Source organism: Lissotriton helveticus, chromosome 7, assembly GCF_964261635.1.
Source record: "Lissotriton helveticus chromosome 7, aLisHel1.1, whole genome shotgun sequence".
Taxonomy (NCBI): domain Eukaryota; kingdom Metazoa; phylum Chordata; class Amphibia; order Caudata; family Salamandridae; genus Lissotriton; species Lissotriton helveticus.
Window position 1 is genome coordinate 985,258,966 of NC_136068.1, and position 1,056,388 is coordinate 986,315,353.

The 1,056,388-nt window shown below is 46.2% G+C and overlaps 4 protein-coding genes across 7 annotated transcripts; 1 reads left to right on the forward strand and 3 right to left on the reverse strand.

Annotated features, from left to right (window-relative positions):
* Window positions 1-139,124: 139,124 nt before the first annotated feature.
* Window positions 139,125-323,506, reverse strand: ANXA6 (annexin A6). 4 transcript variants are annotated; one of them, XM_078653620.1, is made up of 26 exons: window positions 323,341-323,479; window positions 287,783-287,835; window positions 257,675-257,765; window positions 256,869-256,963; window positions 252,727-252,840; window positions 241,403-241,493; window positions 239,254-239,333; window positions 237,057-237,113; window positions 220,793-220,886; window positions 220,025-220,120; window positions 216,997-217,055; window positions 215,268-215,390; window positions 213,832-213,890; window positions 209,360-209,438; window positions 202,497-202,578; window positions 199,702-199,796; window positions 185,918-186,031; window positions 177,543-177,633; window positions 173,558-173,637; window positions 172,988-173,041; window positions 164,457-164,474; window positions 164,030-164,126; window positions 162,226-162,321; window positions 155,200-155,258; window positions 144,444-144,566; window positions 139,125-139,502 (listed from the first exon to the last, which is right to left on the reverse strand). In XM_078653620.1, exons 2-26 carry the CDS (start codon window positions 287,795-287,797, stop codon window positions 139,443-139,445), a joined length of 2,022 nt encoding a protein of 673 aa, XP_078509746.1. In that variant the 5' UTR covers window positions 287,798-287,835; window positions 323,341-323,479; the 3' UTR covers window positions 139,125-139,442. The 4 variants fall into 4 exon arrangements, with proteins under 4 accessions (XP_078509746.1, XP_078509748.1, XP_078509745.1 ...); XM_078653619.1 differs by having other exon boundaries at window positions 139,296-139,502; window positions 199,702-199,799; XM_078653622.1 differs by lacking the exon at window positions 164,457-164,474 and having other exon boundaries at window positions 323,341-323,506.
* On the forward strand, window positions 301,398-750,215 carry LOC144769491 (cationic amino acid transporter 2-like). Its single transcript, XM_078653623.1, has 12 exons — window positions 301,398-301,453; window positions 561,966-562,341; window positions 573,112-573,267; window positions 659,406-659,571; window positions 660,991-661,127; window positions 708,268-708,490; window positions 710,901-711,037; window positions 717,869-717,971; window positions 718,583-718,719; window positions 719,432-719,598; window positions 749,712-749,820; window positions 749,910-750,215. The coding sequence occupies exons 2-12, from the start codon at window positions 561,966-561,968 to the stop codon at window positions 750,062-750,064; spliced, it is 1,866 nt and encodes a 621-aa protein (XP_078509749.1). The 5' UTR covers window positions 301,398-301,453; the 3' UTR covers window positions 750,065-750,215.
* Window positions 750,216-825,199: 74,984 nt separating this feature from the next.
* On the reverse strand, window positions 825,200-914,252 carry LOC144767171 (zona pellucida sperm-binding protein 4-like). Its single transcript, XM_078650741.1, has 12 exons — window positions 913,889-914,252; window positions 886,192-886,313; window positions 885,552-885,645; window positions 885,294-885,449; window positions 884,430-884,617; window positions 832,244-832,338; window positions 830,745-830,875; window positions 829,437-829,626; window positions 829,214-829,361; window positions 826,277-826,358; window positions 825,924-826,031; window positions 825,200-825,363 (listed from the first exon to the last, which is right to left on the reverse strand). The coding sequence occupies exons 1-12, from the start codon at window positions 914,079-914,081 to the stop codon at window positions 825,212-825,214; spliced, it is 1,659 nt and encodes a 552-aa protein (XP_078506867.1). The 5' UTR covers window positions 914,082-914,252; the 3' UTR covers window positions 825,200-825,211.
* Window positions 914,253-1,015,428: 101,176 nt separating this feature from the next.
* Window positions 1,015,429-1,026,010, reverse strand: LOC144767172 (zona pellucida sperm-binding protein 4-like). The gene is made up of 12 exons (XM_078650743.1): window positions 1,025,824-1,026,010; window positions 1,024,946-1,025,067; window positions 1,023,056-1,023,149; window positions 1,022,784-1,022,939; window positions 1,021,457-1,021,644; window positions 1,020,935-1,021,032; window positions 1,019,294-1,019,424; window positions 1,017,373-1,017,562; window positions 1,017,133-1,017,280; window positions 1,016,880-1,016,958; window positions 1,016,584-1,016,685; window positions 1,015,429-1,015,614 (listed from the first exon to the last, which is right to left on the reverse strand). Exons 4-12 carry the CDS (start codon window positions 1,022,935-1,022,937, stop codon window positions 1,015,448-1,015,450), a joined length of 1,257 nt encoding a protein of 418 aa, XP_078506869.1. The 5' UTR covers window positions 1,022,938-1,022,939; window positions 1,023,056-1,023,149; window positions 1,024,946-1,025,067; window positions 1,025,824-1,026,010; the 3' UTR covers window positions 1,015,429-1,015,447.
* Between the last annotated feature and the right edge of the window lie 30,378 nt (window positions 1,026,011-1,056,388).

The window sequence follows — 1,056,388 nt, forward strand, 5'->3', positions numbered from 1 at the left end:
ACTATGCACCAAAATATGCATCTTAATTTCGAGGAGGGCGATCAAGGAGAATCTACTAAAAGGGAGAGACTCTTCTGCCACTCCACTAACACTCTGCTGAGTACACCAGATGGAACACACGGTCTACCACAGTCTTCGCCAAAAAGTTGCTCATGAGATACTGGTAGCTCTCCAGCTGCTCTAAGTAGCTCCCTTATGTGCACTTCTGTCTTAAATTGGAACCTTTTGCTTGGTTGAATTAATTCATGGAAACCAAATTTAAAGTGTATATTTGAGATGAAAATGTGTGTATTTTCAGAACTCGTAAGAAAATATTTGAACAAAAATGGTTGAGTTTCCGAAAGATATTTAAAATTGGAATTTGAGTGATAAATCATGTGGCAGTAGACTTATTGATGCTCTGGGATTGCAGCTATAGCTGCTATGTATTGCCCTTGCAATGGCATTTCAAATTGACAAAGTCTTTTTCACATCCCTGCTAGCAAAAGGTTATCCTGTCTGATGTGGTCAGTGTTACAAAACTAATTATAATAGCTCATGATGATTACAAAACTAATAATACTAGCTCATGATGATTGCCATTGGACCAAAATAGCTCTAACCACTGAAAAGGTTGGAGACCCCAGGTCTACCATCTGAAACTTCCAGGGGCATATGTACAAGCCCCTATTGCCACCACAACGTCACTTTTTACAATGTTGTGGTGGCGATAGGGGAACTGCCTTGTTTACAAGGCAGCGTTAAGCTACTTAACGTGCCTTAACGCTGGCTTGTAAATAAGGCCCCCTTTCGCTCTATTCTTAGCGTGAAAGGGGTAGGCAGTGGGTGTTGCATTAGGCGTTCCACCACAACACCCATTGATTTCCCCTATTTACAAGGGCAGTGCAAATAGGGATCAGCGCCACAATTGAGACCAGGGAAAACCTGGTCTTAAGTTGGCAAAACAAGGAGAAAGGCATTATTTCTCCTCGTTTTTGCTTTTTCAATGTGTTCTGCCTTGTGCAGCACACATGGAAAAAGCAAAATGCCTTGGATTGTCTTTGTACAGGAAGGCCCCCCTTCCTGTACATAAACAATCTTAAAAAATAAAATGCAATTTTGTGACTTCAATATGTGCTGCATTAAGCAGCACACATAGAAGTGACAAAATGGCATTTAAATATTGTTTATGTACAGGAAGGGGGACATAAACAATTTTCCCCCTGCATGCAGTCACCCTTGCACTATGGTGAAAGGGTGCCTGCGTTGGTGCTACACTGCTAAGTGTAGCGCCAGCGCAGGGGAAAACGCAAGGCTGCAGTATATCGTTGTAAATATGGTTCAGCTTTGTGTTTCTGAAGTGGCGGAGTGAAGCGTTAAGCCATGACGGCTAAAGCCTCACTCTGCCACTTCCTTAAACATATGCCCCCTAGTGTTCTGTCAGTCATCCACAGCGGCTCTGTGACCCTTTAGTGTTTACACAACCATGAATAATGGCAAATTAGCCACCAGCATGTCTGGTGGAGCGATCTCTATGGACGGCCACCATGGAAATTATAGTGGATCACTTTCAAAGAAAGAAAAGTGCGGTGTCCATCAGCTACAGACAGCCCTTGTCCCCAGCATTTAAGGGAAGTTAGATACATGAGTGAGCATTTTCAATGGCCACATTTGATGGTGACATTACCCAGTATGCACATATATCTATTTGAATGCTCACAGCTGTGCAACATCTCTTATATATACTAGCACACATACATACTGCTGTGCATTCTGGAATACATGAATGCACACCTATAGATACACATGCAACACGGCACACCCATGCAGAGCTCACATACATCAATGTACAGCAATGCACAAAGAGCGCCATGGGACAAGATAGCCTACAAGTGAAATACTCCAGACAGATTCCTTGAGACAGTTTACATCTTTAGACAATGCTCTTAAACCTGCAACCATCATCTCATACGGGACACCAAATTCTGACATTGGATAACTTATCTGCCAATCCACCTGGAGTGACCCCCTTCTTCCTGTTCATCCAGTCCCGAGTTATTTGCCTTGAGATTTACTGTAGATATTTGGAGTACCCTGCCAATGATGGCTGGTATAAACCTGTGACCTCCCCAGTCTTCACTTCCTACTCCTAGAACCGGGCGCAGTCTCATGCTTGATTCTGGTGGTGCCTTATCTTTTTTTGGTTTGGCATGACAGTGTCACTGTGAATTTTATCTGTTGTTACTAATTCTGTAAAGTCAGTATCTCTCGTGGCGGAAAATCATTCCTGGAGCCTTTCCTAGGGTGAGGTATTGCCGCTGCCATAACAAAACTTGAGGGGAGTCCCCCGCAAGGTACGTGGAGAGGCCCCCTTCGGACTCAATCGTGAGCTCTCCGGCCAGAGTACTGTGCTGAGGGGACCCCAAGAAGCTTGGGTCCCCTGCACCGCTGGGGCTGTGGGGGGTGTGTTACGCGACTGCGTGTTGCCTGCCTTGGTAGGAGATTGCGCACTGAGTGAGGGGTGGTTGGGTAGAAGGTCACTGGGTGGATGAGATTTTGGAATGGGGACTTTGGCATTGAGTCATTAGGAGGTCACAAGAGATAGCAGCTTCTCTCTCTGGCGTGGCCATTGTGACCTGTGGCACCACCTTTGTGATCTCTGACTCAAAAGGTGAAAATTAACCAAACGTAACCAAACTTGCATGACTCGCATTGGCTATGGATTTGTGGAGTACTGCTTATGCCATGTCTTTCTGAAACTCACCGGATATAACATTGTTCTTTGTGTCAGTATGGTTAAAGTGTTTTCACTCAAATAGCTTCGGCAACATTCACCTAGTGTTCTGTCAGTGATCCAGATGAATATTAGCATAAGATTTCAAAAGTTCTAGTCATTATGTGGAATTTGAATTACATAAGAATGAGTAGCATATGATAAACACAAGGGCAGCCAACATATTCCTGTATACAGAGCGCTACTAACACTTGTCTTCCTGTTACAAAAGTGACAACCTCAGACAAGTGTACAAAAGTGACCATTACATGTGGTATTACCAGAAGCAACCACTCTAGCACATCAGAACAGGTTGAAAATAGCAATGTCATAAAAAGATTCATCGATAAGTCATTGCTTCACGTAAGTAATGAAATAACACGAAAATATGCATGAATTATCATTCAACCATCAGTTTTGATTAAAATGCAATAATTTATGGGCACAAACAATTGCTATCAGATTGGTGAAAAAAGCATTCACATGCTAGTTTTCATTTTTGGCATGCAGTCATAATTCTCCAAAACTTGAATTTTTAGTAAGACATTTAGGGCCCTATAATAATGTCGGGCAGAGATTCCTCTGCCGGACATCATCTCAGTCATGGGATCGACCGACACCAGGGCGGCGGTCCCGACCGACCAAATAGTTTGGGACCGCAAACTGTTCGGTCGTATTCCTATACTTTACAATGGGAGCATGAATTCTGGCCGGAATGCATGCTCCGATTGTAAAATAGGAGGTGCAGTTCATCCCTGCGCCACGTGGCAGGCACCAGCGTAGCCTGCCGCGGGGTGCAGGGATCAACAGGGTACCCCTTGGCCTCCAACCGAAGGGCGTGCACCCCAGAGGGTGCTTCTGGGGTTCCCCAAAGTCGAGTTTTGACAGCCTTTCAGAAAGGCCAGCACTGAAAGGCTGCTGAAACCCAACATCGTAACCCCAAGGGTGGAAAGAGCCGCCCTTGTGATGCACTCGGAAGTGGCCCTCCAGTATGTATCGGACATTATTAAATCTGCCCGGTTCTACTGTGGCATAATGTTTGGACTAACCCTTGCACGTCCCTCAACAGAGAGATAATAGAAGACTGTTTGGCATGTGACGGAGCCCCCAATATTAAATGTTTTTCTTATGTTAAAAACCTGTTGCATGAAATTGGATACCCAGAATTTTTCTCTAACCCAGATAGCATGGACACCATCTCAAGGTCTGCCCTAAAAAAGTCCCTCCGAGAATATTTTGAAAACAAAAGATGGCAGGAAGAAAGGCACAAGAAAACTGTTGCGGGTCACGATTCAATAACAGCACACGTGGGTATCCAGTTCTACCTTGTGATTGAGCAGCCGTTATATCACCGCATGCTTTTGACCTATTTTCGTCTGGAAACGTTTTTTAGAATTGTAACTTTACCACAGTGCAATGACTGGTGAGGGAAAAAAGAACTTGTCCCTGCGACAATGTGTCCATACAATCAAATATACATTGCATTCTTTTTTGCTCTTTCTATACCCTTCCAAGGAGGAAACTGCTGAAACCTCTCCTTGTTGCCTGGGGTCTAAGGTCATGTAGAGGGGCATCTGACAAATTAAGAATGCTAGATGATGATTGCACCATTTTTACTGTTTCCTCTTTCCTGAGAGCAATTGTGAGTTACAGGAAATCAATCCAAATTGAAACCTGATGAATTATATGCAAACACTAAATGTTTTTTAATAGTACCAATTTTCCTTTTAAAGAATTTTTATAACAGTTTTATCTTACCCTCTTTTAACTGTGTATGTAAAATGATCTGAATTTATACTGATTTTAACTGTTGTGTCTTAAATGTGATGGAACCTGTACGCTTTTATGAATTTGTATAAACAATTAGAATAAAGCTTTTTTGAAATGACAGCCTTTCAGAAAGGCCAGCACTGAAAGGCTGCTGAAACCCAACATCGTAATCGCAAGGGTGGAAAGAGCCGCCCTTGCAATTACTGGCTGCATTCCGACTAGCAGACAGCTCTCAGAGCCCATCGGAAGCCAGTCGGAATGACAATTTGGATTCCTTTCCGACCGCCTCCATCGTAATGAGGCAGCCAGAAAGGAATCCGACTGGCATATTATGATGCAGTCAGAGCCATTTCCGACCGCATCGTTATAGGGCCCTTGCTCTTGAATGAAAAGTTTTACATCTTCATCAAATCTACTTGTCCATATGTTACTGTTGCACATCAGGTCTGTCCACCATAACGACAAGGAAGCCCATCAATCTTCAGGCCACCATTATACCAGTGGTGAATGGCATAATGCAGATAATAGGCCAAATGATTGGCCTATTATGTGGTTATGCCAGGTCTGAATACAGAAACGCCAGGAATACCCACAATATGTCAAGAGTAAACAGTATTATCCCATTGTGGTCACCAATATGCAATGAAAGGCCACACTAAGGCCAGTCATGCCCACAGTAAGTTGTTGATGTCCATAGTTATGCCTTAGTTGTCTTCATTTTAACAGAAGGTGGCCCCTATTTTAGGGTGGCCTCGATTAGGCTAAAAATGGGAACAATATGCAAAGAATGGAAAGCATATGTCATGGCCACCTTTTCACACTGGTCTGAGGTCCATGTCTGCAAGAAAGTGACTAACAGGGTGTGGAGTTTAGTTCGCTCAGCACTCCCACTTTGGGTACCCAATCGTCAGAAGACAAGAAAGAGACCTGTGGAATATGACGCTGTTTTAACACAGTTTCATGTGACATGATAATAAACCACATTTATGAAAGGAAGCGGGTGCCATTTTTAAAAATTTCCTGGTCTGAGATGGATCGATAAATCAAAAAATGTATTGAAGTATTGCACAAAACTTTTTTAAGGTGAAGGGGCCATCAGCATTTGTCCCGTGGCCCTCCCAAAAAATCAAATATTAAAAAATATGTACTGTTGGATGGTAATGGAGAAGGGGATGGGATGAACGAGTTGGGGGAATAAAACAAAAATAAATCTAGATGTTGGTAGGAGGGGAAAAGCTGCACAAGAGGGAAAGAACAAGAACCGGGGCAAGGGGAGAAACACAGAAGAGAGAGAGCAACACGTAGCGTGTGGAAGCAGGGGAGAGGCACATGAAAGGAAGAGCATAACAGAGTGCCTGGGAGGGGCGAAAAGCACACAAAGGAGGGAGCAGGAAAACACATGCACTAGCATGGAGTGCTTGAGCGCAAAAGAAAAAAGTAGGTCCCTAAAAGTAAGAAGTGGAAGAATACAAGTCGGCCAATCTCAGGCTATGCTCCAGGGGCTTGGGCGGTTTAGCAGGCAAGACCTATTAAGTAGTTCCCTGAATGTAAGCAGCAGAAAAAAGTTGCCCAACCAAAAGGATGGCAAAGAAGCTTTGTTTCATGGGAGGGGCAAATGCAAGAAGAGGAAGGAAAGCCATTAAGTATGAAGCAAGCAAATGAGAGACAAGAAAACCAGACACTGATAGGCAATCGATGGACCTTATAGATACAGCGCATTCCTGCTCTTTTCTTTTACCATAGGGAAGCCCAGCAGGAAAGCCTGCTGCACTACCCTATGGCGAAACCTCATAAATGAGGCCCTCAGAATATTGAAAGTTGCAGTTGCAATTACATTCTTAGTACACATTAACTTATGTTGTAATGCAGTACAGTGGTTTATTAAAATAGCACACAGGATTTGAACACCGAGTATGTGGTAACATCTCATCAAACTGACCCTTTCTGAACCAAAACCACTTCATTCAGGTGTCTCCAAGGCCCCCTGCCTTTTCTGGGGCTCTCCAGCAGTGGCGTCACACAGAACCCGCATCCCCTGCGGTACACGGGGGGCCCCGAGCTGCAGGGGGCCCCCTCAGCACAATACTCTGGGCTGAGAGTGCCTGATCAAATCTGGAGTGGGACCCTCCATGTACCTTGCAGGGATGCCCCCTCAAGTTTCGTTACGCCACTGCACTTCAGGCACCAGGGCTAGCTTTTGACCACAAATTACCTTGAAGGACAAACTGACTGAACACAGGAACAAAAAACAGTGAACAATGGGTCCCTGAGAGGCATATTTATTACACAAACCATCACCAGCACTGTACGTACGAGATGGGAATTTCCCAGCCGAGCATCATGCAGGTAGCTGAGCTCACAGCTCTTTCCTTATTCCAGCCCTTTTCACAGTACATGGTGTACCGATTTGATGTGGGTAACACAAGCATACGCAAATATGTACTTCTACACAAACAAGTGTGTTTGAACATCCAGACCCACAAACGAGGGCAGATAAGAACACACATAGCACAGAACACATGTGGATTCGTCAGTGCACACTCATGCACTAACAGCATAACAACTAAGCACACCAAAAAGCGAATATGCATCTTAATTTCGAGGAGGGCGATCACGGAGAATCTGCTAAAAGGGAGAGACTCTTCTGCCTCTCCTCCAACACTCTGCTGAGTACACCAGATGGAACACACGGTCTACCACAGTCGTCGCCAACAAGTTGCTCATGAGATACTGGTAGCTCTCCAGCTCCTCTAAGTAGCTCCCTTATGTGCACTTCTGCCTTAAATTGGAAGCTTTTGCTTGGTTGAATTAATTTATGGAAACCAAAATTAAAGTTTGTATTTGAGATGAAAATGTGTGTATTTTCAGAACTCGTAATATAATATTTGAACAAAAATGGTTGAGTTTCCGAAATATATTTAAAATTGATATTTGAGTGATAAATCATATGGCAGTAGACTTATTGATGTGCTTGCATTGCAGCTATAGCTGTTATGTATTGCCCTTGCAATGGCATTTCAAATTGACAAAGCCTTTTTCACATCCCTGCTAGCACAAAGGTTATCAATTCTGGTAACCTGGCAATGGGTAGCCACCAAGGTTATCCTGTCTGATGTGGTCAGTGTCACAAAACTAATTATAATAGCTCATGATGATTACACAACTAATAATACCAGCTCATGATGATTGCCATTGAACCAAAGTAGCTCTAACTACAGAAAAGGTTGGATACCCCAGGTCTACCATCTGAAACTCCTAGAGGCATATGTACAAGCCCCTATTGCCACCACAATGTCACTTTTTACGATGTTGTGGTGGCAATAGGGGCATTGCCTTGTTTACAAGGCAGCGTTCAGCCACTTAACGTGGCTTAACGCTCCCTTGTAAATAAGGCCCCCTTTCACATTATTCTTAGCGTGAAAGGGGTAGATAGTGGGTGTTGCAGTGGGCGTACCCCCACAACACCCATTGATTTCCCCTATTTACAAGGGCAGTGCAAATAGGGTTCAGCGCCACAATTAAGACCAGGGAAAACCTGGTCTTAAGTTGGCGAAATGAGGAGAAATGCATTATTTCTCCTCGTTTTTGCTTTTTCAATGTGTTCTGCCTTGTACAGCCCACATGGAAAAAGCAAAATGCCTTGGATTGTCTTTGTACAGGCAGGTCCCCCTTCCTGTACATAAACAATCTTATAAAACAAAATGCCATTTTGTGACTTCCATTTTGTGCTGCATTAAGCAGCACACATAGAAGTGACAAAATGGCATTTAAATATTGTTTATGTACAGAAAGGGGGACCTTTCTGGACATAAACAATGTTTCCCCTGCACGCAGTCACCCTTGCACTATGGTGAAAGGGTGCCTGCGTTGGTGCTACACTGCTAAGTGTAGCGCCAGCGCAGGGGAAAAAGCAAGGCTGCAGTATATCGTTGTAAATATGGTTCAGCCTTGTGTTTCTGAAGTGGCGGAGTGAAGCGTTAAGCCATGACGGCTAAAGCCTCACTCTGCCACTTCCTTAAACATATGCCCCCTAGTGTTCTGTCAGTCATCCACAGCGGCTCTGTGACCCTTTAGTGTTTACACAACCATGAATAATGGCAAATTAGCCACCAGCATGTCTGGTGGAGCGATCTCTATGGACGGCCACCATTGAAATTATAGTGGATCACTTACAAAGAAAGAAAAGTATGGTGTCCATCAGCTACAGACAGCCCTTGTCCCCAGCATTTAAGGGAAGTTAGATACATGGGTGAGCATTTTCAATGGCCACATTTGATGGTGACATTACCCAGTATGCACATATATCTATTTGAATGCTCACAGCTGTGCAACATCTCTTATATATACTAGCACACATACATTCTGCTGTGCATTCTTGAATACATGAATACACACCTATAGATACACATGCGGCACACCCATGCAGAGCTCACATACATCAATGTACAGCAATGCACAAAGAGCGCCACGGGACAAGATAGCCTACAAGTGAAATACTCCAGACAGATTCCTTGAGACAGTTTACATCTTTAGACAATGCTCTTAAACCTGCAACCATCATCTCATACGGGACACCAAATTCTGACATTGGATAACTTATCTGCCAATCCACCTGGAGTGACCCCCTTCTTCCTGTTCATCCAGTCCCGAGTTATTTACCTTGAGATTTATTGAAGATATTTGGAGTACCCTGCCAATGATGGCTGCTATAAACCTGTGACCTCCCCAGTCTTCACTTCCTACTCCTAGAACCGGGCGCAGTCTCATGCTTTATTCTGGTGGTGCCTTAACTTTTTTTGGTTTGGCTTGTTAGTGTCACTGTGAATTTTATCTATTGTTACTAATTCTGTAAAGTCAGTATCTCTTGTGGCAGAAAAGCATTGCTGGAGCCTTTCCTAGGGTGAGGTATTGCCGCTGCCGTAACGAAACTTGAGGGGGGTCCCCTGCAAGGTACGTGGAGAGACCCCCTTCGGACTCAATCGTGAGCTCTCCGGCCAGAGTACTGAGCTGAGGGGGCCCCCAGAAGCTTGGGTCCCCCTGCACCGCTGGGGCTGTGTGGGATTGTGTTACGCGACTGCGTGTTGCCTGCCTTGGTAGGAGATTGCGCACTGAGTGAGGGGTGGTTGGGTAGAAGGTCACTGGGTGGATGAGATTTTGGAATGGGGATTTTGGCATTGAGTCATTAGGAGGTCACAAGAGATAGCAGCTTCTCTCTCTGGCTTGGCCATTGTGACCTGTGGCACCACCTTTGTGATCTCTGACTCGGAAGGTGAAAATTAACCAAACGTAACCAACTAGCATGACTCGCATTGGCTATGGAGTTGTGGAGTACTGCTTATGCGATGTCTTTCTGAAACTCACCGGATACAACATTGTTCTTTGCGTCAGTATGGTTAAAGTGTTTTCACTCAAATAGCTTCGGCAACATTCACCTAGTGTTCTGTCAGTGATCCAGATAAATATAAGCATAAGATTTCAAAAGTTCCAGTCATTATGTGGAATTTGAATTACATAAGAATGAGTAGCATATGATAAACACAAGGGCAGCCAACATATTCCTGTATACAGAGCGCTACTAACACTTGTCTTACTGTTACAAAAGTGACAACCTCAGACAAGTGTACAAAAGTGACAATTACATGTAGGATTACCAGAAGCAACCACTCTAGCACATCAGAACAGGTTGAAAAAAGTAATGTCATAAAAAGATTCATCGATAAGTCATTGCTTCACGTGAGTAATGAAATAACAGGAAAATATGCCTGAATTATCATACAACCATCAGTTTTGATTATAATGCAATAATTTATGGTCACAAACATTTGCTATCAGATTAGTGAAATAAGCATTCACATGCCAGTTTTCATTTTTGGCATGCAGTCACAATTCTCCAAAACTTTAATTTTTAGTAAGACAGTTAGGGTCCTATAATGATGTTGGGCAGAGATTTTTCTGCCCGACATCATCTCAGTCATGGGATCGACCGACACCCGGTCGGCGGTCCCGACCGACCAATTAGTTTAGGACCGAACACTGTTCAGTCGCATTCCTATACTTTACAATGGGAGCATGTATTCTGGCCGGAATGCTTGCTCCGATTGTAAAATAGGAGGTGCAGTTCATCCCTGCACCACGTGGCAGGCACCAGCGGAGCCTGCCACTGGGTGCAGGGATCAACAGGGTACCCCTTGGCCTCCAATCGGAGGCCGTGCACCCAAGAGGGTGCTTCTGTGGGCCCCCAAAGTCGAGTTTTGACAGCCTTTGAGAAAGGCCAGCACTGAAAGCTGCTGAAACCCAACATCGTAATCCCAAGGGTGGAAAGAGCCTCCCTTGCAATTACTGGCTGCGTACCGACTAGCAGACGGCTCTCAGAGCTCATCGGAAGCCAGTCGGAATGACAATTTGGATTCCTTTCTGACCGCCTCCATCGTAATGAGGCAGCCAGAAAGGAATCCGACTGGCATATTACGATGCAGTCAGAGCCATTTCCGACCGCAGCGTTATAGGGCCCTTAATCTTGAATGAAAAGTTTTACATCTTCATCAAATCTACTTGTCCATATGTTACATTTTCACATCAGGTCTGTCCACCATAATGACAAGGATGCCCATCAATCTTCAGGCCACCATTATACCAGTGGTGAATGGCATAATGCACATAATAGGCCAAATGATTGGCCTATTATGTGGTTATGCCAAGTCTGAACACTGCAACGCCAGGAATACCCACAATATGTCAAGAGTAAACAGTATTTGTGGTCACCATTATGCAATGAAAGGCCACACTAAGGCCAGTCATGCCCACAGTAAGTTGTTGATGTCCATAGTTATGCCTTAGTTGTCTTCATTTTAACAGAGGGTGGCCCTAATTTTAGGGTGGCCTAGATTAGGCCAAAAATGGGAACAATATGCAAAGACTGAAAAGCATATGTCATGGCCACCTTTTCACACTGGTCTGAGGTCCATGTCTGCAAGAAAGTGACTAACAGGGTGTGGAGTTCAGTTCGCTCAGTACTCACACTTTGGGTACCCAAGCGTCAGAAGACAAGAAAGAGACCTGTGGAATATGGCGCTGTTTTAACACAGTTTCATGTGACATGATAATAAACCACAGTTACGAAAGGAAGCGGGTGCCATTTTTTAAAATTTCGTAATCTGAGATGGATCGGTAAATCAAAAAATGTATTTAAGTATTGCAAAAACATTTTTTAAGGTGAAGGGGCCAGCAGCAGTTTGTCCAGTGGCCCTCCCAAAAAATCAAATATTAAAAAATATGTACTGTTGGATGGTAATGGAGAAGGGGATGGGATGAACGAGTTGGGGGAATTAAACACAAATAAATCTGGATGTTAGTAGGAGGGGAAAAGCTGCACACGAGGGAAAGAGCAAGAACAGGGGCAAGGGGAGAAACACAGAAGAGAGAGAGCAACACGTAGCGTGTGGAAGCAGGGGAGAGGCACATGAAAGGAAGAGCACAACAGAGTGCCTGGGAGGGGCAAAAAGCACACAAAGGAGGGAGCTGGAAAACACATGCACTCTCATGGAGTGCTTGAGCACAAAAGAAAAAAGTAGGTCCCTAAAAGTGAGCAGTGGAAGAATACAAGTCGGTCAATCTAAGGCTATGCTCCAGGGGCCTGTGCGGTTTAGCAGACAAGAACTATTAAGTAGTTTCCTGAATGTAAGCAGCAGGAAAAAGTTGTCCAAAAGCATGGCAATGAAGCTTTGTTTCATGGGAGGGGCAAATGCAAGAAGAGGAAGGAAAGCCATTGAATAAGAAGCAAGCAAATGAGAGACAAGAAAACTAGCCACTGATAGGCAATGGATGGACCCAATGGCCCACTGTAAGTACTGGATTGTGCACAACGAAGACCTAAAACTGGCAGGAAGAAAATTCATAGAAACAAAAAGCACTTAGGGCCTCATTTATGAGATTCCTTGCGCATACAGAACGTCACTTTTTGTTACGTTCCGTGGCGCAGTAGCCTGCGTGATATTTATCAAGCAGCACTAAGCCACTTTTTTGGGCGTACTGCTGCCTGATAAATATCAGTCCCTTAAATGCAGTGTTCTGCATTAGAGGGGCATGAAATGGGTGTTGCTGGGGGCGTTCCCAGCAACATCCATGGAGTTTTGACATTGCCCCAGATTTGCGAGAAATCGTAAAATTGAGGCAGTGCCCAAAGCTTACTCCTCCCCAGGGGAGGCGTAAGGTTAGCACAACGAGGAGGAATATGTTTATTTCTCCTCTTTTTTCCTTTTTCTATGTGTGCTGTATTCTGCAGCACACATAGAAATAGGAAAAAGCCTCTTGTGATTATTTTTGTACAGAAAGGTTTCCCTTCCAGTACAATAATAATCATCACCGCAACACAAGCACCCTTGCACCATGGTGCAAAGGTACCTGCGTTGCTGCACAGCAGCCTATTGTGCGCCGGCGCACGGGAAAAGGACAGGAATGCACCGTAATATAGCGCTGTATTATAGATTCAGCACATTCCTGCTCTTTTCTTTTACCGTAGGGAATACCAGCAGGAAGGCCTACTGTGCTACCCTACAGCGAAACATCATAAATGAGGCCCTCCGATATACTGAAAGTTCTAGTTGTAATTACATTCTTAGAACACATTAACTTATGTTGTAATACAGTACTGGATCACAGTGGTTTATAAAAATAGCACACAGGATTTGAATATCGAGTACGTGGTAACATCTCCTAAAACTGACCCTTTCTGAACCAAAACCACTTCATTCAGGTGTCTCCAAGGCCCCCTGGATTTTCTGGGACTATCCAGCACTGGCGTCACACAGGCCCCTGCATCCCCTGCCGTGCATGGGGTCCCCCGAACAGCAGGGGGCCCCCTCAGCACAATACTCTGGCCTGAGAGTGCCTGATCAAATCTGGAGTGGGACCCTCCATGTACCTTGCAGGGATGCCCCCTCAAGTTTCGTTACGCCACTGCACTTCAGGCACCAGGGCTACCTTTTGACCACAAATTACCTTGAAGAAGGACAAACTGACTGAACACAGGAACAACAAAACAGTGAACGATGGGTCACTGAGAGGCATATTTATTACACAAACCATCACCAGCACTGTACGTACGAGATGGGAATTTCCCAGCCGAGCGTCATGCAGGTAGCTGAGCTCACAGCTCTTTCCTTATTCCAGCCCTTTTCACAGTACATGGTGTACCGATTTGATGTGGGTAACACGAGCTAACGCAAATACGCACTTCTACACAAACAAACGTGTTTGAACATCCAGACCCACAAACGAGGGCAGATAAGAACACACATAGCAGCGAACACATGCTGATTCACGTGGATTCATCAGTGCACATTCATGCACTAGCAGCACAACAACAACTATGCACCAAAATATGCATCTTAATTTCGAGGAGGGCGATCAAGGAGAATCTACTAAAAGGGAGAGACTCTTCTGCCACTCCACTAACACTCTGCTGTGTACACCAGATGGAACACACGGTCTACCACAGTCTTCGCCAAAAAGTTGCTCATGAGATACTGGTAGCTCTCCAGCTGCTCTAAGTAGCTCCCTTATGTGCACTTCTGTCTTAAATTGGAACCTTTTGCTTGGTTGAATTAATTCATGGAAACCAAATTTAAAGTGTGTATTTGAGATGAAAATGTGTGTATTTTCAGAACCCGTAAGAAAATATTTGAACAAAAATGGTTGAGTTTCTGAAAGATATTTAAAATTGATATTTGAGTGATAAATCATGTGGCAGTAGACTTATTGATGCTCTGGGATTGCAGCTATAGCTGCTATGTATTGCCCTGGCAATGGCATTTCAAATTGACAAAGTCTTTTTCACATCCCTGCTAGCAAAAGGTTATCCTGTCTGATGTGGTCAGTGTTACAAAACTAATTATAATAGCTCATGATGATTACAAAACTAATAATACTAGCTCATGATGATTGCCATTGGACCAAAATAGCTCTAACTACAGAAAAGGTTGGAGACCCCAGGTCTACCATCTGAAACTTCCAGGGGCATATGTACAAGCCCCTATTGCCACCACAACGTCACTTTTTACAATGTTGTGGTGGCGATAGGGGAACTGCCTTGTTTACAAGGCAGCGTTAAGCTACTTAACGTGCCTTAACGCTGGCTTGTAAATAAGGCCCCCTTTCACTCTATTCTTAGCGTGAAAGGGGTAGGCAGTGGGTGTTGCAGTAGGCGTTCCACCACAACACCCCTTGATTTCCCCTATTTACAAGGGCAGTGCAAATAGGGATCAGCGCCACAATTAAGACCAGGGAAAACCTGGTCTTAAATTGGCAAAACAAGGAGAAAGGCATTATTTCTCCTCGTTTTTGCTTTTTCAATGTGTTCTGCCTTGTGCAGCACACATGGAAAAAGCAAAATGCCTTGGATTGTCTTTGTACAGGAAGGCCCCCCTTCCTGTACATAAACAATCTTAAAAAATAAAATGCAATTTTGTGACTTCAATATGTGCTGCATTAAGCAGCACACATAGAAGTGACAAAATGGCATTTAAATATTGTTTATGTACAGGAAGGGGGACATAAACAATTTTTCCCCTGCATGCAGTCACCCTTGCACTATGGTGAAAGGGTGCCTGCGTTGGTGCTACACTGCTAAGTGTAGCGCCAGCGCAGGGGAAAACGCAAGGCTGCAGTATATCGTTGTAAATATGGTTCAGCTTTGTGTTTCTGAAGTGGCGGAGTGAAGCGTTAAGCCATGACGGCTAAAGCCTCACTCTGCCACTTCCTTAAACATATGCGCCCTAGTGTTCTGTCAGTCATCCACAGCGGCTCTGTGACCCTTTAGTGTTTACACAACCATGAATAATGGCAAATTAGCCACCAGCATGTCTGGTGGAGCGATCTCTATGGACGGCCACCATGGAAATTATAGTGGATCACTTTCAAAGAAAGAAAAGTGCGGTGTCCATCAGCTACAGACAGCCCTTGTCCCTAGCATTTAAGGGAAGTTAGATACATGAGTGAGCATTTTCAATGGCCACATTTGATGGTGGAATTACCCAGTATGCACATATATCTATTTGAATGCTCACAGCTGTGCAACATCTCTTATATATACTAGCACACATACATACTGCTGTGCATTCTGGAATACATGAATGCACACATATAGATACACATGCAACACGGCACACCCATGCAGAGCTCACATACATCAATGTACAGCAATGCACAAAGAGCGCCATGGGACAAGATAGCCTACAAGTGAAATACTCCAGACAGATTCCTTGAGACAGTTTACATCTTTGGACAATGCTCTTAAACCTGCAACCATCATCTCATACGGGACACCAAATTCTGACATTGGATAACTTATCTGCCAATCCACCTGGAGTGACCCCCTTCTTCCTGTTCATCCAGTCCCGAGTTATTTGCCTTGAGATTTACTGTAGATATTTGGAGTACACTGCCAATGATGGCTGGTATAAACCTGTGACCTCCCCAGTCTTCACTTCCTACTCCTAGAACCGGGCGCAGTCTCATGCTTTATTCTGGTGGTGCCTTATCTTTTTTTTGGTTTGGCTTGACAGTGTCACTGTGAATTTTATCTGTTGTTACTAATTCTGTAAAGTCAGTATCTCTCGTGGCGGAAAATCATTCCTGGAGCCTTTCCTAGGGTGAGGTATTGCCGCTGCCATAATTTTATCTGTTGTTACTAATTCTGTAAAGTCAGTATCTCTCGTGGCGGAAAATCATTCCTGGAGCCTTTCCTAGGGTGAGGTATTGCCGCTGCCATAACAAAACTTGAGGGGAGTCCCCCGCAAGGTACGTGGAGAGGCCCCCTTCGGACTCAATCGTGAGCTCTCCGGCCAGAGTACTGTGCTGAGGGGACCCCAAGAAGCCTGGGTCCCCTGCACCGCTGGGGCTGTGGGGGGTGTGTTACGCGACTGCGTGTTGCCTGCCTTGGTAGGAGATTGCGCACTGAGTGAGGGGTGGTTGGGTAGAAGGTCACTGGGTGGATGAGATTTTGGAATGGGGACTTTGGCATTGAGTCATTAGGAGGTCACAAGAGATAGCAGCTTCTCTCTCTGGCTTGGCCATTGTGACCTGTGGCACCACCTTTGTGATCTCTGACTCAAAAGGTGAAAATTAACCAAACGTAACCAAACTTGCATGACTCGCATTGGCTATGGATTTGTGGAGTACTGCTTATGCCATGTCTTTCTGAAACTCACCGGATATAACATTGTTCTTTGCGTCAGTATGGTTAAAGTGTTTTCACTCAAATATCTTCGGCAACATTCACCTAGTGTTCTGTCAGTGATCCAGATGAATATTAGCATAAGATTTCAAAAGTTCTAGTCATTATGTGGAATTTGAATTACATAAGAATGAGTAGCATATGATAAACACAAGGGCAGCCAACATATTCCTGTATACAGAGCGCTACTAACACTTGTCTTCCTGTTACAAAAGTGACAACCTCAGACAAGTGTACAAAAGTGACCATTACATGTGGTATTACCAGAAGCAACCACTCTAGCACATCAGAACAGGTTGAAAATAGCAATGTCATAAAAAGATTCATCGATAAGTCATTGCTTCACGTGAGTAATGAAATAACACGAAAATATGCATGAATTATCATTCAACCATCAGTTTTGATTAAAATGCAATAATTTATGGGCACAAACAATTGCTATCAGATTGGTGAAAAAAGCATTCACATGCTAGTTTTCATTTTTGGCATGCAGTCATAATTCTCCAAAACTTAAATTTTTAGTAAGACATTTAGGGCCCTATAATAATGTCGGGCAGAGATTCCTCTGCCGGACATCATCTCAGTCATGGGATCGACCGACACCAGGGCGGCGGTCCCGACCGACCAAATAGTTTGGGACCGCAAACTGTTCGGTCGCATTCCTATACTTTACAATGGGAGCATGAATTCTGGCCGGAATGCATGCTCCGATTGTAAAATAGGAGGTGCAGTTCATCCCTGCACCACGTGGCAGGCACCAGCGTCGCCTGCCACGGGGTGCAGGGATCAACAGGGTACCCCTTGGCCTCCAACCGAAGGGCGTGCACCCAAGAGGGTGCTTCTGGGGTTCCCCAAAGTCGAGTTTTGACAGCCTTTCAGAAAGGCCAGCACTGAAAGGCTGCTGAAACCCAACATCGTAACCCCAAGGGTGGAAAGAGCCGCCCTTGTGATGCACTCGGAAGTGGCCCTCCAGTATGTATCGGACATTATTAAATCTGCCCGGTTCTACTGTGGCATAATGTTTGGACTAACCCTTGCACGTCCCTCAACAGAGAGATAATAGAAGACTGTTTGGCATGTGACGGAGCCCCCAATATTAAATGTTTTTCTTATGTTAAAAACCTGTTGCATGAAATTGGATACCCAGAATTTTTCTCTAACCCAGATAGCATGGACACCATCTCAAGGTCTGCCCTAAAAAAGTCCCTCCGAGAATGTTTTGAAAACAAAAGATGGCAGGAAGAAAGGCACAAGAAAACTGTTGCAGGTCACGATTCAATAACAGCACACGTGGGTATCCAGTTCTACCTTGTGATTGAGCAGCCGTTATATCACCGCATGCTTTTGACCTATTTTCGTCTGGAAACGTTTTTTAGAATTGTAACTTTACCACAGTGCAATGACTGGTCAAGGGAAAAAAGAACTTGTCCCTGCGACAATGTGTCCATACAATCAAATATACATTGCATTCTTTTTTGCTCTTTTTATACCCTTCCAAGGAGGACACTGCTGAAACCTCTCCTTGTTGCCTGGGGTCTAAGGTCATGTAGAGGGGCATATGACAAATTAAGAATGCTAGATGATGATTGCACCATTTTTACTGTTTCCTCTTTCCTGAGAGCAATTGTGAGTTACAGGAAATCAATCCAAATTGAAACCTGATGAATTATATGCAAACACTAAATGTTTTTTAATAGTACCAATTTTCCTTTTAAAGAATTTTTATAACAGTTTTATCTTACCCTCTTTTAACTGTGTATGTAAAATGATCTGAATTTATACTGATTTTAACAGTTGTTTCTTAAATGTGATGGAACTTGTACGCTTTTATGAATTTGTATAAACAATTCGAATAAAGCTTTTTTGAAATGACAGCCTTTCAGAAAGGCCAGCACTGAAAGGCTGCTGAAACCCAACATCGTAATCGCAAGGGTGGAAAGAGCCGCCCTTGCAATTACTGGCTGCGTACCGACTAGCAGACAGCTCTCAGAGCCCATCGGAAGCCAGTCGGAATGACAATTTGGATTCCTTTCCGACCGCCTCCATCGTAATGAGGCAGCCAGAAAGGAATCCGACTGGCATATTATGATGCAGTCAGAGCCATTTCCGACCGCATCGTTATAGGGCCCTTGGTCTTGAATGAAAAGTTTTACATCTTCATCAAATCTACTTGTCCATATGTTACTGTTGCACATCAGGTCTGTCCACCATAACGACAAGGAAGCCCATCAATCTTCAGGCCACCATTATACCAGTGGTGAATGGCATAATGCAGATAATAGGCCAAATGATTGGCCTATTATGTGGTTATGCCAGGTCTGAATACAGAAACGCCAGGAATACCCACAATATGTCAAGAGTAAACAGTATTATCCCATTGTGGTCACCAATATGCAATGAAAGGCCACACTAAGGCCAGTCATGCCCACAGTAAGTTGTTGATGTCCATAGTTATGCCTTAGTTGTCTTCATTTTAACAGAGGGTGGCCCTAATTTTAGGGTGGCCTCGATTAGGCCAAAAATGGGAACAATATGCAAAGAATGGAAAGCATATGTCATGGCCACCTTTTCACACTGGTCTGAGGTCCATGTCTGCAAGAAAGTGACTAACAGGGTGTGGAGTTCAGTTCGCTCAGTACTCACACTTTGGGTACCCAAGCGTCAGAAGACAAGAAAGAGACCTGTGGAATATGACGCTGTTTTAACACAGTTTCATGTGACATGATAATAAACCACAGTTACGAAAGGAAGCGGGTGCGATTTTTTAAAATTTCGTAATCTGAGATGGATCGGTAAATCAAAAAATGTATTGAAGTATTGCAAAAACATTTTTAAGGTGAAGGGGCCAGCAGCAATTTGTCCGGTGGCCCTCCCAAAAAATCAAATATTAAAAAATATGTACTGTTGGATGGTAATGGAGAAGGGGATGGGATGAACGAGTTGGGGGAATTAAACACAAATAAATCTGGATGTTGGTAGGAGGGGAAAAGCTGCACACGAGGGGAAGAGCAAGAACAGGGGCAAGGGGAGAAACACAGAAGAGAGAGAGCAACACGTAGCGTGTGGAAGCAGGGGAGAGGCACATGAAAGGAAGAGCATAACAGAGTGCCTGGGAGGGGCAAAAAGCACACAAAGGAGGGAGCTGGAAAACACATGCACTCTCATGGAGTGCTTGAGCACAAAAGAAAAAAGTAGGTCCCTAAAAGTGAGCAGTGGAAGAATACAAGTCGGTCAATCTAAGGCTATGCTCCAGGGGCCTGTGCGGTTTAGCAGACAAGAACTATTAAGTAGTTTCCTGAATGTAAGCAGCAGGAAAAAGTTGTCCAAAAGCATGGCAATGAAGCTTTGTTTCATGGGAGGGGCAAATGCAAGAAGCCATTGAATAAGAAGCAAGCAAATGAGAGACAAGAAAACCAGCCACTGATAGGCAATGGATGGACCCAATGGCCCACTGTAAGTACTGGATTGTGCACAACGAAGATCTAAAACTGGCAGGAAGAAAATTCATAGAAACAAAAAGCACTCAGGGCCTCATTCATGAACTTCCTTGCGCATACAGAACCTCACTTTTTGTGATGTTCCGTGGCGCAGTAGCCTGCGTGATATTTATCAAGCAGCACTAAGCCACTTTTTTGGGCGTACTGCTTCCTGATAAATATCAGTCCCTTAAATGCAGTGTTCTGCATTAGAGGGGCATGAAATGGGTGTTGCTGGGGGCGTTCCCAGCAACATCCATGGAGTTTTGACATTGCCCCAGATTTGCGAGAAATCGTAAATTTGAGGCAGTGCCCAAAGCTTACTCCTCCCCAGGGGAGGCGTAAGGTTAGCACAATGAGGAGAAATATGTTTATTTCTCCTCTTTTTTCCTTTTTCTACGTGTGCTGTATTCTGCAGCACACATAGAAACAGGAAAAAGCCTATTGTGATTATTTTTGTACAGAAAGGTTTCCCTTCCAGTACAATAATAATCATCCCCGCAACACAAGCACCCTTGCACCATGGTGCAAAGGTACCTGCGTTGTTGCACAGCAGCCTATTGTGTGCCGGCGCACGGGAAAAGGACAGGAATGTGCCGTAATATAGCGCTGTATTATAGATTCGGCGCATTCCTGCTCTTTTCTTTTACCGTAGGGAATACCAGCAGGAAGGCCTACTGTGCTACCCTACAGCGAAACCTCATAAATGAGGCCCTCCGATATACTGAAAGTTCCAGTTGTAATTACATTCTTAGAACACATTAACTTATGTTGTAAAACAGTACTGGATTACAGTGGTTTATAAAAATAGCACACAGGATTTGAATATCGAGTACGTGGTAACATCTCCTAAAACTGACCCTTTCTGAACCAAAACCACTTCATTCAGGTGTCTCCAAGGCCCCGTGCCTTTTCTGGGGCTCTCCAGCAGTGGCGTCACACAGACCCCGCATCCCCTGCGGTGCACGGGGGCCCCGAGCTGCATGGGGCCCCCTCAGCACAATACTCTGGGCTGAGAGTGCCTGATCAAATCTGGAGTGGGACCCTCCATGTACCTTGCAGGGATGCCCCCTCAAGTTTCGTTACGCCACTGCACTTCAGGCACCAGGGCTACCTTTTGACCAAAAATTACCTTGAAGGACAAACTGACTGAACACAGGAACAAAAAACAGTGAACAATGGGTCACTGAGAGGCATATTTATTACACAAACCATCACCAGCACTGTACGTACGAGATGGGAATTTCCCAGCCGAGCGTCATGCAGGTAGCTGAGCTCACAGCTCTTTCCTTATTCCAGCCCTTTTCACAGTACATGGTGTACCGATTTGATGTGGGTAACACAAGCATACGCAAATATGTACTTCTACACAAACAAGTGTGTTTGAACATCCAGACCCACAAACGAGGGCAGATAAGAACACACATAGCACAGAACACATGTGGATTCGTCAGTGCACACTCATGCACTAACAGCATAACAACTAAGCACACCAAAAAGCGAATATGCATCTTAATTTCGAGGAGGGCGATCAAGGAGAATCTGCTAAAAGGGAGAGACTCTTTTGCCACTCCATTAACATTCTGCTGAGTACACCAGATGGAACACACGGTCTACCACAGTCTTCGCCAACAAGTTGCTCATGAGATACTGGTAGCTCTCCAGCTCCTCTAAGTAGCTCTCTTATGTGCACTTCTGCCTTAAATTGGAACCTTTTGCTTGGTTGAATTAATTCATAGAAACCAAATTTAAAGTGTATATTTGAGATGAAAATGTGTGTATTTTCAGAACTCGTAAGAAAATATTTGAACAAAAATGGTTGAGTTTCCGAAATATATTTAAAATTGATATTTGAGTGATAAATCATGTGGCAGTAGACTTATTGATGCTCTGGGATTGCAGCTATAGCTGCTATGTATTGCCCTTGCAATGGCATTTCAAATTGACAAAGTCTTTTTCACATCCCTGCTAGCAAAAGGTTATCCTGTCTGATGTGGTCAGTGTTACAAAACTAATTATAATAGCTCATGATGATTACAAAACTAATAATACTAGCTCATGATGATTGCCATTGAACCAAAATAGCTCTAACTACAGAAAAGGTTGGAGACCCCAGTCTACCATCTGAATTTTCTAGGGGCAAATGTACAAGCCCCTATTGCCACCACAACGTCACTTTTTACAATGTTGTGGTGGAGATAGGGGAATTGCCTTGTTTACAAGGCAGCGTTAAGCTACTTAACGTGCCTTAACGCTGGCTTGTAAATAAGGCCCCCTTTCGCTCTATTCTTAGCGTGAAAGGGGTAGGCAGTGGGTGTTACAGTGGGCGTTCCACCACAACACACATTGATTTCCCCTATTTACAAGGGCAGTGAAAATAGGGATCAGCGCCACAATTAAGACCAGGGAAAACCTGGTCTTAAGTTGGCAAAACAAGGAGAAAGGCATTATTTCTCCTCGTTTTTGCTTTTTCAATGTGTTCTGCCTTGTGCAGCACACATGGAAAAAGCAAAATGCCTTGGATTGTCTTTGTACAGGAAGGTCCCCCTTCCTGTACATAAACAATCTTAAAAAATAAAATGCAATTTTGTGACTTCAATATGTGCTGCATTAAGCAGCACACATAGAAGTGACAAAATGGCATTTAAATATTGTTTCTGTACAGGAAGGGGGACATAAACAATTTTCCCCCTGCATGCAGTCACCCTTGCACTATGGTGAAAGGGTGCCTGCGTTGGTGCTACACTGCCAAGTGGAGCGCCAGCGCAGGGGAAAGCGCAAGGCTGCAGTATACCGTTTTGAATATGGTTCAGCCTTGTGTTTCTGAAGTGGCGGAGCGAAGCGTTAAGCCATGACGGCTAAAGCCTCACTCTGCCACTTCCTTAAACATATGCGCCCTAGTGTTCTGTCAGTCATCCACAGCGGCTCTGTGACCCTTTAGTGTTTACACAACCATGAATAATGGCAAATTAGCCACCAGCATGTCTGGTGGAGCGATCTCTATGGACGGCCACCATGGAAATTACAGTGGATCACTTACAAAGAAAGAAAAGTATGGTGTCCATCAGCTACAGACAGCCCTTTTACCTAGCATTTAAGGGAAGTCAGATACATGGGTGAGCATTTTCAATGGCCACATTTGATGGTGACATTACCCAGTATGCACATGAATATCTATTTGAATGCTCACAGCTGTGCAACATCTCTTATATATACTAGCACACATACATTCTGCTGTGCATTCTTGAATACATGAATACACACCTATAGATACACATGCGGCACACCCATGCAAAGCTCACATACATCAATGTACAGCAATGCACAAAGAGCGCCACAAGCCAAGATAGCCTACAAGTGAAATACTCCAGACAGATTCCTTGAGACAGTTTACATCTTTAGACAATGCTCTTAAACCTGCAACCATCATCTCATACGGGACACCAAATTCTGACATTGGATAACTTATCTGCCAATCCACCTGGAGTGACCCCCTTCTTCCTGTTCATCCAGTCCCGAGTTAATTGCCTTGAGATTTACTGTAGATATTTGGAGTACACTGCCAATGATGGCTGCTATAAACCTGTGACCTCCCCAGTCTTCACTTCCTACTCCTAGAACCGGGCGCAGTCTCATGCTTTATTCTGGTAGTGTCTTATTTTTTTTGGTCTGGCATGACAGTGTCACTGTCAATTTTATCTATTGTTACAAATTCTGTAAAGTCAGCATCTCTCGTGGCAGAAAATCATTCCTGGAGCCTTTCCTAGGGTGAGGTATTGCCGCTGCTGTAACGAAACTTGAGGGGAGTCCCCCGCAAGGTACGTGGAGAGGCCCCTTTCGGACTCAATCGTGAGCTCTCCGGCCAGAGTACTGTGCTGAGGGGGCGCCCAGAAGCTTGGGTCCCCCTGCACCGCTGGGGCTGTGTGGGATTGTGTTACGCGACTGCGTGTTGCCTGCCTTGGTAGGAGATTGCGCACTGAGTGAGGGGTGGTTGGGTAGAAGGTCACTGGGTGGATGAGATTTTGGAATGGGGACTTTGGCATTGAGTCATTAGGAGGTCACAAGAGATAGCAGCTTCTCTCTCTGGCTTGGCCATTGTGACCTGTGGCACCACCTTTGTGATCTCTGACTCAGAAGGTGAAAATTAACCAAACGTAACCAACTAGCATGACTCGCATTGGCTATGGATTTGTGGAGTACTGCTTATGCCATGTCTTTCTGAAACTCACCGGCTATAACATTGTTCTTCGCGTCAGTAGAGTTAAAGTGTTTTCACTCAAATAGCTTTGGCAACACTCAACTAGTGTTCTGTCACTGATCCAGATAAATATAAGCATAAGATTTCAAAAGTTCCAGTCATTATGTGGAATTCAAATTCGATAAGAATGAGTAGCATATGATAAACACAAGGGCAGCCAACATATTCCTGTATACAGAGCGCTACTAACACTTGTCTTACTGTTACAAAAGTGACAACCTCAGACAAGTGTACAAAAGTGACCATTACATGTAGGATTACCAGAAGCAACCACTCTAGCACATCAGAACAGGTTGAAAAAAGTAATGTCATAAAAAGATTCATCGATAAGTCATTGCTTCACGTGAGTAATGAAATAACAGGAAAATATGCCTGAATTATCATTCAACCATCAGTTTTGATTATAATGCAATAATTTATGGGCACAAACAATTGCTATCAGATTGGTGAAATAAGCATTCACATGCCAGTTTTCATTTTTGGCATGCAGTCATAATTCTCCAAAACTTTAATTTTTAGTAAGACAGTTAGGGTCCTATAATGATGTTGGGCAGAGATTCCTCTGCCCGACATCATCTCAGTCATGGGATCGACCGACACCCGGTCGGCGGTCCCGACCGACCAATTAGTTTGGGACCGAACACTGTTCCGTCGCATTCCTATACTTTACATTGGGAGCATGTATTCTGGCCGGAATGCATGCTCCGATTGTAAAATAGGAGGTGCAGTTCATCCCTGCACCACGTGGCAGGCACCAGCGGAGCCTGCCACTGGGTGCAGGGATCAACAGGGTACCCCTTGGCCTCCAATCGGAGGCCATGCACCCAAGAGGGTGCTTCTGTGGGCCCCCAAAGTCGAGTTTTGACAGCCTTTCAGAAAGGCCAACACTGAAATGCTGCTGAAACCCAACATCGTAATCCCAAGGGTGGAAAGAGCCTCCCTTGCAATTACTGGCTGCGTACCGACTAGCAGACGGCTCTCAGAGCTCATCGGAAGCCAGTCGGAATGACAATTTGGATTCCTTTCTGACCGCCTCCATCGTAATGAGGCAGCCAGAAAGGAATCCGACTGGCATATTACGATGCAGTCAGAGCCATTTCCGACCGCAGCGTTATAGGGCCCTTAATCTTGAATGAAAAGTTTTACATCTTCATCAAATCTACTTGTCCATAAGGTACATTTTCACATCAGGTCTGTCCACCATAATGACAAGGATGCCCATCAATCTTCATGCCACCATTATATCAGTGGTGAATGGCATAATGCACATAATAGGCCAAATGATTGGCCTATTATGTGGTTATGCCAGGTCTGAAAACTGCAACGCCAGGAATACCCACAATATTTCAAGAGAAAACAGTATTATCCCATTATGGTCACCATTATGCAATGAAAGGCCACACTAAGGCCAGTCATGCCCACAGTAAGTTGTTGATGTCCATAGTTATGCCTTAGTTGTCTTCATTTTAACAGAGGGTGGCCCCTATTTAGGGTGGCCTCGATTAGGCCAAAAATGGGAACAATATGCAAAGAATGGAAAGCATATGTCATGGCCACCTTTTCACACTGGTCTGAGGTCCATGTCTGCAAGAAAGTGACTAACAGGGTGTGGAGTTCAGTTCGCTCAGTACTCACACTTTGGGTACCCAAGCGTCAGAAGACAAGAAAGAGACCTGTGGAATATGTCGCTGTTTTAACTCAGTTTCATGTGACATGATAATAAACCACAGTTACGAAATGAAGCGGGTGCCATTTTTTTACATTTCCTGATCTGAGATGGATCGGTTAATCAAAAAATGTATTGAAATATTGCAAAAACATTTTTTAAGGTGAAGGGGCCAGCAGCAATTTGTCCGGTGGCCCTCCCAAAAAAGAAAATATTAACAAATATGTACTGTTGGATGGTAATGGAGAAGGGGATGGGATGAACGAGTTGGGGGAATTAAACAAAAATAAATCTGGATGTTGGTAGGAGGGGAAAAGCTGCACACGAGGGAAAGAGCAAGAACAGGGGCAAGGGGAGAAACACAGAAGAGAGAGAGCAACACGTAGCGTGTGGAAGCAGGGGAGAGGCACATGAAAGGAACAGCATAACAGAGTGCCTGGGAGGGGCAAAAAGCACACAAAGGAGGGAGCTGGAAAATACATGCACTCTCATGGAGTGCTTGAGCACAAAAGTAAAAAGTAGGTCCCTAAAAGTGAGCAGTGGAAGAATACAAGTCGGTCAATCTAAGGCTATGCTCCAGGGGCCTGTGCGGTTTAGCAGACAAGAACTATTAAGTAGTTTCCTGAATGTAAGCAGCAGGAAAAAGTTGTCCAAAAGCATGGCAATGAAGCTTTGTTTCATTGGAGGGGCAAATGCAAGAAGAGGAAGGAAAGCCATTGAATAAGAAGCAAGCAAATGAGAGACAAGAAAACCAGCCACTGATAGGCAATGGATGGACACAATGGCCCACTGTAAGTACTGGATTGTGCACAACGAAGACCTAAAACTGGCAGGAAGAAAATTCATACAAACAAAAAGCACTCAGGGCCTCATTTATGAGACTCCTTGCGCATACAGAACGTCACTTTTAGTGACGTTCCATGGCGCAGTAGCCTGCGTGATATTTATCAGGCAGCACTAAGCCACCTTTTTTGGCGTACTGCTGCCTGATAAATATCAGTCCCTTAAAGCAGTGTTCTGCATTAGAGGGGCATGAAATGGGTGTTGCTGGGGGCGTTCCCAGCAACATCCATGGAGTTTTGACATTGCCCCAGATTTGCGAGAAATCGTAAATCTGGAGCAGTGCCAAAAGCTTACGCCTCCCCAGGGGAGGCGTAAGGTAAGCACAACGAGGAGAAATATCTTTATTTCTCCTCTTTTTTCCTTTTTCTACGTGTGCTGTATTCTGCAGCACACATGGAGAGAGGAAAGAGCCTCTTGTGATTATTTTTGTACAGAAAGGTTTCCCTTCCAGGACAATAATAATCATCCCCGCAACACAGGCACTCTTGCACCATGGTGCAAAGGTGCCTGCGTTGGCGCACAGCAGCGTATTGTGCGCTGGCGCATGGGAAAAGGACAGGAATGCGCAGTATCTTATAGATACGGCGCATTCCTGCTCTTTTCTTTTACCGTAGGGAAGCCCAGCAGGAAGGCCTGCTGTGCTAGCCTACAGAGAAACCTCATAAATGAGGCCCTCAGAATATTGAAAGTTCCAGTTGTAGTTAGTACACATTAACTTATGTTGTAATACAGTACTGGATTACAGTGGTTTATAAAAATATCACACAGGATTTGAATATCGAGTATGTGGTAACATCTCCCAAAACTGACCCTTTCTGAACCAAAACCACTTCATTCAGGTGTCTTCAATGCCCCCTGCCTTTTCTGGGACACTCCAGCAGCGGAGTCACACAGGCCCCTGCATCCCTTGCGGTGCATGGGGGCCCTCGGTCTGCAGGGGGCCCCCTCAGCACAATACTCTGGCCTGAGAGTGCCTGATCAAATCTGGAGTGGGACCCTCCATGTACCTTGCAGGGATGCCCCCTCAAGTTTCGTTACGACACTGCACTTCAGGCACCAGGGCTACCTTTTGACCAAAAATTACCCTGAAGAAGGACAAACTGACTGAACACAGGAACAACAAATCAGTGAACGATGGGTCACTGAGAAGCATATTTATTACACAAACCATCACCAGCACTGTTTTTACGAGATGGGAATTTCCCAGCCGAGCGTCATGCAGGTAGCTGAGCTCACAGCTCTTTCCTTATTCCACCCCTTTTCACAGTACATGGTGTACCGATTTAATGTGGGTAACACGAGCTAACGCAAATACGCACTTCTACACAAACAAGCGTGTTTGAACATCCAGACCCACAAACGAGGGCAGATAAGAACACACATAGCAGCAAACACATGCTGATTCATGTGGATTCATCAGTGCACATTCATGCACTAGCAGCACAACAACAACTAAGCTCCAAAATATGCATCTTAATTTCGAGGAGGGCGATCAAGGAGAATCTGCTAAAAGGGAGAGACTCTTCTGCCTCTCCTCCAACACTCTGCTGAGTACACCAGATGGAACACACGGTCTACCACAGTCTTCGCCAACAAGTTGCTCGTTAGATACTGGTAGCTCTCAAGCTGCTCTAAGTAGCTCCCTTATGTGCACTTCTGCCTTAAATTGGAACCTTTTGCTCGGTTGAATGAATTTATGGAAACCAAAATTAAAGTGTGTATTTGAGATGAAAATGTGTGTATTTTCAGAACTCGTAAGATAATATTTGAACAAAAATGGTTGAGTTTCCGAAATATATTTAGAATTGATATTTGAGTGATAAATCATGTGGCATTAGACTTATTGATGCTCTGGCATTGGAGCTATAGCTGCTATGTATTGCCCATGCAATGGCATTTCAAATTGACAAAGCCTTTTTCACATCCCTGCTAGCACAAAGGTTATCAATTCTGCTAATATTGCAATGGGTAGCCACCAGGGTTATCCTGTCTGATGTGGTCAGTGTCACAAAACTAATTATAATAGCTCATGATGATTACAAAACTAATAATACCAGCTCATGATGATTGCCATTGAACCAAAATAGCTCTCACTACAGAATAGGTTGGAGAACCCAGGTCTACCATCTGAAACTTCTAGGGGCATATGTACAAGCCCCTATTGCCACCACAACGTCACTCTTTACGATGTTGTGGTGGCGATAGGGGAATTGCCTTGTTTACAAGGCAGCGTTAAGCTACTTAACGAAGCTTAACGCTCCTTTGTAAATAAGGCCCCCTTTAACTCTATTCTTAGCGTGAAAGGGGTAGGCAGTGGGTGTTGCAGTGGGCGTTCCACCACAACACCCATTGATTTCCCCTATTTACAAGGGCAGTGCAAATAGCGTTCAGCGTCACAATTAAGACCAGGGAAAACCTGGTCTTAAGTTGGCAAACGAGGAGAAAGTCATTATTTCTCCTCATTTTTGCTTTTTCAATGTGTTCTGCCTTGTGCAGCACACATGGAAAAAGCAACATGCCTTGGAATGTCTTTGTACAGGAAGGTCCCCCTTCCTGTACATAAACAATCTTAAAAAATAAAATGCAATTTTGTGACTTTAATATGTGCTGCATTAAGCAGCACACATAGAAGTGACAAAATGGCATTTAAATATTGTTTATGTACAGGAAGGGGGACCTTCCTGTACATAAACAATTTTTCCCCTGCACGCAGTCACCCTTGCACTATGGTGAAAGGGTGCCTGCGTTGGTGTCACACTGCTAAGTGTAGTGCCAGTGCCGGGGAAAGCGCAAGGCTGCAGTATATCATTGTGAATAAGGTTCCGCTGAAGAGGCGGAGCGAAGCGTTAAGCAATGGCGGCTAAAGCCTCACTCTGCCACTTCCTTAAACATATGCGCCCTAGTGTTCTGTCAGTCATCCACAGCGGCTCTGTGACCCTTTAGTGTTTACGCAACCATGAATAATGGCAGATTAGCCACCAGCATGTCTGGTGGAGCGATCTCTATGGACGGCCACCATGGAAATTATAGTGGATTACTTTCAAAGAAAGAAAAGTATGGTGTCCATCAGCTACAGACAGCCCTTGTCCCTAGCATTTAAGGGAAGTTAGATACATGAGTGAGCATTTTCAATGGCCACGTTTGATGGTGAAATTACCCAGTATGCACATATATCTATTTGAATGCTCACAGCTGTGCAACATCCCTTATATATACTAGCACACATACATACTGCTGTGCATTCTGGAATACATGAATGCACACATATAGATACCCATGCAAAGCTCACATACATCAATGTACAGCAATGCACAAAGAGCGCCACGGGCCAAGATAGCCTACAAGTGAAATACTCCGGACAGATTCCTTGAGACAGTTTAAATCTTTAGATAATGCTCTTAAACCTGCAACTATCTTCTCATACGGGCCCTCAAATTCTAACATTGGATAACTTATCTGCCAATCCACCTGGAGTGACTCCCTTCTTCCTGTTCATCCAGTTCCGAGTTTTTTACTTTGAGATTTACTGAAGATATTTGGAGTACACTACCAATGATGGCTGCTATAAACCTGTGACCTCCCCAGTCTTCACTTCCTACTCCTAGAACCGGGCGCAGTCTCATGCTTTATTCTGGTAGTGCCTTATTTTTTTTGGTTTGGCTTGACAGTGTCACTGTCAATTTTATCTGTTGTTACTAATTCTGTAAAGTCAGCATCTCTCGTAGCAGAAAAGCATTGCTGGAACCTTTCCTAGGGTGAGGTGTTGCCGCTGCGGTAACCAAACTTGCGGGGTACGTGGAGAGGCCCCCTTCGGACTCAATCGTGAGCTCTCTGGCCAGAGTACTGAGCTGAGGGGGCGCCCAGAAGCTTGGGTCCCCCTGCACCGCTGGGGCTGTGTGGGATTGTGTTACGCCATTGCGTGTTGCCTGCCTTGGTAGGAGATTGCGCACTGAGTGAGGGGTGGTTGGGTAGAAGGTCACAGGGTGGATGAGATTTTGGAATTGGGACTTTGGCATTGAATCATTAGGAGGTCACAAGAGATAGCAGCTTCTCTCTCTGGCTTGGCCATTGTGACCTGTGGCACTACCTTTGTGATCTCTGACTCAGAAGCTGAAAATTAACCAAACGTAACCAAACTTGCATGACTTGCATTGGCTATGGATTTGTGGAGTACTGCTTATGCCATGTCTTTCTGAAACTTACCGGATACAACATTGTTCTTTGCGTCAGTATGGTTAAAGTGTTTTCACTCAAATAGCTTAACACTCACCTAGTGTTCTGTCAGTGATCCAGATGAATATTAGCATAAGATTTCAAAAGTTCTGGTCATTATGTGGAATATGAATTCCATAAGATGAGTAGCATATGATTAACACAAGGGCAGCCAACATATTCCTGTATACAGAGCGCTACTAACACTTGTCTTACTGTTACAAAAGTGACAACCTCAGACAAGTGTACAAAAGTGACCATTACATGTGGGATTACCAGAAGCAACCATTCTAGCGCATCAGAACAGGTTGAAAAAAGCAACGTCATAAAAAGATTCATCGATAAGACATTGCTTCACGTGAGTAATGAAATAACAGGAAAATATGCTTGAATTATCATTCAACCATCAGTTTTTATTATAATGCAATAATTTATGGACACAAACAATTGCTATCAGATTGGTGAAAAAAACATTCACATATTAGTTTTCATTTTTGGCATGCAGTCACAATTCTCCAAAACTTAAATTTTTAGTAAGACATTTAGGGCCCTATAATGATGTCGGGCAGAGATTCCTCTGCCCGACATCATCTCAGTCATGGGATCGACCGACACTCGGTCGACGGTACCGACCGACCAATTCGTTTGGGACCGAACACTGTTCAGTCGCATTTCTATACTTTACAATGGGAGCATGTATTCTGGCCGGAATGGATGCTCTGATTGTAAAATAGGAGGTGCAGTTCATCCCTGCACAACGTGGCAGGCACCAGCAGAGCATGCCACGGGGTGCAGGGATCAACAGGGTACCCCTTGGCCTCCAACCGGAGGCCGTGCACCCAAGAGTGTCCTTCTGGGGGCCCCCAAAGTCGAGTTTTGACAGCCTTTCAGAAAGGCCAGAACTGAAAGGCTGCTGAAACCCAAGATCGTAATCCCAAGGGTGGAAAGAGCCGCCCTTGCAATTACTGGCTGCGTTCCGACTAGCAGACGGCTCTCAGAGCCCATCGGAAGCCAGTCCGAATGACAATTTGGATTCCTTTCCGACCGCCTCCATCGTAATGTTTTTACTAATAGTATTTTATGCTTATTTGTAAAATTCAATTCTCGACCCAGATGAATGATGGTCTATATTCAAACATGTATATCCTTGTTATTCATTCAAATTAGATAGTGCTAACAGTCACTATATATGATCAAGAACAAAAAGAGCAGAAAAACGGGTGTATTCAGAAAAATATATATTCTTTATATATTATTTAATAAGTAGGGTACTAGAAAGTATATCAACAATGTTACAAGAAGTCATTGATACAGAAAGAAAACAACTCCACTGTAACAGTTGTATGCGCTTTTCTTCTTTGTTGTAATAGATACAAAGTAGTGATAGAAAAAGCGTTGGTCGACGTTTCGGTCTCTAGAAATTGATTGCCGAGACCATCTTCAGGACAAAACGAAAATATACTGGTTGACCCCTTTATAATGTGCAGAATGATCGTTATTTATAGCAGTCTGTCAATGGTGATTCCAACAGATGAAAATAAATTCACAATTGGTCGTAAATCTTTCAATAAATGTGAAGCAGTGCTAGAGTGTGTAGGGATCACTATCTTCAAAGGTGAATGGATTCGAGCGTCTTTATTTTATTAGAAGCAGCTCCGCGTCTCTATCATAAATGTGGCAGAAGGTCTGTGAACTTCTATTAGTCGAGTGTGGCATTCGTGACCTCAGATTTTTCATGCATGCTCAGTACTCACACTTTGGGTACCCAAGCGTCAGAAGAAAAGAAAGAGACCTTTGGAATATGGCGCTGTTTTAACACAGTTTCATGTGACATGATAATAAACCATGAGGCTAAGGGGTTTGTCATTGTCACCAAAACATTATAAATGTTACATGCCCCGTACATTGTTTAAGGTAAATGTTTTTCCAACAGGAATATGCGAACTTATAGCATACTAAGCAATAAAGTCGCATGTAGCAGTATATTATACACATTATTATCCATAATGCACATGGGGTAATGTATATTCCATTAATTGTGAAAAATAAATAGTTTATGGCCAAGTATAATTTCTATAATAAATGGATTTCCAGACAACTGGTTAATGTACAATACCAATAGCAGAACAAGATATGTTACACAACTTAATTTGAAGTGAAAGGTGTGGTTATCATCCACAACTTTAAATGGCACTGAATTTCGCCTGCAACAGGCGCTGGGCACAATGTGAAAAAAGTCCAGAGGCTCCAGGCATGTAGCAGGGGTATTTAAAAGATAACAACGTCACAGAGTAAACACGGTTACCGAGGGTAACTTTATATACACACACTCCAAACTGGGCCGTTTCTCAGTGTCTGAAACACTAGGGCCTCGAAAATACGTGACAACTTTTGTCCAACCTCTCCCCGCCCCACCTCAAGGCATAACATTGAGGAGGCCGGCCCGGCCCGTTGATAAGATGGGCTCGTGTTATTGTTGTGAAGGGAGGTCTGCATGGAAGGAAGGTTCATCTGATCTGCGGCTGCAAAGAGGAAGCTCGGTCGCCGCTGGGGATTTCCACCACCATAAATATCCGAGTGCGTGCGCAGCTCAGCGACCGTCTCCAGCACTGCGAGCACTGTGGGTGGTGCGCACTGCCAGGGACCAGAGGGCACCCGCAGGGATGCAAGGGACTGGGCCGCACTGGCACTTTGCCACTGTGTTCAGTACCTGATAGGCTGTCGGCTAGGGCCTGCTTTCAGAGCTCTATTGTATTCAATGACCCAACCATGAAAACCACCAAAGCCCTATTTTCATCAAGCCGCCTGGCGCAGTGGGCACTGGTTTGAACATTTTTGCCAGGGCTTATCTTGGATTCCGTTCCGGCTCTGGATAGAAAGAGGGTGGAATGGGTGATAGGGTAGGGGGAAAGGGGCACATAGGTGAGAAACAATGAGGCTGCTAGAGTGAATATGTGGGTGATAACACATAGCTGCGGGAGGAGTTACCATCTTTGGGACAACAAATTAAAGACCCATTGTAATGTCAGCTGCCACACATCGTAAACCAGGGTGTCAGACGTCCACATGATGCTACAGGGCAGACAGGGACTACTGGGCCTCAATCATGGTGGAAGGTGGCATTTGCCACTGGTGTCTTGGGGTCAGTCCAACTTTGGATCTGCAAGCTGGACCAAATTCAACCCTTTCTACTCTTGACTCTCGAGGTAGCAAGGGCGTGCAGTCACAGGCTTCTCTAGGGAGAACGTGTGGGAGGTATGAGCTCAGAACTCAACAGTCAACCGACAGACACAGTAATCTCATTGTCAGCCCAGTGCTTGTTTTCTTGGAAAAAGAAAGAACTCAAAGAAGTACTAATTACTACACAAGCAAGTATACACAGCAGTGATCCTGGTCACAATTCTCCTTTGTGGAGCTACAACCCCCGCCCATCCCCCTTGTGCTATTTATCATCTAGGTGACCTCTGGTGACCTCTGATGACCTTGTCCCTCCAGGAATTATGGAAGGATGCAATCTGGTGTAGGTGGCCCTGGTGCTTCTATGTGGGTGAACATTCAGTTCCAGGGGCCCCATCTACCCCGCTTAGATTGGTGGCTGACGCACTGGCATAACAAAACTCGAGGGGGCCTCCCTGCAAGGCACGTGGAGGGACCCCTTCCGGGCTCAATCAGGTGCTCTGCTGCCAGAGTGCTATGCTGAGGTGGCCCCCTAGAGCTTGGGCCACCCCGCACCGTGGGGGCTGCGGGGGCCTGTGTTACGTCCCTGGGCTTATGCTGAAGCTGGTAAAGGCCCCAACGGGGCCAATTAGCACACCAGCGCTTATATAGCTTCATCTGTGCTGATACGTTCACAAAAGCTGTTGAAGTCCGGACAATGACAATATATTCACAAAGGGAGTTGCAGCCCTGACCGGGCAGATACAGTTTGCACAGCAGTTGCTGCCCTGACCAAGCTGAAGCGATCACAAAGGTAGATGCAGCCCCAAACAAGTTGGTGCTTCGCAGTTCCAGAAACCTCCTGAGAGATCAGAGGACCCTCTACAGAAAATGTCGCTCCAAGCTTCACCGCCAAGCAGTCTGCTTTCTCTACATGCCCATCTCTCCGGGGACATGCTGGGCTTTTCCTCCTGGTCAGTTACTCCTTATGGAGGGCGTGGTAAATTCCTTGCCTTTTTCATCAGGTTGGTAGGCTTCTAGGTACTAGGTAGACACACACTCAGCTCCTCCACCAGAAAGTGCAGACATCCGATGATGCACCCTCAATGCTAGAAGACTGAATGCGAGGTAGCCACCAGCTAAGATCACACATAATTCCTTCAAGCCTTCATGAATGACTTAGATCTGGAACAAAGTGGGGTGGTTTGGGCTCCACTTTTACATACATGTTCTAGACAGGAGATGTGGATTGACTGTCTCAAACTGCAGTCAGTTTGGGGTGGTTCCCTTTCAAGTGCCTTTCTCAGGCTGCTCTACAGCCACACCATTTGTTTAAATTAATGTTTCTTCTAGCAGATCGCACTCTGGCTGTGTCCATATAGGAGTATTCACAACATGCGCATAATGAAGTGTGAGGTTTTTGTACCTGACTGCCATCAGCCTCACGGAAAGAGTCATCATAGATAGACAAAAGGGGAAGCTTTATCTGGAGACTTCCTCACCTGGTACAACAGAAATTACACTCTCACCATTACCACTAACCACACAGCAGTGCTCAGGAACAACTTATCAGAATTCCAATGCTAACAAACGTCCTCGTGGAATTTCTAAAAGTAACCCATCTCCATCCTTCTCACGTCGTATCAGCATCTCCACCCTTCAACCCAGGAATGCAGGCAATAGACGTCCCCTGTCAGGGGAAGCTGCACTCATCATTCATCTTGTGCCTTGCTATACCAGGGGCATCCAAAGTGGATTACACCAATGTATGTACTCATAATAACTCACACACAGAGTCCTACTACTGCGCATGTGCTACATGAACACCACAGACACACTCACACTCGACTTACACACAGGAGGTCAACGCAAGGTTCTGTGCATTCAAATTACAGTAGCCCTTAAAAGGGGCCTGTGGGCCACAGTCTATGTGACACACCCTATGTGCTATACCAGGACAAGGGCTGTAGTTCCATGTCCATTATGAGGGCATGCTTTGTGTGCCCCTCCAGGTCACAGGACAGCTCCAGGGACTCAACTAGTTATAGAAAGTTATAGACAGGCCGAGCCTCTAAATTCATGCCTTAGCATGACACTAGTCCCAAAAAATAACCGTCAGGATACCAGAAACATATACAAAGTTGGACACTCAGTGCAGTGGAACACCCCCATGTACTATTCAGAGGACACTTCTGTCTAAGCACAGTATTGTTCTTTATCCGAAGTTTAGCATCTTAAGTGTCACTATTCTGTTTGTTGTCACTTGAAACATTTAAGTTGTTTATGCTCCTTTGATCTGAGAGTCTGGCCTCCTGAAAGCTCATAGATATGATCTCTTGAAGTAGAAGCAAGAGAGGGAGTTGTGGAGATGAGGAACAGAGTGAAGGATGGAGAGAGGATGGATGGAAGAAGAGAAAGATGGAGGGCTGTTGGATGGATGGAGAGGATGATGACGAGATGCATGGAGAGAAGGGTGAATGGAGAGAGGGTTGGGTGATGGGTAAATGGAGAGCAGGATGAATGGATGGAAACAAAAGATAGAGTAACTTGGAAAGAAAGAAGGAATGAAGAATGTATATATGAATGGAGGGATGGAAGGTTAGATGGATAGATAGATGATATATGTAAAAGTAAGGAAAAAATAGATCAAGAAGGCTAGAGCGAAGGAAGGATGGATTAAAAAGAAAGATGGTGAGAAGGAAAGATGGACTGAGAACATAAAAAGATGGCTGGATGGATGGAAAACATACAGAAAGGATGAAAGTAAGGTAGAAAAACTGAATGGACTAAGAGAAAAAAAAGTATGGAGATAATTTCATGACTGCAGAGAGTCCACACTAGTGGCAGAGACTTTGCACATTAAAGGATAGACCTGTAATTCAGATTAGTAAAATTAAACTAGTAGTTTGTGAATACCAAAATAAATAGTGAACTTGAACAAAAGTGTTATTTACCTTTGCAAATGAGTCCATTGGTTTATACATGATATAACTATTCTAATTTATTGAGAAGGAAAAGACATAGGGTCCAATTGACATAAGAAAGTTGTAAACCTTCACATGCAGGCTTATGAACACATATAGGTGTCGTTTTTTAACTTTAAGGATTTACAAATTATTTCCAGATTTGCATGGACACCTGCACCAATCACAGTTTTCCAGGCATGTACCTAGAAAAGTTTTATGAACTTCTTCCTCTGACATTTTTCTCAATGCATAATTGAATAATGGCCAGTACGCTGAAAGCCTCAGTCGAGCCTTGTTCCGCTTCTTGGTCCAGAAGTAACTAAAAAGATAAACCATCAGTCATTCTCCTAGAACCAGCTTACAACTTTTCTATCTGAATTCTTTCCTTCGTTAGTAAGATGATAGCAGATTATATGACCCTTCAGCTACAAGAATTCATTGGATGTAATGATGCTTTCACTGGTCTCCTTTCTATCAGCTGAATCTGACCCTTTACATCATAATGAATGAATGAGTTATTTATAAAGCACATATGCATGCCTTAAGGTTTCATGGTGCTAAAACTGCTTGAAAACAGGACAATGACCTCAGAATCCCTATCAGAATAAAGCTTTTCTGCATGAATGGAAATGTTTTGCAGTTAAAGAGAGAGATGCAGAGTGTTCCACATAGTGGGTGAAACTACTGAGAATGCTTGTCCACCTGATCTTGCCTTAGTAAAATGTGAGATTGTCAACACACTGAAGAGATCGAGAGCATGTATAATTGGGAAGTAAGTTATGAAGGCACAAGAAGCCGTGGGGCATATTTACAATGCCCCCTGCGGCACTTTTACGCAGCGGGCGTCATATTTACAAGGCCATGCAAAGCCGCCCTGCTTGGCTTTTCATAGCCTTCCATGAGTGTTGCTGTGGGTGTTCCCACGCAACACAGGGTTTTCACACTGCACCTGATTTACAACATAGCGTAAATCTGGGTCAGCGCCCAAACTAAAGCCTTCCCAAAGCAGGCATGACCAAGAGAAATGTTTACATTTCTCCTTGTTTTTTCCTCTTTCCACATGTGCTGCATTCTGCAGCACACATAGAACAAAGAAAACGCCCCCTTTCATTGTTTTTGAGCAGGAAGGTGTCCCTTTCTGCCTGCAACACAGACACCTCTTGCACTATTGCAAGGGTGCCTACGTTAGCGCTCGGCAGCAGTTTGTGTGCCAGGAGAAAGGACAGGAATGCGCCATATCTTGTAGATACGGTGCATTCCTGTGCTTTTCATTTGACGTAGGGCAGTGCAGCTAAAAGACTTGCAGCATTGTCCTATGCCAAAAAATTGTAACGCTGCCTCCGTGTCTCTTTACTATACTATATGACTCCTACGGTACAAAACATGTCAATCATTTGAGAGCAGGGCATGTACAACTAGACACATTGTTACTAGTCCTGTGCCCCTCTCACTCTTTTATACTAGGTAGTTTACCTTTCCAATAAAGGTTGTTTAGGACTAACTGACCCACACACTTCACATCTACACTTTCTAGGCCTCTCACCCCAACTGCACCCATTGGCAGGAAGAAAAGATCCCCGTCAAAGAGGCCCGGTTCGGGTGCCTGTCAGGTATTGCAGCGTCGACCTGACGAGGAGCTGGCTCATATGATGAAGCATGACACCTAGCTTGCTAGGTGTGTGAGAGCCCTAGTTCCAACAAGGGGAGCTCCCCTTACTGGCATACACGTAGTGGTCTCAATTGACACACCACACCTCAGTCCCCTCCTTCTCCAACCTTCAACACAGAGGAACTTCGCACCCTTGTTTGTATACCAGGCCTTGTGGGGTATGTACGCGGGACCTTGGTAAACTCGCCCCTTGGTCCCTCCGTTTGTATATAAGTTCTTGTTAACCCCCACCTCCTCCTTCAACCACATGATCAGTTTAGAATAATCCACGGTAACAAATTAGGCAGATAGTTTAAGCAGAATAAGGCAGATGGGGACGCTTCTGTCTAGATCAGCTCTCAGAATGATTATCAATGATATGAAAGCGGCTTCTGTTCCTAATCCTGCTCGAGCCTATTGGACTCTCACCAAGGACATGATGTTCATCAAGATTTTCAACATACAGCACTAGGTTAACCTTACTTAGTGTCCCCTCGTTGCACTCCTATGGGTTTGGAAAAACACTTGTTCTAAGGTTCATATTAAATTCACACACAGTCTCTTTTGTTTCTTCCAAAGAAATTCCTTTCTTTCTTTTAGTTGATGCTTAAAGAATCACGATGTTGATTTTCACATCTCAATTTCAATCATGGTTTTCTCAAAGAAAATTCATAGTAACAACTTTATAATGCGTAGCATTTCAATTGTCTCAATGCATTCCGGGTACATACCCTTCATCAGGGTGATATTTTTATGGAAATAAGAAAAAACAAAATTCAAGGACTTGGAGCCTCCCTTAATGTAAAATGAAATATGAACAGGGGTCCTCAAGCACATGCTTATGACTCGGTTATAAAAAAGCAATAAGGATGGGACTGAAAGTTCACAGTGCGCGTTTACAAGTGAAAACGAGCATTAGCGTGGTGGGTTAAATATAGACAAGCCTGTGATAGTGATAAAAAGAATACCACTTCTGAAGTAGGCGATCGATGTGGTGAAGTAACCATTAGTGCAAAACGGCTAGCCCAATAAAGATGTGATTTAAAGTTCCCATACGCGTATTTGGGTGAAAAAACGAACTACGTATGTAGTGGTATAAAAAACGAGGTGACAGACCTTTATGCCCTTTGTGGTTAAAACCTATATGTGATCATTGCAGTTTTAAACTAGCCCGTCATGTCTATACAAGCGCGTTGTTGGTTAACAGAAAGTCAGGCACCTACCTACGCAAATAACACGACTTGATAGAAAAGTGAAACATCGTCCCAGCTTTTCGGTGAAGAAATCTGTGAATAAAGTAGCGTTCGGCTTAATATTAAATGCATATCAGAATACAGAAATAGTTCTTCCAAGCACTCAAAGTCTGTATTAATAAATGGAAGTCCTCCAATCGTAAGTTATCAGTTGAGTTGTCCAAATTTATTCCTCCAAAGAAAATGAAATCCAGCTCAGTTCAATAACAAGCACAGCCAACACGTGTTTCGTCTAGTCAATATACGACATTTGACTTCTTCAGGGCTGCAAACCAAATAACAAGTATGAGACAAGTAAACAATTTAAAAATTTAAATAATATTGCATAATGTAGTATACCATTATACCACAAAGTCATACTACAAGTCAATAAGGGATAAACCCTCAAACCACACCATGCATCGGTGCAATAGTAAAGAAAAGTAAAGAAAGATAGAGCGCACCAAATTCCAACTGGGTACACCCTATGTGCAAAAATCAATGGTTACTATTAAAAGGAAAAAGATCAACAAGTTCAAGAGAAAATATATGATATAGATAAGTAAGTAAAGTAGGGTACATGCTAAGAGACAACTACCAACTACCAACCTCAATGAACTATAGTTGACGTCAAGTTAGGTAACATATTCAAGTGGGTTGGGTCATAATCGTCAAATCTATAAAACAAGTAAGAAAACTCCAAAATAAATAAATAGAGATACACCACCCTAGACAAAACTAACAGTGAGTCCATTCTATGTATCACATAAATCTAATCCCACTCTCTATGGTTGGTATCCCTCCCATAATTTCTAACAACCCTCCTCATGAAAGGGTCACGCGTAACCCTAACTATTCAGCACCCATGTCGAGTCACACTAGCAAATCTATGGGGTTCACAATTAATATCAATTCTCACCTCAATTTAATACGTGTTTCTCGTAAATCCACAGAGAAATCCGTACTTCAATATGTATATCTCGTAAGTCCTCAATAAGTCAATTTCAACTTCGCCATAACACGTGTTCGTGTACTGTAAACAAAATTATATTAATTATCAATATAATAGGTGATCGGGTGTAAATATACCTACATAAATCCCCCCAATAATGTAAAGCCAATCCCCCAGTCACCGAACTTACCCGCAAAGCGTATCTCTCCTGACAGTCAAACCTGGCGTTCTACACAGCCTCCATCTTAGACTCCCTAAATATAGTACAAATCCATGAGCGCCATCTTGTAGTGGCCACCGTATCACAACTTCAATTATAAACGTACCAAAATTTAAATAAAATATCCAAAATTGTTGTGACAACCACATACAATAAAACAAAGATCAAAGATCCTGACAACTGTCAATTCGTCCAAGGAATATATAACAATAATATCCGTGTCGATTCTAGTATCGTTAGACTCGTGACAGCTAACAGCCTATCAGATTAAGCCGTTTTACGCTAAAGCCCTAAGGCACTCATTAGCGCGCAACGTAAATACTGTAGCGAGAACCAAAAGCAAACCCAAAATAAAGGTTTCAATGTCTACTGTAACAAGTCCATAATAATGCGTCACTGCTCTGATACCGTAACATAATGGGGTAATCATGGGTAAATTACCACCGAAATCTGCTGCGCAAGTTATGCCCATATCGCTTATTCAGTCACAGACTCCATTCCAGTTCGCACAATGTATATACCATTAGCGTAGTACCATGAGGAAATTGACACACATAGTAGCTGTGGAAGACGATAACAAACCATGGGTGTATTAAAGTGATTTCCACCAAATTCAATCATCACCATAAACAAAAACTATTAATATAAAGTAGTGTCTCAGGAATAACTATAAGTGTGGATAGAAAAAATATATATATATATATATAAATAGACAATTCAAGACAGTAGAAGAATTTGAAGAAGGAAGAAAATAAACAGAGAGTATAAAAAACATATCTAAAGGAAATAAAGTGTGACATAATACACTAAACAAACAGTATACATCTTAAACAGGATACGTACAAAGCAGATTCACTCATGAGTAATACACATTTACATATGAAATACTCAATGTATACTGTTTGTTTAGTGTATTATGTCACACTTTATTTCCTTTAGATATGTATTTTATACTCTCTGTTTATTTTCTTCCTTCTTCAAAATCTTCTACTTTCTTGAATTGTCTATTTATATTTATCTTTATTTTTTTTTATCCACACTTATCATTATTCCTGAGACACTACCTTATATTAAATGTTTTTGTTTATGGTGATGATTGAATTTGGTGGAAATCACTTTAATACACCCATGGTTTGTTATCGTCTTCCACAGCTACTATGTGTGTCAATTTCCTCATGGTACTACGCTAATGGTATATACATTGTGCGAACTGGAATGGAGTCTGTGACTGAATACGCGATATGGACATAACTTGCGCAGCAGATTTCGGTGGTAATTTACCCATGATTACCCCATTATGTTACGGTATCAGAGCAGTGACGCATTATTATGGACTTGTTACAGTAGACATTGAAACCTTTATTTTGGGTTTGCTTTTGGTTCTCGTTACAGTATTTACGTTGCGCGCTAATGAGTGCCTTAGGGCTTTAGCGTAAAACGGCTTAATCTGATAGGCTGTTAGCTGTCACGGGTCTAACGATACTAGAATCGACACGGATATTATTGTTATATATTCCATGGACGAATTGACAGTTGTTAGGATCTTTGATCTTTGTTTTATTGTATGTGGTTGTCACAACAATTTTGGTTATTATATTTAAATTTTGGTACGTTTATAATTGAAGTTGTGATACGGTGGCCACTACAAGATGGCGCTCATGGGTTTGTACTATATTTAGGGAGTCTAACATGGCGGCTGTGTACAACGCCGGGTTTGACTGTCAGGAGAGATACGCTTTGCGGGTAAGTTCGGTGACTGGGGGATTGGCTTTACATTATTGGGGTGATTTATGTAGGTATATTTACACCAGATCTACTATTATAATGATAATTAATATAATTTTGTTTACAGTATACGAACACGTGTTATGGCGAAGTTGAAATTGACTTATTGAGGACTTACGAGATATACATATTGAAGTACGGATTTCTCTGTGGATTTACGAGAAACACGTATTCAATTGAGGTGAGAATTGTTATTATTTGTGAACCCCATAGATTTACTAGTGTGACTCGACATGGGTGCTGAATAGTTGGGGTTACGCGTGACCCTTTCATGAGGAGGGTTGATTGAAATTATGGGAGGGATACCAACCATAGAGAGTGGGATTAGATTTATGTGATACATAGAATAGACTGACTGTTAGTTTTGTCTAGGGTGGTGTATCTCTATTTATTTATTTTGGAGTTTTCTTACTTGTTTTATAGATTTGACGATTATGGACCAACCCACTTGAACATGTTACCTAACTTGACTTCAACTATAGTTTATTGAGGTTGGTAGTTGGTAGTTGTGTCTTAGCATGTACCCTACTTTACTTACTTATCTATATCATATATTTTCTCTTGAACTTATTGATCTTTTTCCTTTTAATAGTAACCATTGATTTTTGCACATAGGGTGTACCCAGTTGGAATTTGGTGTGGCTCTATCTTTCTTTACTTTTCTTTACTATTGCACCGATGCATGGTGTGGTTTGAGGGTTTATCCCTTATTGACTTGTAGTATGACTTTGTGGTATAATGGTATACTACATTATGCATTATTATTTTAATTTTTAAATTTTTTACTTGTCTCATTCTTGTTATTTGGTTTGCAGCCCTGAAGAAGTCAAATGTCGTATATTGACTAGACGAAACACGTGTTGGCTGTGCTTGTTATTGAACTGAGCTGGATTTTATTTTCTTTGGAGGAATAAACTTGGACAACTCAACTGATAACTTACGATTGGAGGACTTCCATCTATTAATACAGATTTTGAGTGCTTGGAAGAACTTTTTCTTTATTGTTTAACTCACCTTCGTGGGTTAAGTGTAGGGTTGTGGTAACTGACCCTTCTTGGAGCACCTAAATTTACTTTTGCAAGATTAATTACCTTGATTTGCTGTGCGCTCTATTTCTATCAACTGTTACCAACTTGTTACTTGCATATCAGAATACGGCGAAGACTCTGTAGGTAAAACATTCGGCTTACCTATCCAATAGTAGTAGAAGTTCCCGGGGGTGAAAGCCGTCTTCCTCGCTACTGAGTCCCGGTGTGTGAATGTTAGGACTACATATCGCGGATTTTCAATTGTATGCGCATTTCAAGATTTTCAGCCAACAACTGGGCAATGAATTTTTCTCCAATATTCCAAAACAGTATGTGAATGTTTAAAAACTCAATGGTTGTGTAATACATCTGTATTTGTGGATCTTGACTACACTATAGAAAACTGCCCAAAAAAATAAACATACGTAATTTGAGAAATACATTTTCTTTGAAAACGTTTTCTAAACCTGACACGGCAAAATATTAAAATGATTTATGCTAGGTTCTCAGTTGAAGACACCAATTAAAATTGTCAAGAGATCTGAATACCATCATGGTAACACTAGCTTTGGGGAAAAGGGCCTGATACTTGTAAAGAACACTGAAGATTCCCTTTGTTTCTCCAGTTCAAGTTGGTCATAATGCTAAGTGCCTGGCCTGTACCTTACACGCTTGGAATAATTCACTGTGATTCCCGAATACTTAGGGCCCTATTACGATGGCGGGCGGGCTTTGCCCGCCGCCACCCTTGCGGAAAACAGGGCCGCCCGCCTTAAGGGCAGGGGTCCCGATGTCTGCATTAGGATGCGTCTGCCACAGTGACGGGCGCATTCCCAATTTTTAACATTGTGGCGGGCGGTGCTCACTGCACCGTCCGCCACAATGTTAAAAATGAATGTTCGCATTTGCATAAACAAAGCGGCAGGCACCGCGCGGTGCCTGCCGCTTTGTTTATGCAAATGCTAGGGGTACCACAGGTACCCCCCGTGTGCACCCCCACCCCTCCTTCACTCTGGGGGCACGCAGGGGCCCCCCAGAGTGAAGACCGCATGCCTTTCCGTGGTGGCAATGGGCATCCGATTTGGCCCATACTAATATGGCTGGCGGTGTCTATGAGACACCGTCACCATATTAATCCTTTTCCCCCCCGGCCGCAAGGCGACCGGGGCGGAAAAGCGGCGGAAGGTCTTTCTGGGAGTGGATGTCGGGTGGATTGCCCCCGCCAGGCCGGCGGTGGCTACCGCCAGCCTGGCGGTGGCAATCCGCCCGACATCGTAATGGGCCCCTTAGTGTTATAAGTCAAACAATATTTGGCAAATGTCCAAAAAAAAACAAATCTAATCATTGTCCATGAAGTAAAGTAATTAGGTGAAAGAGAAACCTCAGTCTAACACAAAGGTGTGCCAAGTTCATCAAATATCTTGGTATTTGTTAAAATTCCTTCTAGGAACCAAATCCCCCGCACACCACAAGAAAAAGAAATGAAGACATCATTTAGCTAACTTCGGGGCATATTACCAACAACTAGCGATATTTATCGCTAAATGGACTTAGCGAGAATTTTTTTAACGCCAAGCATCGCCGGATATTATCGCAGAGATGACCAATGTTCCCTCTAATTATTTTCCTCTGTGTGCAGCAGAGAAAGATCTCTGTGCGCTGTAGCCAAGGCTATGTGCGCCAAGAACCTGACCGCGCATGTAGACCAGGGCTTTGAGTGGGATGAAAATACTCGCGGCTGTTACTTTTATGGCCGCGTGGTGCTTGTTTTGCCTTGTGACTTATAAATACTTTGACCAGAATACCCGCGGTGGCACTAATGGACACAAATAGATAGTTTAGAAGTTATTGTGCAATATCTGTAGCCAAACACTTTGTTTCTGATATAATTTACTGCACTAACTGTGCCGCACAATATATTCATTTTTATGTGGTAACAACAGATCTCCTTAGAGGATATGTAAATTCGATACAATTCTATTTTAGCATATAGTGCTAAAGATTTGCCCCAATCTTACTTCATCCCAGTCCAAAGAGACCACCCACCTGACCCAAGCCCTGCCTACCTCTCAACACAACAAGCCCAGCCATAATAGTGTGCTCGGGCTCTGCCCGGTTTCACCTTCTTACTAACAGAATAGTGCGGATGCTAACTAACGAGAGGAGTGAAAATGGGAGACTCGCCGACTCTCTGCTCGTCCTGATAGTGCCCATACTCAGGGGCTTCCTTGTCATCCAGTTTGTAGTCTGAGAATTTGGAGTAAAACTGCACTCCGTTTTCCTTGGCCAAGTGGTAGTTTCTCAAGTCCTGTATGATGTCCATAATGAGGTTGAGGACGGCGCTGTCTCAGAGCTCGACCAGCTCAGTTCTCTCTTTGCAGCCTCCAGCCGTCAGCATGCAGAGCAGCAGCGCCATCTGCAAGGGGCTCCTCGGATGGCTCATGGCGGTCAGGCAGTTGGGGACAGCCTCTGACAGCTCCGGCTCCCGCTGCGAGACGTAAACACATGTTCACGGGAGGAAAACTGCAAGACCCTCGTCAAAAGATATGCAAACATCAGCCACGCACTTTCCCTGCAATTCTCATGTATGAAGAACGGCTGTACGCACATAGAATTCAGCTTAGGGAAGCCTGTCTGCTGTGCTGGATGCACTCTGCAGGGCAGACAGGCTCTGCTTAAATATTGTTCTAAACACATTTACTGAGCATTTGAACACTTCCCTTTTCGTCAATACATTCTTCCATTGACTATGTCTGTACACAAACCCCTGTCCCATCCGCCCATCCATCCCCTAGCCATCCATCCATCCAACCCATAGTGTCACTCATCTAGCATCCAAGTAAACTAAATCCATCCATCCATTCATCATCCACATATCTTACATACACGCTATCCACACACTCAAACCCTTCCAGCTACCCCTTAAGCCCATCCATCCAACCCATAGTGTCACTCATCTAGCATCCAAGTAAAATAAATCCATCCATTCATCCATTCATTCATCCACATAAACTTACATCCACCGTATCTACACACTCAAACCCATCCAGCTACCCCTTAAGCTCATCCATCCTTACATACAGCTCATTCACCCACTCAAACCCAGCCAGCTCCCAAACCCATAACCCGTCCATCTAGAGTCCATCCATCAGCACATCTCGAATTTAAATAAATCTATCTATCTATCTATCTGTCTATCTGTCTGTCTGTCTGTCTAGCTGCAGAGAGAAGGCAGTCAAATATGTGTGTTCAGACCATCTACGTCTGCCGATGTGGGTACCTTCTGTATATTTTCTCTATCCTTCCCTCCCCTTTGTCTTTTTGGCAGCATGTCTATCTTTTTAACTAGATATGGTCATTCAATCTGTACATCAACTATACACAAGCTGTATGCATTTATATTTTTCTTTCAACTTTTTCTGTATTTGCCAATGTATGTTTTTTTATCTCTGTCTATCCAGTTATCTCGGTGTACAACTGTTTGTCAGTCAGTACATCGTTAAGTGTGTTGTCTATATTTGTCTTCCGGGCTTTTGTCCCTGCTGGCTTCTCTGTGCCTGTGTATTAATGCTATATGTCTGTCCCTTTCTCTCTCATTTTTTGTTTCTGCCTGCTTGCATCTTGGCCGCCTGTCTCCTAAGAATGTCTGTCTAATCTACCTTCGTACTTAGGAAACTTTCCGCTGCTCTGGTTGTCTGTGTGTATGTCCGTCTGATGGAGGGTCTGCCTGCCTAGCCAAATAGTGTAAAAGTGATTGTTGCATGCCATGCGTGCCACTACCACAAACAGTTTCAAGTATTTCAAATACTGGAGCAGGAACCTGCACATAGTCTTATAAGTAAGCAGAAGTGTGACATCAAATAGATAGCACCTCAACCCCACGCCCCCTCCGATGATTTACCTGCTTTTGACAAGACTTCCAGGTGTGCCTTCCTTTCCTGAATTCGATGCCTCTTTCGTGAAAGATGAAGCACCAGAGGAGACAGCAGCCCCTACCTTTTATCACAAAAGTTTGCAGACAGTGCTTTGAAGGGAACTATAGAAGTACAGGGACTTACTATTTAGAGTGCCTGCTTGCTCCTGAGGGGTGCCAGTACTCCCCAATTAAATGTATTGCAGCACTTCTGAAAAGTGTCGGTATTCAAATTAAAAAAGCGCAGGTACTTGCCACCGGACAGTACTGCCCATTTAAAGCACTGGTTTAGGACTCCAAGAGCAAGCCAAACATGCTCAGTTTGCCAATGCTTGTATCATGGACAGTCACAACTTGGGGCAAAATATTTCCATTTTATTTGTCACGGCCTGATATGCTACTATACTTCACCCTATTCAGATTATTGTCACTTGTTTATACACAATATCTGCGTGTTTTCATTCCCTAAAATTGCCTCTGCAACTTTATTCTGAAAGTGTACAAACGGGATGACATGCAGGCTGCGTGTGTGCGAGTCACAAGAACAGCTTCACTCTGTTTTTTATCTGCGTGGCTAGACCTGACAGATTTATTTAGCAATTGAGCAGGCTACACCATCACTGCTCCCGGCTGCCTCTTATATAGCATAGGATTCTCCTGAGGTGGCTCAATATGATATTATCGACATCCAAGTGGGTGGAAAACAATAAAAAAGTCGACTTGGCAACCTTTGGCGAGCGTGCGCTGCTGAAGCGCTCCACGCAGTTGTGGTAATAGGAGGGCTCAGGCACTTATTACTCTTTGTAGATGACGAAGCCGCAGAGGTCCCAAGTGGGCAACCCCCGGAGTTCCACCAGTGACATGTTACGAGTCACCCGAGTCGCCCAGTGCCCTTCCCAGCCATTGTGAAAATATTCCTGTTAATTGCAGCGCCTGACGGGCGCTGCGATTAACAGGAATCCTTTCACAAAGGCCCACAGTCAGCACCCAGTTGCGCTGTATTTAGAAAGAAAATTAAGCAAGTCTGAAAGCACGACGTGTGCTTTACACGTCCTGATTTCAAACTTGCTTCATTTCTTTTCTAAATACAGCACCGCTGGGTGCTGATTGTAGGCCATTGTGAAAATATTCCTGTTAATTGCAGCGCCTGACGGGCGCTGTAATTAACAGGAATACTTTCCTAAAGGACTCAGACAACCAGGAAAATTGCCGTTTTTCGCCGCTCGCGGCGAGAACGTGTGCGCGCTTACTATTGTACCATGCGCGCTCGGTGCCTTAAAGGTGCGCGGGAGTGCAGCCGCGCACGTTAGAGGGATCACTGGAGATAACGTGCTATTAGCAACGTTTATCTCTAAAGCGATAAAATATCCGGCATTAGCGGCGAAATGCGTGAATATCGCTGAATTACCAGCGATATTCACGCATTATCACTAATGAGGACTTAGCCATAATATCCAACTCCCATTGGATATAACGGCTAAGAACTGGTCTGAGCAGGCGTTAGTTTTTGGAGATATTCGCGCTTAGCCTGAATATTTCCATCGCTACGCCTGCCTTGCTAATAGGCGATAGCAACGATAGCGACTGCTTTCAGTCGCTAACAGGTTGGGTACGCCCACTTTGCATTTCATTAGCGAGAAATATCGCTGACATGCAAAGCGGGCCCCAAACAGCTCGCTATCGCCTACAAGCTGTCGCTAACTGCTGTTAGCGACAGCTTGCTAATAGGGCGATAGAATTATCGCCGCTTAAGCGGCGATAATCACATATCGCCCGCCTCGGTAATATGCCCCTTCATTCTCAGGTAGACAGAATTAATGGCATTGCTTATTTTTCCATCCCAGTAATATTTGTTCTAGTGGCATGTGAGATCAAAGACTCACAAGGAACAGGTCAGGTGTTGTTATTTGTCATTCGGCATGCACTTTACAATGTGAGTGAAAAATTGATGATTCACTGTAATCTGTGGAACAGAACAGGCCAGCAAAGGTTTTTCAGATGGAAAACATAACATTTTAGGAAACTAAAAAATTTCCTTAGATTTTAGGCATTTCGATAGGCTAGCAAGGGTACTCTAAACTTAGGTCTGTGGAAGTTAACCTCTAGAAGTCAAAGCCATCTGTTGTTTTACTTTTGTATACTGTACTCTGTGATTATGATGATGCTGATATTACTGATGTGGAAACATTCTTCTTGGTATAAGGGTTGTGGTGAAAAGCAATATTTGATCCTGAAACTCGCTTTCTTGTTTGATAGAATATCTATAGTTATTCCCTCAAACATGCCATTGATTGTGGAGTACAATGAATGTGTTCAACACGTTAGGACGGTCCTTCCTTCAGGGACGGTCACAGGCTGTTCATCTTTCTCACTTTTCGGCGCCCTCCCTTCCCGTCACTTGTGGTGTACCTCAAGGTTCTTCTTTGTCTCCTCTTCTTTTTAATCTTTACATCCGCCCTCTCATTTCCTCGCTTCTTGAGCTGGGGGTCTCGGTGTACAATTACGCGGACGACCTCCAGCTCGTCTTTGACCTTTCTTCCCCCCCTCACTCCCTTTCTAAGCTCAGCTCTACCCTTGTCTTTATTTCTCAGTGGATGAGCTTCAACCATCTGAAGCTCAACCCTGACAAGACTGAGCTTGTTCTCACGGGTGGTCCTTCTAATCCCTGGTCTTCAGCTCACTGGCCCCTTTCCTTTGGTTCCCCTCCTTCTCCTGTTTCCGCTGTCCGGACCTTGGGCATCAAGATCAGCAATGATCTTTCCATGCACGCACACATCAGTTCTGTTGTATCCTCTTGTTTTCTTTCCCTCCGCCTCATTCGCAAAATCTCCCGGTTTTTTTCTGTTGATGCCCTCAAACTCATCATCACTGCCCTCATCACTTCCCGCCTGGATTATGGCAATGGCCTGTATGTCGGCATCCCAGCCTACGAAACTCGCCGTCTCCAGGCCATCCAGAGCCAGGCGGCCCGTCTGGTCCTTCGTCTTCCTAAGTTCTCCCACATCATCCCTGCCCTTAAAACCCTCCACTGGCTCCCCGTTCATTTCAGGTCCCACTTCAAACTCGCCTGCTTGGCCTTTCGGGCTCATGCCCATTCTGCTCCTCACTTCATTAACTCTCTGATTTCTTCTCACGCTCCCACCCGCACTCTTCGGTCCTCATCCCTTTCTCTTCTTCACGTCCCCCGCTTCCGTAAATCCCGCACAGGTGGCACACGCTTCTCTGTGCGGGCTCCTCAGATTTGGAACTCTCTCCCACTCTCTATCCGCTCTATTCCGATCTTCTCCCATTTTCGCAAAGCCCTTAAAACTTTCTTTTTTCTCCAGGCTTTTCCTGAATAAACCCCTCTTTCTCGTGCACTCTGGTTAGACATCGAGGTGATCCCCAGCGCCAGGAAGCCGCTTGGCCACAGCGCGCTTTAGAAGTCCCTTTTTCATTTCATTTCATTTCAGGATAGTAACGCTGTGGACAACTAACATAAAGAGGTAAAAGGATTGGTGAGCATTGTGTACCATAGAACAGCTGCTTATGAAAGGAGGAAACTTTCTGAATTCAGTCTTCACAGGGCATGAAGCTGAGTTGCAGATACCGACATATAAAGGATAAAAACAGGCTTTTTCTCGAAGTAGTGGATTCTGATATGCACTCTAATATCTTGAATGAACAACAATAGGATGCCACAGCAGGCCAATTATTTTATGTATTTTATGCAAAGCACATTGTATGTATGTCCAATTGATGTGATGCCTTTTTTGCTGAAACAGAAGAAGACCTATAATGTGCACCTTTGTTCAAAAAATAGCCAATGAAAAACATCCTGGTAGGATGCACAGGCAGGTGCGATAGATCTGGCATATGGTCAGATTTGTGGCCAGTTCTCGCTCTGCAAGATGAAAGGCCATGTGTGGCATGTTGGGAGCTGGGCCCAGCCATAGGCCAAGCCCTATGACTAACACTCACTACTCATAGCCAAAAGACCCTGTGAAGTGAAGTGGGAGATTGCCACCTGCGATGGGTTGGGCTCAAGATCAAAGGCCAAAGGTCTCACTCAATGCAGAATGGGTAGATGGTAGATGGATGCATAATATCATGAACACCCACGACATTCACTATAAAAACACAGTTAAAGGTTAGTTATTGTTCAGTGGACAAGAATCCCAAAAAGCCTGAAATTTACCAGTTATGTATGGTAAGCAACACCAGTTTCAATAAACCAATTTGCCAGTGGCACAGAGAAAAAGATTGACTACCAAGAGTAAAACATGCAGGGTGTAGGTTATGGCGTACATGGTGCATTGTGCGTTGCTTGCCAAAATTGGGAATTTTAAGGGATTTCTTGAGTTTGTGCTCACTGAATCATAACTAAGCTTTAATTGTTGTTTTGAATGTATATATTTGTAAACGCTTACCAGAAATATACATAAGAAAGGGAGGAAAAGCCATGCTGACAGGAAGAGGGTGAAGTTAGGAAAAGTGCTTAACAACCAATTGCAGAAAGCAGCTTTTGCTGATAGTAATGTCACCAGTGAGGTACTCGCTGCTTTCATGTCTACTGTTTTCCCTGTATATAAAGACTGTAAGTTTAGTCAGTAACAATACGTAGCCACTTATAAATAGAGATACATTTACACATGTAGATTTGCTCCCAAGTAAACCTACTAGTGCACGCAGGTGTTGATTTACCCTTTTTTGCTAGTCATCATTTTGGTGTGTACATTTACACATGAATGTAGACCTACATGCCTTCACTACCTGGTGCAGCCTCCTACAGTAAGATTTATGAGTGTAAAGTTACTAGCAGTAACTTGTCACACGTAGGTGGAGATCTCTGCCACCATGCTGGAGAAATCCCATTGCAACAAGAGTCCACAGTTTTGTACAAAATGTCTACCCAACTGAAATACTTTCTACTGGTTAATTAGTAAGTGCTACTTCGTTGGGTAGATGTATAGTGCATATTCTAAACTACAGCTGTGTAATGGACCATGACAAAATGTCTCCAGTGACCTTCTGTGTGTTTCAGCAATGTGATTGTTCCTCTGCATATTCATCCAGAAATCTGTGATAACATGAATCCTTCTATAGAAAAGACAACTGAACTACAAAGAGGTAAATCTCCACCAAACAAGGCTCCATCCTCTTAACTATATGAAGTAAGTGCTTCTTTGTTTTATGGAGATGTCCTCATATTCTTCTGCATCAAGGACGCATCACTAAAATCAATGGGAAATGCACTGGGGAGGGCTTTTGGTAAGCTAACCATCATAGTGGTAAAAGGAAGGAAGTCCTTTACATAGTACTAAGGTGGACGGAGCGGGCCAAATGGGAAATGCCGTCAGGTAATTTTGCACGTTTGCACATTCGTGGTAATTTAACAGGAAAACCATGGACTCTGCTCTCATAAGGAGATGCCAAGAAAAAATCACTTGTCACAGTCACTATAGATTATGCTCCGATAGATCAACAATTCATTTACCTCCCCCAAGCAATGTTCCCTCTAATTTTACTTCATCATGTGCGGCAACAGAATGTTTGCGTAAACACCTTTCTAGCATGTGTACAGCTGAGTGATCAGATGTCCAACTAGGAAAATAGACTATCTATCACTTGAAGGTTGATAACAAGCATTGGCAAAGTCTATGGTTCTGGCTTATAAATGAAAGTGCTTCCTTATTCATTGATGGGTTTAGGCACAGAATAAGTCATCATCAGCCATGCATTCTGTTACTCCTGCTTGCACTCATGGATCCATTTGTCACTGACTCACTCTTGCATTCACATATTATAAATAATAAAATGTATTCACAAACTCAGCAACGTATGCAAGATAAATAAACAGCATAAAAGTAGAAAAATGGAAACATGGTATCGCCAAAAAATGGCGGACACATGCTTGCAATAACAAAATTTAGCAAAGCAGCAGGTGGCCGTCTTCCAATGGTACTGTACAAACGGTATGGTTTTATAGTTCCATCTGACACCCACGTTTAGAACCATCAGGTTGACTTTCTTGCCATGGTAAAAACAATAAAACCCTATGGACAATATTCTTCCATAGTGGTCAGGTGGTTTAGATGCAGTGACTGTACATGCTGCGGTACACTGCAGATGTTAGCAGTAAGCAAGTAGCCAATTAGAACTGTCATTGGAGGTGTAGTATGCTTTAATCCTGAAAATAAAAAGATGCGATGGAAGGAAATTAAAAGGGACCTGTCACTAGAAAATTGAAGATAAAGGACTGGCCCACCAGCTTTGGCACTAAAGTGCTCTCAGTTTCAGGTGGCCGTGCACAGGTGATCAGACAAATTTCACTCATGTGGCAAGAGAGTCAATGACTGAACTGGTATATATACCACTAGTGTATATATAGCAGTGATGTATATGTTCTTTATTACAAGATTCTGGCAGAAAACTTAGCCTGTCAGGCCTTACGAAGAGATTCTATGAAGACTTATTACAATGCAAATTTTGTACCCCTAAGTTTGTGAAAGGGATAGGAAAAACAAATATTCTTGTCTAAAACTAATCTGTAAAATTGCATGTAGCAAAATGCACCGGAAGGCTTTATCAGGGTGCAGTAGCAATCCACCCTTAAATGCCTATTGGCTTTAACAGTTGTGTTTCATAATAAATAAAACTGGTCTTCTTCCTGTGCCAGAACGTTTCATAAGAGATAGGACAGGCCTATGGCATATGAAATAACTTTTCCCAATAAACTAATCTATAGCTTTCATTGGCTCATGGCTACCGGTGAGGCAGGCTAATAAACTTGCATACAAGGCAACCATTTATAAAATTGTAAATATATGAAAATTTACAGTTGTCTTAAAAAAATCTCCCATAAGAAGGCCTAACAAGGATTATTATAGTGCAGATCTATCTCCACAGTTTGGTCTTAGGAAACTCTTTTTTTCTAGTATTTATAAAGTTCGTATGTGCAGTGCAAAACTTGCCATAAAGTGCGTCTATTTTGATCATTAAAACCATTGCATGCACATAAAAGCAAATTCTAACATATTGCCCAGATAATACAATATTGCCACTCAAGTATTATGGTTGGAAACATTCGATCAGTCAATGCACACTATCATAATTGGCTAAAGTGCTATTGATGAAGCAAAGCTTCGCATATTTTGCGGCTTGCCGAAGTCAAGAACCTCGTTTATGTGTAATAAGGTAACAAAACGTATGTTTTACTAACATTTATTTTGTTTAGGCAAAATTCCCGAAGCTTGCCTATGTGTATTTCTAATGAATTTAATCCGTGTCCTCTAATATGGCCGCCGCTTGTATTTTAGTTACTGCGCATGCGTCAGCCACACTCACGTGTCCTGACGCGTCTGCAGAAGTGGAGGGAAAGTTATGCGCATGCGTAATTCATAGCTGTGCTTATCATGTGGTACTGCTCGTGCCACTGCTCTTGTGATTGTGTCAATGTAGCTAACATTTAATGCAATAATTTTATTTCTTGATGATGAGTTAAAAGTACAAACCCTATGATGTATTTTCATAATGACATTATTATGTATTAACTTGTTTTCGCTTACTTTTCATGTACCGCGGGGAATGGGGGTCCAAACTGATTGGGAGCCATATTGACGGTCTCTTCTGCGCATGACCAGGGAGCATTGAAAGGTGGCCACTTTGGACAGTGGAACTCAGCCAGCTGGCAGCCACAGTCAAGATGCGCCTGGGAAAGCCACCTCTGCGCTACGAGAACGGCGAATGTTGCTCCTCATGTGTTACAATGTTAATTTCCTGCACAGTTCTCATGAGAACCCCAAACCTGCTAGGCGGTACCCAAATATGTTAATGAAGGCTTCAATTCGTGTATTGTGATTGGTGTGTTACCCAAATCCTACCTTAGGACCAATCGAAATTGAGGGATTCTGACACTTTGCAACATTGGGGGGTGGTACACTGTCCCCAAACTGTATATCTACCCTGGGTTCACCTAGTGAACCGTCCGACTTGTCTGGTTTAGCTGACCTGTCACTGACCCAACGCACTCAATAGGTGACTGAAGATACAGAGCGCTGCGGAGCACTCTGTCCGAATTTGACCATAGGCTAAGGTTCTACTGAACCTTAAAGTGCTGGTAAAGCACTTAGCTGGGAGTTCGCTGACCCAATCGGGGTCTTGATCGATAGCTGCAGAGCGGGTGGAGCGCAGGCGTTGCTTCCGAACTGTGGGTTCCGGTCCTGTCCTGAAGAGGGTCCTGTCCTGAAGAGGGTCCTGTCCTGAAGAGGGTCCTGTCCTGAGGGTTTGCTGTCCTATCCTGAGGGTCCTGTCCTGATTCCTATTCCGAGGGTATCCTGTCCTATCCTGGGTGTCCATTCTGCACCTGCTGTCCTTTGAGGGGTATCCTTCCTTGAGGGTTTCCTGTCCTTAACTGACCCGTGGCCAGGGTTTGGTTTCCACACCTTTCTAGGTAAATATTGCTCTGAAAACTCTTTAAATCTTGCACCTTCTAAAATTTCTGACTTTTGCTTTAATAAAGTTCATCATTGCATATGTTATATTTTCCATGCCTCTCCGCAACCATTGAAAGCTAAATACATATTTTTCCGTGAGGTTTTGTTCTTATGTCTTCTCACTGGTTAGAAATTATATTTTGCATAGCAGTGTGTCATTTCCTGATATGGTCTAGAACTTCATTGCCTAGATTGTTCAAAGGCCCATTCACCTTAAGTGAAGCGTGTTATTCATTATAAGCTCTCCTATAGTCACCCACACTTAGGCTATCCCTGTTTAGATAATACTGAATTGCATAGTATCTTTTCTCGTTACATTTTATTAGTACCTTGATGATTACTCTGTCATTATTTCTTTATGCCTATATGATTTACGTTATTTTGGTTATTGATTGCCTTGCTTTATTGTACCTCATGCAAGAAAATAATGAACTTTAGATAAACATTTAAAAACTTCCAGTTGTCCGTGGTCATTTAAACAGTATTTGAATGTTATTGGTTGGATTTGTATTTTGCTGCCTTTCTTTTACAGCTAGCTCCCTGATTCATTGTGGTCATTAGGCACCCGCATCGGTGGATGGTAAGTCGGGTGCACCGAAAATTGGTAGCAGGGAACACACACACACCAACTTGGTAGAGCTCGTGAAGTCACCTGATCGATGTATATGGTGATTTGAAAAGTATATGGGCCCTGAAGCCGGAAACGGCGAAAACTATTGGTCGGGTGGCCTCGCGCGCTCTATCAGTTTTCTGGTAGCTAGAGGATGGTTAGGGACTAGTTGAGAGTAAGGCAGGGATTAGTTGGACTAGTTAAGTCGGAAGCTGCTATTATATTAATGCTGCTATAAGAGCGGCTGTTCTGAGGGAACTGATCACTCTCTTGTGAATACGCTGCTGAAATTCATGAATTACTGTATTGCCATTATTCTTGTTCTTATATTGTTATATGTACTAATCCATGCAATTGTCAATCGTTTAGTTGTATGTTGTCCGAACTCCCCGGGGAATTGAAAGGGCAAGTGGTGAATAGAATCCATTGTCCTGAGGTCACAGGTTCGAGGAAAGTTAGGTGCAGGTTAGGATAACCGGGAAGCACTAACTAGGGTTTTCTGAATACATGTGTGAATAAATGACAGTAACGGGGTTCATTGGCAAAATTCCCATAGTGGCGTAACCTAGTAAGGGTCACATCGGAAGAGTAGCAGGTTCCTCGGAGCTAGCGTGAAAGCAGAGGGGTCCGCTGAGAAACCTTAAACTCGGAATATATCCCGGAAAGAAGTGGATGAGTTTAGGGGAATAACAGGTTCACCGATGCTAGAGTGAAGGGTAGGCGGAAGAGATCTGCCCGCAGCGAGTGAAAAGTAAATGGAAGTAGTTTACTTGCAGTAAAACAATTCTTTCTCTGTCTAGACACTTGAGCACTGTGGCGAATGTGTATTTGTTGTAAAATAACCAAGCACTGAGCACTTTAAAAGAAAGAAAGTTTCCGTTACCTTGTGAAGGGAGGGAGTCAGTCGCGAAGCGCCTCTGACGTCACTCTGTGCCGCGCTAGGATTGGTAGAAGCAGCGGGCGGGTAGCGGAGCTGGAATTGAAAAGGAGGGGTGAGCGCCGGAGCGTGGGAACTGTCTCACGAAGGGGCCGCGCACCCATTGGCGGAGCTTATTTAGTGTCGCGCACCCATTGGTTGCACGAATTTCTGAAGCGCGTTCTGATTGGAGGTAGTTTGTAAACAAAGTTTAGCGCAGAAGTCGTATGTGGCACTCGCAGACTACAGGAACTCGACCTGATCCAAGGCACCTAGGGTTTGAAAGGGATCAGTGGAAGACTAATAGATACGATATTATGTACGGAACCAAGAGAAAAATGTCCCTTGTAAGTAAGGTGAAAAATTATTTCAAAACGGACAAACCGATAAAATCTAGAGAAGGTGTTCTTGTTCCAGCACCCAATACTCCCGCCTCATTCATGATGTTTGACCGAGGGTACAATACCTGTGTGTGGTTGGAGAATTGGGTGAAGTACACAAAAGATGACGGAGTATTGGCTTTTCCGTTAGATGGTACTTTCAATGGTAGGATCTTATTTAATTTAAGAACCCGAATGAATGAACTGCATCCCAGACCGAGACTAACGCAGTATGAGGCATTAGAGGAATGGGAGATTGAGGCTTTTGAAAGAGAAAGACCCCGAATGGACAAGGGTTTGACCAAGTGGTACCCCAGGCAGAAACAGGAGTCCAGGGATAAAAGGATGAAACAGTGGAGACAGAGCATGATTGTTGAGGGTCTGTTTCCCATGATGCCGGCATGTCATAACATTGGAGCGGGTGAGAAAAGTACTGAAAAATGTAAGCATTGGGGGGCCCTGGGGGATTCAGATGATGAACTAATAGATGACATCTGTACCAGAAGTCCGCCACCTTACGATGAGGGAACCCGACCTTCCAGTGTAGGAGATGTTCCCCGACGCCACTTCCTAAAGGAAGAAGACAGGTCCCTGGGACTGGGAGGGGGTGGTCAAGTATTGCCCTATCCTGAAAAACCCGAACCGACGGAAACAAGGGATATATATCCCAAAGTGCCCGCAAGCAAGGAAGAAAAATATTCACGTACGAAAATCTTTTTTCCCAGACCCTTGTATGAAAGCGAAGAGAAACCATCGAATTCAGGACTGCCTTTTGTTCAACCTCCATATGGGGAAGAGCGCAGGTCCTTTAATACTGGAACTTTATTCCCGAAACCAAATTATGGTGGGGGACCAAGTGAAACGCATCCTACTGCCCCGAGTTTTACTCCTCCGTTGACCCCACAGATATTACATGACACAACTTTAAGAAGGGTACTAGTGGAAAAGGAGCAAGAGGCTCTAGCTAGACAAAGGACAGAAATAATTCAGAAAATTTCCCAGTTAAATACCAGTCCTGAGGCATTGACTATTCCAGTAACTATTGGACCGGTGGTCCCGTTATACGGAAATGGTCAGGGAAATCCGATTACTCCAGTTATGACCCCAGGCATGGCAACCCCGAGACAGGAACCGATCATCATAGATGATCAGTCCAGTGAGTGCGAGTCTGAAGTTGCGTTTTTGGAATTGCCAAACAAACAGACTGGAAAGGGAATACAGCAGAGGCATAACCCTTTTAATACAAAAGAAATTAAATTAGAGACAGCAACAGGTACTAGGAATGTCTCTCTGGTAACTCCGGATGAAATTGAGAGTTGGAGTCGTGAATTAGAGAAGCAGACTCCGCAAACAAAACCTTTAGACCTCTACAAGCTGAGGGTCGAAATAGAAGAATTAATGGCAGGAAATGTGGGGTTGGATCGATTGAATACCTACTCTGAAGAAGAATTGTCGTTCATATGTAAAAGCTTTACAAGGAACACCAGAGTGCTCCACGAAAAACTGACCGAAACAGCAGTTAGTATGGGGGTAGATATCTCAAAATCCAAGCCCTTACAGAAACCGTACAGAGCAGACTTCTCAGACAAAGATATAGAACACCTGAATGTGGCAGGGAAGAAGTTGCAGATTAAAGAATTAATGGGGGTACTACAGAAATGGGGAGATGTGGAAAGATGGAGAAGCAGGTGGGCGAAAAAGAGAGAAGAGGTTCGCTCCCGACAAGTGACTCCTGAGTTTGCTTTAAGAGAGGTAGAAAAACCTGAGCAGTTATGCCCCATGCGCGAAGTTCCAGGAGGGAAATATGTGCATGTCCCCTGGTCTAGGCAGGATATTGTGTCCTTCACGAACGATTTTCCAAAATTACGAGAGAAACCAGTTGACTGGTACAGGCAGGTGGAAAGGTTCGTGAAGGTACAGAAATGTCTGTGGAAAGACCTGGATGGGTTTTTCGACATTGTGGTTCCAGTAGATTTATGGACCCAGTGTAAAATAAACATAGACTGGCCGAGTGAGGAGTACCCCAGAAACAAGGAAACTGGAGAGCCATCAAAGGATGTCATGCGAAAATATGAGCAGGTAATTCAGCATTTGAAAGAAAAGGTGCCCGCAAAGGAAACTGATTGGACAAAAATAGATAGAACAACACAGGAAAGGGACGAGACAGTGCACTCCTTCTATGAGAGGTTATTGCAGGTATTTAAAACATACAGTGGTATTGATAACATCGACCTGAAGGATATGACGCACTTTATTTACAGGTTTGTAAATGGTTTAAGACCTGAAATTTGTCAGTGGATAAAAGATAATAAAATCTGTTGGCATACAAAAAAAATGGATGAGGTCCTGCGGTACGCTAAGTACTGCGAGGATGAGATGGCAGAAAAGAAAAAGGCCCTCAAGGAAAAGGTGATGTGGGCTCAGGTGAAGCTCGCAGAACAGCAGGAAAAACAATTGAGTAACATGGTTAAAAATGCTGAGAACAAAGGTCCTGGGGGAGGGGGTGGAGGAAAGCCCCGGCCCAAATTTAGCAGGGAAGAGGCTATGAAAAAATTTCCCTGCCATCAGTGCGGCGAAATTGGACACTGGCGAAACGAGTGTCCCCAATTAGTCGATGTTAATGAAAAAACTCCTGATTTAACTCCACAGACGCAGAAAGAAAGACCAAGAAAGACTCAACCCCAGGTAAAAACAGTTCAGGTGCCTCGAGCACCCAAGCAGGTATACAGGGGAAGACAGGCAGAAGATGAAGAGATAGAGGTTTGGGAAAGCGGGGAGAACAGAAATACAGCAACTTCGCAGTATCTGCTGAATGATACCTTCCTTTGTAATGTCAGGACTGACGGGGCCTGAGAGGGGAGGACGAGGAGTGCGTACTTGGCGCTTCCTTGCCGGTAGACCAGTCTGGACCATATATTGAAGGAAAGGTTGACGGAAATGATGTCACCTTTCTGTTGGACACTGGCGCTACCCGTTCTACTGTAAGAACAGTGGACGTTCCAAACCTACCCCTCTCGGGAGAAAATATCCAAGTAGTGGGTGTATCTAATCAATTGATTAGTACTCCTGTTACCGAACCAATGGAGATTTCAATTGGAAATTTTAAACAGATGCATAGATTTGTCGTCTGTGACACCAGTCCAGTGAATCTACTGGGTCGTGATTTGCTGTGCAAAATGAACTGTACCATCTTTTGCACACCAAAAGGTGTGGAAATACAGACCCCAGATGAAGATGGCATTTATAAATTATTGTTACTTAGACCTGACTCAGAAATTAAAAGATTGACCCTGCAGGACTTGCCCCAAGAACTACAGGAAGCCGTAAAGCCAGAGGTGTGGGATTTCACTGGAAAGGATGTGGGGTTGATGAAAGATGTGGACCCCATACAGATAGCCATCAAGGACAATGCAGTATATCCTAACACTAGGCCCTACCGAATGAATGCTGAAGTGAAAGCAGGTGTCACTCTGGAAATACAAAAATTATTAGAAGGAGACATCATACAGGAAGTGATGAGCAGCCCATGCAACTCACCGATTATGGGCATCAAAAAGCCTAATGGCAAGTATAGGGTAGTGCAGGACCTGAGAAAGGTTAACAAAATTGTAGTTCCTTGCTGCCCTATTGTCCCGAACCCTGCAGTGATATTGTACCAGATTCCTTGGGATGCTGAATGGTTCACTGTGATTGATTTATGTCATGCATTTTTTTCGATACCCCTGCACCCCGACAGCAAATTTCTTTTCTCATTTGCCTTCGAGGGTCACGTGTATTGTTGGAACCGGGTCCCTCAAGGGTATACAGAGAGCCCCTCTATCTTTAATCAGATCTTGAAAAAATGTCTAGAGACTTTGATCTTACCTGGGAACTCTGTGTTAGTGCAGTACATAGACGACCTTCTACTGGCGTCTAAGAGTCACAGGGACTGTGTAGTTGACACCATTGCCCTCCTAAATCATCTGTGTGAGAAAGGGCATAAAGTGGCCCCTGACAAACTACAGTTCTGTGCGAAATCAGTAAAATATCTAGGACACCAGATAGAAAAGGGTGTCAGAAAAGTCACATCAGAAAGAGTGAGAATAATTCAAAAGATGCAGTTGCCCCGTACTCAAAAAGATGTCAGAATGTTCCTGGGGGTATTAGGGTACTGCAGACAGTGGATTCTGGGATTTGCAGCCTTAGCCAGGCCCTTGATAAAAATGACCACGAGAGGAATGCCAGATGTTGTAGAGTGGGACGATGAAAGTCTAATGGCTTTCACAAGACTGAAAAACTGTCTGTGTACAGCCCCTGCGTTGGGAATGCCAGATTATTCCAAAGAGTTTGCCCTTTTCTGTGACACTCGCGATAATTGCGCATTGTCAGTCCTGACTCAGGAACATGGCACGACCAGAAGGCCTGTGGCTTATTTCTCTGCCACATTGGACCCAGTAGCTGCTGGGTTACCAGGCTGTCTGAAAGCAGTAGCTGCTACCTGTGCAAGTTTGGAACAGAGTGAGTCCATTGTCATGGGACATCCTGTGACCGTGTATGTTTCACATGGAGTGGTAATTCTATTGACCAGAACTAAAACACAGTATCTCAACCCTAGTCGGCTGACTAAATACGAGAGGATTCTTGTGGGTGCAGCAAATGTAAGCATTGTTAGGTGCGGTATTCTGAACCCTGCCACCTTACTCCCCGACCCCTTGGAAATAGAAGGTGGGGATGATGATGAACATGATTGTATTGACCTGACAGAGTTCAGTACTAAGCCACGCCCAGACATAAAAGAAGTACCATTGCCTGAGCATGATAAAGAACTATTTGTGGATGGTTCCTGTCTAAGACATGAACTAGGAGGCTTGAGTGCTGCTTATGCAGTAGTGTCTTTCACCAAAATTGAAGAAGCAGGTTACCTATATAACATCAAGTCTGCACAAGTAGCCGAATTGATAGCCATGATAAAGGCTTGCAAAATTGGGAAGGACTTACGCATAACAGTGTATACTGACAGTCAGTACTGTTATGGAGTTGTGCATGACTTTGGCCAATTATGGCTACAAAGGGAATTCATGACTTCCTCAGATACTCCCATTCGGAATGCAAAGGTTGTTCATGACCTTTTAGAGGCCATCCAGTTGCCCAAAGAACTGGCAGTGGTAAAATGTGCTGCTCATCAAAGGAGCATGGACAGAGTATCATTGGGAAACGATTATGCTGATCGAGTGGCCCAATGGTGTGCCAAAGATCGGTATATTGTAAATCCAAAACGAGGGGGGCCAGGAACCAGCTGCCAGCTTCAGGTGTTTGAAGAAGTGCCTACGTGGGATGAAGTGAGAGAGTGGCAGGAATCGGCTCCTTGGCAAGAAAGAGAGAAATGGAAGGAGGATGGGTGTAGACCGAGACGTGTGGATGGTGTGATTTTGGGCCCAACTGGTATGCCTGTGTTACCCCGACACTTGCTTGGCACAATGGCAAGATTAATACATGAAGGATCACACATTGGTAGGGATGCCATGATTCTGGTATTTCAACAGACTTGGTACAGTAAAAAGTTCAGGAAGGTAGCAGAGTCCCTCTGCCAGAGGTGCCTGTCATGTCAACAGATGAACCCAGGCAAGAGGACAATGGTTGAACTGAGCAGGATTGGGAGATCAGGGGGTCCCTTTATAAGGATACAGATTGATTTCATCACCATGCCCCGTTGTGAAGGGAAACGATATGTCCTTGTCATTGTTTGCGTATTTTCAAAATGGGTAGAAGCTTACCCTACTCCTCAAAGTGACGCACTGACAGTAGCGAAGTGTTTACTAAAAGAACTGATACCTAGATTCGGAATACCATACATTATTGAATCAGATAAGGGTGGACATTTCCAGAATGAAATACTGGCTGAACTGTGTAAGGCCTTTGGAATAAGGCAGAAACTCCATTGTGCATACCACCCAGAGGCTTCTGGAATAGTGGAACAAGTAAATGGAACTATCAAAAACAGACTAGCAAAGCTGACTGATGCAACTGGCATGACCTGGGTGAAGGCCCTGCCCCTGGTCCTGATGGGACTGAGAAGTGTTCCCGACCGCAAGACAGGCCTAAGTCCCCATGAAATCATTATGGGAAGAGTGATGAGACAAGCATGGGTGCCAGGAAGCAAACTGTTGAGTATTACTGATGATTTAGTGCTTGAATACTGCAGAAGATTGGGTGACCAAGTGCGTTCTATCTCTCGCCAGATTGGAGACGACGGCATCCTCAATCCAACGACTCCTCTCCACAGCTTGGTTCCAGGAGACTGGGTCAAAATAAAGAAGCACACTCGATCAAGCTGTCTGGCACCAAGGTGGGGAAAGAAACGCCAAGTAATCCTGGTAACAACCACTGCAGTGAAAGTCGCAGGTGTTCCCCAGTGGATCCACGCTGGACACACCCAGAAGGTATTACCAGACAGAGGATTTGAAGAAGAAGGGCAACCAGCAGAGGACCCTGAAGGAGCCAGACCAGAAACAACTGACAACGAGCAGCCCAGCACCAGTCAGGTTGCAGGAACAGCAGACGTTGGCCCAGGAGTAGTTGACTACGAACTGCCAAGAAACCAGCCTGTGGAAGAGGTCCCGGAAACTGAGCCAGGAGTAGCTGAAGACGAGCTGCCAAGCATATGGCCAGAAGAATGGATACCGATGATTGACCTGACCGAAGATCCTATCAGAACAAGAGAACGACTTAGTGAAGGGAGAGAGTGGACTAGTCAGGAAAAGCAAGGCACAGGCGAAGAACCTCAGCCGCTTGAGATTCAAATCAAAACTGAGGAAGGAGAAGGTCAGACAGGGACAGAGCAGGTATTCGATACACCACCGCTAACACCTGATGCAGATAAGGGAGAGATTAGAAATAGAGTGATAGTTCGAGCAGAAGAAAATCAAGAGATCGAAGTGCTTGAACAGGATCAGAGAGGGTTAAAAGAACGGGTTCAGGAAACAGAAACAGAAACAGAGACAATCGAAAGCCAAAAACAAAATATTCCTGAACAAGGCCAGATTAGCAACCAGGCAGAAGAATTTGATGCTAGCCCTGGAACTAGTCAGATAAGGGAAGTAGGAGAAGAAAGTGGAGAAGAATTACCACAAGATAAAGAGAACAAGAGAATAAGAAAAGAAAGTGAAGTCCAAGTACCGACTAAGAGACTAAAGAAAAGAAACAACCTTGAGCCTAGGTTTGTAAAAAGATTGAGACTTAGGATAAAGACAGTGGAAGAAAAACGTGCAGAAGCAAGAAGAAGTGCTCGGATAGCAGAGCAAGAAGAAGACTCTTCCAAAAGAAGGAGTGAGCGAATAAAAAGACAAAACAAAAAGTACAAATCTCCTGAATGGACACTGGTTTTGGAGGAGCTTGAAGATCTTGATATAACTGACGTGAGCGACGGAGAACCCGTCCCAGAGTACTCAGCTGAAGAGGAAGACGAACCACCGTGAATTTGCACAAAGTAAGCTAGTTGTGTAAAAAGCCAAAAAGAGGGGTGAGAACACTCCTTCTGAGCCAAAATGTCTGATTCAACGGTGAATGGTAGACCTAGTTGCAGCCGTTTTAAGACGTGTTGCAAGGTGTGTATATGTAGTGTAGTAGTACTGATAGTTATCTGGATAGGATTAACAATTTTCATTCCCTTTGCTGTAAGTAAAGATACTAACATTGTCCCTACTGAAGTTGTAAATACTGACAATGAGGAGTTAACAACACAGAGTGTAGCACGACATGAAAGAGCTTTGAGACAAACAAAACAGAACTTAGATGCATCAGATGAGGGAGGACTACATTATCATGGAGTTAAGAACAAGACACACTTAAACGTTTTCGCAAACTTATTAATACACTATGTAGAGACTATGGAAATTGAAGATTGCTATGTCTGCATGAAGCTACCTACTTCTGTGGCTGAAGGCGTGACATACCATCATCTGCCATTGACATATGGAATCTCCTGTAGCATTTTAGCTAGTTTATTCTATAAAAGAGGACCGTTACAGTACTATTACTCTAACAATGACGTGATTTTTTCTGAACTTCCTATACGTGGGAACTTGAATCCTGTACATACCAAAACTGACACCATAAGATATATGGGAGACTACTTTCTGACTATAGGTAACATTGACATAGCAGACGCACACAGAGATAACTTGACTTGTTCTTTGCGTGAGCAGGAAAAGATGTTCCTGAACATGGCAGAGAAAAGGAGAATTAAAATTCAGAAGAAGGCTAATGACGAAAGTCAAAAAAAGCCAAAGTGGGCAGAGAACATGGAAGGCACCTCATCTGGTGGAGCGGGTCCTGCTCTGTTGCTGGATTTTGAAAAGAAAGGCAAGCTATGTCTTCACCGCGAGAAGACTAGCTATTATAATAATGTTTTCATTGGTTCCAGTGAATGCGAACATAATTACAAGGTAATTGGAGGTTGGGGTTTCAAAAATGGGTCAGAGCCTGTGTTTCCTGGAATTTATTATATTTGTGGGGACAAGGCTTATTTCAAATTGCCGGATCACTGGTATGGAAGCTGCTACTTTGGCATTGTCTTCCCGAAAATATACCATGTGAATGGAAAAGCTGGAAGCAATGAAGATACTAATGGCTTAGTGCGTAGTAAAAGAGAAAGTATAGGTGAAATTATGGGTAGTATTTTCAGTGCACTGATACCTGGAGTGGGAGTGGTTCTGAACACTCACAGAATTTGCAAATTGTCTACTATAGTAGATGTGCTGTCTACTGAAACAGCTCATGGATTTCTGCTGGTCAATACCGAAATGGTTGCGATCAGATCAATGGTTTTACAAAATCGACTTGCTCTTGACACCTTATTAGCGAAAGAGGGCGGAGTCTGCCGGATGTTGAAGGCGCAACATTGTTGCACTTATATTCCGGATAAAAGTGTACAGATCAAAAGATATGTGAAAAACATTACTAATTTGGCAAAGGAACTCAAACCACTCGAGGTTGATAGTGCCTGGAAGAGACTGGTAGATGGTCTCTCAAATGTAGGTCATTGGCTTGCTAGCATAGGTAAAAGCTTATTATTCAAAATTCTGATGCCAATTGGTATTATAGGTCTTATTATACTTTCCATTTTCTTATGCTGTAAATACCGCAAGCGCACCAAAAAGCACGAGGTAAATGCAAGAGGAGTGAAACGAAGTGTGGATGAGATTGAATTAGAGGAAGTGAATGATCAGATATACAAAAAGGTGAAGACTTCTCACCCTGCTAAAACTGAGAGAGAAAAGTTAGAACGGCTGCTGGAAGAAATAGAACTTTATAAAGTATGAAAGAAAGTTGGCATCTGGTTCCATTATAATTTGTGATGATAGTAAATATCATCAAAGAGGGGATTGATGAAGCAAAGCTTCGCATATTTTGCGGCTTGCCGAAGTCAAGAACCTCGTTTATGTGTAATAAGGTAACAAAACGTATGTTTTACTAACATTTATTTTGTTTAGGCAAAATTCCCGAAGCTTGCCTATGTGTATTTCTAATGAATTTAATCCGTGTCCTCTAATATGGCCGCCGCTTGTATTTTAGTTACTGCGCATGCGTCAGCCACACTCACGTGTCCTGACGCGTCTGCAGAAGTGGAGGGAAAGTTATGCGCATGCGTAATTCATAGCTGTGCTTATCATGTGGTACTGCTCGTGCCACTGCTCTTGTGATTGTGTCAATGTAGCTAACATTTAATGCAATAATTTTATTTCTTGATGATGAGTTAAAAGTACAAACCCTATGATGTATTTTCATAATGACATTATTATGTATTAACTTGTTTTCGCTTACTTTTCATGTACCGCGGGGAATGGGGGTCCAAACTGATTGGGAGCCATATTGACGGTCTCTTCTGCGCATGACCAGGGAGCATTGAAAGGTGGCCACTTTGGACAGTGGAACTCAGCCAGCTGGCAGCCACAGTCAAGATGCGCCTGGGAAAGCCACCTCTGCGCTACGAGAACGGCGAATGTTGCTCCTCATGTGTTACAATGTTAATTTCCTGCACAGTTCTCATGAGAACCCCAAACCTGCTAGGCGGTACCCAAATATGTTAATGAAGGCTTCAATTCGTGTATTGTGATTGGTGTGTTACCCAAATCCTACCTTAGGACCAATCGAAATTGAGGGATTCTGACACTTTGCAACATTGGGGGGTGGTACACTGTCCCCAAACTGTATATCTACCCTGGGTTCACCTAGTGAACCGTCCGACTTGTCTGGTTTAGCTGACCTGACACTGACCCAACGCACTCAATAGGTGACTGAAGATACAGAGCGCTGCGGAGCACTCTGTCCGAATTTGACCATAGGCTAAGGTTCTACTGAACCTTAAAGTGCTGGCAAAGCACTTAGCTGGGAGTTCGCTGACCCAATCGGGGTCTTGATCGATAGCTGCAGAGCGGGTGGAGCGCAGGCGTTGCTTCCGAACTGTGGGTTCCGGTCCTGTCCTGAAGAGGGTCCTGTCCTGAAGAGGGTCCTGTCCTGAAGAGGGTCCTGTCCTGAGGGTTTGCTGTCCTATCCTGAGGGTCCTGTCCTGATTCCTATTCCGAGGGTATCCTGTCCTATCCTGGGTGTCCATTCTGCACCTGCTGTCCTTTGAGGGGTATCCTTCCTTGAGGGTTTCCTGTCCTTAACTGACCCGTGGCCAGGGTTTGGTTTCCACACCTTTCTAGGTAAATATTGCTCTGAAAACTCTTTAAATCTTGCACCTTCTAAAATTTCTGACTTTTGCTTTAATAAAGTTCATCATTGCATATGTTATATTTTCCATGCCTCTCCGCAACCATTGAAAGCTAAATACATATTTTTCCGTGAGGTTTTGTTCTTATGTCTTCTCACTGGTTAGAAATTATATTTTGCATAGCAGTGTGTCATTTCCTGATATGGTCTAGAACTTCATTGCCTAGATTGTTCAAAGGCCCATTCACCTTAAGTGAAGCGTGTTATTCATTATAAGCTCTCCTATAGTCACCCACACTTAGGCTATCCCTGTTTAGATAATACTGAATTGCATAGTATCTTTTCTCGTTACATTTTATTAGTACCTTGATGATTACTCTGTCATTATTTCTTTATGCCTATATGATTTACGTTATTTTGGTTATTGATTGCCTTGCTTTATTGTACCTCATGCAAGAAAATAATGAACTTTAGATAAACATTTAAAAACTTCCAGTTGTCCGTGGTCATTTAAACAGTATTTGAATGTTATTGGTTGGATTTGTATTTTGCTGCCTTTCTTTTACAGCTAGCTCCCTGATTCATTGTGGTCATTAGGCACCCGCATCGGTGGATGGTAAGTCGGGTGCACCGAAAATTGGTAGCAGGGAACACACACACACCAACTTGGTAGAGCTCGTGAAGTCACCTGATCGATGTATATGGTGATTTGAAAAGTATATGGGCCCTGAAGCCGGAAACGGCGAAAACTATTGGTCGGGTGGCCTCGCGCGCTCTATCACTATATCCAGTAAGGTGAAAAAGACCAAGGTCAACTTCATGGGGAACCCTTTTAGGTCTCGACTAGGTAACGCTTGCACTGCCTCCGCGAGACATGCAATATTCAGGATATGGGCTTTAAACGATCTGCCCATTTTCAAGGACTGCCCCGCTATGTGTTGTTATTCGGAGCTTGTGAGCACTATTTCTTTCTTCGAGCTGGAGCACTGGAGAAGAGTGATGCTGGTTTACAGAGTTCTATTGTAAACAGGGCTGTAAACCTTTCTCTTGCCACATTTGCTGTGCATTTAAAGACCAGGTCTGTTTCAGCTGTAGCTGCCTCCTCCTTTTGAAACTCATGGCCTGGCACCATGGCCCTGCCTTTCTATGGCTACTGCCGCCTACGTCTCAAAGTTCAACAAGCATTTGCAATGCAATTGGTCTCACATTTGCGAGAGTTTGAGATATTTGCATTGGAAATGACAATGCCTTTTATTTATATGTTTTGAAAACTTGCAAGCAGTACGTAAACATGCTCTTAGTACTTATAGTCCTTGCTTACGAGAAGCAAGGCTGGCAGTAACTGTGCCTCTTTTAATACATATCCATTCCTACACTATTTACTTGTAATGCTTCACATTACTATACAGCATTCATTTGAAGCCACACCTATTGGCATTGTACATGCTTGATTTGTTTCTCTGTTCACTGTAGCTCCCTTGTCCCCACCCTCCTTAATTTGGATGTAGCAGGAAGGTGAATGAGGTTTCTAGATATTCTCTCAGTTCTCGTTCAGCGTGAGTGGCATGAAATACCTCTTGCCCTTGGGCACAATGATAATGCCAGCCGATACCGCCTTTCCCAGCCCTGGGTACAGCAGGGTGGGTGCCCGCAAGAGACTGACGAGCACAGGGAAGTCAGTCACCTATCTCAGGTCTCAGTGAGCCACTGAATGATGTGTTACAAAGAGTTTTAGGGCAGCTGATATATGGCCTGGCACCCCATTCTCTATTGCAAACAGGGCACTGGAGCAGATGTATGCTGTCCTGGGCCTTCTTCAGCCTTATTAGGGGGAAGGTGGTCAGGACCAGCTGCCTTTGGTGAGGGTTAATGGATCCTTGGTAATTGTGAATAGGACAGTGAAACAGCTGTACCTTTGCCAGCCATTTTTTGGCTACAAACTGTTGGTATATTTTGTGAGATGACACCGACAATTGATTGTTGTGCTCACAATAGTGAACCGAGCAGCTGTTAGTGGCCCGGTCTACAATAGCATGTACCAGTTTGTGGCCTACGGGGAGGGCATGACAATTGGCACAATGCCATGTTTGTACTCCCATAGCTTTTGGGAACGCTGGGCCAGTTGTAGCAACCATCCCCACTTTCTTGGTCTTTTCCGGCGATAACCTTGCTGATACGGCCCTGTAGCCGTATCAGCATAATTCTCCCCCTATGTTAAGCATAGGTAAGTCAGCATTTTAACAGACGTTAGTTTCTGGCGAAAACCACCATTTTGCCGAAATCTAACGTGTGCTAAAATCCTGTGGGCTGCCTTGTAAATATTGCGATGTGCACATCAGCGATATTTTACAAGGTAGTCCATCAGGGGTACGCCCAGTGATGCCCAATTTGCATCTCATTAGAGAGGCAAAGGGAGGCTTCGGGGAAGGGTGCTAACATGTGATTATGCATGTTAGCACCCTCTTGTAAAGAGGGCAATAGTTTTATCTCCGCTTTTTTGGCTTTTAAAGCAAAAAAAGCGGCGATAAAGCCCTTGTTAATATGCCCCTCTATTTGTTAATGACAGGCTAATAACAGTAGGTAACGCCAGATGCTGTGAGTTCGCTGACCCAGGCCTGGCAAGGAACACTGTCATGCCTTGGTGTATGTGAGGAGCATGAAATACCCATACCTTCGCACTTTGGCACAGTGAAGTTGCCCCAAATTCCTCCTGATAGGATGAGGCAGCTGTTAACTATTCCAAGCCTCTTTAGGCCTTGTCTGCTGACACTTCTTCTGGTGCTCTGTTTATAGTTGCCTGTCAACTGCCCTCTGTGCCCCCTTAACCTGCAAAGCATTATGGGCAAAGGTAGACAAAGGTAGTTGACATCCGGGGTCCTGTTATCTATCCTGGGTCTCCTGCTTCCTCTTTTTTTAAAGAAAGATGACATTACGCTTCCATCGTGTCACTGATGAATTTTGCATTTTTTAATTACTTTGATTAGTAATTAATCTCAATAGATGATCACATTAATACATGAATAATCAGCAATATTTTCCACCACAAAACCTTGTTGTAAACTTAGAACCCACTCAGTGAGTTATAGAGATAGGATGGGAGGGGAGGTTTGAATATATTAGTAAAGTTATGCCAGGAGGCAGATATACAGCAAAATCTACAAAAGGTGTGCTTTGTATCATATATTCAGTTAAATCGGTTAAAAGGGATGTATGACATTACAACGCATGCTTTTACCACGCATGCCTTTACAACGCAGTTTTTACAACGCATGCCATTACTACGCATAGCGCTTTGGGGTGCTGGATAGTGAATAGTTTAATTTGCTATTCCAACTCCAGTCCCCGTGGATAGTAGGGAAGGTGTTGGATAGTAAATTAAATCTATTCCCTATCCTAGAGCGCCCCCCAGCGCAATGCGTTGTAATGGTTTGCGTTGTAAAAGTTGCGATATAAAAGCACTGCGTGGTAAAAGTTGCGTTGTAAAGGATGTTTCCCGTTAAAAGTGGTGATGTAATGAGTAATACAAAGAATGAGGTAGATAGTCACAATGCGGGCAATCAGGCCAGCAAACTTGTGGGAGCAGGTTGAGGAAAATGGGCCATGGTGATAAAAGAAAAAGGATCAGGTACAAGTTGGCCCTTCCTGCACAGAAACAATCCTGCCTACAACACAGACACCATTGAACCAGATTGCAAGCGTGGCTGCGTTTGCTCTAGACTGCCAAAACGGCACCAGCATATGGAAAAAGGACAGGAATGTGCTGTTTTGGATAAATGCGGTGCATTCCTGCCCTTTCCCCGTGATGCAGGGCAGCACAGTAAGATCACTTGCTGCACCGCCTTGAGCCACAAAACTCATAAATATGGCCCCTAGTTGCTAGGCTGCAGATACCTCCAAGCCAGGATGATATGTAAACAAACAAGAAGGGCTGATGGACCTTTAAATAAAGTTTTTGTTTTGGGCCCAGGTGGATGTTAAAATAAAAGAAGGCCCTCCCTGCCGAACAGAAAGCAGGAAACGTGCGGGTGCTTCTGAATTTGTCCTCGTGTCAGAAAATGACACCAGGACAAATTCAGGGGCATATTTATTAGCCCCTTTGCATCACTCTTTCACTGCTCAATGTGGTGCAAGAGTGATGCTAAGGAAAAATTACATTTATGAACCCACACAAGGCAACATTGCATGGTCCTGCGTGGCTTAATAAACCCAAGTAATTTAACGCAAAGCAAATCAAATCGCTGCTTTGTAGTGCTCTGCACCAAGGAGGCGTTTCCATAGGTGTTGCGTGGGTGTTCCCAGACAGCATCCTTGGATTTTGATGCATTCCCAGATTTGGGAAAACAGGTAAACCTGGAAATATGCCAAAAAACATACACCTCCCGGGAAAGGCTTAACAAATGGAAATATCTTTGGGGGATATTTATGAGACCCTTGCATAATGTTTGCACCACGCAAAGTGGTACATGCATGTCGCTATGCTTTGAGTCAGGTTTATGAAGGCACGCAAAGTCACATTGTGTGGCGGATAAATCTTGAGTAAGGCAATGCAGTGCAGATTGCTGCGTCGCCACACCCTGCGCAAGGGAGGCGTTCCATGGGCTTTGTGGTGGGAGTTCCCACGCAACTCCCATGGGTTTGACGCATTCCCAGATTTACAAGGACTTGTAAAAAAAATCTTATTCCTCCCTAGGACAGGCGTAATAAGGAGAAAAATCTTTACTTCTCCTCACATTTTTTTCCTTTTTCCATGTGTGCTGCAGAGTGTGCTGCAGCATGCAGCACACATTGAAAGAGAAAAACGCCTCTGTGAATTGTTTTTATGCATGAAGGTGCCCCATCGTGCACAAAAACAATCCTGTAGACAACACAGGCAGCCTTGCAGCTTGGTGTAGGGGTGCCTCCATTGCAAGGGCAAAGGACGGGAATGCACCATATTTAATAAATTCGGTGCATTCCTGCCCTTTCACTGAGACGTAGGGCAGCGCAGCAAGGTGACTTGCTGCTCTTCACTGCTGCGCTGCCCTGTGCCACAAAAGTCACAAATCTGCCCTTCAGAGTATTTCCTTGACCCAGCCAGATACCAGATCCGGCCAGGAATAGGTGCCGGAACCCAGATCCAGCGGAATCACGTACTTTCCAACTCTGCTCCCAAAAGATACATATTTACTCCCCTTCCGTGTTGACAGTACTACTTGTGAGTTGTATAAATATCTGTTGTCTATTTCCCTTGCCTAATAGAAGTTACACATGTCAATGCCGGTCTGGGGTTCGAAAAATATATTTCTCTGTGATGCTAGGTTTTAGAGGGGGGGGTTCAAAAGGGGTTAGGAATGGGGATCAAACTGTATGTCCTGTTGCAACAAAATCGCTCTGTGCTGCAATCCTACTGTGGAAAATTAGTGCGTTTTGGTGAACATTATCTGCGCCATCTTGCCTCTTCCCCTGATGCCACACTTTTGTCGTGCGCGCCCGCCATTTTAAGATGCCCCGATCAGAACAAACCCTTTTGCATGCCGCTGGCCCCTGACATAGCCCTTTGCCTTCGCTAAGCCTGCACGCTGACCACCCCCTGCTTGCACCTGCCTTGAGTCATAAACCCCTCTTCGGCACTGCTCTGCCCCAGGCCCTCATCCTGTTCCCAGCGCGACACCTCCCTGCTTTCCTTTCATGATCTCCGGCCCTTAGATGCAAACCCCCTTTTTCCCCGTGTGCCCGTTTTTTCCTCCCCGTTCCCAAGCCGACACCCAGCTCTGCCGATACCATCTTTGCCCCTCCCCGTACAATAGAAAGCTTCCCCCATCAAAGAATCCCCGGGTTGATCAAAGCCCCCCACCCCATGAGATCCGATCAGACTCCCCACATTCCGTGAATCGGCGGATTATCCAGCTGCGCGATGCTCATCACCTGTTGTGACTAGGGTGGGGACTTTAACTGTAAATGTGTGTGGGAACGGGCCCAAAGGGGAGTTCCGAGAATGTCTTTTCCGTATATCAAAGCTTTAAACATGTATGTGTAATCTGCAATAAAGTCATAAATGTGGATATAAGAGGCCAGGCCTCAGAGAAATACAGTTAGAGCACCTCAGAACGATACCTTCTGTCCGTTTCGTTGTGTTCTCCTCCGGAGAGAATAAAAAAACCTTGTTTCCTGCTTTCCAGTCTCCAGCGCCTGCCTCTTCATTGATTTAAATAACTAGAGGGTCACAGAGGCAATACCGCCGGGCAAATATCGATTGTCCCCGACCCGATTGAACTTTTTACAATTGGCGTCCCAAGCGTGGGGCCCATCAGCGACTCGTGGATCCAGTGGGAGAGGTCCCGACGACAGAGTGAACGACTGCAACGATCGGGAGAGCTCTTGCCCAATAGACCCTCGTCTGGCAGCCGATCATCCGAACTTCACTAGTTCCGAACAGACCTCTCTCGAGTGATCTACGGTCCTGACTGGGAACCATCAGGAGTGCCGTGAGAAATACGAGAAAAAGAGGACGATCGGGCGCTGGATTCGGAAGACAAGAAACTGTCCACATGGTCCGGGTAAGGTCGTGTTGCCACGACAAGTTGCGAAATTTGTTTTGATTGCTTGATTGTTCAAAATACTAGTATTGCTCTGTTTTTTTTTATTTAGAGATTCACTGTCTGCAAACGGAGAAACAACAGGCTCCCTCTCCCTTTGCAAGCAGTGGAGGATAGGTAGGGTAGCAGCCGTGCTTGTTCTTTTTCTCCCCCACTCAATAATTGCTTGAAACTGAACTGTTGTTCACAAACTATTGTTTCCTGGAGATTCTCTGTCTGCAAGCAGGGAAGAGACCATCCTTTTTGCAGATAGTGAAAAGGGTAGGTAACGCAGATCTTTGCGGTCCTACTCATTCTCCCCATTGTTATTTTGTTGGTCTTTTGGTTTTTTTGGATCCATGAGGTATTCACTACCTGCAAACAACGTAGAATAGAAATATTCTGTCTAGTCTTTGCACCTAGTGATAAGATAGGCAGTGCTGACTTTTTAGTCCCTCGTTACGAGCCGTCATGTCTGTCTTCTCCCCACTGATAAATAGCCTGTTTAGCCCGGACCGGGTGTTAGAGGTGGACCATATGGCTCCACTAGAAGGCACCCCTAATAAGGACATGTTCATAAACTATGGGTTAGTCACCATAGCTTATAATAAATTATGGCACAGGTATACCGAAGATAGCCAAGACAAACAGTGGCCACTAGCAGGATCCTTTGACCTTGATAAAATAGAAACGTTAGAAATAGCCCTTCGAAATAATAAGACGACGCCAATCATGCTCGACAGTCTCGGTATGTGGCGCAGAGAGGCTACGAAACGACAGAGAAAAGACGAGGATAAACCAAGTAGGGAAATATACCGACAGGACAACCCCAGGACACCGCTACCCACAACTTATCCCCCGACACTATACAAAGGACAACCAGACTTAGGGTCAGACCAATGCGCTTTTTGTAGGTATGTCGGACACTGGAAAGCCCAATGCCCGACTCTGCTGAGCGTGAGTAAAGGCAAAGGGCCGACAAGAACGACAGACCGACAGTACGAGAAAAGGCGCGAGACAGAGAAGAACCCGACTTACATAGACAGACCAGACAGAACCACCACGTTTGATTATGCCCGATGGCACAGATTTCGCCAGGAAAATCTCAGCGGCATGCTCAAGTTCTCCTAGGTCGGGCAATGTCAAGACGGGAACCCAGCCTCGTTTAAAATTCACAGACGGAAAGAGATAATTATGACCAATAACTGTTTTTATATTTGTCTTGGGTCTTTGTATGTCGTACTTGTACTGTCCCCCGTCTGAGTTCGTGTGTATGTAATGTACAAATCTGCGTCATCCCTCTACACGTGTTTCCGTGTTACTCGACCCCTGTTAGCAGAAACTTAGCATAAAAGCAACCTGGAAAGAAAGAAATGATAAAACAAAATCCGTAGACCATTAATAAACTTGAACTTTTAATTTAACACAACAAACAAGGAATAATAACGATAAACTGTAGAAAATGAAAGTCAAACAGAACATTCGCCCCCCCCCATTCTGGAACCTTCCAAAGTAGGGCAGGGTTACGGCTACGCCCAACCAACGGCAACCCATATAAGGCGAGCCCCGCCGCCAACTCTTGGTCAGGAAATCTTAACGTATGGGGGAGCCGGAGGAGAGGCAGGAGCCCGCAGCCTGGGCATTTGCAGGTAGTCCCGCCACATGTCTCCTTGGCCGGCCGCAACGGGCCTGGAAAGACTAAGGTAGTCCCGCCACATGTCAAGAGGAGAGCGAGGCACCTCTTCCTTTTCTCTTCCGTCACAGCCGCAGCAGTCCTGGACGGCGGGATGTCCTGCACGTACCTCCACAACAATTTGTCCAAGTTGGGCTGGGAGGGAGAGGCGACGCGGACGAGCCTCTCCCACCTCCACCGGTAGGAGGTTTCCCAGCCCCCAGCCCGACGCCGAACACCCCCAGTCAGGCGATGGTGCCCATACTTCCACAGCACCGGACACACCATGGTGGCACCCCAGTACTTGCGCAGCACCGAACGTACAATGGTGGCACCCCAGTATTTGCGCAGCACCGAACGTACAATGGTGGCACTTGGGGAACACCGGATGTGGAGAGGCCTTCATGCGGGGCGATGAAAAGGAGCGGCATGGAGTGCACCGGGAGAAGGAGACGATGTGAACGAGTCTCCCTCGCCCCCCCCAGGTGGGGGCATCACAGCTGCACCCCAGCTGGACGTCCCGCTCTCACAAAACAGGGACCTCTTCCTTTCACTCCGAAGGGTCTCTTCCATTCTTGCAAACTCGACGAGAGTGGCCCCTGTAGGGCCTCAAAATGGCGTCTGGATCCGCTGGAAGGCGGGCCCCGGCCACTAGAGTAACTTTGGCCAGCCGTATAACTCGAACATTTGTCCCATGGAGCACGAGCCCCCATCTCCGACAGCATCTCCGCAGCCTTGAAGATCATACAAAGGTCCCCGGCGGAGCCTTCGGCCTTTGCAGGTTTCCGGTAAGGGACGGCTGCTTCGATCGCCAACGAAACAAACATGACATTGCCACACCTTCTGTTAGCGTGAATTCTAGAACTGCCGAAAAGGACTCTGGTCCAAACTGCCAGTAATGGAAACATTTCCCCCTGATGCTGCTTCCGGACTGTGCCGGCCCCGCCCAAAATGGCGCTGGTATCAATCGGAACTTACGAACACCTCGTGGTGTTCCTTCGCACTAATATAAACTTGATGTTCTGAGATTTTTGTGATCCTTTGTACACTTGGCTAGAAAAGACAAGGAGAGCTCACTCGACGAACAGTATGAAAGAATCCCCATTACAAATGTTGATTACAAATGTACACTGTATTATATTTTTATAACTGATGTAAACCTCATTTACGATGCACACGTACGGTATGCATATAGGAAATCTGATTACAACTGTTATGATTATGTTTCTAAATTATGAAAATATATGCCCCCGAACCCCCAGCCAATTAATAGACGTTTTAGTCTCTTACAAATGAATGAGTAAAACTTTCCGATGTTTTTATTGTCGCAAACGACACCCCCCACTGTACGCACTTTAGCCATTGCCACGACCGACCAAATACGACCACACCCTCCTAATCCATATGCTGAAATGAATTTGCAAAATAAAGTCTTTGAAACTATGGACGGGTATTGCATGCTTTATTTTAAAACAATATGGGATGGGTAGGAAAGTTCTTTTTCTGTGCGCCCTACTCTGCTCTCTCTTTAAGGTTAAAGGAAGATGGTTGCCCAGCCCTGGAGGACGGATCGGATCGACAACACGACACTCCGCCTTAAAAGTACGCGACTGACTCACGAACTCTCGCGTAGAGGAAGACCGTGACTTCCAAGGATGGGTAAAACGAATGGTGTAAATGAGGGAATGTAAAAGGAGGGTGAAATGAAATAATGTAAATATTGTAAAGTACAACGTTCCAAAGTAGCAGGGACCCAAGAACCGAAGAACTTTAGAACGCCACGGCGTTGAAAGAGGTTTAAGGATCCCGATAGTGAGATATATCCTTTGACTAGATACCTCGCACTAGGCACCTCTGGTTTCCTTTTTATGTTTCCCCGCACACGCCCTACATGAACACACTACCCCCCCCCCCCCGACTCCGAAAACCATATCCCCGGGGACCCTGCCCCAAGGAGGAAAGACGAGTAAGAGGTAAGTAAAGGACTTATGAATCCATGTATTTGAATGCGCGCGAATGCTGTCTCCCCCACCCCCCCCCTTTTTTTCTTCCTCTGCAGGTTACATCAGAGATTACAGCCAAGGTGTGGCGAAGATCTGAGACCTTGCCATGTCTAAATACACGAAACGGACTAGCGCCGCAGGGTGGTGTCTAAGCACGCCTGCAAACTACTCACGTATCGAACAAACCCGAAAAATTAGCACAACCTGATAAAAAGTGATCACCCTTAAACCAGACCGGACGAACGAACCCATGTCACGTATGATGCGAAACTGTGAGGGAATGTGTGTGTGTGACTGAGGCGTTGACCCAACTGGTCAAAGGACCGAGAATGCGAGAAAGTGCGACAAAATGGTACCTCCTTTTTCTTCTTTCCTTTTCTCAAAGCACGTCCCCTCTACCCTGTCTAATGCTCAAACTGCATGATTACAAGATTCTAACGCGGACTCGTGAATACCCTTTACTGTGTAATGCACTAAATAGCCTTTCTTGAATGCACTGCCGCCCTCTCTGTTGCACGTGTACTATTTAGCCTGCCGTTGCACTCTCTCTCTCTCTCTCTCTCTCTCTCTCTCTCTCTCTCTCTCTCTCTCTCTCTCTCTCTCTCTCTCTCTCTCTCTCTCTCTCTCTCTCTCTCTCTCTCTCTCTCTCTCTCTCTCTCTCTCTCTCTCTCTCTCTCTCTCTCTCTCTCTCTCTCTCTCTCTCTCTCTATTTTTGCACTACCACTCTTCCGAGTGGTTAGCCCCGAAATTGGCAGATTGCCACCCCTAGCACACCACCTAATTGGCTTCAAATACCGTCAGTATTTGCACAAACGCTTGTCTTTAATACAATCACCCTGAGGCCGCGTCATTACCTCTCCTTTTCCGCTAGAAGTCAATGAACCCAGGTTGGGCCGTAAGGGAAAGGACAGGTAAGACGACAGAGGTTCCCTAATCTGGCCCGAAATAAGGGAACTACATGTCAACGGCTCCTATAGTATAAAACAAGGACCTCAGAATACGCGACCCTCCCCTCCCCGAATCGTCGCAATACCCAAACCAGAAAAACGATCACCCCCGTTACCTCCCCTGTCTATGTCCCTGGTTGTTTCCCATAAAACCCCTGTCCTTCCTAGTTAAGTAACCGGGCTGTAAAAGGTTACGTAGGACCCAGAATGATGTTTTACAAGGTTAACAGACTAGACCAAAGTAAAGAAATCATCAAAATGAACCCCGCAGTAGTTGAAAAACAGGATGCACCGATAGAAAGGAAATGTTTAGCCATGTTCGTCTCTCAGCAAAATACCTGTGTAGTACCATGTTGACGACTCACTGTACCCTTTTGTAAATGTGAAACTCTAGAGAACGGCATATCTTTGCCAGATTTGTCTCCCGAAGGTGGGTTACCATCAGATGAACTGTCATGCCTGTAATAAATGATTATGAAGGAAAGTCATAGTAAATCCAACAGGTCCGCCACCGGTCATTCATATGCCAGTTGTGAACGTTAAATATAACGGACATTTTCATTCTTTGCCTGGAGCTGGGAGAGAAATAGACTTTTTGATTATCTTCATCTGCAAATTTTCTAAAAACTGTCTTTTCAAACTTGTTTAAGGGTACTGCTGTTGGAGGAGAGAAGGACCGGATGTGGGAGCACGAGGCCCGACTGCAGACTAAGGGACACCTGCGACATTAGCCAAGGCGAGACCACGACTGAAAGGAGCTGCAGGACGAGGCACTGTCTTCGACAGCATGAAAAGAAAGGGTCGACCTGATGCCCCTGCTCGACGTCCAGTGCCTTTCGACAAGTCCCCGCTCTCTGAATTCCGTCGCACGCCCGCCCATTTGAAGTCTCTCGTTCCCCTAGTTTGTTCCCAATTTGGCCTTGCTCCATCCCCCTTTTTCCTCTGACCTACCCTATGGACTGTTTTGAACGCTCTTCTTCCATCGGAACTTTCTGACAATCACCTCAAAGGACACAGGGCGAAAAGGACCTTTCCGACCAGAAACGCGAGGAAAGGGTCGTGCCCTGCAACGCAGAACTTAGAACAGAGCCGGACTTGTAGCTCCACCGCCGGTGCTCAATAGCGCCAACGAAAGACCACAAAGAACAATGAGAACTCATAAAACTTCGAACATTCGACATCTTCAACCACCGCTTTGCTACGCCTCATTTCTCTCCCAGCCGCCCTTGTATTGATCCTGCTCCAATCCGAATCTGAAACATGTATTAACCTGCCAGTTCACGTTATGATATGTACTTGCCGCTCGCCGTTTTTGTATTTCATTCCTATGACTTTCCTGCCTTATCAAATAGGTGCACCTCCTAAAAAAAAACTAGAAACCTCAAAATGTATTGTTTACAACTCTTTTCCATCTAGGGTTCCTACCGTTTTCTTTCTCATGCTCACCACAGTAGAACCGAATAGAAAATGAACCAGCAAGATGTCTTGAATATGTTAAAGGGAGGACTGTGGAAAATTAGTGCGTTTTGGTGAACATTATCTGCGCCATCTTGCCTCTTCCCCTGATGCCACACTTTTGTCGTGCGCGCCCGCCATTTTAAGATGCCCCGATCAGAACAAACCCTTTTGCATGCCGCTGGCCCCTGACATAGCCCTTTGCCTTCGCTAAGCCTGCACGCTGACCACCCCCTGCTTGCACCTGCCTTGAGTCATAAACCCCTCTTCGGCACTGCTCTGCCCCAGGCCCTCATCCTGTTCCCAGCGCGACACCTCCCTGCTTTCCTTTCATGATCTCCGGCCCTTAGATGCAAACCCCCTTTTTCCCCGTGTGCCCGTTTTTTCCTCCCTGTTCCCAAGCCGACACCCAGCTCTGCCGATACCATCTTTGCCCCTCCCCGTACAATAGAAAGCTTCCCCCATCAAAGAATCCCCGGGTTGATCAAAGCCCCCCACCCCATGAGATCCGATCAGACTCCCCACATTCCGTGAATCGGCGGATTATCCAGCTGCGCGATGCTCATCACCTGTTGTGACTAGGGTGGGGACTTTAACTGTAAATGTGTGTGGGAACGGGCCCAAAGGGGAGTTCCGAGAATGTCTTTTCCGTATATCAAAGCTTTAAACATGTATGTGTAATCTGCAATAAAGTCATAAATGTGGATATAAGAGGCCAGGCCTCAGAGAAATACAGTTAGAGCACCTCAGAACGATACCTTCTGTCCGTTTCGTTGTGTTCTCCTCCGGAGAGAATAAAAAAACCTTGTTTCCTGCTTTCCAGTCTCCAGCGCCTGCCTCTTCATTGATTTAAATAACTAGAGGGTCACAGAGGCAATACCGCCGGGCAAATATCGATTGTCCCCGACCCGATTGAACTTTTTACACTATTGGTCAGTGGCATTTTAAAGTAGGCAAACATTAGGCCATAGATAAGCTCTCTGGGGGCAGTTGCCGCCCTACCCAAGCTCTCAACTGTAAATGAGTTCTCTAGGAGTGAATTATGCCATAGATGATCGTGCTAGAGGCCAGTGTACCCCTGACACCCCTTCCTTCACCCACCCCCATTTGAAGCGCCCTAAAGAAAAGAAGGAATTATCGCATGGAAGCATCATAGTATCATAGTGCGGCGAGATGCCCAGCTGAGCCCTGAGGACCAGTGGGTTCTCGTTGAAGCTCCGCTTTGCATCAGAGGACTTTGCTGCACTGCATACGTGTAAGAGGCGAGCTGGGCCCCGTGCGCTCCTGACCTAGGAGACTCAGCTGAGTCGTGTGCGAGGATCTCCTGGGGTTAAATAATTACCGGTTTGTGTCCCTGAGTTTGTCTCCCTCATGAGCTCCGGGTGAGTTCACACTGCAAACTTCTAAGACTCATAGGCACCCCGCCATTTTGGGACCATCTCACTCCTAAAGACACTTTTGTCTTTTCTGCCATCTTAGTGACCTTGGTCCCTACCTCTGTCCCGCCGGTCTCTAACTGGGCGACCTTTCGATCGATCATCTATCTTCTCCACGGATCTAGTCATCGTTTCCCTACCTCTTCCCTCCCTCACTCTCTTTCTACCTCCCCTATTCCTTTCCTCTCTCCCCTGAATTTCTCTCTCTTGCCGGCTTTTTTTTCCATATGCCTGAGCCATGCTGCTGTAAATCAGTGATGTCATTTGAGATGTCATCAGTGATGTCACTGACCATGTCATGAATGATCTAATATGTGACATCATCAGCAGTGGATTGCGGGTGCGCGAAATATAGTTAGTACAACTAACTATATAGGAGCAATTTCATTGGTTTTGTATGAGTAAAATGTCCAGCTAACTATAACACCACTAAAACTTATAGTTTTTTGAGAGAATTTCAAAGGTTTTTTAAAAACTAATTCCTAACTATATAACTCCTGAAACCTATGGTTTTTTCAGTGAATATATATATATATATATATATATATATATATATATATATATATATATATATATATATATATATATATATATATATATGTGTGTAATTTATAATTGTCCAAGCCTAATCGCTGTAAAAATGTAATCCTGAGTGAATTTACTATTTGTATATATAGAACTCTAACCACTAGTATATGTAGTAGACCTTTGTACTCACTACCATTCCTATGTGATTTTAGAGTTTTAGGTTTCGCCTATTATCATTCGCTTGCGAATGTAATAGGCGAAAATTCAAGTGCTTGATCGACTAGTCAAACCACTGCAGTTTCTTCACAGTGCATGTGAGTCACCACGAGAATCACGTGACCACAAGCCTCTCGTGAACGAGCCCAGCCAGCCCAGCCTCCCTCACACAGCTTCTCCCAGCCATATGGTCGTTCGAGTTGCCCACCCCCTCCCTCTCCAGCGCCTGCCTTCCATGACCCGCATTAGAAAATCAGAGGCAGCCCAGCCCAGCAGGCAACCCACCCCCCTCCCTCTCATATGGGCAGCCCACCCCCTCCCTCTCCAGCTCCTGCCTTCTCTCTTGCATCCCCTCACTGGCCCGTTTGTTACTTGTTTTTTTAGGGCTCGTCCTATTAATTCCGCAAGGAATAATAGGACGACAGTATAGTGAGTAAACCAGAGGTCAGAGCTAAACAATCGGGCAAATCGGATTTCAGGCAGTGCACGTGAAAAGCGCGTCCAAAAGCCACCAGCCTCTATCCCACATGCATCTGAAGCTTCCCCCAGCATGCGCTCTGCCGGCCTCTGGCATTTCTCCTCCCCTCAGGCCGTGACTTGCATTTCTCCTCCCCCCAGCCCATGTAGACACCAATTAACATCTTTAAGCTTTCTGTTCTGTTCTACATTTTACATCTAAGGTTTCAGATGATGATTGAATTTATCTTTAAAGTATTCGGACTCTGTCTCTTTCAAGGAATTCAAAGGCATTGTACTCACCGCCATCTTACTTTTTATTAACCTTGCACACATTTAATCACCACGGAGATTACTTTTATTGTTATGAATATGTTCAGTCTACACTTTGGGGCACTTCATCCTGTGAAAGTCCATAGGTATGTCATTTAGAAGGCCAAACACTGCCATAAAAATGACTGGTTCATGTTATAATTGCAGTTTACTGTTGCTGTGACTGTGAGCTGATTTTGTTTCCGTGTTTTCACGGCGTCCTTTCCCCGCCCCTCTTTTCCTGTCACCTCCTTCCTCTGTCACTCCACTGAAGCTTCCTCTCCTGTTACACTCTCTTAGCCCTGTGACTACATACCACTACCAGTTACTTCTCACCTCCACTGCTGGACTATCTCTCCAGTATTCACTCGCACACTCTCTCCTACCCACCTGTCCCTTGCATCCTCATTTGTTTCTGATACCCTCTGTCTCCTTCTCCTCTGCCACGGGCTCTCTCTCTTTCTTTCTCTCTCTCGCCTTTGTAACACTCCCACTACCTTCTGCCCTCCCCTCTTTCTCTCTCTCTCTCGCTCTCTCTCCTTTTCCTTCTCAGTTTATCTTTCTCGATCACTCTTTTTCTTCTCCACTACGGCGCTCTCTGTCCAATAGTCCTTGGCACACTCTCCTTCCTGCCTGTCACCCCTTTCCACGCTGGCCCCTGTCACACTCTCCTCGGTAACAGTAACACTGCCCCTTTCCGCTAGTAACCTGCCTGCCCCCTTCCCTCACCGACGTTCCCTCTGCCACACTCTCCCATTCTCTGTTCACCCCTCTCTCCAGTGACAGCGCCCCCGCCTCTCCCCCGCAGCCCCCCGCTGCAGCCTTCGCTTCTGTGCGTCCACAGGCAGCACAGCAGCGTCGCGTGTGAAGAGAGGGGAAACAACACCATCAGAGGCGCTCTTTCAACCTTCTGACTTTGATTTGACTTCAAGCCGCTATCACGGGATCCAGCTTATCATCCAGCAATTAACAACCCCCTTTTTCTCTCACAAGGAGAGGTGCCCCCCTGCGCCGCTATCACCTGCCTGCCAGTTCGTTCCTCATGCGCATTAGTTTTAGCCCTTCACAAAAAGTCAAGAAAGGGAGTTCTTTGAGTTATAGCTTGTTTTATAAGAGTTTCCGCCCCTGGCAGCGTATGTGGCTAGTATACAACAGGAAGAAAGCTAACAGGTTTAATCTTGTTTTGCCAATGGATTTATTCAGCAGGATAGATCGCTGAAGGAGGGAGGTGTTAACAGCAAGGAACTGCAAATGGTAGACAGTTCCCTGAAAGTGCAACCCCGTGGGTTTTGCAGTCCCTGCAGGAGTCCGCAATAACCAGAAACCACCACCTTTTCGCAATTTTGTGAATCACAACATTCCTGAGTAATTTGCCCAATACCCGCTATTTTAACTGATCTGCAGTGAAAAACCATCATGTTGTTTGCGTTATTACTGCAGCGCCAGCGTCCTCCTGCCCAGGATGAGATAAATAAATCATGGCCGCAGCAGGGCAGGCAGCAGCACAGAGGCACCTTTCCCCAACCCTCCTCCCTATTTGGGGACATGCTGAAAGCTTAGGTAGTATACATTCCTCTCATTGGTTACCATTGGCTTTGTGGTTTGTCACTCACATTTGCTTGCTTTATATTTGCAGGGTTAGTATTTGCTACCTTTATTTTAGTCCATTAGCATGCCTTTGTCCCTCCTATGAAGCTTACCCTGTTCACCACTTCTCTGATAGGCTCTTTCTATTCTTAAACTTTTCGGGAAGTCTTTTTTTTTCTTTTCTTGTAAAACACTGCATGAGTGTGCATATTTTTTTGGGCTGTTTTCCTGAGGCACTTCCCTGCTCCCCCCTCCCCGTTCTACCCTTTGATGCTCCCCCACCCACTACTCCACATTGTTTTCTCCGAGTCCTCACCCCATCCCTATGCAGCACCCCACTCTGATCTCTCCACGTGGATCTCTCTCACACCCTTCTCTTCTCCCGCCCAGTGCTCCACATTGTCCTCTTTCTTGTCTGTCTGTTGCTCTCCTCTGGCCAGCACTCAACGTTCCTTCCCCAGGCACGCGCTTGGCCTCACAAAGGCTTGAAAGCTTGGAGGCAATCTGCTTCCCCGCCTCCCTGGTGTTTATGGCTTTTCTCGCTCGCTAATGCGTTTTTTCCCCTCCCACCCTTCCTTTGATGTCCCCGTGGCCTCTGCCTGTCGCCTCCGTCCTTCACAGCCCCTCTCTGTCGTGGAATCTCAAATTTGGGGACTACATCTTCAAAACAAGCCTGTTCATGTTGACACTTGCAATTAGAATCCTTTCTTTCTTTCCTTTTATCCTTTCTTTCCTTCTTTTCTTTCCTTCCTTTCCTTCCTTTCAATCCTTTCTTGCCTTCCTTTTCTTTCTTCCATTCCTTCCTTCCTTTCCATCCTTCCTTTCCATCCTTTCTTGCCTTCCTTTTCTTTCTTCCATTCCTTCCTTCCTTTCCTCCCTCCCTTTCATTCCTTTCTTTCATTCCTTCCTCCCTTCTTCCTTTTTTCTTTCTTTCTTCCCTTCCCTTCCACATTATCACTCAGCACCACCACGGCATCACTCAGCGCCACCCCAGCATCACTCAGCGCCACTCCAGCACCACTCAGCACCACCACAGCACCACTCAGCACCACCACAGCACCACCCAGCACCACCACAGCACAACCACAGCACCACCACAGTATCACTCAGCACCACCACATTATCACTCAGTACCACCACATTATCACTCAGCACCACCACATTATCACTCAGTACCACCACATTATCACTCAGCACCACTACATTATCACTCAGCACCACCACATTATCACTCAGCACCACCATATTATCACTCAGCACCACCACAGCATCACCACAGGACCAACACAGCACCACTCAGCACCACCACATTATCACTCAGCACCACCACATTATCACTCAGCACCACCACATTATCACTCAGCACCACCACATTATCACTCAGCACCACCACATTATCACTCAGCACCACCACATTATCACTCAGCACCACCACATTAACACTCAGCACCACCACATTATCACTCAGCACCACCACAGCACCACCACAGCACCAACACAGCACCACCACAGCACCACCACAGCATCACCACAGATTCACCACAGCATCACTCAGCACCACACCATATGCACTCAGCACCACCACATTATCACTCAGCACCACCACAGCACCACCACAGCACCACCACAGCACCACCATAGCACCACGCAGCACCAACATAGCATCAACACAGCACCACCACATTATCACTCAGCACCACCACAGCACCATTCAGCACCACCACAGCACCACTCAGCACCACCACAGCACCACTCAGCACCACCACAGCACCACTCAGCACCACCACAGCACCACTCAGCACCACCACTCCATCCCTCACCCACACTCCATCCCTCGCCCACACTCCATCCCTCGCCCACACTCCATCTCTCGCCCTCTTACCCTGCCTCTATCTCTCACCCTCCCTCTATCTATCTTTCGCCCTCCCTCTATCTATAGCCCTCACTATCCATTGCATCACCACAGCATCACTCAGGGGCACCACAACATCACTATGCGCTACCAGAGCATCACTGAACGCCACAGCATCACTCGTCGCCGCCACAACATCATTCAGAGCCACCACAGTATCAATCTGTGCAACCATTCAAGAACAACTGATTCCAATATGTTCTCTCAATGTTTCAAACTTTATTACAAATGTCACAAAAAAATGTTAATATTTCACTTCTGTTCTTGTATTTTCATCACAATAAAATACACTAAACATAATCTTCCAAAAAGTTATTTGCAAAAGTTTAAGCTGTTGCCATTATAAATTACAATAACTTTTATTTAAGTATTAAATATTGAAAAAAATACAACCCATTGTTATTTTTAATATTAATACATCTAAGTCATGTAAATACAACACATATTGCATTACAAATGCTATAGGTGTCACTTTTGCAAAAGTTAACACTATTGGCATTGTAAATGACAAAGTTATTAATTTCGCTATTTTCAAAACAAAAACAAAAATAAAAAATGTGCCATTTACAATACTAATACCTCTAACTTTACTAATGCGAGCCCTATTGCATTGCAAATGCTTGTTTGTCCGTGTCACACATCTAAAGACACGTTTGCTTTTTTCAGCAAAATTCCTTCTCTTTGTTTCGAGAGCTCACTCACTGATTAGTGTCACAGATCCATTCAAGTTCTTAACCCTCACGTTCTTGTGTCCTAAGCCCATTACTTTTTCTCCTGTTTTCCGTGCATAAATGCCTCTGAACACGTGAATTCACTCGGGTATTTTTTAAATCTAGTATTTTCACCCACACGCTTGGCGCATCACGGGGCGCCCTACTCTGCACCTTCTCCTAGAGTCTTTTACTGCTGTAGTTTTGTTTTCTTCACCCCAGACTTTGCATTTTGCTACAGTTGAATATTTTTGTCTTGCTCGCAATCTGTCTTCTTGGATTCAGACACGTATTTCATTTGTTTTACTTCCCAGAAAATCCCCCCCCTGATGAATTAGCATCAACACATGTGATGAACTGTCCTAGGATTTAATCGGGCTGTATTTACAAGGATTGAACATTTACGTTTACATTAACTCCCACGAGCAGAAGGCAGCTATAGAGCGACGTCTGGCATCCATCAATGAGGCCTGGCAAAATTCTTGCTGGTGTTATCTTATCACGAGTGGTTGCTTGTCACTGTAATTCACTTTCGAAAGTGCACACACACCAGCACAGCGTGAAGGATGCAAAGATCAACTGCCAAGGATAGAGGATGTCCATGCCAGAGATTCAGGTTACTACTACCATATTATCCACACACACAGTTTGCCACTGCAGCACCCTAAGTGTTCTTTCTGTGTTTAAAGTTGTTTGTCCTGGCCCAAAAAAAATTATGTATCATGAGTCGGATCAGATGTAAAAAGAACCGCAGTGGAATACGGTTTAACAACTAGTATGTATTGTGGCTAGATTAGTGTTGAACTATGTGATACTAGGGTTCAGCTCAGGCTTGCCCCTGCATGCACAGCCAATTCATAGTCACAGGCAAGGCAATCCTAAGAGCTGTTCGTGCAGCGTTGCCTGTGCATGTATATAAAAAAAGTACTGGCGTTGCCAATAGGTTTCGCATTTGGAAAGTTGGAGCTATTGGTTTTGTAAATGACATTTTATATTTATATATTGTTATTGACAATGCCAATAATGATATATAAATATAAAATGTCATTTACAAAACCAATAGCTCCAACTTTCCAAATGCGAAACCTATTGGCAACGCCAGTGCTTGTTTCCGTTTGTATCTCTTCCTTGAGTGACTTTACAGCTTGTACATTTGCAAAAAAAAAAATCTGTGTGTATCTCTTATGTAACTCATGTCATCCAAAGTCCTTATGTAACGCAACTGGTTCTTTTGTAAAGGGATCTGACACCTTCAAGTAATGTTCGAGCTACATAAAATCGCATTAAATAAATAAATAAAATAGTAGGATTCAGTGGGAGTTGGTGTTAGGAGGCGCGATGGCTCCATCTAGCGGTGGAAGGCGTCTTCACTGTGTAGAGTTCAGGCCTGGCCAAACTGGCACCGTCACTACACACTGGACGAGTTTCTTACTGGTTGCACTTTGCCTTTCCAGCAAACTGTGCAGTGGCGCACGATAGAAAGTGAGTGGACAATACCATCACGCCCTGCCTGGCCAGGCATACCGCCCTTCGCACCCCTGGTTCCCTTGGAGACGCCTGACAAAACAAGACTAGCGCGCTGGGATTTTCTTCGAGTAAAGTGTCACAGTGCAGTATTGACAGTAACGAACACTGATTTGAGTAGAGATAGACCACAGTTTTTTTTAGGCATAGTTACTTTTGTGGAAATAGTTATTATTGACTCTGCCTCTGTGACATGAACGCTTTGCGTGCAATGTTTGCTTCTAGCAGGATTTATGAAAGTGGGCCTGTCCCGCGCTGCCAACGTCCTCTACCTAACTAAAGCGACAAAACACGCAGGCCGTGTCTCGCGTGTGCTTTGTACACAAGGGCTGCCATTGCTTTCAGTTGGGTTAGGGTGACCAACTGGCATTGGTTCAAATTCAGGACGGTGAGTGTAAAAATTCAGGACAAAGGGTCGAAATTCAGGACACAAATTCAGGACAGGAGGTCAAAATTCAGGACAAAACTTCATGACAATTGGATACGTTTTACAGACACATCAGAGGTCGCGCAATAGTATATAAGTAAGCCCAGCCATATCCAAACATATTCAACCATTTTAAACCTATCCATCATGTATCCTTCCATCTATCATTTCACTCATCCATCCCTTCATTCATCCTTTCACTCATCCATCCATTATCCATCCATCCACCCTTTCACCCTATCCATCTGTACACTCATGCATCCACTCTTCTACCCATCCATTCATTCATTCATTCATCCATACAGCTATTTACCCTTTCAGCCATCCTTTCACTTACTATCCATCCACCCTGTCACTCATCCTTCCACCCTTTCAGTCATCCATCCTCCCTTTCTCTCTCCATCGACCCTTTCACTTACAATCCTTCCATCCATCCACCCACCCACCCATCTACTCATCCACTCATGAATCCATCCATTGACCCTATCACTCATCCATCCTTTCTCTCATCCATTTATCCTTTCACTCCTTCACTCATCTATTCATCCTTTTGGCCATCTACCTTCCTTTTCACTCACTCACTCATCCATCCTTACATCCACCCTTTCGCTCATCTGTCCATCCATTCACCCTTGCACTTATCAGTTCATCAATCCATCCATCATTTCACTCATGCATCCACCCACTCATTCATCATCCACCTTTTCACTCATCCATCTTTTCACTCATCCATCCACCCTTTTACCCATCCAGCTACCCTTCCACTCATACATCCAGCTATTTACCTTTTCTCTCTTCCTTCCTTCCTTCCACTCACTCATCTATCCATCCATCCTCTCATTATCCATGTATTCAATCTTTCATTCATCCATTCACCCTTTCACTAATACATCCAGCCATCCAGCCATCCCTTCACTTGCTCACTCGCCCACCTTTTCATATTAATTTTGAGCTGAGCCTTTTTGAGAAGAGGCCCATCAAGAACCACCCTCGCTGCAGGAGCCATTCCAGGACTGGGGCAGAAGCCACCCAGGGCAGAGACAGGATCCAACACATGGGGAGACAGGATCCAACACATGGGGGGACAGGAGCCATCACAGGCGGGGGGGGGGGATAGGAACCACCACTGGGGGGAGGAGCATCACAGGAGGGGGAACAGGATCCACCAGGGTGGGCACAGGGGTGGGCATGCATTATTCTAGTATCATCTTGGTCTCTTCCAGGGTGGGTAGGGCTCCTCACCCCCTCCTGGACAAGACAACGAGAAGACAGGCTCTCTATCCAAAATGTTAGTTTTGCTGCCCCCCCCCCACCCCCCACACACTGATGTACAGTACTTAAAGGAGATACTCCAAGAGAACTGATTGTCCTCCATAGTTTGTTAATCAGTGTGGGTGTGATTGTGCCATTTCTTTATTTCCTTACATTATAGACTGCTTGTTTGAAGAACCCATGTTCGCTTACAATCTAGTGACAGTAATTACGCTCTGTGAAGAGAACCACGTGCTGCCTCGGTGTAATCAGGGCCGGTTCTCGGATGTTTGGGGCCCTGGGCAGAAATGGAATGTGTGAAGCCCCTCTAAATTGCGGAGACATGGCGCATTCAGGGCTGTTTGCATCTGAATAGATGCCCCCCCTGCTCCTGAAGCTGCCGCCCCCCCTCAGTCACCTTTAAGCAAGCACCTCTTAACACCTCATCAAGGGCTGGAGGTGTGAGGGTTGCCACCCCGCTGTGCCTCTCCAATTCGGCTGGGTATGTGAGCTTTTGTACTGCCTCAGAGTCTCTTACACCCGACCTCAGCATCGGAGTCCAGAAGGGAGGTGGGTGGAAGCTGCGCGGGCTTCAGGGGGTTGCGACCGATCATGCCACCGGTTAAAATTACGGACAAATGGCGTCCGTTAAAAGATTCTTCACGGACAACGGACAGACGACCGAAATTACGGACTGTCCGTGAAATTTACGGACGGTTGGTCACCCTAAGTTGGGTAGTACAAACAAGACATACGTGTGATGCAACGCGCCGCCCACACCCCTCAGACCTGGTGCCAGTACACCTGCTGCATAAGTTGATTACCATGCCCTAATGCACAGTTCGTCAGTACTTTCCTGGATAGGAGCAGCGGGGCTGGGGATGTGTGCAGGCCCCAGAAGCCCTGTGAGCAGGTTCAGTGTTCTGCTCTGCGTCTGGCCCTCCCACTGGAGCCAGTGGATGCTCTGATGTGCACGGCGGAAGTGTTTACATTATTCATCTCAAGGTAGGGTGACCAGAATTTTAAAGCCAAAATCCGGGACATTTCACAAAAATAGAAGAAGGACTACAATTTTACTTCAAGCGATGAGCACGCTCCTCAGCAGAGAATTACAGGCAGTAAGAACAAACATAAAATGCAATATTTAAGCCCAGTAGCTTGCCTGTTAATTCAATTGCCTTTTTGAAACAACTGCTAACTATCCTGCCTTGTAAAACATAAAAAACACCTCCTACCTTTTTCAGTCGAACCCTCGCCAAAAACGGGGACATGAGCTAAATTTCTGGGAATTTGCTGGGACAGCTGGCTAAAAACAGGGACCGTCCTGGCAAAACGGGGACGCCTGGTCACCCTATCTCAAGGGCAGCCTCAATCTGACTCTACTACTAATGATACTCGTCAATACTGCGGGATAATACACCTCGACCTTCTGTCTTTTTCCTGTATTTTTGTGCCTCTATTGATTTTGCCTGTTTTCTTTTTTTGATGGTGTGGAAAGAAATGTGATGTTGTGGTACAGTCACTCAGGAAGAGCTCTGCACAAGCAGGGAACTGCGTCATCACAACTAATAGTGTTAACTATCCTGCAGTACAAGCCAGATCTGAGCCTGCCTCCCTGGGAGGACCGCCAGTTTCAGGAGCTTTAGCCCTTCTTACTCAGGCCTGCGGTTTAGTCATCATGTCCATATATTTCCCCTTAGTTTCTGACTCTTTCTTCTCTATCTTCGGGTGCGGACAAGTCTGGGGCCTGGGATAAGTCTGATGGACCCTTGCAGAGGCGCAACTAGAACCACATTTCGGGGGGGGGGGCTAAGTAAAAATTTCGGGGGGGGGGGGGCTGAACCTTTGATCAGTCGGCAGAGTGGAGCTGCAGGGCCTCCAGCAAGGGGTGAAACAACAACAATGCCTAATTAACATTCAAATGGTCTTTTAAAGACCTGTGAAACGTTCGGGTGTGGCTGTGTGTGTGCCCGGGATCTGTCTCATCCGGGGCTGGCACACACGACGGGGAGGGAGGTGGCTCAAGCCCGGTGAGTCCAATGAGTGTTGCGCGCCTGGACCCTTGTATCTCTTGTTCTTGTCTGCCTACGTGTAGGGCTTGATTTAACCTGCCTGATCTTCTGTTCCGGAATGCTAGGTTTCCTTTTACCTCTTCTTCTGTCTGAAATTATTTCTCCAAGGTACACCTTGAGGAATCCTTAATATTCCTCTCGAGGGAAGGGTCAGTGGAGAGAGGAGCCTGTCTTTTCTTTAGAACAAAAGTCATTCTTGTGGGAGGTGTGTCCACCGCTTAGGACTGGAAGGGGCAGGAGGCACACAGTGTAACATGGGACCTCGATATTGCCAGGTGACATGTTGTCACTCAGAGGCTAGTCTCCGATAAACATACTGAACATTGCAGATGTGTGAATGATGCCACGTCAGAGAAATAATAAGGGCTTACTTTTTGGGCCTCGCATAGGCAGCGCTTGCACTGTCTCTTCAAGACATGCTGTATTCAGGTATGGGCTTGGAGCTCCACCCACTCTAAACCCATCTTTTTAATTGGCTGCTTGGACTGTCCTTTGTAAATGTTGGCTTTTCAATCAATTAATAAATCAATAAATCAGGGAATTGAGAAGCGCACTCCTCACCCGTGAGGGTCTTAAGGCTCTGGGGGAAGGGGGAGGGGGAGCAGCTCCGGTCAGTCGAAGAGCCAGGTCTTGAGGGTCTTCCTGAATATGTGCAGAGTGGGTGCATGTCTGATGTTGATCGGGAGCTCGTTCCAGGTCTTTGCTGCTCTTCCACCTGTTCTGGCTCTGCGGATCCACAGGGTTTCGGCGAGGGTGAGGTCGGCGGATTGGAGGTTTCTCTAGGGTGTGTGGAATACGATTCTTTCATTGAGATATTGGGATCCGATGTTGTGGAGGCATTTGTATGCATAGGTGAGTATCTTGAAAGTTACTCTCTTCTCGACGGAGGGCCAGTGGAGGTCTTGCAGGTGTGGGCTAATGTGTTCGTGTCAGGGGACGCCGTGGACAAGTCTGGCTGTGGTGCTCTGTAAGGTCTGGAGCTTGCGGAACAGAAATGTGTTGTTCCCGGCGTAGAGGGTGTTTCCGTAATCTAATCTGCTAGTTATGAGTGCGTGGGTGACAGCCTTTCTTGATTCGGGGGGGATCCATTTGAAGGTCATGGAGAAGGATGCGGAAGGTGTTGAAGCAGGTGGAGGTGACACTGTTGATCTGTTGGGTCATGGAGAGGGAGGAGTCCAGTATGATGCTGAGGTTCCGAGTGTGGCCCATGGAAGGGCTCCAGAGGGCGATGGGCCACCAGGTGTTGTCCCATGCAGAAGGGGAGGGTCCGAGGACGAGGACTTCTATCTTCTCCGAGTTGAGCTTCAAGCAGCTGCTGCTCATCCAGGTTGCAACATCCTTCATTCTTTCCTGGAAGCTAAGTCTGCTAGTCCTTGGTGAGGGAGAGGATGAGCTGGGTGTCGTCGACATAGGATACTATGCTGAGTCCATGCTGTCTGACGATGGCGGCGAGGGGAGCCATGTAGATGTTGAAGAGCGTAGGGCTGAGCAATGATCCTTGGGGTACTCCACAGCTGATCTCTGTGGGTTCAGAGTGAAATGGAGGAAGTCTGGTTCTTTGGGTTCTGCCGGTGAGGAAGGACCAGAGCCAGTCAAGGACAGTCGCCTGTAGGCGGGCTTTGTAGAGTCTGGCGGTGAGAGTGCGGTGGGAGACGGTGTCAAAGGCTGCAGAGAGGTCGAGCAGGATCAGGGCCACGGTGTATCCTTGGTCGAGATTGCGAATGTCGTCTGTGGTGGTGAATAGGGCAGTCTCAGGGCTGTGGTTGCTGCTGTATACTGATTGAGCGGGGTTGAGGATGGAGTTCTCTTCTATGAATTTCGTTAGTTGGACGTTGACAATCTTTTCGATGACTTTGGCCGCGAAGTGGAGTAGAGAGATGGGTTGGTAGTTCTTGAGGTCTGTTGGATCTGCTGAGGGCTTTGTGAGGATCGGCTTAACTTCTGTGCATTTCCAGTCATCAGGGAATGTGCCGGCTTCGAGTGAGGCTTTGGTGGTGCGTCGCAGCTCTGGTACGATGGCAGCGGCAGCTGTGTGGAAGAGATGCGGAGGGCAGAGGTCCGAGGGGGCTCCTGAGTAAATGCCTTTCATGGTCAATGCGGTGTCGTCGGTGGTGACTGGGGTTCAGGAGGAGATGGTAGGCTGACTTTCGTTGCTGAGGGCGGAGTGGATTCAATGTCCTTTGTCTGTTTGTCGAAGTTGTCGTAGAGGGATCTTATCTTCAGGTGGAAGTGAGAGCTGTGTTTATTGCAGAGGTTCCGGAGGGTGCAACGTCCGTGCTTTGCTCGACGGCTTAGTGTATTCCTGGATGAAGTTGAAGAGTTCCTTGGAGTTGCTGGTGTTGGTGTGGATTTTGTTACCTATGAAGGTCCTCTTTGTGGATCTGATGAGTTGGTGGTGTTCTGTCATGGCTTTCTTGTAAGTGGAGTGGTCTTCCGAAGTTTTACTGTTTCTCCAGTTCTTCTTGAGATGTTTGCAGGTGCGTCTGGCTTCTTGCAGGTCGGTGGTGAACCAGGAGGCCTTACTAGGTTGCTGTCTGATGGGGTTGCAGAGGGGGGCGAGCTCGTATGCGCAGTTGGTGATCCATCTGTGAAGTTCTTTGGCTGCGGAGTTGTCGTTCGTTGTGATAGGGGGCTTCATGATTGAGGGTGGAATTGAGGTGCTCCTCAGTAATCTTGCTCCAGTTCCTTTACTGTGGATTGGGTGCGGTGAGTTTTTGACGTGGAAGTGAACGCAGTAGTGGTCTGTCCAGATGGGTTACTTGGTGTGGCTTAAGTGGACATTGTTGCCTCCTGGAAAGACAGGGTCGAGGGTGTGTCCTGCCTTGTGGGTAGGGGTGGTGATGATTTGTTGCAGTCTGAGGTTGGCAAGGTTGTCCAGGAGGGTGGTGGAGTTGGGGTCACTAAGGTTGTTGAGGTGGAAGTTGAGGTCTCCGATGAGTTTGTAGTCCATGAAGACGAGGGCTTGGGGCGCGATGAGGTCAGCGATGGTAGTGGTAAACGTGGTGCGAGGTCCGGGAGGTCTTTAGGCGAGGGTGCCTCATAAGGTCATTCTGGGGCCGGGCTGGATCTGGAAATGGAGGTATTCGGTGGTGGACAGGGAGTCACTCGTGCTGGAGGTGGTGAGTCAGAAGGAGCTATTGTGTGCGATGGTGAGTACTCCTCCTGGGTGGTTGGGGCAGTCCTTCCTCTGGATCTTGTATCTGTCGGGGATGGCGGTGGCAATGAGGGAGGGGGGGGTTGGTCCATGTTTCCTTGAAGAAAGCGACGTCTGGCAAGAGGGTGTCGAGGAGGTCCCAGATCTCTACTGCATGTCTGTGCTGGGAGTGCACATTGAGGAGTATGCATCTCAGAGCTTCGGGGTTGCTGGCATCGGTCGTGGGGACATCAGCCATGGGGGTACAGAGGTTGGTGAAGGTTTGTTGGCAATGTCAGCAGGAGAACTGGCCGCTGGCAGTGGCTGGCGTAGACAGCTGGCAGTTGTTGTTAGTTCGGGGTTTGAGTGCGAGGAGGGCAGCAGAGTCGTAGTGGTGAGTGGTTGAAGAACCAGGGTCCCTGGCGCTGGTCGTCATCGGGTCACAGACGGGTGCAGCCAGCTTACTTTTTGGCGCGCTAGCGGCACGGCAGCCACCAAAATAGGAAAGGGGGAGGGATGCTCAGCTGGGAAGCGGGAGCGGGAACCAACAGGGGGGGGGGGCCACAAGGGCAGCCGAGGCGAGGAAGAGGATGGCAAAAACTGCCACGGAGGACACAGACAAGGGCACAAACAACAGGTAAAATAAAAACAGGCAAAATAAACAGAGGCACAAAATTACAGGAAAAAGACAGACAAAAGACAGAAAACGGGCACAAACACAAGACAGACAACAGCGGACCAGCAGAAGAGCAAGGCTTGCCTACTGGACCACCAGGGATGAGGCGCAGGCAGAAGCCTGCGGGTGCAGGAGGGCCTCGAACACCTACCTGTGCAGGGTACAGGTCAGTGGCAGCGGCCTAACAGCAGAGCTGCTGGGGGAGAGAGCAGGTTTCTGACCACGAGATCAGAGCTCTTGCTCAGACACCCGAGCAGTGGCTACCATTAAATAGGGAAGGGGAGGGAAGCGCAGCTGGGAGGCAGGTGCGGGAACTGGCAGGGGGGCCACAGGGGCAGCAGCGGCGGGGGGGAGGATGGCAAAAATGGGCATGGAGGACACAGACAAGGGCACAACCAACAGGCAAAATAAAAACAGGCAAAATAAACAGAGTCAAAAAATGACAGGAAAAAGACAGACAAAAGAAAGAAAATGGGCACAAATCAAGACAGACAACAGCGGACCAACAGAAGAGCAAGGCTCTCCTACTGGACCACTAGGGATGAGGCGCAGGCAGGAGCCTGCTGGTGGAGGAGGGCCTCAAACACCTACCTGCACAGGGCACAGGGCAGTGGCAGCAGCACAACAGCGGAGCTGCTGGGAGAGAGAGCAGGTCTCTGACCAGGAGGTCAGAGGTCTTGCTTTTGATTTGTTAATAGGCTTGTTAGTCCCTCCTTAGTACCTCCCTGTCTTCTATTGTAACCACCCATCAGGACTGGCTCTTTTACGTGTGTCCTTACTCTATAGTTTGCATTAGCCCTTCAGGAGAACTCTTTACTTAATTAAACAGCACTATTATGACGCCAGCTTTAGCAATGGCGGCCGCTTTTTGTTTGTATTTGCAGAGCGCTGTGCATGCTTTCACTTTCACAATGGGGCCACACACACCTCTCGCGGGACAGGCCGCGCAGCTTTCCCAATTCGTTATTAGTAATGGCTCCTCATCACGTCCTACCACGGGCGCCGTAGTGTAGTTGATTAAGCAACCACAAGCCTTTCTTTACTTTTGCACACTGTGGTCTCCTGCATGCGCTATGCTGGTTCACTGCCAACCGGCCCACTCAGTACTTTTTAATTACTTGGCTTATGCCACCACGTGCTCGAAAAGGAAGCAGTGCTTTGCTTTTGTAACTATGCTCCCTCCCCGATTCACAGCCGGCCGCAGCACTTTCGTCGCAATGGATCTACTTCAACAGACCGATGTGCGTGTACGGTACCAGCGGCTCTCTCATGGCCTGTGAAGGGCATATTACTGCTGCATTGCAGAAGTTACAGAGACTGCTACAGCAACGAGTATGGCATGATATTCAGCCACTGTGAGAGCATTTGAACGCGCTCCCTGGGCCATTGCTGCCTCCCCCTCCCTCCAACTTGTTTCAGTTACGGTGTCAACAGTTTTATTTTAAGCTGTGCTTTCAGTTTTATGGCGACTGTGTGCCCTTGTTTACATATGGCATGCCATATTTCCCCTAAAATAGTATTTTTTTTTACAAAGCTCCCCATGCTGCTCTATCACTTTAATGGCTTTAATAAAGTTTTGGGATGAGCTGCTCTCCATACGATTGCTTACTCCCAGGGCTGTAGCTGCAGCTTCCTCCCTCCTATACTTGTTTCAGTTGTGGCCCAACTTCCTGCACCAGGCCATTGTTCCCCCTCCCTCAACCATCCCTCCCCCATCTATGCCCTTCATGTCGTGCCCCTTGTTTTTAGGTCTCGGCTAGCGTGGGCTGCGCATGCGCAGTCTCGCTGGCGAGATCTTATGTCTCAGAGTAGCGAGGCTTAAACCCGCCCCTCTTCTCCATTGGCTGGCCTCCTAAACGGCGGCCAGCCATTGGAGAAGAGGTCTCTGTGACATCATTGTCTCTCTGTAAGGCCCGTCCTTTTGGGATTGAGGGGCGTGTTTTTTCCGTTTCTTTATCTCCTCGAAAAACATGCCCCTCAATCCGAAAAGGACGGGGTTTACAGAGCACGGGGAGTGCTTGTTGGACTCTGGTATTATTGTCCCTTTTCTATATCCATACCTTTAAATCAGTTTTGTTGACGTTGACTCTTGGGATGTAATCCGATGTGCCCTGGGAGTTGTGGTGTTTTTGAGGCTATGCAAAAGCAAAAGGACTCATTTTCCCAGAATTAAGTGCGGAAAGCTGTTAACGTAATAAGAGGTAAGGAGCAACCAGGGACTCGTAGTTTTCTTTTTTAAACATTGACGTGACGCCACTGCTTCGAGAGCAGGTTGAGCTATGGCTTTAGGGAAATGTAGTCCACATCTGCCTGATTTCGTCTTTATTATTGTACAATTGGACTAAGTATCCCATCTCGCCATGCGATGGCTGGCTTCCAATCAGAGCATTGTTTACATACTGGGATACGCAGTCCCACCCCGCCATGTTCCATTGCCTATTACATTCTCTGGACTCGTTTTCCCATAGCTCCGTGCGAGCCGATAGAGAGAGGTGTGCGGCCTAGCTGTAGGGCCGGCAGGAGGCGCTGTTTTTGGCGGAGCGCGCAAAGGGCGGGCCGGGGCGAAGCAGCTGCCGGAGAGTGAGGCCCGGTACGCGGCCTGTGCTGGAGACCGGGATGCAGCACGCCCGCTGAGCCCCCGCCATGCTCAAGTGCATGCCCCTGTGGCACTGTAACCGGCAGCTGGAGGCCGTGGACTGGCCGCACTGCTCTCTACAGGCTGTGCCCGAGGAGCTGTACCAGCACTGCTTGGAGCTTGGAGGAGCTGCTGCTGGACGCCAACCAGCTGCGAGAGCTGCCCAAGGTAAGGGGTGGGTGCACAGTCCCAGCACAAAGTACCGGGGCACATGGAGCCCTCAGAAACAAGTGTAGAGACTGACTGCTCATGGCGAATGGGAGCCTAGGCTGTCCATATGGGATGTGGAGAGAGGGGGAACAGCTGGGACCTGGGAGGATGTGGGGGTTAGGGACCCTACTAGGTACCAGGAGAATGGGGCCTGAAGCTCGTGGCAGCAGCTGCTTGTGGCCAGAGAAGCTGCTGGGGTTTGGTTGGGGGGAGGACAGCTGTTGGGATCTGTGGGGTTTTAGGAGAGTAGCAATTACCAGAAGGTAAGAGGGCATTTGGCACCAATTAATGGTATCAATGAAGTGCGAAAAGGTACAGAAAGAGTATGGAGGCTACGGGCCTTCTGGCCAGTTTCTAGGAGCTACCACCTGTGAGAGATGGATGGCACCTGCTTTTCTCTGCCCAGGATTTGGGGTCAGCTGCAAGAGTGGAGGTGTGAAGGGGGCAAAGTAGGAAGCATCACCCCTAAGGTTCATTTGAAGCGGTTGTAGGAGCTACCCTCTGTGGTGGTACCAGGTGGGTGGCAACTGCTGGGGATTTGGGGGACTGCACCACCGCAGGATTAGGAGGCAGCCTTGAAACCGGTGAAAGAAGATACTAATGGTGAGGTGTTTAGCTGTTGGGGACTACCCAAGGTTAGAGTGCAGCTTTGTGTGTCAAAGTAGGCTAAAGTGGCAATTCTTAACTTGTTGTCTGCAATGCCTACTCTTCTGGCCACGGTGAGGAAGGAGTGTTGAGTGAAACATATTCAGAAGGATAAAGGGTTCCAGGTGGTTGAGAAGAAGCGAGATGCCAAGGAAAGAACTTAGAGCTTCTTGATAACTGTTGATCTTCAAAGGGCGGGATTAGTTGGCCACAGTTGGGGCGTACACTTTTATTGAGGCTGTTTGCTTCGATGAGAGATACGGTTTTGGGCACGGAGAATAAAGAACTTGTTTCAAGTGTAATAAGCTGCAGCAGCGTCACACTTCTGATAATGCCCCATTACGTGGTCCAATGTGATTCTAATTCTGCATTTTAGCAAATTGTGCATGCGAACTGAATTGTTCACACTCTCCTTGCCTAACATACTTGAAGCAAACTTAATTCTCAGCAATGGATTAGGCTCTGTGAAACATTATCAACCTGGTGTCTAAAACAGACTGACTGCAAATTGAAAATCTTAGCGTTACTATGGCGACTTATGATGCCTTGATATGCGTATTAACTTCTTAAGTCTTCTTACATTCATCGATTTGTCTGAAACATGTGTGTGTGTGTGGCTCTGTGTGTGTATGTGGCTGTGTGTGTGTGTGGCTCTGTGTGTGTGTGTGTGTGTGGCTCTGTGTGTGTTTGGCTCTCTGTGTGTGTGGCTCTGTGTGTGTGTGGCTCTCTGTGTGTGTGTGGCTCTGTCTGTGTGGCTCTGCGTGGGTAGCTTTTTTGTAGGTGGCTCTATGTGTGGGTGCCTCTGTCTGTGTGAGGGTGGCTCTGTGTGTGTGTAGGTGGCTCTGTGTGTGTGTGGGTGGCTCTATGTGAATGACTGTGGGTGGCTCTGTGTGGGTGGCTCTGTGTGGGTGGCTCTGTATGTGTGTGTGGGTGGCTTTGTGTGTGTGGCTCTGTGTGTGGGTGCAAATGCAATAGGTCTCGCATTTGCGAGCGATTAAGCTATTGGCATTGTAAATGACAATGCCATTTATTTATATGTTTTAAAAACAAAAACATAAATAAAAATAATGTCATGAGCAATGCCAATAGCTCTAACTTTAACAATGCCGAGACCATTGCATTGTAAATGCTTGTTTATTTACCGGACGCGGTGTCCGCTTCATGGTGTTTGTGGGTTTTTTCTCCATATTGGGGCAGCCTTCACCCTCCCTTAATCTGTCCTCCGCATAACACACGCCACTACCAGACCTCCAGATGCAACAGTAGGGTCTTCCAAGTATGTGCAGCCAAGAATGAAAAGGAGCAGCCTCCAATGGTTATGTAGTGGATGCGGCGGACCAAGGCACAGAGCAACGAGGTCGAGCAAACAGCATGAGGAGGCCTGGTAAGACATATTTTGCTTCAGTGCTGGAAAAACTTTATTTACTCCGGGAAACCATCAATTTGGGGTTAAGGTGTGGCTACAAAAGAGGGTAGAGTCGCAAGAAGCAGAGTCATGAAAAACAGTCTCAATCAACATACTTTTCGTGTCACAGTAAATGTCTCTTGCAAAGGACATCCCATAACATGCAGATGAGCGTCATTTTCTGTAGATCGGTAAGTGGGTTACTGTTTTTGACAAATAAGCTTTTATTAGCACAGACAACACTAAGCACTGCGTACATTATAAATCGTGACTTAGTGTTTCTCCCAGCCATTCTCCGGTTACATATAATCCCTATCAGCAAATGCATGACCTAATCAATCAATCAATCAATCAAGGCATTTATAGAGCGCACTACTCACCCAGAGGGTCTCAAGGCGCTTGGGGGGGCGTGGGGTGCTGCTACTGCTCGAACAGCCAGGTCTTGAGCTTCTTCCTGAAGGAGAGGTGATCTTGGGTCAGGCAGAGGTCGGTAGGGAGGGTGTTCCAGGTCTTGGCGGCCAGGTAGGAGAAGGACCTTCCTCCTGTTGTCGCTCTTCGGATGCGGGGGACGGCGGCGAGGGCGTGGTTGGTCGAACGGAGGTGGCGTTTGGGAGCGTAGAAGTTGAGGCGGTTGTTGAGGTAGCTCGGGCCTTGGTCGTGTAGGGCTTTGTGTGCGTGGGTGAGGAGACGGAAGGTGATTCTCTTGTTGACGGGGAACCGGAGCCAGTGCAGGTCTCTCAGGTGTCCGGAGATGTGGCTGCGTCGGGGGATGTCGAGGATGAGTCTGGCTGAGGCGTTCTGGATCTGCTGGAGTCTCTTCTGGAGCTTGGCGGTGGTTCCGGCGTAGAGGGCGTTGCCGTAGTCTAGTCGGCTGGTGACGAGGGCCTGGGTGACCGTCTTCCTGGTCTCGGTGGGGATCCACCGGAAGATCTTTCGTAGCATGCGCAGGATGTTGAAACAGGACGCGGAGACGGCGTTGACTTGTCTGGTCATGGAGAGGGAGGAGTCCAGCATGAAGCCCAGGTTGCGTGCGTGGTCTGTCGGTTTGGGTGCAGTGCCCAGGGCGGGGGGCCACCAGGAGTCGTCCCAGGCGGAGGGCGAGGAGCCCAGGATGAGGACTTCCGTCTTGTCTGAGTTTAGTTTCAGGCGGCTGGTCGTCATCCACTCGGCTACGTCTTTCATCCCTTCGTGGAGGTTGGTTCTGGCGGCGGCGGGGTCGTTGGTCAGGGAGAGGATCAGCTGGGTGTCGTCGGCGTAGGAGATGATGTTGAGGTTGTGCTGGCGTGCGATGGCCGCCAGGGGGCTCATGTAGACGTTGAAGAGGGTGGGCCTGAGTCCTCTGATAATGCCATAACAAGAGCCTGCCACTCTCTTGGTATGGCAAGTGAAACTAAGAGCCGGATCCAGCCAGACCCCAAGGTTTTTTATCTCACTTACAGGAGCAGGGGTCAACCCCAATTCCTGAGGCCACCAGTTGTCATTCCACAGCCCTGCCTGTTTTCCCACCACCATGACCTCAGTTTTCTTAGTGTTCAATTGGAGACAGTTTTGATTCATCCAATTAGCCACGGCACATATACCCTCGCGGAAGCTAAGGGCCTCCACATCAGAGTCCCCACTCAACGTGACCGCCAGCTGCGTGTCATCCGCATACGAGACCATTGTCAGGCCCCAGCGTTTGACAACCGCAGCCAGCGGTCTAACGTAAAGGTTGAATAAGGTGGGGCTCAGAGATGACCCTTGTGGGACCCCCAGTGTCAGCGGGTACGATTTCGATTTGTCGGGTGGGATAGCAACCTGGAATGATCTATCCGTAAGGAAGGACCGAAACCAGCATAACGCAGGCCCCTTAACTCCCGCTTCCTCAAGTCGCTGCAAGAGGATGCCATGTGAAACCGTGTCGAACGCGGCACTCAGATCTAATAACAGGAGCGGCGCAGTTCGACCGGTATCCAACACGGAGCGCAAATGCTCCACCATGAAAAGTAGAGCAGTCTCCGTGCTGTGTCCTGCACGGAACCCATTTTGCGTGGGATCCAAGATGTTAGCTCTGGCCAGATGGTCTGCCAGGATCACATTCACATGGGCCTCGGCAATTTTAGTAACCCACGGCAACAACGAGATGGTGCGGTAGTTCTTGGGCTTTTAAGGATCCAGGGTAGCCTTCTTTAGGATAGGCGTGACTACCACCTGTTTCCACCTAATAGGCACAGTTCCTAAGACCAGCGACAGATTAATGAGGGCCAGCACAGGGGCACGACATAACAGCGGCATATCCCTCAATTGAGCAGGTTTAAGTGGATCCATAGGGGAACCTGACTTAATTTTTCTACTCAGAGAATTGAATATTTCCATAGATAGAGGAGGTAGAGTGACCAACTCCACACCGCTATCCATAGGGCAGCTGCATGGTTCTGGAATTAGCTGATCGGTAGGAAAAGTGCGATAAATTGCTTGCACTTTTTCAATGAAAAAAGAGGCCAGGCTTTCACAGTGGGTGTCTGAACGTATTTCTACTGCAGTGATCCTCTTGGCCATAAGGTCTTTTAATACCTTGAATATCAATTTAGAGGGATTAGAGCTATTCAGAAATTCCTGTGCATAATGGGCTGCACGAGCTCTACATACCGCTCTATGATATGCTTTGGTTTTGCCCGCGTAACAGATTTTAAGCGCAGGGTCGAAAGATTTTCTCCAGCGCCTTTCGGCTTGCCTGCACTCTCTCTTGAGGGATGCTAGCGTGCTGTCGTACCAAGGGCTATGATCTTTAGCCCGGCGTTTCGACCAGACCAGAGGGATAAGAGAATCAAGAGCCTGAGAAATCCATTCACAGAACGAGTCATAGCCACAATCCACATTTGTGAAAGGACCCAGCGGAGCTTTCTCCAGTAGTAGATAGAAATCCTCCAACTTTAATTTGTGCCACTGTCGTGAAAGAATAGTTTGATTCTGGGGGGTAAAAAGAGGCTCTGACATAGGAATAGTCGCTTTCACCAACATGTGGTCAGTCCATGTCAACTGAGTAGGGCAGAGTATATTGATTCCCTCTAAGTTGGTGAAAAGTGGATCAAGAACATGTCCATCTCGATGTGTGGGGAAAGTCACCAATTGAGAAAGCTGGAGAGCTTCTAAATCAGCCAAGAAGCTCCGGATAGATGGTAAGGATGGACAGTCGAGGTGCAAGTTAAGATCTCCAAGCACATTGAAATTTGCACATCCTAACGCCTCTAAGCAGATAAAATCCGGGAGAGCGGCCCTAAAGGCAGCATCGCAACCCGGAGGGCGGTAAATTAAAAGGCCAGAGAAGGTAAATTGATGGCTAAAAGATATTTTAAAACGGGCGCATTCACATCCAGAGAGCTTCAAATCCTTCCATTCACAGGGGAAGCACAGCTTGACCGCCATCGCGATTCCACCCCCTCTCGTGCCACGATTAAGAGTAAACACCGCGTATTCCGGGGGGAAGGCCAAATTTAGTATAGAAGTATCCGCGTCCTGCAGCCAGGTCTCTGTCATAAAGATGGCATCAGGAGACTCACTAGTAAGGAACTCATAAATCTCCAAATGATGCTTTACCAGGGACCTGACATTCAGGTTGCAGATAGTAATATCGCGCACCGCAGGTGCGCATTTTTGCGGAGATGGAGGCTCTAAGGATCGAGTGCGAGAGGGGGATGGTAAAACCCAGCTGCAACATGTGCAGCGATGTGGGCCACATAAAGGCCCCACTGGGGGCAGGCAACACTCAAGAAACCGGCCTCGTATCGCCAGCAGGTCATCCCTACAATACCTGATAGTAGTTGTAGTCATCCTACACAGAGCGGATCATAGAATCTAGAGTCCTGCCGCGCCCCGCGCTTCCTTAGCGCTGATGGGCGCAGACGGGCAGGACTCTGGCACGACTCCGGCACAGCGCAAGCACACCCGCTGCGCAGAACCGCTGCGCGGTAAAGAGAGCTTTAAATAGGCATCCCTCGCCTCAGCCTGAGCGCTAGAGCGCTCAACGATGTAGCCCAGCCGGGTCCACACCACTCCAATATGGTGCCCAGACCCAATCCCACCCGAGGGACCTGACCCGCCAAACGGCGGTGGGGGTGCCAATTACAATGCAGGTAAGGGGGCGCTGAAATGTCCCTGGCGGCAGCCCAGTTAAAACAAAATAAAGTAAAACTCCAAAGAATAGCTTTAAAATAGTCGCGCTGCACGAGAAGCGCTTAGTGCAATGCAGCACGCATGTACCTTCTCAAGGGGGCAGCCAATCTGGTCGCCTTAAGTAGGCGTCCCTCGCCTCAGCCTGAGCGCTAGAGCGCTCAACTATGTAGCCCAGCCGGGTCCACACCACTCCAATATGGCGCCCAGACCCAATCCCACCAGAGGGACCTGACCCCCCTTATTGTGCTGGCCGAACAAATGGGAGCCAAAATTATAGCGTACGCAGATGATACGCAACTTTTATTTACATGGCCTGAGGCAGTAACCAACACAGAGGTCATTTGTTTGTGTCTTTCTGCTGTGTTCAACTGGTTAGCAATGGCACAGCTGAAATGCAACGAAGACAAAACTGACATTTTGTTGTATGGCCAATTTCCACCTAATTTTAGAGAACTCTTGTGGCCTTCTGATTTTCCCCAGCAAAGTTCAGTTACTATCCCTGCAAAGAACTTGGGAGTATGGTTTGGGGAAGATCTGCGATTTGAGGCACACATAAAAAAACTCACAGGGGTGTGCTTTGGATCTCTCAAAGCTATGAGAAAGTTCTGTCCATATCTGCCATCTTCAGCAAGAGAGTCTGTTGCGAGGGCTTTAATTTTATCTCGGCTCGATTATGCCAACTCTCTTCTTAGCGGAACTCCAGCCTTTCTAGTCGCTAGACTACAGATCATCCAAAATGCGACGGCACGACTTCTGTGCAATGTGCCTAGTAGAGAAAGTGTGCGTATGCACATGAAGGAATTACACTGGCTGCCGGTTGCTCAAAGGATTACTTTTAAAATCCTAACATTAGCATTTAAAGCAGTCAATGAACTTGGGCCTTCCTATCTGAGGAAAAGATTTAGCCGTTATACCCCCACTCGGTCACTACGCTCAGCTGAGTGCAATTTTTTAAGAGTGCCCCGCTTTCGTCGAGTGCGCCTTGGAGGCCAGTCAATTGCTGTTCTCGCGGCATCGACCTGGAACACTCTGCCTCTATCCTTGAGATTGATCCAGAATTTTGTTCCTTTTAAGAAGGCACTTAAGACGCATCTTTTCAGATCTGCCTACTAGACTTTTATACGTTTCCTTTTGGCCACTTGCTTGTTTTTCCTTTTCGCGCCAGGATACTCTGGTAGTAATAGAGCGCGTTATAAAACAGCTAAAAAATAAATAAAAATAATATATTAATCCTCTGAGGATGAATACATATTTGTGTGGCTGCCCCTGGCAGGGATTTGGCGGCATCCGGCTCTGTTCCACTTCCAAACACCCGGACCTCCCCCTCTTCCCTGGACTCCGCACTCCGCCCCGCCTGGACCCCCTCTTCCGGGGCCCCCTACCTAAGCTCCCTGCCCAGGGCTGCCATGAGCCTAGAGCCGCCCATGCAACCACAGATTGCAATAACCACAATGCAATGAGCTGCCACGCCTATGGGCGAGATTTAAAAGAAGCACTGCGAGAGCAATCATTGTTTGCCACTGTACTCCTCGGAAGCCAGTCCTGAGATCAAGGGCGACGGCACGCCCGAAACGCGTAAGTAACTTATGGCAGATCAACTGCGTCTGGGAGAGTGGTTTTGAATGCTGCCTTGCCAATAAACAAGTTGAGCACAACATGTGTGGCATCTTCAATTTAGCACTACAGAGGCCAGCAGGCATCGCGCTTGTCAACTCCCACTGGGGCGGGCCTCATCAAGGATACCAGGTGCTGTATAAATGCGAGGCGCCGCCTAATGACTGTTTGCCCATGATTAAGTGCAGAGGTGCACGAAACGCGTCGGGCGTTTAAGACTGTTGGAAGGGTCCTGATGTCATGTTGCAGTCTTTCCTAATAAAGCGGAGAATTATCTACCTCTTGCGTGTGGCTTCCTTAAAGAGGGCAACTTCTACTTTTGGATTTATGACGGCCATGCTCGGTCGTAAGGAAGCTCCGCCACAAGGTTGGTCTCGAGGCGGCGTCTGGGGATGCTGCGCAGTGAAGAGGCTTGAGGTAGCGCTGTGAAAGTGTTACAGTGCAGCATGAGCATCACAGACTTTTCCTCACCCACTGTGGATTTATTTGTCAGAAATTGAAAGCAGCGTCTTGCAGCTCACTTGAGAAAGACTTAAACAGCACTACAGAGGCCAGCAGGCATCGCGCTTGTCAACTCCCACTGGGGCGGGCCTCATCAAGGATACCAGGTGCTGTATAAATGCGAGGCGCCGCCTAATGACTGTTTGCCCATGATTAAGTGCAGAGGTGCACGAAACGCGTCGGGCGTTTAAGACTGTTGGAAGGGTCCTGATGTCATGTTGCAGTCTTTCCTAATAAAGCGGAGAATTATCTACCTCTTGCGTGTGGCTTCCTTAAAGAGGGCAACTTCTACTTTTGGATATATATATATATAGTGGATATAGTGGATATATATATATCCACTGTGGTTTCCACAGAGTCCCCAGAGGTTCACTATATCCAATCAATCATTTGCAGTTGCCTGCCGTTCTTCATATTTAATGTGAGATACAAAACTCCTAGCATCAGAAGTCAATGAAAAAAGAGGACTATATGAGCTGTTCGTGCATCACCATGTCACATGGAAGAAGTTGAGATTCCTCGATTATCCATGTTTTAACACTATCAGGGTGCGTTTTTCTCTTGAAACAAATAGTTTGTCACTGTTTCAAAGAAATAAGTGTCTAAGCAACAGAGAAGAAAGTAGGATTGTACCTGACGTTGGTAAACTCTAGAGATACAAAACTGTTCTGTGTCAGCAGCTCATCCGCTCATATTATTGCATTGAATTCTGGGACTTGCAGTTTTGCTTTATTCATGTAAGAACAGCGTCATTTCGACAGTCTGTCCCGTCCCAGAGAAAGGTTCTCTGGACTCGCACCATCAGCCGCCTCAGCCCGGTGGCAGTGCCGTGAAGCCTACCCTTCAAGTTTGCTTGAACACATAACTGCATCATCACTGTTCATAATGGAGACAGTTATCTCAAGACTATGTCTAAAATGCACGACTTTATTAGAGAGGCGTCAGCCAAAGGCGTTCACAGTAGGACTGGTGGAATTCCTTTTCTTCAGCTGCACTCATGCCTGGTTAATTCCATGTTTGACCCAGCTCTCACCCTCTCCTACATGCAGTTGTGAGACTCACAAACAGTCCCTTTGTCTCTGGAGCAGCTGTTGCCTTCAGCAGGCTCCCCCGCACAAGGGCTCCAAGAGCTTGGAACAGCTGTAAAGCAACAAGGCCCATTGCTGGACTCCCGCCAGCTGCAAAGGGCTCTACGAACAGTTGTCCCTCCTCTCACTTTGAAGACTGTTTACTCCGCTGTTGGCTGTAAGTTTGAGGAAGTGTGAGTCCGAGTAGATCATCTTCCAGCAGCCTCAGCCAGACCCCACTCATATCTGACGCCCCCATTTCAAACACCCAGCCAAAAAAGCATACACTGATAGTTTCACAACCTCTACAAATGCTTGTGAGTTCCTCTTCCAATACTCGAGCACCGCTCTTGCTCTTAAGGAACACATCGCCAACAAACCCACACAGCCTGGTACCAGCTCTTGCTACTTAAGAAAGTGAAAACACTCCAACCAGAAAGCGACCTCAGCTGCTCTGCAGTGTTCAGTGTTCTTCTGGTTGACTGCTGTTCAAGCCTTATTACTCGAGGTGTGGCGCAGCAGCCAGAGCGGCTGATTGCGGGCACAGAACTCACAGTTCAATCCCCAGCGGCTGCTCAGCATCATGTGACTCTGGGTAATAGCTCACTTAATATCCCCGATGGCCCCCAGCACCGTGAAACCTTAAGGGGTGATATATCTGCGCTTTACAAATAGGAATAATTATTATTATTATGATTGTACTCTTGCATCTATATGTTGGCAATGCCATGCTCCATGGCCCCCGAGAATCCACACTGCCACTTCATAAGGTAGCATCGCTCATTCATAAGGCAGCTAACCTCTTAAAGCTAAGGGGCAGTACCTCTGTGCACAGCTGTACGTGGGCAATTAATTGCCTAATTCATTTAGCCAACACTTTGAATCAAATTTAGTATATAAAGATGTGTTCTAACTGTTTGTACTAACAACTGACCTGTACAAATGTTTTAATGTTTTTGAACTCTCCGGTGAGCTCAAAAACATTAAAACATTTGTACAGGTCAGGAAAAAACATCTAAAGGGTTGCATCAGAGAGAACAGACAAATTGGAACATGGCTGTCTGCTTTCATCAAAATTAACTGAAAAACTGTGGAATAACTCAAACTCACTAGAGAGACACTCATTTGTTTAATAATACGAGACACGAATCAATGCATGAACTATCCGTAACTCTGCAAAGAATTCCCTTTTCACACACTATGTATGCAAAGAGCATTTTTAACATCACCTTACTTAGTTGTAATGTCGAAAGACGTCAAAAACTAAATTACTCAGAATGCACTGCACTCGGTTATGGTTGTATTTTCAAATTTTGCACTAAACATAAAAGAAGGCTCATGTTAGAGCTCAACACCCGTGATCAAGCCTTCGGCTGAAGGCGAAACGCGTTGGGATGTTGACGAGACAAGCAAAATAAAGCTATTGGTATGAGCAAAATTACTGCCTGAGTGAGTGCCTTTCCTGCCTGCCAGCTGAGAGTCGGACCTGTTCGCATTTATATCGACTGGTTCTGTCGATTTAAGGAAAGTAGCACCGCGCGTTATTGGGAGCGCCAGCGTTCAAAAACTGAACCACAACCGGAATATATATATATATATATATATATAGGAATCCACAATCCTGAAGCGCCGAACAGCGAGAGCAAACGGACACAGCCAGGTACAGACCACAAACCAAGGATTTAGAAAGAAATGTTGTGCTTTATTCCATCAATGGGGATGGCGGCATGACGCGTTTCGTCCGGGAAACCCGGACTTGATCACATGACAAGACCCAGAGACATGAGTGGTTAAGTACTGGTGAACAAACAAGACTCCTCCCACAAATTAATAGACATAAAGGTAGTATCATTCAGTATATAGAACAATTAATCCAAATGCAAGGTACAGTGCAATTGATTACATGAATGCAACAATAATAGATACACTATACAATTATAACAGTCTCAAAAAAAGAATAAAATCTGTTAAAAGCATAAAGGGCAAGTGCCCAATGGATAACCATAATATTAATTTATGTATTGTAACTGAACAATAAGAACCAATGTCAGTGGGGCATGTTATAAAACCAGTAAAATTGCTATAAAAACCACAAATAGTTTTAAAGTGCAACGTAGAAAAGTGCAGGGTGCATAATCCCAAAAAGGTTGGGAACAAACATTGTATATCCAGGTAAAAAACTGGAGCAGAATAAAAATTGGTGATAAAGTGCGGTGTGGCGCAGCAGCCAGAGCGGCTGATTGCGGGCACAGAACTCACAGTTCAATCCCCAGCGGCTGCTCAGCATCATGTGACTCTGGGTAATAGCTCACTTAATATCCCCGATGGCCCCCAGCACCTTGAAACCTTAAGGGGTGATATATCTGCGCTTTACAAATAGGAATAATTATTATTATTATGATTGTACTCTTGCATCTATATGTTGGCAATGCCATGCTCCATGGCCCCCGAGAATCCACACTGCCACTTCATAAGGTAGCATCGCTCATTCATAAGGCAGCTAACCTCTTAAAGCTAAGGGGCAGTACCTCTGTGCACAGCTGTACGTGGGCAATTAATTGCCTAATTCATTTAGCCAACACTTTGAATCAAATTTAGTATATAAAGATGTGTTCTAACTGTTTGTACTAACAAGTGACCTGTACAAATGTTTTAATGTTTTTGAACTCTCCGGTGAGCTCAAAAACATTAAAACATTTGTACAGGTCAGGAAAAAACATCTAAAGGGTTGCATCAGAGAGAACAGACAAATTGGAACATGGCTGTCTGCTTTCATCAAAATTAACTGAAAAACTGTGGAATAACTCAAACTCACTAGAGAGACACTCATTTGTTTAATAATACGAGACACGAATCAATGCATGAACTATCCGTAATTCTGCAAAGAATTCCCTTTTCACACACTATGTATGCAAAGAGCATTTTTAACATCACCTTACTTAGTTGTAATGTCGAAAGACGTCAAAAACTAAATTACTCAGAATGCACTGCACTCGGTTATGGTTGTATTTTCAAATTTTGCACTAAACATAAAAGAAGGCTCATGTTAGAGCTCAACACCCGTGATCAAGCCTTCGGCTGAAGGCGAAACGCGTTGGGATGTTGACGAGACAAGCAAAATAAAGCTATTGGTATGAGCAAAATTACTGCCTGAGTGAGTGCCTTTCCTGCCTGCCAGCTGAGAGTCGGACCTGTTCGCATTTATATCGACTGGTTCTGTCGATTTAAGGAAAGTAGCACCGCGCGTTATTGGGAGCGCCAGCGTTCAAAAACTGAACCACAACCGGAATATATATATATTCACTGAAAAAACCATAGGTTATAGACCATATATAGTTAGGAATTAGCATTTAAAAAACCTTATTTTACTCACACAAAACCATTGAAATTCCATATATAGTTAGTTGCACTAACTATATATCGCGCACCCGCAATCCACTGCTGATCATGTCACATATTACATCATTCATGACATGGTCAGTGACATCACTGATGACATCACTGATGACATCTCAAATGACATCACTGATGAGATCACTGATGACGTCATCCAGTGACTGTGTGTTTCTGTAAAGTTTAAATATGTTTTACATATTGAAGAATGAGTAGATGTATAAGTGTCTGGACGAAGGATTTAGTAGGTGCATGACTGAATGTATGAGTGAGTGATTAAATGTGTCTCACTGAGTGCATGGGTTAGTGACTAAACTGTCTTAATTTGTGCATCATTATGTCTGTTGTTCTGTAAACTGCTGCATGTGTTGATCATTAGCTATACGAGAGGCTATATGTGTTATTAATTGGTTGCCCAAGTATTTCTATGGCAGATTGAGTTTGTGTGGGGGTGGCTGGAAGGTGTGTGACTCTATGCATAGATGTGTGAGCAGTTTATTCACTAGGTGTATGAGTTCAAGAGTGCATGTGGAAACAGCTACATGGGCAGTTGACTGTGTGCATGAGTGTATTGATGAGTGAATGGATATCTCAATGCTACAAGTCATAGTAAGTACATATGTAAAACACAGTACATGTGAGAGTTGGCATATATAAATAACTGTGCATGAGAGCCACTGAATGAGTGAGTGGTTGTATCGATCATTGTGAACTTGTATCAGGGATTGTATAAGAGAGTAAATATGTGTTAGTATATGTTTCAATAAGTAAGGTGTGTTTAACTGTATAGTTGAAGAAATGGAGGTGAGATTGTTTCTTTGCATGACTGACTGGGTGTGTGAGTAACTCCATGGATGAGTGGCAGTGTGTGAGTGTCTGTATACACTGAGTGTATCTAAGGTTATATTAGAGTCTGAAGAGGTTTATCGTATTAGCACAAGAATGATGTCAAATGAGATGTCATCAGTGATGTCATCAGTGATGTCATTTGAGATGTCATCAGTGATGTCATCAGTGATGTCACTGACCATGTCATGAATGATGTAATATGTGACATGATCAGCAGTGGATTGCGGGTGCGCGATATATAGTTAGTGCAACTAACTATATATGGAATTTCAATGGTTTTGTGTGAGTAAAATAAGGTTTTTTAAATGCTAATTCCTAACTATATATGGTCTATAACCTATGGTTTTTTCAGTGAATGTTCAAGGTTTTGTAAATGCTAATTCCTAACTATATATGGTCTATAACCTATGGTTTTTTCAGTGAATTTCAATGGTTTTTTTAATAGCAAATATCATAAGCTGTCGAATGTCAAGTACGTGGTAAGTGAAAACATTTTCGTGTTTATGCACACTGATCTGCTTTGAATGGTGCCCCCCCCCCTCATTTCTATTAGGAGTACTCTCTCTTTGCAGATAGTGAAAGGTAGTTAACGCAGGCCTTTGCCCCCGTTGTAATCCGTCGTGCCTGCTTCTCTCTCCATTTGATTGATTGTTATCCAAGTATTTACTGTTTTAGAATTAGTTCTCTTTGGTTCATTCTCTATTTACAAACAAACACAGAGTCGCAATACTCTGTTTAGTCTTTGCAGATAACGAAAAATCGTGTAAAAAAAAAGAAAAGGAATCGAGCAAAATCAGTAGGCCACTAATGGGATCTCTTTTTGACCTCGCTAAAATAGAAACATTAGGAACAACCCCTCATGACAAATACAAAACTAGTGAGATGAACTGAACTCCACACAATGATGGCTGCAAAACAGTTCCGGTAGCGCCCCAATGTAACCCGGTAGAGAAGAACTAGCCCTCCCCTCTTTGACTGATGGTTCTTGTTGCCTGTCCCTTCTGTTGTCATTTAACAGAACTATTTAGCCTGCTGAAAGGGGTTGTGTTTCGACCGCTGGTTGGTGGAGACATTTTGACTATATTCTGGACCTGCGTTGTCGCGTAATGCGTCATATGACGCGCCGCGTTAGCGCATCCGGAAGTCATCCGGGGCGCGCAGCGCGTAACGTAAGCATAACAAGTCATGTGACTTGTTAATAAAACTTTTCATTGGTTCATTTTACTTTTCTTATTCTAATGATGAAAGCCTTGGTCATATCACCTAAAAATTACGCTTTTAATTACTTCCGAACATTATTTTTTCTTAAATATATGTTATAATGTTCCAGGCTAATGTACTTTCCCGGAAATTTTACAACTGTCCTGCAAGTAAAATATATTCTTTTTTCGAGAAAAAGAGCGTTTCTTCGTCCCATGACGGAGCCGTTGAGCAAAAGAGGGTCGACCTGCTGTCTTAGTCGCCGATACGCCTGAATATGAGATTCTTATCAATCACTTTATGTTGCAGGAATAGAAAACACAACAGCCCTTGACCATTTATCTTTACTGCGTTCCTTCGTATTATACCTTTTACCCTTCATGTAATTGGTCTGCTTTATTTCACTTGCCTTTTAATGATTCTAAAACAGTGACTATTATTAAAAACTTTACCAATGTATATACTACTACCATGTTTTCTTTTAAAAACCTTTATTGTGAAAATTTCATTATACAAATACGAGCCTATAACCACGTGGGCCTGCCACGGAGCAAACTGTAATCGTATATGATGAATAGACATTTACACTGTAGAGGAACGTAACGGGCGGGTCATTAGGTTGCAAGAACTAAGGTGTCTAACAGTTACGGAATCGGTGGACGTACATTTTATAATTAAAATACGACAGGGCCAGTTACAATAAAATTATCTAGATATACATTTGCGGGCAAGTACCATGGGTGACGTTAATTCGAATTTTCAACAGTACAGTAATCAATAACACATCAGAACTTAATATCAATAGGGATGTCGAAATATTCAATCAATTCTCGTCCCCGCCCGCCATGTGCTTCAAAACTGCATACGTATCTCGTGATTTCAAGGTTCTGCAACCAGTACACAACAAGGAGTTACGAGTCCCATTTATTCCGGCGCCATTTTGGGCGAGGACGGGCAGGTCCAGGATATAGTCAAAATGTCTCTACCAACCATCGACTATGATGATGTTCATATGCTGTATTTATTAGAGTAACACTCATCTGTCCACATGAAATTAATTTACCACAATCTAAACATGTCATTTTAATCTTTCCAAAGTTCTTCTAAATATTTGGGACCGTTTCCCTTGCCTCTGAAGCTCTCAGTGCCACTTCTTTGATGAATGTACTAGCAGGTCAGGGGTTCTCCTCCAAATCTCTCTTTTATGCAGCACTATAATTAATTGGTGCCACCTCTCCATATGACGATGCATGGTATAGTTACCACAACTATATTTTTTTTCGGTTCCTCTGGAGAGTTCATCGTGGCAGATGAAGCGTGTAACGTACCGGGCATTTACCTTTTTTTGCATGTACAGGAAAGGAAAAAAAAATCGAGCGTCCGAGTTCTAAGGTGTCCCAGGGCCATTTTAGTGGACCAGGCCCAAATCCAAAGAACAGGCCGCCATTTTGAGAGTCCTCTTGCAGCCGCCTGTCGCTGTAGCATCAAGAGCAGCCGAAACTCAGCTGAATGGCAACTGAAACGGTAAATGGGCGCCCCACTATATTTCAGCATTGTAGGATGACCACACCAGTACAGCAACTTGCTAGACATCACCTCGGTGCCATCCGGATCTCGGCGCCCCACTGCAGATGAAGTGCCTCTCAACTATGAAACCACCACGGTGACATCCGGATCTTGGCGCGTTGTGCTGCCTTCGGCCTATTCGCACATCGGTCCGCTACTGACGCCATCTCACAGGCTAATGGGGTGACCCACGCCGAGTTTCAGCATTGTAGGATGACCACACCAACTTGCTAGACATCACCTCGGTGCCATCCGAATCTTGGCATCTCAACGCCTAGTGGTATCTTCCATACAGAAAATATTGTTACGCTGCCTTTGGCCCCATTCGCACATCAGTCCGCAACTTAGACATCACCTCGGTGCCATCCGGATCTTGGCATCTCAGCGCCTTGTGGTGTCAGTCAGAAAATATTGTTGCGCTGCCTTTGGCCCCATTCGCACATCAGTCCGCTACTGACACCATCTCACAGGCCAATAGGGCGCCCCACGCCGACTTTTACCATTGTACGATGGCCACACCAGTGGCACAACTTGCTAGACATCACCTCGGTGCCATCCGAATCTTGGCATCTCAACGCCTAGTGGTATCTTCCATACAGAAAATCTTGTTACGCTACCTTTGGCCCCATTCGCACATCGGTCCGCAACTTAGACATCACCTCGGTGCCATCCGGATCTTGGCATCTCAGCGCCTTGTGGTGTATTCTCTTCAGAAAATATTGTTGAGCTGCCTTTGGCCCCATTCGCACATCGGTCCGCAACTTAGACATCACCTCGGTGCCATCCGGATCTTGGCATCTCAGCGCCTTGTGGTGTCTTCTACTCCGAAAATATTGTAGAAAATATTGTTGCGCTGCCTTTGGCCCCATTCACACATCAGTCCGCTACTGACACCATCTCACAGGCCAACAGGGCGCCCCACGCCAACTTTTACCATTGTACGATGGCCACACCAGTGCCACAACTTGCTAGACACCACCTCGGTGCCATCCGGATCTTGGCATCTCAGCGCCTTGTGGTGTCTTCAAATCAGAAAATATTGTTGCGCTGCCTTTGGCCCCATTCGCACATCGGTCCGCTACTGACGCCATCTCACAGGCCAACGGGGCGCCCCACGCCGACTTTCAACATTGTAGGATGGCCACAGAAGTGCGACAACTTACTAGACACCACCTCGGTGCCATCCGGATCTTGGCGCGTTGTGCTGCCTTCGGCCTATTCGCACATCGGTCCGCTACTGACGCAAACTCACAGGCCAACGGGGCGCCCCACGCCGACTTTCAGCATTGTAGGATGGCCACACCAGTGCGGCAACTTGCTACACACCACCTCGGTGCCATCCGGATCTTGGCATCTCAGCGCCTAGTGGTGTCTTCTATTCCGAAAATATTGTTGCGCTGCCTTCGGCCCCATTCACACATCGGTCCGCTACTGACGCAAACTCACAGGCCAACGGGGCGCCCCACGCCGACTTTCAGCATTGTTGGATGGCCACACCAGTGCGGCAACTTACTAGACACCACCTCGGTGCCATCCGGATCTTGGCGCGTTGTGCTGCCTTCGGCCTATTCGCACATCGGTCCGCTACTGACGCAAACTCACAGGCCAACGGGGCGCCCCACGCCGACTTTCAGCATTGTAGGATGGCCACACCAGTGCTGCAACTTGCTGGACACCACCTCGGTGCCATCCGGATCTTGGCGCGTTGTGTTGCCTTCGGCCTATTCGCACATCGGTCCGCTACTGACGCCGCCTCACGTGCCAACGTATTTTCTCCGCATTTTACACCCTATGCCGCATAACAGGTCATGTGACTTGTTTATAAAACTTTTCATTGGTTCATTTTACTTTTGGTTTCCTAATGATGGAAGGCTTGATCATGTGACCTAAAAACAACACTTTTCATTGGATGAAAACTTTTTTTTTTTCCCAAACGATGAAAGCCCCACCTTGTTTCTGGATGTTTCAGACTGAAGCTGGCGTCAGCATGAGAGCACCACCATCTCGTAGCTCAGTCGTGGTCATTCCGCGAGCAATCATGGCAGCCGCTCCCCACCAGAAGCCTGCAGGAGTCGGAGCCCCCAAAACTTTTGATGAATTCTCAAGGCGGAGGGGACGCTTTCGAGAATGGGGTCCAAGACCTAGCAGACAAGCGTCCGATTTCCAAGGTGTCCCAGGGCCATTTCAGTGGACCAGGCCCAAAAAGGAAACAGCCTGCCGCCATTTTGAGAGTCCTGTGACAGCCGCCTATCGCTGCACCGCAAGAGTGGGCGCAACTCAGCTGAATTGCGGCTTTTGACACAGTGGACCAAAAACGGACGGAATGGCAACTGAAACGGTAAAGGGGCGCCCCACTACAACAGATGACACTCCACCTGGAGAGGCCCGTTCACGCCGCCTCCCCCGGGGCGCCCCACGCCGTTATTCGGAGCAGCATTGTAGGATACCAAAACCAGTGCGGCAACTTACTGGACATCACCTTGGTGCCATCGTTCTGCTGCCTTGGAACTATTCGCGCAACAGTTTGCTACTGATGACCCACCCCCCGCGACGCCCCATGCCGTTATTTCCTGGGTGGCAACTTACTAGACATCACTTTCGTGTCATCTAGATTTCAGCGCGTTCTGCTGCCTTGGAACTATTCGCACAACAGTTTGCTACTGATGACCCACCCCCCGCGACGCCCCACGCCGGAAATCTGGACGTTGTGCTGCGTTGGGACTATTCGCACAGCCGACCGCTACTTCGTTGTTTTTCCCTAAAAATGTTTATATGTTATTACTATTTTTGTTTTCTTGTATATATTTATAAATTATTAAAGTTTTATAATCTTACTACTTTGTCGGAGTGCTATATATTTTTAATGTGACACATAATTGTAAAAACTTTGATGTACAAAGAGTCATCCCTGGAATCTTCCGCTTCAGGCTCGGTCCCCTCCCCAATCACAATACAGGATGGTTTTCAGATAATAGCAACGCTTCTGCTGTGACGGATCTCATCGAGTGTGGGCCTTGATCTACTATAACTCCTTTGAAGAGGGGTGATTCTTTACAGCTGTGGCCATAAACTACATCTGCAGGGCTAGCTGATACCCTAGGACCAGCCTGGACAATCGGACACAGAGGAAAAGGAGTGTCAGAGGGTGCGGTAGTGAATAGGGCGAAAGGGAGGTGTCGGGCGGGCACAGGGTGTGATTCTCAGGGAAGAGCAGCGCAGATGGGGGGAGGTTCATTACCCATGCATAAGACAGAGAGCGGGGGTGACCACTGCCTGGGGGAGATGCTTGCGAGGGTGGGGAGCCATGCTAAGGATCGACAGCGTGCACAGAGTGGGTCTGGTCAAGGCATCTAAAATGGCTGCCGTGCACGACAAAAGTGTGGCATTTGAAAAAAGACAAGATGGCGCAGACAATGTTTTTCAACACTTCCTGATTTCCTTCGAATCGAACGTTAACAGACGTTGGGGCATATTACCAAAGTTAAGCGATATTTATCCCTAACGATGCTTAGCAACGATTTTTTTACCGTCAGAAATTATCGCAGATAAACCTTGCTATTATCAAGGTTTATCGGAAATACGATAAAAAACGACCGCAATGCATTAATATCGCTGAAAACTCAGCGATATTCATGCATTACCGAGCTAATGCTCTTAGCCATGTTATCCACCTCCCATTGGATAACATGGCTAAGAACTGCTCAGGGCAGGTGGTAGCTTTTGGAGATATTCGCGCTTATCTCGAATATTTCCAAAAGTTGATAATAGGAGATAGCGATGTTAGCGACTGTTTCCAGTCGCTAACATCTTGGCATGCCCACTTTGCATGTCATTAGTGATAAATATCACTCACATGCAAAGTGGGGCCCAAGATGGTCGCTATCTTCTACTAGCCGTCGCTAACTGGTGTTAGCAACAGCTAGGTAATACACATATAATTTTATCTCCGCGAAGCGGAGCGCTGTTACAGATATATATCTTGTTTCTGAACGTTAATTTCTCAAAATGCACTGAAGCACATATATTGAGACCTAGCAAAGGCACATCGGGCTACCAGTCCCTACAATTTTGCCAAGTTTCGTGCAAATCCATTCAGCCGTTCGGGCTAAAAGTGAGGCCAACCGCCCTATGGAAATGAACATGGGAAAAACGTGTTTTGGGACCCCCCTTTTTTCTCTGCCCCCCCTTGACGAACCAACATTTTCAGGGGCTGCTCAGAAACAAAATGTGCCATTTTCCTGAAAATTTCAGCCAATTCCGTCCACAAACGCCAAAGTTATTAGACATAGAATTTTCAAAAATCCCATAGGGAAAAAATCCTAACTATATATACCTACTGGCGACCGCCAGTAGGTAATATATATATATATATATATATATATATATATATATATATATATATATATATATTTATATATATATATACGCTTACATATGTCAGTCCACATGGACACTGTAAAGAGTAAATGCAGTGACTTGTGTCACAGATGGTGTAATTTTTTTAACTAATCTTCTTGTCACTATATGTGTGATAAATATAGTCGCCCTAAATTACTTTGTTGCAATTAATACAGTTTAAGAAAAGGTAAGGACCTTTTAGTGAGGAAATAGGACCACATAAGCACAAACATGATGGAATTTCACTATCTCCCCCTACCAGTCAACACTACCTTCAAAACCAGCTGTATCATGACCGGCACCCCTGCCTACCTGGTTGATAAGCTCACCATCACCAGTGGCTCGAAGACACTATTGGACTGGAGACGAAGAAAAACAAACATGGCATCAGGCCTTCTCCATTTATGAACACAAGATCCGGAACAATATCCACAAACCCATTTGAGCTGTCTAAATCCTGCTTTGATTTAGGAAGAGCTGAAGACTCATCTCTTTTAAAGACCACTATATCATCATGTATTAATATTCCACAAACCAGCTACCCCATCTATCATATTTTAACTGTCTTTTATTTTGACCCTGTACAGCCATTCTACAAGATTTCTTTTGCTATGCAAATCCCACATACCTACATGCATACAGATACGTAGTGTCAGAGTCACCCTATTATTTTATCTTAATTAAAAGAGAGAGCACTTTAGACCCGAAGCACATCAGAACTATCAACCATCACACTTCATACTCATCAGAGCTAGCAACTGTCATACCTCATGCCCATAGGACCTCACACTCATCACATTGCATGCCTATCACACCTCAACCTCATCATATCTCATGCCCACATGACGCTTTACGCTATTCAGAAGTAGAACACCACACCTTACACATGCCATCTCATGCCTATCACACCACATACTTATAAAAGCTAATGCCCATTACACTTAACACTCTTCAGAGACACCTTTTTATGAACATTCCAATACTCCAATCCACCTTTCACCTCTCACCTCTGAACCCGAGGAGTTCACCTGAGGTGTCCCCCAGGGCTCATCCCTCAGACCCACACTCTTGAACGCATATATGACCACATTAGCCAACATGTGGCTAAATATAGCCTAGTGGTGGTCACCAGTACGTAGTTATAGTCAAGACTTAGCTTACATAGGGAAAGCGTTTTTTGTTTTGCCAATAACTTTGGCGCTGTCTGATGAATCTTCTCAAAATTTTCAAAATTAGGACGACGCTCAGTTCAACTGCTATGTTGAGAGTTTCGGGGTGATCTGTCAATCGGGTGCTGTTGAAAGGTTTTCCCCATGCAATTTCCCATTGGGATTTAGAACACAACTACAGCCCGAACCGCTGGACAGAATTACTACAAACTTGGCAGAAATCCAGCGCTTGGTCCAGAAAGCATGCTGTTTGTTATTTGGTGTAAATCCGTTCAGTAATTATAGAGATATTAATGGAACACTTAATTTTTATATCTAGGGAAGTGGGTCCTCCGTGGATCTGACAATCCGCGTGCTGAAATATGATTGGCTGTCAACACTTCAACCAGGAAGTGTTGGCAGCCATCTTGGGAATCAGACTCAGCCGAGTCCCTAAAACAATGTTCAAAATAAAGAAAAGTGGGCAGGTTAGAAATACCCCGACCCCCTAGGTATGGTGATGTGGTTGCCCTTTGACCCGGGCGGGAGTTAAACACATTTTCTTTATAACTTTACCCTCAAATCGCAGGTGGATACACAAATTTGTAGCAAAATTCGGGGGAAAAACCAAGCACAGTCTCCGGTGCTTGAATACATTTCAGCCCCTAGTTGGGCCAGGTCCATACACTACATGCAGACAATATGAAGCACATTTACTGTGTCAACTCTGCTATTCCACTGTGTGCTCTCCTGAGGCATTTCAAATCAGCACTTCATTTCACCCAGGGGCCAGCAGAAAGAGAGATGTTCTTGCCTTGTCTCTCTCAAGACTATGCTGACCTTGAGTGTCTCTACCTGTCTGCTTCCCATTCAGTCCAGGGCCGAGGTGCTGAGAGCTCGTACCGTGGGCACCATCTACCATTGGTACAAGACCGCGCGGCCGCAGACACCTCACAATTGTACCTCGAGCACTAATGTACATAGAACCAGTTCAAGGGCCCTTGAAAAAGATGACTTCGCATTCCCAATTACAGTAATCGTGAACAGGCCTTATTAGATGGATACTGCCTAGTTTCAGCTCCACAGACCATACTAAATGAAAATTACACTGTCCTGGTTTGACTGTGGTGCAGGGTCCCTACTGTATAAATTCTACACGGACCCTATTATATATTAGTCAACTGTCCCAAATAAAGGACAATGCACAGTCTCCATGCTGGAGCATTCCTTTCGGACAAATAGTGAATGGTCCCTAATATATGAACATTGCACAGTCCCTTCCATAGTAACAGTACGAGAACAGAGGAGGATCAATAAAAACAAATAGCTTACAAAATATATATATTGAAGGGGCGCTGAGTAGTGAACAGAGTGTAGCAGCAATGTGCTGCTTTCTTTGCAATGAAGCAGCATGCAGGTGCATCAGGAAGGAGTAGTTTCCTGGGTATTCGATGTGCAACATGAAGGAGGGGCAATTTGTGCATACCTTGCGATGGGGCATTGAACGTGGTAATCAATGAACAGTATTGTGCCAGGGCACTGTTCAGGTGGGGTGAAGAGGGCTGTTGTGCATTAAGCGGAGTGCAGGGGTGTTTTTTTGTGAGCATAGAGACGGAGGGCAATGCGCAGGTTAGCGATAGGCATTGTGCAGATATTTTTCAGGTGCATTGTACGAGGAAAATGTGCACAGTTATTTTACAAGGACATTGGTGAATTGGCATTGTGCAGGTGGCATTGCGAAGGCTGGATAACACACAAGGCGTTATACTCAAAGAGCAATAAACTGGTGGTACGGGGGAAGTGGGAAACTTCTCAAAATTGTTTTTCACGTGTTTGACACTGAGTGATATAGAAAATATATACATTTCCTGCAACGCCCGTGATGGTTAGAAGGGGCAGTCGGGGACAAGGGAGGAAGCTGCAATTAGAGTGCTGTGGGGTGGCGGCTCACCCGCCTCCGAGCAGCCCTGGGATATGATGGCTGGTTTCTTCTTCATAGTTAGAAATCCCAATACCCTCAGCACTGGGTGGGGGTGGGGAGAGAGGTTGAGGAGGGCTGTGGCAGAGAGGCTGGGGGGTGACATGGACGGGAAAGCTCCAACAGTGATTCTGGTATTTATGCCCTGGCCCCATGAGCAGGGCACGAGTCCTATAAAAAAGAAGCAGAGTGACTGACAATATGCAAATGACCTTGTGACGTCTCGTGCTGAACGTGTCCCGGTTTCTGAAAATTACATCGGGACACGTTCAGCATATTTCTGTGGGCCGGGCCAGCTTCTTGGCAGGGGGGACGGTGTTTACCCCGTGAAAAGAGTGGGTTACGCCGTGTACCCCCGACTCAAGCCCTGCCCATTGTAATGTTGCGACCACACAGTTGCGGTCTAGTTGATCAGCGCACGTAGACGTGCGCATACGCGGTGGCGCACGGCGCCGCGTACGTTATAAAAATAAAGGTGGGCGTGTCTCCGGGTTAGTCGGGACCACGCGACGAACTAAACCAGGTGTCCGTGTGAGTCCCTCATTGCGCGCTCTTAGCCTGCGCGCCCCCAGGTTCTACAGACCTGACAATGGCGACGAGGGGTGTCTGACCCCACGCTGTGCCCCCTGCACGGCCCGTACTGCATTGGAGCGCCGCCCAGGCCCCATGTGCTGCCCCGACTGGCCCGGCGAGGCCCTGACCGAGACCCAGATGAGGGTTTGAGACTGCGGCCGCCACATGTGCGCCCTGCCACGCATGCACGTGGCGCCTCCTGGTCATAGCGCCTGCAGAGGATGACGCGCGGTAGCGTTGCACATTCACGCTAGACCGCGACACGTGCCCAGCAGCGACTGGCCTGCCGGTGGCGCCCATCCCCACGTGGAGGAGCCTCGTATTCCGACCCGGAGTGCCCCTAGTGGAGCCACCTGTGCCCGCGCCGCGATGACGGCCATCCCCCCGATCGAGCCCTTTGTGGTCGACGGCGCACCTGCCTCTTTGGCGCCGAGATGGAAAGACTGGACAGAGCGCCTCAACTTCTACTTTGAAGGTGCGGGGACGGCGAGGGACCGCCGCCGAGCACTCCTCCTGCACCTAGGGGGTAAGGACATTCACCGCATTTACAAGACTTTGACAGAGGCCACGCCGCACACTTATGTCACGCTACTACAAGCGCTTAACGCTTACTTCGAGCCCATGGCCAGCAAAGACTACGAGCGTTTTCTCTTTCGCCAAGCCCGGCAGGAGGCTGATGAGTCTCTTGATGCTTTCCATGGGAGGCTGCGGGAGCTCGCTAGCACTTGTGGATTCAGGGATGAGCAAGAAGAGATACGTGGTCAGATAATTCAGAACTGTTATTCATCCGATCTCAGGGTCAAGATTCTCCAAGAAGACGGGAAGCCCCTTGCTGAGATCCTGAAACTAGGCCGCTCCAAGGAACTATCGAGAGCGAGAGCGTCACACATGGAGGCAGCATTGCACAGGCCAGTAAAAAGTGAACAAGTCAACGTCGCAGAACAAGTGAATGTCGTCCGCCCCAAACAACGGTCATTCGGAGGGAAGAAGCCACAGGAAAGGCGGAAGGAATGTGGATACTGTGGAGGCACACCTCACAGAGCAAAAGACTGCCCAGCAAACGGCAAGAAATGCAGCGCGTGTGGGCGTTTGAATCATTTCGCCTCGGTATGCAGGTCCTCGAAACAGAAGGCGGAGGCAGCGCATGCCATCAGAGACAGCCCAGAGAGCGAAGATATGGACGACGATGTCCATGACTACCCCATACACTATGTGTTTGCCATCGACCATCCGGCCAGAAAGAAAAAGCGCCTCCCGAAGTGTCGCATAAGAGTGAACCAGCAAGAGGTGAGAGCCACTATAGATACAGGGGCCTCCATCGAGTTGATGGCAGCGGACGTGTATAACCAACTGCGTGACAGGCCAACCCTAAGCAAAGCAAAGATCCGAGTGTTCACCTATGGGCAGAAAACCCCAATACCACTCATCGGGTGTTTCAAGACAAATATCTGTCACCAGGACAGGACAGTCCCCTCCACCATATATGTGACAAGAGAAGGGAGCGGCATGCTACTCAGCGGAAAGGCCGCCGAAGAACTCCAACTCATCTTCTATGCCATGGCAGTCCTAGAGGATGAACTCGATGCCATCATCGAAGAATTTGAGGACACGTTCAGGGGCATCGGGTGCCTCAAAGGGAAAGAGGTATCGCTGCACATTGATCCATCCATACAACCCGTGGCACTTCGACACCGGAGAATTGCTTTCCACCTCCGGAAGAAGGTGGAAGAAGAACTCGAGAGTCTCGAGAGACAAGGAATAATCGAGAAAGTGGATGGGCCCACGCCTTGGGTGTCACCGATCGTAGTAGCGAGGAAGCCTAAACAGCCAGGGCAGGTTCGCATATGCGTGGACATGCGCCTGCCCAACGCCGCAGTCAAGCGAGAGCGTCACCTGACGCCCACTGTTGACGACATATTGAGCGAACTCAATGGAGCCAAATGGTTTTCCAAGGTAGATCTTCGCTCGGGCTACCACCAGCTACCACTCCACCCAGACTCCAGGTACATCACTACCTTTTCCACCCATGTGGGCCTACGCCGATATCGCCGCCTCAACTTCGGCATATCGAGTGCTGCAGAAGTTTTCCAGAATACTATCCGTGAAGTGCTCAGCGGACTCCCAGGCGTACTCAACGTCAGTGACGACCTGCTGATATATGCCCAGTCTGTGGAAGAACATCACCAGCGGCTGAGGGGAGTTCTACAAAGACTAAAGGATTCTGGCCTCACCCTGCACCGCGAAAAATGCCAATTCCTCCGCAACACCATCAGTTTCTTCGGATACACATTCTCAGACAAGGGCATTGCCCCCGATCCAGAGAAGGTCAAGGATGTACAGACAGCTCCCGCCCCGACAAACATCTCCGAGGTGCGGAGCTTTCTAGGAATGGTCAATTTCTGTGGTCGCTTTATCCCGGACCTCTCCAACATCACCCGACCCCTCCGCGAGCTCACGAAGACATCCACCCCCTGGCAGTGGGGCAAGGAACAGGATGACGCATTCCGAAACACGAAGGCAGCCCTATCGGCGGAGAAGACGCTCTCCTACTTTGACCCCTCCAAACAGACCAACATCGCCGTCGATGCCAGCCCTTTCGGTCTGGGTGCTGTCCTCACACAACGTCAAGGAGAAGATGACTGGGCACCGATTGCATACGCCAGCAGATCGCTGACAGAGACGGAACAGAGGTACTCTCAGATAGAACGTGAAGCCATAGCTATCCACTGGGCGTGCAGACATTTCCACATGTATGTGTATGGGCACCCGTTCACCGTCTCAACAGACCACAAACCCCTAATTCCACTATTCAGGGGGACGGTATCGAAACCACCGCCCAGGATTGAAAAATGGATCCTGCAGCTGCAGGAATATGACTACCTGCTAGAGTTCAAACCGGGAGCCACCAACCCAGCGGACTTCCTATCACGCCACCCGAGGGCAGCCACCCCGGGAGAAAGAGAGGATGCTGAAGACACTGAGTCATACGTGAATGCAGTGGTTGAAAGGTCCAGGCCACTCCCCATGAGTTTGGACATGATCATTGAAGCCACCCAAAATGACGAGATCTTCCAGATTGTCTTGAATGCCATACGCACGAACGAGTGGAAGACGCTCCAAGCGTCATTAGGCAAGAGAACACCGCAAGCGAAAACAACCCTGGAAGCGTTCTTGAGGGTCAAAGAGGAGCTGTCAGTTGATAGCCAGGGTTGCGTGCTAAGAGGGCCCAGAATCGTGATGCCGGCTACTCTCACCCAGCAAGCCATTGCCCTTGCTCACCGAGGACACCAGGGAGTGGTGAAAACAAAAAGCCGACTTCGTGCCAAACTATGGTTTCCAGACATGGACTCACAAGTGGAACGGGCCGTCAAAGAGTGCCAGTGGTGCCAAGCAGCGGGGCTCCCAGAAAACCCACCCCCGGTCATCACAGAAGTTGGCCCGGAAAAACCATGGGAACACGTCAGCGCCGATTTCGGTCACCTGCCAGACGGAAGACACATGCTTGTCATCATGGATGACTACACGAAATATCCAGAGGTGGAAATTGTTACCTCCCTCACTGCAAAAGAGGTGATCGCCAAATTTGAGAAGACTATCGCAACCCATGGCATCTTTGTGAGAGTCAAGACCGACAACGGTCCCCCCTTTCAGAGCCAAGAGTTTGCCGAGTATCTAGCGGAGTGGGGGATTCTACACCGGAAAATAACACCCAGATGGCCGCAAGCAAACGGAGAGGTGGAAAGGTTTATGCGCACGCTGAACAAAACCATCCGAATTGCCCATGCTGAGGGAACATCGGTGGAAAAGGGAATCTACTCCTTCCTCCGAGAGTACAGGCTTACTCCACACCGCACCACTGAGGCAGCCCCAGGTCCGTCCACGATGGGACGCATAATCCGAGACACCCTCCCAAATCACCCCACCTGGAACCCCACCAGTGCAGAATCATGGAGGACGGTGTCCAACAGGAAAAAGTCAAATGACTATGCAAGTTTCCGGCGAAGGTCCAAAGAATCATCTATTGCCGAAAACGACCGGGTCTATGTCCGAGACAGGTATCCAGGGAGCAAGTTCAGGCTCCCGTTTGAACCACAACCATGGACTGTCACTGCCCGGAACGGGACCATGATCACTGCCCAGCGAGAGGGAGAAACAGTCACCAGGAATGTCTCATTCTTCAAAAAGGCTGCCAGCCCCCGGAATGACCCACCTAGCTCGGAGAGGAATGAGGGATCAACAGCATCGCCAGCCCGGCCAGGAAGCAACCAAAACACTCCCGAAGCCGCCGTCCAGGATTGGGACGTAGACTCTGCAGATGAACCACGAGCCTCCAGCACCCCCAGTGTCGCTCTCCCCAGGAGCCCCCAGAGCCCTCTGGGCACGAGCACTCCCTGCAGTGAACCACCCCGGAGAGTGCTGTTCCGTGGCGAAGCAGCAGGCTATGGACTGAGAAGGAACCCAGCGCCCTCCTCCCAGATGGCCGACTACGCAGTGGGCTGAGAGACCGTGAAGAGACTAGAGACTGGTAACAGGCCGGATGGCCAAGTTTTATTGTTTATGTTGGACACTCAGAGCGATACCATTTTGTTGAGGGGGAGGGGTTTTGTTCATACCAAAGGTGAAAAGGAATGTAATGTTGCGACCGCACAGTTGCGGTCTAGTTGATCAGCGCACGTAGACGTGCGCATACGCGGTGGCGCACGGCGCCGCGTACGTTATAAAAATAAAGGTGGGCGTGTCCCCGGGTTAGTCGGGACCACGCGACGAACTAAACCAGGTGTCCGTGTGAGTCCCTCATTGCGCGCTCTTAGCCTGCGCGCCCCCAGGTTCTACAGACCTGACACCCATGAGAGCTGCAGAGCTTGTACAACCCTGCAGGGTGAGCGCACTTGACGTGCACTTGATTCAATTTGCACTTCCCTGCAGCCATGCAATGAGTGCCAGAGACGTGTGATGCTGACATGTCCTACGGGTGTGACTGCACCATGACTCACCAGGGAAGCGTCAAGACAGTGAGGGGCACTGCATGGGCACTGGCGGGGGGCTAAAAACTGAGCATTTCAGAACTTGTGGCAGGACACCACTATGGCATCCTTCGGAGTCTGATAAACAAGTGCAAGATACAGAGGAGAAATGAGGGCTAATGGTAAACAAAAAGCGGAGCACGGCAATCGCGGATACGCACGTGGGCACTGGATGACGCCTGTTCAGTAGACATAATGGGGCTTTGCGGGGGGTGGCCGACCGGCGGGAGGCTCGCCCCCCCGGGGATTTTGGGGCTCCGGGAGGAAGGGTGGGGGGAAGGAATTGATGGGGGACAGGAAGGGCTCGAAGCTGGTTGGGCTGGGCAGTGGGATTTGGTCTCGTTTGGGCTGGTGCCAATAAGAGCGGCCATTTTGGGTCACTGTGCACCATTTCATGGGACAGTGACCCAGCAGCCGGGGGGCAGGTTGATTGTTGTTGTAAATTGCGGCCTTGGTCGTTTAGTCGTGGGCGTTTTCGGGCGGTTTAGCGGGTGTTTATTGTAGATTGTGGCGTGGGTAGTGGGGCGGAGTGAGTTGTTGGCGTGTGCGGTGATCGTGTGGCGGAGCGGAGGACTTGGAAGCGGCTGTGCAGGCAGCGCGAGAGACAGTACCTGGTCTCATGGCGGCGGCGATGGCGGATCCCCGCGTCCGTGAGGCGCTCCGCCTCTTAGGAGAAGCCGGCAGGACGGACCTACTGAGGGGCGATGTAATGGTAAGGCCACCGCGGCGCGCTGCTGATGGCGCCGCGGCGGCGGTGGCGGCTTGTGAGCCGCCGCGTTTGTCCGCAAGGCGGGAGGGGGAGGGGGGGACGAGGGGAGGAGCGGCGCAGGGAGGAGCGGAGCGTGGTGGCGGCCAGCGGGCGGTGGGGGCGCCGAAGCGGGGAGGGAGAGCGGGTAAGAAGCGCAGCAGCCGGGGGAAGGCTCCGCTTAAGTTCGAGGAAGGAGCGGGGGGGCGGGGGGACGAGCGAGAGGCCGGCGGGAGGGTCTTCGAGGGGGACGGGGCCTGAGCAGGTTAAGAGGGCTGAGGGGGGCCCCGAAGTCGGGGAGGAGTGCCAGGTTGGGGGGGGGAACGGGGGCCAAGTACCAGGTGTGCTAGAGGGGGGGGCACGGGGGAAGAGAGGATGCTGCGAGTGTGCCCACAGGCCAGGAGGGGGCGGGGGGAGGAGCGGGGGTGGGGGCGGCAGGGGGCGCAGGTGGGGAGGGGGAGGATGGGGGAGAGGGGGAGGAGTGGGGGGCTCGCCGCTGTTGATTGAGGAATCGGAGGAGGGGGAGGGGGCAGGGGACGGGGCTGAGAGCGGGCTGGACTGGGGGTCGTCGTCTGAGGAGGACATGGTGGGGCCGAGTAGGCTGGTGTTGCCGCGGGGAGGGAGGAGGGGTGCGGGGCGGGGAGGGGGAGTGGCAGGTGTAGGTGTAGGTGGTGGGCGGGGCAGGGGAGATGAGGTGCCCAGGGGTTTCGGGGTGGACGGGGGTTGGGGGAGGGGAGGGGGGAGGGAGCGTCTCGGTGAGTGGGGGTACGGGGAGGGGTAGAAGGGGTTTACGGGGGTGGGGTGCGGGGGTGCGGGGCTTGTGGTGGTGCGGGGGGTGGAGTGTGGGGCGGCATGGGAGGTGCGGGGGGCTGGGAGTGGGGAGAGGGGGGTGGGGAGGACGGCTGGCGCGGCGGGGAGGGCATTCGGCGGCGTGGGGGAGGGGTGCGCCAGGAGCTTAGGGGGTGAAGGGGGTGCATTTGCCCCGGCATGCTGGACTTCCCCGCTTTTTTCTTGGCAGGAGCAGTTGTCGAGGGGCTCGGGTGAGCAGCTTGCGGCTCCAACCCGCCGAGTGGATGGGCCGGCTCTGCCTAGTACGGGCGGTCGCGCTCCAACGAGGGACCATGTGCGTGCGGACGGCGGATGGCAGGGCCATAGGTCTCCAACGCCCCCCTCCCGATGGGTCGATCCGGCCGCCGGGGGACGGGGAAGGAGCAGCGATTTGGCAGGTTACTCTAATTACCAACCGGAGGACAGGAGAAGAGGGAATGTGGATTTAGGGACACTGATGATGGAGTGCAGGGACAAGGCAGGTCTGAGTAGGGTACACGCTCGAGGGGTATTGGTGGAAGGGGATGGCGAGATTGAGTCAGAGGAGGAGGGGGAGCTTCGGGAGGGGGAGGGGGAGGAGGAGGCGAGTAATGTTGTTGGCAGTGTTTTACAGGTACGCCCCCGGCAGACGGTGCTGCGAGTGACGGCCCCCCCAGTGGACCTGGTTAGGCGGCGGGATCCGGTGAGGACGCCAGCCTTGACGCCAGGTAAGGTCAATGCAGGATCGGGGAGTGGCTTGGGCGGGCCTCATGGAGGCCAGGCGGGAGGTGGAGATGGCGGTTGCCAGGTGTCAGTGGGGACGGATGCTGGGGGAGGGGATAAGGTGAGGTTGGTGAAGGGTAGGTACCTGATGGATGCCGGGGTGTGTACGGAGGCGGCGGGTGATGCGACGTCGGGGTGTGCAGGTGCGGGAGAGGTGGCGAAGTCCGGGGGGTCGGCGGGTGCTGCGGTGTCGGCAAGCGCGGGGACGGGAGAGGCGGCGACGTCCGGCGGGTCGGCAGCACCCAGCGTCGGAGCGAAGGAGAGCTGTGAGGTGCCGGTCAGGAAGCTGCCGTACATGGGGGTGGCGAAGCCCTTGGGGACGCATTTGTCGATGGCGACCAGGGAGAAGATCTGGAAAGGGGAGTATGTGGAGATTTTGAAGTTGCTCCACAGGGAGTTGATGGCCAAAGAGGGGTCGAAGGAGGAAGAGCAGGAGTTAGCCAGGCGGCCTAAGGTGCCGGTTACCATTGAGAATTGGTCGGCGGCTTTCCTGATCTATGCCAGCGTGTACTGCGAAAAGTACCCCGACAGGGCGGTCGCACTGTTCAAGTACATGGACGTTGTGCGGCGGGCGCAGGTGACGTACGGGGGTAATGCGTGGTCGCATTACGACGAGGAGTTTCGGGCGCGCATAGCATCGGATCCGGAGGCGAAGTGGGGAGAGTTGGACGCGGACATGTACCAACAGACGATAAGCGGGGCAAAATTTGGCCGCACCATCTACACGGCCAGTGGGTTGCCGCTGGCGCCCCCCCTTTTCGGCCCGCCCCACCCGTGGCGAGGTGGGGGCGGGGGGAGCCGGTAGCACTGCCAGCGTTGGGGCCTGCTGGGACTTCAACAGAGGCTCTTGTCTCAGGCAGGTGTGCCGTTTTCGTCACGAATGCTCCGCGTGCGGGAGAAGCCACCCGGAGGCGCGTTGTTGGGGGCTTGGGGGAGGCCCCGCACAGGGGCAGCACTCGTCCTACGTGCCCGGTAGAGGAAGGGGGGGCGGAAGGGGGGGAGGGGGGAAAAGGCTCGTACTCCGGTTAGGCTGGACCGACTGGAACCTCTTTTGGAGGCGTATCCGCGGGCGGACGATGCGGCTGTGCTGCGTCGGGGCTTCAGGGAGGGTTTCCGGTTGGGATACGAGGGTCCGTGGATCGCTCGTTGGGCAGAGAACCTGAAGTCCGTGAACGCGCACAAGGGTATCGTCCAGGAGAAGCTTTTCAAGGAGGTGAAGGAAGGGAGGATGGTGGGGCCTTTTGAGGAGGCGCCATTGCCGGATTTGATCATTTCACCAATTGGGGTGGTCCCGAATAAGGAACCAGGTCAATTCCGGCTGATTCAGCATCTCTCATGGCCGGAGGGCGCGTTGGTGAACAACTTTATTTCAACGGAGTTGGCGTCGGTGTCGCACTCGTCCGTGGACGTCGCGAGGAGGTTGGTGACGACGGAGGGGCGGGGGGCGCTCATGGCGAAATGCGATGTAAAATCGGCGTTCCGGTTGTTGCCGGTACATTCGGCGGATCATCAGTTGCTGGGGATCCAGTTAGACGGTCTCATATTTGTCGATAGGGCGCTGCCCATGGGGTGCTCCGTGTCGTGTGCCTTGTTTGAAAGATTCAGCTCCTTCTTGCAGTGGGTTTTTTCCTGGCGCACAGGCTCTGAGGCGATAACGCATTACCTGGATGACTTCTTCCTGGTGGATCGGCCCGGTTCGACTGACTGCCAGCAGCGACTGGACAGTTTTACCGACCTGATGGGTTACCTAGGGGTGCCTTTGGCGCCAGAGAAGACGCAAGGTCCCAGCACGGTGCTGTCGTTCCTCGGGATAGAGCTCGACTCAGCGGCCATGGAAGCACGCCTGCCAAAGGAAAAGCGAGTGGTGATGATGGATTTGGTGAAGGGCATGTTGGCCAGGCGAAAGGTGACTGTGCGGGAGGTGCAGGTGTTGCTGAGGCATTTGAACTTTGCGTGCCGAGTGGTGCGAGCGGGGCGGACGTTTTGTCGGGGGCTGGGTTTGGCCTTGTCCGGGTTGACGCTGCCCCATCATCATGTGCGCCTATCGGCGGGCTCGAGGGAGGACCTCAGCATGTGGCTGGCTTTTCTGGGGCGTTTCAATGGAGTGCCCATGGCGCCCCCGGAAGACTGGGAGTGGGACGTGATGATGTCATCGGATGCGGCGGGAGTCAGAGGTTTTGGACTCTACTGGGCAGGCAGGTGGTGCGCGGAGACATGGCCGGAGCAGTGGCAGGCGGGGGGTAGGAGCATTGCTTTCCTGGAGTTGTTCTCGTTGGTGGTGGCTGTGACAGTGTGGGCGCAAGAGTTGGCGCACAAGCGTGTTTTGTTCAGGGTGGACAATATGTCGGTGGTGCAGGTGGTGAATCGGCAGTCTGCAAGGGAGCCCCAAGTGCTGAAGTTGATGCGCGTTTTCGTATTGAGGTGTTTGGAGCATGATATTTTGTTCCAGGCTCAACATGTGCCGGGAGTGGACAATGACATTGCTGATGCTTTGTCTCGTTCCCAGTGGCGGAGGTTCCATGGGCTAGCCACGGAGGCAGCGGCGGACAAGACACGGGTGCCGGAGGAGCTGTGGTTGGTGGGAGAGCGCGGGTCGTTCAGTTGGTGAGGTCGTCCCTGGCAGCATCCACATGGAGGAGTTATGAGCAGGCTTGGAGGGAGTTTCTACGTGGCGGAGCGGTAAGGCAGCGCGGCAAGTGGCGTCGTGAGGAACAGGTGGTGCAGTTCATGCTAGGGTTAATGGACAAAGGTCTGACGAGAGTGACGATAGCAGGAAAACTGGCAGGGGTGGCTCTCATGGGCAAGCTCTGGTGGGGTTATGCGCCTTCAGCGGGAGAATTGGGGGGGCGTCTTTTGGAGGGTTGGGAGAGGGAGAAAGGTGCTCGGGCGCGGCGGAGACGGCCCATTACGGAGGCGATGTTGGAGGGTTTGGTGGGCCGCTTGCCGGTAGTGTGCAGGGACCAGGCGGAGACGGTGTTGTTTTCCACGTTGATGTCATGGATGTTCTTTGGAGCTTTCCGGGTGTCGGAGTTGGTAGGTTTGAAAGGACGTCCGGGTTTGACCTGGGAGGAGGTGGAGTTGCGCGGCCGGGAGGTTGCGGTGCGGCTTCGCCGGTCCAAGACTGATCAGCGTGGGGAGGGTACTTGGGTTCTATTGGGTCCAGGGGGAACGGAGGCGGTGTGTCCGGCGGAATGGGGGAGAAGACTGGCGGCCGGTCGGGTGCAGGACGGGGCAGAGGTTTTTCGCAGGGGAGATGGGGGTCGGGTGACAGCTGCGCAGTTGCTGTGGGTCCTGCGGCACGCCCTACGGGATATGGGTGAGGACCCGAAGGAATTCGGGACACATTCATTTCGCATCGGGGCGGCGACGGAGGCAGCGCGGAAGGGTTGGGGGAAGGAGGAGATTAAGAACCTGGGGCGCTGGAAATCAGACTGCTATAAGACATACGTCAGGCTGCGGGGGGTAGTGTTGGAATAGACTTGCAGTTTGTGCGCGCTGCTCACATATGTGTCTTTACAGGTGCGGTGGCGGAGCCTGCTGCAGCAGCGATGAGCATATACGTGGTGGGCCATTCCTTTGTAAAGAGAGCGGAGAGGGCCGAATGGGAGAAACACAGGAATCTCAATTTGGAATTGTACGAGCAGTTGTTTAGGTGTCATTGGAGGAGTAAAGGGGGCATGCGTTGGCACGAGTTGGTGCCGGTTTTGAACAATGTTGTGCGGGGGGGGGTCTGTCTGGATGTGGTAGTCATCCACTTGGGTGAGAATGATTTAGTGCAGTGTAAGGGACTGGCAGTGGTGAGGCAAATGAAGAGGGATTTGCTGGAGATCAGGAGGCAGTGGGCGGGATGTTATGTCATCTGGTCGGAATTCATACCCAGGAGATGTTGGAGGGGGGCGGAGAGACCTGGGGCAATTGACAAGACTCGGAGGAAAATTAACAGGGAGATGCGGGCTTTTTGTGAGAAGGAAGGAGTGGGCAGGATGGAGCACCCGGAGCTGAGGTATGGGGCGGTCTACTTTTTTATGGAAGATGCAGTGCATTTATCGAGATATGGGATGGAGCTCTATATTGTACAGTTGAAAGAGGCAGTAGACCGGGCAGTAGGGGTGCACAGGTATCCAAAGGTGCAGGGGTCCTAGGGGGGGGGTCGAAAGCCGTATGGGGGCTTTCGAGTGGCGCTTTTTCCTAGTTAAACGGGGGAGGTAGGATAGGAGGAATGAGTTTTCCTGGCAGAGGGGGAGGGAGTGTACATATGGCAGGGGTTGAAACAGTTGAGGCAGGCGTTTGGGTATTTGGTACTAATGTTTATGTTGTTGGCGGGGAACTGTTTAGGGGTGGGGGTGAGGGGTTTTGGCAGGTATACGTATAGTTAGTTAGGCCTAGTTTTGTACGGCAAAGGCCAAGGATGTGGTATATTGTCAGGATGCACCTGTTTCTCAATAAAGCGGCCTTTATCACACCTTACATCTGTCTCCGGTCGGTTCTTCCCCTCCCCGTCTCCCGATGGGCCCCAATGGGGCTTTGCGGGGGGTGGCCGACCGGCGGGAGGCTCGCCCCCCCCCGGTGATTTTGGGGCCCCGGGAGGAAGGGTGGGGGGAAGGAATTGAAGGGGGACAGGAAGGGCTCGAAGCTGGTTGGGCTGGGCAGTGGGATTTGGTCTCGTTTGGGCTGGTGCCAATAAGAGCGGCCATTTTGGGTCACTGTGCACCATTTCATGGGACAGTGACCCAGCAGCCGGGGGGCAGGTTGATTTTTGTCCCACCCACCCTCCCTGTGGTTTCTGGTTGGTAGGGGGGTGTAGCGGGGGTTTTTCCTGGGTCATGATGGTACGGGAGGGGTCAAAAGGAGTTTTGTTGGAAGCAGGTGCGTTCTAAGGTAGGGTTGGCTGGATGTGTTGTCGCTGGGAGCAGGTGCTGGAAAGTTATGTTGGGTTGCGCTTTTTCCTAGTTAAACGGGGGAGGTAGGATAGGAGGAATGAGTTTTCCTGGCAGAGGGGGAGGGAGTGTACATATGGCAGGGGTTGAAACAGTTGAGGCAGGCGTTTGGGTATTTGGTACTAATGTTTATGTTGTTGGCGGGGAACTGTTTAGGGGTGGGGGTGAGGGGTTTTGGCAGGTATACGTATAGTTAGTACGGCAAAGGCCAAGGATGTGGTATATTGTCAGGATGCACCTGTTTCTCAATAAAGCGGCCTTTATCACACCTTACATCTGTCTCCGGTCGGTTCTTCCCCTCCCCGTCTCCCGATGGGCCCCAAACAGGCACGAGGAGAGATGCGGTTTGCACATAGAGGCCCAAACAGATGCCAAATTGCAGAGGGGCATTGAATGGGCAGCGACAGACAAGCTTATGGTGGATCCAGAAATAAGTGGCAGAATACTGATGGGGTATGGATGGCATTGTCACAGGTGCCAGATTATTGAAAGAGAATTGGATGACCATTGTAAGGGTGGGTACTGGCAACTGTGGGGGTATTGGACTGGCATTAACATGAAAGTGGGTGACCAGTGTTCCGACATTTCCTGAGGGGGCGTGTAGAAGTCCTGTAGAGGAGAGGAGGTCAGAAGCAGTGTTTAAACCATACAAAGGCTGCTCAGATCTGTGCCTCGTGACCACCTGGCCCCCAGTGCAAGCTGATTCTGTAGTGTTGGTGGGGAGGGGGAACTAGGAGGTGTGAGTGGGGAGGCGGGACTCTTTGCGAGGCAGTGGCCGGATATTACATCTATAACGCGATGTCACACACAATTCTCGTTTGTGTTATTGGAGCAGCAATCTGTACTGACTTTGATGATTGGGTTCTTTTTTGGCCTCTCCTGGTTGAAGAAGAATCCATGGCTCTTCCTTTAAATGATCTTCCTTTAAATGACTACGAGTATTCAAATGTGCAAAATCGCCTGGAGACATCGCCTGTTTGGCCCCGCCCCGTCAACCTTAGTAGACTGCAACTGACAGACCTATAAGGAAACTCACTCACAGCCCACAAAACCACTCACACACCCACGCCATTGGCCATGTCATGAGTGATGTAATATGTGAGCTCATAAGCAATGCATAGCAGGGGCACAAGTTATAGTTAGCTCAGGTAAAAATAACTGCTGAATTTCATTGGGTATGTATGAGTGAAATTCCCTGTAACCTTTGTTTTTTTCAGAGAGAGAGAGAGAGTGTGTGTGTGCGTGCGTGTGTGTGTGTGCCCCTATTGTGTGTGTAGGAGAAGGTCGTACTTCTGAAATCAGTTGTGTACCATATCTTTGTGTGAGGAGGAAGCTTATGCTGCAGTGTCTGGGTTTAATGCCTGGTCTAAACATCAGCTCACATGAATCCCATCTTTGGCACACGGACTGCAGAACATGATCAATTTACAGACAAGAGGCTATTTCCAGCAGAATAGTGAGGAGTTTAATTGGGTTCTTGAAAACATTATTTACAAAGGGCTTCCTCAACAGACTACATAGCGTGTTAAGATCAGACGCCCTAAACACTGGAACAGACGAACACAAACATTACAGCAGCTACAGGCCAGAACCATCCACCTCCATCACTCTCTCTGGCTTGGCTCTTTGGTTCTTCATACTTCAGAAGAGTGCGCCTCCTTTCAAGTGGACCACCTGTCTTCTCCAAACAAATTTAAGCAACATGTAAACACTGGATCTGGATTTTGTGGTGGTGTGGCGATCACACTGCTGACATTCACCTAGTCATCTCCACCACAGAGGGCCAGTAGTGCCTTGCGGTAATCTCCAGACGTCTCGCTCTGTGGAGGACAAATGGGAATGGGACAGAAAGAAAGATAGTTGTTTCAGTACATGTCGCCATTCCTTCTGTTCTGTGAGTCTGGAGTCTTGGAAGGCTATACTCTTATTCGTCTGGACTGGCTTGGAAACACTGGAGGTGTGATATAAATTGTCCTGCTTCAGTTGGACTTCAGCCTCCCAGCTACACACACTTTCGATCCATTCTCTCAGTTTCTGTTTTGCTTAGGATTCAAGCGCGGTGTCTGCTTAAACTGGTAGATGGATTTAACAAGCATTTGCAATGCATAAGGTCTCGCATTAGGAAAGTTTGAGCTATTGGTATTTTAAATGACACATTTTTTATATATGTGTTGGTTTTGAAAATAGCAAAAATAATAGCTTTGTCATTTACAATGCCAATAGTTATAACTTGTGACACCTATAGCATTTGTAATGCAATATGTGTTGTATTCACGTGACTTAGATGTATTGATATTACAAATAACAATGGCTTTGAATTTTTTTAATAATTAATACTTAAATAAAAGTTATTGTAATTTATAATGGCAATAGCTTAAACTTTTGTAAATAACTTTTGTGAAGAATATGTTCAGTGTATTTTATTGTGACGAAAATCCAAGAACAGAAGTGAAATACTAACCTCTTTTTGTGACATTTGTAATAAAGCTTGAAACATTGAGAGATCATATTTGACCCAGTTGTTGGTAAATGGTTGCACAGATTGATGCTGTGGTAGCGCATAGTGATGTTGTTGTGCCCCTTAGTGATGCTGTGGTGATGCGATAGATAGAGTGAGTGGGATAGATAGATAGAGTGAGGGCGATAGAGAGATTGAGTGAGCGAGATAGATAGATAGATAGATAGATAGATAGATAGGAGTGAGGGCGATAGATAGCTAGACAGATAGATAGGAGTGAGGGCGATAGATAGCTAGACAGATAGATAGAGTGAGGGCGATAGATAGCTAGACAGATAGATAGAGTGAGGGCGATAGATAGCTAGACAGATAGATAGAGTGAGGGCGATAGATAGCTAGACAGATAGATAGAGTGAGGGCGATAGATAGCTAGACAGATAGATAGAGTGAGGGCGATAGATAGCTAGACAGATAGATAGAGTGAGGGCGATAGATAGCTAGACAGATAGATAGAGTGAGGGCGATAGATAGCTAGACAGATAGATAGAGTGAGGGCGATAGATAGCTAGACAGATAGATAGAGTGAGGGCGATAGATAGATAGAGTGAGGGCGATAGATAAATTGATAGATAGATAGAGTGAGGGCGATAGATAAATTGATAGATAGATAGAGTGAGGGCGATTAGATAGATAGAGTGAGGGCGATAGATAGAGTGAGGGCGATAGATAGAGTGAGGGCGATAGATAGAGTGAGGGCGATAGATAGAGTGAGGGCGAAAGATAGAGTGAGGGCGATAGATAGAGTGAGGGCGATAGATAGAGTGAGGGCGATAGATAGAGTGAGGGCGATAGATAGAGTGAGGGCGATAGATAGAGTGAGGGCGATAGAGTGAGGGCGATAGAGTGAGGGCGATAGAGTGAGGGCGATAGAGTGAGGGCGATAAGATAGAGTGAAGGCGATAAGATAGAGTGAGGGCGATAGATAGACAGATAGAGTGAGGGCGATTAGATAGATAGACTGAGGCCGATAGATAGAGTGAGGGCGATAGATAGACAGAGTGAGGGCGATAGATCGATAGACAGATAGAGTGAGGGCGATAGATCGATAGACAGATAGAGTGAGGGCGATAGATAGATAGATAGTTGTGTGTGTGGTTGTGTGTGGTTGTGGTTGTGTGTGTGGTTGTGGTTATGTGTGCGTGGTTGTGTGTGTGTGGTTGTGTGTGTGGTTGTGTGTGTTATGCTTTGTTTTTCTATGTTTTGTTATGCTATGTTTTGTTGTGTTTGGTATGCTATGTTTTGCTAGGCTATGATATGTTTTGTTTTGTTATGCTATGCTAATTTTTGTTATGTTATGCTATGTTTTGTTATGCTATGCAATGTTTTGTTTTGCTATTCTATGCTTTGTTTTGTTATGCTATGCTATGTTTTTTTGCTATCCTATGCTTTGTTTTGTTATGCTATGCAATGCTTTGTTGTGTTTGTTATGCTATGCTTTGTCATGCTATGCTATGCTGTGTTGTGTTGTGTTGTGTTGTGCTATGCTATGCTTTGTTTTGCTATGCTATGTTTTGTTATGCTATGTTTTGGTATTCTATGTTTTGTTATGCTATGTTTTGTTATGCTATGCTATGTTTTGTTATGCTATGCTTTGTTATGCTTTGTTATGCTATGCTATGTTTTGCTATGCTTTGTTTTGCTATGCTATGTTTTGTTGTGTTTGATATGCTATGTTTTGCTATGCTATTATATGTTTTGCTATGCCATGTTTTGTTATGCCATGTTTTGTTATGCCATGTTTTGTTATGCCATGTTTTGTTAGGCTATGTTTTGTTTTGCTATCCTATGCTTTGTTTTGTTATGCTATGCTCTGTTTAGTTTTGCTATCCTATGCTATGTTGTGTTTTGTTATGCTATGCTATGTTGTGTTTTGTTATGCTATGCTTTGTTATGCTATGCTATGCTTTGTTGTGTTTTGTTATGCTATTTTTTGTTATGCTATTTTTTGTTATGCTATGTTTTGTTGTGCTTTATTACGCTGTGCTTGGTTATGCTGTGCTTGGTTGTGCTGTGCTTGGTTGTGCTGTGCTTGGTTGTGCTGTGCTTGGTTGTGCTGTGCTTGGTTGTGCTGTGCTGTGTTTTGCTGTGCTGTGTTTTGCTGTACTGTGTTTTGCTGTGCTGTGCTTTGCTGTGTTTTGCTGTGTTTTGCTGTGCTGTGTTTTGCTGTGCTGTGCTGTGTTTTGCTGTGCTTTGCTGTGCTGTGTTTTGCTGTGCTGTGCTGTGTTTTGCTGTGCTTTGCTGTGCTGTGCTTTGCTGTGCTGTGTTTTGCTGTGCTGTGTTTTGCTGTGCTGTGCTTTGCTGTGCTGTGCTTTGCTGTGTTTTGCTGTGCTGTGCTGTGCTTTGCTGTGCTGTGTTTTGCTGTGCTGTGCTGTTTTGCTGTGCTGTGTTTTGCCGTGCTGTGTTTTGCCGTGCTGTGTTTTGCCGTGCTGTGCTGTGTTTTGCTGTGCTGTGCTGTGCTGTGTTTTGCTGTGCTGTGCTGTGCTGTGCTGTGTTTTGCTGTGCTGTGCTGTGTTGTGTTTTGCTGTGTTGTGCTGTGCTTTGCTGTGCTGTGTTTTGCTGTGCTGTGCTGTGTTTTGATATGCTGTGCTGTGTTTTGCTGTGCTGTGCTTTGCTGTGTTTTGCTGTGTTTTGCTGTGTTGTGCTGTGTTGTGCTGTGCTGTGTTTTGCTGTGCTGTGTTGTGTTGTGCTGTGTTTTGCTGTGCTGTGCTGTGTTTTGCTGTGCTGTGTTTTGCTGTGCTGTGCTGTGCTTTGCTGTGTTTTGCTGTGCTGTGCTGTGCTGTCCTGTGCTTTGCTGTGCTGTGTTTTGCTGTGCTGTGTTTTCCTGTGTTTTGCTGTGCTGTGCTTTGCTGTGTTTTGCTGTGTTTTGCTGTGCTGTCCTGTGCTGTGTTTTGCTGTGCTGTGTTGTGTTTTGCTGTGCTGTGCTGTGTTGTGTTTTGCTTTGCTGTGCTGTGTTTTGCTGTGCTGTGTTGTGTTGTGTTTTGCTGTGCTGTGTTTTGCTGTGCTGTGTTGTGTTTTGCTGTGCTGTGTTGTGTTTTGCTGTGCTGTGCTGTGTTTTGCTGTGCTGTGCTGTGTTGTGCTGCGCTGTGTTGTGTTTTGCTGTGCTGTGCTGTGTTGTGTTGTGTTTTGCTGCGCTGTGTTGTGTTTTGCTGTGCTTTGCTGTGTTGTGTTTTGCTGTGCTGTGCTGTGTTGTGTTGTGTTTTGCTGTGCTGTGCTGTGTTTTGCTGGGCTGTGTTGCGTTGTGTTTTGCGGTGCTGGTAAGGGTATGTGAGGGTGTGTGTGAGGGGGTGTGAAGGTGAGGGTGAGGAGGTGGGTGAGGAGGTGTGTGAGGGGTGAGGGGGTGAGGGCGAGTGTCTCCAATGAATGTCACTGCTTCGCCTTCTTTGAAAATGTTCAGTGCTGGAAATAGAGCATGCCGCCCTAATTATCACAGCATGAGGCCCCAAAGTGATCATTATCACAGCATGCAGAGAGCCGCCCCACGCTGCTGGAGCACTCAACTGCACATTAATTATAGTTGAGTGCTCCAGCAGCCTGGGGCGCCTGTTGACATGCTGTGATAAGTGGGTCTCATGCTGTGATAATTGTTGCGGTGCCTGAGGAAGTGGAGACTCCTGCTGGGATAATTGTTCTTGTGGCGCCTCAGGAAGTAGAGTTTCATGCTGGGATAATTGGTCTGGCGGGCTTGCAGCGCCTGACGTCCAACAAACGTGCACAAGCTGCTCAACCTTGAAGCACGTTCACAGACCTGGGTCGGCTCGTACCCAGGTCTGTATCGGGCTCGTTCACAGCTGTTACTCCCTTGACAGGGAGGAAGGTGACTATAGTCTCGCTGGCGGGAGCGCTTCGCGCTCCAACGCCAGCTCGACCTAAAAATGGGTAAGCACAGGTTGCTGGCCAGTACTCCTTGTATTAAACTCTGTTGTTTCCAGTGAGCTGCTGGTACTAACGTAAAACAACAGAGCTCCCTAGTTGGATTTTGAAGGAATAATTAGGCGCCTCTTTAGCTATACGGATTAAAAGCTTATGTGGGTAACTAGGAGGTTTTCCACAGTACAAGATCTGATGTGGCCATCGGTAGTTGTGCATCTTGCATTTTGATGTAGTCCCTCCCTTCTTTAAAACCAGCATCTTCCCTCCTCATCTTTGCTCATCTCGGTTAGACTGTGTGTTTTCTTCCCACCCCTGCTCTTTGAGACCTTATTTCTATTTACTTACGCGTATTTCCACTAGTGCTCCAACTCACCTCAATGCAGTGATGGAGAGACTTCTCGTATGCCTCCTTGAACTCCTGCCTGATGTTTAGTAAGTCAACTTCACTTCTGGAAATCAGGATCCGGGTGAGGGTCTTCTCATCTGTTCCTGCTCCCTGTCAAGGAATGGACATTTCAGTAAATATTGAATGGTGTTGGTCTCTAAGTCCAGCCATTGACATACGTCTCTGTGTGTAAGACAGCCATTGGCCCTTTTAATCTCTCATTCATCATTACCTTGTTGCCCATTAGAGCATCATCTCTGAGACTCATCCATAGCGGGCAATGACAGAAGACTCTCTTCTTTTAAACAATAAGAAATGTTTCTCGTATCTTGCCACAAAATACAACATTATGGTTTAGTGTCACTGTCCAATTGTCTCCTTGGGATCAAAAGGACAGCTGGGAAATTTGGCTCCAGATAACGTATTCTGGGGTAAATTCTAAGGCAGAAATTTTGGGCAGAGGTTCTTGCAGAGGATGGGTGCAACTATGGGCTTACAATATACAAAAAATAAACTTTTCTTTCTACATACATTAAACAATAAGTGAGTTGTTGGCAGGATGACCACTGCCAGGGCAGAGTTGGGAAATTATTCTCTAATGCTTTTGACCACCAAAACAGGGCTGCATCTGAGGTCAACAGGGGGGATCCCACACTGAAGGGAAGTCGGGATGTCTTGGTTGTACTGTAGACATGGCTGAAGGGTGGGGTTGTTCAACACATAGGGCCAAACGTAACAAACGGCAGGCATTGCGATTCGAAAAATGCGATTTATTGCGAATCGCTATTTGAGAATCGCAAAACGCTATGTATTTAGAATTTGTAAATCATGTTGTGAATCCTACATATTCCTTAAATGTGAATTGCAAATTGCGATTTGCAATTAAGGAATATCTCCCCATTCTTTCCTATGGGCCTAAAGGCCTATAGGAATGAATGGGAAGACATTCTCAATTTGCGATTCTCAAATAGAATCGCAAATTGGAAATGCAATTTTCAAGGCTACCAGGGTGTCAAAAGGACACCCTGTTGCACCCTTGAAATGTGCATGTGTACACCTGTGGCACACCTACATGCCCTAAGGGCATGTATGTGCGCCACATGACACTTTGAAAAATGCAAAAAAGTGCATTTTTCAGAGAAATCTCAAACTACCACCAACTTGAAGTTGGTGGTTTTTTGCGATTCCTTATGGTCAAATTGCACTATTCTGTGCTTCTTAAATTGCATTTAAGGAATAGCAATTTGCAATTCCTTAAATGCAATCGCAAAATAGGGAATCGCAAATATTGGGATTCCTTATTATGCGAGGCAATTTTTCTTTCATACATACCACTGAGCCCAATTGCGATCGCAATTTGGAATGATACATATGGCCCATTGACATTTGTTCACCAAAATGCTTGGCTAGCAGAAGTGACATCACAAACCGCTTTACCTCCATTGACAGCACTAATGTGATCCCTTGCCCCTCCCTTCACAGTTTAGCAGTCTCCTATTATATCCTGAGGTGCAAAGGTGAGGGCAAGCGCAACGGCGTAGCAAGGGTACCATGGGCCATAATGCATACTCCTCCTCCACAACTTCGTCCTGTAATGAGCGCACTATTATCAGGAAGTCAATAAACCTGTAATTCACCTTATTATTTTGTACCTAACAGACTGTCCTTCAAGCACCAAATCTCGTGTAGCACCTAAATTCCCTCCTCTGTGATTTCACAGGTTCCACTGGTCCAACAATAGGATAAGAAGACATATGTAACAGTTACAAGCCCACTTATGGTTCCCACTAAGACGCTTGAGACAGAGCATAAAAATATTAAAAAGATGAAACAAGCATTTTCAATGCAATAGGTCTTGCATTTACGAGATTGTGAGCTACGGACATTGTAAATGCCAATAGCTTAAACTCTCACAAATGCATTGCAAATACTTTTTGTTCTTGTCAAAGCCCCCATGCTGGACTATCGCGTGCATGAAAGCTGCGCCCCTTTCTTTTAAAAAAACCAATGTTTAGCAAACGGTGCGCGGCCGCCAAATAAAGAGAAAAAATTGCATGTTTAAAAAAAAGCATCTGTTTGTCAAACAAATGTTTTTTGTTGTTGTAAAAGCCCCCATGCTGCGGTTTCACTTTAATAGCGGCCATGCACCTTTCCTTAGATCTGGCTCTTCTAAAGAAAGGGGCGCGGCCTTCATGCAATTGAAAGTGCGGCATGGGGGCTTTGACAAAAAAAAATATTTGTAATGCAATAGGTCTCACATTTGCGAGAGTTTAGGCTATTGGCACTTACAATGCGAATAGCTCAAACTCTCCTAAAGGCGAGACCTATGGCATTGCAAAGAAGCAGCCGAAATTGTCCAGGCTGCTTGGAAAGTGAAAGAAGGAAAGCACGTCATGCCTGCAGTAGGGCAAAACCCATTAAAGAAAATAGTGCTTACAGACGAAATAAAACATATCATGCAGCAAAAGAAGTAAAAGGACCAGTCCTCATGGGAGGTTTCAAATAAGACAAGGCGGTACCAAGGAGGGACTAAAAAGGCGATTAAGGAATCAGAAGCCAGCATTTATAAAGGACAATGACACAAGCCAATGAAAAATATAGGTGGAGAGTGGGCGGAGCTTCAGATCCCTAACTGAATACTGCATGCCTCGCAGAACAGTGCATGCGCTGCCCAGGCTCGACCTGAAGAGTGCTCTTGTCCTACACAACGTGTATTGAAACCTAAAGTTACTCCAAAAGTAATTGGCCCCCGAAGTACTGAAATTAGATCTACCCCATCAAGCCAAGCTAAGTCACTGGCCATTTTAAAACAAGCATTTGCACAGCTCAGAGGTCTGGCTTTAATATGCTAATGCACGTAAATACAGACATTAACAAATGTTGCTCACATGCATTGTATGCATAAATGCTGGGTTTTATGTTGAAGTCTGCCCTATTGCCTTTGTCAGTACGGGGAAAGGTGTTAAAAATGATAGTTTTCTGTATAAAATGCATATAGGAGATAAAGAACTGACTGTGACGAACAATGCAACTAATTAATGTAATTTTCAGATGTAAATCATTACTCATGCAGTCCAATGAAAGCACTTCCTGGCAGGTGGAACAGAATAAAAGCATTAGGTGAGAGGGTAATACTCCCCTGGGTGGAATCAAAGCCCACCCTCTGTATATTTTGAAGAATTGGTAACAATATGTCTAGCCGGAAGCTGTATTGTCTAGCCAGGTCTGAATAGACCAGCCAGAAATATATGTTAGTGCAAGTCCATTCATGAATGTCTATTGTGGGTCGCCTGGGATCGCAACTTTGATCCCCAAGCTACCTTTTGCAACCCTAGCCCTCTGCTTGTGATCCCTAGCTCTGTTTATCATGACAGGGGTTTGTTTACATTTGTCAGGACACATGCTAAAATTAACATATAATGCACTGTGATGGCGTCTTATCCTTCCAGGCTTCAAATAATCGAGATGGCATTGTGATTGTGCAGAGGCGTGCACTAGAAGCAGCATGCACATGCGATGTGACACAGTATTTATTCAGAGCCGTACAGTAGTAGCAGCATGCACATGCGATGTGACACAGTATTTATTCAGAGGCGTGCACTAGAAGCAGCATGCACATGCGATGTGACACAGTATTTATACAGGGGCGTACAGTAGTAGCAGCATGCACATGCGATGTGACACAGTATTTATACAGGGGCGTGCACTAGAAGCAGCATGCACATGCGATGTGACACAGTATTTATTCAGAGGCGTGCACTAGAAGCAGCATGCACATGCGATGTGACACAGTATTTATACAGGGGCGTACAGTAGTAGCAGCATGCACATGCGATGTGACACAGTATTTATTCAGAGGCGTACAGTAGTAGCAGCATGCACATGCGATGTGACACAGTATTTATTCAGAGGCGTACAGTAGTAGCAGCATGCACATGTGCGCATGTGCATATGGGCTTGGCTGGGTGGGGACCCATCGGTGGTGGAGCAGTTTCAATCCAGTGTCCAATCACTACACTGAGATCCCCCTGGGCCCTGTCTTGTCCTGCAGTGCAGTGGGGCACCGAGCATGGAGGTGACGTGGCGTGCACCCCTGCCTGGCCCTGCAGTGTCCCTTCACCCAGCCCCGGTCTGCTTCGCATGTCTAATATGCACAACACTTGGCCGTATTGCTCGGACAGTGGTTAGTTAGGCCGCAGTTGCTCCATGCTTTGATAGCACTTACGTAAAACAACAGATGGCATGTGCCTCCTGTATTTTAACATGAATAACTGTATTGTTATGATGGGGCAATTGCTAATCATTTATAGAATTTACAGAATAGAATGCATAGTTGCCAGGTTTTCATGGAACGTAGGTGGCATTTCCATTCTTTTAGTATGCTTATGAGCGATATCTCTTTGCCTAATGTATGTCAGTCTGAGTGGCATCCTATAACTAGTGAATCAAGCAACAGTTAAACACATAGTGGAATACATCTTCTCCTATTCTGCAGTGAGAATCTCTGGTGAAATGTCCTTCAAGCAGCTGTCACAGCGGGGTTGTACGGCTTTACAACGCGTCCTTTTACACCGCGTGCCGTTACAACGCGGTTTTTTCAACGCAAGTCGTTACCACGACTTGCGTTGGAGGGGTGCGGACTTAGGAATTTTTTAATTTACTATTCTAACACCAGCCTACGTACAGTAGGGAAGGTGTTGGATAGTAAATTTTAAAATTCCTTGTCCTGCAGCGCCCTCCAGCGCAAGTCGTGGTAACGACTTGCGTTGAAAAAAACGCGTTGTAACGGCATGCGGTGTAACAACCGCGTCGTAAAGGCTGTTCCCCCCCCCCCAAGTGCTGATGGAAGATCACTAACCCATTTCCCTGAACTAACATGTTCGTAGTAGAAGCAACTGTGACATCATGATATTTAACGAGCACTTCGATACAACCGGTCCTGAGACCATTTTTCTCAAGGAAAGGCTACCCACATTTAATTACATTATTTTAAATAGTTTTTAGTGTGCAACATTTTAAAACAGGTGGTATATGTTTGGTAGGACTGATATAAATGTTAAAAAGTCACCAGCTGGCTCGAGCTTCTCCAGGCACCAGTCTTGCAAAAATACAAAAATTAATTTGACCTTATGTTTTGTAACTAGTGCTCATGTAAACCTCTCCAATTATTCGAGTTGAGTTTGCTGCATATAAAAGTGTACATTTTTGTATCCTGCTTTGTATTTAACAGACTCTCAGACCACTCTTTATAGTGAGTAGCGCTATTATGCTAGCCAGCTATGGGTAAATAAAAAATACATGCAAACATAAATACTGCGATGTAGATTATTGTTTACAGATTGGTGCTGCCTCCTCCCCTTAGTCAGCCTAGGCCACAAATGTACTTCTTCACTTGGAGGTTTATGACTGCATATTGTAAAGACACAACTTTGATAGTATTGGACTTTTCATTTACAGATCATTATTCTCAGATGTGATTGTTCAATTAGAATAATTCTACATCAAGACTACAAGTCCCAGCATGCACTAATGTGATGGGAGACTGCCTTAAACAAGTCAATGACACTATAGGATTTTGAGATCACCAGCCAAAATGAGCATGCTCTGGGATTGTAGAGAGGAAATGCCCGGCTATAAATTCCCCTCTGTACCGAAAAGCAGGGTCGGCTCGGAGCGTTGCCCCACTGCTTTCTCGCAGTGCGAGTAGCCAAAGCATAAAATGATAATACATTTTAGTTATTATCACTTTCTGTTTGCTTTGCGGGCAGATGGGTGGTCAGGGCTGCTCTGCACTCCGAGCAGGGCTGGAGTAGTTTGCCCACTCCTGAGTGCTTTTTGGATTGACAACTATTCATTTTATCGCGCTCCCTGACTCCTGCACTACATGCGTGCAGCGCTACCTGTGAATTTTAAACTTTTAGTCGCATCTGCGCTTCTGTGGCTTTTATTATAATTTGCTGTATTTCTACCTGTGTTCACTGCCCGCAGACTTGCATTTTAAATTGTGCCCTTCACCGCTTGTAGAGCGGAGTCCCCTCGTGGCTCTCCTCCCATACCGGCGACGCTTGGCCGCCATCTTGGGGGTGTAGGCTCTCAGCGCACCACTTCAAGCAGCGCTCTAGTCTCCGGTTGGAGTACAGGTGAGGCTGTATTTAGGGCGAGCCTCTAGTGCAGCTCGACCTTTGGATTGACAACTATTCATTTTATCGCGCTCCCTGACTCCTGCACTACATGCGTGCAGCGCTACCTGTGAATTTTAAACTTTTAGTCGCATCTGCGCTTCTGTGGCTTTTATTATAATTTGCTGTATTTCTACCTGTGTTCACTGCCCGCAGACTTGCATTTTAAATTGTGCCCCTTCACCGCTTGTAGAGCGGAGTCCCCTCGTGGCTCTCCTCCCATACCGGCGACGCTTGGCCGCCATCTTGGGGGTGTAGGCTCTCAGCGCGCCACTTCAAGCAGCGCTCTAGTCTCCGGTTGGAGTACAGGTGAGGCTGTATTTAGGGCGAGCCTCTAGTGCAGCTCGACCTTTGGATTGACAACTATTCATTTTATCGCGCTCCCTGACTCCTGCACTACATGCGTGCAGCGCTACCTGTGAATTTTAAACTTTTAGTCGCATCTGCGCTTCTGTGGCTTTTATTATAATTTGCTGTATTTCTACCTGTGTTCACTGCCCGCAGACTTGCATTTTAAATTGTGCCCCTTCACCGCTTGTAGAGCGGAGTCCCCTCGTGGCTCTCCTCCCATACCGGCGACGCTTGGCCGCCATCTTGGGGGTGTAGGCTCTCAGCGCGCCACTTCAAGCAGCGCTCTAGTCTCCGGTTGGAGTACAGGTGAGGCTGTATTTAAAGCTCACCTTAGTCGCGCAGCGGTGACGCGCAGCGGTAGCGCCTGACTCGCGCCTGAGTCGAGCCAGAGTCTGCCCGTATGCGCCCGTCAGCGTCCCGGAGGCGTACGAGGCGACGGGCAGGACTGGGCGATTTTATCTCATATGTAGCTTGTGTATGTGAGCATTATGCTTCACTACTCGGGTTCGGAACTGCGTTCTTGGCAACACATTAATGGCTCCTGCCGTACGGTGTTTCCTGCCCGCCACAAGGGCAAGCATTGCTGCCCTGAGTGTGGCTGGCGCCCGCATAAACATCTTGGCGGGGCTCCGCAGAAGGCGGCGATTAGCGCTAAACATCTGGGCCTGCTGCTCAACACTAGATCCCTGGGCCGGCATGCTCTGGATATATTTGATCTGCTGGAGTCAGAAAAACCCCTGTTTTTGATGCTCACCGAGACGTGGCTCGGCGAGGCGTCCAACCCAGATATCGCTACTGCTCTCCCACCCGAGTATAACATCTTCAGGCAGGACAGGCTGAAGGGGCGTGGAGGGGGGGTTGCACTAATAGTAAAGAAGTCAGCCACCTGTACCATCATCCCCTCGGACGCGATCAAGGACTGTGAATCCCTTGCCTTTGCCATTTCCCTTTCACCACACCATTCGATGAAGGGTCTCCTAGTCTATCGGCCGCCAGGGCCCTTGGGTTCTTTTTTTGAAGAGTTCCAGTCGGTGACTTCTTCTGTGTTACTCACGTCAGAGCATTGTATTGTCGCCGGGGACTTTAACGTCCACATGGACGTGGAAATGGATGCCGATGCAATTAAAATGTTGGAGGTCACAGCCCCTCTGGGACTGGTTCCCTATTATGTTGGACCGACCCATGAGAAGGGACATACCCTAGACCTGACCTTCTCTACGTCCCCTATAGAGATGCTGGCTCCTATCCAGGTGCTTTGGTCTGACCATAGGCTGGTGAAATTTTATTTCGCGGAAGTTAGGAAGCCTTCCGGTGCCCCCCGGCAGACTTCCGTGGGATTCAGGGCACTTCACCGGATTACTCCGGAACTGTTGGCACAGGCTTGTGCGGACCACCCCTGCGTGTTAACGGGGAACTTAGAGGAGGATGTGGAGCGATTGCAGGTCTGGCTCTCAGAGAGACTTAATGATCTTGCTCCTCTGAGACCTCTCCGCAAACCTGGAAAAGGTGCATCTGCCCCTTGGTTTACGGAAGCATTAGCGGCTTCACGGCGGCAATGCAAGGTAGCGGAAAGAGCATGGCGCGTGAAATACGACGCGACGGCGAAACTCGCCTACAGGTCTATGGCGAAAGCTTATCATCGGAACATCCTCGCGGAGAAGAAGGTTTACTTCGCGAGAAAAATTGAAGCGGCCTCCAATTCCTGTAAGGAGCTTTTCGCCATTGTGCGGGAGTTTACAACGTCTCGCCAGCACCAACCCAGACCCCCCCTCCTGCGCCTTGGGTCAGGGCGATTGCGGATTTTTTCACCACTAAGATCCAGCGGATCCAGGACTCCTTCCATGTGCTGGAGCCTGAGATGCCAGGTCGGGCGGAGAATGCCGCTGTTACCCGACCTAACGCGGGTGTGGCCCTGGCAGCTTTCCCTCCTCTCTCGCTGACCGCTTCACTTGACCTGATGGCTGGGCTTAAATCAGGCTCCCCCCGGGACGCCTGCCCCGCAAATTTTTTGGCTAAAATGGCAGCTGTCATTAATCCACTCGTGAACCCCCTGTTGAACTGTTCTCTTGCACAGGGTGTGGTTCCCCAGTCCTGGAAGCAGGCAATGATCATTCCCCTGCTAAAAAAGCCTGGCCTGGATGCGCAGGTGTTGGCGAATTATAGACCTATCTCGCTTCTGCCGGCTTTTGCGAAGGTCATTGAAAAGCATGTCCATAAGGTGCTTGCCGATTACCTGGAGTTCCACGACCTACTGCACCCCACCCAGTCGGGTTTCCGCGCCAATCTTAGCACCGAAACAGCTCTCCTGGAAGTCTCGGAGGCGATAAAGGAGGTGCTGGATTCGGGCGGGAGAGCGATGCTGGTGATGTTAGATCTGTCGGCGGCCTTTGACACCGTCCCTCATGAGGGTCTCCAAGGGACGGTGCTCCAGTGGTTTCGATCATTCCTGGCAGGCCGTCGACAAACGGTCTGGGCTTCTGCTTGCTCCGCCGAGATGTCGCCATTGGGTGTCGGAGTTCCTCAGGGCTCTGTCCTGAGCCCAACTTTATTTAACATCTTCATGACCCCTCTGGCGGCACTGGCGGAGTCTTTCGGGGCCCAGATCGTTTCTTACGCCGATGACACCCAGCTCCTCTTCACCTGTGAGAGGGGTGCGGACTTCGATGGAGGTAGGATCCAGGGTTGCCTTGAGGCTGTGTTTCAATGGTTCCATCATAACAGCCTCAAGTGCAACTCGGATAAATCCGAGGTCCTCTTTTTCGGGTGCAGTGCGGATCCGGACTGGAAAGTGTGGTGGCCTGAGAACATGTTTCCACCAGCAAGTTCGTCCCAGGTAGCTAAAAACCTTGGGATTAAGATCGACAATGGCCTCACACTACGCTCACAGGTAATCGGTCTCACTGGCACCTGCTTTGGCCTACTCCGGATGCTACGCAAGTTCCTTCCCCTGCTATCGGAGGAACATAGGAAGATCACGGTGCAGGCGATTATAGGCTCGAGAATTGACTATTCCAACGTCCTTTATCTCGGCCTGCCAGAATACCTGCTCCAACGGTTACAGGTTGTCCAGAATTCGGCAGCACGTGCCATCTTTGGACTATCTCGCCGTGCCAGAGCCTCGGGCCTCCTGGAGGCTCTGCACTGGCTCCCTGTCCGGAAGCGGATAATTTTTAAGACTCTCACCCTGGCACATAAAGCCTTGCACGCCTCCGGAGCAAAATACCTTCAGAAAAGGTTGACCTTTTACCTTCCTGCCAGGTCGCTTAGGTCTGAAGCCCTGTCCCTGGCGGCGGTTCCTCGTGTGAAGAGAGCTCGCATCGGTGGCCGCTCTTTTAAACTACTAGCGCCTCAGTTGTGGAATAAACTGCCGGTGTCCCTGCGCAGCATTCCTAATTTGTTGGCCTTTAGGAAAGGGCTCAAAACCTGGCTTTTTACCTCTTAGTTCCGGCCCCTATTAGGTTTTCTTTTTCTCTGGTTTCTCTCTTATTTACTTTCCCTGTTGTGTTATGTGATTAGTGTGCAATTCAAAGCGTCGGGACACTCCTTCGAGTAGCCGCACGCTATATAAAACCCCTGTATAACATAACATAACATAACATAACATAACATAACAAAGACTGTTTGGTCGGCTCTCTCGGACCGCCCAAACCAGTGATGCGCACTTTGCCCTTCTCTATGCATTGCCGCCTACATGGAGAACATGTCCATCCCTCTAGCCCCTGGCTGAGCGCCATGTCACGGTGCTCCAGTCTAATCAATGCTGCATGCATCATTGTGATTGACTTAGAGGAGGGAGCCTGGTTGCCTTCCTCCTGTTCCTGTCGGAGGCAGGAGAGAAGGAGCAGAGAAGACGCAGGACCCGGCGGAGAGGTGGGTTTAAAGAAAAAAATAATGATGACCCCCCCGTATTCCCCTGGGCGACCCCCCTCCCTCCTCCCCTCCCCCCCCCACACCCTCACCACTACCAGCGAGCCATGCTGGCCGCTACTGCCAAAAAGAACAGTGTAATGAGAGTCCAAAGGTCACATGATGACATTTTCTATGTTGTCACGAGGTGAAAGGTGTTGTAATGTCACTTCCTATCCCATCATTTGGGGTTAAAGGGCATGTGATATCATTTCTGCTACCCCAGGCATTTTAGTGAATTGACAGCCATAAGTCCATTATGCAACCTCTAAATGCATAAAAACTTTCTTTGCACTGTACTTCATTACCTTCATGGCCTTACGGAGCCTCTCAGCGAAGAACGCAGGCTTGTTCTGAACACTTTTGACTGTAGACAGAAAGAAACAGAAGATGTAGAGATTAGAAATTATAAAACTAAAAAAGACAGAATTTTTTGTATTATTCCAAACAAACCGACTGGCTCGATGTTCTCATTTTTAAGTGGACTGTAAACTATAAGGAAACAAGTAGCAAAATGACTGCTAGACTTCCTACTGGGCATCTGAACACAGTATATAATGTCTAGGTGATATCAAGTATCGATCACTGATCTGAGGCCAAGCGGCCTGTTGGGAAACAAGGAGACTCACAACAGCATGTCACTGAAAGAGGGGTATTGCTCAGACCAGAGTTGGTCACAAGCACAGTAAGGCCCATGCACTCTGGAAAAAGATTGGGACTATCACTGCTAGACCAGCCCTGGTACTGAACAGCATCAACAGTCACACTTCGGAGATGCTAACACATGAAAACGCCTTAAAGAAATTTTCCAGTTTATGAGATGTGATTAACCTAAGCACAGAAAGCATGTGTCTTGTCATCAGAGGTTGCTTGAGAGTATCGCATTGTCACAATCAATGCCTGTGTCTCCAGTAATGATGGCAGCGACATCGAACCTTTAACCAACGAGACTCCTTGTTCCTATCAGAGAGAAGTGAAGACAGAAAGCTGTTGTCGTTCTACTACTGTGTTTGTTGGGGACAGTGTGTCCGGTTCTTGATGCCTTCACACACCCCGAAGGATGTCATGCTTCATCATTGGGCTGTTGCTCCTCGTCGGGCCTGCGCTGCATTGCCCTACTGGTCCCCCGAAGGGTCACATTTTTGGAGATCTTTTAGATAAAGCCGTAAGGGTGCGTGGGGGTAAGTGGCAGTGGTGTCCTATCGTGAAGGTAAAAAATGACTGGAGGGGTGCTTAGATAATTTATTAAGGAAAAGAGTCTCTCTGTCATTAGTAGAAACCTATAAGGTGGTGCTTCTGTGAGGGATGTAATGACCCTCTGTAGTTAGGTTTTTGACACACCCCTGGTGGGTATGTTTCTTAGGTCGGCATGCTTCACGGAATCTAAGGGTCTCAGGAGGAGATTCCATGCTTCTTCAGGATCAGAAAGGCGTGTAGTGATAGATAGATCAAATGTGTGGCCTATAGTGATTAATCCAGTTCCGCTTAGAAGGATAAGGAAGTAGTATTCCAAAGTAAGCGGGAAGAACTCCCCATGAGAATCCGCTGTGGTTCCCTCAAGACAGTTCCTTGTGGGAAAAGCGGCCTGTACACCTACCCGACCTCACGCCTTCTCCGCATGGCATCCTTCAGGGTGCCTGAGAGCATCAAGAACTAAGACACACTGTGCCCAACAAACACAGTAGTAGAACGACAATAACTTTCTGTCTTTCCTTCTCTCTGATAGGAACAGTGACTCTCGTTGGTTAAAGAGTACTTCTCTGGAGCACGAGTCACTGGACCTTTATGTAGCTCCCTTTGTCCCCCTTCTTTTTGATTTAACGACATCTAACCTTCATCCTGACTTTGTAGCACCAAAATATTTGCAATTGACACTGTTTGAGTATCTCAAGCACAATCTAAATAAACTCTTGGATTAAATACTATACTTTGTGAGCTGTCTACCTGCCATGGTGGTTTTATTGTTTTGGATGTGTTTTAAATTTCCATAACTTGCATATTCCTGACATCAAGAGACTCAATGAAGAACACATTAAAGTGATTCGATTATATCATTAGGACAACCAGACTCTCCCTTCATTTAATTGTTTCTTCTCACTCGTTAATAAAAAAAATGTTAAGCTATTGTGAAGCCATCTCATTGCTTTTTGAACATTTATGCCCTCTTTCCATTTGGGAAAGGAATACTGCATCAGTATTCTCATACCAAATTACCAATCTGTATAGTACCAAGGAGTGGAGCACCATGGTTTTCAGAGTGGGATACGGTGCAGCACCTCGGAAATGGAGAATTACGATGGGAGTTGGTGTTACTACACCAGGGGCCAAATGTCCGACCCTTACAATTTGCAAGTCGCAAATTGTGTCATTTTGGGATTCGCAATTTGCGACTCACAAATTGAAATTTACAACAGTGTCTCAGACACTGGTTGCGATTCCTAATAGGGTCACAAATTGCCTACCTCATTGATATTCATGAGGAAGGTGCAATTTGCGACCCCATTGGGAATGGCTAGCACTCTCAGGGATGGTGGCCTGCTGGGATCAGCAGACCACCATGTTGGTGACTGCTTTTTAGGTCTCGGCTAGCGTAGGCTGCGCACATGCGCAGTCTCGCTCGCGAGATTTTATGTTTTCAGAGTAGTTTCACTAGCGAGGTTAAGCCCCGCCCCTCTTTTCCATTGGCTGGCGTCACTGTTCATGCTAAACAGTGACCAGCCATTGGAAAAGAGGTATTAGTGACGTACTCTTTTGAAGCCTTCCCACTTGGACTGGCTTCCTTGTCTTACGTGTGTGGTAAAAGGTTTGTTATATTCTTTATGGGGCGAAACAGATGGCCCCATAAAGAAGATAATAAACCTTTTACGCCAGCAGCAAGTCAGGCTGAGGCCGTCCAAGTGGGACGGCTCCTCCTGGGCTCAAACGTTGCTTCCCTCTCGTGCCCAGTGTTATCTCGCTACTTCGCAGGTCTCTCTGCCCTTTCCCCACGCTTTGGCTCCCAGGGGACAGTGGTTTCTTTACCAGTGGCATTATACACAGTTCGTTTTTATTGCCCTGTATTTCCCCCCGGTTTCAGTGGTAGCCGGTAGCCACGTGCTTCAAGATTACCTGCAGTGGCCCAGGGTAGGGGAAGAGCCCCTAGTGCACCTTAGCTGTGTTTCCCTTCCCGCTGGGCTCTTACCTCGCAGCTCCAGCACGGAGAACCAGGGGGTCTCCTTTGGCAGTATCCTGAACAGTCCCGGAGCTTACGCAGCTCCTCAGTCTTTTTGCCCTCACTCCCGGTCCAAGTTCTTGCAGCCGCTCGCTTCTAGGGTCGGATCGGTCTCTGGGGGTTCTTTCTTCAGTTGCCGTGGGTGGTGTGTACAGCTGAATGACTTTCCCCGCACCGTTAGGCCACGGGCTCCCTCTGAGGTTTGTTTCTTACTTATTTGTTCCTCCTCATTCCGGTTTACGGAGCCGCTCACTTTACGGTGCAGATCACTCAGCTGGTCGCTGGCGTTACGTGCTTATGAGCGCTGCTTCGCATAGTGTTTGCCTACCATTTTAGTCGTGAGTTCTCCGCAAATCTTCCGTCGTCCGTTTCCTCACTTTTCATGCCACACGTGCAGTTGTATGTGAGCCTACAAGCTCCTGGCGATATATGCTTTCCTTTGCCCCCGATATTCTTTCAGTAGATGTCATTTGGGACAGGATGTTGCTGTTTTTTGGCTCTATGCAACATGCAAGTACGGCGATCTTGTTTTGTTGGGGGGGGAGGCGGCAGGTGCCTTGAAGCTCAACAAGGCTGACAGCGCTGATATATATATGACTGGGCGATTTAGGCAAGCGAATACAATTGTTAAGTGTTAAACAACTTAAAATCACGGCGTTCGCACTAGAGTGCACTGTGTGATTCAGGAATGCTCTGCAAGATTATCACGGAAGGCACTGGATGTTTTGTCTAACTAGGGTTACGTAGATTTGTAGTCTGTGAACATTTGAATCCGTAGACATGGCACTTCCCTATAACGAATCTAAATTAATGACTGTTTAAACATCCATTGACAAAGTTAAGAGTTCGGACTGTTTTAAAGTCGGAACTCTGAAGATTTTAGCAAAAGTCACCTGCGCTCAAAGAACAGGTACAGCAAAGCCAGCAGTGGTGCAAGCTTCCCACTCTCCGAAAAGGTTTGGCAGAAGGAAGTGGAGTAAGCTTGTTTTACGTGCAGATAGGCCCAGCAGAGGTAGACCTAGTGCAAACATCAGATGCAACCACAACAGGCGAGCTGTTGGACGGACAACAGCACTACAAATGTACCTAATCCACAAAGCAAGCTTCCCTCATGGGGTAAGGAACTGTCTCCATGCAGGTCATGCAGACAGCAGAGACGCTGTCACCTGGCCCCAGTGGTGAAAGTTCTGTTTTTAACACTCACTCCCACCCCCCACCACCTTTCTTGTCCTCCACGAGGAGCTAATCTAGGAGTGATTCAGGTGAGCTGGGCGAGGTGCCGAGATGTTTGGATTCAGAGGCCAGTCACAATTCTGGAGTAGGCAGTCAGGGACTCATTTTCTCCACAAACAGAGTGGCTCCGAATTTCTTTCCCCCCCAGGGCACTATCCTGGCAAAGGCCGATCCTGACTAGGCAGGGCTGAAATAGGAGGGTCTGCTGGAGGCCAGTACAACTGCAGCTACGTTTGTCCGGAGGTAGAGTTTGGGGGGGGGCGGGGGCAATAAGGTTGATTGTGGGTAGGAGGAGTGAGGGGCTGAGGGCAGGGTTGAAGTGCATTGGCAGGGCTGTGTAATTGCCCCAGTGATGGAAAAGAAAGGACTGGCCAGGAATGAGGTCGGTTGTGAGTGAACGGAGGGGGTGAGATGGGGGCCTTGGGAGGGCTGGTGAGGAGTTCTGTTCAGCACCTGCCACTACTTATTGTTCCCGTCTTTAGAACAAGCATTAAAAATGCAATAGGTCTCGCCTTTCATCAAGTTAAAGCCATTGCTTTGCTATACAATACCATTAGCAAAGCAAATGACTTTAACTTAATCAAAGGCGAGACCTATTGCATTTTCAATGCTTGTAAAATAAAGCAGTGTATTTTTTAAGCAGCCTAATGAATACGGGATGCATTTGAAGAAAAAAAAATGAAAGTTTACCGTTTCATTTTTTAAGAGTAGGCAATGGTCCGTGGAACCACTGCCTGCTCTTAAAAGATATTTACAATGCCAGGCACAGAGGGAAAGGGGTGGTAAACTGAGAGTGTTTTGCGCCCCAAAGTGCAGCTGCAGAATAATCTTACATTGAAGTGGGGTCGCTATTAGGAAGGGACACTCTTGGCACGTCCCTTCTTAATAGCGAGATGCAAACCCTATTTTGCGAGTTGGCTATAGGTTACCAACTCGCAAAATAGGATTTGTAAATAGGGCAGACCTATTTTGGTGTCACAAACGGGCTGATTTCCCGTTTGCTACAGCAAAAAACAGTCGTACATCTGGCCGCAGATTCCTTTGGTAACTCCCCATTCTTAGGTGGTTTCCAATATCGGATGAGAGAGAAATTTCCCCTCTTTTTTTCTAATCCCAATTTGGCTGAATCGGGAAGAGCGGATCACTCACGCAAGACGTAAGCTAGTGACGTAGAGTAGAGTAGATGTGTGTCCAGATCTAGGTACAGTCATATCCCATGATGCACGGTAAACTGTTGATCGCCTTCGCCTGAGGAATATATTAATCGTCATCGTCCTATGTCTTTTTGAATAGCACTGTAATTAACTCAGGAGCTGTACTCACAAACTGCAGAGGTGGCACTAGAGGTCAGTAAATCAGAACACTAGGACTTTGATGAGTGCTCTGAAGTGATATTCTTAGTCTCGCACATTGAAACAGGAAAAGAGTGTCCTAGTTTGCAAGCATGCAGCGTGAGGAGCTTGCTCCCTGGATGTCTGTTTTTTAACTTGGGATATTTGTACCAGGTTTGGGCACTGAGAAAAGGCGGCTCACCAATGGATAGAGGGAAACTACACAAGAATCAATATGTGCTGTGAGCTAGAATAGGACACCTGATGGCTGACCCTGCTCTCATGCTTGGGGAGAATAAATAAAACATTAAAACATGTGTTATTCCTAGAGGGACTGGTTCACAAAAAAGAAGGCAGAAATCTTCATCAGCCCATTTACAACTTCGCATGGGCAGAGATTTACAACTTTTTGGAATTACAGGTAATGCCCAGAAACCTGATACAGTCTACGATTCCAAACTTACCTGTTGGAACCTTTTGTGAATTCCATTTTCTCATCTAGAAATAGACACACATATAATTTTTTTTATGAGAAAAATAAGTGATGCAAGTGGAAATGCCGGGCAACTTTTATTTCTCTCCGTGGGGAAATGTTTCTTTTTTCTCATGAAGATATTTCTTCTCCTACCTTCATACCATTTTTTTGGCCTTTTCCTTTCCCGTTGTGAAAATGGATGGGATATACTGTTACCCATTGTCGGAGGAAATATTCAACCTTTTGTAGAGTAGTCAGGGGTCAGGGACTAGGTTCTGATTACCCACAAATGTATAGGTTTATGCTTGTTCAGAAACTCCGAGGGCATTCCAGCCTAATAACATCCACTTCCTGCCTTCTCCCTGCGGGATCTTATAGATGTACATACACACACACAATCTAAAATCAATTTCTTAGTGCAAAAGCATAATTGGTGAGTTAGAAAAGTGGTTTTGTATCCCCAAAACATGCTTTTGGCACTAGTTGGGCTTCAATATATCAGTGCCATTAAATAGACGAATCATGTGGTGCAATTATGCCCAGTGTGCTTTTGTTGTTGACTGGTGAAATGATGACCACCTGGAATCGAAGGAAGCAGAGAGAGGCCTCAGCCACTCACAGCCTGGAGCGATGGGCAGCTGATCCCTGATATTGCAGAAAATGCCATAAGCTCCATGCATTGCACCCGCTGCAGGCTGGCCCAGCCTCAGTAGGTTCCATTAGCATCTGCTCAATCGGCCTTTCGCTGTCTCTCATCTGCTCCCATTTGCACCCTTCGCCATATGCTAGTGGCCCACACTCTACCCACTTCATTACCTTTAATGTGGTCAAATAATCTTTTCAAAGGGAAGACTATGTCTGAGACACTACTTCTTCTGAGGCTTTCAGGTAATTAACTGTTGTTTATAGTTCATCAGTCTTGATGTCTTAAAGTTATTTGATAAAATGCCTTTATTGCGCGAATGTTGCACTTTGCGAAGACCAATTAATCTCACATAAATTATCAATCAAAGAGTGCAGACGAGCGGATTGCACGATTCAAGGGTAATGCAGGGTTATAGGGTAAAACATGCGTAAAACTCACCAATGGCCACCAGCGCATCTTTAAAGTCTCCTTTCATCTCCTTCTTGATGGTGTGCTCTACATCGTGGTTGGTCAGTTTAATAAATTCCTGGAAGACTAGACGAAAGAGAAAAGAAGAAGAAAGAATCATCACAAGGAGAGGCCCATAATCTTCTCACCCTTACAAAAGAAGGATCAATAGCAAAGAAAAAAAAAGAAAGGTAAGTCTTTCATTTCTGATCTTCAGAAGGACTGTCCAGAAGTACAAATACTACGTATCTTGGACTGAGTCTTCCAACATCTGCAGGGTCAGCGATCCACCCAGATATTATGAACATAGGTTTGCAGTAGGCCTGGGTGAAACTTTAATTATGCCGGAGTAATCAGAGTGATTTGGGTAATTTTGCCTTACTCTTTAGTCACAAAATGACAGAAAATTATGCGATTATGCCCGTTTATGCTATTATGAGTAATTTGGCACGGAAATCCTACAGCAGAGGCACAGGAACAACAAACTTAGCAAGTGTGAATGGCTGCTGGCTGTTGCTGTTCATGTTCTGTGCATTTATTGTCTTACTACAAAATGCATCCTTGGGGCCATTTTGGGCACAAGTGTGAATTTTCTGTTATTTTGCCAAATTATGCTACAGCAAATTACGTGAGTTATACCCACCCCTAGTTTCCAGGCTTTTGGCTACAAACACATATTTCCCACTTACGGATCCTGAAGGTCTCACTTTACACTGGTGTGACAACTCATGGCTGCTTAAAGTTCAGTTGGAGTTTGAATTAGGCTACAAAGACCAAACAAACATGGCGAATATGGATAGCCTAGGAATATATTAAGTACATCCGATAACTTCAATGGTGCAATGCAATCTCCTACATATGAAGGCATATTTAACCCCTTCCATGCTCATGACGGAACAGTTCCGTCATGAGCGTCGGTTGAGCTGTGCTCATGACGGAACCGTTCCGTCATGGTTCCATAAGCCCAATGGAACGTTCAGCACAGCGCAGGAATCTGCGCCGCGCTGAAGCGGTTAATCAGTGGAAGAACTCAGTCAGCAGAAGACAGTTGGCCTCAGTCTCAAATCACAGGAAAGTGTACCAACATTAAGCCTGAGTCTTACTCATTGATGAGTCAACTTTTCAGAAACAGGGTTCGTGAGTTGAAGGAAGCTTCACCGTATACAATTTTTGCAGATAGTTTCCAAGTTATTATAGAGCCGATTAATTCACAAGGGTAGATAACTGCCCTCAGTGTTACATTATGTCGAGAATTTGCTACACCAACGCAACAGAAACCCATTGACTGCCTGTGACCCAACAGTAGCCCTCAAAGACCGATCATCGTGTGGAAGGCACAGTGTTTACAAATTTTGAGGCTTCCTGACCTGAGTTACCCTGGAAATAGGTCACCCAATATACCCTATGGAATCAACTGGAAAATAAATTACAAAACATTTATAGGATTTAGATGGAAACAATTATATTTGTAAACTGTTTTATGTACCATGTAGTTAGCGAATGTCTAAAAAGTGTTGCTCATAAGAATAAAGGTCTAATGGAACATTCGTCATCTTTATGAGATTTACCCTGGTATTTTAATGACTTTGCAATTGTTTGTTCATTATCAATTTTATCTGATCCTAAGGCACCTTGGTTGTAGAAGACAATTAGAAGGTACAAGTGTGCACAAAATGGGAACATATACCCTATAAGACTTGCAATCTAATATCTCACAAAGGCAAATGTACTGAGAAGGGCATCTCCATCTGTCTGGAGCTTGACAAAGGACACACCTTACTTCTCAAATGCTTACCTCTTCTGAGATGGGGGTAGCTCCGTGTGCAGAGAATGGACATAAACCGGGTTTCCATGGAACTGGAGTCGCTGTCTCCACCAGCATCTGAGATCTCCTGTCCTCACCAAAGGCAAGAAATGAAGGGACGGGGAAAGGTGATAATTGGGTAGGAAGGGGATGGTCAAGAAAGGTGGAAGGAAAGAAGGCCAGAAAAGAAGGGTGGGATCAAAAGTGGGACAGGAAGACAGAGAAACAAAATAACATGATGGGATGGGTTGAGGTATAAAGAGGGAGATGCAAAGTGAGAAGGAAAAGAACAGAGAAAGGGAATGAAAGAATTAGTGAAGAGGGGTCCAGGGATGCAAGAAAATACCAGGTTAATACTCACCACAGTAGACAACTATCTCAAAACCCCTAGATGGGACAAGTAAATGTAGACACTCACCAGGACATCAGCAATGACCTGACAGCAGGTAGAGAGAAGGAGAGAGAGAGGGAGGAGCTCATGAATGAGTGAACCTCAATGGGAGAAATGTAATTTTTCAGAATACAGAGAGAGTAACGGAGGCCACGAGGAAGCGCATGTGCAAGGGTGATTTACCCACACAAGCACGAACTCCACAGATTCATTGTATGACTATCCACCAAATCAAATTATGTAGGCAGTTAGGCAGGGTACTTGAGGGAGAAGAAAAAGAAGACAGTGAGAGACAGAAGGCAGAGAGAGGGGACACTTTACATAACCATAACCCAATTTGTGCAATTTTATTTGGGCTGCCCATTGCAAAATATGCATATTTTCGTATTTGCTCCGTGCAATTGTTGTCTTTACAATATTGCACTACAGTGAGCCAGTGATACCTCAGCCTGCCTAGGGTATTTAAGGCAGGGAAGAAAATGGTGAACTGTAAGTAAGGCCAGAAAGCAATACCATGGGGTTGTTTATCTTTATCTCTCTTTTCCTCTCTCCTCTGCATCACATGGTTTAAATATATTTCTCTTTTCTTTCCTTTGATTCCCTTTCCTCTGTCTCACTCGTTGTTACTCTCTCCTAGCTTTTGCGTCTCCCATATTTTTCTTGTTCACTCTATCTCATATCTGCCCTTCGTCCCCACCTTTAGTGCCCTTCGTTCTTTTCGTACTTGTGACCTCTCATTCTCTCTTTCATTATGTCTCTAAATCGGTTACTGCCTGGCCTCCTAGCAGAAGCTCACAAATCGGAAAATGCTCTGCCTGAGCAATACATTTACATGCAAAACCTATTCATACTAAAACGAGCTGGGTGGTATATACCAACAACTTGTTTTCAATGCCTCCCGTTCTCAGCATTTAAATCCAGAGCCATACCAGGGCAACAGATTCAGAGGAAATGCAATGTATTGCTTAGAGTTCATGAAAATGTGGATGGTGTCTCCTAATTTTTAGTTCACGTCTGTGTTTTTCTTTCCAGACCACTCCATTCCTTTCTCAAATGTTCTCCTTTAGCACAGAGTTGGTAATCAAGCTTGTGTTTTACTTCTCTCTCTGTTCATCCATTTCCCTTTGGGTCCAATAACTCAGCATATATATATCCATGTTTGTCTCTATCACTCTCTCAACACTCCCGGTTGCACTGGAGTAGTATACTGGAGGCTAGTGAGAGTGCTCTTCAGATGGCTGGCACATCTCTCTCACTTCCTTTCCCTCATGTGTCTGTTCTCCTCAGAGAACCATAAAGGAGAGTTCAGGAGCCTGTTGAGGTCTCCAACTAATGTTCCCAAAGCTAGGAGGCCTCACAGAACTTTTTATTTGCACACATGGAAGCAGGATCTGCAGATATTTAAGGTCTCAAGAGAGCATTAAAACTGAGAAAAATGGATTATGTGGATATATCTTTCACAGTCGTAAGGAAAAGGTGAGTGAAAAAGTGTTCAATGGGATGGTATGTTGATTTGTATAGGGCACTGATCACCTGTGAGGGTATCCAGGCACTTGGGCAGGTGTGTAGGTGTTTGGTCGCCTTGGTATTTTATTGAAGAGCAAAGTCTTCAGCTTCTTGCAGAACTCAAGAAGTGAGGAGGCCTGATGTGTTGAGGAAGGTCGTTTCATGTTTTGAGTACTGTGTAAGTCTGGGCGGTGAACTCCGCTCCACTTGCGGAGTTTGCCGAGTTTTCCACACTACGCATTACGTGGCGCTCGCGGAGTTCCAAAAAACTTCGCTTCGCTATGCGGAGCGGAGTTTTTCCCCTCCCCTCACTCGCATTTGTCAATTTCAAGTTGGCGAGCAAGGAAAATCCACCTCATGGCAAGATTTTTCCTTGTTTGTGATTGTCAACATCAATTTGGTGAGCGTAAGCGTGGAAAATCAACGTCCCAGTGAGATTTCTCTACACGGGCGGTCAGAGTTCTCATTCCGAGTGGTGGCGTATGCTCGCGACCGCGTTGAAAAACTGTCCGATCGTGTTGAGAAAGAAGCCGTTCGAGTAAAAATCTACTTGAGTGGCAGAAAGAAAGCAGCCCCCTCTTGTGCTGCGCATGGTGCAGTTCGCGATGATTGCTCAGTGCCGACAAACACCCGGCAGTGAAAATCACAGCGAGCGGCATTGATCTAACGCACTCCGCCGCTTGCGGAGCTCTGCGTAGCATGGCGAGTTTTTTTTCCACTTTGCGGAGTTCCACGTAGCAGAACTCCGCGAACTCCACCCAGGCTTAGTACTGTGTAGAAGAAAGAGCGACCTCCTGCTTTTCTTTTGCAGATGCGAGGAGTGTGTGTGAGTGAGGCAGATTAAAGGTGTCTAGTGGGCTGGTGAATGTGCATACACTTGTTTAGGTATTGTGGTCCTGTGTTGTATTTGTGTGTGAGGAGTTTGAATTGGCTGTACTTGTGAATGGGGAGTCAGTGAAGGTTCTTGAGGGAGAGTATGAGCGTTGAGGTGGCATTCTGGATTGACTGGTTCTCTGTAGGAGTTGTTTGGAGATTCCGGCATAGAGGGTGTTGCCATTGTTCAGCCTGGTAGTGATGAATGCTTGCGTGGTGGTCCATCTGGTCTTCTGTGGAAACCATTTGAAAATCGTTTGTGGAATGCGTAGAGTGTGAAAGCAGGAGGTGCTTACTGCGTTGGCTTGGGCATTCATGTTAAGCTTGTCATCTAGGATTATCCCTAAATTTCTTGTGTGGCCACTAGGTGTTGGTCTTAACCCCAATGGCCACCAGGTGGAATTCCATGAGGAGGTCTTGTTGTCAAAGTCCAGTACTTCCATCTTGTCGGAGGTGAGCTTCATGCAGTTGATTTGCATCCAGTCTGCTACCATGGTCATGCAGTTGTTGAAGTTGGTTCTGGTGTTGGTTGTCTTCTCCGTCAGGCAGAGGAAGAGTTGGGTGTCATTGGGGTAGGAGATGATGGCGGTGTCTTGTGATCAGATGATGTTGGTGAGAGGTGTCCTGTATATGTTGAAGAGGCTGGGGCTGAGGAACGATCCCCATGGGACTCCGCATGTCAGGTTCTTGGTCTCTAATGTGAAGGATGGTAGTCTAACTCTTTGGGTTACATTGCGGTGAGAAAGGAGCAGACCCATTTGAGTGTAAACCCTTGTATGGCAGTCTTGTGGAGTCTTCTGATGAGGGTGTTTTAGTAGACTGTGTTGAAGGCCATGGAGAGGTCGAGCAGGATGCGGGCAACTTTTTCTCCCCAGTCCAAGATGTTTTGAATGTCATTGGTGGCCGCAGTGAGTGCTGTTTCAATGCTGTGGTTCTTTCTGAATCCTGATTGAGTGTTGTCTAGAAGCTGGTGCAGCTCGAGGTGGGTTATGAGTTGCTTGTTGATGGCCTTCTCAATCACTTTGGCTGGATAGGGCAGCAGGGAGGTGGGTGGGCTTCTAGAGTGGGTGTTGGTTTCAGCAAGATTCCATTCATCTGGGAAGGTGGCATATGTGATAGAGGCGTTGATGATCTAGGTCAGGGCGGGCTGATTGGTGATTTTCCCAGGTTGTAGCTGTGGTGAAGGTAAGGGTCCGTCGGGGCCCCTGAGTTGAAAGGTCGCATGCTAGCCACTGAGTTGTTTCTGCTGAGGGTTGTCCATTCAGTCAGGTGGCCATCTTGGTTACTGGTGGGTAGGTCGGCGATGGGTCGGGTTGATGTTCGAAGTTGCTGTAGATGTCTGCAATTTTGCTGTGGAAGAAGTTAGATAGGATGTTGCAGAGCTATTGGGAGTTAGTGAGGGTGGCTGAGGGCGAACTAAAGTCCTTGATGATCAAGCAAATCTCCTTGCATATTTTGGTGCTTCCTTTGATGCAGCCCACTAGCATTCCTTTCTTGGTGTCTGTTATTTTCTGGGGATAGCATCTGAGTGCATCTGTAGGTGCAGAGGATCAAGGGGAGTTTCATTCTTATGTCGGGAACACCCACAAGTTGGACATCTACGGTCATTTTCAAACATTTCTTTTATAGGATTGCCCACCCTAATATACAACTAAAAAGGGGTTTTGTAAGTGTGTACGGAGAGTGGGAATCTTTCTAAAGGTCCACATATTTCCTTCTGCGTAGTGGGTGTGTGCATAGTTGCAAAGAGTTATACTCACAATCTATGATAATTAACAATAAATCGATTGTGAAGTTCTCTGCATGAAGATTTTCAAAAGTAAAGTAGCCCATTTGGGCCCATTTAAGTTTTGTAAGGAAAAATATCACCAACTTTAATTGAAATTTGTAAGGAAGATGATTTTAATGTTAACTTACAAGAAAACACCACATTTATTTTCAGTTCCAGGTAGCACTTATAAAAACGGGGGCCTAAATGTAGCAAAAGTGGGACCATCCCTGCACAAAGGAATATGGAACAACATTCCTGTATCAGTTAGGACTGCCCCAGTCCTGTTCCAATTTAAGAAAGAAGTGAACAACCACTGCCTTAAACACACTATCTCAGATTGAAGTAACAGATTCATGCTGCCACAACCTAACTACATATCCAATCACTTGTTGGCTACATCTTTGCCTTTGACCATGTACAGCAATCCACGGCCTTCTGTATAGGTTCACCCTACACAAATAAAACATACATACACATCCAAAGGTGGGCCAGCATTCTTGATCTACGTGAGACTTTTAAGTTCAGAAAAAATGCGGAATATTTTCATGTTCACATGCACAATTCCCATACATTAACGCAGTAGATTTTTCAACTGCTGATAATATGCAGCTGGCTGTGAAAAATCTAGGTTTTACGACATGACACGGAGGCTAACATTATGCAAATAGGGAAATGCCAGATGCAAATAGAATTTCAGGCATACGTCTGGAGATTTTTGTGAATCACAAAAAAGTTAGCAAATTTAAGAAAATCAGAGGTAAGCTCAGCATCTTGTAGATGTTCTCATTTTTTAAGAGAGGTTCAAATGTGTTTATCTGACATCACACCAAAAATAAAGAACTGAAAGAGTGTTTGTTTTATTTATAGCATGTTATCCTTGGATTCAACCCTTTGAGTAGATATTATCCGGAAAAAAACATATATTTGGGGTTTTAGACATACCACCAAATTCAAACACGACCTTACAAAGTACATTCGGAAGTCTGTTTGATCGACAGTATCTTAGCTGGCTTAACCAAATAAAACATTATTATAAAAAAACATAAAAATGTGGACTTGCTTAAATGTAGTGCTTAATACCAACATTTAGCCAATTTGTGAATATCCTCAGTGTTTGTTACAGTGTGAAAAAGTGGTTACCCAATGTCATTGAGGAAGGAGGTGAGAAGTGGACATGGTGTTTCCTAGTATCGCACTCACTATCTTGACACAACCCCACCCGGTCCCCAAGTCCCTTCATGTCTACGAAACTGAGCCATACTCGAAGGAGGAATCTTCCTTCATTGTTGCTGCTAAAACATGGATACCTTTCACACAGAAAACTGGGATAATTTAATTGACCACAGCAAATGTCTATAAAGTGTGAATATTTTAGGAATGTAACTTTATTTTCTGTGGATGAAAGAAAACCGAAAGTTTCAGTTTGGTTATTTACCGTTCCTCTTGGATTGATCACTCGTTCTGACTGGAGAAATAGTGGGACAGTGCGGGAGCTCTGTCTTGGCTGGAGGTCATGTCCCCAGTGGAATGATTGAATGTTCCACCACAGTCCTGGAGCAGGAAGGAGGGAATGGCTGCTCTCTGTATAGTTTCTAAAGACGTGTGGGCCTCCAGGCACAGTTGTCCTATTAGAATACCTAATTTGTCAAGAATAGTCTATTGTGGGTGCCCATGCATCCCTTGAGATCGGTTCAGCCTCCTCTCCACTTGTTTGATAAAATAGACAAATTGGGGTAAGGGATGCTTGCACCCCCTATTTAAACATTAAAATATCACGTCTACGTAGATCAAGAAGAACATGGGCACTTGTATATAGCAGTAATATATCATTAATATATACATTAAGGCAGAAGAGTTTCTTGTTGCATGCTTCTTTTCTTATTATACTTTTCAAAGTGTAACAGCCAATACGGGTTTCACCGCCTAAGGTGCACAGGCCTAGGGATTTTTCAAGGGCCCATAGACGGCTTCTTATTCCTGAATCAGAGTGTGATCAAAAATCAAGAAGTCGATTTGATACAGACAGCATTATGAGCCGCATACACAACAGGGGCTGTATTACGCTAGCTTTAATTGTCGCTGTGCGCCCGAGTATGTCTGTGTTTATGTGCATTTGCGTCTGTACGCTAATACAATATGTGCACAGACGCATACGCACATAAACACAGAGGGGCAGATTTACAAGCCCTGTACACCACATTTGCGCCGCCGTTGTGTCACTTTTATGACCCAGCGGCGGCGCAAAGCCAGCGTCATGCTGCCGGGTATTTACAACGTGACGCATCTAGGGAGATGCGTGTCGTTGTAAAGCCCTGCACCACATGTGGGCGTTCCGGAGCAGGGGGGGGCGTTCTGGCGCAGGAATGCCTCCTAAAAGTGGCTGAGTGAAATCTACAAGATTTCACTCAGTCACTTTCACGGCCATGCTGCATCAAAACCCTGCGCCTGCTTGAAGCAGGTGTAAGGATTGACGCAGTATGTTAGGCATAGGGGCACCCCGAGCCTTGCTGGAGTTGCGTCGCCCTTACGTCAGCAGATGGTTCACGCATCTGTCTATTCTTGCCCCATGGTACGCCGCATTGTAAATATGGCGCATCCATGGTGGCGCAAGAGGTGTCTGCCGTGATGCAAAATAACTGGCGCATCCCTGCTGATATGCAGGGATGCACCACTTAATGTAAATCAGCCCCAGAGTCCAAAGTCTGCTCCAACATTACGGCGGCATTACAGACTGATCCTCTGTAATGCCATCGGGCGCATACTCGGGCGCGCAGCGAAAATTAGCTCTGGCTCAATCATCTTTAATACGGCCCCAGATGCTCAGCCCCTCCCCCACCCCAGACAATTAGACCATTGCACACGTGACTTATTAACAGACTGGTATGACAGGGCACTATATATTCATGAAGTCTACAGAAAAAAGAACTCCTGGCCCTGCTTTTGATCACACTCTGATTACGGAATACAAAATCATCTAGGTGACTTGAAACAAATCCCAGACCTGTGTGCCGTAGGGGGAGAAACCATGTGTTGGCTGCTACTCTTTGAACAATGTACTACGAATAAAATAATACAACGCAACAAGCAACTCAACTGCTGCGATTTATTTATTAATGATATAGTACTGCCGTATACAATTGTCAGGGACCATGTTCTTTTTGATGTACATAGACGAGATAATATAATTCGAAATAAGAGCTGCAAAAGCATTCTTTTCCCCAACTTGACTATGTACTGTACTGGAGTGCTAGGTATAGTGAAATCTTAGACAATCCTTTCAATGGCTCATAACAGTATGTCTGTAGACACCTTGGTTAGATATGCTTTTTGTCAAGTTGAAAGGACGTTTGGATTTGGGTGCGGTAAGGGTGACTTTGGTGATGTCTAGTCTTTGGTCAAATCTGTAGAGCAAATTTTTCTGTGGTGAATGCAGATTTATTGGTGGGTGCATATTTTAGAATTCTTGTGCAAATGTCAGAAGCTACAAAAGAAAATTTGGATAGATCTTGAACGTCCATGTAAAAAGGGTGAAGAAGTATGTGAAAGAAAGTCAGAATAACTTGCTTTCTAAATATGCAAGAATGTTGAGATTAAAGAAGTGCAGCGATTGTCATTTCATGCACTTTGCTCATTTATTTTTCCATTACATTAAATAAGTGACATTTACACTCTTGTTCCTTTAAGAACATTTTCTTGAGCAATTTACTTTTCTGGCTACGTAAGTTTGAATACCTTCCAGCAGATTTTGACATACTTCTACAAAAATCTATACTATTTCTAGACATATCGTGCCTCAATGATTTTTGGAGGAAGTGTACATCTTATGGTAAAGACCTTGGATCAAAATTGGGAGTCTTAATTGGAGGAATGAAACTTCAGCCGGAAATGAGGGCTTTTCATAATTTTCTCACAACCAATGATCCATGAAGAGGGCAGAGGTTAGAGGTGCTTCTAATGGCAAAGCCAGTGCTGGCTTCCTTATTGGACATACCTTTTGTTGTCAGTAATGACTTCAGTGGGGCTGCCCAATGAAGGGCAGTTCCTTCTTCTGTATTATTATTGGTGGCCATTCTGTCAAGGGCTTCAGATAAAACCAGGGTGGCCCTGGAAGGAAATTGTTTAAATATTCCTAAAATGCTGGGAGACAACTCCCATGTCACGGGTGACATATCTTATTGGTGTTCTGCATATTGACTACTAGTTTTGGGGATGTCTGGCGCGGTGGTGGTGGAACCCCTGCCCCAACAATGGTTCAGTTTCTGAGCTGCCAAAGTATAAATGAACCCTTATATCCCAGGGTTGTGAGAATAGGGTTGGGTCCATATCTTACAATAAAGACCCAGGTGGTGATTTGCATGTCATGAATTAAAATGGCGAGGGGTGCATGCATTGCTTCTTTTCCACCTACCTTGGCATCCTCCAGTGCTTTGGCGCGGTCCTCATCACCCTCGTCCCGGTTACCCTGGAAGTGAAATGAATGTATAACTGGAGGAAAACATCCCAAACCAGTGAGAATGTAATGATTTCTTGGGACCATTCATTAACATTGAATGCATAAAATTAATAGGTACAAGCTGCTGTACACGCTCACGCCTGCCCAGATTATTTATTAATCTGGCAGAGTTGTGAGTGTTTGTGGGTATCTGGTAGTGTAGCAAGTGTGCGGCTGTGCAAGTGATTCTATGAGTTACAATCCTGTTTAAGTGTTCGGTGACGTTTGCTGACGTGAATGTGCAGGCTGTACAAGAATGTGTTCGACACTTATGTTTGTTCATTGTAATGGATGGAACTTTCTGTCTCACAATTTAATCTAAGTAAGCGCCCGTTGAGTGAGTGTGCTGTGTGTAAATGTTGCACCGTTGTGCAGACATAAGATATAGGCCCGTAAAGGCTGTCTTAGACTGTTTTCTGAGTGTGTTGGTGCAAGACGTGTAGCTGCATGTGAGAGGCCGTTCCATGTGTGTGACTGTCAACCTACCACAGCCAGGGAGATCAGGACCCTTCTGAAATGTCCTGAAGTGTCCGAGGTCAGGGAATCCTCCAATGACTTGTTGAAGGCTGAAGAGGAGAGAGAAGAGATTACAGTGAGGCTGAGCACACCAGTGGCAGTAGGGAAGGAAGAGTGGGACAGAAGGAGGAGAGAAGAGTTGAGTAAGGCAGAGCACAACGAAGATGATAAGATGCATAGGAAGATGACAGGAGGGGGCAAGGGGATATGGAGTGATGAGAGCATGTTCAGGATAAGGAGAAAAATAAGTGACAGAATTGGGGGAAAGGAAAGGGAAGCTAGAGTAAGGAAAGAACAAAGTGAGGCAATGAAAAAATATTGAAAAATGGAGTAAATGTTTAAAATCCTAAGAAAGTGGGTTCCATTTTCTGATGCGTGTCCTGTAAAAGAAATGGGCATATGGGATGGATGGAAGCCAGGAACTACTGCCATCAGAGTGAGAATTATAAGCCGGGGTTTATACCCTGTACCATCAGCCATCATACTTTTCAAGCTGTCTCTCCCTTGATTGGCTGTCTCTTTTCTAGAGGGTTACTGCCCCCTGTTTGTCTCAACCACCACTCCCCACCCTTGTGATGTGTTTTTTTCACTCCTGGCCAATGTGCTTCACTCCTGTTGCATCTGATCCACACTCCTTCAGAACCTCACTATTCACCTCCCCGTTGGACCTAGTGCAATTGGATACAGAAATGAGGTGAAGAGAGCATTATTGTGTACAAACAGAAGTTTTTGATGTTTTTGGTTCTTTCGCTTGCTTCTAGTAGTGACACCACCAAGTGAACACGCCTTTGTGAGGGTGAAGGCTTGCACACTTTTAACTTCCATACTTAATCTGCATAGTTCCTCTCTTTGCATCAGTCTTTCCACTAATTAAGGTGATCCTCTTCCTCCCTTCAGGCCCTGGTTGCTCTTAACAACATATCTACGACACACCGAATCACTGTTTGGAACGAATACCTACAACAGAGAGTTGTTATAGAATTGCAAAGCCATCTGAAAAGACAGTAAAATTTTACTGACTCCTAAAATGGCTTCACTATATTGCAGAACACATTTTTACAGTTGCAAACATCTATTCGGATAGTATGCAACTCTAATAATGTTTAATATTATGGCCCTAAGCACTCATCAGGTAAAAGATGGTGTTGAACTTGTGGCAGGGCAGAGCCGTGCCTCGATGCCACGAAGTAGTCTTGTTACAGATGCAGAGCAGTGTGGAGTGGCAGAGATTTGTCACTTCGCGGAGTTCCACGTGGCAGAGCTCCGCGAACTCCGCCCACCTATAGCGCTAAGACCACATAACATGACAACATAACATAGAACACAATACAATATAACTTCAGTATTTGCATAGTGTACATTCACCTCGTGGGGCATACTAGGATGAATAACAGCTGTTTATTGTTACCTGAAAGGACTTTATATAATTCTGATTCCTGCTCAACCTCCCGCTTCCATAGGGATTAAAACTTCGAAATGTGCGACCAGTATGGCAATCCCTCTGCGTATACTATTTTTCTAAGGTAAATTTCAGCAGGTGAAGACAGCCTAATTTGTACTGGGAGAAAACGCCCTGTAAACAGTGACAAATTCGGTAATAAATGCGGCAAACGTCGACTTCTTTATATTGTTCCACATTTTACGAGTATGTACCCCACGCTGAGGTGTCATTGTTTATAGGGCGGCGTACATGACACACCACCACCACGTGGCCCATTCATAAATGGGGCTAACATTGCTGTTCCCTCCACTTCAGCCCTTCCTGCGATGTGGCCTTTTTCAAAGCTTTGCAATAGTATAGCTGTACCGTGGCCAGTCCAATTATCACAATTAACAACATTCATCCAAAATAAAGCAGACTTTGACGATTTTGATGGAAAGGAGTAATTTAATTTGGCCAGGGCTTCTGCTTCATATATCAGATGCTTCAAGTCTGCCATCTAGTGGTTGCAAACTCTTTTACAGCGGTGTCTGTGTGATGGAGCGGTGCACAGAAGTTGCTGACACAGGTGCAGAGTATATTTTTTGGGTGACAGGGTTATGGCCGAATCACACTTCTCCACAGAAGCGCTCTCCAGTATCCAAGATTCCTCCTCGGACCCTGACATCAAGTCTATCCCCTGAACCTGGTGTCACTAAAATCAAATACCAAGTAAACTTTCGTTTAGACTGTGCAAAGAAATTCTGTTGCTACGGACTAAAAGTTGGGAGAGTGGGCCCCGTCTGTATTCCTAGAGAATCTCGAGAAGATCCGATAATAAGATTCACAAACATCTGTGCAGTCCTACCAGGACCCCACTGGGGGAATCAAAGGCACAACTTCCATTTTGAAGAATGCTGGAGTTGGGATGCGTGAGCCTCCAGTGTCATGCACCATGGGGGAAATCCCGCGGTAGGTTAGGAATCATGTGCTAGGCAGGAAGTTCACACGGTTGATGATGAAATTACAAACACAAATAGCAGTTGTAAAGCGCGACACTGTCACTCTTAAGGGTATCTGGACACTGTGTCTCTGTCGAAGAGCCAGGTCTTGAGTCTCTTTCTGAAGTCTGCCAGCGAGGGGGCTGTGCAGAGCTGGAAGGTAAGGTCGTTCCAGGTCTTGGCAGCGATGTAGGAAAAGGAGCGGCGACTGTTGCGATGGATGCAGGGGGTGTGTGCGAGGGCGAGTGAAGAGGAGCACAGATGTCTAGCGGGTTGGTGGAAGTTCAGTAAGGCTGGCTGCAGCTTTCTGTATGGTCTGGAATGTTCTGAGGAGCTGGGTGGAGATGCCAGTGTAGAGGGTGTTGCCATAGTCGAGGCGGGTGGTGATGAGGGCCTGTGTGACGGTTATCCTGGTGTTGGCTGTGATTCATCTGAAGATTCTGCGTCGCATGCGAAGTGTGTGGAAGGAGGAGGAAGCAACTGCGTTAACCAGCCGCTTCATGGTCAGTTGGCTGTTGGGGATGATGCTGAGGTTGTGTGCGTGGTCATGTGGAGTGGGTATGGTTCAGAGTTCTGCAATCCATCAGCTGTTGTCCCATGTGAGTTGTTCTTCCCAAAGTTCAGTAGTTCAGTTTTGTCGGAGTTGAATTGGAGGCAGTTGTCTCTCGTCCATTTGGCTATGTTGGTCGTGGTGTCGCATGGCATGGCATTAGACAAAAGAAGCCATTTCTGAGGAGCGTACTCATGAACTGCTGCAGTAGGGTCTGGCCCCCTACCAGGAGCATGATGTCTCTGCAGCAGAAAATCAAGTATTGATCTATGAGAAAGGTAGCCTCTCTCAGCTGTTTTCAGGGCTCAATGGGCATAGGATTGCTTAATAAGGCCAACCAGACCTAAAAGCCCTCAATTGCCCTTCCTAGTGCTTTCCCTGTGTCTGGTATTACCAAACCAGTCGGGCCGAATAGCCTCAGGGATGATGCTTTAACCCTATGATCACATGCAGCAAAAGCAATTCATTTTAGTTGGGCCATCATTCACGAAGTCATGGACTGCACTCTGAGTTGACAATTGGAATCACATACTATGCGAGGGGAAACACTTTCATGTGGTGAATGACACAATGAATGGGTAAAATCATAAGAAAGATTGGGGAATAAATTGTTAGACTGAGTAAAATCCCATGCTAATTTACAAAATTGTGTGGAAGACAGTGTTAAATTACATGCTAGGCTAGGAAATCTTGAACTGGGTTAGTGAGTTGCAGCCTAGACTGTAAGGAAGGCGAAGGGACCAAGCTTTCTACCCATTCTTTTCCCATTATATTCTGCACCGAACTGCAAAACTCAGCAGTCTATTAGTAAAGGTGATAACCTGTCTCAGAGTCACATTGCAAGCGAAGTCCCCACAGACAGTCCTAGTCTCCCTCCACTTTATATTGTGAAACTGAGCCACATAGTCCAACTCCTCACTCTGCCATACATTCTCAATCAGGTCTTTCAAAACTCAGGTTCCGCTGTCCCACTCATATCTCTACCTTCCTGGAAGGCCTCGTTGATGGCCTGGATCTCCTGGTTGTTCCTTGTTGCCAAGATTTCGATAAGCGTCTTCTCTTCCGTGCCAGCACCCTGGAAACACATGAAGGAAAAGACACAAGGCAGCTTAGGTAACACTGGGAGCAGCAAGCATGTTTGTCCTTTGAGGAGTTCTCACCATGCGCAGTACTTCAGAGATAGTCTTAATTTCAGGTTTGAGATTGGGTGTGCCTGTGCGTGTGTTTGCGGACATGCAAAAGTGTTGTGCTATTACAGACTGCACAATGGGGGCTGCAATATCAGTGATAGAACTTGTAAGAAACAGGGGTCACAAAGCTACACCCAGTGAGGAGTTCTATATTATCAAATTCATAATAGATAGACAACTGCAAGAAAAATAAAATCTCCCCTGCACCCCACCATCTCTGCCTTCCCTCTTGGACTCACCTTATACATGTATATATGGAGGAAAACGTAAAGCGCGATAAACAACCTTCAAAAACCTTACTTAACTTTAGGGCTGATTTATTATGTTGGCGGAAAGGATACTCCATCGCAACAGTGACGGAGTACTGTTCCTGTCAACATAATGGTCTGCCCACCAGATTTAGAAGCCCGTGGACCTTTGGTATAACGATAGCGGAGACTACTATGTCTCCACTGTGGTTCGAGCACTGCTTAATTTGAGCGGGTGGTTTCCAGGGCTCAGCACAGGACTTAATTGCCAACACCCCCTCTTATAAGAGTCTGCCACATGATAGTGCTGTTTGTTTTATTTAGAGATGTGCACAACTACAGTTGTTTATTAATTTAATATATATTACAAATGACTAATACCTCCCACCTAAGCCATTCCTATAGCTCTGGTGCCTGGAATGGTCTGAATTGCCTCATTTGTGGAAGTTTGATGGTTTGTAGTTGTGTTGATGCTGTCATTGCCAGCAGAGGCAATAGGTGGTGTAAAGTAGGCTCTCGACGCACGGCCCAGCCACTTATTATTTTACGAATTCACCACTGGGCTAGACCCCACTAATTGCCCGATGGTGTAAAGGCCATCAGAGGTTGACCTGCATATCCGCCCACCTAATTTAAATATGAGGACATACTGGTCAGTTTGCACTGCCATGGTGAGGGGCACATTGTTTTTTTTTATTTGCAAAAACAAAATCCAGATTCGAGTTTTTTTCCTTGAAAATCAAAAGAATTGTACATTTGCTGTACGGCTCTGTCATGTTTGACAGAGCCATATGGCAAAGATTCAATTCAATGATTATAACCGCCTTGACAGCGGTTCCTGTCAAGGCATTCAATGTCCGCTGGGCTGACAAGCATTAGTCGGGACCTTAAAGTACACCAATTCTCTGACAGAGGATGGACAGACTGCCAAAGTATAAATCGAGCCCTTAACTGTTATACCGTGATGCATCATTCCGTTGAAGAGGATAGGCTTGTCACTGGAATTAATTCCAGTTTTCTTTCCATCTGTAATTTGGACTTTTGGCTCTCTAAGAATCAAATTGTTTTCCGATTTTGTAACCAACAGCAGTCATTTTGCTCACTGTGAAACAGCATCTCAGTTTCACAGTTCTTCGGCTAAATACAGCCATTCAGGTCTAATTTCCACATGCATATTACACCCACAACAGAATAGGTAAAGAAAATATTAATTCAAATGCTAAAACATCCATTACTTTTAGGAATGTTGATAAATTGTAATAGCAATGTTTCATGGTCCTGGATACAGTCTGAAGGCAAGCAATGTTGATGGAAGGTTGAGAGATAAAATAGATGTGCAAGCTACCCTTTTCCTAAAATGTGGCAAGCCACAAATAGTGGGGAGCAGGCTTTAAAAATGCATATAAGGGGAGACAACCATGAAAGAACTCAGGGTGGGTACAGCTACAAGGTATGTTAAAGCAATGAATGGAAATTCAGGGTGATCTATTTACAGGTCTCCAAAATACGTCTATGTAGAGAATGTATATGGTTCAGCTATATAATAACAGAAATGCACAGAGCATTTGTGTGAATAGTAGTGGGGATAATTTTGGCGCCATAAAACTAATATTTATATAGCAGCTTGTGACACTTGTTCCTGAACTTAAAAAGAATGTAAGCAGATGGTACACAGTGTCTATGTTTCAGCCCTCACTGATCTCTTTACCAGATGGTGGGAAGGTAGAAGTAAGTACAAACACTTCAAGATGTGTTTACAGAAGACTGGCGTTTGTGTTCCTATATTTAGAGGCCAAAGCACAGGGAAGTGTCTGCAAAGTCATTCAAGAGGCCACAAAGACATATGGAACTTGGATTACCAGAAAATGCAATTGAATTTGTGCATCTTAAGGAAGTCGGAAAGATTGTAGAGCACTTAAGGTACTAGATATTAAATGCCTTTTCAGATGGATCAGGATGTGCTCATTATGGATGTATTACATAGTGCTTACGGTTCAGATTACCATAAGCGCTTGTTTATTTCAAATGTCTGAACTGATCTGACCTTGGAGGATTCCAGTTTCCAGATTGGAGCTGCTGTCAGGTACAGAGACCTTTGGAATAGACACCCGCAGGTCAGAAATCTGAAGTTGAAGTGACATCACAGAATACCCATAATGCACTAGGAACCATCATGGCATAGCCTAACCACATGCTCATCGTGCTTTCTGCTCTGGGGATTCTTTGCAGGTCTAAGAATGCATGATAAAGACCCTTTTAAAGATAAATGTGATTGTTTTTGTTGGAAAAGTGTTCTTTTTTAACTCAGGTAGCTACTGGAGTGTATCCCTAAAAAAATCAAATGAGTATGTGTTTACTTTTTGCCTACATTAGTCTCAGCTGTCTGTATTTGTTGTTTTCTGTGACTATTTTAAAATGTTTGACTTTTACAAACTGTTGTTACATAATGTGCACATGAATGCTTTCTATAAAGTGCAATATTAATTACAAGGGCTTATGATACACCGTTTTTAGTAGATCCATACTGTTCTTTGCCTTGCCCTTCACCGCACCTTCCCTCTCGACCATTACAACGTCTCCAGGGAAATACCAATTTAACTGTAGGAGTCACCGAGTACACAGAGGGGGACGTTGCTGAATATCGTGTGGGTGGTACACTCCCTGACTCAATGACCGATAAAATCATCCACCTAGATTCAGGTGGCCAAAAAATCAAGGCTAACTCTCTCCTAAAGGCGCCGTACGTAATATGCTCGCTGCCAACAGAGGGCCTGCCCTGCCCTAAGTACAGCCAGAGCAGGGCGAGCCGGTGCATCTCTGTATCTAACACCAACGATAAGGCGGGGGCTCTCGGCGCAGTGCCCATACTTTCATGGAATGTTGCCGGGCTGGCCAACAAATTAGACTCCCCGGAGTGGGTGGAACTCATTGAGGAACATGACATATGCTTGTTCCAGGAAACGTGGGCCAGGGAAAAACAGTGCTGCACAGGGTACGCTTCTTTTGACATTCCGGCCAAATGGGGTGGGAAGGGACGACCCTCTGGTGGTCTGTTGATTTGGGTAGGTTCCCACCTCGCTTGCAGGGCGAAAAACCTTGAAACTAACTCAGCTGACTTTCAGTGCGTTGTTTTGGAGTGGGCATCCGGTGAGAGTGTGGCATTAATAAATGTATACTCTAGACCGGCTGGGATAACAGGTACCTCGGGGACAATTGAGGACCTAGCTCTGTTCCTCGACTCTGCCACCCTCTGTCCTTCACTTGTAGTTGGGGGGGACTTTAATATCCAGTATGAGCCACTCCCGGATTTTCTGGAAGGGGTAACTAGCGAAGAGGACGATCTTTGGGAGATACCTACCCTGCCGGGCCCCCCCGTAAAGTCATGGTCACCTCTAGTCACCCAATTAACATCTTTTACTTTATCCCACTCACTGAGGGCCTGTAATGGGCGGTTCAAGGGAGACATTCCTCCTAAGCCCACCTTTAATAGAGTAGGACAGGAGTCACGGATAGATTATATCCTGGTTTCAACGAAGGATTGGGCTAAAGTAAGGGACTTTGGGATAGTCACAAGGACCGACAGTGACCACAATGTACTATCGCTGAGGTTCGCGGTCCAGGGAATGCCCACCAGTACCCAAGAAGAAAATCCAGCATTTCCTGCCGGGTTAGTCGCAACTAGCAACAGACGTAGAATCAGATGGCCAAAACTACTGGAGAATCCCAATGATATTCAGAGGCTATACGCGATTGTGGTGCCTGCCCTTGAAAAAGTTGTGGATCTCATCCCCCAGCTATCCACCTCTGTTGAGTTCATTGTGCTTGGGGACATTCACTCTGAACTCTGCTCTAACCTAGCAGAAGTACTGAACCCTGTGGCCAGGATGAAAAAGGCCAAGGGGAGAAGAGCCCCATGGTTCAACGCTTCTTGCAGGAGAGCAAAGGCCAATCTTTTGGAGTCCCTCAAAATTCGGGAAACACCCAGTATGATCAGGGAAAAGCAGTTGGCCTACAAGCTTGTCCTTCGCAATGCTAAAATAGAATGGGACCATGACAACTGGTCTAAAATGATGGCTGCCCTCGCACCTCGAGATGCCCGGAAATTCTGGCAGATCGTTAAGCACGGTTCTGTTGAACCTATTGCGGCAGTAGATGCAAATATTGCATCCGCTGTGTGGGAGGACCACTTTAAAACTCTGTATAGCGCTGCTGACTTGGACCAACTGGGGAACCCATCCGAAGTAGCAATGGCCCCACCCACTGAACCCACATCCCCTATGGATGGGTTTACTTTGGAGGAGCTCGCTATGGCGATTATGGGCCTTGCTGCCGAAAAGGCGCCAGGCCTAGACAAGCTCCCCGGTGACCTCTTTAGGCACGAAATTAAGATCTGGGCCCCGTATCTTGGGGTGTTGTTCAACGCGATCTTGAATGGCATGGCGATTCCCTCAACCTGGCTGGGGGCAGAGATAGTGCCCATATTTAGGAAGGGCTCGCCTCTGCTCCCAGCCAACTACAGGCCAATAAGCCTGATGGACGTTTCCCAGAAGCTTTTCACTAGGCTAATTCTGGATCGTCTGTCGGATTGGATGACGGAACATGACATTCTGAGCCCATACCAAGCAGGGTTCAGAAGGAAGGTCTCGTCAATAGACCAGGTCTTTAGGCTGGCCCTTATCTTCTGGAAAACGGTACAGTTGGAGGGTGGCAGCCTCTACACTGTATTCGTGGACCTATGGGCGGCCTTCGACCTGGTTCCCCGCAGAAAAGTCTGGGAGGTGTTGGCCAAATTGGGGGTCCCTAAGGGCTTGCTTGAGATGATTATTCGTCTCCACACTGCCAACTTTGCACAGGTAAGGTGTGGTAAGGAGGGGGCCCTATCGAACAGGTTCCCCGTTGACAGGGGGGTAAGGCAGGGCTGTGTGCTTGCACCGACCCTGTTCTGCCTGTACGTCAACGGGGTAATCTCCCACCTGAATGGGGTTGATAACTCTGACGCTCCTAAGCTGGCAGGCAGCAGGGTGCCGGCGATTATGTTCGCTGACGACACCCTGCTGCTTTCAAAGTCTCCGATGGGGATCCAGCATGTTCTTAATGGTTTTGTGGACTTTTGTGGGGAACACGGTCTAGAAATCAACACTCTAAAGACCAAATTTATGGCCTTTAATCCCCCACCAAAATTCCGCTCTAGCCCTCACATCGGGCCAAGTAGACTCGAAAGGGTCCGAACCTTCGAGTACCTTGGAGTCACGCTAAATGAGAAAATGTCTTGGCGCCCACACCAAGAGAAAGCACTACTCAAACTGGCACAGTACTCGGGTGGGATTATGAAGCTCGTGGGGAAAAATAGGTCATCCATCCAACCCGTTGGCCCACCTCTCCAGATCTACAGGGCACAGGCAAGAGGGGCTGCCATGTACGGCAGTGAGCTCTGGGGCCATGCAGTGTCTCCAGACCTAGTGAAAGAGGAGAATAAGTTCATCAGGCGCGTTGGTAGCACTTCCCCCCAGCACGCCTCTTGTACCATTAAGGTTAGATTTGGGGATGAGACCTCTCGATGAAGATCTGGCATTGCGTCCCTTGGTTTATTGGCGTAGGCTGTGGGCGGTTCCAGAACTGATTAGCTATAAGCAGGGGCTCCAGGAGGTGCTTGCAATGCCTAACGCAGGGAAAATCAAATGGCTTAAATTCATTAGAACTGAGTTGGAGGGTCTAGGCCTACTGACCCTTTGGTCTGACCCTTTATCCACCTGTCCATTAATTCCCAAAAAGAGGCTGTCAAAGATTTACCACGACAGTAAAATAGCGGTACTCTGTCGTCAATCAAACCTTGGGACACTCACGGAGTCATTTTTACGTATCAAGGACACCTACAGTTTTGAACCAGTCCTGGACAAATTATACCCTGCCTTACTCAGGAAACTCTACTTGCAATGGAGGCACGGGACTCTTCCACTTCGAGCCCTTACTTGCAAGTGGAGCGAATCCGCTGATAGCTCATGCCCGGCTTGCAGAGTGTCCAAGGAATCTGAGCTGCACATAATTTTTTTCTGCCCGGCTTATAGCGCAACTCGTAAGAAATGGATTGTTCCTGTATGCAGGAATTTGGGGTTTGTGGAGTGTCTGGCCGCATTCAGAGTGCTTAAAACTGACCTGACGGACCACATTGTTATTGCAGTGGCTAAATATCTAGGTTCAATGTGGTCTCTGAGAAGACAATGCCTCAAGGCCGGTCTCTGAATTCTACCGTAGTAAAACTGTGATATCTTGTACTACGAAATACTTTTATGGACTCTGCTGGATGTGCAATGTTATAATGTTTTAATGTTTTAATAATTCTTAATGAAATGTTGCTCAATATCTTTTATGGTGATAATTTACCGAAATAAAGATTTATGAAATGAAATGAATTACAAAAGCATGTGTATGTAGTTCAAGACTACTCCTTTTCAACTTGTAGTGCTACCCTAGAAGCAGCCATGTTTTGTGTGTGCCCTCTGAGCTCACGTTGGGCTGGCATCACATTTCTACTTTATCATGAGTGGCAATGTCATCATCCCTCTCACAATTTTACAAATGTTGTTACATTCTAGGCCAGAGTAAAAACACCACCATTTTACGTGCTCACGTTTTTAAGTTGCCTTCTTTTCTTAAACACGATGACATGTGACACACAGTTGCTTGCATGCCTGTGCAGAATAACATTCTCTGTAACAGCTCTGCTTACATTTCTACTATGTAGGCATACTATCAAATACCTTGAACATTCTCTATAAGTTCACTGCGCAAAATGTTGTTGGTTGTTATTGTCCATTCGGCGACTGAGATATCACAATAGAATCAACAATAGCAGCCTGACTCGGACCTCAGCAGGGCAACATGAGTGATGTTTATTATATAAACAACATCACTCCCTTGTTTAGTTAGAGGATGATTTCACTGGCACTGAGAGGTCATTACATGCCGGAATTCCAGCCCAGCTGATTCCTATTTATCACCCGAGAGGGATAAAGACCACCTCTCCATCAAGACGGGCTTCCGATGACACTTACCCACAGGTAAAGGGGGAGTTAGATCACCCTACAGGGATTTGGCAGATTCACCCACCACAGGCACACTAGTCTAGGTAGCGCTAGGTAGGGAAAATATATGACAGTATATATATGCTTGCATATATTCTCTGTAAACGGCACGATGTGTGAATTATTCATCTTCTTCACTGTTCTTGTATTGCTGATCACACTATTCCGTTCCTTCTATTGGTTATTGTAGCACATGTATATTACTCAAGAAGCACAATACTTCAATAAACATTGAAGCATCTTGTTGTGTATTTCTTGTGTATCTCTTTGGGTATGCTTTGGGTTACCACGATTTCCTTGGGGAGTCAGGGTTGTCTTGTTCTAAGGTTTCATATTCTACCTGTTACATTTTCTGTTTAGGAGTACAGATGTTGCACTGTGAGCTAGCAGGACTAAGGCCAACAAATCCTGAAGGTGTGCATATAATTAGTCTCGCACATTTTTAAAGTTTATGTTGTCCAACACGCACACAGTTTTTACTGAGAACGTATATGCCATGTTTGCATAACTACTGTTATGCTGCTCATTTTGTTATTCATAACTTTCACTGCTGAGCATCAGCTGCACTACCTGACCAGGATCTAAGTATTATCCTATGCTGTTGTCAGTTGTCTGGAAGTTTATTCTGCCTAGAACTCTTTGGTAGTTCTTTCCATCAATGAATTCCATGAACCCTGCCACATTGTTCGATCTGTAGGCATCCCTCCATCGCACAAAGCTCCAGCCTCTTATCTTACATGCCGTTCAGCAGATCTTTCCTTCAGAGCACGTTTAGCAACTTAGAACAGTGACTGTCTTAGTGCTTCTGCAAGGAATGGTGGGTATCGCCTGAGACTCACCTCCATAGCTTTCTTCAGCTGCTTAGCATCAAACTGTGCTGGGGTCATCATCAGCCCAAGGATCAGTTTTCCAACGGTCCCCGAGAGCTCTGACTTCAGATCCGCCATGAGGTCCTTCAAGGAAAGGGAACAGATCAGTGTAAGGAAATGAAGGAGCTGTTTACATACTTAGGACGAGGACATGATCTAGAAGAAGTCAAGTAACATGGAAAGAGGATGAAATGGGATGAGGAGATCATGTACCAGAGGAAGGGAGATAGAGTTGAAATACAGACTTGATGTACAAGAAACAGAATCAAAGCCAGCAAAGTCTAGAGGAATGAGGGTGAATTGGAGATTTATAGGATTCATGGGGATGGAGGAGAGACCACGCACTAGAGAAATTATTATGACAAAGGTGAGATGTGCAAGAGGTTAGAACATAGATTAGAGCAAGGGTCAGAAGTGGAGGGTAGACTGTATAAACTAAAGGCACAATAGAGAACAGAGATCAGGGAAAATGGGAGAGAAGGTGGAAGGGAAAGTAATGGGATGAGTTAAAGAGGAGCAAGGATATATCAGAGGTGTGGAGCGGGGCGAGCGCAATAGGTGTGTAACAAAGACTTAGTAAGTATACTAATGTAGCAACTTCAGAAAAATTAATCACCTTTGGGAAAAGTGGATGGAGGTGTATGTCTTAAAAATTCAAGAGTGAAGACAAACAAAAAGCGGGTCAAATATAATGTGTAAATCAGGAAACAAAAGAAAAATAGATTTGTCACAATGATGTTCAAGAGTGTTTCATGGGAACTCTTCTCTTGATGCATTTAAAAAACGCCAGGCTGTATATATATATATATATATATATATATCTGTATGATGCTATATAACTGGTCTCATGTCACTGCGACTAGCCATGAAGGGGGGTGGTCCAATCCAGTATCCTCTTTGGCGCCTTCGTCTTGGTCTGTAGCCTTTCTCCGTACATGTATGCAAAGTCCCAAAGCAAAGCACACCCTTCATGTGAAAAGAGTGAAAACTGGATTTCTAACTGAAAATAATAATTAGCCCTTATTTTTTAGGTAGATCTCTTAAAATCTGATCACATCATGGAGCACCTTTGGTAAACGTATTAGTTACTGTAGCTTCAAAAGAGTTGGGGGGGTCTTGTATCTGCTAATAAATAATAAGGACCTTTGGCTACTTTCACCCAATGAAATGTGTGGCTTGCAATCTGATTTTCTCCTTCGAGGGAAGTTCCTTTAAGATCAATTCATCTGCTCTGTGAGGGATATTGCCCCTCTCTGACCATTGTGGTGCCTTCAAAAGGTGCCACACCAGACTGCCAGGAGTCTATGTCATTCCTGCCTGAGTATCAAACCCATCATGAGAGCAGGCAGTTAATGTGCTATCATGGACCCTTTTTTTAGGATTCATTGTCGGGAAGCTTAGGATGTCTCACACCCAGTCTATGATTCATACCCGTTGCAAACATATTTCTGGCCCAGGACAGAAACCATTAAAATGAAAATCCTTGTAGAGTGGCTCAACTCCAATCTGAGAAAAATTGTTTAGGGGTGGAAATTTGTAACAATTTGTGTGTTCTCTCCAATCGTCCAGGTACATTGAGGTTGGATTATGCCAACTCTCTCTATGTTGGCATACCGGCATACCAACTAAAGAGGCTTCAACTGCTTCAGAACCAGGCAGCACGGCTCATTCATCACCAACCCAAGCACCAACACGCACGCCCTCTCTTAAAATCTCTCCACTGGCTCCCTGTCGCTGAGCGGTGTAAGTTCAAACTGGGCTGCATTATTTTCAAGTCCCTTGTCGGCACAGGTCCTTTGTTCATCTCCTCACTACTGCACCCCTACGTTCCATCCCGCAATCTCCGCTCCGCTCACCTGGCCTTACTCCAGATCCCCACTTTCAAACGTAAAAGACAGGGAGGACTGCGGTTCTCATTCCTTGCCCCGTCCTTTTGGAACGCCCTCCCGCTAGGCGTGAGATTGGCCTCCCCCCTAACCCACTTTAGGTCTCTCCTAAAAACTCACCTGTTTCGTGACACCTATAACTAATCCCTCTCTGCCCCTTGGATTGTCTGTTTTTCTCTATGTCCCAGCACCAAGAAACCGTCTGGTGTTAGTTGCGCTTTATAAGTTCTTTTTACATTACATTACATTACATTATACTTAGGTAACTCTGTGTCTGAATAAATGCGCACATTTTCAAATGCCTTGTTTTTCTTCTTGTCCATTTATGCTACTGAATATCAATATGAAGAATATGACATACGAAATATTGAGGGCAGAGTATTGAGGGACAAAATATCAAAAGGTAAGTACATATAAGGAATTATAGATTTACTATTCCTAACTGCACATCTACGTACCTTGAGGATATATGTACCAATAGGTACATATATGCGGAGCTAGGTATAGAAAATCTAGACATTCCTACCAGCAAATATTTGTTTCAATATTTTGTCATTGATATGCAGTAGCTTTGTCATTCTGACTTTGATATTTACTATGCACACCTTCTTCTTATACTTGGGTTGTGAGGGGGCAACAACACAACTGCAGATGTTTTCTACGGAATGTAAAGCTTATTGCTAAGTTTTTCTTATCTGTTGAGTGAATAACATTCTGAATTTGCTTTCATACTGTTGTATAGCTCCTATATATCCTTATATCGTGTTAAGTTAGCATAGGTACATTTGAGATTTAAACGCCATTTTTCCTTTCTTGCAACTTCTGCACACGACCCTTAATTGTTGACTTAGCTTTCAACCTAGTGGTTTGCCGTGGTGTATGTGAGAATAATATGTTATTGCTCTGATATCAGTCTTGTTTAATAAACCATGTCTGCACGGAGAGTGCTGAAGTTTCAGGAGCAACACGATATGGAATTGTTATGAGGTCTGATCTCCACGCTTTCATAGTCATAACACAAGTGCAGCCTTTGCCAACTTGGGCTTGAGGCGGGATTGATATTGCTTTGCACGAGAATTGTTAACACACTTGATGCGGTGCACATGCAGAGAGAGCTGGTGTATGCTGATGTGATTCCTTCATGCTAGGACACTAAGGTATGGGCCCGCCCTAAAACAACCCAAAGAGACCTTCTTAGCTAATAATATAATATATGTGTTAGGGAGGGTGAGATATAAGTGTTGTTAACTCTTATTCATTACAGCATGTTAACATGCTGTCACCATTCGCTTTTTATGTCTTAGTAACTATGCTGATAGTTTTGCTACTGATAATAAGTATACTTGTATTATCAAAGATACTGCGCCTGAGAAGACGGCATTAGTAAATAAACATTTCAAATGCACATGTGTCTTCTTTACTCCATGTTCTGGTTTGTAATGATAATATAACGAAAGAGTGTTCATGAGTCCCACGTACCCTGAGGTACTGTAAGTTCATGTTCTGGTTTGTCTAAACATTGGGTGTTTGATATGTCCAATGAGACACTGTAGCTAGCTCGGTAAGGGGTGAGTTGGTTGCTAAGGTAAGTTTTGGGACATCCTAATTTGCCGAGGTTCCACTCCTCTGTGCACAGTTCTGTGTGAGTACAGAAACCCTGCAACATGGCGCCCAACGGTTTCGGTGGTCTTATATCATGACACTCGAGTAGTTTATCGTTCATGCCTTAACCCCTTCACGTCCGTTTCCGGAAAACGGGGTGTTGGTGAAACCTACCTATTTTTTGAAATATGGTCTTTATTCAAGCTTGATTCTTACTTAAACGGTTTCTTTGAATTACTACCCAGTTGTGCTACAAAGTATTCTTTGTGTTTTCTTGTTTCCGATTCTGTGATGGCGGCTGCGGTGGCTATTGCACAGCATAGTCGCGTAGCGGTACGCAACCATCTTCAGACATACCAGGTCCCAGTAGATGGGATGGCTGTGATTTTCGTGGTTAGTGCAGATCCGGCGTTTCCTTACGAGTTGTTTTACTCTTGGGTTACGTTTCCGGCTGTGGACGCTAATTCTGGTTTGTACCACTCCTACACCGCCTCGGATGTCCCGGCTGAATATACGCCATACAGGGCATTGGAAATACCTATTGATCATTGGCAGCATCGAGTTTGGTTTGATGGCGCCCTCCCCCACTCTTTGTCCCGTGCGAGGTTAGGTCCACTCTCGATTCCAGGTACGAATTGGCCTGCATTGGGTGGCTTTACCCCGCACCCGAATCACGGGGCTTGTACCCTGGCAGAAATTCGCAGGCTACATGTAGTTTCCATTTCCGTGATTCGTGCTTTAGTGCAATACATTGGTCGACATCTTCCTGGTGGTCCCCAGGGGGGTGCGGCCGCTCCCATGGAACGAGGCGGAATGCGTCTCAATCCAGTGATGGTAAATTCGGTTTTTGGTGCGCGTCCTGTTGACAACGATGACTTCCCATTCTGGCTAGCGGAGAAGTTTGATCAACTGGAGGCGGTTTTTCCGAATTCTACACCTGCTGATAAACATAGAATGTTGACGATTACTCTACCGAAGGATATTACTCCTGAACTTGCTGACTGTGACAGCTGGGGGAAAACATTTGCGGCAGTTTATACAAGGTGCTTTGGCACCCCGTCTATGACTGCCCTGCCTGAAATCGTTAGACGTGTTCAGAATGATCACGGTCCAGAGGCAGCGGTTGAATTGGGTATGCGCCTGTGTGGTTCTTTTGAGATTGTAAGTGATCTCATTCTCTCCAATGTAAAAGGAGATGCAGTTAACTTTCAGGTGTCGAATGCTTTGGCTGCTCTGCCCGATGCCGACAAACCCCGCCAGTTAGCAAAGATTGTGGTGGCCGCTTATAAAACGATTGGCCGCACAAGTAGAGGTCTGAAATATTTTCCAGTGAAGGATAAAAAACAACCACAGGGACAATCTGCAGTGACAGATGCCCAGCCCAAGTCCAAGAAATCGAATTGGCCTAAAAAACAGACACAGGGGAAGCAGACAGTGCAGACTCAGGGTACTTTTCCTGCAATACAAGCTCCTGCGCCATCCGAAAAAGTTTATGATTTGCGCGACCGCGCGATGATTAAATCACCTGATCGTTTTCAGGGTTCTGATCAACGCTCTCCTCGTTCCTTTCAGGACACATCGGCCCCGAAGACCGGTGGAGGAGGAAGGGGTGGACGTGGACGTGGTGGCCAACAAGGACGTGGTCAGTCCCGCCAAACGGACGGCGCAGTGAAGCAGGAGGATTCTACGCCTAGGCGTCCGCAGTTTGCGAAAAAGAAAGTCGCAGCCTTAACAGCGCATCGATATGCCACAGATAGTGAGAACGCGGCTTCGGAATCTGACGTGGGCTCTGACCTTGCTGGACAGCGCGGCGGAGATAACCATAGTCAGAGAGGCGCTGCGTCCACTACTGAGGGTGACAGCGACTGATGTCTACGTTGTGATAGAAACAGCGGATACGAGACTTGCTCCCCCTGAAAGACTATACGAAATTGTCCTGTTAATTGAAGGTGACATACAGCGTACCGTTAAAGGTGTATTTTGGGAGAATCTGTCTTCTACATATGATATTTTGCTTTCGGAGGCTGACTGGCCCCCACCTTTTGTGCTCGCGGCGCCGCGAGGGGAGGAGGTGATCCTACCCAGTTTCGCGAACACTGTCTCGACAGAGCATGCGCAGCATTTTGCAGAAGAGTGGGCTCGGGCTCTCGCGCCGGCTCTGTACCGTAACCAATGTGGTTGGGATAAATTGTCGCCTTGCCACGAAATTCCGTTGCGGTCTCAGCCGCAGCCTCAACCTCACTATCCCATTCGGCGTGAAGCAAAATCTTCCGTCGCGGAAATCCTTGAACAATTGGAATATCAGGGAGTTATTGAAACGTGTGTGTCACCGATGAATAATCCCCTTTTTACTGTGAATAAACCTGACGGATCATATCGTTTGGTTTTGGATTACCGGCATTTAAACTCGCATTGCCGTAACTGTGCAGTACAGAATACCCACGGCTCTGCCCTAGTGGATAGTCTCGTGCGTAAGCGTTTCAAGACAACGCTTGACATATCCAATGGTTTTTATGCCCACAGATTGGACAGCTTTAGCTCCCAATGGACCAGTTTTACAAGCGCTGGAGTCCAAAAGCAATTCCGGCGTCTTCCAATGGGCTACAAGAATAGTCCTGGTATATTTACCGCTCGAATTGTCTCTATTCTGGAGGCACTAGACCCCGATGCTTTTTCGTATGTGGATGACATATATCTCACAGACGACGATATTTGGGAGCATCTGTGTCGTGTAAATTCTCTTGTTTGCAACTTCGCATACATGGGTTACAAATTCAACTTTGCAAAATCGCACATTGCTGAACACACAGTGTTGTTTTTGGGCTATGAGCTCAACAATGAAGGTAGAGGTTTGGCTCCTCACTTCTTGGAGAAGTGCGCACAATTGCGCGCACCAACAACACTGAAAAAATTACAATCCTTACTGGGCTTTTTGAATTTCGGCAGAACTTACATTCCGGAATATGCCCAGCGTATCAAGCCTCTGTATGCTTTGATACAACCAACTTTCTCAAAATCATGCTGGCTGCCTGAGCATTCAGCCATTTTGCAATCCTTGCAGGCTGATCTGCTCGCTTCTAAATATTTACTGACTCGTGATAACCACACCAACCTGGTAATAAGAATAATTCCTGGGACGGTGGGTTTCACATACCTCACTTTTAATGAAGGTGACACAGTACCTATTGCTTACAAGTCACACTTGTACACCTCGGCTGAGATGCGGTTTCCCACCGTGGAAAAGGTTTTAACTGCTGTACAGATGGCAATTCTAAAAGAACGTGCTCTGTCACAGGGGAAGCGCATGCTAGTGGTAACACCCTGTCCTCATTTAGAGGCAGTCACGAAAGCCAGTGTACCAAATTCAAAGGCTTTGCACCCTCGGTGGATTCAGTGGGCTGCGTCATTGTCATCCGCAGATGTCATGTTTATTTTTGACGCTTCCTTGAGGTCGCAGGAGTACTTGCAGTATGAATTCGTTCATCCTGCTCCTCTGGCGATGCGACCTTTGGAAGACTTCCATTGCATCATTTACACTGATGGGTCGGCGCAGGTTGCGCATGGCTCTAAACATGCCTACGTTTCCGCATGCGCCATTGTGGTCGGTGCTATGTTGAATGATGAGTTCATTTCCAGGGAGGTACACACGTTGCCCCTGGGCGATTGCACCGCACAATTGGCAGAGCTTCGTGCTCTCTTACTAGCTTTGGAGTACGCAGATCCAAGTGTTACTACTCTAATTGTAAGTGATTCTTACTACTGTGTCCAGTCTTACAATGAAAACTTGTTCTTTTGGATTCAAAATGATTTTCATGATTCCAAGGGTAGCACAATAAAACATAAAATGATCTGGGTTCGAGTGGCAGAGCTTAAGGCTATGTTGCCACTCGTTTATGTGATTCATACTCTCGGTCATCAGCGCGTGGGAGTACACGCTGTTGGCAACTCGCTTGCTGATGAAGCGGCGAAATCAGCAGTATCTACATACTTAGTTGCAGCAGTTACTAGGTCTAAAACCAAGATTGATAGCGACATCTTGGCAGCGGTTGCTGCCTCTGAGAAGGGAAGTAAACATCCTTCGGGATTCCCTTCGAAGTATAAATACCACTTAAGTCCCGAAAAGGTTCCTTTTGTGACAATTCCTGATGTTGGGGAACGGCTGATTCCCAACACGGATCGCAGAACAGACTTGATTACGGCGGCTCATGAAGGTGTGGCGTCTGCGCATGCGGGCGTCTCAGCCACTGTAACGCAACTACAACAACGTTTCTGGTGGCGGGGACTGTACAAACAGACGCGTGATTATGTCCTTCTTTGTGACATATGCCAGCAGATTAAACCTTCAACTGCTACGCGTCCGCCTCAGACTCAGTTGTACATTTCTAATAAACCACTAGGCTGTGTTTATTTAGATCACTGCGGTCCATTTTCATCTGATACTGCGTATAAATACATCTTAGTAGCAGTTGACTCATGCACACGCTTTGTGTGGGTATGGCCACATCGCAGCGCTGATTCCCGGACTGTCATCAGAGATTTGCGTATCTTTATAGGGATTTTTGCCTGTGGTACCTTCCATTCGGATCAGGGTCCGGCTTTCGCCTCTAAGGCGTATAAGGATGCCATGACTTCGATGGGGGTCCAAGTCAAGTTTTCGTCACCCTACAGACCCGAGGGTAATAGTGTAGTTGAACGAATGAACCGTGATTTAAAGCAATCTTTGACAGCCCGAGTTATAGGCACTGGCAGAAACTGGCTGGCTCACCTCTATGGCGTGCAGCGTGCTCTTAATAATCTCCCTAGAAGGTCTCTGGGTGGGCGGACCCCATACGAAATGCTCTTTGGCATCAAGATGTTCGTCCCTGACCTTGACGGTCTAGACTCGGTGGTTCGCGCCACTTCCTTTGACGCAGATGAACATTGCAATGTTTTACAGAATCTACAAAAGACGAGAGACACTCTTGCAAAGGAACATTTGCCCTCCACATCGGATGATGCGTTGCAGATCCCGGTAGTTGGCTGGCTACCCCAAGTTGGAGAACTGGTTCGAGAGAAGATCGACAACAAGAAAGAGTTTGGTCCCTCTTATCGAGCTCCAGTCCCAGTGCTTGGAGTGAAGGGCACAAGAACAGTCATTTTACCACCACTTCCAGGTCGTAAGGAAAACAGGTTTATTTCTATTGACAATGTCAAGATACACAGAGTGGCCGATTCTTCTTAGCATGACACCGGCTGTTTCCTGTCCTTCCATTGTGAGAAATTCAATTATGCCCACTGCTTCTAATAATGAACCTGAGGTGGCCATCGAATTACCTGCTGTTTCCAGTCCATTATTGAATAATTTACCAGGAACTAACCTTGATGAGACAGACTATACATACCCCACTGATTTGTCCATGCCTGACCTGCAAGCTCGTTTAGCCACGGAATCCAGATTTTCATTTGACTCTGCTTCCCTTGCCTCGAAAAAACCCTCTAAAATTGCAGTATATGCTAGCCTGTTTAAAAAACATTTTTTGATACCTCCTTGGATATACATTTGGCTGGTCCTTTTTTCAGTTTACCTTTTTATGTCAATTGGTTTTGTGTTTTATTTTTTTCGAATTATGAATGGACACTATGTCGAGGAGAGAACTTGCATTACTCATTTAAATGGAACTTTGGCCCCACTTTCCTCTTCACATTCTACACATAGATTAAAAAGAGACTTGACTTTGGTTAACATCACAGCGTGGCCTGTTCTGGATGGAATCGCGTGGGATGCAGTTCGTTTTCAGATTCATGGCCCAACGGAAGTCGTTAATGTCCCTAATGTACTAAGAGTTAATATGGGGGATGTGGTGAAACAAAACATTCGTTCTGATGATTGGGATGTTAATGCTGTGGAGAGTTTGTTTTCTGATTTGAAATATTATGCTGCTTTTGATGCTGAGGATTTATATTTAGAATCTGCTAATTATGGTGAATTGTTCTGTTACCAACATTATGGCAATCACTTCTTACACAAGACATCTTCCCGAAGGGATGCGGTTAATTTTACTCAGTGGGAACATTGCCCAGCACCTACACAAGGGAGTTCAGAAACGTTTCTTAAAAAGTATACTTATTTCACTGACTTTAATCAGTCCAATCCCGAGTCCTTTTATTTTAAATTTAACAAACAGCCACTGTCCAAGGTTCGACTTACAAATACAAAATTGTTATATTCAAAGGCCTTCCTGGATCAATTAGTTACTGGAGGGTATGAGTTATGGAAGGATACCATAGACCTTAAATCAGTTTGGGGCTCAAGGGCCTGGCAGGTACAAGGCACTGAGGCTTTGCACCGTGCATGTCTCATCCCAAATCATATGTTGTTTTTAAATGAAACCATTTCCCAGACCACATGCTTTGGATTGGCTACATCTAAAAGGTTAAACACCCCGTCTTTCCCGGAGTTGGAGGAATATGAGAATTGGAGTAATTTTACTAAATTGTCCATTAGAGATATACAGGCTCTGCTTCTGAATTCCTCCTTTAACATTTCCAGTATGAATCCCAAGGGTTGGCTGCTTTGGCACCGTAGTGCTGATTCTTGCCAAAAGAGATTTTTAAATATAACTGACGGTTTTAAGACTGTTAGATCTGATCCCCGTTTTGATTTGAGTCATACTGTCACCACTTACTCAGTGGGCAAGTTGTGTCAAGCTTGGCTGAAACATTCAACTTTACCTGCGGTTAAGTATCACCTTTCCAAACTGAATGCAGACGTGGATTTGAATGATTTCATTAAGGGCCCAGCTAGTGGCAGGTCGAAACGTTGGTTATATGGTGTTTACAATGACATTTGGAAACTCTCACAGATTGAGGCTGCTTCACGCCTTAGGGCTATTGATCAGGCAAATCTTGAGAAAGTTCTTGCAGTTGTTGACAATAGCATTAACGTGCTTTCCTCTAGAATTTACACATTAGATAATATTGTGTCGTCTGTTGTTGATATTGTACATGATGAAGTATCTGTATTATACCATGGTCAAAATCAATTACGTTCAATCATGCAGTTTGCATGGACACTTCAGACTCTGAAAATGGGTAAAGTTCCCTGGGGATACATGAATGTTTCTTCTTTATTTGCACCGTTTAATTTGACAGACAAACAACGCTTGCTTTCAATGCGTGATGCTTCCTTTTCTATGCTCCATATTGAAAGGTTGGAATCTTTACCTTTTTCTGTGGCAGAAGCCACTGCTGCTACGTGGCTTATCCACGGTTTAATAACGCTGCCTTTTGCTTTATATAAGTTTTCAAATTGTATGAAATATGTGCCAATAGGTCGTTTTGAACCCTTAGGTAGCGGTTTTCTTCATGAGGTCTGGTCACTCCCATACACATACAGATGTTTCAAGGATGAACAAGAAGTTTATCTGACAGGGGATGAGTGTACTGAGACGCCAGATCATTCTTTAATGTGTAGACACATACAGTTACACGGTTCATGTAACAAGGACAGACCGAATATGGCTTGCGTTTTACAGGGCACGCCGGTTCCTGCTATAATCCCCACGTTTAAATTGTTAGAGAATGGTAGTTATTTAATGCTCAATAATGAAAACTGTTGTGGTTTGATTAAAGGTATAGCTTTCATAGTAACAGTTAGTGAGCGAGTTATTTGCTGCAGAAATGTGCTTTATCCTCCCACACGTGAACATAGGGAGTCTTCCATTTGGCCACAGATACCGACCTTGGGAGCAGAATTCAGCGGCATGGCTAGAATAAGAGCTCTATTGTCCCAGAAAGAGGTGGCCTTGAGCTCGGCCCGTGAAACTTTCGTGCTTCACATTGCTAACACCCGTACGGAGGTTCAGGCTCTTTTAAACACTGATTTGCCCTTGCATTTCGGAGCCATGGTCCGTTCTATCTTTAACGCATCCTCCACAACGGGCCTAGCACATTTTTTTAAAGTTGTTAGCGGTGGTCTCGTGACTTCCTTTGAGAAGATTTTTGGAGTCATCCCTGCTTTCTTCCATTCTATTTTTTCATCCTTATTTGGAGGGTTCCCGTTTTTACTTGCTTTAGCGGCTGGCGCATTGGTGGTTTTCTGCCTTTTTAAATATGGATGCCCTTCCTGTGCAAGACCACGCACAGCTACTACTGACGCGGTTTCGCAACCGCATGCTTGATTACTATGGCACACTGCCGTTAGCGACTCTAAGCACGGCGTTTGGATTATCTTTTCGGTTCTCCTATTTCACCTGTGTCCAGCCTGTATTTCGCTGTCTGACCTGTGATTTCCTTTGGGCCATTGATTTGTGTCTCTGCGGACCAGTATCTTCTGACGTCGATTTTGATCAACTGATGAGTCCTATCATTGCTCACGAGTTGGTTTGTTCTGACGAAAGGATTATGGCCTTGGCGGTGGCACATGGACTAATGGGTCCCTGGGATGTGTTGTCGGCAGCGCAAAATTTCTTGGAACTAAGTTTTCTTGAAAACCCACCGAGCTGTCCTCTGATGGTTATAGAGGATCCGGTGCTGGAAGATCACGTATGTTCCTTTCATCTTTTAAATTGGATGGCTGAACTGTTTTCGGATGAGGACAGTGACTTCCTCCTGGAGGCTGTTGCAGCTTACTTTTCATATACAGTCTTATCATAGACACTGCCTCAAATTGACATGCTGATTGATAGCATTTCCTTGATTTTATTGACTTTTGGTCAAGACATTTTATTTTTTGCTTGCCTATTGGCTTGAGCCACATTATATTTGTGGGCTATTTTTTAGCATTAGTTTTTATAATTGAATTTTTATTCATGCTCGTTTATAAATGGATTCTGCTCTCATGTGATGGCACTTCTGTTATCTTATTTAGTCCGTTCTCGGATCATGGGGGGGTGTTGTATAGCTCCTATATATCCTTATATCGTGTTAAGTTAGCATAGGTACATTTGAGATTTAAACGCCATTTTTCCTTTCTTGCAACTTCTGCACACGACCCTTAATTGTTGACTTAGCTTTCAACCTAGTGGTTTGCCGTGGTGTATGTGAGAATAATATGTTATTGCTCTGATATCAGTCTTGTTTAATAAACCATGTCTGCACGGAGAGTGCTGAAGTTTCAGGAGCAACACGATATGGAATTGTTATGAGGTCTGATCTCCACGCTTTCATAGTCATAACACAAGTGCAGCCTTTGCCAACTTGGGCTTGAGGCGGGATTGATATTGCTTTGCACGAGAATTGTTAACACACTTGATGCGGTGCACATGCAGAGAGAGCTGGTGTATGCTGATGTGATTCCTTCATGCTAGGACACTAAGGTATGGGCCCGCCCTAAAACAACCCAAAGAGACCTTCTTAGCTAATAATATAATATATGTGTTAGGGAGGGTGAGATATAAGTGTTGTTAACTCTTATTCATTACAGCATGTTAACATGCTGTCACCATTCGCTTTTTATGTCTTAGTAACTATGCTGATAGTTTTGCTACTGATAATAAGTATACTTGTATTATCAAAGATACTGCGCCTGAGAAGACGGCATTAGTAAATAAACATTTCAAATGCACATGTGTCTTCTTTACTCCATGTTCTGGTTTGTAATGATAATATAACGAAAGAGTGTTCATGAGTCCCACGTACCCTGAGGTACTGTAAGTTCATGTTCTGGTTTGTCTAAACATTGGGTGTTTGATATGTCCAATGAGACACTGTAGCTAGCTCGGTAAGGGGTGAGTTGGTTGCTAAGGTAAGTTTTGGGACATCCTAATTTGCCGAGGTTCCACTCCTCTGTGCACAGTTCTGTGTGAGTACAGAAACCCTGCAACAATACTTCCTGAAATCATCAACATCTCAGAGACTCCATATACAGGGCAGAATGACAAGAAGAGGCTGAATATGCAGCGTCTCTCTCCAACAGGCACAGGGATTTGCAATCAATAGCAAAGAGAAGGAAAAGTGTGAAGGATAGGCCAGGAAGGAAGGATGAAAACACACACTGGAAACAAGCACAATGGACAGAGCAGAGACCGCTGTTTAGACCAAACTAAACAAGGGGTGAAGGAAATGGGTAAAGGCATGGAAATGGGGATGACAGGGAAGGACAGTGGAATAAAAGATGGACAGGCAAAACATTACTGTTAGAAAGGATGAGCAAAGAGTAGAGGTGGTCCATCGGATTTGAGAATTAGAGCTGGTGCCTGCGAGAGGGGGCGATTTCCCAAAAGGCTAGAGCACATATGAATATAGGCTGAATGGAAAGAGGAGATATACAGGTTAAAAAAAACATACCCGACCAAAGTGCTTTTTGAAGTCTTTACGTATCTCCTGCCTCTGGGCGTTACTGCGGAAGCACACAATGTTGATAATCGCATCTTCATCAGTGCCTGGAACAGACAAACATGAAAGTTAAAGGTAAAAAATCAGGATATTTTAACTCTCAGAAGGAATCTTCCAATTCCATTAGATTTCAAGAGGCCAGGTGTGAAGGATCTGAGGGATATTACAGAGCTGTTTGCTCACTAGTAAAATCCTAAAATCTTTAAATAATATTGTATCTGTACCCTCAGTGCCACCTCCTCCCAATGCCCCACTCTCCCAGGTCAGTCTTTGTACTTTCATCTAAGGGACCCAAGCCACGTCCTGTTCATCTTTTGTCCTTGTCTTTCATGCTTAGCTGCAGGTGCTCCTCACTCTGTGTGGTCCCTCTTGAACGTTTTGCCTCTTGTTTCTTCCCAACTTTATTTTCTACCAGAAGGGCCCTAGGACTAAGATGATTGGCCGAGACAACATGCAATGTCCTGCACCTCTGCTGAGGAAAACCCATCGTAAGTCACACAAGGAAAATAAAGGGAGCGTTGAGAGACACTTTTACCTGCTAATACGCCCTCCGTAAATGAGCAAGGGAAGCAAGGTGAAGGAAAGGAAACAAAGCAAACATCTGTCAGCGACAGGGCACTAGAAAGGAACACACTCTATGCAGTAAAGCCAGGACTGGAGCGAGGGCACGGGGCTGGGTGCCTTTACAAGGGTTCAATATGTGAAAGGTTAACAGTAAGGGTAGAGGTCTGAGGGACTCCCAAAGGTACTACAGTGTGCCATGGTCGGAGTCAAGGTTCGGGTCTTAGGAGCTGGTGTGGGACTGGATATATGCCAATGTATGGATGAAGGAAGGGGACTTAGGCGCTTTCACTGGCTTAGTGTGCCAGGACAGCAACATCTGGGCTTATACAAGGGTTTACCATGTGCCACGGTACCAGAGAGGAAGCAGGTCTGAAGAAATCACATAGGATCTAACATCAGGAAAACCAAGAGTGGGCGGAAGGTTTAAGGAGTCCGGCTGGGTACATGCCAGGGCATGAATAAAGGCAAAGGTCTAGGGTAGGTGAACACAAGCTCATTAATGCTAGGGCATTAATATGGTCAAAGGACAGAGGCGTTCAAGCAGTCTTTGATATGTGTCAGAGTAGCAGTGAACACCTGAGACTCAGGGGGCACGGGGATTCACAACGGGAGCCAAGTAATGCTGACGTAGTGCTGAAGGCCAAACTGACAGGGTCACCCATGCTCTGATTTATCCGAGCAAGTGGGAGGGCAGAGGATTTATGAATATTTTACAACACGTGTAAATATGTGAATGGAGATGGAGAGCTGATGTAAACCATGCAATATGCGGGGAGGGGAGAAATTGCTTAATAGTAAATTTTCCCCATGAGACAATGTGATTTGACACCATGTTCTCTACAAGAACGAATGACGGCGATGATGTAGCTAAGTTATAATGCGGGGGATTCCTTTCAGAAAATTCTGTGGATATTTTAAGAAGATTCCTGAGATTACGTGAGTAACCAGTGAGTTGCAGCCTGACCAGCATGCTAGACGTATCCAGATTGCCTCAGTCTGGCATTCAGGTCAGTATGACATCATAACATGGTTGGTCCCACTTTTAACAACATCAGTCTACCACCACCTTCAGACGCTTCTTGGGCCACTGCATCCAGTGCCACTGAAGAATGTCTGTGGTCTTCCCTGACTGGGTTTTCGTCATCGGGTGCAGGAGAACTGGTCTGAGGTCCACCTGGACCAGAGTACACTCAATCGGGCATACTGAGTGTAGTGTGTGCTCCCCCTGGACTGGAGAACAATTCATCTGGTATGATGGGTGTTGTCTGTGATTCCCACAGGCAGGAGCACTGTTCATCCAGTATCATGGAAGGGGTCTGTGATCCCCAAGACTTGTATACACTTCATTGGTTGTTCTATCAGAGGTCTGTCTTCTTAAAGAATGGAGTCCCTAGTCTAATTTACTTCCATAATTACAGAGGACATTTGCGGCAGATTTACAAGCCCCTTGCGCCACCGGTGTATCATTTTGTGTGATGCACCGGCGGCGCATTTTAGTGTCTCATATTTACAAGGACAGGAAAAGCCTGACTTTTCCTGTTCTTGTAAATATGGCCCCTTTGAACGCAGCACTTTGTGTGAAAGGGGGGTTTCATGGGTGTTGCTGTGGGTGTTCCCGCGCAACACCCATGGAGCCTGATACATTTCCAGATTTACGAGATATTGTAAATCTGGAAATGCATCTGAATGCTACGCCCTCTCAGGGGAGGCATAGGGAGGAGGTGAGTTCCTCTTTAAGAGGAAATCACCTCTGGTGATTGTTTATATACAGGAAGGTGTCCCTTCCTACACGTAAACAATCAGTAAAACAATGACGTTTTTCAAGTTGTATGTGTGCTGATGCAGCCCACATAGAAGTTGAAAAACTCAATATCTGATTGTTTATGTACAGGAAGGGGAACCCTTCCTGCACATAAGCAATCTCTCCATGACGCACGCATCTTTGCGCCATGGTGCAAGGGTGCCTGTGCCAGCACATGGCAGCAGTTTGTGCGCCAGCAGAGGGGGAAACACAGAGATGCGACATATTGTTGTAAATATGTCACATCCCAGAGCTTTGAAAGTGACTCAGTGCGACGCAGCCAAATGGCTAGCAGCACTAACTGAGTCACTTTCCTTGTAAATCTGCCCCTTAGTCTCTTGAACTGTCAATGTCTCAAGCATCTCCCAAAGTCCCAACTTACCAAATCCTTTCATTGCTTTTCTGAGGACTTTGGCATCATCGTCTGCAACGAAGTCTGATGCTGGGCTTACAGTCCCTTTCAACTAGTGGAAAAGACACAAGGGTTAGAGTTATGATGAAGGACCGGCGTTGGGCTGCCTGGAAGAGAGAGGAAGAGGAGAGGTGTTCGTCGGCAAGCAAAAGGCAAAGCAGCAAGAGGCTGTAAAGCACTCGGTGTTAGTGTTACGGAAGTCCAACTCGGATTGGTGCAGAGGGGAGAAGCCACTATGCCAGGCCTTGTACCGGGCGGATGTGGGAAGCTGTGTGATGCTAAAGGGGGGTGCGGGGAGCTGCTAGGAGGAAGCCGAAGGATGCACGAGGCTGAAGAGGAGGCCAGGGCACAGGGATTCTAATTCTGAAGCAAAGTCGTTTCACATGGAGTCCCTCCTCTTTCTGAGAGTATTATTCTGATTGACAAGGCACTAGTAGGTCCTTACAGAAGACACTACCCCATTACCTACCTGGCTTCAGCGGGCTGCAAGGAACAAACCCCTTACTTCCAATTATTTTCTTCTCTGTTTCCTTCATTCATCATCCCAAGGCTTTGGGCCCAGTTTTAGAAATGCAATGAGAAAATGCTCTGAAAATGTGAAAAGGTCAAAAGGTATGTGCTCCCTGCTGGTGCCCAAACCAGCAGAAGGAAGGCCCTTCCGCCTATTGCTGCCGAACTCCGTGGCATCCACCGGCATTGCTTGCGGCACGCATGTCCATGCCTGCACTCTTTAATATCGGCCTGACTTGCTTGGTAAGGGGTTTGAGGGTACAGAGGCGCACAAGCACACAGGGAGGGAAAAGCAACTTTTATAAAAATGGAGGGTAACCAGACCACTTAAAGTCATTTTCCCATTAAAACCCAACCCTATCTATCCTACAGCCGCTCCTTTCCTTGCATTCTCAAATGGGTTCAGGTGTGCTGCTGTACAGTGCCATTGTGGGAGGTATGTCACATAATCTGAGCGAAAGGTATGGGGCTTGATAAATCTAGAGTAATGCAAAGCAGTGCAAATCACTCCGTTGCCTTACTCTGCCCCATGGAGGCGTTCCATGGGTGGAGCGTAGGTGGAGCGTGAGTGCTCCCACGCATCCACACGTGTATTTTGACGCATTCCCATATTTACCATTACTGGTAGACCTGGGAATGCGTTAAAATGGTTCACATCCGCAAGGTAGATGTAACGAGGAGAAATATCTTTATTTCGCCTCCATTTTACCTCTTTCTACGGGTGCAAACCGAAAGATAAAATGCCTCAGGGGTTTGTTTTTGTGCAGGAAGGTGTGCCTTGCTATACAAAAGCAATCCTGCTTACAACACAGCCATCCTTGTACCAAGGCGCAAGGGTGCCTGTGTTGGCGCTAGGCAGCATATTGTGCCCCAGTGCAGGAAAAAGACAGGAATGTGCTGTATAATGATAAATAAGGCGCATTCCAGTCCATTCTCTATGACGCAGCACAGTAAGCTGGTTTGCTGCGCTGTGTATTTTTTCTATAATTATGCCCCTCCCTATTTAAAGCCTTCCAAATTGACCTTTGGAGCATTTGATTAAATGCCAACCTGTGAAGGGGAAAATGGATACGTTTTAAATATGAGATCTTGGATCACTCAAAATATTCTGATTTACCATTTTATCTCCTCTCTGGTCATTGATTCTAATAACCAAATGTGTTTTATTGCTACAAAGACTTTTTATGAGAAACTAGTGATAACAGGCATGATAGCAATGCTCCATTTCAAGACGTCCAAAAATGTGCCTTCATTCCTTCACCAACCCACTTTTCGCCATTCCTATCTATGGAATGGAAAGGAGATGATTTAAGGTACAAAACGGACAGTAGCGTCTTGTGGTGGAAGTGCTGCAGGGCGGTTGGGTGGGGCAGCGGAGGAGCAGGGTGGGTGGTACGAAACTACGGAATACGGCCCAACGGAGGTAAGTAAACAAATAAATAAATAAAATGAATTTTGTTGCGCACGCTGCATCGCATTTGGCAATGCAGCACGCGCAATGAAATTTGTTTTATTTATTTATTTATTTACTTACCTCTGTTCAGCCGTATGCCGTAGTTTACTACCCCCACCCTGCTCCTCCCCCACCCTGCCTCACCGCCCGCAGCACTCCCACCACGAGCCGCTACTGAAAATGGAGTATGTGCATACCACACAAGATTCCATATTATCAATTTACTGAGGTGCATGTGGGCTTCGGGGGACCGTTTATGACTCTCGCTCATTAGTTTACTGGGTTCAAATGACCCGTGTTGACCTTTGCTCATTAGCTCACGTGGTTCAGGCGAGTCAAAAGCCTGACCTTTGCTCACTAGTTCACATGGCTCATGTGACCCGCGTCTGACCTTTACTCAGAGGTTCATAGGTTTCAAGTGATTCATGACTGGGCTTTGGTCTCAAGTGTACAAGCTTGATGACCAGAGCCTAGGCTTTTCCTTTGGAGTCATACCTGCTTTAGGGTTTTCTAGTGTGAGTGTTCTCAATTTCATTACACTAAATTCATTGGGGGACATTTATTCCACTTTTTATATAGCAGTTTATCAGATGGTTAGATTCATGCCAAATTTACCAGACAGCGTGGCTTTGTGTGAAAAACAGCAACAGGGTTGTACAATTGAAAGTTAAAAACTTGCCTTTTTCATTATCTTAAAATATGTACCATTGAGAGAGGTCAACATGAGTTGATACAATGGAATTCAGGAACTGTAAACAGCTACCACTGGAGACTCCATAAAATTGATGTTTACCTCAATACTTGGATAGCGAATGCACTAAGGGCTCCAGTGATTTCAAGTTAGGACTTCCTGTTTCAGGTCAAACAAAGAGCATTGTGGCAGGGTAACTACAATAAAGTCAGACCATCTGCAGTGGCATTTTTACGTCTTGGTTGTAGACAGCACATGCGCTGTCTCAAAGAGACATGTTGTATCTACTCTGTGGGCTTCAGCCCTCCCATAGGCTTCCCATTTGCAGTATCCATCGTGCGCCTCCCATTGGTTCTCTTCATTTGTCCATGGCATGCATTTGTAATGACTCTTCCTGTATTTTCCCCTCCCTGAAAAGCAGGGACCAAGTACACTATCCCTCCACTATCCCACATATAAGACCAATATAGGAACTTCTTTGTTCTTGGTTTACGAGCCCCCTCAGGAGGGCTGGTGTTTTAATTCACTCCAAACGCCTTTTCTTTGTGCTCCCGTGCCCATGCTGCTGCCTGGCTCCTGTTGCCATGTTGTGACTCCAGTGACTTCAGTCATCGCTTCCTCCTCCCCTGCTGGGGACCTGCAGCCTCCAGATAAACCCCTCTCTGAGCGCAGTTATTTTTCTAATCTCTTGACTGTGCTGCTGCCTGGCTCCTGTTACCCCATGGCTGTGCCCACAGGGGCTGCAGCCACTGCTTGTTCCTCCTGTGCCGGGGTCCTGTGACCTCCAGTGCCCCCTCCTAGGCCCACTTGTCTGTTTCGCACCATGGAGGGGGTTGACCGCTACCCCGCCCATCATCCAGCACCACGCTTCCACAGGGCTTGCTGCAGCTCATCCTTGGCTTCTGCATGGTGGTGCTCAGCTTAGTGGCTCTGTACCTCAGCAGCTCCCTGCAGATCAAGAACTAGAGCCCCTTCTGGGTGGGATCCTCGTGACTATTCGTCACTATAGTGGGAACAAACAACCCCTCCCAGAGTACCTCCTGAGCACAAGGCTCATGCTCCCAGCACTTTTTTGTAGACTCCACCCCCATGCCTCTTTCACAGACACACTTTCTGTGCCCTATAACGATCCTCCCTCAGGAACCCGGAGCCTTGCAAACAAAACTGTTCAACTACATGCCCAATCCTAGTACTTCTCCCATATACCCTTTCACTCCTGCCACACACTTGCTCCAAGTATTTATCCAGCAACCTCTCAGAATCTTTCCTTCAATCAATAATTATCTCATTATACCCCTTTCCAATACTCACCAGTTCCTGCCTCCCCCCCCTGAATGTCTTTCTTTCTTTCGCCCTTTCCATTGCCCTTTAGTTCCCCTTTCGGGCAGCCCACCTCCAAAAACATTCAGTTACACACCTCACCCCAACACCTCACCCATGTCCTTTCATTGCACTTCCTACCCTAAATTAGGAAGTGCTCATCATAAACCAGAGATGGGGTGGTTTGGGGGATCCCTGCTCTTGGTTGTAGCATTTACGGGAACTAAAGGAGGGAGGAACATAGCATGGTCGATAACACATCGCATTTGCACTTGAAACGTATTGTGGTGTGCTTAGACAAAAAGCTGCTTGCGAAGCGTACATTGACTCATTCTTTTTCATTGGCACACCGAGCTCCCCTGTAATGTAGCAGTGTACAGATTGCTGGAGCAGCGCTCTGTTATCAGCTGGTGGGCTGATGCTGCTTGGCTTGGTTTAATAAAGATTAAAGATTGGGTGGCAGGAAGAGAGAGGGGGAGTCACATTTGCAGAATACTCGACAATTAACATCTGTTTCAATTTGTCGATGAATTGTAAGCGGTAGAAAGCGTCTCTCTGCACTTGCTTGGTGAGATTTCTGTTGGTAAAAGGACGCAGCAAGTTTGACCTATTTATTTGCATTTTCTATAGTGCTGCTTTACCGCAATGGGGTTAATGCACTTTACACTGGGGCGCATATTTATAATAAAGTGACAGAGGTGCTGTGTTAGCCTTCCTGGTTTAACGCTGCACTCCGCCACTTCAGAAACGCAGGGCTGCACCATTTTTACAACAATGGGTGCAGCCCTGGGTTTCCCGCTGTGCTGGCGCTAAATTTAGCAGCCTAGCGCCAACGTTGGCACCCATGAACCATAGTGCAAGGGTGTCTGCACTGAGGGGAAGATTGTTCACGTGCAGGAATGTCTCCCTTTCTGCACATAAACAATCTTTAAATGACGTATTGTAAATTTTACGTGTGCTGCTTAATACAGCACACATAGAAGTTGCAAAACGTCATTTTTTAAAATTGTTTATGTGCAGGAATTGTTTATGTGCACATAAACAATCAATGGCAATTCACTGTTTCTATGAAACAGCAAAAAAGAGGAGAAATAAAGCATTTCTTCTTGTTTCGCCTGTTTAAGACCAGGTCTTGATTTTGGTGCAGACTCCTATTTACCACACCCTTGTAAATAGGGGCAGCGTCAAAATCAAAGAGTGTTGCTGTGGGACGCTCACGCAACACCCATTGCCCTCCGTTTTCACGCCAAGTACAGCGTGAAAGGGTACCTTATTTACAAGGCAGCGTTAAGCCACGTTATGTGGCTTAACGCTGCCTTGTAAATAAAGCAAAGCCCCTATCGCCACCACAACGTCTTATTTACAAAGCATCATTAAGCATGAAAGGTACCCTTTCACGCTGTACTTAGCGTGAAAGCGGAGGGCAATGGGTGTTGTGGTGAGCGTTCCACTGCAACACCCTTTGATTTTGACTGAAAGTGACGCTGTGGTGGCGATAGGGTTTTCTAAATATGCCCCATAGAAATTAAAGGCTGTAGAAGTAATTTGCTGTTGAGTTTCTTAAGTGAACTAAAAACGTTTTCAGCATTCCAGGTTTCATAGCGGTCTTAAGTAATGGAAAAAAAAACAGCATTGTTGTGGCATGCAAAATTATTTTAATTATTAGGAGTATTTGCTATGTTTTCAGGGTGTGCTCTTTCCTGTGGCGTAAGTAAAACGGTGCCCAGTCCTACAGAATGTGATGAGGGGGCCCGTGTCTCCCAGATCTCACAGATATTTATTGACCTGGGGCTGAGTTGGGCCCCTTAAAGAATTTGGGGAACCCAGAACGACTGGGTGCAGCAGAGGGAGCCAGGGCCCATCTTACATCCCTGGCCCCATCCCTGAAACATAATGAGTAAATGAATTACATCCCGATCTCATTGATTTTCATTTCTCTCTTCCTTCCTTCCTCGCCTTCAGTATGTCCCTTCATTCTGTGATCTTTCCTGCTTCTGAGTCGTCTCTTGATTCCTTCTTACTTTAACCCTACATGCCTGCTGTTTCTTTTTCCTTTCAGGTGCATATTTATCCTTAAGCCTATCTTATATTCATAGAGGCTTGGAGACTGGGACTGTGGGCAGAAATTCTACCCACCGCGCTTCGACCTGCTTCCGGCAATAGTCATCTCAACTCTGCACCAAAACGCTTGCTTGATAACTCGAGGCGGGGTTAATTCAGGAAACACTGGGGAAGAGTTAGTAGAAGAGAAGGAAGCAGAAAGGATGTGCTGAACACCAAAGAAAACAGAAAACATTTCTCCCAGCAGCCAATCCAGTGCCTTCCCTTATCATTCCAGATGTTAGCAGGATCTGTAAGCACCCTACGGGGTTAGGCTTCCTATAAAAAGAGTGTATTCAAAAAGGAAACTTCATTCAAAACCAGCAAGTGTTAGTATGAGCACTCTGGGTTCAACCAAGCACCTTTCTCCTCACAGGCTCTGTTTTCTTCCCTATTGGACGTACAACTCCCCTGCAGGTTGTGACCTGATACAGTGGCCCTTGTATAAATACAAGGTCAAAACTGAACCTGAAAGGTCAAAATGACCTGTTGCTGGTGTGACATCTTCAGTAACCTCCTCCCGACCCCCAACCAGGCTACCTATTCCTTGCACAGGCTGCCCCAAACCAAGGCGGCCCAGTTTTGTACTCTGAGCTGGGCCCTCCTCACGCGTCTGCAGTTGACCCAGCAGCCACGGTGGAGGAGGCTCCCGATGAGGGCTACCAGGAGGACGGTCACACGCAGCAGCAAAGCAGGATAGGGAGGGGCAAGGCAGCAGGCACAGCAGCAGACAGGCAGAGCAAGGGGGGCTGTTCCAACCTCTACACGAGCCGCTGCACTCAGCTCCCATCTCTGATAGGCCACCTGGGCAGCTTCGGGGAAGAACTCTCCCGCCGCACTGAAATGGGAGTTGATAGGACACGTGGATAGTCAGATCTCCAAAAACAGCAATTACAGTGCAGTCAGGCCACATCTGCAAGTCCCACTGATACACTTAACTGAAAATAAACTTAAAGTAACCATGCAGGAGACAAGGAGGTGTGCTGATGGTGTACCTGTTTGAAATGTTTGGGGTCTTTATTTAAACTACAGAGGCAACTTAGTGTTTGCTTCTGTTTAAAGCAGTCAGTCAGAGTCAATTTAACTTGTTTAAGCTATGATTAGCCATAAAAACACACATATACAAGATTAAAAAATCTAAAGAATATGCAGTTAATATCATGTTATGTTTAAAAACTGACTTATGCAATATTTCATCCCTAAAACGGTCTTTTTTTGCAAATAAAAAAACAATAAAAACTTCGTACAGTCATAAAAAGGGCGTCCTATAAGACATACTATAAATCCATCTCAGTATCTCTTCCTGGTGGCCAACACGTATTTTATTAAACTAATTACTGCATAACAAACTTACCGTCTTCACAATTGCTGTACAAGTAAAACTGCATGTTTATAATGTCTAATATTAACATCACGAAATAGTGGGGCTAAAACACTTCTGACTGGAGAGACAAAGAGTACAGAATAACATAAACTGCATAGTACTTTACCTGGAGGAATCATCACAGGGGCACAGTGGAGGATTTGGAAGGCTACCAAAAAAGGAAAGGCTACACAAAAATGGGCCAAGTTGAAGCGCAACCTAGTGAGAAAAAAGGTAGACCAAGCACCAGCCATAAGAGTCAAATAAGCCACTGGTGCTGGTGGGGCATTTAATGGCTGGGAGGGGGGCACCAAATTGTGATGCGTGTGCCATCTCATATCGTGCCTTCTGGAGTGCATTGTGAAAGCGTTGTTTCACCATGGCTATTGATTGTGCAGAGATACTATCTGGCTGTGTCCACAAATGGTGAATTCCAAGTTCACTGCAGGTTTTCTTGATGTATGCCTGCCATGGAATATCTAGGGTGCGATCCAGTGCTAGGCAATCAGAGATTATCAGCATGGTGAGTTTAGATTTGGGTTACGCCATGCCCTCAGCCATAAAAGGCAGTCATCTAGTGCACCTTCTGTCCCATGCAGAACACTAGATTGTGAATTGTGATGGCTTACATTTCTATGGTCAATTCTCCACTCTGACTAGATTCTTCACACAGCTACCCACCTGGGCACCCACCACAATGGCTCCCATATCTCTCTGCTCCGTGCATATACAACCACACTGCTAAAGTCACTCGCCAGAGCGGCCTGCTAGCTCCCTCAATGTCTTGCTTCTGCTGTTCTTGTTTTTGACAGAGCCCTCTCTTTTTTCATCACCTTACTAGTATACGCTTAGATGCACCTTCAATAACTTACACATTGCCATTGCCCCGCTCATATGGACATCCTTCACACAATCCCTCTATAGTCACTAGCATCAGAGTCTCAAACTGAGATTCAATTCCTTTCTTGGCTTCATAGGTAAAGGCTGGCACTTTATGGATTTTTCAGCACTACTACCCACACTGTCATCTATCAAGAAGCGATCTCAAACCCTGTACTGGGCAACCAGCCAATAGGAGGAAAGAAGGAAACAGATTTAGAGTTTGCATCTTACACCTTCATTTTTAAGCCCTCCTAGGGACGTGTTTCGGTTGAAAGAGCTGCAGTCTGCTGTTTTGGTAATGCGTTCTATTTGGAGGACTTGGATAGGGTATGATGATCTGTGCATACATCTGCCAGCGTTAACTTTGTCTTCTGTTCCCATATACAGGACGCTTGTGTGCACCAGCTCAGAAGTTATTTATTTTAAAGGATGTACCTTGCATTTCCAAGACACTGAAGTTATTGTGGACATCCACACAATCCTTAATTCACCCAGAGTCTATGGGGAAGATTTACTAACATTTTGCAATGGCAGTGTTGTGATTGGCTGGGATGCCGACCGCACAGGTGTCTATGGGGAGGCCGTTTTCTCCAGGCAGGCTGTATGCAGCTTACATGGAGAAAACGGGAGAGTGCCTATGACTAGTTTGGTCGGCCCTGGGGCCAACCAAACAGTCAGCACCCACAACAGTGGGCAAGCCACACCTCCCCTGCCTGTGGCAGGACTGCCCACCAAACCGCCCCAACCAAAACCTTCTGCTTTCTCGCAGTGCGAGAAGCAGAAACATAAAATGGTATTCATAATACCGTTAATGTTTCTGCTTCTCACACTGTGAGAAAACAGTGGGGCGATGCTCCTCTGCCCACTTGGAGGAGCCGCCCCTGTTTGTTTTTGAATAACAGATCAGCAGAATGAGAAGCCAATTTTTGTCACCTTGTTAAAACTGCAGCTTCAATTATGTTCTATGACCTGCCTCTCCCTTTGGCTGCAGGCTATAGCAACAGGCATTGTTTCATCAGATCTCAACTGTAATAAATTATTACATTTGAGCAGCTGCGCCATTTCATTATTACAGATCATTAGAGACGTCACAAGTAACCTGTAATAAAGATATTAGAGACATACTTGTATTCAGGCATTGCAGACTCCCATGTATTATTTGAGCCGCTAACAACCAAGAACATGCAACATATTGGCCAGCTAGAGTTTTATGACAAAGCAGGCTATTTGTGAATGGTGTTGTTCCAGAATATCAAGTTTTAAATATTGACCTACGAGCAATGTCAACGGGAGTATAGCGACTACCACCATATATCAAGATGAGCATGTGTAGGTAAGCATAGATTTACTACTCTTAACTTGACATATACTTACATTGACGTGTTGTTCTAATTAGAAAGAGAGAAATGTAGATCATTACAACACCGTGCAGCCTAGCCTCCTCTCCCTCAGCTCTGAGTATAATGTCAATTTAGTAGATTTGGAGTTAATAATGATATATCTACACTTACCTACAAATGCAAATCTTGACAATAAAGTGTAAATCGAATCGTTGCAGCTGATTTTCTTGTTTGTTGATATTTTTGAATTACAGCATTTGCAACTTCATGTAAAACACTGTTTTACCACTGTGCATTCCCTTAACACACAGACTGTGAAACATACCTCAATGCAAGAGAGGTGTACATGTAACTCTAACGGTCTTATAATACGTTTCTGTGTTCTTCTCCATAGCAGCAGACGGCTTTATTCAAGACTGTACGAAGTTCCTGTGTGGTGTCATTGAAAGCCATACTGTTACTGTTTTACAAAATGTGACAGACATTTATTGCCCCTTGGAGACTCCTGTGCACACTTTAGTGTGACCCAGTATGGGACACTCCACCCTAGGCCATCACGGAAACATAGCCCGAGGTTCCCTCAGACACCCCTGACCTGTGCAGGCTTTAGCAGTACTGTGCGTGAAGCAGGTTTATCTCTAAATATGCTTGATATACGGTTGCTTGATAGCTGCTAGCACCGTAACTGCCAAGAGGAGCCCTATATGCTCTGATTGATCCTGCGGCATTAGAGCACGTGTGAAATTCCTGTTGAGCTGCTGATCTGGACGGTTGAAAAAAGAGTGAAGCATGCCGTGCCGGTAATCCGTTGGCGAAGTCAGGAACGAGTCTGTCTGTTGAATCCGAAGCATCGACGAGAAATTGGAAAGACGCGTCCCTATAGATTCACCCATAGCGGGTGCCATCTGACCAGTCTGTTGAACCTTGCTATCGACACCGAGCTTTTTTTCATCTTATTAACATAGACTGTTGAAACTTAGAGATCTAGAGAACTCGGATGAGAGATTGGCTACGGAGTATTTTCTTATGTGCTGTGTCCCCCACTACCTCGGCGTGAGAGCCCTGATGAAGGTGCGCCTGTTCATCTAGGCTGAGCACCGAAACGCGCGTTGGTTTTACGAGTGTCCTGGATCCTGTTTTCAACAACTTGGCAATTTGCTACGAAGATCTTGCAGGATCCAATTATTATTTGAGTCACTCTGGGGATTACGTTGAGGAATGTGTTATCTTTGTTTAGTAGATTGGTGAATGTTTGAGTGTGACTGAAAGATTAGAAAGGATGTGTCTGTTGAGAGGTGTTGTGGGGTGATAGTGTTAAGTATTTATTGGAGCATGTTTTATGAATTAATCAATCTATGTATTAGGATCTGACATATTATGGATTACGTTTGCACAGACTAAATATGCAAAAAGGGAAATAAAGATTTTATATTTTCTTATAAAACCTGTGGTGTACCGTGTGATCTCCCTGTTACCACTCGGTGAGTTCTTTGTTGTATGTTTATTAATGTTGGACTCTTTATGGGCCACCTTCATATCCATTAGGGTGGACCTTTTTCCCCTACAGTAGTGTATCTCTAAATATGACCAAATAACAATCCAATATGAAAAGTCACTGAAATAGTGTGGTGAGAACAGAGACATACTCATCATCGCCTCCGCACAGCTTCAGCAGAGCCTTCTTGTACTCCCCAGATGTGTCGTTCTAATGAGAAAGAGGGAAATACAGATTATGACAATGCTGTGCAGCACCGATGCCAATCCATGAGCCCATAACGCGGCATATAACATAGCCTATGTACGGTGGAGAAGTCTAATCCGAGGACTACAAGCCCAGGCACAGACTTACCGCTGTGATGCTGAGTAGACTCAAGCAGACAGCCTTACCTGTAGCATCTTTGCATGACCCAAAGAAATGGGCTCAATTTCAGGAAGCAGGGGACGTGGTGGTAGGTGCTACAAGTTGGAATGTTGATATATATGACAGTGAACGTCTGCCGTCACACTCTCACCAATCACACAAACACTGTAAATGGTTATGTACTCCTGCTAGTCACCACACTGACATATCCATAAGGCTCTAGGCGTAGGTGGGGGCACTTGGGGCGAAGGAAGGGAATGAGAGAACTATAGGAATAAGGGGAGGGGGGAGGGGGGAAGAAAACTCGGTAAATGACAAAGGGGGGGGGAGAAAAATCAAAAGCAGACGGCAGATATCCTAACATGATAACCACGGCTGCCGAAATGTGCCCAAGAACAATATCTGGCTGTGTGACGCCGCCCGACCTTCGGGATGTGGGCTAAATGGCTGTGTATGACGAACAAATGAACGAATGTTGGAGCGGTTGCTAACAATGGGAATCAATGTACCCTGATGGCTGTGTTGAACATTTAAATCTGCAATAAACACGGTTTAAAAAAAAAAATGAAAAAAAAAAAATTACAGTGAACGTCTGAATGCCTAATGTAGAGTTGGGTCCCAATTGCAAATTCTTCAATTTGTGCGAGAATGCTATATCTGACGGAGAATCTAATAGGAGAATTCCATTCAACCTATGGTTAATATTTTGGAAGAAATGCTGCTGATGGAATGTTTACTAGTCATAGCACTTCCACAACTCGGGGGATTTACATCACTCCAGACTTAAATTAGGCCATAAATGTATGAAACTTGACCATATAATTTATGGTTTGGCCAAAAAGCCATACTAACTCTTTGGGAAACTCGTCAAATATTTGTAACCTAGCTCGAAACACAGTAGGTTATCTGGGAACTCAATCTGGATCTACAGCACCACCAGTCATTTAGTGCAAAAAGCAATCAAAGCTTCAACAACGCACCTCAATCATAACCTGCAATAAATCCTCCTGGCCCAATACTGATTACTTATTTGTCTCTGCTAAGCCAAATCTTTTTACTACAATATTGAACCTTTAGGCATATTTAGGTTCCAAGCCTACCTTTAGCCACTGGCAGACCTGGGGACAGACACTTATAAACAGGTGTTCTTAATAGATCTCTTGTGACATAAAATAGGAATCTTTGGTTGGCCTCACCTGTCTCACACCCATTGACCCTCACCTTTATCATGGAATAGAGCGACTTCTCATACTTGGTCCTGAAGGCTTCTCGGATGTCCATCATGTCCAGCTCACTGCGGGAGACCATGATCCGGATCAGGGTGTTATCAGCCGTCCCCATTCCCTGGAAGATAATTAGAGGACTCAAAGGGGCCCATCAGCTCTTTTCAGATCCTGTCACCTAGTAGGGGGCAGGGGACCACGCAAGAGATTTAGGCACATATCATTAGACATCGCACAGGCTGGCTAAGGACAGGGGACCAGGAACTCTGCAACACGATAGAGGCACGCTCCTGCAGCTGAAATGTCGCCAAGCTGGGTGCAGGGTATTGGAGTTGACACAAGACATTTAAGCATGCATAAGCAGCCATAGTGCAGGCCAGAGAGGATTGATACGTGGAAAGCATTTTTTGGGGGGGTGGGTAAATTCCGGGAAAGAGAAACACATGTTGGAGAGGGAAATTGAACAGACATTCCATTCAGCCAATATAAGAGCAATATAATACCTCTCCCTTGCATGTAGAGCATCTCCTGTCGCTAGTACAGTTTGACCACCGCATTTAACCACCAACGTGTAAAGCTGAGGACATTCCCATCAAAGAGAAACACGTGTCTTGTATCTACCTCCAACCTGCTCCAAAATATTAGGTTAGGTCCTAGCGGACTCATGAAGAATCAGTTCTACAAGAGCAGAGCCCCGGTCATTTGCAAAGCCCAGCATTGTAAAGGGGGTGCAGGAAGTTGCTATGTGCAGCAATTATCCGTGCTTTTACAGGCTCCATAGTTTTCCCTACTCCTTCCTATCGAAAAAAAAAGCTGATTATGGAGAGCATCAAGAATGTCAAAGAGAAGGAGCACCAGTATTATTCTGGAAGGAAAGAATGCTAACTTTAATACAAATCAGGTTAATGGGCCACAATATATAATAGCAGCAATCATCTGCCTCTGAAAGCCCCTCCTTGAACTTAAGGCAGACCCCCATATTTCAGAAGTATGTCTATATGTGTAATACAAAGTGTGGGGTAAGACCATACCTCAGGGACAGTCTCAGAGCATTCATAAGAGTGGCACTCCAATGAGTCCCTTACATACTCCACTAGCCTCTAACTGTGTTTTTAATCTTGCCGTAAGGAATAAAAAGAGATCAAGAACTCGGGCCACCAGCAGGCAATTTTAAAGTAGATCTCTCGAAATACACAATCAAAGAGCTCCACTGATTAGAAGCGCTGAAGCCCATCATTAGGTACCATGGACAAGGATCCAAGGGCGAAGCATGGCACCAGTATCTTTGGTGGGTGAGGGTCCTTCTAAAAATACACTTTCCCCCACCACCAGGAATAAAATAGCATTAGGGAGACAGACGTTTGAAGGATCAAAGGTTCTTTTTTTTTATTAGGTATAGGATAGCAACGGGAAGCCGAGTGAACTTGTAAAAGCAATTTCTAATCCCCCACCCCTTTTTGATATCTGTGAAGTTGCCCTCCTGAATGCTCATTACTAGCAGTTGACTTATTAAAGGGCAAAACAAGATATTTTCTTGGCTTGTGGCTCAATGTTGCTGGGGCCTAGTCATTTTGAAACTGATACCCCCAAGGCACTTTCACTGACAAGGGTGACACTGATATGACAAGGAAGTGAGACATGCATATCCGCCAGAGGCAGCCTCATAGAAATGGACTGATCCCAGCTTTATTGTGACAATGAATTTCATGCTCACCCACCAAACTCACCTTCATTGACTTGTAGAGCCTTTTAGCGAAGTAGTCCTTGGTGCTGCGCATGCACTGGACTGAGGAAGGAAGGGGACAGAGAGACAAGGTGGATCAGAACCAAGCGGTAAGGGCTAGTCTGCAGCAAAGAGGAGCAGCTGGACAAGTGGTCTAGACAGGGCAGGCGCAGGGTTAGGGTGGGTGGCAGGAAAAGTTCACAAACAGAAGTGGGAGCTAGGCCAGCAGAGGGCACCAAGTACTAGAGGTGTCAAGGAAACCATCAGCGATGATCTTTTACATATGTATGGATGTATGTAAGGATATTTGTAAATGGCAAAACCTAGCTAGAGAGCAACGAAGCACTGCACAGTGGTCGGAGCCCTGCTTTGATTCTTAACAATGAGGTAGAATATTATTAGGGTGCGTTTCCTATAGTGAATTGATTTTGTCTGAAGAGGTGAGCTTGCAAAAAAGAATCTGTAGAAAATGTACAGTGTGCAAAGGCCATAGAAGATAAAGATGAAGAATTCTTAAATTATTGGAAGGAAATTGAAGTATTGGTGATAAATTACACAATCCACTGCCAGTTTATGACAATGCAGAAACCTATGATTACATAGGACTAGCATGTGTATTTCCACCATGTCATCTGTTTTTGCAATGAAGGAATGGATGGACTGGTGGTCTCCTCTGAGACACTCCCTGCCATCTGGTGCCTGCTTAGGAGATCGCCTACCGATCCTCTAGGGCTGCCCGGTGGTCTGAGACACGTTCTGTTTAATCATTGATAGAAGACATTCCTTTTATTATTGAGAGGTGGTGTCACATATATCACACATTGCTTATGTCACTCTGAAAAGGTTGCCTGCACTTAACCCCTCGCCTTCTTTTCTTTCTTCTCTGATATGGTGGGGCAGCTGCATTGTCCATAAGAACCCTCAATTATACAGAAATAGCCAACCAACACAAGATGGACAGATGAACCAATACGACATGTAAAAAAACCAGAAGGCATTCCTTCTATTCAGACTATTCAGAATTGTAGATTCCAGAAGACAAAGGAGGGGAACTTGGTCCTACATCACATCTTCTCATGACTCACAAAGAGTCTTGGTCTACCATAGATTATATGTGTGCACTGTAGAATATGCAGGCCTAGCGTATGGAAGACATTGAGAAGCTAAGGGATTAGTTAGCTTAGGCAGTGCTGATGAGTGAAACATATACAGAAAACCCCTGTACCACGCTGAGATAGCGGAGAATCTCATGACGCTTGATTTTGCCATTTTCATTAGATGCAACTATCTGCCAAGGCGATTTATGGTACCAGGCTGAGGCGTATGGGCTGTGAGAGACATACCATTATGCTATCTTATGCTAGGGATTTGTAACCTTGTTGGGGTTGAAATTACTTCGGATGCATCTGGGTGTAGCTGAAGTCCCTGGGAGGATGATTGATTGGTACCAGGGAAGGGAAGGTGCAAGATGCAGCTGGTATGAGTCAGGAACATTCAGGGTGAGTGAAAACTCTGATAACACTACAAGAGCAACAGTTTCGGGAAATGAACATTATGTTGTGTAAGCCAACTTTTACTGTATAAAATGCAGGGTGCAGATCCCTCGGGGAAGCGCATAGAGGGAATCGTGCAGAACTGCCGTCGCCAAAAGCTGCAGCCCCAGGGTAGGTCATTCCCAGGGAGGGTGGGAGGCTGGAGCAGGCTTCCAAGGGTTATGGAAAGGTAAGTCCCAGGGGGTGATGGCCTGATTCTACTGCTCTATCTTGACATCAGAATATTATTATTAACTGCATTGAAATTGATTCAAGACTGAGTGTTTCACCATTACTGTGCTAACATTGCACGTTACACATATATACATAGAGGTGATGTGTAACTATTTTACTCTGTTAGTTGTAAGGCTATATCCTCCTGTGCTACTAAATTACTTTTGATTTACTGCATTATGAGTGATTTCGACCTACTTCTTACTTACACCTTTATTGTGCTCGCATTACATTATAAATATACATGCAGCTATTCAGCTAATGTATAATCATCACTGCTGAGATATGTGTTTGTGGTAGTATTTTATTAAAGCCGAACTGTATCTGCTATTAGTGTGCTGCTCCTTACTGAGCATCTTTATGTATCTGTACTTGATCGACATTACTTGGGTTGGTTGCCAACAGCTAGTCCAACACAGAACCATTCACTTGAGGGGACATATGTTAAAACCTTCTTTTAATTCTTCCTTTTAAATGAAAAAAGCTTCCCACCACCCCGGAACATGCAGCAGGGTGACCAAGTTTTGATGCAAGAGTTATGAGTTTCTAAGATTTGTGCTGCTTGAAGAGCTTTTTCTCTGAGGCTCAAACTTAGTTGCATGATCTGATCTTTCTATATTATTGCAGACCTTCGTTAGACATTTTGATTTCTGAAAACTATTAAACAACTGTTAGTATCTTGTTTCAATGTATGAAAGGATGTTGCTTTCTCTCTTCTTAGGGTGACTCAGTTTAAGATTATCTAATATCAGGCATTACAGATTCAAGAAACGAAAAACTAAACAGTTGTATGAGCACTCTTCAAAGACAGACATCACATATAACTAATTATCTTTTCCATTATGCATTTCTTAAAACAAACGTTCTCATCAAATACCTTTTGAAAGCGCTGGTGCCTGATGGGTGCCTCCTGTATTTCGACATCACTAGTTAAAGCACTGGCTTTAATATAAAGTGATATCCCTTTCTGGTGAAACCAAGCGCGGTGGAGCCTTTTTGCACTCACACCCTCTTAAGATCCGCGTTATCTTTGTTTGCAACTCTCATAAACACGGTATTTGGAATAAAAAGTATGGAAAGTATGGTGATACATAAAAACGTGTCAACATCATTAGAACATATTTAGTAGCTAGCAACCCCACAGCCCCAAGTGCCCCTTGCTCCTGCTATTTGGCACATCAGGGATTTCTGAACCCTTCTTTGATGAAACCCTTATCTTTGCTTATCTAGCATAAGATATTACGAAAGATGCAAGGATCGGCTTACCCACAGCCAGCATCAATTTCTGAAAATCCCCCGAAAGCTCGTTCTTGATGCTCTCCTCAATTTGCTTTCCAGCCAGATTCTTGTAAGCATCAAACACTGTGAAGAGCAACAGACAGTGAGACAAAGCTTAACCAACAGATTCTATCAGCCGGCACAACTTCTGCTCCTGCAGGACCAGTATTCTATTCGGGGCTATACCTAACATACCAAACATACTGCCATAACTCAACGACGACCAGCCTATGCCGTTTCAACCATGTCTAGGACTCATTCCCGATTGCCCTTGAGGTGACCCTCAGAGATAACTATGTAAACCAATGACCATGAGAGACAATCACTTTTCAGGAACTCAGCACCAACCAGGTCTAGGACCTAAGGTAGATTACAGTTCTCCAGACACTAAAACAATGAGATCTCTAGATTTCAAATATGCAGGGTCTCTAACCATAAGAAAAGACCAAAGAGAAATGATATGGTCCAAATCCATGAATATAATTAGAGGGAAGCAGCTGGCCAGGACAATATTTATGACTGGGACCAGACATGCCACTGCTAGGCTAGGCAGTGATTTTCAGTAAAACCTAGTGGAAATAAATTTGGATCAGGGCTGAATGTTTAATGTTCAGGACACAGCGGTGTACAGCAGCAGTGATAAGAGACTGCAGGGTTAAAACCACCTGACTGTGAACAATTAGAAAGAGAATCCAACTCCAGCACACACTCACTGCCTCGTGACCAAATGGAAATGTTTCTGCAAAGTAAACTCACCCAGCTGTAGATGCATCCTACTTCTGTTTCCCAAAATAAATATAAACTGAGCCTCATCAGTGCCCCATTTCTGCTCCCCTGCTTCAAACAGATCCTTGGGAAGAGAAAAGGAGAGGGTGGGATAATGGTTAGATACAAAGAGATGTTAGCTATCAAAAACACAAATGAACAACCAGCAATATTCACTCTTGGCAACTATAACAGTCAGATCAGATAGAGATGAACAGCCAGCAGAATCAATCTTTAGCAGCTATATCAGCAAGATAAGTGGATATCAATTTGTGTGACAGCCTCAATTACCTGAACACTCCGAACAGCACCAACTATGCTGATGGATGTCAACAGTAGTAATGTTAATAAGACCATACATACAAATGAATCTCAATATCAGTGGCAGTCTTCCTGTCACCAGCGTTTTACTTGATCAGGCTCTTTTTTACCCTTAATTGATTAACTATTGTTTAAGTTGGCTCGGTCATTTTTGATATATCATCTTGAAATGTGAACATTCTATAAGTGGTGAGTGTTGTATTTTTATTAATACTCACAAGACCCACCATGGACTTGCTTCCAAGGTGAGGAGCCATCCAATAGGGAAGCACATCACTTTGTGTGAGAGTGGGTGTGCATCTCTTTTATACCACTTAACCAACCACAGGACTGTTTTCATTGAACTGGTAGAGGCACTTGCCCTATTTGTCTATGTCTATAAGGTGTATATGTACCTGCATGTGGTTGCTAAACCTAATTAGGGAAGACAACCATGCACATGCATGTAATAAACAACTTCTATTGTCCCTCTTGTTGTGGTGTAGCTATCAATATCAAGCAACATCAGAGTGTAAAAACATTGCCGATGTCCTCAATGCTCGATGTAGAACAGTATTATTACATCAGAATGATGCGCTGTGAATGTTGATAGCTAATAACATTTAAATCATCTTCCTAACAGTATTTACATCACTGAATGTCTCATTAGAGCTCTTTAGGCATACTAGTACTACTCAGTCATACAAATGTACAGGTCCACCCACCTTCTCACACAATATTACTAACACCATAAACCAAATCCAAAAGCATCAACCATGTTACTGTTGTGAATACATGCACAACACTCAGATACTCTTTGCCAGTCACAGCAATGTGAGTTAGGGGTTGATTCAACAGAGCTGTGTGCCAACAGCCTGGGCGTGCAGTCTGACTGTATGATAAGAGGGGCTCTTTGCAATAAGTTGGAGTGGTAATGCTTGGTGATCACAAATGAGTATAATGCTAGATACCTCTGGGAAGCAGACCATTGATATTTATAAGCTGGGCTGTGAGTAAGCCATTAAATTGATCTCTTCACATGATATTTTTATTTTTCATCAAAATGGGACTTGTTTGATAAAGGATCCTACAGTGCTTGATTCTGGAGACTATAGGAGCTTTGGAATAAAACATACGATAGAAATGAAAACAATTGAACATCTGAGTCACTGTTTTTAATAAATCAAAACTGACCTCCTTCATTACTCTGAGATCGATGGGAAATATGGAGACACAATAGCAACCCTATTTCTAAGTTTTACATGGAGTCTAATTAACTGCCAATGTACACCTGGGATAGCCATGGTGAATGTTATAAGGGGTGTTTAAAAGTGAGATTGTTTTTTCGGCTTTGGATGTTTCCCCCACTTTTGTAAAAGTTTAGATGCAGTAATGCATTAGCCCACTGCTTATTTTAAGAAACACTATAATGATAACTGTCTAAGGAATGTGGCGTAAGTGAGTGAGAGCCAGAATGAAGAATCCCTGTGAGCAACAATGAATCTTCCCAAATGTGGCGCTGTGCACAGCTCAGTCTCAGCACAACCGAGGCAGAGACAAGTAGGAGAAGAGAGGGTATAGGAGGGAAGGTGTTTCTTCGAACTTCCTGAGACTGTTAACAGGCCGTCGCCCCACCATTCTGATTACTATGTCGCAAGGAAAACATCTAGGGTGCTGCACACTCGGAAAGAGGAAAAACGAGGAGAAGTAAAGATATTTCTCCTTGGTACTCCTCGCCTTGGGAGGGATCTCTTTTCGGCTCATTCCCAGGTTTACAGGTTTGGTAAATCTGGGAATGCCTCAAAGACCATGGGAGGTGTGTGGGAACGCCCACACAATGCCCATGGAATATCTCCTGTGTGCAGAATATTGCAACTCAGTAATTTGTGCTGCATTGTGTTACTCCATATTTTTATGCTGTTCAAACCGAGCAAAGTGTCTTTACGTGTGAGAGAGCACAAGTTTGAAAAAAAATGTATAAGTACGCCATATTTACAAGCACGTAGTTAGTTAACATGTACTTTGCACCAGAGTGTTTATATTTAGAAGTGAAATACACCGAGTGTCTTATATTCAGTGGTGAAATGCATAGAATGTTTAAGTAGAGTAACAATAATCATAACTGTGTGAGACTAATGTAGAAATGTTTGGGATGAATATGAAAACCTCACGTTCTCATGTTAAAGGAATAATGTAAGAGTTGAATGTAACTCTAAAACCCAGTATTTTGTGTAGGCCTCATGGCAATTCACAAGCAAATCTAAACGTGCTGCTAAAATAATGTGAGACAAGGTTGACATGGTTCTTTCAAAATGTACTATTGAACTTAGGGTTAAAAGTATATGCTTTATAGATGTGTTATTTTAGAAACGTATGCTAGTTAAGAATGTTTGCTGTTTAAATCAAGTTAACGTTTTAAGAGTGCAGGAACCTGCTGCATGTAAATCAAGTAGGCCAGAACAGATAATGTCATGTAGTTTAAATCGTCATGTGCTCGTTAGAGGAGAGGTCGTGAGGTGTCCAGTATGGAGCTCTGAGAGTGTTTTATGGCCTAAGATATGGTGAAGTCTGGAATTTGAGGCCCACTGCAGGACGAGCTGTATGCAGGTGCGAGGGTCCTAATCAGCTCGAATGAAAGGGACTTTGTTCAGTGGCGCCTTGCGCAGGCCTGTAGGAGTTTCCAGGAATTTCAGGGGGTATCAGCACACTGAAGAAGAAGCCTGGGAACCAAGGTCAACTATAACGAGGGTCTTCAAGAGTACCATCATGGAGTTTGCCGCGGAAAGATGTACCACGTGAGGGGCGTCCCAAGGGGCGTTTCTATTGGAAATGTGATTTGGTATTAGGGAAAGAGACCCGGGAGGAGAGCAGAGCAGATGATTTTGGGAGCCTAAGGAAGCGGATGGGTAGGCAGATAGGCTGATCAGGAGAGACCCATTATCAGAGAAGAGACAAAGAGAAGTGCGTGATCTTCTTAGGAAATCACCACGGCTGACACCTAGCGGGTAAAGATCTTGTTAAGTAGGGATGTCATTTAGTATAGTGTAGGGACAGACTAACCTTAATTTTCTTTTCTGTAATGACTTTGAGGTTGCAACTTGTATTCATTTTGGCAACGCTCATGTTATTAGAAGTTGTACTTATTATTCTGTTTTTCAGACTCAGACTATTCAAAAAGTTCATGTTCATAGTGATACCGATCTACCTCTTGAATCTCATTTTGAGAAGTTTGTATCTTCAGTTATCTTTGACTTTATATTAAATCTTCAAAACTTAATTTTGGTCAGTGGTCATTTAGAGTGGTGTAAGTTCTTAAATTGATTGTTTACTGCGAGATTACCTTTTACTCAAGACAGGTACCAACGATTCAGTCGACAGGAAATGGGATTTGGTAAGATAATTAGTAACCAGTAATCCCGCGTTAGCAGTTGGTAGCAGAGTGAGGATGGTTATCTTCTTGAGGAAGGTAATCTAGAGAGGTTAGTTTACCCCAAGGCCCGAGACGCCGAGAGACGAGCAGCGGAAGAATCGTGTGCCGAAAGGTGCAGACGGTGCGAGAAAAGCAGCAGTATCGGAGAGTGAGTATAAAAAGGGTCATGCGTGAACAGATTGCGGTGTTTTGTGTTGTATTTGTATTGTAATGTCTTGCGGAGTTGAATGCCTGTAGTGTGAAAGAGAGAAGGTTGTGAGCGCGCGCAACCTGGTAAACTGGTAACCTGGTAAACGGGTGAACTGGTGAAATCTTAAGTTCAGGCCAGAGCTTAAGTGGTTTTGGGTGTATCGAACATCCAGGGTAGTTGTCGACCATAGTACGGAGGTCACGAGGTACCATTGACCGCCGTGGATCCAAGATAGGGGGAGTGTAAGAGTGAGTGTATGAGTAACGGACGCTGGTCGAAAGTTACTGCGTGTGAGTAACCTATCGGAGAAGGCGATTGTCTGGAAGTAAACGGAAAGACATTTCGCCAAGTTAGGGTGACAACTACAGAAAGACTGTGGGCGTACAGTCAAAGAGAGGTGATCGCTTGGACGGAAGTAATCATTTTTCAGAGTATGAATGGGATGCGTGCATGACCGAGGAGACGAGCTGAGAAAGGAGGGGAACTGCTGCGAAGGGGGACGGGTGACGTCGGCTAGAGCCGCGCTCTGATTGAGCGGTTGGTGTGACGTTAGCTAGAGCCGCGCTCTGGTTGGGCGGCTAGAGTGACGTCGGAGGAAAGCCGCGTACGGATAGGCCAGTTAGTGAGAACGGCGCTGAGATTGGTGGAATATCATCAGGAAGTAAACAAACGCGGAGAAAAGAGAAATCATGAAGTGTTTTAAGTGTTTGAAAGGGATTTTTAAACGTAAACGAAGTGAACATTATTACGGGGAAGAGGCTCCCCCAGAGGGTACGCCAGCTCATTATATGGCAACGAATGTGGGGCTGCATACGATATTGTGGATTGGGGCTTGGAATAAGCTTACGGAAGGAAATGAGGAAATGCAGTTCCCGAAGTATGGAACGTTTAAGTTAGAGGTGTTACATCGGCTAAAAGCAACCATGTCCTCATTGAAACCCTCACCTAGACCAACACAGTTTGAGGCTCTTAATGCATGGATTAAGGCTGCACACGACCGAAATTTGAACAGGCGTCAACAAAGGCTGACGCGATCGGTAAGGGCAGTGCGAGATTCCAAATGGGATGAGGAGGAAAAGCGTTGGAGGGTACAGACTATTGAGGTGGAGAAAATGTATCCGATGAGGGAGGTGTCAGGAGGGGGAAACCTCATGGAAGAAGACGAGGAAAGCGAGTCGGAGGACAATCTGATAAACAGATTGTTAATGGATAGACCACCTCCGAGAGTGGAGTTGATAGAAGATAGAGGGCTCGCAAGGGAAGATGGGAATGAGATAGAGGGATATACACCACTCCCTATATCGGAATGGACACCTAGCAAAGGCGGAGAAACACCTCCAAACAACACTGTACAGAGTGTAGTGGGAAGGTTTGTGGTGCAGAAAACGCCAACCACAGAAAGGGTTGAGTCTGTGGGATTGCCAGACGCTCTTCAAGTGCCTGTTACCATAGGACCCATAGTTTCGATCTATAATTCTGAGAGAGATAGAGGGGAACAACAAAGGCAATTGGATAGGGAAAGGATTGAGATGGAAAGGAGGAATAATGTGACGAATGCATGGAAACAATTACCAGGTTCGGTAACGTGGAACACCCCATTAGACACAACTGTCGGTCCCAATTCAGAACAGGGAGGTCCGAGAGGACCAATGGATCTAAGGGGACCGCGGCCAAGATCTTTTTCAGAGTTAAGAGCTGATTTGAGGGAATGGGACGGGTCCATAGTATCTCCGAGTAACAGGACAAGAACGGAACCAGAGTGGGAAAGCAGGGGAAACGGGACAGTATCTCATTGTGGGGCCAGCGAAAGCAGTCAGAGCCGGGAAGGCCAAAGTCAAGAGAATAGAGGGGATGCATGTCCTACAAATCAGAGAGAACAGCCGGAACAAAATACTAAGATTGTAGAATGTGAGGAAATGTCCCGTCTCTGGGGGAACGGAGGAGATGAGGCGGTACGGGCTTTTCAGAATAGGTTTAGGTGCCTTCATCATACACTTGGGGAAGACGTTCAACATTGGAGAAAGGAGAACAGCGATAGGTCCCGCCACGCCTCGAATAATCAGGAATCACCGGGAAGTAGGGAAGAAAGAGGGAGTAATAGAACCTCTTACCCTCTATCCCGGGAAACTAGCCAGGATGGAGAGAGAGAGGCTGGGAGGCATGAAGGAGTGTTTCACCACCCACCCCGAGAAGACGGAAAGGCATGGGACTTAGAGAGATGGGAACAGGGGAGGACTCCCTATAATTCACCAATACCTAAACGTAGATCTCGGAGCTGGGATGGGAGAGATGCAGATGGAGGAGCTAAATTGAGTGTCTTGAAAGCTGAAATAAAGGCAAAAAGGCTTGATGTTACCAGTTTAAAATCAGATGTTGATGAGATAATAGATGGAACATTGCCTTTGGAAAGGATAGAATTGTACGAACAGGATGAGTTATTGTTCATGGCAAAGGATATTACTAGGAAAGCTAGAGCGTTTCATGAAAAACTGACTGATTTGGCAGACAAGTATGCCGTGGATTTGTCTAGGACAAGGGCATTGCAGAGCAACCACAGATTACAGTACGCAGACCAAGATCTAGATGAGAAGAGAACTACTGGATTAAAAACACACATAAGGGAGCTGGTAACAGGGATAAGAGTGTGGAGAGAACTGGATAAATGGGAAGAAAGGTGGTCGAAAAAGGGCACGGTTAGGAGAAGTACAAATGTATTGACTCCTGAGGGAAGGGCAATGCATATGGAGGCATTCCCTTTGCGAGAAATATCAAATGGAAACTATGTACATGTGCCCTGGAGTAGAGGAGACTTAGCCGCATTTACCAACTCATTTCCGAAGTTGCGGGACAATCCAGTCGAGTGGTATAAGCAGGTGGAGAGGTTTGTTAAAATTTCGAAAGTATTGTGGATAGATTTGAACACGTTGTTTGACATCGTGGTCCCATCTGATTTGTGGACCCCGTGCAAGACTAGTGTCGAATGGCCAAATGCTGAACCATTGAGGGATGTTCGAACAAATGGACCATCTGAGATTGTCATGCGAAAGTATGAAAGGGTAATAGCATGGCTGAAAGATAAGGTACCACCACAGGATATAGATTGGGTAAAAATAGACCGAACAAGGCAGGAACCCAAGGAGACAGTTCACGAGTTTTATGAAAGATTGTTGAAAACATTCAAGCAATACAGTGGACTAGATGTAATGGATCCCAAAGACATAGGGCAGTTCGTGTCAAAGTTTGTCTTGGGGTTGAGGCCTGATATTTGTTTGATGATACAGCAACATTTAATCTGTTGGCAGAACAAACCACTAGATGAGATTTTACGATATGCGAGGTACTGCAGTGACGAGATAGATTCTAAAGCCAAGAATCTAAAGGAGAAATTGATGGTGGTGCAAATGCAGTCCGCTGGGAAGGGTGGCCAGCAGAAGCAGGGGATGGGACGAAAACCAAATGGTCAGAACAAAGATAATGAAGAAGGGCAGAGACCTAGGATAGACTTTGCCACTTTAAAGAAAACGACAAAGTGTCATCTGTGTCATCAGGTGGGGCATTGGCGACGCGAGTGTCCCTTTAACCCTGAAAACGGAGAGCTAGAAGTAGAAGAGCAGGTCCAAGAAGACCCAGTGCAAAAAGTGACAGTCCCAAGCAGTAAGGTGGCCAAAGGGGGGACTTCGGCTCCACGGGCCCAATTCCCACAGCCACCGAAGATAACAGCTGGAGGAAAGGTCTTTAAACAAATGCCTCTGTTTATCGAGGAAGAAAAATGTTATTACATTGATCCATTGACAGGACAACGGGTGAGCAGTGAAGAAGACTGTACCCTCGGGGCAGTTCTAGAAGTGGATCAGAGAGGGCCATTTGTTGAGGCAGAAGTGGCAGGGTGTCCCACTACGTTCTTAGTGGACACTGGGGCTACTCGTTCGACTCTGAGATCAGCGGTAGTTCCAGACTTGCCAATGTCAGGGGAAACAATTCAAGTGGTAGGAGTCGCAAATAAAAGAATGACTAGTCCCTTGACAGAACCAGTGTCTGTGAAAATTGGAAACCACATGAACGAACATCAGTTTGTGGTTTGTGACTCGAGTCCGGTATGTCTGTTAGGTAGGGATTTGTTATGCAAATTGAATTGCACCATATACTGCACCCCACGAGGAGTGGAGGTACAGACTACCGACGATGATGCTACCTTTAAGGTGGCCAATTCAAAATTCTGTGTAGAACTATATCCTACTCTGACTGTAGAAGATCTTCCACAAGACTTAAGAGATGCAGTGGCGTCAGAGGTGTGGGATTTCACAGGAGAAGATATAGGATTGATTAAAGGGGTAGAACCGGTAAAAATTCTGGTAAAACCAAATGTTGAGTTTCCAAGAACGCCTCAATACAAATTGTCCCAGGAAACGATTGCGGGAATAAAGCCTGTGATCGAGTCAATGATACAGCAGGGAATACTGAAGGAAATCGTGGGCAGTCCTTGTAACTCCCCGATTATGGGTTTGCAGAAACCTAGTGGGAAGTTTAGGATAGTTCAGGATTTACGAAAAATTAACAACATAGTCGTTTCATGTTGTCCCGTGGTACCGAATCCATCAGTAATATTGTTTCAAATACCATGTCAAGCAGAATGGTTCACAGTGATAGATCTTTGTCAGGCTTTCTTTTCAATCCCATTGGATGAAGAGAGCAGGTACCTTTTTGCGTTTAAAATGGAAGATCGCGTTTTAACATGGTGTCGAATCCCACAAGGATTCACAGACAGTCCATCCATCTTTAATCAGTTGTTGAAAAGGAATCTTGAGAATCTAGTACTGCCGCAGAACTCGGTTCTGGTACAGTACATAGATGACCTACTTGTTGCGTCAGAAACAGAGGAAGCTTGTAAAGTAGATTCAATTGCCTTACTGAATCATTTAGCTGAAAATGGACATAAGGTATCTCCGAGCAAGTTACAGTATTGTCTGACAGAAGTACAGTATCTAGGGCACAGGTTAGAAAAAGGGAAACGTAAGGTGTCCCCAGAGAGGATTGAGGCGATAATGAAAATGAATGCGCCTACAACACAGAGAGAAGTTAGAATGTTCTTAGGAATGGTGGGTTACTGCCGACAGTGGATAGTTAACTTTTCACTGAAAGCAAAGCCCTTACAGAAACTGACGCACAAGGAGGTGAGTGATCCGGTACCATGGGATGAAGAATGTCTGGTGGCGTTTTTACAGCTGAGAGACGATTTATGTCGTGCTCCGGCTCTGGGAATGCCAGATTATGAAAAGTCGTTTTCACTCTATTGCTGTGAGAGAGAGGGATGTGCTTTGTCAGTCTTGGCACAGACCCACGGTAATGCCCGTAGACCAGTTGCATACTTTTCGGCTACATTAGATCCAGTAGCCGCAGCGTTGCCCGGATGTCTCAAATCCGTTGCCGCAACGGGTGTCAGCATTGAAAGGAGCGAAAGTATTGTAATGGGACATCCAGTGGTGGTGTATGTACCGCATTCAGTTGAATTGTTAATGACCAGGACGAAGACGCAGCATCTGACCAATAGCAGGCTCACGCGTTATGAGCAAGTTATACTTGCCGCAGAAAACGTGACTCTCAGGAGATGCTCTGTCTTGAATCCTGCTACTTTGATGCCATTACCTTCGGTAATAGAAGGCGAAGGATGTGAAGACCACGATTGCCTTGATGTGACTGAACTATGCACGAAACCCAGACCAGATATAGTGGATGAGCCATTGTCTGACCCCGATGAAATTTACTTTGTTGATGGCTCATGTTTAAGAGACGATACTGGTCGGTTGAGAGCAGCTTATGCTGTTTGTACCATTACTGGAGTTGTGGAAGCCGCTTGCCTGGAAGGAGTACATTCCGCACAGGTAGCAGAGATTATTGCCCTAACTCGTGCCTGCATAGCAGGAAATGGAAAGAGAGTCACCATCTACACGGACAGCCAATATGGTTTCGGTGTGGTTCATGATTTCGGGCAGTTGTGGTCTCAGAGGGGTTACATGACCTCCTCTGGTTCGCCCATTCGAAATGGAGAATTTGTGCGATTGCTGATAGAAGCATTACAAGGTCCTGTTGACATTGCAGTAGTGAAGTGTGTAGCTCATACTAAGAATACAGATTTTGTGTCACAAGGTAATAGATATGCTGATGAAGTCGCACGCTATTGTGCGGAACAAAGTTATTCTTTCTCAAAGGTGGAAATAGACGGTGCAGAAGAAAAGACTGAATTAAGTATGATGTTAGAAACTGTAGACACTTGGGAGGATTTAAGGATAATGCAGGAGAACGCACCTGAAACAGAGAAAAAGGCATGGGAAATAGCAGGCTGTGTGCGAAGTGAAATGGATTTTTGGGTTTCAGCAGATGGGAGAGCTGTGTTACCTGAAGAATTAGCTAATCCCATGGCGAGAGAAATACATGGTCCAGTACATCTAGGAAGGGATGCTATGATGAGAGTTTTTAGGCAGACTTGGTATTGCCCGAAATTCAGAATAGCAGCAGAATCAGTATGTAAGCGATGTGTTACCTGCCAACAACTGAACGTAGGCAAACGAACACCAGTCACACTGAGTCACATTGGGAGGTCGGGGGGGCCTTTCAATAGAATGCAACTAGACTTCATCGAGATGCCAAGAGTCAATCGCCTTCGGTATGTGTTGGTGATTGTATGCGTATTTTCCAGATGGGTTGAAGCGTACCCTACACGTAGGTGCGATACACTCACAGTGGCTAAATTGTTGCTCAGGGAGTTGATACCGCGCTTCGGGGTGCCTGCCTCTTTGGAATCGGACAGAGGAAAACATTTTAACAGCGAAATAGTGAAGATGTTGTGCTCCACACTGAATATCGATCAAAAGCTGCATTGTAGTTATCGACCAGAAGCTTCAGGAATTGTGGAACAAGTGAATGGCACTTTGAAGAATAGATTGGCTAAAGTAGTGGCATCCACATCTTTGAGTTGGCCAGATGCTCTTCCATTGGTGCTCATGAGCATGCGCAGCACACCTGATAGGAGGACAGGTCTCTCTCCCCACGAGATCCTGATGGGGAGGGCCATGAGACTTCCTACAGTTCCAACTACTGCTCTATTGAATATTACAGATGATCTGATCTTGGATTATTGTAAAGGACTGTCTGACGCCATCCATTCTGTGTCCCTTCAGGTGCATGCGGCTGAAGTTCCAGCAGCGAGGAACCTGTGTCATGACCTGAACCCAGGGGACTGGGTCCTGGTTAAAAAACACGTCCGGAAGAACTGCCTAGATGTTCGCTGGCGTGGGCCCTTTCAGGTAATCCTGATCACGAACACCGCGGTGAAGTGCGGGGGGCTGCCAAATTGGATCCATGCATCCCATACTAGAAGAGTTCCAGCACCTCTAGAAGGAACAGCTCCCATCCCAGACGAAAGCCCGGAAGTGGAAGAAGAGTCGCAAGAAGGGATTGAGGCAGCTGAGGAGGTGTCGGAAGAAGTTGGGAACGCATCGGATTCAGAAGAAGAGCGAAGGCAGGACGGCAGTGAGACAGAAGACGCAACCGAAGGAGAGAGCAGAAGTGAATACGACTCAGACTCAGATCCGTATCGGAGCGATCAAGAACCAAGTGGGAGGACAAGGAATAGGAGAATAAGGCTTGGAGCTGCCACTTGGCCAACAAGGAGAAGAAGGCTAAGTTTGAGGTCGGCCCAGGAAGAAACGCTTACTCCTATATCCGAAGACTCAGATCCAGAAAAAGATATCCAGGATCAAGCCGAAGAGGGTCTTAGAAGATCAAGTAGGGTGCGAGTGCCTAGCAGAAGATACTCTACTCCCGACTGGACCTACCTTGTTGCAGATGTCTGGGAGACACAGAACAGGGAGGATCAGGGAAGTGGAACTGATCAGAACTGACCCGATCATCACAGTGCAAATAAAGTTTCTACTGCCAGGAGCGGAGACCGAAAGGTTGCTGACACTCAACATCGTTCATCCTGCTCTTCTGAGTGGAATAAGAAAATTGCTTTTAGAGACAGTTGAGTTTCCAGTTTGCTGTTCACGATATCCAATATTGGAGGGAACTCTTCTTCGTTTGGAAATGCTTGAGCGAGTAGTAGAAATGCTAGGAGCGCTTATTGTTGTGGACTAATACCATATTGTGAATGTCTTCAAAGGGGCGCAGAACTGGAAAGGTGAAGAAAGTGATCTTGATTAGAACGGACCCCTTTGTAACTGTGGATGTAGAACTGATAGTACCAGGAGTGGAGATTGAAAAGACATTAACTCTTCATTTTGTTCGTCCCCTGGTCCAGAGTGAAATAAGGAGAATAATCCTAGAGACAGTTGAATTCCCGTGTTGTTGCAAGAATTGCCCAGAACTTGAGGGAATGTTTCTTCGTATGGACATCTATGAGGATGTAGTGTCACTCCTTGAACCATACATAACTTCAGACGAAAATAAGACTGTTGCAAAGAAATTGTAAACTTGTTGCAAGATAACCTAGCGCCGAGTGGAAGAAGAAAAGTGATAGGGGTTTCATTTTAGTGGATGGAGAAGGGCTAGGGTTGTCTATTTTCTACTGGACTTTGAATTGTTTTGTGGAAATAAATTGTCAAGCTTCCAAGTGTTCCAAGAAAGACATTGCAAGAGAGAAAGACTTTGTTTGAAAAGAAGAGGAAGTGAATGCTGGAAGATAGTCGAAAACTACACTGTTTGAGAACATGGAGGCTGGCAACCCGAACCGCAGGGCAAAATGTATAGCTGTTACATTTTTAGGAGTAGTGGTTTCTCTTATAATTTTAGTGGTAACTGTTTCATTCCTAGCGGGACACGAAGGGGATGGAACCACAGTTAAGGAGGATAAGGGAGTGTCAACACCGAGAACCACCATTATTAAGGAGAAGGGAAACATCAATGAGAAAGACAAAGCGTTGTTAGATGCAGAAGTAAAAAGGTTACACATGGATGAGTCACAGGGGAATTACAAGTCAAATGCTTATGCTAAGTTGCTTTATGAATATGTTGATGCCATGGAAGTAAAGGACTGTTATGTCTGTATGCAATTACCAATTTCGGTGGAGGAGGGTATCAAATACCATCATCTCCCGTTGACATATGGGATAACGTGCAGTTTATTGTTAAGTATGTTTTATGGACGAGACGGATTTGAGTATTACTTCTCGAATTTCGACTCGACATTGCCAGAGGTTCCGAATTTCAAGCATTTGAACAAATGGGACTACTACAAAAGCGAAGACAGGTTACACAAATGGTTTATTCCATGGAGAACGTTAGATACTTCACATGCTCGAATAAACAATTTGACTTGTCAAATATCAGAAGTTGAGAAAAAGTTTATAGCACAGGTAGATACTAGATACAGGAAGCAGAAGGTATTGAAGGCATCAGGACAAGGAGAAACAGATTGGACCAAGGAGGAAAGGGCACAACAACGAAAAGGAAGTATTGGTCCAATTGCTTTGGATAAGGAGAAACGGGGGAAACTGTGCATTCACAGGAGTTACTCCTACTATGAAAACGTTTATGTAGGACAAGTCAATTGCGAACATGCTTTTCAATTGGAGTACTACTCTAAGAACTTCATGAAAGGGATGCAAGCAATACCAAATGTATATTTTGTATGTGGAAGATATGCCTATGTGAAGTTACCAGATAATTGGTACGGATCATGCTATCTGGCTGTTGTCTTTCCTAAAATATATCATGTTGAGAATTTAGACACGCCTAAGAAAGAAATATCAACTAGATGGAAGCGAGGGCTGGGTGCAGCAGAAGTAGTTGGAGATGTAATAGGTGCTGCATTCCCTTTCTTAGGATTGATAATGAATGACATTAAGATCAGGAGGTTAGCTACAGTCGTAGATAGACTGTCTGCCAGTACTGCAAGATCCTTGATGCTGATAGAAGGGGAGATGCAATCGATTAGGGCAATGGTTCTTCAGAACCGACTTGCTTTAGATGTTCTGTTAGCAAAAGAGGGAGGAGTCTGTAGGGCCTTGAAGGTACAGGAATGTTGTACTTACATTCCAGACAATTCAAAGCCTCTAGAGAAGTATATACAAAACATCACTGCCATACACTACGAAATTGAGGACCTGGCAAAGGTAAATGTGTGGGAAAAAGTAGGCCATGGAATGGGTAAAGTTGGAAGTTGGTTTGCCAACTTAGGAAAGGGTATCGTTTGGTACATATTGAAGCCCATCATCATAGTAGTGATTTGTGTAATCACTTTGTGGGGATTGGTGCGTTTGTATCAATGGTATAGAGCAAATAGGTTACAGAGAGCTATGAAGAAACAGGAAGAAGAGTTGACAGCGATGCAGGACACTCAATATAAGAGTCTGAAAGCATTAGAGAGTATGAAAAGAAGTGGTACTGCCCTGTCTTCACTTTAAAGGTTCTACATTTTGGTGTCATGGTAATGATGACCCCTAAAGGTCATCAAAGGGGGGACTGAGAGAGCACAAGTTTGAAAAAAAATGTATAAGTACGCCATATTTACAAGCACGTAGTTAGTTAACATGTACTTTGCACCAGAGTGTTTATATTTAGAAGTGAAATACACCGAGTGTCTTATATTCAGTGGTGAAATGCATAGAATGTTTAAGTAGAGTAACAATAATCATAACTGTGTGAGACTAATGTAGAAATGTTTGGGATGAATATGAAAACCTCACGTTCTCATGTTAAAGGAATAATGTAAGAGTTGAATGTAACTCTAAAACCCAGTATTTTGTGTAGGCCTCATGGCAATTCACAAGCAAATCTAAACGTGCTGCTAAAATAATGTGAGACAAGGTTGACATGGTTCTTTCAAAATGTACTATTGAACTTAGGGTTAAAAGTATATGCTTTATAGATGTGTTATTTTAGAAACGTATGCTAGTTAAGAATGTTTGCTGTTTAAATCAAGTTAACGTTTTAAGAGTGCAGGAACCTGCTGCATGTAAATCAAGTAGGCCAGAACAGATAATGTCATGTAGTTTAAATCGTCATGTGCTCGTTAGAGGAGAGGTCGTGAGGTGTCCAGTATGGAGCTCTGAGAGTGTTTTATGGCCTAAGATATGGTGAAGTCTGGAATTTGAGGCCCACTGCAGGACGAGCTGTATGCAGGTGCGAGGGTCCTAATCAGCTCGAATGAAAGGGACTTTGTTCAGTGGCGCCTTGCGCAGGCCTGTAGGAGTTTCCAGGAATTTCAGGGGGTATCAGCACACTGAAGAAGAAGCCTGGGAACCAAGGTCAACTATAACGAGGGTCTTCAAGAGTACCATCATGGAGTTTGCCGCGGAAAGATGTACCACGTGAGGGGCGTCCCAAGGGGCGTTTCTATTGGAAATGTGATTTGGTATTAGGGAAAGAGACCCGGGAGGAGAGCAGAGCAGATGATTTTGGGAGCCTAAGGAAGCGGATGGGTAGGCAGATAGGCTGATCAGGAGAGACCCATTATCAGAGAAGAGACAAAGAGAAGTGCGTGATCTTCTTAGGAAATCACCACGGCTGACACCTAGAGGGTAAAGATCTTGTTAAGTAGGGATGTCATTTAGTATAGTGTAGGGACAGACTAACCTTAATTTTCTTTTCTGTAATGACTTTGAGGTTGCAACTTGTATTCATTTTGGCAACGCTCATGTTATTAGAAGTTGTACTTATTATTCTGTTTTTCAGACTCAGACTATTCAAAAAGTTCATGTTCATAGTGATACCGATCTACCTCTTGAATCTCATTTTGAGAAGTTTGTATCTTCAGTTATCTTTGACTTTATATTAAATCTTCAAAACTTAATTTTGGTCAGTGGTCATTTAGAGTGGTGTAAGTTCTTAAATTGATTGTTTACTGCGAGATTACCTTTTACTCAAGACAGGTACCAACGATTCAGTCGACAGGAAATGGGATTTGGTAAGATAATTAGTAACCAGTAATCCCGCGTTAGCACGTGCATCAAACATATGACTTTAGGATTGTGTCACTCTTGCATCACCTTGTGTGGTGCAGAAACGATGCAAATCGGGTCATCAATTTGTCCCCTAGCGTAAAGCCCACATAAAGGGAGCTGCCATGGTCTAACAAGCAACCACCTAGCAGTGGCAACTATTCCAGCAGGTGTATGGCACGGCAATACCTTCCAAAAGAGTCTAACGTTCAAAAACATAAAGCAAAGACAACAATTGGCTGGGGACCCGTGAAAATCTGTCATCAATCCTGTGAACAAGCTTTTACAAGGCTTTGACTCTTTTGCTGACATTAACCTTTTGCACATACTTAGGTTTTGGCTTCTGTGCCAATAACCAACTTGAATGCATTTCGGACACAGAAACGCTATGAGGCTTACCTTTGCATCCTGCTCCACCAGGTCCTCACTGACAACATCATCTTCCTCTCGTTCTCCCTGAACAAATGAGAAGCAAGAAATATGTATTATGCCAAAAGGGTATTCAGGTATTTTTGGTAGAAATGCAAAGGGCATCTGCAGGACGCAATACTGACATGGATATACGTCAGAAAGAAGTGTATGGTTCTGAGGTTTAGGCAGTGACATGCACAGGTGGTTAAGGATTCTTAAAAATCAGGTGATGCAATCAAAAGAATACGGGATGGGCATGGATAGTGTGCAACTACTGACAAAATGTAAAGGGTGAAGGACACAGACATAAAGCAAACACACAGATGTCATTTAGAATGAGAAATGAAAATTGTAGCAGGATTCAATGTAAATTGTGCAAGGGTTATAAAGAAGCTAACTCACAAAGGTGTTTATGAGCATGAGAAGTAGTACTACAAAAGCACTACTTCATGTACTCATGCATTTGTGATTTTTACAGTGCATGCCCTAAGAAAGACACATGGCATTAAAAAAAACACAGAAGTGGAACACATAGAGTATACTTTAATACGATAGGGGAGCAAAAACATCCACATGAAAATTTGAATACAATACTCATTCAGACGCTGAATCTGTTTGCGGCCCGCCCTTCAATGCGGAAGGGCCCTCCCACAACCTTTTTCCAACCATGAAGAGTGTCTGTCAGCCTCAGCAAAGGTCAGCCTGACAGATGCTCTTTATGTTCAGGTCAGGCAGGTAGGTGCAGTACTTGTGCTAAATGTGCAGCCGTCTGGCTGCTTGAGTTGAACTTTGCCAGGCCGAAGATGTCACAGCCCGGTTGGCATGACCTTCTCAGCCTGGCAAAGCACTCGGTGGTCCTCCCCTCCATGGTGAGGGAGAGTGTAACTAATAGCCCTTGGTTCTTCAGTTATAAGTCCTAAAGTGCTCAAAGCTGTGTGTCTATTACAGACGTGTTGTCACAGAGTTGGGTGGGGTCAGCAACTCCCACTGACACCATCCCGCTCTGTGACGAGTAAGGGACTGTCGCCTCAGCCAATGAAAGGAGGCAGCAGTCACAATCGCCAGAAACTACAGAGGCTTCTCTCCTGCCATCCGAGATGCTGCAGTTGGTACATTTGATGTTTTTTCAATATTTGGTGCGTGTGTATATGTATGAATATATGTGTATTTGTGAGTGTGTGCTGCGAATTGGTGAGTGCGTGAATGCATGGGTGAAAGTGTGCATGTGTCGTCTGCCTGCCTCCCTTCTAAAATTATTGGCTGCCACTGCACTGAATTGACATCACTATATACACAAGGCATTGCAACGATTAGATTAACAGGAGAGCAGCTCCGAGCATCGACAAGAGTCCATCCACCAGTCATGGATCAGGTCAGGATAAGGAACACGTAAGAGGCACAGATATGGATGTTGAGAGTGCAATACCTAAAGCCATTAACAAATGCCAGGAATAAATGTTCAGGTATCAAGAAGAAATGACTGGTCAGCCTGAACACAGTACATCATTGAAACCAGTTATGGGCTATAATGCATACAGTATCATTAGTTGGTTATGAGCAGAACTCACTAAGGGGGGTTTCTACGAATATTGTGTTTAATTCGCCAGGGCATACAACAAATACTGAAAATATCATACACCGAAAGCTTCCGAAAAAACCAAAAAGTCAGAGTGGAGGCACAGACACACTAGAACCCAAGAGAGGGACAAGGAAAGGTCACAGACACATAACTAAAGTTGAGGAAACCAGAAACGAGGCACATGCCACAATTTTGTGCAATCAAAAAACTGAGAAGGGTAGTTCAAGAACCAATTAATAATAGTTTACAAATAAAACATTTACAAATGATGTTCCTAAGTCACTGGACAAGATCCATAGAAGACCCAGATATCAAGTTAGGATCTTCAAGAAAATGTGCCATAAAACATACAGTAGCAGAAGTCAAGGTACATTTAATACATAGACTAACCTATATATAGGTTATACCAAAGAGCAGAAGGGGAGGTACATAGACGCATCCTCTAGACAGATAAGGATGGTCAGACATGCTACACAGAGAAGGTAACAATGGTAGAAGAAGACCCATAACCGACACCATAGATGACATAAACTTTTTCACAGACTCACAGTACAGCATACCGGACACAAGCTTGCTGAAAAACAGTACAGGGCACATATCAAATACCTGAAGTAAAACAACCAACATTTTCTTGAAGTGTCCAGTGGTGTCTCCCAAAACATCTGGTTCCAGGTCCCGATCGTATGCTGAAATCCAATAAAGAGAGAGAGGAGCCATGAGCAAACCTTTGACCGAATGTATGCCGGGAATTTCAGCAACCCGACATACATTCGAATGCACACATTAAACTGGCAGAACTCACTTCCTTGGTGTTATCCCTCATTGTAAGCCAAATTTACACACTCAGGGGCTTATTTCCAAGCCCCTTATGCCACCGGTTCGTCACTTTTTCATGCATTCTGCAGCACACATAGGAAGACGAAATCCCCTTCTGTGAGTGATTTTGTGTAGGAAGGTGTCCCTTCCTGCACAAACACAATCATCCTCGTGATGCTGGCACCCTTGCACCATGGTGCCAGGGCGTCTGCATCGTCGCATGGCAGCTGATTGTGCGCCAGCGCAGGGGAGAGTAAAGGGATCCGTCATATCGCTGTAGATATGACGCATCCCTTTGCTTTGGAATTAACGCACCGCGGCGCAACCAAATGGCTTGCGGCACCGCACTGCTCAAATTCCTTGTAAATAAGGCCCTAATGGTCCAAACTTGATTATTGAGGAATTCCATGTATGTACATGGAATTCCTGCAATTACAAGTTAAACCCCTTTGTATGTAGGGTAACTGTGCAGACCTAGAATTATAAGGCAGAATTCCACATGGTGTTTTCTGTTCCAGAGAGTTTCACACCGACATTTATCATCTCCTCTTAATAAAAGGTAATTTCTGCAGGAGTCCTGTGAGGAGCACATTGTACGGAATAAGGGGCTATGAGAGTAGGGGAGGGAATGGAAAGATGTTGCCTGGCGGGGTGAGCATTACATGCTTCCTTTATGCCTTGGCTGGAGATCAAGCAAAGGCTGCACTTCCACTCATTCCCAGCCGCGGCCGGTGGTGTGAGTACCGGCCGGGCGGTGACGTGAGGAGGGGGAGGGGCGGGGAGGGGGGGGGGGGGTAATAATGTATGGATTACGGACTTTTAAAGGTAAGTAAACATAAAAATTAATAAAACGAATTTCGTTGCACACACTGCATCGCATTTGATGATGCAGTGTGTGCAACGAAATTTATTTTATATATTTTTATGTTTGCTTACCTTTAAAAGTCCGTAATCCATACATTACTACCCCCCACCCTGCCCCTCCCCCTCCCCACGTCACCGCCCGGCCGGTACTCCTACTACCGGTGTGGAAGAGGTGTGGCGCCGCGGCCAGGGCGACTGACGCTGGAATCTGGGGACCACGGTTCGATCCCCGGCTCCGGCGGCAGGTTAGCCCAGCACCATGTGACTCTGGGCAATAGCTCGCTTAATCTTCCCGACGGCCCCCCAGCGCCTAGAGACCCTTACGGGTGATTGTGCGCTTTACAAATGTGGACTTTACTTTACTTTACCGGCCGTGGCTGCTCATTCCCTATGCGATTTTACTGGCTGGATTTTCTGGATGGTAAAACCAGGCCCTATTTTTCAGCACCCAGAAAATCCAACTGCAGGAACACAGGATCTCTTATAATTTTGCTTATCGGAATTCCACACTGAAGATCCTCTCCGCACATCTTATAATCAAGGTCTTGGCATGGATAAAAAAAGAAGCAAGGTATGTAAAGATTGCCTCTTCTGTATTTGCCAGAATTTGGCCCATTGTGTGGTTTTGAAACAAAATAAGGTACCAAAAAATTCCTGTGATGATCAAACAATGGAATTCCACTGGAAGAAGACAAACAAATCCTTTTCTATAAGTGGTAAGATCATATCAGTCTTCATATTAGAGCTTCTTCTTCAATTAAGACCATAGGATCCGCCCATACTGCACCTTTCTTAAAACATAGCAGACCTGGACTTACAAACCTAGCCCAAGACAGCAAGGAGCAAGCTTGCAGGGCAGAACTATGTACATTGTGACAACTGGTTTTTCAGTTGGTAATTCACAGTAGAAATTCCCTACCAAGCCTCGAAGTGAGCATTCATATTCTCCTTTGGGGTAATAGAGTCTCCCCTCTTTTTCTACATAATGGTGCACCCCGATTGAACCTGTTCAAGCTTCCATGCACTTGGCACCGCCATCTTTGAAGATTGCCAGGGCATTCGTGCAACCCCTTACCATCCTTGTAGGCTGCCACCAGGGCATGGATCTGCTCGTTGGTCCGTGAGGCGAGGATTTCAATCAAGCACTTTTCATCTGTGCCGATGCCCTGTTAGGAAGAAAGGAAGCAAAGTGAAGCCTTGGCAAAAACGTCTTGCATCAGAGCAATTTCCTAGATCGTTTCTACTATAGAAACCCCCCTCTACATTTGAGGAGGACCTTCAAGAGCCTTCATCCTGCAAAAAGAATATTTCTATGAAAGGGCTGGTTCATACTCAGAGCATGTAAGTGGGCAACAGAATAGAAGGATCTAAGAGAAAGACCATTGTGTTAATGGTTAGAAACTGACAATTATACAAAAAGGCTAGTAGAAGCACTGAAAGTACCAGGAAGGGAGACACAACAAGACGAATGACATTAACCCATCAGTGTGAGCGATGTACAATCGGAAAAAGAAGCAGCATTTATTTCTGCTCACTCATTTACCTCAAAGGCTGCCAGGTTTCAGACAACCTACACAAAAGTTCATATATAATTAAGAACGCCATAAACACAACATGTTGTACAATCCCAAAGTTATGCTTATTTTAGGCAGTACTAGTAAAATTCAGCTCTGTATAAATGGGGAGGGGTGAGCAAACCCCACTATGGCCTACTCCTTCTGGAAAGGGCTTAACATTGTTTGACAATCCCTGCTAGTGTGTGCCACTGCTAAGCCAACATATATCAGATTTTAATTAGAGAAAAGTGCAGGAATCGTCAATGCATTATATATTGATACTACTTTTGGTAAAGTATTCTCAATTCCAAACAAGAGGTATAGTAATCAAATTCAAAAACAGATTTCTTAGTATTTTTTTCTTCTCATCATTTGTTGTTTCTGTATTTATTTTCAGTAGTTAAATTGTTCAGGCAACACATGGCATAGAGGAGTTAAACAAGCAGCTGAGACCATATAACCGTGTACCATTCAGCATGAATATGTGACATTACAACGCATGCGATTACATCGCATGCCATTGCAACGCGAAACCTTACCCCAACTTTCTGTCGGGGGAGCGCTGGAAGTTGGAATAGATTAATGTTCTATTCCAACTCCAATGTGTGCAACAGTAGGGAAGGTGTTGGAGTTAAATCCAACACGTTCTACCCACTGCTGCACACCTTTTGCGCTGCAACGGCATGCGATATATTGGCATGCGTTGTAAGGGTTGCGTCGAAAAGGCTGTTTCCCTTCAGCACATTTCACACAGAGATCCAACCATGAATCATTCATGTCTAACTAACTAAATCACAGAGAGCCACCCAATCATCCCCCAGGGACTGGGTATAATCAATAACAGAATCCAATTGTCCCTCGAGGAACTATTTCAACTTCCTTATTATTCAAAATTATGCCACATACGTGATCAGTAATTAACCTGCAGGAGAAGAGTATATAAACATATGCATATACCCCAATGTATCAAAACTTCATATTTATTTTTTCGCATATTCTTCTTTTTCATGTATTTTTTAGGTCTCGGCCTATTCCCATTCCGCAGGAATGGAATAGGACGAGTCTATAGCAGTGAAACCAAGAGTTAAACTAAGCTCTCCCAAAGAGGTTTTTCACGAGTGCATGTGCTCTCGTGCACGAGCTTGCCCGAGCTTTCCTCCTGCCAGCAGCATTTCTCCTCCCCTTACTTCCCCGCCCACTGCTTCACACTTCATTCTCCGAGAGCTTCAAAGCTCCCCTGGGCTTCTTCCTAGATCAGGATTATGCATGCCGCTCCCCCTTGTTAATTCCGTTTCGTTTTGCCTCTCTCTTTCGCAGACTCCCTTGGCCTACCTCCTCTGTCTCTCTCTGCCTGTGCTCTCCTTTTCTCTCCATCTCTCAATCCCTCCCATTTTCGATCTCTGCCTGTCTCTCTCTGTTTCCTCCCACACTCTGTCCCCATCCCTGCCACCCCTCTCTCTCCCTGAGTGTCCTCCCCTCGCCTCGCTCATTGTTGCTTCTTTTGCAGCCATTCAGTAAATCCCTCATTGATTTCCCGCTACCTCCACTTGTCCTCTTGAAACCCTTCTCATGTGCGCCTTTTAAAACCCCTCATGTCCCCCCCCCCGCCTGCACTTCCCTTAATCTCCCCGTGACTCCCCCCTCACCTCTCCCACTCCAATGCTTCAGGCCCCCACCATTTGCTCAGGACATTGCTTGTTTTATTCTTTCTTCTTTGCCCTCTTGTTTTATTTTCATATATTTATTTCTTACTCTGTTGCTCTGTCTCTCTTCCTCACTCTTCGATATTCCCATTCCACATTTCTCCTAGCTCAGCTTCGTTACATTGTTTTCCGTGCCTTCTTTATCTGTTTTTGTTTTCCCCCATTTCCTCACTTGCAGCCTAACAGTCCCTCCTATGTCTAGGACTTCCTTAGCCTCGAATCTCCTCATATTTCCATTGCTCCTTTCCCTTGTTTAACTTACTCACAAAATACGTACTTGTTTGTCTATGTTGTTTGCAGCAATTCTGTGGAACTGTCTTGTTTGTTTCTAGTTATCAGTGTGCGAGGAACGCTCTTGCAGGTGTGAAGAGCGCTGCACCATGTCTGTCTGTTCTGTATTTACAAATCATAACTGACTTCCATCTCAGCAGGGTCCACCTGGCACCAAGAAGCGCACGGTGTAGCTCTGTGGGTTAACGTGCCTGCTACAATATTCTGTGCTGCCTGAAAGTCACAGCTTTCACTTCCAGTGTGCTGGCTCAGTTTTTCCTGCTTTGAAGGTTGTTTAAATCAATACACCACTATCGCGTCTGTGCCACTCCACCGCAACACGGACAGACTACACCGCACGACAACGCATGTGCAGTGTGCTCTCGAATATAAATAGGAATACAGTGTCATTCCGCCCCCCTGGGGACCCATGGTGCATGATATACTATACTATACTACATACTCGTTACATACACACATGCGGAAGCGCGAGCCGCGGCGGGGCTCTGGGCACAAAGCTGGATTTCTAGCATGCAGGCGGTACCACTACTCAGCTATACTCGGGAAGATCTGTTGTCCATTGCTGGTGGGCTCGGTGTCTGTCGGTGCTGTCCGGTAGACCCTCTATCTGGTCCACATGTATGTGCCTGTAATGGCTGGTCTCTAGACAAACCGACTAGGATTCGAGCTCTGGAAGAGAGTGCCCCGACCACGCGTAATAACACCGCGGGTCGTTTGCTTCGGATTTGGAACCTGAACCTGAGGTCATTGGTCAAGCATCACCAATATGTATATGACCTCCTTGTTAGGGATTCGCCCGATCTACTCTTCCTCACCGAGACATGGCTACAGGACTCTGACACCGCCATCCTTAACCTCACTTTTCCATCGGAATACACGGTGTTCACATTGAACCGTGCTACGAGGGGTGGTGGCATCGCCATGGCAGTTAAATCGTGCTTCCCCTCGGAATGGAAATCTCTTGGTTTGCCAGCCTGTGAGAGTGGCCTCTTTAAAGTGGCCTTTAGTCATCATTTTACGCTCAGCGGTATTCTCATCTACCGTCCTCCAGGCAGCGACACAGTTTTTAAGGCTGCTCTTGCCGATATGGTAAGTTCCCTTGCGCCTAGCTGTGCGAATTTCAATATCACGGGCGACCTCAACATTCATTTCGACTGTAGGGCGTCCTCGGCTATAGACACTCTGCTTACGGACCTTGAAGCACTGCAACTTGTTCAATTAGTTACACTGCCCACTCATTCTGGGGGACATATTTTGGACCCCTTTTTTACTACTCTTGAGAGGGCGAAGGTGTCCAACCCGATCCCGGTGGGCTGGACTGACCATTTGTTGGTGGAAGTCTCCTGTCCCATTGATCTGCCATTTACATTGGTGGATAGGTTGATCTTTAAAAGGCAGTGGCATAAGCTTAAACTCGAGGAGTTTTATAGGCTTCTGGAGAAAGAGCCCCTGAGCTCCATTTTGAATGTGGAACAAGGCTACGAACTATTTTGCAAATGGATTTCAGATGCCCTCGACTCCCTAATACCAATGCGCTGGTCAAAATGTCATACTAAAGTACCGAGCCCTTGGTATAATGACTCTCTTGCCGAGCTTAAAAAAATCTGCCGGAAAGCTGAGAGGGAATGGAGGAAGACTTACGATCCTAGTCTGAAGTCCTCCTATTTTGCCAAACTTAAGATCTATCACAGGGCAATCTGCAGAACACGGGCCGCATTCTATGCTCAGGAATTCCAACTCAGCACCAACCCCTCTAAACTAATTTTCAAGGTCATCAAAGACCTTTTGAATAAAAGGGCTTCCTCAATTGCAATCTGCACCAATGCCCACTGTGAAAGTCTGGCATCCTTCTTTCTAGAGAAAGTGCAGACGATCTATCGATGATTTGACTTGTCGCTGCCCGACCCAGAGCCAGTGGCCTTTAACTTACCGACTGTGGAGATTTTGTCTTCCTTGCCGGACTTGTTTTCGGAGGCTTTTGACACGCTGAGTCTGAGGATCAAATCTGGCTCGCCGTTGGATACGCTGAAGCCTGATCAAATCAGGATTCTTCCCCCCTGGTGTCATGCTCCGATGATCTCCTTGGTTAATTTGTCGCTATCTACTGGAACGGTCCCCTCCTCGTGGAAGCAGGCGGTAGTTACCCCTGTTCTGAAGAAGGCAAATTTAGACCCGCTCTTGCCTGAGAACTACCGCCCCATATCCCTTCTTCCCTGGATAGCCAAAGTTACTGAGACCCATGTAAATTCCATCCTATCTGAACATCTTGCGCGCAATCATATCCTGGACCCAAGTCAGAACGGTTTCCGGTCGGGACACAGTACCGAGACTGCATTGCTCTATATGACCGTGCACCTACGTGGGGTGCTCGACTCTGGGCGAACGGCGGCGCTCCTTTTATTAGATCTGAGCACCGCATTCGATACTGTGTCCCACCGAGTTTTGACTCGGCGCCTAGAGGAGGCTGGTATTGCGGGGACTGCTCTTCAGTGGTTCTGCTCTTTCCTCTCCGGTCGGTCCTTTAAAGTGGCTATACCACCTGGCCAGTCCACTTTCCATCCTCTGGATCTAGGGGTTCCTCAGGGCTCCTCGTTGAGCCCAACCTTGTTCAACCTCTATGTGAAACCGCTAGCTGCGATCGTCAAACAATGGGGTTTGACGATGACCTCATATGCTGACGATACGCAGCTGGCGGTGACACTGAGTGGTGACCCTGAGGTGGATGCCCCTAGATTCCGAGCAGGACTTTTGGCCGTAGCAAATTGGCTGAGATCCAATTGCTTACAACTGAACGCCAAAAAAACTGAAGTTATGGTGTTGGGGAAACATGCAGAGCTTTGGGGAGATCAGTGGTGGCCGCCTGAACTGGGCTTCACTCCCGTTCCAGTTTCCGAGGTAAAGAATTTGGGAATTTGGATGGATTCAGCCCTCACTTTTTCGAGTCACACGAAGAAGGTCGCAGCTACCTGTTACGGTATTTTGCGTGGCTTAAGACCGGTCCTCAAGTTTTTTGATTCTTCCACTCGGCAGCTCGTGGTTCAAGCCACGGTTCTATCTCGGCTGGACTACGGCAGTGCGTTGCTCTTGGGGATCAACCAGGCTGAGGCATCCAGGCTTCAAAGGGTCCAGAATGCTGCGGCTCGGGACATTGTTGGCCTTCCTAAACATTGCTCTGTGTCCAGCTCGATTTCTGCCCTTCATTGGCTGCCGGTTAGGCAAAGAATTAAGTTCAAGTCGCTATGCTTGGCCTTTAAAATCATGAAGCTCTCCTCGCCGCCGGCACTTGCAAACTTGCTCAGCCCCTATATCCCGTTGAGGTCTCTGAGATCGGAGGCTCTTCATCTTGCGGTCTGCCCCCGTTTTAAACGTAGCAGGATGGGTGGCCGCTCCTATCGAGTGCTTGCCGCTGGTCTGTGGAATACTCTCCCGGTACACATCCGTGTTTTGAATAACCTCACTGTTTTTAGACGTGCGATTAAAACTTTTCTGTTTTCTGTACCTGGTTAGGTGTTTTTTCCTCTTCTGTCTGTGTTATGTTTTAGTACCTGTTCACGCGCCAGGACGCCCCTTCGCTGGGGCAGCTGTGCGCGTTATAAAAATTTATAACATAAAAAATTAATAACATAACATGCCGATGCATGCACACATACCAGAATGGCTTGCGAATGTGTTTTACTGTGCGTAAAGTGCTTTAAAAAAGAGGAAGCTGTCTGTCCATAAAGGTATGAGTGATACAGACCCCTCACAATGGCTTGTACTCTGCCTACGGGTACTCACTCGAGTGTTATGAGCATCCGCCACTGCTGTTCGAGATTTGTGCAAAACAGGTGACACTCCTCATTCTATCCCTTAAATCCGTGCCACACCAGGAATTCACTGGAATTTTACCTCGCATCCCCCCCACCCCTCAAGACCCCCCCTCCCCAACAGGCTCTTGTTTTAACTAGCCCTTCAAACAGACAAGAGTCGCCAATGGGCCTGAAGCCAGACAGAGCCATCCTGCCATCCTGCTTGATTAATGGATTTGCATTTGCACGTGAAAGCAGTAAACATACCCGAGGCGCCAGCAGAGGCCAAGCCACACGGAGACATCCAGACATCGTCATTATTTCCTCTGTGAGCCGAGTTATTTTACGCTTAACTCCTGACATACAAAGGTTGTATTTTTATTTAGAAATATATAGTATCTTAAACAGTAATGTGTTTGTGGTAAAATTGGAACGGCACTATGTTGGGCTCATCTAAGTATTTCCCCCCTGTTAGCAATATGTTAGGGATTTTAGCCAATGTAAGGTTTTTTCATTTCAAAAATACTTTGTTAGTCATATACAACGTAAAGGAGTTTATGTATTGTTTTGCTTACACGATATTTGTACTACATTTAAAGTTTACACAGTACACTAGATGATTATCTTTTTATTTCTGTCACATTTACACAAAACGTATATAACTTTCCATTATGTATCTTTAATGGAGATTACAAATGCTCTCACAGCTTAGTTTATTTTGCTAGCCAAATTAATGCCATCCACGCTTTCACCAGGCACGCACACATCACCAGTTGTTAGTGCACACTTTCATCAGGCATCCACAAGCGCCAGGCATCCACAAGCGCCAGGCGTCCACAAGCGTCAGGCGTCCACAGGCGTCAGGCATCCACAACCGTCAGGCGTCCACAGGCGTCAGGAATCCACAGGCGTCAGGCATCCACAAGCATCAGACATCCACAAGCATCAGACATCCACAAGCGTCAGGCATCCACAAGCGTCAGGCATCCACAGGCGTCAGGCATCCACAAGCGTCAGGCATCCACAGGCGTCAGGCATCCACAAGCGTCAGCCACCCACAAGCATCAGACATCCACAAGCATCAGACATCCACAAGCGTCAGGCATCCACAGGCGTCAGGCATCCACAGGCGTCAGGCATCCACAGGCGTCAGGCATCCACAGGCGTCAGGCATCCACAAGCGTCAGGCATCCATCCACAAGCGTCAGGCATCCACAAGCGTCAGGCATCCACAAGCATCAGACATCCACAAGCATCAGACATCCAAAGGCGTCAGGCATCCATAAGCGTCAGGCATCCACAGGCATCAGGCATCCACAAGCGTCAGGCATCCACAGGCGTCAGGCATCCACAGGCGTCAGGCATCCACAGGCGTCAGGCATCCACAAGCGTCAGGCATCCACAAGCTTCAGGCATCCATCCACAAGCGCCAGCCATCCACAAGCGCCAGCCATCCACAAGCATCAGACATCCACAAGCGTCAGGCATCCGCAAGCATCAGGCATCCACAAGCATCACACATCCACAAGCATCACACATCCACAAGCGTCAGGCATCCACAAGCTTCAGGCATCAGACATCCACAAGCGCCAGACATCCACAAGCATCAGACATCCACAAGCGTCAGACATCCACAAGCGTCAGGCATCCACAAGCGTCAGGCATCCAGAGGCGTCAGGCATCCACAGGCGTCAGGCATCCACAGGCGTCAGGCATCCACAAGCGTCAGGCATCCACAAGCGTCAGGCATCCACAGGCGTCAGGCATCCACAGGCGTCAGGCATCCACAAGCGTCAGCCATCCACAAGCATCAGGCATCCACAAGCGTCAGGCATCCACAGGCGTCAGGCATCCACAGGCGTCAGACAGGCGTCAGGCATCCACAGGCGTCAGGCATCCACAGGCGTCAGGCATCCACAAGCGTCAGGCATCCATCCACAAGTGTCAGGCATCCACAAGCGTCAGGCATCCACAAGCATCAGACATCCACAAGCATCAGACATCCAAAGGCGTCAGGCATCCATAAGCGTCAGGCATCCACAGGCATCAGGCATCCACAAGCGTCAGGCATCCACAGGCGTCAGGCATCCACAGGCGTCAGGCATCCACAGGCGTCAGGCATCCACAAGCGTCAGGCATCCACAAGCTTCAGGCATCCATCCACAAGCGCCAGCCATCCACAAGCGCCAGCCATCCACAAGCGCCAGCCATCCACAAGCGTCAGGCATCCGCAAGCATCAGGCATCCACAAGCATCACACGTCCACAAGCATCACACATCCACAAGCGTCAGGCATCCACAAGCTTCAGGCATCAGACATCCACAAGCGCCAGACATCCACAAGCATCAGACATCCACAAGCGTCAGACATCCACAAGCGTCAGGCATCCACAAGCGTCAGGCATCCAGAGGCGTCAGGCATCCACAGGCGTCAGGCATCCACAGGCGTCAGGCATCCACAAGCGTCAGGCATCCACAGGCGTCAGGCATCCACAAGCGTCAGGCATCCACAAGCATCAGACATCCACAAGCATCAGACATCCAAAGGCGTCAGGCATCCACAGGCGTCAGGCATCCACAGGCGTCAGGCATCCACAGGCGCCAGGCATCCACAAGCGCCAGCCATCCACAAGCATCAGACATCCAAAGGCGTCAGGCATCCACAAGCGTCAGGCATCCACAAGCATCAGACATCCACAAGCGCCAGACATCCACAAGCATCAGACATCCAAAGGCGTCAGGCATCCACAAGCGTCAGGCATCCACAAGCGTCAGGCATCCACAAGCATCAGACATCCACAAGCGCCAGCCATCCACAAGCATCAGACATCCAAAGGCGTCAGGCATCCACAAGCGTCAGGCATCCACAAGCGTCAGGCATCCACAAGCATCAGCCATCCACAAGCATCAGGCATCCACAGGCGTCAGGCATCCACAAGCATCACACATCCACAAGCATCACACATCCACAAGCGTCAGGCATCCACAAGCTTCAGGCATCAGACATCCACAAGCGCCAGACATCCACAAGCATCAGACATCCACAAGCGTCAGACATCCACAAGCGTCAGGCATCCACAAGCGTCAGGCATCCACAGGCGTCAGGCATCCACAGGCGTCAGGCATCCACAGGCGTCAGGCATCCACAAGCGTCAGGCATCCACAGGCGTCAGGCATCCACAAGCTTCAGGCATCAGACATCCACAAGCGCCAGCCATCCACAAGCATCAGACATCCACAAGCGTCAGGCATCCGCAAGCATCAGGCATCCACAAGCATCACACATCCACAAGCATCAGCCATCCACAAGCTTCAGGCATCAGACATCCACAAGCGCCAGACATCCACAAGCATCAGACATCCACAAGCGTCAGCCATCCACAAGTGTCAGGCATCCACAAGCGTCAGGCATCCACAAGCGCCAGCCATCCACAAGCATCAGACATCCACAAGCGCCAGCCATCCACAAGCATCAGACATCCAAAGGCGTCAGGCATCCACAAGCGTCAGGCATCCACAAGCGTCAGGCATCCACAAGCATCAGACATCCACAAGCGCCAGCCATCCACAAGCATCAGACATCCAAAGGCGTCAGGCATCCACAAGCGTCAGGCATCCACAAGCGTCAGGCATCCACAAGCATCAGCCATCCACAAGCATCAGGCATCCACAGGCGTCAGGCATCCACAAGCATCAGACATCCACAAGCATCAGACATCCACAAGCATCAGACATCCACAAGCGTCAGGCATCCACAAGCATCAGACATCCACAAGCATCAGACATCCACAAGCGTCAGTCATCCACAAGCATCAGCCATCCACAAGCATCAGGCATCCACAGGCGTCAGGCATCCACAGGCATCAGACATCCACAAGCATCAGACATCCACAAGCATCAGACATCCACAAGCGTCAGACATCCACAAGCATCAGACATCCACAAGCATCAGGCATCCACAGGCGTCAGGCATCCACAAGCGTCAGGCATCCATAAGTGTCAGGTATGCACAAGCGTCAGGCATGCACAAGCTTCAAGCATTCACAAACATCAGACATCCACAAGCGTCAGACATCCACAAGTGTCACACATCCACAAGCATACACAAGCAACAGACATCCACAAGCATCAGACATACACAGCAACAGACATCCACAAGCATCAGACATCCACAAGCATCAGACATCCACAAGCGTCAGACATCCACAAGCATCAGACATCCACAAGCATCAGGCATCCACAGGCGTCAGGCATCCACAAGCATCAGACATCCAAAGGTGTCAGGCATCCACAAGCGTCAGGCATCCATAAGTGTCAGGTATGCACAAGCGTCAGGCATGCACAAGCTTCAAGCATTCACAAACATCAGACATCCACAAGCGTCAGACATCCACAAGTGTCACACATCCACAAGCATACACAAGCATCAGACATCCACAAGCATCAGACATCCACAAGCGTCAGGCATCAGACGTCCACAAGCATCAGACGTCCACAAGCAACAGACATCCAAAAGCATCAAACATCCACAAGCAAAAGACATCCACAAGCAAAAGACATCCACAAGCAAAAGACATCCACAAGCACTGGCGTTGCCAATAGGTCTCGCAGTAGGAAAGTTGGAGCTATTGGTTTTGTAAATGACAAAGCCCTTTATGTTTTTAAGATGAAAAGAAAAATAAAAGGCATTGTTATTTGCAATTGTAATAGCTCCAACTTTCCTACTGCGAGACCTATTGGCAACGCCAGTGCTTGTTTATATTTGGCAACAAACAAAATACTGAAAATTGTAAACTTATTTACAGTAGTGTAAAAACACCTTCTGCTAGAATTATGAACAACTGAAATACCATATCAGAGGAAAATCAATCATAACATTTCATCAAATACATAATCTCAAGAATAGAAAAATAAGCAAATTGGTGCTGTGGATCTGTTAGACCAACGGGGGACCGAAACGTCGACGCCCAGCACCGTTTTGCTTATTTTTCTACACTTGGACAATTGGATTCTGTTACGAATCATTCATGAGCACTTGGCACACTGACAGAACTTTCTTACCGCAAGTGAATCCTTTATCTCCTTGGCATCGAAGTATGCTAAGGGTCTCATCAGACCCACAATGAGCCGCTCAAACTTTCCTGTTAGCTCGTACTTCAGGTCATCAATTAGATCCTAGACCAAGATGAAGACACAAATTGGGGGATTTGTAAGAGATGGTAGCAAGTTTCTAATTGGCTTGTGAACATTTAGGTAAACATTTTTCTTCTCAGAGTATTGACAGTAGAGTGTTTAATTATGTCTCAATCATATGGCCAGCAGCATTCATGGCCACCCTCCAAGGATGGACTACTTGTTAGAGACATCAAGGACCTTATTCAGAGATTGGTTGGTAGGTTACACCTCCAAAAATGAGATAGATATCCCGTCCAGTTTATTACAAGTGCATTATATCCTATAGCACTTGCAATAAAGCGGATAGGACATTCATCATGTAGTCACAGAGTAACCCATCCATCAAACTCTAAACCAGGTCATAAGTGTCAAAATGGTGTTGTTAGACCTAACAGCCTTAGGGTGGTCTTCTCCAAACTTTTTGCCTGCTTGCCTAATATTTTTGCTGATTCCTTGTTGCTGGTCTTAGGACTCTAAGCTCTTTACCACTGCTAACCAGTGGTAAAGTGCATGTGCTTCCTCCCCTAAACATTGGCACATTTAATTTACCTTTAAAATCCCTAGTACAGTGCACTACATGTGCCCAGGACCTGTAAATTAAATGCTACTAGTGGGGCTGCAGTACTGATTGTGCCACCCACTCAAGTTGCCATTAGGCTTAAACATGTCTCAACTGCAGAGCCTGAGTGTGCAGTTTACACTGCCATGTCTACTTAGCATTTAAAGCTCCTTAAGAAGACTTACACACCCTTTTTATTACATATAATTAGGGCTCCCGGTTTTATGGTATTTATTTTTTGACCATTTCCGTCTGTATTTATCCATATTTATTTTTTGGGCATTTTTTCTGTATTTATCCACATTTATTTTTTGCCACACGCAAAAGACGCCACTACATCTAGTATTTTTCTGCATTTATTTAAATTGACAGTGCACACCAGTGCCGGGTTGTTATTGGTCAACACAATACATTCATCTGAAAACTTTGCCATTGTAGTACAAGCACATGTGCATTTCCAGAGACTTTGCAGACATTGAGGCTCTTTCTGGTTTGTTAATGAAATGAAGGCCACTGAAAACCCGTTCAATATTTACTGATGACACTGGAATGGCTCCTCCGAGCCCTGCTAACATCTGATGGCTATGGGAGGGACTGCTTGTCCTCACTTCTACCTAATCAACAATGTGCAGGTGAGTTCAGACAGAAAGTGAAGGTGGGCAAGTATAGCATGCAATGGGTATGACTGTGTGCTACCCAGCAATGTGAGGTGAAAGGGCCACTTTAATTCTGCTATGAGATCGCACCTTCCATGCTGTGCACATTCATCAGATGCCATTCAAAATGTTACTCTCAAACACAGCATGATTTTGTCTTGCAATGAAAAAAAGGATCATCATTGTATTACTCCTCTCTTTCTACCCCCAGTCTAAAAAGGTTTATGTAAAACATGTGCACTGTTGAACTCAGCAGAAAATAAACCAATCTGTGCACGTGTATTGCAATGCGGTTCATCAAATGTAATCGTTATGCCCGATTATATTTTAAAACCCGTCTGGAGCTGATGGTGTTTTCTCTGTTCACTTCATAGAGGCTGTGGAAGTTCCATTTCCGACAACAAACTAAAGTACAGAAACGTATTTTACATTTCATATTTATTATGCAAGATTATTATTATGAAGTAAATTGTGTATATGACAAAGAATCATGTTTGATTGCCTAATCACTTGTGTGATTTTCTGTCCCTGTGCAGCCTCGGGCTACTGCCCTCAGTCCCCCACCCCACGTACGCAGCACCAGCTGTTTGCATCCCCGGTGTTCATTTTGTTTTTTCTTGTGATTGCATTTTTAATCTTAGAAAAGTAACAAAGTCATATCTTTTAAGATTAAAAATGCAATCACAAGAAAAATCAAAATGAACACCGGAGATGCAAACAGCTGGTGCTGTGGGTGGGGGCGGGAGGGCAGGAGCCCGAGGCTGCAGAGGGAGAGAGAGAGGCAGGAGCGGCTTTTAAGGCTATCGATCTGTCCACATACAGGTACCGTGAAAGTGCAAATGGCGGCGGGCTGGCGCAGGCTAACTCCGGCGGCGGAGTCCTGGATCCCTGGAAGGCTGGAGGTATTAGCACACCCACACAGACGCTTCTAAACAACGGGGATTGGCTCAGGGTCACTTGAAGACCCTGAGCCAATAGGTCCACAGTACGTCACTGGAAGGAATTTCCAGAATATGAGCAGGGCACGGCAACTCTGAACAAAGGCAGCAGCGCGGCAAAATTGACTTGTTTACTCGCATTTTTCTGCTTTTACATATAAATACAGACAAAGGAAATATACTTTTCCATCTGTATGTATATGTAAAAATCCGTAAATACGGAAAACCGGGAGCCTTACATATAATTCACCCCTAAGGTAGTCCCGAGGTAGCCCATAGGACATGTGCTTTAAAGTTTGACCTGTCCTGGTAGTGAAAAACATCCACATTCATTTTTCACTACTGAGAGGCCTACACCTCTCCTAGGTTAACATTGGGGATTCCATATTCCTAATTGAGAGAAGGTAGAGTTGTCATGTTTAGTGCCTACGGAAAGGGAATGATTAAGGCTACTGTAGAAGACCGCTGCCTTGCTGTGCTGCCCTACTGACTGCTGCTCTCACTGACTGGATATGCATCACTTGACCCAGAGTGACTCCAGAACTAGCTTACTAGCTTCCAGCTCCTAGAAGATTCAGGGACATCAAAATCTTCCATCCTACTCCTATACCTGGTTCATTGAAAGTTGACCCAGGTGCTGGATCCAGCAGATCCAGCGCATCCATCCTCTGCTGTGAGAGTAGAATCAAGGCATCACTGCTGTTGCGGGAAAAGAACCTGTGCATCACAATCAGAACCAGCACATCGCCATCGGAACAATGTCATCAGATTCACCACATTGCCGCCACTTCAGAAGGACAATCAATGTATCTCTTTGACTGCGTGGAGAAACCCGGTGCATCTTCTTTGGAACAAACACATTTCGGAACTGGTGCTTTGTCCTTGGAATCGGTATGTCACCATCATTGTGTGGAGAAAACCAATACTTCTCCCAGGGGCAGCATGTGCAGGTAAGAGCGGTGGGGGTGGAGGCGACTGACAATGAAGAGGGAAACTTCCCTTTAAAAAAAACGAAAACCACCTACCTTGCGCTTCCCGCATCGCCGAGTCAGTGATGCGGGAAGTGCAAAGTACGTGTTTTTTTATTAAGTTTCCCTCGTTGTCGTCAGTCAACTTCCCCTCACCCCGCACAACCACCCCACCACTCTTACCTGCACTGTCCATGCCTGGCATTTCCTCGACTGTGGGATCAACACCAACGCAGCGCATGGCTGCACCCTACATCTTACTGTTTGGAACCAGGATTATGGTACTTTTGCTCAGCGGGTCCTGTATGGGTCATGGGCCCATGCTCCATATTGAGTGGTCTGAACTCTTGCTTACTGCTTCTAAGTGCTATTTTTGCAGTTAATCTTTAAAAATTCATATCTTCACTTCCACTTATTTGTTGTTGTTGTTTTGATCTTGTTTTATTAATAACATCCTAACCTATTTGTTTAAACTGGTGTGAAGTCGTTTTCTGGTGTTTTTACAGTGTTAGTTTTTGATGCATTGCACAAATGCTTTACACATTGCCTCTTAAGTTAAACCTGTGCCAAGCTACTAGAGGGTGAGCACAGGCTAATTTATGGTGTGTATCTTACTTACCCCGACTAGGATTGTGGTTCCTGCTTGAACAGGGTGAATACCTCTGCCAACCTGAAACCCGATTTCTAACAGGGTTGTTCAAATTTACATAATAAGGATATAATCAATATGTATAGGTTCCTTTGCTACAAATACTAATCAATGCCCAAAGATTATATTAGTTTAGATAAATTACATTTCTGAATACGTTGTAGTCATATTTCAATCATAATCAATGTTCTATGCTTAAGGACTTTCCGGTAAAGACTGCATTAGTCAATTTTTTAAAGTTATAATAATAATCCATACCTTCCCATAGATCTGTTTGTATGCCTGGGTGATTTCCTGCCGCTGTCGATTGCTTCTAGAGGTGATTAGGTCAAGGATAGCTTCTTTGTCACTTCCTGCAATACGGATAATACAGACATGTTATAAGGAGAGGGAGAGCGTAGAAGAAGAAATGAAATTGTAACGAAAAAACTATAAATAGTGCAAAAGAATAAGAACAAAAAACGTGTGTGAGTTGAAAGAAAGAGCAAGTGCTAACAAGTGTGCAAGATAGTAAAGGGCCGAAAAAAGAGAAAACATAAAAAATATTAATAAAAAAAGGAGAAAGAGGGATGCTGTTGGAGAAAGAAGGAAACGGGCAGGAAATAGAAACAAATAAAAAAGAAAGAATGAAAGGGAAGAAAGAGCCAGGAGAAAAAAAGAAAAGGGCAAAGTAAATGGGACAAAGACAGAAGGGCATCACAAGATGTAGAGGAACAGGGAAGGCAGAAGGATAGGAAGAAGAAGACAGGAGAGAGATGAAATAAGAGAAAGAAGGAAGGTGAAAAAGAAGGAAGGATTGGAAGAAAAGGGACAATTAAGAAAGAGGATGCAGATAGAAAGAGAGAGAAGGGTGGGGCACACGAAGAAAAGAAAGAAAGAAAGAAAGGAGGAATAATAGGCAGTGAGGCACAAATACAGGAAAAATAGTATGGAGCAACAATGATAGAGGGAAGGGGAGAGGAGAAGTCCCAGAGGGAAGGACAAAGAAATGAAATGGATGTATGAAATGTATATGTTGTAGCGGGTTAAAAGACTTGACATATCTCAATCATCCCCTCCCGTACCTAGCCCCTTCATAGACTTGTACAGCGCCTCAGCATCCTGGTCTGGATCAAAGTTGGGGAAATCCTTCACCGATCCTCTGTACCTTGCACCCTAACAAAGAGGAAATGGCCATGTTAACGAGCAAAGACAGTTAAACAAAACCAATCTCCACACACAGTATCTCCCCACAAGTACATATGAAAGCATCACACCACTATCTGAGCCAAGCTCAAGTAGAGCGGAATCAGGAAACAATACAACCAAACAACCCCGGCAACGCCAATCAGAAAATCAACAAGCATTTGCAATGCAATAGGTTGCGCATTTACGCGAGTTTGAGCTATTGGCATTGTAAGCGACAATGCCTTTTATTTATGTTTTGATGCTTAAAACCTAAATAAAAGGTATTGTCACAATGCCAATAGCTCAAACGTGCGTAAATGCGAGACAAATTGCATTGCAAATGCTTCTTTTACAGTTGTTATTACACCATGCTTTTAAAGTCTCGCTTGTGGACACTACTGGCTTTGCCTGTGCCTTTTGGCGATGCTCTGCAGCACTGGAAAAAAAAAAGGCACACTGGCATGACCTGTACTGTAGTGTCGCATTCTAGTCTTGCGATCACCACGGGACCAGCAGTTATGCCCTGTGGAATAGGTGGGCGGCTTGTTATAACGTGCCATCAGCAGTGGTGGATGTCCGTTCTCCCTCTCTGCTAAACAAGCATTTGCAATGCAATAGGTCTCGCATTAGGAAAGTTTGAGCTATTGGTATTGTAAATGACAAATTTTGTATTTATGTTTTGTTTTTGAAAATAGTGAAATTAATAGCTTTGTCATTTACAATGCCAATAGTTATAACTTTAGCAAATGTGACACCTATAGCATTTGTAATGCAATATGTGTTGTATTTACGTGACTTACATGTATTGATATTACAAATAACAATGGCTTTTAATTTTTTTTCAATAATTAATACTTAAATACAAGTTATTGTAATTTATAATGGCAATAGCTTAAAGTTTTGTAAATAACTTTTGTGAAGATTATGTTCAGTGTATTTTATTGTGACGAAAATCCAAGAACAGTAGTGAAATATTAACATCTTTTTGTTACATTTGTAATAAAGCTTGAAACATTGAGAGAACAAATCTGAACCAGGTGTTGTTGAATGGTTGCACAGATTGATGCTGTGGTGGCGCTGAGTGATGTGGTGGCGACCGAGTGATGCTGTAGCGTTCAGTGATGCTGTGGTAGCGCATAGTGATGTTGTGGTGCCCCTGAGTGATGCTGTGGTGGGTTGGAGTGATGCTGTATGCTATGCTATGTTTTTTTCTGCTATCCTATCTTTTGTTTTGTTATGCTATGCTATGTTTTACTATCCTATGCTTTGAATTCTTATGCTATGCTATGCTGTGTTTTGTTATGCTATGCTATGTTTTCTTATGCTATGCTGTTTTGCTATGCTATGGTTTGTTATGCTATTCTATGTTTTGTTATGCTATGCTATGTTTTGCTGTGTTTTATTATGCTATGCTTTGTTTTGCTATGCCAGGTTTCGTTATGCTATGCTATGTTTTGTTGTGTTTGGTGTGCTATGTTTTGCTATGCTATTATATGTTTTGTTTTGCTTTGCTATGTTTTGTTGTGTTTTGTTAAGCTATGCTATGTTTTGTTGTGTTTTGCTATGTTTTGTTATGCTATGTGTTGTTGTGTTTTGTTATGCTATGTTTTGTTATGTTATGCTATGTTTTGTAATGCTATGCTATGTTTCGTTTTGCTATCCTATGCTTTGTTTTGTTATGCTATGCTATGCTATGTTTTGCTATCCTATGCTTTTTTTGTTATGCTATGCTATGCTGTGTTTTGTTATGCTATGCTATGTTTTGTTATGCTATGCTGGTGGGGGTGTGTGAGTGTGTGTGAGGGTGTGTGAGGGTGAGGGTGTGTGAGGGCGAGGGTGTGTGTGAGGGTGAGGGTCTGTGAGGGTGTGAGGGTGAGTGGGTGTGAGGGTGTGTGAGTGAGGGTGTGTGAGGGTGAGGGTGTGTGAGGGGGAGGGTGTGAGGGTGAGGGTGTGTGAGGGTGTTGGGGTGTGAGGGTGAGGGTGTGAGACTGAGGGGGTGTGAGGGTGTGAGGGTGAGGGGGTGAGGGGGTGTGAGGGTGAGGGGGTGTGAGGGGGAAGGGGTGTGAGGGTGTGTGAGGGTGTGAGGGGTGTGAGGGTGAGGGGGTGTGAGGGTGAGGGGTGCGAGGTTGTGGGGGTGTGAGGGTGAGGGGGTGTGAGGGTGAGGGGGTGTACGGGTGTGTGAGCGGGAGGGTGTGGGGTTGTGAGGGTGAGGGCGTTTAGTTGTGAGGGTGAGGAGGTGTGAGGGTGTGAGGGTGAGAGGGTGTGAGGGTGAGGGGGTGTGAGGGTGAGGGAGGGTTAGGGTAACGGGGGTGAGGGTGACAGGGTGAGGGTGAGGGGGTGTGAGGGTGAGGGGGTGTGAGGATGAGGGGGTGTGAGGGTGAGAGGGTGTGTGTGAGGGTGAGGGTGTGAGGGGGTGTGAGGGTGAGGGTGTATGAGGGTGAGGGGGTGTGAGCGTGAGAGGGGGTGTGAGGGTGAGAGGGTGAGTGAGGGTGAGGGTGTGTGAGGGTGTGTGAGAGGGTGTGAGGGTAAGGGTGAGGGGTGTGAGGGTGAGGGTGTGTGAGAGTGATGGTGTGTGAGGGGGTTTGTGAGGGGGTGTGAGAGTAAGGGGGTAAGGGTGTGTGTGAGGGTGAGGGTGTGAGGGTGTGTGAGGGTGAGGGAGTGTGAGGGTGAGGGTTGGTGAGAGGGTGTGTGAGGGTGAGAGGGTGTGTGAAGGTGAACGTGTGTGTGAGGGTGGGTGAGGGTGAGAGGGTGGGTGAGAGGGTGAGTGAGGGGTGTGTGAGGGTGAGGGGGTGTGAGGGCGAGGGGGTGTGAGGTTGAGAGGGTGTGTGAGGGTGAGAGGGTGTGTGAGGGTGAGAGGGTGTGTGAGGGTGAGGATGAGGGGGTGTGAGGGGGTGTGAGAGTCGGGGGTGTGAGGGTGAGGGGGTGTGAGGGTGAGGGGGAGGGGGTGTGAGGTTGAGGAGGTGTGTGAGGGTAAGGGGGGAGGGTGAGGGGGTGTGAGGGTGAGGGGGTTGTGAGGGTGTGAGGGTGAGTGAGGGTGTGTGAGGGTGGGTGAGGGTGTGATGGTGAGTTTGGGTGTGTGAGGGTGAGAGGGTGTGAGGGTGTGTGAGGGTGAGGAGGTGTGAGGGTCCGAAGTAAATGGTGGCAGGGCAGACATCATAAGACAGAGAGAAGAGACTGTGTGGTGGCTGCGTTGGTCAGTTTCAAAATCAGGAGGGGCAGAGTCAGCACAGTCTGCGAGGGATCAACGTGTCTAGAGGCAAAGCATAGCGGATGTAGCATTGCAGCTAGCAAGTCGAGTGTTTTCAAGCTGAGTGTCCCTAGAGAGATGGCAACACAGTAACAGCATTTGAGGAGCAAGTCTACTGTAAACAAGCACGGTAGGCTTCCACTTTCGTCCAGAAAAAAAACTAGAAAGGTGCAGAGAACGCCAAACAAAACACGGCTTCCCAGCTAAATGGATGCAGAAAAAAAACAAGCTCTCGGCATTGCTGTGGCGGGCGTGGGAGCGGCTTGGGAGCGGATTCCTTTGAAGTCTGATGCCGAGGCTCAGACAAATGGTGGTGTGCTAGCGGCTTCCTTTGAAGTCTGATGCGTAGACCGATGGTGTTTGATGTGCACGTGTCTGCCACACACACCTGCCTCACATGAACTGTACGCGATCCGCAGGCTAGGTAGACTTTTCGGACTGCTTACTATAATCTCACCTATTCAATCCCTAACGGGATAGAGTAGTCATGACCTAAAAAGAAGTTTCTTAATCCATACCTGTGTACCAGTGCCTCTTTTCTGAGGAAGGAAGATACACTACAAACTGGCGACGAGGCGGAAGAACCTCCGTATAGCAGGTACCCGAGCTCTACAGGCCGCGACAAGCAGCATGCCGAAATACGCCCCAATAAGCTGTCCAGGTGAGTCGAAGGTGGAGAGCGGCGGCAACTCGGCAGGCGGCGTGGGATTTCGACTGGTCCCTCCTTCATGGGCACACCGGCAGTGGTTGCATCTCGGCCTTACAGGACTGCTACAAGCCATTTGAATGTGCGCGCCTAATTGCCTGGTCCTGCAACACGGCGGTGGCCATTTTGAAGCTAACAGGGTCGGCCATCCTAGCCGCGCGTGTGAATGAATACACACCTTGTGAACTTGTAGTGCCCAGTCGCTTAGCCACTGTCACCGTAGTACAGCACTGGCACTTACCTCATGCAGGCACTCCCAACGTCGTTACTACAGGTTGATGCACTCGCTACTGTCCATACTGCAGCGTGTCCTGAAAAACTACTTTCACACTGTCACGCACACGTACTGGTGATTGCATTATTCCACTGTCGTGTGCACGCTCTTTTCTTTCATTTTTTGTAGTGATCCAAGCTGAGAGATGGCACTTGGATTGGTAAATAAAAAGCTAAGATTTTTTTTTCCACAAATGTGCCAATTATTTTTTTTTTTTAAAGGACTGTTTGGTTGGGGTAATGGAGCAGCCAATGGGGTGAGTGGATTGGGGCAAGGAGTGGAAAAGCATTGGACAAAAGAAAGAGAAACACGGCGGGTGTGGAGGAGAAGTATACATGAAGTACACACAGTGTAGGTATGGGGGAGAAGAACGCAGGGATGGAGAAGCACACAGGAGAATGAGAAGGACACACCATTGAAAGCAACACTGGGAGCAGGTGAGACACACACACATGGATGAGGACAAATTGTAGCGTGAGTTGGCTGAGGAGAACTACACTAGTTACACGACCCCCAGCCAATCATTGAGTGGACCTTGTTGGTCACTCTATCACTTTCACATATTTTGTTTGGACACTTTCTTCTTATTTTTTGTTTATGACAAAGTAACCGCCAATGATGAGAAAAGTGGGCTTATCTGGTGAGTACCTGCCAGTTTCCCCTTGGGTTGTTCGCCCGTGAGGGGTTACTTTGTCACTCCACACTTTTTTCACAAATTGGTGGGAGTCTTGCTTATTAAGCAGGCTTTTGATGCACTGGATAAATTGTAAAAAATTGTAATTCAGGCATCACCTTTTCTTGTGTTGGACTGTCGGTGGATTCAGGGCAACTATTTTAATAAAAGGCAAGAGAGCTTCACAAATAAACCACAAAAATATTATATGGTGGGTTGTGACTGGATAGGAATGTGATAGGTACACTTCGCAGAGCATATGGCCAAAGCGACTATCTGACTCTAATGGGGAAATACCGTTGCCTATAGAGAACGGATTTTGTTGTATTGATGAGGAGAACTACAGACAAGATAAACACAGAGAGTGGGGGTGAGCATTTGGCAGAGCACATGAGAGAAAGGAGAGCTGAAAAACACATGCACTCCCATGGAGTGTTTAACCAAAAAGAAAAGACAATCCCTAAAACTGTCCTGTGGAAGGATAGAAGACAGGCAATCGGAGCGAATGCAAAAATGGCTAGGCTCCAGGAGAGGGACAAACACAAGATGTACGCTGGGACAAGGAAATAGATCAAATAAGAAGCAAGAAAATGAAAGAGTGCCAATAAATCCAACCAATTGTAAACAGGGGGAGTGGGCCTGCAAGGCCCTCTAAGTTCTTGATGAGACCACAATAGGTAATTTGCAACCAGACCTCCCGCACGGTTCGATAGGCACAACCCAAAACATAGCTTTTATAATTGCTCCCTTTAATTGAATTGCTCGGTAGGGTTTTGATTATTTTTTGCTCCTTCGGACATAATAATAAAATGCATGATACAACTGAAATACCTGTTACAAAACATCACTAGTAAAACAGTCACCTGTTTTTACTTTTAATTTTACAATACTTATTTCGAACATATAGCGGATTAGTCAGGTAGTTGGCTGTTTTCTCTTTTTGTTGTGCCGCTTGCTTGTAATAAAAAAATAATCACTGGGACAGCTGCCCCAGTCCAGATAGATTGGGCTTGCCAATGCTTGTTTGTAGTAGTTCGGCTTCCTCTTCAGAAAAGATCAGCAGACATCTTTGCACCCGTGGGCTGTCTCAACTGAGGTCTCAAGATGAGACGCATGGAGTTGAAACTGCCCACTTTTAATTCAGATGTTGGCCCCACCCTAAAAATTGGTGCACACCTATTTTGCTTCTGTGCTCAGCATAACACCTATGTGGGTTGAAGTGCTATCTGCACTTTATTCACTTCCCCGATCGTTGGGCCTGATTCACATAACTAACTTAAGACAAAATCCTAAACTTACTATCATTTTGGTATTCATAGAAGGCACTTACTCATTTTGGTATTCACAGAAGGCACTTACTCATTTGGGTATTCACAGAAGTTTGTAGTCCTAACTTTAGGACTCCTAAATGCCTTCTGTGAATACCGAAAGTCTTAAAATTAGGATTTTTCTCAATTTAGTAGTAGTAAAGTTAGGACTCCTAACTTTAGGACTCCTAAATGCCTTCTGTGAATACCGAAAGTCTTAAAATTTGGATTTTTCTCAATTTAGTAGTAGTAAAGTTAGGACTCCTAACTTTAGGACTCTCAAATACCTTCTGTGAATACCGAAAGTCTTTAAATTAGAACTTTTCTCAACTTTACTACTACTAAACTGACCATTTTTTCTCGGTAGATAAATTCAAAGCCGACACTGTGTTTTTTTAACAAGTTCACCAGTTGTCACTAATAAATATATTCTGGACTACTGTTGAACTTTTTTAATTCACTTATATTCACATTTCTATTTCTCGCACTGCTTCTGTTAGTATACTTCCTTGAGATACTCAGCCTGTCATCTGTCTATCATTGGCCTTACATCACGCCTAGTTCACTCGAGTTTGGCTTGCTGCCAGAAGAGCTGAGGTGACAGGGGCACTTCAGGAGTTCCAAATGATGACACTGGCAACGAAGGGCAGTTGATGGAAATCCTTATTTTCTGTCTCCCTTCCGCAGGGTTTCTTCTTTCATGGAGTTGTACTTGTGTCAGGATCATCTTACTACGAATAGCTGTCATATAAGCATATGATTTGCCATTACCTGTGTTCTGTGCTTTCTTTTCCTTTCTTCCTTGCTAGACCACCAGTTTTTTTTTGTGTTGTCTACTGCATCCTTCACACATGCCTGGTTGACACCTCTCCCCACATTTGGCTATTGTGTGGCTGAGGTGGCATTCCGTTGATGGCTCATGTTCACAGCTTTCCCAGGTTCCCATTGTGAGTTGTTCTGTCATGTCTGGTGGGTGGGCATGTTGTCGTGCATGTTGGTTGTGATTTTGTGACGTGTGCATTGCCAGAGCTGTGGATTGCATGGTTGTGGAGGTGAGGTGAGAGGGGTGTTAATTGGGAAGTTGCTAAGGGGCTGTGCATTTCCCTTTGTGCGCTCCTGCGACGGCTGGTTGCTGTTGGACTGTCGGAGGGTGAAGGGATCATCCACACTGGCTGTGTATTTGGAGGCGACATTGGTGAGGGTCCCACGGTGTTCGGATGTTGCCTGCACATTGTTGTGTGACGTGTGCTTCCTGTTGCACTGATTGTGTGCTGTGTCACCAGGGGGCACAGGTGGGACATGTGTGCAGTGGATTGCACCCTACACGTGCGTGAATCCGGCTATGGCGTATGGTCCTTGCTTGGTCACCAGTGGTTCCTGCGCATTGTGTTAGCCGTACGCGGACTGGGGTGCCAGGTGGATGGTGATGTCCAGGACAGGCGTGGGGGTCTTGGATGAGGCTGGCTGTGAGACTCCGCCGACTCTGGCGGTGTTGTTTGGAGTGTGAAGGGCAGTGGCGTAACGATAATTGAGGGGGCCCCCTGCAAGGTTCGTGGAGGGGCCCCCTCCGGACTCTATTAAGAGCTCTCCGGCCGAAGTGCAGTGCTGAGGTGGCCCCCTTGAGGGCCCCTGTGCTCATCCATGCTGAGGGCGGCAGTGAGAACCGCAGACTTGAGTGAACGCAGCCGCAGACATGCCCAGAGGCCTCCGTAGAAAGCCTTCTTTGAGGGCAGGGGCCGAGGCGAAGAATGCGCCCAGAGGGACGGGTCGCCGACCCAGACACTTGAACTGGCAGGAATATCTCCGAAGTTGGTGGGGGCATCAACTATGAGGGCAGAGGTTTCGCTCTTCCCAATGGCCATCTGACACCCAATTAATCAAAAATACCGCCAGCTTTCAGTTTTCATGCCCATGAACGCACGGCCTTGGGGAAGCGCCTGGAAAACATTTTCCTTTGTGGAGTGCATAGCACATTTAATGGCGCGCTTTACAGTTATTAGACAGATACACCAGTTTGTTTTCCTCCTCTTTGTTCTAATCTAAGTGAATCGTCAGTGGGGCTTTGGGACTTCTCACTTTGACCTCATGACCTTGACCTTCAACATGTCCGAAATGTACTCGTTCACTGACCCTCCCCCGCGCCCCCCTCCGCGCAGCTACAAAGAGGCCCAAGAGCTGCCTCTCTAAGGGGAGACACTCCACGGCGCCAGTGCTTTGAATGGAAAAAAAGAAGTGCTGGCACTCACCAAACGTTGTACGATACCAAGATGAGGGACATTTAATGGGATTGCCAGGTTCTCTCGGTGTGCAGGCTCATTTCTGATGCAGCTGAACTTCAAACTCATTTTACTTGTGTATAAGCATAAGGGCCGTTTTACAATCATCTTGTGCCCAATAATCCTCATCAAAGACGCCCCCATGCCCAGAATCCCTCAAGTCTTTCTCTGCCGTGCCACCTCTCCCCCAGCACAGAACCTTACCTACACCTGCCACCCACACCACTTGAAAATGCCACCCAAACGGATTATACTGCCCCAAGCCAGGCACAGTAACACCTGAACTTTCATTGCATTCTGGTACTTGTATCATGCAAACAAATAAAACTACCACTACCAGAATGCCAAGTGGAATCCACGGGTGGAGGAGGGCCGTTGTAGAAAGGTGTATGTGCTTGCTGCTCACAAGTTCCAATGCCATTTATATTGCTTATTTATTTTACCAGCGACAGAGAGGGGCAACCTAAGTGGATGGATTCAGCAGCATTAAGAGAGTAGTGGTGGGCTGCATGATGACTCGTCACTTTATTTATTTATTTATGCGTTTTTGAGCGCGGACTTTACCGTAAAGTCCGCGCTCAAAAACGCATAAATAAAGTGATGAGACATCATGCCGTGTAAGGCGAGCGCTTCACAATAGAAACAAAACTGATAATCAATCAATCAATCAATCAATCAGGGCATTTATATAGCGCACTACTCACCCGGAGGGTCTCAAGGCGCTGGGGGGGTGGGGGGGGGGGGTGTCCGCTACTGCTCGAACAGCCAGGTCTTGAGCTGCTTCCTGAAGGCGAGGTGGTCCTGGGTCAGGCGGAGGTGGGTCGGAAGGGAGTTCCAAGTCTTGGCAGTCAGGTAGGAGAAGGACCTTCCTCCTGTGGTGGCTCTTCGGATGCGGGGGACGGCGGCGAGGGCGTGGCTGGTCGATCGAAGCTGGCGTTTGGGAGCGTAGAAGTTGAGGCGGCTGTTGAGGTATCCTGGGCCTTGGTTGTGTAGGGCTTTGTGTGCGTGGGTGAGGAGCCGGAAGGTGATTCTCTTGTTGACCGGGAGCCAGTGCAGGTCTCTAAGGTGTCCGGAGATGTGGCTGCGGCGGGGGATGTCCAGGATGAGTCGTGCTGAGGTGTTCTGGATCCGCTGGAGTCTCTTCTGGAGTTTGGCGGTGGTTCCAGCGTAGAGGGAGTTGCCGTAGTCCAGACGGCTGGTGACGAGGGCCTGGGTGACCGTCTTCCTGGTCTCGGTGGGGATCCATCGGAAGATCTTACGTAGCATGCGCAGGATGTTGAAGCATGACGAGGAGACGGCGTTGACTTGTCTGGTCATGGAGAGGGAGGAGTCCAGGATGAAGCCCAGGTTGCGTGCATGGTCTGTTGGTTTGGGTGCGCTGCCCAGGGTGGGGGGCCACCAGGAGTCGTCCCAGGCGGAGGGTGAGGATCCCAGGATGAGGACTTCCGTCTTGTCTGAGTTCAGTTTCAGGCGGCTGTTCGACATCCATTTGGCTACGTCTGTCATCCCTTCGTGCAGGTTGGCTCTGGCGGTGGCGGGGTCGTTGGTGAGGGAGAGGATCAGCTGGGTGTCGTCGGCGTAGGAGATGATGTTCAGGTTGTGCTGGCGTGCGATGGTTGCGAGGGGGCTCATGTAGACGTTGAACAGTGTTGGGCTGAGCGAGGAGCCTTGAGGAACGCTGCAGATGACTTCGGTGGCTTCCGATCTGAACGGGGGGAGGCGGACTCTCTGTGTCCTTCCGGCGAGGAAGGAGGTGATCCACTCCAGTGCCTTCTCCTGGATTCCGACGTTGCTGAGGCGCTGTACTAGGGTACGGTGGCAGACAGTGTCGAAGGCCGCGGAGAGGTCCAGGAGGATGAGGGCCGTTGTTTCTCCGTTGTCGAGCAGGGCTCGGATGTCATCGGTGGCTGCGATCAGGGCGGTCTCGGTGCTGTGGTTGGCCCGGAAGCCAGACTGCGAGAGGTCGAGGGAACCGTTCGTCTCGAGGAAGGCGGTCAGTTGCTTGTTGACGGTCTTCTCGATGACTTTTGCAGGAAACGGGAGCAGCGAGATGGGGCGGTAGTTCTTGAGGTCGGTGGGGTCGGATGATGGCTTCTTTAGTAGAGCGCTGAGTTCGGCGTGCTTCCAGCTCTCCGGGAAGGTAGCGGTGTCGAAGGAGGTGTTGATGATGTCCCGCAGGTGGGGTGCGATGACAGCGTCGGCCTTGTTGAAGACGTGGTGAGGGCAGGGGTCTGTCGGAGATCCGGAGTGGATGGAGTTCATCGTGCGGATGGTGTCTTCGGTGCTGATCGGGGTCCAGACGCTTAGGGTGGTGGTGGGGGGCGGTGGTTCGGACGTGGCGTGCGTCGGTTGAGTGCTGAAGCTGTTATGTATGTCCGCGATCTTGTTGTGGAAGTAGGAGGCGAGGGAGTTGCAGAGGTCCTGCGAAGGGGTGATGTCGTTGTTTCCGGCGTTGGGGTTGGAGAGCTCTTTCACGATGTTGAAGAGTTCCTTGCTGTTGTGTGCGTTGTTGTCCAGTCGTTCCTTGAATGCGGTTTTCTTGGTGGCGTGGATCAGCTGGTGGTGTTTTCGGGTGGCGAGCTTGAGGGCAGTCATGTTGTCCGGTGTTGGGTCTCTGCGCCAGGTTTTCTCGAGTGCTCTGCAGTTCTTCTTGGAGCTCTTGAGTTCGTCGTTAAACCATGGGGCTTTCTTGCTGCCGGGTCTGTTCGGCGGGGTCTTCAGCGGGGCGAGGTCGTCTGCGCAGTCGCTGATCCATTTCGTGAGGTTGGTGGCCGCTTGGCTGGGGTTCGTTGTGCTGGTGGGAGGGTTCTTGCTCAGGGAAGTAGCGAGCTGGTCTGCAGAGATCTTGTTCCAGCTTCTGCGGGGAGCCTGTTGCTGGTGATGGTGGCGCGTGGTCCTTCTGAAGCTGAAGTGTACGCAGCTGTGGTCCGTCCAGTGGAGTCCCGTGGCGTGGCTGAAGGTGATGTCCTTGCTGGAAGAGAAGACCGGGTCGAGTGTGTGTCCGGCGTAGTGGGTGGGAGTGTTGACCAGCTGCTTGAGTCCGAGGTTGGCGAGGTTGTCCAGCAGGGTGGTGGTGTTGCGGTCGTTGTTGTTCTCCAGGTGGAAGTTGAGGTCCCCGAGGAGGATGTAGTCAGCGGAGAGGAGGGCGTGCGGGCTGATGAAGTCGGCGATGTCTTCGCTGAATTGTGTGCGTGGTCCCGGGGGTCTGTAGATGAGGGTGCCTCTGAGGGTGGTCTTGGGGTTGACGTGGATCTGGAAGTGCAGGTGTTCGGCGGGTGCAAGGGTGTCGTCGGTGTTGGTCGTGATGCGGATGGTGTTCCTGTGGATGATGGCGATGCCTCCTCCTGTCTGGTTGACGCGGTCCCTCCGGATGATCTTGTAACCCTCTGGGATGGCGATGGCGATGTCGGGCGCTGAGGAGACGTTCATCCAGGTTTCCGTGAGGAAGGCGACGTCTGGGTCTGTGGTGTCGAGCAGGTTCCAGAGCTCGACGGCGTGTCTGTGAACGGAGCGGGTGTTGAGCAGGATGCACTTCAGGTGGGTGTTGCTGGTGGTCGGCTTGGTGGGTGCTGGTGTGGTGTGGGTCCGGTTGCAGGTGAACTTGCAGGAATGGCAGCTGAAGGGTCCGTGGGTGCGTCTCGGTGTGGCTCGGTAGCAGCCCGGGGTTCGGCCGGTGTTGAGTGCGTTGAGTTCGGTGGCGTCGTAGGTCCGTCGGGTCGGCTTCCGGCGGTGGGGGCCAGGGGTCCTGGCGCTGGGCGCGGGCCAGGCGCGGACGGGCGCAGACGGGCTTACCTTTGGCGCACCTTCGGCGCTCATTTGGTGCTCCCGCTGCGCGCGTCCGCTGCGCGGTCGCTCTGGGGGCGTCATAAGTAAGGAGCCGGGTGGGCGGGTCAGCTGGGTGGCGGGAGCGGGGCGGCCAATGGGCTGGTGGTGGGCGGGGCCGCAGGGGGGCAGCGGCGGGAACCTCTGGGCGTCTGGCGGCAGCGGGTCTGTCCCTGGGTCAAGCGGCGAGCGTGGGAGGCAGGGGGAGATCCGGGCGGCCCAGCGGCGGCTGGGTCGTCAGCAGAAGCAGTAGGCAGGCAGTGGCAGCGGCAGGCGTGGGAGGCAGGGGGGTGACCCGGCCTAGTGAAAGGCGCGGTGGTCACAGTGATACATGATGAGCGTGCGTTACACAGTACGTTTGAAGTGCCTTAACACTCAGAGCTGGAGAACGCACTCACCTGAACTTAAAGGACTGGGGGCCTGCTGAGCCTGGCGTCGCAAGGCGAGCTGGAGGCGCAGATGGGCAGAAGGCAGGCAGGGCAGCTGAGAGGGGAGGCGGGGGCAGCGCAAGCCTCAAGGCTAGCCAGGTGGTAGGGGCCGGGGCCGGGCAATTTAAATGAATGCAATTTGCAATTTGCAAATAAAGGCCCCGCCGGAGATGAGTCCTGACCTGAGCGTCAACGGTCAGCGTGGCTTCCTTTGTCTTCTGCTGCACGCCCCTGATGCCACACCTTACAGTAACGCGCGTATTGCGTCTGTCTTGATTAGCTCATTGCGCAATGCGCATTTGTTGTCCCTGCCCCCTAACAAATGTAATTAGGCCATTGGTCATCAGCCAGCCCCCCTCACCCCCCCCGCCCAGTGTCCCCGCGGCGCGCATACGCGTCCCGGAAGGCCGGGCGGAAAGGAAAGTGAAAGTCAGCAGGACTTGGAGAGCGAGGAGTAAACAACCCTGTCCCGCCGCCATTGATCCACCCACCACCATTAAGACTACTGCTACTAGTAGTCACACACCGTGTCACCCGGCCGGGGCCCGCCTACCCATTTGTATCAATTTCAGGGGCCCCGGCAGGGACCCCGCACGCACCATTAATTTCATCCTCAGGCTGCAGTGGCTCTCAACAACACTTCAAGAGGCAGCAGAGAGCCGAGCCTCACGGGAGGCGGGCACCATTCCTGCTGCAAATAATCTATCCGGATTGTCTCGCACACACTCCGGGCCCGGCCGGGGTCCCACCTGCACCATTCATTTCCTACAGCCAGAAAGTGCAGTGCTGCAGCTGCAGCCTGCTGCCAGCCTCGGCCCACCATTCCTGCAGTGCTGCCAGTCAGTGGCAGTGCCAGCCGCAGCCACTCACGGACGGGCCCCGGCCGGGACCCGCACATTCTTGCAGTGCTGTGCTGCTGCAGCTCAGCTGCTGCCAGCCAACCTCACTCTCGGGCCCCGCCCCCGGCCGGGGCCCCGCACCATTAGTGCGCAGCGCACTAGCTAGCCACTAGCTCAAGTCAGTAGCAGTAGTCCCGGCGCTCTGCCTCAGCTGCTCACACGCCACGGGGGCCCCGCTGCCCGCACCGCACCATTCTGCCTGGAGTGCCTGCTGCAGTGCCAGCCCGCCGGCGCCCAGGACTAAGTCCGCTGCCCACCCCCACCCCCGCACCATTGATTCCAGTCAGGCAGGGCAGGCTCAAATCAAGAGGCAGAGAGCAGCAGTCAGCAGAGCTGCTCAGCCGCTGCCAGCCACACGGGCCCCGGCTGGGGCCCCGCACCACCATTCCTGCTGCCAGCCTCGCTCGCTCACGGGCCCCGCACCATTCTGCTGCCAGCCTCATGGGCCCCGGGTCCGGCCGGGGCCCCGCACCACCATTCCTGCTGCCAGCCTCGCTCACGGTCCCCGGCCGGGGCCCGTACCATCTACTGCCAGCCTCATGGGCCCCGGCCGGGGCCCCGCACCATTCCGTCATCAATGTATTACAGTGAGGGGCCCCGGCTGGGCCCCCTGGAGCGCGAGGCCCCCCCGCAACGCGGGGGTTGTGGGGGCTTGTGTTAGGCCCCTGGTGAAGGGGCCAATTGGTGGTGTGCTGCCCGCAGCTTGATGTGGGGTGGGTTGTTGGTTGTCCGCTTTCAGCCTGTAGTGGACAGTGACATTGTCAGATGTTGTGCCTGTGAGGCAGGTGCGTTTCCTGGGGGGCCACTGTAATTGTCTGCGCTGTCCCTGTAGTGGTCCGGGTCGGGGGGGGGGGGGGGGGGAGGGGGGGGGGATTGCCAGGTTGGTGTTGTGGCCCTCTTGGGTGTTTGTGCTGCATGTTCAGTTGCTCCATGGCATCTGTTGCCCTTCCCATGACACCCTGGGCAGGGCTTCCTATTGTGGTGCAAGCTGCCGTCCGAGTTCACACCAGGTCAGAGCTGATTTAAAATTCCTACTGCTAACACGCCTTATCGCGTGTTTTGTGTTCTTATCACCGATCTGTCTTGTTGTTGTGAATGTTGAGGTGTGGTGTTGTCGTAGTTTTAGTCACGGGAACGGCTACTCTGCATCTCATTAGCGATAGTTGCGGGGGTCCTCTGTGGTGATGTTTTTTTGCGGCTATCGTGGGAAAAGTGATGCTGTGGGCTGTTAGCACCAGCTTGTGAATGGTGGGGTAAATTTATCACGACTTTGGCTGCGATAAATTGCAGTTCATTCTGCGATGGCTCCTTGTGAATATGCCCCTGTGTGTATGTGTGTGGGAGACACACACACTCACTATGCAGCAGGCCTCCTGTCTTAACAAAGCACCAATGCTCTTTGTCAGCTCAGTCCTTATACCCACTGACGTACTGAACTCAAATGGGCCATTGATTCTATATGTTGCACACCAGTCATGACCAACACGGGCCATGCATTGTATCTACAACGTGCATGCATAAAGCTCTATGTCCTACTTTATCCCAGATCAACAGCAGTGAGGCCTCTTGCAGCAGACTGTAACTGAATGGAAGGACAGCTCAGAGAGAGAGCTTGAAGCAAATCTTTAAGTAATTCACTGGAACCTTTTGTGGCCTTTCAGGAACACTCAGGATCACATGGTCCTCCTGGTTGTGTAGGAAACGTGTCTTAATCATTTTGGGCATAGATAGACTTCACTATAATAACATTACATATCAGGAGGGTCAGTGGTGCTCGGGTAAGTTAACAGATGTTCATTGCATTGCAATGCAGATATGACTGCAAATGTAATCAGCACTTTGTATTTCTACCCGTACTCAATCCGAAATTGATGTCTCCCTCCATCAAATAGATGACTTTCCCTCGCCTTCAGTTACGCAGCTCACACTCACCAGCCTCACTGGAGCAATCATTCCCCCACTTTACTCCTTCCTACTCCTGAGACAAAAACAAAGGTTCACCTCGTCTCACTCATGAATGGGACAAACTAAGCAATGGTTGATCTCTGTTCAATAAATGGGGTACACCAACTGATGGTACGTCATTGATCGATGAATGGGACAGATGAAAAAGTGTTTAATCACTGATCCATAAATGGGACAGAGCAGGTAATGCCTGATCTTTGATCAAGAAATAAGAAAAACAAAGCTGGGCAATATTTGAAAACATTTGGAAAGCTTTCTGGCTGTAACAGTGGTGGATAGATTGGTGGAGGTTGGGAAAAAAGGAGACAGAGCTTGACTTGTGGCTCCTCCAGTATAGACAGCCTGTGAGAGCCTCTGGTCCTGTACTTAATTTGTAAAGAATGAGTGCCAGGGCCCTCGTCTGGAGGACACTACAGCGTTCACCATCCGTTACCCCTGCCAGCGCTTCCAATGACATTGCTAACACAACAACTAGTCATTGTAAAGGTAAATTGCAATAGTAAACAGCTGTTGTTGTGTTCTTACCTAAATTAGGCAGACAGCGCCACCATGTGGCAGACTGTCATAAGCGCCTGTGCTGGCAATTAGGAGCATGTGCCCAGCACCGTAAACCATCCGTTCAAATTAAGCACTGCTCTGGTCTGTCATGAGCTCTGAAATGCACTGCTTTACGTCTGTTAGTGACGCTATTTGGGGAAACATTATAGGGCAAATATAATAAGTTTTCATGCAACCCAGTGCAGCAATGACAGTTGCAGCACTCCATTGCCTTTGTTGGATGGGAGAGAGCAGAACAGATCCATATGGACAAAGATATGCTGCTGTCTTTCAATCTCCCTGTGCTGGTGCACCATAGGCAGCCTTGCACCAATGCACACACCTCTGCACCATATTGCAAGAGTGTGTGTGACTGTTTTACTGTAAGGGTGACCTTCCAGCACAAAATACTATGCTTTGACATAGTTTACCACTTTTCTCACTCTGCATGTTTGCTGTACATTGCAGCGTAGATTCAAAGTTGGATTTTTTTTTAGAAAAGAAAAGTTTTATCAAACTCTATGCCTGACTCAACAAGGTTTTCATTTTTGTACAAAGTCTTGTCTACCTTTGCTAGAAGATAGGGTTTTGCATCAAAGTCTATTAGGTGGTTGAACGGCAGTGCCCATGTACTACCCTTGGAATGCCTCCTTGGCACAAAGTATCGCAAAACAGCACTTTCTGGAACTTTGGGCTCCTTTTCAACGTAATCAAGATTTGCGCTGGAAAGTAAATCCCCCCAAAATACCTTGCAGCAGTTTGTGTTAGTTTTGTGATGAAAACCCAGGTCAGTGTTTAGTAAATCTGCCCCAACATTCCTGTTGAAGACCTCCACCTATCCTAGTCTAGGCCACAGGTATCTTCAAAGTTTTTAGCTACACAATGTGCCCGAGCAGCCCTGACAGAAAAGCCTGCTTCCCTTCCCCCGGGCAGTCCTGTTCCACTCAGGGGCAGCAGCAGAAAGTGCTGGGTGCTATAAATAACCCTGTCTGGCTAAGAGTCGCATTCCTTGAATATCGCCCACACTTTCGACCCACACCGCTGCCTTGAAAGCACTTTACTTAACCCAGGAGTTTCCAGCCCTCCTGCGTCCACTCGCTCCGCGATGGGAGGCCCACAAATTACTCCATCTCAGCGTGACCCCGTGGACCTGCGACTCTCAGCAGGCCTAGGGATTTCGAGAGTTCCTTCGTGGGATTTGTCTCTCTCTCTCGCTTGTTCGCTCTCTCTTGGGAGGCCTACAGCTTCATCCATGGATTTCATGCTTCACCTCCGCTGGTGGGAACAGTTCCCTTTCTTTCCTCCTTCACACTGCGAGCTTTGTGCTCTGTCCCTGCTCGGCTGGCAGCCCGCTAGTGGTTAGTCCCCCTGCCTCGGATCCAGCTGCTCTGCCCTGTGTGAACTCCACCCAGTCTCAGCCAGTGAATCAGAGATTAGGCCGGAAATAAAGTTCAAGTTCAAGTTCAGGCATTTGTATAGTGCACTACTCACCCAGAGGGTCTCAAGGCGCTAGGGGAAGGGTTCATTATTTGTCGAATAGCCAGGTTTTAAGTTCTTTTCTGAAGGAGATGTGGTTCTGGGTAAGGCGGAGGTGAGTGGGGAGTGAGTTCCAGGTCTTGGCAGCCAGGAAGGAGAAGGATCTGCCACCCATGGTGGATTTTCAGATGCGCGGGACTGCGGCGAGGGCTAGATTGGATGATCATAGTTGGCGGGTGGGTTTGTAGAAGGACAGTCGAGTGTTGAGGCATTCGGGTCCTAGATTGTAGAGGGCCGCGTGGGTGAGAAGGCGGAAAGTAATTCTTTTGTTGACGGGAAGCCAGTGGAGGTCTTTTAGATGTCCGGTGATGTGATCTTGGCGAGGGATGTCTAATATGAGTCTCGCTGACGCGTTTTGGATGCGTTGGAGTTTTTTCTGTAATTTAGCTGTGATTCCGGCGTATAGTGTGTTACCATAGTCCAGTCGACTCGTGACCAGTGCGTGGGTGACAGTCTTTCTTGTCTCGAGGGGGATCCAGCGGAAGATCTTTTTGAGAATGCGAAGTATGTTGAAGCAGGAGGACGAGACTGCGTTGACTTGTCTGGACATCGAGAGAGAGGAGTCTAGGATGAAGCCAAGGTTACGTGCATGGTCTGTGGGTGAGGGTGCTGTGCCCAGAGCGGAAGGCCACCAAGAGTCGTCCCAGGCTGAGGGGGAAGATCCTAGGATGAGCACTTCCGTTTTGTCTGAGTTGAGTTTTAGGCGGCTGTGTTTCATCCATACGGCTACTTCTTTCATGCCTTCGTGAAGGTTGGTTTTGGCGGTGTTGGGGTCTTTGGTGAGGGAAAGGATTAACTGGGTGTCGTCGGCGTAAGAGATGATGTTGAGGTTGTGTTGACGCGCGATGGAGGCCAGAGGACTCATGTAGACGTTTAAGAGGGTGGGACTGAGTGAGGATCCTTGAGGTACGCCACAGATGACTTCGGTGGCCTCTGAGCAGAATGGGGGAAGTCGGACTCTTTGAGTTCTCCCAGCGAGGAATGAGATGATCCAGTCCAAGGCTTTTCCTTGTATGCCGACGTTGCTGAGGCGATGTATAACGGTGCTGTGGCAGACTGTGTCGAAAGCGGCGGATAGGTCGAGTAGGATGAGGGCCACTGTTTCTCCGTTGTCCAGGAGTGTTCGGATGTCGTCTGTTGCTGCGATGAGGGCGGTTTCGGTGCTGTGTTTGGCTCGAAACCCGGATTGAGATGGGTCAAGGGAGTTGTTGGATTCAAGGAAGGCGGCGAGCTGGCTGTTGACGGCTTTCTCAATGACTTTGGCCGGGAATGGGAGGAGGGATATGGGTCTGTAGTTTTTGAGTTCCGAGGGGTCTGCTGTGGGTTTCTTCAGAAGGGCGCTGAGTTCGGCGTGTTTCCAGCTTTCTGGAAAGGTGGCAGAGTTGAACGAGCAGTTGATGACATCACGGAGATGGGGTGCGATGATGGAGTCAGCTTTGTTGAAGATGTGGTGGGGGCAGGGGTCGGTTGGCGAGCCAGAGTGGATTGAGTTCATTAGGCGAATGGTGTCTTCAGTGGTGATTGGGTTCCAGGCGCTAAGGTTGTTAGTTGGTGGAGTAGGATCTGAGGGGGGTGGGGAGGGCTGATCGCTGGGAGTATTCTCGAAGCTGTTGTGGATGTCGGCAATTTTGTTGTAGAAGAAGAAGGATAAGGCGTCGCAGAGGTCTTGGGAGGGAGCAATGTCGTTAGATGCAGCGGTGGGGTTGGTGAATTCCTTGACGATGTTGAAGAGTTCCTTGCTGTTGTGAGTGTTGTTGTCGAGGCGATCCTTGAATGCTGATTTCTTGGCGGATCGAATCAGATGGTGGTGTTTGCGGGTGGCTGTCTTGAGGGTGGCCATGTTGTCGGAGGTTGGGTTTTTTCTCCATGTCTTCTCCAGGGTGCGGCATAGCTTCTTGGATTTTTTAAGGTCATCATTGAACCAGGGAGCCTTTTTGCTGGCTGATTTCATCTGGTGCTTTTTCAGGGGTGCTAATTCGTCAGCGCTGAGGGTAATCCATTGCCTGAGATTGGTGGCCGCTTGGTTTGGGTCCAATGAGAGGGTGGGAGGTTTTGGTTGAGTGATGTGAGGAGTTGGTCGGAGGTGATTTTGTTCCAGTATCTCCGAGGAATAGGTAGTGGACGGTTGAGGGTCAGGGTGGTTTTGTAGGTGAAATGAACACAGTTGTGATCCGTCCAGTGGAGAGCTGTGGTGCGATCGAAGGAGATGTGCTTGCTGGAGGTGAAGATAGGGTTGAGCGTGTGTCCGGCTGTGTGGGTGGGGGTGTCAACAAGTTGTTTGAGTCCGAGATTGGCCATGTTGTCCAGAAGGGTGGTGGTGTTGGTGTCATGTTTGTTTTCAAGGTGGTAGTTGAGGTCTCCTAAAAGAATGTAGTTCTCGGAGGCGAGGGCGTGTGGGCTGATGAAGTCCGTGATGTCATCGCTGAATAGAGTGCAGGTACCTGGAGGCCTGTAGATGAGGGTGCCTCTAAGTGTGGTCCTGGGGTCGGTGTGGATCTGAAAGTGGAGATGTTCGGCGGTTGTAAGATTGTCGTCGGAGCTGGTCGTGATTTTGATGGTGTTCCTGTGGGCGATGGCGATGCCTCCTCCTGTTTGATTGGTGCGGTCTTTTCGGATAATCTTGTAAGCGTCCGGTATGGCTATGGCGATGTCGGGTGCTGATGATGTGTTCATCCATGTTTCAGTAAGTAAGGCAATGTCAGGTGACGCAGTGTCGAGTAGGTCCCAGAGTTCTGTTGCGTGTCTGTGGATCGAGCGGGTGTTAAGCAGGATACACTTCAGGCGGTTAGAGTCGGGGCTGTGTGTGGAGGAAGTGGGTTTGGTCAGGGTTCTGAGGTAGTTGAATTTGCAGGAGAGGCAGGCGAATGGGCCGTGAGTACGTCCTGGAGTAGCTTCGCAGCATAGTGGTGTACGTCCTGGGTTGAGGGCGAGGAGAGTAGCGGCATCATATGTGAATCTAGTGGGTTGGGTGCGGCGGGGAACAAGGGGTCTGGCGCTGGGCGCGGTCCAGGCACGGACGGGCGTAGACGGGCTTACCTTTGGCGCGCCGTCGGCGCGCATGGGGCGCGACCGCTGCGCGTGAACGCTGCGCGCAATAGCATCTGTCATAAATGGATAGTGGTGGGGGAGGGGCGAGGGAGGGTCAGCTGGGAAGGCGGGAGCGGGGTGGATACCAGGGCAGGGCGACACAACAACAACAACAAAATGGCCGGCGGCCTTACACGGAGCAAGCAGATGCCCTTCTATCAGCAGAAATAAATGGTTAAGCACAAACACACAGCGCAATACGGCAATAGTAATACAATGCAAGGCAGCAATACAAATAGTCAATTTCTCTCTGAGCAAGCAGCGGAGATGCGCTACGATACCAATCAGTGAGGCGAGGCAGGTCAGGGAGCAGCGTGGGGGAGCGACCGCGTCTGCAGAGAGCAGGACGGTCACCAATAACGTACATGCTGTCCGCACTGTGGGGCACAGTGTTAACTAGCCAGACGCTATCCACCACTAGCCCATCAATAAAATAAAGCAACCTGATGGAAGCACTGGCTTTAGTTAATTCAGATGCTATTAAGGAGAGGATATTTAAGGGTACCAGGCTGTATTTAAGGGTACCTGGCTGGGCTCTGCGTCTGTGCGGGACGTGGAGTCAAATTTATTTCTATATGTCGACTTTCACCAGTGCCCACGGGCACAAAGTCATTCTACACAAAAAAGATTAATTTTTTGCATATGAGGTCACAAATAATAGGCCTCTGATGTTATTTGTGTGTAGCAATTACTAGCTACAGGGCATCGATGATGTGAACATGAGTCATCATGACTCTGTCAGTGTGTGGGTCCGTTTTTTTAACTGTTTGTGCTAAGGCAGTGTTGTGATTGGCTGACTGGGAGCCTTGGTGTGCTTCCTGTTCAGGCCAGCGAGGGAGGACTACAGAGGAGAAATACGGCGAGGACGTGGCGTGAAGATACGTTTTTTATTTCATTTTTTAATACCAGCTTCCAGGGCACAAGTCGTAAAAAAAGAAGTGGGGGGACTAACCTATTTAATCAGTATGCAAGTGGCATCGCAGCGTTTGACATCACGGCGCGTGACATCACTGGAAGTGGCATTACAAGAAGTGACATCACATCTTAAGCCCTCACATATATGTTTAGCAGGTGTATCATGAGTTTATTTAAGCACATTTCGAGTATACTTGAAAACTCTCCTGATTTAGGCAGAAGAGTCACACTTTTGTACTCTACACATAAAACAATGGGGCATATTATCAAGAACGGCGTTAAAAATTATCGCCGGTTGAGCGGCAGAAAACTGCCACTAAAGCAGCGATAATGGGCTTGATAATATGCCCTTGAGAATTCCAATAGAAGTCCATGTTCTGGTGTGAACATGGGCTTCTATTGGAATTCTCCACGGCATATTATCAAGGCCATTTTCGCCGCTTTAGCGGCAGTTTTCTGCCGCTAAACCGGCGATAATTTTAACACTGTCCTTGATAATATGCCCCACTGCTACCTTTTGTCAGCGTTAAGCTTTCTATAGCCATAGTGCTTTAAAAGAAATAGTGATATTTAAATTATTACAATGCCTCCTCGGGGGTAGTAAATACTACACAAATGCTATTTATTTTGTGCAAATAAACAGTCTGGGTACAGAAGGATACCTCTGCAAGAGCACAATAAGGGTGCCAGAGCCAAATCCCAGGAGCATCAGGGGAGGGTCCTGGAACAATGACGTCAGCGCCCCGTTAGTCCTTCGGGCGGTTGTGGGCCTGAACAACCGGGGGCTTGCCTTGCTACGCTCCGCCCTGAAAGAGGCGTGAGTAATAAGGGACCAATGTGTCACGTGATCCAGTAAGGGGATCACCCCTATAAGGGTAGAGCTGATTGGGTTTCCACAGTGCTTGGCTCATCAGGCGGGCAGGGTAGCATAGGTTAGTACGGCTACCTGCCCTTGGATCGCCCGTAAGATAACCCACCATAACTTGCATACTGTTGTATGTAATAAACCTGCAGCCATATTTTCTCCAAACAAAAAAGTTGTGTTGTGAATTTATTTATGCATGCCTTTTCTACTTTGGTGCGGGTGGGGATCATCCTGTGCCGATAATGGAACTATGCGGCTGCCCACGGCCCCGCAGGGGGCCACCTCGAAGGGCGGCCATCCTTAGTGCAATTTAGGCACCTCCCCATTTGCTTCTCTGGACTCCAGGAGGAGTCCCCTTACAGGGCGCGCTGGAAACGTCATGTCTGGCGCGCCGGGGGTTGGGAGGGGTATTTAGGCCTCCCCCCACCATTGTTAGGCCTCTTTGCTGCCCGACACGCCGCCTCTGCTCATCGTTTTGTCGTCGCTGCTCCTCGGGCCTGAAGGACTGCTTGCGCTCATTAGCGTCATCCTGTCGGTGAGTGTAGCTCTCTGCTGCCCGACACGCCGTCTCCCACCCTACCGCATACCCGGCTTGGGGCAGGCAAGGGGGGGTTTGAGGATGTTGTAATGTTCTTCTTTGTTGTTGCAGACGGAGTTACAAGGTGATCTGGAAAAAGTCTGGGTACAGAAGGATACCTCTGCAAGAGCACAATAAGGGTGCCAGAGCCAAATCCCAGGAGCCTCAGGGGAGGGTCCTGGAACAATGACGTCGGCGCCCCGTTAGTCCTTCGGGCGGCTGTGGACCTAAAAAACCGGGGGCTTGCCTTGCTATGCTCCGCCCTGAAAGGGGCGTGAGTAATAAGGGACCAAAGTGTCACGTGATCCAGTAAGGGGATCACCCCTATAAGGGTAGCGCTGATTGGGTTTCCACAGTGCTTGGCTCATCAGGCGGGCAGGGTAGCATGGGTTAGTATGGCTACCTGCCCTTGGATCGCCCGCAAGATAACCCACCATAATTTGCTTACTGTTGTATGTAATAAACCTGCAGCCATATTTTCTCCAAACAAAAAAGTTGTCTTGTGTATTTATTTATGCACGCCTTTTCTACTTTGGTGCGGGTGGGGATCATCCTGCGCCAATAATGGAACTATAAGAGAGCCCCGTCCCCGCCTGCATGTTGTTGTGATCGAAAGCAGACAACAACGTGCAGGTTCTGCTGAATGTGTCCCGATGTGTGGAAATGACACCGGGACGAATTCAGCATCTTTTGTAGTGGGGCCCAACTTCGTGGCAGGGTGAACGGTATCCACCCTGTGAAAGCAGTGGGGGGATGCCGTCCACCCGCGTGTACCCCTGACGAGAGCCCTGGCAGCTTCCCCCTCTTCCTCTCCCCCTGCCCCCATGCCCCGCCCCCTACTTCTGTTCCGTGCTGGCCACCATTGTATAGGGGAGTTGCTTGACACCTGTTTGTATTTTTTTACCCCACCGGTTTCGAACCAGCGCTGAGAAACGCTAACTCACCACATCCCCCCTGACATACCCCCCTGGATGGCAGGCTACAAAGGAATCTTCACATGGTGTCTGCGGGCAGCAGGCGCACTACTGGTGCACCAAAGGCAAGCCCGTCTGACCCGACGGCGCACCCGGACTTCAACCAGTACCCAGCGCTTGCCACCCTGTCCGTTTTCAGTCCCACCTGTCCGCTACACCTAGGTATACGAGGAAAAAACTGCTGAATTATAACATCTCAGGTGAGAAGTCTCAGTGCACCACCCTTGTACCCCACGGGATCATTGATACCACGAAGTGTCAGGGATGTAGTCTTATACTAACTAATTATAAAATAGGGACCAATAACTCAGGTAGGCCAACTGATATCAGTAAGCCTAAGATTCAGAAAAAAATTCTTGCACCTTAAAATAAACGTCAGGTCTCTGGCAAAAAGATAAAATAGAGTTCTCGGACTTTTTAGACCTTCACAAACTAGACATGGCATTTATACCAGAAACCTAGTCGGACTCTTCCTGTGGTCCCGATCTGGTTCCTCCAAGTTCGGTGGGATATTCCATTTTCTGAATGGACCGAGTTACTAAGAGTGGTTAGGGCGTGGCAATAATCTATCGCAACAGCTGACTGCCACCTTGTTGGCTGTTTCTTCAAATTCTGAGTGCAAACTTCACTCTTTCAAAGTGAAATTAAATAAAAAACACCACTTTTAACAGATTGTTAATCTACCACCCACTTGGCCCTAGATCAACTTTCAGCCAGGCCAGGAACCTAGTTACTGTCACAACCCATCTCATGTCTTCCATTCCCGGCCAAAATAGTCAAAAAGGTTATAAATTGGGAGTTTTTATAAACACTAACCACAGCACTGAATCAGCACTGAAGATTCTCAAGAATATGCATTCCCCGTGAGTCACTGGTCTTGTGCTATCCAAACTGGATTATTATAGTGTCCTATACATCAACATGCAGCAAAAACTCTTAAATAAACTGCAGATTCTGCAGAAGCCTATAGCTCGTATGCTACAAGGGATTCCCAGGCACCAGTCAGCATCAAAGGCCTTAATTAAGCTACACTAGTTGCCTAGAAGGAAACATATTGATTTCAAAGCTCTGTGTGTTGCTTTCAAAGCACTTCAAGGTTTTGGTCCAGACTATCTTGAACACAATTATCCTGGTATACCCCAACCAGGTCATTGTATTCTTGTTCGGACAAAAATGTTATTGTTTCCAAGTTCAGGCAATCTAACTGGGGCGGCAGAAGTGTTGTAGTTTGCACTGCCAAAATTTGTAACACTCGACTTCTTAGTCTGACTTCTTAGTCTGAAAGAAATGACAGGTCTTCTTCCCTTCAGAAAAGCTTTCAAAATATGGTTGTTCGGCCAATAGACTATCCATCCTCATTCTTCCTGTTGTGTCATTGTAGAGCCTTCCCTTCGTATCCTTACGTAGCTGTTGCACCAAGACACCTCTGGGCATTTGAGCACTTTATAAAAATGTATTTAATTTCATGATATGACCACAACCTTTACCTGCAGCTAATAAAATACATGCAGTCTCCCATACCTAGCAAAATACCCATATAGCGTGTGTTTAGAAGTTAGAAACTGGCTTGATTTGCAAATGTGAGCTACATTTTTAGCTATCTGGATTGCCAATTGCGCCACTTTTATTTTGGTGTCCAGGCCTATATTTTGTCCCACTCCTACCCTACATTGTCTAAGGTGATTGTCTATTAACATCAATTACAAATCAAAGTAATTGTAAACAAACTTAAGAATTGCCTGAAAAGTCATCACTTGCAGTGATATCCTGAAAGTGTGACAGAAGGGAGCAGAAGACCCAGCACAGCTAACAGGATGTCAGATCCCCAAGTCCACGGTTTCCCATAATGGTTTGCGGTCTAACGAGACAGAGTGGACAGCTGCCTGACAACTGTGAACAGAGTGCAGTTAACAGTTACCCAGTTGCTCGGTTCGCTAATATTGCCAGTGTCAAAATCCTTCAACATTTTGTAGCCAGAAAATGGCTGGCAAAGGTAACAGCTGTCTAAGCGCCCTGTCCACAATTATACGGCTTGCATTAACCCTCCTAAACATTAGGGTATAGGAAGCCTAGCAAATCTGCCAGATGGCCCGGCACATTTCTCATAACAGACTGGGCACCAAGCCATATGTCAGCTGTACCAGCCTCCATCCAGGGTCGGAGGGGCAATCTGGCAGTCCCCAAGGGCAGGACTGGCAAGTCACCGTATTGACCAGTTTTAGGACATTTGCTGGGCTGTTCCTTGGTCTGGTGATCCGTATTTACGGTAAATTCTCATGATATTGCCAAAAACGCTGAGTGCAGCCAGCACAAAAGCATGCAATGTCTTGTAACTTGAAAAACACATATTCCACGTGTATTTACAAGATCAAACCAGTCCCGATTTGCTGTCTAATTTACTAATGGGTCACTGTTATTTTGATGTCTGGGCCTATTTTCTGTTCCAGTCCGACCCTAGGTGGGGTGATGGAAGATCAGTCTGGAGCAAGGGTCCTGGCAGGTTCAATCCTAGGACGGGTGTAGGATGAACACAATTGGATCATGGACTGGGCCTTATTAAATGAGAAAAAGTGAGCAGCATCAAAGGAGAAGAATAACGAAAAGGGAAGTGAGCTAAGAAGACAAATATGACAGTCTCTGCCTGGAAGGACCAGGTAGTGTGATGGAGCCGCAATCCTTATTCATCTTTCCAAGCATAAGCCTTCTTACTCAAGGAACACCAGGATGAGTGGGTTGCAGGGATGTAAGGTAAGCCTTACTGCACTGGCCGCAGCTGGAGTCCTATCTCTCAGGAACCCGCCTCTCAGGCCAAAACCTTACTGTATCTGTGAGACATTCAGCCTAAGTGACATGTTAGGGGGCCCTCATCTTGCCAGGGGGTTTCAAGCATGTAAAGCCACCAGAAGCAACAAGCATTGTCAAAGCCAACAAGCCATCTTTTGAGGCCTATTGGCTTTGCCGGTTGCTTGTAGCCATACTAAACAGTATCACTGATGATTTGCAGCTTGGCCAAACAAAAGCCATCACATGAGTACATGCAGCTACAAAATGATGCACATGCTTTTCATTTTAGTTACCGATCTGAGTTGGATTGGTAACTAAAAAGAAAATGAAATCTGCAAAAGCATTTCTTTTTCAAAAGCAGGTGGTGGGGAGCAGTACCAATGGGGGGAGGAGAAGCAACACCAGTCACAGAAACGACATGGGGAGGGTGGGATGCGCAGAAACAAAACTGGAGTTGTGGTAAGCAACACAGAGAGCATGGATGGGGGAAGTAGCAATGGGCAAGAGAGAAGGAGGGTACGGATGGGGGAATCAACATGGAGGGCGCAGTTAGGGGAAGCAATGGGAAGTACATGGACAAGCACAACATGGAGGTGCCTCTAGCAGCAGATGTGCGACAGAGTACCACAGAGTGCAGGGGAGATAAATACACTAAAGAGACAGCTAGAAAATACACACACACTTTCATGGAGTGTTTAACACAAAAGAAAAACATATGTTCTTGAAAACAATAGATCTGACACCCTCGCCGTATTGCCCTTCACTTCCATTAGATATTAGAGGCCGGTTTCTCAGGATTTTAAGATACGGGTTCTGATCACTCAAAACGCTTGGCCAGACATGCAGTGATGGTTGAACCAAGACAATCTCAACAAGGGTCATCAGTTGAGTCTGCCCCTCTTGTGATCATTTCCGCCGATGTCAATGGACTGGGGTAGGAGTAGTAATGAAAAATCTCACATAGCAGGTGGTACGGAACAGGGGAGAGTCTCTCCGTTCTTCCACCTTCAAGGAATGGGCTGCAGTTTGAGCCACTCTGCTGCATTCCCTCCCATCAATATGAGGTCAAGGCTGTGTATACAGACAGACAATCAGGTGGCAAGGTCTTATTTGTGTTATCAAGGGGGATGATTCTCTCCCTCTTTCTCCTTTTCCCGGGATATTGAGGTGAGTTCAGAACGGAATCTTTTCTATCTGACTGATGCTTTTCTTCCGGGGAAGGAGAATTGGCCTGCAGATCAACTCAGAAGGAGGTTTCCAAATTGATCTCTCGGTGACGCTCTCTCCGAGGGTGTTTTAGAAGATTTGTCAGTGACTCAGGACTAGGAGCCACTGCCTGGAACTGTTTGCAACAGAGAGCAATGCTTCACTCCACAATTTCTGCTCTTTGATTCCATCTAAGATGGCGTGGGCAACTGATGGTCTTTTGGTGCGCTGGCCGCGGGGTCTCCTGTATAGTTTCCCTCCCATTTCAGCTGATACCCAGAGTGTTCCAGAAGGTAATGGCCAACCACTTTCAGATTCTTCTGACGGCTCCCAGTTGGTCGAGGAGACCGTGGTTTCCTCTGCTGCTTCAGTTGTCGATGAGTCGTCCTTGGGTGTTTCCTCTTTATCCTTCTCCCCTGAGTCAGCCAATCCTGGTGTTATCCTCCCTACAGTGTCTCAATTTGGTGATTTGGCTGCTGAAAGGGTGACTCTGTTGGCTCGGGGATGTTAAGAGGCTTTAGCTAATTCATCCATTTGTCTTCTAAACCCTCAACGTGCAGATTATACAACCCTCACTGGGGATACTTTAATAAATGGTGTCATGCTTGGTGATAGGGTATGGCTTCTTGCCCTCCAATGAGGATTTTAGATTTTCTACAGGATGGCTTCACCTTGGGCTTGGCAGTTTCTACCATTCGAGCTTATTGGACAGCTATTCAGGCCTTCTGGGGGGGGTGATCTCTCTGTGATTGTTCCTTTGACATCTTGGCTCCTTAGGGGTTTCTTTCTGCAGCTCCCAGTATCTCATTCTATGTTTCCACTCTGGGTTGTCAATTGGTTCTGCAGGCTTTGACTGACCCTCCATTTGAACCACTGGATTCAGTTCCTGTCAACTTTCTAACAGAGAAGATGGTGTTTCTGATGGTTGTGTGTTCAAGAAGACGGGACAGAGTAATGGGTGTTTTTTAATTATCAGTTTCTTTCCAGATAAGGTTGTCCTTCAGCCGGGCCCTATTTTCCCGCTGAAAATTCCTTCCCAGTTTCACTGTTCAGAGGACATTGTTCTACCGGTTTTCTTTTCTGATCCTTCTTCGGTTGAGAAAGTGAATAAGCATTCGATTGGCCTTTGCGGCTCCTTGTCCATTTAATTGGAAAGCACTTCTGTCTTTTGAAAGATGGATTCCCTGTTTGTTACCTTTGGCTTTCCCTATAAGGGTTCTCGGCCTTCTACTTCTACCATTTCTAGGTGGTTTATATCCATGATAATGAGAGTTTATCAGTTTTCAGGTTCTACCTCTCCCCCACTGGTGCAAGGCCCTCCGCCCCTCAGGGATACTTCTTCACTTAGGAGGTAAAATACTTTTCTCCATTGCTGACTGTTCTTCTCATCATATCTGTGAGCTATGGACTGTCAATGGTTCTAACGTCCATTATGCCACCTTTTATGTACATTAACCTTGCCTCACAACTTTCATGATTGGCTAAAGCGAAAAATGACAAAAAATGAATCGCCCTAATGTGCAATATATATTACACATCTACCACGAAAATCTGCACACCCTACAGACTCTCCAGCAACTTGACTTATTTGGCTGCAGGGGGCAAAAATGGCATTCATCCCAGAATTAAGGATCAACGGACTAGCAGAATTCTAAAGTTAGGATATTTTGCTTAAGGCGCTTCTCTTCTGTCTCTTCAATGATAAATTCTCAGAAAGGAGTCACCCCAGTGACAGGCTCTATAATAACACCGATTTACCCGCCCCAGACTGCTCAAGCAGCCACAATCACAGATGTTTTCAATCCAAGACAACACTTCTCACAACGGACAAGAAAAGCATAGCTTGCGACACTGACTTGAATATATACAGACATTTCTAGACTATTTATCTTTTCTGTGCATTGTTCTGTTGTGCATGTATATGTACCTGAAGTGGCGCCATGCTGCCTCTGGGTCTGGCTCAGGAGAAGGCCGAGGGAGCTGTAAAAACAAAAGGACTGGTTAGATCATCTCATCTCATCATCTAATTTCATCATCTCATCCCATTTCATCTTATCTCATCTCTTTTCATCTCATCTCATTTCATTTCATTGCATCTCATCATCTCATCTCACATGAGAGTGGGATTAACACTTGCGTTTTGGTGTGTAATCCAGCTACACCCGACCTGTGGAGCCCTGCTCCTTTGTTCTTCCATATCATTCTTTCAAGGCATCCAATCTCGCTCCCACTACTCCACCCCAGTTGTCCAGCCCAGCCGTTTTATCACCCTGAGAGGCCCTTCTTTTTACTCCTGCAGCCTAGGAGTACTGGAACAAATATCAGCTGAGGGTGAAGTTATCATGTAAAACATGGCTCTGCTCCTTGATCCCATTGTTTCCCCCATGAAAAGCTCCTCTCTTTGTCCCTCCCTCCACATTCAGCCTACAAGTCTCAACTCTTTGTTGCTTTATAACTCCTATAAGGCCATTCTCCTTGCTCCTCTCTTACAGTGCTCCCCTCTTTGGTACTCCACACGGCTATTCTCTGGTCTTCGGTATGCAGCTCAGCATGCCGCCTGTCGTTGTTCGTCACTTGATTAGACCCAGGTAGGTATTCTGTATGCTCCTCCATTATAAATCCTTCAGTTCCTCCTGCTCCTCCATGTACAGCCCAAAATAGCTTCTCTTTTTGTTCCTCTAGCCCTATTGGCTCTTATCTTTGCACCTCAGTGTCTACCCCTAAGCTAAAAGGCCTCTTTTTATCGAGTTCTGCATGACATCTTTCTTTGCATGACATCTTTCTTTGCATGACATCTTTCTTTGCTTGACATCTTTCTTTGCTTGACATCTTTCTTTGCTTGACATCTTTCTTTGCTTGACATCTTTCTTCGCACACTTCTCTGTTCTCGCCAGCAATGCTTCCCTTTTAAGGAGCCTCCATTCTTGCTTTAAATCATGTTTCCCTGCACCGCTAAGCTCTTGCCAAGACCCCTCTTCTTACTCCTCTCTGTCGTCTCCAGAAAACATCTCTCCTTACATGTCTGCTCTCCTCTCAAAGACCTCTCTTTACACATCACTGTGTTCTGCTCTATCCTTCCCAGGAAGGCCTCTCTCCTTCCACCTCTCTGGCCTCCTGGGGGAGAACCTCTCTTTACACTTTTGTCTCTTAATGTAAGATCGCTCACCTTGTGCCTCTCTAGCCTCCCCTGAATGGTCCCCTGTTGTGTATCAGCAGTCTCCTCTTGAAGGCCTCTCTGCATCTTTCTGTCCTTTACTATCTCTCTCCTACACCTTGCTATCCTCCACTGAGAGGCCTCTCTTCTTTCACTTCGATGATCTCTCATGAAAGCCTCTGTCCTTTCACCTCTCTACCCTACAAGGGAGTCCTCTCTCTTTATACCTTTGTCTTGTACTGTAAGATGTATCTCTTTACACCTTGCTTTCCTCTAGTTACAGTGGTCTGTTCCCGCCCGAAGTGCATCCTTCCTTATACCTCAAAGTACTCCGGTAAAAGACCTTTCGCTGTATGTATTGCCGTCGTCCCATGAAAAGATCTCTTGTGCTTAATTTGAGCTGGTTTTTTCCGGTGCTCAGCACCGGCACTTAATTATCAACACTTATGACAGCTGCCACATGGTCGTGTGATTAGCATCATTTAGAGATGAGCAGAAGAGCATTTTTTTATTCTTTCAGGTTACATAAAAACAAGTAATACCTGCTGCCCAAGCCATTTTTTTTATATCTTTGGCGGCCTGGAATAGTCTGAATTGTCACACTTGTAGCAGTGTGCTGGTTGGTAGTTGTGTAGCTACTGTGACTGGCAACGCTGGCGGTGGCAATGGGTGATGCAAGCTGCAGAAGTCTCCGGACGAGAGCCCTGGCACTTATTTTTTTAATAAATTAAGCACCGTCTTACACGCACCCTATGATCAGTGCTTTGCTCCTTTAGTGCATTTATGCCCAAACACCCCACCCCCTCTTTCTTCAGTTAGAAGTAGCATGCAAGACATTTTTCTGCTTCCCATTAGTGAGACTGAACTGCTATCCTTTGTAAGGTCTACCCACCTGACTTCACTTGCCCTCCCCTCCTTCGCACTGCCCAGAGGGTGGGAGCTAGGCACAGAACACTGCTGAGTCTGTCCAGGTCTTCATTTATTGGATTATTTACAGGCATTGCCCATGGTCATTAGCAGGGAATTAAATCTCATGCGCTGCACTGGAAAAAATAAGTACATGAAGGAGGAAGGTAGGGGGATGAGGAGCATAAAAGAAGGAAAACAATGTTGTAGCTGCCTGAGCTGCCCTCCTTTTTTTTACGGCTACAAGATAAATAATGCATACATCAAGCACTCACAACATCTAGGAGACATGTAATAAATGGCCTGAGGAATCAGTAAAGATGTTGCACCGTTGGGGCCTCATTTACAAGCCCATTGAGCTGCTGGTGTGTTGTGTTTTTTGACGCATCAACGGCGCAGTGCGCCTGTCCATATTTACAAGGCCACATAAGGTCACCCTGCATGACTTTTCATGGCCTTGTAAATATGGGCCCCTTTCATGCATTACTCTGCATGAAAGGGTCGTTCCATGGGTGTTGCGTAGGTGTCCCCAAGCAACATCCATGCAACCTGACACATTCTCAGATTTACAAGGTTTTGTAGGAGTGTTGCAAAAAAGAGAAATACTTGTATTTCTCCTCGTTTTTGCCTCTTTCTATGTGTGCTACATTCTGCCACCAATGGTGGTGTTCCTTCCGCCACAAAAACAATCACCCCCGCAACTCAGGCACCCTTGCACCATGACGCAAGAGTGTCTGCATTGGCACACAGCTGCTGTTTGTGCGCCGGCGCAGGGGAGAACTACATGAATGCGTAGTATCTTGAAGATACAATGCTGTCCTGCCCTTTTATTTTTACTCAAGGCAGCGCAGCAGGAAGGCTTGCTGCGCTGTCTTACATCAAAATATAGTAAATGAGGCTCTTGGTTTGGATTTAAAGTGCCCGTCCAGTGTGAAGAAATAACTATTCTATTCTCCCAGTCCTGCATCTCTAACAATCACCACCAACTGGCATTGATGAATGTTACCTTTCTGACGACACCAGATGGAGTTTTGTGATGTACTGTGACAGATGACCCCTTTGAAAGTGGAGGCAACCTATATTTGCAATATTTACATTTCATCCCAACAGGGAAATGTGTCCTGACTGAAGTACACCTGATACACCTGACAGCAAGGTGTCTGACAAGAGGTTGACCTGGGGAGTTTTAATTCATGGTGGCTCAACCCTACCCTTTTGATTTGGTGAGGATTCTACCACACCCCTCCCCATGAGCCCTTCAGGCATCAATCAATCAATCAATCAAGTCATTTATAGAGCGCACTACTCACCCGTAGGGTCTCAAGGCGCTGGGAAGGGGGGGGTGCCGTTACTGCTCGAACAGCCAGGTCTTGAGCTTCTTCCTGAAGGAGAGGTGGTCTTGGGTCAGGCGCAGGTCGGACGGGAGTGAGTTCCAGGTCTTGGCAGCCAGGTAGGAGAAGGACCTTCCTCCTGTTGTCGCTCTTCGGATGCGGGGGACGGCGGCGAGGGCGTGGCTGGTTGATCTGAGGAGGCGCGTGGGAGTGTAGAAGTTGATCCGGTTGTTGAGGTAGCTCGGGCCTTGGTCGTGTAGGGCTTTGTGCGCGTGGGTGAGGAGGCGGAAGGTGATTCTCTTGTTGACCGGGAGCCAGTGCAGGTCTCTCAGGTGTCCGGAGATGTGGCTGCGTCGGGGGATGTCGAGGATGAGTCTGGCCGCGGCGTTCTGGATCCGCTGGAGTCTCTTCTGGAGCTTGGCGGTGGTTCCGGCGTAGAGGGCGTTGCCGTAGTCCAGTCGGCTGGTGACGAGGGCCTGGGTGACTGTCTTCCTCGTCTCGGTGGGGATCCACCGGAAGATCTTCCGTAGCATGCGCAGGATGTTGAAGCATGACGAGGAGACGGCGTTGACTTGTCTGGTCATGGAGAGGGAGGAGTCCAGGATGAAGCCCAGGTTGCGTGCGTGGTCCGTCGGTTTGGGTGCGGTGCGGTGCCCATGTATCCAACGTGTCACCCATATACCTAAAGGGGTGACCCACTGACATGTAACTGTTCAATGGTTCTACCTGGCCTGTGGCCCCCTACATACTGTATAATTGAAGACTGCTGGGGTTTACCAAAGGCAGCCGCGACTCGCGCAGGTAAGAGCGGTGGGACCGGGTGGGGGATTTCGACAGATGCACCATTTGGATTTGCTGGATACATTTGTGTAATCTGACTGCTATAGCAGTTCTCAACAATAGGGATTTGGGGTCACGGCACTTTGGGTCTAGCTAGAATATCACACAGTGAGATCGTTGGACATGGAAAGATTGTTTTTTTATGAATTAGCATATTTCTTAACTGTTTATAGAAATTTGGTAAATCAACCATTTTTCTGTGTGTACGCATTGTGTAATTTGGGCATTTTTCATTTACCTACAATGTTAGGTATCAATTCCATACCATCATCTAGAAATACTATCATCACATGACATGACTAAGAAATAAGCAGCCTGAATATGCATCTAAAGCTTCACATTTATGACAAAGTATTCAAAAAACTGGTTTACCAGAACATCATTAAGAATATAATATGACAAAGATAGTTCAGCACCTGCTTTTGTAAAATATGTACCTAATGAAGTGGAGTGCAAATGTGACAAAAATAAACAGTTTAAATGTACAGCTATCTTTGATAGATTTCGATGCATTACCGAGGAAAGTTTTTTATCCCGAGCATTAATGGGTAAAATACCTTAGGGGTGTGATTTTAACGATACCTAGTAGCATTAATGAGATGCAACGTATTTACCTGTTACATTTGGATTAGACTTTTGGGTGAGCGAAATTCAGTATTTTCTTCTTGTAAAATGTTGCATAATTCCAAGAAAAAAAATCATGTAATTATGGTTTTCTTGTGAAATGTGCTTTCACTTTATTTTGTGTGGCTTTTTTCATGTGAGCGCCCAATTTGTGTAAAATAGTCTTGTGAGATACTGTTAGGAGAGAGGTTTGAATAAAAATGTCTTGGGGTGAGATATAGTCTGAGCTATCGAATCTCTTAAGAAATGTCAAGTCATTTGGGGGATTTAAAAAAAACACAAAATTCAGGAATTCTGTAAATGTGTAGAAATCTGGTTTCAGTGATTATGTATCATTTGTACATCACCAAGTAAAGCGTCTTTTTTCATTTTGACCTTTTGATCCTATTGAAACCTTTGTTTCCAACACACTTCTGAATTACCAAAAGATTTTGGGGCATATTATCAAGGGGTTTATCTCCGCTTTTTTGGCTTTAAAAGCCAAGAAAGCGGAGATAAAATTATCTCCCTATTACCTAGCTGTCGCTAACACCAGTTAGCGACAGCTAGTAGGAGATAGCGACCATCTTGGGCCCCACTTTGCATGTCAGTGATATTTATCACTAAAGACATGCAAAGTGGGCGTGCCAAGATGTTAGCGACTGGAAACAGTCGCTAACATCGCTATCTCCTATTACCAACTTTTGGAGATATTCGCGCTAAGCGCGAATATCTCCAAAAGCTAACACCTGCCCTGAGCAGTTCTTAGCCATGTTATTCAATGGGAGGTGGATAACATGGCTAAGAGCATTAGCTCGGTAATGCATGAATATCGCTGGCTTTTCAGCGATATTCATGCATTGCGGCCGTTTTTTATCGCATTTGCGATAAACCTTGGTAATACCAAGGTTTATCTGCGATAAAAATCGCCGCAGCGCAGCGGTAAATTTTTGTCTCTAACCAAGCAATAGCGATAATTATCGCTATTGCTTGGTAATATGCCCATGTGTGCCTTCCTTAGTGCTGATATGTTGTAAAATATGGGCATAGATCATTTATAATCATTTATATACTGTGTTTTAGGAAAATAACTGAATCTTACATTCTTTCCTTTAACTTTCTGTACCCGGCATGATTGTCACCTAGGTCACTTTTATCGAATCTTTTCACTTTGCAATCAGAGAAATGAACATAAGCACCAATTTCCACATAAGCCGCAATTTTTCAGAAGACATAGGCTGACATTTGTTCTTTGTATTTGAACCTACTTCAAATGTGACAAGATAACAACATATAAACGTATCTTTATTCCACATTTACCTTCTGAGTTCCAGCGTGGTTATTTTTGGGGAAACTGCAGCACCCCGCACCCATACTTACAGAGCCTATCAGTATACGAGAAGTTGCATCAAAAGGTGAGCGGGAGAAAGTCGCACGAGGAGAGAAATTCGAAGACCCCATAACAAAAAGATGTAAATAAGTTGAATCTTGTCAAGACTTTAAGTGGGCCAGGTCCTGCTGGTGCTCAGCACCGGCAGGTCTAAAAAGCAAGTGCTGGGACAGGTCCCTATCGGGCTCTCCATTATTCATCTCACCCTCAGGGTGAAAAAAATAATCTTAACTCTACAGCAGTGCCACCCTTCCCAGCCTTTGATGTAATTTATTTTATTTTTTTATTTTTCTTTAAGAAGTTTTCTATAGCGCTGTCAAGACCCAAAGGTATCAGAGCGCTTTACAGTAGGAGCATAGCATATAATCAACAGAAACATGAGATGTGAGCGATATAACAATAAACGAGTGACATAGTATAGAGCGGCGTAATTGTCATGAAAAGCTTCTTTGGTTTCAAGGTTCTTAGGGATCACATAGCTCTATGGTTGCTGTATGTCCCGTGTTGTCCACAACCAAGGGAACGGTTAAGGAACAGGGATTTGAGTTGACTTTTGAATTCCACAAAGGAAGGTACGGTTCTGATGTGCGGGGGGATGGAATTCCAAATTTTGGGGGTGTTTCCAGTGAAAGAGCAGTCCGCTGTTCTTTTCCTTCTAGTTTTAGGTGAGATGAGTAGGAGGGAGTTAGAGCTTCTCAGATTTCTGGATTGACCATCTTTTTTGAGTTTTTTTGCCAGGTATTCGGGTTTGCCTGTATGGAGGGCTTTGTGGGTTAGGCAGGCCGTTCTGAAGTTACTTTGCATTTCTACTGGAAGCCATTTGAGTTCTTTGAGTGCAGGGGAGATATGATCAGATTTTTTGATGCCGGTGATCATTCTGGCTGCCGCAATTTAAAGACTTGTTATAGCTCTTTCACAGTCTCATTATTCAGAACTGAAGCATTTTCAATATTATTTACAACAAAGCCATACGTTGTTGCTTTTTTATCTTATACAACTAACAACCATTGACTAATCCAATAGTCCAGGCATTGTGTAGGTGTAATGTTACTTGTTGTATTATGTATCTGGATGCAATGACAGAAACAGCAAAATACCAGCTGGGCGGCACACTATCCTAATCATAGGTTTTTAGCTTAGGTGTTTTTAAGCCACGCCCTTAATTACACAGGCCACGCTCCTTTGAGAGACCCCGCCCCCCCAGTTTTTTCATCTCACTTAACCCCTTCCATGCTGATGACGAACCCCAGCCGTCACGCTCCATGGTGCTCGTGTGCTGATGACGGCTGGGGTTCGTCACGGCCCCGCCCTGTTCGTTTGTTTACCGCACAACGGCGGAATCGGCCCAGCATGGAAGGGGTTAAAACCTTGAATATTGTGCAGGTAAAAGCAAATTGTGTTAGACGTTTTTTCGCTACTCAAGTCCACTCTTTTTAAACGCCGTATTACCCTTCTCTGAGCCGAGTAGCCTTAATATTCAACTATTTATAGAGCAAATTAGTTTTCGTTAATGGTCTGGCCAACAGACGTGCTTTAGTCACGAGAGGGGTGGGAAGGTCAGGCCAGAAGGCGGGAAGAAGGCATTAGAGAGGGAGGTGAGGCGGGGAGTCCGTCCAGAGGCCTGTTGTGGGAAACGATCGGACAACAACAGTCTCTAACTGGAAACTGAACTCAGCCCAGGCAACCTTAAAAGCAGCCCACTCTGCTGAAGCCCCCAGGAGAAAGCTAAAGAGTCCGATTGGCCAGCCCGGGCCAGCCCCACTGCACAGGAAAGAGGCGAGAAAAGCAGAACAGGAGAGGGAGAGGAAAAGATGTACATGTAGATGCCTGGAGCATGTTGGACTGATTTATTAGAAACGATATTGAAAGCCAGCTGAGGCGAGGGCACTGAGGCACGGGAGAGATCTTGTGATGGATGCCAAGCTCACAAGCCCTCTTTAGAAACATGACCAGGAACAGCCACCAATCAGTTGTGAAATCTGAGGTGATGCAGTACAGGCAATCTGGAGTTTAGAGGTTTCATGTAACTAACCATCATGCTTCACTCTTTGGCGCTGCATGATAGCTCAATGATTTAAAGGGTTTGCTGATAAAATGTCGTGATCTGCAGGTCAAAAGTTCAAATCCAGGCGAGAGCAACTCAGTCCCCCTTCTTTCTAAGGTTGTCAAATAACTTGCCATTAAATATGATAATCACAACATCTATTATTTACAGTGTTTAGAACTGGCCGTGCCAGAAAGACGTGCAGTATGAAGCACTATTTATAGAACAAGTCACCATTATTATAAATATGTATGCACCGCCATGAATATAACAGCAGCAGGCCGCCTTAGGTGTAAAGTAAAAGTAAAGTCCACATTTGTAAAGCGCACAATCACCCGTAAGGGTCTCTAGGCGCTGGGGGCCGTCGGGAAGATTAAGCGAGCTATTGCCCAGAGTCACATGGTGCTGGGCTAACCTGCCGCCGGAGCCGGGGATCGAACCGTGGCCCCAGATTTCAGCGTCAGTCGCCCAGAGCTGGGGTTGCCGCTGCCCTCTTCCAGCACTCACAGCTCAGTATTTTAGACAGGACAGCCCCATGGCAAGCAGTGTTTAGTCCAAGGTTCAGATAGTGGTATTTAAGGCCTGGTGTCTTATGTGCCTCTCCGGCAAGCCCATCAAGGCCCATAGAGTGCACTGCCCATTAATTGGGTGTTCCAGGTGCCACCTATCACAAAGACTGCATTGTCCCCATTCGCTGTCTTGCCTTCCTCTTGCTATGTTTGTCCCTTACTTAGATCATAGCCTCTACGATTCCTCCAATTGCTCATATTAGGGAACTCCTTTTTGTCTTTTACTTGGTACTCAATAAGAGTGTATGTGGTTTCTAGCTATCTCCTCCTTCTGATGCTTCCCCATCAAAAAGCATGTCCCCTGACCCAGCATTATGTTACTCTGCATCCCTCCCAGCTTGTCTGTAAATGAACTACATCAGGGATTTGCTGGGGTATGACTGATCAGCCGACTTTAAGGTTTGTTTTTGATGTATTGCTTGCAATTTATATTTAACATGAAAACACACGTTTGGTTGCACAAATATTTTAAGGGCCTTGGGTACGGGTCATCTGCTGCACTCACTCAGTTGGCCTATAAGGCAGAAGGTGTACTTATCATGATGGTTCTCCTAAGGGACCATAAATCTGCTTCCTGAGCTTCTGTAGAAGTCCAAATGGCTGAATACTGTGGAAAGTAAATTAGGCCTTTGGCAGCATTTAACTTTGCATTCTGGCACTACCTTATTCTTGTTAATTTCTGTAAAATTTTCCTGAATGAAAGTTACTTCAAAATGACACCATGTCATTTATAAAGAATGAAACTATTGAATTCAGTGTACAATATAAAATAGGTGTTTGGTTTTCCTCCTTTTTCATATAATATATTGTTCTTTACTGTATTTTATCAAACTTTCCAGGCAAGCATTGGCAAAGCCACCAGCTCTGCAATTGCATTAGATAGGCGAGCCCTATTGTCTTTGCCAATGCTTGTTATGAAATGTAACTAAATATTTCAGCTGCTTTTAAGAGGCAGTGTGCTGCACAGAAGATGTAGCCGCTTTGGTGAAATAGGTTAAGGCTCTGCTATTCTGGGTCATGTGTTCTTTTTGGGATACCTTCAGGTCCCTTGAGCACTGTAAAGCCTAAAGATCGAGCCTGATCCTTATAATTGAAAATGTGATGTTTATTATGATTTAATACAATATAATATTGCTTATATGAACATGTTTCAGGTCTCTGCCTGACATTATCTTCTCACAAGTTTAAACGTCTCCCATCTCTCCTATCAAGACTCTTCTCATTACTTCCCCAGTGACGTCCACTTTAATTCACATTCCTGTCACAATCTTTCTGTAATTCCATGGTCCTCTCAATGTTAACTATTTTAGTCCTGGGATTCTCCTATGTTAGGGTTGGTTTTGGATCCAGGAACCTATAAAGCTGGTTAGGAACGGTCATGGTATCGAGCCTGTGTGCTGTCAGACACAGAGAATCCCTGCATCTGTAGGATAGGCTTCTCCACCTTCCATCCCTCTCTGTTTCTCCTGAACGCTGGTTGATTAGGATACAATTTGACCCCACACCTGTCCACACCTCCCTTTGGACATTGGCTCTCAATTAAATTGGCCGCACCCCTTCTAAAAGTCTTGATTACACCCTTCTCCTTCCATGGCAGAATCATGGCTTCTCCACTGCTTCTTCAATTGCAAACCTCCTGCTATGCTCTTTTTGCAAAACCCAACCCCTAAAGACTAATCAATATATCATGCAGGAGGATATTGTACTGCATATAGGAGGTTTACCTCCCTACTTTTCTAGTCATACACCAAGACACAAATGGGCAAGGGACTTTTCCTACGGATCTTGGATTAGGTCTCAGGTGGTGACCCCCCAACCTCCCAACAGGATCCCCCCTATCAACCACAGAGGTCACCGGTGAACACAACCCTTTAATGAGTGTATGTGTGGCTCCAGTAGTGCTTGCATACTTGCACACCAGGCTGAGAAACTGTACCCAGGTCTATCTCTGTACATGCACTCAACAAATGTTGTTATTATTTTATTTATTATTTATAAAGTTTTATATAGCGCGAACAAGATCCCGAGGGATATCAGAAGTTGGATTGAATCTAACTATTAAGATTTACAGGAAGCCACTGCTGTGCTGTGCAAGAGAATGGAAGTCATTAAGGTGAAATACAGAGCTGTGTCTTCCGATTAGAGCCGACACATTTTGCACAACCTGGAAAAGTCAGCGTGGAGAGTGTCCCATAGCCTAACTGTACTGATAAGAAAATATGAGTCAGTGGCTAAATGTGGTTTATATACGGCCATAAGTGTAGGTCATAAGCAATATCAGGTGCTCTTCCCAGTGTAAGCTGATAACACAAAAATCTGTATGCATCTGGAGGAGAACCTGGGGTGCCTGGAAAGTATCACCAGATGCTTTGACAAAGTCCCTCTCCAAAAAAGGTAGAGATTCCTCTGTCTAAATGAAGCCAGTATCTGAGATCATAATAATGTTAGGGTTAGACCGCCAACCTGCCCCCATTGAGCACAAGCCTGGGTACCACTCCTGCAATTCCCTCAACAGTCAATACATTGGATGTCATCTTCCACACAGAGCTATAAATTATAATATATCCAGGAGTGGCCCGTGCAGGTGAGTGCGATGGGGCGGGAGTGGTGGGGACTCGACAGACGACAATGAGGGGAAATTAAATGTTTATTTCATTTTCCCTCATAGTCGTTTGTCGAGCCCGCCCCCGCATCCCCTCCACCGCTCTCACCTGCATGGGCCGCTCCTGAATATACCTTATATTATGGTTTTAAATGTGTATTGAGTGTTAAAATGAATTATGATGTAACATTTCTATTGCTAAGTGGATCCATGGTCTTTTGTATGGTTTATAGACTATTGTCTAAATAAACTTTGATTTTACTACTACTACTTATATTACACTTAGTTCTCAGGTATCCAAATGATGTTCCTCCGACTACTGTAGACTGCCCATACACCTTACAGGAAGTGTGGTAATTGCACTGCTCGATTAGCTCGATTAGCGTCCTGCCATTTACACAGTCTACCTAAAAACCTCACTGACTTGCTGTGTAGACTTTAAAACCACGCAGCCAGTATGCGCTTGAACCTGCGGAAACGAGATCACCTTGCACCAGTCTGCAAGCCCGCCACTGGCTCCTGATGGAGATAAAGGTTCAATATCAGATGCAAATAGTGTACTAGAGGCTTTAGGTCCCTGCAAAAGTTGACAGCTAATAACTGACCTGCAAGGATCAACCACTGCACACTTGATCCAGCAACATACTTCTAAACAGCTAAATGCTGTCAGAGAATGCAAGGCCAACTGTCTTCAGCGCCCTGGGCATTCCCCGAATTGCAGGACCAAACAACATTTGTTTTAGGAAACGACTCAAAACAGATCTGCCCAGATGATCCTTTGTTTGGAGTGTGATGCAGGGAAGCAAATGAAGAATGTCCATTCAATAAAAGAGTCTCCCCTCCAAACCAAGTGGACTTTAACTTCCATGAACGTTGTTCTCTTCTCAAAGTCTGGCACATGATTGTGCTCTGAAGAGACAACAAATGCACCTGCAGTAATTGACGAAACGAACAACTGCATCGTTGATTGTACTTCCAGTACTGTAAGTACAGTGAATTGGCCATGTGCCCTAAGCTATTTTACATGGTGAAAGGACACTTTGAACTATTTCATTCTCCAGTAAGGCTCTCATTTCGAAATAGGCAGCAACAGAGCATCTGTTAAGAATAAGGGATTCCCCTGCTTTGTTGAGGGGTGGGAGAAGTCCTTTGTTTCCAATGGAAGAGAATCAGAAGGGTCTGCGGTGAAAGCATGTTAAAAACTGGCTGGTCATCAGAGGGCAGTAGGATTTGTTGTGCCCGGAGCCCCACCATGTTTGGGTACATGCACACCCTGATCAGGAAAAAATCACCAATGTCCACCACGCACTCATAGGAAATTGCCAGCGTCAACAACATTGATTATTTATTTTTCAAAAACAAACCCTTGATTTGGGAGTTTGCTTTTAGAAAAAAAGACATGCTTCAGGTCCACCGTGTGACCATGACATGGCTCACTTGGTAGCATTGAGCAGTTTTGACGAAAGTTCTCCTAGCATGCTGGCAAAAGTACTTCCGGCTTAAATTTCCACTCATGCAGCAGGGCCCACCAAAGCAGGAAAATAGGGCCTTAAGTCTGGAGTCAAAGAGGACCAATAGACTGCATACTCCAGAGTGAGGGAGAGAGAGATGGGGATAGTCAACATGAACTTATAGGAGCATCAGTCACTTTGCTCCATCCCCAAATGAGACTTGCATCCCATAACTCTCACATAGTGTAGTTAGAAAACTGTTGGAAGTATATTGAAGATGATACAAAAAGCATCACATGCAAGCAGCGGATTCAGGAAATTGAAAGTCTAACAACTGTAAGTATAGCAGACAAACAGGCATTGAACTATGACCCCCCTTCTCACAGACACCTCAGGATCCGCACAGATGAAGCTTCTATAAGGGTAAGGGCTAAGCAAGGGATCCCCTCTTCGAGCAAAGAGCTGGGAGAGGAGAACCAAAAAGACAGCCTGTGCAAAGTTTAATGCGCTCCACCTGGTGCACACCTGCGTGAAACAAATATTGAAGGAGTGGTTGGCAATTTTTGGTTGTGTTTCACAATTCACTTTTTCTTGTCTTCATTTTATCAAACAGTACTACAGCCCAGGTGACACCAAATAGAGTCAGAGAAGAAGGAGCACTTGAGCCAGGAGTGCAGATGCCTTGTCCAGAAGAAGAAACAAGAAAAGGCAAGACCTAAAATCATGGCTATTGATAATATAATATATTTACGACAGTGTAATGGTAATTGGTTGTCCATGATTGGTATGTTTGCCTTACTAGTAAAGTCCCTAGTAAAGTGCACTATGTGTGCCAGGGCGGGTAATGCGAATGCTACTAGTGGGCCTGCAGCACTAATTGTTCCACCCACACAAGTAGCCTTAAAGAGAGAACTCAGGCTTGCCACTGCAGTGCCTGCACGAAGTTTGTTAATCTACCATGTTGTCCTGACAAGTGCACCCACTTGCCAGGCCTTACCCTTCCCTTTCTATGCACATCAGACACCCCTATGGTAGGTCCAAGGTACCTCCTGAGAAGGGTGCAGTGTATGTGAAAGGTAGGCCATGTACTGGGGTGTGTTCCATGTCCTGACAGTGAAATACTCTCCATTTTGTTTTTTATTTACTGTTGAAAGGCCATCTTGCCCATAGGACAGACTGGGGAGGCTGTGTAATGTGTTTCCAGCCTATCTTCCCAAAGATTTAAGATGAAGAGGTGAAGTTTAGTATGCCTGAACTCACAATTCAATAACACATCTTTTTGTGAAGGTGGTTTTTGTATTGTGTGTTTAGAAACCACTTTTTTTAGAAGTGGCTGGGTTTTTGTGCTCTGACATTTCTGTGTGTCTCTGCCTGATTGTGAATTGAGTGTTTGGATCTGAAAGTGATAGGATCTGGGGAATGTCTTGCCCCAGGGGAGGAGGAGAGACAGCAACAGGCTGGCCTGCATCTGGAGTGTAGGGGGGAGGAGTAGCCCCTGGAGGTGAAGAGGCCTGGGTTGCTGCCACAAAACAATGGCTCCATCTCCTGCTGAGTGATTAAGGATCCAGACCCCCACTATCAAAGGAAGAAGGTGTCACTGGCAGGGAGACACCCAGAACTAGTTTGGACAGGGGTCAGTGCCCCCCTGAACACAAAGACTTCAAAGACTTTGAGGGGTATAACTATGAGAGCTGAAACCCCTGAACGTTGGATTGATCAAGACTGAAAAGGATTGAAACTACTTTGTGGTCAAGAGGAACATTTGCCAAGGAAGAAACAGCTGAAGAGACTGAAGGAAAGGACTGACACTTGCTGTGTGTTCTGGGACTGGCCTGCAGTTTCCTGATTTAACCACGGAAAGGCTAAAGTACTTTGCTGTGTGGCCCTGCTTGAAAGGACTTTACTGTGTGCTGTATCCGGAAGTAACTTGTCCTCAAAGGCCAGAGGAAAGTTGGCTCTCTGTTGTGGAAACTCAGGAACACAAAAGTTTCCCAGTGTGTCTCAGTGACGATGTGTGTGTGTGTGCTTTTTGCAGCCTGAGACTCTCGTAAGAATTGCCCTGTGATCGTGGGCACCTGGAGTCCAAGCGATTCTCAGCGATGCTGTGTGCGTGTGCTTCGTGCAGCCTGAGCCCTTCGTGAGGATTGTCCTGTGATCGTGTGCACCTGGAATCCAAGTGAGTCTCAGCGACGCTGTGTGCATGTGCTTTGTGCAATCTGAGACCTTCGTGAGGATTGCCCTGTGATCGTGCACACCCGAAGCTCAAGTGAGTCTCAGCGATGCTGTGTGTGTGTGCCCTGTTGCAGCCTGAGATATTCGTTATCGCCAGCGGCCCGGACCGGCATCTCCAGAGGAGCTTGCGCCGGCCCGAGCCCGCCATTGCCAGAGCGGGACCTTAAACCAACCCCATCAGGGGGGGGCCCGAGTCCCACTGCTCGGAATCCACAAAGTCGCATCAGAGACCCAAGTCGTGAGAAGAGGAGAGGAGAGTGAGGTCGCACCCCCCGGGTAACGTTTGTGGCCGCCTAGGGCGGGGTACAGGCTCGGAGAGAGACGCTCTCGACCTCTCCCATTCTTGCAGTGTGAACCTCTGCTTCAGCTCGTATCGCGGCCGTACTCACCAAGGAGTGACAGTACCGGGGCCGGAGTGCGGAGCTGCAATTTGGTTTACACCATACTAGTGTTGGGGGCATCTGTTGGCGGATGCTGACCGCGAGTCATTAGGAGTGGCAAAGACACCATCTCAAGCACCGTGATCGGTGCTGGAGTGCATTACGAATTGCATTATTGTTGTATTACTCATTGCATTAGTCCCACTTTACGAACTACCTGATTGTTGCATTACGCAATGCACTATTTCTGCATTACGAACTGCCTGATTGTTGCATTATGCATTGCACTATTTTTGCATAACGAACTGCCTGATTGTTGCCTTACTCATTGCATTAGTTTGCATAACGAACTGCCTGATTGTTGCGTTTTCGCATTGCATTATTTTGACATTGCGAACTGCTTGATTGTTGCATAACAAACTGCATTATTTTTACATTGCATAGTGTCTAATTCTTGCAATACGAACTGCTAGCATTGCATTAGGACTGCAGTGGATCATCTAGAATTGCTCATTAATATAGCCAGAACCTACAAGGGCTGGCTGGCCTAATAACAGGCCAGGAGGAATATTACATACACAAATGTTGGATTTATATCGTGTGGGCTCATCGTATATCTTTTTATATAAATATATACTTGTTTTTATGAAACTCGTGTGGAGTTGATTTGTGGTGTCCTCATTGGGTTACTGAGAGCGTGGTTGCAAATACTTTACACACCTGCCTTGAAGATAAGCCTGGCTGCTCGTGCCAAGCTACCGAGGGGGTGAGTAGGTGCTATCTGAGAAGGTGTCCTTCTTTTCCCTGACGTGGAAGCAAAGGTCCCTATTTGGCCTAAGGTACCTACCTCAGCCAACTAGTGACCCCCAGTTATTAGCTCCAATCCGGCAATTTTTCTCTCAGAAGAGAGTGTGAGGTATCCTGGTACTAGACAGCTAAGGACTGTCTGTCCCATTTGATAGCGCTGTAGCTGTGGGAGCACTCTCCCTTCCATCTTCTTGGCAGGCAAAGGCAGACTGGACGTGGACAACACCATTGCCTCTTCAGCGAGACGTCGCACCAGGCACATGTTCAGTGTTCCTTTCTGACCCTCTTTTGCAAGAGTTGAATGAATAACCAACCAGACGTGCATTCGGGACCATCCGGGGCCAGCGTGTAGCGGCAGTGACGGAGAGCTGACTGCAACAGAAACAGCGCCTTCCCTCCCCCAGCTTGCCTTCCATCCTACCTCCACCCATCCTCCCCTTTCCCCCCCCCGCAGCCTCCACTACCTCCCACTGGCCTCCCCCACCTCACAACTCCGACTTCCATTTAAGGCACAGAGAGGATTCTGACACGTTGTGGAAAATTTCGGCGCTGGCAGCTCTCCATGTGTAGCCCGGCGCCCTTGGAGTTGTATATACAACTCGGAGGCAGGAGGCACATGTCTGCAGCCCCGAGACCCGGCTCCGCGGCTCTACAGTGCTCCTCTGTCCTGCCCTTCGGTACCTCCTCCAGCACTAGACCCCCACACGGCTCTGCCAAAGCACCTCCTTCCTGCCACTAATGTTATAATTGTATTGCACTGCAATTGCATTTATATAGTGCCTCATACCGCTGACGAGGCGCAGAAACGCAGATGTGGACGTGTAGCGCGCTGCTCCGTGGGTGTGTCCTCTGTGGCTATGAGTAGTCGTTTATGTCCGTCCGGCTGCACGAGGCCCAGAGTTGAGCTCCTATTGTGATTTGTCCCTGAACCGATGCATGGATTTGGAATGAAGGCGGGCAGAGATACAGGACACGTCAGCATTAAAAGCCAACCTACGGATGGAAATGTGAATGCCGTGTGGTACATGGGCCGTGTTCGTGGTGATGCGCACATACATCAGAGACCGCGCAAGAGTGTTGCAGCACGCACGGGGGTAACTGTGCCCACGTCTGTGCGTAGTACAAAGGTGTGAGAAAAAGCATGGCTATGCAGCAGGTGCTTATCACACCGGACAAGGCCAGCTCGCTGCCAACGCACCCCATCTATCACGTGCTTCCCCCGAGCCCAGGCCTGTTCGAGCATTTACCAGCAAAGAAGGCAGCTGGCAGAAGGCTTTCTCAGAATGTGTTATTTACCCCGGACCGAGGCATGGCTTACACTTACTTACGCAAAAAAACTTTGTGATTGTGAATGTGGAGTACAGGGTACAGAGAAGTGAACATCAAAACAGAACATGAAGCACATACAGAAAGACAAACAGGCGTGCAATCATATGTGGGGAATGCAAAAATAGAGCTACGTGGTTTGGGGGTGATGGATTCAGGCATTTGTAGATCATAGGGAGAGAACTTCAATAACAGGGGTAAGAAGGGGTGCATTGATAAGGGGGTGCACAGAAGAAAGGAGGGGGGTATTTAAGTCAGGGCATTTATATAGGAATAGGTATAGTTTAGGGAAGTAAACAGACTACGCCACAGAGCAGACAAGCATCGGCAAAGCCAATAGGCCTGGCACTGGCTTACAACTGCTTGGCTTAGGCTTCTAGCTGTTTGGCTTTGTCAATGCCTGTTGTGTTTTGCTAGGATTTTTCACAACACGTTGTTATTGGGGAAGCTCCTTGTCCAGTACAAAAAAAGGCTAAAAGCAAAACATTTTTGGTCTTAAACTGCCCATTTGCCATAGTTTTCACTGACACAGAAGCTAACTACTCGTGTGTAATACAGCCTCTCGTCTCTCCACTTCTTTTGCTGCATACACTAACCTTTGTTACACATTATCTTTAAGAAATCCTGCAAAAGATGTCTGTCTGACTTCACAAACTAGAAGTAGAACATATCATAGGATTTTGTTTTTTTAATGACGGGGTCCAACCCCCTCCTCACACCACTTCTGCCATTTACTCTCGGAGTTTTGCCCCTGATTAACTCGGACACAAGCAGCTTTAGTGTTTTCTTGCCAGACGTGGAAGCGCTGAGCCAAACAGAAGCATTGTTAAAAGTGTTGTTTAGTAATTGCACTACCCTTGGTAGTGACGCAGCATCTTATGCCATATAAACTTTCTTGATACTAAAAATACATAGTTTATGTCTTCCTTGCACTTCTGACCCACATGAGCAATCATGTCAGAAGCGAGGAGGGCAGAGTGAAGCCTGGTCAGGCACAGCTGGGAGACTAATAGTTGATTTGCGTCACTCCCTGGATGGGAGGACGTCTCCAATTGCACTCCTTCATGTTTCAATAAAGTAATCACTCTTTGAATTTGTGTTGTAAGTCAATTTTATTCATTGTTGCTTTCTGTTCCTTTATGTCATGTCACTTTCTTCAGTAATATAAAGATGTATCCTTGATACACATTTAGTACTCTTTGAATTGGATTGAATACAGCTGGTAGACTAGCCATGTACCTAGGGTAGAGAGGGGGTGCCCTGCCCCCTGCAATCTTTGGAAGGGGTGGCCAGCCCCTACAGTCTGTGGGAGGAATGCCCCACGCCTGCAGTCTGTTGGAAGGGGTGCCACACCCCCTGCAGTCTGTGGAAGGGGTGCCCCACCCCCTGCAATCTTTGGAAGGGGTGCCACACCCCCTGCAGTCTGTGGAAGGGGTGCCCCACCCCCTGCAGTCTGTGGAAGGGGTGCCCCACTGCAGTCTGTAAGAGGGGTGCCTCGCCCCCTGCGGTCTGCGGTATGCTTGCTGAGGGACTGTGACGGATGGAGATACACGCCAATGAAAGGGTATCTAGTGTCAGAGAAAATGTTTACCTCCAAGAAGGCCGTAACCATTTATTGAGCGGTTAGAGGTCACTGGTAGTATAATTCGTAAGGACTGACTGACAAGGGCGGGTGGACCACGCAGACTCATCAGGATTCCACTGTCGATTCCCTTGTAATAATATGGCACAAAATGTAGTCACCCCTGTTACCCATAGGTAGAAAAACAGAGTTATCTGCATGTCGCTGTCCCATTCATGAGTGTGAATAACATTAAGGACGGAATGCTGGAGCTAACCTAAGCTACAGGCAGTACTCTAGGCAGCGTGCAGTAGTCTTTTTATGTTCGCTTGTGCCACCTGTGGCAGGGACCAGCCAAATGAAAAACAAAATGGCATCTGCCTCATAATGGACAGATCTGTCAGGACTGAAGCTACGAGTCACTGAGGAGACCCAGGAAGGCTGATACCGTTACGTGTCCGTGAGACAAGCAATGAAAAATATACGATGCTCCACACAAGCTGGGTCGTTGCGTGAATATCACTTTTGCAAGCATTTTGTACATGAGGGAAACATTTGTTGTGATACCCATGAGGAAAAGCCAAGCAGGGTATGCACTTGCGTTCAAAGTGCTCCTTAGATGCTGATACAACAAAGATTCCACGCCCTCGTAGGAAAAAGCTAAAATGGGTAAGCTGTCACAAAATGAGGTCCACCTGATGGGCAGTGAGGGTGTCCTGGGACACACACGTCTCCTCAAAATCTCCAACCAATGGGTTGATAAGGGTCCAATGCCTGTAACCTCACCAGACCCTGAACTGTAGACTCCCATAGGTCATGAACGATCAATAAATTCTCCAGAGTATGATACACCCTCCTTACTCTCTGGATGCCCCAGTCCTGTATGCAGCAAATGGTATAAATGTTTTTGACAATGTCTGGTGGTCCTTGACATAGCAAGAAATTGAATGTTTGATGGTTGAGGCTGCCAAGTGAACTTCAAATCTAGAGACTGATCTCCTCATACTTGTAGTCCCTTGGGGCACACAATATCTTGATGCAACTGCCTGTTGAAAAGTACAAACCTGTGAAGATCCCAGTCACTGGGGGTACATGAAAAAGTCAATTCAGGCCAGCAAGTTAAATTATATTGGCTGCCTCTGTCTCTTGTGTAACCCCTATGCCATGTGTGTCAGCATCTATGAGTCTCAGTTCATTGGTCAACATTATGGTGTAATCTGGGACGTGTAGGTTTAATCTGAGACTGCTAATTGTAACAAGACCCAAAAAAGAGCATTGAATTTGTATAAGTTGGATTTCTTCACCCTACCATTCAAGGTGTTGGTTTTTAAAAATCCACAGCTGAAGCTGTAGAACATGACATGGGTCATTTTGGTGCCTATGATCATGCCACTGATATCACTAGCAAGGGTGTAGGGAAGCACCCGCTATACCAGCTTAGCGGGGGTGCTTGGGACAGATAAATTGTTTCACTGCCCTTCCTAACTTTCACCTCTGGCTCAAATGTCATTGGAAGTCAGAAGCAGAAACTTATAAATACTAATAGAATAAAGTACCAGGATATAATTGTATGTCAAACATGCTTAAAGCAGTGAAAAAGTGAAGGAAATGAACTTAATGAGAAAGAAAAAATAAGTTAGAGGCGAAAGCAACGTGATAGTAGGATAGAAGGAAAGCAGAATGCAAAGCAGTAAAGAAGGAAAGTTAAAGGAAGCAGGATGGAATGCTAGTTTAAAAGAAAAAGAGAAAGAAGTATAAAAAAGGAAAAAAGGAAGGGAGATGGAAGAAAAGAATACAACTTGGAACAAAAGATAGTAAGAAGAGAAAAACGGAATAAAGAAATAAAAATAAAAGATAGACGGAGACAAAGAAAGAAGGAAAGCAGAAAAAAGAATGAAAACATGGAAAGAAGAAATGAGTGACAGATGGAAGGGCAAAAGAAGGAAAGAAGAAAAAGAAAGAATTAACGAATGGAAGGAATACAAAAAGAAAGAAAGATGGAATAAAGAGGTGAAGGAATGACAGGAAGGCAATAAAAAGAATGGACGAAGTAAGAAGAGAAGAGTGGGAAGAAGGGAAGATGCAAAGCAGCAAAGAAAATGTTACAAGAATATTTTGAAGGTCAGAATACTAAAATGTCATACACATGACATGAAAAAAGAAATAACAGAAGGCAAGGAAGATAAACAAAGGATGAGAAAATGGAAATGAAGGAAATAAAGAAATAGAAGATAGGGAAGAAAGAGAGTAAAAGAGGAAGGAATGAAAGAAGTTAATACTGGTAAATGTGCAGCTTTTCCACATTATTTTAAAATCATGCTGGAAAATGCATTGTATTGTACTAAGAAGAACAACTCCCACAGGTTCTTAAATAGAACGTTTGGGGATCGCTCTCTTTGGTAGGATATGTTGTTCCATGTGGCTCAAATTCGTGCAGGGGGGATATTTAATATTCCTGACCACTCCCTTGCTAGCTTCTTTCTCACGATGACTTGAAACTCGTCCCTAAGGTAGCCTTTCTGTCACTACCCAGACTTCTTGACTGCAGGTGCTGGGCAGCTGGTCGAATCCATCTCCCCGGTCACAGCTGCACTAGCGCAGCTTGATGAGTCAGAGCAGCTGAGCGTGGAGAGAGAGAGGAGGCAACACCAGGCCCCATGAAATATTCAGCAGGCGCTTTGTGCGGCATGCTGCTACCTCGGTTCCTCTTTCATCATCCCTTAGATTTTACTCCATGCAGAACCTCCCGTGCCAGCAGCTTCGCTGTCTCCGGAGGGCCTTTCACGAGCATAAAAAGTGAAATCACCATTTCAGCAAAGAGCCAATGGGAAATATACTCTGCACACGCTTCACACGCTGACCCCACAGTACTAGAGGTAACTGCTGCACTAGAGGTTACTGTGTAGTAAAATGAAATGATGATAAATAATCCAAGAAATCCAGAATAAGTAAAGGAGTATTTATTGGAGCATCCACTCGGTAAGAGATCAGCAGTGCAACTGACAACAGTGAGATCCAGTTAACATGAACCAAAACAAGCACATTTAAAGATACACAAGTCATGTAAAGAATACTAGAAATGAACCATTCTAAAAGGAATTACAAGGAGAATTCTATCCAGAATTCTCACATACAAAACATTCTGTAATGACGACATAGATAACAGCATACTACATACTGTAAGGGGTTTCATGCCATTTCCTTCTAGGTGGGTTAATTGAGAACCCACTGAGGGCCCTACTGATGCCCATGTAGCCACCGAGGTTGCCTATGAGTTGGACTGCATTGAAGTCAAGGGGGCCATTACACCTACCTGTCAGTGGAAGTCCATTGACATCTACAGGGCAACTGTGCCTGCACATGAGTGGGACTCCACTGGGGTGCATGGGGTCATCGTCAAAGCCTACGAGTTGGAATCCAGTGAGGTTTAATGAGTGAGACTACATCAAAGCCTATGGAACCTTTAAGCGGGATTATGAACGGGACTGCATTGAAGTGTACGGGGCCACTGAGGCACCCATGAGTGGGATCCCACTGGAGTCTGCAGGAGTCCTTGGGAATGATCATGTCTGCCTTCGTGAAAGACTCCACTGCTGTCTGTGGGGCCACTGAGACAGTCCTTTATTGAGCAATGCACAACCTGCTGTCTGTGGTGCCGCTGGGGCTCTTGAAGCCGCGACTCTTTGGAGGCCCCGGGAGCACTAGTTCCTAAACACCCATGAAGCAATTAACGCTGCCGCAGGTTACTAGTGAGGCTGGAAATGTGTACGGTCGTCTGCCTATAATCAAGACCCGCCAATAATCAAGACCCGCCAATAATCAAGACTTGCCAAGTCGATGCAAGTGCAGCACATGAGCAGTTAACTTCAAAAGGTGGTCTCATTGGGGATCACCTAAAATAAGTACTTTCTCAAAATAATCATCTCCACCACATATCAACACATGCAAGGGAGAACCTGCCCCCTGCGGTGAGAAGGAATGCAACCAACACAGCAAGGCGGGTTGGGATCACCCGCTTACTCTGGTGAGCACGAACACTCTCTGCAGTGCAAGGCGGGTTGGGATCACCCACTTCCTCTGGTGAGCATGATCACTCACTGCAGTGCAAGGTGGGCTGGGATCACCCACTTCCTCTGGTGAGCATGATCACTCACTGCAGTGCAAGGCGGGTTGGGATCACCCGCTTCCTCTGGTGAGCATGAACACTCACTGAAGTGCAAGGCGGGTTGGGATCACCCGCTTCCTCTGGTGAGCATGAACACTCACTGAAGTGCAAGGTGGGCTGAAATGACCTCCTCTGGGGAGCATGAATACTCACTGAAGTGCAAGGTGGGCTAGGATCAGCCACTTTCTCTGGTGAACACGAACACTCACTACAGTGCATGGCAGACTGAAATGACCTCCTCTGGTGAGCATGAATACTCACTGAAGTGCAAGGTGGGCTGGGATCAGCCGCTTCCTATGGTGATCACGAACACTCACTGCAGTGCATGGCGGGCTGAAATGACCTCCTCTGGTGAGCATGAATACTCACTGAAGTGCATGACGGACTGAAATTACCTCCTCTGGTGAGCATGAATACTCACTGCAGTGCAAAGTGGGCTGGGATCAGCCGATTTCTCTTGTGAGCACGAACACTCACTGCAGTGCATGGCGGACTGTAATGACCTCCTCTGATGAGCATGAACACTCACTGAAGTGCAAGGTGGGCTGGGATCAGCCGCTTCCTCTGGTGAGTACGAACACTCACTACAGTGCATGTCGGGCTGAAATGACCACCTCTGGGGAGTATGAACACTCACTGAAGTGCAAGGTGGGCTGGGATCAGCCGCTTCCTCTGGTGAGCACGAACACTCACTGCAGTGCAAGGCGAGCTGGAATCACCTGCTTTCTCTGGTGAGCACGAACACTCACTGCAGTGTAAGGCGGGCTGGGATCAGCTGCTTCCTCTGGTGAGCATGAGCACTCACTGAGGTTCAAGGCAGGCTGAGATTACCCCCTCTGGTGAGCATGAACACTCACTGCAGTGCAAGGTAGGCTGAGATTACCTCCTCTGATGAGCATGAACACTCACTGAAGTGCAAAGCAGGCTGGGATCAGCTGCTTCCTCTGGTGAGCATGAACACTCACTGCAGCGCAAGGCGGGCAGGGATCACCTGCTTCCTCTGGCGAGCATGAACACTCACCTCAGTTCAAGGCAGGCTGAGATTGCCCCCTCTGGTGATCATGAACACTCACTGCAGAGCAAGGCAGGCTGAGATTCCCCCCGCTGGCGAGGATGAACAGTCACTGCAGTGCAAGGCAGGCTGGGATTACTTCCTCTGGTGAGCATGAACACTCACTGAAGTGCAGGGCAGGCTGAGATTACCTCCTCTGGTGAGCATGGCAACTCACTGAAGTGCATGGTGGGCTCTGGCCTCTGGTGAGCATCAATACTCAGGGCCTGATTCTCAAAGAGCCCTCACTGTTGTGGCAGAGTCTCTGCACTCATGGCACAATCTCCATAGTGAAGTTTTCATTGCAAAGATTTCCCATGAGTGCAGAGACTCTGCCACGAGTGCGAAGGCTCCTTGTGAATTGGGCCCTCAGGTTACTGCCTGGCAAGCTGGGATCACTGCACCTCTTGTACTGAGAGTGAACACTTCCTTCACTGCATGGTGGTCTGGGAACACCTCAATGCCACATGTGTGCACAAACACTTCCTTCACAGCATGGTGGGGTGGGATCACCTCAGCTCCACATATATGCACAAACACTTCCTTCACTGCATGGTCGTCTGAGGTCAGCGAAGCCCCCGGCGTTAATTAACACTTCCTTCACTGCATGCCAAGCTGGGATGACACACATGCGCACAAACACTCACTTCTCTAAATGGCAGGCTCTGATCACCCCACCTCCGCCAGTGAGTATGAACATCCCCTGCACTGCATGGCCGGAGGCGAGCACCGCACCTCCATTGGCGAACATTACCTCTCCCCTTACTCAGTGCTTACACTGTACACCAAAAATAAGTGTAGATGCCCAAAACTTATCTTAAAAGGCCATTGCACACTTCTCTAGCTGACACTGGCCACTTATACCCCTGACTCTGCCCACTTGTCCTTATAGTGCCTCCTAAATATGAGTGTGATTCTAAAAACTCGAGTTCATGTAATATTTTTGAAAAAAGTCAGAAACTGACGGTATTTGGTACCTCCGACCAAGACAGAATTAGGGTGCAGTTGACCACTCATGTCCCGTGTACTGGTGTTATTACACCCGCTGCACTAAGAGCAAGCATTTGCAATGCAATTGGTCTCGCATTTACGTGAGTTTAAGCTATTGGTATTGTAAATGACAATGCCTTTTATTTATGTTTTAAAAATTAAAACAAAAATAAAAGGCATTGTTATTTGCAATGTCAATAGTTCAAACTCGCGTAAATTCGAGGCCTATTGCATTGCAAATGCTTGTTAGATTAGTGAGTAGAAATGCTCCCTCTCGGCCCGCGCAGCAAATTAATTAAATAAACAAGCGCAGCTGCTAAAGTGAAAGGGGACCGCGCTGCAAATAAAAAAAAATAGTGCTTACCGACTTATGAAGGAGACCATGTAATGCCACAAGTGAAAGATCCAGTCAGGGCCGGACTGAGTACTGGGCAGTTTGGAATGCTGCCGAGCTGGGGGCTGATTTCACTCATGGAGACCTGCATGTGCTTCGAAATAATGAAAGCAAAACGAATTTCGTTTAGTACACGCAGGTCCCCATCAACTAAATCAGCCCCCAGCTCATCAACATGCTAAACTGCCCAGTAGCCAGTCCGGCCCTGGACCCAGTCCTCATGGGAAGTAACAAATGGAGGCAGGGCAGTAACAAGGAGAGATTAACAAGCCTCATTATCAATCGGAAGCCAGCATTTACCTAGGATAATGACACCAGCCAATCAAAAATATGGGCGGAGAGAAGGCGAGGCTTCCACAGCATACTCAACTACTGCATGCCTCGCAGACCGAGTAGCGCATGCGCGCTGCTGCTAGGCTCGACCTGAAAACACCCCTCGTTCTGTGTGTTAGGGAATCCTACAATGTGACTGCAAGTGATGTACTATGTGTTATCTCTTTGAGGAAATGTTGTATTGTTGATGCCGGTGCTCAACTTCTAGAAAGCTAATGTTACCTTTAAGAAAACAAAATCAGAACTTTAATATAAAGAATTCCATAACATTGTAAAAATCACATTTGACTAGTTTGATTTTTGTAATCACATTGAAAATCATGATTTGCTCAAATTAGATTTAGCAGACGAAGTGACTCTGCTGACAGTTTTAGTACACAGTAGTGACTGCTGCCACACTGATCAATTTTGTTGCCTTTGCTTAGCTTCTGTAAAAAAATAAAAGGCTGATAAAAGACAGCATGGTGTCAAAGTTCACTAGAGCGTGTTAAGAGCTGTTGAAGGGATTGCAATGCCTCTGAAATCTCAGATCTGTCGAGTGGCCTTTATTTTGGATCTGATATGTCCCGGTCTCCTATATTAAGTGCCCAAAGGGCCACCCAGCAGCCACTGCACACATTAAGCACTGCCTTCACTGCATTGGGGCTGGGGGCCTCTCAGCCCCAGCGCCTGCACATCCACTCCCTTATGTATATGCTCCTGGACCCGCAGACTTGCAGATGGCGCCTCCTTCCCTGGATTAAGCATCAGTCACAGGAAGGCTATTTTTAAATCTTGTTGATGTCGAAACATAAACCAGCTTTGCTCTCAATCCAAATGTCAGAGGCTGAGATCCGGCCCACAGAAAGGAAGGCCACGGCTCTGTACAGTCAAGAGCCTTTCTTTTTGTTCTTGTTTTTTCAAAAAAACATTTTAAAACATTTATTGGATAACAGACGGAATATTAACAAAAAACAAAACAAATAGCACTATTTCTTAAAACCAATGTTATCCTTACAAAAATTAGAATACAAAACCAGAAAGGAAAATACATGTTCTTGACATGGCACTAGCGTTCACAGACGTAGGTGGACCAAGCACCAAGACCATAACGTGAAAAACATAGACCCCAGACTAAACAGCACGCAATCAAACTCTTCCTCATCAACTGAGTATATTAATCATTAAATGGCGACCATATTTAACTGTGTATCCCTGCACCCACTTTCTATAGCATCACTAAATTACCCAGTGTCCGAAACAACCTTTACACACACAACATGCACAATATGAGTAGCATCATTAAAGTCTCTCTGTCACACCTTGCATTGTATTGCACTGATGCATTTATATAGTGTTTCAAGTACCATGAAGCGGCACCGGAGCTCATTCTCAAAAGAGTATCACAGGATGGTACAAACATATCACCGTAGAATATTATCTGATATAAATATCATATCCAAAACGTCTATTTCAAATTGTTGCCCATTTTGAGTTAATAGAAAGTCTACACCCAATGAGCTTATATTTTGGTGAACTATACTTAAGACATCATATTTATGTAAGACCACATTCCTGTGTAGGACATTCTGACATACATCCAGGTAGCATGCTTTACCTTGGGCGTGCTTGGTTGGAAGAGTGTAATGAGGGGTTGTTGTCTTGTCGTGGGACACAGTGCCTAGCAGAAGGAGTAATGGAGGAAGAAGTGTAAAACACAATCCACAAATGATGGTTGTAATGGGTGGAAATTCAGCTTACTCTGTAGGCTCTATATCAGGTTTATGTTTTTTATTAGGCTTTACAATCCACTTCTTTTACTATTTAGGGCGACCACACTGTGGGGCATATTTACAAGCCCCTATCACCACAGCGTCACTTTTAGTGACGTTGTGATGGTGATAGGGGCTTTGCCTTATTTACAAGGCAGAGTTAAGCCACTAAACGTAGCTTAACTCTGCCACGTAAATAAGGAACTCTTTCATGCTGTATTTAGCGTATAAGGGGAGGGCAATGATGCTGCAGCGGGTGTTCCACCACAACACCCATTGATTTTGTCGCTGCCCCTTATTTACAAGGCCAAAATTAGGACCAGGAAAAACCTGGTCTTAAACAGGCAAAATGAAGAGTAATGCTTTATTTCTCCTAGTTTTTGCTGTTTCCGTGTGCGCTGTGTTGTGCCATTGAAAATAAATGATATTTTGCAACTTCTATGGGTGCTGCATTAAAGTTACATACATCATTTAAAGATTGTTTATGTGCAGGAAGGGAGACCTTTCTGCACATACACAATCTTCCCCTCAACGCAGACACCCTTGCACTATGGTGCTCTATGGTGCAAGAGTGCCTGCGTTGGCTGATACGTTTTGCACCAGTGTAGGCGCCAGTGTTTAGTGTCAGTGCAGGGGAAAAAGTAGGGCTGCACCATATTGTTGTAAATATGGTGCATCCCTGCGTTTCTGAAGTGGCGGAGTGCGGCGTTAAGCCAGGAAGGCTAACGCCACACTCCGTCACTTCATTGTCAATATGCCCCTGTGAGCTTCTGAGTGTGGGAGGGAGCAGGGAGTGAAGGGAGGTGTCGAGAAAGGACAGAAGGACAGAGGACATGTACATCACATGAAGCAGCAGCAGTACAAGCCTCCCTAACACACAGAACATGAACAGTATTGCAGGTGTGCTGCAGCAGTGCACGCTTCCATCACATACAGGTAGGAGATGTAGGAATGACAGTAAAAAAACATTTTCACAGACACAACACAGAATAGGTCAAGATGGCTAAAATGGAAAAGAGACTCAATTCAAATTGATGTATGGGGCCCTCTTGCTTTACCAGGGGACTATGCGCTCACCACACACACCTAAACTGAATTCCTTTGATACACAATATTTTTCCAACTAAACGGCATGTAGACTCCTGTTAGTCACTGCTGCCGAGCTCCTTCCTTCGGTGAATGGTCAGTATTTTCTATGCAACTATCTTCCATTCACTCTCTTCTTCTGTGTCATGTTATTGATTGTTCACTGCCATCACAATCCACGCATTACTCTTCAGATCCCCAGTTCCACTTTTTTCCTTCCCAGTCAATCTCTCGATCATCGTTTTCCTTTCACTAATTCCCGGACACTCTTTCTTGCTCTCTGCTACAATCTGTTCCAGTTCATCGCTTCAATTCACTTTTTCTTCCTTTCTTTCTCTTCCATCCTGCCACTATCCCTTCTTCTCTGGCACCCCACTCCATTAGTTCCTCTTCTTTTGTTGTATTATGTCCCTTCACACTTAACTTCTCTCTGTTAGAAGTCAGTTTCCCTGCTTTTCCCTGGCCCTGCTGCTAGAAACTATTGCTGCCCTTCTGAGATTCTAAGGTGAACCATAAATGATTGGATTACTTGTTCCATTGAGGCCTACAACTCTGTCAAATTAAAATTAAAAATAAATCCATCAAAAATTCATCTCGAATTCGCAGAATGTGTCACTATTTCCTGGTGGTTGCTCGTGGGAGTAAGGAGGGTGAGAATGTTTACATTTTAAAAAATATATAGGGAATTCTTCTCAAGTTCGGGAATACCTCGAGTGGAATAGAAGGAATAGAGACGATCTAATGGCTAATTTGTGGACTAGGGAGGCAGGAGACCTGACTTCAGGCCATATGCTTCTTTTGCAAGTGTTGTGATCTTGAGTAGACCATTTTATACCTAAGTACCTTATTGTTAGTATGCGTCAAGACAAGACATGTCTGTAGGACATTAGGAACAGAAACTCCACTGAGCAGTGGGATACCCAGGCTCTCAATAGAGGGCATTTCTCAGCATTCTCATAGACTCTAAGGCTATTCTCCATTTAGTAATCATTTGCCGCATTCTTACCAAAAGCACACTTGGCCTGAGTGCTGCTTCCTTTACTTAGTTTACAGTGTGCACTAACCGAATTTGCATCAACTATCAATTTATTGCATCCGAGCAAACATCTGTGTTTGGTGAAAAGTTAATGTATTATTGTTTTTTGTGAACAATGTATTTGTAGAATAAATGCTATCACTGCCAGCAATATACCTAATTCTCTTTTACTCTGGCATGTGAGAGGTAACCATTGTTCATTTCTTGTGGGAATGAGATCCTCTGCAGAATCAGATGTGCTCAACAACCCTTCCTTAGAACAAGGTGGTTAAAAGCAAAATGTTACCATCATTAACTTACTGGGCCAAAGTATCCCTAGAGACATTTTCTAAGCTCCTTGATTGAGCACAATGTAATAGATATAGAATATTATATGTTTTCCCAAATTCTACTTCACAGGCCCAGAATGGTTACAATTTGGTCTGATCGAACCTGCCTTTGCATAGTAAGCAGTATGTAATCAAAAGTGCCTCAATCCCAAAAATGGCTGGTTCTGCATCACCGACTCTGCTGGGATCCGCGGAGCTGCAGTCCCGGAACTGTACGGCTGCAAACCGCTCTGGCGTCCCTCTTGGTCGGGGTTTACTGGATCACGCCTTCAGCAGAACCCCACAGATAGACACACAGAGGGATTCTGATACTGAGCAGACACCCACAGATTGAGACACAGAGGGATTCTGATACTGAGCAGACACCCACAGATTGAGACACAGAGGGATTCTGATACTGAGCAGACACCCACAGATTGAGACACAGAGGGATTCTGATACTGAGCAGACACCCACAGATTGAGACACAGAGGGATTCTGATACTGAGCAGACACCCACAGATAGACACACAGAGGGATTCTGATACTGAGCAGACACCCACAGATTGAGACACAGAGGGATTCTGATACTGAGCAGACACCCACAGATTGAGACACAGAGGGATTCTGATACTGAGCAGACACCCACAGATTGAGACACAGAGGGATTCTGATTCTGAGCAGACACCCACAGATTGAGACACAGAGGGATTCTGATACTGAGCAGACACCCAGTGATTTAGACACAGAGGGATTCTGATTCTGAGCAGACACCCACAGATTGAAGCACAGAGGGATTCTGATACTGAGCAGACACCCACAGATTGAGACACAGAGGGATTCTGATACTGAGCAGACACCCACAGATTGAGACACAGAGGGATTCTGATACTGAGCAGACACCCACAGATTGAGACACAGAGGGATTCTGATTCTGAGCAGACACCCAGTGATTTAGACACAGAGGGATTCTGATTCTGAGCAGACACCCAGTGATTGAGACACAGAGGGATTCTGATACTGAGCAGACACCCAGTGATTTAGACACAGAGGGATTCTGATACTGAGCAGACACCCAGTGATTTAAACACAGAGGGATTCTGATTCTGAGCAGACACCCACAGATTGAGACACAGAGGGATTCTGATACTGAGCAGACACCCACAGATTGAGACACAGAGGGATTCTGATTCTGAGCAGACACCCACAGATTGAGACACAGAGGGATTCTGATACTGAGCAGACACCCAGTGATTTAGACACAGAGGGATTCTGATTCTGAGCAGACACCCACAGATTGAAGCACAGAGGGATTCTGATACTGAGCAGACACCCAGTGATTTAGACACAGAGGGATTCTGATACTGAGCAGACCCCCACAGATTGAAGCACAGAGGGATTCTGATACTGAGCAGACACCCACAGATTGAAGCACAGAGGGATTCTGATACTGAGCAGACACCCACAGATTGACACACAGAGGGATTCTGATACTGAGCAGACACCCACAGATTGAAGTACAGAGGGATTCTGATACTGAGCAGACACCCACAGATTGAGACACAGAGGGATTCTGATACTGAGCAGACACCCACAGATTGAAGCACAGAGGGATTCTGATACTGAGCAGACACCCACAGATTGAAGCACAGAGGGATTCTGATACTGAGCAGACACCCACAGATTGAAGCACAGAGGGATTCTGATACTGAGCAGACACCCAGTGATTTAGACACAGAGGGATTCTGATTCTGAGCAGACACCCAGTGATTTAGACACAGAGGGATTCTGATACTGAGCAGACCCCCACAGATTGAAGCACAGAGGGATGCTGATACTGAGCAGACACCCAGTGATTTAGACACAGAGGGATTCTGATACTGAGCAGACCCCCACAGATTGAAGCACAGAGGGATTCTGATACTGATCAGACCCCCACAGATTGAAGCACAGAGGGATTCTGATACTGAGCAGACACCCACAGATTGAAGCACAGAGGGATTCTGATACTGAGCAGACACCCACAGATTGAAGCACAGATGGATTCTGATACTGAGCAGACACCCAGTGATTTAGACACAGAGGGATTCTGATTCTGAGCAGACACCCAGTGATTTAGACACAGAGGGATTCTGATACCGAGCAGACCCCCACAGATTGAAGCACAGAGGGATTCTGATACTGAGCAGACACCCAGTGATTTAGACACAGAGGGATTCTGATACTGAGCAGACCCCCACAGATTGAAGCACAGAGGGATTCTGATACTGAGCAGACACCCACAGATTGAAGCACAGAGGGATTCTGAAACTGAGCAGACACCCACAGATTGACACACAGAGGGATTCTGATACTGAGCAGACACCCACAGATTAAAGCACAGAGGGATTCTGATACTGAGCAGACACCCACAGATTGAAGCACAGAGGGATTCTGATACTGAGCAGACACCCAGTGATTTAGACACATAGGGATTCTGATTCTGAGCAGACACCCAGTGATTTAGACACAGAGGGATTCTGATACTGAGCAGACCCCCACAGATTGAAGCACAGAGGGATTCTGATACTGAGCAGACACCCAGTGATTTAGACACAGAGGGATTCTGATACTGAGCAGACCCCCACAGATTGAAGCACAGAGGGATTCTGATACTGAGCAGACACCCACAGATTGAAGCACAGAGGGATTCTGATACTGAGCAGACACCCACAGATTGACACACAGAGGGATTCTGATACTGAGCAGACACCCACAGATTGAAGCACAGAGGGATTCTGATACTGAGCAGACACCCACAGATTGAGACACAGAGGGATTCTGATACTGAGCAGACACCCACAGATTGAAGCACAGAGGGATTCTGATACTGAGCAGACACCCACAGATTGAAGCACAGAGGGATTCTGATACTGAGCAGACACCCACAGATTGAGACACAGAGGGATTCTGATACTGAGCAGACACCCACAGATTGAATCACAGAGGGATTCTGATACTGAGCAGACACCCACAGATTGAAGCACAGAGGGATTCTGATACTGAGCAGACACCCACAGATTGAAACACAGAGGGATTCTGATACTGAGCAGACACCCACAGATTGACACACAGACGGATTCTGGGACCGAGCAGACACCCACATACTGAGATACTTAGAAGAGGTCCGACATGGATTATACACAGCAATGTCACCCACATGTTGAGACACTAGGTGGATGACAGATACAGACATATGGAGATGCAGATGCATTCTGACAGAGCAGACACCCACATCTCGAGACATTTACATGGATACCGAAGAGACCTGGAGACGCTTAGATCCATCTGCAGTCCCTGTCTCTGCCATGTCTGCATTGTGGCCACGCCCTTGCACGGCCTTGCGATGACTCTGCGCCATCCGGGGCTTACTAGTCTGCCCCCTCTGGTGCTGTACCCGGAAATGTAAAATGCTGCCCACAGACCCATGAGCATAGAACTACCGGTGACCTTGAGCGCATTCCCTATCGTAAATCGACGAAGGAAGGGCTCTCGTCCACTGCTTTTAACACTTGGCCAGGATTTTTACCAAAAACTCAATATCATTTCAGCGCACGGTGAGACATAACTCGTCCCTCGGGGGAGCCCAATGCTGTCGATACGAGGGGTTCACCCAGACCTCAAGGGTCAGCCTAAGGCTGGATAGCAGGACTGGAGTCTGGGAGGGCCCCGGGGTCTGGAGGGCGGGAGGCTGTGTTCAGGGCAGTCTGGCCATATTAAGCTCCCAAAGAAACAGCCATTTTAAAAGCCACCAACGTGATTTGCTGCTTTAGAGAGGGAGAAAACAGTACTCCTAGGTACTGTGTCAGGCTATGGGTTGTTGGAATGTGTCACGAGTTTCTGTTCAAACTGCATGAAAAAACAAATCGTTTTACTCATTAGGTAGAAAGATGTTACAATAATTAATTTAGATAGTCAGCCCAACTTATTGAAAATCTGTCTGGTACTACAACATTTCCCGGGCCGCTTTTAGATCCCAGCCTCGCCTCGAATATCTGGGCAAACAGTCATAGAACACCTGCCTTGGACACAGATAGGCGGTCTCATCCAGGCGTTGTCAACTGTGCCTTCAGGAAAGTTGGGATCTATTCACATCACCACCACTTGACGAATGCATGTTATCCTGGTCAGGACACTTCCTCTCCTAACACACCAGTCCACTTATATATATAAAAAAAGACAATGAAACCTCTCGTCCTCAGACAGGTTTAAACACTGAAAAATAGATGATTTTAGAAGCCACCCTTAAATTCAGTTTCTAATATTTGTCACTCCATTTTTCTCTAAATTGGTCATGCACGGCTACAATTAGCGTCCATCAGCGCTGCCCTCGACCCACGCACAGGTGCAGACTTTACCAGGACAGCCCCTCCCGACATTTTCACTAAGCGCTATGCAGCTGGTAGGAAATGACAACCCGGAGAGGGGGTGGGTGGGGACTGGGGAGGAGTGTTGTTGGAAGCTGGGGCTTGTATTTTAATAGCCCGCATATTTCTTCAGACTGACGTGGACTGTACGGGGTTAAACTGCAGAGCAAAGATTCAAGAGGTTCTGATAAAAGGCGCTCTGAGGGCTGCGAGCCAGGGAGCAGAGCCTGATAAGACAGGGATACTGTCTGAAAAGCGAGGGATCGTGGACAAGTGAGAAGCAGTGAGATTCTTCAGAATGGGGTGGGAATCCCTGATTAGGAGGGGTGCACAGGCTATGCAGAAAATAAGCTCCCCGGGTGCTCCAGAATTCGGCGAGTGTCCCCCCAATGAATGTGGCATTGCATGAATGTGCCAGCGGTCACACACCGCCGCCCCTCCTCCCATATGCCACGAGGCTGGAGACTCGTCCCGAGGAGCCCACATTTCATAATGTGAGAGTTCTGTTGCCTACTGCCCCCACCCTGTGATGCCACGTGCTGTGCGTGGCACTATTACACATTTTCAAAACTCACTAACCTTTCATTTATTTTTTAAGCCTTTCTCAAGGGTTCTTCCCACACATTTAGCATCAAGCTGCACCCCTCATCATTTGTTCTTACTATAATGTTGCCCTCGGCTATACAGCACTTTTTTTCTGAATGATATTAAATACAATTTTTAAATGCGTCAGTCCCGCAGGGCCCCCTTCCACCCCCCAAAGACTCACCTGGGCGGCCGTGGATCGCGCGGGGCGGGGCTGAGAGGGTCTGTGGTCCCGCAGAGAGCTGTCACTGCCGCTGCGTACCCTCGGACAGTGCAGTGGGCTCTGGGCTGCGCCTTCTCCGAGGGAGCCGGGAGGTCTGAAGCGGCTCCGGTGCACTGCAGCTGTTTCCTCTCCTGACGTCACCCTGCACAGCTCCACCATTCCGGGCAGGGCTGTCCCCTGCCACCCTACACCGCCGACACTGCTGCAGCTGCCATGTGGCGGGCAGGGGATGAGTGGGAGGGGGTGTGGAGTGAGGGAAGGCATCTGTGTTCACCACACAGGGAGCATGGAGATCCCATCCAACAGACCATGTGCGGAATACCGCAGTGCAGTGTGTGCCGTGTTCAACCCGAGGCTTTGAAAGGTGCTTTTCTTGAGTAGAAGAGACACAAATGACCATTTAGTGTGTCTGCGTGTGTATGCGTGGGTGCACATTTCCATGTGTGTGTGCATGCTTCTGATTGTCTGTAAGTATTTATATGTAAGTGCCTGTGTGTGCATTTATAAAGATGCTTTCTTAACCCTAAGAGTATCTGTGAGTGTCGGTGCTTGCATGTGTCTACGTATTTCTGTACATATCTTTCTGTGACTCCATGTAGTTTAGTATGTGTTTGTATTTCTATAGATTTAGTCCTGTGTGTTTATGGTCGTGCATTGTTTTCATCGACTACTTACGGGGGATCCTCATTACTTCCCTTTACAATCCATCCCATGTAAGGTTTGTCTTGTGCCTCCCAAAGCAGGATTTAACCACGTGCCCACCGCCTCTAGGCTATGTTTGCTCTGATTAAATACCACATATATACATACATGCATATCTTACACTACTTACCAAAAATACTGAGCCCTATACATGATCCTTAGATATTGGTCCTCCTTTTCCTGATTGCTATTAGTTAGTTGTGGGTTTACCTCCCAAACTGTAGTGGAGCCCACCGACTTGGGTAACAAGATCACACGGTCACCGCACACAGGATATTTAGTCAATTCCCGTTCATTCGTCAGACACAAATTAGAGCTGTATGAATTCTTGACTGACTATCTGTGGAAAGTTCAGCGCCCGATATACACCCGGCCATTCCCCAGGGATATGCAATTGTTAGGCTAGATAGGCCTCTCCAAAGGGGGGAGAGGAGGAGGGGTGGGGGGGGCGTGGAGATATTGCAATTATTTTTGAACAAACGGACCATTGTACCTTACCCGGCGGTAATGATTGCAGAAAGTGAGCCTGCTTTTCCCCCTCTTGAACTGTCTAACAATTTCACCTTAGCAGGGTTTTTAAATTATCGTCCTCCAGGTTAGGCTTCAAATTTTACAGCATCTCTAGCTGACATTCTTCCGGCCTACGTCTTGAGGCACTCAAACTTTACTGTTGTTGGAAATCTTAATCTCGATGTAGAGAACGTTGAGTGTTGGACAGCAGCAGCATTGGTGACTGATTTAAATGCTCTCTAGTTAGTACAATTGGTTTTCGCCCCCACCCATCAGCTGGGACATACTTTGAACCACATGTTTTCCAACTTAACCAATTTGGTGATGAATCCTCCCCTCCCTCTGCTTTCACTTTGCACTTCCTTTTCAAATCTTATTAAGAACACTGCCATCTACGTCCATCTCTGGTCAAGTGGTTAAGACCTGGAGATGGGCAAAGGTGACCTCCATTGCAATCACCCAAGTCTTGGAAGAGAGTTGCCTGGCTTGGAAGGACTGTGTAGACACAGCTAGCACCCAACTGGTAGTATGTATTAAGGGTGCTTTGGATCAAATTGCACCAGTGACTGATCATGCCCGTAGAACCATGAAACCTTTGGCAACATGATTTAGTGAAGAGCTATCTGAGTTGAAAAAAAAACTGTGAACGCCTAGAAAGCATTTGGTGTAAAAACTTTGATCCCACCGCCAAGGCCAACGATCATGCGGCCTTGAAAGATTATCACAGGCATATTAGGATCACACATCTCAATTTGTATGCAGGCAATATACAAATTACTCAGAATTCTTTTCGCAAACTTTGCTCAATAGTAAAATCACTTCCCTCTCTTGAGCGTGCCTTCACGTCGATTCCGCCGTCAGAGGAACACTGTAATATTATGGCTTAGCATCTTTTTGGATAAAGTTGCCTCTATTTACTCCACCCTTCTGAGGCTGTCAGAAACGCTCCCTGTCTTACGGTATGGTTTGAATCTCCGGTAGATAGTGTGGGGCTCCCTAGTTTCAAATTGATCACAACTGAGGACTTATGTCCAATACTGGCAACTGTTAAATCAGTGGCTTCCTCCAATCCTGCTTCTCACGCCATCATAGAGCTAGGTCTAAAGGTGATAGCACCATTGTTGTGTGATCTCATTAACAGCTCTTTCACTTCAGGACAGGTTTCTCAGTCTTGGAAACTGCCATCATAGTGCCACTATAAACAAGCATTGGCAAAGCCAATAGGTCTCGTCTTTGGGATCTTACGTGTTTAGCCATGCAGCACATTATCCCCACTCACAGGGTCACCCAATCCAACAACACATAGCACGCTGGGACCAGTAGGGCCTTCTAAAAAAAAAAAAAAGAATAGCCAGAGAGAAGAAGTCTATGGTGGTGTGAACGGATTCAATAGTTTCTCCATTTGTTCCCCAAACAATTGTGCTAGTATAAAAAAATGAACAATTACAATATGGTTAAACGAAAAAAAACATCCCCAAAAAGCAAAAAACATGTTTTTGTTTATTTTCTAACAATAGTAAAAATAGTAAGAACTCTCCACTTGCTACACAGCCGGATACTTATTAGAAAGAAAGCCTATAATTTGTGAAAGTTTAAATAAATAATGTCATGGGGTTCTATTTTAGTAAACACCATGTTAAAAAAAATTATACGAGCAACTGCTCCTGATTTGACTAGTGCTTTATAAACTGTGGACCACTGTACCAGCACTACTGGCTTAGTGAATAGTTGTAAATTGCATAAGATAAATATTCAACAACCACAAATGCATTGTATATAATATGGAAAATGCGTCCGTTGTTATGTGTTAGGGTGTGGCGTAAGGCTAGAGGGGCCGCCTTTAGAACAGAGAAAGTAGCTTTGAGCCTGACTTCGGCTCAACATTATAAGAGCAGAGTACACAATCGCTTATTGCCAGGACACAAGTCCTAAAACTAGCGGCGTTCAAGAGCAAGCAGCAACTAGGGAACTGGTTGAGACTGGAGGAGGGGTGGGACAATGAAAGGCTCAGACATGACAAGTATTTAACAGCGGGAGGGGAGTGATTGGGGGGACGAGGGAGAAACCAGCTTGAATCCAGTGGCACCACGAGCACAGGACCCACGTCTGGGCATACCAAACACACTTAGGGTGACAAAGGCAAAAGGAACAAATGATGGATGGAATGCTAAACAATGCAAACATTCACCCCCAGTCACAAAGACAATGGTTTAATCCATTGTTCTTTTTCTGACCACGCAACCCCAGTTTGGACCCAGTCATTTGCAAATCTATCTGTACAGCTGTGAACTACCTTCATAAACTTTCACATCAAATGATAATTCCAATTGGTATGTGTGAATACTTTTCTGACCCACTGACACTCACAGTGAGAAGCTTGCACTACCCTCAACCTTCGCTCCAGAACTCTCAATTGTGCCCCATCATGAGCACCCACCCACAACCTCAACTCAACAGATACCTAGAGGCAACCTAATTCACAATATGTGCTATTCAAGAGCCATACAATGCATGAAAAAAGCATGACAAAACCACAATATTTGGGAAAGGCAAGAAGAAATAAAACTTGTGAAATTTAAACAAGGACTGCATTGGTGACTTGGATTACAATCATTGTTAAGAATCGATCAGGGTCTTTGCCTGTGAAGTTGAGGACCTGAATGTAGGGTCGATAGGGACAAATTTCGAACTCAGTTTTTAATTACTACCAGTTACGAGCACTAGCGAGACCCACCCCAATTAAAGCACATGATGTCCACTCTCTCAGACCCTCCTAGAGAATTCTCCTCGAGGTCTCCGAAATTTCAAGTTCAGCCAGGCGTCTGAGACCCAATTCACCCAATTTGATAAACCACTCGATCATAGCAGACACATTGGCAGAGCTACTGAAATTGTGCAAATATGTAGCCCTGGCGATTTTTGCACAATTTTATATTTGACACATTTGCCACATACTCCATCATCTGTTGCATAATCTGCAGATTTTAACAAAAAAAATGTTTCTAGCTCAAATGGTTCAAAAGTTACTAAAAATACAGTGACACTTGCAGTGGAAGGCCCTTTGCAAAGGTTGACGGGTCACCTTTCTATAGCTTATTGGGTGTTAAACTGGTACTGAATTGAATTGAAGCAAGCTGTGGTGACACCTTTGATCAAGAAGCCCTCATTGGACCTGACAATCCCTGCAAGCTTTAGACCCATCTCCCTCCTGCCATACCCAGTTAACATTCTGGAAAAGACGGTAAGCAAGACTCTATTGTGCTTCCTGGAGGATAATCAACTGCTTGACAGAGACCAATTCGGGTTCTGCCCAGGTCATGGGACTGAGACGGCTTTGGCTACCATGCTGGACAATTTACGTATGCGGGCCGACAACGGGAACGCTTCTGTTTTAGTGCTTCTCGATATGTCGGCTGCGTTCGATACAGTGAGCTATTCTATCTTAGTGGAGAGACTGGATAAGATAGGGGTGAAGGGACGGGTGCTGCAATGGCTGCAGTCCTATCTAGCGGGGAGATAGCAGGTGGTGACTTTGGCACCGTTTTCCTCCAACAAATACCCGGTAGTCGATGGGGTGCTGCAGGGCTCTGCGATCAGCCCTTTTCTTTTCAATATCTATCTGCAGCCCCTGTTCCCCATCATTAAATCATTTGGAGTCGACCTAGTCAATTATGCCGACGATACACAACTGGTGTTCTCCTTTTAAGGAGAACATGCGGTATCCATGGACATGTTCCAGCAGTACATGCGTCGGACGGCTAGTTGGCTCGAAGAAATTCTCTACAGTTTAATGGTGGGAAGACTGAGGTGGTGAACTGCTCCTCTGTCAGGATGTCTAAACACATACCATTGGAGTTTAGGCTCCCCCCTGAGGAGGAACCGCTGGCTTCGGTCGCATGGTACGCAATCTGGGGGTTTCTAATAGATGACAATCTTCAAATGGAGTCACAGGCAAATAAGACCGCCAGCATGTGCTTCTCCCTGATGCGCATGTTACATCAGATATTCCCACTACTACCAAAAGACTCGCGCTCCCTTGTAGTGAGAAGCACAGTGATAAACAGGCTGGACTATTGCAACTCCCTGTATTTGGGAGCACCACAGTACATATTTCAGGGGTTGCAGAGAGTCCAGTCTGCAGCAGCAAAACTGGTGCTAAATAGGCAGCGTAGATCATCCACTACCCTGGCCTTGAGAGACCAACACTGGCTGCCCATCAAGGAAAGGGTCCATTTTAAATCACTGCTTGGTGCACAAAGCGGTACACGATCTGGGTCCAGTCCCACTGCGGGAAAAATTCACTTGGTACCAGCCCAAGAGGCAGCTTCGCTCCGCTAGCGCCAGTCTGCTGTCGATTCCCAGATTCAAACGTTCTAGGATGGGAGGGAGGGCACTTAATGTGGCTGGTGCCCATCTGTGTAACAAGTTTCCCCAGAGTATCAGACAAATTAACTCCCTGATCGAGTATAGAAAGAGTGTTAAAACCTGGCTCTTTCCTAGGGATTGATCTTCCTTTCCCTTCGATATCCCGATTTATTTATACTCTGGTCAATTCTCTCAATCTAAAGCGCCAGGATACCCGTAGAGTGGCAGTTTGCGCTATATAAGAACTCTTTCAATTCAATTCAATACTGACATTCACATTACTGACCTGGGCACTCACTCACTCGATAGGGAGGAAAACTTGGACCGACTGAAAAAACATTGTTTACACTTTTACCGTAAAGTTGCAGGTGCTACTTTAGCAGACCCGCCGGACTTTAAGAAAACTGTCAGATGGTCACGTTCAAGCTCCAGAAAACACAGAACTGAAGTTTTAAAGTATATCCGAATGCACGCCTCTTAGAGCTAGCAGCACGCGTCTACCTCTTGGCGCTAGTAGCACGCGGCCTATGTATACGTTGGCAGGACACTGGTCAATAGTTTAAAAAATAGAACCGAGCTGCAGCCCATAACGCGCGTGACACTCACACTTGCGGGCACGTACACAAGCAGGAGGTGTGCCAACCCACCAAGCCGCCTCGGTATCCGTGCAAGGGAATATTCAGTGCCTAGCTAGCTACGCAGCAATGTCCGTGGTGGGTTAGAAAAAAATGTGAGGAGTGGTTTCCTTGGTGAAAGGCAAGCCGTGAAGAGCAGGGGGTGGGGCCACACTGCCTTCTCAGTACTAAAACGGATGTATGGCACAGCAAGCTGAGAGCTTGCACTGCCTGCCGCCCACCCCACTGCTGCCGTTCCCACCAACATGTCCTCAGACGGAGTGGTCCTGGTTCTGAGAGGGGCTGGCACCATGGGCTCTGTGATTGTGAAATCGCTGCTGGACAAAGAAAATGAGACTTCTTTTACGCCGCTGCTGTCACATGCTTGCAAAATAACCCAGTAGGTCGTGCGCCTGCTCCTAAAACCAGTGTGTCCCCTAGTAGAAATTAGAGTCAACCATCTGTGAATGAATGAATTTTCCTGCACATTGCTTACTGCGAACTGAACCGTCGCTTGTTGGGCCACTTTTTTGGTTGCTAAAGGGAACAAGGTACGGTGAGATAGAGGGATTTGTCTAGGAGAACACAATGTGTTCAAATGGAGAAGCTGAGATTCAGCTGCTGTTTCTCATGTCTCTCCAGATCCAAATAATGACATGGGTTTTAGACTTATTACCAGTACAACATAAGAGCAACGGATGAACAATAAAACTGCAACATGAGTTAAACGGAAGCACCGCCTGACAGCTGTGGAAGCAACTCGAGTAAAAATTACAAGTGCTGGCATCAGAAGTTGGCTCCAAGCACTAAATGCAAACAATTAACTGATGCGCTCATCTTGCTGCTGCTCTGTGCCCCCTCCCCCTCGCTTCGGTGGTATTTTTTTCCCAGCGCCCTCCTCCTTACTCCTTTCGCAGCCAGTGGTTCCTATTTGCTGAAAGGCATGGTGGCATCGGTTTAAAGTCCGCCGTTTTGGGACAGATTCCCGGCTGTCCTGCAGTTCCCCCGGGGCACAAGCAGGCATCCACTTCTGTCATTACAGCTGATCGCAGCAAAAAGACAGAAGTGGATACCTGCTTGTGCCCCGGGGGGACTGAAAAAACAAGCATGCTGCGCCTCGCGCTGGCAGCAGGGGGGAGGGAGAGAGGAGGGGGCCTGCGCCTGCTTCCCTTACGGGAACGAGCGCTAACACCATATGTTTGAAAGTTAATTACAAACATATGGTGTCAGAGCTCGAGCCCGCAAGGGAATAGCCACCTGTGCACGGGTTGCCATTAAAGGCAAAGGAACACGTGCACTGTTGTGGCTTAAAAACGGGACCGATGGCTAAAGGTCTCCTCCTAAGCAGCGCATGCACGCTGCGTAGGCGAGACCTAAGAAAGCTGCTACTTGATCCCACAAAGCCAGAGAATTTCAGACCTATTTTGCTGTTCCCTTCGTCTCTAAGGTGGCAGAACAATATATAAATCAACAACTTTCAACTTTCATTGAGACGAGAGATCTTCTTCATAAGACTCATTCGGACTTTAATCCCCAATACAGCACAGAGTAATCATTATTGCTTGCCTCTGATTCTATTCACCAAGCTAGTGATAGAGGTGACATTACAGCTTTGCTGTTGCTGGACCTCAGTGCAGCCTTTGGCACAGGGTCCAACAGCCTTTTACTTGAACAACCTTGGAACAGTGGAATTGGTGACAAGGTTTTGCTGTGGCTCGCCTTGTTGCAGAAATGCACCTTTCAGGTGGCACAAAATCCTTTTCCACCCAAGGTTTTTCCACTGCAGCAGGGGGTGTCTCAGGGCTCTTCTTTGAGCCCTACTTTTTTCAATCTATATATGCGCCCCTTGGCTGATATAGAGCGCAACGGCTTCAACATCGTGTTGTACGCCGATGATACGCAGCTGATAATCAGTTGATAATCCCTCTATCTGAGGACACACCCACCACTGAGGTTCTGCTTAGATATCTTGTGGGAGGTGGCTAAGTGGATGAAGCTCAGTTTCCTCAAGCTAAACACTGGGAAAACGGAGGTTCTTATCCTTGGCAAGCAGCCTTCAATTTGCATCACAGCCTTGTGGCTGGAGATACTTGGGCCTCTACCAGCACTCAAGTCAAGAGTTAAAAATCTTGATACCTGGTTTGACTCAAAGCTCTCATTTGATAGTCAAATCACAAGTCTAGCGGGAGTGCTTTGGGATCTTAAAAACCTTTAAAAAGATGCTTGGAATACTACCAGAAGCAGTCAAGAAGACAGTGGTCTAGTTTCTGGTTATGTCAGACTGGACTACTGCAACATTTTGTATCTGGGGGTCTCACAGCCACGAGTGATGAGACTCCAACGTGTTAACTGTTGGTAAATCTATCAAGATGCTCCCCTACAGCTCCTGCTCTTGCTAAATTGCCCTAACTACCCCTAAAGGAAAGGGTTTCCTTTAAGTCTAGGGCTTTAAGTGGGATGAAAAACTGGGGGTCTCTAAAAGGGGCGTGGCTAATGTAATTAGGGGCATTGCTTACAACCTTAAGCTAAAAATCTGTGCTTAGCATAATGTGCTTGTATTTTGCTGTTTCGGTCACTGCACCCAGATATATTATACAACAAGTAACATCGTACCTACAACAAGTCAGGACCATTGGCTTTGCTAGTGGTTGTTAGTTGCATAAGATAAATAAGCAGCAACTATGGCTGGTATATAATTTTGAAAAAGATTCCTCTTAAAGCCCTGGTGACACTAAGACGATGTTGCTGCTCCTGAGTTTCTAAAAGAGAAGGAAAATCCAGAGAGAAAATTACTCTCTTTAAAGGATTTCCCTTCCCCTACAATGCTCACCTGGAATGACGTCATGCCGTAACTTCTCCACTAGTGAAAAGTGAGCAGTGTGAGCAGCGCACGTCCATGTTCCTGCTGTCACTGCAGTCTGGAAAAAAATGGACCGCCTGGGCCAGGGCACAAAACAGAGCCCGATAGAGACCCGTTTCGAGCCCCCATTTAAAAAACTGCTGGTGCTCAGAGCCGTTGAGACCTGGCCCACTTAAAGCCCTGTTTAAGGCCATGTGCTATTTTTACAGAATCTTTCACAATAAAGGCCCATAGTATCTGCACCCTCTGGCACGGCCTACTCCCTAAGGAGAAGTTTCAGATGAGCTGGGGTCTCTCTGGCCTGTATCCTTATCATTAAAACGGGTTCTCATCGGAGGATGCTCCTTTCACCACTTGGCGGCTAAGATGTGGAACTCTCTTCCCCTTTTGCTTAGGCAGGAAAAAAACGAGCTATCCTTCCGGAAAAAGCTAAAGACCCGGCTCTTTAAATCAACTTAATTGTTCTTCTTTCAACCAACGTAATTGTTCCTCTTTAGTGCCTTGTCTGTTCCGGACTCTGGGAGAGAAACCTTAGTGCTGTGACACTTCAGCTGAAGTAACTATGTGCTCTACAAGTATTATCATAATTAATATTATTAGCAACCACAGAACACTTCTTAAGAGAGCAAACAAGTCCATCCAACTTTGTGCATGACCTCAACAAACCTCGCACCAGTAAGAGCAGAACAACAACACTTTGCCTGATTATTAACCCTGGGCTTAGTTCGCGTAGTCGTGCTACGCAAAATTGTTATTGCACTACGCAAGCTACACGTAGCCATGCGAGCGTGTGTAGTTGCTTGTCGTGCCCGTTCGCAATGAGTTTTTCTTGTTCGGTATGCTGTTTGCATGCTTGGGCTCGCGAACTTGCCCATGCAGTCGCATATGGGCACAGCCATCTTGTTTTTCAATTGTCCCTCAAGTTCGTGATGCCTTTTTTTCTAGATGCTGGAATAAGACACATGGTGTTGGTTGCCGTATCGCTTCTCTCAAGGATTGGATTCGGTTTATTATGATCAAGTTCTGGAGTTACGATTTTGCTTTCTCATAGAATTTTACTACCATTCGTGATGCGGTGATCTTTTTTATTGGAGTCATTTGCCTTTAATTTCGAGATATTTATGAATATGTAGATTCAGCGTCTACGTCATTCTGTGCTGCGGTTTTAAAGGAATTCGCTTTGTTTAAATTTGTGTTCCAGGTGAAGACACTTACTTTGGAAAACACACGGGCCCCCTGACAAAAAGGATACTACCCTATCAGGGAAAACAACTCTTTGGGAAAACGTTTTGCACCGGGCACAGTGCTTGATACTACTAAGTAAAGCAATTATACTTTAGACTCACACATCAGATTACACAGACAATGTGACTAATATATAAAAAAATATATTTTCTTTTTATTTTACTACTTTTTTTTTACAGTATTTCACATTTAGAAAACATTTATAAATACATCTATATCATGATAAATTATTCATTTCATAAGACAAATACTTTAACTATTCATATACAAATTTTGAACCACCAATTATTATTACGTTGCGTGATATGACCTGAATAGCATATGTATCTTCAGATGGTACAAACAGAAACAGTCAAAAACCAATACATTGGCTTTTCGTTTGTTCTTTTTTTGCCCTGATGAAGTCTTTTAACTGACTTGCCTGACGAAACACGTGTTGGCAATCTTGTGTTTACTCTGTGGTTTGAACAGCACCCAGCAAGAATTGTGATCACTGAGGATGCTATGAAAATGGAAAAATAAAATAAATAATCCAACCCATTGGAGAGTTGTGAAATTATATGGACTTTTAGGACTATAACTGATGCTCAGGCTTCTAAATGTTTAGATGCCTTATATCCTGTTCCGGGTCACGTATAGCGTGTTCGCAAAGCACAATTCATTTTCGGGAACGCGTTTTACTTATACGCAACGCTTTTTGTGTGCTCGGGGGGCAATATTCCGCAAACTTACCCACACGGTCGCGACGTGCGCGGCCATCTTGTTTTTCATTCTATGCTACGGTTCTCGGCCTGCTTTTCTATCCTCCCTCAATATTTGCAATCCTTAGTTTTTTACACTGTTTTTCTGATTTTTTAAATTTATTATCTATCTCTCTCTGTCCCTAAGTCTATATTTTGCATTTTATTTCTACTTTTACAGTGTTTTTACTTTTCTATTTTCTATTGCTTCTTTCTTTAAGCTCCTACTTCTTCCCCTAACTTTATTTTTTCCTTCTAACTTTTCTTTTCTGCCTCCCACACACCCCAGAACCATGGCGAAGGGTAGCAGCAGCACTAGCGGCGGCTCCAAGGGCAAGGCGCCTGCACCCAAGAGGTGGCCGCCCTTGTGTTCTTTGTACAGCACCACCTCCCCTTGACCTTGGCAGCAGGCGGCAGACCAGGCTCTGCGTACCCTACCCAGGAGAGTCACCGCCGGTGGGCGAAAGTGCGCTGGGCAGTGTTTCGCTGCTCAGGGGTCAGGCGCACATATAACCAGCTGGCCGCCCGGTAGTCAGACATCCTGGACCGGGAGGAGGACCTGTTGGACCTGCTAGGTGTCGAGGTTGTGGGGCTTGGTGAGTAGCTAATATATAGTAGTATAAGTATTGTGTATAATTTTTTTACGAATAACAAGAATACTGCTGCTTACATTGCAGGTAAATTACATTTCAAAATCTTCTGTGATTGTAAGACACAGGTGCTCAGCGCTACTCTTACTTGTTTGCAACTTTGTGCTCACTTGGGGTGATTATTATGTAAGAGTTTATTTTAGGGAACTTAAGTTAGGTAATGCTATTGCTAGAGAGACTCTCTAGTCCTTCCTTTGTCCTCCTGTCAAATAGTGGTGGATGTATTGATACTAGGTTAGTATTAGTTCATAATGTTTTAGCGGTCTGCGAGACGTATCCTTTGTCACTGAGTGCTGCTTACCCCAGTCTTTAGTATAACCTTTTGTAGTTTGTTTAGTGAGTGGTAGGCTTAGTAGTGTCAGTTAGTAGCAGAACATTAGACACAACCAACCAACTATTTGGTGTATGCACAAATTTATGCATGTGCATGTGTCCTCCATCTCATGTATGTATTTTTAAGGGTTAGAAAAATGGAAATGCAGACTTAGTGAACAATTGGCCTATCTGGAATAGGTGGGCTAGGTCTGGTGGTACTTAGTCTTTGTTAGTATTCTGGAATCAGAATGGAACACTGGATTAGTGTCCATAAATAAGTAGACAGTCCGTGGTTCGTAGAAGAAAATCTTCCACCTGTTATGAGAAAAATGGTGCACGCGTTAGATCGTATAATGCAAGCAATTCTCAGTCATGACAAAAAGTGTAACATGTACATGTTATAGGTAAGCAATACGGACTAACCAAACTCCATAACAAAGTGGCTTGTTTTTCGACCTCTTGTAACGCAACACTCAGACAGTAACTATATGAGCTCATGTGGGCTCAAACTAAAGGCATCTACTGCACAACAAGCTGCAAGGTAACACATGCGCAAAAGACATGAAGCTAAAAGGGTTGCATGTCTCAGGCTAACTTTGCAAAGAATAGAGTAGACTATAATGACCCTGGGGACCATAACACTACTAGTCTCTACTCTAGTACCCGATTTGGACTAGTGATGAATGTTGTATATGTATGTATACTATTAGCTTTTTTTCAATCTTACTATTGAAAACGAATAAATAGGGGGAGGTGTACAGGCATCTAAAAATGTGTAATGTTTTTTCTAGGCGTACTACCGACCACCAGTGCTGGTGGGGCCAGCGGAGATGGTGATGCGGTCATTCCGGAGGGGGCTGGTGATGCGTCAGCGACACCTGCAGGAGCTACCACATGGGGTGAGCCAGCAGCAGTGGCGCGCGGTGGTAAGTTATATTCCTTACTTATTGACATTACACTAGTGGGAAGGGTGTACTGTACACTCACTGTACTGATGAGACTTAGTAAGTATGAAGTTATAGTGAACATTAGACAACGGTTGAAGAAGACACCCTTTACTTAGTAATGGCATTAGCAATAGCATTAGCAGTGTGAGTTGAGTAACCAATGGCCTCTTCTATCTGACTCCAACTCAGTTGTGAAAGATGACCGTGATGGATGTGTTCAACAAAAGGGGAAAGAAGGGTGGAAGGAGGAAGGACGGGCGAGATGTAATACGACTAGAAGAGAAGGATACGTTGGAAGCAGCATGCAGGTGGCTGATAGGAATCAGATGCATGGGTTGTTGAAGGATGGGTGGAAGGTGAAAGAAGATGCCTGCGTGGGTGGGTGACACAGTATGGGTGGATACTGGATAGCAAGAATCATCAGCGGGGTTTGAGTCAAACTCAAAGCCAAGGCAAGCAAGGAAGGAGTGGAAGCATGGGTGGTTGTTGGTGAAACAAACAAAGGTTTGTTGAGAGATTAAGAAGAATGATAGACATTTACTTTGAATGGATGGCTGCCTGGATGTATTCATCATAGACAGCATAGGTGGAGACTGTCACTGGATGCAGAGTCTTAGTTTGAAGAGAACGTAAAAGAAACCACGCCAGAGTAGCAAAGTTGAGGGCAATACTATAATAACTTGAATTTTCAGAATACAGTTGACTCACAGTAGCTTGCAAGCACATCATATATATATATATATTGTGTATAGTTTAGTTATCAAGCACCTTCCTCTGACTCCGAGGACCACTCCCTACCTATGTTAATTTACTTTTCGACTGTATCAGCCAGCTTGCAAAGGGTGACCTATCTGTTGGTTACACACTCAATTAAAACAAAGTACCTTATGCAGTAGCGGTCGGTGGTGGGAGTGCTGCCGGGCAGTATTGTGGGGAGAGGCATGGTGGGGGGTAGTAGACTATGGATTACGGCCAAATACAGGTAAGCAAACATAAAAATAAAAATGAATTTCATTGTGCGCACTGCTCCGCCAAATGCGATGCAGTGCGTCCAACAAAATTAGTTGTATTTATTTATATGTGTATTTACCTGTAATCGGCCATAATCCATAGTTTACTACCCTGCCCCTACCCCTTCCTCCCCCTCCCCACGTCACCGCCTGGCAGCACTCCCACCACTGACCGCTACTGACCTTATGTCGTCGTCCCATATATAAGCAATGATCATTGGATCAGATATATAATCTGCCTTTTTGTAGTACCCAGGGCAGGGTGAAATTGAAATTGAGCAATTGCCCTTATGAAACAGAAAGAGTATGGCCAGTGCCACCCATAATAGAAAAATACGAGTTTCCCCACCTGCAGACAATAGTAGTAATTAAAACTAAAGTGAGTCTGCGTCATGAATCATATGTTTGTCTTGGGTGCAAGCTTAGCTGACTGAGCTAGCATGCCGGCTACAACAAGGTTATGTAATTTTGCTAAACTAGAGATAAGAATAAGACAACTGGTGTGTATTGGAGTCCAACGTGCTAGTATAATGTCTGAAACTCCCACAAATGTTAAGAGGCCGAGGAAGTGGGAGGATAGATACTTACCACAAACGTTATGTACTAGTCTTGCTAGTGCTACTGTGCCACTATGTGTTGAATTAATTTTGTGTTACTGTTTTGCTAAGAGTATTGGTTATAATATTCTTTTTCTTTCTTGATATAGATCCTCCTTCCCAAGAAAGACCAACACAGAAGGAGTTGGCAGCCAGGGCCCGGCGCCGGAAACTAGAGGCCATCTGTGAAGAGTACCGGCAGCTGGTGGCTCAGGCGGAGGAGGAGGTGGCTGCAGCCTCCTCCAATGCCCCGGGCCCCAGCCAGGCCCCGCCTCTAGTGGTACGGTGCCGCGGTCAGGCAGCCGCCAGCATTCGCGCTACTATAACATCCAGCACTGCTGCCCCCCACCCTGGATGCAACTGCAGGGCATTTCGCCGCCAAATGTTCCTCCGGATGGCACGCTTAGAGGAGCACCTAGCGGAGTGGATCAAGTTCCTTGTGGATAAACACCTCAAAGCCCGCCAAATTTAGGACCATGTTGGATTGCCCCTTTTTAATTCCTTTTGTTGGTGGGTGGGTATTGGGCATTGGGGTTTATGGACATTGTTTGGATTTTTTCATTTTGGACATTGGTTGGGGTTAGGGAGAGGGATGGGTCAGGTCACAGTGGGATAGTTTATTTTGTTAGGGTAATACATTATATTTATACTTAAACATACGATGTTAATGTTTTATGGGGGGGTTACTGTTTTACGAATTTATGTCACATGGTTTCCTTGCTGCTGCAGGCACGCAGCCAGTGTTAGATTTAAGATATCTGCCGATTTTGTAACACACAAACAGATAGGTGTGGTACCCTTCCCTGAGTTATTTGACCTACTAGTACTGTCAGTCTCTCCTCCTAGTCCATTATACCTCCCACCAAACTTATCTTACCTGTGATTGATGATGATTAAGTTCGGCACAGCGATGGCTGCATGGTTTCCCAAGAGAATGGAGAAGAAGCCATGGTTGTGGTGGTAGTAGTAGACACTGGCAGAAGCATTTGCAAACAAAAAAAAGAAACAGTCACTTGCTTGAGAGAGACTGTGGGAGGAGTAGTAGAACAACGTAAAGTACAGTGCAGAAGAAGACTACCAAACAAACAATATTGCAACTGCTAACGTAAAATAAAACATAATGGTGGAGGGGCAGCCTAGTACAAGAAATTACAAACTGTAGTTGTGTTGAGTGAGTCACTTAACACAATCATAATTTGTAACCTTTACTGCTGTGTGATAGGATGTTGATGATTAATCCAATCAATGACAGCAAATAATTAGGATGTATTAGGTGGGTCCCTATGAAAAAAAATTGCCTTGCACATAGACTGAGAATGGGTGGGCAAACAGAAGAAGATCCTCGCCATGCCTTGAAATTGAATTAGTTTTGCTATCTCCACATCTGCCCCAGCACACGTGTGATCAATTGTTGGTACACATTTAATGTAGTCACATCACACCTCAATATAAATCACACAGCCCAGTTGAAGAGGGTTAGGGGTTGATAAATGGATGGGAGGATGGTTTGGGGAAAGGTTTGACAAAGAAAAACAGTATGCATGGACACAACAAAAGCAAAACACAATCTTGGAAGACGACCATGATCTTATCCAATAAAGCTATAAAGGGAGAAAACGGAAAAGCGTGCATGATGATGAAGATAACTTGATGGTTAATGAGTAATACTTACTAACTACTACTACACAATTAGACAGTACAGGGCAGCAGTATATTAATATGCAATTTGCCTTGCCTGTAATGTATGCCCTCAGAGCGACCCAAATTACATGTTGTACTGGGCTTACTTTTAAAGCTAGCAAAGAAAATAAAAAAATATGGTGTAGGGATCAATTAGCAAACAAACAACAATACAACACACAGCCGTAACAATTGAAGAGAAAACCGAATCAAATTAATTAAAAGACTAATGATGAATGATACTAAAGTTACTGTATTATCCTGTTCCAATTGTGAAGTTGCGTCTCGTCATTCCTCTTGATCCTCCCTTCCATGGACGCTCCACACATCAGTATTGGGTGCCACTGCCTGCCTGATGCGGATTGGTAAGGTAAGTGTGAGTTGTTTCTCCCAGTATAGCACAGGGTAAAGGCCGGCCTATAAGTGTAGATGGAAAAACAAAAGGGGTATTGAAAAATAAATGAATTTAAAAAAAGCATTAATTATGGTGGAGTGCAAGAAGACAAGACTCTTGAGAGAACACTTTCAGACTGAGGCGGCTTGGATACATTGTGTCTACTCTGTTTACAGCATTAAGCTACAACAACAACAGGACAGGAGTCAGGACAGAACAGGCCCACAGCACCAGGCCGTGACCCAACCTCCATTTACCTTAAATTTTGACGGAGCCAGATAAAAGGCATATACAGCAACCTCGCATTTTCCAAATCAAGTGACTAAATCAATGCGCCGCTGTCAGTCATACCACTACACTCGACTCCACCACTAAATGGACATAGAGCGTAGGTCAGATGTGGTTCTTGTTGAATTGTTGTGTTTATCTTTTATGCCACTTCATGAAACATAGTTATTCCATCAATCATCTCTGATCCAACTGACTGACTGCTTGCAAAGATAGTATGGTCATCATCATGGTGTGGCACGTGTTGTCCAACACCGACTCAGTTTATAGTAACTCCGATTAAGTCCATATTCCATATTAAAAAATTGTAACGGATATTGGCCTGAAGCTGCAGTAGTAGGAGTACAATGTGGTTATTAAACAACAAGGAAACATCGACTGTCACTTGAGTCACTTTTACTTAGTATATTAACTAGTAGAGTTCGACTTCATGCACATTCGCTCAGAGTCAGCAAGCATCCAATGCAATGCATGCCATCATTCATTAATAATCACCTGTCTTGCTCTTCTCTTTGGCTGTCAAATCAGATGCCTAGCCTTCTGACAGTGATGAGTTTACTTTTGGATGACTGCCCAAGTTCTGACAGTGAAGAGTTATGGATGCCTGCACACAGAGGCAGTAGCCTTCGGACAGTGATGAGTTTCGGCTCGGAAACAAAACGGAGGATAGCTATAGTCACGTTTCACTTCTTATGGAGGGACTGTTAGAGGCAACATTTCTTGTACTATTCTCCATCCAATGTCTGGCTTGATGGAAATGTATTTAGGGCGAGTCAGGAAGATGGAGCAGGACTCTAATGAGTGGAGTGGACAGTTAAATGTACAGACGTGCAACTCCAATAGGAAAATAAGAAGAGAAGACTGTGGTGATGGATTTGTTGTGATTTGATTTGAACCAGAAAGACAGATACACATACAAATAAAGGATGAAGAAAGTAACAATTTGAAAGCCTAGTTGTCAGAGAAGAGGAATTCGTCTTCAAACTCTGGTGGTTCAGACAGAAGTAGGTCATGTAACCCACTACTTATGTCATCAAAGTCACTCTCCTCTTCCTGCTGTGATTCACGTATTTTGTACTCCAATGGTATTAAGTGCTGATTAATTTTGATAATGGTTAACCTCTCCACGCTTTTGGGCGAGAGACTGGTCCTTTTCAAAGTTACAATGGCACCAACAGCACTGAAAACACGCTTGGAAGAGACACTTGCGACAGAGGAAGCCAGATACTTTATCGCCAGCCTGCTGAGCACTTTCTATTGGCTTCTTTCCCCATACCAATACAACAAAGGGTTTTGATCCATGAACACCTCTTTTGGGTCAGCCAGATAGGCCTGGACCGTCCGCTCAATGCTCAGGGGTGCTCTGATGTGCTCTGCCTCTTTTGCCTTTGAAGAATCAGCACTGGACTTACCTTACCCCTGCCGTAGAAACCAATCAGTTGCCGATTGTACTGTGGATGATCCTGTTCTTGCTGTTGTTGATGTTATTGGTAGGCCTGGGCGGTCAATTCCGTTCCGCTCGCGGAATTTTGGTAAGTTCGCATTCCGCTAAGAATGTAAAATTGCCCAAAATGCTGCATTCCGCGACTTCGCGAAATTTTTTGCTTGTTCGTGTTCTCAAGATGCGTGTTAGTGAGATATTTCCCATCGAGCACGCAAACAGCAATTGCGAACAGCAAAAAGGCATTGCGGAAAAGCAATTCCGCGTGTTTGCGGAATTCCTACGTGTTCACGGAGATTTTTTACCGTTTCGCGGAGATTTGCGTAACGCGATTACGCAAATTCCGCCCACGCCTAGTTATTGGTAGTGTTGGTGTTGGTGACTGCTGGAAGGCAAACGCACTGCCCTCAGGCTCAGAAGTAGAATTTGACTCTGGAATCTGCTCTGTGGTACTTGTTCTGGCCTGGGGCGGGGGGCCTCTAATTACCAGCCATTCATTTTCAAAGTCAATAGCTTGCTCAGCTACCAAAGTTTTGTACTTGGCAACATCCACTTCTGAAAAAGGAATTACTGCCTTACTGTTCTGAAATACTTTGTACCGTGGATCCAAAATTGTGTCAGTAATGTAACGTGGATGTGACACAATGTTATTTTGAATCCTTGTATTGTCAGATAAGCGAACGGCTAAGGATTCCGCCAAATAATATGCATCTTGTTTGTCATCCTCACCTGCGTACGTTTCAGACACCTTCTTCAGCTGTTGCTCTAGCATGTGCAACAATGGGATAGCTTGGCCCATAGTACAGTCCTCCCTGCTGACTTCATGTGTGAAGACCTCAAAAGGAAGTAGCATCTCTGTCAGGCATTTAACGAGGTCCCATTGGCCCATCTCAATGGTCTTGCCTCTCACAGTAGGATCCCCTAATCTTTTCATGACATAAGCATTGAGTGGTATGTACTGCTCAAACAGACGATCAATCATGTAATAAGTTGAGTTCCAACGCAATGGCACCTCCTGGATGAGTGCTTTGACTGGCATTTTATGCTCGCGTTGAATGACCCTCACTCAGCTGCTTCCAGGCTTTAAAAGAATGGCAAAATATGTGCATATTCTTGTGCACTTTGCATTCATTTTTCAGAAAGTCTTGAACAACAATGTTAATCCAGTGTGCCAAACACGGGACCCTGAAATAGCCACCATCTCTCATGGCCTTAACTACATTACTGCCATTGTCTGTGGCAACACAACCAATGTTAAGCCCTCGTGGGCGCAGCCCCTCAAAGACCTTGCTGTTAAACTCCTCCAAAATGTTTGCAGCAGTATGAGATTTCTCCATGGCAAACATGGCTACAGTTGCATGTTTGCGAGTGACATGAAAAATCTCAGCAGCGTCAACACCAGCAGATATCTGTTCTCTAACCCCCTCAAAAGAGATACAGTGTGCAGTGATGCACATGTAATCAGTGGCTTGGCACCTGGTCCACATGTCTGTTGTCAGGTGGATACTATGAACAGCACTCTGCTTCAAGGCTTTTCCAAGCAATTCCAGCATGTCGTGATGTAGTGCTGGAACAGCAACTCGGGCAAAATAGTAGCGGCTGGGAACCTGCCATTTTGGGCAGATGGCTGTCACAAATTCCAGAAAACCCGCCCCTTCACCAAAAGAAAAAGGGAGAAGGTCCAGTGCTAACATTTTAGCCAGCTTCGCATTGTACAAGCGTGCTATTGGGTGGTTGCATTCGTACTACCCCTTCCCCCTAAACATACATGCTGATAATGGTAGGCTGCATGGTTTTCCTTAAGCTCAACGACACACTTGCTTTCATTGAGGTACTCCTTGCTGTCCCAGGTTGACTCTTACTCTTGTGCCACTGAGATGTTGCTGAAGAAGATGTGGGCGGTGATAACACTGCACTGCTGGGGACAGGGATACTTTGTGTACCACTACCAGAGGGAATGTCTCCCTGTCCTTGCTCTTCAACCATGATCGGATCTTCTACTTGTTTATCCTCACCAACATGAATGGTTGCAGTTCTTATGCCGTGAAGGTGGTCTTCCCAGTCTATCAAGTGGTGTTTTTTCAGATGGGTTATTTGGCCTCCGGTACCATAGTTTGTACCAAGCTTACCCCGACTAACAGAGGTATTACAAATGGAGCATTTAGCAATGTTCACCTCCTTTTCGCTAACCATAAAGAAGTCCCAAACTGGGGGGCTTTACTTTTGCCTCCTGCTGGAGGTACCACTTCCAATGTCGGATGAACTGGAGGGTGTGCGTTGAATTTGACTCTGTGCTGTACCACTACCTTCTTCTACTGAGGTGGTAGTTGTGCTGGATGTAGGTCGTTGCCGAGCCTTTGCTAATGCAAATATGGAAGCTGTAGGTCGTGTTGGTGTTACCTGTGTTGGAGATATGCATGCTACATCCCTCGCAGCGATTTTGGATAGGGTAATAATGTTGGTCTCCATCTCCTCGGTCCCGTGTGTGATGTTCGTGATGACTGGCTCATCATCATAATCCTGCTGTTCTACATCGACTTCCATAAGTGTAAGGCTTTCTGGAACCTCCCTTTTCCCTAGCCTGGTCTTGGGATGTGTCTCCCTCTCAGACTCAGTTTGTGGCTTCAAAGTGGCATCTAGATCATCAGAAGGGGGGCTTGGTGAAGAACTTGATGGACTAACCCTCCTTTTCCTTGCTGGAGATTTGGAAGACAATGGATCTTCTGAATGAGTGTCTTCCTCTTCTTCTTCCTCTGCATGAGGCTCAATTTCCTGAACTGCCACTACTTCGTGAGGAACAACAACTACTATTGCGGGCGGTGGTTGTGGCTGTTGCTGACCACTTATCTGATGTGCTTCCTCCTGCGTTGATTGGGTACTACTTTGAGATAGCAATACGTTTATCTCAGGCTCAGTATCACTGCTTTGCACCATTAAGCAGGCTACCTCATTTACACTCATGTGCTTGGGCCTGGATTGGTGGGTTGGGCCCACTGATGCGGAGGTGGTGCCCCCAGCTTGCCCCCGGACACTGCTACTGCAAGCGTAATTTTTGTTTTCCCAAAAAAGGTGTTGGAGGGAACACCAGACTTAAGTGTCACTTCCTTCTTCTGTTCCTTTTTTTCAGCATCTTTCTTGTTCTTGGAGGACTTGGTATCTGCTTTTTTTGAGCCCATCTTCTTCAGATGTCAGCAGCACTCAGTTGCACAAGTTGCAGAGATGTCTGGTCAGGTCACACGTCACGTCGTGTACAGCAGCAGGACATCTGTCTGGCAGCACAATGGGCGATAATGACACACTTCCTCCTCAGTCTTTTTTGCACCTAAAAGCAAAAAAGCCAGAAGAACATCAGTCAAACGATAGTACAATCAAACTAATATATTATATAACTTAGTGTGTGGTGGTCACAATTATTACATTTTAGTAACTCCGTGAACAGAACAACAACAGTGTAGCCATTTATGAGACGTTGACAACAAGGCCAGGGCTTTCCTGTGTACGCTCAGGAAGAATAAGAATAGCAAAGAACAAAAACAAAAATGTAGTGGAGCCTGTTTGGCCTAAATATGTGCATCACGTGGGATGGATCATGGATGCAGCATCAGGGAGCTGCAGCTGGCAATGGAGATGGATTTGGAAGCAGTAAGACAAGAGAAACAATGGAAATACACGCAGGCCTATGTGGCAAAAACAGCACACTACTAACTACCACCCCAAAATGGCCCCCAGCCACATGGTCACTCACAGGAACAAGGAATGGCAAAGGCAAACAATGAACTCAAGCAGGCCTATATGGCCAGACAAAGGATGCCTGATAAACAACACAGCTTTAATGCAAAAACGATCCACATGGCTAAAAACAGGTTGGAAAGCTACACAACAACCACAACAACAACACACACATGCAAAAAAGGCATTTATTTAACACACCCAAAAACTGAAATACACCCCCAAAACACCCCACATTTTGCAATTCAATCCAATGCCATCCATGCCCTAAATGAAATTCAACAGACACCACAGAAATAGTTGTTTCATGCACACATGAGTACCTCTGGGCCTACTGGCTGGAAAAAGGCCTAGCTAACACACACCCAAAAAAGGGAACCCTCCCAAAAAACGCATTTTACAATTCAATCCAATGCCATCCATGCCCTAAATGATATTTAAATTCAACAGACAACATAAAAACACTTGTTTCATGCACCCATGAGGATTGATGAGTACCTCTGGGCCTACTGGCAGACTAGGCCACAAGCTTGGAGGCCTATGGCAAAAGCACAGTGGCTGGTCCCACAAAATGGCAGCCACCACAGGGCCAGGCCACCCAAAATAACATGAAAGTGAAGACTAACTGGCAAAAGCACACTGCCTGGATGGCTCCACAATATGGCCGCTAGCCACCCACAACAAAAAGAAATGGAAGACAGACAATGCAAGCCTATGGCAAAAGCACACTGCCTGCCTTCACAAAATGGCCGCTACCCACAACAATAAGAAAAGGAAGACAAGACAGACAATGCAGGCCTATGACAAAAGCACAATGCCGGGCTTCACAAAATGGCCACCACCCACATGCCCAGGCCACCCACAATAACAAGAAAGTGAAGACAAAGGACAGGACCAGGAAGTGGAGACTGTGGTGAACTTCCTCCCTCTTTAAAAAAAATTGTAAAAAACAAAAAATGACTCCTTGCTTAAAAAACTACAGCCAAATGACAACCTGAGGTGTTTTTTGTGCAAAATGAACAAAATCACCATTTTCGAGAAGGTTTATGCTGCTCGAGAGATATTCTTTGCCTGATTGCAAAATCAGCGTGCTCGGCATCGCGATCTTCACAAAAACTCTTTAGTGGGTGTGCGAAAATGCATATTGAGCACGCGAAGAAGAAGAAAATTGTACGTCCGCATTGTCACGCAGAGCGGAGTTGCCAAAACACCGAGAGCTGAACGCCCAGGGTTACCTACTGGCTGAAAAGGCCTATTTATTTGACATACACCAAAAAACTGAAAAACCACCCCAAAAAACACATTTTGAAATTCAATCCAATGCCATCCATGATGTTAAAATTCAACAGACAACACAGAAACAGTTGTTTCATGCATCCTGGTCATGAATGACTACATCTGGGCCTACTGGCAGACTAGGCCACAAGCTTGGAAGCATATGGCAAAAGCAAGCACACTGCCTTGCTCCACAAAATGGCTGCCACCCACATGGCCAGGCCACCCACAATAACAAGAAAGCGAAGACAGACAATGCAGGTCTATGGGAAAAGGAACCTGCTTGGATGGCTCCACAAATTGGCCGCTAGCCACCCACAACAAAAAGAAATGGAAGACAGACAATGCAAGCCTATGGCAAAAGCACACTGCCAGCCTTCACAAAATACTTGCCACCCACATGGCCAGGCCAAAACAGCAAGAAGCATAAGCCAAGGGGAAAAAGAAAAGACATGCAGGCCTATATGGAAAAAGCAGCACCCTACTAAACTACCACCACAAAATGGCCCCAAGCCACATGGTCACTCTCAGTCAAAACAGGCCATGGAAAACAATGACCTCAAGCAGGCCTATAAGCCTTAGATAAATATGACCAGAGAAAGGAGGCCTGCCAAACAACACAGCTTTAAAACTAAAATGCAAAAACTAAAATCAACAGGGCTACGAAAGGTTGGAAAGTTAGTTACTCAGCAAGCACACACATATCCAACAAAGGTATTTATTTATTAACACACACACCCAAAAAGTGAAATACACCCCAAAAAACACATTTAGCAATTCAATCCAATGCCACCCATGCCCTACATGATGTTTAAATTCAACAGACACCACAGAAACATGCACCCATGGGTACATCTGGGCCTACTGGCTGACATTTCAAATAAAAACAACTAGGCCCCTACTGAAACTAAAGGCCACCCACAACAATTTTTTTTAACAAGATGAATGTCCCCAAAAAATTTAGGTACTAGGTATACTACAAACAAGCCCCAATCAAACAAACAAGTACACCAATTCTCCAACTTACTTGTAAAATCTCAAATCCAAAAGTCCTCAAATCCAATCCAATGATATGATGCAGCAGACAGACACAAAAAGTGATCCTTCCAGCTCCAAATCCAAATGAAAGTGAACAGCACATGGACAAAGCACTGGGAGGAGCCTGCTGGACAAGAACAGGAAGTTGGAGACTCAGGGGCACTTCTTTACTCTTGAAAAAAAAGTAAAAAAAGAAAAAGGACTCCTTCCACAAAAAACTACAGCCTAATCACACGAGTTTTTTTGAGCAAAATGATCATTTTTTGGAAGGTTTTATGATGCTCGAGAGATATACTTTGCCAGGTTGCAGTTTCTGCGTGTTCAGGATCGCGATCTTACCAACAGTGCCGCCGAATATCAGATCGCGAGTCCGAATGACGTGTTCGCGTTCGCTCACTCTCGCGGGATTTTGCGAGTGGATCCCAAATCTCGTGGCACACGCGAACGAATAGGAAAGCTCTATGGCGAATGCAGAATCACGGTAAGTTATTATCGCTCGCGCGAGAACGAATATTGAGCGCGCGAAGAAGAAAAACAACTACGCTACGTCGCGATTGCGTAGTATTCGGTAACTTCGCGTTCTACGCGAATCGCAAAGTTACCGAAACTCCGCAAACTTCGCGAGCGTAGTTCACCGCCCAGGGTTACTGATTATATGTAGGTCCAAATAAGGTAACATATAAAATACAATGCAATGTATGAATTTTTTTTTTTTTAATTCAATGTACATTTTTCACAATATTTTTCACAAAGTGTTTCTGTACTAAGGTTGCTCCACAAATCATTTATATACTAAGATGATCGGTTGCATGGTGTGATACATATTATGCACACACATTACTAAATTAAGACACAACATAAAATAAGGAAATACACAAACAGTTAAATAAGAAAGTGCAAGACAAAAAAGTCTCTGGGCAATCTCATAAAAAGTGAAACATTGCAATACCTTGTAAAAGAGGCGAAGGAAATACAATCTGTACTGAACTTAAAAGAAATATACTTAGTTTATGACTAGTTAGAGGTACATTAATTCGTACATGACCCCCAAAGATGTGTAAGGAGGGTGGTAAGCCGGAACTGTGAGGAAGAAGACTAGAACTTGAAGAAGAGCTATTTGCCAGTCAGTAGCTGTGACATTACCTCCGCTTCCTTCTACTTCCTCCCAGTTTCAACTAACCATGTAAGACTGAACTACAACAGAAAGCACCACACAACCCCAGGAGCTCGGAAAAAAAGTGCAGAATGCGTGCAGCATTCTCCCACTGCCATTCAGAAGTAATGTCAATCAATGACATTGCTTGAAGTGATACCACTAAAGTTAAAAAAGCAATAAAATCTGACATTAAAACTACTAAGTCAGAAAAAAAGTATTTAGTTACTAAATATAAAGTGGAGTGCTGCCATGGTATTTGAGGTGCACAACAGCACACCATCACATAAACAGACACAGCCATCATCTTATAGATGCAGCCATCATGTACCCAGGTCCAGCCCTGAACACCCAATTAATGCCTCAAAGGCACATGTGCAGACTCACATGGCCAGACACAACCATCATATTACCCAGGCATTATCATCATTCTTTCAAGCAGACACAATCTTTTGACCATATTTTTTCTAAAATGCCAAACTACAGAGTCAGTTACGTAGCAACATCTACAAGTGCCAACCCACAAACATTATATTCAGGCACAACCATCACATGCCTAACTATAGCCTAAAGAGCCCAACTGCAGTCTCATAGGTTAAAGACAGAGTAAAAGCTGTTGACATCTCTTCCTTTCTGTTTCATCCGGCCTGCACCTACTGGGCTCGATTTACTAGTGGTGTCAAAAAAGGACCTGTCACTTATTAGTGCCAGTAGCGTGTGAGTGGGACTATGTGTTGTCTTTGAGACTTTTAAACGGCACAAGGTCTGTGGTTATTCTTTTAAATTAAACTAATACTCTCACCTTATTTTTACTGTTTTGGGTGCTGCCTTCTCCCCGGTCCACTGCAGCCCGTGCTGTTTGTGTGGAGGGAGCCTCGGCGAGCTAGATCCCCGTTTCATCACTTCCGGTGGCCCAAGTTTGGCGGCCATTCTGGAGGGGCGTTCTAGTCTTTGGGCAATATCCCAGCTGCTTTCTATAAAAACGATTCATGGCGCTGCCGCGCAGCGGACACGTGCCAAAGGCAAGCCCGTCCGCGCCAGTACGACGCCAGATGCCAGACATGATGCCTCTCCTAAGAGGGGTATTACCATCTATACCCGGGAGGACCTGCTTGAGCTGAGGACTGCTGTAAGGGGGTTCAAGTTGGCTGATGAGCACACTGTTGAAACCCCTTTCTGCTGTTCAATGTGTGGCTTTTAAGCCACATATACTTCCCCCATATGTCACCGGTCATTTAAGCCTAGGCTGCATGCGAGCATTCTCAATCTGAACTGCGGCTCACTAGTCAAACATCATGCTGATGTTTTTGACTTGTTGGAGGAAGCTTCTCTGGTTGTGCTCTTTTTTTTACAGAGACATGGCTCTCCGATGCCACGATAGCTGAACCCGGCCTGGCGCTTCCCGCGGGCTATAATATTCTGTCATTAAATAGAGCATCTAGAGGGGGGAGGGTATAGCGATAATTTATAAGTCTGGTTACCCTTGCTCCTTCATTACACAGTCGAATATCGGCTCTGAGAGTGCTTACTTCAAGGTTACCTTGAGTTCAAACTACACTATGTCTGGGCTCCTTGTGTACTGACCTAGGGGACCTACACAAGGTTTTAGAGCGGCCCTTGTAGATACGGTTAACTCACTAGCAGTTAATTCTACTAACTTTACGGTGCTGGGAAACTTGAACCTCCATTTAGACAACATCGAGGACACCGATATAGCGAGTTTCATAGCTGACCTTGCAGCGTGCCAACTGCTGCATCTGGTCATAGGCGCTACGCATACTGCTGGCCACTTATTAGACCCGGTCTTCACCAATATATCCCATATTACCATGCATGCGCCGGTCAGGTTGGGTTGGACGGACCATTTTTTGGTCTCTATGTCCCTGTATGGAGTCACTCCTGCCCAGCCCAAGGGTCGGCTGACTTCGCTGGTATAAACTGGACTGGGATCAATTTGAGGCTGGCCTCCTGGCCACTCGGCTCGATCTGCCGGAGGACATCAATGAGGCATACATGCTATTTTCAGAATGGATCAGGCGACCATTAGACAGCCTTATTCCCATAAAATGGTCAGTTAGTCGTGAATCCAAAAGAAGACCCTGGTACAACATAGACCTAGCTGACATGGGTAAGGGATGTAAGAAGCTGGAGCGGATTTGGAGAAGGGATTTCTGCACGGTAGCTAAGGACATCTATACGGCAGCAATCAAAAAATATCATAAAGCCATCTACCAGGAACGAGTGGCTTTCCTCTCTAATCAAATCCGCGAAAGCACCAATCCCGCTAAGAGCATGTTTTCTATACTCGCCAGTTTGCAATCTCAGCAAAAGGGCATTGCTTCTACTATCAAGTCTAACAAGCAGTGTGAGGAGCTGGCCACCCTCTTTGTTAAAAAGGTGGATGATATCTACAGCTTCTTCCCGACCATACACAGCAATTCGTCGGCGGCATTCTGCTGTCAGCAGCCAAATATTTTCCATACCTTTCCCCCAATTTCGGTGGATCAGCTGCGATTGCTGGGTAGCCGGATTAAGTCAGGCTCTCCTGCTGACTCTCTTAAACCTGACCAAGTCAAGAAGGTATTGCCAACCATCTTATCCTCTCTGATTCAGGTGATGATTAAATCCCTCAGTACTGCTACGGTGCCCAGGGTCTGGAAACAGGCTAAAGTAATTCCGCTGCTTAAAAAGCCTGCTCTCCATCCAACTAAAACAGAAAGTTATCGGCCCATTTCTTTGCTTCCTTGGGCAGCTAAGATTACAGAGGCGTATGTGAACTCCCTCCTGTCGGATTTTCTTACCCTCAACAAGATACTGGACCCCTCTCAGAATGGCTTTAGACCAGGTCACAGCACGGAGTCAGCTCTCCTGGCTGTGACAGAACATCTCTGGTCGGCCATGGATGCGGGTCAAACGTCGGCCCTGATCCTGTTGGACTTAAGCGCCGCGTTTGACACGGTATCGCATGACATTCTGTTGAGATGCTTGGCAGAGGAAGGAATTACAGGTCAGGCACTGGAGTGGCTTGCTTCGTTCCTTCACGAGAGCTCTTTCTCAGTATCAGCCTCCCGTTTGTGTCCAGTGAACACTGTATCAAACAAGGGGTGCCACAGGGTTCCTCCCTTAGCCCCCTACTATTTAACATTTATGTTCAACCTTTGGCCGCTGTGGCCGTGAGTAGGGGCTTGACCATGGTCTCATATGCTGACGACACTCAGTTAGTGGTGGTGCTCTCTAATAACACCGAGCAAAACGCCCATACGTTTCAGGGCGATGATGCGGCAGTGGCAGAGTGGATGACTGCTAACTGCCTCCAACGTAATTCCAACAAGTTGGAGGTATTGGTGGTAGGCAGAGACCATGGTCTGTGGAGTGACCTCTGGTGGCCAGCAAGTCTGGGCACGACCCCTCCCCCAAGCAAGTGGTAAAGAACTTAGGGATTTGGTTGGACTCATCTTTAAACTATCGAGTCCAAACCAAAAAAACAGCAGGGATTTGTTTTGGACTTCTACGAAGGCTCAGGCCATTGATGGGCTTCTTTGATGCCTCTACACGTCAGGTCATCATTCAAGTGATGGTCCTGTCTAGACTTGACTATGCCTGTTCCCTCTATTTAGGGTCCAACAAAGCAGAGGTTCAGAGGCTGCAAAGGACACAAAATGTAGCAGTCAGAACACTTCTAGGCTTGCGCAAGTCCTGCTCTGTGTCCAGTGCCATCCGTCGACTCCATTGGCTTCCGGTGGCCAGGCGCATTGAAGTTAAGGCCCTAGTCACTTCCTTTAACACCTTCGATGCTTGTGACAAGGTCAGCTCGTCATGGGTGTTACCTGCGCTGTGCTTATGACGAGTTGACCTTGTCACAAACAATGGTAAAATTCAAAGTTCAGCGCAGGAGGAGAAATATCACTAGCACCCAAGGTGTTAAGGTTTTGAATTATGCCTCCCGCCTATTCTGGCCAATCTTCTTTCACCCTATGTTCCATCACTCCCCCTTCGGTCAGCATTTGGTGGTGGTCCCTCGGATTCGAAGAGTCTGGGCTGGCTGCCACTCTTTTTGATATAGAGCTGCCACGCTATGGAACACACTTCCTGTGCAGATTCGGGTCTTAGTGACTACCTGGAATTCAGGAAGGCCATTAAGACTCTTTTTCCCCCACTAACTAGCTGGAGTTGCCCAGTGATAGTTCAGTCTTTCTTTCAGAGCCGGGACGCCCTTACGCTAGGGCAGCTTAACATAACCCCTTAACATAAATTTCAATGCGATGTGCCTGGTCAGCGGAGAGCACTCCAGGTCAATGCCAGCCACTCTGTTGCCTTCAGGACACCACGTTTTCCACCATCTATAAAGTTCTGTGATCTTATGTGTCTATGTCAACAACACATCAGCACCAAAAGTGTACTGGGTGAGGAGTCGGGGTAGAAGGCGTGGAACCCTAGATCTTTTTCTTGCCCAGCTCCAAAGGTGAGCAATAAAATATTTAATTCCATGCTATATTTTTATGAAAATGTCCATTCCCTCACCCAGGTAAGGCAATTTAAGTTTTTAAGGATTTATACAATTCTAAGAACAAACAATTAAAGACTTGACAAATGAAAGAGAAAACTATTAGTAAATATTTTCAGAAGAGTACTTACCTTCATCAAAAAGTACAATAAACTTGACATAAATAAATCAGGTGGGTATTTTAATAATGGACATATCTCTGCAAGATGACTCTCTCTCATACAAATTCTACTTAAGCAATTAAAGCCTCTGTGGAGTTGGTCCTGCATTTGATCACTTGAACAGGTCTAGTGTTCAACATCCGTCAGTCTCATTAACTATTCATGATTTCACCTTACCCATTGTGCCATCTGTGTCTTAAATGGTCACATATCATCAGGGGGAAGAGGATGGTGAAAGAGCTCGGGATGGTTTACATCTTTAATTATATCTTATTGAGTAGTGGACACCCACAACGAATTTTGGAACACTTGGCCTTTCTACCCTGTGGCTTATCTGCATCCAGCCCAGTTGTTGCCCTTCATTTCAGGGGGACTGCTTGTTCGTGTGAGGGGGTGCCTGCCTGCTAGCCGCGCTCTGCCAGATCCGCGGACCGCGCACTGCCCTGCCTACAACATCCAGGGGGCACTGCGGTCTCGCGGGAGGCGCGTAGCAGTTGCCCCGCCCCCGGGACCTTCAAATACGAACGGGGGCTCCCGCATCGCGGGACGCTCACAACGAAATTTGGAACACATGGCCTTTCTACCCTGTGGCTTACCTGCATCCCGCCCAGTTGTTGCCCTTTATTTCAGGGGGACTGCTTGTTCGTGTGAGGGGGTGCCTGCCTGCTACCCACGCTCTGCCAGATCAGCGGACCGCGCACTGCCCTGCCTACAACATCCAGGGGCCAGCGCGGTCTCGCGAGAGGCGCGTAGCAGTTGCCCCGCCCCCCGGGACCTTCAAATACGAACGGGGGCTCCCGCATCGCGGGAAGCCCACAACGAAATTTGGAACACTTGGCCTTTCTACCCTGTGGCTTACCTGCATCCAGCCCAGTTGTTGCCCTTCATTTCAGGGGGACTGCTTGTTCGTGTGAGGGGGTGCCTGCCTGCTAGCCGCGCACTGCCAGATCCGTGGACCGCGCACTGCCCTGCCTACAACATCCAGGGGGCAGCGCTGTCTCGCGAGAGGCGTGTAGCAGTTGCCCGGGCCCCTGGGACCTTCAAATACGAACGGGAGCTCCCGCATCGCGGGACGCCCACAACGAAATTTGGAACACTTGGCCTTTCTACCTTGTTGCTTACCTGCATCCAGCCCAGTTGTTGCCCTTTATTTCAGGGGGACTGCTTGTTCGTGTGAGGGGATGCCTGCCTGCTAGACGCTCTCTGCCAGATCCGCGGACCGCACACTGCCCTGCCTACAACATCAAGGGGGCAGCCCGGTCTCGTTAGAGGCGCGTAGCAGTTACCCCGCCCCACGGAAGGGACCTTCAAATACAAATGGGGGCTCCCGCATCGCAGGACGCCCCCAACGAAATTTGGAACACTTGTCCATTCTACCCTGTGGCTTACCTGCATCCAGCCCAGTTGTTGCCCTTCATTTCAGGGGGACTGCTTGTTCGTGTGAGGGGGTGCCTGCCTGCTAGCAGCGCTCTGCTAGATCCGCGGACCGCGCACTGCCCTGCCTACAACATACAGGGGGCAGCGAGGTCTCGCGAGAGCCACGTAGCAGTTGCCCCGCCCCCGGGACCTTCAAATATGAATGGGGGCTACCGCATCGCGGGACGCGCGCGGGCTCGCCCGGGCCAAGGGCGGGCCCGTCCTTGGCCATCACCAGCCGGAAGAGGCTGGGCTGGGCCCGGTCCCTTGGTTTACATTCTTGGTCCATACTGCTGGGACTTTTATTCTGTCCGATTAATACTCCAAAATACTGGACACTGTGGGCAATTCATATTGAATAATGGGCAAAAGGAAATTAGCGAGCCCTAGGGGAATCAGGCCTAATTCTGATACACAGCGGACACTATTGAGTTAATTAACCGGGGCGGTTGATGTGCTGGACAAACAGATTCTCTCAGTGGAGGAGTCCATTGTGGGTTCATCTTCTGGGTTAAGTCAGGAGCTACCCCCTAGTGAAGAATCAATTCATTCAAATTTAGGGAGAAAAGTACTCAGTGTAGCAAACGGGTGTATCCAAACATCCACGGATGATATTCAGTCTATTGGCACCGAGTCCCCCACCCAACCCCCTCAAAAAATGCTTTAAAAAAACCCAGATCAGGAGTTGCTTGCGGCAGAAACGTTCATAAAGATGTGGGCCCAGTTGTTGTCCATCCTTCCCCCAGTATGTCCAAACAACAGAAAACTGCCCCACTTAAGAGGAGACAAGTAGGTCAGTCTAAAATTCAATCAAAACAAAGAGCCAGCCTCCCTGATACCACTAAAGCTTTAGTGGAAAGACTGGATTCATATATAAGAGTCAGGTTAGACCAGATATCCACTAGAATGACCAACGTGGAAAATATCCTACTGACTAAATCCAATTCAACAAATCTACCTATAATCTCTGATTCAGGTCTAAACACGACTTTAAACATCCAGGCAGGGAATCAAAAAACCCAGAAAAATTAGGGGCTCACAACAAAGAGGTCAGCTCCTCTAGTCACTTCTCTGACAGAGAAGACGCATATTAAACAAGCTGGAAAAGAGGCATTGCATACGTCACCAAGGCACACTAACACACTCATTAATTCGGCCTCACAGGCAATAACATCTCGAGCGCAAATCCCTCCCTCCCTTCAGCACCCAAGTCAAAGCTATCCTACTACTTCTCTTCCGGCTGATCATAGGGCCGCAGACCCCCACCTGGACCTTCCACCAGAAGCCACCCCCTATGTCATCATCTTAGGTAATGTACCCCCTAACCAATCTTCTAATGAGGAAACATGGACAGCCCTTAAGAACAAGTCGCTACATTGGCTGAGCAACAGAGTTGGGTTGCACAGCCAACTCTTTCGAGATTTTAAGATGCTTAGACGAGTCCAATGGGTGGGGGCAAGGGAAAAGGTTCTGACGGGGGATTGCATAGTCATGACATTTGGCTCCCCTCGACTGGTAAAGGAAATTTTGAATATAGGGCGGAATCATATTGTTAACACCGCAGGGATCAACATACTGTCATTGGGTTTTTTCTACCCTCCAACAAGCATACATTTTCCCCCCACACACAAGCGAAATCCCTATAAGGCTCAGTGGCCTTCACAGGTGATTTCAACATACAAAAGATTTAGTGCCCTATCAGGTTTGGATGATATTGAGTGACTGGACTTGGCGGCGGTAGAAACATCACCAGTGAGTGTTATGGTGTTACCTACTCAACGGGACCCAACAATTCCTGGGCTCACACAAGCCGGTTCATTACCAGATACTACTTGCATTCAATGCACAAATGGTGGGGTTTTGAAAATAGCATGTCATGATCCAGTTTATTCGCCCAGTAAGGGTAATGTGGAAAGGCCCATTCCAGCTTTAATGCCATATAGAGAACACTCCACGCAGGAAAAGAGCTTACATCCTAAGACAAAGGGTTTAAAGTTGGACATTGTTTTCTGGAATGTAGCTGGTTTGCTTTCCAAAATCAGTCAGTTCAGTTTCAGTCTTTATTTCGATCAATTTAGATCATAAAAGAAGTACAAACAATTTCCAGTATAAAATCCAATAAACATGATTAAAAAGCATTGCAATGAACCTTTTAAAATCATTTGGTATATATTACAATTACAGATCATGAATACAGTTCATTTATCCCAGATCTACCTCATATTTCAGAAAGCAGGAGCGAATGTGCCACATCGCAGTTAGGAATTTTGCTACCGCAAACACTATCGGAGGTGAGAGATCCGTCTTTAGAATTCTATAAGCGGAGAAATATTGGGTGAAGCCTACGTTTTTAAGAAGGGGGACAAGCCAATGTTTCCTGGATCTTTGGTATGCTTTACAGAAAAATATAATATGCAATTCGTCTTCCCGGTGGTGTGAGCATGACGGGCACTGTTCACCAGTTAGTGACTGGGCCCAGGAATTTGTAAATGCTCTAAATGGAAGTGTGCCATAGCGCCATTGCATAAATAGTTTTCTGGTAAGGACGGGAGAAATGCCGTCTAGCACACACTCAAGATGGTACAAATCTTTAGATTTAATAAACAGATCTGTCAGGGACCCATCCCTTGTGTTCCCCTTTATGACCGATAGCTTCTGCTCATAAAAATCCCTCAAAAGGAGTTTGCGTGGGATCCTACTGCATGCGTTAAATGGATCTAGCCATAATTCTGGTCTACCTAGTGTCTCACATGTCTGTTTGATGTACCTTATCCATGGAATTTGTCTTGATTTGGGTAGACAAAGAAGTTCTTGGAGCTCGTCCCTATAGTTCGTAAGTTCGGGCGTACTCCAAATACGGCGCCAAAAGGCTATTGGTCTTGCTCCCAGTTCCTCCGAGATAGGTCTGAGACCTAAGTCGAGTCTCAACGGGAGAAGCGGGGTACTTGCTGGTAATGCCGCCAGCTGTCTAATAAATTTATTTTCGGTAGTCTGCAGGCATTGAGCTGAAGTATGACCCCACAATTCCCCTCCATATAAGGCTGCCCCTCTGGCCTGCATTTTGTAGATTTCGAGGGCGGCACTAAAAGGTTTGTAGGTCGACCTGCCTGCCATCCTACAAATACCCCCCGTTAACTGGACCAGTTTCATATTAGCCTTGGTCCGGTGCGTGTCCCATGTCATGTCCTGATTGATAGTTACACCCAGGTATTCGAAAGTGAAAACCCTCTCGAGTCTTAACAGACCTATTGTAGGGTTGGGGCGTGTTGAGGGAGGGGGGTTGAGGATCATGAATTTAGTTTTTGAAGCATTGATCTCAAGCCCCCTCTCCCCACAAAAAGCTGAAAACCCATCCAAGACCCTTTGTATTCCCATGGGGGACTTGGACAGCAGCAGGGTGTCGTCCGCAAACATAATAGCGGGCACCCTGCTGCCGTTCAACTTAGGGGCGTCAATGTCACCCATCCTGGTCAGGTGGGCAATTACCCCATTGACAAAGAGGCAGAACAGGGTCGGAGCTAGCACACAACCCTGTCTCACCCCCCTGTCAACGGGAAACTTGTCGGAAAGTGCCCCATTTCTTCCGCACCTGACCCGTGCGAAGTTTCCCTGGTGTAAATCACAAATGATAATTGGCTGTCACTAGTAATGAAACATAACATTATAGGATTGCAGGAAACATGGCTCTGTACCCCCGTCCACCTGGTGGGATATAAAACTTATTTTTCAGAGGCCATTCAATCTTCCTCTGGAAGGCCAAAATGGGGTTTAAAAATGTACACATCAAATTTTCTGTCGGTTAATAAAATTGAAGTCGTAAGGTTAGAAAGTAATTATCAGATACTTCTGATGTTTGTTAATAAGGCGTCCATTTACTTCATGGTAAATTTTTATAATAATCTGAATTCAATTGATTTGATTGATGTTTTAAATAAGGTTTCCTTTTTCATACAAGAGTTACGCTTGAAGTACATTAACAAATTGCTAGCATTGATTTGGGGTGGTGATTTTATCTTGTCATTATGCAAAAGAAGAAGTACTAACATCTGTGGAATTCAGGACGAGGGTGGGAACACACGAATGCGGGAGACCGCATGAATGAAATAATGGTTACCATGGATTTAGGGTTCGCAAACGAATTAGTTAGCCCCCCCCGTCCCCTTTTCCTTGACTTTTAGTGGGAGAGGACTTACAAGTACAATCGTTTCATATTCGTCTCCCATTGTATTTCACCAATAGTGTGCAACTTTGAGACAATTACCAACGCCGTAAGTGACCACTTTCCTAACAGTGTGACTATAAGCAGTCCCTCTTTTTTGGTCGACACAGATTATTGGAGTTTCTTGGATCAACAATCCTTGAATATGGATAGACTTAACAGCTTTTCCCTAAAATGGGGTAAAGTAGACCAAGAGCTAGTTACGGCTAACGTAATAAAGCGAGCCCTGTCTTCCTTTGACGTCTGTCTAGATCCTAAATCCACTCCTGAACAAACACTCCTTAGCTATATGACCATCACTAAAATTATCAAAGAAGAACTAATTTGCAAAAGGAAATTAAAAGGGACTGCTAGGAAAGGATGGTTCAATACTGAGTGCACAAAATCCTACACAGAACTAAAAGTCGCACTGAGTAAGGAAATAAGGGACAGGAATGACATTGTTAGACTGAGGAAAGTTTATAATATCGCACTAAAAAATCGAAAATGTCAGATCAAAAATAGTTTATGGAACCAATTGCATGAAAGTTGCCACATGAAGGATAGTACCACTTTCTGGAGAATAGTTAAATCCCCGTTTCTCCTTGATGCAAATGATTCTCCGAAATTAGATGTAGCAGTAGACGGTTATACTTGGGTTCAACATTTTACAAACATTTTTAGACAAGCAGAGGATGTAATTCCGGGCCAAGTGGAGGTTGTACCTCAAACAAGTTACCCCATTCAGCTAACTTTTACCCACACAGAGGTGATAAATGCCCTAAAAACATCAAAATCAGGAAAAGCCCCAGGCCCCGACGGGGTTCCTGTGGACCTCTTTAAATACAAAATAGACCTATGGTCCCCAATTTTAGTTAGACTTTTGGAAGCAGATAGCAAGGTTGGTCTAGTTGATTCCTGCTCCACATCAATCTTGGTGCCGATTTTTTAAAAAGGCGATCGCCATAGTCCCACCTGCTATCGGCCCATATCGCTACTAGATTCCCTCAGTAAAGTCGCCGGACGAATCCTTCTAAATCGTCTCCAGGACTGGGCAAGCGACAATAGCATAATATCAGATCTCCAATATGGGTTCCGAGGGGGTCTGGGCACAGTGGACCAGGCTCTGAACCTCTCACTTTTAATGGGGAAGTATGTTCTAGCAAAAAGAGGGTTCCTGCATTTGGTTTATGTCGACATGACAGCAGCCTTCGACTGCGTCAGTCATTCCAAATTGTAGGCAATTATATTGGCTATGGGGATGGACCCTCCGTTGGTGAATTTTTTTAAGGGAGCTCTACTCGGAGGCAACGGCAAGAGTCAGGCATTGGGCAGGGGGAGAACTCACTGAGCCCTTCAGGATAGAGAGGGGGTCAGACAAGGTTGTGTTCTGGCCCCCTTCCTATTTACACTATATACAAACGGGCTGGAATTAGAGATGGCGAAAGGGAGTCAGGACCTGCCAACAATACGTCGTCGGCCAAGTCCAGCAATACTGTACGCCGACGACGCATTAATTTTGCAAGAACACCTGTCCAGCTCCAGCGGTCACTAAATAAATATTGTAATTTTATGAATTCACTGAATCTCAAAGTAAATATAAAAAAGACCTATGCCATGCATGCTGGCCCCAGACCGAAAAAAATTAGAGACATCTTTGTTAATAATACTAGCCTAGAGTGTACGACATCTTACCCCTATTTAGGGATTTTAATAGATTATAAGCTCAAATGGACAGTGGCCATCCATGCTAGGAAATTATTATTTCTGAGGGCCACGACCGCATTGGTGGCATTTGCGCAGAAGTTAGGAAAGAGATCCCCGCAAGAAATGCTAAAGATCTACCAGGCAAAGTGTATTAGTGTCGCCAGTTATGGTTCAGGGCTGTGGGGGCATATAAATACGGATGATCTACAGAGAGTAGAGAACTCTTTTTTGCGTTACCTACTTGCATTCCCCCAAAGTACCACGACATACGGATGCCATCTAGATTTAGGGTTGGACTACATCTCAGACATTTTAAAGATTCAACCAATCATGCTATGGAGGCGCATCTGGACCACACAACAGTGCGAGTTAACATGTAGTCTCGTTCAGGAATGTATGGCACTTGATAATATGCATAAAATAAGATGGCTAGCATATGTAAAGTCCTTTCTCGAGGACTTAGGCCTCCAGAGATATTTTATACATCCATCCACTATCTCTGAAATGCCAAGGAAGGAGTTAAAAAAACTGTGTCTCTCCCATTTAGGTGAGTTACGACTTACTCAAGAAATAGGGAAACCCTCAGTACAGCACTTGCTAGCGGTACAAACTACCTTTTCTATGCAGCCTTATTTAATTTATAACCTGAACCAGTATGAAAAGTTTTTATTAACTCGATTCAGATTAGATAGTTTCCACCGGTTGATCTCCTTTCCTCAACAGAATGATTGGTCAAGGAACTTATCATTCTGTCCGTGTGATTCTACCTCCCCACAATCCTCAATTCACATACTGCTGTTTTGTAGATTTTACGAAATCCCACGCAGACGTTGGATTGTCCCAATACTAAGAACTATGAGACTCTGAGCCTGTCGTCCTGCTTTTTTAGCACTTCAATTTTTGGATAATGAATTATATGCTAAATCTGTAGCCCGATTTTTGAAATTTTGTGTTAACCACCGTCTCAATCTTAATCTTAATTAATTGCTGGCATTATGTATGTATTGAAACATGAAATTTTAACAATTTTTCTTTTGTAAATATGTTTTATCTGTGCTTTTATGGTTTTCTACGAATTATGGAGGCCGAATAAAGATGATTTGATTTGAGGAGTGGAATTAGACCTGCCGCTATTGCCAAGGAACATCTTAAATTTAGTTGTTTCATTATACATGGTCCAGCTCTTGCTCAAAAAAAACAATCATTGGCTTTTTATATGTTAACCTTACCTAATGTGCTGCTGACATTGATAAAAAAATAACCTACTAAACAGTAAAATGATTAGTACCACAGCCTTGAAATCTTATTGACTATATTGTGTAGTATAGCAACCACGTAAATGAAGTCGATTTTACTTTCTCAAGAAACACAAACAAATATTGTTGTGGGATATGTGATTTTTTTTTTTGTGAACAGATTTTATTCAGTAATATCCAATCAAGCAGGAGCAATACAATTGGATTCTAGAGCTTCCATCATGCTGTTGACAACATTTATCGACAATCATATCTGCTGGTCGCACATTGCCAGTTACGGATTCTCGCCATCACAAAAGAGTAACAGTATTTGGCGGTTAAATCAGAGTCCTCAGGTGAGCTATGCACTATATGCCCTGTGACGGGAAATCGACATCTCAATAGTCTGTTCCAGTACTAACTCACAAAAATCTCAGCAAAGAATAAAATAATGAATCCCTCTCCTCCCCCTCCCCCCTCTCCTATTCAACTCCTATCCACCCCCCTCCCCCTCAGGCATGTTGCTTGATCATCTATGTCTCTGTGGAGAATAGTATCTCGTCATGCAAGGTATCAGGCTCAATAATTCAGTTAGGAAGAGATCCAAAGAGGGGAAGCTGCTATACTATACATGCTTTCAATCCCCCAGATTACCTGCCCAGGTAGGGCAATATTTCAACCCCCACACACAGTTCTCCTCATTCAAGGGGTGGTTTGTTATCATCAGTCGGGTGTTTGAGCTAGTCTACTAGCGCCACCCATGCACTCGCCTTGTCCAGCATTTTTTCATGACCTATTCTCTGGGCCATTTGCAATTGAAAAATCCCTTCACAGTCAGCCCAGTTTATAAATTCCCGCAGCCACCTTGAAACACTAGGGGCACTGGTCGCCTTCCGGTGACTGGTAATTTCTCGTTTAGCCAGGACTAACCTCAGGTCTATGAATTTGCTGGTAAGTTTATTTCGGGCAGTATGAGAAAACCAGTGTAGTAGGCAATATCCCGGGGTCAGTGTGCTGTCTTTTTCTGTTATGTCTCCTAGCTTAGTCGATACCGCCCTCCAGAACCCCTCCAGTAATGGATACTCCCAGAACATATGTAAAAATTTGTCATTTTCCATCCTACATCGTGGACAGGCTGTTCAGGTCCCAAAATACTCATTAATCTTGTGCGGGGTGAGATATGCTCTGTGGAGGACAAAGAAATGGATTAGCTGGAATCGTGCATTTCTAGAACACTTCCATGCTCTTTCTACTAGTGCTTCCCACAGCTTCTCATCTATGGGTATAACAAGGTCTGTTTCCCATTTAATACGCAGACTCTCCAAGGGATGCCTGATCTCCTGGTTAAGCCACCTATAAAGGCAAGTGACCGTGTTAATCGTCCCGGCCGCTGACACAACATACTGGCATGGTAAAGAAGTCGGCGGTTCCATCATCCCCTTCTTTCAATCCTTATGAATGGCTGTCGTCAGTGGGGCATGTAAGAGAAAGTCCCTCCTAGGAAGTTTGTATCTCTCTAATAAATCATTAAAGGGTAGGAGGGTATTGTCCTCGTAGAGGTCTCCAATAGTGGAGATCCCCGCCTCTTCCCAGATCCGTAGTCTCTGCCAGTCTTCCCCATGTGGTTGCAAACCAGCAGCGGAATCTCAGGCACATATCGGGGCCCCTCCTGGGCTCTTTTACTAGCCCGGTTCCAACATTGGCGCATCCCCCACAGATCTCCCGGAGCCTCTCTTTCCCTCAAGGGGAGCCGCAGCAGCACTCATGAGAGCTGTCCTAGATCCGGGTCTGTACCCCAGGGCCCTCCCCATTACGAAGCCTTCCTGCCATCAATTTTCTGAACCACTGCAGTTGAGCTGCATGGTAGTAGGCCTCGAAGTCAGGTACTGCAAAGCCCCCTTTCCGCCTAGGTCTCATCATGGTGACGAGCGCTACCCTGCGTCGCCCAGAGTCCCATAAAAATCCAGTGATCACGGTGTTAAGTTGAGTAAAGAATTTCCACGGGATCCATAATGGTAGCGAGCCAAAGTAATGGAGCAAGTGTGGTAGAGTGACCATCTTTAGCAGTGCCAACCGTCCTGCCACTGATAGCAGGAGAGTACACCAAAATTCAAAGTTACTCCTGGTGGCTTGTAACGCTCGTCCGACATTACCTTCCAGTAAGTCGTTGGCTGTGTGATAAATACGTACTCCCAAATAAGTCAGGCATCTACTTTCCCATATCACATCTAATGCCCTCAGTGGGTCATTCCTTCCACTAAAAACAGGGAAAAGGCACGTATTATTCCAGTTGACCTTGAGGCCCGTCACTCTTCCCAGCCTGGCCAGCAGTCCCTTAGCGCCTTGTAGATCATCTGCAGAGTTGGCGAGGAACATTAGTAGATTGTGTGCATATAATGCAATAAATTGGTATTGGCCCATCCTGTCCAGTCCCCGGTAGTACCGCCCCGATCGCGCATGGACAGCCAGAGGTTACACTGCCAGTGCGAACAAGAGGGGAGACAGCAGGCATCCCTGTCTCGTTCCCCTGCCCACAGTGCAGGCCTCTGATATCACACCTCCCGTGTGCCCCCTGGCAGTGGAGCTCTTATACAGTATTGCAGTCCAGGTCATGAATCCTTCTCCTAGCCCAAAAGCCCTCAGAACTCTAAAAAGATATGGCCATTCGAGACTGTCGAAGGCCTTCTCGATGTCAATCAACAAGATGCGCGCCTCATCTCTGTCACAAGTGGGGCGTCCAGCAGCCGGAGCAGGTGGCGTATATTCATGGCCGTGTTCCGGGATGGAATAAAACCCCCCTGATCTATGTGCACAAGTGTCGTCATGTGAATCATCAGACGGCTAGCTAAGATGCAGCTTAATATCTTGTGATCTAGGTTGAGCATGGTGAGGGGACAGTTGGCAGTGCGATCCCAGGCTGTTTTATCCGGTTTTAGGAGTGGTATAATTACTGCTTCCCTCATTGATACGGGTAAGCACCCATCTCGCTTCGATCTATTGTAGAGGGCCAACAAGCGGGAAGCCAAGGCATATACATATGTGGAGTAGAACTCCACCAGCAGCCTGTCCGTACCAGGGGTTTTGTTTCTGGCCATGTGTTTTATGGCCCCCTTGATCTCACCTAGTTCTATATCCCGACCTAGGGTCTCCGCTGCCTCTGCATCAATTTGAGGAAGTTCAATATCTAAGAATCCCTCCCCATTGGGTCTGGTTGACTCTGATACAGGGTAGTATAGTACTCCAAAAACTGTGCATTAATAGCTTTTTATCCATAATGGGTCACGCCATTCCTCCCCATAATTCTAATTTTGTCATCCCTCTGTGCGCTGCTTTGGCCAGCCAAGCCAGCAAAGCCCCAGACTTGTCCCTCTCACCATGGGCCCGGGCCTCATATGCTGCGTTGTCAAAGCATCTCAACTGTTCCACCTGGACCCCTAGCACTTTCCTGGCTTCCAGAAGATCTGCCTGTCTGTCCATTCTTCCCGGTCTATCCCTTTCCACGTCCCGGAGCCGTTGTTCCACTTTCTGTACATCGTTTAGGAGGGCCCTCCGTACGCCCCCTACTTCGCCAATACAACGACCCCTTATGACTATGTTGAAAGCATCCCATTCAATGTGGGGGCTGGTAGCCATGTTAGTATTATTCTGGAAATACTCCTCTATAGCAGTGCCTATTGTGGTTCGAAATACCTGATCCTCTTATACCTCCGGTCGGAGACGCCAGTTAGGAATTGTAAGCCTAGTCCGCACCCAGTTCAAGGATACCAGAAGGGGATTATGATCAGATATCGTCCTGGCTAAGTACTCGCTCAAAGTGATCCCTACAAGTACATCCGAGGAGCAGAGAACGGGGTCCTATTGAACATGTAGCTCATGTAGAGCCGCAAAAAAAAGAGTAGTCCCTCTCCACCGGATGATGGGCTTTCCAAGTGTCTGTCAACTCCCAATGCCATTGCCAATCCTGCCGGGCTCCTGCTACCCTGCTAGGAGCGTCAGGGAGTGGTGGGTGTGAACGGTCCAGATTGACATCAATAATGCTATTGAAATCTCCACCCAGGAGTACTGATCCAGTCAGAACCTGCGCTAATGTCTGTGAGAGCTGAGCGAAGAATGCGGGCTGATCAACGTTAGGGGCGTATATACTCCCTATAGTTATATTCTGGCCATCTAGGCGCCCCAACCCCACCACAAACCTGCCCTCAGGGTCTATTATTTGTCTGACACATTGAAAGGGGACTCCCGCCCGCACACATATTAGGGTCCCCCTAGCAAAAGCTGAGTACGTGGTGTGGAACACCTGCCCTCCCCAGCGGCGCTGTAGTGCTGTCCCTTCTTTCTGTGTTGGGTGGGTTTCTTGTAATAATGCAATTTGCACCCCTCTTCTTACCAGATAAGCATGGATTTTGTGCCGTTGACTCACGGTGTGCATCCCCCTAACATTCCAGGTCATGAACTTGATACCTACAGAGGAACCCATAGTACAATCTCCAGTCCCTCTCGCTGTAACTCTCCTATAGCGACATGCCTGACCCCAAACCAATTTTCCCCTACAATAAAAACAACCCAACTCCCGCTCCCCAGGACAGGCTCACACAAACAGGTCCCCATCCAAACTAAAACACTCAAACAGTGAATCATGGAAGTGGCAGAACATGCTCCATTACCATTGGACCCAGAACCCCCATATCCCTCCCCCCCACAGGCATAGAGCACTCGGTAAACCCCGATAGTACTAGTGTGCCCTCCAGCAGTTCTCGAACTGAACCTCTAAGTCCAAGGGCCAATATTAATCAACAGGCAATCTTCTGCACATACGACCTGCAGCCTGATCAGCCAAACGTGCCACCTGCTGTTTGTGGTGTAACGTCCGGAAGTTCAGTAATTCGCAACCAAACCACAAACAGAACCTGTTCGACTGCGGAACGCACTGTTCACTTGCCCTCACGGTGCAATGCAATATATTCAAACTTATATTGTTGTTAATATATTTCAACAAAAATGATTCGCCAAGTATATAAATTGTACCATATCAATATACAAAAAGCAGCTTCATCATATACGACATACCAAAAGCTTGTAAAACAAATATTAAACAATCTTCTACCTGTTTATTTTCTTGTTCATGTTTTCATATTTTCATTTTTTCATATTCTTCATTATACAAATGGAGTTCTTGAAGAATTTACATCTCCCAATGCATTTCGGTAAAATACCTTCATTCAGTGTCAGAGAGCCGATGGACACTGCTCGATCTCGAGCTCTCAGATGTGTCTCGTTCCAGGTCCATGGTATTGCTGGTTGGGCTTGCATCTCCATGACTAATGTCCGCCACTGCTTGCACTGCTCTATCTCATTTTTGGCGCCTTCCAGCAGGAGAAGAGGCCCTCTGAGGAGGCAAAGAAGAGGTCGACCGCCGTCGGGGTGAATCTAAGTGCGGAGAGCGTGATCCGTTTGAGTTTCTAGCCAATCCCAAGCGTCATGCGGGGTAAGAAAGAAGTGTGTCTCCGCATCTGCAGTCACTCTAAGGCGAGCCGGGAACAACATTGCATAGGGGAGATGAAGCTGGCGCAACTTTCGCTTAACAGACAGAAAGGAAGATCTCTGCCGCTGCACCTCCCTAGTGTAGTGTGGGAAGATCATCACCCTGCTGTTTCCGATCTGTAGGGCCTGCTTCTCGTGGGCTCGTTGTAGGAGGAAATCTCGATCCCGATAGTGTAGCAATTGCACCATAAGTGGGTGGGGTGGGGCACCAGGCTTAGGTGGTCTGGCTTGGACCCTCTGTTTTCAGCCAAGCCTCCAAGAACTGGACAGCATCTGTCCCCTCCTCTCGTTCCGGAACCCCTACTATGGGCAGATTATTTGTTCCTGAGCTCCCCTCACTGTCCTCAGCCCTCACCTCCACACTTTGATCCTGGTATCCACTGCCTTCAGGGCATGTTGCAGGCTGATGACCGTTTCCGTAATGTCCTTCATGGTGTTCTCACTGGCCATCACTCTCTCCTTAAGTTTGCGGTGATCGTCTTTTAACAGGGTGAGATCCGTCCCTATGACATCAATCTTCGTCCCAGCGCCTCTCTCGAGGAGGTGATGACCTGCATGATGTCAGCCAGTGTAGGGTCCCAGGGTGTTCTCTCCGCTCGCCCACCAGATGCACTCTCATCTTCGTCAGTGTGTTGCTCTGGGTCGTCCATCCGCAGGACCTCAACCCCTTTTTTCTGGACACTCTTCCTATCATGCGATCTGTTGGAAGAAGTAGTAGGATGGTGCAGGAGTCTTGTAAGCCCCAATCCCCCGAGTCAGGGTATGGTTGAGCACACAACAATGGGTGCAATATCATCAGTTTTCTACCACCGTGGACTCCCCATAGGAAGCTTAATCGCGCCTCCGTCCAGAGGCCGGTGGAGAAGCCTCCCGCACACCGGCCGGAGGGATATCTTTGATACGTAAGGCATCTAGGTGGTCGCCTCAGGGCTCGCAGGGGTATGGCATTGGTCAAGTCAGCAGCGTAGGCTCAGCACCATGCAGGGGTTCAGCAACCAGGCAGCAGCGCAGCGTTACCTCTTAAGTGCCTCCCGTCGACAGAGTCTGGGTCTGGCGCCACTTATTTGTGTGGGAGGCCCGGACAAGCACCAAAGAGCCCTGATCGGCTTCTAGGGTGTTTCACAGCTTGCGCCCCAAGCAGTCCAAAGCTTCCCTCTGTCTCCTCTGAGTGCAGTGTGTCTCAACGCCGCGGTCAGCCTTCCACCTCAACAGGGAGCGCCACGTTTCTTTCAGGGCCACTTATCAGCGCAGGCAAGTTCTGGGCTCCACGTGTAACCCACTCCGCATCGCTTTGCAGGCCCACTTTCTTCCTGGTCTCTGGTATTCACTACTATTGGGGCTCCCAGCTGGCTCCGATCCCCCGACGTCAATGTGGCATCCCTGAATTGGAGCTGCTATGGGCAGTTTAAAAGGTCCATGTGGGGGGGATCAAGCTCGTCTCAGTTGCCCCTCTCAATCAGTAGTTAATAGCACTACAGTGTCTCACCAGGAGCCCTCCGTGCCGCCAATTGGAAGTCAGGCATCCTCTGCTGGGCTTCTGCTGGGCGTGCTTTCATCTCACCTCGTCCCTGCCACTCCGTGCGGCTGTCTCGCGGGTGGGTTCCCGCCGTTGTCCAAGCTTCGCACACCAGCTTCCTTCACCAGTGGGGATTTCTATCGCAAGTTGCTGCCGCCATTTTGTCTGCAATCGAGTCGGAGTGCAATCAGAATGGAAAATGGCCGTTTTCTCTGCACCCCCTCTCTTCAGCGCCTCTGGGTGTACCTAGAGGAGCACCAGGTATTCCTCCGGGGGCCACGTCAGCTTGTCACGAGTAATTGCGTTGGAGAGAGGCCACGGAGGAGCTCTGAGGTCCACTGCTCCCTACATCGGCATCAAGCCACTCCCCTTGTGGGATATGTGATGAGTTAAATAATGCTGAGTAGTTCCAGAAGGCAAAACATAGTTAAAACATTCCATTTCAAAAACAGCTAGAAATAAAGCAAACAATCATGAAATCATGTTGAGGTTAATATGACTTTTAGAGCGCAAACAAATACCTGTAGATGTCAAGACACTAGCTCAGAGTGAGAAAAAAAAAAGCCCAGTCTTGATCTTTTGATTAGAAAAAAGCCATGTTTTTTAAAGCCTGCTAAGCATAAGAAAATTTGGCAAGTCCCTGGTGTGAGGAGGGAGTAGATTCCCTTCTTTCGCCTTTGAGGTCACAAAACTTCGTCCCCCCAGTTTGTAAGCCTAAATCTGTTGACCACAAATTTCTGTGAGCCCATGGACTGAAGGTTTCTTTCTCGTCTATACCATCTAAAGGATTGCGTCAAGAAGTCAGGGCCAGCTCCATATAGGGCCTTATGGCCTAAGTACAGGCTTTGAATTTAGCACGTTACCTAACTAGCAACCATTGGAGTTTATTGTTGACCAATGAACGGACTTATGTTTCGGAATGCGGGACAGCTTTGTGGCAGCTGCATTTTATAGAACCTGTAACCTGTTTAAATGTTGATGCTATTAAGGTACACTGCAAAAAACACAGTTGTTGGACAGAATGTAGAACAATGTCATACATTCATCCCTGTACAAGAATCTGGGCCTAAATCCATCGTTTTTTTGCACTCCACACCACCCTGGGTTAGACACAGGCTATATGCAAATCAGCTCTGACCCTGTGCCTCATGGGAACAGTCCAATACGAACTACCAAGCCATGTCTTTCCCAGACCGGAATCAAGCATCCAAGGACCGGTTTCTGGCTATCAGCCTTCATCAGCCTGGATAGCTTGACTCCAGTGGTGTGGAGAGCCTGGGACTCCCGTCTGAGCATACCCAGCCCACTCGGGGTGAAAATTGCAAAAAACACAGTTGATGCACAGAATGTAGAACAATGTCATACATTCATCCCAGTACAAGGATCTGGGCCTAAATCCATCGTTTTTTTGCACTCCACACCACCCTGGGTTAGACACTGGCTATATGCAAATTAGCTCTGACCCTGTGCCTCATGGGAACAGTCCAGTACGAACTACCAAGCCATGTCTTTCCCAGACCGGAATCAAGCATCCAAGGACCGGTTTCTGGCTATCAGCCTTCATCAGCCTGGATAGCTTGACTCCAGTGGTGTGGAGAGCCTGGGACTCACGTCTGAGCATACTCAGCCCACTCGGGGTGAAAATTGCAAAAAACACAGTTGAAGGACAGAATGTAGAACAATGTCATACATTCATCCCAGTACAAGGATACTGATTGATTTGCATATAGCCATGTCTGAACTGGGGTGGCAGAGTGGGCTAAAGAACGGTGATGGATTAAACCCGGATCTTTTGACTGGGTGTGAGTGTTTGATTGATTCAGATGCTCCGTCCATCACCACCCCCTTTTGTACGGCTTTTGGTCGCCATAAGTGTGGCAGGGTATGCTCAGACGTGAGTCCCTTGCTCACTTTGCCACTGGATTCAAGCGAGCCGGGCTGAAGACGGCTGGAATGCCAGAAACCGGTCCTCGGAAGCTTCTTTCCGGTCTAGGGAAGACATGGCTTGGCAGTTCGGGCTGGACTGTTCCCACGAGGCACAGGGTCAGACTGATTTGCATATAGCCATGTCTGAACTGGGGTGGCAGAGTGGGCTAAAGAACGGTGATGGATTAAACCCAGATCTTTTGACTGGGTGTGAGTGTTTGATTGATTCAGATGCTCCGTCCATCACCACCCCCTTTTGTACCGCTTTTGGCCGCCATAAGTGTGGCAGGGTATGCTCAGACGTGAGTCCCTTGCTCACTTTGCCACTGGATTCATGCAAGCCGGACTGAAGACGGCTGGAATGCCAGAAACCGGTCCTCGGAAGCTTGTTTCCGGTCCAGGGAAGACATGGCTTGGCAGTTCGGGCTGGACTGTTCTCATGAGGCACAGGGTCAGACTGATTTGCATATAGCCATCTGAACTGGGGTGGCAGAGTGGGATAAAGAACGGTGATGGATTAAACCCAGATCTTTTGACTGGGTGTGAGTGTTTGATTGATTCAGATGCTCCGTCCATCTCCACCCCCTTTTATACCGCTTTTGGCTGCCATAAGTGTGGCAGGGTATGCTCAAATGTGAGTCCCTTGCTCACTTTGCCACTGGATTCATGCAAGCCGGGCTGAAGACGGCTGGAATGCCAGAAACCGGTCCTCGGAAGCTTGTTTCCGGTCCAGGGAAGACATGGCTTGGCAGTTCGGGCTGGACTGTTCTCACGAGGCACAGGGTCAGACTGATTTGCATATAGCCATGTCTGAACTGGGGTGGCAGAGTGGGCTATAGAACGGTGTTGGATTAAACCCAGATCTTTTGACTGGGTGTGAGTGTTTGATTGATTCAGATGCTCTGTCCATCACCACCCCCTTTTGTACCGCTTTTGGCCGCCATAAGTGTGGCAGGGTATGCTCAGACGTGAGTCCCTTGCTCACTTTGCCACTGGATTCAAGCAAGCCAGGCTGAAGACGGCTGGAATGCCAGAAACCGGTCTTCGGAAGCTTGTTTCCGGTCCAGGGAAGACATGGCTTGGCAGTTCGGGCTGGACTGTTCCCACGAGGCACAGGGTCAGACTGATTTGCATATAGCCATGTCTGAACTGGGGTGGCAGAGTGGGCTAAAGAACGGTGATGGATTAAACCCAGATCTTTTGACTGGGTGTGAGTGTTTGATTGATTCAGATGCTCCGTCCATCACCACCCCCTTTTGTACCGCTTTTGGCTGCCATAAGTGTGGCAGGGTATGCTCAGACGTGAGTCCCTTGCTCACTTTGCCACTGGATTCAAGCAAGCCGGGCTGAAGACGGCTGGAATGCCAGAAACCGGTCCTCGGAAGCTTGTTTCCGGTCCAGGGAAGACATCGCTTGGCAGTTCGGGCTGGACTGTTCCCACGAGGCACAGGGTCAGACTGATTTGCATATAGCCATGTCTGAACTGGGGTGGCAGAGTGGGCTAAAGAACGGTGATGGATTAAACCCAGATCTTTTGACTGGGTGTGAGTGTTTGATTGATTCAGATGCTCCGTCCATCACCACCCCCTTTTGTACCGCTTTTGGCCGCCATAAGTGTGGCAGGGTATGCTCAGACGTGAGTCCCTTGCTCACTTTGCCACTGGATTCAAGCAAGCCGGGCTGAAGACGGCTGGAATGCCAGAAACCGGTCCTCGGAAGCTTGTTTCCGGTCCAGGGAAGACATGGCTTGGCAGTTCGGGCTGGACTGTTCCCACGAGGCACAGGGTCAGACTGATTTGCATATAGCCATGTCTGAACTGGGGTGGCAGAGTGGGCTAAAGAACGGTGATGGATTAAACCCAGATCTTTTGACTGGGTGTGAGTGTTTGATTGATTCAGATGCTCCGTCCATCACCACCCCCTTTTGTACCGCTTTTGGCCGCCATAAGTGTGGCAGGGTATGCTCAGACGTGAGTCCCTTGCTCACTTTGCCACTGGATTCAAGCAAGCCGGGCTGAAGACGGCTGGAATGCCCGAAACCGGTCCTCGGAAGCTTGTTTCCGGTCCAGGGAAGACATGGCTTGGCAGTTCGGGCTGGACTGTTCCCAAGAGGCACAGGGTCAGACTGATTTGCATATAGCCATGTCTGAACTGGGGTGGCAGAGTGGGCTAAAGAACGGTGATGGATTAAACCCAGATCTTTTGACTGGGTGTGAGTGTTTGATTGATTCAGATGCTCCGTCCATCACCACCCCCTTTTGTACCGCTTTTGGCCGCCATAAGTGTGGCAGGGTATGCTCAGACGTGAGTTCCTTGCTCACTTTGCCACTCGATTCAAGCAAGCCGGGCTGAAGACGGCTGGAATGCCAGAAACCGGTCCTCGGAAGCTTGTTTCCGGTCCAGGGAAGACATGGCTTGGCAGTTCGGGCTGGACTGTTCTCACGAGGCACAGGGTCAGACTGATTTGCATATAGCCATCTGAACTGGGGTGGCAGAGTGGGATAAAGAACGGTGATGGATTAAACCCAGATCTTTTGACTGGGTGTGAGTGTTTGATTGATTCAGATGCTCCGTCCATCTCCACCCCCTTTTATACCGCTTTTGGCCGCCATAAGTGTGGCAGGGTATGCTCAAATGTGAGTCCCTTGCTCACTTTGCCACTGGATTCATGCAAGCCGGGCTGAAGACGGCTGGAATGCCAGAAACCGGTCCTCGGAAGCTTGTTTCCGGTCCAGGGAAGACATGGCTTGGCAGTTCGGGCTGGACTGTTCTCACGAGGCACAGGGTCAGACTGATTTGCATATAGCCATGTCTGAACTGGGGTGGCAAAGTGGGCTAAAGAACGGTGATGGATTAAACCCAGATCTTTTGACTGGGTGTGAGTGTTTGATTGATTCAGATGCTCTGTCCATCACCACCCCCTTTTGTACCGCTTTTGGCCGCCATAAGTGTGGCAGGGTATGCTCAGACGTGAGTCCCTTGCTCACTTTGCCACTGGATTCAAGCAAGCCAGGCTGAAGACGGCTGGAATGCCAGAAACCGGTCTTCGGAAGCTTGTTTCCGGTCCAGGGAAGACATGGCTTGGCAGTTCGGGCTGGACTGTTCCCACGAGGCACAGGGTCAGACTGATTTGCATATAGCCATGTCTGAACTGGGGTGGCAGAGTGGGCTAAAGAACGGTGATGGATTAAACCCAGATCTTTTGACTGGGTGTGAGTGTTTGATTGATTCAGATGCTCCGTCCATCACCACCCCCTTTTGTACCGCTTTTGGCTGCCATAAGTGTGGCAGGGTATGCTCAGACGTGAGTCCCTTGCTCACTTTGCCACTGGATTCAAGCAAGCCGGGCTGAAGACGGCTGGAATGCCAGAAACCGGTCCTCGGAAGCTTGTTTCCGGTCCAGGGAAGACATGGCTTGGCAGTTCGGGCTGGACTGTTCCCACGAGGCACAGGGTCAGACTGATTTGCATATAGCCATGTCTGAACTGGGGTGGCAGAGTGGGCTAAAGAACGGTGATGGATTAAACCCAGATCTTTTGACTGGGTGTGAGTGTTTGATTGATTCAGATGCTCCGTCCATCACCACCCCCTTTTGTACCGCTTTTGGCCGCCATAAGTGTGGCAGGGTATGCTCAGACGTGAGTCCCTTGCTCACTTTGCCACTGGATTCAAGCAAGCCGGGCTGAAGACGGCTGGAATGCCAGAAACCGGTCCTCGGAAGCTTGTTTCCGGTCCAGGGAAGACATGGCTTGGCAGTTCGGGCTGGACTGTTCCCACGAGGCACAGGGTCAGACTGATTTGCATATAGCCATGTCTGAACTGGGGTGGCAGAGTGGGCTAAAGAACGGTGATGGATTAAACCCAGATCTTTTGACTGGGTGTGAGTGTTTGATTGATTCAGATGCTCCGTCCATCACCACCCCCTTTTGTACCGCTTTTGGCCGCCATAAGTGTGGCAGGGTATGCTCAGACGTGAGTCCCTTGCTCACTTTGCCACTGGATTCAAGCAAGCCGGGCTGAAGACGGCTGGAATGCCCGAAACCGGTCCTCGGAAGCTTGTTTCCGGTCCAGGGAAGACATGGCTTGGCAGTTCGGGCTGGACTGTTCCCAAGAGGCACAGGGTCAGACTGATTTGCATATAGCCATGTCTGAACTGGGGTGGCAGAGTGGGCTAAAGAACGGTGATGGATTAAACCCAGATCTTTTGACTGGGTGTGAGTGTTTGATTGATTCAGATGCTCCGTCCATCACCACCCCCTTTTGTACCGCTTTTGGCCGCCATAAGTGTGGCAGGGTATGCTCAGACGTGAGTTCCTTGCTCACTTTGCCACTCGATTCAAGCAAGCCGGGCTGAAGACGGCTGGAATGCCAGAAACCGGTCCTCGGAAGCTTGTTTCCGGTCCAGGGAAGACATGGCTTGGCAGTTCGGGCTGGACTGTTCCCACGAGGCACAGGGTCAGACTGATTTGCATATAGCCATGTCTGAACTGGGGAGGCAGAGTGGGCTAAAGAACGGTGATGGATTAAACCCAGATCTTTTGACTGGGTGTGAGTGTTTGATTGATTCAGATGCTCCGTCCATCACCACCCCCTTTTGTACCGCTTTTGGCCGCCATAAGTGTGGCAGGGTATGCTCAGACGTGAGTCCCTTGCTCACTTTGCCACTGGATTCAAGCAAGCCGGGCTGAAGACGGCTGGATTGCCAGAAACCGGTCCTCGGAAGCTTGTTTCCGGTCCAGGGAAGGCATGGCTTGGCAGTTCGGGCTGGACTGTTCCCACGAGGCACAGGGTCAGACTGATTTGCTTATAGCCATGTCTGAACTGGGGTGGCAGAGTGGGCTAAAGAACGGTGATGGATTAAACCCAGATCTTTTGACTGGGTGTGAGTGTTTGATTGATTCAGATGCTCCGTCCATCACCACCCCCTTTTGTACCGCTTTTGGCCGCCATAAGTATGGCAGGGTATGCTCAGACGTGAGTCCCTTGCTCACTTTGCCACTGGATTCAAGCAAGCCGGGCTGAAGACGGCTGGAATGCCCGAAACCGGTCCTCGGAAGCTTGTTTCCGGTCCAGGGAAGACATGGCTTGGCAGTACGGGCTGGACTGTTCCCACGAGGCACAGGGTCAGACTGATTTGCATATAGCCATGTCTGAACTGGGGTGGCAGAGTGGGCTGAAGAACGGTGATGGATTAAACCCAGATCTTTTGACTGGGTGTGAGTGTTTGATTGATTCAGATGCTCCGTCCATCACCACCCCCTTTTGTACGGCTTTTGGTCGCCATAAGTGTGGCAGGGTATGCTCAGACGTGAGTCCCTTGCTCACTTTGCCACTGGATTCATGCAAGCCGGACTGAAGACGGCTGGAATGCCAGAAACCGGTCCTCGGAAGCTTGTTTCCGGTCCAGGGAAGACATGGCTTGGCAGTTCGGGCTGGACTGTTCTCACGAGGCACAGGGTCAGACTGATTTGCATATAGCCATGTCTGAACTGGGGTGGCAGAGTGGGCTATAGAACGGTGTTGGATTAAACCCAGATCTTTTGACTGGGTGTGAGTGTTTGATTGATTCAGATGCTCTGTCCATCACCACCCCCTTTTGTACCGCTTTTGGCCGCCATAAGTGTGGCAGGGTATGCTCAGACGTGAGTCCCTTGCTCACTTTGCCACTGGATTCAAGCAAGCCGGGCTGAAGACGGCTGGAATGCCAGAAACCGGTCCTCGGAAGCTTGTTTCCGGTCCAGGGAAGACATGGCTTGGCAGTTCGGGCTGGACTGTTCCCACGAGGCACAGGGTCAGACTGATTTGCATATAGCCATGTCTGAACTGGGGTGGCAGAGTGGGCTAAAGAACGGTGATGGATTAAACCCAGATCTTTTGACTGGGTGTGAGTGTTTGATTGATTCAGATGCTCCGTCCATCACCACCCCCTTTTGTACCGCTTTTGGCTGCCATAAGTGTGGCAGGGTATGCTCAGACGTGTGTCCTTTGCTCACTTTGCCACTGGATTCAAGCAAGCCGGGCTGAAGACGGCTGGAATGCCAGAAACCGGTCCTCGGAAGCTTGTTTCCGGTCCAGGGAAGACATGGCTTGGCAGTTCGGGCTGGACTGTTACCACGAGGCACACGTTCAGACGGATTTGCATATAGCCATGTCTGAACAAGGGTGGCAGTGTGGGCTAAAGAATGGTGATGGATTAAACCCAGATCTTTTGATTGGGTGTGAGTGTTTGATTGATTCAGATGCTCCGTCCATTACCACCCCCTTTTGTACCGCTTTTGGCCGCCATAAGTGTGGCAGGGTATGCTCAGACGTGAGTCCCTTGCTCACTTTGCCACTGGATTCAAGCAAGCCGGGCTGAAGACGGCTGGAATGCCAGAAACCGGTCCTCGGAAGCTTGTTTCCGGTCCAGGGAAGACATGGCTTGGCAGTTCGGGCTGGACTGTTCCCACGAGGCACAGGGTCAGACTGATTTGCATATAGCCATGTCTGAACTGGGGTGGCAGAGTGGGCTGAAGAACGGTGATGGATTAAACCCAGATCTTTTGACTGGGTGTGAGTGTTTGATTGATTCAGATGCTCCGTCCATCACCACCCCCTTTTGTACGGCTTTTGGTCGCCATAAGTGTGGCAGGGTATGCTCAGACGTGAGTCCCTTGCTCACTTTGCCACTGGATTCATGCAAGCCGGGCTGAAGACGGCTGGAATGCCCGAAACCGGTCCTCGGAAGCTTGTTTCCGGTCCAGGGAAGACATGGCTTGGCAGTACGGGCTGGACTGTTCCCACGAGGCACAGGGTCAGACTGATTTGCATATAGCCATGTCTGAACTGGGGTGGCAGAGTGGGCTGAAGAACGGTGATGGATTAAACCCAGATCTTTTGACTGGGTGTGAGTGCTTGATTGATTCAGATGCTCCGTCTATCACCACCCCCTTTTGTACCGCTTTTGGCCGCCATAAGTGTGGCAGGGTATGCTCAGACGTGAGTCCCTTGCTCACTTTGCCACTGGATTCAAGCAAGCCGGGCTGAAGACGGCTGGAATGCCCGAAACCGGTCCTCGGAAGCTTGTTTCCGGTCCAGGGAAGACATGGCTTGGCAGTTCGGGCTGGACTGTTCCCAAGAGGCACAGGGTCAGACTGATTTGCATATAGCCATGTCTGAACTGGGGTGGCAGAGTGGGCTAAAGAACGGGGATGGATTAAACCCAGATCTTTTGACTGGGTGTGAGTGTTTGATTGATTCAGATGCTCCGTCCATCACCACCCCCTTTTGTACCGCTTTTGGCCGCCATAAGTGTGGCAGGGTATGCTCAGACGTGAGTCCCTTGCTCACTTTGCCACTGGATTCAAGCAAGCCGGGCTGAAGACGGCTGGATTGCCAGAAACCGGTCCTCGGAAGCTTGTTTCCGGTCCAGGGAAGACATGGCTTGGCAGTTCGGGCTGGACTGTTCCCACGAGGTACAGTGTCAGACTGATTTGCATATAGCCATGTCTGAACTGGGGTGGCAGAGTGGGCTAAAGAACGGTGATGGATTAAACCCAGATCTTTTGACTGGGTGTGAGTGTTTGATTGATTCAGATGCTCCGTCCATCACCACCCCCTTTTGTACCGCTTTTGGCCGCCATAAGTGTGGCAGGGTATGCTCAGTCGTGAGTCCCTTGCTCACTTTGCCACTGGATTCAAGCAAGCCGGGCTGAAGACGGCTGGAATGCCAGAAACCGGTCCTCGGAAGCTTGTTTCCGGTCCAGGGAAGACATGGCTTGGCAGTTCGGGCTGGACTGTTCCCACGAGGCACAGGGTCAGACTGATTTGCATATAGCCATGTCTGAACTGGGGTGGCAAAGTGGGCTAAAGAACGGTGATGGATTAAACCCAGATCTTTTGACTGGGTGTGAGTGTTTGATTGATTCAGATGCTCCGTCCATCACCACCCCCTTTTGTACCGCTTTTGGCTGCCATAAGTGTGGCAGGGTATGCTCAGACGTGTGTCCTTTGCTCACTTTGACACTGGATTCAAGCAAGCCGGGCTGAAGACGGCTGGAATGCCAGAAACCGGTCCTCGGAAGCTTGTTTCCGGTCCAGGGAAGACATGGCTTGGCAGTTCGGGCTGGACTGTTACCACGAGGCACACGTTCAGACGGATTTGCATATAGCCATGTCTGAACAAGGGTGGCAGTGTGGGCTAAAGAACGGTGATGGATTAAACCCAGATCTTTTGATTGGGTGTGAGTGTTTGATTGATTCAGATGCTCCGTCCATTACCACCCCCTTTTGTACCGCTTTTGGCCGCCATAAGTGTGGCAGGGTATGCTCAGACGTGAGTCCCTTGCTCACTTTGCCACTGGATTCATGCAAGCCGGGCTGAAGACGGCTGGAATGCCAGAAACCGGTCCTCGGAAGCTTGTTTCCGGTCCAGGGAAGACATGGCTTGGCAGTTCGGGCTGGACTGTTCTCACGAGGCACAGGGTCAGACTGATTTGCATATAGCCATGTCTGAACTGGGGTGGCAGAGTGGGCTATAGAACGGTGTTGGATTAAACCCAGATCTTTTGACTGGGTGTGAGTGTTTGATTGATTCAGATGCTCTGTCCATCACCACCCCCTTTTGTACCGCTTTTGGCCGCCATAAGTGTGGCAGGGTATGCTCAGACGTGAGTCCCTTGCTCACTTTGCCACTGGATTCAAGCAAGCCGGGCTGAAGACGGCTGGAATGCCAGAAACCGGTCCTCGGAAGCTTGTTTCCGGTCCAGGGAAGACATGGCTTGGCAGTTCGGGCTGGACTGTTCCCACGAGGCACAGGGTCAGACTGATTTGCATATAGCCATGTCTGAACTGGGGTGGCAGAGTGGGCTAAAGAACGGTGATGGATTAAACCCAGATCTTTTGACTGGGTGTGAGTGTTTGATTGATTCAGATGCTCCGTCCATCACCACCCCCTTTTGTACCGCTTTTGGCTGCCATAAGTGTGGCAGGGTATGCTCAGACGTGTGTCCTTTGCTCACTTTGCCACTGGATTCAAGCAAGCCGGGCTGAAGACGGCTGGAATGCCAGAAACCGGTCCTCGGAAGCTTGTTTCCGGTCCAGGGAAGACATGGCTTGGCAGTTCGGGCTGGACTGTTACCACGAGGCACACGTTCAGACGGATTTGCATATAGCCATGTCTGAACAAGGGTGGCAGTGTGGGCTAAAGAATGGTGATGGATTAAACCCAGATCTTTTGATTGGGTGTGAGTGTTTGATTGATTCAGATGCTCCGTCCATTACCACCCCCTTTTGTACCGCTTTTGGCCGCCATAAGTGTGGCAGGGTATGCTCAGACGTGAGTCCCTTGCTCACTTTGCCACTGGATTCAAGCAAGCCGGGCTGAAGACGGCTGGAATGCCAGAAACCGGTCCTCGGAAGCTTGTTTCCGGTCCAGGGAAGACATGGCTTGGCAGTTCGGGCTGGACTGTTCCCACGAGGCACAGGGTCAGACTGATTTGCATATAGCCATGTCTGAACTGGGGTGGCAGAGTGGGCTGAAGAACGGTGATGGATTAAACCCAGATCTTTTGACTGGGTGTGAGTGTTTGATTGATTCAGATGCTCCGTCCATCACCACCCCCTTTTGTACGGCTTTTGGTCGCCATAAGTGTGGCAGGGTATGCTCAGACGTGAGTCCCTTGCTCACTTTGCCACTGGATTCATGCAAGCCGGGCTGAAGACGGCTGGAATGCCCGAAACCGGTCCTCGGAAGCTTGTTTCCGGTCCAGGGAAGACATGGCTTGGCAGTACGGGCTGGACTGTTCCCACGAGGCACAGGGTCAGACTGATTTGCATATAGCCATGTCTGAACTGGGGTGGCAGAGTGGGCTGAAGAACGGTGATGGATTAAACCCAGATCTTTTGACTGGGTGTGAGTGTTTGATTGATTCAGATGCTCCGTCTATCACCACCCCCTTTTGTACCGCTTTTGGCCGCCATAAGTGTGGCAGGGTATGCTCAGACGTGAGTCCCTTGCTCACTTTGCCACTGGATTCAAGCAAGCCGGGTTGAAGACGGCTGGAATGCCCGAAACCGGTCCTCGGAAGCTTGTTTCCGGTCCAGGGAAGACATGGCTTGGCAGTTCGGGCTGGACTGTTCCCAAGAGGCACAGGGTCAGACTGATTTGCATATAGCCATGTCTGAACTGGGGTGGCAGAGTGGGCTAAAGAACGGGGATGGATTAAACCCAGATCTTTTGACTGGGTGTGAGTGTTTGATTGATTCAGATGCTCCGTCCATCACCACCCCCTTTTGTACCGCTTTTGGCCGCCATAAGTGTGGCAGGGTATGCTCAGACGTGAGTCCCTTGCTCACTTTGCCACTGGATTCAAGCAAGCCGGGCTGAAGACGGCTGGATTGCCAGAAACCGGTCCTCGGAAGCTTGTTTCCGGTCCAGGGAAGACATGGCTTGGCAGTTCGGGCTGGACTGTTCCCACGAGGTACAGGGTCAGACTGATTTGCATATAGCCATGTCTGAACTGGGGTGGCAGAGTGGGCTAAAGAACGGTGATGGATTAAACCCAGATCTTTTGACTGGGTGTGAGTGTTTGATTGATTCAGATGCTCCGTCCATCACCACCCCCTTTTGTACCGCTTTTGGCCGCCATAAGTGTGGCAGGGTATGCTCAGTCGTGAGTCCCTTGCTCACTTTGCCACTGGATTCAAGCAAGCCGGGCTGAAGACGGCTGGAATGCCAGAAACCGGTCCTCGGAAGCTTGTTTCCGGTCCAGGGAAGACATGGCTTGGCAGTTCGGGCTGGACTGTTCCCACGAGGCACAGGGTCAGACTGATTTGCATATAGCCATGTCTGAACTGGGGTGGCAAAGTGGGCTAAAGAACGGTGATGGATTAAACCCAGATATTTTGACTGGGTGTGAGTGTTTGATTGATTCAGATGCTCCGTCCATCACCACCCCCTTTTGTACCGCTTTTGGCTGCCATAAGTGTGGCAGGGTATGCTCAGACGTGTGTCCTTTGCTCACTTTGACACTGGATTCAAGCAAGCCGGGCTGAAGACGGCTGGAATGCCAGAAACCGGTCCTCGGAAGCTTGTTTCCGGTCCAGGGAAGACATGGCTTGGCAGTTCGGGCTGGACTGTTACCACGAGGCACACGTTCAGACGGATTTGCATATAGCCATGTCTGAACAAGGGTGGCAGTGTGGGCTAAAGAACGGTGATGGATTAAACCCAGATCTTTTGATTGGGTGTGAGTGTTTGATTGATTCAGATGCTCCGTCCATTACCACCCCCTTTTGTACCGCTTTTGGCCGCCATAAGTGTGGCAGGGTATGCTCAGACGTGAGTCCCTTGCTCACTTTGCCACTGGATTCATGCAAGCCGGGCTGAAGACGGCTGGAATGCCAGAAACCGGTCCTCGGAAGCTTGTTTCCGGTCCAGGGAAGACATGGCTTGGCAGTTCGGGCTGGACTGTTCCCACGAGGCACAGGGTCAGACTGGTTTGCATATAGCCATGTCTGAACTGGGGTGGCAGAGTGGGCTAAAGAACGGTGATGGATTAAACCCAGATCTTTTGACTGGGTGTGAGTGTTTGATTGATTCAGATGCTCCGTCTATCACCACCCCCTTTTGTACCGCTTTTGGCCGCCATAAGTGTGGCAGGGTATGCTCAGACGTGAGTCCCTTGCTCACTTTGCCACTGGATTCAAGCAAGCCGGGCTGAAGACGGCTGGAATGCCCGAAACCGGTCCTCGGAAGCTTGTTTCCGGTCCAGGGAAGACATGGCTTGGCAGTTCGGGCTGGACTGTTCCCAAGAGGCACAGGGTCAGACTGATTTGCATATAGCCATGTCTGAACTGGGGTGGCAGAGTGGGCTAAAGAACGGTGATGGATTAAACCCAGATCTTTTGACTGGGTGTAAGTGTTTGATTGATTCAGATGCTCCGTCCATCACCACCCCCTTTTGTACCGCTTTTGGCCGCCATAAGTGTGGCAGGGTATGCTCAGACGTGAGTTCCTTGCTCACTTTGCCACTCGATTCAAGCAAGCCGGGCTGAAGACGGCTGGAATGCCAGAAACCGGTCCTCGGAAGCTTGTTTCCGGTCCAGGGAAGACATGGCTTGGCAGTTCGGGCTGGACTGTTCCCACGAGGCACAGGGTCAGACTGATTTGCATATAGCCATGTCTGAACTGGGGAGGCAGAGTGGGCTAAAGAACGTTGATGGATTAAACCCAGATCTTTTGACTGGGTGTGAGTGTTTGATTGATTCAGATGCTCCGTCCATCACCACCCCCTTTTGTACCGCTTTTGGCCGCCATAAGTGTGGCAGGGTATGCTCAGACGTGAGTCCCTTGCTCACTTTGCCAATGGATTCAAGCAAGCCGGGCTGAAGACGGCTGGATTGCCAGAAACCGGTCCTCGGAAGCTTGTTTCCGGTCCAGGGAAGACATGGCTTGGCAGTTCGGGCTGGACTGTTCCCACGAGGTACAGGGTCAGACTGATTTGCATATAGCCATGTCTGAACTGGGGTGGCAGAGTGGGCTAAAGAACGGTGATGGATTAAACCCAGATCTTTTGACTGGGTGTGAGTGTTTGATTGATTCAGATGCTCCGTCCATCACCACCCCCTTTTGTACCGCTTTTGGCCGCCATAAGTGTGGCAGGGTATGCTCAGACGTGAGTCCCTTGCTCACTTTGCCACTGGATTCAAGCAAGCCGGGCTGAAGACGGCTGGAATGCCCGAAACCGGTCCTCGGAAGCTTGTTTCCGGTCCAGGGAAGACATGGCTTGGCAGTTCGGGCTGGACTGTTCCCACGAGGCACAGGGTCAGACTGATTTGCATATAGCCATGTCTGAACTGGGGTGGCAGAGTGGGCTGAAGAATGGTGATGGATTAAACCCAGATCTTTCGACTGGGTGAGAGTGTTTGATGGATTCAGATGCTCCGTCCATCACCACCCCCCTTTGTACCATTAAGGTACACAGCATTGCAATAATCAATTTTGACTAGTTATCAGAGATTTTTGGGGAACTTGAGGGGATGAAAGGAAAAATGGATTAGGACGGCGTAACATGTAATTTCATTAACCTGCAGTCCAAGTGTCAATTCATTGTCCATGACCACACCTACATTTTTCCCTTACTCACTGGAAGAGGAAGCAAACCCATTTCTTCTGACCACCAGGACGGGGACCACAGGGAGGGGTTGTTTTCAAGCAGGATGACCTCTGTTTTCCCAGAGTTGAGTTTTAGACAATTTGGGTCCATCCATTTTCCAATAGCTCCCATACAATCATGGAAACTTCCATCTATAAAGTTGTTGAGGGACGATATAGCTGCAACAATTTGGGTATCGTGTGTATCAACAAAGGGAGAGGTAGGGAGAATCGAGGACACTCTCTCAATCCCCGGTTAAATGTACTTCAACAAAAAAAGAGAGGTCTGGTCAGTCACAGGACTGCCACAAATTTGGAGCGAATGAAGGAAGGGTAACACACACACTCAATTTGAGTAGGAAGGCCCTCACACACCGACCTGGTCAGTGTCATGCTTCATCATCGGGCCCCACCAAAGAGGCCGAGTGCCTCTTCGGTGTGCTGCGACGCCAGAAATACTGCGGAGCTGGTCGTGTGGGGAGGGCGTGATGTGAGTGAAATATAATTAAAAGTGCCTCGGAGGGTATCAAAAAGAGTTTTTAATGAGTGATCCCTAAGACACAGGTAAGTGGTATATGTGTCTGAATTTACGTGCCAAGGTTGTTAGGATTTGGTTAAATTCAGCTAAATACCACACAGTTAATTAATCAGTCAACATGTTTCTGCCATACTAGTGGTATAAATTCACCAAGGCATTCTTCAGGACTATACCCCGGCGGTATGGACACTCTAATAGTCCACCCTAACCTGGGGACGTGAAAGTGAAAAAAAGAAAAGGTGAAAAAAGTGCTTAAAATTAGAAGAGCGTGATGCTCATTCTAAAGAAAAAAGCCCCAAATTCAGGGGTATTTCAGCACCTGTGGAGAGAAGATGTACAAACAAACACACATGGACATACATACAATTAGTATACGCCATTGCGAATTATCATAGTGCTCCATAGATGGTGGCAAACATTAGTGTGCCCATAGTAAACGCTATTTTAAGCACCATCCAAGTAACCCTTTGGGGATGTTTAGCGTTAAACTCTGGGAGGTGAAGTGCTAGTGGTGTTTAAAACTACAGTTGTAGAAGGGGGAATAAAAACACGGTATGAATTCTCCTTATGGGAGGGATCAATTGACCAAGAGGTCGGTGACCCCCCTAAGATGGTAAATATGGGTGATATCTCACTTTAAAAGAGGGCGCTACTAGCACCATGGGTCTCGGGAGGAGGATTGGAGCGCGCCTGGCATATCCTGAAAAGGAAAAGAGTTAGATGGCATTGCTTCCAAAGCGTTCAGGTACTTAGCTCGTGGAGATCGGGATGACCAACCTGCTGGTAATGAAAACTCACGCCCTCAGCGCTCGCAACCCGCTTTTGAACCTTCAAAATTCCTCGGAACCGGACCCCGACGATGGAGAGCGGGGCCGGCGAGTGAGTTTAAATGCGCTGTGTTTGGGTTTCAGCGCGCGATTCCGGGTTGGGTGTGTCTCGCTCAAAGCGAGGCTTGGAGCGCACACGCTCATGTGGGCGGGGTAATGTCCGTTTCCAGAGCGAGGCTTGGATTCAGAAGCCTGGCGCTCGCCGGCCGTCAATGTTGTGCCGGTCGGTGTCTAGTGATAGAAATTATACCAATTCGGCATGAATAAAGGATTCTTGACAGTGCTCCTGTGACTTAAGACAAATGGGGATATTTATAAGGCACTAGATGTTAAGTGCACGAATTATAAGCAACAGGGAAAACAGAGAAATTAAGAGGGCATTTTATATTGCTCTTACACACGATATCAGTAATGACATTGGGAATATTTAGAGGGCATTTTATATTGCTGTTACACACGATCTCAGTGATGATATTGGGAATATTTACAAGGCACTAGATGTTAAGTGCACGGATAATAAGCAACATGCACAACAGAAAAATTAAGAGAGCATTTGTATATTGCTGTTACACATGATATAAGTAATGATATTGGGAGCCTGGCTCAAGGGTTCATGACAGGACAGTGTTCCACGGGATGTCGTCGTTAAGGCCATTGATGTTGGTCCCCAGACGATACACCCAGCGCTGCTCTTTTTCGAACAGTCTCTTTTGTACATTCCTTGTGCCATCAATTGCTTCAATGATGGTCCATTTCATGTCATTGGTAGTGTGATTATTGTCCAGGAAATGGCGACTCAGTTTAGTTGTTACTTTTTTGCACCTTATATTACTCCGGTGCTCGCAGATGCGTTGTTTGACCTTTCTTGTGGTCATGCCTACGTAACGGAGCTGGCAGGGACAGATGATTAGGTAAATCACGTTTACTGAGTTGCAATTCGTGTGTTCACGTTGGGTCCACACTCTGCCTTCTTCAAGTGACAATGTTTTGGTAGCTTGAGTTAAATGGCAAACGCTACAGTCCGAGCAGGGGTAATGTCCGGTGATTTTTGGCAAACCCCAAGCTGTCGTCACTGACGGTATGGTGTTGGGTGGTTTTTCCTTTGGGCGTGTGTGTACCAATGCATCTCTCAAACTACGTCCTTTTTTGAAGGAGAAAAGGGGTTTTTCCCACTCCTTTTTCAGGGATTTCACGATGTTCCAGTGTTTATTGATGCTTTTCTTCATGAGGTTTGAGAGACTGCTGTATGTGGTGACACAAGTAAGTGGAATTAGGTCTGAATTGTTAGTTTTTTCTTCAAGGAGTGCCTCCCTTGGTTGGTTTTTTGCCCTTTTGAATCCCTTGTTTAGGGTAGACGTTGGGTAGCCTCTATTTTTTAGTTTTTCCGTGAGGTTAGCTGATTGATCTTTGAAGTCTGTGGTGGTACTACAATTTCTTCTTAGCCTAAGATATTGTCCGTAAGGAAGGTTTTCTTTCAGGGGACGGGGGTGGAAGCTGCTGAATTCCAAGAGGTTATTCTTTGCAGTTGGTTTATTGTGGGTTTTGGTGGTAAGTATCGTTCCACTGACAGAAATGACCACATCCAGGAACACAATGTCTGTTTTGCTCGTAGTGTTGGTAAACCTCAGATTGTGGTCTAGGGTGTTGATCCATGTCAAGAAGTTATTGAGGTCACTGTTGTTGCCTGTCCAAATGAGAAAAATGTCGTCAATATAACGCTTCCATAGAAGCATTGACGACGAGAAAGCTGCATTGGGTGGCAAGATGTGTTTGGCTTCAAAGTCAGCTACATATAGCCCGGCCACACTAGGCGCGAAAGTACTGCCCATAGATGTACCTGAGCGCTGGAGGTATAATTGGTCTTTGAAAGAAAAAAAGTTCTCTTTTAACGCTATGGTAGCACACTCAATGATGAACTTTTTTGGTGTCTGGTACTCCCAAACAGTGGAGTCAAGTACCTTGGTCAGGACTGTGATGGTATCGTCCTGTGGGATACTTGTGTAGAGGCTTTCTACATCCAGGGTCACGAGAGTGATTGAATTCTCAGGGAATGTGATCTCCGCTAGTAGTCGTAACAAGCTTTTTGTGTCTTTCAGGTAAGCCGGTGTTGACTGTACGAGAGGCTTTAAAAAGTAGTCACAGAACTGAGATAGAGGCTCTAAAAGTGAGCCTATCCCTGACACAATGGGACGTCCAGGGGGCGGTAGTCTGTTTTTGTGCATTTTAGGCAACGTATAGAAGTAGGGTATGACACTACTTGTGTTGTGCAGACTGTTCAAAAAAGAGCAGCGCTGGGTGTATCGTCTGGGGACCAACATCAATGGCCTTAACGACGACATCCCGTGGAACACTGTCCTGTCATGAACCCTTGAGCCAGGCTCCCAATATCATTACTTATATCATGTGTAACAGCAATATACAAATGCTCTCTTAATTTTTCTGTTGTGCATGTTGCTTATTATCCGTGCACTTAACATCTAGTGCCTTGTAAATATTCCCAATATCATCACTGAGATCGTGTGTAACAGCAATATAAAATGCCCTCTAAATATTCCCAATGTCATTACTGATATCGTGTGTAAGAGCAATATAAAATGCCCTCTTAATTTCTCTGTTTTCCCTGTTGCTTATAATTCGTGCACTTAACATCTAGTGCCTTATAAATATCCCCATTTGTCTTAAGTCACAGGAGCACTGTCAAGAATCCTTTATTCATGCCGAATTGGTATAATTTCTATCACTAGACACCGACCGGCACAACATTGACGGCCGGCGAGCGCCAGGCTTCTGAATCCAAGCCTCGCTCTGGAAACGGACCGTACCCCGCCCACATGAGCGTGTGCGCTCCAAGCCTCGCTTTGAGCGAGACACGCCCAACCCGGAATCGCGCGCTGAAACCCAAACACAGCGCATTTAAACTCACTCGCCGGCCCCGCTCTCCATCGTCGGGGTCCGGTTCCGAGGAATTTTGAAGGTTCAAAAGCGGGTTGCGAGCGCTGAGGGCGTGAGTTTTCATTACCGGCAGGATGGTCATCCCGATCTCCACGAGCTAAGTACCTGAACGCTTTGGAAGCAATGCCATCTAACTCTTTTCCTTTTCAGGATGTGCCAGGCGCGCTCCAATCCTCCTCCCGAGACCCATGGTGCTAGTAGCGCCCTCTTTTAAAGTGAGATATCACCCATATTTACCATCTTAGGGGGGTCACCGACCTCTTGGTCAATTGATCCCTCCCATAAGGAGAATTCATACCGTGTTTTTATTCCCCCTTCTACAACTGTAGTTTTAAACACCACTAGCACTTCACCTCCCAGAGTTTAACGCTAAACATCCCCAAAGGGTTACTTGGATGGTGCTTAAAATAGCGTTTACTATGGGCACACTAATGTTTGCCACCATCTATGGAGCACTATGATAATTCGCAATGGCGTATACTAATTGTATGTATGTCCATGTGTGTTTGTTTGTACATCTTCTCTCCACAGGTGCTGAAATACCCCTGAATTTGGGGCTTTTTTCTTTAGAATGAGCATCACGCTCTTCTAATTTTAAGCACTTTTTTCACCTTTTCTTTTTTTCACTTTCACGTCCCCAGGTTAGGGTGGACTATTAGAGTGTCCATACCGCCGGGGTATAGTCCTGAAGAATGCCTTGGTGAATTTATACCACTAGTATGGCAGAAACATGTTGACTGATTAATTAACTGTGTGGTATTTAGCTGAATTTAACCAAATCCTAACAACCTTGGCACGTAAATTCAGACACATATACCACTTACCTGTGTCTTAGGGATCACTCATTAAAAACTCTTTTTGATACCCTCCGAGGCACTTTTAATTATTTTCACTCACATCATGCCCTCCCCACACGACCAGCTCCGCAGTATTTCTGGCGTCGCAGCACACCGAAGAGGCACTCGGCCTCTTTGGTGGGGCCCGATGATGAAGCATGACACTGACCAGGTCGGTGTGTGAGGACCTTCCTACTCAAATTGAGTGTGTGTGTTACCCTTCCTTCATTCGCTCCAAATTTGTGGCAGTCCTGTGACTGACCAGACCTCTCTTTTTTTGTTGAAATACAATTTGGGTATCATCTGCTTAAGAAGTAAGATCCAAGCCGAACTATCTTATCAGTGCTGCCAAAGGTTTAGCATAAATGTTGAACAAGGTGGGGCTAAGAGCAGATCCCTGCTGGACTCCACATGGCTGACAGAACAGTTCGGAAAGAAAAGGATCCAGGGTTACCCTTTGTCTCCTTCCAGATAGAAATTACTTTAGCAGTTTTAGAGCCAAGCCCTCGACACCGACAGCTCAGAGACAGTTGACCAAAATCTTGGGGTCGACTGCATCAAAGACTGCCGACAAATCAAGGAGTACCAGCGCTGCACTGCCGCGTCATCCACTTTTGAGCTGATCTCTTCAGTTATTATTAACAGAGCCATTTTGCTACTATGATCTCTTCTAAACCTGAAATGGGTTGTATATAGCATGTTATGTTATGTTAAAATGTTTCTAAAGCGCTCGAATACCCATAGGTGTCTTGGAGCTGTTTGAATGGCAGTCAGGTGAGGGTATTAGGTGCTGAGAGTAACTATGCACCTAAGGGGGCGTGGCTTGACAGCCGATGGAGAAAGACGGGTGAGCGCTGAGCTCCGAGTCGGCCTCCCCTATAATCCTGGCGATATTCATCCTGGCGGCCTTGAAGCCCTAATTTTGCCCGCATCTCCTCCCGCACACCTGGGAGCCTGATCGGAGGCGGTGGGCGCGAGTCCGCTGCTGCGTGGAGCCCGCGCCGCGCCTGAGACTTGGTGGGCGGTGCCGGCCATCTTGCGGCCTGGACGATTGGCCGCATCCCCGGCCTCGAGTGATCAGGAGGCCGGCCCGCGGTGGTGACTGGCCGGCCGCCGGTTGCCGAGAGGGTCGGAGCTCCGGATTTCCGAGCTCACCGCGGCGGCGGAGACTGGGCTGCCTTGCTGCAGAATACCTACAGGAGCACAGCGGAGGCGCCTGAAGGTGGGGAGACCAGACGCTAACCTCGGCCCTGGGGGCCTGCTGACTGCCGACTGCGGAGCGCGGAACCGAGGTAGGGCCTGACCCTGCGCAGCCTGCCGGAGTTGGGACAGACCGGCGCTAGCCCCTGGCCGCTTGACGTCGGGGTACCCCGCTGAGCGCCAACTGCGGAGCGCAGGACTGGAGTAGAGCCAGGCCATGCGCAGCCTGCCGGAGTAGAGACGGCCCGGTGCTAACCCCTGGCCGCTTGCCATTTAGGAGCCCTGCTGACACCGGAAGGCCTGGCATCCCGACGCTGGGGACACCCAGGAGGGCCTGTTTCTTGGGGCCCTGCTGGCAGCGGCAGCAGTGTGAAGCTGGGGCCCGGCCTGGGGCCCTGCGGACGTGGCGGGTTCCGCTTCCTGGGACCTGCCCTTGCCGGGTGTGCTACTCCCTGACCCCCACGTGAATGGGACCTTGGAGGGCTGCCCCTGACACCATATTGGGCTAGCTGCATTGGACATCGCTTCTGGATTCAGAGGAGCGGCGCATCCAGGGGGGCTCCTCGTGATCGGTGGACTGCGCAGCGGAGAGTGGTGACCTGGTGCTGCTAGGGAGTTGCTGGTTTTGGGGCCCAGCGGGACCGGCGGACGTGCGGCGCGGGGAGTGGCCCCGGGGCTTGCGGCCTGGAGAGTTGGACTTGGAGGCGGACGCCGACCCTGTTACTGCGGAGACGAGACGCGACTGCCTCCATGGGGAAACGCCCGAAACCTCCCCCAGATGCTGCTGGGGGGACGACAGATGACCAGGGCTCCACTCTGGACGTTGGTCCGGCGGCGGGTCTACCGCAAAGCCAGCTGGAGCAGATCCTGAAGGCCATCGCCGACACCAGGGAGGCCCTACACCATGACATCGGGCAGGTGTCCACGAGCCTGGGCTTATTGCGTGCGGACCACGGCAAGTTGGCAGATCGGGTCAAGCAGACTGAGACCCGGATAGATGCACTGGAACCCGCGACGAAAGCGGCGGACACCCTGATGGGAGAGCTACAGCAAAGGGTGCAACTACTGGAGCAGAGGGCAGGGGATGCCGAAGGGCGCAACCGCCGCAACAACATTCGCGTGGTGGGCCTGCCGGAGAAGATTGAGGGGACAGACATGTTGAGCTATCTGGAGGCCTGGCTGCGAGACGTGGTTGTTCCGGAGGGTCTATCACCGTTCTACACTCTAGAGCGTGCTCACCGCGTGCTGGCTCGTCCCCCGGCCGAGGGTCGGCCTCCCCGCCCAGTGGTGGCGCGATTGCTGCACTATAGAGATCGGGACCTCATTCTACAAAAGGCGCGAGCTCTGGGGCCCTATAAGGTGGACAACGCCCAGGTCTCCATATATCCGGACTACTCCATGGAAGTCCAGAGGCAGAGGTCGACGTTTCTGGCGGTCAAGAAGGCACTTCGGGAGGAGGGCGTCTGCTACTCTCTCCTGTTCCCAGCCCGCCTGCGGATCATGATGGACGGCAAATCTTCCTTCTACGACTCCCCCGAAGACGTTTGGAACTGGCTAGAGTTATACAAGACCGGCGCGGATGCACTTCACACACCCGGGGAACAACGGAGGGCACCACCGAGACCTAGGCGGAGTAGGAGACACAGAAAGCGACCGCCGAACGTTCGGACACCTTCGATCTCACAAACTGAGCTGGAGCGCAGGGATGCCCTCCGGGCGGTCTCCACTATCTCCCAAACAATGGGTTTTGCATCGGCTGTGGAGTCGGGCTCCCGAGGGGGCACTGACGAAGGGACTTCGGAGGAGTCGGCGGCTGGAGGCCCCGTGCCGCCCCATGTCACACCTGGGACTGCTGATGGTTTGCTGGACGAATGATGCTAATGCTCCCCAGCAGTGGTATTGTATAAACTGATGTGTTCCTGATCTGGATTTGGGGTGGTGGCAGGGTCGCCCGGATGGGACTGGAGCTGGTGTTGGGCGGCTGACTTCTGTGGTGGTAGCTGCCTAACTCGAGGAGGAGATGCGGGGCACATGGGGCATGTTGGGGAGGATTGACTGGGAGGAGTGTGCTGTTCACGGTCTGTTGGGAGAGGCGACAGGCCACCCCCTCTTATCTCACACCTACTGTGGGACTCTGGTAGTTGCCAGAGATTGTTCCTTTTGGGAGTTAAACATTTGGATGGGTTTCTACTGTTTGGGACCTGTTCTGGGGAGGGGTGGGGCGTGGGATTGTTGGGGAATGTCGGGGTTTTGTTCTTGGGGAGTTGCTAGTGTGCATACGATCCTTGCTTTCATTGGGACTGTATTTGTTCTCAGGAATGGGGACCCTCCTTGAACTGAAGTGTGTGACCTGGAATGTGAGGGGTCTGAATTCCATGCTGAAACGTCACAAAGTTCATGCCCATCTTGTCCGCAGGGGGGTTCAGGTTGCCTTCTTACAGGAAACTCACATTAATCAAACTGAAGGGCGGGCACTGCAGCGTAGATGGCGGGGGCATATGTTTTACACCACCTACTCAGCCTTTGCAAGGGGGGCTTTGATTTGGGTACGGGCGGGGATTCCCTTCCAGCCTTTGGTAACAATGGTTGACCCTGAGGGGAGGTTTGTAGCTGTACAGGGCCGCCTGGATGGGAGAGACGTGACGCTTTGCAGCGTCTACGCCCCGAATGTGGACCAACCTGCCTTCTTTGCGCGACTGTCTGGGAAACTGGCGACTGTCCTGGCTGGCACGGTCCTGCTTGGGGGGGATTTTAACTCTGTACTGGACGTAGACCTAGATCGATCTCACCCGCCATTGGCGCAGGCGTCAGCTCACAGACTAGCGAAGAGTAGGAGAGAGTGGCAAAGTAGCTGGGACCTGGTTGACGCATGGCGGACCCAACACCCCACGGAAAGGGACTTCTCCTTTTACTCCCCCCCGCACGATCTGCATGTTCGCCTAGACAGCTTTCTGTGTTCGTTGGACGTCCAGAGCCTGGTCCGCCACAGTGAATACTTGGCCAGGATGATATCTGACCATAACCCTTGCCTAGTGACGGTCCAATGGATGCGGCGACGCCAAGCTATCCCGACGTGGCGGTTGAACCCACTAACACTGGAGGACCCGGCGTTTAAGGCCGATGTGCGCAGTGGGGTGGAAGGTTACTTCGGCGCTAATGCGGGCACGGCTTCCAGCAGGGCACTAGAGTGGGACGCCTTTAAGGCGGTGATTCGGGGCGTCTGTATCTCGGCTACTGCGGGAGTCCGTAAGACCCTCCTGCAGGATGTAGAGCGCAGCGAGGACCGCTTGCGCAAGGAGGAACGACGCAGCCACACGGACCCTGAAGCTCACGGAGCGGTTTCGACAGCACGGGAGGTAGTGGCGACGACAATGGAAAAGCTGCGCTGCTTTGACTATAAGGAGTTCCTGATCCGGGCTCACGCCGAGCGTGACAAAGTAGGCTCACTGCTGGCGTGGTTGGCCAGCCCTAGGACCCGTGGCTCCCCGATAGTGGCGCTAGCCGCCCCAGAGGGGCACATGGTTTATACGCAATCGGACATTAACGACCAGTTCCTCCAGTATTATACGCACCTTTATAGGAGCAGGATGCCGGATCCCCCGATGGAGCTGGAGGAGTTCCTGATGACGGCGCAGCTGCCCAAGCTTGACACGGAGCACGCGAAACACCTGGGCGGGGACGTCTCCGAGGGGGAGATCAGGGTGGCCATCAAACACATGGCCCGCCGCAAGACTCCCGGCACGGATGGGCTGCCGATCGAATTTTATGCGGCCTATGCGGACGTGCTGGTTCCGCGATTGCAGGCGGTTTACCGAGAAGCATGGGAATCGGGGTGCCTGCCGGCGTCTACTCGCGAAGCTTTAGTGATACCCTTACTGAAGCGGGAGGGAGACGCGAGCTGCCGTTCGGCGTACCGCCCACTCTCCATGCTCACCACGGATTATAAGATCCTGAGCAGGGTCCTCACGACGCGGCTACTGGCCCACATGCGCACTTTGGTCCATAGTGACCAGGCGGGCTTTATCCCCCAGCGCACCACCGCCACCTGTGTGCGCCGGTTGCTCTGGATCATGGGGGGAGAAGCCGCTGCTCACCCGAGTGCTGCGGTCCTCTCGATTGACATCGAGAAGGCATTTGACAGTGTCGAGTGGCCGTACCTGCTCCGTGTACTGGAGGCCTTTGGACTGGGCGAGCGCTTCGTGTAGTGGACTGCCTTGCTCTATGCTGCGGCCACGGCCCGTGTCAAAACTGGGGCTACCATCTCAGCCCCTTACGCGGTGGGTCGGGGGACCCGACAGGGGTGCTCTCTGTCCCCCCTGTTATTTGCACTCGCTATTGAACCACTGGCTGCGCATGCCCGTCTGGGTCGAGCATATGCAGGTCTCCCGCTAAGAGCTGACACCCACTACATCTCTCTCTATGCAGACGACTGTTTACTGTTTCTGGCGGACGCGAACGATTCCCTGCGTGGGGCCGAGCGATTGCTGTCGGACTTTAGTCGTCTCTCGGGACTGAGAGTCAACTGGGGGAAATCTTGCCTCTTCCTGCTGACTCCGGGGGCTGATGACACCCAACCGGAGGGCGCATTACGGTGGGAACACCATTGCCTCCCCTATCTGGGCACTCACATCTACCACTCACCATTGGCCCTCTTAGACGGCAACATCAACAGGGCAATTCGGAGTTTACAGGGCTGCATGGGTTTCTGGCGGACGCTGCCGCTTTCAGTCGCGGGACGAGTCGCGTTGTTGAAAATGGTGGCACTTCCCCGATTGTTATATCTGTTTCGCACCCTGCCGATCTGGATCCCTGCATCAGTTTTCAACAGACTCCGTTCCCTAACATCTGGGTTCATCTGGGGGACGGGTAGACGACGAGTTGCGCTGGCCACGATGATGCGCCCCAGGGCGAACGGGGGTCTCGCGGCCCCGGATTTTGAGTGGTACTACTTGGCGGCGCAACTGCAGTGGCTCACCCAGGCAGTGGCTTTGGAGTTCCGTGGCCCAGAGGGAGTGGCGGGCAGATTGTTCCCGAGACATATCATCTCCTTTATAATCCTGGGCCAGAAACTAGACCTAGCCCAGGTCACCCTAGAGGAACGTACGATTCGCAGTTGTTGGCTTCGGTGCCACAGACGCACTGGTGCCGTTCGCCCCTACGCCCCTGAAATCCCGCTAGGGATGTGCACGGCCTTTCCGCACGGTGGCGACTGGTCAGCACTGGCGATCTGGGAGGAGCTCGGCTTGCAGATGATCGGCGATCTCTACAAGGATGGGTCACTGCTCACGTTTCAAGAATTGCAGGACTCTTACGATCTGCCGAGAGGTGACTATCTGCTGCACGCTTCATTAGTGGCTGGTATTCGCCGTTATTGGTGGAGTGGGCTCACCGAACTGCCGACCTCGGAGTGCTGTCAGTACGTGGTAATGGCTGCTGGCACTTACAAGGCCGTCACATGTCTTTACCGACGGTTATCGACTGCTGCCCTGCGACTCCTAGATGAGCTGGGAACCAAGTGGGAGGGGGACATTGGGCGGCCTATTCCTGAGACGACATGGCCACAGCTGCTGCGCCGGGCATGGAAGGGCACTAGGAATGCCAGGTTTCAACTGGTCCAGTTTTTTACCCTGCACCGTGCATACCTAACGCCGATTAAAATCTCGCAATATTTCGAGGGTGCATCCTCGCTTTGTCCTAGATGTGGGACAGCGGACGCGGACTTCGCTCACATGTTTTGGACCTGCAATACGCTGGCGGGTTACTGGGAGGCGGTGATGTCCTGCCTGAATGCTGTCACGGACCGGCAGATCGCTCCCGACATGGGCACCTGCCTATTATTGTGGTTCCCTCACACCCCTCGTACTCGAATTACCAGTAAATTCTACGACTTGGGTTTGATATTAGCCAAACGTGAAATTACCATGCACTGGAAATCTAACCGAGGTCCCAGCTACTTGCGTTGGAAGACCACTCTGGAGCGCTGGGCGAAAGCGGAGAGTGCCTTGCGGCTGAGACAGGCCAGGGGCCTAGATAATGACAAGGCTCTAGAGGGGGCTAGGGCGTGGGAGGCCCTAGTTGTGGCGCTCCAACAACCGGAGGGTGACCTGAGCGAGGATGAGGGAGGGACGCCAGGATAAGGACACTGAGTTCAGGGATACCTCACACGTACCATGGCACACGCACTACTTACACCTAATAATAGCAGATCTGAAGGTCCTGGTTCCCCATTGAAAAATGTTACTTACCCTTTACCAAGGCTCCTATCAAAGACAGGAATGGGATAACCTGTAAATGACCGAGAGGGAGGAGTATGACACACTGGCTACGGGGGTGGGATGAAGGGTGGGATGGCTCAGTTGGGGGTATGTTCTATATAAAAGGTGTCTTGTTGGAACTGTACTGATATACTGAACTATCGGCTCAAGCCTTGATTGCTTTTTCCTTGTAATGTACCTTCTACACTCGATTGCCAATAAAAACTATTTTTACAAAAAAAAAACTATGCACCTAAGAATTGAAAAGCCATGTTTTTATTAGCTTCCTGAAGCCCAACAATGTTGGAGCTGCCATGATGTTTATAGGTAGACTGTTCTACAGGGCAGGGGCTTCGGTGGAAAAACAACTGCCTCCCCATTTTAGTCTCTTAAACCTGGGACAGGACCCTGTCAAGGTATTTTTAGAGCGAAGTTCTCTATTTGGGACATACCATGAGAGAGATTTTTTCAAATAACAAGGACCTACATCCAGCCACGGTCCGTGGAGGGAGTTCCGGTGGGGCAGAAAGGCGGGGCGGGGGAGGGGCAGGGTGGGGGATGCTAAAAAACGGAATATGGATAATTGGAGGTAAGTAAACAATTTAATTAATAAAACAAATTTTGTAGCACGCACTGCATCCCATTTTGCGATGCAGTGCGCGCTACGAAATTTGTTTTATTTATTACATTGTTTACCTACCTCCAATTATCCATATTCCGTTTTTTTGTACCCCCCACCATGACCCTCCCCCGCCCCGCCTTCCTGCCCCACCGTAACTCCCTCCACGGCCGCGGCTGCTTACATCGTGCAGGGCTTTGAAAATAAGGCATAATGCCTTAAATTTGATTAGGTTCCAAAACGTCAGCCAATGCAATTCTTGATGGCCGATGAAACTGGGTGGAATTTGGGCAGGTTGAAGATATGTATCGATGAACCTATCTATTAGTAAAACGTATTATTGTTTTTATCACCTAGTAGTCATAGTTGCAGTAGCTAGTTTAAATATAGGGTCCTGAAGAAAGCTGGGGTAATTCCCCGAAAGCTGAAGCATGTCGACCAACCTGCACAGCGCCATGAGGTAGTCCTACTACCAGGCGTGTTTTTAAACCTTGACACAAAGATTTCTGTATACACATTCCGTCAGTATCTGTGTAGTCAATTTTAGTCACCACCACCACTTAAGCACTGCACTTTATTAAGTCCACTCCATGGCAAACATCATGGCTGGATGCCTGATATCCATTTCCACACCAGCACTGACTGGCTTGATGTGGTTTGGTTTAATCAGCAATTCCCACGTGACGTAAACTCCACCGCAAGGGTGGTCTGATGGGTCTTGTACCAGCCATGTGGTTTCCAACATTCCCAACAGCATTGGTTCGCTCATGCATCCTGTTGTTTCATAGTCACTAGTATAGTTACACACCACCTCCAGACCTGTTCTGCTCTATTATGTGTTTTGTGTTTGATAATAGGGGTGCGAGCAGACAGGTCAATAAATATATTCCCCTTGACCCTCCACAACGTCTGTTTTTTGTATTTAGAGCAACTTTTTAGTTGCGGGTCTATGTAATCTGGTTGCGAACAAATTTTATTTGCACCTTTAAGGCTCACCCAAATTAATTATGTGTGTCGCCTCTGTCTGTCCGGTCACTACCGCTATCCCCCTTCTAGACATTTCCATAACATCCACAGCACTCTGTACTTGTACATTAACTTCAGGAGATCCACAGTTTAATATATAACTCCTCATGAGGTCGATTGACGCTTCATCATAGAGTGATTCTTGGTCGGTCCACACGCCCACTAGACTGATTATGACCTTACTTTGGAATAATTTGTATTTTTCCCCTCCATATGTATTCCGGTGTAGATTGGAAGAATATGCAATCTCAGTAAAATAAATAAACTTGTTTTGGACGCAATGCAGACATTGCCACGACGAGAATGCACAGCATTTTTCAATGTTTTCATGTTATAATAAGACCATCTGTTTTGTAAGTTGATTGGTGATTCATTGGCGGTGTACTATAAGCTTAGGAAAGCGCTTTCCGCCGGGCGCATGCGCATGGGAGTAGTGTCTCCCGGTGTGCTTATGCGCGCGAGCTCAGAGGAAGATACTATTTCAATTACAGGCATTTTTCGAGTGGTAGGCGCACAATACCTTATTTAAATCAGCGGTTTGCCAATCTAACTCTCTTTTTTTCAAAAGCAATGAACTGCATCTCAAAACCTACACTGAGATTGTCCTAATGATTGCGCATGCGCGACAGAGTACTATCGGCTTCCGCGTGTGCTCCGGTATTTCGGTACAGTGCACGCCCCTTCCACTCCACTGCCTATCCCTCGGTGGTTACTTAAGCAGGAAGGGCGGTTCTACAATCACCTTCACTTCCGCTCGGCCAAACGATCAGGGGCACCGACGGACAGGTGAGTGTCCCATTGGACTCTCTTAGTTTTAGCAGCTTAATCAGTTTTGGCAATACCAGTCGGCTTGGGCTGACTACACACCATCAGAGGTGTCTTGGATGGGTCTTTAGTCTCGACACGGAGTGTCACGAGAGGGGACTCTTTTGCTTAGCATTCTTTGATAATCAATTACCCTTCCCCTCTATGCCCTTCCTCTGATTGGGTTGCATAGGAATCTATGGGCTAGACAACTGTTTGTAAACTTTATACAAGACTACCTAGATGCACTTGTATTTGCCTGTACTCTTAAGTATCCAGACTTTGTCATGTGAGGTTGGATATTAAACATGTTATGTGTCATACAGGATGGTGTGTGTGGTTGTTGCCTTGACAGACGGGCTCCTTCATGCGTTTTTTGGGTTATGTGTGTAGAGCAATTGGCTTGGGCATGGTAGAGTTTCTCACTGTTCCCTTTTTTCTACACCGTAGAGCGGGGCCTCATACTCCCGAGCGGTTGCCGGGTGAGGTGAGGTCTTCACCCACACAAGGCTGGGTGAGTATCACTGTGAGGAAATGCCTCTAAGTGATTAAGCTATTATGCTTTTCCATCTATGCAGAATGACAATTATTCATGCAGGTGTGTTTTCCTTTACGGTCTCTCTGGACGTTCATGATGTCATATGCGTGAACTAGTGTTGTTGTACAATTATTTTTGTTTTTTGATAGGAAGAAGACTTCCTTCTTTCCCGCCAGTGGACGTTCAAGCACTGAGGTTTCTGGTAGATATGTATCGATGAACCTATCTATTAGTAAAACTTATTATTGTTTTTATCACCTAGTAGTCATAGTTGCAGTAGCTAGTTTAAATATAGGGTCCTGAAGAAAGCTGGGGTAATTCCCCGAAAGCTGAAACATGTCGACCAACCTGCACAGCGCCATGAGGTAGTCCTACTACCAGGCGTGTTTTTAAACCTTGACACAAAGATTTCTGTATACACATTCCGTCAGTATCTGTGTAGTCAATTTTAGTCACCACCACCACTTAAGCACTGCACTTTATTAAGTCCACTCCATGGCAAACATCATGGCTGGATGCCTGATATCCATTTCCACACCAGCACTGACTGGCTTGATGTGGTTTGGTTTAATCAGCAATTCCCACGTGACGTAAACTCCACCGCAAGGGTGGTCTGATGGGTCTTGTACCAGCCATGTGGTTTCCAACATTCCCAACAGCATTGGTTCGCTCATGCATCCTGTTGTTTCATAGTCACTAGTATAGTTACACACCACCTCCAGACCTGTTCTGCTCTATTATGTGTTTTGTTTTTCAGGTTGAAGACAAGCCTGGCTGCCGCATTCTGGACACTCTGAAGTTTCCTCATATGTTGTTTTTGAAGTTTAGCAAAAAGACCATTACAGTAGTCCAATTTCGATACGATTAATAAAGAGACAACTGTTTTTCTGTTGGTTAAAGGGATTAAAGAAAGAATCTTTCTAATGACCCTTAAGGTATTAAAACTGGCCGAAACATCTAAGCTGATGTGTTTATTAAAACTTAATTTGTCGTCTATTATTACGCCCAAATGTCTTGCTTTTTTGTATAGGAGTGGGGAGAGTTCCCATCTCTGTTGGCCAGCAAGCCGGGTTTCAAAAAGAAGGGTTATTGCCTAAGAGTACAACCTCGGATTTCTCAGCATTTAGCTTGAGACAGTGCGTTTCCATCCAGCCACTGACTGCTCTCATACAGTTGTGGAACTGAGAGGTAGTTGCATCTGTGTTGTTCGAGGCTGTCACCACAATTTGGGTGTTGTCTGCATAAGACGTAGGGAAAAATACAAAAGTTCTAATCAGAGGGGCTTGTTCTGAAACATAGACATTAAAAAGCAGAGGACTCAATGAGGACCACTGTGGGACCCCACAAGGGAGTAAAAAGGAATCAGAAGAAAAATTCTCCAACATAACTGAATGGTTTCTGTTAGTCAGAAATGATTGGAGTAGAACCAGTGCTTTGTTGGCAATGCCCAATTTACTGAGACGGTTGACAAGAGTGACATGGTCAACCGTATCAAAGGCCGCCGACAAATCCAAAAGGATGAGTGCTGCAGAGCCCCCTTTATCCAGGATAGTTCTTAACTCATCCGTTGTTTTTATTAGAGCCGTCTCGGTGCTATGTTCGGCCATAAAGCCAAACTGAGAAGGATCCAACAGATGATTATCCAGAATAAACTTTGATAGTTGTGTGTTTATCAGTTTTTCCACAAGTTTGACCAGAAAAGGTAAACTGCAGATGGGGCGGTAATTGGCTGGGTTATCCTGGTCTAAGTTTGATTTCTTTAAGAGCGGTAGGATAGAAGCCCTTTTCCAAAGATCAGGAAAGATACCTGTGCTGAACATTCCAATAAAGATGTCTGCTAAAGGTGTTGCAATGGGAACTGGAATTTGTTTTAATACAGAAGGACGGCATGGGTCAAATGGTGATCCTGACTTAGTGGAATCAATTAACTTTGAAACTTCATCCGAAGTGGTGACTGTAAATTGTTTAAGGTTGGCAAAATAACTAGTATTATCTACATCAAGGGCATTTATGGAGCCTTTGCTAATTGGAAGGTCACTGGAGGTAGAACATTTGTTATTTATTAATTCCACTTTGTGAAAAAAATGTAAGGCAATTTCTTCACAAAAATATTGACTGATGTTATTACTTTTCATCTCATAAAGTTTAGTCATTTGTTTATGACCAGAAAAAGTTATTTAGCCGAGTTTTTTGAAGTATCTAATGATCCAGTGAAAACTGAGCTCGTTGATGGTTCATGGTCGTTTCAATGACCTTTCAAGGTAAAGGTAGACGAGAAATAGGCCAGCAGTTATTTGGGTCTTTAGGATTCTGGTTTGGCTTTTTTAAAAGGGTAAGGATGGATGCTTCCTGCAAGAAGAAGGACAATAACCTTGTTCCAGCACTGAGTTAAAGATCATGGTCAGACCCATAGCAATCGTATCTGTGGCTTGATTAGTAACTGTTGATGGACAAGGGAACTGGGGAGACCCATACTTAGTGGCAGTGATAATTGTGGCAACTTGCTGTACTGAAAGAGGAGTGAAATTGGCAAATTTAGGACAATACTCAACTGTGGTGGAACAAGAGGGCCTTTCTGGATTATAAGTTATGTTTTTATCATACTTATTAAAGATCTGGACCACTTTATCCAAAAAGAAACTGGCTGGTGTATCACAAAAAGTCTGGCTATTATTAGATAGATTATTCCGAGGGCGCCCAAATCATGAGGGTGTTGAATACTGAATGGGTCAGAGCGAAGGATCAACAACTCAACCTTTATCTGAAGAAGTATTGGATAGTAATATACTAGCTTCACACTTTGAGTTAGTAACTAAGATTTAAATGATAATGATAATAATAACCCAACATTTGAAAATAAAAATAGGATCAGAAAAGAAAGTAATTAAAATGAAAGCTAATAAATAAAGGCATCTACTGTTCAAACACCAAATGACCATTAACAAGAGATCTCCAAATGTAGGCATTATGCCAGTAGAATTTTTTTTTTAAACTGCAATGAATCGAGGGCCCATATAGGGTGCACTTTCCCTGTTTGCGCCATGGTGCAACTTCAAACAGATGCGGCATGCACAAACAAGGAAAGTGCACGTTATCAGGTTGAATGCACTGCCCTCAGGGCAACCAAGAACTCACGCTGCCCTGGGGTAGCACATTCAAGTGAAATACATTGCAAAATACAGTGCAGCTGTTTCAAAGCCGCTACATGCTTCACTGTGCAAGCGACACCCACCTGTACATTAAATAGGGTAGCAAGATCCCCTTGCAGGCGGGTGCAGTGAGTGACTGCATCTGTGTACAACTTGATGTCTGGGGGTCCATAGGGCTCCCTCCACCCCTACCAGAGGGCTTTCGTCAGGGGGCACATGACCCTTTGTGGCGCCCTGTTATTGCGCCTCCTGACAAAGCGGGTGCCAACACCTGTTGCATCCCCGGGTCACTTCTGTAATATGAGCCCTGTTGACTAACAGGAAAGTCAGTAAGGAAAGTAAACTTTCTTACACATATAGAGTTTAGGACATCAACTACTTTGGTGTTGGTTCAAATTGTGCATTCTACTTCACGTAATCTTGTAGCTGCACGCTCCGATGAACAATCAAATAACCTTGGATTGCGCCTGGAAAATGTCTGAGGATTACTGAACACAGAGAATACAGTTTAACAGCGTGATTTAGAGTTTGTCAGAAAAGGTACTCCAAACTAATGCTATGGAGTACCAAGTTTGCCAAACTTTCAATCCACCTACCACATTTAGAAAGGGGCAGACCTTAGGTTTTCTGTCAACAGAGTCTCCATTGGCTCCATTGATTTAAAGCTTTTCTGACATCCTGACTAAGGCTTGATTTAGGGCTTTGTGAATGGTACTCCATCTCTCAGTCTGGCACAGGATATTCTTGAAGCCTTCATAATGGAGTACCATCTGGCAAATTTAGAGGTGACCGCGGGTCCATCGGTTGGCTCTGTACATTGCAAAGAACCATCGTCATAGCAGTTCCTTTCGTTGTATAAAAAGTTTAGGGGACAGCTGCTGTTGGTTTTGACAACCATTCACCAAACTTTTACAAAGTTTTTGTTTTTAAGAAACAAACTCCAAAAGTAAGAGTTTGTTTCTGAAAAAGAAAAAAACTAATGACACCCACACAGTGGAAGGTGCCTCCCAGGATGAGGGGGACTTTATTGTTTCTTTCTTTCCCTCACCAAAATATATTGCATCATCTGCCCAAAATATGTGTAATGTCCTTCCTCCATCGGTCCATCGGAGGAACATACTCAACGGGGGCCGCGATGATGGAAAAGTTAAGGTCTGACCATTTCTAAAGGATGCGACCGGGCCCAGGATTTGAAGGACAGGGTACTACACCAAACTCTAAATCAGGCCCTAGGTCTCCTGAAATCCACCAGGCTGTTATTGAAAGGAAACAGAATGAAGCTGTGCTGATCCTTTTTCACTGACTTTTACTGAACATTTTGTGTTGAAATACTGAAAACCCTTGCACATTAGACCATAGGGAGAAAATGGAGGAGGCAATATATCACAAACACAGGCACATATTGGCCAGATAGGGAGTCTCCGACCACAGGCTGTAGAGTAAAACAGGCTGCTTGACAGAATCGGACCGTCTAACAAGTTTGAGCCTGTCCCAACATACGGACCTTGTTGACCCATAGATACTGTTGGAAAACGAAAATGTTTTAGTCGACTTCCCATTGCATTGCACGATTTAAGTTAGCATTTGCGAGACCATTTTGTATTTAGCCGTCATTTTGTACTACAACCAAAACTAACCTTCTGTCTCATTCTGTTTGCCTCAGCAGAAAGCAGCCTCAATGTTTTTTTCTCTTTCTCCAAGGTTGAGCTTCGCTGCACTAATGAATAGTCTGTTTTGTCACTACATGCCTTTCTCGTTAGAAAAGGCATGCTCCCACCCTTAGACCGGCGTGCATGGGCAGAGTAACCTTGAAACTGAGATAGCATGTACCCGGTCTCAGGATTGCAGCTCGTCATTCTGTGTCTTTTTTGTTCACCAGCTACTACTGGAAAATTCCAGCCTGGGCATGTCCATAGGGGAACTGGAAATGTATATTATGTATTACCATTCCCTCTGCAGCAACCTGAGGAGGCTGGTCAGACCGGGCTCCACTTGAGTGTATACTAATAAATAATTTTGGTTTGTATTCTCTACTGTCTGACCAACTCTTCATTTGTATGGAAGGCTGAGAGGTGGTTGTGAGTGACCCTAATCAGGTCACTTCCTTCAGTTGGTGCCCGAACAGTGACCCTATTCGGTGAGTGACCCTTCCTTGCCCGCAGAAAGCTAGGTGGGTTGGGACCAAGTCAGGTTGGACGGGCAGACCGGGGGTCCCTGCATGAGAGAGTCTGGTACTCGCAGGTGCTCCCTCTGTCTGACCGGGCGGTGCCTCGGCCAGTGGTCATCCCAGCTGGGTCCTGAACGGCGAAACCCTTGAATCTGGCCATTTGGTCCAAAGAGTCGGCAGTGAAGAATAAATTGGTTCAACCTGTGTGCACCAGGTGAGTTTGCTTTTGCTTTGTGGTGGCTACGGCGTCATTTTGGTTTGTGCTCGGTGTGGTATGAGGACCGTTTTTGGACAAGCGCTTGAATTTGTTTGAGTTGTTTGTGAACATGGTACCATTTTGGTTTGTATTTGGTGGGGTATGAGGACCAACTTTGGTAAGATACTTTCTAGTACCTGCTCGGCATAAATAGTGAACGAGTTTTCTTATGAAAAATGCCCTGTTTCAGTAAGTTATGTTGTGTGGGTTGTCGTTGTTGTTCTACTGATGTTCGTTTGGAAGAGAGTCAGCCTATGCCTCCAGAATGCACTCCCAACTTCGACATGTATGTGAAACATGGCGTTGGCCCTATTATGTTTAGTACATTATGGCACAAATATACGAGGGACATGGCTGAGTTGCAGTGGCCATTGATGGGCACTTTCGATGAACAAAAACATAATTTCCTGCAGGATAAATTGTTTGCAAGAAGAAGTAGGCAGTCGATGTTAGATTCCTTTAGAACATAGGAAAAGTAGGCTAAACAGAGACAAATGAAAGCAGAGAAGGAGGCCCGGAAGGGAAAGAGGCAGACAATGACTCAGAAAGCTGTTGCGTATGATAGAGAGATAACAGAGAAAGGAATAGAATGCGCCAATAAGAAGTTTTGATTGCAATGTGAAAAGCATTATGTTTCTCGAGAGGATAATGATGGATGCTCAAATACTGCCCCGGTATGCCCCGCAAATGGTATACTCTGCACTTCCCCCAATATCTCAGTCACCTGATTCTTCTGTTTCTGTTGTCTTTGTTTCTGCTACTGCTTCTTCATCTGCTTTGGCCACCGCACCTCCTATCCTTTCTTTGCCTTTGCCGTCTGTGGCAACTATGTTTGTTGGTGTTCCGGCAACATCTGTTGTCTCGGCATCCCTCTCGCCAGCTCGTACGCCTACAACACAGTCAGTAGCAACATTATTACTTGGTAACTCTGTTTTTACCCCTACTATTTTCCCCTATTCCCCGGTGTCACAAAATATTGACACGCAAGTACGTGGCTATGAGGTTAAGGACTGGACAAAATTCAAGGATCGGTTAGGACGTATGATCCGATGTGGGGGAGGCTGAGAAAAAGGTATTGGCTAACCAGGCAGCTCAGTGAGCTCGTAACCCCATTTACAGTGTGGAGGATGTGTGGGAGGTGATGAAAGACTATGAGCCTTTTGTCTAGCAGCATGCACTTAAGCACATGTCGGCTACTTCGATTGGACTTTGGGAGCAGTGTTTTAATGAGGCAGCACCACAGATTATCTATGATATTAAGGATCTGTCATATGTCCCGGAACGAAGGAACGAATACGGGGAAGAAGACACAACAACGCGATCACGGAAGGAACAAACTACATTTCCGGGTTGACGACCCCGGAAGGAACCACCGTTCCCGTGAGGCACTGCGCGGCACATGCGCACTCCAAGGGACAGTACATAAGCAATGGCGGCACCCGTGGTACCCGTCGGATATTATCGAGCCGAACCATCGGACTGGGGAAACACCGAAAGGTAAGGGACTACGACCCTTTCTAGCTGGAACTCTTTGGATCCCAGAGTGTACTTTCGGAGCGGAGCTCGAGCGGCCGCTCTGCTTGGCGATTCTGATCACGCTCGCTGCCGGAGGACTTTGTTTGTAGACAGAGGTCCTTCATGTACATTGTTGGTTCACGTTAGTTCGTGAGAGGCTACTCCCGTGGTATACCAAGTACCTCAGCGCTAGCACCTGGTGGCTTTATCACAGGGGAGCAAGTGAGGTCAACTGCTTGCCCTGTGCATATCGGCTTTGAACATAGGGGAGCCAGTGAGGACAACTGCTCACCCTATTTAAACCTGACTTGATACTCAAATCACACCCTGATTAACGAACACTCCAGTCTGAGTACCCATAGTTTCATAGGTTTCTGGTACTACTCACCCAGGCCTAACTGTACCTCTCGTTGGTGAGTGCTAGGAAAGGCATTCTTGCGGGGGACGGTTCAGACGGCTGCATAGACAATTGTGTGGATAGCGATAGGTTCGAGTGGCATTGTCGGCCACTACTTAGCACGGTGCCCTCCGTTGGGGAGTGTCAGGACTGGCACTCATGCGGGGGACGGTGTGAACGGATAGAAACACATAGGGTGATGTTAACCCATGTTGTTCTAGCTGGATTGTGCAAGACTGAGTCCAGTTTGTATTCAAGCACCTCATAAATCCTATTCCACATACATTGGGATCTTGGTTGCATTATTTCCACGTTTATTTGTTAAGGTCTGGAGGTCTGTTTACACACCCAATCCCAAGGGCAGTCAGGGATTACATAATATCTGACCCGACACCTCAATCAGCCTCCCGGTTGGGTTGGTGAACATGGCTGACATGGACGATATGGTAGCCGCCCTCCATGCAGTTCAGAATGAACTGGCGGCTTACCGGTTGGAAACCGCGGACATACGGGCCAGGCTGGAACACCTCCAAAGGAACCTGTTTGATGCTGGAACGCCAGTGGTGGCTCAGCCGGCTGCGGTGGTGGTGGAGTTACCGGTGTCCATACCACTCGCTACGCCCGAAAGATACAGCGGTGATCCAAGCACCGTTCAAGTGTTTTTAACACACGTAGCTCTGCATTTCTCATGCAAGCCCAGGTCGTTTCCCACAAATCAGGCGAGAGTAGCCTTTTTGATTTCTTATCTGGCTGGAAACGCACCTCAATGGGCGGTACGATTGGTGAGCAGAGACGACCCTCTTATACATGACTGGGACAATTTCCAAGAGGAATTTGTAAAAGTGTTTGATAGGAGGGCTGACTCATATACGGCCGATAGCGAGCTACTGGAATTACGCCAAGGTAACAACGGGCTGGTGCAGTACATGAACTCATTCAGAAGGCTGGTGTCGGAAACCAAGTGGCCTACGGCAAAAAGGGCAGCGCTCTTCCATCAAGGCCTATGTGACGAACTAAAGGACGTAATAGCCCAAATCGACCCCCAACCGGCCACGTGTGAGGATCTTATTAGCCTGGTCCTACGCCTTGACCATAGGCTGGGGGAACGACGAGGGGTTCATAAGAAAAAGGATAAAGCCCTGCCTGTCCACGGGCCTTCTGGGGCCATGGATACACCGCCTACCGCACGCTCAGAGCCAATGGATGTAGGGGCAATACGGGCCAGCTTAACCTCCACGGAAAAAGAATCACACCGCAAACAGGGCCTATGCCTTTATTGCAGCAAGAAAGGCCACTTTGTGAGGGAGTGTCCGGTCAAGCCAAAAACGGGTCGCTTCAAGAGCTCCAGGATGACAACAGCAGCCGTTGACAACCCTGCGAAAAACTGATGGACTCCGGGAAAAGAGAAGGGGAGCCTGGGAGTTGTTGTTTAATCCCTTCCGTACAGTTGAAAACGCCGCCATTTTAGAGACATTTGTTCATAACCATCCACCTTCATGTCAGGGAAGAGTGGATTCCGGTAGAAGCCGTGGTAGACTCAGTAGCCACGGGTCTCTTCATGGATGTGGAGAAGGCCAAATGCTTATCCATGGTGCTTACAGCCAAAGAAGTGTCAGAGGATGTCTTTGCGGTGGATTGGCGACGTCTTGCCTCAGGGCCCATCAGTCAACGCACCGGGAATGTCCGAGTGAGGTACGGAAAGGAGCATTTGGAGGAGATCGATTTCAACATCATCCAACCACCCCAATACGGAGTTATTCTGCGGTTACCATGGCTCCAGAAACACAACCCCTTGATCGACTGGGCCTCTCACTAAGTTAGCATGACGTCTACTTACTGTGTCCACAATTGCGGTGTGTCCGCTTCTCGACAGGAGTCGGTGTGCAAGGTACCACAGGCTATTGCCACCGCGGCGGAGAAAAGCGTTGAACTCCCCGAAGCGTATCAGGAGTATGCTGATGTGTTCGATGACGCGCAAGCCAAAGAGCTACCCCCGCATCGGATATACGACTGCCAAATAGACTTGGTCCCAGGGGCGAGCGTACCAAGTGGAAGGCTATACGCGTTGTCAGAACCAGAGAACCTGCATTTGCGTGCATACCTAGACAACATGCTATGCCTTGGATTCATACGCCCATCGAAATCCCCGGCCACCTCTCCCCTGTTCTTCATTCCCAAGGCCAACGGGGAACTCCGCGCCTGTGTAGACTTCAGGGCCCTCAATGCCATAACTGTAAAAAACCGTTATCCACTGCCCCTCATTAACGTGTTATTGGAGCAAGTGAAAACGGCCAAGATTTACACTAAACTCCACTTGAAGGGGGCCTACCACCTAGAGCGCATGAGAACAGGGGACGAATGGAAGACGACGTTTAAGACGCGGTTCGGGCTGTACGAATATATGGTGATGCCGTACGGCCTTTGTAACGCCCCTGCGGCGTTTCAGTTCTTTTTAAATGATGTACTACAAGAACTACTGGACGTTTACCTTGTAGTATACATCGACGATATCTTGGTGTATTCCCACAACGAAAAAGAACACGTACTACATGTTTCTAGGGTTCTGCAAATACTACGTGAACACTTGTTGTTCCGCAAGCTCAGCAAGTGTGACTTCCACGTCACCACAGTGGAGTTCCTAGGAGTGATGTTGAGCCCTGATGGCCAGACGATGGCGGACAGAAAGGTCAAGGCAATACAAGAATGGCAATCACCTCGGAACGTCAAGGAGGTGCAAAGCTTCGTTGGCTTTGCCAACTTTTATAGACGTTTCATAGATGGGTTTTCGGGACTGGTGGGCCGTATCACACATCTATTAAGGAAATCGCACGCCTTTCTATGGGCCCCCGAGGCAGAGGAGGCCTTTTCTGCCCTGAAGAAGGCGTTTGGATCGGCACCGGTGTTGGCTCACCCGAACACTGACCTGCCATTTATAGTAGAGGCAGATGCATCGGAAGTGGCTCTGGGAGCCATTCTGTCACAGCATCACCCGAGTACCGGAGTACTCCACCCTGTGGCCTTCATGTCCAGGAAGCTGAATGAGGCCGAGTGCAACTACCACATAGCCGAGAAGGAGTTACTGGCCATCAAGGACGCCTTCTCGGATTGGAGGCATCTTCTCATGGGGGCTAACCGTGTTGTTTCTGTTTTCACGGACCACAGAAACCTCCAATTTATGACAGCAGCAAGACATCTCTCTCCTAGGCAGATGAGGTGGATGCTCTTCTTCTCGGGATTCAATTTCGTCATCACCTATAGACCCGGAGCGGAGAATCGCAAGGCTGATGCTCTTTCTCGCCAGTCATCGGAACCAACAAAGCACCCAGCGACGGTAACCTCCATCATCCAACCTGAAAAGGTAATCGGAGCGATACAACCCAACAGCTTTTTGAAAGGGGTTCAGAAGGGAGTGTGTACGCATGAGTGAAAGACCTGGCTACATCACCACCCGGAGTGGCAGTTGAAGGACGGTATCCCCATGAACAGGAGTTGCATGCTGTTGCCTACCCCACAACTGAGGAAAAAAGCATTTAGATGGTGCCATGAATCGCCAAGCGCGGGTCATCTCGGATAGGAAAAAACGGGAGAGTACATCCTGAGAAGCTTCTGGTGGCCTAGCCTGCGCCCGGACGTGGCGGGATGGGTCGCATCCTGCGACGTGTGCGCCTCCATGAAATCCGATCATCGAAAACCCCAAGGAATGCTGCAACCCCTTCCCACGCCCTCAAGGCCATGGGAAAACATATCCCTGGATTTCATAGTGTGACTGCCGGTGGATCAAGGGATGACTGCTATACTGGTAGTAGTCGATTACCTCACAAAGATGGGACACTTCATAGCCTGTAAAGGGTTGCCATCGGCAGGGAGGCTGGCATACATACTGTTGAAGGAGGTGGTGCGTATCCATGGGTTACCCAGTGTGATAGTATCGGACAGGGGATCACAGTTCACGGCGAGGTTCTGGAAAACCTGGTGTTCCTCCTTACACGTCAAGTCAGCTCTGTCTACCAGTTACCACCCGCAGACGGACGGCCATACGGAGAGGCTCAACCAAACCCTCAAGCAGTACCTACAATGTTTCATCGACCAGGGTAAAGAGGAATGGGTAGAACAACTATGGCTTGCTGAAATAGCATACAATAACGCCACGCACAGCTCCACAAGGGTGTCGCCGTTCTACGGCAACTACGGACACCATCCCAGGTTTCTCCCGTTGACACACCCTACAGGGAATCAGGGCTTACCAGAGACGACCCGGAGAACAGCCCAACTAAAGGAACTGGTAGTGCGTACCCAAAAGTGTTTGGCAGAGGCCAAGGCCAAGTACAAGACACAGGCGGATAGATACAGGAGACCCGGTCCCTTGTACAACGTGGGTGATTACGTTTGGGTTTCATCCCGCAACATGCACTTCAGGAAACATAGCCTGTTCCATCCTAAATACATTGGCCCGTTCCGTATTGAAAAATGCATCAGCCCGGTGAACATAAAGCTTTCCTTACCCTCAACAATGCGGATTCATCCAGTATTCTACATTTCTCTACTGAAGCCCTCTGTCTCCAAAAAACCCCCTGCTCTCTTGGTGGTTCGGGTGGCGGCGGACCGCGAATATGAAGTAGAGGGTATCCGTGATTCCCGATGGAGAAGAGGCAAGCTGTGGTACCTGGTGGCCTGGAAGGGGTACGGTCCTGAGGAGCAGTCATGGTAACCCGTGGCGGGCATCTCGGCATCCCGGCTGGTTGCGCCGTTCCACAAGAAGTATCCCGAGAAGCCGGGCCCGTCGGTGGAACCCGTGTGAGGTGGGATGTGTTGTCATATGTCCCGGAACGAAGTAACGAAGACAGGGAAGAAGACACAACAACGCGATCACGGAAGGAACGAACTACATTTCCGGGTTGACGACCCCGGAAGGAACTCCCGTTCCCGTGAGGCACTGCGCGGCACATGCGCACTCCAAGGGACAGTACATAAGCAATGGCGGCACCCGTGGAACCCGTCGGATATTATCGAGCCGAACCATCGGACTGGGGAAACACCGAAAGGTAAGGGACCACCGACCCTTTCTAGCTGTAACACTTTGGATCCCAGAGTCAATCAATCAATCAATCAATGCATTTATATAGCGCACTACTCACCCAGAGGGTCTCAAGGCGCTAGCGGGGGGTCCGCTACTGCTCGAACAGCCAGGTCTTGAGTTGCTTCCTGAAGGCGAGGTGGTCCTGGGTCAGGCGGAGGTGGTTCGGGAGGGAGTTCCATGTCTAGGCGGCGAGGTAGGAGAAGGACCGTCCCCCTGTGGTGGCTCTTCGGATGCGGGGGACGGCGGCGAGGGCGTGGCTGGTCGATCGAAGCTGGCGTTTGGGAGCGTAGAAGTTGAGGCGGCTGTTGAGGTATCCTGGGCCCTGGTTGTGTAAGGCTTTGTGTGCGTGGGTGAGGAGTCGGAAGGTGATTCTCTTGTTGACCGGGAGCCAGTGCAGGTCTCTCAGGTGTCCGGAGATGTGGCTGCGACGGGGGATGTCCAGGATGAGTCGTGCTGAGGCGTTCTGGATCCGCTGGAGTCTCTTCTGGAGTTTGGCGGTGGTTCCGGCGTAGAGGGAGTTGCCGTAGTCCAGACGGCTGGTGACGAGGGCCTGGGTGACCGTCTTCCTGGTCTCGGTGGGGATCCACCGGAAGAACTTCCGTAGCATGCGCAGGATGTTGAAGCACGACGAGGCGACGGCGTTGACTTGTCTGGTCATGGAGAGGGAGGAGTCCAGGATGAAGCCCAGGTTGCGTGCGTGGTCTGTTGGTTTGGGCGCGCTGCCTAGGGCGGGGGGCCACCAGGAGTCGTCCCAGGCGGAGGGTGAGGATCCCAGGATGAGGACTTCCGTCTTGTCCGCGTTCAGCTTCAGGCGGCTGTTCTTCATCCATTCGGCTACCTCTTTCATCCCTTCGTGAAGGTTGGCTCTGGCGGTGGCGGGGTCGTTGGTGAGGGAGAGAATCAGCTGGGTGTCGTCTGCGTAGGAGATGATGTTGAGGTTGTGCTGGCGTGCGATGTCTGCGAGGGGGCTCATGTAGACGTTGAAGAGGGTAGGACTGAGCGAGGAGCCTTGAGGGACGCCGCAGATGACTTCGATGGCTTCAGATCTGAACGGGGGGAGGCGGACTCTCTGTGTCCTTCCAGCGAGGAAGGAGATGATCCACTCCAGTGCCTTCTCCTGAATTCCGACGTTGCTGAGTCGCTGCACTAGTGTTCGGTGGCAGACAGTGTCGAAGGCCGCGGAGAGGTCTAGGAGGATGAGGGCTGCTGTTTCTCCGTTGTCAAGCAGTGCTCGGATGTCATCGGTGGCTGCGATCAGGGCGGTCTCGGTGCTGTGGTTGGCCCGGAAGCCAGACTGCGAGATGTCGAGGGATCCGTTCGTCTCGAGGAAGGCAGCCAGCTGCTTGTTGACGGTCTTCTCGAAGACTTTTGCAGGAAACGGGAGCAGCGAGATGGGGCGGTAGTTCTTGAGGTCGGTGGGATCGGCTGATGGCTTCTTTAGTAGAGCGCTGAGTTCGGCGTGCTTCCAGCTCTCCGGGAAGGTAGCGGTGTCGAAGGAGGTGTTGATGATGTCTCGCAGGTGGGGTGCGATGACAGCGTCGGCCTTGTTGAAGACGTGGTGAGGGCAGGGGTCAGTAGGAGATCCGGAGTGGATGGAGTTCATCGTGCGGACGGTGTCTTCGGTGCTGATCGGGGTCCAGGCGCGGAGGGTGGTTGTGGGGGGGCGGTGGTTCAGCCGTGGCGAGCGTCGGTTGAGTGCTGAAGCTGTTGTGTATGTCCGCGATCTTGTTGTGGAAGTAGGAGGCGAGGGAGTTGCAGAGGTCTTGCGAAGGGGTGATGTCGTTGTTTCCGGCGTTGGGGTTGGAGAGCTCTTTGACGATGTTGAAGAGTTCCTTGCTGTTGTGTGCGTTGTTGTCCAGTCGTTCCTTGAATGCGGTTTTCTTGGTGGCGTGGATGAGTTGGTGGTGTTTTCGGGTGGCGAGCTTGAGGGCAGTCATGTTGTCCGGTGTTGGGTCTTTGCGCCAGGTTCTCTCGAGGGCTCGGCAGTTCTTCTTGGAGCTCTTGAGTTCGCCGGTGAACCATGGGGCTTTCTTGCTACTGGGTCTGCTGGGCGGGGTCTTCAGGGGGGCGAGGTCGTCTGCGCAGTTGCTGATCCACTTCGCGAGGTTGGTGGCCGCCTGGCTTGGGTTCGTTGCGCTGGTGGGAGGGTTCATGCTCAGGGAGGTCGCGAGCTGGTCGGCTGTGATCTTGTTCCAGCTCCTGCGTGCCACCTGTTGCTGGTGGTGGTGGATCGTGGTCCTACTGAAGCTGAAGTGGACGCAGCTGTGGTCCGTCCAGTGGAGTCCGGTGGCGTGGCTGAAGGCGATGTCCTTGCTGGATGAGAACACGGGGTCGAGTGTGTGTCCGGCGTAGTGGGTGGGGGTGGTCACCAGCTGCTTGAGACCGAGGTTGGCGAGGTTGTCCAGCAGGGTGGTGGTATTGCGGTCGTTGTTGTTCTCCAGGTGGAAGTTGAGGTCCCCGAGGAGGATGTAGTCAGCGGAGGGGAGGGCGTGTGGGCTGATGAAGTCGGCGATGTCTTCGCTGAATTGTGTGCGTGGTCCCGGGGGTCTGTAGATGAGGGTGCCTCTGAGGGTGGTCTTGGGGTTGACGTGGACCTGGAAGTGCAGGTGTTCGGCGGGTGCGGGGGTGTCGTCGGTGTTGGTCGTGATGCGGATGGTGTTCCTGTGGATGATGGCGATGCCTCCTCCGGTCTGGTTGATGCGGTCCCTCCGGATGATCTTGTAGTCGTCTGGGATGGCGATGGCGATGTCGGGCGCTGAAGAGGTGTTCATCCAGGTTTCCGTGAGGAAGGCGACGTCTGGTGAGGTTGTGTCGAGCAGGTTCCAGAGCTCGACGGCGTGTCTGTGGACGGAGCGGGTGTTGAGCAGGATGCATTTCAGGTGGCTTCTGCTGTTGCTCGGCTTGGTCTTGGTCGGTGCTGGAGTAGTGCAGGTCCGGATGCAGGTGAACTTGCAGGCGTTGCAGCAGAAGGGTCCGTGGGTGCGTCTCGGGGTGGCTCGGTAGCATCCCGGGATTCGGCCGGTGTTGAGTGCGTTGAGGGTGGCGGCGTCGTACGTCCGGCGGGTGGGCTGGGGTCTGCGAAGGCCAGGGGTCCTGGCACTGGGCGCGGTCCAGGCGTGGACGGGCGCAGACGGGCTTACCTTTGGCGCACCTTCGGCGCTCAGTCGGTGCTCCCGCTGCGCGCGTCCGCTGCGCGGTCGCTCTGGGGGCGTCATAAGAAGGGGGACGTGAGGGCGGGTCAGCTGGGCGGCGGGAGCGGCTCGGCCAATGGGCCGGTGGTGGGCGGGGCCTGTGGCGAGCAGCGGCGGGAACTGGCGAGCGGGCGGCTCTGCTGTGGCTGGGCCGCTCGGGGGACCAGGGGAGCGTCGGCGGCGGAAAAAATGCGGCAAGGCTGGCTGGCAGGAGCAAGGCTGGCTGGCAGGAGCAGGAGGCGGCAAGAGGAGCAAGGGGGTGACCCGGCCTGGTGAGAGGCGCAGCGGTCACTTACAGACTAAAGAACACGTACTGTGTAACATACAAAGTAAAAGGGCCAGTCCTCATGGAAGGTTACAAAAGATGACAAGGCGGTACTAAGGAGGGACTAACACGCCTGATAACGAATCAGAAGCCAGCATTTACGAAAGACAATGACACAAGCCAATGACAAATATGGGCAGAGAGTGGGCCGGGTTCAAGTACATACTCCAATACAGCATGGCTCAGAGAGCAGCGAATGCACTGCTTAGGCGTGACCTAAAAAATTAACCCAGAGATGTCCAACATAACAACGATATCACAGTTGCTCAATAGGAGAAAAAAGCGAACAGACTCACTTGTTGGTCAGAAACTTCTTAATGGATGTGGTGTTCTCCAGGAAGAGCAGCAGGTTACGGTGGCAGAAGAGGTATGCGCAGCACAGGCAGCCACAGACCACTCTGGGCACGTTCCTACACAATACAGTTCACCTTCGACGACTTACATTTTACAGATAAAAAAATGCCGCAGCACAGATTAAAATGGAACGTGCACCTCGCATGCAAACTTTTTGAGGACTTTCGGAGCGGAGCTCGAGCGGCCGCTTTGCTTGGCGATTCTGATCACGATCGCTGCCGGAGGACTTTGTTTGTAGACAGAGGTCCTTCATGTAGATTGTTGGTTCACGTTAGCGCTTGAGCGGCTACTCCCGTGGTATACCAAGTACCTCAGTGCTAGCACCTGGTGGCTTTATCACAGGGGAGCAAGTGAGGTCAACTGCTTGCCCTGTGCATTTCTGCTTTGAACATAGGGGAGCCTATGAGGACAACTGCTCACCCTATTTAAACCTGACTTGATACTCAAATCACACCCTGATTAAGGAACACCCCAGTCTGAGTACCCATAGTTTCATAGGTCTCTGGTACTACTCACCCAGGCCTAACTGTACCTCTCGTTGGTGAGTGCTAGGACCAGCATTCTTGCGGGGGACGGTTCAGACGGCTGCATAGACAATTGTGTGAATAGCGAAAGGTTCGAGTGGCATTGTCGGCCACTACTTAGCACGGTGCCCTCCGTTGGGGAGTGTCAGGACTGGCACTCATGCGGGGGACGGTGTGAACGGATAGAAACACATAGGGGGATGTTAACCCGTGTTGTTCTAGCTGGATTGTGAAAGACTGAGTCCAGTTTGTATTCGAGCACCTCATAAATCCTATTCCACATACATTGGGATCTTGGTTGCATTATTTCCACATTTATTTGTTAAGGTCTGGAGGTCTGTTTACACACCCAATCCCGAGGGCAGTCAGGGATTACAGGATCATGTCTATGTAGCTGAGATGGCACCTGGTCAGGTGTTTGGTAATGTTGCGACAATGCTTGCCTACCTGAGTAGGCTGCTTGTTAAGAGCCCAAAGATGGTGTCTCAGTTTCCAATGAGGGAGATGCACCCCATATATCACCAAGAAATATCAGAGCAGCGAGACCAGTATTTATTTATTTAAGAAGCTTATAAAGCGCACAGCTACCCCCAGGAGGGGGTGTCCCGGCGCTACAGATTACATGCTAGAAGAGGAAAGCTGCTTATAAGGTGGTAAACAGTCAAGTTTTGAGTTTGCATCGGAACAAAGGCTCCGACTCAATGAACCTCAGATCCAGTGGAAGGCTGTTCCAGAGTTTAGCTGTAACTACTCCGAACGCTCTGCCCCCGCTCCTGGCACAGCGAAATCTAGGTACCACCAGGAGGCGAAGGCTGTTCGATCTCAACGATCTGACAGATTGAGAAAGTTTGAGTCTCTTTCTCAAATATACCGGGCCTAACCCGTTAAGAGCACGGAAGGCCAGGATCAGAGCTTTGAACTGGATGCGGCGGGAGATGGGAAGCCAGTGCAGTTTTTTCCGGTAAGATGCTACCGAGTGGCGAAAATCGGAATATTTCCGATCAGTTTCGCAGCAGCGTTTTGCACAATTTGTAGACGTTCAATAAGGTAAAGGGGAGCGCCCGCATAAAGACTGTTGGCATAATCTAAATGCGACGTGATCAGGGCATGAACAATGGTCTTATGGGAGTCCAAAGGGAGGTAAGGAAAGATCTTCCTGATCATGCGTAGTTTGCCAAAGCAGGCTGATGTGACCTTATTGATCTGGGATTTGCAGGACAGGGCATTGTCAAATTGGAAGCCCAGGTTGCGAGCTGTCTGGACTGGGACCAGAGGGGGATTCAATACTGTTGGCCACCACAGAGTACCGGGAAGTGCCGCTTTTTGGTTAAAAAATAAAACCTCAGTTTTGTCGGTATTTAAAGCTAGATGGTTAGAGGCCATCCAGGAGCAAATGTTACTACGGCAGTTGCGAAAATTGGTAAAATTGGTGTCAGAGTGATCTCTAAATGGAAACACAAGCTGAGTATCATCAGCGTAAGAGATCACTCTGACCCCCCAAGATTCAACCACCCTAGCCAGCGGGCCTAGATAGACGTTAAAAAATAGAGGGCTCAGGGCAGAGCCCTGAGGCACTCCACACAAAAGAGGTTTACCCTCTGATTCAAAGGGCAGGAGAAATACCTTCTGCGTCCGCCCCGTAAGGAACGATCTGATCCAAGTCAGTACAGTACTAATTCCCAACTGCCGTAGGCGGTCCAGTAGTATTTCGTGCGACACTGTGTCGAAAGCGGCGGACAGGTCGAGGAGGACCAACATGGCCTCCTCGCCCCTGTCCACACACTCACGAATAGTCTCTGATACCTCTAAAAGCGCGGTCTCCGTACTATAGCCGGTTCTAAATCCCGACTGCGAGTCATGAAGCAGCTGGTTGGCTTCTAAATAGTGAGCCAGTTGCCTCTGAGCCGCCTTTTCCAGGATTTTAGCTGGCTTAGGAAGAAGGGAGATCGGGCGGTAGTTGCAGAATTGTAAAGGATCCGCGTCCGGTTTTTTCAGGATTGGGACCAGCATAGCCTGTTTCCAAGCCAAGGGAAATTGACCCGAGCTTAGCGAGGAATTCCAGATGGAAAGAAGAGGGCTGATCAGAACCGGGGCAAGATTGTCCATCACCTTAGCGGGAGCTGGATCCAGCGGTGACCCTGATTTACCTTGGATAAGTAATTTGGTGGCAGTCTCAGGAGTAAGCTCTTTAAAGGAATTCAACAAACCTTTCTGAGAGTCAGTATCACCGATCAGAGAGGGGGCCAAGACTGGTTCAAATGGGGAGGTTAGCTTAATAATTTTGTCCTGAAAGAAATCAGAAAGCCTGTTGCAAAGAGCCTGGCTAGGGGAACTCTAAGTCATCAAGGCAGGAGGGTTGACAAAGTCCTTCACTATCTTAAAAAGGATTTTAGTAGAATTCTCAGCATTCTTGATTAGCTGTGAAAAGTAACCTCTCATCGTGGACCGTTTTAATTTTTGAAATTTGTTCAGGGCAGACTTATATATTGCTTTTGACTCGGGGTCATATGTCTGCCGCCATTTACGTTCCAGCTCTTTACATCGGCTCTTTTCCTCTCGTAAAGCGGGGGAAAACCAAGGAGCAGAGGGCCTAGATCTAGTGGAGGTAATAGGGTTTAATGGGGAGATGATGTCAATTGCAGCTAAAAGAGCGGAGTTGTATTTCGCCACTTCCTCGTTGAGGTCCATAAAAGGATCAAACTGATAGGAAAAGCAGGGATCAATGGCGTCACAAGTGACTTTATGCCATTTTCTCCCTGTCTCTCCATTCAGAATAAAAGGTGGGGGAAGCGGAGGGATGGTAAGTTCAAAAGGGAGAAGGAAATGGTCCGACCAGGTGAGGGGCAGTGAAGGGAGAGAGGTGATATCAGGATGGTTAGTGAATATCAGGTCAAGAGTATGACCTGCTGTATGAGTCGGGCCCTTAACTAGTTGGAGCAAAGTTAGTCCTTGCAAGGTCTCAATTAAATGAGACGCTTGTGCACTGGAGGGATTGTCAACATGTAGGTTGAAGTCTCCTAATACTATGAAATAAGCGTGTCTGAGGGAGAGATCGGCTATCGTGTGCAGCAGGGTGGCAAGTGAAGAAGTTGAAGCATTGGGTGGATTATATAACAAGATGCCAGCCAGAATAATGGTGGATGAATCCAAGATCGTATAATACATGGCTTCCTTGGTTTGGACGTGTCTTTAATCCAAGTTTCCGTGAGAAATAGGATGTCCCAGGCCTGAGTGTCAATTGATAACCATATCTCAGTAGCGTGACGAGGCAGGGAGCGACAATTGACTAGAGCAGCCTTTATCAACCTAGGGGAGCTAAGGGATTTAGCGGTCTCCAAAGATAGAGAGCGACAATTCAATGAAGAGGTAAGCGTGAACTCACAGCATGAACATTTGAAAGGAAGGTCTTCTAGGCTAAGAGGGCAACAGCAATCAGCTGGAGAGCACATACCTTGTCTGAACTGAAGAAGCTGATTACCAGTCCAGCAAATTTTTGTAGTCCGAGTAACAGGGGGACCGGCGCTAGGGGCGGGCCAGGCGCGGACGGGCGCAGACGGGCTTGCCTTAGGCGCGCCTTCGGCGCGCCCGCTGCGCGGACGGGAAGTCCCCTTTTTTATATCCATTCTGGAGGAGGGTGGGAGGCGTCCAAGAGCTGGAGCGCTACCCTGCCTCCCCCTAAGATGGAGGCTTAGCCCTCTGCCAGCCGGCGTCAGCGCAGCAATCGGCTGCGCCGGGAGTGAGAACCCAATGCCAGAGCCCTGGAGCGATGTTAATTTCGTCCGAGGATCGGCAAAGTAGGTGAACAACAAAGATTAAAAATGCGTCGTTTAAAATAATTACAGCCTTTAAAAATCGCGCTAAGCTCAGCAGTATTAACAATAGTGAGGGATAGATGAGAGACGCCCCCGGCTTCCGCCTCAGGGGAAAGTAGCTAGTGATCTGCTAGAGATGCAGATAATGGCGCCTTAAGTAACCAGGGAGGGCGGGAGGCGTCCAAGAGCTGGATCGCTACCCTGCCTCCCCCTAAGATGGCGGCTTAGCCCTCTGCCAGCCGGCGTCAGCGCTGCAATCGGCTGCGCCAGGAGTGAGAACCCAATGCCAGAGCCCTGGAGCGATGTTAATCTCGTCCGAGGATCGGCAAAGTATGATGTTGTTATCAGACCAAAGGTAGAGGCTCGGTTCTAAGAGCAAGGGGTGTATACTCCATGGAAGAGGAATGAGGTTTTATCCCTTAAGACTCAGTTACCCGACTCTAGGAAAAATCCTACTGAGTACTATAAGGAATTGACGGAGGCCGCTTCATCGACAGTGATAACGCTCGCCAATATCGAAATGTTCTTTGGTTTATTGGTGCCCGTTGATATTTGGAGGCAGGTACACACACAGGACCACGGTGCGGAATTGGGTGGTACATGGGATCAGATTAAAGAATGGGATCAGGAGAGGAAACCTGGTGAGTAGCCTAGGGCCAAGATACTAGCCTTGCCTGGTTGAATTATCTCTTATATCCATTCTCTTATTCCACCAAAAAGAGTAGATTGGTACAAGTTAACAACATGTCGTCAGAAGAAAGATGAAAGTGTGCCTGATTTTTTCACTCTGTTCGAGTGTATGTTTTTGGACTTTAGCGGACAGAATTTGTCGGTGGAGGGGAGTGTCCGATTGTTCGTTAACAGATTTGTTACAAACCTGCTCCCAGAGATTGCGGCTCGGTTGCAGGCTTCGGAGAGCACTTGAACAACATCCTCCCCTTCTGTAATATTGAGTATGGCACAGTATTATGAGCACAGAGAAAATGAGGAGAAGGAGAAGGTGGAGAAAAAGCACAAGGAATTGAAGACAAAGGTGTTGTTGCAGCAGGCTTCTAGGGGAAATGGTAGAGGACGAGGTGGTACTGCCCACCAGCTGCCTCAGACCAGCCGGAATACCATGCCTGTAGGGTCAAATGAGTGTGCATTTTGTAAAGAGGAGGGACACTGGCGTAGCGAGTGTCCCATGTTGTTGCAGAAAGTCGCTGCCCCTAGAGGACGAGATTCTAGTGGACGGGGTCATGGAGCTGGTGGACAGGACAGAACCCAGCATGCTGCCACATCGCAGTATCATTCAGATAGTAATTACTTTGATGAAACAAGCATTGGCATAGCCAATAGGTCTCGCCTTTGGGAGCTTATAAGTGTTTAGCTATAGCTAATGACTTTGCCTATGTTGTTAGTTGTGCTGTGCATAAGTTTGTAGCATGCTGAAATGGTATAATAATTAGGTGTTGGAATTATCTGTGTTATTGTATATATGACTATGAAAGTATTATGTACAACTTAGCGACAATATTTAAAAAGTATTAATAATAACTAATGTTTTAAATGTTTGATATTGTTTGAATACTGGCCACTTGTATCTGCTTGTACTAATATTTGTTATTGTTTTTTTATTATTTGGGGGGGCTAAATAAGAGGACGGATACATTTGGGAAATAGCACAGTTTGTAGCCTAATGCAAAAGTTCCCTGCAGGCGATGATATTATGGCTTTGATTAATGCTTTGTGTTGTATTAAAAGCGGTTGTAACATAAGGGGGTGGCGGGAATAAGAACAAACAAACAATAAAGGAGGACTGGAGAATGTTGTTTTTTTTAAAAATAATGGAGAGTTTAAGGCGAAATAGGGGTTTGAGGGAAGAGAAAAGGTACAGGAGACAGGAGGTTGTTATAAAACGTGCTTTAAGTTGTGTGGAAAGATATGGGATATTATAGGGAAGCGTATGAGGAACAAACCATGGATGAGAGAAAAAAATGGTAGGAAAAGAGTAGTGGTGGAGATGTGTTGTGACTGCCTGCTGTTTATTTGGCGTCGCTGGTCTGGTTCCTGTGAAGCTTCGTGACAACAACTTGTTAATTTATGTTAGTAGGAGCGCCCGAGGCCATGATTACATTTGCGGTAAAGTGTGGCCTTAGGTGAACTGAAGTTTATTTGAAGTGGGGGAAGTGTGCTGCATATGCCTGCAGAAACTGTAAACGAGCGGGCTTGCAAAAGGCAATTTTAAAGACAGGAGCCTAGTATATTTATAATCCTAATTATCTATTTATAATTTTTTTAATAGAAAAGGAGACCAAATAAACATGTCTACAATGTTTCTAGAAAAAAAGATTAAAGAGAGTGTTAAGCGTTCCGGCAGATCCCGCCCTAATTTAGGCGTTTTGCTTGTGTTAATATTACGGACCTAATTAAACTAAAACGGAACAGTTTTTCACACTACATTGCAAAATAGGTACAAAAATATTTTTTTAAATGCAATGACGGGAGAGTAGGCCGTTTTTAACACTGGCTTATTATGATGCCCCAGCATGTGATGGGATGTAAGGCACCTGAACGCAATAATATTACGGCCCTGGTAGAAGCTGTCTGTTGGATTGAAAGCAGTTGAATGTAAAAGGGTGGCGGGAATGAGAACAAACAAAGAAGAAAGGAGAATTGGAGTTTTTTTTAATTGAAAAACAAAATAGAGAGTGATATTGGGAGACATCTACGCAGCCTCTGCTCTATTAGCGAGTTATCAAGTAAGAAGTATACATTTCCATGCCTTAGCACCTTGAAAATAAAAGCCCCTTTGTGTCTACAATGTTTGAAGGACAAAAGTTTAAAAACAGTGCTAAGCATCCCTGCACACACCATCCTAAATTAAGCTCCTTGCACGTACTAATATTACAGCCCTAATTTGACTATGACCCGACAGATTTACCTAATACACTGCAAAAGTAGCATACAACTGGTAAACAAATTGGATTACGGAGAAGTAGTCAGTGTTTCCCATAAGCTTAATATAATGCCACAGCACGTGATAACATGTAAGGCCCCTGAACGCGATAACATTACGGTCTCTGATACAAGATTTGTTTGGGAACTATGTAATAATGTGAGGCAAGCAGGGGGCGGGGGACCCGAGGAAGAGGGGGTTGGCAGAAGCACTATGTATGAGGGTGCACACAGCGTGTGCTTTAGTGAAGTAAATATGTGCACAGGCATTGGATGTTGACAGCGCATGTGTTTAAGCCAAAAAAATATATATATATGTCCCGCACGCGAAATAGAAAGCGACTGGGTGCCTATACCAAAAAAACTTCTGACAACCACGCCCCTCCTTGCAGTCGCTAAAATTACGGCCCTGTACACATCGCCATTCCAAAGCACCTTAGAAATAAAAGCTCTTTCGTTCCTACAATGTTTAAAGATGAAAAACTTAAAAAGAGTACTAAGAGTACGCCACACACCACCCTAAATAAGCTCCGTGCACGTACTAATATTACAGAACTAATTTGACTATGACGTGACCCAACAGTTTTGCCTAATACACAGCAGAATCAACATAAAATTGGTAAACAAAATAGAATTACGGAGAAGTAGGCAGTGTTTACCACTAGCTTAATATAATGGCACAGCACGTGATAAAATGTAAGGCCCCTGAACACGATAAAATTACTGCTCTGATACAAGATTTCTTTGGGAACTACGTGATAAGGTGAGATAAGCACGGGGGGAGCAGGGGAAGATGGGGCGGGCAGCAGCACTATGTGTGTGAGTGCACACATCGTGCGCTTTATTGAAGTAAATACAAGCACAGGCATTGTATGTTAACAGCGTGTGTGTTTAGGCCCAAAAAAAACAGGTCCCAGACGCGAAATACAAAGCACTGCACGCCTATCCCAACAAGCAGAAACACGAGAGACGGCCTGCGGCCGTCAAAGTGAAGTGGACACGGCGGGAGGGGGCGCAGCGGGGAGAGCGGCATGAGGGTGTGAAGCAGCAGGGGCCTGAGATGCGGCCGCCTTTGATGTGATAATGTGAGGCAAGCAGCTGGTGGCATTGTGCACGCGCTTTCACATGCACGGCAAGAAATCGCCTGGGAATCGCCTGATCTCGGTAAGCTCTGTTTAAGCCGCTATATATCGAGCTCCCGCTCAATGCGCATGCGCATTGAGATAGGTCGCTCGACCTAAAAAGGGGTGGCCAGTATTACCACGATGACTATGATTTTGATGAAGTGACAGGAATGTCTCACAGCTAGGACAGCCAGGGACAGAGTGAGGGACCAGTCCAGATACCTGTTGATAAGCGCGGACCTTATGGTATTGCAGATTTGCATGGCTCAGCTAAGTAATTCTTGGTGGATACAGGTGCAATGAATAGCTCTGTTTCTCGGTCACTTGTCCCTGAGGCAGCTCTGTCTGGCCATAATAATGTTTCAGTAGGATTGTCTGGTGTATCGGATGTTAGCCCCATTTCCAAGACTCTTACATTGACTATAGAACCTTTTACTGTGGATTCACAGTTCTTGTTGATATCAAACAGTGGAGAAAATTTAATGGGCCTAGATTTATTAAAGAAGTTGATGCGACCATTTATTACTCTCTGGAAGGTGTTTATATGACAATGGTTCCGAATGTGGTCAGTTCTAAGCAGTGTCTGTCCAAAAATGCTCCCCTTCCTGCTGAGTTTAAGGATGTGCCACCCACCTTGTGGGCAACAGGCGACACTGATGTAGGACTTTTGCAAATTCCCCTTGTTCCCATTAAAGTTAAAGACAATGCCATTTTGCCTCGTATTCCCCAGTACAAAATTGCACAAGTGGGGGAGCGAGCTTTGTGGCGGATTATACAGGACCTGATTTAGACGGGAGTGGATGAAGAGGCAACAGCCAATGTGTGTAATAGCCCTATTTTCCATTCTAAAAAAGGCATCTTCAGACTCCCCGATGATCACCCAGACATTTATCGTTTTGTGATTGATCTGAGCGCAGTTAATGAAATAGTAGTCCCTCAGTTCCCGGTGGTCCCTGACATTACTGCCCTTCTGACAATGATTCCTTCCTCTGATAAATTTTTTCCTGTCATTGACTTGAAAATGCATTCCTTAGTATCCTGATCCATCCCTACATCAAACACTTGTTTGGTTTTACGCTAGCTGGCAGAAGCTTTAGTTTCTGTCGAGCTCCTCAGGGCTATACCTAGAGCCCTAGTATATATAGCCAAGCCTTGAAAACCCAATTGGGCTCCCTCACGCTTCCCTCAGGTAATGTATTGCTTCAATATGTGGATGATATACTAATAGCTTATGCCAATGAAAAGGGATGCAAAGACAGTACGGTTAAGTTATTGCTCCATTTAGCTCACCTTGGACATAAAATGTCCCTTTCTAAATTTCAATATTGTCGACAGGAGGTCACCTATTTAGGTCACCTACTATCGAAGGAGGGTAGAAGATTGACCCCTGAGCGCATTAGCACCATTGTAAAAATGCCTATCCCTAAAACTCAGAGGGAAGTCAGTGTGTTTATTGGCATCACTTCCAACTGTCCCCATTGGATTCCTAATTATTAATTACTCACAAAACCCTTGCTCGCGCTAACCACTGAAGATGTGAATGAACCCGTGCCTTGGACGTCTGAATGTCAGCAGTCTTTTGAGCAATTAAAAGTTGCGCTGTGCTCTGCATCTGTGCTTGTTACGCCTGAGTACATGAAGCCATTCGTGCTGTATGTACACAAGACAGCCGATTGTGCACTTTCTATCTTAACACTGGCCTTTGGAGGTAAGCAACAGCTGGGTGCTTATTTTTCAGCTCTTCTTGACCCTGTCGCTAGAACCCTCCCAAGCTGTCGAAGAGCAGTCGCGGCAGTGGCCATCTCTATAAGGCATTCGGCTGGATTTGTACTTGATACTGACCTCACAGTCATGGTACCCAATGCTGTGGATAGACTTTTGAATAAAACTAAGACTCAGCACCTCACCAGTGCACGTCTGGCCGGTTACAAATTGACCCTTTTTGCACCACATGTTACGATTAAAAGATGTGCCACTCTAAATCCTGCCACGTTGCTACCTTTCCCTTACGAGAGTGAGAAAGTTGATATACATGATTGCATTTTTCAGACGGAGGAGGAGACAAAGGGATAGGTTGACCTGACTGATGTTCCCTTATCTGACCCCCAAGAGGAACTATATGTTAATGGCTCTTGCTTCAAATTACTGTATGGCACCACTACTGCAGCATACACAATTACTACGCTGCATACGGTAGTTGAGACATCACAAGTTCCCTATCAGTCCGCACAGACAGCCGAACTAGTCGCCCTTATTCGCGCTTGTGAATTGAGCAAGGGACTGGTTGTTAATATTTATACTGACAGCCAGTACGCCTTCGGGTTGTCCATAATTTTGGGCAGGTCTGGGCAGAGAAAGCATTCCTTACTTCCCATGGGACATGCATCCAGCATGGCCCTCTTATACATAGGCTTCTGTCCATTTTGACACTTCCTAAGAAATTGGCCATAATAAAATGCAGCGCCAAAAAGAAAGTCACTGACGATGTGGGTAAGGGGAACACTTTTGCAGATCAGACAGCTGAGGAGACATCCCGAACTAAAATAAAAAGAACGATTGTAGCGGATCCTGCAAGGTGGGTGCTCGAGTTCTCCATGTTTGAGGATACACTTGAAAATGTGAAGGAGATACAGAGCAAGGCCACGGTAAAGGAATTAGCAGTGTGGCAAGAAAGTACAGTGAATATGAATGATGAGGGATGTTGGATTGATAAGTCAGGGAAGCAGAGATGGATGTTGCCAGATGCATATGTTCTACCTGCTGTAACAATGGCCCATGGCCCAGCCTATATCAGTGCTAAGGGTATTTGCAAACTGTTAGGGGCCTGTATGGCAGAATGACAATATCCCAAAGACGGTTGCCCAGTTGGTCAAATATTGTATGGTATGCATGATGCATAATCCTGGGAATGGTACCCCTACAACTCCTGGTAATTTTGCACCTCCCACTTTTCCTTTTGAGGTCCTCCAGATGGACTTCATTAAACTGGAGCAAGTCAACAATTTGAAATATGTGTTAGTGGTTGTTTGTGCCTTCAGTAAATGGGTTTGAGGCTTACCACACTAAAGACAACACAGCCGTGGTGACTGCGAAGGCCTCCAAAAGGAGTTCTTCCCTCGTTTCGGTTTGCCCCGTTTGGGTTGGAGTGATAATGGCAGCCATTTTAATTCAAACGTCATCCAGTTAGTGTGTGAAGGTCTACATATCAAACAGAAATGTTATGCTGCTCATCACCCCCAGTCAGCAGGCTTAGTTGAGAAGTACAACGGTACTCTCAAACTGAAATTGGCAAAGATTCAGTAGAGCACAGGGTTGCCGTTGCCAGATGCTTTACCATTAGCCCTTTTGTCTACGAGAGTCAGGGCACACTCTAGGATAGGACTGTCACCTTACGACGTTGTGCTCGGACACCCAGCAATTGTACGGGGTGTAACGCTGCCTCGTAAATTTTCAGAAATTGAATATCCTCTGTTGGTAGATTACCTATATGAGTTAACTAAAAGTCTGAGTTCTGTTCACCAACAGATGCAAGACACCCTTCCACCATCACCTGAGGGCCCAGGACATGATATTCGGCCCAGTGATTTTGTCTTAGTGTGACATTTCCAGAGGTAAGGAAGTTTGGAGTTGCTGTGGAAGGGACCAGTGCAGGTGCTCCTTGCCACCCGCACCGTTGTGAAGGTCATCGGCCGAAAGAACTGGATTCATACCAATCACTGCCACCAAGTGCCTTTGCCCCTGCCTTACGATCAATGGGTTCTTGGTGGCATCAGGTACACGGAGTCGAAACAGGTGCCCCACTTTGTCCTCTTTTTAGATGACCAGCTAATGTGGACCCAAACGGAGAATGATAAGGATGCAATGTTGAATGCAGCAGTGCCCCCTGTGGTCTGGGCCATTCAGGAACTCCGCTCTGCTAGACCATCTGTGCTTGAGTCCCAGCACACTGCCCCTCTGTGTCTGAACACCTTTTTGCTGACCCTACTGTGCCTGGAGTAGCTAGGTACAATTAGCGCCCCTGATGGAAGAACAGTGCACCAAAGGAAAAGTCAGATTAGCAGGGATGGACTCGATAAGTCAGGCCGCAGTAGAATAGGGAGAGGAAAAATTGGTAAATTGTTCAGACATTGGACAGGATAAATCGAGCGTGCCTCCCTAGAAGGGGGAACCTTATCTTGAGCAACGAGGGGTTTCTTCAGAAGAGCTGGGATCGCCGAGCTTCACCGCCGGTGCTCAACAGCACCAACATTGATGAACAATAGGAGTCTACCAGTGAGGCTCAGAAGGACACTGGGAGCATTTGCCCCTTCTTGTTTTCATGTTATCAGCTCAATTGTATTTCCTTTCCTCTGGTTACACGGTATCCATTTGGTCACCCAATTATTGAGGAGGAACAGCCATTTGCAGCACCGTGTTTAGGGCGGGATAAGTCTGGTTGGTCCACAAAGAGCAAAATAGTCTTCATGGTGATTGTTCTAATTTGCCTGTTAGCGGTACTTGGAATAGTGTGGTTCATTAAGGAGAAATATCCCATGCACTCTCTAATTGGTACTACGCATGTTCGTCTTGAACACATGTCTGTTACTTTGGCCCCTCATAAAGGTGAACACAGAAGACATATGAAGATAATGTGTTTTTACAAACGCTCCACCAAGCCCATGATACGTCTAATGTTACTGTTAGACCTGGGGGTCCCTAGTTAGCTGAGGTAGGTACCTTAGGCCAAATAGGGTTCCCTGCTTCCACATCAGGGAAAGGAAGGACTCCTTCTCAGATAGCCCCCACTCACCCCCCGTAACTTGGCACGAGCAGCCAGGCTTATCTTCAAGGCAAGTGTGTAAAGAATTTGCAACCAAACTCTCAGTAACCCAATGATGACACCACAAATGGACTTCACACGAGTTTCATAAAAACAAGTATACATTTATATAATAAGACATACGATGAGGCCACACGATATAAATCCAACATATGCATATTTGTAATATTCCTCCTGGCCAGTTATTAGGCCAGCCAGCCCTTGTAAGTTCTGGGGATATTAATGAGCAATTCTAAATGATCCACTGCAGTCCTAATACAATGATATGCAGTTTGTAATGCAAAAATCAGACACTTTGCAATGTAAAAATAATGCAGGTCGTTATGCAACAATAAAGCAGTTCGTAATGCCAAAATAATGAAGTGCTTAAAGCAACAATCAGGTAGTTCGTTATGCAAACTAACGCAATGCATAATGCAACAATCAGATAGTTTATTATTAAAAAATAGTACAATGAGTAATGCAACAATCAGGCAGTTCGTAATGCAGAAATAATGCAATGCGTAATGCAACAATCAGGTAGTTCGTAATGCAGAAATAATGCAATGCGTAATACACTAACGAGGTAGTTCGTAATGCAGAAACAATGCAATGCGTAATACACTCCAGCACCGATCACGGTGCCTTAGGCGGTCTCTCAGCCACTCGTACTGATTCACGGTCAGCTTCTGTCAACAGATGCCCCCACATGGGTATGATGTAAACCAAGGTGCAGCTCCGTACTCCGACCCGGTACTGCCACTCCTTGGCAAGTACGGGCCGTGATACGAGCTGAAGCAGAGGCTCGCGGTGCAGGAATGGGAGAGACCAATAGTGTCTCTCTCCAAGCCCGCACTCCGCCCCAGGCGGTGACACACGATACTTGAGGGTGCGACTTCGCTCTCATCTCTTCCCTCGACTTGGGCCTCTGATGCAATTTGTGGGTTCTGGGCAGTGGAACTCGGACCATCCCTCGACGGGAATAGTTTGAGGTCCCACTCTGGCAACGGCGGGCTCGGGCCGGCGGGTCAGCTCCTCTGGGGCTGCAAGTCCGGGCCACTGGTGCTACGAAGATCTCAGGCTGCAACAGGGCACACGCACACAGCGTCGCTGAGACTCACTTGAGCTTCAGTGGTGCACGATCACAGGGCACTCCTCACGAAGGTCTCGGGCTGCACGAAGCACATGCACACAGCATCACTGAGACCCACTTGAGTTCAGGGTGCACGATAACAGGGCAATGCTCACGAAGGTCTCAGGCTGCAAAAAGCACACGCACACAGCGTCGCTGAGACTCACTTGGACTCCGGGTATGCACACAACAGGGCACTCCTCACGAAGGTCTCAGGCTGCACGAAGCACATGCACACAGCATCACTGAGACTCACTTGAGTTCAGGGTGCACGATAACAGGGCATTTCTTACGAAGGTCTCAGGCTGAAAAAAGCACAAGCACACAGCATTGCTGAGAATCTCCTGCAAAATTTTGTGTTACTGAGTTTCCGCAACAGAGAGCCAGCTCAAATCGGGCCCTTGGGGATAAGTTACTTCTAGACAGAGCACACAGCAAAGTCCTTTCAAGCAGGGGGACACAGCACACAGCAAAGTCCCTTTAGCATCTCCTTGGTTAAAGCAGCAAACTGCATGCCAGCCCCAGCCCCAGAACACAGAGCAAGGGTCAGACTATTTTGCTGTTTCTTCCTTGGCAGAGGTTCCTCTTGACCACCAAGTAGGTCAATCCTTTTCAGTCTTGATCAATCAATTTCTCCAAAGTTCAGGGGCTTCAGCTCTCATAGTTATACCCCTAAACTTCTTTGAAGTCTTTGTGTTCAGGGGGGCACTGACCCCTGTTCAAACCAGTTCTGGGTGCCTCCCTGCCAGTGACACTTTCTTCCTTTGATTAGTGGTAGTCTGGATTCTCAATCACTCAGCAGGAGATGGAACCATTGTTTTATGGCAGCAACCCAGGCCTCTTCACCTCTAGGGGCTACCCCTCCCCCCTACACTCCAGATGCAGGTTGGCCTGTTGCTGTCCCACCTCCTTCCCAGGGTCAAGACATTCCCCAGATCCTATCACTTTCACATCCAGACAGTCAATCCACAACCAGGCAGAGACACACAGAAATGTTAGAGCACAACAATCCAGCCACTTCTAAACGAGTGGTTTCTAAACACACAATACAAAAACCACCTTCACAAAAAGATGTGTTATTGAATTGTGAGTTCAGGCACACTAAACTTCACCTCTCCATCTTAAGCCTTTGGAAAGATAGGCTGGTAAACATATTACACAGCCTCCCCATTCTGTCATACGGGTAAGATGGCCTTTCAACATGAAATACAAAATGGCGAGTATTTCACTGTCAGGACATGGTAAACACCTGAGTACATGTCCTACCTTTCTAATGCACTGCACCCTTCCCAGGGGGAACTTTGGACCTACCATAGGGGTATCTGAAAGGGAAGGGTAAGGTCTGGCAAGTGGGTGCACTTGTCAGGACAACATGGCAGTTTAACAAACTGCCCGCAGGCACTGCAGTGGCAGGCCTGAGTTCTCTCTTTAAGGCTACTTGTGTGGGTGGCACAATTAGTGCTGCAGGCCCACTAGTAGCATTTGCATTACCAGCCCTGGCACACATAGTGCACTTTACTAGTAAGGCTAACATACCAATCATGGACAACCAATTACCATTATACTTTACACAGGGAGCACTTGCACTTTGACACTGATCAACAGTGGCAAAGTGCCCAAAGCATCTAAGTTGGCAACACTATGTCAGAAAAAATGTCAAGGGGGAAAGCAAAAAGTTTAGGGAACTTTACCCAACAAGCATTGGCATAGCCAATAGGTCTCGCCTTTGGGAACTTATAAGTGTTTAGCCAGAGATATTGACTTTACCTATGTCTTTAAGCTGTGCTGTACATATGTTTGCAAAAAACACAGTTGATGGACAGAATGTAGAACAATGTCATACATTCACCCCAGTACAGAGATCTGGGCCTAAATCCATCGTTTTTTTGCACTCCACACCACCCTGGGTTAGACACTGGCTATATGCAAATCAGCTCTGACCCTGTGCCTCATGGGAACAGTCCAGTCCGAACTACCAAGCCATGTCTTTCCCAGACCGGAATCAAGCATCCAAGGACCGGTTTCTGGCTATCAGCCTTCATCAGCCTGGATAGCTTGACTCCAGTGGTGTGGAGAGCCTGGGACTCACGTCTGAGCATACCCAGCACACTCGGGGTGAAAATTGCAAAAAACACAGTTGATGGACAGAATGTAGAACAATGTCATACATTCACCCCAGTACAGAGATCTGGGCCTAAATCCATCGTTATTTTGCACTCCACATCACCCTGGGTTAGACACTGGCTATATGCAAATCAGCTCTGACCCTGTGCCTCATGGGAACAGTCCAGTCCGAACTACCAAGCCATGTCTTTCCCAGACCGGAATCAAGCATCCAAGGACCGGTTTCTGGTTATCAGCCTTCATCAGCCTGGATAGCTTGACTCCAGTGGTGTGGAGAGCCTGGGACTCACGTCTGAGCATACCCAGCACACTCGGGGTGAAAATTGCAAAAAACACAGTTGATGGACAGAATGTAGAACAATGTCATACATTCACCCCAGTACAGAGATCTGGGCCTAAATCCATCGTTTTTTTGCACTCCACACCACCCTGGGTTAGACACTGGCTATATGCAAATCAGCTCTGACCCTGTGCCTCATGGGAACAGTCCAGTCCGAACTACCAAGCCATGTCTTTCCCAGACCGGAATCAAGCATCCAAGGACCGGTTTCTGGTTATCAGCCTTCATCAGCCTGGATAGCTTGACTCCAGTGGTGTGGAGAGCCTGGGACTCACGTCTGAGCATACCCAGCACACTCGGGGTGAAAATTGCAAAAAACACAGTTGATGGACAGAATGTAGAACAATGTCATACATTCACCCCAGTACAGAGATCTGGGCCTAAATCCATCGTTTTTTTGCACTCCACACCACCCTGGGTTAGACACTGGCTATATGCAAATCAGCTCTAACCCTGTGCCTCATGGGAACAGTCCAGTCCGAACTACCAAGCCATGTCTTTCCCAGACCGGAATCAAGCATCCAAGGACCGGTTTCTGGCTATCAGCCTTCATCAGCCTGGATAGCTTGACTCCAGTGGTGTGGAGAGCCTGGGACTCACGTCTGAGCATACCCAGCACACTCGGGGTGAAAATTGCAAAAAACACAGTTGATGGACAGAATGTAGAACAATGTCATACATTCACCCCAGTACAGGAATCTGGGCCTAAATCCATTGTTTTTTTGCACTCCACACCACCCTGGGTTAGACACTGGCTATATGCAAATCAGCCCTGACCCTGTGCCTCATGGGAACAGTCCAGTCTGAACTACCAAGCCATGTCTTTCCCAGACCGGAATCAAGCATCCAAGGACCGGTTTCTGGCTATCAGCCTTCATCAGCCTGGATAGCTTGAATCCAGTGGTGTGGAGAGCCTGGGACTCACGTCTGAGCATACCAAGCACACTTGGGGTGAAAATTGCAAAAAACACAGTTGATGGACAGAATGTAGAACAATGTCATACATTCACCCCAGTACAGAGATCTGGGCCTAAATCCATCGTTATTTTGCACTCCACACCACCCTGGGTTAGACACTGGCTATATGCAAATCAGCTCTGACCCTGTGCCTCATGGGAACAGTCCAGTCCGAACTACCAAGCCATGTCTTTCCCAGACCGGAATCAAGCATCCAAGGACCGGTTTCTGGCTATCAGCCTTCATCAGCCTGGATAGCTTGACTCCAGTGGTGTGGAGAGCCTGGGACTCACTTCTGAGCATACCCAGCACACTCAGGGTGAAAATTGCAAAAAACACAGTTGATGGACAGAATGTAGAACAATGTCATACATTCACCCCAGTATAGAGATCTGGGCCTAAATCCATCGTTTTTTTGCACTCCACACCACCCTGGGTTAGACACTGGCTATATGCAAATCAGCTCTGACCCTGTGCCTCATGGGAACAGTCCAGTCCGAACTACCAAGCCATGTCTTTCCCAGACCGGAATCAAGCATCCAAGGACCGGTTTCTGGCTATCAGCCTTCATCAATTTTGGAAAAGGGGGGTGGTGATGGACAGAGTTTCTGAATGATGCAGAATACTCTTACCAAGTCAATAGATCATGGTTTTAATCCATCACCGTTTTTTAGCTCACTGCACCATCCCAGCTCAGAACCTGGCTATATGCAAAAAAAAAATTTTTTTTTTTTTTTTTTTTTTTTGGTGCAATGAGCAAGGGACTCACGTCTGAGTATACCCTCCCACACATAGTGTGGATAAAACCGATTTTGGAAAAGGGGGGTGGTGATGGACAGAGTTTCTGAATGATGCAGAATACTCTTACCAAGTCAATAGATCATGGTTTTAATCCATCACCGTTTTTTAGCTCACTGCACCATCCCAGCTCAGAACCTGGCTATATGCAAATTTTTTTTTTTTTTTTTTTTTTTTTCTGGCTATCAGCCTTCATCAGCCTGGATAGCTTGACTCCAGTGGTGTGGAGAGCCTGGGACTCAAGTCTGAGCATACCCAGCACACTCGGGGTGAAAATTGCAAAAAACACAGTTGATGGACAGAATGTAGAACAATGTCATACATTCACCCCAGTACAGAGATCTGGGCCTAAATCAATCGTTTTTTTGCACTCCACACCACCCAGGGTTAGACACTGGCTATATGCAAATCAGCTATGACCCTGTGCCTCATGGGAACAGTCCAGTTCGAACTACCAAGCCATGTCTTTCCCAGACCGGAATCAAGCATCCAAGGACCGGTTTCTGGCTATCAACCTTCATCAGCCTGGATAGCTTGACTCCAGTGGTGTGGAGAGCCTGGGACTCACGTCTGAGCATACCCAGCACACTCGGGGTGAAAATTGCAAAAAACACAGTTGATGGACAGAATGTAGAACAATGTCATACATTCACCCCAGTACAGAGATCTGGGCCTAAATCCATCGTTTTTTTGCACTCCACACCACCCTGGGTTAGACACTGGCTATATGCAAATCAGCTCTGACCCTGTGCCTCATGGGAACAGTCCAGTCCGAACTACCAAGCCATGTCTTTCCCAGACCGGAATCAAGCATCCAAGGACCGGTTTCTGGCTATCAGCCTTCATCAGCCTGGATAGCTTGACTCCAGTGGTGTGGAGAGCCTGGGACTCACGTCTGAGCATACCCAGCACACTCGGGGTGAAAATTGCAAAAAACACAGTTGATGGACAGAATGTAGAACAATGTCATACATTCACCCCAGTACAGAGATCTGGGCCTAAATCCATCGTTTTTTTGCACTCCACACCACCCTGGGTTAGACACTGGCTATATGCAAATCAGCTCTGACCCTGTGCCTCATGGGAACAGTCCAGTCCGAACTACCAAGCCATGTCTTTCCCAGACCGGAATCAAGCATCCAAGGACCGGTTTCTGGCTATCAGCCTTCATCAGCCTGGATAGCTTGACTCCAGTGGTGTGGAGAGCCTGGGACTCACGTCTGAGCATACCCAGCACACTCGGGGTGAAAATTGCAAAAAACACAGTTGATGGACAGAATGTAGAACAATGTCATACATTCACCCCAGTACAGGAATCTGGGCCTAAATCCATTGTTTTTTTGCACTCCACACCACCCTGGGTTAGACACTGGCTATATGCAAATCAGCCCTGACCCTGTGCCTCATGGGAACAGTCCAGTCTGAACTACCAAGCCATGTCTTTCCCAGACCGGAATCAAGCATCCAAGGACCGGTTTCTGGCTATCAGCCTTCATCAGCCTGGATAGCTTGAATCCAGTGGTGTGGAGAGCCTGGGACTCACGTCTGAGCATACCAAGCACACTTAGGGTGAAAATTGCAAAAAACACAGTTGATGGACAGAATGTAGAACAATGTCATACATTCACCCCAGTACAGAGATCTGGGCCTAAATCCATCGTTATTTTGCACTCCACACCACCCTGGGTTAGACACTGGCTATATGCAAATCAGCTCTGACCCTGTGCCTCATGGGAACAGTCCAGTCCGAACTACCAAGCCATGTCTTTCCCAGACCGGAATCAAGCATCCAAGGACCGGTTTCTGGCTATCAGCCTTCATCAGCCTGGATAGCTTGACTCCAGTGGTGTGGAGAGCCTGGGACTCACTTCTGAGCATACCCAGCACACTCAGGGTGAAAATTGCAAAAAACACAGTTGATGGACAGAATGTAGAACAATGTCATACATTCACCCCAGTATAGAGATCTGGGCCTAAATCCATCGTTTTTTTGCACTCCACACCACCCTGGGTTAGACACTGGCTATATGCAAATCAGCTCTGACCCTGTGCCTCATGGGAACAGTCCAGTCCGAACTACCAAGCCATGTCTTTCCCAGACCGGAATCAAGCATCCAAGGACCGGTTTCTGGCTATCAGCCTTCATCAATTTTGGAAAAGGGGGGTGGTGATGGACAGAGTTTCTGAATGATGCAGAATACTCTTACCAAGTCAATAGATCATGGTTTTAATCCATCACCGTTTTTTAGCTCACTGCACCATCCCAGCTCAGAACCTGGCTATATGCAAAAAAAAATTTTTTTTTTTTTTTTTTTTTTTTTGGTGCAATGAGCAAGGGACTCACGTCTGAGTATACCCTCCCACACATAGTGTGGATAAAACCGATTTTGGAAAAGGGGGGTGGTGATGGACAGAGTTTCTGAATGATGCAGAATACTCTTACCAAGTCAATAGATCATGGTTTTAATCCATCACCGTTTTTTAGCTCACTGCACCATCCCAGCTCAGAACCTGGCTATATGCAAATTTTTTTTTTTTTTTTTTTTTTTCTTTTTTTTTTTTTCTGGCTATCAGCCTTCATCAGCCTGGATAGCTTGACTCCAGTGGTGTGGAGAGCCTGGGACTCACGTCTGAGCATACCCAGCACACTCGGGGTGAAAATTGCAAAAAACACAGTTGATGGACAGAATGTAGAACAATGTCATACATTCACCCCAGTACAGAGATCTGGGCCTAAATCAATCGTTTTTTTGCACTCCACACCACCCAGGGTTAGACACTGGCTATATGCAAATCAGCTATGACCCTGTGCCTCATGGGAACAGTCCAGTTCGAACTACCAAGCCATGTCTTTCCCAGACCGGAATCAAGCATCCAAGGACCGGTTTCTGGCTATCAACCTTCATCAGCCTGGATAGCTTGACTCCAGTGGTGTGGAGAGCCTGGGACTCACGTCTGAGCATACCCAGCACACTCGGGGTGAAAATTGCAAAAAACACAGTTGATGGACAGAATGTAGAACAATGTCATACATTCACCCCAGTACAGAGATCTGGGCCTAAATCCATCGTTTTTTTGCACTCCACACCACCCTGGGTTAGACACTGGCTATATGCAAATCAGCTCTGACCCTGTGCCTCATGGGAACAGTCCAGTCCGAACTACCAAGCCATGTCTTTCCCAGACCGGAATCAAGCATCCAAGGACCGGTTTCTGGCTATCAGCCTTCATCAGCCTGGATAGCTTGACTCCAGTGGTGTGGAGAGCCTGGGACTCACGTCTGAGCATACCCAGCACACTCGGGGTGAAAATTGCAAAAAACACAGTTGATGGACAGAATGTAGAACAATGTCATACATTCACCCCAGTACAGAGATCTGGGCCTAAATCCATCGTTTTTTTGCACTCCACACCACCCTGGGTTAGACACTGGCTATATGCAAATCAGCTCTGACCCTGTGCCTCATGGGAACAGTCCAGTCCGAACTACCAAGCCATGTCTTTCCCAGACCGGAATCAAGCATCCAAGGACCGGTTTCTGGCTATCAGCCTTCATCAGCCTGGATAGCTTAACTCCAGTGGTGTGGAGAGCCTGGGACTCACGTCTGAGCATACCCAGCACACTCGGGGTGAAAATTGCAAAAAACACAGTTGATGGACAGAATGTAGAACAATGTCATACATTCACCCCAGTACAGAGATCTGGGCCTAAATCCATCGTTTTTTTGCACTCCACACCACCCTGGGTTATACACTGGCTATATGCAAATCAGCCCTGACCCTGTGCCTCATGGGAACAGTCCAGTCCGAACTACCAAGCCATGTCTTTCCCAGACCGGAATCAAGCATCCAAGGACCGGTTTCTGGCTATCAGCCTTCACCAGCCTGGATAGCTTGACTCCACTGGTGTGGAGAGCCTGGGACTCACGTCTGAGCATACCAAGCACACTCGGGGTGAAAATTGCAAAAAACACAGTTGATGGACAGATTGTAGAACAATGTCATACATTCACCCCAGTACAGAGATCTGGGCCTAAATCCATCGTTATTTTGCACTCCACACCACCCTGGGTTAGACACTGGCTATATGCAAATCAGCTCTGACCCTGTGCCTCATGGGAACAGTCCAGTCCGAACTACCAAGCCATGTCTTTCCCAGACCGGAATCAAGCATCCAAGGACCGGTTTCTGGCTATCAGCCTTCATCAGCCTGGATAGCTTGACTCCAGTGGTGTGGAGAGCCTGGGACTCACTTCTGAGCATACCCAGCACACTCAGGGTGAAAATTGCAAAAAACACAGTTGATGGACAGAATGTAGAACAATGTCATACATTCACCCCAGTATAGAGATCTGGGCCTAAATCCATCGTTTTTTTGCACTCCACACCACCCTGGGTTAGACACTGGCTATATGCAAATCAGCTCTGACCCTGTGCCTCATGGGAACAGTCCAGTCCGAACTACCAAGCCATGTCTTTCCCAGACCGGAATCAAGCATCCAAGGACCGGTTTCTGGCTATCAGCCTTCATCAATTTTGGAAAAGGGGGGTGGTGATGGACAGAGTTTCTGAATGATGCAGAATACTCTTACCAAGTCAATAGATCATGGTTTTAATCCATCACCGTTTTTTAGCTCACTGCACCATCCCAGCTCAGAACCTGGCTATATGCAAAAAAAAATTTTTTTTTTTTTTTTTTTTTTTTTGGTGCAATGAGCAAGGGACTCACGTCTGAGTATACCCTCCCACACATAGTGTGGATAAAACCGATTTTGGAAAAGGGGGGTGGTGATGGACAGAGTTTCTGAATGATGCAGAATACTCTTACCAAGTCAATAGATCATGGTTTTAATCCATCACCGTTTTTTAGCTCACTGCACCATCCCAGCTCAGAACCTGGCTATATGCAAATTTTTTTTTTTTTTTTTTTTTTTCTTTTTTTTTTTTTCTGGCTATCAGCCTTCATCAGCCTGGATAGCTTGACTCCAGTGGTGTGGAGAGCCTGGGACTCACGTCTGAGCATACCCAGCACACTCGGGGTGAAAATTGCAAAAAACACAGTTGATGGACAGAATGTAGAACAATGTCATACATTCACCCCAGTACAGAGATCTGGGCCTAAATCAATCGTTTTTTTGCACTCCACACCACCCAGGGTTAGACACTGGCTATATGCAAATCAGCTATGACCCTGTGCCTCATGGGAACAGTCCAGTTCGAACTACCAAGCCATGTCTTTCCCAGACCGGAATCAAGCATCCAAGGACCGGTTTCTGGCTATCAACCTTCATCAGCCTGGATAGCTTGACTCCAGTGGTGTGGAGAGCCTGGGACTCACGTCTGAGCATACCCAGCACACTCGGGGTGAAAATTGCAAAAAACACAGTTGATGGACAGAATGTAGAACAATGTCATACATTCACCCCAGTACAGAGATCTGGGCCTAAATCCATCGTTTTTTTGCACTCCACACCACCCTGGGTTAGACACTGGCTATATGCAAATCAGCTCTGACCCTGTGCCTCATGGGAACAGTCCAGTCCGAACTACCAAGCCATGTCTTTCCCAGACCGGAATCAAGCATCCAAGGACCGGTTTCTGGCTATCAGCCTTCATCAGCCTGGATAGCTTGACTCCAGTGGTGTGGAGAGCCTGGGACTCACGTCTGAGCATACCCAGCACACTCGGGGTGAAAATTGCAAAAAACACAGTTGATGGACAGAATGTAGAACAATGTCATACATTCACCCCAGTACAGAGATCTGGGCCTAAATCCATCGTTTTTTTGCACTCCACACCACCCTGGGTTAGACACTGGCTATATGCAAATCAGCTCTGACCCTGTGCCTCATGGGAACAGTCCAGTCCGAACTACCAAGCCATGTCTTTCCCAGACCGGAATCAAGCATCCAAGGACCGGTTTCTGGCTATCAGCCTTCATCAGCCTGGATAGCTTAACTCCAGTGGTGTGGAGAGCCTGGGACTCACGTCTGAGCATACCCAGCACACTCGGGGTGAAAATTGCAAAAAACACAGTTGATGGACAGAATGTAGAACAATGTCATACATTCACCCCAGTACAGAGATCTGGGCCTAAATCCATCGTTTTTTTGCACTCCACACCACCCTGGGTTATACACTGGCTATATGCAAATCAGCCCTGACCCTGTGCCTCATGGGAACAGTCCAGTCCGAACTACCAAGCCATGTCTTTCCCAGACCGGAATCAAGCATCCAAGGACCGGTTTCTGGCTATCAGCCTTCACCAGCCTGGATAGCTTGACTCCACTGGTGTGGAGAGCCTGGGACTCACGTCTGAGCATACCAAGCACACTCGGGGTGAAAATTGCAAAAAACACAGTTGATGGACAGATTGTAGAACAATGTCATACATTCACCCCAGTACAGAGATCTGGGCCTAAATCCATCGTTATTTTGCACTCCACACCACCCTGGGTTAGACACTGGCTATATGCAAATCAGCTCTGACCCTGTGCCTCATGGGAACAGTCCAGTCCGAACTACCAAGCCATGTCTTTCCCAGACCGGAATCAAGCATCCAAGGACCGGTTTCTGGCTATCAGCCTTCATCAGCCTGGATAGCTTGACTCCAGTGGTGTGGAGAGCCTGGGACTCACTTCTGAGCATACCCAGCACACTCAGGGTGAAAATTGCAAAAAACACAGTTGATGGACAGAATGTAGAACAATGTCATACATTCACCCCAGTATAGAGATCTGGGCCTAAATCCATCGTTTTCTTGCACTCCACACCACCCTGGGTTAGACACTGGCTATATGCAAATCAGCTCTGACCCTGTGCCTCATGGGAACAGTCCAGTCCGAACTACCAAGCCATGTCTTTCCCAGACCGGAATCAAGCATCCAAGGACCGGTGTCTGGCTATCAGCCTTCATCAGCCTGGATAGCTTGACTCCAGTGGTGTGGAGAGCCTGGGACTCACGTCTGAGCATACCCAGCACACTTGGGGTGAAAATTGCAAAAAACACAGTTGATGGACAGAATGTAGAACAATGTCATACATTCACCCCAGTACAGAGATCTGGGCCTAAATCCATCGTTTTTTTGCACTCCACACCACCCTGGGTTAGACACTGGCTATATGCAAATCAGCTCTGACCCTGTGCCTCATGGGAACAGTCCAGTCCGAACTACAAAGCCATGTCTTTCCCAGACCGGAATCAAGCATCCAAGGACCGGTTTCTGGCTATCAGCCTTCATCAGCCTGGATAGCTTGACGCCTGGGACTCACGTCTGAGCATACCCAGCACACTCGGGGTGAAAATTGCAAAAAACACAGTTGATGGACAGAATGTAGAACAATGTCATACATTCACCCCAGTACAGAGATCTGGGCCTAAATCCATCGTTTTTTTGCACTCCACACCACCCTGGGTTAGACACTGGCTATATGCAAATCAGCTCTGACCCTGTGCCTCATGGGAACAGTCCAGTCCGAACTACCAAGCCATGTCTTTCCCAGACCGGAATCAAGCATCCAAGGACCGGTTTCTGGCTATCAGCCTTCATCAGCCTGGATAGCTTGACTCCAGTGGTGTGGAGAGCCTGGGACTCACGTCTGAGCATACCCAGCACACTCGGGGTGAAAATTGCAAAAACACAGTTGATGGACAGAATGTAGAACAATGTCATACATTCACCCCAGTACAGAGATCTGGGCCTAAATCCATCGTTTTTTTACACTCTACACCACCCTGGGTTAGACACTGGCTATATGCAAATCAGCTCTGACCCTGTGCCTCATGGGAACAGTCCAGTCCGAACTACCAAGCCATGTCTTTCCCAGACTGGAATCAAGCATCCAAGGACCGGTTTCTGGCTATCAGCCTTCATCAGCCTGGATAGCTTGACTCCAGTGGTGTGGAGAGCCTGGGACTCACGTCTGAGCATACCCAGCACACTCGGGGTGAAAATTGCAAAAAACACAGTTGATGGACAGAATGTAGAACAATGTCATACATTCACCTCAGTACAGAGATCTGGGCCTAAATCCATCGTTTCTTTGCACTCCACACCACCCTGGGTTAGACACTGGCTATATGCAAATCAGCTCTGACCCTGTGCCTCATGGGAACAGTCCAGCCCGAACTACCAAGCCATGTCTTTCCCAGACCGGAATCAAGCATCCAAGGACCGGTTTCTGGCTATCAGCCTTCATCAGCCTGGATAGCTTGACTCCAGTGGTGTGGAGAGCCTGGGACTCACGTCTGAGCATACCCAGCACACTCGGGGTAAAAATTGCAAAAAACACAGTTGATGGACAGAATGTAGAACAATGTCATACATTCACCCCAGTACAGAGATCTGGGCCTAAATCCATCGTTTTTTTGCACTCCACACCACCCTGGGTTAGACACTGGCTATATGCAAATCAGCTCTGACCCTGTGCCTCATGGGAACAGTCCAGTCCGAACTACCAAGCCATGTCTTTCCCAGACCGGAATCAAGCATCCAAGGACCGGTTTCTGGCTATCAGCCTTCATCAGCCTGGATAGCTTAACTCCAGTGGTGTGGAGAGCCTGGGACTCACGTCTGAGCATACCCAGCACACTCGGGGTGAAAATTGCAAAAAACACAGTTGATGGACAGAATGTAGAACAATGTCATACATTCACCCCAGTACAGAGATCTGGGCCTAAATCCATCGTTTTTTTGCACTCCACACCACCCTGGGTTATACACTGGCTATATGCAAATCAGCCCTGACCCTGTGCCTCATGGGAACAGTCCAGTCCGAACTACCAAGCCATGTCTTTCCCAGACCGGAATCAAGCATCCAAGGACCGGTTTCTGGCTATCAGCCTTCACCAGCCTGGATAGCTTGACTCCACTGGTGTGGAGAGCCTGGGACTCACGTCTGAGCATACCAAGCACACTCGGGGTGAAAATTGCAAAAAACACAGTTGATGGACAGATTGTAGAACAATGTCATACATTCACCCCAGTACAGAGATCTGGGCCTAAATCCATCGTTATTTTGCACTCCACACCACCCTGGGTTAGACACTGGCTATATGCAAATCAGCTCTGACCCTGTGCCTCATGGGAACAGTCCAGTCCGAACTACCAAGCCATGTCTTTCCCAGACCGGAATCAAGCATCCAAGGACCGGTTTCTGGCTATCAGCCTTCATCAGCCTGGATAGCTTGACTCCAGTGGTGTGGAGAGCCTGGGACTCACTTCTGAGCATACCCAGCACACTCAGGGTGAAAATTGCAAAAAACACAGTTGATGGACAGAATGTAGAACAATGTCATACATTCACCCCAGTATAGAGATCTGGGCCTAAATCCATCGTTTTCTTGCACTCCACACCACCCTGGGTTAGACACTGGCTATATGCAAATCAGCTCTGACCCTGTGCCTCATGGGAACAGTCCAGTCCGAACTACCAAGCCATGTCTTTCCCAGACCGGAATCAAGCATCCAAGGACCGGTGTCTGGCTATCAGCCTTCATCAGCCTGGATAGCTTGACTCCAGTGGTGTGGAGAGCCTGGGACTCACGTCTGAGCATACCCAGCACACTTGGGGTGAAAATTGCAAAAAACACAGTTGATGGACAGAATGTAGAACAATGTCATACATTCACCCCAGTACAGAGATCTGGGCCTAAATCCATCGTTTTTTTGCACTCCACACCACCCTGGGTTAGACACTGGCTATATGCAAATCAGCTCTGACCCTGTGCCTCATGGGAACAGTCCAGTCCGAACTACAAAGCCATGTCTTTCCCAGACCGGAATCAAGCATCCAAGGACCGGTTTCTGGCTATCAGCCTTCATCAGCCTGGATAGCTTGACGCCTGGGACTCACGTCTGAGCATACCCAGCACACTCGGGGTGAAAATTGCAAAAAACACAGTTGATGGACAGAATGTAGAACAATGTCATACATTCACCCCAGTACAGAGATCTGGGCCTAAATCCATCGTTATTTTGCACTCCACACCACCCTGGGTTAGACACTGGCTATATGCAAATCAGCTCTGACCCTGTGCCTCATGGGAACAGTCCAGTCCGAACTACCAAGCCATGTCTTTCCCAGACCGGAATCAAGCATCCAAGGACCGGTTTCTGGCTATCAGCCTTCATCAGCCTGGATAGCTTGACTCCAGTGGTGTGGAGAGCCTGGGACTCACGTCTGAGCATACCCAGCACACTCGGGGTGAAAATTGCAAAAAACACAGTTGATGGACAGAATGTAGAACAATGTCATACATTCACCCCAGTACAGAGATCTGGGCCTAAATCCATCGTTTTTTTGCACTCCACACCACCCTGGGTTAGACACTGGCTATATGCAAATCAGCTCTGACCCTGTGCCTCATGGGAACAGTCCAGTCCGAACTACCAAGCCATGTCTTTCCCAGACCGGAATCAAGCATCCAAGGACCGGTTTCTGGCTATCAGCCTTCATCAGCCTGGATAGCTTGACTCCAGTGGTGTGGAGAGCCTGGGACTCACGTCTGAGCATACCCAGCACACTCGGGGTGAAAATTGCAAAAACACAGTTGATGGACAGAATGTAGAACAATGTCATACATTCACCCCAGTACAGAGATCTGGGCCTAAATCCATCGTTTTTTTACACTCTACACCACCCTGGGTTAGACACTGGCTATATGCAAATCAGCTCTGACCCTGTGCCTCATGGGAACAGTCCAGTCCGAACTACCAAGCCATGTCTTTCCCAGACTGGAATCAAGCATCCAAGGACCGGTTTCTGGCTATCAGCCTTCATCAGCCTGGATAGCTTGACTCCAGTGGTGTGGAGAGCCTGGGACTCACGTCTGAGCATACCCAGCACACTCGGGGTGAAAATTGCAAAAAACACAGTTGATGGACAGAATGTAGAACAATGTCATACATTCACCTCAGTACAGAGATCTGGGCCTAAATCCATCGTTTCTTTGCACTCCACACCACCCTGGGTTAGACACTGGCTATATGCAAATCAGCTCTGACCCTGTGCCTCATGGGAACAGTCCAGCCCGAACTACCAAGCCATGTCTTTCCCAGACCGGAATCAAGCATCCAAGGACCGGTTTCTGGCTATCAGCCTTCATCAGCCTGGATAGCTTGACTCCAGTGGTGTGGAGAGCCTGGGACTCACGTCTGAGCATACCCAGCACACTCGGGGTAAAAATTGCAAAAAACACAGTTGATGGACAGAATGTAGAACAATGTCATACATTCACCCCAGTACAGAGATCTGGGCCTAAATCCATCGTTTTTTTGCACTCCACACCACCCTGGGTTAGACACTGGCTATATGCAAATCAGCTCTGACCCTGTGCCTCATGGAAACAGTCCAGTCCGAACTACCAAGCCATGTCTTTCCCAGACCGGAATCAAGCATCCAAGGACCGGTTTCTGGCTATCAGCCTTCATCAGCCTGGATAGCTTGACTCCAGTGGTGTGGAGAGCCTGGGACTCACGTCTGAGCATACCCAGCACACTCGGGGTGAAAATTGCAAAAAACACAGTTGATGGACAGAATGTAGAACAATGTCATACATTCACTCCAGTACAGAGATCTGGGCCTAAATCCATCGTTTTTTTGCACCCCACACCACCCTGGGTTAGACACTGGCTATATGCAAATCAGCTCTGACCCTGTGCCTCATGGGAACAGTCCAGTCCGAACTACCAAGCCATGTCTTTCCCAGACCGGAATCAAGCATCCAAGGACCGGTTTCTGGCTATCAGCCTTCATCAGCCTGGATAGCTTGATTCCAGTGGTGTGGAGAGCCTGGGACTCACGTCTGGGCATACCCAGCACAATCGGGGTGAAAATTGCAAAAAACACAGTTGATGGACAGAATGTAGAACAATGTCATACATTCACCCCAGTACAGAGATCTGGGCCTAAATCCATCGTTTTTTTGCACTCCACACCACCCTGGGTTAGACACTGGCTATATGCAAATCAGCTCTGACCCTGTGCCTCATGGGAACAGTCCAGTCCGAACTACCAAGCCATGTCTTTCCCAAACTGGAATCAAGCATCCAAGGACCGTTTTCTGGCTATCAGCCTTCATCAGCCTGGATAGCTTGACTCCAGTGGTGTGGAGAGCCTGGGACTCACGTCTGAGCATACCCAGCACACTCGGGGTGAAAATTGCAAAAAACACAGTTGATGGACAGAATGTAGAACAATGTCATACATTCACCCCAGTACAGAGATCTGGGCCTAAATCCATCGTTTTTTTGCACTACACACCACCCTGGGTTAGACACTGGCTATATGCAAATCAGCTCTGACCCTGTGCCTCATGGGAACAGTCCAGTCCGAACTACCAAGCCATGTCTTTCCCAGACCGGAATCAAGCATCCAAGGACCGGTTTCTGGCTATCAGCCTTCATCAGCCTGGATAGCTTGACTCCAGTGGTGTGGAGAGCCTGGGACTCACGTCTGAGCATACCCAGCACACTCGGGGTGAAAATTGCAAAAAACACAGTTGATGGACAGAATGTAGAACAATGTCATACATTCACCCCAGTACAGAGATCTGGGCCTAAATCCATCGTTTTTTTGCACTCCACACCACCCTGGGTTAGACACTGGCTATATGCAAATCAGCTCTGACCCTGTGCCTCATGGGAACAGTCCAGTCCGAACTACCAAGCCATGTCTTTCCCGGACCGGAATCAAGCATCCAAGGACCAGTTTCTGGCTATCAGCCTTCATCAGCCTGGATAGCTTGACTCCAGTGGTGTGGAGAGCCTGGGACTCACGTCTGAGCATACCCAGCACACTCGGGGTGAAAATTGCAAAAAACACCGTTGATGGACAGAATGTAGAACAATGTCATACATTCACCCCAGTACAGAGATCTGGGCCTAAATCCATCGTTTTATTGCTCTCCACACCACCCTGGGTTAGACACTGGCTATATGCAAATCAGCTCTGACCCTGTGCCTCATGGGAACAGTCCAGTCCGAACTACCAAGCCATGTCTTTCCCAGACCGGAATCAAGCATCCAAGGACCGGTTTCTGGCTATTAGCCTTCATCAGCCTGGATAGCTTGACTCCAGTGGTGTGGAGAGCCTGGGACTCACGTCTGAGCATACCCAGCACACTCGGGGTGAAAATTGCAAAAAACACAGTTGATGGACAGAATGTAGAACAATGTCATACATTCACCCCAGTACAGAGATCTGGGCCTAAATCCATCGTTTTTTTGCACTCCACACCACCCTGGTTTAGACACTGGCTATATGCAAATCAGCTCTGACCCTGTGCCTCATGGGAACAGTCCAGTCCGAACTACCAAGCCATGTCTTTCCCAGACCGGAATCAAGCATCCAAGGACCGGTTTCTGGCAATCAGCCTTCATCAGCCTGGATAGCTTGACTCCAGTGGTGTGGAGAGCCTGGGACTCACGTCTGAGCATACCCAGCACACTCGGGGTGAAAATTGCAAAAAACACAGTTGATGGACAGAATGTAGAACAATGTCATACATTCACCCCAGTACAGAGATCTGGGCCTAAATCCATCGTTTTTTTTGCACTCCACACCACCCTGGGTTAGACTGCATATAGCCAGTATCTAACCCAGGGTGGTGTGGAGTGCAAAAAAACAATGGATTTAGGCCCAGATCATTGTACTGGGATGAATGTATGACATTGTTCTACATTCTGTCCATCAACTGTGTTTTTTGCAATTTTCACCCCGAGTGGGCTGGGTATGCTCAGACGTGAGTCCCAGGCTCTCCACACCACTGGAGTCAAGCTATCCAGGCTGATGAAGGCTGATAGCCAGAAACTGGACCTTGGATGCTTGATTCCGGTCTGGGAAAGACATGGCTTGGTAGTTCGGACTGGACTGTTCCCATGAGGCACAGGGTCAGAGCTGATTTGCATATAGCCAGTGTCTAACCCAGGGTGGTGTGGAGTGCAAAAAAACGATGGATTTAGGCCCAGATCATTGTACTGGGATGAATGTATGACATTGTTCTACATTCTGTCCATCAACTGTGTTTTTTGCAATTTTCACCCTGAGTGGGCTGGGTATGCTCAGACGTGAGTCCCAGGCTCTCCACACCACTGGAGTCAAGCTATCCAGGCTGATGAAGGCTGATAGCCAGAAACCGGTCCTTGGATGCTTGATTCCGGTCTGGGAAAGACATGGCTTGGTAGTTCGGACTGGACTGTTCCCATGAGGCACAGGGTCCGAGCTGATTTGCATATAGCCAGTGTCTAACCCAGGGTGGTGTGGAGTGCAAAAAAACGATGGATTTAGGCCCAGATCATTGTACTGGGATGAATGTATGACATTGTTCTACATTCTGTCCATCAACTGTGTTTTTTGCAATTTTCACCTCGAGTGGGCTGGGTATGCTCAGACGTGAGTCCCAGGCTCTCCACACCACTGGAGTCAAGCTATCCAGGCTGATGAAGGCTGATAGCCAGAAACCGGTTCTTGGATGCTTGATTCCGGTCTGGGAAAGACATGGCTTGGTAGTTCGGACTGGACTGTTCCCATGAGGCACAGGGTCAGAGCTGATTTGCATATAGCCAGTGTCTAACCCAGGGTGGTGTGGAGTGCAAAAAGACGATGGATTTAGGCCCAGATCATTGTACTGGGATGAATGTATGACATTGTTCTACATTCTGTCCATCAACTGTGTTTTTTGCAATTTTCACCCCGAGTGGGCTGGGTATGCTCAGACGTGAGTCCCAGGCTCTCCACACCACTGGAGTCAAGCTATCCAGGCCGATGAAGGCTGATAGCCAGAAACCGGTCCTTGGATGCTTGATTCCGGTCTGGGAAAGACATGGTTTGGTAGTTCGGACTGGACTGTTCCCATGAGGCACAGGGTCAGAGCTGATTTGCATATAGCCAGTGTCTAACCCAGGGTGGTGTGGAGTGCAAAAAAACGATGGATGTAGGCCCAGATCATTGTACTGGGATGAATGTATGACATTGTTCTACATTCTGTCCATCAACTGTGTTTTTTGCAATTTTCACCCCGAGTGGGCTGGGTATGCTCAGACGTGAGTCCCAGGCTCTCCACACCACTGGAGTCAAGCCATCCAGGCTGATGAAGGCTGATAGCCAGAAACCGGTCCTTGGATGCTTGATTCCGGTCTGGGAAAGACATGGCTTGGTAGTTCGGACTGAACTGTTCCTATGAGGCACAGGGTCAGAGCTGATTTGCATATAGCCAGTGTCTAACCCAGGGTGGTGTGGAGTGCAAAAAAACGATGGATTTAGGCCCAGATCATTGTACTGGGATGAATGTATGACATTGTTCTACATTCTGTCCATCAACTGTGTTTTTTGCAATGTACATGTGTTTGCAGCATGCTGAAAAGTTATAATAAAGAAGTGTCAGAAGCATTTTTGTTACCTTAGATATGACCAGAAAAGCATTATGTACAACTAAACGACCATAATAAAAAAGTATAAAAAATAATGTCTTGAGTTTTTTTTTGTCCTTTCAATGCTGGCAACTTGTATCTGCCTGTCCCAATGGTTGCTTGTTGTGTTTTTTTTATTATGGGGGGCATAAATAACAGGAGGAAGAAGGTCAGTCAGTCAGTCAGTGAGAGTGAGAGAGTCAGTCAGTCAGTGAGAGTGAGTGTTAGTGAGAGAGCGAGAGTCAGTGAGAGAGTGAGAGTCAGTGAGAGAGACAGTCAGTGAGAGTGAAAGTCAGTCAGTGAGAGTGAATGAGAGTGAGAGAGTCAGTCAGTCAGTGAGTGAAAGAGAGTGAGTCAGTGAGATAGTCAGTGAGAGTGAGTCAGTCTTTTAGCAAGAGTCAGTCAGTGAGTGAGAGTGTCAGTCAGTGAGAGTGTCAGTCAGTGAGAGAGAGTCAGTCAGTGAGACAGAGTCATTGAGAGAGAGTCAGTGAGAGAGAGTCTGTGAGAGAGAGTCTGTGAGAGAGTGTCTGTGACAGTGTCTGTGAGAGTGTTTGTGAGAGAGTGTCTCTGAGAGTGTCTGTGAGATTCTGTGAGAGTCTGTGAGAGAGTGTCTGTGAGAGTCTGTGAGAGATATCTGTGAGAGTCTGTGAGAGAGTGTCTGTGAGAGAATGTGATAGCTCTTTGAACTGATTTACTACGGAGCGTCCCCTGAAACAAAAAAACTCAAGGATAAAGAGGCCATAAAGAATTCCATAAGTCATACTGTTGCCTGTTTTATAGGCACACAACAGAAATGTAATAGGCTCTTGTCTCATTGATGGCAGCACCGATGAGTCATTCTTTCTTAGTTATTTTGAAGTTAAGAACGCACTATTTAGAATAATAAAATGCCAACACGATATTACAATGCATCTGTTGCGTGACTCACATGATGGTCTCTCGATAGCTAGACTTGTATTTAGGCTCAGGCCGGACCGCTGAAGCAGCTTTTCATAAAAAATTCCTAACTGCCAACTGCGACCACTTAATAATGCCATGAAATGCGGAGCCACCACTGGCTGTCTCAGGGTGCCAATACCAGGCGATACCACTGCCTAACTCACTTGATTTCGTTTTATTCACCTAAGAAGAATGTAAAACTGAATCAACCCACCAGAACCGTAAGATATGAAGCTGCAGTCAGACTACTTCCCCTAATGCTCAGCCATTTAGCTGGGATGTTTCTAAGATATATAAATGAAGCAGGGTGCAGCAGGGACAAGTGAATGGCACTTGAAGATATCATCAGAGGCATTAAAGGGCAACGTGGGAGCTAAAGGAGAACGCAATCTAGACTACTTTATGCAACTGAAAAGGCAAATTATATGGCACATTACATGGCTAAACACAGATTCTGGTGTATATTCTGTACATTTTTATCAAGACCAAAGTGACCACAAAACTATAACAAGCGCGCGCAAACATTGGCCGCGCGAGTGCCGAAAGTGAAAGTGCATCGCGATCGCGATGCACTTTATTGCCGAAAGTGAAAGTGATCGCGATGCACTAATTACCCGTGATGGAGAAAAGACAGATGGCGGCTGCGCGCTTGCTCGTGCGCGTTACCGCCAGCTTGAGGATAGCAAAAGCCTCTGGTAGCACTTTGAAAATCCCCTTACTAAAGGTTGAGCTAGCAGCGCATGTGCTGCTCTATGCTCGACCTAAAAAGGCCCAAGTCCAACAGTTACTAATTGTTGGATATGTGGATAGCTCCCTTCAGTTACACATAATTGTGATAGTCTGTTATCGTTGCCCTTGTCCTATCTAGTGACCTGTGAGGGATGGTTTGAATTGTTTACTATGGTATACATTCATTATCATTCTTATACTATGAATGTGACATCTGCTGATTAGCACACAGTTTTAGAATATATACGTGGCCACCAAGTGTTTACCCCAGGAAAAAAGAGACACATGATACATTGTCTCCGACAGATTATATGAATGTATATGAGAGAGAGAAAAATGTAACAAGGCTTAAAAATGAAATGTTGGATTTCCAGGTGTTCAACATCACTGAATATTTTTGCTCCTTTCTAATGCGCAATATTACTCAGGATGAGGCAATGCAGGTGTCAGTAGTCATCATGACAGCTGGATTCTGTGTTCGAGGGCTTGGGAAGGTAAAAGTGGGAGAAGTAATTGCAACTATACATATACGTTGAGCACGAGCAGTAGCCCTCCTTTGCTCCTACCACATTATATCTACTTTGTTTGTGGATCTCAAGCTTATGTTTGGCTTCCTAGGGAATGGTCAGGTATATGTTACCTCTCTTTCTTCCTTTCCCCAGTGTACACAGCACCGCCCAATTATCATAAGGAACATCAATTGCAGAGTATGGGTGCCCATCTGTTCAGAATTAGAAGAGTTATTAATACAGAAGACATCGATCAGGCAGACACCACTCTTCACGGTTCGCAGATGCTATGAAGGGTATCATACCTTTTTGAGGCCCTATTTCCTATAGCCTTAACATTCGTCGGCTCACCAGAGTTGTAGAAGGGGTCATTAGTACCACAGCAGAAGTTTTGACCAATATTACAGCTGAGCTCCAGGCTACGAGGCTTGTTGCTCTACCGAACTAGACAGTGTTAGACTTCATCCTTGCTGACCAGGGAGGGGCCTGTTGCATCATTGGCAGCAGTTGCTTTGTGTACATGCCATCCACCAAGAGAATGGCACTTGGACTCTTTCTGGTTGGTTCTGGGTTCTACTAGCATCCTGGGGGTGGAAGATCCTTACCTTTCTGGTAGCAATTGCGGGTATAATTTTCACTTGTTGCCTGTGCATATATTGCCTTCCTGCTTTCTGTGCTTATTGTGTTAAAAAATTGACACTCACAAAGAAGACTCCAGTACATGATATTAAGCCTACAGCTAAGATCTTGCAGCTGTCCAAGACCTAATGACAATAGATAAAGGTAATTTTGAATATTAATAATGTGTGTATTAACATGTAACAGTAGTCTTCCTCATTTGCAAGAAGTTTTTTGCTTCCTAATGCTAGACAAAATAGTTAGCAAATGCTAAAAGGAGAGTCTATTAGAATAGAAAATGGTTTTGTTTGACTTCCCTTTGCATTGTACGATTTAAGTTAGCATTTGCAGGACCATTTTTAGGTCTCGCTAGACGAAAGCAAAAGCGAAGCTTTTGCTGTCTATGCGAGACAACTAATGTAATCACTTTTAGGGGAATGTGGACAGCAGACTGTCACGAGCTTCTCCTGCCGGAGATTTGACCTCGTGAGCGCGCACGCCCAGCCCGGCGCCGTGCACGTCCCCTGCCACAGACACACACATGCACACGCAGGCAGGAAGGCCCACACACACACAGACACGCGTGCGCACCGCGCCCCCCCCCGCCGCCCCCCGCCGCCGCATACATTGAAGCGCCCCCGGCCGCCGCATACATGAGGCCTCACGCCCCTCCTCTCAATTCGGGACTCACCGGGTCGGCTGGCGCTCGGCGGCGGGCCGGTCTCTCCTTCTCCAGCGGGGGCTCCCTCTTGTGCACGCCCCCCCTCGCCATGGCTGGCACGGCATCTCCGGTCTCCCTCACGACTCGAGAGACCGGAGGACAACAGGCAAAGCTTCCGCAAGGCAGTCGGAGCGGACCCACCTCTTCCCGGCCCCGCCCACAACCAGGCGGTGGGCCGGACATCTGCTTCCGGTGTTTTCCTCCGGGCTGCGGCGGTGATTGTTTTTTTTAATTCGTGCCCGCCGGTTTTTTTAATTCGTGCCCGCCGCTTCCCCAACACAGGAGCAATTGAGAAGAGCCCCCTCCTCTATTAACGTAAGTATTGGTTCTTCCTCGGCCACGCGCACTAGGTCCTGGGACTTGCACAGAAGCAGCCTTCGCCGTGTACCTCGTCCTCGAGCTTACATAGCCTAGTTGTAGGTTTGGGAGCGAGGGTTGGCATGTTTAATGTGGAGGATCAAGTAAGGGGATTGAGTGCATGTGTGTGGAGGAGACAGGACGATACAGTAGCAGAGTGTGGTCTGTACATGTGCAAGTTGTGAAAGGGTGTTTATAGGTGGGACAGCGGGTGTTAAAGGGATTAACTGAGGTGATTACTCTGTGTGCAAGAGTGATGCACACGTGGTGTGGGTATGCATGTCTATATGTTTGTGGTAGTTTAAATAGCACTACTCCTCAAACGATGGGCATAATTTGCATAAAGTGTTTGTAGTTTAGGAAAAGCATTTTTTGTTATTGCCGAAAGGTATATTAAATGTTTTGAGAGAGATCTTTGCATTGCAGTCTAAACATTTTGTTGAAACAGTGTTTTAAAGTGCCCACTGCACTCTTTTGGAACTCAAGACGAAGAGCGAGATGGAGCAGAGATGCTAAATTCTCTGGTAACTAACCACAAACAAGCATTTGCAATGCAATAGGTCTCGCATTTGCGAGAGTTTAAGCTATTGACATTGTAAATGACAATGCCTTTCATTTATGTTTTAAAGACCAACACGTAAATAAAAGGCATTGCCATTTACAATGCCAATAGCTCAAACTCTCACAACTGCGAGACCTATTGCATTGCAAATGCTTGTTTATTCAGCCGCCATTCTGTACCACGACCAAAGCTAAGCTTCTGTCTCATTCTGTTTGCCTTAGCAGAAAGCAGCCTCAATGTTCTTTTTTCTATTCCTCAAAGGTTTAGCTTCAGTGCACTGATGAATAGGCTGTTTTGTCACTACATACCTTTCTCATTAGAATAGGCCTGCTCCCACTCTTAGAGTGGCGGGCACGGGCAGAGTAACCTTGAAACTGAGATAGTATGTATACAGTCTCAGGATTGCAGCTCATCCTTCTGTGTCTCCTTTGTTCACCAGCTACTAACTGGAACATTCCAGTCTGGGCGTGTCTTTAGGTGTACTGGAAATGTATATTATGTATTACCATGTTGGCAGGGGTCAGTCCCTCTGCAGCAATCTAAGGAGGCTGGTCGGACTGGGCTCCGCTCGAGCGTAAATTAATAAATCATTTAGGTTTATATACTCTACTGTCTGACCAACTCTTCATTTGTATGGAAGGCTGAGAGGTGGTCGCAAGTGACCCAGGTAGCGCTAATCGGGTCACTTCCTTCTGTAAATTGTTTGATACTTTAGATGACACTGTCCCAAATTTGGAGGAAATAAAGGTCAAATAGTGAGGAAATCTTTCAAATTCACAAGATCTGAGAGTGAAGACTCTTTAATGGAACAGTAGAGAACCAAAGGTAAGATGGCAGCAGAAGCCTAATGCAAGACAGTCAGTCACAATATCAGTCTCTTACACACCATTGTGTGTTTAAGCACAAGGCATAGAACTTCAATAGACACCAATAAAACAACTCTGTCACACTATTAGAGGTCGATTGACATTGCTATACACCAATGAACACTCAGGGGTATATTCTCAAGAACATGCGATAATCATTGCCAAAATAGTTTAACGCAATTTCACATATCGCCGTCTATCGCGGGAAAATAACTCTGTGTCCACGTCACATTCTCAACACAGCGGTAAAATGTCCGCGAACACATTACCAGTACCTCGATAAAAATCCAAACGCGAACTCGAAAAAATTTGGCGATGGGCCCAACCGCGATGACAAAATCAGAGATAAGCTGTGCCAGGCCTGCAAATCACAGACGCCAGGTGGGAAAAATCACTATAAAAGCAGAAAAAAACCACAAAGAAAAACAAAACAACTGCGAAGCACAATGGTGGTAGCAGGAACAGAGGAAGACCAGAACCCCACAAGCCCCCCGGAGGACCAGAGGTCGAGACCCCGGGGTCAGGGAAGGGCAAGAACAAGAAGAAGAGGAAGACGTGGTTCAGTCCACAGGAAAACAGGATCCTGATAACGGAGGTGATAAAATACCATCAATAACTGTTTGTCACCTCCAATGTGTCATTGGCGACAAAAAATGGAATATGGCAGTCCATCGTGGCCAAGGTGAATGCAATCGGAGTGCTGAGGAGGACAATGGAAGAGGTCAAGAGGCGCTGGAATAATGTGAAGCAAAATCAAGCAGAAACTCGGCAACAACCAGAAGGAGCAATGCAGACTGGAGGTGGGAGTCCAGCGCCACAGCAGGAGCTGGACGAGATGAAGTAAATGGTGTCCACAGTCATCAGTGTGGAGACGGTGGCAGGAGTTCGGGGACCGGACACTGCTCAACAGGAGCCGACACAACAGCAGAGTGTGAGTAACAACCAGGGTCTGGGGGGCGGGAGAGATGGGCACAATGGCACACATGCACAATTAAGCATAGCACAGTGCACACCCACAATGACTCTGGAGCATGTCCCTGATCCCCTTGGCACACTGCAGCACACCTAGAAACTACAAGTAGGCCCCTGTCGACTATGTGCCCAGAGTGGGCACACCCCACACATCATTAATCTCACAACAAACCCATGGACATGTGCTGAACCCAGCAAAGCTGCGGTTCCGTGACCCACACTGACAATGCAAGTGAAACTGCATGACGATTAGCATGGCTGCAGTCCAATTATCATGACATGGTCACGCCACAACACTGAGGTGGCTGAGTGTGGACCACGTCCGTAAAGGAGCAGGGCACACTCTGACACATCCATGTGCACAAACAACCCCTGATGCGAACAAGACAGCTGCAGACAAACCATGCCCAAGCGTCCCAACTCACACCAAGAACCCAATTTACCCAAGTCTACAACATCTCAGCACTGTATAAGCACAAAATTGAAAGGCAGACTGCCTGAAAGGGATAAGGGCCTGCGAAATCAAAGCTGCAGGGGTGACTCTCCCACAATGCAGCACACACACATAAGAAGCAGAGCACATCAACATTGACAACAATTTGGTACAAACTGCAACACATTCACAACAGAACAGAGGACACAACTGCTGCCGCTTGTGTGTAGAAACTGGACAATCACATTTGGCATAGCAGGGAAATGTGAGATGATGATGTACAAGTACAAACACACATCTGTGATGTTGTCGAAATGTCCACTGTCCGGCATCAAATAGGCAGCTCCTCCCTAACAGTCACAATGTACATTGTCATGCAGTCTGTATGTAAACTTTTACAATACGTCAACATACATGTGAACACAATGTTAAACTGCATCTCCCCTCCACATTGCAGAGGTAGAATCAACACCTCCTGCAGAGCAGACCCAACAACTCTTCACTGATGATGAAGAGGACCTCCCCACCTTTGACATCGACGTCTTCCAAGTGCTCATGACAGCTTCAGCACCTCACCTCCAGGAGCAGGGCAGCCCAACTGCATCCAGGAGTCCTCACCCCCTGCACAGACCACACAGCAGGAAGCACCCACCACCAAGGCTGTCTCCCAGGACCCACACGAAAATCACAGGGCCTTTCAACGATGTGTGTTAGGGTGCCAGGAGAAATGGCAGATCAGATGCGGGTGAGGTTCTACTTCATGGCAGCCAAACTAGATGCCATAAGTGGGTGTCTAAGTCCCATCAGGGACCACTTATAGTCCCTAACGGACACTCACAGTCTGCTCCATGCTCTCCAATGATCCATGGATTACATCGCTGGAGTCCTGACTCTGAAATAAGTACAACTGTCTAGTCAGAGTGACTCCAGCAGTGTCATCCGGAAGTTGGGACACATGCGGAGGACCATGGAGAACATGGAACGGTTGCAGGCGGAAAGAATGGTTGCCACTGCTGCACACCAGCGTGATGTAGCTGGGATCTACCATGCCCTGCAGATCCTCATCATGGCATTGCTGCCACAAGGCCTGGTGCAGATAAATGCTGCTGCTGCTTCGACATCCACATCTCCGCCCCCTGATGTGCCAGTCCCACACAGTGCTGGAGACAGAACACCACCACCCACATGTGAGGCACATGAAACATCAGAGGACGAAGATGCGGATGATTCTGCCTTACTGGTAAGAAGGAAGCAGTAGCATTCATCTCCGCCATATGGCCTGTTTCTGCTTGGTTCTGCCCTCTGCATCATCATCTTCCACTGTCCACCAATGCACTCTGGAGTGGAGAAGTGTGGCTCACTGGTTCGAAGCGGCAATCCCTGATGCAGAGGTCTGGCCCGGGACCAGGGTTCAATTCCTGACGCGGCAGGGTCTTGGGCTCAATATCTGCGGACTCAATAATTCTCACCTCGGTGCCTACTCTAATCATGGGTCCCACTCTGCAACTCTGGGCAATAGCTTGCTTAATCTCCACAACGGCCCCATTAGCGCTGGGATGCCTGGCTTCACCTTGGGGGTGCCCAGTAGGGAGCATCTCACAGGGAAAGCCAGGAAGGGTTCCAGAGCGGTATACAGCGCCAGGATGCCCCGAGGTGGTGCAGTGAGCTAAAAAACGGTGATGGATCAAGCCCTGATCTTTTGACTGGGTATGAGTGTTCTGTTTAACTCAGATGCTCTGTCCATCACCACCCCCCTTTTCTGAATCGTTTTGGCCACTATAGGAGTGGCAGGGTATGCTCAGACATGAGTCCCTTGCTCACTGCACCATCAGGATTCAAGCAAGCCGGGCCGAAGACGGCTGCAATGCCAGAAACCGGTCCCCGGAAGCTTGTTTACTTTCCAGTAAAGAATTGGCTTGGTAGTTTGGTCTGCCCTGTTCCCATGATGCACTGGGCCAGGGACAGACTAATTTGCATGTAGCCAGGTTCTGAACTGGGATGGTGCAGTGAGCTAAAAAACGGTGATGGATCAAGCCCTGATCTTTTGACTGGGTATGAGTGTTCTGTTTAACTCAGATGCTCTGTCCATCACCACCCCCCTTTTCTGAATCGTTTTGGCCACTATAGGAGTGGCAGGGTATGCTCAGACATGAGTCCCTTGCTCACTGCACCATCAGGATTCAAGCAAGCCGGGCCGAAGACGGCTGCAATGCCAGAAACCGGTCCCCGGAAGCTTGTTTCCTTTCCAGTAAAGAATTGGCTTGGTAGTTTGGTCTGCCCTGTTCCCATGATGCACTGGGCCAGGGACAGACTAATTTGCATGTAGCCAGGTTCTGAACTGGGATGGTGCAGTGAGCTAAAAAACGGTGATGGATCAAGCCCTGATCTTTTGACTGGGTATGAGTGTTCTGTTTAACTCAGATGCTCTGTCCATCACCACCCCCCTTTTCTGAATCGTTTTGGCCACTATAGGAGTGGCAGGGTATGCTCAGACATGAGTCCCTTGCTCACTGCACCATCAGGATTCAAACAAGCCGGGCCGAAGACGGCTGCAATGCCAGAAACCGGTCCCCGGAAGCTTGTTTCATTTCCAGTAAAGAATTGGCTTGGTAGTTTGGTCTGCCCTGTTCCCATGATGCACTGGGCCAGGGACAGACTAATTTGCACGTAGCCAGGTTCTGAACTGGGATGGTGCAGTGAGCTAAAAAACGGTGATGGATCAAGCCCTGATCTTTTGACTGGGTATGAGTGTTCTGTTTAACTCAGATGCTCTGTCCATCACCACCCCCCTTTTCTGAATCGTTTTGGCCACTATAGGAGTGGCAGGGTATGCTCAGACATGAGTCCCTTGCTCACTGCACCATCAGGATTCAAGCAAGCCGGGCCGAAGATGGCTGCAATGCCAGAAACCGGTCCCCGGAAGCTTGTTTCCTTTCCAGTAAAGAATTGGCTTGGTAGTTTGGTCTGCCCTGTTCCCATGATGCACTGGACCAGGGACAGACTAATTTGCATGTAGCCAGGTTCTGAACTGGGATGGTGCAGTGAGCTAAAAAACGGTGATGGATCAAGCCCTGATCTTTTGACTGGGTATGAGTGTTCTGTTTAACTCAGATGCTCTGTCCATCACCACCCCCCTTTTCTGAATCGTTTTGGCCACTATAGGAGTGGCAGGGTATGCTCAGACATGAGTCCCTTGCTCACTGCACCATCAGGATTCCAGCAAGCCGGGCCGAAGACGGCTGCAATGCCAGAAACCGGTCCCCGGAAGCTTGTTTCCTTTCCAGTAAAGAATTGGCTTGGTAGTTTGGTCTGCCCTGTTCCCATGATGCACTGGGCCAGGGACAGACTAATTTGCATGTAGCCAGGTTCTGAACTGGGATGGTGCAGTGAGCTAAAAAACGGTGATGGATCAAGCCCTGATCTTTTGACTGGGTATGAGTGTTCTGTTTAACTCAGATGCTCTGTCCATCACCACCCCCCTTTTCTGAACCGTTTTGGCCACTATAGGAGTGGCAGGGTATGCTCAGACATGAGTCCCTTGCTCACTGCACCATCAGGATTCAAGCAAGCCGGGCCGAAGACGGATGCAATGCCAGAAACCGGTCCCCGGAAGCTTGTTTCCTTTCCAGTAAAGAATTGGCTTGGTAGTTTGGTCTGCCCTGTTCCCATGATGCACTGGGCCAGGGACAGACTAATTTGCATGTAGCCAGGTTCTGTACTGGAATGGTGCAGTGAGCTAAAAAATGGTGATGGATCAAGCCCTGATCTTTTGACTGGGTATGAGTGTTCTGTTTAACTCAGATGCTCTGTCCATCACCACCCCCTTTTCTGAATCGTTTTGGCCACTATAGGAGTGGCAGGGTATGCTCAGACATGAGTCCCTTGCTCACTGCACCATCAGGATTCAAGCAAGCCGGGCCGAAGACGGCTGCAATGCCAGAAACCGGTTCCCGGAAGCTTGTTTCCTTTCCAGTAAAGAATTGGCTTGGTAGTTTGGTCTGCCCTGTTCCCATGATGCACTGGGCCAGGGACAGACTAATTTGCATGTAGCCAGGTTCTGAACTGAGATGGTGCAGTGAGCTAAAAAAACGGTGATGGATCAAGCCCTGATCTTTTGACTGGGTATGAGTGTTCTGTTTAACTCAGATGCTCTGTCCATCACCACCCCCCTTTTCTGAATCGTTTTGGCCGCTATAGGAGTGGCAGGGTATGCTCAGACATGAGTCCCTTGCTCACTGCACCATCAGGATTCAAGCAAGCCGGGCCGAAGACGGCTGCAATGCCAGAAACCGGTCCCCGGAAGCTTGTTTCCTTTCCAGTAAAGAATTGGCTTGGTAGTTTGGTCTGCCCTGTTCCCATGATGCACTGGGCCAGGGACAGACTAATTTGCATGTAGCCAGGTTCTGAACTGGGATGGTGCAGTGAGCTAAAAAACGGTGATGGATCAAGCCCTGATCTTTTGACTGGGTATGAGTGTTCTGTTTAACTCAGATGCTCTGTCCATCACCACCCCCCTTTTCTGAATCGCCACGAGATGGGGCGGCAGTGCGCTTTACAAGTATACCTACATTTACATTTACATTTACTCTGCGATACTCACCTTGGACCTCGACATGGACTGCCATATTCTGTTTGGCACCAATGACACAGCTATCAGACTGTGGACTTAACTCTTCCTCTTCCGATGTACTTGTAAATGTAAATGTAAATGTAAATGTATTGGACTTGTAAAGCGCACAGCTGCCCGTAAGCGTCCCGGCGCTTGCTTAGGGAACCCATCCTGGTATTCCCCTGTGAGAAACCCCGGCAGGGTGTCCACAAGGTGAAAGCCAGGCATCCCACCGCGAGGGGCCGTAGTGGAGATTAAGCAAGCTATTGCCCAGAGTCGCAGAGTGTGACCCCGTGAGTTGAGTAGGCACCAGAGCAAGAATTGTCGAGTCCGTGGAATTTTGAGCCCGAGACCCGCCGAGGCGGGGAATCGAACCCTGGTCCACGGTCGTTCTCAGCTTCCGGGTCTGCCGCCTCTAACCACTGAGCCTCGCTTCTCCGCTGTCATTCCCTGAAGGACTCTGGCTGACCCTCCACGGGCCAACAATGTAAAGTGGGGTTTGGATGGCCCTGTACGGCTCCAGCTACAACACATCGCTGAATGTGCATTAAACATTCAAATTCACACAGATGTGTCATGTCTATGATCATTTAAGTGTGTAAGTATGGATGAATGTAGGGTCAGTGATTCTCCCTTATGTCCATGTTGCTCATGTTGTGGGACTTGAGTCACAGGGTGCAACATTACCAATTGCAGTCCGGGTGGCGCCGACACTACAAAAGAGACACATGCATTAGTTACTTTCTTGTCCAGCCCAGACCGGAACCATGTCCAGAGCCCCGGGGTCATTGTTTACACCCCTACGCTGGACTGGCATACGCCAGGCCAGCCCACTCCGCTTATGCTTACGGGGGGAATGACAATGCTACATGTCCCAGGTCTTCCCTGTAGTGATCTGCTGCTCACTGGTCTAGTTGTCAGCATGCCACAGTCACTCCCTGAGGGCTGGTTTACAACCACACCACACGCATCCAGCACAGGCATCACCGGACAAGTGACCCTGCCAATAAAACGGGCCAGGCGCACATGCTCGAGTCCATTATCACTATCTATTGGAGTGTGTCCGTGTGGTCATTATTTATGCATGAGGGTCAAGGGCACTACCACATCACATCCCCACTGCCAGAGGTGACATGATGGCATCCGCACCACGAGACTCAATCATAAAGGGCCCATGACTTGCGGTGCACAGAGTTGGTGGCAGCCGAGGCACTTTGGCTGGCACAGGCCTAACGCCACGTGGCGATGACTTGCGTGCACTGAATTAGTAGCACCAGAGGTGAGCGGGTGTGCAGCCTGCGATGATGCGTAGGCCTCGATATGCTGTACTGCCAATCAAGATTCTATTTGAATTGTGAGCCCAGCTGGACCGCAGGCACGGTGCAGCAGGGTGCGCTGGGGGCCTGTGGCGCGGAATCCAGCGATTGGCTGAGGAGGTTGCACCGGCACGTGGTCGGCCCTCTTGGAGACACGCCGGTTGCGGCAGGTGAGCATTGAGGCCTGGCTGCGCAGGGGGGGCAGTCATCGCTGGTCGGCAGACCGGTTTGGGGACCAGGGCTGGGGTGCAGCAGGTGCAAAGGATCGCGTGGGCCCCACCAGTCAGGGCGGTGCCCTCATGGCTGGGTGGGGGAGTGAAGGTGCATGGGTATCAAGCTGATACAAACCGTGATGCTTACATGTATGAGAAAACCTGCATCATGAGAGCATAACAGAAGTTTGTGTGACTGTATCCTTCCTTTTCTTTCCTATGAAGGTTATGACCACACGTACTTCTGTACGGTCTTTTTGAGCAGGATTTGTCTTTCCTGTAAACTTTCTGGGTTGTGCATGTGCTATACACAGTACCAGATTAAGTTTGTGACTATGCGTACGCTTGACCATTGTCACCATTTGTCCAACAGGTTTCTGAATACTGACTTCCTGGGTATGGAATTGTATCGGGTAGTTCCCGCCGCATATGTAGTTACTTGAATCCACACTTTGCCCTGATGAAGTTCCCTGCTGGGCGTTGGCTGTGCTTTTCGTATTGTTTATTTGTGTATTTGTAATAAAGGACTGTTTTTGCACTACTGTTGACTACTGGACTTCATGACCGTGCTCACCCCCATTTCAGTTACTACAATCTTGTATCTGGGACAGAGAGGCATCTGGCAATGGCTGGCGTGGGGTTAGTTGCGCAGGATCACTGTGAATTTGAACTGTCGTGTGGTGTGGATGCAGGGGCCCGCCGTTGCTATTGTGGACATGCATGCAAGACATGTGTGAGGAAGTTTGATAGGGCTGGCCGTAAGACTCCTCCGACTCTGGCAGTTGTTGGTTGGGAGATACCAGGGTCCAACAGGTGCAGCACAGTCAGCAGCCTTGTCTGCGGAGGGATGTTGGTTGTCCACTGTGTTGGTACCATCAGCCTGTAGGCAATGTGGGTCGGGAGGCGGAGGATGGTTGTCCTTTTGTGCCTGTAGTGGGCAATGACTTCCTCTGGCGTTGAGTCTCTGAGACTAGTGCGTGTTAGGAAAGTCCGCTGTCCTTTTCTGCACTGCCTCGGTGGTAATAGGGGGGGTTGTGGTCTGGGGGACCTGGGGGTGGTGGCGGTGGGTGTTGTGGACCTCTTGGATCTCCGAGCTGAATGATCAGTGTCTCCATGACATGTGTTGGTCTTCAGTTGTGGCTATGGGCTGGGCTGCCTTTCAAACTGCAGGTAGTCATCCTGCTTTACACCAGTAAAAGGCAGGTGTTCAATCCCTGCAGCCAACGCGCCTTTTCACCTGTTTTGGATCGCATCGTAGATCTGGCTGGTCTTTGAGAATATTGCAAAGTGGTGTTTTCGTGTGTTTTTGCACGGGAACGCCTGCTCTGCATATCATTAGCGTTAGTTGTCGCTCTCATCCGTGGCGATGCTTTTTGCGGAAGCTATTGCTGGAAAACTGGCGATATCTGCAGTTTGCACCAGCTTGAGAATAGGGCGATACTTCTTTTGTCACTTTTGCTGCGCTAAAGTGCAGATAACTTGGCGATAAGTCCTTGAGAATATGCCCCTCAGAGTCCAACTGATATAATCAAAAAATGCAGCCAAATACTTACTGATCTGCTGACAGATTTAACCTCTCACAAATAGCCACTCTCAAAGACCAATGTACAAGGTCAGACATTGAAAAAATAACAAACATTATTGATAGACACAAACAATCAAACGTGAAAACAGCAATGGACATCTTCAGACATAGATAAACCATGGATCATTGTCAGACACTCTTAAACTTACTGCCACTTTCAAACACAAAGACTAGGGGGAAATATTAGACAACCAATGGCCAATGGAGATTGTATTGGACCTAGCCCTGTTGATCCAATGAGACATCCAAAGTCTAACAGACACCACCAGACAACCAAAGACTAATGGTTCATTTAAGAAGCTGAAAACCAACAATTAGAGACCCTAAATGCCAATACATCCACCAAAACATCAATAGAATATATATAACAGGGAGAACGTTGTACAGTATCAGACGCATGCATATAAAACGAGAATATAAATGACATCAAAAAACAGATTAACACTATTACAAAACAAAAATTCAATGGCCACTTTTAGACGCTCAAATAACAACAGACACAATCAAATGCAGACGCCTTAAAGATGCTGCAACCTATTGGCAATTTGAGCTATCGGGCACACTTAGACAAGCGGGTACTGACAGACACCCAAAACATAAACAAGCATTAGAAATGCAATCGGGCTCGGATTTATTTGAGTTTGAGCTAATGGCATTGTAAATGCCAATGTCTTTTTGCCATGTGTTATGGAGTGTCTGCATGTGGTGTGTAGTGGAAGTATGTTTGTTGAATTGTAATTTTACCAATGGTGGCATGCTGTGCTTTATATGAATATGTTTAAAAGTAAAGTGTACCATACTGCGATTGCTTGGTGGAAAAGTGCACTGCCGGCTGGAGGTGTGTGTGCCTGGTGGAAGGGTGCACTGACGGCTGGTGGGTGTGTGCTTGGTAAAAGCGTGCACAGATGGATGATGGTTGTTGGTGTTTGTGCATGGTGAAAGCATTAATTGACGGCTGGGGGTGTGTTGTTGTGTGTGTTGTTTTCTGTGTGCTGGTGAGTGTGTGGTGGTGAGTCTGTGGGGGTGAGCCTGGGGAGTGAGTGTGGTGGTGAGTGTGTTGTGTTGAGTGGTGACAAGTGTGTGGTGTTGAGAGACTGAGGTGTGTGGTTTGTGTGTGCGTTATGTGTGTGTGGTGTATGTGTGTGTGGTGTTTTCTGCACACTCACACACTGCCCCGTAACATTCACACACTGCTCACCCGCACACTCCCAATGTCACCCTGCATAGTCACACACTGTTTACCCTGCACACTCATTCTGCACACTCACACAATGTGCACCCTGACACACTGTCTCCGCAGTCACTCTGCACTCACTGTCACTCTGCACTCACTGTCACTCTGCACTCACTGTCACTCTGCACTCACTGTCACTCTGCACTCACTGTCACTCTGCACTCACTGTCACTCTGCTGTCACTCTGCACTCTGCTGTCACTCTGCACTCTGCTGTCACTCTGCACTCTGCAGTCACTCTGCACTCTGCAGTCACTCTGCACTCTACAGTCACTCTGCACTCTGCAGTCACTCTGCACTCTACAGTCACTCTGCACTCTACAGTCACTCTGCACTCTACAGTCACTCTGCACTCTACAGTCACTCTGCACTCTACAGTCACTCTGCACTCACTGTCACTCTGCACTCACTGTCACTCTGCTGTCACTCTGCACTCACTGTCACTCTGCTGTCACTCTGCTGTCACTGTCACTCTGCTGTCACTCTGCACTCACTGTCACTCTGCTGTCACTCTGCACCGCCACTCTGCACTCTGCACCGCCACTCTGCACCGCCACTCTGCACTCTGCACCGCCACTCTGCACCGCCACTCTGCACCGCCACTCTGCACCGCCACTCTGCACCACCACTCTGCACCGCCACTCTGCACTCTGCACCGCCACTCTGCACCGCCGCACCGCCACTCTGCACCGCCACTCTGCACCGCCACTCTGCACCGCCACTCTGCACCCCCACTCTGCACCCCCACTCTGCACCGCCACTCTGCACCCCCACTCTGCACCCCCACTCTGCACTCTGCACCGCCACTCTGCACCGCCACTCTGCACTCTGCACCGCCACTCTGCACTGCCACTCTGCACCGCCACTCTGCACCGCCACTCTGCACCGCCACTCTGCACCGCCACGCTGCACCGCCACTCTGCACCGCCGCACCGCCACTCCGGCCTGGGGGGGGGTCCTCCTGGTATTCCGGGCCATAGCACCGTGTGAGGAGCCGGCAGGAGACGGAAACAGTGTCAGAGAGCCATAGCACCGTGTGACCGTGTGAGGAGCCGGCAGGAGACAGACTCAGTGTCACGAGAGCCACAGCGCCGTGTGAGGAGCAGGCAGGAAACGGTCACAGAATTACGAAAGCCACAGCACCGTGTGAGGAGCCGGCAGGAGACAGACTCAGTGTCAGGAGAGCCACAGCGCCGTGTGAGGAGCAGGCAGGAAACAGACACAGAATCACGAGAGTCACTGCACCGTGTGAGGAGCCAGTGAGAGACAGACACAGAGTCACAGCACCGTGTGAGGAACCGGCAGGAGACAGACCACAGAGTCAAGAGAGCCACAGCACCGTGTGAGGAGCAGGCAGGAGACAGACACAGTGTCACGAGAGCTACAGCACCGTGTGAGGAGCCAGTAGGAGGCAGACACAGAGTCACAGCACCGTGTGAGGAGCCAGTAGGAGACAGACAGTGTCACGAGAGCTACAGCACCATGTGAGGAGCAGGCAGGAGACAGACACCGTGTCACGATAGCCACAGCACCGTGTGAGGAGCCGGCAGGAAACAGACACAGTGTCAGGAGAGCCACAGCACTGTGTGAGGAGCAGGCAGGAGCCAGACACAGAGTCACGAGAGCCACAGCACCGTGTGAGGAGGAGCCGACAGGAGACAGACACAGTGTCACAAGAGCCGGCACTCACACACCAGCTGCAGTTTCAGGCGTCCGATCATACTCCATACAGTCCACCACTATTATATTTATATATGTACAAAATTCTCTTTTCTAGATATTTCAACTTCACTATCGTCCACAAACAATGAACTACACAGTCACAACTAAATACATTGAATTAAGATGGTATTATATGCTGTGCACAGAAGCCGAAGGAAAAATCACAACGTCAGACAAATATTCTTTTAAACGAATCGAATCCCCACGCCGCTGTTGAGTGGCTCAGGACAGGGTTTCTCCAGAACGCGTTTGGTGCACTTCACGGGACGGATCTCTTACGAACTGTGTTCACCCGACCGTTTCCGCCATTCATGTCGCAGCCAAGTTCGTATTTCTTTTAATCTTTGCGAATGAAGAACAGCGAAGTGTCCATCTCCACGTATGGACTGTGACACCTCCAGACATATGTGTGTCTAGTGTATGAAACCCTTCTGTCGCCATCCAAGGAGTTAGTGAAAGTCTTGTTCTCGGCTCCAAACTCTTCCTCTGAAGTAATTGCCGGCACTCCTCTCACGGCTACTTTCTGTTCTTAGAGAAAGGGTCCAAGTGTCCGTTAATGATGGCCGCAGCTCTTACAACTACTTTTCGTGTGTCCGTGGGCTGGAATGAGGTTTCTCGCGCACACAGCTCACGTGCCGCAGGACTGAGCAATAAAAAATGATGTCATATTTGACACTGTGTGATTCCGGCTTGGAGCCCGCTCGAGTGCCAGAGTCTCAGGAACACTTTTTCACATTCCCGAGTGCGCTTCGAGCGGGGGAAGCCGAAGAAATGGTGAAAAAAACAAAAGGCGCTTTATTCGAAATACACATAAACATCTTTATGAGGCGTGAACCTTGCAGTGCATTGTTGCGTACCTGTCAAAAATGTATTGTATTAAAAATATATATGTACGTTTAACTTTATTGCAACACATTCTTTTTAGCGCTCTGTACCGTGCTCTGTTGCTCCAAAGCGGTGTCAATAAATTGGTAATACATTTTCCGATCCCAAAAGGATGAAAGCGCAAGGATGTAGGCTTACGGCTAGAGCGGTCGCCCTCGAAGCTGGAGAACGGGGTTCGTGTCTCGGCAACGACGCTCAACATCCGTGATTCTGGACAAATCACTTAATCTCACCGTGCCTAACAAAACAAGGAAGCTGCGCGCTGAGCGCTGCAGAATTGTGAACGCGCCCGGCCATCTGGATTCACTAATGGAGGCACCCTGACAGCTCCTAATTATAATTTATGTACTTCTTTGCGCGAGCACGAACGAAATATGCCCAAAATGGCGGAACAAAACTACATTTACCCTATCACTTCAAGCCTATTAAAACGAAAACACAAGGAAGACGAATCACTGGCCAGATGACAGAAAACCCTAAGGAATGTGTGGAATTCCTCTCGCCAAGGCCCTAGGAGATACTTCTTTTTTTTCTTCATTAACATTAGGATCTCGAAACTCCTCCCCCACTTACAGTGGGGAGGAGTCCGAGCCCTAAAAAGGCTATTAGACAGCCAAACACCTGAGGCCACTGTCAGAGACACAGAGATTAATGGGGACTGTCGGATACACGCAGATAAATGAACACTATCAGAGTTCGAAAGACCAATGGAAACGATTAGACCCAATGAGACATGGCGTGGCCAGCTTACTATCTAAAGCGCAGACACCAACAGATTCTGCCAGACACCCAAAGGTCACCAAACGTGATTGGAGCCCTGCTTCAAAGTAAGAACAAACACGATCAGGCGAAAAAGACGCTTCGATAGAAAGAAACCTGTGAGGAACTGAAACTGTGAATAGTCTGTGCAAAGGACTGCATGGCAGCATGGCCTTAACTCCTACTAACAAAACTAAAAGCTTTTCAACGTTAGTCAATATTTGTGAATATGTGAGTTGAGTCAATAAAACATCCTTAGTCTGAACAGAATAAATTAACAGCGAGTTTTTCAAGCAGCGAGAGAGAGAGAGAAAGAGAAAACTAGTCGGAATAGAGCGCGAGGGAGGCATAGAAAATGAGGGTGATGGATGCAGTCTGAGGTAAAGAGGCAGAGAGGGAGAGCGCAGTGGAAACAAAGGGGAGTTGGCCAGCCTGAGTAGAACGAAAAAGTGGAAGAGAGAATGGCTGCAGAGAAAGGCGGTGAGAGGTGAAATATCTTCCTTTGTAGGAAAAAAAGCAACTACATCCAAATATTAATTAAACTCTTGAATATCCGGGCTGTTCTTGCTCGTATTGTGCTCTCAAAATATGCCAATTGGAGGCAGCTGTGGGAAAAATGCGAGCACACAGATTGTCCTTGTCCGAGTGAATGTCCGGCCAGCCGAGGGCAGATAGGTGGGCTGCGGACAAGCGGGGAGAGGCCACGACATGCATGCGAATTATCCAGATCCTGAGAACGCAAGCACCATGGGGCATAGAGGGCTCTCTTTCTTCACTGCCACTCTGCTCCTACTTTCTACCATTCTGTCTCTGGCTGCCTCGGGAGAGGCGCGCGCGGGGACCGGGGAAAAGAGGTGAGTGCCTTCAGCCCGCCATGCGTCGATGCACACCGCTTGGAGTGGTTCGTTTAATGGAGATCAATGCATTGCCCACATGATGCCCTCCTTAGCGGCAAGGGCAACGCCGGGTACGCCCAGCTCCGTGACACAAAGTCTGTGCCCTGAGACATCTTGTCACGCGCAGTACTTGTAATGTAGTACTTGGTGAGCGGCCATGTTGGCACCTGCGTTCAAGGTTTAATTGTACATCTGCTGGCTATAGAGAACTGCTGTGTGCCTTCCGCCTCTACAGTCAGTGCATTCCCAGTACCTGCTGCGGTGGGGCCTGTCAGCCTCAGTCTCGTAAAGGATACAGCTCTGCTGTCTGGGAAGTGGACCTAAAGGTAGATACACCCGTGTTTTACTTACCTTCAGCTTGCTTTACTTGTTTGAATACTACTGACATGAATACTATTAACACCGGTCATGTACAGTGCTTAGGAAGGATAGAAGTACAGTATGCAGTTTTGTATAACAACAACTTGTTACTGGTGGTGTTGTTTTTGTTATTACCTTCATCATTAGTTCAACTCGGGACACCTCCTGAGCTGGATGAGAATAAGATGCCAATAGAGCAAACGAAACAGATGGAGCCATGAGGAGCGCAGTGTTTGTTCAAGAGCCAATCCATAAACATAACACGTGTATTTGTAAAGCGCACCTTCACCCCCAACAGGGCGTCTTAGTGCTTAACAATACATGTTTATTGTCACCCAACTCAATGGTACTCATTTTATCGACCTCAGAAAGGATGAGAGGACCTGCCGGGATTGGAACCTGTAACCATGAGGTCGAACACCGCCCCCTGTAGTGGATGCATTAGTCCTCCAAGCCACCAGACCAGCTTTTACACAAATGTGTAACTGGCTACATTGTTTCTAATACAATCCATAGTCTGGCATGATAATAACAAAATAATAACCAGCATGCATTTAGATCCCATACGCCTGGACAAATCATCTACGAGCTTTCAAGATACTTAATACTAATACATATGATATCATTGTTGTTTAAGGCTTTACCTGTCTGTTTGTTCCACTGTCATTTTAGCCCTCTTCCCGCTCCAGGAGCTGTTTCACCCAAAAGTAGCAAGACCGTAACGTTGCATGACTGTCAGGCTTTTATTTTGAGTTCAAATAATTTTTTATTGAAAACATATAGGGGAGGACAGTACAAAAACCAAAGGAGTACAGTGCTGACAACCTAGACATAAGCACGTCCTGGAGAATAAAACAGTATATGAACGTGCCAATATACATCAGTTTTGCACAGCAAGAATTGAGCATGAGTCCATGTTGCACTAAATATAGAATGATGACATCAACGCCAGCTCATACAACATTTATAGAACAAGAAAGGAAGGGAGAAAGAATAATAACAATAAGAAAATAAAGATGACCAAAGTAGTCTAGCCTTTTGATAGTTATTGTGCCAGTGACAGCTGAGCAAATCTAAGTCAAGGTGAGTTTGAAACTGACCGAAACTGAGGTAGTATAAATACGTTGTAAGTCGAAGAGTTTATGGAGGGTTGTAGCAAAGTTCTAAGGATTCGAGAGAGCCCCATGGTTTTCTGTGCGGTTTACGACATGGTGAAGTGTGGAGCGCCTCGTTGTCCGCTCCTCTTAGTGAAAACAACCACTCTTGCCACAATTTAAAGGAGACTTCATTGAAACTCTTCCACTTGCTTAGTACAACTTTGCACCCCAGTGTGAGCATGAGATCCATTAAATGCCGGTCCTCGACATTACCAAGATGAGGATCTATAGCCCCTAGTAAAACATAAGCCAATTCTTTAGGTGGTTGGTAGTGAAAGGTCCTTAGAATATAATTATAAATCTTATCCCAGTAAGATTGTAGTAACGGGCAGTTAAAAAGCATGTGCGCCAAATCACTAACCCGAAGCTTGCAATTCCAACAATTGGGGCTATCAAGAAGTTTAAGTTTAAAGAGTTTCTCTGGAGTCCAATACGGTCTGTTTATAAACATTAGCTTCATTAGAGATAGAATAGGCAAGACTTTGCTTAGGAAAGGGGTCAGGTTTATCTTATCCCAATCAAATGGTATGTTGGAGGAGTTTTCTTCTTTTTCCCAGGATGTTTCACATTTCCTCTGTGCTTTTTGTGGGTTTGGGGAGAGGAGTTTGTATATCAAGGAGACTGTGTGACCCTTTTGTACCAGTTGGGGTAGCCTATCGGTTAATGGCGGATCGGAAGGAGAGATGGAACGGGCTGAAATTAATGATTTGAGTTGCAGGAATGTGTAAAAGTCCATAGGTTTAAGTCCGAACTGGGACTGTAAATTGGAGAAAGGCAAAGGCGAAGCACCCATATATAGATCTTTGACTGAATTAATCCCATATTTTGACCAGTGTTCCCAGTAGAGGGGCTTGCCATTTATTTTTAAGGCCGGGTTATGCCATAATGAGGCCAGATTGCAGTCAGACTTTTCTTATTGCTAAAATCACACTACGCCTTATTCTGGTTGATTAGCCTATTGTGTGTAAGCCAACAGTTCAGCAAACTTCCAAACTAAGGCGTAACCAGTTATTAAGAATTATCTGACCATCTGAACTTAAAAAAAGAATTATCTGACCAAAATTTAGTTTATGCCTCATTCTAGCCCTAACTTAAATGTTGGGTTTTGCTCTACATTTTTGTCTGTAGAGCTTTAGTTCCAAGCTGTTCCAACTACCCCTTGGCATCTTGTATTTGTACTCATTTATGATTTTTTAAAATTATTTTTTTTTTTACGAGAAGTGCTGTATTTAATTAACAGACTCTGCATACACTGAATTGAAGGTGTCTGGTTACATCAAACGCCATGAAGAGCTGTTGAAACAAGAGGCAAGGTATAGGCATGCTATTTAGATTGATTGTACACATTAGAACATTGGTGGTAACCTGCTGGTGTCAATGCCGTAGTAAAAAAAGAATTACATGGATCTGCTTGGCTTGTTTTCAATTGTGCTGAAGTGAACTTAAATATATAACAAAATCATTGGTCCCTAATAGAAATTAGAAAGCCATGAATTCTCAATAAAATTGCCTGCATTTAATGATCTGTCATATTAATCAATAAACATTAACCATCAATCATGAAATAATGCAGTGAGGTGATCACATGTTCTCAGTGCTCAAGCAATGTGTGATACAAACGTGTGATGTACAATATGACTATATCACAAATCAGAAAAAGGGCCCACACTACACAATTAAATGTATCAAAAAGTGGTAGTCAATGGTGTTTCAATCCGATTTACGATATCAGGATCTTCATCGGGACTCAAAAGTAACAAGAGCCAGAGGGGGAAGCTTTATGAGGAGGAAGTGTTGGGGCAAAGAGAAACATAACAGAGGGGAAAATACAGTTAGACTTACTGTATATATATATATATATATAGTTTAAATAATTTATGTCCAATGTATTATGATTTTGCAAAACCACTTACTTCAAACTGGAATTCTATGCGGAGCACCATATTGTGAGGACACTGACTTGAAGATCATAGATGCTCTGGAAATGAAGCATACCTGAACATTCCAGAATGCTATTATATATGGAAGAGAAACTGGTGCCCCTGTATAGGGTATTGGGGTATATCTGGAATGCCGCGTGGGCTATTAGACCTTCCTAGATAGTAAGGCTTAGAGAACGGAGAGTTTCCAAAATGGAAGAAATTGAATTAATTTATGGTAAGTGTGCTTTGTAAATTTGCCAATAAATATTAGACAGGAGGCGTAGTTGTACCTGGGAGAACAGCATGGCTCTAGTTAGACGGGTACACAGGAAAGCGTGAGCGCTTCTTGGCTGCTGGCTCATTTCTTTCACTTCTCCTGCTGGATCCGGTCCACAGGCCAGAGCTCCGGGCAGTCCACATGCATGTCTACATGCCCAATTCCCAGGTGGCCCAGATGGCAATATTTCCTCACTTGGCCTTTCAAATAATATTATCCAATGATACTGAAACAGAAACCTACGTTTTAAAAGCTCTAGGGTTCGATAGACTTTTATGTTTGGCACCAATCCAGCATGCCCAGAAACAGAAGGAAGTACTGTGAGACTCACCATAGTGCTTAGGGCACCTCAGCGTCTGGGGAACTCTGGCAGCAGAGCAGCCAGGAAGAAGTAGAACTTCCCTGACAGGAATCTTATGGTGATTCAGGTAGAGGCCTCCTATACTAGGACCTGTTCCTACATACCCCCTGCCTACAGGACAACAGCCAGATAAACAAATCCAGGTATTTAGGAATAGCTTTCATCTCTTACAAAAGGGTTGGGTCTTGTGACAGTGTATTTGTAGCACATGTGATGTAAACACATTCAAAACCCTCGAAGAATATCAGAGCAAGATGATTAGGAAACTGGAGCTGCTTCTAGGTCTGGGGAAATGATTGTTGCAGCAGACACCTACATGAGTCGACCTTAGATGGCCATGCATGGTGAGCAGGGTAGTGTAAGGTAGCAGGGAAATCCTATTGATAACTTCATTGTTCAGAAACTGTGACTTTCAATGGTTGTAAGCTGTAGGGTATCTTTTCATGCCGTGGTATTGAGCAAAGGAGCTTGGCCCCTCTCCCCACAGCAGCAGGGATACACAATACTGTCTGTAAAGGGAGTGGCCTGTCCGCTAACACATCCTCCCAGGGTGAGAGGTGTCTGTAGTAGTCTTTGAGAGAAACTTACCTCTCTGCTCTTATGTCTTCCCATACTGACAGGTATACATTGTAGGCTATGGGGACGAACTTCCTTTTTTTGCTGACACGTCTCTCTTGCATAATAAGCCTGCATAGTAGAATGTAGAGAGACACTGGCCTCACTCCTGTGACCAGTTTCTTGGATGATGGGTGTCAAATTAGGGTGTGAAAAGGGGCTTACCTCTCGGGCCATAGCTCTCCCCATCATGACAGATGAACATGGTGTGGAGAGGAAATGACCTCTATGCTGAGAAGTCTATCTTGCATAACAACTATAGAGACTAGGGTATGGAGATACACTTTCCCGTCCAGACAGGCATCTCCCCAGACTAACACATGTGCAAAGTAGGCTGTGGGTAGACACTGCACTCTGCTCATACCTTTCTTCATGGTGATTAATGTCCATAATAGTGTATAAAATGGATTAGATTCTCTGCTGAGAACTGTCTTTTGGAGTTTTGGTGTGCATATTTGAATGTGAGAACAAACTCAGCTCATCCTTAAACATCTCCTTATGAGGACAGGCAGGTGAAGCAGGGTGTAAACACAGATAGTTCTTGCTGCTGAAACTTCTCTCCAGAGCCACAAGCACATATAGTAACATGTGGCAAAGAACCTCCCTCTCCACTATCACATAATCTGCAACAGCTGATAGCAGTGCGATGTGGAGTATGAAGATGCACTGGTCTCTGTGCCAAGACCTCTCATTTGTATGAGCGGTCTCCATATGACAGTGTGGAGAAGAACTGATCTCTCTGCTGAAACCTCACTGTTGCATGACAAGTCAGCATATTAGGGTATTCAAATATATGACTTCTCTATTACCACCTCACTAGTTGCCCACACCATACTGCACATCTATGTTGTCCTGGAAATTGGTGGTAATGGAGAGGACATTGTTTCCTACACACTCTCTCCCTGTTGTTCTGGGAAGATGTGACATTGGACAGGCACATCCATTCCCACATCCTAATATAGATGGTTATTGCCTTTGGGGAAGGTTCACAGTGGAGAGGCCAGTGCCTTTAATATTTCTATGCAATACAGAGGTCTTACATGTGAGGGAAATACTTTCTACACCCTACTACGTGTACTGCTTAGCCTGGGGAAAGATACAATTGGAGAGGCAGTATCTCTTTACACCCTAGTCTACACACTGGCCACCTTGATGCAAGTCTAAGTGGAGAGACCAGTCTCTATATATAGTCTACTATATGCAGTTGTTGGCTTTGGGAGAAGTGTGAGTGAGAACCCAGTCTCTACTCACACCCTATGCACTGTTGTCATACTGTGAAAAGCTCTCATTGGAGAGGCCCGTTTCTACACATACCCTACTAATGGGGACTGTAAGGTATAAGTACTGTAATGGAGGGAAGTGTAGATTCCTGTCCAAAAAACTTAACAATCTAGCAAGAGTATTGCAAAACTGAAAAAAAAGTAAGGAGTGGAGAAAATCTTTCTCAAGCAATAGGTTTCAGGGGAGAGGCTTCTGTTTTTGCACAGTCTAATATACATTCACTATGATACAGAGCTATTATGCATGAAATATAGGTTAAATGTTTGTGTTTGCAAGACTCTCACGAGAGCTGGAGGTTAACAAGTGAGGGCACCGTGCAAAAGTCTCTCCGATGTCAGTATCCCTAAAAAAGGGGATTTATACCATGAAACAATCATATAATGTTGGAATAGGGTGGCTGCGATGAGAGCCTTTGTGTTTATAGTGCGCAATATTCAGTTACACATAGAACTGGATGTATTCCTTGAAGTAATTAGGGACGACTATGTTCCCTTCTGCATTGTAATGCTCTCCGTCTCGCCTATAAATACCTTGGATATCAAACCATGTAGAGTCCATGACATTGTCACACAGAAATGCAGAAACTGTTTTACTGACATGACAAAACTCTTTTAAGAATATACAAAGGCAGTGTGAGGGAGATACATACGTTTTGGGAAGATCTCCTTCATTTGGATTTCAACCCATGTGACTGTGCCTCAGTCAATGCAACCACAGTGCACTATCTTGAGGTCGGGGTGCTCACAATTTAAAATGCTGTCAACCATTGGCAACACCTGATGTTACTTCATACCTCTGTGGCCTATTCAGGTTATGCCCAAGTTTGGAAATCCAAGATGTTTGTCAATACCACAATTAATTGTATATTTTCTGGCCCAGTGGATGGAGCAGTGTCTCAAAATCCAGAGGCGAACTGTGGTGCAGTATGGAAATCCCTGTCACAAGAGGAGTGCTCAGCAGAATCTGTAAGCTCCAGGAGCAAGACTGAGTTATATGAGGAGAGAAAAAATGGGTGGCACAATTGTAAATGTAATTCGAAGATTTTTGGCAGTTATGAAAGTAGATTAGATTGTGCTCAACTGTTGTTTGTATGGTGCACAGTTACTTGAGAAACAGTATGAGATTTTCTATTGGGTGATTTTCCAATTTTGGTGTGGTCTTGTGAAAGGCTCCTAAGAGTAAAGCAGGCAGCACTGCCCCCTCAGAATGCACACAAGGGCTCAAGTTATAGAAGCCTTAGGGCACAAGTTATAGTTTCCTGAGATAAGTATAGATATACCTGCTGAATTTCTATAATTTTGTATGTGTACAATCTGAACTTAACTATAATGTCCCTGCCACCTTGTTTATTTAGTGAAGTTCTAAGGTTTTGTACATTCTACATTCTATTTCATAACTATGTAGTCTCTTTAACCTTTGTTTTTTTCAAAGAATTACTATGTTTTCTAATGATGTTTCCTAACTATAATGTCTATGTAACCTTTGTTTATTGCAGTCAGTTTTGAGTTATTTTTTTAACATAAAGTACTATTTAATTACCATACATTAATCTTACTGCCGCCATGCATGGCCTTTGGCCGTGCAAGGCAGAGGGATGACCGCAGGGCTGCGGCAAACCTCCTGCATGAAGCCAACTGCACATGCGCATGGCAGGGTGTTGGCCGCAGGGTCTGGCCTAAGGCCCTGCAGCCAACCCCCCATGCAGCCAACCCACGATACGCAGGGCCTTTGATTGTGCGTGACAATAGGTTGGCCAGAGGGCCTGGTCAGCGGCTAGGTCCTCTGGCCAACCCCCCCAAAGACAGACACACTTGGAGACACACTTGGAGGGAGGGTACACAGCTCCCCTCCTTTGGATGATTTCCACCCAGAGCACAGTATCCCCAGGGCTGGCCGTCTTTTTAAAGGGGAGATAGGTATGTGCCACATCCGAGCCATTTTTGGCACCGGGGACCCCATCCTCCAGGGCCCATTTCTCGGGTAATGAAGAGGGGGTCACGCAACCCCCTCCCTAGTGGGATTATGACCATAGGGACCCCATTTCATTTCCACAGGCCTGGACTTATCATAAAAGGGGAGGGGGCACGCAGGCCCCTACCCTGACCAGTTGGGCTCCAGGGACCAAATATTGCAGAGAACTCCATGTTTTTAAAATGGGAGGGGGACACTCAGACAATGTGGCCCCGGAAACCCCTGGGGCCCGGCCAATATTTAATGGGGGAGGGGGCAGGGCAGCCCCCTTCCCCTGTCGGTTTTGGCCCAGGTGACCCCATCTCCCGGGGCCAGCCAATAAAGGCTGGGTGCCCTGTTGTCCACCCAGGGCACCCACCATCTCACTGGGGGTTGCTGCTGAGCCCCAAGGCCCCCGCAGCCCTAGCTGGCTCCCAGCATCCAGCGGGATAGGGCATTGCTCCCGTCCACAGGGAGAAGTTAAAAATGCGCGGGAGGGAGCAATATTCAGATCTGAAGTCTGCTCCCAGCTGGCTGGAGTATTTTTTAAAGTTCCCGCTAGCTGGGAGCGGACTTCATGTTTGATCTCGCTTGGCGGTAACTTTGAAATTCTGCTGCCAAGTGAGAGCAAACACAGGTTTCCCTGCACGCACCAGTGCTATTACTCGCACCCCTGCCGTGCACAGTTTTGCCATCAATGATGTAATTTCAAATGTTGCAGTGCTGTTATCAATGATGTAATAGAACATGTCATGAGTGATGTAATATGTGGGATAATTAGCAGTGCATGGCAAGGTGAACATTTCATGTAACTATAACATCATGTTAACCTTTGTTTTTTCTGCAAATTTCTAAGATTTTTTTTTTTTGGGTAATCCTCATATACCATTATTGGAAGTCTTGATGGGAAACTGGTAACCTTCGCGCTGTTTGGTCGTCCTGATCCGGCCCTTGTTGTTATGCTTGACCAAAAGTAGCCACTGCTTTCCCATCCATACTCCGTTTCACAGTTTAACTGGTGCCCCGTGCTACTTTGGAGTCAAGGGAACCGGCAAGGCTCCAGATAAATCATTGGAAAACCAATCAACTGTGTTGCCATGCCTCGAGGGCCGCCCAAACTTTAACCAAACTTGTAGGATCGCATGCCAAGTAAGGATGATTTGTCGTAAGCAGCATGGGAAGGTGGGGGGGGCTGTGTCCTTCCAGGCTCTACATATTTCTCGCCTTGCAAGGAGGATGACATAAAAGACAAGTTTTGTAGAGGGGTCATTGATGTTATAGTCCATACTTAGCCCCGTCAGGATGGTAGTTATAGTTATTACCAAGGGGGACCCCTAGAACCTCTCCCAAGAAATCGGTGATTTTCTCCCAGTAACCTTTCAATTCGGGACAGTCAGCAAACATGTGAACATCGTCAGCTTCCGGATGGCTACATCTCGGGCAACAATGCTCTAGCTTGGTGATCTTCGCTAATTTCTTAGGAGTTATATAAACCCGATACATAGTATATAGATGATTTCTTTTTAACGTTGCGGGTTTAACTACTGAATGTAGGATAGCAAAGGAGTCAAGCCACCAGTCTCTAATGTTAATAATATCCGTGGTTAACTTATTCATCCAGAGTTTTTTCAGTTCAGGTTCAGTTACATCGTCCTCCTCGAGCATCGATGTATACCAGTATGCAATTTGACTCTTCCACCTTCCTCTTCTAGTTACAGCATCAAATCTTGGGTTTGGGGTTTTGTTGCCCTCCCTTCTGGTTGACCACCAACCAGACAGCTGGTAGTACTTGAACCTGGTGAGTGATCCCTCTGTCAAATTGGAAAGAGCGTCCCATGTCAGGAGCTGGGTTCCTTCCTGTAGGTCCCCCCAGTGTTCCAGTCCTGCTGCCTTCAATGGTCGAGACAGTTGGTCGTCAAGACAGGCTGGTGTCCCAGGGGAATCCCATATCGGGGCCTGCGCTGCATAGTAGGGAATGTTAAGCCTCTTCCTGACAAATACCCAGTTTCTAACCGCGGTCCCCAGAATCTTAAGCCTGACCTTCTTGAAGAATTTTGGGTCCTGCAACAGTGCTAGAAATAATAAACCCATGGAAGTTTGGTCACTTTTGCCGGCCATTAGTCTAAAGTGTTTGAAGTGGAAGGCATGGCAGTAGATGTATAGGTCAGGGAAGGCTAATCCTCCAGTCTTTAAGCTTCTTCTAAGCTTCTTCCAAGCTATTCGAGGGGCTTTCGTGTTCCAGATAAAGGATCCCAATTTCCCTTGTAGCTTCTTAATTGTTATCAAGGGAAAGGATAAGGGTATTGAATTAAATAAAAAGGTGATCTTAGGGAGGATAATCATCTTGAGTAGGTTCCCCCGCCCAAAGATATTTAATGGGAGAGATGACCAGCGATGGAGTAGGGCTGTAGTATCTTTTATAACCCTGTCCAGATTGACTTTTGGGATGTCCTCTATTTTTTTGACTAAGTGTACTCCCAGATACCTCATTTTTGTCCTACAACCTGCCGTAGCTACCCCCTGATTCCATTCCATGATCTCAGTTTTATCCTTATTGATTGAATACCCAGAGATCTCACCAAAACTTTCTGCTAGTTGTATTAGTCTAGGTATGGCTACTCCCGGGTTTGAGGTGTACATCAACAGGTCGTCAGCATAAAGTGCAAATTTTAATTCCAGGTCGGCAATCTTAAATGATTTAATGAGGGGGTCCGACCTGAGTAAGCAAACAAAAGGCTCAATATACAAATCAAATAAAAGAGGGGATAGGGGGCAGCCCTGTCTGGTTCCTCGAGCTATAAATATCTGATCTGCGAGAGAGCCATTGACTAAAATTTAGCTAGTGGTGCGTGGTATAGGGATTTAATCGCGGTTATAAAATTAATAGGAAAACCAAATTTTGCCAGAGCCAGCCATAGATATTCCCACTCAACCTGGTTGAATGCTTTAGCAGCATCGACAGTTACAATAGTCAGGGGCAGCTTTTTCTCAATGGCGACATCTATTGCAGCAATGACTTGGAAAGTTAATTCATTGAGTTGCCGCTCAGGGATAAACCCCCTTTGGTCACCGTGGACAATAGATTTGATTGCCTTGGCCAGTCTTGTTGCTAATACACCCGCGAAGATCTTATAATCTACATTTAGTAGAGAGATAGGTCTATACGACTCTACCTTGCGAGGATCTTTATTCTGTTTCAGTATTAGAGTGACTGTGGCCTCTGCCCATGACTTAGGAGCCAGCTCTCCCCGTAGCAGGATTTCATTGAATAATATCGTTAAGCTTATAACAATTTGGTCTATAACGTTCCAGGGAGAGACGAGAACAACATCTCCGCACTCAAGTCTGGCCTCACTCTTGTGGCTGACTGGATGCGGAGAAACTGTCTCAAACTGAATGGGGAGAAGACCGAGGTGGTCATTCTGGGTCGCAATAAACATCTTTGGGGCCCCCACCATTGGCCCATCGAATTGGGAACTGTACCTACACCTTCCACTACAGTTCGTAACCTGGGCGTCATTATTGACGACAGGTTAACGATGAGACAACAGGCCACTAAGGTCGCTGCCATCTGCTTTTCAATGCTGCGGTGGCTCCATAAGATCTTGTGGATGCTCCCACTCTCCTCCCGTAGAACCGTAGTCCAGGCGCTTGTAACATCTCGCCTGGACTACGGTAATATTCTCTACTTGGGTGCAGATAAAGCCACCTTGCAGGTATTACAGGTAGTGCAAAATGCGGCTGCGCGCCTGCTGAAAAACATTCCCAGACGCACTTCAGCCAAGGCCGCCTTGCGCGACCTTCATTGGTTGAATATGCCTGAACGCATTAAATTTAAGGCACTATGCTATATGTTCAAGGTTAAGCAGGGTAGTGCCCCAGCTTACCTTCAAGGGTTGATAACACCTTACAGACCCATACGTCCACTAAGGTCATCGGACGTGGGAAATTTCATCATGCCAAGATGGAAGCTGACAAAAATGGGAGGTCGTTCCTTTTCTACTTTGGGCCCTAGGTATTGGAACTCCCTCCCACTGGCCCTAAAACTCGAGACCAACTTGTTTCGCTTCCGCAAGGCCTTGAAGACATGGCTTTTTTCTCAACGTGCCCCATAGCCTGCTGTGTTTCAATTTAAGTGCAACTGCCTCCTTTTCTTCTACAGTCTATCCCTAGCGCCGGGAAACCCATTGTGGGTAGCTGTGCGCGATACAAGCTTAAATATAAATAAATAAATATAGCTCTACCGGAAGCCCGTCGGGACCTGCCGCTAACCATTTTTAAGATCTGAGCCCTTACCTCTCCTTTCCTTATCTCGGAGCTAAGGAAAGATCTATCTGCCTCTGATAATTCAGGGAGCTGGACTTTACTAAGCCAGTTTCCAGCCTGCCGTCCACTCTGGGGCAGAGTAGTACTATACAGGGATTGCATATGGGTTTTGACTTCCTCTCTAATGAGATCATCATCGTATGTGGTTTCCCCTGTACTAGCCTTGGATAAGCTGTCAATCTGATTCCTAGTTTTATCCACTCGGGCCTTCCACGCCAGGAGGCGACCACATTTCTCCCCGTATGAGAAGGATTGAAGTTTACTCGCATCCCACCTGTGCTTCAAGATTCTGTCTAGCTCTGCTTGATATTCCGCCCGTAGGATATCAAGTTCTTTTTGTAGAGTGAGTCTAGTCTCTAGCTGGCCTAAGGAAGCCTTCTGGAGTTCCTGTTCCTTTAGTTTAAGTCTCAGGAGTTGGTCTTCCTTCTTCTCTCTTGAAAGCTTATTCCTCCTAATCGTCAGGGTGCTCAACCAGCCTCTTACGAAGACTTTATATGTTTCCCAGACTATCTGTTTGCTTGCTGACCCAACATTAGTCCTGAAAAACTCTTCTGACTGGGTTGCCAGATCTTGCTTAACAGCCTCTTCCAGAAGGAGTGTTCTGTCTAGAGTCCACCTTCTCTGCTGGATCTGCTGTTTAAGTCGAATTACTATCTCGACAGCAGAATGATCGGACAGGATAGCCGGGGCGTAAGATATGGTGTCTACTGCCGAGAAAAGGGTTTTATCGAGTAGAAAGAAATCTATTCTTGAGTGGTGTCCATGCCTTCTGCTATAAAAAGAATATTCCCTTTTTCCTGTGTTTTTGAGCCTCCAGATATCTATGAGGTTAAAATCCCTCATAATGTTCTTAAGTTCCAATCTGGACTTTTGGGGAGGAGTGAATCTAACTTTAGAGGTACGATCTAGATCTTTATCAAATATCAGATTAAAATCACCCCCTATAATTACCGATCCGTCAGTCTCTACTAGGCTGTTTTTTAGTTTCGTGAGGCCCCCTGGCGCGTCCTGATTAGGCCCATAATAAACTGCACAAGTGAGGGGAGTTTGTCCTGCTATTAACGAGGCCACCAACCATCTCCCAGAATGGTCCGTTTCGCATTTCGATACCCTAATCCCTGCATTAACTCTGATTAATATGGCCACCCCTCTTGTGCTACCACTTTGTTCAGAACAGAGAATATCCTGGATCCACCTAAGATTTTTTTTAACATCAAGTAATATTTTATTCTATACGTAAAGTCAACCCCGCCATGCCATTTGTGTCCAACTCCTTGTGAGCAACCAACCACACACCATGCACAACCTTCTGGGATTCTCAGCGTGCATGTGGTCTCGCAGGTCGAGGCCACACTCAGGCAGACTTTTTCAAAGAGTCACAGTGTCAAAATATAAAAAGTGAGCTTATTGGCTTTCTCAAAGGTTGAGCAATAAGACTATCAATACATATATGAAGCAAGATCGCCAACATTTTAAACTAATCTATATTTCAGTAATTCACACAATGCAATGTTTATTAATATAAAATAGTTTAAATCGTTTTACAAAAAACATGTTTGTGAGTCTTTCTTTTTTTTATTATTATATTTTGTGGATGAAAAATGTTAAAATAAATAGTGAGATACATATTATTTTTTATTTTTGTTTAGAAAATTAGCACATCTTTGAGTCTTTCTTTTCAATTTTTTGAACCAGAAAATGCAATCATAAAAACATCACAAGAGGACCTTAAACTCCAGTTGAAGAGCATGTAGCTCCAGCTAGGATAGCTTTAAAAAGTATGAGAAGTTCTCCTTGGGTCATGGATTTTAATGTTGCTGGAGGATTGCTACACTACTTGGTCCCCTTAGACACCCTTTGTGTACATTTATTGGAGAGTTGGGTGCAAAGCCCCCTCCCTCAGCCCTTACTACCCTGGAGACCCTGCCCTCCAGGGCCTTTCTTTTTTAAAAGGGATGGGGATGGTGTGTCCCCTTTCCCGAACCTTCACTGGCCAAGGGACCCCATTTTCTGGGCCTTTTATTTTTTGAAACTGTATAGGGTTGCATGGCCCACCTCGGCGAGCCTTTACGACACCAGCGACCCCATCCTCTCTTTTTTATTAAGGGGAGGGGGGCATGCGGCATCCCTCCCAGAGCAACGATGGGCCCAGTGGATCCTATCCTCTGGGGCTTTTTCTTTTTTAAGGGGAGGGGTGGCACATGGCCCTCCTCCCTGACCAAGTAGAGCCACCCAGGCCACCCACAAGACACTGTGTTTGTGTCTGTGGGGGAGCCCCAAGGCCCCCACATACCACTCTGCTCCTCTCATGAGCTCATGAGCCCATTGTGAGTGCTTCGGGAGCTGGCATTGTTTCCACCTAGACTGGACTGGCAGTAGCAGGCATTGGTCATTTCACCAGTGGACCGCCATGGTGGGTGGTGGTTTTGGACCTCTGGTGGTCGTTTTTTGCTACCGGGCCCCATTTCGCAGCATAGCTACAGTATCGGACCCCTGTAACAGCTGCAGTGTTTTCCATGCCCCTTCTCCCCCGTGGCTGGTCCGACTCAATTACCAGGGCCAGTTTGCGTTCCCAGTCCGGCCCTGTTCCCACCCATCAGGAGCAGGTATCTTTCACTGTTTCCACCTGATGGGAGTAACCTGAGTCTCCCTGCCCTCAAGAGCACAGGCAGGAAAACATGTCTGCTGCCAGTTGGTGTGAGCCTTTTCAAAGCTCCAACCAGGTGGGAGAAGACAAGCCTTCTCTGATCGTACATTTGCGGGTAGGGAAAAGGGGTGCAGGGGTGAGCTCCCCGAGACACAATAGTGGAGCCGGCCCAGCCAATAGTTTCCCTGGGCACTTTAGAGGTTCTAGGAGGGGGCCGTGGGCTCCTCATACCCTATATTGATCTGTCAGCCCCGGAAGATGTGGCCTCAGAGTCCTTTACAGGCTCCGGGAGAGGGTCTGCACACCACATCCCCTTTTAAATTGCACAGGGCCCTGGGGATGGGATCACCAGAGCAGTGATGGGCCTGGTAACTGGGGCCATGCATCCTCCTCCCCTTTGAAATTGTACCGGGCGCTGGGGTATGGGTTCTCTGGGGCCTCGAAGAGGCATGGGGAGAGGGGCTGCATGCCCCTTTGTTTTACACGGCTGGTTTCTTTTTTTTTGCATAGCTGTAGTCCTGCAGGATTGCAGCAAAAGCCTTTTTTATGTCTCACTTAGAGCAGAGCTTGTGCTGTCTCTTCGAGACATGCAGTATTCAGTATATGGGCGTTAAGCTCCGCCCATGTTCCGCCCATCTTTACAATTGTATCCTCGTCCTGTCATTTGTAAATGATGGCTTTTGATTTGTGAATAGACTTAGTAGTCCCTCCTTAGTACCTCCTTGCCTTTATTTGTAACCTCCCATGAGGACTGACCCTCTTACTGTGGTGTTCCGCAGTATGTTTTATTTACTGTCTGTGGGCACTAGTTGCTTCAATTGCTTTCTCCTATCACATGGACGACATGCTTTCCTGCAATCTGCAACTGCTTGTTTACAATTTACTACTGACATGCTCCCTCTCCTCTCCTCGGCTGCCTCCTCCCTCCTGCTTCTTAAATCAATGCTTTCTGCCATTTACAGCTAGTTTTAAATTGACACCCCCACCCAGCTTTAATTAGCACCAACAACCCTCCCTCCTATTGCTTGTTTAAATTGCCCTGCAGAAATGCGAGTTGTAAACAGAGGGTTTAGTAATGCATAAGGGAAGAGAAAATTAAACTTTGAAAAAGCACTTTTTTTGGCAAACCCACATTAAATTAAGTTTTCCCAACAGTCACCTTTTCTTTCTCAAAAAGGAGAGCTTTGCAGCCATTCAGATGTTAAAAAAAACTTCCACAAAGGTGCAGTGTGGCACTTTTCAAAGAACAAGGGGGCATATTACCAAGCAATAGCGATAATTATCGCTATTGCTTGGTTAGCGGGAAAAAAATATCGCCGAGCACCGAGGATTTTTACCGGTGAGATACCTTGATATTATGAAGGTTTATCTCAAAAGCGGTAAAAATCCTGCGAAATGCATGAATATCGCTGAAAAATCAGCGATATTCATGCATTATCGTGACAATGCTCTTAGCCATGTTATCCACCTTCCATTGAATAACATGGCTAAGAACTGCTTTTAGCAGGCGATAGCTTTTGGATATATTCACGCTTAGCGCGAATATTTCCAAAAGTTGTTAATAGGAGTTAGAGATGTTAGCGACTGTTTTCAGTCGCTAACATCTTGGCACGCCCACTTTGCATGTCATTAGCGATAATTATCGCTGACATGCAAAGTGGGCCCCTAAATGCCCGCTATCGCCTACAAGCTGTCGCTAACTGATGTTAGCGACAGCTTGGTAATAGGGCGATAAAATTATCGCCGCATTAGCGGGAAAAAGTCCCGCTAATGCGGCGATAATGCCCTTGAAGATTATTTATGAAGTGCCCTTCCTCCTCCTATGTCCACAGAGACGGCTTGGCAATGCATTAAAGACACATTGTGTCCAAAACGCACTGTCTCTGTGGACATGGGAGGAGGGCAGGAACTTTATAAGTAATCTTGTTAAAGCAACATTCAGCATGCTTTCTGAACACATGTTCACCCCACAGGATTTGTTTTCTAAACATAAACTAACAGGAAGGATTGCTGCTTGGCTTTTTAAGTACAAATGAAAAAGCTTTGTGAGGTAAATAACGTTTACCACGCATGCGAGACAAAGCATGCCATTACAATGCGGTCATTACAACAACTGCTTTGTTACATCGCATACCGTTACAACGCAAGTCGGAACAACGACTTTCGTTGTAAGGGGCAGAAGGTGTTGGATTTAAAATCCAACACCTTCCCTACAGTTGCACAGACTGGAGTTGGAATGGTAAATTATATTATTGCAACATCCAGCACCCACTACAGCAAGTCATTGTTCCTACGTGTGTTGTAAAGGTATGCGATGTAACAACGCGGTCGTTGTAACAACTGCATTGTAATGGCATGTGTTGTAAACGCATGCAGACTAACGTGCCATATTCGCTTCGTAAAAATGCATTCCATGGACGGACATGAAATGGATTATTACAAAGCTTTATCATTTGTTCTTAAAAAGTGAAGCAGCTCAATCTTTCCTGTTAGTTGTAAGATTATTTATGAAGTGCCTAGCCTCCTCCTATGTCTGCAGAGACTGCTTAACAATGTATTAAAGACAAATGTTGTCCAAAACGCACTGTATCTGCGGACATAGGAGTTGGGCAGGCACTTTGTAAATAATCTTGTTATGCTTTTATGTGTAGTAACAGCCCCTTGCATCTTTCAATAACACGCAGCCCCTCGACGGATATCACTCAATCTTTAATGAAAGCTTCTTTATTTTACAGCTTTTTCTACCACTTATTATATAGGAGCCCTCTGCTAACCTCAGCCAATAGACATAAGCATCCCCTGCATCTTTTAATAACAGCGTGTAAGTCCTTTTAAAACCCATTTACAGTCTCTTAATGTAGTTTTCTGGCTTTAATGCAAAGGGAGTTAGTGTTTTTCTTTAGCGCACATTTCAGTTGCTAGACCACAAAGCTTTTAAAAATGAAAATGTCACTGCTCTGTTAAAGCCAGCCTTTTGTTATTCTTAAGCAGAGTTTATGCTAAGTGTTCACACTACTCACAAGCTGTTTTATGGGCGCTCCAGGAAGGAGACAGCTCTGATAAGATAAGGATCAGTGTCAAAGGCTATTTCTGTTTTTGTGAAACATGTGCTGCTTTTCTGTTATTATAATATGATACAGAATGGCATTTTTGGCAATCATGGATTAAAATCTTTAATTTAACAAACATTTATATCCCAACACTACTCGCCTATCAAAACAAATATTCTTGATATCTTCAAAGGCTTTTTTTCATCAATATGGGATAGTGTGCTGCTTTTATAAACATTCTCCTTTTTTTAATCTCTTTATTTTCTAAAGCATCTACAATATATTTCAAAATCCAAGGAAACTTAAGTACTGTAAACATGGCATATGAGATGTAACCAATACATCTGGGCTACTTGTCATAAGCAAAATACCATAACCCACAGGTTTCTACAGAAGGCTCCTCCTTTACTGGAATGAAAAAAACATTCTGCCCACGCAGGAACTATGAAAAGGGCAGCTTTCTTTCTAGAAATTGTAGGAATGTTAACTTTGCTTTTCTGAAGCTTTTGTGTGATGTTTTCACTGTTTTTAAAGGGAAAGCTCAGTACGCACTGCTGTAGATAGACAACAAGCATTCGGCGCCACATAAATCAACACAATGCCACACAATTCCACAGCTCACAATTCCGAGCCACACAACTCCATACCACATAACATAATTACGATCCACATAATACCACTCAACACCACATAATTCAACTCACCCTAATTGCATGCTACTCAATACCACATAAATAAACTCCACATAAATCCACTCTATGCCAAATAGCAATCCACACAAATACACTCTACAACATGCCACATAATTCCACTCAACATATTTGCCTCAACACTACACTGTTCCATGCCACACTATTCAACTCAACACAAATCCATTCCACGCCACATACTTCAACACTAAAGCTCAATATTCCACTCCGCAACACAATATCACTACACACCACATATATTACATTCAGAACACTGAATTCAACATTATACCTCGACATTCAACAGCACACTACATAATTATACTTCACTATATAACAGTCCACAACACAAAATGCCATTCCACACAATTCCAAGACAGTAAAAAATACCAAATGAAAATTCACATACTACAACTGCACACCATACCACATAATTCCACTACACAAATCCACACCACACAACACTGACACAACTAACAATTCCAATCATCCCCCACATAATTCCACTACACACATTTTTTTTAAACACCCAAACACACAGATATGGAGCCTAACTCCTACCTATTCGTTCTTTTTAGTCATCAAAAATGCAATCCTATCTACACAGTTCCACACCATACAATTCAACTCGACACATTTCCAATCCACACCACATAATTCAACACGAAACCACATTATTTCCACTCCACAACACAATTCTACTACAACTCAACAACACAATTACACAACACACCACATATATACAATCCACACCACACAATTCCACAGTGCACCACATAATTAAACTCCACTACATACCACACCACAACACAACATACCATTCCACATAAATACACTCTACAACACAGAATCCCACTTCACGTGATTCCAGTACACTACCACATAATTACTATTCACATAATTCCACAGTATACCATGCCACATAAATCCACTACACAAATCCAATCCACGCCACACAATTCCACACCACACAATTACACAACTAACTAATCCAATACAACCCAAATAATTCCACTACACACTATATACATAGGCTCCATAACACACAGGTAAAAGACGCTGCCATTTACAATGCCAATAGCTCTCACTCAAACTAATGCGAGACCGATTGCAATTTTTGTTAAAAAATTATGTCAGCAGTAGCATACGTAAGGGTGCAGTACCTTATATGGCTAATAGAGGTCCCTTTACAATTTCATGAAGACACCTAATAACAGCCTGTGGTACTGCAACCTTTTCTTGCCAGTAGATTTTCTTTTATTACTTATGCTACTGATGGGATGTTTTTTTAACAAAATAAAATCTAGCAAACATTATCATTTGCAACAACAACAGCTGAAACATTCAGTAATGCGAGACTTATTGCATTGCAAATGCTTGTTTATGTTACATTTTTTCCCTCTAGGGGACCCCCCCCCCCCACACACACACACAAACAGGGGCTAGGTAGCAGGGTATCACTGCCCTGCATCCTTATTTTTTTTATAACTATATAAAAGTCCCCAAGTCATTTAATGGCTGCGGTAAAAAAAATTGCTCATGTTGCAGCCAGCCAATCAGAGTGCACAAGGGAAAAAGGCCCTATGCCAATCAGAATGCTTTATTTTTTAAAGTTGATTTCAAGGGACACTCGGGAGAGTTCCCCGAACCCACGATCCAGATATACAAATATGTTTCATCCTTAATTTCTCAAAAATACTGTACAGATTTACCACAAATGACAAAAAAGCATTCTTTCTGGGCCAAGATCCAACTTCCTGCTAAATTTGGTGTAATTTCATTCAGCAGACTTTGTGGTAGCGCTGCCTAAAAAAGTCTATGAAAAAGCACGGGAATTTTGTGTTTTAAAAACTCGCTTTTTTCCGCCCGAACTTGATGGATCAAAGCAAAACTTTCCATGAAAAAACTAATCAAAACAGAGAATAGTTTTGTAAAGTTTCGTGACTTTTGATCAAACAACACCAAAGTTATAAGCATACCAAAAAATGCTTTTCCTATGGAAACGTGGTCTTAACTATAACTGCCAAGCTGCGCCACATATTACAATATATGTTTTGGCCCTGGGAAATAGAGTCCCCGGGCCCACACTTGTGCCCCTTTCCCTTAAAGCCCCCAGGGATGGGGGGCCGTAGTGGCTCTAAGAGGGAGGCTGCACTCCCCCTTTCCCTAAAATATATGTTTTGGCACTGGGGATATGGGCTCTGGCGCCCCCTGTTGCTCTGGAAGGGGGCACATGCTCCCCTCCCCTTTACAAGTATCCTTTGGCTCAGGGGAATGTGGTAACCAGGTCCACTATTGGCTCAGGGATGGGAGCCAAGTGCCTCCCTCCCCTTAATTTGAGAATAAAAGACCCCAGGGATGGTGTCGCCAGGACCCTTAGTGGCTTGGGAGGCATATGCCCCTTAAAAGAAAACAAAGACCCCTAGCGATGAGGTCCCCAGGGCCCAAATTGGTTCGGGAAGGGGGGCAGTGTTTTTTAGAGGAAAAAAAACCAAAAGGTCCCAGGGGGTGGGGTCCCAGGGCCGAAGTGGCTCTGTGGAGGTAGCTACACCAATGGGTTGGACACAGGCCTGGCACAGCTAATTACACCATATATTACATCACTCATGACATGTTTTATAACATCATTGATAACATCACTGCAACACTTGAAATGACATCATATGACAAAACTGAGTATAGTTACATTAGGGCACGAATTATAATTTACAGTGAAAACAAAATATATATGGTAAAAACACAAAATATGCACTAGTCACTTTACTGTTGGGATCTCCTTGTTTTTGTTTTAAACATATATGAAAAACAATATACTTTACATCCAATGATTTATGTGTTTTTAACAATGATTAATCACTAATGATGTTTCATGAATTACTTTAACAAACATCCTTTTTTTTTAAAAACTCCTGCGTAACTTGCACATTAATACATTGACTGTGAATTTCATATCTTTATCGCAGCCTGCAAATGGAATTGATAGTAAATACATGCACTGCTTGTCAGGATTTTTTATGCCTAGTCTTTCTTCTAATAGACAGTAATTAAATTAAATACACTGAGCACTTTAAGAGAGACATTCTGGGCACAGGGACTCTATGGTCCAGCAGATGGCTGGGAGCCGAAACACGTAGACCGTCCTGTACCGTTTTTGTTATGCATTATGGTTTAAAATAAATTTTAAAAGTACGTACTTGATACTTCTGCATTTGGTGCTGTGATCTTTCACCGAGGGTTTGGAACGAAGGAGTTTGGAGCATGTATATATATATATATATATATATATATATATATATATATATATATATATATATATATATATATATATATATATATATATATATATATATATATATATATATATATATATATATATATATATATATATAAAATATATATATATATATTGTATATACACATATATATTGGTTATAAGATTTATCCAAATCAAGTAGAAAATCATCCGGCACTCCGAGGTAGGTTAAGAGAGTCCTTTTATTTTGTTTAAAATCACAAATTACATCGACGCGTTTCGGGAGTCACGCTCCCTTGCTCACGTCATCAGTGATGCCATTTGAGATGTCATGAGTGATGTCATGAGTGATGTCACTGACCATGTCATGAGTGATGTAATATGTGACGTCATCAGCAGTGCATTGCAGGCGCGCGAGTTATAGTTAGCTGAACTAACTATAACGGGGGAATTTCAAAGGTTTTGTATGGGTGAAATGCCCAGCTAACTATAACATGTGTGAAACCTATGGTTTTTTCAGTGAATATATATATATATATATATATATATATATATATATATATATATATATATATATATATATATATACATATATATATATTTGTCAGTCCAGCCTAGATTCAGTTTCTCTAACTAGTGATTCCAGTATTGAATCAGTAACTTCCGATCTACAAGGGCTAACAAGATTACATTTAGAACAGGAGATGGATTTTATCGTGGAGGAGAGGCTTCAAACCCTATGACCGAGGCAATAAAGACAACAAATAGACAGAGAAGAAACCAACGGAGAAAAGAAAGGAGACGCAAGTGCAAACAAAACTCAACAACAAAAAAAGAAGAAAAAAAGCACTCGGGTGAACAAACGCCAATAGATAAAACAATTATCAATTTATCTACAGTTGTTTTGAGTAAAGCTGAGGAACACAAATTCTAGCTTTGGGATTAAATTATTGCCCCATTCAAAGTTTTAACTATGCTATGACACGGATAGACTTGTTCTGTTTCATTCGAAACCTGAAACTGAAAAAGCACTTTGCTCTTAAAACTGTTAAAGATACAATGGAATCTGAACTGACCAAGAATACAAATTCAGACAGACATAAAACAGGAAATACAAGTGTTTTGTCTGCTTCAGATGCTCACACCCTTTTAACTAAACATGATCTAAACGATGCCACCGGATCACAACCTTTAGGAGCAGATCATGATCTAGCTACTCAAACAAGATTAAATAAAATTGACAGGCATCAAAAAGGTGCGGGACTAAGTCCTTTCAAAAGTAAATCTACCATCATGCCGCTCATGCCTAAAGACTCCATTGACATTTTTCATGACTGTGTAATGAGTGATATCAAGAAGCTATATCAATTTACCAAAGGCAAAAAAAGAAAGAAGATTCAAAACACAAAACGTTAATATGCGAAGTTAATGAAGAAATTAATGAAGAAATTAGGAGATAACCATGAAATTGTAATTAAAAACTCTGACAAAGGGGGCAACTTGGTTATTTGGCCAAAAAAAGATTATATACAAGAGGCCAACAGACAATTGAATGACAATAGCTGCTATGAAAAAACAATCCAAAAAGAATATGTGAAAGCTAAGGAGACTCTGTATAAGATGTTGGGACAATGGCGCAGGGAAGGTTTAATTTCTTTTGAAGAGTTTAAATTTATGAATGTTGAATTTCCTGTTCTCCCAATCCTTTATTTAATTCCTAAAAAACACAAGGGGGTGAGCCCCATACCAGGCAGGCCCATTATATCGGCTATTAAAAGTATGGGTGAAAAAGTTGGGAAATACGTAGATTATTTCCTGCAAGATATAGTGAAAAGTTTACCCAGCTTTGTAAGGGAAACCAGCGATTTTTTAGAAAAAATCAAAAATCTTAAATGGAATTCCAACATGCTTTTAATGACACTAGATGTAGAGTCTCTCTACACGAGCATTGATCATTCCCAAGGATTGGAAACAGTAAAACATGTTTTGGCCAATAGACCTATTGAATATTACGAACATAAAAAAATCATTGTCTGCCTTATCGAATGGTGCCTCAACAACAATTTCTTCTTGTTTGGCAAGGATTTGTTCAAACAGTTGAGAGGAGTAGCGATGGGGCCCTGTTTCTCCCCCAGCTATGCGTGTTTACACGTCGGCTGGTGGGAGGAACAGGTCCTCGCTATTCAACACAAAACTTGGGTGGATGAGAACATAAGTTGTTATCTGAGATAAATAGATGACATCTTTATCCTATGGCAGGGAAATGAGGATCAAGCACTCAAGTTTGTACAAAATATAAACACAAATTCTTTGAACTTGCATTTTACTGCCCATATACATAAGACACGCGTGAAATTCTTAGATGTAGAGGTTTACATTAAAAATTCCTCTATTGAATCTACATTACATAGGAAATCCACCGCCAGAAATGCTACGCTTCATGCGACCAGTATGCATCCGAAGCATTTAATATCTAGCATTCCGTACGGAGAGATTCTAAGATTAAAAAGAATATGCAGTTCAATTGATGATTTTGATTTTTGCCCTGATGAAATGGTCTCACGATTCAAAGCAAGAGGATACACTGATAAAGTATTAAAACAGGCTATTGATGAAGCCAAATTTAGATCCAGAGAAAGTCTTTTTAAAACTAGTAATCCAGTAGATATTGTAGCAGAAGTACAAGGTGAAACAATTGATCCTATCTGCACTAAAGAGTGTCCACAGTTGATAACCACCTTTAGCAGCGAAGATAGAAAATTAAAAGCCATTATAAAGAAAAATTGGCCTATTATACTGACTGACACTGTGCTTAATTACAGACTCTCTCAGGTTCCTACAATTACATTTAGACGAGCCAGTAACATGGTTACTGTCTTGGACAAGGCAGCCCCAGAAATGAAACATAACACATCCTGGCTCCAACCGACTAATGGTTTTCGCAGATGTTCTAGTTGCATAGCCTGTAAGTTCGGTCTAAATGCAACTCATTACTCCACTCCATTCTGTACACAAGAAATACCCATTACAGGTAATTTTAGTTGTAAGACTGAATTTGCCGTACATGTTTTGACTTGCACCTGTGGCTTGAACTGTGTTGGAAGTACCAAGCTACAGGTGCATGTCAGAATATTGCAACATCTCAGGGCCATCTTACAGAGCGATCCTGCCTATCCGGTGGCCCGCCACTTCAAAAGCACACATAACAACGATGTGGCTTGTTTAAAATATTTTGTAGTGGGGGCGATTCCGAAAAAGGGAGGGGTGGTAACCGGGAACGACTGTTAAGGCAACTAGAAACTAAAATGATCCTGGAATTTGACAGCAAGTGGCCTAACGGTCTTAAAAATACAGAAGAAATGCACAACTTTCTGTGAAAAAATTCATTTCTGTCTTTTATAGTTATACTGCTATAATCTACAGATCGAAAATAAACAACTCACTAGTTAGGATCCCTATTATTAAGCACAATATATCTGTTTATACATCTTTCTAAAGACAATCTGATTGTGCTCACTTTTTTTATACCATTTTTTGATTCTGTAACTTATATCTAGTTTTAGATAATTTTTTTACATATTTATATCTACTTATAATTGTTGATGATTTATTTGTCCTATTTAAATTTTATACTGTTATGATGAATTTTAGAAGATAGTGATTTTTATGCTTTTAACAAATTTTATCTCAGGGATCTGAGATATCATTGTTACAGATATTGATAGGCTTCTTGAATCATGCAGTATGCACTTTTGCTTCCTTTTGCACGTATTTTGCACAGTTCTTTTTGCACTTTGAATTAATTGCTGCTTTGCTATTTTGCACTATTAGATTTAGATATAATCCAAGTGAATCTTGTAAAGAGTGTTGCCATTATATACATATTACATCTACAGTAATAAACAAGAATAATAGATGTATTTTAGATGGTGTTGCAGTTCTTGTATTATACAGACAGAATTTAAACGGACTGCATTCCTTCTTATATATATATACATATATATATTAAGATATAATTTTTGTAAGTAGTCAATACAAATAATATATAAATAAATAACAAATAAACAGATGGCAAAATATAACAATTTAATACTCTTAGAAACTCAAGATTCACTTGTTATGTAATTATGACAACATGTTAAACATCAGGAATTATTCTGAAAGAAAACAAAAACAAACAAAAAAACAACAATAACGAACATGTATGTCTTCACTTTCCATGATCATGTGATTGATGATGCAATGGATAGGGGTGTGTCTCACTTCAGCATACATAAAAAAAGCAACTAATTTTATTGACCATTACAGTGTGAACAAGGGCGTCTAAGCCCGAAACGCTTAGCTGTTGTTTGTGGTGGTAAAATAAAAAACATCGTTCCTGTACCTGGTGGTCCGTCTCCTATATATATATATATACTCTCTGTCCCAGCATGCATTAAGAAAACAAGGCACCAAGCAGAGTATAAAATCAAAAATCATGTATGCAACGAACTTCCGGCATGGCACACCTGCAGTATGACCTTTGAAAAAGAGGTTGATCCTCGAAATGGGTCAGGTCTGAATTTTAAGGCCCAGAAGCATGAAAGCGAGATACCAACCTCATTGAAAACCGGATGGCTTGTAACCAGTTGTGTGCGCTCCCAGAGCTCACGGGCATTTGTTGAATCATATATATAATAACGTTGGCGCCGATTGACGAATCTTGGCAAATTTTTCAAAACGAATTCTTTGTTGATATCAGCTCCTTTGTTTAAAGTTTGGTGGTGATTCGTCGGGGGGGGGGCGATAAAAAAGGGTGGTCCCAAAACGTGTTTTCTCCATGTTAATTTCCATAGGAAACTTTAGACAAGGCTACAGGTCGAAAGGGTGAATGGAATTACTCCAAATTTGGAAGGGAGAAGGGTCTTGGTCTAGAAAGCACGCTTTTGTTTATTTGGTGTAAATTAGTTCAGTAGTTTTGGAGAAATATCGAAATGTACAGATATCGATATTTGGGGATTCTGCCATCTGATTGGCTGAGGCGTTACGAGCACAAGCTTGCTGCTGATTGGCTGCGAGCGGTGCGGGGGGGTTGCAACTAGGAAGTGTTGGCCACCATTTGTGATTCTGTTGAAGCAAGTAAGGGGGAAAAAGGGCAAAAAAAGTGGGAAAGTGAAGGGTAGGAGCACTGTAACCTCTGTGGGTTGTTTAGGGTATGCTATAGAGGGGGTGTGAAGTGAAGTAATCACCCCTACCGGTGTGAAAGTGGTGGGCTACGGAAATTAAGTGAGGTGTTGCCTAGAGTCTGATGCTGCTAAGGTGAGCTGGTGCGGGACTCGAGGATTAAAGCGTGAGCCCCAATTGTGTGTCTTTTGCTGTGAAGTCATGTGCCATGCCCGCTGCACTACAATTGTGGAAGTAGTGTCAGCATGTGTTTATAACTACTAGGACGAACTACTGACCCGTACTGGTCTGAAAGTCCTGGGTTAAGGAAAATATGTCTGGTACTGTCTAGAGTCTCATGCTGCTAAGCTGAGCTGCTGCCAGACTCGGGGATAAAAGCGTGAGTTATAGCTACTTGGATGAACTTTTGTTTCGAACATTGTAGCTTGTGTATGGTGGTTAGGGGGTGTTATAGAGGGAGTTTGAAGGTAAATTTGCGAGTATCAAATCAATTCGGTATTTGTGAAGTGCTAACTAACTACTCACTCCTACGGGTCTGATGGCACTGGGGGCGTAAGCTGAGATGCTGATGGACTCAGGGTAAAGCCGTTGAACTACTGACCCGTACCGCTCTGAAAGTGCTGGGTACGGAAATTAAGTGAGGTATTGCCTAGAGTGTCATGCTGTTAAATTGAGCTGCTGCTGGACTCGGGGATTAAACCGTGAGCCTAAACTGTGGGTGCTATGCTGTGAAGTCATGTGCTCTGGGCGCTATGCCAGACGTGTTCAACTTGTATATTGTGCTTAGGTGGTGTTGTATCGGGAGTGCAAAGGTAAATCAATACGGTATTTGTAAAGTGCAAACTAATCACCCTTATGGGTGAGTAGAGCCGAGGATCAAAGCGAGAGGTCTGTGCTGCAAAGTGAGATGGTCTGGCAGCTGCGCCATAGCTGTGTTGAGAATACATTTTGGCGAGGGTCTGGGAGTTGCCTTTATCTGGCCCTAAAATAGCGGCTAAAGTTATAAGTTATAGGGTGGCTCTAAAAAGAACCCTTGTGTTCATTAGTTGGAGTTACATATAAGTGTGGATGCACAGCTTCAAGTTATTCAGTAAAACTCGGTTTCCCTGATCTGTGAAGTGTACTCCATCACTTCTGTATATATCCACCATATCAAAACGTATGTTGTTGTTGTAGATGGAGCCCATTTTGTGTGCAGACACAGCTTTGTTGACTTTCTTCTGAGATTTTTCAATCTGAGGACAACATTGTTTGGACCATTTCCACTTCTGTCTTTGGCATATATTGGAATATACAAAGACAGTTTGAGGCAAAAGTAACATCAATTGTCCAAAGGTGTCCTTCATAAGCATTTCCAAACCTACTCCAGTCAATGTGCCTAGGTCGTTTCCACCACAGTGCACAATCATGAGGTCAGGGTGTTGGAGATGCAAACAGGCTTTAACCAAAGGCAACCATTGGTGCCACTTCAATCCTCTCTGTCCAAACCATTTAATGTCCACATTTTGTAAACCTAGGTCTAAGTCAATACGTCTCTGTTCTGCATACCTCTTGCACCAGAAAACATAGCTATGTCCTACGATCCACACTAGCATTTTGAAGGTATGGCTGGAAGGTATGGAAAGATGTCTGAAGCTCATGCAGTTCCTTCTTAGAATAAGAGATATGTTTAAAGATGGGGAACTAGTTTCTTTTCAAAATACAAAACGGAACCTGGTTGAGAGATGAAAAGCATCGTTTTTTTAAAGTAGGGTGCACATTCCTTTTTTTGGAAAAGTATCTTTGTGATTGGTTAAGAAAAAGCAGTTTGAAAGTGGAGTACATATTATAGGATTAAATGTGTTCAAGTCAACCACACCTGCTACTTGCATTTGGAATGCAGTGTTCGAACTTAAAACAATTGTGAACTTTTAACCTGCACGTGCCGTTAAATGTTTGAGAAAATGTTGCAAAAAAACATTGTTCGGTTTAAAAACGTTGATGAACTTTTAACCTCCATGTGTAGAATGTTTTAGAAAGTGTGGTGATAGAATAAGTTGCATTTCTGACTTCTACGTGTACATGAATATTAATAAAATTGTTTATGTGGAAAATTAGAAAAACAGTAATAGAGAGAAGTTTTGAAAGCTAAAAGAATCATGGGACTATTCTAATTTGTTCTTTATTACCTACTGACGGTCGCCAGTAGGTAGTTGTAGAGTTAGGACCGAGTTTCCATAGGAAGAGTATTTTTTGGTTTGCTTATAACTTTGGTGTCATTTGATGAATCTTCATGAAATTTGAAAACTAATTCATTCTTCATATCAGCTCCTATGTTAAAAGTTTGGGGGTGATTCGTCAAGGGGGGGCCGAGATAAAAGAGGGGTCCCAAAATGTGTTTTATCCATGTTAATTTCCATAGGAAAGTTTAGACAAGGCTAGAGGTCGAACGGGGGAATGGAATTACCCCAAATTTGACAGGGAGAAGGGTCTTGGTGTAGAAAGCACACTTTTGTTTATTTTGTATAAATCTGTTCAGTAGTTTTTGAGAGATATCGAAATTTACAGATATCGGTATTTGGAAATTCTGCCATCTGATTGGCTGAGACGTTACGAGCAGGAGCTTGCTGCTTATTGGCTGTGATGGTGTTGCAACTAGGAAGTGTTGGCCACCATTTTGTGATTTCGTTGAAGCGAGTAAGGGGGAAAAAAGGGTGAAAAAAGTAGGAAAGGAGGGTAGGAGCACTGTAAGTTTTGTGGGGGAGTACGAAGCGAAGTAGTTACTTTTACTGGTCTGAAAGTGCGGTGTTGCTCAGAGTGCTCCTACCCTCATAGTTGCTTTTGCTCTCAGAGACCTGGCATACGCTAGACTCTATGCCAGATATCTTAGTGGCACTCCTCTCTGATTACTACATCTTATCAGTTAATCGGCTGGCAGGGAAGATGGGAGGGGGAGTGGCCGCCACATTACATAAAAATCATAAGTTCACCACACTGACATCGCTGACTCTGCCTTACGTGGAGAATATTGTCATTTATCTTGATACTAACTCAGGATCCATGGCCCTGGTCCTTATTTACCGGCCTCCCCAGCTAATGCCCGCCTTCCCTCTCTCCCTTAGTGAACAGTTGGTGAATCTCACTATGAACCATGCCAGAGTCTTACTTATTGGGGACCTGAACTACTGGTTCAATGATGTGGGTGGCGGGCCTCAATCGGCTGAGCTCACTGAACTACTCTCCAACATCAATCTAGCTCAACAAATCACCGCCCCACCCACATCAAGGGCCACATTCTTGACCAACTCTGGTTTTACAATCTGGAACTCTCACCTCCTATCATCTCTCCCTCTATATGGTCCGATCATCACGTGATCGAATTTACTATCACTTTCAGTGGTAGAGCAAAGACTCCTAAGGTAGAGGGAGACCTGAGCAGAAAATGGAGCGCACTCGATATCCAGGAGTTTATTAACACGCTAGCTAGCTCCTCTCCCACTGTTAATCCCAATCCCAATGTCGATGTCATGGAGAAAGAGATTACTGATTGGCTATTGGCGGCCAGCGACATCCACGCTCCGCTCATTAAATTTTCCCGGGCCAGATACTGTGAAGCCCATAAATGGTTCACTAGTGAACTGAAAAATCAAAAACTATTGCTCCGTCAGCTGGAAAGAAAATGGCGGTATTATCTGTCAGCCCGTAGGGATTATAAAAAAGTTATATTGTCAACCAAGACCTCGTATTTTACTACCAGGATTCTCGCTGCCTCCAATAAATCCAAAGAAACTTTTAGGATCGTGAATGAGCTCTGCAGCGATGATAGAATTTCACCTTGTCAGGCTCCCACTCAAAAGCAATGTAACCTGCTGAATAATTTTTTCGTGGAAAAAATTAAAACAATCAGGGCTAGTATTCCTACCACCTCTTTGGTGAAGCCCCCGGACAACAATCCTAACAACCCCTTGACCATGAATCATTTTAAAGCCTTATGTCCTGAATCCTTACTTGAATTAATGTCTCGAGTGAAATCAGGCTCTCCTAAGGATTGCTGCCCCTCTTCTGTCCTAAAGGTTACCTTTGCAGCTTTATCCCATAGTATTCTCCCTCTCCTTAATTAATCTTTAAGGAAGGGAGAAGTACCTAGAACCTTCAAGAACGCCACATTAGTCCCGCTCCTTAAGAAACCTGGAGCAGACCCCTCCAACCTTTCTAATTATCGCCCTATATCCCTTCTCTCATTTTATGCAAAAATCCTGGAGGCCCACGTGGCAAATTGCCTTTCTACATTTATTGCGGACTACTTGGAGCCAAACCAAGCTGGCTTTCGGCCGGGGCATTCCACTGAGTCAGTCATCCTGGCGGTGATGGACACCCTGAGGGCTAACGCTGACTTAGGTATCCCTCAAGCACTTGTGCTCCTGGATTTATCAGCAGCGTTCGACACGGTCGACCATTCCATCTTGTTGAACCGTGTCGAACAAGCTGGTATTTGGGGTGCCGCCTTCCAGTGGATAAAGTCCTTTCTTACGGAAAGAACTCAGGCAGTACGCCTTGGGAGTTATACTGCTCCGAATCAATCCACATCCTGTGGGGTCCCACAGGGCTCCTCCCTCTCCCCACTTCTGTTCAACCTTTACATCAGGCCTCTGATTTACTCTCTCAAAGCCAGGGGAACCACTGTCTTCAATTATGCTGACTTGTGTTCTCGCTGAAGTCTGCCAGTGCTGCTGCTGAATTTCAATCCACAATGCGTCACATCCAGCATTGGATAGAGGTGAATCAGTTGAAGCTTAACCCTGGCAAGACGGAGCTGGTGTTACCTGGGAAGAGCTCCGCACACTGGGGATCTCATTTCTGGCCGGCCGAATTAGGCTCACCCCCAGTCCCCTCACTATCTGTGAAGAGCCTTGGGGTAACTATTGACTCTGATCGTACTCTGAGAGAACAGGTGGGCAGCGTGGTCTTGACCAGCTTCTTCCAGCTGCGAAAAATTAGGAAAATCTCACACTTGTTATCCTACTCAGCTCTGGTTCAAGTGATCATTGCCCTTGTACTGTCACGCCTAGACTTTTCTAATTCTCTGTACACTGGCCTCCCTCAGGGCCTGCTTAACCACCTCCAAATGGTACAGAATCAGGCGGCAAGACTGATCTACAAACAGCCGAAATGGCAATCGGCAAGGCCTTTATTGGTCAAACTACAGTGGCTGCCCATAGTACATCGTGCCACTTTTAAGATAGGCTGCATAGTCTTCAAAACCCTGCATGGTACGAGCCCCAAATTTCTTAACAGTCGGATCACCAAACATGCCCCCACACGTAACCTCCGATCTGCACACCTGCATCTTCTTACCACCCCCACCATTAAACTAAAGAGGCAGGGTGGTCATAGGTTCTCCTATTTGGCACCCAGGCTTTGGAACTCATTCTCACTCCCAGTTAGGAACTGCTACAACCTGCTGGGCTTCAGAAAAGCCTTGAAGACATGGCTTTTCGTGCAACCCTATTAATCTCTGGACGGTGCCCTCAACACGCATTCAATTAGCGCCATGAAACCTTTGGTGACCGTGCGCTTTATAAATCCTTCCTAACATAACATAACATAACAGTGACCTGGTGCTGAGATGAGATGCTGCTATGCTCATGTATGAAACCGAGAGCCTAAACTGTGAGCTCATTGCTGTAAAGTGATATGGTCTGGTCTTTGTAGCATACGTGTGCAAGTAGTGTTAGTAGGGGTTCATACTATGCAGGGAGTGGGAAGCGAACTACTTATCGCTACTGTGTGTTGATTGTATACAGGAAGCGTGAAGCGAAGTAGTTACGCCTACCGGTGTGAAGACTTGGGGATGAAACCGAGGTGATTGCTGTGAAAGGATGGGCTCTGGGCACTGTAGTATACGTGTGCAAGTAGTTTATACCATACAGGGAGTGGGAAGCAAACTACTGACCGGTACAGTGCGTTTATACTAGACCGGAAGTGGGAAGCGCAGTACTCACGCCTACCGGTGTGAAGACTCGGGGATCAAATCGAGCTGATTGCTGTAAAGTGATGGGCTCAGGCTGTAAGATACTAGCCGCTGTAGTATAAGTGTTTAAGTAGTGTTAGTATGTGTTTATAGTACATAGGGAGTGGGAAGTGAACTACTCACCCGTACTGGTGTGAAGACTCGTGGATTAAACCGTGAGCCTAAATTGTGAGCTCTTTGCTGTAAAGTGATGTGTTTTGGGCGCTGTAGCATACCTGTGGAAGTAGTGTTAGTGTGCGTTTATACAATATAGGGAGTGGGAAGCGAAATACTTACCCCTACCGGTCTCAAGATTCATGGATGAAACCATGAGCTTATTTCTGTAAAGTCACGTGCTCTGTGTAGTATTCCAATGTAAGTTATAGTAGAATGTTAGTATGTAATTCTACTAGAATCTAAGTATGTAATGTTAGAATGTAGGGCTGTCATCGGGGGAACCTTGCGGAGTTTGTACACGGTGCTGGAGAAGACGGTTGCCTTGCTGTCTGCTCCTGTTGGTGGCTTTTTCAGGTGTCTTGTTTTTCTGTAATAAATCTACTTATTGGATCCACTGCTGTCTGCCTCTTCACTACATAAATTTGGCGACGAGCGAGAGAAGGTAAAAAGAAAGCACCACTCACCAATATTTCAAAATTGCTTGCGTTGTTCTGAAGACCTGCTTTCTTCATGTTGCTGTTTCTACTTATGCCAGGGTCATCGGCTCATTGAACTATGTCATCCAACTTCTGGTAGGATTTATATCTTTAGATTTTGCGCTTCCTCTGCTTCTTTACTACATTATGGTCCCTGTACTACACCTGTGTAAGTAGTGTTAGTATATGTTTATACTAACAAATACATCATGGTCCTAGGGAGGGCGACATGGCAGGCGCAGCTCATACAATGTCCCGGGGTGTGCATTCGCAGGACATTTGTGTTTGCTATGAGAGGGCTGGTGCATGACTTCCACCTTGTGATAGAAAATACTTGTTTGACTACTTGAAGCGAGAGGAGGAAAACCTTGTATCGCTTTTATTAGAGGGGATGCGTATGGTAAAAATGGAGAGAAAAAAAGAAACAAAAAAAAAAGCGGGGTCTCACCCGTTCTTTTAAATGAGCCCCTGGTGATTATTGTTCCATGACCAATCCAATTATTATATTGCGGGGTCTCTGTAGGATTGGGGATCTTAATGTCACATGTAAATTAGGTGTGGAAGGGCACAGAGACGTTTTGCAGCCTAGGGGATCGCCACCTTCCTTATTGTTTACTAATTCTTCGGGGGGTCCTAGGCCAACTGAAGTCCGGGGCTTTATTTAAATATGCAGGGTGGGGCTCGGCAGTCCCTGAAGCCTCGGTGGTCCTAGGCAGTGCCTTATTTGTTCGGTAATCACACGGGCAGTACTTATGGTGTTATAAAGAGATACACTCATAGAACTCTTGCAGTTGTAGAATTACCCAGGCTTCATTTGTCTAATAGTCAGTTAGATCATGTTTGGTTTGTGCATTGTAATAGTAGAAAAGTTTGCCCTCAAAATATCCTATAAACAGTTGATTTTCACAATAAATAATAGACAAGTGTTGTCAGAAAAAGAAGACACACACTATTTGAAAAAAAAGTAACATTTATTAAAACACAAATAAACAGAAACGTAAGTTTTTTTTTTGTAATTTCTTTTTATTGTTTTCCAACATAAAAACAGACATAAGAAAAAAAAAACAACAAAAAGTGGGACACGCACATGGATATGGAATTCCGATTCGACAAAGTATCATATGCATCAATGAACAATGAAGGTATATGGTAAAACATTAGCATTCATGGCAGCATACAATCATCAGGAGAATGAACACAATGCAAAGCGACATGAGGTGTCAGCGAATGTTACGATGAGGATGTATAGTGTAGGCGGCACATTGGATCTGTTAAAGACGTGAGGGCCCAACTGGAGCGCCTGGGGGGTAGTGTCAATTGGCAATATGTGACGGTGATTCGTACATCTAGGTGAGAATTAGAGGAGTGTATGGGGTCAACTTGCTGGATTGAAGGGAGGTCAGTGGTGCATGTAGTGGTAGGTAGTACTTCTTATCCCTGAGTGCCAGTAGTGACACCATCAGGAGTTCCCTCTGGATGATCGTCGTCGTTTGTCTGGGCGAGTAGGTAATTAACCAAGGGTCCCCAAATGTCTTTAGGTTGGCACGTGATCGGTAACAATTCAGTGAAAGTTATATGCTGTTCCTGACAGTACGTCATGTCCGCTACCCAGTCCTTGAATTTAGGCGCCCTGCCACGGCCCCAGTGACATGCCACTCGTCGTTTTGCCAAGAGCAATGCGGTATCTATGAATTTCTTACAGGATTAAGGAATGTGTGGTGTGTAACCAAGTAGCATAAGTAATGGATCTATGGGTATCTATTCTCTAGTCATTGTAGTAAGAGCGTCGTGAACCTGCTGCCAGTAGTGATGAACAGGAGGGCACTCCCAAGCAAGGTGCAGGAAGCCCGCATGCTCGGCATGGCATCTCTCGCACCTGTCGTTGTCCGCCAGCCGGAACCTAAGCTTTTTTACCGGGGTATAGTACAGTCGCTGCAGGAATTTGTAGTGTATCATCTTGAGCCTACAGCTGGCCGATATTCGGGCTGTTAGGGTGCAGCAATACTGCCATTGTTCGTCAGTGAGTTCGGTAGCCAGGTCGGCCTCCCAATGCATTCGGGCTCCGGCTTGCGATATCAAAACGTTAGTTCTAAGCTGGCGATATAGGCCAGAGACTAGGTGCGTGCCATCTTGTGAACCTAGGAGGTAATGAAGTGGAGGTAGGACTTCAGGTTCACTAGGGAACTCAGGCAGGATGTCCTTCATCCCCTGGCGCAGACGTAGATAATAAAATACGTCAAGCGGAGTACGAGCGTGAGCAGCGAAGAACAACTCTACAGTTTTGAACTGACCGTCCGAGAATAGATCGCCCCAAGAAGTGATTCGTACGCGTTCACAGAGCATTTGGAAGCCTCGTTCCTGTAGTAGCGCTAGTTTAGGGTGATAGGTCAGTGGCAATTTAGGTGAGTATGGCAGACTGCAAGACAACCTCTTAGTTATGCGGCACCACGCATCTAGTGTGCAGGAGACAGAAGTATTTGATGTCATTATTAATGATTCCGGACAATGAAGTAGGCCATTAAGCGGGAGGGGGTGCACAATCCAGTCCTCCACTGCCAGTTGAGGCATGTAGGGGGTAGGAACCAACCAGTGATAAGCATAATGCGCCTGCGCACATTGGTAATAAGCCTCAAGGTCCGGGACGTCGAAGCCTCCTTTGTCATATGGTTGTATGAGCGTGGACCACTTCAACCGTGGGCCCTTACCCCCCCAGAACAGTCGGCACAATTCCGACTTCAAGGTTCTAAAGAAAAAGGCTCCCGGGTAGTAGGGGATATTGAGGAAGAGGTATAGGAATCGGGGCAATACTACCATTTTAATAAGGGACGCTCTGCCAGCCATGGAGAGCGGTAGGGTGATCCAGCGGCCCACTGAGGCCATAAGTTTCGTGATTGCCACTCCATAGTTGGAGCGCAGTGTTTCATCTTTGTCGTGGGAGATCTGTATGCCCAGGTAACGGAGTTCCGACCGACACCATTCGAGGGGGTAATCAAGAGGAAAATTGGAGACTGCATCCGTGAGTGGGAAAAATTGCGACTTGGACCAGTTGATGCGTACTCCTGACATCCTACCAAATACTACAAATTCTCTAAGGAGGGGATTGAGGTTCAAAGCAGGGTTTTGACGTAAAGTGTCATATCGTCAGCGTATAGGGACACATCGATCTGACGCTGAAAGCATCGTATCGCCCCATCGCGATGCAGCTGCCTGAGCCTACAGGCAAGCGGCTCGATCGCAATCGCGAATAATAGGGGGGATAGTGGGCGCCCCTGGCGGGTGCCTCTAGAGATGGCAAGGGATTGTGAAAGGCGACCGTTTATGAGGACTCTTGCCGTTGGTTGTGTGTAAAGTAATTCTACCCAGGAAATAAATAACTTTGGGAAGCCCATGCTTGCCAGGACAGTAAATAGGTACGGCCATTCGACCGAGTCAAATGCCTTGGTGGCATCCAGGAAGACTGCCGCCACTGGCATATCAGGGTGAACCGTGCGAAGCAGGGAGAACAGGGTACGCAAGTTATGAGAGGTGGAATGACCCATAACAAACCCAGATTGGTCGGGCAAGACAATTCTAGTCATCAAGAGGGACAGTCTGGTAGCTAAAAAAGTATTTTTACATCGCAATTCAGAAGGGAAAGTGGGCGGTAAGGGTCACAGGAACTAGGATCCTTGTCGGGCTTCAGAAGGGAGGTGATGACTACTTCTCGCATGGAACTGGGGAGGATACCATCGGCCAACAATTCCTCGAAGACCTCACGTAAGACAGGGGCCATAATATCGATGTACGCTTTGTAAAACTCGGCGGGAATGCCTTCTAGTCCGGGTGCTTTACCGTTCTTTAGTGACATTATAGCCTCGCGAATTTCATCTAATTCAAAGGGGGCCGCAAGGAAGGCTCTATCTCCATCACTGAGCCAGCACAGAGCTATATCGCCTAGGAAGTCAGCATATGGCACATTGGCAGTGGTGGTAGTAGTATATAGTGCGTGATAGTGTGTTGTGAATGCATCAAGTATTTCATCCATGTTCCTGACTGTGTGCCCCTGATAGTCTGTGAGCTCCAGAATCATGTTACGGTCACGCGGCGTGCGCGTCATCTCCGCTAGCGCTCTACCCGGTCTGTCGCCTTCGCAGTATTTCCTAGCCTGCCAGTGTTTCCACCTGAATTTTACCTCTCTATTAGATTCTTCCTCATATTTTGACAATTTGTCTCTGAACTCAGCGTGTATGTCGGTGCTGTCATCTTCCACCATCCGAAGCTCTAAAGCCTTTAGTTCCCTATCCAGAGTGTGGATAGTGTTTTGTATGTCACGTAGAACCCCGAAACTCTTGGAGATGCAATACCCCCTGATCGTGACCTTGAAGGCCTCCCAGACGTGCTCCACCGAGTCAACAGTTCCCTTGTTCCTAGGAAAGAAAGCAGCAACTTCCTCTCCGAGCTCAACGCGGAATACGCTGTCCAATAGGGCCGTCGGTTATAACCTCCATTGTGGTCTAGGGTTATCCCACCCGGGTATGCGTGTGCGCATCAGGACGGGGCTATGGTCAGAGTACGTCCTCGGCAGGTGTGTCACTTCCCGATCCCCCGCGGAGATCTCCCTGGTAGTCAGGAAGTAATCTAGACGTGCCCATGTGCCTGTCTGTGAAGTGAAATGTGTGCCTTCCCTTCGGGTAGAGTCGAGAGATCGCCATATGTCAACCAATCCGCCTTCAGCGATCACGCCCCCCAGTGCCTCCCTAGATCTGGGCTTATAGTGTAGCATCCCGTCCGCCCTATCTAGGTGTGGTACCAGTGCCAAATTAAAGTCTCCCCCCCATATGATATGTCGGGACCCAACATCAACAATTTTACCCCAAAGTGTGCTAAAGAATTCGGGTGCATCAATGTTAGGAGCATAACAATTAACGAAGGTAAAAGTGTCGCGGCCCAGCCGCCCCCATAACAGAGCGAAGCGCCCCTTTTTGTCAGTCAATTCTCCGCACCTTTGGAACGTCACAGTGTGTCTAATGAGGATAGTAACTCCCCTCGCATAGGTAGAGTAAGAGGAGAAGATGCGGACTCCAGCCCATTTACTAGCAAAGGTAGCTCGTGTTTGTGGTGCTAAGTGAGTTTCTTGTAACATGGCAACTTGGACATGGTGTCTGTTTAAATAAGCAATCACATTTCGACATTTCTTTGCGTTGTTTAACCCTCTGATATTCCACGACATACAGTTCAATTGTGCATCAGTTTGCAAGTCCGCCATTAGTCACTAAGCATCGATCCTTCAGCCCCCGCCACCATGAATGCAGCGGCACCTGTCCCATTCAGGCTATTAGGATTACCATGATACTCCGTAGTTTGCCTGTCCATTCCATGTGTAAAACTTCCCACCCCAGCCCAACTTAACCCCCCTCCCACTACAGCATCCCAATCATGCCAGCAGCCTTCGTTCCCACCCCTCCCCTCCCCCTTCCCCCCACTCAACTTCACCAACTCAATGTCATGTATGGGGATTACCCGCGAGGGAAACAACATTAAGGGCGCACAGCTACTTTTCCCGCCGATAGCCTCCCAAACTGTACCGCCCTTGGTGGAGGCCAGGGCCGGGATAGTAGTCCTTGGAATACGTTACCACTGGAGAGGTCAGTCAGTCCCGAGCTGCTGTGAATCCGTCAACCCCTTTGTATCCGTGTAGCGATTGCAGGGTTTGACCGTCCCAAGGTACAGCAAGGTCAGTCAAGTCGGTCACAGCTGATCAACGTGCGTCTGCTGCATCGGCTGGGTCTCCTTCTGGATACGCCTCCGCATTCCGATCATCCCTCCTTGCCTTACGAATCGTCTTCAGGTAGTCCTCAGCCTTTTGCGGATTTGTGAAAAAGTGATGTTTTCCCTGGTGTGTCACTCGTAATTTCGGCGGGTAGAGCAGGGCATATTCCAGCTGGGCTTCCCGCAGTTTCTTCTTGATAGCTTTGAACTTACGTCGCTCCTCCTGCACAATGGGAGTGAAGTCAGGATAGATGGAAAATGCGATTCCATTGCAGTGCAGATTCTGTTGAGTTCGAGCCGCTCTCAGCGCCACATCTCGATCGCGATAATTCAATAATTTCGCGATAATCGGCCTAGGTGGCAGTCCAGGCTTGGGGATGGGGGCCAATGATCTGTGCGCTCTCTCAACGATGAATTGAGGCGAAAACGCATCCTCACCTACCGATCCCTTGAGGAGTTTCTCCACATAGAGTTCCATCTTGCCCGTGTCTGTGGATTCCGGAATGCCCGTGACGCGGATGTTGTTGCGTCGGCTACAGGCTTCCAAGTCCTCATTCTTGGCCGCTATTATTCGTAGCAGGTTGTCCATGCGGGCGAGTTGCATAGTATGGGATGCGGTGACGTCGTCACTATCTGAGATACGCTGTTATGTTGCTGTGATTCGCTCCTCGTGTCTGTCCACTTTATGTACTAAGGCGTCCATCCTGGACGTCATCCCGTCCACCTTTTCAACCACAGTGGCAAACCCCTGCCTCATCTCTTGGAATAGGTGGTGCAGGTCCAGCTCTTTGGGGGGAGAGGCAGTGGCAGACGAATTCACGTCACTAGGCCCCGGTTCGGCGTTGGCCGTCTTCGTACCCCTCTTCGCACTGTCAAAGTTTATTTTAGTCTGGCGGTTCTCAGGGCGTACCATGTTGCCTCTCTGGTCTCACGTTACCCACTATCTCAAGGCTCACCTCCGCAGCCGTGCGCGTCTCCAAGCTAGTTATGGCGTCACAACGGCAATCAACGTATTCTGAGTCCGTCTCCTCCACGGCACCACCTTCAGCCCTCTTGAATAGCAGGATTACTCTTCACGTCAGGCCAACTCTGCACCGCGGGGTAGCCAAAGGGTCAGCAGGCGCCCCCGTAATGAAATCACGCAGGGGGTGTGTGCGATCGGCCGTCAAGAGTGTCGGTCAACACCCGGCATGGGCTCCACATAGGTCGCAATGGCACTGTATGTCAGCATTAATTTCAGGCCAGCGGCATGCAGCTGTGGGCGCCGTGCACCGCATGCGAGCCCAGCCATAGTAGGTCCTGTAGTGCCAGTAGCGCAGGGGTGAGGACAGTGCAGGTATCAACTCCAGTATGGGACGGCAGTAGCGATGAGGATCAGCGCCGATCGTAGCTCTCACTGTCCCGCCACCTTGAAGGATGCGATTAGGCCCCACTCAGCGCCAGGGCCAAGGCGATTGCAGGCCTGGGTATGCGGCGATCTGGCCCGTATCTGGGTATATGCAAAGCGCTCTCACCTCTCCCTGGCTCCCAGCAGGGTGCCAATCCACGGTCGCCAATGGCGCGACGCGCCTCTCACCTCCTGCAAGTTTACCGAGGGCACAGCGGGCGTCCAAACCCCCCCGCAGCGCTGTCAAGGACCTGGGTAGCGGTATTCTTGCCTCGTCCGAGGGCCGCTTCACAGCGCGGGTCGTGTAGGGATCAGCAGCGCATCTCCCAGCCGGTTCCGTCGCCACCGCCCAGCGCCGGATAATGCATAAGGGTTGGTCAGCTAGGACAGTATGCAGCGCTCGGCAGTAATTGTAGTTGAGGCCGAGTAGGGGGTCAGTCGTCAGGCTTATCTCCGTCGCCGCATCCGAGAACGTAGGTAGGGCCCAACGCCTCGTGGTGAGCCTCGGCCTCGCGTGGTCAGTAGCGGCCACCTCTCTCGCTGCGTGAGCTCCAAGGGTACAGGCGGCAAACTTTCCAAAGCCGATATCTCGAGTTCAGGCGTCGCTGGCGGCTTGAGAGTCAGGTCGATTGTGGAGGACGTCTCTCTGCAACAGTTGTGGGGTTTTGTGAGGATTTTGCTCACCAGTGAGTAAGGATAAATGAAGGATTATACGCCAAGGAACGGGAGCTACTCAGCTAAGCAGCCATTCCGCTTGTGCGCCCTCTAGCGCCCCCCAACAGAAACGTAAGTTTAATAAAACAAACCGTATAATATAAAAAACGTGGGTTGGACTCCAGTGGAAGCAGCGTAGGAAACCTGCAAGACAAAAATGAAACATAAGTATGTGTGCTATGTGGAAGAGGTAAAGGAAGGTATTCCGAATGAAAGGGCGATAGTGAGAATGGAAGGGAGGGGAAGTGGGTGGAAGGGAGAAGTGGAGGGAGAGTCAAAAGAAGAGAAAGAAGGAGGAGACAGAGCTTCTGCCTACTGCACTCAGCCCTTAGTGTTTAGCCTCCTGTCACCCGTTTGTCTAGGACGCTGGGGTCCGCGAGAAAGAATGTGGTTGAGCAAGTCCTTAAAATGAAACACATGAGGCCAGAGATTAGGGGCCATATTATCAAGGAACGGCGATAACATAATCGCTGCTTTAGCGGCAGGAAACTGCAGCTAAAGCGGCGATAAGGAGTTGATAATATGCCCTTGTGAATTCCCATAGAAGCGCAGGTTCTGGTGTGAATCTGGGCTACTATGGGAATTCGCATTTTATCAACCTCATTATCGCCTCTTTAGCGGCAGTTTCCTGCCGCTAAAGCGGGGATAATGTTATTGCCGTTCTTTGATAATATATTCCTACATTATTAGGTACAGGAAAATCACTTGCATGCACCTGTGCACCCAGGGTGCTGCACCCCAGCCCCTTCCCCCGCACTGTGCTCAATTGTAGGTCTTGCACACTGAGGCTTCACTGCTCACCTGCCACCACCGGTGTGTCCCACGACGTGTTGGTGCAAGCTCCGAGTCCAGGGTACGTTTGTACGATAGACTAGGTCTCCGGTCGGGGACGGTGTCTTGATACCACGATGGAAGGTGTCAGAATGCCCAGGGCATCATTGCGGGGTCAGCTCCCGCTCCGCCCTTCTTGAGGCAATCACTTGAATGTCTGAAAAGGGAGAAATTATTTTATGGTGGAAATGTCTGGAGGTAAATGAAGGTTTATTTCAAGCTTGATAGAAAACAGGAGTTGAGTGCATCCTTTGTTTTTGAAGTACGTTCTACCAGCTGTTAGTGGTAATTGTGGTTCAAAGAGGAGTTGGAGTGCTCTAGAATTCACAAGGTTAAATATTAATACGTTATACTAAGGTTTATATTGAAAGGAACATGCTAGAAGTATAATGTGCGCGTGTAATGCCGTGGCAGAAGCCTGTGTGTATGTACACTTAGTAAGGAGCTCACTACAGTGCCCTAAAAGCTAATGCCACGTGTCTGTAGGGCAGCGCTGCCCGCTGGCTCAGGCCTACAGTATGGTACAGCAGGTCCTTAAAATGAGACAGATGTGACTGAATGAGGTCAGAGATCACATCATTACGCAAGGCAACATCGCTTTTTCGCACGTGCACCCTAAGGGTGATGCACCCCACCCCTCCCGCAGCATCGTGCTCAACAGATGTCTGTAGGGCAGCGCTGCCCGCTGGCTCAGGCCTACAGTGCGATACAGCAGGACCTTAAAATGAGACAGAGATGTGACAGAATGAGGTCAGAGATCACATCATTACGTACGGCAACATCGCTTATTCGCACATGCGCACTCAGGCTGATGCATCCCACCCCTCCTGCAGTACCGCACTCAAGAGGTGTCTGTAGGGCAGCGCTGCCCCACTAGCTCAGGTCTACAGTAAGGTCCAGCAGGTCTTTAAAATGAGACAGAGATGAGACTGAATCAGGTCAGAGATCACATCATTACGCACGGCAACATTGTTTGTTCGCATCTGCAGAGCCAGGGTGATGCACCCCACCCGTCCCGCCACACTGCGCTCAATTGGAGGCCATGTGCACCCAGGCCGCTCTGCTTACTTGCTTTCATTGTTGTGTGAGCAAACACTACTGGCAGCAGTGCTCACAATTCAGGTGGAGTGATGATTGCAGGGTGGTGTACACCTCATGGATCCCTTTCGTAGACGACGGGCAGTAGGGCTCACAATTTAAAGCCCGTGTTGATTGCCAGGATGGTGTACACCTCATGGATCTCTTTTTTTTATTGTGCATTCTGATATGCGTGCTGGATGCGGCCATGTCACTTGAGGCAGTGTGGAAGAAGAGGGACGCGCGTCATTGTGGATATCCTATTTATACGTATGCAAAGTGGGCTGGGCTTGCGTACGCCAGGCCAGCGTAGGGGTGTGAATAATTATTCTGGGGACCTGGGCGTTGTTCAGTTCCTGTCTGGCCAGGAAGTGTACTTATGTGTGTTTCTTTTGTAGTTTTGACCTTGCAGAGTGTGCAATTTACATTAGTGTAGCATGTGTCGGGAGGGCGGAAAATATAGTTAATGAGATGGTGTTTGAAAAGATTGAATGGTGAGCATTACATGTCGTTGTCAAGGTTGTGGTTATGCACGGGCATGCATGTCAATGGTATGCGGTATTATTGAAAGAGTTTCTATCGCAAACCGTACACATGTGAATGTGCTCGGATGGAGAGAGGATCAGCAGTGAGGCTATGTCATACACAGTGATAACACTCGTTGCAGTCAAGCAATGCATGTCAAATGTGAATCTGAAATCTCACATATAACACACTACTATATTGGTAAAGCCTGACAAAAGAGCGTACAGCAAAAGAAATCTACACATTGCTGTTTATTGTTTATCACATGTGATCTAGGATGTGCACTCTGCCCGTGGCTCCTGATACTTCTTAGAGCCACGAATACCCAGGCCGAAAGGGAGTACAATAATGTGCGCACACACATACCAGGGGCATGGTGTAACACATATTTGTTTTTTAATGGAACGTTTGAGATGCATGGCAATCACACGTGAAAGGTTAATGTACAGACCATGAATATTGATCAAGATGATCGTTGCATGTTGTGTGTGGTATAAGATATGTGTACACAGCAAAAAAAAATAATCAAAAAAGCTCTCTAAGCAGAACAGATGTCGCTCATCAAACGCTGTAGAGAGCATGAGTAAAATGGGTGGGGTCATCCAACTATTACAATGGGAAATGTTATGAAGCAAACAAATGCTTTTTTCTAACGTCACATGGCAATCGCGCACCGAGCGCGCAAGGAGGCTGCCCCCGACACGATTTTGACAAAATATATTTATCTTTATATAAGTTTATTACAGTTAGAAATATATAAATGTTTGAAATATTTTAGATTATCGCTTGCTCTCATATACTGGGTAAAGTTATTTAGATATACTTTTGAGAGAAAAAAAAACCTGAGGGAATGGCGTACCTGGCGCGACACCATACGTCTGTGATGCAACATAGCCTGGCAGCCTGTACTTGTCGCATACGCAATGTGCAGCGGCCGCGACCCCATACGTACATGACATAACGCGTGGCTTGGTATTGTGTACCCATCGGATACCAAAGTAGCAGCTGGGGTGACTTCATGCAAATATGTTGTTAGGCGGGATGCAGTGCCATGAAGTCGTCGGATACAAAATGCGCATCATTTATGAGTTTAGCAATATGGCGGATAGGATTCACGTGGTGCTGGAGCTTAGTACGCTACCGGTATGGGAATGCAGTTTTCTCTAAAAAAATATATATATATATATACATTTTTTTGGGGAACATATAAAACATTACATCATTTTTAAAGTTAAAAAAAGTATAATAGAGTTGCAAAATATTAAAAAAAATATTTGCAAAAAATATAGGTTTTAGAAACATTAAAATATGAAATTAACATTTAAAAAACCTTAGAAAGTCACTGAAAAAGCCATAAGTTTTATGCACGTTATGGTTAGGAATTAGCATTTAAAAAACCTTAGAAATTCACCCAAAAAAACATAGGCTTCAGGGACGTTATAGTTAGTTGAACATTTGACTCATATAAAACCAGAGAAATTCGCCTGTTATAGTTAGTTGAGCTAACTATAACTTGCGCGCCCGCAATGCACTGCTGATGATGTCAAATATTACATCTCTCATGACATGGTCAGTGACATCACTGATGACATCTCAAATTACATCACTGATTACATCACTCATGACATCATCCAGAATTTGTGTTTCTGTAAACGTTAAGTATGTTATATATATTTATGCCAGGGTCTCAACCTTGGCGTACCATTTGAACCAACGTAAAATCTTGCATATGCTTCTCATAAAAATGTTGCGCTATCGGATATTGCTTGTTATGATTCCGTATAGCGCGTAGATGTTCTAAGACTCGTTTTTTTTGCCTCGTGCTTCGTGCTACCAATGTACCACTTTTTGCAGGGACAGATCAAAACATATATGCTATAAGGTGTGTTACATGTTAGTTTTTTCCTGATGATGAACCCCATTGATGTCCCTGCTATTCTTGCAAGCCTTACAGTTTTGACAACACCTGAACCCAGGTGTGTTACTAGTATGGCCACTATCATACGTTGTCACATAATTGTGACTTAATTCATCTCTCAGGGATCTTCATTTTCTGAATGTAATCTGAGGATTACTATTCAGATAACCCTTCAGATGATCATCAGTCATGAGAACATGCCAATGCTTTTTGAAAATTCTGCGTATCTCATTTGACTGTCCAAAAAAATGGTAATGAAGCGGGTGTTTTCTGTTTTCTGTTTCCTCTTTCTCTTTCCTAGGATGTAACAATTCCTCTCTTGTTTTTGTCTCTACTCTCGCAACAGCTGTATTGATAATTTGTTTACATAATCCTCTGTTCAAAAATCTTTGACGCATAGTTGCCTCCTCTTCTTTATATGCTTCTTTGGTGCTACAGTTCCTTTTGGCGCGCAGAAGTTCGCCAAATGGGATACTGTACACCAAGTTGCGGGGGTGGCAACTCATGGCACTCAGGATGCTGTTCTCGGCAGTACTTTTGCGGAACAATTTGGTAGTCAGTTGGTTGTCCTTCACTTCCAACATAACATCCAAAAATTCCATCACCTCTTTGCTGATGTGTTCGGTGAACTGTAAATTCAATGTATTCTTGTTCAGTTTATCGATGAATGAATTTTCTGAAATTGCATCCCCACACCAAATAAAAATAATATCATCAATGTACCGCAGCCACAGGGCCACGTTGTTAAATTCAGCCATCTCCATGCTCCTCCCACCAGCCCATGAATAAATTCGCGTAGCTGGGGGCGAAGCAGGTTCCCATGGCTGTGCCCTGTGACTGCCTGTACACGATGTCGTCAAAGATAAAAAAAATATTTTTCAAACAGAACTCGATCATTGATATGGTCATCTGTGAGTAATGAAATTGAAAAATAGATCGAGTCTTGAGAAAATGTTGAACAGTATCCCATATGGCGAACTTCTGCGCGCCAAAAGGAACTGTAGCACCAAAGAAGCATATAAAGAAGAGGAGGCAACTATTCGTCAAAGATTTTTGAACAGAGGATACAGCAAACAAATGATCAATACAGCTGTTGCGAGAGTAGAGACAAAAACAAGAGAGGAATTGTTACATCCTAGGAAAGAGAAAGAGGAAGCAGAAAACATCCGCTTCATTACCACTTTTTCGGGACAGTCAAATGAGATACGCAGAATTTTCAAAAAGCATTGGCATGTTCTCATGACTGATGATCATCTGAAGGGTTATCTGAATAGTAATCCTCAGATTACATTCAGAAAAGGAAGATCCCATAGAGATGAACTAAGTCACAACTATGTGACAACGAATGATAGCGGCCATACTAGTAACACACCTGGGTTCAGGTGTTGTCGAAACTGTAAGGCTTGCAAGAATAGCAGGGACTGCAAAAAACTTACAGTGCCAAACTCATCAAGGGAGCTCATCATCAGGAAAAAACTAACATGTAACACACCTTATAGCATATATGTTTTGATCTGTCCCTGCTAAATGTGGTGCATTGGGAGCACAAAGCACGAGGCAAAAAAACGAGTCTTAGAACATCTACGCGCTATACGGAATCATAACAAGCAATATCCGATAGCACGACAATTTTATGAGAAGCATATGCAAGATGATACAATTGACTTAAATGGTTGTAATTGATTGTGTGGATTTGGGTGTTAGAGGGGGTAATCTAGAATTATCTCTAAGAAAACATGAATCTAGGTACATCATAGACTTAGAAAGCCTAACACCCAATGGACTGAATATAAGTGAAGAATTGGCAATACATTTACATGAACAGTAATTGTAAGTTGTTTGTAATGAAATTCTGTAATCTGTTTGATTTTAAATGTGATTTTATCATTATTTTTTAGGTATGGGGCACTTCTTCTTATCTCTTCTGACGGACACTAAATATGAAATAATAATTTTTTGCTGAGTGTCATGGACTTGGATGGAGTGTAATAATTGTGAGATACGCCCACTGGGGCAGTGATGAATGTATATATGGATGGAAATTACTCCCTCCTTTCGTTCTGCCGGCTCTTTTTCCAGTCACAAAAATATCCTCTGCCCACTGGGGCTTTTTGCTTATAGACTGTTGGTTCGTTTGCAGATGAGTTAATGCTGGATTTGTATACAGTAACTTAGCAACATGATGTTGCGGTATCGAGCCAATAGGATGTCTTAAAAGAAACGACATCATTCCTCCCTCCCTCGCCCCCTTCTTAATGGAGGCCGCTGCGCGGCCGCGCCGCTGACGCGCCAATGGCGCGCCTAAGGCAAGCCCGTCTGCGCACGTCAGCGTCTGAACCGCACCCAAAGCCAGTACCCCTGGCCCCCGACGCAGCCAGGCGACCCGCCTCAGATACGTGGCCGCCACACTCCACGCACTCAACACCGGCCGATCACCTGCCTGCTACCATGCCACCCTAAAACGCTCCCACGGACCCTTCACCTGCCAAGCCTGCAAATTCACCTGCCTCCGGACCAGCACCGCGCCCGCAAGACCAAGCGCCAACAACAACCACCTCAAGTGCATCCTGCTAAACACCCGTTCCGTCCACAAACATGCCGTCGAACTCTGGGACCTCCTCGACACAACAGCGCCGGACGTCGCCTTCCCCACGGAAACCTGGATGAACGCCTCCTCAGCCCCCGACATCGCCATTGCCATCCCGGACGGCTACAAGATCACCCGGAGTGACCGCATCAACCAAACTGGAGGAGGCATCGCCATCGTCTACAGGAACACCATCCGCATCACGACTAACTCTGACGACGCCCTCAACGCCGCCAAACACCTTCACTTCCAGATACACACCGACCCCAAGACCACCCTCAGAGGGACTCTCATCTACAGACCCCCTGGACCGCACACACAATTCAGCGAAGCCATCGCAGACTTCATCAGCCCGCACGCCATCGCCTCCGCGGACTACATCCTCCTTGGGGACCTGAACTTCCACCTGGAGAACAACAATGACAACAACACCACCACCCTGCTGGACAGCCTAGCCAACCTCGGACTCAAGCAACTGGTGAACACCCCCACCCATTATGCTGGCCACACGCTTGACCCAGTCTTCTCCTCCAGCAACCACATCTCCTTCAGCTACGCCACCGGACTTCACTGGACCGATCACAGCTGCGTCCACTTCAACTTCAGGAAAACCACGACTCACCACCACCCGCAACAGGTTCCCCGAAGACGCTGGAGCAAAATCACCACCGACCAGCTCACCACGTCCCTGAGCCAAAACCCACCTACCAACACAACGGACACCAACGACGCCGCCCGCAACCTCACACAGTGGATCACCGACTGCGCCAATACCCTTGCTCCACTGAAGACCCCGCCAAGCAATCCCGGCAGCAAGAAAGCCTCATGGTTCACCGACGACCTCAAACACTCTAAGAAAGCCTGCCATATCCTCGAGAAAGCCTGGCGCCACGAACAGTCGACAGAAAACATGGCAGCCCTCAAGAACGCCACCCGCAAACACCACCAGCTGATCCGCACCACCAAAAGAACATCCTTCAGAGAATGACTGGACAACCACACCCACAACAGCAAGAAACTCTTCAGCATCGTCAAAGAGCTCTCCAACCCCAGCGCCAGCAACAACGACATCACGCCTTTGCAAGACCTCTGCGACTCACTCGCCACGTACTTCCACCGCAAGATCGCCGACATACACGACAGCTTCGGCGCCCAGACCACGCACCCAAACATCGAACCAATGCCCCCCACCACCATCCTCCGCCCCTGGACCCCCGTCAGCACCGAAGACACCACCCACGTGATGAACACCATCCACTCTGGCTCCCCAGCTGACCCCTGCCCACACCACATCTTCAACAAGGCCGACTCCATCATCGCACCCCATCTCCGGAACATCATTAACAACTCCCTCGCGTCCGCCACCTTTCCGGAGAGCTGGAAGCACGCAGAGATCAGCGCCCTCCTGAAGAAACCCACCGCCGACCCCACGGACCTCAAGAACTTCCGCCCCATCTCGCTCCTCCCCTTCCCGCAAAAGTCATTGAGAAGACCGTCAACATACAGCTGACCACTTTCCTCGAAACGAACGGCTCCCTCGACTCATCGCAGTCCGGCTTCCGAACAAACCACAGCACCGAAACCGCCCTCATTGCAGCAACCGATGACATCAGGACCATGTTTGACAACGGGGAAACTGCCGCCCTCATCCTCCTCGACCTATCAGCCGCATTCGATACAGTCTGCCACCCCACCCTAACGACCCGCCTCCACCACGCCGGGATCCAAGAAAAGGCCCTGGACTGGATCACCTCCTTCCTCTCCGACGGAACTCAGAGAGTCCGCCTCCCACCCTTCCGCGCCGTGGCTACCAAGATCATCTGCGGAGAACCCCAAGGCTCCTCGCTCAGCCCTACCCTCTTCAATGTCTACATGAGTCCCCTCGCGGCCATCGCACGCAAACATGGCCTCAACATCATCTCCTACGCACACGACACCCAGCTTATCCTCTCCCTCACCAATGACCCCGCCATCGCCAAAGCCAGCCTCCAGGAAGGAATGAAGGACGTCGCGGAATGGATGAAGCTCAGCCGTCTGAAAATGAACTCAGACAAGACGGAGGTCCTCATCCTCGGACCATCCCCCTCCGCCTGGGACGACTCCTGGTGGCCCCCGGCTCTGGGCACCGCCCCCAAGCCCACAGACCACGCACGCAACCTGGGATTCATCCTTGACTCCTCCCTCACGATGACCAAGCAAGTTAACGCCGTTACTTCTTCCTGCTTCAACACCCTTCGCTTGCACCGCAAGATCTTCCACTGGATCCCCACCAGAACCAGGAAGGCGGTCACCCAGGCCCTCGTCACCAGCCGTCTGGACTACAGGAACGCCCTCTATGCTGGTACCACAGCCAAACTACAGAAAAGAGTTCAGCGCATACAGAACACATCGGCACGACTCATCCTGGACATCCCCCGTCATAGCCACATCTCCACCCACCTGACAGACCTACACTGGCTCCCCGTCAACAAGAGGATCAAGTTCAGGCTCCTGACCCACGCACACAAAGCTCTCCACGACATGGGCCCGGATACCTCAACAACTGCCTCAAGTTCTACACAACCACCCGGCAGCTCTGCTCCGCCAGCCTCGCCCTCGCCACCGTCCCGCGGATCCGCAGAACAACCACCAGAGGAAGATCCTTCTCCTACCTGGCTGCCAAGACGTGGAACTCCCTTCCCACCCACCTACGTCTGACCCAGGACCATCTCTTCTTCAGGAAAATACTCAAGACCTGGCTATTCGAGCAGTAGCACCCCCTCCCCCCCCCCAGCGCCTTGAGACCCTCACGGGTGAGTAGCGCGCTCTATAAATGTTCTTGATTGATTGATTGATTGATTCAGCTGAACCACTCATGAGTGAACTTTTAGAGAGAGTCTAACATGTGACTTGGAATTTCGAAGAATCGGCAAAAAATTATTTGTAACATGCCGTAACTCCAGCAATACACACTGTTTAAATTGGTGTACACATGAACAGTTTTGCCATATTACGTTTAAATATTGTGACGAAACATTGAAAATCAAACATCTGCCCTCTTGAAATGATATGTACGATCAATTTGAAACAGAAACGTGGAGGGGCTATATTTTTACTGTTTGCCATGTGATATACATTGAAATGGTACACCAACTGTGTTATTATGACTAGGTTAAAATGTCCGCCAAGAGTTTCCTTTACATATGAGTTAAAGCACTATTGGGTGATGTATTGAAATGTATTTAAGATGGCCACGGTAAATATGTGACGAGCGTAATCAAGCCGTGAAGGCGAAACGCGTTGTTTTTCTACTTGCCAATAAACCTTTCCTGCAAGAAGCCCTGGGTGTCCGAGTTTCTTCCCTAATTGGGAGGTTTTGTTGGAGTATATATATATATATATATATATATATATATATATATATATATATATATATATATATATATATATATATATATATATATATATATATTCCAACACTGTCAGCTTGGTCGGTACTGAAGACAGAGAGCACGCAGGTATCCTTACAAAAATGATTTATTGCAAACCCCTCAACCCCCGACAGACGCGTTTCGCCTCAAGGCTTCGTCAGTGTCGGTTTGTTGTGCAAAACGTGTGGCCATTTCTAGTCGTGAAACATCACGTAGACTACATGAACATAAAAAAGGACCTCAGCAGAGACTAAAAATGCCGCGGCCATCTTATAACATGTTTCGTTCAATACATAGTTGTAAAGGACGCCGTTCAGTAAAGTGCTTTGTGCATTAAAATATAAACAACAAACAACATATGTGCAAAGTGGAATCACAAATCAAATATATCTAATGTGACACATATAGCAGATGTGATAAAAATATCAAAGGTCATTTCATAAGGTTCGCAGTGATAGTTCATAACTTTACATTGAAATATGTCTGAAAGACCAATCAGTGTCAATAAATACATTCTCATATATTGAATTGATATGTAAATTGCACACCTGTGTCAGTATCTAGCCCTGTATGGGCTGGTGTCTCAGTATCATTTTAGACCATTAAGTGTGAGCGTGATCTTATAATCTAGTCAGGGTTCAAATGAAGCAATGGCCACCTTACTTAACTTTTTTTTTAAAAGGGTTCTTTTTTGAGAGTGTTCAACCTTGTATATCACCCTATTTTCTAATTTCCAGTATACTCATAGATGTACCCACATCTCTTCACCATTATTTAATCCCAAAGGGGCCCTGGTCTGGAGGCCGATGATATATGTGGACACCAAAATTCTGAGTGCTTTCACTCTATCTCCTCCCCTTTCCCTTCGATCTACCTGTTCTAGGTAGTAGAAGCTCAATAGGTCCCTATTGCTCTGGTGGTATTGGGCAAAATGGCGTGCTACAGGATAAGTCTTATCCTTGTTAGTTATTGCACGCATGTGCTCAAGTATTCGCTTCTTCGCAGGGTGAATTGTACTATCGATATAGCGTTTGGCTCATGGACATTCCAAACAGTATATCGTGTATTCCGAATAACAATTCAGAAGTCTTCTGATCTCTCTGGTGGGTTTAGCATCATCAGGTTTCCCTGGATAGTTTAATAGCTTCTTACTATGTTTGCAGGCCTTACAGCGCAAGCATGGATAAAATCCGTTTACAGTTAATGTCTTTTGGGACTGTGGTGGAGTTGAGAAATGGCTGTGGACCAGATGGTCCCCAAGAGATTGGCAGCGTCTGTAGGTTATTGATGGACGATCAGGGAGATTATTTTTAGGACATTGTCTGTTTTCAAGATATGTCAGTTTTTATTAAAAATATGCACCATCTCTCCTGATTTGATGTTAAAATCTGTTATCATTCTGGAAGGTTCCTCTCTCTTAATTACGGGTTTCACTACCAAAAGATCTTTCCTGTCAACCTTCGTCACCTTATCTGCAGCCTCCCTCAAAATGTTGTCTGAATATCCCCTGATCTTAAATCTGGTGCTGGCTTCCTTCTTGGCTCTTTGGTAATCTACCTCGGCCGAAGAGTTACGCTTCAGGCGTAGGAATTCACCAAAGGGGATGTTACGTACCAAGCTCCTAGGGTGATGGCTGGCTGCATGCAGCACGGCATTGCCCGCCGAGGGCTTCCTATATACTCTAGTCTGGAGGACGTTGTTGTCCACAAAGACCTCCAGATCCACGTAATTCACAGAAGTCGTGCTCATGGTGCTGGTAAATCTCAGGTTCCACTCATTGTCGTTCAGCGTGGCGACGTACTCCTCAGCCGAGGATCGGTCACCGCGCCAAACGACAAAGAGATCATCAATATATCTAGTCCACAGCATTATTTTGTCAGTCAAGTGATCATGGGTGTCGCCCCAGGCCATGTGCTTCTCCCACCAGCCCACGAATAAATTTGCGTAGCAGGGGGCGAAGCACGTGCCCATCGCGGCCCCCTCGTTTGTTTGTAAAGCTTGCCTGCGAAAAGAAAGATGTTATTGTATAAGCAGAATCTTATCATGCTAAGCAGCCTCTTGTTATGTTTGTAATATTTTAAAGGCTTTCTATCTAAAAACCATTTCACTGCTACAATGCCATCTTTGTAGCCTATGGACGTATAGAGGTTGGTTACATCTAGTGTGATGAGAAGCATATCTGGTTCCCACACTATATTGTCCATAAGTCTAAGGAAGTCCTGCGTATCTCTCACATACGAGGCTAAATCTTTCACGATAGGAGCTAGAAATGAGTCAATAAATCTTGAAGCGTTCTCCTATAAGCTGCCGATAGAGGACACGATTGGCCTCCCTGGTGGACTTCTGGCGTTCTTATGGACCTTAGGGAGGTGATAAAAATTCGGTATAGTAGGTGCCTCACATTGCAGAAATAGAAATTCCTCTGTGTTCAGCATCCCTTCATTTTTCCAGCCTTCCAACATTGTTTGGTAATCAATGGTGCATTGTACATACTCAGGTTTTTAAATTATTGTGTAACAATAAATATCTGTGAGTTGACGTAAAGATTCTTGTACATAAGTCTCCCTTTTGAAAACCACAATGTTTCCCCCTTTATCAGAGGGCTTGATTTCGATGCTTTGATAATTTTTTAAAGATTTTATCGCCTCTCATTCTTTGTGTGTTATGTTGGAGCGTTTATTGTTGGCTTCTTTTTTTGTTTTAGCTAGTTTTTCTAGGTCCATGAGAATTGCCTCATTGAATACATCTATGGTATCATGCGGTGTGTTCGGAAGTCTTTTTGATTTATTTTTAAAGTTACTGGGGTCTCTTATTTGTGTGACCCCTGCGTCTTCCATATTTGGTATTAAGTCACTGCCAGTTTCCGCTTGTGTTTGGCCCATAGATTGTATTGCTAATAAGGTCTCTCGTTCATCTCCTTGTAATTCAGCAAAGGCCCCACCTCCATCTTTGTGTTCTTCCCCCATGTTGTTTGCTCTGGGGTGTAGGAGAAAGATTTTTTGAAACTTCAATTTCCGTATATATTTGAACAAGTCTATCCGCGTTTGTACTAGATCGAATTCCGCAGTTGGACAAAAGGTTAAACCTCTGTTGAGTACTTTGATATCGTCTTCCGTCAGTACCCGATTTGACAAGTTGATGATGGTATTGTCATCAGCTCTTGTTACCATTGTTCCTCCTGGCCCTGCTCCGTGTTACTCTTGGCGATGCTGTAGGCATGTCTCCCCCTCTTACCCCTCCTTGTTTTCCTTTTGGAGCTTGTTATGGGGGGTGTGTTCTCTGTTGGGGTCTCTGCCGGGTTTCCTTGATTACTTGGTATTCCTGTAAAAAAGGAGGCTCATTCGGTCTGTCATTTGCCCTCGAATTTGTTGTTTTCTCCCCTTCAGAGATCTCTGCTTCCGATTCGGAGGTATCTCTGTTGCTGATATTTGGGGTGCCTTGTGCCAACCGTTTCCTTGTGGCATCAAATTTACTGGCAAAAGTTAGGATTCGGCCTGTTTTGTAATCCTGCTCGTCTCGCTGAAATTTAGTTTGTTTTCTTTTTCTTATGCCTGCTTCGTAGTCTTTTAATCTCTTCACCATGGCATTTTTAAGTTCTTCACTGGAATTCGTGTCTTTCTCTTTTTTGATGAATTCCTCCAATTTGCGTATTTCTGCCAGACACTTTTCCCGATCGCTCCACGCATATTTTATTAAAATCAGTACCATCCCTTTTGCCGAATCAGCCGTGTAGTCAGCCCATTCTTTCAAGAGGGCAGGGTCGGGGTTCTCATATGATGGTACCGTGAAGATGTGTAGACCTTTGGGAATCCGGTGGCAGTCCGCATAGCGTTGTAGTGAAGTGGCTTCCCACCACTTTCTAATTTCTCTCTCCTGCATTTTCTCTAGTTGTTGGTATAGAATTTTAAGGTTACTGGCGGGTGTTTGCAGCGCTGCTGTGCTCTCGGCTCTCACAGGGACATCGCTGACGGATTTAAACATGTCAGCCGCCGCAGACTCCCCCTCCTCGATACTGGACATGATCGTTATAAGGTTTTAAATGTGCACAGTTCAAGAGGGGGTTTGTTTCTCTCTTGCTCGGGGTCTGCAAGCTTTTCGGTACCTTACGGGACAGAGGCTGAACTTTTAATATTACGGGACCCAGAACAAGCTTCACTCACCGATCAGAGTCTGGAGGTGTAGTCGCGTCCTCTGACGTCAGCTCCACGTCCATTCACGCTCGCCGGGCAGGCAGTCCGTGTCTCTGTTTTCGTTCTTCTTGGAATCCGATATCCGGGCTCCAACTCGCTATGAGTTCAACGCGCCTCGAGGCTGACGGCCATATTAACTTCTCACACAGAACAGCACCGCCGTCGCTCCTCCTAGTTCCCGGGTGCTTCGATCTAGCGGTGGTGAGCCGCTTAACTATTCCAACACTGTCAGCTTGATCGGTACTGAAGACAGAGAGCATGCATGTATCCTTATAAAAATGCTTTATTGCAAACCCCTCCCCCCCCTCCCCCCCTGACAGACGCGTTTTGCCTCGCGGCTTCGTCAGTGTCGGTTTGTTGTGCAAAACATGCAGCCATTTCTAGTCGTGAAACATCACGTAGACTCAATGGTTAGAGCGGCAGACCCTGATGAAGAAGTCTAGCCCGGGACCAGGGTTCAATTCCCCGCCTCGGCGGGTCTTGGGCTCAAAATTCCAGGGACTTGATAATTCTCGCCTCGGTGCCTATTCCAATCATGGAGTCCCACTCTGCAACTCTGGGTATTAGCTTGCTTAATCTCCACAACGGCCCCCACAACGCTAAGGATGCCTGGCCTCCACCTTGGGGGTGCCCAGGAAAGGACACCTCACAGGGAAAGCCAGGATGGGTTCCACAGCGGTATTCATACAAGCGCCTTGAGACCCTTGCGGGTGAGTAGTGCGCTATACAAGTTTCAATTTACATTTTTACATGAACATAAAAGAAGGACCTCACCAGAGACTAAAAATGCCGCGGCCATCTTATAACATGTTTCATTCAATACATAGTTGTAAAGGAGGCCATTCAGTAAAGTGCTTTGTGCATTAAAATATAAACAACAAACAACATATGTGCAAAGGGGAATCACAAATCAAATATATCTAATATGACACATATAGCAGATGTGATAAAAATATCAAAGGTCATTTCATAAGGTTCGCAGTTATAGTTCATAACCTTACATTGAAATATGTCTGAAAGACCAATCAGTGTCAATAAATACATTCTCATATATTGAATTGATATGTAAATTGCAACCCTGTGTAAAAAAATGTTATTTACAAACATATATATATATATATATATATATATATATATATATATATATATATATATATATATATATATATATATATATATATATATATATATATATATATATATGCAAAAAAGAAGCAGAGAACTCTGGGTAGTTCCCAAGTTTAGGTGGAAGGCAGCTCCTGTATAGAGCACTCTCAACACCAGCGACACTCCAAATTTGCTCACCTCAAATGTCTGCTTTTTATCAAAGTTTTTAAGCCTAGGATTAGCACAGTGCTATCCACGCCGAGATAGAAATGGACGAAGTCTTTTGCCATTTGTACAGCAAAGTCTTTAAGCATAGGATTAGCACAGTGCTATCCACACCGAGCTGTAAAATGACAAAATCCATTTATCACTCCAGGCACAATATTACAGCTTTGGATAGGTAAAATACCATCCAAGCCAACCTGAAATGAATAAAGGGAACCGCTGACACGTGTTTCGCTGTCATTACAGCTCTTCAGAGAGGTTTAGCTTTGTCCAGACAGAAGGGAGCACTAAGTATAAGTCAAAACAATTCCCTTGCAGGCATAGAGTGATGCATAAATTATGCAAAAAAGAAGGAGAGAACTCTGGGTAGTTCCCAAGTTTAGGTGGAAGGCAGCTCCTGTATAGAGCACCCTCAACACCAGCGACACTCTAAATTTGCTCACCTCAAATGTCTGCTTTTCTATCAAAGTTTTTAAGCATAGGATTAGCACAGTGCTATCCACGCCGAGATAGAAATGGACAAAGTCTTTTGCCATTTGTACAGCAAAGTGTTTAAGCACAGGATTAGCACAGTGTTATCCACGCCGAGCTGTAAAATGACAAAAGCCATTCATCACTCCAGGAACAATATTACAGCTTTGGATAGGTAAAATACCATCCAAGCCAACCTGAAATGAATAAAAGCAACCGCTGACACTTGTTTCGCTGTCATTACAACTCTTCAGAGAGGTTTAGCTTTGTCCAGACACAAGGGAGCGCCCAGTATGAGTCAAAACAATATGTATATATATATATATTCACTGAAAAAAACCATAGGTTTCAGGCCTTATATAGTTAGGAATTAGCATTTTAAAAAAACATTGAAATTGCTCTTATATAGTTAGTTGTACTAACTATATTTCGCGCACCTGCAATCCTCTGCAGATGATGTCACATATTACATCATTCATGACATGGTCAGTGACATGTTATGTTATGTTATGTTATTGTCATTTTTATTGCGCACAGATGCTCCAGCTAAGGAGCGTCCTGGCGCAGGGAATGGAAAGGAAAAGTGAAGGAGATAAGGGTTAAAACAGGAGGGTTTTCAGGGCCCTACGGAATACTAATAAATCCTCTAACAGGCGGATTTCTAAGGGAAGAGCATTCCAGAGGATCGCGGCTCTCACGCGAATGGAACGACCGCCCATCCGGCTAAGTCGGAAACGCGGGACAACCGCAAGGGATTGGCCGAGAGATCTGAGAGGGCGAGTCGGAACATAGGAAGATACAAGATTGTTAAGTATCTCTGGTGCCGACCCTTTTAAGATTTTAAAGGCAAGGCTGAGAGCTTTAAAGTGAACTCTGCTTTTGATCGGTAGCCAATGTAAGGACCGTAGAGTATTAGAAGTAGGACAGGTCCGTGGCAAACCGACCACTGCCCTCACAGCCGCGTTCTGTACCCGTTGTAAGCGAAGGATCTCCGATTGGTTAGCTCCCAGTAGGAGCGAGCTGGCGTAGTCCAACCGGGAGATAATCGTCGCTTGGATGACCAGCTGTCTTGTCGGAGCATCAAAAAATTTGAGCACCGGCCTTAGCCCACGTAGGACACCAAAACAACCTGCAGCCACTCTCTTAGTATGAGTCGTAAAGCAGAGAGTATGATCTAGCCACACTCCCAGGTTTCTGAGTTCCAACACTGGTGAGGGGGCCGGCCCCAGCTCAGGCGGCCACCAACTGTCCCCCCAGCAGTCCGCATCTCTTCCAACGATCATCACCTCAGTTTTTTTCGCGTTCAGCTGGAGACAGTTGTTATTCATCCAGCTGGCCACCTCTCTCAGCCCATTTTGGAACCTGAGGGCATCCCGTTCGGCATCCCCGCTGATCGTAACCGCTAGCTGCGTGTCGTCGGCATATGAGACCATGGTTAGGCCCCACTGCCTGGCGACATCAGCCAGCGGCTGCACGTATAGGTTGAAAAGCGTGGGACTCAGCGAGGAGCCCTGAGGGACCCCCAGGTCCAACGGATGGTATTTGGACTGAAAAGGAGGGGTGGCAACGCAGAAGGAGCTATCGCTAAGGAAGGAGCGGAACCACTGCAGAGCAGAGCCACAGATGCCAATGCCCTCCAAGCGGTGTAGAAGGATGCGATGAGACACGGTGTCAAAGGCAGCGCTAAGGTCTAATAGAATAAGCGCTGCCGTTTGACCCGCATCCAACACAGTCCGCAGATGTTCTACCATTGCCAGAAGGGCCGTTTCCGTGCTGTGACCAGCACGGAACCCATTCTGCATGGGATCGAGGACATATGCTCAGCGAGGGCCAGGTTGACTGGGGCCTCCATGACTTTGGCCGGCCAGGGAAGCAAGGAGATAGGGCGGTAGTTTTCTGGTTTTAAAGGATCCAGAGATGGTTTTTTCAGGATCGGGGAAACCACCGCTTGCTTCCACTTGGCAGGAACGATACCTGAGGTCAAGGAGAGGTTAATCAGCGAGCACACTGTCGTGCGCCCCTGAAAGGAGGGGTCTCTAAAAAGGGCAGATCTTAGAGGGTCCGCGGGAGAACCAGATTTGACTCGCTGTGCCCACTTGACAAACTCATCCCCGGAGAGAATGGGGAGAGAGTGCAATGCCGGACAACTACGGGGGCCATTCAGGGGAATCGGAGGCAGCGTCGTACTAGGGAACGACTGATAGATGTTCTTGACTTTGTTCAAGAAAAAAACGGCTAGAGTCTCACAGTGGGAAATGGAACCGTCCACTTGCGGAGCAGCTCTCTTGACCATCAGATCTTTAATAGTTTTAAAGAAGATCTTAGATGGATTGAGGCTGTTACGGAATTCCGTCGCGTAGAACGCCGCACGGGTTCTACATATGGCTCGATGGTAGAGCTTGATGGAAGCCAAATACGCAGTTTTTTTAACGGCATCATACGTCTTTCGCCACTCCCTTTCTGCCCGTCTACAAGAACCCTTCAGAGCGCGAAGAGCACTGTCGTACCAAGGGCTCGCCTGCCGGGAACTGGATTTACTGGAGATGATAGGTACCAGAGCGTCAAGCGCCTTAGTAATCCAGCTACAGAACTGGTCGTAGCCCGAGGTAGCATTAAGCAGAGGGCCTAATGGCTCTACAGCCATGATGTGATGTAGGTCCTCTAGCCTAAGCTTGTTCCAGTGGCGCCGAAGAATCCACTTGGGAGGTGGAATAGTAGGGGTTACAGGAAGGGGTAGCCAGACGGACACCAAAAAGTGGTCGGTCCACGCCACAGGAGAAACAGCCAGAACTTGGGCATCCGTTAGGTTGGTGAAAAACTGATCCAAAATGTGACCAGCCACATGTGTGGGTTGGGAAACAAGTTGGGTCAACTGAAGGGCCTCCAAATCCGCCAGGAAACCACTGATAGCCACAGTCTCTTGCTTGTCAAAGTGGAGGTTGAGGTCACCTAAGATAGAAAAATTGGCGCAACCACTCGCCAGCGTGCTCACCGCCTCCGGGAAGGCTCCCCTGAAGGCTACATCACTGCCTGGGGGGCGATAAACAACCATCCCCGACAACGAGAACTGGGGGCTGAAAGTAATCTTAAACAGGGCGCTTTCGCACCCAGCAATCTGCAGACCCGTCCATGTGCACGCAAAGTAGATTTAATAACTAGGGCGATGCCTCCACCTCTAGACAAGCGGTTCCACATAAAAAGTGAATCACTGATGACATCTCAAATGACATCAATGATGACATCACTGATGACATCTTCCAGTGAATGTGGTTTGCTTCGTTATTTAAATATGCATTATATATATAGCAATTTGCATTGAAGTATGAGTGGATATATAAAAATAAATATTTGGATGGAGATCTTTAACAATTTATAGTGTCTCACGAAATATAGTGGATAGTGACTAAACTGTGTGAATATCTGTATCACTCTGTCAGTTGTTGTGTAAACTGGTTCTCCAGTTGGTTAGTAGCTATGTGAAAGTCTATATTAGTTATTGATTAGTTAACTGAGTATTTGTATGGGAGAGTGAATGTGTGTGTGGTTCGGTAGAGGGTGTGTGACTGCCCAAAGATGTGTGAATAGTTGATTCAGTAGATATATGAAGTTAAAACTACATGTTCTAACAGTTGTTTGGGTGAATGAATATCTTTATGGGTGTGGTGCTGAGCAAATATATTTCTCAATGGTACAAGTCCAACAAACTAGAACAAGCATCTACAATGCAATGGTCTCGGCATTGTTAAAGTTAGAGCTATTGGCATTGCTCATGACATTATTTTTATTTATGTGTTTAAAACATAAATAAATTGCATAGTCATTTACAATGCTAATAGCTTAATCTCTCGCAAATGCGAGACCTACTGCATTTGCACCCACACAGAGCCACCCACACACACATACAGAGCCACTCACAGAGAGCCACCCACACAGAGCCACCTACACAGAGCCACCTACACAGAGCCACCTACACAGACACACAGCCACCCTCACACAGACCCACCTGCACACACACAGAGCCACCCTCACACAGACTCACCTACACACACACACACACACAGTCACTTCCTTGAGGGACATAAAAATTGTGTATTAGTTCTGGAAGGTCGTGTAGTGTTAGGGCCCCGCTCCAACCAAACTGGCTTCTGTACAACCAGCCGGGAAACGCTATGGGCCATTCCCCTCTCTTGTTTGATGCCCTACGCCCCTTGGAACACCCCCTGGGAGCAGGCTAGACAGAGAGGGCTAATGCCCCACAAATACCTCACACAAAGAACGCCGGCCCTACAGTCACCTCACCCGCGGAGCACTACTGCCCCACGAACACTTCACTCACATTGAGCCCCGCACCACAACAAAACACTAACACGCAGAAAGCGTGGGCACCGGGGTGCTTTCTCCAAAGAGGCCCACGCACCTCTTGCCTAGACGAGCAAGCCCCACAACCAACCCCGACCATCAGAAGGCCACATTTACAGGGGCTCTTTCTTCAAAGAGAACCCCGCCCATGCACCTCACGCAATGATGGCCATGGCAGAACCTTCACCTCAGAGGACCACAAGCACCTCTTGCCCAGAGGACCAGCCCCCACAACCAGCCCCTCCACCCTCAGAAGGCCCCGTTTACAAGGATACTTTCTTCAAAGAGAACCCCGCCCAAGCACCTCGTACTCTCACTCACTTTCCCCATGGATGACTCCGTGTCAAGAGCAACTTCTCCACAAACCATCTCGTCCCAAAAGTACCGCACCCACAAAGAAGCGCCTTGAGCCCTCCTAGAGCATCGCTCCATACTTCTCCATAGTGGAGCCCGGTCGCTCCCGCCACCAGCTCAGTGGGAAACCCCGTGCCGTTGAGACTTCATCACCATTGCCCCGTGAGCACCTCCCCAACAAAGCATGGCCCGGGTTAAAAGCACCTCACACCGAGAGCACAAGAGCCAAGCAAGCCCAGATCACCCAAGGACTCCGGCCCCACGAGCACATCAGAGAGATGTGAATCCTGTGTGGTGCGCCACCCCACGGCGACTGCAAGTAACCCCGTGTGAAAATATGCAAAAGCTGGAGCAGCAACATGAGGAGCGCGGCGGCTGGCATCCCGGATTGAGAGCAGCGGGGGGAATCGGCTGAAGGCGTGTCTGTGACTCCCCACTCCAGGGTTATCATGTACCCCCCAAAATTCAAGACTATATGGCCACCAAACGAAAAGTGGGACGGGATACTAAACAAGTACAAGGGGGAAATGGTCTGTAGAGCGGGTCGGCGAGGGAGAAAACATGACGCCGACTTACTTTTGCTGATTAGGTAGACGGCAGTCCTGGGTCAATCCATTGTTGCTAACGGCGCGGTGATGTAGCGGCTTTATGCTCGAGCGCCATCTTTAAGTAGTAGAGGGACTTCTGATGAGGCAGTCCTTGGTAATTGGTCGCACACACGTCCAGCAAATGCTGTTAAAAAGGAAAACCTTGGTCTGGGTCCGGGTCCTGGAGGGAAGCACTTCCGGGTCGCCGCGGACAGCGCGGTGGCCCCTTCAGGTCACTGCAGGCGGTGAAAAGAGCGCTTCACAATAGGAACAGAAATGATCCATGAGAAGTTTACGATACGAGTGAACACATTACAAAAGCAGACGTTAAGTTACATGAGGCAAAAGTGACAATTGTGAGCAAACAAAACACAAGAGGTAGCAAAAAGTACATTACAGGAGGAATAGACTGGGACCTTGGCGAGCGGGAGGGTGTAACGTCCACCACCAGAAAAGGAGCGGGGCTTAAAAAAAGAGAGAAAAACGCCCTCGAATCGCGTCAAGGCGGGGCATGAACTGAGTGACGCCCCTCTCCTCCAATGGCTGGCCAGCATTTACGAGGCCAGCCAATGGAAAAGAGGGGCGAGTTCAAGCCCCCATACTGCAAAAACATAAAATCTCGGACTCCGCTCACTGCATGGGACGCTAGTCCGAGACCTAAAAATAAAAGGCAGTGTATGTGTCAGTTGTTGTATATAAATAAGTATACATAAGACTCAATGATTGTGTGAGTGACTGTATGGATAACTGTATACTTGTAATAATGATTTTATAATATACTAAATATGACTTACTATCTAAATGAATAGATGAAGTGGTGTTTGTATAAGTGTGTAGCTAAGTAAGTATGTAAGTATGATCCATTGATTGCATAAGTGAGTAGGATAACTTCATATGTGAATAGGTTGTGTGCTGGTGTGTAATGTCTGTATAGGTGTATAAGTATTTTTGATAGTGTTCTATTGTTCATTGACAGCATGTATGAGTGAATCTACAGGTAAGTGATTAGATGTGTGTATACATCTAGGAATCAATGAGTGGGTTTTTAAATACTTGTATTGCTGTGTCAATGGATTCAAATATGATACTCTGTATTTTACAAAGAGTGATGAAAGATTTTACTAGTGTATGAAATGGTGTATGTGATTGTCACGTGGATGATGTCATCAGTGATGTCATCATTGATGTCATTTGAGATGTCATCAGTGATGTCACTGACCAGGTCATGAATGATGTAATATGTGACATCATCAGCAGTGGATTGCGGGTGCGCGTAATATAGTTAGTACAACTAACTATATACGAGCAATTTCAATGGTTTTTTAAATGCTAATTCCTAACTATATAAGGCCTGAAAGGGGGGCGCTAGAGGGCGCACTGCGGTATGGCTGGCTAGAAAGTCAGCTCCGCCGGACGGTCGCGCTCTTACCGACTTCTGACCCCCTAAAACCCCACCGGCACAAGCGCTGAGCAGAGATTTGTGCGTCGGAATGCGAGGCCGACCTCTCCTGACAAGGAGACTCGTCCTGAGCGGCTAGAAACAGACGAGACAGCTAAAAGATCGGAGCCATCGCGGACGCTGCTCAAAATGGCCGCCCCGGAGGATCAGGGACCCGGAGCGATTGCCAGCAACTAGCGTACCTGGACTGATGCTGACACTTGGCGCAGCTTGATATAAGGCTGTCCGACAACACCTGGGGCTCGGCGGGGCCCCCGAAGGTCCCCAGTACTTGGCACAGCTAGAAATCGGCGTGCGTTCCACTGTGGGCAAGATGGCGGCGCCCGTGAAACGCACAACACTGGCGGCGGGAACGGCCGATCAGGCCGATCGGAGCCCCTCGAAGTCCAGCGGTGCCACTCGCAAATGAGGGAGAGAAGACACATTTGAATCCTCGTCGCAGATAGACGCCTGTGGAGAGCTCGGCCAGCGAGGCCCCCACACGAAGACACGCAGTGAGTACCGAGCACGCCTCAGCTGCCAGCAAGAGATATATGCACCTATCTTTCGCAAGCGCTATATCTGGCCCCCACGAGTATCATGAGGCGGACTGAGCATTACCAAGGTGGTGAGGGGTATGCATGGCACATGCACACATGAAAAACGGACTGTATAACTCTGCCACGCACGTTGACTCTGCACACCTGCTCTGAGGGGGGGCCCCCCAACGCATTGCAGCCACTATAAGAGCGCCGACTGGAGCCCTAAGAAGAAGGCCCTGCACGAAGACGACCGGCCATATTCCGGCCATATTTCCAAAACACGTGACTGGCGAATGTCTACACGTAAAGCTAGGTGGGGGGCTGCGGCGAAAACACAACGTGTCAACTCCACAACCGGTGGGACAACGACTAGCAGCCCCAGATTGTCATCGACACAAACTACGCCAAAGCTGCTGATTGACATGGGGAAACCAGACAGGCAGCAAACTAAGCTCCAATTTGAAGCGCGAAAGCAAGATAAAATGGCCACGTCAGACCCAGAGGCGGAAGGAGGCCAGGAACATTCGGGCACCACGGGCATGGAATCAGTGCTAAGGGCGATTCAGAAAAGCCTGCAGGAAATGAATGGGAAACTAGACAACGTGGTGCAAAGAGTGGACAACATGACGGCGAAAATTGAACAGCACGACGGACGTATAACGGAAGCCGAACAACGAATCTCGCAAGTGGAAGATGATCAACAGGCCATGTCCAGGTCCTGCGGAGGCCTGGAAAAGACAGTGGAAAACTTGCGCGCCAAGGTAGAGGACCAGGAAGCCAGGTCCAGGCGCAACAACGTCCGGATTTCGGGTTTGCCGGAATCCACAAACACAGGGAAGATGGAGACTTACATAGAATCGTTGGTCAAAGAGATATTTGGTTCTGAGAAACTGTCTTCCGTGTTCCTGGTCGAACGGGCACACCGTTCACTTGCGCCAGTACCAAAACCTGGTGCCGCCCCACGCATGGTCATAGCCCGATTGCTCAACTACCGGGACCGCGACACAATCCTTAGGTTGGCCAGAGAAATGGGTAAGGTCACACATCAAGGTAACACGCTAGAGTTCTATCCAGACCATACCATGGCGGTGCAACTGGCACGGAAAGAATTCGCTCCAGTTAAAAAGAAGCTGAGAGAACTCGGACAAGAATATGCAATGTTATACCCGGCGAAACTCAAAATCTTCACTGGCGGGAAACCGGTCATACTACCAACAGTACAGGCGGCACAGGAATACGTTCGGCAACAACTGAAACGGCGCAAGCAGCAAGATCGAAGTGCGAACACGAGCGATGTAGAATGAATGACCCGAACAATGGGCGCACGATGCTGAATTTCGGTGCACATCTGTGTGACGCAGGCGATGGACGCTGCATCAGTGGGCAGCTATTCACACACACCTAGACAGTTGTGTCTGTAGCAGATGGCGACCTGGTGTGGCACTTACGAACTCACTGTAAGTATGGACCCTGATGGTGATGTGCCGCAGCAGAGTCGACAAGACTGTGAGTATAAATGGTATGGAAGACATAAGGGTCTCTGGTTATTTGCTAATCAGTTATGAGGACTGCATGGTCACAACCTAGTGACTACCACCCGGGCGCAAAGTATGATTTACATGATTCCACTGACAGGGGGCACGCTATCCATGCAATACCATGGTTGAGTCTAGTGGCTACGAAGATGTAACTAATGGTGGGGGTTCTGGCGAACTGACAGCATGCCGCCTTGGCGGCCCTACATGTGCTGGAGGGGGCGGGGGGTTGGGGGATACTAGAGCACATGTATTGCATTACAGCGTGGACTGCGACCGTCCACGTCCACTATGTGGATGGTGATGTGTGAACCTGGTGTTACCCCCAAGTGGGTGTTCCCCACTGAGAATTTGACTTTACAGTTAAAGGTTGTTCAGGGATGGCTTTGGCAAAGTTCGGGGGCTAAAGTGGGTGGGGGGAGGATGGGGATTTCTGAATACTTCATACTGCAATCTCTGTGTCTGAGAAGCATGGCGAACTCCTTAGTTATGTATTATGATTTGAGAGATGTCTATGTACAGAACATACTAACATCGATGCAGGTCACTGTAAAATGTTTATGTCAGTATGCACTGAAAAAACAGAGCTATATGTGTAAGGTATACATCATTGATATCCAGGTTCACACCCATGACAGGTACTAACACGCTTAAATTTCTAACGTGGAATGTAAGGGGGCTGGGTGACCCAAAAAAGATCAGGCGGCTCTTTGCTTACTTTGACAGGATACATGTTAGCATTGTATTTTTACAGGAAACGCACTTAGCGCGAGACAGTACTTCCACACTAGGCGCTAAATGGGCTGAGTCTGTCACCAACTCGAACTTCTCGTCATACTCAAGAGGGGTGAGCATATTGATCAGAAAGGGCACGGGTTTTGAGATCACGGACATACACAGGGACTCAGGAGGGAGGACCGTGATAATAGCTGGAGTGGTAAGGCGGCAGAAGATACTATTAGTAAACACATATGGGCCTAACGTGGATGACCCGGAATTTTTCAGACAGGTGTGGCACACTATCGTCGACAAGCAGACAACTCAAGTAATTTGGGGTGGGGATTTCAATGTCACCCTACAGGATACTCTGGATAGGGCATCACATACGCTGGAACAGCACGGCAAGGCGCGGTTGATGCTGCAAGACACCATGGACGACCTGAACATGGTAGATTTATGGAGAACACGCAACCCAGTAACAACTATAGCGACACATATAAATGCAGCGAACAATAGTTGGTCTAGGCTAGACTACTGGCTGGGCACGAAAGAGATACTTTCATGGGTTAGGGACATAACTCACCTACCGCGAACACTTTCGGATCATGGTCCAGTACTCTTAGACATCGCTATACCATGCTATGACCCACCACCCTTTACTTGGCGTTTCAATGCGGCTGCGCTGCAAGATCACATATATGTCGAAACTATACACAAGGCTATAGTAGATTACTTCGATCTCAATGCCCCAACTACTGAAGACCCTGGTCTACTATGGGAGGCCTTTAAGGCCACGATACGAGGGATCTGTATCAGTACCACCTCAGGCATCCTCAAAGATATCAGACGGCAGCTGCACACACGAGAACAGGCTATACAAACCTTGGAACAAACGTACACCCAGACGGGCGACACTGCTATTTTGGGGGAAATTAAAGTGCTACTGACTGAATACGATGGGTTCGCGACGGACGAACTGAAATATGTGTCAAAGCGTGCGACAGCGAGGAGGTATGGGGAAGGAGGTAGACCTGGTAGGGAATTGGCCGCAAAAATATGCGCGGGTAGGGCCCCACAAAACGTAACTTCCATTAAAACGGACACAGGGGAGGTGATCACGGACACCAAGGGGATACTAACTGAATTCATGAATACTTACGAGGCACTTTACAAAGCACGTCCATCACCGTCACAAAGGGATTTACTGCACTACATGGAAGATATAGAACTGGCATGGCTAGCGGACGGACATAGGAAATATCTAGAACGCCCGGTGACAGTAGAAGAAGTGGCTGATACCATTCGGAGATTACCGAATAACAAAGCTCCTGGGCCGGACGGCTTTACCATGGAATTCTATAAAAAATACGCTGATACGCTTGCACCATACTTGGTGCGGCTATACGGGGCAGCGCACGAAGCTCAGACGCTGCCGGCGACCATGAGAGAGGCACTCCTCGTGGCGTTGTTGAAACCGGGTAAGGAGGTAGATAAATGCGACTCATATCGCCCTCTTTCCTTATTGAATGTGGACACTAAGATAATAGCTAGTTTGCTGGCGGACAGGTTGAAACCCCTTATGCCCTTGCTGATCAGACCGGACCAATCTGGTTTCATCCCAGACAGAGCGACTACACACAACACTCGTACATTGTTCGCATTGGCCCATTATTTAACACCGGAAACGAAGGCGGTGGCTGTGTTGCTGGACGCAGCTAAAGCATTTGACACAATAGGCTGGCCCTTTATCCAAGCAGTATTGGTGCGTATGGGATTTCCACAGATTTTTCTGGGTTGGATAACGATGTTGTATTCAAGCTTGACAGCACGCATTAGAGTGAACAAATACATATCAGAATCCATTTCAATATGCAGAGGTACTAGACAGGGATGCCCGCTCTCGCCGATGCTATTCGCATTAGTGCTGGAGCCGCTAGCTTGTAAGATCCGGCAGCATCACCACTATTCAGCGATACAAATGCCCTCCAGACCCATACATATCTCGCTGTACGCAGACGACATGGTGCTGTATGTTAAAAATCCTGAACAACACCTTAATCCACTCCTGAGAGAGTACATTAGGTTTGGCCTACAATCCGGGTTGCAGATTAACTGGGATAAATCCCTAGTCCTGTCCTTAACGGACAGCACCTGCCCGACCAAACTAGACTATCCTTTAAAATGGCAGGAGGAACCTACGAAATATTTAGGTGTTTGGTTCCACAGAGACCCGGAACTGGTGGTAAGGACGAACTACGGGCGGACCATCTCGTCACTAGAGGACAAAGTTAAGAAATGGAACAGACTTCCCCTCTCGTTGGCAGACAGGGCGGCCATTGTAAAAATGGTGCTTCTACCGAAGCTCCTATACTTGTTCAATAATATCCCAATCAAACCGCCCGCAGCCGTATTCCGTAACATTAACACACTGGTCCTTAATTTGTTGTGGGCGGGGAAACAAGCGAGGATGGAATTACGCACCATGACGCTGCCATATTCAAAGGGGGGCTTCAGAGTACCAGACTTCTATTTATATTACTTATGCGCGCAAGCGCAGTACGCGCATTACTGGTTCCATGAGGTGCCCTTCCTGACACATGTAGCCGTAGAGGCGGGCGACACTGACCCTATCCCACTAGCCAACATATTGACACATAAACGCACTAAACTACATGAACGAGACATAAATCCAGTTAATACCACGGCTGAGGCATGGCGGCTGATAGGCAAGGCAACGCACAGCTTACCACTGTATGCACCGGCACTTCCCCTGGCACATCATCCGGCTCTTTCGGTAACACAGGAGAAGGTCGGCATGGATCTGTTCAGGCGGGCGGGACTAGACACTCTTGGGGACCTATACGATGGCGGGGTCTTCCTAACACTGGACAAGCTCCACTACATAACAAACCCGACTCCATTGTTCAGTTTCAACTACTATAGACTACAAAGGGCACTTAGGGAACACTACCCGACACATCCTGAGGAACCTCCCGCACTCGCGCCCCTACAACTACTCCTAACTACACCGGCGGCGTCTCACCTAGTATCCAAACTGTATGCCAGTGTACAGGAGGCGGTGGGGGCGAATACACACAAGGCTAAGGACAGATGGAGCGCTGGACTAACAGAACCTCTCACTGACATGGAATGGGATTCCTCATGTGCGCTGACTGGTATGTTGACCCCTAACGGGAACTTGAAAATAATACACTACAAATATTTACACCAGGTATACCACACGCCTCAGAAATTACATAAATATGGTTTGCGAGATGATTCACAATGTTATAGATGCAAGCAAAATGATGCAGATTTCATGCACCTAGCGTGGCACTGCTGCAAGGTGGCGGGATATTGGAAATGCGTCATGCAGGTCCTGAACGAGATGCTGGGGACAACTATGCTGTGTGATGCGAAGATCTGTTTGCTAGGCATTATCCCGCAACTTAGAGCATTGAAACGCAAATTTTGTGCTATAGCGCTTTTACTGGCTAAGAGAAGGGTATCTATGCATTGGAATGGCAAAAGGGCCCCCGAGGTAAAGCATTGGGTGAGAGATATGGTGTATTGTAGAGACACACTCGCAACGTATGAAGAAGAGCTGCCAGGTGGTTCTAGGCCCAAAGATTATTGGGGGTACTTGCGGGAGTATTTACTGGCACATGATGATGCTGGATCGGAGACGGAGATAGAGGGACCTACAAATACGACACTGACAACTCAGAGTGAACAAGTTTCGCAATAATGGCACTGAGGAGGGAGGATGCTGTGACACAGACGGATTATATCAGAAGATGAACTAAAAGTTGGGGATTATATTGTTTGGTTTGTTAAAGTTACGATACAAGACAGAGAAAAAATAAACTTTGAAAATGTAAGATTACTGATTTATAAGTGAACGAATACAGCACTGAGATATATGTGGAGGCTATCGAATATTACGCCGCCGGTCCGTTGGATGTCGGCTGATGGGCTGTGTAACACTAAAGCCAATGATTTTGATTTTTGAGTGCGGATAGCCGGCCATTTATGGATGTAGGCATATGCGCTGCATGTGTATACCTTGTTGTGTTCTGTTTGTAAGCAACATGAAGTGCATCAATCCTCTTACCTCAATAAACAAATAATAAAAAAAAATATATATATAAGGCCTGAAACCTATGGTTTTTTCAGTGAATTTCAAAGGTTTTTTATATGCTAATTCCTAACTATATAAGGCCTGAAACCTATGGTTTTTTCAGTGAATTTGCAAGGTTTTTTAAATGCTAATTCCTAACTATATAAGGCCTGAAACCTATGTTTTTTTTCAGTGAATTTGCAAGGTTTTTTAAAATGCTAATTCCTAACTATATAAGGCCTGAAACCTATGGGGTTTTCAGCGAATTTGCAAGGTTTTTTAAATGCTAATTCCTAACTATATCAGGAGTGAAACCTATGGTTTTTTTCAACAAATTTCAAAGGTTTTCTAAATGCTAATTCTATTAGCGGATAACATTTAAATATGTTAATATCCTTGTCGGACCACCTGAGGAGCCCTAGGGGGTGAGGGTGTTTCTACCCTGCCCCCTTTTTGCATTCTACACGTTTATTTTCTGCTTCTTTTGTGCCTCGGTCTACCGAGCACAAGATGACTGCCCAAACTTCCTGGTTTGGAGTGTTCACAGCCAATCAATGCAGCCCATGGTCGGAAAGGTCACCATCTTGTTTCTTAGGAGAACTGAGGCACAAGAGAGCCCAAAACAAGAGTGGAAAATGCGGGGTACGCGTTTTCTAAAAAATTTTTTCTGGCCCTTGGGGTTCTTCTGGGACCCCCTGAGAAGGGCTAGATGTCCTACGGAAAATTGCATGGGGAAAAACACGTTTTGGGACCCCTTTTTCACTGTTTTCCCCTGTAGTACGCTCAGGCTACGCGTACGGGTAAACGCACATGTACGCGTACATGTAAACGCGCCCTGAGCGTACTCCGCGGTCCTCCTAGGCCCCCCTGAGAACACCTAGGGGGTCAGGGGGTCTCTACCCTGCCCCCTTTTAAAGTTTTCCCCTTTTGTTTTTCACCTGTTGTGTCTCGGTTCTACCGAGACACAAGATGGCGGACTCTCCGGACCATTTGGAATGTTCACAGACACCCGAGAGCCAATCAGCTTTCCGCTCGCGCACTTCCATGGCGCGCCGGGTGCGCTTACCGGTACGCGTACCCAAAGCGCTCGGAGCGCGCATATAGATATATATGTGTTTTTGAAGTTAATTTTCATAAAAACCACTGGAGCGATTTTAACCAAATATGGAAAAGGCCCTACTATGTACCAGTCCCTACCATTTTGCCAAGTTTGGTGTAATTCCGTTCAGCGGTTCGGGCTGTAGCCGTGTCTAATCGTCCTATGGAAATTAACATGGGGAAAACACATTTTGGGCCCCCCCTTTTTCCTCAGCCACCGCTTGATGAATCTATCCGAGACTTTCAGGGAAGAAGCAAAGCGTAACGGGCCATCTTCTTTGGGAAATTCACAAAGATTCATCCACCGACGCCAAAGTTATTCCCAATAGAATGTTGCGGATTTCCTATGGAAACTAGGTCCTAACTATATATGCCTACTGGCGACCGCCAGTAGGTAATATATATATATATATATATATATATATATATGTTACCTACTGGCGATAGCCAGTAGGTATATATAGTTAGGACCTAGCTACCATAGGAAATCCGCAACATTCTATTGAGAATAACTTTGGCGCCGGTTGAGGAATTTGCGTGTAATTTTCAAAAATTTCGGCCAGCTCCGCTGCGCTCCTTCCCTGAAAGTTTCGGGGAGATTCGTGAAGTGGGGGCTGAGAAAAAAGGGGGGTCCCAAAACGTGTTTTCCCCATGTTAATTTCCATAGGACGTTCTGACAAGGCTACAACCCGAACCGCTGAACGGAATTACACCAAACTTGGCAAAATTGTAGGGACTGGTACACAGAAGTGCCTTTGCTATATTTGGTGAAAATTGCTCCAGTGGTTTTTATGAAAATTAACTTCAAAAACACATATATATCTGGGCGGAGCCTAACCACACATCTCATCGTGAGATCTGATTGGCTGTCAGCACTTCATCCAAGAAGTGTTGGCAGCCATCTTGGGACCAATATACATGATAGCACCTCATTAAAAAGCATTGTAGTTAATAGAGGGTTTTAGGACTTTAGTTACATTATAAATCATTTGTTGATGGTACCATACTCATTTTAGGAATTGTGGTGTGTTCTAAGGTGATTTTACCATGTGAAAAAGCCTTCTGCTGGGATATCATGAATCATGTTTGAAAGAAAACTATTATCTCATGCTTTTCCCACAGTGGTTTGGAAGGGGATCTATAAGCTAAACTGAAAGCATATTTTCTGTAAATTCACATTATCTTTCTCAGTCATGTGAGAATGAAGTCTGACATTCTCAGTAAAACATGTACATCCAACAAGGACAGTTGGTTCCTTTGTGTTCTACTGCAGCCTCCTAGAGTGTTCTAAAAAACAACTAGAGCGCTAACAGTTCTACTTATTACAAAGGTGTGGCACACCTGAAGCCATCTTGATCGGAATAAAGTGGTAACTCTTAAAACATTTAATTTAAAAATGAACAAAATGAGGGGGTATATTTTGCCATAGAAAGTATGATTAGTGCTGCAGAAAGAAAAATTAGGGCACATTTTGAGTGACTTCCCAAATCCTCTTCTATTTCATAAAAAAATTCTCACATGCAGTCTCCTAAGATGGCCACCAGAGGCAAAAGAGCCCAAATGTAGCCCAAATATCACCCAGATGTAGCCCAAGTATAGCCCAATGACAGAATGTCCCAGAGTGTTCTAAAGAACAACTAGAGCGCTAACAGTCTTACTTATGACAAAAGTATGGCACACCAGAAGCCATCTTGATTGGAATGAAGTGGTAAGTCTGAAAACATTTAATTTAAAAAGGAACAAAATGAGGGGGGTCATTTTGCCATAGAAATAGAAAGTATGATTAGCAGCAGACTTCCCTGGTGAGCAGTAGCTTTACTACAGTGATCTAATGAACAACTAGAGTGCTAACATTCAGAATTTATGGCAAATGTGTGACACATCTGAATGCCTTCTTGATGGAACCAAAGTAAACAAGCATTGAAAATGCAATAGATCTCGCCCTCGTTTAAGTTAAAGCCATTCTTTTTTAATGAGGTGGCTTTTTAGCTTTGCTTTTATTAGTGTTTTTAAAACTTTCATGTAAATAACATGCATATGTATGCATATATGTATATGTATGCATGCATTTATATTTGTATTTATATAGATATGCAGATTATATATGTTTATATATGTATGTATATATATATATATATACACATACATAAATGCATATGCCTATATATGCATATATATATGTGTATATGTGTGCGTGTAGAGAGAGGTAGAGAGGTAGAGGTGTAGAGGTAGAGAGGTAGAGGTAGAGAGGTAGAGACTAGTAGAGAAAGAAGTAGAGAGAGGTAGAGAGGTAGAGAGAAGAGAGTGAGTAATAGAGTAGAGAGTGAGTAGTAGAGAGTAGTAGAGAGCAGTAGAGAGAGTAGCAGAGAGTGAGTAGTAGAGAGTAGTAGAGTGAATAGTAGAGTGAGTAGTAGAGAGTAGTAGAGAGTGAGTAGTAGAGAGTGAGTAGTAGCGAGTAGTAGAGAGTAAGTAGTAGAGTGAGTAGTAGAGAGCAGTAGAAAGTGAGTAGTAGAGAGTAGTAAAGAGTGAGTAGTAGAGAGTAGTAGAGAGTGAGTAGCAGAGAGAGAGAATAGTATAGAGTAGTAGAGAGTGAGTAGTAGAGTGAGTAGTAGAGAGTAGTAGAGAGAGAGTAGTAGAGAGTGAGTAGTAGAGAGTAGCAGAGAGTGAGTAGTAGAGAGTGAGTAGAGAGAGAGAGTAGTAGAGAGAGTAGTAGAGAGTGAGTAGTAGAGAGTGAGAAGTAGAGAGTGAGTAGTAGAGAGTAGTAAATAGTGAGTAGTAAAGAGTGAGTAGTAGAGAGAGAGTAGTAGAGAGTGAGTAGTAGAGAGTAGAGAGTAGTAGAGAGTGAGTAGTAGAGAGTAGTAGATAGTGAGTAGTAGGGAGTGAGTACTAGAGAGAGAGTAGTAGAGAGTAGTAGAGTAGTAGAGAATGAGTAGTAGAGAGTGAGTATTAGAGAGTAGTGGAGTAGTAGAGAGTAAGTAGTAGAGAGTAGTGGAGAATATTCCAAAGTTTGGCACAGCACCACTTGCACAATAAGTCCAATCAAATCATATCACTTAGAGTCCTTATTGAAGCGCTGAATTTTGGCGTATATTCAAATGCTTTTATTTTCCTTAAGTTTATGTACCACAGCCAGCTGACACGTTTCGTTCTGTACAACTGAACTTCTTCAGGGCGTTCTTATTTCCTTCAAGTTATGTCGGTATCCTATTTGAGATGTCATCAGTGATGTCACTGACCATGTCATGAATGATGTAATATGTGACATCATCAGCAGTGGATTGCGGGTGCGCGAAATATAGTTAGTACAACTAACTATATAGGAGCAATTTCAATGGTTTTGTATGAGTGAAATGTCCAGCTAACTATAACACCCCTAAAACTTATAGTTTTTGAGTGAATTTAAAGGTTTTTTAAATGCTAATTCCTAACTATATAAGGCCTGAAACCTATGTTTTTTTTCAGTGAATATATATATATATATATATATATACATATATATATATATATATATATATATATATATATATATATATATATATATATATATATATATCCACTCACAGACACAAACACATATATATGTATGCACGGTAAAAACATGTGCTAAAGGCATGCATCCTAAAGGCATATGCGTGGTAAAAGACTGTGTAGAAAAGGCATGTGTTGTAAAGGCATGCTTTGTATTGTCACACAACCGGGCAAACACCTTGCTTCACACCTAATGTGCAAAAAGTGGCTGCTTCAAAATCAACAGACCCTTGTGTTTAATGAGATTAATCAAACTGGGCGTTTACCCTAATGGTGATACAGTGGAGTCCCTGGAAGTGCAATGGTGTAACAAAGGTAGTGCCAGAAACCTCAAACGTGTTATTTTGTATTTAGAATACCTCGTGATTTCAGTGAGCCAAAACATAGCGTTTTTTGATGTGGTGTAAAAAATGTGCCTCTTATCTCAGTGCCAAAATGAATCGCAAGTGCTCTGCAACACCTTGTAGAGTAGAGTAAGGTATTGTTATCTGCATAGCTACAAGCATGCCTGACTCGTGACCACGGTATCCTGCCGAGTAAATATTCTACAATGGTCTTGTGAGGATTTTCACATAGTTTCATGATTTGTAAGTGGTCTTTTGAGGTAACCCAAAAACGGCTTCCAACCATTTTGCTCCATAAATATTGTGCACATTTTTGAAGGCTTGTTGTTCTTTGCCATCGCTCAAGATCCCGAACAAAAGGCTCTTAAGCAGGAGATTATGGGATTTTAAACAGAAATGAGAAGGTCTGAATGCCTTTAACTAACACAGGCATTTGAAATGTAGCAAAGTGCTGTGAAAATATTCCATGTATTTACCCCCTGAACGGAATTTAAAGTCAGCCGCAAAATGCAAGGAGAAGGAGAGAGAACGAGGGAACTCTGAGAATACTGAATATAGTAGAGCCCAGAGGAGGGGATAGAGAAACGCCTCGTGCAATAGATTTCCAGATTGTTTGTTTGAGAGACAACGTAAACTTAGCATTGCCGCCGACAGAAGGAGCCTGACAGCCAGTCCTGCTCGGGTTTGAGAGGTAAGATGTCCGCTCTTTTTACATGTTCGGGATACGAAAGATCTGGCAGCCCTTTCTTTAGAGTTGTTGGCGGGGGTGGTCCTGCTGGGGGGACTGTGTGGTCCTGTATACCCTGCTCTGCTCGAAATTAGAGGGGTCTAGGCGGGGAGCAGCCTGCACTGTACTTGCCTGAGAGGATAAAGTGTGCATCACACTCCTCCTGTGAGTGAAGGTCTCCAGCAGGCTGCTGAGCACCACTCTGAGGTGTGAGGGTGTCAGGCTGCCTGATCTGCTCCTGCCTGAGAGCTCGAGGGTGGGTCTGAGTTGTGACTGCTATACAGCCTGCTATTGTCTGAGAGCTCACAGATGTGCTTGAGAGCTTAATATGTGGGTTTGAGAGGCGAGGGCTACCAGAAACCTATTCTATATAATTCTGAAAAAGGAGGATGTCTGACATAAATGCAATTTTTGGGTCTACGCCTCCGAGAGCGCACGCGATGAATGCACTCTCACTTGCAAAAGATATTGTATACACAAAATGACGTGCTGCCGGCCCATTGCTTAGCTTTCTTTGGCTTCATTGTCACTCTTGCTTGCTACCTTGCAATTGGCCAGAATTTGCTGGCTTCACTTCCTCTTCTTTAGGCTGGAGCATGGACCAAGTACTGATAGCTGCGGTTTGATTGCTATCCTTCCACTAATCTACCGTAACTGAGGTATTACTTTTTCTAGCCTTGTTGAACCACTAGCCATTTGTAGGAAAGTTTTACTGTGCCTCACACACTTCAAAAAAGCCCGTTTCTCTTTTGAAATGGATGTTTTGTGGCAAAAAAATGTTATCTGCTTTTATTGTGTCAACAAATTTTATCTGCTTTCAAATGTATTTTCACTATTATTATTATTATTATTATTATTATAAACCATTTTATAGCGCGTTCCGTTACTGGGGAGTATCCTGGCGCGGGAAAAGGAAAGGCAGACAGCAGAGCACGAAGAAAAGCATCTTAGATTACACTCTTGAATAAATGAGTTTTCAGGTGTTTTTTGAAGGCAGCTACTGTTGGCATGGAGCGCAGATGGAGAGGAAGAGCGTTCCAGGCGCGAGCCACAACCACAGAAATCGACTGGCCGCCAAGTCTGGCACGTTTGAAGCGGGGAAGGGACAATTTAAACAAAGTGGAGGATCTCAGGGTGCGTGCAGGGGCATAGTTAGTGAATCTTTTTCTCAGATACAGGGGACCTTGATCATGAGTAGCACGGAACGCCAGCACCAGAGATTTAAACAAGATGCGCTGTGCAACAGGAAGCCAGTGGAGTGTGCGCATCTCCGCGCGGACGCTCTTCCATCTGGGGATATTAAATAATAGACGGACAGCCGCATTCTGGATAATTTGCAGGCGTTTCACCAGATATGAGGGAATGCCACTGAACAGTGCATTTGCATAGTCCAACCTAGCAAGTATGAGCGCCCGAGCAACAGACTCCCTAGCATCCCTCGGGAGCAAGGGAAAAAATTTGCGGAGCATTCTTAGAGTGGCAAAGCAAGTGCCAGTAAGCTTTTTAATGTGGTACTCGAATCTGAGATCCTCTGCGAACCAAATGCCAAGATTTTTGGCAGGTCTCCCCATCTCTTTCGGACTGGGAATGTTAGAAGGCCACAGAGTGCTCATAAACGAGGGGGGGAAAGAACCATAAAAAAGCACTTCGGATTTGTCCTCATTGCATTTCAACTGGGCCTGCGTTAACCAGCGAAATACAGAGGACAAACACAGATGGACTGTAGACGTATCCAGGTTATCATCTGGCCAAGTGAACAGCAGTTGGGTATCATCTGCATACCCTATGATCTTAGCCCCAAACTGTTCCGCTAGATAAACCAGGGGGGTGATGTAAACATTGAACAGTAAGGGGCTAAGTGTGAATCCCTGCGGGACCCCTGTAAGCAGAGGTTTGGGCTCAGAGGCATGGGGAGGCATCCAGACCTGCTGGGTCCTATCAGAAAGAAAAGAGGACAGCCAGTCTAACACAACCCCCCCAATGCCTATGGCAGACAGCCGGCCAAGGAGAAGCTCACGAGGGACGGTATCGAACGCGGCAGAGAGGTCCAATAAAATTAGGACCGCTCTGCCACCTCCGTCTAAACAGTCCCGAATGGCCTCGCTCATCTCCAACAGGGCCGTCTCGGTACTGTATGCGGCCCTAAAGCCCGATTGAGCAGGGTGGAGGGCGTTGGAGGTTTCAACAAAGCTCTCCAAGATATAGGCGCAATTTCTTCTTTCATGCGACAGGATTTTTTGCAAAATGTTATATGTGTATAATTTTTATGATTTGCTCAGAATCACAGGGGTGTTGTGCTGAGACCTAAGAAGGATTGGCAAAGCCATTAGGTCTCACCTTTGGGGCTATTGGCTCTGCCAGTGTCTTTTGTTCCTGCTACACAGCATGAGCATTTCCATCTTTAGCAATGGTTTGCAGCTATGCTGTGTAATAGCTTGGCTGCTGTGCCACATAGCAAAAGAAATGGACTATGACACAGCTAGCGTTAATGCACTTTAAAGAGAAAAAAGCACATCAGCCTTGGCTGCGTAATTTGACTTTTTTTTAAATTAGTTATAGCCACACTGCAAAGCATCCGTGTTGCTGTACAACAAGGCTACAAAACACTCATAGGCAAGACCTATTGGCTTTGCCAATTCTTGTTCTGAGAGCTGACGGTGTCCCACTGCCTGCTCTCTGTTTGAATTGCATCCATGATTCGCAGCTTAGCTGCTCCAATGGGACAGTTGCTGGTGCCCGACAGCCTGGATTATAACTGTGAAGGAGCAGGGCTCTAAGTGAGATGAAAAAGGTGTGAGGACTGGGTTTCTCTAAAAGGAGCCTGCCAAAATAAGCATACCAGAATCCTTTCCAAGAAGTGTGGCCTTTGTAATTATGGGCACGGCTTACAACTCTTAAACTAAAATCCTGTGAATTACACAGCGTGTCACCTGACTAGTATGCGACTGCTTCTCTGTGAACTTTTTGTTGTTGCATTCAGACAGATTACATAATGGTGATTATCTGCCTAAAACAAGCTAGGCCTATTACATTTGCCAATATTTGTTAGCACAATCAGTAAAAGTAGTAATAATAATGATATTGTTGGGTGTAATTAGAGTTAAAAAAAAATTCTGAAAATATGAGACTATGAATTAAACATTTGAGGTCTGTGGAAGAGATAGTGTCCTTGAGATTATCACAGTCACTCGTGTTCTCCAGTGCACATGACTTTCCTCTGCAGCCTCTCTGTGACACACTTACACCCCTTTTCTTTCCAAAGCTTTCTGAAATCCTCCACCTGCATATTTCACACCTCACCCTTTTCTTGGTCTCACCCTCTTTTCACTCTTTCCTATAAGTGAGTCCTTGTCTTTCACTTCACCATCCCCCAAACACACATAACTCAACTACACTCACCAGCAAGGTCTGCATTTTCCTTTACTTGCACCCAGTCAACAGTTCAACAGTTTTGTGCCTCCTTCACGTACTTTTGAATATAATCGCATTATGTCAAGATGGCACTCTAAGGGTGGGCCATGGACTGGATGATCAATTATACAGAGCTCCGTCCTGGCCATTATAAACACCCACTCACAAACACAACTCACAGGCATCTCAGGTAAGAGTATGCGCAATGCAAGGTTAATATGCTCCAGGAAAGAAAACTACATGAAAACAACACCCTGATAAAAGCAAATTCACTCAGGGATAAATAAAACGTGAAATGAAAACAGGAGCTACCTCACTGACATTGATTATCCTAATGGTTTGTATATTTATTGTTGAAATATTGATTTTGATAAATTGATCAGTGATTTCCCCTATAAAGCATATCATAAAGACCCAATAGGGACCCATTTAAATTTCAGGGTCATATGTACAAGCCCCTAGTACCAATGGACCATCACTGTTTTTTTTTTTTAATTTTTATTAGCGATTTGGCATCAGAATTGTATATTCGGCATAAGAAATGAACATCAATAAACAGAAACTTCTCCATTGATAATGTAGGAATACAATATATGGTTCTCCGAGCCCACATTGTGTAGTTGCAATACATGTTTGGTAGCTGAACTGACATTTCCCATCCCACGCCCCCTCCCCGACATGAATCTCCGGCTGCAATAGATAGGTAGCATATGCCGCTTATGTACAACTATATATCAATATCTTGTATGACTCTAGGTGTATTAGGTAACAATTACTATATGTGTTCGGGTACCCACTGGACTTTCTCTACCACACCATCACCGCCCCTATCATCACCCTCGGGTTTCATCATGTAGTCAACACAGTTACTTTAAAAGTTTATGGGCTAGCTTCAGGGTCAGTTGAAGATTGTGGAAGCTCACAGATATTCGCTCGGGATTCGTTCCATTTCCCCCATATCTTGGTCCATTTTTTGGGACAGCCCCTATGGGTATAGACTGGTCTTTCCGCCACCATTGCCGCATCCATGTCATTTTCCCACTGTGTCTGTGTGGGCACTGTTCCAGATCCCCAGTTCCTAGCAATATTCCTCTTCGCAATTGCTAACCCGACCATCGCCCAAGTCTGTAGTCCTAGGCTGAGGTCTGTAGGCTTCCATATGTTTCATAGGCAACACCCGGGATCTAGCTGGACCGCTACCTCACCCACCTCTGAGATTTCAGTCAGTACCCGCTCCCAATAGGCTTGTATTTTAGGACATTCCCATATGATATGAAAGTACGTTCCTATGAGCCCGCAACCTCTTAGACAGATTGGATCAGGTGTATGACCCAGTTTGTGCAACATGGTGCGAGAGTAGTATATGCGGTGTAACACATTAAGTTGTATTAGTTTTAGCCGGGACGGGATAACCGCCTCCTTGGCCGATGCCAGCGCATCAATCCAGTCCGAGTCCTCTATGCCTCCTAGCTCTACCTCCCACTTGCTACGCAGCACAACCATAGGATCCGGGAGATTGTTCACTAGTTTACGGTACGTTTGTGAGATAGCTTTTTTGTCCAAATAGTCAGTGAGAAGTCTGTCTTCAAGGGGAGAGGAGTCAGCTAATTTAGTACCTGGTGGGATTGCACTCTGTAGTGCGTGCCTAATTTGGATGTATCGGTACAGTTCAGTATCCGCCATTTCATACCTCTCTTGTAGAGCTACAAATGATATAATTTCTCCCCTAATCCATAGGTCCCCTATCTTCGTGATGCCGATGAGGTCCAATTGCCTGAAACCCTTGGTGTAAGTCCAGGGTGCCAAGGCGGGGTGTCTCCCGGAGCGGGGTGGCCAATGTGAGCCCTCCCTCCCATCCCAGGGCTCTTTGTGCCGTGTGCCAGATTTAGATCGTGTGAGCGGGGGGGCCTGTGGGTGTGTGCCGCTTTTTATTAGTGTAGAGGGCCTTCATCAAGTGGTCCACAGGAAGTACATGTCTGTCAAGTCTGTATGCTGGGTCATGCTGTGGAGCGTGAAGCCATTGGTTTACAATCATCAGCTGTGCAGCCCAATAGTACAGTTTGACACTCGGTAAGGCTATACCCCCGTCGTACCAACTACGGACCAGTTTAGATTGCGCTATACGGGCCGGTTTCCCATCCCAAAGTAAGGAGGGGACCTCTGCGTCAATAGCTTTAAAATAGGAAAGAGGGACCGGGAACGGGGTGTTGCGGAGTACATAGATGAACCTGGGGAGTGCAAGCATTTTAAAGAGTGCTGGCCTTCCCAGAAGCGTCAGTGGGAGGGATCTCCAATGTGTGACATCCGATTTGAGCCTCTGCAGGGGTTTCATAAAATTTTCTTCCACGAATACAGACTCTTGTGGGGTAACGTAGATGCCTAAATATTCAAACCCTCTGGTCACTGTTTGTAATGTGCAGTCAGGGGGCAGGGCTGGCACTTGGGCGTATAGCAAATATAATAGTGATTTTGTCCAATTTATGGTGTAGCCTGATACTGCCCCATATTTCGTGGGGACGTGCATCAGGGCTTTTATTGAATCTGTGGGGGACATTAAATATATCAGCACGTCATCGGCATAAAGTGAGATGCGGTCCTCCCAACCCGCCTCCCATGTGATTCCACGAATCAACGGCTCCGTACGTATTCTCATCGCCAGCGGTTCTAAGATAAGCGCAAAGAGAAGCGGGGATAACGGGCACCCTTGTCGTGTCCCGCGTCCTAGCGTGAATTCCTTTGAGATATGGCCATTGGCTACCACTTGGGCTAGAGGCGTCTTATATAATAGCTTGACCCACCCGCAGAATTTGGGGCCAAAACCCATTTTTTGGAGCACCGCAAATAAAAACGGCCACTCCACAAGGTCAAACGCCGTTGTGGCGTCTAAGGATAGGATAGCCGCATCCTCCTGCAGTAGCGGAATGCGGTGTAGTACCCCATTAAGACGCCTAAGATTAAGGGAGGTGTTTCGTCCAGGCATAAAGCCGGACTGGTCTGGGTGAACCAAAGTCGTGAGGTAGGGTTGCAGTCAGAGTGCCAACATTTTTGCCAGTATTTTTGCGTCCGCGTTCATTAATGATATCGGACGATATGAGGATGGCATATCCGATGGCTTTCTCACATCACTGTTTTTTGACGGTCCGGTGGTGGTATGCCTGGCATCCTCTCATACCTCTTTTACTATTCCAATCCCCAAAAACAAGCCTTTCTAAACCCTTCCCTCTTACTCTTCCCCCTCCACAACCCTTTTACTCATCCCAAGCCTCCTTCTACTGGTATGACCTCCAAAATAAAACAAGCATTTGCAATGCAATAGTCTCGCATTAGGAAAGTTTGAGCTATTGGTATTGTAAATGACACATTTTTTATTTATGTGTTGGTTTTGAAAATAGCGAAATTAATAGCTTTGTCATTTACAATGCCAATAGTTTTAACTTTCGCAAATGTGACACCTATAGCATTTGTAATGAAATATGTGTTGCATTTACGTGACTTAGATGTATTGATATTACAAATTACAATGGCTTTTAATTTTTTTAATAATACTTAAATAAAAGCTATTGTAATTAATAATGGCAATAGCTTAAACTTTTGTAAATAACTTTTGTTCAGTGTATTTTATTGTGACAAAAAACCAAGAACAGAAGTGAAATATTAACATCTTTTTGTGACATTTGTAATAAAGCTTGAAACATTGAGAGAACATATTTGAACCAGTTGTTGTTGAATGGTTGCACAGACTGATGCTGTGGTGGCGCTGAGTGATGTTATGGTGGCGAGGAGTGATGCTGTGGCGTTCAGTAATGCTGTGGTAGTTCATAGTGATGTTGTGGTGCCCTTGAGTGATGTTGTGGTGCCCCTGAGTGATGCTGTGGTGGTGCTGAGTGATGCTGTGGTGATGCAATAGATAGAGTGAGTGCGATAGATAGATAGATAGAGTGAGGGCGATGGATAGATAGAGGGAGGGCGATAGATAGATAGACAGATAAATAGAGGGAGGGTGATAGATAGATAGAGGGAGGGCGATAGATAGATAGAGTGAGGGCGATAGATAGAGTGAGGGCTATAGATAGATAGATAGAGTGAGGGCGACAGATAAATAGAGGGAGGGCGATAGATAGATAGAGTGAGGGCGATAGATAGATAGATAGACAGATAGATAGATAGATAGATAGATAGATAGATAGATAGATAGATAGATAGATTAATAGATAGATAGATAGATAGATAGATAGATAGATAGATAGATAGATAGATAGATAGATAGATAGATAGATAGATAGATAGATAGATAGATAGATAGATAGATAGATAGATAGATAGATAGATAGATAGATAGATAGATAGATAGATAGATAGATAGATAGATAGATAGATAGATAGATAGATAGATAGATAGAGGGGGATAGATAGATAGAGTGAGGGCGGTTGATAGAGTGATGGCGATGAATAAAGTGAGTGCGATAGATAGACAGATAGAGTGAGGGCGATAGATAGATCACAGATAGATAGAGTGAGGGCATTAGATAGATAGAGTGAGGACAAAAGATAGATGGATAGATAGATAGAGTGAGGGCCATATATAGAGTGAGGGCGATAGATAGATAGATAGATAGATAGAGTGAGGGCGATAGATAAATAGAGGGAGGGCGATAGATAGATAGAGTGAGGGTGATAGATAGATAGATAGATAGATAGAGTGAGGGCGATAGATAGATAGACAGATAGATAGAGTGAGTGCGATAGATAGATAGATAGACAGATAGATAGAGTGAGGGCGACAGATAAATAGAGGGAGGGCGATAGATAGATAGAGTGAGGGCGATAGATAGATAGATAGATAGATAGATAGATAGATAGATAGATAGATAGATAGATAGATAGATAGATAGATAGATAGATAGATAGATAGATAGATAGATAGATAGATAGATAGATAGATAGATAGAGGGGGATAGATAGATAGAGTGAGGGCGATCGATAGAGTGATGGCGATGAATAGAGTGGGTGCGATAGATAGACAGATAGAGTGAGGGCGATAGATAGATAGACAGATAGATAGAGTGAGGGCGATAGATAGATAGAGGGCGATAGATAGATAGAGTGAGGGAAATAGATAGATGGATAGATAGATAGAGTGAGGGTCAAAGATAGATAGATAGACAGATAGATAGATAGATAGACTGATAGATAGATAGATAGATAGATAGATAGATAGATAGATAGATAGATAGATAGATAGATAGATAGACAGACAGACAGACAGACAGACAGACAGACAGACAGATAGATAGATAGATAGATAGATAGATAGATAGATAGATAGACAGACAGACAGACAGACAGACAGACAGACAGACAGACAGACAGACAGACAGACAGACAGACAGACAGACAGACAGACAGACAGACAGACAGACAGATAGATAGATAGATAGATAGATAGATAGATAGATAGATAGATAGATAGATAGATAGATAGATAGATAGATAGATAGATAGATAGAAAGATAGATAGATAGATAGATAGATGGAGTGAGGGCGATAGATAGATAGATAGATAGATAGATAGATAGATAGATAGATAGATAGATAGATAGATAGATAGATAGATAGATAGATAGATAGATAGAGTGAGGGCGATAGATAGAGTGAGGGGGATAGATAGATAGAGTGAGGGCGACAGATAGATAGAGTGAGTGCGATAGATAGATAGAGTGAGGGCGATAGATAGATAGAGTGAGGCTGATAGATAGATAGAGTGAGGTGGCCCCGTGGTGGCGGTGGTGGTGGTGGTGGACGTGGTGGTGGTGGATGTGGTGGTGGTGGACGTGGTGGTGGTGAAAGTGGTGGTGGTGGAGGACGTGGTTGTGTTGTGGGTGGGTGTGGTGGTGGTGGAGGTGGTGGTGGTGGTGGAGGTGATGGTGGTGGTGGTGGCGGTGGTGGTGGAGGTGGTGGTTGTGGACTTAGTGGTGGAGGTGGTGGTGGGTGTGGTGGACGCGGTGGTGGTGGACGCGGTGGTGGTGGACGTGGTGATGGTGGATGCGGTGGTGGTGGACGTGCTGGTGGTGGAGTGGTGGTGGTGGACGTGGTGGTGGTGGACGTGGTGGTGGTGGACGTGGTGGTAACCGTGGTGGTGGTTCCTAAAAACCATGTTAGAAACACGAATGTCTTTGGTAAACATAAACGTGATCCCATGGAAAAAACAATACAACCTCAAAAAGTTATGGATTTTGGTGTGTGACAAAGACCCATGTAGATTTACAGAAAAAACTGACAGGTTGTTTGAAAGCCATTTCAGTGGGGTTGTCTTCTACCGTAGGTAGAGCAAAAGGAGGTGATCCTTCAAGGCTTCCAGAAGGCACGAAGAGAAATCGTGTGAAAAGGAAAGCTTTGCCCACAATAAAGCTCAACTTTTACATTCCAAAATTAGTTGCTAAATGACTACGCCCCTCATCAATCTTCTGCAGATTACAACAATCCACACACCAATAACTACCACCACTTAGAACTGTAAAACAGCCATGGAGGGAGAAACGAAAGTCCCAACTGGATCGCTGTTCTGCCAGAAACCAATTCATGAAGAAAACTGATGCAATCTAATTTGTGAAGTGTAGTCAGTAAAGGAGTCACACGAATAGATTTCTATTCTAAGGGGGAAACTTACTATTAAAATATATAACACCGCAGTTCAATCCCACACAGAAATAGAAACCTTCAATGTAGCTTTTTGGCATTTCTTTTGTACCGTGCTATTTTTCGCCCATCGATTAATTCCTCCATTCAGCGAAAAAGGTTTCCGAATGAGGTCACATCCCAGCATCGGGAGGCAGAACTGGATGCAGGGAGACTTCCCAGACAGTATCCAGATTTGCTCACAGATCTGCCGACGGGAACAAAAGAGTCCCTGCCCCGCTGTCAAAACCTGGTCGCCCCCTGACTCTGTATGGAAGAAAATGCGCTGGGCTTGCTGCCAAACTCGCACGCCATAGATACTGACTGTCATGCGGCATCGGCGCAATTTGTCAGCTTACTGATAAAAGAAAACAGATATTGGAAAGAATTAGTGTTCCCAGCATGCGCTCTTTAAAATTGAGACGCTGCGTTACTCGTGTAGACACAGAGCATACGCAAAGATACATAAGGTCGCATATATTCATGGATCAATTTTATAATGTTGCAACATATATGATGATACTGTAACAAACACGTGCACATTCTAAGTGATGTGGCCAGTACCCTTTCCTTATGGGTACAGCAGATGTTTCTAATTTGGCAGGATGTATAGTGATACATTCCAACACTTGCATTGTAGCGGAGCAACGCTGCCCCCGGGATGTCACCACATAGGAAACTAAATTGTGCCTCCGAGTAAAAAAAACGCCGGAAGGCTGTCGCTGTACGAGGACCGGGAACCGGAAGCTGAAAAGGACAATATTTTCTGATGTGTCGGGAAAAGGCAGGAGAAACTGTTACGCGGAATTTAAATAAGAACGTAGCTAGGACAAGTGAAATGTCACTCGCTGGTGAGTCAAAGAAGTGTACGCAGGCTGTATTCTCATGAATATAAAATAACAGTATAAGTGTAAGTGCCCATATTCGCACAGCCAGGTTATGGTAATGCCCTTGAGCTTTGTAACACACTCTCGGCAAGGATGGCGCCTCTCACAAATAAAAAACAAGTGCCAATGAAGGAAGTGGGTGGCAAATGGTGAGCAATTTCGCGGCCGCTTTGATGTTCTCAGTGGCCGCGCGGCTCACTGAGAACATCAAAGCGGCCACGAAAATGCTCCCACAGCCTGCAGGCGGACAGATGGTGTGCGCTTTGATGTTCTTGTCTTGTCTTGCTTTGTGGGAGGGGTTGGGGGAGCGAACTGCTGTGCACGCGCCTGGCTCACATGAACTGTATGCGATCCGCAGTGGGTAGACATTTTCGGTCTGCTTACTATAAATCTCGCCTATCATCCCTTCGGGATGTAATAGGCGAGACCTAAAAAAACAGAAAAGTCTAAATTAGGAGTGGGCACGGAACTCCACTCCGCCTACGGAATTTGCGGAATGTTGCCTACTCCACATTTTGCGGAATAGGCGGAGTAGGCAGCACCCCACACACACTGTAAATGTAAATGTGCTGGACTTGTAAAGCGCACAGCTGCCCGTAAGCGTCCCGGCGCTTGCTTAGGGAACCCGTCCTGGTATTCCCCTGTGAGAAACCCCGGCAGGGTGTCCACAAGGTGAAAGCCAGGCATCCTGCCGCGAGGGGCCGTAGTGGAGATTAAGCAAGCTATTGCCCAGAGTCGCAGAGTGTGACCCCGTGAGTTGAGTAGGCACCAGAGCGAGAATTGTCGAGTCTGTGGAATTTTGAGCCCGAGACCTGCCGAGGCGGGGAATCGAACCCTGGTCCACGGTCGATCTCAGCTTCCGGGTCTGCCGCCTCTAGCCACTGAGCCACGCTTCTCCAGCGGCGGAGCGGAGTTGGCACCAGCCCCTGCCTCCCTCCCACCCTATTATAACAATTAAATTAGGTGTAAAAACAATTTAAAAGTAAAGGAAACGTATTACCTGAGATGTGGCGTCCCGGGGCTCCCTCTTCCGCCTTCATCGCGACTTCAGCATCAAAACTATGCGCAGTTTTGATGCTCCCTCTTCCTCCTTCATCATCAAAACTGCGCATGTGCGGGCCCGCACATGCGCAGTTTTGATGAAGAAGTCGGCGAAGAGGGAGCCCCAGGACGCTGCATCTCAGGTAAGACGTTTCCTTTACTCTTAACTTGTTTTTACACCTAATTTAATTTTTATAATAGTGTGGGAGGGAGGCAGGTGGCATGTAGTGGGGCTAAGCGGAGTGTGCAGAGATTGTCCCCCCTCCGTGGCACTCTGCGTAGCCCCACTACGCATACTACACCCACCCCTAATTCCTGCTTCCTCTATCCCTCCACTTTTCTTTTCAATCCAAATAGCAGAGTAACATGTTCACCTCTCAAATTAATTTCATATTTCACTCTACTAATTCACCACTAATCCTTTATGGGTTCCAGAGTAGCGTGCTAGTCGCCAAAAAAGAGCTTCAACACCTAATCAATTGTAGCAAGCGCTATATAAATACAAACCTTTTTCCCTCTTCTAGCTCTACGCTATCCTTCTCAATCCAAATAACTGACTAACATACCACCACACAATTTACTTTCATATTTCACTACACTAATTCACCACTAATCCTTTATGGGTTCCAGAGTAGCGTGCTACTCGCCAAAAAAAAAAGAAACAAAAAAATAACGCTTCAACATCTCATCAGGGGTAGCAAGCGCTGTATAAATGAAAACCTTTTTCCCTCCGCTATCCTTCTCAATCCAAATAACTGACCAAAAAAGAGCTTCAAAACCTCATCAGGGGTAGCAAGCGCTATATAAATGCAAACCTTTTATCCACTTCTATCCCTCCGCTTCCTGCATATAAACAATCATTCCTACAATGCTGGCCCCCTTGCACTATGGTGCAAGTGCGCATGCATTGACACTGGGCAGCTAATTTTAGCAACAGCAGTAGTGAAGACAAAGGGGTGCGTTGAATTGTAGTAAACACGGTGCATTCCTGTGCTTTGAAAATATTGGAGCGTGGCACTATCAAAGTTGGCACAGCTCTGCGCTCCGACATTTAGTTGTAAATGTGCCCCTCAGTTTTTAATTACTGACTCAGGCCCAGACCTGTCAAAGCCATGAGAGAGAGGTTATGGTGTCCAGCTAGCCTGTTCTTTGAGGGAGAACAATGCCGCTATCCGATCAGGCACCTGTTTGAAAGAGGAGGTTATGTATATCTGCCACTAGCAGCATGTGCTTCACCGCTGGGGAGTGAGAAGGACTGGCAGCAGTGCAGGTATGAAAGATTAAAGTGATTAAAGGTCTAGCCTATGACAACCAAAGGAAGGGTGTGCAGCAATGGTCTTTAAAATGATGTGCCGTGCTTCATGTAAATACATTTGACCATCTTCTATATATTTTCCAACAATAATTCTATGTAATGCAAAAAACTTTAAGAGAGCTGAAACTCTTTATGAGGCTTGAGGGCACACCCTCTAACAGATATAAAATAAAATTGATTTGGAGTTGTGCTTTTGTATGCAGGGTAGAACATAGCTAGCAAGACAAAACATTTCATATAAGGTCACGGAATAGTGACTTTAAAAATGTTAAAAACAAGATTACATGTTACTTTTATCTCGCAATAAATTCTATATGAGACTTTCAAAAAAATATAGCAAGCAAAGGGGTCAAAATGGGCAAGGGTGTCTCTTTTATTTTGTCACATTAGCGTACCAGTTTGGCAAGTGAATCCATGTAATGTACAACTCCTCCAGCCAGATGGCCACTCCGTTTTTCTTTCACTAAAATCACAGCACTGTTTCCAGCATGAGGCTCGCTGGTGCATACCAAATGCTCCTTTTGGCCACGGCTTTCCCCCTCCTATAAAGCTCATGCGCCCAGGGAGCCCACCCCAAAGTTTGAAAAAGCTTGGTATCAAGTTTACTTGGCACGCAAGAATCAACTGTGGGCCTGTGATAGAAGAGCAGCCCACTGTTCCCTAGTGTTAGGACACTGGGTCTGGCAGCCCGCGCTGCACTGCTATGAGAGGAAACTCTTGAGCACCTGTGTGGCTGTGCACCTCCCCAAGGGTTGCCGAGGGCAGGACCCGCGTCAAAGGCGAGGGGGTCTAGCAGCCTGGTTGTCCAATACCTTCTGAATTGGTACAATAGGCAGAGATGTAACTATGATCCTAAAAACACCTTGGTGTAAGACGCTCCAATATCGAAGGGACCCCGCACACCATTGGAGCCCCACCCGCTGTTCGCTCCAGGCCCTAGTAAATGTGGGAGCCTGCTCTATCACTGTCGTGAAGGTGTGTGATTCTGACAGCTAGTTTGTTACTTTCTAAAGTAAGACTGTTAGCACTTATACGTTTCTATGGGTTTGCATATGAAATGCATAGCTGTTAGTAGACAGTTTACTTTTCTTTTTAATCAAATTAGAGATATATGGCGTCTCCCTTAGAAAATTAAACCAGAGGTGTATATAGATGACCTTTTAAATATAATGCCAACAATGATCATATTTTATTACAATTCTGAAAAGCTGGTTCTATATTTTTCAGATGCCAGGCTATGATGCTCTCCTGTCCGTCTGCCGCAGCATTTCTAGGCGCAAGAAGGTGTCCACAGTTAACCCTGAAGGATCAAACTTATGCCGCTGTTTGTCCACCCTGGATTTGGTGGCTTTGGGGGTCGGCAGCACCTTGGGAGCTGGAGTGTACATCCTGGCCGGAGAGGTGGCGAAGGCAGACTCTGGGCCCAGCATCATCATCTCCTTCATGATTGCAGCACTGGCATCCATCCTGGCAGGGCTATGCTACGCAGAATTTGGAGCCAGGGTCCCCCTGACGGGCTCTGCATACCTGTATAGCTATGTGACTGTTGGGGAGCTGTGGGCGTTCATCACAGGATGGAATCTAATATTGTCCTATGTAATCGGCAAGTGACTGTCTTTGTTCACAGTAGTAGGGCTTTTGCTTGGAGAAAACAATCAACAAACAAGACGACCCTAGACATCTCTAGTATTTGCTGCTACAGCCATGGGGAAGAAACATCCTCCTCTACCAGACGCCCCTCAAACCACAGAGCCCCTCTCTAACACATGTCCATTAAACCGGGATACCAACCAACTGTTACTACATGCTCTTCAAACCATAGGATAGGCAACCTTCTCTACCGCTTCCTATTAAACCTTGGGATTGGCAACCATCTCTAACACACACACATCAAACCAATAGATCTCAATACATTGCTACCACAAGCCCATCAAGCCCATCAAGCCAAGGCATATCTGACCACCTTTACTACATGACTATCAAACCAAAGGATTACCAACTACATCTACCAGATAAGCAACATCCTTGAGGTTCCATATAACCTTCATCTGATAACCATTTACAAGTGGGATTCCCAGCCATCGTTAAATCATAAGCCACCCCAGCTAAATGTCCCACAAATCAAAGAGTTTTTAAACCTCTTCCACCACTGGAATCCCAACTACCTCTAACACATGGTGTAGTAATCACGCTGGACAAAGGTAGGTGTAAGTTGATTTATTGTAAAGGCTACACAGTAGACAAGACTTCACAGCCAGCTTCCCATCCAGCTCCAACTGCCCACAGTCTTTAAACAATACATTCCTAACAGTAATGCTACCTGGCAACAATAGAACTTCAGGGAGAGAATGGACAGAGAGAGCTAAGAACTCTCTGCTTCCAGTACTAAGCATGAACACAACATATGGACACAACATATGAATACTACATATCCTCCTTCCTCATAAACAACAAAAAACAAAAAAATGCAGTGCAGAACACCAACCCAAGTTTACACACAAAACCTATTGGGATGAATATGGTTCTGGAGCTTATTCTAACGGAAACCCCTGACGAGTCACCCACACATCCGGTTTCGTCTGCACTCTCTTGATTAACCTTCCTCTTTACCTTAACAATTCTGCCCACATTCCACCATTTTCCACCCTCATCCTAGACAGCATTTCTCCCAACCTTCACCACAGTAGTCAGAGCGCCAAAATTGTACAAGCCCTTTTTCACATGGACAGGTGACTTAACCCGCACCAAATCATCCATAAACACAGGAACAGTCGTGACTCCTTTCTTTTGATCACACCAGCACTAATGTTTAGTCTGCGATTTCAACACATTCTCTTTCACACTATCCATAAGACTCTCCACATCAGAATCTGACTTGATCCACTTGTTCATTCATCCTGGTTTAAAACTTGTGTTGGCCCTCCTCCCCCTCAATACTTCAAATGGATAAATATTGGTGGTGGAGTGAGGAGTGGTTCTGTAGAACCACAACATGTTGTCCAAAGACTTGCCCACATCATGGTTGCTCAACTTTACCCACTTGACACACTCACCCACCACTCTGTTCATAAGCTGAACAAGACCATTGCTTTGTGGGTGATGAAGGGAACTCTTCACATGCTTGATATTGCAAGAGTCAAGAAAAGATTTAAATTCACCACTCACAAATTGTGTACCCTTATCCGAAACCAGCACCTCAGGAAAACCCTCTCTCGTGCAAACCTCCGTGATATACAACACTAGGCTGGATGCACTAGGGTCCTTGACCATCTTGACTTCTGGCCATTGGATGAAAAATCAACCAGAACAAAAATATAGCGGGAACCTCCAGGTAAGAACTCGAAAGGACCCATAATATCTAACCCAACCTTGACCCACGGCTCAGAAGGACAATCAATGGAAGGGAGGGGTAGTGTTGCCACTTTCAAACTTTTGTCTGCAGAAACAAACACAACACAATTCCCCACTGCATTCATGCTAGGCCACCAAAAGGTCTCACAGATGTGACGTTTGGTGAGGGTTGCCACCAGATGGCTTTCATGGGCTTTGCTGCTGATCTCCCTCCTAATACCATGAGGAGAAATTAGTTTATCTTAGCGCAGCAAAAGTCCATCTTCGAAGGATATTTCCGCTTCTACCTTCCAATAAGGTTGTAGACGGGAGATAAGACTTTCTCCCTGGGCCAACCATTTCTGACTAGATCACAAATCTGCTGTAAAACCACATCCTCCCTTAATGCAGTCATCCAATTCTCCTTAAAGTAAAGATTAAACTCTGATAATTCCAGGGCATGTACGAAACAATCCCAGAGTCTTCTTCACATAGTTCATGAAATTCCTGTCCATCACCTTCATCACTGCTCAAAGGGAACCGGGGCAAAAACTCAGTCCTTCTATTCCTACCACCAGATATATGAATTACATCAAATTGATATTGCATTAAGCGAGAAACCATTCTCAATATCCTTGGTGTACCACACTTGTTAGCAGCTGTGCCCAGAATACTGACCAATGGTTTGTGATGTGTCCGCAGCAGAAAACATCTACCCCATACATAGGGGAGAAACTTCTCTACTGCCCACAGACAAGCCCACAGCTCCCTTTCAATGACAGAATACTGTAACTCTGCATCCTTCAAAACTCTGGAAGCAAACGCTACAGTGCCCTTTTCATTTTGAAAAGTTTGTGTCAAAACCACACCCAATCCAACTTGGCTAGCATCGACTATTATGCTGCATGGAAAATCAAGGTCATATGGCTTAAGAGCTTTACTCTCGCTCAAACACAGCTTTACTTGCCAGAAGGCCAAAGCACACTCATTGGACCACTAAAATTTGACTCCTTTCCTAGGTAGATTGCTAATAGGGCGTACAATGGTAGTAAAATCTGGAATAAAGCATGAGTAATACTCAAAGAGACCCAACAGTGACTGCACACCTGTCTTGTTAACAGGAGTAGTGAGGCCAACAATGACAACTAAAAGACCTTTCTGAGGTCTAATGCCTTCTTTAGAAACGAGATGACTCAGATATTCCACCTCTTCACATAACAACTTACATTTTTCAGGCTTAAACACAACACCATGCTTCTCAAAAATATCCATTACTCTGCACAAAATACTGTTATATGACTGAACATCCTTTGCATGAATAAGAACATCGTCTTGGAATACTAACACACCTTCCACAGAGCCTAACACATTTTGCATTACTCTCTGAAATACAGAGGCAGTGGATGCCAAACCAAACGGCAGTCTTTTGTACTGCAAAGTTACTAAAGGGGAGACAAAGGCTGTAAATCAGGATGTAATTCAATCTGGTGATAGCGAGATCCAGCTTGGAGAAATACTTAGAACCTCTGATACACACAAACAAGTCACAAATCTTGGGAAGGGGATGTGACTCCACCCAGATTTCTTTATTTAGAGAACTCAAATCAACGCACACACGTAATTTTCCACACCTCTTGCATGCTATCACCAAGGGAGACAACCATAAAGATGACTCGGTGGGTTTGATGATCCCCATATCACACAAAGACCTTAGTTTTTTGTCCAGGTCTGCCCTCACACTAAACAAGACACTCCTCAGTTTGTGTTTCACAGGTGAAATGCTATCTTTCACAATATTTGTATGTTTGAAACCACATATTTTTCCTAGACCTTCACCAAAAACTGAGGGAAATCTGTTCTTCCATTTGTAACCCACCTCATCACAACCAACCACTAAAACTTGCTCCGTGGCACCTGATCTAAGAACCATACCGAAACCATCCTAAAATATTCAATCCTTTGAGGGAAACGTAAACTTTACTTTTGATCCTCCTTCCTTTGAACATGAGTACATCCTCAATATAACCAAGAAGTTCAATTCTATGCCCTTCATAGGAAACCGGAGAATGGTCTGGTGGCAAGAGTACCCTATCACCCCAACTTTCCTCGAATAGCTTCTGGGTAATCATCGTAATTCTGGCACACATATCAACTAACAAATTAAGGACTTTACACCCAACAGCCACCTCACCAACGGGATCAACGTAAATTTGAGAGATCGCCCTCAATAGGTTCAGATCCATCAGCAACCAAACCCACTTGAACCTGTCACAATCAAAACGACCTCTGAATCAGATACATAATCAGAGTCCACCAAACATGCAACAGCTTTCTTTTGGCTGTTTTTCTTTTGACATACTTTGGCAAAATGTCCCGTTTTCTTGCAATAATTGCACACCACATTGGCTGTAGTACATCTTCCTCTTTTGGGGTGTGGCGGATTACCACTACTAAAACACATTGTTTTTAAACTGGTGATCTTAACTTAACTCTTGCAGGCATTCCATTAAGAAAATCTTTCGGTTTCAACTTTCCACTTCCAACCACAACATTTACAGGCTCAAGAACTTTTTCATCTAACTCTTTCAACAAAATTTGGGAAATTTCAATACTTTGGGCCAATTTGATAGTTTTGCCAAGTGATAGGTTTCTCATAGATAATGTTTGCCTGATTTATTTGTCCTTACATTGGCAAATAAACGGATCCCTGATCAATTCATTGGTGAACATCTCAAATTGACAAACTGATGCCAGCCTGCCTAACACCGATATATAAGCATCAACATCCTCACCCACGCCCTGTTTTCATTTAAAAAATGAATGCCTACGGATCATGAGACTAGGTTGTTGCTCAAACCTAGTCTTAAGCTTGGTAATGGTGTCTTGGTATTCATCTATGATGTTACCGTCTTGATGTGTTACTTCATGTAGATGTTTGAATATAGACCTCCCCTCAAAACCCCCAAAGTGTAGCAATAGACATTTCTTTTCGTTCGGCACTGTATCTTGAAGCACCAATAGCACTGAGATAGGTTTCAAATGCGTCAAACCATACCTCCCATCTAAGAAAAGGTTCGCCGGGATTGTCTAAAAATGAGGGAGGCAGTCCAACAGCTTGCATGGTACAAATGATGCTAAGTAAATAAATAGACTATACTTGTGGCAAAGGCAGATCCTATAAAATGATAGTAGCCTTGAAGTACGTATAGAAGAGTTATAAGGGGCAAATGGCACCTGAAGAAATGTTAAAAACCACTGACCTGGGTCCTCTTAGAGAGCAGGTACAGCGCAGGGGAGAGCGAAGGAAGTTGCTGATTAAGGAACCAGTGCTGTCGATCTGGACATGGAGTTGAGTGTTGCAGCTGAAAGGGTGAGTCCAACGCACCGCGTAATTGTGACGAGTGTGGGAAAGAGCTGTGGGGTGAGCTGGAAATCAGGTGGAGTTTGAACCAGGGAATTTAAAGAAATTTGACAGCTAGAAGATTAATGCATGCGTCGGGTTTGAGGTGTAGCCAACTCGTTGGCATATTTTGTAGTAATCACACCGGACGAAGGTAGGTTTAAGTTGATTTATATTAAAGGCTACACGGTAGACAGGACTTCACAGCCAGCTTCCCATCCAGCTCCAACCGCCCTCAGTTTTTCAAACAATATATTCCTAATAGAAATGCTACCTGGTAACACTAGGACTTCAGGGAGAGAATGGGTAGAGAGAGCTAAGAACTCTCTGCTTCCAGCACTAAGCATGAACACAACATATGAACACTACACATGCCCAATAAACTAATGAGATCTGACAACTTAAAATAATTGTCAAAGTATAGAGTGCTGGCAGGTCCTTGAATGCAACGGAGCTTCATGCAGTGAACTGCCAGAGATACACTTCTGCCTCCTTCCCCAATGATACTTCAGCCCCTCCAAAGAAAACAAAAGCTTTTGTTCCTTTAATAGGCATCAGCTGGGTACAGCCTCCAATGAGGAGCAGGGAACCCACTCAGTGTATGGGTTCCCAAGTCGTCTTTCCTCCCACTGTATCATATCGGCTTCTCATCCGGTGACCTTGTGAAGGGAGAAGATATTGCAAGACACACAGTGGCACTGTTTAAGTTGGCAGGCCTGCAATCTCTTCCACATTCCCAAATATCATAGTGCCTGTGACACTTTGAGGGCATCAACTACATTTCTCACAAAGCACAAGATTCCCAACCACCTCCCCAACAGTGTCCTATAAGCCACAAGATCAATCAATGAATCAGCAAACTTTTAGAGTGCTACATATCAACCTTGAGTGTATCTAGGTGCTGTCATGGTCCAGTTGCTTAGCCGAATAGCCAGGTCTCAAGGGACTTACAAAACTCTGGAAGAGATGGGGAGGACTGTAGATGAAAGGGTAGCTTGTTTCATGTCTTCGCTGCTAGGTAGGAGAAGGAGCGATCTCAACATCTGCTATATCTGATGCAGGGGGAGGGTTAGAGAAAGGTATGCGGGGTAGAGGTATCTGGTGGGATGATGGAACTTCAAGCAGTGGTTCAATTAGGAGGGTCCACAGTTGTGTAGGGCCTTGTATGCATGGGCCAGGAGCTTGAACTAGCAGATTTTCTGTAGAGGGAGCCAGAGTTGTTCCCTGATGTAGTGGGTGATGTGGCTTTGTCTAGAAAGATCCAGGACAAGTCTGGCTGCTGCATTTTGTATGGTCTTCAGTCGGAGGTGGAGATGTAGTGCGATCCCTGCGTAGAGAGCGTTGCCGTAGTCCAGTTGGTTGGAGATGAAGGCCTACATGATGGTGCTTCTTGAGCTTTGGGATAGCCATTTGAATATCCTATGTAGCATGCAGAGGATGAAAAAGGAGGAGGAGGAGACAGAGTGGACCTGAGTCATCTTGGTTAGCTTGTCCAGAATGATGTCTAGGTTCCTAGTGCAGTCAATGTGGGTAGGAGTAGATCTGAGTTCTGAGGGCCACCAGGATGCATCCCATGGGGAGTTTTTGTTTCTGAAAACCAGTGCCTCTGTCTTGTCCATGTTAAGCTGTAGGCAGTTGTTCTTAATCCAGTTGGCAACATCTTGCTTACAGTTGTGGAAGTTGGTCTTGGATTTTGTGGTGTCTTCAGAGAGGGAGAAGATGAGTTGTGTGTTGTTGGCGTAGGATATGCTGTTGAGTCTTTGAATTTTGGTGATGCTGGCCAAAGGTGTCAAATAAGTGTTGAAGAGGGTGGGATTGAGTGAGGATCTTTGGGGTATTCCACAGATGATTTACTTGGGTTCGGAATTAAAGGGGAAAGGCAGACTTTTGCATTCTTTCGGTGAGGAAGGAGATGATCCATCTGAGATATGGTCCTTGGATTCCTATGTTGTGTAGGCTTGTGATGAGTGTGTGGTGGGAGAGTATATCAAAGGCTGGTGAAAGGTCTAGGAGAATCTGAGTCGCAGTCTCTCCTCGGTCAAGTAGGGTTCAGATGTTAACGGTAGCTGCAATGAGGGTTGTCTCAGTGCTGTGTTTGCTGAGAAATCCAGACTGGGAGGAGTTAAGCTGGAGGTTCCATTCCAGATTTGAGGAGATTTGTTGGCTGATGGCTTTTTCTAATACGTTGGTTGGGAACAGGACAGGAGCAGGGAGATCGGTCAGTAGTTGTTGGGTTTGCTGGGTTCTGCTGATGGTTTCTTTAGTAGGGCATTGACTTCTGAGTCTTTCAGTGCTCAGGGAAGGAGGCTGTGGCAATTGAGGTGATGAAGAAGGTGGTGAGTCCGTGGCTGATTTTGGCTGCAACTAGGTTGAAGATGATGTGAGGGTATGGGTCAGCGTATGTCTGTGGTGTTAGCGGGGTCATTGTGTTGCTTCCAGAAGTCAGTGGCCTTGGGCTGGGTTTGAAGTTTCTGTAGATGTTGTGGATCTTGTCACAGAAGAAGTCTGAAAGGTTGTTGCAGATTTCCTGTGAGGGGTAATGTTGTGTGTTGTAGCTGAGGGGATGGAGAATGCTTTCATGATATTGAAGAGTTCTTTTCTGTTATTGGAGCTTGATTCGATGCGAGAGACTAAGGCCTTTTTCTTCGATTCTCTCAACTGTCTGCGGTAGAGGTTGAGAGCTGTCTTCAAGGTGGTCTTGTTGGGTATGTCTTTGATGGCATGCCATCTCCCTTCCAGTTGTTTACAGTGTCATTTAGTCGTTTGGAGGTCTTCAGTGTACTAGTTGTTGTCAAAGGGAGCCATGCTGATGGCACAGTTGGGGATCCAATTGCTGAAGTTTCTGACATTCTGGTCTAGGTTGTTGGAGGAGATGGGGTGGGTGGTGTTGAGGGTGTTGATCCATGTGGCCTTTGAGACTTTGCTCCAGCTATCGTGTGTGACACTGGGCAGACTCGGTATGGAGGTCTGTGAGCTGTTGATGTTGAAGTGGGCGATCGAGTGGTCGATCCACATGAGTTCTGTGTATTGGCTGTTTCGGATGCGGTCACTGGAGGTGAAGATGGGATCTAGCGTGTGGCCTGATGGCGGTTTTGCTGTCTGTTAGGAGTCGGATGTTTAGGTGTTCCATGGCTGGGGTGATGTCATCATTTGTCGAATTTAGTGGATTCAATGGATGCTTTCTGTATGATGGCGATCCCTCTGCCAAACTTGTAGATGCAGTTACCTTGTGTCATCTTGTATCCTTCGGGTATTGTGCTGGCAATGTTGGGCACGGAAATGGGGTTGAGCCAGGTCTCAGTGACGAAGAGGATGTCGAGTGTGAGGGTGAAGATGTGGTCCCAAATCTCAGTGGTGTGTTTGCATAGTGAGTGTGTGCTGAGAATGGAGTGTGAGATTTAGTGTTTTTTTTCAGGTGGTGCCTGTGGTGTGTTGGGGTGGGGCTTATTGATGGGCTGGTGTGTGTTTTGGCAGATTAAGTGGCAGTGGGTGCAGGTGAAAGGTCCTACCTAGGAGTATGGGTCAGCAAAGTGACAGTGTTTGCTGTGGCTGATGGCGAGGAGGGTGTAGAGTTCGCTAATTGTGTATTTTCGGGGGCAGGAGGGCCAGGAGTCATGACATTGGGCCCGGTGCAGGTGCAGGCGGGCTTGCCATTGGTGCACCAGTAGTGCGACTGCAATGCGGGCTGCATTAAGTAGGACCTGGGGTGGGCAGGGCTTATGTTGGAAGGAAGAATGGTCAGCGGGAAAACCTGTGCGGGAAAACCTGGACAGCAGTGGTGTCACTGGATCAGGCTGGAACAAGCAGGAACTGGAGGCCACAGGTAAGTGGCAGGCTAGGTGTCCAAGTGCCTACAAGATCCCTGACCACCTCCCCCAAAAAATCATAGTATTCCAAAAAACGTTATAACGTCCTCCACTACTTGCCCATCTCTATCATATATCCAACAAACTTTTGAATGCTACACTACCTCTACCATATGCACAGTAAAAGGCTGCATTCCCAACCACATTCACTATTTGGCCAACAAATTGAATCATCTTCACTTGTCCATAAAAAAAGGAAACCCAACCAAGCGCCCAAACATTTCATGCAAATTGAAGGTTTGGAGAAATGTCTAGAAAGTGCCCAATATCTCCTATTTCCACCATTAGACCATCATAGTGAAGAATGGACAACAACATGCTTATTCTGATCAGATTGAGGGATCCCTTACACTTTCACCACATGCCTACCAAATCTTGAGGTTAACCATCAAAATCACAAGTCAGGCAAATCATGATTAAAACTACAACCTCCATAAAATGCTTGCCAAACCCAAAGGCGTCTTCCTATTCTGAAGCACATTCATCACCTATAGACAGGACCACTGGAAATATGAGATACTGTGACCATTACTTTTTCCGCATAATTATGGATTTGCCTAATTTGCTACACAAATAATCATCTGCTTCATACTCTTCAGAGATATTAACAAAAAATGTTGTTAGTTCAAATTAATAAAAAGTCACTAAAAAGTTTTAACATGTTCCCACTCAGTGGAAGGGCGGTCACAAAAGTTGGTTTGTCATCTTTCAGTTGCTTATTGCTGTAGTTAGTTGTTAAACTGGCACTAATGGTGTGAAATCTTTGGTCAGACAGTATTACAATGAGTATCAATCACAACATAATGAAGTAAAACTATCACAACATGTGGAGCAATACATCACATTATTTGTATTTCCTTGCCGCATAATTTGGTCAACCCTGATGAATAATTTGGCCCTTCCTGTCCTCATAATTTCAGTGGGCCTGCCATGTGAGATTGCCAACCACCCCCACAGTTATCTGCAGGTGCTATGAGGCCTCCAGTCACCTGCAGCACAACTCCAAAAGACTAGGCAAGATCTCCAACAATCTCCTTCCTTGTCCAGTGCTCAGGGAAACCTCAAGCTGCCTGGACAAAATGCCAAGGAACCCATGGGACTCTAACCCCCTCCATCATGTGTCGAGTAGGATGCTGCATCCCAACCATCGATCCCTAGTCCACATCATACTACATAATTCCCTCTCAGTCATTCCCCATTCACCACAAATGGTCTTCAAAATCCATCTGCTCCAATACAGTTCTCTCTGTAGACCACATAGTGGGGCTGCCCAGCACTTTTGAACTTGCCTTTTCTGAGTTTTACTGTACTAAACCAGGCTTCTCGGTATCTTTCATCTTAGAATTCATGCACATCACACTCTTGGGCTCCCAACCTCTCCACCTTTGATCCAGCAATTCCTGAGCTGAACACAATGAGAGATGATGAGAGAGAGAGAGAGAGATGATGAGAGCGGGAGAGAGAGATGATGAGAGAGGGAGAGAAAAAAAGAGAGCGAGGGAGACAGGGAGAGAGAGAGAGAAAGAAATGGTGAGAGAGAGAAATGGTGAGAGAAAGAGATGATGAGAGAGAGGGAGAGAGAGAGAGAGAGAGAGAGAGAGGGGGAGGGAGAAAACAAAGTTAGAAGCAAAGACAGAGATAAGAAATCAGGGCCATGGAACAGGTGGAAGACACTGGAATCGGGGAAGGTTCACAGCTAGAGGAGGACTGCAGACAAGGTATTGTGGGTCTGACTTCCCAATGTGCCTAACAACACCTCCTCTGATCTCTCATTCAGGAACCTCTAGCGTTGCTCGAGCTTGGAGTGCCACCTTTGATGAATTGCTCGGCAAAAGAATTGGGACTTACCTGAGTTCAAACGTGCGCATGAACTTGCCTGGTCTGGCAGAGTATCCTGACTTCTTCGCTGTTTTTCTAATCTTACTGCTTGCAGGTGGGTCTTTCGGATCTCTCGTTTATCTCAAAGTATCTAACAATACCATAGAATGAAATAATTTTTTACAATAAAACTTCTTTCCTTTAAAAAAAAAAAGACTATAGTAATGTGGAAATGAATGAAAAATTATGCCTCAGGATAAGAAAACCCACAGCCTCTATTCGTCTCCATTGTTTACTTATACAACTTTTTAATCCTTCTCTAACTTCTAAGGCACTCTAACTCTTTGATCCAGCACATAGGGCTTCAGGACTGGAACGGGACCCCTTTTCAACGTGGACTGTTATAGCAGTTACTTTACTCTTTTTTTCTGAAGTGGTACTTTTTTTTTAACTTTAAGTTTAATAATGAATGCAGAACATCATAGCTGCTATTCCATAGTACAGAATCTCAATATAAACATTGATATATATTTGTAATTCAACAGTGACCATCCCAACGAGTAATATGAAAAGTAGTAAATTGAGAAAGAACAAAAGAAAACCCTAAAAGGCAACACCGTACAAATTGTATTAACTTTCCAGGGGAAGAACGACTCTCTAGATCTTACCACCTGCAACACACGCTTTTCCTTATAAATTACACTTTGCTGTCAGGAAGGTGTGGCAAAGTAGGACAGACGTATGCGCACGCATCGATTGTGTAAGAAACCGCAGGCTATTGCTGCCCTACACAAAGCCTCAGAGCAATTCTCTCTCCCTTCAATTTCCCCGCTCCATTCCAGCATATGGAACTTAAAACACACCATGACTCACTGTGGATTTCCATGTGAGCCATAGAAAATACCACACATGTTCCCTTTATACAAATGAAATACAAAGCATACAGAATTAACAACGCATTATACACTACCTGACAGACATAGAGCACATTAACAAAATAAAGGTGAGAAAATGTATTAACGCCAATATATAACCAATACTGTTACAATGACATTATAAATATTTATAGAAGGGTGAATCTTTACAGTCTTACATAATCTTTGAGATAAGAAGGAATTCTACAGAACCTCTTTGACTTACCATATCCTGGCAACAACTTGCCACTACTAATATGATGATCATTTGTCTCGTTGGATGATTTCCCAAGATATTCTTTAGAACCTTCACAATATGTAGGTTAATTATCAAAAAGTGTGTGTTAAGTAATACGCTCTTTCAACCGTACCACCCTACTAAGAATCATTATCCTAGCATTCTCCGTTTTTAAGGCATTTCTGAATATTTTTATCACTTTTCTTGTCTCAGTATATATTGACCCAGGGTGAGATACCACTGGGACATTTATCTACACCCAGTCACCTACAACTATATTTGTCTCTCTTACCACATAGCTCCCATAAATAATCCTCCTCTTGTTTAACCATTTTGTCACACTCTTTGCTTCTTCAGTTATCATTTACCAAGACATCCACCCATCCCTTATTTAAGCTCACCCATCCTGGTACCAACTTAGATTTGGGCTTCCTTCCTCTAAACAGTTTAAATGGAGACTTATCAGTCGTCATTTGAGGGGAAAGATATGATACTAGACAATTCTGAAACGCCCTTTTCCAATCTAATCAACTGTTCTTATCCAACTTATACCCTTCTTTAAGTGTCCTATTAAATCTTTCAACCATTCAGTTGGTTTAGGGATGATATAAGGCTGAGCTCATGTGTGCCACCCCACATAATGCCAGAAATCGGTCTATTTCTCTGGAGCAAAACTACACTCCATAATCTGCTATTAAGCTGTTCGGAACCCCTTCCCTCCTGAAAAGACCTTCCAAACACAAAAAACAGCTCCTGAGTTGCTGACACACACCACTTTAGGCCATCTCAGAAACAAATCCACTACTACAAAAAATGGCGTAGCCCTATCCTCTCTCAACGGACCCACTAAGTTGATGGCTATTTCTTGCAATGGACCTCTGGGTAGCTGTAAGAAAGTGGCTATGTATATACTGCACCAAAGTAAGGTACAGTGTGCACAGAGTCCACAGAGGTTTGGTAGAGGTTAAAGTTAGATATAACCTTACTCTCTAAATTGGTAGCTTGGTCGAGCAGTAAGTCAGTGTCAGAGGACAGTGTAAAGCATTTGTTGCACACACTCATTCAGCAAATGGTCTCACACACTTAAGAACCGAACTCCAGGCCAATTGTGTTGTATTTAAAAATATATTGTTGTTTTATTTTAGAACCACAAGTAGGTATAAACATACTTTCTCAGAATAAGGTGCTACAGCTGAATACTTCCAATTAGCAATAGACATTTCAATGCAATAGATACAGTTGTAGCAATATGCAACACAATCTTAACACAATGATAACATTGAGCTCAATGGGAATTTTAAGTAAACGCAATATCAATTAATTTGCATAGGTATTTCTTACTCAGGGCTGGATCATGGATTCAGCCCTGGTGCATCTCCTGTAAAATCATTTTTGTTAAACAGGCGATTTTTAAGGAATATTTCTATGTTTCAAAAATCGACACTTAAAAGAATTTCTGGCAAAAACCAGCCAATGTTATCCTATGGAGGAAAATCAGGTAATCGTAACATCCCAGTTGTAATTACTTTTTAAGGTCAGTGCTGGGCACAAAGATCCAGCACTGGGATCTCTCCTGGTAACAGGTGAGTATTTTGTTTTTGTTGATAGGATGATTTTTAGTGAATATTTCAAAGTTTCAAAACTCAACACTTAGAAGAATTTCCAAGTGAAAACCAGTCAATGTTGTCCTATGGAGAAAATGTAGGGTAACGGTTTTCAGGTAAGTACTCGACTGGCAGAGTTAAGGTTCTGGGGTAGACTCAGGGGTCTCCCAGGTTCAGGTAGGTACAGTATTATTATTAAATTTCTTTATTCGGTATTTCATGATAGAAATCCATAAAAACATTTTATATACATTTTAGCTTAAGAGTCAGAAATACAGCAATATTTATAAAATATTTTTCAGTTACAAAAGTGAAACTTTTTCCAATATGATAAAAGAATTTTTCTCACAAATTATTCCTATGTCTAAAAATGCATTTTAAAAAATTAACCATATGGTAACAAGTAGTTTCAGAGTCCAAAAATTGAAGGCGCAGCATTGCCGGGCGACACTGTCTTAAGTCCCATGATTTCAGCAGTGGTACCAGCCAGATTTTGCGATGAGCATGATAGTATTTGCAAAACAGTACAGTATGTATGGTAGTCTGTACAGATATATCATCGCAAGGGCAGTGACCTAACGTTTGTTCCCAGGTGTTTCTCGTGGGGAAAGCTACTAACCGGTGGAAAAGATTTAGTCTAAATCTAGTTAGTAAAAAACGATAAAAAATGCCAATTTCAAGCGTTAGGTAAGGCTGAATTGTAGGGACAAAATGGACCATGATTGCGTGGTGAACGGAAGGTTTCCCTATTTCACTGGCAAGTCTTAATCCTTCTAGGTGGCTCAGGGCCATTTCTTTTAACTCCTTCTTGGATATATTAATAATCCCTTCGGGTGATGTGTAATAATCCTCTAGGCCTAAGTCTGTAAGAAGGTTTCTGATGTACGCAAGCCATTTTATGTCTCCCGAGTAATCTAATGCCATAGAGTCCGCCAAAATTCCTCTGGTTAACATGTTTTTTCCTGAGGTCCAGATGCGCCTCAATAGTAGGAGGGGTTGAATTTTGGCTAGGTCCTCAATGTGGGGAATACCAAGTTCGGTGTGGGATGCGTATACAGAAATACTCCTCGGTGCAGCCAAAAGAAACCGTAAAAAGGAGTTTTCTGCCACCTGTAAGGCAGTGACATCAACGTGCCCCCAAGCCCCAGCCCCATACAAAGCTACTGCTCGGCATTTTGCGTTGTAAATGTTCAGCATTTCCACAGGTGATCGTTTGCCTAATTTTTGTGAGAATGCTATCAATGCAGCTATTGCCCGTTAAAGGGAGTGTTTTCTGGCCTCAACTGCTGCTTTCCAGTTTAGTTTGTTATCTATTATTATCCCTAGGTAGGGGTACTGGGTCGTCAGTTCAAGATTTTGATCATTAAGGGATATATTTCTAAGCCCTTTTTAGGTCTCGCCTGTCGATGCGCATGCGCATCGAGCAAGCGAGACTATAGGGGCTCATCCACTCTTTATCCACACTGCAAGGAATCGTGGCGATTCCTTGCAGTGCCCGTGACTTTTAAGGTCAATGCGCATGCGCATTAAGCTTATGCGCATGCGCATTGACCTTAAAAGTCACGGGCGCGTGCATGTCCGTCTTTGTTTACCCGCTCCGCCCCCTCCCGCCGTGTCGCCTTGCCTACTCTCTTCCACAGCCTCCCCCAGCTCCGCCCCCTCACTACTTGATTGCACGGCCGCTAGGCCGTGCCTCCCCTACTCTCCTCCCCCCTCCTCCCCTGCCTGCCTGCCGCTAGCTGAGTCCTCCCTCGCTCTGGTTTTCCAAATTCCACCCACTTCACATTTCTTTCGTGGCATCGTGTTACTGTAAATCTGTATGTGTAATGGGATTAACAGGGTTACAGATATACAAAAAACACTCTCAATTCGATAAGCAACTCACAACTAGAATCTTGAAGGACTCTGCTGCAGTGCACCCTTAATTCCCGCCTCGGTTATTGCAAGGGAAGGGCGCTCTCTGCTACGGTATCTTTAGGTAGTATTAGTTTATGACAAGCTCTTGGAAGCGATGGGTGCCCATGCCCAACGAGAGGATACTGGTGCTCCTTCGAAAGGACTGATACTCCGAGTCTTTCACTTCTGCCTATGAAGTAGCCTGTTCTCGGATCTCCAAGTCTAAAGCACTAAAAACTCACTAGACATTGGCTGTAAATAAAATACTCCAGAGGAATCGTCAATAAGCACCTGCAACTTCTGTTCCTCCTCCAGGTGCCGCTTTGAAAAAGTTAAGTGCCCTGTATGAAAATCAAAACTTCCTCGCTAGCAACTCTCGGCTCTCGCGACACCCCTGAATGTAATAGAAATCAAGGAAGGACAAGAAACACGCCTAATCCCATTTCCAGATATGAAGAGCGTTCTCGGCAATTTAAGTGTGTTGTACTTATTGTTTACATTTAGCGGCAGCAAATTGACGAAGATCGTTAATCCCTAATTGCGTGTGTTCTCTACGATTGAAACAAAATGTATAGAAGAAATTAAAAAAACCTTCTAATTTTGGAGTGGTTTGAAACATTTTTTACTGCATGTATTCGTCATATTTGAGTAAAAAACAAAATACGTTTGTTTTTGATCGGAGAACTGGATTAATTTTCAGACGTTTAAAAAATCAGTTGCCACAAATGTATTTCTTCAAATGGTTTAGGGAGTTTGTTAAAAATTTCAAGATGGCTGATTCATTCTACACATACACCATTCACCTTTATCCTGACTCTTCAAATTACAAAAGTAAAGCCTTTTTGGAAATTCACAGACTGGCAGAGTCCAAACTTTGCACTGAGTGGCGCACTCTTAAGCAGATTTATTTATTTTGCTATCTTGTGTTTAACACTTATTCACTTGAAGAAACATCTTGTTTCTATGTGAAGTCGATATTCATGTAAATTAGTTTTCCTGCTTTTTCATGATAATTTTGATGCATCTAGTCAGGCATGCACTCTTGAGTGTTCAAATAGGCAGATTGATATAAGAAGATACTCCCATCGTTTTTCCTGCTGTTTGAAATGTCAAGTCATCCACTCCTGCCCACCTAGGATAATAGTGAGACATGCCATGTCGATTGTGTTGATTAGATCATTTTGGCTTACTGCAATAAAGAAGTCCGTTTTCTCTTTTTCTGCAGTAAGATTCAAAGGAAGTGTTTTGAAACCTTAGAATCTTTTGAAGTCTTGCAAAGATCTGTTTGTTTCCATGGTAATATCGGAGAAAGCTGCTTTACTTTCATTAAAAATCATTTTTTTCAAAGAGGTGAGAGATGTTTTGAAGGATTTTATCTCAAACTGCATTCCATCGCCCTAATAGCACATTTGCTGGTCTATATTTTTGCTGACCTTGATCCAGACAACGTTGTTTGTCATGATAGTTTACTTCACATTAATCTGGTATATTCCTATGAGTGGAAGAAATCTTAGACTCTATTAAATTGGGACTGCTGTCTTTGAAGTTTCTGACACAAAGCAGTTTAGTTTGACCCCACGATGATATTTTGGTGCATAGTGGATAGAAAGGTATTTGGAACTGGACAAACCAGGACCCTGATATAGGTTTTGAGCTCTTAGCTATTTGGAGACCAAATATTGCCCCCTTTTCATAAGTGGGCGCAGACCAGAACTATTTAGAGTGGTTATTGAGTATAAAGCAGGACAGTTGTGAAATGGCCACATCCACTTTAATCCACCCTCACTCACCCTCACCCTCAACACCTCACTCACCCTCACTCGCCCTCACCCTCACTCCCCCTCACTCGCCCTCACCCTCACTCACCCTCACTCACCCTCAACACCTCAACCTCACCCTCACTCACCCTCAACCCCTCACCCTCCCTCACTCACCCTCACTCACACTCAACCCCTCACTCACCCTCACTCACCCTCACTCACCCTCACCCTCACTCACCCTCACTCGCCCTCACCCTCACTCACCCTCACTCACCCTCACTCACCCTCAACCCCTCACTCACCCTCACTCTCACTCATCCTCACTCACCCTCAACCCCTCACCCTCACTCACCCTCAACCCCTCACCCTAACTCACCCTCACCCTCACTCACCCTCAACCCCTCACTCACCCTCTCACCCTCAACCCCTCAACATCAACCCCTCACCCTCACTCACCCTCACCCTCACTCACCCTCACCCACCCTCACTCACCCTCACCCTCACTCACCCTCACCCACCCTCACCCTCACTCACCCTCACTCACCCTCACCCTCACTCACTCTCACCCTCACTCACCCTCACTCTCACTCACCCTCACTCACCCTCGCTCTCACTCACCCTCAACCCCTCACCCTCACTCACCCTCAACCCCTCACTCACCCTCACTCACCCTCACCCACCCTCACCCTCACTCACCCTCACTCACCCTCAACCCCTCACCCTCACACAGTGCAATAGGTCTCGGAGCATTTGAGTTAGAGCTTTTAGAAATGTTTATGGCTTTTTTTTTTAATTCTTTAGCATTGGCTACAGGAAACAAAAATGCTAAAGATTTACACAAAAACCCATAAACAATTCTAAAAGCACTAACTCTAATGCTGCGAGACCTATTGCATTTCCAATGCTTGTTTCCCTTTGCCTGCCATCATTACAAAGGTCTTCTTGATGTTAATGTGGAGGTCAAGGCTGCCCATGAAATCCGCATACCTAGTTAACGCTTTTTGCAGCTCACGTGGGGTGCGGGCCAGGATGACAGCGTCATCCGCATAGAGTAGAGCGGGAATAGGGCGTGATTTTACTTGTGGGAGGTCTTGGGCCCCCCTCAGAAGTTCCATCTCCAAACTGTTTGTGTATAAGGAGAATAAGAAGGGGGCCAAGACGCAGCCCTGCCTTACTCCACGCTCCACTCCGAAGGGCGCCGTCAACTCGCCCCCAACACCATAACGTACTCTTGCTGAGGCCTCGGAATATAATTCCCTTAGGAAATCTAGTAGTGGAGGATCCACACCCATTTGTGATAGAACTAGCCATAGCTTGGTATGGGACACGCAGTCGAAGGCTGCAGAGAGGTCGACATACACCATGTAAAGTTTATCTTTTTTTGCATGAATGTATTTCCCTACGAGTATTGATAGGTTTAATGCCTGCTCCACTGTCCCAAACCCCTCCCGAAAGCCAAATTGTAAATCTGACAGTACCCCCCTATCCTCCGCCCATTGTTGGAGGCGCTCAAGTATGACCCTGCCTGCTACTTTACCAACTGAATCCAACAGCGAGATTGGACGGTAGCAGGCGGGGTCCTGGCGGTCTCCTTTTTTGAAAATCGGGACCATAACAGACCTGGTCCAGGATTCCAGGAGCCCTTTTTTTGCGGCTGCTGTACAGACCCTGGTCAAAATAGGTGCCCATAGGTCTGTATTGTGTTTAAAAATGTCCACCGGGACTCCGTCAGGACCTGGAGCTTTTCCATTTTTACTTGATTTTATGGCCATAAGGACTTCAGAAATATCAAATTCTACTTGGATCGGGTAGTCTACAGCTGGTTGGATTATTTCCTCACTCTCAGAAAGCGTCCGTTTCTTAAAAATTTCTGAGAAGTGAGAGACCCAAACTCCTTCTTCTATGGCTACTTCTATTTTGGGGAGGTTATCATCGACTAGGAAGGGGGATTTTACTACTCGCCAGAAAGCCTCACTATTTTTCTGTAAAGCACTTTTATGTAGCTCATCCCACAGAGTCTGCTTTAGTTCGGCTTTTCTCTGCTTTCGAACAGAGAGGTATTCCTTTCTAAGTCTGGCAATTTTCCTTGGATCTCTATTTTCATTATTCAGGGCCAGTTTGAGCTTAGTGTATGCCGAGGTGCAGCTGTGGTTAAACCAACCTTTTTTGTTTAGATTTTCTATCTTTGATGTTTTTGTCAAAAGGCCCTTAATGACCGTTAGAATTTTACGAAAGTTTGTTATAACTTCCTCCTCTGTTACAGTTAGGTCAAGACATTTTAAAATTTGGGGATATGCTGCTTTAATCACTTCTTCTGTGATTTTCCCGGGATCTATTGTCCCCCATTTTAGGCTGTACCCATTTACCTGTGCCAATTGTAAGTTGTTCTGATTCAGGACTTGGGCTATCGTTGTCTCCAAGGAGTGTTGGTGTAGTAAATTAAGTTCCAACCTTATAGCCAAATGGTCACTTAATATATTTGGTAGAGTCTCGACAAGTTTGATCTTATTTGACAGCCCATCCGATATGAGAATGTAGTCAACAGTAGACTGGTAGCCTCTCCCTACATATGTCGGCTCTAGGTTGCTTGTTACTGGATTTAATTTATTAGCTGTTATTAGTCCCAAGTCAGACATAAGGTCATTCATGGCTATGCCTGGTTTAGTGTGATAGAAATGGATAGGTGGAATCTCCAGGCCCCTAGCCATTTTACTGCAGTTATTATCAGGGCAAGGGTGCAGATTAAAATCCCCTCCCCATAGGAAGAAGGCAGCACCTTTCTCTCCTTTTGTCTGTCTTTGGTAAGAGAGTTTTTCGCTTAGATTTAAGATTACTCTCATGAATTCTCCTTCCTCCATGTTATTATAAAAGTTAATGAGTATGATAGTCTCATTTTTTGGTAGGGAGAGGGAGAGAAGCTGATACTTTGTATCTAGTTCCAGAGTGGTTATTTTTATTTGGACAGTGTTCGCTATGTAGATGATTAGTCCCCCCTTTGGTCTACCCATATTCCCAGCCAAGGCTGGCGAGAAAAACGTCCTAAAGCCCAGAAGGTGCAGTTCCATTGAAGACCAAGTCTCCTGAAGGCAGACAATTTGGTGTCCGTCTAGGAAGCTTATGACAGTACCGTCCTCAATTTTAGAACGGAGACCGGCAATGTTCCAAGACACGAGACTTAATGTTTGGGGATCTCTAGTTAGGGTTTTGGTTATTTGTGACCCACTGTCAGCCTCTGGTACCCTTTTTATAGGGCTGATGTGTTTTTTATCCTGTAGTGGTCAGTCAACTAGCTCAAGGCCACTATACCTATTAGACGTAGGAATATCGTTCCAGCCTTCCCAAAGTGATGGTTCTCTATAGGGATCCCTATGGTAAGGTCCTCCCCAGTCGTCCCTTTCTCTACCCCGATGTCGAGGACCTACTGTATGCCAAGATCCATCGTAATGGTAACCATTTCGATTTCTCGAGGGATAGAAGAAGGAAAGGCGCTTTGTTCCTATTGCCCCTGTTGGAGTTTGGTGGTCCCATGAGCAGATATGATCGACTAATCTAGGATCGTCAAAGATGATGAGAACACAATCACCTTGGATTATTTTTTTACCATGTCCTACCCAAGGGGCTCTTCTTACCATTAGGATCTTGGGTGAACAGTAGGGGGGAGGTGGGCGATTTACGTTTAGCCAATGTTGTACTTTATTCTTCAGCGACCAGGTTGCTTCATTTATTTGGTCTCCCAGTTCTGGTACACCAGTCATTACGACTGTGAAAGGACTGGCTTCCGGAGGAAGGTTGACGGGGAATCTTCCGTCATGGGGTCCTTTATCCCATCCTTTATTCATCTGGGGTGGTGTTGTTTTTGAGTCTTTCTTACTCTGTGTCGGGTTAATTCTAGTGATACTGGTCGGAGTATTAATTAGGGCATTGTCTGGTGGCTTTTTTTTAGTCACTAATGGTTGGGCTGGTTTAGCTACTGATGGAGTAGATTGCTTATTTGAAATATTCGGGACTGCAGAGAGCTGTTTTGCCCCCCCCTGTTTTTTGGCCCAATTGGTTAGGTTTTGTTTTTGGAGGAGGTGTTAGGTCTGTTAGAGCTTTTTCTATTTGCCCTAATCTCAGCTCTAGTGGTTTAAGTAGTTGCTTAAAGAGGTCTCCAATTTTAGTTAATAATTGGTCATTGGGCTCAGTGTTAAGGTCAGCCTCCTTGCCTAAAGGGAGACCAGTTATAGTTTTGCCAATGTTCGAAACCACGGTATCCAGTGGTGCGTGGTGAATAATTACATTGGAAATTTCCTGCTCTCGTCTCTGTGGTATGGTAGTTCGAGTCTCTGCTGTCTTTTTGGAGTTCTTATATGTTGTTTTTTTGGGGTTTTTATTATTCGGAGCTATAGGTATTTTCTTACTTACTGCACCCTCCCTCCTCCCTCTTGATCGTCTTAGTTCCTGTGGGGTAATTTCGATCACTAGATCCGGAGTCTTTTCTAGGTCTGATGATATTTGTGAATCCGAGAGCTGTGAGACCGATAGATCCACCGTGTTCGGAAGGCTAAGCCTTTGACCACAGGCTTCACTTGGTCCAGGATCACTATGTTGCTCCGGCGTTCGTGCATCCGCAAAGTGGCCCATAGAGGACCTTTTTGCGTTAGCTAGATCTAGGGACACTCTGCGTTCTATCAAGGAGATACTTTGGTCTATAAAAGTATTTGCTCTAGTGATGAAATTATCTATGGGACCTGTAAGTTGTCCCCCCTTGGCTGCGGTTTTACTTCTACTACCTCGTGTAGACATGATAGACGTTTATTGTACGATTCTTGCGTGCAGAAAGGAGAGATAGAAATATATAGGATCCCAATATTGGGAACAATCGAGTGAGAATGTACAAGGATCAACAAGTTAGGGACGTGGCCCAGTCCAGTCTATAACAGTCTCTAACGGGCTCAAACGGGCCCGCCCTTGGCCCGGGCTTCGCCCGGCACCGCCCGCGCGCGTCCCGCGGATGCGGGATTGAGGTTCCTAATATAGAGCGGGGGGGGAGGGGCGGGAAGAGGCACCAGGTGCGCGCGATGTCAGGAGCGCTGAGAACCATGGTCCTCGCAGTCCCGCTTCCCCACAGTCAGCAGATGATCAGTGACGGCAACAGAGGGACCCGCTCTTCGGCTCAGCAGAATCCCCAGCAAAAGTTCCAGGAAAGGCTCCGTGTGGCTTCAAGACCCAGCTAGCGTTCATATGCCCTGAAGCGACTTCGAGCGGCCCCCGCGGAGCGGGGGCCGCGAGTCGTGATTTAAACTCAGGTAGGCGGGGGGAGGGGCGGGAAGAGGCACCAGGTGCGCGCGGTGTCAGGAGCGCTGAGAACCCTGGTCCTCGCAGTCCCGCTTCCCCACAGTCAGCAGATGATCAGTGACGGCAACAGAGGGACCCGCTCTTCGGCTCAGCAGAATCCCCAGCAAAAGTTCCAGGAAAGGCTCCGTGTGGCTTCAAGACCCAGCTAGCGTTCATATGCCCTGAAGCGACTTCGAGCGGCTCCCGCGGAGCGGGGGCCGCGAGTCGTGATTTAAACTCAGGTAGGCGGGGGGGAGGGGCGGGAAGAGGCACCAGGTGCGCGCGATGTCAGGAGCGCTGAGAACCCTGGTCCTCACAGTCCCGCTTCCCCACAGTCAGCAGATGATCAGTGACGGCAACAGAGGGACCCGCTCTTCGGCTCAGCAGAATCCCCAGCAAAAGTTCCAGGAAAGGCTCCGTGTGGCTTCAAGACCCAGCTAGCGTTCATATGCCCTGAAGCGACTTCGAGCGGCTCCCGCGGAGCGGGGGCCGCGAGTCGTGATTTAAACTCAGGTAGGCGGGGGGGAGGGGCGGGAAGAGGCACCAGGTGCGTGCGATGTCAGGAGCGCTGAGAACCCTGGTCCTCGCAGTCCCGCTTCCCCACAGTCAGCAGATGATCAGTGACGGCAACAGTGGGACCCGCTCTTCGGCTCAGCAGAATCCCCAGCAAAAGTTCCAGGAAAGGCTCCGTGTGGCTTCAAGACCCAGCTAGCGTTCATATGCCCTGAAGCGACTTCGAGCGGTAGGTACAGTAGTTACACCCTCAGCGGCACAAGGGCAGCCGGGTGCAGAGATAGAGTAGGCCCAATGTTAGCCTATGGCGGGTAGAGGGCCTTTGGTTGGTGGCTGCTAGTAGGCAGGCCACGCGGATGTGGGAGCTGAGCTCCTGGTCACTTACACAGGGCAAGTGGGGAAGTAGAATAGAGCAGATGCTGCACTTCCAGTGGCACTCGGGCAGCTGGGTGCAGGGTGCTTTTGGGCCTTCGGGCGCCCAATGTATTTCAATGGGAAAGATGCAAGGTGAACAAAGGCTGCAAGCTCGGGGACGAAGATTCTACAGGTGGGACCACCACTTCAAGAGGTAAGTTGGGAGGCTGTGAGTTAGGTAGGCACCCAGGAGTTGGGCACAGGGGGCCGTGGGGCACCGGGTGCAGGGGTGTCTTTTGGTGTCGGGAAATCTTACCCTCAGCTGGTCGCGGTTGGAGGGGTCCCTGGTTGTGAGGCTGCAGGCGTTGTCAGTAGCGTCGAGGAAGGTCCTTGGGTGCTGGATTTGGGGTCCCAGTCGCCGGGGAGACGTCCTCGTGGTCTTTGTTCACTCAGGCACAGGCCGGGCTTGGCAGGTGCAGAGGGTGCTGGATTCACGGTTCCTGGATGGCACCAGGTGTTGTAGATCTTTGAGCAGAAGCACTGCTCGTGGGAGTCCCAGTCTTTGGATGAGCAAGGCAGTCAGGTCCTCTGGAGTTTTCAAGGTTGCTGACCACAGGAGATGCTGGGGTTTCGCAGGAGCAGGTTTGAGGGTCGACAGGCCCGTAGGGCTGGGGCCAAGTCAGTTGGTGTCGTCCTCTTGTTAGCAGCTGCACGGCAGGTCTTCTTTCTTCTTGTTCTTCTTGGTAGTTTTGGAATCGGGATCTGAGGAAGGAAGGTTCAGGGTGCCCCTAAATACTAAATTTGGGGGCGTTACAGGTAGGGGAAGGTTAAGGACCAATGGGTCCTTTCCCTGGGGTGAGTATACCCGCTATCCTGCCACTCTTCAGTGGGAGGGCAGCAGGAGCCTATGTCTAATTGGGTAGGGCTCCCCATCCTCAAGATGGCAAGAGCCCGGAGTTGTGCTTCACCTCACCTCCCCCACCTGAGGGGTGGGGTTGGCAGAGGCTGGCACACCCCTTTCCTCACTTAGGTTTTTCCACCTGTCTTTCGACCAGAGTGGGGGTCAGAACCGGTGGGGGCCAGTTGCTGAGTACAGCAAGTGGCCTGGAGAAGCTCACAAAGGCGGCATGCCTTTGAAGCTTCCCCTGCCCATCCTGGGGGAGGGGCCTAGCACCTCGTCCCAGGATGTGCATTGTTGTAGGCCCACGAGAGCGGATGGCTCTCTACCAAGGGGTCCAGCAACATGTTTGCTGGGTGGCAGCCTAGGCAGCCTCTCAGTCAGGGCACAGGTTGTGTGTTAGTTTCAGGGGGTAACTCTGAGTTGCCCTCTGTCGTGCATTTTACATTAAATCCCACACTGGCATCAGTGTGGATTTAATGTACTGAGAAGTTTGATACCAAACTTCTCAGTCTTCACTGTAGCCATCATGGTGCTGTGGATTTCGTGATGACAACCTCCCAGTACCATACACTCTTAATGGCAGCACTGCACTTACAGTGCCCAGGAATGGACCTGGGCACTGTAGGGGTACAGGGCTCATGCAACTGTACCCACACCACTGGCATAGGGCACCCAGCTAGAGGTGTGACTAAGATATGCCAGGGCAATGTGTTGTGGGCATGGCACACAGGGATGTGTTCCATGTCGACTCTTTGTTTTGTTTGCACCAAGACACTCAGCCTGCAAAGGCAGTGTGTGTGTGCCAGGGTACAGGGCCTCTAAAAGTGGTACAATAAGTGCTGCAGCCCTTAGGGGCCTTCTCTGGTCACAGTGCCCTGGGTACCTAGGGTACCATTTACCAGGGGCTGACATGAGGCCAGAGATGCTTATTGGGTTTAGGTTTCAATACAGTTTTAGGGAAGGAACAGGCCCTGGGTACCTGATTGGCAGGAGTCCAGGGCGCACTCAGTCAAAGTACATCAGCAATTCAGAAAAAAGTGGGGGCATACCATGCAAGAAAGATGGCACTTTCTCACGATAGCTCTCTGCATGGGCACACACCTGGTTTTGTGCTTTTTGTCACTTTACTGGCACTCTATACAGTCCTGTATTTTTCTCTTAGTCTCAATGTCCAAACCCAGCCACCAAAAGTCATATCTATTTCTCTCTTTAGTTCTGCTCACTCCTAAATTCCCTTAATGAGCGATATTGATGACTCTACTCCTCATGCTCACAGGAACAACCAGGCTACTGCCCCTAAACACTAACCTATCATGACCATCCAAAATGGGCAAACCCCTCCAATGACATTATTTTTTCAGGCCATCCATTCACAGTGTATGGAATGATGGACATCAAAAGTTCATCATTCTTTACCTCTGTTTTCCATTCTTCCTCACTTACAGCATCTTCCATCAAAACACAAACACATTTATCAGCTGGTATGGAGTCATCCAAATTGCCATATTTGCCATCATGACATTCTACGACTAATCGGAAAAACAGTCTGCAGTGCAATTTTGCACATCAGGAACATACGTGACGGAGAATGTGTATTCCTGTAGCTCCACCACCCATTTTCGATTTGTAGCTGACACACTATCTAACCCTTTTTTTCAAAAAGATTTCCTTTAGCGGCTTATGATCAGTTTCTGCTGTGAATGACCTTCCCCATAAGAAATATTTAAACTTTCTAATTGCCTAACTCACAGCCAGGACATCTTCCTCGATTACAGAGTAATTGCGCTCCACCCCTCTCAAGAATGAATGAATGAATGAATTTGGGATTTGTATAGCGCATGGCTGCCCGGAAGCGTCCCAGCGCTGTGATTGTAGACCAACTACTGAGGGTAGAGGCTGAGGGGAAGAGAAAAGGTTATTGTGGGAAAAGGTGAGTTTTGAGAAGTTTTCGGAATTTCATATGATTAGGTTCAGACCGGAGTTGGATTGGGAGAGAGTTCCAGAGGGTTGCGGCGACCACCGAGAAACGGCGTCCACCAGTACGAGCTCTTTTAGTTCGGTGGACCTTGGCCAGGTTGCCTTGCGCTGACCGTAAGGGTCTGTTCGGGGTGTATGGGTAGAGCATGGATTTCAGCATTGGAGGTCCTTGGTTTTGCATAGCTCTATGGGTGGTACAAAGGGACTTGAATTTGACCCTTTCGCGTATCGGCAACCAATGCAGTGTCTTAAGGACAGGTTTGGCTGAAACTCTACGGGGGGTGCCAGTGAGTATCCTTGCAGCGGCATTTTGTGTTCGCTGCAGGACATTGAGCGTGGCTTCAGGGGCACCCAAAAAAAGGGCATTGCAATAGTCCAATCTTGATAATATTAGACCTTGCATTAGCATTTTCTGGGAGGTTGCGGGAAGTAGTGGAAGAATCTTCCTGGTGGATCGAAATAGACCAACACAGGTGCTAGCTGTTTTTTTGGCTTGTTTTGTCATGGAAAGATTCTGTTCCAGCCAGAAGCCTAGACTTTTGATTTCAGTTTTAGGCTGGGGAATGGGTCCTAGGCATGAAGGCCACATAGCAGTGGGGAGGGATGGTGGTTGGTGTCCTAAGAGCATAAGCTCGGTCTTTGACCCATTGAGCTTGAGCCTTGAGTTAGACATCCAGGCATGTATACCTTCTAGGCAGTCATGAAGGTTTTTGATTTTTTCTTCCTCGAGTGAAAATGATACAATCATTTGGGTGTCATCAGCGTAGGTGACGGTTTTTATCCCAAATGGGGAGACCACATCCTCCAGGGGGGCCATGTATGTATTGAACAGTGTAGGGCTCAGTGAAGAGCCCTGGGGGACCCCACACTGGAGGGAAAAGGTATCTGATCGAACGTTCCCTTCACAGACCTGGAAGGTACGGTTTTCTAAGAAGGAGGAGAGCCAACATAATGCCGTGCTTCTCACTCCTAGTTCAGATAGTCGCTGTATTAGGATCTTGTGGTCCACCGTATCAAATGCAGCGCTTAGATCCAGGAGGATCAGTAAGACCGATCCTCCTGAATCCAAGATGCATCTAGCCTCCTCTACCACTTTCAGGAGGGCTGTTTCGGTCCCCTGGCCTGGTCGGAAACCTGTTTGTGAGGGTCGAAGAAGATTATTAGATTCGAGGAAGGCTGACAATTGCTGGTTAACTGCCTTCTCTGCGATTTTGCTCAAGCCAGGCAGGAGAGAGATCGGTCGAAGGTTGGATAGGTCTAATGGGCCATGTCCTGGTTTCTTCTGTAATGCCTTGACCATGGCATGCTTCCAGCTGGGGGGAACCACTCCTTGGCCTAGCGAGGTATTAATAAGGTTAGTGGCCAGGTGGGATATGGTAGGTCCGACTTGTTTTAAGATTCGAATAGGAGCAGGGTCGTTGGGGGAGCCGCTTTTGAGGTCTGATAGGGCTTTCAGAAAGTCATCGTTAGACAGTTGGTTAAAGCTGTTGAGGGTGGGTCTTGGGGTAGGGGGGAGGGGGGCATCTGGGGGATTGGTGTCTGATTTGGGCGGGAGTGACTGCAAAATGTTGGTGATCTTGCTTTGGAAGAAGCCCGCTATTTGGTTGCATCTGGCAACTGAGGGTTGTTGAAAGGAGGGGGGGGTGGGTATTTTGCGAAGTTCTTTGACTATTTTGTAAGTCTCTCGAGATGAGCTAGATGCAGCTTTGATTTTTTTGTCAAAGAATGAGGCTTGGGCTGCTTTCCGTGCTGCTTTATAGGTCCTTATTGCAGTTCTATACTCTTCCTTGATAAGGGGGTCCCAGTTTTTTCTCCACTTTCTCTCGTGGATTTTACAAATTTTTCGTAGGTTCCTGAGTTCTTGTGAGAACCAAGGCGACTTAAAGGATTTATTTTTCTTTCTTTGATCTTGTTTCGGGGCGGTAATGTCCAGAGTGGACGTGAGCCAGTTGGTAAAGTTTTTATCTGCATTAATCGGGTCAGGGAGTGGCAGGGGAGCGGAGCGAATTAGCTCCTGAATCCATTGCTCAAATGATATTTTAGACCATATTCTATCGTATTCTCTGGGAGTTGGTGTGTGGGCCTTTTTTACTTGAATTTGCCAGATAAATGGGAGGAGAAAATGGTCAGTCCAGGGGAGAGGGATCGCAGGTCGAATCTCAGTTTTGGGGAGATTGGTGAAGAGAGGGTCTAAAAGATGACCTTTGATGTGCGTAGCCTCTGAGTTGATTAAATGAATATCGAGTGCTTTTAATTGTGAGGTGAGGTCCACAGCCGTTTTATCTGTGTTGTCCTCAAAATGAAAATTTAAATCACCTAGCACGATGAAGTTAGGGAACGAGATGCAGGCGGAAGTAGTGTACTCAAGCAATGAGTTAACAAAATTTCCTGGGCTGCCGGGTGGGCGATATATCAGAGTGCCCGTAAGTGATTTGTTAGGGGTTATCTGAAGAGAGAAATGGGTGCTTTCGCAGCCCTTTATTTCTCCTTCTTGTAACCTACATACAAAGGAGTTTTTGTGGACAATTGCTAGTCCTCCTCCTATTCCCTCCTTCCTGTTTTGATATTGTATAAGGTAGTCCTGGGGGAGCATGTTAACAATGTCCGCTTCGGAGTGGGATGTTAACCATGTTTCCGTGAGGAATAGAATATCTAGCTTTGAGTCTTCGATCAGCATTTTGATCTCTATGGCGTGTTTAGGGGCTGATCTGCAATTCAGCAGAGCTAGGCTGATACCATTGGAGGACTGGTGGGTGGGTATCTCTGCAGACTCCTCATGGGGCTTAGTAGATGGTAAGGCTCCAGGGGAGGGAGTTTCCGTGCTGCATTGAAGGAGGTAGTCACGTGAGTGTCTGATCCGGGGGCTGTGAGAAACGGGCATAGTGGATGGCCCTGTGCCCGGCCTGGCCCGGACGGGCCCAGACGGGCTTGCCTCTGGCGCGCCTCCGGCGCGCCATCGGCGCGCCCGCTGCGCTTGCGTGGAAAGCACATTTGGGGAGGGAGAAGGTGGGCGTGGCCTGGCGTGTGGGCGTGGCCTCGCGTTCGAAGCGATGGCGGCCCTGGGAACTTGCCCTCGGTGCAGCGCTCGATCCGCTGACAGTGGGAAGCCTGGGGAGGTATTCAAGACAGAGGAGAGCTCTGTTTAAGCTGAAGGTGCTTTTAAAAGTAGCTAAACACAATAATTACAGTTTTAAAAAAAAACGAGTGAACAAGCCTCCGGCTTCCGCCTCAGAGGTAAACAATCCTAATGAAGACGCTTTCAATCAGTGCTTCTTATAGGTCAGAAAGTGGGCGTGGCCTGGCGTGTGGGCGTGGCCTCGCGTTCGAAGCGATGGCGGCCCTGGGAACTTGCCCTCGGTGCAGCGCTCGATCCGCTGACAGTGGGAAGCCTGGGGAGGTATTCAAGACAGAGGAGAGCTCTGTTTAAGCTGAAGGTGCTTTTAAAAGTAGCTAAACACAAGGCACATGCAATAGTGTTCTCCTCTCCATCCTCAAGTTGAAGGACAGCCTCCAGACACCCGTTACTGGCCTCGGTGACAACCTTGGTCGTCTGTGTGCCTTGAACACATTTAGATTTTGATCCTTCTGTAGCTCATCTTTTATGGTATCGGACTCCTTTTGACACTTTTCACTCCAATTGAATTCGTATACCTTCCTTGCACAAACTCCTCATTGCTACAGCTTTACTAGACATATTGGGCTTAATTTATGAGGCTGTGTGTCACTTTTATGCAGGTAGATGCGTCACTTTGTAAACCCCTGCGCCACATTATACCTGCGCCAGGTATAATGTATGCAAGGGGGGCGTATTGACGCAAGAAAGGGTCCTGGAAGTGACGCAGTGAAATCTATGAGATTTTACTGCGCCACTTCTAGGACTCAAATGCGTCAAAATCTTACGCCTGCCTCACAGCAGGCGTAAGACTGACCCAGGCACTTTCACATGGGGCTTGCCCCATGTGAAAGGACACATTGCTGGAGTTGCGTCACTTTTGTGACACACTCCAACAATGCGTCAGTTTTGCGCCTACAGATACTTCAGAAATACTGACGTATCTGTAACTCCTTGCGACATGATGCGTCATACTGTAAATATGACGCATCATTGGTGTCGCAAGGAGGGCGCAATGAAAAGTGACGCATCGCTGTTTTCACGCAGCGTTGCGTCACTTTTCATAAATGAGGCCCATTGTTTATAAATTTAATCTAGAATTTTGCCATGCCCAAAAAGGACACTACTTCATCTTTGCTCTTAGGAGGACACCGTTTGCATATAGTTTCCCCCAATTCCGGTTTGTGTTTGACCTCTTCAGGTATGCTAGTACGACACAAATATGATATTTCAGATATGCGGAAAAAAACATTCTCAACATTTAATGTCAAACCAACATCTCTCAACTTACACAACACAGTGAAAACTCTCCTATTCAGTTTCCCCAAGCTGTTCCCATAAATGAGTACATCATCCTGAAAACACTGTACCGCCTCCAGCGCTGACATTATTAACCTTCGGAACATAGAGGCCACTGACACAAGGCCAAACGGCATCCTCATGAATTTAAATGCTCCCATGGGCTTTGTAAAAGCGGTCAGATCTTGACAATCAGGATGCAATTTGGGGCAGGGACCCACTCATCACCAGTATGGTAAAGTAAGAATACCCATACACATACATTGTGTAAGAAACCGTCAGTTTATAGCTACCCCATCTACAGCAACTGTTTCTTTCCCTACAAATTCCTCGCACCGTTCCAGAACTTAGAACCCACTATGACTCATAATGGATTTCCATGTGAGCCATAGACAATACCACAGAAGGACCTCTAGGTTCAAGAAGAAGGACGAAAATAGAGTTATGATGTACAGCTTTACATGGCCATCTGGGCGAAAGGCCGGATGAGGGTCTATAGCTATGCAAGGAGATCCTGGCTTGAAGCCTATCTGTCTAGATAAGTGATACTAAAATGTATGACTGGCAACATCATAGGAATGGAATCGTATTGTACCAAAACATCATAATCAAAATATCGTCTGATAGAAACAATGGGGTAGATTTACAACTAAGTAACACAGCACGGTGCAGCAAGTAATTTTGCTGCGCTGTGCTGTGTTAGTTTGGAAAGCACAGAGATGCGACATATTTACAAAAATATGTCATATCTTTGCGCTTCCCCTGTGCTGGCACACAAACTGCAGCCATGCGCAGGCACCCTAGCACCATGGTGCCAAGGATGCCTATGTCGTGGGGAGATTGTTGTTGTGCAGGAAAACAATCACAAGAGGCGTTTTCCTCTTTCAATGCGTGCTGTAGAATGCAGCACACATTGAAAGAGGAAAAAACAAGGAGAAATTTAAAAATGCATCCTCGTTGCGCCTCACTACGCCACCTCTAGGGTGGCGTAGCATTCACACGCATCTCCAGATTTACGATTTCTCGTAAATCTGGAGATGTGTCTTGTTCTATGGGTGTTGCGTGGGAACACCCACAGCAACACCCATGGAACGCCCCTTCCACTCACAGTGCTGCGTGTGAAGGGGGCATATTTACGAGGAGAGGAAAAGTCACGCAGGGTGGCTTTTCCTCTCCTTGTAAATATGGAGGAGCCCCCTGCACCACCAGAGCGTCACGAAAAGTGACATTGTGGTGGCGCAGAGGGCTTGTAAATCTTCCCCATTGTGTCTTAAATATCATTTGCAAAAATATTGCTCCGTTGGAGTTAATAATAGAAAATAGAAACCCAATTGGACGATACTTTTTGTAAATTAAATTTAGGCCACAATATTTCTGGAAGTTCACTTGGCAGAAAGTGTTTCCCTGCCCAATGTTCAAGTTGAAACAGTAAAAATCCTGGGGTTCAAATTTGACAAACATATGTCTTTCCATAACCAGATCATTGTGGTGGTAGGCATGTGTTTTAGTGTCGTGCTTATGGCAAAGAAAGTTTTGCATTTGCTCTCAGTTACGTAAGGATCACAGTGGTTCTGGCCTTGGTCATGTCCAGGCTGGATTTTGACAATGCCTTATATGCTGGTGATCCAGCACAGACCCAATAATTTTGACAGGGACAAACGTTCAATTATTTAATTTACTTTGGCCCATACACATGCACCCAAGTCCCTGTGGCGCTGGTGCCAAGTTTACACATTTCTTTACCACTTCATATTCAATAGTTGAAATTTTAGACAGTTCATGTTCTACACAATAAACCTTCTCGTTCAAATTTCCATCTTCGTGGTCGATGGACCAATTAGTTGAAAAATTGGAGGCAACAGTTACTCAAAAAATAAATTGACAACAATTATCACAGACTAATTGTTTGCAATTTGTTAAATTTATCTAATAAAATGCATTAGTCTTTAAAAATTACATCATGAGAGTAAATACACTCTAAACCGTCAACAAATAATCAGTCTCAAGATAACATAAGTTGCATGAGTGGATAGATGAAGAGAAAGAACTAGGAAACCCACCACCCAGGCCTAGGTAGCGGCAGGGGACCACCAGACAAAGAGTCAGGGATCAAAGACTCTAAGATCAGGATAAGGATAGGACTGGAACAGCTAGGCCTCTCTGCAAACCACCAATCAGCAGCGCACCCTTTCTCTCTTCACGCCTAATGCAGCAGCCACATCTGCCGCCCTCGCTTCTAAACCCGCCCCTACATCACCTATTTGTTATATTTGTTATACCCTTACCATACAGATTCCATCCCACTAAAGTTGCTAAAATCACCCTTTCTAGCTACAGGATTGGTCAAAAAGTGAGGCGGATGTTCACCCTATCATTAAGTCATACTTCTTTGACTGGCCCTATTGTCAGACTTTTCGTTCCCACATAATTCATTATACATCCCTATTCTCTCATGAGGGGAAAGTATCAACTTAAGGATAGATCAAAATACATTAATCATTTTGTGGGTTTCCACATGGAGTTCACTGGAGTTGGCGGCACGTCAAGCGTCATGTCCTTCACCGTGTCATGTTCTTTCAGCTTGTTCAGCGTTTTCAGCCACACAGTCACGTGGTTCATGTGCGCGGCACGTTTCACCCATCACAGTTCGGTTAACTTAACCCAAAATGGAGCCTTGTCCATTTAATAAAAGAACTGAAAGCAGACATTTATTATTAACGGGTTAATAAAATCTTTACTGTTAACCACCCACCTTAATTCTAGTCCATGTTAACAGTTATCCTAGCATACCTTAAGCAAAAAGCGGCATTATTAATTATGACAAAGCAAGATACGTCATGTCTTTTTACTACATATACATGCAATGTGCCAAGCAATACATTCATAACACGTTCTACACACAATATTATTACAAATTTGGTTACTTACGTATTGTTAGGATTAATTCCATGCATATTACAAAGCAAATTCCCCATGTATGGTGTGTAGCTGCATGTTAATACTATTTACTACTTAAAATTAGTACGTATTACAGGGATACTTGATACAAGCAGGTTTCTTTTTGTGAATCCTTGCACCATCACTGGCCTGCCACAGTATTTGGTTGAGGAAACCACAAACTGTCCAGACTGCGGCTGCTCGGCTTGTTCTCAGTCTCCCTACATGGGAGCATGTCTCCTTACATCTGCTAAATTTGCATTGGCTTCCCATGAATAAGCGTATTCTGTTTAAAACCCTTATCTTTATGCATTGAGCACTTTATCATTCTGGGCCTGGCTATTTGTCCTCCAGGGTTTCCCGCTATATCCCTCAGAGAAACCTGCATTCCACAAATAACTATCTGGCCACGGTTCCAACGGTCCGGCTTGCTAAAGCTGGTGGGTGGTGCTTTTCCCTTCTGGGGCTAGTGGGCTGGAACAAGTTCCCCCTAGAACTTAGCCAAACAGAGGAAGAAGGATCTTTTAGGGAAAAGTCCAAACCCTAGCTTTTTTCTGAGTAGCCTATACTACTTTCTCTTCTTTCCCTTGCACACCGAACAGCCCTGGGACACTCTTTTAAGTAGCTACGTGCCTAACAAATCCATATTCATCATAATCATCAAGAGTGTGTTCCATGGGTAGTGCATGGGCATTCCCATGCAACCAACTATGATTTTTTATGCAAAACCTTATCTACTAAACAGAGTCGAGATATTTTTGCATCATAAAATAATGTCCTTGCGAAATAGGTGCTATCAAGGAGAAATGCTTTTATTTCTACTTTATTGTCTGACTTTGCATGAGTGCTGCACTGTACAGCACACAAACGAAGTAGGAAAAGTTTCAAAGTTACTGTAATCATAGTATTTTGTACTGGAAAGGTACCCTTCCTGTACAAAATCTGTAGTACACTTCTGTAGACACCCTTGCGCGATGGTGGGGCACTCAGCAGCCTGATTGTGCGCTGGTGCTAGGGTGAGGGAGAGTATCATATCTGGCACTGTCCTGCCCTCTCCTTCTTATGCAATGCAACATGCATTTTTGGCTGCTGCATTGTGTTGCATGAGAATTCATTAAATAGACTCCTTAGTGTCTTAGGAAAGTGTAGAACTAGAAGAATGTGTTTGTTGCCCAAAACACTACGGGGCAGATTTACAATAACTGGCGCATCCCTGGGGATGCGCCAGTTATTGTGCGCCACAGCTCCGCCAGCCATGGTGCGCCGCATTTACAATGCGGCGCAACATGGTGCAAGGAAGGGCAGATGCGTGACGCATCTTTTGGCTTACGGGCGGCGCATTGCTGGAGTCGTGTCGCAAGTGCGACGCAACTCCTGCAATGCACAGGGGCCACCCATACATTACATGGTGCGTCACTCCTTACGCCTGCTTCAAGCAGGCGTAAGGAATTGACGTAGCAGCTTTGGGAAAGTGACTCAGTGAAACCTTGTAGATTTCACTGAGTCACTTTCCAGGGGCGTTCCTGCGACGGAACGCCCCCCCCTGCACCGGAACGCCTACATGAAACCTGATGCAGGTTTCATGTGGCGCAGGGCCTTACACCATGACGCATCTCCATAGATGCGTCACATTGTAAATGCCTCGTAGGGATGCGCCACGTTTACGCCACCTTGCGTGACGCAACAGCGGCGTAAACGTGGCGCAAGGGGCTCGTAAATCTGCCCCTACATTTGAACCACAGGACAAGAAGGCATGTAGTATGGATTTTTCATTACTCACTAGTCAGTGTAAAAGATTTTAGTAATTGGTCTGGAAAATGGAAGGTTTTTCTACTTAACCCCTTCGGTGCTGATGACGGAACTGCTCCGTCATCAGCCGCGGTCGTGCTGTGCTGATGACGGAGCGGTTCCGTCATGGCCCGCCCAGCTCGATAGAACGCTCATGCGCGGCGCGAATTCCGCGCCTGCGCTGAGGGTTCTATTGAGCGGAGCGGGCCGTGACGGAACCGCTCGTCACGAGCACAGCTCAACCGACGCTGGTGATGGAGCGGTTCCGTCACCAGCATGCGGCCGCCGCGCGGCCGCCCCACACCCTTAGCACTGCGGCGGAATAGCCGCCGCAGTGATGGTGTTAACAGTGTATTGGAGGTTTTCATAACAGGCACTGAGTATGGAAGGTGTGTTTATCAGTGTTTCAGTATGAAAGGGGTTTATTATACGATTTAACATACAGAGTATTGTGTGGAAGGCTTTTGAATCATACATTTAGGCCTGGGGTCTGAGTTCAGGGATATATTCTGATAACTATTCAAAGAGTAGTTTGTGCAGAGATATAATTGTAATGAATATATATAAAATGATGGGCAAAAATTCTGATGGCCCGGCGTAAGCCAACCTATTAGACTGGCGCACAGCCTAGCCGATACCTAATACAGAATTTTAAATTCCATAGGGAGCTATATTAACAATGGCATACTAAATCCATAACTACACATACAATTATTGACTTATCATTTACATTTATTCCTGGCTCTTTGCCTAACAAAATAAAAGAAAGTCATATTTCAAAGCACATTATTCCACAAATTTCTACCAAAGACAGTTACAGAAAAACAATATCCTGAATGCTTGTTCGATTGTGTTACAAAGTGTTTCCATACATAGTTACAATTGATTCATTTTTAACACTTGATATTTTTGGCCAACACGTCTTTTGTGACAGTACATGCTGCTTCTTCCGCCACTCTTGTACGTGCGGAACGGTTACGGGGACATGCTAACGCTCCAAATTGAGATTACTGTACTTTAAGAATAGGAAGTGTATGGGGGGTCGACAGTGAGGTGGGAACTGTTTTGAGCTGGACTGAATCTGGAAAACTATTACATCTTTTTTGAAAGGAATTACGCATAACCGGCCACTTTCACGTATTGTGCTCAACATATCATATGCTCCTTTGCCTAAGAACAATTAGACGTCAAAAGATACAAGAATAATGAGACTCATAATAGTCCTGAAGAAGCGGCATTTACCCCCTTGAAACACACGTTGGCTCAAAATATTGTGCGTTAAAAATGCATTAATTGTAACTATGTGTGGAAACGGGCAACAGTTTTGTTGTTAGTGACCCAACTGAACAAATCATGGGGATAGTGATTTGCACTTCGGTAATCCCTATTATGCTCAATAACTACAGATGATATATTCCACTGTGTACATCTTTGCTATTTTTTATGGTAGACCTGGTGGTTAAACCCACAAGAGCCCTTGGGTCTATCAAGAGAAAAGGGGGGACAAAGAAGGCTGACTAAGGAGAAGACATAGATTTAAAGGAGGGTTTCCCTCACCCACCAGAGGTGGCATGCTTCATCATTGGGAATCCTCCACGCACCACAAAGCCTAGCCATGGCGCAAGGGGTGCAGTGCTGGTAGCGTAGTGGAGTAAAACTAGCTATAGGGTTTACCACATATTTGTTATTATGGCTACCTTGTGCTAGGATTAAAAACAAAAGGTACAACAGAAACCATTAGATCCAATCCTACTGAACTCAGATCAACATGTTTCGGCCAATGACCTAGAGAGTGTTGTGGCTTTCTTCACAATCTTAAGTAAGCTACTGCTGTGAAAATGATATCTACAAAAAAAGGTGGAGAAGCCTTCTCAAACAGATTTGTGGATTACCACACTCCCAAGAGCTGGGTGGGACACGCTGGAAGAAGAGAGGATCAGACTCTCTGGTACACTTCAAAAGAACTCTCAGATTATTGAAAGAACAGTGGGGCCTGGGCCCCTCTCAGGAACGGGTTGATAAGGGAAATACACATAGACAGGCAATTCTAAAGAGCAGGTAGGAGGTATTTGTAACCTTTTGTTAGGCTTATATCAGTGAGGGCTGACTTTCAGGTATGATTCTCAAGACATTCCTATGTCCTGGGTTGTAGGGCTATGAAGGTTGACATCACTTCTACTGTGACAAACTGCTTCCTGGATAAAGGACAGAACAGAGGAGTGGATGCATGAAAAGAAGCAATACCCACTATATGAATTTCAAAGAGAGACTCACTAAATCACATCTTGGTCTGGAAATGGATTATAAAAAGGAGAGCTTGAGTCTGCCATATTGTCAAACATCAAGCAGTGAACAGTGGCTGTACATCGACATGGAGGAGCTCAGCAATACTTCCAACTTTTGTAACTAGGACTGTGAAACAAGTTCTGCTAGTATTCCTGCTGGATTAGGGGACCCAGTCTAATCAAGACCACTTTACCTTCAGCATCAGCATTGCCTGCTTGCCGAGGAGCAGAGACCCCGTGAGGATGAGGAAAAGACTGCCTGGAGGGAACATGGCCCAGTGTGGGATCTGTTGAGCAAATCCCTGCAGAAGAGTGTGAAATGTACAGTCCTCAGAGACTTCAACACCGATTATGCCTTCCGCCCATATGCTGCCCAAGTCAGCAACCCCATATGCTAGTGGGGGCCACAATGAAGGGAAGTGTTGCTGCACCATTCAGGTTGTCTGTTTGTGTGCTGCCTACGTCAGTGACTCTGTACACCAGAGGGGGCTGCCATGATCTGAAGTGTTGCTGCACAGATCCGGCACAAAGCCCATGTGCTGCCTAACACACTGACCCCATATGCCAGAGGGGGCTGCCATGAAGTGAAGTGTTGCCACACAGATCAGGACGTCTGCCATATGTGCTTCCCAAGTCAACAAACCAGTATGCCAGAGGGAACCAAAGCATCACTGTACTGATCGGGCCATTAGCAGATGTGTCACTCAAGTCAGAGACCTTATATACCACATAGGGCTGCAGTGAAGAATAAGGGCCATCGCCATGGTGGACTGCTACGAAGAATACGGGTGGTCACCAGCTACAGTGTGTGAATGTGAAGAGCAGCAAGCTCTAACCTTGCACCCAGAGCACTGACTTGAGCATTGAAGACCAAGTGACCACCAAAAACCTGCAGTTGGGATCAGAATCACTTACTGCATAACCAGAGGAGAGCCATTGATGCCCAGCCACATTGCCAGCAGCAACAAGACTACAGCTCTTCACTGGCATCCTCTCCCGACTACCGAGATGCAAAATTGCTGAAACCTCCTGTGGTCCTTCATATCACAACACCAGCGGGAGCTGGTAATACAGATCACCCAGCTGCAGAGCCTTGGGGGAACGTGCTCTGACTAATAGCACTACGGCACTCGGATACTTTGACTTCTAAAAGATATCGTGGAACTTCTAAGACTCATACTTACTAACAAATCCTAATCTGAATGTTACCTCATTGGAGGGTGACTCAGGACCTTACCAGAACAACTCTAAGGTGCTGACCTCAAGAAGACTGATATATTGTTTGTGAGTGCCATAGTTCACTTTGTGTTTGTATACAAATTATATAAATACTACTTTTGACAAAAAAGCAAGCATCTGGCCGGACATCAATGTATTGAGGTTGCTGGATATATTTTGAGTCCTTTGTCTTGACCTACCTTCCCCCTGAGAACCCTCGGGGTGCTCAACCCGTGCTACCACTGAGAGTCAAATGCTGAAGGGGTATTATATGGCCCAGTTGCTCAGAACCCATAGTAGGCCGGGCCTGTGACATCAGGAGCAAAAGTCCTCAAACCCCACAGTTGAGCCCAGTAGCCCCTGCTTGCCTTGTGGCTCTCTGAAAGTGGCTCTGACGGTTGCATTTCCAACTCGGTGAGATTACCCAGCTGTACTTTCATGTGATAACAAAGTAACATCTGACACTGAGCACCTGTCTGCATGCCTTCAATGCCTGGAACATCTTCAAACAATTACAGCTGTGTCAGGGCACCATAGAGGTCTTGTTAGGTCTAGCCTAGGGACAGTTTTAGTTGTCTCACCCACCTCCTTTATATTATATATATGAAGAGGAGTCATACGTTGGTTTGTTACATTTTCACTTACATGTTGCTTCCACTCACTGCAGCATGCAGAATGGATCAATGGGTCAGCCCACATCAGCCATTGGCCCTCTTGCACTATAAGTCATGGCATTTTTGCTAAGTACATTTGCACATCTGTCTGAAATGTAGTTGTGAGAATTCAGGATACACGACTCAGCCTCATAACGACCCTTATGTACTTTTATTCAGTGCACAGGGTAACACGGCTTGCCTCTGAATATGGCTTCTACAACTGAATTGTATGTAGTGGCAACCCTCTTACATTATTTTTATTATTATTTTGAGATTTATATAGCGCTTGTTAGACCTGAATGCATCATGGCGCTTTACATGTTATGTGATGATGTTTACAAGAGGTATTTGAGGAGATGCATAAGAGTTATAGTTGAATAGTAAAGCATTTCTTTGTTCTTGCTATCAAAGTGTATTTGTTTTTTTTGCCCCCTGATCAGAGTTTATAGAAGAAATAGTTATAAAAGCTCCCCAAATGCCACTATGGCAACAATTTAGATATTTTATTAGGAGAGTAGAAAGTACGGATCGATTTCCCACCTTGTTTTCAACACATAATCAGATTACATCCATATTGTTAGTATAATGAACTGCATTGACCAAATGTTGCAATGCATTGCACACCCGAATCTCCCTTCACATTCCAATCCGTACATCACACATTCAAATCCACCTTACATCACATTACTAAAGTGGTGCGTCACAGTGCCAGAACTGCTGGATCTGTTTCTCCTTTAATTTCTTTATTTTTAGTTTTAACTCACATTGAGATCCGCTGAACGTGCTGTATCCTCATCAGGACAATACTGTGTTTGCGTGGATACATAAACCAATATGGAAGCATGTTAAATCAAAATAAAAACTTGGAAAAATACAGGTAGGGGTAGGAGGAAAAATTGAGAAAAAAAGAATTCCCGAAAGAGTAGGGAAAAAGAGAAAAAAAAGTGACTTGATTGCTAAGGAATCAAGTGACTTTTTTTTCTTTCTTCCCCTTTTAATATATTATGGTAATGTCCTGATCATCATCCCACATGTTTAGTGGATCTAAACATAATCAACCTGATCGCTCGGAAACGTATGATTGCACAACATTGATTATTGGGTGCAGCAGTGTTGTTTTTGACAGAAGTGTAACTTTGATCTTATGTAATTCTTTTTGTCACAATTTGTTTTGCCTTTGTGTTACTTTGATACCTAGTCAGGTACCAACTCCTACAAACTAATTTTACTCTCATATAATAATAAACTATGTTTTAACAATTAATTGGATATTTCTTGGGCATTATTTTTGCTCTTTCCTTATCTGGTGTTTAGGGACCTTTGTTCTTTATAGCATAGACCAGACAGGCAGGTATCAACAGTCACAAAGCATGTGTGACCATCCAGAAATGAGTGTAACACAGCGCCTTCCTCAATGAGTTTCTTCAATTTTCAAATGTACGGTGTAATTCATTCGTCTAAGTGAATTTGACACAATTTCTCAACAATGCCCTCAAAGTCTGTACTGTCGGAACTTAGCCATGTACAAAGCGAGCATACTATTCTACTAAACTCAAGAACTTGTGCAGGGCCTCTCTAGACTCTATCCTTGTGTGGAGCTGCATCAAAAATCGCTTTGATTAAGGAAAATGTTCATTTGATACCTATGGGTCATAAGGTGTGTCCCAAATAATAAAGCTCCAGAACACCAACCTGATAGTCATACCGGCACTGGCGAGTTTAGAAAGTACCTTGTGCAATGAATCACATGGTTAAATGATCCCCTCAGAATACAGGTTCTTTAGAATGCCTTTCAATTCATCTCTGCACTCAATGGCAAAGGTCAGACTTTGTGTACCACTAGTTGAGCCTCTGGCTTGAGCCAGATGTAGTGCCCAAAGCCCTTGATGGTTTCCACCTTATCAGAAGCTACTCTGGGAAACGGATTCAAAATATTGCTAATGTCTGTGATAGAAGGATTGCTTTCAACATTTACAACACATGTCATTTTCCATGTAAGCTTCAGGAAGTTCACCTACCAGCACATGAAACTCCTTTGCTGGTTTCAAAGAAAGACCCATTTTGGCCAAATCCTGCCAACCTATGATGCTCCTGCCTCTAACGGCCACATACACCTTAGTGACTGTGCAGCTTCCTCAGCACTCTAATCTGGACATAAAATACCCAAGCATTTAAATTTCAGTTTTGTCAAACCTGTTGAGGTTTAGGTCTGTCTGTATGAGTACTACACCACCTTTCCAATTTTCATAAAATGTGACATCAGCCATGATGGTGATTATGAACCAGAGTCTGCCATGACTTGAAGCACCATGTAGTAAACTTCTTCTCTATCATTCCTCACTGTACTGCCCTGTTAGAATGTTCATGACATAATAGAATGACTGAGTGCCTATCTGTGTCTAGAGTGTCAGTTGGTCATCTCAGGCTGAGCTGCTAGGAGCTTGCTCCTGGTGGGGCTGTGTTTCTACTATCTATCTTCTCCTACTCTCCTATCCTGGAACCAAGTTACAATAAAGGATTACTTAACTATACAGCTGGACTGTGCATCTTCCTTTACCACATGTTGGCGACGATCTTGAACCTACGCTTGGAGTAAGGACAACTAAAGAACTAAAGTACAAGGAACCAAAGACATTAAGGACTTCCAAACGTCAATTGAAACTCAGAGTAACGCCATGGACAGCCCCACCAGTGTCCTGTACTAGCTGGACAGCCTGCAGCCTGGGCGTTTGTCATCTCATCACTGAAGACTATGCTATCACCTGGAAGACTTCTGACCCTGTCTCTCCAGCAACAAGCTTCCCACAGACGCAACAGGTTTCCACACCCTGCTGTCTTTCCCTGTTTTTTTTAGGCCATCAACCTGCGTGGGAAGTGTTGTGGTCTGACAGCATCTTGAGTCTGCATTCCCTATGGACAAAGTGAGTACTTTCTACACTCGGGGCAGCATGGCATGTTGAGGGAAACCTTCCAACATCCTCTGACAATACGTGTCAACCTGATGTGGAGGTTGGCGCCTGCTCTAGAGGAACCAAGGGTGTTTGGAGGATCCAAGAGTGTTTGACAGGAACCACCTGTGTCCGTTCTCTCGCACGCCCTGCGAAGGAGGTATGCCGACCCTTCCCTGCCAGCACTTCTTGGGTCTGTGCTTGGCAGGGCACTTTGAGAAGAACGACTGACAGGACAAGAGGAGAGTTTCTGTGGTTGTACTGCAACACCAAGTGTGGTAACTTGGTTGTGCATTTGTGCGCATTGCTGTGCTCATGGAGAGCCCTGTTACTGCGGAGCCCTTTGGGCAGTTTATTGTTTTCAAATACGCGCGAGCTGCCCTTTTCAAAAGTGTTCCCACGTCTGTCCCAGCGCATGCTCTTACCTCTACTTTCCGTCGAGTGGGGTTTCCATGGTGCCACATTGACATTCCTCCGTCATTCAATTCTGCTTCTTAGTGACGCCCACATACAGCAACGCGCCGTGAGCCACCCGGCTCAGCGTTAGAAACGTGCTGCCATCTTGTGCTTGGAAATAGCACAAAAAGGGTCTTTTGGTGTCCTTTCGTGAAGTTCTAGACGGCCAACCACGCGGGGTTGCAACAAACTTATTTGGAAACGCCATCATCTAAACTGCGGCATTTTGACAAGGGATGTGGATACGCTCTCCTTTCAAGCGCAACATTCCTACAGTTGAACTTTGTTCCCCTGCAAGTCTACGATATTTGGCTTGCGAGATCAAGCCATTCTCCACATGGAGTATTTTGGACTTTGCATTACAGTTGTGTGATGTGCTGGATGCCATGGCACGTCTTGAGTCACCCTTCACCAGCTTTGTGGGACGCTATGTGGGAACAGCCACATAGAACTTTGTGATTACGATCACAGGTGAGAAACCGCTCATTGGTGTTTAACAAGTGCTTTGTGATTATAACGTCTGTACTCCTTATGCATGTTCTGTATAGCACTGCACAAACTCAAGAACTTGTGCAGGGCCTCTCTATCCTTGTGTGGAGCTGCATCACAAATCGCTTTGGTTAAGGAAAATTTTCATTTGATACCTATGGGTCATAAGGTGTGTCCCAAATAATAAAGCTCCAGAACACCAACCTGAAATTTTTCTTGCCTGATAGTCATACCGGCACTGGAGAGTTTAGAAAGTACCTTGTGCAAAGTGTCATTATGGTCCTTCCAACTGCTAGCAAATTCCAGTGTATCATCTTGGTAAGCACGACCCCAGTAATGTCACCCAAAAGACTGACAATTGGCTTCTGGAAAACACCAGCAGTGGAGGCCAAATCTTCAGGTACTTGTACGGACCGAATTGGGTTACAAAGGTGGTTAGTTCCTGCGAATCAGCTGAGAGTGGAATTTGATGGAACGCTGACCTCATATCTATGATGGAGAAAAATCTTGACCCCTAAGCTGGCTAGTAAATCATGTATTATGAAGAATCAATGTGGACTAGCGCACTGTGTATTAAGAATATCTTCTAGGTCACTTGTGATTGCGGCCTTTTGGCTGGACCCAATAGGTCTTGTTAATAAACCCCTCACGCACCCATCATGTATCCTTAGGAGCGGATGACAGTCAACACGTATATTCCTGTTTATTGCGCGTTAGTCAGCATAGAGCCTGACTGCCCCAGATTTCCTCCTGGCCACAATAATGGGAGAAACCCATTGCAATGAATCACATGGTTAAATGATCCCCTCAGAATACAGGTTCTTTAGAATGCCTTTCAATTCATCTCTGCACTCAATGGCAAAGGTCAGACTTTGTGCACCACTGGTTGAGTTCCTGGCTTGAGCCAGATGTAGTGCCCAAAGCCCTTGATGGTTTCCACCTTATCAGAAGATACTCTGGGAAACGGATTCAAAATATTGCTAATGTCTGTGATAGAAGGATTGCTTTCAACATTTACAACACATGTCATTTTCCATGTAAGCTTCAGGAAGTTCACCTACCAGCACATGAAACTCCTTTGCTGGTTTCAAAGAGAGACCCATTTTGGCCAAATCCTGCCAACCTATGATGCTCCTGCCTCTAACGGCCACATACACCTTAGTGACTTTGCAGCTTCCTCAGCACTCTAATCTGGATATAAAATATCCAAGCATTTCAATTTCAGTTTTGTCAAACCTGTTGAGGTTTAGGTCTGACTGTATGAGTACTACACCACCTTTCCAATTTTCATAAAATGTGACATCAGCCATGATGGTGATTATGAACCAGAGTCTGCCATGACTTGAAGCACCATGTAGTAAACTACTTCTCTATCATTCCTCACTGTACTGCCCTGTTAGAATGTTCATGACATAATAGAATGCCTGAGTGCCTATCTGTGTCTAGAGTGTCAGTTGGTCATCTCAGGCTGAGCTGCTAGGAGCTTGCTCCTGGTGGGGCTGTGTTTCTACTATCTATCTTCTCCTACTCTCCTATCCTGGAACCAAGTTACAATAAAGGATTACTTAACTATACAGCTGGACTGTGCATCTTCCTTTACCACATGTTGGCGACGATCTTGAACCTACGCTTGGAGTAAGGACAACTAAAGAACTAAAGTACAAGGAACCAAAGACATTAAGGACTTTCAAAACGTCAATTGAAACTCAGAGTAACGCAATGGACAGCCCCACCAGTGTCCTGTACTAGCTGGACAGCCTGCAGCCTGGGCGTTTGTCATCTCATCACTGAAGACTATGCTATCACCTGGAAGACTTCTGACCCTGTCTCTCCAGCAACAAGCTTCCCACAGACGCAACAGGTTTCCACACCCTGCTGTCTTTCCCTGTTTTTTTTAGACCATCAACCTGAGTGGGAAGTGTTGTGGTCTGACAGCATCTTGAGTCTGTATCCCCTATGGACAAAGTGAGTACTTTCTACACTCTGGGCAGCATGGCATGTTGAGGGAAACCTTCCTACATCCTCTGACACTATGTGTCAACCTGATGTGGAGGTTGGCGCCTGCTCTAGAGGAACCAAGGGTGTTTGGAGGATCCAAGAGTGTTTGACAGGAACCACATGTGTCGGTTCCCTCGAAGGAGGTATGCGGACCCTTCCCTGCCAGCACTTCTTGGGTCTGTGCTTGGCAGGGCACTTTGAGAAGAACGACTGACAGGACAAGAGGAGAGTTTCTGTGGTTGTACTGCAACACCAAGTGTGGTAACTTGGTTGTGCATTTGTGCGCATTGCTGTGCTCATGGAGAGCCCCGTTACTGCGCAGCCCTTTGGGCAGTTTATTGTTTTCAAATACGCGGGAGCTGCCCTTTTCAAAAGTGTTCCCACGTCTGTCCCAGCGCATGCTCTTACCTCTACTTTCTGTCGGGTGGGGTTTCCATGGTGCCACATTGACATTCCTCCGTCATTCAATTCAGCTGCTTAGTGACGCCCACATACAGCAACGCGCCGTGAGCCACCCGGCTCAGCGTTAGAAACGTGCTGCCATCTTGTGCTTGGAAATAGCACATAAAGGGTCTCTTGGTGTCCTTTGGTGAAGTTCTAGACGGCCAACCACGCGGGGTTTCAACAATTTTATTTGGAATCGCCATTATCTAAACTGCAGCATTTTGACAAGGGATGTGGATACGCTCTCCTTTCAAGCGCAACATTCCTACAGTTGAACTTTGTTCCCCTGCAAGTCTACGATATTTGGCTTACGAGATCAAGCCATTCTCCACATGGAGTATTTTGGACTTTGCATTACAGTTGTGTGATGTGCTGGATGCCACGGCACGTCTTGAGTCACCCTTCACCAGCTTTGTGGGACGCTCTGCAGGAACAGCCACATAGAACTTTGTGATGACGATCACAGGTGAGAAACCGCTCATTGGTGTTTAACAAGTGCTTTGTGATTAGAACGTCGGTACTCATTATGCATGTTCTGTATAGCACTGTGCTTTCATTTTGTGGGGGGGGCCTCAGTGTTTAACATAGTGTCTTGAGCGGACAGTTCGTTTCCCAGTTTTGCTGTTTATCTAGTGTGTACCCTATTTAGGGAAGGTTCTGTTGTTTGTGGATAGTCAATGCCCTGTATCAGTTTTCAGGGTGAGCACCCTGCAGTGTACCCTTCTACGTTCACCCCATGTAACGGAGGTTGTATTGTTTGTGGGTAGTCAATGCCCCATATCAGCTCCCAGGGTGAGTACCCTGTGGTTTACCAAACTTAGGGGAGGTTGTGTTGTTTGTGGGTAGTCAATGCCCCATATCAGTTCCCAGGGTGAGTACCCTGTGGTGGACCCTACTTAGGGAAGGTTGTGTTGTTTGTGGGTAGTCACGGCCCCATATCAGTTCCCAGGGTGACTACCCCATGGTGTACCTTACTAAGGGGAGGTTGAGCAGTTTTCTATGGTGAGTATCCTGTGGTGTACCCTATTTAGGGGAGGTTGTGTTTTTTTTCTTCCAGGGTGAGTACCCTTTGTTGTTCTCTTGTTTGGGGGAAGGTGTTTTGTCAGTTCCAAGGGTTACTACCTATGGAGTATCCTTTTATCTTGTCACTATGCTCTGGTTGAAGTCCACCTGCATGGAACTCTTGACCAAGGGTTTCACGTATGTAGGACTTTGAGTCAGAAGCTTCTCTCTAGTGTTTAGACCTCTTCCATTATCCTTTACGGACCTTTAGCCTAAATTTCGGTGTCAGCTTGCCTTCTACCCTAACCAGGGGAACTTTTGTCATTTTCCAGCGTGTTTACTCTCTGGTGTACCCTTCTTGGGGAGGTTGCACTCTTTCTGTTATCTAGAGTGACTTATACTCTTTGGGTCTTGTGGATGTTGGGTTTTTTTTGTCCCAAGGGTTTAACCCTTTGTGTCAACACCCACCTTTGTTTGCCAGGATCTCTACCCTGTGGATTTACCCTCATTTGGGGAGGTCATGGGAGGGACCACCCTTCTCGTACCTTGTTTTTCTAGAAGGGAGGGGGATGGGGTGTGTAGTTATGATATTTGCAACTTTAATGCAATTTTAATGTTTTCAATTATTTTTGTATTTTAATGCATTTCTGTTTATGACAGTAGTATTTCTGATACCTCATGTACTACACCATCTGATATTTGCATCTCAATGTTTTGGCTTTCATGCTAATGTTTTTTCTCAGGTATTGTACTTGTCTTTCTCTTAATTTCTGCTGTCGTTCCCCAAGGAAGGAGGATGTGGGGTAAACTACTTCTCTATTATTCCTCACTGTACTGCCCTGTTAGAATGTTCATGACACCATAGAATGCGTGAGTGCCTGTCTGTGTCTAGAGTGTCAGTTGGACATCTCAGGCTGAGCTGCTAGGAGCTTGCTCCTGGTGGGGCTGTGTTTCTACTATCTATCTTCTCCTACTCTCCTATCCTGGAGCCAAGTTACAATAAAGGATTACTCAACTATACAGCTGGACTGTGCATCTTCCTTTACCACACACCACATTGCCAGTCACCACATTGCACCATGAGCCCTTGACACTGCCCACACCCAACACAGTGCTACATTCAATGGATAGTACTAGGTTACTGAGTTTTTCAGTGCAAGTATCAGTATTGTCAAGGCCCTCAATGCTGTGAATGTCTTAGCACCTCTACAAACTGCTTCAAAGTGGCTTACCTTCATGCAAGACATACATCTCTTGTACGAGATGTACCTTCGTACAAGACATATATCTCTCATGAAGGAAACGCCTGTTCAACAACAGTAATCACAATATACATTATGTCCAATACTCACTAATGAAGGCAAACTCTGAATACTTATAAAGTCTCTTTTATCTATTTGTTTCAAAATATGAATGGTCAATACACAAATACATAAGAATCATCAATTCTGTGTTATTTCAATGTTACAGGTAAGTCACAATAAAGAAATACAGTCCTTCAACAAATACATCATATAATCAATAACAGCATTAAGAGAAGAGAGAGAAACAAAGATATAATTATTGCAAAAACAGTATGCAATTCTGATTTTATACGAACCTAGATCAAAGGCAATCTAATACATAGTGTTCAATAGTCAGAAATAGCTAACCCTTTAGCCGAAAAGGTATATCTTAAGCAACATCACCAGCCGATGAAGTGCAAGTAAGACAAATAGTCCAGAACAGATTTTGCAAGGATAATAGCCAGTCAGAGTAGGGCAGCAAAGGCTCTCTTCTCATAGAAACCGTTACTGGCAAGTTATTTTCTCACGGTAATAGTTATACCCAAATGCTAAAAAGTTCCATCAGCCTAATGTTACAATTTTATAATTTCATACAATTTGATTGGACCCATTTATGAAGAGATCATCGTCTGAGTCAGCTCATCTGGTTTTTCTCTGTAAAGCTCATTATTAGGAAAGATGTCATCATAGCTCTTCGGAAGCAGGAAGAAAATGTTATTCTTTTCTATGTCCTCGCGTGCACTTCACGTCACCTTGCAACATTAGTTGACACAATTATTCATAGAAAGAAATACTATAATCGTAGGAAGAAAAAAACCTAGTGATATGCTATGAATCAGTTTTATAGTCATATTCAAGGACAAAATACATGCTTCCGTGGCCTAAGCCTTCGATTTAGCCAAGGAAAATTACTCTAGCAGGATTTTGAGGTCTTTGTAGAGAAAACATAAAAAATAAACACAAGCATTAATATTTTAGCAAGAGAGAGTAACACATAAAGAAATAAGAAAATAAAGATTCATTATCCTAATTAATTCATAAGTATAATCTATTTCTAATAATCAAATTATTTATAGGATTTTTTTCCCCTTGTTATGAAATAGATAAACATTTTCCCAAACATTTCTGTAAGCGCTTTCTATTATTTACTGTTTCATATTTCTTCGTACATGATTCTAAATGCGTATTTATTCATATATCTCTTCCATGATTTTGTAAAAAAAAGACTTCATAAAATGTTCATGCTTTCAGCTCTCAGCTTTCAGCATGTTAAGTTTTACAGCTAAACAAACTATTTTTATTAGACAATGTTGTGCCATCTTTGCTTAATTTCAAGTAGTACTTTCAAATAACTGTGTACGAAAATGTTAAAAAGTCACACTATTAGTCATTTGTTTTGTTAATAACACTCTTATGAGCAGATTTGATCAAGCAAGATTATTTTGCAAAAATCATGCTTCATCACCTTTATACGAGATTTACTTTCTCTTGAAAAAGACGTGCCGTTTAGGCATAATGCTTGTCCATGCGCACTAATGCCTCCTTATATTGATCCCAATCATCTACTGACTCACCCAGTGGAGAAAACTCTGGCAATTTATCAATCACCTGTTCCCCTGCCAAACCAATACAGCTGTACCAAATTGATGCTTTACGCGCTGCTGCAAACTTCACATCATCAATAGCCAAAAGTTCATTTTCAAAAATTCTTAGCCACTGCCGCCTCCTGATGTTAGGTTTCCAGGTAACTGCAAGAAAGGTGGTGGTTGAGTAATGCACTGTAGCCATGTTACTGCAAAATGTAAAGCCTCAGAAAGGAAAAAAGAACACTGCACAGCGCAGAGCCTGTAGCAAGAGCATCAAAGAGTAACAAGCATTAGCATAGCCAATAGGTCTCGCCTTTGGGACCTTATAAGTGTTTAGCCATAGCTATTGGCACATGTGGAGGATGGTTGCACTTGAGGCAAAAGCACACATAAAGCATCAGGCATGGGAAGCTGGGTACTTGTGGAGCAATGGTACACGTAAGCTCATGTAAGACAAGCTTCATAGATCTTATTGACAGACACTCCTGTGCAGACAGAAAGGATGTTATGCTCCTACAGCAAAGAGTTCCAGAACCAGTGTATTTTCATAAGATAATTGTAGGACAGAAAAGAGGCATGTTCCTGAACTACCTTCATGCATTCTGGGAGTTGTAGTCTTGATTACGTTACTGGAATTTGAGTAGCGCTTAGAAACATGGGACTTTTTGTCACAAGGTCGCATTTAAACAGGAGCATCATAAAACAACAGCTGCTCGCGTTCTCTTGTTCCCTTGTATTCTTAGAAAAATGTTACTGAAAAAGATGAATTGCACCATTTGTGGTAAATTTTTATCACAAATTGTCTGTAATTACAGGAAATTCATGTAAATGATACCAGCTTAATTAAAATTTCGCCCAGGCCTACCTTCATTACTTGTGATTTTGCTGGTGTCACTTACACTCCTGCTCGTGTTAAGAGTAGCTGATTTTGCTCTGTTCACTGGTTTCAATGCTAGGGCCCCTGTGAGTTCAATGCTAGGGCCCCGTATGAGTTCAATGCTAGGGCCCCTTATGAGTTCAATGCGAGGCCCCTTATGAGTTCAATATGAGGGCCCCTTATGAGTTCAATGCGAAGGCTCCTTGTGTGTTCAATGTGAGGGCCCCATATGTGTTTAATGCGAGGGCCCCATGTATGTTCAAAGCGAGGACCCTTTGTCCTACATGTAACTGTAGCACAGGCAGTTATTACTAGGTAATTGCCCGGAGTAAATGTGAATAATGCAGCAATAACGCATGTCAAAAAGAAGTAAGAATAACTGCCTGCCGCCCGTGATGTAACACAGGGATATAAAGTGGAGGCTCCAAAAAAAGACTAAGGAACATATTATTGGCTCCGAGGTATGTTTGCACCGGTTGCTACCACGTCACATGGCACAAGAGGGTTAATCGAAGGACACAGATGCACCAGCCCCACATACCAGCCTGAGACATGACTGACAGCACACCAAAGAGGCACTCGGCCTCTTTGGTGGGGCCCGATGATGAAGCATGACACTGACTAGGTCGGTGTGTGAGGGCTTTCTTTCCCACCCAAAGTGGGTGTGTGATCCTCACTTGACTCCGTCTTGTGGTTTTTGTAACTGATCTGACCTCTCCCTTTTTGTTTATTTGCATTTAACCGGGGACCCAGAGAGTGTCCTTGATTCTCCCTACCTCTCCCATTGTTGTTATACAAACAGAGTTGTTCACAATTTGATATTGAAAAGCTTCCCACAGATAGGACACAAACAAAGCACATTCAGGACAGCTGGAAACCCACCCCAACTGCTGCAGCAGCGCAAACGACATGGAGCCTGCAGAAAATGGGGACTCTAACACCCGCTGAGGTGGGAAGCAGATCCGGAAATGAGCACAGTTGGGTTTGGGCCATTTCAAAGGCCAGGCAGATACAGCGATGCAGGGTTTATGTTTTGTGAGCAGAGAGTTGCTTTCATCTCTTGGAAGAGGGTGGCTCCATGCATGTGCATGCATGGGAAGGCGGACACAGCTCGTGGGAAGTTTTAATAAAACACGTTCATAAGAGAAGGCGACGGCAAAGCAATGGTGAGACAAGCAGTGGAAAGAAAATGCAGGCAAATGCAACAGTGAGCAGCGGCGCGCGGGCCATCTGTTTTCAATTAGCGTGTGTGCCGCTGCTCGCTCCCGCAAGGTGGATGCCACCACAAGCATGAGTGCTTGAAAAGAGCTGACCAATTCCTAAAGAGCATCTCCTAGGGCAGCGCATGCGCGCTGCCTAGGCGAGACCTAAAAACAAATAGAGAGAGTTGAATGTAGCCAGAGCACGACAGGAAAATCCCCAAAATACTGACTGAGATTGATGCCAAACCACTACTCACACAAAGAGGAAAGCAGTGTATAACCAAATCTTTTGTACACCCAGTAAATGTGTTTCGCAGGAATAAATATGTTTCTCTCAAAACAGAGTCTTGTGCAACCAATTTGCCTAGGGATCCAGAACATAGCGTCGGCATGTGGAGAGCCACTGACGTCCAGGCTTGCCCATTGCTGACAATGGGCAGTTTAAATAGCAAGCGTGTCCAGACTGGAAAAGAACCAAAATCAGGTCGGTGGGTGTGTGCAAAGTACAACCCGTTGCCAATGTGTAGCAAGTGAAGGTGCATTATTCCAAATAGAAGCACACCCATGACCGGGAGCATCTGACACCTATGAGCCTCTCCTACAACTGATTAACATTGCTGATAGCCTCACAAATGCCGTTCCACTTCCCGAGCATGGAATACATATTAAATGTCAACAAAGCATTGTGAATGAACTGCAACACCTTGTGAGGCCATGCTTATCTTGAAAACCATGTGAAGTTACGAGTCTACCTACTACAGCGAGGAAAACACCTTTCTATAAAGGGCAGTGGTGTAGGTTTCAATGCAAAACACTTATGACACTAAACAAACATTAATTATTAATCAGAATCTCTCTTACTTTTTAATTCAAAACAGAAGTCCTGATCAGTTGTAAGCATGCTTCCGACACAATGTTGATGAAATACCTTTATTTGTAGAAAGGATAGGTAGACAACACACCAGAAATGCAGGAGCAGTGTGTCGCAGTCAGCAGCTAGGCAGAAATTGACAACGGTCAACCCAACTGTCATTAGAATCAGCTGGCATTCTAGAATGCCAGCTGATTACATCACAATGCTGGCGCAAGCAGGGAGCTGGCGCGAGGGGAAAGGCAAAGATAAATATCAACACAGCACATCTCCTTCCCAACCAGAAAAGGTGGATAGGAGCATTAGGACATTCGAAAAAAGGTGCACAAGGAATGAACACAGGCTGACCCGTAAAGTGCATGGATATTAATCACATACAAAGTCTTTACACTTCCCGGGTTTAACAATAACACATCCAAACCTGCCAGTGCCACCACTCCCGTTACAGAATCACCTACGGATTATCTTCTTCTGCCAATAGGTTGGCACTACCCATGCATGGTACATCACTAGAATCGCTGCTATCCAGGGTAAGGTGTTCACCCAAAGTTTCATTGAGCCCCTGAGTGGAGCGGACACAAACATCGGTAGATTGGGAATGCACCATGGACCTATTGATATCCTCCTCAGATTCTGACATATCATCTAGAAACCAATTGGGGTTATGTGGGACAAAATCTGTGAAACGTGCAGTGTTTTGCTCACGAATGGCAATGTCCTGAGATGTGCCACACTCACCCTTGCCATTAGCGGTCTTCCCACACAAGGAGAGCGCGGAAGCATGCCACAACTTGCCATCACGAAATTGAGCAGAATTGCAGAAGATGTTTGACAACCAGGGGTTGTGAATATCGATTTTGCTCTTTTTCAAAGAATATGCTCCTTCTCCCTCTGTCTCCCACCCTGAGACTATGTGGTTTGCACTTATGCTTGGAGTCAAATCGCTTCTTGCACTTTCTCTGAGCATCTTAAACATTCCTCCTTACCACATCTGCAGACCACTCAGCTTTCCTAGCTGCTTTAAGCCAACCTACATTGTCTTTGGACATGGGTGTCCTGCCTCTCATCAATTCAAAGGGGCTAAAGGACGTACTTACACTGGGAGTGATCCTGTATGCCGATATCATTTTGTTCAATTAATTCCTCCAACTCAACCCATTATTGTTGTATAATTGTATGGTACCTTTAACCACCCGGTTAAACCGTTCCACAACTCTGTTCCCCGTCAAGAAATTTGACAATGTTGATGGCTTCTGTCTTGTGGAGTATATCTATCTCTGGCCACTTAGAAAAATGATAAACCAGTACTACCACATACATCTGCTCTCCCCGGTCCTTTATGGGTCCCATGATGTCAATGCCAACCCTTTCCCAGGGCATGCCAGGACAAGACAGGGGTTGCAATGGGCGTCTAAGAGTGACCTGGAATTTGTCTGAGTTTTCACACTGCACCCAGTTCCTGACCTTCCTCTCTATTTCTATGTCACAACCTGGCCACCAGTTCCAATATCTAATTCTGTGTTTGGTTATATTGACACCAAGGTGGCCTTCATGGCAAATTTCTATAATGCTGTCCCTTAGTGCTTCTGGAGGTATAACCTTCCCTTGCCTTACAATGAGTCCACCCTCCACTGACAACTCATTTCTAAGTTCCTAGTATGTCCTCAGTTCATTTTTGAGGGTTTTCTTGTTGGGCCAACTTTGAAGAATGAGTTTGTTAACTTCTTGCAAAATGTTGTCTTGTTCACATGCTCTTAACCATTTCTCTCTGGAAATGCTGGGAAATCCCTCTTTGATGCTGGCCACACAGAATTCATCCTCCTTTCATTCAACATCACCACAGTCGGGAGAGGTAAAAGGCTGAGAAAATCAGCGACCACATTCTTGGCTCCTGGCAGATACTGTACATCATAATTGAAGTCTATTAATCTTACTGACATTTGTGCTAGTCGGGGTGACGCAGCATACAACCCTTTTATAGTAAGTACTCTGGTGAGGGGTTTGTGGTCACTCCGTAGATTGACTCTCTTGCCCGAAATGTACTGGCGAAAGTGTTCTAGGCCCCATACACATGATAGTGCCTTGCGCTCAATGACTGAGTACCTCTCTTCGGTGGGGGTGAGTGAGCGTGAAGCAAACGCTATGGTTACCTCCACTCCTGCCTCACTAGTTTGTGTAAGAACAGCTCCTATACCCCTCCCGCTGGCATCTGTAGTGACTATGCTGGTAAGTTCCGGGTCAAAACCCTGCAGCGGAGGTTCATAGTAAATTTCCTCTTTGAGTGCCCTGAATGTTTTTTCACAACATGGTGACCACTCAAACTTGTTCTTTGACTTTAATAATTGCCTGATGTCATATGTTTTTGATGAACAATTCCTCACAATCTTGGAGTCAAATTCCACCAGGCCCAAGAAGGCTCTCAATTCCTCTTTGTTCTGTGGCACCGGGGCATCACGAATGGCGTTCAGTAGCTCACTTTTAGGCTTAATGCCTTCTGGAGTGATTTCATGCCCAAGATATGTGACCTTCCTCTCAGCAAACCTGCATTTATCGTACTCAGTGGTCATACCACAGTCTTGTAGTATAATGAGCACTTGGGATAACCTCTGGTCATGGTAATACTTGTCGTTGCCCATTACTAAGATGTCATCTTGGAATAGGAGTACGTTTCTGACCCCCTTGAAAATGTTGTGCATCAGTCTATGAAATAAGGGTGCCGCTGATGCCAGTCCAAATGGGACCCTTTTGAACCTCTAACACCCAAGTGGTGAGATATAGGTGGTGAGGCACCTACTGTCAGAATGTAGTGATACCTGATGGTAAGCAGCAGTGAGGTCAATGATGGAAAATACTTTCATGTCTTTAGTAAGGGCTAACTTCTTGTTAATTTTGGGGAGGGGTTATTGATCTACCAGGATGCTTTTGTTGAGGACGCGTAAGTCAATACATAACCTCAATTTGCCATTGGGGTTGCGAGCTACGACAGAGGGCGCAACCCACTCGGTTTGATTCAGTGGGTTCTGTAATACCAGCTTTAAGTAGTATGCCCAGTTGTGCTTTGACTTCTTCTCTTAGGGAGAAGGGGATATGTCTGACTTTGTGTATGCTTCGTACAGCATTGGCTTTAAGCTATATTTTGTTTTGGAACCCTTTCAATTTACCAATGGTCCCACTGAATACTTTGTGGAACTTATTAGAGATGGCTGGTCCTAAATAATTTTCCGGTTGGGTCAAAAGCACAGGTTCAGGAGTGTTGGGATTGAGTGTTATGCCCAATTTGCCTTGCTCTTTCCATCCCAATCCTGAGAGTCCAGTGACAGAGATGTAAAGTTTGCTGGTGGTTTCCCTGGTCTTAAATACAAAGTTAAGTTCTCTGTACCCAAACAACTCTACGGGTTCACCTGTGAAGGTTTTTAAAGTGATATCACATGATTCCATATTGGGACCTAGAGCCCGTTCGAATTTCTCAGTCCACATGTCTCTGTTGATAATAGTGTAGGGTGAGCGTGAATCAGCTACAATAGTATTGCTCACCCCTCCTATGGCTACTGTGCACATGTGTTTCTTCTTGTTCTATCAAATTAAGTACACCCAAATTACATTCAGATTCATCAGATGAACTAGACTTGTGTTCAACGTTCTGCTCAACAATCTTAACCCTAGATCTTATTTTTCTCTGACATGCTGTCTGGAAGTGTCCGATAATGCCACACTTCGTACATGTTTGATTTCGTGCCGGACATTTATAGTCATTGGCCAAGTGTCTGTTGCTACCGCAACGATAACACTTTCTCTGGGATAAATCATTACTTCCACTTTTAAGTTCCATATCTGCACTATTCTTATTCTTATTCCTAGAAGGTGCCTGGTACTTCATCTTGGTTCCACTTATGATAGCCACTAAAATAGAGTCTTCATGTTTAGTTTTGTTTTCGGAGAGTACTGCTTTTGCGCACCTACCAGTCATCTCAGCTCTCTTTACAATGTCTATAACGTCTTGCAGGGGTTTTTCCCCTTTAGCCCACAAGGCCTCTTGTATATTAGGATTAGCTGCACACATTACAATTTGGTCCCTTATAAATTTGTTGTGCAGGTTACCAAAATGACACATTAATGCCAAGTTTTTAAATGCAGACACAAAATCCTCAATGCCTTCATCTTTCCCTTGTTTGCTGTGAAAAAATGTAAACGATCCACAGCAACACAGACGGTAGGTTTTTAGTACTTGTCCAAGTCTTCCTGAGCATGAACAAAAACATCCTCCTGTCCGCTATCATGTACTTTCTTGTTGATGCTGTTGTATACTAAAAGCTCTCCAGCCCCCAAAACAAAGTATCAATATTTTATTTTTATTTTCAAGCGGAAGTTTATCCTCCTAATCATCAAAGGTAGAAATATAATTTGTGAAGTACTCACACCATTCCTCCCATTTCAATATGGGTTCCCCTGACGCTGGTTAAAAGGCTTGTGGAGGTGACAAATTGTATACATTTTTATTCACAATAGAGAGTGAGAGAAGCAGTTCAGTTGCAATCTCCGGGGTACAATCGCATCACATATAAGCAACTGCTGTGGTCTGTATACCCCTAAGGATGTCCAGACTGCCAGAAAAGGAAGAAAAAGAGTAAAAGCGGTCCGGCAGGGGTTAATGGCTTTTCCTTCAATAAATCTTCAGGTGATGGGGGATCCAAAGATATTAGAGAAGGCGCCTCACTCACTTATCGTGATATGCTTCATCATAGGCATCTTTCCGCATCCAGGTAAGACGATACTACCTGGGGGGACTCAACCAAAGTTGTTATGGGATCTCTTATATAAAGCATAAACTGGCCATGCAGGGAACCAGATGAGTGATGTTAAAAATACCTACAGGTAGGCCCAAACAATACGTTTATTCGGTGGGTACCTTTGGTATGAGATAAAAGCATGAAACAAACTGGGTTTTATCTAAATTTATTGGTTCAGTTATACCCTCTTCAGAGTGCCAACAGGTTTCGGCCTGCACCGTGAGCCTGTATGGGTCTGCGGCCTTCTTCAGGGCTTGAATATCTACTCCTAAGTATCCCTGCTCTGGAAAAAAAGCACACATTCCATGCAAAAAATGAGGCTTAAAATACTCACCTGTGTTTTCTGTTTTCTAGTAGTTTTCTACTGGGTTTTGCTATTTTGCACCATGCGGAACATGCAGTAGGTGCTGTCTTTTAGTTACACATTCGTCAAAGTACAGTCACCGCTGGAGTTCTTGTGTATCTTGCCCTGCCCGCTGCCGAGTGAAATTGTATACATTGCCAGATGCCATAGTAAACTAGAAAAACAAGCAACTCAAAGTAATAAAAATGCAGGGCTGCAGCAGCCAGAATAAAAGGTTCTTACAGACAAGTAAGAGATATGCTGCACCCACTATTTAAAGACATGCTGCACCTAATACTTGAAATGTTTCGTAAAACAATGGACAGATGCTAAGGCACTTAGGCTAAAACTGGAAAACAATCATTTAAGTCTCACTTGTGAACTAGCACAGATGGTCGAAGTCGATGCTTGAGGGATCGGCCACATGAGAGCTGGAAAAAGGGGTTAAACAAACAGCATTTAAAATAGTACTGTTCTGAAAAGAAGAGGAAACACAGGTTCGGTGTAGAGCTCTTCTTTAATGTTCCCAATAGATCTCTGTCTCGGCAGCAACTGCCGTCTTCCACACCCCACATTCCAAACACGAATAACCACAGATGCCACGAGCGGTGGACCACGCGGCACACATCTTAACACATCCCCTTCCCCACATTTCAAACAAAGAAATTCAACCTAACCACCCACCCCAAAAAAAAAAGACATGAAAAAAAAACCGACAAATGATCATTCAAGATGTAACAAAATCACGATACTTGGCAGGAACAGAAATAGTTCTAGAAGACCTCCGCTGAGGAACAATACAGTTATCAGTTGTCATCACGCTTACACTGGGAGGAATTGGAGAATCCAGACTAAATTTGTTCTTTACAAATTCCACTTTAGACTTGGGTACAATGGAAATACAAGACTTGTTCCAAATCTTCCCATTATCGAGCACCACAACATGATCCTTCACCTCTTTGACTCTTACAGGAGGAGAAAATTTAGAATGACCTTTGTGTATGAGTATGGGTTTCTTGATTCTCACCCAATCACCTTGACAAACCGGAGATGTTCTAATATTACTACATGCATATTTTGCTTGGGCTGCAGCAGTGCTTAATTTGTAAAATATGAAGTCCAGGTGCTCACATTTTCCCCGGAGGCCACGCCCACTTCTTTCCTGGCTCCACCCACTTTATCTACTGGCCCCACCCATTGTCTATTGGCTCCGCCCACCTCCTCAACTGGCATTGCTGAAAGTCAGATGTAATAACCATCTGAATTTCAGCAAGGGAGCCTTTCCGCAAGTAAGGACTTGATAGGACGTTCCCCTGCCCTGTGAACATTTTGAAAAAAATTAAATCAAAAGTGCATTTAAAGCACAATTTTGGAATGAATTAGCTAAAACGACTAATGCATTGAAAAGGGACATGGGAAACATTCCAGTGCTCTATGTGCCGATTTGGGGAAAGGACAACACTGAGGTATGCCATTTTTAACAGAGTCTAATTGTGTGGCATGACTTCAAAGATACAAATAAGTTGTAAGAGTGTTGATCATGTAAAAATGGAAGAAGTGATTTAAATGGGACTCCATAGTTCAATCTCTGACAAAATCAAGACACCATCTTTGAGAGTGTGCTGGTTGGCTACAGGTAGCCTTTTTGAAACAATAGTGATTGATGCTGGCACTCTATTTCTATGTCAAAATATTATATGACTTTTAATAGATTCCTGTTATTCCTCTGACAAGAGGGAAGCAAGTTAGCAGCAGTCAGTTGCTGTTAAATAAATAATTGCTTGCTGCCCTGGTGGTCTGCCTTCCTGCTCCGGCCACCCTACCTTAGTTGTGGGCCTGTATCACTTGTGCAATGCATCCTAAATTATCGAACAAAACATACGTACAACAACCCACAGACACATACCAACATGCACAACGCATGGAATGTTGTGTTCAGGACTCCAGATTCATCGTGAGCAGCAGAACTTCACATGACTTAACTTCTAAGTGTGTATTCACGCCTCACAAGTAGAGGCCTGCCACTGTAAGTCACCGATCATGGTACGCTGACATTTCCGCGCTCGAGGCATGAAACCAGTAAACCCACGATAGGGACAGTATGCTTGGTACACCCCTCCAGGTTCAGGACCGGGTCCAGAACCTAATATTATCAAAAGATTGTTCTTCAGGAAATGTACACACATGGGATTAGTGTGTGTCATGACAAAAGTCAGAAACCCAGGATCACAGGAATGTAGGTCGGGCATGCAGGGCTGGCAGGGCACACGGAAAGTCATGCAAATTACATTTTTGTCCTAACAATGCCATTTTTTTAAACTTAATTAGTGTATTTGATTCAGATATCTTTTTCACTGGGTTAAATTTTGTGTGCTTTAAAAGTTGTCAATCAAAGACAGTAGCAAAATACAGTTAACACATTTACCCTGTGGAAAGCAGTTTAAAATCCTACATTTTGCCACAAAGATCCATGAACATACCAAGGTCAGAGGCACACTGCCTGTTTTAGCTGCACAGGATCTAATGAAAGTGATGCAGCTGACCCTGTCTTTCCTAGAGCTCCAATCGAAAACAGTGCTACAGATTTGGTCCTGAATTTTAAGAAGTGAAATGAGCAGGGAAAGAATGTAATTGTTTCACTGCATCTTCTCAGGAGGGCAGGCTTCTCAAGCCCCTTTTCGCATGATGGCATTTGCATTTTCTAAAAAAAAGGAAATACACTGGAAAGGGAGCCAGTGAAAAGGTGCTCCCTCCCTCTGTTTGCTAAAATCAGCCTTAGCCTCTCCTTTGTGAACTTTGACCTCGTCATCTGCAAATTAATTTACTGTTTCTAACAGTGTAATATAGTTATACTGGCTTTCAGCGAGCCCCCGTCCATTTCATCAAATTTTTTATTTTTTTTTAATTCAAATCTTTTTTATTGAAGAAAAGGAAAGCAAAGACAATACAATAAATCATCCAATACATAGATAAATGCATTATTGATCATAATGACGCGTACCAAAAGTCAAAGGAATAGAGAAAAAATAGGGAGAGTAGAGAGGAAAGGAGGAGTAAGAGAAAAGGACAGATGTATCAATATATCATTAGCAATCGGCTTACAGAAACATGAGTCGCAGTCTAGGAGACATTAAGTATACAGTAAAGTATTTAAACATGGAATATACAGTAAAGTATTTAAACATGGAATATACAATAAAATATGTAAACATGGAATATATGGGGTCAAACAGAGATATTAATGTACATAAAGACAGCCAATCTGCTGAAGTTTGTATCATGGATGTTCAAATCATGGAGGTTCAAAGTGGAAGGATGACGCATCTAAGGAGGACCACAATTTCCTGTTAGAAGGCTTCCATGTGGCTGACTGCAGTGCTGGATTGTCCGCCCCTCTCAAAAAGGAGAGCCATTCCAACCATATTTTAAAGTTGACTTCCTCAAAGTTTTTCCAATTACAGAGAATGACCTTGCACGCCAATGTCAACATGATATCTAGCAGTTGTCGGTCATGTATGTCAGGTAATTGTGCTTCTAAAGGGCCCAAAATGACGTATAAAAAGTCCTGAACGGGTGTGATTCCAAGCACTTGTTGGATATAGGCAAAGATTTTCCTCCAAAATGTACTTAATAGGGGACAGTCAAAAAGCATGTGCGCCAGGTCTCCAGGTGCTGCCTGGCAGTTCCAACAATTGGGCGTATCTTTTAGATTACATTTGAACAGCTTCTGAGGGGTCCAGAACACTCTGTTCAGCAACATGTATTTCGTTTGACAGAGAATTGGGGAGACCTTATTCGATAATGAAGTGTTGTGTATTACCTCCCAATCTATTGATATCCCTGTCGAGTTAGGTTCCGACTCCCACTTGCTTTCCGTTAACTTATGTGGTTTCTTGGGCAGGGGGAGGAGCAATTTATATATTCTTGAGACAAAATGGTCAGCATGGTACAGTAGCCGGAGACGTGTCAAGAGCCATGGTAAATCTGTAGTGAGGGCACGTTTAGAGATAACGGCTTTCAGTTTCAAGAATTGATAGAATTCTATGGGTGGCAAATTAAATTTCTCTTGCAGTGTCGAAAAAGGGATGGGCATACCGTTTTCATAAAGGTCACTTACAATATGGATACCACGTTTAGCCCACAGCTCCCAATAAAGGGTTTTCCCCTCTATCCGAAACATAGGATTATGCCATAGCGAGACTAGGGTAGATTTCTTAAACACTGCGTCAGTTTTATGGGACTGGTCAAGCCTGAGGAGGGCCCTTCTGGTATTTAGTAGGATATATTTGGAGTGAGGTACATGGGTCAAGTCCATGCTGAGGAGAGCCGAGAGGGGTGCATGCGCCAGCAAAGATCGCTCAATAGATAGCCATACTGGAGTGTAGGATGTAGGGTCAACTAGCCAAAGAGCCCCCTGCTTACAAAGGAAAGCCGTCTGGTAGTTCCTGAACGAGGGAAGGCCCAGGCCGCCTTTTTCTTTTGCCAGTTGCAACTTTTTCAATGATATCCTGGCTTTTTTCCCTCGCCACAGGAACACCCCAAACAGCCTGTCCACTTTTTTGATGAACTCGTCCGTAAAAGTCATTGGGAGCATGCAAGCCAGGTAGTTAACCAGAGGCGTGCACATCATTTTAAGGGTCTCAGCCCTACCCCACCAGGACAAAAACTTGGGTGACCAGCTATCTAATAACGCAGAGATCTTTTTTAATGTTAGGTCCTCATTCACCTTCAGGGTTGTTATTAAGTCCTTCTCAAAATCTAAGCCCAGGTATTTAAAAGCTTTTGGCTGCCAGGTGAGGCCAGATGAGCCAAGTATTTCTTTACCCCCGATGTTATTTAACAGCTTGACTTCGGTTTTATCCTTATTCAGCTTGTACCCTGAAACTTTGGAATACTCGTCAATAGTGTCCATTAAAGCCGGGATAGCTTCGTCAGCTCTCTCCGTCAAAATGAGCACATCATCGGCGTATGCAGTTAATTTCACAGTACAGTCATCAAATGGAACACCTGCAATGGCCTCATTATTCCGGATATGGTATAGAAAAGGTTCTATCGCTAGTAAAAACAGAGATGGTGATAATGGGCATCCTTGCCTTGTTCCCTGTTTCAGGCATAAGGATGAGGAAAAGGAGCCTCCCGCTCTAACCCTAGCTGTAGGACCGGCATACAGAGCCATTACAAGTTTAGTGAATGTCGCCCCTAGATTACATTTGTGTAAAACGGCCTCAAGGAAGGTCCAATCTACCTTGTCGAAGGCTTTTTCAGCGTCTAATGTGACCGCTACTGTTTCTAAGGCATGGGCTAAGACTCTGGTGTTATCGCTGGACAGTCTGTGTTTTAAGAAGCCCACCTGAGATGGGTGTACGAGGGTAGGGAGAACTTTTTGTAATCGGGCTGATAAAATCATGGCTAGCAACTTACAATCTAGATTAATCAGGGAAATCGGCCTATAATTTTTTGGTAGCGATGGGTCTTTGCCATCCTTTGGCAGAACTGCGATAGTCGCCTCCGCCAGTGTGCCCCGTACTTCACCTGACTCCGTGAACTCGTGGAAAAGGTGTAGAAGAGGTTCAAGTAGATCAGTTGCAAAACTTTTGTAAAATTTAGCCGTAAAACCATCAGGGCCAGGTGCCTTCCCACATTTCAACCCTCTGATTGCTTTCTCCACCTCACTAATCGAGATCGGTTCATTAAGGCTGTGTTGTTCTTCCGGCCTTAGCTTTGGCAGATCGCACTCCTGTAAGTACCCTTGAATTTTACCCTCATCAACCAATTCATTTTTAGCATACAGGTCCTCATAAAAGTCTTTAAAGACCTCAGTTATTTTTTGGGGGTCAGAGTGGCTGACTCCCGTAGAATCCTTTATGACATTAATAGAATTTTTTTGCACTTTGAATTTTAGGTATGCGGCCAGGATTTTACCAGCCTTGTTAGATTCGCAGAGCTTAAATTTCCGCCTTCTGTCTAGCCATACTCCCGCCCTTTCGCTCACCAGCTTGTTATATTCGTATTTTCTATTAGTCATGGTATTAAGTGTCTCCCGATCCCTTGTCAATTGGTGTCTGTTTTCTAGATTAGCAATCTCTGTCTCCAACGCTTCTAATTTTGCATTGCAATCTCTGTTCATTGCCGAACGGATTTTGATGCACACCCCCCTTAAGGTACTTTTCAAAGCCTCCCAGCGCACAAGATCTGAAGTGTCCCCTCTCCTGTTTACATCCAAATATGACCGGATGGCTGCTTGAATGGCAGCCTTATTTTGTTCTTTGTGTAAGATTTCCTCATTGAGTCTCCATGACGTTTGTTTAGGGGAGGGTTTAATGTTGCTGATGGAAAGGGAAATGCATGAGTGGTCCGACAGTACTCTTGGTTCTATCGATGTATCTTCTATTCTTGCAACTCCATTTTGTGTAATGAGGATATAGTCAATGCGGGAGTACGAATCGTGAGGGGAAGAGTAAAATGTGTAGTCCCTGTCAGTAGGGTTTTGTATTCTCCACGTATCAACCAAGTTAAAGCGTTGACACAATTTAATGAAAGCGTTATGTGATTTGTTCGGTTTAAATACACACTTCGAATCTCTGTCCAGGGCAGGATCAAATGGAAGGTTAAAGTCACCCCCTAGTATATGTACTGCCGTATCAGGTATCGTTGCAATCTGTTTGACTAAGTCTTGCCAGAAGTTTAGATCATTAGTGTTAGGTGCATAAATATTCGTGACAAAAAATTCTGTGTTGTCTCTGGCGAGCTTTACTGTGACCCAGCGACCCTTTTCGTCTGATGACAAAGACAATAGTTCTATCTTGGATCTTTTCGACAATAATAACAGTACCCCATTCTTTTTGCCAAGTGCACTTGACCCTACAACCTCCGAATAAAACTTATTACGCAGAGTATATAACTGTTTTGTGTCTAGTTTGGTCTCCTGTAGCAGAACAATGTCTCCTCTCTGCCTACGCACATAGTCTAATATCTTCTGTTTTTTTATGGGCTGGTTCAAACCTTTAACCTTCATAGACAGAATTTTTAGCTGGTCAAGTGAGGTCGTTCCAAGCGGAGTGTTGAGTGTAGAGTGTAACATTTATATTATTACATGTATCATGAGTGCATTATGAATCACAATGAGTAGTGTGCCACGCGGCCCCTTATGTGAGGAGTACCCTGCTTTAACAAAAATGAGGCTAAATTGACGGAAACCATGAGCCAACGCTGGTACATGAATGATCCAAGTGTGGGCATACCGATACAGCATGTAGATGATACAACTTGTCCAATCAAGAGGAAAGGAATAGATTTGAAGAGAAGAGGAAAGCAAAGAAAAAAGAGGAATTAAAAGCAAAAATGAAAACCATAACATACAACACACCCCCACTTTCCCCCCATCCCCCCACCCCACCCACCCAAACTGTAGTGCAGAAGCATGGCGACGTGAGGAAAACCGCAGTAACCCTCCCGTCCATACCAATCTTGCATAAACATTGGAACAACTATGCGTAATGCATATAACCATACACGTAAGCAATGAGAACATTTAAATGGTGTGGTTTAACCAATAAAGTACAATCTTGATAACCTGATTTAATCTGAAGTACTTCTATGAGATCATAGCAGTAGAACGGCAATTAGAAGCAATATGAAGTACACTGAGGGCCCTTGTAAGATATTATAGCATCATATCCATCGTCAAGGGCACCCATAAGAGCTAGTAGACTCTAGGCCTATTCAATATTGATAAGTAGCAAAAACAAGAGCAATAAACTACCAACGAGCATTCCCTTAGTCAAAGAATCTCAGCACGGCCGTGATGAGACCTGATCAGCACCGAAGTAACATGCCGGTGCGTTGAAATATGGACATATTTAGATCATTTCGAATTACGCCTCTTCGGGACTAATGACAGTATAAACCAAGCAGGGCAAATCAAAACAAGTCAAAAAGGTTAGATCAGCAACAGCAGATCGATAGCAGTTCGATAACAAGAAGTGAAGAGCAAAGAGATTGCCAGAACGTTGATTCAAACCCATACATCATAGTACAACTCACGGCATCACTTCCAGTGTCAGAAGGCGACTGCGAGCATGGAGTCTGATCCGGCAAGTGACAAGCCTACCAGGCCTGCGATCCTATCAGGATAGAGATAATCAATTGTCAACAGCAACTCCCCGAGATGTTCATTTGTATCCTGAAGCCGAGGCCGCCATATTTTCTGGATTGTTGGTTTCCATGTCGCGTTCCATGTCGCGTTCTTCCAATTCCTCGAGCATGCGTTTGAGTTTCATAGGATCTGTGAAATAGTGAGGCGATCCACGTATTGTTACTCTGTATTTCGCCGGGCCCACGAAGCCAAATTGATATCCCCTCGATTTTAGTTGTGGTCGCAGGGCTAAGAAGGCCTTCCTGATTTCTACAGTCTCCTTACTGTAGTCTTGGGAGATATAGATCTTTGCGTCCCTCCACAGGATATGATTGTGCTTCCGAACAAAGGCGAGTATTTGCTCCACATGTTGATAGCGCAACGGCTTACAGACGATGGGCCTAGGACCTTTTTGCGTCTTGGTGATTCTTCTGGGTACTCTGTGCGCTCTGTCAAACTCTAGAGGATTAGCAAAAGTCAAATTCGTGGCCAGAGCAAACCATGATTCCAAAAACTGGATGCACGACCCTTCAGAATCTTCGGACCCCTCCGGGACCCCAAAAATGCGTAGGTTCCCTCTTCTGTTTCTATCCTCCAACTCAGCCAGCCTTCTAGTAGTTTGGTCGGATGAGATGTGTAGGTGTTTCAGGGCTGCACATTTTTTAGCCTCGATGTCTTCCAAACGACTTATCCTGGATTCCGTTTCTGTCAAACGCGCGTTAGTATCCCTAATATCTTGACGGATTGCCACCACTTCCTCCTTGGTGACCTTAGCCAAATCTTTCACTTCATCCAACCTATTTAGGATCATATCAAGTGCCTCCGTGGAGACTTTCTTTGGCTTGTTCGGCAATCCCGGGTTCGAGTGGTCTGATTTGAGTCTTTTCAGGGTGCCTTGATCCTTGGTATCCATTGTGTTTCTTTGGAGCCTTGAGTGGTGTCTCGGAGACCTTCCCACCGCAAACGTGTAGAGCAGACTTGACAATGTTCAATATAACTAACACAAACGCAGTCTCGCTGATGCAAATAGAAGAGTGAAGGTAAGTCGGTAGGGCAAATAGGCCGGCCAGCCCTCGGTATACCTAGCAGTTATGGTGTGTCACCAGGAGGTTCTTGAAGTGCAAGGCGTCATATAGACTCACTCAGGGGTTGCACGTGGCATCATGGGAGAAGTCACCATTTACTGAGGGCAGGCATGACATTCCTATGGCATTCATATGGCCCCAGTGCATTAAACCCTTGTTGCCAGATCATGAATATGTGCCCCTTATTTTCTCAGAAGCCATCAGTACTGCCAATACTGTTTTCCAGACTTTCCTCGGGGAGATCAGCATTAATAAGAGTCATTTGCGATCGTTTTTACGCAACTACAAAGTGGCGGCCGCCATCTTGGTAAAGGCATCGGAAGCCCTGGGCCCCCACATGGCCGGTCGGACATTACTCACGCGTCCATTCCCAGGGTCGGGCACTCATTCGTCTTCTAGGACAACCCCGCTTCGCCTTGTGTCAGACACACCTCGTGTTTGCAGTCGGCAATATCCCGGCGGCGATCTCTCAGCGCCTCCACGTTGTTCCTTCGTCAGTGGTGCGGCAGGGGACATCCGGAGTCCCGTTCGGTGTATCTTCAGATCTGATGCAGCCCCAGTCTTGAGAATTAGTTCACTGCATTCCCAGCGTATTCCGGTCAGTGGATCTGCGGTCACATCGTTGTTTTAGACGTGCTAAAACGTTCCAATCGTCGATATGAACGGTCGTGACGGGAGGAGAGACGCTCTACACCGCCATCTTCCTCGGCGTCCAAGCCACGCCCCCATTTCATCAATTTTTTATTGTGTCATTCACATTTAGATTTTTTCCTACACAGTGCTCCCGATCGGCACAGGTCTCAGGCAGGGCCAAAGGAATTCCTGTGCAGTGTGCAGACTTGGAGCACTGGCCCTGCCCCTGCCTGCTTTCTCCCGTCCGGCGGGCACATAGTTATTGTGCTCGTCAAAGTCATTGCTGAAAAGGGCTGAAGCAATGCAATGCTGTCCCGGGGGCCCTAGTATGCACACCGTGCCCCGCCTGGAGCCTGTGGCATGCAGTACTGGTGGCATGATTGCTCGGGCCTGGCTGGGGCTGGTCTTTGACTTGGATGCATGCGCCGGGAATGTAGTTTTAGCAATGCTCATCAAAGTAATTGCTGAAAAGGCAAGAAGTAATGCCACGCTGCCCTGGGGGCCCTAGCAGTGCACACGGTGCCCAGTGCCCTTGCATTGCACATGGTTTCCCGCCCTTGCCTGGAGCCAGTCACAGTGGCATGCAGGCAGCAGTGGTTGCATGATTGCTCGGGCCTGGCTAGGGCGGCAGGCCTCTGAGTTGGTTTAGGTGACATGACATCATCACACGCTGCCCCGGGGGCCCTAGCATTGCACACGGTGCCCCACCCTGCCTGGAGCGAGTGGCATGCTGCAGTACTGGTGGCATGATTGCTCGGGGCGGGCCTGGCTGGGGCTGCAGGCCTCCGACTTCGTTTAGGTGACCTGACATCATGGCGACACCCCGCGCAAGAAAAAGCATCGAGCATGAGCATCATTTTTTTAAAATAATACTAACTTACTGTGATCGTCGGTCGGTTACTGCTGGACTGGAGGTACCGCACTGCCTTTATTAAGAGGCCTGCAGGCTGCTGCGCAGCTGAATAAAAGGGCCCACCTGCTTGACGCCGTGCTATTAACTGCTGTGCTGCTGCTACACTCGTCCACTGCAGTGCCTGTGAGCTGGGCGTGGTCCACTATACGAGGATAAAGTTTACGCACGCCAGCACACGCTGCCCGCCGTAGTCGTCCCCCACCCCCATAGAAACAAATGCAGCCCAATTAGGGCCCCGCCCACCCACTGGCAACACTTCAACGGAAAGAAAATCTTAAATGTATTTGGATTTATTTATCAGGCTCGCTGCGCTCTCTCAGCAGCACTGCATGTCCTCAACACTCACGGAAGGACTGGAGACTGTCTCAGCTCAGACTATGTGAACAAGACTGCATGCAGTAAGCCGGCAATTATGTTTAATTTACTTTGGCACACACGACACATGCAGACTGCAGTGATGTAAGTTGGCGGTGTAGACCCGGCCCTGTTAAAAAGGTGCCAGTGCTAAGCACCGGTAAGCACCGGCACAAATTAAGCACTGGGCTGCAGCCCTAACATCAGCCACTCTTCCAATCTTACCAACATCAACCTCTTTCCTCAACATCCAATCCTTATTATGTTTGGAACCTGCCACCCTACCCCTAAGCAAAGTGAAAGGTGACACACCCGTAATGGAATGAGGAGTAACCCTCATAGCCCACAACATGTCCGAAATTACTTGCTTCCAATGTAACCCATTTATAGAAGCCAATTGTAATTGATCTTTAATAACACGATTCAGGCGCTCAACCAAACCATTGCTACATGGATGATATAAAGAGGTAAGTACATGTTTAATTCCATGCTTCTTAAAATAATCCTCCATTTCAGCTGAAACCAACTGGGTACCATTGTCCGATACTAATTGCGCCGGGAACCCCTCTCTCAGAAAAACATTCGTGAAGAAATTAATCACCGTGGCAGAATTAATACCCTCAACAAATTTAACCTCTGGCCATTTTGACATGTAGTCAATTAAGACTAAAGCATACTTGGGGGTACTACCCAAATCATAAAATGGACCTGCCACATCGAACGCCAATTTGCACCAGGGTACCTCTTTAACAGAGATAGGATTCACAGCAGACGGACAAGTAACTTGAGTCTTGTCGCTCAAAACACAAGCTCCACAATCACGCACACAGTGTTCAATTGCCTGATCCACACCAGGCCACCGAAAATCTTCACGCACTCTACGTTTCATAGCACGGATACCCAAATGACCAACATGAGCTAAATCCAGAACAGTTTTACAAAGTGACTTGGGCACAACCAACAAACCCCCTCTGCGTAAAATACCATCCACCAAAAGACAACTCATCACTAACCCTATTGAATGGAACCAACTCTACTGACAAAGACTTTTCACAAGGCCATCCACTAGTTACAAAGTCAATCACTTTACACAAATCAACATCCTCAGAAATTGCACGTCTCCAATCAACCTCAGACAAAGAAGCGTCAGTCTCAGACACAGAACTAACAGCACACACCATCTCCAACTGGTCAAATTCCTGCTCCAAATCGTCGTGAGAAAGGGGTAACCTCGACAGACAATCAGCTACACTGTTCTTTACCCCAGGTACATACTCTAAATGGTAATTGAACTCAGCCAGTCTGTACTGCCACTTCGCTATGCAAGGTGTAGCTCTTCCACCACCCTTAGTTGTGAAGAGATCCACCAAAGGTTTGTGGTCAGTTTTGAGTATTATATGATTACCCCACAAAAAATTTCTAAAATATTGTACACCCCACCATAAGGCCAAAGCTTCATTTTCAATAATTGAATAGGTACTTTCAGCACCACGAAGAGTTCTGGAAGCAAAAGCTATTACCTCCTCTCTATTATCAGATCTCCTTTGCAATTAAACCGCTCCCAGGCCAACGTTACTGGCATCTTTAATGACGATGCATTGATCATTGAGATCAAATAACTTGAGTGGACGTGCCTGTACAATTACTTCTTTCAAATAGTTAAAATCATTAAAACACTGCTCAGACCAATCATAACTTGCATTCTTCTTCAGCAAATTACGTAAACACACAGTTCTGTCAGAAAAATTTGGAACAAATTTTGCGTAATACTCAACTAGTCCTAAAAAGGAACGTAATTGGTCTTTGTTCTGCGGTTCAGGTGCATTGCGAATGGCATCCAACAGTTTCATTTTAGGTTCCACACCCTTGGCCGAAATATGGTGACCTAAATAATCTACGCCGTCCCTGAGAAAGCTGCACTTATCCTTCCTTAAAGTCAAACCATAAGATTTTACAATATCCAAAACAGTCTTGACCCTCTCATTATGTTCAAGAATAGACCTCCCATGTATAAGAATATCGTCCTGAAAGAAGACTACCCCTGCAGTGTCTTTAAACAGGTTACCCATAAGGGATGTACGTTGTTACCACGCATGCTTTTACCACGCATGCTGTTACAATGCAAGTTTTACAACGCAAGCCTTTACAACGCATTGCTTTGGGGGTGCTGGATAGTGAATAGTTTAATTTATTATTCCAACTCCAGTCCCCGTCGATAGTAGGGAAGGTGTTTGATAGTAAATTAAAACTATTCCCTATCCTAGATCAACCCCCGGTGCAATGCGTTGTAATGGTTTTCGTTGTAAAACCTGCGTTGTAAAAGCACTGCGTGGTAAAAGTTGCATGGTAAAGGATGTTACCCCCCCATAAGACGCTGAAACACAGCAGAAGCTGACGCTAGTCCGAACGGCATTCTCAGATAACGAAAAGCCCCCTCAGGAGTCACAAATGACGTGAGATGTCTAGACTCTTTGCATAATTCAACTTGGTGGTACACTGAAAATATGTCAAGAGTAGAGAAATGCTTTGCCACCTCCAAAGTAGACAATATCTCATTTATATTAGGCAAGGGCTGACGATCTATCCAAATGCAGGAGTTCAAGTCGCGCAAATCCACACACATCCTAAGGGAATTATCGGGCTTGCGCGCCAAAACTATGGGGGATAACCACTCCGACCCCTCAATAGGCTCGATAACACCCAAGGCACACAATCTCTCAAGTTCACACTTCAACTCATTAAGCATACTAAGAGGTACCTTGCGAACCTTGTGTGCAATCGGCTTAGCACCTTCTTTTAAAACAATTCGATGTTGGAAGCCCTTTAGTTTGCCCAGCCTATCACTAAAAACGTCAGGATACTTCTGAACCCAATCACTTTCACCCAAAGCACACACAGAATGCGCAGGCTCAGTATCCGAAAGAGAGGCATAATATTGCTTTGCCTCACCCCTAGATAAAACCATATTAGGATGATTAGGGTCAAGAATGATGCTAAGCTCCCCTTGTTCATGCCAACCCAATAAATTAGCACCATCCTCAACGACATAAATCATACATAATGTGCTTTCTCCTTTGAAATCGAGCTTGGCTTTGAATTTGCTGAAAACTTTTACCCCATAAGCAAACATCTTGATTGATGATGGTGCCAAAGAGATTTCACCCAGAACCACGAAGTCTCTAACATTAATTAAGGTGAAAGGAGACCCTGAATCAGCAAGAAATGTGGTGGACTTATCATTAAGATTGACAGCACACATAGGAGATTTTCTCCTCTGGGATTCATCAAGGGATGCAATTACCACTATACCCTCAGCCTCCATGGGAGAAGCCGATAACATCAACAACTCATAACAGGTGTCATCATCATCACATTCCACATTATGCTCCTTTATATTCTTTACAGTATTTGCAGATCCTTTTTGTACAACAGAAGCCTTACACATACGCGCAAGATGACCCCTTTTTCCACATTTGAAGCAAGATTGATTAGCAGCAAAACAAAATTTGAAATTTCCCAGATGTGACCTACTGCCACATCAATAACATGACAAGCCTTGAGCATCATTCTTTGATTTAGAGACTGAAGGCTGGGAAACACTTGTGTTCGTAATCTTGGAAAACTTTGAAGGCTTGGGAATGAGTACATTGATCTCCGTTACAGTAGAAGATGTAGATGCAGGAGCAGTAACAGGTGTACTCATCTCTTTCATACGGAATTGTGAATGTTCAACAGATTTAGCCAGAGTCGAAGCAGTCTCCAAATCAGGATCATCAGACGACAAAAGCTTCTCTCGCACTTTCTTGTCACATGTGCGGTCAACCAACTGATCACGGATGATCTCATCTCTGAACTCTCTGTAGTTGCAGCTCACTGCTAAAATCCTCAAAGCTGCGACAAAGTCATCGATTGACTCTCCAGGCATTTGTGCACGTTGCAAGAATTTATGACGTTCCAAAACAATGTTGCGTTTATTTATTTATTTGCGGGTTTGTATAGCGCTTGATTCGACTCCCGAAGGAGTATCTCCGCGCTTTGGCAGCCATAACAGCAAGATGCAAGGGAACTTTAGCTAGAATAGATGTTAAAGTTGAAAGAAAAAGGTTTTAAGCTGTTTCCTAAATGATAAATGTTCTGAGCATTGTCTGAGGGCTCTAGGGAGACTGTTCCATAGAGAGGGTCCAGCCACAGACAGTGTCTTGCCACCGTGTCTAGCCTTCTTAGTCCGAGGCACACATAGTAGACCTTGGTCACTGGACCTGAGAGAACGTGTGTGGATATAGGGGGTGAACTTGTTTATTAGATATTCCGGACCAGAACCATTAAGGCATTTATGAATAATGCAGCAAGTTTTGAATTTGGTTCTCTGTTTTATAGGCAGCCAATGAAGTTTTGCCAGCAGAGGTTTGGAAGGGGTACGGGAGGGGGCGTTGAGGACTAGTCGGGCTGCAGTGTTTTGAACCACTTAGAGTTTTGCCAGAACTCCTTCATTAGCGCACAAAAACAGGCCATTGCAGTAGTCTATGCGGCTTAGGACAAGAGCCTGCACCAGTGTTTTTCTGACTGAGTCAGGGAGCAGTGGGAATACTTTCCATAGGAGCCCAATTACGTGGAAGCATTAACCCACAACGTAATTGCTATGCTGCTTTAATGAGAGTTCCTGATCTAATCTAACTCCTAGATTTTTTACGACCTGCTTTGGTTCTGGGACTGGGCCAAGATCTTGTGGCCACCAGTCCGGGGTCCACAGAAGTTTAGCTTCTCCAAACAACATGACTTCGGTCTTACCGACATTGCATTGAAGGTAGTTGGAGGACATCCAATGTGCCACAGCCTTCATACCCTGGGAAAAGGAGTTCTTAATCTCGGTGGTGAGGTGTTTGAAAGCGAAGAGGAGCTGAGTATCGTCGGCGTAGGACACCGGAATGAAGCCATAGGTTCTCATGATGTTGGCCAGGGGTGCCACATAGATATTAAAGAGGGTAGGGCTCAGACAGGAGCCCTGTGGCGTTTAGGATTAAACCTTTTATCAAGCGTTCTTATTAACGAAGCATATTCATCAATGACCAGTGAATCACCATCCTCACGTGAATTGTTGAGTATTCTCACTTCCTCCAGAGGCCGCGTTTCTAGAATGGATCTGCCTTCAACCCCCAGATTGTACACAAGAAGTGCTTTCTTCTTTTTTGAAGTGAATATATCACCATCAATTGCATCAATGTAAGCCTCAAAAGTGACTATCCATTGCTTCCAAATCATGGGAGGAGGACCAGGAGATTGCAAAAAGGGAGGTGGTGACGCTACTTTCTCTATTTGTGTGGGTGAGTTGCTGCCCCCAAGCGAAGAAAATAAATAACAACCTTAAGTTTTAAAATAATTTTAGAATGCCAAAAGTACCAGAAATTCCAAATGACAGTTTTCCCGTTGTGTGCAATGCAATACAGTCAGCATTCAATTCAAGATGTTTTTAGAAAGGAAAAAAAAAATAAGTTAAAATATCTTTATTCCTTGAACTCCTTAAGACGTCTTTTCAGCGTGTATAAATAGAAATACCCAAACACACCACGAGGGCAAAATGGTATTGACTTTATCTTTTAAATGTCAAATCCTTTAAAACAGCTCTTCAGCGCATAAGAATGGACACAAGTAACGTGCATCGAGGAGAAATTGTTGAACGTGTGTCCTGGAGCGTTGATATCAGAGCTCCATGACAACAGACAGTGACGTGGTATACACGCTGACGAAACGCACGCACCGTGACATGCTCGCGCTCAGGAACGCGCTGAAGGTTTGCGCCGAGGCTCGCACTGAAGGCTCGCCGAGACTTGCGCAGAAGGCGTTGACACAGTAAATGGCAAAACACAGCAAAATCAGAGTAAATCCTCGGCAGAGGAACTTACTACTCAAAGACACAGACAGGGAAAGTCCAGAAACGCGTCCGTCTGCAAAATTGGTGAAGTTTTGTGCCTCGATGTCGCAGTTGCCTCGCCGTGAAGTAGAGATGATTTCAGGGCGTCCAGCAACACCAGTGAGAGCAGGGACTATTGGGAGTCTTCGTCGTCGCCAATGAAAAGAAGAGGAAACACAGGTACGGTGTAGAGCTCTTCTTCTTTTTTTTTTTTTTTTTTTAAAGACCTTTATTTTACACTCTCCAAAATAAAAAAAACAAAAACACAGCATTAGGCCTACAACCCCATGGGCCGGCCGCGACATTTGCAGTTATCTATCAGTACCTATAGAGCCAAACAACACAGCCCTTCAGCCGACAACCCTGGGGCCCGGCAGCGTATATTCTGCATGTGTATGTGGCTTCAATTAGTTCCGGTTTCAGATCATTCAAAGGTCTAGCATTTTTTTTATTTTTTATAATACTATATATTTTGGAAGATAACTTATAACTGGGTTCAGGAAAATAAACTTTCACGTTGGTTGTTACTATGTCCTTGATGTTTCACCGTATGGGTATGTACGTGTCTGGAGATGAAGATGTGTATTATTCCGTATGAAGTAGTGCATCGCAGTGTTTCCTACCTAGACCATAAAGCCCTCTTCCTCCTATCTAGTCCCTTTCCTCCTCCTCGTCTGAGCTAATGTCATCGTCTTCAGGCAATGGGTCACATATGTCTCCTCTATATGTATTCCATGCAGACCACACTTTGTTCCATTTACGGGGGCACGCTCTATTCACATAGACCGCCCGCTCTATCAACATCAGCATGTCCATGTTTCTGCTCCATTGTGACAGTGTGGGTATTTCCGGGGCGCCCCATTTTTGAGCGATATCCCGTTTCGCTACCATTATGGCTAGTGTGCCCCATATTTGCCCGTATCTGGATAAGTCGGTCAGTTCCCATATATTCAGTATGCATTTACGTGGTTCCGGCACTAGGGAAAGTTTGAGAGTTTGTGAGAGAGTGCGCATTACTTGACGCCAGTATTCAGCTATGAGTGGGCAGTCCCAGAGAGTATGGAACAATGTACCTTCCTTGCCACAGCCACGTAAGCAGTATGGGTGTGGCGCTCTATGTAATCTATGGAGCATGGGTGTAGTGTAATATATGCGGTGTAGTATTTTAAATTGCACTAGTCTAAATTTAGCCGAGATCCCCACCTCCCATGGGGATGCCAGCGCTTCGTTCGACTCAGAGTCATCAATATCGCCCAACTCCTCCACCCATCGCTCTCGTAGTATCAGTGTAGGATCTGTTAGATTATTGCGTAGCTTCTGATATGTGAGTGAAGTTGCGCCACGTTGCATATAATCAGTGAGTAGTCTGTCCTCCAACGGTAAGGATTCTGGGACATCAGTGTCTGTTGGAACTGCCTGTAGTAATGCGTGTCTGATTTGGATGTATCTGTAAGTTTCGTTTGGCCCCAGGTCATATTGTTGCTGGAGTAAGGTGAATGGGATCACACTACCCTTATCCCACAGATCTCCTACCGTGGAAATGCCAATGTTGTCCCATTGTGCAAACCCTTTACTCTGCCGCAGACACCCTAGCGCCTTCGTATCCCAGAGCGGGGTAAGTTTGGTAATCTTTCCCTTCCAGCCCAATTTAGCCTGCGCCGTGTGCCACAACATGCTGTGTGTCTTGTGGGTCCTATCAACTTCGTCGCCTGGTGTTTGTTGTAGAGTACCGACAGCATGCTGTCGGTTCCTAATTGAGCCCTGTCTGACCTATAAACTGGGTCTTCCCTCGGTGCGTGGATCCACTGGTTCACTATTTTGAGTTGCGCAGCCCAATAATATAACTGTATAGTTGGCAGTGCAATCCCCCCCTCATACCAACTTCTGTTTAATTTGATGTGAGCAGTGTGTGCCGGTCGGCTACCCCATATTAAATTAGAAACTAGCGCTGTGACCTGTTGAAAGTACCGCGGCGCGATCAGATAAGGGGTGTTTTCCATGGCATACAGGAATCTCGGGAGCGCCATCATTTTATAGAGAGCTGCTCGTCCGAGAAGGGTCAGTGGCAGGGTTGCCCAGTGTTTCACGTCAGTACGTAGATATTCCAGGGGTGGCTTTAGATTCTTTTCGAAGAATTCCACCTCATTGTTGGTAATATGTATGCCAAGATACTTAAAGGAGCTCGATGCCAGCACTAGCGGGCAATCCGCCGTCAGTGAGGGCCGTGGTCCCTTCAGAACGTACACCACCGATTTTGACCAGTTGAGCGTATATCCCGACGTTTTCCCATGGGCATCACAGATCGTGAGAAGAGCTGGAATGCCTCTGTCTGGATCTGTCAGGTATATTAGCATATCGTCCGCGTAGAGCGACACTCGGTCCTCCCATCCCTCCTTCCAAGTAAGCCCTTTCAGTAATGGCGTTATTCTAATTAACGTAGCCAGTGGCTCCAAGACCAAGGCAAAGAGCAAGGGGGACAGGGGACAGCCCTGACGGGTTCCCCTCGCCAATGGTAACGTGCATGAGATGTGGCCGTTCGCGGTGACGTGGGCGACTGGGTTGATATATAGGAGACGGATCCAGGCAACATATTTAGGGCCAAAGCCCATATGGGACAAGACTGCAAACAGATATTCCCATTCCACCATGTCGAACGCCATTTTGGCATCTAACGAAAGGATCACCGCTGATTCTGACAATGAAGGAGCGCGCACCAGGATCCCATGTAAACGCCTGAGGTTTAGGGCCGTGCTCCTATTGGGCATAAAACCTGACTGGTCAGGGTGGATCAACTGTGGGAGATGGTTCATAAGTCTATTAGCTAACAGCTTTGCGAGAATTTTTGCTTCTGCGTTGAGAAGCGAAATCGGACGATATGACGAGCAATCCGCCGGGGGTTTACCGGGTTTCGGTATAGCTACGATCGTTGCGGTACGTTGTTCCAGCGGGAGTTCTGCCTTCGCCAGGCTCTCATTGTACTTCGCCAACAGTGGCTTGCTAATTTTATCAGACACAAGCTTATACCATTCTATAGGAATCCCGTTCGGACCCATGGCTTTCCCGGATTTTATCGCAAGAAACGCCTGTTGTATTTCCTCCATTGTGTGGTCCGCCTCCATCTCGTGAACCGCCTCCGAGGGGAGTGTCGGGACCGTTATGTTACTAAGGGAATCTAACACCGCCCGACCCATGATCTATCTCTCTCTGGGGAATAAACTGCTTGGAAGTGGTCTGCTAATGTATGTACTATGTCCTCAGGATGCGTCTGCAGTTGTCTCTCGCTGGTATACAGCTGTTGTATGCCCCTGTTACTCCCTCCTCTTTTGTCCAACCAGGCCAGCATTTTCCCTGCCTTGTCTCCTATATCATAAATTCTGTGGGTCGTGCTATTGATATCCTTGGTTACGTGTATCTTAAGATGGTCGCGGTACTGCTGCTGGCGCAGTTTCAATGTGTGTGCGGAGTCCGCCGTAGGGTCCGCCATATGATCTAGGTTCGCTGCGTGGAGCGCCAGCTCCAGTTCTGATAGTTCCTGACGGTGTGTCTGTTTGTGCCTGGATATGGACGCAATAGCCTGTCCTCGCAGGACTGTCTTATACGCCTCCCACAGGATCGAGGGAGAGGTTACCGATAGTGCATTTTCCGCAAAATAATAGAGCTCTTCTTTAATGTTCCCAATAGATCTCTGTCTTGGCAGCAACTGCCATCTTCCACACCCCACATTCCAAACACGAATGCCCACAGATGCCACGAGCCGTGGACCACGCGGCACACATCTTAACATGTTCGAATGTACAACTGCGGTGAATGGCACTCAAGAGAATGCACTGCCCACTTGTACAATTGTGGTGTGTGAGCTTGACAAGTACCTCCACAATGGCCGCACACACACACAGAAGACGTGCGTAACACCAATTGTGTGGAATGCCAACCTTCTCAAGAGAATCCCATTTCAAAGATGGCGTGCGAGGCATGGTGATGACGTGGGCAATGGCGCGCAGGATTAGAGATCCAGCACACTAATCGTCAGTTACCTCAGGCAATGTCGAAGGAGTCACGCACGGTCACCACAGGATTTGAATGGTGAGCGTGCAGTGCGAATAGTAACCAAATAACAAGCGCGCTCTGAGTAAATGACACAGGCACCAAATACCTCAAAGTAAGGCTGAGAGATAGTTCTTTGTGGAGGGTGCATCCAAGGGAAAGTTGCAACCTTAGTAAGCCACTCAAAATTTCAGAGTCGATGTGGAGCGAACACCGCACTATCCTCGGTTGAGATTTCATTGCCACAAGAGTTGAATGCGTTAGTGTGAAGCAGTACCAAATCATCTTGTCACACGTGGATTCTTAGGTGTGTTGTTTATTACTTCATTTTGTTGCCATAATTGTAAGGATGCTTCCGACATGATGTTGATGAAATTCCTTTATTTGTAGAAAGGATAAGTAGTCAACACACCAGAAATTCAGGAGCAGTGCGTCACAGTCAGCAGCTAGGCAGAAACTGACAATGGTCCACCCAACTGTCATTAGAATCAGCTGTCATTAGAATCAGCTGGCATTCTAAAATGCCAGCTGATTACATCACAATGCTGGCGCGAGGGGAGTGGGGAAGGCGACCTAGGAGGGACAAAGCTAAGGGAAAGGCAAGGATAAATATCAACACAATGTCAGTCAGTTGGAAGCTGACCAGATATCGAAAGGGGCATACTAGTTGGAAGTTTTTGTGACGACGTTGGCCTGGGCAGGGGTGCCATTGCGCCCTTCCCATGGAGGAAAAACAATTAGGTAGAAATATTGGTGAAAATGTCACAAGTGGCCTCTCAGCATGGCAGCCAGCCAGATAGGAGTAAACAGTTTTAGAAAGAGAAGAAATTGACACAACCGTGTTTGAGCGACTACAAAGTCAAGTTCTCAATATGAATACATCAGTGTTTACCCCAATCAATGCAATGCCATTCAATAAACGTTAATGTCCTTACATTCACACACGACATCAACAGTTAGATGGTAATGTAAAATCCTCCGCTTTCTGAAGGAAAGAGTGAATTTTGGTTAGATGGTAATGATAGAGCGCGCGAGGCCACCCGACCAACAGTTTTCGCCGTTTCCGGCTTCAGGGCCCATATACTTTTCAAATCACCATATACATCGATCAGGTGACTTCACGAGCTCTATCAAGTTGGTGTGTGTGTGTTCCCTGCTACCAAATTTCGGTGCACCCGACTTACCATCCACCGATGCGGGTGCCTAATGACCACAATGAATCAGGGAGCTAGCTGTAAAGGAAAGGCAGCAAAATACAAACCCAACCAATATCATTCAAATACTGTTTAAATGACCACGGACAACTGGAAGTTTTAAAATGTTTATCTAAAGTTCAATATTTTCTTGCATGAGATACAGCAAAATAAGGCAATCAATAACCAAGATAACGTAAATCACATAGGCAGAAAGAAATAATGACAGAGTAATCATCAAGGTACTAAATAAAATGTAACGAGAAAAGATACTATGCAAGTCAGTATTTATCTAAACAGGGATAGACTATGTGTGTGTTACTGTAGAAGAGCTTATAATGAATAACACGCTTCACTTAAGGTGAAGGGGCCTTTGAACAATCTAGGCAACGAAGTTCTAGACCATATCAGAAAATGACACACTGCTATGCAAAATATAATTTCTAACAATTGAGAAGACATAGGAATAACTTTGCAAAATTATAAATGACTGTTCAAATAGTTGCGGAAAGGCATGGAAATATAACATATGCAATGTTGAACTTTATTTAAGCAAAAGTTAGAAATTCAGAAGGTGCAAGAATTTTCAAGAGGTTCAGAGTAATATTTACCTAGAAAAGGTGTGGAAACCAAACCCTGGCCACGGGTCAGTTAAAGACAGGAAACCCTCAAGGAAGGATACCCCTCAAAGGACAGCAGGTGCAGAATGGACACCCAGGACAGGACAGGATACCCTCGGAATAGGAATCAGGACAGGACCCTCTTCAGGACAGGACCGGAACCCACAGTTCGGAAGCAACGCCTGCGCTCCACCCGCTCTGCAGCTATCGATCAAGACCCCGATTGGGTCAACGAACTCCCAGTTAAGTGCCTTGCCAGCACTTTAAGGTTCAGTAAAACCTTAGTCTATGGTCAAATTCGGACAGAGTGCTCCGCAGCGCTCTGTATCTTCAGTCACCTATTGAGTGCGTTGGGTCAGTGACAGGTCAGCTAAACCAGACAAGTCGGACGGTTCACTAGGTGAACCCAGGGTAGATATACAGTTTGGGGACAGTGTACCACCCCCCAATGTTGCAAAGTGTCAGAATCCCTCAATTTCAATTGGTCCTAAGGTAGGGTTTGGGTAACACACCAATCACAATACGCGAATTGAAGCCTTCATTAACATATTTGGGTACCGCCTAGCAGATTTGGGGTTCCCATGAGCTAACAGTAGCGCAACAATACAATGTATCATATAAGGAGCCACATTCGCTGTTCTCGCAGGGCAGAGGTGACTTTCTCAGGAGCATCTCGCCCATCACTGCCAGCTGGCTATGTTCCATCAGCCAAGGTCCCTCGTGCTGCCGAATGTCGCACAGGCGCAGAAGGGACCTCCAATATGGCTCTCCTCTCACTCAGACCCCCATTTCCCGCGGTACATGAAAAGTAAGCGAAAACAAATTAATACATAATAATGTCATTATGAAAAACACAGCACAGGGTTGGTACTTTTAACTCATCATCAAGATATAAACTTATGCAATTAAATGTTAGCTACATTGAGACGGACACAAGAGCAGTGGCACGAGCTATACCACATGATAAGCACAGCTATGAATTACGCATGCGCATAACTTTCCCTCCACTTCTGCAGACGCGTCAGGACACGTGAGTGTGGCTGACGCATGCGCAGTAACTAAAATACAAGCGACGGCCATTTTTTAAAAGGACACGGATTAATTCATTAGAAATACACATAGGCAAGCGTCTTAAACTTTTACTCAAACTTAATATAAATGTTAGTAAGACGTACATTTATCACCTTGTTATACATAAACGAGGTTCTTGATTTCGGCAAGCCGCAAATATGCGAAGCTTTGCTTCATCAATCCCCTCTTTGATGATATTTACTATCATCACAAATTATAATGGAACCAGATGCCAACTTTCTTTCACACTTTATAAAGTTCTATTTCTTCCAGCAACCGTTCTAGCTTTTCTCTTTCAGTTTTAGCAGGGTGAGAAGTCTTCACCTTTTTGTATATCTGATCATTCACTTCCTCTAATTCAATCTCATCCACACTTCGTTTCACTCCTCTTGCATTAACCTCGTGCTTTTTGGTGCGCTTGCGGTATTTACAGCATAAGAAAATGGAAAGTATAATAAGACCTATAATACCAATTGGCATCAGAATTTTGAATAATAAGCTTTTACCTATGCTAGCAAGCCAATGACCTACATTTGAGAGACCATCTACCAGTCTCTTCCAGGCACTATCAACCTCGAGTGGTTTGAGTTCCTTTGCCAAATTAGTAATGTTTTTCACATATCTTTTGATCTGTACACTTTTGTCCGGAATATAAGTGCAACAATGTTGCGCCTTCAACATCCGGCAGACTCCGCCCTCTTTCGCTAATAAGGTGTCAAGAGCAAGTCGATTTTGTAAAACCATTGATCTGATCGCAACCATTTCAGTATTGACCAGCAGAAATCCATGAGCTGTTTCAGTAGACAGCACATCTACTATAGTAGACAATTTGCAAATTCTGTGAGTATTCAGAACCACTCCCACTCCAGGTATCAGTGCACTGAAAATACTACCCATAATTTCACCTATACTTTCTCTTTTACTACGCACTAAGCCGTTAGTATCTTCATTGCTTCCAGCTTTTCCATTCACATGGTATATTTTCGGGAAAACAATGCCAAAGTAGCAGCTTCCATACCAGTGATCCGGCAATTTGAAATAAGCCTTGTCCCCACAAATATAATAAATTCCAGGAAACACAGGCTCTGACCCATTTTTGAAACCCCAACCTCCAATTACCTTGTAATTATGTTCGCATTCACTGGAACCAATGAAAACATTATTATAATAGCTAGTCTTCTCGCGGTGAAGACATAGCTTGCCTTTCTTTTCAAAATCCAGCAACAGAGCAGGACCCGCTCCACCAGATGAGGTGCCTTCCATGTTTTCTGCCCACTTTGGCTTTTTCTGACTTTCGTCATTAGCCTTCTTCTGAATTTTAATTCTCCTTTTCTCTGCCATGTTCAGGAACATCTTTTCCTGCTCACGCAAAGAACAAGTCAAGTTATCTCTGTGTGCATCTGCTATGTCAATGTTCCCTATAGTCAGAAAGTAGTCTCCCATATATCTTATGGTGTCAGTTTTGGTATGTACAGGATTCAAGTTCCCACGTATAGGAAGTTCAGAAAAGATCACGTCATTGTTAGAGTAATAATACTGTAACGGTCCCCTTTTGTAAAATAAACTAGCTAAAATGCTACAGGAAATTCCATACGTTAATGGCAGATGATGGTATGTCACGCCTTCAGCCACCGAAGTAGGTAGCTTCATGCAGACATAGCAATCTTCAATTTCCATAGTCTCTACATAATGTATTAACAAGTTTGCGAAAACATTCAAATGTGTCCTGTTTTTCATTCCATGATAATGTAGTCCTTTCTCATCTGATGCTTCTAAGTCTCGTTTAGTTTGTCTCAATGCTCTCTCATGTCTTTCTACACTCTGTGTTGTCAGCTCCTCATTGTCAGTATTTACAACTTCAGTAGGGACAATGTTAGTATCTTTACTTACAGCAAAGGGAATGAAAATTGTTAATCCTATCCAAATAACTATCAGTACTACTACACTACATATACACACCTTGCAACACGTCTTAAAACGGCTGCAACTAGGTCTACCATTCACTGTTGAATCAGACATTTTAGCTCAGAAGGAGTGTTCTCACCCCTCTTTTTTACTTTTTACACAACTAGCTTACTTTGTGCAAATTCACGGTGGTTCGTCTTCCTCTTCAGCTGAGTACTCTGGGACAGGTTCTCCGTCGCTCACGTCAGTTATATCAAGATCTTCAAGTTCTTCCAAAACCAGTGTCCATTCAGGAGACTTGTACTTTTTGTTTTGTCTTTTTATTCGCTCACTCCTTCTTTTGGAAGAATCCTCTTCTTGCTCTGCTATTCGAGCACTTCTTCTTGCTTCTGCACGTTTTTCTTCCACTGTCTTTATCCTTAGTCTCAGTCTTTTTACAAACCTAGGTTCAAGGTTGTTTCTTTTCTTTAGTCTCTTAGTCGGTACTTGGATTTCACTTTCTTTTCTTATTCTCTTGTTCTCTTTATCTTGTGGTAATTCTTCTCCACTTTCTTCTCCTACTTCTCTTATCTGACTAGTTCCAGGGCTAGCATCAAATTCTTCTGCCTGGTTGCTAATCTGGCCTTGTTCAGGAATATTTTGTTTTTGGCTTTCAATTGTCTCTTTTTCTGTTTCTGTTTCCTGAACCCGTTTTTCTAACCCTATCTGATCCTGTTCAAGCACTTCGATCTCTTGATTTTCTTCTGCTCGAACTATTACTCTATGTCTAGTCTGTCCCTTATCCACATCAGGAGTTAGTGGAGGAGTATCAAACACTTGCTCTGTATCCTGCACTTGTTCAGTATCAGGTACTTGTTCAGTCTTGTTCACTTGATCTGTATCAATCACGTGCTCTGTCCCTGTCTGACCTTCTCCTTCCTCAGTTTTGATTTTAATCTCAAGTGGCTGAGGTTCTTCGCCTGTGCCTTGCTTTTCCTGACTAGTCCACTCTCTACCTTCACTAAGTCGTTCTCTTGTTCTGATAGGATCTTCGGTCAGATCAATCATCGGTATCCATTCTTCTGGCCATATGCTTGGCAGCTCGTCTTCAGCTACTTCTGGCTCAGTTTCCTGGACCTCTTCAGCAGGCTGGTTTCTTGGCAGTTCGCAGTCAACTACTCCTGGGCCAACGTCTGCTGTTTCTGCAACCTGACTGGTGCTGGGCTGCTCGTTGTCAGTTGCTACTGGTCTGGCTTCTTCAGGGTCCTCTGCTGGTTGCCCTGGTTCTTCAAATCCTTTGTCTGGCAATACCTTCTGAGTGTGTCCGGCGTGGATCCACTGGGGAACACCTGCGACTTTTACTGCAGTGGTTGTCACCAGGATTACTTGGCGTTTCTTTCCCCACCTTGGTGCCAGACAGCTTGATCGAGTGTGCTTCTTTATTTTGACCCAGTCTCCTGGAACCAAGTTGTGGAGAGGAGTCGTTGGATTAAGGATGCCGTCGTCTCCAATCTGGCGAGAGATAGAACGCACTTGGTCACCCAATCTTCTGCAGTATTCAAGCACCAAATCATCAGTAATACTCAACAGTTTGCTTCCTGGCACCCATGCTTGTCTCATCACTCTTCCCATAATGATTTCATGGGGACTTAGGCCTGTCTTGCGGTCTGGAACACTTCTCAGTCCCATCAGGACCAGGGGCAGGGCCTTCACCCAGTTCATGCCAGTAGCATCTGTCAGCTTTGCTAGTCTGTTTTTGATAGTTCCATTTACTTGTTCCACTATTCCAGAAGCCTCTGGGTGGTATGCACAATGGAGTTTCTGCCTTATTCCAAAGGCCTTACAGAGTTCAGCCAGTATGTCATTCTGGAAATGTCCACCCTTATCTGATTCAATAATGCATGGTATTCCGAACCTAGGTATCAGTTCTTTTAGTAAACACTTCGCTACTGTCAGTGCGTCACTTTTGGGAGTAGGGTAAGCTTCTACCCATTTCGAAAATACGCACACAATGACAAGGACATATCGCTTTCCTTCACAATGGGGCATGGTGATGAAATCAATCTGTATTTTTATAAAGGGACCCCCTGACCTCCCAATCTTGCTCAGTTCAACCATTGTCCTCTTGCCTGGGTTCATCTGTTGACATGACAGGCACCTCTGGCAGAGGGATTCTGCCACCTTCCTGAATTTCTTGCTGTACCAAGTCTGTTGAAATACCAGAATCATGGCATCCCTACCAATGTGTGATCCTTCATGTATTAATCTTGCCATTGTGCCAAGCAAGTGTCGGGGTAACACAGGCATACCAGTTGGACCTATGATGACACCATCCACACGTCTCGGTCTACATCCATCCTCCTTCCATTTCTCTCTTTCTTGCCAAGGAGCCGACTCCTGCCACTCTCTCACCTCATCCCATGTAGGCACTTCCTCAAACACCTGAAGCTGGCAGCTGGTTCCTGGCCCCCCTCGTTTTGGATTTACAATATACCGATCTTTGGCACACCATTGAGCCACTCGATCAGCATAATCGTTTCCCAGAGATACTCTGTCCATGCTCCTTTGATGAGCAGTACATTTTACCACTGCCAGTTCTTTGGGTAACTGGATGGCCTCTAAAAGGTCATGAACAACTTTTGCATTCCGAATGGGAGTACCTGAGGAAGTCATGAATTCCCTCTGCAGCCATAATTGGCCAAAGTCATGCACAACGCCATAACAGTACTGACTGTCAGTATACACTGTTATGCGTAAGTCCTTCCCAATTTTGCAAGCCATTATCATGGCTATCAATTCGGCTACTTGTGCAGACTTGATGTTATATAGGTAACCTGCTTGTTCAATTTTTGTGAAAGACACTACTGCATAAGCAGCACTCAAGCCTCCTAATTCATGTCTTAGGCAGGAACCATCCACAAATAGTTCTTTATCATGCTCAGGCAATGGTACTTCTTTTATGTCAGGGCGTGGCTTGGTACTGAACTCTGTCAGATCAATACAATCATGTTCATCATCATCCCCACCTTCTATTTCCAAGGGGTCGGGGAGTAAGGTGGCAGGGTTCAGAATACCGCACCTAACAATGCTTACATTTGCTGCACCCACAAGAATCCTCTCGTATTTAGTCAGCCGACTAGGGGTGAGATACTGTGTTTTAGTTCTGGTCAATAGAATTACCACTCCATGTGAAACATACACAGTCACAGGATGTCCCATGACAATGGACTCACTCTGTTCCAAACTTGCACAGGTAGCAGCTACTGCTTTTAGACAGCCTGGTAACCCAGCAGCTACTGGGTCCAGTGTGGCAGAGAAATAAGCCACAGGCCTTCTGGTCGTGCCATGTTCTTGAGTCAGGACAGACAATGCGCAATTATCGCGAGTGTCACAGAAAAGGGCAAACTCTTTGGAATAATCTGGCATTCCCAACGCAGGGGCTGTACACAGACAGTTTTTCAATCTTGTGAAAGCCATTAGACTTTCATCGTCCCACTGTACAACATCTGGCATTCCTCTCGTGGTCATTTTTATCAAGGGCCTGGCTAAGGCTGCAAATCCCAGAATCCACTGCCTGCAGTACCCTAATACACCCAGGAACATTCTGACTTCTTTTTGAGTACGGGGCAACTGCATTTTTTGAATTATTCTCACTCTTTCTGAAGTGACTTTTCTGACACCCTTTTCTATCTGGTGTCCTAGATATTTCACTGATTTTGCACAGAACTGTAGTTTGTCAGGGGCCACTTTATGCCCTTTCTCACACAGGTGATTTAGGAGGGCAATGGTGTCAACTACACAGTCCCTGTGACTTTTAGACGCCACTAGAAGGTCGTCTATGTACTGCACTAATACAGAGTTCCCAGGTAAGATCAAAGTCTCTAGACATTTTTTCAAGATCTGATTAAAGATAGAGGGACTCTCTGTATACCCTTGAGGGACCCTGTTCCAACAATACACGTGACCCTCGAAAGCAAATGAGAAAAGAAATTTGCTGTCGGGGTGCAGGGGTATCGAAAAGAATGCATGACACAAATCAATCACAGTGAACCACTCAGCATCCCAAGGAATCTGGTACAATATCACTGCAGGGTTTGGGACAATAGGGCAGCAAGGAACTACAATTTTGTTAACCTTTCTCAGGTCCTGCACTACCCTATACTTGCCACTAGGCTTTTTAATGCCCATAATCGGTGAGTTGCATGGGCTGCTCATCACTTCCTGTATGATGTTTCCTTCCAATAGTTTTTGTATTTCCAGAGTGACACCTGCTTTCACTTCAGCATTCATTCGGTAGGGCCTAGTGTTAGGATATACTGCATTGTCCTTGATGGCTATTTGTATGGGGTCCACATCTTTCATCAACCCCACATCTTTTCCAGTGAAATCCCACACCTCTGGCTTTACGGCTTCCTGTAGTTCTTGGGGCAAGTCCTGCAGGGTCAATCTTTTAATTTCTGAGTCAGGTCTAAGCAATAATAATTTATAAATGCCGTCTTCATCTGGGGTCTGTATTTCAACACCTTTTGGTGTGCAAAAGATGGTACAGTTCATTTTGCACAGCAAATCACGTCCCAGTAAATTTACTGGACTGGTGTCACAGACGACAAATCTATGCATCTGTTTAAAATTTCCAATTGAAATCTCCATTGGTTCGGTAACAGGAGTACTAATCAATTGATTAGATACACCTACTACTTGGATATTTTCTCCCGAGAGGGGTAGGTTTGGAACGTCCACTGTTCTTACAGTAGAACGGGTATGGCCAGTGTCCAACAGAAAGGTGACATCATTTCCGTCAACCTTTCCTTCAATATATGGTCCAGACTGGTCTACCGGCAAGGAAGCGCCAAGTACGCACTCCTCGTCCTCCCCTCTCAGGCCCCGTCAGTCCTGATCATTACAAAGGAAGGTATCATTCAGCAGATACTGCGAAGTTGCTGTATTTCTGTTCTCCCCGCTTTCCCAAACCTCTATCTCTTCATTTTCTGCCTGTCTTCCCCTGTATACCTGTTTGGGTGCTCGAGGCACCTGAACTGTTTTTACCTGGGGTTGAGTCTTTCTTGGTCTTTCTTTCTGCGTCTGTGGAATTAAATCAGGAGTTTTCTCATTAACATCGACTAATTGGGGACACTCGTTTCGCCAGTGTCCAATTTCGCCGCACTGATGGCAGGGAAATTTTTTCATAGCCTCTTCCCTGCTAAATTTGGGCCGGGGCTTTCCTCCACCCCCTCCCCCAGGACTTTTGTTCTCAGCATTTTTAACCATGTTACTCAATTGTTTTTCCTGTTGTTCTGCGAGCTTCACCTGAGCCCACATAACCTTCTCCTTAAGGGCCTTTTTCTTTTCTGCCATCTCGTCCTCGCAGTACTTAGCGTACCGCAGGACCTCATCCATTTTCTTAGTATGCCAACAGATTTTATTGTCTTTTATCCACTGACAAATTTCAGGTCTTAAACCATTTACAAACCTGTAAATAAAGTGCGTCATATCCTTCAGGTCGATGTTGTCAATACCACTGTATGTTTTAAATACCTGCAATAACCTCTCATAGAAGGAGTGCACTGTCTCGTCCCTTTCCTGTGTTGTTCTATCTATCTTTGTCCAATCAGTTTCCTTTGCGGGCACCTTTTCTTTCAAATGCTGAATTACCTGCTCATACTTTCGCATGACATCCTTTGATGGCTCCCCTGTTTCCTTGTTTCTGGGATACTCTTCACTGGGCCAATCTATGTTTATTTTACACTGGGTCCATAAATCTACTGGAACCACAATGTCGAAAAACCCATCCAGGTCTTTCCACAGACATTTCTGTACCTTCACGAACCTCTCCACTTGCCGGTACCAGTCAACTGGTTTCTCTCTTAATTTTGGAAAATCGTTCGTGAAGGACACAATATCCTGCCTAGACCAAGGGACATGCACATATTTCCCTCCTGGAACTTCGCGCATGGGGCATAACTGCTCAGGTTTTTCTACCTCTCTTAAAGCAAACTCGGGAGTCACTTGTCGGGAGCGAACCTCTTCCCTCTTTTTCGCCCACCTGCTTCTCCATTTTTCCACATCTCCCCATTTCTGCAGTACCCCCATTAATTCTTTAATCTGCAACTTCTTCCCTGCCACATTCAGGTGTTCTATATCTTTGTCTGAGAAGTCTGCTCTGTACGGTTTCTGTAAGGGCTTGGATTTTGAGATATCTACCCCCATACTAACTGCTGTTTCGGTCAGTTTTTCGTGGAGCACTCTGGTGTTCCTTGTAAAGCTTTTACATATGAACGACAATTCTTCCTCAGAGTAGGTATTTAATCGATCCAACCCCACATTTCCTGCCATTAATTCTTCTATTTCGACCCTCAGCTTGTAGAGGTCTAAAGGTTTTGTTTGCGGAGTCTGCTTCTCTAATTCACGACTCCAACTCTCAATTTCATCCGGAGTTACCAGAGAGACATTCCTAGTACCGGTTGCTGTTTCTAATTTAATTTCCTTTGTATTAAAAGGATTATACCTCTGCTGTATTCCCTTTACAGTCTGTTTGTTTGGTAATTCCAAGAACGCAACTTCAGACTCGCATTCACTGGACTGATCATCTATGATGATTGGTTCCTGTCTCGGGGTTGCCATGACTGGGGTCATAACTGGAGTAATCGGATTTCCCTGACCATTTCCGTATAACGGGACCACCGGTCCAATAGTTACTGGAATAGTCAATGCCTCAGGACTAGTATTTATCTGAGAAATTTTCTGAATTATTTCTGTTCTTTGTCTAGCTAGAGCCTCTTGCTCCTTTTCCACTAGTACCCTTCTTAGAGTTGTGTCATGTAATATCTGGGGAGTCAATGGAGGAGTAAAACTCGGGGCAGTAGGATGCGTTTCACTTGGTCCTCCCCCATAATTTGGTTTCGGGAATAAAGTTCCAGTATTAAAGGACCTGCGCTCTTCCCCATATGGAGGTTGAACAAAAGGCAGTCCCGAATTCGAAGGTTTCTCTTCGCTTTCATACAAGGGTCTGGGGAAAAAAGTTTTCGTACGTGGATATTTTTCTTCCTGACTTGCGGGCACTTTGGGATATATATCCCTTGTTTCCGCCAGTTCGGGTTTCTCAGGATAGGGTAATACTTGACCACCCCCTCCCAGTCCCAGGGACCTGTCTTCTTCCTTTAGGAAGTGGCGTCGGGGAACATCTCCTACACTGGAAGGTCGGGTTCCCTCATTGTAAGGTGGCGGACTTCTGGTACAGATGTCATCTATTAGTTCATCATCTGAATCCCCCAGGGCCCCCCAATGCTTACATTTTTCAGTACTTTTCTCACCCGCTCCAATGTTATGACATGCCGGCATCATGGGAAACAGACCCTCAACAATCATGCTCTGCCTCCACTGTTTCATCCTTTTATCCCTGGATTCCTGTTTCTGCCTGGGGTACCACTTGGTCAAACCCTTGTCCATTCGGGGTCTTTCTCTTTCAAAAGCCTCAATCTCCCATTCCTCTAATGCCTCATACTGCGTTAGTCTCGGTCTGGGATGCAGTTCATTCATTCGGGTTCTTAAATTAAATAAGATCCTACCATTGAAAGTACCATCTAACGGAAAAGCCAATACTCCGTCATCTTTTGTGTACTTCACCCAATTCTCCAGCCACACACAGGTATTGTACCCTCGGTCAAACATCATGAATGAGGCAGGAGTATTGGGTGCTGGGACAAGAACACCTTCCCTAGATTTAATCGGTTTGTCCGTTTTAAAATAATTTTTCACCTTACTTACAAGGGACATTTTCCTCTTGGTTCCGTACATAATATCGTATCTGTTAGCCTTCCACTGATCCCTTTCAAACCCTAGATGCCTTGGATCAGGTCGCGTCTCTGTAGTCCGCGAGTGCCACATACGACTTCTGCGCTAACTTTGTTTACAAACTACCTCCAATCAGAACGCGCTTCAGAAATTCGTGCAACCAATGGGTGCGCGACACAAAATAAGCTCCGCCAATGGGTGCGCGGCCCCTTCGTGAGACAGTTCCCACGCTCCGGCGCTCACCCCTCCTTTACAATTTCAGCTCCGCTACCCGCCCGCTGCGTCCACCAATCCCAGCGCGGCACAGAGTGACGTCAGAGGCGCTTCGCGACTGACTCCCTCCCTTCACAAGGTAACGGAAACTTTCTTTCTTTTAAAGTGCTCAGTGCTTGGTTATTTTACAACAAATACACATTCGCCACAGTGCTCAAGTGTCTAGACAGAGAAAGAATTCTTTTACAACAAGTAAACTACTTCCATTTACTTTTCACTCGCTGCGGGCAGATCTCTTCCGCCTACCCTTCACTCTAGCATCGGTGAACCTGTTATTCCCCTAAACTCATCCACTTCTTTCCGGGATATATTCCGAGTTTAAGGTTTCTCAGCGGACCCCTCTGCTTTCACGCTAGCTCCGAGGAACCTGCTACTCTTCCGATGTGACCCTTACTAGGTTACGCCACTATGGGAATTTTGCCAATGAACCCCGTTACTGTCATTTATTCACACATGTATTCAGAAAACCCTAGTTAGTGCTTCCCGGTTATCCTAACCTGCACCTAACTTTCCTCGAACCTGTGACCTCAGGACAATGGATTCTATTCACCACTTGCCCTTTCAATTCCCCGGGGAGTTCGGACAACAAGAAACAAGACGGTTGACAATTGCATGGATTAGTACATATAACAATATAAGAACAAGAATAATAACAATACAAAAATTCATGAGTTTCAGCAGCGTATTCACAAGAGAGTGATCAGTTCCCTCAGAACAGCCGCTCTTTTAGCAGCATTAATATAATAGCAGCTTCCGACTTAACTAGTCCAACTAATCCTGCCTAACCTTTAGCTAGTCCCTAACCATCCTCTGCTACCAGAAAACTGATAGAGCGCGCGAGGCCACCCGACCAACAGTTTTCGCCGTTTCCGGCTTCAGGGCCCATATACTTTTCAAATCACCATATACATCGATCAGGTGACTTCACCAGCTCTATCAAGTTGGTGTGTGTGTGTTCCCTGCTACCAAATTTCGGTGCACCCGACTTACCATCCACCGATGCGGGTGCCTAATGACCACAATGAATCAGGGAGCTAGCTGTAAAGGAAAGGCAGCAAAATACAAACCCAACCAATATCATTCAAATACTGTTTAAATGACCACGGACAACTGGAAGTTTTAAAATGTTTATCTAAAGTTCAATATTTTCTTGCATGAGATACAGCAAAATAAGGCAATCAATAACCAAGATAACGTAAATCACATAGGCAGAAAGAAATAATGACAGAGTAATCATCAAGGTACTAAATAAAATGTAACGAGAAAAGATACTATGCAAGTCAGTATTTATCTAAACAGGGATAGACTATGTGTGTGTTACTGTAGAAGAGCTTATAATGAATAACACGCTTCACTTAAGGTGAAGGGGCCTTTGAACAATCTAGGCAACGAAGTTCTAGACCATATCAGAAAATGACACACTGCTATGCAAAATATAATTTCTAACAATTGAGAAGACATAGGAATAACTTTGCAAAATTATAAATGACTGTTCAAATAGTTGCGGAAAGGCATGGAAATATAACATATGCAATGTTGAACTTTATTTAAGCAAAAGTTAGAAATTCAGAAGGTGCAAGAATTTTCAAGAGGTTCAGAGTAATATTTACCTAGAAAAGGTGTGGAAACCAAACCCTGGCCACGGGTCAGTTAAAGACAGGAAACCCTCAAGGAAGGATACCCCTCAAAGGACAGCAGGTGCAGAATGGACACCCAGGACAGGACAGGATACCCTCGGAATAGGAATCAGGACAGGACCCTCTTCAGGAGAGGACCGGAACCCACAGTTCGGAAGCAACGCCTGCGCTCCACCCGCTCTGCAGCTATCGATCAAGACCCCGATTGGGTCAACGAACTCCCAGTTAAGTGCCTTGCCAGCACTTTAAGGTTCAGTAAAACCTTAGTCTATGGTCAAATTCGGACAGAGTGCTCCGCAGCGCTCTGTATCTTCAGTCACCTATTGAGTGCGTTGGGTCAGTGACAGGTCAGCTAAACCAGACAAGTCGGACGGTTCACTAGGTGAACCCAGGGTAGATATACAGTTTGGGGACAGTGTACCACCCCCCAATGTTGCAAAGTGTCAGAATCCCTCAATTTCAATTGGTCCTAAGGTAGGGTTTGGGTAACACACCAATCACAATACGCGAATTGAAGCCTTCATTAACATATTTGGGTACCGCCTAGCAGATTTGGGGTTCCCATGAGCTAACAGTAGCGCAACAATACAATGTATCATATAAGGAGCCACATTCGCTGTTCTCGCAGGGCAGAGGTGACTTTCTCAGGAGCATCTCGCCCATCACTGCCAGCTGGCTATGTTCCATCAGCCAAGGTCCCTCGTGCTGCCGAATGTCGCACAGGCGCAGAAGGGACCTCCAATATGGCTCTCCTCTCACTCAGACCCCCATTTCCCGCGGTACATGAAAAGTAAGCGAAAACAAATTAATACATAATAATGTCATTATGAAAAACACAGCACAGGGTTGGTACTTTTAACTCATCATCAAGATATAAACTTATGCAATTAAATGTTAGCTACATTGAGACGGACACAAGAGCAGTGGCACGAGCTATACCACATGATAAGCACAGCTATGAATTACGCATGCGCATAACTTTCCCTCCACTTCTGCAGACGCGTCAGGACACGTGAGTGTGGCTGACGCATGCGCAGTAACTAAAATACAAGCGACGGCCATTTTTTAAAAGGACACGGATTAATTCATTAGAAATACACATAGGCAAGCGTCTTAAACTTTTACTCAAACTTAATATAAATGTTAGTAAGACGTACATTTATTACCTTGTTATACATAAACGAGGTTCTTGATTTCGGCAAGCCGCAAATATGCGAAGCTTTGCTTCATCAGTAATACCCCACTATTTGGATAAAATAATAAATCTAAAAAGTCCACTGATTAGTTTACCTATTTATATACTATTTTATTGGCAGAGTTAATTCATCCAGTAGGTTCTCTTCCAAATTTAGCAATGTCTTAAAAGTTGGGGAATTGTCTGTTACCACTCAACTCTAAATCAGGCGGCTAAATATTAACCAAGTTTCATCTCAAGATTTGACTCGAATACACGTAGACGGTTGCACGTGTGAAATAATACGGATTGAAACTTTTTGAACTAACCACCAAGTAAACATAATTCCTTGAAGTACAGGATAAAGGGCCTACTTTGAGACATTGGGAAACCACTTACATTACCACTATATAGATGGAACTATAACATCTCCACAGAGATGGTGGACATATAACAATCCGAGTACATGATTAGACTGGACCTTGATCAATTAGAGAATCTCTCACCCAGATTAGAATATACCATTAGGGAAATTTGACTTCCTGACAGTATACCTAGGGCCAGATGTAGGTAATTCTAATTTACCGATTCATAAATATCGAATTTTACCGATTTGGTATTTATGAATCGGTAAATTAGAAGGTGGGAGATGTAGGTAAATTTTAATATTCAATTACCGAATCGGTAACATTCAGTATTTACCGATTCGGTAAATACCGAATCGGTATTGCCCATTGATTCCTATGGGCCTTGAAGCCCATAGGAATCAATGGGCAATACCGATTTGGTATTTACCGAATCGGTAAATACCGAATCCCGCAAGGGTGCAGGGGGTGTCACTTTGACACCCTCTAGCACCCCAAGTACAGGCTTGTGTGACATGTGGCACACATGCATGTGTGTCACATGGCACAGGTGTGCATGCACAGATGTGCATGCACACCTGAATTCGGTATTTTACCACCCAATTGGATTGGGTGGTAAAATACCGACTCTTAAGGGCCTGTGGCACTCTTAGGAGTGTCACCTACATATGGATTTACCGAATCGGTAAAATTACCGATTCAGTATTTTACAGAATCTGTAAATTTACCGATTCGGTAAATTTACCGATTCTGTAAAATGATGGCCCCTACATGTCAAACACCAAATACCGGTCGGTAACGGCCGAATTCGGCCGTTACCGACCGGTATTTGCTCTCCTACATCTGGCCCATGATTGATGACCTCTATCAGGAAAATTAAGTATCGCTTTTTGAACTTGAAATAATTCCATATTAAACAATGCATAGAACCCCCTGGCCACTATACAGATGTAACGAAATGTTTTTCTGAACCTGAAGAAGGTGATACAAAATTGTTTTTTCACCGAAACGTGTCTAGACCAGTTATTACACATCTGGGAATCCTACCCAAGAATCAAACAAAAGAAGAACTAATCAGTAATAATTGAACAGACTTTTGAATGCTAATTTTGACTTCTACAATCATGTTGAAGAGTAACAGCGAGTAGAATCCCACCTACAGATGTGTATTTTATTGTCAGTTTTTGTGTGGTATGGTTGATAGTATGTTTGATGAGAATGAAAGGTGAGAATGGAGGTACGATGGTTTTATTTGGGGGTTTCCACAATTGAGAGATTTGAATCTTTAATTTTCAATTAAATTAAATGGTTATATGAATTTGTATTAATTTGTAAAGGTTTTATGATCACACGAGTTTAAAACATTTAAAAAAATTAAAAAACGCAAATGTTTTGATAAATAATAAAACTAAGAAAAAAAGTTTATGTGATCAGATTTTGTTTATGGGGAAATGTCATTTTTTGAGTGATTACCAATGTTGAAATAAGAAAGGTCTGATTAGAGGTTGTTTCATAGTCATCTCAAGATTCATGCATCAGATAATAAGCAGTGGAAGCTGGCAATGTAACTCCACAGTTTCTACTGTATGGATGACTGCCTGTCTGACTGAAACAATCAGGAAATACTACTGTCTTGAGATATCAGAGCAACACACAGAGTCCCTCAGCTTCACAGGTGATGGAATGCTAACTTTGAGAGCCTCCCATCTAGGTGCAGCATGTGCTGGTGGGACATGGTATCCGAATAGGCATTGTGTTGCCATACTGCGATGATGTCACTGTTGTATCTGTAGTTGTAGTGATAGTGCACGCGCGTGTTGCCATGCTTAGTAATGCGGGTGCCATGGTTTGCTGGTGCCATTAATTCTACTTTGTGTTTAAATGTAATCACACATTTTATGAGTGACATTCCATGTTCTGCGGTTCTAGTTGCTGATCTGTTGTGGCTGTTAGCCAGTCCGTTGTTGAACCACGGAGGTGGAGGTCGCTAGAGAATGGGCTCCATCTTCACACCTAATGAAGAATAAATTACTCACAACTGGATCACACTTCGTGGATTGTGCCAATTCGTTTGTGCCGTGAATGTAACTGTCACTTCATTTTATCTTGGTCACCAGGCCTCCTCTCCTTTGGAGTGAAAGAGTCCACGATGGTGAATAAGGTGTTCACGGCTGTAAACATGCTGGTCCTGATGTTTGTTATCATCACCGGATTCATCAAAGGCGACCTCAGGAATTGGAGCCTAACTGAAGAGAATTTGAGGACTGATGCTGAAAAAATGAGGTAAAAAAGCACCAGAGCTCTTGCTTAATGATCAAGTAATTTAAAGAAGAAACCACTTCCCCTGCACATAAAAACTCTCTGCTTGGAGTTCCTTCTGCTCCCGTGGAAGCCAAGGGTAAAAGGTAATGTTATGATAGTTGAAATTCAAATATATTCCAGTTAGAAGTGTTGTTTCTTCAGCTGAGTAGTACATTTCTTAAAAAGGTAAAGTTCATCCAACAGTCGTCAGGTGTGAAGTTTTTAATGTTGTAGTAAAAGTATGCACAGTTAGTTCAAGATGTCATAAGTGAGATACATATTTAGTCATTCATAAAAGCTAAGCAGCCAGAATTCAGAAGGGATACTGAAAGTAGTTGATTGAGTTTTCTAAATAGATACCAGTACCAGACTAAAGAAATAAAGCTTACCACTTTAAGCAACTTCTTCTATCTTATCACCAGAATAAAACATAATCTCTCCTGCAGAAATAGATACTGGGTGCTGCATGTTAACTCAAACCCAACAAAAAGATATTTCTCCTGAATTAAAAGGTACCAAATTCCGCCTGCATCGGGAGACATAGTTGAAGGATTAGATGAGTTATTCCTAGAGCTGGGCAAGGAAATCTTGTTGTGCAAGTGGGGCTTTAGTCGGTCACAGGGGTGTCTACATGTGGTATAAAGGGGGTGGAGTTTGTGGTCTACTATCCATTCAAGATAGTCCATCGGGCATCAGTGATAAGAGGGTTAAGGCCTGTGGCTCAAGAAGAATTGAATGATGTTGTCCATGCTGAAGCCTATGGCAGATGTTCTGGAGATTTATTTTTGGGTTCCCAGACCAGTTTCCATAATGCAGAAGTAACAACTGTGCATTGGAGATATTGTACAGCAGTAGGAACAAACTTGAGGTATCCACCCCCGGTTGTATTGAAGATGGGGACGTGTTTTAAGTTAACCATTAGTTCTCCAGTTATAAATGCCAAATCACATTAGAGTAGAGCAAAAATGTTAAGATTTTTGGAAAGTTAAGAAACATCTTTACTACAAAGAAATTGCGAGATTTTTTGATTGGCCAGCACTTATGTGATATCAGGAGCTTGTCGACAATAATAGATAACCGAAGATGTAGTTTAGCTACATCTATTTCATAATTTGGGACACATTTCTCTTTCAGGGTGGTTTGACACTAATATCATCACATCCAAGGGCGGTTTGGCACACTATTATCCATCACAGGCATACAAAAGAAGTGCCTTTCTATTAGTGGGTGATATGGAGCAGGTTCTGCTGTTTGTGAGATATTAGTGATACATTATGACTTGTGGAAGGATTGTCCATTAGAAAGGCACCCTGTGTTTCAGTGAGACTGTAATTTTCTGCACTTCTACGTGAGATGTTTAAGGCTTCTCTCTTCTAATCCCACTGCCTGTCTTACTTGCAGTAACCGGTCATTGGCTGCCAATGAGACGGAACACTTTGGAGTTGGAGGGTTCATGCCTTTTGGCTTCACGGGCACGTTGGCTGGAGCTGCGACTTGCTTCTATGCCTTTGTCGGTTTTGACTGCATCGCAACAACAGGTGAGGGAGAAATGCAGAGGGGCACATGCAAAGCGCTCCTGAATGTCAAGAACTCAGTGTACTACATATTGCTTCTGCATATGTTCTGCTCTGGAAGCGCCTGAAAAGGTGGAATCCAGATAGAGGGGTGAAATGTTCACACTGTCACCTGCAGGAAATTCACTGTGCCTGGTCATTCCAGCAGGTGAAATACTGTAAGCTCATTTTCCCAAGGTAAGTGTTGTGAAGAAGACTCTACACGAAGGTAAGTCCAGTTCTGGTATTTATTGGATCTCCTCTGCTCATCACAAGTACAGCACTGCCTCTCCTTTTCTCTGCAAGTTCTCTCACGCTCCTGTCGTAACATTCTAATGCAGCCTCTGAATCAACTGTAGGGAAATACCAACCGGGTAAGAGAGGGAGGGGTGGAACAAGGGAAAGTGCAAGGGAAAAGAACACCCACCAAAATGCATGCAATGGGAAATGAAGATAAAGTTAAATGTAAACAGAAATATATATCACAGGAAACTGAAAATAAATAAGTCAAGAGAATAAAACAGTAAGGGCAAGATGTATCAACATACCCTTTTGCGATTTCCAAATTGCGATTTTTAAGGAATCGCTATTTGGGAATTGCAAAATGACATGTATGTAGAAAATCACTATTTTTTAGCGATTTCTTAAAATTTCTTATTTGCGATTAGCAAATTGCTAATCGCAAATAAGGAATAATTTCCCATTCATTTCTAATCGCAAATTGAGAATAATTTCAAGGGTGCAGGGGTGTCTCAAGGACACCCTGCTGCACCCCTGAAAATGAAATGTGTGCGCATATGGCGCACATACATGCCCTAAAGGCATGTATGAGCATCACATGGCACCTTTACAAATTGCATAAAGTGCATTTGTAAAACAATTCGCAAATTACCACCAACTACAAGTTGGTGGTAATTTGCGATTTCTTAGCCTAAATTTGCTAAAATGAAATGTTTCATAGATAGCATTTAAATCATCGCAATTTGCGATTTCTTCAATGCTTGCGCAATATTAAGGAATCGCAAAATTTGCGATTCCTTAATATTGCAAAATGTTTGCATGATACATCTCATTTCCCGTTTTTCTAGTCACAAACGCTGCTATTTTGCGAATTGCAGCGTTTGCGACAAGAAAAAAGCTTGATACATCTAACCCCAAGTGTCTTACATTTCACCTTCTTAGTCATACATCTGACCCTAAATCAACATAATGCAAGTAACACAATTGTTTTGGTTCATCGCCTGACAAGAATTAAAACAAAATTGCAAAACCCAAGGTAATTGACAAAAATTGGACGTTTTTGTTCAATGGTGGAGAGGTTATAGAGTTAGGATTTATTTACGGGATTTCTAGAAAGAGAGAGGTTGAAAAAATAGGTCTGTGTATACACAGTATGTTTAACAAATACAGAAGTATTTTTTGGAGAAAAAATATTTTATGATGGTGTTCAACTGGGAACCCCACTGCCTTGTATAGACATATCTGGCACACGTATTTTCAAAGCTAGTTGTGTTAATAGTGCTTACTTACCACAACAGACACCCTTCTTTCAATCCCACTATTACTTCGAGTTTCCCAGGCGCAATCTTTGACAAGAGAAAGAGAGGTGAGACAGAGGAGGGAGGGAGATGTGAGAGAAGATAGAGGACTGTTTTTGTCTGTCTGTCTCCCTGAATCTGGCAGGGAGCGGGTTGGGATCACTATGTACTGTTGGTAAGAAGCTTGGATATCCGAATCATCCTGCCCTAAAATATGTAAAGTGGATCATCTGAGGGGCAGAGTAGGGGGTTGAGATGATTTTTAGAGATAAATTTGGTTGTATGGCCCGTCCAGACCCACTTTTTGGAGTGTTAGAGGCACTCGTTTTTTGCCACCACCCTCTCACCCCAGCAATCTGTGGCCGGGGCCTTAGTTTATCGACGCCCAGGGCCAGCAGGCCCTTTCCTCAATTCATTGTGGGATGCACTAACACAATTGGCCCGTAGGTGCGCCCACGTTCCTCTACTGGGAGATTTTAATCTCTATTTGGATAACAGAGGAGAAGGAAGTGATCTCGCTAAGTGAAAGCATTTCTTCCTTGGCACTGTCTCAATCTGTGTTTAACCCTGTGCATCAGGCGGATGCCTAGTGCCCAGAGTGGAATGGTGTGAACAACTGGCTTACTATTTTCAGACCAAGATCGAGAATATTGAAGCAGCCTCCTTCCTGGCAAGTAGCAAGAGGAGACTAGGGGAAACATGGCACACCCAAGTCCACAGCTTGATTCCTCTAGGACGCTCGACAGGTTTAACTCGATTTCCATGGAAGACGCTTTCGAAGCAATCTGCAACCTTAAGTCCGGCACCCCATTCCTAGAGGGAAGAGGTCAGGAGGTAAGGTGCCCCCGTGTTCATCTGGGTCTAGTGAGCTGCACAAGGGGGAGTGCCACATGGCTCAGCTCTGAGCCCGACTCTCTTTAATATTTATCTCACCCCCATTGCTTTTTTTTGACTGAGGCCCTGGAAACAAAAAATATTTCTTATGCTGAAGGCACCCAGCTACTATTTTCCTGAGGCAGTGATGAGATGTTTCCAGGTGAAAAAGAATAGAATCTGCTGAACAACGGTTTTTCGATGGCTGACACACCATCAGCTTAAATGTAATGCAGTAAAAACAGAAATCATCAGGCACAAGAGCCCTGGCAGTCGTTTTGCCTGTGGATGCTCCTCCTCCACTTCCCCAGGCGAGTGTGGTGAAGAGCTTAGGCATTAAGTTTGATGGCGTGCTATCCTTTTTACCTCAGGCCAATGCTGTGATTGGGACTTGTTTTCGTCTGCTGCGTGTCTTAAAGTTACTGCACTTTCTCTATCTTTCAGCAAGGAAACAGGTAGTTCAGACCTTAATAACATCTAGGTTTGACTACAATAATGTACTGTACTTGGGTCTGCCTGACTTCCTGATTAGGAAATTGTAGGTGGTCCAAAACACAGCAGCCCAGACTCATCTCGGTCTGCCTTTTGAGAACACTCGCTTCCCCTTATCTAAGGGAACTGCGCTGGCTTCCGATAAGGAAGAGAATCCTTTTGAGACCCTGCTGTACATAGGGCTCTTCATCAGTCTGGGGCTGTCTATCTTACAGCAAGGGTCGGCTTTCATGTTCTACTCAGACGTTTGTGCTCTGCCAATAATTTTCAGGCCACAACTCCAATGATCCAGCGGTCCAGGACGGGAGGCAGGTCCTTTTTAGGTCTCTAATAAACAAAGAGATTCTATCAAAAAAGTGATAACATGGTAAAATTTTAATTTTTTAATTGGTTTCAATTTTTCTAACAAACGTGCTAGGCTCTCTCTTAAAGGTGAAAAGACCAGAGCGCAATGTGCTTTTTTAAAATACCCCTCACACACTAAAAAAATCCAATAGTGTCATGCTTCATCATAGGGGTCTTCCCGCCCCTATAACGGGACGGGGCGTGCTACGACCAAGCGAATACGCGGGAGCACTTATATTGTGACAGTGACTATGTGTGAGTGCACAGGTGTCAGTGAAAGTGTAGGGACCTCAAAAAAGTGAATTAATAAAAAATATAAAAATTCCCTGGCATAGTAGAAAAAATACTTTATTCACTTCTCTAGCTGGGAACATTAAGAAGGGGTTGTGAGGTAGAGCAGTAGCTAGCTACCTAGTCGACATGTTTCGTAAGCAGTCCCCTACTGCTTACTCATCAGGACCAAAAAGCGATCCCTACTAGAATATACTCAGTTCTACAGAATATGCCTACTGTCCTACAAACAGCACAGCAAAAATAAGCTGACTGTTTCGCGCTCCGGGGCATGAGTTGGCCCAGTGAAGCAAAAAATAATGATACAAATAGTACCAAAAAAGGGACCTATTATGGTCTACTTTTTAGTTAGTTTCAATGCCCCATGAGTTTGCAGGCGAGGGGTGTTCTTCCGCGGTAATGTCCGGCGAGGAGAAGAAGTAGCACGGGGGTGGGAACAATGCTTCTTCTCCTCGCCGGACATTACCGCGGAAGAACACCCCTCGCCTGCAAACTCATGGGGCATTGAAACTAACTAAAAAGTAGACCATAATAGGTCCCTTTTTTGGTACTATTTGTATCATTATTTTTTGCTTCACTGGGCCAACTCATGCCCCGGAGCGCGAAACAGTCAGCTTATTTTTGCTGTGCTGTTTGTAGGACAGTAGGCATATTCTGTAGAACTGAGTATATTCTAGTAGGGATCGCTTTTTGGTCCTGATGAGTAAGCAGTAGGGGACTGCTTACGAAACATGTCGACTAGGTAGCTAGCTACTGCTCTACCTCACAACCCCTTCTTAATGTTCCCAGCTAGAGAAGTGAATAAAGTATTTTTTCTACTATGCCAGGGAATTTTTATATTTTTTATTAATTCACTTTTTTGAGGTCCCTACACTTTCACTGACACCTGTGCACTCACACATAGTCACTGTCACAATATAAGTGCTCCCGCGTATTCGCTTGGTCGTAGCACGCCCCGTCCCGTTATAGGGGCGGGAAGACCCCTATGATGAAGCATGACACTATTGGATTTTTTTAGTGTGTGAGGGGTATTTTAAAAAAGCACATTGCGCTCTGGTCTTTTCACCTTTAAGAGAGAGCCTAGCACGTTTGTTAGAAAAATTGAAACCAATTAAAAAATTAAAATTTTACCATGTTATCACTTTTTTGATAGAATCTCTTTGTTTATTAAAGTTCTGTTAGGAGGGTGATTCTATCAGTACCTCTACGCTCCCCCTTTGTTTTGCCTTTTTAGGTCTCGCCTGAGCCAATGCGCTTGCGCATTGCTCCGGTGAGATTATAGTAAGGGGAAAAGAACAGTCTACCAAAACGGCGGATTAGACACAGTTCATGTGATCTATGCGCGTGCACAAACCAGCCACGTCACACACCACCATTTGTCTGTGCCTCGCATCAGACTTCAAAGGCTGCCGCTCCCCCAATTAGACTTCAAAGGCTGCCGCTCCCCCACACCCTGCATCAGACTTCAAAGGAATGCGCTCCCACTCCCCCGCCCCCCGCCACAGCAATGCCAAGAGCTTGTTTTGCTTTTGTGCTTGCATCTTCCTTCCTTGTCCCTGGGTGTTTTCCGTGTTCTCCCATTCAGTGCCTTCTCGACCCCGTACTTGATTGCTGTCCAAGCCCCAGCCCTCGCTGCCTTTATCATTATGCACTCTCCCTGTGTTTTCCTTTTTCCCCTTGCTTTTACCCGGCTCCATCATTCTGTGCTTTGAAACTGAACGCGCTTTGTTGCACTCAACCTTGCGTGTTCTTAGCTTCAGTCTCTGTGCTGCTGCACCACATGACTCAGGGGCACCACTCACGGGCACCACCACATGACTCAGGGACACCACCACATCACTCAGGGATACCACCACATCACTTAGGGCATCACCACATCACTCAGAGACACCACCACATCACTCAGGGACACCACCACATCACTCACAGACACCACCACATCACTCAGGGGCACCACCAAATCACTCAGGGAAACCACCACATCACTCAGGGACACCGCCACATCACTCATATACACCACCACATCGCTCAGGGACACCACCACATCACTCAGGAACACCACCACATCACTCAGGGACACCACCACATCACTCAGGGACACCACCACATCACTCAGGGGCACCACTCAGGGGCACCACCACATCATGCAGGGACACCACCACATCACTCAGGACACCACCACATCACTCAGGAACACCACCACATCACTCAGGGACACCACCACATCACTCAGGGGCACCACTCAGGGGCACAACCACAATGCTCAGGGACATCACCACATCACTCTGGGACACCACCACATCACTCAGGGACACCACCACATCACTCAGGAACACCACCAAATCACTCAGGAACACCACCACATCACTCAGGGACACCACCACATCACTCAGGGACACCACCACATCACTTAGGGACACTACCACATCACTTAGGGACACCACCACATCACTCAGGGACACCACCACATCACTCAGGGGCACCACACAGGGGCACCACCACATCACTCAGGGACACCACCACATCACTCAGGGACACCACCACATCACTCAGGGACACCACCACATCACTCAGGGGCACCACTCAGGGGCACCACTCAGGGGCACCACCACATCACTCAGGGACACCACCACATCACTCAGGGACACCACCACATCACTCAGGAACACCACCACATCCCTCTGGGACACCACCACATCACTCAGGAACACCACCACATCACTCAGGGACACCACCACATCACTCGGGGACACCACCACATCACTCGGGGACACTACCACATCACTCGGGGACACCCCACATCACTCGGGAACACCACCACATCACTTGGGAACACCACCACATCACTCCTGGGACACCACCACATCACTCAGGAACACCACCACATCACTCAGGAGCACCACCACATCACTCAGGTGCACCACCACATCACTCAGGAGCACCACCACATCACTTGGGAACACCACCACATCACTCCTGGGACACCACCACATCACTCAGGAACACCACCACATCACTCAGGAGCACCACCACATCACTCAGGTGCACCACCACATCACTCAGGAGCACCACCACATCACTCAGGAACACCACCACATCACTCAGGGACACCACCACATCACTCAGGGGCACCACAACATAACTCTGGGACACCACCACATCACTCTGGGACACCACCACATCACTCAATTCAATTAAATTCAATGCAATACTTTATTCGGTTACAGAGTGTATATAACCATAAAAGCACATTATAAAAACAGTAAGTTAAAAAGATTAAGAACAATAAAAAGATATACACTGTACAAAAGTATGGTGCCCTAAATAGAGATGAAAAAAATTCATATAAAGCTGTTATCACATGGTGATTGTTTTCCTACATCTACAGACATTTTAAAAAAAAGCTGTTACAGAGGCTACAACGTAGACAGACGCTAATTGTTGTAGACGGACATAAGCTGGCCGGCACCGCCTTATACTTAATGATTTTAAAATTGGTATAAGACATATCTTTCTCTGTACAGAATAAAATTTACAGAAAAACAAAACATGTATGGAAGTTTGTTCAGAGGTGTCGTCACAGGGACATTTACACAGCTGTTTTGCCCAGTCATTTATTGTAGGGAAACTGAGTAATCTGTGCAGGGTATTCAATCTAAAACGAATTAATAGGAATCTGTGATAGTCACTTGTTATTAATCGTAGATATGGCTGGATACTGAGAGTCGTTAATGATAGGTTGTGTGCCTGTACCGTTCTTTTACTCATTTCAATGGACAATCTCCACTCATTCAGACAACTCAAACAGTTTCTTTTAAGATCTTTCCTGGAAATAGAGGTCATGGTCATTGGGTCGTCGTAAAATTCTTGGTGGCCTATATTATATCAAAATGTTTTAACATACAGTAACCATTGGATACGATTGACCCCTTCCATGGCCCTGAAGTCGGCAAGAATGCTCCGGCTAAAGAAAGTTTAATCAGTTGTCCATATCCTATGCCACAACAGAACCGGTTGAATCTTTATAAGGTCTTCCAGATAACCAAGTCCCAGTTCAGTGTGGCAAATAAAAGAAGAGGTACTGTTTGGAACCATCAACAAAAATCTTAAGAAAATATTTTCAGCTGTTTGCAGCGAACTTACGTCCGCATAGCCCATATGCCAGCCCCGTATGTAGCGACAGTGACAGATTTTGCCTTGTAGATGTCTAGTAACTCAACAGTGGGACGCCTACCCAGTCTCCTACTGAAGTTAGATAATGCTGTAAGAGTCTTAATATACAACAATCTCCCGGTCTTTTTCAGCCTGCACCCATGTCCCTGTACGATCAAACCGTATTCCAAGATACGAGAAAGTCTTGGTATTTTCTATTTGTTTTTCACCAATAAATATGGATTTCATCTTTTTACGTCCTGGCCCGCAATTCATTACAAAGGTTTTAGATTAGTTGATAGTAAGACCTCTTTCGGTCATAAAATTTGCAAAACTGGTTACCACCCTTTGCAGTCCCAGGGGAGTTCGGGCCATTAGGACAGCATCGTCCGCATACAACCATGCTGGGATAGGGCGCTTGCGGGCCGCAGGACAATCCTTACATTCATTCACCAGGACCTATTCGAGATTATTTATATACAACGTGAAAAGGAACGGGGCAAGGACACAGCCTTGCCCCACACCCCGTTTTACTTTAAAGTGCCCAGTGCATTCCCCACCCCGCCTGAATCGTACCCGTGCCCTAGCCCCTAGATAAAACTCTCTTATATATACAATTAAGGCTGCGTTGACACCCAGCTCTTCTAAAATCATCCATAGATTATTGTGTCTCACACAATCGAACGCCGACGAAAGGTTGACAAAAGCTAAATACAGGGCTCCTTTTTTTGCTGAGATATACTTACTCAGCAAAATACTTAAGTTAAGGCCCTGCTCGATTGTGCCCAACTTTTTGCGAAATCCAATCTGGAGATCGCTTATGACTGAGTGTTCCTCTGCCCATTCCTGTAGTCTATTTAAAATGACCCGACCCACTATTTTCACAGTCGAATCCAATAAAGATATTGGACGATAACAGGCTGGTTTGTTTCTATCGCCTTTCTTATAAATCGGCACAAGGATGGACTCATACCATGTTTCAATCAGACCCCCAGAAGAAGTTGCATTAAATACTTGGGTCAAAAGGGGGCCCCATAAAGAGATGTTGGCTTTAAAAATATCGACTGGGACGCCGTCCGGGCCTGCAGCCTTTCCTCCCCGGCTTGCCGCAGTTGCCATATTAACCTCGCTTAGCTCAAATACAAGTGGCTCCTGTTGATTCCTTAGGACTAGGGCGAAGTCTCCTTCGGCACCCTCCCCCAGAGTACCGACATCCACCGTGTGACCCTCCCTTTCATGGCTGACTAACGAGGGTTCATCATATAAGGTCGAGAAATACTCAACTGGGATGGCCAGTTCTATAGCGGCAACATCCTTATCTCTAAGCAAGGGTAGATTCACTGCTCTCCAAAATGCACTTGAGTCTTTAATAATAGAGGCATCACGGAGGGCTGTCCAGGCTTCGGCCTTCAGACTTACTCTTCTACACTTAAGGGCATGATTATAGTCCCTTCTTGCCTCTCTGATCTTATTCCTATCTATGGGGTCAATGTGTAGTGCAAGCTTCAGATTTGTATGGGCCTTAGTGCAGTTAGAGTCAAACCACCCCTTTTTTCCTTTATACTTATTTTTGGGGATTATACAGATTGTCAGTGCCCTCTTAATATAGTCTGTAATTTTGTTGAAACTAACAATGATTTCATTAGAGGGAGTATGTTCTTCCAGACATACTTTTAAGTTGTCATGGCAATTTGAAATGACACCTGCCATAACTTCTTCTGGTACCACTTTATCCCAACTTAGGGCATAGCCATTTTGTCTGGACAATGAAATATTCTCCAACATCTGATTAGGGCTCCTCAGCTTACATCGTTTTCTTTAAACAACAACAAGCACATACTTTGAGCAAAGTGATCCCATAGCACAAATTCATGGCAACGGAAGTCCTCAACATATGGTCCATAACGGTTAGATACCAAGATGTAATCTATTGAGGTAAGAGCACCATGCCCATTAAATGTGGGGCAGAAGGGTACAGGAGGATCACACAGAACATTTGCAAACCCCATATCAAATTCAAAAATTAACTCTTTCAGGGAGTCACCATACCCAGTATGTTGAAAGTGGGCAATAGTGTACTCTAGATCATATGAGAGTCCACAATTCCCATAGTCCGAATGTTGACACCTAGCAATATCAAAATCCCCCCCCAGACTATAATTGAATCTTTATTACCTGAGTCCTGTAACTTAAGTAGATGTCCCCTTAATGTTTTCACCACCTCCCCTACCAAGTTATGGGGGATATTATAATAATAATTCACCACTAATACTACACAAGATGCATCTACCACTAGCCTGATGATCTGGAAAAAACAATCCTCAACTACCATGTCTGTTTTTACGAAATTTGATAGATTTGAGACATAGGTACATAGCCCCCCTTTAGCTCGACCATAGTTAGAGGCTATGGCAGTGGTGTGCAGGGTCTTATATCCATTAATGTGAATTGGTTCCAGTGTCCATGATTCCTGTACACTGAAAACATTAAATTGTTCTATAAATGTATACCACATCACATTACTCAATTTAGATTTTAGCCCTGCCACATTCCAGAACATAAAGTTACAACTGCACTTGGCGCTGGTGTTTGTGTTAACTACCATACTGTCGTCTAGGGTTGATATAGGGGAAAAATCTCCCACAGTTGTACTGGGTATTTCCTCTATGGAGCAACAATTTGTCTTGCTGAACAGTACTATCTCTGCCACCTCCATGATTCCTTGTTGTAATATTGTGCCATGCATAACAGACACAACATTGCCCCTCGCTATAGACTCGTTGGGCCAGCTAATCATGTAAGTACTATCCTGTCGTTGGCGGTCCAAGCCCTCCCCCCTATCTATTACAGCCTGTCTCTGTGCCTGGGTTAGGTCAGATAATGGTTTGGGCGCTCTTGGTCCAGAATTAAAAGTATTATGGACTTCCGAGGCATTTAGTCAGTCTACTTCCTCCAAGGGGGCAAACTGGTTTGAGACCGGAATACTAAATATGGACGGGACATTTGGAGGGATCATAAAATGGTCCTTACGCCAGCTTCCACAATCCCGACGACGATGGGTTGTAACGGCATTTTGGGCTAAAGGGTAAAAAGAGACCAGATATAGTGCTCTAATAACAGTTTGTTGTCCCAAAATGCAGGGAGGATGGATTCACAGCCTATGGACAGTCTCAGGGAACCTAAAATTAATAATCACACAATCCCCTGGCATGGTCTTATTTGTGGGGCCCACCCAACCTACCCTACGCACCATTAGGATCTCACCCGCCCTTGTGTATGGAAATTGTTTGTGAGTAGCCAACCAGAACAATATCTTATTTCTAAGATCTAGTTGGGTCTCGTTTTGGCCGTGTTTAAGTACAGGGATACCTGCCAGGATTAGTACATATGGTGCAGCCGCTGGTGGTAAATCGATAATTGGAAGGGATTGATTTTGTATTTCCCTGACTGAGATGGGTCCCCCTCTGTTCTCTTCTGTGAGTGTATGATCCAGATCCACGGTACTGGTTAGCTTAACTCCTGTGCCATGGATTTGGGTTTGGGCCCCTCTCCTCGCTTTAGAACGGGTCTCTGTCGGGAGTTGCTCCTCTATTTGCTGTGTAAACTTTGTGGCCACCTCAGGGATGAGAACTATCTTGTTGGGGTTTACCATGTCCGGTGTCCTATCAGGAAGAGATTGAATTAGATGGTTCTCAGAGGGGATCTGGTGGATGTCCGCCCTAGTTTGGTATCTAGTAGGTATATTGGAATTAACGCTTTGTGGCCTAGTCACTTGAATATTGCCCATGTTGATTACCACCTTTTGTATAAGATCGTATAATGGGTAAGCATGGGCGTAAAATCCGTTCCGCTCGCGGATTTTGCGGATTTTCGGTAAATTCGCAATCCGCGAACTCTAGCGAACTTGCCGAAAATTCGTAAAATCCGTGCGAAGCGGATTTTTTGCTTGGTCGCACTTGCCAACTAGAATACTATACAATTTCGCGGGAGTAAATACTTGCGAACACGTAGATGCGGCGGGCAGCGACAATCTCGCAATTGCGAGATTGCAAAATTTGCAATTTCGCACAAGAAATCCACCAGCAGGCAGCATAAACCTTGAAAATTATGATTTTTATCAGAATAACTCCTCAGGTTGACATTTGCCTGCACTTTTTCTTTGCAAGGAGTCCATTTTGGGGGGTGGGGGTGGTCGGAAGGAAGTGCCCCACAGTCTCCAACTTCCTGTTCCTGTCCACCAGGCTCCTCCCAGTGCTTTCTTCATGTGCTGGTCACTTTGATTTGGATCTTGACCTGGAAGGATTACTTTTGTGGATGCTGCTGGATATTTGGATTTTTGCAAAACTGAAAGCACTCAGCAGGTGCAAAAGTTCAATCTTATCATTAGTAACCATTCCCTGTAGTGCTTCCTGAGGGGCCCCTTCAGAGTTCAGCAAATTACAGATAAGGAAGCAGGTGCCAGCCAGACTGGAAGTTTAAATTCAGTGACACATTAATCAACCCCAAATTAATTCATGTGAGTTGAAGCAGGGCAGGTGTGCTTGCTTTTTTTCACCCCCATAATCTACAGTGATAAACCAACCAGAGGGTGGCAGTGATGTACCAGAGGGTGGCATGGGTGTACCAGAGGGTGGCAGTGGTGAAACAGAGGGTGCTGTGAACCTGTGATGATGAACCAGATGTAGAAACAACATAGTCGAGGCCGTTGAGAGCCGACAAGTAAGTTCGCAATTGCGAACTGGTACAGAACCCTCGCGAACTGGCAGAAATCCTTGCAAACACAAAAAAAAAAATTCCGCAAATTTGCGAGAGTTCGCGGATTTTGCGGATTGCGAATACGTAAATACGCAAGTTCGCGGATTGCCAATTCGTAAAATCCGCCCCTGCTTAATAATGGGGCTATCTCATCCTTTACAATAGTTCAACATTGTGTGAGTAGGTCAGATAATAGGGATTGAGCCCATGGTGGATAGAAATGAGGTGAGGCGCAATTCTCTGTACTTGTACCCTTTAAAGTGTCTTTATCAGAGCCGATCCCCACCTTTTTCCCCTTAGATCCCCTGTTTTTACCTTGTTTTCTCTTCCTATCTTTTTTAGGTGCTATAACAGTACCCTCTCTAACTGGATCAGATTTGGAATGATGAGTTAACATAGAGTCTTGTAAAGTGTGACATTCAGGTATAGATGAACCAGAAACATTTAGAGTAATGGGGGGGGGGGAGTCAAAGTCACCAGGGAGCAAAAGTCAGGTGTAATGGATAAGCGTCTTTCCGTGAGTTCGATTTCCGTGGTGACAACCCCAATCGCCTTTTGTAGCATCAAGTCAATGGCTGTGGGCAAGCAAGCTGCGGGAATTTCAGGTTTAGAGCGATGCCCTTTCACAGTACATGTGCGTTTTCTTTGAGTGCATTAGTTAAAGACATCGTTAAGTAATTACCTTACTTCCTGGGGAAATCAATCAAGAGGGCTGGCCCAGCCCGGCCACCTCTGGTCAGTGACGAGCAAGGATGGGCGGCGCCGGGCGATGACGCTGTCCGGGTGCGCCTGCGGTGGTGCTGGGGACTGTGGTCCCTTTGAAGATCACGGCAAAGTCTCCGCCGTTTTCCTGACGGCAGGCTGCTCGCGTGCTTCCTCTGCCACAGGAAAACACGGGCAGGCAGGCTGGCTACAGGACCGTTCCCCTCACGGTGGTCCCGGTAGGTCTGGTGTGTGGTTGCGGGTCACTCTAATACACCACCACATCACTCTAATACACCACCACATCACTCAGCCCAACCACATCATCAATCAGCACCACAACAGCACTGTCCTTGCTTGCTACCAATAAGCATTGCCATAGCCAATAGGACTCGTATTAGGAAAGTGTAAGCTATTGGCTTTGTGAATAACAATGCTATTAATTTATATATTTTCAAAGCCAACACATATTAAAAAATGTGTAATTTACAATACCAATAGCTCACACTTTCCAAATGCGAGACCTATTGCATTGCAAATGCTTGTTATTCTTAGGACCCTCAGCATGGAACAAACTTTTTCTTGAGTTACGGAGCATCTCAGCCACCTCCCAGTTCCGGGCGAAATTGTAAACTTAGCTGTTTTAATCAAAATTAATATGGAGGTCCTTCAGTTGCTGGTCACCTTGGATGCATAACACCAAGACACTCCCGGAATATTAGAGGGTTTTATAAAGGACCGTTACATTACATACATCTGGCCTGAGATATGGTAAATTGAATAATAGAGGGAAGTGGCTCCTTTGGTGTAGAAGGGGGGCAGGACAAGGCTCCGCTATATTACCTGAGTAAATTACTTTGAAAGTGGTTCTACAGTTTATAGTGTTTTTCATCACATTTCTCCATTGATTCCATTAGTTAGTTGTTCCTGAAGTAAATTGTCCTGTCACAGGGCCTGGACAGATCTCCGCTATGGTATGTTGTAAAGGAATGCAGTTTTCTGCATCTGGTCTTAGGCAGAGCTCACATACAGCATTCGTTTTTGTCAATATTATTTCTCCACTTATTAGCAATATTTATGTCATCATTTGTTTATATCAAAATTTGATACAGCTCTACATATGTCTGAAAGAGTGTGGGACAGCAGACCAGATGGGCGAGTCAGCAGGTGCCCATACAGGATATTAGTCAACAGTCTGTAAAATGCTCTGGTACATAAGAGACCTACCCCAGCCGGAAATAATCTGTGTTTTAAGGCCTTTCTTGGACCTCTTTTAATTGCATGCTCCCTTTGAGTACCTGTGTACCACATTGATTGCTTGGCTCAGAGTGATGTGATCTGTGATCCATTTTCTAGAGATTTCAAACATTTCAGTGGATAAATAGTAAAGGGAGCTGGAGAGAAGAGTATGGGCTGCTGAAATCATTTGAATACTTGCCACAGCTACATTGAGCCCCGCCAAAGTAAGGCTCCGTGCTCTACAGTTAGTGCCTTACATTTTACAAAGCCCTCTACCATGAACCAGCTGAGATTCTGTTATACTCAGCATTTTTTGTATTTACCTGAGCTCATTTCCTGGGCAGCAAGAAAGCAGGCTGTCCCATAGTCAGCCTAGAAAGCAAAGGAGGGTGATCTTCACCAGTGAGGACATACATTTGCGGGTGTAGGAATAGCAAAATATCACTTGCACATTTAACATAGTTATTCTTATTTTTTATTCATTAAGAGCTCTTGCTGTTGCTGCAGCCAGAAGCCCAAGTTCTTAATGGATTGTGTAGGTAACAACAGGTACCTAATGTCCTGCGAACACCGACACATATTCTGTAACAGCAGGACCACTGGCACCATTGAAGGGTCAGAGGGAAATCTTAGCTATGGTTTCAATCTGATTGAAAATCAATTATTTTAGCTGTTCTGACCGGGCACGTGTCTTGGACCTTTCGGAAAACATATGCTTTATGTACACACTGTTTAATCATGAAAAAAAAAGAATCATAGTGCATGATTCTCATTCAGTATACTATCTCACATACAAAGCTTGCCAGAAAATTCATTTAAAAGCCCTTGTCACATCAATGCTGCATCAATGCAATCAAAAGTAAGAGCAGTCACAACATCCTGGAAATGCAAGTAAAGTGCTCCAACACTGAAAATATGCAAATAGTCATGACATATGTCACTTTCTTAGGCCCTAGTGGCCCACACACATACTGTTGAGGTAGGAACCTTTCTCTACTTCCATCTGGGTATACCCTGAAGTGCCCTATTTGCTCAGTAAATGATGAGACAGCTGATACATTGTGTGGGCAGGAGTGAGATTACTTCAAGTAATATCCCTTTCTTTTTCACCTACATTGGGCGCTCAGTTTCTTCGGGCAAGACCAGGATCAGTGGTATTGGCTTAGGGTATTTGATCAGGCCCCCTTCTGTCTAAATAAAGAGAACTATGGTCTAACTCAGAGCCCTTAAATTACCAACGGGATTGGTAGCCCATAGTGGTGACTCACTGCATGTTGCATACTTACTGGGTACTCATACAATCAGCTGGCACTGGTCCAGAAGTAATTCTCCATTCTATGGGACTTGGTGCACTTCATGAATTCAGACTACTGACTCAGACGTGTGATAACAGTCCCGTCACCCATGTCACAATCGCAGCAATAGACCCTGCAAGCAGATCCCACTAGCACCACTTCTACCATTCTGCAATTGATGTCTCTGGAATTTCCCACTCGCTCATACACTTTGGTATATAGTAGGTACACAGTCAGACAGCATCACACCCCTCCAATCATCACAGGATTAGTTTGATTTCCACCATTTGAACATCTTGATTTCCTGATGGAGCTACAATGTCACCTTCCAATGCTTGTTTTGCTTCCCGCTCTGCTGGACACTACACCTGTCTCAATTGCACAAATCATTGCATACCCACTAGCACATGCCTACAGCAGAGCTAACCTATTTGTATGTGCATCCATTTCTTCATCCATGTGCATGTCTGTAGCAACGTAATGGTATTGTTAAAGTTAGAATGTGAAGTTATGTCATAGGTAGATTGTAGAATGTTATTTTTTAGAATCGACAGCAGTTAAGATCTGGAGATTGAAGGAATGGGATAGAGGTTAAGGAGTTGTGCTTGTGCCTGCGAGAAATAAATATTATGACTTGAATTATGCTTTGGCTATGACAGGGATCATCTTTACAAATTGGCAATATGCACCAATCAATCCACACCGCTGCTAAGCTCTGGCTAATCCAGAGAACATTTTTACATATAGGTAAAAAACGCCAATCAACCTACACCACGTGAGGAATAGATTAAGTCAAAAATAAACGGTAAGCATCAATATTAAGATGAAGCTAAGCGTTAAAGAAAACACACTTCAATACTGAAATGAATGCAATGTTGGCATGCTGCTTTTAATTTTTCTTATTGTGCAGAGATTAATAGCATCTCCAGTGAAGGCAATCTTAAAATCAGGGACCAAATAATGTGAGACCAACAAAATCATGATGGCCATCTTTAGGTCAGGCAGATTTCCATCTATGGAAGAAGCCATTTTAAATACAGTTAGGTATCAAATATATACCAGAGCAATTGGAACGTTATCAGAAGACAAGAAATATCTCTAGAAACCAAATAATTATTGTATGCAATTTCTTTTAAATATGTCAAATAGAGAGATTGAAGGCGAAAATTGAATTGCAACAAATATACACATGGATAAACTATATATGGATAATGAAGAAAATATTTCAAGCGTGATTTATTGAGGCCTATACCATAACAGACCAGCAGACCATTGTGCAAAGATGAGAAAAAAGAAGAAGATTTGAACATTTTTTAAAGACTACTTGTAAAAACAAGCATTTACAATGCAATTGTTTCGCCTTTGGATAAGTTAGAGCTATTGGCATTGTAAATTACAAAATTTGTATTTATGTGTTGGTTTTCTCATTTACATTGCCATTAGCTTAATCTCTCGCAATGTGAGACCTATTGTACCCTACGGACGAGCTCAGCAGACAGCAATTACTACCACACACACACCTAGAGCCACAATAAAATACACCTAGCCACACACACACCCAGAGCCCCACACACACCCAGAGCCCCCCCACACACACACACACAGCCCCACACACACCCACCCAGAGCCCCACACACACACACACACCCACCCAGAGCCCCCCACACACACACACCCACCCAGAGCCCCACACACACACACACCCACCCAGAGCCCCACACACACACACACACACACCCAGAGCCCCACACACACACACACACACACCCACCCAGAGCCCCACACACACACACACACACCCAGAGCCCCCCCTACACACACACACCCAGAGCCCCACACACACACACACACACCCAGAGCCCCACACACACCCAGATCCCCCCCACACACACAGCCCCACACACACCCACCCAGAGCCCCACACACACACACACACCCACCCAGAGCCCCACACACACACACACACCCAGAGCCCCACACACACACCCAGAGCCCCACACACACATACACCCACCCAGAGCCCCACACACACCCACCCAGAGCCCCCCCCCACACACACACACACACCCAGTGCCCCCCACACACACACACCCACCCAGAGCCCCACACACACACACACCCACCCAGAGCCCCACACACACAAACACCCACCCAGAGCCCCACACACACACACCCACCCAGAGCCACACACAGACACCCAGAGCCACCCCCCACACACACCACGCCAGGCGAAACCTAAAAAGTATAACAAATGAAAATAAAGAAGGAATAGGCAATATACAGCTCTTCGCCATCCACCGGAGTGTGCTGGCATCGCAAGGCCTCTGCACTCCAAGCCTAGCACGCCCAACGCTGCCTCGTGTCACGTGACGCCATCAGCGTTTTTTACTTCTGCGTTTTTGAGCTCACCTGTACAGTGTTAAAAAGTGAAAGTACAATCCCCAGAAGCTACAACAAGCCATTGTTCGGTTGTCTAGAAGGCCATGACATTAACTTACTAGCTTACCTATTGTTCTCAGCTACCTACCCTCCTCCCGGGTTCTCTAGGCCCTTGCCAATCCAAACTCGAGCGAGGTACTTCAAAACTGGAAATGTCACCCCTCGTTGTTAATGCCAACACTACCCCCAATCTCCCAAGGAAATGATCGTGGGACTCCAGTAATCTAGTGCAAACGGCAGCAAATGCCCTTCTTGTTAGGTTGACCAGATCTTAAGAACCCAAAACCGGGTCATTTTGCAAAAATAGAAAAAAGGACTACAATTTCACATCATCGGGGTTGTGCAGAATGACAGCTCTAACCAACACAGGAACAGAGGACACAGAAGCAAACATCCTAACTGTTAATTAAATAGCTTACTTATAACAGCTCCTAACTAGCACAGCTTTAGAACACCATGAAAATAAAGTGCCTCACTGTTTTCAGTCAACCCCCTTAAAAACAGGGCATGAGTCAAATATCCCGAAATCTGCCGGAGCAGCTGGTGAAAACCGGAACTGTCCCTACAAATCCTGGTCACCCCGCCTCATGTTAAAAATGCACTCTTCCTATCTAGCGGTCAAAACACCAGTCAAAAATAGTTGCCCGCCAATTCCCACGCTTAAACTTCTCCAATAGCTCATTCTGCATTTTCCCGACGCTAATCTGTCCTACATCCCGTATTTACAACTCACTCTCTTAAAGAGACCCCTTCAAATTATTTCGCCCTCCTCTCCTACAGGATGAGAAACCCATGTGCCAGAGCGCTGAAGGTACCAAGCAAGCTACAACCCCTGCTCCCCTGAGCCCACCCCAGGGCTGCATACCTTGGGCATTAGTGAGTCCGACCTCCATGTGTGAGGACCCTTCGGCCTGGGACCCCCGTGCCCTACTCTGCTGCAGCCACACTGTCCTCAGCCAGAACACAGAGCTCCGGGTCAACAGGACACCCGTTCCAGGCCTGGGCTTCCTTTTCACTCGTCATTGCCGTCAGGTGTGCCGCCGCGGTAGAAAGACCCGAGACTATAAATCCCAGAATGCACGCGTGTGCTGGGCAAAACCAGGTCTCCCTACACCGGTAAGTAGCCACGTGCTGCATCGTCAAAGACACCAACAGGAGGGGGTAGAACCCGTCTTGTCACTGGTGCTGGCACTAGTTTCAAAGAAGGGGTGGGTTACTGCACCCCGGAGTTCCATGCCCACGAGTCAGTAGCCAACACACCGGGCCCACCCAGGAGCACAGTGCCCGGCCTGGACACTGCCAATTAGTCCTTAGACAAATGGCGCCTACACACCCCAGAACAACTACCAGCATTCGTTCTGGAGCTATCCATGCCTCTTATCATACAGAACTCTACAGACCCCCAAATCCCGCCCGCCCAGGTTCCATAAAGATGCCGCCTCTGGACTAGTGCCGGCCCGCCCGAATCCACGACTGCTTCCTTACTTTTCAGTGACCCCCTTTATCAAGAGTTGGTCCGACCCAGGACACTCCAATACCCCTGGATAGGCACCCTAACCCACTCCAGAGAACATTCACGAGCCCCTACATCACAGCCATGATGGCCACACTGACCCCTTTTCACTTCAAGCTGCTTTTATTCCCCCCTCCCCCAAGCAAATATAAGAAGACCCTGTAATTAGGACTGCCCATGTACTGTCTCACCCCCTCCCCCATAACACGTAAAGAGACAGCTGGACTTCACCGTGTTCGAAACACTCCCTGTCCATCCATGTACTTTATCTCTTGTACATTTGCAATTTTTTCTGTTTGTACCTTTTTTTTGTAACGCATGTAATCCTAAGTCCGTATGCTTTCAACTGGTTCTTATGTAATGCAAAAATTTGCAATCATTTTTACGCATGTAACCGTCAGTCCTTATGTTTTCAACTGGATCCTATGTAAAGCGCTCTAACACCTTCGGGTAAAGTTTGCGCTATATAAAATTGCACAAATAAAATAAAATCCCAGTCCATGTAGGAAACGCTCAGGCAGTTCCCCGGACAGGAAGCACGCACCCTTTTCCCAGGACGTATGCGCATACATTTAGGACTTAAACTCAATTCTCACTACAATAACCAACATGCCCTCCCATTGGATAAATACCAGCCCCCCAACCCCTAAATAGAGATTGTCCCACCTATGTACCCCCAAAGAAGTCGGAGACCCTCACCTGTGCGTTGGTTGGAGACCGAGCCCATCCTGGCCCTCTGAGGCCCGGGCCTTTCCCAGCTCTCCACCTCCACAGCCTACGGGCTCTCCCAGCGCCCCACCCCACACCACTGAAAACCTCATGCCAGTCCTGATCACATCTCCACCGGCACAATGGAGGGAGAGGGCCCGACTCTGAAAGGATCCCAAATTCAGCAATACAAAGGCAGGCCCCTGCTTCCTCCTCCCGCCCCTTCCTGGACCAAGCAGAACCCCCCCTTCATAAAGCCGCCACTAGAGCCCCGGACATCCCAAAATTACTCCTCGGCCTCGCACACCCAGAAGTAGTTGACACCCCAAACAGTCAAGATTGCAAATAGTCCCTTTCACATAGAGAAGACCCCCAACGAGACAGGACCCCCCCTCCCTGGTGGATGCACACGGTTTATCTAATATTTACATGCTCTCCAAACCTCCTCTCGCAGATGACGTACACCCAGTACATGCGTACCCCCATCAACCAACTGCAATACATGCAGAGCGCCCACCTTCTGCCGTACGGCTTGATATGAAAGCACCCAGACCTATTGGGAATGCCGTCTCCCCCCTCTAAACAAGCATTAAGCACGGACAGCGGGGGGAGAGACAAAATAAGCAGATGTTCCAGCCTGTAGAAAGAAAAAAACAAGTGTGGCCGGGGCCAGAGACACGGACAGCGGGAGGTATGGGCGGGAACGTGCATAAGGACAGCGGGAGGGGGGGCGGATTCGTTAAACAACATTTTCAGCCATTAACACCACAACGTACTGCCTTCCACTTCGGTGTCTGTCTGGCAAAAGAAGGGAATCTGGGCCTTGGTGACAGTCACTTGTAGCACAGCTAGCACCGGGACTTTCCACACCAGGCACGGAAGAGCGGAGAGCTCACTCGCACTGCTTTTGTACTACCGAAACAAGCCTGCTGCTCCCTACCCTCTGAACAACCCTCCGTGGCTCCCGGGGCTCCCGGGTCAAGGGGCCGATGGAATCGCTTCATTGGCTGAATGGCAAAAGTCACCGTAATCTTCTTGCTAGAATCACGCACCCTTGAAGCAAACCCCGTCAAACTCATGAATAGAAGGGCAGGATCTGGCATTCGCCATAATATTCGGTGCCAATCCTACAACGTGCCTGGACCCATTGACTTTCAGACTCGATGGAGGTGAAAATTGGTTCGAGCCTCGGGGGTCAACTCCACATCCTGTGATTCTGGGCGAATCACTAAAACTCCCCGTGCCTACCCAAAAAAATGTGAATGTGTCCTTGAGTAACGTAATTGGTGCTCATGAAGCGCTCCAATACCTTCGGGTCGACTTCGCGCTATACAAATATGAAAGAAAAAAAAAAATTCTGCCACAGGCCACAGGTAACGTGACATGTTTATCCGAGTCTGCTGGCTGTCCTGTACAGAAGGCCGTGCTGCTAAACGCTCCTGCCTGCTTTGGCCTTTAGATGCATGCAAGGTCAGGCAAATAAAGGCTGGCAGCTTTCACGTCCTTGTGGCGAGCGATGGTAGAATTGCCTGCAGGCGCTGAAGGATGAGGAGACGGGCGTTCTCGTTTACAAACAGTGAGGACAGCGGGGGGAGGGGGGGAGGGGGAGAGACAAAATAAGCAGATGTTCCAGCCTGTAGAAAGAAAAAAACAAGTGTGGCCGGGGCCAGAGACACGGACAGCGGGAGGGATGGGCGGGAACGTGCATAAGGACAGCGGGAGGGGGGCGGGAACGGCAGCACTCACCTCGACTTCCTCCAGCGGCGGTCGGCCGCGTAATGGGAAAAACAAACTAATTAAAAAAAAAAAACATCAACCAACTGCAATACATGCAGAGCGCCCACCTTCTGCCGTACAGCTTTATATGAAAGCACCCAGACCTATTGGGAATGCCGTCTCCCCCCTCTAAACAAGCATTAAGCACGGACAGCGGGGGGGGGGAGAGAGACAAAATAAGCAGATGTTCCAGCCTGTAGAAAGAAAAAAACAAGTGTGGCCGGGGCCAGAGACACGGACAGCGGGAGGGATGGGCGGGAATGTGCATAAGGACAGCGGGAGGGGGGGCGAATTAGTTAAACAACATTTTCAGCCATTAACACCACAACGTACTGCCTTCCACTTCGGTGTCTGTCTAGCAAAAGAAGGGAATCTGGGCCTTGGTGACAGTCACTTGTAGCACAGCTAGCACCGGGACTTTCCACACCAGGCACGGAAGAGCGGAGAGCTCACTCGCACTGCTTTTGTACTACCGAAACAAGCCTGCTGCTCCCTACCCTCTGAACAACCCTCCGTGGCTCCCGGGGCTCCCGGGTCAAGGGGCCGATGGAATCGCTTCATTGGCTGAATGGCAAAAGTCACCGTAATCTTCTTGCTAGAATCACGCACCCTTGAAGCAAACCCCGTCAAACTCATGAATAGAAGGGCAGGATCTGTCATTCGCCATAATATTCGGTGCCAATCCTACGACGTGCCCGGACCCATTGACTTTCAGGCTCGATGGAGGTGAAAATTGGTTCGAGCCTCGGGGGTCAACTCCACATCCTGTGATTCTGGGCGAATCACTAAAACTCCCCTTGCCTACCCAAAAAAATGTGACTGTGTCCTTGAGTAACGTAATTGGTGCTCATGAAGCGCTCCAATACCTTCGGGTCGACTTCGCGCTATACAAATCTGAAGAAAAAAAAAATTCTGGCACAGGCCACAGGTAACGTGACATGTTTATCCGAGTCTGCTGGCTGTCCTGTACAGAAGGCCGTGCTGCTAAACGCTCCTGCCTGCTTTGGCCTTTAGATGCATGCAAGGTCAGGCAAATAAAGGCTGGCAGCTTTCACGTCCTTGTGGCGAGCGATGGTAGAATTGCCTGCAGGCGCTGAAGGATGAGGAGACGGGCGTTCTCGTTTACAAACAGTGAGGACAGCGGGAGAGACAAAATAAGCAGATGTTCCAGCCTGTAGAAAGAAAAAAACAAGTGTGGCCGGGGCCAGAGACACGGACAGCGGGAGGGATGGGCGGGAACGTGCATAAGGACAGCGGGAGGGGGGCGGCAAAGGCACGGACAGCGGGAGGGGGGAGGGAATGGCAGCACTCACCTCGACTTCCTCCAGCGGCGGTCGGCTGCGTAATGGGAAAAACAAACGAATAAAAAAAAACGAAACTCCGCCCACCGCCGCGATGACGACATCGCAGAGGCGGAGAGCGAAAAAATCACGGGAACGCCCCCGAATCTGGTCCAGCCTTGACAGACAGATCTCTGTTCCAATGGCTAGCCTCCATTTATGGAGCTAGCCAATGGAACAGAGGGCGGATTCAAGTGTCCCTTACTGAAGACTACAGATTTCTTCTGGGTGCGGAGCTAAAGCTCCGTGCCCCAGGCGAAACCTAAAAATGCATAGATGAACAAGTAAAGGATGTGTTGCTTATCTTAGCAGGTGATAAAGTAGAACATTTAGATGTTTCCAGAGGGCTGGTGATTACAACTCTGGCGGCCATATTGGGTGAGGGTTGGTGAGTGACGCGCTCTAGCAGCGCGTATAAAGGGTCCCGAGAGGCAGTGTTTGTGTCAACTACCTGCAGATAACTTTCCCTCCTGAGGCGGAAGCCGGGAGGTCTCTTTTCTTTACTTTGCACTTAGCGCTATCAGCGTTTTTAACTATTTTAAAACTGCTCGCACTTTGCACGCTTGATTCAAGAAGCGTGTAGAGACTTCCCTTGTCACACCCCTTTACTCTCTGTACTTCTCCCCCCTCCCGCGGCCCCCTGACAGCTCTCGGTCGAGTGCAGACGCCGAGGGCTGGTGATTACAACTCTGGCAGACATATTGGGTGAGGGTTAGTGAGTGACGCGCTCTAGCAGCGCGTATAAAGGGCGGTCATGACTCCCCGCAGCGGACGCGCAGTGTGGACGGGCCGGACCTGCGCCGGAGTCGCGCCAGAGTCATGCCCGTCTGCGCCCGTCCGAGCCCAGACGAGCCTAGGGCCAGGCACTCTGCCGGTTTCATTAAACTCTGCACTCACTTATTCGCGTGTCGACCTACTTCGATCGCGCTCCCTGAAACCGTCGCACTGCACATCAATACAGAGGGGTACTGAACCTTTTATCTATTGTGCATTATGTCAACCCCCTAACCAAGCAGAGGCAAAACATATACTACGTTCTGCTCTCCTGAATTGCAGATCTCTTCCAAAGCACTCCCTGGAGATCAACCTCCTTATTTTGGATCACAAGCTTGACATCCTGTTTCTAACAGAAACATGGCTTACGCAAGGCTCGGAAGCGGGTATAGTGAACGCCCTTCCTCCGGGTTTTCTTATTCACACACAGAACAGACCGCTGGGTCGAGGGGGAGGTGTGGCCATTCTATATAAGAATTCGTTGGTATGCAGGGCCCAAAACGGGGAGGTGGAAGATTGTGAGAGCTGTAAGTTCTCCTTCCAAATCTCTCCCACTGTGGCGATGTCGGGGTTACTAGTTTACTGGCCCCCCGGAAGTACTGGCAACTTCCTTGGCTCACTCATGGAAACGGTAATGGTCTGTGCCGCATCCACCACAAATTTTATTACCTTGGGAGACTTTAATCTCCATCTCGACGACCAGGAAGACCGGTCGGCGATAGCCCTTCAATGTGACCTTAAAACCTGTGGGGCTAATCTCATAAATTTGGAGGTGACCCACAACAAGGGCCACTTGTTGGACCCTATTTTTTCAAACATTTCCACCATGAAAGCAGCCCCCCCGATCCCTCTGCCATGGACGGATCACTTTATGATCCCTTTTGCCTGGCAGACTGAGTCGGAGAGCACTCCCCCCACCAGTGCTGGTGCACCAGAAAGACCCTGGGCCAGGCTATCAGTGTAAAACTTTTCACGCAGTCTGGAATCCTCGCGCCCTCTACTAGCGCAGGACCCTGTCTTGGCAGAAGCAGACTTCTGCAGATGGATGTCGAACACACTCGACGCCGTTCTTCCTGTAAGATCAGCAGGAAGAAAGGAGAAAAGACTGCGCACCGCTCCCTGGTACACGCCTGAGTTGAGGGTAATGCGCAGAGCTTGTAAAAAACTTGAACGAGCCTGGAGGAAGAACTGGGAAGTAGCTTGTAAGACTGAATATCGAGTGGCGATAAGGAATTACAAGCTCTCTATCCGGCGCGCCAAAACCCAATTCTTGGAGGATAGAATCAGTAATGCCTCCAACTCCTCTAGAGAAACATTCCTGGTGGTCAAAGAACTCTTGAGGGTCCCCCCACCTCCTGCCCCCGCGGATAATCTGGAAGACAAATGTAACAATCTAGCAGAGTACTTCCATACCAAAATTGAAAAAATTCTGAGCACCCTGCCTCAAATTAACATAGGAGCTGAGCCCCTGGAGGTTGAGGGTTTACCTCGGAGAACCCTGGACTCCTTCGGACCAGTCACTAAAGATGAAGCCCTTAAAGTCTTACTATCCATTAAGAGTGGCTCTCTCCGGGACGTGGTTCCTATGAGGATTCTTAAACTGGTTGCCCCTTCCATTGTGGAGCCTATTATGGAGGTTATTAATTCCTCATTAGGCGCTGGTGTAGTCCCACCCAATTGGAAGGGTGCAATAGTAAAAGCCTTATTAAAACAAGCATTGGAAATGCAATAGGTCTCGCATTAGGAAAGTTTGACTTTTTTTATTTATGTGTTGGTTTTGAAAATAGCAAAATTAATAGCTTTGTCAGTTACAATGTCAATAGTTTTAACTTTCGCAAATGTGACACCTATAGCATTTGTAATGCAATGTGTGTTGGATTTACGTGACTTAGATGTATTGATATTACAAATAACAATGGCTTTTAATTTTGTGAATAATTATTACTGAAATAAAATGTATTGTAATTTATAATGGCAATAGCTTAAACGTTTGTAAATATCTTTTGTGAAGATTATGTTCAGTGTATTTTATTGTGACGAAAATCCAAGAACCTTGCATTTGCACCTCCACACACACAGAGCGACATACACACACACACACACACACACACATATAGATGTGGTGGTGGTGGATCTGGGGGATATGGTGGTGGTGGATGTGGTGGTGGTGGTGATGGTGGATGTGGTGGTGATGGGGGTGGATGCGGTGGTGTTGGTGGTGGATGTGGGGGTGGATGTGGTGGTGGTGGATGTGGTGGTGGTGGATGTGGTGGTGGTGGATGTGGTGGATGTGGTGGATGTGGTGATGGTGGATGTGGTGATGGTGGATGTGGTGGATGTGGTGGTGGAAATGATGGTGGTGGGTGTGGTGGGTGTGGTGGATGTGGTGGTGGTGGATGCGGTGGTGGATGAGGTGGTGGATGTGGTGGATGGGGTGGTGGTGGATGCGGTGGTGGTGGATGTGGTGGTGGTGGATGTGGTGGATGTGGTGGTGGAGGTGGTGGTGGATGTGGTGGTGGATGCGGTGGATGTGGTGGTGGACGTGGTGGTGGGTGTGGTGGTGGGTGTGGTGGTGGATGTGGTAGGTGTGGTGGATGTGGTGGTGGATGCAGTGGTGGTGCATGTGGTGGATGCGGTGGTGGTGCATGTGGTGGATGTGGCGGTGGATGTCATGGTGGATGTGGTGGTGGATGTGGTGGATGTGGTGGATGCGGTGGTGGTGGTGGATGCGGTGGTGGTGAAAGTGGTGGTGGATGTGTTGGAGGATGTGGTGGAGGATGTGGTGGATGATGTGGTGGATGATGTGGTGGATGATGTGGTGGTGGTGGATGTGGTGGTGGTGGATGTGGTGGTGGTGGATGTGGTGGTGGTGGATGTGGTGGTGGTGGATGCGGTGGTGGATGCGGTGGTGGATGTGGTGGTGCATGTGGTGGTGCATGTGGTGGTGGTGCATGTGGTGGTGGTGGATGTGGTGGTGCATGTGGTGGTGGTGGATGTGGTGGTGGATGCGGTGGTGCATGTGGTGGATGTGATGGTGGTGGATGCGGTGGTGCATGTGGTGGATGTGGTGGTGGTGGATGTGGTGGTGGATGTGGCGGTGGATGTCATGGTGGATGTGGAGGTGATGGTGGATGTGGAGGTGGATATGGAGGTGGATGTGGTGGTGATGGTGGATGCGGTGGATGCGGTGTTGGTGGATGCGGTGGTGGATGTGGTGGTGGTGGTGGATGGGGTGGTGGTGGTGGATGGGGTGGTGGTGGATGTGGTGGTGGTGGTGGATGGGGATGTGGTGGTGGATGTGGTGGTGGATGTGGTGGTGGATGTGGTGGTGGATGTGGTGGTGGATGTGGTGGTGGATGTGGTGGTGGATGTGGATGTGGTGGTGGATGTGGTGGATGCGGTGGTGGTGGATGTGGTGGTGGATGCGGTGGATGTGGTGGTGGACGTGGTGGTGGGTGTGGTGGTGGATGTGGTAGGTGTGGTGGATGTGGTGGTGGATGCAGTGGTGGTGCATGTGGTGGATGCGGTGGTGGTGCATGTGGTGGATGTGGCGGTGGATGGCATGGTGGATGTCGAGGTGATAGTGGATGTGGTGGTGGATGTGGTGGTGGATGTGGTGGTGGATGTGGTGGTGGATGTGGTGGTGGTGGATGTGGTGGTGGTGGATGCGGTGGTGGTGGATGCGGTGGTGGTGGATGCGGTGGTGGATGCGGTGGTGGATGCGGTGGTGGATGCGGTGGTGGATGCGGTGGTGGATGCGGTGGTGGATGTGGTGGTGGTGGATGCGGTGGTGCATGTGGTGGATGTGGTGGTGGTGGATGTGGTGGTGGATGCGGTGGTGCATGTGGTGGATGTGGTGGTGGTGGATGTGGTGGTGGATGTGGCGTTGGATGTCATGGTGGATGTGGAGGTGATGGTGGATGTGGAGGTGGATGTGGAGGTGGATGTGGTGGTGATGGTGGATGTGGTGGTGGTGGATGCGGTGGATGTGGTGGTGGTGGATGCGGTGGATGTGGTGTGGTGGATGCGGTGGTGGTGGTGGATGCGGTGGTGGTGGTGGATGGGGTGGTGGTGGTGGATGGGGTGGTGGTGGTGGATGTAGTGGTGGTGGGTGTAGTGGATGTGGTGGTGGTGAGTGTGGTGGATGTGGTGGTGGATGTGGCGGTGGATGTGGCGGTGGATGTGGTGTTGGTGGATGTGGTGTTGGTGGATGTGGTGGTGGTGGATGTGGCGGTGGTGGATGTGGTGGTGGTGGATGTGGTGGTGGATGTGGTGGTGATGGTGGATGTGGTGGTGGATGTGGTGGTGGATGCGGTGGTGGTGGATGCGGTGGTGGTGGTGGATGGGGTGGTGGTGGTGGTTGATGTAGTGGTGGTGGGTGCGGTGGTGGGTGTGGTGGATGTGGTGGTGGATGTGGTGGTGGATGTGGTGGTGGATGTGGTGGTGGATGTGGTGGTGGATGTGGTGGTGGATGCGGTGGTGGATGCGGTGGTGGATGCGGTGGTGGTGGATGCGGTGGATGTGGTGGTGGATGTGGTGGTGGTGGATGTGGTGGTGGTGGATGTGGTGGTGGATGTGGTGGTGGTGGTGGGTCTGGTGGATGTGGCGGTGGATGTGGTGGTGGATGCGATGGTGGATGTGGTGGATGTGGCGGTGGAGGTGGTGGTGGATGCGGTGGTGGTGGATGTGGTGGTGGATGCGGTGGTGGATGCGGTGGTGGATGCGGTGGTGGTGGATGCGGTGGTGGTGGATGCGGTGGTGGTAGATGCGGTGGTGGTGGATGCGGTGGTGGTGGATGCGGTGGTGGTGGATGCGGTGGTGGTGGATGTGGCGGTGGTGGATGTGGCGGTGGATGTCATGGTGGATGTGGAGGTGATGGTGGATGTGGAGGTGGATGTGGTGGTGGATGCGGTGGTGGTGGATGCGGTGGATGTGGTGATGGTGGATGTGGTGGATGCGGTGGTGGTGGTGGCGGTGGTGGATGGGGTGGTGGTGGTGGTGGATGTAGTGGTGGTGGGTGTGGTGGATGTGGTGGTGGATGTGGCGGTGGATGTGGCAGTGGAGGTGATGGTGGATGTGGTGGTGGAGGTGATGGTAGAGGTGGTGGTGGAGGTGATGGTGGATGTGGTGGTGGAGGTGATGGTGGATGTGGTGGTGGAGGTGATGAAGGATGTGGTGGTGGATGTGGTGGTGGATGTGGTGGTGGTGGATGCGGTGGATGTGGTGGTGGTGGATGCGGTGGATGTGGTGATGGTGGATGTGGTGGATGCGGTGGTGGATGTGGTGGTGATGGTGGATGTGGTGGTGATGGTGGATGTGGTGGTGATGGTGGATGTGGTGGTGATGGTGGATGTGGTGGTGATGGTGGATGTGGTGGTGGTGGATGTGGTGGTGGTGGATGTGGTGGTGGTGGATGCAACAAACACATGCACACTCAACACTGCACACTTTCAAGGCTGATGCAACGGTGTACACAATGTCACCTCTCCCACTGCACAACTGGACAGTCAGTGTACAGAACCGCCTTTAAATAAAACCCATTTGCACCTCGAAAACAAGTCCATCTCCTCCCGTTTCAGCCGGCTCTTGGAAGAGGCACAAAGGAGAGGGGATAAGGAAGGGGTAGGGCAGGAGGCTTTAGCAAGCGCGGCCACACGAAAGCTAAAAGTGAAAGTTTATTTCACTGCACTTGTGACTCCTCTCCCCCATAGCCACCTAACCTTACATTTAAGACCATACAGTGGAGTAACTGTTATATTTTAATGGCATTTCCCCATGTGCGTACCGGTAACCACCGGCTCAAATGATGCCCCTCTCCAGGTGCCTGCGTTACGCCCCTGGGTTAACAGAACCCCAAAAGCCTGGAGTGTAGACACAAAAAACACTCAAATAAGTTGTAAAAGAAGAGACACACGGTAAACAGCGTAAATTCGTAAAGGCGAGGACGGGGCAGTAAAGGCAGCGTAGGCAGAAAAAAAGAGAGAGATGGGGGGGGGCAGAGTGTGAAGGGAGCATGGGGCCGAGAGAAGGGGTGGGTAAGGGAGGAGAAGGTGTTGGAAGGGAAGAAGTAACAGGGAGAGAAGAGCCGATGAAGAGGGGAGAGCATGTGTGTTAGGGGGAGTGTAAGAGGTAAAGCATGTGGGAGATACCTTGGAGGGTAGGACATTGTTAAAGGGTGAGGAAGGTGGGAGGAAGCAAGCGAGTACGATGGATGGAAGGCTTGGGCTGTGTGTGAGGGGGTCGTCGAATGACAAGTCAGGGAGATGAGGCAGAGGGAGGAGATGGGAAGGGAAAGCCGGAAAGATGGGACTAAACAGGTATAAATGTGAGAGGACGAAGAGGAGTCCGACAGGTGAAGGAGCAGGGAAAGCGAGTGAAAGTGTGGAGAGCCTGCGTGAGAGGGTGTAGTGTTAGAGAGTAGGGAAGAGTAGAAGTGCAGACGTGGAGAGTTGAGGCATCGGGGGTAGCAGTTTGTGGTACAGAGCAATTTGCGCAGTTAGTTAAGAATTAACAAGTTTTTGGCACTGCTGTGGGGGGCATGGCGGGAGCGCATTGCTCCAAATGGTGGGTTGTGACGTGGCTGTTGTTGTGCTGAAACAGTTTCACCGACCAGAGACTTGGAGACCAGAGTTCGAGCCTAGGCGTTGGCTCAACGTTAATCTCCTAAACTACTAATTTAAATACACAAATCACGGGAATCGACTAATTGAATAAAAAAAAAAAATAACAGCGATCTCGAAGTGTTGGGGTTAGGGGGAGACGAAGTAAACAAGCATTGGCCGTGAAAGAGACAGGCCTTGAAAGTGCGGCCTTGAGACTTGGTAAAAGCTTGCGAGAATGAGAACAAAACAAGGAGAGCGAGGGATAGAGAGGAGGCGGGGCGGGGAGCAGAGCCGGGGAAGTACATGCGAGTCATGGCCTGCGGCCGTGAATAAGTGACGGCTCAGGATCGGGGCCGGAGTGGTGCCGAAGGGTGTGAAGGAGGGGGGTGGGCGGCGAGCGTAGGGATGGCTCAGGCTTGGGCCGAAGTAATGACAAAGGGTGTGAAGGATGGGGGTGGGTGGGGAGCGTAGGGACGGCTCAGAGGCCTGAGGCAGAGCGCACCATATGGAGAGGGAGGGGGGTGGCAGTGGGATGGTGATTGATGGGTGGGGCAGTGCTGGGGAAGCCTTTGATGTGGCCGGGCGGCCGTGGAGAAAGTGCCCTGAAGAAATGCGACACGGCAGACAGGGGAGGGGGCGGAGCGGGGGTGTGGGAGGAGTGCTGCTGAGGGAAAAGACATGCAAGGCAGGCGGCTGGGGGCATGTGCACGCGCTTTTAAGCTCAATTGAGCTTGAATTTCATGGGCACTGCAAGGAATCGCCACGATTCCTTGCAAGTTGGTTAAAGACTGTTTAAGCCCCAATAGTCTCGCAAGCTCGATGCGCATGCGCATCGACAGGCGAGACCTAAAAACCTAGCTTAGACCCCCTAGACATGGCGAACTACAGGCCTATCTCGCTACTTCCGGGACTAAGTAAAATCACGGAAAAATTGGTCAATTTCCAGCTGTCCAATTTCCTCGAGTCCAACGGCGTGCTGAGAAGCTCACAAACAGGCTTTCGCCCGGGCCAAGGCACAGACACCGCCTTGCTGGCAGTCACGGAGGAGGTACGCTGCATCCTGGATTCAGGAGGATCAGTGGCAGTGATTCTCCTGGACCTTAGTGCAGCGTTTGACACTGTTAACCATCGAGTGCTCCTTCAGCGACTGTCAGATGCTGGAGTAAGGGGGACAGCGCTGAAATGGCTGAGGTCATTCCTCAGCGAACGCACCTTCCAGGTCTGGGAAGGGGGCGCACGATCGGCATCCACCCACCTCCACTGTGGTGTACCTCAGGGCTCCTCCCTGAGTCCTACATTATTTAAAGTATATTTGATATTTATGGGCATTTGTAAAGCGCAGGCGTTCGCTCCCAGGGGAGCATCATGGCGCTGGGCGAGTTGCAAGGAATAACTGAAAAAGTGGAGTGAATGGAAGAGAGAACTAAATGGCTGCCAAGACAGAGGAGTCTGGTAGTTTGTAGACCCATGTCTTGAGAAGTTTTCTGAAATTGTTCTCATTGTCAATGGCTCTAAGGTCGGCGGGTAAGGTGTTCCAGGCTTTGGCTGCCAGAACATTGAAGGATTTTCCTCCTCTGGTCTTATATTTAAATCTGGGGATTTGAACAAGGTTGGTCCCAGAGGATCTCAAGCAGCGCGAAGGGTTATAGCGCTTGATATATATGGCCCCCCTGGAGGGTGTGGTGGCGCCTTTTAACATCAAGATCGTGAGCTACGCCGACGACACCCAGTTGGTGTTCGCCCTCTCACAGACCACGGATAACTCCCAGGTGCTGCATTCCTGCCTATCCAAAGTCCACTCGTGGATGGGGGATTCAGCACTTAAGCTTAATGGCTCAAAAACTGAGATAATGCTGATGGGAATGAAAAACCCTCACTCCCCTGCTCGGCCTGGCCCAGCTGCCTGGGATCCCCCCCCAAACCCAAGGCCGAGATTAAGAGCCTGGGTATCTGGCTGGAGCAAGACCTCTCCTTTAGGACCCAGGCCTCCAAACTAGCTGGGGTCGGTTTTGGTCTCCTCCGATCGGTGCGTAAAGTGCTGCCATTGATTCCTTTTCCATCTCGAAGCTTCTAATCCAGGGTCTGATCATATCCAGATTAGACTTTAGTAATGCAATCTACCTGGGTGCCCCTGAGAATACTCTGAACAAACTCCAGCAAGTTCAGAATGCGGCGGCACGAATGCTTCACAACATCCCCATGTCACGATCGGCCAAACCAGCACTGAGGGCACTGCACTGGCTGCCAGTGCAAAAAAGGGTTACATTTAAATCTCTCTGCCTTGCATATAAAATCCTGCAAGGCAAAGGCCCGCTCGCCCTCCAAAAGATGGTGACCCCATATAAAGCGAGTAGAACTCTTCGCTCTGATCAACAACATCTAATTGTGGTCCCTAGGGTCAAAAAGGCTCGATCAGGAGGAAGAAGATTCTCCGTTAATGTTGCAACCCTCTGGAACTCACTCCCCCTAGGTTTACGCTCGGAGCCTTGTCTCCTACGCTTTCGTAAACAACTGAAAACTCTTCTCTTCTGCTAAAGTGTTGGACCTCTTCTCTTTTCTCTTTTCTCTGTTACTCTGTTTGGTGAAGCGCTGGGATGCTCCAGGGTAACCATGCGCTGTACAAGACTGTTTAATAAATAAATAAATAAGTACAAATAAAAGAACTCATGAAATGTCTAAATGTGACATTTGAAACACCTAGATTTTGAAGGATATTTTAAAATAACCTGCTAACAAGATGATGCTATCAACGAGTATATAATAAACAAGAAAATTAGTGATGCTTTGTTAATTTAATAAGTTAAATAAAGGAGACTCCTACACATGCAGACATGCCTACAGGAAAACTAACCTACTTGGGTATACATCGATTTAAGTATTCACCCATGTGTCATAGAGGTAATTACATTTAAATGAGCACTAACCCAACCCTGAAAGAAGGAGTGCTCCATTCTTTATCTACTTTGACTGATTCAAGGCCATCTAGTCAGAAAGTAAATGGTGTAGTACATTTTCTGCACTTTTTACAGTCTTGTTTAATAGACCTGGTTCACTTGGCAATGCTGCTGTGCACTTTGAAGCTCCGTAATGTGGTCAATATTAGATGCTAAAAAACAAGGAAGGTAGTGAAGAGGTATAATCAGTCATGGACTCAACCTCCTCAGTAAGCTATGGAAAAACAAAAAGAGTCCAATCTGAGTTACAAAATAAAGTGCTAACTTTCCAAAAAGGTGACTAATTCCAAGTGAACCGTTTGGTTACTAGCATGGGGGAAACAATACATTTCCTTAAAATAACCCTCATCCACCAAAAGGTCCCTTGGTGGCATACTTCATCATCGGGTTCTTCACGCACGCTGCGGGACAGGGCGTGCTATGACTGACGGATACGTGGGAGAACTTTTAAGTGAAGTGAAGTTATGTGTTTGGTGCAAGAGAGGAAGGGCCAGGAATGAGTGAATTAAAAAATACCTGTCTTTATGGAGAAACTAAACTTTAATGCTCCCTATAGCTGGTATTAATAAATGTGGGGAAAGAGGAGGGAAAAGTGCTTTAACAAGCAGTTTCCTCGTGGGTCAACATGTTTTGAAGCCCACCCCCAAGCTTCTTTTCAGAACCTAGTGTATTGATCCCTGTTACCACTCTGACTAATGCCTACTGCCGTTATCCTGTTAGGTGTTCTGTATTAATATACATTCAATGTGCAATACATCCATTCTATACCTACTTGGTAAATTTCTTAACAGAACAAATTTGCAATTTCTTAATGAACAATCTGGAAGGATAGAGGAAAAAGAAATAGTAGTCCTGATGTACTTCAAAACTTTCATGACATTCCTTCACCGCAATCGTGCAAATATAAAAGATGTGATATATTTTTCACTTCATGCACGATATCACATCCAAAATCATACATGTGATTCGGGCTGCCCTCTGTTTTAAAATAAACAACATACAGGCATAAAACAAAACATGTAACATTAAACAATCACACTCTCTAATAGCATTTTTAGGTTTGCAGAGATCGGTGCCTTCTCATAGTGCCTAAGTGCAGAGTGCCCGTAGTTATCTGTGTGGGAGAGAAAACGGTATATCCACTCCTCAGTATGTTGAAAAAACTGACGGAAAAACGTACATTTTAGGTTGCCTAATTGGGCCCCATGAGCTTCAACACTGCAGGTGAGGAGAGCTTGTAGTCAAAGACTGTTGGTTAAATGAAAGATTCAATTAAAAGCAATGGTTATATCTATAAAAAGCAAAGTTTATATCTATACATATATACCGTATATGCTGGTGGTACAGTGGTTAATCCTGCTAGTATGTTATGTTATAGTAGTTTTTATAATGCGCACTGTTACTCTTGAGTGTCCTGGTGCGGAAAAGAGCAAATGAGGAAGCAGAGAATTAGTAAATCATGCTGAACAGGTGCGTTTTAAGCTGCTTCTAAAAGATCCGAAACTCTGAGATATGTTGGAGATCAGTGGGGAGTAAGTTCCATGCTTCCGCTGCTTTGACCGAAATAGACTTGCCTCCCAATCGGACTCTGCGGAAGCGAGGGACCACCATCCGGCGTTGTGCCGCTGAACGCAGGTGGCGTTTAGGCACGTAGAAAGCGAAACGCTTCCTAAGATAGGTGGTTCCCAGACCATTCAGCGCTCTGTGGGCCAAAGTAATCGCTTTAAACTGCACCCTCTGCACTACCAGAAGCCAGTGCAGTTCCCGTAGGTACTGACGCATGCTAGATCGCGTTGGGGCATTAAAAATTAGCCTAGCTGCAGCATTTTGAATAATTTGAAGCCTGTGCAGCAGATAGGCTGGCAGCCCCAGAAACAGGGCATTGGCGTAATCTAGCCCTGACAAAATCAGGGCGTGGGTGACCATCTCTTTCGCTGCCCTCGGGAGCAGGGGGAAAAACTTCCTAAGCGTTTTGAGGGTCCCGAAACAGATACCTGTGAGCTTTTTTATGTGGTCGGAGAAGCTAAGGTCCTCGCTGAACCAGATGCCCAGATTCTTTGCTGGCCCTGATTTGAAAACCGGGCAAGGGAAGCCCGGGGGCCACACAAGAGTCCTGAAATCTTCCGGAAACTGGCCGTAGAGAAGACCTCCAACTTATCCTCATTGCATTTGAGGGAAGCCTCAGCCAGTCATTGAAAAAACGAGGCTAGGCATAGTTGAACCCTATCGGTATTCAAGGTAGCATCATTCCAGGTAAAGAGCAGGAGCGTATCATCTGCGTACGCAATCACCTTAGCCCCCAATTCCTCGGCCAGGTAGACAAGCGGCATCAGGTAGATATTAAAGAGAAGGGGGCTAAGGGTTGAACCCTGTGTCACTCGCCGTCTCCAGATTCCTGACCGATGAAGAACATGAGGCCATGCAGACCTGTTGAGAACGGGAGTCCAGAAAGGATTTAATCCATTGCCAGACCAGACCCGAAATTCCTACAGCAGAAAGTCTGTCAAGAAGCCTCTGGTGGGGCACCGTATCGAAGGCGGCAGAGAGGTCAAGTAAGATCAGGGCAGCTCTGCCGCCCCCGTCCAGACACTCTCTGATAGCCTCCGACAGCTCCACCAGGGCAGTTTCCGTGCTGTAGGAAGATCTAAAGTCTGACTGTGCCGGGTGGAGAGCCCCCGAGGATTCCACGAAAGCCTCAAGCTGCCGGAAGACCACTTTTTCACATACTTTAGCAAGTGCTGGAAGCAGCGAAATGGGTCGATAGTTAGCTGGCTGCAGGGGGTCAAGAGTAGGTTTCTTCAAGAGGGGAAGAAGTTTAGCATGTTTCCATTTAATAGGAACGTATCCCAACTGAAGCGAAGAATTGACCATACCCACTACTGCTGGGCGGATGTATGATGGTACAACGCGTACCGTTACAACGCGTCCCTTTACGACGCAGTTTTAACAACGCAAGTCATTACAACGACTTGCGTTGGGGGGCGCTGATAGTAAATAGTTTAATTTACTATTCCAACACCAGTCCACGTGGATAGTAGGGAAGGTGTTGGATAGTAAATTAAACTATCCCCTATCCTAGAGCGCCCTCCAGCGAAAGTCGTTGTAACGACTTTCGTTGGTAAAACTGCGTCATAACGGTACCGCGTTGTAGCGGTTCCGTTGTAAAGGATGTTTCCCCTGCTGGGCAGACTACCTCAGCTACACCCGCTAGGACCCGCGCAGGGCAGGGGTCCGCTGGGGAGCCAGACTTGAGGGCCTTCAAGAGGGCCAGTACATCCGCCTCAATAGTGGGTAGAAATGATGAAAACACAGCAGATCCTACTCGAGTGTTTAAAAGGGGATTCGGGGAGGGGATCTCATTGGGCCTAGCCGCAGGGCCTACACTCACTTGAATCTTGGCAATTTTGTCAGTGAAAAAGGACGAGAGCTCTTCACACCACTCGTTAGAAATAGGTAGTGTGCTTTGTTCCGCGCAGGAGGAGAGAAAACTCCGCACAATCGTGAAGAATTCCTTACTTTTATTACTGGCCAACATAATCCTCCCGACGAAGTAATCGCTCTTGGCCTTTCTGATGGCTGTGTAGTATTCTCTCTGTGCTAATCGTAGGGCCGCCTTGGCAGACGCACGATAGTTCTGTCGCCAGCAGAGCTCCAACCTCTTGCAGCCGTGTTTCAAATCCCTAAGAGTGGATGAGTACCATGGCCGCGAGGGAAGAGAGCGCTGGATGCTGCTCCGTTTGCCATTAGCACAGGACCTAACTCCCTGGCTAATCCAGTGATCGAAACTGGCCACAGCCCCCTCTAAATCTATAGCAGGAGAAGGGCAGGACTGACCCAAGAACTCTGAGAATGCAGGGAGATTAACCTTCTTGGCCTGTGGACCAGGGAAAAGTGTAGAATGTCTACCAGATCGAATATCCTCCCATGAAAACCTAATCAGGAAGTGGTCAGTCCAAGATGTGGGCTCAGGATCTATGAGCGATATGGGAAAGTTGGAGCAGACCAGATCAATGAGGTGGCCTCCCGAATGGGTCGGGAGTGACACATGTTGGGTAAGCTGGGCGAGGAGCAGGGCATCCAAAAGGGCCCTGGCCTCCGGAGTAGATGTGGTATCAAGGTGAATATTAAAATCACCTAATAGAAGGTATTTAGGGTAGCGAAGGGAGCGTGGAACAATGATTTCCTTGAGTGTTTTCAGGAAAGCTCCCAGAGGACCTGGGGGGCGATACACCAGAGTCCCCCCTAATGTAAAGTGGGGAGAGATGGAGTATAGTGGACCGGGATATTCTCTATGCCGTACGTACTTCGTCAAAGCATCACCCCAGAAAAACAATGCCTGCCCTTGGCTCCGTTGAACACTGAATGCTTGCAGAGTGCCGGTATTTGTATCCGGTGCGAACTACATTCAGTGTCTTGTAACACTGAACAGCTGAGTCCCAAAATGGCCGCCATGGGAAATGAATAACTTCAGGGTGCTGTAGACTCAAATGGAAAGACTAGAAAGTAAAACACCCAAAATGGCCGCCCTTACTTGGCATAATTTCCTGGTTGGAAAAATGCTTGAACTTGTGTTCGCGGCTGCTATTGGATCAGAGGTGTTTATACTACTCTTATCAGGAATCAGTGTCAAGGTGTCCTGGCTTTGGGAAAATATATTTTGTTATCATAATCAAATACAATGCACTAATAACTTCTCGCAAGAGAAATTATTTAAAGGAATAATTTAAAGGAAAGAAAGTGTGTTGGTCAAAAGTGTTGTGGCTGTTGTCGGCAAGCGCAACCCACTCCGTTAGTGAGTTGTGTACTTGTTCTGTCACCGTTATCCTATGTCTGTGGGGGTACATTTGAGTTAATGTGTGCAGACATCATACTGGTGGTACTTTGTTCACTGCTGTGCCCATGCTCCCAGGTGCATAACGGGGAAACATTTGCAAGTGATGATAAGGTTGCAATATAATCTGTGAATCTATGGGGGTACATGTAAGTTTTATGGGCGCACCGTGTGGTAAAAGATGGTACTCCGTTCACTGTTATATCCATATACCCAGATATATTATGGGGAGATGGTTGTACGTGGTGATGCTGATGCAGGATAATGGTCATGACGAGTACCTATATGTCTGATTTGAGATTCAGTGAACTAACTTGTACATGTTGAAACCATCTGGTTAACGTGTGTGCATCTCCTACTGTTCATGAGTCAAATAACCAGGGACGACCATGTGGAAAAAAAATAGAAAGCTATTAGATTTGACCCCTTGGGATGTCATCGTTCAGGCCCCCTGTGTGGGTGCCAAGACAGAAAACCCATTGCTGTTCCTTCTCGAACAGAGTGCCTTCTGAATCCATTTGCTCGATACCTTTCCATCGTAAATCTGGTATGATGTGGTTGGTTTCCATATAACGCGTGGACATTTTGGTTTGGCTTTTCTGCATTTAATACTGCTCCTGTGTTCGCAGATGCGTACTTTCACAGGGGTCATCCCAATGTAATGGAGACCGCATGGGCAAGTGATCATATAAATAAAATATGTTTAGGGGATGACCACGTCCCATCATCAAACCATCAGGACTTTAGCACTGATGCTGACACTTCTGACTCTGGCTCCAATAGCTCGGGATCGAGCAGACACAGTGGTCCCAACTACCAAGGAAGAAGGAGCCAACGTAGAAGGATGAACTACAGAGGAACATGAGGATGTAGCAACTATCAAAGACCCCCGCCGCATCCACCCTATCCCTAAGGTCCGCCACTACCACAGGGTCCCACGGCACCCTTTAACCACTGGAATGCCCCCCAAGAATATCAGTTCCATCAACTAAACCCTCCCCATTTTTTAGGGTTACGCACCAGCCCCAGGAGAGGATAGAATCGGAAGAGGAATCAGGTCCATTGGGCAATAGAGGAAGACTGTGCCCCATGGGAACAGTCCAGCCCGAACTGCCAGGCCAGGTCCTCCCTGGACTGGAAACATGCATCCTAGGACCGGTTTCAGGGTTTCACACCTCTTCAGCCAGGATAGCTTGACTCCAGTGTCATGGAGAGCACGGGACCCATGTTTGGGAATACCCGTCCCACTCGGGGTGACAAATGCAAAAACAACAATTGATGGACAGAATGCAGAGCCATGTCACACATTCACCCCAGTACAGAGATCTGGGCCTAACTCCATCGTTTTTTTCCTTACCATGCCATTCCAGTTTGAACCCAGCCACATGCAAATCAGTCTTGACCCTGTGCCCCATGGAAATGGTCCAGCCTGAACTGCCAGGCCAGGTCCTCCCTGGACTGGATACAAGCATCCTAGGACCGGTTTTGGGGTTTCACCCCTCTTCAGCCAGGATAGCTTGACTCCAGTGGCATGGAGAGCAGGGACCCACATCTGGGCATATCCATCCCACTCGGGGTGACAAATGCAAAAACAATTGATGGACAGAATGCAGAACAATGTCATCCACTCACCCCAGTACAGAGATCTGGGCCTAAATCCATCGTTTTTTTGCTCACCATGCCATTCCAGTTTGAACCCAGCCATATGCAAATCAGTCTTGACCCTGTGCCCCATGGGAACAGTCCCCCCCAAACTGCCAGGCCAGGTCCACCCTGGACTGGACACAATCATCCTAGGACCGGTTTGGGGGTTTCACCCCTCTTCAGCCAGGATAGCTTGACTCCAGTGGCATGGAGAGCACGGGACCCACATCTGGGCATACCCGTCCCACTTGGGGTGACAAATGCAAAAACAACAATTAAGGGACAGAATGCAGAACAATGTCATCCACTCACCCCAGTACAGAGATCTTGGCCTAAATCCATCATTTTTTTGCTACCATGCCATTCCAGTTTGAACCCAGCCATATGCAAATGCCACTGGAGTCAAGGTATCCTGGCTGAAGAGGGCTGAAACCCCGAAACCGGTCCTAGGATGCTTGTTTCCGGTCCAGAGAGGACCTGGCTTGGCAGCTCGGGTTGGGCTGTTCCCATGAGGCACAGGGTTAAGACTGATATGCATATGGCCAGGTCTAAACTGGGGTGGCATGGTGAACAACATAATGATGGATTTAACCTAGATCTTTTGACTGGGGGTGAATGTTTTGATTTGTTCTGCATTCCGTCCATCAATTGTGTGTCTTTTGCATTATCATGCATCAGCATCACCACGTACAACCATTTCCCCAAAATACATCTGGGAATATGGATATAAAGGTGAACATAGTACCATCTTTTACCACTTTGTGCACCCATAAAACTTACATGTACCCCCATAGATTCACAGATTATCTTGCAACCTTATCATCACTTGCAAATATTTCCCCATTATACACCTGGGAGCATTAGCACAGCAGTGAACAAAGTACTATCCAGTATCATGCGTGCACACATTAACTCACATGTACCCCCACAGACCTAGAATAACGGGGACAGAACAAGTACACAACTCACTAATGGAGTGGGTTGCGATTGGCAACAACAACCACACCGCTTCTGACCAACACTCTTTTGTTTCCTTTAAATTATTCCTTTAACCCCTTCGATGCTAATGACAAAGCCAGCTCGTCATGGGCGTTACCTGCGCTACACGGTTGACGAGCTGGCTTTGTCATAAACCGCGCAATTTTCTAAAATCAGCGCACAGCGGGAAAACGCAGTAGCGCGGTAGAGGTTAAATAATGTGCAAGAAGTTATTAGTGCATTATACCTGATTATGATAACAAATATCTTTTCCCAAAGCCGTTCAAGCATTTTTCCAACCAGGTAATTATGCCAAGTAAGGGCGGCCATTTTGGGTGTTTTACTTTCTAGGTTTTCCATTTGAGCCTGCGGCACCCGGAAGATAGTCATTTCCGGAGCAGGCCAGTTTGGGACAAGTGTTACAGACACTGAATGCAGTTTGCACCGATACAGATACCGTCACTCTGCAAGCATTCAGTGTTCGACCGAGCCACGGGCAGGCAGCGTTTTTCTGGGGTGAGAGAGATGCTTTGATGAAGTAAGTACGGCATAGCCGATACTCTGGGCCACTATACTAGTGGGATTAACCACCGTACCACCAACATATTGGTACATATGTATAGATATAAACTTTGCTTTGAATTGAATCTTTCATTTAACAAACAGTGTTTGACTACAAGCGCTCCTCCCCTCCCGTGTTGAAGCTCATAGGGCCCAATTAGGCAACCTAAAATGTACATTTTTCTGTCAGTTTTTTCAAAATACTGAGGAGTGGATATACCATTTTCTCTCCCACACAGATAACTTTGGGCACTCAGCACTTGGGCACTTTGAGAAGGCACCGATCCCTGCAAACCTAACAATGCTATTAGAGAGTGTGATTGTTTAATGTTACATGTATTGTTTTGTCTTGTATGTCGTTTATTTTAAAACAGAGGGCAGCATGAATCAAATGCATGACTTTGGATGCGATATCGTGCATGAAGTAAAAAATATATCACATCTTTTATCCTTACATGATTGCGATGAAGGAATGTCATGAAAGTATTGAAATACATCAGGACGACTAATTCTTTTTCCTCTATCCTTCCAGATTGTTCATTAAGATATTGCAAATTCGTTCTGTTAAGAAAATTACCAATTAGGTAAAGAACTGATGTATTGCACATCGGATGTATATGAATACAGAACACCTAACAGGCTAACGGCACTAGGCATTAGTCAGAGTGGTAACAGGGATCAATACAATAAGTCTAGAAGAGAAGCTTAGGGGTAGTCTTCGAAACATTTCAACCCGCGAGGGAACTGCTCATTAAAGCACTTTTCCCTCCTCTTTGCCCACATTTTATTAATGCCAGCTATAGGGAATATTAAAGTTTAATTTTCCCATAAAGCCAGGTAGTTTTTTAATTCAGTAATTCCTGACCCTCCCACTCTCACACCAAACACATAACTTCACTTCACTTAAAAGTGCTCCCACGTAACCGTCGGTCGAAGCACATCCCGTCCCGCAGCGGGCTGGAAGAACCTGATGATGAAGCATGCCACCAAGGGACCTTTTGATGGGCAAGGGTTATTTTAAGAAAATGTATTGTTTCCCCCATGCTAGTAAGCAAACCGTTCGCTTGGGCTTAGTCACCTTTTTGGAAGGTTAGCACTTTAGTTTGTAACTCAGAGTGGACTCTTTTTGTTTTTCCAATATTAGTTGCTGCCACTACAATACAGTACACTGCTAAAATCTAACGTTTAACATACTAGGAGAATGGCACCTTTGAAACTAAAGATGGGCAGAACATTGGATAAAGGTGACCAAGTACATCTAGGTCATTACAGACACTGTTTTCAGTCCTGGACTTGTGTGCCATTCGAATGAGCGCTGGATATTGTAGTATTGTTTTACTTCCATTGAACTAATTAGATAACACCATAAATCAACCGTTTATAGATTAAACGTTTAAGACTAGAGACCATTTGTGTAATAACCTGGAGTTAAGTGGTCACCCTATCGGGAAAAGACAGCCATTGCTGGGATATGTGAGATTTGTCATCCGAAATGTGAGACTTTACTGTAAGAATATATAATCGGAAGATATTTAAGTGGCACTAATTTCACCAAACAATGAACTCGTGCTTGGATACCTTCAAATTGTAAGGCTCACATCTAAAAACTGAAATGTAGGATGCCTCCACCAAGGAAATTGCTCAAATATTGCCTGAAGTATGTTATCATGACGTAAATGTTTGGTCTGAGAACTTGACTAAAGGTTTATAATTAAGGCTCACGGTTTTCTGTTTAAACGGATTTTTACTTATAAATGCAGGCGGAAAACTTTTTGTCTTTCGTATGTATTTATAAATATAAATGGAAAAATCCTGACAAAGTGCTTCAGCTCAGGGATGCCTGATCTGATGCATAGAATGCAGGCTGCTCTCTGCACATGAAAGGCGCCCTACTAAGAGAGCGGACTTGTAGCGCCGCATTTGGCACTCTCCCTTCACAGGTCATTGTCAGGACCCCTGGGGGAAGCCTGGGATAGTCATCCCCATCCTGCATGCTCTCCTCCGCTCACTTCTGGGCAGAGGCGCAATTATGGGGGAGGAGGGGCTAATTCTTCCAGCCAAAGGGGTGGAAAAAACAACAAAGCCTCGCTAACTAGTGATGTGAATGGTCTTTTAAAGCCCTGTGAAGTACCCGGGTGCGGCTCTGTTTGTGCCCGGGAAGCGTCTCAGACCGGGCAGACACACACGAAAGGGGGGCAGGAGAGAGGAGGTATGCGCACCTGCATAGGACAGATAAGATCAGAGAGTAAAGAAAGATGATAGGGACCAGAGACCTGATGACTGCAGTGACCAAGGTTAAAGGGTACAGACCAAGGTTAAAGGGTACAGAAAGAGAAGTGAGGGTGGGTAACGGCCGAGGGTAAAGACACGGGGAAGAGATGAGAGACAGTGTAATGAGAAGGGTAGAGAGTACATGGGAGGTGCTGGTTCCAGCAGAGGCGGTGAACAGGGCACAGCCAGCAGAATCCAGAGCCCTCCCCCCCGCTCGCTACAGTGCCTCACCTGTACCCTGCTCAGTACTGTATGTTACCTTTGCTAGGCCAGTATCCGTGTCAATGGTGCATTAGGTACTCAGTGATGTGGCACCCCCTCGGCTCCTATCTGACCGCTTTTGGAGTCGAAGAGCGTTTCTGGAGAGGGGCCTTTTCGACATCCTAGCGCACAGATGGGGGAGGCTTGTCTCTTGGTCATTTGGAGCATGTTTGGGCCCCCTGGAGGTCCCTGACTTCCAGAGGCTTTCATCTTGTCGGCCAGGCTGGGTGGAGCCGCCTTGTACCTGATGCTGCAGGGTTTGGGGAGGGGCTAAGCCTGGAAGGCCTGCCAGGGCAACCCGGAGAAGGCTAGGGCGCCACGGTGCCTCTCTCTCGCCGCGTACTCTTCACTGTGTGCTCTCCACTCCCCTATGTTCTCCACTCTCTCATTTACTCCAATCTGCACCCCCCCACACACTCACCTTTTCACACAATCTCTTTTCTCAATGTTACAATTCAACCTCACGTGTACTCCCTACCTCCACACTTGGGTCTTGTTGGCAAATGCTTTGGCATTATTAAGATGCTGCGAAAATTTCTGCCTCTGTTGGCTTTTGGTCATCGGAAGGTAACGGTCCAGGCACTCATTGGGTCACGGTTGGATTATTCCAATGTTCTTTACTTGGGCCTGCCGGAGTTTCTTTTTTCCCGCCTGCAGGTCGTGCAGAACGCTGCTGCTCGAGCCATTTACGGGCTCCATCGCAGAACTAGTGCCACTTTTTTATTGAAAAGTCTTCACTGGCTCCCTATTAAAAAACGTGTGACTTTTAAGGCTCTCTCACTGACCTTCAAAGCGCTTCACGGCACTGGAGCTAAATATATAAGAAAGCGTTTGGCATTCTACTTGCCTACGAGGACACTAAGGTCAGCTTCCTTGGCTCTGGCCCAAGTCCCCTCCATCAGACGGGCCAGGATTGGTGGACGCTCTTTCCGCTACCTGGCTCCCAAGCTTTGGAACGCCCTGCCAGTGTCCATTAGACTCAATGCGAGCCTATTGGGTTTTAGGAGGGAGCTAAAGTCCTGGCTCTTCGTTCAGTAGGTTCATTGCTCGGTCCCCTCTTTCCCCAGATTTCTGCCTCCTGTTTTTATTAAAGCGCCGGGACACTCCCTGGAGTAGCCGTGCGCTATATAAAACTATTTTAACACTCACACATTAACATTAACATTAACATTAACAACACTTGCGCATACTCTACACTCACCCACCAAATCCAATCTCAGCCTTACACCCCACTTCTCCTTGCGTTCCCTCACTTCACTCATGCACAACTTGCACAAACCTGGTCTTACAGCTTCTAGTCACAGCAAAGAGTCCAAGGACTAAATGGGCATCGAGTCTGATGGGCAGTGTCAGCTACTGGCATATGTAAACAATGTGACGAACCAACCCTGTCGGGCAGTGTGAGATGCTGCCTCTGATAGACTGAATATATTGTGTTTACTTAATTTACTTAATTTGATGCATATATAAATATATCTAAACCTATTACAACTGAGTGCAAGTGTGCAGTGCCTTTTTGAATAAATGTGGAAAAATACTGGCTGCAGCGTCTTCTTTTGCTTGCGACAAAAATAAATTTGGATAAATACAGATAAAATGACCACAAAAAAAATATGGATAAATACAGACGGAAATGTCAAAAAAATAAATACCATAAAACCGGGAGCCCTATTTATAATGTGCTTTCATGTATTTGCCATTACACATATATATCTGCAAGACAGCTAGGTGACTTAAATGGTTGCCACTGACAACCATTGTGATTTATCGTCATCCACCCATCTTTCCGAGAGTGAAAAATTGTTTTAAAAAAAAGCACTACTTATTGAAAGTGCTTAAGAGCAACAGAAGTGTTCTGTGAAGTGAAGGGGTTTGTAAAAAGCATATTGTTTGTTGTTATTGTGTCTCAGTTGGTCCTCATTAGAGGTCTGATCCTCATCTCACATACACTGTTCACCAACAGCTGACCACTTTTCCAGCATGTGTCTCATTTAATTAATTTCAATAGAAACTTCTGGCTGAGCCTGCACTTCGCATGTTACAGGATACTCAGACAGAGGTTTGACAAGTAAAAACAAATTGTTTTGGCAAAGCCACTCAATGTCTCATGACGAAATACGCCAATGCAAATCTTGAGGAGAGGCCAATGTACATATTCCTAGGTCTCCTCAGTTCACAGTTGAGATATGACAAACAGGGCCGGACTGGGAACCAAAACCGGCCCTGGCAAAGTGCTCGGCCGGCCCCCCCTCCCCACTCGGAGGAGGGGGGGATTTGGAGGTGCCGCCGAGCTCTTTGCCGGGGCCGGTTTTCAGCCGATTTTCGTAAGGGACCATTTTGCAGCTATGCTGCAAAAACGGCCCTGTAACCAAAACGGCACCCAGGGGACCAAAACTGGCCTCAACCCGTGCGGCGCACCGGGGTATTGCCCGATGCCCGCTACGGCCAGTGCGGCCCTGATGACAAACATAGGCAAATAATATTCGCAATGACAAATAGCAAAGCAGTAGGATCAGGAAGTATTGTGATGGATTGTATGGCTGGGTCATTGTGGACACTATGAACGAAACCTGTATCTGTTTGCACCACTCCTTTTATTTCCTACATCCTTCATTATATAGCATTGTATTGCATTGTTATTGCATTTATATAGCACTTATTACCCCAGACAAAGTGTTGAAGCGTTTTATGGTGGGTTGCACGTTACTTTGTAACTCAAAAGTTAGTTGTTAACAGTATGTAGAAAGTAAACTCGAGCCTTCTGAACTGATGCTTGTGGTGTTTATTTCAGGGGAAGAAGTCAAGGACCCACAGAAGTCCATTCCCGTGGGCATTGTAGTTTCACTTTCCGTCTGCTTCCTGGCATACTTTGGTGTCTCAGCTGCCCTCACCCTCATGATGCCCTACCACCTCCTGGACACAAAGAGCCCATTGCCTGCAGCCTTTGAGTATGTGGGTTGGAGCGTGGCGAAGTACGTTGTGGCTGTCGGGTCACTCTGTGCCCTCACGACCAGGTGAGCACTTGGGGTGGAGAATATGAAGAAGGGACTTAACACATCTCACAATGAACCATACAGCACCTGGGCAGGGCTGGTCCACAGAACGTCTTCCTCTTCCTCTCCTCATCTACAACCACAAACCAATGTCATTTCAGTGTAAGCACTAAAAGGACAAGAGCTGACCATCGTGCACTATATGAAAACCCAAGCAATATCACAATCCCAAAAGCTCATCAGGCTCAAGCAATCACCTTCTAAAGGACTTGTGCAATGGGGGAGAGAGAGAGATGACTCTAGTCATCCCTCTGCTGCTCAAGGGTTTTCGTGGTAGACTACTTATCTCCCAAATACTAGTGTGCAGCACATTTGGGCCAAAATGCATTTGTTCATTCCCCCAATTTTCCCTAACATGTAATACAGTGAGCACAATGTGATTGGATTGACTTGCAGGGGCACACTGTTCTTGTTGAATGTATGACGATACCACGACATACATTACCACGCAGTAAGTTACAACGCAGACGTTACATCATCTGTGTTGTTATCATGCATGATTTTACATCGCAAGTTGTTTCTCGACTTGCACTAGATGGGGCGCTGGACTTAGGAATAGTATAAATTACTATTCCTACTCCAATTAGTGCAACATTCCTTGGTGTTGCGCGTCCTCTATCGCAAGTCGTAGAAACTACTTGCGATGTAATGCCATGCGTGGTAATAACGCAGACGATGTAACATCTGCGTTGTTACCTACCTGCGTGGTATTGACTGCATTATAAACGCTGTTTCCCGTTCGTGTTTCATGTCCAATTTGAAATCAGTTTTCCAATTTTTAACTGTTTTAAAAATCATCTATTAAGCACGAAACCCATTTCTGGCAAATATGTCTTAACTAACTCTGTTTCCAAAAGACACGCATTAGAATCCACACCATTTGCATTTACATTTCTAAAATGTAGAACTTGGTCTACACTTAAGATAGATAAGATAACATTTTGTAAAGTGCTTGAATGTCGCGGCGTTTTGGCGCTGAAAGTGTGAAGAGGGACTGTGCCGATGAGACTGGCGCCTTAGTTAGGGGTAAACAGCCAAGATTTTAGCAATTTCCTAAAAAGCTGCCTATTGGATTGTAATCTCATAGCGAAAGGTGTCCTATTCCACAGTTTGGCTGCAGTGTGATAGACTCCTACATACCCATCTTGCTCCGCGAATTTTGGAGATATGAATGAGTCCCGCATTTGTGGATCTAAGATTTCTGGTAGGAGTATGCCATGAGAACAGTTTCTGGATATCAACCGAACAACCTCCATATAGTGCCTTGTGCACCAAACAGAGGACCTTAAATTCTACTCGTTGATGGACAGGGAGCCATTGTAGTGACCTTATGCCAGCCAAGGTGGAATGGCCTTTTGGAATGTTTAATAACAATCGTGCAGCAGCATTTTGTAATGATTGTAATTTCATCCTCTGTGCCTTGTCAATGTCTGTAAAAAGTGCATTGCAGTAGTCTATTTTAGAAACAATAAGAGCTACTACCACAGATTTCCTGAGTGCCTGAGGAATAAAGGGGAAAATCTTCTGTAAAGTCTTCAGTAAAAAGATGCAGATGATTGATTGATCTGGGCTGTGAAATTAAGCGATCATCAAAGATCACTCCTAGACTCTTGGTCTTAGCTGTTGGACAGGGACATTCACTAGCCTCAATCGGCCACCAGGTTTGATTCCAAAGGGATTGACCCTTGACGAACTCCACGACCTCCATTTTATCGGTATTGATCTTAACCCCTTGCATGCTTATAGCACATTGGAGCTGTGCTCATGACGAGCTCAGCTCGTCATAACTGCCGCGGCACGCCCACGCGGGGCTAATTCCCCGCCTGTGCAGGCATTCTATTGGAGTGGGTGGAGTCGTGATGAACCCAGCTCGTCATGAGCACAGCTCCACTGTGCAGCATGACGAGCTGGGCTCATCACGAGCACCGCGGTGCCGTGCATGGCCCCTCCCCCCCCGCACTGCAGGGGAATTAGCCCCAGGTGGAAGGGGTTAAGAAAATTTTGACTCATCAATTTTGATTTAGGAGATACAATGGAATGCAAAACAAAAATGTCTGAAAATATGGGACTGGCACAAGTGCGTTCACAGAGGTCTATTGTCGGCATAATTGATTTTTTCCTGTTAGGATTGTGCATCACTGTGCATAGATTTGTCCCTTTCGGCCGCCCCTCCCCCACGACCGAAATTCACTGTGGCATCAATGTTTGCATACATTTTCCATCGTAGTGATGTATTGGGCCACCACAGCTCCAACGAATGCAACATAATCGTAATTCTCTGTATGTGTCTGAATTTCCAGAGCTTGTTGTCGTTTACTTTTTGCCTTTATGTTTTTGCACAATTCTGACCTCCATCTTGGTCTCTCTACAGCCTGCTTGGGTCAATGTTCCCAATGCCGCGGATTCTCTTCGCCATGGCTAGAGACGGGCTCCTCTTCACTCCCCTGGCCAAAGTGAACAGTCGCCAGAGCCCCGCTATTGCCACCTTGGTATCGGGAGCTGTAGCAGGTAAGGCAGGCATAAAGATTGTACCTGACAGCACTGAAGCAGTAGGGTCGGATTTGTATCTTCATGTGAGACAATGCCAGCTTAATGCTGGTATTTCTTACACAGTCAGTCAAATGTCAGGCAGGACCGGCTTTAGGGCAGTACAACTGGTGCGGCCGCACTGGGCGCTGACCTGGGGAGGGAGTGCTGACCTGTGGAGGGGGTGCAGTGTTTAGCAATAATTTACGATTTTAAAACACCTTCAGCAGAGTTGCTTGTGTATCCAGTTTTCAGGCAGCATTAAAAATGTCAAGATAACTCTTGTGATCAATGTTCCTGCTAGAGAGAGAGAGAGAGATCAGAGTTTTGTCTAGGGGCAGTTTTGACTCTCCATATGTAGATGTAGATGTAGATGTACAGGAATTTATATAGCGCAAATCACTGAGCGGTTTCTAAGCGCTTGCTTAGGGAACCCGTCCTGGTATTCCCCTGGGAGATAACCCCAGCAGGGTATCCGCAAGGTGAAAGCCAGGCATCCCGCCGCGAGGGGCCGTTGTGGAGATTAAGCAAGCTATTGCCCAGAGTCGCAGAGTGTGAACCCGTGAATCAAGTAGACACCAGAGCGAGAATTGTCGAGTCCATGACATTTTAGGACTCAAGACCCCGCTGAACCGGGAATTGAACCCTGGTCCCGGGCTGACCTCTGCTTCCAGGTCTGCCTCCTCTAACCAGTGAGCCACACTTCTCCACATAAAGTAGTTCAGAGGTTTAATGTGCCTGCTGGAATGAACACCTACCATGCAGATCACAGATCTGTATTTCATGTGGATAGTGGAGTCAATTACTGCTTTTGTCATAGAGATCCTTTTGTTACAGCAGTTCATAAGATACAACCCTGATATAGAACAGTGACTGTTACAAATTGTCATCAAAGAGCTGAATGCAAACTGCATAAAATAGGTTAGGACGTACTGCTTTTTTTTCTCCCAGTATTTCATTATCTATTCCTAATGTTGCTGAAAAGTGATTGTTTGGGTAGATATACAGTCTTATTAGTAAAGTCAGCCTTTACTTTAAAACAAATGAAATGTATGCGAGAGAGGGGCTATGGAGAGATGAGAGGCACTTTTGCCTGGAGGTTGTTAGGGAACCCAAAGAGGTGGCCGGGTGGTTGGGCCCATATATGATTGTCACACTGGGCGTCAACAGTTCTAAAGCCTGATTTCAGGTGCACTGAACCCCACCCACACTGTCAAGATTCTGCCCTAAACCGATCACTTTGTTGGGTCAACTCCATTGTTGATCGATTTTATACTGTGCATTTCTAGCTCGCTTTCTCGTCATTTTTAATTCTCACCTCAATAACACATGTGCTGTCTCTTCTAGACCTTTTATTTTCTAAAAACGGGCATAGAGATAGCAAATTGGTTATTACTGGTTGGCATCTTTTTAACTCCTATTTGCTTGCTTCTTATTGGTCAGCTGCCGTAATCTTCATTCCGCTTTGTCTGTCCCCTGGAGCATGAAGGCATTACGTGTGCCCTTCGACATCTCATTTTTCAGCACTACTTTTTTCTTTGTGTTTAAGCAGTTTACAAGAGTGTGTCTTTTTCAGCTGGCTGCCTTCTGTACTTCTCCCACATCCATGTCCTCCTCCTTTCCCTCATCTGAGTTTCTTCCCCCACCAGTCCACCATCCCTCCTGTATGTTGCTTGCCCCCACTTACCTTCCATCGTCTGTGTTTGTCCCACCTGCTTGCCTTCTGTTGTGGTCTGTATTGCTGCCTGCCCCCACCCACCTTTCGTCCTTCCATTGTTGTCTGTGTTATTGCTTGCCCTCAGCCGTTTCACCCTCCATGTCCATCAGCACATGGACCACCAGTGCTCCATATGCTTGCTCCCACCCACTTGTGTTCATTTTGGCCCTGACTGGCTCTCCTTTCCTTCATGTTGCCTTCCATCCCATCAGCTAGTGTTAGTTGTTTTTTTTTTTTACTGTAGCCATGCTGCAGAGTAGCCACGCTGCTGTACAACATTACTAAAATACATTGACAAATCCAATAGCACTCTAGTAGACGAGACCTATTGGCTTTGCCAGTGCTTGTTTTGTCCGTTTCCATTCCTGAGCATGTTATCCAGCAGTGAAAGCAATAGCTTAGAAGACCTTTGAGGCAAAATGTGGGTGACTACTTCAATCTACACTTGATTTAAATTAGGGGGGGGCTGTGTGGGTGTGCACAACCATAGATAATAACGTTCAAGCAAAAAATAAGTATGTTGGGTCCTCGCTCAGTTTCCAACGAATCGTTATCTAACTTATCTTTGTTCTATGAAAAGAGAATAATATATCTAAATTCTACGGAGACTGGTTTCTCTTTCAAGTGCAAACATAGCAGAAACATTTAAAAAAACAGTAGTACATTTCTGAATGTAAAAGTCGGTGTCGCATCAAGCTGGTGAAAGCTGTGTGAAATACTTCACCTGCTCCATAAAATGCAATGCTTTGGAAGGAAGTGAAGGAGATATCACCAGATCTGCGTATGGATTCACACTTGCTTCCTATAATATTCTATACCTGTTATTCTCTGTAAAGTGATCTATGGAAACGTTAGTAAAGAAATCCCTTAATTCAATTCCGGAAGTGGTGGGGAAAGGTATTGAATTTTCTGTTACATGTAATGTTTTGAGAGTGACGGTCGATGGAAGCAGAAGAAGTAAGTGAAATCGTAACCCTTTTTCAGACAAGATTAATTAAATCTTCACAAACGACACACATCTGAATGTAGACCTAATCAGCACCACTCATGGTTCTACAGATTTGTTCAAGTAGTTCACATGTTTGAGAGGCCAGCTGGTAATGTCAAAGCAACATCTCACACCCGCTACCAGTCAGAGCAAGGGTCCTTGTGCCTGTTTTAAGGGCTGCACCCATTTAGATGAAGTGCAAACACCTCTTGTTATTGTACACCTAAACACGTGCTTTTAGTACAAGTGCAAAACATAACAACATGGTAATAATGCATGTGCTAGTAACCATGAGCTTAAGGTGTGAACAAGGACCTAAACATTACAAACCTCATCTGAAACACCACACACATGGTTCTACGGAGGAGACCCGCCACTGCGGTGCGGGTTTTTGGCTCATCGCCATGGGTGTGCTTGCATCATCTGCCGAGGAAGACAGGGCCTAGGTTCTGTTGTCAATCTGCAGCTATTTTGGGCCACTCAGATTATTTTAGGGGCCAGCAGATTTTGTTCACCTCAAAAATCTGTGCCATGTTGTGACTGCTGTTTGTTTATTTGATGGAGTCACCAGATTCAGTATGATCTTTTCTCCAGGGCGTGGAGCAGGGTGGGACCAACCCCTTCCGAGTGACCCTGTTTCGCCCAAGACCAATGAGTAGCTGTGAGAAATGGGAGGTTAATGTCTCTCTGCACGTTCCGCATAACCCCTCCCAGACATTCGAGTTCACCCCTTTCTCCATGACCTTGCCATGCCCCATCCCCGCTTCCAATCATTCAGGGGACAACAGTTTTCGGTGCATAAAAGGCTGCAGTTTATTTCAAAACATGGATCATACATTTGGCAACTTGATGGGTGGTCATTCCAGACCCATGTTTGTGTGCTATATCTCACACTTATCCGTCCAAACGTTGTTCCAATTACTATATCTCAATTTCTGTCTGACAGCACTGACCCTGCGTGATGGCCGCTTTTGCAGGTGTCTCTGGATTCTGCTGGTTCTTGGCATCCCTTGTACAAACCTTTTGGGGGCGGCTGTCAGAGCCGCCCCAGGTTCCAGGTGCAGTTCCACTTCCCTGGACCCTTGCTGACCACTCGCCTGCTACCCATGTCCCTGACCTGTGGCATCCCAAGGACAATGTCTGAACTCCTCATCTATTCTGGCTGTCAATGTGTGCTGTCACCTGCTCCCCAGTGTCCCTGCCGAGAGGCATCCCAAGGACACTGTTTGAGCAGCTCTTCTGGCCCGGGTACTCTTTCCTCTGGGTCGCTTTCTGTGCTGCCTCCGCCTCGTCCTTCTCCACTGTCCTTACAGCGGCCACAACCGTATTCCTTTGGTGTGGGTAGATTCCAAGGTGATAAAGTGATGGTCAGCAGTGGCCAAGAGAGGGGCCTCTGCCCTCTTTTGACCTCCTTGGCCTCCACGCCCTCCTTCCTGTATTGGGCGGTTCATGATTTCAAAAGGTGTGCCCACTCTTCGGGCATCTTTTTTCACTGGCTTTTACCCGCAGTGCTTTTGGTGTTACCTCTGCTGTGGGGGTTTCCTGCGGCCTCCTATGAGGTCTGGCTTTGCCTCCCTGGACCACGTCTTGGGGCATGATTTTACGATATGCCACTACATTCCACCCCACATTATGCCCGGTGGCTGCTGCTGGGCTGGTTTGCAGCTCTGTTTTCCTGTGGATTCAGACTGTGGCGGGCAGGTTGGTAGAATGACGGGAGCACCTCTACTAGTCGCTGCTTAAAGGATAGTGGGTTTTGGTCATAAATCCCTTTACTTTAAGATTCTTGACCTTTCATGCTGAATGTGCACTGCTCTTACTCTGCCAGTTTAAATGTTTAAGAACATTTTAGTGTTTCCCCTTAGGACAAGTGCCAACTGTGGGACTGTGTCCCATTGTGAACGAGGGCTCCCACATGAAGGCGACAAAAGTCCCAAAATGTGTGCCCTGCTTTGAGCAAGACTATTCTACATTCCACAGCAGGTTCCGGGGTGGGTGACTCTATAACCACCATGAACTTGCATGGATGAGTCTAAATGCAGGATTCCACAAGAATTACATTACTAGGATATAGACTAATGTGTCTATTGAGAACTATTTCATATGAAAGATTCAGTACTTTGTTAGCTGGCAAGGACTTGGGGCTATATAAAGCAACCACTGTTGTCAAACAGCGTGCCCACCCTAAATCCTATTATCCCCCCTCCCTTTCTTGAGACTCCAATGCCCAATATTATCCACTGCACTAAGTAAATGAATTTACTAATTTACTAAAATTAAGAACATACACAAAGAGGCACCGAGAGTAAAATTGAGTAAGGGAGTTGGCAAAGCTACGACAATTAGTGAGTTACTTGTGAACTCAAGAACATTAAAAATAAAATCTAAGAACCAAATCAGGCGCTACTATCCAAAGAAAGGCAATTTGATGATACATTGTAAAAATTCTTGCCCATCAGGAAAATAGCCATGTGCACAACCGTCCACTATCATGATCTGTCTCAAATGCAACATCTTTCTGGTGAAAATAAGATGCTCTCTCTAAACAAAGTTCCTTACGGGGAGGAAAAACACACATTTAACCAACCACACTTGGTCCAAAACACTATCCTTTGAAGAGCCACCATGCAGTAGCAAACGTCCACTCTTCAAGATCAAGATCATCAATATCAAACCAATTTACAAAATCTTCAGTTACCAGTTATGTCTAATTATGCACCCGTTATGCAAATCCAGGAAAGACCTGTTGTAATTCACACTGTGTCAACCAAACCTAAACCGACCAGTGCCTAGACACCAACTCTAGGTTAACCAAAACACCATTCATGAAGCTACTATACTCTGTAACCCTACATTACAAACAAGTATACACTACCTTCTGACTAAAATAGTTTACAACGCACATCCCGTAGTAAGAGGAACACAGGAGATGGAGGCACCTTTATTCACTGAAGAACCCTCACCTGTAAAAATATCTGCATGGTAGTTACTACTCTACTGACTTCCCTAGTTGAACTCAATAATCTAATCAATGACTTCAAAGATCAGAAAAGAACTGCCCATCATTAAGTTCCTTAAGGTCATAAAGGAGCCCTAATCCTAATAGACCTCTTCAGTCTTTGAGAGCATCAGCCATAATATTCTCCCACATCACTTGGAAATGGATACAGAGATCTTTTCTTGCTGTTTGCACTCGCCAGGCCAAACAGACCACCTTAGCATGTGGAGTGATCTATTGAGGGGCGCCAGCTTACTCAGCCATGTCTCTAATCATGAGTCATACCTCCCTCACTGAACCTCCGAGAATCTTAGACACATGTTGGCTGCCTATGAAGTGTATGCAGTGACCACCAGATCTACTAAAAACTGGTAAAGGAGACAAAAGTTCAAACCACTAACTGTATTTTTGCGGTGCTGTTGGATGTGCCACTGATGGGTCTGCCAAAATACTGCAAACCCCCAGATCACATCCAAAAGCCCAGAAAAACGTTTCACCATCCTTTTTGACTCCCAGCAACCATGGAGTTGTGCTCTTCCGTTAACAGAATTTATGCAGCTTGGGCATTCCAACTAAGGCTTCCCGATCTTTCATCCTTCAAATCGATATTATGACTAAGAACCCAAGTATCCAATTCAGAACCACTAGGTGTTCTTGGCAGCAAACTACAACTGAACATTGCAAATATGACGAAAGAAGCACAATTCAGACCTACTCAGTGAGAAACGTGATAACGTGCCGTCCCGATTCCAACCAACGCGCGGTTCTCCAGGCCTGTAGGACACAATCCCCCATGCCCAGCAAGGCCTGTTCTGCCGCTTCACAACAGCACATGGCCACTATTTCTCTTCCTCTCACTCCATCTGCTTTCTGCCCAACAGAGTGGTTTGTTCCAAATAAAAGCAAAAAAACATAACAAGCATCCAACAAAGTCACAACATCACCCCAAGCATGCAGGAATCTTATCTTCAGCTCCTAAGACTGAATCACATCTCCAGGTTCTTCAACCAGTCGATTTTACATCTACTTCAAAGATTAATTATGCAACAATGTTATTATAGAAAAGCAGGAAGAGGTCAGCTGAAAAGAATAATTTTATCTCCTCTGCAGCACTGATGGCCTTTCTGTTTGACCTCAAGGCCCTTGTTGACATGATGTCCATCGGGACACTCCTAGCTTACACCTTGGTAGCTGCCTGCATTCTCCTGCTCAGGTAAGCTAGACGGGGAATCCCCATAAGGATGAATGGGGGATAGTTACATGGGTCATCCGGGGTTCGTGGGAAGCTACTGTTTTAGTTATTCCATGCAAGAGTGTATAATGCAGATCATCAATAGAATGAGGACGCCGCGACCTTAAAGAGAGGCAGGTATTCCGCTTCTCAAACCCATCAATTGCCTTGAAGGAATCCACAAAATGGAGTGTGTGTAGCAAAGGAATAATTCCTAACATATTGTAGCAAATCTGTTGTGTTGTGTGTACCGTGGAAAAAACTAACTTTCAACTAACTCCAGAGTAAACATTACGTACGGTTGGTCAAACAAGATGCAGCAACATGGGAATCGGTTCTGTGTGAGATGATATTTGATGGGAACTATACTTGCCCACTCCTGCCGCTCCTCCAGGGACTCTTCTTTAAAATTATGTGATCTGTTTCCAGACATTTTCCCTGGAGCCTCGGCCCAACCACAGTCACCTCTTGGCTCTAAGAAGAGACAGAGTATACCACTGAAGATCTATGCCATGTTTCTGGACCTGCTGTAGCCTTGCCACCCAACGAGGGTAGATTTCCTGCCTCAACTCAGGAACCTTTCTTTTCTGTAGGTACCAGCCAGATGCAGAAAACAGCCCCAGCATAGCGGCCTCAGACAAGAGAATAAGTCTGGACTCGTTCCTCCACCCAGCCCTGGTTCCAACGATGCGCACATCCACTTTGGTGACCTACATCGTCACCCTCATAGGTAAGTTAGCGGAGTATCTGTAACATGGAAAATGAACACTGTTATTGGAAAATTAACACTGTTATTGGAAAATTAACACTGTTATTATGTATCTGAAGTACTCAAGGCACAAAGGAACATGTCACCTATAGGGGGTTCTCGATGTAGATAACCATTTCAGACCGAGTTACGCTACTAACCCACCACTGAAGCAGCAGCCCAAATCTCTAATACCTTGAATATTTGTAAAACAATGTTCTCTTTATGAACATGGTTCCATCAGAATGTTAACTTGTTAGGTGTAGACATGGTTTGGCACAATTCTGAACGTGCTAGGAGAACAGATCGATATGTAGATCAGTTTGTCAGAAGAGAGCTTATCTGAAGAGAGCTATGGGTGGCATCAAGTGGTGAGGTGGAGAAAGCACCCCAATCCCCTTAAACCTTCCATGTCCTTTTCCATTGCACCTTTCTGTAGATATGAGCCAATTGGGAACAGCAAAGAAACAAGATGTGGTTAGTCAACCAGAAACCTGCACAATTGAAAATAAATTGGTTACCAATACATCTTCATGCCACCCAATCCATTTCTCAGGCTTGGAAAGCTTTTCTGTAGACAGACTGATGCCATCACTGCCCCGATATGAAACCAGTTCTAAAACAGCTTTTTGCAGTTACTTTCACTCAGCGTACAGACACTGCCCTCATTGTCCGCCTGTCGTTCCATTCCTAGCTATCCTGATATGCGTCACAAGTGTGGTGGCCACGGTGGGACTGGACTGCTTGATCTCTGCTGGAGCCTGGTGCATCACCATCATTATCCTGCTGCTCCTGGGTATCCTGGGGTCAACACTCATCATCTGGAGGCAGCCACAGAATCAGAGCAAAGCATCTTTCATGGTCAGTGTAAAACCCAAGCGTGTTCCATCACAATTGGTGAGTGTTGGTCACAGTGTTTCAACTGTGGATAACTAGCATCACAGGAATTCTGTTTGAGTTCTTTACAAACTCGAGTCACATTTATTTATTAAGTCAATTCCAGTACCTGGGAACATAGGAGTGATTGCCATGGAGCGTGTGATGCACTATGTTGGTCGGAGCAAGTGGCAGTGGTTAGTGAGCACCTACAATGGATGATAGAAACTCTAGCCAATTTGATTTATGTATGGAAGTCACACCTAAACGATACCTCCTTTGGGGAGATGTTGGACCAGATGTGAACATGTATGACAGGTCTGCATCCGCTTTCCTAAGTGCAGCGGTTCGCACGTGTGGTGGCATTGACACAGCACGGTTTCTCTTTTCTAGGCAGTGAGGTGCACATTTCTACGGGATCACAACAAAAAACGAAACTTCCTCTTGGTTGGCAGTCAATTCAAAGACAGGACAAACAAGCATTGGCATAACCAATAGGTCTCGCCTTTGGGACCTTATAAGTATTTAGCCATGCAGCACATTACCCTGGGTGTCAGAACATTTACTGTTCTTTATCGTATAAGCTTGACACTAATAGACACATTATAACACAGCATTGAGAAGTACTTAATTAAAGTGTTAATTTTGTATAACTGGTAGTCTGAACTCACATATCTGGAAGTGCCTCCGTCCGATAATGAAGAACTAGACTGAACAATAAAAGGCACACAAGTGGCACATATATTATTAGTAAATCTGTACTTTTAGACTTGTGCGTTTTATCCAGAGTTGCAGTCTGCAAAACAGATTCACTCATCCTAAGAAGCATCGCAGAACTAAAACCTAATGTCACTTTGAGCAAAGAGGCTCCAGCGTAGGTAAACAATGTTTTATTTTTGAGTACTAAAATAGAGAAAAACTATCCAAAACCACACACAACTAAAGATGCCAACAACAGGGTGTAAGTAACCCTACAACTAGTATCCATAAGGCGCTATACAGAGATCTGTGAGCGTAACGAGAGGGTAGTGCACTGGTTACTGGTGCAGCCATGGGCAGATTCAGAAACTACTCTGCACAGTGCACACTGTGTGCTGGAACATCAGGATTCCTGCAAACACTACACATGCACACTGCATGACATGTGCAGAAAGATGCACACTGGAAGTGCACTGCACCGTGCACCGTGCATGCTGGAACACAAGGATCCCTGCAAATACTACACATGCAAACTGCAGGACACGTGCAGAAAGACGCACACTGGAATTGCACTGCACCGTGCACACAGCATGCTGGTACAAGAGGGCACATGCAGAAACTACACGCACTGGCAGGGCAGATACAGAGAGACACACACTGCCTCTGATTACACTGGAAGTGCACTGCACAATGCACACACCGCACTGGAACAAGAGGACATTGCAGAAGCTACACGTGCACTGCACCGTGCACGCAGCGTGCTGGAACAAGAGGGCACATGCAGAAACTACACGCACTGGTAGGGCACACACAAGACACACGTTGTCTCTGATCACGCTAGAAGTGCACTGCACTGTGCACACAGCGTGCTGGAACAACAGGAGCGCAAAGTAACCAGACGCCTGGGCCCCAGCTTCGGAAACCCTTTACAACCTACTTGCCCCTGTAGTTTAACAGTGACCTTTGACCTTTGCCAGTGAACCTGTCCAGATTCCAGCACATTCCACAGATCTCTTAATGCAACACCGGAACCTCCCGGCCTATTCAACCAGGCAAGTGGCTTTCAGCCTCCACCGTGCCCAGCTCCATAGCACTAGGTTGGTGTAAGCCGACTACAGGCGCGATATTAAACATTATATATATTTTTTTTAAATACTATTACTGTAGTAGACTTGTCAATCTTCAGCAGTGGAATATGAGAATAAGCCTCAAAGCGTCCCTGTCTACAGCAACATTCCACGCGATCTTGTACAGAAGGCGGTCACACTGTGAACGGTCAGAGCTGGGACAGAGTACTGCATACTGGCCTGACACTTCCTGGAGGCGAGGGAGGGCACACTGCTAAAGGCCAGATTATTATCTCTAAAATCAGGGGGTGAGTCCAGCAGGCAGATATTCATTTTCCATTATTGCTGAAAGTTCTCTCGCCCATACTGTATGCTACACCGGTGACCCTCACAGATATGATCAGACAGGAGGCAGGTCAAGAGCCTGATTCTTACCCAGCCCTACTGACCTATCACAGACCCGCAACTTAACATATCACTGTCTTCCAGCCCTTCCTGGTGTTATCAGCCAGGAGGCAGGTCAAGTTAATGAATCTACTCCAGCCATATCAATCTGTCACAGACTGACTCTCTCTCAGCCCTCCCAGATCTTCATAGCCCCCTTTCCAGGCATGTACAGGCATAGCAGCTGATTCACTGTCCTGGACATACGAGGCATGCGAGCCTTACAGAGGCCTGACATGACACAACATGGGACTGACTCTCCGACCAAGTGCTGTATTGGCACTGGACGTCCCAGCCCTGCCGGCTTCAAAGAGACACCAACCTGCCACAACATGTAACTGACTGACCGACCAGCCAAGGTACGGACATGCTACTGGATTCCTCAGCCCTTCTGTTCTCGCAGAAGCACCGACATGCAACTTACTCTTCTTTGGCTCTACCAGCCTACGTGCACCTGTGCCAGCTTTCCAAGAGCTGAAGTGCTTTCCTCTGTGTAGGATGCATTTACATACCTGCATAAATGTATGAGCCTTATGCTAAAGCGAATATACATATTCCGAGGAAGGCTCACATTCCACAGGCGCTACATGGATCATGCTCCAGCAGAGAGCAGGAACTCTTTGAGGGGTCAGAGTTTGTTACACATGTGCAGACCGAGTGGAAATTAAAAACATGTATATATTTATTTTTACAAGCACCTCATTCTGCTCTTTCATTTTAATAGCGCCCACCCACCTTTCTTTCGACGACCCGGCTCCAAAGAAAGTTGTGCAGCCGCCATTACCTGAAAGCGCGGAACAGGGCGCTTGTAAAAAAAAACTAAATGCTACATGGCAGCAGGCATGTTGTCACGGCGTGAGAAGATCCACGTAAGCACGATTGGGTTATGAAACCGGGCGCCAATACACATTGGTTAAAAAAAAAAAAACATTAAACCAGGTGCCGTGCGAGGCAGCGCGGTGCCTGAACACATTCATTAAATAAAAACAAGCCGCTCAAGAGGAGTGGTGGGGACGGGCACAGGCAGACAAGGGGAGTGGTTCAGGAGAGACAAGGAGACACTGCAGCTGCTGCCCTGCGCGCCGCTGCTCGCTCCCGCAGCAAAACGCTGTGGGAGTGAACCTTTCAGAAGAGTTGGGACATGGATATCTTTAGCCATTTGCAGGCTTTGATTCCAAAAAGACGCATGCAAAAGCCAACCCAATGCATGGGAGGAGTCAGACCCACACAGAGTAATTACAAGAAGCCTCGCAGAGCAGCACATGTGCGCTGCGCTTGGCTCGACCTAAAAAGGAAGACTGAAGTTTGTTCATCTTAAAGTGTTATCTGAATGGCAGGTGACACAACTGAGCTTGTAAACACACTGGCAGAGATTCTCGTGCCCAAGTATTAAGGTCACCAACAAGTGAGGTGGGAGACACGTACATGTAGTCCTCGTCTAAACAGAGGGTTGCAGCCAGGTGGAATCTTTAGCAGGTTAAGGGCAGGGCACAAGTCCTAAAAAAAGAAGTGAGGGGACGCTGTCACCGAAAGTGACGTCACGACAGGAAGTGACATCACAAATGGTGGCTTGCACCATCAGACACATTGCTTCCCCTCGCTCACCCCTTAGATGCGATTGGATCAGAGAAGCCAGCGGGTGAGCAGCGTTCTGAATTGGACTTCGATCTCGCCCCAGAGAGGCCAAAAAGTGAAGTCCAGCTTTTGGGCAGGGAACGGCGTTTACTCGGTAAAAACACTGTAAAATAAGTGGGGGGACGCCGTCCACCCGCGTGGTACCCCGACTCGAGCCCTGGTTAAGGGTCACAACCAAGAAGCACATGAGAGCAAAGGTGGCAACCTTAAAGATAGGTATCCTTCCACAGATGAGAGAAGGTCAGCTTCTAGTAACTCTATATATATGGCTTTGTTTTCAGAGACAATCGTGGTGTGCAGTTCCCGCAGATGTATTAACAGAACCAGCGGTAAGCTACGCCCAGTGCACTGGCATAGCCTAATATATAGCCTAATATGGAGTTCTCGGTTGTGCCTATTGCCAACTCGGTCACTTAATAAAACAAAAAGCTGAATGTAGCACATTTGGAAGTGTGCTGTCTGGAAACAACCTCCCCCCATAGCTGTACTCGAAATAGGGCTTAAGACTAAGAGCAGGGCTTTAAGTGGGATGGAAAAACTTGGGGGGGAAGGTGGTCTCTCAAAGGAGCAAAGCCGATATTAATTAATGGCGTGGCTTAAAACATTTATGCTAAAAATCTGTGCTCTGCATAATGTGCCGCCCAACTGGTATTTTGCTGCTTTTGTTCTTAGCTCCACACACATAATACAACGAGTAACATTACACCTTCAAAATAGCCAGGACTATTGGCTTTGTCAAAGGTTGTTAGTTGCATTAGATAAATATACTACATGCAAACATACAAGTGTGGCTTCGTTGTATATAATATTAAAAATCTTTTAGTTCTTGTGCGAGAGGTTGTGGCTTAATGGCTAGAGCTGCCAGATTTGGAGCTGAGGAAGTAGGTTTGAGTCACGGCGTCCCTCAACATCCTGTGTTTCTGGGCAAATCACTTAATCGTCCCTGCCTACCAAAAAATAAATTGAGATGTCCTTGTTGGTGCTCATATAATACACTTCGAGTTTTGCCATTTTAAACTGGGTCGAAAAAAGTTACATTAAAAACAGTGAACTGCTGCAGAGTTGAGATTTTTGTTAGTGACCCGTCTCGGCATCTGCTTTTATGAACTGTCGGTGCCGAGCTGCGGCAGGACCCGGCGCACTTAAAGCCCTCGGTAAGAGTTACCGTTTGCCTGGACTTTGAAGCCAACACGCTGACGCCAAATTACCAAAGGTGTCCCGGGAGTGCAACTGCTCTTTGTGCTCCTTTACGAATGTCCCAGGACAATGCTGTATTACAGAAGAGGCTGCAGCTGTTTCTGTCTCTTTTGTACAACACATGGTAAAGTTATTGATAAAAAGTGGCCATTCTCTGATACCGGAGGGTGCAGTCTCAGGAAATGATGGAACCCTTTTGCCTGTGCACCACGCTCCATATTGACTGAATGTATTAAATGTTTTAATTTGCTTGTAATAAAAATATTCAAATAGCAAAACTCTGAAGAACATACAACATGAAACCTCAGTGCTGATTTGGGGAAAAAAAGACAGTACATATGCATATAAATCGACGGCACACATGTGGTTTATCACATTAAAGCCTGCCCTAAGGGCTTGCCAATCCTGGGGAAAGTAGAAAATGAATGTGGTAAACAAATGATACTCCTTAGGCTATTTGGTGTAAGTGAGAGCATAATAGTCCTCGGGGTGAAGCCAATAACCTTTCTATGTACATTTTAAACAACTTGGTAGCACTACCTGTCTCGCACAGCTGCACTGCAAGCCAAAGCCACCAAGAACGGGAGAGCTTGGGGGGCACGTGTCAGCCACATCTACAAGGACTCGTTTTTAGGTCTCGTCCTATTAATCGCGCATGCGATAATAGGACGAGAGTATTGAGGGCAAAACAAGCTCTAAAACCACCAGGCGGATTACATCGAGTGCATGTGCTCGTGAACGCGCTTACCATTTGCTCCCCGAGCCGCCTGCCTCCAGAGAGCTTCACTTCAAAGGCATCCGCTCCCCTGCTTCACACTTTTCACGGCCACCAGGCCGTGTCTCGCATTTCTCCTCCCCTCCTCCCCACAGCAATGCCAAGAGCTTGTTTTCCTTCAGTGCCGCTTGTTTTTTAAGACATTGCATGCGTTTGTTATCATGGCAGCTTCAACTAGCCCTTTTGTTTGCTGTTAGCTTTACTTCACATGCTTTGTTTTCCTTTAAATGTGCACACACAAACTTATCCTTATTATTAAGTTGTTTAGCTTTGAAACTTCACGGTGCTTTGCTTTCCTTCGGTTTCCTTTAAATGTGAAATGGAACTTCACGGCGCTTTGTTTTCGTCGGTTTTCCTTTAAATGTGCACACACAAACGTATACTTATTAAATTGTTTAGTTTTCATTTGTATGTTTCGAGCTAATAAGTGTTAGCTTTCACAGCTCTTTGTTCTCTGGCGGTTTCATTTTAATGCCCGACGGGTTTCCTTCAATGCGCACAAACAAGCGTATCTTTTCCGGTGTTTTTCATTTTAATGCCGGACGGGCATTTAATGCACCACCATCACGAAGTATAGATCCCGAGCCTAGTGCTGTTCATTAGTTTGCACAAATAGTGCCTTGCCTGTTCGTGCCCTTCTCACTGGGCAGCATGGTATAGCCATGGTCGTCACTATGCACCTCACTCTAGCCAAGCTCACCACTGTGCAGTGTGATGTGCTATGCTAATCGCTGTGCAATACACCATCACAACCTTTCTCGCCTCTGTGCACTCAACCCAAGTTGTGTTATCGGTGTGACCCTTCAGCAGCACCTCCACCCTGAGGGCCCCCATTCAGCCCAAGGCCAATAAAGAGCTGGAAGATATGTGGGGGGCTTCTTCGCAATCTGCAGTGGTGGGGGCTTTCGTTTTCGTGATCCCACTGTGCAGTGCATTAGTCACTCTGAACCTCAATTCTGTTAAGAGTGTGCAGTGCACCCAGACATCCTCGGCGTCACGCAGTGCACATTACGCTGCTGTGCAGTGCACTGGTCTGAACTTCAGTGCTGTTAAGAGTGTATAGTGCCCGACGGGTTTCCTTCAATGCGCACACACAAGCGTATCTTTTCCGGCGGTTTTCATTTTAATGCCCGACGGGCATTTAATGTACCACCATCACGAAGCCATGAAGGTACGCTTTGCCGCATAATAACCCTGTACCTAATTATAAGTGGGTCGCAAAGAGCAGGGTGTAACACGGAAATGGAAAGGACGTTGCAGCCGACATTAGAGTGCCGACTTCAGAGGCTCTTTGTGTAAGCTGTGTTTTTCTGAGCTCGGACTCGTGTATGCTGCGCAGTGCGTGCTAAGCAAGCCCAGCATAAGGCGACTGCCAAGGAAGGGAGGATGCCACAGAAAGGAGTCGGCTTTGGTTCCCAATGGGGACTGATAACTCGTAAACTGGCTCCGTGCCATGAGACTGACTTTGAAACAGCCCTTGTTTCTCAGTCACGCTGGACATTGTAGGCACATATTTGAGACAACAAAAATTGAACAACAAGCCCCAGCATGCTTAGCGCTGTAACTTGGAACAGCAGGACCAGCCCAGAGTCATCCTCAGGGCATTAGCCAAGCTCACCACTGTGCAGTGTGACGTGCTATGCTAATCGCTGTGCAGTGCACCATCACAGCCTTTCTCGCCTCAGTACACTCAACCCAAGTCGTGTTATCGGTGTGACTCTTCAGCAGCACCTCCACCCCTGAGGGCCCCCATTCAGCCCTAGGCCAATGAAGAGCTGTGAGATATGGGGGTGGGGAGGTGGCATCTTTGCAATCTGCAGTGGCGGGGACATTCGTTTTCGTGACGCCACTGGGCAGTGCATTAGTCTGAACCTCAGTTCTGTTAAGAGTGTGCAGTGCACCCAGACATCCTCGGTGTCACGCAGTGCACATTACGCCGCTGTGCAGTGCACTCGTCTGAACTTCAGTGCTGTTAAGAGTGTATAGTGCCCGACGGGTTTCCTTCAAATCAATGCGCACACACAAGCGTATCTTTTCCGGCGGTTTTCATTTTAATGCCCGATGGGCATTAAATGCACCACCATCACGAAGCCATGAAGGTACGCTTTGCCGCATAATAACCCTGTACCTAATTATAAGTGGGTCGTAAAGAGCAGGGTGTAAAACGGAAATGGAAAGGACGTGGCAGCCGACATTATAGTGCCCACACTCCCAGCGCTTACTCCACTCTGCGCCCCATAACACTACATACCAAGGAAACTCATGAGACAGATTAGTGGGAAAGCAGTGGTGCAGGTTTATTTTGCACAACAAGTGGAAATAAGGTGGGTCATCTTACGGGCGATCCAATGCGGCAGCCCCTCGCTGACCCGCATGCCTAATGAGCCATTCTTGCACGGCGAGTCGATGCTCTGACGGTGCAGTCCATTATCACTTTCTTTTGTTCACTCCCGCCCCCCCTGTCAGGGCGGAGCGATGAGGCACACCCCCGGTCGGTTCAGGCCCCCCGACCGCCCGAAGGACTAACGGGGCGCCGACGCTGTTTCCTGGAACCCCCTCGGCTCCAGGTTCTTGGCTCAGGCACCCCTACTGTGCCCGGCAGAGGTATTGACTGTGTCCTTCTGCCGCAGAGGTACCCCTACTGTCCATCTGCTTCCAGATCGCCCTGTACTCCGCCACAGCTCTGGAGGAGGCCCCCGTCGATGACAGAGCCCCCCACCACCTCCTACTTTCCGTTACTGCTTTCATCACCTGTATCTTTCTGTGTCTCGCCGCATAGGTACCTATCAGCAAGATCACTGGCACCCTGCCGCTGTTAGGCACTCTTCTAAGTCTAGGAGAAAGACATCCATACCCAGCCCAGACAAGTGTACCCCGTCCTTTTCGTAATAACCCACAGTCCTTTCCTGTATCAACGCATGCCTGATGAACCCCAGGCCTCTCTTTTCCATGAATTTTTGCATGGCCCTGTTGACCCTCTTCCTGCCTTGCTCTAGGGCAACAGCTGATCGCGCTCCCTTCCAGGCCCTCCGGGGAGCGATCTCCGACCATATTAGCTCGGCGGCACCCAATTTGTTCGTATGGTGGCAGCCCCAATACGGGATGGATGGCTGGAGAACCTTTTCCCTTGCTTCAGCAAACCAGCTCTATCAAGGCACGCAAGCATATTTTTATCCATTTTGGTATTTGATCAAGGGACTCAGGTCAGCATGGATGAGAAGGTAACCTGGGACCGCAGGACGTAAAGCGAGGTAGGACTTGAGGGTCTCTACCGGGCAATAGCAGGGGTCACCCAAGGGGGCCAACCGGATAATCGTCCCTTTGCCTGTCTGATCAGTTTTGGACCGTCTGAGAGTGATGGACAGGCCAGCTTCAAAACTTATGTCCCCAGCCAAATCCGACTAAGATAGCTGTCTGTAGGATTACTTAAGACCACCAGTCACTGAACTGTGCTTCGTGAACGCTTGTGCAACTATACTCAAGCAAAGTACAGAGGGGTATTCAGTGCGCAAAGCATAATATAGTAACTTGCGAGGAGGACTTACCTTTTATATACAGGATTGCAAATGCAAATAGCTGGTATCACATGCCCCTATGACCTGGAGGCTGCTCAACCCTGCTTCCTCATGAATAGCTTGTCTATAACGTTGACTTCGACCCCCGACCTAAGGGATTTAATAAACTGAACCAAGGTGCTCCCGGTATTGGCCAACTTCTCACCTTGGGAGGGGCACACGGGAATCTGGAGGATACTCAGGTTCGCACAAGGCTGTTACAACGCAGCCCCGGGGAGCCCACCCACGCTAACCCAGTGAGAAACTGTGGATCCAATTCCGGCTAGGAGCCCATCGTGCAAGCCACCACCTTAATATAGAGAGCGAAGAAAAGGGGGTCTGGAATACCAGATAGACACTCAGCGTCTTCATACGGCTGTTACTTCACTTCCTGGGCTCTACTATATTGAGAGTCTTCTGGGGGCCCACCTCTATAGGTAATATTGGCAGTCCCGGCTCAGGCAATGGCGCAATTGCTCCGCTAGTACGTGAGCTGAGTGAAAATTGCAGGCTGTAGACCCTACCTACTATTGAGAAGCAGCAGGTGCACCCGTGCTGAAGGCTCAGCGGGTGGGCTGCCTTTCAGAATCCAGAGCCTTGGGAGAACTGACCGACCACAGCAGTAATAGGAAGAGCAAATTGACTATTGTTCTACATAGGATAAGTTAAACAGTGCAGGTCACGAGAATGTGCATAAGAAGGACTGACCACCACTTGGTAAGGCCCCAGGATCGATATGCGCATGGGTTATATATGTCCTATTAGCTCAGGGCTAGACCTAAGATTTGCTACTGTTCTAATATAGGCACATCCAAGATGGACTGATACTCGGTCACCTGTACGTACTGATACCTCATACATAATAGCTATTTTTTTCAGGAGTGACACCCGTCTCTAACATGGGCACCCAGTTACACATACCCATTAGTCCCCTAACACGTCTTGCACAGGGATGCCCAAACGCACTTACACATTAGCGGCCATATGCGGGGTACTCTAGCAGATAGCCTGATGTACCTCACACCTCAACTGCAGGTATTCAGACCCCTAAACATACTAATATCATTTCGACTTATATGCAGGCCCCCAGGATATGTACCTACTGAGTATATCATGCCGTGTCGGCTTGCAACTAGCCTGGTTGCCTCACACGCTCTGCAACACTTAATACAGGTGTACCAATCCCTATGGCAGAACATAGCTTGTGCCATAGCACACTTCCGCTCACCCCCTTTCATGAGCAACTGAAGACGTTTGTCTAATATCGAATTATTAGCCCAGCGGCCCTGTAGTGCAACTGATTCTCTGAATGCGCTCTGACACCTATGGGTAAGGGCCGCGCTATCTAAAACACATATCGATAGGCAGCGCTATCGCTCTGTCCCCGCAGCATGAAGGGAGCATGAACCATGGCCTGTATTATTCGAAAATGGTTCTTCTGTGCGGCACTCTGACACCAAGAACAATGTTCATGCCAAGGCTTGGTAAGATTGTGTAACATGTACACGCCACTCTTTTCTTGAAAGACAGCTTATGATCTGTACACTGGTAAGTTTCTCCTCCTGTGTGAATACTGTTCCTATTATGAATCGCTCAGCCGCATACGTGAACATAGTGCGGGGGCAGAAGGCGCACTGGGGATGCTACCAGTACTACCGCACTGTATCCATCGCCTCCTACAGCACCGACAATCGCGTACTGCAATACTGTATAATTGGAAGCATCTAGCCTGCTGGGAGACATGGCCCTAATACCAGTCGCGCAGCAGGGCAATTTTATCGAGAAAGTTTTCCGGTAAGTAAAAGAGTCTGAAATAAGGAACACAGGAATGAACCGGCGTCCGCAAGGCCTCCATGGTCAATGACCGCCAAACCGCAGGGAGGTGGACAGCCCGATGCCCTCGCTCCTGCCTCGAATCTAATGCGCATGTGGTAGAGTAAATACTGACCCGCACCAGACCGGACGGGGGCCACCCTAATGGAATGACCGCCACTACCGGGAATACCTAGGGCAAAGGCATGCTAACAACCTACGCTCTGGCCTACCAATATCGACAAGTTCCCGCTGCAAGAGGGAAGATATTGAGCTCAACCTATACTTAGCTACTAACCAGAGCGCCTAGTCCACGCCTTTAGTGGCGCGGGGCTCGGTCTATCTACAGCCAGGAGACCAAACTCCCGAATGCTCGTAGCTTCTGCCGGGTCTCCTGCAGAACTGAGAAGACCTGGGGCACGGCGGTTGGACCTGATCACATATGGTGAACAGAGATGCACTACCTGTGGAGCATATAGTGGGAGAGTGAAGTACTCGATTTCCTCTTATGGTGCCCCCCAGGGGGCCTGAAAATGTCGGCAATAGACTAATCGCCAAATCAGAAACAGCAAGACCGCAGTTTCGAATTTCAAATCTGAAACGGACTTCCCGCATAGATGCTGTTCTCCAGCTAAGTGCAAAACTACTGAAAACAGCGCCAGACTGATGGGATGCCCACCCCTCAATGCTTAGGCATACTTCAGTGCGCAGCCCTAGGAGCCGCAGACATGTCCAGACGAAGGTTTCATTCTGGCAGTGCCACGGGAACTAGGATACACCTACACAAAAACGCATATCGCATCGTGTACCGCAGACCTGCTGAGATAGAAAGAGAACAACCACGCCATGCCTGCACCTACCCATCATATACAGTGCGCATGTGGTGTTCGCGTGTGCCAGACCTGACTTCTACTGAAGTGCACCGACCCCATCAGGCAAAGTCCACGCCGCCTAAGCTTGCAAATTACAATGGAAAGACCCTTGCGACACCTGCCGCTGTAGGCGCGGGCGGGAACGGCGCCGCTGCTACTAGGGTCTGCTCCGGGACTTTATGCTACCCTGCCCTGACTGGGAAGTGCGTTATGAGAATGCGAAGGTACACCTATAATTGGGCAATTGACAAAAACCTGTACTTAGATGCACAGACTAACTAATCATGTACCGCCATCTGCCGCCTAAATACAAGGCCAATCGTCGATATGGGAGTGCGGCGATGACCACTCGTATGTGTAATAGAAAATTATGAACACCGGAAAGGACAGACATTTCCAGCCAACTATAACTTTAATAAAAGGGGGAAATTGCTCAGGCCCATGAGTATTCATGCCGAGAGCTCGAAGATTCCGCATTTGAAAATGTAGCATGTGGGTTTCTCTTTAATTCCCATCCCATAGCTACCGAGGGCGTTGAAAGGCGCTTGCCGAACCTATCATGGAAAACACGCCGAAGATTTCATAAGGACATCGCCTCCGAAGATTTCCTAAGGACATCGCCTCCTCCCACCCACAGCCAAAGCTATATACAGCTGCGGTACACTAACAACCTGCCTCGATAGGAAGAAATAATTAAGCAAGAAGACAATCCATATATCCGGCACAAGTCAGTGTTCCCGGACGTCGTTCCTAACCACTGCAAATACTCAACCATAATTATACTGTGAAGAGGACCTGCACGCACGAGAGGCGGGAGAAGGAACTCGTGTATGGATCAAGCACGTGCCTCAGCAGATGTGAGAATACAAAGACTTGGATGCGCAATGAAGGTGTACACCAGGAAGTTTACAGAGACTCGAACCGCCCTTATGAGATAATATATTTTGCTCTCCAAAAACCCTCTCAGCAGCATTCTAAAGGCTGCGGGCGAATCCATTTTCTTTTAGCAGGGTGGCGTAAACAGACATGCATGCGTACCTATGTATCGTGCATAAAGAAATAAGCAAGTACCGGTACTCGAACAACTGAGTACCCGAGTGCTCCTTAGAGGTGCGGCAATCTCCATAAATGATTTGCAGTGGTGCTGAAATTGCAGCGAACTCCCTTTCCAATTACACAACGATACTGTACTCCGTACGATACAATACCCACCCCTAATCACTGCTTGTCTGGGACGGTATAAATATGGCGAGACTAATATACGGAAGCCAGAAGACAACAAAGCGCTGTACTTGCAAGGGAAGAAGACTAAACTCGACTATGACCCCATCTGATAATACTAACAACTATGCGTAGCGGCATGTGCGCAAAATATGACCAGGTCTGAAAGGAACACCCAAGCCGGATGAAAGCCGCACACCGAATACACCTCACCTCCATTCCCCAACGAAATACTGATACTGCTGGGGGGGGAGGGGTCGACCACCAGGACGGGCGCGCCAAGGATTGGCCGGGGGGGGGGCAGTTCTGTAAAACACTATGTTCGACGGGGGACGCAAGACGCGCAGCCATACCAAACCGTGGCGCCGGAATGTTGAAAAATAATTATGTAATGCCTTTGCTACCATTTACTAATTGACATAATTTTGGTGTCAATTTGTGGAAAAGTAAATTTTGTCATGTTCTGTGTCCCTACGCCTCATCCATCATATGTTATGTGTGCATGACCAATATGCATATGTACTCCCCATGTCCGATTCAAGACGCAATTACAGTTGTGTCCACCTCTAGTATGCCAGTTTCCAGTTCTCGTGAATACTACGAATACCAGGCCTATGTAAAGCTACGTTGCCACGTTTCCCAGTGTGCACATTATTCCATTATAAAGTCCCCGTTTCTAGGCCTCAAAAGGGCCTGGACATCAGATTCAGCTCCTGTCTCCTGAAGCCTCGCTAAGGAGCGATACAGCCCCCACCTGTATCCTCGACCTTTCACTTACTTCCTGCCTCGCAGTGCCCGGTGCAGCTTGGCTCTGCCTCTGAGTCTGCCAAAAGTATGTTATAGTTCCAGTTATCAGTTCAGTCCTCCTTCTCTGCATTCCTAAGCTACTGAACTGCATCAATAGTTTCCGTCATTGTCTAGCCTATTCGGCTCCATGTTAGAGAAATACTGCATTTACTGGTCGTTTAATATTCTTCATCACGCACTACATGTAGAATAATGCATGGTCCAGTCTTAAAGTCAAGTTAGCCTTTCCCCTCCTGACTTCTAGTTTATATCAACATGTTCTCTAAACATCAGATACTAGATAAGGTTTAGGTGCATGTCGCTCCGACCCTCCAGACTTTAGTCTCTGCTCCTAGCACAGAGTTCATAGCCCCCAGCTTCTCCTAGTAACACGTCATTGCCAGTTTGCGCGCACCACCAGGTTAGAGGTCCCGGCTCCTTAGGTAGCCCCCTCCAATGTTTCCGCCCCATTCATGACATATTCTGTTACGTCTGCACCACATGTCTATGTATACGCCTAGTTACACCTACTTTTACTGTTATCTTTCGCGACTGCTACGCGTCACGCCTTCTGCTCCACCCACTGCTACGCCTACTGCAATGTAATGCTATGTGTTTGCGCTATGTATATATGCTCGTGTATTGTTATCAAAAGTTAGCGCGCTCATCCCAGACCCAGCCCCAGCAGCTGCTGGGCCCCAGTTGTCCTGCCGGGCCCTGTCATCCTGTTCCCGTGCAGGTCGTCCTGTTCCTGTCCTTATGCTGTATTAAACCTGCAAACTCCTACTACCTCGAATCTTGACTCTTATTTATTGAGCTATCTGTTATGATATATGCCTAGTCAAAAATAGGGTATTATTTATTTATTTACCACATAATGGCGCCCGAACAGGGACTTGCCCTTTCCCCACGCGTCGGTGAAGCCACGCCGACCCCCTGACCCTCTGCAGTCGTGACGGAACCATACCGTGCACCGGCAGATATTTCTGCTTCAAGTATCCCTCAGGCCCACGGAGGAGACGGAGGAGGCGGTCCAGCATCCAAACGAGACGGTGGAGGAACGCGGCGAGTCCCGACCAGAGCCCAAGCCAAGAGTCCAAGGTCCGAGGTATCCGGAGGCCCACCCGTAACTGAAGTCCGAAGTTCGTCGTCCGTCGTCGTAGCAGTCCAGTCCAGTCCGAAGCTTCCGTTCTTGCTGCCCGGTGAGTACCATTACTGGGGTAGTATCTAGACAGGGTCAGTCTAAATTGACTCCTGGTCCGTGGGTTGGTGGTACCCAGACCCACAAACGAAGTGTTCACCTAGGTGGATACGGGTCTTGATGCGTCCCTTTATGGGACCGGTATGTTCCGTACTGTTACAGCAGTGCATCCAGTAACTCTAGTCTGTTCTGTTCTCGAGAAATTCTTGTGTTTCTGTTCTCAGTATTCCAGGTAATATTCTGTCCAAACTGTAATGTTATGATGTTGTTCAATGTATAGTCCAATGTCGTGGTATGCCTGAATTGTTCTCCCAATTGTTATTGTTCCTCGTTTATTGTATTGTGTTCCGATTCAAGTTTACAATGTCTCTCTTTTCGAGATTACGTCAGTTAAAAACTAGAAAGGGTTTGTTAGAGGAAGCAGTTCCTGTCCCGCCCAGGGACAGTCCAGGTCATTTTATGTATCAAAAGCATGGCATAAGCGCCATATTATATCTAGATTTATCGGTAGATTATACCAAACAGTTAGAAGAAAAGTATAGATGGCCCGTATCGGGTACATGGGATGCCGAGTGCATCATGCGAGTAGAAGAAGCATTATGGAAAAAGAAAGCCAGACAGTCACAGAAAGATGCCATCGAGTTATGGCGCAAAGAAGCTCATAAAAGAACCGAAAAAGAAATCAGAAAGTCAGAACTAAGTAGAGAATCCCAAGAACGAGCCCAAGAAAAAGAATTAATCGAGATAGGTGAACGAGTCAAAGCCGAACAGTCAGACAGACAGAGGCATGCCCTCATTAAGGGTATGTATCCTCTTCTTGCTGAGGGCTTGCCAAAAGCGACCCCGGAGGCATCCAGTAATTTCCCGCCACCGTTAGTCCCGACCAAGCTACGTCACAAACCGACCGCAGCTGATATTTTTATTTCGTCCTATCTGGACGACACAGTCCCCGAATATGCAAATCCTGTTCACGCTCCGCCAGTCCCTGTAAATCAGGTAATTCCTGCTCCTCCAGACACCGGGGTGCCCTTAACAGCCCCCCCGGGTCAGCCCGCCATACAAGTCCAGCCCACGTTACAATTACCGACCCTGCCAGGACGAAAAGCATCAGTTGATGATTCCAGTCTAGGGGCCGCAGGAGGAGGTCTTCCTCAAACCCCGCCGCCACACAAGCGTTTATCAGCCCTCGAATTACATGCTCAAGCATCACAGCGTACTCCTAAAAGTAATAAGTCTGTTACAGAAATCAGGCAAGCCCTTGGCGAATGTGTCTATGACCCAGTTCCAGGCGAGTTTAATATGGTTTTATATTCCGTACGCGTAAGGAGAGTGACCGAGTATCTAGTCACCTTGCCGAATATGAAAGAAGATCTAGACAGAATATATCGTTTCATCCGTACAGGGGATGATCCAGAAAGCATTAGTGATGCCATGTCTCAAAGGAAAGCCGAGATTCAGCGCATGATATTAAAGTTTTTAATTAATTGTCTAATAAGAGAACAAGATTACCCGTCTAAAGATCCAGCCGAAATGAAACTCCTGACAAAGTGGAGTGATAATATAGCCGAAGGAAAGCACAATACCATTGGTGCCATGGAAAGTATGTACAAGAAAATCCGTAGAGAGATAATAAAGATACACGAACAGCGTAAAGCAGCACAAGTAAGCGAGAAAGAAAGTATCTCTGATCCTGAAGAGGAAGACGACGAGAATCCCGCCAGAATAGCGTATGTAGGAAAATCTAGATTTCCAGACCGCCATTTACGCCTAGAACACAAGTCTATTTTTCATCATCCAGCACCAGAACAAGGTTCTCTAGAACAAGTATTCCAAGCTACCGATCACATTCTGAAATCACGAATCGGTTATAGTGAGTTAAGTACTATGCATGAGCAGGAACTAGCCCGATCAGCAGTCCGATGGATTACTGATTCTACCACTTTTCCAGACGAAATAGTGGCACAAATGTTTCTGAAAATGCCCCCAGCCGAGCAACGACTGGCGGGTATGTATATGATTCAGCACCTCATTACTCTGTATGAGGGTCAACATTCTGATCCAGGCCCGTTACATGATATCCTGAACGAGTTACTCCAGTATAGATGGAGAGGTCTAGGTACCGATTTAATTAGTATCATTCTAGAACAGCGTCACAAATATAGAACATTCTTGAACCCGCATTTTGTTCATGTCTCACTCCCAGAAAGTAAATCATTCTACATAGACAGACAGAATCCGTTACGAGAAGTCCACCCAGTTAAAGGAACGGGTGGCGAAATGCAGCGAGTGTTTGTTTACACCCCAATAACAAAGATGGAACTTCTCGAGATGAAGAAATTAATTCCCTGTCATGACAAAGATCCAGCAGGGTTCCATAGAGAATTAAAAGACATGCTCCGTATGGGAGAATATACTTACCCAGATATCATTAAAATGTTAAAAGTTCTGCTACCCGCAGGGGTGTATGAAAAGCTAAAGGAAAAAGAATGGGAGGTGGGAGAGAAAAAGATCGATTGGGCAGTTCTAGAAGCTGAAGACAAGGCACGAGTACCAGGTACCGGTCTTGGAGATAAATGTAAAGAATTACCGGAATTATTGATTCAAGTTTTACCCAGATTATTGACAACTAGAAAAGAAGACTGGGATGCAATCTCAGCCTGCAAACAGAAGCAAGATGAAGATATTAGTGATTTTTATTCTAGGTTTGAAAAATGTTTTAGTATCAACAGTGGTCTCAAGACAAGTAGTGAGTCATACCCTCACCTTTTCGTTACTAAATTAGTCGAGAATTCAAGTCCATCAATTAAAAACCGAGTTCTGAAAGTCGAAAGCACCTGGCAAGCTAATACTCCGTCCCAGATGCTCCAGTATCACCAGAATAGAATCAGGGAAGAGCAAGAACACGAAAGAAAACGTATGAAAGACACGAAAATGAAAGTACTAGTTGCACAATCTGTTCCTCAAGACAGTCAGAAGAGGGGTCCGAATCAAGCCAGTCATCCTGCAGCTCCCGTTAAAGGGAACTGCAATTATTGTAAACAGCCAGGTCATTTTATAAATGAGTGTGCAGTTCTGAAACATAACATAGCTACTGGTAAGACTAAAGAAAGACCACGTCCGCCTAGACAAGAACAAGTTTCACAGACTCCTCAGTCACAGAATGCACCACAGACAGTTACAGCACCGCAGCCTATTGCTGCAACACAGCATGTTACATCGCAGATGTACCAGTATGCACAGTCTGAGTATCCAGAGTACCAGCCATATTCATGAAACAGCCTAGAGAGGGAGGTAGGCTTGCCTCTCATCGAGATACCTGTAGATCAAGAAGGTCCCTATGTTCACAGTCAAGTATTAGGGAAAGACAGAAAGTTTTTGATTGATACAGGGGCAAGTAGGACCACAATTAGTCATGCCGAGGTTCCAGGGGCTCCGCTCTCAGGCTCAAGAAATGTTTCCCTTGGATTTTCAGGAAAACCTATCGTTAACGAGATATCAAAGCCAGTTACCCTAGAAGTAGGTCCATTGTCCCGTACTACTGATCTGTTACTTACTAAGTCATGTCCAGAAAACCTATTAGGCATTAAAACACTGAAAGAGTTGGGTGCAGTCATATGCTGTTCCCCAGAGGGAATACGTCTGTTCCTACGTGACTTTAAGGGTCACTATGTATTACGAGATTTTGATTCAAGACTGTCTAATGTTCCGCAGCATTTATGGGCGCAAGGTCCAACTGATGTAGGTTATATGCAAATCACACCCTATCGTGTGACTCTCAAACCAGGTGTAGTGTTACCACGAATCAGACAGTACAGATTGCCACCTGAGGCTGTAGCAGCCTTATCCAAAATTATAGACGAGCTCATGGCTCAAGGAGTAGTTGTAGAAACTGACTCCAATGTATGTAATTCTCCGATCATTCCAGTCATGAAACGTACTGATCCAAATGCACCCCCAGTATATCGATTAGTGATTGACTTACGAGAGCTTAATAAATGTATTATTCCGCAGTACCCAGTTGTCCCAGACATCTCTTCCCTATTGACAGCCATTGATTCCGAAGCCATGTTCTTTACTGTCATCGACCTCAAGAATGCATTTTTTAGTGTTCCCATCCATCCAGACAGTCAGTTTCTTTTCGGATTTTGTTTAAATGGAAGGAGCTATATGTTCACACGAGCTCCTCAAGGTTTCACTGAAAGTCCTAGTATTTACAGTCAAGCACTTAAGAGACAACTAGACAACATCCACATGCCAACTGACACTGCCCTGCTCCAGTATGTCGATGATCTACTGATCACAGCCCGTTCTGAACGTGACTGCGAGCGAGCGTCACTCACGGTTCTGTATTTCCTAGCCGAGATGGGGCACAAGGTGTCCCCTTCGAAGCTTCAATTCTGTGTCCAGCAAGTGGTCTACTTAGGACACTTGCTGTCCAAGAGGGGTAGGCAGTTGACACCAGACCGTATCCAGTTGATAGTGAGTCTTCCCCAGCCCAGAACCCAGAAGGAGGTACGTGCTTTTATCGGCCTTACTTCTTATTGTAGACAATGGATTCCCCAGTATGCATTTTTAGCCAAGCCACTGATACAGTTAACGACACAGGAGGCAGCCGTATCGACTGTTCTCCCTTGGACATCTGAACATACACTTAGTTTCAACGAGTTAAAGAAAGCCCTATGCCAAGCTCCAGTTCTAGCTACACCGAACTACAGTAAGCCTTTTACACTTTTCGTTACTGAACGTGAAGGTACAGCATTATCTGTTCTTACACAAGATCAAGCAGGACAACACAAGCCCTGTGCTTATTTTTCAAGCACATTAGATCCAGTCGCCCAGGCATTGCCTGCGTGCCTCAAGTCAGTTGCAGCCACAGCACTCGCTATCAGACAAAGTGATTCCATAGTTTTAGGACATTCCCTGACAGTACAAGTCCCACACTCCGTGGAAGTTCTTTTAAACCGAACACAAACACAGCACTTGACAATTGCACGTTTAACAGGTTATGAATTGACACTGTTTCAGCCACACATAGAAATTAGACGCTGCAACATCCTGAATCCTGCTACACTGTTACCATCAGTTAGTTCAGATTCTGCCACACACGACTGTGTGGAAGTAGTCAACATTACGACAAAGCCAAGACAGGACCTGACAGACATTCCGTTACTAGATCCTGACCTGACACTTTATGTGGATGGTTCATGTATGAGAACTAGTACAGGAGAACTAGTCGCCGCGTATGCAGTGACTACTGACACTGAAGTTATTGAAACACACCGTATTGATACCCTGTCCGCTCAAGCAGCAGAGCTAGTTGCTCTGACACAAGCCTGTATACACGCCAAGAACCTGAAAGTTAATGTTTACACAGATTCACGTTACGCATTTGGAGTCGTACACGACTTTGGAGTGCTCTGGCAGGAGAGAGGTTTCATGACTTCTCATGGAACCAAGATTCAGCATGGTCTCCTTATTCAAGCTCTGTTAGATGCCATACATTTACCGACATCTATTGCTATCATGAAGTGCAAAGCACATACGAAAGTTACTGACATTATTTCTCAAGGTAATGATCTAGCAGATCGCACAGCCAAGCTTACAGCCCAGACTCCAGACATTCCAGTTAACAAGACACATACTCCAGATCCGATTACATGTATGACAGTTAAGGACCCTACTCAAGATGTCATAGATATCCAGTTACATGCTACTCCCGATGAAATCAAGAAATGGTCTGAACAAGGAGGGGTCCAGACAGATCAAGGATGGTTAACAAAGGGTAGAACCACATGGTTTCTCCCCAACTCTATGGTTCAAGTCATTATTAATACCGCACATAGTCCAGCACATTTAGGAGAAAAAGCCATGTTAGACAGTATCCAGAACATTTGGTTCAACAAGCATTTACGAGCTGCAGCCAAGCAGAAAGTCCGTACCTGTATGATATGTTGTCAGTTTAATCCAGGTAAAAGTGTCCCGGTGGAACAAGGTGGTTTCCAGCCTCCTGACCACCCTTTTGAGGTCCTCCAGATGGATTATATTCAGATGGAGCGATGTCGAGGTTTCAAGTATGTTCTTGTAGTTGTATGCGCTTTGTCCAGGTGGACAGAAGCATATCCAGTCTCAGATTACACAGCCGCGACCACTGCTAAGCAGTTGGTTCGTGAATTCTTCCCTCGATATGGACTCCCTAGAGTCGTATATTCTGATAACGGCCAGCCATTCTCATCCGAGTTGATGAAGCACGTTTCCCTGTTGTTAGGGTACCAGTGGAAGTTTCATTGTGTACGCCATCCTGAAGCAGCCGGTCTAGTCGAGAGACATAATCAGACTCTGAAAATCCGCATTGCCAAAGTTTGTAAAGAAAAAGGTGTGGACTGGCTAGTAGCTCTGCCAGTCGCTTTGTTTTATATGCGCATGGTCGCACATTCCAGATCAGGTCTGTCCCCGTATGAGGTCGTATTCGGCCGCCCCCCTAACATGTGGGGTACTCCTAGACCCCGAAGTATTACTGATGTTTCATGTAATATGCTGACAGATTACCTAGCTTCCTTGATGTCTGCCCTCAACTCATGTCGTTCACAGGTTGCCGCCGCATTTCCAGACAATACCGAGGTGGCACCGCATGAAATCGTTCCAGGTTCCATGGTGATGGTCCGAAACTTTGACAGATCAAGTCCGCTGGAGCCCCGTTGGAAGGAGCCGAAGCTTGTCCTCTTGACCACCCGTACTGCCGTCAAGCTGGAAGGCAGGAAGGGGTGGGTCCACCTGTCTCATGTTAAAACATTTCACGGACTAAAACCTAAAAACATTTCCAAGAACATTTCCCAGGATTCGAAGGATTGCCAAAATATTGTTTTAAAGGACTGTCCCGCAAAAGACATTGCTACAACCCCTCCCTTGTTAGAGAAAACTCCGCAGCAGGAGTATAAGTTAAAACTACGGTCTAGTAAAATAAGTCAGCCAGTTTGATTGTCTAAGTCCTCCCCTAGGTGAAACGGTTAGACTGTTTCTGACATGTATAAAATAGACCCCCATAGTGAGAGAGTCAGTCAAAACTCAATTCAATGTATCGTTTTTCTAAGTTTCATATTATTCATCAGCATAATGATTTCCTGCACTAGTTACGCATTTTTCCTGTATCTTCCAGTTCCTCATGTAAATAAGTCTGCTAATGCTACAGTAGAGCACACGTTTAGTGATCTGCCTCCTCACGAATATTCATACCGCCTCGCTATGCGTAACAATTCATTTATCCGTATGTTACATTACTCACACCAGACCAGCAATGCCACAAATTGTTGGGTGTGTGGTCGACTCCCCCCTTTCCAGACACCAAAGGGAGTTCTGCCACTTTTTCCTTATCCATTTTCACATAATGGTTCGTGTGGAGCATGGTCCACGTTAACGTCATCCTCAACAGATATGTCTTTTCTTAACAGCACATGTTTCCCAGACAAGCAAGGTTTCCCCCACAGAACAGGTTTAGATCTAGAAAATGAAGTATATAATTTAGGTAATTATTCGTCGAATTTTATGGTCCTGAATGTTCAGTCTGATACTACTCCAGACTCACCTGCTATTTCAGTACTACCAGTCAAAGGCGAATTATGTGTCCGTAATCATGGTTCTGTACACGTAGGACATAGTGATTGTACTACTATTGTCAAGTATAGTGACAGTGGGAAATCTATTTTCAAAGCTTCACGTCATTCTTATTTTGTTTGTGGTCAAACTGCATATGTTCGTCTGCCCCTCAATTGGGAGGGAACCTGTTACATTGCCTTCCTACTGCCACCTGTTTTCCTAGCCCCACCTGACTACCATAGGAATTCCTTCCTAGTACATACTAGACACAAGAGAAACCTCCCGATTGTCGATTATACTGAAACCGCTGCAGAACAATTCATTGATATTGATAAAGGTGTTTTCCCTTATTTAGGTACAGTTGTAAACAGTAAGCTAATTCGTAGGTTAACAAGAACTCTTGAAGCAGTAGTAGATGAGACTGCCTCCGCTCTAGGTAACTTAACCGAAGAGCAATCCTTTATGAGAATTGTTGTGCTCCAGAATCGTCTCGTCCTTGACGTCATACTGGCCGATAGGGGCGGGGCCTGTAGAGTCCTCGGATCTAGTTGCTGCATTTTCATTCCAAATAACGCGCCGTCTGTTTATTCAGCTATAACCAGACTCCATAAAATTGCCCATCTGTTACACCAAGATCCAGGCACCTGGACATGGTCCGGTTGGTTCTGGAATATAATTTCCGCATGGGGATGGAAAGTCCTGTCCTTTCTAAGTATTGCAGTAGCGATCATATTCAGCTGCTGCCTCTGTATACAATGTGGCCCTGCGATTTGCGGCATTTGTGCTACCTCTTGTATTCCTAGTCCCAAGCCCCGTTCTAAATCCCGTTCCAAGATAATTCGAGACGAGCAAATGATACTGTATGAAATGATAGATGGTATCATGAATATTGATGTTTCCTGATGGAAACGTAGTGACAAGGAGGGAATGTGGAAAAGTAAATTTTGTCATGTTCTGTGTCCCTACGCCTCATCCATCATATGTTATGTGTGCATGACCAATATGCATATGTACTCCCCATGTCCGATTCAAGACGCAATTACAGTTGTGTCCACCTCTAGTATGCCAGTTTCCAGTTCTCGTGAATACTACGAATACCAGGCCTATGTAAAGCTACGTTGCCACGTTTCCCAGTGTGCACATTATTCCATTATAAAGTCCCCGTTTCTAGGCCTCAAAAGGGCCTGGACATCAGATTCAGCTCCTGTCTCCTGAAGCCTCGCTAAGGAGCGATACAGCCCCCACCTGTATCCTCGACCTTTCACTTACTTCCTGCCTCGCAGTGCCCGGTGCAGCTTGGCTCTGCCTCTGAGTCTGCCAAAAGTATGTTATAGTTCCAGTTATCAGTTCAGTCCTCCTTCTCTGCATTCCTAAGCTACTGAACTGCATCAATAGTTTCCGTCATTGTCTAGCCTATTCGGCTCCATGTTAGAGAAATACTGCATTTACTGGTCGTTTAATATTCTTCATCACGCACTACATGTAGAATAATGCATGGTCCAGTCTTAAAGTCAAGTTAGCCTTTCCCCTCCTGACTTCTAGTTTATATCAACATGTTCTCTAAACATCAGATACTAGATAAGGTTTAGGTGCATGTCGCTCCGACCCTCCAGACTTTAGTCTCTGCTCCTAGCACAGAGTTCATAGCCCCCAGCTTCTCCTAGTAACACGTCATTGCCAGTTTGCGCGCACCACCAGGTTAGAGGTCCCGGCTCCTTAGGTAGCCCCCTCCAATGTTTCCGCCCCATTCATGACATATTCTGTTACGTCTGCACCACATGTCTATGTATACGCCTAGTTACACCTACTTTTACTGTTATCTTTCGCGACTGCTACGCGTCACGCCTTCTGCTCCACCCACTGCTACGCCTACTGCAATGTAATGCTATGTGTTTGCGCTATGTATATATGCTCGTGTATTGTTATCAAAAGTTAGCGCGCTCATCCCAGACCCAGCCCCAGCAGCTGCTGGGCCCCAGTTGTCCTGCCGGGCCCTGTCATCCTGTTCCCGTGCAGGTCGTCCTGTTCCTGTCCTTATGCTGTATTAAACCTGCAAACTCCTACTACCTCGAATCTTGACTCTTATTTATTGAGCTATCTGTTATGATATATGCCTAGTCAAAAATAGGGTATTATTTATTTATTTACCACAAATTGGTGGTGTATCTGCCCGCCACCGCCCGGAATCGGACTCGAGTCTCTTTGCATTAGAACTGCGATGCCGGTCTCCATATTCCCTGCGCCACCAACCTACTGACAAGGACAAGTGCCCCGCGGAGGCACCGGTAAGCCCGCCGAATATGTTGAGGAACCAAAGCCGAAACCCCGAGCTGCGCCGAGACCGGAAATGAGCCCCTCGAGGCTCCCTCTGTAGTCACAAACATCGCACAGGTAAGCAAGCAAGAAACCGGGCGGCAGCGATTCACGAGGAACATTGACGGTTTTTCACATTTTGCTCCTAAACAGCGAGTGCACACTCTCACCCCGACGTACGGATATCCCGATTAAGTAGCAAGGCGTAGTGATTTCCGTCAGAAGGCATAGAGTAGCAGCGGACACTAGAACAGACGGCTGCATTAGTAATCGCGCCTCTTAATCATAGCAGGCAACAACGGATATCTGGGCCCTGAGGCACCAATGAGGCGCCATGAACCCAAACCACCATAAAAATTTAACAATCACGCAATTATAGCAAGCCACAACATACATCTGGGCCTTGAAACCAAGAAAGCGCATAGAAACCTAGCGCTCATGCGAGCAAAACGCCTCTCAGCCCACAGATGCATGAGATGGACGCCACGACCGCCGGACAGCTCGGCAGAACTGGTGTATAAGAGGACCGCACACTCATATCTCCACAAGCCCCAGTCACAAATGCCGCCCAACCCTGGGACCACATTAAGCCTTCTCGAACCCTAGTCAGAAGCGATCACAAGAAAACACTTAGAATGAACGATGGCATTTCTTGTTAAATGGAAAATTACACAATACATGCTCATTGACGATGCGGATCAAATGGCTGATCACTCACATCTTACCCCATCAACATGAATACATCCATTGAAAGTGTCTTAGCGTACGCCTGAAAGCCCGCGCATCACAGGGCATGCACTAACCCTTTGCCATAATCCTCTCAAAATGGATTTACATATTGGAATAGGAATCCCACACAACCGCCTAGTACTCGAAGGCACTGCACCCAGGCACGCACGTGGACAACGGGGAGCTATAAGACAAATCATAAATAAACCACGATCACCACCCCGGCCCGAGTGAACTACGGGAATAAACATCCGGCTCAGGACACCGGTACGAAGCACTCGGATGCGCCGGGTGCAAAGAGCATGGCTAAGCGTTCGCAAGGGAAACCCGCTTACCCTACCCTAAGGCCACACCCGAGATGGCCGGGGAGGATCGGCCGGGGTAGCGGCATCAGGCTGCCAAAGTTACAATTGCTGCAGCTGAAAAGTCCAGACCACATGGGGACTCGAACCGCCAACCCTCAAGCCTGCAGTCGAACGCCTCATCCAATAGGACACGCGATCACCGGAAAGCCAATACCCCACCGGCAGGCCCACCACGTGGGGCTCCCCGGACCCGCCCGCACCCCGAGGGAGAATGCGGGAAGCTAAACCAATGAGGAGGGGGGGGGGACGGACGAAGCGGAGGGGGGGGAGGGGCTGGGTGCCAGGAGGCCAACCACCAAAGCCGCATCAGTGACCCCGCATGCCCCCGGACAAAGCAAAATGCTTGCACCGCTTCCCCGTAGGAACGTGGCCCACCCCAAAAGCCCCCTCACTCACCGCAGGCAACGCGAGCCATAACACCGAAAAACATCGTCACGACGCAAGACCGAACCTCTGGACGCGACCAGAGGCGAGACAAAAGAGTGTCCCGACGTGTCTGCCGCAACAGCGCAGAGCAGCCAGGAACGCGACGGCAGGAAAGACCGGGCCTCGCTGCCGCGCTAAACTTTAAACCCCTTAAGGGCCGCCCCTCCCACCTGGTGGCCCGCGCCCATTGGACGCACATGAAAGGGGGCGGCCATGAGCTGGCGTGCACCGTTTATTCGCGCGGAATGTGGGACTAAGATGCTGTCTCGCTTAGCTCCCCTTCGCGTCGCGCGGCCAGCGGCAGAGTGCCGACTTCAGAGGCTCTTTGTGTAAGCTGTGTTTTTCTGAGCTCGGACTCGTGTATGCTGCGCAGTGCGCGCTAAGCAAGCCCAGCATAAGGCGACTGCCAAGGAAGGGAGGATGCCACAGAAAGGAGACGGCTTTGGTTCCCAATGGGGACTGATAACTCGTAAACTGGCGCCGTGCCATGAGACTGACTTTGAAACAGCCCTTGCTTTTCAGTCACGCTGGACATTGTAGGCACATATTTGAGACAACAAAAATTGAACTACAAGCCCCAGCATGCTTAGTGCTGTAACTTGGAACAGCAGGACCGGCCCAGAGGCATCTTTAGGGCATGGGTCCAGTCGGCAGCTATGTCATGTATTATTGTATTGTATTAATTGCAGTTGCAGACATTGATATTCAGAACTATAGCCTACATTATATTCAAAAAGCACTACTTTGCCCATTTCGACATGTCTCCACCACACACATTCATAACACAGGACGTCACAGCCTCCCAGTATTTTTGGAACAATGGGCAATCCCACAGCATATGAAAGAATGAGCCGTCGTGTCCACACCCACTGGGGCACAACGCTGAATCAGCCCTGCCAATCTTAACCAGTGTTGTAAAGCCCCAGACTTTGAGCTATATTAATTAGTAGCCCAGCTTTATTGTATGGCTTGGTGGTGTGATGCCTATCTTTTTCTGTTTATTTATATTACAAAACACTTGCGTCCATGTGATTTACAACACTTACAAATCTCCACTGCACAATTTATCACTACTTGTATAGCATCACTCGGCAGGCTCTTCCTCTAATATTTACAATATAACATACAATACGAAGGCCCTTCATTGCCATGCAATATGTCTCACATTTGCAAGAGTTTGACCTATTGGTTATAAATAAGAATGCATTTGATATAGGTTTAAAAACACAAAACATACATAAAGGCATTATCATTTACAATGCCAATCGCTCAAACTCACATAATTGCGAGACCTATTGCATTGTAAATGCTTGATATAGCCAGAGGCCCTTCACACGTTATTGTGAATTACATTCTTACAATGTAATATAAATTCTCCCATGCATCTCATGTCTTGTCAACTAACTCCGACTGAAGTTTTTTTCTTCTTTTTTCAAGCTCCCATGGCTTCTACTGCAATTCAGGAACACGGTCATGTCATTGGGGTAATTGCAGTTGAACCCATAATAATGTGCTTAATGAGCCCACCAGGGGGTAATGCATATTCTGCCGTAGATTAGTAAACTAACCCTCTAGTCATCTCCTGTATGACTAGGCCACATTCCAACCTAGCTTCTGGCCAAATAGTTCTTGAAGGAAGGTTAAACAGTTGTCTGAGGCAGGAGCATTGGGCTACCTCCAACCATTTTTCGAGATTATAGTGGTAGGTAGGTTGAGATGCCGTAAAGTTAGGTATCCTAGACTAGAAAAATGTACAAGATCCCAGAGTGGTTCCATAGAGAGACTGCAAAGACTGCGAAAGCACGATCTCCAGAAAACCGTAAGGTTCAGCGAGTCACTTCAGGATTAAAAGTTGGACTTCAAAAAGGATGACAACCATTAAGGGTGGAAAGAGCATATTCTGGAGGTTTGCAATGTAAATAGTTTTATGAGGGATAAAAGGCTAACACTTTTTTTTAAATAAATACATTGACTGGCTGTGCGGGGCTGTAACAGAAGGCAGGCAGGGTCATTTACTTAGGTCAAAGAGGAACGACGGTCATCCATGGCTCAAAGCGCAGTAGGGTATAGATAGCAAAAAGATGGAGGCCAGAGTTATCTAGGGAGATTCAGGTTAAAAGAAGCTCAGAGTCAGGAGAGCTTGTTCCAGAGCCTCTGGACATAGCAGAAAATGTCTCTGGATTTTTAAATTTTTATTTTCTGGATCTATTGTCTGGCAGGGGTGATAATCCACGTGGTCTGGAGTCAGCCAATGGGGAGAGTTTCTTCGCTAGGTAGTTTGGTTTATTGGTATCGATTCCCTTGAAGAGGAGTCTTAAATTTGATGCAGAATTGTGTACGTCGCCATCAAGAGTTGATAAAAGTGATAATATTTCCTCTGTTGCTTGAACGAATAGCTGCCTGAAATAGCCTTCAGTGGCACACATACCAGTGAGCTGTTCCTTTGCCCTGCCAATGTGCCATAATTTAAGGGCTTGGTCAGTGGGTGGAGGTGGGTGGCAGGTGGAGTGATTAAGAAACTCTTGGCCATCAAGTTTTCCATTCTCTGTAATTCTCAAATATATTCTATGAAGTAGGCCTGTGTATGTGATTTTTCCTGAAATCAAAGCATTTTAAGACCAGCAAGGGGTAGGGTGAAACTCCAGCAGGGTAGCAAATGTTTCCCTGTACTGGCTGAGCTGCTCCTGGGGCGTGCAGTGAAGCTCCCACCACAGAGCTACTCAAAACAAATTGCAGTACTGAAAACCTTTCAGGTCCAACAAATAAAAACCCACTCCGTTTAGATTGGTAATTTTCATGTCACCCAGCAGGGTGAATATAACTTAGTGTCAATTGGTTGATCAGGTCCTAATGATACTCCAGTGGGTAAGTGGATCATGAGGTTAGGCACTGCAATGATAGCCAGGTGTGCTCATGAATAAGCATAATAGAACCATAGTGCAACCCCAAGGTAGCCACAAGGCCTTCAGTGAGGAACCTGACTTTGCAAACTCCTGGTTAATGAATAAATATAGCCCTAGTAGGAAGCTACCAGAGATCATCATAGAAGATGTTTTAGAAAAGCAAGCAAACCATATAGGAGCATACTTAAAGTGAGAAGGAAGCAAGACGGTCAGAAGAGCCGCTAACTAAACAAGGTAGAGTAGAACTATGGATGGAAAGAAGAGATTTTCTCGCAAAGTCTTGTGTGTTAGTCAGAACACAGTATTGTATGATTGCGAGCATGTGAATCTCCGAGACAACACACCAGCTCTGAAGACTTGCAGTGGTAGGCTATTGAGGATGTGACATCAACCTCATTGTAGTTTCTTGCAAGCGTCTCTGAACTCTCATGAGATTTTGTGAATTCTTAAGCAACCTGCTGAAGAATGTTTATTAATACAAGAACGTTCTTTTTAACTTACCTCCACAGGTACCCTGCCTGCCCGTGTTGCCAATCTTGAGCATTCTGGTGAACATCTATTTGATGGTTCAGCTCAGCGCTGACACATGGGTCCGCTATGCTGTCTGGATGGTCATCGGTGAGTTTAATGCAAAAATGTATAACCACAACATTGCACGTCTAAAGGCACATTAAAAATGCAATTATAAAACACAATTTCTTTTCCAGGCTTCTTAATTTACTTTGGCTACGGCATTCATCACAGCTCAGAGGGGCACTGCCTTCTAGAAAATCCCTTAGAAAAAATGGACTCCAAGACAACAGAAGAAACCAATGGAAAGACAACCAAAGCCGAACTACTGGAAAAAAAGAGAAAACCATAGAAGAGCTGTGAGAACTCTTCAACCAGATCAACGCACAGCTCCAACCCATTTACATCACCCAATCCAGGCTATAGTGATGCACGAATTCTGCCTAATCTGTATAGAAGAGCGACAAACCCGGCATAATTCACCTTCCACATCAAAGTACAAGAAAGAGACTCGTTTAGCAGCACTTATTGCCAGGGAAGCAGCACCAGGGCTGCCCAAGCCATGACTCTGCGTGCTAAAGAATGCCAAGAGAGGTCCCCTCCACCTATGTATACCACATGGATTCCGGTGGTTTCATATGAGTAGGGTGATCAAAAAGCCTCGTGCAACGTCCACACACTTCCAGCTGAAGCACCTTGGTCCTGGGAGGCAGATCGATAGCTTATATCTTCTAAGACAGCATAGCTGCATTCCATTTTGAGCCTAAGGCAAGCTTCTTTCTCCTAATGAATACAACATGTGCATTTGTAAAGCGCGCAGTCGCATTTTGGGCCATCTCGACACTGGATAATATATGTTTATTGTTACCAAACACAATGGTACTCATTTTGTCGACTTTGGAAGGAGGAACATTAGCGTGAACCTGCTGGTTTTCAACCAGCACCATGTGTCAAATGCAGACCCCCTGGTGTGCAGGCATTAGTCCAGCGAGCCATCAGAGTTAGTCATTGCATAGGAGAGCACACACAACCCTGCATCATCGGACTATTGTGCATAGTCAACAGAGGTTCTCTTCTGTTCCTGTTCTGCTTTATAGGGTATGCATGACTGTTTCAAAGGCCGCCAAGCACAGAGAGGATTTGAATCTAGGCTGTTGTGCTCAATCTTGTGATGTTATTTTTTACACGTACACACAGCAAGTTGGATCAATAAAATAGTGAACAAGCATTGGTATAGCCAATAGGTCTCGCCCTTGGGTCCTTCTAGGTGTTTAGCCGTGCAGCACGTTATCCATTACATATTAAAGGCAAAGTTTGTGGAAAATCATCCAGAATATACTGCCCTATTGCTACCAGGCATTCATTAAAGTCCTTCGACAGGGCTGGTGCTGCTTTTTTACTAAACCTTTATGGTCATTCTGTAATAAAAGATTAGATTTTTTTTTTTTTAAAGGAATACAGTGAGCGCATCACTAATGAGAAGGAAATAAAAGTAAAGGGCGCTCCCTCCACGCGGAGCCTAAACCATGTAGCAGTGTGTCCTCCTCGATTCGGCTGAGCAACTCAGAGTGACTGTTCCAAAGGGAACACGTGACGAGTTAAAAGCAAGCAATGCCACTTTACGCAGCTTTTTTTACTCTCCCAGATCTTAAATTAGGCAGCATTCAATGCGAAGCCTCACAAGAGTTCTGTTCTATGGTGTACAAAAGAGCCACACATTTTACTAAGAAGGCTCTGTGTGAACCTGCTGTACTGGACGTGGACTCTGGAGAGGGAAGAAGGCAGCTCTTTGAGAGACAGGGTAGGTTCTGGCGTAAGAGAAATGAAGGATTTTCTCTGCCTCAATTGGACTTTCGATATCTGAATATGTAAGAAACAACACTTCTGATAAATGAGTTGAAAGGGTTGCTCCAAAATTTACCACGAGTTAGACTAGTTCAAATATATGTATACAAACATGCAGCAGGCAAGGGCCGTGCATTCTTAAAGAAATCTATGAAGGCAGTTGTCAAAGGAGTAGCTAAAAACACAATATTCAGTAATTTTCTGCTGTCCTTCATCTTTAGGTAACTACATATATAACACACAGCTTTAAGTTATGTTAGTCACTGGGAAGTGCACCATCAGACATTATTAGTTAATGCACTGCATAAGAGAGCCACCAAATGAAAGTCTAGTTACAGGAGAACAGTGACTTGAGTATGTTTAATGCTACAACGTCCCAGTGTTGCCTGTGACAGAAAGAACTGGTAACATGCACATTGTTATTTTAAACGTACAATACTCACAATATAAGATAGACTGCTACAAAATAATTTAGGATTAAATTTTTTTTTTCAAAATATAGATTTTAGTAATATACAGATTGTGCATAGTGTGGCTTTTTTTTAGCTGTGTTTTAAAAGCACACTCTTCACACCTTAGCTGGTAGCTCCTTACAAATAGCTCTAAAAAATATATATATAAACGTGTGATCAGGAAGTGATTCCATCAATTGAAGGGAATACCGGCTTCAGAGTACCCTTTAGACCTGCAGGTTGACCAGTAGTGCACCTTTACATTTCTTTTACGGAAGCAGGCACCCTGGAAAGAAGGCTTGCTTAGCTGTCTGAGCCCCCCTCAGTATGAGAGCACAGGAGAATCCCTGCCCGACTCTTCAGCCGAAACACTTCCTCTGCTGGAATTAAGAGTTGTCTTTTCATACAAAGTAAGGGAACGTGTCAGAGCACTTTGCTGAAAACCAGGTTATATCATGCCACACTAGGGACTTGTTTTTGGAAATTGGTGCACCATATATAAAGTCAGGCTACCTTTTTATAGCCACAGTGATGTGTACCTCTCCCGCATGTTCCACTATAAAGCAACTCAGCGTATTCCCTTCATAATGTGCCAAACGCATACAATGCATGCTCCAACCCATTGTGATTCCGCTAGATGAGATCAAGATTGCGAGCCTTAAAACATCATTCTGCCACTGATGGGTACACAAGAAAAACACCCCATATGTGCCAATCCCACATCTAGCTTTACAACTATTGAACTCACTAAAACACTCCGCTGAAAGTTAATAATTCCCACAAACACTACCACACAAGTTCCAATACAGTGTAGCTCCCCGCATTGCGTATACAGCCTCACCTGAATCGGTGTCAAATGAAGGCCGATAATAATACAGCATGGCGTCTTACCAGTGGTTTGGGAAAGCAAAAAACCACATCCATATCGCGTCCTCTTATATCCCCACCACCTCACGGCCGCTCAATTAGAGAACACTACACACAGCTGTGCAGTTCTTCCAAGGAAATGGACCGACGTGTCATTGAAACAGTCACAAATCCAGGCTGACAACAAAAACACTCGCTCACGTGGTCACTCAAAGCCATCAATTTTAAAGAGACAGCTTGTTGCACTCAAGCCTCACACATTCGTACCTCTGGCACAGCGCATCCTGGGCAAGTCCAGTATCACATTTTTTTGTTTAAATTTGTTTATTGAATTTTGACTTAAACAATGGAGGGGAGGGGAGCAGCACGCATGTTTACATTCCGACAGATTACATAGTTCCATCACATTTGCATAATAAATTGGACTGTCATGAAAAATCAAAAGCATCACGTGTTATTTGTGGCATTTGGCCTAACAGTATATCCACCTTGACAAATATATTTGCTTGACATATTCGTCATGTTTGACATTACTTTCGAGTGTTAATAGTGTTGCGTCGGACGTATGCTGTGTGGTCAGGGGGGGGGGGGGGGGGGGGGTTAAGTGGGGTAAACTCTCTATTAACTTTTGGCCAACTTTACTATTCTGTCGCTCCCCAGCACTTACAGCGCACTTTGGTGATTAGATCAATCATGTGTCCCAGCTCATTACATCTATTACAGACAGGAAGCTAGGAGACAGGAGCGTTTATGGCACACCAGCTGGGATTTAAGGGACAAGGAAGCCCATAAGATCCTGATAAGGAAATATAAGCTGGAAGTAATAAGGATAAAACAAGAATACTTTACGGCCCTCACCACCTCACTCTCCTCCCCTAAAGAGCTCTTTAGTATAGTGGATTCCCTCACCACCCTTCAGATCCCGGACCCGGTCATTGCGTCACAGGAGCTCTGTGATAACATAGCTTCCTTTTTCCAGACTAAGATCTCGGACATTTATACCGCCTTGGAGTTACAGAGACCTTTTACTACCGAGCCCTCTGTCCCCGTTAACCCGGACCCTGTTCTCTCGGAGAAACTCCCGCCGGGATGTTTGGATTTTTTCCCTCCTCTCTCTCTACAGGATGTAGAGATCCTCCTTAATAAAACCAAATCCGGCTCCCCTCTAGATGTTTGCCCGCTCAAGATCCTTAAGCAGTGTAGAGAACCCCTCCTGCCTCCCCTTGTTGACATCATGAACAAGGCCATGAGGGATGGCATTTTTCCCCAGCAGTGGAAAAATGCAGTAGTAAAACCTTTACTCAAGAAACCTTCTCTTGACCCTTGGGTATTAAAGAACTTCCGCCCCATCTCACTGCTTCCAGCCCCTGCGAAGATGTTCGAAACACATCTGAATAAACATCTCGCTGCCTTCGTGGAAAGCTCGGGCTGTCTGGATCTCTCCCAGCATGGATTCAGGAGGGAACATAGCACCGAGTCTGCCCTCACCATAGTGCTGGATAATATCCGCACGCGTGTGGATGGGGGACAGACCTCCCTCCTGATCCTTTTAGACCTTACAGCTGCCTTCGACACCCTTTCTCCCTCAGTTCTAACATCTCGCCTGAGGGAGATCGGGGTTCAGGGGGCGGCACTGGCACTACTCACCTCTTTCCTCGATCAACGAGAGCAAAGAGTGAAGCTGGGTAAATTTCTATCTCCATCCCTGTCTGTGCAATGTGGGGTCCCTCAGGGGTCGGCGTTAAGTCCGACCCTTTTTAACATTTATGTGACTCCTCTTGCCAGACTAATCAGATCTTTTGGGATGGAGGTAGTTTCCTATGCGGATGACACGCAGATCCTCGTCTCTCTCTCCCAGTCAGTTACTTCGACTGCCTCCAACTTTAGATCTTGCATGGAGGCAGTCGGTCAATGGATGATTCACAATTCGTTGAAACTGAATGGGGAGAAGACTGAGGTGATGGTGTTTGGAGGAAAGGAGGAGGTATGGTCAGCCGATTGGTGGCCAGACTCACTGGGAGCCTGTCCTGTCCCTGCTTCTTCTGCCAAAAACCTCGGGGTCGTGATCGATCCCACCCTCAGTATGTGTCAACAGGTTAATAGGACTATCTCTACCGGTTGGGGCATCATTCGCATACTGAGGAAGATCAGGCACTATCTTTCACAGCAGGCAAGGAAACAACTTGCTGTTGCCCTTGTTGGTTCCCGACTGGACTACTGCAATGCGCTGTATGCGGGACTGAATAAAAGTCTGCTGCAGCGCTTGCAGGTAGTCCAGAATGCAGCGGCTAGGTTTGTTCTGGATTTACCCCGGCGCACTTCGGCTACCTCCGCCAGAAAACTGCTTCAATGGCTTCCTATAGAGGATCGTATTCTTTTTAAGACCATGTGCATGATCTATAAGGCCTTAGCAAAAAGTAGCCCTACTGGAATTGGATCCATTTTGTCCCGCTACAGCCCTTATAGGAATCTACGTTCCTCTAACAGACTCCTTCTATCAGTCCCTCGTATCCAGAGAACCAGATGGGGTGGCAAAGCCTTCTCCAATCTGGCACCTAAGTGGTGGAACGCTCTCCCTGTGGAATTAAGGTCCCTTCCCACCCTGCAGTTATTTAGAAACACCCTGAAGACCCGTCTCTTTGTGCGCGCATACCTGTAGTTGTGTTCTGCCTTTTCTGATCTGTTTTTGGTAGGCGCCTTGATACCTTCGGGTTTAAGTCACGCAATATAAATTACCTTCAAATTTAAATTCAATCTATTATGATAGGTCACCTTTGTGCATGAGGGTAATGCCAAGGTGCTGCGCACTGTGATGGGCTATGCATTGAGTCGCATATGTGCTTCCTGATTGCCATTAGCGGACACCTGGGTGCTGGATGACCCAGGAAGCCTCAAGATATGGTGGGGGGTGCTGGGAGGGGGGCGGGGGAGCACAGAGAGAGCAGGGGTGTGCGAGAGGGGGGGATAGTAGGGGGGGAGGGGGGAAAGGGAAGAAATGTTGCACAAGGATATGGTGTTTTGTTACTGGCATTACAAGCTTGGGTAGGGAAAGGAACACAAGATACACAGCAAAGTAAAGATAAAACAGTCAATCATCAGCATAGGGTGGAAAGTACTACTCTTTGGAAACACATAAAAAAAAGATATATGGCATGTAGAATAGCCTCGATAAATGTATGTGGGCTCAATGAGCAAAAAAAGAGGTTTAAGGTAGCAGCACTACTTAGAACATTGCACGTTGATCTGGTCTGTCTGCAAGAGACCCACATAGAGGGTACCAACGCATACCTGCTGGGCCCAATTAGGGTTCGAAGTTAGGGCAAAATCAAATCAAGGGACCAAAACTAGAGGTGTGGCGGTGCTGGGCAGGAGCAGTGACGCAATTGTAAAGAGGAAAAAAGAAGACCAATGGGGGAGGTGGGTGCTGATCGAGATAGCCTTTAAGGGGGAGACTATTACCTTAGCTACAATATATGGGTTCACAGAGGATGACCCAGACGTATTTTAATACCTGGATGTGGAACTGGCACAATGGCCTGAGCCAATTGTATGTTGCGGTGATTTTAATTTGCATGACCCAATTAGTTCATTCTTGCAGCCAGGGTCACAATATCGAGGCAGGAAAAGGAAAATGTTCAGGGCACTGTCGGATATGGCGACTCATAACTCGTTGGTAGATCCTTGGGTAAAATGGCATCCAAACTTAGATGGTAGCACATTCTTCTCTGCTCCTCACCAGGTGCTGGTCAGACTCGATTATTTCCTAATTTCAAATAGCCTAATCGCCGAATCAAAAATTGAAAAACAACCCCGAATTATATCTGATCATAGCCTATTGGTTTTGACGTTAAGATTAGGGCAGTCCCACAAAAAAGAGATGCAATGGACCTTTGAAAGGGCGCTGCTGCAAGATAATGGATATCAGGTATACATGACAAAATGGATCAAGGATTTCTGGGATATAAATAGAGGGACAGCACCCCCAGGGGTAGTGTGGGACGCCTTTAAGGCCGGTGTTAGAGGGGAGACGTTAAGCTTTGTATTGTCCGCACAAAAAAAAGAGAAACGGAAGACAGAAGAATTACGACTAAACCTATTGAGGGCCGAAGAAGAATTAGTGTTAGCTATTCAACAACAGGTCCAGATAGAACAAAACATTCTCAAACTAATATCGCTTAAAGCAGATTCCCTGGAAGGAGTTGCCCAAAAGATGGTCGAGAAATACCTGGCTAACAGGGAGAACGCACATGAGCTCAGTGAAAGGGTGGGACATATCCTAGCTGCGCGGACTAGGCAGAGAGTAGCAGCAGCAGATATTAAAGAAATTGCTGATAATCAAGGAAATATGGTAACAGAGCTAGGACAGGTAAGGGATGTCTTTAAACAGTTTTATACAGACCTCTACTCCTCAGATATAACAGCAAGCACGGAAGAGATAGAAAAATATTTGAGCGAGGCGCCTCCTTCGGAGCTCTCTGTAGCCGAAAAGGAGGAGTTAGAAGCTGAATTCAGTTTAGAGGAACTGGCCACTGCTCTCGGCAGTCTTCCCTCGGGGAAAGCAGCAGGGCCGGACCAGATCCCGGTGGAATTTTTTAAAATATTCCAAACAGTGATCATAGGGGACATGTTTAATATCATGGTGATGGCACAAAAGGGTGAATCCATCCCTGAGTCCTGGGGTGCAGCCAACATCATCGTAATACCCAAGAAGGGTCAGCCCGTAACCGAACCAGGATCGTACCGCCCAATTACGTTGATGAACGCTGACGTCAAGGTCTATTCAAAGATACTGGCCAAAAGATTAGCAGGGGTGGTTGAGGGTTTAGTTAGCCCCTCTCAGCATGGGTTTATCCCAGGAAAAGGAACAACACAACACATCAGGCAGGTCATTACCATGTTTGATGCAGCAGGTACCCTAGGAGACCCCATGGCAGCGTTGTTTCTAGACGCAGAGAAGGCGTTTGATAGGGTCTCCTGGGGATACCTATGGTCAGCCATGAGGTGGAGTGGAATTGGGGAGGGCTTCATCAAGGCCATACAGACCCTGTATATCAAACCAATGGCTAAGATTAGGGTCAATAGGGGATACTCGGCAGCAGTCAAGATTTGCAGAGGGACTAGGCAGGGCTGCCCGTCATCCCCCCTGCTGTTTGCATTATACTTGGACCCCTATCTGCGTAGGCTGGAACAGAACCCACAGATTCCGGCAATGAATATAAACGGCTGCGCGATAAAAACTCTTGCGTATGCGGATGACGTTGCCATTTTGACACCTAACCCCTCCGTTGCCATTAGGGAGATTGAAGCAGAGGCTCAACGTTTCGGTCAAATCTCTGGATACAATCTGAACAACTCTAAGACACAGATTGTTGAAAATAGATATTCTGCGTGTAATGACGCTAGGGTAGTTGGATCTGCTGTGTACTTGGGGGTGGCAATATCGCAAACCTTGATATGGTGGTAGAGATAAACATGGCTCCACTGATGGCAAGGGTAAAAACGGATCTAATAAGGATGAATAATTTACACTCATCGCTGGTGGGCTGTACCAACGTTATTAAGATGCGGATTCTCCCCAAATTTCTTTATTTCTTTAGATCTATTCCTTTATTCTTTGAGAACAGCTTGTTTAATACATTAGAGGCAATATGTCGCAGATTCATCTGGGCACATGGGAAGACGCGTAGGGCATATAGATATATCACGCTCCCAAGAGAAAGGGGGGGTGGGGAGCACCGGACTTCAGGTTATATTACATGGCAGCTGCTCTACAATACATGCAAAGGCTAATAGGAGGAACAGATCTGGATCAAAGAGTTAATAACCGGTCTACGAAAGTATATGCTACTGTGTTAGGGACAGATGTGGGAAACTGCTTTTTAAATTGTATTGACTTTGGCTACTTCAAAAGAACCAGGTTCAAGACAGTTTCTGCTGCTGTTAAGATTTGGACTGCCTTCTTGAAAAGAAATAAACTGGGGAAATACAACAGATATACTAGACTCTATAAAAACAGGTCATTTCCTCAAGCAATCTTCGCAGATGAAGTAATGTCAGAATGGGTAAACAGCGGTATTGTGCAGATTGGGGATCTATTTGATGCAGAGGGGATGGTACAGTTTGCAGATCTAAGAACTAAGCATGGTATTGATAATAGATGCTTCTTCAAGTACCTCCAGGTCAGGAGTTTTTTTAATAATAAGACAAAGGGGTCAGCTGGATTGAGTAGGAATGAGATACTGGAAAAAATTAGACTTCTGGGGGACCGCACGATTAGGTCCTTTTATGCCTGTTTAGTTTAAGGGAAAACTGACGACCTAGGAAAAGTGTGTAATAAATGGGCGGAAAAACTTAGCGTGGACGCAGGGTGGTTTAAGGAATCACTGGACCTAGGCCGTACTATATTGTGTTCATCCTCCATGCAGTCACAACATTATAAAACTTTGTATTCACTCTATCATACCCCCGCTAAGATAGCTAAATGGGGCGGGACCATGGGTACCAACTGTCCTTGCTGCAACGCTAGTGAAGCTGATAGTATTCACATATTTGCTACCTGTCCTCAACTGCATACGCTAGTCAGGGACATTGAGGGTTTTCTGGACAGATCATTGGGGATCCAAATTAAACTTAATCCAGCTCGGATAATTTTAGGTCTGGGATTGGAAGGGGCTGACACACAGCAGGAATTTCTGTTCGTGGCAATGTCAGTATACAGATTGACCTTAGCAAGGGCATGGCTTGATAAAAATCCGCCGGTACTGCAAACCTGGCTGGCTAATCTGTTGAACGCATATAATATGGAGAAGAATATTTATGCACGAAAAGGGAAAAGGGGAAGGACATTAGGCTTAAGAATATGGCAACCCATAAGTAGGTGGAAGGAGGGACTTGGGCCGCAGGTAGACCCAAGAAGGGCTTAATGTATAATCGTGGTAAAGTATGAAATATAAATACTGATGGTGGAAGTGCGTAAAGAAATGCTTGTACATCTTGAAATAGAGCTCATTTAGCTATGAAGCATGAAGTAATAATGCTGAACAATGTATAATGTGTAAAGTGTGTGCAACATGGAAAATAATAAATATAATAAAAAAATTAAAAAAAAGAAATAGTCACAAATCCAGGCTGACAACAAAAACACTCGCTCACGTGGTCACTCAAAGCCATCAATTTTAAAGAGACAGCTTGTTGCACTCAAGCCTCACACATTCGTACCTCTGGCACAGCGCATCCCGGGCAAGTCCAGCATCACCTTTTTTTGTTTAAATTTGTTTATTGAATTTTGACTGAAACAATGGAGGGGAGGGGAGCAGCACGCATGTTTACATTCCGACAGATTACATAGTTCCATCACATTTGCATAATAAATTGGACTGTCATGAAGAATCAAAAGCATCACGTGTTATTTGTGGCATTTGGCCTAACAGTATATCCACCTCGACAAATATATTTGCTTGACATATCGTCATGTTTGACATTACTTTTGGGTGTTAATAATGTTGCGTCGGTCGTATGCTGTGTGGTCAGGGGGGTGGGGGGGGATTAAGTGGGGTAAACTCTATTAACTTTTGGCCAACTTTACTATTCTGTCGCTCCCCAGCACTTTCAGCGCACTTTGGTGATTAGATCAATCATGTGTCCCAGCTCATTACATCTATTATATGCCACCTTTGTGCATGAGGGTAATGCCAAGGTGCTGCGCACTGTGATGGGCTATGCATTGAGTCGCATATGTGCTTCCTGATTGCCATTAGCTGATGTGTCAGCATCGCTTATGGAAGATGCCTGGGGCTCTATTATTGGCTGCCAAGCCTTTTGGAAGTCTAGGAGAATTGCATCCTATGCAGCCACCATCAGGTTCTTACGGATCACCATGGTGGCCCCTCGGAGAGCCACAAAGGCTATCGGGGGCAGAGGGGGTCAAGGTTTTTCCAGCGTTTGGTGATCAGGCGTTTAGCCGTGATTAACCCAAAGTCTATCACCCTAGATGTTGTTTTATGTTTCTTAGATCTGCGGTGCAGTTCAACAGGTAGTTAATTAAAATGTCCCAATAGGTGGTAAGAGTCCTACAGTTCCACAGCATGTGCAACAGGTCTGCATCTACACGAGTACATCTGGGGCAACCAGAGTCTGCGCGCCCGAAAGTATTTATTAATTTTGGCTGGTGTCAGGTACGCTCTTTGGACTATATAGTATTGCACAAGAAGGAAACCTAGCATTTGTAGGGATGCACATAGGTCTCTCCAATATGAATGATTATAGCATGGTCCTAGTAGATCAATGTCCCAACATTGTCTAAGAGATGTTAGTGGTTGTGTTGTATGTGCCCTTAATTAGTCTGCAAACCATTCGGTGAGATGTCTCCCCATTCCTAGTTCGTGCAGCTTTTGAATGCGGAGGTGTGTTGTATGCTCATATGCTATGTCTTCCCATAGCGACCACATCACCAAGGTTAGCGAGCTATACAGTAGGAATTGGCCCCTCGGCAGACCATCCTCGTCGGCCCATGTGTTAAAGGGCACCAATGGACCATCACAGTACAAGTATCCCATAGTTTGTATTCTTGCCTCCCCCCAGGTAGCTAACTACCGCAGCGACGGCCCACGCTCCTTTAGGCATGCTCTGAATGGGTAGAGAAGGCGAGTATGGAACTGTGTGTCGCGTGATGCGCAAACATAGGCAGAAGCATCTGTAAGCCACTCCCAGCAGCAATTGAGTAGAGATTGTCCCCTTCCGTCCTGGGTGGAACAGACTTATGACGGACGAGTGTGTGTCACCTGGCAGCTGGGTGGCCGTGTCGGTCAGGCATGTTCCTCCGACCCATTGGAGTTGCGCTGCCAGGTAATGCTCCATGTTGGGCACAGCCAGTCCCCCGAACTGCGCACAAATACAGCTTAGGTCGTGCTACTCGGCAGCACGTTCCATGCCAGATAAAGTCTCACATGGCACGCTCAAGCAAACTGAAAACTAGAAGTCCAACATAAAGTGTCATATTGGTGAAATACTATAAAAGGTGTGGGAGCACCGCCATCTTAAGGAGTGCTATACAACCCATTACAGTTAGGGGGAGTGCTTTAGAAAAGCATTTTCGATTTTGTGCTGATAGCACGCATGAGGTTACCATCCAGTAGGTTGCCTGCCTGGTGATAAATCCGGACCCCTAAGTATCAGAACACAGTCTGTTGCCAGTGCACCTGTATGTCATTGACCACCAATGTTGGTTGTCGATGGTTTCTTGGAAAGGGTATAAGCAGGACTTCATCCAATTTACTTGTAGGCCAGAGTGCAATGCAAAGTCAGATAGTGACTCCGCGATATTATCACAGGGGCCTCATTTCTCATAGATGGAGTTGTAGGTTGACAGCATATAATGAACCCACATGTGTTGTATCAACCAGTGGAATTCCCCAGTCCTCACCTCCGCAGCAAAGGGCTTCTGCCAATGGCTCATTGGCCAGGGAGAAAAGTAATGGGGACAGCAGGTGTAGGAGAGTAGGATCTGCTTCTTAAAGTTACCCCAACTTTTTGCTGATGTTTCACTGTTTTTCGACTTTAGTCTGGCTGGGGCCCTGCTAACCAAGACCCCAGCCTAGATGCTTCCTCTCTAAATTGATTACCAGTACATTAGGTACACTCCAGATTGGATTCTGGGGTACCCTTGTGAGTCCCTAGTCTATGGCATACTATGTACCCAGGGCATAGGTACACCAGAGGCCTACCAGTGGCTGAAGCATGTATTGTGCCACCCCTGGGAAGCCTTCCAAAATTACACCACAGGTCTGCTACTGCAGCCTGGGTAAGGTGGTGTATACACCCCTTACTGAGATATAGGTTCACTATATCTCCCTATATCACTGCACATGTAAACCTAGCAGTCACCCCTATGGCAGGCCTTAACAATCCTGAAGGCAGGGTGCTGGGTTTCATGTGATAGGGTTCCCATGCATAAGCAAAGCCCCTCTGCAGCTTTCGGAAACCTTTATTCCGGGGTGGTTTGTGATACATGTAGGAAGGTGGATATCTGACTATGGTTACCCCCAACTTTTTGCCTGGTGTTTTGCTGGTTTCTGACTTAGTTGGCCTGGGATCCTGCTATTCAGGACCCCAGGCTTCCTGCTCTCTCTGTTAAAATGGACTCCATGTACCCTAGGTACATATCTGATTGGATACTGAGTCACCTTATCAGACCCTGTACAGTATACCTTAGGTATCCAGGGCATAGGTGTACCCAGGGCCTACCAGGGGCTGCAGCATGTATTATGCCACCCCTGGCTGGCCATCCAAAATAGACACAACTGGCTGCACGACAGCTGGGGCAAGGTGGTGTAATCACCCTTTGTTTTAGATATAGTCCCCTATATCTAAACCTAAAATGGACACATATATTCCTATCAGTCTCTCCTAGAGAAGGCCTTATCAATCCTGAAGGCAGAGTGCTTGGAATTATGTGAGATGGTGCTCTGGCATGAGCTGAGCCTGTTTGCAGCTTGCGGAACCAAGTCCTAATAGCTGTTCCATGATAACGCTATACCATATACTCTTAAGTGCATTATAATCCTCGCGGTTAAACTCTGGTATAACATTATCAAAACATGTCGAGTAAGGTGTCATACGAATTGGAATACTACCCCCTCGCCAATTCTGGCGACGGGGGTAGCATTCCACCCTTCTAGAGGGACACGACATGTATGTAACTGTGAACCCCGGTTAAAGTTAACTCGCGCCTCAGCATCACAAAATGGATGCTGCCACCACAGACACAAGTCTGACCTCCTGCTGCTGGGAGTCCTTCCAGCGAGGGAGGCTCCGACAAAGGGTTTCCTGCCTTGGGAGGTGCTAGCACCACCCCAGACAGGATTTTGTGTATTAGGTAGGCCCAGGCTGAAAGGAATGAGACATGCCTGGGGCACACAAGGTGCCCTGTGCATACACCGGTTCCAACCAGTTGCTGGGGCACTCCAGCCCCAGCTCTGGCGGGAAGATGGACAAAGGATAGGGGGTGTAACCACCCCCCTTCCTGGTCCCACCCAGAGGAGGGACCTAGTCGTAGTGCAGCCCCCTTTAGCTGAATAAAGGTAGGAGCTGGTCCCATTCCCAGTTAGATTAATCTTGGCAACTTCCACGAAGAAACTCTTGACCTTCGACCTCCTGAACATCAGAAGACTGAAGAATCTCCCCTATGGTCAGGGAGTGACCATCCTGCTTCGCAGGCACCATCAAGCTCCTGTGCGGTTTGCTGCAAAGTCCTTCCATCCCGGAATCGGACAATCCAGCTCGACAAGACCCGGACCTCCAGACCTCTCTGACCTCTACCCACATCCACAGCACAGCTGGGACCCGTGGGTGCGACGAGCAACGTGGAGACGGCCATCTTGAGAAAACCTGCACAGCGCTTCCAGCACGACCGCCGAGGGATCCTTGAGTGAGTGCATCAGGGTCTGAGAAGCCCTACACCGACGCAGCTCCTGCACCAAAGACCAGCCCCCCAGCATCCACGAGATCTGCGTGGGGCCCTTTTGCCTGGTTGCTGCATCTCCTGTTGTCTGGTCACTTGCCGGCTGGCCTCTGAGACGACGACCCGAAGAATCCAACACTGCTAGTCTGGTCCCCCAGACTGGCCCTTGCTTCCCTGTGAACGAGAGGCACCCCGGACCCTCCTGGTCCGCACCAGACGCCATCTTTGTTCCACCGCGTGGCTTGCATTAGCCAAGGCCTGTTGTCCAGATCGACGATCCGACACCGCCAACAGCAGCAGACTACGTGGGACAGCTCGTGCCTCCAGCCTGGTCGTGAAGAGCAGCTCCTGGTCCGCGCAGCTACAGAGAGAAGCGACCCTTCCTTCACCTGACTGCGGCGACAGCATCTGGTTCCCTCCTGGTTCCAGCACCGTCACTGGCTAGTGACCAAGACTCTGTCCCCTTCCCTTTCAGGACTTCTACCTTCCAGTTCCATCCTTGGAACCACCGGACTCCTCCATCTGGCTGCCTGCCAGCAACTCCTTGTTTCAGGCATCACCGGGATCAACGCAGCAAACCCGACGCAACTTCAGCCCTATGCACCCGCAGCCTGTGGGTTAGGTAACTAAAGCTCCTAGGTGCTGAAGTCTGTGTGCACTATCCTAGTGTTCAGGTCCACTGTTTTCCCTCCATCCAGCCGGGTTCGTCCGGAATCTGTAACTTTCCAAACTGTAGCATCCATAGACGTTGGTACGCATCCCGCGTGAGAGTTTCCACTCTGCACGTGAGTCCCGTTGGCCTCCTGCTCCTTACTTACCTAGTTCGTAGCATAGTCCCAGCGATCCACCAGCCTCTGGATCTCCTTACAGTACTTTCCTTCCTCGCATTCCATTGTTTTGAGTATATGGTTTGCCGTGCCCCTCAGGCACACTTGTAAATATTGTGCGAACTCGTATTTCTTTTGTAGTATTGTCATGTGCTTAGCCCTCTGACCTCATAAAGAGTTCAGAGGTGTATGTTAGGTAATAAATATCTGTTTATTTTCATAACAACCTGTGTGGTGTCCTTTCACTTGGTATTCAAAAGGTTATATATGGTAAAACAGCTGGCTTCACATGCCATTCAGAGTTTAGCCTAAAGACTACTTTTGTCCACGCTACTAGGATAGCTGGTCTATAAGGTTGACTTTACAACCAATCACCATAAGGGTTGTTTGGACTGATACAAGGTGATCACTAGAATTAGTGAGCATCATATATCAGGCCAACTTCTCACAATACAGACGAACCATATACTCTTAAGTGCATTATAACCTTGCGGTAAATGCTATCTTTGGGATGGCTGCATGGAAACATGTGGTGTGTGCTGTCAAACACTTTGGAATCATACCCCGACATCAGTAACTGGTGTGGGAGTATGATCCAACCCTTTTAGAGGGAGATACATGACAGCACCGGCATACCCGGTACCAGCTAACAGAGCCCTGGCATCACAAAATGGATGCTGCCAGCCACTGACACGCGTCTGCCCACCTGCTGCTGGATGAAACTCCAGCAGGGGAGGCCTGGACAATAGGTTTCCTGTCACAGGGAAGTGTAACCACCTCCCAGACAGGCTTAAGTGTATTGGGGCTGGGTGGGTGCACTCCAAGAATACTTTAAAGTCTGCACTGGGGGAACATTTGGTGTCCCTGTGCATAGTCCAGCTCAAACCGGTTGCAGGGGCTATCAGCCATTGGTGGGTCTCTAGAGTTTGTCCCACCCCTTCCTTGGGGATAAGATAGGAACCCCTGGCTACAGGACTTTAGATTTACCTGGACGAAACTCTAATACAGAATCCTAGAACTTCGACGTTCTACAAGGCGCTAGATGACTGAAGAATCTCCCTTGGAGTAAAGGTGTTACTCCCCTGCAAGGCAGGCACCTAAGACGCATCTGACTGGTTTGCATCTCCGAAGCTCCCGCGGGACTCCGAAGAATTCTGCAACACAGGAGGTGGGTTTCCGTAGTTTCTGAGGTTGATCTGTGCACTCAGCAATTCTGCGGCCCGTATCCCTCGTGGAAGACCATGCAACCTGAACCCCTGGACACCGTGATCATTTGTAGAAGCATCAGCTTTGAGGCAACCTCTGAAGCTGAGCTTTGGGTTACTTGTAGCCCATACCAGAGTAGCATTTGCACCAAAGATTGCCAGCCTACACTCCACGAGTGTTCAGTGAGCTGGCCCTTTGTGTTTTCTCTCGAGGTCCCTTCGCGATCCCTAGTCAGTCAACTGGTGGGTCCCTGTGAGGACAACTTTAACTCCATCCAGGCTTGGATCACACCAGACACTTTCCTTCTTCACGGCAGCATCACTTTGCAGCAGATCGCCATTGAAATCAATGACAATTCCAGACACCATTTGACACCTACACACCCGGCTTCCCTGGGTGAGGTAACTAGTACTACGCTGCTCCCGTGGGTGTTGGCCCTAGAACCCCTGAAGTCTAAAGGGGTTTGCTCAAAGTCCTCTCCTAAGTGTCCCTTAACTTCTAAAATTCCAACCCCGACTTTCCCCATAGAAGTTAACGGAGCTCCCCCGTGGGTCCCCTGTGTCACTACCGTGGGTGATTCCTTGGGGTCCCAGCGATTCTACAGGCTCTAGACCCCGTGTCTAGTCAAGTCGTGGTTCTTATACCACTTTCTTAATATATGGTTTGGTCCCCCCTAGGGCCCATTGTATATTGTGCTATTTAGTTGTTTGAGAACTGTGTTATTGTGTATCTTGGACTCTAATCTCACAAAGAGATTAGTAGTGAGTGTTTAGAAATAAATGCATATATTTTATATATACCTGTGTTGTTCTCCTTTCATTTAGTAATTCAAGAGGTTATAATCTGGTAAACCAAGCTGCTTTACACTCCTTCAAGACTTAGCCTGAAGGCTGCTCTCCATAGCTACCACTAGGAAAGCTTTCAATAAAGGTTGTCTTTAAACCTATCATCAATAAGGGTTGTTTGGACTGGTACAGGGAGCCCACTATAACTAGTGGACAGCAAATGCCAGGCAAACTTCTCACAGCAGGCCCCCTTGTCTAGTGCCGCGACCAATAGGTATTGGGTCTGATACATAAGGCCCGGTTTTTACTCTGGCTGTGAGGAGAGCGTAGAGTAGTTTGATTAGGCTAATGAAGTGGGCTCCCAGACCAAATCTGGAGTGAACGGTACATAGATATTCCATTCTAGCATGTCGAACACCTTTTCTAGAACCAACAATAAGCATCCAGAGTGCGGGCAGCACGTCCTAGAGTACTCCACTACTCGTAAGAGATGGCTTATGTTTAGGGATGTGTTGCAGGCCGGTATGAAACAGTTTTGGTTGACATGCAATAAGTGGCGCATCAGTGGAGTCAAGCTGTGGGGAGGACGAGCAGGAGACCCCATACGGAACGGAGCAAACGCAGACTTCCTGGTTACCACCACTAAAGAAGCAGGAAGTGAGTGGCGGCGCTCTAGCATTCAAGCAGCTGGAAGGGGAGGAGTTGTGTCTGAAAGCGGAAGAGAAAGAAGTGAAGGCGGGGATAAGAAGAGGAAGGGGAGAACGGATGGTGTGCAGTGAGCGCGAGGAGAAAGCAGAGCACCTGGAGGAGACCGGAGCAGGAAGGCGAGTCGAGGAAGGAGTGGAGGAGGTCCGAAGAGTGGAGAGCGAGGACGGAGTGGAGGAGGTCCGAAGAGTGGAGAGCGAGGACGGAGTGGAGGAGGTCCGAAGAGTGGAGAGCGAGGAGGTCGGAGTGCAGAGACGACGCGAGAAGGAGCGGGAAGGCATAAGCACGGAGGAAAAGCAGAGGGCGAGCCAAGACAGTGTTCTATACACCGCTTCCATGCCCGGTGGGCTGAAGGAGGGAGAAGACGCCACGGGTCCTTACGCTGCGTTCCAAGAGGCGGGCCGTCGCCCAAGGCAAGTACCGTTACAGGGGGCATTTTGGTGGGGTGTGTGGGGAGGTGGGAGGTAGTGCTTTCTTGGGGAGGCAGGAGGACGGGCACGTCAGGAGGTGCCAAACCTAAAAGAAACCACACAACCCCCCCCCCCCTTTCACAGAGTATGGTGACGGTAGCACTTCATTTGGATGAAACGGAGCGTATATACTAATTCCCGGTCCCCCCTTCTTATCTTCCCTTCTGAGGCCCAGAGACCCCGGGATCCATAAGAGAGGCCAAACGGGAGACCCAGTCAATCCAAGACTTCGTGGACCAGACCAAACAACCCTACGCCCTGCATCATAAGACCCTGTTCTGGACTTTCCTATACAATAAATAGGCTGTGGGGTTTTAGGTTTAAACCTATAATAACTGATAAAACCCCACTGAAAGAAAAATAGCCCTCACCGGTAAAAACATAAAAACACTGAAAAAACACCTGCACAACCACAAACTAAATGCCATTCAAAGAAAGGAAAAAGAAAGTGAAAGAGTAATTTTGTTCTTACTGAAGGGGTCAATAAAATGTAACTTTGTTATACAAGCTAACAGTAAGAAAGACTGGCTAACATTATTCTGCTTGAGTTTTGTTCTTTAGGGATGCCACTAAAATATTGTTTCTTCTTCCTTTTACTTTTTCAGTTATATGGCCTTTGGTCTAAAGATGCAGGGGTTAGTTTCACGTTTTAGGTTTAGTTTAATTATTTTATAAACTGTAGAGAATCAGTACATATCAAACTCACATTTGATATTTTGGCTGCATTTGACTCTTTCGCTGAGAGGTAAAATGGCTAGTTTCATAAAAACCTTTCCTAATATGGGTCAGCACATTTACCCACAGAGAATGGGTAAAAACCATTAATACATCAGACCATAGTTTCTAGTGGGTCAGTATTGATAGTAGGTGAATTGCCAACACTTCAGGTTTTAAACATTAAATGCAAGGTATAGTGACAAGTATATATATCACCAAGCATCTGGGATAGTGGTGAAAACGTGAGACCAGACTTTTGGAAAACATGGAACGCAGTGTCACTGGTTATGCTCTGCAAAAAAGGTTCTTTCCAAGTTCAACAAAGATTGGAGTGATATTGGTTGTATTTGTAGTGATTCAGCTACGTATATAAAAAATGTGTGTGATGACCTGCCAAAATTGATACCCGAGCTGAAGTGATTCCCTGTAGGAGATCCTTGCCACTTGTTAGATGGTATGCTGAAAGCATCTTTACAATCTTCAGAGTTAATGAAGGATGCTATTGACTTTTTAGTCCATTCTGGTGTGGAAAAGTAAATTTTGCCATGTTCTGTGTCCCTACGTGTCCTCCATCTTATGTTATGTGTGCATGATTAAATATGCATATGTATCCCCCATGTTTGATTAAAGACGCAATTACAGTTGTGTCCATCACTAGTATGCCAGTTTCCAGTTCTCGTGAAAGCTACGAGTATCTGGCCTATGTAAAGTTACGTTGCCACGTTTCTCAGTGTGCACGTTATTTCATTGTAAAGTCCCCGTTTCTAGGCCTCAAAAGGGCCCGGACACCAGATTCAGCTCCTGTCTCCTGAGCCTCGCTGAGGAGCGATACAGCCCCCACCTGTATCCTCGACCCTTCACTTACTTCCTGCCTCACAGTGCCCGGCTCAGCCTGGCTCTGCCTACGAGTCTGCCAAGAGTATGTTATGATTCTAGTTATCAGTCCAGCCCTCCTTCTCTGCATTCCTAAGCTACTGAATCGCATCAATAGTTTCCGTCATTGTCTAGCCTTTACGTCTCCATGTAAGAGAAATACTGCATTTAATGGTCATTTAATATTCTTCATCAAGCACTACATGTAAAATAATGCATGCTCCAGTCTTAGAGTCCGTTAGCCTCTCCCCTCCTGACTCTTAGTTTATATCAACATGTTCTCTAAACATCAGATACTAGATACTGTTTAGGTACATGTCACCCTGACTCTCCAGACTTCAGTCTCTGCTCCTAGCACAGAGTTCATAGCCCCCAGCTTCTCCTAGTAACACGTCATTGTCAGTTTACGCGCACCATTAGGTTAGAGGTCCCGGCTCCTTAGGTAGCCCCCTCCATGTTTCCGCCCCATTTATGACATATTCTGTTACGTTTACATCACATGTCTATGTATACGCCCCTGTTACACCCATTTTCACCCTTATCTTTCGCGACTGCTATTGACCACACCCATTGCTCCGCCTACTGTAATTCATTGTAATGTAACTGTTTTAGTATATATATTTGTGCACTGTTATTAAATGATGCCGATTCTGATCCTGCCCCCGGCAGCGCTGCCATCCTGTTCCCGTGCAGGTTGTCCTGTTCCTGTCCTTTATGCTGTATTAAACCTGCAAACTCCTACTACCTCGAATTTTGACTCTTATTTATTGAGCTATCTGTTATTGCTATGTCCAGACAAACCTAGATCCGGTATTATTTATTTATATACCACATAATGGCGCCCGAATAGGGACTTGCCCTTTCCCCACGCGCCGGTGAAGCCACGCCGGCCCCCTGACCCTCTGCAGCCGTGACGGAACCATACCGTGCACGTGCAGATATTTCTGCTTCAAGTATCCCTCAGGCCCACGGAGGAGACGGAGGTGGCGGTCCAGCATCCAGACGAGGCGGTGGAGGAACGCGGCGAGTCCCGACCAGAGCCCAAGCCGAGAGTCCAAGGTCCGAGGTATCCGGAGGCCCACCCGTAACAAAAGTTCGAAGTTCGTCCGTCCGGCGTCGAAGCAGTCCAGTCCAGTCCGAGGCCTTCCGTTCTTGCTGCCCGGTGAGTACCATTGCTGGGGTAGTATCTAGACAGGGTCAATCTAATTGACTCTGGTCCGTGGGTTGGTGGTACACAGACCCAAAACGAAGTGTCCACTTCGGTGGATGCGGGTCCTGACGTGTCTCTTTATGAGACCGGTAAGTTTCGTACTGTTTCAGCAGTGCATCTAGTTTCTGTTCTAGTCAGGTCTGTTCTCGAGAAAATTCATGTATTCTGTTTTCAGTATTCCAGGTAGTATTCTGTTCGAACTGTTATTTTAAATATTCTTCATGTATTTTAATGTCGTGGTATGAATGTGAAGTAATTATCGTGTTCATTGTGTATTGTATTGTGTCTAGATTACAGTTCAGTCATGCCCTTATTCTCGAAATTACGTCAGTTAAAAACTAGAAAAGGTCTGCTAGAAGCAGCAGTTCCTGTCCCGCCTAGGGACAGTCCAGGTCATTTTATGTATCAGAAGCATGGCATAAGTGCCATATTATATCTAGATTTATGGGTAGAGTATACCAAACAGTTAGAGGAAAAGTATAGATGGCCCGTATCAGGTACGTGGGATGCCGAGTGCATCATGCGAGTAGAAGAAGCATTATGGAAAAAGAAAGCCAGACAGTCACAGAAAGATGCCATCGAGTTATGGCGCAAAGAATCTCATAAAAGAACCGAAAAAGAAATCAGAAAGTCAGAACTAAGTAGAGAATCCTTGGAACGAGCCCAGGAAAGGGAACTAATCGAGATAGGTGAACGAGTTAAAACAGAACAGTCAGACAGACAGACAGAGGCATGCCCTCATCAAGGGTATGTATCCTCTTCTTGCCGAGGGCTTGCCAAAAGCGACCCCGGAGGCATCCAGTAATTTTCCGCCACCATTAGTTCCGACCAAGCTACGTCACAAACCGACCGCAGCTGATATTTTCATCTCGTCCTATTTGGACGACACAGTCCCGGAATATGCAAATCCTGTTCCGCCAGTCCCTGTAAATCAGGCAATTCCTGCTCCCCCAGACACCGGGGCACCTCTTGCAGTACCTGCTACGGTACCCCCGGTCCAGCCTACATTACAATTTCCCGCCGCGCTGGTACGAAGAGTATCAGTCGACGATTCCAGTTTAGGGGCCGCAGGAGGAGGTCCTCCTGGTACCCCGCCACCGCACCAACGTAGAACGTTGGCCGAGTTACATGAATGTGCGTTACAGCGTACGCCCAAATTTAAGTCAGTTGCAGAAATCCGACGAGCTCTCACTGAATGCCGCTATGATCCAGTTGCAGGTGATGATAGTACAGTAATATATTCCATCCGTGTAAGACGGGTGACCGGGTATTTAGACACCCTACCAGATATGAAAGGAGATCTAGACAGAATATATTGTTTCATCCGTACAGGGGATGATCCAGAAAGTATTGGCGAAGCCATGTCTCAAAGGAAAGCTGAGATCCAGCTCATGATATTAAAGTTTCTGATTAATTGTCTAATAAGAGAACAAGATTACCCGACTAAAGATCAGGCCGAAATGAAAATTCTGACAAGGTGGAGTGATAATATAGCCGAGGGTAAACACAAGACTATCAGTAGTATAGAGAGTATGTACAAGAAAATTCGTAAGGAAATACTAAAGTTACACGAACAACGTAAAGCAGCACAAGTAAGCGAGAAAGAAAATGACTCTACTGAAGAGGTAGAGGACGAGAATCCCACTAGAATAGCGTATGTAGGAAAATCTAGATTTCCAGATCGCCATTTGCGCCTAGAACACAAGTCAGTTTTACATCATCCAGCACCAGAACAAGGTTCTCTAGAACAAGTATTTCAAGCTACCGATCACATTCTGAAATCACGAATCGGTTACAGTGAATTAAGTACTATGCATGAACAAGAACTAGCCCGATCAGCAGTCCGATGGATTACTGATTCTACCACTTTTCCAGACGAAATAGTGGCACAAATGTTTCTGAAACTGCCCCCAGCCGAGCAGCGACTGGTGGGTATGTATATGATCCAGCACCTCATTACATTGTATGAGGGTCAACATTCTGATCCAGGTCCGTTACACGATGTCCTGAACGAGTTACTCCAGTATAGATGGAAAGGTTTAGGTACCGATTTAATTAGTGTCATTCTAGAACAGCGCCACAAATATAGTATGTTTTTGAACCCGCATTTTGTTCATGTCTCACCTCCAGAAAGTAAACCGTTTTACATAGACAGACAGAATCCGTTACGAGAAGTACACCCAGTTAGGACAACAGATGGTGAAATGCAACGAGTGTTTGTTTACACTCCGATTACAAAGATGGAACTCTTAGAGATGAAAAAGTTAATTCCCTGTCATGATAAAGATCCAGCAGGGTTCCAACCGAGAATTAAAGGACATGCTCCGTATGGGAGAATACACGTATCCAGATATAATTAAAATGTTAAAGGTCCTGTTGCCCGCAGGGGTATATGAGAAACTCAAGGAAAAAGAATGGGAGGTGGGAGAGAAAAAGATCGATTGGGCAGTTCTCGAAGCTGAAGATAAGATACGAGTACCAGGTACCGGTCTAGGAGAGAAATGTAAAGAATTACCAGAACTGTTAATACAAGTTTTGCCAAGATTATTAGCCACTAAAAAGGAAGACTGGGATGCAATCTCAGCCTGTAAACAGAAACAAGACGAAGACACTAGTGATTTTTATTCTAGATTCGAGAAATGTTTTAGTATCAACAGTGGCCTCAAGACAAGTAGCGAGTCATACCCTCATCTTTTTGTTACTAAATTAGTCGAGAATTCAAGTCCACAAGTTAAGAATCGAGTTTTGAAAGTCGAAAGTACCTGGCAAGCTAATACCCCGTCCCAGATGTTACAGATGCTCCAATACCACCAGAATAGAATCAGAGAAGAGCAAGATCATGAAAGAAAACGTATGAAAGACACGAAAATGAAAGTACAAGTTGCACAATCTATTCCTCAAGACAGTCAGAAGAGGGGTCCGAATCAAGCCAGTCATCCTGCAGTTCCCGTTAAAGGGACATGCAATTATTGTAAACAGCCAGGTCATTTCATAAACGAGTGTGCAGTTCTGAAACACAATATAGCTACCGGTAAAACTAAAGAAAGACCACGTCCGCCTAGACAAGAACAAGTTTCACAGACTTCTCAGCCACAGAATGCACAACAGACAGTTCCAGTACCGCAGCCTATTGCTGCAACACAGCATGTTACACAGCAGATGTACCAGTATGCGCAGTCCGAGTATCCAGAGTATCAGCCATATTCATGAAACAGCCTACAGAGGGAGGTAGGCTTGCCTCTCATCGAGATACCTGTAGATCAAGAGGGTCCCTATGTTCATAGTCAAGTATTAGGGAAAGACAGAAAGTTTTTGATTGATACAGGGGCAAGTAGGACCACCATCAGTCACGCCGAAGTTCCAGGGGCTCCGCTCTCAGGCTCAAGAAATGTTTCCCTTGGATTTTCAGGAAAGCCTATTGTAAACGAGATATCTAAGCCAGTTACTCTAGAAGTAGGTCCATTGTCCCGTACTACTGATCTGTTACTTACGAAGTCATGTCCAGAAAATCTGTTAGGCATTAAGACACTGAAAGAATTAGGTGCAGTCATATGCTGCTCCCCCGAGGGAATACGATTGTTCCTACGTGACTTCAAGGGTCACTATGTATTACGAGATTTTGATCCGAGATTGTCTAATGTTCCGCAGCATCTATGGGCACAAGGTCCAACTGATGTTGGTTATATGCAAATCACACCCCATCGTGTGACTCTCAAGCCAGGTGTAGTGTTACCACGAATCAGACAGTACAGACTGCCACCTGAGGCTGTAACAGCCTTATCCAAAATTATTGACGAGCTCATCGCTCAAGGAGTAGTTGTAGAAACTGACTCCAATGTATGTAATTCTCCGATCATTCCAGTCATGAAACGTACTGATCCAAATGCACCCCCAGTATATCGATTAGTGATTGACCTTCGGGAACTTAACAAATGTATTATTCCCCAGTACCCAGTTGTCCCAGATATCTCTTCCCTATTGACAGCCATTGATTCTGAAGCCTCATTTTTTTCAGTCATAGACCTCAAGAACGCGTTTTTCAGTGTCCCCATTCATCCAGACAGCCAGTTCCTTTTCGGATTTTGTTTAAATGGAAGGAGCTATATGTTCACACGAGCTCCTCAAGGTTTCACAGAAAGTCCTAGTATTTACAGTCAAGCACTTAAGAGACAACTAGACAATATTCACATGCCAACTGACACTGCCCTGCTCCAGTATGTCGATGATCTACTGATCACAGCCCGTTCTGAACGTGCTTGCGAGCGAGCATCCCTTACAGTCTTGTATTTCCTTGCCGAGATGGGGCACAAGGTGTCCCCTTCTAAGCTTCAATTCTGTGTCCAGCAAGTGATCTATTTAGGCCACTTGCTGTCCAAGAGGGGTAGGCAGTTGACACCTGACCGTATCCAGTTAATAGCGAGTCTTCCTCAGCCCAAGACCCAGAAGGAGGTACGTGCTTTTATTGGCCTCACTTCTTACTGGATTCCTCAGTATGCATTTCAAGCTAAACCACTGATACAGTTAACGACACAGGAGGCAGCCGTATCGACTGTCCTCCCTTGGACATCTGAGCATACATTTAGTTTTAATGAGTTAAAGAAAGCTCTATGCCAAGCTCCAGTTCTAGCTACACCGAACTACAGTAAGCCTTTTACACTTTTTGTCACTGAACGCGAAGGTACAGCATTATCTGTTCTCACACAAGATCAAGCAGGACAATACAAGCCCTGTGCTTATTTTTCGAGCACATTAGATCCTGTAGCCCAGGCTCTGCCTGCGTGCCTCAAGTCAGTTGCAGCCACAGCACTAGCTATCAGACAAAGTGATTCCATAGTATTAGGACATTCCTTAACAGTACAAGTCCCACACTCCGTGGAAGTTCTTTTAAACCGAACACAGACTCAGCACTTGACAATTGCACGTTTAACAGGTTATGAATTGACACTGTTCCAGCCACACATAGAAATCAGACGCTGCAACGTTCTAAATCCTGCCACACTGTTACCGTCAGTAAATTCAAATCCTGCCACACATGACTGTGTGGAAGTAGTTAATATTATGACTAAGCCAAGACAAGATCTGACAGATATTCCATTACCAGATCCCGACCTGACACTTTATGTGGATGGTTCATGTATGAGAACAAGTACAGGAGAACTAGTAGCCGCGTATGCAGCGACTACTGACACTGAAGTTATTGAAACACACCGTATTGACACCCTGTCTGCTCAAGCAGCAGAGCTAGTTGCTCTGACACAAGCCTGCATACACGCCAAGAACCTGAAAGTTAATGTTTACACAGATTCACGTTACGCATTTGGAGTCGTACACGACTTCGGAGTGCTCTGGCAGGAGAGAGGTTTCATGACTTCTCATGGAACCAAGATTCAGCATGGTCTCCTTATTCAAGCTCTGTTAGATGCCATACACTTCCCGACATCCATTGCTATCATGAAATGCAAAGCACATACGAAAGTTACTGACACTATTTCTCAAGGTAATGATCTAGCAGATCGCACAGCCAAGCTTACAGCACAGACACCAGACATTCCAGTTAATAAGACACCGACATACACTCCAGATCTGACTACCTGTATGACAGTTAAGGACCCTACTCAAGATGTCATAGATATCCAGTTACATGCTACTCCCGATGAAATCAAGAAATGGTCCGAACAAGGAGGGGTCCAGACAGATCAGGGATGGGTAACGAAGGGTAAAGCCACATGGTTTCTCCCCGACTCCATGGTTCAAGTCATTATCAATACCGCACATAGTCCAGCACATTTAGGAGAAAAAGCTATGTTAGACAGTATCCAGAACATTTGGTTCAACAAGCATTTACGAGCTGCAGCCAAGCAGAAAGTCCGTACCTGTATGATATGTTGTCAGTTTAATCCAGGTAAAAGTGTTCCGGTGGAACAAGGTGGATTCCAGCCCCCTGACCACCCTTTTGAAGTCCTCCAGATGGATTATATTCAGATGGAGCGATGTCGAGGTTTCAAGTATGTCCTTGTAGTGGTATGCGCTTTGTCCAGGTGGACAGAGGCATATCCAGTCCCAGATTACACAGCCGCGACCACTGCCAAGCAGTTGGTTCGTGAATTCTTCCCCCGTTACGGACTCCCTAGAGTCGTATATTCTGATAACGGCCAGCCATTCTCATCTGAGCTCATGAAACATATTTCCCTGTTGTTAGGGTACCAGTGGAAGTTCCATTGTGTACGCCATCCAGAAGCAGCCGGTCTCGTAGAGAGACATAATCAGACCCTGAAAATCCGAATTGCGAAAGTATGTAAAGAGAAAGGTGTAGACTGGCTAGTAGCTCTGCCAGTTGCCCTATTTTATATGCGCATGGTCGCACATTCCAGATCAGGTCTGTCCCCTTATGAGGTCGTATTCGGCCGCCCCCCTAATATGTGGGGTACACCTAGACCTCGAAGTATTACCGATGTTTCAAGTAATATGCTGACAGATTACCTAGCTTCCTTGATGTCTGCCCTCAACTCTTGTCGTTCACAGGTTGCTGCCGCATTTCCAGACAATACCGAGGTGGCACCGCATGAAATCGTTCCCGGATGCATGGTTTTGGTCAGGAACTTTGATCGTTCAAGTCCGCTGGAGCCCCGCTGGAAGGAACCCCGACAGGTCCTCCTGGCCACCCGTACTGCCGTCAAGCTGGAAGGCAGGAAGGGCTGGGTCTATTTGTCACATGTGAAAAGATTTTTTGGATTGAAACCTGTTTCAAAGAACATTTCCGAGGATCTTAAAGACTGCCAAAGTACTATTCTTAAGGACTGTCCCGCAAAAGACATTGCTACGAACCCTTCCCTGTTAGAGAAAACTCCGCAACAGGAGTATAAGCTTAAACTAAGGTCTAGTAAAATAAGTCAGCCAGTTTGATTGTCTAAGTCCTCCCCTAGGTGAAACGGTTAGACCGGTTTCTGACATGTATATAATAGACCCCCACAGAGAGAGAGTTAGTGAGAACTCTAGAAATTGCACTATTATTTTATGTTTTCTGCTATATTTCAGCATTATGATTTCCTGCACCAGTTATGCATTTTATTTGTATTTTCCAGTTTCTCATGTAAATAAGTCTGCTAATGTTACAGTAGAGCACACGTTTAGTGATCTGCCTCCTCATGAACTTTCTTATCGTCTTGCTATGCGTAATAACTCTTTTATCCGCATGTTACATTATTCACACCAGACCAGCAATGCCACAAATTGTTGGGTGTGTGGTCGACTCCCCCCTTTCCAGACACCGAAGGGAGTTCTGCCACTCTTTCCTTATCCATTTTCACATAATGGTTCGTGTGGAGCATGGTCCACGTTAACGTCATCCTCAACAGATATGTCTTTTCTGAACAGTACATGTTTCCCAGACAAGCAAAGTCTTCCCCACAGAACAGGGTTAGATCTAGAGAATGAAGTTTATAATCTAGGTAATTATTCTTCGAATTTCATGGTCCTGAATGTTCAGTCTGATTCTACTCCAGACTTACCTGCTATTTCAGTACTACCAGTCAAAGGTGAATTATGTGTCCGAAATAATGGTTCCGTACATGTAGGCCATAGTGATTGTACTACTATTGTCAAGTATAGTGACAGTAGGAAATCTATTTTCAAAGCTTCACGTCATTCTTATTTTGTTTGTGGTCAGACCGCATATGTTCGTCTGCCCCTCGATTGGGAGGGTACATGTTACATTGCCTTCCTACTGCCACCAGTTTTCCTAGCCCCACCTGACTATCATAGGAATTCCCACCTAGTACATACTAGACACAAGAGAAATCTCCCGATTGTCGATTATACTGAAACTGCTCTAGAACAATACATAGATATCAATAAAGGTGTCTTCCCCTACTTAGGTACTGTTGTGAATAGTAAACTGATACGTAGATTAACCAGAACACTTGAAGCAGTAGTGATTGAGACTACTTCTGCTCTAGGTAACTTAACCGAAGAACAATCCTTTATGAGAATTGTCGTGCTCCAGAATCGTCTCGTCCTTGACGTCATACTGGCCGATAGGGGCGGGGCCTGTAGAGTCATCGGATATAGTTGCTGCATTTTCATTCCTAATAACGCGCCGTCTGTTTATTCAGCTATTACCAGACTCCATAAAATTGCCCATATGTTACACCAAGATCCAGGCACCTGGACATGGTCCGGTTGGTCCTGGAATATAATTTCCGCCTGGGGATGGAAAGTATTGTCATTTCTGGGTATTGCAGTAGCGATCATATTCAGTTGCTGCCTCTGTTTACAATGTGGCCCTGCGATTTGCGGCATTTGTGCTACATCATGTGTTCCTAGTCCCAAGTCCCGTCCTAAATCCAGTTCCAAGAAAATTCGAGACGAGCAAATGATACTGTATGAAATGATAGATGGTATCATGAATATTGATGTTTCCTGATGGAAACGTAGTGACAAGGAGGGAATGTGGAAAAGTAAATTTTGCCATGTTCTGTGTCCCTACGTGTCCTCCATCTTATGTTATGTGTGCATGATTAAATATGCATATGTATCCCCCATGTTTGATTAAAGACGCAATTACAGTTGTGTCCATCACTAGTATGCCAGTTTCCAGTTCTCGTGAAAGCTACGAGTATCTGGCCTATGTAAAGTTACGTTGCCACGTTTCTCAGTGTGCACGTTATTTCATTGTAAAGTCCCCGTTTCTAGGCCTCAAAAGGGCCCGGACACCAGATTCAGCTCCTGTCTCCTGAGCCTCGCTGAGGAGCGATACAGCCCCCACCTGTATCCTCGACCCTTCACTTACTTCCTGCCTCACAGTGCCCGGCTCAGCCTGGCTCTGCCTACGAGTCTGCCAAGAGTATGTTATGATTCTAGTTATCAGTCCAGCCCTCCTTCTCTGCATTCCTAAGCTACTGAATCGCATCAATAGTTTCCGTCATTGTCTAGCCTTTACGTCTCCATGTAAGAGAAATACTGCATTTAATGGTCATTTAATATTCTTCATCACGCACTACATGTAGAATAATGCATGCTCCAGTCTTAGAGTCCGTTAGCCTCTCCCCTCCTGACTCTTAGTTTATATCAACATGTTCTCTAAACATCAGATACTAGATACTGTTTAGGTACATGTCGCCCTGACTCTCCAGACTTCAGTCTCTGCTCCTAGCACAGAGTTCATAGCCCCCAGCTTCTCCTAGTAACACGTCATTGTCAGTTTACGCGCACCATTAGGTTAGAGGTCCCGGCTCCTTAGGTAGCCCCCTCCATGTTTCCGCCCCATTTATGACATATTCTGTTACGTTTACATCACATGTCTATGTATACGCCCCTGTTACACCCATTTTCACCCTTATCTTTCGCGACTGCTATTGACCACACCCACTGCTCCGCCTACTGTAATTCATTGTAATGTAACTGTTTTAGTATATATATTTGTGCACTGTTATTAAATGATGCCGATTCTGATCCTGCCCCCGGCAGCGCTGCCATCCTGTTCCCGTGCAGGTTGTCCTGTTCCTGTCCTTTATGCTGTATTAAACCTGCAAACTCCTACTACCTCGAATTTTGACTCTTATTTATTGAGCTATCTGTTATTGCTATGTCCAGACAAACCTAGATCCGGTATTATTTATTTATATACCACACTGGTGCACTGTTTTCTTATGCTCAGGAACTAAAACGCAAATATTTATCATTTCGTGCTTTATGTGGCATCAAAGAAAGAGTCATCCCAACTGTGTCCCTTAGCTGACGATTCTTAGCCCAAGGGGCTATGAATGCTGAGAGGGTCTTTTCACAGAAGTTTACATGGGAAGGAAAGCGTGAGCGGACATGACCAAAGACTCACTGAAGAAGTATTGTATGGTGTACTACAATAAGATTAATTTGCAAAAATCTCTTTGGACCTCATATACACTATACGTACACTGTCTATATACCATGTTATTTCAGTGCAGAAAGCAAGCAATGATAAAAGCAAAACGTTCCATAAACACCGGAAAAACACTTTTTCTGTTGTTTTTAGTGGCCTGAAAATGTGTAACCACTGATAACAACTGTTTTTTAAGATATTGAATACACTGAAAAAACCCCACTAGAATTTACCAAAAATAGAAACTGAAAACAGGACAGCCTAACAATAAAGTACTCCTACAAAATAATACACCTTGGCCTTGTGCTCTGTACCCCACAACCCCTCACAAATTTGGTGTCAGAAGTGGGATCCAGCAGTGACGACATGTCACAGCCTGTGCCTATCCCCTATCCCGGTGGAAAACGTTATCAACCAGCTAGCGGAGGGTCAAAGGCACCTTCAGATTATTTTTGAACAACAGCTGCAAACAGCCAAAACAGAGAGGGAGGCCCTACAGGATGCACTAAAAGAGCAGGCCACCCTCCTTACCGTGAACCAACAGATACAGGACACTGCCATTCTGCGTCTTATGCTGCCATAGCCAACACTAGAATCCATCCCAATGTACCAAGTTCGGTGTTACAAAAATTCCAAGAAGGTGACGACCCGGATTATTTCTTCACCAACTTTGAACGGGTCGCCACTACAGCTGCCTGGCCAAGAGAAACATGGAGCCAATACATAGCTCCCCTCCTTTCTGGCGAGTTACAGGCCGCCTATCAGGCTGCAAATCCTGCTGGTAGAACGCCCTACGATGACATAAAAAGGCCATACTCAAGAGACTTGGTTGCGATCAAGAGTATTACAGGGCCAATTTCAGGAAAGAACGATGGAACCCTGGGGACAACCCCCGGGCTTTGTACTATCGGATACGTGATTTAGGCACCCGGTGGCTGGCTCCCCATGAGACCACCATAGACGACCTGACCGCTAAGGTCTATTTAGAGCAGTTTTTGGATGCCTTACCATCCACCACACGCTCATGGATTAAACAACATCCCAACCTCACCCCCGCGGTAGCAGTAGACTTGGCCTGCGCTTATCATAGGGCACCCGAATTCCGAGCTGGCGTAACCAGAACACCTGTACCCATCCCCAGACCAGCAAATCCCAGGCCACAGAGTAGAGCCGAGCCCTGAGCCCCCTTCCTTCCCAGTGTTCCTTTTCGGCTAATAACACCCATACCTGGTCCAACCACACAAGGACCCCAATGTTACCACTTCTCCGAATGGGGTCATATAGCCCGACAGTGCCCACATAGACCACCACCAGCGGAACCAATGGAGATAGGATACACCAAGGGGCGCGTATATGTAACGGGCATCGGGACATCACCAATATAAAAGAGAGGTGCTTCTAAACGGAAAGAAACAGCAGGCATTACTGGACACAGATTGTCATGTGTCCGTCGTAGACAAAACCTTAGTTGCCCCACAACAACTACAAGAAAACGAGATGGTGTATGTAACCTGTGTTCATGGCAACACCATGGGGTATCCGGTAGCGGAAGTGTTACTGGATGTTTCTAATGACCCTTAGTTGCGAAGAGTGGGTGTGATACCCTATTTACCAGATGCTATCATTATAGGGACGGATCACTCCTGATTCGATCAATATATCGACGAAACTAAGAAGGGCTCAACAACCTGGTGGAGGGAAGCCCCTTTTAGAGACAGTGAGGTGAAAGGGATTGTGGAGAAGGACCGAAGAAGTAAGAATGAAAAGCGGCGAGCCAAAGCCCTGTTTTCACAAGCAACACGACAGTCACATGTATTTCCTGTGTCCCTTTCAGACGAGGTGGAACCTGCCCCTAACTTCCGGTTAGCCCATATGGACGACAACACCTTACTCCATGCATGGGAACAAGCTCAAGAACAGGACAATGACAAGGTAGGACCCTATTTCTTTGTGCAACGCGGGTTGCTGTATAGAGCCACAAAAAAGGGTGACACAATAACCACCCAGCTCCTAGTACCCCTGTCCTTTCGTAGCCATGTATTGGAACAAGCCCATAATTACACCGGGGGAGGGCATTATGGGAAAGAAAAGACCCCCACATACTTGTTGAATAGATTCTATTGGCCAGGCATCTACAAAGACGTTGCAAAATATTGTGCGGCATGTACACAATGCCAGTACTCCAATCCCGCTGGAATAAAAAGGGCCCCCTTATTTCCCCTTCCCATAATCGATATGCCATTCAAGCATGTGGGCATGGACCTAGTGGGCCCCCTCACTCCCTCAGCTAGAGGTCATAAATATTTGTTGGTGGTTGTTGACTACGCCAGTAGATACCCTGAAGCGTTTCCTCTTACCCTCCATGACTACCCCTGTGATAGCTAGAGCCATGATCACCTTGATTTCACGAGTAGGATTTCCCGAGGAAATCCTCACAGATCAGGGGACCCCCTTTATGTCTCGCTTGATGGCACAAATATGTGGGATCTTGGGTATTAGATAAATACGAACATCTGTCTATCATCCCCAAACAGATGGCCTTGTGGAGTGATATAATAAGACCATAAAGAACATGCTCCGCAAGGTCATCTCAGACACAGGAAGGAACTGGGATCTGCAGCTGCCCCTCATACGGTTTGCCAAAGAACCCATGAGCAAAAATCCACAGGTTACTTCCCGTTCGAGATCCTCTTCGGTAGAAAACCCCGAACCCTGCTGGATATGGCTGCAGAACAGTGGGAGGAGGAAGAGGAGGAGGGTAAACCTCTCCAACAATATGCGGCAGACTTGAAAAATGCCATTACACATATATGGGGAATGGTCCATGACCATATGGAGACGGCCCAATCGCTCAAAAATGGCTCTATGACCATAATTGTCAGCTTAGAACATTACAGCCAGGGGACAAAGTGCTTTTGCTCCTCCCTTCCTCGGACAACAAGCTGTTGTCAAAATGGCGAGGGCCTTACGTTATCGAAAAAAAAGTGTCTCCTGTCACCTATAGCGTACTCCAACCCCTGCATCCAGGTTGAAAACAAATATATCATGTCAACCACCTTAAAAAATAGATAGAACCCCCGCAGACTAAGGGTGAGGGTCAATCTTCCCTTCTGGTTAATACCCAAAAAACCTTGAGCATTCCCGTGATCCCCACGGGGGCCTCACAAACCGAGGAAGCCCCCACAGGTGATATCATTACTCCCTCCCAACGAGCCCAGTTAAAGGCTACCTTCACCTATTTTCCTGGTCTCTTTTCCTCTACTCCTGGACTGACTTCATTAGTACAACACGATATCGTGGTCTTGAACAACACAATCATCAAGCAGAAACCATATCACATACCTGAGGCCAGGAGGGAGGCCGTGGAAAAAGAGGTATCCGCCATGTTACGAGCTAACATTATAGAGCCCTCCACCAGTAACTGGTGCTCACCAGTTGTAATCGTACCGAAGCCACACGGAAGCCTTCGTTTCTGTATTGATTTTAGACAGGTAAATAATGTTACCAAGTTTGACTCCTACCCGATGCTGCGGGTTGATGAGCTTGTAGAGAAACTAGAGGCTGCCACCTACATGACAACCCTGGACCTTACAAAACGGTACTGGCAGATCCCCTTAGCACCTCAGGCAAAAGAAAAAACGACCTTTTCAACCTCCTCTGGCCTCTACCATTTCTGCATGCTGCCCTTTGGCCTGCACGGGGCCCCCGCAACATTTCAGAGGCTCATGGACCGGCTCCTTCAATCTCACCAGGAATATGCAGCGGCCTGTATCGACGACATTGTGATATTTAGCAATATCTGGGAAGACCATCTAAGACATCTCGTTGAGGTGTTTTCGGCTATCTAAAACGCAGGGCTTGGAATCAATCCAAAAAAATCAATACTAGCGACAGACTCCATACATTACTTAGGATACACTATTCAGGGAGGATGCATAATACCCCAGATGAGTAAGATAGAGGCAGTGAAGACGATCCCTAGCCTTACAACAAAGAAAGAGGTCAGATCCTTCTTAGGGTTCATAGGCTATTACAGGTGTTTCATCCCACATTTCTCCACCCTGGCAGGCCCTCTTACCAACCTCCTAGCCAATACCCATCCGACCCAGATCAAAACATGGGGACAACAACATGAAGAGAGCTTTCAAACCCTCAATGCCGCGATCTGCTCAGCCCCCATCCTACGCTTCCCAAACTTTCAAAAACCCTTTGCCCTACAGACCGACGCATCAGGAATAGGTCTAGGTGCCGTCCATCAACAACCCAACCCTAGCGGAGAGCTGATACCTATTTTGTTTATAAGCAGAAAATTGTTCCCCAGGGAGGTCCATTACTCCACAATTTAAAAAGAGTGCCTAGCGATCAAATTGGCAGTTGAAGCCCTACAATACTACCTCTTAGGGCGTTCGTTCACTTTACTGACGGACCATGACCCTCTGACATGGCTAGCACGAAACAAGGACACCAACCAGCATATCCTTCGAAGGTTCATGTACCTGCAACCTTTTTCGTTTCAGACTCTGCATGTTCCCGGTTCCAAACAGATCTGTGCAGACTATTTGTCCCGACATCCCTACCCTAAGTGGCCACCCTGTCCGTTCTTACGGGGGCAGATATGTGGGGAGGAGGAGCAGGAGACCCCATACGGAATGGAGCAAATGCAGACTTCCTGGTTGCCACCACTAAAGAAGCAGGAAGTGAGTGGCGGCGCTCTAGCGTTCAAGCAGCTGGAAGGGGAGCAGTCGCGTCTGAAAGCGGAAGAGAAGGAAGTGAAGGCGGGGATAAGAAGAGGAAGTGGAGAACGGACGGTGTGCAATGAACGCGAGGAGAAAGCGGAGCACCTGGAGGAGACCGGAGCAGGAAGGCGAGTCGAGGACGGAGTGGAGGAGGTCCGAAGAGAGGAGAGCGAGGACGGAGTGGAGGAGGTCCGAAGAGTGGAGAGCGAGGACGGAGTGAAGGAGGTCCGAAGAGGGGAGAGCGAGGAGGTCAGAGTGAAGAGACGACGCGAGAAGGAGCGGGAAGGCGTAAGCACGGAGGAAAAGCAGAGGGCGAGCCAAGACAGTATTCTATACACCGCTTCTATACCCGGTGGGCTGAAGGAGGGAGAAGACGCCACTGGTCCTTACGCTGCGGTCCGAGAGACGGGCCGTAGCCCAAGGCAAGTACCGTTACAGGGGGCGTTTTGGTGGGGTGTGTGGGGAGGTGGGAGGTAGCGCTTTATTGGGGAGGCGGGAGGACGGGCACGTCAGGAGGTGCCAAACCTAAAAGAAAACACACAACGCCCCCCTTTCACAGAGTATGGTGACGGTAGCACTTCATTTGTATGAAACAGAGCGTATATACTAATTCCCGGTCCCCCCTTCTTATCTTCCCTTCTGAGGCCCAGAGACCCCGGGATCCATAAGAGAGGCCAAACGGGAGACCCAGTCAATCCAAGACTTCGTGGACCAGACCAAACAACCCTACGCCCTGCATCATAAGACCCTGTTCTGGACTTTCCTATACAATAAAGTACTCCTACAAAATAATACACCTTGGCCTTGTGCTCTGTACCCCACAACCCCTCACACAAACACTCCAACAATATTTTAGCCAGGATCTTGTAATCCGTATTTAGGAGCACTAGTGGCCGGTATGAGCCAGAATTTCAGGGTTTCTGTCTGGTTTGGGAAGCAACACGAATAAGGATCCCGGGAGCGTTGCCGGTAGGGCAGACATCTCTAGGGACTTGTTATATATTGCTAGTAGTTGTGGGGCCAGCAGCGGTGCATATGATTTTTAATACACAGCTGGCAGGCCATCTAGGCCAGGTGCTTTACCTTAGGCTAATGTCTTTATGGTTGCTTGGCCATCTAAGAGAGTTATTGGTTCTTCTAGTTCTGCTCGTTGTGGCAGCGAGTGGTGGTAATGACAGAGGGGTAAAGAAGACTTTTAATCGCCTCCGGATCCCTGTGCATTATATTTTCATACAGCATCATATACTGTGCGACAAACTCCCAATGTATGTCTTGTTGAGTGGTCAATAGATCTCCTGTCCTTGAGCGTAGCACCTAGACAGGGTGCTGCGCCTACTCTTGCCAAATGAGCAATGCCAGTAGGCATCCTGCCTTGTCTGTTGTGGCATGGGTACGGACTAAGTACGCAGCATAGTTCAGGCATCGTAACTGCTCCAATACCACCACATGTTCACGACGAGTTTCAGAAAGTGTATGACCATTCTCTGGGTCCTGAGTTGCATTTGATTCCAATTGTAGGAGTGAGTTTAAGACGAGTCACCTCTTGGTATAATTGTTTATGGATGCACAACCCTGTGCCCAGACATTGCCCTCTCATCTCTACATTGATAGCTTCCCATTCTGTTCTCTTGTCAGCAACCAAGCCGGTACTGGTCTTGAGGTAGGTGGTGATGGCCGTGCCCAATGATGCGCGAAATGGTGGCTCTTGGAGCGCTGTTGGTTGTAGGTGCCAGAGTTATGTGGTTTGCCCGGTCTCTTGCCTACTCAATTGCAACAGATGGGGACTGTGATCAGAGTGTGCCCTTCCAAAGTAATCTATGAGGTGACACTCCGAGATCATGTCCGCTGACCCCACAAAGCGTGCATGTAGTGTGCGCAGAGGGGAGTAGAAGGAGTTAATCTGTTCCTGTGGATGCTTTGCCCTCCAAATATCAGCTTAACGCCAGTGGTGTAGCCATCCCCTCAATGCCCTGGCATTAGTTGTGGCTGCTGTTTGCAGGAGCAGCTGGAACAACCTATCCAGCGCGGTGTCTAGCACTGCATTGAAGTCTCCCCATGGCATGTGGATCAATTTCTGTCTCGTCTGCCATGAAGGGATCCCTAGGTACTAGCCAAACGAGAGATCACCATGCACTGGAAATCTAGCCAGGGACCCAGCTACTTGCGTTGGAGGACCACATTGGAGCGGTGGGCGAAAGCGGAGAGCACTTTGCGGCTGCGACAGGCCAGGAGCCTAGATAATGACAAGGCATTGGAGGTGGCTAGAGCGTGGGAGGCCCTGGTGGTTGCGCTCCAGCAGCCTGAGAGCGAACTGAGCGAGGATGAGGGAGTGGCGATGTGGTAGGGGTACTGTTTTGAGGGGCACCCCACTTCCAGTGAGGCACACACTAAATACAAGTAACGATAGAGGTTCTGAGAGATCAGATTCCCCGTTGATATGCACTACTTACCTTTTGCTATGGTTCCTACCAGGGAGGTGACTATGCCAGCACTCGGATGCTTGAGAGAGAAGACTACGGCACACTGACTAGGGGGGTGGGTCACGGGGAGGGACCGGTTTGGGGGAAATGTTCTATATAAAAGGCGTCTTGTCGGAACTGTAGTGTTATCCTGACATGTCGGCTGATACCGCATGGTTTTCTCCTTTGTATTGTACTAATTTCGAACTTGACTACCAATAAAAATTGTTTTTACAAAAAAAAAATGAAGGGATCCCTGGGTCTTATCCAAATAAGTGTACCCCTAGCATATGAGGTGTAGTCTGTGATAAACAACCTCCCCCACCATTGGCGCTAGAGTCTATGGACCTCTGATAGTGCAAGATATGGCTCCTGCAGGACCGCTATATGTGCTGCCCGATGTATGAGGTAGGAATTAATTTCATTGCTGCGCGTTGTGTGTGCATCCGGAGCATGTTCCAGGTGACTATGTTAGTGGTGGACATGTTTTGCAAAAGTGGGAGCCTTTTGGTGAGTGAACTTCACTGTGTACTGGGGAGAGCGAGTTAATGTGCTTTCTGGTGTTGCAGGTGGAACCGCACCCATGAGATCTGCATTTGCATGATCAGAATAAGTACCATATTAGAAAACAGTTAAGGAAGGGGAAAGAAAGAAAAAGGAGGGTCTCAACGGGCAAGCAGCGTCCTGGAAGAGGGCACATGCAGAAACTACACGCACTGGCAGGGCACACACAAGACACACGCTGTCTCTGATCACGCTGGAAGTGCACTGCACTGTGCACACAGTGCGCTGGAACAACGGGAGCGCTGAGTAACCAGACGCCTGGGCCCCAGCTTCGGAAACCCTTTACAACCTACCTGCCCCTGTAGTTTAACAGTGACCTTTGACCTTTGCCAGTGAACCTGTCCAGATTCCAGCACATACCACAGATCTCTTAATGCAACACCGGAACCTCTTGGCCTATTCAACCAGGCAAGTGGCTTTCAGCCTCCACCGTGCCCAGCTCCATAGCACTATGAGGCTGGTCTAAGGCACAATACAAAACAAGGAAATATATAAAAAAATAAAATACCATTACTGTAGTAGACTTGTCAACCTTCAGCAGTGGAATATGAAAATAAGTCTCAAAGCGTTCCTCTCTACAGCAACATCCCACGTGATCTTGTACAGAAGGAGGTCACAATATGAACTGTCAGAGCTGGGACAGAGTACTGCATACTGGCCTGACACTTCCTGGAGGCGAGGGAGGGCACACTGCTAAAGGCCAGATTATTGTCTCTAAAATCAGGGGGTGGGTCCAGCAGGCAGATATTCATTTTCCATTAGTGCTGAAAGTTCTTTCACCCATACTGTATACTACACCGGTGACCCTCACAGATCTGATCAGACAGGAGGCAGGTCAAATGCCTGATTCTTACCCAATCCTACTGACCTATCACAGACCCGCAACTTAACATATCACTGTCTTCCAGCCCTTTCAGATGTTATCAGCCAGGAGGCAGGTCAGGTTAATGAATCTACTCCAGCCATATCGATCTGTCACAGACTGACTCTCTCTCAGCCCTCCGAGATCTTCATAGCCCCCTTTTCCAAGCATGTACAGGCATAGCAGCTGGTTCACTGTCCTGGACATAGGAGGCATGCGAGCCTTACAGAGGCCTGACATGGCACAACATGAGACTGACTCTCTGACCAAGTGCTGTATTGGCACTGGACGTCCCAGCCATGCCGGCTTCAAAGAGGAACCAACCTGCCACAACATGTAACTGACTGACCCACCAGCCAAGGTCCGGACATGCTACTGGATTCCTCAGCCCTTCTGTTCTCACAGAAGCACCGACATGCAACTGACTCTTCTTTGGCTCTACTGGCCTACGTGCACCTGTTCCAGCTTTCTTAGAGCTGAAGTGCCTTCCTCAGTGTGGGATGCATTTACATACCTGCATAAATGTATGAGCCTTACGCTAAAGCGAATATACATATTCCGAGGAAGGCTCATATTCCACAGGCGCTACAAGGCGCTGGGCGGATCATGCTCCAGCAGAGAGCAGGAACTCTTTGACGGGTCAGAGTTTGTTACACATGTGCAGACCCAGTGGAAATTAAAAATATATATATATTTATTTTTATAAGCACCTCATTCCGCTCTTTCATTTTAATAGCGCCCACCCACCTTTCTTTCGACGACCCGGCTCCAAAGAAAGTTGTGCAGCTGCCATTACCTGAAAGCGCGGAACAGGGTGCTTGTAAAAAAAAAAAAAAAAAAGTAGCGTCTGATTATGTAAAAGAAAACCTAAATGCTACATGGCAGCAGGCATGTTGTCACGGCGTGAGAAGATCCACGTAAGCACAACAATTGGGTTATGAAACCGGGCGCCAATACAGATTAGTAAAAAAATAATACATGAAACCAGGCGCCGTGCGAGGCAGCGTGGTGCCTGAACACATTTATTAAATAAAAACAAGAAGCTCAAGAGGAGTGGTGGGGGCGGGCACAGGCAGACAAGGGGGAGTGGTGCAGGAGAGACAAGGAGGCACTGCAGCTTCCCCCCTGCGCACCACTGCTCTCTCCCGCAGCAAAACGCTGTGGGAGTGAACCTTTCAGAAGAGTTGGGACATGCACCTTTAGCAATTTGCAGGCAATGATTCCAAAAAGACGCACGAAAAAGCCAACCCAATGCGTGGGAGGAGTCAGACCTACACAAAGTAATTACAGGAAGCCTCGCAGAGCAGCACATGTGCGCTGCGCTAGGCTCGACCTAAAAAGGAAGACTGAAGTTTGTTCATCTTAAAGTGTTACCTGAATGGCAGGTGATACAACTGAGCTTGTAAACACACTGGCAGAGATTCTCGTGCCCAAGTAATAAGGTCACCAACAAGTGAGGTGAGAGACACCTAAATGTAGTCCTCGTCTAAACAGATGGTTGCAGCCAGGTGGGATCTTTAGCAGGTTAAGCTTCACAACCAAGAAGCACATGAGAGCAAAGGTGGCAACCTTAAGGATAGGTGTCCTTTCACAGTGAGAGAAGGTCGGCTTCTAGTACCTCAATATATATGTCGTTGTTTTCAGAGACAATCGTGGTGTGCCGTTCCCGCAGATGTATTAACAGAACCAGCGGTAAACTACGCCCAGTGCACTGGCATAGCCTAATACGGAGTTCTCTGTTGTGCCTATTGCCAACTTGGTCACTTAATGAAACAAAAAGCTGAATGTAGCACATTTGGAAGTGTGCTGTCTGGAAACAACCTCCCCCATAGCTGTACTCGAAATAGGGCGTAAGACTAAGAGCAGAGCTTTAAGTGGGATGGAAAAACTTGGGGGGAATGGGGGTCTCTCAAAGGGGCAAAGGCGATATTAATTAATGGCGTGGCTTAAAACATTTATGCTAAAAATCTGTGCTCTGCATAATGTGCCGCCCAACTGGTATTTTGCTGCTTTTGTTCTTAGCTCCACATCCATAATACAACGAGTAACATTACACCTTCCATAAGCCAGGACTATTGGCTTTGTCAAAGGTTGTTAGTTGCATAAGATAACTATACTACATGCAAACATACAAGTGTTGCTTCGTTGTATATAATATTACAAATCTTTTAGTTCTTGTGCGAGAGGTTGTGGCGTAATGGCTAGAGCTGCCACATTTGGAGCTGAGGAAGTAGGTTTGAGTCACGGCGTCCCTCAACATCCTGTGTTTCTGGGCAAACCACTTAATCGTCCCTGCCTACCAAAAAATAAATTGAGATGTCCTTGTTGGTGCTCATATAATACACTTCGAGTTTTGCAATATGGAAATGGAGGGGAACAAAGTTACATTAAAAACAGTGAACTGCTGCAGAGTTAAGATTTTTGTTTTCATTCGGAAAGTGAGGGCGAACATGAGGAGCCCGATAGGGACCTGTCTCGGCACCTGCTTTTATGAACTGTCGGTGCCGAGCTGCGGCAGGACCCGGCGCACTTAAAGCCCTCGGTAAGAGTTACCATTTGCCTGGACATTGAAGCCAGCACGCTGACGCCTGATTGCCAAAGGTGTCCCGGGAGTGCAACTGCTCTTTGACGAATGTCCCAGGGCAATGCTGTATTACAGAAGAGGCTGCAGCTGTTTTTGTCTCTTTTGTACAACACATAGTAAAGCTATTGATAAAAAGTGGCCATTCTCGACACCGGAGGGTGCAGTCTCAGGAAAGGATGGAACCCTTTTGCCTGTGCACCACGCTCCATATTGACTGAATGTATTAAATGTTTTTATTTGCTTGTAATAAAAAATATTCAAATAGCAAAACTCTGAAGAACATACAACATGAAACCTCAGTGCTGATTTGGGGAAAAAAAGACAGTACATATGCATATAAATCGACGGCACACATGTGGCTTATCACATTAAAGCCTGTCCTAAGGGCTTGCCAATCCTGGGGAAAGTAGAAAATTAATGTGGTAAACAAATGATCCACCAAATAGCCTAAGGAGTAAGTGAGAGCATAATAGTCCTCGGGGTGGAGCCAATAACCTTTCCATGTACATTTTAAACAACTTGGTAGCACTACCTGTCTCGTACAGCTGCACTGCAAGCCAAAGCCACCAAGAACGGGTGAGCTTGGGGGGCACGTGTCAGCCACATCTACGAGGACTCGTTTTAATAGCCAGAGGCCCTTCACACGTTATTGTGAATTACATTCTTATAATGTAATATACATTCTCCCATATAATGACAAGTAACAACCCCAGGCAAACCAAAATTCCAAAGTGCAATGAAAACCAGCAAATTAAAAATGACACTTTACTAAAAACGATTTTTATAAAAAAATCAGAGTATTTAATAATTTTCTTAATACAAATTACACAAAAAATGCATATATTTTCTAATACACCATATACATAATAATTAAAACACACGAACATAAAATTTAAAAATGATGGTAAGGGTGAAGTAGTGACGGTTTCTTCAACACGTTTCGACACCAAGTGTCTTCGTCAGGAAAGTACCATCATATAATTAATCTGAAAAATGTAACTTACGGCACTGCACCGTCAGGTTCTGATTTGTCTTAGTGATATTTGTGGTAATGGGGCGAGCGTGTCAATCACTATGAAAACGCTAAAAATATTAGTACGGAGATTCCGCTGTTAACGGAGCTGGTCGGACATTCAATTGTGCAGCACTCAGGCTGTCGTTTTAAAAGAAGGGCACGAATCCAAAAATTATAGTACAGAGATTCCGCTGTTAACGGGGCTGGTCAGACATTCAATTGCACAGCACTCTGGCTGTCGTTTTAAAAGAAGGGCATGAATCTCTAATAGGCCAAATAGACCTTTGGAACTTTTATATATTGCCGAAATAACAAGGAACTGCGCGGTGATGAATAGCGGTCAGCCTCACTGTTGGCAATTTCAAAGCGTTTCTTCAAGGGGCAATGATGGCCTCCTGGTGATTCCTCTTCTCTGGTCAGTGCCGGTTACCAACATGGAGGATAACCCCGATACAAATGAAACAGGGTTAAGGAACAAATCCACATTTACACCACCAGCGCACATGGTCCCTGTTGAAATCTCTACATTTGAACAAGCGGTCTTCAATGAGGTTGAAAATGCCTTCCCAAAAAAACCATACATGAACCTTACGAAGTGTGAAAGAACCGCACTTGACAACCTACAAAAGTCTGATACCATCATAATCAAACCCGCGGATAAAGGCGGAGGGATAGTCATACTCGATAAATCAGCATACCAAACTGAATGTCTCAGACTGTTGGCTGACCACAGAAATTAATCGGAGACTACCAGTGGATCCCACAGAAGATCTTAGAAATGAGATTACTTCACTGGTGGAACACGGAGAAGCAGAAGGATACCTTTACAAACAAGAGGTGGATTTCCTATGTAAAAGTGAGGGGAGGATCCCCTACTTTTACACGCTCCCGAAAATGCATAAAAACAAAATACCACCACCCGGCAGGCCCATTGTCTCAGGGTTAGGTTCCTTTTTGGAACCCCTGTCCTGTTTTTGCGACGTGTTCTTTAAGGCCATGGTACAGAAAACAAGCACCTACCTACAGGACACCAAAAGTGTGCTACGACTTTTACACCAACTCACCATAGATGATGACATCATACTGGTGAGTTTTGATATTGAGAGCTTATACACCAGCATTCCCCAAGACGCTACTCTAGAGGTCCTCAAAAGGGCCCTTGAAAAAGAGGAATGGACATCGAGAAAACCGAGAGGATTCATTTTGGAGTGTGCTAGACTGGCCCTCAAAAGGAACTATTTCCAGTTTGACGACATGATCTTTCTCCAGACTGGGGGTACATCTATGGGCAGTACATTTTCTCCAAGTGTAGCGGGCTTGTATGTACACGATTTCGAAGAGAAACATATCCTCAGCAACACGAACCCTTACAGTTCCAATATCTTACTTTGGAGAAGATATATAGACGACGTGCTGACCATTTGGAAAGGCACTGAAGACACCTGATCATCATTCTTCAACTGGATTAACACACTTGATGACCATTTGAAGTTCACCTACGTGATGGACCATAACTCTTTGGTCTTCCTAGATCTCACTATAACAAAAGCAAATGGGAAGCTGCCAACGGTCACTCACTACAAACCAACTGCCAAAAACAATTTACTTCGCTTTGAAAGCTTCCACCCAAGACCACTGCGTGAAAACCTGCCGTACGGACAATACCTGCGGGTCCGCAGAAACTGTAGCGAGCTTGATGACTACAAACAGGCCCAAGATCTAACTCTCAGATTAAAGACTAGAGGATATCCCGATAAGATTCTACACAAAAGCCAAAAACGCGCTCGGAATCAACATAGAGCTGCTCTTTTGGAGAACCAGCCAAAATCTGTGGAGGAAATCCCCTTAACCTGTGTCACCACGTACAACACCATCTCCAACGAGGTAACCAAAATAATAGGGAAACATTGGAGCATACTCAACACTGGCAACCTGAGATGGGAAAAACCTTTGTTCTCATATAAAAGGGCACGCAGCATAAAAGATGCGGTAGTGAACACCAGATCGAAGAAAAATTTGGTGCAAAATGAAACGGTCCTCAACTCTTGGGGCTACCTAAAGTGACAGGCCACTACAAATGTGGCAGTTGTAGTGTATGCCCGTTCACGTATAACACTAAGACCCTACAGCTGGAACCTACAAAAACCTGGACGATCAGAGGACATACAAACTGTAACAGCGAGAACGTCATGTACAGATTGACATGCCCCTGTAACCTACACTATGCAGGTATGACCAGCAGAAAGATAAAAATCCGCATTGGAGAACACAGAAGCACCATTAGGTGTAAAAAGGCTAACACCAAGCTCACCGAACATTACCTGTCGGCAGGGCATAATTCAGAGGATTTGCAATGGACCATCATAGAACAGGTACAACCAGGAGCCAACCTGAATCAACGCCTTTTTGAAAAGGAACAGAGGTGGGTCTACAGACTTTCCACCCATAGAACTGGCCTCAATGATAATATCCCATGGAACACTGCCATGGGATAAAACTCCCTTTCTATTAACGCTCTGATGTTACTGAATTACAAACGGAATAAACAGCTTTAATTACCTATTAAGATCATCACGACTCAAAATATGGACGAACATGAGTTTGTCTATGTTTATACCTAAAATGCGGACATTAGTCTTGTCCCAAAATCTCCCTTCTGTTCTGTTCGTAACTTTCGTCCCAACCTTTGCATCACACAGTGCCGTCAAAACCAGCGCGGTTGCTATGGTTCAACAATACCACACGTCAGCTGCAGCGTCACTGGATCTGTAGCCGACACCGCCCCTATGAGCCGTTCTGATTGGCCCACCGAGGGCCCTGACTAGCGCCCCGCCCATCCAGGAAGTAATGCGAAGTTTACTTCTCGGCGCCGCAGAGCTAACAGAACACTCTACGGGGCATCCTGAGTAACGACCAAGTAGGTTTAAACTCCAGACGAGCAGAAGCCGCAAGTAAGTGCTGTCCTCCACTGTTGTGAGCGGCAAATCACGCCGCACACCATTTCTGTGCTGTACTAGATACATCGAGTAAGGGCGTTGTACTAATTGTAGCTCTGTCCGCATCTTTAACGTTCCAGGTGACGGAAACTTGCCGTCTTGGACACTCCGATGCCCATGAAGCGATAATCACCGCTTCAAGTGTAAGCTGAGTCAAATACCACGCTCGACCTGTACTTTGGTTAACAGTAACAGTGTAACCCGCTTAAAAGCGGCATGATTGCTTAGCCGCCGATCACATTCTGTTATGCCTGAACGTGCTGAACGCCGCAATACAAATGTCGATCACTCTCCCTCACACTCCCTCCCTCCCACTACTCTAGCTATCTAGCTAATCTACAAGATGCTGATTTTTCCAACATACACCCACGCTCCGGTAGTTTACCGTCTGAGCACTTTAGTCTATCACTGCTGATAGACCACGGGTACGACCTGATCAATAAGGTGTGTCTTTGTCACCTTACCTGGGTGATTCCACTGAGCACCATAATTGTTAAGTGTGTACCCTTGTTTTTTGTCTTCCCCAGTATGTAATCCCAACCCTATACAAATTTTTTTTTTCTTGTACAGGTTTTTCTCCTGACCCAGGAAAAGACACTTTTTTACACTAGACCACTATTTACGGTCTTTAATTGAACGAGGGCAGGACGCACCTTAGCGTGTGCGGACCACCCCGTCCAATCACCACGGTCCTGACGAAAACCAATAATTTTTAAAATGGTTGAAACATGTAGACTTAATATTGATAAATCACATAGCACACTTCGCTATTTTTAAACCTAATACACTTCTTGAGACACCGAAGCCTTCCTAGTTAGGCACAGGTGCCACACTGTTTTTATAAGGGTCCAAACACTCAAGAATAAAGTCTTGTTGTGAGTAGATTTGGCCCTTTTTTAGGTTTTGACTGGCCATGCGCTTTGCGCATGTGCCAAAAAAACCTCTTGAGTTGTGTGTGTGGGTCGGGATACGCCCCCTCCTCCGATTGGCTAGCTCCATAAATGGAGGCTAGCCATTGGACGAGGGGCCTGTCCGTCAATGCCGGACCAGATTCGGGGGCGTTACCGAGATTCTTTGGCTTTTGCCGACGTCACGCGACGTCAGCCAAAAGCCGGGAACGCCCCCGAATCTGTCCCGGCATTGAGCCGGCACCCGCCTTCCGATGCAGCATTTTCATTGTTACTATAAGCTTGTTTATTTTATACGTTTTAGCGTTGTGGACATTAAAAAGGACTGAAATGATGTACATATATGTGAATATCCGTTTTAGAGTTAGGTCCTTTGCTGGATGTGTTTTATTTCATGGGAGTAAAGTATACCGAATTCACGCTGGTTTCTCTTTATTTTAATGAGGCGAAAACAGACTAATTTGTGCGGTGATAAATGTCCCAGCGGCGAGCATGCTACTTTTTTTTATTTAATGACAGCCTCATTAGATGAAGTTATTTATTTAGAGCTTCCCATGTGTTACCTATTATAGGGCACCGACCCCCACTGTGAAACCACTAACTTTCCACTTTCCGACCAGAAAAGTGCACCCGGGATCACAGCATCGCCTAATTGTGCACTTCCCGCGGCAGCGAAAGGCCACGAGGCAGCAATATTGTGCTACTGAACACTGCCTGACCCGCTGGGCATTGACAAACATTGCATGCGTATTAACACGAGGAATAAAAAGGTCTGCTTACAACAGAACAAAGGGAATATTTCAAGTAGATAAACTTCCAAATAAGGTAGGAATCGTAAGCTGATAGTTAAAAAAAATGTTTATGCTGTCGCACTTTGAAACTTCCTGCTCACCTTTTAATAAAATTTCGTAACGAACATCAGGCAAACAAAGGAACCGAGAGTGGATTTTAAGGCGTGCACATTCAGAGTCAGAGTGCAGATTCAGAGTCAGAGTGCAGATTCAGAGTCAGAGTGCAGATTCAGAGTGCGAGTGCAGAGTGCGAGTGCAGAGTGCAGATTGAGAGTGCAGATTGAGAGTGCAGATTGAGAGTGCAGATTGAGAGTGCAGAGTGCAGATTGAGAGTGCAGAGTGCAGATTGAGAGTGCAGAGTGCAGATTGAGAGTGCAGAGTGCAGATTGAGAGTGCAGATTGAGAGTGCAGAGTGCAGATTGAGAGTGCAGAGTGCAGATTGAGAGTGCAGATTGAGAGTGCAGATTGAGAGTGCAGAGTGCAGATTGAGAGTACAGAGTGCAGATTGAGAGTGCAGAGTGCAGATTGAGAGTGCAGATTGAGAGTGCAGATTGAGAGTGCAGATTGAGAGTGCAGATTGGGAGTGCAGATTGGGAGTGCAGATTGAGAGTGCAGATTGAGAGTGCAGATTGGGAGTGCAGATTGAGAGTGCAGATTGAGAGTGCAGATTGAGAGTGCAGATTGAGAGTGCAGATTCAGAGTGCAGATTGAGAGTGCAGATTGAGAGTGCAGATTGAGAGTGCAGATTGAGAGTGCAGATTGAGAGTGCAGATTGCAGATTTAGAGTGCAGATTGAGAGTGCAGAGTGCAGATTGAGAGTGCAGAGTGCAGATTGAGAGTGCAGAGTGCAGATTGAGAGTGCAGAGTGCAGATTGAGAGTGCAGATTGAGAGTGCAGAGTGCAGATTGAGAGTGCAAAGTGCAGATTGAGAGTGCAGATTGAGAGTGCAGAGTGCAGATTGAGAGTGCAGAGTGCAGATTGAGAGTGCAGATTGAGAGTGCAGATTGAGAGTGCAGATTGAGAGTGCAGATTGAGAGTGCGGATTGAGAGTGCGGATTGAGAGTGCGGATTGAGAGTGCAGATTGAGAGTGCAGATTGAGAGTGCAGATTGAGAGTGCAGATGCAGAGTGCAGATGCAGAGTGCAGATGCAGAGTGCAGATTGAGAGTGCAGATTGAGAGTGCAGATTGAGAGTGCAGATGCAGAGTGCAGATGCAGAGTGCAGATGCAGAGTGCAGATGCAGAGTGCAGAGTGCAGAGTGCAGAGTGCAGATTCAGAGTGCAGAGTGTAGATTCAGAGTGCAGATTCAGAGTGCAGAGTGTAGATTCAGAGTGCAGATTCAGAGTGCAGAGTGTAGATTCAGAGTGCAGAGTGGAGATTCAGAGTGCAGAGTGGAGATTCAGAGTGCAGATTCAGAGTGCAGATTCAGAGTGCAGATTCAGAGTGCAGAGTGTAGATTCAGAGTGCAGAGTGTAGATTCAGAGTGCAGAGTGTAGATTCAGAGTGCAGAGTGGAGATTCAGAGTGCAGAGTGGAGATTCAGAGTGCAGAGCGGAGATTCAGAGTGCAGATTCAGAGTGCAGAGTGTAGAGTGTAGATTCAGAGTGCAGAGTGTAGATTCAGAGTGCAGAGTGCAGAGTGCAGAGTGCAGATTCAAGAGTGCAGAGTGCAGATTCAAGAGTGCAGAGTGCAGATTCAAGAGTGCAGAGTGCAGATTCAAGAGTGCAGAGTGCAGATTCAGAGTGCAGAGTGCAGATTCAGAGTGCAGATTCAGCCCTGTGTGTGGTGAGGAGGGCCCCTCAGTGTTTCACATGCTTCTACGGAGGTTTAGGGACCTTGTTGCTTCACTGCTGATTGGGCTCTGAGACGACCATCCTGCCTAGTTACCTGTTGTGAATGGGTATAAACAATAAACGTCCGATTATGGTGCCGGTTGGACCTATCCCCCCCCTCAAGAACACAAATAACCTACTGACATTTTCTACCTGAAATAGACCATCTAATTTGGAAAGACCACCCTGTGTCCTTCCTGATTTTATTTTCACCCAGTCACTAATCTCAAACTTATACTCCTTTCTCTCCATGCTCACATTTGTCCCCTTGCCTCCTACACCATTTCAACCTTTCAGCCATGCATGGACCAATTTAGTACCAGGTAAGCATCACACATCTATTGAAATGGGGGTCGCAGTGTGTAGGGCTTGCAGTGTGTGGGGGGGGTCGCAGTGTGTGGGGGGGCTCTGTGTGGGTGTGTGTGGAGGGCTCCGTGTGGGTGTGTGTGTGGGGGGGCTTTGTGTGGCTGTGTGTGTGGGGGGCTCTGTGTGGGTGTGTGTGTGGGGGGCTCTGTGTGTGTGTGTGGGGGGGCTCTGTGTGTGTGTGGGGGGCTCTCTGTGGGTGTTTGTGTGTGTCATTTGCGAGAGATAAAGCTAGTTGCATTGTAAATGACAATGCCATTTATTTATGTTTTAAAAAAACACATAAATAAAAATAATGTCAAGAGCAATGCCAATAGCTCTAACTTTAACAAAGGCAAAACCATTGCATTGTAAATGCTTGTTAACACATGTATCACTGTAACTTTTTGCACATATAAACGAATAACAAACCCGCTCCACTGCAATCAGGTGTCGTAGCACACCCTATGGGCACTCGGCCTATGGGGTGGGACCCCGATGATGAAGCATGTCACCAACTAGGTTGGTGAGTGAGGGGTCTTCTTCAAAGACATGCATTGTCCTGTAAAGGGTTGGGGCAAACTGTGCTAACTTGAGCTCTGCGCTCTAGATACATAAATAATCCTTTTCTGTCTTTCCTCCTAGGGGATATTCCTCCATTGTTGCTACTATTAACCCCGGGGACCAGGAGTTCCCACCACACATAGCTTGTGTAATCTCCCTTACTCTCTCCTTTGTTATATATACAGTGCCGGTTTGACCCAGGAAATTGATCCACAATTAGGGTGTCCTTGTTATTTACCATTATATAAATTCTCCCATGCATCTCATGTCTTGTCAACTAAATCCGACTGAAGTTTTTTTCTTCTTTTTTCAAGCTCCCATGGCTTCTACTGCAATTCAGGAACACGGTCATGTCATTGGGGTAATTGCAGTTGAACCCATAATAATGTGCTTAATGAGCGGCGAGCCCACCAGGGGGCAATGCAGTCTTAAAATGGTTCTCCTCTTTTCTGAACAACCGCACTCAAAAAATAAAGATCAACAGCTTCGAATCTGACCCCCTCCCCATCAGTAGAGGAGTCCCTCAAGGGTCAGTACTCTCGCCACAACTCTTCAACATCTACATGGAACCCCTCACCTCACTGCTAAGGAACTCCAACATCCCCTTCCACCTTTACGCGGACGACACGCAACTCTATTTGAAAAGCACTTCGATCGCAGACATTCACAGACTTAATGCGACACTCGTGGAGGTCCAACAGTGGCTCGCAGCCAATCACCTCAAACTGAATGAAGAAAAAACAGAAGTTCTCCTAATTTCGAACAAAGATAAAAACCCACAAATAGTGGAATGGCTCAAAGCCTTAAATGCCCTCAATGTCTCTCTAACGCCAACGGATTCCGCTAAATCCCTAGGAATCACTCTCGATCCCAAACTGGACATGAACAAACACATCGCTAAAACCGCCAAAAGCGCGTTCCTGAACCTGAAACTCCTATACAAAATCAAGCCCTTCCTCCCCCCCAAAGACCTGAAACAGGCCACGCAGGCACTTCTACTCTCCAGAATTGACTATGGCATCGCAGTGCTGACTGGAACTGCCAAGGCGCACCTAGGACCTCTCACCTCCACCCTCAACGCAGCAGCAAGAATGGTCACAGGAACTAAGAAATTTGACCACATCTCTCCAGCACTCAAAGAACTAAAATGGCTCCCGATTGACCAACGAGCCAACTTCCGCACAGCTTGCCTCACACATAAAGCCCTGCATACAGGCAAACCGGAATACCTGGCCTCCAAACTCAAAAGGGCGGGTCAGTCCAGGAACCTCAGAAGCTCCAACACACTACTACTCATCCCTCTGAAATCACAGAAACGCAAAACCTCAAATAAATCCTTTGTGGGGAATGCCCCCAGGATCTTGAACACCATCCCCCCCCACATCAGAATGACCGTCTCCTTCCCGCAATTCAAATCGCTACTCAAAGCCCTCTTGCTTTAACACTCTGGTGCCTAAGGAGAACCCCACGCCGGTCGGTCGAAAGTCCGTCTGATTGTCGTACAGACTCTATCTCCTGCTTATTCTCATTTGCTGCATATCTGTATTTGCTGTGAAGCGCTCTGATACCCTCGGGTCCAGCTAGCGCTATACAAAACTTCAATAAATAAATAAATAAATAAATGCATATTCTGCCGTAGATTAATAAACTAACCCTCTTGTCATCTCCTGTATGACTAGGCCACATTCCAACCTAGCTTCTGGCCAAATAGTACTAGAAGGAAGGTTGAACAGTTGTCTGAGGCAGGAGCATTGGGCTACCTCCAACCATTTTTCGAGATTATAGTGGTAGGTAGGTTGAGATGCCGTAAGGTTAGGTATCCTAGACTAGAAACATTTTCAAAATCCCAGCTCTAGATCCCAGAGAGGTTCGTTAGAGAGACTGAAAAGACTGCGAAAGCTCGATCTCCAGAAAACTGTAAGGTTCAGCGAGTCATTTCAGGATTAAAAGTTGGACTTCAAAAAGGATGACAACCATTAAGGGTGGAAAGAGCATATTCTGGGGGTGTGCAATGTAAATAGTTTTATGAGGGATAAAAGGCTAGCACTTTTTTTTAAATAAATACATTGACTGGCTGTGCGGGCTGTAACAGAAGGCAGGCGGGGTCATTTACTTAGGTCAAAGAGGAACAACGGTCATCCACGGCTCAAAGCGCAGTAGGGTATAGATAGCAAAAAGATGGAGGCCAGAGTTATCTAGGGAGATTCAGGTTAAAGGAAGCTCAGAGTCAGGAGAGCTTGTTCCAGAGCCTCTGGACATAGCAGAAAATGTCTCTGGATTTTTACATTTTTATTTTCTGGATCTATTGTCTGGCTGGGGTGATAATCCACGTGGTCTGGAGTCAGCCAATGGGGAGAGTTTCTTCGCTAGGTAGTTTGGTTTATTGGTATCAATTCCCTTGAAAAGGAGTCTTAAATTTGATGCAGAATTGTGGACGTCGCCATTGAGGGTTGATGAAAGTGATAATCTTTCCTCTGGTGCTTGAACGGATAGCTGCCTGAAATAGCCTTCAGTGGCACACATACCAGTGAGCTGTTCCTTTGCCCTGCCAATGTGCTATCATTTAAGGGCTTGGTCAGTGGGTGTAGGTGGGTGGCAGGTGGAGTGATTAAGAAACTCTTGGCCATCTAGTTTTCCATTCTCTGTAATTCTCAAATACATTCTATAAAGTAGGCCTGTGTATGTGACTTTTCCTGAAATCAAAGCATTTTAAGACCAGCAAGGGGTAGGGTGAAACTTCAGCAGGGTAGCAAATATTTTCCTGTACAGGCTGTGCTGCTCCTGGGGTTTGCAGTGAAGCTCCCACCACAGAGCTACTCAAAACAAATTGCAGTACTGAAAACCTTTCAGGTCCAACAAATAAAAACCTACTCCGTTTAAATTAGTAATTTTCATGTCACAAAGCTTGGTGAATATAACTTAGTGTCAATTGGTTGATCAGGTCCTAATGATACACCTGTTGGTAAGTGGATCATGAGGTTAGGCACTGCAATGATAGCCAGTCAGGTGTGCTCATGAATAAGCATAATAGAACCATAGTGCAACTCCAAGGTAGCCACAAGGCCTTCAATGAGGAACCTGACATTGCAAACTTCTGGTTAATGAATGCATATTGCCCTAGTAGGAAGCTACCAGAGATCATCATAGAAGATGTTTTAGAAAAGCAAGCAAACCATATAGGAGCAAACTTAAAGTGAGAAGGAAGCAAGACGGTCAGAAGAGCCGCTAACTAGCCATATAAGAAACAAGGTAGAGTATAACTATGGATGAAAAGAAAAGATTTTCTCGCAAAGTCTTCTGTGCTAGTCAGAACACAGTATTGTATGATGGTGAGCATATGAATCTCCGAGACAATACACCAGCTCTGAAGACTTGCAGTGGTAGGCTATTGAGGATGTGACATCAACCTCGTTGTAGTTTCTTGCAAGCATCTCCGAACTCTCATGAGATTTTGTGAATTCTTAAGCAACCTGCTGAAGAATGTTTATTAATACAAGAATGTTCTTTTTAACTTGCCTCCACAGGTACCCTGCCTGCCCGTGTTGCCAATCTTGAGCATTCTGGTGAACATCTATTTGATGGTTCAGCTCAGCGCTGACACATGGGTCCGCTATGCTGTCTGGATGGTCATCGGTGAGTTTAATGCAAACATGTATAACCACAACATTGCACGTCTAAAGGCACATTAAAAATGCAATTATAAAATACAATTTCTTTTCCAGGCTTCTTAATTTACTTTGGCTACGGCATCCATCACAGCTCAGAGGGACACTGCCTTCTAGAAAATCCCTTGGAAAAAATGGACTCAAAGACAACAGAAGAAACCAATGGAAAGACAACCAAAGCCGAACTACTGGAAAAAAAGATAAAACCATAGAAGAGCTGTGAGAACTCTTCAACCAGATCAACGCACAGCTCCAACCCATTTACATCACCCAATCCAGGCTATAGTGATCCGCGAATTCTGCCTAATCTGTATAGAAGAACGACAAACCCGGCACAATTCACCTTCCACATCAAAGTACAGTTTTTGCCTGGGAAGCAGCAACAGGGCTGCCCAAGCCATGACTCCGCATTCTAAAGAATGCCAAGAGCGGTCCCCTCCACCTATGTATACCACATGGATTCCAAAAGCCTCGTGCAACGTCCACACACTTCCAGCTGAAGCACCTTGGTCCTGGGAGGCAGATCGATAGCTTATATCTTCTAAGACAGCATAGTTGCATTCCATTTTTACCCTAAGGCAAGTTTCTTTCTCCTAATGAATACAACATGTGCATTTGTAAAGCGCGCAGTCACATTTTGGGGCATCCCGGCACTGGATAACAGACGTTTATTGTTACCAAACACAATGGTACTCATTTTGTCGACTTTGGATGGAGGAACATTAGCGTGATCCTGCTGGTTTTCAACCAGCACCATGTGTCAAATGCAGACCCCCTGGTGTGCAGGCATTAGTCCAGCGAGCCATCAGAGTTAGTCATTGCATAGGAGAGCACACACAACTCTGCATCATCGGACTATTGTGCATAGTCAACAGAGGTTCTCTTCTGTTCCTGTTATGCTTTATAGGGTATGCATGACTGTTTCAAAGGCCGCCAAGCACAGAGAGGATTTGAATCTAGTTTGTTGTGCTCAATCTTGTGATTTTATTTTTTACACTTACACACAGCAAGTTGGATCAATAAAATAGTGAACAAGCATTGGTATAGCCAATAGGTCTCGCCCTTGGGTCCTTCTAGGTGTTTAGCCATGCAGCACGTTATCCATTACATATTAAAGGCAAAGCTTGTGGAAAATCATCCAGAATATACTGCCCTATTGCTACCAGGCATTCATTAAAGTCCTTCGACAGGGCTGGTGCTGCTTTTCTACTAAACCTTGATGGTCATTCTGTAATAAAAGATTAAATAATTTTTTTAACCCGTTGCCCGCGGCTTCGCGGCAGTGCGGCACTTCCTCAAAAACAGGCGGGCCGCGTCAACCGTTGGACGTGCGCAGCACACGACGTCCATCGGCCGACAGCAGCACTTAAGGGGTTAAAAAAGGAATACAGTGAGCGCATCACTAATGAGGAGGAAATAAAAGTAAAGGGCGCTTCCTCCACGCGGAGCCTAAACCATGTAGCAGTGTGTCCTCCTCGATTCGGCTGAGCAACTCAGAGTGACTGTTCCAAAGGGAACACGTGACGACTTAAAAGCAAGCAATGCGACTTTACGCACCTTTTTTTCTCTCCCAGATCTTAAATTAGGCACCATTCAATGCGAAGCCTCACAAGAGTTCTGCTCTATGGTGTACAAAAGAGCCACACATTTTACTAAGAAGGCTCTGTGTGAACCTGCTGTAATGGACGTGGACTCTGGAGAGGGAAGGCAGCAGCTCTTTGAGTCCAAGCGCAGGTTCTGACGTAGGAGAAATGAAGGATTTTCTCTGCCTCAATTGGACTTTCGATATCTGAATATGTAAGAAACAACACTTCTGACAAATGAGCTGAAAGGGTTGCTCCAAAATTCACCACGAGTTAGACTAGTTCAAATATATATATATATATATATATATATATACACAAACATGCAGCAGGTAAGGGCCGTGCATTCATAAAGAAATCTATGAAGGCAGTTGTCAAAGGAGTAGCTAAAAAAACAATATTCAGTAATTTTCTGCTGTCCTTCATCTTTAGGTAACTACATATATAACACTCACCTGTAAAGAAAATTAAATGAGTCACGTTAGTCACTGGGAATTGCACCGTCAGACATTGTTAGTTAATGCACTGCACAAGAGAGCCACCAAATTAAAGTCTAGTCTAGTCTGACTTGAGTAGGTTTAGTGCTACAACGTCCAAGTGTTGCCTGTGACAGAACGAACTGGTAACATGCAAGTCGTTATTTTAAACTTGCATTACTCACAATATAAGGTAGGCTGCTACAAAATACACAAAATGATTTAGGATTTAAAAAAGTTTCCAAAAGATTTATTTTAGTAATACACAGATTGTGCATAGTGTGAATTTTTTTAACTATATTTTGAAAGCACACTCTTCACACCCTAGCTAGTAGCTCCTTACAATAGCTCTAAAAAAAGTATAAACGTGTGATCAGGAAGTTATTCCATCAATTGAAGCGAATACCGGCTTCAGAGTACCCTTTAGACCTGCAGGTTGACCAGTAGTGCACGTTTACATTTCTTTTACGGAAGCAGGCACCCTGCAAAGAAGGCTTGCTTAGCTGTCTGAGCCTCCCTCAGGATGAGAGCACAGGAGACTCCCTGCCTGACTCTTCAGCCGAAACACTTCCACTGCTGGAATTAACTGTCCCGGGACAGTTGTCTTTTCATACAAAGTAAAGAAACGTGTCAGAGCACTTTGCTGAAAACCAGGTTATATCATGCCACACTAGGGACTTGTTTTTGGAAATTGGTGCATCATACAATAAAGTCAGGCTACCTTTTTATAGCCACAGTGATGGGTACCCGTCCCGCTTGTTCCCTCCATAATGTGCCAAACGCATACAATGCATGCTCCAACCCATTGTGATTCCGCTTGATGAGATCAAGATTGCGAGCCTTAAAACGTAAATGTAAATGTAAATGTGTTGGACTTGTAAAGCGCACAGCTGCCCGTAAGCGTCCCGGCGCTTGCTTAGGGAACCCGTCCTGGTATTCCCCTGTGAGAAACCCCGGCAGGGTATCCGCAAGGTGAAAGCCAGGCATCCCGCCGCGAGGGGCCGTAGTGGAGATTAAGCAAGCTATTGCCCAGAGTCGCAGAGTGTGAGAGTTGAGTAGGCACCAGAGCGAGAATTGTCGAGTCCGTGGAATTTTGAGCCCGAGACCCGCCGAGACGAGGAATCGAACCCTGGTCCACAGTCGATCTCAGCTTCCGGTTCTGCCGCCTCTAACCACTGAGCCACGCTTCTCCACAAAACGTCATTCTGCCACTGATGGGTACGCAAGAAAAACACCCCATATGTGCCAATCCCACATCTAGCTTTACAACTATTGAACTCACCAAAACACTCCACTGAAAGTTAATAATTCCCACCTACACTACCACACAAGTTCCATTTCAGTCTAGCTCCCCGCATTGCGTATACAGCCTCACCTGAATCGGTGTCAAATGAACGCCCTCTTACATCCCCACCTCACGGCCGCTCAATTAGACAACACTACACACACCTGTGCAGTTCTTCCAAGGAAATGGACGTGTTATTGAAACAGTCACAAATCCAGGCTAACAACTAAAACACTATCTCACGTGGTCACCCAAAGTCATCGTTTTTAAAGAGACCGCTTGTTGCACTCAAGCCTCACCCATTCGTACCTCACTTGAAAAACAGCGGAATGTCGAATGGCCCATATTTTCTGCAGGCACTCAAGTAACAGCACAGAGTGACAGTGCGAGCACTCACGGCACATATCTACACCTCAATAAGTATCACTGGCACAGCGCATCCTGGGCAAGCCCAGCATCACATTTTGTTTGTTTAAATTTGTTTATTGAATTTTGACTTAAACAATGGAGCGGAGGGGAGCAACACGCATGTTTACACTCCGACAGATTACATAGTTCCATCACATTTGCATAATAAATTGGAAAGTCATGAAAAATCAAAAGCATCACATGTGTTATTTGTGGCATTTGGCCAAACAGTATATCCACCTCGACAAATATATTTGCTTGACATATCCATCATGTTTGACATTACTTTCGGGTGTTAATAGTGTTGCGTCTGTCCTATGATGTGTGGTCAGGAGGGGGAGGTCAGCGGGGTAAACTCTATTAACTTTTGGCCAACTTTACTAATCTGTCACTCCCCAGCACTTACAGCGCACTTTGGTGATTCGATAAATCATGTGCCCAGCTCATTACATCTTATGTCTACTTCGCTTATGGAAGATGCCCGGGGCTCTATTATTGAATGCCAAGCCTTTCGGAAGTCTAGGAGAATTGCATCCCGTGCAGCCACCATCGGGTTCTTACGGATCACCATGGTGGCCCCTCGGAGAGCCACACTCTCCGCCTGCACCCAGGTAGTGAGTGAGTGAAACCAGGCTATCGGGGTCAGAGGGGGTCAGGGTTTTTCCAGCGTTTGGTGATCAGGCGTTTAGCCGTGATTAACCCAAAGTCTATCGCCCTAGACGTTGTTTTATGTTTCTTAGATCTGCGGTAGAGGCCTAGGAGGCATACCTCCCAGGAAGCATCCAACTCTCATTCAGTGCAGTTCAACAGGTAGTTAATTAACATTTCCCATTAGGTGGTGAGAGTCCCACAGTTCCACAGCATGTGCAACAAGTCTGCAGCTACACGAGTACATCTGGGGCAACCAGAGTCTGCGCGCCCGAAAGTATTTATTAATTTTGGTTGGTGTCAGGTACGCTCTTTGGACTATATAGTATTGCACAAGGAAACCTAGCATTTGTAGGGATGCACATAGGTCTCTCCAATATGAATGATTATAGCATGGTCCTAGTAGATCAATGTCCCAACATTGTCTAAGAGATGTTAGTGGTTGTGTTGTATGTGCCCTTGATTAGTCTGCAAACCATTTGGTGATATGTCTCCCCATTCCTAGTTCGTGCAGCTTTTGAATGCGGAGGTGTGTTGTATGCTCATATGCTATGTCTTCCCATAGCGACCGCATCACCAAGGTTAGCGAGCTATACAGTAGGAATTGGCCCCTCGGCAGACCATCCTCGTCGGCCCATGTGTTGAAGGGCACCAATTGGCCATCACAGTACAAGTCTCCCATAGTTTGTATTCTTGCCTCCCCCCAGGTAGCTAACTCTCCAGCAGCGACGGCCCACGCTCCTTTAGGCATGCTCTGAATGGGTAGAGAAGGCGAGTATGGAACTGTGTGTCGCGTGATGCGCAAACATAGGCAGAAGCATCTGTAAGCCACTCCCTGCAGCAATTGAGTAGAGATTGTCCCCTTCCGTCCTGGGTGGAACAGACTTAGGACGGACGAGTGTGTGTCACCTGGCAGCTGGGTGGCCGTGTCTGTCAGGCATGTTCCTCCGACCCATTGGAGTTGCGCTGCCAGGTAATGCTCCATGTTGGGCACAGCCAGCCCCCCGATCTGTGCACAAATACAGCTTAGATCGTACTATTCGGCAGCACGTTCCCTGCCAGATAGTCGCACATGGCACGCTCAAGCAAACTGAAAACTATAAGTCCAACATAAAGTGTCATATTGGTGAAATACTATAAGAGGTGTGGGAGCACCGCCATCTTAAGGAGTGCTATACAACCCATTACAGTTAGGGGGAGTGCCTTAGAAAGGCATTTTCGATTTTGTGCTGATAGCGCGCATGAGGTTACCATCCAGTAGGTTGCCTGGCTGGTGATAAATCCGGACCCCTAAATATCGGAACACAGTCGGTTGCCAGAGCACCTGTATGTCATTGACCACCAATGTTGGTTGTCGATGGTTTCTTGGAAAGGGTATAAGCAGGACTTCATCCAATTTACTTGTAGGCCAGAATGCGACACAAAGTCAGATAGTGACTCCGCGATTTTATCACAGGGGCCTCATTTCTCATAGATGGAGTTGTAGGTTGACAGCATATAATGAAACGGTTATATTTAGCCTGCCTCTTTTCTGTCTGTGGGTTTTCATTGTCACTCACCTGATGACACCACTAGAATCTTTGGTGACATCATGGAGTGTTGGGGGCTTGCCCTGGTCTCTACTGGCAGTTGGCACCAGGCAGGCTGTGTGACAAGAGGTCACTCCTGGTGGGTCTTCTCTATACTTTCATCTTTCCATCTTGATGACTTGACCTGCAACTTAACTTTAATAAAGGAACCATAATTATACACCCGGCTCAAGGACTTCTATTTATAACAGAAACCACATGTGTTGTATCAACTAGTGGAATTCCCCAGTCCTCACCTCCGCAGCAAAGGGCTTCTGCCAAAGCTCATTGGCCAGGGAGAATAGTAATGGGGACAGCAGGTGTAGGAGAGTAGGATCTGCTTCTTAAAGTTCCCTAACTTTTTGCTGATGTTTCACTGTTTTTCGACTTTAGTCGGGCTGGGGCCCTGCTAACCAGGACCCCAGCCTAGATGCTTCCTCTCTAAATTGATCGGATTCTGGGGTGCCCTTTTGAGTCCCTAGACTATGGCATACTATGTACCCCGGGCATAGGTACACCAGAGGCCTACCAGTAGCTGAAGCATGTATCGTGCCACCCCTGGGAAGCCTTCCAAAATGACACCACAGGTCTGCTTCTACAGCCTGGGTAAGTTGGTGTATACACCCCTTACTGAGATCTAGGTTCACTATATCTCCCTATATCACTGCACATGTAAACCCAGCAGTCACCCCTATGGCAGGCCTTAACAATCCTGAAGGCAGGGTGCTGGGTTTCATGTGATAGGGTTCCCATGCATAAGCAGAGCCCCTCTGCAGCTTTCGGAAACCTTTATTCCGAGGTTGTTTGTGATACAGACGAACCATATACTCTTAAGTGCATTATAACCTCGCGGTAAATGCTAACTTTGGGATGGCTGCATGGAAACATGTGGTGTGTGCTGTCAAACACTTTGGAATCATACCCCCACACCAGTAACTGGTGTGGGAGTATGATCCAACCCTTTTAGAGGGAGAGACATGACAGCACCGGTATACTCGGTACCAGCTAACAGAGCCCTGGCATCACAAAATGGATGCTGCCAGCCACAGACACGTGTCTGCCCTCCTGCTGCTGGACGAAACTCCAGCAGGGGAGGCCTGGACAATAGGTTTCCTGTCACAGGGAGGTGTAACCACCTCCCAGACAGGCTTAAGTGTATTGGGGCTGGGTGGGTGCACTCCAAGAATGCTTTGAAGTTTGCACGGGGGGAACATTTGGTGTCCCTGTGCATAGTCCAGCTCAAACCGGTTGCAGAGGCTATTAGCTCATAGGTGCGTCTCTAGAGTTTGTCCCACCCTTTCCTTGGGGATAAGATAGGAACCCCTGGTTACAGGACTTTAGATTTACCAGGACGAAACTCTAATACAGAATCCTAGAACTTCGACGTTCTACAAGGCGCTAGATGACTGAAGAATCTCCCTTGGAGTAAAGGTGTTACTCCCCTGCAAGGCAGGCACCTAAGACGCATCTGACCGGTTTGCATCTCCGAAGCTCCCGCCGGACTCCGAAGAATTCTGCAACACAGGAGGTGGGTTTCCGTAGTTTCTGAGGTTGATCTGTGCACTCAGCAATTTTGAGGCCCGTATCCCTCGTGGAAAGACCGTGCAACCTGAACCCCTGGACACCGTGACCATTTGCAGAAGCATCACCTTTGAGGCAACCTCTGAAGCTGAGCTTTGAGTTACTTGTAGCCCATACCAGAGTAGCATTTCAACCAAAGATTGGCAGCCTACACTCCACGAGTGTTCCGTGAGCTGGCCCTTTGTGTTTTCTCTCGAGGTCCCTTCGCAATCCCTAGTCCGTACTGGTGGGTCCCTGTGAGGACAACTTTAGCTCTGATTGGGCTTCCCTGGTTTCTCCAGACGTGCCCTGAGTCTCCACCACTTGGGGAGTCCCCCAGACCTTGCTGGTCCGCACCAACGTGTCTTTTCTCTTCCTGCGTGGGTTGCTCTTGCCAAGGCTTGTTGTATTCAATCCGAGCACGACACCGCAGAACTCGACATACTTTGTGGTACAGCTCATATCCAGCTCCTGGTTATCATCAATGCCTCCTGGTCCTCGTGGCTGCAGAGTCAATCTTCACCTCTTCGCACCTGAAGCATCTGATATCAGTGGGCATTCGTCTATCGTGCCCCTGGTCACTGGCAAGTGACCCATACTCTGTCCCCTCTGCTTTCAGGTTCTTCCGATCTTTCATCCAGGCTTGGATCACACCAGACACTTTCCTTCTTCACGGCAGCATCACTTTGCAGCAGATCGCCATTGAAATCAATGACGATTCCAGACACTATTTGACACCTACACACCGGATTCCCTGGGTGAGGTAATTAGTACTACGCTGCTCCCGTGGGTGTTGGCTCTAGAACCCCTGAAGTCTAAAGGGGTTTCCTCAAAGTCCTCTCCTAATGTCCCTTAACTTCTAAAATTCCAACCCCGACTTTCCCCATAGAAGTTAACGGAGCTCGCGGCTGTGTTCTCACACTGCACACGTCCCCCGTGGGTCCCCTGTGTCACTACCGTGGGTGATTCCTTGGGGTCCCAGCGATTCTACAGGCTCTAGACCCGGTGTCTAGTCAAGTCGTGGTTCTTATACCACTTTCTTAATATATGGTTTGGTCCCCCCTGGGGCCCATTGTATATTGTGCTATTTAGTCGTTTGAGAACTGTGTTATTGTGTATCTTGGACTCTAATCTCATAAAGAGATTAGTAGTGAGTGTTTAGAAAGAAATACATATATTTTATATATACCTTGTGTTGTTCTCCTTTCATTTAGTAATTCAAGAGGTTATAATCTGGTAAACCAAGCTGCTTTACACTCCTTCAAGACAGCCTGAAGGCTGCTCTCCATAGCTACCACTAGGAGAGCTTTCAATAAAGGTTGTCTTTAAACCTATCATCAATAAGGGTTGTTTGGACTGGTACAGGGTGCCCACTATAACTAGTGGACAGCAAATGCCAGGTCAACTTCTCACAGCAGGCCCCCTTGTCTAATGCCACGACCAATAGGTATAGGGTCTGATACATAAGGCCCGGTTTTTACTCTGGCTGTGAGGAGAGCATAGAGTAGTTTGAATAGGCTAATGAAGTGGGCTCCCAGCCCAAATCTGGAGTTAACAGTAAATAGATATTCCATTCTAGCATGTCGAACACCTTTTCTAGAACCAACACTAAGCATCCAGAGTGCGGGCAGCATGTCCTAGAGTACTCCACTACTCGTAAGAGATGGCATATGTTTAGGAATGTGTGCATGTCAACCAAAACTGTTTCATACCGGCGTATGAAACAGTTTTGGTTGACATGCACTAAGTGGTGCATCAGTGGAGTCATGCACTCCAACAATATTTTAGCCAGGATCTCGTAATCCGTAGTTAGGAGCACTAGTGGCCGGTATGAGCCCAGCATTTCAGGGTTTCTGTCTGGTTTGGGAAGCAACACGAATAAGGATCCCGGGAGCGTTGCCGGTAGGGCAGACATCTCTAGGGACTTGTCATATACTGCTAGTAGTTGTGGGGCCAGCAGCAGTGCATATGCTGTATAATACACAGCTGGTAGGCCATCTGGGCCAGGTGCTTTACCTTAGGCTAATGTCTTTATGGTTGCTTGGACATCTAAGAGAGTGATTGGTTCCTACTAGTTCTGCTCGTTGTGAAAGCGATAGTGGTGGTAATGACAGAGGGATAAAGAAGACTTGTAATCGCCTCCGGATCCCTGTGCATTATATATTCATACAGCATCATATAATGTGCGACAAACTTCCAATGTATGTCTTGTTGAGTGGTCAATAGATCTCCTGTCCTTGAGCGTAGCACCTAGACAGGGTGCTGTGCCTGCTCTTGCCAAATGAGCCATGCCAGTAGGCATCCTGCCTGGTCTGTTGTGGCATGGGTACGGACTAAGTACGCAGCATAGTTCAGGCATCGTAACTGCCCCAATACCACCACATGTTCACGACGAGTTTCAGAAAGTTTATGAATATTCTCTAGGTCCTGAGTTGCATTTGATTCCAATTGTAGGAGTGAGTTTAAGACGCGTCACCTCTTGGTCTAATTGTTTATGGATGCACAACCCTGTGCCCAGACATTGCCCTCTCATCTCTACCTTGATCGCTTCCCATATTGTTCTCTTGTCAGCAACCAAGCCGGTATTGGTCTTGAAGTAGGTGGTGATGGCCGTGCCCAATGATACGTGAAATGGTGGCTCTTGGAGCGCTGTTGGTTGTAGGTACCAGAGTTATGTGGTTTGCCCGGTGTCTTGCCTACTCAATTGCAACAGATGGGGACTGTGATCAGAGTGTGCCCTTCCAAAGTAATCTATGAGGTGACACTCCGAGATCATGTCCGCTGACCCCACAAAACGTACATGTAGTGTGTGCGGAGGGGAGTAGAAGGAGTTAATCGGTTCCTGTGGATGCTTTGCCCTCCAAATATCAGCTAAACGCCAGTGGTGTAGCCATCCCCTCAATGCCCTGGCATTAGTTGTGGCTGCTGTTTGCAGGAGCAGCCGGAACAACCTATCCAGCGCGGTGTCTAGCACTGCATTGAAGTCTCCCCCTGTCAACCATGGCATGTGGATCAATTTCTGTCTCGTCTGCCATGAAGGGATCCCTGGGTGTTATCCAAATAAGTGTACCCCTAGCGTATGAGGTGTAGTCCGTGATGAACAGCCTCCCCCACCATTGGCGTTAGAGTCTATGGACCTCTGATAGTGCAAGATATGGCTCCTGCAGGACAGCTATATGTGCTGCCCGATGTATGAGGTAGGAATTGATTTTATTGCTGCGCATTGTGTGTGCATCCGGAGCATGTTCCAGGTGACTATGTTAGTGGTGGACATGTTTTGCAAAAGTGGGAGCCTTTTGGTGAGTGAACTGCACTGTGTACTGGGGAGAGCGAGTTAATGTGCTTTCTGGTGTTGCAGGTGGGGGCCGCACCCATGGGATCTGCATTTGCATGATCAGAATAAGTACCATATCAGAAAACAGTTAAGGAAGGGTAAAAAAAGAAAAAGGAGGGTCTCAACGGGGAGAGAGCAGAGGGACAGCATCTTTCTGCCCGAGCTATGCAGAGCGGCAGTTACCAACTAACTACTTCAGTGTCTCTAAATGTGTTAGCCACGGAAGGGTGGGTGGAAAGATTACAACGTGCAGTGGTCCTAGTATGATGTTGTAATGAGCACACAATGCCATACTTTGTGTCGAAGGACAAGTAGTTGGTAGCTTGCGTGGTAGGTGTGTGCTTTTTAAAGTTCATGACCCATAGGGGGGCCATCCTCCCCCACTATTGCTGTGATTGAGAGCTATGTATGCGGTAATGTATTGATTCATATGAGGCTTCAAACTTTAGAATTCAAATAATCTTATCTGCTGTTTGCGGAGCTATATCTGGCATCAGATGCACGTCTCCTTTAGATGGCCATATCGCAGAGGAGCGGTCAACACGGAGACTCTGGTCTGATGCACCAGACAGTTATGTTCATGGCTTCAGCTCTGGATCTTTGACGTGGTTTGTAAGGGCTCTCGCCTTTCCTGTAGGACCTGTTCTAGGTAGGGGCCTGCCTACAGGCATGGAGACTGATGCTCGTTTCGTTTATGCTTTCCACTGCAGGCCCCGGGTGACCAGTAATGGCCTGCGTACGTTCTATTGAGCACGAAAATGTTGTATTGTGCCCAGCCAGGTCCAGGCGTTCTCCAGTGAGTTGAAAATGCGAGTGGATCATCCAGAGATCACCCTGAGGTGGTCCAGGATTAGGAGGGAGTATTGTATACAGAGTTTACGTAACTGTTTGACTGTCAGGAATTTCCCCCTTCTGTTTTGTACTACCGGGGCATAATCTGGGAAGAAGAGCACTTTATTGTCTACCTTTATCTCCCCCAATTTTCGAGTATCGCAGAGCACAGCGTTTCGGTCCTTGAAATTGAGGAGACTGAAGAGGATGGGACAGGGAGGAGTTCCCGGAAGAGGTCAGCCCACTGGTACTCGGTGGGCTCGCTCAACCACAAAGTGAAGGGAGAGTGCTTCAGCCGGTAATAGAGATTTCAGACATTGCTCAGTGTAGGACTTTGCATCAGACCCTTCTGTGCCCTCAGGCAAGCCCAGAACATAGATGTCGTTGCGGAAGGAATGCCCCTCCGCATCTTCCACTCTACACTACATTGCTTCCATGTGTACTGTTAATGCTTGCATTTCTTTTACTGCAGTTTTAGTGGCGGGGCAAATTTCAACAACTTCAAATTTTGTTTCCTGCACCCTCTCCACTAACCTCTGGTGGTCCGCATGCAGTAGCATAAAATCTGGTGATCTGGTCTCTGCACCCGTCGAGGGAGGTGTGCATCAGAGTTAATGAGGTTCCCAGTTTCTCAACTGCCTGTATGACGGAGTCCATTTTTTACTCCAGTGTAACTGTCACTGCCGTGTCCAGCATCCCGTGGTCCAGTTCAGCTGGCAGAGTGCTACTAGCAGACTTCAGGGAAGTAGGCCCCATCCCAGCACGTTGTCTCCCCATTGCCAATGTATTTCAGGAAAAAGGCAATGTCTGCATGTTGCCTTAGTCTGTTTCACCAAGCATTGTTGGGGGGGGGTGCTGCAAACCCCCCCCAGATTGCAGTTGATGTCACTTCAAGTATGGGAGTGCAGTTGTGGATTTAAACAATGCCACATGGGTTTATTGCCCTGTATGCGTTGCTCGAAATGCTTACTTGTACTTTGAAGGGGAACTGGTCCAGGCCCCACTCGCATTCAGTATCCACTTGGACGTTCGTGCCTAGGAAAGTGCTGAGCTCAGGTTATGCCCATTTTCTAGCTATGGCAATTAGGATGCATAGGGGGTCCAGCTCACAGCAATGCAAGTCTCCCTTTTTTAGACATGTGCTACCTTGTCACAGGGAGGAACGGTGTTTAATTGATTAGTGCGGGCCAGGAGGTCCAATGATGTGTGCAGCACTGGTGGCCACCTGCGCCATGTCCTCCGCAGGAGATAGCATAAACGAGCATCAGTCTCCATGCCTGTAGGCAGGCCCCTACCTAGAACAGGTCCTACAGGAGAGGAGAGAGGCTTTACAAACCACGTCAAAGATCCAAAGCCGAAGCCATGAACATAAACTGTCTGGAGCATCAGACCAGAGTCTCCGTGATGACCACACCTCTGAGATATGGCCATCTGAAGGAGATGTGCGGCTCATGCCAGATATAGCGTCGCAAACAGCAGATAAGATCGTTTTAATTATAAAGTTTGAAGCCTCATACGAATCCATACATTACTGCATACATACCTCAAAAACACTGCAAAAGTGGGGGAGGCGGGCCCCCTTCTGGGTCATGAACTTTAAAAAGGACACACCTTATCACTCAAGCTACCACCTACTTGTTCTTCGACACAAAGTATGGCATTGTGCACTGAAGCAGACACAGCTCCACCCGCAGCATGAGGCCAAGTTAAAATGTCAAGGACATATTTGTGTGGGTGGAGTCAATAGCTTGGCCTGGGCCCAATAAGACCCCAGGGTCTTTGCTGCAGCCGCCCCCTCTCCTCACCCGTTTGCTGCCAAGTCTTGGTTGGTCGGGTGTCAGCAGCATCTGCCATGCTCTAATGAGGATTGCCACATACATTAGTGCCTGGGGTCGCATGAGGCCGGCCTCAAAGAATCCCACTCCGTGCGACAGTCCCACCGCGATCTCCAGCAAGGAGGCCCAGCTCTAAGGCCCCTGCCATACTTTTCGCTGCCGTGCTCCCGCCCGGTGGCATTGCACGTGCCTCTATATCTGGTGGTGTTGTCATTGTCCCATGCGCACTTCAGGAGCCGCAAGCCTGGGCCCGACAAGACCCCCTGGCTTCAGCTGTGCGCGATCATCCGCCTTCCCTTTGTTTGGTGGGGAGTTGTTTCAATCCCGGCCTCCCGACCCACAGCTTGCCGCACAGGCCCCTGCAGTCCCACAGCCGGCACCCGTGAGCAGCCAGGCGACTCTCCTGGTCCGTCTGGGTCTACGTGTTGGTCTCCTGCACGCCCACCACCAGCAGTAGCAGGGTGAGATCTGGCAAGGCATCCGGTGCTCCGCGGACCACTGCCCTGCCTCCGGCACTTACCGATCAGGAGCCAACGGATTTGGAAGCCTGCACAGTTATGCTTCCGCCTGGGCCCCGGAATGCGCCACCTCTCCCCCAAGCACAGTCCACTTTAGCAGCACATCCACCGGTCCACCATGCGGGTCTGAATGTGTCAGCTATTCTCCGGCAGCACACCGTCTCCTAGCATGCAGTTAGTGCCACACTGCTCCCGTGGTGTTTGGTACCTTTGGGATGTAACAGGATGTGCAGATGGCATTGTAGGCTTATGGGTTTAGACAGATAATCGGGCAAAGCTGCAGAGCCTCACTTGAGTGCGTCCGCCATCTTGGATGAATGGCTAACCACCCCCCGAAATTCGGAGATGGCAACTAGTTAAAATATAGACACATGCTGCAGAAAATGACAAATTCAATTACGCAGGCGAAAGTCGGAGACGGTGACAAGTTAATATAGACGCATGTTAGTGTAATAGTGTCCCTAGTGGCAGCCATTGTTATGTCAGGCAGCACATTACTGTTTCATTCTCAGTTTGCGTTAGTCTAGGTCTTTCACACAAAAATAACAAGAAACTAGGGGAGGCAAGCAGTGATGAGGGTGTGTTTTGGTGGACAGAAAAGGTGCCCTCGGAAAATAGCAAATGTGACGAAAGCGGTTCACGGAGCATGAACAGTAAAGAGACAATTGGGAACCTTCCAAACAATGGTGGCTGAAATAAACGAAAAAAGTAGTGCACATACACAACCAGAAATAGACGAAAGTGAAAGGATACAAATCATAGGGGTGATCCATCATAGTCCACAATGGAGGAAAAAGTTGTGACAAGCAGGAACTATTTTTTTTTTTTTTTAAAGAACACTGACAACAGCCAATTAGAATCTGTAGGGTAGCTGCAAACCCCAACTGAATACAGCATGTCAAAGACAGCGCATGCGCTGCCTAGACTCGACCTAAAAAGATTAAAACTGGTCTACTCTAGCCTAGTCCTACACTACTTCCATCTGTACTGTTTCCCAGTCTTGTCAACTTACTACTTCGATCCCATTTCCTTTCTAGGCGCAATTTACTGTTTGCCTGCACCACACCACTATTGTGGAAAGGTTGCTCCACCCATTCAGTACCTTTACCATGGAAACAATACTACTTCGAGTCTCCCACACATTGTGTTCACACAATGTCCAATTCAAGAATGTTTTTCATTGTTTTACTAAAAACTCCTATGCGCAGAGTTTGTGTTTAGAAATGGCGCTGGGTTAAAAAAATGAGGTACCCAGAAGAACACAGCAGAGCCTTTGGAACAGGGACCATGTGAAAGCAGCCTGAAGAGTGCTCCACTGCCTCCAGGTACAGTCGCAATAAAAAAAAAATGTGGATCTCTTCTTAAGACATTAGAAAAAATGAAAAGATTCGAGAAGCCTTCTGCCCAGATAAACTCTGATGTGTAATTTTGCCTTTTTGTAGGCCGGTGCATTAGGGCTTCAATGTCTGAGACTTAGGAATTCAAACCCAAACCATGTGGGTAAAATGCTGACTACCAAGTGGCGGCTGCCTTGGAATGGGGTTGGTGAGGGCAGGGGATTAAATCATCGCAGACTTGGAATCACCCAGGCTCCCTGCCTCTCCCAGCCAATCAAAACACTGCATCAGCAGCGTCGCGATTGGTCCAAGCAGCCAAACAGGCCACTCAGGTAGTGCCTGGTAGCGTGGGCATGTTCTCCACTGGGCTGTGCAACACAGCCCAGTGGAGAACATGCTAAGTGCACATGATGGTTTGCCCAGCCCAAGAGGGCTGGCCAAACCATCATGCGCACTTAGAGTGCAAACCACTCCTCACTCTGCTCTTACAGCAGGGAGCCTAGTCCCACCCGGATCCGAGACCCACAAAGAAAATGATAATAGCTTGCCTTTTTTTTTTTTTTAACTGCTTGCTGAGCAGTGGGGCCACGCTCCTCTGCGTTATGTTATCAGATTAGTAGAGCGCATGGCTGCCCCATCGGCTGGGCGTCCCTGCACTAGATCTGAAGATACCAAATAAAGAAAGGGAGTGAAGCAGATGATTATTCAGGGAAGAGCCAGGTCTTACCTGCCTACTGAAAACCCAACTATCCTGGATGCTCCTGATAGGGCTTGGGAGAGCATTCCAGAGTGAGGAAGCTAAAACCCGGAATAACCAGCCTCCTGCTCAAGCTCATCTAAAAAGGGGAACACGTAACTAATGTTGATTAGAGGTGCGGAGGGTGCATACTAGTACATTGGGGATGAGAAGATTGCCTAAAACGAGAGAGAGGAGCTTGGGCATAGAAAATTCTGTGAGAGATACACAAGGACTTGAATTGAATTCTCCTTTCTACCAGAAGCCAGTGCAGCTTACATATGATTTTGGAAGTAGGACAAGAATAGGAAGGGTGAAGAGGGTACGTGCCGTGAAGTCCTGCACCCCCTGAAGGAGATTGATGTCTGCTTTATTAGCACCCAGGTACAGAGATTTGCAATAATCCATTCTAGAAAGGATAGTAGTCTGGATAATGGTCTGGCGTGTTTGATCATCGAAGAACCTGAGCAGTGGCTTCAGACCGCGCAGGGCTCCAAAGCATCTGCCAGCCACTGATTTTGTCTGTGCCTGAAAATTAAGTGCACAGTCTAACCAAACGCACAGGCTTTTTACGGTTTCCTTGGGTGTGAGGGTAGCTCCCATCTCGGCAGGCCACCATTGACCCCTCCAAAGATGCATGTCCCCTCCTATGAGAAGAATCTCGAATTTGCTTGCATTCAGCTGAAGATAGTTGGCTGTCATCCATTCCACAATGTCCATCATGTAGCTTTGGAACTTGGCAATGCGTTGGTCAGAGGAGTTGTATAAAGAAAGCACGAGCAGAGTATCATCAGTGTGTGGGACCATGGAGAGGCCCCTGGTTTTTGCAACTCCCGCCAGGGGTTGAACGTAGATATTAAATAATGTTGGGCTCAGGGCCGAGCCCTGTGGAATCACATGCTGAACGAGCTGATTCTGGGAGCAATAAGGAGGTGAGATCACTTGAAAGGATTTGCCTGATAAAGGATACAAACCAGTTGAGAGCGGTGTCACCTAAGCCAATCTCTTATAAACGTTGGACGTGGATTTTAAGAGATAAGTGTCAAACAGCACTAAGGTCGAGAAGAATCAAGGCAGAGGTATGGCCCTCATCTAATGAACTCCGCAGATGTTCAGTCACTGCCAGCAGAGCTGATTCAGTGATGCGGCCATGTCTAAAACAATTCTGTGCAGGGTCCAGAATATTGTTGGATTCTATAAATTTGATCAGAATTGGGTTGATGTGAGACTCTGACTTTAGCCACAAAAGGAAGTAGCGAGATCGGGCGGAAGCTTTCTGGTTTGGAGGCATCCAAGGTAGGATTTTTTAGCAAAGGAATAACCTTGGCTTTCTTCTATGAGGCTGGTATGACTGCTGTTGCTAGGGATAAGATTATCAGTTCGCCTAGCATGGGTAGGAGTTGGGGTAGGAATTGTAGAAGCTGATGGGGTTCCAACGGATCAGCTGGGGATCTTGATTTAATTTTTATAGCAGAGAGTCATTAGTGGATGAGCCGCACAGCAACCACATGCATTTCTGGAAACTCTTGAAGGGCCAGTTGTTTATACAAGCCCTGTGTACGCAGGAAGTGCAGAGGTTACAGTGGAGGAATACTGGGTAGGAGACTATCCTTACATTCGGATGGAATATCAAAACTGGTCCTGGATTTAAACAAAGCAAAAAAAACACACACCCGCCCTAGAGACTATCCAGAGATTTTAAGTTGTCCTAAAGTGGCACATAGTTTTGCAGCCCTCGTCAAGAGATAAAATAGATACACTGGTGGTGCTGGATAGACCGATGAACGAGATTTTGATTGGACATAACAGTGTAAGTGAATAAAGAAAAGAATGCAGCTGAGGCTTCTAAGTGAGTTATTGATAAAGATGACGAGATCCATGTCACAAAAGCACAGGCTTCCTTCATTAAAATCATTATGGTAGTTGAAATGTCATCAACCCTAGAAGTGTGCGAGAGTAGCATAATTTGCTTTTGTGCGATTACACACATTTTCTGATAAAATTACGCAAAAAGACCGGGTAATTGCAGATATGTACTTAATGCTAGATCTTGATTTTGGACACAATTACACTTTTTTTTTACTTATTAAAAAAAAAGTGACAAAATGGAAGATCTGCAAACAATAGCTGCTAGTGTTCTGGTCATTTGCATGGTTCCCGTTTATGTGAATCTTTCAGAATTACACAGGCCACTTACCACCCCCCCTCCCCCTTCCCCCTAGACCTTCTGATGAGATCACAGAAATTGTCAGCACCACAACTCACCAAGCACTTGGTCTCTCGTCCTCGCACATGCAGGGTGACCATCTTGGCTAGTATCACAGCTATGACCCGCCACAGCTCGCCCCCTATGGCAACACTCTGCAGCATATACGGGGCTAATATCACGAACCATTGCTCAAAAGTATGGCTTCCTTTGGCCTAACAGGAAGGAGTAGGTAGAAGCTGGACCTTTCTAAACCCGTGTTTTGTTTCCACCACCAGGATGTGTATTTGTCCTGCTGCTCAATTACCTTTAGGTAGGAGGTGACCTTTTCAAGTGAGTTAGCACGACAGTTTGTGAGTAGAAGAGGCAGAGGATTGCAATCAGAGCTGCACTGTTTTGTACCAGTAGGTGAGTCCCCAACTGTGTGTCCGCTTCTTCACAAAAGGCAGGAACTCCACTCGCGCTGATGACATGCTGCAGGGAGGTAGTTGCGGGATCCAGTTCTTCGATGCCACACTGGTCTGGGTGTGGGCTACGGAAGCTCCAGAGTGGAGAGGTGTTTATTGCTGTTCACATTAGACATGAACGTCTGCTGGATCATGGTCTATGGCTCGGGCGAGGTGTGGTGCTGTAGGTCACAGCATGTGATGGGCCTCTAACCTATGGTTCAGCAGGGTAACACACACCAGCCTTATCCTAAGTGATGGTCACTTTTGACGAGGTTAAGATTCTGGGTACAGGGTCTCACATTGGTAATGGAGGATCAACTGAGAGGCCCCACAACGACGTCTCCTATGCTGGCCTCATGCCGCCTGCAATGGTGCATATTCTCAAGCAGGCCACCCAAGGTTTCCTGCTTCTTCACGTCGGCTGAATAACAGCATGGGTAACACCAGTCTCAGTCAGTCTGCTGTTTCTATGAAGTACATAGCAGCAAGAACTATAGCAGCTAGGCAGATGGAACACACTGTTCCAGAATATACCACAAGCATCAGCCAACAGCCCTCATTCCCACGCTTGGAGTTTGTCGATGAAAAGCACTATAGGTCCCGCTCTGGCAGAAAAGCCTGATTGGAATAACCTAGTGGTACTGTGTGCTGGATCAGTGGAAAGGATACAAAACACATTTTTTTTTAAAACACACAACTCTGCAGCGCCACAACCAAAGTGACCTTCACTCTTGTATCCACGCTGGCCAGGGAGCAGGATCTTGTAGTTCCTGGGATGTTGAATGCGTTGAGGTTTCCTTTCTGCAGATTGTTTGAGTCAGCTCGGACCTGTGTAGGATTTCCAGAAAGCCAGTTACGAGCAACTCTCCTGCACTTCTGGACAGAACAAGGTCTGTCCAGTTCAGAGGTCAAACAGCACCCTGTAACGGTGCTGTCCCCCAGTGTATGTCTTCCATTCACTGAAGAAAAGTTTCTCCTCGATAGCCTTGCTAATGACCTAAGGGGCAGGATTTATCTAACATGTGGAGGTAGGCCAGACACCTGTGCCAACTAATATTCAACTTTATTTTAAAGTATTCAAAAGTATTTTTCTGAATCTTGTCCCTTTAGTCTCTTTTACAAGTTGATCTGTAGCAGACTAGACACAACTGGTCGTACTCAGAAGTACATTTAACGCAGACTGGTACAGCAAGAGACCAAGTTGTTGGAGCACAGCCTAGGACACGGGAAATTGTGGTGGCAATGCCACTCTCGCAGAGGCCTTCCCACCAGTAGATTGCAACAGTCCTGCACACAATGAACTAAGCAAATGCTGCATGGACCCAGTCTTGTACCCCCAAAGAAAAGAGAATCATACGTGGACACTCGCCAGTCATGTCATACAGGGAAGTAAACATCTCTGACTAGTCACACCGCAGACCTCTCCTTCAAACAAAGACATGAGACAGACACCCCCTCCCACCCATAGGATGGCTAGATCAACCTTACCAGGGAGGATCTACCAGACAGCACCCACCCCTACGGGGTTCACGATAACAATTACATGTATATAACCATACTATAGTTCACCTGTCAATCATAGCCTAATCTTTTGATGGGAATTCGGTGCAGTGAAAGTACTTTAGATCAACAGAGGTTCAAGCTGCTGAAGAAAATCCAGATGTAGGGAACAACTAACCTCCAGTAGGCTCGCAGATTGTGAAGTCTAGAGTGGGTGTTGGAAAGGTTGCCCATTGGGTCGGTCATCACAGACTGACAAAGCCACACAATTTATGTCCCAGAATGTGGTGACTACCTTTCAACAATTACTATCCAGGGAATAAGAGATGCTGGGCCCTTACTTGTGGGGTTATTGGCCCTTGGGTGCTATCTTAGGCGTGGCAGCTCCAGCCTGTGTATAAGGCTCTCACCTCTGCTCCTGGCTTCCCACTCACCAGGATACTGGGAAACAGAAGCCTGGTTTCACGTGTATTACTCTCCAGACCCATCCCTCACTACACGCAAGGTGGGCAGCATTTTCTCAAGTTAACTATCAAGTAGTGCAATAATGGAATTGAAACAATTCAAAATCAATGCAGAGGTTGTAGAAGACATCACACAAAGAAGAAGGGCTTCACACATTGAACAGACACCAGATTTATTTGCCTGCTACACATTTGCAGCTCCTAGAGTGGAGATTCCTCCGGTATTTCCACAGTCCAATGCTTACAGCAACACAAAGAAGACCCATGACAACCACTGCTCCTCGCCTCAATTTTGGAAGCATGGATTGCGCCGCGATATGAGAGTCTGAGGATGAAGAAGAAAACACATGTTATAGATGGCTAACCACCAACAAATAAAATGGTTTCATTTGACGGTTCCCCCACCCCCACACTTCGCCAGAGTATAGGCAGAATTCCAAACAGATGTGTACACTTCTATAAAGAAGGCATGTCTTTCTTGCCTCAAATCCCACAAAGTACTTATACGGCTTAGGCTAGGTATAATGAGACAACTGTAAGGCAACTTACTCCTGTGCAGCTCAACCAGTTTAAGACTGACCGTCTGAGATTAACTCAAATCAGAAGCGTAGATAGTTTTTACCCTCAACGGTTAATGCTTCTGGTCTGCAATATACAAGAGTAGGAAGAAATATTTAGCTACACTGTGCCAAATTTGTGAGCTGGATGTTATTGGCTTGTGGAACCTATAACACTGAAGACTGGGGGAAGCACAATCGGCTTTTAAAACCTTCATCAGTTCCCTAGATTTATACAAGCTTGTCTTCAGAACAAAAGTAAATAACGAGAGCATGTCTGCAAAGTGGAAATGGAACAGAGGTCAGTGCTCCACACAGGCAACCATACCTCCTAGTACAACTGAAGCCTTGTCCTCTTCAAATTTAAAATAGACCGGCCCCTCCGCAGTCACAAGAGTCTTCTGGTCCTTGTCCAACGCTTCAGTCATTCTCCTCTCTGTGAATAAATTATGAAGTCAGACCACTTGGGCGGTAGGTGGGGCTGTTCACTGGATCTTGGAATCGATGATTAGTTTATGTCAAAGTAGAAACCAGTGTAGGACACAAAGTACTGGTCTGCGTGCAGGGAGATGACTTAGTAACTAAAGTGGACAATTTAGACCAATAGAAGAGAGAATAAAATGCCAAGTATCACAATGTAAACTCAAACCATGCGTCACTGTCATGAGAAGCAAATCTTACTCCTGAGGAATGTTGGGCAGGTAGTCAAGCAGGACTCCAGTAAAGAAGGGAAACACACAGAAGCACTGCAGTGGAAATAGATCTGCAAGAATAAAAAACAAAAATGCAGGTGAGAACATCACAAGACTCCTCAGTCTCAACTAGCACGAACCTCGGCTATAAGAAACCAGGACAAATCCAAATCAGACCATGTGTACAGAACTGGTAACATAAGTGAAGAAGCATTTGCAATAGGTCTCGCCTTTAAGAGCATTTGAGCTATTGGCATTGTGAATGGCAAGGTCTTATATTTATGTGTTTTGAAAACCTGCACGCAATGCCTAAACATGCACTTTGTACTTATAGTCCTTGCTTACGAGAAGGAAGGCTGGCAGAAAAAGATGTGCAGTTACTGCCAGTCTTGCTTTCCGTAAGCAACGACTATAAGTACAAAGTGCATGTTTATGCACTGCTTGCAGGTTTTCAAAACACAAATAAAAGACATTGCCATTTACAATGCCAATAGCTCAAACTCTCGCAAATGCGAGACCTATTGCATTGCAAATGCTTGTTTATCTACAGTACTGATTTTCTTGGGCAAAACAGGTGGACTATGTTCTGCCCTGTTTGCATGGAGCTTAGCTTTGTCGGTGGTCAAGAGACACCAATTTGGGACAAGCAGCATCCCTGGTCCGCGCACTTCAGTGTATTTGCGAATGGCTCAAAACATTGGGTTAGATAGCCCGAGTAACTGGCTGTATAGTTAAACATTGTGAAACCAAAGCATTACTGAGGGGATATTCCCACAGCAGGGCTGTCTGTGGAGGCCATGTCTGCCAGAGGCACCCTCTCATTGGCAAAGGTGTCAGGGAGCACGAGCAGGGCTTCCTGCCATCACAAACACACCAGCTGTGCAGCAATGAAGCACACACAAACAAGCAGATATCAGCGTCATTTTAATTTTATGCTAACTGATCACGCTCTCTCTGATTCGTTTTTAATTATAGTATTTGTGCACAGTACGCAATCTAGGTGCTCTGTTTAAGTACAATATCGATTTCACTGGCAGACGGTTCTGTTTCTTGTTCTCACAGGTCTTTACTGTGTTGATAGTAAGGAGACATTAGCTACGGTGATAGCAGCATCCCTGGTCTGCGCACCTCAGTGTTTTGAGGAGGGATCAAGACATCAGATTAAACAGCCTGTGCTGTGAGAGAGGCTCTATAGTGAAACATCGTAAAATAGCAGCCTTACTGGGTGGAGATATGTCCATGGTACAGACCTTTGTGAAGGCAGTTTTCAGAGTGGAGCTCTCTAGTTAGCTTCCTGCCCTTACTTAGCTGTGAGGCACGCTAAAGCCAAGCTCACTGCACACGTCCGCGCAGACAGCAGGCAGGAGCTATACAAGGATGAACTACTGGCCATTACAAAGCACTCGAAGAAAAAGAAAGCAAGGCATATTAAAACATGCGCGACCGAGGAGGCCTGCACTTAAAATGACAAAGAAAGAGTGCTTCAAGACTTATAAAGGAGAGCGTGTAACTCCGCGAGTACACGATCCAGTCCAGGTGGGCGGGGCCAAAAGTGGACAGGGCGGTAACAAGGAGGGACTAAGAAGCCTCCTTTTCAATCGTAAACCAGCGTTTAGCATGGAGGATGACGCCAGCGAATGAATAAGATGGGCGGGACTTCTGCTTCCAAAAGCTTCTGAAACCATATTGATTCCAAGAAGCCCTCCAGAGCAAGCAGCGCATGCGCGCTGCAATGCCAGGTGACACCTAAAAAGGCAAGCTGCTTTGAAATGTAAAGCTTACAAGGCTGCAAAACAAGACTCTGTACTTGGTAAGCATCCCCCTTTCCCTGAAAACTACTTTTTGAAGCCTCACGAAGCAGCCCTCAAACGTGTTGGCCATGCTACTGCCATGGTTGAGTAACACCTGTGAGTGGAGCGTGTAACCTGTATGCTAACGAAGGCTGCCAAACTCAATCCCACTGCAGTAAAGAGATCATGGTTTGGAAATGCCCCTTTCTTCACGGGCAGCACAGACACTGTTTCACACGGTCACAACGGATCCACTGACCCTTTGCTACAGAAGTGTTTTCATTTTAACTTTACCGGCCGATGTTATTTTCCGATTTATTCTGCTTGACTGTAGTAAATTTGCCCTTTCGCTTTATTCTGAACAGGTTTCTCAACTTGGACCACTGGAAACATCGTTGTTTATTATTTTTTTTCTTTGATCAGGTCTAAATTCTAGCACTGTCCCACGTTAATCCTCAACCACACCTGTGCGGGTTCACCCCATTTCAGAATTATTTTCCGTGCCTATTACAGCAAGTTTAACACTGCATAAATTTTTTTTTGTGGCTGTGCAGGGCTATATTCTCCACCCCTCCTTTTCCTCCAAATATCCTCTTTCGTCCCACATACACAAACACACACACCCTTTTGCAAGGTTTAACCTCCTCCATCCTCTTATCGTTGGTCTCCACATCACAGTATTTCCATCTGGGTTGATGGGTCACAGTGAATAAAAAAAAAATAGACCATAGGTACTCTTGTTTTTTTTTACAAATTCCCTTTATTTCGTGAATAGGGATAATTCTTTTTTTTTTTTTTTACAATATATCCTAGATTTAATATTCCAGTAAAATTCCTTTATTCCAATAAATGCGTAGAAAATTTAAAGGAAACTGTTTTACAGAGACTAAATATGTGGCTGGTCAGGATTACATCCTGGGTCAAGTATACTTTTTCGTTGCAAAATCAGCAGGAGAAACTCTTGTTAAGGCATATCTTCAAAAAGGAGACTCAATGTTTTGGATTTGTAACATTGGTGTTCTCCAGTTTGGATTGTCATCCAAAGAGGTGGTATCAGAGGACAGAATATGTTCCGCAGAAGCCAAATACAAAACCTTAAATAGTTGGGGGAGCCATTTTGAGTAGAAAAATCTCACCTGGCCTCTTAAATTCCGTTGATTATTCTTCACGAAGGTGAAAGCAGTGACAGCAAAGCGCTTATAGTGAGTTGGGAATTGAAGCACAGAGGAAGCAGCCCCAACTGGTATGACTTGGGCCTTGTAATTATCTCCAGGGTAGGGACACCTGCACGACAAAGTGGTTATTGACAGCCATTCACAAACAGACCCTCTACCACCTGCCCCCTTGCACACCCCTCACCTCTTCTCCAGGATTGCCCACTGCGGCTGCTGCAAGGGATCGCTGGAAGGGGTGGCCCAGCACTTATTCAGAACCAGCACTGAATTGGGGTCCTTGCTCTGTAGAACTCGCACCTCCACAAAGACTGGATCCTTTAGGACCTTTATCACAGGGTACTCACCGTCTTTGTAGTAAGAGCTGTATGCTTGATCTGTGGGAAACAGAACCAAAAGGGACACCAGAAGATGCCATAGCATCAGCTACCGTGGCAGTTTGATACTCGTGCACAACAGTATTTCATGGGAAGTATGAAATGTCCACAAAGTGCTTTGGATGTAGCATACCGGATTAGTGTTATGTAGTCTACGCATTTCCCTACACCCATCTTTAAAATCTATGAATTATGAAGCACATACACCATTACCACTCTACTGGGCCCCACTGTTCCCTCCCACACACACCTCTCGCCCTTACTGTAATCAGCCAGTTGGTGGGGTCTACATAAGCACGGTAGCACCTCGAGACCCTCACGGGTGAGTAGCGCACATGATAAACCCCTGATTGATTGAGTCATTGGGCTATCCTGGAACCATGGTAATAAGAGTGCGGGGATGGAGCAAGAAGAACAGGGTGAGCAAACCTGTCCCAGAAGCATAAGCCACCAGATCTGCACACAAAGATTCTATCAGTTTAGGCACATAACCGATGGAGTGGTGTTAGTCTTTTCATAGCACAGTTTGTTAATTCCCTGGCTTTTCGGAAATGTCGGTTCTTGTGGGCAGGCTGGCATCTGCGGTTGTGGATTTACTAAATGTTTCCCTGGGATATCTGGGGTTGGAAATTTCAACCATTTGCTGTCAGTGCAAGAGTGAATGATGTGGTTTGCAGGATTATTCTTTCCATACTATAACGGGTCATACAGAGAAAGGAAAGATCTTATGGCCCTACAACCTATTCCATGAGAGATGTGTTTAAGGTTATCCCATGGAAGAGCTCAGGGGAAGAAAGCGTGACAGGGAGGATTAAGTTGGTATCTTGGAGGTCACTTACTCCTCGTTAAGAGCTGGTTTATACTGGTGAGACCTAGTGACCTTCCGAAAGACTCAAATGTTGGTCAGACTCTTCGTAGTATAGATTTTGACTTTTGTTTGGTTGTGTTGTTTTAGATCTAGATTCTGCTGAAATCAATGCCACCCTCGCTTCTTTACTAATCACATTCTGATTTCCCTGCAGCTGGTACAGAGCAGTCCTCTTCTCAAGTCCACTTTGACCATGTCTGCCATTTCCCAGCCTAATGTCACGTTGCTTAATTGAAGGATGCAGCGTTACCTGTGGCAATTTTCATCTCCAAAAGCAGGGTGCCAGAGCTATTGATCGGAAGGGGAGGTGGCACCGTGAGCACTTCTATGGTCAGTGGGACCAAGTCGCTACTGGCACTGAAGCTGCACCGCACAGTTAACCTGGGTGGAGGGAAGTCAGATCAAATACAAAGAAATAATCAATGAGAAAACAGTGGGCAGCAGTAAACCATACAGCAATCACTCCTTTACATGTAATGAAATAGGTCTACAACAGGGGTCTCCAAATTATAGCTCAGGAGATACAGGTAGCTTTCCAGTACCCTAGAAGTAACTCCATGAAGAGCAGCCTAGCACAGTACTTAATTCAGAGGGTCTACTGTAGCCATATTGTAGAATGGCACTTTGCCAAGAAAAAGAAAATGTTCTTTGCATGCGTTGACCCAAAAGGAAAGTGCAAATTCGATAGAAAACATTTTATTTTGCGAAACATATGCATATGTGTAAACTCAATGACTGAAAATCGAAAACAAATTTAAACAGTTCTTTGAATGATAATCCATACAGATTTGTGCAGAGTTATAAGATATTATCATTTCCTTTGTGCCTGTAGACACTACCTCCTGTGATGATTATCATTAATTTTCGTTAGGATACATTTTTTCATGACAACTGTTAATAACCCTCTCTTATGCATTAGCAGGGTGTTTGCTTTTTAATTACAATATGAAATTAAAAATGTGTTTCAGCCAAAATAAATATTGTATCCAGATTATAGTCTGGCGTGAAATGATCTTGCCTGCTTCTCACATTCTCTCTCTCACGTTTGGAATTATACTGTGTGTCATTAGGTTCCGTGTTCTAGAAGTGCAGGGAGACTGGATTCCTTTGGCAACAGTTGCTACGAGTTGAAATGTGGATAGGACTTATTACGATCTACTTAATTTTACTTGTTAATAAATGCATCTTCTTCAGCCCACTACCAGCGTACCTACTTCTTTACACCTTTCGTATGCATTAGCGGGGTGGTTGCTTTTTAATTACAATATCAAATTAAAGATGTGTTTCAGCCAAAATAAATATTGTATCCAGATTATAGACTAGCACAAGGTCATGAAGATAAGACAGTATAGGTATATTCTTAACAACACATCCCTTTATCTTGAAGAATAGAATATTTATTATAAATCTTCAAGGTATGTAGATGTGGATTTTAGAGTAGGCGGCCTATACTTCCCTCTTTATTTATCTTCATGATTTTGCGATTACTCAATATTGTTACAAACATCTGAAAGACCACTACTGGTATTTCTGGAATGTGTGGAAAGTATTGTGATCATCTCTGTAGTGGTTATTACTGCAACAATTATCAAAATCATCAGTAGCTTTGGACTATTTTCATTGTTCAGAAGTAGCTTGTTACAGAAAAGTTTGGAGACCCCTCCACACCCTTCGATGGCTCCCACTCGTCTCAGTAGCAGAAGCTTGCAGTGCAAACATGTTAAACCCTTGAGCTTCATTAGCATCTACCTGAAGGTGCTCGCCCTGGCAATGGACCCATCACTTGATGTCCTTACATCACTTGTGGCCTCGAGCCTGTTCTCATACACCGTGGCATCACCATCCTAGTGGAAGGAATGAGTGAATTAATACATTTAAACCATGGACTTCAGTGCAAGGACTTGGGTGCAGTTTGACCGACAGATTGTAGTGAAAGCCATTAGTTTGACATTTCCTCCCCACCACCCCTCCATGTACAAGTATAAACGAGCTATGGTAGTATTACACAGCCTTTTGTTTCTGCGTCTCCTCGGACCTGCTCAGCCCAGTGATAATAGGTGCACACAGCAAGCGGAGAGGTTCAAAATTGTTCTCACTCACAGCCCAAACCAGGGATCATTTGGCAACACCACAAATTCCCTCAGCACCCAAATGAACATAATGCATGCGAGTCAGTTCGACTGAGGCCGACTGCACGGGCGAGGTTTTAGCTGAATGTATGTTCAATGCAAATGGACTCCCAGGAGCCGAACTATTGGTTTCTTCCACATAATCAGTTTGTGGCTGTGATGCAATGCATCTTCACTCAGTCAGGAACAGGAGTCACAAGTGAACGCCTTTAGGGCACAGAATAAGGGGACACATTTCATATACATTGGTAAGCATTTTTTCCAAAAGCCATATTTTTGTTAAAATATATAGAATTAAAAATATTATTTTGTGTTGGATCCAATACGCGAATGACAAGTTAATGATTATAGTTGGAACAAGATTAGTATGCTGTATGTAAGTGTTTATAAACATAACTTAGTTATTAAGTTTATGTGAAAACTCCATCTTGGATAATATAAAAGCTGTCATTCACTCGTGTATTCACCCCCTACTATCATGTCCCCCTGTGCATTTGGTCTCCTCACAAGCTCTGCAGAGGGAAAACAGCTGATGTAATGGATTGTTCCTACAGTTATAAATACAAAAGCTTTCAATTAACTTTCTAGTGTTCCTGGTATGTTGCAACATCCAAGGTCTTTCCGTTGTAATTACTCTGTGTAGACACCTCCTATTCATTGGTGTGAAATTATTTTGTTTAAACATCTTTGGATGGCAGTAACACAGAAGATACTGGGTGCTCTCTTACAATGGGATAGTGCTTCTATCATGATACGGATGGTAAATCTTCTGATTTGTTAAAGACTAGTTACTTTCTATCATGCCATGATAAATCGGTTTTAACTAATTTAATATGCATGAATTGTATACAAGAACCCCTGGTTTCTGGGGGCGGAGACGGATTTTTGAGAATATGTTCCTATTCTGTTAGGAATGCTGCCTGACCATTTATTGGTCTTGATTTTTCTGTTCATATGGGACTTCGAATGATTCCGGATTTTGACTACTCCAACACCTCTGCAGTTCATTTCATTTATGCATTTATTATGTATCTCTTGGTTGAGATTTCTGAAATTAACCCATTTAACTTCTTCCCCTGATCTAGAACTCAAATATTGAGTGGTCCCATGTATTTATTTACTACTTCCGAATTGAGGTCAAGGAGGGTGCCTTTTTGTGCGATTATTTATAGTGTGAAAATCATACGAGGTAAAATTACGGCTGTTTTTAACATTGGGGTACAGTTTTTGCTATCCCACAGTGCTAGCAGTGGAGCACAGGATGGTTGCATAATAAAGAGCACCTTCTCTTTGTCAGGGTTCCCCAATGGGTATTCTTAACCCCCGAATGTCCATTCCAAGGGAATAGCGGATTTGCTGGAACTCCACCAGTGGTTCCTGATGCCAGAGCTTTCCCAGGAGGTCTGACTTGTAGTTAAAGTATGAATGGGGTGATGATTAATATATGGTGTGGAGATTTGAAAGGGAGTTGAGGTATACGTTTGTAAAATAGATAGCTATGCTTTCTCTGAGATTTTAGATATGCAATGTGGATTGTGGGTTCAGTTGGTGGATACATTTATTGTTGACGTATTATCAATATTTGTGAATTTATTTTGTTAAATTTCAGTGGATTTGTTTATTGGATTTGTCAAAATCCAATATCGATATATTATGGTTTTACTTGCCTGCATAAGGTGTTGTGTAATGGGAGGTGTCACATTGATAGGGGTTTCTAAACCAATGAGTTTCTCCTTTTTCAGGTTAATGTATCGGTGTTCCAAAGTGCACTTGAGTTCGAACATTAACAGGGGAGGATAACAGCTAGAAAGGTGGTCGGGGGGGGGGGGGGGGAGGCATCTACCTAGTGTGAATTTTGATTTTAAACCATACTGTGAAAGGTGATATCTTGTTGTCATTAATTGTGAAAAGTTGACTTGTCTTACTTTGACTCATCGTCCTTCTTATTTAAATTGAGCAGCCACGTGTCTTGCAATGGTTTCTCATTCACAGTGAAATTGTGCTGTGATTGGTTAGTCAACCAGAAAGCCTCACAGGGATTGGTGAAAAGTCACCACAAAGCAGCATGGTCATTGGTTGGTTGCTGACAGAACCACATTGTGATAGGTTGACCTTTTACAGAACTAAGTTGGTATTATCTGTTCGCTAATCTGTTTCTGTGAAGCCAGAGATATTTTTTGTACCTTTTACTGAGGTTCAGAAAAAGAGGCTGAGGGAATTATATGAAATGATGATGGGCATTGGGTTCTATACTCCTACCTCAATTTCTGAATGGCATGAATATAACGCACCTGACTAAGTCTTAAAGTTTCATTGGGGGCGCCAGAGGGCACACACACGGAATGGCCGCCCAACGGTGAGGCTCCCGTTCCCTGGAGAACTTATCCTTAAATAATCCTACCTTACTGGAGAGTGAGAGTCCCCAAAAGCAGCTGTTTTGGTGAAACATAAGGCCACCTACGCTCGGTCCAACTCGTGGATCTCTAGGTGCAACTGGGACAGAGGAAGTGATCCTGCTGAAACTCCCCGGCGGCGCCACTGGAGCCGGTAGGGCATGGGGATCGGGTTGCAGCTGCTACGCGAGGCCGGTGATTGCCACGAGGCGGTGGGCCCTGACCATAGGCCCCGGTTGCGGAGACCGTGGTAACCGACACTCTCGGTGTGGCGATCCACCCCTTCCCCTGCCTACTGAGAGACCCCCCCCGGAGCCCTGACACCTGATAGCGTATGTTAAGTTATGTTATGTTAACTCCATTTTTTAAGCGCACAGCTGCCCCAGCTAAGGGGCGTCCCGGCGCTGCGCCTGGAAAGGAACACAACACAATCAGAACAAAGAAGGAATCAATAAAAAAATGAAGAGAAGTTAACAGCTGTTTGGGAAGATGTAAGTTTTTACAGCTTTCCTAAATGTCAGGAGGTCATCAAGGGCACGAACATGGGGAGGAAGAGAGTTCCAAAGTTTAATGGCAAGCACTCTAAAAGAGCGACCGCCGGACCTACTTCTCAGAAAGCGGGGGACTACAGCTAAATTTTGTCCACAGGATCTCAACTGACGGGAAGGAATGTAAGGGAGAATAAGATGCTCTAATATCTGAGGAGAGGCAAATTTTAGTATTTTAAAAGAAAGACAAAGTCTTAAATTCTATCCTCTGAAGCACAGGCAGCCAGTGAAGCTTGACAATAGTACTTCCAGCAGAGCAAAATCTGGGGAGACCAACTAAAGCCCTAGCTGCAGCGTTCTGAACACGCTGCAATCTCGTAATTTCGGCCTGATTGGCTCCAAGCAACAACGAGCTCGCATAGTCAAGCCTAGACAATATAACTGCCTGGATGATCAATTGTCGAGTTGGAGCGTCAAAGAATTTCAACACCGGCCTAAGTCCACGTAAGATGCCAACGCAGGTCGCGGCTACTTTTTTGGTGTGGCAGGAAAAACTAAGCATGGAGTCCAGCCAGACGCCCACATTTTTCACCTCAGCAACCGGAGTAGGGGTAGGGCCAAGATCAGCTGGCCACCACTTATCACCCCAAAGATTACTCCGTTTGCCGACAATCAATACCTCGTTTTTTTTTCGCATTGAGCTGCAGGCAATTAGCCGTCATCCATCCAGCCACCGCACTGAGACCCTCACGAAAATTGGAGGCCTCAGGATCAGAGTCTCCACTGAGTGCAACCGCAAGCTGCGTGTCGTCAGCGTAGGACACCATTGTAAGGTCCCAACGCTTGGCGACAGCAGCCAACGGCTGCACATAAAGATTGAAAAGCGTGGGGCTCAACGCTGATCCCTGCGGAACTCCCTGTTCGATGATGTGGGATTTAGACTCGAAAGGGGGTGTAGAAACCCGAAAGGTACGATCAGAGAGAAACGATCGAAACCATTCCAGCGCCAAACCCTTGACACCCGCCTCTCCCAGCCGCTGCAGAAGTATTGCATGGGAAACAGTGTCAAAAGCGGCACTGAGATCTAAAAGTACCAGAGCCGCCGTTTGACCCGCATCCAGCACAGCGCGCAGATGTTCAACCATGGAGAGAAGAGCTGTCTCAGTGCTGTGCCCAGCACGGAAGCCATTCTGCGAAGGGTCTAGAATGTTAGCAGATAGAAAATGATTGGACAGAATGCTGTTTACATGGGCTTCTGTCACCTTCGCCGCCCACGGGAGGAGGGAGATAGGACGGTAATATTCGAGTATTAGAGGGTCCAGTGACGGTTTTTTCAGGATGGGAGTAACGTGAGCTTGTTTCCATCTCGAGGGTACTTTACCCGATGAGAGGGATAGATTTATCAGATGACGAATAGGGGGCAAGCAGAAGGCAGCTGAGTCTTTAAATTGGGCAGGTCTAAGTGGATCCACAGGAGATCCAGATTTCACTTTAACTGCCAATTTCTCAAACTCCTCCTCCGAAAGAGCTGGAAGTGTCGATAGAATCAAATGGTTACAAGAAGTGGAAACCAGATCCTCACTTGCCAGCATAGTACTAGGGAAGGAGCGGTAAATATTAGTCACTTTTTCCACAAAGAAAGCTGCAAGAGCCTCACAGTGAGATGATGAACAGACCTCAGGCATTGAGACTCTATTAGCAGTGAGATCTTTCAAAACTTTGAAGATCAACTTTGTGGGATTAAGGCTAACATTAAATTCGTGTGAATAATAAGCTGCACGAGCCCTGCAAACAGCTTGGTGATAAAATGTAACTTACGCAAGATAGAGAGTTTTCAGTCCCACCTCATAAGTCTTGCGCCAGGCTCTCTCTGCTTGTCTGCTTCGGAGTGTTGCGCGACATTCAACGCACAATTCACACACTCTGTAGCGAACTGAAGGACTTGGAGGCTCGGATGGTAGCGGGAGATAATACTGAAGCACATGCAGAGTTTAGGGATAAATTGACACGATATGAGGAGGAAGTGGCCAGGGAAGCCAAGTTTAAAGGGAAATACTGGCAGGTGAGGAAATACTGTGAAGGAGACAAACTTGGCAAGGCCCTAGCAGTGTTGACATGTACCCCGCACACTCATAATACAGTTCTAGAGGTTGTAGGTGAACAGGGGCAAACAGTCAGAGACGCGGATGACATACTGGCCGCTTTTATGTCTCATTATCATGCGCTTTATACCACGGCCACGAACACTGACGTATCGTATAATGACTTCCTTGGTGACATAACTCTCTACTGGCTCAGTGACGGGGATAGGGCCTTCCTGGCCGCTCCTTTTGAACTGGACGAAATCAGAGATGCTATTATGTCACTGTGAGAATGAGGGTTCCGACGGCACAGGAATCCTACCAGCACCAGAATTACCCGGGACATTGCTCAAACGGGGAAGTGACCGAGCGCTCGCAATGCAAGAAGAAAGACCACCTACTTCACGTCTTTTTCCGCAGTGCCGTGAGGAAGACAGGAAGGGCGGAGCTAACCCCAGAACCAATGCAGCACCTTCTTCAAAAGAAAGGACTAAGCAAGAGGAAGGGGCGTTATCCTGTGGAAGTGAAACCCGAGAGGAGCCGAACGAGGAAGTACCTGGCGAGTCGGAGAAACGGGAACGCGAGGAAGACGCCGAAAACGAGGACGGAGAAGACGACCACTGGACCAAAGATTGGTGGCATCCACCGGAGGAGGCTGGGGAGCGGCCGTAACTCTGGAGAGTTACGGCAGGGTCGGTGAGTCACACCGCTTCACGGGCAGTCCAGGGGAGAAGGGAGGGGGTTGGACCGAGGGTGGAGGTGGGGAGGGGTGGTAAAGGAAGGTGTTGGTTTTGCCGGTAGTGACGCCTTACTGCCTATTGGAAACCCCCCCAACCGCCACAGTGTTCTTAGGTCCCTCACGGTCCTCAACCCCTCTACTGTTAAAGACATTCACGACCCAAAATCTCATAACGTGCACAAAACCACCGGGTGTTGGTAACGGTGTTCTAAACCTATATCACAGCCCCACTGATGACCCTCATACTTTCTTTTCTCTCCTGAAAACCTACGGAACCGGACACCATCACGGAGAAGGAGGAGTCGCAAGCCACAGCCACGGGTCCCATTTCAGACGACGTCCAGGCCCCTGTGTTAAAACCTGAGGAATTGAAAGAAGAGGACTCTTGTTCTACCTCATCACCTTGCCCCCCTGTTCTTACTGACAATAAAACAGCCTGTGTCAGACAGTATATCAAGCCTCCTCGTTTATTCATCCGACCTTCCCTCCCACAGTCACTCAAAAATGGAAAAGCACCCGGTCTAGATGGGATCCCAGCCGAGTTTTATAAAGCATATATAGACATTATGGCCCCTGTCCTCCGCGAGGTCTTCGAAGAATCTCTGGCTGACGGGGTCCTTCCCTGCTCAATGCGTGAAGTCGTTATTTCCTCCCTACTGAAACCTGGCAAGAACCCCAGCGCCTGTGACTCCTATCGCCCGTGACTCCTATCGCCCGCTTTCGCTCTTGAATTGCGTTGTTAAAATACTGGCAAAGGTGCTGGCCACCAGACTATCCCTTCTGATGACCCGGATCGTATTACCTGACCAGTCTGGATTTGTCCCTGGTCGATCCACCTCCCATAACCTACGCACATTGTTTTCCCTGCTCCGCACGGTGCACCCTGATACTCCAGTTGCAGCGGTTTTTTTAGATGCCACTAAGGCCTTCGATTCTGTCGAATGGCCGTACTTATTCACCGTCCTGACACGTATGGGATTCCCTAAATTATTATCTCATGGGTCCAATTGCTGTATACGCAACCATCAGCGAAAGTACTGATTAATGGACCCCGTTCTCCCTCCATTGCGATCACAAGGGGCACCCAGCAGGGATGCCCGCTATCCCCTCTCCTTTTCGCGATAGCCATCGAACCACTGGATTGCAAGCTCTGTCAGTTGCACCGGGAGGGCGAAGTTCGCTGTTTCCAGCGTCAGATTGATGTGTCGTTATATGCAGACGATATGACGCTATTTGTCAAAGATCCGGTACGAAACTTAAATCCCCTGCTGAGGGAATTCGTAGTCTTCGGTAGACTGTCCAGAGTGCATATAAACTGGGCTAAGTCACAATTTTACCCTCTTACGGACGCGGTTGCCGATTTCCCACTTGACTTTCCTTTAGAGTGGTGCCGGTCGGACTTGCGTTACCTTGGTATCCAAATCGCTCGTGATAAAGACGAAACATTGCGGCTGAACTACGGTGTGGCAGTCACGAACCTTACCGCATCGGTCGATCGTGTGATATCCCTCTCCCTCTCCATGACGGGGAGGGCATCGCTTATCAAAATGGTGGTGCTGCCCCGATTTCTGTATCTTTTTCTAACTATCCCTTACTATCCGGGTGCGTTTTTAAAAATAAACATTGAAGTCAGAGCTGTGTCGATTATCAGAGGGGGGGGGGGGGAACACCCACGGCTGCGATGGTCAATGCTGACTCAACCATATGATAAGGGGGGCTTCGATGTACCCGATTTTGAGGCTTAATATTTATGTGCTCAAGCGCATTACGCTTATCACTAGATGGTCCCCACTCCTTCTATGCCTCAGCTGGCAGTCGAGGACTGGATCGCGAACACCTTCCCCTCAATGGGCTCCTACATTGCCCAGTGACATCCATAGAGACACCGTATACCTCCCTCACATGCACCATGGATGCCAGGCGTCGCATAGCTAAGAGACTGGGCGGCGCCTTACCGTATTCTCCTCGGCTACCACTGACATACCACCCTAAGCTTGAACTCCTACAGGAGCGTGGCTTCCAGCTGCTCTGTCGGCGCCTACGAGTCGCCTGTTGGGGCAACCTCTTCTCCAATGGCCAGTTCAACTCTGCAGATCTATTTTTTACATCTCACAACCCTACTCCACTCGATACTTTATATTACATGCGACTGCGCCAGGGGATGAGGGAGATTCTGCCTGACTTTCCCAATGAACCTGAAGTCCTCTCTCCGCTGCACTTCATGTTATGCTCGCAAGACGGTTCGCATCTGGTGTCGGGCATGTACCGCCACATTAGGGCGTCCAGCCCGGGACCAGAGACCACGGCCCGACTGCATTGGACTGCTGACCTGGCAACGGAGGTCACTGATGAACAGTGGCTATACTGCTGCAACCCTACGGCTCGGATATCGGCCAGCAGTAGGCTCAAGATGACCCACTACAAGTTCTTGCAGCGACTGTACTATACGCCGGTCAAAAAATACAAGTTCCGCTTGTCCAGTACTGATAGATGTGACCGCTGCCGCGCGGAACATGCTGGTTTCCTCCACCTGGCCTGGGAATGCCCCCTTGTTCATACATAGTGGCAACAGGTGCATGGTGCCCTCGAATCTATGGTCGGGGAATCAATAACTCCTGATCCATTACTGATGCTCCTTGGGTACACACCACACATCCCTAAGACTTATAGGAAATTCTTAGATGTTGCTCTGCTTCTTGCAAAACGACGCGCTGCGTGTAGATGGGGTCGTGGCAGGGCCCCAAAGTTTAAAGACTGGATTGCAGATATGACTCATTGTCAGGAACAATATGTAATTTTTGCTGAAACAATTCCGACTTCCAGCAGGCCTAAAGACATCTGGGGTCCTCTTGTCATGTATATGCTAGCACAGGGAGATGGGGATGATGGTTTGGATGGAAACAGGACTCTGACCTGCGGCGATGGCCATGGGAGATATGACTGTACTGACTTGTGAAACTATTAATGGGCGGCTTATAATTATGAACATTTGCTACATATGTAACTGTATGAACGAACGTCTAGCATAACTTATCACTGTTCACGATTGGTATGCTTTGAAGACTGGATACCACCCTCTAGATGTCTTCGTAATAGGTTGCTGCATGCCGCTCTCCCGCTGCACACTGGCCGTGGGAAATTGTACTTGATTAAATACAGTGTATTTAACCTGATGCCCGACTTCCGCTAAGTGATGCTGTTGAATTGCCATGAACTGTCTACGCTGCACGATTCGGGTGTGACTACTGTATACCACAATACCAACCTTTGTATTGTTCTATATTGAAAATCCAATAAATAAAGTTTATTAAAAAAAGTCTTAAAGTTTCCTTCAGAGGGTACCTTTAACATGAATGACAAAGCTGATGCCCAGATCTACACCGTTTGACTTTTTTTCTCTCTCCTTCTCAGTAGCCATTCAATCCCACTTTAGTGCCTAAATGAAAGTGAAGGGTTTATTTATTCTGTGGCTGGAGATTAAATGGGATCGACACGAAAAAAGCTGGAGGGAGGATGTGATAGAACGTGTAAGAGCTCATCCTCCCATAGTCAAAGAAACAAATGATATAAACAAGACCAATGAAGGGGAAAAGCATGGCAATGATTCGGATGAGGAGGATAATTTCCGTAATGATCTTTTGGATTCCACATCTTCTTGGCATACAGCTAAAGCAGTGGGAACAAATGGTTCTCTGGCCAGACCTGACATGGGAGCGAGAGGCGATGGCACTAGAGTGCAAGCTCCTATCTGCACCAACTGAAAAGGCAATGATAGAAAAACCTAGTACCAGTAGAGATACCCATTCTGTTGCTCTGGCTCAAGTAAATCCCCTTGCCAAACCAATAGTGGTCGAAGAGCCTCCTAAAACTATTCCATTTCCAAATCTTTATTCGATCATAAAAGATATACAATATAGTACATCATTTAAAATTCCAATTCAATAATCATCTAGTATAAAATACATGAGATAAGAGTGTTAAAACAAAGAGAAGTGATCCAAAGAAGAAGGATTTTCATGTATCTCCGGCCATCTTAATGTAACGTGTTCTAACATGCCACATTGCAGTTAAAAATTTAGCTAGTGCAAACACAGTGGGCGGGGATAGATCTGTCTTTAGAACTCTAAATGCAGGTATGAAAGTTCTAAATCCAAGATTTCTGAGGAGGGGGACGAGCTAAAACTATTAATATTGGCATTTTGAAGATTGAATTTGGTGCAATGTTACAGAGAAACCTTGATTTGAACAGGCTTTTGACAATGCAAATGAAATGAGAGTTTGTTAAAGAAGCAGATATTTGATTAAATGAATAACAAACTTGAGGTGGACAGCAGTAAAAAGAAAAGCAAAGCAACATTTTAAAATTGATTAGACTCATGATGAATTTAAAGAAATGGGCTTTTAACGGGGCGTGGCCGGATGGAGCACCATGGTGGTCGCTCGATCAGGAAGCTCTCAAGCGGCTCCATGAATTGTGCTGCAATATCATCTCTTATGTATGGGGTCTGAGTTCCAGAGAGCTTCTGTGCTACTAGAGACCTAGAAGCGGTAATCAGACAAGGCGGAGCTGGCTGTGGAGCTCCTGCCGCCTGTATGAGACTGTCCTGCGTGGCCAGCCTGATGCGGTCCTCGGAGGCCCCGTGGCGTTTGAGGCCGCAGGCGAGCCCGAGGGCGGGGCAGGCCACAGTGAGGAGCCCTAATTGAGGTCAGGGCTCTGCGGCCTAGTGCAGCGCCATGATGCTGTGACCGATGGTCGGGGGAGTTTAACGATCAGGTGTCCCGGTGAGGCTCCTGTTTGCTTGCCTGTTTGACCACGGCGGAACAGCGTATATCGGTCGTGGAGGATGCAGAGGTGATGATGTCCAAGCGCCTGGAGCGCTCAGAGTGCTTATTGAAAACAATGGCGGCATAGGCAGAGGACTTCGAGGTGCGATCGCACTGCAACAATCTCCGCATTGCAGGGGTAGCGGAGACCACTAATACTGGCCCCATGGAGGCGTACATAGAACGACTGTTAACTGGAATGTTCGGCAGAGACAGTTTTTCCACAGCATTTGCTGTGGAGCAAGCTCACAGGTCACTGGCCCCTAGATCGGCCCTATGGGCCCCTCTGTGTCTTATCCTAGGGCGAATACTCAATTATGACGGACGTTGCCCTGCGTCGGGCCAGAGAAGCTGAAAATCTGCAGTTTCAGGGAATGTCTTTGGCCTTCTATCCCGACTTCACCCAGTCACACAGGAAGCTAGGCCAAATTCCAAGATGTCAACCGCACGCTGAGGGCTGTGAATGTCCACTGCGCCATGCTGTACCCTGCTCACCTCCGCGTTCAGTTCAACGAGAAGACGTCTATCTTCGATACGCCTGCGGAGTCGACTGATTTCAGGAAGCGCATCAAGCCGGGCAGTGGCTCTTTCCCTGGGAAAGAATAAATTGCTGTTTGCAACTGTGTTCCTCCCATAATGTTGACGCGCCTGCAATCATGGCTGGTGCACTGAACTCAGATCCATTAACACAGACCGGTATATTGGGGACAAGAACCCGCTCATTTAATCCCCTTTTTTTCCTCTCCTGGTTTAGGGAGCTATTATGGTTGTCCCAGTCCTATTTGACTGCAGTTACAAATGAACGCATGTTTTACCATGGTTATATAAGGGGGCCGCTCGGGCGTTGCTGCCCCCGTTACGTTACGTTACGTTAAAATTATTTGTAACGCGCACTATCACCATAGGTTTCTTGGCGCTCCATGACAAATAAACGTGATCCAGAGTGAGAGGGTTATTCATATGCGGATTGGAAGAGCAGAGTTTTCAACAGTCTGCGGAAGCAATCATAATTTTGGCAGAGACGGAGGGAAAGTGGCAGCGAGTTCCAGGTGGAAGGGGCCAGGACCGAAAAGCTCAGGCCACCGTGTTTTTTCCTTTTAAATTTGGGAATGACGAGGAGATTTTGTGATGCTGAGCGAAGGGCTCTAGAAGGGAAGTGACGGGATAGGACCGAAGAGATGAACGCAGGGGCTGCATCCGAGAGGGCCTTGTGGATTGTACATGCCAGTTTGAAGGTGCAGCGTTTGGAAACAGGGAGCCAATGTAGACTGCGGAGGAGGGGAGTGACGTGCTGGTGTTTGGGCTGGCGGAAGATCAGGCGGGCGGCCTGATTTTGCCCCCCCTAGGAGATCTCCTATTCTGTGTTTTTGGTTCTCTTTTCTATCTTGGTTTGATATGTATGGCGATTCACCAGATACAGATTGGGTGATTATCCGATGTGAGGGGTGGGTGGGAGGGAGGGGGGCGTATTGTTGGGAGTATGGGTTGTTTGTAGTTGCTTTAATTCACACCTTGCAGGACATTTTCTCTCGAGTTAGTGAGGTGCAGAGGCATACACACAGAGACATGTAGAGCTGCATACCTCTAGGACAACTGTAGGGGATGGGGCGGAGGGGCAGGGGGATTTGAATTGCAATGAATGACATTGAATGTGAGGACTATCGAATCCCCGCAAGGGGCGCCAAGTGATGGCTTATTTGACAAGAGACAAAATTCGTATTGCCTTCCTCCAGGAAACACACTACGCTCCCAAATCTGATAATTGTTTTGCTGCTTGTTGAGTAACAATCTGTTCTTCGACAACTATAGTACCTACTCTCACAGAGTACGTATATTCATTCATAAGACGCTCCCCTTTGTCCCCAGATGGTGGTGGGGGATCCCGGGGATGCTATTTGTTGGTGGCTGGGAGCTTGGGCACCAAACGTATCCTTCTCATTAATATCTATGCCCTGAATATTGATACTAGGGTCTTCTTCCCGGTGATCACCACGCATATCACTGGAGTGCCCATTAATTATCATATTTTAGGGGATTTCAATCTTGCATTGAAGCCAGATGTTGACACCTCTGGGGCAAGTCACATCACAAAGCCTTCCTCTTTGGAGGAACTCGTAGTCCTACTAAACAAAAACGTACTGACTGACTGATGTATGGCGACATTGGCACCAGGGGGCTGGGGTTTTTCGTTCTATTCCGCACCTCATGGCACATGTCCTGCATAGACAGATGGTAAACAACTCTCGACTTCTTAGTGGCTTTGCGGGAAGTGGATCACCTACCTCGAACCCTTTCCGACCACTCCCCAGTGTTACTCGCATGGACTCTCCGACATGGCGCAACCCTTCAGATTTTGGTGCTTTCCAACTGAAGCATTATTGGATACCGTTTTTAAAGGCAAGGTACAGGAAGCTATAGTGGAATACTTTCAGATCAACACTGGCTCGATTTTGAGATATGCTACCATATGTAAGGCCTTTAAAGTTTATATCAGGGGTGTTTGCATAGCCAAACAGGCTGGTGTCTTGCATACACTTCGGCGAGACATTGACGCGACTCAGCGGGCACTGGTTGACTTGGATGCTTGGGCACTGGCGGGAATGGCTCCCTCCCAGTTGCATCAACGCGCGAAGTTGCTAAGTGACTTCCAGGAACTTGCGCTGCCCAAGGTTGCATACCTGGGGAGATATGCGCAAGCCTGTGTGTATGGGGAAAGAGAGAGACCGAGGCGCAGCCTTGCACGGCTGCTTACCCCTCGGTAGCACACCACATGTATTACCCACCTCCAGACAGCGGACGGTACACGAATTGCACACAGCGCGGACATTCCCACAACTTTTCTGTCATTACACTCAGCTCTACACTACGCACTCCTCCGACCGGCACGGCCCTAATTGACTATTTGAATGAGGTAGCGATGGTCTGGATTGAGAAGGGGCAACAACAATATCTTGCCTCGCATATCGGGGCTGACGAGATCGAGGAAGCGATAGATGCACTGAATGGTTCTCGTGCGCCTAGCACAGATGGCCTTACTGGGATATTTTACAAAACCTATAAAACACTGCTAATCCCACAGCTATTGGAAGTTTACGCAGAGGCATTGAAATTAGGTGAACTACCCCCCACCATGAGGAAGGCTATTACCACATTATTGCCCTTTCTCTATTAAAATCAGAATTATCAGATCCCTGCTACGGTATTCACAACACGGATATCTTTACTCGTTGACCAGATTATTTCCCCCACAATCAGGATTCGTTCCGAACCGTTTAGCATCTGCGAACCTGCGCTTACTGTTTGCGGTCATCAATCAGATAAACTCCGCTTTCCCAGCTGCAGCAATGTTGTTAGACGTGGAGAAAGCGTTTGACTCCCTTGAATGAGAGTTCCCTCAGGCAGCCGTCAGAAAGCTTGGCTTATACTAACCCTGTCGCACAGTTGAAAGTCAATAGAGTGTACTCGGACACATTTTTACTCTCGCGGCACCAGGCAGGGGCGTCGCTTTCGCCCCTGCTGTTAATCGTAGCGATGGATCCGTTGGTGCAGTATATGCAGGAACGACATCTGCACCGGGGGATCGTATTCCATCGAGGCGCTCTTTTGCAGATGATGTTCTTCTGTTTGTCCGGGAACCGGCTTCCAACCTCTCCCCCATTATTCGTGAAGTGGTGCAATTTGGTGCTTTCTCCGGGCTTGTAGACAATTGGGCCAAATAAGAGGTCTTTCCCCCCAACAGATTTCACCCTCCCATTTGAGTTGGATTTTCCCCTGCATTGGTGTGAGGACCCCCTAGATATCTGGGTATTCTGTTGCATCGTTCAGCCTCGGAAGGGATCCGTCTTAATTATGGCCCTGCTGTAGACCGACTTGCAGGGCAGATATATCGCTGGGTAGCACTTCCTTTATTAATTGCTGGTTGAATCGTGATCATTAAAATGGTGATCCTGCCACAGTTTTGATATTGGTTTTTAAACATTCCCATCCCGCTGCCGGTTGCCTGCTTGAATACTGTCCGAGGCATGCAGAGACTGCTTGTTCGGACACTGCTTGTTTGGACAGGGGGTCAGGCAGGGTTCAGTTGGCGGATGCTCACTCAGCCATTCGCGGAGGGGCTTCGGTGTACCGGACTTATTTATATTATCTGGTCGCACAGGTACACTATGCTTATTTCTGGTATAACCCAGATGTGCACCAGCAATATCTGAGGCCTGCCCATACACAGGCCTGTCCTTATCCCCTCTCTTCTATTCTCCCACTTGGCCTTGCCAGGAACCCTGCAGAGATCCATACCCTGCAAACTACATGCTGGGCCTCGGGGACTGTGGTACGCTGAATAAATACTCCACTCAGCTTATTTGAAGATCAGCTTCTTCTGTTTATTTGCAGCACAGATAAACCACATGTATCTCACCAGCTGACCAGGCTCTAACTGCCAAAGCCGGAACATCAGCTAGGTGAGATCATAAAACACAGAACACAGAAGCATTCTAAGTATGAGTAACAAGTAAGACTGTAGAAAGACTATAAAACATTACAAAGCATGAAATCATATTTACAACACATCTCCTTCCCTAGGAATTTAAAAATATAAAGGAACAACTTCAAGAAATCAACAGACAGTCATTCAAATACAAAGGTGGACAACGTAATCTTGGGCTGCTCATGATGGAATTATTCGCACCTTCAGCAGCACTCAAGCTGCTGGAAGAAACTGGATTCGCCTCAAAATGCTGGGAAGCATCACCACCACCATCCTCCCTCCTAAGAATAGGAAAAGAAGCAGCATGCTCTTCTTCTTGGGTTGAAAACATATAACCACTGTTCCTAGACAACAGCTCATTACTCTTACCACAAGAAACATTGTAACCCTTCTTGTACAGGGCAACCCTCCGATAGTTCCATTTTTCACCGTTTGCCAACACTACATATTGAGGAAAAGCTTGTTTCACATAAAACGGACCTCTAAACTTTGTTAAACCTCTTGAAATCCTACCCGATTTAACTTTTACTAAGTCACCCGCACCATCACCTTTTGAGAACATATCCAAAGTAATTTGAGAAGAAACATCACCATTAAAATTCTTTAACCATGAAGGAATCAACTTTGTACCTGGAGACCTACCTCACATCACCTCAAATGGTGACTTGGCAACTTGCTTTTGCGGAGTAGAGCGGTAAGCCCAAACCATTTCTTGAACTTTCTCCTCAGAAAAACAACCCAATGCACTAGTCATTTGTATTATGCCTTTGACTAACCTGTTGACCCTTTCACATATGCCGTTCCTTTGTGGATTGTATAAACTTGTGCGCTGATGACTAATCCCACAATTTTCTAAAAATGACCTCATCTTGTTGGACGTTAACTGCGTGCCATTGTCAGTTATGAGAATTGATGGCAAACCCTCATCATGAAAAACCTCCTTTAGAAACTTTATCGTATTGTCAGTAGTAATATCTCTAACAAAAAACACAGTGAGCTATTTAGAGAACACATCTATTACTACAATTGCAAACCGTTGATTATAGGTTAACTCATCCATAGGACCAATAAAGTCCAAGCATATACTATGCCAAGGCTTATCTGGCGCATAAATCTTCCCAACTTGTTGACTTGATACCAACTTGAGCCTCTTTTCTCCCTCCCTACAACCCTCAACATTCCCCACAAGATGCAGCATCAGAATCAATGGAAGGCCACCAAAAGTTGCTTTTAATTCTGCGTTGAGTAAGCGTTTGGCCAAGATGACCCTCATGAGCTAATTTTAGCAGCTTGTGCCTCAATAAACTCGGAGGAATTAATCTATCTCCTCTCATCAAAACAACATCTCCTGACACAGACAACTCATCTAAAATTCTTATAAACGGTCTCACACTCGGTTCGACCGTGCTCTCATGTCTGGTACCCTTCTTTATTAGATCAATGACCTTCATTAATACTAAGTCCTTCTCCATACTGGAACACCACTCAGCTTTCGAAAATGAACCTTCTCCCAAAGAAATCACATCATGAACAAATGCTATTGCACTATCTTCCTTGAAATCTCCTGTGCACCCACTAGGAACATCCTCTGCTACAGGAAGCCTCGATAAACAGTCTGCCTGAACATTTTGCCATCCTTGAATAAAAGACAGATCAAATTGAAAATCTTGCAACCTTGGGTCAAGTCTAGCTAACCTGGCCTTTACCCGCACCTCCAGGAGCTAAGACATTAACCAGAGGCTTATGATCTGATCTCAAAAGAAATCTAGTACCCCAAAGATACGTTCTAAAGTAGTAAGTGCCCCAAATCGCTGCCAATGCCTCTCTCTCTATCACGGAATAGTTCCGCTCTGACACACTCAGCGGACGAGAAGCAAACGCCACTGTCTTTTCCATGCTTCTATAGCAAAACTGCACCCAAACCAATACTGCTAGCGTCAACCATCAAAATAGAAGTACGCTTGATATCAAATGCCGTCAATACTTTAGCATCACACAATTACTCTTTGATGAGCTCAAAACATCTATTGTGTTCATCATTCCAAGAAAACGTCACCCCTTTTTTCAAAAGACCCCTCATCACAGAAGTTTTATCTGAAAAGTCTTACAAACTTCGCAAAAAACACAATCAGCCCCATAAAGGATCTCAACTGGTCTTTATCTTTTGGGCAGGGGGCTGATTCAATAGCAGACACATTTTTTTTTTAGGGCTGATTCCTTCAGCTGTTATAACGTACCCTAAATATTCTATTTCCTGAACCAAGAAAGAGCACTTCTCTTTGCGCAAGGTTAATCCTGCTTCCTGAATCCTAGAAAACACAGCTTTAAGAACATGATTGTGTTGATCTATGCTGTCCCCAAATATAAGTATATCATCCTGAAAGAACAACACGTTACTTATACCCTTAAAAATTTCTGTCACCATTCTTTGAACTACACTGGCCGCCGATATCAGACCAAAAGGTAGCCTAGTAAATTGAAATGTTCCCTCACTAGTGATGAACGCTGTCAGGTGTTTCGATGCCTCATGCAGACATCTGATGGTAAGCGCTTTTCAAATCAAGCTCACTAAAGTATTTTGCTCCACCAGTTCACCTATGTTGGGTAAAGGGAAAACATCAGCCACACGCTCTTATTCATGGTCATTATCAATATGCTTTATTCGGTATATATATATATATATATATATCCATGTAGCAACAAAATTACAAGACAATTAAATCGCATATGCTAACAATCAATAACAGCAGTACAAATTTATTCAATAAAAATAAGACATACTGTGCAATTTCTAAAGACATGTGCAAAATTGGCAATAATAAAGTGCGATTTTCATCTTAAGATACATGTGCAAACCTTGCGGGGATAAAGTGCATATAGATTTCGGACGCCGATTTAAAATTCACAAGATCGCTAGTGCATCATCGTTAGTAACCTTAGAACACATAATAAGGCCAGAAAGATTTGTCATCTTTCCCTCTTACAATAACATATGGTCTATGTGTACTACAGATTCATGCAATAATCGATTTCTGTGCAAATATGCATTTTAAAATATATGAGGCTACATAAAAACATACATCTGGGCTCTCTAGGTTAAACATTATCTGCATTGCTGCCTTAGTGCATCGTACCTTATGTTTTAAAAATATGGGTTTTAAATAAAATTTCCTAAAAGAAGTATAAAATTTGCAAAACAGCATAAAATGACAGCTACTCTGCTTAGAAGTACCATCGCAAGGACACAAGGAGGTGCTATGCTGCTTAATCAAAGGGAATGCCACTAGGTAGTGCACGATGCCCAGGCGTAAGCGAGTTAGTACAAAACTGTGAGAGCTTCTTGTAGCTACTGTTAAATAAGATTGGAAGTCTTCGCTTACATTATACTCCTGTTAAAGAGTAAAAGTGCTTTGTTTCGCACATTCGGTCATCCTGGCATTCCTTTTATATTTTAAAAAAGATTCTTTAAGCTCTTTTTTTGATATAGAAGCACCCTGCTCCAGCTCTTGAAAAGGGTCAAATTCGTAGAGTATTTTGTACCAATATTGGATGTGTCTAAGCCATGGTATACGAGAACAAAAGTCAAGCTTTAGACAATCAATTATCACATCCTGGGTAAATTTGGTTTCAATTTTTGACCAAATTGATCGCCATAAGGCCAGCGGGCGCAAGGCTATAAGATCCTTGACGTAGTTTAGGCCTACTTCCCTATGGTTTCTCTCAATGGAGGCTGAGGCCAGGGCACAAAGCATACGTTTCAGAAATAGATTTTCCTCATTCTGAAGTAGCTTGCCACTGTGAGTAGGAAAACCCCATATGCCCGCCCCATACAAGGCTGATGACAGACACCTTGAGCTATAGATTGACACCATCTCCTTAATTCCTCGGCCCCCCCAGTTTAGCACCAAATCTAAAAACACTGTTAGTGTTCCTAACCATTTTAAAATGCACGCTTTACTGTTCATTGGCCCACCTTCCATCTCCAGAAAACGTAATGCCAAGGTAGCAGAACTTTTTAACAGTTTCCAGTCTCTCCCCATCTAGATAGAAAGTCCTGTTTTGTCTGGTCTTCTTCCCACATGACATTACGTATGTTTTTCCTTTATTAATTAACAATTTCCTACTAGTTATAAAAGACTGGAATTTGTTAATGAGGCATTGGAGACCATTTTGAGTGCGTGACAGGAGGACCGGGTCGTCCGCGTACAAAAGTATTGGGATGGGATTCCCATTAATAATAGGGGCATCCGCTGGGATTGATCTAAGAATTAGATCAATTTGGTTTCTAAATAAGGAAAATAAAAGGGGTGCTAAAACACATCCTTGCCGAATGCCTCTATTAATCTTAAAAAAGGGGGTACATTCACCCGCAGAGCCAAATCGGACTTTGCTAGACAAGTTCTCAGAGTCTTGCAGGAAGTGGATAATCTCTGTTGGTGCTCCCATTTCTAATAAAACCGGCCATAAAAGAGAATGTTCAACCCAATCAAATGCAGAACTTAAATCAGCAAAACACAAAAATGAACTACCTTCTTTTGCCCTTGTGTATTTACTAATAATAAGCTCGAGGTTTACACACTGCTCCATTGTTCCCGTCCCCCTTCTGAATCCGTACTGCACTGGTGATAAAATGGTGTTTTCCTCAACCCAGGTTTCCAATCTCTCTAAGACGACTCTGCTTAGAACCTTAATTGACAAGTCCAGAAGGGAGATGGGACCTTGAACACTTCTTAAATAGAGGAACAATGATCGACTGACCCCATGTCGGTGGCAAATTTTCTTCAATAGCAGCATTAAATAGGCGTGTCAATATGGGTGCCCATAAGTTCATCTTGTGCTTATAGAGGTCCACTGGTACCCCACCGGGGCCCGGGGCTTTGCCGCCCTTGCTCTTTCTTAGTCCCTCGTATACCTCAGTCAAACTGATAGAAATCTGCTTTGCCTGCCATTTCGATTTGTTTTCCGTAATTACATTTAAAATCAACCCATCTTAGTTCAAAATCCTAGAAAAGTGAGCTATCCAGGCACTACAACTTACATGGGAGGTTATTTCGGGAATTTTTTAGTTTTTAAAAAAAGGACAATTAATAATCTCCCAAAATAATGTATTATTTTTTGTAGCCGCTGCCATATCTAAATTAGACCACGCCTCGTTTTGTAATTCTTTTTTCCGCTTTACCAACGAGTTCTTGTAGTTATGGCGCTCCTCCCTGATTTCTACTGTATCTCTTGGCTTGGTATCTAGAGCCAATTTTAGTTTAGTCAATGTTTGGGCAAAATTTTTGTCAAACCAGACCACCTGGGTTGTCCTCATCTTCCGGCTCCTAGCAGTCAATAAATCCTCAATTACCATATTTATTTTACAAAAATTGGTAAGCAAATTACCAGAGGTCACCTCATCACCCAGACAGTAGCTTATTTCTGCACTACATTTGAGTTGAACGTCCACCAAAAGTTGATCAGGATTAATACTGACCCATTTTATTCTCATGCCGTTCAGTCTTTCGGCTTTAATCCCTCTAATGGGTCTCCCATGAATATTGGTTTTACGCCCCCAACCATACAGTGTCAGTGAAAGGCTGTTATGATCACTCACAGTCTGTTCAACTACCCATAAATTGGAGTAAGCAGAACCACAAGACACGAGAATATGGTCAATATTAGAATGGGCACCCCTTCCTTTAAATGATGGACACGCTCTGTTATCACTATTTTTAGTGCAGTCCAGCAACTCCAAATCCAATTTGGCAACTAAGCTGTTCAGTACATTTCCATAGTTGGTATGAGGGAAATGACTGTATGGGGCATTGGCTCTACTATCCTGCTCACCTTGGTGACCGCAGATCCCCTTTTGTGCATGTCTACAAGCTTGTATGTTGAAATCTCCTGTCCAAAGGATGACCGGTAGATCTCTGGATTGGGATTCCATCTATTGCCCTCTCTGTCTTGGATTATCAATCCCCTATTAACACTGAAAATTTTGTTATAAAAATTAATTATAACCAGGTCCCTGCCTTTATCATGCTCCAAACGCAATAACTGTGCATACGGGGCACCCTCGGTACTACTCCCAAATTTAAACTCGGTCAGCATAGTTGACACCAATGTTAAAAGCCCGCCTTTCGCCCGTCCTGCTGCAGGAATTGCTGCATCTACACAATAGGATGTATAGCCCTCTACATGGATTTTCTCTCTGTGCCAGGTCTCCTGTAGACAAATTATATCATACCCTTGTGGGGTAAAGCTCTTCCAAAATAAGGCATTTAATTTCCCAGCAATACCTGCTATGTTCCATGTGGTGACATTAAGGCCTTCATTAAGTATGTCATGTAGGATGGTATGAAGTTGAGCTGTTGCCAGACTGTCAGTTAAGCTGGCGTCTGTAGCAAGCTAGGTATTGCATTGGGCTATAGTTGCAGTCGTGTGCATGCCATCTCTTGCTAACCCCTCTTTAGTTTGACTGTCTGCACTCTTCATGCCAACCACTTCTTCGGAGTCAGTTTCAGGTCTGGGCAATGTCTCCCTAGAATCAACTGTACATCCCTGAGAAATCTTTCCCCTGCTATCGGCTATTACATCAACTATATGCAACGGTATAAGTTGGTCCCCAAGTCAATCAATCTCATCAATTGAATCAAATACCTTAAATCTATTGTGGGTAGGAATTGAAAAGCTGCCCCAAGGTTTAGATAAAGGGGCAAAGTTATGAGCTGTAATATAATGGTTAGCTCTGGCTTGATCATTCATTTGCACTTTGAGTTGATTGCTTGACTGGCCCCTATAAAAATAATGTAACGGGAATAGAGTTGTATTGTATTCCCAGCTGGAAGGCAGAGGTGCATTTAAAATTGAGTCTCTGGCCCAGTCTGGTGTCCTGAAATCGATAATGATGCAGTCACCATCAATTTCCTTTTTACTGGGGCCCAACCAACCTACTCTCTGAGTCATGATTATCTGATTTGCCCCGTACATGGGAAAACCACAGTTTCTAACTAGCCAATGCTATGTTTTATTTTAAAGTGTTTCTTGATTTTCAGATTGGGTTGGCTTTAGCTTGGGGACATTTGCACGAATAGCTACACAAGCACTGCATTCAGGGGGCAGATTTATCACAGCAGGAATGACATACATTTGTTGCACAGGCGCTGCCCTACTCGTATTAATAAGTTCTGTACTGCCTTTCTTCGTTTGTTGTGCTGACCCTGTATGCCCTGTAATAGTAGTAGGAACATTGGAAGGTAATTTTTCCGGTACAGTACCTGTGCTAGTTGGTACGGGGCAATTAATTTCTCTCGGGCCACCACTAACCAGGTTGTTTGTAGATCTTTCCATGTGTGCAATTTTCTGAGCTGTGGCATGTCTGGGTGCAGTTGTGCTGTTCTGATCCTCCTTTGTTAATGTAATACCTTTCTTGGATACTTCAGCATGAGTTACGGTGCTGTATTTCTCCAATTTATTACTGAGTTTGTGTATTTCCCTAGCCATATTATCAATTTTGTCATGGATCGGTTTCATTAGCTCGATTAGTTTACGATAAATACCTTCAATAATATTTGGGGGTACTGGGGTAGTTTATTTGAACCTTGTTGTAACCATATTTCCTTGTGGTAAGTTGTTGTTAGCCTATTTTCACTTGTGCTTTTCTGTCCCCCTTTTTTTTGTCTCTTAGATTTCTGTAAAACAGAAGGCACAGTTATATTAACGGGGTTTACAGGAGCAGCTACTAGTGATAAGTCAGGGGTTCCGTAGATACGCGAGCTATCTTCATCTATTCTAACCACATCTGTTTCTTGATTAAAACTAAAAGAAGCCACAGAGGCTACTGGCAGATGTGGGCTTAACTCGGTTTGTTCCCCTGGAAACAGACTTCGCCCCAGTGAGAAACGCCTTTCTGTGCGGTCAATTTCTTTGGCCAAAGCACTCACTGCCTTAACTAAGTAATTGTCTATGGTGTTACAGGCACCCCCAGAAATGAGCTCTTCTCTCTTTTTCCCCATTGTTGGCAAATGACCGAGTTACCGGTGGATGAATGCAACAAAAAACCACTTGCACATGAGCATACAATAACAACACTCTAAGCGGTTGGCTTACCAATTAGTCCTCTACTATATAGGGCAACAATATATTGTCCATATAGGTCCTGATTGTTCCCTCGAGGAATGTACTTTTAAACAATAAGGGGGGTGGCCCGGCCCAGGACGGCCACAGACGGCCACAGATGGCCACAGACTGACGGCCCGCCCTTTGCCCCACTGACAACCCGCCCTTTGCCCCACTGACGGCCCGCCCTTTGCCCCACTGACGGCCCGCCCTTTGCCCCACTGACGGCCCGCCCTTTGCCCCACTGACGGCCCGCCCTTTGCCCCACTGACGGCCCGCCCTTTGCCCCACTGACGGCCCGCGCGCGACCTCGCAGGGCGAGGGACCAGGCGGGGCTTTATGCGCCTCCTGGCGCGTGGTATTCAGCGTCCTGCCCCAGGGGATCCTGGGTCTTGTAGGCAGCAGGACCGGCGGAGCCAAGCCCGGCCGGTCAGTCAGTAGAAGCCCCGGTGATGCAGGTGAGATGGAACAGGGGGGCGGAGCCAAGCCCAGCCGTGGGGGGAGGACAAGGAAGCCAGAAGGCGACACCTCAGCACACTCGAGGAAACAGCAGCAACGCTCTTATTCAAGGACCTCAGATCCACACAAAATCTTATTCTTTTGTCAGCCTTCTGTTTGATCACCACCGGAGAAACCCCTGTGGCTGCTTCAACCGGCTCTATTATGCCCCCTTGTAGCATCTCCTCAATCACACCCTTCACCTCTTCTCTCACCGCAATGTGCACCTTCCTTGCTTTGTGCTGAACAGGAATGGCTCCTTTCTACAACAGTATTTTGTGCTCATATCCTATTAATTCACCCAGCTCATCTCTAAACACCAATTTAGAGTCCATCAAGATGTCATTAATACTGAAATCGTCGATCACCATTACCTGTTCACTAGCTCTAGGATGGACAATGATATGTAGATCGTACTGGTGCATCCAACTTGATATAGGTGGACCATCCACCGAAACATACACTTTGCCAATCGGAGACCTATTCTTGAAAATGATCTCACTCTCAAAATAACCTAAGAGATTAATTCTCTCTCCCTGGTACCCTGTGGGAGATATGTCACTTTCCAACACATCTTTTTCACCCCACACATCTTTTAACATTGAATGAGGAAGGATTGTCCACCTTGAAACTGAATCAACCATCAGACTAATATTTTTCCCTTCAATAATGAAATCAGCCTTTGGTCTTTTTTCTCTCTTTTCTTGGCAAAGGTTGACCCTCATATCCTCTATAACCAAAAGCTTGTTCAAATCTCTTTTTACCTCAAAATCATTGTCATTAATCATAGCCACCCTTGATTTGACTATACCTTTACACATTCTTGCAAAATGTCCTATTTTGCCACTTTTTAAACATTCTTTGTTGTTGGCAAAGCAAAACTTTGCATCTGTGTTATGTGAGCTACTACCACATTTTGAACAAACCTTGTTTGTTGTTTTATTCACAAAGCTCTTTTTTGTATAATGTAACCTTTCTTCTTTACTGACGCCACCGCATTATCATCACTATTATCACTGTCAACCACATTCTTACATGAGATTTCTGCAACTTTTTGATCTAGATCACATTTTTGAAGTTCCCTCATACACTTTTCAGACTCCGCCGCCACTTTAGCTAAATCATTTGCATTTTTTAAATTTGGATTTCTTGCTGCCCATAACCTCTCCTGAATTTTACAATTGCTGCATTGGACAATCAGCTGATCACGAATCAGTTCATCTGTCATTTGCCCAAAACTGCACTTGACAGATAATTCCCGTAACCGGGCAACAAAATCATCTATAGATTCTCCCTCATACAGTTTATTCATGTAAAATTTGTGCATGGTTATTACCAGGTTTTCCTCTTTTGCCAAATCTAATTTCCAGCCTCGAAACTGCTTCCTTAAACTCATCTAACGAGGACTGGCCACTAGCTGGCAACACTTGCAGAAGATATTTAAATACTCTCTGTCCTTGCTTCCCCAATGTAGTCATTAAAATGGCTTTCTTCCTCTTTGGCGAAAATTCTGCGCCATCCAATGCTTCAATATAATTATAAAACATTAATATCCAATCTTCCCATGCTATTTGCAGATTACCTGGTTCACTTAAGAACTGAGGTGGTAGTGCAACATTCACTTGTTGAGCCATAACCCAATTGAAATACCCACGTACACTAAATAATACATAAACTTAGCTCGGTGTTGAACGAAGACCTAAGTTCAGGATACTACTAATATTCACTGTAAGGAAAGTAAAAATTAAAATTGTTAAATATTGCAATAATCACACCCTGTAAATGTACCAATTGTAGGTTGAAGTAACTATGCACATTTAAAAATGTTCGTCACTTCGTCAAACTGTTGAGTCACGAGTGGCTGTGAATACCTCTTTTTGTTCTAAAATATCCAGTCACCTCGCGAAGATCTTTATTCACGATCTTCTTCTTGAATCATGTATCACTCCAAAATCCTTTTCAAAGGTGAGCGTATCACGTGTGACGCTCAAGGATCTCCTAATTGATGTTCCCGTATACTTCAATCTCGCTTTAGTAAGATGGCCGCTTACGTATGATGTCGCCATGCCCTGCGTCCAGCTACGCCACTCTCCAGCACACGCTGACTGTCACAGCGCTCTTCCTGTTGCTCGCGCTTCTGCTGACGCTCATGGCGCACTTCCAGGCGCTCGCGCTTGTGCTCCACTGCTCTGCCTTCTTTGGTGTTCTCACTGCAGGATCTCAGCACACGTCACAGCAGGATTGTCACCACGGCAACCGAGGAAACTCTACAAGGCTCGCGTATGTATTCAAACAATAAGTTCAGTCATTGACAGTCATGCTGTTAACTTGCAAATTCACCAAAAATATAAATTTGCCTCACCGGAAGCTCCAAGCTTGTTCCGATAACTCTCCTTTACGCGTAGATTCTCTCCTGGGTGAATACAGTTCGTTCTCTGTAAATAATTGTCATAAAAAAAAAATCTTCCACTGCAATGACGAAGCTCCCAATTGCCTGGTCAGTTTCTGAAGCTCTCGCCAATTGTTCTAAGCTGCATAAATACTCTACACAGCTTATTTGAAGATCAGCTTCTTCTGTTTAATTTCAGCACAGTTAAACTACATGTATCTCATCAGCTGACCAGGCTCTAACTGCCAAGGCTGGAACATCAGCTAGGTGAGATCATAAAACACAGAAGCATTCCAAGTATGAGTAACAAGTAAGACTGTAGAAAGACTATAAAACATTACAAAGCATGCAATCATATTTACAACAGGGACACCTTTGGAAATACTTTAAGGCATACCATCTGTATTCTCCACATGTACCGCTCCTGGATAATCCATGGATATCTCCTACCACTGACACCTTAACACAACAAGCACTCACCCGCTGCCTGCTTCAGATTGTGGGTGACATGTTCACATCGGCAAGGCAGCCCCTTAGTGGCCATTCGGCATAGCTCCCCGCCGGGATCGGGGGGCGTTTAGTGGAGGCATGCATGGCTCCTTGCCCCTCTCCCGGCCAGGGGAGGGCTTACCTGCTGGGGGGGCGTACCTGATATTTAAGCCCCAACGGCCCCTGGTTCGGCCTCTTTTCCTGCTGTCCGCTAGATCAAGCGCTGCACCCGCGTCGCGTTTGTCGTGTCGTCCTTCATATCACAGGTATGTGCTGCACTCTGGCCTCCCTCCCCGGCCCCGTCCCTGGGCATGACCAGGTTGCACAGGGCCCCAATGGTGGAATACCATGGGGGGGGGTGAGGGGGGATCGGGGGGGGGGGAAGAAGAGGCGGCCGTGTGAGTCACGGTTTCTGGGGGACGCTGTTGAATAGGATCGCGGGTTCGGGATGGGTGGGGTAGGTGTAAGCACCTGGCACAGGCACGTTGAGGTAATTGGGTCCAGTAGGTCCGATACAGTACTACTCCCGGCAATAGCGACGGACCTGGTCGTGCGTGCTCTAGAGCAACGGCCCTGCATGTTCAGTGACCAGATGCAGCGGCCCACCCTTCATTGGGCGAGGCTAGTTAGCGAGAGGAGATGTAGATGTCGCGCCTGTGCATGTTTAACGGCCCCATGCAGCGGACCACCCTCCAAGGGGTTTTAAGCTGGTTCTCGAGCGTATCGTCGCGCGTGTGCAGCAATTGCACCACACCGTGACGCGCCGCGCCTGCTGACCTCGCCCCACGTGGCCGGGGTTTTTTCGTACAGGCTCAGTGTGCATGTAAGAGGCCCGATGAAGCGGCACCCTCCAAGGGGTTTTAAGCTGGTTATGGGCTCATCGGCGCGCGTGGGCAACAATTGCCTGCTGACCTGGCCCCACGAGGTCGGAGTTTGTTATGGCCAGTTTTCGCACGATGCAGTGGAACCACACGTGGGAGCGGCTTACGGCGCTTCCTGGCGTTTCACCCACAGCCGCTTTCGGCGCCTACCCTAGTTCGCCCCACCCCCTCCGCCTCGTGGAGGTTTGGGTGTTCACCGAGGTTTTTGAGGCTCTGGCCATGCCGGCGGATGCAAATCCAGCCCCCCCCCCCCCTCGTCTTAATTAGGGACGGTAGAGTGAGGGCCGGGCGTGGAGGTGGGGGCCTAAGTGGGCCTCAGCCTACGCCTTCCGGGCCGAGCGGGGAAGGACAATTTGTTTTTTATCCTCTCCCCCCCCCCCCCTGCATAGTCTGTCGCGCCACCAGGTAACTGCCCGGGCTGTAAGATGTTAAAGCGATGAGGGCCTCAGAACGATGAGCCCTTGCAGTGTAGGCAGAGGAATGATGTTTACCGTGCGTATGCCCCGGGTATCCGAGCCTAGCACCTAGGCGTCGCGGGGTTTAGTAGGATTGGCATGCTACTGGACAGGTGTGGATCGGGCCCGTGGGGTAAGCATGGGAGAACATTGGGGCATAACACGACAACCAGCTGGGGCTTAACAGATATGAGCAATTGTGATGCCTTGCTGGTTTACCCGATGTCGCGATTGTGATGCCTTGTTGGATTACCCTATGTCGCCAGGCGCTGATCCCCTACCCACTGATCTCAGATCTTTATCGCCTCCATTCGTTCAGATTATCTAGTCAGATGCACCAACCGGTCTCCCCCCGGCGTCTGTTTGGCATTACACTTAGCACCCGATGCCCCCAGGACCCAGCGCAAATCGCTCCTCTTTCACCATAAGCGCGGTACTTAGCGGAGATTAAATCATAGGTTTCGCGCGTGCGAATGCAGCAAAAATAGAGCGGCCATCGTCAGTTTCTTGCCATCAGAGTTAAGCTGCTTGGGGATGAGGCCTTAATCGCTCCTCCTTCACCATAGCCCGGGACTATTTTAAATCAATGGTTCCGCACGCCAGAATGCGGCAAAATAGAGCGGCCATCGTCAGTTTCTTGCAAGGGCGGGCATTGCGTGAAGCACCCGATGGGCAGGCTTGCGGCCGCGACTATCCTAGAGTCTTGTGGCCGCTACTATCCTAGAGTCTTTTCATCCCGGCAAGCACATGTCTGTCAATGAGGTCCTCCATTCGGGAACGTAGCGTTGTTAGGGCGGAGAGTAGAACCAAACCGAGGCCCCAGCTAATTGCACAAGCCCGCATTCAGCACGGTCACAGTTGGACACAGCCCGCCAGTGTGCTCTTACATGGTGATTTATTACCGGGGAGCACGTCAATGGCACGTCAATGTACCCAGAACTAAGTGAGGCCGGGGTTTTTATTAAGTTTAGAGTAATAATAGGGCGACCAATTTGTTTGCTTTAAACACTAACATTAGTGCCACCATTGCCTACGTAACGTTGTCCTTGGGCTGAGTGTGTGTCGAAGCCATGGCACGCGAGATGGGACTGGGCAGGCCCCAAAGGGGGTTGGGTAGGGATGGCCTGTTCAGGTACCATGGGATGGGAGCAGGCTTTTGTTAACTTTACATTGTCATTTCAGGTCGTGCTCTGAAGGTTGAAAGGATGGGACGGCCTGGATACAGACAGCAACCACGAGAACAGGTATATCCCGTGTAGGGCGATAAAGGGACACGGCGTGTCATTGTATTGGGGGCGGGGGGGTCGGTTGCAGGAACTCGGGGCAACCATGCTATGGGCCATGCTAGAGTGCGCACCAGCTCACGTATTTTTTAGCCCATAGGGACCCGCAGGGGTAGAAGCCACCAGTATGGACTCCCTTGGAACCTCGCTACCACAGGAGGGGCTGTTGGCCGAATTCTTGGCCGTGGCTCAAGCGAAGGGTCCAGCCTGGGCCCAAGGTTTTATCGAGGCGCGTAGGCAAGAGGACTCCGGAGTCGTAGTCGCCCCCATGCCGGTGGACGCGGCGGGACCTTCTACCGGTGAATCGAGGAGGTCCAATCGTAACCGGAAACAAACCCGGAAGGACTTCCCGGACGAGGCACCGCTAGCCAAGACGAAACCGATGCCTCCGCCCCCAGCAGCGCGGGCCCCCGAACCAGCAAGGGGACCAGCTGTGGTGCAGGAATCGGCCACCGACCTAACTGACTTAGCCCAAGTGGGTATGGCTATGGACGAAATGCTTGGACTAATGGCACTCTTTCAGAAACGTTTGGATGATGTGACAGCAGTATCACAAGCACTGCCACTCGCTTCTGCACCAGCGGCCCCGACATCGGTGCGGGCTCAGCAGGTGGCACCGGCAGCATTGACCCCTGGGGAAGGGCCCTCAACCTCCAGTAGGTTGGTCCCAACTCCCGCCGCTACCGCAACATCAGCAGGAGGGCTGCCCGCCCAGCTAAGCAGCGCGACCCCCCCAGCACGGGCGTAACAAACCTTACTGTGGCACCGGGTTTGGGGCCCGCCCTACCCAGTGCAACAACTTTGCTTGGTGCCGGCGCAGTAGGCACGAATGCGCCAGATGAGGTGGTTCTGCCCGGCCCGACCGGGGCCGCTCAGGTCCAGGTTGAGATTGCAAAGGCAGGCGTAGGAGGGGTACCAAGGTCGACAGTCACCCCTGGCCTCAGGCCGTTGTTCATTAGCATGGCAGGTACCCCAGGCAGCGAAAGAAGGGATATGGAGGCGAGAGTACATCGATATCTTGACATTACTTATGCACGGTACGGCAGGGGCAGACACAAGAAAGATGGGGGGGGAAGGACGATGAGAAGAGGACCAGGTAACAGCGTTGGCCCGAGAAAACAATAGAGAATTGGACAGAGGCTTTCAACATCTTAGCTGCAGTGATAGTACAGAAAGACCCAGGCCAGAGTGAGGCCTTGATGGAATACGCTAGCACCATCCAGCAGGAGGCAAGACAGTCAGGGGGGGATGGGTTGGTTCCTCTATGAACTGCCGCGTTCGACACCCTCTCCCCGGCCATTCTTACATCTCGGCTCAGGGAAGCTGGTGTCATGGGTCCGGCCTTGAGTCTCCTCAACTCCTTTCTGTTGGAAAGGGAGCAGAGAGTGATGCTTGGGAACCACCTCTCCCCTGCCAAGTCATTGCAGTGTGGGGTGCCACAAGTGTCGGCTTTAAGTCCGACCCTGTTCAACATCTATGTGGCTCCCCTGGCAAGACTAGTAAGATCGCAGGGGATGGAGGTGGTGTCCTATGCAGATGACACCCAGATTATGGTGTCATTGGCTCACTCATCTGTTAGGACATCTGCCGCCTGTTTCAGGGTATGCATGCAGTATGTGGCAGACTGGATGACTATAAATTCCCTAAAACTGAACGGCGAAAAGACGGAGGTGTTGATCTTTGGGAAGGACCAAGATGCTTGGTCAAGCGAGTGGTGGCCATCTTCTCTTGGCATCTGCCCCACCCCCTCCCAATCTGCCAGAAACCTTGGCGTAATTTTCGACACCTCGCTCTCCCTTTCCCTCCAAGTCAACAGGACCGTGGCCACTTGCTGGGGTGTGATTAGGATACTCAATAAAATCCGTGGGTATCTTTCCCTTCAGGCATGTAAGCAGGTTGCAGTTGCCTTGGTAGGATCGAGATTAGATTATTGTAACTCTCTCTATACGGAAGTCAATAAAAGCCTTTTGCATCGATTGCAGGTTGTGCAGAATGCTGCAGCTCGTTTTGTTCTGGCCCTTCCTAAAACATTCTCTGCTACTGCAGCCAGGAAAGAACTCCACTGGCTTCCTGTGCAGCACAGAATCTTTTTTAAAATTCTGTGCTTGGCCTACAGAGCTGTGACAGAAGGCTCCTCCAGTGCTATTGGCTCTCTCCTGACGTGCTACGTTCCTACAAGAGGCCTTCGTTCTGCGGGACTCTGTCAACTGGTTGTTCCACGTTTCAAACTAGCCAGATGGGGAGCCAGAGCGTTTTCCGTGGTCGCCCCTCAGCTCTGGAATTCGATCCCTTTCGAAATAAAAACCCTTCCCACAATTGAGCTATTTAAAAAGGCTCTCAAAACCTGCCTCTTTAAGAGGGCCTATCAATGAGAGAATGCTGCAGAGTGTACTGTGGGGGCTTAGCTGTTATATCCGATTTAGGCGCCTTGACGCCCTTTGGGCTAAGTTTGCGCAAGATAAGATCCGTTTTATTTTATTATTATTTTTATTTATTATGATCAGGATTTTTGGAAGACAATGGCCATATGCCCTGAATTAGGTTGGTATCAGAAAGAAATACAACTTTGGATAAAGCACATGTGCAGATCAGTCAGTGACAAGAAAGACGCATCATACAAAGCACAGGGTGAGACAGACAGCAAGAAATGGGAACAATTCCCTAGGCGACCGTTCAAGCAGTCTTTTTGAGGGGGTCAGGGGAGGGGCCAAAAGGCGGGCCTAGGCGTTTCAATTCTGCGACATGCAGACTGTTCAATGGGGGGGGTGTGCACCTGGGGCAGGGCGTGCAAGTTCACTCACAGCTGCAGCAAATGCGGTGCACAGCATGCAGCAATTGCCTGCACTACCAGCCAAGGCTTGCCCCCCGCCTCCCAGGCCCACAGACCAGATGCTTCACGCCAATGAGGGTGTCAGTGCTGGCCGGACCACGACGATGACAGACAGCAGGGCACCACCCATTCTCGACAGGCAGGACCAGCCCCAATTATACAACAAGGGTCTTTCCCCCATCATCATGCAGAACTTCCTACCAATAATAAGGTTGTACCCACTCGTGAGGGAGAAAGCGCTACTAGCTGAGGGTGTCATAGATGGCTTCAGGATACCTTACAAGGGACCATTGGGTTGCTGGGATGCTTTAAACCTCAAGTCAGCAAGAGATCTTTCGCTAGTAGTCAGCGAAAAGATCAGGAAGGAAGTGGCCCTAGGGAGGGTTGCGGGCCCATTTTCCCCCCCCCCCCTTGAACACTTCCTGGTCTCACCGTTAGGAGTTGTGCCAAAGAAGCAGCCAGGGGCATACCGTTTGATACACCACCTATCCTATCCTGAAGGCAACCCTGTGAACCACTGGCTGGACGAGGGGGCTTGCTCTGTGTCCTACTGTTCTCTAGATATGGCAATAGACATGGTTAGAAGGACTGGCAAGGGGGCATGGTTGGTAAAGGCCGATATTGAATCCGCATTCCGTCTCCTGCCAGTGCACCCAGCTAGTCAACACCTGCTAGGTTTTAGGTGGGGTGGCGAATTCTTCTTTGACCGCTGCATGCCGATGGGTTGTGCCATCTCCTGCGCATATTTTGAGGCCTTCAGCTCCTTCCTTCAGTGTGTCCTCTCCACCACGCATGGCATATCCCAAGGGACACATTACCTGGATGATTTTCTGTTTTTCGGCAGGGTGGGGACCCAGGAGTGCACAGAAGGTGTGCGGGCCTTTGAGACGATGGCGGGACACCTAGGTGTGCCCCTTGCCCCGGGGAAGACCGAGGGTCCGGCGCAGGTCCTGACTTTTTTGGGCATCGAGCTGGACACCATCAAAGGTGAATCCAGGCTCCCGGTCGATAAGGTTGGTGATTTGAAGCGGGACATTCGGACTCTATTGGGCAAGGACAAGGCGACCTTGGGGGTTGTGCAGAGTCTGTTGGGTAAGCTGAACTTTGCGGCATGGGTCATACCAGCTGGCAGAGTGTTCTCCCGCAGGTTAGCCAAAGCCACAGCTAACATAAGCAAGAAGCACCACTTGGTGCGCCTGGGCCCTGGCCTGAAAGCAGACCTTAAAATGTGGGATGAATTTCTGGAGAATTTCAATGGTACAGTGATTAGGAGGGCCCCCTGGGAATGCAGCCAAGAACTTTGTCTTTTCTCAGATGCATCAGGTAGGGAGGGATTTGGTGTTATATTTGGAGAAGAGTGGTGTGCAATGCGCTGGCCCAATGCATGGCGGAAGAAGGGGATCACAGCAAATATAACTGTCCTAGAGCTCTTTCCCATAGTGGCGGCTGTACATTTATGGCCAGGGGGCTGGGCAACAGGAAGGTAGTGTTCTGGTCAGACAACATGGCCGTAGTTCAGGCTATCAATGGGCTATCAGCCACATGCCCCCTTGTTTTGAGTCTACTGAGGGAATTAGTCAGGGCGGGACTGCAGAACAACACAGAGTATAGGGCGTGACACATTGAAGGTGTAAAGAATGTGGCAGCTGACGCGCTCTCTCGCTTTCAGTGGCTCAGTTTCCGAGAGGCCTGGCCGCAGGCGAGGGCGGCGATGACACCATTCCCGGCACATCTATGGCGACTCCTTCGGTGGGGGAGCGACTGAAGATGATGGGCGAGCGATCTCTGGCCCCTGCTACCCGAAGGAAATATGCCTCCCAACTGGCCACTTTCAGAACAGTGTTAAGAATCCTTAGAAGCGACATCATTGGGACTTCAGGAACAGGTTGAGACTTTTGTGGTTTGGGCCATTCAGACTGGCAAGACCCATTCCTGCGTGTGTGGCCACCTTGCGGCCCTGAAGCATGACACCAGACTCCATGGGAGTGAAGACCCCACTTGTTCCTTCAGGGTGAGAGCAGCGCTGAGAGGGTGGGCACGTGAGGAGACCAAGCCCGCTGATACCAGATCGGCAATAGAATTCCCCGCATTGCAGCGCATGATAGAGACCCTACAGCTAGTCACCAATTCCCTGTTTGAGACTCAGCTTTTCTCCACTGCCTTCTGCTTGGCTTTCTTTGGCGCCTTTAGGGTGAGCGAGCTAGTAGCTAAAGCTAAGACAGATAGGACTGGGGCAGCGTTGGATATGCTGGATGTCTGCGCGACAGACGCCCTAGTACTCCGCATTCACAGATCCAAGACAGACCAGGCGGGGCGGGGCACAACCATAGTGCTTCAGGCTTTAGGGGACCCCAGATACTGCCCTGTCGCCACGGTCAGGGAATGTTTGAAGATCAGACCGCTCCTAGCGGGGCATTTCCTCATCCATGCAGATGGGGCGCCATTGACCAGGTTTCAGCTGGAGCGCATCATGAGGGCAGTGTTGGCCAAAGCCGGTCTTTCAGGAAAGGGGAAGAGATTGTTGAGCCACTCCTTCAGGATTAGAGCGGCTACGGCTGCATTCAGGGCAGGGATGGGTGCATGGGTGCAGAAGGGGTCAAGAGGGTAGGATGATGGAGCTCGACCTGCTTCCAGCGATACATTCGCCCCTAGAACCCAGGCTGCGAAGGGCAATTGTAGACCTAATGGTCCCTAGGAGCTGTGTTTAAGTCATTTCAGAGGCTAATCAGCTCAACTTTGCTAAATTCATGTCAGAGGCCAACCAGCACGACTTTGCAGTTAATTGTGTGCAGTGTAAACCATTAAACTACGTGTGTTAACTATAACGGCGTCCTCCCCCCTTTTGTTTGAACAGTGATTTGTCTTCTTTTCCAGAAGGCTGTTGCGTGTGGGTCATGGGACATTCTTATGTTGCCAGGTTGGAACGGTGGGCAGCATCCAAGGATTGGACCCGGGTTTTCGCACAGACGCAGTTTGTATGGTTGGGCCACCCAGGAATGAAATGGGGTAACCTTAGGCTCAAGCTGGATCACCACCTTGCTTTACAGAGGGCCCCACCCAATGTCCTCATCATTCACCTGGGGGGGAGGGGGGGGAGGGAACGACTTAGTGACCATAGGCAGGAGGGGACTGATTCAGGCCATGCAGAAGGACATGGTAGCGATTAGCAACAGGTTGGGAGCGGGCGAATTATGGTGGTCCGAGATTGTCCCTCGCAGGGAATGGAAGGGGCGAGATCCCCGTCAGCAGTAGAGCATTCTCGTAGGAGGGTAAACAGATCCATGCAGAAGTTCATGGAAAGGAGAGTCCTTGGTATCATTAGGCACGCTTTAATACAAGAAAAAACGGAAGGGTACTATGATAAGGATGGGGTACACTTGTCTAATGTGGGAATGGATATGTTCCTACTGGACGTGCAAGAGGCACTAGCAGCTGCAGGATGCAAGTAACTAAGGAGGTGGCCTCCTCCAGAGCTGTGGCGGAGTTACAGGGCAATCTGGAGGCAGACGGGTACAGTAAGGGTACCTCTGCCTGGCACAGTAAGGGTGCCTGAGCCAAGGACCCGGAGCTGCAGGAGGTTCCGGGAAACCGCGACGGCGCCCAGTTAGTCCTTCGGGCGGTCGGGGGGCCTGAACCGACCGGGGGTGTGCCACACTGCTTCGCCCTGACAGGGGGGGGCGGGAGTATGACAGAGGATCGGCAATGTGCTGCACCGTCAGAGAATCTACTCACCGTGCTGGCTGGCTCTTGAGACAGGCGGGACAGCGAGGGGCTGCCTGCTTTGGATCGCCCGTAAGATGACCCACCTAAACGTCATACGTTTGTTGTATGAAAATAAACCTGCAGCAGTTCTTATCCATAATTACGTGTCCAGTGTATCATTTGGGGCTGGATGTGTGGGAAGTGGGGCGGGAGCGAATGACGGTGTGGGCACTATGAGTATCGCTTACTGCTGCAATCTGCCCTTTGACTGCGGAGCTGCCGGAGTTCCTACCGCTTACCACAATAATCCCATCACCCGAGGGCACACATCTGGTTGCACAAACACTGCGCCAGGTGGTAGGGAGGGGAGCGAGGGCGGCTTGGGAAGACGACTTGACGCATCCTCTCACTGATAAAATGTGGACTTATTGTTGTGAACAAAGACGCTACATCTCCAATAACTACCAACATAAGCTTATGCATTTTAAATACATGCATAAAGTATGTGAACGCTGTGCTGCTCGCGAAGATTGACTGCAGTAAACCGGGTACTTGTCAGAGATACGCTGCAGCACATCCCGACTTTCTCCATTTGGCTTTGAATTGTCAGGCAGTTTTAGCTCTTTGGGAGGCGGAGTTTAAACATCTGGAGCTCATGGTTGAATTTAAACTCACGCCCTCGCTGCTGTTGGCCCTATTGGGCTATGTTCTCCCACTGGGGGCTGGTGTCAGACGCTTCACCACAATGGCATTGCTAGTGACTAAAAGACAAGTTTCCCTACATTGGTGCGACACGAAACTGCCGCCGGTGAAAGTCTGGATGCGGGACATGATGTATTGTGACACCACTAGTGACATTTATGCTTCTTTGCTACATCCGGTCTCCTTCCCTAAGAACATTTGGCAGCCGCTCCACTCTGATTTGCAACTCTACCCTGAGCGGACAGATTGATGGGCTTACTTTGTAAGGTGGTAGCCACTGTGGCAGCTGGATGATTGCATTACTCAGCTTTTATTATTGTATGTACCTGCAAGGTTGGTTAAATGTTGTTTTATTTGAGGTCATGCTTCTGCTCAGGCACTACCATTATCATATGTGAATGTATGTCCATAATCGCTATAATATTGCTGTATACTCTTTCATGCTATGATTGCTGTAGGTTACTGTATAATTTCAATAAAAACAGGGTTACAAAAAATAGAAATGGCCGTTATCACTTTTGGATCTCATAATAAGGATTTAAATTGAAGAAACAAGAATGGCACAGCCTGAAATAATACAAGGAAAGGTGGAAGAAAGGGACGGTAAGTGTAAAGAAAGTGAAGGGAATTGAAGGTATAGCAAGGGGTACATCAGCTTATTCGGAAGCTAGGACTGGAATGGTTATAGAATTTCCCTTGATGGAAGTGTATGGAGAGAATCTTATGTATGTGCCATAGATCATAGCTGGTCTTTATGCTTTTACTACAAATTTTCCAAAATTGCTAGAAAAACCAGAGAAGTGACACAAAAGAAGTGCATTGGTTTACATATATATCACAGGTGTTGTTGACTGATCCTAGCAACTTGGGGGCAGACTAAGGCAGTATTTGCATTGCCAACTGAAGAAACAGCTACGGTTGCTCTGCACAATGCTCCGTCTGAATAAGTAGCTAACAAGTACAAACAGGCTATTGAGCATTTGAAGAAAAGAGTGCCCGAAAAGGAAGCAAGTTAGGGAAAATTGAGAATTTTACGGGAACCAAAAGAGACAGTGTATGCTTTTTATGAGAGGCTAATGCAGATTTTCAAAAAACATAAGTTGATGAACACGAGAAAGATGGTGTTAGTGGGTTTTTTCTCTGCTTTTATAATGTGTTTTGCTCCCTGAGCTTAGTAACCATATACAACAGAGTTAATTATGCTGGCAGACAAAAGTATTGATGAAATCCTGAAGCTGGCTAATTGGAATAGAGATTACTTTGATGAAAAGCAGAAAAAGATCAAAGAAAAGTTGATTGCTCAAACAAAATCATTTGAGAGGGGAAGCCAAAACCCAAATGGATTCAAATATAAATTATGATCATCCTGGAGTGAATGAAATAAATAGGATGAATAAAATGCAAAGTGCACAAATGGGAGCGATGCAAATGCAAAGTGGTAGAACAGGAATGATGAATAATGATGGGTTGAACGTGAATAATAATATGAAGAAGAAAAAAAACAACAAAAAAAACACCACTGCTGGTCACTTCTGTGGGAACATTGGGCGCGGGAAACGCAAGTGTCGCCAGAATCCAAATATAGTTAATTGTGAAGCTGTTCCTCAAATGCAGACAGATGATGGTCCCAAATTCTGTGTAGGGTGTACATAATCAGAGACCATTCAAAATGTTGATGCATTCAGCATCAATTATGCAATTCTCAAGGACTGTGCCTGTGGGGGTTAGGATTTACCAAGAATGGACCAAAGTGGCTCATATGTTGAAAGGGGACGTCAATGGCTGTCGCGTTTCATTTTGGTTCAATGTGGGGCAACCTCTTCTACAGTTTGTGCTGTAGAAAACCCCTACCTACCACTCTCAGAAAGAGAAGCCCATGTTGTAGGGATTAGTAACAATCTAATTGTTTAATCGGGTTACAGCAGCTTTCCCACAAAAAAAAAAAAAAAAAAAAAAAGATGGAAAACAAAAAGGTTCCATTTGTGCAATTCAAATCCTGTAAATGTGTTGGTCAGACACTTGCTTTGCAAGATGAATTGTGTGATCTATTACACACTGGATGGTGTTGCGATTGAAACAGAGGAGGATTCAGTGTGCAAAATAAAAATCGCTAGAGACTAGAGTTCAGTTGTTGTAAGTTGCAAGTAAAGGCATTTCTTTGGATTTATGGCATACGGTCAAAGATGAGATATAGGATTTTTCTGGAAAGGAGAGATTGTATTCATAAAAAGTGCTTAACCAGTTACAACAAAATTGAGATGGAATCCAATTTTACATAGAATTAAAACAGTACAGACTTTCACAAGGAAGAAGAGGAAAGAATGATTGAGCTGGGAATCCTCCAGGAGGTACTTGGTAGCCTTCATAATTCTCCTGTGATGGGGATAAAGAATCCAAGTGGAGAATTGTTCAGGTTCTGAGAAAGATAAACAGAATTGTCATCACATTGTTTGGTGGTATCGAGTCCAGCAGTAATTTTGTTGCAAATCCCTTCAGATGCAGAATGGTATACCGTCATTGACTTGTGCCAAGAATTCTTCTGTCCCTTTACATGAAAAAAGTAAATTCCAATTTGTGTTTCAATTCTAAAATAACGTTCTCATAAAGTGTAGAATTCCAAAAGGGTGTACAGAAAGTACTTTCAGTCAAATCTTGAATAAAGATCTAGAAAAAGTGAGGTTCGTTATAACTCCGTCTTAAGGCAGTATATACATGATTTGTTAGTTCCATACAAAATCAAAGAGGACTGTAAAATGGATACAATGAAATAACGTAGCTGACAATGGACACCAAGTCTCCCCAACAAATATGCAGTACTGTTAAAGAGAATAATCTATTTTGAATATTAGATCAATGAGGATGTCAGAAAAGTCTCAAAAGAACGTGTTGCTGCAATTCTAAAAATAATCCCACCAACCATCCAGATGTTTCTTGCAATTGTTGGCTACGGTTTCAATGGATTCCAAACTTTTCTTCAATTGTGAAGCAGTCAGCAAGACTGACATAGTGACATACAAGTTCTTATACCATTTGACAAAGCATTTTCTGAAGCATTCAAAGAATGGAGTGTGTGTGTGTTTTGAACCAGCACTGGGAATGCCAGACTATAATTTGACGTACTTTCTATTTTGTCATGAAAACGGTGGATGAGCATTATCAATCGTTGCACAAAAGCATGGTGGGTTGAAGTGGCCAGTAGCATATATTTCAGCCATCTTGGCTCTAGTACCTTCAAGTCTTACAGTTGCAGCGGTTTGTGTTGCCACTGAAAAACCTAAAGGAATAGTGAGGGCTCCTACTTTACATATTCCTTGCTTTTTCCTCAGTACGTCTGTTTTGGTCCTCAAGTCCCTGGCTGTATCACTGTATTCGTTGCAAGCACCATGAGACCTCCCGGTGAGATGGCCGTTATACAAGATTATCTGACATGGAAATTGACTGACATATGCCCCTCACTGAAAATGTGCTGACCTGCACAAGAACTAAGTAGGCCGACTTATGAGCAAGTCATTCTTGCGGTGGATAACATTTCTCCTAAGAGGTATACTTCTTTAAATCCAGCAACACTGCTTCCTATTTCAGATTGGGGTTGTGAAGGAACGGAATATTATGAAATTGATCATAATGACAACGATCCAGAACACAATTGTATATCAGATACTGAATTATGTAAAAGACCAATACCAGATTAAAGAACCCCCTTTGGAAATAGCTGATTGACATGATTTGTTGATGGTTCTGGTTTAAGAGGCTAATATGTAGCATTCAGAGTAGCCTATGCAGTATGTTCCATTTCTGACACCATAGAAGCATCTTTTCTGCCAGCTGCAACCTCAGCTCAGGTGGCAGAATTAGTAGCCTAGACAAGAGCTTGCTGCCCATCATAAGATGTGAATGTGACAATTTATACAAAACAACCAGCATTGTTTTGGACGGGTTTATGCCTTTGGTCAACTGTAGTCACAGAGGGGCTCTATGACATCTTATGGAGCACCTATAAAAAATAATGAATTAAAAGCAACATACAGGAAAAAAGAAATTGCAGTAGTCAGGTGTGTTACCCATAAGGCTGGCAAAGACTTGGTTACACTTGGCATAGTATATGCAGGCCACATGGCAAAATACTGAAAATGCAAAATCAAGAATAAGCACTATACAAAATGTGTGAAATGTTAATTGTTTCTCTAGGAGTTCAATTCATTCTTCTTTGGGCAAGTTGAAAGGCCTTCAGGAGGAAGTATTAGATGATGAGAAAAAGGAATATGAGGAATTGGTTACCAGAAAATGTATCAGGCTTTGTATGTTAACAATGGGAATACGAATACTCTCCCGTGAGCAATGTAGTACCCAATTGGTGAATATTTACATGGCCAGACACATGCAGGAAGAGATCGCACAAAACATGTATTCAGATAATAATAGGAAAATACAGGATTTAGAAATGCTGCCGAGGACATGTGTCTGGTGTGTCAAAGAAACAATAAAGGTAAAAAGACAAAAACAGTGATGACTCAGATTGGCAAATCAGAAGGCTCATTTACAAGAGACCAAGCAGACTTTGTGGAGATGCCCCATACAATGGTTTGAAACACAACTTGGTCATTGCTGGTTTTCTAAATGGCTAGAGGCCTACCTCACCCAAACATCAGATAGTTGCTAAAGTTGTACGGAGGGAATCGATTCCCAGATTTGGAATTCCAACTTCTATTAAGATAGATTGTGGTACTAATTTTAAAAACGAGGTTTTGCAAATAATCTACACCGCATTTTAGACAATTCAAAAGTTTCATTTTTGCGATTGTCCTCAATTTTCAGGTGTGGTAGAGAGGGCTAACGCAAGCACAAATAAGCCAAAGTGTATGCTTCAACTGGTTTAAAGTGGCCTGATACACTTCCTCTTGTTTGATGAGCATGAGAAGTACTCCTGACAAAAATACTTGTGTATGACCCCATGAGGTGATCATAGGAAGAGCAATGAGGCTTGCATATATTCCTTCAGCTGCTTTAGTATCAATACGTTTTTTTTTATTTTTTTAAATGTTGTCCTCATCTCACCCTTGGCAAGTACAATCGAACACTGGCAACCCTAAATCCATCCTGGGCGCCCAGGGCTGAAGTTCTTGCTTTGCCTGGAGCCATCCCGGCTGCCCCTTTATTCCAGGGCCAGGTGTAATCATAGGACATTCTCAGGACTTTGAACCAGCCTCATTTCTACGCCCCAGTCTATCAGGGGTTGCCAGACAATGCTATTGGTGTTATGTAGCATTCTAAATTCCAAATGTGCCATTCTTAATACAGCCCGGAGCCAATTTTCATATAGGGGGGGACTAGCATCTTTCCACAACTTGCAGATTTCTCTACGTGCAATGAGTATAAGAGTAAAGAATAGAGCAACCTGTGTCCCCCTAAATCTGCTAATGAGGTCCATGTCCAGACCAAACAAGACCCTTACAGCGTTCAGTCTCAATGTCACCTTAAAAATACTCTCCAAAGCCTTCTCCACAGTACCCCAGAAATTACACAGAATAGAACATTCATAAAAGACGTGGAAATCATCCGCCTCTAACATACCACATCTGGGGCACAAGGGGGATGGGCTAACAAACTTTGCAATTTTCGTTGGCGTATAGTAAAGCCTATTTACAATATAGAAGTGATTCTTCTTAAGAGAGGCAGACCTAACATATTTATACAGGTATTGGAGAGATGTATCATAAAGGGTGTCCGAGACAACAGCCAAACTAGACATGCTCCAAACAAGATGTAATGAGGGTGCCTGTAATTCATCTGCCTCCATCCGTTTCCTGTACCATAGTCCCACTTCCCTTTTCCTAAAACCTGAGGATTGGAGAGCAAACTCAATGTCCCAGTTACTGCCAATGTTCTCTTTCCCAGCGGAAAACCAGGAACAGAGTTGGATATATTTAAACCTAGAAAAGGAGTCCCCGATTTTTGATCTCAAGACCTCCCAGGGGAGTACTCCCTCTGATGTTACCAGGTCTGACCAAGTTGTTATTCCTGCTCTCCTAGCAGGAAGGGACAGAATATCCTGGAGACAAGATGGTGTGCCGGGGGAATCCCATATTGGGGCAAAATCTGAATAGTATTTGTATCAATAAATTTTAACATTGTGCTAGATTACTGTAAAGGTCTGGCTGATGTGGTGAAATTAGACTTTCATCAGGTGAACATGGCAACATGCAACAAATGACATCACCTGTTGAAATAGGAATCCTAGAGACAGGATAGTGGTCCAGAATCACATCTGGAAGAACTGTTTAGAAGAGCAGTGGTGTGTAGCCCATCAGGTAAAACCGCAGACTATCACTATGATAAAGTGTGCTGGAGTGCACAGTGGATTCATGCTACACATTCAAAAAAAGTTAAAGCTGCAAAAGAAGAGGTAGAAACAATGACTTAATCAGCCACTGAGCCACGAGGTCAAAGCCAAGCTCAAGACGACAGCGTGGATCCAGAGGATGGTGAGAATTTTTAAACTGGTGAAGAAAGAAATTGGATTCAAATGTCAGGGCAATGAAGGCTCTAAAGAGAAACCAGAAATTCCTGAACATCCACTTTCAAAGCAAGGATCAGAGTGAAGAGCTGTTACTGTTTAAGATCCAAAAGCACGAGTGGCAGCAATATGTAGTAGTCTCCGATCCAAACAATGAGAAATTGCAGTTAAATATTTGGATCTAACATTTCTGGATGGCAGTAGCACAGAAGGTGTGTGTTCAGATTGGGATTGTGCCTATCTGTTAAAGTAATGGAGTTAAAGAGTTGTCATCTACTGTTTTAGCTAACTTATGCAAGAATTGCATTTAAGATCTCTCATTCTGAGGCGAGAAAATTCTTAGATTTTGCTATTAGGCATGCAGTCCAACCCTTTCTGGATTTTGCTGCTCATTTGGAACTTGGAAGGATTTCGGATTACTCTGTAATAACTCTGCAGTTGAGCCTTTATGCCTGTAATAAAACCATTTTACTTTTTCCCCTTGATCTCAACTCAATTCGTGAGCGGTCCTGGTTACTTGATTTACTACTCAGCTAAATTGATTTCAGGGAACATGCCTTTTTATGCAATTATTTCCAGTGGGAAAACCTTACAGGGTAAGATTTAAGGGTTTCAAAAATTCGGGGGAAGAGGGTGGATTTTAAAAGATATTGCAGTACAGATTTTGCTCCTGTATCATCAACAGCATAGTACCAAAATGAAACAGGGCATAGCAGTAAGTGATAGGTTCATAAATAAAAACACTGTTCATGGTAATTCAAGGTTCCTTGTTCCCTGCTTCTACAACTCCTTATGTATCTTGAAAGGGGCCCTAGAATATCTGATGAAGTATGGCGATTCATTTTAATCCAGAACAAACAATAAAAAGCAACCCAGTCTCCCAAAACTGCAATAAAAGAAGCTTATGGTAGCTTTCATTCCAAACTTCTTCTAGCAACCAAAACAAAATCTTCAGACGCACTTAAAGATTTTTCAGCATATCGCAGAATGGATGTGAAAAACTGGTAGTCTTTATTGACAAAACAGACACTATTAGAGAAACTCCATCACCATTGATTCTGCAAGTCTGCCAAAAGTCCAGTCTAGGACCATCGGGACATGTTTGAGCATCTTTATCTTTCTAAAACACAGGAAGCCATCAAACTGTGCAAGTTTGGGTCACCATTGTTCCCTCTTGCCAATTAAACTCTTTTGTCTTATAGCCCAAGTGTTACAAGGCCCCCTTACATTTCTAGTAAGAATTCTTTATCCTCCACCACTTTACTAGGAGGTCTCAGGTAAGACATCTTAGGACCACTTTTGAGCAAGCATTGGCAGAGTCAACATGTCTGGCATTGTTTTGTGCAAACTATTGTTGGGAAAGCAACTGCACCATCAAAAAAAAAAAAAAGGCAAAATGTAATAATATTTGTTTTGGTCTTAAAAGCACACATCTCCATAGTAGTCCCTGGCACGTAATATAACTACTTTCTGTGTGGACATGAAACTTGTAAAATGGAAAAATGCTGTCACTCAAAGTAAACGTAGCCAATGGCTGAAGTGAATGCTGGAGTGGGCGGAAGAACAATTTGAATGACAATAATAGACCATTGGATGAAAGGGCTAGCTAAAATCCCTGTACTTAACTATATTACACTGTGTAAATATATTACACAAATGTATTTAGTAACAGCAAAATGGCATGTTTCGATCTCACAATCTCACTAGCTTCTGACCCATTACTTTGCCATCTTTAGTTGGAAAAATCCTGGAACAAGTTTGTTCCAAATTGTGTACCAGCCTCGAAAGAAACAAGATCCTGGATGACACCCAACAGGGTTTTAGGCCAGGTCACAGTATGAATTAACACTCCTTCCACTGAGAGGTTTAAAATGGGGACTAATGTTGACAGTGTCGGTGCTCTTAGCGTTAGATTTGTCAGCTTTTGACACAATCACTCACAACATCCTGCTTCAAAGGCTCACGTTAGCATTTCAATACAAATCTTCATTTTTTCCTTCAATCTTTTTGATCAATCGTTTAAGCAAATCTCTTGGCAATTTACTTTCTAAACGTTTCCCTATCAGCTGCACTGTTCTGGGGGGCTCTGCTCTCCCTCCTTATTTGTTCAACTTCCATCTTTAGCCTCTTTCTTATAGTTTATTTATTTGCATAGTTTGTTAAAACCATTGCAATACAAAGATATTTAATTTCAAGACAATCTATATGTATAAAACTCCATACTTCTAAAAACATTAAAATTCTTTTTTTTTTTTAAATGTGCTATAATGGTGCAAATTTACAAATCTAGTGTCAAGTTTTTAAGACACATTATAACCGGTTGCGCACATCTCATTTATTCTCCAAGGTATCGGATTTAAGTCTGTATATTCCTTTATACATCAAAAGTTAATACATACAAAATGAGGTGCTTATGGCTCAGGCATAGGGCTCAGTGCTAGACATCGAACTCCTCCTGTTCCTGCATTTTTCCCGTGTGGCTGGGTTGGGTATGCGGTTTAGTTATTATCAATAACTAGGTTTCCGGCATTTTCTATTCGCATATCCTCAAAAACTTTACCAAGGAACAGTTCAGTTGAGGGTTGTTGGGTCTGAAAAATGCCAGAACAGCCTGCCTCCTAGTTCGATCACCTCGCTGGTTAGATGTAACTCTCAGCAGTTGTTTCCGTTCTTGCAAAAGTTCTTTGCAGGAGCATAGTAGATGCAGCAGATCTTACGGTGCTGAACCGCTTAAGCGACACCTAGGGTCCACCTTCTCCTTTAGCCAGGGTGGAAGATGCTGTATGCAGGGTAGCAGACCAAATCTATGCTTCATAAAACAAATTTTTGTTTGCTTGGCATAACCCAAATTGAAGTACTTTTGAGCAGCTGGCTCGCAGTAGGTATTCAGAGTCATCCATCCGTGAGACCTTTCTAAGAGTGAGGCTTTATCCCCCAACCACAAAAGATGCTGGACTGTTTCCCAAACCAGTTTCTTAAGCATGCTGGCATTTGTAGGTGTTTCTTAGAGTTGGTTTAATCCCAATTTGAGTAAGCCATTTTTAAGATCTCGCTGCGGGTGAAGCCGTGTGACGTTCTATCTCTTTCCATAGCTGTTCGTTTAACGTTCCCGGAGGGGCTTTCCGTATTCTATCCCAGGCTATGATGTATGCCCCATGTCTCGCAAAAGATTGCTTCTGTATCCAAACTCGAATCTGATTTGCGAGGGTGAAGTATATTTCGGCAACCCAAATATGACCCTATAAGTAGTTGATACAATGGAGTCAATTAGTTTGGTATCTTCCTTTCTGCGCCTCACTGCCATAAGTAATTGTTGGCAGTAGCTTTGCACGAACCACCTGCACTATAGGCAGAATCGATTGACTGTTTAGTTTAGAGTTCAAAGCTTTTAAAGAAGTTGCCAGGGCAATGCCTTTATGCCTGATGCTGTTCCTCTGCGCAAGAAATTGACCACCTTTGTCTATCTTTAGCCCTGATATTTATATTCCGAAGTGTCCTCTTTCTTTCCTAATTCACTTGCATACAGTTGAATGCTATACCTACATGGGCAATGTGCAGCTTCTTTTTAGACTGACACACGTTATGCTGCAAAGATCCTTTGTGGTATGCCTGGATGAATCGGTATTGGCTCAAACTAAATTCAGACAAGACTGATGTCCTGGTGGTTAGGGGCAATCCCCTCAGCCTGGTCTAGATTATTTTGCACTAAAGAACTTGGATAATACGTAGCCATGAATCATGCATCTCTACCATAGTAAAATGCCTAGGTGTGAAATTGAATTAAACGCTTTGTATGACATCGCAATTGATCACTGTTGGGGCAGTGTGAAGTTCTTGAGAGGGTTGGCACATAACTCTTTGGGTCCTTGTCAGCTCAAGTTTGGATTGGAGTATATCGAGGTCTTACCATGGTCCAACTTCTTAGATTTCAATGGAAACACAATAAAGCTGCTAGGCTGGTACTTTTAGATACTCACTTGGTGTAATCCTCTGCATCATTGGTTACCTGTAGGTGCTAGAATCTAATTTAAGGCACTAAGCGTGGTCCTCCATTCTATTTCTTTTCATTCATATTATTATTTTCCTACCCCGGACGTTGTCTTTGTGCATGAGTCGCTATCATCCCTGGTACAGCAGCTCTACAAACCCTCCTTGAGTAGCCACTCTTGACTATGGCAGCCAAAACCTGGAATGCCCTATCCTAGACCAAGGAACGACAAGCCCCACAATGATTTTGGGTAGAAACGAACCATTCCATATCAATTTTCACAGATTGTCTTTTTCATGTAGAACACCAATAAATCCTAGGGTGTATCCGAGCTCCACAAAACTAGTCAACATACCCAGCTAACATAGTATCTTTATGTGCAAATCCGTATGAACACAATTGTGCAATTGAGGATCATCACATCCATTTTAGAAACTTAAGAGGAAAGCATAAGTTTAACGATTTATGAAAGAAGGAGCAGAGATCAGAGGTAGGAGCAAATAATTTGAAAGATGCATCTATAAAAGGATAAACATTAAGCATTCGCTTCAATACTATAATCAGGGGACTAGTCAAATATTGCACCTGGATATGCCACTATGTACTGAGGCAAGTAATTTCATACATGTGCAGCTTCAGCACATTAGAGGCCTCTGTCAGTGCCAACAAACACTCAACCAGGCCAGCTGTAACCCAAAAGCCATCAGAAGGCAGAGAGCACGCCCAGCAGCAGCGCGTGAACGACTGTCTAAACTGTCTACTACTCCTCCATCTCTCAAACAAGCTGCTTTAGGACTTTCAATCCCAGTCCTATATGAGGCCAGCCTAGTTCCAAAGCAGAGGTGTGCTGAACATGAATAACGGTATTACAGGAGAGCAGACTAACAAGGGCAGGACAGAAACCAAATGGGAGTATAACGGCAAGGGAAGGATTGCATAACAGCATAGGTGGGCAGTTTTGCTGCACTGCTGATGTAGGCGGGGGGGGGGGGGGGAACCAAATCACAAGTGGTATATTACCGCATACTTCTTTGTGCATGTGTATATTGTCAAGGGATGCTTAAGGTGGCTTCTCCATACAGGAGAGGAGTGGTTATTCTGGTGGTTGTTTAAAGAGCTGATGGTCAGTCAATGGATTCAAGTATTCACAGGACGCAATATAGTGCGTCTGCAACTAGGCTCTAAACTCAATATTCAAGGAGTTCCCTCTCCACAGACCCTCATACTCGACCTTAATTACCTGCATAGAAATAAGTATATTACCCACTTAAGAAACTATTGAGGAGTGTCTGCGTAACTGCCCCCCTGGAGTCACTTGCACAGTTACACTTTTGGGGGAGGTCTGGTTTAGTGGCTAAGCACTTTTGGAACTGTTGAGCTTTAATCAGGTTCCAACTCTTGCAGACGAGTGCGTGATTCTGAGCATATCCACGTCTTTGAGCCTAAAACTGTAAATGTATGGAATCTAATCCAATTGTAAAGGGGGCATTAAATGTCACTTGGTGAAAGAAGTGTAAACCCTCAGCTAGATGTAGAATAGATTGTACCTGTTCACGAACTCCTAACTAAATGTATATTGCTTACTGGCTAGGTGTGTGTGTGTGTGTTAGATCAACACCAATACGCAAGAGTGAGTGTGGTGGTCAGACATCTGCTTCCTTCAACCCCACATATAAATAAAACGTGCTAGAGACAGTCCAGTTACCTGGGCAGGAGGACAATGCAATTATCACTCTGGAACGTCTCAGAGAGCAGCGTTAAACACCTGCTTAAGCACCAAAACATTGGTGAGTTTTTGGCTACAAGGTTCCTTCAATCGAAACTTTTAAGCATTTCAGATCATTCCAGAGACTTTAGCAATTGCCATAAACAAAGCACACAATACTAAGTTCAACGGATTTCGGAGGAGTCACTATATAATAGCGCCAGGTTACCCTTAGGGTGTCAGATGCGCTTTATAAGCAACTATAATAATAATAATAATAATTGGGCCAAAGAGTTATACACTGCTTCAGCAGGTGAGCAAATACATTTCTATTATACTCACCTGAGAGCACCGGTCTGTTGGCATAGGGCACCTCACCCTCTGCAGGAGTGGTACTACTAGGTTTAAACACACGAGTGCTTTACTAAACTGAATGCAACCGGCATCACTTTTCAGAGAGCATGCAACGCATTTGTAAGACAACAAAGAGCAGCTTTCCTCCACTGGTTTAAGCTTTCCCCACAAACACGAAGATTTCCTGAAGCATAACTGAAGAGTCTGACAGCAGCGTGACCCCATGGGAGAGGTTGCCGGAGTCATTCACTCGAGCTCTATGTAGAAAGCTTGGGACCTAGAATGTTATGTTGGCTGCTGCCACCAGCCAATGTTTAAAAATCCCAAGCAGTTGTGGCAAGACCACCTGTCCAGAGATAGATATATATATATATATATATATATATATATATATATATATATATATTTTATATAAACATCCGCACCATTGCATTCTTCACCGTTACCAGTTGATTAAATAGACATTGTGGAACAACCAGCATGGTGGGAGCCAGAACAGTCCAGGTAGAAGTCCCTGCTAGAGGTGTGCTACCCTCTAGCAGGGATTTGGGGAGATCGACCAACACTAAAGTTGCCGAAACGCTCACGATTGGCTGTTCCACTTTGCAGTTCTAATCGAAGAAGGGTGGTAATTATGCTTCAGCCCCTTTTCCGAAAAACGCAAGCCTACCACATTAACTAGACTTGTGGATATCATTAGGAAACGTCATTCTCATCCTCTTTTGGACGATGAATGCCCCTCTTTTGACACATCTCGGGACACATTTCCACTTCACATGCTAAACATGACAAATGTGGGGGCCACACATCAAGTTCTTGTTCCCTGGAGGATCAACAATAACATCGCCTATTTGATTAGCAGAATATTAGGTGCTTCTAGGATTAATCATCATCATATCCCTCATGTATAGTTCATAATTTTACCTAAGGCACTTGTCGATAAATTGTGGTCATATGTAGAGCTTCTATGTTAATCTGAGCAACGTTTTTCTAAAATTGTAGATTGAGTTTGTTTCTCTCAAATCTGAGAGACTTATGGTGACAGCATATCTTTTCTTTTTTATGTATATACTGTAGGTCCCCATATCTTGGATTAGATTGTACAAAAGAGGTCCTGAGAAAGGTGGCCTTGAGCCGCCGAAACGCGCGTCGACCTGGTGCGGGGTCTCATGCTGGTTTTTGAGACCTTCAAGTTGGCGTGAAGATTCTGCCAACTGAGACTCAGTTTTCCTTTTTTCCCTTGATGGTGTGGTTTGAATGAAGTATGGGTGTGAATGTGGTAGTATTCTGAGATTGTGTGTATGAGATCAGGAGGTGTCTTTCTTGAAGTTTTTCGTCTTATTGCATGGTACATATTTATTACCTTTTGTATTTACTGTGAATTTTGAAAATGTTTATTATATTGAATATGTGATGAAATGTCTTTCTATAAATTAAAGAATAATGAACATAAAATAATGAATAAATTGAAAATAAAAAATTATAAAATAAATTTTGATTGATATATGTCTGTCACCAAGGTCAGATTGACAGTAGGATGTATACCAGTATGTGAATATTAGGGCCAGTGTTGGAACATTCTTTTCGTAGTAATTTTCTCTTTTTCCCCTCTGTTCCTTGGCCATATTTAACTTTTTGAGGGGGTCCCATTATATTTGCTATCAGGATCAACAAGAGGCTTACATTTGTAGCCCCTCTGTGAAAACCAAGCGGGGGATCACCCTTAATTCTAGCACCCCTCTAAAATATATTACTGCCGGAATAGATGCACAACTAAGCCCCAGCGAGATCACGCTTGCACTTATGAGACCAGTACGGGATGGGAACCACCATATTAATTTGAAAACTCCAGACACGTTCTGAAAAGAGACACAGACAATGCCCATCCTCAAGAGTGAAATGTTCCAATTATTAGGGGAGCTGGCATCTCATCCAGAGGCTTTGAAGCTGGTAGAGCATTTCACAGTATATAAATGGTCAGCTGGGCAACTGGCACATTCACATACCAACACTTCCTTATTGTTCATTTCTGCACTAGAGACGGATTATGTGCAAATCCTTCAACTGACACTGGATTAAGGAAATATCACAGGTGCTGCTCCTGCTCCAATTAGGAAAACAAGCTTGCTTTGACACCCCTTGGTTCTCTCCTTGTTGTATCAATTTAGTATAGTTATTTTCCAAATGTCATTCTAGTATAAGTGCTGAATAAAACCATAATTTGGTTGATTAAGTAGGTTGCCTAGTCCAGGCTACAGTGTGTATCAAATTGCTTGAACAATGAATTCTCAATGGTTTGCTACAGCAGACAAACCTCTCAAGGTGTGACCTTCACGGGAACCGCTTGATCTCCCTTTTTCGCTCAATAGATGCTCTATCTTGAGATTCAACCATCATGAGAGGGAAAGGGATTTAGTGGTCATCCACCCATCAAAGAGTTGGAGTTTAGCATCTGGTTTCCAAGTTTCATCCCTACCAGCTTGCCTGGCTGGTAGAGACTAACTTAGATACTTCATAGCTTTTTGAGAAGTAAACCATTTATTAAGTGAAGCCAAAAGAGTGCTATGTTCGTGGACTTGCAAGAAGCTAGCCTAATACAACTGAGCAGGTTTGGTGAAATGGTCGAAGGAAAAACCACGGACGTATAGGATTTGGGTTCTTGCAAATATGTGAACTCCTCCATGGAGCTGGCTCTTTAGGAGGACATATTTTTACACCAGCTTGAGCACCAAGACAACAGTAAAATGTGTGCATACACAACTATATCATGCACATACACCAGAACTTCCCCTGACCAGTGTCCTACCCAGAAGTAGTTTGCTAGAGAGAATGATGGCGTGGTTAATGAAATTTTAAATTAAAAGCCTTGATCCAGTCATCCCCTACCTACCATAGTGACCAACCTTACCTGGTACACGCTCCCGCAGACCAGAGGAAGTTGATAAACAACAAACACATCATTGTTGTTCTTACTAAAGCCAGTGCATGTGGTCGCCGCATTGATGAGATGTACAGACCCCAGGTCCAGAGATGGAACAGTAATGTACTTTGAGACAGCGACAATTGCTTCTCCCGTGTGGGAGCAATGGGAAGTCACTAAAAGCAAGTGGAGAAAGGCAAATCCCAGTTAGTCAATGCCACAGGCGATTGCGATGTGCAAATGAAAGGAGACATGACTGTCCCACCTTTAATCTAGCATAGCTCCCCACTGGCCTCCACACTAAGTACCCCACAATGATCAATGATTTTGTATGCCAAAATCTAATGCAATTGAGCAAACAGACCAGATTGTCTTGCAGCACTGAAAGGTCTTAGCAACGCTAACCTGATCTGCAATGGTAAGTGGCTTTGGATTTGGGAGAGGGGTGATCGAACATTTTTATAAATTAAAATAATATTTATTCACGCATGTTAAAGCGAACCTAAATTGCACTGCTGAAGACAACGTGGCTTCTTAAACTTTTATGGACATTTTCTTGTGTACACGTTTCTCTCCTTCCGTTTTACCTTTTTCATAAAATAGTCGAAATGGAATTGATGTTGTGGTGCAGTTTCTTGTACTATATCCAACTTGTGCTTCGAAGGAAGCCATGCCTGAGGAATTCCTGCATATCGGCCATTATAAAATGTATTGTGCAAAACGCCGATAGAGGCATAGAAGTGGCAGGTAAGGCCACAGCTCAAAATCCATGCCCAGCAATCTATTCAAGATACCCACTTGGTGACTTATTAATCCCTAGATAGGTTAGTTTGTACCACGACATGCACCCACCTGGACTCCCAAAGTAGCACGGGATGGAGGAGCTGCTGAAGTCGAAGCAGCAGCTATTTGCCTTGCATTCAGCCTGGGTGATGGGCAGACTGCCGCAGACCAATCGGTTTGTTGTATGCACTGCATCGCACACATCTGCACTGGGAGCATCCATGGCTGTAGAGAAAGCACGACATGGTTCAACATAACCCCCAATATGGAAGAAGAGATGACCGTTCCCAGGAGATTCCATATCTAGAACACCAGTCTTCTGCTTACCGTGCAAGACTGGGCACCTCAGCATCTTTTCCTGAGAGATCGTCAGTCCATCAAGGACTTCTTCAATCCCAAGGGTCATGATGTACTCTCCATCCTGCAGCATAAAAGTGGAATGGGTGAAGGTGATGAGAACGACGAGCTACAGTACAGTAGCATGGACTCATTAGGTCCCCAGCGCATATTCCCCCACCCCCAAAAGTGCTTAATGCATTGTTAGCAATCTATGGCAGTTGACACACAAGTGGCAGATATTCGACCTCAAAATAAACATGTCAGTTCAGTAGACCAAGACTTGACAAGTAGGCCCAGCTGTGAGCATGCCCTCATGATGCACCACTGCAACTATGCTGCTGGTGCCATCTGTTGTGACAACATACAAGACAAAAATCAGTTCTTAATTATGGAACAATTTGTGTAGAGAAAAGTGGTAAAGCAGAGAAATCTGCATTTAAAAGAGAAAAGCTCTCAAATACTTGACAGGTGTGGAACCCACACTAGGCAGGATTAGATTCATGTTCACTGTTCCTAGTACTTTAGAGCCGAACAACAAAATTGGTGAGCCTGTAACATGGTTTGCAAAGAACGACTCTAGGCAAGGATGGAAATGTAGCGGACCACTGCTCACACCAGAAGCTCTCACCTGCTCATTTATGAAGCACCCAGTGTACGCAGCACCAACTACTGGGGAACCATCTGGTTTACGCGACACCCAGGTCCCACAGGAAGAGTCGTTTTGGAGACTGTGCATCATTCCATCCGCACCTAGGGAGGGAAGATCACAAGGTGGAGGAGATATTCAGCCCTAAACATTGTCAAAATGTAGCTACTCCCAACACCCTAGGACTTTCCAAATGTCACTAACAGACTTCGCTTTGTGTAATGGGTGATGAAGGAGGAAACGTTTCCAATCATCTCCTAGGTACACCACGCATGCATTCATTAGACGTTACTTTCGACCAATTAGCACAGGTCATCCTGTAAAGGAACCACCTATGCACACGCTGGGAAGTCAAATGAAGTACATTCCTATCCTTTGTCTCAGTCAACACACAAACGGAGGTCAGCATGCATACATTGTTGCAGTTATATTGATTTAAAAGAAAGTCAAATACGGAACAAGAAGATATGGAAACTCCTTGTCTTAAATTGTTCCAGGACATGGCATGCCTCAAGGGCCAGCTGAGAATTACGATCAATAAAGAACTGGCTCTGCTCTATACACACTGAGTTGCATATCAAGGGAGGCCTCGTTACTCCACACCCTTAGCGCCACAGCTGAGGGAGAAGGTTGAGAAAATCAAAGTTCACGAGATCCTGTTTGACTAAGGTTCGAAACTGGCTGGAAATAAGAAGAACATAAAATAGACTTTAAGGGAAGTGTTCAAATACCTATATCCAGCAGATGTGGATCCCGTAGATGAACAAACAAAAAAAGATGCATCTTGCAGGCATATCTACCAATGATGGGCCAACAGAGGTCGAAATTCTCAGTGTACCTATGACAGGATAAGGAACTCCTCATCATTCGCTCTCTTAATATGTACAAGGCCCTGGATGGCTACACTGGAAACGTCTAGATGTTTTTCTCCTCAACTGGTGAGCATTTTTACAAAACTATGTAACAATATTGCCAAGAAATAGTTACACTCAAGCAGGGGGGGGGTGGGGTCTCAGTTCTGCTCAAGCGAGGGAGAGAACTTGCTTCTATGCTCTCCTTACAGAGCCATAACTCAAATATCAACACAAAAGAAAACCCACATGAAAATACTGGACTCCAGGATAGAACTTCTAAGGAATAGCTTGGTCCAACTATACCAGAGGAACTTTATCAGTGATGGACATGCCAACAACATAAATGTGGGACAGGCTACCCACCATGAAATTCAGTTTCCAGTTAACTTTGTCTTGGATGTGACGAAGGCATTGACCAGATTGACTGGTTAAATCCTCAGGCTAGAGCTGAAGTCTGATTGCGAAGATAACTTTAAATGGACAATTGTCACCTGTGCAAAGAGGGACAAGACAAGGTTTCCAACTCTCCCTAATTTTGTTTCTGGTGAGCAGTGAGCCTTCTGCCTGCCAGCAACCCCAAGAAATTCTAGGGCTCTCTTTTGGAACCGATGAGCACCAACAAACTTTTGCTGACGGCAAACTGCTAACACTAAGTGATAAGTGATCCAGAATTTTACCTCCCAAACCCATCACTCAATTGCAGATATTACAAGACAAGCTGTATATAAAATAGGAAAGATCCGAGTGTCTTAATTTCACCTCCAAAAGAGACAGTAACATGTTTAAAACAAGCCTACCATTTTAAATGGGCTTAGACAAATTACAAAGCCAGGGATACATTAACATTTGCAGTACCAGACTAGATAAAGAAAAAATATCCCCATCTCCTGACTGACATTTCCAGAAATTTGTGGAAAATTTCCTTACTATCTATATTCCTTTAACCCCTTCGCTGCTAGGCCTTCCCCTGTGCCAAGTCTTTTTTGGCTACTTGGGTGAGTTTGTGTTTATGCCCCTGTAACTTTTTGACCGCATAAGGTATCCACGTTAAAATTGTGTCCTTTTCTTCCAACATCATGGGGATTGTAAAGGTACCCAGGGTTTGTGGATTCCCTTGGAGGGTACCCAAAAAAATAGCCAAAATATAGCTACATTGGTATTCTTTTGAAAAATGGGAAGAAAGGTCTACAGATGAAAGTCTGTTTTTTTCCCTGCAAATGGTATCAACAAAGGGGCTGTGGGCTGAAATCACCATTTCCCCCAGCTTTTAGGGACAAGCAGATTTTTGTCAGAAAACCAAACATTTTTACACCGTTTTGGCATTTTTCTGGGACATAGCCTATTTTTACTATTTTTTGTGCTTTCAACCTCCTTCCAGTTAATGGTAGAAATGGGTATGAAAGCAATAATGGATCCTGAAACGCAATACAGTTTAGAAAAGTAGACAAAATTCTGAATTCAGCAAGGGGTGATGTGTAGATCCTTCAAGGTTTCTTTATAGAAACTAACAGTTGAAAGTAGAACAAATTGAAAATTAGTTTTAAAAATAAAACAGCCATGTGTGTCAAAATTTTCACCTGTAACTTCTATTAATTATGAAAGCTGTTTGAAAGCAATATACCGTCACATCTGCTGGTCCTTTCTGGTTGTGGGGTTATATAGGACTTGTAGGTTCACCAAGAACCTGACAAACCCAGAGCCAATAACTGAGCCATGTCTTGCAATGGTGTATTATGTACTGGGTATATAGCAATTAATTTGGGAAAATATATACATGGAGAAAAAAAAAAAAAGAAAAAAAATAATAAATCGGTTTGAAAGACACCTATGTATTTCTGAAATTGTAACAAAATATGGAGTTTAGAAACAGTAGATATTTGCACATTTTCGAAATTGTGAGTACCCATACTAGCATGAGAATTATAGGTCATTTTTCAAAAATACTTTTTTTTTTTACACATTGTCTTTCATTTGGAAGGAAGAAATGCATCGAAAGTCAATAAGTAATAACAGTTGCTCTGCAATTCTGTGTTACCTTAAGTCTCCCAATAAAAATGGTACCTCACTTGTGTGGGTAGGCCTTATGCCCGCAACAGGAAACGGCTCACAACGAACATGGACACACTTTCTTTTCACAATGAAACTGACCCTTTTTTTGCAAAGTACCTACCTGTAGATTTTGAACCCTAGCTCTGCCGGCACTTACTATACATTTTTTAAAACTAGCCTCTCAGGGGACTCCAAGATGGTGTGACTTGACTGGGTCTCACCAAGTTCTATTACCGAGAATCCCTTGCAAACAAACATTTGTAAAAATAAAAAAATATAGACATATTCCTCACATTTCTGTGGTGGAAAGTACTGGAATCTGCGGGGATCCACAAAATTCAACCCACCCTGCGTTCCCCAAAGTCTTCCGTAAAAATGGTACCTCACTTGTGTGGGTAGGCCTAGTGCCCGCGACAGGAAACAGCCCAAAACGCAACGTGGACACACCAAATTTTCACAGTGAAAACGGACCCTTTATTTGCAAAGTGTCTAGCTGCAGATTTTTAACCCTAGCTCTGCCGGCACCTAGGGAAACCTACACATTTTTGAAAACTAGACACCAAGGGGAATCCAGGATGTGGTGAACTGTCTGGCTCTCACCAGGTTCTGTTACCCAGAATCCCCTACAAACCCCAAAATTTGTTTTAAAACCACACATTTTCTTGGGGGCGGAGCTAGCCAGCAACGAAGATGACCGCATAGTCTGCGAGCTCCCCCATGTCGTTTAATATCCGTACATTTATCCTGGGCAGAAGCCGACAAACAGCTGCGGATTTTGGCAGTTCCCGAGGGCGGAAACCAGCGGGGCTCAAAACCGTGTGACTCTGCCTCGCCAGCTGGGCATTTAAAGCCCGAAATTGCGACTGCGGCCCGGAGCGGAGGGCGCGCGCGAGCCGCGACCTCAAGTGAGGGAGAGCCGAGGCTGCCCGGCGTTGTGTGGTTGCGGCCTCGCGGAGATCGCGGGTGAAGCCCATCAGGAGGCCGAGCAGTGCTGCGCCCTGGAGGTGAGAAGGAGGTGAGAAGGGGCTGAGGAGGAGCAGCCCGGTGGCGGTGCAGGAGCACGGACGAGAGTGCCCCTCCCCCCCCGGTGGACTTTGCTGCAGGAACAGACGGCGCCCCTGTGAGTCCGGAGGCGCCCCGTGGAGGCGCGGGCCGTGGGTGGACGCCTACTGGCGCACCCGGAGGAGGGTCTGAGTTGGGTCTGGCGCTGCGGTGGTGTGCGGGGCCCTTCTGTACTTCCAGGGGGTCTTGAAGATATAAGCCCCAACACGGGGCACTGGGACCTGAGTGAAGCCTCTGCGGAGCGAGCTCATGCACACGTCGTCGCTATCCCATGACACGGGGCTGCAGTAACAGTCTGGGATGGTGTCTCCTTGGATACCGACGGCGTAGAAATCACTTTGGCTGCACCCAGAAAGACAGCAGGCGGCCGCCATCTTGCATGCCGGGGGGCAGCGATATTTGCTCCACCTGGCTCCTGAGAGGGGGACGTCCCTGCATGCAGACTTGGGGAGCAAGCTGGCCACTTCTTTGCCTGTGTTGAGTGGTCAGTGTTAGGATTGCAGGTGGGCCTCGTTTCCCCCCACCCGCTCCCCCCCACACCTATATGCCACTGAGTGGGTGCCGGCACACGGGAGGAGTTGAGACAGCCGAGAGGAGCCAGTGCATACTGGAGAGCATCAAGGAGGAAGGTACTGCAGCCGCGGAGATTCGGCTACCTCGTGACGGCAGGACTGTGCCTGGAGCCATCACCATGGGGCGCACGGACAGATCCCAGCCAAAGCTGTCATTCGATCCTAAAGGTACCAAGGCTGCGGATACCGCGACAGTCAGGGATGCTGAACAAAGTGAACAGACGGAGGAGGCTACCTCGCAAGATATCAGAGGGCTACTGATCGCCATGGAGAAAGGCCTACAGGGAGGCATAGCGTCATTGGGTACCAAGATGGTTGCCTTAACCTACCGCATGGACCAGATGGCAGAGTGCCTAGACAAGCAAGCGGAACGTATGGACATGGTGGAGCGGCGCATTATGGAGGTGGAGGAGGCGCAGACCACGTTAGACTCGGATCACATACAGATGGCTAGAGCCATGCAGGCCCTGATGGATAAGACGGAAGATTTAGAAGCCCGCTCTAGACGCTGCAACCTTCTACTTACAGGCCTTCCAGAGACCATGCAGACGGGCAACATGGAGCTATTCATAGAGAAGCTCCTCAAAACATTACTTGGTGACACTGTCTTCTCAGATAGGTTCGTTGTAGAGAGGGCGCATCGCTCTCTGGGCCCACGACCCAAACCTGGGGTCCCACGAGACCCGCAATCGCCAAATTGTTAAATTATACGGATCGCGACACAGCACTCCGATTGGCGAGGGAGAAGCAACCATTGCAATATGAGGGCTCCACTATTTCGATATTCTCGGACTTTACTGCAAAGGTACAGGAGGCATGGCGCCAATTTCTCCCGATGAAGAGACAGTTGCGGGACATGGGGACCGACTATGCTATGTTGTACCCGGCGAAGCTGCGCATCAACCGACAGGGAAAATGCCTCATATGCACGGATCCCAAAGTATTGCAACAGGCGCTGAACGAGTGGAGGAAGGAGGCGAGAGGTTCCGAGGAAGCGGGGAGTTCCCTCGAGGAGCAGGGCTGACAGTTTGCGCACTTGTCACAATGCTACTGTCCTTGGGGCCAAGGTGCTCCAGGGAATGGACAGATTCTGTAGGAGTTGCTGCAGTGCCTGAGGGACTGCCCACGGAGTAGGACGAGCGCTGCTGTTTATAGACAAAGGGCATGCTCAAGAACCTGGAAGACCGAGACGGGGGAGGCGGGGGCGGCAATAAGCATGAGAGTTTTCTTATTTGATTCATAGAACTAGACTTTGGCTCGCTACCTCTGCCCACGAGTGTATTCCACAGACTTTGGTTGGAGAGGGTACAACACGTATGGGGGGATTTTTGTTTGCATGGAGGGGGAGAACTGGGGGGGGGGTGGGACTGTAGGGGGTTCGCGGCCTAGTTGGGGATGGGCAGGCGCGGGAGGGGAGTGGTGCCGAAAGGGATTGGAGACGACGGCACGCTGACAGTTGGGTTGTTGAGGTTCTTGTTTATATCTTGACACACAGGCCGATTGCCGACGACTCAGGGACACAAAGTGCGCAGATTTCATTAGGGCGCGAGTTGGATTAGGGATGACATCTGAACCGGTCAGAACAGAGACACTTTTAGACAAGCTGACCTTGATCACGTGGAACATAAGAGGCCTTAATGACCATAGAAAAGTCAGGAAAGGTCTACAGTACTTAGCTAGGTACGAAGTGGACATAGCTCTTTTGCAAGAGATGCATTTGCCCACAGATAGTCCCATACTCAGATATAGGGGACTCTCAGGCAACATCCACGCTGCATGCTTCACGTCACATGCTAGGGGAGTACTTACATGGATAAACCCAAAAGCGCGCATGACATGGACACCTTTAGCGACTGACGGGGATGGCAGGTACACAATTACCAGATGCAGCAGTAAAGGGCTAGAGTTCTGCGTGGGTAACATGTACGGGCCCAATTATGATAACCCCCGAGTTTTATTCTGAACTTACAGCTAAGATTGCGACATACTCGGGTGGGGAAATACTCTGGGGCGGGGACTTCAATATGACCAGACACCCTCATGTGGATAGGTCGGATGGCCCTAGTAGACGTTCCGTTGCTGCCGCTAGGGCATTGGAACCGCATATGGAGCACTTGGGCCTGAGAGACGTATGGCGACAGATATCCCACGCAGGGAGGGTACATGCATTACTCTGCACAATTCAACATACATACACGAATAGATTATTGGTTGGCCACGCAGTATCCAACTTCGGCCATACGGCGATGTGAGGTACTACCCCGCACGTACTCAGACCATTCCCCGGTCCTGATTTCTATAGCTACACCAGAGAGACGGATCCCGCCATTCACGTAGCGTTTTCTCCCCTATTCCTTACTGGATGCCTCCTTTAATCCCTTCCATGCTCATAACGAGCTCAGCTCGTCATGCAGTACACTGCTTGTGTGCTGATGACGAGCTGAGCTCATCATGAACAATGGTAAATATGGATCTGCAACACAGAGCATGAATTGCTGTAGCATTCATGTGGTTAAGGAGAAACTGGCTACAGCAATTGACACATTCTTTGAGGCCAACGAGGGGTCGGTACCGTCGATACAAACTGTCTGGGAGGCGTTTAAACTATACGTAAGATGGGTCACTATATCCAAGCACTCGGGGGTTCTAAAATCGATTAGGAGTAGGTTACAGACATTGGATGCAAAACTCAGACTTGGAGAGTAGCCAATTGCATAATCCCAGCGAAGCCCTTACTAGAGAAATCGCGGATACGCTGAGGGACTACAACGAGGCAGCAGACCTAGAGGTAAAAACTTAGGGAAATATGCTACAGCTAGAGCATACGGGGAAAGCGAACGGCCAGGCGCAGTGTTGGCGCAGCTGGTGAAACAGGGACGGAAAGGCGGAGGGGTACCAGAGATGAGGTGTGAAGATTCGGGGAGGCTGCTCACAAACGCACAGGTGGCGGAAAAATTTGAGAAGTATTATGCAGATCTGTTTGCCTCCAGAAGCCCTGCATCTGATGAGCGCATTCTCGAGTACTTGACTCATATCAAGATGCCTTGGCTCACGGATGTGGACCAGAGGTACCTAGTGCGACCCATTGAAAGAGAGGAGAAAGTATTGGCACTCTCTACCATGCCATCCGGTAAGGAACCGGGCAGTGACGGAATCACGGTGGCCTTTTATAAGGCCTTCTTGGATCTACTGCTTCCCAGACTACTCGCCCTCTTTGAGGACATGGCTGAGTCGGGCACCATGCCACCCACGATGCGGGAGGCGATCTTAGTGACCATTCTTAAACCAGGCAAGAATCCAAGTGAATGCGCCTCATTTCGACCCCTCTCGCTATTAAATGTCGATGCAAAGCGCTTTGCCAAGTTGATTGCCAACTGACTTCGCCCTATGGTTACCAAGTTGGTGGCCCTGGAGCAGGCTGGCTTTGTCCCAGAGCGGAACCTCACCTACAATCGGAGAACAGTTTTCGCAGCCTCCCAGCATACGCGCCCAGAGGTCCCAGCGGTGGCAGTCTTTTTGGACATGGAGAAGGCCTTTTCTGCAGCATGTGTTGCGACGCACAGGAGTGGGTCAACTCTTCCTTGACCTTCTGGCTACGCTATACACCACTCTAATGGCTCGGGTACGAGTTGGTTCGCTGGACCAATTCGGATAGAAAGCGGCACGAGGCAGGGCTGCCCTCTATCCCTCATTTTATATGCCTTGGTGGCAGAACCTTTGGCCTGTGCCCTACGAGAGTACCATGGTCATAGAGGCATCCGCTTCCCCACGTACAATTTGATAGTCTCGACATATGCGGATGACACGCTGTTATATGTTAAAGACCCGGAAACCCACTTGCCGGCGGTTTTACGTGAAGTGGTGCTGTTTAGCTCACTATCCGGTATACACGTTAATTGGAATAAGCCCTTAATGTTCCCACTTACTCCGGCTACGAAGAGATTCGACCCGGAATACCCCATTCAATGGACAACTGACTCAGTGCGCTATTTGGGGATCCGTTTGTATACTGATCCGGATGTACTATTGAGGGAAAATTATGGCACTGCAATCTCCAAATTAGAAGACGATGTTGAAAGGTGGATAGCGTTGCCTCTTCTGGGGAGAGTGGCCCTCATGAAGATGATAGATCTGCGTTGACTCCTTTTTTTGTTTTGCAACATATACATGAACTTTTTTGCACAGCTGCGAGCTCTCATGGTCCGCCTGGCGTGGGAGGGGAAGCAGTCCAGGGTTGCTTGGTCTATCCTCATAAGGCCCTATGCGGCGGGAGGATTGAATGCCCCGGACTTGGAGTTATATTACAGAGCGGTGCAGGCTGCACCTGCATATCACTGGATACATGGCCCGAAGGACGTACCACACGTCCGTATGGAAGCACTAGTTGCCGACCCCACGCCGTTGCCCGGTGCTGTTAACTCTTCCGAGAGACCGGCGGACTGGCTTCCCTGAACGCGGTTGTACACGCTTGGCACCACATTCTGGAGGCACAGGCGTGCAGCCTACTGTACCCACCGGCAGCTGCGATCGAGTGGGCCTATTGGCTGTCCCCATGTAGGGAAAGGGCAGTGAGGAAAGCACTAAACGACCTGAATGTACACACGATGGGGGGGGGGACTGTTCGAGGGAGGGGGTACGCTCCTGGGATCAGGTTGAAGCAGGTGCAGATGGCGGACAGCTGCTGGGGCGATTTCAGTTCCACAGAGTTCGGCATGCATTGAGGGCACTTTTGGGAGAAGAGATGGAGGAGCCACAAACGGTCACAGCCTTCAACTACGTGGTGACTGCCAAATCACCCGTTAGATTAATAGCTAGGCTATATTCTATAAGCGCTATTGGGATATCCCAAGCCCCTGCGCACGGCGCATAGACGGTTGATTGACATGGCCTTCTTGCTTGCGAAGAGGTGCGTCGTAATGAGGTGGATGAGGGCCCCCCCCCCCCGACTGCAACACTGGACCAGGGAAATGATGTACTGCTGTACACAGACGGAACTATATAGAGAATTGTTACCACCCAGGAATAGACCTAAAAAGTTTTGGTCCTGCTTTATGGAGCATAGACATGCACAGAACGACTCTGGAGATGATGGGGGGACACACGAAATTGGTAGTAGATGAGAGCATAGCGACTGAGGAAGCGAATGCTGTAGACACACTGTCAGATGATGCGAATTGAGGCTGGTTGGGCATCTGTGGAAACAAATGACGAGGCACGTGGGAGGGGCTATGTCCACTAGAGGTTGTGTTGGGCTGATGTGTCCGCACACAATTTGGGGAAGGCCGCAAGGGGAGCTACGCCATAGATGACACGCCGGTACACAAAATGTTGCTGATGGAATGTAAGAAAGAACATGCACTTTGTCCATGATATGTATTTTGATACTTCCTGTGATGGTTATTGTTTTGTTTACGCTTTTCTATTTTTTAAATACCAATAAACAAATTTAGAAAAAAAAAACACATTTTCTTCACATTTCTGTGGTGGAAAGTTCTGGAATCTGTGTGGATCCACAAAATTCCACCCACTCCGCATTCCCCAAAGTATTCCGAGAAAAATGGTACCTCACTTGTGTGGGTGGGTCAAGTACCCGCGACAGGCAAGGGCCCAAAACCTATTGCGGCGACATCAAAATTACCTATAACAAAACTACCTGGTTTTGGGGGGGCGGGGGCCACCTGTTTTTTGGCCATAGGCTCGCCCCCAAAGTTTCCCTACCCAGAATCCCCTGCAAACCTCAAATTTAGCTGGAAAAAACACATTTTCCAAATATTTTTGCGTGGAATCACCGTGCCGGCACAAATGTCCTTCCCCACAGCATTTCCCTTAGTGTCCAGAGTAAAATGATTCCTCACTTGTGTGGGTGTCCAATGCAGAACTGGCTAAAAACAAATTTTTAAACAAATGTAGTGCGTAGAATTGTCGGTGCTCTACCCTAAATACCTATGTTTTGGGCTCTTCCCAGTCACAGACCCTTGCCCCACCAACACAAGTGCGGACCACGGGACCAAAAACGCAGATGCCCCCTATGTATCTGAAAATAACCTGGTTTTGAAGGGGGGGGGGGGGGGAAGAGGGTCACATGAGTTTTTCGTCCCAGGCTTGGCGGCCATCATGGGAAACCAACCAAACCCACACATTTCTGAAAACTAGACACCCGAGAGAGCACAGCGAGGTATGGCTTGAGTGGTTCTCCCAAAGTTTTCCTACTCAGAATCCCCTTCAAACCTCAAATTTAGCTGGAAAAAACAACAACTTTCTCAAATTTCTGTCTGGGAAAGTTCTGGAATCTACATGGATCCACAAATGTCCTACCACCCAGCGTTTTCCGAGGTCTCCCGATAATTATACCTCACTCTTGTGGGTGGGTCAAGTACCCGCGACAGGTAAGAGTTCAAAGGTATGGAGATGACATTAAAAGGACTCATCACAAAACCTGGTTTTGCAAGGGGGGGTAACCTGGGTTTTTGGCCCCGGGTTCGGCAGCCATCTTGGGAAACTACCAAACCCACACATTCCTTAAAACTAGACACCCGGGGTAGTCCAGCGAGGTATGGCTTGCGTGGATCCCCAATGTTTCCCTGCCCAGAATGCCCTGCAAACCTCAAACTTAGCTAGAAAAAAAAAACACTTCCACATATTTTTGGGTGGAATCACTGTGCCGGCACAGATGTCCTACCACACAGCGTTCCCCTCAGACTCCCGAGTAAAATGATGCCTCACTTGTGTGCATGGGGCAAGGGCCTGTGACGAGCCCAAAACATTTTTTTTAAAAATGCATTTATAGCCCATTCGGCATAGACACCCACACAAGTGAGGTATCATTTTACTCGAGACACTAAGGAGAATGCTGTGAGGTAGGACATTTGTGCCGGCATGGGGATTCCACACAAAAATGTGGAAAATGTGTTTTTTTTCAGCTAAATTTGAGGTTTGCAGGAGATTCTGGGTAGGAAAACGTTAGGGGATCCACGCAAGCCATACCTCATTGGACTCCCCGGGTGTCTATTTTTCAGAAATGTGTGGGTTTGGTATGTTTCCCTAGATGGCGGCGAGCCCGGTGCCCAAAACCATGTAGTTTTGTTACAGGGAATTTTGAAGTCACCACAGTACGATTTGGGCCATTTCTTGTTTCAGCCACTATGACTACCCACACGTTAGGTACCATTTTTATCAGGAGACCGGGAGGAAAGCTGCGTAGTTGGTAATTTGTGTCAGCCCGGTGATCCTACAACTTTTCCACCCAGAAATGTGAGAACAATTTTTTTCAATAAAATTTGCAGGGGATTCTGGATAAGAAAATGTTGGGGGACCCACGCAAGCCATACCTTGCTGGACTCACCCGGGTGTCTAGTTTTCAGAAATGTATGCATTTGGTAGGTTTCTCTAGATGGCCGCTGACCCCAGGGCCAAAAACTCATGGGACCCCCCTTGCAAAACCAGGTTGTAATTCGTAGGTAATTTTGATGTTGCCTCAATAGGTTTTGGGCCCTTGCATGTCGCGGGTACTTAACCCACCCACCTAAGTGAGGTACCATTTTTCTCGGAAGACTTTGAGGAATGTGGGGTGGGTGGAATTTTGTGGATCCACACAAATTCCAGAAATTTCCCCAGACAGAAATCAGAGGAACAAAAGTGATTCTTTTCAACTAAATTTGAGGTTTGCAAGGGATTCTGGGTAGAAAAATGTTGGGACACACATGCCAGCCATACCTTACTGGACTACCCCAGGTGTCTAGTTTTCAGAAATGTGTGGGTTTGGTAGGTTTCCGCAGATGGTCGCTGACCCCAGGGCCAAAAACTCATGGGACCCCCCCTTGCAAAACCAGGTTGTTTTGTGATAGGTAATTTTGATGTCTCCTCAATGGGTTTTGGGCCCTTGCCTGTCGCTAGTACTTGACCCACCCACCCACACAAGTGAAGTACCATCAGTAGTGGGGAATGTGTGGAATTATCTGGATCCACACAGAACTTTCCACCACAGAAATGTGAGGTTATAGGTTTTTTTAACACAAATTGAGGTGTTCAGGGGGTTCTGGGTAGTAGAACATGGTGAGAGTCAGCCAAGTCACCCCATCTAGGATTCCCCTGGGTGACTAGTTTAAAAGAATGTATAGGTTTGCTAGGTTTCCCTTGGTGCCGGCAGAGCTAGGGTTCAAAATCTACAGCTAGGCACTTTGCAAAAAAAGGGTCCGTTTTCACAGTGAAAATGTGGTGTCCATGTTGTGTTTTGGGCCGTTTCCTGTCGCGGGCACTAGGCTTACCCACACAAGTGAGGTGCCATTTTTCTTGGGAGACTTTGAGGAATGCGGGGTGGGTGGAATTTTGTGGACCCATGCCGATTCCAGAACTTTCCACCACATAAATGTGAGGAAAATATGTTTTTGACAAAGTTTGAGGTGTGCAAGGAATTCTGGGTAGCAGAACCTGGTGAGAGCCAGACAAGTCATCCCATCCTGGATTCCCCTTGGTGTCTAGTTTTCAGAAATGTACAGGTTTGCTAGGTTTCCCTATGTGCCATCTACACTACGGCCCAAATTCCACAGGTAGGCACATTGCTAAAAAAAGTCTGTGCCTAGTGAGGCAGAAAGACTGTTGCTATTTTTTGTGGGGGCGGGGGCATTTGTATGCCCATTCTGGGCAGCCCCCACCCACATATAAAAAAAAGCCAGTGTAATCGCTGGCGCCTAGTGGGCTTTCTGCGCCCCCCCCGGGGGCAAATCATGAGCCACTGCCCCATCTGCAGAAAGACTGGAATTTCTCTGGGGGGTGGGGGTATTCTCATGCCCATTTAGGGCAGCCCCCACCCTTACATGAATAAAAAAAATCCCTGGCTTCTAGTGGGCTTTCTGCCCCCTGGGGGGGCAGATTGGGGGCTACTGTCCCCAAGTGCCCCCAGGGGAGACAGAAAGGCTGACATTTTTGATTGGGGTGGCATTGGCATGCCCGTTTTGGGCAGCCCCACCCCTAATTGTAATTGCCCCACAAAAAATCCCTGATTTTTAGTGAGCTTTCTGGGACTACTGCCCTCATCTGCAGAAAGACTGAATTATGCCAATTTGTTTTTGGGGAGGGGGGAGCGAAGGCCCTTGCCCAATGGGTCGCTCCCCCCCTCCCTGGTGTCTAGTGGGTAGATCCCTGCTTGGGTGATCACCCCCCTGGGGTAATCCCCAAGCAGGGATCCACTGGGGAGGGGTACTATTGGAAAGGGGATTAATGATATGTCTCCCATCTTTCTACGTGCTCAGGGGGCTGAGAAAAGTCATTGCTTCACTTAACAAAGACCTATTGCATTAAAGCAGACTTTTAACCACTACACTGGTGTCTGTAGTGATTATGCCGTCACATCAGATTTCCTTCGCTTTGTAATCTCCTCTTCAACCGGACCTCACCATGGAACCACTAGTAGCAATCCTACCTGCTGTGGTGATTTGGCTTAGACGAGTGATTCAAATAAATCCACACAGAGTGGCACAAACCAGCACTATGTTGGGTTGTTACCACCCACTAAAACAAACCATTGCAAAGCCAATAGTTTTGGTGTTGCTTATTTGTTGAGGGAGAGGCCAGGCACTCACCAATATAAAGTAAAAATTAAAAATGTCTGAAAGCAAAAGTATTTTTTCTCAAAAAGCAATTATTGCCATAGTGGGTTCTGGCTCTGAAGAAGGAGGGGTCTTGGATTACTATAGTTAAAAAAAAGACCTCCCTTTGATAGAGAGGTTAGACCTAATGTTACTGTTTAATTTACCTCTTCATTACATGTCTGCCTAGCATCAAGAGTATTCAGAGCACACACGTCTTGCTGCCTTGGGCAGGTGGAGGGGGGTGTGGAGAAAGGGAGAGAGTAAGGCCCATGAGAGGGCAAAGTAGAGCATCCCCAAGAGGGAGTCCCAGAGAGCAAGTGGAGCACATTATGCTTCCAAGTGCATCAAAATGTTTTCTTTTTGTGATGCAAATGTAGCAGACATTGTACACCTCAGACCTGTGTGTCCATGTGCCTAAGCCTCTGATGATCTCGGAGACAGAATGGGAATTTGAATGAAGAGGGCCACCTAGATGGAGACCCTCAGCAGCCTAGGATCCTGGGAATATCCCCACCTCTGCAAAGCATCAAGGTTTGTGCTAAGATCCCCAGAGGAAACAAAACACCAAGTCTAACCTGTGCTTCTGTCATCAATTCTCAGTGTATTTACCAAAATGCAACAAGACCCTCCAGCACCATGATGATTCATCAATCCCCAGTATTCAACTACAAGTTCCAGAGAGACTCCGGTCCCACAACAGGACCATCCCAGACACTATGGGTGTTTGGCACATCTAGCTGTGTCCTGCCAACTGTTAGGAATGAGCCCGGCCACCACTATGTAGGAGGTGGAAGGCAAGTGGAGTTCAGGCAGGCCTCGGATATCCCCAGCCGGCAGCGAGAAACCCATTAACCACCAGAACGGTTTGAAGTGTTGGATGATACCCTTCATTATATTAGCTTTCTAGAAAGTGGCCCTTCGGCTCAGAACAAAGCCTCTCATTCATCAAAACAAGGTCATCCTGCCAACATAAGGCCCAGTACCAGTAGTGCGAAAACCCACCAGATAGAACAAGACCTATTGACTAGCAATTCAACACGTTGCAGCCAGAGCAAGAGAGCAAAGACCCTTCTTCCCTCTTGAAGAAGAGTTCACTCAGCAATCCGCTTAATGCAGGTTCAATAAGAAGTCTCCCTCCAGTCAATCATAAACTTCTGCCCTCTGTCAAGATTCATTTTGTGCTACCTACTCCACGATTTCTTTTTAGCTTCTCCAACCTTGCAAGAAATCTGTCATTATGCCAATCTGCGACTCCTCTACCCCCTCAAAACACCTCACTAAAACTGCAGTCAATTCCTTAAAAGTCACATCTCCGCCAAATCTATTGGCAAAAAAATTTCATAACAATTTAGAACATAAGATTCTAATGGAATTTCCAGAAACCATGACGGCTGATTAATATCATTGTGCTCGGCAGGGATTCCTCAAATCATGTCTTCTACTTTTTACTAACAATAAGGACCAATAGGACAGCACCTTACACCGAGCCCCAAACCTTTCTTTAATAAATGTCATCCCGTTTGAGCATAAGGCTGCAGGCTTCACCCCTTCAATGGCTATTTTATTCTTGGTTAATGGAAAGATTATGCACCAATCCAAAAATGCAGATCCAATCTCTTGATATCACCCTTTTCAATCTCTCAACTTCAAGTAGCCTACCCCTTCCAATGGCACCCTGTGATCTCCCAGTTCCTAACCAATATAACCCTGATACGACCGCAACTGGCTATCTTCCTCCCCCGGATCACACCTCCATACTCCCAATCTGCCTACCATTGACATGACCCCCTTCGGTTCTAAAATACGTATATCCCTTCTTCCTTCTCTTCCCAATACCCTCACAACAACCCATCCAATGACACCACTGCTTTTAACTTCTCATTACCCCAGCAACTTTTCTGTCTGACTTCCCCTTGAACAGTCCCCTGAACAGCCATACCACAACTCTTCGTGCTATCTTCTCCCCTTAGAAACTCTTCTGATCCTATCTCACTGCTATCCCTTCCTTCTCATTCCTATCTCACCTCCCACCAATTAATTTCTCCATTCCACCTGTTCTACACGTCAGCCCTCTCGTTTAAAACCTACCTCTTTTGGCTGCTATCACCACACACTCTTCCTCCAATCAACACACCCACCCCCAATCCTGCTTCTCCTCCCAACTCTTAATCATCTGCCTTTTGCTCACCCATTAAACTTGCTCCCCTCCCCCCAATAGCAATACAGCAACCACATCAGCTAGCATACCACAGCCATCCCTCGCCTTCCATTTCATATCCTAATTTCTACCTTTCTGCCACTGTGGAGCACTACAACTGGCCCCGACATAAATACCAACCTTTCTAGTCTGATTTCAACCTCATCACAGACAACTGAGTTGAACACATCTCCTGAACTCACTCCTTGCTTATCGATCCCTCTAGAACACTTCAGACTATACCTCCTCTGGCTTCTTCGCTCTAGCTTGTAGCCTCTCCTACTTTTCTATTAAAGAATATTAACTCCTTGTCACAAGCAGTTTCTCAACTCTAATCCTCGCGGACACACTCAACTACAGTTTGCCCCATTATCCCCAATTCAGTGCTCGCTCCCTGAAGAACTCGTACAGGGGTGTCAAACTACCTAAAAGCAACACCAACCTAGGACCAGCAGAACAATTCCCTCACTGGATTATGATCTGCTTCAATTTTGCAAAAGCTATGGGAACTTTTATGTAGTCAGCAAACCCCGCATAACCATTCTTAAGAATACATCCTTCATCCAACCCATCTAGAACCACAGACGACCCTCATCATACTCACCCACCAGGAATAAGGGACTCAACCTCATTGAGGTTATCACTGAATGGCCAAAATGTCCAGTCTTTAAGTTTACTCACTGAACTCTACGATGCATGCAACATAATTGCATATCCGTATTTAAACGCTCCCTGCAACTTTTAAACTATATTGTTAACCTCAACATGGATATCCTGGTCCTCAACGAAATTTGGCTGAAAGATGCTCAAGAAAAGTCCTAGTCTCCTCCCTTCACATTAGTCTATTATTGGCTGTGACAATGAAACCAGACAAAGTGGTGGGGTCGAAGTAAGTCATAGAAGCATGCCTAGCAGCAAATTACTTTCAATTGATATCACTTCCTTCCAATGCTTCTCTTTTTTAATTGGTGCCCCACTAGACCACAAATCTCAGAAGGAATAAATGTACTTTTTTTGTATCGATTTTTTAAAGATTTGGTATAGCGCAGGCTCGACCTGAAGGTTTTGGAGCACTTTATAGGAGCACCAGATTTTTTTTTTTTTTTTTTTTTTAGGTACGGGAGATTAAGAGTTTTATTTGTATTAATAATATACATCATACAGACATGAATATCATCCTTCGAATGAAAACCAAACTCATCGAGGAATGCTTTGGATTTATATCATCACAGCTTGGAGCCCTCCTCATCCTTGTAGAATTTAGTCTTCACTGGGGGGGGGGGGATAAACATGTGAATCTGTTCTCTTTTCTACAGGATAACAATCTCCTCCAGCAACCAACACATTACGAATGCTCTATTCTCGATCTCACCATCTCCAAGTGAACACTTATGAACCCCGAAGGCTCAATTCCAGTGGATTGGTTCCACAATCCAGAAATGTCTTAACCCGCTGCGTGCTCATGATGGCTCCACGCCGTCTTGAGTCACGGGCAGCGTGTGCTCATGACGGCGTGTAGCTGTCATGTCGCTGCGCCCACGCAGAACTAATTTCCCTGCCTGTGCGGGCGAATTTGTGAGTGGGCAGGGTCATGACGGCTCCATGCCATTATGAGCACACGCCGCCCGTGACTCATGACAGCGTGGAGCAGTCATAAGTACGGGAGCACCACGCCCACACCATAGCCCCTCCCGCACAAGAATTCACAAGAAAGTGATTAAAGCTATCAGTGGCCCTTCAAAAAACTTTTGGCCAATTCAAGAGAGTAAAATCATGACAAAAAGAAAAATTTACATCCATTCCACAACAGAAGAATATGAGTGCATTGGTAGCCTTATTACTGAATATGCTCCAATGAAATGCAAAAGAAAAAAAAACGGCCCAAGTTTCTCTTACCTGGTTCTTGGAGGATCTATTTACCGAATAAGTCACCTGAGGCATTTAGAGAAAACCTGAACACACTAACCCTCATCCTTAAGACTTACTGTTGTCGGGCCACTAGAAGAAACTACAAATCTCACATGGCCATGGATGCAGATTTTGGAACTGGCAAGCCATTTAATCTCTTCCGGCCTACAAACAAATTAAAGTGTCCTAGTGTAATGTAACTGGTGCTCATGTAAAGTGCTCCGAAACCATTGTGTCATGCTTGCGCTACATAAAACTACACAAAGAAAAATTTAAAAAAGAAATAGGTTTGATGCTAAATCTAGCCACATTAAATCCATGCTTGTTGCTGTTAAAAGGACCCAATGCTACTTTTCCTTATCAAACAAACTCCACACCAACATCTAAATGTGAAGAACTTCCCATCTCCTTTGTAGAGCAATCCAAGTCTATTGAGCAGCCACTTCTGCCAAAATCCACTGCTCCCCATGATTTCACACTGATACGCAAAGCCCAGGGCTCCTGGTCTTTCGCTAACACAATCTTCAAGTCAGTCACCCTTTCTGAGGCTTTGCTTAGCTCACTGAACAAAGAAATAGCCAATGTACCGCTTCCATACTGGACCACCCCAATAACCTCCTCACTTAAAGTGTTTTCTAGGCCTGGGTGAAACTTCAATTATGTTATCATTTCTGTAATTTTGCATTAAGCTAGTTAAACGAAATTGGGTCATTTTGCGGCATTCACTGCAGAAATTTACAGCGAACATGCAATTCATAGTAAAAATTTAGTGTAAACACACAGGAGGAACAGAACGAGACCGACTTCGCAGTCCTCTTGTTTAAATGAGTCCTCATGGAAAAAATCCACACATGAATTTTACACTAAAATATATAGAGAAAAGACCGATTTGCATTCGGCGTAATTGAGCAGAATTTTGTGTAATGTTGCCTAAATTTCACATATTTACACAAAACCAAATTACGTGAATGCCCCCCCAATAGTCTGAAATCGATTAGGTATTCGCTATCCTGAGGGGAAAAAAAATGCAGACAACAATGACCTGAACAACTTTTGCAAGATGTCACTACTTCCCTTCTTAGGGACGGTATTAGAAAGGTACTTAATATCAAAGCTATCACTCCACACTGAGTCCAATAACTTTCTTGACATCTTCCAGTTCAGCAGGGTTAAACCACAGAAACTGCCCTTCTGCAAAATTTGAATGGCTCTTTGCCTCTTAGACTCAATGAACTCATATCTACTCGTTATCCTAGGCCTTTCAGCTGCCTTTGATGTAGTCAATCGCAATCCTCTGATCAACATCCTGGAGGAATGGATGTGCCTGAACCGGACAGACCCAAAGTGGTTTGACTCCTATTTAGTTAATCATTACCAAATAGCCAAAATGGGGACCTGTGTTTCAGGCGAACCCAACTTAGAACAATGGGCTCTATCCTCTCCCCTCTCCAGTTTAATCCTTAACTTGAATTTCCAAGTGAAGTGCCAAGAAAAATATGGAATTATTTACCATCAATGTGTGGAGGATACCCAGATCTACCTAAACACATTGGCCTTCTCTCCTCCAAACTGAATCATCACTTAAAACTCACTCCAACTAAAACTAGATTTTAACTAATCTCTCTAAAAATGGTTAACCTCCCTATGCAAGATTGGCTGTAGTGCTTCTATACCCTGATCTGTGAACTAGCTGTTGTGGAGAATGCTGGGTCACTTGGCTTAATCCTGGACGACTGTCTAGACCTCTAGAGACATCTCAGCATTGGCCAAAAGCACATGGCAACAGTTAATACTGCTCTGGGGGCTCAGCCAGTTCATTCCCAAGCAAGATGTGAAATCAGTGGTCCAGGTACTGTTTCACTCCAGACTCAATTAAGGTTACTCACTCCATTCTGGTCTTCTGAAAGTGCATCTTGCTACTCTGAGAGCAGTACTCCATACAGCTACCTGCTTTGCGATATGTCACATGAATTTCAACTACATCTCTCCTATGCTTTGCACCCTGCAATGGTTCTCCATCAATACATGAGCCCAATTTAAGACTGGATACATGACTCCTAATACCCTCCACTGCCTCCTACCTGAGTGGGAAACGGTCTCTGGAACTCTGGGTGGATTCTCTGTTAATGCAACAAGGCTTTGGATATACCTCCTACCAGCCCTTCACACAACCTCTTGTCTGTTCACACACTTCCTATTTCAGAAACCTCTGGCTTAAAGTGGGGATTGTTGCTCGCATCTTCTATGTTAACATCATCCTCATTCCGTTAGGAAATTTTGGTTCTCTCTGCTCTCTTGGTTACCTTCTGCTGACTTACACTGAAGGTTAGTCAATTACTTATCATCCAATAAGGTTATTTCAGGTATGAACGCTTTGCTTCTTGTGCTAATACGTTGTTCTATGATGTTTGTTAACCAGAGATTCATTTCTGCTCTCTTGCTGAAGCGCTCTAATGCTTTCAGGCCAAGTCCGTGGTGTATGAAAAGTGCAAACATACATAGACAAATGTAGTTTGTGTGGCTGTATCCCTTGTGAAAGAGCATAAGGCCATCACTCACAGTGAAATTAGACATTGGCTGAGTCATTTCATTTCATTTCATAAAGCTTTATTCGGAACATAGAAAACATGTCCATAAAAGCACAGATAGTTACATACACATACATTTCATAATAAGGAAAAGTAACAAAGACACATAATACATTAATTGTCCAGTGCGGGTTGGAATAAATAATTAAAATGATTAAAAACACATGCTTTTCCTAATACTTATAGCCCCAAGTACAAAAGTTGCTGTGAAAAATCAAATGTCCGGATGATGCAGGTTAAAAAGCAGTCTCATCGAGTCAATAATTGTTCTTACTCCAAATCTATTTAGAATGGGCTTAAGGTAGAATTTCCGTAATTCACTGTACAGTTGGCAAGACAAGAGAAAGTGCATAGTGCTCTGTTCAGACTTGTTATCACAAGCACAGGGACCAGTTGGTCGTACTTTTACAATTGGGCACGCAACCAGATAATGTACGGTTCCCATCCTTAATCTGGTTAGTACAAACTTGTCCGAAACTCTGGTCACCTCTTTCAAATATGGATGAAATCCAATAAACTCATTCATGCTATTATACAGTTTACATGAAGATTGGTTTAATTCTTCCAAAGCACGTTTTTCCGCACAAGAGTTCAAAAACATAGTTTTCAAATTAGACTTGGAGATAACAGAGGCACAATACCGATCATTGAACACATTGAAACCAAAAACTTTTTGAAAATTATCAATGTTGTATTTAATCCACGGGATCATCAGGTGTTGGTCCAAAGAAAGGCAATCCTCTATGATGGCTCTATTCAGTGAGGTGCCTTCATTCAGCCAAACGGAGCGCCACAGTAATAGGGGTCTTAACATAATTAAATCACTCAAAAAGTGAATCCCAGTTTCTTTATGAACCAGGATGTTAGAGGAAGATTTGGGTAAGCACAGGAGCCTTTTCAAAAAATTGTTCTCCTCCACCTGGAGGCACCCGGCTGATGTCACACCCCAAACTCCTGCCCCATACAGGGCAGCAGATAAGCATCTGGATTGGAAATTTTTTAACATGTCCATGATGCGTCTATTCCCCAACTTACTGGCAAATACAAAAACCCCATTGGCACTCCTGATCATCTTAGTTTTAGCTGCTTTATGTTCAATATCCCAGCTACCATTTTTTGAAAAGTTAATGCCTAGATAACAGAAATTATCAACTTTTAAAACTTGTTCGCCCTCGATGTAATAGCGAGAATTAACTTTCGGTTTAGCTCTACCCGACCTACACTCCATCACATAGGTTTTAGACCTATTGATCACCAACTTCCTGTTTTTGATGAAATGCACAAACTTATCCATCAGGCGTTGAAGACCCAACGGGGTCCTGGACAGCAGTACAGCGTCGTCCGCATAGAGTAACACAGGGATATTCAGGTTGTTAACTCTAGGCGCGTCAGCCGCAACTGTCTTCAGTACTGAATCCACCTCATAATGAAGAGTGTAAAAAGCAGGGGTGCTAAAACGCACCCCTGCCTGATTCCTCTCCCAATGCCGAATCTACTCGTGCATTCCCCATTAGGTCCATACCGTACACTGGTACTAAGTTTTTCATACAGGCGGGCCAAAAAATAAACTATACCATCGGGGGCACCTATTTCAATCAGTTTAGCCCACAGTATGGCATGGTCTACCATATCGAAAGCACTGCTTAGATCAGCAAAGCAAAGATATAGAGACCCTTTCTTAGCCTGGGTATATTTCCCGACTGAGAGTTCCAGATTCAGGCACTGTTCGATTGTGCCACGGCCTTTTCTGAACCCAAACTGACTGTTAGTTAAAATCTCATTGGTCTCTGCCCATTCCTCTAATCTGACTAAGAGGACCCGGCTCATAACTTTAACCGATGAGTCCAGTAGGGATATTGGACGATAATTTTTTGCGTCGCCCCGGTCTCCTTTTTTATAGATAGGGATAATTATTGATTCTACCCAAGTAGAAGGTATTTCGGAACTGACTGCTGTATTAAAAATCTTAACCAGCAGTGTGCCCCAGATCTCCGGGGCAGTCTTATATACATCTATGGGTATCCCATCAGGTCCTTGGGCCTTCCCTCCCTTACTGGCTTTTATGCTGGCCATAACCTCGTCCACAGTGATATTTAAAGCAACGATAGGCCTGCCGTTCCCAACTGAAACTAATTTTTTACCCGAGTCAAATATATTAGAGAAATGCTGGATCCATAACTCCATACTCACGTTTGATGTGAGCTCTGGTGCCTTCTCGTCCTTGAGGAATGGGCTATTAACCGTCGACCAGAACAAAGTGCAGTCCCTTAATTCTGCTGCTTGGCTTAACTTAGCCCATGCTTCCTGCTGTAATTCAGCCTTTCTGCGTTTAAGGACATGGTTAAAATCCTGCCTAAGTCGGATCACAAGACTCTTATCTCTTGGTTTAACTGCAAGAGCTTCCTTAAGATTATTCCGGGCATTTGAGCAGGCATGATCAAACCAGCCCCTATTTTGTTTAGTTTTGCGCCCTATCTCTTTTGTGAACTTCTTATTGATAGTTGAATTAATACTATCGAAATGGGCAATACTGGCAACCGCAATTTCCTCTTCTTCGAGAATTGCCGAAATATCCGTCAAACAGCTAGTAATGATGGATTCTGATGTTACAGCGGCCTTTTCTCCTTTCCACCTCAACCTAACTCCATTTGCCCTATGGTGCTCGATGTTAACAACAACAGTATCCCTATTGGTTGTGGTGGCATGCTTCCAAATTCTAGTTTCAATAATTAAACAATTGTGGTAATTAAGCATTACATCAACCACCTTGAGCTCAGAGCACTTAGGGATTAGATTAGAAGACATGCATATAAAATCAATAACCGTATTTGCCCCCCTCCCTTTGAATGTTGGTATACTTTCTCCTAGATCATTTTTTGCATTTTCCATGTCATGATCTACCAGAAAGTTATTCAGGGTTTCGCCATACAAATGATGAGGGAAATGGACCTCAGCCTCCCCCGAATGATTATACACACCACATAACTTCTGAAAGGACAGAGGGCAAACCGCTACATTAAAATCCCCCACAAAAATAAATTCAAAAACACCATTAAAATTTTGCACAACATTACAGACGACTTTGTCTAACTCATTAATGAGTGCATGCCTATTACCTTCAAATATGTTATTGTAGAAATTAATCAAAGGTATATTTCTACCCCCTTCTTGTGATAGCCATAGGATTTGTGAGTGAACCCCTACTTTTACATACTTCTTCACTAAAACTGGCAATTTGACTGAAATCAGTACTAGCAGCCCTCCTTTGGATCTGCCATGTGGTGAAGCCATAGCGGAAAGCTCGTAGGTTACAAAACCATCAATGCCCCTGAAATTATTACACCAAGTTTCCTGTAGGCAAATGATGTCGAATAAATCAATAAAATCCTTCCATCCCAGCATTTCTACCTTGGCCATCACCCCTGCAATATTCCAGCTAGCGATATAGTAGGTTTTCCTGTCCCTATCATGATTGACGTTAGGCATTTCGTCAACAGTTACGGACATGTTAACATCTGGATTAAAAAGCTCTATGTGATTAGAATTCTCCTCCACTCCCCCAATAGTCATACAATCCACAATCGCATAATTATCCAATTCATTTACAGATATAGAAGTAGATTGTCCTCCAGTATCACCGCTCCCATGTGCTGGGTTAATCTTATGTCAGTCGTTTTGATCCAAACAACTTAGCGACTGGTATCTATTTTGGATTGGAACTTGGTAAAACATCCCATTAACTGGTGACAGGGTACTTTCATGGGCAGGAGGGAAATTAGGGGCATGTGTTGCAAATCTATTCCCACCTAGCACCGAGTTCACCATATACATCGGTGTAGTAGGTGAGCCCTCCGGGGGTCCAAAACCGAACATAGGTAACCCGGGTCTATTTACAGTGGGTTGGCGGTTGTTAAAGATCTGTAAGCCCTCCCCGTTATTTACAAATGTAGACCTATTGAGATGATTATAAAAATATCCCAATGGCCTAGCAACGACATCTGTCTCAGACTGCGTGATTGAGCCGCTCTAAGTAGGACCGTCGCAACATGTTGCGGATGTTTAAAATTAATAATCACGCAGTCACCCACACAGGTCTTTCTTGTGTTACCTATCCAGTTGACTCTTCTGATAGAGATAATCTGATCAGAGTAGCCAACTGGGTAACCACAGTGTCGATGTAGCCAGGAGATTGCTTTATTTTTTAGTGATTCCACCGACTCCTGGGTAAATTGGGCCTGGGTTACGGACGGAACATTCGTTAGTACTACAACATAGGGTACACAATCGGGGGGGGGAGTTCAACCGGGCGCTTGCTAATCCTCACTGATGCCCTGTTGGTCCCCCCTGTAGCAGTTGGAGTAGCTGTCGGTACTGGCCCCCGAACAGTTTTCGCCCTACCTATAGAAGACGATGGTCTAATCGTCTGGTTTGTAATAGCCTTAGCTACACTAGTTGACCCTGCTCCCTGCAACTGAGGGGGTTGACCCATGCCCTGAACTAATGGGCTTGTGTTAGTGCAGGTAACTCTTTGGGTAGTTGCTCACTAGTAGTAGCAATAGCATGAGAACTATTTGTATCACATAGTTGCGCCCTTTCCTGTGTAGATATTGTGATTGGGCGCGTTGAATCATTGTTAATTAACAGGGCTTTATCCAAAGTGACAGACTGCTTGTCCACCATATCTCGCAATCTCAGAACTTCTGCACACAGACCCTCGATCTTGGATATCAATGGCTCAACAATCATTTTAAGTCTATCATCAATATTGTTCGCCAACAATTCTATTTGATCTGACTTAATAGTAACACAACTTTCTTTCATTAAATCCCCTATATTCTCAATGTTCTCCTTGTCGATATTGTCCTTTTTATTTTTCCTGCCAGGATGATGATTTCCCCGCTTTGGAGCAGTTTTCCTACACGCTCTCATAAGTCTAGTGGCCCTGATGGACTGTCTAGGGGTACCTTCATAGGTCTCATTCTGATCAACTTCCGATACCGTCACGCTATCAGATGGCTCAATGGACTCAGCATTAATGATAGTGATATCAGACTCTGTTGCTGTAATAGTGGCCACAGTGACAATAGGCGTGTTGGTAGCATCAGTATTAAGATCAAGGGGCAAGTCCATTGTCGTTTTTTGCATGGGACTTTTCCCTAGCGATTTCCTTCTGTCCGTATTGATTCTGTTAACCACTTTCAATAAGTAGTTATCTGGTAGGGTGGATTGGATAGACATAATTGGTGGTAGTTCAGAGGAGACAATAAGCCTATTTAAAAACAATGGGGTTAACTCCGAATTGCACAGTTTAGGCGTACTCACTCGTGGTGCCAAGGGAGGTGGCCCGTCCCGTCCCTGGTCGTCCCCGGATGGCCACAGACGGCCTGCCCTCTGCCCGGGCTCTGCCCGGCGACGCCCGCGTGCGTCCCGTGAGGCGGGGTTCTCCTCTCCCTTTTCAGCGCCTCCGGGCGCGCTTGCCGGTGGGCGTGTCACCGCCGAGCCTCCTGGGTCCTGTAGTCTCCTGCCGCGTGGTGGAGGAAGCGGCGCTCAGGGAGACTGCAGCACGGGCCCCCAAGTGTCCGCCGTCCAAAAAGAAAAGCCCCCGCTTGTCAGGGCTCCCCTCTCCCTTTTCAGCGCCTCCGGGTGCGCTTGCCGGTGGGCGTGTCACCGCCGAGCCTCCTGGGTCCTGTAGTCTCCTGCCGCGTGGTGGAGGAAGCGGCGCTCAGTGAGACTGCAGCACGGGCCCCCAAGTGTCCGCCGTCCAAAAAGAAAAGCCCAATTTAAGACTGGATACATGACTCCTAATACCCTCCACTGCCTCCTACCTGAGTGGGAAACGGTCTCTGGAACTCTGGGAGGATTCTCTGTTAATGCAACAAGGCTTTGGATATACCTCCTACCAGCCCTTCACACAACCTCTTGTCTGTTCACACCCTTCCTATTTCAAAAACCTCTGGCTTAAAGTGGGGATTGTTGCTCGCATCTTCTATGTTAACATCATCTGCATTCCGTAGGAAATTTTGGTTCTCTCTGCTCTCTTGGTTACCTTCTGCTGACTTACACTGAAGGTTAGTCAATTACTTATCATCCAATAAGGTTATTTCAGGTATGAACGCTTTGCTTCTTGTGCTAATACGTTGTTCTATGATGTTTGTTAACCAGAGATTCATTTCTGCTCTCTTGCTGAAGCGCTCCAATGCTTTCAGGCCAAGTCCGTGGTGTATGAAAACTGCAAACATACATAGATAAATGTAGTTTGTGTGGCTGTATCCCTTGTGAAAGAGCATAAGGCCATCACTCACAGTGAAATTAGACATTGGCTGAGTCATTGCCTCATAATGTAGTGGGCTGACGAAAAACGTGAATGACAGAACAACATGCCAATGGGCAAAGAGAGTTGGCTAAAATAAATAAACAAATGAATAACGTTTTGCAAAAGGTCTTCGCTAACGCCAGACCTAAAAATTCCAAGTTTTAATTACAATGAAGGAATATGGTGAGGGGCTGTGTAGCCAGTTGCAGAACCCGTAAATCTCATGTTTACGTTTAAAGATGATTTTTAGCTAAAAAAAACAGACATCTCTCTTTACGTGTCATGGGTAACCACATCTGAACGCGAACCCATTGCATTCTGGTACCTGCAATTTGGATTAAGCGGTACAAATAGCTTATTGCAGGTTCCTTTTCTACACCATTCAAGCACCCGCATATCAGCAGCATGGACAAGTGACAGATGGAGCAATACATGAACATTAGCAGAAAGGCCGACTGAAGCCACTCTGCTCAACACGTCATACGCACCCAGGGTGGCCCGAAGGGATTGGCCATACATTATTTTCCAGAGTTTACTCTCCTTACTCACCCTTAGCTGTGATCATAGGCGCAAGCTTTCCTGTGTGACTTGAAGACAGAACAAACTGCAGGCTCTGGAGACCACAATCCAACACGTAGGGGCCCCCATCAAGCACCAACTCATCGAGGGTCCCGAGAGCCCCCGTACGAGACACTAAACCATAGAATAACGACAGCGCCACCAGTGCTCTACACCCACCCATCCTGCCAGGGAAACTACCTCCCTTCAGTGGAGACACTCAGTCCGCGAGGCAGGCAGTGTGTGCGACAGACCCTACAGCCGTCCGTGCGCGGGTAAACTCAGGTGAGGCCAATCAGCTGCCAATCACACCTGCCGACAATCAGCTAGGGTAGGCAATCAAGGCAGCAGCGTGACTGGAGACTCGATCGTAAATATTATAAACTATCTTTTATATGTGCTGCTGTATCAACTGGACACAGTCACTTGTTCCCACGCAAAGAAAACTGACACAGTAGGGGCCCTATCTCGCTCTACGCCGCCGCACCATGTATTCAGGTCTAACCTTTCATTTAACAGACAAGTGCATTCTGGGGCCTGTAGTTTTGTATACTTCATTTAAACCAACGCGACGGAAACATTTGATGATGATGATTTGTAAAAGGAAAACAGTGCAACATCAGGTTACCCGTTTGGAATATGTGACGTTACAACACGTACTAATACCACGCGTGCCATTACAACACGGGTATTACTACACAAATACTTTTACTACGACCTACCATTACAACGAAAACTTTTATCACGCATATGCCTTTACCACGCATGCCATTACAACGCAAAGCCATGCGTTGTAAAGACATACACCTGGTAAAAGTGGTTAAGGTAGGTAAATAAAAACAAAAAAAATAATATATATATATATATATATATATATATATATATATATATATATATATATATATATATATATATATATATATATATTCACTGAAAAAACCATAGGTTATAGACCATATATAGTTAGGAATTAGCATTTAGAAAACCTTATTTTACTCACACAAAACCATTGAAATTCCATATATAGTTAGTTGCACTAACTATATATCGCGCACCTGCAATCCACTGCTGATGATGTCACATATTACATCATTCATGACATGGTCAGTGACATCACTGATGACATCACTGATGACATCTCAAATGACATCACTGATGACATCACTGATGACATCTCATTTGACATTACTGATCACATCACTGATGACATCATTCATGTGATGATACAATGAACCTCTTCAGACTCTAATATAACCTTAGATACACTCAGTGTAAACAGACACTCACAGACTGTCACTCATCCATGGAGTTACTCACACACCTAGTCAGTCTTGCAAAGAATCAATCACACCTCGATTTCCTCAACTATATAGTTATACACACCTTACTTATTGGAACATATAATAACACATATTTACTCTGTTATACAATCCCTGATACAAATTCACAATAATCCATACAGCCACTCACACATTCACTGGCTCTTATGCACAGTTATTTATATATGTCAACTATCACATGTACTGTGTTTTACATATGTACTTACTTTGACATGTAGCACTGAGATATCCATTCACTCACCAATACACTCATGCACACAGTCAACCGCCCATACAGATGTTTCCACATGCACTTTTGAACCCATACATCTAGTGAATCAACTGCTCACACATCTATGCACAGAGTCATACACCTCCCAGACACCCACACACACACTCAGTCTCCCATACAAATACTTGGGCAACTAATCAATAACCCATATAGTTAGTCATATAGCTAATGATCAACACATGCATCAGATTACAAAACAACAGACACAATGATGCACAATTTAAAACAGTTTAGTCACTAACCCATGCACTCAGTGAGACACATTTAATCACTCACTTATACAGTCAGTCATGCACCTACTAAATCCTTCATCCAGACACTTATACATCCACTAATTCTTCAATATGTAAGACATATTTTAACTTTACAGAAGCATACAGTCACTGGATGTTGTCATCAGTGATGTCATCAGTGATGTCATTTGAGATGTCATCAGTGATGTCATCAGTGATGTCACTGACCATGTCATGAATGATGTAATATGTGACATCATCAGCAGTGGATTGCAGGTGCGCGATATATAGTTAGTGCAACTAACTATATATGAAATTTCAATGGTTTTGTGTGAGTAAAATAAGGTTTTCTAAATGCTAATTCCTAACTATATATGGTCTATAACCTATGGTTTTTTCAGTGAATTTTCAAGGTTTTGTAAATGCTAATTCCTAACTATATATGGTCTATAACCTATGGTTTTTTCTGTGAATTTCATTGGTTTTTTAACAGCTAATATCTGTAGCTGTAAAATGTATTCTTCTTTAAATCCAAAAATATATTTTATATGTTTATGAATAATTTTTTTTTTAAATATTTTTTTTTCTTCGTTCCCGCTTCGCGAATCGGGAAGCTTCCCGTTAGCTGACCTTGATGCCGCGAAATAGACCGCGAGCCGGTAAACGTTTCTTTACCGCAAGTGCCGCGTTAGAAAACAACATCGTGACGCCTCCCGTCCGCATGACGTTCCACGTTGTCGCGTGATACGTCATATGACGTGCTACGTTAGCGAACTGGTACGCGAAGCGAGTGCCAAAGCGCAGGTTTCTGGAAGCAAACCGGGAGGCCCTGCAAAGCGCTTAACGTAAACACAGCAAGTCATGTGACTTGGTAATAACACTTTTCATTGGTTCATTTCACTTTTGGTTTCCTAATGATGTAAGACTAGGTCATATAATCTAAAATGAACACTTTTGATTGGTTGAGAACTCTTGTTTTTCCCAAATGATGAAAATCCCTCCTTCTTTCCTCACTCTGACTTTCATCATTGTGAGAGAAAGACCCTTTGTGATCACTGAGCAATGGCTTCTTTAGTAGCTTCAGCTGGTGCTTCCCCACCACCTCCACCACATCCAAGGAAGAGTGGACCACCTGCTCAAGTTGTAATTCAACAAGAAGAAGAAGAAGAGGAACAGGAGGACGAGCACGAAGAGAGGCAGTTTTTGCCTGAGCAGCCCAAGACGTCTCACCGGAAAGAAAACTTCATTTGGCAATTTTTTAAAATTCCCAAAGGTCAGAAAAAAGTAAATGCAAGATACGTAACTTGCCTTATATGTCAAGATAGACTGTCCAGAGGGACCGACAAAAAATACAGTTTCGGAAACTACACAATGCATCGCCATATGACTAGGTGGCATCCTAACAACTACAGTGCTGCACAGTTTCCGAACGACCTAGATAATCTCCCTATTATGGCCAGAAGATCTGTTGTACCGGAAGTAACGGGACCAGAGGGCAGGGAGATGGTGCCAAATATACAAATGAGATTTGGTGAAGTAAAACACACCTGCGTATTTTGCGATGGATTCATTTCCTACGGAGAAAGAAGCATCACTCTGATCAACAGAGCTATTGACTATCATATGCAAGTTTGTCCGAAACGCCCAAAATAATAAATACTTCTTTTTTTTGTTTTGTTGCTCCTGTTGAGCCCTTTACAATGAATCGTTTTCATTGCCCCCTCCAAGAAAAACCCCAAAAAATATAAAACTGTTCCGAAAAATTCAAAAACAGTAAAAAAATGTTCAGAAAAATAAAAAAAAAAGTTCTTTTCAGAACTACCTCCCCGTTATTAAAAAATTGGTACAATATTTGGAACTGTGCCAACCTCTATTTCTCTTAGTTCGCTTCCTAGTTCGCTCGCTGGTACGCGAACTGGAAGCGAACCAAAAACAGTAAGTATAAGGGAAGGAAACACACACTTATGTTAAAAGAAAGACAGCTATAGGGGAGTAAACTAGAGATACTATTACCCATAATCCACTACTGATGATGTCACATATTACATCATTCATGACATGCTCAGTGACATCATCAGCAGAGGATTGCGGGTTTTTTGGCAACATGCCTTATCCACGGTTTAATAACGCTGCCTTTTGCTTTATATAACTTTTCAAATTGTATGAAATATATACCAATAGGTCTTTATGAACCTTTAGGTAGTGCTTTTGTTCATGAGGTCTGGTCGCTTCCATACACATACAGATGTTTCAAAGATGATCAAGAAGTTTATCTGAATGGAGAGGAATGCACTGAGACGCCAGATCATTCACTAATGTGTAGGCACATACAGTTACACGATTCATGCAACAAACACCGACCAAATATGGCTTGCGTGTTGCAAGGCACGCCAGTTCCTGCTATCATCCCCACGTTCAAGTTGTTGGAAAATGGTAGTTATTTGATGCTCAATAATGAAGATTGTTCTGAGTTAATTAAAAGTATTCCTTTTATCGTAACAGTAAGTGAACGGGTTATTTGCTGCAGAAATGTTCTATTTCCTCCCACACATGAACATAGGGAGTTTTCAATCTGGCCACAAATACCAACCTTGGGACACGTTTCAACGGCATGACAAGAATAAGAGCTCTTTTGTCTCAGAGAGAGGTGGCCTTGAGTTCGGCCCGTGAAACTTTCGTACTTCACATAGCGAACATCCGTACACAGGTTTGCCTTTCAATTTCAGCAACATGTTTCCGACTATCTTTAACGCATCCTCCACAAAATCCCTGGCACACTTTTTTAAAGTTGTTACCAGTGGTCTCGTGACTTCATTTGAGAAAATCTTTGGAGTCATCCCTGCTCCCTTTCATTCCATTTTCTCCACTCTGGTTCGTGGATTGCATTTTTACTTGCATTACCAGCGGACGCTCTTGTGCTTTTTTACATTTTTAAATATGGATGTCCCTCCTATGCAACCTCCGACCCTGCAGCTGCTGACACTGTTCCGCAATCGCATGCTAGAATATTATGGCACAATGCCGTTGGCGATATTAAGCACGGCATATGGATTATCTTTTCGGTTCTCCTACTTCACCTGTGTCCAGCCTGTATTTCACTGCCTGACCTGTGATTTCGATTGGGCCATTGATTTGTGTCTCTGCGGACCGGTTTCTCCTGACGTCGACTTTAATCAGCTGATGACTCCTATCATTACTCACGAGTTGATTTGTCCTGGCGAAAGGATTATGGCTGTGGCATTGATGCATGGACTACTTGGTCCCTGGAATTTACTGGCGGCAGCACAGTCTTTCTTGGAACACAGCTTTCTTGAAAACCCACCGAGCTGTCCTCTGATGGTGATAGAGGATCCGGTGCTGGGAGAGCACGTATGTTCTTTTCCGCTTTTAAATTGGATGGCTGAACTGTTTTCGGATGAAGACGGTGACTTCCTATTGGAGGCTGTTGCAGCTTATTTTGCATACACAGTTATGTCATAGACCTTTTTCATGTTTGATATGCTGAGTACTAGCATTTCATTGACAATTCATTGACTTATTTGTCAAGTTTTTATTATTTACCTTGCCTATTGGCTTAAGACTCGATAAAGTACTTGGCTGTTTTATTTTTCTTTAGCATTGAATTTTCCTAGTTTTTAATGCTTTACCTTGCGGACCGTCCACATATAAACTTGCAATCTGCTCTCATGAGATGGCACTTCTATTATCTTATTCAGTTCGTTTCCGGATCATGAGGAGGTGTCATCTAGGTCCTGGATATCTTTACACCGTGTTAAGTTAGCATGGGCTCATTACCGGTTTAAACGCCATTTTTCCTTTTTTGCAACTTCTGCACACGACACTTAGTTGTTGCTTTAGCTTTCCACCTAGTAGTTCATCGTGGTTTACATGAGAATAATATGTTATTGGTCTACTATCTGCTTTACTTGTTAAACTATATCTGTACAGCGAGTGCTAAAGTTTCAAGAACAACACGATACAGAATTGTTATGAGGTCTGATCTCCACGACTTCATACTCATAACATAAGTGCAACTTCTGCCAATTCTGGGCATGAGGCGGGTTTTATATTGCTTTGCCGAACACACATACACAACAGTTGATGCGGTTCACATGAAGAGAGAGCTGGTGTATGCTGATGTGATTCCTTCAAATCTAAGACACTAAAGTATGGGCACGCCCTAAACCAACACAAAGAGACCTTCTTAGCAAATAATATAATATGTGTATTAGGGAGGGTGAGATATAAGCAGCCGCGGGCCGTGGAGGGAGTTACGATGGGGCAGGGAGGCGGGGAGGGGGAGAAGCAGGGTGGAGCCCTCTCTACCTTGCCCCTCCCCCTCCCCGCCTCCCTGCCCCACCGTAACTCCCTCCACGGCCCGCGGCTGCTTATAAGTGTTGCTAACTCTTATTCATTTACAGCATGTTAACATACTGTCACCATTCGCTTTTTATGTACTAGTAACTATGCTGGTAATTTTGCTACTGATAATATGTGTACTTGTATTCTCCACCCTGCTTCTCCCCCTCCCCGCCTCCCTGCCTCACCGTAACTCCCTCCACGGCCCGCGGCTGCTTATAAGTGTTGCTAACTCTTATTCATTTACAGCATGTTAACATACTATCACCATTCACTTTTTATGTACTAGTAACTATGCTGGTAATTTTGCTGCTGATAATATGTGTACTTTTATTATCTAAGGTACTACGCCTGAGAAGACGGCATTAGTAAATAAACATTTCAAATACACATGTGTTCTTCTTAACTCCATGTTCTGGTTTCTAAGAAATATATAACGACCGACTGTTCATGAGTTCCACGTATCCTGAGGTACTATAAGTTCATATTCTGGATTGTCTAAACATTGAGAGTTTGTTATATCCAATGTGACACTGTACCTAGCTTGCTAAATAGTTTTTGATTACTAACGTGAGTTTTGGGACACCCTAATTCGCCGAGGTTCCAATCCTCTGTCCACAGTTCTGTGTGAGAACAGAAACCCTGCGACAGGGGCACCCCCGACCCTTGCTGGAGCTTCATCACACTTGCGATACAACTCCAGCAATGCGCCACCTTTACGGCACAGATACATCACGCATCTGTGCTGTTTTTGCCCCATGATGCGCCGCATTGTAAATGCAGCACACCATAGGTGACGGAACAGCGGCACAGAATGACTAACACATCCCTGGTGATGCGCCAGTCATCATAAATCTATCCCTATGCTTCTTATCTTGTTAGAGATGAACCGCCATATGTATCATCAAAGTTATTTGCATTTCCTAAATAGCGAACTTTAAGGAATAAATAGCGATTCTTTACCATTCCTAGTTTGCGATGAGCTATTTGCTAATTAGCCGAATGTAGCCCAATGAAGCCCAATGTAGCCCAATGTAGCCCAAAGATGGCCGCCAGACACACAAAAAAACAAATGTAGCCCAAATATCAGCCAGATGTAGCCCAACTATAGCCCAGTGACAGAATGACCAATCAGCTTCGCAAACCTCCGTTACGCGAAGCGGAGCGCTGTTACAGATATATATCTTTTTTTGAACGTTAATTTCTCAAAATCCACTGGAGCACATATATTGAGACCTAGCAAAGGCACATCGGGCTACCAGTCCCTAATATTTTGCCAAGTTTCGTGCAAATCCATTCAGCCGTTCAATTATTATTTTTATTATTTTTTTTTGCCCCGCGGGGCCCTTTTAAAACCTCCACATCAAACCTAGGGGGTCAGCGAGGATCTACTATGCCCCCTTATAGTTATTTCCCCCTTTGATTTGACCTCCTCTTGTCTCTCGATCCTACCGAGAGACAAGATGGCGGCCGCTACGGACTGTTTGGAATGTTGACAGACGCCGGAGAACCAATCAGCTTCGCTTCACAAAGCTCCGTTGCGCGAAAAGTCCGCGAACCAGAGCGCTAACCGGTCCGCTGTTACAGATATATATCTTTTTTTAAACGTTAATTTCTCAAAATCCACTGGAGCACATATATTGAGACCTACAAAAGGCACATCGGGCTACCAGTCCCTACAATTTTGCCAAGTTTCGTGCAAATCCATTCAGCCGTTCGGGCTAAAAGTGAGGCCAACCGCCCTATGGAAAACTCAATGTTAAAAACACGTTTTGGGACCCCCCTTTTTTCTCGGCCCCCACTGGACGAACCCCCCCCAAATTTTCAAGGGCTGCTCAGAAACAAAATGTGCCATTTTCCTGAAAATTTCAGCCGATTCCGTCCACAAACGCCAAAGTTATTAGACATAGAATTTTCAAAAAACCCATAGAGAAAAAATCCTAACTATATATACCTACTGGCGACCGCCAGTAGGTAATATATTTCACAACTTAAGAACATCCATGAAGACAGACTATCGTACTGCCTTACATAGATATATCTATGTAAGGCAGTACGATAGTCTGTCGTCATGGTCGTTTCTTTGCACTGTCACTTTAAAAGGGTGAAAAAGTTTAGGTCATGTCATGTGATCAAGGGCTGTTGAGCCCGAAACGTCTTGGCGACATTTTGCACAGAATAAATAGCAAAAGCACAAAGGCAGTACGATAGTCTGTCTTCATGGTCGTTTCTTTGCACTGTCACTTTAAAAGGGAGAAAACGTTTAGGTCATGTCATGTGATCAAGGGCTGTTGAGCCCGAAACGTCTTGGCGACATTTTGCACAGAATAAATAGCAAAAGCACAAAGAAACGGGAGTCCATTTCCTTATTTGTAGTTCCAGATCAAGGATCTTCTTAAGTTGTGAAATCTATACATATATATATATATATATATATATATATATATATATATATATATATATATATATATATATATATATATATATATATATATATATATATATATGTATATATATTTTTTTTCATTAACATTTTTTTATTTTAATAACCCCTAAAACCCTAAAATTACTTGTACTACCCCAATACCCATACTCCCCTAAAACCCTAAAATTACACTTACCACCTGTTAGAAATGGGGGTCTCTAGGTACCTTTGTCCAAATAGGGGCCCTTTCTTCTAGTCAGGGTAAGGGGGATACACTCCTAAAATAACCCCTGCTCACCCCCTTGGTAGCTTGTCACAAGCAGACAGGCTTATCTCAGAGGCAGTGTGTAAAGCATTTGTGAAAACATACAGGGATACAGTGAAAACACTACAAATGGACACCACACCAGTTTAGAAAAATAAGTAATCTTTATCTAAACCAAAACAAGACCAGACAACAAAAACCCACAATTCAGTTATCCAGATATCCTTAAAAATAGGTTTTCACTCAAATAAAGCTGGTAATACCTGCTGTATTATGGCAGCCATGGTGTGATAGTACAAATGTGCAGAGAAGAGGTAGACCAATGCAAGTGAACACATGCAACACTTATGCTCGTGTACTTGTTTATCTAAACTTCCCTCAAACCTAGCATGGAAACATCTTCACTGGTGCCTGGATTTTGGAGAGAGGGCTGAGCATGGACAAACCAACTGCAGGTGTAAATGCTTGTTTTCATTGGAGCATAATTCTTTTTGTAATGTATCTCAAGTGCATGCTGTACTGAGTATATGGGTTTACTTGTAGCCCTGGCCTAGTGGTGGGGGGGTGGGGGCTGAGGGACAAGCTGATAGATTATATCCGGCCGCCGTGGTTGTACGCTTCAGGACGAGGAGCCAACAGAGCAGGAGTTAATTAAGCTAGATCTGGAATTTGGTAACAAACTCAGAACGAGTCGTTGTAGTCTCACAGAGACTGTCATCCCAGGTACCTGACCAAAGTCCCTCACGTTATGAAGGGACAAAAACCATCAGAGATTCATCTTTTACTATAAGAACAAAGAGCTGGCTGGCCTTATTCTTTGGTTGCTCTGTGCAGTGTTTATAGTTCCTAACACACAACTCCTGTGCCACCATGCTTCTGATTTTGTCTGTCGCACTGATCAGAAATGTTTTGCTATCACATATTCACACTCACTTAATATGTATTCCATGGGATTTTATGTAGTAGAGAAAATAAAGAAGAGATGTTGACCTCGTGCAGTGACTTTTCTCCCTCTTACCACTGCCTGTCGCAATAGACTGCACAATCCTGGCCTCCTTCCTATAGAAGCTATCTGTAGATTGTTGAGTGTCTATATTCGAGCCACAAAATTGACAGTGTGGCAGAGAGGGAAGCATGGTGCTTGACTGTACTGGTTTCACCAACTTTCACAAGGAGCTGAAATCTTTTCAGGGAAGACAAAGGGCACTGGTACAATGTCACTCTTATATTATATGTTACTACTTTCACTCATGTTCTTAAAATATGCATTTGAGTGAAGTACATCGAGCAGATATCATTTTAAAAAATCGTGCTCTATCAGTGTACTCAGCCACCAACAGAAAAGCTTACCTTCAAGGTACTTTGCAAGGGTTTTTCGTGCCTTTCACCAATTTAGGGCATTATATTTACATCAAAAGATCCAATATCTCCCTTCTTGCCAGCCGAGGTCTTCTGCTACCCATCTAGGTTTTGCCACGCTAGATCAGGAGGTCATACCTTTTCAGTTGTTGTGTCTCAAAATCCTGAAACATCTTGCCCATAGACCGGCACACTTGTACATTGTTACTATCCTTCAGGAGATCATTGAAAATCTGTCTCTCTTCGCAGTAGTTTCCTGCTTCCACTTCCCTCCTCTCTGCTAACCTTTGGCTTCCTTAGAGCCAGGATGCGTTGTAGGAAGCAGAGCGCTGCACACATCTATTTGTTACTACATTATCTAGAGGCACGTGTTCATAGTGGAAGAATGGAACCTTTAAGAGCATGTTGCTTAGGGATGAAAGTGATCTGCAAGCCCAGTATTTATTGCACAGGTCCTTTAGCACTGGTGTCGATGGCTGATAAGGCCACAAAGTGTGCTTTGAATATAGTTACTAGAATAATTTAACTAAGGACTATCCCTTTCCCAGACCCAGAACTGAAGGAATCTTAGGCAAATAATGAGATGCCTACAGGTTTGAGTTAGGTCTGTCTTCACTTGCTCTCTTTTTACATTTCAGGTGCATCATCTGGTCTCAAGAAGCCCAGACAGGCTATCCAGTAGGTATTGAACTTGTTGCTTACTTGGCTGGAATCATTGACCCGAACAGGCCTCCTGGTATGACATTGGCATCTTCATCTTGACTGCAAGTCTCCCATTGACACTCAATGGTTGTGATGTTCTCCATGCTGAAGGTGCACCCACAGTCAGGGAGCACCTAAATACCTAAATTAAAGTAGTCCCTTAAGGGCACCAGTTGTGCTGCATTTCTGTTTCATCCCAGCACAGCCACTTGGGCCATCTTTACGCAGTGGCGGCTCTTCCACTAAGGTTGGGGAGAGTTGCCCTACTGCTCACAGAGCAGGAAAATAAAATGATAATAACAATGTTATTATCATTTCAATTCTCCTTTGCGACGGGGTTCGGTAGAGGTGGGGCGGGTGTCACAGGGGGAGGAGTGGTTTGCACACTCCAGGTGCACATAACTGCTTTGCCAGCCGTCTTGGCATGGCCAAACAGTCATGAGCACTTTGCATGTTCCCCACCAGGCTTCAATGCACAGCCTGGTGAGAAATATGCAAAGGCTCCGAGCCATGGTGCTCAGACCAATCACAACTCTGCATTGCAGAGTTGTGATTGGCTATGGGGAGCCTAGCTGCTTTCTGGTTTGGATGTCCGCTAGAAGAGAAGCAGCGAGAAGGTGGGCGTTTAAAAGGTAAGTATTTTTTGGTGTTCATTTCCCCACTCATGCCACCACCATTCCCTGACAGCCGCCACTGTTTTTACCAGTGTCCAAGTAACTGGTGCAATATTTGTTACACCTGAAAAACTGCAACTCCCCATAATCGGAATTTATAAGGTGTGATAAATGGCTCCCATTGATGTGGTTTTGGGGGAATAACACACAGACTTTGGTGCTCGCCGCACCAAAATCCACATGTGTTGGTAAATACTAGGTGTTTTTTTCCCCTGATAAATTTCAGCAGGGTTGACCTGCCAATATTTATCACAAAACTCATAATTGCAATATGTGCAGTAACTGTGGTTAGAGCACATACAGAGTTAACTGGCTTGCTCATAATCAGTCCTCTTTTGTGCCTGCTGAATTGTGGCTTTAAGTGCATTCAGAGGATAGTATCTGTGAAGATTCACATAAGATCACAGACGGAGTGCTCAATTGGTGTCTTGTTTGAAACAGTGCGTGATTTGTAAACAATTAAGTGCCAGGACTCTCATCAGGAGGCCACTGCAGCTTGCACCCCACATTACCCCTGCCAGCGCTGCCAATGATAGTAACAACACAACTACTAACCTTCACACACCTACAAGTGTGACAATTCGAATTATTTCAGCCCCCAAAGCTATAAGAGTGGCTTGGGTGCAAATTTTTAATGTATATTGCATTAATAATTTACTGTTGTTGCAGTCATCTTTAAATTGGCCAGACAGCACCACCTTGTGGCAGACTCTCATAAGCGCCGGTGCTGGCACTTAAGTGCTGGTGTCGAACACCGGAAACCACTGGCTCAAATTAGGCACTGGTTTGAATCATCTACACAGTGTATGCACGAAGTGACACACCGAATGTCCAACTGCATAACTCTGGAACTGCATGATTAGTCACTCCATTCTAATGGAAAAGCTAGTTCATCTGTCTTATGATTCCTATGTGTGGGTGAATGGGAAGTAGAAGGCCTGGCTGCATCAAGGACATGTGAAAATGGAACTAATTTGCACCTATCGGTTACTTAGCCCTTTAGCATGGGTAGCCTGTGAGAGCACCCCTTGCCCTTAAATGTTTACCTCCAGGCGAATCATTCCTCAATTTGTGTCTTTGAAAGACATGCATCAAGTCCCTTGATTCCTCAATCTGGGAAAGGTGGATGGAAATAATGGATGATGATTTCAATGCTGCTCTGTGAACAACAGATAGTATCAATGACTGGTACAGGCAAGATGAAGTGCCGTAAGCAGCACTGGGGCAGGCAGGCAGGAATGGCATCAAACTCATACAGTATCTAGGGTGGATAACAGTGGGAAACACAGACCAATCACTGTTGATTATGCAAGGTGTCATGGTTGTGTTCAAACCTAGAGCAGATTAATTTGACAGAAAGGGCCTCATTTACAAGGAACTGATGCATTTACATAGATGTATCAATTTCCTTGCGCCAAATGTACTTGCTCCACCATGGGTGCGCTGTATTTACAATACACAGCTGCGTCAGAAATTCTGACGCATCTGTTGGCACAAAGTGACGTATTGCTGGAGTTGCTCATGAAAGTGTTGCAACTCAATCACTGTGCCACAACAGATAGGTGAGTCCCATTCAAAATGCCCTGTGTCATTCCTTACGCTTGGTGTTAGCAGGCGTAGGGATTTTGACGCAGTGAAGGCGTAGAGTGACGCAGTGAAAATTTGTAACTTTCACTACATCAGTTCTACATGGATTTTTGCAGAGATGGAGGCTTTTGTACGACCTAGAGGAATGTAGGGTGTGCAGTTTTAACAGCTTGGTGTATGCTTGGTGCAGGAATTTGAACTGGATCTGTTAAATCTTAGAGTTTTATTTTTAAATTTGTTTTTATTTAAAACATAAGCAGGGCATATTACAATCAAATGGCATTTACATTGAGCATTATGGATTATAACAGACGTCAATGACACCACACACATTGATAAAACCTGATGTATCATAATTATCCATGTTGGCATTTTTCGGGAACCCGCCACCCCTTTCCACCCCTCACTCTGACTCATTATCCCCGTCCTGCATGGGTGGTTCACACAGATAGCCTCTGAATTTGTTCCAGGCACCCCATATTTTTTCCCATTTTCAGGGTCATCCACGGTGCGTGTATACCACTCTTTCTGCCATCATAGCTGCATCCAAATCCTTGCACCAGTCTCTAAGCGTTGGTACCTCCCCGGACCTCCAGTTTCTGGCAATATTACGTTTGGCAAACATTGCACCCAGCGTAACCCAGTACTGAGCAGAGTGAGATAGATAATTCGGCTCACATAAGTTCATTAGACAACACTTCGGTTCCGGGACTACCAACACCTCTACCACAATGTTCACATAACTTTGGCCCAATATGCTGCAATCTGGGGGCATTGCCATATAGTGTGAAAAAAGGTTTCCACCTCCCCGCAATCTCTCAGGCAACAATAGTGTGAGGCCCTCCCTATGGTGTGTAGGGTAACCCTGGTGTAGTACGCGCAATGAAGTATCTTTATCTGCACCAATCGGAGTCTCGAAGATACAGCTACTTCCCGTGGGGATGACAGCGCCGTCTGCCGATCCGCATCGTCTGTCTCACCCAAGTCAGTGGACCATCTGCGCTTAAGTGTCAGTGTCGGGCCTGGCATGTTATTAATTAGTTTACGATAAGTGAATGAGGTTGCCTTTTTGGGCATGCGCTCAGTAAGGAGTCTGTCTTCCAGAGGGGTGGCCTCTGGTAAATCGGTGCCAGGCGGGAGAACCGAGCTTAGTGCATGACTTTTCTGTATGTACCGAAACCTCTCGGTGGGCGCTAGCTCATATTGGGTCCTACGTTGTTCAAATGGCACTATGGCACCCTTCTTCCATAAATTCCCCACCGTGGAGATACCTATCAGGTCCCATGCCTGAAATCCCTTGCTGTTACAAAGTCTTCCCAGCAGTCGTGCCGACCTGAGTGGAGTCATTTGAGTAATAGTATCTTTGCATTTGAGACAAACCTGTGCCATGTACCATATGCCTATTGTGTGCGCCGTCGGTCCTACGAGGGAGGAAGATCTACCCTTGTCATATATTGCGGAGAGAATTCCTGCTTCTCCCAGCTCCTGTCTGTCTGCCTGGAATGCTGGTTCCGTCTGAGGCGCGTGCAACCATTGGTCAATTATTTTCATTTGGGCTGCCCAATAAAATAACTGAATATCCGGAAGGGCTATTCCGTCGGCGTACCAGCCCTGAATCAGCTTTCCCCATGCTATGCGTGCTGGTTTGCTTCCCCAGAGCAGGCCAGAGACAACCGTCTCCATCTTCTTAAAATATTTTAGTGGAAAGGGAAATGGGGCATTCTCTAATACATATAAGAACCGTGGGAGAGTCATCATTTTAAAAAAAGCTGCCCTGCCCAGGAGGGTCAGTGGCAGGCCATGCAAGTGTTCCACATCGCGCCGAAAATGCTCAAGGGGGGGGTACCAGATTTTTAAGGAGAAATTCCTCCAACTTGGGTGTCACTCAAATGCCCAAATATTTAAAAGAGTCCCCCGCGATTTTGAGTGGGCAGTCCTCCGGGAGCAGTGGGGGCGTGCCTCTCAGGATGAATAAAACCGATTTGGACCAGTTGATGGTATACCTCGATGCCCGACCGAAGATTTCACAAATGTTCAAAAGTACTAAAATAGAGCATCTGGGGGAAGTCAGGTATAAGAGCACATCATCCGCATACAAGGAGATGCGGTCTTCCCTGGTCGCTGTCCAATTAAGTCCCCGAATCATAGGGTGCCATTGAATCCAAGCTGCCAATGGCTCCAGTGTCAGCGCGAACAGCAATGGAGACAGCGGACAGCCCTGGCGCGTGCCTCACCCCAGTGGAAAGTCTCTGGAGATATGCCCATTCGCCAACATGTGTGCCAGAGGGTGTGAGTATAACAAGTGCACCCATGCACAAAATTTGGGACTGAAGCCTAGATGTCGGAGGACTGCAAATAAATAAGGCCATTCCACCATGTCGAATGCCATCCGAGCATCAAGGGAGAGGATACTTGCAGGTTCTTGAAGACAGGGCATGCGCGCCAGCACTGCCTGTACTCTTCTAAGGTTGAGTGCAGTGCTCCTATTGGGCATGAAACCGGACTGGTCAGGATGAATCAGGGTCTCAAGGTGCGGGGTCAGGCGTATGGCAATCAGTTTAGCAAGAATCTTAGCTTCAGCGTTGAGCAAAGATATTGGCAGGTATGAGGAACAATCGTCAGGGGGTTTACCAGGCTTCGATACTGTCACTATGGTGGCCATTCGTTGATTATGTGGCAGCTCCCCCGAGTTCAGAATGTCGGAGAACATTTTTAGGAGAAATGGGGCAGTTAGATCAGATGTTCGTTTATAAAGCTCAATGGGTATTCCATTTGGGTCCTACAGCCTTTCCTGACTGCAGGGAATGGATGGCAGTCTGTAGTTCCTCAATCGTGAAGTCGGCTTCCAGTGAGAGAGCTGCTTCAACTGACAGAGCAGGCATTTTGATATCTTTGATGTAGGTCTGAGCCTCTTCTGTTGTAATTCGTCAACCGGAAGTATATACTTGTTCAAAATACCTGGCAATGCGTCCACTATGTCCTCCGGGGTGGTCACTATTTCACCAGACGGAGTACACAGCTGCGCTATCTTTCTCTGTGCTCTTTCCTTCCTGTCTAGCCATGCAAGAAGTTTGCCTGCCTTGTCCCCAACTTCGTATACCGTGTGCCGGGTAGCTTGCAACTGCAGGTTAACCAGTTCACGTTGGTGTTCTTTAAGCGCGCATTGTTTAAGGCGTAAGGCTTGCGCCAATGCTGGGGAAGGATTCTCCGCATGACGGGCATTAACCTCAGCCAGGCCAGTTTCTAAGGCATCTAACTCGCCCCGCGTTGCACGTTTCAGGCCTGTTCTGGAGGCAGTAGCCTGCCCCCTTACCACAGTTTTATACGCCTCCCACAAAATACTAGGGGATTGTACCGAGGACACATTGCTTTAAAGTAATGTTTTGTGACAGTAGCAATATCTTTACGTAGCTTGGGGACTTGTAAGTAACCCGGGGAGATAGGGAAGATTCGCTTTCTCGCCTTAATGTGCATCTCGTAGGTCAGAGAGACAGGTGAGTGGTCTGAAATGCAACGGGGACCAATCTCAGTGTCTGTCAAATGAGGCAGGCTGTCAGCGGAGAGTAGGAAGTAGTATATATGGGAGAGGCTGTTGTGCACCACTGATTGGAAGGTGTAGTGTCGCGTGCTGGGATGTCTATACCTCCATGCGTCCGTGAGACCCAGGGCGTCAATAAATCCCTTCATACGGGAACCGCCTGCCACATCTGTCCTGGGTGTTAACGGTCCCTATTGCCATTTAATACTGTGTTAAAATCGTCTCCTAAAAGCAGCTTTCCCTCAATAGTCTCAATAGAAATGTGCTAAGCTCCGGGAAGGCCACAGCCTGGAGGGCGGGGGGAATGTACACGATACAATATTAAAATGCTTCCCTTCCCACTGACATGATATGGCTGCAAACCGCCCCTGGTCATCCATCCAAGTGTGTTGTATAATCAGTGGGAACTGTTTACGCACTTTTGTAGCCCCAGCAATCCATAGCTCTACACGCCGAACCCACCAGGTGTGTCTCCTGCAATAAGGCCACCACTGGAGCTTTTCGCCTCAGATCCCGCAACACCAACCGCCTTTTTATCTTATTGCCCAGACCATGTACATTCCAGGTAAGTAATGTCAAGGGAGACACAGAGCCAGTTCCTGAGTGTGTCGACATTGTCCCTACTGCCATAAGTAGTGTATTGTGTCAAACAACCCCCAATGCAGTATGCCCAAAAAACTGTAACAGGAATACATTTCGATGATCATTGCCCTGTTCTTAAAAACAGTGAAACAAGAAACAACTCTCAATAACCACCCTTCCCCTCCCACCCTCCTCTCTGCCTCCTGCTCGACGGGTTTACAACTACCCGCCACCCCAACAAAGCAGAGTGCTTAATACCTTTCCCAGTTCTTCAACGAAGGGGGTAAGAGAAAACACCTCCACCCCCCTGAGCCCTCCACTCCGAGAACTGCAGAGACCCAGTGTCCCTTTCGAGTTACATCAATTAGAACCAGAGGAAGAACACCTTCACAAGTGCCCCTTGATAACATCTTGGCAGGCCACACCCACATTTTATATCCAAAAGTACCTGATCAGGAGCAATGTAAAGTGTCCGGATTTTTATATCTTTGCATGAAACAGTACAACAATACCAGAAAGGAAAGAGTCCTGAGGAAGCGAGGTCTTGACACTTTCACAGCATCGCAGATCCATTCATCACCCAACATCTTGCACACTTTCGAAGACTTGTGCTCACTGTTGTTCCATGTCCGCCTGTTGGTTGTTGCGTCGTGCATCGCGGATTCCAGTATGGCCTGATTGTGGGGCCTTTCGCCAGTCATCCACCCAATCTTGCACTTCTTCAGGCGTGGAGAAGAACCACGCCTTCCCCTCAGCTTCCACTCTCAATTTGGCGGGAAACAGGATGGAATACTTTATTTCACGCTCCTGGAGAGACATCTTCACGTCAAGGAACCCTCTGCGCTGTTTCGTGACTGCTGCGGTGTAGTCCTGAAAAATCATGATGGCGGCATTGTCTATCCTGATCGGAGGGGCTTTTTGGGCGGACTGCAGGATGGCGTCCCTATCCCTGAAGTTAAATATGTGGGCCAGGATGGGTCGCGGGGCCGCCCCTCGTTTCGGTCTGCCACCTGGGACCCGATGCGCTCGCTCAACTGAGAAGAAGTTGGACAGACCACGCGGTTGGAGGTGAGTTGTGATTAAATCCTCCACAAAGAGATCCAGGGCCGGACCCCCTGTTGTCTCTGGCACGCCAATAAGGTGGATGTTGTTCCACCTCGATCACCCCTCCTGATCCTCGAGGCGGGCCGCCAAAAGTTTGTTGTCTGCCTCCAGCTGTTGTTCTTGTTTTTTAAGGGTGGAAGTGTCCGATGATAGGGCCACCATCGTAGTCTCGACTTCCGACACCTTGGTGGACATTTTATTAAAGTCAGCGCGGATCAGGGCAAGATCAACTGCGAGAGACCCAATGCGTGAGTCGACCTTCTTCAGGGTGGTCATGATGTCTTGTAGGGTCACCTCCTGCGTAACTCCACCAGTCGCTCCAGCCGATGATGGAACGTCTTTGTCCTGCGCATCTCCTTGCGACTTTGTGAACGTAAATGTATCCATCTTCGCCTGATTAGTTCCTTTCGCGTTTCTGTTGCTCATAGTGGCCGCAGAAGTGATGGATCCACGTGGATCAGGGCCGTTGATTGTTGCCGTCCGCTGGACAGACCACTATGCTGCCATGGCAAGCCGGTTAAGCCAGACCCCCAGTACTCAGGCTTGTACAAACTTTCAGGACCCGTATGCCACCAAGCGCGTGCCTCTGCTGGATGGCAAAGCAGAAGGGAGAGGTCCCCCGCCATTCCCTACCACCGCGCAGGATATGAGCGCTGTGAGCGCCCTGAGTATAGGTGAGTTGCTGTGTAGATATCAGGTCCCAAGTATCAATGTTTCACTGTAGCTCATGCCCCTTGGGCAGACAGAGCGTGGGACCTTCCTTCCCAGAATGGCACAGGTTGGCAGGGCAGCGCACGTTCCAAAAATGGCGGCAGGGGATTCTTGTCTGCCCTCGCCCCGGCCGTCACAGGGACTATAGTGTGGCCACGCTGTGGGGATATCACCAAATCCTGCCTCCTGCCGCAGGACTGTGCAGTCGGGCGCCGTCACTCACAATATCTCGGAGGGGGGGAGCGCTCCACCAACCGTAACTTCCGCTCCTCCCCGATCCAACCTCCAGGCCACCGCCACCGGGCACGCTTCAAACTTTAGCTCCCGGCTGCCGTCTGCGTGTAGGCCCCAGGACGCCGCACTCCACCACTGTCTCAGGAAATGTCGCACAGCAACAAAACTGGTATCATACAATACCGGGCCCTTTCCGCCGCTTCTCCGTACTCTTACGGGCAGAATGGGTCGTGGATAATTAGCCGGATAGTCTGGGCCCTGGATCGGGAGCTCAGAGCCTCTCTAGGTTGCGGCCATGTTCTTTGGCTGCTATCCACGCCCCCAAATCTCAGAGTTTTAATGAAGTTGCAGTTTCCAGTTGGTCCTGCAAAAGTGATGGCTGATGTCAAGTTCTATATTTGGTGTATATTCAAAGATGCGTTCTCATTCAGTCAAAGAATATATAAATTGGTAAGGAGCCATAATTTCATGCAGACTGGAAAGTACTTGTTTAAAAAGTCCAAATGGAATTGTAAACTGGTGGGTGAGGTCCAGCATTCATTTCATAGCGTGCTCAAGATATTTTAAGTACAAAAACCACCAAAGGTCTATTTCAAACACATGTAAGAATTTGGAAGTAGTGAACAGTCCGAGGACAAGCCTTTGATCAGAAGGGACCCAAATAATCTTCATGCCACAGACTTATCATCGAAACGAATCATGCCTCCTGATTCTCCTTGACCTTTCTTCAGATTGTGACACTGTTAACCACGATAATCTCTTATCCAGCCTTGAACATAGGATGGATTTTTCAGGGCTAGTATTGGGATAGTTCACATTCTTCCTCCATAATCGATCACAAAAAGTCAAGATGAAGCAATCCCTATCCTAGCCCTCCTCAGTCTCGATGAGGATTCCACAGGGGTCGACACTATCACTGATACTCCTCAATTTATTTATAGAACCCTTGGCAAATGTTCTGATATCCGCAAACATCCTCTTCCATATGTATATGGATGACACTCAACTCTATCTGAAAATCCCCTCCCTTGAAGACTTCGTCTCACTCAACTCTACCCTTTTGGATACTCAAAACTGGCTAACTGCCACCTCATGCTCAACACCTCCAAAACGGATTTCCTTCTCATTGCACCACCTAATCACACCCCAAAGATCGACCACTGGCTGGAACAGCTTACGGCATTCAACTGCACTCCCTGCATTTTCGACTCTGCGAAATCCCTCGGAATCACACTGGATATGCACCTGAGCATGCAGCATCATATTAGCAATTTAAGCAATGGGGCTAAACACCCGATGAACACCCTCATGAGTCCAAAACATTTCCTTCCACAAGAGTACTTTAAGATATTACATGCAAATATAAGTCCAACACGGGGACAAACACTCACGATGCTTCCCCCAAGTCATTGGTCCCTTACCTGCTCTGGACGATGTGCCTCCGGTGACTGCTCTGCCCGCCAAGGGCAGGAGCCGTGGAGAGCAGCTCTGCCCCCACCTCCTGCCTCCATTGCTGCTTTCCGTGGCAGCAGAAAGGAGCAGATAAATGCGGAGCAGAAGCTACGCGTTATCCCGGGCCCCTGACACATGTTGTGCCGCAGGGCCTGCGGGGAGGCATCGGTGGCTCAGGAAACAGGAGGAGTCGCGACACAGCAGGCTTTCAAGATTAACCCACTGCATAGTGACCTGGGAGTGTTTATGGGCTTGCACGAGAGTCGGCGGAGCCTCGGCTCAGAAGCAAGTGATGTTTACTTTTTTTGTCTTTCTAACCAAAAGACATGCGCCATACTGAAAGAAAGCACAGCGCCTGTGTTTATAAAACCCAAAACATGTGCATGGTGGCCCCTGAAGCGGCCACCATGGTAGTAAATAAGCAGTCCCCAGACAAACACATGAACACCTACAGTGTAAAAAAACTGTAGTTGGTCGGTGCTGCTGGACTTAAAATGGAAGTGATGAATCGGAGAATCAACCAATCAGGACCCAGGAAACAAGAGCAACGGAGGACTGAACAAATGGCAAGCAGCAGGCGGGATAACTCTCCGCATAGGGATTCCTACAGGTCTTGCATGCAGCGCATGCGTGCTGCCTAGGCTCGACCTAAAAAGGAAGTTAAAAAAGTCCTAATGACCTGCCGTAAACAGCTCTGGCCCACTGTACTTTCATTACCACCTGATTTACAATGAGATTGCTGGACACCTTTGAATCCCAGTACTTGCCTGCCTTGCTAATTTTTTTAGCGAAGATTATCGAATTTTCTTCTCCATGGTCTGTATCCCATATACATTAACTGTGTTGCACGACTATTTTGGTGTATGATGTGTACTCTTGCAATACCTACCCAACCGTGTAAAGCGCTCTGATACCCACCTGGGTCAAGTTCGCCCTATTTAAAACTTTCAAATAAATAATAGTTGAAAGTGCAGAATTGTTCCAGATAGGCATGCCAGGAAGAAATGTTCAGACATCGGAGGTGAGCCACATTCAATGCCAAACAGTAAGCAAAGCTTCAGCTGAACCTTCATAAGTGTAGATCTGTTAGTGGGTTAGATTTAGTAATCAGTATTGATCTGTAGAGTACTAGAGTATCTCAGTGTGTATTAAAGGAATTGCCAGTTGAACCCGGAGACCAAGAGCTGCGCCAATAGTAGAGCTCAAAAGTCGTAACCCTTAAGCAACCATTCTTTACCTGGAACATTAAGGTTTCAATCGTCTCTCTCACATATTATACTGTTAAACGATGATATAATTGAGTAAGATTTACCATTTGGATATTCTAGGAGATAAAAATAAACAGTTACAAAGAATATCATTGTGACTTTCCCAATGTGGTCTGGAGGAGAAGCTTTCCTTCCAGATAACCGTACTAGAAGTGTGAAGAAGTTGGCCTCAAACATGTTTTCCCATGTGAGAAACTTATGTGCATATCCATTATACAAGTCCCTTCAGAAGCTCACATGAAGAAAAAATGCAATACGAATTTCTTGGTAGAGTAAATAATTCTGATTTGGACCAGTTGATCTTTAGGCGCGAATGACATAAGTGTCTACTGTGGATACAATGTGTGGTAGGGCAATACTATAAGACATCCCCTGTTCGAGGAAGGTAATATTAGTGACAAACCTAGTCTTGATGCCAGCCAGGAGCACCATAATGTCAGTATTAATTAGGGAGCATGGGTGCTATGAATGGCATTGCAGCTGGTCATTATCAGTCTTCAGGATAAGGTGCATCAGAAACCACTGAAACTGGGACCATTGCCATTTTTTAGAATGTTTTTGATGTAGGAAGGGACATAGTAAAATTCAGCACCTAGGCTATCCAGGCCCAAAGTCCTACCTGCATTTAATGACTTGATAACAGAGTATCTTGTTTAACCTCCGTTCTACATCAAGGTCTGCATGATGTTCAGGTAGGACCCACTCAATGGTTTGAGACAGACCTAAAGCGTACAAAGATTTGGAGAGACAACAAAAGCAATATTGATCTCAAATTGTGATGTGATTATCTGGCCCTGGGGTGTGGTGATACTCTAAATGGGAATTGACTTCTTTATTACTCAGAAGCCATGCCTCGTCCTACCTTATTGTTCGATGTCAACTTGAGAGATCTGATTGGTTTCTATCATCTATAGTCCACATTGCATGCTCATGGAGAAGTCTCTGACTGATCGTTTTCAAGTTTATAAAATAATTAAAGTAACACTCTGATGACAAAGGTCCTTGTTAACATCTGGATCAATATATCCTAAGACAGTTGATGCAGTAAGGGGCTCTATGCGAAGCTCCGGTCATCAAAGGCATCTAGGCATCACTAATCTATCACCTGTCGCTCACCCCCGCTGGTTTAGTCCTCCAGAAAGAGACTTTGTTGAAGGATTACAGTGGGCTCTATGCCATTCTGAATTGTGAATTCCTTGCAGCACAATATAGCATCGCAATTTCTTCCCTCATCTACATATTATTGGCATACATTGGATAACTGTAACAAATTGGGTTCTTGGTTGAGGAAGGTAAGTGCCCACCTCAAGTGATAATCCTAACTCTTGTCAGGATGAACCTCTAAAGTCACTAAATAAACCTGAGCAGGGGGGGTGTGGCCAAGATGGCGACCGTATCGGATGCGTCTTAAATGTACTCTGTGCGAGGCCCGCCAATTATCCTGATGGCCAGTGGTTGCATACGGTCACTGGTGCTACCGTGCACTGCCCGTGACTGGTGAGGTGACAGGAAGGTTTGTAGGGCCACGAAACCCACGAAGATGAGGTACGGCAACTGCAGGCGCCAGCTGCAACTATGCTCTGGGCCCGGGGAGAGGTGCCGGAGCCGAGATGACCTAACACTGGAGGCGGCGAGCTGTCGGGGCCCCAGAGGCACTAAACGACGACAAGATCCCAGAATCGTGAGCGCAGCAGGAGGTGCGTTGCCTCGCTGTGAGCCACTAGAGGCCCACAGGAGGAGGCCATACTGGGAAGAAGACGTGACCAGGCTCTCGCGGCGTCAGGCCGCGGAGACAACGCAGTGAGGCTGCCCAGTGGAAAGTGACATGGAGGCAGAGACTGCCTTCATGACCTGCCTACACACCATGGATGGAGCTGAATTCCCAGCCGGGAGACGTCCTGGAGATGGAGTGCCAGCGCCTAGAGGCCACATTGCTCCGATTATTGGAACATTAGAGGAATGGGCTCTGCTAATAAGAGACATAATATCCATAGGTACCTCTGTAGACGAGGGTTGCAAATTGCTTTGTTACATAAAACACACATGGTGGGAACTGACGAGGAAGACAAAGACGCAGGGGGAGGGGACAGCTGTATGCCAAGTCCTATTCGGCTTATGCCAGAGGGGCCTTGATCTGTGTGAGATGCGGAGTCCCTTTTTTGTCAAAAATTATTTTTATTGAGCATCAAACAAAGTATAACCAAAGGGTCGATGACCACCAAGTTACCCGAGGGCGCGCAGGCTCCGGGGTTGCAACACAGTCATCTATAGTGGGTTCAGCTTCACATGACCCCAGGTCCCCTCACCCCTACCTCGAAATGAGTGATGCTAATTTAAAGAAAACATTACATAAAGAGGTTTGGCAACCCAAAACCAGACCTCTAAACACCCCCCCCTCCCAAAACAATCCCCTCCTTTCTCGGTGGTGAGTAGAAAAGTAAGTCATGAAACAGGTTTGTCCTGACATAGTGACTAATGGAAAGCTCAAGGCCTTCTCATAGCAGACTCTAGGGAGCACATTAGTTCATTGTGACCAAGGGCAAACTTATAGCTGGAAAAGGTGCATAGCCCGCACAGTCGGAGGGCAAACAGCAGAAGGTAAACCCTGAGACAGGAAGGCAACCAGTGGCCCCCAACTGAGCTCGAAGTCCTTGTAATTGTCCCAAAATATATCTGCAAGACGCTCCATGGAAAGTATCCTCCACAGTCGGGCATGCCACAGTGACGTCGCTGGCGTTTCCGTCTTCTTCCATGCAGCCGCTATGGTACGCTTGGCCGCCCCCAGACGAGTCCACATAATCGCCTTGTCGGCATTGGTTTGGTGGTCCAAAGATGGATCTCTAACTCCAAAAAGGGCAAAGTCAATGGAGGTCGGGAGTGTATAACCCAGCATGTCCTTGATATGAGACAGGATCTCGGCCCAAAATGGCCGGATCTTTGGGCAGTCCCAACGTGGGGAATGCAGGGTGTGTAGCATCATGCCATAGAGAGCAGAAATAGTGCGTTACATGGAGCCTGCCTATAGATCACCAATTTCTCCATGTCCGTAAGGTCCCTAAAAGCCGCCTCTGGAATATGCGGTACTGTGACTCAGTGTTTAACCCCTTCGCTGCGGGAGTAATTCCCCCACTGTGCTGGGGGGGAGGGGGCACGCACAGCACCCCCATGCTCATGACGAGCTCAGCTCGTCATGAGGCATGGCGCTCCTGTGCTTATGACGAGCTGAGTTCGTCACAGGTGCACCGGCTCCTGTGGAACGCTCAGCACAGCAGGGGAATTCTCCCCGCACCTGAGCGTTCCACGGGCCATGACGAGCTGACCATTCCACTGTCACCCGTAACTGAGCAGCCTGGTAATATAAAGCAAAGTCAGGTAGGGCCAAGCCGCCCTTATCCCGTGGACGTCAAAGCACATGATAGAGCAGGCGCGCCCATCCCTCCTGCCAAATAAATTTAGTGATCAGAGTGCGTAAGCTCGATAATAAAGATTGGTCAAGCTCAATAGGTAGCGCTTGGAATAAGTATAAAAATGTGGGTAGAACTGTCATTTTAATTGCATTCATCCTCCCAAGCCACGAAATGTAAAGAGGCGACCACCGTTTGTGAGGTCATGTTGTAGTTGAGTCAGCAGGAGGGGGGGGGGGGTAGTTTGCTTTATATAGATCACCCATGTTAGCCGTGAGATGAACCCCCAAATAGAGTAAGGAATATTTAGCGCATTGAAAGGGTGTCTGAGTTTTCAAACAGAGTACCTCTGCGGGAGGGAAGGTAAGATTAAGTATAAAGAATGTCGCAAAGTTTTCTCAAACCCTCCACCGGCTCAAAGCGGCATAATTCTCTCTGTATCGCCTGCAGCGAAGTTGCCGGTTTCGAAAGCGTGAGCAAGATATCGTCGGCAAAATAAAGAGGCCTTGTGCTCAATACCGCTAAAGGAAACATCTTGGATCTCATCATTGGATCTGATCCTGACCGCCAAGCGTTCGATACTGAGGGCGAACAGGAGGGGCGAGAGAGGACACCCCTGTCGGGTGCCTCTGCTCAGGCTAAAGGGGGAGGAGGGGCAACCGTTGACCATCACCCGAGAAGTGGGGAGGTGATAATTAGCCATATTAAAGAAGTTATCTCCAAACCCAAACTTCCGACTAGTTAAAAAGAGGAAAGCCCAATCCACTCTATCGAAGGCTTTCTCTGCATCTAAACCCACTAAGACTCTGAAGTGGACAGAGAGGGTATATTTGTATTAGTGGAAGGATGACTATAATGAAAGGAGATTGTACTGGGGTGCATGTATGCTCCGAACCAGGACCATGTCCCATTCCTTGACTCTCTCTCTCTGTGCATTTCGTCAGGTTCCCAGTTGAAAACCTATTAATCTGAGGCGATTTCAACTGTGTCCTAGATTAAATAATGGATCGCTCCACACCCCCACTACTCAACACGGGAGTAATTAGAATGGCTAGAGGGTTGAGGGAGTGGTTTGAACAGTGGAAGATGGTAGACGTTTGGAGAGTGCAACATACTGAGCAGAACACCTATTCGTATTTCTCACACATCCACTACCTGCATACTAGAATAGACAGACATGTATGCTTGCAAAGACTAATGCAACATTTTACCTACTCGGAATACCTTCGGTGCACCTTGTCAGATCATAGACCTGTGCTTGTGGGGGCGAGCGCCTCCTCCCTAGAAGATGCGCTCTACCGCAACACCATAGCTGAGGTGATCTCTGAGTATATCACTCAGGACCAAGACTAGGCATCCACAAGATTGGTAGAATGGGAGGCCCTTAAGTTAGTGATACTGGCAACTGTATCAAAGGGACAGTGGGCACGCGGAGGGAACTGAACAAAGAGTTATGTACCCTTGAAGATAAACTACAGGCACTAGACAAAACACAGGTCACGCAGGAGAGTGCAATAGAAGACACCCGAGAAACAAGAGAAAAATACATGGCAGCACTGGAGGGGTCACGCAGTCATTACTATAAGCAGTATATAGAAAACAAGCATGAAGAAGAGGGTGAGGCAGGGCGACTATTAGCTTGGCTCATTTATCTGACACACAAGGAACCCAGATCACTCATGTAAAACAGCAAGATGGGGGTACATACACTCCCCAACGGCCATAAATAAACAATTTTACGAGTACTCTTCATGATTGTACGCTGCCCCCACGCCACTTTACTGTAACACACATCAAGCTTTTTTATCCACTTTGGCACTAGAGTCCCTGACAGACAATGTAGGTGAAGACCTGGGGAAACCGATAATGGAGCAGGAGATAAAAGGGGCCATCAAAGATATGGCCAGATGTAAGACCCCAAGTCCAGACGACCTCCCAGTGGAATTTTATGCAGCCTATGCTGGGATGCTGACCACCCAACTGGTGAAAATGTATGCTGAGGCTTGGGACCTAGGTAGACTGCCAGACTCCACTAAAGACTCAGAGGTGATCCCACTCCCCAAAGTTAAGACTCAGGGAACATAGGTCACGGAGTTCCGTCCCCTGTTGATGCTGAACACAGATTTTAAAATACTCAGTAAGGTCCTGGCATTGCGCCTGCTCCCCCACATGAGACACCTTGTACACGAAGACCAGAGTGTATTCATACCGACACGTAACACGGCTTTGAGCCTTAGGCGACTCTATCATGTTATGCAGCACCCCGGATCCCTTCAGAACCCGAACACACTATTGATGTCAGTTAAACTTAAAAAGGTGTTTGGCACAGCCAGATGGGACTATTTCTTCACAGTTATGCTGGAGATGGGGATGGGGCTGAACTGGGTCAAATGGGTGAAGCTGCTATATACTGCACCGACAGCACAAGTCAAAACGGGTAACATGTTCTCTCAGTAATATGAGATCAGCAGGGATGCCCGCTTTCCCCACTATTGTTGGCATTGGCTATAGAACCAGTGGCAGACTTGTTTAGACAGGAATGCATAGGTATGGGCATAATGGTAGATGGGCGCGAACATGTTATCTTGCTTTATGTGGAGGACATATTACTATACATACAAGATGGAAATAGAAGCATCAAAAAGGCCATGACACATTTGGAGGCCTTTGAAGCAGTGTCTGGTCTGCATGTCAATAAATCCAAAACCTATATCCTGCCTGTCCTCCCAGGAGGGGTAAGACCATCAGAATTTCCCGCAGACTTAAAGTGGTCACCCACCACCTTTAAGTATCTGGGAGTACAGATCTTCCACTCGCTGGAAGACCTTCGAGAGGCCAATCTGTGGAAAGCCCTGCGATCACTGAAGGCATGTGCTGTCTTCTGGTGATCCCTTAGATTACCTGTGATGGCTAGAATAGCACTGGCTAAAATGCTGCTATATTGTTTTGTGAACCTCGCAGTAGAAGTGCCATCCACATGGTTTAAGCAGCTAAATGCACCGGTACGAGACTTAATTTGGGAAGGTGGCGGTAAGAGAGTGTACAAGAGGTCCCTACAGGAGCCACTAGAGTGGTCTCAAATGCACAAAAGTGCCCTATTTTTGCAACAATACCAATCTAACAATAATCAAGACTCAAGAACCTACCAGTTTCAAAAAACATAAAAGTATATTATGGATATTACACGACTTCAATATGGCTGATGACCGCGCAATAACATTATAAAGAATACATCTAATAAAGAATAGTAAACAGAGAGAGACGTTATTTTATAATTTGTGCAAACATATATTTATTCAATGGTGTTACCATTTAATCGCAATCACAAAGAATGGCAAATTACATACAGATATGTTATCTAAAAAACAAGATCATAAAAAACAATATACGACGATAGTTAAAATGTTCATAAGAACAGGGGTCGACGCAGCGTTTCGGTTGAAAGTGTCAATTTAAAACCTTCTTCAGGACCAGTTCTGAGGTTTTTAATTCCTCAAAGTTCATTTGGAAGGACCCGTTCCATGGTCCGGGTCGGGCGGAAATCAGACTTTGAGGGTATGGATGAGTCTGAATGTTCTGGTATCTTTAAGCGGTCATATTCGCTTCCACGCTATTCTAATAGGAGCCACCGATGTCCGATTGTATATCTACTTGCGTTTTGCTTCAATGTATGGCAAATCGCTGTAGTCGTAGCCCTTTTAATTGGCTTTTCTTGTTAAATTTGTAATAATCTGGGGGTTGTCCTCCCACTTGTCACATAGAGTCGGCCTCCCTGCTCCTATTAGGACGGCGTTTCGGGGGTTCTATTTTCGTCAGGTGCGACTACAGCGATTTGCCATACATTGAAGCAAAACACTAGTAGATATACAATTGGACATCTGTGGCTCCTATTAGAATAGTGTGGAAGGGAATATGACCGCTTAAAGATACCAGAACATTCAGACTCATCCATACCCTCAAAGTCTGATTTCCGCCCGACCCGGACCATGGAACGGGTCCTTCCAAATGAACTTTGAGGAATTAAAAACCTCAGAACTGGTCCTCAAGAAGGTTTTAAATTGACACGTTCAACCGAAACGCTGCGTCGACCCCTGTTCTTATGAACATTTTAACTATAGTCGTATATTGTTTTTTATGATCTTGTTTTTTAGATAACATATCTGTATGTAATTTGCCATTCTTTGTGATTGCGATTAAATGGTAACACCATTGAATAAATATATATTTGCACAAATTTTAAAATAACTTCTCTCTCTGTTTACTATTCTTTATTAGATGTATTCTTTATAATGTTATTGCGTGGTCATCAGCCATATTGAAGTCGTGTAATATCCATAATATACTTTTATGTTTTTTGAAACTGGTAGGTTCTTGAGTCTTGATCATTGTGAGATTGGTATTGTTGCAAAAATAGGGCACTTTTGTGCATTTGAGACCACTCTAGTGGCTCCTGTAGGGACATCTTGTACTTTCCCCAAGATTTCCCCTGGTCCTAGACCCACAACATAAGGGGGCCTCCTTTATTTTGTTTAGCGGTAAGAGAGTGTCATTGGCTATACTCAGATGACCCTTGGAAGAGGGAGGGCTGGGAGCCCTGGATTTCAAATTATATTACCATGTTTCACAACTTCAATGGATTGTGAGATGGGCTGGTGGACTGGATAAGGGGAGCCTGGATCCACTAGGGCTTACAATTAACAGCTGGACCCTAGCGAACTGTTTACTTGCTCCTCGAATGGCACCCCAAGACCCTGGGCACTGAGGGGCTGGTGCAGATGGGTTTAGAAGACGAAAAGTGCAAATTTATTTGCACCTACTCTACCACTGATTGGCCTAGCCCACGGTGAACCTCCTATACACTTCACTACAAGACAGATGAGGCCGTGGACTGACGCTGGACTTTGTACAGTGGGCGACTGCTATCTACAGGGCGCCCTGATACCATTTGAAGACATGGTGCAACAATACTGCCTCCCATCAGCACAGTTCCTTACATATAAAGCACTGGTTCAGACATTCAGAGAATTGTGGGCCTGGGACAAAGAGGAACCTGTAACGCATGAAGTCCTACAGCGATTGGTTACGCTTGGGTCAACCAGAAACATGATAACATGGATATACCAAGTCCTAGCGGCAATGGTGTGCACTCCATTGTTGACCCTGTGCGAAAATGGGAAAAGATATTGGAACAAGAATTAATAAACCCAGAGTGGAGGAGGATCTTGGCCTCCACGCGAAAGATCGCTAGAAACACAAGGCTAAAATATGTACAATTCAACCACGTACACATGACTTACATGACACCTCACAGGATCCAGGTAGTATATGGAGGTGAAACTAGACTATGTCCTAGAAGTCACTACTCGGATGCCGACTTCACACATATGGTATGATACTGCCCAACTTTAACACCCTACTGGGAAAGTGTTGTTGAAGCCCTAAGGGAAGCCCTTGGATAACCCCTTTCTTGGACCCTAGAAGCATGTATTCTGGTGTTGTTCCCAAGACCGGCCTCGCAAAAGTAGGCATGCGGTTTAAAGACCTTGCGCTAGCACTAGCAAAGTGGCGCATAGCAAAGACATGGAAGGCAGCCGGGGGCCCAAGACTGCAGCACTGGAGGGAAGATGTCACAAAATGGACGAAGGCTGAAGAAAGGGCACTAGTCAGAGAAGAGGCTTGGAGAGTATTGATTAGACATATAGCAGACCTATTGGCAGAGGTCCGCGTAGAATGGATCCACCCAGAAATAGACAGGGAAGAAGTTTCCACTGAAAGCAATGATGAGCCAGAGAGTGGACAGTATGCTGCACCCAGGGGACAGACAGAGGGGGGAGGCCCCAAACTAGCAAGAGACCCCCTAGACACACGAACAAGTGAACCTCATGTAGGATCTGGACTAATAACTGATTAATTAGGCATCCCCATGAAACATGCACATCAGAAACCACTTGCACCCCAAACAATACTATTTACCCCCAGATAAGGCAAGAGGACATACTGTCTATGGGCCCCCAGTCAAGATGCACATGCCCTGACTATTTTGAGGAACCTGACACGGGACAATGACACCATACTGAGCAGAACCCGAATTATTCGATCATGAATACTCAAACTCCCGGCCACCTACATTTTTTAATGATTTGGTTTATTTCAGGTTCAATGATATTGTTTGATTTTGAAAATTGACAAAGTTATTATGATTATATAGTTGCAACAAGGAGCCTCTTTTTTGATTATCTGTAATGTTGAAACAAATCTTATATTCATGTTTCTTGAGTTAAAATAAGAGGAAATCCGCAGAGGTCAGCCATGGAGACATTCACTACAAAAGCAGAGAGATGGTATTTCCCTTTAAGGATGTTGACTAATGTATGAACAAAAGCTGTAAGAAATATGATTTTCTTGTTGATATATGCGGTATATTACTGCATCAATAAGTATTGTTTAAAAATGCCAATAAAAATAATTATAAATAAATAAATAAAAGAAACCTGAACAAAACCCCTTGGTGGCTAGGGCACAGAGCAAACAGGCTTAACTTAAAGGAGATGTGTAAAACACTAATAAAGTAAAAAGGCAAAACACCAAAAATACCAAACCAAATTAGAAAAATATAGTAAAACAAAATGGTGCCAAAATGACAAAGGGAAACTAGAGATAGGAATTTCTAAAGGTTTAAGCACCAAGAAACACAAAGTGTCAATGATAGTAAATGATCACTGTTGAGTATGCTCTTGACGTAATTTGACCCTACCGAGATGGAGCCTAGGTCCGACAAACTAACCAAGTTTTCCCTGGTCAAATATTTTACCTTCTGACTTTAGTCATTTAAGTCTCAATCCACCACAGTAGTGTACTTCTAGAGGCCTCAGGGGACTCACTGAGTGTCAGACAGAATTCAGTCCTGGTCTAGTTGTAACTGATCAGCTGGAACGTTGGAGGGAAGGCCTCTTGATATATCCCTGAAGCCTGAACAGAAGGTCAGCCTTATAACCCTTGGAATCCACTTCTTTGGCCTTAGTCCTGTTCTCCAGGGCTCCTCTTACATTGCAGACAACAGGCTGACTCCTCTTCTGATCTGCCTCCGGTCCAAGAGCCTTCTAAAGTGGGTGCCTAGAGATACCACATTTACACCTGGCACAAGCTTGTGGGGGGATTATCCCTAGGCATTCCCTAACTAATGGGGAAATGTTACCTAGCTAACCCTATCTGCTTTGTGCATTTTCAAGACCGGGGGTGGAAGCAACTACGGTAATCAGAGCATCCACCCACATTAAACACCAAAAATGCCATACAAGTCTGGTAGAACAAGGAAGGGTTCATTAGCAACTAGACCGCAGATGCACAAAAATTGTTCTGGCATCCAAGTCTCAGCCTTTGAAATGCTCCTTAAGTGTGATATCTAAAAGAAATTTAGGACCACTGTGATTACAGAAAAGAGAACAGGTGTGGGTGTTAGCTACATCTACTTGTGACAGGGTAGGTCTCTTTAAACTTAAGGAAGTTCCTGGATCCGGCCCACAGGCCCTCCCACCAAAGGCGCAACACCACCTCCCCGCACCCCAGGCCTTTTGTCCCTGTCCTGGGAGTAAGTTCACATCTCATCCACACCTATTCAAAAGTTAGTCACTGGCTGGCAGGAGTGGGAGATCCAAATGAAAATAAGGTTCCACTGACTTCTGGCAGGGAGAATGTAACACTCTAAAAGTAAATTTTCCTTATTAATTACACAACATTCGATTTCACCATTAAATTGGCTTGCGAACAACTATTAAAAAACTGTTCTTGAATTCTTTTTCTAGCTGCTTATGAACCAAGATTAGCATTTATATATGTAATTATGTAACCAGTGTTTTCAATAGAGCAGCCAGCGTTACAAAAGTGAAAACAGCCTTTGGGCTTTTTGACTGTAATGGCACGTGGACCAGTTAACTTTTACATTTCCTAACTATACATATCATGCAACCAGCCGATAAGATCAAGTTAGAGGTGATTTATTAATATTTAAAAGGAACGTTTTGGCCAGTCAAAAACTGTTTATTCTGGCAGGTTAAATTGGGAGTTTAAAAGGCCCCGTCCAGGCTATAATGGTTGGTCTGGAAACAAGTTTGCTGATTCACTGCAATAGGTGGTACAATGTGTGCTGCAGCCTATTGGTGACATTTAAAGTGTGACCTCCGTACAATCTGTACTATATACTAGGGACTTGCAGATAAGTTAATTATGCCAAACAGATGTATCACCATATCAAAGGGGGGTGGGGAGCAGAAGCACTTTACTACTAGCTAACAGGAATAAAGTGTGCAAAGTTCTATGGGCAACAAAATTAGGGGATCAAGAGAACACATAAAATCCAGGGTGACCATGCCGAAATGGCAATTTTCCAACAGTGACCATCTAATTTAGCAGTGTCCTTTAGCACAAAGAATCCAGTAGCACTCTTCTGTCAGTCTACAAATTGGAAATTGTGCAAACATTACCATTTTGAATGGAGCCTTATTACCTTAGAATGTATGCTCTCTCCCTCCTCTGTAATACATCAACCACGTCTTTGACGTTGGTCTGAACTCTCTAATGGGACTAAAACATCTTAATCTACAGAAATGTGCCATCCAATTGGTCTATTGTGCCTCCCACACACTCACTTGAGTGCTTAGAGGGCACCACTTGTGGTGGGTAGTAGCGCTGAACAAATATTTTAAATAAGTAGAATCTGTAACAAACTGGCAACTCCCTTCTTCCTCAGTAGTTTGAGCGCCCGAGATGAGTGTAAATCAGTGGTGTTCAAACTTTTTAATGCGTGTGCCACTCCTGTGGAAAATAAATCCACCGGAGCCCCCCAAAACTTTACACAGTTAATCTATTGAAAGTACCAATGTTGAAACATGTCTAGACTTATTTAAACATTACAGTCCAGTTCTGTTACCGTTTTAAAAAAAATGCTGTCAAATTCATGATTGCCAAACATACTATTCTAGACAGACAGGCCATACTAACATGTACACTTATCCATAGTGTGATTATTATAAATTGTGGTAGGGGTTTTGAAGAATATTTTTGAGTCCCTTCCCTTTTAACACATTCTCCCAGCCAGGATATAAATGACAAAAGTTGTTAGTGATGGCCCTTTACAGAGCGGCTTACTGCTGCTAATTTTTTTCTTCTGAAAGCAAAGCACTGTTATCAGCATTATGCTTCTTTTGGCCAGAGCCTGCGCCCCCTGGGACCACTGGAGGCCCTTCCCAGTTTGAAGATCCCTGGTGTAAACTATCTAAACTTCAATCCATCAACATAATGTAGTAAGATAACAATGATCGTATCTGCAATTGAAGAATCTCTGCCTTACCCTGCAAGCCCTACCCAAGCAGTGAGGTATTGGAACAAAGATGTAATTAAATGTCCCTCTCTACCAGCAAGATGTAGCAAAGTCGAAGGTCTGCTTTTGTCACATATAGATATATACACAATTGGTACTGCTGTTGGGTGAGTGGTGTGTGCGGTGTGGTGTGCGGTGGGGTGCGAGTGTGTGTCTCTGTGTCTCTCTGTAGGTAGATATATATATATATATATATATATATATATATATATATATATATATATATATATATATATATATATATATATATTCGATGAAAAACAACAAAGGTTACAGAGACGTTTTAGTTAGGTCTTAGGTTTAACTCGTACAAAATCAGAGAAACTCAGCAGTTATAGTTAGCTGAGCTAAACATAACTCACACTCCTGCAATTAATTGCTTATGACCTCACATAATAATTCACTCATGACATGGTCAGTGACATCACTCATGACATATCCAATGACATCACTGAAGACATCATCCAGTGATAGTGAGTGTTTTTAAAGAGTGTTTTATATATATACATATATACACCAAGGAGTATTGGTGAATCAGTGGGTGTATGAGTGCCTGTATGGATGTTTTACTGGCTGTGTGACTGACTATATAAGTGAGTAAGTGTCTCAGTGAAAGTATGGGTGAGTGACTAGGTTGTGTGAATATCTGTATCAGTCTGTCGGTTGGTGTCTAAGTGGCAGTATGTGTTGGTGAGTGGGAACGTGAGTCGCTGTATGGGTGATTGATTGGTTGTCTGAGTACCTATATGGGTGTATGAGTGTCTCTGTGGGTGAGTGAGGATGTGGGTGACTGCCTGCATGGATGAGTGAGTGGGTGAGTCAGTGGCTGTATGGGTTTGTGAATGCATCTGTGAGGGGCTGTGTGGGTGACTGAGTGTGTGTCTGGCTGTGTCGGTGAGTGAATGGGTCTGCCAGTGGTATATGGGTGAGTAACTGCATATGTGAAAGGCAGTATAGGTGAGTGTTGGGGTATATGAGTGACTGTATATGTGAGTGAGTGATTGTGAGAGTGGCTGCATGGGCGAGTGTGTGCTTGTATCAGTGACTGTATTGGCGAGTGACTATGTGTTAGTATCAGTACGAATGAGTGAGTAGGTGGTGTATATAACTGTATAGGTGAGTAAGTTTCTGTGTAACTGACTCTATGCGTGAGTGGGTACCTCTGTGGGTAACTGACAGTGTGTGAGGTGGCGGTCCTCGAGGATGCAGGCGGGCCCAGTGAGCCGGCCTGCATTCATGATTAAAAATGCCCCAGAACTTTGATAAGCCCTAGGAGGGGGCCCCTGAGCGCCCCCACTCCTTTATTTACCATATGCTCCTGGGACTTCGCCCACCCGGGGGTTATTCTAAAGTGAGCTTGGGATCCCGCACATGCTTTTTTAAAACATTTTGCAGCGGATTTGTGGATCCGCCCCAGAGTCCACGTCAAATTTTTAAAAATGCTTTCTACCCCCAGCGGGGTCCCAGAGGGACCCCCCATATCTGAGGGTCAGGGAGGGGGGAGGGGGTTGACAACACCACTGTCCATTTATCTACTCATTTCTCCATATATCTTCATTTTCTGCCTTCCAATATTCTTTCTTTCCCTATTCTAGTTGCCCAGCTGCTTTTTCTTGCTCTTCTATTGAGGCTGTATTTCAGCGGCGATGACCTCTCGAGTTGCAAACTGAAGAGGGCTCGTAGACCCCCTCAGAGTGCAGCTCCCATAGCATTTCAGACTGGAATGTTTTATTTAATACAACCATTGCTAATTTGCTTCGGAGTAATTGCCCAAGGCTGTAAGTCAAGCACTTCACCCATTGTTTGGAAATTGTTAAACTAAAGCATTGAGCTGAAGTCTGCTTCAAGAGTTGGGCTGGTTTTCTCCCACCCCCAATCAGAATAAACAACCTTCTGCTTGAGATAATCGGGCCCAAAGGAGAAACCCGACAACTCAATGGTGTCTATTCCCCGAATCCCCGTTATAGATGTTTTACTTTCCCCAGGAGCACCACAACACCAGACATGTTTGTACCTGCTCCACTAGACTACTCATTATTAACCCTTTAAAGTTGGTCTTCTTGGAAGCCCTTTATGAAGGGTGAGTTTGCAGACCTTCACCTTCGATTTGAGATCATGTGCAATTGTAGTACCTTATGGAAGGGGCATCTTCTCAAACCCTGTTTGAGGTGTCGAGACTCTGGTATTTAGTCACCTAGACAGTCACCATAGTAAGCGAGGCCAGCTACCTGGAGGTTCTCCATCCAAGGAAGATTTGTAACTAAGGTTAACCTAGAGCTTTATCAGAGCACACAAGTCCTTCATTGCACAATACCATACCGTCACGTTTTCAAGAACTAACACATCCTCTTTCATCTGGACTGTGAGCATCAGTCAGCTGTGCCCCCAAGAACATCTTCCTCTGGCCAGGAGATTTCATTACAAGACAAGGAGGCTACATTATGCATTAATCCTTTAATGCCAACTCACAACAGCCGCTTACATCACAAAGGAATAACAAAGAACTAGATGACATCACGCCAACAATATAAGCCATGAGCAGGAGTAGAACTGCCTCTTTTAAATGCGGCTCCCAACAGATAAGTACTCTCTAACTTTTTATCTACCATTATTGTTAATTATCTTGCAATATCTTATTATGCCTTACTGATGCTTTATTGGATTTATTGTATTATACATTAATGATATATATCACCTTTTGACTATCGCTCTTTCCACGAGCTTAACCTAACCCTCGACTTCCAATTTATGGTTGTCGATCCCTCATGACCCCCCCCTTTCATTTCCGTTAGGAGCTTGGTAGGGTTATTAGGGTTATTTTCGGCATTATTTCGGCATTATGTAATCCCCGCGCTTATTTTTACCTTTGTCCTTAATCGCCCCGACGTCCTCATATTATCGTCGTTCTGCTTGAAACCCCCTTTGAAGCTTTTTCAAAGTAAGCTGATTTTGAAGCCTTTCCTAGCTCCGGGCTCCGTCAGAAAACCCCCTCCAGCGCGAGCTCGTAAATTAAGGCTGATGAATGGACCTTGGCTTCGGCGGCGCAACGTCGTATGCCTCCTAGGGTCCATTCCTCCCTCAACATGCATCGGCTGCTCGAGCGCATCGGTTGCTTTTACCGACTGCGCTCCGATCAGCTGTTTCTGCGTTAGAAGGCTTTTGTTGGCATTTTCAGCATTTTCAGCGTCTTAAACCTGCATCGAGTCCCCGCCCTTATACAGAGATACATAGTTACATAGTTTGTACTTAGATGCATAGGTTATACATCGACCTTAAAAAAAAAAGAAAAGAAGGGGAATTTTACTTAATCCGGGGATATAGGCTAATTTGTAAACACTTCTATTTTAGTCATCCCCCCCTTTTAATCCCCTTCTTAGATAATTAGTTTATAAAAAAAAAAAAGAAGACCTCATTTTAACATATTAGCGTTTTATATCTACCTACTTACCTGCCATGTCTGACTTCGAATCAGACGATGCAGTGGCTAGCTCGCCTAACAATAATAGCGACGCATTCAAATCTTTCCTACAAAAGGAAATGAGATCCTGTATGTTAGATACATTGAGAGAGGTCATGTCCAATAAAAGATCCCTTCTCCTTGATGACACCCCTAGTGACCCCGAAACCGAATATTCAAAGGTCAATAAAAAAACAAAACACTGCCTAAGCACTGAAGGAGGTCGCGCTACCTCATACGACATGGGAGGTCCAAGCACCTCACAAGGTATGGGAGGCCCTAGCGCCTCAAAAGGTAACGTTGCCCCTCGCGGCACACTCAGGTTGGGTGTCCCTAGCGGCACAAATTTGGCGGGTGCCCTAAGCGGCACATGTATCGACAGTGCTTGTGTTGATCCTAGCTCTGATGAAGACGAGTTCTTCAATAATCCAGACGATGAATTTATTCTCGACCTCGATGAGGGAGACTTAGACGACTTGGATCTTAACACCTTTTCAGAGGCAGATTCCTCACCCTCTTCAAAAGACGCTATCCTTGACCCTCTAGGTGGAGAAATGTTCTCCCCGACCAATATATCCCACCCTAACAGCTCAAGGTGGATCCACATGACTACGTCGTGAAGTTTGTGACTAAATGGCTGAGGAACTCCCTCGAGATACAATCTCGCAACACTATGAGGTCTGAGTGTCCTAGACCATACATAGAAGATAAAGTATGTCAAACTCCTAACCTAGACCCCGACCTTATAAAGTTCTTATTCAAATTAGGCAAGGATCCCAGGAAGGGACTCAAAAGGGCTCTTAAAGCCTGTCAGGATCGCCTTCTTGACCTTTTAGGCCCCCTTACTAGAATCCTCGACTTATCTGAGGAATCCCACATTTCTAACTCTCCCCTTGATACCAATCTAATAAGGGGATGGAGCCAAAGAGCAATAGTGCTCCTTGGTAACGCAAATTCCTCGCTTAACATTGAGAGAAGGAGGACTGTCCTTAATAGAATAAATCCAAAACTCGGCGATCTTGCCGAAAAAGAACCTTCTTCTAAGCCCAATGGCCTCCTCTTTGGAGAAGACATGATTAAAACGCTTGGTAAATATGTTGCAACCTTTACCGCTTTGGACAGAGCTCAAAATAACATGAAAAGAGTTTTTCCTACAAACCTTTTTGGTCAGGCCGGAAGAAGGGGCCGATCTTCCGGGCGCGGAAATTTCCGGCCCTTCTCATCAGGAAGAGGAAGAGGTTCTACCGGTAGAGGCTTCTACCCCTCCAACAACAGACAATACTACCCGCAGAGAGGAAGAGGTTCACGCGGAAGAGGCTCCCCCCCCCCCCGTGGTGCTTCCAACAACACTACTCAAAGTAAGTGCTTCTCTTTCTTCTTCCCCTCCAAAGGTCGGGGGCAGGCTCAAACATTTCTTTCACGTTTGGGAGTCCTTGACACAAGACCCCTGGGTTCTCGAGACAGTCCAAGGTTTCAAAATAGATTTCATAGAGATCCCATATCAATCTGTTACTCCAAATCCTCTGGTTCTTCATTTAGAACACCTGGAAATCGTCAAAGAAGAGGTTTCTTCTATGTTGAAGAAGGGCGCTATAATCGAGGTACCTTGGTCTCAAAAAAACTTTGTAAGCACCCTCTTCTTAGTCGAGAAGAAGGACAAGGGTTGGCGTCCGGTAATAAACCTTCGGGAGGTAAACAAATACCTTGTTTATCGACATTTCAAGATGGAGGGCATCCATCTGCTCAGAGATCTTCTCCTTCAAGGAGATTGGTTGGTCAAATTGGACTTAAAGGGTGCCTATTTCACCATACCCATGGCTATAGAACATCAACCCTTTCTCCAATTTATTTGGGACAATCGCCTTTTTCAGTTTCAGGCCCTTCCTTTCGGCCTTTCATCCGCCCCTTTGTGTTTCACCAAGGTCATGAGAACGATCGTATCCATCCTGAGAGCCAGAGGTATTCGTCTCATCATCTACTTAGACGATATCCTTATCATGTCCCAATCTCATGCACAGATTTTAGAAGATCTGCAAACCTCCATGAACCTCATAGAGGATCTCGGATTCATTATAAACAGGCAAAAATCCATACTTTTACCCTCCAAATCTCTGGAGTTCCTAGGCTTCACTGTGGACAACTCCAGCTGTCTCCTCTTACTCCCAAAAAAGAAGATTGCCAAAATTTGCAAAAAGATCAGGTTTGCTCTGAGGCAACAGTCTCTCTCCCTCCGGGAATTAGCCAGACTTCTCGGTCTCCTTTCTTCCTCGATTCAAGCTATCTTCCCTGGTCCGCTGAACTACCGTGCTCTTCAGAGAGTGAAAGCCAAAGCTCTCAGATCCGGACTTTGGTACGGAGAGCACGTTTCTCTAGACGAACAAGCCAGATTGGAACTTTCTTGGTGGCTGAACAATTTGGATGCTTGGAATGGAAGGGCTATCTTCGGTTAGACTCCGGACTTCGTTTTAGAGTCAGACGCCAGCCTTCACGGTTGGGGAGCACGTCTCCTCGACCAGGACACCGGTGGTGTCTGGTCCCCCTCAGAGTCTTCTCACCATATAAATTTCCTAGAATTGACTGCCGGACTCTATGCTTTGATGAGTTTCAAGCACTCTCTCCAGGGCAGATCCGTTCTCCTGAAGATGGACAACATTTCTGGAGTATCATATATCAACCATCTCGGTGGTACGAGGTCTGCCAACCTATCAGACCTGGCCAAGAAACTCTGGATGTTCTGTTTGGAACACAAGATCTCTCTGAGGGCAGAATACCTCCCAGGGAAATCCAATCTCTCAGCGGATTGGAACTCGAGATTCCTCCTAGACTTCAGCAATTGGAAACTCGATACCTCCGTTTTCAATTCCCTGGTTCACTTCTGGGGTCCCTTCGATGTGGACCTTTTCGAAAGCCGTTTAACCTTCCAACTCCCTCAGTACTTCAGCTGGATGCTCTAGCTGTGAACGCGTTCCTTCAACCTTGGGCTCCTCTCCACCCCTACGCCTTTCCCCCTTTGCGATGATCCAAAGGGTTCTACAGAAAGTGAGACAGGAACAGTGCTCCCTGGTTCTGATAACCCCTTTCTGGCCGTCTCAAGTATGGTTCCCCACAGCTCTGGAACTTTCTTGCGACGTTCCCTTCCTGATTCCGGCTTCTCAAGGACTCCTTCTAAACGCAAACGGAGAAGATCACCACCTGGTTCTCTCAGGGAATCTGAACCTTCTTGCCTGGAAAGTGTCAGGCGATCTAACCAATTGTCTGGGTTTTCGTCATCTGCTCTCACTCTCCTTGGAGAATCTTGGGCACCTGGAACACACTACAGATATAATAATATCTGGAAAAAATGGTCTAGTTGGTGCTTGGAAAGGGACTTGGATACCCGTGGAGGCTCCTATCGTCAACATAGTCAATTTCCTGGTAGAACTATTCAACAGTGGTCTTTCCTATAGATCCATTAACTGTTTTAGATCTGCTATTTCCGCAGGACATTCTCTTCTCAACGGTAAGACGGTAGGTAAGAACGTTATCATTTGTAGAGTTCTTAAAAGTATCAGGCTTAAAAGACCCGCCAGGCCTAAATATCAATCTGTTTGGGATGTTAAACTATTGCTTGACCTCTTTTGCTCCTGGCCTGATAACTCCCTTCTTAACAGAAAATGTCTTTCAATTAAACTTGCTTCTCTCTTATGTCTCATTTCTTGTCGCAGGGTATCCGACGTAAAGGTTCTTGATATCTCTTACAGATGTTACGACATGTTTGGTGTTAAATTTGAAATCTATAGAAGAACTAAAACCATGTCTGATTTCATTTTTTATCCTCGTTTTGATCTCTGCAAAAAACTTTGTGTAGTTGAATGCATGAAGGAATAAGATTCTAGAATGAAAGACCTTCGTCCTCCTGATGCAAATCAACTTCTTGTTTCCTATGTCAAACCCTTTAAACCCATCTCATCCTGCTCTATTGCTAGGTGGGTTAAGTTAGCTATGAACTTTGCTGGTATTGATCTTTCTAAATTTCAAGCTCACTCTCTAAGAAGTGCTATGGCCAGCAAATCATTTTGATCAGGTGGTAAGTTGGATGTTATCCTTAAGTCTGCAGACTGGTCTAATGCTTCTACCTTTGCGCATCATTACTGCAAACCTATTGAACATGTTTCTAATCCTGTTATTCAGGGCTACCAACATGTATAATGTAGCCTCCTTGTCTTGTAATGAAATTGCGATTCTCCTATTAACATGACCAGAGAATCTGGATTTCATTAAAGTCACGGAGGCTAACATTATCCCCCCCCCCCCTTCCCTCCCTTGGATGGAGTATTTATTTTGGATACATTAATAACTCTTAATGTTTTATTCAATTTTTAAAGTTTAAGTTTGCATACATCAAATGTTATTACTAAGTTTCTGAATTCTCCTTGTTTGTCAACGGTTCAAATTTTGACGTTCTTCATTTTGTTTTCAGATAATTTGAATTAATGGACCTCTACGGTTTCTACTTCACTTCCTTCCATGGATTTCAACCTCTTCACCATCCTTGTACCAAGTTACAGTTTGATTAGACTTCTCATCGTTCGTTCACATTTAAAAGAGGCAGCTCTACTCCTGCTAATGGCTTATATTGTTGGCGTGATGTCATCTAGTTCTTTGTTATTCCTTTGTGATGTAAGCGGCTGTTGTGAGTTGGCATTAAAGGATTAATGCATAATGTTAGCCTCCGTGCCTTTAATGAAATCCAGATTCTCTGGTCATGTTAATAGGAGAATCGCAATTCTCACAGCCACGACCAACCAGCAAGCTAAACCTGCATCAGAAGCCAAGCGCATTGTGGTAGAACCTCTTCCTCCTGTCGCCTCCCCAACCCCTGTCCCCCCAACTAATCCTGGAACGTAAATGATTTTGGGTCCTCAGCTCAACTGAAGCTCAATTATTGGCCATACAGCTGGGTGCATGAAGTAATTGAGGACATAGGTTCTCTATTTTATAGAACTTGAAAGTGAAATAAGGGGCACTATTTCAAATACATTGAGTTACGCCACACATTTTACAAGAAAGAATCAATTAAAACTGTACAAGCTGATGTAAGCTAATAAAGTATACAAATACCAATCGCCCTATACAGAGAGCTCAGTACCTTTGATTTTGAAAACCATTTTGCTGGTATATCAAGATTCCTTGTTTTAGTCTGATTCATTTTTTTTTCAGTTGTAGGATTTATTCTCTGAACTAAAATAAGGTCTTCAACAAAAACAATTTATACCTCAAATAGATTGCACCCATGTGCTATACTCACCACCTTACCTACGTAGTATGGTCTGAGGTTATTAGGCAACATAAGGATCACCCTTACAGACCACATCAGTCCCTCATTTGACGCACAAGCATATTTTGGTAGCGATAAAGTGGTGTACACATAATGACAAATGGACATCTCTGGCTCATGTGTACTAAAAAAAAACATGCTTCCACATTGGGCTTGGACGATTCTCTTTACTGTTAAAGATTCACTTTGAGTGTGTTATGGGAAATCAGGTCTACTGGAGGCCTCCAGATCTCATTTTCTTCCTGTAGCTCAGGGCAAGTAGTTAACCAACTGGCCTTTTCAGTCAGTCAAGTTAGCTTGGGATGAGCTACACTCATATAGCAATTGCAAACACACAGTGATGGACAGAATGTGGATCAATGTCACACATTCACCCCAGTCCAAAGATCTGGGCCCAAATCCATCGTTTTTCCACTCCACACCACCCTGGGTTAGACAATGGCGATATGCAAATCAGCGCTGACCCTGTGCCCCATGGGAACAGTCCAGTCCGAACTACAAAAGCCATGTCCTTCCCAGAACGGAAACAAGCATCCGAGGACCGGCCCGGTTTTGAGGTAACACCTCTCATCAGCCCGGCTAGCTTGATTCCAGTGGTGTGGAGTGCCTGGGACTCACGTCTGAGCATCCCCAGTACACTTAGAGCGGTAATTGCAAACACAACAGTGATGGACAGAATGTGGATCAATGTCACACATTCTCCCCAGTCCAAAGATCTGGGCCCAAATCCATCGTTTTTCCACTCCACACCACCCTGGGTTAGACAATGGCGATATGCAAATCAGCGCTGACCCTGTGCCCCATGGGAACAGTCCAGTCCGAACTACAAAAGCCATGTCCTTGCCAGAACGGAAACAAGCATCCGAGGACCGGCCCGGTTTCGAGGTAACACCTCTCATCAGCCCGGCTAGCTTGATTCCAGTGGTGTGGAGTGCCTGGGACTCACGTCTGAGCATCCCCAGTACACTTAGAGCGGTAATTGCAAACACAACAGTGATGGACAGAATGTGGATCAATGTCACACATTCACCCCAGTCCAAAGATCTGGGCCCAAATCCATCGTTTTTCCACTCCACACCACCCTGGGTTAGACAATGAGTCCCAGGCACTCCACACCACTGGAATCAAGCTAGCCGGGCTGAAGAGAGGTGTTACCTCGAAACCGGGCCGGTCCTCGGATGCTTGTTTCCGTTCTGGGAAGGACATGGCTTTTGTAGTTCGGACTGGACTGTTCCCATGGGGCACAGGGTCAGCGCTGATTTGCATATCGCCATTGTCTAACCCAGGGTGGTGTGGAGTGGAAAAACGATGGATTTGGGCCCAGATCTTTGGACTGGGGTGAATGTGTGACATTGATCCACATTCTGTCCATCATTGTTGTGTTTGCAGTTACCGCTCTAAGTGTACTGGGGATGCTCAGACGTGAGTCCCAGGCACTCCACACCACTGGAATCAAGCTAGCCGGGCTGAAGAGAGGTGTTACCTCGAAACCGGCCCGGTCCTCGGATGCTTGTTTCCGTTCTGGGAAGGACATGGCTTTTGTAGTTCGGACTGGACTGTTCCCATGGGGCACAGGGTCAGCGCTGATTTGCATATCGCCATTGTCTAACCCAGGGTGGTGTGGAGTGGAAAAACGATGGATTTGGGCCCAGATCTTTGGACTGGGGTGAATGTGTGACATTGATCCACATTCTGTCCATCATTGTTGTGTTTGCAGTTAACACTCATATAGCAAGGCATGCCTCAAACAGGAGGCCAGGCATCTGGGAAACAAGGCAGTTCTGTAACGTCCAGGAGTGTTCTGAGGGTCAAATATCAATATCTGGTGCCAGTCTTTGGGAACAGCTCAGAAGATTCCTCCACATTTGTTTCTGGTAAGTTCTTTCCTTCCCCCATCAAGACTCTGATAGAGCGTCACGTTATTCTGAAATTTGTAGGGGTGCATCATAATCACCGATAGTCAGCACCCGCATATTTAGAGGACTGTATTAATGTGTGATCATTAGAAGTGCAGTACTAACACCGCATATGTTACATGTTTAGAAATGTAACCATATCGTTTATATAGACAAAAGTAGAGTCTAATCGAAGCTGTGTCTTAGATGATGCAGGATGTATTAGTTTACGTGTAAAGTGATGCATTAGGACTAAAACGTGCAGCATATAAAGTTTGCACGTGTAGGTTTGCTTATTCATGTAACAAGATGTAATGTTTCAGATGACTATGAAATGTAATGCTTATAATATGATTTTAGAGCTATACGTTTAAATGTGTAAAGGCCTGATCGTATACACGCTCAAGAAAAGGCCTATTTGGGATTTCTTATGTTAGCTGAATATTTTAGGCCCGAAAATGTATTTTCCTTGGTAAGGCTCTTTTTCTTAGTCGAATATAGACTGTAGAATTTGTGTGCGTGCAAGGTCGATTTGCTCACAGGCTTTTCTGTTGCACGTGCAAGGACACATGTCTTGTTAGGCAGAATAACTCTTTGTTTTAGGAGTTAGTTTGGTAGGAGCAGGCGCCATGGGAGTATTCCGGAATGCAGATATGATACTTTAAGCAGTGAAAGTGCCCGGGACCCAAGCTCAACTTAATGTTTCTGGATGAAGTCAGAGTTTTGATGGAAAACTACTGGAAGAAGACCTGCCTGAAGGGGTTTGCGAAGGGCGTGCCCTACTGTTTTGGGATTTTGTATTAGGGACAGTGTCCCGGGGGAGGAGAGACAGAATAGTAGATGAGGATTTAGAGGGGCAACAAGAAGAAGCATCTTAGAACGAGCTCTGTAGCTTTGGCTACTTACCTATGCCAGTGAGTGTACTTCTGAGAATGTCTTCACTGCTGACATCCTTTTGTCTTGCTTGGGGACAATGCTAAGTAGGGATGTCACTTAAGTGTTAGTGTAGGGATAGATTAATAATCTTTCTTTTTTTAGGTCAATTCTGTCGAAGATCCAAATTGGAACTGTTATAGTTTGCCTGATGCTTTTAGAATTAACGCTCATTCTTATTTTGAGTCGGATGAGACTCCTGCGTAGGATTATGTTTGTATTAGTGCCCGTCTATTTTCTCAACCTCTTGCTGAGGTGCTTGTATGTTCAGTTATTTTTGGCTTTGTAATAAACCTTCAAAACTTTAGTTTGGTAGTCAGTAGTTCCTGACTGATTGATTTGGTCATTGATAAATTTGTGAATGAAAAGTGCTTCTTCCCTTTACACTTCTTAGCAGACAAAAAGACCAGATAGATAGAGAATTCTTAAGGTTTGTAAGATCAAGTTAAAATTTGTGATAGGAATCCGGCGGCAGCAACTCCAAGTCTGGAGGTGACAAAAAACTAGTCTCAAGTTCCTTTGTGTGTTCTGAGGCAGCCCTTTGAAATGTAAATGAATCAGGGAACCGCTATATCCTCAGCAGGGTGGCCAATCCTGCCTACACCCAGGCCTGGTTGGATCTCTCAGAATTTAAGTCCGCTTAATTCTACGGAGTCATTGAACTGGAACTTTGCTGAGTTCCGCAGGCAGACGGAGTTACCTCTATCACCAACCATCCATGTCCTTTCGTGAAAAGAGGGGGAACAATCAGGCTATTGCTAAACATTTTGAGTGCCCTGAATGCATTGCACCTCAGGCCACCTGTGAGTGTGGAGAAAGCAGGACTCTGTCCGCTCAGGGTGCCTCATTCACTCTTATGGCACACCTGATCTGTCAAGGGCCCATACTCCGCCCGTGGTGGATATAGCAGCACTCTCTCCTCGGACTGCCGCCGAGTCAGATTCCAAGAGGTCCTGATCTGGGGACCCAGTGGGTAGTCAAGTACCAGACCTTGGTGTCTGAAATTTGCCTTCGGTGCAGGGTGTAGGAGGATCTCCAAAACACTCTGATCCTGAGAAAGAACGCATTTGAACACCCCGGAACCCTGTCTGAAGGGATAGTGTTGTGATGACATGCCGGAGTGCAGTGTTTTCATAGCTTCCACTAATTGTGACTTTGGCGGGCCTCCCTGATAATGCGCAGGATTTAGACAGAAAGATTTGCGCGGCTCCTTATGGGGGTATATGGGCTAAGAGGCAGAGGGGAGAATACATGTAAAGATTACACACTCTGGCATTTGTAGAACCCGCTTTTGATCAGAGTCCATTTGAGATAGCATTGAGGGAAGGTTATACTGCCATGCAAACCGTAATTTTAAGCACTGAGAAGGGCAGGAACTCGCCTGGGCTGGTGCTACAAACCTAGTGTACTCATCCTAAAAGCTCCATCATCTACAGTCTGTCTCAGAAGGAGGGCTGCTGCACGCATAGAAAAAATGTTTGCAAGTTGCAGTGTATTTTATCTTTTTTTTTTTACCTGATTCGCCCAATTATGTTTTTCGTGACAGTCATCTTTCATTTCCCTTTTGATTCCTCTGCTGCCCGTTTTTTCTATTGTCATTTGGTGAATGGAGATGGTGGTGTTATTGCACAGAGGGCCTGCAGTGTTTAGCAGTTTTCTCATTTTATGTGCTGCTATGCACCAGTGTTTGTTGAAGAGGTCAGGGTTAATTTGAGGCTGCTTTAGTTTACAGAGATTAAGTAGGAGCATCATCTTTTTGCTAACAAAAATCATTAACTACTCTTAGTAGACCCTGGAAATTAGTTACGGGGCTGGGTTCCACGTTCTAAATGTACTCTGGAACCTTGGTCGATGGATCGTTGGTTCCTGCTTAAAAGTGTAGAGGGAAGAAAAATCATTTGGCAATCATTTATCACCAAATTCAATGAATCATGACTCAGAAGGATCACTGACTCCTGATTCGTAGTTTATTGCAAAGCCAAGAAAAACTTGACTTACAAACACCTCAAGATGAGGGTGTAGAAATACATTGGAACTAATACAAAGCCAAACCTACAGGTGAGGTTTACTCTGTGAAGCATACGAAGTATAACCAGCGCTAGAATCAGGACAGAGAATATAACTGCGCCTACATTAAGAGTCTTCTTCATAGGAGGTTCATAAGTAAAAAACATTAGTCTGTCCCTACACTACTCACTAACATGCCATCCCTACTTAGCAATTCCAAGGCAAGTTCAGGAAAAAGGCGTCTGTGTGTGACGACTTCCTAAGAAGTACACTCGCGTTGAATGTGTTAAGTAGTATAAAGCTACAGAGCTCGTTTTAAGATGCTCCTTTCTCTCCAGCCACACCAAAATCATAGGACACGTCCATCGTCGGATCATGCGATCGTCCGATCCAGCTAGATCCCTCCTCAGAGATAACTTTCCAGGCGGTTGCGATGCTCCCAAGCGCTGGTTCGATGACCTTGAATCCCAGGCCTTTTCCAGTGAGAAAGAACACCGTCCTACATTATCAGCAACACTTGTTCAAATATATCCTCTCCTCCGTAAGCCTAACTCGTAAAACAAAAGCATTATTCTAACTAACAAAGCCGAAGTTCTCCACCTGCAAGAGAAACGTGAGAAAGAAAAGATTCTGCATACGAATGAACACTATGAACAGCTAGTCTGGAGAGCCAGGGAGAAATACACAAGGCCTACAAATTCAGTTAACATAAGAAACAGTATGGAACTTCATTAATGACACATATACATGAGCATTTGTGCGCTTTTAAATCAATGCATTCCATAACAATGAATTAATTTCGTATTAGTCACTTGTAAAATCAAAACATTAAAGCTTCAGCAAATAGTTCACAATTACAATGTTAATTTCTCCACGTTGTATGGAAATATCTCTATCACTTTGCTTTACATGTTATTACATTGCATGTTCTAATAACCAAATGTTAGCACGACAAAAGATTATAGCAAGGTGTGAACTACTCGTGATTATAATGTACCCCTACAATTAGAGAGCACAATCACGCTCTATCAGTCCCCTCCTCTGATGACTAGTGTCATCACCATCAATTGCATCTACCTGTAGAAAGAACCGACCTAAACAGAAGTTGTAGCCAGTCTTCCCTGTCCAAACCTTTCTAGGTTCCTGAGATTCTCATAGTGACTGTCCTGCAGTCTTTCCATTCTTCTCTCACGTTGCCTAAGAGAATTCTCAACCAGTCTTGACTTGTGCCACTTATGAACTCTTATCACTCCAAACAACAAGATCACACAGATTACAACTCTTAGGATTGGCCTCAAGTTCTATCCAAGAAATCCTTTCCCAATGCTTGCACACCAACTTTCAACCTTGCGAAATCCTTTGTCACCTTTATCCCAAAGTCTTTCTGCTGCCAGATCATGTATCTCATGATGTAACTAAGTAATGTTACTTATGTACTTCCTCAGATCTTTGCTATGATCTGGGAGACAAGTACAGCACTGCTGAACCATCAGCATTTTACAGACTTTGCCCTCTTTTGCTAACAGCACATCTGGAGCAAGACTGTTCTGCATCACCATAGCTCTCATCGATACCATCTCTCCATCTACAAGCAACAGGGACTGAGCTGTATTTGCTGACAACTTGTCCACAGCAGTTAATAACCTTCTAATCTTATGTCATTCATAACCACTCCCAAACTAGGTATTGTTGCTCCAAACACATCTCCAACAATTTCTCCTGCACTAGTACCACGTTTCTCTCTATGGGGTTACTTTCCAACCAATGGTCCCAAATCTTCAACGTGGGGAAACAGAACAGCCACATAACATGTGCCATACTAATTCAATGACAATCGAACATACATATTTTCCCACATACAAAATACACATTCAGCACCACTTGTACCACTTCCTGCAAAAACGTCTTCAACACTCGGTCCCACAAAAACCTTGTCATAATAGGTTTGTACCGGTCTAATGCAAAGTTTTCCTCTCTGCTCCAAGCTATTTGACCATAGTTCCCTTTCGCCTTATGTGCTAACTGCTCCTTGATCCACTCAAATTTCCCTTCTCTATTGTTATGCATAACTGTTAATTGCAAATGCATATCTTCTACTTGATCTACATGCTTATTTTCTATGTCAGTCAGCATACAAGTTAAGTTGTGCTGTTGCACGTAGGCTGTCTAATGTTACAGTAGGTATGAAATACTTCCCTATTTTCTCTTCCTGCTTATAGTAATCATACTTCTTCAGAGGCTTGTAACCTGGAACTTCTGAAAGCACCACATCATGGTTAGAGAAATAATATTCACAATGGGGCTTGCCATAAAACATGCTAAGCAATAAACTACACGTGATACCATATGTCAGAGGCAGGTGATAACGGATACTCTCCTCAACAGACGCTAGTAGCTGCAGACACAACAATCTCTCACATCCATTGTATTTACGTACTCAAACAACAGCTTCGCGTAAGCATTCAACATGTAATCACCTTTAGTCGAATCTACATGCAACAAACGACTAGTTTTCTCAATCATAGCATTATCAGCTCCTAATGTTCCCTCTTTTGTGCTAGAAGTGGTAGGTGTGGATGTCCTTCTGCTTCATGTAAAATTTTCACAGACATGATAATAACTACAGCTATAACTATGATCACTCCTACTATGAGTGTACATATTATAAACCTAGCTCTACAGTCGAATTTCCAGATTCCATCTTTGTGGAGTTGAGTCATCCGAGCAAGAGGGTCAATGCAAAGTTTCTTTCTCTGCCTCTTGCTGCTGGACAGCAAAATTCACACACAGTTCCTTGAAGTCACAGAAACCGCTCACAGGTCGTTGTGCAATTATTTACAGTTCAAAAACTACCTTAACCATCTTTCTTCTTCTATGGAATGATCCCTCATTTTATTCTTCTTCCACTCTGGCCTAGGTTATCTTCTTTAGAACTAAAGCCTTTTCATTTACAGTTCAATCAACAATGCCTTATAAGATCAGAGCCAATTTCATCAATGACACTGTAAAATTTCAAGACAAATTGCTACAATCTTCTGAGCTGGTGGCTGATACCCAAACATTGGAAATGAAACATCTCGTAGAATTAAACTTTGCAAACCACTCAACATTGTAGGATTTGGTACAGTCACTGATAGCACTCCATTGACTTCTATCACAGGGACTAACAGTTCCCTATCAATTATCAGTTAAGAAGCTCTGCAAATCAATCGTGCAGATCTCAGCCTCTCGGACCTCACTGTTCCCGGCATCTGTAGTTAAATAAGTCCACTATGGGGCAGCGTATTACTTACTGTCCTCAACCTTCTCAAGCCCCCTTGTGCTTGCTCCGTGTCACTCAGTTCCAATGCAGACATTTCAGATACAGGTGCAAGATCCCATTCAGGCGCAAGTCTCAAGTTCTGTCTCACCGGCCACGATTGTCTTGCGACTTCTGCTCTCCTTCTTTGTACTCAACCATTTTCCACACCATTCTATTCAGCTGAGTCAGACTCTATACCACTTGCAACGTTACAGTATCCCTCAGTCACTACCTGGGCCTTGTGTAGTGTGACCCCCCTCAGCTCGTCCTGGTGGGTAACCAGCCTCGTCAGGAACCCCCACTGCTTGGCTTGCTCTCTTCAGCGGCCTTGCAACCACAGCTGGATTTTCTTCAGGGAGAGGAGCAGTTTCTTCCAAGGGTTCTGAAACTGCAGGTTTGTGAGGCATGTATACAGTTCGACAACCCTCCACACTTTACAGCTCTATTCATCACCAAAATCACCTGGCATGGACCTTGCCAATGGGCATCAAGACAGTTCTTCCTCACATGCTTCCAGACAAATATCCAGTCACCTGGACACAGGTTGTGACAGAAGTCCTTTGAGATAGGTGCAACTTCAGCTTCAAGCTGGTGAGACACAGATCGGACCACGTCAGCCAGTCCTTTGCAATAACCAAGGATCAAATCATGAGTGAATTTGATCAATTCTGTGGATAGTAATGCTTGCAAGCGCATCGCCCTCCCCATCAATATTTAATGAGGCAAAAGTCATGTTCTCCTATCTGGAATGCTATGCACACTCATCAGTACCAAGGGCAATGCATCAGACCATTTCAAAGAAGTAGAATAGCACACTTTCACCATCCTCATTTTGAGAGTCCCATTTATCTGCTCCACTAGGCAAGACGCCTTCGGCCTGTCACTAAAGCGCAATCTCTGGTTAACTTGTAAGGCAGCACACAACTGCTTCCTAATCAGACTGTTCAAATGGGTTCCTCTATCCAACTCCAATGAAGTTGGAAATATGAAGTGTGGAATAAGTTCCCTAAGCAATACTTTTGCTACTGTAAGACTTTCACACCTCCTAGTTGGATATGCCTCAACCCATTTTGAAAAGACACACCACCACCACCACCACCAAAATGTACCTCAGTCCATTTCACGTAGGCAACTCAATGAAGTCAAGCTGGATTCTGTTGAAAGGACCCTCTGACCTTCCAATGTGACTCAACGCAAACACAGTTTTCTTTCCAGCATTCATCTGTTGACACGTAACTCACCTGTGGCATACTGCTTCAGCAAACACAAAACCTTGGGTTAAACCAAGTTCGTCTGAACACTCACACCATGGCATCTCTTCCAATGTGAATTGCTCCTTGAATCTGTCTTGCCACAGGACTCAGTAAACAATCCGGCATTACTGCTTGACCATCAGTTGAAACCTAAATACCAAAATTTCTTTTCTCACAGCCTGCTTTAATCCAACCAGCTTCTTCTTGATCTGACACTTTTCCCTGCAGACACTTGACTGCATCCCAATAATCCACTATGGCTAACATCATGCTGAGCTTGGTTCTCTCTGGGTTCTCTCTGTGCTCTGTCCTGTATCGTCCCCATTTAAGATGCAACCGTGTTCAGCACAAAAGCCTGCAACTTTGTCTGCATACCTGTTGCCCAATGTAATGAAGTCTTCCTCCTTCCCATGACCCGTGCACTTAGCCACATCTACTTCCTTTGGTCGTTACAAAACTTCCAACAGTTGTCTTACATACTCCCCATTTCTCATGGGAGATCCTGATGACTTTAAGAACCCCTCTGTGACCATAGCGGTCTGAAGTCACGAACCACACTGAACCCATACTGGCTTTCAGTGTAGATGATGACTCAGATTTGATCAGACACAAGAATGCACATGTCAAAGCTATGATTTCAGCTACGTGAGCTGAGTGTACTCCCAGTAAACAAGCAGCTTCCACAACTCCAGAAATGGTACGGACTGCAAATGCTTCTCTCAAATAACCTGCATTGTCTCTTAGACATTAACCATAAAAAAAATAAGGTCTTGGTCTGACTCGGGTAGAGGTTCATCAACAATGTCAGATCTTGGTTTGGTGCAAAGTTCAGTCACGTCCAGGCAGTCATGGCCCTCACAATTTTCCCCTTCAACATTTGGAATAGGCATCGAAGTAGCAGGATTTAACACAGAACATCTCTTCAAGGTAACGTTCTCAGAGGCAAGAATAACCGGATCACACGCTATTAGCAGGTTATTCAAGTATTGTGTTTTGGATCTCGTCATCAGGAGCTCAGGTGTATGTGGAACATGAACTGTAAGAGGATGAACTATCAAAATGCTTTCACATCTTTCAATGTGGACACCAGTTGCAGCAACAGATCTGATATATCCGGGCAACACTGAAGCTACAAGGTCTAATGTAGCTGAGAAATAGGCAACTGGTCTAAGGACAACCCCATTTGTCTGGGTGAGTACGGACTTGGAAGACATGGCTTGGAAGTTCGGGCTGGACTGTTCCCATGAGGCACAGGGTCAAGACTGATTTGCATATGGCCATGTCTGAACTGGGGTGGCGTGGTGAGCAAAATACCGCTGGATTAAACCCAGATCTGTGACTGGGGTGCATGTTTTGCCAATGTGCAACATTCCGTCCATCATCTTGTGTGTTTTGCTGTTCGCCCTATGTGGGAAGGGTATGCCCAAACGTGGGTCCCGTGCTCACTACGTCACTGGAGTCAAGCTATCCTGGCTGATGACGGCTGATAGCCAGAAACCGGCCCTAGGATGCTTGATTCCGGTCCAGGGAAAACATGGCTTGGCAGTTCGGGCTGGACTGTTCCCATGAGGCACAGGGTCAAGACTGATTTGCATATGGCCATGTCTGAACTGGGGTGGCGTGGTGAGCAAAATGACGATGGATTAAACCCAGATCTGTGACCGGGGGTGAATGTTTTGTCAATGTGCAACATTCCGTCCATTATCTTGTGTGTTTTGCTGTTCGCCCTATGTGGGAAGGGTATGCCCAGACGTGGGTCCCGTGCTCACTACGCCACTGGAGTCAAGCTATCCTGGCTGATGACGGCTGGTAGACAGGAACTGGTCCTAGGATGCTTGATTCCGGTCCAGGAAAGACATGGCTTGGCAGTTAGGGCTGGACTGTTCCCATGAGGCACAGGGTCAAGACTGATTTGTATATGGCCATGTCTGAACTGGGGTGGCTTGGTGAGCAAAATAACGATGGATTAAACCCAGATCCGTGACTGGGGGTGAATGTTTTGCCATTGTGCAACATTCTGTCCATCATCTTGTATGTTTTGCAGTTCACCCTATGTGGGAAGGGTATGCCCAGACGTGGGTCCCGTGCTCATTAAGCCACTGGAGTCAAGCTATCCTGGCTGAAGATGGCTGATAGCCAGAAACCGGTCCTAGGATGCTTGATTCCGGTCCAGGAAAGTCATGGCTTGGCAGTTCGGGCTGGACTGTTCCCATGAGGCACAGGGTCAAGACTGATTTGCATATGGCCCTGTCTGAACTGGGGTGGCTTGGTGAGCAAAATAACGATGGATTAAACCCAGATCTGTGACTGGGGGTGAATGTTTTGCCAATGTGCAACATTCCGTCCATCATCTTGTGTGTTTCACACCCTCCCACTCACAACAAAATAATGAAAATGCTTGTTGTAATCAGGCATTCCTAGAGCCAAAGCACGACAAAGGCTCTCTCTCAGCTCCAAGAAGGCAACCAAACAGTTGTTATGTGTGGTACCGGATCATTCACATTCTTGTGTGTCAACCTCTGCAAAGGTTTTACTTTCAATGAGAAGTTGGGATTCGACTTGCAACAGTAACCAACCATTCCCAAGAAGATCCTGACTTTCTTTTGTGTGGTAGGCGCATTTATTTTCATGATCGCCTCAATACGGTCTGATGACCCCTTCCTCCTGCCTTTATCAATGCAGTTACCCAAATACTGGACTTCAACCAAACAGTACTGCAGTTTGCTTGGGAACACTTTGTGAGCGTTTTCTGCCAGGTGGCTTTATAGAGCAACAGTATTAACCCTACAAGCTTCCTCCGAGGCAATCAGTAGGTGAACAATATACTGCACAAGAACTGAACTTTGCGGCAGTACTGGACTCTCAAAATTCTTCTTCAGGATCTTATTAAAGATCGATGGACTCTCAGTATACCCTTGTGGGATATGACACCACGTTAACACACGATTTTCCAACTTGAAAGCAAATACAAATTTGCTTTCCTACTGCAAGGGTATCGGGAAGAACGCCTGACATAGATCAATCACAGTGAACCATTCAGCTTCACAAGGGATTTAGAATAAAATAAGATGGATTCAGTACCACCGAACATAGAACTACCATTGTGTTGATCTTTCGCAGGTCCTGCACTATCCTGTATTTCACACTCTGCTTCTGCATCCCCATTATTGGTGAATTGCACATGCTCCTCATCATTTCCTTCAGAATGCCCTGCTCTGTCATGGACTCAATAGCAGATGTGATTCATGTGCTCACGTTATACTGAGGAGTTCTTGGAAACTCAGCATTTGGCTTGATCTGTATCTTAACTAGCTCAACTCCTCAACTCAGTCCCATCTCTTCTCCCATGAAGTCCCACACCACTGGAGAAACAGAGTCTCTCAAATCATATGTCAGTTCATCCACCGTTAACACAGGGAACAACTCTACACCGAGATTCTGATTCGCCAGTTTAAATGCAATGTCAGCATCATTGGTCTGCAACTCCACTCATTTAGGCGTGCAATAGATGGTACAATTCAGCTTATACAGAAGAGCGCAACCTAACAAACAGACTGGACTCGAATCGCACACCACAAACTAGTGCCGATCCTGGAATGTTCCTATTCTTAAAGGTATCTTGTTGGTCAATGGTTGTGTCGTTCTTTTATTAGCAACTCCTACAACTTGAATTGATTGTCCAGAGAGGGGTAGGTTTGGGACTACTGTGGATCGCACAGTAGAATAGGTAGTACAAGTATCAATCAAGAATGGGAGTGGGATGACCGTCCACATCTGCCTCCACATACTGTCCTCTCTGGTCTACATCCAAGACTGCTCCAAGGGTACAGTCTTCCTCCCACCTCAGGGACAGGCATTGTAACAGGTCTGAATCGAACTCATCTTGAGTTTCAATAAAGGGCATCACTGGAACTCTTGATTTCCCTGTGAAATTCTCAGAGGTTGGGGTACCTGCACTTGCTGACTCTGTTAACAGATCTGGGTCTCGTTACAGTATTTATGACCTCGAGAAACCTGTACTATCTCCTCATCTTGGAACTTTTTTGCTGGATTCAATCGATACTCGTACTTCCAATGCCCAATTTAGTGACAATGACATGCAGTGGTCTTCTTTAGGGTAAAAACATATATTCCCTTCTTGGGATTTATTACTCTTCCTCATCCCTGTTCCGCGTTAGTCGATGCATTCTGAGTCCCTCCATGATTATTTCCCTGCTTCTGACCTAAAGTTCCTCAGCTTGTCTGCGCTTGTTCTACCCTATCTGCGTTCCTCACCTGGACCAGCATCAATTTTGACTTCCTATGCTTAGAGTCCACTTCCTCACTGCTGCATCTGGCATTCCACAGAATCTCATCCACTGATTTGTTCTGCCAGCAGATCAAATGCTTTTGAATCATAAAGCTAATTTCTGGTCTCAGTCCCAACACAAAATTGGAAACAAACTGTCCAATATCCTTAGAGTCTAATGTGTCCAACCCATTACACTGCTTGAAGTCTTGCAAGAGCCTTTCACAATAAGCATGTACCAACTCTTGAGTGATTCGATCTACCTTAACCCAGTCAATATCTTGTGGCGCGATCTTAGACTGTAACCATGTTACAGTGATTACCTGCTCAAACTTTATCTTGAACAAAAGGCAAAGGACCATGTGTTATCAGGTCTCTATCTAGTTCGGCAGACAGCCAGTCAACAGCAATTTTACAAGCAGACCACTAGGTGCCACAATGTCAGTGTTCAAATCAATCCACAACACCTTTAAGATTTTCACACGCAATTAACTTGTTTATACCATTCAGCAGGTTTCTCTCTCAGCCGAGGAAAGTCATTTGTAAATGGTGCCAAATCACCACTGCTCCAAGGCACATACCCTCTGCTCACTACCTCTCACAATGGATAAGCTTCTACTCCTGTAGTCCCTCCTCCCAGAGATAGCATATATTCTATCCCTTTCTTGACACTCTTTCTTTGACCATCTTTCTACCCACTTCTCAAGCATGCTCCATGCGCCTAACCCTACAACCAATACTTGAATGTGCGTTTAAGCCTATGACTCTTTCCTCGTCCAATTCCTGATCACTATATTTCAGCCTATGGTTTCCCTGCAACATTTTTGTCTTGGATAAATTCACATCATACTTCTGTTCCAATTCTTTCAATTTCTCATGTGCCCTCCGTGCCTTTAGAGTAACATCTTTTGCCACAAAGAGCAACTTGAGATGCTCAAAGAGTTCCATCCTTTCCAAAGGCAGACTTCGCTGATTATCTCATCTGTTTCTGATTTCAGACTCACTACATCTAACAATTTTACCTTCACTTCAGCCTTGATCATTCCCTGCCTACACGCTACTCTTTTTTTCACTGCTCTGATTTCTGACAATTTCCTGCTACTGTAGCCTGCGAAACATTCCAATCTCTTGAGACTCCCTGATCTGTACCTGCTTCAGGTATCCTTCCCATGGACCATCTAACTGAAGCTTCCTACATCCTCAAGTCTGATTTGAATATGCCAATGACGCTGATCGTACTGTACTAAACCCCACATGCACACTCAAAGGGTCCACTGTTGCTGGTAATGGAGTAATTGCTTCCGCAGGCACCAAAAGTGGACCGTTTCCGTTCACTGTCACATTTCTTCCTGAGTTGACCCTTTCTCCCAATCCAGACTGTGGCTGACTACCGCTTTCCCCTAGACTTGTGTCATACACTGACACTACAGGTCCAATGGTGACCAGTACCGTAAGGGCTTTGGATAATCGCATAGCAACGTTGACTCCACTCTGTTTGGTATTTCCTGGTGCCGACATCCCTATGCCCTCTGTCCTTGTCTAAATCTTTCTCACTAAGATCCGTCAGTGGCACTACCATTCTTTCCATGCTCGCTGCATTTGCCAATTTCCTCTTCTGAATTGGGATTGTATGGCAGGGGATGCTCTCCTAATAGTCTATCTAGCAAGCTATCATCAGTGTCACAGTCATCTCCATTCCTATTCCAAGCATTTCCTTCCTTCACTAACATTGGGTATAATCTCTCTGCCTCAATGGTTTCTTCTATCCACCTCTTCAACTGTGCGTCCCATCGCATATCTTGGTATGCCTTCATTGTTTTTCATCCTTCCCTGACATGTTTCCCTGTGTTGCTCGCGTCCAATGCCTCAAACTGTGTCAGTCTCGCAGGGGTTGTAATGAAGACATCACTCCTTTCAGGTGATATAGTGCCTCCAATCGAAATGAACCCTAATGAGGAAAGGCCAAATCTCCCTCCTTTAAAGCGATCTTATGCTAATTGTGAAGCCAAACTATGGTATGGAGACCTATATTTGTTGCCATGTAATCTCCTCGGGAATCCTCTGGTGGTGCTTCCCACCCACTTGAGTTACCACTTCTCTATCCCCCCTACAAAGATCTCGTAATACTCTAAAACAATGCATGATTAAACCAAATTCTTTTCCTCTTTCAGTTCCTGATGGCAAGCACCCAATCCAAGTGTGATATTACACCAACTGACTTATCGCAGTGCGGCACACTCAGATGTCACTCTCCCCCTCACAGCGGTTCACCTTCCTTCACAATCTAACTTTACGCATTCACACACGCAATCATATAAACAAGTAACTGCCTGCCTTCCAAATGACCTGACAGACACAAACAAGCAACTGTCGGCCTTTCGTCAAGATCAATGTAATTTAATCACTTAAGAACATTCATGCACCGTGACCCTTGACCTAAAGTGGGGACACTAATCACTGTAGTTCACCTCTACGCACAAGGTTTTCCACACTTGACTAAAATCCACTCGTACAAAGTTCCCTGTCTCAGGCGGGTCGATAGCGCTTCCCAACTTCCCAACAAACCAATGGTCAGACAATTACAATGAATCTGTTTTCTACACTACAAATATATCCCGGGATCTTAGGCTACTCTTGAGCCTGTCATCAAAACCAAACCAAAACTCATGGACCACATGCGTTCGACCCAAAACCACATTTATGCGACTAATCTATTACCAAATTCAATGAATCACGACTCCGGAGGATCACAGACTCCTGATTCTTAGTTTATTACAAAGCCAAGAATAACTGGACATACAAACACCTCAAGATAAGTGTAGAAATACATTGGAACTAAGTCAAACCTCTGGGTGAAGTTTAGTCTCTGAAGCATACAAAGCATGGCAAGTTCTAGAATCAGGACACAGACTATAACTGCCTAAATCTAGTCTTCTTCATTGGAGGGTCATAAGTAAAAAGCATTAGTCTATCCCTACACTACCACTAACATGCCATCCATACTTAGCATTTCCAAGGCAAGCTCGGGAACAAGGTGTCAGCATATGACAACTTCCTAAGTCGTACACTCATGTTGAATGGGTCAAATAGCATAAAGCTACAGAACTCATTCTAAGATGCGCTTTCCTCTCCAGCCACACCAGAAGTCCCCAGGGCTCTGTCCATAATCCAAACACCCAAATCATAGGACACGCCCATCATCACATAATCGTCCCAATCAGCTAGACCCCTCCTCGTGGGTAACTTTCCAGGTGGTTCCGATGCTCCCAAGAGCGTTGATTCCCAGGCCTTCTCCAGTTAGAAAGAACACCATCCTACATTATCAGCACCACTTGTTCAAATGTATCCTCTCCTCCCAAAGCCCAACTCCTAAAACAAAAGCTTTATACTAACAAGGATGAAGTTCTCCACCTACAACAGAAACGTGCGAACGATTCTTCATACACATGAACACTATGAACAGCTAGTCTGGAGAGCCAGGGATAAATACACGTGGCCTATGAATTTGGCTAACATAAAAATCAGTATGGCACTTCATTAATCACACGTATACATGATCATTATTACTGTGCACGTTGAAATGAATTTATTACATAACCATGAATTAATTTCTTATTATTAGTCACTTTTAAATTCAAAACATTAAAGCTGCAAATTGTTCATGGTTACAATGTTAATTCCTCCCCGTTGCATGGAAATCTCAATCACTTTGCTTTAGAGGTTGTTACATTACATGTTCACGACAAAATTATATTTGGGTGCGAACTACTTGTGATTATAATGCCCCCTACAATTAGAGAGCACAATTGCTCTCTCTCATTAGAGAAATAATAGAGCATGTTATCTGAATGCAGTAGTGTTTAACCCCTTCAATGCTCATGACGGAGTGGTTCCTTCATGAGTATCAGTTGGGCTGTGCTCATGACGGAACCGCTCCGTCATGGCACCTACCCATGGAGGAAGTGCTGGTTCTCCCTCCTTGGGTAGCCCAACTAGCCCCCACAAAGGGGGCTGCCACCCCGACCCCTCCACGCAATCCCATGACGTCAGCACACACAGCACACGCCAATGTCATCAGGAAGCACTGGACGCGCTGGAAACCATTTGTTTCCAGCGCGTCCAGGAGAAGCAGGCACGTTTGTGGGCTATGGTGGGGTCATGGGGGATTTTTTTAATGTATTGAAACATCGGGGGAGAGGAAAGAGTATTTGCTCTCCCCTGATGTCTTAATACAGGGCCTTCCTGCAGCACGATCGCGTACAGCGTCACGATCGTGCTGCAGGAATGCCCCCACTAGGCAACAGGGATGTCTTTTTCAGTAAAAGGAAGCGGCCCCTTGGGCAAGGATTACTTCCTACAGGGGGCAAATAAATTAAATACTTCCCCCCCCCCCCGGGCTAGATCACCTTGTTTTTTTGCCGTTTCTGGCAGAAAAGCCCACTAGAAACAGGGAAATATTTTTTTAGGGTCGCTTCCAGGGGCCTCATTTTAAAAAAAAAATGTGTATGTGGGGCAGATCGGTCCATGTATTTGGGCTTTCTGCCCCCAAGGGGCAGAATATCCAACTAGACACCAGGGAGCCCTTTTATTATGTAAAGGAAGCGACCACTTGGGCAAGAGTCACTTCCTTAGGGGGCACATTTTTTAAAAGACTTTTCTGCCCCTACCTGGGGACTGTTTGCCTTGTTTTTTTTTGGCATTTCTGGCCGAGGGGAGGGGGGGCAGAAAAGCCCACTAGGGCCAGGATCTTTTTTTTTTTTTTTAAATCCAAGCGACCCCTTGGGGAAGGGTTGCTTCCTGGGAGACTCATTTTTTTTAATGTGTATTCTGCCCCCCTAGGGGCAGATCGGCCAGTGTATTTGGCCTGTCTGCCCCCAGGAGGGGGGCAGAATGCCCCACTAGACACCAGGGAGTTCTTTAAAATATAATGGAAGCAAGCCCTTGGGCAAGGGTCGCTTCTGGGGAGTGGCATTTATTTTTAATGTGTATTCTGCCCCCCTGGGGGCAGATCAGTCCTTGTTTTGGCAGAAAACCCCACTAGACACCAAGGGCTTATTTAAAATTAAAACGGAAGCGACCTCTTGAGCAAGGGTCGCTTCCAGGGGGTACATTTGGTAATGTTTTTTCTGCCCCTTCTGGGGACCGATCTGCCCCTTTTTTGGGCCTTTTTGCCGTAGGCGGGAGGGGGAGGCAGAAAACCCTACTAGGCACCAGGGATTTATTTCTTTTGCAAGGGGGGCATATTTCTGTCTGCTGTCTTCTGCCCCACCCTCAGACAAGCTCACCTGATCCCCTGGGCAAGTTCACCCCCCATGTTTGCACAGCCTTATGTGAAGGCCCATCTGGCAGATTGACCAATTGGGTAGTGACATAGTGTGTTATAATGTTAATTCTTTTATTTCTTGTGAATTGCAATTGTAATGCTTTATTTCTCCCTTTTTGTTCCAATTGAAAGCTTTTGCTCTTTAGACTGTTCTAGGTAGCGGTTTCGTTACTTTTGGTTCTGCTGTTTGTGTAGTTGCTTGTTATTTGGTAAGAGACTTTTTTGTGTACAATGTAAATGTTTTTCATTTCTCTGCATGAATGTTTGTTTGCAAATGGTATAATAATTGCAGTATGTTTGGCTTCTGTTTTTTGAGTGTCAAAAACTTTTTGCATTTGTGCTCGGTGTGTATTTTGTTGTTTTGTGAGTAATTGTTTTTTTTTCTTTCTAGTGGGATATCTTTTTTGCTGTTTCTCTGCAGAGTAGGTGCTGGTGAGTGTAGCGGTCTCTTGCAAGTGAATCGTATAGTTTTTGAGTATATAGTTCTTTGTGATAAAGGCACACTTTTTTTACTTACTTATGTTGCACAGTATTGGTTGTTGTTGACTTGTTTGTGCAGTCTCCTTTCTTAGTAAGGATAATTGCTAGCCACAGGATTACTGCTCAGCAGGTTGTTGGTATGCTTTTTGAGTCTTCCTCGGGCCATGGTTCAGAGACTGACTTCATCTGAGGCAGAGGAGGCAGGGGAAGATTCAGGCAGTGAGTTTTCTCTCCACATGACATCATCGGGTGATGAAGCTACTCTCAGTGTGGATGAAGCTACTCTTAGTGCGGATGATGTGCCTGTGTTAGAGGAGGACATTGATGTGCTGATAGTGCATCAAGAGGCATCTGGGTAGCAAGGCTTCCCGTTGGTATAGTGCGGCAAGAGTAGTGCTTAATTTGTAAGATATGAAGTGCAGGTGCGCAAATGTTTGTTGGAGGCCACACCTACTTTTCTCCAGCTTCACCCATTTCCTCCACTGGCTCCACCCACTTATTCTATTAGCTCCACCCACATCCTCAACTGGCACTGCTAAAAGTCAGATGTAATACGAGGTACAAACACCTGTTAGTAACAATTCAGAGAAAGGGTGGAAACAGTAACATGACTATTGCACCATCGAGAGGGTAAAAAAAAAAAGAAGATCTGTGTGCTCTAGAGTAAGTAGTGATGCTGAGGCATATACATGCATTAAGTGAGGGGCAGGGGCTGCTGTAGTAATATTTGATATTACACTAAGAGGCATCGGGTGAAGTGCATCTAACAGGAAATAAGGACATGCTAAAAACTGAGGACTAACAGCACCACTGAAACGTACCAGAACATTACTTACCCGTCCCAAGTTTCACAGCAGACCAGTCCCTCCCCACCCAGACAAACAAGTAGCTTACTAATGGATGTTTTTTGGCAAATTGTTGCTCTCCATGTATGATGTCGCCTGTCTCTCCCTCCAACTCCCACCCCCAGTACACATCCTGTCCCGGGACTGTCATCTGAAACCAATGGTTCTTCACTGTACTCTGGTCTTGAGGGCTGAGCGGACTCGGACACAGCTGCGGCTTGCCCCAGTGCTGCATAATGGAATGCAGATGGCCAGGAATGAGATGCATCGGCAGAGGTATCATTTGGACTCAAGATGGGAATAGCCAGAGCAAGGCATCAGGAAGTCACGGTTAAAGCTAATGGGCAGAGCGCTGTACTTGGAATCTAGTAATGGAATAAACCAAGGGCCTCTGGGGGAGGGTGGAGGTGCATTGGTGGGTCTAAGCTTGGACACTAAAATGACGTGGCAGAGCAGACAAGAAGTGGTGGGCACTGTGTGTAGTCTTCAGATTAGAAAAGGGTGCTTGGGGCAAAGATTGAGATGCATTGGAGCGCAATGTTTGGTAGCCAGTGGCAATTTAACGGTGAAAGGAGTCTGCGAGCACCATGTGTGTGGCCAGCACTGTTTTAGAGGGGGTAGGGTGGGGAAGAGGGTCACTGTGTAAAAGTGATTGGGGTACACTATTATCCAAGTTGAGTGTAGTCTCCAGTGCGCTGGTAGGAAGGAGCGCTGTGATCGTGATTGGTAGAGCTGTGTATGGATACAGTTCTGGAATAAAGACACTGCAGGCTACAAAGAGGTGCAACAGCGGAGCTGTGCATGACCTTAAGAAACAAAAAGCAGGTGGGGAAAGGGAGATGTTGGGGTGCACTTTCAGAAAGAACTGTGGGTGAGTATCGAGAGGGATGGCACGCTAGTCTTTTCTGAAGTGAGAGCAAATTGTTTAACTATTCCATAAATTGTCAAGTGCGGTGGGATATGTGCCTAGAATCCAACATCGCGCGTTTGTGGCAGCATAAAGGCCTCCTGTAGGTGTTGTTGTAAAAAAAAAAACTTTGGAGAGGATGTGTGCCACACAACACGTGCAGGGTCCTCTCTGCATCATCATCATACCCTGCCCACATGAATAAGTTGTCTAATTGCATGGGGGCTATGCAGCCATGTCCCTGCAGCCCTGGCGGTGCAGGAGGCACACGCACTTCAAACGAACTGCTATGGATGCTGAGTTAGCAGGGTATCAAAAGCCCCTCCCTACATTATACCCCTCCTCCCACTCTGTGACAGGGCTCATAGCCACACTTGCCCTCCACCACCTGTGAAACAGGTAACAAGAACCGAGGGGTCTTACCTGAGGAACTCCAGTGCAGACCGGTGTCGCAGAAGCGGTGCCCACAGGTGGACACCTGAACGGGCTGGTGCATGACATTGGTGCACAGCAGGAAGAGTAGCCGCAGTTTCGGCTTCTCCAGGAACATGTAGTCATAGCCTGGCATCTTTGGGGGTGCCGGGTCAGAGGGATCAGATGTCAAGGTTTCTGAGCCTTAGGGTCGTACCCTCACTCCTCGGGGCTCAGTCCTCCCGAGGTCGCTTCTAGTCCTTTTGTCCCTGGGCTCCCTCTTCCCGGGTCCTTGCCTCTCTCCTAGCTTCTGGGTTGAGGGTCTCTTCCGGCTTCAAGGGTCTCTTGCTCAGTCCCCGAGGCCTCTAATTTAGACCCACAGCTGTTCCCGGTGCACTCCTCTTGTTTCGAGGGCTCTGCCCAGTCTTCTTGTAGAGGGACTCTCTCTACCGCTCTTGCACAGGTCTCCTTCAATCCTCCTTGTCCCGGGGAGATTCACAGAGCCCCTGCCCACCTGATTCGGGGCTCTCTCACAACCCTCCTGTTCACAGGGCTGAGTCCTGACCGCTATGGCTGCAGACTGCCTTTAATAAGAGATTAGGCCTGGTGCTGCTTTCTACCACAACAGCACTGGCTAATGAGGCCTGCTGTGCACCATGCTGCTTACTTCTTGTGTTGTCGGCTGAAAAGCGTTGCGGCTGCCCAGTATGCTAGGGCGGGCCCGGGCCGTAGTGAAAACCCTGATCCCATTGGCCTGACTCAGGACACACACCTGACGATCACAATTCCCAAGTAGGGACAGAACGGGTTTAAAATATATTTTTGAAGCAGTCTTTATTGGTAGTAAAGTGCTTGATTGATTGGAGCGAGCGAGTGACCTGTGACTTATGATGAGGCAGGGACCCAGTGAGTTTCTGGCACTGTGTAAGTGCTTAATAATGCAGGTGCAAATTGCAAAAAACACAGTTGATGGACAGAATGTAGAACAATGTCATACATTCACCCCAGTACAAGGATCTGGAGTCAAGCTATCCAGGCTGATGAAGGCTGATAGCCAGAAACTGGTCCTTGGATGCTTGATTCCGGTCTGGGAAAGACATGCCTTGGTAGTTCGGACTGGACTGTTCCCATGAGGCACAGGGTCAGAGCTGATTTGCATATAGCCAGTGTCTAACCCAGGGTGGTGTGGAGTGCAAAAAAACGATGGATTTAGGCCCAGATCTTTGTACTGGGGTGAATGTATGACATTGTTCTACATTCTGTCCATCAACTGTGGTTTTTGTAATAATGCAGGTGCAGTATCCTTTTTGAAATGGATACAAATCACGTTTGAAATTGGCTGTTCACTGGAGAGACCTGTGTGAAGTTAGTGAGCAGCCAATATCGCGTGTAGACCCGGCCCTGAAAATTAAGTGCTGTGCTTAGCACAGGAAAGCACCGGCACAAATTAAACACTGGGCAAGAGGCATCTGGGTTACAGCCTGGGGCTGCAAAGCTTCAAGTTGGAAGTGATGACCTTTGGGTTGCCCCAGGCCAGACTTTACTGGTGTTCCAGGGTGTAGAGTGAATACAGAAAACCTTTTGCCGATAAAAATTTTTCAGTTGTTTATGGACGATGTGTTTTTGGCAGAGATTGTTGAGCAGACTAATTTGTATGCCGAACAGTTTTTGAAGGACAAAAGGTGCCAGTCTTAAGTCCCATTCTAGAGCTACCCGGTGGACTCTCACAAATCTGGAAGAGATTAAGTTGTTCTTGGGTTTAACTTTTTTGATGGGCTTGCTAAGGAAGCCATCAATGTCTTTATATTGGTCTACTAGTCCCTTGATGGCAACGGCTATGTTTACGGCAGTCATGAGTCATGATAGGTATTTGCTTCTGCTTCGGATACTGGATTTTGTCGATAATGGTTTAGCCACAAGATCACCCTGAGTGTGAACGTCTTTTTAAGATTCGGCCTGTCATTGATCACTTTGTAGATCGATTTTCTGAGATCTATGCCCCAGGGAAAGAAATAGCAGTGGATGAGTCTTTGGTCTTGTTCAAGGGCCGCTTGGTTTTTAGGCAATACATTCCTGGTAAGAGGTGACACTATGGAATTAAGCTGTATATGCTGTGTGACAGTAGGACTGGATATGTCTCTAATTTCAGGGTGTACACTGGTAAGGAATCCAGGATTAACCCCCCTGGTTGTCCGTCCACTTTTGGAGTGACTCAGAAAATTGTATGAGAACTTGGTAGAGGACTTTTTAACAAAGGTCACCATTTATATGTAGATAACGTCTACACTGGTGTGCGGTTGTTCAGGGAATTGGCCAAAGTGGACACTGTTGCTTGCGACACATCCGCTCTAACCGTAAAGGTTTCACAACAGAACTTGTTTCTCAAAAGCTTGTACGGGGACAGTGCTGTGTGTTGTGTTGTGTTGCGAGGAGCTTCTAGCTGAGAAGTTTTCAGACAGGAGAGATGTCTACATGCTGACTACCATCCATGATAAAAGCACCTCACCTGTGCCTGTTTGGGGTCAGGTTGCTGAAGTGCGCAGACCTGTGTACATTTTAGACTATAATAGGCACATGGGTGGTGTTGACAGAGTAGATCAGAGATTGGAACCTTACGCTGCTCTTCGCAAGGCTTACATTTGGTATAAGAAGTTGGCTATCCATCTTTTCCACTTGGCAACCTTTAATGCTTTTGTCGTTTTTAAGGATTCTTGTGCTGAGTCAAAGATGACTTTTGCTAAGTTTCAGGAGTCTGTAATAGGCAGCCTTGTTTTAGTGGAACAGGCAAGTGTGGCTAGATTGAAAGATCGCCACTTTCCTGATCACATTCCTCCCACACCCTCAAAAGACATTCCCAGTAGGAGATGTAGAGTCCGTTGGTTAAGAGATACGTGGAAGGAGACTCGTATGTACTGCCCAGTGTCCTTCTAACCCTGGGCTGTGTGTGCCTGCTTGTTTTAGAATGTACCACACACAAAATAATTTTTGGGAGCATCCATGAGTGGTAAAGTGAACTGCCTGGTCTTTATTGTTTAATATTTTTTGTTCATTTCAAGGTTGGCATTTGTGTAGTGTATTTCATTTCAGCGTGGACTGGCGCTGGACTGGCTGTGTGCGTGGACTGGCGCTTGACTGGCTGTGTGCTTGGACTGGTGCTTGGCTGGCGGTGTGTGTGGACTGGCGCTTAGCTGGCCGTGTGTTTGGATTGGTGCTTGGCTCGCGGTGTGCGTAGACTGGTGCTTGGCTGGCAGTGTGTTTGGACTGGTGCTTGGGTGGTGGTGTGTTTGGGCTGGCGCTTGGCTGGTGGTGTGCATGGAGTGGCACTTGGCTGTCGGTGTGCAGCCTGTCCTGTGTACGTGGACAGGCTCTCGGCTGGCAGTGTGAGTAGCTGCTTGTCACTACACACACTGCTAGCCAAACGCCACTCCACGCAATCCGTGAGCTGGTGTGGTTGCTGTGTCAGGAATGTGGGCGTGTGAAAGTGATGGGCCCTTTAATGGCACTGTCTGCTGGTGTGAGTGTTGTAATGTGCTGGGCCCGCGTCTGACGGTGTGAATGGTTTTGTATGTGTCACAAGTATGAAAGGTGTATGTATGGCGTGTAAAGAGGTTGTTGCCTTGTCATGGCTTTACAGCTCACGAGCTGTGAGTCAATGGTTCAGTTTCTCGCATGGGCGTCCGCAGGGGAGGGCAAGGGGGGGGCACTTGCCCCCCCCCTGGAACACTGGTCCGTTACTATTGAAAGCCCCCACAGTGGTGTTTGTCTGCAGGGCCGTCAATTTTAAAAGCGTGAGAAAGCGCTTGCAATGACGGTCCTGCTGATGGGCAAGAGAGAAGGTCCGGGCCTGGCTGCTCCCACAGCTTGAAGCAGAGGCGCACCTAGAGTCAAATTTCGGGGAGGGGGGGCACATTTTTCAAGCTAAGGAAGAGTCGAGCTGCAGCCAGGGGCCCTAGGAAGGGGTGAAAACCATCAAAGCCTCATTAACGCCAGCACCGAATCACACAATTCGCCCAGCGATGCAATGGGTGTGTTTGCCTGTTTTTTGCAAGATCAATTGGAAAGTCCTTCTGTGCACTCAATATTTATTCGTACTCAAGCTATATTCCTTTCTTTTGTTGGTGCTACTACATCCTGGTACCTACTCTTTAGGTGCCCTTTCGTATACCATATCGTGTGTGGTCCAGACACTCCTGTTCCAATGGATGTGTGCACTTTTCAGCGAACATTAAAGTTTCATCAATTTCTTTTCCATGGTAATAATCAGTTTGAACTCTTTTTCAGTTGTCATCAAAATATTTTAATATATATTTTGGTTTCCATTGTTAACTGTTATACGTTTTTTAATATGTCCATTATTTCTAAAATAAAATAATGGATATATTTAAAAACAGTTAACAATGGAAACCAAAATATGAATTAAAATATTTTGTTGACAGCTGAAAAAGAGTTAAAACTGAACAGAAGTGTCTGCACCACACACAATATGCCTGTTTTTTTGCACCATAAGCACTAGTATTACAGAAGGGTCTGCATATGAGATGGATTAAAGAGTTTACGACTTGAGCTCCTCATGTTCATTGCAGTATCGAGTGTAGCCCCTGGACCACTGTCTGTACTCACTGTCGCCTGCCATGATTCACGAAGGGAAAGCTGTCCCACAGGGACAACTTTTCTTTTCTGAATCATGTACCAACTGCAGCTCAGTGTTGTATCAGAACAACGGTTTGCGACTGCCATTGCGTTTGAAAACCATTGATATATGTCATTGTAAATTGCAATTTGAAGATAGCACCCTTTCCACTGCCCCTCCAAATTCCAAAATGAAGTAAGATGCAGAACCCCTTTTGTCAATCATGAAGGTAATACACAACTCTAAAAAGGGGTTTTGCAGTAGCAACCACTGTGATGCTGCAAATTGTAAGCTTTATGACAACAACATCCTTTTGTATTTGAGGGCCCTAGTTATTTAGATAAAGCAGGATGTGCAGTGAAAGGAATGACGTTACAAATGAGTAGTGCCTTTAATGCTCTGGAAATGCTAGGATCTCCAATCTACCTCTCTACCTCTACCTCTCTCTCTCTACCTTTCTCTCTACCTCTCTCTCTACGTCTCTCTATGTCTCTCTTTACCTCTACCTCTCTCTCTACACCTCTCTCTACACCTCTCTACCTCTCCCTATCTCTCTCTCTCTCTACCTCTGTCTCTCTCTACCTCTCTCTCTCTACCTCTACCTCTCTCTACCTCTCTCTCTCTCTAACTCTCCCTCTCTATCTCTCTCTTTCTCTCTACCTCTCTCTCTAGCTCTCTCTCTCTCTACCTCTCTCTCTCCACCTCTCTCTCTCTACCTCTCTACCACTACCTATCTACCGCTACCTCTCTCTCTACCTCTCTCTCTACCTCTCTCTACCTCTCTCTCTACGTCTCTCTCTCTAAGTCTCTCTTTACATCTACCTCTACCTACCTCTCTCCACCTCTCTCTACACCTCTCTACCTCTCGCTATCTCTCTCTCTCTCTCTCTCTCTACCTCTGTCTCTCTCTACCTCTCTCTCTACCACTACCTCTCTCTCTACCTCTCTCTCTACCTCTCTCTCTCTACCTCTCCCTCTCTATCTCTCTCTCTCTACCTCTCTCTCTACCTCTCTCTCTCCACCTCTCTCTCTCTCTCTACCTCTCTACCTCTCTACCACTACCTCTCTACCTCTACCTCTCTCTCTACCTCTCTCTCTACCTCTCTCTCAACCTCTCCCCCTACCTCTACCTCTGTACCTCTACCTCTCTCTCTACCTCTCTCTCTACCTCTCTCTCTCTACCTCTCTCTCCCTACCTCTCTCTCTCCCTACCTCTACCTCTCTCGCCCTACCTCTACCTCTCTCTCTCTACTTCTCTCTACCTCTCTCTCTCTACCTCTCTCTCAACCTCTCTCCCTACCTCTACCTCTGTACCTCTACCTCTCTCTCTACCTCTCTCTCTACATCTCTCTCTCTACCTCTCTCTCCCTACCTCTCTCTCTCCCTACCGCTACCTCTCTCGCCCTACCTCTACCTCTCTCTCTCTCTCTCTCTACCACTCTCTCTCTCACTCGACCTCTACCTCTCTACCTCTCTCTCGACCTCTATTGCTCTCTCTCTACCTCTACCTCTCTCTCTACCTCTCTCTCTCTACCTCTACCTCTCTCTCTACCTCTTTCTCTACCTCTCTCTCTACCTCTCTCTCTCTTTCCCTACCTCTACCTCTACCTCTCTCTCTACCTCTCTCTCCACCTCTCTCTTTCTCTACCTCTCTACCACTACCTATCTACCTCTACCCCTCTCTCTACCTCTCTCCACCTCTCTCTCTACGTCTCACTCTCTCTAAGTCTCTCTTTACCTCTACCTCTACCTACCTCTCTACACCTCTCTCTATACCTCTCTACCTCTCGCTATCTCTCTCTACCACTACCTCTCTCTCTACCTCTCTCTCTACCTCTCCCTCTCTATCTCTCTCTCTTTACCTCTCTCTCTACCTCTCTCTCTCCACCTCTCTCTCTCTCTACCTCTGTCTCTCTCTACCTCTCTCTCTACCACTACCTCTCTCTCTACCTCTCTCTCTACGTCTCTCTCTCTACCTCTCCCTCTCTATCTCTCTCTCTCTACCTCTCTCTCTACCTCTCTCTCTCCACCTCTCTCTCTCTCTCTACCTCTCTACCACTACCTCTCTACCTCTACCTCTCTCTCTACCTCTCTCTCTCTACCTCTCTCTCTCTACATCTTTCTCTCTACCTCTCTCCCTCTACCTCTCTCTCTCTACCTCTCTCTCAACCTCTCTCCCTACCTCTACCTCTGTACCTATACCTCTCTCTCTACCTCTCTCTCTACCTCTCTCTCTACCTCTCTCTCTACCTCTCTCTCTCTACCTCTCTCTCCCCACCTCTCTCTCTCCCTACCTCTACCTCTCTCGCCCTACCTCTACCTCTCTCTCTCTACTTCTCTCTACCTCTCTCTCTCTACCTCTCTCTCTCTCTCTCTCTCTCTCTCTCTCTCTCTACCACTCTCTCTCTCTCTCCCGACCTCTACCTCTCTCTCTCTACCTCTCTCTCTCTACTGCTCTCTCTCTACCTCTACCTCTCTCTCTACCTCTCTCTATCTCTCTCTACCCCTCTCTCTCTCTACCTCTACCTCTCTCTCTTCCTCTCTCTCTACCTCTCTCTCTCTCTCCCTACCTCTACTTCTACCTCTCTCTCTACCTCTCTCTCTAGCTCTCTCTCTTAACCTCTCTCTCTCCACCTCTCTCTCTCTCTACCTCTCTACCACTACCTATCTACCTCTACCTCTCTCTCTACCTCTCTCTACCTCTCTCTCTACGTCTCTCTCTCTCTAAGTCTCTCTTTATCTCTACCTCTACCTACCTCTCTACACCTCTCTCTACACCTCTCTACCTCTCGCTATCTCTCTCTCTCTCTACCTCTCTCTCTCTACCACTACCTCTCTCTATACCTCTCTCTCTACCTCTCTCTCTCTACCTCTCTATCTCTCTCTCTTTACCTCTCTCTCTACCTCTCTCTCTCCACCTCTCTCTCTACCTCTCTCTCTCTACCTCTCTCTCTCTACCTCTCCCTCTATCTCTATACCTCTCTCTCTACCTTTACACCTCTACCTCTCTCTCTACCTCTCTCTCTCTCCCTACCTCCACCTCTACCTCTTTCTACCTCTCTACCTCTCTCTCTCTCTACGCCTCTCTCTCTCTACCTCTCTCTACCTCTCTAGACCTGTCTACCTCTCAACCAGTTCAATTCCGGGAAGCCCAAACCATCAGTATTTCAAATCTGCGCATGAAACTTGGGTAGGATGAGCCGTGCAGCTCAGAAATGGATGTTCCTTTTACATCATTTGTATTTAATAGAATTGGGAAGCAGGAGAGCAGTCTCACAGTTGAGATGGGATTAACATACACTGGTGACAGCTTTTGAATTGGCTTTAAAACCATTCAAAGATGGCTTCAGCATCTACGTGGGATGTGGTGGACTAAGTGGCAGCCGGAGCCATATAGCACTGCTTGTCATTTAAAAAAACAAACAGCATTGACATAGCCAATAGGTCTCCCCTTTGGGACCTTATAAGTGTTTAGTTGTCTCGTACAATATCCTTGGTGCAACAACTTCAAGTGTTGCATGGCTAAACACTTATAAGCTTCCAAAGGCGAGACCTATTGGCTATGCCAATGCTCTGTTTCATTGTGGTTGCCAGGTAATCTGCTGTGAAGCCTCACATGATTTTTCTCCCACCCCATGGGTTTCTTTGTTTATTTAAGCTCTTTGTCTTATTAGATTTTTTTATTAGTTTATTTAATACTTGTGCTCAATCATGTCGGAGGATGGTGATGAAGTAAAAATGTTGCCCCCCCCCCCTGGAAAAATTTCTGCGGACGCCCATGGTTTCTCGTCCTTTCAATTATTAACAGTGCATTTATTTTTTGTGAAATCTCTGGTTAATACAACTGTATATACTGAACCATCACTCACCCTCGTGCCTAATCCAACTAGTGTGTATGTGTGCTTGAGGAACAGGTGGATGTGTAGAAAAAAAAAATCTGTTTTTGTCAAGCAAGGTGTACTTTTTCCCTTTTTTTGAATGTTGTAATGTGTTAGTTTTGTGCCTGGTGGTGTGAATGGTCTTGTGTGTATCATGTATGAAAGGTGTGTGACTGGCCTGTAAAGTGGTTGGTGCATTGACATGGCTTTACAGCTCACGAGCTTCGAGTCATTAGTTCTGTTTTTTGTCCTTTCAATTAATTACAGTGCATTTAATTTTTGTGAAATCTCTTGTTAATAAAATGTTATATACTGAACATCACTCGCCCTCGTGCCAAATCCAACCAGTATGTGTGTGTGCTTGAGGAATAGATGGCTGTGCAGTAATCTTGGTCTTTTTTGTCTCTCTGCCAAGGTGTACATTTCATCTAAGACTAACCTACCAACAGTAGATTTTGTCGTAAACTAAACACCCATGGGAGTACATGGTGATGTCTCTTGTGGATCCCAACAAGTTATCTTACCCACAATGTCCTGCAAACCTCAAAATGTGACTGTCATTTTCCTTGCATTATTGTGCTCAAATGTTCACGCCGCAGAAAGTAGCACCAAATTTCCAACCCCCAGCATTTCTCCAAGTATCCCAATAGAAATGGTACCTCACTTGAATGGATGGGCTAAGTACCCGCGTCAGGGAAGGGCCCAAAACCGACTTTCTTTAATGAGGACAAAAACAAAAAAAATCAAAGTAAGTGGTCATAAAGCAGTACCATGGCACCCTCCTGGACCCAGTAGAGGGGATACATAGCCCTGTAGATCTCTTTCCACCTCCAGGGTTTTTAGAGACGCCAACCACGAGACACTTGGGAATTGTCAAGGATAGTATCGAGGCTTTATCGTTTCTCGCTTTGAATGCTGATTGAAGTTCTACGAGTTATTTTTCTAACCTCAGGATGTTATCCCTGTCTAAGAGGGCAGCTCGTTGTAGTTGTGATTCTTTCTTTTTTATGGCTTCGAGATCTTAGATATCTCTTTTCTTAATAGATCTCCTCTTATAAATCATCTGTGAGCTCAATGTACCTCTTAGAAAGGCCTTAAAAGATTCCCAGACCAATTTCTCAGTGCCTGTACCTATGTTAAAATGAAAAAACTCATTAATACTTTCTTTGATCTTAAACTTGATTTGATCATCTAATAGGAGTGTTCTATCCAACGTCCATCTTACCTCTATGGGCCTGATCTTAAGAGTTATTACTAATTCCACCACTGAGTGATCGGAGAGACCAGCTGGAATATGGGATACGGACACTATGTCTGGCATTAATGTACGATCTACCAAAACATAATCTATTCTTGTATATTGTTTATATTTTTTGCTGTAGAAGGAATAATCCCTTACAGCGCCATATTTAACTCTCCAAACATCCTGTAAATTAAAATCTTTCATGATGTTCCTAAGAGCTAAGAGAGAGTTCTTTGGAGCTCAGTGTTTCACTCTAGAGGTGCAGTCTAATTGAATATCAAAAACCGAATTAAAATCTCCGCCTAATATTACCGGCGCAGTGTGTTGTAATAGAATACCCCCTAATTTCAGGAGAAAACTAGAATTGTCTTCATTAGGGCCATAGTACACTGCACACGTATATAGAGAACTGCCTATGGAGAGGACTGCCACAAGCCATCTGCCGGACTGATCAGTGTCCCATTTATGAACCTTAATCCCCTTCTTTGATCTGATAATGATAGCTACCCCCCTAGAGATTCCCTTCTGCCTGGAACATAATAGCTCCTGAACCCATCCTAGTTTACCAAAAACTTGTTTACAAAGTTTAGCTTCTAAATGAGTTTCCTGTAATAAGTAAACAAGAGCTTCTGAATTATTTAGGTATTCACAGACCCTAGATTGTTTTCTCCTCCCACCTATACCATTAAGGTTCCAGGAGAGAAATGTATTACCAGTTACCCTGCTAACAGCCATAGCCATAACTAGGCCTAAACCAGTGTTCTTCAATCTGTGGGGCGCGCCCCCCTGGGGGGGGGCGCGACACCTTCCCAGGGGGGGCACGCACTCCACTACAATCTGCCCTTTGTTCCCTGCGTCCATCCGTGCAAATCTTCTTAGAGGACTCCGGTATGTAGAAGGGGGGGGGAGGGGAGATCGATGGGGCAGGAGGTGCCCGTCCTTTTGTCTGGGTAACTCTCCCAGGAGGGGGTTAATTCACGGAGCTGTTAGCTTCAGCTGCAGTGTGAGGCAAGGAGTCTCCTCTGCTAAAAACAAAAGCAAACACGCTTCGCCTCCCACTGCATCTGAAGCATTTCAGCTCTATGAATTAACCCCCTCCTGGGAGAGTTAGCTCTTCCCAGAACGGAGACAAAGTTTCCAGAGTTCAAGTCTCGGCATTGAAGCTGAACATCCTGTGATTCTGGGCAAATCACTTAATCTCCCCGTGCCTAACAAAGAAAATTAATATGTCCTCATGTAATGCAATTGGTGCTATGTAAAGCGCTCTGATACGTGATTCAGGTCAAGTTCGCACTATATAAAACTCAGTAAAAAGAAAAAAAAGTGGGCTCTGGCCCAGGGCTCCAGCCTTTCAAAGGGGGTGGGAGTGTGTGTGTGGGGGAGGGGTGGGGTGGTCCTTGAATCATTTTAAAACACAATGTTGTAAATAGCGTTTTTCAATCATTCATTTTCAATGTGTATAAGTCTATTACATACATTTTGCAGACAAAATGTGTTTATGCATCATGCGACACCCATATAAAAAGTTTATTTTAGATCAATACATGACCTCACATATGAGAAATAGAAGGGTGTGACAGATTATTTGCAGTAATATTAGTGAATTGCTGTTGTGTTACATACTGAAAACACACATCACTATCCCTGAATATCCGATGTACACACATTTAGTATTTGACCAAAGAAGGCATGAAAGAGCTGAGACTAGATCATAAAACCAAAGCTGGTCTGAACAGGGGCCCCAAAAATACATTTGGCCCACAGGACACAAAATCCTTAAAACGTCCCTGAAAGTTTCTTTTAAAATTACACAGGCAGGCGCGCAAAATGCCAGTCAGCCATGTGTTTAAATAGCTTGCAAATTGCTAAATATAGTTATAAATAAGTATGTATTCATTTGTAATGTTAACGAGCTCCCGGTCCCCCCTTCTTTTTGTCGATTCATTTGTAATGTGACTTTTTAAATTTTTGCTCCCTTTTATTATCAGTCATTGATCATTCATGCAGCCCTAGAAAACAATTAAAAGTTCTTTCTATTGGGGGAGGAGCCGCGCCGGCGACCAAGATGGCCGCTGGAGCATCGGCTCCGCCAGCTGCCACATCCTGACCGACTATCCGGTACATTATCCTGAACCCCGTCCCTACCATCGGGTGGGGGACCAACACCTGAGTCGCTAGGTGAAATTTTGGCTTGATTGGCTGCTTTGGCGCCTGAATATCGTCGCTGGAAGAATTGGGGCCTGTGATCCCGGGAACCGGGACCCCAGGTGTGAACCCATCCGGGGTGGAGTGCGACAACATCGGCCTCAGAGACGGGAAGTGGCCGGTCGGATCTTACTTTGTCGTACCCGGGCGGCGGCTGGAGTGTCCTTGGTCCCTCTATCCTATTCTGAGGTCGTCCGTCACAAGACCCGTCTCCGCTCGACTGAGGAGTGGTTTGCTTCTACTGCTTGTGCGGTTGAGATAGCATCACGAGACCCTGACAAGAACCCGCCGAAAATCCAGAAATCTACTCGGCAGGTCCAGTCTAATCGTATCGACAAGGGGGTCCCCAGGTGATGCGAAACGGACTCCGACCGGGGGTCCGGAAGGAGACCCGGTTGGCGAAGATCCCACCATGAAGGAATTAATGGCCGCCATCAACGGGGTTCAATCCTCCCTGGGGAAGATCGACACGAAACTGGACACGGTTACTATAGAGGTGGGTCTCATCAGGGCTAACCTCACCAAAATTTATGAGAAGGTTAAAGACCTAGAGATTAAGACTGGGAGCCTCCTCGAGGATGTCTCGGAACTTCAGAAGGTGGTGTGCGACCTCAAGGTGGCCCGACATCAATTTGATCGGAAACTTGATGAGTACAAAGGTCGGGCGGCGCCGCAACAATGTCCGTATCCTTGGGGTCCCGGAGAGATCCGAGGGGGCGATCCTGGATCTTTTTGTTGAGGAACTCATCCTGCAACACCTCAAGCCTAATGGCCTCAGCAAGTTCTTTACTGTGGAGAAGGCACATAGGATCCCAAGTGGCCGCCCGATGGATGGGGCGCCTCCGCGTCCCATCATTGCCCGAGTCCTGAATTTTCGGGACAGAGACGCTATCCTGCAAACGGCGAGATCCATGTCCCGTTGGCCTACGAAAACGCTTCGCTGTTATTTTTTCCGGACTTCACCCAGCTGGTACAGAGACAGCGGCAAGGATTCACGTCCGTGAAGCGACGTTTACAAGACCGGGACATAAAGTACTCTATGATGTATCCAGCCCGTCTGCGGATTGAACATAGCGGAAAGACTTGGTTCTTCGACTCTCCGGAGGTAGTCGCGGACAGGTTGGATTGTATTGAAGGTGCTGACCCCGGGGCGCAGCCCGGACAGACGACGAGGAACAATGATCTGTTTGCATTTTGTGCCATACAAAGTCTGCCACTGGCGCAGAGGATTGGTGGGGGTTATCTGTTCTCTTCCCCCCCCTTCTGCACTGTTTTCATTTATTGGCTTTAATTTCTGTTATTGCATAGGGGGGCATCTGGTCGGTTTGGGGTGGTGGGCGCGGGCGGCCTGTTGTAAGGTCCTCCTCCGTTTTTCTACGTTTAGATACCTGTAGTTAGTTGGGGGTGACAGGCACACTGCGAGTTGGGGATGTGTATTTGTTACATGCAGGGGTGCAGGGTGGGGGGGGTGGCAACTGGGTGTTGGGGGGGTTTGAGTGTTGGTTTATTTGTGGTTCGTGACCGGGGTCTGCTGTGGGAGCCTCGAATCTCCTGTTCTTTCTTGATGTGAGGCATGGCTTCCGTTAGACAGGGCCTGGGGTTCTCCATCCTTAGCTGGAATGTGAACGGATTGGGCGATAAGATAAAGCGCACTACAGTGAATCAGTTTATTAGGCGACATTCGCCGGATGTTGCTCTGTTACAAGAAACTCATCTCATGGGGAAACGTTGTTTGGCTCTACACAGGGGTGGGTACAAGCTTGTTGCACACGCTGGTTTCACTTCTGGCTCTAGGGGGGTGTGCATCCTTGTGAAAAACTCCTTTCCCTTTACTATCCAGTCCACATGGTCTGATAACCGCGGTCGCTATGTGGGTGTATCGGGTCTTTGGGAGGGCAGGATTGTCACACTTGTATCTATATATGTCCCCCCGGCGCTGCAGGTCAATACATTTCGTGACTTGGGCCGGATGTTTCTCACCCTACCCATGGGTATTATGGTGCTTCAACGTCGTAATGGATGGTGAACTAGACAGGCGCCCCTCCCGTGTGTCGCTGCCCTCCCGCAGATGGCTGCCTGACTTTGTCTCCACTTCGGGGTTGGTGGACGGTTGGCGTCTTCATCATCCGTGTGCTATTGAATACACGCATGCATCGGCAGCGCATCATTCCCTTTCCAAGATTGATTACGTTTTGTTGCCGGCGGCCCAGGTGGCCGCTGTCCGTGAGGTGGCTCACTTGGCGCGGGGGGTCTCCGATCACTCGCCGATCTGGCTTCGATTGTGTGTGGGACAGGGTGGTGTTGGTAGGGTTGCCCCCATTAATGCTTGGCGTTTGAGAGACCCTATGGTGCAGAGGGAGCTTGTGCGAGTCACGGATAGTTACTTTCGTGAAAATGAGGGATCGGTCACGTCGAAGTGCTCCCTCTGGGAGGCGTATAAGACTGTCGCGAGAGAGGAGGTTCTCTCCCTTGTCTCTGGGCAGAAGAAGACAAGAAGGGTGGAACTGGACAGGGTGGAGGCGGAGCTCTTGGCCTTAGAAACTGCTGTTTCCTCCGGGGGCGACCCGTGGGACGGACCACCGCCTTGGGCTGCTCCGAGATGAATACAAAACTCTAACTCGCGACGGAGCCAGGGCGCAACACGACACCACTCAGAATAGGATTTATGAACATGGAGACAAGGCGGGGAAGTTGATTGCCTGGTTGGAAAAGGGCGACTTGGGGTCTCGGCTGGTTCCAGAGCTGCATATCGCGGGCTCCGCGGCCACGTCGAACCCCCAGTTGATTGTTGACGAGTTTGCTCGGTATTACGAGGAGGTTTACACCTCGACGGGTACCTATACTGAAACCGAAAATGCTGATATGATATGCGACATACCGATGCCTGCTTTGTCGGATGATGATAGGAAACTTTTGGATTCTGCCCTCACGAATGATGAGGTGGCGATGGCCATCAGGGGGGGTACACTCTGGCAGGGCTTCCGGCCCTAACAGTCTCCCTATCGAACTGTTTAAACCCCATGCTAATCGACTGGCCCCATACTTGAAAGATATGTACATCGAAAGTTTGGAGCATGGGATGTTGCCTTATGATCAACGGGTTGCCAACATTGTCGTCATTCATAAGGAGGGTAAACCTCGGCTATATTGCTCTTCGTAACGTCCAATTTCCTTGTTGAATGTGGAGCCCAAGGTACGGGCAAAGTTGCTTGCCACCCGCCTGGTGAAGGTTATCTCCACCTTGATCCATCCTGACCAATCCGGCTTTATGCCTAGGCGCAATACCACACTTAATCTTCGCCGGCTGCACGGTGTGTTGGCTAGTGCGTCCTACATCCATGAACCTACTGTATTGTTGTCTTTAGACGCTACTATGGCTTTTGACCGTGTGGAGTGGCCCTATCTTTTTGCGGTCTTGGCGAAGCTGGGATTTGGCCCTGTCTTTATTGGTTGGGTTCGGCTTCTTTATTCGGCCCCTTTATCCCGAGTAGTTGTGAATAATCACAGGTCTCGTGACTTTTCTCTCGGGCGTGGTACTCGTCAGGGTTGCCCCCTTTCGCCTCTTTTGTTTGCCTTGGCCCTGGAACCGTTGGCGGCCTGGGTGCGGTGGTATCGCTCGATCAAGGGGTTGCGTTGGACCCCGGAGTGGGAAGACAAGATCTCGCTTTAAGCGGATGATATCCTGCTGTATTTGACCTCCCCCCGGGCCTCATTGATTGTCTTTATGGATGTCCTCGCCATCTTTGGGAGGTACTCTGTTTTTTTGATAAACTGGGCAAAGTCGTTCCTGTTTGTGCTGAGTGGAGATCCACCTAGGGTGCCGGGGAACTGCCCCGTGAAACTGGAGCCGGTTAGTTTTCGCTACCTTGGGATCCAGATTTCAAAGGACCCTAAAGTGCGCTTTCGCTTGAATTTGTTGCCTCCCCTGGCCAGACTCCGTGCAGATGTTGCAAGGTGGAAAACATTACCGCTTTCCATGCTGGGCCGTGCTGTTCTCTTTAAGATGATGGCTCTCCCGCGATTCCTGTACGCTCTACAGAACTCCTTTGACCCTGTGCCCCCGTCGTACTTCCGCGAGATTGAGTCTCTGCAGCGCAGCCTTCTGTGGGAGGGGAGGCCGCGCATTGTGCTCTCCAAACTGATGCTGCCCTGGTACAATGGTGGCATTGGTTTGCCAAACATCCGGAAGTATTACTGGGCGTCTCAGTTGGCTCCCATTAATCATGCAATTTATGGCTCCCCGGTTGACCCGGGCTATGCGATGGACCGTGGTCAAGTGCCGGGGGAAGAGTACACCCGTGTTTTATACGCGAAGCGTGGCTGTTTTTCATTGAAGGGGCCCACTTTGTGCTCCACAAGAGTGTGTCATGAGGTCAACGGTGCTCTCAGATGGGCTGGGCGCTTGACACTGGCTATGCCGTTGTGGAGCTCTGAGAGGTTGGGGATGCTCTGGAAAATGAAGGGCTTTGATCGTTGGGACTTGATCGGAATATCGCAGATTCGTGACATATAGGGCAAGGATAGGGTGCTGACGTTTGAGGAGCTGCAGGCCAAGTACCGATTGAATGATATCGAGCGGTTCCGTTGCCTCCAGATCCGCCACGCCTTGAATGCAGCTATTTCCAGCGACGAGGTGCTGCCGGTGGCCTCCCCGCTGGAAGATCGCCTACTTGATGGCCTCATGCCCACCAAGGCGATCTTTCTGACATACCGCAAATTGATTAATCACTCTGAGGACCCCTTGGTGTGTTTGCGCGACTAATGGGTCGCTGATGGCCTTGTTCTGGACGATGAGGATCGGAGGGAGGTGGTGGCATCCCCTAAGGAAGTGGCAGTCCCTATGAGGCTTCGTTTGGTTCCACTTAGGATTTTGCATCGCTCTTACATTACAGGCCTGGGACTGCAGAGGATGGGACTGGCTGGGTCTGCTGATTGTCGACGGGGGTGTGGGTTGCCGGGGTCGTTTATGCATATTCTGTGGGAGTGCGAGAGGGTCCTTGATTTCTGGACGCGGATACATTCTAAAATGAGTGCAGTGTGGGGTTTGAGGGTTGACCTGGAGGCAAGGAGATGTCTGTTGAATGTGTGGGAGCCCACGAACCTGCCGAGCCATGGTAAGGTTTGGGTGGCTCTCGCTTGTGCAGTCGCCAAACGTAATATAGCACAGCTCTGGGGTGCTGAACGGGCGCCCATGTCGGAAAATGGATGGAAGATCTTGATTGGTGTATGTTTCGTGAGAAGTCAGTATATGTCTCCAGGGGGCGGCCCCGTAAATGGGTCAAGATTTGGGGAGCCTGGAATGCTTACCGAGGCAGCATTTGTGAACCACCGGAATTAGACCTGTCAGGCTAGTAACCAAGATTCCACGGGAGCGAAGAAGGATCCCTACACCTCCAGGACACAGAAGCAAGAATGCGAAATAGATACACACTCCTGTCTACTGTCCCCTAAAAGTATGAGGGAATTTACCCTAGGAGTGTCCACCACTCTCCTCATACGAGGGGGGGGTATGCAGGGTACAGCAGGAGTCGTAGATGGATGTCCAGGCTAGAAGACAAAATAGGCAATACACATAATATATGCTGACTTCACTAACCTTTGCGCAGGAGACAGTGACATGCGTGATTATTCAGATGTGCTTACCGCAATTGTAGACTAGGCGGGCTTTATCGAAGAGTTCTGTAAATGCCAACTGAATAATCAGTATCGGGATATGAGGAGTAGAACTCTCGAGGGACATTCACACCAGACAAACGAAACAAAAATATAGGGGATGTGAGGCGCACCGGCCGGCTGTTGTGGGCTGAAACAGCGGAGCAGCACACACACACACGAGGAGAGACACCCGGCCCTAAAAAGAGGCAAGGGCGGAGCGCTCACTCTCACAGGAGGGATAAGACAACAAACTAACTCGCCCTGTATTACCATTCATACAGCATGAGTAAGAAAAAGAAACCGAGCGAACAAACACCCGCAAAATGCGTGAGAAAAGTAAGGGTAGACGCGATAAAACTCTCGCGTAAGGAATCAAGAAATGCCGATGCTCGGCAAAGACACTCTCACATAATAGACGTTCAGCCAGCTGAAGCAGGGTCAGGGAATGAAGGTAACACAGCGGGAAAGGGTCCCAGGAAACTCGGAGAAATCCAAAGGACGCCACGAAGACCTCGAGTCAGGAACCAGGAAGTGATGAGGGGGGGCGTGGTACCGGAACAGTAAGCCAAGCAAAGGCTACGTTCTGCCGTGCCTCTTTTCTACGTTAAGGGAGCGTCTAAAAATTGACTAGCTGTTTGGTATTTAGGGACCTGGGAAAAATACCACAGCTCAGCAATCTCGCATGTCAATGTGATTAATTCCTAACAAGACCCTGTCAGTGTGGACTCGGAGGACTCTTAGGCCTGTTTTATTCTCCTTAATTTCATACTGTAATGAATGGAAGTATGTGTCTATTTATTGCAACTGTGGTCACCCTATGCACTCCGGTCGTTGTTTATGTATGTATCTGTTTCTTATTTTAAATAAAAAGATTTTTTTTTAAAGTTCTTTCTATTTATATTTGCTGTTCAAAGTATGCACAGACAAGTGCTGAAAATACAGCTTTAGGTGACTGCTTATTTTTATACCATCTGTGACATCAAAATTATGAGCTGGCAGCCCTAGTCATAAAACTGGGAGTTTGTTGAGGGATCAGCACATTAATTATTTCCTCCACCCTGATCCCTGGTTACTGCCATAATATCAATAGTTTAACACATTTGAAACCCTACGCTGCCGTATATAACATGCTGAGTTACTTCGAGTGTCTGGGAATGCACCCTGCATTCAGACCACTCACTCCTCATTCTCGCCCTTCACTTTCACTCTCACCCAGCACTCACACTGACCCCAATGCACTCACACCATTCACCCACTTACAGTGATCACTCTGCACTCACTGCGATCACAATGCGCTCACACTGATCACCATGCACTCACACCATTCACCCGCTCACCCTGCACTCACACTGATCACCATGTTCTCACACGATTCACCCACTTACCCCCCACTCACAGTGATCACTCTGCACTCACAATGCACTTGCGCTTTTCACCCTGTACCTCACCCTGCAGTCACACGAGCACACTAGTCAACCTGCACTTGTAACACTTCACTCACCTGTCCCCCTCACTGTTCAATCTGCAATCTCACTCCAAAAAGCCCACCACTAACCATACATTCATTTGTCCCACCTTGCACTAACATGCGCACCCAAATTCATATGGTCGCCTCACTCACCCATGTACACAAGTATGGGCATGTCGTGCCCCATTAAGGTTTTCGTCCTAAATTATAAAAGGAGATATCTAAATGCATTACAAACCAGCCTTCCAGGGGCCCCTTGATAGAGACACTTCTGTTTTTGCCCTGATGGACTGGAATAATTCCTAAACCGATTCTTGCAAATACCATTTTGTTTAATTTTTTTTTTATGTAATTGATGTGAGGGAGTCTATTACTATTTGTAGAGAAATGCGTTTGTTTTATGCAACAACCATAAAAAAGTTAACCATTAAAAAGTTAGATCCAAGCGGGTCCTCACATATGAGAAATTGGAGGCTATCACAGATATTATTCAATGTAAAATTAGTGGGCGGCTGCTTTGTTACAACAGTGAAAACACATCACTATCTCTGATTATTAGCTGTAAACTATTTTAGAATTTAGACTACAGTGCCTGTGCACCGTTAGTAGACTGGCTAAATAGGGTATGGCAGAGCTGAAAATAAATCATTTAAACTTAAACCTGTACTGAACAGGGGCCCCCAAAATAGTTTTGGCCCAGGGCACCCAAAATCCCTAACATGTCCCTGCCATCACAAAGTCTGCCAGACAACATTACTCTGAAGTAAACTAGACAACATCATTAATTTATTATTAGTTCTATTTGTCCAAACCCCCACTGCTTCAGGCAAGCAACTCATCGTACCACTAAGGAATTCTCAATGAGGGGTTTGTTCAGCGCCTTCTCTGTGGGCTTTCAACTGTCTTCGGATCCATAACTGGTTGGTGGGCAATTATCCCATTATAATGCTGCTAAAAACGTTTATTAATGATATCTAGAGAAGATTTGTTTCTCGTGTACCAGCTCTGAGCTAGGGAGTTCTCGAAACATCTGACAACACTGTCTCCCCTTACAGTCCCTGTCTTGGCTGAAAATGTCTGCAGAATATTCAGCTTTGGGAGAAACTGCTATCAAAACTCTCTTGCCTTTCAGCTCGTCCTATTTATGTGAGATTGGGTTCTCAGCACTTTCGGTATTAAAAACTAAGTACGGTTCAAGACTGGATGTGGAGCACAACCTGAGGATAGCAGTAGCAAAAATCCATCCACAGATTGACCGCCTCAGGAAAACAGGCACACCTGTCACATTTATGTTGGTGGTGTTATTATCAATCCATGTCATATGTAAAACAAAGCATCCTAGTAAAAACAATTTGCACACATTTTATCTTGGAAAGTGGTGTTTTGAGCTGTGTAATAAGCCTCTGTCATTTCACCACACCCACCCACTCACAAACCTGCAGTTTACTAAACACTCTTATTGTATTGAATGGTATTGGCTGAATATGCCTGAAATGTGCGCGTGGCGGTCGAGTCCAGAAATTTTTGTCAGGTGGTGGGCGGGCCCAACTTCCAAAAAAATTCAGCTGGGGGGGCTCAACCTACAAAAGTATGAAGACCTCTGGCCTAAACCAACAACCACCCACCTTCCAGAGCTCTAACCAACGTAACAATTTTGCAAAATATGAGGACATTTTTTCATTTTCACCCCCCCCCCCCCTTGGCCCCTCCCTAACCCTACCCCAGGGAACCCTCCCATCTTACCAAGCGCTGGTTTCGCCTTTAGGGAACCCCGTACCAGCGACACTGCGGCTTTCATTTAATCAAACCATAGTGGATTATTCTTTTTATAATCTTTTTTTTTTGTGTCTCTTCTTTAAAGGGTGTTTTTTTTTCCTTCCTTTTATCTTTTCCCCACCAATATTCTAGTGAAACATTTTTTTTTATACGTGATGAAGTTTTGTACAGACTTTACATATACTATTCATTTTATTGACCCTCCGCCAAGCCGCCTTCACCAATCCACCTATTTTAAATCTCCTGATAATTCAGACTCCACGTTACTGCTTAATTATTTTCTCATCTGGGACAAGAGGTCATCAACTTCCTCTGGGTGATTACAATTATACATGTTATTGTTCCACATCACCTTCAGGAGGGCAGGAAACTTTATCTGTACCTGCGCACCCAGAGACCTAAGTTCTGGCATTCTGGAACCTAATTCCCACTGCCTCTGAGCTGTCCGGCCACCTATATCAGATCGAATTTGGTATGGATTGGCCCGATAGTGGAGAGTGGATCGTGAAAGGCAACTACTTAAAATTAATTCTTTAATACTATAGGTTTGAAAGTTGACAAGAATTTTACTAGGCGCCTTCCGATCAGGATGTAACCTAAAAGGGTCCCTATGCACCCTCTGAACCTCTGCTTCAAGATCAATATCCAGTCGATCTTTCAAAACCCCTTCTCGTAGCAGTTTACAAACAAACCCCTTGATGTCCTCTGCTTCCTCTCCCTCTGGAATTTTCAGGATTCTAAGATTGTTCCTACGGGTTTGAATTTCCAACCTTTCCGTGTCCATCATAAGTGACCGATTTTGTGCTTTTAAGGTATCAATGTCCTTGGAATTTCCCAGCATGGACTCTGATAGTGTAAAAACCTTACTCTCAAGAGAGTTAGTCCGGGTAGATATATCGTCTAATTTAGACTCCAAAAGATCAAATCTATCATGGAGACTTTTTTGATTAGACTCTGAAACCTCGAACTTACTCAATAGATCTTCCCGTAGTGACTTAAATAGAAAGCCAATCCTGTCACCTTCAAGCTGAAGGCTGGCTGCACCAATCAACTGCTGAGGGACAGTATCAACTTGAGAAGTTGACTCGACCTGCGCCTGTATCTGTGCCGGAGTAAGAGCCTGAACCTGAACCACTGCCGGAGACTGCATTCGAGATTTCCTAGGGTCAGCCAGAACCGGGGTTAAGTTAAGATGGAATTTGAGGGCTTTATTATGCCTGGAGTCCCATGCACCTCGGATGGGGAAAAAACAACCTCACTGGATACAGGTGGTGCTATGCCAGCTGAAGCTACAGACAGCCCTGCTTCTAAATTCGGCAGACCCTCCACCTCCTGGATGAATCCAAGGGGTGCATACCGGTTTCCTGACGTCTGAGTCGATAGGTCAAAATCTTGATTTAATATCTCAGCCTCCATTGCCATCCCCCCCTTCGGGCCCTTCTGCTGCTCCATGGGCTTGAAGTAGGTCTTATGTGAAGGGGTGTTCTTATGAAACTGCAACTGTTGAGTCAGCTTAGTGCTCCCTCCCTTCTTGATCCCCCACTTTTTCTTCTTTTTATAGGGAGTTAACGGGGTTGGCCCCCCCTTTCTCAATTCTATCTACAAAGTCCAGTACGCCCTTTGATTTAAGATCCTGTTTTGACCTCAATTGGTATCTGTTCCTGCACTTCAGCCCCACTGCTTCAATCTCACTTGATATACTGCTAACTGCCGGGAGGACTGTCGCTGGACCTGGCCCCACAGACTGCTCAATTTTATCCGAGGCGCCCTCCCTCTCACTTAAGGGGATAACCTGCTGGATTGGAAGGGCTGCAGCTGATGACTGCAACTCCAACTCCATGCAGCCTCCCCTTCCCGGAGCCTCCTTACCGGCGATTGATGCGTAGGAAAGTGTAGCCGCTGAAAACTGCCCCCAGCAAACAGGTCCCCGGAACTGTGTAGACAGGAGCGTGACCTGAGCACGAATCCACAAATTCCACCGCTGCACTCCGACAGACCGGGCCGCCTCCACCTCAACCGCTGTGGCCGTGATCAGCGTAGTGCCGTCCTTTCGGCAGATCGAACCAGCGTTCGCTACGTCCCAAATTCCCATGTGGTTCAGGGTCCTAGCGCTCCAGAGCGCTATGGCGTGGTACCGAGCTGCAAGAGAAATAGTGGGCACATCTAATGCTATGGCATAGTACACCCCCCGAAAATTAACCCATAGTCTCTCACCGCTTCTGCAAGGTGAGGACCGCCGTCAAACAATCCACTATTTTGCAGCTACTGCCGGCAGCAGTGCCGCCGCTCCCGGAGCTCCGCGACCTGCGTTAGCCTGCCGCCGCCATGTTCCCCCTCGTCTCCAGCAAAGCGAGAAATGATAAAGTAATTAAAGATAGGTGGGAGGTTAGCAGATTGAAGAATTTTGAGTACGGGGAGAAGTGCAGTGCTCTTCTGGCCTGGAAGTCGAGGACAGAGAGGAGCAGGAATAATATTGATTCACTAATCCAGCGACACTCAGGGGTACTGATAACCGAGGAAGAAGGGATCAGGGAAGAAGCAAGGGGGTATATGAGGGGGCTATATAAAGAAGATAGCTCTCTTGGAGTAGAAGATGTTGAGGCTTGGTTTGGCTTGAGGGATTTGCCACATCTGTGTGAATCGGATAAGATCTCGTTAGCTAGTGAGATCACAGAGGGGGAGATAAGGACACAGGTGAAGAAGATGTGCCGAAGTAAAGCCTCTGGCCCTGACAGTTTGCCGACAGAGGTATACGCAGGTAATTTGGAGGAAATATTACCCGTGCTTATGTCACTCTTCAATAGAATTCTCCTACAAGGAGGTGATATTCCACCTTCATGGCTGGAGACTACTATTGTTTTAATAGTAAAGCCAAATAAAGATCCCCAAAAGATCGAGTCGTACAGACCGATCTCCCTCCTAAACTCTGATCTGAAGATATTTTCTGGAATACTAGCAACCAGATTATCAAAAGTTGTTGAGACAATCATTCATCCAGATCAGAGGGGGTTTATACCTGGTCGACAACTCAATGAGCTTAGGTTCCAAGTGATAGGGGCAATGGATGTAGCTGAGAGAGGGCTGCCACTTACCATAGTAGGTATTGATGCTGCAAAAGCATTTGATCAGGTTAATTGGGTATTCCTCTGGGAGACTATGACAAGGTTTGGGTTCCCACCTATTTTTATCGAGGGAGTTAAGACCTTATACAAGAGCCCCAGGGCTAAAGTCCTGATTAATGGTGGTTTGACAGACTGGTTTAACATCTCCAGAGGCACGAGGCAGGGCTGTCCTCTGTCCCCTCTTCTGTTCGATATATACATCGAGCCCTTCGTATGCTCCCTGAGATCGGACCCTATTATTTCACCTTTTAAAATGGAAGAGTTCGAACTAAAAACAGCTTTATATGCAGATGATCTCCTCCTATACACTGTTAACCCTGCTGAGGCTATTCCCAGATTATTTAAAATAGCCGAAGACTTTGGTAGAGTATCTGGATATAAAATCAACAAGGAAAAAACAGATATGAGTTGGAATAGCGTTGTCCCAGTACAGGAGGCTAAACCAAAAATAAGATATCTGGGAATACACTTAACGCAGAAATTAGCAGATACTTCTAAAACCAGCTGGCTGACAGTTGTTAAGTAAGTAAGTTATTATCTAGATGGGGGGTATAGCTCTGAATATTTATGGAAGAGTGAATTTAGTTAAAATGACCATCCTACCCAAAATAACTTTTCTGTTTAATAACATACCCCTATCGTTTAACCCCAAAGATATTGCCAGCCTCCAAGGGAAGATCAGATCATTTATTTGGGCCACAAAAATCTCCCAGCATAGCTTGGAGGAAACTTAGAAGGGGGTTGAAGTTGGGAGGCCTGGCGTTACCAGACCTGCTTTTTTATTGTTATGCCTTCCAGTTCAAGAATTTTAGAATTCTGGCCAATAAGCTAGACTCCACCTCACATGGCCGTCTTTTTCAGGCAATGTTAGCGGACCAGCCACAAGGTTTTGAATTTTTTCTCTATAAATTTGGGGATCAAAAATTCTACAAAAAGGTTCGCTTGAAGATTTTACAGGCTGCACTCAAAATCTGGCAGCACATCCGGAGGGTGCTGGGGATCCCCTATTACAATTTACAAGCCCCAATATGGGATTCCCCAGGTACTCCGGCCTGTCTGTTAGATGGGCTGGCACAGCCACTGAAAGAAGCAGGCTTGGAAACATGGGGGGATCTTTGTGTTAGTACTCGGCTTTTAGATTGGGAATCTCTAGTAGATCTAACTAGGGGATCCCTCACAAGATTCAAGTATTACCAATTGTCATCATGGTGGGGAAGACAGAGTTGGGGGAAGGAGGAGGACACCCTGATTCTAGATTTCATCGGTAGAGGGAGAGGCTGGAAGCGGGAGGTTGCCTTTTGGTATAATACGCTGGTGGCTGCAAAAGATAGTCTGGATTCGGAAATAATGTCTCTCTGGGGAAATACCTTAAATGTGAGCTCGGAGGAGATAAAGAAAGTCTGGTCTGATGCATTCACCATGTCCCAAAGGAAAATCCAACCAGCCAACCTCAGAAGAAATCACCTATTTACAGCGTACAGGGTATACTGGACTCCTGCCAAATTAACTAAGATATCTGCTTGAAGTTATAACTGTCCGAGATGTAACCTTTTGGCAGCTGACGATTTACACATGTTTATGGATTGCCCAGAAATTATCAACTACTGGAGGCAGGTGTGCGGTTTTTTGGAGGAGGTTTTATTAACATCAATTTCCTGTAGCACTAGATTGATTTTTTTTGGTCTACCACAGGAATACTCGCTGAATAATTATGCCACACAGTTTCTCTTTTATGTGATTGTTAACACTAGGAGAAAAATATGCAGAGAGTGGAAGTCGAGGGCCCCCCCAAAGTTTGCTGACTGTCTAAAGAACATCATGATGATCAGTCAGTCAGACAGGTGTGGTGGAGAGAATGCCACTAAGGTTTGGTCTACGCTAAAAGATTGGTCAGAAAAAATAACCCAAGTCCAATGATTATGCCAAAGGTTTGTGGCCCTGTCCTCCCGGTTAAAGAGGAGACTGGGAGTTGGACGAGCAGACAGCCTACCTCTGGGTGAATTCTGAAGGCCGCACACATTCTCCAGGGGCGGAACCGAAGTTTTTGTGTGCAAAAGGCTCAGAGAGATCCCATCTAGAGCATATATCTTCTGGTGGCATGTATGAGGACAAAAAAAAAAAAGATAGTATCGAGGCCATAGTTTATACATAAAGCATTTTCCCAGCAATTCACTTGTTTCATAATCATTGGACTTTTGTGCATACTAGGAAGTTGTAGAACCCAAATTATTAGCTCAATTATCCGAAAGCCCCCAAACCTTAGTTCATTTCTTTGCAACCCATACCAAACTTGTGAATTCTTTCAAACAGAGGACACCTTATCTAAAAACATTGGAGAATTAGGTGATATCCAATTTAGACAGATTTCTCTTATTGCCAGAAGAATTCAAACGAACAGTAATGAAGCTTGGAGATTTGACAGTTTGGTAGTACTATTGTATAGGGAGGAGGTGTGGCGCCGCGGCCAGGGCGACTGACGCTGTAATCTGGGGATCACGGTTCGATCCCCGGCTCCGGCGGCAGGTTAGCCCAGCACCATGTGACTCTCGGCAATAGCTTGCTTAATCTTCCCGAAGGCGCCTAGAGACCCTAACGGGTGATTGTGCGCTATACAAATGTGGATTATTATTATTGTCTTCAGATAAAATTCCAAAAATAATTAATACCAAGCTTACCTGAATTTCTTGGCCCATTACTTCTGAGATAGTCTTACCAACTTGCCTCCAGAAGCCCTGAATCTGAAGACACTGCATGAACATATGCACATCATTTGCGCTTCTCAGATTACATTTCACACAGAACGTCTCTCTGCCTCCCAGCTTGGAAAGCCTCTTTGGGGTCCAATAGGCTCTGTGGAGTGTGAACAGATGGTTCGCCTCAATGATGCAGCCTTGACAACTTGCCACAAAATGCATATAGATACTTGCCAGAAAGAGGAAATCGATGGAAGGCAGTTCTCTACTCCAGGGCTCCTCCATAGGCAATGGTGGTACATCTCCTTTAATCAAAGTCCAGTACCATTTCACCACATCTTTGCTTTGGCGGCAGGGGTCTAAAAATCTGCTCTCCAGTTCCTCATTAATAACTTAAATTTTACCCTGATTTGTAGCCCAGTGGGAGAGTTGATAAAATTTGAATCTGGATAACCTTTGATTGGTTTGAGATTTAAGCTCATCCCATCGTAAGAGTTTGTTATCTCGCAATAATTGGCCCCATTTCTGAAATCAGTTTTCCCATAAAGGGACTGATAATCTGTCATTTAGGCATACTGGAGTGCCTGGAGAGTTCCATATGGGAGCACTAGAAGAGTAATATGGAATTTTAAGCAGCTTCCTCATCTGGAACCATAGTTCACAGGCCGACGGTGTCCAAATTTAACCCCTTCGACGCTCATGACGAGCTCAGCTCGTCATGGAGTTTCCATTGATTTCAATGGAAATTACATGGGAGAATATCAGGTACCTTAGCATCCAAGTGGTTAAAAAGAAACCCTCATCCCCCCTGCGGTACAATATTAGACATATCTAAAAGGCAAGGTGTGAAAAAGGTGGAATCAAGAAGCAGAGATCTCATTCTTAAAAAGAAAAGCCCAGCTATAGAACTTAAATCAGGGCTAGCAATTCCCCCAGCTGCTTTCTCACAACTCAATTTCTTCGATGCAATCCTCACCCCTTTGTCAATCCCAGAGGAAGCTATTATCTGTCTGCAAGTTTTTTTAAAGCGGCTGAACTAAATAGTTAAGGGATTGCATAAAAAATGAATGTCATTTTGGTCAGAACCGACATTTTGACAAGATTGGAACAACCAAGAATTGGCAATGGGAGATTGCACCAAGATTTCAGTAAGACTCTAATCTCCTTCCTTTTAACCTCTAAATTAACCTGGGTCAAATCAGTGATGTTCCGGGTGATTTGAATACCTAAGTATCTTTTTGATAGTGTACTAGAGGCGAACTAGATTGCCAATTCCATGACCTAATCTCGTGAGTTGATTTGATAACCCGATATCTTCGCGAAATCTGTCAGGAGTTGTTCCAATTTTGGCAAAAACGCTAGTTTTTTTTCTTTTGTAAAAATCATCAGATCGGCATACAGGGCTAACTTCTTTGACCATCCCCTATATTCGAATGAGACAAAACTCACTGGACCTGATGACTTGGGCCAGTGGTTCTATGTACAAATCAAAAAGGGGAGAAGGGACACCCCTGCCTAGTGCCTCGCTCTAAAGTAACTGAATTGGTTAGGTTTCCATTAACTATAATCCTAGCTGTGGGAGTTTTATATATGTTGCGAATAGTTCTTGAGATATTTTTTCCTAGGCCAAATGCTTGAACTAGATGATATAAGCAGGTCCAATTCACCCAACTGCATGACTTAACTCATTAGCTGATAGGAGCTATTGACATTGCTTCAGCCAATAATTTGCCACGTTTCCATCTTTGCATTTGAAGCGGCCAAAGCTTTCGACCCAAACCCTATTGATGCGACATCAAAACTACCCATCACAAACCAACCTGGGTTTGCAAGGGGGGGGTCCCATGAGTTTTTGGCCCTGGGCTCGGCAGCCATCTAGGGAAACCTACCAAACCCACACATTTCTGGAAATTAGACACCGGGAGGAGTCCAGCGAGGTATGGCTTGCATGGGTCCCCCAAAATTCTCCGACCCAGAATCCCCTGCAAACCTCAAATTTTGCTGAAAAAGTAACTTCTTTCTCAAAGTTAGCTAATAAAACCACATTTTACACATATTTGTGTAGAATCACCGTGCCGGCAACAAAATCCTACCCCACAGCGTTCTCCTTAGTGTCAAGAGTAAAATGATCTCACTTGTGTGGCTGTCCAATGCAGAATTGGCTAAACACTTATTTTTAAAAAAAAATTGCACTTAGAATTCTTGGTGCTATACCCCTATTCCCTGTGTTTTGGGCTCTTCTCAGTCACAGGCCCTTGCCCCACCCACAGAAGTGGGGTATCATTTTACTCGTGACTCAGGGGAATGCTGTGGGGTAGAACATTTGTGACAGCACACTAATTCCACACAAAAATGTGGAACATTTGTTTTAGATAGATTTGAGGTTTGCCTGGCATTCTGGGTAGGAAAACGTTGGGGGGATCCACGCAAGCCATACCTCATTGGACTCCCCTGAGTGTATAGTTGTCAGAAATGTTTGGTACTTTCCAGAAGATGGCTGCTGAGCCCGGGCCCAAAATCTCAGGTGCCCCTACCAGGTAGTTTTCGTATAGGTAATTTTGAAGTCTCCACAGTACAATTGGAGCCATTTCCTGTTGCAGCCACAATGCCTACCCACACAAGTGAGGTACCATTTTTATCGGGAGACCTGGTGGAACGCTGGGTAGGAGGAAATTTGTGGATCCACGCAGATTCCAGAACTTTCCACACAGAAATTTAAAAAACAAAGTGGGTTTTTGTTTCAGCAAAATTTGAGGTTTGCAGGGGATTCTGGGTAGGAGAATGTTGGGGGGGACTCATGCAAGCCACACCTCACAGGACTCCCCCGGGTGTCTAATTTCCAAAAATGTGTGGGTTTGGTAGGTTTCTCTAGGTGGCCGCCGAGCCCAGGGCCAAAAACTCATGGGACCCCCCCTTGCAAAACCAGGTTGTTTGTGATATGTAATTTCAATGTCACCTCAATAGGTTTTGGGCTGTTGCAGGTCCTTGACCCACCCATGCAAGTGAGGTACAATTTTTATCGAGAGACCAGGGGGAATGCTTGGTGGGAGGAAATGTGTGGATCCATGCAGATTCCACAACTTTATCACACAGAAATGAGGAAAAAAATTCTGCGAAATTGGAGGTTTGTAGGAGATTCTGGGTAGGAAAATGTTGGACCACAGAAATGTGAGGAAAATGTGTTTTTTTTACAATTTGTTTGGTTTGCAAGAGATTCTGGATAACAGAACCTGGTGAGAGCTAGACAAGTCACCCCATCCCGGATTCCTCCAGGGGTCTAGTTTTCAGAAGTGTATGAGTTTGCTAGGTTTTCCTAGGTGCCGGCAGAGGTAGGGTTCAAAAACTACAGCTAGGCACTTTGCCAAAAAAAGGGTAATTTTTCACAGTCAAATTGTGGTGGGTCCACATTGTGCTGTGCCGTTTCCGGTCACAGGTACTAGGCATACCCAGACAAGTGTGGTACAATTTTTCCTCGGAGGACTTTGGGGAACGCAGGGTGGGTGTAAATTTGTGGATCCACGCAGATTCCAGAACTTTCCACCACAGAAATGTGAGAAAAAAGTGGTTTTGTGACACTTTAGGTTTGCAAGGGATTCTGGTAACAGAACCTGGTGGGAGCCAGTCAAGTCACCCACTCCTGGGTTCCCCTGGGTATCTAGTTTTCAAAAATGTATAGGTTTGCTAGGTTTCCCAAGGTGCCGGCAGAGCTAGGGTTAAAAAAAAAAAAAGACAGCTAGGCACTTAGCACAAAAGGGTAATTTTTCATTGTGAAAATGTGGTGTGTTCATGTTGCCTTTTGAGCCGTTTCCGGTCGTGGGCACTATGCCTACCCACACAAGTGAGATACCCTTTTTAGGTCTCGGACCGTCGCACTGCGTAGCAGTGGGCGGATTCCGAAGATTTTATGTTTTTGAGTTAGAGTGGCTTGAACCCGCCTCTCTCCCCCATTGGCTGGCTTCCTAAATGGAGGCCAGCCATTGGAGGAGAGGGGCATCACTACGTTCAAGCCCTGTCTCTTTCGGATTCAGGGGCGTGTTTTTTGCATTCTTTCGCCCTGTGACGTCATCCGTCACTCAGAACGCAAAAAACACGCCCCGAATCTGAAATTTTCGGAGCTTTGAGGCAGCCATTTCTGCCCAAAGCTCGCCATAATGGTGGACGTGACTCCCTAGCGCCGGGAGAAACTCAGACAGCAACTCAGACAGAAGAACAACTCATAGAATTCACAGCACTCTTAAAGATCCAAAGCTCGCAACTTGAGGAAGGCACCGCGACGAGGGACATCGCCTCAACCTGCATTGTCCGCCCCGGACCCCCCCCTATGAAATCTAAGGTACTGTGTAAAGGCGTGCTCTGTGAGTCACGCTCCGGACTGCGGTGTCCGCGAGGCATGCACCCCCCTGTGCTAGCTTTTGATCTGCTTAGTTGTCCGCATCGTATGAGGGAGACGTCCCCCTGACCTCCCCCCTCGCTGTACGGGTCTTCCAGCCGCCGTACGCCCCGTATTCCTTGCTGCCTCAGACGCGCCGTACGCTGGTTACGCGAGACACATGAGGTTTGGCAAGGCCCGGCTGGCGTTCCCAGTGCGAGTCGCATTGAGTTCGGCTCTCACCGCCCTTTGTGCCTCAGGAGCCCCGGGTACGCTCCGCATCTGTGATTGTGGCCGTGGTACCAGTCGCAAACCAGCAGTACGTTGACAATATTGGAGAGAAGTGGCAGAGGTAGGGGGGATAGATAGAGAGATGTGACAGAGGGAAGGACAGAGATTTACTGTTGGCCGGTAATTGCACCGATCTCGCAAGGCTGGGAATGGGAAGGTGAGCATCGGGCCCAGTCCTATGAAGCACCTCCTTTGTCGGCCCCCGTCCCACACTCCCATGGCTACTTCCTTGGCAGGTCATCGTCCTATACACCCCCCCCCCCCCACAGAGCCACCAGCCTTCAAGCCTCAGGTCCCTGAGCAGCGCCGGACATTTACATGCTTCTGTGATTGCACACACCGCACAGAGCCGCAGACTGGCCCCCGCCCAGGGTGCTCTCCTCCGCTGCCTTTGTACTGTCTGGCTCTGTAAATGTTGACAAAGCAATCCAGGCAAAAATCCATCGCGTCATTCAGAGCTGCCCCTCCACCCCCTCACCTAATCCACCGCCCCAGAGTCTGCCATGGCTCACCTTACCTGCCGGGCTCCCCTCATACCTACTCTGTCGGTCCTCACGGACCCCCCCACCACGCATCCAGGTCACCTCACCCCCCCCCCCCACCTTAGGCCCCCTCACCCTCAGTACTGTGGCCTGCAGGTGTTAGCCAATGTACTTTTAGTGTCTTTCCCTCTCCGGTGGCGCCTGTGGGTGAGCAGTTGTGTGTGTGGCTCGGGGGGAGGGGGTGTGTGGCTCTGGGTGAGTGTGTATGCAGAAACGGATGGAGGTGTGTGTAAGTGCATGCCGCTGTATGTGTGTGCGCATGGGTGCATGTGTGAATGCATGCGTTCTTACCATGACGCGAGTCTGCATAAACACATGGACGGCTGTGTGTGTCCGTGGGTGTCTGTGTGAATGCGTGTTTTCTAACCATGGTGTGAGTGAGTCTGCATAACTGCATGGACGGCGGTGTATGTGTGAATGCATGCTTTCTTATGGTGCGAGTCTGCATAAACGTATGGACAGCTGTGTGTGCATGAGTGAATGCATGCTTTACCATGGTGTGAAGTACGCATAAATGCTTGTTTACTGTCACGCTATGTTTTTCTGTGGTTTTGCAGTACAAGGTACTGGTAGATGCAGTGACTGTCCTTACTGATACATTGATACTGTAAACCAGTAGCTTGCAGGACTCAGTTTTATGTATTACAGCATACTCTGCTTCCTGTCTCTTTGTAGAATCTCGGTACATTAGTAAGCATGATTGAGGGTTTGCAGGACTGATAATTTTGGGTGGATGTGGTGAGGGTCAGCAACCTTTCCCGGGCTTGAAAAAGTAAAGAATGTGGTAGTCATGTTCTGCTGTTCTGCTATGAGTGGTGCAGTGCTGATTGAGTGGGATAAATGGTCAGATGTTGAAAACTTACTGGTCATCTTAACTGAGTAAGCTGCATTATCTGTTACCAATTCTGGTAACTACACTGTGGGAGATATAGGACCTTTTTGTTTTCATCCAAAACGTTTGAGTTGTACCTGCTTTTTTTGTCTTTTTTGGAATTCTGATGGCTCGCTTAATAGGTGACTGGTCTTGAGTTTTTGCGCATGGCATGTGTCAAATTCAATCTAATCTGTGTTAGAGACTGGTCTTTTTTTATTTTGAGTTTTTTGGTTCCGGAGCCAAATTGTGATCCGGTGATTGTGCCCGCCATTTTCGTGCCTCGGTTTCCTTGCTTGTGATCCGGTGATTGTGCCTCCGTTTCCCTGCTTGTTGTATGTTGAGCTCCACTGAATAGCTGCGGATTCAGCATCTGTGCTGCGCTTGCTCCCCTGGCTGTGCTTGCTCTCCTGGCTGTGCTTGCGAGCGATTAAGCTATTGGCATTGTAATTGACATGCCATATATTTAGGATTTTATAATATTGTCATGAGCAATGCCAATAGCTCTACCTTTAATAATGCCGAGACCATTGTAAATGCTTGTTATGGTGAGACTTCAGGTTATTCAGATTTGTAAAGCAACTGTTATTACCTATTGACTTTCAATGCATTTCTGCCTTCCAAATGAAAGAATGTGTAAAAAAGTAGTCATTTTGAAAAATGACCGATAATTCTCATGCTAGGAGTTTTCGCAATTTCAGAAATGTGCAAATATCTATTTCTAAACTCTACATCTTGTTCCCATTTCAGAAATACTTGTACCGATTTTTCCATGTATACATTTTCCCAGAATTGCTGTATACCTGGTACATAATAAAAAACATTGCAAGTCGCTGCTCAGTTTTTGTCTCTGGGTTCGTCGGGTTCTTGGTGAACCTACAAGTCCTATATATCCCACAACCAGTAAGGTTCTGTGGATGTAATGGTATATTACTTTCAGAGAACGGTCATAATTAGAAGTTACATGTGAAAAGGTTGACACAAAAGGCTCTTTTTTCCAGCTAATTTTCGATTTCTCCTCTATTTAACTGTTAGTTTCTATAAAGAAACTTTGAAGGATCTACACAAATTACCACATGCTGAATTCAGAATGTCTACTTTACTAACATGTATAGGTTTTTTGGATCCTTTGCTTTCATACCCATTTCAACTGAAAAGAGGTTTGAAATCACAAAAAAGCAAAAGTACGCCATGTCCCTGAAAAATGCAAACTGTAAACATTGGTTTTCTGACAAGTCTGTAATTCCCTAAAAGCTGGGAAAATGGTGATCAACCCCACAAACCCTTTTTGATACCATTTGCAGGGAAAAACCCCAGACTTTCATTTGCGCCACATTTTTCCCCAAAAAGACAAAATGTAGCTATATTTGGCTAATTTCTGGGTGCCCTCCAGCGGAATCCACAAACCCTGCGTACCTTTAGAGTCCCCATGATGTTGGAAGAAAAGAATGCAAATTTGGCGTGGATACCATGTGGTCAAAAAGTTAGGGGCCCCAGCGCGAACTACCCCAAATACCCAAAAAAGGCTTAGCACAGGGGGCCTAGCAGCGAAGGGGTTATCGTGGAACGAATCAACTTAGTGTATTTTCTCGCACATATATTCCCTTACCACTTAGAAGCACCTAATCTGGAAGTGGCCTGCAGCTGGTGCTTTGTTGCTGCGGCAATAGCAGTTACTGGTCAGGTCGAGTAAGGAAGATTGTAAACACTGTGCTCCTCCCCTCTCCCCACCCTCTGGAAGCTCCATCAAGGTCGTGAGAGAACGTCACATAACCGTTCCTGGACTCCCACTGCTTGCTCCAACTGACTGGCCATGATAGCTCTCCATATCATCGAGGTGCTATGTCACCAAGGCTTACCTTAGGGGGTATGTTATATGCATTAACAAATTAAGGTTTAGGCATGGCAAAAGGTTCTACAAGTTTTTTTGCAGTTTAAGACATTTCATGTCTGCCACTGCAGTCCAATTTTAAAGTGCTAGTTTAGTAGGTTGCACCAGTGCTGTAAGCCCACTATTGGCATCAATTTTACAGGCCCTGGATAAGTAGAGTACCACTTTCCTACGATCATGCACGTTAGTTTAGTATACCAATCAGGTGTAGTCAATTAAACCATGCTTTAATGAGCATAAGCACTTCAGAGTCCCAAAGTCAACAAAAACAAGATTCAGAAAACTGGAGTGCTGAAGGCAAAAAGACTAGGGGTGACCTTGCTTGCCGAGGGGGCCAGTCCACTACAGGACAAGATTTTAGTAAGGGGGTTGCCATAATTGATTTTCAGCTGAGCCCTACCTAGTTTAATCTTCACATGGCTCTGTAAGCCACACTAATCAGAAAGCTGGGTTTTTTGGTTGTCCGATATGCTGAAGACACTCAAATTGTAGTCCCAGTTGGGGCAACCAAAAAGTCAGTGGCCACCTTCAGCATTTGCATGCAAGAAGTTGACAACTGGATGACGTGCAATTGTCTGAAGTTGAACCACAATAAAATTGAGGTGTGTTAATGCTGTGAAATACCTCGTTCTGTTCACAGGACTGTAGCGGAGGAGCTGGTCTCCATCCCAGTCACGAAGATGAAAACGGGGGGTGATTTGATAACCATTTGACAAACTGGTGAATGCCATTACCTAAAGTGCCTTATTTTTTTACATTAAATCTGAGATTTTACTTTATTCCTTTTGTGCTTAAGAAGCTAGTGATAACCGCCCTCACCCTATCCAAAATAGATTGCTGTAATGGTCGATCATTTTACAGAAACTGCTCCTTATCAAACTACAAATTCTGCAGAACTCGTCAGCTCGCCCAAGGCTGGGAATACATAGACGAAGCTCACAGGCTAAGGTGCCAGTGGTGCTTCACTGGCTGACAGTTGATAAGAGGCTAGACTTCATGGCACTTTGTATCACATTTAAAGGCCTTACATGGAGATGGCTCAGACTATTTAAAAAATACATTGATCAGTGACATCACCGCTAGGCTACTTCAATCCTCCGCAGCAAACTTTAAAGTACCAAAGTTTAGAAGAAAGTGTGTGGGGTGTAGAATCTTCATGTATGCTACACCCAAATGGTGGAATGCCTTGCCTCTCCAATTAAAGCCCAGTTCTTCCCAGTTCGTTTTTAGAAAGGGTCTTAAGACCTGCCTTTGTAACTCACACCTCCACAACTAGGTGTCAATCGTCTGCCCGTTGTGATACCATTGCCAGAGATGCCCTCATTGCCAGAGATGCCCTCAACCATTTGAACGCTTTGTAAAACATATTTTCCTTCTAGAATACTAAGTGTGTAATATCTGAACCACCAACTGGAGAGGGAGCTGTGTAGGAAGTAGCCATTTAATTGGCTTCATAATTGACCAACTCAAAACCTCAGTTTGCTGTGCAGTTTCCTTCTTCCTCAGATGGAGAAGTCGCATCCTACAAAGGACACTGCACCAAGCCCCTCCCCTGGCTGCACCAGGAGCCACATTGAGGACAACCGCACACAGCATTTTAAGAAATATTTTTATTTCAGGTCTTCACAGCAGCCATTTCAACTTGTTCATTACGGGGCTTCCGGCGTCGAACCAACTGCACTAGAGCAAGACAGACCACAGCAATGAACACCACCAATCCAACTGTAAGCACCACCATCCAGACCCATCCTGGCATCAAGGATTCTTGGGAGCTGCGAGAGCCTGAGGGACAAAAACAGGTTTGTAATCAGTTCGTTGTACAACATTAATGAAGCTTCTCCTCTCCATGCCCCTTCCCCACATTTCTAAGTGTTTTAAGCCACAGATGTCCGACACATTTTGCCTGGGTAAAGGTATATGTTGGTCTCACCTTCAGGTCATGTGATACAGATTAAACAAAAATGTAAATGCTAATCGTTAATCAGTGGGCCTTTCCCAATCACATTACGAAACCTCTACTAGTTAATGCAAAGCACCATAATATACTCAGCCACAGAATGGAATTCCGTTTAGTGCAGTGGATGATAGTGCTACAATTTCCCAATCTGGTCTGTGACAGAAAGCACTGGTAACATGCAAGACACCATTTTAAACGTGTATTACTCCCAATATAAGATGGGCTGCTACATAAATGTTTTTTATGGTGCTTTCAAAAGATAGATTTTAGTAATATCCAAAGTGCAAAGGCTTTGTTTTATTAACTCTTAAAGCCTACTTCACACCTTAGCTGGTAGCTGCCTTAATAGCTCACAATCACACGTATCCGCAGAACCTGACTGGGAACCCAAAACAGTTCTGTCAATCTGGTCAGCCCAGCCCGCGGGGGTGGGCGCAGGGTGGGGGAGAATTTTAAGCACTCTGAATGGCCTTGCGTGCCCCTTCAAACTGCAACTGGACAATGACACCTTAGCTGGGCCTTTGCCTCTTGGCCCCCTGTGGCCGACCCCTGAGGGCTAGTGAGAAATGTGTCCGATGTTGCGTTCCAAGTCTTGGGCAGTCGCTATGCCCTCATCACAAGTGTTTCACATTATTCGAAAGCTGAATCTACTCCTTTTTGCTGGGTCCTAAGACCGATGGCTTATTTCGTTGACGCTTTTTGATACCACCCACCCCTGCCCTTCATTCTTTGCGGCATGTGTAATTTTCTATTTGTTGGTATTCAAGAAACAGATTTTTAAAAACATCACTTACCTGCTATTGCAACATCATCTTCTGTGATGAATAGAACGGGCCCCTCTGCAGTCACGAGACTCACAGGTTCAGCATCCATGTCCCAATCCTGAATCATTCTCCCTAAGAGGAGGAAAATCACAAGAGCTCAAGGTTTGGGAAGGACCAAAGCGCTTAAAAGCCGATATACAATAGAGAAAGCAAAGCCACAGCAGTACACTGTTGGAGCAACCTCCAGACAAGAGTAATGCGCGCGCCTAATGCTACAGTCCCGCCGATTAAAAAGTATCACATCAAGAACCACAATGCAAACTTACTCTTCCTCGAGGAGCACGCGGAGGAGCAGGAGTCCCGTGCAGAGGGGACGCACACAGAGGCGGCGCAGTGGAAAAACACCTGAAAGAGCAAGAGTTGTCAAGTGAAGAAGACAAGATGACGAATAGAGCACAGTACGCGCCAATGAATACTCTACGTGTAACTTACAAGCCCCGCCCCTCCCTATAGTTACTATGCACAAGGGACTCCGCAGTCTACCCTAATTTAGGAAACTCCGCATCGAGGATAACTTACCGGGCCCATCATGTTCTGCTGAGCTTTGTCCACGAAGGTGAAGGTGGAGACGACGAAGCGCTGGTAGTGAGAGGGGCGCTGGAGCGCGGGGAACGTCTCTCGGACCCGGAGAACCAGGGTCTTATAATTGTCGCCAGCATAGGGGCATCTGCATTAGGAGCAAGTGGAAACCAAGCATTAATACACACGATTCACCATTTACCGCCCCGCACAGCCATCTACCCCTCAGACATAAGTCACCTGTCCACCGTGATGGGCCACTGCATAGACTGGTGGGCGTCACTGGAGGGGGTGGCCCAGCACTGGTTCAGAACCAGCATCAAGGCGGGGTCTGTTCTCTGCAGCATTCGAACCTCCACAAAAACAGGGTCCCGCAGAACCTTCAACACTGGGTATTCAGCAATACTGTAGTAAGCGCTGTACGTCTGGTCTGAAAAACAAGTGAAATGATTAGTTGCTGCACATCCAAGGTATGGCAGTTTAGTTTCCCACTCCACCTCACAAGCCCTTCGACTCCTGAAGTCACATAAGTGACATGTGGACACTGAAGGGATCCATTATGCCATCAATTACTGGCCCTGTAGCAAAGTTGAACCACATAAGCCCTGGATCAGTGGCTCTACATCCATGGTTGAAAATGCTGGTATGAGAGCACACGTGCATTGTATTGCCTGCCCAGATTCAGCTATGCCCCGCTCTGAAGCACTGCCCAGGCCAGAAGAACATGAACTGACCCAAAATGTCCGATATTCCAGTATCTGGTAATGCAGGGAATGAGAACCTGCAGATATGGAGGCAGGCTGACTGAGGGAACACCACATCCAGTAAGAAACTGCATTTGTAGAATTTAGAGCTCAGGGAGCAAGAAACTCAGCCTTTCAACATGGTGCAGGGCAACACTACCAGTTAGCCCCCTTGCCAGCCTAGTAGGACACCATGCAATTGAAAGAAATCTAGGCCAGCAAGACCACAGCTCACAATGCCTGCAACCCATTGAAGGCAGCAGTATGGTTGAAGGTAGGGATAGGAGTGGCTGGTTACAAACCTATTTGCAGGCATGCTGCATGGCCACATCGGAGTGCACTGAATATCTCCCTTACCTGCACCCCCACCACAAGCTAGAATAGAGGTGCCATGCAGCCAATACTACCTGTGACACGAACTGCGATTCTGTAACAATCACTGGAACAAGTTAGAAAAACCATCTGCCTCAGAATGGTAATGCGTTCAGCACAGATAGGATTCATTCTGGTCTACCCAGGAGCTCAAAAGTAGATTGGATCAAGTGTAGGCTTGGCTTACAATGAATCTAAACATGCCTCGAATTCAAGTGTCGCATTAGACTCCAGTCTCACCAGGAAGATGCAACAGCTTGGTACCACTTCTGCCTGTACAGAAGTAAGGTCCAACCTCCTGGCCAAGACAATTTTTAAACTAGTAATCCAGTTTTAAAACCATGCCTTAATGTATCCGATTCAGCCAACTGAATTTATTTACAAACACCGAAGGAAAAGCTCTGCCTCCATCTTATAACTCGCAGCATCACCTTCAAACGCAAACACCACAGCAACTATCAATATACGAGTAAGGTCTCCAGGACCATCGCAACTCTGCTTGAACTATCACCATTCTAGATACCCAAAGGCGTCTAATGTTAAGGATTAGGGTCAATTGCTCCACATCATGAAGTGGAAACAGCGCTTTATTTGAACTTCAGTGTCTCAGCGGTGATACTATTTCAGGGCAAAGCAATATTAAAGAAGACAGCTTCCTTAATTTACTAGACTTCACAGTTACACCACCACAAAATGCGGATTTGCTTTTAGGTGCTCTGCAATAGGTTCACACTGGGAATGTCTAACAGGTTGAACAATTTGCAAGTGATCAACACATTAGACTGCCTAATATTTAGGAATTTCAGAAGCACATCTCCTTCAACCAAGAAACCCATAGTGGCAAAGGTTCAATCACCTATTTAGTTCAAGATAGTGTGCTTGACCCATAAACTGCAGTCAGTTACATTCTTGGCACTTCCTGGTGAGAAGCTTAATGCAGGATGCGGAAATACCAGAGGCATGGGGCGATCTTGCCTGAAATTCATATCCAATGAACGGGTAAGCAGCATTAGTACCACAGGCCGGCACTAGCTCAAGAAACGTACCTTTAGCAATCCTCATTTCAATGAGGAGTGGTCCTGGACTGCTCACAGGAAGGGGCGGCGGTAAAGTGAAGACTTCAACTTGCAGTGGGATGAAGCTGCTACTGCTTGCGAAGGTGCAACGCACAGTTAACCTGATTAAGAATAGAGCAAAGCAATTAACGATACTCCAATGCAGCTAGACGGGGGCAAGATATATACACAGAGATTTACTGACGCCCAAAGTGTTGCGCCTTACGCCTCAGTTGTAGCCTGATCAGATGTGTGGGCATGAGGCGGGCTCTCACTTTAGGGGTGGCCGGCACCACAAGCATGGGAATCCAGACAGGAGGGCTCTAGAAGCCGATAGACATACAGACTGATGCAAGTTATGATGTTGTCCTCTTAGCAAGTACAAACAAGCATGTGTAGTATTATGCAGATCTACTGCCACTCATGGAAGGAGCACATGTATGTGCCAGGGTGTAGGCAGACGGAACCCTTGTTTCACCCACACTATTCAGATGGGTCAGGACAGTAGACAAATTCAAGAGGTCACACAATGTGAATATTCCAAGAGAAAAGTATGGAAAGCAGGGGGGTAGAGAGAAGGATTAAACCAGCCCAAGAGCGTTCATGGGAGAAATATGCTGGTTGTTTGATAGTTTCCATTCGCCAACGGCACTATCGGGAACAAAATTTGAGCCCAAAGGAGCTTGCTGCCAGAGGCAAGGAATAAATAGCCTGTTAAGAGGAAGCACACAGTTGGGTAGACTCATGAAATGTTGTATTCACCAAGAACCTGCTCCGACAGTAGTAGCATTGCTTGGACCACCTTTCACTCCCCCCCCCCCCCCCAACACTTCATTTGGGGAGATACAAAATAAGACAATCTATGGGGCAAGGAGGGTGAGAACTTCGCACAAGTCAGTCCTTGCTCTGGGACATTGGTTGGTGCCATGTACCTCACAAGTGTAGAAATAATTAGAACATGTAGGTAAGCACCAGTGCAGCAGAGTATAGAACTCAAGTCACTTCATGTGCTGCTACTGTGGATGCAGTTCAGTAGACCCAAATTGGTGAAACAAGGCATTGACCGACGCCCTGAGCATACTACATTCTGCAACTCAGAAATGTAAACTTACTTCAAGATTAACAGTGAAGAAGCCAAAGTTACTGGCAAAAGGTTGCACCTTCACCTTAAAGACATACCCAAAATACAGATCACTTTCAATAAATACAGTCTCCGTGATATTTGAATCATATTTTACACCCTGCAGGTCACTTTAAAACTTGGTCATACATGACCTAGAATACTACAGAATGTTGCTTCCGAAATACCAAAGGTAGGTTGAAGCACAAGCCTACCCTACAATTAAAATATTCATACCACAAGTAAGCAGTGCTCTCTCTAGACAAACACTAGCCCACAAATGGTAAAACTGTACAAAACGGCAGGCCCAAAAAAAAAACAAGTTTGGTATTCTAATAATCCAGTACATATTTTACGAGGTTTATAGTCTTGTAATATGCACAAGATTACGGATTGCACAGCACTGAATGGAAATAACTCAAACCAGTATGTTTGACTAGACATTAAGCTCCATGATTACGGTCCCATTTCATAGATGCAAGCACTATATAGCTACTTGGAATTAACTTTACCTGAAGGTGCTGTCCCTACTGATTGAGGCACCGTTCGCCGTAAGCACACTCCTGGTAGCCTCCAGCCTGTTTTCGTATATAGTAGTATCACTTTTGACCTGTGAAGTAGAGTTACATCACATGCAATATCAACCAGAATAGAATACTAAGTAATTATACAAAGGTCAAAGAACTGAGGATTAAACCTGTTGCAATATGCAAGAAAACCTAAACCCCAGCCTGTTACTCATGGGTGTGCTTTGTACTACAGAGGTAATGTGTACCACGACAAGAACATGCTGTACTATGGGACTAGGCAATGCAAGAGTAAGATTCCCACAAAGCAGATCTTAAAATACAGTTGGAGCCAGTATTTAAGACTCAAAGCTTTATTTTTCAGGGGGGCGGGGTAACACAGAAACGGGGGCTTAAATGGTCTAATTTGTGAAGACCAACACAAAATTGAGCTTAAGACTGTACTAGTAGGATGTGGAATCGAACTGTTGCAAATGCTTCAAACATACTATTATTTGACCATCTTACCTGCTGAACACCTCCACAAACCAATGGGAACCGGTATGCTAGAAAACCACTGGTCTGATACACATTGAGTTCTGAGCATGAACTGCTCACAGTGAGGAGACGCACAGATTTCAAGTCCAGAGATGGTACAGTGACATCAGTAGATATGGCAATGGTTGCTTGGCCATCAGGAGAGCATTGGGCAGTCACTAGAAGTGAAACATACTGGTCACTCGGAGGAAACCACCACACCAGAGAATTCCACCCTACAGCAAACATCCATGTCCAGCATTGCCTTCCCAGTCCACCAGCCACTATATATTCAGATTCATTTCACCTACCCGCAGGCTCAATGTATTTGTATTTTCCCTGGCAGGACTAAACTGTTTCCTACCATAATGTAGTACAGTCGCACCTGCTAGGCTAGCACTGGAGCTATAGAAAGGTTGAGTTAATTAACTGAAGAGCCACCTTGCAGCACATCTGCACCTTGACAGACCACTAGCAGCGGAAAGGCTTGCATTTACCTCAGAGGACAGCGTTTGCTCCTATTCCTTGATGCTATTCTCAGGTAATTCTCCTAAATCAGGATATAGAACCTCCAAACCATAAAGGGGTTACCAATTAGAAGGTAGCAGCTGCTTGCTAGTCATAGCTGTGCCCCTTGCCATTCACTCACTATACCCCATTCAATAAGCTTCATTAAGGCAGGAGCAGCTGGGAAACAAATATGACTCAGATAGGGGTGTGCACTATGTGTACCTGCACATTGCTTACCATGGACAATCTTGGCTCCAAGAGCACTGCCATTTTGAAGACTCCGCTTCCACTAGGAGTGTGTTTCTGAATCCGCTGTATCTGCATTGGAGAGTTCTTGTGTGGCAATTTGCCACAGCCACCCAGTGCATACATTGAGAGTCTCTCAATGCCAGTCTAGTTTACACACAAAGTGGCCTGTTTGCTTACCTACCATGATGAACCCTCACAAGTATGAAGGCACCTATGGTTCGTGGATGGATTGGTTCACTTAAGTTCCTCAAAGTAGACCTCGCAAGGACCCCGAATTGAGGAATACTACCACGGCTCCCTGCTTCTCCCACAATTTGGTCATTCTAACCACCTCTAGACTGAAGGCTTTTAGCAGCAGTTATTAGAGTCAACTATCACCGACCAACACAAACATTTAACATTAGCTGGAAACGTAAATGGAGGGGATTATTCTGGACAGAGGATTACAGCCCAAACTTGCAAATGAAGGAAAAACTCCTTTCTAGTTCCACTACAAAGTGTCAGTCATGTGCGTTTACAGCCATTACACCATGAGGGAGCAAGGAATGAAGCCTCAAACCTGGATTTCCAAAGTAACACGGTGTGGTGGACGTGCGTGGATCGTAACAGCAGTCTAGTGCCTCACAGACTTCCCGAGTGATGGGTAGACTGCCACAAAGCAACCGGTTGGGAAAAGCAACAGCATCGCAGGTATTTGGGCTGGGAGCATCCATAACTGGAAGATAAAGCAGAACTTCATGTTACCATAGCAGGGACCAGCAGTCACTTGGTTACAGCGGTGAAGGGGCCTGAATTACCAGCAGTGTCTTTGCAGGCACCACAATCACTCACCAGGCAAGACCGGGCACTTCAACTTCTCTCTCCAAGTGGCATTCTCTCCAGCAAAGGATTCTTCAACATCCAAGGACAGGATATACTCGCCATCCTGGAGGAAAGCCAGTATCTGATTAAAGTGTAGCAATGGGACCACCATAGTGGTGTTCCAGCTCTCACCCACCCTTCTGTTAGTTGCATGATGTAATCAGTAAGAGGAGTTAAACACAGGTTCATTCTTTCCTAACTCATAGGAAGTAAAAGCCCTTGGCATTAAGCACAAGTATAGTAGTTGGTAATCTTTGGGTTTTTACGGTCTGCAACATTATAATGGCGAATGCAGTACAAGTTTCCATTAGTTCTGCTGCACCTTTACTGTTGCACTGAACGGTTTTAGTGGCACTACGTCTAGCCTCTTGAGGGGGGTTGGGTCACTTAATTGACACAAGAACCTGCTATCAAGTATTAGCTTTCGGCAATAAATGTTTCTAGTACATTTCTTACTACTGCTCACAGGCATCCGTTTCTACCCAGCCTCTAGGCATTTACCTGCCAAATCTGTTGAACAGATTTCAAGAATTCACTGTTTAAATAAAAAAAGCTTTTATTTACTGAGGTTATAAGGGTGTATAAAAACCTGAGTGTATCAGTGATATCTGATGTAGGAGCATTAGGCCCATGTAATTATTTACATGTGGGCTATTTTAGTAAGGAATTTTCTTTATCAAACCAAAGACAGGGAAACTTCTGAAAATGTCGTGTTCTGTAGAGAACAAAACTAATTAGTCTTCAATGCAACTATAAAAGAAACACCCATCCTGCCCTACAAATACACTCTAAAGCGCTTGTGAAATACCAAATTGGTTACCCAAGACCATTCATTCTATCCTACCAGCTGGCGCAGTAGTCCCCAACCATGACAGAAAGCTAGTAAAGCGGTCATGTAGTACAACGCCTGGGTCTCAACTGGTTTCTAAAATACGGGGTCCTGCTCTGTTTGCCACACCACATCACTGCAGAACTATCCCAGTACCAGTTCTCCAACCATTGCTGCAATCTGAAGCTTCCCCACAAAGCTACGGCTGCAGGTAGGTTCGCTTGGATAAAAGTGTTTTCTGGGACTACTTCCATGAAGCTATTTCTCGGAGACGGTCTACGCAGCTCCTTCCCGTGTTATCATCCAGACAATGTTCGCTCGTCTCCTTAACTATTAGTTTTCAGTGAAGCTAAAAACACTCTGAGCAGAATCATTCTTCAAGGGGTTGGCAAACAGCTGCTACAGCATTTGGCAAGTGCAGGTATAGTCAACCTGCATTAACGCCCGACTTCTAATGCACAGAGGGAACGAATCCAGAGCAAGGAAAGCATGCAGTTCAGCTGTACTCCGTCCTTGTGCAAAGGGCATTACATATAAAACCTGGAGCCTTCGAGGAACTTAAGTAGGTAGAGCAACACTACTAAATAACAAAAACTCGCCCACAGTGGCACCAATTTAGACAAGACTGCCTAACAAAAGCAAATTGGTAACCAAGCAAAGGTTTAGTGATAGACGGGGCTTTAAGTGAGAGTAATGTCATTTAGTTTGAATTAAACGCATCAGTAGTACAATACTTTTATTAGAGAATCCCAACCTTCGAATTACAGCACAATGTTAGTTACACCTCGGCCAGTTATTACTGGCTAGGATTTTCCACAATAAAGGCAAGAGAAAAAAAAAACCTACACAACTGCATTTACTATAGGGTCTAGGCTACACGCTCAGGGAGCTGCAAAAAGTCACCAGCACTGCAAACTTCCAGAAAGGTAGTCGGTTCGTTACTTTGCGAGTTTAAGGTACGGCTCACAAGTCATTAGGGAATGAAGCTCAGCACAGTATACTACAGCAGTGGCTAAGGCAACTGAGCTTACCTGCTCACTCACATAGCACCCTGCGTAGTCAGCGCCAATGACTGCTGAGGCACCTGGCTGCTGACTGACCCAAATCCCACATTTTGTATCATTCTGGAGGGCAACAGGGACACCGCTCTTATCTAGGAGAAAGAGAAAAAGAGCATAAAACACCCCCAAACTATACCAACCCACATTTCTTTCAAACTCAAGTAAACTAAATCAAGAGCCATCACACAGCACCATCACATCAAACCCCTCCCTAAACATACATGAACAGAAAGCACCAGAAACATATAGGACCAACCTGGTTCTCACAGGACAACCACTAAAAACTAGTTAACAGAAAAAAAATAAAAAATAAAAAACACACAGAAAGGTATTACTTAGAATGCAAGTCCTTAAGCCAAGATAAACTGCCCTCACTGCTTTAAGAGCACCTTTAAGTGCTCTTTTTTTACATTCTGGGACTTGAAGAAGTTTTACTTATTTTTCTCAAGCAAGCCCCTTAAGCCAACAAGTTACTCAAAAAGTCAGGAATGCATAGTGGCAGAGGCATAAGTGCGAGGACACCGGACTACAATAATTGGGCACAATGCAGGACCTCCAGTCACTACCACTTTTGAGGTTACTACACATGCAGTTCTGCTGCACATAAAGCCCACAATCGGTCAACCATAGCAAAACGTCTTTATCATAGGGTCAGCAAGCAGATCAGGATATCACCCGACAACCTACACTATTAGAAGATAAATACACGTAGATATTAAGAATTCCCTTTTCTGTACAGTGGCATTACCATTACGTGTTTTGTAAAGTTAGAACATTTACTCACCACGGGAGCCACCACCGACACACGTGCAACTAAGAACACCCAGAACTACAAACCCTCCGCTCACCTCTCACAGTCAGAGTAAGAGAAGAATTGCTAGAGAGCGTGGAAGGAAGCAGGAACTGCAAGCTACGAAGGCCACAACTCAACAAAGAAGAACTCCCATCAAGCACCACCTCCCGGCGGACACTGTCCGCTGCCAAAGCAGCACAAAAGGAATACAGCACCAGCAACAATCCGCACGCAGTAAAACAAGCCATTGTGCCTGAGAATACCTCTCGACGTCTGACGTATTTATACAACTACTACGCAGCTATTGGCGGGGATGGGGCAAAATGGGCGCCAATCCCTGAGCATTGCACATAGACCTCAGGTGTGGTCCGTTGATAATCAGGAAGGTCTCAGACTCAGGTGAGACTCATTACGTGTAAGCAGCCTTGCCGAAACTCAAGTGAGTCTGTCGAGCACGAGAACTTGTCCTGGAGAGGATATGGTGTTACGGTCAGCGCTGCCGACTTAGGAGCGGGGGCACCGAGTTCGAGTCTTACCCTCACCTCAGCTCGACATCCTGTAGAGTCTGAGCAAGTCGCTAAATCTACAGGTTTACACAAATAGTAATATAATACAAAATAAATATGCAGGTGTAACGTAACTGGTGCTGGTGGGTCGAGTTGGTGTTATATAGAAATAAACCAACCACCTTTCAGTAACTTTCCCTATGTGTGTCTAATGTCAATTAGGCCTTGAAGATTCAGATGACTCCTTCCACGAGTCAAACTTTCTTTAGGAAGGTTGAATACGTATTTAATAAAGTTAGGACATGTCGAAATATGTGATTTGATCCATAGGTGTATGTCATTATAAAATACAATACTAGTACTTCTTATCAAAGGTTTTTAGGCTGTGCCATTTTGATTGTGAGTAGTTCATCCAGTTTGTTAAATTATTATTTGCATCACGGTACTTGTCCAGTATTTGTAATGGGAAAATCAGAACTGCAACTACCAGAATGCCAAGAAGGAGCATTTCCTGCAAACCTAGCAGGTCTGACGGTGCAATATCTGTCACTGAATAAACGAGCATAGGCCTGTGTGTGTCAACACATACCCCATAAACCCGGAATGGGTAAAAACATTAGACACACATTGTACAATGAACTCTGCCCAGACTGAATGGTACAGAGGGGCTTAATCTGAGTGAAAACACCGTCATTCATTGGGGCAGGATCTTAAATGCAAATAGGACTGTTGCAAAGAGGCAGACAATCTAGACCCCTTGAGTCAAAACCGTGCAGCCTTTTTACAGAGCTTTAAAGTTACTCCGCATCAGCAGTATGCTATGCAACAACTGATTTTTAGCTCACTTTGGTACTTGTAGATTTCTTATTGCATTTTCAATGCAAGACTCCAGATACCAGATTACAGCCAAATCTGCATGATATCAGTAATAGCTTGTTTTTTTTCGTGGCACTTAAGACACCAGCTTTTCCCCTTTTTAGCGCTCCGCCTACATCCCACGAAGTGGGTGTGGCTTCAGAGTCCTGTAGAGAGCGGTCCGACAAGCTAACCTAGACATTCCAGAGAAGCGCGTGAATTCTGTTCGTTATTTATGGCAGCTGCATGTTAATTGGCCATCGCATGGCTGTGTTTTTACAAGGCAGCACGCAATAGGCCATAGTCTGTAGAGTTTCTCCACTTCCTGCATATTCATTGCGGAGACGCGCAGCAGAAGGCTATAATTCATCAATTACCAGCTGTCAGGGGCCGCGGTAATTGAATCCAGATGCTGGACGCGCGTGCACCATTCTTTGCTGTCTGCTCTCGGAAGGCTTGGAACTGTATTTGGCATTCCTGAAGCGTGTGCATTTATTGTCAGGACTGGATGATGCTGGGCGCGCGTGCACTCCAGCCTCTCCTCCTGGGCCTCGGCTCGGCAGAGGTGCGTTCCTCGAAGGCTGCTCGGGAGTCTGCCGGGTCAGGCACAATATGTTTTTTGTTGAAATCTGCAAGTTATGCAACAGGTTGCGGTTTGCGTGCAAGTACATTAACGGAAAGCGCCACTGGCGCGGAAGCACAAAAAAATGATGTGTCCATGAACATAACTGAAAACAGAGCAGTAAATAATGAGGCAGTGACGTGGTTGCTAGAAAGCAAAATCACTTGTTAGCAGTGCTTAATTTGTGCCATAATAAGTGCCAGGGCCCAAGATATTTCTGAGGAGGCCACTGCTGCTTGCCCTACTTCAGGCCACTGCCAGTGATGCCAAATACGAGAACCAACAGCACCTACTTCCAGTGTAGGACTTAAAAAACAAGTGTGTATACCCAGTCATGCATCTGCTCAGAGTGTGAGTGCAGAGTGTGAGTGCAGAGTAGTGAGTGCAGAGTAGTGAGTGCAGAGTCGTGAGTGCAGAGTTGTGAGTGCAGAGTGTGAGTGCAGAGTAGTGAGTGCAGAGTAGTGAGTGCAGAGTAGTGAGTGCAGAGTAGTGAGTGCAGAGTAGTGAGTGCAGAGTGTGAGTGCAGAGTAGTGAGTGCAGAGTAGTGAGTGCAGAGTAGTGAGTGCAGAGTGCAGAGTAGTGAGTGCAGAGTGCAGAGTAGTGAGTGCAGAGTAGTGAGTGCAGAGTGCAGAGTAGTGAGTGCAGAGTAGTGAGTGCAGAGTAGTGAGTGCAGAGTAGTAAGTGCAGAGTTGTGAGTGCAAAGTGCAGAGTAGTGAGTGCAGAGTAGTGAGTGTAGAGTGAGCGTGCAGAGTGAGTGTGCAGAGTAGTGAGTGCAGAGTAGTGAGTGCAGAGTGCAGAGTAGTGAGTGCAGAGTGCAGAGTGCAGAGTAGTGAGTGCAGAGTAGTGAGTGCAGAGTGCAGAGTAGTGAGTGCAGAGTAGTGAGTGCAGAGTAGTGAGTGCAGAGTGTGAGTGCAGAGTGTGAGTGCATAGTAGTGAGTGCAGAGTAGTGAGTGCAGAGTGCAGTGAGTGCAGAGTAGTGAGTGCAGAGTGAGTGTGCAGAGTGAGTGTGCAGAGTAGTGAGTGCAAAGTAGTGAGTGCAGAGTAGTGAGTGCAGAGTAGTGAGTGCAGAGTGAGTGTGCAGAGTGAGTGTACAGAGTAGTGAGTGCAGAGTGAGTGTACAGAGTAGTGAGTGCAGAGTAGTGAGTGCAGAGTAGTGAGTGCAGAGTGCAGAGTAGTGAGTGCAGAGTAGTGAGTGCAGAGTAGTGAGTGCAGAGTGTGAGTGCAGAGTGCAGAGTGTGAGTGCAGAGTGAGTGCGCAGAGTGCAGAGTTGTGAGTGCAGAGTGCAGAGTGAGTGTGCAGAGTGCAGAGTAGTGAGTGCAGAGTAGTGAGTGCAGAGTAGTGAGTGCAGAGTGCAGAGTAGTGAGTGAAGAGTAGTGAATGCAGAGTAGTGAGTGCAGAGTAGTGAGTGCAGAGTGTGAGTGCAGAGTGTGAGTGCAGAGTGAGTGTGCAGAGTGCAGAGTTGTGAGTGCAGAGTTGTGAGTGCAGAGTGAGTGTGCAGAGTGCAGAGTAGCGAGTGCAGAGTGCAGAGTAGTGAGTGCAGAGTAGTGAGTGCAGAGTAGTGAGTGCAGAGTAGTGAGTGCAGAGTTGTAGAGTGCAGAGTTGCAGAGTGCAGAGTGGTGAGTGCAGAGTGGTGAGTGCAGAGTAGTGAGTGCAGAGTAGTGAGTGCAGAGTAGTGAGTGTAGAGTAGTGAGTGCAGAGTGTGAGTGCAGAGTGCAGAGTGAGTGTGCAGAGTGCAGAGTTGTGAGTGCAGAGTGAGTGTGTAGAGTGAGTGTGCAGAGTGCAGAGTGAGTGTGTAGAGTGAGAGTGCAGAGTGAGTGTGCAGAGTGCAGAGTGAGTGTGTAGAGTGAGTGCAGAGTGGTGAGTGCAGAGTGGTGAGTGCCGAGTGCCTGTCCCAGAGAGAGCAGGGTATGCTTGTGCGCTTACACTGTGCACTGACACACAGGAGCTAAAACAAAGAACAGCTGAACACATGGGAGCTTCATTGAGGCAGGGAGCAGCAAGGAGGGGATGCCTCAACCAATCAAGCGCAGCTACTCACAACCTACTGTACGATTACAACACAGGCCGAAGGGCAGAGCTAGGTCTTTTCGCATTACGCAGGGTGAGCAGTGTGTGAGTGTGTAGGGTGAGCAGTGTGTGAGCGTGCAGGGTGCACCTCCACAAAACTCACGCTATATACGGCTGAAAAATAGCACTAGGCGAGGATAATGAAATTCAACAGTACTGCGAAAGCATGGCTTACATTACAAACAAAGTCTTGCAGTTGCCCATTGTAAATGACAATGCCATTTATTTAACAATTAAGCTATTGGCATTGTAAATGACAATGCCATTTATTTATGATTTAAAGAAATGTCATGAGCAATGCCAATAGCTCTACCTTTAATGATGCATAGACCATTGCATTGTAAATGCTTCTTAGCACTGTAAACAGAGCTTTCATGTTTCCCACATCCACACAGGAGTTGCTTATCCAGACCAGGATTTTTTCCTTCCCTTTGAAACATGTAGTCCCATTTAGTCAATAATACATTCAAGCCTACAAGCACCGGAAAAAACAATACCCTGGACTAGATGAGTTACAGTAGAATGAACTCTGCTAACTTTAGAGCTCTGTATAAGTAATAGGTGTGACTATTGTTTGCTTTAACAATACTCAATGTATTAACTTTGGATACATTGTCTATCCAAATAAAGTTTGTGAATTGAACTGATTAACTTTGGAAGGATAAAAACGTAAGCTGGCTTTGACAAATGTTACATTTTGTCACCTGCAGATCACTCCAGCTAGACACCATCCTATGTCATCATGAACAGTGTCTCCAATCTTTTATTGTTAACCTACAAATCAAGGTTACAACAAAGACTATACACCAGCATGTCACAAGAAAGCTCAGCAGTGTGGCGATGATGCGGAGCTGGGTGGCCTCTCTAGTTAAGAGAATGGACTGAGCCTCTTTGGAAAGTACAACCAGAACGAAGGAGGTACTTTTGGATAACATTTTAACCAAAGTCTTCTTTGTGGCTTTGCACAGCTATACTGCCCATGCATTGTATATATTCTGGACAGTTCTGCGTTTGTAAGCTTGCCAATCAGCAAGCCCACTGATGTGCTCTGTGTTTCAGAACTTGGTAGACGTCACAGCTGGTTTCCGATATCAGTGGGGCACTCAATGTGTACCCCATTCTGAATAAGAATAGCTACCACTATCTCACCCAGCTGCGTGGTGACTTATTGGGGCATCAGGTGATTCCATCCACATCAGCTCTCTTTTGAAAAAGATAGGTCCATTTGCCGCAGCTGGGCTCATTTGCCATCGTCATGTCTGGGACATGCATCAAGGATTCCTTGTGTAAATTGATGATAAGGCCAGTTAAACATGGACTGGTGAGTGCTGGGGTCTATTTGACCCCACATTTTGAGCCGTATTACACGCTGGTCTCCTTTGTGCCAGGTCATGATGTCCATCAATGACTACATACAGTCTCTGGTCTTCGCCCTGATGGGGGAGATATCCAGCCCATTCCATTTATCCTCAGTGTAGGTCTCTCATACCGGGGTCAAACTCACCTCTTCCTAGTTTCCTGGACACCTCCCATTCAGTGCTTAATTTGTAAAATATTAAGTGCAGGTGCTCAATTTTTTTAGGAGACCACACCCACTTTACCTGGCTCCACCTACTTCTTCCACTGGCTCCACCCACTTATTCGTCTCCACCCACATTCTCAATTGGCACTGCTGAAAGCCAGATGTAATACCCAGTCTAAATTTCAGCAAGGGAGTCTTCCTCAAATAAAGGTTCTTGATAGGAGGTTCCCCCACTCGAGAACATTTCGAAAACATTGAATTCAAAAAGTGCATTTAAAACACAATTTGAGAATAAATTGGCTGAAATGACTAATGCACCAAAAGGGGACACCTATAATTACTACCTTTTGGCTCCCGTCTTCCTATTGTTTATGCCTACGCTCATAAATTTAATGGCATCAAAATGCCATGGCAGAGCTACTAGGGAGGGTTGAGTGCTGTCAGTGAAGCAATAGCCATGTAGACAGAGGCAGAGAAAGGACTCACGATGTGAAGAAAGGAGAGAGAGTGTCAGGCAGATGGTACAGGGCATGTGAAGTTGGAGTCAGGGATGGTGCGAATTTTGAACAAAAAAAAATCCAGGAGTTTGTCACAATATGGTTTTGATGCGCAGGGGTTGTTCTTCTGGGCATCTGGATTAGACAGTTCTTAAAAGATGCTGAAGGTTTCTCTTATTCAGTCAGACCTGTTAGATTAATTTTGTAAATTAAGACTTTTTGGCTCTCTTTATGGCACTTTGGAGGCCTTACAGGTATCTCTTAGAGAGGGGCTATCTTCAGTCAAAATAGTTTTGTGCAACTTGCATTAGAGGTCAAGACTGGTTTGCTTCAGTTCCACTGTCACCCCATTGGACCATTTTTGTGCGTTTAATGCCAAATTTAGTATTTCTAGTTTTGGATGGGGCCAACCTGACAGAGAGCAGTGATTTATTGTGGTATAGATTGTCCAGTAAGGCTTCAGTGTCATCCTAGTTGAGAAAGTTAGTTGTAACAACATTCTGTGTGTCCTCAAGCTCCTCTGTGCTGACATATCTGTAACAACTGTATGGAATAATCGCATATCTTTCTTTCTAAGAAATGCTAGCAATTCTACAAACTTGTGTCCTAGTCTGTTCATGTATATCATATGGAAAAATCTGGTATCAATTGTGCACGTGTGATCAAGACAAACCTAAAAGGTAGCTAACTTAAGATGTGCTGAATGCTAATCATAGTGTATGTGACATTTATGTTTTTGAAAGGCATAAAGGAGCTTGTTAAATTGAGGTCAATGATGACAAATGTAACAAAATATGCACTTACTGGCTCCCTCCATGGTCATTATTTGCAGCCCAACACAAGACATGTGTTATTTACTCTGTATCAAAGTTCGAGTGCCATAAAATATACATTCCACTTTAACTTCAATACATAGTGTTTGAATCAATTGAATATTTGAATGGAGGCCTGGGAATGTTTCCTGGTGTTACATCGGGGGTTACACCATCAGCATTGGTTTTTGTTAGTACTCAAGACTTTACATTTACCCACATAAGGCTGATTTATGAAGGAGTTTTGCTGTAAAAAAAAATGGGATTTTCAAAACGGAAACAAAAAGTATGGAGGTGAGAAAAGGAAAAAAACATTATTGAAAGGAAAAGTGGAGAAAGGGTGTCTAAGGGAAGGAAACCCCATTTATGTCAGCCTCAGCGAACTGGAAATAAGTTTTGTATTATTCCTTTGGCACACATTCAGAAGCCATTTTTTGTTTGTGGAATCACTTTAAAACCCTATTTTATCATTAGCTATTAAAAAAGGTTTAACTCCCCTTTAAACCTTTAGGGATGGTGTCCTGTTTCGCTCACTGGCGCCTTACAGGGATGGTCGAAGAGGTAGATATTTTTATTTTCTGGATACTCCCTTGTATAGCATTGATAAGCAGTGCGACAAGGTATCACAGGTGCGCAGTGTGATAGGCTGGCACCAGAGGTAACCACAAGGAGCTTGCACCAGGGAAGTGCAAGGACCCATCCTCACCCTACACTTCCCATCGCTCTGTTTCTATCTTTCTTTATCGGGCTCGTAGCCTGAGTGCCCAAGATCATAATTTTGCACATAAATTCTATACCTCGTTCCAGCCTTACACCAATTAAATCCTTTGTTGTTGCAACGAATTGTCCCGTCACACTGTGCAAAACGAACTTGCTTCACCCAGGGACAGCCGCACACCAAAGCTTCCAGAATAAACTGATCAAACCTTTCATTCACTTTAAAAGACATGAACATTTCAAAATAAACAGATGCCATCTTTCACTTGGCCCCGAAGAAACAGCGGTCAGAAAACATTTAAAATTAAGCAGATTCCACTGTAAAAGCAGAGTTGGTTACTTACTAGGTTTACTGCCTTTTTCATAGCTGCCAAGGTTTCAGATTGCTTATGTGTGGCATTTCCATAATTTCCGTCTAATTATGAGTGACATTCAACAACTATGAGTGACACTTTCTACCGAGCAATATCAAGCAATGAAGAAGAGGAAAACAGATAAAAATCAGAAATAACACCAATCATAGCTGCCAAGTTTTCAGATTCATTGTGTGTGACATTTAAATGGTTTCAGAAGGAGTCAGGAGTTAATTTATATTGTAGTAAAGTGTATGTAGCCAAAAATGGTCTGGCAATTTTTAAACTGGAGACAGCAATGTGATTTGTCTGTGGTACTGTAAGCAAGTGTAGTGGAGCAGGTCAGGTGTGAAATGTAGGGTGTGAGGAGAATGCCACTATGGTTGGTTTTACTTCAAATAATAGATTTCTATTCAAACTAAACCTTTTAGCAACATTAGGATAATGAAAATCTGAGGGGAAATAATAGCGCTCAGCTCCGGGTCCCAGCAGTGGCTTTAACTGCTTATAAATATACAGAAAACACGGGCCTCAGCACTGCATTGGCGTAAAGTAAAAGCCAACTGAAAAAAAACACATTCAGGAGAGGGAAACCTGACCTATATTGCAAGGCACAGGCCCCTGCAACACAAGAGCTGTAACAAACAGTACTGCATTCTTTTTTTTTTAAAAAACGTTCCTACCTGACACTCAGAACAGTCGAAACAGCATAAACACTATGGGAAACGGTTGGCCCCTGTTCTTCGAGGAAAGCCTGCATCAAGCTTCACAGAAAGCGAAGCCAGGCCCAGGCCCTTTAACTCTGTGCTGCAGAGAGCGTCCGGCTGCCCTGAAGTCTGTCCAGATCAGAGAGGTCAGTTCATTACAATATGAGCAAAGTGAACCACCAATGTAGGCAAACACATATTACACCTGAACCAGAACTGCTCTATGCGTAAACGTTAAGTAGGGAGCCTGTGAAATGTGTCTAGCAACAGAAACAAAATGCTCCTCGTGAACTCGAGGAGTACTTAAACCTTTGAATGAGGCAGATCATCGAGATTGCTCTGGTAGCCAGCCCAAACCTCCAGAGGGTAGAAGTACTAGACCCATTAGCCACTGCTGGTTTAAGAACATGATCTTCACACTGAGGAGGTCTGTGTATTAGTATAGAAAAGAAGACTCCCGTCCAGGAGCTAGAGTGCTACTCTCTCTCAAGATGGTGCCTACATCTGGGAATGCCTGCAGACTCAATTTGCTACTGTGACCTGGAGACAGAAAGAAGATCGCCTTCCCTGCAGAGACCCTGGACTCCGCCTGATAAGAGAAGTGACCTAATTCTCAGGAAGAAAATCACAAGTCACACCTGACTGGAAAGCCCTGTGTGAGGGCAAATCAACAAACTAAGTCTAATCACCAGCCACTAAGTTGCCCCAAACAAGCTACCTAGAAGAAACAAGAATGACATCTCGGCCTATGAACTTCTTCTTTGTCTTCTGAATTCAACTTGTGGGTGCTGCATTGGCCCTTTCTCCTTCTGTGTCTGTAGAGTGCCCATACTCACTGTTTCTCAATCCAAAGGGGACCAGAAGGCAGCTGACGATCACATGTATGTGTGGGGTGAAGCTCTAATTGCTGTTCTGCATAGATAATCATTTGTACCATTGGTGTAGCACTTACAGTTCCAGAGTTATCACTAGTTGAGGTTGTAGTACAACTTCATCTTGACTAGTTGCTACCATTGTTAACCAGGATTGCTACTGATGCCATCAGAGATAGAAGGGAGCAAAAATAATGATGGATTTAGGCCCAGATCTCTGTACTAGGGTGAATGTATGGCATTGTTTTGCATTCTAGCCATCATTTGTTGTTTTTGAATGTCATCCCGAGTGGGACGGGTATGCCCAGACATGGGTCCTGTGCTCTCCATCCCACTGGAGTCAAGCTATCCTGGCAGATGAGGGGTGAAACCCCAAAACCTGTCCTAGAATGCTTGTTTCCACTCCAGGGAGGAATTGACCTGGCAGTTCGGGCTCGGCTGTTCCCATTGGGAACAGGGTCAAGACTGACTTGCATATGACTGGGTTCAAACTGGAATGGCATGGGGAGCAAAAAAAACGATGGATTTAGGCCCAGATCTCTGTACTGGGGTGAGTGTATGGCATTGTTCTGCATTCTGCCCATCAATTGTTGGTTTTTCATCAGAGATAGAAGGGGCATGCCATTCTGGGTGGCTTTGGGTGCCTCCAGCTTTTAAGTGTTTCCTGACTCTAAAAACACACCACCGCGTCTGGTAGATCCAGCAATAGTGGGACCATACCTTGCTGGACACCTCATTCAGGACAAATAGTAAGAACTTGACCACTATTTTGTAGCTGTACGAAGTTTTATCTAAAGAGGCCAGTTTAGCTTTAACTAGTCCCTGAACTCCAGTCACTAAACTGAGTCTCTTAGTGGGTGCACCAGATTACCTGAAATCCTACAAAAGCCCCAAAGAGGGTTCCTGTGGATTGGAATCTACTTCGTGTGGTGACCTGCATGTGCGAAGATTTAACGTGGCAGCAGAACCACTGGAGGATGAAAGTGTCACATTGACCTCAATCTGAAATGAAAGAAAACTCTCTGAAGAAGGGCTTTTTTGGATAATAGCCTGAAATGCGTTTGGAATTGAAAAGTTCTAACATTCACAGATACAAAGAGAAATTCATTATTTTGATGAAGACGTTTTCAACACAACAAATGAAGAAACTAAATACATCTGAAAATTAAATTTAATTGTGAGAGACTGTTTCTATAAAATCAGCAAAAAGATCCAAATTCATGACAAAATGAGAAGTCCTCTAAGACACCAATAGTAGTGCAACACAAAGCTGAATTGCTCAGCACGACCAACCCACAATAGGCCACCAGCCCCTCCACAGGCAACCGATCCCCTCTGCAGACCGCCTCCACCTGTGTACAGAAGGATTTGCACAAGTCAGGCATCCGCATGTAATTTGTGGGTAAGTGTGTTTGATGAGTGTGTTTGTAAAATCCTCTTTACGCGATTTTACATTTGTTGTTTAAATGTTTTCGACTGCATTTAATGTTCATTTTTTTAAATTTATATGTATAATAAATAGACTTATTTTGCTCTGTCGTATGTTTTTATGTTGTCAGTTATGCATCTTTTTAACAAGTTATTTCTTTTGACAAGTTGTTTACTTTTAAAGGACACTTTTTGTGTCTAATGGTTATCGTTTTATAATAATTTTGAACCATTGTTGCTTTAACTCTAGATTCAAATTATAGTTTGGATTTACCCTTACCTTTAATTTACCTTCAAGTTTCAAACCTTTAAACACTTTTGCATTATTATTTTTGGTTGCTGTTTAAACAACTTTCTTTGTAGCTCACAAGTTTTCAGATAGTTTGCCGTTGAAAGACGCTAAACCCAAGAGGTAATACTGAGTTTTAGGGGTAGACATTATAATAGGCTATATACCAGACATTGACTGTTTTTCTTTGAGTATCCTTTGGGCACCAAAGTGGTCATTTAAAGAATGGCATTTGGCCCTCTTGCCTGCTAGGTAGGGATGGGTGGAATTTACGTAGTTGCGCTACGCAAAGGTCCGCGAAATGGTAAAAAATTTCCGCGAGCACGCAAAAGTTCAGCGCACATGTGGAATTGCTTATTCCACCCGTTTCCAATGCTTTTTTCCTGTCCTCGAATGTTGTTTGTGAGCTCAGGGAGAAATATCTCGCAAACACACATTTTGAAAGCACGAACAAGCAAAAAATTCTTCGAAACTGCGGATCGCAGAATTTTTGCCAATTCCGCGTTCTTCGTGGAATGCAAAATTACCCAAATTCCGCAAATTCTGCAAGCGGAACGGAATTTACCGCCCAGGCCTACTGCTAGGTCAGAGAAGGATATGGCCTTCACTCTCCTAGCAGATGACCACCCAATCGATTTCGTTTGCCTGCCAGGGATCTCAGAAGCCTTGAGCATAACCACTGCTTAAGTGGTCGCACTGAAGACAGACACCTTTGCCAAGTAGGTGCTAGGTTTGTTTCTCCAAGTCTGCAATATTTTTTTTGATAACAAAATCCCAAAGTTGAATTGTTTTGCAGAAAATGGGCAAAAAAATTGAAATTATGCCGAAGGAGTTGTTAGCTGCATGTTATAAACATTAATTTATTTCACTGCCTGGCACTTCCATACCTCACATGGTGGTTCCAGGCAGGGAAATGTAGTGAGAGTACCATAAATGTGGCGCGGCAACTGTCACTGTGACCTGATAGAAGGTCAAGGGTGTCCGACTTTGGAGCCTACTGAACCTCTGCCATCGGAAATCCTCCGGTTGTGCCCTCTCAAAATGTGGTGGAGCAACCACACGTTTAATGGAGGTGGCATTTGCCATTTCTAAACTCTAAATGACCTAGCAAGTCAATATCTCAAAGTGAAGCTAATATTCCAGTGTGCTTGCTTGTATCCCATCAATAAAACACCACTCAAAATAATGGAATCTGAACACGTTTGAAGGTTATTAAGAGAACTCTTATTAATCCTGTAGGAAATGACTATCTTCTGCATGTACCGCCAGATTTTTGTCTTCTCCGTTTTTGCTGGCTGTAGAATTCTGTGCACGTTATCCCTGCTAACCAGTACTAAAGTACCTGTGCTGCCTGTTTTAAACATGGTTGAATTGGCATAATCCTAAATTGCATATTTAACTTACCTCAAAGTCTACCCAGGGTACCCAGGGCCTGTAAGTTAAATGTCAGAGCACTGCAGTACCTGTCGGGCCACCTATTGCATTGACAGTGCAAACATGACATCATGCCTACTATTGCAGCCGAACTGTAGCATTGTAAAAAAAACTGTAGTTTGACCTGTCAAAATAAACCTGTTTGACAGTGTCGGACTTCACACCTTCTGGGCACGGCCCCGCCTCAAGGCTCCCTTGATTGTTCCGTTCTTTCTCCCGTGCAGTCCCCAGATGCCGGTCTACAGGAGGAGTACGAAGACTGGCCCTTCAATCCCGGACCGTCCTTCACTGAAAACGCCCCTTTGGATGTGGGACTATCACAGGCTGACCCGGATAAGGAGCACGGAAACCAGGCGGAAGGAGAACCACGGAAGGAGGAGTCCCGAAACTGGAGTACGAGACGCGAGTTGGAGAGGTATCAGGAGCCGCGAGGAGGAACTACGAAACACTCTCTCGTCGGATCCCGGGATCATTCGGAGGATGCTTCACCTCTCCACGGCCCCAGAGGGTCGTGGCTTAAACAGGTGCGTGAGCGGGGGGTTGGGAGCGGGGTGGGGACCAGAAAACCGTCTGGGCAGGCGGGAAAGGCTCACCCTGATACGCCGTAAGCACTTAAACTGCCTACCCAACGTCCTAAAACCTTCCAGTGCTGGGATACTCTCCCGTTCCCTCCTCCTCCTCTACCTCACACACCGGAAAGTTCCTCCCCTCACAGGACCCCGACATCCTGCATGATTGGTGGCTCCTCTAGAAACGCACTAACCAGTGCTTATATTTCTTTTCTTTTCTTATCGTACCATGAGAGAACCTGAGGATAAGGAGTCCACCGTCTGGCCATGCTAAGGAGAAGAGGTTTCTTCCCTGAAGAAAATGTCGGCCTGGCACAGACTGAATATCCATACCGTGTTTCATTTACCTCAAGCTCATATTGTTTCATTGATGGAATAAAACGGGAGCCCCTCCCTTGGCATTACATCCTTGTGATCTGGGAAATCCTTACGGTGCTCCATAGACAGCTAAAAACCTCCCTTTCAAATATTGGTAAGTAATCTCTATGGAGGCCTTCTAGCCCACAAGGCAGGGTGCATGATATACAGAAGTAGGATATGTTGAAATTTAAAGTTGACTTGTTCTAACAGTGACTAGCACCCAAAAACTGTATCTCGTGAATGGGACCAGCTTGAAAAATAAGGAATGAACTATTTACTGGTTATTAAAAATCAAATTCAATGAACAAACCTAGTTGGTGTATACTACTCCTATTCCTTCAGTCAGCTTCAAATTGTGCCATTGGCACTTTGTGCTTTTTGCCATCATTTTAAATTAACACTTTAAAAAATCATATCTCCAGTTCCCCTTATAGGAATTTTGTCATTTTTATGTGAATTGGACCTTAAAGGACTAAGTCAACAAGCAAAATCTTTGAGCAGGAAGAACTTGGTTTGAGTATCTGATGAACACCTATTTCCAGGACTACCGCACCATTGACTATCATTGGCGCTTTCTGCTATTTGGCACTGTTTCTACTTAACACTTTAAAAAGTCATATTTCCGGTACCACTTATTGGATTTTTGTCGATATGCTATTTAAAGTCAAGTGTATTCTCTTCTGATTCGGTTTGGGATTTCTATTGCTTTACATTTTGACTTTATTGGTACTGCAAACATATTTACATAATACCCCCAAAGTATTTATTTTAGGTCTAGAGGAGGGGGAAAACTGGAATATATGCTATAAAGAAAACCTCTGAACTGACTTGTCTTATTTCACAGGTTGGTATAACTCAAAAAACGTTTTTCTTCAAGGACAGTGCACAACCCTATCAAAGTGTACGAGAAACAATAATTTTCGCTTGAATTGCATTTTATTTATCATTTGTTTCTCTTGGTATTTATCATTTAAAAAAACAATTTTTATAGTATTTTTAAATCTTTTTCCATACAAAACAGTGATTGACAAATCATCATTTCCATATTTAAGAAAAATAACTAATCAGGAAAATACATAACAAAATATGTTATATCTGTGTGTTAATACACAACCCCCACAACAGCAATTGATAAAAAAAAAGCTAGATAAAACAGCATTATGCACTCATTCATATCAATCTCACCATTCAATCTACTCATACACACACTCTCTCACATTCTACAGACAAAAAATCTAGAAACAACAGACAAAATCTGAGTTGTATGGGCCCAGATAAGAGATATTATTCAGATATTGTCCATGGGCACCATCCCCAATTTCTTATTAATTATCCTTCTCTTAGGGGTCCTTCTCAATGGAGTTCTCAGATGTCTGTATGTGGCCTACGTACGTTTCGGTGCAAGCTAAAATAATGCCACCATCATCAGGGCCAATAAATATTAATTTTCCTTGAAACTGGGGGTTCTTCACATCTGCAAACAATATAATGGGAATACATACATAAGTGCGTTGTCCTCAAAACTCCTTCTTAACTTAAATTCTATTATATCTTATCAGAGACGTGTGCTCCGTGAGAGAAAGGTAAGTGACCTAATAGCTACATTGCCCGAAGTGAGTATCTGTTAGTAGTAGTTTAGAATGGTAAATAGAATAGCATGAAATAAGAGCAATACAGAGTATGTGGGTAACATAAGAGATTAAGTTACCATAAAATCCCCAAAAGTGTATAGATTATGAATTTGTGCTGAACTGTCACCAGAAAGACGATGATATCTAATGTTATCACCTACTATTATTGGCAAACATGGACTTCTTGTGATTAAATATGTTGATCAAGGTATCTCTTTCTCCTGTAGGGACATGCATAAGAGAAAATTAATAAAAATATGTTATAACACTATGTGGTTGTAGAACTACAATGGTTACAGCAGGGTTGGAGTACCTACAAATAAGCAAATACCAAAACCAGGATATACTCTTTTATGCTTTGTGTTGCTGTGACATGTTTTTTATGTAGCAGTAGATGGCTTGTACTGTTTCTGATACTAGGTATTATGTCTCTGGCGTCTCTTTGTCCTTCATAGGAGGGAAATAGGAGTACCTGCAGATACAAAGGTATGCTTTTAGATATAAAGGCTCTCTCTATGGTTCATGACCTGTGCTGAGCCAGCCATGATCTCACCTTGTTGGTTATATAGCTTTCTGAGTGGTGATCCAGATGTATTATATAATTAGTCCGTTCATCATTAATCGTGAAATCCTAAAGCGGGGCGTTTTGTAGCTGTTGAGCAAAAAGATAAAAGATGATGTTTACACCAATGCCACTCTCTGCTCACCCACCGCTAAAATATGCTTGCTGCTATATCTAAGGCAAACAACTTTTATTCTTGTAAATTGCTATGGTAGACTACCTGTGCAGTTAGCTATTTAATTTATATGTGGCAGCAATCTATATTGGCGGACATTTGTACCGGTAGTATTATCCCGGGTTTTGTATCATATCCTGCCCAAATCCGAAAAACAAAGGGGGTTTCTCCCATTCTGTCCTGTTTGTATCGCGTTCATTATTACGCGATTCTATCAGTGTATGGTAACCCATTGATTGCCAGGTCTCATACTGCCGTATCTCTCTTTAATGCAGTAGTAGTGCCGTGGATACATGATGTCATCTTAAGGTTCGTTTACTACCGCTACTACAAACGCTGCAAGCCATACTAATTATAACCAGAGCACGCCAACTAGCATGGGGACCTTATTCTCGTGTTCGTTCGGTTCGTCCCTATGGCTGTTAGTTCGATGAAGATGAGGCTACTTAGACTTGCTCAGCGCTTGCGGGCGGGAAGTTGCTGCTTGTATTATCACCAACAATGCAAACTCTCTTATGAAGCGGTCTTTTACCTTTTCAAAATTGTAGTTTCGCCATCCGCGAGTACCGTGGTAGATCCTCCAAGCCGGAGCTATGCGGGTAAAGTAATCGGTCTTTTTTGAAGCGAGAAGCTACACTCAGGGAGTGCCTCTCGCGATATTTGCATCGGGTATTCCCGTATTGTAAAAGAAATGGAACTAGGACTGAATAGCTAACAGGCTCGGCTCTATAGTTCACGTAAAACCGTCGCCATTGTTTAGTGTTGCAAAAGGGAACGTAACATATGTCAGGATTTAAAAGGGAATTTAAAAAAGAAGTAAGAAGAAATGAAACTGTAAATATTGTCATCTATATTTAGATATATACTTATACTGTGCTTTTATTGTTCTTTTCGACATTTGTGACAGTTATTCTGTATTGATAGCAATATTGTATTTGTTAGAGAGACTTTAGTTTTATATGGTCAAACATTAACAAAGTGAATGAGAAATATGGGCATAGTTACCACTCTCCAATGATTGTGATCAAATTACCACCGAATTTCTAATATGTGTGATACCACGGAAGGCGTCCTGAATCATAGGGGCGAGCCAATGAGAAGGTGGAAGAGTCCTCTAATATATCACCCATGCTAATAATTGGGGTAAAATTTGTGATGAGGGCCATCAATGAGTGTATCAGTCTAATGTCTGTCATTACATTTAACCAGAGCCATTGGTAAGATATATTTCATTTGGTAACCATCCAAATGATTTCCTCATTCAGACCATGGCGGACTGTGTCTAAGTATAGATCCAATATGTTTCTGACTTTGATAATGACTAACCATGGACAATATCTGAATAATATCTCTTATCTGGGCCCATAAAACTCAAATTTTGTCTGTTGTTTCTAGTTATTTTGTCTGTAGAATGTGAGAGACTGTGTGTATGAGTAGATTGAATGGTGAGATTTATATGACTGAGTGCATAAAGCCGTTTTATCTAGTTTTTTTTATCAATTGCTGTTGTGGGGATTGTGTATGAACACACAGATAAAAAATATTTTGTTATGAATTTTCCTGATTAGTTATTTTTCTTAAATATGGAAATGATGATTTGTCAATCACTGTTTTGTATGAAAAAAGAATTAAAAATACTATAAAAACATTTTTTTTAAATGATAAATACCAATAGAAACAAATGATAAATCAAATGCAATTCAAATGAAATGAAAATTATTGTTTCTTGTACACCTTGGTATGGTTGTGCACTGTCCTTGAAGAAAAACGTTTTTTGAGTTATACCAACCTGTGAAATAAGATAGGTCAGTTCAGAGGTTTTCTTTACTGCATACATATTTTACACATTGTCCTAAGTTAACTCTGTCTGCTCTGTGGCCTACGCCGACAACACCCAGCTGATCATCTTCCTCACCGAAGACCCCCACACCGCCAAAGCCAACCTCCACGGAGGAATGAAGGTCGTCGCCGAATGGGTGAAGGACAGCAGGCTGAAGCTGAATTCAGACAAGACGGAGATCCTCATCCTCGGCTCAACCCCCTCAGCCTGGGACAACTCCTGGTGGCCAACATTGCTAGGAACAGCCCCAGAACCCACCGACCACGCACGCAACCTGGGGGTCATCCTCGACTCCGCCCTCTCCATGACCAGGCAGGTCAAGGCCATCTCCGCTTCCTGCTTCAATACTCTCCGAATGCTCCGCAGGATCTTCAAGTGGATCCCCTCCGACACGAGAAGAACCGTCACCCAGGCTGTCGTCACCAGCAGACTGGACTATGGGAACGCCCTCTACACAGAAACAACAACCAAGCTCCTGAAACGGCTGCAACGCATCCAGAACGCCTCGGCACGGTTGATCCTCGACGTCCCCCGGCGCAGCCACATCACACCCCACTTGAGAGGCCTGCACTGGCTCCCCGCCAACAAGAGGATCACCTTCAAACTCCTCATCCACGGACCAGAATACATCAACGATCCACTCAGCTTCTACACCCCCATCCGCAACCTGCGCTCTGCCAACCTCGCCCTCGCAGTTCCACGCACCTGGAAAACCACCGCCAGTGGCAGATCCTTCTCCTACCTCGCCGCCAAGACTTGGAACACTCTCCCTACCGGCCTACGACAGACCCAGGACCTGCTGGCCTTCAGAAGACTTATCAAGACCTGGTTGCTTTTCCATCAGTAGCAGCTCCTCCCCCCCTTCTCCCCTCCCCCCAGCGCCTTGAGACCCTCACAGGTGTGTAGCGTGCTTTACAAATTTAATGATTGATTGATTGATTGGCATAGCCCAAGGGGTTTGAGTTCAGATTAATTTATTGACGTTGTGGGCTCACCCTCTCAAGGATTGTGATTGTTTCTTGCAGTGTGTTGTCACAAAACCCAAAGAATATGTCTTTTTCTTTAGTAAAGCACAAAGTAGACATGGAAGTGGAGTGTTAGCAGTAGTAGAAATGGAGAATCATTTTCTCTGGAAACCCCAAAATTGGGTTGAGGCGCAGACAGGTGGTGATGCCAGGAAGGGCTGAGCCTTGAGGAGCAGAGATTATTAGTCACCAGTCCATATGATTTTTAAATTTGTTTTTTATTTGTGTGCACTGGAACAGAGCAGGATAGTCACCCAATAATTGTGTTCAATGGCGTTTCCTTCTTCTGCTGATCTCTACGCTGCATAATCTTGTTAAACAGCAATACAGAGAACTTAAATACATAAAATCAATCAACATTTACATGGTCTATCACAGTGGTCTTTACACAGTTATGTATAAATCGCAGTCAGCAAGTCAGAGGTGGAGTAGCACTGAGCTGTTAATTTCGCTGACACAACTGTTCCAGCTATAATACTATCTGCAATGTCCCTCTAAATTTCCTTCATCCAAAACCGTACCGCATACTGCATAACAGAACTCGTGTTATTATTCACAGGAGTATGTGTGGAGCAAAACCCAGTAGATATCAGTAGGTATATAGCCCAGTGCCCTCCAATTGGTTGCATAATTTATGAAACCATATGAGGCCAACCTATACCACTGATCACAGAGAGTTATCATTGGACTTGACCGTCAAAGCAGAAAGAATCATGTCCATCGTGCAGGCCTGCTGTTCCCATATGCCTGCAAAGAAATTTACAGCAAGGAAAATATGATCATAAAGATGTCTGACTTGGTTTACACAGTCTGCATTTTAGGCTCATACCTTTGATAAAGACCGTTCATTAGATAAACGGACTATTGTAATGTTGCGTTACATAAATGTAAAGATATGTTCTTACTTGCTGTGCACACACTGAGCATGTGTATGTGTTTGTTCTCTTTCAGGAAATTGTTTTAATTCAGAAGCAAATCCTGCTCTCTCTGCAAGTGTATGGTTGAAATAACAGTTTACTAGCTTTCTTCAAATGTTATTCCAAGAGTATTAATTTGTAAAGTTATGTCTGTTTTTGTGAATGCGCAGAAGAAACTCATTGTGTAATGTTTCCTTTCCTTTTGTTGTCGAGATTATGTATTAGGCTAAACAATCACGTGCTTTTGGAAGTAGGTGATGCGTTTAGTGACCGCAAATTCATAATTAGATTGGTGGCTATGCAAAATTATCATATTCTTAAAGCCCATTTACATAATGCAATGGCATGAATGTTTTTTGTCCCTTTTCTGAAACCTTATAAAAGATTATGTTTCTTTTGGGGAATGGGCCAGTCTTTTGGCTTACTTCTTAGGGGACAGACTCTATACTGGTCTATTCATTTATTTTATACTTGAGCATTCTTTGCTTTCGTCTGAAGACAGACTGTACGTTGGTCCTCTTGCTGAGATTAGCTTGGTTCTGGCTATTGCCTTGCTTCAGAGTTGAATTTATGTTGGTCCTCTCACAGATTATGACTTTAGCCAATTTTCTGTGAGTTAATTCATCATTGATTAACAAACTAATTTTCTGTAATGATCTTTATTTTAAATACAACCACAACATTTAACCTGGAATCCTGTCTAATAAGAGTTTTTTTATTGGCTTGGAATTAGTTTTACGAAGACTCACTAGGTCTTACGAAGACTCAGATAGTCCTGATCCTACCCATCAACCCTCGTAATTAGTTAATTAGAGTGTCAACACACCTCCTGTAGATGTTTATGCATATCTAGCATGCCTCAAGGTAAAATACTGGTTAGACAGCTCTGTCGGTTAATGCACTTGTTCAAAGGTTGGAGTGTAATCACTGATCACAAATTTGAATCATCATAAAATAACTTGGAGTTTAACATGTCCACTTCAGAGTACTGTTTGTAGCCAACATCTCACAGGTTAGTTTTCCATGTAGAATAATTCAGTGGGCGATTGTTTTTATTGCAGAGATCATTGTGTAACATGGGCATCAGAAGTTCTAATCCTGCTCAAATAGCTCTGTGGGTCATACACTCCCTGCAAACAGCTGCTTGTAAAATGCTAGGTATACATTTTAATTCTTGCCATTTAGTTAGGCAATAGTAAATCACATATGTTAAAAAAACACTATTTGTATTGTCAGCGATATAAACGGTATTGATGAGTGTTCGTAGACCTATATCTCTTATGTATGATCAGAGCTTAATATTTCTTCAGGTATAAGGAGTAGACGCCGGTTGTTCATATTATTCATCATGTCTCCCATGCATCCATTTATCCATGTCTCCTCATTGAGATACCGCAGAGATTGTGTCCTAAGATAATTCAAATATTTAAGAATCAGATTTACTTTATAGAATATTATTAATATAAAAAAACGATTCCTTGGAAATAGTTTTAAAACAAATTACTCAATCACCTATAGCTGTTCCTAGCCAATTTCCTATAATTCTCCTCTTATCATCAGTCTTGCATCAAGCCCAAATTATATCCTACAACATAGATCACGGAATCACAATGACTCAATAAACCCATCTTCACTAAGAATCATAAGGAAAATAAAAAATCTAAAACTCCAATATCCTAAAACCAGCATCTTTCAATAATGTGAACTGCATTTTACTGGCTAAACTCACATATTGTGTGTTTTCTCATTATGGCCTCAACCTGGACTAGCCAAATGTACTTTCTAATATATCTAGCGCGCCGAAGGCAAGCTCGTCTGCGCCTGGACCGCGCCCAGCGCCAGAACCCCTGACGCCCGCACCAGCCATGAAGACCGCCTCGATACGACGCCAGCACCCTCATCGCTCTCAACCTAGGACAAACCCCCACCTGCTGCAGGGCCACCCCGAAGCACACCCACGGTCCCTTCGCCTGCCAGAACTGCAGCTTCTCCTGCATCGAAGACACAGAGACACCCGCCACAACAAAACACAACAAGCTCCGATGCATCCTGATCAACACACGCAAACACGCGTCGAGCTCTGGGACCTACTAGACACCGCATCTCCAGACGTCGCCTTCCTTACCGAGACCTGGATGAACGAAGCCTCCTCTCCAGACATCGCCATAGCCATCCCCGACGGATACAAGATCACCTGCAGAGACCCCACCAACGGTGTCGGAGGAGGAATCGCCATCGTCCACAAGAAGACCATCAGGGTCTCAACAAACACCAACGACACTCTCAGCACCGCTGAACACATGCACTTCCAGATCCACACGGAACCCAAGACCACCCTAAGAGGCACCCTTGTCTACAGACCACCCGGACCCTGACCACAATTCTGCGACACCATCGCCGACTTCATCAGCACACACGCTGTGGAAAAGTAAATTCTGCCATGTTCTGTGTCCCTACGCGTCCTCCATCATATGTTATCTGTGCATGATTAATATGCATTTGTATTCCCCATGTTCGATTAATGATGCACTTATAGTTGTGTCCATCTCTAGTATGCCAGTTTCCAGTTCTCGTGAATACTACGAATATCAGGCCTATGTAAAGTTACGTTGCCACGTTTCTCAGTGTGCACGTTATTCCATTGTAAAGTCCCCGTTTCTAGGCCTCAAAAGGGCCCGGACACCAGATTCAGCTCCTGTCTCCTGAGCCTCGCTGAGGAGCGATACAGCCCCCACCTGTATCCCTGACCCTTCACTTACTTCCTGCCTCACAGTGCCCGGTTCAGCCTGGCTCTACCTCTGAGTCTGCCAAGAGTATGTTATGATTCTAGTTATCAGTCCAGCCCTCCTTCTCTGCATTCCTGAAGCTACTGAACTGCATCAATAGTTTCCGTCATTGTCTAGCCTTTACGTCTCCATGTAAGAGAAGTACTGTATTTATGGTCATTTAATATTCTTCATCACGCACTACATGTAGAATAATGCATGCTCCAGTCTTGGAGTCTGTTAGCCTTTACCCCGATAACTTTTGGATTCTATCAACATGTTCTCTAAACATCAGATACTAGATACTGTTTAGGTACATGTCGCCCTGACTCTCCAGACTTCAGTCTCTGCTCCTAGCACAGAGTTCGTAGCCCCCAGCTTCTCCTAGTAACACGTCATTGCCAGTTTGCACGCACCATCAGGTTAGAGGTCCCGGCTCCTTAGGTAGCCCCCTCCATGTTTCCGCCCCATTCATGACATATTCTGTTACGTTTGCATCACATGTCTATGGACACGCCCTGTTACACCCACTTTCACCCTTATCTTTCGCGACTACTACGCGTCACACCCTTTGCTCCACCCACTGCTCCGCCTATCGTATGTATTGTAATGCAACTGTTTTAGTATATATGATCGTGTATTGTTATTAAATGCTAGCGCGCTCATTCCAGATCCAGCCCCGGCAGCTGCCGGGCTCTGCCATCCTATTCCTGTGCAGGTTGTCCTGTTCCTGTCCTTTATGCTGTAATAAACCTGCAAACTCCTACTACCTCGAATCTTGACTCTTATTTTATTGAGCTATCTGTTATTGCTATGCCTAGTCAAACCTAGATCCGGTATTATTTATTTATATACCACATAATGGCGCCCGAACAGGGACCTGCCCTTTCCCCACGCGTCGGTGAAGCCACGCCGACCCCCTGACCCTCTGCAGTCGTGACGGAACTCTTCTGCGCACCGGCAGATATTTCTGCTTTAAGTATCCCTCAGGCCCACGGAGGAGACGGAGGAGGCGGTCCAGCATCCAGACGAGACGGTGGAGGAACGCGGCGAGTCCCGACCAGAGCCCAAGCCGAGAGTCCAAGGTCCGAGGTATCCGGAGGCCCACCCGTAACAGAAGTCCGAAGTTCGTCCGTCCGGCGTCGAAGCAGTCCAGTCCAGTCCGAGGCCTTCCGTTCTTGCTGCCCAGTGAGTACCGTTGCTGGGGTAGTATCTAGCCAGGGTCAATCTAAATTGCCTCTGGTCCAATGGGTCTGGGTACGCAGATCTGAAACGAAGTGTTCACCTAGGTGGATACGGGTCTTGATGCGTCCCTTTATGGGACCGGTATGTTCCGTGCTGTTTCAGCAGCGCATCCAGTAATTCTAGCCTGTTCCGTTCTCGAGAAATTCATGTGTTTCTGTTCTCAGTGTTCCAGGTAGTATTCTGTCCGAACTGTTGCTTCATAATGTTATTCAATGTATTTTCAATGTCGTGGTATGCCTGAATTGTTTTCTCAATTGTTATTGTTCCTCGTGTATTGTATTGTGTTCAGATTCAAGTTTGCAATGTCCCTCTTTTCGAGATTACGTCAGTTAAAAACTAGAAAGGGTCTGCTAGAAGAAGCAGTTCCTGTTCCGCCTAGGGACAGTCCAGGTCATTTTATGTATCAGAAGCATGGCATAAGCGCCATATTATATCTAGATTTATGGGTAGAGTATACCAAGGAGTTAGAAGAAAAGTATAGATGGCCCGTATCAGGTACGTGGGATGCCGAGTGCATCATGAGAGTAGAAGAAGCATTATGGAAAAAGAAAGCCAGACAGTCACAGAAAGACGCCATCGAGTTATGGCGCAAAGAATCTCATAAAAGAACCGAAAAAGAAATCAGAAAGTCTGAATTAAGTAGAGAATCCTTAGAGCGAGCACAAGAAAAAGAATTAATCGAGATAGGTCAACGAATTAAAACCGAACAGTCAGACAGACAGAGGCATGCTCTTATTAAGGGTATGTATCCTCTTCTTGCCGAGGGCTTGCCAAAAGCGACCCCGGAGGCATCCAGTAATTTTCCGCCACCATTAGTTCCGACCAAGCTACGTCACAAACCGACCGCAGCTGATATTTTCATTTCGTCCTATTTGGACGACACAGTCCCGGAATATGCAAATCCCGCTCCGCCAGTCCCTGTAAATCAGGCACTTCCTGCTCCTCCAGACACCGGGGCACCCCTTGCAGTACCTGCTACGGCACCCCCGGTCCAGCCTGTATTTCAAATTCCCGCTCTGCCAGCACGAAGAGCATCAGTCGATGGTTCCAGTTTAGGGGCCGCAGGAGGAGGTCCTCCTCAGACCCCGCCGCCAAATAGACGTCCAGGAGCAGTCGAGTTACATGAACGTGCGTTACAGCGTACGCCTAAATATCAGTCCATTGCAGAAATCAGGCGAGCTCTTACTGAATGCTGTTATGATCCAGTTCCAGGCGAGGATAGTATGGTTATATTTTCCGTGCGTGTTAGGCAGGTGTCCGAGTACTTGGTCACTTTACCGAATATGAAGGAAGATCTAGACAGAATATATCGTTTCATCCGTACAGGGGATAATCCAGAAAGTATTAGTGAAGTCATGTCTCAAAGGAAAGTTGAGATCCAGCTCATGATATTAAAGTTTCTGATTAATTGTCTAATAAGGGAACAAGATTATCCGACCAAAGATCAAGTCGAAATGAGAACCCTGACAAGGTGGAGTGAGAATATAGCCGAGGGTAAGCACAAGACTATCAGTAGTATAGAGAGAATGTACAAGAAAATTCGTAAGGAAATAATAAGGTTACATGATCAACGCAAGGCAGCACAAGTAAGCGAGAAAGAAAATGACTCTGCGGAAGAGGTAGAGGACGAGAATCCCGCCAGAATAGCGTATGTAGGAAAATCTAGATTTCCAGATCGCCATTTACGCCTAGAACACAAGTCAACCTTCCATCATCCAGCATCAGAACAAGGTTCTCTAGAACAAGTATTTCAAGCTACCGACCACATTCTGAAATCACGAATCGGTTATAGCGAGTTAAGTACTATGCATGAACAAGAACTAGTCCGATCAGCAGTCCGATGGATTACTGATTCTACCACTTTTCCAGACGAAATAGTGGCACAAATGTTTCTAAAATTGCCCCCAGCCGAGCAACGACTGGTGGGTATGTATATGATCCAGCACCTCATTACATTGTATGAGGGTCAACATTCTGATCCAGGTCCGTTACATGATGTCTTGAACGAGTTACTACAGTATAAATGGAAAGGTTTAGGTACCGATTTAATTAGTGTCATTCTAGAACAGCGCCACAAATACAGAACGTTTCTGAACCCACATTTTGTTCATGTCTCACTCCCAGAAAGTAAACCCTTTTACATAGACAGACAGAATCCGTTACGAGAAGTGCATCCAGTTAAGACAGACGGTGGTGAAATGCAACGAGTGTTTGTTTACACCCCGATCACAAAGATGGAACTCTTAGAGATGAAAAAGTTAATTCCCTGTCATGATAAAGATCCAGCAGGGTTCCACCGAGAATTAAAAGACATGCTCCGTATGGGAGAATACACGTATCCAGATATCATTAAAATGTTAAAGGTCCTGTTGCCCGCAGGGGTATATGAGAAACTCAAGGAAAAAGAATGGGAGGTGGGAGAGAAAAAGATTGATTGGGCAGTCCTAGAAGCTGAAGACAAGGCACGAGTACCAGGTACCGGTCTTGGAGATAAATGTAAAGAATTACCAGAATTATTAATACAAGTTTTGCCCAGATTATTAACCACTAAAAAGGAAGACTGGGATGCAATCTCAGCATGTAAACAGAAACAAGACGAAGACACTAGTGATTTTTACTCTAGATTTGAAAAATGTTTTATTATAAACAGTGGCCTCAAGACGAGTAGTGAGTCATACCCTCATCTTTTTGTTACTAAATTAGTCGAGAATTCAAGTCCACCAATTAAGAATCGAGTTTTGAAGGTCGAAAGTACCTGGCAAGCTAATACCCCGTCCCAGATGTTACAGATGCTTCAATATCACCAGAATAGAATCAGAGAAGAACAAGAACATGAAAGGAAACGTATGAAAGACACGAAAATGAAAGTACTAGTTGCACAATCTGTTCCTCAAGACAGTCAGAAAAGGGGTCCGAATCAAGCCAGTCATCCTGCACCTCCCGTTAAAGGAAACTGCAATTATTGTAAACAGCCAGGTCATTTTATAAACGAGTGTGCAGTTCTGAAACACAACATAGCTACCGGTAAGACTAAAGAAAGACCACGTCCGCCCAGACAAGAGCAAGTTTCACAGACTCCTCAGCCACAGAATGCACAACAGACAGTTACTGTACCGCAGCCCATCGCTGCAACACAGCATGTTACACAGCAGATGTACCAGTATGCTCAGTCAGAGTATCCAGAGTATCAACCGTATTCATGAAACAGCCTAGAGAGGGAGGTAGGCTTGCCTCTCATCGAGATACCTGTAGATCAAGAAGGTCCCTATGTTCACAGTCAAGTATTAGGGAAAGACCGAAAGTTTCTGATTGATACAGGGGCAAGTAGGACCACCATCAGCCACGCCGAAGTTCCAGGGGCTCCGCTCTCAGGCTCTAGAAATGTTTCCCTTGGATTTTCAGGAAAACCTATCGTAAATGAAATATCAAAGCTGACAGATTACCTAGCTTCCTTGATGTCTGCCCTCAACTCTTGTCGTTCACAGGTTGCCGCCGCATTTCCAGACAATACCGAGGTGGCACCGCATGAAATCGTTCCCGGATCCATGGTCCTAGTGCGAAATTTCGATCGTTCAAGTCCGCTGGAGCCTCGCTGGAAGGAGCCCCGACAGGTCCTCCTGGCCACCCGTACAGCCGTGAAGTTGGAGGGACGCAAAGGCTGGGTGCATCTTTCGCATATCAAAAAGTTTTATGGATTGAAACCAGTTTCAAAGAACATTTCCGAGGATTTAAAGGACTGCCAAAATACTATTCTTAAGGACTGTCCCGCAAAAGACACTGTTACTGCACCCTCCCTGTTAGAGACAACTCGGCAACAGGAGTATAAATTAAAGTTAAGGTCTAGTAAAATAAGTCAGCCAGTTTGATTGTCTAAGTCCTCCCCTAGGTGAAACGGTTAGACCGGTTTCTGACATGTATAAAATAGACCCCCATAGTGAGAGAGTTAGTCAAAACTCAATCCGATGTATCGTTTTTCTAAGTTTCGTTTTATTTCTCAGCATTATGATTTCCTGCACCAGTTATGCATTTTACCTGTATTTTCCAGTTTCTCATGTAAATAAGTCTTCTAATGTTACAGTAGAGCACACGTTTAGTGATCTGCCTCCTCATGAACTCTCTTACCGCCTCGCTATGCGTAACAATTCTTTTATCCGCATGTTACATTACTCACACCAGACCAGCAATGCCACTAATTGTTGGGTGTGTGGTCGACTCCCCCCTTTCCAGACACCGAAGGGAGTTCTGCCACTCTTTCCTTATCCATTTTCACATAATGGTTCGTGTGGAGCATGGTCCACGTTAACGTCATCCTCAACAGATATGTCTTTCCTTAACAGTACATGTTTTCCAGACAAGCAAGGTCTTCCCCACAGAACAGGGTTAGATCTAGAAAACGAAGTTTACAATTTAGGTAATTATTCTTCGAATTTTATGGTCCTGAATGTTCAGTCTGATTCCACTCCAGACTTACCTGCTATTTCCGTATTACCAGTCAAAGGTGAATTATGTGTCCGAAATAATGGTTCCGTACATGTAGGCCATAGTGATTGTACTACTATTGTCAAGTATAGTGACAGTGGGAAATCTATTTTCAAAGCTTCACGTCATTCTTATTTTATTTGTGGTCAAACCGCATATGTTCGTCTGCCCCTCGATTGGGAGGGAACCTGTTACATTGCCTTCCTAGTGCCACCAGTTTTCCTAGCCCCATCTGATTATCACAGAAACACACATCTAGTACACATTAGACATAAAAGGGAGATCGAGTCCCCAATTGTCGATTATACTGAAACTGCTCTAGAACAGTATACAGATTTCAATAGAGGTTTCTTCTTCTTTATAGGACCTATCCAGAATAGTAAGCTAATCCGTAGGTTAACCAGAACCCTTGAAGCTGTAGTAAATGAGACTGCCTCTGCCCTAGGTAACTTAACTGAAGAGCAATCTGCTATGAGATTTGTCGTTTTACAAAATCGTCTCGTCCTTGACGTCATACTGGCCGATAGGGGCGGGGCATGTAGAGTCATCGGATCTAGTTGCTGCATTTTCATTCCAAATAACGCGCCGTCTGTTTATTCAGCTATAACCAGACTCCATAAAATTGCCCATCTGTTACACCAAGACCCAGGCACCTGGACATGGTCCGGTTGGTTCTGGAATATAATTTCCGCCTGGGGATGGAAAGTATTGTCTTTTCTAGGTATCGCAGTAGCGATCATATTCAGCTGCTGCCTCTGTATACAATGTGGCCCTGCGATTTGCGGCATTTGTGCTACCTCTTGTATTCCTAGTCCCAAGCCCCGTTCTAAATCCCGTTCCAAGAAAATTCGAGACGAGCAAATGATACTGTATGAAATGATAGATGGTATCATGAATATTGATGTTTCCTGATGGAAACGTAGTGACAAGGAGGGAATGTGGAAAAGTAAATTCTGCCATGTTCTGTGTCCCTACGCGTCCTCCATCATATGTTATCTGTGCATGATTAATATGCATTTGTATTCCCCATGTTCGATTAATGATGCACTTATAGTTGTGTCCATCTCTAGTATGCCAGTTTCCAGTTCTCGTGAATACTACGAATATCAGGCCTATGTAAAGTTACGTTGCCACGTTTCTCAGTGTGCACGTTATTCCATTGTAAAGTCCCCGTTTCTAGGCCTCAAAAGGGCCCGGACACCAGATTCAGCTCCTGTCTCCTGAGCCTCGCTGAGGAGCGATACAGCCCCCACCTGTATCCCTGACCCTTCACTTACTTCCTGCCTCACAGTGCCCGGTTCAGCCTGGCTCTGCCTCTGAGTCTGCCAAGAGTATGTTATGATTCTAGTTATCAGTCCAGCCCTCCTTCTCTGCATTCCTGAAGCTACTGAACTGCATCAATAGTTTCCGTCATTGTCTAGCCTTTACGTCTCCATGTAAGAGAAATACTGTATTTATGGTCATTTAATATTCTTCATCACGCACTACATGTAGAATAATGCATGCTCCAGTCTTAGAGTCTGTTAGCCTTTACCCCAATAACTTTTGGATTCTATCAACATGTTCTCTAAACATCAGATACTAGATACTGTTTAGGTACATGTCGCCCTGACTCTCCAGACTTCAGTCTCTGCTCCTAGCACAGAGTTCGTAGCCCCCAGCTTCTCCTAGTAACACGTCATTGCCAGTTTGCACGCACCATCAGGTTAGAGGTCCCGGCTCCTTAGGTAGCCCCCTCCATGTTTCCGCCCCATTCATGACATATTCTGTTACGTTTGCATCACATGTCTATGGACACGCCCTGTTACACCCACTTTCACCCTTATCTTTCGCGACTACTACGCGTCACACCCTTTGCTCCACCCACTGCTCCGCCTATCGTATGTATTGTAATGCAACTGTTTTAGTATATATGATCGTGTATTGTTATTAAATGCTAGCGCGCTCATCCCAGATCCAGCCCCGGCAGCTGCCGGGCTCTGCCATCCTATTCCTGTGCAGGTTGTCCTGTTCCTGTCCTTTATGCTGTAATAAACCTGCAAACTCCTACTACCTCGAATCTTGACTCTTATTTTATTGAGCTATCTGTTATTGCTATGCCTAGTCAAACCTAGATCCGGTATTATTTATTTATATACCACAACGCAGTGACCTCCACCGACAACATCCTCCTCGGAGACCTGAACTTCCATCTGGAGAACAACAACAGCAACTCCTCCACCCGGATAGACAACCTCGCCAACCTCGGTATGGAACAGCTCGTCACGACGCCAACCCACATCGCCGGACACACGCTCAACGCCATCTGCTCCTCTAGCCCACACTTCTCCTTCAGCCACGTCTCCAAACCCACCTGTATCCAAAGGGTGGC

What these genes read in the sequence shown, in the direction of transcription:
- ANXA6 (XM_078653619.1), bottom strand. An exon ending in TGGTGGAGCAGGATGCAAAG is followed by an intron (nt 220,887 to 237,056) that starts GTAAGCCTCATA and finishes TCTCTTCCCAAG; the next exon opens with GATCTGTTTGAAGCAGGGGA. An exon ending in CTACCCCCATCTCAGAAGAG is followed by an intron (nt 162,322 to 164,029) that starts GTAAGCATTTGA and finishes TCTTTCGTCTAG; the next exon opens with TCTTCCAGGAATTTATTAAA.
- LOC144769491 (XM_078653623.1), top strand. Translation starts at nt 561,966, where the DNA reads ATGCCAGGCTATGATGCTCTCCTGTCCGTCTGCCGCAGCATTTCTAGG. An exon ending in ACTGATGCTGAAAAAATGAG is followed by an intron (nt 659,572 to 660,990) that starts GTAAAAAAGCAC and finishes TCTTACTTGCAG; the next exon opens with TAACCGGTCATTGGCTGCCA. An exon ending in TGCTGTCTGGATGGTCATCG is followed by an intron (nt 749,821 to 749,909) that starts GTGAGTTTAATG and finishes TTTCTTTTCCAG; the next exon opens with GCTTCTTAATTTACTTTGGC.
- LOC144767171 (XM_078650741.1), bottom strand. Translation starts at nt 914,081, where the DNA reads ATGGGTGGGTGTAGAGCACTGGTGGCGCTGTCGTTATTCTATGGTTTA. An exon ending in TCTGCGGGAGCGTGTACCAG is followed by an intron (nt 832,339 to 884,429) that starts GTAAGGTTGGTC and finishes TCCTTCCACTAG; the next exon opens with GATGGTGATGCCACGGTGTA. An exon ending in GGAGATGAAAATTGCCACAG is followed by an intron (nt 829,627 to 830,744) that starts GTAACGCTGCAT and finishes TGTTTCCCACAG; the next exon opens with ATCAAGCATACAGCTCTTAC.
- LOC144767172 (XM_078650743.1), bottom strand. Translation starts at nt 1,022,937, where the DNA reads ATGGATGCTCCCAGCCCAAATACCTGCGATGCTGTTGCTTTTCCCAAC. An exon ending in TTTGTGGAGGTGTTCAGCAG is followed by an intron (nt 1,021,033 to 1,021,456) that starts GTAAGATGGTCA and finishes TCTACTTCACAG; the next exon opens with GTCAAAAGTGATACTACTAT. An exon ending in TGGCCCATCACGGTGGACAG is followed by an intron (nt 1,017,281 to 1,017,372) that starts GTGACTTATGTC and finishes CTCCTAATGCAG; the next exon opens with ATGCCCCTATGCTGGCGACA.